Here is a 1,137,093-nt window from a genome sequence, read left to right as displayed (position 1 = left end):
AGTAGCTGGGATTACAGGCATGTGCCACCATTCTCGGCTTATTTTTGTAATTTTTAGTAGAGATGAAGTTTCGTCAAGTTGGCCAGGCTGGTCGTGAACTCCTGGCCTCAAGTGATCCATCTGCCTTGGCCTCCCAAAGTGCTGGGATTACAGATATGCACTACCACACCCAGCCTAAAGGCATTTTTGACTTACAATATTTTTTAACTTAGATGGTTTTATTGAGATGCAACTCCATCATAAATTGAGGAACATCTGTATCACATTGTTAGAGTAATATTTTCTTGGCCACAGATGCCAGCACCATGCTTCCTGTACAACCTATAGAACTGTGAGCCAACTAAATTTCTTTTCTTTATAAATTACCCAGCCTCAGATATTTCTTTTGAGCAATGTAAGAATGCAAGAATGAACTAACACAGAAAACTGGTACCAAGGAGTGGGGCATTGCTATAATGATACCTGAGAAAGTGGAAGTGGCTTTGGAACTGGTTAATGAGCAGAGATTGGAAGAGTTTGGAAGGCCCAGAATAAGTCAGGAAGATGAGGGAAAGTTTGGGATTTCTTAGAAACTGGCTACATGGTTGTGACCAAAATGCTGATAATGATATGGGGAGTGAAGTTCAGGCTGAGGAGGTCTTAGATGAAAATGAGAAAGTTATTGGGAACTGGAGTAAAAGTCATCCCTGTAATGCCTTAGCAAAGAGCTTGGCTGCATTGTGTTCATGTCTAGGGATCTGTGGAAGTTGGAACTTAAGAGTGATGACTTAGGGTATCTGGTGGAAGAAATCTCTAAGCCCCAAAACATTCAAGATGTGGCCTGGCTACTTCTAATAGCATATGATCAGATATAGGAGCAAAGGAATGGCTTACAGTTGTAACTTGTATTTGAAAGGGAAGCAGAGTATAAAAGTTTGGAAAATTTGCAGCCTGGCCCTGTGGTAGAGAAGGAATCCAAGCAGCCTTTGGAGTAACCACTTGCTAGAGAGATGTGTACAACTAAGAGGGAGCCAAGTGCTAACATCCAAGACAATGGGAAAAAGGCCTCAAAGGCATTTCAGAGATCTTAGAGACAGCCTCCAATCCCAGGCCCTGAGGCCTAGGAGGAAAGAATGGTTTCAAGGGCCAGGCCCAGGCCCCCATTGCCATGAGCAGTCTTGGGACACTGCTCCCCACATCCCAGCCACCCTGTCTCCAGCCTCAGTTCAAAGGGGTCCAGGTACAGCTCAGACTGCTGCTCCAGAGGGCACAAACCACAAACTTTGGCAGCTTTCATGTGGTGTTAAGCCTGCAGGTGTGCAGAAAGCAAGAATGAAGGAGGCTTGGCAGCTTCCCCCTAGATTTCAGAGTACTTATGGGAAAGCCTGGGTGCCCAGGCAGAAGCCTACCACAGGGGCAGAGCCCCCACAAAGATACTCTACTAGGGCAATGCCAAGGGAAAATGTGAGGTTGGAGCCCGAACAAAGTCCCCACCAGGGCACTGCCTAGTGGAGCTGTGGGAAGGGGGCTGCTGCTCTCCAGAGCTGAGAATGTTAGAGCCACCAGCAGCTTGCACCCTAAGCCTGGAAAAGCTGCAGGCACTCAACTCAAACCCATGAGAGCAGTTACAGTCACTTGGACTGTGCCCAGGGAAGCTATAGGGGCAGGGCTTCCCAAGGCCTTAGGAGCCCACCGCTTGCACCAGTGTGCCCAGGATATGGGATATGGAGTCAAGGGTTATTTTGGGACTTTAAGGTTTTACGTCTGCCCTGCTGAGTTTTGGAATTACATGGGGCCTCTTGCCCCTTCCTTTAGGCCAGTTTCTCTCTTTTGGTATGGGAATGTTTACTCAGTGCCTGTACCACTATTGTATCTTGAAAGTAAATAATTTGTTTTGATTTTACAGGCTCATAGGTGGAAGGAGCTGAGTCTCAGATAAGACTTTTGACTTTGGATTTTGATAAGTTAAGACTTTTAAGGACAATTAGGAAGGGACGATTGTATTTTGCAATACGAGAAGGACATGAAATTTGGGAGGCCAGAGGTGGAATGATATAGTTTGGATATTTGTCCCCTCCACATCTCATGTTGAAATATAATCCCCAGTGTTAGAAGTGGGGCATGGTGGGAGGTGTTGGATTAAGGAGCCATTCATGGATTAAGCCCTCATGAATGGCTTAGTACCATGCCTTTGGTAATGAGTGAGTTCTCACTCTGAGTTCATGCGACATCTGGTTGTTTAAAAGAGCATTGCACCTCCCTGGTCCTTGCTGTCTCTCTCACCATGTGACATGCCTACTTCCACTTCAGCTTCCACCATGAGTAAAAGCTTCCTGAGGCTCCACCAGAAGCTGAGCAGATGCTGGTGCTATGCTTCCTGTAAAACCTGCAGAACCGTGAGCCAATTAAAACGCCTTTCTTTGTAACTTATTTAGTCTCAGGTATTTCTTTATGGCAATGCAAGAATGGAGTAACACAGTCACCTAATCTTAAGACTGGAAGGGCCTTCCTTTAGAAATCACCGTGTCACACTGGGGCTCTGAGATAGATTTTAGCCTGCCCAGAGCCACTTAGTAAGGCAGCAACCCCAGCAAACCCACACAGATCCCCTGTTAGTCCGTGATTCTGGTGTTCCTCACATCTCTCTAAGTAGAAAGTGACAGGGCTTCAGGAGAACATATTATGTCAAATGTGGCCAGAAGGTCTGGAGAAGTATGTTTGTTGGCCACCCATCCCATTTACAAACAAGGAAGCAGGAGAATGCAGTGACTTTCCAAGGGCACACAGCATGCGAGGGAGTCATTCCATTAATGCTGTGACTGGAGGACACTCTTCCCACAAACAGCACATGGGGCATGGAGGCATGGGGCTAGACAGAATGATGGGAACCTGCAAACACAGGCATGGTGTCCTCCCAGGGTTCTCTGAATTGTCCTTGCATCTACTCTCCAGCTCCCCAGGTCTGGGTTCCTCTGGTGCCCTGCCTGAGCCCACGTACCTAATCATCTGGCTGTTCATGACAGTGATGGTCTGACCTTCAAGCGCTACCCTCACTGGCTGCTCTGAGGCTCACAGTCAAATTCTTGGGCCATGGTGTTGAGTGAGAGAGCAGACAGACATTCTTATGCTGCAGGAGGGGCACAGAGTTGTGGGAGCCTAAGGGGGTTTTGTATCATGACAGAAGGAAGTCACCTGCATCAGGTGGCAGAAGTCCCATGGCATCTCCGCTCTGGAGGGCTAGCAAAGGTGAGAACAGATGACTGTTTATCTCAGGGGCAGAGGGCTGAGGACTAGTGACCCCAAGCTTCTCCCCAGACTGAAAGATGCTTCAGAAGACTCCCAGAGCCTCAAAGCTAGGGGGGAAGATGGGAAGGGAAATGCTGAACTATCAAGGTTCCAGTCCTGGCTCCCTAGCTGGGTCTCCCCAGAGCTGCTCTGATGGAGTTCCTCAGGCTGGCTGAACTCCCACTGTCCTGGCCACAGTCCGTCCCATGTACCAGTCTTTCTGCCAGCCCCAAACCGTCTTGTACTCCCAGAGAATAAAGCTTGTTTCTTTTGAGGTCCCAGAGCTGTAGGGGTGGCAGGATAGGGGCATGCTTTTGAATGTGGGTGGTAGCATCACATAGAAGTGGGTTCAAATCCTGGCCCCACTATTTACTGCTGTTTGGCTTGGGCAGTCAGTATAGTCCTTACCCTCAGTTCCTCTGTGTGCAAATGGTGATAATGATAGTCTACACCACATTGAGCTGTCATGAGGGCTAAATGGCATGAGTGCAAAGCCCCTGGCACTGTGCCTGCTTCAGAGTACAGAGCTTGGCGGCTGCAGTGGTGACCACGACCAGCTTCAGAGACCTATGGAGCTTTAGAATCTTACAGACCTGAGGTTGCCCCCCAACTCTGCTATGTGTTAGTCACCTGCCCTTGGGTAAGTCCTCTTCTCTCCCAGCCTCAACTTTCCATTTAATGGTTGCCCCATAAATACCTTTCCCACTACAGGCATTCTGCTACTTAGGGGAAATTTTGAGATGAGAGAATGCACATAGAATCTTGCAACTGGGACAGTTTAAAACAACCACTTTTTCTTTAATTTTGTGAAACTTGATGCTCATGTTGATATTAGATAAGATTTGGCCGGCTAAAATCGAAATAATAAATTAACCACATTGGTCACATGTATTGGGAGATACTCATTCAAGTCCATCAATGAAGCTTTTAAAATTCAAATTCAATATGAGTATGTTCAGATTATTTATTTATTTGTTTACTTATTTTTGGTTTTTGAGATATGAAATAAGAGTTCAAGATTTGACCATCACTGAAAGAAAAAGTATATATAAAAGACCTGGCATAGAGTTTGAATTTTATACTAAGACTACATAGGCCAGTGTTGAAGTGTTTATGCAGGGGAGTAACATGAGCTGATTCATGTTTCCAGTATGTTTATGCATTACTGTGGTTGCTGGGTGGAGAAGAGATCATACAGGGGAAGGAGAGGAGCCAGGAGAGGAGTTGAAGGTATTGAGGTATTGAAATAGCTCCAGTGAGAGGGGTTGATGACTTGGACCAGGGAGGTCACCATGAAGATGCCAGCTATGGGGTCTGTTGTGATGCTCAAGCATGGTATATTAAGGATAGCGGATCAATGTGTGCACCTCCCAAATTAGGGGTTGGAGAAGCTAGCTGGGTAGATAATGAGGCCAAGAGACAGGCTGAGTCTCTTGGGATATGGGGGATAGTCCCCTTTCCCAATACACCCCATAGTTTCCCAAGGCTTGGTAGAGCATCCCAGTTTTTTAAGGTGTGCCTGGTGGGACCAAGGAGTTACTAGAGACATAGACACACTACAGGCCAAGAGCAGGGAAGGGGCCAGCCAGAAATTCTATTTTCCTCCTGCTAGGTTTCAGATGCCAGCTGGAGATGCAAGTGGAGAGATCAGAAAGGCAGTTGGGTATGGAGCTTTGCAGGCTGGAAGTGGGGATCGGCTTGTGAGTAAATATGAGAACCAATAGCATTTGGAGGAAAGCATAGGTGAGACTTGGAGAAGAAAGACCAGAAATATGCTTTGGTGCTAATGTTCGTAGGTTGGGTGTAACAGAGGAAGACAGCCAATGAGGCTGAGAGGAGAGCTGTGGGGGGAGAGGAGGAAAACAAGCAGAGAGTGGTGTTTACAGGAGCCAGGACAGGCTGTGGCCAAGAAAGAGCTGTGGCCACTGTGCCGTTCAGGAGGCAATAAAAAGATTTGACTCTAGCCAGGTTTATGGTGACACTGACAAAAGGAATTTCAATAAAGCAACAGAGATGCATGCCCACCTGGAGTGAGTTGAAGAGAGCAGAGCAGGTGAGACAGTGTAGATGGCCTTTGAGAGAGGTTTTGCTGATATGGAGTGGAGAAATGGGACAGTAGCAGAGAGAAGGAGGAAAGCCAAGGGGATTCTGGTTGGTTTTCAGATGAGCCCCTAGAGCATGTGTGCTGTTGAGTGATCCAGCAGAGGGGAGAGGCTGATGCAGTAGGAGAGAAAAGGGTGGCAGAAGAAATTAAAACCTTCAGAAGATGAGTGGGGATGAGACTGAGGATGCAAGAGGTGGAACCAACTGTTCACATGAGGCAGGGCACTGTGAGGGGGACTCATGAGACACTCACCAGCATCCTTTTCTTCTGTGCCATGTCCATGATACGGGGTTGCCCTGAGCTGCAGTGGCACTTGTCACATTGAACCAGAGAACACAGAGGCCAGACTCTGGGTCCAAGTGCTACTTTATGAGTGCACACTGGGAAATCCTTGAAAGGAGATGTAATCCAGTCTCTGGCTCTCCCCATTCCCTCCACATGGGTCTGCAAAGACCCTCCAAACTGAGGTGCCCCCGTCAGTCAGGGCATGTTGGGGACACTCCACTGTCTGCATTCTCCTGATAAAGTTCAGGATGGTGAATAGAGAGGACTTGTATCACACTTTCTGCCATGTAGCCCAGCAGCAAGCTAGTGACATCTACTGTGCTGTCCTGGGACCACAGAGAGGAGGGGTGGGGAGGCATACCTAGTTATGACAGAGTTAGGGATAGTCCCCTTTCCCAATACACCCCATAGTTTCCCAAGGCTTGGTAGAGCATCCCAATTTTGTAAGGTGTGCCTAGTGGAACCAAGGAGTTAGTAGAGACATAGACACACTACAGTGGGTCTAACCAGCGTCTAGTGGCTGAGATTAGGGAATACACATACAGTATTACAGCTGGGACAATTTCTACAAGGAACTGGCTGGAGATATGGCTGAATCAGTAGTCTGAGATTCCCAGGGGGCTACCAGGGCCTGCAGATCAGAGAAGCCATCACTGAGGGAGCACCCATCCTACACTGTCTATGCCATGGACAAAGTGGGATGAGTCCTATTTAAAGCATGAGGTCACCAGAGACCTGATAGAGATGGAAACTAAGAAGAGGGCATCTTCCTCCTTTTCTCTCCTCTGTTGCCTTATAAACTTCAGAGTTATCATCAGCCCCTGGAGCAATGAAAAGCCATGAAAAGGGAAGAAGTCCCGAAAAGGGAAAAATCCTGATATAAATGAGTTTTAAATCTTAAGTGACGAGAAATCATACAAAGACTGAATTTATAGGAAAATGAATCAATTAAGTGTGTATAAAAGATAGGATGGGGTAGGGAATCAAAAATTACATTGAGTTGTAGAAAAGAAAGTTTCCTTTTTGCACACCTGTGCTGGGTAACTTTCCTTTGCCCCCACCCCTAGTTGTCTTGCTCACCCTTCTCCACTACTCCCTGCCCAGGGAGGCTGAAGTGTGGGGATTGTATCAGTGGTTTTCATCTGGACTTGGCCAATGGAGAGCCCTGGGAGGGAAGACAGTGAGGTCGGGATGTCAGCTCTCAGATGCCTCCTAGCAGTTGTCCTGAACTTGTTGCCTTTCACAAGGCAGCCGTCCTTCTTATAAGCACTCCTTTCTCTCCTCCCTTCAAGCCTAGGTTGGTAACAGTTCTAAAATACTGGGTGACATATTCTGTATTAGCCTATTGGGTCATTTTTTTTTTTACCTGTGTTGTTCAATCTTCTCTTTTCTTACTGAGTTTTATGATCTGCTTGTTTTGCCAGTTACTGAGGGAGATGTTTCAAACTTCAGCGTGCAGAAAGGAGCGCAGGAAAATAAAAACAAAACAAAACAAAAAAACAAAAAAGAGAGAGAGAGAAAAGAACAAAGAAGTAAAACAACAGCAACTCCAAGTAAGTACTGTAGAAACAAACTGAAAGTAGGGCTAGAAAAACAACACAGGAAGTTCAAGACCAGCCTGGGCAACATGGCAGAACCCGGAACCCCATCTTCACATACACACACACACACACACACACACACACACACACGATACATAAAACATTAGAAAATAAAAATGTAAACCGTTGTGGTGGCACGTGCCTATAGTCCCAGCTTCTGGAGTGGGGGTGGGGGACCGGAGGTAGGAGGATGGCTTGAGCCCAAAACATTGAGTGACCCTGTCTCAAAATAAATAAACTAACCAACCAACAGTAAACATAATAACAAATAATAAACGACAATAACAATAAACAAGTGGGAGAGAACAAAGGTAAGACCTCGGTATTTCCTCTCTCTCTCTGTCTCTGTCTCGCTGCATCTCCTGTAGTCTCAGCTACCCGGTTGGGGGGCTGAGATGGGAGGGATCACCTGAGCCCAGGGAGGTTGAGAGGCTGCAGTGGGCCGTGATCACACACCTGCACTCCAGCCAGGGTGGATTTGCCTATTTCCATTTTAGTTTTGTCAATTATTCTTGTACATATATTGAGGCTATGTGGTTAAATGTAAAATTTTAGTATTATTTCATCCTTCTGGTGAAAGTTTTCTTATTATCAAATGTCCCTCTTTATTTCTAATAATGCTTCTTGCCTCAAAGTCTGATATTAATATGACTTCAACTTTTATTTTAACTTCATATTTGCCTGACACATCATTTTCCATTAAGAAACTTTATTTATTTATTTATTTTTAGAGCAATTTCAGGTTCACAGCAAAATTGAGAAGAAGATACAGAGATTTCACAAACACCCTTTCCTCAACTCATGCATTCTCAACATTGCCACCATGGTGCATTTATTATAATTATCAACAACAAATTGTGCATTTGTTATAATTGTCAAAAACAAATTACACATTTGTTACAATTGATGGACTACAATGATACATCATTATTACCCAGAGTCCATAGTTTATATTAGGGTGCATTCTTGGTGTTTACCTTCTGTGGGTTTTGATAAATATAGAATGACATATAGGCACCATCATAGTATCATAAAGGATAGTTTCACTGCCCTAAAAATTCTTGAAATTCTCTGTGCTCTGCCTATTCATTCCTCCCTCTCCCCAGCCCTTGGCAACCACTGATCTTTTTACTGTTTCCATAGTTTTCCTTTTCCAGAATGTCATATAGCTGGAATAATACAGTATGCAGGCAGCTTTTTCAGACTGGCTTCTTTCACTTAATATGCATTTAGAGATCCTCTATGTCTTTTTCAACATTTTATTTTAAACTGTTCTGAATCATCCAAAGTGTGTCTTTTGTAAGTAGTTATCTCCCTCTAGTCTAATGATCTATGTATTTTATTGAAATATATATTATGTTTAAACTTACTGCATATGCAGAGATATTTACATTTATAATTACCCCTTTGTCACCCTTTTCTGTTTCTGCCTGATCCATGTTCTATTTTCTCTTCTTTCTTGCTTCCTTTGGATTATAATTATTTTTAATTCTTCCATTCTTTCTCCTTTATTAGCAAGTTTCTTATGTATTATTTTACTAATTTTAATGGTTATCTTGGAGATTGCAACAGGCATCACTGACTTATTAACATCTAATGTAGACTGATATTTTTACCACTTTCCATACAATGTAAGGGTGTTATTCTTCAATTCCATTTACCCATCTGCCTTATGTGCTTTTGCTGTCATGCATTTCAATTCTACACCTATTTAAATCCCACAAGGCATCATTATTATTCCTTTACACAGTCAAGAGTTATTTATGTTTACTCACATATTTCCTCTTTCTGTTGTTCATTATTCTTTTTTGTTTGTCTCTCTGCTCCTCTCTGGAATCATTTTCCTCTGACAAAAAAAAAAAAAAAAAAAACCTTCTAGTATTTCCCTTGGTTGTCAGCCTGCTGGTGACAAATTCTCTTTGTTTGCCTGAAAATACCTTTATTTTGCTGTTATTTTTGCTGGATCTGGAATTCTAGGTCTGTAGTTGATTTTCCTTCAGAACTTTGAAGATGTGGTTCCATTACCCCCTGGCTTCCATTATTTTTATGGAGAAGTCTATGTTTGGTTTTACTGTTGGACCCTTAAGGTAATCTAACATTTTCCCCTCTCTAACTTCTTTAATATTTTCTATTTGTCTTTGATATACCACAGATTTACTTTGATGTGTGTAGCTGTGGTTTTCTCAGCATTTATTCTGTTCCGCTTAACCTTCTTTTGAGTCATCCTTCTTTCCTACGTTAGAGATTGGAAAATTGAGCTAGAGCCGGTGTGAAGGATGGCCTATGGCACCTGAGGCTTTGGATCTTTTGGATCAGTGCTGACCAGTCCCAGCAGGCCCTCTGATGAGCTTACATCTCACCTCCCTCCACTCGCTTCCCCCTTGCTTCTGGGGTTCCAGTACAAAGTGTAAACAGGTATATCAGATCTGGAATGGTTTGGCGCTATGATCTGAATGTGTGTCTCCCCCAAGATGCATATGTTGAAATCTTAACCCCCAAGGTAATGGTATTGGGAGGTGGGACCTTTGGAAAGTGACTAGGTCATGAAGGTGGAGCCTCATGAATGAGATTAGTGCCCTTATAGAAGAAGCCTCAGGGGGCCCTCTTCCCCCTTTTATTAATACGATGTGAGGACACAGCTAGAAGTCACCATATATGAATCAGAGAGTGAAACCTCATCACACACTGAACCTGCTGGTGCCTTGATCTGGGACTTCCATCCTCCAGAACTGTGAGGAATCAATGTCTGCTTGTAAGCCACCCAGCCTATGGTGCGGTGTCACAGTAACCTGAATGGACTAGGTCACTGGGGTTAAGAAAAGTTTCTCCAGATCATCACCATGCTCAGACTGGTGGGGAAGGTATCAGACTCAGCGCTACCCACCACTATTGATTCTCCCTTGTTAGAGATATTCTAGAAGAGTGGCTAAGATCCAGCTACCAAATCAGATCACCTGGGTTTGCATCCCAGCTCTGCTGTCCTCTCCCCTACCAGTTGTGTTACCTAAGGAGGGTCATGCAGCAATCCCTCAATTTCTCATCTGGAAAATGGGTAGTAATAACAGTGCCAGCTTGTGGTTAGCACTACTTCCTAAGTGAGTTTTTTCTTTTTTTCCTTTGAGGAGCAAATGAGTTAATATTTAAGTCATTAGAACAGTGTCTGGAATAGAAGCTCTCTATACCTGTTATCTGTTGTGTTGACTAAGTGAGGAGACTTGTCCCTGCCTTCAGAGCACATGCTGTGAGTGGGGCTGGTGAACGTGGATAATGACAGATCATGTAGCGTGCAGGGGGCCTAAAGGGAAAATGGTTCCAACTGGAGCAGCCAGGGTCTCTGTGGGTCTGGGTGCCAGCAGAGTGACCCCCAGCTCTGGCTGCTGTGTGCAGCACACAAGGAGAGGCCCAGCCACTGAGCCAGCTTTTCAGGCAGGTTGGTGAAACACTTCAAAAGAAAGAGGATTCTGTTTAGTCCAAACAAGATCATGGGAGCAGAGGTGTGTGCTCCTCACTGTCTCAGCACTAATAGTCTTAGCAGCCATTTGGCTTCATTTCCACATTCACCAGACACTACAACTCTCATTCTCCCCTCTAGCAATTAATAGAGGAGACATCCAGAGCTATTTCAGGGAACACGAAGAGCCACTCCAAGTGGCCAAATTGTTACCAGTATGCTTGGAAATACAACATGGAAATAATGCTCCATTCCAGGGCAACTGCCCTTCTTGAAACACCCAGGAGACAGATGTTATTGATAGGTTAATCCCTTCACTGACTTTTTAAATTATGTTTTTACTTTGGAGCATCATGGCATTGTGAAAAGCTCAGATTTTGGAGGCAGACGGGCCCAGATTTGGATTCTAGTTCCTGCTGTGTTAACCTGGACCAATTCTGCAGCCCTCCCAACCCCATCCCTCATATCTTCAGCTGGTGCCTCCTGGCACTACTGGAAGGACTTCAGCTGGGCCGTGTGGGGAAGAGGAGCTCATTGCCCCACCAACTTTGGGCAGATGGCTCACCCCATCCCCCTGCCATGAAAACCTTGCATGATTCCAGATTCCGATTTCCCAGGAACTTGCATTTTCTTGACCACTTCTGCCTTGAGGTCTTAAATTCTTTTGACAGGGTGAGGGGTGTGGGGGGGTCTCTGTGCATTGCACTGATGCAGGTGTGAAACTTAATCCCTGCTCTGAAGCCACAAAACACATGCAAATGTGGTTGAGAGGGGTTAGGGAGATTAGATAGAACACCACAGTGTAAAGAACTTAAATTGCTTATTTGATTCCTCTTTTTCAAAAGTTCCCTCCATGTGCCTTCCACAAAGCTTATTGTTGGCCTGTCTCCACTGATGTCCCCATTGTCTTATCACTTCTCCGTTTCTTCTCCTCCCTCCTCCCATCTGCACCAGATAACACAGGGACTTCAAATTTTTCTCCCCAGAATTCACATCCAAATCATTTGGGGGCTCAGCAGACAAAATGGGCTTTTATTAGACAGCATTCTCCTTTCTTTCTTTCTTTCTTTCTTTCTTCCTTCCTTCCTTCCTTCCTTCTTCCCTCCCTCTCTCCCTCCTTTTTTCTTTCTTTCTCTTTCTTTCTTTCTTTCTTTGTTTCTTTCTTTCTTTCTTTCTTTCTTTCTTTCTTTCTTTCTTTCTTTCTTTCTTCCTTCCTTCCTTCCTTCCTTCCTTCCTTCCTTCCTTCCTTCCTTCCTCCCTCCCTCCCTCCCTCCCTCCCTCCCTTTCTTTCAATGGAGTCTCACTCTGTCACCCAGGCTGGAGTGCAGTGGCATGATCTCGGCTCACTGCAACCTCCACCTCCTGGGTTCAAGCGATTCTCGAGCATTCACCTTTCTGAGAAGACCGCTAAGAATATAGATTGCAGAGTTCTTCCTGTTTTTGTTGGAGTTGCTTTTATTTGCGCTTCCCCCCCAAGCAGAGCCTTGGAGATGATGCCAGGAGGCAGGAGTGAGGGAGTAGGGAGAGGGAGGCAGGAAAAAGCCTGTGAGATATGTATTAGCAAGACAGCTTCTGTAGATGGTAGAGACTCAGCTCTGCAGGAACCTCTGAGAAGAGTCACCCAGAATTGTCTGTTTAAAACCCACAAGTTTGGAGTGTGTGTCTACTGGCTCTAGGAAGCCACAGCTTCCCATATTTCCAGGCAGCACATGAGCTGAGTGAGATGCTGTGCTTTCAGAGAAAGCTCAGAAGCAGAGAAGCAAAGAGACCGAAGGCTTGTACCTTGGGATATGTTAGCATGTGTGCTAGAAACTGTCCACTTGCTGTGGCTCAAACTGGAGGTGCCATGCTGATCTGGAGTGAGACACTTACAGCAGGTACCACGCAGCAGAGCATGTGAAGGTGCCCAGCTCAGTGCCTGTCACTCAGTGGAAAGTCAACATCCTTTCCTCCACTCCCTCCTTTCCTCCACTCCCTCCATTCCATCCTGGGACCCTTCCTTCTGTCTGGCTCTCCATGAGATGTTGACAAGGCCAGGATTCCAGCTGGGGCTGTTTGATTTAATTTCAGTGCCTTCTTTCCATGACCTCGGCAAGTATTTGATCAATTGAAGAGGTGAAACAAAGATTGGTTTCCGTTCTCAAATTGTTGGTTTGCGTCTCTGGGAATTAGATATTTGCTAACTCTGGTGAAAAGAGACTAGAGAGCAAAGATCTGGTAAGCGAGTCTCTGTCTGTAACAGCATATCAAATTGAACTTGTGTTTTTCTTTAAGTGTGTACTGTTTCAAGAGAGAAAATGAACAGAGGTGGGGTGAGAACCATGCATGGGAAGGAGAGAAGGATGAGAGAGCAGTACCTTGCCACACGGCGCATCCTGAGAGACAGACAGGATGGGCGGGTGACAAACCTGAGAACTATTTCACATTGGTTCTTTCAGATACATCACAGACTAGTTTTCAAGCGTGGCCTCTACAGAAATGAAATTCAGGGGAATAAGCTGGTCATAAGGAAATCATAGGATCACTGTAACTTTAAACTCCTGAGCTTGAATGATCCTCCCACCTCAACCTCTGGAGTATCTGGGTTTACAGGTCTGTGCCACCATGCCCAGCCAATTATTAAGATTTTTTAGAGACAGGGTCTCTTTATGTTGCCTAGGCTGGTTCCAAACTCCTGGTCTCAAGCAGTATTCCCACCTTGGTCTCCCATAGCGCTGGGGTTATAGGTGTGAGCCACCATGCCTGGTCTGATACTCCTTTAACCTCATTGGCTTTCACCCATGACTGCTCACCTACTTTTCTAGACTTGGCTCTAAGTGAACTTTTACTCTTTTCTCAAATCAAATTCACTTTTGAAAGGAAAAAATTGGCCTCCTCGGAAGAGAAGCAGAAGTCACCCTGACATGGGGCTGACAAGGCATGGGGCTAAGAGAAGAGCAACCAGAGCCAGGCCGCCATTGATGGTGTGATACGGGCAGGTCCTTTCCTAACCCCAGGCCTCACCTGCTCCAGGCCAGTGGACCTGGTCACACTCTAGTTCTTCTCTGACCTACTAGCATGTGCATTCTCCCTTGAGGGGTTTTCATGAAAATCATTTTCTTGGGGAGTCAGCAGGCCCATGGGCGATGGAACACAGAGAAGGCACTCATGGTTTTGAGACACCACAGAAACCAGTTGCAAGGGGAAATGCTTTTGAAGGTGAAGGATGGAACATGTTTGAACTATCAAAAGATTTTTTCCCCAACCCAACTCAACGTTAGAGGCCAGGATAGATGTTACCTCCATCCTGAAAGCAGTGGAATTCCCATATTGTCTCTTGTCCTAGATCCACACCCAGAATCCCTTGTTACTCTGAGTAGCACTCAGGGAAATCAATCCCACAGAAGGCTGGTTCCTAACTGCTGATACAGACAGACTCTTCACTTTTGGATCCACTCTTTGTATGCAGTGGTTCTTCAAAACATCAGAGCTAAAGGGATTTTTAGACAGCCCGGATAAATCAATATGGTGGGTACTATGGTGACTCCTTTTATGAACAGGCTTTGAAATGCTAAAGATCTTTCTAGTGCGGTCCCAAGTAACCCTGAACCACTCTGAGGAACACAGCTTATACACTCTTTAGTCTAAATTCTATCATGGGCTTTTGGCCAAAAGCAATAAGATCTGACCCTAGCTGCAAGCCCTTTGTACACGGAGCTATATAATAGATTTCTTTTTTCTTTTGTGTAATTTTGTATATGCTGAAAAAAAATGATCAGATAAAATTATTCAATGCAGTGGCTTCTATTAAGTCCATCTTGGAACTGTTATCAATTTTCTTCCTAATGGGAAAATAGATTTTCAGAAAAGGTGAATCAGGTTGTTCCCAACATCTGCTTATTTGCTCATCTGTACGTTTTTAGTGGCTACCATTATAAATGATGTTTCTGGCCAGGCATGGTGGCTCACCCCTGTAATCCCAGCACTTTGGGAGGCCAAGGCGGGTAGATCACCTGAGGCCAGGAGTTCGAGACCGGCCTGGCCAACATGGTGAAACACCCTCTCTACTAAAAATACAAAAATTAGCCAGGAGTGGTGGCAGGCACCTATAGCTTCAGCTACTTGGGAGGCTGAGGCAGGAGAATCGCTTGAACTTGGGAGGCAGAGGTTACAGTGAGCTGAGATTGCGCCATTGCATTCCAGCCTGGGTGACAAGAGTGAAACGCCATATAAAATAAAATAAAATAAAATAAAATAAAATAAAATAAAATAAAATAAAATAAAATAAATAATGCTTCTGGAGAGCAGCAAAGACAATGTGAGTGTGGGGTCCCAAGGAGAAGGGCTTCCTTGCCCAGGCTGAAGAATGAAGAATTCCCTGTTTGTTCCTGTGAAAGCCTTGGGAAGGAGGCAGAGGCCTGAGGGCCAAGTTTTCCTGGAATGTCCACTCGTGGACTTCCACTCCGGCAGCTCTAGCAGGAAGAGCCCTGGCTTCATCATGGCTCTTTTTGGGGGTCCATAATCCTGGATTCCACACCTTACCTGGCTTTGCAGCTGCATGGGCCAGGACATAGTGGAGTGGCGGAATGTGTCCTGCCCACTGTGTGCCTGCTGTGCTGTCACTGGGGGCAAGGATGGGAGAGATGGAGGGAACAAAGGAAGAGCCAGTGAGGGGGCTCTGCTCCCATGCAGCCTGAGAGCCAGCTGTAAGCCCCATGTGCTGCTTGACTACAGGGCCCAGGAGTGGGGTTGGGGGAAAGCAAGGCCAGGTGAGGATGCAGAGTAGCTGAGACCAGCATTCTGCTGTCTGTGTCTGGAGAGAAGGCTGTTAGTGCCCAGGCTGTAGCCAACCCTGGTGCAGGGGGTCCATGAAACCCCTTTTTCACTTGATGAGGGGTGTAGGGGTATAGGAGATGAGAGCTAGGCCGGACAGCTCCAAGAAGGCCACCACAGATCTAGAACCATTCCACTTGAGAAGCCGAGAGCAGGGACAGCTGGATTTGGGGCCAGGAGGACTCAGAAGGACGGAACTACAGATGAGGTCTGCTTCCGATGCACCCAGGAAGTCAGGGAGGACTGAGGCTGGGAGAGTTAGGGTGAGGTGTTCCTGTGTGTGCCAAACACTGTACTAGATCCAATAGCAAACACTCCGCCTGTGGCACACATGGGCCGTGCCACCTTGCAGGTGCCCGCTCATTCAGTGCCAGGCACATCTTACTGTTCTCATTAATCTGATCCTACAGATGAAGAAACTGAGGCCCAAGGAAGTTATGTGACAGGCCCAAGGTGACACTGTGTATAAATGGGAACACAGAGTCTGGGACCCAGGCAGGCTGGCTTCTGGGTGGAGGTCCTAACCATGCACTAAGAGCCCTACTAAAGTCCTAACCATGCACCAAGAGGCCACCACGAGCCCTGCTCCTAGGCACAGCTGGTAAGGGATACAGCCAGGACCCAAAGCCATTATTCTCTGCTCCAAAGCCCAGGACCCCTCTAGAATCTCAGCCCCAGTAGCTTAGGACAGAGCTAAGCATCCTCTGTTTTTTCCACAGCTGCTCCTCCACTAAGCAAACACTGCTCGCTCTCTCCTGCCTGTCTATTTTTGATCCTGGGCTCTGCTTCCTCCCTTAGCATCCCTCCCACCCCCAACTTTAATTAGAGCTCATGATCCACTCAAGAGCTCGTTCTGTGCATCAGCTCCCCCGGCACGAGCTGCTCATGTCTCTAGGCTTCTTGCAGCGAAGATGACCGAGAATAGGCCCCACAGCTTAGAGCACAGGTGATCTGCCAGACAAATCTCTGGGGAGAGCAAAGGATAAAGCCACGCCTGTACCACAAAGGCCATGCTAGAGGATAATGTTTGACCCTTGAGAAAGCCCTTCCCAACTGCTCAGAAGCAGGCAAAGCTCAGAGCAGGATGTGACAGGACTAAATTCCAGTGGAAATGACAGAGGATGTAGATACGTGGAAGATAATTGTCCCGATTGGGACCTAAGGCAGAAGTTTGGCACAAATGGAGCTTGCATAAAATAAAATGAAATAAAATCTCGAAAGCAAGGGACAAATACACGGAGCTTAGTGCAGCTCCATGACTTACATACAGCTGCTGCACATTTCCACCGAGGTTGGATTTAGGTTTCCGTGGGCAGAAGTCACTGCAGGGCTGAACGCAGGGATGGTTCTCCTGGAAAAGCCCCACCTGGGGCCATCTGACCCGTCAGATGGCACGTCCTGCCAGGGGCAGGCATTGAGTAGTGACTGAGCTGGACCAGGGCTGAGGGCTCTTTTAGAAGTGGGATCACTGCTGTGACGTTAATAAAAGTTTGAAAAATACAGAAAATTGAGAGGAGGAGACATTGATCCTCTCCTAGGCATACAGCCCAGATACAGCTATTATTGTCATTTTATTATATTTCATTGCAGCCTTTTTCTTCGCCATGTATTTTTGTGAGCTTGCTGTGTAAACAAATTTTGTACACTGTCTTCCCCCCAAATGGGCTTCTCCATGTTATTACTTTGTAAAAATTACCTTATTAGTTGCTCTATATCCTGTCAAGTGAGTTGGAATGCTCCTCTTTGAACATCTGAGTCATTTCTGACTTTTCACTATTGTAAGGACGTTTGTACATAGGGTTATTTTCCATATTTGAGGTTACGTTTTTATAAAATACCTACAGAAATATAGTTCACATATCAAAGAGCACAGTTATTTTTAAAACTCTTGTTAAAAATTACCAACTGGCCCTCTCAGTGTGACAGTCTGTGGGCCTCCCTAAGATTCCACCTTGCAGCGTAGGCTTTGGCTTCTCTGCTATTTTCTGATTCATTCAATCATTCATTTATTTAACAGTTATTGAGTCTCTGCTGTATACCAGGCACTGCTGTGTGTGCAGCAGAAACAAAAATGAATCGGACACATCCCTGCTCCTTGGAGAACTCTCGGTCCAGAGGAGAAGATGGATGACAACACAACATGACGTGTGGGGTGGGGGGAGTTGTGTGCCATGTATGGTGTCTTTCTGGACAGCCCTTGTGGAGACGCCTGTGGCTAGGCTCCCCCTGGGGCCAGGATCCCATTCCCTAATTCCAGTGTTCCCAGGAGCACCTCCCACGCTTCTCCTTTTTCCAGAATCCCTCTCCTCTTGCCCGCTGCCCAGCACGGATCCTCATATTCAGGCCACAAGATGCTCAGATCTCCTGAGCTGATAACTGTGTCTTCAGCTTCCTATCCATGCCAGCCCTCTTCAGACAGACCATGTAGTCAGATTGTCTGACCTATTTCATCTCCTGCTGCTTCTGTCTTTTTTCTCTGTAGCCCAGGATCTCCTGTACAGGTTGCCTGAGCCTCTGAGCTCTTTTCTCCATACATCCCAATCAGTCCTGAGTTTCTCAGCCTCCTGCCTGGGATGCAGAGAAGATGCCTAAGTAGAGGCAGCAGCACGGTGCTGGAGACATAGAGCATTTCCGCCATCCCTGTGCCACTTGGGTGGTCTTTGGGAAAAGATCTGGGCAATGGCCCTTCAGAGAATTAAATAAATGCAAACAATTCAGGGAACAGAAGATTGGTTTTTTTTGCAGCTTCGTTAGGTGCAAGCTGTTGGTCTGAAGTTCTAATGTTATTTTCATTTTTTTCTCTGTCATAACCTGTTTTGAGGTAAGAACAGTTCATACAGTTTTTTTTTTTTTTTTTTTTTTTTTTTTTTGCCAACTTTTGCACAGAGGCAAAGTTGATACGAAGGAAGTCGTTTCTCCCAGAGGACAGTAACAGTAACATTTTAGCTTGCCTCTAATTACAGCCACCATGACAGTTCATATGTTGTAGCAATAAAAATAACCATAAACCTTACATAATCATTAAAGTTAAGCAAACAGCCCCTCACTGCATCATAATGTACAGGTAGTTGCTAATAATCCAGGAACAGCATTGGGGCATTCAAGGAACATCTTTCCTATCTCCACAGTTTCTTAAACAACTTTAGAGACATATTTTTATTAAGTATATGCAAGGCAGATGATCTTAAACCTCAAGAAGAGCGTGCATAATAATTGTGTACTCTTCTAATGCTCTCCGAAGACCTATTCAGAGTCCATTCTGAAAGACAATAATATATCAAGAAGTTCTGTAAACTTCCTCCTAATGAAGACATGCCAATTTGAGACCAAGAATGTGGCCTCAAAGGACAAAATAACCACTGCTCTCAGTCTCTCGGTGTTTTGCTACTTTATTTCAGAGTGATTCAAAATCTAATTAAATTTCTAAACTCTAATGAAATTACAGAAGAAAAATCATTTAGGATTATATTATGTACAATTACTCACAGCTGAAAATTATAGTTACCCTCTTTCACCAAGACAGAATCTCTTGGGAAATCCCTCATTATTTATCCACCATGTAAATCTGACACTTCTCCCACTATTTACCGGTTGGAAGTAAAGCCAAATTAATTAAACGTATATATCCTGAGCTGCAACTAACAGGTGGGGAGGGAGCTCAAGGAGAGGGAGGAAGGATGTGGGCTGAGATCCCCTTAAGTAAGCATGTCTAGGATGTGTGGGGACAGACTGACACTGGGCAGATGCTCAGGGTCTGGAATCTCTTGGGAGCAGAAGCATTGCACATGGGGGGAGTGGGGCAAAGACTTGGATGATGAATTTAGGTGTGGATGTGCATCCCAAGCTTTGCTTGGCTTTGAGAATCTTAGCTTAGATAGAAATATGGGTTAGAGAAGTTCTTGCCAACAGAAGATTGCTTAGGGATCGTGGCCTGGATTTCTGTACTGAAAGAGTTCAATGACTTTATCAATCCACACTAATATAGATAATTAGGAGATTTTGAGTAGTCAGCAGCTGGTTAGTAATTCCATGAAATCCATCTGTTTGAGGTTTTTCATCTCCTTGAATAGAGAGCTTTGAAGGTGTCACCATAGTTACAAATATCATAGTACACTGAAACAAGTTTGGCTTTGGGGGACTTGGACTTCCAAAAATATAGACAAGATAATTTAGACCTTAATTATTCCCATTAGGAATGCCTAGAAAAAATAGATAAAATATATATTTTAAAACATCTGTTTGAAGGTAGCAGAGAGATAACAAGGCAGTGAAGAGTTATGAGAATAAGGTCAGGAGGTAAAACTGAAAAATGAACTTGGACTTTTAAAAGTTTTTCTTCTAGAGGCATCTTTCAATTCCACAAGAGGTGACTGAGAAGCTGAGAAGTGAGTAAAGCTGCAAACAGCTTTGAGGGCTAGAACTCAGAACCCGCCAAGGAAGAGGAACCCTGGTAACCCTCCCAGCTTTGGGTCAGGATGCGGAAGGACTAATCCCTAGGAGAATGGTCAACCAGAAACAAACTCGTCCTTGAATGGTCTGAAATCCAGCTTTAATTCATAATCATCTCGGAAACTGGATTTAGGGGTTGCAGTTTTGCTAGGGAAATGTAGAAGACTGTCAAAAGCAACATGAATCCATTTGAAGGAAGACAACATTGTCCCAAGGTTAAAGTAATTTGATAATTTTTCATTTACAATGTCAGAGTCATTAAAAAATAATGACCAGGCATAAGAGAAGACACAGAATTTTCTGTGGTGTGTTTCAGAACATACATACACACAAACACACAAACATATGCAAAAAAAAAAAGAGGGAACAGCAGGCAATAAAAACAGACCCATAGTTGATTCAGAAACCAGAATATATACTTTCAAAGAACTATGCTTACTTTGCTCAAAGAAATAAAAGATAAAACTGTGAACATTGGCAGAGAACTGGAAAGTATAAAAAAGAATTAAGAAAATCATTCTTGTGATAAATTTCGATTAAGTGAAAATTGTAGAGTACCAGAAGGAGAGGATAGAGAGTATTAAACAGAAACGATATTTTAAGAGATAATGGCTGAGGATTTTCTTTAACTAACAAAACAAATCAAGTTGCTTGTTTAAGAAGTCCTGAAAACTCCAAGCAGGATAAATCAAAAGAAAATTATACTTGAGCACATCAGAGTAAAATTGGTGAAAATGAAAGACAAGTAAAAAGATTAAAGGTAGACAGAAAAAGAAAAAAAAAATCTACAAAGGGGCAAAAATAAGATAGGCTGCCAGAGATATATTTTGGTGACAGTAATGAGGCTTAAACTTCAGTGTTCTTCACTTACATGGGATCTTCTTGGGCATTTCCTAACGTGGTCAAAAGCTCTCATAAAATTTGCTAGTAAGAAATTTTAACTCTAACTGTTAAGACCACTCCTTTTCCATTCCAAGTTCCCTGCATGTACTAATCACTGTGATGGTTGGTGTTAGAGAAGTTCTAGGAATTTTGGGAATCAGGCAGAGGTGAAGGTGAGTTGGGGATTTACTTAGTTTTTGTTTAATGGGATATAGTTGTGTGGTTCTTGGTTACTTTCACATATATCATTATGGTTTAGAAACAGTTCTCAGTACCACACAGAGATATAAAGTCAAAGGTTGCATCAAAGTCTGCATGTGCCTCGTGGTGGTTGGCAGTGGAAGAATGTGGATAGTAGAGAAAAACAAGCAAAGGAATGAGCAAACACAAGGTTTGGAACATACAGGAGCAGAATCTAGTCAATGGAAAATTCTTCCACATCTTATGTCTAATATGCGAGAGAAACTTGATAAGGGTTTCCCCAATTTTGGCAACGATCATAAACATTTTTTTTCTACATTACCAGTAAGAGTGGCACTGAAGAAACTTCTATAAACAATCAGTAACAAAAAATAAATTCCAATCATGTTAGAAGAACTTTCCTACTCTTTATAAAAGATGGTTATATGAAGACACACAAAAGAATATGTAGCAAAAAAATGGAGGAAAATGTATTCTAGTCTTTTTAGGCAGTTAATTAATAAAATATTATTTTGTCTTTTTAAGATTTTTGATATTTGTATTATTTTTAGCTTTTTATAAATTTGTGTTTTTTTGTGATTTATTCTCTCATTCTAAATAAATATTCACTTTTGAACCAAATTTTATGTTCTTTTTCTTAAATTAGCTTTCCCACATTTTGTAATCTTTAGACTACACAATACCTGGATCTTCTACTGCAGACAGCTGTTTTTAAAAAATATGTCTTTGTTTAACAACACATAGACAACAGATTGAGGCATTTTATAAATTTTCATATAAGTTGTTTTATAAATTTTTAATAGTTTTATAATTATGAGGTGTCCCCATAAACAAAAAAGACAATAAAACAATATTTTTAAAGTGATAAAGAAAAATTATTGCCTCTATTTAATTCTGCTGCTATCTAGCAAAAAATATCCCATGCAAATGAAAGTGATAAAGGCTTTTTCAGAAAAAAAGCAGAATTTGTCTGCTTCAGACTCACATTGGAAAATATACAAAGGTATTCTTCAGGAAGAAGGAAAATGCTCGCAGATGGAAGTTTTGAGATGTGGGAAGGAATGAAGAGCAATGAAAAGAATACATTACTATACAAAAGAATCATCATCATCATCATTATCATCATCATCATCATCATCATCATCATCATCATCATCATCATCTCATTATTCTCATCATCACCTAGTAGGGGTTAGCATCCAGCAGGGCAAGGTACCTTCCACCAACAACCCTCATTCCTACCTCACACTCAGTCTCTTTTTTTAAAAAAACTTCTTAGCTATTCTTCAACTTGTGTTTATCTGTATAAGGTTTAAAATCAGCATATGAAGCTCCTAAAAATTCACCTGGAATTCTTATTGTCATTATATCTAAACTATGCATTTCAGACAGCTATCATCTTTAGAATGTTAAATTGTTCCTAATATAAATGTGATGTTCTTTTCATTTATTCAAGTATTCTTTAATGTCATTCATTGGAGATTTATGTCTCCATAAATGACTTGTGCATTCTTCATTAAATTTCCAGATAGTATAAAATTTATGCTATTATTGAGCATGATGTCTTAATATTTGAAAATATTTTTGGATTTATTTTTGATGCCTTAAAAGAAAGCTATTGCTTTATATGGTTGCTTTGTGTTCAAATATCTGGCTTAGCTTCTTTATTAGTTTTTATAATTGTATATTAATGCTGTCGAGATTTCTATTCAGATAATTGTTTCATCTGGAAGTAATAGCAATTTCATTTCTTCTTTTGCAATATCAAGAACTCTTTTTGTTTTTAAAAACGATAAACAGGTTTTGAACTTTATTAAATGTACTTTCTGCATCTGTTCAGATAATCATATAACTTTTTGCCTTTGATCTACAGATATAGTGAATTACACTGATTGACTTTCTTACTTCAAACCATTCTTGAATTTCTGAAACAAACCTTTTTTTGGTATAGTTTATTAGTTTTCTTAAATAAGCAGTAGAATTGTATTGGTTAATATTTTATATAAAAATGTGTATGTTCATATGTGAATATCTTTGTTTGTTCTTCTCTTATCTGGTTTTGACACCCAGCTGATATGAGCTTTTATTAAAATAAGTTGAATAGGTTTTACTTTTTTTACTGTAAAAATTTGTGTAAGAATGATTTGTTCCTGTAAAATTTGGTAGAGACTAATTATAAGGCCCATCTAAACATGGACTTTTTAAAGGAAGAAAGTGATTACCTTTTCAATTTTTAATGGCTTTTGTATCTTTAAATTATCTATTGTTTCTCATTTTAATTTTGACATTTTGTATTTTTACCAATTTTTGTCCATTTCTTTAAGGTTCTTAATTTTATTGTTGTAAATCTTTATAAAATTATTTTTTAAATTCTTGGTATCTTATTTATTTATTTATACATTTTTTCTTCTTTCCCCATTGTAAGTCTTGCTAGATGTCCATTGTATTAGTGTTTGTAAATAACCAGTGTTTTGTTAATCATTTCTGTTGTGCGTCTCCTTTCTCCTCTTTTAACCTTAGTAATAAATCTCTCAGCTTTACATAGGACACGTGAGTGAAAGATAACATTTCCCAACTTCTTTGCAGTTAGGCACAGTTATATTACAAAGTTCTTGCCAATGAGATTTAAGAGGAAATGATGTGTCATATAACTTGTATTCTCTCTTTGTTGAGTATAAATGCATTAGTATGACTTTATTTATAGTGTTATTTAAATTGTCTAACTCCTGCTTATTTTGTCTGCTTGATCTCTCAGTTTCAGAAATAGATGTATGACATTGTCCAGCTAAACCTGTTTATTTCTCCCTGTGGTTCTTTCAGTTATTGCCTTATGTGTTTGAGATTACTTTTTAGGTGACTAAATGTGCCTGATCATTATATTTTCTTTACTTATGTATGTATAATATTCATATATATAATATTCAGTATGTATAATATTCATCTTTCCCATGTCATATGCACCTTAAATTGTGTTTTATCCCATATTAAAATTGCCACCTTGTTTTTATATGTGTCTGTTACATTTTTTGTTCCTTATCGTCATCTTTTATGAATGTCTTTAAAAAAATACGTCTTTGTTTAACAACACATAGACAATAGATTGGGGCATTTTATAAATTTTCATATAAGTTGTTTTATAAATTTTTAATAGTTTTATAATTATGAGGTGTCTCCATTTACATACTTCAATTTTTATTGAAGTTCAGTACACATGCAGGGAATGTATATTCAATATACATGCAGGGAATGTATACATACGGGTACATATCAGAAGAATTTTCACAAAAGAGTACACTGTGTAAAGCTCCCAGTTCATTACCAGCAACCCAGATCCCCTGTGCTCCCTCTCAATCACTCCCACCCCAGCAGAAATCCTATCCTGGCTTTTCAGTGCAGAAATTAATTTGACCTCCTTTTGTACTTTATGTAACATATCTGACTTCTTTTGCTTATACAGTATTATATTAGTGAGACCCACCTATGTTGTTGTATAAAGATGTTGGTTGTGCCTGTTTATTACTGTATAGAATTCGATTGTGTAAATATATAATTGTTTACCTACTTAATTATTAGGCATTGTGATGGTTTCCAGATTTTTGCTATTTCTGTTTGGGCTATGAACATTCTAATACCTTTCTTCTGGTGAACATACACATGCACGTATTTCTCTTGGGTATATGCATAGAAGTGGAATTGCTGGGTCAGAGTGTGTGTGTGTGTGTGTGTGTGTGTGTGTGGGTGTGTGTGTGCGTATTTAACCTTCATTGATATTGCCAAATATTTTAGTGAGTGTACCAATTTACCCTCCTACCAGCAGTATATGAGGGATCTGTTTGCTTGATATTTTCACCAACCATTGGAATTTTCTGTTTTTATCCTTTTAGCTCTTCTGGTAGGTATACAGCAGCATCATATTGTAATTTTAATTTGCATTTCCCTGCTAAAAAATGTAATTGAGCACCTTTTCATATATTTTTTGGTCATTTGGATGTCTTTGTGTGTGTGTGTGTGTGTGTGTGTGTGTGTGTGTGTGTGAAGTGCCTCCTCAAGTGCTCTGCCCATTTTTCTATTGAGTTGCTTGTCTTGTTTTATTGATTCCAGGGAATATTTGCTATAGTCTCCCTATACATGTATATTCTGGAGATGAGGCCTGGGTCAAATACATGCATTATAAATGCCTTCTCCCACTCTAGGTTGTATTTTTACTCTTAATGATGTTTCTTGATGCACAAAATTTCTTAATTTTAATGAGGTGCAATTTATCAGTTTTCTCTGTTATGTATTTTAGATCTTACTTAGGAATTCTTTGTCTACTCCAAAGACACAAAAATATTCTTTCCATTCATATTTATTTTACTTATTTTGTAATTATTTCATAATTTATTTTTGTAGTATTCTTTTATTTTTCCCTTTAGTATGCTTTTTGTCATTTGTTCTTTTTCTCTTTTCTTAGGTTTCCTTGGACAGGCTGAGTTTTCTTTTGTTCGTTTGAAACTTAAGCAGCCCATTTTTATGATTCTGATGCTTATCCCTAGCCTATTATAATCCATCCAGATGTTTTTCTCCCCATTAATTTCTTGAGTTTTGCAATATCTGTATCTTTATTGGAATAAGATAATTTTGTTAGCATAAGTTAACTTCCATCTGACATCCTATCTTCACCTCCATTTAATATCATATAGAATTTTAATTCTTAAAATATGTGTATGTGTATGTCCATAATTATTTAAAAAGTGAAAACAGTGGGGAATATGAAAATGGGGAAAAGAGGGATTTTATTAAAAAAACACATGAACTTTGCGCATTTGTTAATTCCACATTTGGGCAATAGACTTGAAATTTTTGTTTTTGTTCTTGTTTTAACACTAATTTCTAGTGCCTTTCTTTGGTTTCTTAAATTTCTCTTTTCTGGTAAAAGTATTTCTTCTGAGTCCTTTCAAAGAGATTCTGACATTTTGCATGACTGAGACTATATTTTGTCTTTGCCTTTAAATAAGAGTTTGGCTGGATATAAAAGTTTCGGTTTTAAGTTCTTTTACTTTAACTCTCCATTTTATGGACACATCCATTGTTTCATTTGAGATACGGGGTCTAGTCTGATTCATTTTCCCTTGTCAGTGATGTTCATTTTCTCTCTTAAAAGTCTTACAATGTTCTTTTTTTTTCTGTGATGGTATTAAATTTTAGTAAAACACACATAGATGTTTTCCTTCCTTATATATCCTTTTCAACATTCTTTGAGCCATTTCTATGAGAAATTCAATTTATTATTTATTCAAATATCCTTCACACTCTTAATTTTTTTCTCTTTTTCCAATTCTCCATGTATTTCAATGTTGACACTTTTTCTCCAAGCTTCTTCTTCTTTTTTTTTTTTTTTGAGACAGAGTCTCAGCCTGTTCCTCAGGCTGGAGTGCAGTGGCTCAATCTTCACTCACTGCAACCTCCGCCTCCCAGGTTCAAGCGATTCTCCTGCCTCAGCCTCCCGAGTAGCTGGGATTACAGGCATGTGCCACCACGACCGGCTAATTTTTTGTATCTTTAGTAGAGACAGGGTTTCACCCTGTTGGCCGGGCTGGTCTCAAACTCCTGACCTCGTGATCCACCCTATTCTTGATATTTATTTTATTGTTTCCATTCTCTTATTCTTCTTTCTGGTGTTTTCTGAGAGATTTCAGGAAAACCTGAAATTTGAGAACTCAGTAATGAATTTTCTGCTATGTTCTTTCTTTTATCTCCTCCATTGTGTTCCTTATTTACATACTTTCATACTCAGTGACTCTATTTTAATTATTTTTTATGACTGCTCATTCCTGCTCAATGTTTCCAACAGTCTCTCTTATCCCTGCATATTTTTGTGTGCTTACATTAAATTAATTGTTTTACTCCCCGTTCCATTAACTGTAATTCATCATCATCTGTTTAGTTTTTCACTTTTCACTTCAGATGCCCCGTTACCTTCCGTGTGAACTCATATTATTTTAGGACCATCAGCTATGCTGGTTGGTGACCAGCACTGGAGGACCAGCACTGTCCCGGCTCCACGGGTGCCTTGTTAAGGGAGTTGAGAGCATGTTGAGTGTCATTCCTCTGGTTTTAGGATCTGGGTTCAGACACTTCTTATTTGGACACCTAAGCCCACCCCCTAAGCCTTAAAGTTTATCTCTTTTCATGGGGCTGCTCAGAAACTCCACGTGGCCCTGCTCTCAGTTATTATTTCTTCACAGCAACACTGTGGACATGCGTGCCCTGAGAGTGTGGCAAGATGGAGGCAGTGTCAGAAAAGGCTCAGGGGCTGGCCGGTTGGCTTTCACTTGTTGGTATTGGTCTCCTCTACTCTGGTGTCTACCTGCTGTGAACACGTCACCTCCACCTAGCATTGGGCTGCCCTGCTATTCTTTTGCTTCATCCAGGCAAGTGGGGTGAGAGTAGGTCTAGTAGAGGGCTTCCCACAAGCCTGAACCTGGTGCAGGGTGCCCGGCCTCTTCTGCTCCTGGCTGCCAATTCCTACCACGCACACTGATGCCCCGCTGCCTCTGTCTCCTCAAGAGTTTCTCACGGTTTTCAGTTTAGATCCTAGGGCTTCATCCATTTTCTCACTTTTCAGAGAGAAGCCCTGTGCTGATCTACCAGGGACCCTATGCCTGTCCATTCAGGAACCTGTGATAAGTCTCCATTTATTTAAGTCATCCATTATATCTCCCAGTATAGATTTGTAGCATTCATCTTATAGGTCACTCAAAATTGAGCTCATTTTTGTAAATCAACATTGCAAAAAACAACAACAATAGCATTGACAACACACACTTAAATTTACTATGTGTTAGTCAATGTTCAGAACAATTAATTCACTTTATCCTCATAACAACCCTATGAACACATTTTCATCTCTCTTTTACAAATGAAGAAACAAAGACAAAGGTCAGGTCTAGGGTCAAAGTCATCTGGCCCCTGAGTCTATGCTCTTAATCACTACCTTACAGCTGACTCTGAATTTCTTTTTCAAAAGCCTCACTTAACCCCAAGACTGTTTCTCTCTCCAACATTTGTTTCTTCTTTTCCATCCCAAGTCTTACTACTTAGTAAACAATATATCCTGGTGTGACTATTAACCAAGTAGATAGGTCTTTGAGATTGTGTAAGTAAGAAGAGATTTTTCATGTAGGTGCATTTTCAGAATTTTTACCTATAAGATGACACTTTTTATTTTTATTATACTTAAAGTCCTACGGTACATGTGCACAACGTGCAGGTTTATTACATATGTATACATGTGCCATGTTGGTGTGCTGCACCCATCAACTCGTCATTTATATTAGGTATATCTCCTAATGCTATCCCTCCCCGACAACAGGCCCTGCCCGGTGTGAGATGTTCCCCCTCCTGTGTCCAAGTGTTCTCATTGTTCAATTCCCACCCATGAGTGAGAACATGCAGTGCTCGGTTCTCTGTCCCTGTGATAGTTTGCTGAAAATGATGGTTTCCGGCTTCATCCATGTCCCTACAAAGGACATAAACTCATCCTTTTTATGGCTGCATAGTATTCCATGGTGTATATGTGCCACATTTACTTAATCCAGGCTATCATTGATGGACATTTGGGTTGGTTCCAAGTCTTTGCTATTGTGAATAGTGCCACAATAACTTTTTAATACAAAGTAAATTGTTGTCTATATTTAATTCTTGTGATTCCAGAGCTGAATCACATCCAAATTGAGAATTTGTCATTGACTTGAGGCTCATTTCCTAGGCAGAGAAGCCAAGAAACATGTTTATTACTCCTGAGAAAATGAGGTGGGGTTGTGAGACCCCCAATATTTGGTAGTGTTCTCAAGATGCTTCCTGCATGATATAAGATGACCAGATATCAGGACCTCCTTTACTCACGGTTGAGATAAAGAAACAAGGCCTCTGGGTGGCTTGGTATTTTTGCTGTTCTTCAAACTCAATGGGGCTGAGAATGAAGGTCCTCTTTTCAACAGTGAGGAAAATACTGTATGGGCCGTAGTTTCCTAATTTCACACAGCCTTCAGGTGGCCAAATGTGGATGAAATCAGATGTCCAGATTGAAAGAGCTGTTCTGTCCTCCAGCCTCCCTTTGAGCTGGGCTCACAGAAAACCATGCCTTGGTTTCCTTGGCTGGGAGCCCCTGGGCCAGGTCTCCTGGGCTTTAACCCTATGTATTTCAAACATGGCTTTTGTCCATGGCTTTCCCAAAGTCCATTCAGTTGCTCACCAGCTCCTTGGCTCCTATGAGGCATTGGAAAAAAATTGAGGATGAAAGTTGCCCTTAGGTTTTGGTGATTTCATTATTTCAAGACTGATTATGTTAATAATGAAATTTACATTAGTACTTAATGGACTTTATACTTTTTACCATGACCTGGACATATTTGGGAAAATTTAGAACCACAGTATTATTCTTGGGTTAGCAACAGAAGTGTGCATAGCCATACAGAGATAGGGAAAGAAATGAAGCCAGGTGTATGTAAAAGCTAAGAGAGAATTTTTATAATCAGGAAAGAGTATTAAAACAGCAACATATACATATGTATTTATGGTAAAATTGGGTTATATTTATGTGTAAGATTCCCTCTAGACTCCCCCTAAATGCACACATATTCTTATTTTAACTCATATCTTCTGCTAACTATGGGCCGAGGTGATATGGTTTGGCTGTGTCCCCACCCAAATCTCATCTTGTATTGTAGTTCACATAATCCCCATGTGCCATGGAAGGGACTTGGTGGGAGGTAATTGAATCATGGGGGTGGTTACCTCCATGCTGTTCTTGTGATACTGAGTTCTCACAAGATCTGATGCTTTCATAAGTAGCTTTTCCCTGCCTTTGCTCTGCACTTCTTGCTGTTGCCATGTGAAGAAGGACGTGTTTGCTTCCCCTTCTGCCATAATGATAAGTTTCCTGCGGCCTCCCCAGCCATCCTGAACTGTGAGTCAATTAAACCTCTTTCCTCTATAAATTACCCAGTCTCGGGTATGTCTTTATCAGCAGCATGAGAATGAGCTAATACACAAGGTAACCCTGTTCTTTAATTGCAAAAGTTCTTGCACAGATGGGCTGCAGCCACTGACCATGTCTGCTTCCAATCTTCAGCTTTCTTCTTTCCCTAGAAGCAGGTATCCACACCCATTTGCTTACTGAAAGTCAGGCGAGGTGGTAATGAGAAAGGAACTCTCATTTCCTGGTGAACACCCTTCTGCTTGGTTACCATTGTGTCAGATGTGTGCCAATTTTGGTCGTTTCCTGTCTTTCACTTGTTGTTTTGACCTTCGATTTCAAATAATTCGGTAGCGAGCATCCTTAAATATCCATCCATATACTTTTGTTCAATCATTTCCTTGAACTATGTTCCTTAAAGTAGAATTAATGGATCAAAATTGGGGTAAATTTTTAAAGCTAGAATTGCTAATTGCTAGAATGCATGAAACCGTTACAATGTCTATCAACACAACCTTGCTGGCTTTAATATTTGTTTTAGTTACTTCTTAATTATGCAATCTTCAATAAACATCAAATTCTCCATAGTATATGTAGGTTTTGAATAAGGACCTTTGCCAAACCTTTGAGAGTGAAATGTGATGCTATTATAATTGTACTAAGATAGTGGGCATAAACCAGGACTTAAGGAAAAACTCAGAGTCTGACCTTCCTACTAACAAAACAAATACCCATGCACCTACCTCACGATTAAAGAGCCAGACCATTACCTCTGCATCTTACTGTCTGTTCCTTCCTCTCCCCTCCCTCTGCCTTGCTCTGAGAGATTAATCTCTCCAGAATGTTGTGTTTATCATTTTCTAGATTTTTAAAAATACTGTTTAATGAAGAATATATAGGTATCTTTAGGTTCTTTATTGTATAGTTTTGCTTGGTACTGTGCTTCATAAAATTAATATCATTCTGGTTATACTCTTTCACAATTTGATTTTTCATACAATATTGTTTCTAAGACTTACCCAAATTGTCCTAGGTTGCTGTCATTTATTCATTTTATAGCTATATGCTATTCCATTATAAAAATGTATCATAAATTATTTATCCATTTTCCTGTTGATAGATTTCATGGTTCCTCCAAGGTCTTTTTTGCTGTGACCAATTATGCTCTATGAACATTCTTTTCTGTGTTTCTGAATGTACATGTGTGAGAGAGTCCCTGGGTATATGTTCAGGAGGAGTACTGTTGAATCACAGGATACACTAATCTTCAACTTTACCAAAGAATAGAAAATTGCGATATTACACCATATTTTTTCACATTCTCACTTACGTTTAATATTACCCAAGATTTTGATTATTGCCAATCTGGAAGTGTAAAATGGTGTCTCACTGTGGCCTTCATTTTCATTCCTCTGACTACTAATGAAGTTGAGTGGAAGATGGTATTGACACCACAGATTTATTCGAGACAAATCCCCAACTTAAGGATTTTTGAGTTTTTCTATCCATGGTGACACACTTTTTGTTTACTTAGATCCTCTTTAATGCTATGCACTAGTGCTTTCTCCATGTGTCTTGAGCAACTTTTGTTAGATTCATTATTCATATATCTAAAACAAATGTATTATATATTTATTATATTCCTTAAATATGTATATATATATATTATTTTTGGTCATGTGGTCTAATTATTACTATTAGTTTTTATGTATTTATTTAATTAACAAAATTGTATGTATTTATCAGGTACTTGTTATTTTAAAATACATATATATTATGGAATAGTGGTTGTGTAATTTTATATTTTTTAATAACATGTTTTCTTTTTGTTACTAGTATATACAAATTAAATTGATTTTTAAAAATACTGACCTTGCATTCAGCCATATTATTATTTTTAACAATTAGTCCTGGAGTCTTAAAGGCTTTCTGTGTAGACAAACATATCAACTAAGAATATAAATTTTTCTTCCTTCCCAATCCTCATTATTTGTATTCCTTTTTTTTTTTTTTTTTAAATTGTACTAATGAAACCTTAGACAATTTTGAATAGAAATAGTGATAAAGGGCATCTTGTTCCTAATTTTAAAGAGATTGCCTCTTTGTGGTTCACCATAATGATGACGCTTGCTGTTATATTTTAGCAGATATCTTTTCATTAGATCAAGAAAGTTTTTATCTATTTCTAGTTTATTAGGAGTTTTTATCATGAATGCATGATGGATTTTATCAAATGCTTTTCTGTACATATTAGCTAATTTAACTTATTTTCTGTTTTAATCCATTAAAGTGGTGAATGACTTGGTCATAGTAGTTTATTCTCTCTCTCTCTCTCTCTCTCTCTCTCTCTCTCTCTCTCTATATATATATATATATATATATATATATATATATATATATATATATATGTCATTACATTTGATTTGGTAATTTTTAAAAGGATTTTGGCCTCTATGTTATTTAGTGAGATTGGGATATACTTTTATTTTCTTGCTTTCTTCTTGCCTGGTTTGGGTAAAAAGATTATCCTAGACCCACAGAACAGTCAGAAAATACTCATTTTATTTCTATTATCTGAACTAGTTTGTTAATATTGTAATTTCCTAGTCCTTAAAGTTTCTAAAATTTTTGTAAAATTCTGTAAAATAGTTTGGAATGATATTTTCTTTGTGGCAAGATTTTTAACTATTTGATTCAATCTTTTGAAAGGCATCAGGACCTTTCTGTCTTGCTGTTTTTGTCTAGCACATTTCAGTAAGTTACACTTTCCTGAGATTGTGTCCATTTCATCAAAGTTTTCAAATTCATTGGCATAAGATTGCAAATAATGCCATTATTGCTACCTTTTTGGACTTATTTATTCTTAATATTATTTATTTTTGTCTTCTCTCTTTTTAAATCCATTCTGTGAGGAATTTTTCATATTATTAGTTTTTTCAGAAAAAACTTTTAAGATGTGTTTATCCTCCCCATTGTATCTTTGCTTGCTTCTGGTTCATTCATTTTTGCTCTCATATTTATTGCTTCCTTTCTTCTGCCTTTTTTCTGGGCTTATAATTTTTTCAAACTTCTCTGACTGGTTGCTTATCTCATTCCTTTTTCAGTTCTTCTTTTCTAAGTATTTACATCTATGCATTTCCTTTTAATTATTACCCGGCTTGCATTCTGCAAAATCACATGTGCAACATTTTCATTATCATTCAGTTCCAGCTATTTGTAATTTTCACTGTAATTTTTTCTTTGATCTATGAGTTACTTAGAAATGTTTTAAAATTTCCAAACCAATGGAAATTTCTATCATGTATTTTTGTTACTGTCGTTTAATTCAATTACCTTGTGGTAAGAAAATATGGTCTATATGTCACCTTTTCTTTGAAATTTTTGAGACTTGTATTATGGCCCAGTGTGAGACCGTTTTGGGGTATAAATGTTGCATGCATGCTGAATTGAATGGCTATTTTCTAATTGTTGGGTGCACAGTTCTATGTAAGGCCAATAAACAAATCTGCGTGCTGAATCCTCCCTATCTTTAAATTTGTAAAAATCTGATGCGTAATGATGGTGTTTGGCAGTTTTTTGTGACTTGCACTAAAGGCGTTCACATGAGACATGAATTCTACGAGCTCCCTGGCTGGTCCTGAGGGTGCAGTGCTAAGGACAGAAGAGTCCCAGGCTTGGTGGCCTTGGAAGAGGCCCCACATCCGAGTGAGGGGCAGGATGTCAGAGCTGCCGGAGTGGGGCTCATTCTTTTCTGCTTGTCAGTGCAGTGACCTTCCTCACCTAGATGACCTGGAAAATATTCCTGCCAGGTGGGCTGGAGGCTAGGCCGGCTGAGCATGAGATAAGAAAGTGAAACGACTTCTTTTTTTTTTTTTTTTTTGAGACAGAGTTTCACTCTTGTCGCCCAGGCTGGAGTGCAGTGGCGCAATCTCGGCTCACTGCAACCTCTGCCTCCCGGGTTCAGGCGATTCTCCTGCCTCAGCCTCCCAAATAGATGGGGTGAATTGAATTCTTCATTCAACAAACACCGCTAGGAGCCTGCACTGTGTCAGGTGCTAGGCCAGGTGCCCTGGGCCCTGCCCTCACAAGCTCCTGGGCCAGTGTGAGCCAGTGCCAGGAGCAGCCTCACGGTCAGAACTGGGCGTTCATTACAGGGGTACAGGGTGGGGCATCCGCTCTTCTGGGTGCATTGTGCCACGCCAACAAGACACACACCATCTTGCCAAGGTGCCGTGGCTGGGTGCCAGGGCATCTCGTGAGATTCTAGTTTACGGGGCGTTTTGAGCCTCTGCCTGTCTAAGCAGGGAGCAGACTGCATTTTCCAGACTCGGAGGCTACGGCAGAGTGAAAGCAGAAGTAGCTGCAGATGCTTCCCCTCCTGGGAGTATGTAGGACAGGTCGAGCTCCCAAGGATGTTTGGAGAGGTGTTTGGGAGCAGAAGTTCATGCTGGTGTTTAGGTTGACTCATCCCATGCGAAAGTATTTTGAAATCAGTTGCCGACATTTGAAACTTATTGATTTCATATAAAAACAGAACTGCCTGGTGTGGCTGGAAGCCCTGGGCCTGGCCTGAATGTAGCTCCACCGTCCCCAGCCACTGTCTACAGATTGTCAGGTCTGCACTGGCATTTTCTTTCAATACACTTAGAGGAAAGTGAAATATTTTTCTTACACATGTTCCCATGAACTGGGGCAAAATTAAGAAAACTCCACATATTCCAGGAGAAATAAGAGAGTATGTTTCTTGGTGCAGGTAGAAACTGATCTTAATTTCATCAAATGAATAAAGTGTGGACAGATGGAACTTGAAGGCACCCAGATGAAGCCAATTGCTTCTCTCATGACCAGCCTTCTCCTCTCATGTCCATTATTTATGTGAAACTCAGAAGGAGCCACAGCAGCCATGCAGAAGAACCCAGGGGGCATCTGTGGCACCAGGGCAATCGGACTGCCTCTGGCTGGACCTTGGCAGGGGATGGTACCTGTACACAGAGGGCACATGCAGCCTGAGGGGCATAGGCTGCCAGCCAAAGGCCTGGGTTTCGAGTCCAGCTCTCACATTTACTGCTGCGTGGACTTGGACAGGTTGCATGCTAAGATGGCATTGGGCTCAGTAGCAAGTGCTCACGGTGTTGGCTGCTACCGTTAGGGATTTGACTGAGGGAGCCCAAGAATGAAAAGAGCTCGATTTCTGCCAGCTCAGTTGGGTGGGGGACTCAAGACTTGTCATTAAGTTGATTTATATTTTAAAAAGTGACATTTCCTGCACATTTGGGTTTTTGGCTGAACATCTAAGCATTGTGACAACGTGCAGGTATAAAGGAGTACAGGAGCATAAGGCCTTCAGCCTGCTGGCTGAGCCTGTGTGACTACCAAAGTTCCTCCAGGCTAAGGACCTGGACATGGGGCCTGTAAACTTGGATGGGAAAAAAATTACATCTCTGTTCTCTAACCTCTAAGGAACACTTAGCATCTTCTTCTAATAGTAGTGTGGCAAACGAACCACAGAAACATTACCACCCAGTAACTTTATTTCTGGTAGGAATCACAGGTCTTTCCATCCACATTCCAGCTGTTACAGGTATCTCTCAATATCGATTCCATTTATCACCATGTCGAGATGGTGGTAGCTGTTTCATCTGCTGCCAGATCTTGCTATTTACTGTGTGGATAAATAAGCATGTATATTTCTACTTCACAAGTTTAACAAAATATTTTGATAACTGTGTGTTAATACTACTGATTTCTACTATGATCCTTATCTATTTTAGTTTGGGGATTTAAAAATCTTATTCTGAGAAGAGAGTGATAGGCATTCCTAGACTCAGAGGCTCCCATGGCACAAAAACAGTGACCGAGCTGGACTATTGGCTGGAGGGGCATTTCCTATTTCTGCTCCAAGGCAGAGGCTACTGCAAGGGCTGGACTGCAGGGCAGACCGGCTTTGCCCACATTCCTCTCTGAGACTTACTAGCATGGGTCATTAGGCAAGAAACCGCACCTTACCGAGCTTTGTTCCCACACTCTGTGGGGAAGATTATAGGAGAGAACACTGGGTATAATACCCCAGCATGTACAATGGGTCTAATCACAGCCAGCTTCTGGTGGAGTCCAGAATGACAGGGGCTTCCTTCAGCCCTGTCTTCAGAGAGGCTGAGAGGAACTGAACAGCCTCCTGGCTGTGACAGTGGTTTCCTTCCCCATCAGTCACGTGGGTCTTGTCCTGTCCCCAGAGCCTTGGGTCACATGGCTCATTGTGCCTGCGCTGCCAGCAGCCAGGAGCCAGGAGCCAAGAGCAGAGCGCCAGCATGAACTTGGGGGTCAGCATGCTGAGGATCCTCTTCCTCCTGGGTAAGTGGGGACTGCGGGGGTCTCTGGCCCGGGGGAGCCTCAGTGGGCAGGAAACTGGGGGAGCCTTAGCCCACTGGGGCTTGATCCCTAAAACATAACTCTGTCCCTTTACACAGATGATGTTTCTCACTTTGATCTGGTAGTGAGCAATGATCTTGTTTGTCTCATTCCAGCTGCAACTTACAAATGCTTCTGGGCTAAAGGAGAATAGGAAGGGTCATGGCAGAAGGAGCTTCGGGCTTGGGATCTAGAAACATCTGGGTGTAAACTGTGGCTCCATTGCTGATAAACTAGAATAAGCTTCTGAAACTCCCTAACTTTCTGAACCAATGAGATGGGAGATAATCATGTTTACTTTTTGGGATTTCAAGAGAGTTAAGTTAAATTTAATTAAGTCAAATCAAAATACTGACATAGAATGAGAACATGTAGGCATGTAGATACTGGTATACATTTAATGTTGAATCAGAATTCTCATGCAGTGAAGCAGACTCTTTGCTACTCAGAGGTATCTTTGTTTTTAAAAATTATCTTTAATGCATTCCTTGAAAGAAGGAAGAAAGGAGAGAGGCAAAGACTAAAACAAAGTAGGGCCAAATGGAGGAGAGAAATATAAAGTCAGAGAAGTAGACAGAGAGGAAGAAACTCAAAGAGAGAGAGAGAGAGACAGACAGAGACATAGAGAGATGGTTAGAAATATGCATAGATGGAGACAGAGATGGAGAGAGACACATGCCTTTACGAAGTCCCCTCTGATATCAACTGTTGTTTCCTAAAAAGGCAGCATACGTCCCTCATATATACAAAGACGTTCCTTCCCAGAACTTGCACTGGGCCGAGACTCAATGGGAAGCAGTCTGTCTCCAGATTAAATCTTGTGTCTCCAGACCAATAGGTTGTATCCTGAATGCGGGCAAAGTTAGTGCTGTGGGCAGGTTTCCATCTAAAGTCTGCACTAAGCAGGGGAGAGCAAAGACTTTGGCCTTGGGAGTCAGCATGTCAGACAGACAGCCAGCCACATCATCCATCAGTTTACACATGGAAACGGGCCGTTGGCAGTGACTGTGAAGGGATGTCAGGCACCAGCAAGCAGCGATTAAGGGTGTGCACGGTGGTTAGATGCAGTGTGCCTGCCCAGAGACGTGGTGGAAGGTAAGAGAAGTTGTAACCCTTATTTCTGCTTTTGACTTACCTAGATAAACAAACTAGTCTGTCCTGGTACAAAAAAAGGAAGTTAAATTTAAGAAATCCAATGAAAAATGTGCAAATTATATAAACAGGCAATTCATTGAAGAATCACAGACAATAAAACTTTAAAATGTCCAGTCTCACAAATAATAAAAGATCTAACACCTCCTCGCATTTTTTAGTGTGTCGATGTGCTGGGTGCTCTGCTGAAGATGTTACATGAGCTCATTTGGTTCCCACAGCAACTCTGTGCAATAGGTGCCACAATTACCTGCATGTTATAGATAAGGTTTTAATCACTGGGCCAAGGCATCACAGCTCGTTTCTGCTTTCATATACTATTGATAGAGGTACACAGTGGTTAGGAGTGGGTATCCAGTACGAGACTCCTTAAATGTTCATCCCTGTTCTGTTGTTTACCAGCCTGGAAAACTTGGACAAAGAATTAATCCTCTCTGTGCCCAGTTTTCTCATCTGTAAGTTGGGGACACCTCACAGGACTATTGGGAAAATGAAATCTGTTACCACATTTAAAGCACTTAGCATGGGATGTGATAAGTGGTGAGCACTCACTATTGGATATGAGGGGACTCATTTATTCACTCTCTCCAGAGGGCAATTTGGCAAAATCTGGGTGTCAATGTAAGCGAAATGTAAGATGTTCATAACCCTTCACCCAGAAATTCCACCTCCAGGAATATAACCTGATGAAATAATATGGTAAAACCCTCCCAAAATATTTCACAGGGTATTATTCAACACTGCCGAAACCACGGTGGGAACCAGAAACAAGAGACTATCAGTAGGAATTTGACTAAGTTAATTATGCTTTAGTATTTCCAACAATATCCAATATATTTAGTTGAAAGACATGCCTTTCTATGAGCTGACACGGATGAAACAGAAGTGATGAAGTGATAGTTACAGGTTAGAGTTCCGTAGTAATATTTTGCATGTGTTTAGTCTCCTTCTTCTTCCTCTTTTTCTTCTTCTTCCTCTTCTTCTTCTTCTTCTTCTTCTTCTTCTTCTTCTTCTTCCTCTTCTTCTTCTTCCTCTTCTTCTTCTTCTTTTTCTTCTTCTTCTTCTTCCTCCTCCTCCTCCTCTTCCTCCTCCTCCTTCTTCTTCTTGAGATGGAATTTTGCTCTTGTTGCCCAGGCTGGAGTGCAATGGCGCGATCTCGGCTCACCGCAACCTCCACCTCCTGGGTTCAAGCAATTCACCTGCCTCAGCCTCCCGAGTAGCTGGGATTACAGGCACATGCCCCCGCACCTGGCTAATTTTGTATTTTTAGTAGAGATGCGGCTTCTCCATGTTGGCCAAGCTGGTCTTGAACTCCTGACCTCAGGTGTTCCGCCCACCTCGGCCTCCAAAAGTGCTGGGATTACAGGCGTGAGCCACCGTGCCCGGCTATCCTTTATCTTCTTAGGAAAAAGAATTATACAGCATCTTAATTTCTCTGTATTGGCATTTTTCATAATGATTGTATATGTTGTTAATTCCAGTAAGTAAATGTTTGTGAACAAAAAGCGAATATGACAGCCTGTTGAAAGCAAATGAAGGAAACGTTGGGCTTCCCCTTTATTGACTGGAGAAAGGGGCCTAGAGCACTGTTTAGTGCAATCTACTGGCAGATGGGGGTCTGTGAGGGTGGGTGACCAGGCCAGTCACCCAGGGTGTATGAGAACTGTACCTCAGGGGACTTGGGGGCTATGGGGGCACTCTCTGTCCAGTCCCTCTGTGGCATCCAGGATCCCAAGTATGACCGGGGGACCCTGGGATGAGAAGCCAGGCCAGTCTTTCCCACACACAGAGTAGGTAGAAAGTTTTTAAAGAAACAGTATTTGAATATTCTTTAAATATTTTCAAACACTGAGATTAATGGAACAGACATTTATGGAGCCAACACTCTGAATTACCAAATGTTAAATTTTTTTCTAGATATATATTTAAAGGTAGGTAGCTAAATCAATGTATCCATCAGAGAAACAGAACATAAGAGGTGGAGTTTGGCTCTCTTCCTCCTCTTGTTTTCCTCCCTCCCCAGAGGGAGAGGCACCCCAGGGTTGGCTGTGCTTCCTTCCTGGGTTACTTTGCAGCTGTTAAAAACTGCAGGAATCCGCCATAGCATACTGAACACGTTGCATTATCTACCCGTTCTGATAATATGGGTCAAATGCATTCATCCCAACTACTCTACAAGTTTCCACAGAAACACTGCCATTTATCTGATTATTTATCCATTCCCATACTGTCAGAATTTAGGTTGTCTCTAACTTGCAGCCTGATGGCTGAGGCTTCGATGAGCCCTCTCGCCCCACCTCCTGGAACCCACCTGCAGCTGGTTTTCTAGCAGACACCCCTGGCAGGGGAAATGTCGTGTCAATTCTCCTTTTGTTGGATATTGCCAAATTGCTCTCCACCAGGGGGTTGTGGCCATATCTGTTCCTTACATACTCAGTAATACTTGATACTGCCCAACTTCTCAATTCTTGACAATTAGAGAGGTATAAAATTTTATCTCAAAGTTTTTATTTTAGTTTGTGTGTTCCTAATCACTACTAGGAATAACTACTTTCTCTGCATTATCAGACAGCCCATTCTCCTTTTCTGTAGATTTCTGATTTTATATACCTTTCTCCCAAGTTGTATTTGATTATTGGTCTTTTATGTAGTATTCTGGATATTAATTATTTGTATGTTTCATGTGTTCCAAATATCTTCTCTCAGTATGTTGCTTATCTTTTATCTTTGTGGCTTCCTTTGTTGTGAGAAGTCTTTCAGCGTGATGTAATCACATTTATTGGTCTTTTCCTTTTTGTGTGCTTGGTTTTTCTGTGTTAAGAAGCATTTTAAAAAGTTATTTTTACTTTAAAGTGGTTGCATTTTTTATGATTAGGTCTTTAATTTATTTGGAATTTATTTTTATTTACGGCCTAAAGAAAGGATCTAATTTTAATGTTTTCTGTATGGGACATCAGTTGTTGCAATATCACCTGTGTAATGATCTTTCCTTTCTTTGCTTTGCAATGATTCTATATTGCAAACATATTCTATGTCTATTCTGTACCCATTTAATATGTCTGAACCATTAATGGGCTTCATCTTCTGTGCCACTTTTTGCATCTGTCTCTCTTTGAATCATGCCACAATGTTTTTTTTTTTTGCTATAGCTGACTAATCTTGATAGATGAAATATCTACTGCTTGTCACTGTTGTTGCTAGAATCATTTTGGCCCTTAATTCACTTCCTCTTACATGTAACACTCTTTCCTGGAAAGTGTGATAAAATTTCACTTCCTGAGAGCCGACCGTGGGCCAAGGCTGCTCTCAGCACTCCCACGTGGACCCTGTTCATTTCTCAGCCCCAAGGCAGATACTCTTATTGTAGTCATGCCCATTTTTCCAGACAAGGAAACTGAGGCACAGAGAGATTAAAGTAGCAGGTGAGTGGCCCAGTTGGGATTCAAACTGAGGCATTTTGATGCCCCAAAGCTGAATTTTTAGCTCTAATGCCAAACTGCTTCTTAGTCAGGAATAGAAAGGACATTGAAAAAACTGAAGTGACTTTTTAACTTTTTAAAAAATTTTTTTATTTCAAAATAATTCAAACTTTCAAGAAAAGTATAAGAATAAAAATAGTACAAAGAACACTCATATGACTGCCTATTTTAAATAATTTATCTTATTTGCTTGATAATATATTGCCTCTTTCTCTTTCTCTCTCTATACACACACACACACACACACACACAATTTGTTTCCTGAAACAATTGAGGTAAATTTTGTATACCATGGAGTTTCTTTTAACCCTTAAATACATCAGTGTTTATTTCTTAAGAATATATATACCACAGTACAATCATCAACTTTAGGAAATTTAATGTTGACAAAATACTTTTATATAATCTATTTATCATATTCTAATATTTTCAAAGGATCCAATAAAGTCCTCTATAGCCTTGGTTTTGTGTCCAGGCCAGGAACCAATCTAGGACAGGTATGGCGGGGGTGACCAACTGTGTCACATTAGCCTTCCTTAATCTGGTACAGCCCCTGAGCCTTTGTTTGTCTTTCATGATAAAGATATTTTTGAAGCGCACAGCTTTCAAACCCCACCTTTTTTCCCCACAGAACATTCCTCATCTTGGGGTTTGCCTGATAGCCCCTGGTGATTTGATTCGGGATATCCATTCCCTTCCAGAAGACTGCATGGCCAACACTGTCCTTCTCAGCTGTCTACACTTAGAGGCACGGGATGCCTGAGGAAGGCTGATGTATTTTTGCCATCCTGATTAAAAAAACCTTAAAACTAGGTTTTGGATTATGGTTGTCACAATTCTAAATAAATTTCTACTTAAATATCAACCAATCAGTATTTTTAAATTTTGCTAAAATATTGATCTAAGACTAGCTATTGAAAATATCTGGTGAAATTTCTAGGCATTTTATTAGAGGTCTGCATCTTCCTTTTAAAAAAGCTGTCATATAAAATATTCCTGTGGACTCTAATTCCATCCAAAATGTCGGCCATCTATCTCAGTTTTAATTCTGTTGGCAAGCATCTGCTGAAATCTATGTATTATTATAATCATGATAATAAGAGAGATACAATATCACTTTAATTACATTCCAGGGCCTAAAACATTCTTCACTGAAGGAGCCAGAGTTATTGAAGAGAGCAGAGTCTTTTTTTTTCTCCCTTAATTTATAATGAAAAGATGGCAGAGGCCCGGGTAAAGAGAATTAAATTCGTTTTTATCTTACAAGTCAAAGTCATCACTTTATTCCTTGGGTCTGAGTCCCTGAGATCTTTGTAAAAATTTTTCCTGACAGCTGTTCCCCTGTTCCAAGTTCCTGCCAAGACAATAGTTCAGAATTATGTGGTGTGTGAATGTTAGTAAGGAAGAATCCTTGGTACATTTGTTTTATTTTGCTGCATAACAAATCTCTACAAACGTAACAAAAAACGAATACACCAGGGTCTCTTGCAAGTCAGCAGAAGGTCAAGGAAGAGGCTGAAACCTCAGGTAGGCAAGAGATACTTCCTGATAGGGCAAGAGTTCCCCTAATGACTTCTGCCCATTTTTCTAAATGAATTGCTTGCTTTTTTCTTTTACTGTTGAATTTTAAGAGTTCTTTATATACTCTAGATATTAGTCCTTTGTCAAATATGTGGAGTGCAAATATTTTCTTAGTCTATAGTTTGTCTTTTCATTCTCTTAACAGGGTCTTTTACGAACAAAAATGTTTAATTTTAATTGCCTAACTTATTAATCTTTTTTTTCGTGGACTGTGCTTTTGATAGCATGTCTCAGAAGTTTGCACCAAACTCTAAGATCTCAAGATTTCCCCCTAAAATTTACATAGTTTTATGTTTTATATTGAAATCTATGATCAATTTTGAGCTCTTTTTGTTTAAAGTATGAATTTAATCAAGGTAATTTTTTAACCTTGGATATCTAATTGGTCCAGCACTGTTGGTTGAAAAAATGATCCTTCCTCTATTGAATATATTTTGCCCCTTTGTCAAAAATCAGTTGGTCATACTTGGGTGGGGCTAATTTGGGGTTCTCTTTTCTTTTCCACTGATGTGTCTGTCCTTCTGCCAATCCCACACAGTCTTGATTTCTGTAAATATATTAAGTCTCAAGGGAGTAGAGTGATTTCTTCTACTTTATTCTTCCTTTTCAAAAAAGATTTTTCGCATTTCTCTTTCCTTTATCTTTCCATGTAAATTTTAAAATAATCTTTTGTACATCTACAAAAACAGTCTTGCTGGGCTTTTGATGGGAATTGCATTAAACCTATAGATCAATCTGGGGAGATTTGACATCTTTATCATGTTGTGTTTTTCCATGAACTTGGTATGTGTCTCCATTTATTAAGATCCTTCTGGATTTTTTTCTTCAAGGTTGTGCTATTAGACTTACACCTGCATAATTTATGAGTGATCGTAAGTTGTGTTGTATTTAAAGTATTTCTTTCTGTGTATAATTGTGAGCATATGGAGACATCATTGATTTGCATATGTTAATCTTATTGTATTCCACCACCACATACTCTAAAGAGAGTTATTTTTCAGATCTCTCGAGATTTTCTATGTTGACTGTCATGTTCTCTGCAAATAGGGTTAGTCTTATTTTTTCCTTCCTGAATAGTATGCCTTTATTTCCTCTCATCTTACTAGGCTGACAAGAACGTTAGTACTAGGTTGAACAGGTGTGGTGACGGTAGATATTCTTGCTTTGTTCCTGATCTTAGTAGAAAAGTATTTTGTTTCTCACCATGAAGTTTGGTTATAGCTGTAGGTGCTTTTGCAGATATTCTTTGTGAAGTTGAGGAAGTTTTCACAATTGTTCATGGAAGCAGTTTTATGGCTACTTTGACACCTCTGTCAGATGACTCTAACTCTGTATCATCGAGGTGATGGCATCTGTTGATTTTTTTTTTCATTCAAATAGAGATTGTCCTGGTTCTTGCTATGACAAATAATTTTCCACTGAAACCTGAACATTTTGGATTTGATGTTATGAAACTCTGAATCTTATTGACGTCTTCAATTTTAACAGGCCTCCTCAGATATCATTCTGTCGAGAGAAAAGGGGCATTTCCTCATAATTGCTAGGGGGGTGGAGCCTGACATCCTCTCTGGCCACCACTGACACCTGATGGGAGAAGGGCTCTGTGTTACTGTGGGGTGGGGTGCAGGCTAGGTTCTAGGACATAGCTCTAGAACCTGCTCAGTAATTAGCACTTGTTTGAGTCAATTATTGCCAGAAGTGGAACGTCAGCCTCGGGCTTGGGTGGGCTTCCCCTTTAGCACTTGCAGACAGCACCCTGCTGGGAGTACCCAGGCTCATCACTGCTCTTCATGTGTCCCTTGCTGACACTGTGGGGTGGGGGTAGCCTCGTGGTGGCTGGGCAGTGTAGGACGTCCTGACTCTTTCCTAGCAGGAAGGGTGAGAGGCACCTTGTCACTGCCAGGAGCAGGTGAAAGAGCAGGATCCCACAGGGTCTCCACTGATACCCCTGGGGGCGGGGACTTTTTCATTCATTGGGCATGAAGCCCTCTCTTCCCCATGTGACCCTCTGACACCACCCTCGTTGGGGAGTGGGGGCTCCTTATAACTGAGCAGTGAGCGTGGAAGCCCAGGTCTCCACTCGGCCTCTGTTGATGAGGGTGGGGCTTGGGGTGAGGGCACAGTTTTTTCTGTGCTGTTTGACCGTTGTGGAGTGGTTATCACCTAAAAGTCTTGTCTTCCTAGGCTGCACCTTTCCCAGTCTTTGGCTCGTGGGAGCTGGCTTTTCTTGGGGCTTCTGTGTTTGTGCCCATTGGCATTACAGGGTTGCCAGCTTCTCCAATTCCCATCTGGGACATCTGAGGCAAAAAGAAAACCCAGAAATTCACTGCCCTGTTATTCCTGAGTTCTGAAGGTGCCTAGCCAGTCTGCCTTCTTCTCTCCATTTTTGGGGGTCTTTTTATATTTGTTTTTTTAATATAATATTTAGGGATTTTAGCTATGCTTAGTGAGAGGAATAGGGAAAAGTAAACCTATTTCATCTTTCCAGAAAAGTAAGTTTGAAAAGAGTTCTGGAGGATGGGTGATTTGGAGTAATGCTCTTTGGGGAGGGACCCTGGGCTGGCAAACCTCCCTCAGACACACAGTCCTGATTCTAGAGGCCCCTGAAGGGAGTCTTCCCCATGGGGTGAAAGAAGGAGTGGGGATGAAGGCAGAATGCCTGCTGGGGAGTCTCTGATCCTCAATCCCTGATGAGGGCCACAGCTGGGCGGCTATAAAGCCGAGCCCCACAGGCCAACACATACTCAGCAGACCTTTTCACTAGCTCCCAAATTAAACTATCTCCACTTCCTCTTTAAAGTCACTATAAGCATTGTTGTCACATCTAGACCCTCATTTATCTACCACAATTGCTTGAACTGCTCCCTTTATTAAATTTGATTCCATGAAATAACTGGATAATGGTTCTTAGTGAGATGGACTGGGCTCACTCTCCCCTGCTTGTCTGAGTGAAGCAGATGGTCAGTTGGGGAACTCCTGCCTGGACCCCAGCTGCAGCCAAGCCCTGTTCACACCTTTGCAAACTCTTTGGCCATGTTATCGAGAAGTCACTATTCAGGGCAAGAGGTGAAGGACCTGGAGCTGGACCCACAGGCTGTCTTGGAGGACTGGGACACACAGACACCCAGAGCTTTCTCTTTGATTAAGCAAATATTGATTTTCACCAAGGTCTACTGGCACATGAAAATAAGTAAGTCAGGCTCCAACCTGAGGAGCTGACAGTCTACAGGGGACAGTTGCAATGCAGTGTGTTAAATACTGAGACGAAGGACTCACAGAAGAAAAAGGAGAAGCTCTTGAACCAAACTAGAGTATCCAGGAAGGCTTCCTGGAGGAGGAGTCTTATTGAATGCTAATTGCGTACATCTCTGCCTAGGTGAAATCCTTCAGCAGCTTCCTATTGCTGCCAGCAAGTACTAAAGTGTTTACTATGTCACTGGCCTCCTAGACCTGTCACGAGCCATCCCCTGTTGTTCCTGCTCCCTGGTCTCAGGGAACATCCATCAGGTTACTGTCCAGCCTCCTCACATGTCATCTGTTTTGCATGGGATGATGCTGTTCCCCTCCAGGGTCATAGAGATACTCCCACTCCCCTCTGTACTGTCACCACCGTCAGGGGAGAGATCTGGTCTTGCTGGGCCATTGCTCTAGAACCTGCTCAGTAATTAGCACTTGTTTGAGTCAATTATTGCCCGAAGTGGAACATCAGCCTCTGGAGCCAGTCTGCAAGAATGGGACAGGTGGCGTGCCATCCTAAGAAGAGAGGACAGCCTCTGCTGAGGCCCCGGGCAAGGGCAGCATGGACTACAGGGGTTGTGCAAGAGGGGAGAATGAGAGGTGACATGGGCCAGCAAAAGAGGAGGGCTTGATGAGCCCTGGGAGGACATTGGGCCTTATTCTGTAGGATTTTAAACAGCCTTACAGGAAGAGTGCCTGGCTGCAGTGCCCCAGATGGGTTGGAGGCAGGGAGACTTACTAGGAGAAGGCAAATGGATAGTCCAGGAGAGGGGAGGCTGGCTGGATTTGTCCCAGGCCACACCAGCAGGGTCATGTTGGCTTCTGAGGCCCCAGGGCACCCATCTCTCACAGCTACTTCCCTGAGGCAAGCAGTGTGTGGCCTGAGCTCAAGGTGTGTGGCTGAGTAAACTGGTGTCCATCCCAGCTCCTGGCCAGCCCATGCTTAGCCCCACTGGCAGACAGTGTTGGACAGGCAAGGCCAGGGCTGTGTGGCAAGGAGGGCTGAGCAGACCCAGCCAGAGCTCCCTGAGCTAACCCTAGAGTCCTAAAGAAAAGAGACCCTCCCAAACCGCAGATGAGCCCTGATTGTTGAGTCACATGTGACACATTAAGATACTTTGGTCAGTTTGTAATGACTGTTCACCCTCCATGCTGCTGTGAGACTCTTCCTCGGAGCCAGTGACTCAGGCTCAGGCATGGAGCCTGAAGAGGTCACGTCACTTCCTGGGGCTTTCCCATGAAAAGAGGCCACTGTCCCCAAGAGAGGCCCTTGTCCTGACACTGGCTCCAGGACCCCACGTACACACACAAATGCAAATGCGAAGAATTTTTTTCTTTTTTATCTTGTTTTGAGAGTTCAGGAACCGGGTCAGCACTCAGGCAAACAGAGAGGGAGGTTTGTGTGCAATGGCTTAGTGCAGCTGAAAGTGAGGACCCGAATCAGGGAAACCACAGCCTGTGGCTGCCCTGGGAACTAGAGAGGGAGGGAGGAAATGCTTTTATTTCAATTTCCAAAAGACCAGATTCCCAGATAACTGCACCTGATCCCTCCACCTGGTGGTTTCCTCTGGGGACTGAGCATTGCCCAGAACTCTAGGAGAAAAGCCAGGGCTTGGGTAAGGGAACTCGCTGGTGAGTCTGATGGCTCAGGAGCCATCCTTGGTCCTGGAGGGTCTGTGGTTCAAGGTGGCCCAGGCCAGGCCTGGCTTCCTTCTGCTCTACCCATCTGACCCTGCCTCCCCTGGCGGCAGGCAGCAGGGCTGCACCTCCCCCTCTGGAAGGGGCCCCTGAAGAATGGACTGCAGGGCCATGGGGTCAGGGGGACTTCGGCTGGACCATGCGTGGGGCTTGATCTATAACTTAAATATTTAGACATGTGGCATGCTGTAGGCTCTGCAAATGTCAGGAATTGTCTTAAAAAGCTAACTAGAGTGGAGATGCCTAGCACGGATGCTGGTGCCTCGCAGGGTTTACGAATGATCTGTCCCGGTAAGTGGAGGCTGATGGGTTTAGTAAGGGGCTCCGGTGCAGGCTGTGTGCTGCCGTTTCCTCTGCAGCATCATGACCCCTTTCCCATGGTCCAGGACAGCTGTCATCCCACAGCCCCGCTCCCTGGATGCGCACTCCCCTCGGTCAGGTCCCTCAGGACTCCAGAGCAATGCTTCCCAGAGGCTGAAGAGCACAGTATGAATATTGCATGAATAATAATAACCCCACCACTTAGCGGTTATGCAACGCTTTCCTCTTCCACAATACTTTACCATCATTAATTAGTTATTCCGCACGGCTTCCAGCCTCCCCTGCTCTCTCTGCAAGGCATGCCCTGAGAGTTGCTCCTGCAAACAGGCCTGTCCTGGTCTGAAGCACCAACATCAAGTGGCCAGGCCCCTCTTCACTGGGATTGTACAGGCTATGGGAGGCCTTGGTTTGGCCATTTCTCGAAACAGCAGAGGCTTGTGCCCTTGCTGGGGAGCGCCACCTCTTTTCTGACCTGAGCACCTTCCCAGAGTGCCTCCCGGTGTGCTTGGCTCCCCATTTCACTCATGGCCCCTAGGATAGTGGCAGACACCCATCTCAGGTGGTGGCGTGTTTGCTTGTGGAAGGGCAGCTGCTGCCTGCACCTCACTCTGTGCACACACTCCTTCCGGGGACTTGTCCAGCCATGCTCTGTGTGCAATGGGGCCACTGAGCTGGGAGCCATGTTGTGTCTGGTCCAAGGCCACAGGCTGACAATGGGTGGCAGAATGGGGACTCAGATCTCTTGGTTTCAAATACCCTTCCCTCCCACCCACCATGGGAGTCATGGTGAGGTTTCAGATCCCCACAGAGAGGCTCAAAGGTGGGGCAAGTCCTTTCTCCAGTGAGTAGGGTCGGCTGGGTGTCCGGCTGTGGGGCCTCTGATCTGGCCCTCCCTGGATACCACTGTCCACCCAACCACGACAGCCTCAGGCTCCTCCTTGTTCCAGAACCCCCGTCTTCCTCAAGGCTTCAGCAGCCCCTTCCCAGGTGTGGCTCAGTGCTCACATGTGTCACCACTCCTGGTCAGAATGGACCTGGGACACCAGGTGGGGGGGGCCCTGCCCCCTTGGAGGAGCTCCTAGCCCTGGTTCAGGCCCAGGCCAGCTCTCCGCCTCCACCCCTCCATTAGCCTGAAAAGGTATTGATCAGTTTGGCTTCTGTGAGCTGAGTGTTTTAATCCCACTGTGTGAATCTTTAAGAATTAATTAGCAAAGAGTGCTCAAGAAAAACAAAGTGGGCACCAGTTTTGATACCTCCTGGTCACCCGCTGTTATTGTTTCCCTCTTAATTATGATGCTATTTCTGGAAGCTAGAGGCAAGCTCCCTGGTGCATCTCAGCCTGGGGTGGCCTCTGCATGGCCCTCCGTGGCCTCCTGCTTCTCGTTCCTGCCCAGGGTGGCGTGCGGCGAGGAGAAAAGGCACAGAGGCATTGTAGCAGGCAAGATATGAGTGGCCAAGCACTCCCACCTCTGGGAGCAGGGTGGCCACAGGACTCTCCCCTCTGCTTTTCTGAAAACCTTATCTGTCCACAGTGCCGGCCACATCTTATGCCAGTATCCCCAGCTGCTCTGACCCTGCTCAGCTTCCTTCTTTAGCCCTCAAGCCCTCTGTACCTCCTTGAATCGCCTGGCTTTTGCTTGTACCTTGTCCTCTGCCTGGTCACATTCCCTGTCTGGGCACATTCCATTCCAGTCCCTGCTGCCACCTCACCGAGACTTTATTAGCTCCAACTGGTCCTTTTGTTTTTAATTTAAATAATGATCTCTCCGGGGGAGCTTCTGTGACACTCCCAGGCTGGGTTAGGTGCCCGCCTTGGCCCACCTGGCTGGCTAATCACTGTACTTTCACGCATTAGCAGGGACTGCCGTATGTGGAATTCCTTAATCACTGCCTGTCTTCCAGAAGCCTTAGCGTCAGGGTCGCAGGGGTCCTGAGCTGGAGTTGCCAAGCAAGTGGTCTGCTCTGACACCACGCATATTGTCTTTCCGTGGATGGGGGGCGGTCCATGGAAATCAAGGAGTTGTCTAAAAGCTCCCAGAGTCCCCCTCATACCACCCCCCACCACTGCTTTGCACACCTTTTTCCCGTGTGTTCCTTTTGTACAGCTTTGCCAGGTAGGTTTGGGTTCTGCCCCAGCCTAGTTCCTTGCACAGAAAGCAAGGACCACAAGCGGCATGGGAGGGGTCTGCAGACGTCCTGTTTAGAGTCATGCTCTGATAAGACTGGAGGGTGATTGAGGAAGAGAAATCTCAGGTGGTTCCGGGGTTTGAGATGGGGACTCTGAGATTTCTGCAAGTCATGGTCTAGAAGTGTCTAGACTCCGGCAAGAGCCGAGCGATGCTGGAAGTAGGAGGACTGTGTAGCCAAGGCCCATGACCTATGCCCCTGCATTCTGCTAGAGAGAGGGCTGAACAGGTGCTATTGCACTTGGGGTAGGTGCACTTCATTTCCACTTTCAAACAGCCCCGTGGAGTGCCTGAGAAGCAGACCCATTTGTGAGCCCTGAGGCAGGGGCAGGGGCAGGGCCCGCCAGCACCCATATCACCCAAGCCAGCTAAATTTAAGAAGTATAACTTGTGTTTCACTCTGACCCCAGGGTCCACTAACATTGCAGGGTAGCACAGGATAAATGGGCAGAAAGGCAGGGTTGTCTCTGGTGAGTCTTTTATATGTCAGCGTCCTGCATCCCCATTTTCAGATGAAAAAAGGGAAGCCCAGGATCAATCTGCTGTGTGAAGCATAGCTGGGCTGTCTCCCTTGACTCTACACATCTGATTTCTTTTCTGAGCCTCTTGGCTCAGAAAAGTGTGTGCCAGCTGGGCCTCCAAGGCTCACAGTGGGCTGGAAGATGGAGCCACTACAGTGTACATGGTCTCAGAGCCACAGGGGAAACGCTATCGCCCCCCCTTGTCTCTCTGTGGCTGAACTGTACTTGGATCCTGAGCTCCGTACCACTCAGTACTTACACTAGATCTTATCTCTTCAAGCCATTTCTGGTTTAACACTCAGTTCAGACTTCTCCCATCCACCTTTCTCGGCATCCCCCAGGAGAAGAGTCCAGCTTCCGAGGGCTCTCATGCATCATCTCGCTCTTGGGAGAAACAGCTTCCTCTGGGTTGTTTGTGGCCTTCATGCCATAGAGCAAGCTGCAGACTGGGGCCAACAGTGCGGGGGAGAGGTGTGACACATGGAAGGAGTGATCCTGGACTGACGAGAGCAAGGGGGACTTTCAGAGGAGTGGCTTTGAAGGATAAATAAGCACTTTCCACAGGGACGAGGGAAAAGCATTGCGGCAAAGAGAGCAGCAGCCTGTGCAGAGGCCAGGAGCCGTGTGTGTTGCATGGCTTGCACATCCCAGTCCAGCTTGTGTGGGGCTGTGTGGTATAGCTCCTCCTTCACAGCCAGCCTTCTCTGCTCCTATCTCCCAGTCTCCAGTGACGCCCTCTCAGGACCCACTACCGAAGTCATTAGGACTCCTTTGTTTGCAGATGACAGTTACCGAGCTCAGATAAGAGTAAGAAAAAGAAGCTATTTCCTTACTGAGGTGACTCAAAAGTCCAGGGAGAAGTGCTTCGGGCACAGCTGGATTCAGAAGCTTCAAAGCATCTTTAGGACTTGGTCTGGGCTCAACCTTCTTCAGCAGGGACTTCAGTCTGCAGGCTCCCTGCAGTGGGCAAACGCAGGCCTCCCTTGGCCCCATAGCTCTCAGCTCTGGAAGACATTCTTGCTTCTCAGTTTCCCCTGAGGCTCTGAGTTAGGTGTCACTGGTCTGAATTGGATCTTCTGCCCCACCTGTTGACCAATCACAGTTGACAGGAAGAATAAATGTGCTAATTGGTCAGGCAGGGTTCACACATTCCCCAGGAGCCAGCCCTGTGGGAGTCACGTGGAGTGCCTCCTGGTGTGCTTGGCTCCCCCACTTTGCCCATCACCCCTAGAAATTGGCAGATGCCCGTCTCAGGTGGTGGTGTGCTTGCTTGTAGAAGGGCAGCTGCCACTTGCACCTCACTCTGTGCACACACTCAATTTGGGAACTTGCCCAGCCATGCTCTGTGTGCAATGAGGCCATTGAGCTGGGAGCCGTGCTGTGTCTGGTCCAAGGCCACTGGCTGAGCAATGGGTGGCAGAATGGGGACTCAGATCTCCTGGTTCCAAATATCCTTCCCTCCTACCCATCATGAGGTCATAGTGAAGTCTCAGATCCCCACAGAGAGGCTCGAAGGTGGAACAAACCCTTTCCCCAGTGAGTAGGGTTGGCTGGGGGTCTGGCTGTGGGGCCTCTTGTTGCTCAGAGGAAAACTGAGGTGCTAGTCAGGAGAGGAAGGCAGGCCATGCACCAGTGCCCACTCTGCACCCTGTTCCCACTTCCTCCAGCTTGTGAGACTGAGGCTTGGGGAAGGCGCTGAGCTTTGCCTGTGACACTCTGATCTTTTATTCAGTGTAAATCTTGTCTCCCTGGTCACTCTGTGAGCTCCTTCATGGGGCACTTGGGTCTCTGGTTGCTCTTTGATTTCTCCTAGGCACTGGGGCCCCCTGGAACACCCTATAGGCTCTTTATTTACATGTGTGAGCCCTGTTAGGAGAATAAGGAAGCCTGTCCTAGACATTCAAAGCCACTTCCTCTAGCTGAGAATGTTGGAATTCATGAGCTCTAAAGTTAGGAGCCATTCTGCAACATTTAAGTCCCAAGAAGACTATGGCCGGGCATCATTGACAAACACTTAGGGCAGCCTCTCCCTATTTTTAGTTCAAATACTTATAGAACGACATCTGAGTGCACGCACGCCTACTGGCCCACAACTGGGAATCCCACAGCCTGATTCTGCCCAAATAAGGGTGGCAAAGAGTGCCAGTCCCCCATCAAGGGTGGACCCAACAGGTGGACAGCTCAAAGAGGCCTGGATGCCGGGGATGGGCTCTCAGCAGGTCAGATTCCAAGTGAGATGGGGCAAAGCTAGGCCGTGCCTTCAGCTCTCTCCAAAATAACTCATCTCAGCTTGTGTAGAGCAGCCCTGCCATCTTCCTCCCCAGGAGCTGGGGTGGCTGCCCTCCCATGTTTCTGGGGGACCATAAGACAGAGGGACATCCACTCTTGCAGAGGGCTTCTTGCTGTTGGGAGAGCCACTTACAGAGCAATCTGTGTGCTGCAGGCCTGAGGTGGGAATGGCAGCTGTGAGGGGGCTGGAGCCCACTATTTTGTCAGGGAGGCACAGAGTACCAGGTCCAAATGGGGCATCAGGGAGAAAGCAGAAACTCTAGAATCTAGAGCCCATCGAGTGCCCTTGTGCAAATTAGGAAAAGCTTCTATGGTCAGAGGCTGATCTGACCACACATGGAAGCTACACAGGTGGAGGCTGTGGAAAGCCCCCGCATCTCAGCAAGTCCTCTGGAGGTAGCCCTCTGCCCTCTGCTCTCTGCTCTAGGCAGCAGCAAGGGCCTGTATTCTGGCTCTCTGACCCTGCCCAGTGTGAACAGTTCAAGGGAGGTGGTCAGCCAGACTTATGCAGTCGGTGGTAGCAGTCAGATGGGGTGAAGCCAGATTTGGCCAGAACTGTGCCTATTATGGCCTCAGCAAATCTACAGGTTAGAAGGGTGCCTGTTTCACACAGCCTTACCTCAGTCCCCTAGGACTCTCCTGTGGGTGCCAAGCTCCCTCCTCCTTCTTGCATGAGATCTCGGAGAATTCCCACAGAGAAAATGCAGTGCAGTTCCTGCTGGTCCTCGTGGGCTTCCTCCTGGGGTCTCCCACAGATCTAAATGCAGCCGAGGCACTCCAGAGACCTCTGGCTGTGATGTCCAAGCAGGCCTGCTAGGGCCAGCCATCCTCCAGCTACTTTGCAGAGCCAGGGGACATCAGCCAGTGCTGGAGGCTTGCAGGGGGTCTATGGCCCAGGGGGTCCTCCCCAGCTCATGACCCTAGCAGGATGCAGGGGTGGGGCCGGCCAGGCTGCTGTGCTGAGCATGGACCCTCACCCAAGGGCTCATGAGTGTGTAGAGTCACAGCTCCAAGCACAGGAGGGCTGCATGGAGGGATTTCCCTCCCTGAGGAGGGGAAAGGCTGCCACTGAGTGGCTGTGGGGCTGGCTCGCAGGAAGGGCTGGGCCCTTGGCTGTTTGAGTGCACAGCTGGGTTATCTGCCCACGTTGGTCTCCCTGCAAGTGACTCAAGGTGGTGGTGGAGTTGGGGTGGCAGTGGGAATTCACTCAGTCCCTAAGTCAGACCACCAAAAATAGAGCCTCTTTGGGGCCAGGGATTAGGGGAAGCCTCACAGCTTGGAGGGGACACAGGATGGGACATAGAGGATGGTGCCTAAGGGACTGGCCTCTTTTTGGGGGTGAGCTGAACCTCAGCCAGGGGTCCCAGCCACAGAGAGGGGCAGAAGGAGCTGAGGGTTCAGGGCAACACATTTGGGGGGTGAAGTCAATGAGGAAGGATGCAGGACAGCCTGGCGAGAATGGAGACCGTGATGCTGTTGGAGAAACCAAGGCCAGGGCTGGGGCCTTTTGATGTTAGGGCTTTCTCCTCTTCCTTTCTCTTCCCTCCCAATGATGGTCTGAGTGACTCAAGCACAGCCTGAGTGTGTCTCTTGAGTGTCTCTGTGTGTACCTATGTCTTTCTCACCCTTTCTAACCTGAGTCCTTCCTTCCTCTCTGCTCGGATTTCATCTCAGGCTAGCATGAAGTTTCCATGCCAACACTGCAAGTGAGAGCAATGCCCACCAAGGGAGGATGGGAGGGGGGACCAAGCAACATGCTAGTGTGGCAGGGGGAGGGCGTGGGGTGAGCCTGGGGCTCAGGGGTCTGGCCCCACCCACTGAGGCCCTGCCCTCCCCTGTCCTCCTGCCTTCTGCCCAGTAAAGGCAGAGAGAGATCAGAGGTGTCAGCAAAGGGTCCCGTCCCAGGAAAGGGTGAAGACGTAGCACACACAGCTCTGAGTTGGGAGTGTCAGTCTGGAAATGTGCTCCCACCCACAGCCTTCCATTGAATATAAGCCTTTGCCCCATGTCCGGAACGATGTTCAACCTAGCTGGAGCAGCAAGATTGACTTAAAAAAAACAATAAGACAATGGAATGAAGCTGATTGGGGCTTCAGAGAACAGACAAAATCAGAGTCATATTGTGTGCGGTGGTGTCTGTGTGTGTGAGCAAATGTGCTCACATGGGGCTTGTGATCTGTGGGAAAGAGAGAAGATAAGTCATTGAATTTTCAAAAATATCTGTGATTAGAACAAAGCTGAGAACTTTTGCTTTAGAAAAAGCTTGGGGAATCTTTACCAGTCTAAAAAATTAGACTGCCGGAAAAAATTCTGAACTCTAGCAGGACAATTCCTCTCTCCACCAAACACACACAGAGCAAAGCTGTCCCCTGCAGAGCTCCAACCTACCACGCCACTCTGGGCATCACTGAGTGTGGTCAGCAGACAGGGTTGGGTGGAGGATGTCTTTGCTATGATGCTTCCTTCATCATACCATCTGGTCTTTCCCAGTGAAGTCACTTGTTTCCCTTTGTGAGAAACAGGAGTGGTAGCACACTCTCCTGCCTTTGCCTGGAAGTTTGAATGTGAGACTCAGACTTGGATCTTACCATTTGCCCATCCCCAGCCCAAGTCCATGCAGCCCTAGGGCTTGATGGTTTTGGTGGTGTTGTATCTGTTAGTTCACTGGATTCACATTCACGTCTGTAGGCCTTCCTGGACTCTCAGTGCAAACCTGCCACTTCCCACTTATCTTGGCTCTTGGGCAAATTAGCAAGACCACAATGCCTCCCGTTCCTCATTTTGCGAATGGCAATAATAACAGTACTTATCTCACAGAGTTGTTGCTGTGAGTATTACATATATTAATGCCAGCACTGCACCCAGTGTCCGTCTCAGAGTAAGTGGCCAATAAATGTGCACATTTCTCTCCAAGGACCTCACCTCTGGATCACTATTTTAGGGCGCTGTTTGTGAGCAGTATCTCCTGTCTTAAGGTTTCAAGGCCTGGCTAGAAGAGGGAGGGACCCTTACAGCATGCTCTCTTTCCTTCTTTCTTTCCTTCCTTCCCACCCTCCCTCCCTCCCTCCCTCCCTCCCTCCCTTCCTTCCTTCCTTCCTTTCTTCCTTCCTTCCTTCCATTCACCAATGTCTATTAATGCCTCCTGTGGGCCAAGCACTGCATCAAATGCTGGACACTATACCACGCAGCCCAGAGCGAGACCAGCCAGAAGACGTATTGATGTGTTAATATGTGAGAAGCTTTTAGGATGGAGCCTGGAGCAAACTAGTGCTATGTAAATGTTGTTACATATTGACATGGTCAGTTATGGCCGGCAAGCACCACGGCTACGGAGCACACTGGGATCAGCTCACCCAGGTCTGGGGAGTCAGGGAGGAAGTGGCATGGAGCCAAGACCAGGTAAAGGAGGAAGGGAAGAAGATGGGGTCAGGCAGAGGGTGTGGCCCTGAGGCAGGGCAGGAGATTCCCTGGCTGTGTGGGGAACTAGAAGCACCAAAGCCATGCTGGATTAAGGAGGGCCTTGGGAGCCACAGGGGAGCTTGTGGAGCAGGCTTGGGTCAGAGTTCAGGTCTTGGAAACTGTGCTGAACGGCTGACTGAAGTGCATTGGGTGGAGACGCGTTCCTGGTCTGAGTTTTGAGGGAAGCTCTGATGTCTCAGCAAGGCTCCAAGACACTCCATGGCAATTGGGAGCCCACCTCTGTGCTCCTGGTGGGTACATGGGGTAGGCTTTCCCAGGCCTCTGAGACTGGGTAGCTGGGACCACAGCCAGCTCTGTTCTAACCAGGCTCTGGGGTTTCTTTCTTTGCAGATGTAGGAGGAGCTCAAGTGCTGGCAACAGGCAAGACCCCTGGGGCTGAAATTGGTACGTGGCTGCCCATGTTATTCTGTGCACAGGGTCAGGGGCAGGAAGGAAGCTCCCAAGACAAGCAAGCAGAGGGCCGCAGTGCTGGAATTGGTTCCCTGCTGTCAGCATAGGAAAAGGGGCACCCTCACCTCCAGGTCCCCCAGAGCAGCTGACAGCTTTATTTCGGGGGAAAGGCCTTGCATTAAAGCTCGTCCACACAGGGGACGTGATACCTCAGGGCCACAGATGCGTGGCTCCAGCACCCACTGAGCCCTGTCCCACAGCCATGGGCCCTGACAGCATGCTTTGCCAGGCTCACAGCCCTCATCGGTGCCTCCCTCCACCTGCGAGCTTCCAGCCTGTCTGCCCCTTAAGGGCCTCATCTGCTGGCCAGGCTCAGTCTGCATGCCTCACCCTCTGAGAAGGCTCTGGACGCCCATGACTCTAGGCCAACCCAGCCTCTCCCGTCATGAGCTCCTTCCCTGTCCTCCCCAGCTGACTGCAGGCTCCTCAAAGGCCAGACAGGCCTTATCCATTCTCCTGCAGTGTTCACCACAGAGCAGGCAATTAACACACACCCAATAGATGAGTGGATGAATTAACGAAGGGATCAGTGAGGAAGGGCTAGGAGGCTCAGGTGGCCAGAGAAATGAGCCACTCACCTTTTGGGCAGGGGTAGCCAGGTGAGCTTCAGGGAGCCTTGAAAGGTGGCAACAGTTTCTACAGCTGAAGGAGGGGATGGGGTGCAGGCAGAGGCTAGGAGCAAAGGGACTCATGGGAGAGTAGAAGGTGAGGCTGGCCTCAGCCAGTGGGAGGTGGTGTGTTAAGGGCCACATGCATGCTTTGGACCTCATCTGGAATGCAGAGGGAGCTGCAGGTGACTGAAACCGGGTGTTCAATTCCTCCCTGCGTTTCAGATTTCAAGTACGCCCTCATCGGGACTGCTGTGGGTGTCGCCATATCTGCTGGCTTCCTGGCCCTGAAGATCTGCATGATCAGGAGGCACTTATTTGACGACGACTCTTCCGACCTGAAAAGCACGCCTGGGGGCCTCAGTGGTGAGGGATGTGGTGCTCGGGCCTGGCTCTGCCCCACCCAGCGAGGCACCGAGGGCCACTCTGTGATGCTGGCTACAGCAAGAATGAACCCACAAGCGCAGAGCCCAACAGGCTGTAAAGGAAGGCAGTGACCTCTGCATGTTTCTGTCTCTCTCACTAACCCTTTGCCTCTGTTTCTCTTTCTTCTGTCTCTATCTCTCTCTGTCTCTCTATTTGTGTTCCTTTTTCTGTCTCCCTTTCCATGTCTCTGTCTTTCTGTGTCTCTTTCCCTCTGTACTTTTCCTTTCAGTTGCTCTTGGCAGTCCTGAGAATCACATTTCCTGGAGAAAGGTGGGAGAGGAACTAAAATTGGCTTCACACAGAAATTTCTGTTCTCTCATCCAAATGATGAGATCAAATAAACCCAGTCCCAGTAGGCAGCGAGGTTGGTCCTAAGTGTGGGCGGATGGTGGGAGGTTCTGTTGACACTGCCTTTGTGGGTCAAGATGAATTTTTTTTCATAAATTGGGAAAGTCCTTCTCAAAGCAGTACTGAGTAGGCCCTCAGAGAGAAACTGAGCTGGCTGACATGCACCATGGCACAGCCCTCTGCCTCCTTGGCACCCAAAGTGCAGTATTGATTTGCATCCCTTCTCTCAGGGTATCATCCCCAGACTCATCCTCTGTTGTATTAGATGGCTCACTGCAATGACGGTGCAGTTTTCCATGGGGTGCTTCTGGGGAGAATAGAGCCTCACTGCCTTCCTGGAAGACGTGATTATGATCCGTGAAGATAAGCAGAAGGGGCTGGTCTGGGCCGGGAGAGGAGGAGGCTTCCGAGATGCTGGCGTGTGCATCGCCCGAGGGGCTTAATAGGCCATGGGAGTTTGCTTATCCTTGAGTTTGCTTATCCTTGTGTATCCCCACAAATAAGGGGAGGAAACAGCCTCTTCATCACATAGCAGCCAGGCCCCGGGTCTCTCGAGGGCAACCGTGAGTGAGAGGACCAAGGAGAGGGAGGTGAAAGCTCTAGGGAATGCTCTGCACCTCTTGTCACACGACCCCCTTCCTAATGCCCGGCTTTCTCTGTTTAGACACCATCCCGCTAAAGAAGAGAGCCCCAAGGTAAGGTCACTGCCCACACAGTCAGGGAGAGGTATCGTGTTCTCTCCTGTCTTGACCGTGCCACTCCCTTGCCTGTCATCCCCAGCCTTCTCTGCACTCTGGCATGCTTTCTAGGTGACTAGAATGCACCTCGTGGTCCCCTCCTTACACTCTCTCCTCCTCTGGACCAGTGGGCAGGTGTCACAAGAGTGAGGGCCACAGGCTACAGCCGTCAAAGGGAGTAGGGCTCGCCTCTGCATAGCCTGGATTAGATCCTGTTCCACCCCCACTCAGACCCCTTCAGTGCATACCCCTGACTTTCAGAATGAGGCCTCCAGCCCCTGTCACTTGGGAGGTCACACGTGGTTTGTCCCAGGTTTCTGGGCTTCCCTGCTGGCATCAAGGTACCCTGCTCTTCTGCACAGAGCCCACGTCCTCAGGGACGGTCCTGCCTTGGGACCTTTGCACTTGCTGTTTTCTGTAATTGGAATGCTCTTTGCCAGAAAGCTGCAAGCCTCGACCCTCTTTTCCTTCAAATCCCTGCTTCAGTGTCACCACTGCATCATGGAGGGCCTATTTAAGGTACAATCCCCTCTCGACTCCAGCCACCATTCTCTTCTCTTTGCTTGGCTTTAGTTTTCTTTATAATTCTTTGCACTAGTTGATGCTATACGATATATTGATTTGTCTATTTTGCATGGGTTTTTTTCTAAAATGTAAGCTCCGGGCGGGTAGGGTCTTCCTTTTCACTTCTGTAGCACAGCACTTAGCACAGTGCCAGGGACAAAGTGGATACTTGCATATGTGTTGAATGAATGAATAAATAACTGAACATGAGGCCATGGGCTAGGTGCTGGGGGTCAAGGAGAGAGAAGTAGGACAATCTCCCCCAGTCTACAGGGGAGACAGGCAGGTCCCAGGTGGTGGCTGCACAGTGGGGGTGGGGGTCCCGGGAGGTCTATGGCAGGCTAAGCATGTGTTGCCTTGTGTCTTGGGGGTGCAGAGGGCTGCATAGCCACTAGGAGGTGCAGGGGAGCCTCAGGCTACGTGCGGAAGGACTAAGAGAAGCTCATGAATGCAGAGGGAACCCTAGTATATGTAGGCATCATGGGTAAAACCTGCCGCTGACAAACATGCAGTGTGGCAGAAGCAAGTGTTTCATGTGACGATATGGAAGGAAGCGCTGGAGAGATAGGTAGTTTCTATGCATGTACAGTCAGAGGGGCTTGTGTTAAGCAAAGGAGTCTGAAATCTGTCCTGAAACTTCTGGTCACCTACAGATGGGTTCTAAGCAGGGGAGAGAGAGAATATTTTTTGTTATATGGTGGCATGGAGGAGGGCCCAGCTGCAGCCAGGAAGATGTGCTGGAAGCCCGGACAGAGACTCAGGCCTGGTGCAAAGCCCTGCTGGAGTAAGTCCAGGTGGAGGCAATGGAAAAAATGAAAGATGGGAACAAAGTTAAGGAGGAGCTGGCCCAGGGACCTGGGATGAGGGACTGAGACAGCCACTGGAGGAGAGAAAAGAATCTAGAACAGCTCAGAGTTTTCTCTGAGCAGGTGCCCTTTGGGAAGTTGGTGGGGGAGCAGCTTTGGGCAGTGAGCTGGGTGAGATGATATTTTTTTGAACATGGTGAGCCGAAAGTTTCTGGACACTTCCATGTAGAGGAGATGTCTAGTAAGTGGCTGGCATTTAGGACAGAGGTCTGGGTTGACACAGGGTTAGTGGCTTTTAGAAAGTACCCAGAGCCCAGTCTCACCCTCCAGTTCTTCCATGGGACCAGGGACTGGGTAACTTCCAAGTAGTGTCTATTGAAGGAGCGGATGGATTAATGGCTGCATGAGGGATGAACGCATGGTGCATTGTGGCTGCGGGTCATGACTCATCAGCCCTCATGGAGTCATGCGCTTGGGATGAGCTGGACATGGATTTTCTTGAGAAGTTCACTTTTTTTGAGGATTTCTCCTCCTACAGATATTCTAGTTTTCAGCAGTGGTTTCTGATTGTGAAGCATTAAAGCACATTTCATCAACTCTGTCTCCCAGCACCCCATCTCTCCTTCTGTTTCTGACTCTCACTCTCCTTCTCTCTGTCCCCTCCCATGTCATCCCCCCACCCCAAGTTTGTGTCAGTCCACTGGGTCCTGGGCTGGAGAAGACAGGATATATAACTTATCATCCAAGACAGCACTTTGTGAGAGTGAGAAGAGGCTCTGTAAAAGTTGCACCAGGATGATAGGTGTGAGCCTGGACTGTCCTAGGGAAATAGGGATGTGTGGTCAACTTAGATTGAGTGGGCCTGTGAAGTGTCCAGGCCCCGGTGGCCACACAGCACTCCTCTTGCTGGCCATGTCACGTTCTCTGCATCTAGGGCATGTAACCAGCTTCAGGGGGTTTTGGAAATGTGTGGTCGAATTGGGGATATTTCAGGTTGAGGGACCAGAGATGCCATATGTCCCATCTCTCTCTCTCTCTCTCTCTCTCACACACACACACACACATGCACATATTCACACACCCAGACCCACATTGGCTGAAGTTGTCACATTCCTTTTTATAGAAGAAACATGCCGAACTGCTCCCAGTGCCCCCAAATCCACTGATGCGGGAGAGTAGAGTTCCATGCTGGCCAGCTCTTCACACCCCTCCCTTCCCCCCGCCCTAAGAGGCCTTTGCCCCGGGCAGCTCTGTGTTCTTCTAGCCCTAGGGGGGTTGGCACAATCACAGGTTCTCCTAAGTGTGCAGCTGCGGCACCTGGCCAGGAGGGTGTCCCAGTCCCCGCTGACCCAAGGGCAGCACTCAGATGGCTGTGGGTTGGGCGCTGAGTCAGCATCTCCCACCATGGAATCAGGGTGGACTGGCCATTATAAGGGTTTTCACACAGGGCTCTTGGAGGACATGAGGAGGCCATGGATGGAGTCTGGAAGGGTGAGAAGGATTGACTTCCTAGAACCTTTGTTGCCTTTGTGGGTCCAGGTAGCGGTAGCATCTGTGGTGAGGAGTGCAGGAGGAGTCTGTTTTGAATGGATGGGCTGTGTTGGCCATGGCGAAGACCCTGGCACCATGTGGCCTCAGGGGCCCTCTGCTGGGTGCTTAGGTACCCAGGCAGAGGACACAGACTGCTGTGGCCAGCTCAGCCCCTGTGGTCAGGAATATTGAAACATGTGGAGATTCTAGCACAGTGACCTTCTCACCACGGGGAAGGCTCTAAAGTACTAGAGCTCCCCCCAGCACAGGGACGCTACCTTGACCATCTGAATTCCTGGCACACATTGAGGGGGACTTTGAGTTAAGGCACTTTGCTTTGCAAATCGCCAGACCTTGAAGCAGACCATGCTTCAGGGACATCTTAGCCACGGACTTCACATAGAATGAAATTTCACAAAGCTCGATCCTTAATCCTGTTGTGTGTGTGCGCACGCATATGTGTGTGTGTGCATGTATTGCCTGTCTATATGTGTGTGTGCATTTATTGCCTGTGTATATGTGTGTGTATGTGCATGTGGCCATTCATGATGGACTCTGACACACATACATCTGTGTGGGATGATGCTGCTGTGAGCAATACAACACAGACCCATTTGAAAACACTGCTGAATGAGCAGTCACTGTGCTTTTTATGTTCTTATGCATGATCATCTAAGAGGAGCGTCTCTGTTATATGTGTTTTTTGGAAGTTCTGGGTTATTTTGAGCTATCAGGGCTATAGAAGGCATTTTCCATAATCCAGGAAAGATGGCTCCAATAGTTATTCAACAATGAACTTTCTGAAAGCGAAGTTCATGAGAAAACATGAAGGGATGCTAGAGGAAGCAAGTGGGTGAGGGAGGCAAGAAATAAAGGCCAGGAGAGAGGGAGGCTGGGAGGCAATGGCTGGATGGGAGTTTATACCCCTGATAATTAATACATCGCCCTCACCACGTGCAGGGAGCTGTTCTTGGCAGGTATCGTAACAGAGCTCCTCTGCAAATAGAGGGACTTTCAGAGAGGAGAAGCAGGATTCGAGTTTCCAAAACTAACACTAGATGGAGTCAGGCTGAGTCATGAGGAAGTCAGACCCAAAAGAGCAAGCTAATGACAAGCAAGCCACTCTCTTGCAGCAAGTTTTGCATTGTCTTTCTGGCTTCTAAGGCTTAGGCAATGAACACCCTTTTATCTTGTTTTGCAGGCGAAACCACAATTTCTCCAAAAGGTGAGTTGTAAGAGTGATCACTTGTCTTAAAAGGAGGACAGGCAGTCTCTGCCCCATGGGGCTGCATGGGTTTTCGGCATGACCTCTCCCTCCCCTGGCCACGTGGGACGGGCAACCATGGCATGGCCAGGAGCCCTCATGCCAGGACAGCTGTGAGACCAGGAATCAGCATCACCTTGGGACATGATGGTACTTGGCAAGATTTAACATGAAGCTGTGGGGCATTTGCCCAGTTAGAGCTGAGAAAATGGTTTTAACAGGATAGGTAAACTTTTTTTCATTCTCCAAGACCTATCCTATGATAGTGTCCAATCTAATAATTAGCCAATTTAGTCCATTTGATGAAAAAAATTCCCAAACATCTCTTCATGTCATCATGCTATCAGTTTGGCTGGGTATTTGCATCTCAGTGCTGCTTTGGGGTCTCGGAGAGGACGAAGCCTGTATGTGGAGGGCCGGTCTACAGAAGGGGACAGGATCTCGGACCCCTGATTGAATGAGCCTATGGATGAAGACTCCTAGGAATGAAGGCATCTTCACCAGGGTTTTGAGAATCATCATTTCACAATCCACATTCCCCAGCTTGGCTTTTCCTCACCTCATGCCCCTTGCATGTGCCAAACCCACTGAGAATTTGCTCCCTGTCTGACCAGCCCAGGATGGTCACACAGGCCTGGGGCAATCTCTTGACCTCACTCTCCTGCTTTATGAAAAATTTTCAAATCCAAAGAAAAGTTGAAAGAACGGGACAATCAAAATATATACACCCTTCACCTAGGGTCACTCACTGACACGGTGCCCCCTTTGCTTTATCTCTGTGTACATAAGCCTTTTTTGACTGATCTACTTGCAAATTAGTGTAGATATCATGATATTTCACCCCTGAATACAGCACCATTGTGTTTCCTATTGTGTATAATCACAATACAGTGACCACTCCTAAGAAAATTAATGCTAATTTAATATCATCTATTATACAGTCCATATTTAAATTTCTCTGGTTATTTCAGAAGTATCTTTTATTGCTCTATTTTTTATTGTGCTATTTTCCAATCCAGAAAAAATATTTGTATTTATTTTGTCTTTTTTTTAAGTCTCTTTCAGTATTGAACAGCCCCTCTGCTTTTTATCCTTATGGCATTGTTAATTGAGAAGTCCCTAAGCCCCGTTGTCTTATACAATGTCCCATTTTCTGGATTTGTCTGATCGTTTTCTCCTGAGTAGATTCAGATTGAAGTTTTTGGTCAGAAATACCATGAAGTGATGTTGTGTATCTTTTGTTGTATTGCATCACTGTTGGTGATGCTTCGTTTGCTTGGTTAAGGGAGTGACCACTAGATTTCTACATTTGTAGAAATTAGAATTTTCCCCTCTGAAATGAATAATACGAGGGGTGGCACTTTGACACTATGTGAATATCCCGACCCCCAACAATTCCTCACCTAATGATTTTATACCTATTCATGATCCTGCTTCAAGCAGTTTTTGCCATTGGTGATTACAAAATATTGACTTTCTAATTCCAGCATTTCTTCTATATTTAATAGCTGACATTCATCCACAAGGAAGCCTTTTTATTCTATCTCCCCTTTCTCCTTCTTTTGTTGAGGATTATTACTGTGGACTTCAAGGCATTTTAATCCATTGCCATCATGATTCTTTCTGAAGCCCAAATTGTTGCAAATTTGGCTAGTGCAAGTCACTTCTTGGTGGCCTCTGTGCCCTTTAGACAGAACCCATTAGTCTTTGAGCACATGCTAGACTTCTGACAACACAATATCTCAGGCTCACCTTGACCTGCTCCCAAGGGTAGCACAAGGGTCTAATTTTCCCAAGGGTCCCTGTTTCTCTCTCTGTCTCTCTCTCACTCTCTCTGTCTCTCTCTCACTCTCTCTCTCTTTTATTTTAATTTTTACTGTGGAATCATTTTTAGAAACTAAGATCTGGGCACAATGTGTGCTCAGGGCTACTGAGGTGTCATTGCTTCTAGGCCCTTTCAATGGGCAGAGTCACGAAACGTGCATTTAAATTACACACTCAATATCATAAGACTTTTCCTAAGCTTTCCCTAATCCATGTGTCTAGATTGCCTTCTCCAAAGTAAAAACCCTGCTTTTCCACCACATAATATTTTTACTCATTTTCTCTATTCTATAATACACACAAAATGCCTCCAGAAATTAGAGCACTATGCAGCTATAGACCCACTCAGTAAACTTGCATATTTCTTTGCAGTGGCTTTTACCCTTAGAATTTAGCCCTCTAGGTGTGCACAGCCAGAGTATTGTGTTCAAATGAAATTAATTATATTCTCTGTGTGGTTATGCTATCAATTGGATAGAGAGTCAGAAACACTTGTTTTAGTGTGTATTATATTTTACTATTTCCTGTTTTAATCTTTTAAAATTTTAATTTACATAGTTTTCTTTACACAGTTTATCTCTGAATCGTGTGTCATGTACACGATTCAGAGATAAACTATGTAAACAGATAAACTCAGAGAAGTGTTTCTCTTGTAACTGTCCACTCTACCGTGTTCCTACCTACTGCTTTGAAGTTGCTATTTTCAATAGTTCCTGGTTTATTCTTTCTGTGATACTTTTACAAAAATATATTTAATTAAAAACACTTTTATATAGACACACTTTTTAAAATAAAATTAGAAGATGTTTACATATAGATGTATATATCTGTGCATATATACTTTTCCCAGCACTTGGATGGTTTTATTGTTTACTTAGATGTCTGATCCATTTGTCATTTATTCTGGTGTGTGGTATGAGTTAAGATCCAATTTTTTCTTTTTCCCAAATGGCAATTGAATTATTCCGATACTATTTTTTAAAACCACCCTATTTCCCCAGTGTTTCATTTGCCTCTTTTATAATGTTCTAAATTTCTGTGCGTACTAGGGTATTTCTAGGCTTTATTCTCCATTGGTATTTGCGGTTATTCATGTGCTGAGAGCTTCCTGGAGAGGCTGAGCCTAGAGAGGCTTCCTGGTGTGCTCTACCTTCTGGTGGGGCTGGTTCCCTCCACCCGCACACACGTTGTGCTTCCTTTGCAGGGGACATTCTTGCTATTTTATTCCAGCTATTCTTTCATATTTATTTTTCCGTATGAACTTTAGAATCAACTTCAGAATCTTTCCACAGAAACAAAAATCTTTCATGGTGCGGGAGCTGGGGGAGGTCCCAGTGGAGAATTTTATGATGATTGCTTTGTGTTTTTGGTTATTGGGCTTTTGTATAGACCAAAGCAAAGAAAATAAAAACAACACACAGAAAAAAAAAAAGAAGCAAACATCCTGGTATTTAAATTGGGGTTGCATTATATTTACATATTAAGTTAAAGATGATTTACTTCTTTACGATGTTAAGTGGCTCTCCATGGAAAAGAGATAATTTTTTCATAAAAAATTATCTGATTTTGTGTGTTTCTGTTTTTGTGTGTTTCAGGAGAGTTTTCAGATTTTACTCTTATAAGATTGTCATATTTTTTGTTATATTTATTCCTAAGTATTCTGCCTTTGCTGCTTTCAAAATGGAGTTTTTGCCATTATGTCTCCTACCTGGTCATTGATTGTATTTTGATTTTGGGGGATTATGTTAGCATTATAGGGGTTGCCTTGTTGAATGCTTTTATTCTTTGTCTCTGTTTTCTTCTCCGTCCCTTGAGTTTTTATGATATTATGTCACCTGCCAAAATACAGATCTTCTTTCCCAATTCATATGCCTTTAATTGTCTTCTCCTCTCTGATTGCATTGGCTAAAAACACCAATGTTAAATAATAGTGGAAAAAGTGTGCATACAACATGCGTCTGCCAGACTTTGATGGGAAATCCACTAGTGGTGTCCATCAAGTAACATGCTGGCTCTAGGGCTGAAGCACACATATCTTATCATGTTAAGGAGCATTCATCAGTTCCTATTTTACTGAGTTTTAAAAATCAGAAATGTGTGTTGGATTTTGCCAAAGATTTTTTTCAGTATTAGCAGGCATAAATGTATCCTAACCAGATGAACCCTGGGGCTAACCAGAATGTATAGGAATCCTCATTATTAGTTTTACTTTTGTTTCTTTTTGTTCTTCTTCTTTCCTTGTTGGTCTATGTGATTCTTGGAGGATGTGGTCAAAGATTTGGGTTAAGTAGCCACTAAATCACATGGTATGCAACATGCTCTTGCTCTTTCTCATGATGCCAGCCCGGAGTACCATGCAGCCTAATTCACCTACTAGTCCAGCCAGCAGATGCTGCCCTAGACTCTGCCAGCCTTATCTCATTTTCTCCAGATCGTGCCTGGCTCTCTGGTGGCTGGTGACACACCCATCTGCAGAGGTATCGCTACCTGTCAGAGAACAACTTCATCCATAAGGTAGCTCAGCAGTGCCCCTTCTTCTGCTCAGGGCAGCCAGGGGTGGGAGGAGGCTGCTCTCTTGGGCTGCCCATCTACTCTGGGCATTGATATCTCAAGTGCAAACCTGGCTAACTCCAGCTTCTTTAGATCCCTTCCTTATCAACACCTGAAGGGGCCTTTTAATTCAGGGCTTGTTAAAGGCACTAGGAAGGATGAACCCTCTGCTCAGCCTCTGGGCCTCTAAACCCCATTTTCTTCTGAACCTTCCATCTTTTGAAGGAGAAAAAAACCCCTGACGGCATTTGAGGCCCTTGCTTGGAATCCCTCCCTTTACTTTTCTCACCACTTCCTCTCACCATATCTTGCTGGTTTCCAATGTCTTTCTTGTCTTTAACGTTGGTTCTACTGCCATCAAGCTCTATATCCCTGACCATTACGTGTGTCCTTGGTCCTCAAATATGGGGTAGTCAAATATGTGCTGTCTGTTTTATGGCCTTTGACGTGGCTTGTCCCAAAGATGCTTCACTCTGTCCCGCCTTCCTGCTGTTGCTGCCCCATCTCTCATGAGGAGATCTTAGCTGTCAGGAGACTGTGACTGAATATACACAATGGAAAGTCATACACAATTTTGCATCATTCAATGTAAGCATATATACCATTCTATTATATTCTAGATGTCTATGTGAAACTACAGTGAGGGTGTGAATTTGGTCTCAAGGCATGGAGGTATAAGTGAGGCCCTTCGCAGGGTCTGCATCCTACTTTCAGTCCACATTCTATTGTTTCTGAGTCTGGTTTGTTGACTCATCTTCTCTTCCATGTTTCCCCTTTTTTAGACACCTATGCTGCCCTTCCCTTTCATCAAAGCTGGTACACCAAGCACAGAGAAGTCTCACCCTCTGTAACAGCTCGTAGTTCAGATGTGAAGGCATTATTTTCCAGTTCTATTCTCATAGGTCTATCTATCTTGTTCCTCGTAGCATCTGGCCAGATCTGTGCAAATTCACCAACTACAGAAAGTGAAAAGTTTCCCAAAATATGCCTATTAACCTCGAGGAATGACTTCTCTTTTTGTCATCAAAGTGGATGAAGTTTTGTTTGCCTTGGGTTTGGCAGGCAGAAAACAACTTCCAGGTTGAGCTCTCCCCTTTACCCAGAAGCCACTGGCCTTCAGTTCCTTTCTATGTTGCACAAGGAAGTGGCCCACCTTGCAGGCTTTGCTGATGAGCTTTTATACCTGTTTAATTGTGTGAATTGCATAAACACATGCAATCATTAGAGTATAGTTGCTCTCTCAATAAGTCTTCCAGATGGTTCTCTTCCTTTCCAGAGATGCACAGGTGATTGAGCTGTAGGTGAGCAGTGACGTGAAGAGGGGTTCTAGCCCCGTGGAAAACAGCCCATGGTTAACATCTCAGGATGTTCTGCATTCAAACACCCAAGGCTGGTAATGAACTTTCACATGGACTGAATATTGGAGGCAAATAATAGAAGGAATAGAATATACAGTGCCTCTGTCCTGAAGGAAAATATCATGCCTCTTCTGGAAGAAACGGACTGCACAGAGGAAGGATTGAGCAATTTAGCCTGCAGTGGAAGAAGGTGGACACCAAAAGCTTCACCCTGTGTTGGAGCTGTTCATGCTTCCATGAGGCCATGGTGTCCATGTCCGTGGAACCTACCACAGAAAATGGCTCATGAAAAGGGGAATCCGACCCAACACACAGCTTCCTACACACTGCCATCTTATCAACAGTTAGGCACTACTTTGTAGAACGATTAGCTTCACCCTCTTAGCTGCCAGGAGATCCCTTCTTAAAGATGGACTATGTGAAGATTCGGGAGTCCTGAAACATGGGGACTCCGGGATGGTCTCTAGCCCTATCGATGATGAACACTGGCCTTCTGGAGGGGAAATGGCAGTCTGGGCTGGCGTGGTAGGAAGGGCTTTGGTGTTCATGGAATGGGCCTGCTGCTCTCAGACCTTCAAAGGATGGAACCAACGAAGGACCAAATGAGAAAGCAGATGCTGTGCCTTGCAGAGGGCCATGAATGTCAGTTATTATTTTTCTCCTTATACAATTATTTTGTGGTTATTATTACAATGTACATGGCTGTTGCATAGAAGACATGACTGGTGGAGGCTGAGGAAAGCCATGACATTCTACAATTGCCATCAGGCTAAGGCCCCGTGAGCATTTCTCTCCCTTGTAATATTAACCCTGTATTTCTGGGATCACATCACGGAATATTCTTTGCCTTTCCACTTTCCAGGAAATCTCTCGGACTGGGCTACCCTCCTTGTGTGTGATGAAAGATGAGCTATATTTCAGAACAAAGTGCTGTGTTGTCATGATTTGCCTGGACTCCCAGGGCGTCTCTTACCCAACTTGATAACGATGCTGTTCATTAGCAGCCTTTGTTAACTGATAACCAAGAGCGGTAATGTGATACTCATAAGCAATTTTCTGTGTGTAGGATAAAATAAACCATCTTGTATGGGATCTGCTAATTGATTTGCTTCCTTCAGCAGCATTTTAATTAAGACATCTAGTTTGTGAACGGCAGAAACACTTGTGAACTGAAGGTGAATGCTCCTGGAATTTCAGCCATCGTTTTATCTTCTGTACACACAGCAAAACCTCAGTGTTCTCTCCCCGACCCCACCTCATGACATATTTTCCCAACACCACCACTGGACTCTGGTTTTGTTTTAGCCCCACACAAGGTTTCCCAAGTGAAAAACAGAGAGAATTATGCTGAAGGCCAGTGTCCTCTCCTTGGGTCATAAACGCTGACATCATCTGGGAGGCAGATGGGCAGGAGGCCCTGACATTGAGGTCTCTCTGGCTTACACTCCAAACCCAAGCTCAATATCTTCCTTCTGGATGTCCTTCTAGTCCTATTGGAAGCTCTTTGAAGCCCCCCTCAACAGCTCTTCTCCATAAGAGTAGCTCCTGGGGATGCAGGGTCCAATGGGCAGTAGCTCTTGGAAGTGACTGAAAGGAGTCCTAACAAGCCATTGGGTCTGCAGTGTAGCCTCATGAGTCAGGGCCATTCCAGCATGGTTGCCTCACCCTGTGGTTTGACAGTATGCTAGCAGAGGCCAGAGTCTGGACTAAGCCCCATCCTCCCAGCCTTGTAAGTTCTGGGACCCTAGGACACATACAGCTTCCCCCAACACAGCCCACCGCAGCATGGAGAACATCATGCCCTAAGGGAAGGGGACAAATTGTTCTCAAATGTCAGGAGGAAGAGTCAACCTGCACAGGGAAGCAGGTCGCAGATGGCTGCAGCCAGCCAGGTTCTAATGAAGTGGATATGGTTTAGGGCCTCCAGGATTCAGTACGGGAAGGAGGGGAAGGTGAGATGGGACAGGGTTATCTGGCAAGGTCAACAAATTAAAAATCATCTATATATATATCAATCTATATAGTTAAAAGTGTGTTTAAATTGAATCTATACAAATTAATACATAAATATGTGTATGTATGGGTGTCCTTCTCTGTGTGTTGAAAGTACACGTATCATGCAATTTTAGGAAATAAATGCAGGTTTGGAGGAGTTAATAATACTCCTTTCTAAGCAGGCAGGGTTGCTTAGACAGAGGGATACTGAGCTGAACAGAGCCTGAAGATGCAACCTTTCCATCATCAAAGCTGGAAAACAGCTGAGAGGCAGACAAGCTAGGCAGTTGGAAATAAAAATATCAGCACTATTGTGACTTTCAAACGAGTCACGGCATGCTAGCATCCCTCTGCAGCCTCTAGAGTCCCTGCAGCATCCATGCTGCAGTCCAAGCAGGAAGTGAGCATGGCCCAGGTGGAGTGCTGGCAGCAAAGAGGCAGAGAATTGGGGGTGAGGGTGGGGTTGGGATGGACCTTAGGGGAAGAGATGCCAGCACTTGCTGGTGGATCGATCTGTCAGGGAGGCAGAGGGAGTTCAGAACAACCCCAGGTTCGGGAGTCATTGGATGTGGAGAGCCTGAGGAGCAATGGCCTTAGAGAGCTCTGCAACTGGGTCTTGGGTCTCCTAGGCTATTGGGGAGGCAAGGATGGGCTGCATTTGGAGAGAGTGAACCTCACCTTTCTACAGGTGTTCAAACCTGCAAATCAGGGTTAAAAGCACGTGTCAAAGATTATTCTAGAACATGCTCTGGGATTTATGAGAGAAGATGGGGAGAGCCAGCTTGGAGGCTCCTTTCCCCTGAGATGGAGTGTGCAGGTTGGCTGCTTAGACAGAAAGAGGCTGAACTGGGCAGACCTGAAGATGCAGGCAGAAGGGGTAGTGGCCTGCGACAGGAAGTCCATACCGGGCCAGGTGCAGGCTATGACTGATTCTTTCCCTTCTAAGTCATTTGTCTTAATCTCGGATTTGTCAAATTAATTAATCATCCTTCAAAGAATATGATTTTTCATGAGTAGATTATCATCAGATGACAAATGAGTGGCACATCTCCCAGGCTCTGTATACAGATGCAGAGAAGTCACTCAGGCCTTGAATGTCCCAGCCCCCCTTAGCAGCATATTCTATGTCCCAGTGTTCACTATCCTGGAATTTTAACGGACTCATGACTGTCTTTTCATTTGTGGCCCTGCTCTGTGCAGTACAGAGCAGTGGTAGAGTACATGAGCTCTATAACCAAATGCTGCTTTCTGAGCTGGACAAATTATTTAATGGTGCTATGCCTCAGTTTCTACATCTGTGCAGTAGGCTAATGGTTGTACCTACTCCATAGGATCTTTGTGAGAATTAAACAAGTAACGTGTGTAAAGTTCTTAGCACACTGACATGTTGTCAGCACTTGGTAAACATGAGCTATTACTTATCATTGGTTTGAGGCAACTTTTACACAATTCCAAAATTCAGAAGATGAGATTATGGAAGTTTCTGTTTCATTCTTAATTTACATATGTATATGTATAGTTTTTTTTTTTTTTTTTTTTTTTAGACAGGGTCTCACTCTGTCGCCTGGCTGGATTTCATTTTCACAATCACTATTCACTGCAGCCTTGACCTTGCCAGGCTCAGATGATCCTCACACTTCATCCGCTTGACTAGCTGAGACTACAGGCGTGTGCCACTAATTTTTGTATGTGTTGTAGAAACAGAGTTTTATCATGTGACCGAGGCTGGTCTCCAACTCCTGGGCTCAAGAAATCCTCTTGTCCTGACCTCCCAAAGTGCTGGGATTACAGGCATGAGCCACTGTGCCCAGCCTCTTTATATATTTTTAAATAAAGTTTTTATTTTAGAACAGTTTTAGACTCACCCAAAAGTTGAGAGCATAGTTGAGAGAGTTCTCGAATGCTCCACACCTAGCCTCCCCTGTTATTAACATCTTTCATTGGTATGGCACATTTGTCACAATTTAATGAGCCAATATTGATACATTATTATTGACTAAAATCTACACATTATTTGGATTTCCTGTTTTTATCTAGTATCCTTTTCCCGGTCCAAGACCCCATCCAGACCACCACATGACATTTAGTCACAGCATTGCCTTAGGCTCCTCTTGGTTGTGACAATCTCTGAAACTTTCCTTGATTTTGATGACCTTGACAGTTTTGAAGAACTCTGGTCAGGCATTTTGTAGATTGGTCCTCACTAAAGTCTGTCTATTTTTCTCATGAAGATAAATTTCTTTTAAGCTAAGTTTAACATAAAATTGATTATAATTATGCAAAAACCAAGTGTTCACCAATCTTTATTATTGCTCATAAAATTAGCCAGATAGCTGGCAAATCCCACTTAAGTTTGAACTGGGTAGGCTCAGTAAAAAGGAAAACTTTGCCTGTGTAAATAATGCAAAGCAGATGTTTCTAATGAGTGAGGGGCTGCTCTGGTTAGCATCATGCAATTGCCATGTGCTTTAGGTAGCAACACAGTCCGGGAGAGCACCTGGGGCTCCGTGTAAGGCAGGGTAGATTGGACACTGCTGTCTTTCCTCATCAAGAGAACACCAGCCACCTGTGCTCACCCTGTGGCTAGGAGCTCCTGGTAGTGTGCTCTGAGCTCTCCAGAGACATGGATCAGAGCTGCTCATTATTTATCTCAGCAAAAAATGAACCATAAGGAAGCTTTTACAATGTGGTTCTGATCTTTATCCTGTTTCCTGAGTTTAATTCAAGAGATGGCAACAAATTGTGAGTCAAGCACAACTGCTGACTGGCAGAAAAGAAATTGAAACCAGGTCCAAGAATCACCCCAAACATGTTCTGATGGGGTATTTGCAGCCAGCAGCAAGGGCTCTACTACTGACTGACTCCAAGGGGTGGTATTTTGTGGACTTCTTCCCACAGCATTCAGAGGATGGGGCTGTGGATGGTGCTCTTCTCACCTCCGTTGGCTTCTGAGGTCTGCTCTCATTGACGGCTCCTGCTCCTCCTGTCAGCCTTGACCTGGGTTCCTTCTGTCCGGATGGAAGTGGCACTGACAAACATAAGGAAATGGTCAGTCTCAAAAGGAAAATAAGACACAATGGAACAGGAGAAAACCTTCTCAGGGGATGGTGGCAAGCACCTGTTATACCCTGTGGATACTTTACTCATGTAAATTATATCTGCACTCGTAGCCTAGCTTTTGTAGACACAGCTGCATGCACTCTAACAACCCACCATTATGATCAGTGTGCCCCTTTGTGGATGGAATCGTTCCTTCTCACAGTTCAGAGTGTGGGCCTAATCCAGCTGGCTAAGGTCTAATTCCTCCTGGCCAATTGCTTACTATCTGTGCGCAACCCCTGACAAGTGACTCAACTTCATCTTAGTTTTCTCGTTTGTAATGACCATGATGGCCCTAGGGGGTTGCTATGACTTGCCAAAGAGTTATTGCATGTAAAACACTTGGAATAGTGTCCAAAATGTGTAGGTGCTCTATAAATGTTCCCTCTTCTAAAGTATGGTATGAGACACCATGGGAAAAAACAAGGAAGACATAGATGTGGCCTTAACAGAGGAAACCACAGGCAAACAGGGTAAGTGAGTGCTACTTTTGAGGTGTGAACAGGGTGCTGTTGGATCCCAGGAAAAAGAGAAAATCACAGTGGCCAGCAGAGCAACATCTCTGTCTGGACACAAAGGAGTTTGTTGGTCAGAAAAGCAGACAGGGCATCTGGCACCTGGCAGGGTGTCTGGCACCTGGCATGCCAATGCCTGGAAGCATGAAATCACATGGCAAGCTGGGATGGGTAAGTAAGGACATTGCTGTGCACAGAGCTGCGGCTGAGTAGAAGGAGGGTCAGGAAGTCTATGGAGACAAACAAGGTGCTAACGTGTTCAGCCATTTGGTTGTCTGGATTTTGTGAAATCAGTTTTCTGTTTCACAAAGCGAGTTGCAGAAAGACAATAGGTAATTCTGTGAAATGGAAGTTGAGAGATGCGGAGGGAAGATCCAGGAGTTCTAGTGCTCGTTTAATAGGTGTTCTAGGAGGAGGGAGCAGACAGAGCACAAAAAGGACAGATCAGACAAGAGAACACAGTTTACCAGAGCTGCCAAAAGACACTAGACCTTGGCTTCAAAGGAGGATCCAGTGAGTAATTGGCCCTTAAAAGAAAAGAAGTAGGTAGGTGAGCTCCACATTTATTTAGATCGACTTCTGAGGACCTGTTCCCATTTACACTGCATACAGGGCAAGAGAGTTTAAGCAGGATGTGACAATCTTACTGTGCTAGGAAGACAGAGGTTGGGGCTTGATGTTGTCATAGTGGCTAGAATTTAGGGGAACAATCCCAGAAAGGAAGCAACTTTTGATTTTGGAAGAGACCCCAACTCTGCTTCAAAATTCCCCTTAAATTGATGGGTGACTCCTAAACTTGGCATGCAGAGAATGAAATGCCAAGGGGCTCAGTGGAAAACAACAGCTGGAAGGCTAAAAAGAGCTGAGCAGAGATTTCAGCAGCTGTCCTGCCATTGAGAGACAAAGTTTGAAGTTTAAATCCTGCCAAAGTATTAATAGAAGGACTTAGTGTGATGCTTAATTGTATGTATCAACTTGGCTGGGCCACAATGCCCAGATAGTTGGTAGAACATTATTTTGGATGTGTCTGTGAGGGTGTTTGTGAATGAGATTTACATTTAAGTTCGTGGACTTTGAGTCAAGCAGATTGCCCTCCGTAACTTGGGTGGGCCTCATCTAATTATTCAAAGGCACAGACAAAGCAAAGCCCGAGCAGGAGGGACTTCTGCAGCATGTGGCCTTCAGGCTGGAACTGCAACCTCAGCTCTTCCTGGGTCTCTAGCCTGCTGGCCCAGACTGCACGTTGTACTTGCCAGCTTCATAATTGTGTGAGCAAGTTCCTTAAAATAAACCACTTTATATTATATATACATATATATATATATATATATATATATATATATACACACACACATACATATACACGTGCACACACACACGCACACACATCTTGTTGGTTCTGTTTCTCTGGAGAACGCTAATATACTTGGTAAGCACAGCTGGCTTCCCATGAAAACCAAGACTAGGGGTTGTGCTCTAGGACTAGAGACAGAACTGAAATAGACCCAGTCAACACAGCCTAAAACCAGGATTCTCTAGAATCAAGGTAACTTACCAGTGATGTAACTTGCCAGACTAATGATTTGTGCCCAGGACTTAATTTTAAAGGTGACTGAAAGACAACACAGAGAGCTCATGTCATGGAAGGAATAATTTATTACAGTACTTACACTTCCTAAGAGAAGGGGACATACCATGTCCCAAGAGGCCACAGGGAGGAAGCACCAGGTTTGGTCAAAAGGTAGAAAGAGCCAGAGAAAAGCATGGCCCAGAGCCTTTATTGAGCTTTCCATGGGAAAAGCAAGGCAGGAAAGGGGAAGCAACTTAGTACTGGCTAGTGTGGATAGGGTTGGTGGGCTCTGGTCTCCAGTTGTCTGAATGACTGGCCCTGAGTGATTTAGGGCAGGAGAAATACTGGCTTGGTGTGTGAGAGTTAGGTAAAGAAGGTGGTTGGGGCACACACTCAGGATAGATGAGAAAGTTTGGGATAAATTTTTTTTTTTTTTGGAGATGGAGTCTCACTCTGTCACCCAGGCTGCACCCAAGGTTCAAGCGATTCTCGTGCAGGTGCGTGCCACCACTCCCAGCTACTTTTTGTATTTTTAGTAGAGATGGGGTTTTGCCATGTTGGCCAGGCAGGCCTAAAGTGATCCGCCTGCCTTGGCCTCCCAAAGTGCTGGGATTAGAGTTGTGAGCCACTGTGCCCAGCCAGGGATAAGATTTTTCAGGCACCTAGGGAAACTGGACTGCAGGGCAGATATATACAACAGTAGCTGTTAGTTTGGCCCTGTAATTAATGGATGCTTAGTAGACAAATACAGAATCTAAGAAAACATAGAACAACTAAGCATCAACACTCTTCAAAGGAAGATAACAGAATCCAGAGTTTCTATAATGCATCAACCACAATGTTTAAAGGAACAATACCAGGCAATCAAAAAAGCAGGAAAACATGACTCTTAACAAGAGAAAACAGACAATAGAAGTAAACCCATTATAATCCAGATGTTGAAATTAGCAGTTAAGGACTTAAACAATTATTGTAAATATATATATATTTTTTCAGGTGAAATGAACAGAAAGGTGAACAGAGGGGAATCCTTGGCAGGCAAATGGAAAGTATAAAAGAGTCACATGGAATTACTAGGCTTTAAAAATGCCATATCTAGCCTAGGTCTTTGCACTTGCTGTTTCTGCTACCTGGAAAGCTTTTTCTCCAGGTTCTTGAATGGCAGATCACTCTCTCCACTCAATGTTCTTCCCCCACATTATTCTGCAGGGAGGCCTCCCCTGAGAACACTCCTTTAGTTATATATTCACTTACCATGCTATATTTATCATGAGGACACTTATTGCCACTGGCATTATGTTATGTATTTATGCTTGCATCCATCTATTTTTTTTTCATCCTCCACAGTAATGCCAGCTTCTTTAGGACAAGGATTTTGTCTTTTTCACTGCCAGGGCAGTGCTGGGCAGAGAGCAGGTGCTTAGTAAACATTTGTTGCTATTCCTTTAAAAATATCCAAATAGTATAAGCAACTATAAAGAATATTTTTATAGAAATAATTTGAACATCCAGATAAAATGGGTTATTTTCTTCCCAAATTTAAATGACTATGTTTGCTCAAAAAGAAGTTGAGCCTGGGTGTAGTGGCTCACGCCTCTAATCCCAGCACTTTGGGAGGCCGAAGAGGGCAGATGACCTAAGGTCAGGAGTTTGAGACCAGCCTGGTCAACATGGTGAAACCCTGCCTCTGCTAAAAAGACAAAATTAGCCAGGCATGGTGGTGCGCACCTGTAATCCCAGCTACTTGGGAGACTGAGGCAGGAGAATCACTTGAACCCCAGAGGCAGAGGTTGCAGAAAGCTGAGATTGCACCACTGCACTCCAGCCTGGGCAACGAGAGCAAAACTCCATCTCAAAAAAAAAAAAAAAAGTAAAAGAAAAAAAGAGGTTGGGAAACTAGCTAGGATAATTACCATAGGGAGAAATGGAAAATAAAAGTTGTACTAGTTACTGCCTAAATCTTCCTCACTGAATCCCTATCAATTCCCTGTCCCTCTAACAGTCTAAAGCAATATCTTTTCCCACATGCTCACCCATGTTTTTTGCCTTTTAAACATTTTGCTATTTTTTTTCCTAATTGAAATCATTTCCAATGGTTTAGTCAGTCTTTTATTGCGTGCCTTTTCTAGTTTTTTTGTTACTGTAAAACACATGTAACAAAAATTCTTGTGTATATTCTTTTGCCATAGACACAAGAATTTTTCTAGGGGCAGATAGAATTTTTACTCCTAAAACTGCAGTTTGCATGTGGCATTTCCACTGTGGAAGAAGTCTGAGCATTAGTGTTACTGGGGAGGCTGGTCTCCAGGGTTTCTGGAGCACTGACATTGGAACAGAAGCATGTTCCTCTCTGGCCTCTTTGAGTTTACACCTCAGGTTTGGCTCCGATTATGCCAGGCTGCTCTTGGAGGCAGAGAGGTCAGAGCTGCTTCTGCTGCTTCTGTGGGTGAACCTGGTTGAGAGAGCCCCCAGATAGGAGAGCAACATGGACAGAATGAACTGTGAGACCAGAAAGGCAAACAGGGTAGCAAGGTGGTGAAAACAAGCTAAGATTAGAGATCAAAGTCAGCCCAATGTCTGAGTGAGGTGAAGGTGGGGACGCTGTGACCACAGCAGTAGGCACAGGCATATGTTAGGCTCAGGGTTCCGTGGGTGTTGAGAAGGTCAGCAGGGGAGGGCCAGGGTGCATTCATTGCTCTTCTCTTTCTTGGGAGTAGCTCGCTTAGAGATGAATTTTATCCCCACTACCTGGGTGAACAGATATGGAACCAGCCTTCAATCAGGATACAAATCTCCAGGAGCAACAGCAGGCACTGAATCCAGAAACTCTTAGCTCATCATGGTGGCCGTGGATCTACAGCTCAGCCCTGAGGAATGAGCAAAGCTGTAGACAAACACATGCAGGGTTTTATGCCCCTGAACCCTAGTGCGCTCCTCCTAAGAAAAAGCCCAAGGCCACTGACACCACTTCCTAGAGAAGGAGTTGGGCAGAAGAGCTGGTTGGCAGAAAGGGGATCTGCCTTCAAAAAGAGTTTCCACAAGTTTCAAGGGAGTGAAGCTTTGTAGAAAGAAAATAATGTCCAAAGAGGGATTGTTTGGGGAAGTTTTGCCACTTAAAACCCTCAATGTCTCTTCAAGGAAAGATAGATTCCAGCCAGGAAGGGCATGAAATGGTCTTAGGCAAGCTAAATGCATCTTCTCTCAGTGACTTTCTAAATGGGCATGGTAATGACTCACCCAACATTAGGGAAGAGATGGTAAAAAGGGGAGAAAGAAAAGAACAAAATCAGAGGACGGTGACAGGAGGTGACTTTGACACCTGGAACCTGCAGGCGGGGGCAGGTCACATTCTCAGACATCACGTGGGGGCTGGAAGGGAGCCCCTCTTCCACTGCCGCATTCTGAGTGGGGAGCCTGTGCTGTCATCTGAAAGCCATGAGGGAGAACATTGCAAGGTCATATTTGGGCCCAGGCCAGTTGAGAAAACTTGTGGATGTACTGCAACTTCTAAGCTTCAGCGATTGTCCGCAGAACCAGTGAGGTATTCTGCTGCCCAAAAGGAAACATCTCCTCAATTAATGATAATTTATAATATGTGCTTAGCATTTGCCTGGCACAGTTTGAAATAACCACTGTAGAGCTGTGTTCACTTTTGCAGGATGGAGACATGGTAATACCAAGTCTGGGCTCACACTGGTTCTTTATGGGGCTCTGCCACTTAGAGGAATTGATGGATGGTGGTGGCTGGAAGAGCTGTTGGCTGGGGCAGGTGTCCTGAGCTGGGGAGGGCAGAGGGAGGCACTGGGAGGGCTCAGGTGGGAATGGATGAGGATCCGGCTTGCTGGGATGGAAAAAGCCTGCACTCTGTAGATAGACATGGGCGTTTGGCTCCGACGCCTGCTACACAACTCGGCAGCTCTGTGACCTTTAAGCAAATTCACCTGGAAAATGGGGAAGAGGGGCTCAAAAATCATCTGCTCTGGGACTACCATACTTGATGACATAATGAAATTACCACCCCATTTAGAAAGTCACTGAAAGGGAACGGTTTAGCCTGCCTGTGGCAAGTCATGTCCATCCTGGCTGGAATCCATGTATTCTTGAAGGCAAATGTGCTCTGCACCTGGTTGGTGGTGTAGGTAAATGCTGACTGTTTTCTGTTCTACAACCATGGGGCTAAGAAGACAGTTCTGGGTGGGCCATCCTTCCCAGCAGCTGGAGCAGCTAATTCAGGTCTCAAGTGTCTGAAGCCTCAGTCATACCCAACTTCCCCCAAAAAGGTTGGAATTCTTGGCCACACTCCCTGGCGCAGTCCCCACAGCTGGAGAGGCTGCCCTGGCCTCCCCCACAGACCCTCTCCACCCAAGCCTGCCCCTAGGGTATCTCTTCCTGCAGCCAGGCCTGGAGCTTGCTTGCCCAGCTGGCTTTGATCAGGCTCACTCTGAGCCACATGTTACTGTCTTCATCTGTTATTGTTTATGTTTCCTTGCAAACAAATGTCACATCTTTCCCAGGAGCCTCTTCCCATCCAGTTAGGTTTTAACCCCTTGTGGTCAGAGGCAGGTTTCCACTCCTCAACCTAGCCTCTTTTCTGCACCCAGTGAACCGAATGCTCTGGAACCCAAAGGCTGATGTCCATTCAAGGGATCCAGGCTGAGAGACCTGTCCAGGGGACTGGTATGGAGCATCTTAGGACAGAGTGGCCAGGAGTCATGGGGCTTTGTAAAATCTTGCTTGTGGGCCTATATGTTTTTTCCAGCCTCATTAGCCTTTAAATAAAGCTGGAAGTAATTTATTGCTTATTTTCTTACACAATTATCATAGAAGAAGATTAACAAAAGGATGGGAATCTCTTTTTCGTACAAAGAAATGTTGCTAAGGCTTGTCATGTAAAATTTCAGACTTTACATGTGTGTGTATATATGCATGCATGTTCTAGGTTTTATATAACTGGGATTATTTGGTATATGCTTATAATCATAATATTGTGAACAGATTTTCCCATGTGCTTTATTCACTACATTGAATTCCATTGTTTAGTTGTTCCATAATTTACTTAACCTAGGAGTTCTCAAACTCTGGCAGGCACCAGAATCAATCCAGGGAAGGCTGATTGAAACACAGATTGCCAGGCCTCACTGCAGAGTTTCCCAACCAGCAGGTCTGCCTGGTGTGGGGCCTGGGAATTTGCATCTCTAACAAGTTTCCAGGTGAGGATGATGCAACCAAACCAACTTAGCCCAACCTCCACCTCAGGCACTTAGGTTGCCTCTGAGTTCACTCCCATAAACAATGCTATATTGAACATGGGCTGATGAAAATGGGCTAATAAAGACACAGTTTTAATTTATTAAGGGGTCAATTTCTAGAGGTAAGATTGTCAAGACAGATGGTACCATAGGTTTAAAGTTTTTGCTACCTATTGCCAGAACATTAGTTTCAATTTATTTTTCCAACAGGGGACACCAGTTCTGGACCTCACGTTGATTTAATTCTTGTTTTTCTAGTGAGAAGTGCCCACCACATCTAGCTAATGTCACTGAAAAAGCTAGGTTCCCACCTTTAGAGCTCTGTGAACCCAGGAAGCCCCCTCATCTGTTTGAGGCTCAGCTTCTTCATTCATTAAAGGGGAAAGAACACTGCTCTGCCCACCTGTCTGGGCTGTAGTGAGAATCATGAAATGATGATGGAGCACCCTTCCTAAATTGCGACTTGTAATCTGAAAGATCAAAATAAACACCGCTGTATCAACTAAGACAGACACCAAGGTTAAGGAAACAAAGTTACCTACAGGTTGGTTCAGGGCCTGGCTGGCATGAGTAATCTCTATATTCCTATGGCTCCAAACTCCCTAACAATGGTGCTATCAGACCCCTTCCAAGTCTTATTTACAACCCAGTCACTACAACTCTGATTGGACAGAGGATGCCCTTACCAACATTCTTTCTTGATAAGCAATTGCAGACCTTAAGCCATTTTCAGCAGCTTACAGAGGCTGTGCACAAACTGTCTTTGTGTCATATGGTTCACCTTTTGTCATAAAAAGCCAAATTCTACTTCTTTTAATGCTAAAACCCTGCCTCAAAGTAAACATGGGATGTATGTGACATACATGTTTACCCACTGTGCATGCACTTGACTCTCCTCATAAATATGTACAGCTTTTCCCCCAAACCTGCTGCATACATAGGATACCAGCCTTGTGAGCCGTGAAACCCAAATTGCCCTTCCCCTCTTCAAAGACAGAGCATCTTGGTACTTGCCAGAGACTGTCTCTTTACAGTTCCCCAACTGCTATCACCAATAAGGATCTCCTTTTCACTATTTAGTGATCCTGGTGGTCTTTTGGACGACAGACTCCTGTGCAGGTGGGAGGGTTCTGAGCATTTCCCTGACCAATTAAAATGCAGCCCATATAATGGGAACTGTTCTAGAAAGTTAGCATTATTGGGGAACAGGTTGCTTGAGAGTTTATATTCACGGCCACACTGTTAGCTCAGGTCATCTCCTATGGGAACCCCCAGTAGTGTGATGGTAAATATTCAACCACTTGCTCCTGGCCGGGGAGGGGGAAGCCCCTGGTTTTAGCCTTTGCTTATTACCATGGTGTAAATACTCCCACCAAGCCCTCTAACAAGCTGCCACTGTGTCTTAAAATGTAGTAAAATAATTAGGATGTGGAGTGTTTGAGTATTTATTACTTTCATGTTTAATATAATTTATTTAATTATAAGTTTATACTATTTTTAATGTTGATGATGGCTGTGTTTAACAACTGGCTTCAAAGTTCTTGAAAGATTTAACAACTGGTTCTCATTAGCCAGTACCAGCTGGCCCCAGCACACTACTAGATGCCCCTCTTGGCCATAAACTCATTAAAAATGCAAGTCACTATGCCATTCTTGTGGAGGAAAGGTTATACTGGTTATATTGACTTTCATTTTTTACATGTGACTGAGGGCTACACATTGGTAATCTGACTTAGTTTGATTCCAAATGTTTGGCACTTATATTTTAAAATAGTCCCAGGCTTCCCGAGGATTGAACTTTGGGGTCCTGCTAAGACATCTGGTGCTCACACCACGCAGCCAAGCTCTCCAACACACATCTCCTGTGGAGACAGGCCTTGCAACGTGGGGGAAGTAGGCTTTGTTTCCAGAAGCTCATCAATGAGGTCTTGAGAGATCAGTTTCCAGTTGCTGCTATTTTGCCTTTTAATTTTCTTGGTTTGGCTTTATTGTGATAGATTTAATTTGCTGTGGGTTGGGTGGTGGAACCTACCGTGTTACTGCTCCTGGTCGCATCACTGCCATTTGTGGCCTGAAATTTCCGAAGAAGCCAACTTGAATATGTGAATTCATTGTGGTTCAGATAAGAGCCATTTACACCGCTTTCACTAAGGCAGAAAACAATAGAAAAAAATAACCTTTTGGCTTGTTTGGTGATATTTTACCGTAATGTATCATGACCTGTGAATTTGTGCTACATAAATAGCTTAATAAATGCTGTTTCCAATAAAGTAAGAATGTATTTGCTGAGTTATCTTCAAAACAGGAAATTGTTTCAAAGACATGAATCAAAATTTAAATATGCAGATGCTTATAGTCTTGTCTTGCAAAAAATAATTCATACTTTCTCCCTTCTCATCTTTGTCATATTTGTTGAATTCCTGAGAGCCAGGGTGGATTTGGGACGGCTTCTGAGGAGAGCTGCCTTTTCCTTAGAAGGGAGCCCCAGCTGACTGCCTGTTTCACACTATGGCTGGCGGGTCTCTTTCCTCCCCAGACATGGATGGTCATGGTGCTTGCTGGTCAGGTGGGAGCCACACTGCTCGGCCATCTCTAGCCACTCCCTGTTGTGCTGTGGATGTGCCAGATCTCAGTTCTGCCCCACTAAAGTTATTGCCTCTGTGAGATAGTCACGTGAACATGCTGGCACTTGGAGCAGTGGAGGATTGTTTGAACCAGTCCTCCATATTAGAGCAAAGCTCACAGAACTAGAGCAAATCTCACAGGCCTGGGGTGTGGTGTGTGTGTGTGTGTGTGTTTGTAATGTTGGGGGTGGGGAGGTGTGGTGGGGATGGCAGATGGGGTGTTGGAAACCAATGTCCCAGCCAATGTCCAGCCAGTCTCACTGCACTGCAGGGGGGCATGACTGAATGGACTGCTTCCCCTCTGGCTGCTAAGCCTTGGCCTGGGGCCTTTCTTGGGAATTTTCCTGTGGGAATTTGACATGGCCTGATCCAACCTTCCCAGAAGTTCTCCACCCTATGCATACTTTATTCCAGGAGGGCCAGGGATCCATTCAAGACTTTGGGTGCTGTGCGGGAGAAGGGACAGTTGCTGGCCTCCTCAGGACACTGGGATTATCCATTAAACAACTGCATCATCTCTCTGCAGGACAGGCTGGGAAGAAGCATCTTCAGCCATGCCTTTGAAATAGCTATTCCAATTGTGGGGATTAAAATAAGTCATCCCAGCTCTGCTCAGGAGTTTTCTGTGAACATATTTTCTGCTTTCCAGCCACAGACATCCATTAGTCTTGGATGTGGGCTAAAAGGAACATGGAATCAAGCACAGCACACTTTGACGTCAAGGTGACTCACTGTCAGCCTCTGGGTCCTGGGTTCTCACCCTCACACACTTAGACATCAAGGTGACTCACTGTCGGCCTCTGAGTCCCCGAGTCTCACCCTCCAAGTCAGAGCTGTGCCATGCTGCAGGAAAGCTGGCCCAGTAGAAGACAGGAATGGCTCCTGAGGGCTGTGTCCAGCGTGGCCTGTGGCCAGCCCATTTTGGACATAGAGAGAGAGAAGACCCCTTTCCCTAGAGCTCCCACCATGGCTCTCCAAGAACATACACAGGATGTGGCCAGTGCTGGGATCCTGTGGGATCCTGGGATCCTGGGTCACGTGCATGGCATCCAGCAAGGAGTCTTTCCTCTCAGCTGAAGCTGCCCTTCCAAGGAAGCGTGTGTTGGAAGAAGACACTTCTGCATCCCACAACCTTGTTGAACATTCACAGCCCTGCTGGGCCAGAGCTGAGCAAAATGCAGCAGGCTCCAGGCCAGGTGGGGCTCTGGGGCCTGGAGCACAGCCATGCCATGACTGAGGACCCAGCCCCAGGGACCAGCCCCCTCCTGGTTCCCTGATGAGAGGGAAGGCCTTGGCTATTTGTGTGGGCACTCTGAGGTGAAGGCCAAAACCCGAGACAGCGCCAAACAAACCCACCAAAGGAGCAGCCTGTTATTATGTCTAAAGAAAAACAAAAGCAAAACTCCCTTTCCTATTTGCTTGGGGGAGCTGAAGAAGAGTCCTCCGGATTACATTTCCCTGTGGCTGAGCTGAGCCTTCTGTGGTCCACTGACTCACTTCTTTTAAAATAGTTACAAGAAGCAACAGAAAATAAACCCAAAAGATAGTACTTCCCTACCCCACTTCTCAGTTTGTCTGATAGCTTTTGGCACTTTCTCTGCAGCCCAAGCACACAATGAGGTCATCCCTAAGCCCTGAGGACTGACCTTCACTGGGAAAAATTCCCACTCTGAACACCACCAACCCCACTCCATGCAAACCTGCTGCGCAGCATCCGGGCAGCTTCCCACTTCTCCCCTGCCCTCGGGTGTTAAATCTGATAATAGGATAACTTTGGGAGGGTGGCAAGGCACCTGCCCCCTTAGAGGGGCCCCACTTTCGGTGTGGAGAGAAGAGCAGGATCATTGCCCGTTTGCAACACCTTTACACAGTGGCTCTAGCCACAGAAATGCCATGATTAAGACCGAAGCACCACCCCTTGGCCAAATGGACAGATTATTTCTGGACTCCCATGGACCCCAGAATGAATGATGTGATTCTCCCCACAGCCCAGATTGGGGCGCAAGCCAAGCTCTGGAATTAGAAGTGAAGAGAGACATGGCCTCTCTGCTTCCTGCTGTGGCTGTGGCCACTTTATTTCCTGTTAGCCTCCTCAGCTGGGAAAAACAGAGGCTGGGAAGAGTAGGTTTTGGAAGAAAAGTTAAGAGTAGAAAATATTCCAGGCCTCTTGGATGAGGTTTAGGGCTCGCATGCAATGTGTGCAATGAGCTGGCCAGGCGTCAGAGCTCCAAGAAAGTGCTGCGTTGGTCCTTTTGGGGGTTTGCACACCAGCCCTGCTGGCTGCAGCAGTGAGGCGCAGAGGTTCCTGGCAGGGCTGGAAAACCCACTGGAGAGTGGCAGGGGGATGGGTGGGAGCCCTTTGTGGGTGGTCTCAGCTGAACATCTGCATGGAGCAAGCAGAGCGGCTGGGGCAGAGGCTCTTCCCATAGACGGAAACAGCCAGAGGCCATGTGAGTGAGGAGGACAATCGCTCACCATCTGAGGGGCTTCACTCCAAACTAGCCCCAGGGAAGTAGCCCATAGGAAACATCAGAGCAACCTGGCCATGCAGCCCTGCCCCCAGGCGTGAGATGGAAGCCACTTCTCTCCCAGCTTTCCCACCCAAGGTTCATCAAACCCCTCTGAAGTGCCAAGCTCCCTATCTCTAAGGAGGGTTCACAGTGTATAATTTTTGAGAGGATTAGGAAGAACGTATATAGATTCTGGGTAAAGAAAGACCCGACTCAAGGGACTTTGGAAAACATCGTTTGGATCCCAAATTGTAAAGCTTTTGCCTTTACAAAAGCAACCGTATATAAACATTGCAATCTAGTAAGTTGTTTCCTATGGGGTAAGAATGGGAACCATCCTCCCAAGTTGTCCTGGGAAAACCACAGGGCTCACCTGGCCCCCAGGTTTCCCTGACTGGGCCAGGAAGAAGCACAGAGCACAGATGCTGGTTAACGAACTAGCTCACTAGAACATATTTAAATATTACAAGGGAAAATCAAAGTCCATTGAATTACCATGCCCTGTAACAAATTGCCCCAGAAACTAGTGTGTAAAACACCTTTTCTTATGCTCACAGTTTTCTTATGCTCACGGTGGGTGGGGAATTCCAGGAGGGCTTGTCTCTGCCTTGTGATGTCTTGGACCCCAGCTGAAAGACTTGAAGTCTGGGAAGCAAAATTATCTGAAGGTTCCTTCACTCACACATATGGTGGTTGATTGAGACCTTTGCTGGGGCTGCTGCCTGGAACACATCTATGTGGCCTCTCCATGTGGCCTAGGCTTCCTCACAACATAGTGGCTGAGTCCAAAGGAGAAGGGAGACAGAACCAGGAGGAAGTCACATCTTTTATGATCTGGCACTGACAGTCACAAAACATCACTCCTGTGCATTCTGTTGATTGAGGCAGTTACAAAATCCACCCCAGTTCAGGAAGAAGGACGCTGTCGTGTTATCAGAAGAGCATGTGGGTTGTGATATAGATTGGTTTGGCCATCTTTGGAAAATTTGGTCTCACACAGCCCCACCTAATCTTTTTCCTCTTTCTTGAGGTCAACACTGTTTTCTCTTGGGTGTGATTATTTTCAGATCTCCTCTGTGCCTTTTGATACATAGACAATATAGAATTTGGTCAGTGCTTTTGAGGGAGTATGTTTGATTTTTACATAGGTGGGGTCATCTATCTATTCCTTGTATCTTGTGTTTTCATTTAACATGAATTCACTTATCAGTATGTATAGATCTCTTTCTTTTTATCGTGGTGTAGTATTCCACAGTTTGATTATGTTGTAGTTTCTTTATTTTGATGGATCTTAGGAAAGTCTCCTGTCTTTATTTCTATTATACACAATGCTGCAATAAATATTTCTCTAGGTGCTATTTTATGCACATATCATGTAATGTGGCTGTTCCCTAGGAAAGAGATGATAGTAAACTGCTTAGGAAGTGCCTGCCCACTTTTAATTCTAATGGGTACCACCAAACTTTTTGAGAAAGTTAAGGTACACTGTTCCAACAGAGAATAAAAGTGTTCATTTCCTTACGTCCTCACCAGCACTGGGTATTGTCCATCTTTTTAACTCTTACCTATCTCATGGGTGAAAAGTGCTATACTGTATACTACACATTTTTAAGTTGTAGCTCCCTTATTACAGTAGGACTCAACATCTTCTCATATATTTATCATCCCTCTGCATTTCTTCCCCTGGAAACTGCTTGCTCATTTGCTTTTTTTTCCAGTTCCACTGAAAAGCAGAGGAATGCAAATTGAAACAGTGAGTTTTTTAAAGCAGTGAAATTAGAAAAGATGACAAAGTTTCTCAATGCTTGCGAAGACTAATATTGTTTAAGTTGAGAAAAAGCACCTTGTAATTACAAATGTTAACATATTTTCTTTCTACACATTTTTCATTAAAGCGTAAGCTCTGAACCATTATGAAAATATTCTTAATTGTTTTACATGAAGTGAGACCAAAGTTGATTCAAAAAAATAGCGAATATAATTTTTCAGCATAATTTGTTGGCTGAGTCTCCTTTCCTCCCAGACTTGCTGTTTACTTTGCCGCTTAACAATTCTCCATGATGTCATCTCTCTCTGAACTGCCTTCCATCCCCCAATGACCTACTTATTTTCTGTGCTGGCTGCCCCCTCTTGTTTTTGTAAGGCAAGTCTTTGTATTTATTTGTTAAAAAAGGGTGCACTTACACTATTTCCTCTTTTAGCCAGGGGACGTAGTCTTCTGTTTAGGTCAGGCGTGACTTTCATGGCTCAGTAGAGCACCGTGGTGTCTTCCTCCACACAGTGGCCTCACATTCTAGAGAGGAGGGTATTCCTCGGTGCTGGGTGTGTGGGGGATGTTGATGTTGCTTGTGGAATATTGGGATTATTTTCAATCCATCACCTATCTGAACTGTTTAGTATTTGGGATTCAAAGGAATAGAGTTGATGAGACTGACCAAGGGTGGGAAGAGATTAGCCACAGAGGGAAGTGGTAAGAAGCTTGTTGGAGGAAATGAGTGAAGTGCCAGCGTGTTGCAGAGCAGAGAGATGGCAGGTGAACATTTTATCAGGCTGATTGAGGCTGAAGCGTGGTTTGTGCAAATGGAGAAGGAAGAGGCAACTCCCAGAGTCCTAGTGGGAGAGAACCAACCACCCTGGAACTGCAGAGATCCAGGGAGCACAGAGGAGGCAGCTCCCAGAGGGAGTAACGCCTTTTTCAGCCCAACGTGTTCATCAGCTATTTACTCATTATTTCCTGAGTGCTTGTTAATATGTAAAACATTGATCTAGACACTAGAGATATAATGAGGTGGATGGAACGAAGGAAGTCCCTACCTGCCTAAGCTTACATCTAAGGAGGAGAAGACAGATACAGGTAAACCCATGAGATACACACACAGACATTATATACAGCCTAGGGTGGTAAATGCTATCATGGAAAAATAAAGCAGGGTAAGGTGACAGAGAGTTGTAGGGCCAAAGAAAGCTCTTTTCCTGGGGGTGCCAGGCAGGCTCCTCTGACCAGGTGATGTTTCAGAGGAGACCGGAAGGAGAGAGAGCCACACAGGAACCTAGGGGAAAGCCTGGAACAGGCACAAGGAAGAGCAAGTGCGAGAGCCCAGAGCCCGTGAGGGGAGGATGCCGGGCATGTCCGGGAGCAGTGAAGTGTCTGGAGTCACAGGAACTGAGCAAGGGAGTGAGTAGAGGAGAGGGGAGGGGAGGGGTGGGGTGGGGTTGTGGAGGGTTGAGGAGCTAAACAGGGTCAGCGTGGGGACGTAAGATGGGGGAGAGAAGGAGAGATTTTCCACACTGGGAAGCAGGGTCATTTTATGTTGGCTGCTGACTGTATGTATGTGAGCCTATGTATGGTTAATTAATCTGGCATGAATTTGTGTGCATGTATGTGTGTGTGGTTAAGTAAATATGTGTGTGAATTTGTATGTGTGAGCATGTTATGTGTCTATGTGAACACACGTACATATGTTTATGTTACTGTGTGTGCCATATGTGTTCCAGCGTATATGTGTGTCTGAGTGATCATGTATGCGTTTCTTTGTGTGTGAGTGACATAGTATGGACATGTGTCCCCTTCAAATCTCATGTTGAAATTTGATATCCAATGTGAGAGGTGGGCGTAGAGGGAGGTGTTTGGGTGACGGGGACAAATCCCTCATGAAGGGCTCAGTGCCACCCTCGTGGTAAAGAGTTCTCACTCTTAGTTCTGTGAGAACTGAGTGTTGAAAAGAGCCTGTCACTTCCTCCACTCTTTCTTCCTTCCTCTCTTACCCATGTGATCTAAACACACCTGCTCCCCTTCCCCATTTGCTGAGAATGGAAGCTTCCTAAGGCCCTCACCAGAAGCAGATGCTGGCACTATGCTTTGTGTACAGGCTGCAGAAACATGAGCCCAATACACTTCTTTCTTTTATAAATTACCCAACCTCAGGTATCCCTTTGTAAGCCACACAGATGGACTAAGACAGCGGTTCCATGCATGCTTAAGTGTATACAAGTGTCTCTGTGTTTATGTGTTTGTGTTTTTATGTGTGTCTAAGGAGTTAAGAGTATGTGTGTTTTGTGTTTCTGTGTGTCCATGATAATACACAAGACAGAAAAGGAGTTCCCATGGGGAAATGAGAACATGTTGGGAAGCCTCTCCTGGTATCCAGCCTCAGCCTCTGCCCTCGCCATGGGTCACAGAACAGACCAGTGCCATCGATGAGGTCACACAGTAGAGCTAGGATCTTAGCGACCATGGGGAGCTCAGTGTCCACTCTGGCTGGGGCCAGCTGGAGGCCTTCAGTACAGCCCCAGCCAACTCTCACTGAACAGCTGGAGCACCGACACCCTGGGCACTCATTTCAAATCATGAAATGCTACTTCACAGATCACAGGGGAGAACAGTCACCCACCGATGGGACCACCCTCAGCTTGACCAGCCCTGAGTCCACTGAGGAGAGTGTGGAAGTGTTCTGGCCAGGTAGGTGAAAAGAAAGGCCTGGAAGGTCAGCCAGCTGTGCTCCCTGGGAAGGAAGCCCTGATGGGAAGGGACAGTGCCAGGTTGCCTCCTGATACTGTTACCAAATGGTTGTGTTGACCATAAACATAGATGTGGAGGGAAAGGAAATTGATATTTATGGGACACTTGGTGTGACTGAGGCTGTTATGAGTATATAAGGTGTTTTCAGGGGATATGAGAATGAAAATGTAAAATGTTTATAATTATGTATTTATTTTAATGTGTATTTGAGAAAACAACACGTCCATCCTGTGATTTCAGCAGTGAAATAAAAAATTCCTTTATAACAAAATGATGAAAGTTAATCTAGAACATCAATTTGAAGACCGCGGGGACGTGTCTGTGGGCAGCACCTAAGTGTCACACCAGCTCTGGGGGCCCAATGGCTCCACCACTCATTCAAACTCCATGCCTCTCTTTCCTACTCTGTTGAATGGGAATCCTAACAATATAATTTCTTAGGGTTGTTTTGAATATTAAACTTGGCAAGCACTTCCATGGCAAGAGGGACACAGTAAGTGTTGAAGGAGATAGTGAGATGCCCCCTCGGGAAGGTGAAGACAGGTCACAAATGTTGAAGAGGATGGTGGGTCTGGGTGGCTTGGCCAAGGCACTTTGCATGTGTTGTTTTTTAAATGGGCTTTACTGAGGTGTCTTTTATGCACACAGACTTCAGCAATTTTAAATGCACAATTTAAAGAAGTTTGACACATGTACATTTGTGGAACCACCAACACAGTCATGATAAAGAAGATTTTTCAAAACCCCTAAAAGTCCCCTTGTGCCTTATTATGACCAGTCTCCTCTCACCCCGTCCCCAGCTCTGGGCAACCACTGAGCTGTTCTCTGTTGCTAAAAATTTGCCTTTTCTAGAATGTCATCTGAATAAAATCATATACGACATGGACTCTTTTTTTTTTTTGTTCACATTCTCTTATGACTACATGGCCTTTTTAATTGGCTTCTTTTATTTAGCATAATGCATTCAGGATTCATCCGTATTGTTGCACGTCTCAGTGGTTCATGGATTTAACAGGTTGCATCATATGGATACACCTCAGTCAGCTTACCTATTCCCCAGTTGATGGTCTTTTGCTTGGTGATTACTCTAATACATTATTTGATCCTTATCATCATATCCCTAATGTGTATATAACTCTGTTATTCACCATTTAATGGTCTTTCTCAGTTGAGTCAAGGATTTGGTGATTGCATTCATACATTATTCAATCATTACCACACCCTATGAAGCAGGCATTATCACCATCTTCATTTTTTCAGGAAATGGGCAGAGGGGGCGGTGTTTGCTCAAGAGCTCCCAGAGCCTGTACCCTTTCAGAGTCTGCGGCTCCTGAAGGTAGATGTGGCATTGATCCCTTAAAGGGCACTGATGACAATGTCCTTCTGCTTCTCAGGGACTATACAGAGAGAAGGGTCGTCCCCACGGCCGGGGCCTGCCATTCCCCGGGAGGAGGGCCTCTACTTCGCTGCCAGGGACCGGGGGATGCGGGACTGGAGCAGCTCCCCATCCTCAGAGTCCTCCGAGTACCAGTCCTACTCCCAGTACCAGTCGTGCTGCTCCTGCATGTGCGATGAGGACAATGCTGCTCCGCAGAGTGTGTGTGCCTTCTACACGCACGTGCAGACTGTGCGGGGTGTGGCTGTGGCCTGGGAGACGGAGGCCGGCTTCGAGCCGGTCACCAGGAAGCCCCGCATCCATGAAGCCCAGTTCATCAAGAGGCAGAGGTGGAACGGCTCCTCCTTCGAAATGGCTTCCAACACCGATATGCGCTGGGACCTGGAAGCCTGCAAGAGCAACTGCAGCCCCGAGCCCGAGGACATAGACCTGCTGGAGTGCTGCCTGCAGGAGCTGCGGGAGCCGCCGGACTGGCTGGTCACCACCAACTACGGGGTGCGCTGCGTGGCCTGCTGCAGGGTCTTGCCCTCCCTGGACGCTCTGCTGGAGCACGCCCAGCATGGCATCCGGGAGGGCTTCAGCTGTCAGATCTTTTTTGAGGAGATGCTGGAGAGAAGGCGGGCTCAGGGCCAAGCACATGACCAACAGCTGGAGGAGGAGCAGAGTCCTTCAGACAACAGCGAATGTTCCCGGCCCCAGGGTGAGGTGCTCTCAGCACAGCAGCAGGAGAAGCAGTGAGCCAGAGGGGAGATACCCAACCCTGCCCTCACCTCCAGGGCCTGGGACTGCTCCTTCCCCAGCCAGCAGTATCAGAGCCACTAGGGCAGGGAGAGAGGACCAGGGTCAGGGGGAAGGAAAGGCATGGAGTGTAGAGCAAGGAGGGCCAGGAGACTGGAAGGAACCCCCTTCCTGCCCTAGGCACAGCATCTCCACCAGAGTCCATTTCAAAACCCAAACGAGAGGGCTTTGAGTGTTTCTGATGGCAGGCACAACATCTGAAACCCACAAACGCATGGCCAGAGGGATTTCTATTTTTGCCGGTGGATCAGGCAGGTCCACACTTGCTAAGTATATGTGGGTCACAGGACAGCCAACTGCAAATTACTCTCCAGCCCTATTTTTTTCACTATTACAAATCTGTCATATGCCCTAGTTCTATGTCTTATGTTATTGGGATTAAACTTGAATAACACAAAATTGAATGCAGTGACTAACTGAGTGAACCATGCTGTCATATTGGACACATGGGAAGTTGCCATTTCCATAGGTTACAAACTAGCAGAAACACCTGGAGACAGGCAGCTTCTCAAGGTAGAGCAGGAGGCTGGGGATGTCCTTCTGACCTATGAGTTCATCTATGTCAACTATACATTTTTAAATGGTGCCATGAAATTCATCTTCATCCTTCTCCCTGTCTCAGGGGGCTGTGTTCATTCAAGAAAAATTAATTGTGGACCACTGTGTGTTTGAGATGCTGATGGAAGACATAGTCCAGCCTCTGTTGCTTCCAGTGAGAGACAGTTAGAATGGGCAATTGCAAGGCAAGGGGATGAATGACATCAAGGAGGTTTGGGGAGCCTAGATGAGGGGCCCCAAGTTCAAGCTGTTTGATCAGGATAAAGAACTTTCCAAAAAAGATGATGCTCCCGGGGGCTTAAAGGAAAAGCTAGACCAGGGTTCCTCAACCAGCACTGTTGACCCTGCATGCTAATTATTTGCCGCGGGGGCTGTCCTGTCTGCTGCAAGATGTTTACTGGCATCCCTGGCCTCTACCCATCCGATTCCAGCAGCATCCCCTGCCCCACAGTTGTGAAAATCACAAATGTCTTCAGAAATTAACAGATGTTCCCTAGGGACAAAATCACCCCTGGTTGAGAATCACTGAGCTAGACAGGAACAAGGCTGTGAGGAGAAGAAACAGACATGATACATTTGGGGAATTGCTAGCTACTTCATCTGGCTGGAATGCTGGGGGTATTTGTCTCTCATATAATTTATAAAGATGTGCCAGACATTGAAGTGGACATGGGGAATAAGTGAACAAAGGGAAAAAGGCAAACATGGATGCTGCTCTGTGGAGCTTATAGCCTGAGGGCATGCATGTAAAATAATTATGAAAGTTCCCATTTCATGACCTAAAGGGTCCTGTGTGGCCGGGCCTTTGCTACTTTCTCCACACCATGTCTTAGCATTCTGTGCCTCACTCACCATGCTCCAACCACATGGGCCCCTTTCTTTCCTTAAAGGATTCAAGTGTTTCTGCTTCAGGGCCTTTGCCCTTGCTGTCTTCCCCAAGTAGAACGCACCCTTGTCTGTGTCTCTTCTGGCTGTCCCCTTGCTCATCTTTGAGGTTGCAGCTTAAATATCTCTTTTTCAGAGGGTCCTTTCCCAATCACGCTGCCTTAGCATATGCCTTATTCTAAGTGTGGATGGTTTTAAGAAGTGACATGATCAGATTTGTATTTTAAAAAGCTCACTCCACAGTGTGTGGGATATGGATTGGGATAGCAGCAAAAGAAGAAGATGAGAAGTGGAGAGATCAATTAGGAGGCTGTTGAGGAAGTCCAGGCCAGGAATGGTGGTGACTTGGACCAGGCTATCCCAAGCCAAGAAGGAGAAGAATGGATGCCTTCAAGACTTATTTGGGGAATAGAATCCAAAGGCCTTGGGGAAGGGTGCAGGTGGGGGTAGAAGAAAGGGGTTTGTCATGGTGGATTCCCAAGTTCCTAGGAGGAGCAAATGTGGGTGGCTGTGCATTAACTGATATGGGGAAATTTGGAGGGTGATTTCCATATGAGTGTGTGTGTGCCAGTGTTTGTGTGTGAGCATGCATGTCTGTGTTGGACATGCATATCAGCATGTGTCTGCACGTAGACATACAGGCATAAGTGCTGGGAGGCAGGTGACAGAGGTGAGTTGAGACATGGTCAGTTCTAAATGCCAATGGCACATTTGAGCAGAGATGTTGAGTGGGAAGTTCATGTTATTTAGAAGATAAGTCTAGATTGGAAATGTAAATGAGAAAGTTAACTGCAAATAAATGGTACCATATTGAAAAACCACAACAGTGGATGGATGACACTAACTAGGGTGCTGGGGTAGAGTTAGGGTGAGCCCTGTGAAGTAGGGAGGAATGGAGTGAGGAGCATTTCTTAGGAATTTTCTTCAAAGTCAACAAAAATAAGAAAAGATAATTTTCAGGAGTGGTGAGCAGTGTCGAATGCTAAGGAGAGTTGGAGTGAGCTGAGGACACAGCGCATTTCATTTGATGCACGAGGTTGCTGACAGTTCTGAGGAGAGCAGTCTCAGCAGCTGGGAAGGGCAGAGGTCAGACGGGCAATGTTCAGCAGCAGACATGAAGCAAACTGCTGGAGGTAAGCATTGGACATCTCTGCAGGCAAGTATGATTAGAAAGGAAAGCAACAATGGTTGTAGCTGGACAAAGATGGCAGAGAGACCAAGTTTATGCCAATGGAAATGATCCAATAGAAAGGAAGAGACAGATAAGGTGGAAAAATGGGGAAATCTAAGGAGAGGAGCCAAGCAGGAGAGAGGGGGCTGAGCTGACATGGAGAAACCGGCCTTGAAAAGGGCGGCTCCGAGCTCCTTGTTGCATGCAGATGGGCAGTTAGTCACATAGGGCTTTGGGGTCAAAATTAGGGAACTTGACCATCCATCCTGAAAACTACAAGGAGCTCTGGAGAAATCTGAAGTCAGATTTGCGTTTGTGAAGATCACTCTGGCGAAAAGGGTCAAGAGTGGATGACAGCCAGCATCGTTGGTGACAAGGGGTTCAGCTAAAGTGTGGGTGGCAGGGTGAATTCAGGGGAAATTTAGAAGATTGAACCATAAAGTGTGGCTAGTGTGTGATGAGGATGGTGAGAGGAAGGAATCCAGAATGACTGCTAGGGTTTTTTTCTGGGTGGCAAAATGTCGGAGCCATTTGCAGACAATAGAGAAGGAGAAGGTTTGCTTGGGATGCTGATAAACCCACCTTTGAACAAGCTGAGCTTGAGACAGAAACATTCAGAAGGGTGCTACTCGTAAGGGTGTGGAGCTCAGAAGAGAGATCATCTGCCTGTATGTGGTGAGCTGTGGCCATGGTGCTTTCCATGGGCTTCATGTGGGATGCATTCCTTCTGCTGGTGCAAGTGCAGCAGGAAGCCATGAGGTCATCTTAGAAAAGGCATCAGAGGTGGGGATGATAACTTAACAGCCTTCTAAAGGTGCAGCAGAGGCCACAAACCTTTTGAATTTGGTGTGAAAGGAGCTTGAGGATCAGCAGGAAGTAAAAACAGCCCCAGTTTTATGAAACTCTTCTCGGAAGAGCTATCTGGTGTTTGTGGGGGCTTCATAGGCAGGTAAAGTCCAAGGGACACTGTAAGGGAAGGAGAGTCTCCTGAGCCAGAAATAGTGAGTACTAATGAGGAGAATAGTTTTATTTTTATTTTTATTTATTTATTTTTTAATTTTATTATTATTATACTTTAAGTTTTAGGGTACATGTGCACAATGTGCAGGTTAGTTACATATGTATACATGTGCCATGCTGGTGTGCTGCACCCATTAACTCATCATTTAGCATTAGGTATATTTCCTAAAGCTATCCCTCCCCCCTCCCCCAACCCCACAACAAAGGGAATATCACCACAGATCCTACAGAAATACAAACTACCATCAGAGAATACTACAAACACCTCTACTCAAATAAACTAGAAAATCTAGAAGAAATGGATAAATTCCTCGACAAATACACCCTCCCAAGACTAAACCAGGAAGAAGTTGAATCTCTGAATAGACCAATAACAGGCTCTGAAATTGTGGCAATAATCAATAGCTTACCAACCAAAAAGAGTCCAGGACCAGATGGATTCACAGCCGAATTCTACCAGAGGTACAAGGAGGAACTGGTACCATTCCTTCTGAAACTATTCCAATCAATAGAAAAAGAGGGAATCCTCCCTAACTCATTTTATGAGGCCAGCATCATCCTGATACCAAAGCCGGGCAGAGACACAACCAAAAAAGAGAATTTTAGACCAATATCCTTGATGAACATTGATGCAAAAATCCTCAATAAAATACTGGCAAACCGAATCCAGCAGCACATCAAAAAGCTTATCCACCATGATCAAGTGGGCTTCATCCCTGGGATGCTAGGCTGGTTCAATATACGCAAATCAATAAATGTAATCAAGCATATAAACAGAACCAAAGACAAAAACCACGTGATTATCTCAATAGATGCAGAAAAGGCCTTTGACAAAATTCAACAACTCTTCATGCTAAAAACTCTAAATAAATTAGGTATTGATGGGACATATCTCAAAATAATAAGAGCTATCTATGACAAACCCACAGCCAATATCATACTGAATGGGCAAAAACTGGAAGCATTCCCATTGAAAACTGGCACAAGACAGGGATGCCTTCTCTCACCATGCCTATTCAACATAGTGTTGGAAGTTCTGGCCAGGGCAATTAGGCAGGAGAAGGAAATAAAGGGTATTCAATTAGGAAGAGAGGGAGTCAAATTGTCTTTGTTTGCAGATGACATGATTGTATATCTAGAAAACCCCATCGTCTCAGCCCAAAATCTCCTTAAGCTGATAAGCAACTTCAGCAAAGTCTCAGGATACAAAATCAATGTACAAAAATCACAAGCATTCTTATACACCAATAACAGACAAACAGAGAGCCAAATCATGAGTGAACTCCCATTCACAATTGCTTCAAAGAGAATAAAATACCTAGGAATCCAACTTACAAGGGACATGAAGGACCTCTTCAAGGAGAACTACAAACCACTGCTCAAGGAAATAAAAGAGGATACAAACAAATGGAAGAACATTCCATGCTCATGGGTAGGAAGAATCAATATTGTGAAAATGGCCATACTGCCCAAGGTAATTTATAGATTCAATGCCATCCCCATCAAGCTACCAATAACTTTCTTCACAGAATTGGAAAAAACTACTTTAAAGTTCATATGGAACCAAAAAAGAGCCTGCATTGCCAAGTCAATCCTAAGCCAAAAGAACAAAGCTGGAGGCATCACACTACCTGACTTCAAACTATACTACAAGGCTACAGTAACCAAAACAGCATGGTACTGGTACCAAAACAGAGATATAGATCAATGGAACAGAACAGAGCCCTCAGAAATAACGCCACATATCTACAACTATCTGATCTTTGACAAACCTGAGAAAGACAAGCAGTGGGGAAAGGATTCCCTATTTAATAAATGGTGCTGGGAAAACTGGCTAGCCATATGTAGAAAGCTGAAACTGGATCCCTTCCTTACACCTTATGCAAAAATTAATTCAAGATGGATTAAAGACTTACGTGTTAGACCTAAAACCATACAAACCCTAGAAGAAAACCTAGGCATTACCATTCAGGACATAGGCATGGGCAAGGACTTCATGTCTAAAACACCAAAGCAATGGCAACAAAAGCCAAAATTGACAAATGGGATCTAATTAAACTAAAGAGCTTCTGCACAGCAAAAGCAACTACCATCAGAATGAACAGGCAACCTACAAAATGGGAGAAAATTTTCACAACCTACTCATGTGACAAAGGGCTAATATCCAGAATCTACAATGAACTCAAACAAATTTACAAGAAAAAAACAAACAACCCCATCAAAAAGTGGGTGAAGGACATGAACAGACACTTCTCAAAAGAAGACATTTATGCAGCCAAAAAACACATGAAAAAATGCTCACCATCACGGGCTATCAGAGAAATGCAAATCAAAACCACAATGAGTTACCATTTCACACCAGTTAGAATGGCAATCATTAAAAAATCAGGAAACAACAGGTGCTGGAGAGGATGTGGAGAAATTGGAACGCTTTTACACTGTTGGTGGGACTGTAAACTAGTTGAACCATTGTGGAAGTCAGTGTGGCGATTCCTCAGGGATCTAGAACTAGAAATACCATTTGACCCAGCCATCCCATTACTGGGTATATACCCAAAGGACTATAAATCATGCTGCTATAAAGACACATGCACACGTATGTTTATTGCGGCACTATTCACAATAGCAAAGACTTGGAACCAACCCAAATGTCCAACAATGACAGACTGGATTAAGAAAATGTGGCACATATACACCATGGAATACTATGCAGCCATAAAAAATGATGAGTTCATGTCCTTTGTGGGGACATGGATGAAATTGGAAATCATCATTCTCAGTAAACTATCGCAAGAACAAAAAACCAAACACCGTATATTCTCACTCATAGGTGGGAATTGAACAATGAGAACACACGGACACAGAAAGTTTTATTTTTAAAAAATCAGTATGGGAGAGAATTGAAATGAGGCATAATATCTAAGCTCTGAAATTTCAGCCTGTAAGAGACAAGTGTTTTTAAGTGCTAAATTCTGTATTCTAAGGGCAAAGCATCATTTTAAACACTTTGTGAATAGTAAATCATTCAGTGCTCTCCACAGTCCAATGAGGTGGATCCTACTATTGTCCGTGTTCTGTTGGTGAGTAAGCAAAGACCCTACAAAGGTCATATGGCTGGTGTACACCAGCTTGGCTCCAAGCCTATGTTCTAATTGTCACACAGAGAGGCAAACTTCAGTGTAAAGACAGATGCAAGGTATTTAGGAAAGCAAATATGTCAACTGCACAGGCTGCATTTTCTTTAGATTAAGTAGCAGCAGCTGCAGATGAAGAGAAACATGATGAGTGTTCAGGAAAAATGAAAGATGACAGCAACCTCGGGTAAGCAAACTATTAATGTAAAGGATAACTTCAGCTGACACGGATGGAGAAGAAGAGAATAACATTATTCTTAAGGTTGTGACTTGTTCTTTAACTATAACTGAAACTCAACTGAGTTAAACATTCATTTGTGGTTTAGACATAATTTTGCAGATACCTGGGACCTCACAGACAGGAGCAAGGGAAATCCTTCCAGAGGTGTCAGGGGACCTCAAACATTTTAAATTGTGAACCACTTTAAACCCTTTATTTTCCCAAACTATAGAAGATGGAGCTTATGTTATAAAACCTACATAAACCTCATAACAAAGCCTGAAAAAGATGGCACTAAAAAAGTAGGCAATATGTCGATCTCACTTATTAACACAAAATAATAGCTAATCTAGTTTAACAGACTACAAAAACAATAATTCACCATGACTGGCCTGGCATGGTGGACTCACGCCTGTAATCCCAGCACTTTGGGAGGCCAAGGGCAGGTGGATCGCTTGAGCCTAGCAGTTTGAGACAAGCCTGGGCAAAATGGCAAAACCCCATCTCTACAAAAAACAAAAAATACAAAAATTAGCTAGGCATGGTGGTGCGCATCTGTAGTCCCAGCTACTTAGCAGACTGAGGTGGAAGATGACTTGAGCCTCGGAGACTGAGGCTGCAGTGAGCCATGATTGTGCCACTGCACTCCTATAGCCTAGGCAACAGAGTGAGACTGTCTCAAAAATAAAGAGTATTTCATCATAACTCAATTTGGGTCATCTCTTGACTAAAGATAGTTAAAAATTATTAATTCTAACAGTGCTTTGTATTGAAAGAAAATTCTTATGATTTTCTCAGTAGATATTAAAAACAATCAGAAATAAACCAATGCACTTATGGTCAGTTGATTTTTCAAGAGTGCCAAGATAATTTAATGGGGGAAAGAATAATCTTTTCAGCAAATTGTGCTGGGACAACTGGATATCTGTATGCAAAAAGGTGACATTGGATCCCTACCTCACAACATATAAAAAAAAAAAAACCCTAAAAATCAAAGACTTAACTGTAGTAGTCAAAACTATAAAACTCTTAGAGAAAACATAGATGTAAATTCTGAGAATTGAAAACATATGTCCACATAAAAACTTGTACATGAATATTCACAGCAACATTATTCATAATACACATAATTCACCTAATACAGAAAGTAAAAACAACCTACATGTTTATCAGATGATGAAAGAATAAACAAAATATAGCATATCCATACAATGGAATATAGTTCAGCCATAAAATGAAGAACTGATCCCATGTTATATACGGATGAACCTTGAAAACCTGTGAAGCGAAAGAAGCCAGACACAAAAGGCAACATAACGTATAATTTCATGTCAATGAAATATTCAAATAGGCAAATTTATAGAGACAGAAAGCAGATTAGTGGTTGCCAGGGATTCAGGGGAATGGGAGGAATGGGACAGACTGCTAACAGGTATGGGATTTCTTCTTAGGGTGATGAAAACGTTCTGGAATTAGTGGCAATGGTTACACAACTTTGTGAATATGCCATAAACCACTGAATTGTAGTATGTGAATTGTATCTCAATTTAAAAGACTTATAATAAGTACAACAACCATTCCTGTAATAAGTTCCTTAGAAACTAAGAATAAGATTTTTTTCAGATAACATAGAATATCTCAAACAAAATAGCAAAATATCTACATGTACTTCCATTAAAATCAGATAAAAAATGTCATTTATTACAATTTTTATTTGACATTGTTCTAGAAGTTACAACCAATGCATAAGATGTGAAACAGAAATGTTGTATACAATAGACAGAAAATAATTTTCAGAAAAAGATAATATACTTTGAAAGTGCAAATGAATTAATTAAAATTATGGAAAAAATAATCAAAGGATCAATATATAAGATGGATTTCAAGAACTTCCTTTTATATTAGACATGACTAATTAGGAAATAACATGGAAAATATTCCATCCACTAGATAAGTAGCTATTAACAGAAATATTGCAAGAGTGATGAAATGTCTAAGTGATTATTTTTAGTTAGTAATTGTTGATAAATTTTATTTCTTCTGTAGTTTTTATTATTTTATATTTTCTATATTGATCAAGTATAGCTTTTAGAATAAAAAGGCAATAAAACATTTAATCAAGCATTACTTTGTGTGCACCTATACTCTTAGCTACTGGGGAGGCTGAGGTGGGAGGATGGCTAGTACCAAAGAGGTAGAGGCTGCAGTGAGCTATGATTGCAACACTGCACTCCAGCCTGGGTGACAGAGCAAGACCCTCTCTCTAAAAAAAACAAACAAAATATTACCTTAGTAAGAAGTGACTTTGGGGACCTCCTCAGTTCACACTTGTAGTCTGCAAGCCATATTGTAAGAACCCCAGCTCTTAACTTCTTAATCCTTAGTTCTTCAGAATTAAATTAGCTTTAATTTTAAGAGCACTTTATAATAGATGATGGCCCAGCCAACTCAAGGCAATTAAATTACATCATTCTTTTTGAGATGTGTCCTCATTGTTTACCAAGGGTGAAAGCTATGAGAGGAAGATCTTGAGAGAGAACCAGGGTGGGAACTCAGTTGACAGAGGGTAAAGATGATGAGTCTGGGGACGGAAACAAGATGGCATCAACAGGACCATACAAGAAGAAGTGGAAGTTGAAGAGAATGAAGGAAAGATGAAGTTCAATAAGGCAGATAGAGGTGGGAAGAGAGAAGTGGCAGGTGTTAAGAATAACATGTAATGCTTTGACCTGAAATGTGACATCACAATGGGGTCCTGGAAGGGGGATTGTGGGGGAAAACGAGGGTCATGTCAAAATGGTGGAGTCCTGACAGACCTTTCATGAGAATTTCTGTGGTGCTCAGTAATGGGTTAAATTGTGTCCTCTCAAAATTCGTATGTTGAGGGCTGGGCATGGTGGCTCACGCCTGTAATCCCAGCACTCTGGGAGGCCGAGGTGGGCGGATCACTTGAGGTCAGGAGTTTGAGACTAGCCTGGCCAACATGGCGAAACCCCATCTCTACTAAAAATACAAAAATTAGCTGGGCATGGTGGTGGGTGCCTGTAGTCCCAGCTACTTGGGAGGCTGAGGTGGGAGAATCACTTGAACCTGGGAGGCGGAGGTTGCAGTGAGCTGAGATCATGCCACTGCACTCCTGCCTGGGTGACAGAGCGAAACTCTGTCTCAAAAAATCATATGTTGAATCCTAATCCCTAGCACCTCAAAATGTGACTGTATTTGGAGTTAAGGCTTTTAAAGAGGTAAATTCATATGGGAGTGCCTAATCCAATATGACCAGAGTCTTTATAAGAAGAGGAGATTAGGACCCAGGCACACACAGAGAGAAGACTGCATGAAGACACAAGGAGAAGATGGCATCTGTGAGTGGAAAAAAGAAGCTCAGAAGAAACCAACCCAGTGACACCTTGATCTCCAACTGTGTCACAGAACTGTGAGACAATACGTTTTTTATAGTTTAAGCCACCTGGCCTGTGGATTACGGCAACCTGAAAAAATGAATATAGATTCTGAAGAGCAGGAGACAGAGACAGGAAGACAGCAGCCACAAAGGCTCAGGGAGGTCCACATTTCAGGTAGGGAGGCTTCCCAGGTGGGGTCCTTAGGGGCACAAGCACGTGGTGAGCACTCTGTCCACATTTGTTGATGTAAATGCTGGTAATAGCATAAATACATTTGGGAGCAAGCAACTCACTTTTGGTGAACACAGGGTGGTCTCTGGCCTGAGCACAGAGGGTGATGTGGGCACATGTCAGAAGGTTTTGCAGAAAGAGTCAGGCGTGTGGGGATGTGGTGCTACTTTCAGCCTCAAATGCTTCCCTCCCTGTGACCAGAAGGTCCCACAGAAAAATGAGCTGGGCACAGGGACAAAGAGGATGTGCTGAGCTTTAGAAAAGACAGAGTAAAGAGATTCATGAAAATGTCAGGTCTACAGCCCACAGCCTGGGTACCAGAAGCCAGAGCTCATGTGTGCATGTGTGTGCATACATTTGTGTGTGTGTGTGTGTGTGTGTGTGTGTGTGTGTGTGTGTTACCTGCTGCTCTGCACTGGGCCATGCTAACACCTAGCTCGGGCCAAGCACAAGGACCCTGTGAAGAGGCTCACAAATGACTCCTGACTCCTGAGGATTTATGTACCATCTGCTGCTGGACTTACTGCAGTCCCTCCAAGCACACCCTCAAGGACTACTGAGCTGGGGTGCCATCAGTCTTGGGAAAAGAGAGTGAGAATTCCCTAAAGCAATGTTTGGCAAACTTGACTACTATTCTTTTCAAAGGCCAAGAAACATTCCTATGGACCCTGCCTTGACTTCAGTTATTGCTGTGGAAATAAAGCAGCACAAACACAAACAGCTAAGCTTATAGTTGCTTTACAAGTGCAAAACAAAAACCAAATGTGTAAATTAAACACAATTGCAAACAGCAATAAAACTCAAACTAACAACATTAGTTTAATGTGACTATGGGTGTTTGTGAAACCGATTTGCCTCTTCTGTGAATATGGAACTGAATGCCATTCAGATTCTCCTGATGGGTGATGGGCTCTCATGCCAAGGGCTGGGAAGTGAGTCAGAGCCTTACAGGAGTCGCATGCTGATAGAGCTTGATGCCTTTACCTCCACAGGAGTCAAACTGCCACGTGTGTCAGACCAGCTCATACTAGACTTTGGTTACAATCCATTGCTTCTCTAACACTTTTAGTCTAGACTTGCTCCAAGCTGGGAGTCTTTGTGTCTCTGTAGAGGACTTACAGAGGTCTTATTCCCTTATTTCTAAGTTATTAAGAATGCAGAATGGGAATTTTCCTGAAGCCTAAGTCTTCTGCTTGGATTCACAAAACATCAGAACTGCATTTACTGTAACATCTTTGACATGGGGAGGAAGCAATTTATAATTAATAGTACCTTACAATAGATGAAATAATGTAATATGTATGATACTGATCAATAATTACATGATGCCTATGAGCAGCATATATATAAAAACACTGAGATATCATAAAAGTAATAAACAAGTTTTAGTTTTAAGTTTTACTTCGAAAAAAATGAAAACTTACAGAAGTTGCAAGAATAGTACAATGAATTCCATATGCTCTTTATCTAGATCTACTGACTTTCCCATTTGCCTCTCTCTCCCTGTGTCTCTCTCTCTTTCCATATATATATTATACAATACATATTATAGATAAACTTGTTATTTTTGCTGAACCATTTAAGAGTAATTTACAGTCATTCTATTAACACCAGATACTTCAGTGTGGATCGCCTAAGAACAAGTGTAAAGGCATTCTCTTTCATAATCATGCTCAGGAAATGTATGTAGTATACAATATAGTCCATTTGCCAGTCATACCAATAATGTCCTTTTTAGCATTTTTTTCCTGATCCCACATCAAGGATCTAGGATCATACGTTTCACTTAGTTGATAAGTCTTTTTAACCTCTTTTACTCTGAACAGTTCTTCAGTCTGTCTTTTGCTCACTGAATGTTCAATAAAAGTAGAAGGCATAGACTGAGATTTTTAGTCTTATACATCAGTGGTCAGTTCTAAGATGTTTTCTTTGTGGTCAGTTTTATAGACATCTGTTTGGTTCCTAGTCCCTCCCTCATTTCAATCACCTCCATCTGGAGCCTTCTAGGAATCTGGGGCCATGTCTTTCCGTTTCCTGGGAGCTGGTCCAGGTTGCTGCATCCAGCCGGCCTGCAGAGCCCTTGGCATCAGCTCACAATCACGTCCCTCTATTGGGGTCACCAATGAGGTTGGTTAGAAGCTATTTCTATCTAGACATCCTGTCAGGCCTATAGCTTCACATTTCTGTACATTTCGGGAAAAACAGTGTAGTCCATACTCCTTCCCCAGTTGTGCAGGGAGAAGACGGTGCTGAAGGTTTCATGTAAACTCTGCCCCAGGGGCCTTAGGCATATCTTTCTGATTGGATGGCTGCATTGTCTGTAACCACGATCTCTCCTCTTTCTTATCCTTTCCCTGCTCTCTCAGTCACAGCTGATAACTGCTTTTCTCTAGAGTGAACTCTCTTTTAGTGGCAATTCAAGCATGTAGCTGACTGCTTTTAGCTGTAAAATGCCTGTGAACAATAGGGAGGAGCAAATATTCAAAATTACTTTTAGAAACCTAGACTGAAAAAGTAACACTTGGAAATCTGCTAAACACCTTAGAAGAGGGGTGTTTCGTTTTGCTTGATGGTCTTAGTTTAGGGATATATTTGCTGTGTGCAAGGTCCATTACAAAACCATGCTGTACTCTTCCATCTCTGACCCAGGTTCTAACAAACAATTGGATAATGAAAGAGGAAAAGCCCCGGCCTGCCAGGTGATAGCAGAATGCACTTGTTGGAGAAAATCTGGATTTCTAAGATTCTTTCAGTGGCAACTGGTAGAATACAGGATTAGTTGAGTAGGCTCTCCATATAGCTTAGTGTCCACAGGAATCTGGATCAACTTTAGAATGGTTTGAACACCCTCTTCTTATGAGGTAAACAAAAAATAGAATTGGATTGTATTATTCTTCCAATTCAGTACAAAGTAAGACCTGATAGAGCCAAGGTATGGACAAAGAAGCCTGTGAAGGATTTTCAAATGGTCCTAAGCTTGTGAATGAGTGAGCAGGCAGCAGAGCTAAGAAAACCATTTGGAAGGCCTTTGCCAATGTAGTCCAGAAGAGCTGAAAGGCCAAGTCTTATCCGGGTCACTGGCTCTGTCTCCCATGAGGGCTGAGTATATTCCCTTGTTCCTGTGTTCATGCAGCAAAGGTTTTACCAGGATGATCAGTTAGATTATATGGGAAGCTGAAAAGTACCAGCAGTGCACACAGCTGTAAAATCAGCACAATGTTACCTGTAGCAGAAAAGTACAAGAAAAGCACTTTCTAGCCTCAAATCTTTGGCACAACCCCAGTTTGGTAAAGACGAAGCAAGTCAAGGGTGGCAGGCTGAATTTCTGCTCTGTTTTGCAATGAGAGTTGGATATTTAGCAATATACAACGACCAAAGCAGGAGTTGCCTCCTCCAAGGGTGGCTGACACATCTAAGGGGTCCCTTCTGCTTTTCACCAACTGGGAGAGTAAATTGAGACCAGCAGGTTGAGGTGGGAGGTTACCAAGGATACCAAATGGCCCTGCCACATCTCTAGCTGCTCTTAGTACAGCCATGTCAAGACGCCATTTTACATGTGTCACCTTCACTTGACAAATGAAATTCAGAGAGGTTGTGCTGCTCCAGGACCCAAGGTTGTTGCCCAGCCAGAGCGGGTCACAGATCCACTTTCAGAACCAGTGCTCCTCTTCAGACATCCTCCCTCAGTCTGCCAAACACTGCCCCAGGCTCCAGGGCTGAGTCAACAGTCTGCAGTCAGAGTCCAAGTTCCCAGTTCAGACATTTGGTGCCCCACAGAACCTTGTACGGGTCCCTGGTCTTCTTTGAGCCTGAATTTACTAATTTGTAAAATGAGGCCTAGGACATTATGTGGATGGGACGTGAGGCTCGTTTGCTCATGTATAAAATTGGTTTCCAAACTCTGGTCTGGAAGCCTCACTTGGTTCTAGTTTGCATTCCTGGGCTGCAGGAGTCCATCTGACCCCAGTTCTAGTCCTCACTTCTTGTCCTTGGCATCATAGCCAAGTACCTTTGTTGCCAACTCACTATCGGGTCCTCAGGCCCTTCCACCAACCCAAATTATAGATGGGGCTGCTTTCTCCAGCCTGGCTGCCTTGATGGTCAGTCCAGTCCCTGCAGGGCCCTGGTCCACAGATGAGTCTCCTAGCTGGAGGATCCCATGGGGTCCAGAGACCTCTGGAAGTGCCTGGGGTTCAGAGATGTCACAGAGCCTTTGCACCCACTGGCCTGGGGTGCCTGAAGAGGATGGTCCCTCTGGGGAATGCCCTGGGGCTCACACTAGTGGGCTGCACCCTCTTTCCATGCCACCCACACCTCCTCACTCCCTTAGAGGGAAGGAGATGAGGGCCCTGTCTCCTCCTCCTCCTACAGGGACCCACTCCCAACCAGGGCCCACCTGCTAGCTGCTGCTACCCCTCACTGGAACTCCACAAAGACCTCTCCTGATAGACACACACAGAATAGACCTAACATGTGCTTTTCTTGCTTGGAGATGGGTTAGGCTCAGACCCTAAGTTTAGAACAGTGGCAAAGAGACCAGGCATTGGCTCAGAGTGACAGGGCTCTGTGGTTGTGTGACATGGGTCTCTTTCATGTGGCTGCTTCTGCTTCCTTATGTATAGTAATAATAGTAGTGTTCACTGACACCCGTGAATCGGGTGCTGGGGCAATGCGTTAATGGGAATGGTGTAACTTGGTCTTCCTAAACACCCCAGAAGGGGTGGGCCCATTTCCCCATTTTACAGGTGCAGGAAACTGAGGCACATGGAGATTACAGAACTGTCCCAGGCCTGACCGCGGCGGGGTTCAGTAGCATCTGGAAAATCACTTTAGCCCAGGCCTGGCTGAGGCACTGTAAATGGGCACTTTTGTTAATAGTTTCCACATATTCTGGGCTGGTCTGTGTGGACCCTCTCAGTTTTCCAAGGGTTAGCACCTCGGACCCCGCCCTCCATTTCAGGGCAGCAGAAGGGGCTTCTCCCCCCTCAGCTGCTTGTTGGCTCCCGAGGGTCCTGTGGAGTGAGCGCAGGAGGCCCACGACCAGCAGGTGAGTCTCAGGCCAGAGGTTCCCTGGACGCGCCCCCACCCCCTGGCTCCCAGATCCCGCCTTCCCTTAGGAATAAGTGCATCTGTGGGCAGAGGACCGCCGGTCGCACTGCAGCTGTGTGTTCTGTGAGTCACCAGCGATCACCTTGCAGAAACTCAGTTTTCTCATCTGGGAAATGGGGCTGTTGAAAGGAGACGCCACAGATCCTGGAGCGAACCGATCGCGCGGCGGCTCCCGCGCCCGGTGCGGGCCTCGGGACCCAGCAGCCCCGGCCCCGCGTGGCAGGCGGCCCAAGGGGCGGGCCGGGGGCGGGCGCGAGCGCGGGCCCGGGGCGGGCTGGCGGCGGCCGGGCCAGGCGGCGGCGCTCTCCCGCGTCACAGCGCCGGGCGGCGGCGGGGAGATGCGGCTGCTGGCACTGGCGGCGGCCGCGCTGCTGGCGCGGGCTCCGGCTCCGGGTAAGCGCGGCGGGGCCAGGCGGGAGCGGGAAGGGTGGGGGCCGGGCGGCCGCGCCGGGGAGGCCGGGGCTCCGGGCCTGGTGGGGAGGCCCTGCCACCTCCGGGCGCGGGCGGGGGGCGGCGCTGTCACTGTCGCCAGCGCGCTCCGGTGGGCTCGCCGAGGGTCTGGCGGGCGCAGCGGCGCCTCCCCAAGGTTCAGAGGACGCCTCCCGTGAGCGCGGTCCCCGTCCCGACCTCGCCTGGGGCTGGGTACTCTCGCAGCAGCCGAGATCTTCCCAGCGGCAGGCCCCGAGGGGAGATGCAGCAGGAGCGCAGCCCAAGTTGGTGGTTCGCTTTCCTTTTTTCCACGGCAGTCAGGACACACAGCTCTTGGCAGATTCCTCGGAGCAGCAACTTCCCTTTCACTCTCTTCGGAGAGTTACTCCGAAGACAAGTCAGGAGCGGCTGGATCTGCCTTGGCCAGGAGGTGGGGAACGGGGACTTGATCGTGGGCCTTTTGAGGTGACCAGGCCTGGTGAGAGGGGCATCCACGGCTGGATGCAGCGACGCCTCTCCACCAGCACCCTGCTTTGAGGACAACTTCTTGGTCCACACTAATGGCTTTCATTCGGGTTTTACTGCTCCCACTTGTAAGTGTCTTAAGAATTTTCCCTCTTTATTCCCCAGAACTCTGTCTGGCTGCCTCAGGGCAGCAGGGGCCGTACTGGCTGGAATAATAGTAATAATACAGGTATCGATGGTCACTTTCCCTGGGTGCCTATCTGGGCCTATCTCATTTAATTACAACACTTCCAAGTAATAATGACTACAACACGTTTATATATCCAAGTATTAAAAAAAAAAAACATGAACTTGGTTAATCTCACCAATAACCTCTGAAGGAGGTGCTATTATTATCCCTATTTTATAGATGAGGAAACTGAGGCTCAGGCCCATGAACGGACTTGCCTTAATTCAGTAGGCTTGTAAGTGGTGGAGCTGGGATTTGAACCCAGTTAGCCTGGCTCTGGGCTCTGTCAATAACCACTAAACTGTGTTGCCATTGTTTTGAAAATTAGGAAACTGATGCTCAGAAGTCATTTTCCAAGAGTGATCTGGCTACCAAGTGTAGAGCTGGCATTTGAGCCAGCATTAATCCATAGATCCCAGTCTGAGGAGGAGGCACTTGGATAACAGTGGGAAGAAATCCATCTACTGTCCCCCAGCTATGAGTGCAGCCAGGTTCCCAGTGAACCTGAAATCCTTGCTGCGGGAAATGTACCTTTTCCCAGTTGTCACTGTCTCGGCTGGAAAAATGATGAGAAGTTTGCCTTGGACTGGTGGGCAGGGCCAGTTCTCGTGGTCTCTGTGGAGTAGCCAGCAGCCAGTGGTCCTTCCTCTCCCAGGCTCCATGACCACCTTCTAATTGCAGGAGCTGTCAGAGTGGGTGTCCCAGAGATTGTCTTTTGCTGGGGATCAAGGGCATTCTCACATTTCCAGAGCCCTCGGGAGCCTTGAGAGCTGGAATTCAGGAGCCTTTAGAGTCTGCCCTGGCTGTGCCCATGGTCAGCCCTGGAGGATGATAAGAGCTCCTGCTTGTGGGACACTCACTGTGTGCCACCCACTTTTCTAAGTGCCTCATTCATGACTCCTCACCACGATCCTGCTGGGAGGGGCTGGCAGACCCATTTTATACATAAGTACAGCTTCTTAACTGCTGTACTTTTCTGCCTCTCCATTTTGGGACTGACCAGGACCCTAGTGGTCACCTGGTCCCATGTCTCATTTTACAGGAAAGAAAACTGACAGACAATATATTTACGATAGCAAATCTGTAGGCTTGAGAGGTGGCTGAGCTGTCTTTGAAGCAAGATGGCCTAGGTTCGAATTCCAGCTCTGCCACTTACTATGTGAGCTTGAACAAGGGCTTAGCCTCTCTGTACCTCAGTCCTCTTGTCTATAAAATGGGAATAAACAGAGTATCAGGATAAATTGAGAAAATACATCTAAAGGGCATAGAGTTTGTACCCGGCAGGTATTAGCCTCTATCATTGGGCAAGGTGATATTTTTATCCTGGATGGAGCTATTTTCAGGTGATAGGCTAATGTGAGTGAATCAGTCCATGGGCTAGGTCTGGCATCACCTCTGCTTAGTGCTCAGTAAATACTGGCTCCTGGTGCCAAAGACTGTTAAGTAATATAACTATTTCTTTCAGAGATTTAGCTGTATGAATTCAGACTATTCTTTTAATAAGAAAGCTCACTGCTGCTGATCAGTACTGACAGTTTGCATTCCTTATAAACTTAGAGGCTCTGGTCTCCCTGAAGTGAGCAGGTGCAGTTTCTTCAGGCAGAGAGGAAGTGGGAGGCACACAGCTACGAGCACATCCCTGGCCTGCTCAGAACCGAGGGACTGTGCCCACCTCTGCATCCCAGATGAGGCTGCTGCCTTGTTCTGTTAGTTGTCCTTACTCCCTCACCTGGAAGTGGCCATCTCCCACTTCACAATGAGTAGGTTGTTCTATTCAGCTACAACGGTGTCCTAGGCTGTTTTCAGAGTGGTGTTAGTCCTTTTCATGACATTATTCAAATATAAGCAAGGGGGTTAGACACCTTAACTTTTATCCACAGGAATTTGAGATTCGTCTACAAACATAACCAGCTACATCGCTTGTGGGATCCAGTGTCAAATGAAAATGTGGGCCTCCTTGTTAAAATGTATTAAAATTTCAAGATAGCAACAGCAGAGATTAAACCATGTTGGGGTGTGAGGACTTCCAACCATGGGGTCCTGTGTGCCTGCAGGTCGTGGGCCCACGAAGCCCACTGTACTCACAGGACAGTGTGCATGTCACTTTCTATTGCTCCCACCTCCCCAGTCTCAGGGCATGCAAACTCTATCTGTATTTTAAGGGTGCTTTTGCATTGGAGCCTATGCTTACTGTGAAAGGCATCCTTTTCCCATTTTTCGGATGAGGAAACTGAAACTCCAGGAGGCTCACACCTAACAGAATCAGGTTTCCGGCCTGGTTCTGTCAGATGCCAGCCCCTGGCTCTCTACCCAGCCCCACCAAGCCACTGCTTCTGTGTCTCATCGTTTCTCTGCAACTACCAGAGAAGGCCTGGGACCATAAACATCCAGTGCTTAGCCCATGTGGTGCCCAGGACTACCAAGTCCCAGAGCATGTGCTTGTTGGAGACTGGGATTTGCTGCAGCAGGAATCCTGTCCCTCTGTTTGTATCAGTCTCTTCCCTATCAGTTTTGTTATATTCCTCCTTCAAAAAGTGGCCTTGGGGAACCTGACTGGGGTAGGGAATGCCTTCTGAGGATCATGTGTTGGCAAGGGTGGCTGTTGGGCCACAGTGGGGTACAGTTCACCAGGATGAACTGACCTTTCCATTTCCAGCCTGTACAGGGTCCCTCTTGCCTCACAACATTTGCAGAGGTGGGGCTCCCTCCTTGGAAATCATTCCTTGTTGCTGCCTTGAACTTTATTTCATTAGCTGCAAGTGAGTCTTTAGCTCAAGCTCACATCCCCAGAGTCCCTTCCCCTGACCCCGAAGTCTAGATCAGGATCTTGCCATGATTTTCTTAAACCCTGCACTTTTCTCTGTGGCATGTGACACTGTAGTTATATTCTCCCATGTCTTTTCCCCAATGAGTGGCTGCCTTACCCACTGGACTGTCCACTGCACAAGGTCAGGAATGTTGTTTTCTTCTTCACAACATGCCTGCTGCATGAGGCTTAAGCTGGAGGAAGCAGGAACTGTGAGTGGAGAGGTACAACGGGGAGGGGGACGATGCGTCTCCCTCCCACCTCAATTCTCCGCAACACAGGGTCACAAAACAAGAAATTAATTTCTTCTTCGGGCCTGAGTGACTTTGGCAATCCTTCCTAGGCCAGGAGAGGGAGGATCTGCCCTGCCTGGCTGCTCCATCATCTACCTGGTGGAGGAGGGGGCGAGTGACACCATCAGGTCCTGCCCCTCTGACAAGCTGGGCATGCATGGACTGTCATTCAGACTGAGATCCAGAGGGAAGAGCCTGGGCTCCCGGGGGCCCTGTACACTGTCTCCTGCCTCTGGACACTGCTGCACCTGCTTCCCCTCGTCCTGTCCTCTGATTGCCATTGGTGTTCCCTCTGCTGAGCCCTATGGTCCTGATGACTGCGGGGGAAGATAACGGACTACCTCTCTCTTAGTATTGAAATAAACACCCAACTGGCTCACATTTGCCAGCCCCTGGGTGCCCTAACTGCATTCCCTCTCCTCCCTCCTGCTTTGCCCCATCTCACAGTTGCCTGGATACATGTGCCACCTTTGCTGGGTTTAAGGCAGGGCTGGGGAAGAGAAGAATGTTACTCAAGGCACCCAGCTTTGCTGAGAAGGCTTGTCACAGGCACAGGGACCCCACAACCTGAATAGCTTGTGTCCTCCAGCAAAGCTTTCAGACTTGGCGGGGGCCTGTGGCCATCAGAGTTCTAACCACACCACCCACCTCCTGGTGCTGAAGGTGCAGGTAGAGGGCTGGAATGAAGCTTGCTGTGAACAGGGCTGGATTAGTGTGCTTACGCTGTCATAACAGAGTACCATAGGCTGGGGTACTTACACAACAGAAACATCACATTTTGGAGTCTGGAAATCCAATCAAGGTGCTGGCAGGGTTGGTTTCTCCTGAGGCCTCTCTCCTTGGCTTGGAGATGCCACCTTCTCCCTGTGTCTTCACAGGGTCTTCCCTCTGTGGTGTTTGTGTTCTTATCTCCTCTTCTTATAAAGACCATTGATACTAGATTAGGGCCCAGCTTAATGACTTTATTTTAATTTAATTACTCCTTTAAAGACCCTATCTGCAAATACAGTCCCATTCTTAGGTCCTGGGGCTAACGCTTCAACATATGAATTTTGGGAGGACACAATTCAACCCATAACAAAGGTCTTTGCACTTTGGTAGAAGAAACAGAAGTTTGTGCCATTTGTAAGAGAATATGGGGCAAAATGAAGGCAGGGAGGTGCGCCTATAAAAAGAGGGTTCATCCTGGAAGGCTAGAGAATAGTCCTTTCCCTTTCCTGGGATCCCCTGACCCTGTCCTGAGCCACAGAAGTGGAAGGGTTACTAGCTTGCCTCCAGGAAGAAATCTGGCCTCCCATGGGGACTGGAGCACTTGGCACATCCTTCTGGTTTCAGTCACTATAAATAATCCCTCTTCCATGTAGCATTAATAGGAGGAGCCTGGGGCGTGGGGTCCCGGCTGCACTCTCATCCCACCCATCTTGTTTCAATTTCCTGCCTTCCTCAGCTCTCCTGGCCTCCACTGGGAAGCTCTTGAGGGCGGGGTGGGGCTGGACTTCAGTTCTGGAAGCCAGCTGCTGCATCGTTGCTGCTCTCTGTGGCTGCCCAACCCCAGCAGCTGTTGGAGCTGGGTCAGCCAGTGTCCCCCAGCTGCTGCATTCCTCACCAGGGAGCTCCTGCCGTGGGAGCTGTGTGGACTTCACACAGGGCTTCAGCAGTGAGGAAGAAATGTCTTCTGACTAATTTAACATGGCCCATGGGCCAGGTGCCTGCCAGGTGGGCGAGATGCAGGGGGAATTGTGGGGCCAATTCCTCTTCATTTGCCTTGCAGGAGGGGCTTCTGATGACAGCGGGATTGCTACCAGAGTGGGTCCCTCCTTTGGCTACACATTAGTCTGCAGCCCTAAGTATCTCCCGCATCACTGTAGGCATAGAAGACCTCATACCCATCCAGCGGAGAGTCCAGCTGAGCCTTAACCCTTTTTCTTCTGAGCTCACTTCCATATATATCAAAGACTTTGGTGTTTTAATCCCTGGGGACCTGTGAATGGAACGTTATATGACAAAAGGGACTTTATGGGTGTGATGAAGTCAAGGCTCATGGAATTACCCTTGAATATCCTGTGGGCTAGTGCTTGTCTTCTGAGAGATGAGAAAGAAAATTAAGGAAAAATGATCCTGAAATCATCTGTCTTGAGGTGTTCAGTTATTAAATCAATAGTGGAAACTGTATAGGAGGAAGACCTGTTGCCTGGATTTTTACAATGAAGAATAGTTTGTATCTACCATCCCTCCCCCAGCCCACCGCAGGGCCGCCTGCTTGCTGCTCCACAGCCTCCTTGTCAAATGTTCAGATCTTGCTTGATCTGTTTTTCCACTTTCCTCCTTGCTTCCCTGCAGCACTGCCCAGGGGTCAAAGGTTTTGGTGGCTGTGACATCTGGGGCCCAAGCCCTCTTCTGTTACCAGATGGTGGCATTTTGGGACTGAAAGCTGTGCTTTGGGATGACCATGGGGACACCTGCTTGTGTGGGGGGGTGGAGGCGAATGGCTTCCTGGAGTGATACATGGGGCAGTACAGGGGTGGGGACATGGAACCTGGTGAGAAGACAGCCCTGACTTGGCAGAAAGAGGTTCCAGGCATCCTGTGCAAAGCATCTTTTCTCGGGCCCTGCCTGCCAGAGGGCTGTGCTGTGAGCACCGGGCAGCCTGGTCGCACTGGGCAGTCCAGGGTACACCATGAATCGTGGCTCCTGGGAGAAGACTTCAGCAGTCGGCCTCTCTGAGGTCTACTGGTCTGGGTGGTGGAGTGGGCGCTGGGGTGGCTCCATCACAGGTCAGCTCAGGGGCAGAACAGTGGCTGGGAGTGGGCAGCCCTCGGGCTGGTTTTAACTAAGGAACCAAAGGACAGGAAGTTGTGGATGGGGCCTGGAATTCCAAAGTGTCTTTTGGGTTGTTGGGAGAGTCTCTCATCCCTCCTCTTCCTGGGGTTTAATCATTCTTTATTCTTGCTCTTCAACTCTGAGACGATGGATCCTACAAATAGGAAACCAAGCAACCCCTGTTGTCCCAGCTCACATCCGACCTTACTACTCATCTGCCCTGGGTACAGTTGAAATAGCGGAGTCAGGGAAAGGGGCCCAGCTTCCTGGTGGACAGGCCACCAGAGAGAGGGCCCTACCCTGCCCTGCTCCAGGGCGGCTCCCCACCCACAGCACAGCTGACATCAGGCCAGGGACAAAACTGATAAAAGTAGGCCTTGGGGAGGGGCAGGGGCCAGGTGGTGAGGTGTGGGGAGTGGTGGGGGGTTGGATGTGGGCTAGACATTTTTAAGAAATTCCAAAAATCTAAATCTTTTACATGAAATTTGAATTTTAAACGTCAGCAACTAATTACAAAATTTTGAAAAATACTTCTGGGTCAGGAGGTCATTGTTTAGCATCCCACATGGACAGGGTGGTCCCATAGATGAGACAGTGGGGGCCCACAGAGGCTCACCCCCAGAAGAACCCCTCCTCTGGAGAGGTGAGGGGCCGCCTGCTTCTCTGGCCAGGCAGAGCACTAGGATGCCCAGTGCGTGGAGGCATTTCCTGGCTCCTCGACTGTGGACTGCCCACAGGGGGACTTGGGGCCCTCCTCATCCTCTCTTCTCCCCTTTTTCTCTGCAGAGGTCTGTGCGGCCCTCAATGTCACTGTGTCCCCGGGGCCCGTGGTTGACTACCTGGAGGGGGAGAATGCCACTCTCCTCTGCCACGTCTCCCAGAAAAGGCGGAAGGACAGCTTGCTGGCCGTGCGCTGGTTCTTTGCACACTCCTTCGACTCCCAGGAGGCCTTGATGGTGAAGATGACCAAGCTCCGGGTGGTGCAGTACTATGGGAATTTCAGCCGCAGCGCCAAACGGCGGAGGCTGCGCCTGCTGGAGGAGCAGCGGGGGGCGCTCTACAGGCTCTCCGTCTTGACACTGCAGCCCTCCGATCAAGGGCATTACGTCTGCAGAGTCCAGGAAATCAGCAGGCACAGGAACAAGTGGACGGCCTGGTCCAATGGCTCCTCAGCCACGGAAATGAGAGGTGAGGGTCTTGGTCTCCCTGGGTAGAGGTGGTGGTGGGGCAGGCCAGTAGGCCCCCCTTTGCAGCCACCACCCAGGGGCTCCCGGGTTGGCTGTGTTGCACTAGAACATATCTTGTGGGCCTCTGTTGGTCACAGACATGAGTCATGCCATGGGGTGAGGGTAGATCTTTACCTGGACACTGGCTAATGTGCTGTGTAGACACAGAAGTGAGAACAGAAAGGACCAAGTGCCTGCCCCAACATGGCCCAGCCCAATCTCTGGGCAAAGCCTCTTATGTGTCTGAAGTTGGACTGCTGTGTGCTGTCAAAGGTAAACAAAGCTGGACCCTGGTCAAAGGGGTCAGGGCAGATTTTATTCAGCAGTAGCTATTGCAGTAGAGAAGAGAGCCTGGCATGAACTGGACTCAACTCTGATTTGTGCAGACATGACTGGTTGTTTTAAAAGGAGAATGAGTGAGTGGGGGTGAGTGGGGACTCAGTAGAGTCAAAGAAGTGTGAAAATTGCAAAAAGCAGTAGGGAGAGGTTTGGCTTATGTGGAGCCATCTGGGTTTGCTAAGATGCTTATCGAAGTTTGAAGTTTGGTTTCTACCTTCCCACAGAGATGGGGAGATGGGGGTTTTGTCTTCAGGTGTTGGCTGGAACAAGCAGTAAATGCTTTTGGCAGCCTTGAGTTTTCTCAGGCAGGCACTTTCAGGAGGTCATCGTAGGCATAGGCATGTGGCCTTGAGCCATTAGAAACTATGTTAGTGTTTGTTGGAGTCTTTAGGCCAAGACTGAGGCTTAGTCGAGAAGGGGCTCTGAGGAGCCCGGCTGGAGTTTGGCTAAGGAGAGCATGTTTGTCAGTGCTCAGCCTCCCACCCAGGTCTGTGCAGGCTTGATGGCTTTGGCTGGGGGGTGCCGGGCACCCATGGAGGAGGCACGCGTTGGGAGGTTTTGCTGTGAGTCGTCAGGCCTGGGAGCAGGGCAGGCTGGTTGCCCAGTGGAACTGATCCAAACTTAGGCAACAGCTCGCCAAGAAATTCATGAGGAAGTGGGCAGAGGACCAGGGGTAGCCCTCCCTTCCTGAAGACAGATAGGAGGGATGGACAGCATTTCTGCAACATCTCAGCTACCAAGTGCCATATTTTGGGGTTGTCATTTTTTTATCACCAATGTTTCTATTCGGGAAGACACCTCTCACAATTTTAGTAAGACTTCCTATTATGCACTAAATTTTGCCTTTGATTGCTTTGAAATTGAATTTAGTTTGGCACAAGATCAAGAGGATCACAAAGTACAGCTGATAGTCTCAAATACAAAAAAGGGTCTAATTTTATTGTACACATATAACAAAATACTCAAGTCCTTAGTGATGTTGTTTTGACAAGCCTTTTTAAAGGACAAAACTTAGTTGTGAAAAGTATTTTTAATGTCCTATATGAATAAGGGACATAGAGTAAAATAATTTATATACAGAGTCTTTACAGTAGTTCAATTTTACTTGTCTTTGGAGTTTGCTTGTTGTAATGTTTATAAGTACAGAATGAGGTATTAAATAGAATGTGCAATTTTTCTCCTTAAGCAAATTAATTCAAGAAAACCAATGACTATTGGCTTATTATTTTCACATAGAAAACAAGACATCAGATCATCAAGGGCTGGGCCAAGAACCCACTGCAAATACCACTTGGCTGTGAAACACAAGATCTTTTATATATACAAGATATATACATACATATATATATACACACAAGATATATATATATATATACACACACACATATGATACGTGTGTATGTGTGAATTGTGTTGTTTTTGGTGTTTGTGTCACAGTGTATTCTGGAGTCACAGACGAAATATCTTGGCAGTGATGACATTCTGCCAAATAAAGCATATAAAAGCTTTGCTACCTTCAAGTAAGCAGAGTCATTTAGCTTGTTGGTTAACGTGAATCTCATTTCAGTGAGTGAAGCTGGGTTCAGTCTAGAACATTTGTTTGGGAACTTGCTCCAAAAACATGAGGTAGTTTTTAACACCTCACTGGAAATAAGAATCTTTCCCCACTTCTTCTCTTGCTCCCCCACTTTCCTGCCCTGGTCCTCTGGTTTCTCTTCCTTCCCCTCCTCAGCTCCCCTTCCCTTCACTCCCCGCCTCTTTTCTTCTTCGTCTTTCCTCTCTCTCTGTCTGTCACTCTTTCTCTCTCTGCCTCTCCCTCTTTCTCTCTCTTTCTGTCTCTCTCTCTCTCTGTCTCTTGGTATATCTCTCTCTGTCTCTCCCCCCCCCGTCTCTCTCTCTTTCTCTGTCTCTTCCTCCCTCTGTGTCTCTTCGTCTCTCTCTGTCTCTCTGTTTCTGGCTTTCTATCTCTTTCCCTCTCTGTCTCTCTCTCTCTCTCTCTCTCTGTCTCTCTGTCTCTCCCTCTCTCTCTCTGTCTCTTTCTCCTTCTGTCTCTCTCTTTGTCTTTTGGTCTCTCTCTGTCTCTCTCTGTCTTTCCATCTCTCTCTGTCTCTCTCTCCCTCTGTGTCTGTCTCTCTCTGTGTCTCTGTCTCTCCCTCTCTCTCTGTCTCCCTCTGTCTCTCTGGTCTCTCTCCCTCTGTATCTCTCTGTCTCTCTCTCTGTCTCTCTGTGTCTCTGTCTCCCTCTGTGTCTCTCTGTCTCTCTCCCTCTGTGTCTTTCTCTCACTGTTTCTCTGTCTTTCCTTCTCTCTCTCTCTGTGTCTCTCTCTCTCTTTGTATCTCTGTCTCTTTCTCTCTCCGTGTGTGTCTCTGTCCCTCTCTCTCTCTCTGTGTCTCTCTCCCTCTGTATCTCTCTATCTCTCTGTGTGTCTCTCTCTCTGTATCTCTCTATCTCTCTGTGTCTCTCCACTTCTCTCGCCCACTCCCCTCTGACCTCTCACCCAGAAGTGGTTCTACCCTCTCAGCGGAGCTCAGCCTCCCTTGCCATGTCTGCTCCATCTCAGCTCCTGGGCAGGGCCATGATTTGCTGATGGAAAGATTCAAAACCTTAGGAAGCAATGACCATATCTTCTAGAACATTCTATTTAGGCTTCCAGGGGACTGTTCCAAGGCAGTTAAGGAAAAGCAACCCCAAGCAAATGGCCTGAAACCAGGCAGGCTGTTTGGGTTGGAGCTTGTCCGCCCCAGGCTGGGGCTGTGCAGAGCCTTGGCTGCCTGTTCTTCCTGGGCAGGGCCAGGAGAGGCGCATGGCTGCAGCCTCCCAGAGCACCTTTCCCGGTGTCCTGGGCCTTGCTCCTCTCCAACGGCCTTATTTTCCTAAATTTCCACCTCATGTTCATAGTTGTTGTTGTTGTTTTTGAGACAGAGTCTCCTTGCTCTGTCTCCCAGGCTGGAGTGCAGTGGTGTGATCTTGGCTCACTGCAGCCTTTGCCTCCTGGGTTCAAGCAATTCTCCTGTCTCAGTCTCCTGAGTAGCTGGGATTACAGCTATGCGCCACCACACCCAGCTCATTTTTGTATTTTTAGTAGAGGTAGGGTTTCTCCATGTTGGCCAGGCTGGTCTTGAACTTGTGACCTCAGGTGATCCACCCACCTCGGCCTCCCAAAGTGCTGAGATTACAGGTGTGAGCCACCTTAAATGGAAAACAAAAACACAGAACAACAAGGATGAGAAGTTCTGTGGTCCGTACCTTTGGGTTAGAATATCAAACAGGAGCTCTTGGGGGTTTGAGTGCCCCCCACCCCAGGCCCGTGGTCTCTCTTGTCTAACCTGCTCATGTCACCTCCCTCCTTTCAACAGGAGTCTCCAGCCATCCAGTGGAGAGGGGAGCTTTTCTTGGGATTTCCCTTGTAATACTACCTCACTCTTTGCCCTTCACCGCAGACTTAACCATGGCCTCCTTCCTGCAGAGTTCTTGATGTGAGATAAAATTGCTTGTCTTTCACTGGAAACTCCCAGAAAGAAAGGCTGGTGCCTGGTCTCTCCTCATTTCCCTGTCATGAACACCTCGCCCAGCACATGGAGGGTGACTTGCGATGATATATTTAAAAAATAACTCCCAGTTCTGAGAAGAGCCATAGGAGTGTTGGCTCTTATTATCTGTCCTGATTTCCATATGTTGGTTGTTTTCTATTGCAAAAGTAATATAGTGTAATATAGTTCAATTATAGAAAACATGGAAAAATACTGAAAGGGTTTAAAGAAGAAAATAAAAATGACTTACCATATCTCTACTCAACTTAACATTTCAGTGCAAATCCTTCCTGTCATTTTATGCAAATTAAAATTTAAAACCTAATTTCAATCTTACTGTAAAGAGTGTTCTGTGACTCGCTTTTCTGATATTACTAAATAGTGTGCACATTTTCCCTTGTTAAATATGCCTCAAAAACATAATGTTAATGATGGAATAATGTTCCATCATGCAGGTGGACCTCAATTTAGCTTCCTGCTTATTGTTACTGGACATTTGAAGCTGCTGTAAATCTTTGTCAATAAATCTCCATGAATATCCCTGACCTTAGCATAAAATCCTGGAAATAAGATTGCCGGGTCCAAAGATCTACCCAAATTAAAAATGGACACAATTTCAAGAAGTGAATTGACCTCTAAAATAGTTTACAAATTTATATTACCACCAGCATTGAAAATGCCTTTTCCCCACGGATTGGTCTACATAAGAGTGTTGGTTAATTTTATGTGTTGACTTGACTAGGCTAAACGATGCCCAGATAGCAGGTAAAACATTATTTCTGGGTGTGTTCGTTCTGTTTCTCTGGGATCCCAGACTAACACAATCATATACTTTTTGAGGATGATGATGATAACAATGAATGCCTGCAACAGTGCCTGGTACACAGTTGATCCTCAATAGATACTTGATGAATGAATAAAATGTTCTTTGTCAAGTGTCATTAGCAACTGTTGCTGTGGATGACTTTGAAGTAGGCGTGACTTGGTGGATGTAGTCACCCTCTCTGGGATGCCTTACCTCTCTTTCCCTTGACCTATTTCAATCATACATATTTTTTGGGGCTCCACATCCAGCTTTCATCTTCCATCAATGCCTTCTTTGGGCATGCCAGCCCATGGAGTGCTCTCCCACTGGCAACATCTTGTAGCTTCTGTTTTTAGCACTGTAGACACAACATTATGTGGTCATGCCGTTGTTTTTCAAGCTGCTGTGGCACAGTGATGATGTCAAAAATATTATACATAAAAGAGTTGGCCAGGCATGGTGGCTTACGCCTGTAATCCCAGCACTTTGGGAGGCCGAGGTGGGTGGATCACGAAGTCAAGAGTTCAAGACCAGCCTGGCCAACATGGTGAAACCCCATCTCTACAAAAATACAAAAATTAGCCAGGTGTGGTGGTGTGCACCTGTAATCCCAGCTACTCGGGAGGCTGAGATGAAGAATTGCTTAAACCCAGGAGGCAAAGGCTGCAGTGAGCCAAGATCCCGCCACTGCACTCCAGCACTCCGCTCTCAAAAAAAAAAACAAAAAACAAAAAAGAGTCAAACAATGCAAAAACTAAAATGCGCAAATATCTTTCTCCTACCCACTACCTAATATCCCCAGTTCCACTCCCATCCCCAGAGATAATCATTGTCAATAATTTGGTTTAGATCTTTCAAATCTCTTTCCTATTGACATTCATACACACACACAAACACACACACACACACGCAGACACACATGTATTTTAACAATAGTGCATGTATTGCTTTATAAGTTGTTGGTGATATTACATGTATTCTTTTGTAACTGGTATTATATAGTGAGATAATACCAAACTGTATCCAATCATTCCCGCAGTGATAGACACTTAGGAATCTTCCAGTGTTTCACCAACATAAACAGTGCTTCAGTGAAATCCTTGTACATCTTTCCAAGTGTATCTGTTAGTTAGATTCCTGGAAAGGGAATTGCTGGGCCTAAGGCTAAGCATATTTAAAATTTTTGTAGACAATGCCAAAATGCTATCACTGAAAAGACTTTACAAATTTATACTCTGACCATCATTGCATGATATTTCCCTGAAGCCTCTTTAACAATCAATATTATTAATCTTTTCCATTATTTATCACAATTGGAAAAATATTTCATTGTTTTAATTTCGATTATTATATTCAATACAATACAGTGCAATTTAATTTCTGTTTTTGTATTCAATTATTAGCAAGGTTGAACATTGTTATTCATGGTTCATTTATTTATTCTGTGAATTTCCTGGCCATAACCTTAATAAATGGGTTGCTGTCTTTTTTATATATGTGTACGTGTGTGTGTAGATCTGATCATTAATTTTTTAGCTATTACATATGGTACAAAATTTTATTCCTGTTTGTTACTTTTCTTTCCACGTTGTTTATATTTTCTTTTACCGTATAGATATTTCACATTTCTGGATATTTATGTAGTCAAATTTGATATTTTTTCCTTTGTGGCATTCTTTTCTAGTGGAATTTTTTATTGAAATGTAATTTACATTCAATACATTGTACATGGTACCTTGGTTTTGTATCGAATCTTGGAAAGGATTCCCTGCCCCAAGCTTATAAAAGTGTTTTCCATATTTTTCTTTAATATTTTTAGATGATTAAAAGAAAGCTTTACTCCTTTATCTCTTTGGAATCTGTTTTTTTATATAAGGTATATAGTAGCTAATTTATTTTTTCTTTACAAAAGGCTAAAATGTTATCCCTACACTGTCTGTTGAAGAGGTATTTTTCTAGCTTGACATGTCACATTTTTCATAAGCTAAATCCCTATATTTAAATGAAAACTTTGTACACTTCACCAATATAGCACTATTCTAATTATTATAGAATAGGGCAAATATCCTCATTATTTTTTAAATTCTTAGCTATTCTTATACATTTAGTTTTTCTTTAAGATGCTCTTGAGGATCCACTTACCCAGTTTTGTAAAAATTACATTGGGGTTTGATTGGGATTTCATTGGCTTCTTAGGTTACTTTGTTATGGGCATATTCATCTTAGACATCTTTATGATTTTAAATGTTCCTATCCAGGAACTTGTTGTATTCCTTCATGTAGTCAGGGTTTTTTTTTTAAATGTCTTTCAGTACAATTTTTTTTCACATGACTCTCGAACATTTTTATTATATTTACTTCTAGGTATTTTATAATTGTAATTAGGATATACCATCTCCTGCTATGCAGACACATGTATGTGAAGATTTTAAATCGGTATTGCTGGTATATAGAAAGTTTGACTTTTGTTGAGTTATATTTGGCAACATAATGAGTTAACTTATTATTTCAGATGTGGTGTTTCTCAGTTGCATTTCAATAGTATCTATGAATTAGTATCTCATTATTTTTCTAACCATATTGCATTGGCCAGTACTACCTGTACCCTTTCTGTATGACACTACTGTGAGTTTTAACCTACTATTTCAGTTTTTATCTTGACCACATCTTCCATCTAGCCCATACAGCTACCCTTAGAGACTGTCAGTTATCTTATTAAAAGCCAGCTTTGAGGCAACCGTGGCTTTTTCATGATCCTTACTGGTTAACCTATCAAAAAAACAACTGGGATTGCCCTGATAATATCTCTTAGGCATCTTTCCTTTTCTTTTTCCTTTTCCTTCCTTTTTCTTTTTCTTTTTCCTTTTTCACGGAGTCTGGCTCTGTCTCCCAGACTGGAGTGCAGTGGCATGATCTTGGCTCACTGCAACTGCCTCCTCCTGGGTTCAAGCGATTCTCCTGCCTCAGCCTCTCAAGTAGCTGCGATTACAGGCACCAGCCACCACCCAGCTAATTTTTGTATTTTTAGTAGAGACAGGGTTTTGCTCTGTCTCTAGCACATGAAGAATGAAAGGGACAGAATCTCTGGAGAACAGTGGAGCCATGCCTGGCTTATTCACAGAATCTCATGCCAGATGAACTTGTTGATGTCGTTTTTATTACCCAATGGTAAAAGGAAAGGCAAAGAAAAAGACGCAGTTTCTCCAATTGCCTGTGCCATGTGATGATTTCACTGGGTGAGAAATCCTGCTTAGAGAGAAAATGGATTGAAAAGTCCTAAGTGACACATGGCATCGGAAACCCCTGGAGAGGTTTCTAGTGGAAATCATGAGGGTCAATGTTAGGTTTGATTTCCTTTGATTGTTTTATCAATAACATTGAAAAAGAAGCCCACATCACCCTAATGAACTTTCTAGAAAATGCAAAATTGGGAAATGTTCTTAACATCAGTGAGAAATCACACATGATAAAAATGATTCCAGAGCGGTAAGAAATATAGGCAGGAAATAACAAAATGAAATTCAATTTGAAAAACAGCACAGCAATACATGTGGGGAAAACAAATCTTAAGCATTGCTGGATGCTGCTGGGAGGCTCTCTCTGCGAAAGGATTCGGAGTGATAATAGCAGCGAATCAGCCGTGCATTTGCAACGTGAGACTGCATCTCAACAGCTGGTGTTGTTTCCATCCACATACAAATCGACCTGGAGCCCCTGAGAAGGAGGTGATTGTGTCGTAGGTACTACACTGGTGAGACCCTAACTGGGACTACACAGTCAGCTTTGGGAACTTCATTTCCAGACAGACAGATTTAAGCTAGAGAAGAGAGGCAAATGTGATGAGGAAATGAGCAACCGCCTTCAGAGACAGGATCCATTCTATTGAGGAAGGTTTGCTCGGCTCAGTGAAGAAATAGCACCAGAAAATAGTATTGATGATGTCCATCAGCGCTAGGTAAATTCATTTATCCCTTCACTCAGTGTGCATGTTATCAAACACCTACTGCGTGCCAGGCTGTTGCAATAATGGAGACCCAGAAACACATGGGTGGATCTGCCTATGGGGTGGCAGACACACAAACACATGGGGTTTTGCAGTGTGAGTGCAGGGGACAGGATGCACACAGGGCACTGTGGGAACACACCGCAGGGTCCCTTAAGAGCTGAGGGAGAGGGCAATGTTGGAGATGTCCTTGGTGGTTTATGTGGGGGCGGCATGGATGTCCAGAGGGACAGGCACTGCAGCTCATGCCAGGGCTTTGGGGACTCTGCATTAGGCCTGGAAGCTTACAAAGCATTCTAAGCCTTTTGAATGTTGGCTCCCTGGAGCATGGATCTGGGGGGAATCAGATTAGAGGAGGAGGAAGTGGGGTCTTTTGTAGTTGCACGAGCTTGAAATGATGGAGGACTAACTTTGGCAGTAGGAATGGGGAGACATTAAGAGGTCAGATGTGAAGTCTTTACTGATGGACTGGATGTGAATGATGGAGAGAGCTTTGGGATGACACCCAGGGGTCTAACTCTGTAAATATGTGTAGCAGCTTTTCACTCATTCATCACGAGCAGGCCAGATGCAGGTGTAGCCTCACTGCAGGTGAGACGTGATGAAGTGGAGTGCACAATAATGCCCTGCCCAGCCCCAAGGCTGGTGAGGAAGGCTGAGGCCTGAGGGCTGTGTGCCCAGCACTGTGGGGGCATAGCAAGGCTGAAGGGGGTGGCACAAGGAAAACGGGATGAGAATTGAGGGAGCATAAGCAGGGGGGTTGGGATGATTTCAACAGGGAGGTGCACTGCTCAGCCATGTCTCCCTCTCTCCAAGGGGTGGCTTATTTACATTGAGAGTGTCCAGGGCATACTGAATTGGAACTTGTTTCATACCTGGCAGGCATCATAGCCTAGTGTTGGGATTCCCAAATACTCTTGGTTCTTGATGCCCTTAGGCCAGAGAAAAAAACAAAAACAAGAACACACGCAAACAAACAAAGAGCAGTTAATAGTTTTGCTGAAGTAGTTGAGTCACAATTTTAGGTAAGTATTGAGATGCAGACAACTTGTTCTTGTCCTCTTCAGGGTAAACTCCAAGGTCACCTTTGAAATGAGATGACAATTTCATATTTTAGGGGGCCAAAATGTCTCATGTAAGTGAAAAATAATATATAGCTAGTTATGGTAAATATCTTTTCAAATAATGATACTTCCTGAAGAAAAGCACTTTGCTTTGCCCTGTGTTGCACAGACTGTGTCCACCCATGTCTGTCCTGCATGCTCAGTGCTGCTGGGCCATGTGCTGAGCCTCAGACCTGCCCTTGATAACTTCAGTTGCTGTCTTCCTGTTTCTCTCATGTCTAGGGCCTGATTGCCCCTCTACGCACCCTTGACCCTTTGTCCCCAAGTCTAAGACATTGTGGTTTGTGTTCTGTCCTTTTTTTTTACCTTCCTTTGCTCCCTCAGCTTTGGGAATCTCTCCACCTTTGTGCCTCCTCCATTGTGCTTGACATCCCATCACCTCTAGACTTTTCTCCCTAGGGGACGGATCTGGCTTGGTGCCTCTGGAAGCACAGATTCTGTAGACTTGCTCAGCAGGAGGAGGCCCCCGGTGGGCATGGGGCAGGGCGAACCCTTAAGCTTGCTTGCTTCTTCAGGTGCTGCCTGGAGAGATTCCAAGATGAAGCATAAGTGTCCAAGGGGCTCCTGGTGAAAGATGGGCCCCAGCTGTAGCCCTGAGTGCCACGTGTCCTAAGGTTCCCGTGGAAAGCGTTGAGACAGGTTTGCAGGGCCATAGCCTGAGTGCACTTCCTGGGCCTTCACCCCAGGGAGCGTGTGCTGCTGGTGTTCACAGGAGTGATGTAGTCATTAGCCTCCCTAAGAGGCTCCTGCTCTTAGGGAGGCCACAGCTTTGATCCCCAAGACTTCAAAAAACATGATCTTTGTCTGGGCACGGTGGCTCATGCCTGTAATCCTAGAACTTTGGGAGGTTGAGGTGGGTGGATCACGAGGTCAGGAGTTCAAGACCAGCCTGGCTAACATGGTGAAACCCCGTGTCTACTAAAAATATAAAAATTAGCCGGGCATGGTGGCGGGAGACTGTAATCCCAGCTACTCGGCAGGCTGAGGCAGGAGAATCACTTGGACCTGGGAGGCAGAAGTTGCAGTGAGCCGAGATCGTGTCATTGTACTCCAGCCTGGGCAACAAGAGCAAAACTCCGTCTCAAAACACACACACACACACACACACACACACACACACACACACACACACGGTCTTCAATGGCTTTTCAACCCAATCCTACAACCCACAGATTCAGAAGCAGTCTAACCTTCTGAGCCAAAATAAATCTTCCTGCTTTTAGATGGAGTGGTCTTTATCAGCAGTGAAAATGCTAATAATAGAAGCAATTTGCAAGGGATGTCTCCTGCAGTTTAATCGTAATTCACTCTAAACCCACATAGTGTATTTTAACAAGCCAAATTGTTATTTGACTTAACATTATGTAAGTAAGGTTTAATGTGGAGACTGGACAAAGCAAATGGAAAAAACTGTTTGTCACCCTAAAAGTATGTGGGGGCAAAGATGAAATTATAATATGGTTTCTCATCTGACTGTTTAACCCCAAAGTGTGAGAGGAAATTTAATGATTAGATCTGAAGTTACTACCACAGGGAACTGATACTGCAAGTTTTAGTGGAAGAAATTAACGAAATAATTCCTTTTTCTCGGGAGACATGGAACAGATAATGAGGAATGAGATTTACTAAACATTTAGGGCTTCTGCTTAATTAAGCAAACACACATCATGGTGTTTAAAGTGTCAACAGGTCCAGACACTCAAAGGAATCAAATTGACAACCAGAGTGTAATTTAAACACCACTTTAAACAATTCTTCATCGTACCTACCCTCATTCCAACTGCCATGGTCTTGGAAGAGTTTAGATTAAAAACTTAATCTCACAAACATGCATGAAGCCCCAGTTTATGAGCCTGTCATCACTGTGCCTTTCCCAAAGAGAGGTACAGATGGAGATGTTTGATGCCTGCCCTCCTGGGGCCCCAGCCTCATAACATAGGGGAGAAGCCATGGTGTAGATGTGGTTATAGATTTAATAGACGTTATGGAGGTAGCAAACAGAAAGAGTGTGAAAGGGCCAGACGAGGGGGTGAGGCTGACATGGGAGTAAGGGAGATGAGGACACATTGCTGGACCATGGGAGAAGGTCACATGGAGGATGTGGGACTTCGCTTGGGGCACAGGAGAGCTTCAGCAGACAGCCCTGGGCTGTGCTGTTTCAGTAGAGACGACAGCCTGCTCAAAAGTGTTGCAAGAGGCCAGAGAGGCATGCAAAAGTAACTCAATGGACTTAGATGCATGTTTGCAATTGTTGGGGGACAGGGGTGGGCAGCAACAAGAGGAATGGTTGGAAAGATGGACCCAGCTGGGGACCTTGGTACCAAGGACCCTGCCGGGGCCTTCCGAAATGCACCCTCACATGTTATGTGGTGCATGTACACAGAAGGGGCCCAATGATGACTTTTTAGATGGAGGAGTGAATGAGTGATCCAAGCTCTTTTTCTCTGGAGACATGGCAGAGAAAATGGCAACTAGGAGTGGAAGGTAGTAGCAAGTGGATATATAGCCCTATCCTGGACTTGTGTGTGTAAAGGACCAGTGACCAAGCCCTAGGTTTCAGTATTTCCTAGCTTCTCATTGGGGACATAAAGATAGCCTTTGTGCTCTGTAGCTCCTTCACTTTCAGAATGTGGACTTCTTTTCCGACCGCCTTGCCATGGGAAGTCTATTTCATTTTTTTTGTTTGCCCTTTTGCTTGGTTTGCTGGAATTTGTCTTGGACTGAATGCGGTAGGAAAGGGCGGCATAAGCTAGACAAAGCTGGAGTTTCATTGTTTCTCATCGGCTGCTGCCTGCAGGTCACTCAGAGGTCCTACTGACATATATGGCTTTATTTGAGCCCCAGGGGAGACTGCCTTTGACCTAAGTCTTGGAGAGGCAAGGGAGAAAGGAAGCAATAGGCCAGTGCCTGAGAGCAGAAACAGAGAAGGTCTCTGTGTCTCCCTGGGGCTGCAGTGGCACGCCCCCCACCCCCTGCCACTGAGAATGTTGATCCAGTTATAAACAGCAAGGACACAGCTACATTTTAAGAGCTGTTTCCTTGGGAACCATCTCATCCATTGTTGAATAAGAAGGGAGAGTGAACTGAATACATTGAATTTGAATTTGGGACAAAGGTGTTGGCTCATCTTTGTTTTACTTAAGGATCTTTTCTTCTGCATACTTCACATCACCATCCTCTTCCAGCCCCTTTACATTTTCCTCTCCTATTAAAACCTGTGTAAGATGCTGCCTGAGGGACCTGGAGCAGGGTGGTACTTGCTCTCTCCTGGTGCAAATTAGCAAGGCCTACTTGCCAGGGATCAGGCTCCTTAACTTCTTCCGCTTCCTTTCAGCTTGAGGGAACTTAAGAATCATCTTCTGTTTAAGAAGAATCACCTTCTGGTTAGGAATCATCTTTGGACTTTCTGCTTCCATTCTGTAGGAAACTAAACTCCCAGAGGCCATAAAATAAATCATGACAGACACAAAGCCTGCAACTCCAAGGCCAGAATTTTGTGGAGAAGTTAGCCTCTGCAGCCAGGTGTGCTGGCGCAACCCCACTGCTTCTGAGGCTCCAGGGGAAGGACTGTTGCTGGGCAGGGTGGGACCCCCTGACCCTGGCCCCTCTCCTAGCTTTCCGGAAAGTAACAATGTCATAGTCCTGGTAAGGTGTACTTACCCCACTGTATCACGTTCATTTCATTCATTCATTAAGAGTAACTATGACGGCCGGGCACCGTGGCTAACGCCTGTAATCCCAGCACTTTGGGAGGCCGAGGTGGGTGGATCGCGAGGTCAGGAGATCAAGACTATCCTGGCTAACATGGTGAAACCCCATCTCTACTAAAAATACAAAAAATTAGCTGGGCGTTATGGCAGGCACCTGTGGTCCCAGCTACTTGGGAGGCTGAGGCAGGAGGACGGCGTGAACCCGGGAAGAGGAGCTTGCAGCGAACCTAGATCTTGCCACTGCACTCCAGCCTGGGCGACGAAGCAAGACTCCATCTCAAAAAAAAAAAAAAAAAAAAAAAGAGTAACTATGACTTGAACTATGGGCCAAGAAGGATTCTAGAAAGTGAAGAAAACAGACACAGATAATGAACAAGGTAGAATAAGGCATGGTCTGGTGCACAGTGATGGATTTTAAAGCCACACATTCCATAGAGAGAGGAAGGGTGTGAAACATTAGATCACCACTGGAGGAAGGCTTCAATTCAAATTGTCTCCAGTTTCCAAGACAGGCAGTTGACTCCTTGGGAAGACACGTCCATCCTTACACATGTTCTGCTCTTTTAAAAATCATTGTTTCTTGAAAGCTGTGTTCTGCACATCATTTTCTACATTGAGACATGCTATTAAAAGGTGCTCTTTCAGGGTCCTTTTGAAACGGGAAAAGTTCCCTTGTCCCCCTACCAGTGCATGCGATAGGGGTGTGGCTGGCTTCTTTGGTGCCCTGCTGCTCAAACCTTTAGGGAAGCATACAGATGGGCAGGAGCTGTGGGGCTCCGACCCCACGGCAGTGTCCAGGGGTGAATGTTTATAACTCCTGAAGCCCCAGTGGGCATGTGTTATGGGGTGCTCTCTTATTTTGCCGACTATAGGCTGCCTGTAGCTCAATTAAGACCCTCCACCTAGTCTCAAGGACAGAGGGCTTTCTGTATCCCGGGTTCGTGCCTTGGTGTACTGGAAGAATCAGATCACATGTGCGCTTGGAGAATATCTTATTCTCCAAGTTTTATTGAGTACAAGTAGCTCCCAGTCAATGGGGGAGGTAGAAGGGAGACGGTTTTCCCCTGGAGTTGGGCTGCTCTGTGGCCCCAGCTCTCTTCTGACTGCCTCGGCCAAACTCTGCCTGGTGCCTGGTCCCACTGGTCGATGTCCTGCCTACATACCAGTGCCTGTCTGTGTGCTCTTCTGCTGGCATAATCTGCTCCATGTTCTCTGGACTACCAAGCCGCTTGCGTCTTCTTCCGGTGACGTGCTCCTCTCGATGTCTGACTGCGTCTGTCTCTGCCTTGCTAGGTTCTCAACTTTTTATAGGCCCAGGATGGGGGCGTGGCAGGCCAGAGTGGTCTTGGGAAATGCAATATTTGGGCAGGAAATGCCTGTCCTCACCTAGGTCCGTGGAGGTGGAGCCCTAGCCAGGGACCACGCCCTCCTCTACCCAGCACGCCCCTTCCCCTTTCCATATTGTTCAAAGGGACCATACTCTTCTCTTCCCAGCACTCCCGTATCACTTTGTAGATAACACTTCTGTGGCAGGATCACTCCTTATCCTTATTACTCTTGTTTTCCCTAGATTAAATAGAAGAGGCATTGGTTTAGTTTTGAGTTCTAAACCCTCTCCTGGATTGGACAGGACACTGAGGCCCAGGGCCTGGTTTCTCACAGCAGGACTCTCCTCTCCCACATCTCCTTGTACTCAGTCTTTCTTCTAGGAGTGCACATGACAGAGACTCTCCAAGTAGGGTCCTCGGGCCTGGAGCCTCAGAATTTCCTGAGAGGTGAACTCCCTCTTCAGGCAGAGTCCCAAACCCTCTCAGAAACTCAGGGGCAATGCCTGGGAGTCTTCGTTTTAATAAGAGCCCAGTTGATTCTTCTGCACAGTAAAGTTTAAAAATATGGCTTTAGAGCACTAAGGAAGGCAGCACCTGCTAAGGACAAGATCTGTAGAGTCTGGGAGAAGGCTTCAGCTACCCTGGCCAGGGTAGGCACGGAAAGGGAAGGCATGTCTCCTGAGCCCAGCTGCCTGCCTTCCCTGCATCCTGGCTCCTGCTCCCTCCTGCCTCGTTCTTCCTCTTGGCCCGCCAGGGCCCCACCACTTTCCTCTCCATCGAATCCTGCGTTCTGGAAGGCTTTCCGTGTCAGAAATGTGCACCTGACTTTGGATATAGCCTAGAGTTGCAATTTAAGCTTTGTTAATTGTAAGATTCTTTGTTAAAGGAATTAGGGGCGCCAGTGGGAGAGAATTTCAGGAAAAATGGAGCCTTCCCAGGACCTCTCGGAATTTTTGGCCATCACTTCCGTGGGTGAGTAAGGTCAGTCTAGACAAAGCATGTCAGCGTCCTTGGTGAATGGGGGACCCCGAAAGAACCAGAGGCCCCTTGGCACCCAGAGGGCATTGTCACAGGGTCTTGGTGTGAACTCACCTGTGAAACATGCCCTCCCCAGGGAAGTTGGCAGGGTGTTCTTTCCAAGGCAGGAATTAGGGCTCTCGGTTTTCACACCTCTCTGAGTGATGGTTTCCCCCCAGGTCCCATCAAAGGGGACTTGACTGAGGCTCTTTCTTTCCAGCCTGCTTCCTCTAGACATGCAGTTGATAGAATCGGTTTGTCTCAGTACCTCTGGGCTGCATTCTTCCTGACTGTTTGATCCTGTGGCCACTTTCTTCAACAGAGGGGCAGTGACGTGATGGATTTCACAACTTGTCCCTTATTAGATTTCATCCTATTCTGTGCTCCTGGGGAGGCCCCAGAGTGGCCTGTAGCTCTGTCATCTGGGCCACTGCCTCCCCGGAAACTCTCATGGGCTCTGCCCATTGGGTGCTAGGGTCCCAAGGCAATGACAAAGCAGTCAGTAGGTCAGCTGACAATTTAGCTTCTGAGCACTCATCACCCCTCCCTCCACTGTGAGACCTGACCCATCAGATATAAAAACCCACTTTAGTTCCGATAACAGCTGTACTGAGATAGGTGGCTTGGCACTGAGATCAAATTGGGCTTCCTTCTACTTCCCTGAACAGTTGTCCTGCCTGTTCGCCTTTCCCCACCCCCCACCCCAGCATGGGGACTACATGCCTGTGCACTGTGGGAGCAGGAGGTCAGGGTCCTTGCACTGCCCTTGTCATGGTCTCCCTGGACACAGGACGGATGGTAGAGGAGTGTGTGCAGGAGTGGTCACAGGTGGGGCTCCGTGAGAGGCAGGGCTGGTGTCACTCCCAGCAGCTGGGGTGATGAGACTGTCCCAAGGGGCCCCACAGCATTTGCCCCCATGCCAGCTATTTGCTGGGAGACCAGTCTCAGAGCACAGGGCAGGACAGAGTCTACTTGGAAAAAGTTCTTTACCACATTCCTATCACCCAGAGGGGGGCTGTGGTCAGAAGCTCACCTGGATCAGGAGCTTTTCCTTGTCCACCAGGGGTGAGGGAGGTGGTGAATGCAGATGAGAGGGCAGAGAGGGGCAGCATCATTCCAGTCCTGCACCTTCCTGGGAAGGGATGGAAGTCTCATTTCTCCTCCCTATCATGAAAACCTGAGCACAGAGCAGCAGAGTCCACCATCAGGACCCTATAGGACCATTGTCTGGCTCACCAGCTGACTGTCATGCACTTGCTTTCCTCTTTGGGGGATTGGGCTGGGCACTCCTTTAATCATGAGCAGCTGTCAGGAGGGCAGGACCTCCATTCCTTTGAGCTGGTGCATAGGAAGAGTCAGCAAATTGGTACAAGAGGCTGTTGTCATCTTCTTTCCAATTGTCTGGAAGTCCAGCTGGATCCCAAGGTGAGCCCAGTACGGCAGAATGGGATAGATTGATTGACTCTTGCTTAAGGCTCCAGCCTTCTGATTGCTGAACTCATTGGAAACTGTTACAAAAATGCTCTTCCATCAGGAGATTTGCATTTTATTTCCACAAGTCTTTGAGCAACATTAGTAATCTGTGGTTGGAACATTTGCCACTTGTTCCTTAGTCTTGCCAAATTTTTTCTCAAAGCATTCCATCCTCTTCAAGCCCATCTACCCTGCTGGGGCCTCTTCCACTCCACACTTGAAGGTTGACCAAGGTGAATTTATATTAGCTGCTCACAGCTGTGCTGAGGAGGGCAGAGTATTTGTGGAGTCAGGAGACCTGCTGATTGTCCACTACACAGCCCTTGCTGTTGGCCTGGCTGCATCCCACAGCTCTGTTTCCTCATAGTCTGTGGACTCAGACCCCTGGCTTGACAATATATCAAATTCACTTTGAGATAGCACAGGATTAGCAGCTGCAACAAGATACTTATGGGAGAACCTTGGGAAAATTCCCGAAGATCTGGCAGGGTCCATGTAAAAATTTTTCTTTCTTGTAGGAACAAGTAAGATTAGGACTGGTGTTTCTAATAATCAGATGCCAAAGTTGCTGCACCGTCCTGTGAAATATCTGCACTGCGGGGGAGTGAGGAGCATCCAGTGATTCCTTGCATAGGGTTAGTTTAGAATCCCAGTTTGTTAGCTCTTTCAACACATGTGTCCATAAATAGATTAGGGAGAGCTTGTTGCTTTCTATCCTAAATAAGGGAAAGGGAACTGTAATTGGATTAAATCAAGGACCCACAATTTCTGACCCTGAAAGTTGCATAAAAAATGACCCGAAGGCACCTGTTGGTTAGAATGGCAGCAGCTCATTCAAGGTGTAGAGATTGAAGAGTCACCCCCTGAGGCAAAGGACTGACAACAAAGGGCCATTCTGAGGTTGGCGGGGGTGGAGGTTAGAGCAGTGAATAAAACAAGTGAAAGTCCCTGTACTTAGACAGCTAGTGTGGATATGGGCTCAGTAGGTCTCAGGCACTGTTCTGAGCACTTCACACACATGAACCCCTTTAACCCCTGCATCTACTCTGACATGGGCATTTCTCATCATCCCCATTTTACAAATGGGTAAAATAAGGCACAGGAAAATTAAGTGACTTATCCAAGGACATAAAACTAGCAAGTGGCAATTGAGTCTTTCAACCCTGTGAGCATGTGTTTGCCAAATTTTAAAAGGCATACATTTCACCCAGGGGATTTGGGCTTGAAAGCAGATTCTGATTCAGTAGATCCGGCATGGGGCCTGCCATTCTGCATTTCTGAGGAGCTCCCGGGTGACACTGACATTGCTGGCCCGTGGACCACATGTGGGGTGGTAAGGGTCCACACCATGATGGGTATCCTTGGCCTCCTGGAAACCAAGCTCCTTGAAGATATATGTGTATTGTTCATCTCCGTGTTGTCTTCATCAGGACCTTCTTATCCTTATCTAGGCTTGATTAGCTGAAGCCATGGAAATCCAGCCAAGCTTTTTCAGGAGAGAAGTGGGCACAGTCTAAGGGTGCAAAGCTCTTGGAATGCAAAGAGAGTAAATACAACATGCCAGGCCTTGTGGGGCCCAGAGTGCCATCAAGCTTTGGCCTCTCATCTTCCCTCTGCTATGCAGGTTCTAGGCTCCGCTCCATTCTGCTCACTTGTTTTCCAACATGGCCACCCACAAAATCCACTGGCTCTTTCAATCTCAGGGCTCACAATAACCACATGCACTCTGTTTCTTATTTTAAGTGTTTGAAGGGGGAATCTGGCAGTCAGTAGATTACAGGGGCTATGGGTATTGAGCAGGTCAAGGAGGTTGGGTGTGATGGACAAATTGTCTGATGTATCTTAGATCACATGCAAGGTCAGATATTCACTAAGAGCTCCTTCCTGGAGGTCCAGGTTGCTTCCTTTGGGAGGAAGTCAGAAAGAAATATATAATTCATATATTTTACCAAGCACCTATCAGCTGCCAGGCAATGTGCCCAGTGATAGGAATACAGAGGTAGAAGATATAGCCACTACTTTTTAAATAATTTAAGTTCTAATGGCAAAGGAGTTCTGTGATCAAGGCAACCTCTCAGCAGAGCAAAGCCCTCCTCCTGAGAACAATTAGGAAAACTGAAAATAAAGTCTATCAGCACTTCTGCTTTCTGATTCACATATCTACATTTCATAAATATATTTGTATTATATAATTACATATATATGTATATATACATATATTACATGTGTATATACACATATATATTACATATGTATATATACACATATATATTACATATGTATATATACATATATATTACATATGTATATATATACATATATAACATATATAATTATATATATGTGCATATATATCCAACTATCTTAATTGTTATCTGAAGGACTAGATAGGTAGTTAGATCACAGAGAAAAGCAGCAAAGTGAGCCCAATTGCTGGAGACGTTTAACTCTAAGAAACTCACTCATACTTAAGCAGTGCTAGTTGAGAGAAGCTATGGAGAAAGTGACAACCAGTATGTTTAGGAGGTGAGTTAGTTTTTGGCAGTTCTAACAGTGAGATAAAAATTGGGAGGTTGTGGTAAATACCCCAGGATTTTTGCTGGGGAACCCTGAAGGACCGAATGAACCCTGAGTAAGGGCAAACCAGAAATAGAGCGGATTCTATAAAAACTGAAAGCCTCTCAACAGTTCAAACCCTGATTGGATTAAAGTGACCATCCCCCTACTCTAACTTCCTATCAGGGAACCAAAATTTTATCTAGAGTCACCAAGATTTTCTATATACAATGTCTGGCATTCAATTAGAAAAAAGTTATCAGGCATTCCAACAGACAAGATCTAAAGCAAAAACAGATAACAGAAAGGAGTCTATGGGAAGTGCAAATATGAAAGTTTATCAGGCATAGACATTAAAATAATATGATTGATATGGTCGCAGAATTAGATGACAACCTAGAGAAATTCATTAGAGAACTGAGATATCTACAAAAGAATTAAACAAATAATATAGAACTGAATAAAAAGAATAAATGCAATTAAGAACTTAATAGAAGGGTTGTACAGAAGGTTAAACACAGATGAAGAGAAAATTAATGATTTGGAAGATATGTCAATAGGAAATATCCAGTGCAAGGCCCAGAGAGACAAAAGGAAGGAAAATTCAGAATTGAGATCATGACAATAATAATACAAAAGTTTGTGGGAGAGGCAGTAAATCGAATTTAAGTTCTAGGCCATCTTTGCCGTATTTCTTGTCTCTTTTGTTGATTCTATCTCCATTCAATTCTGGTCCTAGATTCTCTTGTCTAGAGCTCTTCGTTGTGGTAACCCCTGAGCACATGTAGCTGGGTAAATTAATTAAACTTAAATAAAAGTAAAAATTCAGTTATTTGGTAAGACTGGCTGCATTTAAAGTATTCAGTAGCCACATGTGTCCAGTGGCTGCTGTATTGGACAGTGCAGATATAGAACATTTCAATAACTTCAGAAGGTTCTATTGAACAATAATCTCATTCCGTGATATTTTACATTTTTCATCAGTCTGTTTTCTAGATCTTTACCTATGATGATGTTACCCCTGTACATGGAAACTTTCCGTGGGCCCAGACTCCTTTAATGTGATGTTCAAAGTTTCACACAGTGTAACTCAATTCTGTTTCCCTGCCTGTTGAAAGCAGGCAAAATGAATTCAGTGATCTACCATTACCTGAAAGAAGACAAAATGTTCTCACAATTAGATGCCTGTGGCTCTGTGGGTCTGTCTTGCATGGAGAATGGTGCTCAGAGCACTAACCTTGAGTCATCTGATGACTTCAGGTTCCTCTATCCAGGAATACTGGGACAAGTACACTACATTTTAGAAAGATTCCCACTAAAATGGTAAAATAAATCATGTATTAATTATTGGGTTTGCCACTGGGAACTTCTTATTTTTCAAGTCTATGGGGCAAGTGGGGCTTTTACTGAACTGCATCCTGAGCTTGCCATTTACTGGCTTTTAAACATGGATGACTTAACTTCAACCTCTCCTGTGCCCCTTGTTTCCCAACTGTTAGGTAAAGTCCTTGCACCCCTCCCTAACATGTGAGTTTTGACAACTAAATGTGGTTTTGCAAATGTAGAAATTGCTTTGTAAATGTAAGTGCCATGTGTACCATGTGGCATTATTTTTTCATACTGTGCTGTTTCTTTTTTGTCTTTCAGTCATTTCCCTCAAAGCTTCTGAAGAGTCATCCTTTGAGAAAACAAAAGAGACTTGGGCATTTTTTGAAGGTAAAGCTTGTATATTTCTTTTTTTTATTGCTCTATAGTTGCTTTTTCTTTTTCTTTTTTTTTAAATTATACTTTAAGTTCTAGGGTACATGTGCACAACGTGCAGGTTTGTTACATATATATGCATGTGCCACATTGGTGTGCTGCACCCATTAACTCGTCATTTACATTAGGTATATCTCCTAATGCCATCCCTCCCCCTTTCCCCCACCCCACGATAAGATGCAGCCTCACTTTTAGACAATAGGAAGGAAACAGAATATAAAGAAAGGACCCTAACTTCTTAGTTTTTAAGTTGTTTTCTTGGTCTAAACTTACTCAAAGTGAGATGGAAATCCCTGACAGTATCAGCCCACAGTTTTGAAAGAGTGGAAGTTAAAGCACCAGTCCACATAATTTTTGTTTGTTTTGTTTTGCTCCAGAATTCCTACTCCCAGGTGATATTAGGGACGAATCTTCAAGTGATATAAAAATGATAAGTACCTCTACTGTGACTACATTTTATTTCAGGTTGCTTAAGGAGTTTGGGGTTCTAGAAACAGTTTGCAATCCTTAACCAAGTAATTTTCAACCCATGCTAGAATCACTCATGGAATGTTAAGAACATGAATGCCTGGACCACATCTCTAGAGATTCTGATTTAATTGGAAGTTGTTAAAAGCTCCCCAGATGATTGCAGCATGCAGCCAGGCTGAGAACCATGGCCTTGGAACAGTGGTTCCCAAAGTGTGATTGCAGACCGGCAGCATATGCATCACCTGGGAGCTTGTTCCAAATGCACATGGCTGTGCCCTGCCCTAGCTTATAGAATCAGAAATTCTAGGGATGGTGCCCAAGAAATCCGGGGTTTAACAAGACATCCAGGCAATTCTGATGCACATTCAGGTTTGGGCCTTAGGGCAGGGGTTCTCAACAGTGGGTGACTTTTGCTACTCCAGGGTACAGTTGCCAATGTCTGCATGTATCTTTGGTTGTCACAGCTTTTGGGGGTACTCCTGGCATCTAGTGGCAGGGGCCAAGGATGATGCCAATCCTACAATACACAGGATAGTCCCCATGACAAAGAATTTTGGCTCCAAGTATCCAGAGTGCTGAGGTTGGAAAACCCTGTCTTGGAGTAAGGAAAGTTCGGAGAAATTATTATCATAAAGTGGGTGAGGATTATGATCATAAGCAATTAAAGAATGCACTTTGTGAGTTCTCTGGCAGAGCTTTGGATCAGTGAAAGGCTGATTAATGTTCAAAGGTGGTCAGGAACTTTGTAAAGATTATGTCTGGTGATGGTACAACATTTATTGATGAGGAATGATCTAGCCAAAAGTCTCTAAGGAGAGGCACATGTCTTGAGGCCTTACTGTCACCCTTTGTTAACCCATTGTATGATCTGGCAGAAGGAGGGCCATCCTTAGGGAGCAAGTACTTGCTTTCAAGCTCACCCCTTCCAATGCCTAGTTATAAAGCAGTAGACTGAAACACATTCTGTCTTAGGAAAATGTAACTTTTATTGTGAACATCGTTTGCAGACCATAAGGTGTCACCCACATAGGCCTCTAGGATTAATTGTTTTGTTTTGTAGTCATAAATATTTTGTTTATGAGATTGCACTCATGAGAATCCAACAGTGATTCTTTGTATTTCCTGATGTTTCTCTGCATTTTTGTAGTTGCCTTTTTCTTTATTTGATGACTGCCTCCTAGTAAAATAATCCCCATTTCTCCCACTCAGCCTCTCATTAAGAGAATGCCTACTCATTGGCATTGGCAAAGAAATGAAAATGACTTTACTTCTCATAGAGTGAAGCAGTAGTAAGGGCAAGGTTTACCTTTCTCATTACTATTTAGTAAAATTGAGGCAACCCCATTGATGTTTGCCCCATGTCTCTGGAGCTGCCCTGTGACCAGGCACTGTGATGGGTTGGGATATGGAGAGGGCCTGGCTGTGGCAAGGGTAGATCACTAGGGATGTGACAGCTGGAGCCTTATGTATCATCAGATGCATCAGAATCTTCCAGGGAGACTTCAGGCTCCAGCCCCTGAGGTTCTGGTTATAACATTAGGAAGGGATCAGAGAACTTTCAGGGCCACAGGTGATTCCTATGCAAGTGGTCTGAGGACCATACTTTGAAAATGCCATGGTGCAAAAACAAGACCATATATTTGGAAAGATTGTGGCATTTAGACCCAACATACCCCACAGCATAATCAGCATTTCTGAAACCCTTTGTGCAATTAACAGTATCTCATAATTCATGTGCAGCTATAGAATGTCAGGGTTACTCCCGACCTAACTCTCTACATGAAATCTGTAGCCCAGTATGTGCTCTCTTCTCAACAGAGAGAATCAGGCCTCATCCAAAAGCAGAACTGGCATTCTCGCTATGTGTAGTGCCTGCCTCAGAGCAGCTGTTTACAGACCAATCTTTTCCTATGATTTCGGCAGCAGCAGCGTCTCCGTGCTTTGCTTTTTTAACCCAGCCGTAGCTTTGGCGAGGTTAGAGGTACAGTTGAAACTCCCTGGCGCATGATCCCAGGCCTTTTGCCCTTTTGTTCCTGGACGAGAGAGCTACAGTAGGGGTTGTGGATGGATATCCATCCTCCTGGGGCTTAGTTCATCCTGGCTGTGAGCCCACTGCACAAAAGAGGCATTGATTGTCAGGCCTCTTTGTGAGATGCTGGAGTGAGTTAAAATCCTTTGGGGCTATCACTCAGGTATTTCACCCTGAGCAAGATGGTATTACAGGCTGGATTAAAAAATAGAAATACACAGCCTTATGTCTCAAACTGCTATCTCCTGACTTTTCCATTTGCCCTGGAAATGTACAAGACTGAAGCTTACTTTCTTGATTCAGAAAGCAGGGGAGAGCGGGGTTCCTGGACTCTGCTGAGGGGCACTGGGGTCACTCTTTTTCAAAGGAGCACTGAATATACCCCTGCTGGGATCAGGGTTGCTGGGCAACAGGTGCCATCTGCCTGGCCCTGGCTTGGTGGGGCTGTTTGGGAGGGCGGGAGCTGGCATGCTGACATTATGCACCCCAGTCTTGGCCTGTCTCTGCATGGGCAGCTGCTCCAGCCTGCCAGCCCTGCCATCTGCTTCAGGGAGGCCTGGGCATTTTCTACATGGCAGCTTGCAGTTGAGTCTAAAAATGGCAGTGATGCCTTTGGAAGTTCAATGGCAAAAGACAAAACTGTAAATGATTTAAGAGAAAGGGAATGTAACATGATTTTTAGAATTATTGTGGGTGTGCAGCTATATGTGTTTTTTTTTCTTTTCCTTTTGTTTTTGATGGAGTTTTGCTCTTGTTGTCCAGGATGGAGTGCAATGGCATGATTTTGGCTCATTGCAACCTCCGCCTCCTGGGTTCAAGCAGTTCTCCTGCCTCAGCCTCCCAAGTAGCTGGGATTACAGGCATGTGCCACCACACCTGGCTAATTTTTGTATTTTTAGTACAAAAATTTGTACTAATTTGTTTCACCATGTTGACAAGGCTGGTTTCGAACTCCCGACCTCAGGTGATTGGTCTGCCTCGGCCTCCCACAGTGTTAGGATTACAGGCATGAGCCACCATGCCTGACCATATGTGGTATTTTAAAAGTGAACTCCAGATTTGATTAATTGCAGATATTTTGTTAAACTCAAGCCTTTGTTGAAAGGTCTGGCTTCAACCTTTCAACCAGCATTATTTGGCCTAGTCTGAGTTTTAAAACTTTTGAGCCAACATTTTATAGAGAGATTTTTACATAAAAAGGTAAAGGATGAATTGGAAGATCTGGCACCACTGGGCGGGCATTCCAGCCTGAGAGCAGTGCCCTGGAACTGAGTGCGGCAGGGCTTTGCATTAGCTGACATGACAGGAAGGTGACTCTGCAGTCGTAGGAATTTGTGACCCTGGCTTCAATGGCTCAGAGTTTAACTGTTGTTTGCAGAGAACAGCCAGGGAGGGGGGTTTTCATGTTTTGAGTGGACACAGCAGGGTGGTTATCTTTATGCAACAAAAGGAATGCTTGTAACAGAAGGGAAAAAAATTCGGAACATAGGCATACTGGTTGCTGCTCAATCAAGGGGAACTCAGGTGGTCTTTCTGAGCTTTTCTTCTCCTGCAAGGCAGCACTTTTTACAGATCTGTAGCTTCAAGAACAAAACAGAGAGTGGCCATGACCGGTCTTGTGTGTGTGGGGAGCCACACGCAGGCAGGAGGTGCCCGCTGGCTGGTGTCCATAACTGGAGGCCTGTGTGTTTGGCGGCCAGCTGAGCCTTCCAGAGTCGCCAGATGTTTTCTGATTCTGTAGCCCTGGCTGCCTGTGGGGAGCCCCCTTTGAGCCATGTTGAGGAAGCTGTGAACTGAAACTGTAGCTTGGGCCTTTTGAAGCCCCTGACCTCCTGCCTGGGCAGAGTGTGCCCCAAATGTCTGCAGCATGCTGCTAGGGACACTTGGGGAGAGATGCCTACTGCGGTTCTTACCTGCAACCTTGTCCCTCCTGGGTTCCTGCTGTTCTGAAGCGAAGGAAAGAGCTCAGATGAAGAGGTGAGCTTGTGGATCAGCTGCTGTGCTCCATGGGCATGGAAGCTTTTGTAAGACAATTTTTCTCTCCACTCCATGAATAAGACTAAAGGCAAGTTTCTCTGCCTTTTGGTCTGGGGACCACATTTGCATAGTCCCTTCCAGGCAGGTGCTGTGTTCACCTGCCTGAGGTTCTGTCGGCCTGGCAGCCTGACTGTGTTGTTCACCATCTTCTCCTGCCAGCAAGGGCTCTGCCATCCTGTTCTGGAGTAGTTTGCTGACCAATGTGGAAAGGCAGGACTGGCCGTGGGTTTGCTGGGTTGTGGCCATCCTGTGCCCTGGGATCCTGCCACAAATCCTGGTCTGTGAACTTTGCTCTGTCCCTGAGTTCGTCATGAAGTGTCTTGTCCAGAATCCAAGAGTCCTGTTGCTGAGTTTCACACTGTTTAAATGGATGCTGCAGCCTCTCTCCTAATTCTGACCCCTCACAGAGTTCTCCACCCTGTTAATCTACAGAGCCCACACATCAGAGACACAGGCATTTACTAGAAAGGCAGTTTTGATTTTTAGCTATGTGAGAACTTTCTCAAGCTCCTCACATTCCATCAGCTTCTGGACCTCTCTAACCTGACTCTGCCCCCACCAGCCTACTGACAGGGCTTTCCTCCAAGACTTTCCCAGTAGCTTCCTAGGAGCAAAACAGAGTGGATGTTTTCCAGCAGTTGATGCTATTAAGGCATCCTTCTTACAGTGCTTTCTTCTGGGCTTCCAGAACTCTCGCCCCAGCCCTCCTCTGCATCCATGACTAGCTCTGATCCTTTGTAGGAGACTCCCTTCCACACACCTGCCCCTCTCTCCTTAAATGTTAGTGCAGATGCACCCTTCACCTGCTACCTTGCCCTAAGGCACTTTCTACTTATTTTATTTTCAGTCCAGACATCTAAATTGCCAAGAGCAGAAATCTATTCAAACTAGCTTAGGCAAAAATGCTGACTGCCTTAAGAACACAGGAAGATCTCATAGACTCCAGGGGCAGAGGTTCTGCTGGGCTTCCCTGGGGCCTAGGCCAGGGAGGGGAGAGTCAAAAGGAACCTGAATGTCTGATTCCATTTCATGCCCCCTTTCTTCTCATTAACCATAAGCCTGACCTGCTTCTCCAGGCTCTCCCTGGGAGCCAGCCACCTGCTACTCCCAGTAGGCTTGCTTTTTCAGCTTAAGCACTTAACTAACTGCTTCTCCACGCCACAAGGGCTTTACAAATGTTCTTTTCCTGTTGACTCAGCTATTCCACTTCTAGGAACTTAATCTTGAGAACATATTGTGAAAGTTGTACTAAGGTTTAAGTTCATGAATGCTCACCACAGAATTATTTATGATGGGGAACAGGTAGAAACACTTTGAGTAGCCAATAGTAAGAGATTGTTAAATCATTGCTGATATATTAATATGATAAACTTTTATCATATTTTTCAAAATGATTCTGAATCATTTTTGAAAAGAATTTATTGAGAAAATGAGAGAAATTGAAAAAAGATGTGAAAGTATATGATCTCAATTTAAAAATATATGCATATTCATCATAAAGTATACCAAATATTTATTAATAGTAGTTATCTCAGGGTGACAGGATGGCCGATGGCTTTTTTTTCTATACATTTTTGTATTTTTTGTTATTTTAAATACAACTCGGTGCAGAACTCTAGCCCTCTTGGAAGCTTCTCTCAGCCTCCCCAGGCTGGGCTGGGTGTCTCTGAGTGTTCCTGGTATTGGACACACGTTCTTATTGTTACACTTACTAAGTGGTCCTCTATTTCTTGAAGAGAAAGCCTTTGTGTGTGCATTTTTATCTTTCTTGGACTCAGGAAAGTACTGACCATGGCTGATAGTAAATGTCTGTTGGTTGTAGAAAGTTAAGTCAACAGAGAAACATTTTTGCTAAGTTCAAATAAATGCCTGTGGCATTTTTCTTCAAAGATGGTTAGAATAATGCTTTTGGCTTCCCTTTTCACTTTCTGAGCAGCTTGGCATTGTATTGATCAGACTAATGATAACGTTGATTATTAGAGTTTAAGAAATGTAAGTATATGTAGCTGGGCACTGAGTCTCATGCCTGTAATTTTAGCTACTCAGGAGGCTGAGGCGGAAAGGTCTCCTGAGCCCAGGAGTTCAAGGCTGCAGTGAGCTGTGATTTTATCACTGCACTCCAGCCTGGGTGACGGAGTGAGACCTTATCTCTAAAAGAGATGTATGTACATGAACATGGTTTAACTGTTCAACTTAGACAACTTTTTATTTTGAGATTATTGTAGATTAATATCCATTTCTGGCCAGGCACAGTGGCTCATGCCTGTAATCCCAGCACTTTGGGAGGTGGAGGTGGGGGGATCACCTGAAGTCAGGAGTTCAAGACCAACCTGGCCAACATGGTGAAACCCTGTCTCTACCAAAAATACAAAAATTAGCTGGGTGTGGCGGCGTGGACCTGTAGCCCCAGCTACTCAGGAGGCTGAGGTTGGAGAAATGCTTGAACCTGAGAGGAGAAGGTTGCAGTGAGCCAAGATTATGCCACTGCGCTCCAGCCTGGGCCACAGGGCAAGAAAGAAAAAATCAATTTCTAAAAAATCATACACAGAGATCCCTTGTACCAGTTTGTTTCCTTTACCTAATGTCTCCCAATGATAGCATTTTGCAAAACCATAAAACAATATCACAAACAGGATATTAACATCCATACAGTCAAGATACAGAATATTTCTGTCATTATAAGTGGCCCTTGTAGCCAAACCCATTTTCTTCTCACCACCACCCCCTTCTTAACTGCTGGCAACCACTCATCTGTTCTCTATTTCTATAATTTTGTCATATCAAGAATGTTACATTGATGAAGAATGTCATATCAAGAATGTAACCTTTTGGGATTTTTTTTTTTTTTTCACTCAGCGTACTTCTCTGGAGATTCATCCAGGTTGGTGTGTGTGTCGATAGTTTGTTCTTTTTATTTCTGAGGATGCTGTGGTGTGGATGTACCACACTTTGTTTAACTATTCACTTGCTGAAGGATATCCGGTCTGTTTCCAGTTTTTGGCTACCCAACATACATGTACAGTTTTCCATGTGAACTTAAGCTGTCATTTTTCTGGGACAAATGCAAGGAATGCAATTTCTGGGCTGAATGGTTGTTACAGGTGTCTCCTTTGAGAAACTGTAAAGCTCTATTCTAGAGTGGCTGAGCCTCTTTACATTCCCACCAGCCACGTCTGAGTGACCCAGTTTATCTGTATCCTTGCCAGCATTTGGGGATGTCACTATTTTTTATTTTAGCCACCCTGAAAGGCATGAGGGATATTTTACTGTAGTTGCATTTTGCATTTCTCTAACAGCGATAGAAGTCAAACATTTTCTCATGGGATTGTTTGCCACCTGTACATTCTCTTTAGTGAAATGTCTGTATTTTTTTTTTTTTCATTTCTCCAACAGGATTGTGTGGTTTTTGCTGTTGAGTTTTTAGAGTTCTTTAGAGTCTGGATAGTAGTCCTTTGTTGGATATGTGGTTTACAAATATTTTCTCCCAGTCTGTTTGACTTTTTATCCTCTTTATATGTTTGTTTACAGAACATCAGTTTTTAATTTTGGTAAAGTCAAGTATAGTATGTCAAGTTTTACTAATATAGACGGTGCCTCTTGTGTCAAGTCTAAGAACTCTGTCTATTCTTAGATCCCAAAGATTTTTCTTGTGGGTTTTTTCTGAAGTCTTCTAGCTTACATTTTACATTTAGGTTTGTGGTTCATTTTGAGTTAATTTTTGAATAAAAGGTGAGGTTTATTTTAGTTTTATTTTCTGCCAGTGGAAGTCCCATTGACCCAGCACCATTGATTGAAGAAACTGTCCTTCCGCCGTTGAATTACTTTTGCACTTTTGTCAAAAATCAACTGAGCATGCCTGTGTGGGTCTATTTCTGGGCTCTCTGTTCTGTTTCATTGATCTGTGTCTGTCCTTGCACCAATACCACACTGCCTTGTTGACTGTAGCACTGGGATTTCAAATATTCCAATTCTGATTGTTCTCTTGCCAGCGCACTTCTGCTGCGGCCCCCAGAAGGCTGACTCACGTGTCTGTCCTTGCCTTTCAGATCTCTATGTGTATGCTGTCCTCGTGTGCTGCGTGGGGATCCTCAGCATTCTGCTCTTCATGCTGGTCATCGTCTGGCAGTCTGTGTTTAACAAGCGGAAATCCAGAGGTAAGAAAACAGATAAGGTCATGTCTGGGATGGGAGCACACCCCGACCACAGACGGGCGGAAGATGCTAGACAAAGTACCACCTTGGTGGAAAAGTGCATTGTGAGTCAGGGATTATTTACCTGTGACTGTGGGCAAAGTGAGCAAGCTGTGTTTCCCTTGGACTCTGCTAAAATACACTGTGGCCATCATTGACATCACTGAATTTCCCCTTTCTCGGTTTCTGAGGCCCCTTCCTGCTGTCAATCTCCCTGAAGAGTCTGTGGCATCAGATGAGCCTAGGGTTGGATTTTGACTCTGCAGTTTGAGGCTGAGGTTTTGGGCAAGTTCCCGAGCCATTCTGAACATGGGTTTCCTCATTTATGAAAGGAGATTGACACCCTCTTCCCTCAGTGGAATGTTCTTATGAGCGTTCACTGGCAGGCAGGTGGCACTTGGGAAGTCTCCCCAGTTCTTTCCCTGACCAGTCTGAGAGTTCCCTTCCGTCTCCTTTCACTTTGGTGTCCCTGTTTCTCTGCACTCTGCCTTCAGCCCCTTCCTGCCTTCCTCTCAGGAAAGTGTAGTTCTCATGACTCTCATATCTCTATGAACACTGCCTGATTTCTCGAGAGTCTCTGCTTCTCCCCGAGCCCCGATTTCACTTGCCCAGCAGCTCCTGTTGGAGGTCTCCTTTGAGAGCCTCTCCCTGCATCCTGCTTCAGAATCTCCAAAACAGCTTGGGGACACTGTGGCTCCCAGAGATGACCAGGGTAAGAGCCGAGCTCTGGAAATGGACCGACTCCGGTTCCAGTGGCTCCCTTACTTACAGGCTGACAACCTCCTTCTGTGCCTGCTTTCCTCATCTGCGACATGGAGGAGGCAGGAGTGCACCAGTCTCAGGCTCATAGTGAGGACTAAGTTACCAAAAGAAAGATGCTAAAACCTGTAACACAGGCTCCAGCGAATGTCCTGCTTTTATGTTGACATATGGCTCTAATTATACACAATAATTGTCACTGTTAGCTCAAGGTCATAGAGCTTGGAAATATTAGATTCAGTGGTCACAGTTTGAGGGGCCACTCCAACAGTGACTCTGTGCAGCATTAATGCAGGGGTGTGGGCAAGCCTAAGGGACAATGAGGGAGGTGACACATCCAATGACAAGTACCCATGGGATGCTGTTTCCATCCTAGACCTTAAGGGACAAGGAGAGGGGAGGTTCCTGGAATGCACCATGCGTTAGCTGCAGCTTTGGGAGAGGTGTCACCATCAGGGGTCTGCAGAGAGGGACTCAGCTCCTGACAAACCAGGAGGCAGCTGGGAGGGAGCCAGGATGGTACACTCCTCAGGCCCTCTCCCCTCCCCACTTTGGATCTCCTGCTGCTATTGCCCTTGGTGCCACCCACCAGAAGCCAGGGGGTCAGGAACAGGAAGGTGCCTCCAGGGCTGAGCAGGCTGGACAAAGGTGGACGGGGATCCAGAGGGCAGTGGAGAACTCCAGCATGCTCCACAATCGGCAATGGGGCAGAGGCTGTAGCATGGGTGTCTTTCCTCTGGAGCCTGTGCTCTCCCACCAGCCTCTGCCTGTGTCTCTATGCTGTCCTTCAAAGCCAGCTCCAGGGCCTTCCCCTGCAATACCCACCTCCCTCATCAGTGGCAATGCAGCTTTTTCCTGTTCTCAACCCCTGAATACTCTTGTGAGCTTGTGGCACATTGCACTTGTGCCTTGGCATGGGCCTTCCTTCAAGAGGACAGTGTGAGAGGCAGGGACCACACATTCAATTCATTCTCCTTGGAATGTGGCTCAGGACAGATGCTCAGCACATGGTGGACAAATGGGTTTATTTCCCACCTGCCTTACACCCAACTGTTGGAGTGTGGAAGCCACATAGGCAGTTTCCAAGCTGGGTATGCTCTGAAGGCACTTTTGCCTGGGCTCAGGGGCATGATCGAGAGTCTGCACTGGCTGCAGGCCCTGCTAGGCCCTAGACAGGATCAGGGAAACAAAGAAGGGCCAAGAAGGGCAGACTGGGACATGTGCAAGCACCTGGCATCCTCCTCCAGGCCTCACAGAGAGGCTTCAGAGAATGGGGATCCCAGCTGCCTCATCCCCACTGGAGTGGGCCTCAGATGGTCCCATTTGCACCTGTGCACAGTGCCTGAAAACCCTCCCCAAACCACAGCTGTCCAGAGCGTTGTCTGAGCACCCGCTGTGGGCCAGGCACCTCATATGGCCCCTCCATGTGCTTATGTGACCCTGGATGAGAGCGACAATGCTCTTACCTGACAGCACAGCTGAGGAGCTTGAGAAGGCCCTGAAACCAGGGAGCGGTAGGGTGAAGTTGAGCCCCAGCCTCTCAACTGCTGGAGTGTGGAAGCAACATAGGCAGTTTCCAAGCTGGGTTCCCAAGCCTCTCATGTTTCTATTCAAGAAAACCTTGGCTATCGGGGGCTGACCTTGCCAAGGGAATTTTTCTTTAGCCCTCCATGGCAGTTGTTGCTGAGGCTCTTCCAAGACAGCTCTAGCCAGTACCTGCATCTCCTAGTAGTTTGGTTTTGGTTGAGTGCAACTCCCATTGGCAGGGCAGGTCTTGCCCCATGCACCTCCAGGAGCCAGGCATCTTTCAACTCACTGTGGGGCCAAGGATGGAGGACCGTGCATGATGGGCCTAGGTAGTCTCCTTCAGCTGGGCCCAGGAGTCTTAGAGCAGCCCTCCCCAAAACTTCAGGAGCAGACCGTTCACGTGGGAACCTGCTCAAATGCAGATTCTGATTCAGGATGTCTGGGGCAGGCCTGCAATCCTACATTTCCAGCCAGCTCTGCTGCTGGTGTGAGGCCATGCTTGGAGTAGCAAGGCCTTAGAGCTGTTCTTCTTACCTCTATCCCATCAAGCATCCTGCTTTTACAACAAGTATTTTGGAATGATCTCTACTATTTTAAAATGAAATTCATAGATGAGCTATACTATGTGTACCCCCTCAAATCAACTTAATGCTTTATAATTAAAGGAAAAATCAGAGGAAAGCAATTTATAGCACACTGAGACAAATTCTAGTATTACACCTCTTCTTTGAATCAGTGTGAATTTCAGAGAAGATAATAATCCTTTATATTTGACGCTTGAAATAAACGCTAGATAAGCACCTGTTTGTATATGCGAAGACTCAACATGCAGGGGACAAGGATCAGCATAGACAGACACAGATGGGCTGTAATATCCAGGAGAGGCACTGCCCATGGTGATGGGATTCCTAACATCCCAACTGTTGGTAGGGTTTTTAATGAAAGAAAACACTCTTCAGCCAATTTGCACACCCTTTAAACATTCATTGTGCATTAGCATGGAGAAAATACACACCTTGTGTTTCCACATAAATTGGACTTAGCTTCCAGGCTCTCATGAATGGGTTTCCTCTTTTCTGCATGAATGTCAAGAGGGTTACTCAAAGTCTATAGGAGAAATCTTCATTTGTGGACTTTCCTATATATCACAGATGTCAAGCTTCCCTGCCATGGCCTATCAATGGTCAAGGATTGTCCCCAATCAGTGCTATAATCAGAACATCCCCTGAGCGTTCCAAGTTGTCCTGTGGTTGGGGGAAGGGCAGGATTGTTCCCCCTGGAAACCATGGGCTTTGAGCTGATTATTCCCAGGTCCATTGAATTGGAGGAAACAAGGCCTCTGGGACCCCCTGAGACAGGCTCAACAAGGGAGTCATGGTGCAAATGGAACACTGTCTGTGAGTGATTCTGCTTCTGCCATGCTCTGTCTGGGGTGTAAGTGGTCACATCAAGCCCCTGTGTCCTAGCTGAGAAGGTGGGGATATGCAGAGCAGTGGCAAATTGCCCAGATATTGCTCAGGACCCATACCCCACTTCCTCTGAATCTAAGCCCTGTACCTTCCACTGCAGGGCCATAGCAGAAGCCGTCCTCCCAGAGCCTTGGCACCACTGCAAGGGGTTTTGAGGGTGTTCCCTCCCCTAGATGGTGCCCAAGAAGGTTGCTCAGGCTCAGGTGGTGTTCCAGAAGCAGATTGGCAGGTAGATTTGCTGGTAGATCTGCATGGATCTGTAGATCCATGAGGCCTGGACTGTTCCTAACTTTTTTTCTCTATGAAATTTAATAACAAAAATGATATGATAGGACAGAAAGGATATGATAAATATGGCCTTGTTTTAAGGTGGTCAAGACTTCCTTCCTGGCTTTGAAGGTATAACTAAGAATAGTTGCCTTTCCTGTCAACACACACGGGTAATCCCAAAATGTTCAAGGTATCTCTTGCTGAGTAACAAATCACCCAGGAAGTAGTGGCTTAACACAACATTTATTTGTTCAAGATTCTGCACTGGGCTGGGTGCAACTGGGTGGTTCTTCTGGCAGTGTCACCTGGAGTCATCTGTGTGTCTTCAGCCACCTGAAGTTGACCAGGACTGGAGATCCAAGGTAGTGCCACTCTCAGCCCTGGGGCCTGCCTCTGAGACAAATAGGACAGCAGGGCTGGTGATATTTCTCTCCCTGTGGTGTCACCAGCAAGGTAGCCATACCCCCCAACTTGCTCCAGGCTCCAAGGACATGCCTAGACTGGACGCTGGCACTGTGTCACTCTCCCACATTCTATCAATTACAGCAAGTTGTGAGGACGGGCCAGACTTAGGGAAGAGGAAGAGTGATGAGGAATGTGTGGTTATCTTTAAATCACCACTCAAAGGAGACTTTATTGCTGTCTCTTCTCACTGCCAGGCCCAGTGGGAAGCAAGGGAGGCCAAGCAAGCAAGGAACAAGTTTGAGGAGGATTAAGGGATACTGCCCAATCATTCCTGGTGGCTGGGGCATAACTGCGACCACCTGTGGGGCCTGAGGATTGGTGGTGCTGAGCTGTTACCCCAGCAACCAGCTGGTTCCTGAGGAGCATGCCCTATTTGCATCCAAGCAGGTTTAGAAGGGGTTTGGGCCATGGGGCTGACAGTGATTCTAAAGTCTTAGGCTCTGGCAGGTACCAGCTCTACAGCAGGCACAGGGCACATCCCCCCATGTCAGGCTGCACCGCAAGATGCTCCTCCTTTTATGGATTAGCTGAAGGTGGCCATGGCTCTCATTGGAAGCAATCAAGCATTTGTAGACCAAGCCATGTGTGTCCAAAGATCCCACTGATCCTCAGAAATGACATCACTAAAACCTGCAACACTCTTAACTTTCAAATATAACATATTCTGTCATTTAATGCACTGCACTATAACAAACTTTGCATCACCTTGATTAAAATTAGTAGTACATCTATACACTACTGAGAACAGTGCTTGGTTTGAGGAAGATACAGGCCCTTGTTCTGTTCATGGTTTCCAGTCTCTCTATGCAGTTGTATGTTTGTTGGGCTTCCCTCATCCTGACCACATTCAGGAGACCCAACCCCTCCTGCATGTGTGGGAGCTGAGGGCATCAAGGTATGCAGGCTGCTTACACACATGTGGACAGGAGAGCTGAGCCCGGCACCTGCTCTCCAGCACCTGCAGCAACATCTGCCTGGAAAGAGGACATCAGAGTAGCTGGTCCCACTCCGGATGCAACCCCCAGTGGGACCTTGAGATAAACACAGCCCATCCCAGGAGCCAGGAGGCCACAGGCCAGCCCCTCTTCACTCTCAGCCTTGCTGCTTCTCTGCCCTCACCCCAAGCCTGGCACTGCTTTGCCTCTAAGGGCGCTCAACATTCAGTGAGCTGGAGCTGATTGCACACATATGTTGCTTGCCAAGCACAAACATGTTTCCCCTTCCCTCCTGAGCCTCAAGTCTCTGTCCTTGCTCTTTGTTGTGCCCGCAGTGCCAGGCACCTCATCCCAGGGCCTTGACAGCACTGAGTCATCCTGGAAAACACCAGCCTGGAATTATTCTTCTGGTTCCTCAATCATACTTGTTTCCAAAGGCTTTTGCTTGTTCGCGAATTAGTCCTGACCTGCTGCCTTGGAGTGGCTCCAACAATCCAACCTTCTGTGTCTGAGCTTTTAAATGTGCAGTTTTTAAGGCACAAACTCGAACTAGATAGGAAAGAGGAGTGGCCTGGCTTCTTTCTCTGTACTCATCAGTGTGAGCTGTGATACTGTTTGGTTTGCACAGATTGTGCTAGAACTGGAAACAGAACCTCCCAAGGCTTGTTAAACACCCATGACTCCCCTGTCCCAGGCACTCTGCTTCTCCATGAGGATGAAGCTAAGGGCCTGTGGCTGTTCCTTCCAGAGAGATGCAAGAAAAGGGAGCTGGAGGTTACATCCCACCCACAGCCAGACTCGGGTGGGGAGGAGGCCTCCAAGCACAGAATGGGGTGGCTGTGGATGAGGAGCAGAGGATGGCCTGGGGCCTTTGAGAGGAGGAAGGACTCATTCATCTGGAGTCAAATACCTGGACAGCTGGAGCGAGATCTCTCTGGTTCTTCAGTGGGTGCCGGGAGGCTCAGCTGGCTCTCTGGTCAGGCCCCCTGAGCACCCATCTTTCCTTTGTGGGGGTTGGTTAGCCTCCCTGGAGCACGGGACTTGGAGCCTAGATTCAAGCTCCCTTATTTATAAAGTGGGTCTTCTGAACTCCTGACTCTTCTCTAACATTGGAATGAAGGTTCCTCTTACCTCTTGGGGCTGTGGGAGGTACTTTCACTGTGCTGAGTGACTGCCGTTCCTGGCATGGGCAGCTGCAGGGGCACCTTCTCATGTGCAGGGCTCATCCTTCCTGGGGTGCCCCTTCACCACTGGCAGCCCAGCTGCTCAGACAAGTGAAGGCCCTTTTCATGATGCCCCCTAGAAATATGTCAGCCATACAGGTGATCTGACCATTTTTTTTTTTAGTAGTCACATTCAAAAAGGTAAAAAGCAACAGGTAAAATTAATTTTAATATTTTTACTTAACCCACTGTATCTGGAATATCATTCCAACAGTATCAACAAATAAAGATGATGAATGAGATATGTCATATTTCTTTTTTTTTTTTTTTTTTTTTTTTTTTGAGACGGAGTCTCGCTCTGTCGCCCAGGCTGGAGTGCAGTGGCGGGATCTCGGCTCACTGCAAGCTCCGCCTCCCGGGTTCATGCCATTCTCCTGCCTCAGCCTCCCAAGTAGCTGGGACTACAGGCGCCCGCCACTACGCCCGGCTGATTTTTTTGTATTTTTAGTAGAGACGGGGTTTCACCGTTTTAGCCGGGATGGTCTCGATCTCCTGACCTCGTGATCCGCCCGCCTCGGCCTCCCAAAGTGCTGGGATTACAGGCGTGAGCCACCGCGCCCGGCCGATATTTCTTTTTTTATGCTAAGGTGTGGCTTTATCATCTGGTGTGATCTCACACTCCAGCACATCTCATTTTGGATTCATCACATTTTGGGACTTGATAGCCACCTGGAGCTCATGGCTGCCATGTGGGACTATGGGACCCTGGACAGACAGCTGTGCATGCTGGTCCTTTGCATGTGAGAAATGTGGCCTCTAAGTGGCTTTTTGTGCCAAAGGGGCAGGAGGTGGAGGACTTGCTTCTCCTCAGCTTCCCACTTGGTGATAGAGGTGGTCCTGTCCTTATAACTGTAGGCCTGGAAGGTTGTCCAGGCAGGACTCATTCCTGGAGGGGGCTGGGCTCTGGGGCCTGACATGGTGGAAACAGGGCTGTGTGTAGTAAGGGGTGCACCCTGGTCCTTTCTCTCCCACTGGGTAAATGCAGGCAGGGGCTGTGGGTTGAGCCCTGAATGAGGGAGGTGCTTTCTCAGGCTGCAGGGCTCCCAGCCTGTGCTGGGCTGCAGGAGATGGGGAGAGTACTGTGGTCCTTCACTCTGAAAATGCTCCTGGGTGCTTACTGTGCATGAAGTACTGTGACCCCTTGCAACGCCAGGGTTGCCACAGTCCTTGCCTCGAGTGCAGACACTTGATGGATACAGCAGAAACATCCATGGGTCCTATTGCGGGGCCTGTGCAAAGCCTGGAGGTCAGAAGACGTGGCCAGGGCATAGGGGTAAGGTGGGTAGATATCAACCATGCCTTGGAGGTCCCAACACTGTTACGGGGCCTGATAAGATGGGAGTAAGGCTGCCTCCACCTCAAATCACCCAGCTTGGGGTGGCAGTGGTGATAGGGACAGGTCTAGATGGGGAAGACAGAGCCTTCAGGCTGGACATGCCATCTGGGAGGTTTGCCATGGGGTGAGAGTGTGAGCAGCATGGTTTCAGCTGAAAAGAAGAAGAAAGGGTGGGGGTGGTAGGGAGTGGCCCAGGGCCTGCTTCTTCTTATCAGGAGAGGTTGCAAAAATAAGCCTTCCTTTCAGAGTCTTCAAAGTCCTAAGGATCCTAAAATAACCATTTGAGAACACGTCCTGAATGTTCACCTCTGTGCAGGACGGTTGCTTCTAGGTCAAGTGCCTGGTGCCAGGCCACAGCCCACGGGGTGTATTGGCTCCATTACGCACCCTTTATTGGCTGATTCTCTTCTTGGTCTCCGGCACTTTCCAGTGGGTTTCCTAGGATCACCTCCCACATAAACTCTTGACACTTGAATCTTTTTCTTAGGATTTCTGCTTCTTGGGGAGGCTAATCTGGGTTGGCACACTTCGGTAAATATTAATAGCACTAATTATGCTATGCATATTTAAGGGTGACTCTCAGTGAAGTCTATTTCTCAGGTGCCTGTAAACCTCATCTTTGATGTCCAGAATCACTTTTGATCCTGTGGGCAGTCCCTCTTAATGGGACCATCAACCCCACATACATGCTGCCGAGATCTCAGAACGGTGCCTCAGCAAGCGCTGGCAGGGGTGCATCTCCTGTACCCTGGCACTGTCTGGCCTCATCGGGCTCCTGGCCCTTCTTAGTCGGCTCCCTGCCTCCGGGGAACCCTGCAGCTGCTCTACTGTTCCCTGCATTCCTGATCTCCAGGCTGCTCACCTTGCTACCTCGAGCACTGGACTTATCAAAACACCGGTCAGCTCATGGGATTATCTTGGGTCCCAGTACCATCTCTGCTTGGCTTCAGCTGTGGCACAGTGGTCTGGCCATTTCTTCTGTGAGACTCTATTTCCCCACCTGCAGGACCCCTGACGCCAGCTGCCCAGTGTCTCTGAGAATGGTGCAGAGTACAGTTGGTCCTCCCTATCCACAGGTTCTGCACTGAGGATTCAACCAAACTCGGATAAAAAATATTTGATTAAAAAACAATTAAAAATAACAATACAATAATACAAATCATACTGATGAAAAAAACATAACAATGGTTTACATAGCATTTACCTTGTATTATGTATTACAAGTAATCTAGAGATGATTAAAAGTATACAGGAGGATGTGCGTAGGTTATATGGAAATACTACTCCATTTTATATAAGGGTCTTGAGCATCTTCGGATTTCGGTATCCTTGGGAGGTTCTGGAATCAATGCCCCAAAGATATGAGGGATGACTATAGTTACAAGAGGGCTCTGGAGCCAAGCTGCCCAACTTTGGCACTTCCCAGGTGTATTAGGTTGCGGAGGCCGCCACAGCAAAGTACCACATACTGCATGGCTTTAACAACAGAAATTTATTATCTCACACTTTTAAAGGCCAGAAGTCTTGAGATCAAGGTGTCAGCGGGATTCATTTCCCCTGAAGCCTCTCTCCTGGGCTTTAGAGACCGCTGCTCTCCCTGTGTCTTCACATGGTCTTCCCTCTGTGCCTGTCTTTGTTGCAATCTCCTTCACTTTTAAGGACACTAGTCAGATTAGATAAGGGCCCAGCCTAATGGCCTCATTTTAACTTAATTACCTCTTTAAAGACCCTATCTCCAAATACAGTCACATTCTGAAGTACTGAGGATTAGGCTTCAGTTAGGCTCAGTGGAGGAGACATAATTCAGCCCGTAACATCACCTGAGTGACTTTGGGCAAGTTTATTAACCTCTCTGTGCTTCAGTGTCCTCCGCTGTAAGATAAAAGTAATGACAAGGCTACTGTGAAGATTAAGTTAGAATGCAAAGTTGTGGTCTTCAAACTTTTTTGCTTGCATAGTTCCTAAAATAATTTCAAAAACTATGCACTCAATCATTTTTTTGTTGACATCTAAACTTTTTCATCATAAATGTAAATTGTTGCGAAAGATGTAATTTCCATCTTTGACATCTTAAAAATGAAATGATTAGATCCATCTTTCTTTCACATCTAAATGTCTTGAATTTAATGACTGTCTTCATTTATTTAAAGCCATCATGAGAAAAAAAGTACCTACCCAAACAAGTTTTAACTGTTAGAAATTTTGTATTGTTCCTTCTTCTCCTTGAATTTTTATCTTCAGTACACTTCCCCACAAAATTTCATCCTACTGTAATACATCTTTTGTTTTGAAGGTTCTTTATTGATTACCCTATTTTACTTATCTGTAAGATAATATGTGTGTACAAATTTAAATTAATAATTTTTTAATTTCCTCATTTCATAAGTGTCTGTTAAAATATTTTTTAGATTGACTTATTAGTATTGCACAATTAGTAAACTTTGGAAAATTAGCATAAGATTAATCAAGATGACATAAACATATCATAAATTTAGATACATAATAGCCATAAAAAGCAAAATTTATTGGGAATGCATTTTTATTGAAATTGATTTTTATTTTTACTTCATATACCCTGGTATGAATTTTTTAGGGATAAAATTTATCATCAATTTTGTTAATAGATATTAGCTCTGAAATACTTCAATATAAACAGAGTATGAATGAATGAATGAAATTTTCTTATACTCCTCAATTTTTAGAACTACTTCCAAGGTATATGTCAAAAGTCACATCATGATTTATCATCCAAAATGATTTTTAATACTCTACCAGATGACAATTGGATTAGGTCATTATTCAATCCTTGTTGAAAGCAAAGTATTAGAAACATCCCCCCCTTGTGAAAGATTTAGTTGCCTAGTTAATAATTTGCTTTATTGACACAGATATTAGTATTTTACATTAATTCTTGTTTGATGTCTCATTTACGTTTCAATCTGGGACAGGTCTCCAGGATGGTGTGCTTTGATTTTATGAATAGAAAAGGGTGATGTTAAAAGTGGGGAAGGGAAATGAATACGGCCAGACCTCAGGCATGTTCTAAGAGAATGCATTCTTAGGAAAGAATACCATGGGAGGTGAGGATGTTAAGGTGATTCCTTAAAACTGTTTTGCCAAAGAGTACCCAGGGGTATCCAGACCCTAGACTGAAGACCACTGATCCATCTAATAAGCTTAGAATAGTGCCAGGGACACATGAAATGTTCGATAAATACTAACTATGGTTGTTATTATTGTTGCATCTATAGATTATCTAGTATACAGTAGATGCTCGGTAAATGGAATACAGAAAGAGTTTAGGTATTAATAGGAGGCTGAACGAGATAAACCTGTACAGTTCCATTTGAAGCTGAGATTCTCTCATCTTACTTTGGAAGCTGCGTAACAGATCACCCCATATGTAACAGCTTAAAGCAACTATTATCTGCTCTCAATTCCACAGGTTGCCAGTTTGGGCTGGGCTTAGCTGACCATTTCTTCTGCTGGTCTCAGCTGGAGTCATTCATGCAGCTGCAGTCTCTTGATGCATTACCTGGGACCTGGTTGTTCGGGGCCTTGGCTGGGACAGCTGGTGTCTGCTCCGTGTAGTCTCATCTTCCAGTAGGCTAGCCAGGCTTCCTCATGTGGTGACAGAAAAATTCCCTGCAACAAGAGAGGGCAAACCCCATAGCACAGGTGTCTTTTACACCTCTGCTTGTGACACATTGGCTAATGTTCTCTTGACCAAAGCAAGTTCATATGGCCAAGCCCAGAGTCAGTTTGGGAGGGGGTACACATGGGTGTGGACACATACAAGGAGGTGTGATTCACTGAGTCCACTGATGTAACAATCTACCACACAATTCAAGGGTCCCCCTGGTTGTTTCAGCTTTACCTCTATTTGAAGTAAATTCAGCTGTGAACCTCAGAGTGGACACTTGCTGGATTATGTGCCTAGGTATTCTTACTTTTCCTCTGCAGCCAGAATCATTTGGTTTTCCTGTAGGAGGAGGTTTTGGTCCAAGACTCTTTTCCCGAGGGCCTCTTTTTAGTCCTGGAAGAGCATTAATCAGAGAATTCAAACTCATTTTTCAATGAGGAGCTTCTAAATGGACACGTTATTCCATCTGGCCTCAAGAGGGCTTTCTTATGACTCAGGCAGAGCTTAGAGGTTGAGTGACTCTATTACTCCAGGATCCCAACTTAACCTGCCTTGGCCCAAAATGAATACCCAGGAAGTCTGGGGTGTATGGCTTAATGCCTGGCTAGATCCCTGGCTGGGACATATCCAGTCACTGTTGTGTTCATGTGATGGCTCTGCTGTGCTCTTCCAAACAGAAGAATGCAAGTCTTGAGAGTTGGGTGGTATAGCACCAATACCTGAACAACACCTGGCTCCCGGCATTTCCTTGTAATTCCTGGAGCATATATATCTGAAGTAGCATTGGTTTACCATCTTCTATTATTTTTCCTTTCACAGTGAGACATTATTTGGTGAAATGCCCTCAGAACAGGTAAGAATATTTTCTTCCTTTTTTCAGATGAAACTCTTTGCCATTTAACTTTCTTTTGATATTACCAATAAATTGATTAAATTTGTAGTTTTACCTAAAAGTCTGCATATTTGTCCACAAATATGCCTGCAAATGTGTATCCTGCATGCATTTGCATGTTTCCAAGGTCTACAGTCTGGTTTTCACCCCCAGGGATCCAGAGAGCATGCAGCTTTTGCTGGCCCAGCAGGCTTGCTGGAGGAGGCTTGGTGTATGGTCCTGCAGAGCTGCTCCCCAGTTTAGGAAGGGGCTCACACTTGCTCTGAACCACTTTGATACATTTTGACCACAAACACCCCCAATTCTCTTCACCAATGCTGACTTACTGTATGCCCTGCTTTTAGCTGGTGAGGCACACTTTATAGGTAACATAATAGTTATAAGAGATAGTGCTAATTCAAAGCGTTTAAAAATTTGGGACTTCTGATCCAGACAAGATGGCATAGGTCAATTTCTTCCTTCTCTTTCCTGCTGAGTAAAGCTTTAAACCTTGGAAATAACATAAGAGACAACCAAATGAAGACTTTGAAAGGTGGTGAAAAGAAGGTAAACTGGTTTGGAATCCCAGGACTGGAGGAGTAACACAACTGCTAGACATCTTATGTTTTCCCATCCAACAGCAGAAGGTCACCCAGACTTGCTTTTTTCCTACTCCAATCTAGCAACAGAAAACATTCAGGTAAGCTCATTCCTCCCCTGGATCAAAGGGGAGTTCCCCTGAAAACCTCAAGTGAGCCCAGCATCAGCTGCAAAGAGGATGGATCAGGGGCTCCTCCCACAATGAGCACCAGAGGAAGAGCTCACTTTTTCTTCCAGGCTAAGACTCCCTTCCTCAACCAGGTGACACCAAGCCTTCAGGGAAGAGCCAGCAAGAGGCACCTAGACACAAAAGTGGCCCAGCAAGGAAGCTTCTTCATCTCCATGGGTGTGAGGCTTCTCTCCCCTACTGAAAAACATCCAGCTTCCAAATCTGAGGAAACTCTCTCTGTCCCCTCTGGCAGCACCAGCAGGGCCCAGTGGCACCATATAAACCAAACAGACCAAAATAATACTGTAAAGTCTCTGAAAATGAAAATGCCATTGGAACTATAGCCCATAGAAGCAGACCAAGATTACATGATAAACCTGGGTGACTGCCTACAAAAATAAGAGATTTATATAGGACCTGGGACCTTCTGACAAGCTACTATAAAAAAACCACCCATCATTTTAAAAACCACAAAAATCACAACTTGAATGAGAAGAGATAATAGATCAGATCAACACTGGGATGAATCAGGTGTTGAAATTATCTGACAAAAATTTTGAAGCAGTTTTTTTCTTTCTATGAGATGGAGTTTCACTCTTGTTGCCCAGGCTGGAGTGCAATAGCATGATCTTGGCTCACTGCAACCCTCCTAGATTCAAATGATTCTCCTGCCTCAGCCTCTCAAGTAGCTGGGATTACAGGCACCCACCACCATGCCCAGCTATATTTTTGCATGTTTAGTAGAGACGGGATTTCACCATGTTGTCTAGGTTGGTCTCAAACTCGTGACCTCAGGTGATCCACCCACCTCATCCTCCAAAAATGCTGGGATTGCAGGCATGAGGCACCACCTGCAGGCTTAAAGCAGTTTTTATTAAAAAAAAAAAAAAGATTCAATCATCAATTCAAATTATCTTAAAACAGTTGACAAAATAAAAAAATCTCAGCCAATAAAGAAAAAAACAAACATATGGAAATTATAGAACTAAAAAGTACAAAAACAGAAATGAAAAACTCACTGTTCGGGCTCAATAGGAGAGTGGAGATGTCAGTGGATAGTTTGTGAAGTGGATGACAGAGCAATAGAATTTATCTAATCTGAACAACAGAGAGAAAATAGACTAAAAACAAACAAAAAATGAACAGACATCAAGGACCTACAGGACAAAAGATCCAACATTCTATCATCAGAGTTCCAGAAGGAGAGGATAAACAGAGTGGATCTAAAACAGTATTAGAAGAAATAATGGCTGAAAACTCCCCAAATTTGGCAAAAGACAAAGCCCTATAGGTTTAAGAAACTGAGTGAATGCCAGGCATAATAATCTCAATAAAATCCACTTGAAAACACATGATAATTGAACAGAAAACAAAGTTGAATGACAGTGCATTTCTGCTCTGAATCCATGAAGGGCAGAAGGAAATGGCACATTTTTAAATACCAAAATAAAAGAACTGCCAACCCCAAATTTTATATCCAGCAAAACTGTCCTCCAGACATGAAAGGGAAATAAAGACATTCTCAGAAGAAGGAAAGCTAAAAGAGATTGTCACTGTCAGACCAACTTTAATGACTAAAATATAATCTTGAAACAGAAAAAAATGTTGGAGCCTTAGGAAGGAAGAAGGAATAATGGAAAGAGCAGAAATAGGAGTACATATGGTAGAGTGTTCTTTCCATGAATAGTCGTGAGTTTTAAAAATCACATTTGAGGATTTAAATAAAAATTATAGAATTGTCTGATGCTCAAGACAACACTGTTTAAAAGTGAGTGAGGCAAAATGACCTAAATAGAAGTCAAAAGTCCTGTCAAAGCAATGGAATGTTGGTGCCAATAGACCGTGTAAAGTCACATATGTGTATTGTAATGACCAAAGCAATCACTAAAATAACTTTGCAAAAACAATACACTCAGAATTCCTATAGGTAGATCTTAAAATTTATGCAAGTAACACAAAGAAACAGAGGAATGAGAATTACAGGAAATAACCAGAAAACAAACAATAATATGGTAGCCTTAATTGCTGAAATACTATTTATTTTAAATGTAAATGATCTAAATACATCAATCAAATTTCAGAGACTCACAGAGTGGATTAGAAAAATGACCCAACTGGTATGCTTTTTATAGGAAATTCACTTTATACACAGTGACGTAAGTAGATTGAAAGTAAAAGGATGGAAAAAGATATAACACACAAACAATAAAATAAATCAGGTGTGGATGTACTGTAGCTGATAAGATGTACTTCAGGGCAAAAAACCTTACTAGAGGCGAAGATGGACATTAGATGATAAAGGCTCAATCCATCAGAAAGACAAGTTTCCACATGAGTACAAGTCAAACAACAGAACCACAAAATTTAAACATCAAAAACTGAAAGAACAGAGAGAAGAAATAGCTAAATCTATAGTTTTGGTTAGATCCTTCAATTCCTCCCCCTCATCTACTGATTGACCTGCTGTAGATAGAAAATTAGCATGGTTATTGAAGATCTAAACAACACAATCAACCAATGGTGCCCAATTGAGACAGATCAAACACTCTAACCAACAGTAAAAAAACAATTATTTTTTCAAGGCTCCATGGGACATTCATCAAAATAGACCATATCCTGGGCTGAAAAACAAGCCTCAACAAATTTGAAATAATTGAAATAATAGAGAATGTGTTCTCTGAGCACAGTGAAATCAAACTAGAAATTAACAACAAAACGACTGCAGGAAAATCTCTAAATGTGGAAACAGTTTTTTGTTGAAAGTGACACACTGATTCTAGATTATATATGTACATTTTAAAAAATAACAAAGTCAGAGGACTTACAGTTCTTCTGTCCAAAACTTATTCTAATGCTAGAGTAATGGAGACACTGAAGTATTGATATAAAGTATATAGATCAATGTAGCATAATTGAGAGTCCAGAAATAAATCCTTATATTTATGGCCAACTGACTTTTGATAGAGATGGCAGGGCAGTTCTAAAGAGAAAGCTTTGTCCTTTTGACAGACAGTGCTGGGACACATGGGTATCCATATACAGAAACATAAACTGAGACCCTTGTCTCACATTGCCTCCAAAATTAACTAAAAATAGATCTTAGACCTAAACATAAAAGCTAAAATTACAACATTTCTAGAAGAGAACAGGAGAAAATCTTTGTGACCTTGGGTTGGGCAAAGTGATACTAAACACAGAATCCATAAATGAAAGAATTGATGTAATTAAAAACCTTTGCATTTCCAAAGACACCATTAAGAAAATGAAAAGATAAGTAAGCCCCATATTTGCAAATCAGATAACCGATAAAGAACTTGTTCCTAAAATATATAAAGACCTCTCACAACTCAATAATGAGGTGACAGATAACACAATTAAAAATGGGCACAAAAGATTTGAGCAGATATTTTCCTAAAGAAGATATCCAAATGGTGAGCAAGTACATGAAAGATGTTCAGTGTCATTACCTACTAGGGAAGTGCAAATTAAAACCACAGGTGATATCACTATACCCCCATTACAATGGCTATAACTCAAAAGACAGACAATAGCAATTTCTGGCAAAGATGTGGAGAAATTGGATCTTTGTACATTGCTGGTGGGAATATAAAATTGTGCCACCACTTGGGAAAACAACTTGATGGTTTCTTAAAACCTTTAAGTTACCCTATGACCCAGCAATTCCGCTCATAGGAATCTATCCAAGAGAACTGAAAGCATATATCTCATGAAAACATATATGCAGTTGTTCATAGCTGCTGTGTTCATGATAACCAGAAACCAGAGACAATCTAGATGTATCCATCAACTTGTGAATTGGAAAACAAAATGAATATATCCACCCAGTGAGGTACCACTTAGTAATAAAAAGGAACACACTGGGTATGGACCAAAGCATGGATGAGCCCCAACAATAGTAAGTGGAAAAAGCCAGATACAAAAAATTACATATCATATGATTCCATTTGGATAAAATGCCTAGAAAAGGTACATTTATGGAGACAGAAAGGGGATTAGTGGTTTCCTACAGCTGAGGGTGGGAGTGGGGATTAACTATAAAAATACAAGATGGAACCTTTGGGGGTGATAGAAATGTTTTAAAACTGTATTGTAGTGATGCATGAATCTAAAAGCTATTGAATTATACACCTGTGATCAGTACATTTTATGGTACGTCAACTATGCTTCAATAAAACCATTTGTTTCTTTTTTCAAGCATATGTCCCAATAAGGCCCCCAAGACTAGGGTGATTCTGGCATTTCAGACTTGGGTAATGGCTGGAGATTGTCAGAGCTGTGGATGATCAGCCCGCCAACATGCTCAGGATTTGCTTTCTGTGATGTTTTTGTCTGGCCTTTTGTGTCTAGCAAGCAGCCTCTGGCTACTGGGGCCCCTCTTTTTTCCCTTACAGTTTCCTCATTCTGAACTGGGGCTGACTGAGGCTGGAAGTACAGCAAGGATGTCATTCCAGCCTGGTGGACATTAGAGTTTGATCTCCCCTCAGCCCTGGGATAAATGAGGTCAAGATGACCGCAGAATCTTGTTGAAAGGCTGCCTCCTTCTCTGCCAGCCATGCTGGGCACTGTCAGGTTGGTTGGGTGTCTGAGTGGCAGTTCTCCCTATGAGCAGTCTCCTGTTGGGTCAACCCACAGATTTGCCTCTAGAAAGCCTGCATTTACTCTACCTCCATCCCAGGACCCTGCTAGGGCCAGGCCTTGACCCATAAACCTGGTAGTCAGCTCCTGGCCAACTTTGCATTCATTTTCCCGATTAGAACCTCAAGCCTGTTTGACTTAGTGCAGCCCAGACTGGCCGCCAGTGCTAGTGAATTGGTCAATTCTTGCCTTTATGCCTGGCTTTGGCCTGAATTGTGCTCTGCCTCTGTAGCCCAGGCAGTTCCTCCCGTCCCTGTTGTGCCAGTAGCTCCCAGGTCCCAGCACCCTCATCTGTCTGCCTGCTCTGTGCTGCTGCCATGGGCAAATGGGGCCCTGGGTCTTAAGCTGTGATCAAGAAGAATGCCCTTCTCTGGCTTCTGACCATTTCTTCCTAAGGGGGAACAGACAAAAAGCACAGGGTCAGGAGAAGATGCCTGGGTTGGAAACCCTCAGGCAGGGGAGGGGAAGGGCCTCCGGAAGAGACCATGTGCTGGCTCTGAGGCTGCGGTCACTGAATGAGGGGCCTTGCCAAGTAACTGGGCCAGAACCTGGAGACTCAAGGGAATTCCATGACTTGCTAAGAAAAGTTCAAACGGAAGGAAAATAAATCTCATCTTGAATGTTTATTGTCCCTGAGGTTGTAAATTGCTGTCTCTTGGAGGGGTGGCCCTGACCTTCAGGAGTGGGAGACTGTTCCTTTCCCAGGGCAGAATGCTCTGAGGATGCAGAGCAGAGAGCAGGGCCTGAGTAAGCGTCTCAGGGATCTGTGAGGTTCAATGTGCCCTTCCCAGGGAGGACAGCCCTGAGAGCAGCTCAGCTGGAGGATATAAAATTGCTCCAAAATTCCTGGAAACCCGGAGTGAAAACGAAATCCCCCCAGTTGCACAGAGCTGTGATGCAGTCCATTCTGCAATGACTCTCCAATGGATCCAGATGCCTTCTTTCCTGCAGGGCAAGGAAAGTTGTGAGGAGGACTGAAGGGGCACCACAAAGCTAATGCCCAGCCAGGATGTCTCCTGGCCTTTTGCTTCATCTCTACTTACGGGATTGAGATAATAAAGTACTTGCCAATGAGGGAAGTTATAATGCAGCAATGAATGGTACAGAAAGTCAAGGCAATGGAAGGAGAAGCGGCAGGGTATAGATATGGAAGCTGAGGATGGCTGCAGAGACATTGCAGCCCCCTGACTTCGAGAGGTCCAATGGCCTCTCATTAGAGGCATCTATTTGCAAAAGCAAACCTCACCAAAATGAACAGGCTTTACTGTGATCAGTTGTAGGGTCAGATTAATCAGTTCTTTCAGGGGCTTTTCTGGGACACATGTCAGAGTCAGGTCATTCTCCTCCTGAGTGAACCCTCAGTCTCAAAGAACACCAGAACTCTAAACAGACTTATGCTGTGCCCCAGCCATTTCTCACTGTTGTTTGCTTGGATTTTAACTCACATGCATGCTTGTGCCCTCCCTCTGCCCACATCCACCTGAGCAAGCAAGGTGGTGAGGATGGGGGCAGTAGACGCAGGGACGGGGTCTCCCTGGCCACCTCCCTCCCATGCTCCCACGGTCATTACTACCTTGTCATGTCCCCACCGCATCCAAGCACTCAGGCCCAGTGTCCTTCTTCCACAGCCCTCCAGGCAGGGGTGGGAGTGGGGAGGGCAGGCCTGTGAGATGGGGGTGGTTCCTGGCATAAAGAATATGCACCTGGATTCCGACAGCTTCAGTGTCAGGTAGAGTTGTGCCACTTGGCAGCTTTGTGAACTTGGGCCACTTACTCAGCCTTTCTGGGAATGTTTCATCCTCCACAGCAGGCACAGACTTGCCTGTTGTCCCTGTCGCTAAGGGTTTCCATAGGAATTCAATGAGAGAACAGTGGTCGTAGACTGGTGCAGCCCAGCTCTTTACTGGATTTATGTCTTATTCTCAGAAAAACTCTGCAAGGCACAGTTGGTTTCCTCAGACTAAGAGCATGGATGAAACTGCCAATGATTAGACCAATGACTAGCCCTCTGTCATTTACAAACCTTCTGAATCCAGGTTATGGCTTGGATGTTTGTTCCCTTCAAATCTGATGTGGAAATGTAGTTTCCAGTGTTGGAGGTAGTCTTGGTGGGACGTGTTTGGGTCATGGGGGCAGATCCCTCATGAATGGCTTGGTCTGTCCTTGTAATGAATGAGTTCTCTCACCTGATGAATTCACACGAGATCTAGTTGTTTAAAAGAGCCTGGCCCCTCCTCCGTCTTTCTCTTGCCCCCCTCTCGCCGGATGATATGCGGGCCCCTCCTTTACCTTCCGCCATGACTGGAAGCTTCTGAGGCCCTCACCAGAGGCCCAGAAGCAGATGCCAGCACCGTGCTTCCTGTACAGCTTGCAGAACCATGAGCCAATATAAACCTCTTTTCTTGATAAATTACCCAGTCTCAGATATTCCTTTATAGCAACACAAATGAACTAATATACCAGGTGACAGAAAAGACGGCTCAGAATGTCTTGTCCAGGGAGGAATCTTGCAGCTCACTTAACTAGGGATGCTACAGTGGGCAGGTCTCAGGGCAGCTCTAGCCAGAGGGACACAGGGTCATCAGGGTGGTGGCTTCCAGCCCCTGCCCTTCTCTGGGAAGTGCTGTGTCTAGGTGGTGATGAGAACCCAGGCCAGGCAGGCTCCCCTGGGCAGGGACAGGTGCCAGCAGGGGTCAGCCCACATGCATCCATCCATGGCCTTTGTGAATGAGTCATCTCTCTTCCTAACCAGCAGGCACAACCCGGCAGTTAGTGGAGCAGCCTCCAGCATGGACTGAAGCTGAACAGGGAGTGGGGTCTCCCACCCAAATACAGCCTTACCCCTGGCTGAGCAGATGCTGAGGAGTCACCTCTCCCTGCCATTATTACTAGGAGCCAAGCCTGCGACCCTGTGGAGCACCACTAAAGTATCTCCTGATCTCACCAGCTAGTGTAAAAAAATGTTAGCACAAACAAAAACGCCAGCCTGGCAAAGTCTCTGCTGTGGACTTCATGAAGCCAGCAGGGAAATACAAAGGAAGAGCTTCCCTCGCGGCTGCAGGAGCTTCTTGTGGCTCTAAGGATGAGCTTCTTGGGTGATGTAAACCATTTATTGTAAAGGTCATGGGGGCACTGTGGACAGGGAGATGGCTTGGCAAATACCTCACAAAGGAGTAGCATTTATTCTAATGCTGTGCAGAGGATGCATGCAGAAATGTCATGGAGCAGATGCAGCAGAGAGCACAGCTTTGCAACCCGCAAGGGTCTGGCATCCTTTCTGGGTGCATAGGCACTCACTTGGGTTGTAGAGAATACTGCCTTGTCCTGCTTCCGATTCAAGGACTCGGAGAGCATTTTCTGTGGTAATAATTATGGATAATACTGCCAGTAAGGTCATGATAGGTGACTCCCTGTAGGCACTTACTGTGCACTAGACACAATTCTATGTGGTTGGCTCATGTCACCCACTTAATGGAAAAGAATCATTTCAAAGGGTCCCTGTGAGTGGGTGGCACCATTCATCCATCTTGAAAGTGAAGTTCTGCAACTTTTAAGCAGCTCCTGGCATATGGAACCAATTGACTTTGTGTGTTTCAGTGGCAGGGAAAGCTGCTGGAGCAAGTTCAAAAAGCCTAAGGCAAGACATTAGGAAACTCCCCCTGTTTGCATGAGTTCTTGGCCTTTATCAATGGCAGCTGACCTTGGGGAGAAGGGGTATCTACAGTTGTTACTATTATTCATTTTACTTTAAAAGATGGCAACGAATTGCCACCATAGTTGTGGAGACCAATGCCCCTCCTTCAAGATTCTGCACATAATGTTCTGGGCATGGGGTTATGGGGTGGCGAGTGTGCTGTGTGAAATCTTGGAAGGAGGCCATAGAGCTGCTTGGAAAGAAACGGATGGATCCCTCCCTCCATCTGTGTCAGACATCTTTCTTGTCAGAACCAAGATAGGCAGGAAGACAGGAAATACATGGACGTTTCTGGAAGTAAAATAATCAGCTGAAGCGACACCTTTCAAAGATGTGTGGAGCAAGAAGAGCTCAGGGGGCCTGGAAGGATGTTGGGAGGACTGGAGCCAACACAGCTCCATTAGCTCCATGCACTAAGGGTTTCTGAATGGGGATCTTTGGCTTGACGAAAGCATTTGACATCCCTAGGTGTCCCAGTTCAGACCACAATACATCCCTTTGGAGTGTGACAGACAGCTTTGTGCCCAGGAGGAGGGGCATCTACTCATTCAAGAAGGAATAAGATTGAACAGACCTCAAAGAAGTGTTTTGATTTGTAATTCGTATGTCCGGGTGCAAAGATCGCCCTGGGCCAGAGGAAGCACCCAGCATCTTTGAGATGGCTGGATTTGTGAAAGTCCCTTGGCTCACACAGTTCGCTGCACCTCCTGCACATCCCAGAGAGAGACTATATTAGAAGGACCATTTGATGGCCCAGGGACATTAAAGGCAGGGGTGAGGACTCCTGATGCCACATGCACTGTGGTTCAGCACAAGTTGCTTTGACCTCACATTTAGTTTTGAAAGCAGAGTGTGGCTGGGTGCATGCTTCTTAGTTATAATTATGTTTTTTGGTGGAATCAGCTCAGTTTATGCTGTTCCTCCTGCATAAACTGCTCCCCGCCTTCTGCTCCCAAATACTCTTAGTGCTAGAGGCACAAAATTCCCAGCTGGCTAGCCCACCATGCCCACCTTCATTTTGGCAGCTGACATCACTTGTTCCAGACGATTTCCAGGCACATGCCCCCTTCCTCCTCTGCGCTTCCTTCTCAGGATGGCCCTGGGTCTTAGGCACCAGCCACACCCTCAGTCCCCAAGACCCCACTACCTGGGTTGGCCTCTCCTCCTCCCTTTGGGGCAGGAGTTTGAGCAGCTGCAACAGTGCTGTGGGTTCCCCACGCTGAATCTAAATCAGACTTGAAATGCAGTAGAATGTTAATGTCTCCTTCTGGTACTTCTCTTCAGGGAGATGGTTTAAACTGGGAGTAGCCACTGTGGCTCTGGCTCTATTGACCTTGTTCCTGTTCCAGTGTTCTTGTTATCTGTTATCTGGGCTGGGTCCTGGGTCCTTGCTTCAGGGCCAGAGGAAGCAGGCCAACATGGATCAAGTCCCATGTCCCCTTCTCAGCTGGTGACTTTTGAGAAGGACCTGATCTCTCTGAGGCCCCATTTTTGCAACAAGGAGGGCCAGAGGTCACGGATACCAAGCTCTTTCCACAGTGCCTTGCATAGGATGGACACAAACATAGCTGTTACTGTTGTTAACTTTAGTTTCTGAAAAATATGGTTGCTCAGAATTTGTTCAATACCTTGCAAAATCTAGGTTGGCTGCTTTGCCTGGTGTTCTGGAGTGGCTGCCCATCGCTCAGGAATGCAGCCTCTCTCATGACCTGCCTGGTCTGTCCTGCAGCGGTGCTTTCCAGCACTGCTCTATTAGTGGGAGGGCAGCTGTCAAGGGGATGTCATGCTGTAATATCCTGGGCAGGAAGACTTTCTGATCAATGTCTAAGTTGAAACTTGCAGCCCTACTCACTGGGCTGAAACAAGGGCACCATGAAATACCCAAGTGGCAACATCATCCTCCCTGGGTAGTACCATGAAACGTCTACACTGCACCTGTACCCTGGAGACTAGGGTCAGTTGCTATTTAGCTGTTTCACACCCCATCTAATTTAGGCTATGCTCTCTCATCTGACCCTCATAACTTTGCAAGAGAGATAGCCAACATACACCTCCCCTTTTACAGATTGGTGGGTGGAAGCCCGGGGAAGTAAGTGACTTGCCCAGGGTCACCTCTCTGGTCAAAGTAGAATCAGCTTTAGTGGCCTTTTGACCCCTGTTCAGCACCTGTTCACTCAATCCAGCCGCTGTGTGTCATGGAGCAAAACTGCCAAGCCTTTGTGGGACAGAAGCTCCTTCTGGCAGGTGGCCAGGCCGGAACCTGGTACATCTTACAGCAAGGCCTCTGCACGTGCGACATCCTGCCTGCCCTTGTTGGAGGCAGAAAAATAGCCTTGCTCCACAATGAGCTCCCACAAATAGCACTTCTCTCTAATCAAACAGCTCTCTAATTTAGAGGGAGTTTCCGGGCGGGCCTGTTTTCTGTCTTTCTTGGTTTGACTCACTCCAACAAGGCTTGCTCTGTTGTGTCAGAGACAAAATATAGCCCTGTTCCAACCTGAGATGTCGAATAACTTTTCTTGTAAGTTAATCATAAGGTGGACTTTCCTTGCCAAATATTCCGACCAGTCCTGCTGGCTCAAGGGGAGAAACAAGATTCTGAGAGAGTGTCTATCCTATGTCAATGTGGTGATTCATTGTCTAAATGAGATCAAATTGTCGAAATATGAATTAAAATTAAATTTAGTGCAGTTTTACTGTTTTGAAGGAAAATTATGATGACAAAGCAGGTGTTCTCCACCTTAAGGAAATCCCTGAACATAATGTTATAAGTGCACAAAAATGATGTTCCAGAAACTTCCATTTTATATTAAACAGTTAAAAAAAATCCAAAAAGAGAATAGGAAGTGGAAATATTATTTGATTCTACACCGTGCAAGGTGCAGTTGGGGAGACTACCCAAGTTTTGAGGCAAAAGAAGAAAGGAAAATGTCAAAAGATTTTAGCAAAAACAAATTAAAAAACTGCATGGAACAAAAAGCCAGAATTCAAAGGGAATTGGGAAAAATATTTTTCAATAAATATGTCCAAATGGTGTAAAAGTTGCTTGCAAACCTGTAAGAAAAGCTCAAGATCCTAAATCAAGAGCAGAAATCAAGAAAATCCTAAATCAAGATCCAAAAAAAAAAAAAATCCTAAATCAAGAGAAGGAGCTATCCTTCCATCATAAATGAGAAAACTCCTTAGACAAACATGGGAAGTGTCCATTATCACTAGAAATCAGAGAAATGCAAATCAAAAAGGAATCAGCTTTTTCTTCATTAAATGAGTCATTTTAAAAAAATTGACAAGTGGTGTTAAGGAGGGTGACGTAGGTATTCTCATTTGTTGAGTGGCATAGCTGTGGTGTAGTACTAACTTGTCAAAAATCATTTTGACAGTAAGTATTAAATAGCCTTGAAAATGGTCCTTTTCCATGACCTGGTAATTCCAGCTTTAGAAATTCAACCCCAAAATGAAAGTCTAAGAATAAAAAACCATTATGCACAAATACATTTTTAGCAGTGTCATTTCTATATTAAACTGAGAAAGAAATGAGATCTTTAGATGTTAGGGAAATGGCTAAGTAAACATCGGCTTATTTCCTCACTGGAATAGTATGAGAATATAAATATGAAAAATTTAGATTAAGTAAATTAAGAATACAAAATTATAATATAATATGATTTAAAAAACACTATATATGAACAAGGAAGGGTTGAAAATTTGTATCTACACACAAAAAAACTGCACATGGATGTTTATAGCAGCTTTTTTCATAATTGCTAAAAATTAGAAGCAGCTGAGATGCCTTTCAGCAGGTGAATGCATAAACTGTGGTACATCCAGATGACAGAATATTACTCAGTGCCCAAAAGAAATGAGCTATCAGGCTGGGAGCAGTGGCTCATGCCTGTAATCCCAGCACTTTGGGAGGCCAAGGCGGGTGGATCACCTGAGGTCAGGAGTTCAAGACTAGCCTGACCAACATGGTGAAACCCCCTCTCTACTAAAAATACAAAAATTAGCTGGGCATGGTGGCAGGCACCTGTAATCCCCGGTACTCGGGAGGCTGAGGCAGGAGAATCGCTTGAACCCGGGAGGCGGAGGTTGCAGTGAGCTGACATCGTGCCATTGCACTCCAGCCTGGGCAACAAAGAGAGACTGTCTCAAAAAAGAAAAAAAAAAAAAAAAAAGAAATGAGCTGTCAAGCCATGAGAAGTCACGGAGGAAGGGTAATTGCATATTGCTAAGTGAAAGAGGCCAATCTGAAAAGGCTATATATTGTATCATTCCAACTCTGTGACATCCTGGAAAAGACAAAACTGTGGAGACGTTAAAAGATCGCTGGTTGCCAAGGGTTAGGGTAGAGGGAGGGATGAATAGGCAGAGCACAGAGGATACTTGGGAGTGAAACTACTCTGTATGATGCTATGATGCTGGGTTCATGCCAGTATAAATTTGTCCAAACCCATAGAATATACTGTACATCAAGAGTGAACCCTAAGGTGACCTGTGGACTTTGAGGGATACTGATGTCTAATGTCGGTTCCTCAGTTGTAGCAAATGCCCTACTCTAGTGCAGGATGTTGATCATGGGGGAGGCTGTGCATGTGTGGAGGTGGGGGCTATAAGGGAAATCTATCTTCCACTCAATGTTTCTGTGAATGTAAAACTTCTCTAAAAAATAAAGTCTGTTTAAAAGCAAAAGCAAGGAAGAGGAAAAAGAGTGAAAATATTTATGAAGATTGTGTTTTGGTTATGACAGTGTTATTTTCTTTGGTTTCCATGCCTGTAATTACCCTTTTTAAACACGAGCATGCATTATTTTATATTGGAAATAAGAAATAGGCATTTCAAGAGTTTATAAAACTACAGAATGAAGCTGAACATGTGGTTGTATATGTAAACAATTCTGAGAATTTAGGATCCCTTGTTTGCTATTGTTGGTCAAAGTTTTGTAAATTCACATTCTTTTTGGCTATTTGTGAATTTACACAATTGACCCTGTACTCTAAAGCTATGACCAGTTAGAATCTCCGTTCCCAATAAAAATAAGGCATCTTTGGGGAATCTCAGTGGGAACTGTATTCTTGGAATTTATCCCACAACGTGTGATTCAGTTTTTACTTATTTTTATATATCTAGGACTATTATTAGAATAGCCTATCTCTTATTACCCATGTGTATATTTATTTGCATTTAATTATAAACATATCCAGTAATGATTCTCCCTGTCCTGTCTCACATCTGTTTAGTTCCTTAGCACCCCCATTCTAGGGAACCACTATTTTTAAATTCTTGTGAATATTTCTGGAGCTTCTTTATGTATGTGTAAGCAAATGCTAATATATATTCTTATTTCCCCTTATTTTTATGTAAAAGTGGCACATTTTATACATTGTCCAACACCTAGCTTTTCCACTTAGCAATGCATCTTTCCTTATCAGGACACACGTAGCTTCTTCGTCTTTATACAGATGACCCTATGCACGGATTCACCATAATCTACTCAACTAGTCCCTGCTGATGGAAGATGAGCTGTCTCTAATCCATAGCTATTATAAACAGTGCTGTAATAACTGATCTTATGCACACAACATTTCCTACATGTGCAAGGATATCCATAGAACGAATTCCTGGAAATGAAATTGCCAGGTCAAAGAGTCTAAGCGCCTGTAATTTTGATAGATGTTACGAAATCATTCTCCATCAGGAAAGATCACGCTGCTGCCAGCAATACTTTTGAGTGCCAGATTCCCTGCACCCCTACCAATAGTGCTTTGCCTCACATTTGACTGCAGCCATTTTGATTTGGAAAAAAAAAAAAAGAAGTCAGTATACTTTAACTGGAATTCCTCTGTCCTGAGGGAGCTTTAGCATGTTTTCATGTGTAAATGAGTCTTTCCTTATGTGTAAAAACTGCCTGTTTCCAACCTTCTTTTATTTTGATGATTGGGTCATATTTTTATGGATTTCTAGAAATTCTGTATGTATTAGCGAGATAGCCTCTCTTGAGACCTGGACTTACCTAGCTGGGACATGTGCCTGCGGACAAGAGATTATAAAAGGTACTTCCCTCTGGATTACTGGAGCGAATAGGAAGCATTTGCAAGAAGATGAATGGTCATTCAAGAAAGTTTGCGAACTCCAGCCCATGAGTAGCACCGAGAACAAGTTTCATATCGGAGCAGTGTATGTTTGCAGCTTTCCTATTTGCTGCTTACCAACAATGTCACTTAGAGCAATCATGTAGCCTATTTAAGCCTTGGCCTTCTTACCTGTAATGTAAAAGGCTTATCTTCCCGTCCCTTTGGCTTATGGCTAACACATATTAAGAAGCTGATACTGCAGTAATTACACAGGGTCAAGGTAGTTGGAAACACTCCCAGCGCTCCTCAAGGTGAGCTCCCTTCACCTGTCCTAAAGGTAAAGGTGCAGCAAGAGAAGAAAGCTCCGGCAGTCACAGGGGACCCCAGACACATCCAGGTGCAGCTCCCCAGAACCCTTTCCCAGGTGATGGGGAGATGTTTGCCTTTGGATTATGAACCACAGAGGTGTGTGCAAGGAACCTTGGTTTTAGGGAGCTGAAGCAGAAACTTCTAGTGGCATAAATAATACCCCACTGGTGATGTAGCCAAGCCAAAATGTGTAATCAGTTAAACCAGGTGTCAACCATCAACCCATGCATCCCTAGGCAATGTACACAAGCTAACGCTGGGTCCCTCCAAGGAATTTGGGACTGTAAACAGCACATTCATTATAAATCACCAACTGGCTCAACTCATCCTTCTTATCTTGGCCAAAGATCAGTACCAGACTTCCAGACCTCCCTGGAGATGAGCACAGAGTGTTTCCAGTCTACCCATATGATAACCTTCCCTTACACAGGTACACAGGGAGCACTCAGAAACTATTGGAAGCTATTGTGGGTTTTTTTTTTTCCTTTCTCTTTTGCAACAAATCTGCCTTTGGTTTCACTGGAAACTTTTTCTTCTACAGCTCAGGGGAGACTGTCACTAGCGTGACCAGCTTGGCCCCACTACAGCCCAAGAAGGGCAAGAGGCAGAAGGAGAAGCCTGACATTCCTCCCGCAGTCCCTGCCAAAGGTAAGGAGCTGGCCTGCAGTTTCTTACCTGGAAACTATCATTATTGATCCCTGTGGGTCTGGGGTTCCATGTTGGATTATGACAGGGAGCGTAGGCAGATGGGGAATATGACATGACATTTAATGATTATGTAGTCTGGACCCCCACCTAGATTCTGGGCATAACTGGTGCTCAACCACCTCAGCCGTTAGCCCAGTACTTGGGTTGGGGGTGGAGTTGGAGGAGGAAGCAAGGGCCTAGCATAGCTTTAGCAGGGGGAAGATCAACATCCACAGATGATTCCAGATTATGTTTCACTTTGTACTATTAAAACATGCCACACATGAGGTGGGGTGGTGGGTTGGGATGAGGAAGTCTTCTTGGTTCATTCAAGGGAAGAAAAGCTCTCTGAATTTTTAAAGATGTCAACCAGGTGTGAAATTTATTTCACAGTTGCTCTGGGTATAAAATGACGGCTATCCTGTGATTCCAGTTATGATTTAGAGCAATGTAAGTGAGGAAGATAGGTGTTTCTGGAGGAAAGAACTGCGAGAGTATTAGGAGAACCAAGACTGACTATAGATAGTTCCTAAAATAACTGGTCAATTTAGGAGATATTCATACCTTAGCAAATTTGAAATGTAGTTGGGGGAATACAAGGGTTGCCCAAATGAACAATTCTATTCCTCAACTGCGGGCTTTGCATGCTTCCCCTAGGGACACATCAAGCCCTGTGGGGAAGCCTGTTGGTGAGGCTGAGCACACATGGAGTGGAAAGAGGGCTGGAGGGTGTGGTTGTACTGCAGGGGGATGAAAAGCATGGACCTGGGAGGGAAGGGAGTAGAGAACGCCTGCCTGGGCCAGGCATCATACTGCTCGATGTCGTTCATTCCACAGTAGATATTACCCACCCTTACTAAAGTTGAAAGTGAGACTTAGGTACGTGGTAGAGCCTGACTTTCAATGCCAAGTTCAAATCCTAAATGGTTCAAGATTAGTGACATGACACCGTGGGAAGGGCCTCACTTTCTTTTTCTGTTAAGTGGGGACAATAAGACCCTCCCTGATGACCTCACAGGGCTGCTGTGAGGTTCAAGAGTCATTGTGATCAGCGCTAGTGTGTGGGTAGGACGGAGTCTCCCAGGGAAGGTCCCAGCTTCAGCCTTCACTGGGTGCATCTGGTTCACACCTGCACACCTGACATCCATGTAGCTGGCAGAGTTTTATGCAGAGTTGTTTTGTTGACCTTGCTGAGGGAGACGACAAAACGTTCAAAGACTAGGGGAGGATCACGCCCGCCGAGGGGCACTTGCTGACACCTAGATCAGAAAGTTCTTCCATGGGACCAGGAAGGGGTATGAGACCTCTCAGAATATGTCCCTGATGCTCATAATGTGTGGCCACTAAGTGTTCTGGGAGGAACTGCAAGCTAAACCCTTGACCTACTTCCACAGCTCCGATAGCCCCCACGTTCCATAAACCGAAGCTGCTGAAACCACAGAGAAAAGTCACGCTGGTAAGTAACCGTCTTCTGTATTCCTATCATACCTTAAGCCTCAGACACAACTCAGATTCCAAAACAGTGCCTTTATTAACTCAAAACATACAGAAAGTTTTAGAAACTTTTGTCCCCAAACAAAAACATTCTCTATTCTCAGATGCCAGCTTTTGAGTCAGCCTTTCTCCATACTTAGTTCCCAGAGTAACTCTTTAAAAATCCAAATAGTTTATATTATAGATGCTCTGTTTCAAACGGGAGAAAAGCCATACTCAGAAATTTATAAAATAGAAAGTGGACCTGCTTGCATACCTTTACCTGATAATTACTCCAAAGATACTGCTGCACATGTTTTCCAGAAAATATGTCATAGCTTTTGATTTTGAACAATTTTAGATTTACAGAAAAGTTGTAAAGCTGGCACAGAGTGGTCCCATGTACCTTCATCCACCTTCTCTTAGTGTTGGTTTCTTACATAGTCATGGTACATGTGTCAAACTAAGAAATTAACATCGGTTCATTGCTATTAACTACACTTCGGGCTTAACCAGATTTTGGTCTACCTGCTAATGTTCCTTTTCTGGTGCAGGATCCAAATCCAGGATCTCACATTGCATTTAGTTGTTACATCTCCTTGCTTTCCAACAATCCAAGACAGATTTGCAGGCTTTCTTTTTCTTTCTTGGCCTTGACACTTTTGAAGAGTAGTGGCCAGTGATTTTTTAGAATGTCCCTCAATTTGGTACTCTCTGAGGTTTTCTGAGCATTAGAAATGGGGTGTATTAGTCAGTTCTCACACTGCTATAAAGATACTACCCAAGACTGGGTAATTTGTAAACAGGTTTATAAAGAGCTTTAATTGACTCACAGTTCCTCATGGTTTGGGAGTCCTCAGGAAACTTACAGTCATGGTGGAAGGGGAAGCAGGCACATCTTACATGGAGGCAGGCGAGAGAGGGTGTGTGTGAGCACAGGAAAAACTACCATTTATAAAACCATCAGATTTCATGAGAACTCACTCGCTTGTCATGAGAACAGCGGGGAGGAAACCACCCCCTAACCCAATCACTTCCCTCCCTTGACACCTGGGGTTTACAATTTGAGATAACATTTGGGTGGAGACACAGAGCCAAACCATATCATGGGGTTACGGATTTGGGGGACAAAGAGCACAGAGGTGGAACTCCCTTCTCATTGCATGGTATCGGGGCACATGACGACAATATATCTTGTTAATGGTGATGCTCATCTCAATCACGTGGTTAAGGTGGTGTCTGCCAGGTTTCTTTACTTTGAAGTTACTATTTTCTCCTTTCCAGACTCTATTTGTTAGAGGCCAGTCCCTGAGTCCAATTCACATTCAAGGTGAGGAGAGTTGAGCTCCACCTCCAGAAGGGAGGCATGTCATGAATTTGTGGATATGTTAAACCCACCACAGTAATTAATAAAAATCTTAGGGGAGATATGTTAAGGCTTGCAAATATCTTGTTTTTCCTTGAACTTTTGCCCACTAATCTTGCATTCATCAGTAGATTTTGCTTGCAGCAGATTTTACTATGGTGCACTAAGGGTGATTTTCTATTTCCCTTAATCTTTCTAGATGTATTATTTGGAATTCTTCTATAAGGAAAATGGCCCCCTTTTTTCATTTGTTTATTGTTCACTAATTCCTTGATATCAGTATGGATCCGTGGATATTTATTTTTTAGTTTTTAACTACATAATTATTTATTTTGTTGTTAATATTATTCAGCAGTTAGTTGTGTGTGTGTGCATGAGAGAGAGAGAGAGAGAGAGAAAGAAAGACTGTCAAAGCTATTCTAAGGTGTGTATGCCAAGACAATCTTGAGGGCGGAGTGCAAGGTGGAGGATTTATATGCCAATTCTCGACATCTACATTAAAGCAAGTGTAAGTAATACAATGGGGTATTAATACAAGGGCAGACAAGTAGACAAAGGAACAGAATAAAGAGCCCCAAACATAACTGCATAGGATTGTCATTTGATTTATGACAACAGTGACATTGCAGTGCAGTGAAAAAGAGATTATCTTTTCAATGTTTGGTGACGGGTTTTTTGGATATCCATATGAAAAAAAGATCTATAGCCCCTTCTCTACACCACACACAAAAGTTAACAGGAGATGGATCATAGACATAAGTATGAATGGTACAAAGTAAAGCTTCCCGAAGGTAGCATTTCTTCCTAATTTCAGAGTAGACAAAGATGTTTTTAAACGAGACACATAAAGCACCAACATGAAGGAATGGATAAAGAAATCTGGGTTGTATTAACATTTAGAACTTCTATTCTGTTTAAAGATACAGTTAAAATAATGAAAAGGCAAGCTGCAGACTGGCAGGACATATCTCTATGCATATATCTGCCAAAGGTTTCCCTCCCTCTCTCCCTCCTTTTTCTTTTCTTTAATTTTTCCTTCCTTCCTTCCTTTCTTCCTTTCTTTCTTTCTTTTTCTTTCTTTCTTTTTCTCCTTCCTTCCTTCTTTTCTTTAATTTTTTCTCTTCTTTCTTTCTTTTTCTTTCTTTCTTTCTCTCCTTCCTTCCTTCTTTTCTTTTTCTTTCTTTCTCTCTTTCTTTTTCTTTCTCTCTCTCTCCTTCCTTCCTTCTTTTCTTGTCATTAATTTTCTTTTCTTTTCTTTCTTCTTTCTTTTCTGAGGCAGAGTCTTGTTCTGTCACCCAAGCTGGAATGCAGTGGTACTACCTCGGCTCACTGCAGCCTCCACCTCCCTGGTTCAAGTTATTCTTGTGCCTCAGCCTCTCAAGTAGCGGGTATTACAGGTGCATGCCACTATGCTAGGTTAGTTTTTGTATTTTTAGTAGAGTTGGGGTTTCACCATGCTGTCCAGGTTGGTTTCGAGCTCATGGCCTCAAGTGTTCCTTCCACCTCGGCGTCCAAAAGTGTTGGGATTACAGGCATGAGCCACTGCACCTGGCTGACCTGACAAAGGTTTCTTATCTAGAACATATGAACACCTGCCAATCAATAAGAAGTAAAAAGACAGCACTACCAAAAAATGGACAGAAGGTTTAAATGTGCACTTGACAAAAGAAGATATACAAATAGCCAGTAAACTCATAAAAAGTCCTTAACCTAATAGGCATCATGGCAGTGCAATTTAAAAGCATAAAGCCAGTTCACCTCCACCAGGATAGTTAAAATGAAGTACTTGTGCAGTTTCTTTTTTGCCTGTATTTCTCTGATCCATTTGGAGTTTAGAAATGGATCCAATTTTATCTGTTTGTCAGACTCTTTTTTATTTTACCTTATGCCTTCTATTTCAACAATCATTATTTGCTAATTTCATCACCATATTCTAAACAATTATTTGAACTTAATTTTTGTTTTGTTATTTATTCCTTTTTTTTGAGTCCAGTGTCTTTCCCTTCATTACCTTTACTTGCCTTTCCATTTGAGCAATTTGTCTGTGAATGGAATTCTAGATTCATAAACTTTTTCCACTAGGTGCAGAGAAATAGGATAAGCACTTCATAATGCATTTCTCTGAACTTCCTGTATTGCTGAACATAAATGCCAACCTCATGACTGTCACCTATAATTCCCCATATTATTTGAGCCACATAGGTAATTTAAACTTTCTAGTAGCCACATTTAAGGTTTGAAAAGTAACAGATGAAACCGATTTTAATGTATAGTTTATTTAACTTAACTATCAAAAATATTATCATTTAATCATGTAATCAATATAGCAATTATTAATTAAATATTTTCTATTATTTTTATTGTGGTAAGTCTTCAGAATCCAGTGTCTATTTGATGCTTACTGCACATCTTAATTCACAGCCACAGTTCCAGTGCTTAGTAAACACATTTGACTAGTGGCTACCACATTGGACAGTGCATCCCAGAATGATCTAGCCCCCATTGCTTCTTTGACATGATTTTTATGACCATCCCTCTCTCTCATTTCCCTTCAGCCACACTGGCCTCCTTGCTAATCCTTAAATATACCAAGCATGTTCCTGTGTCAGGGCCCATGTACCCACTCTCCCCTCTTCCTGGAATGTCCTCCCCAGAATCTGTCCATGGCTTATTACTCACCCCCTGTGGTCTCTGATCAAACATCATGTAATAAAGGAGCTGTCCTGATAGCCTATATAAAACACCACCCACCCTGACATATTTTGTGTTTATATCTATTAATCATCCATCTCTTCTACCAGGCTACAAGATCCATAAAGGCAGGGAGCTTGTCTGCTGTGATTCCTGCTGTATTCTTCATGTTTAGAAATGTGTTTAGCGCAATGGATATTTGTTTATGATTCTGCACACCCTCCCTGTTGAGTAGGTTCTGTAATTCTACATCCATAATTGGGTACATGAGCCTCTGAGAGTCAGTAAAGTGAGAGATGGGTGATGTACCCAAGGTCACACAGCTTGTGGGTTGCAGTCAGGGCTTAATCCAAAATCTAAGGTTTTCACCAGCACATTGGAAGCTTTGCCTCAGTGCGGAGTCTGGGCCTAGCTGCTCTCTATATGTGATCCTGAATGCCTGTGTGGCTCAGCCTTGCTCCTGTCCTTGCTGCTCTGTGCTTCACCTGTTTTTTAAAGAGTCTTCTTTTGCCTGCAGTGAACTGTGGGTTCTAGCAGGCTTTTCATATAGTGGGTTCCATTTGGTTCATGTTATCAAAAAATCCTCATCAATTCTACTCTGTTGACTATACCATATGGTTCTTAAAGGCAGCAGCAGGCCTTTTGGCTTATTTTAATAGGCCATTGGCAGTCAGTGGGCTTTTGGAAACTGTGGAGCATAAAGGCTAAAACAATCAATTTCCCTTGGCCTTGGAGCATCCCATTTCTCACCTGTTACATTCAGTCTCCTGCAGATAGACAGGCTGAGTTCACTGTCCTCTAGACTGTGTGCAGCACTGCACATCTGGGTGTGCGTGTTTATGTGGCTCTTTTAGATCTTTTCTTTCTAATTCTGATATTTAACAACTACCTTAAGAGTGACTACAGAGTGACTACACTTAATTTCCCCACCTTATGTTCTCTCTAAGTTACTCAGGACATATTGTTTCTAATCCAGTCTCTTACCCCTTCTAATAACAGAAACAACTATATATTGAAGTTTTATTGATATGTCCCAGGGATAGATCAAAAAAGTGCTTTTGGCATGTCATCGTATTTAATTCTCACAATAAGATTTTCTCATTGCCCCCTACAAGCTTTGCATGTGAGAACAAACAACACTATTTAAGAAACATGATCCATATCCCTCAGGTGTAATGTCATCAGTCTTCAGGAAACAACTTCCCCTAGTGCATAGCCTGGGTGGACCCACCTCTCATTTATCCATTAAACATGAAAATCTTTTGTGCACCTCTTGGGTGCAAAATGCTATCTTAAGCATTTTTTTGCAACTAAAAAAATATCAGATTCAATAGAGTTTTCAAATATAGCTGTGGTCCTGACTACAAGTTTTTTGTTGTTGACTTGTTTGTGTGTCTGAGCTGATGTGCTTCTCTGGGTGGGGACTCATCATAGGAAATTCTCAATTTTCACAGATAATTGATTGGGGCAGCTATATGCATTTCAGAAGGATTCTTTATTTTATGGAAGTATTCTCAATAATAGTTCTTTAAATAACAGGTTTTCCCTTGATCATTTAAAATACAAAGAAATTGGAAGCTTTTATACCAAATTTTCCAGAAGCAAGGTCAATTTGGAAGCTAGTTTACACCTATAACAATTCACAATAAAGACAAGAGCTGACCTCAGTAGGGCCTCTATCAGACCATTAGTTTAGAGACAAAAATATCAGGCCTAGCATCTGCAGTTTTTGGTGAATATCAAGATTTATTTTCCCGGGAGGCCAGCATTGACCTCAGTCTCAGTTTGGTCGATATTTATCTCTTAGATCAATAGGTCTTGATGGTAGCTCAAACAAAAGTCAATAGCCACCTGTTGACTCACACAAAGTTAGTGGATAATTTAGAAAATAATTTGGAGACATCTTATTTTGGGGGACCTGGTACCAATTTAGGTGTCTAATTTTGTAATGGTTCCATGTTGCCCCAATCTCTGTAACACAGTGCTTCCTGCTGTGATCCTAGGCCACAGAGCTCCCCAGCCCCTCTGTCTAGAAACCAATCTGACAACCTCCACTGACTTATTGACAAGAAGTGGGAAGGCTCACAGGGAAAGCCTCCATTTATTGGGCGCCTATTGTGTGCCAGCTGCCGCATTAGGTGATTTATAGGCTCTGGGTGAAAAGCACGTATCTTTATGTCTGCAATCCCCAAGCCGTTAACAAGTGGGAATCTTTTCTTAGGTTTCCAAGACAACATTGCATTTTGCAAGAAGTGTGTACACTAGACATTAACAGTAGTCAGAAGTTTTTAAAAAATAGTAGGACAAAAGAAGAAAAGGGTGAGGCCAGGCATGGTGGCTCATGCCTGTAATCCCAGCAATTTGGGAGGCCGAGGCAGGCTGATCACCTGAAGTCAGGAGTTTGAGACTCGCCCGGCCAATATCGTGAAACCTCGTCTCCTCAAAAATTACAAAAAAAATTAGCCGGGCATGGTGGCACATGCCTGTAATCCCAGCTACTTAGGAGGCTGAGGCAGGAGAATCGCTTGAACCCGGGAAATGGAGGTTGCAATGAGCCGAGATCACACCACTGCACTACAGCCTAGGTGACAGAGTGAGACTGTGTCTCAAAAAAAAAGAAGAAAGTGAGAAAAGCATTTTAGACATTTTAAAATCAAGGTATCAAAACTGCTTTTCCTTTTTTTAAAACAAAACAACCAAACACAACAACCTGCTTTCAAAGTTCTGCTAATCAGATAATGAGGCCACATGGATCACACAGGCGCTTTCTGTCTGACACTGTGACCAGTTTGTCTAATAAACATTTACAATTCCCATATATCAGTGCTCCCTCATCCCCTTGGGGTGAGGCATTGGCCCAAGCATCCCTTGAAGCCTCCTGGGGCCGTAGGAGCTAAATGCCCTGCAGCAAAGCTTCGGAAGCCTTGGAGCTGATTCACACACTTCCAGGAAAAGCTGTCATTACTTCCTTGTTTCAGAAGACACTGAGAAAGCCAGAAGTACATTTGATTTATTTTTATTGCTTTCTGTCAGTTATTGATTCAGAGGCCAAGTAGCGGAACTTTTCTATGATGCGGAAGGAAAACCTCAGAGTTAAAGGAAAAACAGCCGCAGGACACAGGACTGTTACCTGAATGGGGAAGGAGGGCAGTCAGCATCTCAACATTAACTGGAAGGTGGCAAGTGTCAACCTTGGAGTTGAATGAACTTGGATAGGCTCTTCCATGCCTCGTCATCAACCATGCCCTCCTCCACAATGGGTCACCCACACCTCATCTGCAAGTCCTCCTTCTCCATAATGAAGCCCTAGGGTAGCTGAGGGGGTCAGGCCACCCCTGTTCTCTAGGGAGAAAATGATCTCTGTGAGCCAGCCCCAGACGAAAGACATAGAAAACCAGGAGCACCACAGGCTTAATCACTGCACGTTTCCCAGGGAAGCGCTTGCATCCTGTCTTCTCACTCCAATCCATCCTCTGCGTGGCTACCGGGGGATTTTTCTAAAACACAGCTTCATCTGTGTCATTTCCCTGCGTAAATGGCTCCCTCTCGCCTCCAGGATGAGGCGGCTTCCTGTGAGTAGCGGCTGGCTCTTGTCATAATCTGCCTGCGCTCCCTCAGGCCCACCCCACCCAGGACCCTCATCCTGCTGAGACCCCAATTGGTCTAGGTCCTCTGTCCTCACCTACGCCTGCCTCATCCTCCCGCAGAGCTGCTGCTCAGCTCTAAGATGTGGCTCACTCACCACCTTCTTTTTGAGGCCTCCTCCCCTCTGCCCCCCACTTCTCTGGAATCTAGGTTGGCCTAGGCATCTGAGTAAGTTGTGCCTGTTCACGTCAGTGACCTGCTTGTAGACAGCTCTTGGGGCACTTTTCGGTTCCTCTGTCCTGGATGCCCCCTCATGGTCCGCCCACCTTTGTACTTGCAGGTGGTCCTGAGAGGCCTGGGCCCTCTGGTTGACTGCTTTTACCCCTGGCTGTTGCTCCTCCACAGGTGGTCAGGCTGCCTCCCCCTCCTCCACTGTCCTAGAATGTTGGCTTCTCTTGGGCTGTCTTCTCCTTGACATTCACAGGCACAGCAGCCATCTGTGCAGCCCATTGGTCCCCTAACGGGGGTCCTCAAGCCAATTTCAGAACAACCCTTCTGACTGTTGACCAGACACTCCCCTGGAGGGCCCACAGGCACCTCAAATCCGCCATGACATAAGCACACACGGAGCTCATGGCCTGCCCCACACCTCAGTGTGCATGGGATATCCCGCCTTAGCCCATGGCATTCCCATCCAGAAGCTAAATCGTGGTAAAATACACATAACAGCAAACGTACTATCTTCATCATTTTTAAGTGTACAATTCAGTCATGTGAAACACTCCCACTGTGGTGTGGTCAATCTCCAATGCTCTTTTCATCTTGCAAAACTGAAACTCTGTACTCAAGAAACACCCCCCACTCCCACCCAGCCAGCCCCTAGCTTCCACCATTCTACTTTCTGTCTCAATGAATTTGACTGCTTTAGCAACCTCATAGAAGTGGAATCATGCAGTATTTGTCCTTTTGTGACTGGCTTATTTTGCTTAGCATAATGTCCTTATTCATCCACGTTGCTGTGTGTGTGAGAATTTTCATTCTTCTTAAGGCCTAATAATATTCTATTGTAAGTATATACCACATTTTTTGTATCCATTTATCCCTTGCTGGACAACGGAGTTGCTTCCATCTTTTGGCTGTTGTGACTAATGCTGACGTGACCATGGTGTACAAATATCTGTTTGAGTTCTTGCTTTTAATTATTTTGGTTATATACCCAGAAGGGGGATTGCTGGATCAGATGGTAATGGCATTTTTAGTTTTTTGAGAAACTGCTACACTGTTTTCCAAATCAGCTGCACCATTTTACATTCCTACAAAGAGCACACAGGGTTTCAATTTCTTCATATCCTCACCAACACTTGTTGGTTTCCTTTTTTTTTTCTTTGATAGTAGCTATCCTAATGGGTGTGAGGTGGTATCTCATTGTGGTTTTGATTTGCATTTCCCTAATGAGTGATGTTGAGCATCTTTTTATGTTCTTGTCAGCCATTTGTCTATCTTTGGAGAAATGGCTATTCAAGTCCATTGACCATTTTTAAAAAAAGAGATTGTTTGATTTTTTGTTGTTGCTGAATTGTAGGAGTTCTTTATATATTGTGAATTTTAATTCCACATCAGTTACATAATTTGCCAAAATTTTCACCTGTCCTGTAGTGACTTTTTCATTCTGTTAATTGTGTCCCTTGATTCCCAGAAGCTTTAAATTTACATGGGAACTGGTTTTAAAGTCAGGGAGAACTGGTCTTACCCCTAATGATATCCTCAGCAGGGAACCTGGAGTCACTAGAGCGCCCCTTTGGCCAATGTATATGGAGTGAATGATGAATAATGTTTGCGTGGGAGGATCTGTGGTTGGAACTTAGTCTGAGTCCTCCCTGCTCCAATTGTGGGCCAGAAGGCCAGGCACTGCCTGGGAGCTTGTTGGAAAAGTAGAATCTCCGGCCCTGACTCAGACCTACTGAAGTGGAACCTGCAATTAACGAGGTCCCAGATGAATATGATAAACAGTAAAGTTTGAGAAGTGTGGCTCTGACTAACTTTTCAGACTAAGTAGGCACCTCTGGTGGGGTCGACGCTATCAGGATCCAGAGCCGCTGCCACCCACCTCCAGAGAGGACTCTGCTTTCACTTTAGTAAGACAGGTCAGCCCCCTGGGGAGAAAGGGAGTTGTTTTATCTGTCAACAAGGAGAAAACTAAATATGAGAATTCTAAAAGTCCTTGTGACTCTCCCTAATTCCTGCAAACCTTTCCAGAACAGCTCATCCGTATGTCAACCAGGTATATGTAGCCTTGCCCCATGATCTCCTAGTGTAGCACTTGGCCAGGTGACCAAGACTTACTTGCCTGTGATTCCCTCAAGCTTACAGTCCACAGTAAGCCTCCCTCTTCTCACAGAAACCCAAAGATTAGAATGCTCAAAATGGACAGAAAGGAAGTAGTTCATTCATCCTTGTTCAGAGGGACCCTGCCGTAGGAACCTGCCTCCTCCATAGCGCTGTTGAAAACCATAGTGTGGCCAGCCCAGGGCTGAGATGCCCTGCCTTGTTCCACATCTGCTGGGTGTTGGGAAGAAGTTTCTTCCCCCGGCCCTAGTTTTCACCATTGAGAATGTACTGCCAGGGCCAAAAAAGAATCTGTCTCTTATCAGTAGCAGAAAAGGACTTTGAAGCACATTAGAAAGCAGTGATAGAATTCTGAGAGGATTTTAATAATAACCCAAATCCCAGCAAAATTATTTCCAGAGGACATGCATTTCAGGTTTCTTGAAGGATGTTTATAATAAGCCAGAGAATTTCTCTTGTTGTCGTTAATGTGCTAGAACTGGTTTCAGTTAAATTTTACATGAAAAGGATATATTAACCTGCATAAAATATGTTCATAATCTCGATTTAAAATTAAAAAGAAGAAAAAAAGCCACAACCACATGTACAATATATTGCCCCAAGTAAAAGCCTTGGGAAAAAAATACAAACTTTGCTTGTACCACGCTAGTACCATTTTTGCAGAGATAAAATTTCTATGCTCCCCTAGGTACACATGCACAGCCCATTATTGTTGCGGGGAGTTATGTATGTCAGCTGGAGGGAAGAACGGATGCTGAGGCTTCAGAAGGGATGGGCGTGCGGAAAACAGAAGCCATTTGCTTTCATGGCTTCCTCCAGTCTAGAGAGAGCAGGTATCTCGGCGTTCGGTAAGCTGGATGTGATCAAGATCATATCTCTCCCACACTGGAAGTGAGAATATCCTGTATCAGGAAGTCTGTTAACCTTGACACAGGGCTGTCTTTTCCCTGCAGGCCACACAGTTAGTGCCAAGGCCCCTCTACTGCCTGCCCCTGCCAACACTTGCCTAGCAAGAACCAGGTCACGTGCTTCTCAGCTGTGTCAGAGACCAATAGAAATTCACTGGGGCTCCAATTTTGTTGAAGGTGGGCTAAGTGACACAGTTACTTTCAAGGAGTCTTTATTTATTTATTATTTTTTTTGATATAGAGTCTTGCTCTATTGCCCAGGCTGGAGTGCAATGGCAACCGTAGCTCACTATAGCCTCAAACTCCTGGGCTCAACTGATCCTCCTGCCTCAGCCTCCCAAGTAGCTGGTACCACAGGCATGTGCCACCACATCTAACTTTTTTTTTTTTTTTTTTTTTTGTGGAGCTGGGATCTCGCTATGTGCCCAGGCTGGTCTCAAACTCCTGGCCTCAAGCAATCCTCTCACTTTGGCCTCCCAAAGTGCTAGGATTACAGGTGTGAGCCACTGCACCTGGCCTCAAGAAATGTTTTAAAACTGGGGAGCTCCTTAAGCTCTCCTTAGGCCTCCCTTTTGGGAGACAAAGGGAATCCTACTGCAGATTGCTACCAACAGAGTTGTCCCCACTTTGTTCTAGAAGGGTAATGTGGCTTTGTGCTTTGAGAAGGAACTTGACTTTGGAATTGGCCCCCTCAGGACTATGTGCTTCTCCTGTTTAATGCATCACTGATTCATTCACATTGCTTTCCCAGTCTTCTATTTATTCATTCCCCAATAATTGTTGAGCGCTGATAGGCAGGGGGCAAGGTGCCAGAGAGGTGGGAGCATGAGCCTGGGAGTCACCTGACCAAGGTGAGCAGGTGCAGGGAGATGTGCTGGGCTGGAGGATGGCCTAGGCAGGAGGCAGGCCTGCACATCCAGCAGGCCAGCCCATGGGTGGCCTTTCCTGGTTGTGCAGTCCACCCTGGTCCCAGGTGTCATGGTGCGGCTCCACTCTGGGGCACGCTGTCCCCACGTGCCTGCAGAGACTGTCCCTCCCTGCAGAGCAGTAGCTTGTTTTCCATCTCAGCGTGGCTGATTTGCTGCCGTTATTGGGCACTTCATTTCTGAGATCATTGCACTGCTGGGAAATATTTTTAAAAACTTTTTCTCTGCATTTTATTTTTGAAATCTCATGAAACAATATCATTTCTGCTCACATTTTTAAAGCCTATTTCATTTAAAACTTCAGTTTTGAGCACAGAGTACCTCAGAGTTATTAAAAGACTTTTTCAGTCCTACATGGAGAATACTAGAAATAAAGTGCCATTTTGGAAAGAAAGAAAAACATCACCGTCTCAAAAAAAAATAATAAAGAAAAGAAAAGAAAAACATCATCAACATATCTGTAACATCAAGCTAGGCACCCAAAATATCAAGAAGAAAATTTCTATGTAAAATTCTGAGTTTGCAATAAACTTATGGTGCATTTAAGGAGATTTTTTTTCCTAGCCAGAATCAATTCTAATTTATTATTATAACTTCTTAAAATTAAATTTATGAATTTCCAACGAGCACATGTGATCACCAAAAGACAATAAGACATAGCCTCATAAATTTATCGTGAGAGTGTTCATAGAAAGATGAAGAATAAAAATTGTTAGTTCAGTCATATGTGCCCATTGCCGACATTGCATGCAACATGAATTTAACAAATAATCAGGCATACCTACTGCTATTTTAGATTTGGTTTTAATGCTTGGTTTGTGCCCTGTACATCATGTCTATGACCTAACACTACTGTGATGATGATGATAGTATTGATGATGGTACTGATGATGGTGATGATAGTGGTGATAATGATGATGGTGATAGTGATGGTGATGATGGTGATGATGGTGGTGATAATGGTAGTGATGATGATGACGGTGATGGTAATGGTGATGATGCTGATGATGATGGTGGTAGTGATGGTAATAATGGTGATGATAATGGTAATGATGGTGATGACAGTGATGGTAATAATAATGGTAATATTGATGATGATAGTGATGATGATGGTGTTGGTAATAATGGTGATGATGATGGTAATGGTGATGATGGTGATGATGATGGTGATTATGGTGGTGATAATGGTAATGGTGATAATGATGGTAGTGATGATGAAGAGGATGGTGATGATGATGGTGGTGATGGCGGTGGTAATAATGATGATAATGATAATGCTCACCCTTCCATGGCACTTCCCACATGCAGACACTGTTCCAGTGCTTACCAGGAGAAGCACTCCTTTAACTTTGAGACAACTCTTATTGTCTCCATTTCACAGATGAGTTAGAGGAGGCACAGGAAGGTAAATACTAATACAAAGTCTCCCACTAGGACATGGCAGAGCTGCTCCAACCAGGCACTTGGCCACAGATCCCTGTTCTTCCCCACTGCACTCTGAGCTCTGATGCCTTTTGTCAAAAGTACTTGGTAAAGTCTGAGTCTTTGGGTTTTCAGGGTGTTTAATGTCTTGACCTCATTGGACAGTGATAGAGAAGTAGGCCGGCAATCAGAATCTCCATTTGTTAAAATAGAAAGTGAAATTATTCCTCTAAGTGGTCTCTGTCAGGAGTTTGGCATATATTCTTCTAAATTGTTTTTGTATATACAAGTGTAGATCCATATTTATTATATATTCCCAATATGTATATACAGTCCACCCACATTTAGTGTGGGTCATGGCTACAGATTCTGACAAATCCATTTCTGTGTGCCAAGTTCCCTAAAAATGGGAATGATTCTTTACACAGTGTTCACAGGTTGAATTGTTTTCTCATTAACAATATCTCAGGCACATCTTTCTACATCAGTACGTATAGATCTACCTCATTCTTTAATGACTGCAAAGTGTTACAGTATCATCATTTCTTTAACCAGTATGCAACTCTTGGCCATTTAGGTTGTTCTAATTTTTCACTCTTAGAATGGATGCTTTGGTAAACATCCTTTCACATATAACTTTATGTGAGTATTTCTGTAGGAGAGATTTTTAGAAGTGGGATCGTTATGTGAAAGTATAGCCTCATTTTTAATTTTGATAGAGTCTGCCCAATTAACTTCCTAAAGTATTTTTCTATTTTATTCTCCCACCAAAAAAAAAAAAAAGAATCAGAGTGACCACTTTCTCATACCCTCACCAATGGAAGATATCCTCTCTCTCTCTCTCTCTCTGTCTTTCTCTCTCTCTCTATTGATCTATCTTCTACCTATATTTTAAACTAGTAAGTTAAAAGCCATGTGGAGATTTTAGATGACTCCAAGCAGCAGAACCCAGGTGTTCTTGCTAGAGTGTTGTCGTGGAACCTCTAGAGAAGCTAAAAGAAAGAAAGAGTTTCATTGGAAAGAGGAGAGTGTCCCTGTCTACATTCCTGAGGCCAGGCAGATGGGGGTGGGGGTGCTAAAAGACAGTATCAGACTGGTTTTCTTTCATTTTGTCTTTTTCATTCATTCATTCAAAAATGGCTGCCTGAGTCAGATGTCTTTCTAGGAGCTGAAGTTGCAGCCAGCAGCATCCTCGAGCCTCTCTCATCCACTAAAGGGGGCACATACATTGGCACCTTGAAATTAGCTGTGGTAAGGGTAGTCACACATGAAAATCAGAAATTACTGCTCACATCAGAGCTTTCTTTCCTGTCAAGCCTGTTGTCAACATTTATCCACACGGCCCTGGATGCAGCAGTAAATAAGCTACGGAGTCACTGCCTTTGGGGAGCCCAGTGATGTGGTCAGAGGCCGGCTCTACACCAGCCATGCTGCTCACTAGCTACTGTCTGCATGCTCGCCACTTCTCCACCTTCATCTCTGCACATGTCGAATGAGGACTATAATAAGGGTAACTTCCACATAGACTAGTTGTTGTACTAAGTAAATATTAGGTGCTGTTGTCACATTCTTTAGTGGAGGAAGACAGAAGGCTACCAAATTGATGATACCTTATAATACCAAGGAGTGATATGTGCTCTGAGAGCAGTAGAACAGGGCAAGGGGAGCTGGGGGTGGGGGGCTGTATTCAATGGGGAGGACGTCACAGTTGAGCAGAGACCTGAGAGTGAGGGAATGAGACACATGGCTCTGTGGGGAGAACATCTCAGGCTGGGCTGAGAGCACAGCCTGGGCAAAGGTCCTGAAGTAGACCCTGAATGAACAGTGCCATATGGGGTGTGTCCAGGAAACACATGGAGATCCATGTGGCTGGAGCCCTGGTCAGCAAGAGGGACGTGTGGAGCAAGCCGAGGTCAGAGGCAGGCACAGGATGAGGTAATGAAGGATCAAGACCCTTATCCATGCTGATATCCTGATAAGAACTCTGGATTCAGAATGTGATGAGAAACCACTGGAGAACTGTGTGCAGGGCAGTGAGTGGCATGGTTTGACTTATTATTTAGAAGGATTGTCTTTCCTACCAAAAAATAAAATAAAATAGCCAGATGTGTTTGGCCCTGGCCTGAGACACAGTGGTGTTCATTAGCGTTTAGCACATATACTTTCCAAAACGTCTCAAAGTGTTTTCTTCTTTCTACCTGTAAATATTTCAAAGCAACGGACTGTTTAAACAATACTTGTTTATCATCTATAATGTAAATAGTAGCAATAGTAATAATCAAACACTTGTATAGCATTTACTGTATGCCTACCAGGTATTTTTTCAAGCACATTACATGTTTTTATGCATTTAATCCTCAAAATAACTCTATTGGATAGTTACTATTATGAGTCCCACTTTGTAGATAAGGAAATGGAGGAATAAAGAGGTGAAGTACCTCGTCCGAGGTCACACAGCTAGTAAATGGCAGTCTTCCTGTCTCTGAGAGCACATGTTCCTAAGTAGGCCCTTGCACAATTAGATGGGTCTAGGAGAGTGTTAAAGATTGCAGTTGATCAGAATATTGAGAGTGTTCAAGTCTGCAAATTCTCAGCATGAACATCTATGTTGAAGTAGATAACCAAAGGCTCCCTTTTTTCTAAGCAAAAGCATCCTCTTGAATAGTACTGCCAGTAACAGTCCTTTGAAAGGCAGCTGGGAATTCAAACATCTATGGACCACAGGGGAGAGGAAATGAATGACCATGTTAGACCATGGAGCAGTTGCTGTGAGACTTTGAAAGTTCCAGGTATTAGGACTCTCCCCAAGAACACTGTCTATAATCACATTTTAGCTTCCAAAACATATGTTGGTGACATTGACAGGCATCTGTCTGTCTGATAACTTGTAGAAACTTGAACGAATAATATTTGGCCTTGGGTCTTTCTATGCCAGATTTAGCAGGCTCCCGAAGGGGTCACCTCTGCCTGTCCTTGAAGCAGTTAGGTGGTGACTTTCTGTCATGTCAAATCCATTCTGAGGACGCACTTTGCTGAACATCCTGTGTACTTTTTGGACTCAAGGACCTGAGGCGAATTTGCTCTGCTCATGATTTCTGAGTGAGTTCGTCCAACCCAAAGTGCACGTCTTCATATCCATCCAAGACTTCTCTCCTGAGCTCCAGACTTTTCCAGTCCTCCCACTGTCCTAGAGCATGCTGGGTGACTGGCTCTCAGTCCCTGGGTGACCATGCAGAGGTGGGGTGGAGGGGGAATCTGGCCAGATATGATCTCAAGGCTCATTTATACCTGAAGCTGCAGAGTAGGTGGGGCGTTTGGTGCCTCCGAGAGTGCCTAGGCCCCATGTGTCTCTGGACCCTGGGTCAAGGCACACCTAAGTCAGCAGTCACAGCAGAATGCTGGATTTGGGAGTGCAACTGGATTCCAGCCCTCACATCTGAGTGAAGACCTACTATGAGTTATGCTGCTAGAGCCAGAGGTCCCAGTGGACCAGTGGCCTCCGCTCCAAGGAGATGGTGAGAGTAGACCTGGTGGTGGCTCTAACGGTTACCTCTGAAAATGCCCCTGGACGTCTTCAGTAGCCATTGGATACTCAGCTGCATATTTTCACCTATCCAGCAGACAGCTCTGCTCAGGGGTCTGCTGCCACCCCACACACAGCCTGGCCCAAGCAGAGCCTTGCAGCCTTGTGGCTGCATCCCATGCCACCCAGAGGTACACTGGGAACCTGGGGGTGAGGCTGTAGAGAGGGGTGCGGGGCCCCCTGGAGGTGTTCCAGTGAGATTCTTTCTTTCCCCTCCATCACCCTCTCCCACCAGGGACAGCTCCATGTTTCTATCTTTGGGAAGTCTTGGGTTCTGTGGCCTCAAGTCTTCTGTTTCTCCACACCAAGCCAGGGCTCCTGCCTCTGATGAGGATGGGGCCAGTTCCCTTCTCCCCCAACTTCCCCTTTAGTTGGAGCTCATACTGCCTACTGAGTGGTGTGGGATTGTTCCAAAACCTCAAACAATTCATGCCAAGGGCTTTTCACTATTTTCCCTGTTGGCATCCCAGGCCTACTTCTTGGGAAGGGACTGCTGTCTGCCTGTCTGCTCACCTGGATACAAGGCATTCACATCAGAGCATAGACTCTGCCTCTGAGCATGCATTTGCGATGCCTGGGACTGCCCACGAGCATCTGGGAAGGACTGACTGGCTCTGAATCCAGACACCACCTGTAATCCAGACTCCATAATCACTGGCCCTGCCTCACAGTGCTGGCATGAGGATGGAGCGAGATGGTGAAAATTAGTGTTTTCTGAGTTCTGTTCTCAGAAGGACCAATTCTCAGCCACCACACTCTGCTACCTCCCAAAGCCACTTCTGGATTATGTCCTTTGTTTTGGAAAGACATTTCTTTTGTTTCTTTATTTTTATTTAACATATACACCATAGAACTCTATATTCTCTTTTCATAATAGATTTAAATAAATTTGCCAATCAGCACCCATGGTACTTGAGATTAAGTCAAGTTCATATCCAAGGCATGTCGATGATAGTAGGACTGATAAGCTTCACAGCATACTTTACTCTCCTGAGTTGGGTACTATGGAGACCCATTGAGGAGACCCTCTGTCAAATAGAGCTTTCTGAATGCACAGCCTCAAGCTCCTTGGTGGCTATAGTTGTATGTGCAGTGGCTGTTGTTAGGGGAGAGTTTGTTTTACAAGTTACTCCATTGAATAAAAAATGAGCACTTATCTTGCAGGTAGAAGAGGAAGTCTGCCCCTGATAATTTGTAATTCTCTCATGGGTAAATAGATTCCTGATAGTGCAGCTCTGTGGAGCTGCAGTCACATTTTTAAACTCTAAGATGACGTTAACATAAACATTCCATGTCCCAGTTATTGATCTGTTGCTGTGATAATGGTATTACCCAATTGAACTTTTGATGTTGAGAGAACTTGCAGAGGCTGCAATTGCATTTTTCTTTTATTACCGTGACTTAATTCAAGTTACACATCCAACTGTGATCTCTGTGAAAAAGTGTTGTTTTGCAGGAGTCTGCATAAGAGAATGCTAAACCTCTCTTAGTAAGAATGTTAAGTTCCAGCCTGAATCATGGAAAGACACCTACAAAATGATATACTCAGAAACTATCCATTAAGAGCTTAAAGTGTGTTATCTTCCAGAAAGGTGCACAACCTCAGAATTCCTTGAGGTTGACTTTTCTCTCAGTAGCCAAATCAAATAGTTCTTCCCCATGGACATACTTTCCATGATTATCACCCTCAAACTGGGGGAAAAGGGGCTTGCATTAGAGGTGGGAGATTCAGCCCAGAGGCTGCTACCTGCTGTTATAGTACCTCATTGTTGGCAGAACAGAAGGCTAGACAGGCCATTGCAAGCTCTGAAAACTGCAGACTCACTTTGTGATGCCCAGAGTCCAGGAAGGTTCATCACTGCATTTTAAACCTGGTCTGTGTGATCATCCTTTCCTAATGCTTCTGAGAGGAAACTGTGCTATGTAAGAATTTAATCTGGCTCAGCAGCTATCCAGGAGCACTTGAGTTCAAGTCTAGGATGGGAAAGTTCCTTAAGCATAAGGGAAAGGTAATTACTGTGCTACTGACACCTAGAACAATGGCTAAAAGAAAAAAAAGCGCTGACAAGGATGTGGAGCAATTGAAACGCTCATGCTTTGCAGGTGGGAGGGCAAAATGGTCCACCCTGGACAAATAGGCAGTTTCTTACAAAGTTAAACATAACTTGCCATGTGGCCTAGCAAACCCACTCCTGGGTATTTACTCTGGAGGCATGAAAACATCACACAAAAACCTATATTTGAACGTTTATAACAACTCTATAACCACTAAAAACTTGGAACAACCCACAAGTCATCCAGCAGGTGAGTGGATGGCTAGCTACAGCATGTGGAATACTCTTTACCAACAGAGAGGAGCAGACAATCGTTGCTTGCAACAACTGGGATAAATCTTCAGGGAATTATGCTCAGTAAAAAAAGCCAATCCCAGAAGGTTACACACTGTATGATTCTTTGTACATCACCTTTTCTAAGAGACAAAACATAGTGGCAGAAGACAGATCTGTGGTTGCCAGGGGTCGGGCTGGAGGGAAGGTGGGACTGCAGAGGGGTGGCATGCAGGGGTGATGGAACTGTCCTGAGACCTGACTGTGGCAGTGGTTACAGACATCTATACCTGTGTTACAATTCTTAGAACTGGGCACCTCAAAACTCAATTTTACCCCATGTCATTTAAAACAAATAAAATAAAATTTTGAGAAACCTCCATTATGTCATCGGAGACACAGCAGGAGGCATGAGTGGAACTGTAATCCTAGGGCTGAGTCTGTGGACACATGTTGGTGAACATGCCTGCAGCGTGGGGGGCCTGGCACACATTTGAGAACATAGCTCAGAAACATGCATGCTTAGAGCATTCTTAGATGTTACTTGTATAAATGAATGAGTTGGTCATTAGTTTGTTGTAAAATGCCTTCCTTCACTGGCCAGGGAGCAGTTCTGTGATGGTGATCATGGTCATTAGAGAGGGCGAGGCAGAATCCCAGTAGCTCGCTGTGCAGGGTCAGAGGAAATCACAGGTGCAGTGAGTGCAGGAGAGTGTGGCCGCCAATGGCATCAGTGTCAGGGCATTCAGAGGGCCTGGTGGGTTTTGAAGGAGTAGGGGTCCACCTTGTGTGTGACAGGCAAGAGTTTCATGCGGAGGGGATCAACTTAAACAGAAACCTGTACTCCCCTGTTAGAGAAGTTTCAGGGAGGAGCCTGGAAAGAGGACTGAGCAGATCACATGGCTCTTTTGCATCCGTAGTGTAAGGCTTGGTACTTTCAGCAGTCACAGGATGTGCAATGTAAAGAAACGCCTTCCCTCAGGGTTTTGCAACCTGTGGCCTTCATTGCTAGAGAACCCAGGTCAGAAACATCCCTGAGTCAGGTAGCAGCGGGTTCCTCTGCTGTGAGGGAATAAATCTTCTGGCCCAGCCCTGCCCCTGTCAACACCCACATCCTGAGCCCCACCATCCTCTCCCACCATGAGCTGGGCCCTCTTTTTCCACACGGAGGGCAGCAGGCAGCAGGCTGCCACCATGGCAGGGTGGCACCCAGAGATGAAACGCCACCACCTCCCAACATCTGGTCACTTCTGCTTAGCCCTGGGAGTGTGACTTCCCAAAGCCTTGGTTTATTTTATGTATTTCACTTTATCTTGAAACAGATTGGTTTTTATTTGTGTTTTAGGACAAGATATCTGGGCATAGTCCAGGGCCACTGCCCATCTATATGGCACCTTTAGGTAGATTACAAAAAGGCACCTATCTTAATAGACATATTATAGAAGAGCTTCCCATCATGGTGGGAACAACTCTTGCCCCACAGAATGTCTTGGGAGAGCTGAGCATGGGGTGAATTTCAACTCTCAGTCACTTAAACCTGGAGACCCTGGGTAGACCCAGGGCCAATCCAGTGGTTCATTGAGGCGGCAGACACTAGGCTCCTCGGTCTGTTTTCTCTACCATCTTGAGCAGGTTGGCCTTGGTTTTCATTCATGTTGCCTCTCTGTCTTAAGATCTAGTTTGTTTTTCCCTGGAAGAAGTGAGGCTGTGCCCAGGGAAGTCCGAGCACGCAGACCTAGTATGATAGCTTCCCTGGGCAAGGAGCCCTTTCCTCTAGGATTTTTCTGTCTTCTACCTTGAAACCTCAGCCCAGTCTCTTCCTCAGGTGGGGCTGCTTCTGCATGTCATTTTGTTTCTCCTTACATCCCCAGCATGAAATGTGGCAACAAAAGAAAAGTGGCTTCAGAGAGAGCTGCAGAATGGCAGATGGAACACAGGGTTTGGGGGCAGAAACAACCTGACCCTTGGCACTCACAGCCTCTGTGTGCTCAGCTGACTGCAGGATCTGTCTCGGCCCCGGGTGCAGTTCAGAGGGCAGGAATGTCCTGCAGCTAGCCCGTGTGCCGGTCACTTGGTAGCCAGGTGCATTGCTCAGATGGAGGCAGCCACACCTGGGTGGCTTTTCTCTGTTAGCTTCCCTCCCCTGCTGGAGCCAGGTGCCCTTCATACCAGTCAGCATGGCAGTCACCATTGCCCCCTTTCCAGAAAGCTGGAGGTTTGTGTGGGCTGCCAGCAACCCAGCTAGATCTGTTGCAGCCCAGGGTCAAGGCCGAGGCCTGGCCATGGCGGGCCAGGCAGCTGGGGATGGGAGGTGTGTGTGGGGGCAGGGTGCCATGTGAGGAAGTCCTAGAGCCTTTCTCCTCCAGCCCTGCTCCTCACTGAACCAGGGGTAAATGTATCAGACCTTTGTCCCCTGCCTTGTCTCGGGGAGGGTGCTCTGCTGCTGACATAAATGCCTTAATCTCGTATATTCTCCCACCCTATCAGGTAGTTCTTCTCATCTCCCCTTCAGGAAGGCTATTTTCTTTTCTTCCATTCTCTTCTGTCCTCACCTTGACTTATGTATTCATTTGCTAGGGCTGCCATAACAAAACACCACAGTCACATAGTCAGGGCAGCTTAAAACAACAGACTTTATTCTCTCACAGTTGTGGAGGCCGGAAGTCTGAGCTCAAGGTGCTGGCAGGGTTGGTTTCTCCCAAGGCCTCTCTCTCTCAACTTGGCTTGCAGATGCCGCCTTCTCCTTGTGTCTTCATGTGGTCTTGACTCTGTGTGTGTGTCCTCATCTTCTTAGAAGAACACCAGTCAAATTGGATCAGAGCCCACCCTAATGGCCTCATTTTAACTTAATTACCTCTTTAAAAAAACCCATCTGCAAATAGAGTCACATTCTGAGGTCTTAGGAGTTAGGGCTTCAACACAGGAAATTTGGGGAACAAGATTCAGTCCATAACAACTAATTTCCTAGAATCTGTTCCTTACCTGTCAAAAGATACCCAGGGCTACTTAGTTCACAAAGTTCTTGTTAACTTATGAAGCATTCAGAACGTGCACATATGCGTGCTATTTTAGCTGACCCTAGAGAGGAGGTGATGCCACTGAAACACTGATTTGTTCAGCACACACATGTTCAGCACCTTTTATGGGGCAGCTGCTGGGCCAAAACATTACATAGACCTCATTTCAATCCTCATAATCATCCAACAAAGTAGGTATTATCTCTGAGCTCCAGTGATGGAACTGGCCCAAGGTCACACAGCTGACCTTTAAACTAAGATCCAAATTCCTCCTGCACCCATGATCTGCTGTCAGCCCCAGGACGATAGCCTCAGCCACTCTCCTCACCTCTTCTCCATGAACACTTTCATTGATCTGAGAGTTAGAAGAATTTCCCTTTATTGCAGCCTTCCTTTGATGCATCAATACGTGCGTGTATCTGACCCTCCATCCCCCCTTGCTCATAGAATCCTCCTCCAGAATTACTTGTGGATTCTCACTGGCTGGTAGTTTTCTCCCTGTCTGGTAGTTTTCTAATATGAAAAGTGAGACTAAGGGTCCATGAAACAAGGGATTTGAGACACACAAAATACCAAGCAGCTGAATACAACAAATGCCAGGCCTTTATTTGAGGAATAGAAAGAGAATCTGACCAGGAGTAACAGCAGGTTAGGTGAAATGGAAAATAAAGTAAAACCAAACAGCCCTGGGAGAGAGGAAATGGCCGAGTTGCTTCTCACATATTTAGAAAGTTCTAGGGCTTTTTCTAAAGGATTCTGCCAGGACTTCCCAGCAGCAGTTGGTTCACTCTTGCTGTCTGTTTTCCAGTGATTACAACATCTGGATATAAATGTAAAACTCGGTCCGGGTCTGAGGCCTGGAACTCCTCCTTCAAGCAGTTTCCTTGAGGCTTTCAATGGAATTTACAGTCGTTAAGAGTGTTTGTGAATAGACAGTTCAACACTGTTGAAGCTTCTATCCTGAGTTCCACAATTTGTACTAACACTCCGCAACCTTCTGTACTTCCTGCATCCCCCAGAGTAGGGTGGGGGCTTGAAGAGAGTCATTTTGAAGCCAGCGTCTATCAGGAAATTAACAGAAGTGCTTCCTCATTCATTTTTAGAGATGCTGGGAGTGATTCCCTAGCTTAAATCCAGTTTGGGCTTGTCTACTGAAGATAGCAGTAAACTTGTATCATCTGAAGTAAAGGTGAGGCTTTGCAACAGGCTCCTCGTCAGGCTGTGCCCCATTGCAACCACCTGCTTTAACCACTGCTTTCAGCTCCTGGCTCTTGGTTTTACCACCAGTTTTTTAGTTTACCTAGTCTTAGTGATGTGCCAAAAATTTTCTCTAAGCTTCTCCTCAAATGCACCTTAAACCTTCCACTGAAACATTAGTGCAAAGAAACGTAGTTTGGTGAAAACCAGTGAGGAATATGCATTTGCCCCTTTCATTGGCCATTAGGAATTTATTTCCAGTTAAACAAGCTGGGAAATGTAATTAGGCACATGGCTGATTGTGATAGCCAAGTGTGCATGCCAGAAAAACAATAGGTTCTTTAAAGATGCCAAGGACTGATATTATGCATCTTATCTTGGAAACTATACACTTCACAGTTCTGAGCCTCCTGTGAGCTGCCTCGTATCTTCAATCAAATTATTATATTCCAGAAATATGCATAAGGGAAATGATTCTACACATTTTATGGTGGGTTGTTGCTTGTAGCAGTAATTGAAGTACCTTTTCCACTTATGAAAGTACTACTTTTATTTGTTTTTATTGCTTTTCTAGATGCAATTATTTATTTAGTGTGCTTTGGCTTTATTAAATTATGTTTACTATAGGAACATCATAAAAATGTATGAAAACAACACATCAGCCAAGCCAGCCTGGTGACCTGTATTGAAAGAGCTAGTGTTATTTTTCATATCCAAACGTAATGGAATAACTTAAGAATAAACAGATAATCTACACTAGAAAACAATGCAATTTCAAGGTAATGTAATAACACACCTGGACAATATGATTTCATAAATCTTGGTGCTAAAATTTACATGAGTTGGGTTTTGTGTGCTTATTTGAGGACACATGGCATTTCTAAATGGAATCATTATAATGGGAAATGTAATTAAACTGAAAAGCGAGAATGTAAACAGGGTTTTTGTTGCTTGTAAGATATGGATGACTAAGAAGAAATGTAAAGACTTTTGGTGTCAAAAGGCAAGCAGAAGGCTCCCATCCCTATAAATGATCTTAACTTTGAAATTGAAAAATTGCTAGACAATTCGTCTAGGTCACTTGGCAGTCACCCCCAGCAGAGGTGCTGGCTTGAAGAACTCTTTGTAACTCTCCTTGTCTATTACTTCCCGTGCCTTTTTGGGGTGCATCATCTCAAAAGAAAAGAAGTGTTTTGCTTTTGGCATTCTTTTTAAGAAACTTAAATTGAATGAAGGTGGTTTAGTTGTTTGGAATTTCCACCAGATAACCAGGAAATAGGCATACAAACTTTTTTTAAAAAGTCCATCAAACAACAACAAAACCAAAGCCAAAACCAAAAAACCCTAAGTCTGACATCCTTATAAAGAGCAGAGGTGCTTAAATGAAAATGTCTGTGTGACTATAAATTCATGACCAACTTTTATTTTTTTAATTATGGGTTAAAATTAATTAATGCATTGTTAAATAAAAAAAAATAAATGCATTAAAAAATGCCTACTACAAAATCCAAAAGGTAACAACAAATGTACACAGTGAAGGCTGAGTCTCCCTGCAGCTGTTCAGGTTACTTCCCTAGAAAGAGCCATGGTTAATGTGCTCTCCATTTTCTGAACGAGTGCCGAGAGTTCCCAGGATTTTCTAAGTATGTAAAATATGTACCCACATATTTACTTACATACACGCATACATGCATATTTACACAGGATATGATAGTGAAATATAAAGTACACATATAGCTCCTCCCTCATTCTTAAAGACTGCACCGTATATTGCGTTATACGAATGCCCCCATCTCCTACTGATACCTATTTAAGTGTTTACAGTTATTTGCTTGTACCAAGAAAGACTCCCACCCATAGTATAGGAGAGGACCTCTATGTTTTGTCAACCTTTTTTTTTTAATGTTTGGCAACTTGAAAGACAAATAAATGATGTCTAAGTGTGACTTTAAGTGTCGGTTTTCTGATTATGAGAGGGTGAGTATCATTTCATCTGTGTCCGAGATGCTTGCATTTTTCTTTCCCATGAACTGCTGGTCCTGTCTGTTGTCCTTTGCCAGATTTGCTAGTGGAAACTTGATTATTATCTTTGTTGAATTGCAAATCCCTTTAATATGAGATATAAATATCTTCCTCATTTTTTCAGTTTTTTTAAATTTTATTTAGAGACTGTTTTGCCATGTGTAGCATGAAAATGTACACACATCTTTTTTTCCTTTGCTCCTGGGTTTTGTGTCATATGTTAAAATTATTTCCATACTTGGAGGCTATTTTTAAAAAACTCCCCACCTATTTTGTAGTACTTTTATAGGTTTATTTTCCACATTAAAATTTTTAATTCATTTGGAATTAACCTGGGGTGAAGAATGATATAAGGATGTGATTTTTTTTTTCTCAAATGGCTGTCCAAGTATTCCAACAGCATTTATTGAAAAATAACTTTTAGGTTTAATTGTTAATATCACTAGATTTGAATAAGCAATTATTCTTTATTTTAATAATATTCCTTAATCATATTAAGAAAATATATGTCTACACCTACTTCATTCAAAAATTGTTTTAAACAAAAATGTGTTTTTAATTGTATTAAGTACCTTTCTAGCATCTATAATCATATGACTTTTCTCTTTTGATCTATTACTATTATGAATTATATTAATAGACTTTTTAATATCAAACCATCTTTGCATTTCTGGAATAGAATAAACTTGAATATGATTATCTATCTTTTAATGTACTTCATTCTCTCTGAGTAAATTTAACTTAAAATTTGTATTAATAAATGATATCCTCTCTTCCTCCCTCTCTCCCTCTCTCCCTCCCTGCCTCCCTCCCTCCCTCCCTCCCTTCCTTCCTTCCTTCCTTCCTTCTTCTTTCCTTCCTTCCTTCTTCCCTCCTTCTTTCCTTCCTTCTTTTTGATGGTACATTCAGATTTCCTGGAGTTAATGTTTATAATTTCTATTTTTCTGGAACATAATGCATTTTATCCTGTATTTAAAAGTTTTTTCAGTATATTCAGCAAACTGTCTTGTTTAAGCATTTTTAAACTTCCTTCATTTTGTTTATGTCTCTTATCTTATTTTTTATTTTATTCACTTACGCTTTTTCCCTTTTTATCTTGATTAATTTATTTTTCAGTTTATCTGTTTTACTGGTGATTTATGCAGTCTGGGTTTATTTCTATGAAGTTCTTCCTTCTGCTATTCTTTATTTTATTCCTCTTTTTCTAACTGCTTGAGTTGGAGGCCTGATTTACTTAATTCATGCTATTTAGCATAAGTATTTCAGGCCATGGTTTTCTCCCAGCACTGCTTCAAACATAGGCTTTAGGTTTTGGCAAGGAATATTTTCCTTAGCATTATTTTCAAGATATTTTGAAATTATAGTTTTATACTAAGTCATTTACAAAAATTTCTAAGTGGTGGCGTTCTAGTGTTGTTATTAATTTTTAGAATTTTTTTGTTTCCATCTCCACTTTTATATTTCCCTTTTGATCAGAGACCATTAGTTACATTATTTTTACTCTTCAGCATTAAAGTTTCATTTTAGCCTTGTGTTTAGTCATTTTTTTGTGAGTGTTTCATGTCAACTTGAAAGCAAATCACAGGATCTCACTGCAGGACGTAGTGCTCTATAGAAGACAATGAGATCTATCTTATTAATTATGTTATTGGATATTATGTAGCCTCTTAAATTTCTTGTCCACTTATCCCTCGCTGAATCCCAAAATGCTATGAACATGCATACTTGATGAATGAATGTGTGATGTAGAGCTCCTGTGGTCAGCTAGAATTGTGTTTTGTTTTGTTTTTTCTTTTATAGCCAAAGATTGCTGAGGAAAACTTAACCTATGCCGAACTGGAGCTGATCAAACCCCACCGGGCTGCCAAAGGCGCCCCCACCAGCACTGTCTACGCCCAGATCCTCTTCGAGGAGAACAAGCTGTAGTACAGCGTCCACCTCCAAGGTTCTATTTAATACCTGCCACCCAGTGATTTATGAAGCCTTGGAGACAAAGCCCTTATGTCTGTATTTTCACTCATGCCTTCTGAGTGGTGGGGAGCCCCTTTTCAGCAGCATTCTGGGTGCCTTTGAAGAGGTACAAGCCTGCTCTCCCCAAAAGAATCGGGGCCACAGCTCTTGACAGATCTCCCGGGACAAGATGCGCCTGGGTTTGAGCCCTGAGCGTAAGGATTCTGATCCTGAGAGCAGCCAAGGAGATTTTCTGCTGAGCCAAACCCCTTCACATTTTTCTCCTCTTTCCCCAGGTTTTCTTTAAAATCGTTTTTAAATCTTAATTTTACTCTCTACTCTTCCTGTATCCACGATACAAGCTCACAGTATATAGCTAGAGGAAATGCCATTATGGACCCAACTGTAAGATGGCACATATGTTGGTTTTCCAAGGATCAGATGGCATTGCCAGGGCCACAGCCAACTGCTGATTGCCAGCACCACCTGAGATGGCATCTCTTGTTTTAAATAGATGCACTAACCCTGAAGATTAAGGCCAGAGGGGCAGACTGACTAGAGAAGTATAAGGTCTGTCTCTGAATGCCATGGTGCCCACCTATGAGACCCTGAGGCCGCAGGACAAGAAGAACACCATTCTAGAGGGCTTCCAGCCCTTTCACAAGGTGGACCTGTACTGATAGAGAAACACACTCTCTAAGAAGTGCTTACTCACCCTTTTCCAAAGGAGCACAGGTGTTGGCCATCAGAAGACACACTGGAGCGCATGGGCCTCTTCACTGTGTGCCAAGCTCAGTCACCTCTGATTCAGCCCCTGAAGGTGTCTGCTGCCAGGTGCCCTCAGGGTAGGAGAGTGGGAAGTACACGCCAAGCTGGAAAGTGTGTTCTGAAGACCCTCCTCTTGCCAAGTGCCTTGCCCATTGCAACCTTGTGTGTGAATTCTAATGGGTTTGAATGGGGGTCAGGGTGCATGGGGAAGTTGCTCTGTGGACCTTTGGGACACAGGAATCTTGGACTTACTGGCAGGGGATCCATTCTGAAAGCACCATCCTGTCAACTGTGTTATTGAGGACATTTCTTGATGTGAGTATAGTCTGGGTGGCTATTTACTGCCCACTATAGAAATTGTTTGACTATGTAGTGGACCATGTATATATGATAAATTATCTATTTTAAACACAGCTGGGGTATGAGTTGTGCCCTCTATATAGCTGTGTGAACTTGGCTAAATTTCTTATCCCCTAATGACCTCAGACTCCATGTTTGTGTAAAGACGACTTAACTTCCCATAGAATTCTTGAGGGTAAAATGGGATAATGAATCTTGCCAGTTCTAGAAACTGTAAATTGCTACACAAATGCTCTGTGTTGACATTCATGCTAAAGCCAGTCTGCATTTTCAAAATGAAAATTTCTTCACTATTTAAGGCTTTCATTGCAATAACTTTAAAAACCAAATATTTGTCCACCAACTTAGCCCTACAGTAATGTTCCCAAAGACTCATGAGAGTTTATGGTTTATTGGAAAGGGTCCAAATTGGAAGCAGATATTGATTTTCTGGGAGCAAACTGGTCTGCCTTTACAAAGTGGAAGTTCACCCTCTCTGGATAACACCTGTGTCTCATTCCTCCCTCTCTGCCAGATCTCGAAGGCACTGAATAAACCATGCAGCTTTTGAGGAAGAAAGAACCATTTGGAAGAACTCACTAGAACTTCTTTGAGCATCTCTTTGGGAGGGGAGGATATATGGTTAGCACACCATTTATATAATAATTATCACAGGGATTTTTAATTTTATCATGGCAGTGTTCTGACAGATGTATAGTGTTTTGAGGGCAGAGGATGATCTCCTAATTTGCCCAAAGAGCCTTATGGGTTTGTGGGGCTCTGGGGGTGCCAAATGGGAAGGAGAGGGGGCACATGAAAAGGAAATGGCGGGAAGAGGGCAACAGGCCAGGGGGTAATATCTTCCCAGGCCCCTTAGGCCTCTACAGAACGGAAATGAACTTCATTCACCCCCAAACCCACCCACTTAAATCCAAAGAGAGCTTAGGGTTATTATGCATGGACAGGAACACATTCTACCAAGAACACATGCTCTTAAGAGCTAGTAGCTCCCAGTTAGAGTCAAACCAGTCATTGTTATATTATAGATTGAATCCAGCCTCTTTCTCCCAAACTGTGGTCATCACTGCATGAATCCACACTAAGGTGTGTGAATGGGAACCTGCAGATTATCTCCTCCTACTGAAAATGCTGCCCAGGGGAATCTTGGAAGCTATGGACAGCATCCAGGCAGAGCTGGTCCCACTGTTATCTCCAGAAGCAAATGCCCAAGCTGTGCTCAGAACTGGAAGCAATGGATGACTTGTATCAGGTGCTTGTTTGAGAGGATATATTGACATTATTGCCATAGTAAGCTTAAAAAAATGTGCCCACTCATTCATTCTTTGTCCATGGACCACTAATCATGCATTGTCATTTCCAAAGATAAGGGGAAACATATCACATATCATTGAAATAGAAATTAGGGAAAGTTTGTCAATTTGTTTTCACTATAAGGCATCAATGGCAGAAACTACATATGAGTAATTTTCAAAATAGACCATTGCTTAAATGTTTAAATGAAGCTAAAAGAAGTATGAACCCATTGGTTAGAGTGCAGTGGCTTCTTTCAGGCAGACAGCAGATGCTCTCAGATTTGGTGGTGAGTTTTGGCCTTGGCATGGTTGGCATGGAGTCAGCACAGGAAGCCGGGAGGTATGAAGGGGCATCCACCTGGGTGAAACTGTCTTGCCAAGCCAAAGCCCCGAGGCCTGCCCTGAAGCAGCTGTAGTGGAGGAGAGGCCTGGGATTCCTTAGAGTCACCTTTTTACGAATGTACCGCCACTCTGTTAGCTCACAGGGAAAATAAGGAAAAGCCAGGCCTCCCACCTCTTGACTCTTGTGAGAGTGAAGACAACATGGGGCATTTAGAAAATATATTTTTAGTGTATGATAATGTGGGCTGGCCCACACAGCAATGAGCCCAAAGACCCCCTCGCTTTGGGAATTATTCATGGCCCTGCTCATCACAGCCTCTGATATGCATGACTGTAACCTAGGCTGAGCCAAGAATGGAGCTCATGCCAGAAATGGTCCTAAGCATGCACATGGCCCCCTGGAATATCAAAATCCTGGGGAGAAAGAAATCATCTTTGCCTTGGGCAGTGAAGCTGGAATGGCACATATCTATCTGTTGCCACATCTCCTGCCTAGTGGAGAAGCCTTGGAAGGCAACAGACACTGAGCAAGCAGCAGGGAGGAGAATGTCCTGGAAGGGCAGGACTCTACCCAAGTCCCTAACATCCCCAGACTCTTCTCTTCCATAAACTCTCTAATTACTCTGCTGTTTAAATCCTGGTTTTGGTCAAGCCAGTCAGGTTGCATAAAGAATATGAATACAGTATGCATCAAAGTTGCTTCCCAGAACAGGAAGCAAAACAAACAAACAAACAAACAAACAAAATACTGATATCAGTACCCAGGGTGCCCAATTAGGTCACACCCAGTGGCTGCATTGCAGCCCCTGAGCTCCTGCTGCACCGTGTGTCCTGCTGCCCGAGTGGGCCCCACCCTGGGTTCTGAAGATGCCCTTCTTAATGGAGAGCTCCCGATGGAGGGCTCCAGGACTGATGCTCTCCCTAAGGAAGGGAGGCCTCAGATTTGGAGAGGGACACCAACAGGACCAGAGGAGGACTGAGGGGCACTGGCACCAATAAGTGGAAGGGAACAGCGTGGTAACAAAAAAGAGCCATGCCACTTGCATGCTGGAGGGAGTCTTTTTGTGTCAGCCTAAAGCTTAGGCTGGTGTCCATGTGGAACATGACATCTTTCCAGTATCCCTGATCCAGGAAACTGCAGTGAGACCCAGGTGACCCAGCTCTGTGTCATTTGGAGCCCATTAAAAAGTGAGGCAGCCACATGGCGGGGACATTGACCCCACTCCAGACCACACTCCCATCTCCATACATAGGATAGAAACTGTTCATCAGGAAGGAAAACCAAACAGAAATTCGTGGTCTAGGGGAGGGGTCTGCATTCAGCATGGCCATGCTGGGCTGGAGTGGCTGTGGGGTGTCCAGATAGATGGGCATGTAGACTAGTGCTTTCTCAACCTTTAATGCATGCACAAATCATCGAGATCTTGTTAAAATGTAGATCCTGGGTGGGCACGGTGGCTCACGCCTGTAATCCCAGCACTTTGGGAGGCTGAGGCGGGCGGATCATGAGGTCAGGAGATCGAGACCATCCTGGCTAACACGGTGAAACCCTGTCTCTACTAAAAATACAAAAAATTAGCCAGGCATGGTGGTGGGTGCCTGTAGTCCCAGCTACTCGGGAGGCTGAGGCAGGAGAATGGCATGAACCCGGGAGGCGGAGCTTGCAGTGAGCCGAGATCGTGCTGCTGCACTCCAGCCTGGGCAATAGAGTGAGATTCCGTCTCAAAAAAAAAAAAAAAAAAAATGTAGATCCTGGCTCAGGAGGTCTGGGATAGGACCTGGGATTCTGAGTTTCTAACAAGCTCCCAGGGATGTCCATGCTTCTGGTCCCTGAACCACACTTTGAGTGACAAGGATGTAAACTGTTGGAAACATGGATCTGGTGCTCATTGCGGGAAAGGGGGTGTCCTCAGGGCATAGGTCACAGCCAAAGCCCTGACAGCGGGCAAGAGTCCCAGGGAGAGGCTGCCTGCACATTGAGGAGGGGAAGGGCTGGGCCTGAGCAGTGGGGAGCATCCATGCTGGCAGGTATGCAGCAGGCAAGGAGATCCAGGTGGAGATCAGAGGACAGTGACAGTCACAGCAGCAGGGGAGAGCCAGGAGAAAGCTGCTCCTAGGGGTGTCTCAAAGGAAGAAGGGATCTGCAGTGTGAACTCTGCAGAGGGCAGGGAGAATAGAGGTTAAGCCTTTGCTCATTCTGAATTAATTGATTACTGCTTTTTAAAAGTGCTTTCTTTCTCTGGGAAAAAAAAAACATTCCCCAGTGCCTAAGGCTAACAGACGTGGGCGCTGAGCTGTGTCTGGTCTGCTGAGTGTATTTTCCCCAGAGCAATCCTCATCTTCTCAGGGGGTGGGGATTTGGACAAGACTCTTCCTGAACACGCAGCGTGGTGGGGAAGGGTGGCCATGGAGGTTTTCTGTTCCTTCTGTTGTCACTGGTGAAAGACGACTTGGTGCCCAATTTCTAATAAACACAATGCTATTAGCGTCACTCCAATTTAGTGTCTGATTGTTAAATGTTAATGTACTGCACTCTACAGTTTTAAATATAATTAGAGATGTTTACAGCTTTGGTTAAATGCACCTTGTTCTTCCACATTAAACTTTATTACAAGCGTCCTCCATCAACAACGAGGAGAAAGCTCATTAGTAGGTGGTCTGTATGGGGTTCTGGGCTGTGCTGAAGGAATCAGCCTTCTGTTTTCCTTTATGACAGCTTTCTACATGCTGGGGGCGGCCAGGGTGATTACTTCCTGTTTATGTGTACACTTAGTACCTCAGACTCCTGGGTCTGTGGATGGATCTCAGGGAAGCCAACAACACCCAGGAATTTTTATGCAGACGTTTGTGTTGTGTGTGTGAGGGTCTGATGTTCTCTTCAGTTTTCTAAAAGGGGTCTGTGGTCCACAAAAGATGGAGACTTTAGAGAGGGTCCTAAGCCAGTGTCCTGGCCACAATGGACCCAGAGAACATCATGAGGAAGCTGGGCAAACTAAGGAGATGGAAAGGTACCTGCCAGCCTGGCGACCTCCCAGGCATTCTAACCCTAAAACTGCCCCTTGCACTGAGCTCTGGCTCCAGGAAGCCTCTCTGCTCCCACCCTCACTCCTGCTGGCTGGAAGAACCCTGACCTCTTGCAGGGCTGATCTTTGGCTCAGCTAAGGATTGGGGCTCCCAATCCTCCCCTTTGTGGGGTCTCCTCCATCTCTTTTCTCCCTCAGCCCATGTGTGGGTTCCCAGGTTCTCACAGTACCCCAGTTCTGAGTGCCCTGTGACTGCACCCCAGCCCATTTCATAGTCAGTTTGGAATTCCTTAAAATGTTGTAACTGAAATCAGGTTCTCCTGCTCACTGCTTGGAAGCCAAACTTGAGAGACAAGATTTAGTGGAAGGAAAAGCAGGCTTATTCAAGAGCTGGCAGCCTGAGGAGATGGCAGACTAGTGTTGCAGAGACCATCTCAAGTCAGTACAAATTCTAGGCTCTTTTTATGTTAAAGACATGACCAACAACTGCTAACATCTGGGCACCAGCGAGGGTCCAGGAAGTTGGAAACTCCTTTGTCCTTGGTCAGATCACAAAGCTCCTATAAACCTTCAACGAAACATAGTTGTTTACATACTTCTCCTTTAATCCCAGAGTCAGTTTCAAAAACTACATGATTGCTGTTTTTGCATTTTATCTCAGTGCCCTAAAATTATCCTAGCCTACGTGCAGGAATGGATAAGGGCTCCCTTAATTGAAAATGGAGTTAGTTGTGTTAGTTCTTTTGCTCTTTCATTCTTACAATGTCTTGTTCCTGCTTCCTCATTCTTCCACCTCATCAGGATTCATTTCTAGTTTCCTTGGGGTTCTCCTTTACCATGTAACCCCTCATCTTTTTTGCACATTCAACTTCTCCTTCTATCTCCAAAATGACAAGTGTTTCTCAACCTGCACAGACCCCTCCCAAGCCACTATTCTCCTCTGGTTCCTTCTCTCTGCAGCCTGGAGTCTACACTGCCTGCTCCCTGCTGTCTGTCTCTCACCCTCTGCTGGCTGCCTTTGCTCCCCCTCCCCTGAACTCAGCTCTGCCCAAGCCCTCTGGGGTTCGCTGCTGAGCATGTGTTCTCTTGCAGAGAATGTCTTATTTTCAACCACTGTTCAGCTGTATCCCGAGGACCCCACCTCCACAGCCCCCGTGGAGCCCTCTCCTGAGCTCCATGTCCACCCACGAGCTCCCCCCTTGCAGCTCCCTCATGACTCCTGGAAGTATACACCCAATACTGAATGCATCAGAGCACCCTGCATCTCTTGATACCCAGCCATCCTGGTTAGGGCTCCACCGCTCACCCCATGGCTAAAGCTGCAAATCTAGCATTGGAGATATGGGCCACCGGCAGCAGCAGTGGAATCACTGCTGACTTATTGAAAATACCAGGTGCCTGGCACTGTGGTAAGTATGTTTTCTGTCTTATCTCATTAAGCCAGTGCTACTCTATGCCAATTTGCAGATGAAGAAGCAGAAGACCTCAGCTAGCTGGCCCAGGATGGCAGAGCTGGAGCCCTCCTCTCTCCTGTCCATCTCCCCTGCATGCCGGCACCTCCCCCATTGTCTTCATTCACATAGCTCCTGCTTCCCATCAGCTCTGATCACCTCTCTCATGGACCACCACTCTGACTCCTGACCTGTTCCCTGCCATTTAACCCACCCTCCGACATGCAGACTGGCCGAGTTACCCCTGCCCAACATCCTGCCCCGACTGCCCTCAGGATGCCCAGCACCTCGAGGAGTAGCAAGGCCCTTCATACCTGGCTCCCGCCTACCTTTCTGCAGTTTCCCCTCTGTGCTGTTGACCCAGGCCTCGGTGGCTGTGAGCTGCCACCTTGGAAGCCCAGCCCAGCGTGGTGTGGAGCTTCACGGTTGCAAGAGCAGGCCTGTGCTGGGCATGAGCGTGTCCCATGGCAGTGGCAGCATTGGCCATGATCAGAGCCCGTGGTGCGCTGCAAGCAGGCCTTGGGACTGGTGAGATCCCCACAGGCAGCCAGCCACCCAGCCCTGTCTTCAGCAGCATCTGGAACCGGAAGAGCAGGAAGCCCAGGTGGGGTCCCATGCTCTCCCAACCCCAATCACCACTGACATGGCTGCTGGCTGTGATGGCAGCCCCTGTGGCAGCACAGAGCTGGCAAGTTCAATGGGAAGTGCCTCAGCCCTCAGGAGGCAAGCAGCAGGTGAGCATAATAAGGACTGACCCCAGGGATACCTGGGAAGATGCCTTCTGGGTGTTCTTTGGCACGTTAATGGAAGGACAATCAAAGAAAGGCCCTGGCCGGGGAGTGGGACTCAGGAGGCCCTCGCTGTGCAGTGGCAGATTTTATCTCCACCCCCAGGTAGCAGTGCAGGCCTTCCCAGGTGCCAGAAGATGGTGACTTGGTTTCCAGGAACATGACCTCTCTATAGGATGTCCTCACTAAAAGAGATACTAGAGGTTGTCTACTTAAACTCCCCTTTCGTTCCCCACCATTTATACAAAAGACCACGATTTAAAGGAGAGTTTAGGTAACAGAGATGCAGGGTGGGCATCAGGATCTGGACTCAGGCTTTCTCTGCCCCTTCCATAGCTCCTCATGCCCTGGCTCTTGTCTGTGGCCTCCCTGCCCAACCCTGGAGGACAGCTGAGGCCCAGCCTTCTCCAGCAGGGCTGGATGGGAGGATTCATTGGAAGGTGGCAGCTGGGCACCTCCCGCTGAAAGAAGCACAGTCAGCCATTCTGGGAGTGGGAACTGTCTCCTAGATAAGCTTAGCTCGCTCAAGGGACATTTCAGAGGTCAACGTCAGTTCCGTAAATCTTTGCTGAGCTCCTACTATGTCAGACACTGAATTCACATGGTATTCATGTGTTCACATAGAAGCACACCAATAGGCAAAACATCCTATGATGGTTACTGTTGCCAGAGTATCTTCTGCTTGCCAGACATGGTGCCAGGGACTGCATGGCAGCCCTGAAAGGCAGGTGGCATCATTGCTACAGGATAGCTCTGAGAAATGAGGCTCAGGGTCATCCTAAGAGACTTGCCAAAGGCCACACTGTTAGTTGCAGAGCTGGATTCAAACTCAGAGTTTCCCAGTACCAATCCTGTGCTCTTCCTATTATGTCATAGGAAGTATGAGTTATATCAGAACCAAAAGACATTCTGGTATAAGAACCTAATGAGAAGTAATCCCGAGGTGTCCAGGAAACTAAAAGGAGGAAGGAGTTAGGATAGACTCTCTGGAGGAAGTGTCTGTCTGAGTTGAGCCCTGGAGGAGGGGCAAGAATCTGCCAGGAGGCAGAGGGCGGGGACCTTCCTGGCCCATAAAGACCAGCCAGTAGGGCCAGCCCTGGTCAGGGAGTGGGACTCTTCTGGGGAAGCAGGCCTCTTCTGGGGAAGTGCCAGGTCCCAGAGAGCAGGAGCATTTGGCCCCTTGGTGGCCAGCCCACCTCGGGGACTGTAATAAACAGTGGACCCAGAAGCTACCTGGGAACTGAGATGGGCTGAAGGGATTTCAAGTAGTGAACAAGCGAAGAGGGCTCTGGTGGCTTCACACTGTCTCTCCAAACCAGCTCACAAGGTAGTCTTGTTCCAGGATGAGGAAACTGAGGCCATTTAGAAGTTAGAATACATGCTACAGTGAAAAGGATACTCTGGTATGCCTACGGTGTAGCCAAAAGAACAAAAAGATTAATTGCAGAGAAAGGTTCTGTGCTTTAAGTCCTCTCTAAATCCAGGCATTCTTCACACTCTCATCCCCAGTGAAGGGGTCTGGAAGGCCCAGTTACTTCTAGCTTCTATTTGTTTTTCTTGGACAGATTGGGAATCTATATGAAAATTATTGTCCCCATGGTTGATTCCAGATATCTCAGTAAAGATGGAGACAGTTGCTAATGTACAATCACCTGTTTATTTCCACCTGACCATTGACAGAACGTGACTGGCTGGAAGAGATGTCAGTGAGGTTATTCACCCAGGGTTTGGAACTTCTTGAGTTAACAGACATGGGTATGCAGAGACACTGTTTTCTTGACCCCTCAACCCTGGAGGCTTCTCCTGTCTTATCTCAATCTGGACAGCAACCACGCTACTTGAGGCTGACACCACCATCTGGGGGCAATTCCTGAAAACCTGCAGAGAGCCTTGGCTTCACCTGTCCTTCACGTGCACCTGCCCTCCATCATAGCTCCGTCATAGCTCAGCTGGGTTTTTTGTTGTTGCTGCTGTTTTTTGTTTTGTTTTGTTTTGTTTTCATCTCCTCTGCATTCTTGCACATTCTCTTCCTAATCCAACCTTGCTCCAAATCTCTCTCTGTTTTTATTTCATTCTCTGCCCCTCCCTCTCTCCCTGTCTCGTTATTCTATTTGCAAGTAAAACAATAATATGTGTCACATGCAGGCTGTAAACTAACAGAGCATTCCAAGCTGTGCTGTCTAGCTTTGGCACCAGACTCAGGACTGGATTTCCCAGCAGGGGCTTGGTGTCTGGAGTTGTTTCCCCTCACACGCCACGCCATTTGCTTTCTCTTGCTTCAGCTATGGCTTTTCTTACTGTAGGGTGAGCATTGGGTTTAGGGTCAGAAGCTCTGGTCCAAAACTCGAGTCTCCTTTTCCATGGCTCTGTGTCTTTGAGAAGCCACTTGAGCTCTCTGACCTGCAGCGTCCTCATTTGAAAAGTGGCTAGGGCCAACAGGACTGTTTACAGTCACCTTCCCATCTGGAACAAATTCGTCTCCAGGGCAGAGGGCAGGGGCGGGTGAGGATGCTGCAGGGACATGGGGGGCTGCGCCCCAGGGCCAAGCTGTCCCACAGTCCTGGAGCTGGGAGTAGTCATGCTGGGAGTTAGAGAGCCCAGGGCTGTCTCCCTCATCAGCTTGCTCTCGGTGTGGCCTGGAGATAAAACCCTCGGCTCATTAATGTCATATGACCTGTGTGAACACATGGAGCACTGTGCCCGGCACAGAGGCCGTTCCACAAGCTTCAGCTCCCGTCATTGCCGGGGACCTTCCCTGACACTGGCGATCAGTCCCCAGCTTCTAGCAGGGCTTGTCTGGCAGGGTCTTCCTTCCTTAGACTGTTCTTCCTTGGGGAACAAGGTCATTAAAGGATGGCTTTCTTCTCTCCTGGGGACAGTGAGGGCAGGCCCTGTCAGCTGGGTCACCACACTATCCCTGCCACCTGTCACAGAGCTACTACCTCACACTGCTTCTCAATACTTAGAAATACAACCAACTGCGGAGAAGGACTGGGAAGGTGCTTTGAAAATTAAAAAACAAAAACAGAAAGAAAAACAAAAACAAAACAAAAACCACAACCCGCAAGGCAGGGATTTCCTTTTTTTTCCCTATAGATTTTGTTTCTAACTAAAGGCATCCAAATTCTCTACCCCAAACCACAACATTGTCCAGAGCTTCCACAACTCAGAAAAAAAAAAAAAAAAAAAGCACTGCTATGTTTATCCTGTTGGCAGCCCCCTCTGCCAGTTTCCATCAAAGACCAGCCTGAAATAACACGCTTGTCTGGGGGTGGGGACATGGCTGAGGTGGCTGGCAGCACCCTCTGCTGTGGTGGGGCCAGGGTGGCCTTGATGGGAATTCTGAGTGTTCACACCTTGGGGCCCTGCAGAGGCTCCTTCTCTGTAAAACAAGAAAGAGCTGGCACATTTGTACAGAGAAACACTGGACCAGTGTGGACCAGGGAGCCAGCTCAGGGCTAGTCCCACACACTCAGTTCAGCTCTCCCCAGCAGCATCTAAAGGCACCCCAGGCCAGGCGTGGTGCCTCATGCCTGTAATGTCAGCACTTTGGGAGGCCGAGGTGGGTGGATCACCTGAGGTCAGGAGTTCAAGACCAGCCTGACCAATATGGTGAAACCCCATCTCTACTAAAAATAAAAAAATTAGCCGGGCATGGTGGCATGCTCCTGTAGTCCCAGCTACTCGGGAGGTTGAGGCAGGAGAATTGCTTGAACCCAGGAGGTGGAGGTTGCAGTGGGCCAAGATCACGCCACTGCACTCCAGCCTGGGCAACAGAGTGACACCCTGTCTCAGGAAAAGAAAAAAAAAAGAATAAATAAATAGAGGCACCCCAGTCAGAAAACCACAGCTAAGATCTTGGGTCTGGAGGAAATGTCCTCAACTTCCTAAGAAGAAGCCTGGCCTCAGTATCTAGATAGTTTCAGGCTACTGTGTACAGGCTTGAACTGATTTTTAAAAAGCAAAAGACAAAATTTTATTTCATCCCAGCTCTGGAGCAAGGTTGTGAGAGCCACTTATGTTTGTAAGCTGCTTATAGTTTGCAAAGTGTGTTCCTGGTATATTGTATTTTTCCCCTGAATTCAACACATACATATTTTAAGTACTCTCTCCGAGGAAGGACCAGGAGTTGGTCTAATTTCAGCCCATTCTAGGACTTCCTAGCTATTTAACGAAGGCAGGGGCGTCTCCTGCTGCCTCCTTATACCCAGACAGGCTTACCCCCTCATGCTCTTCATCCATATCAAGTTGCCTTTCATCCTCCAGTGACACCACATCACTGTCTGCCCTGCAATCTGTGATGTTCAGACAGGCTCTGTGTTTTCTTCTGAGTAACTGTGTGACTCTGCAGCTCACACACTGACATCTCGAAACAGAGAGAAGTGGAGCTTTTAAACATGCACAAGGCCAAGTCAGACCCATGCAGAACAGATGACCTTGCATCCACCCTCTGAGCGCTCCAGTACACTGCATGTGCCCCTGCCGGGTTGCCCCCACTAGGATACATGTTTCCCTGTTTTTATTTTTTGTTTGTTTGATTGTGGTAAAACTTACATAACATTTACCATTTTAACTGTTTTCAAGTGTACAGTTCAGTGGCATTAAATGCATCACATTGCTGTTCAACCACCTCTGCCATCCATCCCAGAATTTCTCCATCATCCCAAACTGAAACTGTCCCCATTAATAACTCCTCATCCCCCTCTACTCACCAGCTTCTAGGAACCACCACTCTGCTTTCTGTTTCTTTTTTTTAAAAAAATATTTTATTTTAAGTTCTGGGATACATGTGCAGGATGTGCAGGTTCGTTATACAGGTAAACATGTGCCATGGTGCTTTGCTGCACCTGTCAACCCATCACCTAGGTATTAGGCCCCGCATGCATTAGCTATTTATCCTGATGCTCTCCCTCCCGTGCCCCACTGACAGGCCTCGTTGTGTGTTCTCTTCCCTGTGTCCATGTGTTCTCATTGTTCAACTCCCACTTATGAGTGAGAACATGTGGTGTTTGGTTTTCTGTTCCTGTGTTAGTTTGCTGAGGATAATGGCTTCCAGCTTCATCCATATCCCTGCAAAAGACATGGTCTCATTCCTTTTTATGGCTGCATAGTATTCCATGGCGTATATGTGCCACATTTTCTTTATCTAGTTTATCATTGATGGGCATTTGGGTTGATTCCATGTCTTTGCTATTGTGAATAGTGCTGCAATGAACATACACGTGTATGTATCTTTACAATAGAATGGTTTTATTTCTATACATTTGCCTATTCTAAGTGCCTCATTGTAGCGAAATCAATATGGGGTTTATCTTTTTGTGCCTGGCTTATTATTTCAGTTAGAATAATGTCCTCCAGGTTCATCCATGTTGTAGCATGCATCAGAATTTCCTTCCTGTATAAGGCTGAATAATATTCCATTGGATGTACAACCACATTTTGCGCATCCATTTATTTGTGGATGGACATTTGGGTTGTTTCTGCTTTTGGCTGTTGTGAATAGTGAGGTTATGAACATGGGTGTGTAAGGACCTGTTTGAGTCCCTGCTTTCAAAGGGTGCATGTTTCCTAAGAGTCATTTCATCATAAACAGCACATGGCCTCTCATAGACCCAGTGCCCTATAAATGCAAGGGGACTTCAAAAAGTTTATGAGAAAATTGAATTTTTATATATATATATATATATATATATATATATATATATATATATACACACTTTATTTTTCAACATAAACTCCATCAACATCAAGACACTTTTGTAAATGGTGATACCAGCCATTTAATCAGCCTAAAGAACTGAAGATCCCAAGAGCTTAACCATGTCAGTGCAGTCTTTTACCTTATTAAATGAAGAAAAATGGATGCTCTTTACATATGTTTTAAGATTAGGAAAGAAAAAGAAGTCAGAAGGAGCCCAATCGTGGCTGTAAGGTGGATGCCTAATGATTTCCATCAAAGCTGTCAGAAAATTGCTCTTGTTTGATGAGAGGAATGAGCAGGAGCCCTGCCATGGTGGCAAAGGACTCTCTGGGAAGCTTTCCCGGGTGTTTTTCTGCCAAAGTTTTGTCTAACTTTCTCAACACTCTCATAATCAGCAGATGTTATTGTTCTTTGGCCCTCTAGAAAGTCAACAAGCAAAATGCCTTGAGCAACCCGCAGAACAGTTGCCATGACCTTTCCTCTTGACCCGTCCACTGTTGCTGTGACTGGTCCACTTCCACCTCTTGGTAGGTGTTGTTTTGATCATGCTTTGTCTTCAGGATCATACTGGTAAGGTCATGTTTCATATCCTGTTACGATTCTTCAAAGAAATGCTTCAGGATCTTGATCGCACTTGTTTAAAATGTTCATTGAAAACTCTGTTCTTGTCTGCTGATCACAATGGTTTTGACACCATGGAGTGGAGTGTGCTCAATTTTAATTTTTCTCAGAGTTGTATTAGCTGAGCCAGTGGAGATGTCTATGATGTTGGCTCTTGTTTCTGCTGTTAATCATTGGTCCTCTTCAACGAGGGCCCAAACGAGATGAATTTTTTTCCTCACAAACTGACGTGGATGGTCTCCTGCTGCAGGCTTCATCCTCAACATCGTTTCATCCCTTCTCAACACGAGTTATTCATTTGTTAACTGCTGATTTCCTTGGGACACTGTCCTCATAAACTTTTGTTAAAGCATTGATAATATCACCATTCTTTTACCCAAACCTCACAATAAATTTGATGTTTGTTCTTACTTCAATTTTAGCAAAATTCATGTTGTTCTCAAAGGGATTTTTTTTTCTTTTTTTTTAAAGACTGAATTATCTTTCTATTTGAGGTTGTATAATAAAATTGTTGTCACACAAAGGAGCAATCAAAGAACATACAGAAAAACATCATTTTTTATGGCTGCATAGTATTCCATGGTGTATATGTGCCACATTTTCTTAATCCAGTCTATCATTGTTGGACATTTGGGTTGGTTCCAAGTCTTTGCTATTGTGAATAGTGCCGCAATAAACATACGTGTGCATGTGTCTTTATGGCAGCATGATTTATAGTCCTTTGGGTATATAGCCAGTAATGGGATGGCTGGGTCAAATGGTATTTCTAGTTCTAGATCCCTGAGGAATCGCCACACTGACTTCCACAATGGTTCAACTAGTTTACAGTCCCACCAACAGTGTAAAAGTGTTCCTATTCCTCCACATCCTCTCCAGCACCTGTTGTTTCCTGACTTTTTAATGATTGCCATTCTAACTGGTGTGAGATGATATCTCATTGTGGTTTTGATTTGCATTTCTCTGATGGCCAGTGATGGTGAGCATTTTTTCATGTGTTTTTTGGCTGCATAAATGTCTTCTTTTGAGAAGTGTCTGTTCATGTCATTTGCCCACTTTTTGATGGGGTTGTTTGTTTTTTTCTTGTAAATTTGTTTGAGTTCATTGTAGATTCTGGATATTAGCCCTTTGTCAGATGAGTCGGTTGCAAAAATTTTCTCCCATTTTGTAGGTTGCCTGTTCACTCTGATGGTAGTTTCTTTTGCTGTGCAGAAGCTCTTTAGTTTAATTAGATCCCATTTGTCAATTTTGGCTTTTGTTGCCATTGCTTTTGGTGTTTTAGCCATGAAGTCCTTGCCCATGCCTAAGTCCTGAATGGTAATGCCTAGATTTTCTTCTAGGGTTTTTATGGTTTTAGGTCTAACATTTAAGTCTTTAATCCATCTTGAATTAATTTTTGTATAAGGTATAAGGAAGGGATCCAGTTTCAGCTTTCTGCATATGGCTAACCAGTTTTCCCAGCACCATTTATTAAATAGGGAATCGTTTTCCCATTGCTTGTTTTTCTCAGGTTTGTCAAAGATCAGATAGTTGTAGATATGTGGCATTATTTCTGAGGGCTCTGTTCTGTTCCATTGATCTATATCTCTGTTTTGGTACCAGTACCATGCTGTTTTGGTTACTGTAGCCTTGTAGTATAGTTTGAAGTCAGGTAGCGTGATGCCTCCAGCTTTGTTCTTTTGGCTTAGGATTGACTTGGCAATGCAGGCTCTTTTTTGGTGCTATATGAACTTAAAAGTAGCTTTTTCCAATTCTGTGAAGAAAGTCATTGGTAGCTTGATGGGGATGTCATTGAATCTATAAATCACCTTGGGCAGTGTGGCCATTTTCATGATATTGATTCTTCCTACCCATGAGCATGGAATGTTCTTCCATTTGTTTGTATCCTCTTTTATTTCATTGAGCAGTGGTTTTCAAACTGATGTCTGATCCTTCTTAGTGTCTCAAACTAGATGCTGTTCAAAAATGTTATAATGAGTTATTATGACTTTATTATGATGCAAAAAATTTGAAATGCATCATAGTTTTTTCATCATAAGCATTTTCTACGAGCTTTGTGAAAACCCCTCATGTGCCCGGGCTGCTGTCATTGCCATTCCTCGCCTTTCAGGAGCACGAAGTCCCACACTGTGGCAATGAAGATGTCTTTGGAAGTCAATGTTCTCTTTGAGGGACATTTAGAAATTGTGATATATTCAATTAATGATAACCAAGGATAAAATTTAGTTACTAAATTAGTCACTAAATTAGGTATCTAATTTGTAATTAAGACCATTCTATTTATCTAACTCAATGATAAGGTGGGATTGAAGTGGCTTGAATGAGAAAAGCTGCAATATTTGGTTTTTATAGTAGAACATCCTAGTAGGTGTTTGAGGTTTGTACCTGATTTGGATCCTTGAAGCAATGCTATGTGAGCCCTGAGCGGGGAAGGGCTCAGGGGTCTGGTGAAAGTGACCAGCACATGTCAGGCCCCTGTCTGGGCCTGCTCCGTGCTCAGGGCATGGCTTTCAGTGCAGATCTCCCTTCCTGGGCCTGCTGGCTGCACCCTCTGCTGCTTCACTGCATGTGGCCAACCTGGGGCCTCAGTTTCCTCACCCACAATGCTCTGACAATGATGGCATCCTTGAAGACTTTTCTGAGGATGAGGCAGAACTGCACAGTAAGCCCCTGCGCAGGGACCAGTCCACAGCCGGTGTGGGCTGGGCAGTGGTGGCTCTCCCTAGGCAGCCGGGATTCTGGGTGTCGGAGGCTTTCCTCTGCTTCCCTGTGCTCCCTGGGTCTTAATGGCTGCCTGGGGCCTCTGGCGGGGGCTGCCGGGTGGGAGCCTCCCCAGCAGATCTCTGCTCAAGCGATGCTAATTGTGCCTGAGAGAACGGCTCACTAGAGTGGAAAATAGTCCTCATATATCTAGCTGAAGACGATAATGACCTTTTAAATAACAGAAGCAATTTTATTTCAATACCTCAATTACTCTGAACTCTCAAATGTCAAAGTGCTCGGCACTTTCAAAATAGCTTAATATAGACATTTATAGCACTTAGACACAGCTAGTTTCTTATCTAACCTAATTATGTGTTGTACAGGAAATGGCGAAGCTCACCAACTGTGTTATTTTTCACAGTGATCCCCACGCACGGCCCTGGGCTCTGCCTGGAGTCGGCCAGGAGAATTTCTCCCCGGCAGAGAGTGCTGCTGCTCTGGGAAGAGGCATGGTTGGGGCTCTGCCAGGGGCATGACCTCCAGCTACAAGGGGAGAGGAGGTTAAAAGAGGCCCTCCCAGTTCAGTGAATGTCAACAGCACTGTGCCCTGACTCGGGATGGCTCTCACTTGTGTGGGGTGCGAGGGCCCCTGGGACCAGAGGAATGGCCAGGGAGGGGGCCAGGGTAAGCTGAGGTGGGGTGGGTGGGGGCACTTTTGCCTTGTTGGGCAAAGCCAGGAGCCACCTTCTCAGGATGTGAGATAGAGCGAGGCCAGGATCACCTGGTGTGGCCGGCAGCATTTTCTGCTCCCGCTTCCCACTTGTGCCTGCCCTTCTCCATGTCTGCACCAGAGACCACCTGGGTGAGTGGCCTTCTGTTTCCCCCCATTTCCTCTCTGACCCAGTTCCTGCCACTCTCCATTACTGCCCCGAATTGCAAGCGCCTCCCTGCTGCTTCTCAGAATGGCCCCTGCCCCAGGAATGGCACTGCTCACTCCGGCGCCTGGAATCTTCTCCCAGGACTCCCACATGGCCACACCCTCATTTCTCCAGCTCCCAGATGCCACCTATTGGGGAGGCCGTCCCTGACCACCTTATCACATTTTCTCTCCCCAGTGCTGCCTCGCCCTTCCCTGCTAGTTTAGCATTTTGTTTTTCTTCCTTAGAGTGGCGCCTCACATACGCGGTTTGATGCTTCTGTATTTTTTGTCTGTCTCTCTAAGAAGAATGCAAGCAGATTGCAGGCTGGGGCTTTTGCTTATTATTCACTTCTGTATCTCCAGTGCCAAGGCATAGTAACCACTTAATGAATACATGTTGAGTATATGGTGTATGTGTTAAGGGAGGGAGGGAAGGAAAGAGGCCACCACTCCAGGTTGTGATATCTGTGAAGGGGGTGGGCAGCCCAGGGCTCCAGCCTGGCCATGGTGGGTGGCTGGGTGACAAGCATGCTCTGCAAGGCCATCTTCACCACTTACTGGCTGGGCCAGGCACCCAGCTAGGGGAATGCACGCATTGCACTCTACACATTTTCATCTTCCAACGGGATTGGGTATGCTCATTGACATTTTACAGACACAGAAACTGAGGCTTGGAGAGGTCACACAGGGTTCCACGAGTTCCTCAGCTAGAGATATGCAAAGCTGGGACATGAGCCGCAGTCTGTTCTGTTCCAAAAGCTGCATCTTAGCCACGCTGGGTGCTCCTGGCTGGTGTGGCTGCTATGAGTCTGCCCATCTTGGCAAGGCCTCCACTGGGCCTGCTGACTTCCAGGCCTCGTGTGCCCTGCCCAGGCCCTGTCTCAAAAGGGCCCCCCCTCCCCAAGGGGACCAGGCAGCAGCCCCCTGCTCCCAGCACACTACCCACTCTGTCTCTTGGCATCTCTGTCCTTCTCTGCTTGCTCACCCGTGCCCAGCTCTCATGCCTGCTGTCCCCTGGCATGTGGCACGGCACAGGGCTGGAGACGCCCCTGCTGAGATCAGCCACAGCAGCGCTGCCTGCAATGACCATTAGCCTGCCCTTGGCAAGGTGCTTTGTAGTGATGTGGAGGCCTCCTTTCAGTTTGTCATTCATTCATTCTTCATTCATTCATTCGATCTGCCTTATGGAGCACCCCCATGGGGCCAAGCCTCACTAGGCAGAACAGGCAGGGGAGACATAAACAGGACGTGATTTCTGATCTTGAGGCCCTCACAGATGCATTGGGGAGTCAGAGAGCGTACAGACATGGTCGGTTAGTGCTGTGGTGCAGAACCTCCTCTCCCTGAATCCTCTTCCCCTGCAACTCAGGTGGGATGAGCAGCCTTCCTTGGGCAGCTTATGGGAAGAGGCAGGGCAAGTTCTTATGCCCCCTGTGGAAAGGATGCCACCTCCCCACACCCAGGACCCTACTGAGGGAGCTGGGCCCCTCTACTGGTCCATGGCCCCTCTGCCACTGCAGTGGGCTGGGCCTGGCACTGGCACTGCAGCAGGAGTCAGGCAGGGTCCCCCATGTTGGTGATCGGACTGTCCACAGGGAAGCAAACACAAAGTACCACCCCACTCCTCACCCCCCACTAGGCCATGTCTTATTCAGGTGGCCTGTGTGAGGGCAGTGGGAGCACAGGTGAGAGAGGGACAGGGGAGGAAGAGGGAGGGTCATGTCTCAGAGCCAAGGAAAGGACCCTGGAGCTAAGAGTCCCACCTGGAGGCTCAGCACTGTTGGAATTCCTGACCAGGACTTGGAGCTCTTTGCGGCAATATGGTGTCAGTTGGGGAGATAGACTCCCTGAATCCAGGCCCTCTCAGCTTGGACTTGGCACTCAGCATCTCTGAGCATCAGTTTCACTGGCTGCAATGCATGAAGATGAGATGAGATAGCATGCATCTATGCCCTTCTGCCCTGCAGCTCCCAGTCCTCTGACAGGCACCCCTCACCGCCTTCCTGGTGTGTCCCACATGTCCCATTTCACGGGGCACCAGCTCCTGCACAGTGCTCCTCACTAGATGTGAGCTTTTCATTTTCTCCTGGTCTGCCTCCAGGACTAGATTGTAAAATCCTGTGGGCTGGGGCCTTATCTTCCTCATTCACCCTTGTACCTTGGCACCTAGGAAGACAAGGTGTTTAATAAATAATTATGAGTAAATGTAGAATGAATTGTGGAGTGGGTTGCTCCTGCAAATTATTTAGAAATGTGTGCAAATCATAGCTCTAAGGAGCCTAGGTCAGGGCAATGCTGTGAGTGTTCTCTTTTTACACCCAAGAAGTGAGGATCACAGCGAGATGAGGGCTTCTGCACAGTCCCCAAGCCCTGAATCTCCCTGAGGTGTTGCCCAGGTTTGTCAAATAAAACAGGATCTGGGGCAAGTCTAATATTGTCCACACCTGAAGTAGCCTGCAAAAACAAAGCAGTAGGAAATGACAGGCTCTGCTGCAAACTGGAAAGGCTATCCAAGTCTCTCCAAGGCTTTCAACCCCCAAGTAATGACTCTCACTGTGTAGCCCAAACAGAATACACTTGCAGGCTCTACCTGGTCCCCCAAACCACCAGTTTGTGACCCTGCTGTGGTCCAGCGGCCCCAAGAGACTGGGAGGCTGGGTGCCCCTGCCCCAGCTGCTGGGGGTCGTCACCACTGACCGCCGAGACTCAAAGGACCAGGTGAACAACTGGCCAATCCCTTGCTCACCACAAGCGTCTTAAGAACTGAGCCCCCCCAATACTGGTGAGAAGGATTCTGCTTACTCTCACCATGTGACACCAAAGTCCCCAGGCTCCACCAGGGAGCCTTGAGGGAGGGGTGGGAATGTCCCTCCTCTATGAGCTGTATTCCCTACTGTACAAGGGTGGGTTGTCCAGATAGGGCCCTTCAGTTCTAGGACATTGTCTGGGGGTGTCCCATGCCCTCAGGATCTGGTTTTCAGGATCCTGAAGGATGCTGCATCTTCCTTGTGAATGTCACATACCTCCACCCCCTTGAGGACCCCACTTTTGCACTGGACATGCTGCTTGAGCCCCCTCTGACTGCTCTGCATGTGCCCCTCAGTCTTGTTGAGCCCCAATCACACTGTGTTTCCCATGGGGAGAAGGTGCCTCTCCCCACCTGGAGCCGAGTTTGCTGCCTTGGTCCCTGAGTATCGAGCTTGTGCCCAGGGCTTTCCATGCTCTTCGCAGGGTTGCCCTGGGAACTTATTCAAGAACAGGGGCTGGAAACCACAGTCCCATTTCAATATAGCCCCAAAGCTAAGAATGGCTTTTGTATTTTTAAATCTTTGGAAACATATCAAAAGAAGAATAATATTTTGTGACATGTGGAAATGATGCAAAAGCTCGGTGTCCACAGTAAATAAAGTGGCATCAGGACACAGCCGCCCTCATTCACATATGCATTCATGTGTTGTCTCTGGCTGTTTTCATGCTCTGAGGGCAGTGTTGATCTTTCTGGAAACTGCCAAACTGTTTTGCAAAGTGTGGGTATCATTACACATTCTCATCTGCAGTTTAAAAGAATTTCAGTTTCCCCGCATCCTTGCCAACACTCAGTATGGTCAGTCTTTTTCATTTTAGCCCTTTTTATAGAGTTGTGGCATGTCATTTGGTTTTAATTTGCATTTGTCTAGTGATAATTATATTGAGCAGCTTTTCATGTGCCTGTTTGCCTGGATATCTTCTTTAGGAAGTGTCTGTTCAGACCTTTTAAATGTTTCTTTTACTGTGCTATTATTACTAGATTTGAGAAGTTTTCAATATAATCTGCATACAAGTCCTTGGTTAGATAAATTATTTACAAATATTTTCTCTCTGTGCTCAACTTTTTCTTTTGTTAACAGTGTCTGTGATGGTTAATATTGTCAACTTAATTGGATTGAAAAAAGTATTGATCCTGGGTGTGTCTGTGAGGGTGTTGGCAAAGGAGATTAACGTTTGAGTCAGTGGGCTGGGGAAGGCAGACCCACCCTTAATCTGGTGGGCACAATCTAATCAGCTGCCAGCAAATATAAAGCAGGCAGAAAAATGTGAAAGACGAGACTGGCCTAGCCTCCCAGCCTACATCTTTCTCCTGTGCTGGATGCTTCCTGCCCTGGAATCTCAGACTCCAGATTCTCCAGTTTTGGGACTTGGACTGGCTCTCTTTGCTCCTCACCTTGCAGATAGCCTATCGTGGGACCTTGTGATCATGTAAGTTAATACTTAATAAACTCATATATATATGTAAAATAGCTTATTTTACATATATATAATAGTTTATTATATATACATATCCTATTAGCTCTGTCCCTCTAAAGAACCCTGACTAATACAGACTTTGGTACCAGGAGTGGTTCTAGAGGAACAGAATATTAAGGATGGAGTTCTTTTGTTGGTTTTGGGATTTCTGGAGTTGGCTGCTTAATATGATTAGACCCAAAAATGCTAAGGACTCTACTTGTAATAGTATGGCGAACACTGATAGTCCTTGGCTTGAACTGTTAAGAGAGTTATGCAAAATAAATGCATTTGACACTCCTGATTCACCGCTCATGAGAGCCAAGGAGTTTAGTGACTCTGTACATAATACATTTGACTGTATGTGGAAAACCAGGGAACATAGTTAAGCTGGTTGGTTGCTCCTAAGTTCAGTGGACAAAGTGATCAAAGAAAATGAACTCAGGGATTCTGCCTCCTGGCTTTAGAAGCAGATACTGAGCCTCAAATCTGCTAAGATTGCCCTTATCTCTTATAGAGAAAGAGCTGAAATTATGGAAAAACAGGCACAAGCTCTTATTATGCAGGTGGGTGACCTGCAATAAAAGGTGCATGCAGGCATCTACTGTTAAAATGAAGGCATTGATTGGAAAATAATGGGACCCTGCAACTTGGAATGGGGACATGTGTGAGGACCCTGATGAAGCTGGGGACATTGAGTTTGTAAACTCTGATGAACATTTCTTGCCAGAAGAAACAGCTTCCCCATCCCCAGTAGTGGCAACATCCCCTCTGACCCATGCTGCCATCAGCCTTTCACCTTTGTCTAAGTAGATAAACCCTGCACTGCCTGAAGCAACAGTGAGGCCTCCCACGAGGCCGTTGCCAGGCAAAATAATGTTGATTCTCCTCAGGAACCACCTGCAACACCCCGTTTGCTTCTAGACCTATAACTAGACTAAAGTCCTGGTGGGCCCCTGGAGGTGAGATTGAGAGTGTGACCCATGAGGAGGTGCACCTCCCTGGAAAAGAATTGCTTGAATTTTCTAACTTATATAAACAGAAATCTGGACAACAGGCATGGAAATGGGTATTAAGTTTATGGGATAATGGTGGAAGGAACACAGAGTTGGATCAGACTGAATTTATTGATTTGGGCCTGCTAAGTAGGGACTCTGCTTTTATTTATTTATTTTTATTTTTTATTTTATTTTATTTTTTTGAGACAGAGTCTTGCTCTGTCACCCAGGCTAGAGTGCAGTGGCGTGATCTTGGCTCCTGCAAGCTCCGCCTCCCGGGTTCATGCCATTCTCCTGCCTCAGCCTCCCGAGTAGCTGGGACTACAGGCGCCCACCACCAAGCCCAGCTAATTTTTTTGTATTTTTAGTAGAGAAGGGGTTTCACCATGTTAGCCAGGATGGTCTCGATCTCCTGACCTCCTGATCCTCCCACCTCGGCCTCCCAAAGTGCTGGGATTACAGACGTGAGCCACCGTGCCCAGCCAGGACTCTGCTTTTAATGTTGCAGCTTAGGGAGTTAAAAAAAGATTCTAATAGTTTATTTGCTTGGTTAGCTGAAATATGGATTAAAAGATGGCCCACTGTGAATGAGCTGGAAATGCGTGATCTCCCTTGGTTTAATGTAGAGGAAGGGATCCAAAGGCTTAGGGAGATTGGGATGGTGGAGTGGATTAGTCACTTTAGACCTACTCATCCAAAGCTGTGAGGGTCCAGAAGATATATCCTTGACCCATGCCTTGCAAGATAGATTTGCAAGGGCAGCACCTGCATGTTTGAAGAGCCCCGTAATTGCTCTCCTATGCATGCCAGATCTAATGGTGGGAACCACAGTCACTCATCTACAAAATTTAAATACAATGGGAATAGGTGGATCCCGAGGGGGCGGAAGCCAAGTGGCGGCACTCAATCATCAAAGGCAAGGTGGGCATAGCTACCATAATGGACAGCAGAGGCAAAGCGACAATCAGAATAGCCTGACTCATGTAGAACTCTGGCACTGGCTAATTAATCACAGTGTACCTAGAAGTGAAATTGATGGGAAGTATACTGCATTCCTACTTAATTTATACAAGCAGAAAACTTCTATGGACAAAGGACTAATTTGAGTTATAAAAACAAAGAATCACAGCCTCTCAATCAATTTCCAGATGTAAGCCAGTTTACAGACCCATAACCCCTTGAATGAATGGAGGCCAAGTCCCCTTGAGGAAGGATCCCACTACATTACTGACAATTTATGCAATGAGTCTTTCTCCCATCCTTCCCCAAGGAGACCTCTGGCCTTTTACCAGGGTAACTGTGCACTGGGGAAAGGGAAATGATCAGATATTTGGGAGACTACTGGATATTGGCTCTGAGCTGACACTGATTTCAGGGGACCCAAAACTTCACTGTGGTCCTCTAGTTAAAGTAGGGGCTTATGGAGGTTGGTAATTAATGGAGTTTTAGCTCAGGTCTGACTTAAAGTGGATCCAGTGGGTCCCTAGACTCATCCTGTGGTCATTTCCCCAGAATGCATAATTGGCATAGACATACTTAGCAGCTGGCAGAACCCCCACATTGGCTCCCTGACTGGTAGGGTAGGGCTATTGTGGTAGGAAAGGCCAAATGGAAGCCATTAGAGCTGCCTCTATCTAGAAAAATAATGAGAAAAATAGTAAATCAAAAACAATATTGCATCCCTGGAGGGATTGCGGAGATTAGTGCCACCATCAAGGACTTGAAAGACACAGGGGTAGTGATTCCCACCACATCACTATTCAATTATCCCATTTGGCCTGTGCAGAAGACAGATGGATCTTGGAGAATGACAGTGGATTATTGTAAGGTTAACCAAGTGGTGACTCCAATTGCAGCTGCTGTACCAGATGTGGTTTCATTGCTTGAGCAAATTAATACATCTCCTGGTACCTAGTATGCAGCCATTGACTTGGCAAATGCCCTTTTCTCCATTCCTGTCCATAAGGCCCACCAGAAGCAATTTGCCTTCAGCTGGCAAGGCCAGCAATATACCTTTACTGTCCTACCTCAGAGGTACATCAACTTTCCAGCTTTGTGTCATAATCTTATTAGGAGAGAATTTGATGGCTTTTCACTTCTGTAAGATATCACATTGGTCCATTACACTGATGACATTATGTTGATTGGATCCAATAAGCAGGAAGTAGCAAACACACTGGACTTATTGGTGAGACATTTGCATGCCAGAGGATGGGAAATAAATCTGACTAAAATTCAGGGAGCTTCTACCTCAGTAAAATTTCTAGGGTTCCAGTGGTGTGGGGCCTGTTGAGATATTCCTTCTAAGGTGAAGAATAAGTTGCTGCATTTGGCCTCTTTTATAATCAAGAAAGAGGCACAATGCCTAGTGGGCCTATTTGGGTTTTGGAGGGAACACGTTCCTCATTTGGGTGTGTTACCCTGGCCCATTTATCTAGTGACCCGAAAGGCTGACAGTTTTGAGTGAGGTCCAGAACAGGAGAAGGCTCTGCAACAGGTCCAGGCTGCTGTGAAAGCTTCTCTGCCACTTAAGCCATATGACCCAGCAATCCAATGTTGCGTGGGTGTCAGTGGCAGATAGGGATGCTGTTTGGAGCCTTTGGCAGGCCCCTTTAGATGAATCATAGAAGAGGCCTCTAGGATTTTGGAACAAGATTCTGCCATCTTCTGGAGATAACTACTCTCCTTTTGAGAAACAGCTCTTGGTTTGTTACTGAGCTTTGGTCGAAACTGAACGTTTGACTATGGGTCATCAAGTCACCATGAGACCTGAACTACCTATCATGAACTAGGTGCTTTCTGATCCATCTAGCCATAAAGTGGGTCATGCACAGCAGCATTCCATCATCAAGTGGAAGTGGCATATACGTGAGCAGGCTCCAGTGGGTCTTGAAGGCACAAGTAAGTTACATGAGGAAGTGGCTCAAATGCCCATGGTCTCCACTCCTGCTACCTTGCCTTCTCTTCCCCAGCCTGCACCGATGGCCTCATGGGTAGTTCCCTATGATCAGATGACAGAAGGAGGAAGAGAACCATCACAGATGGTTCTGCACAATATGCAGGCACCACCCGAAAATGGACAGCTGCAGCATTATAGCCCCTTTCTAGGACATCCCTGAAGGACAGCGGTGAAAGGAAATCTTCCCAGTGGGCAGAACTTTGAGCAGTGCACCTGGTTGTGCACTTTGCATGGAAGGAGAAATGGCCAGATGTGCGATTATATACTGATTCATCGGCTGTAGCCAATGGCTTGGCTTGATGGTCAGGGACTTGAAAGAAGCATGATTGGAAAAATGGTGACAAAGAAATTTGGGAAAGAGGTATGTGGACAGACCTCTCGGAGTAGTCAAAAACCATGAAGATGCTTGTATCCCATGTGAGCACTCACCAACGGGTGAACTCAGCAGAGGAGGATTTTAATAATCAAGTGGATAGGATGACCCATTCTGTTTCTGTGGATGCCACTCAGCCTCTTTCCCCAGCCACCCCTGTCATCGCCCAATGGGCCCATGAACAAAGTGGCCATGGTGGCCAGGATGGAGGTTATGCATGGACTCAGCAACATGGACTTCCACTCACCAAGGCTGACCTGGCTATGGCCACTGCTGAGTGCCCAATTTGCCAGTAGCAGAGACCAACATTGAGCCCTCTATATGGCACCATTCTTCAGGATGATTAGTCAGCTACCTGGTGGCAGGTTGATTATATTGGACCTCTTCCATCATGGAAAGGGCAGAGATTTGTCCTCACTGAAATAGACACTTACTCTGGATATGGGTTTGCCTATCCTGTATGCAATGCTTCTGCCAAGACTACCATCCACGGACTCACAGAGTGCCTTATTCACCATCAAGGTATTCCACACAGCATTGCCTCTGACCAAAGCACTCACTTTGTGGCTAAAGAAGTGCAGCAGTGGGCTCATGCTCGTGGAATTCACTGGTCTTACCACGTTCTCCATCATCCTGAAGCAGCTGGATTGATAGAACGGTAAAAATGGACTTTTGAAGTCACAATTACAATGCCAGCTAGGTGACAATACTTTGCAGGGCTGGGACAAGGTTCTCTAGAAGGCCATGTATGCTCTGAATCAGTGTCCAATATATGGCACTATTTCTCTTATAGCCAGGATTCATAGGCCCAAGAATCAGGGGGTGGAAATGGAAGTGGCACCGCTCACCATCACCCCTAGTGATCCACTAACAAAATTTTTCCTTCCTGTTCCCATGACATTACATTCTGGTGGCCTAGCGGTCTTAGTTCCTGAGAGAGGAACACTGCCAACAGGAAACACAACAACAATTCCATTAAACTGAAAGTTAAGATTGTACCTGGACACTTTGGGCTCCTTCAACAGGCTAAGAAGGGAGTTACAATGTTGACTGGGGTGATTGACCCGGACTATCAAGATGAAATCAGTCTGCTACACCATAACAGAGGTAAGGAAGAGTATGCATAACAGAGGTAAGGAAGAATACAGGAGATCCACTTGGGTGTCTCCTAGTATTACCATGCGCTGTGATTAAGATCAATGGGAAACTACAACAGCCCAATTCAGGCAGGACTACAAATGACCCAGACCCCTCAGGAGTGAAGGTTTGGGTCACTCTACCAGGAAAAAAACCACGACCTGTTGAGGTGCTTGCTGAAGGCAGAGGGAATCCAGAATGGGTAGTTGAAGAAGGTAGTCATAGATACCAGCTACAACTACATGACCAGCTGCAGAAACGAGGACTGTACCTGTCATGAATGTTTCCTCCTTCTTTCGTTAAAAACAGGTTTGTGCATGTATACACTTGTACTAAGAAAATATCTTCATTTTATTTCCTTTTTCTTTAACATGTGACATAAGATTTATTGACTTCATGTCAGCATTTAAGTGTTGCTAACTTCAGGTAATAGTATTTGGGTTGGGGATTGGTGTGTTTCCGGTTGTACAAAGGATAGTTTTATTAAGTTAGGTGTAATTATGACCTTATTGTTTTCTTTATTTGAAGATTATGTATGATATCAGGAGATGTGTGTGGGTTCAAGTTGACAAGGGGTGGCCTTGTGATGGTTAATAATGAGTGTCAACTTAATTGGATTGAAAAAAGTATTGATTCTGGGTGTGTCTGTGAGGGTGTTGCCAAAGGAGATTAATATTTGAGTCAGTGGGGTGGGGAAGGCAGACCCACCCTTAATCTGGTGGGCACAATCTAATCAGCTGCCAGAAAATATAAAGCAGGCAGAAAAACGTGAAAGGTGAGACTGGCCTAGCCTTCAGCCTACATCTGTCTCCCATGCTGGATGCTTCCTGCCTTCAAACATTAGACCCCAAATTCTTCAGTTTTGGGACTCAGACTGGCTCACCTTGCACCTCAGCTTTTAGACAGCCTATTGTGGGACTTTGTGATCATGTAAGTTAATACTTAATAAACTCCCCTTTATATATATATACACACACACATATATGTATGTATGTGTGTGTATAGATGCATATATGTATGTATATGTATACATATAGGTAGGTGTGTATATATATACATGTATGTATATATGTATGCATATATATGTATGTGTGTGTGTGTGTGTGTGTGTGTGTGTGTGTGTGTGTGTGTATATATATATATATATATATATATATATATATATATATATATATATCCTATTAGTTCTGCCCCTTTAAAGAACCCTGAGTAATACAGTGGCTTTCAATGACCTGGAGATCTTAAGTCTGACAAAGTTCAATTCATCATTTTTTTTTCTTAATGGGTGATTTAAATAACTCCAGTTTACAAAGAAGTTTTCCTAGGTTTTCTTCTAGAAATTTTATAATTTTAAGTTTCACTTTTAGGTCTAAAATTTATTTAAAATTAATTTTTCTTGATGGCATGAGGTGTTGGTCACAGTTCTGTTTTTTTCATTGCACATGGATCCTCACTGTTCCAACGCTGTCTGATGAAAGGGCTCTTTCTTCCACTGTATTTCCTTGGCACATTTTTCAAAGCCAGTTGACCACACATGGGTCTGTTTCTGGACTCCATTCTGTTCCATTGATTTCTCTGTCCTCAATGTCAAAAGCACACTGTCTTTATTACTGAAGCTTTCTAATAAGTTGAAATCACATAATGTAAATCCTCCAACTTTGTTCTTCATTCAATGTTTTTAGGCTCTAACTTATTCTAGATCCTTTCATTTTCATATGAATTTCAGAATTAGTTTGTCAGTTTCTACAAAAAAGCCCATTGTAATTTTCACTGGGGTTAGATAGAATCTGTAGCTCAATTTGGGGAGAACTGACATCTCAATAGTATTGGGTCTCTTAATCTATGGCTACGGTGTAGCTCTCCATTTATTTAGGTCTTTGATTTCCCTCAACAATGTTTTTGTAGTTTTCAGATTATATGTATTTTAGTCATATTAGTCCTAAGTGGTTCATATTTCTGATGTGTTTCTAAGTGGTATTGAGATTTTAGTTTCAATTTCTGACAGTTTTTTGGGGCTGAGATGTCCTGAGAGCTTAGACGTGAGGCATGAGGGAGGGGCATACTCAGAGATGTCTCAGAGGTTTTCGGCCTGAGCAACTGGTAGAAAGATATTCCCTTCCTGATGTTGGCCACACAGATACTGGACATACATGATCTTATAATAATGGTTATGATAACTTTCATTGTCATTATTGCATAACTGAGCACGTCCCAAGTTCCAGGCGCTGGATTCCCACCTCACATGCAATTTCTCCTCAGATCCTCACAAAAGCCCTACGAAATGGTTCCCTGATTACTGTTTTGCAGAACACACTGACGAGCTGGTAGATCAGTCAATTTCCCCCAAAGTTACCTAGCTCTTGAAAGAAAGGCAGGCCTGGAACCCAGGGATCGGCCTGTAAACATGCACCACAGCCCCGTGCCTCTTTCTCCCAGGTGCAATGGAAGGCACGCCATGACAGGTGGGGATCAGTGGGTCCCTTTTCTGCTCCGGCTGAGCTCACCTAGCTCGGGTGGACATACCTAGGGCCTCTTCTAGGCCATCTGCTTTCCAACAAAACACATGCCTACCCCAGCATCTTGGGTTAGGGCAGATCTCCCAGAGTGTGGCTTAGGGACCCCCTAAAGCACCATGAGATGCTTGTAAGGCAGGCATAGACAAGCATTTTTTCTATCCATTTTATGTAGTTAGAAAAACATAGACTGTATATCCAACCTGTGATTTCACAGACATTATTGCTTAGGTGAGGTTTCAGTTTTGAAAAAATAGTGAAGTTAATGACAAACACTAAGAATATTGTTGTACAGGTGTTGTCAAAAAATCCTGAAGGTGGTATGGGAATGAGAAATATTTGGTGAACATTTGAATGAGGGGGCAATGCCTCTGAAAGGGAGAGAAGAAATGAAAAGGAAGTCACTATTCTCTTACCAGGCCCTGTGTCATAAACTACGTTTATACTGATAACCATCATCATCATTACCTCCTGAGCTCCTGCTCTGTACTAAGAACTTGACACAGAGTTATGTCATTTTAACTTTCCAAGCAACTTATGAAGTCAGTAATTATTACTTCTATTTTATAAAACAATAAGCATAGGAAAAGACAGCTGAGGCTGAGGGTGTGCAAAGCCCCAAGAGCCTGGAGGTGCCGCAGAGGGGACTGTGAGAGCAACTGGCCTCCTGGTGATCTCTGCAAGAGGAGGAGAAGGAGGAGGAGGAAGCCTCTGCCCTGAGGGGCTCTGAGGCTGAGGCTGCCTCATGGAGGGGCCTGCGTGACCTGTGCTCCCAGCAAGAATGAGCCTTGCTGTCACGGGGGGCTGCTTCCTGTAGTAGTGAGCTCCTTGTTGCAGGAGGAATTCAAGCTGGCCTCTATGACACAAAGATTCCGATGCATTTTGTTCTATTTTTCAAAAGCATATGAACTTTTCCTTCTTCCTTTGTGCTTCATTTTGAGGTGGGGAGAGCCAGCTGTTCTTGACATCCAAAGCTCCAGGGAGAGGCAGGCTATTTGGATTTCATTATGCCAGTGGCCCATCCTAAGGAACACAAGGCCTTAGGCACTTGGTACTACAGTTTGGGGGTGGGGAGTAAACCTGGAGCCTTGACCAGGTTCTGCCACTGACCTGCTATGTGACCTTAGACAAGTCCCTTTCTTTCTCTGGACCCTGGCTTCCACATGTCCAAAGTGATAGTGTTAGAGGGTCTGTGTGTCTCCTGATGGCCAGAGACTCTTGAAGGTTACATTTCAGTCATCTGTGTCCAGACAGCCTCTCTCCATCAGGCTCCAAGCCTGGCTGGGAACAGGTATGCAGTGAATCCTTGTTAAATACTAGTGGATAAATGAATGAATGAATGAACAAGTGCTTGGATGGATAGTTAAGATAACATCATCACACTGATTTTAGTGAAGATCCATCGGTGCTTAAAGCCTGGGCAAAGGCCACAGGGATGCAAAGTGTGTGCTGCATGATTTGGTGGCACATTCCACTTCCAAGTCATCATAGAGTTGTGTATTTATGGTGCTGCATTTCTGGCAAAAGGCAGTAAAATGTCTTGGACAAGTGGGGCAGTTTTCAAGCAGTTTTGGGGCAGACAGAGATCTTAGCTCAGGATACAACAGTGTTCTTTGAGCCTTCAGGGTCTCAGGGGAAGGACGCAATTTGGAGGGTCTTCCTGTTTACTAAGAAGGTCATGAAGGTGCTTCAGGCAACATCCAATAAGAGAACAATTGGAAACAACACAATCACACGTGAGCTTGCACACACACACACACCCTGATCCAGGTATGGGATGTGGATGTGTACCCAAGAACTTACTAAAGCAAAACTGATTTTAGTTTAGAGAGATTTGATTTTATGCTAAACAAATTTCATCAGGATTTTCATATGAAGAGCCTATTCCTCCCCGTATGTGTCCTGATTGGCTGCATTTTAATGTGGTTAAATCCAATCTTTGAGTTCTCTGCAGGCCCCAGAGGGGGAGGAAGTTGCTGTCACAGGGGCTTCCAGGGGACAGAACTTCTCTCCCAGGATCCCTGAGCTCAAAGGAATGGAAGAAGAAGGCCAGCCTGGGGTAGGGGGATGTGGTTCTCATGAGGTCGCCATGGAGGGACACAGAAAGCCCTGGAAACTTGGTCAGTGGCACAGAGAGTCCCACATGGTCCCTCCAAGAACTTCTGCTGTTGCATTTCAGTTCACTGAATACAAGCAATTCATGGGTCACACACTGAGTACTTATGGGTTCTGCCAGGCCTGCTGACAAGGCACCATCCTTCCTGCGCCTAAGAGGTCAAGGGAGCAGGACGGCCAGACTTAGCAAACACAAATGCAAGACACCTGGAAAAAGTTGAATCTCCGATGAGCAACGACTACTTTGTTAGCATAAGTATGTCCCAGTCTGGCCAGGCCTGTCCAGGTGGAGAGATGGGCACAGCTTGAGCGTGCGGCCCCCCTTGTGGGTGAACTCGTCTCCCAGAGGGACTCCAGCACGCCTGGATGCTGGTCTCAGGCAAGCACAGTGGTGCCCGATCGGGATCCCTGCTTTCCTGGGTGCCTGCTGTGGGAGGGATGCCCATCAATTGCTCTGGGCTGCCCTTCCCTGGCCTCTTAGAGGATGTAGAAAATGCAGAGAGACCCAAGGTGGGTGTTCCGTGAGGGGACTTCTGCTGGGGGAGAGTGGGGCATGGCTGCTGTCTAGGAGCTGATCTCAGACGTGAAAAGTGAGTGGGATATGGGGGTTTCTGACCCCAGAGGCTGGGGAAGCCCTTCACAGGCCATCTGTCCCGAGACCACAGGGTGGGCAGCAACGCCTGCCTCCATCCTCACCCCAGCCTGCTGCTGTCAGTGCTGGAGTTCCTCCCAACAGAGTGGAGACTCCGGGACCTGTGCTCCCTGGGAGATGGTGACATATGCAGCCTGAGGCTTCTGTTCCCCATGAGCAGGCACAAAGTCTGTGGGCCCGGGGGAGCCTGAGAGCTGGACCTCCTTTCCCAGACATTTCTGAAGAAGCACAATTGAAGCGTGCCTGCCCTGCTCCAGCCTGGTTAACCCTGGGCGTGGGGCCTGCCAGATGTCTTGAGCCTGCTGTCCCATGTTCTCTGTGTCCCAGGTTCAGGGTTCCTCCATCCCCAGCGCCCTGGCTCAGGGACTGGCTGAGCAAGGAAAACACTGGTGAGTGAAGCAGCCAAGAGCTTGCGTCACAGCGGAATAGGCAGTCTGTTGTTTGCCTCATCCACTATTATTTTATTTTATTATAAAATAAGAAGATATGATGTTACTTTCCTGAGGAGCCCTGAGGTAGACACCAGGATCCCATTTCACAGATACAGAAGCTGTGGCCAAGGCTGGCGGGACTTGTGGAGCTGGGCCTGGTGCTCAGGTGGCCTGGCCTCCTTACCCACTCACCGCATATGCCTGTCCTCCTGTCTAGGCCTCTAGATACCATGTGGCACTGGGACGGGTCCCCCGGTCCCCACTGGACCTGGTGTGCTGGTGAGGCCAGTGTCTGCATGGTCCTGCTTCTGGGCCCCAGGCAGGCTGTGCCCCTGGCTTCGGCCCTGGCTACCTCTGCTGCCTCTGCTGTGGGCCTGGGTGCTGAGCCTGTTCTCTCCTCTCCCTGCACCCCAGGCCTCTGCCCTGGGCTCCCCCAACCACTGACAACTGTCAGGAGCCCCAACCCTGCTGGCCAGACATCGTAGTCCACTCGGGCCAGCAGGGGCCTCCTGTCACTGGAGTTGCCCAGAGCTTTTGGAGCCTGGGCCTCAGTTGTGCCTGGTGCTTTCCTCTGCAGCCCCATCCTGGCTTGACTGCTCCCCTGCCCTCGCCTCCAGCAGCGGACTCTGCTTCCGATGCCTCGGGAGTCTACAGCAGGGCCATGTCTGTGAGGGCCCAAGGGTGCATGTGTCTCCCAGGTTTCGGTGCAGAGCGGCTTCCCTCCTCCCAGCAATGCGAGCTAATCCTGGAGGACCCCACTGGAGCAGCTCAGCATGGAGCCTGTCTCCTGCAGTCTCCCCAGCTCCTCCATGGGGCATTCTCACCCACAGCCCGTCCCTGCTTCATGGATGCCTCTAAAGCTTCCAGCTTCTGACAACGGCGTTCACGGTTTCACCACAAGCTCCCAAGCTCCTGGCTTCTTCCCCTGACATGTCCCGGGCCCAGGGCATGACATTTACAGTTTCCTCTCATTATTCCCACCTCTTCACTCCATTTTGCTTCACCCTGCCCACGGAGGGGCTGCTGCTTGACCCTGCCATCCCAGGACCACCCTTTCTGACATGTCTGCCACCAAGACTCATTCATACGTCTACATGTCCGTTTACTCAGCTGACTCTTGTGGGGCACATTCTGGGAGCTGGCATGGAGAATGAAGCTCTGCGGGTGGGCAGCCCACCTCTGCCAGCCTCACTTGCACTCACTCCATCCAGTAACCAGAGTCTACTCCACAGCCAGGAGCAGCAGCCCCTCTACCTCTCAGCCTCATCCCGTGTGCCCTCCATTCTTCTTCCCACACCCAGCCGGACTCACCCTGTACCTTGGCCGATGCAGCCCAGTCTTCCTGCAACCCCGTCCCTCTGTCTCAGCAGGTTCCAGGCCTGGCTCCAGGGCCACCTCCTTCAGCCAGTGCCATAGGTGGCTGAATTCTGTCCCTGGAGTGGTTCTATGTTGACATCCTAACCCCCAGTACCTCCAAATGTGACTGTACTTGGAGACAGTTGAAATGGGGTCATATGGGTGGACCCTAATCCCATATGACTGGCGTCCTTATAAGTGGAGATGAGGACACAGATGTGCACAGAAGACAGATGAGGTGAGGATGCAGGGAGAAGGTGGTCATCTGCAAAGCAAGAGAAAGGCCTCAAAAGAAACCAACCCTGTGACACCTTGATCTTGGACTTCCAGCCTCCAGAACTTTGAAGAAATGAATTTCTGTTTAATATTGTTATGGCAGCCCCACCCAACTGATATAGCTGAGTGTCCCCTTTGCCTTCCCTAGGGCCTGAGATTTCCTTTTTAGCCCTTTCACCTCAAGTCACATTTGTTTGCAGACACCACATCACCAGGACCCCACCAATAAGACCCAACACTGCCTCCTCATTTTCCCCGTGATTTGAGGGGAAGAAAAGGCAAAAACACTTAAATGAAGGAATCGAAGACAGCCTTTTGGCCAGCAGACCTTGTCAGCCTTGGGTAATGCTGTGATGTGTTTTGAAAAATGCCAGCAGGCTCAGCCTTGATATTTATGACCCTGCTTCTTGGCCTTCCTGGGGAGTGGTGCTCTCTGCTCTTAAATTTATGGTCCTTCAGTGCAGTCCCAGACCAACCAGGGGATTGCAAATGGGCTGTCTGCTAATAGTGTGTGCAGATGGTGTGGGAGGTGGTGTGATCCTTGGCTCTGGGGTCAGACACAAGTGCTTCTCACCCGGGGAGGGGTGCTCCGGACCTGAGAAGGGTCTCCTCCATCTTCTCCTTTGCAAAGCCTCAGAGTTTACAGAGGAATCAAGGTATGCTAACCACCTCTCACTATTTTTGACATGGCTGCACACCAGTTCCACTTTCTTAATATTTATCTTTTAATCAACTTGTTGCCCCCTGGAGGCCAGACGACCCATGGGGCATAAGACATGAAGTGCATGTTCCTGCTATCCCTGGGCCTGGGCTAAATTAGGTGGGGACCCCCTTCAGGGCCTTTGCAGAGTTTGGAGACATGGGGAAGATCAGGATCCCCACCTGGCCCCTAGAAGGGAGATCTCTGAAAGACTAGTTGAAGCTAACAAGCTTAACCTCCCCAAGTCCCTATGTGTCCACCTGAGCTTGACTTTATTAAAAAGGCAGGTGGATTTCCTTTTGAGGAGCTCTGCAAATCTTGGGGTAAGGAGGAGACATTAGAGTGAGGGTGATACCTGTGATGCCCAACGACCAATCCCAGAATGACCCAGGCACAAGAAGGTACTGGAATTCTTCAGAGGGGCACGAGTAACTACCCCACCTGCCATACATTTTCAGGTGGAAAACAAAAGTCACACAGCAGTGCAGATTTCTCCAGGAAGAACTGCAGCTCGGAAGCCAAGTGTGGACCGGGGCCCTGGGAAGAGACTGCTGAGCCAGGAGTTGTCTGGAATCCTTGTCTGTTGCAGGTTGTGGAGATGGGGGTGGGAGTATCACCAAGGCGGGTGTATCACCCCAGGCCAAACTCCCTGAGTCTGCCATGGGCAGCACCCACCGCCATGTCCTGCGGCTCAGCCACAGAGGCTGGGCCTTCTTCACAGTAGCCCCTCACTCCTCAGGCCCCTACACTATGGGCAAGACGGGGAAGAGCCAGTGTCCAAGGTGGAAGATGGGGAGGGGCTGGGTGAGGCTGTGCAGGTGGATGTGCTTCCCTGAAGCCTTCCTGCCTTTCTCAGGACAGAAACACAAATACTTAGAAAGGCAGCATGGTAAGTGGAATAGAGTGGCAGTTTAAAACTGAAGAGCCCTTCTGCATTTAAAACATAGTTGCTTTAATAAAATAAAGACAATACAATAATTTCCAGTAAGCGACCCATCTTTTTTTTTTTCAGTGCAATAGCCCTTAATAAGGTGAGTCATGTGTAATTTCGTGTGCAGCTGGGCATCACCAAGTCACAGTTTCCAGCGTGCTGCTCAGCCCTCCGAGTGTGTGTGCTCATCCTTTTCATAGAAGTCCCATCGGCCATGGAGAGGGTTGGGCTGCAGAGCTGTGATTGCCAGAGGCCCTTCCTTGAGAACTGTGGGGAAGGAGGCCCTGGGGGTTTCTTCTGTAGGCAGAGCTCAGGCCCCAGTCACCTCTGCCACCCTCAGCCTGGCACTGTTGTGCCAGAGCCTCTGCTGCCTCTCTCTTCCTACCCATCTGCAGACCAGCAGAATATTCTCCCCCTCTCATCACCAACCAGGAGTTTGGTGTGGTTTCTTGGGAAGAGAAAGAAAAGACAAGAACGTTAGAGGGACAGTACCACTTGTCCCCGCCAGCACATGGGATATTGCAACTCTGGGGCTCTATCTGGGGCCCAGCGGAGCTTGCCCCTGGTCTTGTCTCCCTTGAGGCAGGGGAGGCAGTGGGAGGAATGGAGAAGGTTTCCACCTGGGGGAGGGGAAAGCATTGAGCTGTGAGGGTGGTGGCTCCCACAGCACTGTGGGGAAGCTCAGGCCCCAGGGAACAGGACGAGGCCGTGCCTCTCTCCAGTGCCTCCAGGTGAGTCTCCTGTCCCACCAGAGAAATAGCCAGGACCAGGGCAGAACAAATGGCAAGTTCTCTGCAAAAAGTGCGGCTCTGGCCCTACCATCATGCCCACCCCACTCCACTCCGCCCCACCCAGCATCTAAAACACTGTGTAGTGCCTCCACCAAGGACCCCGGAACAGCCCACGCCACGCCAGTGAGGGAGGAAGGAAGTCCGGCTCTGCAAGGTCAGCGGCCCCTAAGGCTGCACCTCGCAGTGTGTACAAGGATGTTAATGACAGTAACCACCTCCATGGGTTACTGCGAGTCAAATAACGGGTATGAAGTGTCGGGACTGATGCTTGGCTATGCTACAGCAGCTAAGAGCCCTCAGAAGGCACTTTCTGTTAATGAAGGATAATCATCACACCAAATGTTACAGTCTGCAGTGGAACTCAGGGGAAAAGGCTCTCTTTAGGATAAAATTACAAAACAATATACTTATACCTCTTGGATTTCTTAATGAATGTTTGGATATTCAAGAGCAAGAGAGCAAGGGCATGTGTGAGTTAAAAGCAAAACAAACAACAACAAAACCCTGAAAAACGTTTCCTGGGGCTCTATATGGCCACACGGGCTGCTTCCTGTGCTTGGTGGGGCCATGTCCTGGAGTGAAGTGGCCTCCTCGGCCAGGTGGCCTGGACTCAGAGCCACTGGGGCTTTCCTAAAGGTGGCTGCAGTGCCCTCTGCTGGAGACCCAGAGAAACAAGGCCGCGCTTACCTGGACACGGCCAGAGCAGTCACTGCGGGGCTGGTTTTGCTGGGCTTCCCTGTCAAAGCAATGCTAACGTCCAGCTCTCGACTCAAGGCCAGGTTCTTCTCCCACTTGTGGCCTGTGTGGAGCATGTGAGAGAAGAGTTAGAACGCCAGATCGGCTTCGCACATACAGTGTGCATCTGCACACGGGGCCGCAAACACATACGCACATATTTATATTTGTGGTCAGCAACTTGTTAAATTGAGGGGGAAATATATTTAATCTTGGCCTGTGCTGTTGCAAAAAGGGCCGTCCCAATTTAATTTGCAGGCGGTGATAGTTACATGTGCTGACGTGCCTCGGTATCCATTGTGTACCAAATTGGATTTGTGTATTATTGCTTTCTAAATTGCATGCCTAGTTCAGCAAAATTGTTCATCAGTGTTTACTGGCTTTATGCTTAATAAGATGCCCCACAATACCTTGCTGCCAGGGTGTAATGCAGCCAGTAATTGCCTAGTAAAAATAAATTACATAAAGTCGGCATTATCAACTTATCTTAATCCTCTCACGCCACAACCAGTAATTAAATGCTGAGAATGTTTTTTTCAAAAAATATAACTCAATGATTGTTACTTCACTCATTTTAATGACTGCATTTGGGGACAGACAGTAATTCCTTCAATGTGAAGGGTGAGATGGAGAGACGCCAGCTGGGTACGTCCCTGCGAGGCCACTTCCTTGGACTCAGGGCAGGAGAGATGATACAGCCCCTGCTGTCCTGAGGTGACCACCCATGTGTGCAGACAGGCCATGTGCCAGGAAATGCATGAGGGGTCCAGGTGGGAGAAACCACCTCAAAGCACACCAGGCATTTGTACATTGTGTACAAGTCTAAACAACAAGCTTCTCCCAAGCACTTTTTATGTACCAGATTGAGTCCAAATCTTTGAGGCGATTCCTGAAATAAATTGTACTCAGCTGGGTTGGGCCTTGCTGCAAATGGCAAATAAATGAATTCCAAGCAGAAATTGGATTACATCTGCCCACAAATGCAGTATGCTTAATATCTTCAAAGATCTCCTTTCTTGCCCCTTAAGACATTTGAGGGGTATAGTAATATACACGCCAAGAGGACACACATGCAAATATCCACGTGCCATGCCCAATACAGGTCCCTTTCCAACAAAGCAGTTTTGAGCAATGTAAGAACAACATGCCTTTTTATTAGAGACCTCCAGCAGTTTAGGCTTGTAAATCTGCACATATTTTAGATTTGTTAACTCTAAACTGCAGGCCAGTGTGATTATTTGAATATGTCCATGTCATCCTGTCATTTCATGTTAATCTTCCCTTGAACTGTAATCACAATCTTGGCAGTCAGTCCAATGGGGTGGCAGAGACTTAGGGTCAGGGCAGACAGAGAGGAAGGTTGTGGATCTGGGGCTCCCTGTCAGTCTAAGACCCCCTTAAGTAAGTTTCCTAATGCCATCAGCTGCTGTGTCCAGAGAGAAAAATCTCTCAAAGCCTGCAAAAATGACAATAATGACCTGCATTTGGGGTAGATTCTTGTCTGTGGCTACTATTATTCTGTCATCAGTACTCTACTAGTTAGGATGCACAGGAAGTGTCCCCATTTGACAGAAGACCAGAGAAGCTGCTGTGACAGAGTTGGGTCTAGAACCTTGTTTCCTGCTTTTTACTCTGCTTCTCATTCACTAGACCCCATGACCAGTGAGTGCAACCTCACCACAACCATTGATGCTGAATAGGAACCTGCAAATCCAATGGCACTGCCAGAATCAACTGAATGGCTCTGAGGTGACTTTCATTCATCCATTCATCCATCCATCCACCCATCCATCCATCCATCCACCCGTCCATCCATCCATCCATCCATCCATCCATCCATCCATCCATCCATCCATCCATCCTTCCATCCATCCATCCATTTACCCATCCATCCAGCATTCTTTCTCAGACATCCATTCATCAACCGTAGGCTTAGCTAATGCCGTTAGCTTACTGGGCCCCAATAGCTTCAAAAGTGGGCATTTGAGCCCAAAACTAAAATGGTGTGCAGTCTCATGCAGGTATAGCAGAAAACTGCTTTGTAAGCAGGCTGGGGAATAAGAGCCTTTCCAAGTGGAAGCAGATATGGGAGGGAGTTTGGCCTCTGCTTTCCAAAGATGTGCTGGGTTCCTTAGAATGCACACACTTCTGTCCTTTCACACTGAGATAGGCTGACTCCTTGTGGTGGTCTCCAAGTACCCTAGAGAAACAGAACCTGTGAACTGACGGAGTTCTTGATCTGCATCTTTGTGATATTATTGATCTTTGTGATGTTATTGCCTTGGCTCAGCCCAGATTGTTTACAAGGGTCCCCAGGTGTTATCTTGAAGGAAGGGACCACTAATATAGAGCCTAGGACACAGTAGAGGCTGAGCAAATGCCTGTGTGTACTTGCCTGAAGAAGAATCCACAAATGGGTGACTAAATGAATCAAAGAGGTGTGGACTGTGTTTTAGAAATGAACTAATTGCAAATGTCTACTCTTTTCAGAAGGCAGCCCTCAGAAATCTGGGAAATTCTCTCCTATGGATGATCACAGGTTCTGGGATGCAGAGCAAACAGGGAGCTAATGGAAGCACTCAGGATGATAGAATTCTAACTTCATGAAAACATGTTTGATTGTGGGTCCCAGTAAAGATGTCCCAGTTCTCGGCCAGAATCTTTTCTGAAGACTGAGCTGGAGGAGGTAATGATGGGGGCGGGGACTGGACAGCTGTGATGGATGTGATGCGGTAACAGCTTTGATGGGGAGGTTTGTACCTGTGTTCATTATGGAGGGGTTGGTGATGGTGGTTACATGCCAGTGTCTATGGTTAGGTTATTCTGAGGCCGTTGTGGCTGTGATGGCAGCAGGTGTGAGGATAGTCTGCTTGCTGGGTGACTTTGGGCAAGTCACTGAACCTCTCTGTGCCTTCCTAGGCCTCCCTAGGCTGGGCAGACCTGGGAGGAGCTGCAGCCCTTGGGCTGAGGTGGAGAGAGGGGAGGTGAGGAGGGCAGGGCAAGGCCAGGACGGCCACATCCCTAGCAGGTCAGGTACCTCTTGGGCTTGGAGGCTGAGCCGGGGGCTCCTCTCCTGCTGGCCGTCCAGGAACAGACATCTTCACATCCTCAGTCTTCCAAACCTGCCCCAAAAGAGCAAATGTCATCGGCGGGGAAGACGATCCTGTCTGCAAGCTTGGAGTGGCCTAGTCCATTTCCTCACGCCTAGGGGTCCCCCAGGGAAAGGATGAACACATGGCCCCCCTTTCACTTCTGATGTTAACTTATCATCAGGTAAAAGGTTATTTAGCCTTCAGCTTCCTCATGCAGAGGTTTGGCCAATCACAGTTGCACCTTGAATGAATTTACCCCACCCATGTCCCTAAGTGCATCTCATGACCCCCACAGCCCTTTTCTTGCAGGGATGTGACTCTGCAACCAGTTTATTGCCATTTTGCTCAACCAATGCCCTCTTGCCCATAATGCTACCACCTCTAGAGTACTCCCTCACCCCTGGGTGGCTGGGCACCCCCATCTTGTGTCTGGCCCTTGGCGCTAAGCCTACTGTGGGAGCCCTGAGGCCAACTCACTCAAAATGGCTTCTCATTCACTGGGTCTGGATTTTATATCACCAAAGGGCAAGGACCAGCCTCCTCTCAAATGCTTCTGTGAGCCCCACGCCAGGCTTAGCACAGCACTGGGCCAGTCCAGGAGCTCAGTGACCACATCGAATGAATGAGTGCTGAGTGCACAGAAGACCCTCACTTACGCTTTGGGGGGGCCCAGGAGAGTAATATACTCTGCAGCTCGGCCACCCCAGGCTCCTCTGGCTGGCCCACTGATGTGGGCCACACCCCACCAAGCCCAGGCCATCCCAGGATGCCCTGCTTTCTGCAGAGGCCACAGATAAAGTCCTATGAGGGGACTGCCTAGGTACCTCAGCCTGCATGGATGGATGGATGGATGGATACATGGAGGGATACATGGATGGATGGATGGATGGATGGATGGATGGATGGATGGATGAGTGGATGGGTGGATAGAGAGATGGATGGGTGGATGGATGGGTGGGTAGATGAGTAGAGAGATAAATGGGTAGGTGGGTAGATAAATTAGTGGATGGGTGGGCAAGTTTGGTTTGAATGGATGACGCAAATATCTCCTTTTAGCATTGGGATATAATCTTTTGCATTTAACCATTCAACTTTTATATGTTGTAACAGTATTTATTTTAGTGTGTGTCTGTGTGTGTGTGCATGTGTGTGTCTGTGTGTGTAATACTATATATATAATTTTATTTATTTACTTTTTCCCTGCAAAGAGCCTTGTCTTTTCCCTTCCTTTGCTGTAGGTACCCGTTCTGGAATGGTCTCAAATGCAACCTGCAGGTTTGGCCCCCTGGAGGAAGTGAGAAGAATGGAGATGAACACGTTTCTTGTGTCATGTCCTCATTCTGCCCAAGACACACCTACCCGGACCATGCCGTCTTGACTCCCGGTGATGATGATCTGGCTTGTGTCCCATGCTGGGCCCTCCATCAGGCAGCAGCAGGTTATGGCTCCTTCTGGGCCCCAGGCTGTGGTGATGCTGGCCAGGGGCTGTCCATTGACATTCCACAGGGACAAGTGTGCTCCCGCACAGGAGACAATGGTGCCCTGTGCAGTGAGAGCTGGCATCACTCTAAGCTGGAGTCACTGCCTGCCCATCAGCCACTTGCTCAGCTACCCAGTTGGTACACCCAAGTACTCTCAATCTGTCATGCTCTGAAGACCCCCAAGGTACCCCAAAACTTCTTTCCAGCTGACTTACAGGTCTGCTGTGTTTTCACACAGTTGTAAATTCTTGGTTCTTTTCATACTGCAGTCATGTGCTTAGATACTTCTTTCCTGGCAGAAGGCACCTGGCTCACCCTCAGGCTCCTCCCAGATCCCACTCCCCAACCACACCCTGACTGCCACAGAAGATCCAGCCTGAAGGGTAGCCCTGGCTTTGGACACACAGCTTACACCTGGTAGGTCAGCCCTGCCCCATAAAGAAGTTTTGGATGCCACCTGGTGGATGGCAGGGTACAGAAGTTCCAATGACTGCATGTGGCTCATAAGCTTGTGCAATGTCCCTGAAGAGGGAATTTCTAAGGAGAAATTTCCCCATTGTATCTCCTGATATGCTCACATTTGAGTCTTTCCTCCTCAAGTCCTGTTTATTCTATAGTGGCCACTGTCACCAAGGTCCTGGGGCCATCCCTTTGAGCCTTGCCCTAATCACAGAAGGGATGTAGGGTGCTCAGTGCCCCTCCACATCTCACTGGGCTGGGATCCATTAGAAGTTCCTGAATTGTTAGGGATGGTCTGTCTGAGGCCAGAGGCCATGTCTGATACCTCTCTGCCCCACAACCAGCAAGCACAGACTGAAATCAGTTGGCTGCAGGACAACTTGTCCTGGTGCCAGGCTTCTCTGGGGTCTAGGGACACAATTCCTGATGGGTTTTATATTCTCCCAGGTGAAGGCTTCAATGCCTTCTATACATCAACCCATCCATCCATTCACCCACCATCTACCAATCCATTATCCATTTCATCCATCTTTCCATCCACCTATTCATCCATTTATCTGCTCATTTATCCATCCATCCATCCATTCATTTATCTATCTACCCATCCACTCATCTATCCACCCGTCCATCCATCTATCCATTCATCCACCCATGCATCCACTCATCTACCCATCCATCCACCCATCCATTCACACTCCATCTACTCATCTAACATTGAATCCAGTTTTGAATTCAAGCCTACCTGGAGCACCACTTTCAGCAAAAATTGGAACCAGGAAGCTCCTATATCATCCCTCCTCTTTTGAGCCCTCTGCCCATTTTATTTATGCCCTGGGCCCCTTAGGTTTTCTGTGAGCAGATGCAGAAACCTCTGCATCCTCAGGGAACCCCATATCCCATGACAGGGCTTCAGTCTGGAAGAAATTTCACACCGGTAAGTCGATCTCCCTGGTCTTTGTTAGCCAGTATGGAAGGAGAGGCAGAGAAGCTTGCACTGCCATGAAGACCAAACCTGCCAAGTCAACACTGATTTGAAGGTAAAGACCTAAATGAGTCAGCCACATCCAACAAAACCCTCCCTAAAAGCCAATTTTTCAGCTGCAGCCCCCTGGTGCCCGCAGCAAAGCAGACACTTCCCACTGTCCCCAACACCAGAGGGAGGAAAGTAAAGAAGCGGACATTGAAGCTAGACCTGGGTGCTACAAGTGAGATCTACAGCGACTGTTCCACACAATTGGGGGCCCTCTCAGCATTCTGGGGTGGCTAGAGTCTCTGTGTCTCTGGGCTTTCTCCTGAGTGTTGTACCCCATGCTACTGCGAAGGTGAGGACACGGACACTGAGAAACAGGAGACTTACTGAGACGTCACTGATGGTGATGGCTGAGATGCCTTCCCGATGGGCGGGCAGGCGGGTCACGTGGGTGAGGTGGTCCAGATCCCACAGGATACAGGTGCAGTCCTGGGAGCCGCTCACCAGGAGGCTGAAGGTGACTGACGCTGCCAGGCACGTGACAGCCTGTGTGTGTCCATACAAGGCCTGGGGACAGAGACTCACAGGTTAGGAGAGGGACCCTCAATTCAGCTACTTTTGGGAATTCTTCACCCTCCCTATAAAGCTGGGTGCTGGATGAGGAAATGGAGATTCTGAGTGAGTCAGTGATTCCCAAGTCTGTTGTCTGTGCAGCTGGGGGTGTGTGCATGTGCGTGTCCATGACTAGCCTCTCCATTTCATTCATCTCCAGGGGTGGAGGCTCTGCTGGGGAGAAACCATTTTTTTACTTATAACCCAACCAGAGGCTAGCCACACCTGGATGTTTTGTGCTGCCCTACATCTATCTTGAACCCGGGAGCAGTTCATGTCATGAGTTGTTTTTTTTTTTTTTTTTTTTTTTTTTTGAGACGGAGTCTTGCTCTGTTGCCTAGGCTGGAGTGCAATGGCATGATCTCAGTTCACTGCAGCCTTTGCTTCCCAGGTACAGCAATTCTTTTGCATCAGCCTCCCAAGTAGCTGGGATTACAGGTGCCTGCCACCATGCCTGGCGAATGTTTTTTATTTTTAGTGGAGATGGGGTTTCACCAAGTTAGCCAGGCTGGTCTTGAACTCCTGACCTCAAGTGATCCACCTGCCTTGGCCTCCCAAAGTGCTGGGTTTACAGGTGTGAGCCATCACACCTGGCCAGTTCATGTTACGATTAACATACAAAGCACTGTTGGCAAACTGTGGTGCCCACACCAGCAGGCTCAGTAGCAGCAAGTAGCCTCTTAGAATGCAAATTCTTGGGTTCCACTCCAAATCTCCTGAATCAGAAACGCTGGGGATGGGGCCCTGAAGTCTGAATTTTCACAAGCCCTCAGGGGATTCTCACATGTGCCCAACTTTGAGAGCCATCTCGGTAAGGGAACCTCAGAGGCACGTGCACTCTTGAACTAAACTGGGAAGAAGAAAAGGGGAGGTCACATGGTCATCAAAAAGATGGGGCTTTTCGAGTCTGATAGGTCTGGATTCATAGCCACTGGGACACTTAGACGTCCTTGGTCTTGGTCCTCAGGTTTGGCTTGTGTGGGGCCTGGTCTGACTCATGGATGGCTGTGTGTCCAGATCTGGCTGGAGGCCTTCTTCTCTGTGGACACTTCCCCAAGGGGCCAAAGTGGCCCACCACACATGCTGGTACCCCCTGGCCAACTGCTGCAGGCAATGGTGTGGATTCCATCACCAGCACTCCAGAGGCTGCAGGTCCCAGAGGCTCTGATCTGAGGTCCTCTGCTCACATGTGCTTGCCATCACCTGGACTCAGCCGGAGGGGCACGGAGGTGGCATTCTGAAGCGTAATTGGCCTGGCTTACCAAGTGGTAAACCTCCACCCTCAGGGCAGAGACAATCACTCATTCATTTGGGTCAATGAGGCTAAGCGTCATTTTTCAAAGCTGTCACTTTGCCCGGTCATAGCAATGAAAGGTTCTGCCACAAGCTCCTGTTTGTCCTTAATGGATCCTAACATGACGCCAACCAGATGGTGCCGGCAAGTTAATGGGTATGACCCACAGAAGAAGATTTGGGTCATCCTAGGAAAATGAAAACTGCCTAAGTGAGCAGGAGAAAGCAGAGGAGTTGACAGGAACCTTCTGAATCTCTTCCCAGAATGAACTAAGTCTGATGACTCAGTTCTGACTGCAGGGGAAATAGCAATGCCAAAGAGAACAGAGAAGGGAACCCAGGTGTAAGGCTCAGGATGTAGAGAGGAGCTCTGAGCCCCAGTGCCGGCACGTGTTGTTTACCAGTGGAACCAAGTCTGCCTGCTCTTCCCAGGAAACAGCCTGTGTGCCTGGCACTGCCCACTTAGGTCAGGTTGGCTGCCTTCCGACCAGCCTGGAGACTCCAGCACCACAAGGCATCCAGCACCTACCATTTGCAAGAGCCGAAGAAATCAAGGAAGAGATAGCAGCTTCAAAGGGGGTTTTGTTTTCTCAGAATAATACTTCTCTAAAAGGCCAATTAAAATAACTCCATTATATCATTTTATACCTAACTATAGTAGCAAAAAACGATAGCAAAAAGAAAACCCCGGAAAATAATTCCCCATGCTGGTTACATTGCCATGAAACGGGTGCTCTTGATTGCTGGTGGTATGATTAAGTCACAGAACCATTTTGGAAAGCACCATGTCACTGTACATAATTCTCCTCCTCGAAGTTTATCGCAAGAAAACAATCAGAAGCAAACAGCAACCTAGATAAGATGTTTTCTGCAGCACTATGTAAAATAGTTAAAACTTGGAAACAACTTAATTGTCTAGTTTTAGAAGAAATGGTTTATTAAACTGTAGTGCACTGACATAACAAAACAATCGAAATGCAATTTTATGGAAATGGAATGATATGGAACGATTGAAATGTAAATTATAGAGAATGTAGAAAAATGGAAACAATTGGATAGGCTGAGTGAAAATAGAATAAAATATCTACACAATGATCAGAAAGATATAAATATGTATATCTGGGGATAAGAGTATGCAAAATTGAAAACTTTTATAGGGATGGTAGAGAATTGTTTGTCTTTGAAGTAATTTTAAAATGTCTCTTTAACGTTGCAGTATCTTTAAAAATAAAATACTTTTTGAACCGCCTGTGAGGCTCTTCAGTGATGACTTTCCTGTCCACAGGTCAGGAATGGACCCCTTCACTGAGCAGCCATGGGTCTGGGGAATCTGCAAGCCTACATTAGCCTTTACAGGTAAGTGATAAAGTGTTTTATTTTTAGAAAATAAGAGCATGTGGGATTCCCATATCTTTTCCTGTTGATTTGGAAGTAGGAGAGGATGATAAATTACATTTTTATGAGGTCGATACGAGGGTGTTTCTGTGCATTTTCACTGTTAAATGGGAACTCAGAGGATGATAGAAAAATCACTGCCCCAGTACCCCAAGGCCAGCCCCAGGGTCAGGTGGAACTATGTACAGTCCCCAGGGCAAGCTGTAAATGGGCAATGGGGATGCTGGGGAGAGAGCACTCCAGTCTTTCATTTCCAGTCCCTTTGCTGAGATCAGGAATCATACCCAGCCCACTGACAACAGCAGTTGGTGAAGGTCACCTGCCTGTTGCCTGTACAGCTGCCTCTCAGGGGTGCACTGCCCCTGCATATGTGTCAGCCCCTTCTCGCACTGCCCTATTCATTCCTTCACCTCACATTTGCTGAGTGCCCACGCAGCACCCTCCATGCCCTGCATGGCACCAGGAGACAAGGACACGGTCTAGGGTGACAGAAGTGGCTTGAAAATTATCCAGAGAACCCCAGAGAACATGTTTCAGTGAAACATGTTTCAGTGAAAATTATCCAGAGAACATGTTTCAGTGAAACATGTTCAGTTTAGTAAATTTGGTCAGTGGTGAATTTTTTTTTTTTTTGAGACAGAGTCTCGCTCTGTCACCCAGGCTGGAGTGTAGTGGCGCAATCTCTGCTCACTGCAAGCTCCGCCTCCCGGGTTCACGCCATTCTCCTGCCTCAGTCTCCTGAGTAGATGGGACTACAGGCACCCACCACCACGCCTGGCTAATCTGTTGTATTTTTAGTAGAGACAGAGTTTCACCGTATTAGCCAGGATGGTCTCGATCTCCTGACCTCGTGATCCGCCCACCTCAGCCTCTCAAAGTGCTGGTATTACAGGCGTGAGTGATTTTGTACAGCTTATTTTTGTTTCTATTACTTTAGGGCTCTGTGGCTAACTAAAAAATAGATGCAGAAATGAATTGGATTTTAGAGTTGAAAGTGTCCCCTAGTGATATTCTAGAGCAAGTTCCGGAGTATGCAGGGAGAGCGCATGGGGTTTTGTGTTAGACAAACCTAGATTCAAATGCAAGCTGTTCTGAGCCTCAGTTTCCTTGTCTGAAAGTGGAAATAATAGTTCCTTCTTCATAGAAAAAAATTAGTATACAGAAGGGCCTTGGTGCATTTGGAATGTTAAGCAAACGTTAAGTGCCGCTGCGATTAGCATTCTCTATGAGGGCTGGTGGTGCACATCCTCAGACTCCTGGCTCATGGCTCCTCCTCCTCCCACCTCAACCACTTCCTTTCAGAAAGTCTTTCATTTGACCTTGGATGTACCACTTAAACTTCTTTGCATCTCATTTTTCCTTCACCAATAAAGTAGGGGTGATCATGGCACCTATTTTACAGGGCTGTCAATAAGCTAAAATGAGGCAATCCGTGTAAAAATCCTTGGCATAAAGGCCAACTTGTGGCAAAATGCTCAAAAAATATTATCTGATGTAAGGAAACTGATTTCACCAGACCTGTCATGTGCATGAAGTGACTGTGTGTGGCCCGGCATCTCTCGCTAAGGTGTGGGCCTCTGTGGAGGCACCTGCCCTGTGTACCTGTCAAATGCACCATGGGAATAAAATGATACTCCTGAATGACACTGAGCTGTGGGCCACCCTCTGCACCTCACTTCGCTCATTCCTAGCTTCTGAGGGTGGCAGGGCCCTCAGTGAGCAGAGTTAGGGTGTGTTCCGGCACCACACCTGCCCAGGTGCCATGCCAGGCAGAGGTTTTGTCCCTACATGAAGTACTGTCCCCACCTGAGGACCGCACCTGCACGAGCTGGACCATACCTGCCGGAGGCGCAAGCCCCTCGGGCGGCCTTTGGTCATGCTGAGCTCCCACACACACACCACAGTGCTGGTCCCAGAGGTGACAATCGTTGTTGGGGATGGGCACACGGCGCACAGACAGCGGCCCCAGGCAGCCAGGTTCTCGAATGTCATCAGGACCTGTAGGAGATAAGGGGGATGAGCGCTGCTGTGGAGACAGCAGGGACAGGAGCCCAGGATAGAGTCACGGGGGTATGTGGGCCAGTCTGAGTGCCTTGGGAACTGGGGACATGCCATGTGTTCAGGAGCCAGTTCTTGGTGACAAAATCCAGACCATCCTGGGACCCCACGCAGGAGCTCCTCCTCCAGCAGGTGGGAAGAAACAAGTGAGGGATGCTGGGAAGACCCCATGAGCACCAGCACGGGGTGGCTTAGCTTGGGGGTCAGGAGGGAGGACATGTGGGGCTGAGTTCCATGCCTGCCTCAAGAAGTTGGTGGGGCAAGGCTAGGGAGGGGCTGGGGAGAGCTTGGGGGATAGGGAATTCATTGTAAGTGATGGGATTAGGGGAGGGGAGCTGGAGTAGGAATGGGGCCTGAGGAGGAGGGCAGGGGCCACATCAAGAAGGCAGAGGTGACTGCATGGCCTACACGGGGGCTGGGAGGACCAGTAGGGAAACAGCTTGCTCCTGCCAGCCCCCAAATGCTCAACATGTGTCCTTTGAGTTTAAATCATGATTGGAAACAGAGGAGCCCCCAGGACTTCCCTCCTACACTTAGTGCCAGTGTGGGTGGGCTCAATGTGGCCATGTGTCCAGTTAGCCTCTGCTCTGGAGGTGACAGTATACACTGCCAACTTGCAAGCCTTGGAAGGAGGGTTTGAGGCCCGGCCCAAGGAGGGCCTTTGCATGGTCACTGAGTCCTTTCCCGCCCAGGCTGGCAGCACACCTTGTAGGGAAAGTGAGCGAGGTTGCTTTGGACTCACTTATCTCTGGGCCATCTCTGCCTCCAGCTGGAGGAAGGCTGAGGTCCTGAGGCTGCCCCTGCTCCCTGCAGCCCCCTCACCTTGTCGGAGCCGTAGCTCCCCAAGCAGCAGCTGAAGTCATCAAAGCCCCAGCTGAAGGTCCTGTTCCAGAGAGGAGGCAGCAGCACTTTGTTCCTCTCTACAGCCAGAATGGTCTTCTCAGTAGAGACAATGTGGCCAATGGCCCCTTTGGGGGACTCTGAGCCTAGAGAAAAGAGGTACATATCTACACCCCAGTTAGTATGGCGAACTTATGCATGGAAGAACAGCACCCACTACAGCTGGGCCCCCAGGCAGGAGTCACAGGCAGACACACTGGACTTGAACTTAAGCATGGAAGGACAGCACCCACTGCAGCTGGGCCCTGGGCAGGAGTGACAGGCAGACACACTGGACTTGAACTTATGCACAGAAGGACAGCACCCACTGTAGCCGGGCCCCGGGGCAGGAGTCACAGGGAGGCACAATTCCCATCCTCCCTCAGCTCCACTCTGGGAGCCACCCCCAGCCCCAGCTGGAATATGGCTCACAGCACGGGATTTGGAGCTGCCCAGACCTCATTCCAAGTCTGGTTATGCTGGTGAAGTCATTCCATCTCTTCAGACCCTAGCCTCTTCCCATGGAGTAGAGAAAACCATGCCCCTTTCAATGTGTGTCCCCTGGCACAGAGCCTGGTGCAGCTTGTTGACTCAAAACACTGAGGCCAGCCTAGTTTCTAAGACTGTGCACACCATACCCACCACGTAGGGGCCTTTCCTTCCTCCTGGTGGGGGCCACTCCCTTCCTTGCCCTGTGCTGGGTGAAGTGGGAGAACCACCCTCTTCCTGACCCTACCACCCAGGAGGAAGAGAGGGAGCAGGATTCAGGAAAGGCTCCAGGATAAGACTGTGAGATGTCTCTCCCCATAGGGAAGGGACTGTGGCATCAATGGCCCTTACCTTCTGGGGCTGCTCAGATCAAAGGGAGAGAGTAAAGCCAGGCCCCTTAAAGCAAGGCCCAGTGTGTGTGCTCGGAGTGGCACCAGCATCTGCCAGGACTCCTGCCTCAGCGCTGGCTTGTTGCCTGCCTGTGTGACAGACACCACTTCATGGCACTGTCACAAGCCTGAGGGCAGGGCCATTGTCTTCCATACCTTACACATGAAGAAACTGAGCCTCAGGAAGGATCCCCAGGACCCGTGGCTGGTAAGATCTGCATCAGTCTCCTGGAGCCCACATGGGAGATTTGAGCTCCCTTGTTACTGTTGATGTGGTTTGCACCTCATGTCCCTTTCCATGAGGGCAGGGGCTGTGCCTGACTGCCCAGGGACTTCAATGCAGCAGCGGATCCCCAGTCCTGGGGCAAATGGAGGCATGGTCCCCAGAGCCAAGAGCAGTAGCACCTTATCTACCAGGGTGGGGTGTGCCAATGACACTGTTCTTGGACTTCAAGGATAAAAAAGGACACCACTAAAACCATTGAAAACTTAACTTCATACTCCTTGGGACCTGCATGTTGTTCAGTGTAGTGGGATTTCCCCAAGGCAGTGCATGTCCTCAGATGACACTGGCACCCGACTTCATACATACATGGCCCTAGGAACCCAGCCTCACCCTCTCTTCTGCTTCCATCTGGGAGATCCTCCCTCCTGGGCTGGTTGGGACCACCCCCACCCCAGTGGAACCACCCCCACCCCAGTGGACTCCTGCTTCTATAGAGCCTCTCTGAGCCTTGGTGGCAGCCAAGGAAGCCACTGAATTATGGTCAGAAGAGATGGACTAATAATCACCACTATGTGCTGGGCACCGAAGGTGGCCCATCTCATTGCGCTCTTGCTGACTGGCCTTGTTGAGGAGCCCCTGGTCCCTGGAAGAACTGTTTCTCAATAATAGGGCCAGAGTGACCCTCTTCCCTCCCTAAATCACATGGCTCCCTTCACTGGCTCAACCTATTTCTCATGTTTTTCATCTTTTCCTCACCAACTCTCTGCAGGCTCATTTATCTAAGCATCAATACAAATCTGTAGTAGCATCCATTCAATGCTATTCCAATCCCCGTGGGAACAAGGAGGTTCAATGGCTTGCCCAAGGTCACACAGTCAGGAAGCAGTAGGACTGGAATGCACTCCTGGGCCATCTGCCCCAGAGCACATGTTCTTAGCTACTGGCTGCCTGCTTAGAGTGCTTAGCTTAGTCCCCTGCCCTGCTTAGGAGGACCAGTGGCCAAAGCACAGAGGCTGTAATCCTTCCTTGTGAAACTTGGGACTCTCCACTGGTCTCTTGAGGAGAGAAGGTATGTGTGTGTACATGTGTGTGTGCATGTATAAAAGAGAGGAAGAGGAAGAGAGATGTGTGTGTGTGCCTGAAAGAGGTGTCTGTGTGTGTATGTGTGTGAGAGAGACAGACAGAAAGACAGAGAGACGTGGGTCTTCAGAAGTTAGGGTCTAACAGAGGAGCTCCTAGACACTTCCCAGAGATGACACCCCCCTAGAATCTGGCTGTGACTGGAGATGCAGCCATTCAAAGTCAGTCCCCAATACTTTGCCCAGGTATGTGGTGCTGGACCTCCAGAGGAACCCAGCCACTGAAGGGACAACCCTGGGACAGGACACCAAACAATGCATGGCCAGGGAATCACCTTTGACCGTGACCTGGGAGGGCCTCAGCGACTGCAGGCTGTAGAAAAAGGGCTGTGGGTGGCCAGGCAGGCTCACGGGGGTGGAGACATCCTTTCCAGGCAGAGGCTTCCCTGCTGCAGTCCTGGCTGGGTGAGGTTTGGTAAAGAGCTAGAGAGACAGGGAACAGACACACATGAGGGGAGAGATGCCCAGAGGAGGGGTCGTCCCTGTGCACACTGTAGCTGCACCCTGTCTCTGGGGGTTGCCACAGCTCGGCTTGTTCCTGACAGAGCTGAACATGAACAGAACCTCTGGTCCAGCCCTCAGACGCTGCAGATGAGGGGCCTGGGGCTCACAGAGGGACAGCTACTTTTTCAAGGTCATAAAGGCAGCCCTTCTGCCTGCCAAATCTCTCCTTTCCCAAGCTGCTTGGGAGAAGACTGGCCTCATTGAAGAGCCCCTGGTCCCCAGAAGAACTGTCTCTCAATCATGAGGCTGGAGTGACCCTCTTCGTTCCCTAGATAACGTGGCTCCCTTTATTGGCTCAACCTATTTCTCATAGTTTTCATCCTTCCCTCACCAACTCTCTGCAGGCTCATTAAGCATCAACACAAGTCTTTAACAGCATCCATTCAAATATTCCAAAGAACACAGGCAAATCCCATTAGTGGCCTATTTCTTATTTTTCTCCAATCTCTGCCATCAGATTGTGCCTAATGCCAAATTTTCTGCAAAACCAAGCCAAGCCCTGAGCATGAGCCATGCTGCCTGGTTGAGTCCTTGCTGCTGGACTCTATATCAGCTGTTTATAGATATAGATATAATCTTTATCTAACTGATATAGATATAATCTATATCTAACTGGTATAGATATAATCTATATCTAACTGATACAGATATAATCTATATCTAACTGATATAGATATAAGTTTCAACTCTATATCCAGCTCTCTACCTTGCAGTCTCTCCCAGACTGCAGCCCTACTGGCTGCTCTTTCCAGCCAGAAGCACATTCCTGCAAGTCATCCACCAGGCGTACGCTGGAGGGAGAAGAGGTGGAAGCTGGTCCAGGCTGTGGACATGGGCAGAGTTGGGGCTCCAGTTCGATGGGCAGCTGGGGTGGGCATGGGTGGTCTCAGAGAAACCTCAGCTCAGTTATAGTCCTGGATCAAATGGTAACTTATTTAAAAAAACTGGGTGGGCGATCAATGCAAACAGAAATCAAAATGATGAGTTTTCAATGAGTGTTTAATAATGAGCACTCTTCTTTGTTCAAGGTGACTGGGAGTAGCAGACACAGCCCCTGTCAGGAGCAGCATGGAGTCTGAGTGCTGCAATCTTGTCTTCAGACTGGGACACTTGGGGATTCTCATTCTGATGGCTACTTTAGAAATACTTGTGAAAGCACCTATGACACATTGTTGAGTAGTCAGAATCTGAAGTTATATGTACTCCATGACTACACTGACGGGAAAAGATCTGTGCTGTGGACAAGGGCTATGAGTACATGAGGCAGGACATGGCTGGATGGTAGTGGCTACTACTTTGAATTATTTTGTTGCTTTGTATTATTATATATTTTTTAAATTCAAGAAATGAAACCATTAGGCTAACAGGCTTATTTCCTGAAATTCTTTCCTTCCTACAAAGCCTCCCAGCAAACCCACACTGGATGTGCCATCCAATCTCCAAGTCACCCTCATACCTTCCTCATATTCCCTTTACCTGGGAGCTGAGCAAACCTCAGCATGTCATGTGAGACCAGAGAGAAAGATGTTAGTTTAGCACTAACTGCAGAAGGAGCCCCTCCCCACCCCGAGTCCTCATGGTTGCATGTGGGGAAGGCTGGAACAAAACACCTCCACACACAACCACAGTTCAAGGATCAACAGGGCCAGAATCAATTAAATAAGCACCTAACTTGTGCTTTCATCAGTATGTCAACAGGGGAATGCACAACCTCATATTGCTAAGTGACTATCTTGACAGGAGACAGAGCCAGCAGAGTAGAAGGCCCAGGTGAGACTTCACAATTTCACCAGAGGCCTGGCAGGTAGAAGGCAGATGCTCTCACACTGGTGACAACATGGTGCAAGCTTTAGACCTATTCAGATAGGACCAGAGCTCTACCTCTGTTGACTGCTGTTAGTGTAATTCTAGGCAAGGTATTTATTTAGCCTCTCTGAGCCTCAGTTTCCTGGTCCATAAAAGAATACTCTCTATATCCAGAGCTCACGAGAGATTTCAATGATATAATCACACTAATAGCTAACATTTGTTAAGTGCTGGTCATATTTCAGGCACTTTCAAACACTTGATATGTCTTAAGTCATTGGATACAACAAACCTGTAGGGTAGATACGAACACAAGTAATTAGTTACCACATATCTATTGTAGTGTCTAAAATCAGATCAGTCACAGACAAACACAACTTTCACTAGTTTCACTAATGATGTCATCATATGCATCAACATCAGGTGGTAACTGAGGGTTAAGCCTGATATTGAAAGCACAGGAAGATGATGGGGGACCATTTCACCTCTTCAGCCATCTCCTTCACTTTCACCCCAGGAGAGAATGTCCTCACACTGCACACACTCTTTTGAGAAAGCAAGGCAAATGACAAGGCATGCTGTACCTGTTTGGGCACCTGTCCAAAGTTGCTGACAAACCCCAGGATGGTGCTTTTGATGAGGGGGTCAGTGATGCTGCTGAGGTCCATTCTGTCACCGTAGAAGTAGGGGTGGAAGATATTAACAGCATCCACTGCGGCTGGCCCCTGCTGCTTGTACCCAAAAATAAGGTCTATCCAATGGTGGAGGTTGGCACTGACAAAGTCACTTTCCAGGGCCTGGAACAAAAACCCAAAGAGCATTAAAACCCAGGCCACTCATGGACTCATGCACTCGCTGCACAGATTGGAAGGGGCACATGCTTCAGAGTGCTGGCCCTGCACAGAGGAGATAATTGATGAGCCCCTGGGCTTGATGAGCACAAAGAGGCAGGATGAGCCAGCCACCCGAGGGCCACCCTAGTCCTGTCTGCAGCCAGCAGCAAATCAGATCTGACTGTTTTCACCACCCCAGCTCAACCATGTCATAAAACAACCATGGTGTCCACAGTATCTATGAGGTGCAGGCCTGGGAAAGACATCTAAATGGAAGAGACAAGGCTGAAAATAAAGTCTTGGGGTCTTGCTGAGATGTGACATATGAAACAAGGAGAGCTGGTTCTGACCAGAGAGTGTCAGGAGGCGGAGGCTAAGTGCAGTGATCAGGAGACCGTGCTCTCGAGCACAGTGGGTGTGGGTGCTGCCATGTACACATTCCTTAACATCACTGTTCCTTGGTTTCTTCATCTGTAAAATGAACAATTGTACCTTCTTAGCAGGTTCATGTAAGAATTAAGTTGTGTCCACGGCTGACACACAGGGAGCTCCAGGAGTTAGGTGATTTCACTAAGCACATACGATGCCAGGCACTGGCTGTTTCACAGGTGTTGTTTCCTCCCATGAACACCGCCTTTTGGTGGCAGGTATAATTAACCCACTTCTAGGGCAGGCTCATGTGTGGTTTTTGATCCTAACACTCCAGCCCCCAGTTTTCATTCCTCAGAACCTCACAGGGGGCATCCAGTCTCACTGAGCAGATCTCACTTCACTCAGTTACTGGGGAATTCTGGACATGGGTGTGGGCATCTTCTAAATCATCCCTGGCACAGAAATGATAGAACCTGCTTCTGAGGTACAGCTTAGCCCCCAGGAATGTGAACTTCCTTCACTGGGGCAGCTGTGTCTAGCTGGGGGCATGCAGCAGGCAAGGAGTTTCTCACCCACGCACTCACAGACCTGAGGAACATTCTGTCCATGCTCAGGCTCACTGACTCCAGATGGGAGGACAGGAGACATTCTCAACTCAAACATGGAGCCTGGATCCGAGTTTACAACCTTTAAGTGAGAAGTAAACCTCATCCCATTCAGGACCACAGCTCCCACCAGAAGTCAGCAACATCTGCCCCTCATAAAAGGTGTCATCCAAAGAATTTAGCATAAGAGCCAAGCATGCTGGATCTTTCATGCATAGAGCCCAGATGGGTGGCACTGGCTCAGAATGGGGGACCCAGGTTGGCAATAATTCTCATCAGGTGTCACACATGAGCAAGAGGAAGTATGGCCCAGTGTCTCGATATCACAGTCTATCTGAGAGGTGGCACCTGTTTCTACTGAATAGAACCTAGCTTCAGGGCTAGGTGCCCAGAGCCTCAAAATGTTCATTTGGGATTGTCTGGGCTCCCCTTGTTGGTCCTCTGGGAGGACAAGCTGCCCTACACACCTGGATCTGAAGAAGCCAGGTCACCTGTGCTAAGTTGGCTTTTCTGAGGTCTATGATTAAAGTGGCTTTGGAGCCAAGAAGGCCACATTTGAGTCATGTCATACGAGGGGTAATGAAAGGTATGGCTCTCCCAAGCCTACCACCTGGCTTGGGGTATACCTCATGAACTTCTGGAGATGTTTGCATGAAGCCATTTGTTGGTGGTTGCCACAGAACCACTAAAGGCATACCCAGGTGAGGGCAGATCATAGGCCAGGACAGCTGACCCTTCTGCTGGCCCTTCTTCTTACCTCTTGCTAACCAACACATATCCCATGTCCTCAAGCTCTTCCCAAACATTCCTCCACCTCTTTTCCTTAGATGAAGCCTGGCTTTCCCTAAGACCACCAGTTCTCCTTCAGCAAGTTCAAGTGGTGGCCACTTGCTGGACATAACCCATATGTCTGGGGCCAGGACGTTGGGCTGGTGTCTCCTCAGTCCTTATCGCCACCTCCAGAGTATTGGTCCTCTGTCCTCTTGTAAAAAAAAAATCACAAAAGATCTGCTTCTCTGTGCTGCATGAGATCTAGCTGTACTCACTCCTCATCTTCACTGCTGTCTTCCAACAACTTCTCTCTGTTCTCCTCATTCATCAAAGATGGTGATTCCTGGCCATATCTTCCCTTCTTCTCCAAGATCTGCCATCATCCTCAGTGACTGTGATCTCTGGCCTCTCGGTTCCTTAAGCTCCACATCTCCAAAAATTTTTGCCTTCATTCCACCTAAAGTCACCATTCCCATGGCCACACCTTAACCCATGTCAGTATCCATAACTGCCTCATCTTCTAAAGCACTCATTCAAACATCCACTTGGCAAAAGTCACATCCTCCTCACCTTTCTGGGTGTTCACATGCTTCCTAAGGCTCTTCTTCTACCTTGTCACAACCTCAGGTCCCCTTGTCCCTTTTCTTCTTTGCATTATATCAGCACCCACCTGTTTTTGGCTACATCTTTATCCAGCTTAGATGTAGTGGTCCATCATTCCAGCAACACTCTGGTCAATTGAATCATGTGTACCTCTGTCTTTTATCAGACTATGGCTGCTGCTGCCTGCAGTTACATTCATCTCTGGCCCAAGTACTCAAGACAGTGGGCTCTGAGAGGGATGACTCCTATCACTGAGTTTCCAGAGGCAAGAATAAAACAAGAAGAACTTTCTCTTTGCAGAAAAGGACAGGAAAAGGCATAGGTTTGTTGCCACTAGTCACACCTGCCTCAGGTTATTTTTACTTTTTAGGTGTAATTTACATACAATAAAACTTGCCCTTTTAAAATGCCCAGTTCAAAGTGTTTTTATAAATTCATTCAGTCATGTAACCATCACCACAGTCAAGACATAGAACGTTTCCCTCGGCTCAAAAAGTCCCCCCGTGTGTTCCTTTGTGGTCACTCTCCTACTTCAGATCTTAGGAACCACTAATTTGTTTTCTGTCCCTATAGTTTGCCTCTAAATGTCACATTTCATGCCTGTATATAAAAATCACATGATATGTAGCCCTGAGTTATGGCTTCTTTCATGTAGGATAATGCATTAAAACTCATTCATGTTGTTCTGTGTAAACTGATTCAGTAAATCTGCTCCTTTTTACTGCTGAGTAGCATTCCATTGTGTGTGTGTGGATATATCATTTGTTTATCTGTTCACCAGCTGATGGACATTTGAGTTTTGTTTTTGACTAGTTTGAATAAACCTGGTGAAGATTCATGCACAAGTTTTTGTGTGGACATGCTTTCAATTTTCTGGAGTAAATATCTACAAGGGAAAATGCTGGGTAATATGGCAAATGCACCTGCAAATTTTTAAAAAAATTACCAAGCTTTTGTACAAAGTGGTTGTACCGTTTTGCTTTTCCCACCATTGATGTCTCATGCATTCCAGTTGCTCCACATTTTCATCAACTATTGGTTTCACTGGTCTTTTAAATTTAAGCCACTCCGGTGGGTATGTCATAGCATCTCATCTCATGGTAGTTTTAATTTATTTCTCCCTGGTGACCAATGATGTTGAACGTCTTTCATGTGCTTAAACTAACCCAGAAATTTGATTCAGCATGTGTCCCTAATGACCTCTGGTCTCTACCCATGTCCAGTTTTTTGGGTAATAAGCCAATTTCTCCCCAGTTCTGGAAAATTTTTGGCCAGTGGGAGTCCCTGGGAGGCTCCAAACCCTCTCTGAACTATGCTGAGCAGTCAGGCCCAGGGAGTGGATGTTCTTGTAGGGCTGGCTGAGGACACTGACCTGCCCTCCAGGGCACTAAGCTCACTTCCTCCAGTGAAACCCTCACCAAGCTGGCACCCAGGCAGGGTCTACTGGAGCTCTTGAAACAGCCCAGAGCTCAAGCCTTTCCTTGCCAACCTAAGGTATAGACCCCATCCCTTCTCTGGGTTTTCCAGACATGAGCCTCACAGTGCTGGTCACTGGCCCTCCACTTGGACAGAAAGCCTCGGTGGAACTTGAGGGGATGTTCAGGTCCCCAGCAGGATACCAGGGGTCCTGGCCTGACTCACCTTTCTGTGCAGGCTGATGAATTTCCGAGGGTCCCCATCAGCCCAGGGAGGGAGCTGCACGTCTCCTAGCACAGTCCCGTCCTGCATGCAGCCTGCATGGGATGAGAAGCAGCAGAGATTTGGGTAACTCAAATCAGGCTAGGAACTGGGGGATGTAAAATACACATTGCCCAGGATTGCTGATTTTGTGTAGGTCTGAACGTGAGTTATGTTCTCTGCAGACCATGCTGCTTTCAATCTTCTCTGCCTGGAATGACCCCTCAGCATGGCTTCTAGGCCTTTGCCTCCTCCAGGAGGCCCTCCTTGCTTCCCAGGCAGTGCTAGTGCTTGCTTTGCAAGTCATCTGAAATGATTTCAGTGTCATCAGTGTGGTATATCTTCCTCTGCACTGTACTGTGCCTTTCTTCTGGGTGCTTTTTACACAGCATTAAACAATCAGGAGATACAGTGATAGTGGTGCAAGCTGGCAAATTCTAAGCACCTCACTCCACGCCAGGAGCTAGGCTAGGCCCTGGCCACACATCACCTCACTGAATCTTCATTCTAACTTGATAATTTATGCATTTTCTCTCCGTTTTTAAGGCGAGGACAGCAAGGTTTTTAGACAGAGATTCCCCTGACAGTAGAATGAGGAGGCTGGACTCAACCCAAGTCTCCCTCCTCCCCATTAGCTGCCCAACCTTGCACAAGCCACTTCACTTCTTTGAGATTCATTTTCCACCTGTAAAATTTAAGGTGATGACAGGAATTATCTCATAGGGCTGGCATAATGATTAAAGGAGAAAATACACATTACATGCTTAGAATGACGTCAGGCATATGATGGCTACTCCATAAATGTGAGCTACAGTCTTGCCTGACCTCCCCAGGGCCTGCAAGAAGCAGCTGGAATAAAAGCTCCCCTGCTCTCTCTTGGCTACTGAGCTGCCTGGCCTGGCCCTTCTCATCACTCATCTCAGCTCACCTGCCACCTCCTCAACAGGTCCTTCCTGAGGACCAGAGAAACTCAGGTCTTGCTGAGTCATCCTCAAACCATTTTCCTACCTATTTTCCTCATAGGACTTCTCAGCATCCAACAGTGTTTCACTTACAGTATAGAAATTGTCTATATTTTCTCTTCCATTTTTCCTATCCTCACACAGAATGTAAACATCTTCAGGACATGCCATCCCAGGAGACCCAACTAAATCCCCAGTGCCTAAAAAAAAAGGTCCCTATATACAGTAGGTGCTCAATAACCACTTGTTCTCCTGACTTTTCTGAGGACATTTGCTCTCTTGGCCTCCATTGCTGGTAGGAGCCATCATTTCTGCAGCTGAGCCCATCATGCCTCCTGCAGAAGAGTCTGGCTTCATTTCCAAGACAGAGTGGGTACTCTGGTCAGTGCTCTAACCCCGGGCTGGCCAGCCGCCTCCTCCTGGCTGCCACCCTCCCTGAGTGACTCCTGCTGTGGGACTCCTCACGCTTTGGGGGATCCATCCTTTGAATTTGTTCACTTCTCACCCCTGACGCATGTGAGGTGTCTAACGATTTGAACACCACCAAGGTCCCCAGGTTCCATAGGTCAGACTCACGGGGCCTGGCTCACTGTCTGGCCTTCTCCTCAGGGATGTGGGCTGCATGTCTAGGGCTGAAAACCCCTGCACAAGGTTTTGCAGGGACTAATCTCCTCTGCTGTACCCCCTACAGGGGCTGCATCTGGCCTGGCTCAGGTGCATGCCCTTATGTGCTGTCCGGAGGCAGAAGGAGAACACTGACGAGGGGGGGCTCTAGAGCCCGAGGTATGCATTGGTGATGGCTCATGCGTGTTCTCTGCAGAAGATGATTCCCAGCCAGGCCGGTGACCTGCCCAGGCTGTGACCACGCATCTGCTCTGCAAATTGCCCTGACTCAGCCTTGCAACTGTTTGCAGTGGAAGCTCCGAGACATACAAACAGTCCCCAGGGGAGCTACCCACCGTGGTCTCCTAGATTGTTTGTTCCACCTCTATAGCAGCAAGAAGCCCTGCTGCATCATAGGCTGGGGCCTGCAGTTCAGGAAGGAGCTGCCATAAGTGCCCGTCCAGCTGCCCTGGGATCCCACCCAGCAGTCTACCCCAGGACACCCAGCATCTCTGGGTCCTGCCCTTGGAGTCCACATGAACCCATTTGTGGGACATGGAGGAAATGGGACTGGTCGGGGCCAGGAGCTTGCCCAAGGTCTCGAGGCAGAAAGGCAGTGCCAGGCCTGGGCTACACAGAAGAGCCCCTGGTCTCAGCCACTGCCTCACTGCCAACTGAGACCTGGGACCCTCGGAGGAAAAGTCGCAGGTCGGGTGGTGGCTCAGCACTGTCCTGGCAGCCTGGGGCCAGCGCCCTTCCTCAGCAACCACCTTTCCTTCTGGGCACTGCTGCCCAGTGGAGACCTCACCCGAAGTTGAGGTCCTGGGGAGGGCCTAGCAAAGGTCCAGATGATGTTGGTCATCACCCAGGGGCTGTGGGAAAGAGCACCCTGCAACGCCACTCACCCGGCCTCACCAGGCCTCCACTTACCGAACTCTACCCCGTTGCAGTTGGTTAAGAACTCAGGCAGGTAGAAGAACTCTGGGGTCAGCTCCCTGACGTCACTCATGTTCTCTCTGGAGGCCGACTCCCACGTGCTCTTCACACTGTGGAACATTCTGTCTGCCACGTCGAAGCTTCCGCCCTGGGGGAAATGGAGCCAACATGACCAGCCGCTCTCACTGGCACCCTCCTGCTGGCCAGGCACCGTCCATTCTGCCTCAGAGGCACGGGTTCCACCATTAGCTCCTCTCATTTACTCTCCTCACACACGTGTACCCATCAGCCCAGATGTGTGTGCCGTGGTTCTCCAGCCACCGGTTCCTTCATTAGTCTCTGGAACCTTGCTCCAGAGCTTCAAGGCAGAATGCATGATCCGTGTTAATCAATCCATGTTTCCCTCCTATGGAAATCTGAGTTCATATCAGAAACAGGAAAACCACATCTGAGCACTTCCAAGACTGCAGAGGGCCAGCTCTGAATTAGGTGCTCAACAAGAGGCAGCAAGAGTGCTAGTGACTGGGACTCGGCTCCTGAGAGGCTCATGGCCAAGTTCCACAGGCAGGAAATAAAGAACCAACCATAGGACAAAGAAGTGGGTGAACCTTCTATGTGGGAGGTCAGCAAAAGTTTCCTGGAGAGGCGCCCCGGAAGTGAGTCTGGAAGCTTGCTGATGGGGAATATGGCAGTGTTCTGAGCAGAGGACAAGGCTTGGGTGAGCAGCAGAGGTGGCAGGAGAGCAAGAAGCAGAGGGAGGAGGGTGAAGGGAGGAGGGAGGAGAGCTCGCTAGGGGAGGGCCCTGGTGACATCCAACACACAGCTCATGGCATTTGGTGAGAGAGAGACGTGGGCAGGAAGGAGACTCTGGGACCAGGGGTCTTGGCTTCGATAAGAGAGAATGGGTCTGAGGGTGGAGAGATGGAGAAATTTCAGGTTCAAGGGGCAGGAGGCTGGTCCACAAAGGACATGATGTCCACAGCCTCTGCCAGGGCCAGCCCTGGTCCCAAGGCCCATGGCCACAGGTGGCCTGGTACAGCCCCAGGCCTGGCTGTCGAGGTTGGGCCATGTAAGAATTCAGGCACATTCTTTCCCCAGATTCTCTCATGTGAATTGTCAAACTCTTCAGCTGATGCTATCCTTATTCACCAGGTGGTCTTGGGGGTTTGGAGGAGGCAGAGAGGTGCCTCCCTCCAGGTCCTGGTTAGAGAAATGAAGGTGCTGGGGGTGGAGGGACTTCAGGAGACAGTTTCTGAAATTGAGCCTTGGGTCTAAGTAAGTTTTGGGATAGCCTTCTGCCTGGGATTCAATAGTTCACTTGTCCTCATCAAGGCTGGGCCTTTGTATAACAAAAACTTGTCCTCCTTCTGCCATCTTCTGCAGAGCACACATGTGGAACAAGGGGCAGGGCCACAGCAGTGCCCACTCTGTGCCCGCCACTCCCTTCCCTGCTCAGAGGGCTGAGGGTCTCCCTCTGCATTTACCCAAGGAAGCCTTGGGGGCAGCTGCAGGGGTGGGTGGAGGTAAAAAAGGGCAGGGGCCTTCTCTTGGCATGTCTGGTCCATGCTCAGATGATCTCTCCTAATCCTCACAGCAGCTGCATCAGGAAGGAATTGGTGTTTCCATTTGGCAGACCAGAAAAAGGAGGCTCCTCAAAGTACACTGATTTTTCCCAAGGCAGTGAATGGCAGAACTGGGGCAAACCCATGGATGCAACTCCACAGGGCGTGCTTTGCCCCATGCCAGATTCCTGGGGAATCCCTGGACCTGGGACAAACTGAAGCCACTATGTGTGGGCCAAGGGGGAACTCAGCTCTTTCTGAGAGGGGGGAACCTACCACACACCCAAGGTGGCCACACCTGGACATCTTGAGGGTCATGGTCTGGCTGGTCCATTTACTGAGTCAGATCAAGTGAGATCTGTGGGTCATTCCCCACACAGGGACAGGGACACTGACTCAAGCAAACACAGCACATGGGCAGCTTTAAACATGTGGCTTTTCCCCAAGGTCGCTTTGCTCTTGGTTGAAATTAGGGAATGACGTCCACCATCAAATTTAAATTGAAATGGAAATAAAATGGGGGTGGGGTGTCGAAATAAATATTCACCTAACGAGTCACTCATTGAAATGTATTAGGAGCATTGTATATTTAATCTGCAGCCCAAGCCTTGCATCTGCGGGAGATTGATGCCTACTCCTCGTCCTGTTTCCCTTTTGCAGCTTTTATGAATGCTGATGGTAGTCTCCTGAGAAACAATATGATTTGGTAATAAAAAGGTTACCTGTATTAAATAAAAATAATATATACATACGAAATATTGTTAGTGCTACAAATCTGGTTAAAGATATTACCACAAAGAAAACTGTTATTTTTTTCACAGCTGTCTAATGCATTTTAGCTAAAGTAATATCTTTAAAACTTAGGCCTGTATTATTTATAAAGGAAGCAATAACTGATTTTCCTATTTGCTATATTAATAAATGTATTTGCATACATTTGTTTCAAAATTAATGGGTCTTCTCACTTCTGCAATACAAAAGAAAACACCAAATTCCCTAGAAGAAAAAGTGGAGTTGCTTTGTTACTTGTATTGTAAGTCTGTGGGTTGATGTAAACTCTGGTGGCTGCCAGCGAGCAGTCCCAGCTAAGATTGAATTCTCCGAAAGGAAGGAAGGAGGAAAGAAAGAGAAGAGGGAAAAATGGGGCAAGAAGGTAAGAGGCAGAGAGACCCAGTCAAGGTTTACAGAGTGTCTATCTAAGGAAAGTCCAGACCCAAATGAAATAAACCAGCACAATTAAGTCTAGAACTTGGAAGGGAACAAAGTGATCAAAGAGAATTCCTGAACCAAGAGCTGCTCTGGAATCTGTTCTGCAACAAATCCTACCTGTATCCAAACAAACTGTAAAAAATAATAGCAAGGTTATTATTGCCAACAAAGGAACAATTTCTTATTGGCAGAAGGTTTTCCCATGTGACATTTAGGCCAGAAGACAATGGAGCCAGCCAAGCCTAGAGGATTCTGAGGCAAAAGGTTACAGTTGTTGGATTTTGTGCTCAGTTAAGACATCACTCACATGTAAAGATGTGGGAACATTTTGAATATTGAAGAGTTCAGAAACAATATAATCCTAGGTACCTCTTCTCAATTAAAATCCTTTAGGAGGTGCTAAATATTGCTAAGAGATGAAGCAAAATTGAGGGCAAAATAATAGGAAAAGAAGTGGCTAGCAAGGACTATTCCTGCACATTGATCCAAGTTAAAATCAGGGGACAGTCTATAATTATGGTATGATGGCTAAAGCTGGAAAACCTGAAAAGAAATGTTCTATATTAAAGGAAATACTCCTTTCATGAGAGGACACAAAGTCTATGTGCACCATTGCCTATGGATGAGCATTTCAATCACTATTAGACATTCATAAACCCCTCTCCAATGTGGCTTCAATTCTTGGCCCACATTCACAGGAAATTCAGTAACTGCACATGCTGAAGGAAACCAAGATGCACAGATATTTCTATAATATATGCTAGAAAGTCTATTCTTCCTTCCTGATAACACTGATCCAAATCAACCTGCTGCCACATCTGGATATGGAAGTGGTTTTATCAGCAGGCTGACAACCCATTCTCACTGCAGATATTCTTTCCAGTAATTTAAAAGTACCCATGCAAACAACTCACTTACAGGACCCTGTTGATATATCAGTTGATCTAACCTGCTGTCTTTAGCCAATCAAAGAGGCAGTATGCAACGGTGGAAAGCACACTGGCTTCAGAAGCAGACTGGCTTGGGCAGGAAGTTCAGTGCCCACTTAACTTGCAGGATGAACTCAAGTGAGTTTCTTAATCTCTTTAACCGCCCATGCCCTTGTCTATGAACCCTGGATGATAGCTGTTGGTGTGAAAGCAATTGTGTGTGTGTGTGTGTGTGTGTGTGTGAGAGAGAGAGAGAGAGAGAGAGAGAGAGAGACATATCTCATGCGATGAAGCAGGCACATAGAAAGAGGTGCCAAATGAACCCAGCCCCTGTGTCCTTTTCCCTTCACAGACTAGGATTAGAACTAGGGAGCAATCCTGGGCTTGGGCCCTGATCTCAGTGTGCATGGGGAAGGCAACCAGGAGCTCCAAAGGAGAAGGGGATAGAAGTTATGGAAGGTAGGAGGTGGGGTACAGGGGGAAGTGAGGAGAGGCGGGATCTTCCAGTGGCGAGGACAGAGGTAGGAGGGTGGGGAATCTGAAGGACTGTGGGATGACAACAGGAAGGAGAGCCTGAACTGTCAGGGCAGCTTTTGGTAGCAACAGCACCTCAGAAGTAACGGGGCAAATGTGTGAGGGGAAAGGAAAGCTGGACCCAGCATTCTCTGAGCCTCTGCAGGAAAAAGCCAGGCCCTGACACGCTACTGAATAAGCTAAAGGCATAGGACCCTCATGGCGTTGGGAAGCCCACGCACTGGTCCAGCTGCCTCCTTGGTCTTGCTCTCACAGAGGACGGGATGACCCCAGAGTGGCCATTAGCTTTCCTTCCTGTAGGTGGTGGCTCTTTTCTAAATGAGTGAACCCGTCAAGACTTGCTGAAACCACGCTGCCTGCATTAGGAGGAGGAGGGTGGGCACGTAGGGGACACTAAGGTCAGCCAAAATGGCTCATGTCGTATCTCCTTTAGTCCTCACCACCCTCCCAGCTAGGGGTTATTTTAAAGGATGAAGAAACTGAGGCTCCGTTGTTCAATAATGCCAATTAGAAAGTTCTAGAGCCAGGAGATTATCCCGGGACTGTCTGTCTCTATTGCACGTGCTTTTCCAATACTCCTCAAGTCTGTATGATAAAAACCAGACGGTGTTGGAGATCCTGAATGATTCTCCTCAAGTCACACTTTGGGCCCTTACAGATCCCATGCCCTTTCACTGTAATCAGAGGGAGGCTGGCAGTTTCTATGTCTAGCCCCACAGCCCTGGCTGCATTGGGTAGGCTGGCCCTATGTGAGCCTTAGGGTACCAGGAGGTGGGTTGCTTGCCTCAGAGGCAGGGGCTGAGCTGCAGGCAGCAAGTGAAGAGGCAGGCATGGTCCACCTGGGTGTGAGCACAGACACAGACGCTCCAGGTTCCTCGCCTTCCCTGGCACACGCTCCACCAAGAATCCTGGCACTGACCCCTCCAGGAGCTTCTAAGTCAACAGCCAGGATGGGCCAAGTGCTGCCCCACGGTTCTCCATTCTCTCTGCAGTTAGCATCTGTCTTGTACAAAAACCAGCCATCTCGCCTCAGGTGGTTCGGAAAACCCTTCCCCACTGCTGGTAACAGCTGACTTCACATGGGCTGTGACTTAATTAACACAGCACTTTATCTCTGTTTCTTATTAAATGCAGCAGCAGCCACCGCTGCTGTGTCTTTGGTGGGCGCCGGCTGCCTTGCTGGGCCCCACCTCGGGTGGGTCTGATCTCAGGCCTGAGAGCAACTGGTGCTTTTACTGGAGCAGAAACAGGTGCCTGGGCTGGGACCCCAGCAGGGGCCTGACCTCCTAGTGACTCAGCTTTCTGGAGACTCACAGACACTTGCTCTAGGCAGGCAAGACTCCTAAGAACTATAACATTTTCCAGCTTGGGCAACATAATAAGACCCCGTCTTTACAAAATGTGTGCTTTTTTTTGTTTCTTTGTTTTTGTTTGTTTGTTTTTGTTTGCTTGTTTGTTTAATTATCCAGGAGTGGTGGTGCACATCTATAGTCCTAGCTACTCAGGAGGCTGAAGCAGGAAAATTGCTCGAGCCCTGGAGTTCCAGGCTGCTATGAACTATGATCATGCCACTGTACTCTAGCCTGAGTGACAGAGCAAGACCATGTCTCAAAAAACAAATGAACAAAAGAACTACAGCATCTTGGGGCTGCTGCTGGGGGAGATAAGCCCTCTGCCCTGGCAGACAGACGAGTTCACACCTCCAAGAAAGTGGGGAAAACAGAGCTCAAAGCTGACCCATGCCTGGTCACACTGCCTGCATGTGCCACCTGCTCAGATCACACAGTACATATATATACCATATTTTCTGGATTGTAAAAATCTTATTGTAATAACAGGCTTGGGACAGAAAAACAAACAAACACAGCAAGGATATAAGTATGTGTCAATTATAAGACCAGCTCAAACCTAAGAACACTTAAACCTGAAGGGAATAAAACACTCCTTATACCCAGTGTTCCGAATGTACCGCACAGCAATAGGGGGTCTCTGTGCTGTCCACAGTCTCTGCACAGTGCAGGGTAAATGGGCCACAGTGCCCAGAGAACTCCATGCCTGCCTCTCTGCAACCCAGCAGACCGCACTGGGTGTGCCACACAGGCATACAGTACGTGACAGCAAAGGTGCTCCATGGCAGAGCTGTTGTGCTGCCTGTCACTCTGCACTGGGGGCACCAGGGGCCATGCTGCACACACATGCAGCCAGCACACTGCATGCCTGCTGCAGTACCGGGTGACTGCCTACATGTCACACTGCATGCCTGTGCACCTGTGTGTGATGCTGCACGAGGGACTCCCCACTATTCTACTGAAAATGTGGCCTTGAAAATGGCACATGTCCCTTTCCTCTGAGCACTGTGTCCCCTCTGGACAACCTCTGTAGATCCCACCTTGCTTTATTTACCATGAGTGTTTTAGGCTTGGTGTCCCCAGGGCTAGAACCCATCTCATCTCCCTTGTCATTTCCTGAGGGATGTGACCTCCCAGAGACTCAGTATCCTGAGATTAATCACAGCAGCCTCTCACAAGCTTGTGAGGGTCCAAGGAGGCACAGCAGTGTTCACAGCAGCACCCTTCATTGTCATCAGAGGGAGGAAGCACCCCAGCCATGGACGAATGATAAACAACATGTGGTCTACAAATACAGGGGCGCAGACTCAGCCGTAGGAAACTGACACATGCCGCAACAATGGATGAACCTTGAGGACGTTACGCTAAGTGCAAGAAGCCAGTCACAAAAGGACAAACATTGCATAATTCCACTTATAAGAGGCTTAGAGTAGTCATTCATAGAGACAGAAAGTAGAACAGTGGTTGCTGGGTGCTGTGGGGAGGGGCGATTGGAGAGTTATTGTTTCATGGTTTCAGAGTTTGGGTTTGGGAAGATGAAAAAGTTCTGGAGGCAGATGGTGGCGATGGCTGCACAACCATGTGTATGCACTTAATGACACTGAGCTGTGCCCTTAAAAATGGTTAAAAGGGTAAATTTCTTATTATGCATATTTTCCACAACAAATAAGTATAAAATAGTTTAAATAACAGCTGTAAGGTACTTAGCACCATCCAGGTGCATAGTAGGTGCTTAATGAGCAATCAGAGATTGGAGCTGTTACGGAAAGGCCTTCAGAGGTGATCCTCCTACCCACCTCCTTGATCTCACCAAGGAGACTGAACCCTAAGAAAGAAAGCGATCTGAGCAAAGTCAGACACGCAGCCCTGGGGATGCTGGGACATGAGCCCCAGGCTCACCACGTATGTCTCCACTCTGGCTTATCTGTGGTAATAGGCGGGTGGTAGCATTTGCTCAAAGCAGAATGGAGACGTGTGCTCTCCCATGCTGACTCTTACATGTCCACTGGCTCTGGCTTCCTTGCCTGGGTTCCACAGCCTCCCCACGTCTCTCACTCTTCCCCACTCCATCATCTACCCCAGGTTGGGAGTAGTGCCTTGGGCTGCTGAGACTATGGGAGGCTCCTTTCCAGCCACCACAGGAGTGAAGCAAAGGTCTCTGGAGAAGATACAGGCCTCCCCCTAGGAGGCAGGATGGGATGGAGGGAAGAGCCTGACTTCAAGAAGATGCCAGAATATTCTTAAGGAGGTCTGCCAAGGCCCCAGCACTCTCAAAGAGGAGCCTGGTGTGTCCTCCCACAGAGGTAGACTATGTAGCCTTTATACTCATCCTCTCGAGAGCTAAAATTCTTTTTTCCTAAGGAAAAAGCTGAAGGTGGCTCTTTCTTTTGCTGGTTCAAAGGCTCGGGCCAGGTGTGACCCACTAGAGGAGTCATTTAAAAGTAAGAAAGTGAGACCCAATTTAGAAGCATGTAGAGACAGCCCAGATGACTCCAACTTGGATGGGTCAATCTACCCAAGACAGATCTGAGCCCCAAAACTCAGTTACATCAGTGACTTCAACATGGGAGTCAAAAGGGCTCAAGGTAAGATGACTGCATTTGTGTCACCTAAAAGCATGGACAATTGGTTGTGACCCTCTCACATGGGTTTAGACCATCTCAAACTAATTTTACCTGGTCACCAATGGACCAGACTGGCTAAAATAAGCTTAAACCAGTGATTAGCTTCAAAGTGGCCATAGCCCAGATATCCCGTTGGTTCACAACACACCTGTTAGGTCTAGCTCATGCTAAGTTGGAATACTTTGATGCAGTCCAGACTGCCTTAAATTAGCTTAAACCAGAGGAGACCAGCCTGGACAAGTTCAGACCTGCTCAGATTAGATCTAGCTGATTGCAGAGGGAAGAAGGGAACTAACAGTGATTGATCACCTATGTAGCATCAAGCCTTGAGCTGGGGGTTCTCTGCACATTTTCTCATTTAATCTTCTCAACAGCCTATAGTCCAGAGAGATGTGCATAATTAACCCTCATTTCCAGAGGTAAAATAACTTGCAGAAGATTTTGCATCTATTAAGTGGCAGAGCTGTGATGTAAATCTCACAGCTGAGACTGTTTCTATTTCACTCTGTCTCCTCCCGATGTGAAAAGATCCTTAGCAACAGGTAGAGCTGGGGTTTTGGGTTATAATGCAGCCTCCTGAAGGGGCAACAGGAAACTCCAAAGCATTCTGAACACTTAAACACTTAAATTCCCAGGATAGAAACCAGTGGCGGAATCCATCACTATCATCGTCAACGGTGATCATCATTTCTTGTGGATTAATGAGCAACATCTGGATGGGATTCCTGGCATGGGGTGCAGCTCTGGGACCATTTGTTCTCCAAACCAAACTTACTTAAAATGCTTTTTGCCTGAGAAAGGCTCAGGGGAAGCACATTTATTATTTTTGAGTGAATTTCCAGGGAGAGGGGGTTATACAATGTCTAGACGTGTTATGCCGTCAAGGAGGGAGAAGGCTGCGCCAAGTAATGGAAGACAGGAGGACGTTTGCTCCTTATTTGGAGAAAGTGCCTTGACCTTGCCTACCCATTCCTGCCCCAGGGCTCAGAGTTGGCTTTAGTGTTGATGCAGGGTGGCCTTTGGTCTCTCAGGGTCAAGGTCCTCTGAGTGACCATAAAGAGTGACCTCACAGGTGAGGTCAGTCCCAAACTCACAGTTCTTGGGATACCCAGGCTTTTCTGAGATGAGGCTTAGGTGTCAGAACAAGTCTGTGTGTTCAGTGGCCTGTTGCCCATCCCAGCTCATGCCTTTCTCTCCGTCAGACCATTGCAGGGTCTGGATCAGGGCAGCCCATACTCCCTGTGCTATATTCTCTTTAGAGTCAGCCGAGCCAGCTGCCCTATCTGAGGGCTATCTCCCCGTTCAAAAGCTGTGCCCTGGGATAAAGGGGCTCCTTGGAAGCAGGATCCCAGTGATAGGGTTGTGAGGGGAAGAGGGGAAAGGAACTTCTCAGCACCCTCACAGCACTGCCCATGAAAGACTCTGTCCCAGAAATCCCCCATGCCTTGGACACCAACCTGGCAACACTTGGACACCAGAGTGGCCATATACAATACAGGAGGCCCAGCTAAACTTAAATTTTGTATAAACAACCAATAATTTATAGTTTATCTGGAATTCAAGTTTAACTAGGTATCATGTATTTTTATTTTAAACCTGGCGACCGTAAGCTGGTATAATGGTCTGTTAGCGTATGGGTGGGTAAGTTGGTTTTGTCCTTCGAAGCCTTTCAGTTTGTTCTTGGTACAGATTTATGCATTCCGATGTCTTGAGTCATATTCTTTTCATTGTTCCTTCTCGTATTTATTTTTCTAATCCTTGACCGCCTGCCTTTCTAGTCTCCAAGTTTCCTGCTTTTTCTTTTTCCACTAAATCTTATTTATGTTAAATCATTTTTTTCATGTCTCATTTCTTATTTTTTAGAATCATTTTGCAAGACTTTGTTGGGCAGATGTGCAGGTGTAACTGAGGAAGAACAGCCTGCCTTGGCTGGTGAGCCAGAATCCTGGAGCCAATGTCAACTGGGAATCACTGGCTAATGACTGAGTTTTTAGCAGAGGCATCCTGTCTTTGTTCAAGCACAGGTCTTAGTCTTGTGATACAGGCGTATGTGTGTGTGTGTGTGTGTGTGTGTGTGTACAGAGAGTGGCAGCAGCTCACCTGCAGAGCGCAGAAGGCCTGGGTGAAGGGTGGCATCCGGACCAGGTAGGAGGCCACGATGATGGCCGAGGAGTAGTGGGTGTAGTAGTGGCACTGGACAGTCATGTCTCCTGCAACAAAAACACATGCTTGAGGGCTGCTTCCTTACCTGCACTCACACGTGGCAGATATGTGTGCTACACTGTGTTCATGAACGGCATTAAAAACATATATTCATTGACGTTTAGGAAGTGAACAGACCTAAAGTAAAACATTCAGGCAATAAGATCACAGACGGCACGTGAATGTGGCAAAACGTCTAAAGATGGCGTGTAGATGGACAAAGTTTGGGAGCTAGAGTCACACAAATGCAGGCTCTGCCATTTAGAGGCTGTGATCTTGAGCAAGTTGCTTAAACTCTCTGAGTTTCACTTTCCTTCTCTTTGAAATGGACCACTGTAATATACAAACACAGGCTGGCCTGCCCCTGGCAGAGAGAAAGTGCTGAATAAATGTTAGTTTATTCTGCTATTGCCTGCCCCTAGGCATGGAGTCATTACCTCTTAGCATTATATTTCTCCAGCCAGGCTGCATGTTAGAATCCCCTGGGCTGTGCCACACCACGGACTTATTTAAATCCAAATTTCTAGAGGTGAGGCCTGGACATCAGTATTTTCTAGAAGCTCCCCAGGCACTTCCTACCACCAGGTTAGAGTCCTCTATTCAAATGCAATTACTTGTAGGCTAGGTGACCACCTTAATTGTTATCAACTATCATTTTAGGGCATCCCGATGAATAACACTGCACCAAAAATCAAGCTGGATCTACTCACCTTCAGTTTTCTCAACTTCTTTAAACCTCTGGATAAATTTCAGCTTCCTTTCCTTGGTCTGAGCCCCCATGGGCTTTGAAAGATCCCGGAAAATCTTCGGATTTGCCAAGTTCAATGTCTAGAAGGCAGATGTGCAGCTGGAGTTAACTCCCCAGACCCGCTTGTGCCCTAGGAGCCACGCTCTTGAGTTTTATGGTTCTCTTTATTGATTTACAGTCATTTGGTCTGACCTGCCTCTGGTGGTTAGCTGGCAGGCTGGGGTTTTATGGCCCCAGAGCCAGTGATCCACAAAGACTTAAAAAGGGAGAAATGAAAAATAAGAGGAGGGGAAGACTGAGTTCACACTCAACCTGTTCCAAGTTGACCCAAATCAGAACATGGCCTCCAGCTACTGAAAAGACACTTTTAAAAGAACTCGTGTTGTCTATGAGGCACTTGGCTCCTAAACTGCATTATGTACTCCAATAGTTCAGGGTCCTTGCTTAGAATCAAACTGATTTTACAGGAAGTTAGAAGTCATCTGTTCAGGGAGGAAATGAGAGGAACTTGCTCATTTTTCCTGGAGGTTCACTCCTTTCTGGGCAGTGAAAGCATGCTGTGAGCGCCCCTTCCCTCTCTTGGAATATACTGCAGAGAAAACAGGACCAGTTTCAGGGCCAGGTGCTCTGGGAAACTTTTTCTTTTCAGGTTCTGTATGTTAGCAGAGGAGCCAAGAATTGCTGGGGTTTGCATTTCTTTATAGGAGGAGGTACCTGTGTATCTCTCCTTCTTTTCTTTTTTCTGAGACAGAATCTCGCTCTGTTGCCCAGGCTGGTATGGAGTGGAGTGGTCCTGGCTCACTGCAGCCTCGACCTCCTGAGCTCAAGTGATCCTCCCACCTCAGCCTCCCAAGTAGCTGGGACTACAGGTGCGTGCCACCATGCCTCGCTAATTTTTGCATTTTTGATAGAGACAGGGTCTCACTATGTTGGCCAGGCTGGTCTTGAACTCCTGGGCTCAAGCAATCCTCCTGCTTCGGCCTCCCAAAGTGCCAGGATTACAGACATAAGCCACTGCGCCTGGCTCATAACCCTTTCTTTCCACTAGCAGTGAATCCTCAAAGCTCCACTGGGGGCCAAGTGTGTCACTATCTCAAATGCCTGCAAAAGCCAGGGAGAAGCAGGGGCAAGAGTGAAATGGCCCCTCTTAAGATCCCAGTGAGTGCTGGAGGGGACACACGGAGACCCACACTCAGCTTTCACAATCTTGCCAGCTCAGAAAAATTCCTAGTTGCCAGATCTCACCGTTTTCCAAAAGATATTGGAAATCCAGATTTTTTTAAAGGAGAAATCTCCTAATTTTTAAGTTGATAAATAATCAAGGTTTTAAATACCTAGTATGACCTAAACAAAAAAGGCTTGCAAACCACCACTTTGCAACATGTGAGTAGGTTTTGTGTTTGAAATGCCTCAGCCTCCGATGGACCATTAGTGCAATAAGCAGCAGCCAGTGCTAGTGAGAAACGTTTTGCTGCATTAAATGTCTTAAGAAGGGATGAGAGGTCACAAAGGACTGAGTCTCCTTCTCCCAAATCCTGAAGGTCTGCCATCCAAGCAGCCCTACGCAGGACTGGCCAGGCTCATCTGAACAAGTGGCTCAGCCACCTTGTGTGCTTTACATATGGCCCAGCACCTCTCCAGATGGCCAGAGCCCGGGTGGCCAGGACACTGCTCCATAGTTTGGTTGTCCCCATAGAAGCACAGAAATCACCCTGGTCCAGCTGTGGAGTTTTACTCCCCATCCTTTCCCTGCCTGCTGGGGCGCAGGGGTGCAGGCTAAAAGAGATGAGGGATCTGTTCTTGTCATCTCACCATCAACCTCCCCTGTCACTACACATCTCAGTCCAGATCCCAGATGAGGCCCAGACACCATCATCTCTGTCACTGAACTCAAGTTACAGCAAGAGTAGCTTGTCCTTTCTGTGTGTCTGTATCCCTGTGTCTCTCTCTCCTTTCTTTCCCAGGCCCCTCTCCTGCACACATTGATTTTAGGAACAAATTCCATGGCCCACTTCACCTGTGACTGCCTCACCCCACAAGGGCTGACCCATGGCACCATCTTGGTAGATGGCATCAGGTGCCTTCACTGTGGAGAGTAAGCCAGGAAGCCCCCTGGGGCTCATGTTAGCAACTATGTTAGTTGTGTTGATCATTCCACAGGGGGATCCAGGACAGGAACCCAGGCAGCCAAATACCAAAGGCCACAGTGGGGTTAAGAGATCTGAGGCCGGGCACAGTGGCTCATGCCTGTAATCCCAGCACTTTGGGAGGCCGAGGCGGGAGAATCATTTGAGGTCAGGAGTTCGAGACCAGCCTGGCCAACATGGTGAAACCCCCTCTCTACTAAAATACAAAAAAAATTAGCCAGGCATGGTGGTGCACTCCTGTAATCCCAGCTACTCAGGAGACTGAGGCAGGAGAATCGCTTGAACCCAGGAGGCGGAAGTTGCGGTGAGCAGAGATTGCGCCTTTGCACTCCAGCCTGGGCGATGAAGTAAGACTCCATCTCAAAAAAAAAAAAGAGATCTGAGCTTCAGCAGCCTTTAGGCCCAGGTACCCAGGTTCATGTGACGGAACCTCCTAGCAGAGGCTCTGCATGCTGACTTAGGGTCTCTGTTATCAACGTCCGAACACCTGAGGGCAGCTGTGGTTTCCACGTGAGGAACTTACCTCTGAGGTGTAGTCTGCGAGGACCCAGGGGAACACTGGGTACTGCATGTAGTCATTGCAGGTTCTCCCAGCCGCGGTGTTGAGGTACATGAGATACTCAAAATTGCTGATGTCCCTTTTCTACCAGAAGAGACAGAAAGGGGATAAACCAAATACGTTTGATGCTCCTGCAAAGCCATGGGTCCCACCCTCAGGCCTCGGCAGCAGGCCCTGGCTCTGTGGGTGAGGACAGGCAGCCAGCCCCTCGGTTACTTTGTGCACATCTCATGCATGACCCACACACAAATTTCAGTATGAACGGAGGCAAGTATATTCGGGAAGCAAAGTCAGCAAGGAAAAAAAAAAAACCCAATGCAGTTCAGCATCCAACACCAAGGATAAAACATGCTTTTGTGTTAACTGTTGGATGCAGTTCTCAGAAGTTGACTAAAATCATAGCACAAATGCTGTGGGTGAACTGACTGCTGACCTATTGATGGTTAGAAAATAAGCAGATGGGCCATGGCAGTCCCAGAGACAGAGGCCCTCACTCCCAGGCTTGATGGTCTGGCTTCCTCTGGGGCTTTGGGAACTGCCTATTCCCTGTCCCTGCCTGTTGGGGTGATGCTCACTCTTAAGGGCCCTCTGCCTCCAGATGAACAGTCACAAATGGAGACAGGGCCCGTATTGGGAATAAAATCCACCAAGGCCGCTGAATGAGTGAGCAATCCAACACAGCCGTCATCTCTGACATGTGGCCTGTATGTTCAGGGGCTCTCCTTTCCTCAACCTGCCCCTTGGGAGAGGATTTTGGACCTGAGTGACTAAGACCTACTTTCTCATTGTCCCCGAATCTCTACAACTGCCTCTTTTAGGGTCTCTTCCTTTCTTTGAGAACCCTGGGCTGAATGTCAACTTGTCCAGGCTGGGAGCCACGTGTATCTTCCAGGAACAAGAATTGACACCCATGCTCTGCCCCCTATGTGGCTGTATACATGTGTATCTTCACAGATGGGGTGTGTGTACCCACTCGGAGGCATCCATAGTGTACAGGTACATGCACATGCGCGTGCGCGCACACACACACACACGCACACACGCACATTCCCCAGCTCTGACTCCAATGTGCAAGATTTGTACTCCATCACCGACATCTGGTCAGGGAAATGTCTGAGACATTTTGGTAAATTAGAAAAATAAGATCCCAGCTGGGCACAGTGGCTCATGCCTGTAATCTCAGCCCTTTGGGTGGCTGAGGTGGGTGGATCGCCTGAGGTCAGGAGTTCAAGACCAGCCTGGCCAGCATGGTGAAACCCTGTCTCTACTAAAAATACAAAAATTCGCTTGGCCTAGTGGTAGGTGCCTGTAATCCCAGCTACTTGGGAGGCTGAGGCAGGAGAATCGCTTGAACCCAAGAGACAGAGGTTGCCGTGAGCTGAGATCATGCCACTGCACTCCAGCTTGGGCAACAAGAGTGAAACTCCATCTCAAAGAAATAATAATAATAATAAATAATAAGATCCCTTCTTGGTTGATCCACACACTTCCTCTCCATCGCTGGGGCCTGAGCCATTCTCTGGTTTGCATTCCCAGAGGGCTTCCCTCTGGAGGAGCTACTGTACCTGCCACTTCTGCAGCATGATCCTGTCAGAGCCGGGGTATCTCCTGTGGGACAGAAAACCAAGGTGGTGACTAAATATACCAAGGCAAGAATACAAACAGGGGAGAGGTGGGGCTTGCCTGGGCTTCACGGGACCAGGGTGTTCAGGAAAGCTGCAGACTTCCCAAATCCCAGAGCAACTCTCAGCGGACAGCACAGGGAGACTGTCATCCAGCTCTTCTTGCCCCACCCTGGCCTGCTGAAGGTTAGGTTCTTGCAGTCAGTGTCCCTCCGCTGTGATGCCAGAACAAGCTGCTGCCTCAAGAATTCCAGGGGACATGCAGCCTCAGGCTTGGGGGCCTCCTTCACAACCCACACAGAATTCCCCTGCCACATCTCGGCCTTCTTTATCCCTGCCCCGACCCCTTGTTTTGCTCGTGGATAAAATGCAAACAACGTGGAAGGCCATGAGATATGGCCTAAGGGTCTCCCAAGAAGGGTCCACAGTCACCAGTTTCCAGTGTATGTTCCAGAAAATGTTTTACCCATATGCCTGCCTATATGCCTACATAGTTTTTTTTGTTGTTTGTTTCTAAAAAACTTCAATCATACATGGGATCACATCGTACACCCGGTTCTCCACCCAGCCTCCCTTGTGCTGCAGCAGCCCTGGAGACCGGCTCACACTGCCCTTTCGCATTCATCTCTGCAACCACGGGGCAGGGTTGCACAGCTGGATCCTAACTGATTCACCGCCCCCATGACAGGCTTTGTTCTCACAACTGACGTTTCCAGGAGCACCTTTTGGCACATGTCTCTGGGTACTTCTGTGAGTAGCTGTGGTGCTACTGGGTTAAAAAGTATGAGTATTTACCATTTTGCTACCTATGGCCAAATGGTTCCTTTAAAAGGCCATACTAATGTACATGGCTAAAATTAAGACTTAAATATCAAACCAAAGAAGTCCCATTGTGGACTGCCCTGGTAGGAAAAAAGGGTAACAAAATGCAATACTGGGGAGAGTGTGGGGAGGAGCCCCTCTCCCTTCACCTGAAACCTCTCTTCTCTTCAGCAGAGATTACAGAGCCCAGCTCCTCAGCCTCCAAGGTGCCCCTTTGCTCCTTTTCCAGCCGTTTCTTCCCCAACTCCATAAGACTCTCCTCTACCCCCAAGACCAGGTCTTCTCAAGATGCTCCACCACACCAAGCCAAATCATATCCGTTCTCTCCATCCATCCCCTCTGCCACAGTTCTATTCAGGTACCTACAGACCCAGTCCCCACATACTCTCTGCTCCACCTGCATGGTCTGTGTCAGGACCCTGCCGGGCTCAGTCTGGACAAGGCCTGGCTGCCCGTGTGTCCCAGGGGGACAGTGCTGCTTCACATTCCCATCATAGCCCCACCGTCACATCTTCTGTCCTGGGCTCTCCATCCCTCTGCATTCAATTCTTTACTTGGCAGATTTTCCATAAGCAGAAAGCAACCCTCAGGCTGGGATTTACCTCTTCATCCCTAATAGAGAAGTCATCTATTTGGGCCATGTATCCAAGCAAGCAACACCCAACAATAAGCAGAAGCAAAACATGCTCCGATATACTGCTTTAGCTTGTAAAGGGTCAAGTGAAGATATGGTTCTCCTGCTGTGTCTGCGACTCTGCCACCCACCCAGTTCTGGAGGGTAGGCTGCTCTTAAGGCTATAGGCAAGGGCAGAGCCCAGGCTGGAGACAGTGAGGGTCATCACCTTGAAAAGGACCTGTGCTGAGCCCTCCAGAGCCATGAGCATGTGGAGTTGGCCTGCCACAGCCTGCTGCTCTTGCTACTCTGTTTTAGAAGTTGACAGGGGAGTGAGGACAGAGGAATGAAAGAAGTGGAGCTAAATGTGCCTGTTAGGATCCAGGAAATGAGATTCAGTCTCTGCTCTCCTCCCTTTCAGACAAGGTTCTAGAATTTTGCCTGTGGTCACTTGTGATGTTACTATCAGGTGGAATGGTGTACAGAAGAAAAAGGCATTTCACCATCCCCCTCCTCATTTCATTGGCTATCAGCTTCAAGGAAGTTCCATTATTTCTGGTACCATCAGAGAAAGACGCCATTACCAGCAGTTCCAGGACACCTAACCAAAGGTGAGATCTATTTTTTAAAAATATTGTTTTAAAATCATATTAATCTGAAGGTGATTACAGAACTCTTAAAATGATCTATGTGAATTTTGTTGGTAACTGGTGATTAGTTGAAAGTATTTCTTTAAAAGTTAATAAACCGCATCATCCATCATCCATCATTATCATGTAAGTTTTAGATTAAATAAGATGTTGCAAATGGCTCTTGGCTTTCTAATGTGCTCCTGAGATCCGTGGGAGGCAGCCTGAGAAAGAGCTCTGGCTGTGAAGTCAGGGACACCTGGATCTAAATTCTATCTCCACCACTTAAATGGGGGGCCCCGAGCAAGACAGCAAGCCGCTCTGATTTGCCATATCATCCTTGCAACACACTGGCCACACCTGTCACACAGGGGTGTGGGAGAGCCAGTGAGACCATGGGTCTGGAAAAGGCTAGCATTGGTGTGGGCACGGAGCTACTCAACAGGCGTGGTCCTGGCGATGTTGACATTGTTCAGGAGCAGGGGAGATTCTTTTCTACTCTTGGAGGAAGGAGAGTGCAGTGGCAGAGTGGGGCCTGCTTCTGGTCAAGACCTTCTTGGCTCTGCCAGTCCCCCTCTGAGTGACCTTAGAATTGTGCAACCTGGGAACCTGGGCACCTGCTCAGTCAGCCCAGTGGACACAATTCTGAGAAGCTCCTCAGGGTTTGCTGGGTGCCTGCATTGAGCTACAAGACAAGACTGGGGCCTGTGGGCAACTTGGGGTGGAGCAGAGAAGAACAGAAGAACTCGAATGAAGCCAGTGAGGATTGTGGCGGTTACCCGGCCTGGCCTTATTGGGCCTAGCACAGGCGGACATACAGGGGACATCACATCAACCCTTTCACTCCCTTCCCACCCAGGACAGGTGTCCACCTCTACTGGATGACTTCAAAGATGGAAAGATTATCTCTGAATCAGGACGTCGTGGGTAGTTCAAGTTCTTCCTTATTTTCAGGGGTCATTTACACCCATCCTGCTTCATTTTTAACCAAATCTCTGTCCTTTACCCCCCCAGACGAGCTTCAGAAGCTTGAGCGCTACTGCCATGTGGCCTTAGGGCCTTCCCTACCCCACACTGCACAGCATCAGTGCCCTTGAGTTGCCCCATAGTCCTGCTTTGACTCTTCTCCCTTGGGCCAGCTCCACCCAAACAGCACCTCCACCCTACCCTGAAACCAGGCCCCCAGAGCAGGTGGCAGAGAGGAAGGAGCCAGAGGCATGTTCCAAGAGCTCTTCCTCCATCGGGGGCTGGCAGAGCAGCCTGTGGCTGGGCCTCCAGATATGGTGGGTTAGACCCCAGACCAAAGGCTCTCAGCCGAGGGACTCATCTGGCTAAAGGCTGCACCCTCTCAGCCCTGGAAGGAGTCTGGGGTCTCTGCCTATCCTCTTCTTCACCTGGCACTAGGAGGCTAGGTGTAGCCCTAATATGGCAGACAACTACAGAGGGCCTGCAGGTTAACCTGGGACCCCGAGCTAATGCAGACACATCTCAAAATCCTGCTGCCTCTCCAAATTCTCCCATGTTGTGTTGCCTATTTGCAAAAACAGTTTTGAGGACATGGTAAAATGGGTTAGTGAGTGACTGAGGGATTTGTTTCTTGAGTTAAGAAGCACTAGGCATACGCAAGCCACAATGAGAAGAAAATTTGCTTATGTGGGCAAGCTGGAAACACAGGCCTGCTGATGCGTGTGGGCTATTTCTCAGGACAGGAGAAAAATAGTCCAGCTTGGCCATTGCCAGGCGAGGCTTCCTGGGTAGGGAATGTGTGAGCTGGGGAGATGCTGGGGGCAGAGTGTGGCAGGGGTAGAGTGTGGCAGGGACAGAGTTGTTCAGTGAGAAGCCAAACACACTCCCTCTCTCCCCATTTATTTCTCCTAAGAAGCACATCTTGGTCAACCTGGACTCTACTTTTTAAACCCAGGCAGGGCATTAGAAATCCATGTAGAGACAGACGTACCCTTTCAAACCAGAGACACCCTGCTGGATGAACAGCTCATTAAACCTCTCTGTTATAACTACCTATCGCTTTTCATTTCCCTAACGTGGAAAATCTGCATACAGTTCTAGACCTAATAATAACACTTAATTGTTTAACCTGTTAGAAAGTGTGAAGACTTTTTGCCTATTGTCTAATTTCCACAAAGGCCCAATGAGGTTACCATAATTTCCATTAACAGATGAAGATATGGAGGTGTGGGGCAAGGAGGTGGTGTACAGGCCAGGGAGGTGAAATTCATTGTTGGTGTCTACCCTAGGCCTGGCACAGAGCAGCCAGCATAAACACCGACACGCTGACTGTTCAGAGCACCTGCCAGGACCAGATCTTGCTCCAGGACCCTAACACTGAAGAAAACAAATGCAAACAAACAAAAATCTTCATCCAAATGTATGAAATGCCAGCTACCTGACAAACTAATCAGTGGCATATATTTGGCAGCATGATGGTAAAAAATGAGCATTAGTAAATTGACCAGATTGTTATGGTACAACTATGCCATAATATGAGGCTGTACATACGTTAAAAATCTGAAAGTTGGCTGGCACAGTGGCTCACACGTGTAATCCCAACACTCTGGGAGGCCGAGGTGGGCGGATCACCTGAGGTCAGGAGTTCGAGACCAGCCTAGCCAACATGGAAAAACCTCGTCTCTACTAAAAATACAAAAATTAGCCAGGCGTGGTGGTGGGTGCCTGTAATCCCAGCTACTCGAACCCGGGAGGTGAAGTTTGCAGTGAGCCGAGGTCGTGCCACTGCACTCCAGCCTGGGTGACAAGAGTGAGACTATGTCTCAAAAAAACAAAACCTGAAGTTTATACAATACAAAGTTACTGCCAGTTGCCAAAATTATGAGCACTTTTAATTTTCTTTTTTTTTCTTTTTTTTTTTTTTGAGACGGAGTCTCACTCTGTTGCCCAGGCTGGAGTGCAGTGGCGCGATCTCGGCTCACTGCAACCTCTGTCTCCTGGGTTCAAGCGATTCTCCTGCCTCAGCCTCCCAAGTAGCTGGCACTACAGGTGCTTGCCACAATGCCCAACTAATGTTTTTGTATTTTTAGTAGAGACGGGGTTTCACTGTGTTAGCCGGGATGGTCTCGATCTCCAGACCTTGTGATCCACCCTCTTCGGCCTCCGAAAGTGCTGGAATTACAGGCATGAGCCACCACACCTGGCCTGAGTGCTTTTAATTTTCATACGGTTTTACATACCTATATTTTAAAATGTATTTATCTTGTATATTTTCCTCTTTCAAATATTGATTTTATTTTTATGTGCTTTATGATTTTTATATTATTTAATTTCAATTTTAAATTATGTATTCACATATATTCTAATTAGAAGTATACTGGGTAGTAGAATTTGAGGTAATTTTTAATTTTCTAGTCATCTTCATTCAGAAATTTATTTAATCCATTTGCTGTCTACATTAAATTATGTATTTTATTTTTTGGACTTAAAACATGATATGGTAATGTTTATGTATTAAAAAATGTTATAGTTAGCTCTCATTTAATGATTTGTTTTGTTTTTATTTCTAAATTGAAGTCATTTTATTTTGCTTTTTTTGTACTTTCCAAAATTTTTACTACTTAAATTTAATTTTGGATTTGAAATTACTTATTTCACTTATTTGCTAGTTAATTTATTTTCTAATTTATGACTAGGTGGAAAAATTTAGAGCATTTCAATTTCTTATTTCTGCATATACATTTTCAAATTTTTTTCCAATGCTTTATCATCTGCATAATAATTTTCATACTTAATTTGTTTTCCTCATTTTCTCAATTTCTGGAAATTTAATGTAAGAAAAAAACTGAAAAAAAAAAGACCATAGATGCACAAATAGATAATTTCAGCCTTATTCATGATAATGCCAGGCTGGAAACAGCAGGAAAAGCAAAGCACAAGGCTTACTGCTGTGTGTTCATTCAGGATGCAGATTTCAGAAACTACACATCAGCATTTAATGACATACAATCAAGTAAGAGAATATGATTACAGGGCTGTATGATTTTATGAGTATTGTAGCTACTCTGATTTAACAGTGGAAAAAGGGTGCAAAGAGAAACAAAAGAGTAACAAATAATTAAATTCAAATAAATAGATGAAAGACAGCCCTCTCAAAAACCAAAGAGCAGAAAAAAAATACTTGCACAAATTCGAAGAAAGGGGAGTGATGTTTCATGAATGCTATTAAAGTGAAATGTGGGTCTCTTTTAAGAGAAATGTGTGGCTTCTTCCCTGTGTAGCCACATCCGCTTGGCCGTTGCCATAGACAGGGGCTCTGATTCGATCCTCTCCCACTGACTGCTGGGTGAACAGCAGGAAAAGCCCAACTGCAGGAATCACAGGGGGTGAGCCCTGGGGTTCCCTCCTCGTGGCAGGCAAGCCAGGCTGTCGGGAAATTAGAGTGTCTTAGAGACCCTTTCAGCCTTCCGTCCTCTCACTTTGCAGGCTGGTGTCAAGACTGTGCTAATGACCTCCAGGTCCTAAGTCTCTTGTTGCCTGGTGACAAAGTTTCACAGTTGAGGAGGAGAAGCTGGGACTAGCAGGGTAAGTTTTGCTCGGGCGGCGGCCCTGCGCTTATCGATTTACTTTAACTGTGCCAAACAACTGCTTGGATCTCTACTTTTTCTCTTTCTCCCCTCCTTTGAGTAAGCAGCTTTGGAAATGCCTGTTTTCCCAGTATGCTTTATTTACAAAGCCCAGGCAACAGCTAATGCATTATTTAGGAGAGGAGGAAGCTTGCCTGAGCCCCAGTCAGGAAGGGCAGCTAGCTAGGGCACAGTGGGCATCCTCGGGGGCCAGGGCACAGGCGAGCCTGGGAAGGCAGGTGTGCAAGTCATTGGTGCTTTGGGGATCACACGGGATCCTCTCTCCAAAGTCTGGGTCTCTGTGAGTGTTTTTGCTGCTCTACAGGCTAGGCGGAGATGTGTTTGAACTGCTTGCTTTCACCCGACCAGTCACCCCTCTAAGGAAACTAAGCTGTGACTGCTTCTTCGTTCAGGAGGGTCCAGCCCAGCAGAACAAACCTGATTACCGCTTACTGTAATGGGGTTGGGAGAGCAATCCATGTTTTAAGAAGTCTGGTGGTAAACTTTTTCTACAAGTTATCCTGAACACTAGAACCCACTAATAAGTGGTTAAGCCCTAGGCTAAGTTGGGCTTTGCAAAGGGGGATTCTTCATGGGACACACAGGAACACACTCCTCAAGACCCAACTTTTATGACAGGTATAATGGGAAAAGGCAGGCCCTCTACTTAGAGTCTTTGTGACTCCACACAAGTTTCTCAGCCTCCCTGAGCCTCAATTGCTGTATCCCCCCGGTGGAGATGAAAATCGACATGTCAGGCAGTTGTGACTCAATTGTAATGTCTGTAAAATACTTGGCCTATAGTGGGTGGTCCACAGAATCCATACAGAGGGAGGAACCTCATTTTAATGTGCTAAAAAGTAGGTAGTGTCTTTGCTTTGCAAAGGGTCGGGCACATAATAAATTCTCCATACATTTATCAACAACACGGATGCTATGTGAACCAAGTATGGAACAACACTCCCGGCCAATGAAATGGGGACTCAGAAAGGTTAAGAAACTTATGCAAAGTCACACGTCTAGGAGGACAGGGCTGTGACAGGCCTGTAAGCTGCTCTGATCACATGCCTTCTGGGTTTGAGCCTCAGCCTCCAGGGAGAGATGGGAGGCACTGAGACAGCTGCTGTCCACCCTGCAGGGCCCCTGAGCCCTGTGGTTGTCTGCAGACCGGTTTGTTAGTGCCTGGTGCTTGGTGCCTCCAGCTTCTGCTTGGGCCTCCAATGGTCTCTCACTGTTACCCAGTATCAAGGGTGATGTCAGGCCCTTTCTCCCTTCCTATCAGCGGAGAGATGAGAGAGTGAAAGCTAGATGATGTTTCCAGGCCCCTGAAACCCTAGAACACAAGGTGTGCAATTGAACCACGCCCATGTCTACTCTGTTGCCAGCCCCATCGCCAACTCTCAGCCCATTGCCAATGCAATTCACTGCCAATTTTTCAGTTTCTGAGCTCCCTACTAGTATCATATAATGGAACTCATCTCAGCCCCTAGAACTGGGTCTAATAACACATGCATGCTTCTTTTTCAGGGAGGGATGAGCTATAAGGATGGGGCTTGACCTGGACTAGGAAGAAAGTTTCCCACAGGATCTAGCTCAGCTCCTGCCAGCATCTGCAGAACATGATGAGTCAGGAGCTTCCTGGGTGGCCAAGAGAGCCACTGGCGGCCAAGAGAGCCATCTGACATTGTAAAGCCAAGCTTGTATGGAAAAGCCAGATGGCAGCTAAGTCCTTGGGAAAGGGCACCAGAGAGATGCTGGCTCCAGTCGAGGCATGCGCCTTTGACTAGGCCCTGGGTGTTTCATCTGTGAAGTGGAGTGACTAGATTAAATGAGATGATGCACATGAGGCACTTAGACTTTGTGCTGGGCAAAAGGAAGGAAAAGATATGGGAAGTGCTAGGCCCCTCTAGCAGTTCCAGCCTGCCCTTGGGTTTTCTCGTTGCCTGGTCCACATATACAATCTAGAAGAATGTTCCATCTGCTCTGCTTCCACCACAGAGCCTGGATCCACATGGTCCCTCCTCTGCCATGCCCTTCAGCACAGACTCCCCTCTTCTCCTGCCTGCAGCTGGCCTGTCTCCATCACTCTCCTTCCCTGCCTCTGCTGCCTCCCCACGGCCAGCGTTATCCTTATAGAAGGCCTTATGTTGTCCCCTACCCATGAGCACATGGCCCACCTTGCACTGCCCTTGCTCAGCTCTTCGCCCTCCCCTCCTTGACCTCCAGCTTACACCCTCTTCCTGTCAGTTCTTTCCAAAATCCTTCCATGTGGCTTCTTCTTAGCATTCTAGTTACAGCTCAGATGTCGCTTTCTCAGAAAGGACCTCCCCACCCACCTCAGTCTGAGTTAGCAACGTCCCCACCGATATGCCCTTTCTGACTTTGGCATTCTCTGTCACATCATCAGCTATTATTATTTGCAGAGCATTTACACCAACTGAAATGCTCCTTGGTTTTTTTTTTCTCTCTCTCTCCCTCTTTTTTTTTTTTATTTGCTCTCTCTTGACATGGTAGCTTCACGAGAAACACAAAGGTATAGCCTTGCTCACTGCATATCCACTGACCTGACCCATAGTACAACTCCAGTAGGAACTGTTGGACAGATGACTGAATGAGGAGACTGAACTGTAGCCAGCTCTAGAGATTAAAAGTGAGTATAGGGATAATTATATCTGTAAGTAGCTATTATTACATCTCTTTTTCTGCAATCACTAGTAATGTTAGTATTAATAATTTGTCAGTGCTTGAAAGGTTGCAAAGACTTTGTATTTGGGAATCAGCAAAGATTGTTCTCCAACTCCTCCATCTGAGATTCCTGACCAGTGGGGAGTGGCCCAGAGCAGCTGGTTTGAGGGAGGTGATGGAGACGGTGCAGTCTGGTGACTCCACCAGCATTCCCCACCAGCACCCGCCACTGGTGGTAGAAGCCAGATGACTGGCTTTGTTGAGTGCCCACTGAACACTGGTCACCTAACATTTTTATCACCTCATTCACTCTTCAAACAACCAGCAATTGACCAATCCATTTTGCAGAGCAATAAACTGGGCTCAGGCGTGTTATGAGACTAAACCTGGGTTGGCAATGAAGGGGAGTGGGGCTCACTTCTATTTGCCTCACAGCTCCCATGCTCCCTGCAGCCTACCCACCGGCCTTTTCAGGCACAGCAGGAAAGGGACAGCCGGCATGACTAACATGTGGGTGGCCATCCTATCTAGAAGCTGCCAGGGTGCTGCCCTGTCCTGACCACATCATTCTCAATTCTCCTGGCAATAGTTATGTCTGTTTGCACAAAGTCCTAAGGAAAGCTATCTCTCTTATTGGAGGCAGTGTCTAGTGCTTCAGTCATGATTTCAGATAAACCTCATGAAGATTCCAGGAGGAAAAGGAAATCTGAATTTAGGAAAAGTTTCTACAGAAGAAATTTAGGATTAGACATTGCAGCATTTTCTGAAAGACAAGGGCCTTCCATGCAAGCAATGAGCCCAAACTACCCTTTTTCTCCACTAACCTGAAGCATTCCTTCAAAAAGTAGGCCACAGTTTCCCCACAGTTCTTCACCTCTGGATGGAGGTTGCAGGGAGAAAGTTCAGCTTTTGCTTGACATATCCTCCCCATATTGCACCATAATACGGGCCACCCTCTCACAACAGGCCACGTGTTGTTTATAGCACGGCCCTCTGTGGCTGGCTGAGGGTGGGCTGGCTCTGATAGAGTACCTCTGGAGGGAAACAGGAACGGCTGCCTTGGGCTGCCTGCTCCTCCCCCACTCTCAGTGGCCACCTCTTGCATTCCACTCTGGGACAGCATAAAGAGCTCACAGATGACCTAGGACAGCACTGGCTGCCTCAGGCAACCAGACTCTCCACCTGCTGCCCAATTCCTGTGTCTGCAGTGGTGGGGACACCTCTCAGGTATCCTCTATCTGCAACTGCCAAAGGCAAATCTAGCTCCAGTGAATAACTCCCACCACCACCCTGTCCTCTAAGAGGAAAAGAAGCGGAATCGTGTGTGTGTGTGTGTGTGTGTGTGTGTGTGTGTTTGAGTGTGAGTGTGCATGCATGTGTGTTTGTACCTTTTTTTTCTGGTTAGAAATAGATTTTATATCTGTTGCAGGGAATTTAAAAACTATGTAGACATATAAGAAGGAAAGTAAAAAGAGTCCAGTACCGTCCCTTCAGAGAGCAGTGTTGCTGATATTCTTGGCGTTCTTTCTCTCCTCTTTTCTGGGTATGGGGGTGCATGTGTGCCAGAGAACACAGGGCTCACACGGACAAATGTTTCTTTCACTAACATGACATCTTCAGCATTTTGCCTTTTGACATTTTTGGGAAATAATTTTTTTTTGTTTTAGTTTCTGTTTATTATTTATTTCATTCTATGATTACACATTAATTATTTAATCACTCATCTATTGTTAGATATTTGGGTTGTTTCTAATTTTTTTTTACTATTTTAAATGGCACCACCATAAGCATGTTTCTATCAAAAGTCTTGTTCTTATTTCCTGAAGGGAGATTCTTAGAAGTGGCCTCCATGTGTTCTCCATAGCCTAGTCCCACCTCTTCCCAGAGTACCAGCCGTTTCCTTGCTTCATCTCGTCTCTTTGCCTTGGCTCCCATCCTTCTCCCCTTGGCCTAACCCAGTTAAGGTGGCCTCAAGTGCGATGCTACTGATCACTCTCCAGCCCCATAGTGCACTTGTTCTCATGGTCAAACAATCCGTCGTGCCATCATCTGTGTCTATTTGGAAAGCATTCCTGTCTCCAAGAGGGTACACACTCAGTGACCAACAAATATTTAGTATGCAAGTGACAACCTGAGTTTTCCTGAGGGACCTCTCCCTTAAAACATATTCATATTCTGGAAATCCTTCAACAGTACATGTAAAAACAGTGAGTCAAGTTGATTATGTAGCAGCTGACTCTCAGCTATGAAATCTGGGACAAAGCTGAGAGCTGAGACCCTTTCTGAGGGCATGGGAATCAGGATTGACCTTGTAAGCGCTTAGACTGTATCTATTAAACTAGTATTGACCAAGGGCCTACTCTGTGCTAGGAACTGAAATGGACAAGTGAACCAGACAGGCCATGTGTCTTGGGGTAGGTGGGGGAGGAGAATGGGGGATAGATAATAAATGCAAGCATAACAAGTAATGCATCATAAACTACATTTAGATGCCAGATGCTATTGGAGGAGAAGTGCAGAGAAATAAGGGGCATCAGTGTGTGGGGGAAGGTCAGTCTGCTTTATTAATTGGGGGTGGATGGAAGAAGAGTTGTCAAGTCTGATGCCACAGTTTGGGCCCTGAGTATCCACAGGAGGCCAAGGCTGTCAGCCCAGCCGGAAGAGGCTGTGGTGGAGCAGCTGGCTGGGAGCTGGGCTTGGGACAGACAGGGTTTGAGATGCTTATCATCATCCAAGAAGAAATGCTAAGTAGGCAGTAGGCTAAGTGAGTCCAGAATTGGGGAGCAAGGTCCGGGCAAGAACCAAACACCGGGCAATCGTTAGTGTATAGACTGTATTCAAAGCAATGAGACTAGGTGGGCTTACCAGGAGAGTGAGTGTAGACCAGCACAATAAGTATAGGCAGAGAAGAGGAGCAAGGGGCTTGGCCATGGACCTCAGGGGGCACGTGGCAGAGGCAGCCTCTAACCCACCCAATCAACTTCCTCCCATGCTGGGCTATTTCCACTGCCCCCTGATGCCCACACTCACTGGCCTGGAGTATGGAGTCCAGGACACAATAGCTTCCTGCTGGAGCCTAGAGGCTATTGAGACCAGCCCAGTGCAACCCCATGCCTGGTACCAGCCTCAGGGCTGGGTTTCTCCTCTTTATTATCTTTTATTGTGCCTCCTCCCACCCTCCCTTCCTTTCCTCCTTCCTTCTTTCTTCCTCTGTCCTCCTTCTCTCCTTCCTCTTGTTGTCCATCCCCTCCTCTCTGCAAAGAGACTTTTCCACTTGATGTTTCCTCCATCTGAAATTCTCTCCCTGAATCCTCACTTCCTCTGATCTCTGCTCAGGTATCATCTTCTCAAAGATGGCCCTCCTGGCCTCCCCCTTTCTAAAAAAGCGCATCTTCCAACTCTTCTCTTCTAATCTCTATGTCTCTATCCTGACTCTTTCTCTTCCTAACATCCATCACACCTGTCATTACACCTTATTTTTGCTTGATTTTTCTAGAATGTGAGCGGGACCTTCATTTTCTTTGCTGCCTGGAACAGTGCCTCATTCATAGTAGGTTTTCAACAAATACTGTTGATGAGTGAATGACTTCAAAGGGCTGTGGGAAGTTCAGCTGTGTCCTTAGAGCTGACCCTCAGCATTCCCCTTTGCAGTCATTTCACACCTTCCCAGGTGATAGGCGGTCAGCAAAGCTGCCACAGGGCTGCGAGCTGTCCTGCGGCAGATGGGGTGCTCCAGTGGACTCTGGGCTGTCGCCAGTGGGCCCTCACCAGAACTAGAGGGTGTGAAGTGCAGAAAGAATTCCATGTGAGGAGATGCCCCAGCATGATACGAGGGGGCCTGTGCAGCTCAAAGGAGCAATGTGTCCTCTTGGCCCCCAGGATAAATTAACTGAAAGCCTGCACTCAGGGAGGCAGGGGTCACGGTCCATAAGGACGCTAGGCTGCAGGGTCTGAATAGGGTTTCTACTGGGCTGGCACCTGGAGTCCAGGTTCCCCATTTGGTCAGTTGTGTGGTCCCATCCATGCTGCTGCCTCCTGTGCCAACCCCCACCAACACACACACACACACACACACACACACACACACACACACACACGTCAAAACCAAAGCCTCCAAGGGCCACGCATTGCCCTCCCCTGACCTTGGGAAGCAGCCACTTTTACATCCTCTTTACAGGAGTTCAGGCTGAAGCTTGTGGGGTTCAGGAGACCATCCAGGGTCATGGGGAAGGTAAACAGGGGGCTGGGCACACCCACTACAGCCAAAGCCCTGGCACATTTCCCTGCCAAGCCGCTTCTCTGAGACCCAGTTTCCTAATCTGCGGGAGGAGAGGAGCTGTGAGGAGAAGACAAAATAACACCTGTCTGGCAATAGCAGCGCTTAAAACACATTGGGTGGAATGGAATCACTGCTCACCTCATGAGCTTCAAAGGGGCCAGGTCTGCCTTTGGTTCTTTGACTTTTGCTTCTCTTGAGGTTGGTTTGTGTGTTTTGAACATAGGGTGGATGAACAAGGCATTTCTAGTCTGTTAAACTAATCATCTTAATATTTTATTTTAATTGTAAGGTGCTTATTCCCTTTTGTTCCTTTAACAAATCCAATTAAAACAGAGTACATCCAGAATTACAAAATAGATGCTATTAAACCAATAAGAAAGCATAATCTTTTGTTATTGGGCCGTGTGACCTCTTGGGAACTTTTGCTCCAAATAAAAGTTGAATTCTTATTATCCGCTAGGGGAAAGAGGGCAGTTTGACAGCTAACGGCTTTCCAGGCAGCACATGTGCAGAGCCACGCTGGTGCGAAGGATAGAGAAGTAAATAATACTAGGGGCAGACAAAGCTATAAATGCATAATATCCCAGTAAGACACTTAGAGCTTGGTTGATCAAATTAACCAGATAATTGCCAAATGAAGTGAACCTGAGAATTTTTATACAGACACTCCATTTGCTACTTTACAGGCATGTGGGTGGAAGTTTTGACGTAATGGGAAGAACGCATCCCACAGAAGTGCTGGAATAAGGCAGCTGTGTGAGCCTGGACAAACTTCTCACACATATTCCCCTCCCCCCACCACCCACAATAGGAGGGATATTCCTACCACAAAGGAGAGTGTTGCGGATGACTGAAATGGCAAAGGAGAGGTCACTTTATGAAGACACGGGCATGATGTACCTCTTAGCATGGGTCTGAGGATGTGTGTGGAAGCAGGGGGGAGGGTTCGGGGGAGGCATCATTTGACCAGCACATAGAGACGGCTGCTGTTTGGCAACAGCAGAAGTACTTAACGAGAGGTTAGACTTTCAAGTGAGCTCACACGGTAAAAATCAAACTTCAGGCAGTCTGCATACAGCCGCCCCTGATACAGGGGCACTACAGCAGCCTGCAGCTCTCCAGGGCAAAGAGGTCACTGCCTCTCTGGTGAGAACCAGAGAATGCAGTTGGCCAATGTCCCTGGGCAATGCTACATGAAAATCCTGTGTCTTCACACTCTTGACTCACACTCCATGTGGCAAGGCGTTCACACTGCGTTGGGCCTGCAGGGACTGGAGAAGCTGAGAAACAACGAGTTCCTGCCTCCATTGCCACCTACTTGGGGACACATGCCTATGAAGTGAACTGGCTCGTGGCATTATGTGTGCCCCATAAACTGTTTCTCTTTCTCTCTTTCATTGTCAATTACCAAGCTCTTACAGTTAAATGACTCCATTAATGCTATTAAAATATCATTAACATTCATACTATTTGTATATATTTAGAAATATACCCACATATATATGGTACATCTATGAAAATGAACATCCTACATATTGGCCCCTGGACAGTGGAGTGAGCAGACAATGGGTCACACTGAAATGATTTCTTCAGGGACCTTATTTGCCTGTGGTCAGTTCCTCCAAAAGGTCAGTGGAACATCTGCATTACTGAACCTCTGCAGGGACTTTGGCTAAGGCTGCCTCTCTGTCTCCTCAATCTGTTGCGTTGGCTGGCTGCTTCAGCCAGAGTGCACACCATCCTTCATTTAGCAGACTCTCTAGGGGGTGACATTGCAGTTCCCAGGCCAATCCATGCCAAATTAAAATGGGCTGGAGCAAGTGTCTCATCACCCAGAGTTCTGGGGACTCTGACAATCCTTGGTTCCAATGTCAGAGATTCCAGCAAAACAGGAACACCCTTCCTGGGGCCTGGGGCCATGGAGGGGCTAGTGGCCTTCCTTAAACTCCTGTGCAGAAGTGGGTGTGTCTTTCAGCCTGAGAGTCATAGGATTCCAGGATGGCTTCCTCTCCCGGGAGGCAGTGGGGGCCAGCAATGTATCCCCAGGATGAGGCATTTGCCACTGGGGGAGCACAGGCAACAGAGGGAGGAGAGAGAGAGGTGGCACAGTGTATAGAAAGATTGTACACCAGCTTGCGTATCAGACACATTGAGGTTTGACTTTGGCTGTATTCTTTGCTGCCTGTGTGACTTTGGGGAAGTCACTTAACTTCTCTGAGTCTCAATTCTCTTATAGTAAAAATATTTTACTATAAGATATTTTGCTTAGTTTCTCTGGAGATTAGACATACATGAAGGGCCCAGCAGCATGTTTGAGGCAATTACTTTGGTACCATGAGTGAATGATAGAGAGGAGCTCTTGACATTGGCAGTATTTCCAAAATTGATGTCAGAAATCCCCCCAAACTGTGGAGTCCCTGTAAGATTCCAACCCCTGCTTCTGCATCTCTCCTGCCATCATCCCTCCATCAGCTCTGCTCAGAGTGTGGTGGAGCTACTGCTGTGAGCTGCACCATCATCTCTGCACCTCTAATCTGTCCCTTTCTAGCAATCTGTCCTTCTGCCCACAGGGAAGCAGTGCTCACATTGGGGCAGTTAGTGGAGAAAATGAAAACACTTTATGTTTATACCCCCAAGGAATCTATATTCCTAAATCTAGGTAACACTGCAGAGCAAGTAGCACAGCACACAATTTCGGGCCCAGAATGATCTTTGGACAAGGGGTAATTCTCCAAGCTATGCCTGAGTCAAAAGTTAGTGCTGATTTCAGCGGCCTGCCCAGAGGTTCCCAACACACCCATTACATACACAGGACCCACTATGACAGTGCAGGTCTCCACCTCCCATGGACTTCATCTGTGAAGATACAGCCCCGCCTCTCTTTAGAGGGAGCATGACCATTCTGGGAAGGGGCAGAGGACACAGAGTGATCTGAAGCCACTCGGGAGGTCACAGTTAGGTGAGCTGGCCTGTTACACACCCAGTAAATATGAGGGTCGGGAGAGAGAACAAATGCAGTTACCTTTGAATGAGTGAGTTGTTGAGGGAAGTTTGCATCATTTCCTTTTAAGAGATGACCGACAAGTAAAAGATATTTCTCATCCACATGACATGAAACTGCCTACAAAGCTAGTCCCAAATACTGGCTGTGAAATGGCAGTGTCTATGGGGGTTTCAGTTCCATGTGTCTATCCTGTATCTCAATGGATCAGTTGAAAGAATGAAATTATTATTGTAAGATTGTGTTAGCAAGCTATTTAGGGATGTCAGAAATATAGAAACAAAGTCAGTCTGCTTAAAATTGTAGTCAAAGATACATGAGTGTGAAGCACCAGACAAATTCTAGTATCATATTGACAAGGGTCTTACAACTGGAAATGCTTGCAAATATTTGGATGACATTAATATATTGGTTGCCATTACTTTTTTAATTTAGATATCCATGGGGTATCCCACCATGCTGTTTGATTCACAATGACTAAAGAGAAAAAATTAATTAGAAATTAAAGTCAAACCAACTGGGCCACTTTTTCCAAAGTATAAAAAAAAATTGTACAAGAACAAAAAGACACAGTACCTTTAGAAACCTCTTATATTTGAGCTGCTAAGCTGTTCATGTGAAATGAAATCTATTATCCATCCAACCATACATAAATACATCCATTCGTCTGTCTATTCGCCCATCTATCTGCTTATCTACTTACATCTTTCTCCCTATAACTATCAGCTTCCCTTGTGTGGGTTGATCCCACTCTTACATTTCAAGAATTCTATGAACTGATAATAGGCCATCTAGCCAGTTTCAAACAGATGATCAAAAGATCATGGCTTCTGGCACTGGGTCTGCTTCTAGTGGTACTGGGCAGCTTAGGGGGTCAGGATGGACCCTGAGCCACACAACACACTCTGCCTTCTATAACTGAGAGGAAGGGTCCCTGCCAAGGTCGGGTGACCCCAGGGAGAAGCGCAGAAAGGGTGGAAGTTCACTGTGCCCCATCTGGCCCCGGGGCTGCCTAGGGACCCAGACTCCCTGGGGAGGTGAAGTACATTATCCTAGCCAGCCCTCACTTTACCTTGAGGTGATTAATGGGCAGGCTTGGAGCCAAAGGGCCCTTTGGAGAGAGGCTCCTTAACGGAGGAGTTCTCTGTAGCCAGCTCCGTGCTGCTTCCTCATCACCATTCATCAGAGCTGGGAGGGCTTCTTCTCACAGTGTGGGTGGGCTGTGGGCAACCGGCACAGCTGGGCCCAACTGGCTGGATGTCCCATTTGCTGGAAGCACCCCTTCCTGTCCAGGATTCTCTCTAAGCCATGCTCAGTGTGTTTGGCCTCCCTGAGCTGAATTTTATCTTAGATAGTAGAAGAAAACCAAAAGGCAGCCCAGGTTTTTGGTGTTCAGGGGAATCTGGTGGCCAGAATCAGTGAGAATCTAGATTTGAACTATTTCAACTTGAGGACTGGGCCTGATTACTGTTTATCTGTGTTGCTCAGAGGGTTGATAAATGGTAGGCACTCAATATGCTCATACAGTGAATGAACAAATGAACGAATGCATGAGTAAGCACTAATAATGACCATAGATAAATGAAAATTTACTGATTGTTTAGGCCCATGGGATAGGGTTGCCAAATAAAATACAGGACTATGCGGTATTTGGGACATATATATATATATATACTAAAAACTATTTGTTGTTTACCTGAAGCTCAAATTTTACTGGGGATTTTGCAATTTTATTTGCTAAATCTGGCAAATCTACCATGGGGAGAAGCCATTGATAAACATCAGATGAGTGCATAGACTTCCTTGATCTCAATTCATCTCTTTTTAATGAAGATTTCAACTCAAGCACAGTAGACAGTTTTTCTGACATGCCAGCTTGCGAACATCTGTTCCCTGTGGTACACAACATCCCCCCAGTGCATACACCAGGGAGACATACACATTGGACCACAGTGGTGCCCAGATGCTACCTATTTGGATGCCCTTTCAGGGGCAGAACTGGTTGTGTGGGGGCTTAACAAAATCACAGACTTCCAACGTGGGACAAGCCAGCAGACACAGTGAGAGGAACAGAAGTAGAATATGGAGTCCCAACTATTTTGTAAAGTTTTTTTAAAAACGATTTTTTAAAAATGTTTCTGCAGTAAAATTGCCTTTTTGGGCACAGTTCTCTAAGCTTCAACAGATGTACAGATTCATGTAACCACCATCACTGTCAGGGTGCAGGCAGTGACACCAACCCAGAAAACTCACTTGTGACTCTCCCTTCTAGTCAAGCCTTTCCCCAACCCCTAATCCCTGCAACCATAGATTTGTTCTGCACCTAAAGTTATGGCTTTTTCAGAAGGTGACATAAATGGAATCATTCCATTCATGTAGACGTTTGAGACATTTTTTTATTAGGCAAAATGCTTTAGGGTTCATCCAAGTTGTCGCATGTATCCGTAGACTTTGTGTTTAGTAGTATTCCATTACCACAGTCCTCGCTTACCCACAGGTGATATGTTCTAAGACCCCCATTGAATACCTGAAACCACTATAGTACACTATGTTTTTCCTATAGGAAAACATGCCTATGATAAAGTTTAATTTACGAGTTAGGCACCGTAAGAGATGAACAACAATTCATCATAAAATAGAACAATTTCAACAATTTACTGTTCTCAACTTCACAGATAGAAGATTCATTCTTGCTGTAGATGTTAGCAACCTCAGCATATGATTTGTTTTTTTCCCCAAGTCAAGAACTTTCACCTTTTCACTTAAAGGAAGCACTTTAAGGCATCTCTCTCTTTGGCATATCTGAACTACCAGCATCACTACTCACTACTAGGACAGCTACTAAGTGACGAACAGGCAGCTAGCATTTACAGAGTGAATCCACTGGAAAAAGGGATGATTCAAGGTCTGGGTGGGATGTAGCAGGATGGCCTGAGATTTCCTCATACTACTCAGAACAGTGAGCAATTCAAAATGTATGAATTTCTTATTTCTGGGGTTTTCCATTTAATATTTCCAATCTGGGGAACTAAAAATGTGGAAATGGAAATAGCAGATAAGGGGGACTACTGTACAGTATTAGGAATCCACCCATTGAAGGACATTTATTATTTTTCTGTTTGGGGCAATTATGAATAGAGCAGCTATAAATACCTGTGAACAGGTTTCAGTATGAACATGGAATTTTACTTTTCTAGGGTAAATACTTAGTTGGGAAAATGCCAGATGATATAATAACTATATGGTTAATTTTATAAGAAATTTCCGAAGTGTCTTCCAAGAGACTATACCATTTTGCATTCCCATCAGCAAGGAATGAGAACTCTAGTTGCAGCATCTCCTTGCCAAAACTTTGCACTATCGATTTTTGTGTCTGTACATTTCTATCTTGAAATGTATCTTTAAATATTCTGGACATTAAAAAAAATTGTATTGTTTGCTTTCTTACTGTTGAGTTGAAAAGATCTTTATAGATTTTGGATACCAGATATCTATGATATATATGATTTGCACTATTTTCTTCCAGTCTGTAGCTTGTCTTTTCATGCTCAACGTTTTTTTTTTCCACAGAGCTTTTAATTGTGTTCAACTTATTAATACTATCTTTTGTAAATTGTGCTTTTGCCTGATTCAAAGTCATGAAGATTTTCTCCTTCATTTTCTTTTCAAAGTTTTATAGTCTTACATTTTACATTCAAATCTATGATCCATTTTGAGTCAATGTGTGTTAATTAGGCCAAGGTTTAATTTTTGCATATAAATAACCAATTTCAACATCGTTTGTTAAAGAGTTCATTTTCTCTCCATTGAACATCCTTTGACCTTTTTTCAAAAATCAATTGACCATTTGGCCATGTTTGTGTAGATCTATTTCTGGACTCTATTTTCTGTTCCATTGACCTATCTACCTGTCCCATCACCAATAATACCACATGCTGTAACTATATGGTAAATTTTAAAATTGGGACACATAATCCTCCAACTCTATTATTCTTTTTCAAAATTATTTTCCATTCCTAGTTTCTTTTCCTTTCATATAAGTTTTAAAATCTATTCATCCATATATGTAAATAATCCTCCTGTAATTTTGATTAGACCAATTTGGGGAGAGTTGACATTAAGTCATCCAATTCACGAACATGGTATGTTTCTCCATTTATTTAGATCTTCTTTGCTTTCTTACATCAGCATTTTATAATTTTCATTATAAAAATCCTGCATATTTTGGTTATTTATGTGAAATATAGAAGTATTTTATTATTTGGAGCATTATTATTTTTCATAATTCAGTTTCCAATTGTTAATAGCTAGTAATATGGAAATGCAATGGGTGTTTTGTGTGCTAACCTTGTATCCTATGGCCTTGCTAAACTCACTTATTAGTTCCAAGAATCTTTTTAAAATTCTGTGGGATTCTCTATGTGGACAGTCATGACATCTGTGCATAAGAACAGTTTTATTTCATTCTTTTCTGTCTGTATGCCTTTATTTTTTGCATTATTGCACTGGTTAGAATTTCCAAAGTAATACTGAACAGACATAGTGAAAGTGTGCTCTCTTGTCTTAGTCCCAAACTTCAGAGAAGAACCTTCTGTCCTTCACGAAGTATGATACTAGCTCTAGCTTTTTTTTTCTTTTTTTTCAATTGTTTTAAATTATACTTTAAGTTTTAGGGTATATGTGCACAACGTGCAGGTTAGTTACATATGTATACATGTGCCATGTTGGTGTGCTGCACCCATTAATTCGTCATTTAACATTAGGTATATCTCCTAATGCTATCCCTCCCCCTTCCCCCCACCCCACAACAGGCCCCGGTGTGTGATGCTCCCCTTCCTGTGTCCATGTGTTCTCATTGTTCAATTCCCACCTATGAGTGAGAACATGTGGTATTTGGTTTTTTGTCCGCTCTAGCTTTTTTGTGGACGTCCTTTAGCCAGATAAGGAAGGGCCTTTCTATTACCAGTTTGCTGAGAGTTTTTAATCACTAGCAGATGTTACATTGTCAAATGTCTTTTCTGCATCAATTATAAGATCTTTTTTTTTTCTTTTTAGTCTGTTAATATGGTATGTTACATTAACTGATTCCCAAGTATTGAGTAAGTTTGGGCTGTCATTTATATTCTTTTTACTTGTTACTGGATTCAATTTGCTAATACTATGTTGAGGATTTTTGTAACTATGTTCATGAAGAATATTGGTCTGAAGATCTCTTTCTTATATGTCTTTGTGTGATTTTAGCATCAGGGTAATGCTGACATCAGAAAATACGTTGAGAATCACTCTCTATTCTATTTTTTTTTGAAAGAGATCATATCAAATTGCTAGTATGTCTTTGCAATTGATTGAATGTTTGTGTCCCCCAAAAATCTGTATTGAAACTCTGATCTCCAGTGTGAGTGTATCAGAAAGTGAGGCATTTAGATCATGAGGAAATTAGATCTTGAGGGTGGAGACTTCATAAATGGAATTTATGCCATTACCAAAAGGGGCTCCAGACAATTGTTTTGCTCTCTTTCTACCATGTGAGGACACGGCAAGAAAACATCTATGAACCAGGTAGCATGCTCTTACCAGATGGCAAATCTGCCAGTGACTTGATTTGGACTTCCCAGCCTCTGGAACAGTGAGAGATAAATTTATGTTGCTTACAAGCCAACTAGTCTATGGTACTTTGTTATAGTAGCCTGAGTGGACCAAGACAGTCTTCTTTAAATGTTTGATAGAATTTAACAATAAGACTACTGGGCTTTGGGTTTTCTTTTTTGAAAGGGTTTCAACCGTGAATTCCATTTCTTCAATAAATACAGGTCTATTTGGGTTTTCATTCCTTCGCAAATATTTAGTAGTTTTTAGTTGATCTTATCTAAGTTCCTCTTTTTTTTAGAGTTGTTTGTACTGTTCTCTTATTATCCCTTTAATGCCTGTGGGATTTAGTAAATCCTCCCTTTAACTCCTGATATGTGTAATTTGGCTTCTCTTTCTTTTTTTTTTAAATTGTCAGTCTGGCTATCTGTTTCATTAATCTTTTCAAAGAACCAGCTTGTACTTTTTTGTACAATTTCAACTCCTTTAAATTCGTTAAGGCTTGTTTCATGACCCAAAATATAGTCTGTGTTAGTGGATATTCCATATGTACTTGAAAAGAGTTTGTATTCTGCAGTTGCTAGGTAGAGTGCTTTATACATGTCAGATTCAGTTGGTCAGTGGTAATAGTGAGTTATTCTATACTAGCAGTTCTCATCTCCAGGCAATTTTGCTCCTCAGTGGACATTTGGCAATGTCAAGAGACATTATTGATTGTTACAACTAGTGGGCAGCTATTGGCAACCAGTGGGTAGAATCTTCTGGCCTTACTCTGCTAAACATTCTACAATGTACAAGGCAGGTCTTCCCCCAAGCCCTGTCACCATCCTACCCCCTGCTGACAACAAATAATTACCTGGTCTAAAATGTCAACAGAGCCAAGGTTGAGAAACCCTTTTCCTTGCTGATTTTCTCTCTACCTGTTCTATTGACTGCTGAGAGACAAGTATTGATGTCTCCAATTCTAATGGTAAATTTATCCATTTTTCCTTTCAATTTTATGTTTTTGCTTCATTTAAATTGAAGCTCTGCTGTTAGGTACATACACATTTAGGATTTTTTTGTCCTATTGGTTAAATGATCATTTTATTAATAAGTAATGGTCTTACTTCCTGTAAATTTTCTTGTTCTGAAATATGCTTTATCTGACATTAATAAAGTCACTACATCCTTCCTTTAGTGTTTGCATGGTATGTCTTTTTACATTCTTTTAGTTCAACTCACTGTTGCTTATTTAAAGTATACTTTCTTTATAGACAACATACAATTGGGTCTTTTTCTTTTGTAATCTATCCTGATAATTGTGTCTTTTAATTGGAGCATGTAGGTCACTTTCACTTAATGTAAGTATTGCTATGTTTGAGTTTCAGTCTATCATTTTAATAGTTGTTGTCTGTTTGCTCCTTCTGTTCCCTTTTCCTGCCTTCTTTGTATTATTTGAATTTTTAAACTGTTTTATTCTCATTTATATATTTAGTTTTTTACTATTTACTATATCTTTTTATATATTGCCTTAGTGATTGCTCTGAGGATTAAAATACACATACTTTACTGTCTGCTTAAAATTAACCTTTCACCACTTCAAAAGCAGTGTAAAACCCTTACCACCATATAGGTCTTGCTCACTTCCCCGTTATGTAGTAGTTGTCTTATGTATGACATCTACATACTTTGACAACTCCATCACACAGTGTTAGTTTTCTTTCGATCACATACATATTTTAAGGGTATTTAGAAGAGAAAAATACTCCACATTTACTCAGATATTTAGCATTTCCATTGCACTTCCTTTATCCCCAAAGTTTGGAGTTCCTCTCTAGTATAGTTTCCCTTTCACCTGAAGAACTTCCTTGGACATTTCTTTTACAGCAGCTTAGTTAGTGGCAAAAACTTATTTTTCACTCATCTGATAATGTCTTTATTTTGCCTTCATTTATAAAGGATACTGTCACAGTCTGGGTTGATAGTTCTTTTCTTTCAGCACTTTAAAAATGATGTTTCCAGCACCTCTGGCCCCTGTGGTTTCTGATGAGAAACCTGCAGTCATTCCTATTGCTGTTCCCCTGTGGGTGATACGTCATTGTTCTCCGGCAGCTTTCATGTTTTTTCTTTAATTTGGAGCAGTTTGATTATGTGTCTGAGTGTGAATTTCTTTATTTATCTTGTTTGGAGTTCGCTGAGCTTCCTTCCTGTGTTTGTAATTTTTATCTTTTTCATCACTGTTGGAAGTTTTCAGCCATTTTTCCTTCAAATGTTTTTCTGCACCACAACTGTTTTTCCACACTTTCTGAGATACAGGTGTAAGTATAGGTATCAGCAGAGATAGAGATAGAGGCACATGTCACTTCATGATGTGAATACTTTCTGAGAAATACATCCTTAGGCAATTTCATCATTATGTGAACATCAAAGAGTGCACTTACACAAACCTAGATGGTATAGCCTACTATAGACCTAGGTAGACTACATGATCTAGTCTATTGCTTCCAGGCTACAGACCTGTACAGCATGTTACTGTACTAAACACTATAGGCAATTGTAACACAAGGGTAAGTATTTGTGTATCTAAACCTGGAAGAGGTAAAGTAAAATTATAGTATCACAATCTTATGGGACAACTGTCATATATGCAATCTGTCATTGACCAAAACATCATTATGCAGCACATGGTTGTACACACACACACACACACACACACACACACACACACACATATTTTTAAAGCAGGACTTTTTACTTTTAAAAAGCACCTAGGGGTCTGTAGTAGGTTATTCCATTTAGGTTTGTGTAAGTATACTCTTTGATCACACAATGAAGAAATCACCTCTGCCTTTAAACAGAGGCAGCTCAGGAGAGTTCAGAGTTGCTATACAACTTTCAGAATCACTTTTCCTGAATTTCTTCCCTGTTGCAATCTCTCTGAACTCTGTGGCTCCCAGGAGCATCTCTTCTCCCCCGACTTTTTGGTCTTCTGGCTGGATTTTGTTTTCTAAATCTGTTGCACACTTCTTGCAACTGTTTCTGCCTCTAGAGCCAAGTGGCAGTAGGGTAGAGAAAACAAAGCAACCCCCCAGCTCTGAGGACCACAGTTTGGTCAAAGACAATGGTTCTCTTCTTCCAGCTTCTAGATGCCTGCCTGGATGACTCCAGGGATACAGGGTGGCCTGGGATGAGACAGGAGAGAAGCAAGCAAGCAAACAAACAAACAAACAAAAAACAGAACACCAAACAGATTTCCCTTACTGTCTCTGACCCTTAAAAATCCATTTCCTGTTCCTTGGACCAGAAAGAGAGGCTCTTGTTGGAAATCAGAAATCTTTCTGTCCTCATCTGGTGCAAAGTTTTGTGTTCTGGGCTGCCCTTGAGTCCAAGCCAAGAGAAACGGTTGAGGGGAGAAAAAGGAGTTCAGGAAACTTGTGGCCAGATTGGTCTTTACTTTGAGTTATGGATTTCTTCTCCAATCTGCCTGATATCACTTATCTCAGAGTCCCCAGAGTGCTTCTCTGTGCATTCTGCCCAAGGCTTTACTTGCTTTCAGGAGTTTGGTGGGACCAAGTGAGCATACAAAATCTTAACTGGACTTGGACTCCACTTTGTTTTTTAAGCTGTTTTATCCTATCTGGTTTCTCAGAGCTGAATGATATAGACAGTTCAGTATTGGTGAACATGGTGCTGGCTCTGGAAACCAGCCAATTATGCCCGAAAATGGGGAGTCCACTATTTTTAAAGACTAGGGTCAGCTTACAAGGCCTGTGTAAATGAACATCAATGCTGCCAAGAGCTAAGAACTGTCATTGGTTTACTGTGGAGACCACCATCTATCCCAGGCGGCTGTGATCCATCAGGCCTTTCGCAGGGTAGGACCCTCTGACCCTTCAGCTATGAGTGGTGACAGTGGGATTTTCAGTAGGTGTGAGACAGGCTTGTACACATTTCCCTTTGACACTGGGTGAGGAAAACATACAACTATATTCCCACACAGCCTGATTGCTCAATATTCATGTGCTATATCAACTTGGGTTCTAATAAAAGGTACAGGTGATGAAGTACAGAAACTGTAGAGCACCTCTCCCTGCCCATCCCTGCAGGGAACAGAGGCAATGCAAGTTTGTGTCTCCCAAGGGCATACTTCTGCCTGGTTTGGAAATCTTGGTCCAAAAAAAAAAATCAGCAAGCAGGAGGCACAGGAGGCCTTTAAAAAGAAAAGGGGGTCCCAGAACCAAACAGAACAGAGTTGCGTCCTCTTCCTGGCTGCAGACCTTCCTCACTTCTGAGCCTCAGTCTCGCTATGATAGGGTAATGCTGTGGACCTTGTTATTGAGGATTAGAAACAATATGTGTAGCAATTTTTAATAACTAACATTAATCAAGCTATTACTATGTACCAGGCACTGTTATAAGTGCTTTATAGTATTAGATAATTTACGCCCCCTCATAGCTCTGTAAGGGTGTCTGTTTTCACAAATAAGAAAACACAAGCACTGGGAATTTAAGAAGATTGTGAGTAGAGTAGAGCTGGACTTCTAAGCCAAGCATGCAGAAGCCAGAATCCCCATCACATCACATTGACATTCTGCTTCCCTGCACTGAGGCAGTCACGGCCATTTATCAAGTTTCTGTGCAGAGGAGTTGAAGTCCAGTGTGAAGGATGAGAGAATGGGCAGGAGATGGAAAAGGCAGCATTCTCCATGAGCTTTGCCCGCACCCCCCATCCCCCTGTGTGCTCATGATGGGGAGTTATGGTGCTGCTGGGCCCAGCAATGGCACACCCTGATATCCCTGGGCTGAGCAACAGGCTTTTCTGCATGGCTACTGTTGGACTGTAGCCAAGGCCTCACTAGTTCCTCTGGGTCCATGAGGGGAAGAGGGATGTGAGAAGTTGGTCTTAGTACCCACCTTATTCTCTAAGATCCAGGCTTATGTTGGCTGGAAAACTCAGCAGTCCCTCCCCAGGAACTTGTATGAAAACTTCAGGAAATCCTAGCTTAATGCAGGGGTCTAGGAAGGGGCAGATATCCAAGAACACACACACATGGCTCTGGGTTGGGGGTACGTGACAGTCTGGGACAGTGGAGAGTATTTATAAGTCGGGGCATGGCACAGCTAGAGGGACATTTAGTGTCCTTCAGGCTGACCCTGCACCTCCTATTTTAACATCCAAGAAAATCAAAGTCTGAAGAAGTCACACAGTTTGCTGACAATCTATGGCTGGGCTGGGTCCACTTTGCCCTGACTTCTCTCCGCAATCCTCTTTCTTGCTTTTTAAACCACTGAAGAGCAAAGCGTCATGACGTGGGGGAGCCCAGTGCCCTCTGGCATCTCCTAACCAGATGTTTTCTTATCTTTCAGCAGTTTTTCATGATTTTTCCTCACACTGATCACTATCCAATCAGAACAATAAACTTCTAACACTCCCTTACTAAAAGAACATGGTTAAGGGTGAGAAAGGCCCCAAGGGCAAGAAGATCACCCTCAAGGTGGCCAGGAATTGCATCAAAATCACTTTTGATGGGAAAAAGCGCCTTGACTTGAGCAAGATGGGAATTACCACCTTCCCCAAGTGTATTCTGCGCCTTAGTGACATGGACGAGCTGGACCTTAGCCGGAATCTTATCAGGAAGATCCCTGACTCCATCTCCAAGTTCCAGAACCTCCGGTGGCTGGACCTGCACAGCAACTACATAGACAAGCTGCCTGAGTCCATTGGCCAGATGACCAGCCTGCTCTACCTCAACGTCAGCAACAACCGGCTGACCAGCAACGGGCTGCCCGTGGAGCTGAAGCAACTCAAGAACATCCGCGCTGTGAACCTAGGCTTGAACCACCTGGACAGCGTGCCCACCACACTGGGGGCCCTGAAGGAGCTCCACGAGGTAGGGCTCCATGACAACCTACTGAACAACATCCCCGTGAGCATCTCCAAGCTCCCCAAGCTGAAAAAGCTCAACATAAAGCGGAACCCCTTTCCAAAGCCAGGTGAGTCGGAAATATTCATAGACTCCATCAGGAGGCTGGAGAACTTGTATGTTGTGGAGGAGAAGGATCTGTGTGCGGCTTGCCTGAGAAAATGCCAAAACGCCCGGGACAACCTGAATAGAATCAAGAACATGGCCACGACGACACCGAGAAAGACCATCTTTCCCAATCTGATCTCACCCAATTCCATGGCCAAGGACTCCTGGGAAGACTGGAGGTGACTTGGAACCTGACCCTGAGGCAGAAGGGAAAGAGAGAGGGAGGGAAGAGGGCAGTGGGCTACCTCCACAGGAAACCAAGGGCTCCCCTGTGGCTGCAGCAGCTCTTTCAGCCAAGCCCATAAAACTCCTTTCCTTACTTTCTCGGCGTGTGATTGTGTTGATTGAAGGGCTTTTGATTCCTTGCCATTCCACACATTTCTCTGTCCTCTGCACACACACTCACAAGTACAGGCACAGTGAGTCAGGAAGGGCCTGTCCATGTCCATCCTACTCTTGCCCCCAGATCTCTCTTGTCTACCACTGTGGCCTAAGCAGCTAATGCCGCCACACACTCACTATCACTGGCATTTCAGAGCCCACTGCCAGATCCCAAATGTGAAGTTATTTAATGGAAATGTTTTGGGTCTGGGCTTCAAAGGCAAGGAATCTCAGAGCATGAGTTTGTAAGAAAGTAGATGAGCACTTGGTGTTGGGTAGGGGACAGAGCTGGACCACAGAAATGGGCAGGTTTTATTATTAAGGCATCAATAGGCAGATAGCTTCTTAGGCCCAAAGCAATGTTTTCTCTCTGAACTGAGCTTGCATAACTTGCTCTATGAGCTTTCTTGGCTAAACCTGCAGACCTCTGACTGGCTGTGAATGAATGAAGTTGCACTCCCATCCTATTACATTCAGTGTTTTTCCAGATCCTCATAGGAGAAACGAAATAATGGTGGCAAGTATGGATTGGTGCATTCAATAAATCAACACCTTACTCAGCACCATGCTAGGTGCAGGGGCCGTGTCCCTTTGGGGAAAGCTTGGCTTGCCTGGTGCAAGCTGGAGGAGAGAGCAACTGAAATGAGATGGGGCAGAGCACCACTGTCTGAGGCATTCAGGAGATCCCAGTCGTGGATGTGCAGGGCTGGCCTGGCAAAGAGAAAAGCCAAAGATTCTGAGGTTGGACAGGTCTAGGTCCATGGCAGCTCTGCTTCTGACTTGGCATCCCCTTGGGCACCTAACATAGCTTAGGTTCCCTCACTCGTGAAGTGGGAATAATGCCACACTGAACTCCAAGTGTTCTGTGCCTCTAAAACAGGCAGCACATGGAGAACGTACTCAGCAGAAGCCAGTTTTCTTCCAGAACCATAACTTAGTTCATTGCAAAGCTGAAATACTACTTTGAACAGTGGTGCCAGTTACGCTAGATCTTTTGGTAGAAAATGACAGCAACCAAGTCAATCCTCACAATAGCTGAGAACCTTCTCTGGCCTCCCTGTGTACCACACTCTCACACCTTCATGTGGGTAAAAGAAAAGATCAAGAATGATACCTTGAGGGAGGCTTTTTTCCCCCAGGACTTTCCTATGTTGTTGGCAAGTTTGCTGAGTGGATGATGAGAAGCACCAAGAGGCATCCATCAGTGAAGTGGTATTAACTTATTTTCTCCTCACATTGTCAACCACAGCACACAGCACATTTCATTTCTTCACCCCTTGCTGCTTACTTCCTCTTGTAATGCTTAGCTATGACAACCCTATCATATTTCTAAAACCTTGGGAGATCTAGATTCAAAATTTTCATTTTAGTTTTTCCCTTTATTAAGTGTTTTTCATTGTAGAAGTAACAGAACCACAACATACTACTAAATATAGTAGCTTAAAGCATTCATCATTCTACAGTATGTCAGCTGCAATGCTGGCAGAGTTCCTTACTAGTTATTTTTCTGTATATATTTTTATACATAGTTAAAATTATAGCATTCCTGTCATTTCTGTCCTGCTTTGAAACCCATGCTGTTACCTGGTATTAATAAACACACTTTAAAACATCTGCAAGATAGTTATTCTTGTGGATATACATAACTATAAGTTACTGTTGTACCTTTAAGTTATTTTCAGTTTTCACTAATGGGAATAGTCTTGTGATGAGAGCCTATATAACTAAAACATTTTAAAATATTTTTAATTATTTCCTTGGCATAGCCTCATTATTGGAAATATTGTGTTAAAGGGTGTCTTTTAACAATAATGTTGATACATGCCATCAAGTAGCTCATAAAAGGTTTACACACATACGCCTACCAGTAACGTAGTAGAGAACCCATTTCCCGGCATCCTTGCCAGCACTAAGCACTGTCCTTCACATTTTTCTCTTCACCTACTGTCTGAAATGACTCATGAGAACCCCTTCTGAAGCTGAGGGGAGTGACCGTGTCTGAGACATGTGTGATGAGACACCATGCTGTAGGTATAGGAGCCACCGCTAGCCTGCCAGGTCTTGGACATATCCATAAGGGAGCCAATCTGCTATTTCAGTCACTTCTTCTCTGACCCAAAAGGTATAGAGTCCACGCAGAGACATATGATTGAGACAGACAGTGCCGGATAGCTACATGATGACTTTCCATTTCAATTTCTCCCCCTTCAGACACTTTTTCTTTAGAATTAATTTTCCCTCCTTAGGTATTCAAAAGGTTCAGCAAAGGAGAGAAGTTAAGAGAAACATCGAGGTTACAGAGCCCACCTGGTGCCCAGGGTTTGCTGGTCCACGTCCTCCCTTCCCCGCTGCAGCACACTTCTTGCCATGCTTGGTCCTCAACACCCTTACTTGCTGCCAACTGCTTGGCTGGCCTGACACTCACTCCAGCCTTGCTCTGGGGCTTTATCATGCTTTGCCTCTTATCACACATCTCAGGAAGGAGTTTCAAGTGCATTTAACTTTACCAGGATTGAGACATACACAGGCAGTGGGCTGGATTTGCCTCAATGCATTCAAGTCAGACACCTCTTTAGCCAGGAAATGCTGGCAGCAGGACGAAGCAGACTGGAGATAGAGACCAGTTAGGAGGCATCTTCCGCATTCTATTTCTTTTTCTGCCAAGGAAAAGGTTTGATGTTGGTGTTCCTTCATGCTCTAAAATACCTCAGTCACCTTTACTCCTTGGAAATTGTATTAAGCATAAAAATACTTCATAGGAAAGCCTTGGGTGTTCTCTTTCCTCAAATACAACAAAACCCCCATTCACACTAACCTGACCATCCTGAAGGTCAGGCATGACCTTGGTGAGCTGGTGTGACCTCTGCCCTTGCTGTGTTTGCCTCTGTGGCCTGGAGCAATTGCCTCACCTTCTTGTGTCTCCATCCCCAGAATACGCTTGACATCTTCCTAGAGTAGCTGTGGCAAAATCTTGAAGACTACTCAGCTAACAGAATAAACGACTCTGAAGAGGAGAAGCCCCCAGTTAGGAGAAGACAGAGTGGCAAGTGAGATGTTCTGGAAACCAGGCTCGCCGGAGCTGGCCAAGCCACCGACTTGCTTCTCAAATTCACTTCACCTCCCTTAGCTTTAGCCCACCTGTGTGTGAAAATGACTTTGGGAAATATTTGATGTGGTTTTTAAAATGTATATAGAAAAAAATTTAAGAAAATTACAGATTATATATTATAGACAACTAAATATTTAAGACTTTAAGACTTAAAAGGCTTACTGCCTCTACATTTCACTCAGACTAGTACATCTCAATGCCAGTAGTCTGTGATAAATTTATGTAGGTATAATGAGATACTGATATGGTTTGGGCATTTGTCTCCTCCAAACCTCATGTTGAGATTTGATCCCCAGTGTTGGAGGTGGGGCCTAATGGAAGGTCATGGGGGTGGGTCCCTCATGAATGGCCTGGTGCCATCCTTTTGGTAATGAGTGAGTTCTCACTGTATTAGATCCTGTTGAAAATTGATTGTTAAAAAGACCTTGGCACCTCCCTCTCCTCTCTCTCTCTTCCTCTCACTATGTGATGCCTGCTCCCCTTCACCTTCCACCATGAGTGGAAGCACCTATACCCCAAAGCCCTCACCAGAAGGAGGTGCCGGCACCTGTACAGCTTGTAAGAACCATGACTCAAATAAACTTCTTTTCTTTATAAATTACCTAGCCTTAAGTATTCCTTTACAGCAATGCAAATGGACTAAGATACCTCAAGCAACTCCAATTTATACAAAAAGTTATATAGAAAAATATGCTAAAAAATACTATAGATAAGGTAGGATTTTAACAAATCTTTCAATGGTGCATAGGTAGGCAGGAAAAAGAAACCAGAGAAATAAACAACAGGAAAAAAACAAAAAATAAAAATAAAATGGCAGACTTGTATTCTAACATTTTGATAATTGTAATAAATGTAAACAATCTGCTTTATTTGTAATGACCACAAAATGGAAACAACCAAATTTTGCTCAATGCACAAATTGTTAAACAAACTGGTATATTTCTATCATGGAATACTACTCAGCGAAAAGAGGAACAGACCACTGATACATGCAACAACTTGAATGTATCTCAATGGCACTATTCTCAGTTAAAAAAAAAATGCCCATCTCCAAAAGTCACATACTCTATGATTCCATGTATAGAACAGTCTGTAAATGAAAAAATAATAGATATGAAAAACAGATTCATGATTCCCAGGATTTAAGGATGGTGGGGGAAGACAGGGAGGTAGGCATAACTATAAAGTGGTAGCACAGAGATATCTTTGTGGTGATAAAATAACTGTGTATGTCGATTGTGGTGGTGGTTACTCAAATCTACATGTGATAAAATGACAAAGAGCTACGCATACACATGTACCAGTGTCAGTGTCCTGGTTCTGAAATTGTGCTATAGCTATATAAAATGTAACCATGGTAGAGGGGGATATTAAGTGAAAGGTGTACAGTGTCTCTCTGTACTATTTTTGCAACTGTGAATCAATATTTTGAAATAAAAATTAAAAAAAAAAATCTTACAGCCTAGATGCAACAATCAATAGATCCTTATACATCTGCCCAGTGCTGATTTATGAGGCACTATGGCAAGCTTAACATGAGAATCTAAAACACCGAGTCAGCCTAGATATACAATTGAGGCACAGAGTAAGGCAATTCAGGCACCTTAACCTCGGCTCAGCCGGCTAATCTAAAATTTCCCGTTGTTGATCTTATTCTTGCAGATTCCTGAAAAAGTTGCAAAATAAATAGAAACTGCATGAAATCTCTATGTCCCAGGTTTTCTGGAGGTAGCTGGGCACAGGGGGCAACTAGGATGGCAGAAACCTTGAACCAGTGGGTTGCTCATCAGCATTCCTGGGCATTTGCACACCTGTTCCCCACCCCTGGTGGTGTGGGAGCATAAAGGTTGTGGAAGCAATGTGGCTGGGTAGAGTTGGAAGGAAAAAGGGCAGGCTTGCTACAGTGACTGGGGCTTGCATCAGGCTTTTGCCCTGGAAGGGATCTGAGGTTACGGCTAAGGATACAGCAGAGATGAGGCATGAACCTAGTACAGCCAGACAAAGATGAACATGGAATGGGGCCACGGCCAAGGTCTGAGCATGACCTAGGCAGAATGGCCAGGGATCAGATGCTCATGGCCCACAAAGCCAAATGTGTGAACAAGCTCCTAGATGCTGCAGCACTGGCTGTCACTCTCATTTTGAGTCTGCAGCCAGGTGCCGTTCGCCTCTGGTCCCAGTGACTCTGGTATAGACAGAGGATATGAGTAGTTTGGTCTCCACAGTTGTGCTCCCAGGGCTTCAGTACAGCAAGAAATCCAAGGACCATGCTTCTCTACTCAGTGGTGGAGCCAGCACTACCTTTACTAGTTAAGCATTTGTGTACCTTACAGATCTGTAGCCAATGGCATGAATCTCTAGGGGGCAGGATTGAAGGAGGAGAAATGCTAGGAAGGGGAGCTTGAACTTTAGCCTCCCCCCAGCTAACTGTGGTGCCTCTGGGGTGTGGTTAATTAACATGGAAGGTCATATTCTCATGGGAATCGCATAGGTTCTTATGGTAGGTTTTTTAAGTTATTTGTCTTTCATTATTTTTCAAAGATAATCTCTAAAGGAGACAATAAACTGAAAATGTTCAACTGTAAATCTTTGCACCCCCAAAATAAATTTCATTCTAAACATTATATATGAAGAATTTATACAGTTAAGAATGATTTTAGGAACTGCAAACACCCAGGTACAATCAGGCCCTGAATACAAGCACCATCTCACACCCAGTGGCTTTCTCCAGCCCGGGGATGCTTTTGCCTCAATGACATGGTGGATGTTTCCAGTTTATCCAAAAATATGTGCTGAGCCCAAGAGAGATTTGAGAGAAAGAGAATCAGATAGGCATCCTAGCCTTGTATTTCTCTGAGTTTTCTGAAATCTGGGCTCAGTATGAACTGAGGTCATTAGAAAGCAATGTAACTGAGCCAGGTATTGTTAGCTTCCCAAAGAAATGCCTGTACAAAAATAAGTGCGAATGTTAGGCTCCCATTCATGCAGAGAACTGATACAGAGAATTAGGTTCCCCAGTACTCTTTTTGTATGTTTTATTAAAAAGGAATTGCCACCTTTGGTACCCACAATCCTTTAGAGAAGAACCAAATTTGATATTCAGCACCAAGAGAAAGTATGTTCCAGAAATAAAAAAAAAAAATCGCAAAAGCCTGTTTCTTATTATCTATCCCTGGAAAATAATATAAGCCAATATGATTGTTTGTTTTAGTTTTCTTAGTCTCAGGACAATTAGAGTAACTCACTCCACATGACCACACCTATTTTTTCCCCTTTAAAGGGGTTGGGTAATTGTTAAAGGATGGTTGTACCCTGTGTTTAATTTTGAAGCTGTCTGTAGCCCTTTCTGGAAGGGCATGAGTACATTTAAGTGTGAGGATGTGTGTTTATCCACAAGTGCATTCCAGCTAGCTGCCCCCTTTCCCTGCAGTTCCTGCCATCATTTCTCCTTTTCTGATTGGTCTTTTTACATCTCAAAAATCCTGCCGGTATTCAACACCACAGAGCAGGACTCATCCAACAGCTCTAGCTGGCATATGTTAGAAGGCCCTGTCGGCTTGCAGAACCTTGCACCCCACAGAAGTCTGAACAGGCTACCATGCTGTCTTCAAAAGGTTCAGTCCTGTACCATTGGGACAGGATTCACGCAGGCTTTGCAAGTATTTTCTACTTGGAATTCAGGCCCAGAGAGCCTTCTTAGCATATATATAGTTATGGAGGCAACCATTGTCACTGAAAGCCTCAGCAAACTCTGGTACCAAAAGCTCTGATTTTCCTGTATGTGTGGGATGGTGTCCAAAGGAGCCACATGAGTCATCAAAAGCTGAAGGTTTAGGGCATGAAAATCTGTAGCCTAGGCCAAGTGTCATGGGCCAGTTGAAAACCCTCAGAACGGCACACACACCTCGTTTATAGGTAAGAAGTCCACATTCATTAGAGTGACTAACAAGCAGCTAGGCATTTTTCAAGACTCATTCTATGATTATTGCCTCCAGTGATCCAAAAGAAAAATCATCAGCTTCATTCCAGGCATATGTCAGTGGCCAGCCAAGCCCTCCTAAGGCTGAGGGCCACCACTGCCTTCCCACCCTGGAGCTCCTGAAGCCACAATTGGGCTGGCAAGAGAAGGGCTGGAAAGGGGGCCACTCCGAGGAGCTGAGAGCAAGGAGAGCCACCTGCTTTTAATCAATTCTTCTGTTAACATGCCCAAACACACATCAGGTGATTCTAAAATTAGGCAGAAGGATTACAATTTACTGGGCACCTACTATGAGCCCAAATCAGCTTGATCCTGAAGCCCGGGGCTGTTTATTTAGCACAGTCTTGCCACATGCCCTCACTGCATGGGTGGCCTCAGAGCCGAGGGTCAGCACTCTGCGGGGTGTCCGCATTTTGCTGAGGCTCTCCTTCCATGAACTGAGATGAGCATTCCTCTGAAGCACTAAGCACTGTTCCTAGATGACCCCAGAAGCTTCTCCAAGGGTCTCCAACCTGGAGCTGTGCTGAGACTGTGCCAGGAATGACCCAGCATAGCCCTGGAAGACCCTGCTCCAGTGGGATCAGGTAGCCATGATGGCAAAAATAATCACATTGGAAATAAAATCAGAATGGGGCTCAACTGTACCACAGAAGCAAGGTGGTACACAGGTTGGCATTGCAGGTCATCATCAACCTGGGGATGAGTAAGGAGTAATCTCCAGACATTTGACTCATCTACAAAACATCATCTTCCTCCAACCTGGCAATCATTTCTGAGGGGCCTCTAACTTAGTGGGCACAGCTGGGGGTAAGCTCCTCTTCTGCATTCCTCCCTCTGCCCCTCCTCTACCTGCCCCTCTATATTTGGAGTAGAAGGTATGTGGAGGAAGGTAAGTGTTTCCAGGCAAGGCAACACTAAGATTCTGAGGACAAAAGACAAATAATGGACAGAGAGCTACCCACAGTCATAGGGACAGCTATGCTGTCACTGAGTGACATTACAGAATAGGTTCATCAAAGGGTGAGCTGCAGAGACAATGGAGCCCAGTGAAGTGATGTGTGTCATGATTGATGCAGCATTGCTCCAGGGAGAGAGAAAACCATCTGCAGCCCATGAGTGCTGCGGCTTGGAACTTCCCTCTGCGTGGAACCATGTGTGGCCACCTGCTTTTGCTGACACCCTTAGTGCTCACCCCCTTGTGGATAACAGAACCTTGATTTTCTCAGGGAACCATACTCCCCTCAATTTGGTCTATGTAGTTGGGTGGGACTGACCCTATCCCCAGAAGCTGGGCGGGTACATCCCTCCGATCCAGCCAATGAAAACACTTGATTGGTTCTGGGATGGGCATGTAATTAACCTAACTGGGGAAAATGACAGTTTGGGAAGTTTTGCTAAAGTTACCGGGATAGAGCATGTACGGTGTGTGGTGGGATTCCTGCATGATTGACTGTCAGTCTGGAGCTGTTGGGGGCATCGGTGCCCCTGTGATGAGAACGCCTATGAGAAATGGAGCCAGGCCAAGTAAAATCCTCCCTGAGAGAGGGAGAGCCACCACTTCCTGCAGACTTACTTGTGCCTAGCGGTCCAGCCATGCCTGGAGCCAGACCATTTTTGACCTTCAGGTAGATGCTATCATGAATCCTCTTTTTTGCTTCAATTAGTTTGAAATAGCTTTTTACCTTGTACTGAAACAGTGCTGAGAAATCCAAGTATGAACATAAAGGCTTATATGAAACATAAACAATATGAGATCAGCAGGGCTGAGATTCAGCAGATATGCACAATTAGGACTATCCTGTTGTTGAACTATTAAACTATGCCCATTACAGTTGGTAAACAGCCACCCCAACTCCAGCGACCCACTGCTGCCCGGGTCCCCTGGACCATACCCTGGCATGCCTTGCACTTCACCACAATCTATAAAGGGTAAGTGCCTGGCACAATAGGAGCCTCTGCTGGTAGCCACTGCAATTAGTCTATTGAAGGTCATCAATGACTCTCATGTTACAAAGCTCAATGGTCATTTCTCAGTTCTTATCCCACTTGGCCTACCAACAACACTTGACCACTCCCACCTTGAGTCACTCTACCTGGCTTCCAGGATGTCTTCCACACCTACAGTTTCTGCTACCTTTCTGGCTACTCCTTCCCCATCTCTTCAGCTGGCTCTGCCCATGTCCTTACCAGAGGGTAAGTTTGGTGTGCCCAGGGCACAGTCCTCTGATCTCTTTTCCATGTGCATCCATTCTTGATAATCTTGCCCATTCTCATCACTTTAAACACTATTCTAAATTTATGTCTCACTTGAACCTCTCTCTTGAACTCCAGATTCATATGCCCAATAGCTCCATGATGTCTTTGAGATGTATGATAGGCATCTCAAAATTCACATGTCTAAATCTGAGCTTCAGATAGCCACAGTGGCCCTACAGCCACTCTTTCTCTGATCATCCTCATTTAATTTTCCAATTGCTGAAGCCTAAATCCTCTGTCTTATCCTTAAGTCCTCTGTCACATACATGCATTTCTCACACTTGATTTGTCATCAGATCCCATCAAATGTACCTTTAAACATGTCCATAATCTGATCACATCATATTATCTTTGCTTTCATGTTCCTGATCCAAGCCACCATCATCTCTCACCTGGATTACTGCAACAGCCTCCAGCAATAGCTTCCTAACTAGTCTCCAGCTTCTGCCTTTGACCCACTCCAGTCTATTCTTGGCACAGCAGCCAGAGTGATTCTTATTAATATGTCAGTTCACATCAACCCTCTGCTTAAAATCCTCCAACGCTTCCCATCTATTTGGAATAAAAACCGACATGAGAATCTTGCACCAACTATCCCCTGTGACCTCCCTCACCTCCACCCCAACTAACTCCCTGCACTCCAATTTGATAAGCCTCAGCCATGCCTTGCTCTTCCCTGGGTCTGACACACTCTTTACTCAATTAACTGCATAACATGTTTCTCCACCTTTTTTTTTAGACAGAGTCTTGCTCTGTCGCCCAGGCTGGAGTGCAGTGGCGCGATCTCAGCTCACTGCAACCTCCACCTCCTGGGTTCAAGCGATTCTCCCACCTCAGCCTCCCAAGTAGCTGGGATTACAGGCACCTGCCATCATGCTTGGCTAAGTTTTTGTATTTTTATAGAAACAGGGTTTCACCATGTTGGCCAGGCTGGTCTTGAACTCCTGACCTCAGGTGGTCTGCCCACCTTGGTCTCCCCAAGTGCTGAGATTACAGGAGTGAGCCACCACGCCCGGCCAAGTATTAATTCAAAGATTGTTTTCTTGATAAGGGCTTCGCTTGCCACCTCATCTAAGATTTCAATGCCCACCTCTATCTGCTTGGTTTTTTACACTTACACTTATAATTATCTAATATGCTTTATAGTTCACTCATTTATATTGGTTTATGTCTGTCCTCCTGGTGAGAATGTGAACTCAATAAGGACAGGGGATTTTTTTTTTCTATTTGCTTGTTGCTCCATCAACAAGCAAATACCATGTATCACAAGCTATTAATAAATAATTTTGAAGGAATTAGTGAGACCCATTTTATACTGATTATAAATATCTTGAATGTCATTCCTGGGGACACCCTCTTGATTGGTCCCCACACATTCCTGTAGAAAACCAGCTACCACCTTCTTCTATTCTCACCCCGACTGAAATAAAAACACCTACTGATCCCTAAGTGGCCTTCCAGAGAACTGGGTAGCTGGAAAGGGGACCTGGCGGCGGCGGGGGGGACTGCAAGCAATTCATTCACTGGGAGAGACGCCCCATAGCACAGATTCCTAAATTAATGTCTGATTCGCACACCAACTTGTATGAATTTAGCTTCTAAGCGTTCAGAAACCCTCATCACAGGAGGGACAGCATGGGATTGCTCACACACCCCCATGGGAGGGCCTGACCTCCAAGGCTGGGCCTGACTCCACACCTCTGTGCCACCTGCCCAGTCACCAAAGGCAGAGGATGGCTTCCTGCCACTTGGGTCTGAAAAAGCCACAGGGCATGTGAGACTTCAAGTCTGTTCACAGAGGTTTAACTGGCAGAAGGAATTTCAGGAGTAGGATGAAGGATGTATAGGAATAGGAGAGAGAAAAATGAGGGAAACTGTTGGGCATGCTCTCTGCAAGACTTCTTTAGAGTGGGATGAGGCAGAGGAGGAACATCAAAGCCAGGGCAGTGCCATGCCCAGACAGCATGGCTACCCGCCATTACCTTAGACTGAGGGTGTCCTCCGAGGTGGCTTTCCCCTTCAGGCTGGGTTGGAAAGAGCAGAAGCTACATGAAAAGGGAAGGGATAATTCCATCAGCAGAGTCAAGACCCTTTCTCCTGCTGCAGAGGCATTTCCGGAGTCAGGCAGGAAGCTAGGCTCATTATTGCTCCCCCTCGCTCCATCCTGCCCCCAGGTCGTGAACACCAGGCCTGGGTGTACCTCTGAGGCAACCCTCAGCACTCTCTGGCATTACACACTATTGCCTTAATACCAACAATGACAACAATAAAACAATAATTACTTAGGCAGTGTGTGTGAGGTACCGCCTCTGGGCCAGGCAGTTGACAACATTGCCAATGTCAACAATCCTGCTGTACATTCCAGTGCGTTGCTGTGAGGACAAATGCCATCTTAATGCCAGGCTCCTTGAGCCGAGTGGGTAGTGGTTGTGGAGTCTGCATTAGGCCACCTTCACATCCTGAGCTATGGAGGTGTAAGATTTCTAGATCAACTGTGAAAAACTTTGTTTAATGAACAGAAACCATAGGGGGAAATGAATCAAGTTTAATGGGTTGTATGTCTGCTTGTTTGGTTTGGTCTAAACTAGGCCTTGAATATAATTTTAGGGGGCAATCTAGCAGCAGCATGGAAGAACCGCATGAGCAGGCTCACCTGAGTCCAAGGAAGTGCGCCTAGAACTAGCACAAAAGCCTCTCTACAGTTGTTTTTCTCCACCCTGGCCCTGCCTCTTGGATGCAGTAGTGGGCCCTGGGTGCCAGTTCCACAGGGCCACTAGAAGGCAGGGCTTGAATTTCTGAGCACAAAATGGGCTCCTTGGCCAGGGGATATCAAATCTCACCTCAGAACTTCCAGCCCATGTGGAGCAGCACATAACCACTCCCTCTGTTAATCAGCCTCTCTGTGGTCTATAATGATGAGGAACTGACCTTCCTTTCTGTTCTTTCTAGATTCACTACAAACCAATCTACTGATCTATAACTTTAATGGTAATAAAAACAAATAACCATGGTATTAAGAACTTACACACTGGCTTAGATTTCTTAAACTGATCCATCTGGAGAAAAACATGTTCAGTGCACATGTGGGAAATCAGTTGTTTGGAATTCCTTCCAATGAAATATGAAATTGGAGCAACTAAAATTGGCAACTGGGATCAGAAAGAAAGATTAAGCCAAAAAAATTACTTGGAAAATTAGAAAATAAAGCCAGAACATTCTGGAAGGCCCATTAAACAGCCAGTTCCTTAACTCTGTGGTAGCTGCGTAATTTTTTTCTCACTTCCTGTTCTATGCCACTTCAGTTCAGGAAAATGGAGCCTGCTTCCTAGGACTGAAGGAAGGGCCTTCTCTGCCTGTTCCTGTACATCATTTCATGACTTGGCAGTTCTGCAGGCCAGCAGTGCCTCCCTGGGCCCAGCCTGAGTGGCGTTCACTGTGGGTTGAGAACACTTTTCCTGAGCACAGAGCTGAGTGTTCTCTGCCCCTCTGCTCTCAGTTCAGGATCAGTTTCCTCAGAAGGAGGATTTTCAAGCTCTTACCTTTTAAAGGCCTTACTCCGATCATTGTTGTAGAAGACAAGAAACTTGGAATATCCATTGTGGAAGAAGATCTCCAGGGCGATGTCCTGTGAAGAGAAGCCCCTTTTAATGCTCCTGATATTTTGTGGACTAGAGACGCCCCAGGGTGACACAGCTGCTGGAAATGGGTCATTGCGGGTCTCCGTGTCAGAAGACCCTTCCTGGGTCGTCCTTTTGAGTTCCCATGGTAGGAAGACCTTGGTGACAGGGATGGGGTGCTTCTGCAGAATGTGTGGGAGGGCAGGGGGCCTGACCACAGCTTGGAGTTCTGTTGAAGCAGGAAGCGAAAGGTCCACTCCCAGGGCAAGCGTGAAGCAGACACGAGAGAAAGCACCCATGCCATCCTCAGACTTTTTCACTTCTGAGTTATGGCATGGGTGAGCCAGGGGGTCAACTTACCAGAAACTGAACTAGGGAATCTAGTTCAGTGCGTGCAGCTGGGCAGCATCATGGGTTGATCTACAGACTTAAGCAGCACAGGGTCCCCTGCCGAGGCCATTTTGATGTGGCCCCACTGGCATAGTAAAGTTTTTGTCAGGGGTATTTCCTTAATGCCTAAATTAAATTCACATAACTATCTTTTCTTTTTTTTTCTCCCACCCTTGTTTCCTCTCTAACTCCCTTCTATTCCAAGCTATGTAAATAATAAACTTGGAATAAGAGATAGAGTGAGTTACCTATAAGATAAGCCTCAGGGATGAGATGAGGCCAAGGAGAGAGAATTCCCAGGGCTGAAGGGAGAGTTAGGGAGAGAAGAGACCTGTACATGGAGGGAAGGATGGGGTGGGGTAAGATTCAGACTCAGAGGTGGGTACTGCACCCAATAGCAGAGTCCTGTCCTGCATCTACCTGGCTGGAAGTGAGTTCTCAAAGTCCAGTTCATTAACTCTCCTGAGCAGAGAGAAGGTATCTGCAAGGATGTTGCATACCTTCTCTCCTCTGCTAGTGAACAGGAGACTCTTGGATTTTTTTCTACAAATAGAAATATAAATAATGTGCAAAACAGGAAGTGAATGCAGAATTTGTGGAGGGTACAGCTTGCCCTGGATACCTTGAGTGCCAAGCTCTGCCTTTCTCCTGGGAGAATCCAGGGATGGACAAATGGTGGCCTTGCTCAAAAAGCTCTCCCTTTGGCTTCCACCACTTCAGGTGAACCAACCCTCTGGAAACAATCACCATGTACTTGGGGAAAAAACCCCACTGACTGATACCTATCTGCTACTCTATATAACATGTGAGGTAGACATATAATCATAAAAAATAATTTTGAGTACCTATTTTGTGCCTAAAATTGTACTCAGTGCTGTATGTATAATAGTGGAAAGGCAGGACACGGCCTCCCGCTCACTGAAGGGCAAGGAAACCAGAGAGGTGCCCACAGGAGCTAATGTGGCAGAGCTGAGGTGGAGATTGGCCCAGAACCAGCAGCACTGCCCAGAACCATCAGGGCAGGGCTGCTACTTCCACTCTGCTCTTCCTGCTCCTTCACCCTGCAAAGGCCCTCAGGAAGCTCAGGCAAAATGAGAACTAACTGTGTTGCAGGCAAAAGCAGCAGAGGGAGGAAGAGTGCTCATTAGAGGGCTAGAGTGGAGCTGCTGGCAAACCCTTGACAGGAGGGCAGCTGGGGCCTTTCAGGAATTCCCCCACCTTAAAGGCCACCCTGAGCTTCAGTTTCAGAGAATGATAGTGAGCCCTCTTGCAGGAGGGGTCACTGGATGAATCAATGACCTACGTACAGAAAATAGATTTACAAATGAAAAATGTCTAGTTCATCTAGGCCAAGCACTGCTCTCTTGCTGGCCTTTGGAACTAAGTGATCCTGTAGAGAGGGTGGGAAGAGATCCTGACCCTCCTGTTACGTGGTCCCTAGGATCCCCTTTTCTGCCAGCTGCCCTGGAGGCCCAGGGACTGGGGATGCAGCTTTGCTATTGCTGAGCTTGGGGTAATGAAGGCAACATGTGTTTGATGTCACTGGGGGCCCCTGAAGTTTACCCTACTCCCTTTGCTGCTCAGGTGATGTTTCTAGAAAGTGTGATCTATCTGTGAAGTGGGATGAGAAGTGGGAGGTTATGACCAGCTTATGGCTGAGCTTTTCCTCTGAAAGGAGCCACCATCACTGTTGCATGCCTGGCTAAGCCCTTGAAGGCATGGGTGAGGCACTGAAAGATCCTGGTTGGAGGGGGCAGCTGGGAGATCCCTAAACCACTTGGCCCCAGAAACAGGGCCAAGCAGGAGCTTGGCAATAGGCGAGCACCTTGGGGAGAAAGGGGGAGAGTATGTCAGCAAGGGAGGTCTTACCCCTGTGGGCAGGACAGGGCAGAAGGCACTCTACTCCCAGTTATCAGCTCTACTGGGAGGTAATGTATCTGTCCTGCCCTGTATTCCTAAATCTCCAAGGCAGCTCTGGGCTGTGTCAAGAGCAAAACAGCGAAGCAGCTAAATCCTAAAAGACACAGCAAAAGGCCCAACAGCCAACGGCAAGGACTGCAGAGTGGAGCAGAAGTCAGAACTCCCACCTGGGACCAGGGCCACCACAAGCCCAGGGAACTTGCGGGTGTCTCCTTAAGGGCACTGGGCTGTGCATAGGCACAAAGAAGAGTCACAGAGGTGTGTCTCTGGATGGCTCCTGGACCACCTGTCCCATGGCCCTGCCTCTCGCAGGCCCCAGGCGTGCCAGCACCCAGTGTGCTTACCTGCAGGAGGAAGCGAGCCTGCCGTAGCTCCCGCATGTCAGCGTAGCTGTGGCACTGGCACGAGTAATGGTCAGTGGACCTGTCTTTGCTGCACAGGTTGAAAATGAACGGATCGCTGATGCTGAAAAGGAAACAGGCATGCAGGGCACATGTTCAGACATCAGAGTGAGGACACGTGCAGGCTTCTTCTTCTTCCTGCCCTCCACCAGCTCCACCCACATTTCCAATGACACATCAGAGAAGTGCGGTGGTCACTGCCAACCAGTGTGCTAGCCCTACTCATCTGAGAAATCCTTGCTGAGTGCTTGCCCATGTCAGCTCTAGCACTGGCCGCTGACACGTGAAAGCTGCCCTGCCCTGGAGGAACAGGGTGGGGTGCCAGCCTCACCAGGCCAGGGGACAGCAATATGACGGCGCAGTTTCCAGGATGATGCTGACAAAGGGTATGAGGGTCGGGGTGAGAAGGCCCCTGGGTGAGAGTGGGGGCCAGCAGGGAGGGCTTCATGGGTCCTGTGCGTGACTGTAAACCATGCCCAGGAGCCCTCGTGGGTTCCTGTGGCCTCTCTTCCCTGGCTCCCCCATGCCCAGCCTGGCGCTGTGCCAGCTACCTCTGCCCAGGCGTGACAGTCTCAGCCCCAGGATACCTGCCGTGCCACACACCTTAGTCCCTCTGCCCAGGTGTTCTCGTTTTGTATTGAATGACCTCTTTCCCTGGCAGGGCTGAGGGGCTGGACAAGGTAACTGAGTCAGGTGTGGCCTGTGGCTGCCACAGGGACTGACAGGACTCAGACCCTTCATGGCAGGATTGGGGAGTACAGAGCACTTGGCAGGGAGGTTTGAGGGAAGTCAGGTGACTGTGAGACTGAATGCAAACCAGAGTTAGGAGGGGTCAGGCACCACAGGGAAGAGGAGGGAGTGGAGCAGAGGAAGGCAAAGAGGCCGCTGGCAAGGCATGAGGACAGCACCTAGAGCTCATCTGCACAGCGCCTGCATCCTGAGAGGCTGCCCAGCCTGGCCTGGGCCCTGGCAACCTTCAGGATGAGGTCTCTTCAGAGGTGAGTGAGGCTCTCACTGAGACTGTAGAGTGATGTCTCGTGTCAAACCAGGGAGCTCTTCAGGACCCTTGGCCTGTCTCCCTGACATCTTCGGCAGCCCTGAGAGCTATCTGGCTCTCAGCTGAGCTGCCCCTAAACATCTCTGACTCCCAGTGGGGCCATAGTGGTAATTCTCCTTCCTACCCTTGGCTTAGGTCAAACCACATCCCAGGTCAAGGTACTGGTGGGGATGACATAGCCACTCATCTGTGCTCCCAGCATCCATGCTAACAGGAACCACAGCAAATATCCTTTGCCCCTTGGCGGCATGTCTGACTGGTCTGTCTCCCCTGCAGACCATACAAAGGCACAGGCCTGAGCTGCTGGGTATACCCAGCCCAGGACAAAGAGGTGTACTGAATTCTGAAGCGATTGCTCAGTCACACAGCAGAAATAACTTCCTGAAAGCCAGAGCTCATTCAGTTTGCAAGACCCAGGCTGGACAGAGAAAATGTAGGGAGTGCATCTTAAAATTCCCAGGCCAGGCCTGGAGCAGTGAGAAGCAATCTTGGAGAGGTGATAAGGAACTCACTGAAAAGGCAGAGAAGGGACCCACGTGTGATGAGGGACCCACCTCCTGGGCACCTGGAGGAACAGAGGCATGCCTCCAGCAGGCATCAGGCAGTCCCGAGATGAGGCCCCTTGGAGAGTTATGAGGGGTGTGCAGGAAGCTTTTCCAGAAAGATCTCAGAGTGACCCCTCCTCCCAGAGAAGCAGAAGAGAGGAGGGGAAAGGGAGGATAATAAATTTGTCCAAATATTTATTCCCAAAGAGAACAATTTGTACACTGGAAATAACTGAAATGCCTTGAGCTAATCATATGAAGCTTTTCATCATCTGGACACATGGGAGCTTCAGAAATAAAGTTGATTTCTGTTATAGACAGTTACATTTCTGAACATCTGGGGCATGTAGTCATCTTAAATTGTGTATACAACCACAGCCATTCTGATAAGATGCCAGGACTAAGAAACGAAGGCCTCCCAAGCACGCCAGCCCTCAAGAAGCCTGTGTGCCAACCACAGGCCCAGAGAGCCAAGGGCTACAAAGGCCCCTGCCCCAAGGTGGTCCTGCCAGCCCCAGCCTAAGGTGACAGGGAGTGGGTGAGGAAATTGTTTCAGCTTCTCCCATTCCAGCTCCCAGTGTGGTCCCCAAGGCCCAGCCTACAATGTAGCCCATGGAGCCTCCATGCCCCACTTCTTGGGGAAGTTGAGAGAGGCCAAGCAGTCACAGACCCAGAGGGAATTCTCTAGTCTATGGTCAGTGGCAGTCCAGCATGTGCAGTACTAAGAGCTTCGACTTGTGCTGGGCAGCAGGGAAGCCTGCCCAAGTGAGACACAGCCTGAGCCCCTTGCTTAGGCCCCTGAACAGCTGGGCTTTGAGGTTGCAGACTCAGGCTCTCTGCAGACCCTTCTCAGAACAACCCTCCCAGGCCCTCTCCTCTAAGCCGCATTGTGGTAGGATGGATCAAACACAAAACACCGCTTTGGTTCTGAATGCTTCTGCCAGGATGCTTTAATACAAACCGGCTGCTGGCTGAGGTCCTTTGTCCATTATTAATGTCTCTATCTGGATCTCAGCTGAGCTGCTCCTACACATCTCTGACTCCCAGTAAGGCCACAGAGACAATTCTCCTTCCTACCTTTGGCTTAGGTCTAGCAGCATCCCAGGTCAAGGTACTGGTGGGGATGACATGGCCACTCCTCTGTGCTCCCATCATCCCATGCTTGTGGGAACCACAGAAAATATTCTCCATACCTTAGCTGCAGGTCTGGCTGTTCTCTCTCCCCTGCAGACCCTACAAGGCGCAGGTCTTTGCCCATGGCTCTCCGTCCTCTGTATCTTCCCCTGAGCTCAGGACATGTTTGCTAAGTGACTGTCATGCTCTCTGGCCTGCCAAGCATTTCCCTATTCATTATTTAATTGGATCCTCATAAGGAAACCTTATACTGACCATGACTTATTTTTATTCCCATATCATAAATGAGGAAACTGCATTCCAGAGAGGTGAGACTTTTCCAAGGTCATGTGGTCCTCAAGAGGTGAAACTTGGTTTCAAACCCAGGTCCTCCAACTCTAACACCCATGCTCTTTCAATAGTGCCTTTTCTCCCTGGAGGCAGAAATGCTCCCTAGCTTTTACAGAGCTCTACCACTGGCTCACTGCTTTCAGTTTGCTCTGTGCTGACTGTTTCTGCAACTCAGGACTCTGAAACACAGATGACATATGGAAGAATGCTCTGGAAAATGGTAACGAGCTTTTAGGAGAAAAGATAGTCATTTTCCTCCTGCTTGTAGAAACTGAATAGCCATATAGAGGATGGATCCTCAGAAAGACCCAAAGTCTCAGAAAAGCTAAATTATGTACATTATTGATTCCCCTGATTGACTTCCAAATTGAGGTCTATCATATGTAACATTCACACAGCTGTGATTGGGAGTCTTCGACAATACTACACCCTACATGTTCTACAAAATGAATCGAATTTCAGGCAGTCAAGGGTACTGGGTAGAAGGGGCAGCTGATCCATATTCTTTGGGTAGAGCCATTACCATAGTTCAGAGGCTGCCATTCACAGTTCGTCAGCATAACAGCCAGCAGGATCTGCAAAAACTGTCCATGTGCTTAGGATAACTGTCAATATTCTGACTAGATAAATCACAGTGAGATAAATGATAGTTATGATATTGGTTGACCTGTTCTTTGATAGTAGAAGTGGATTTCAGGATAAAACATACTTCGATTTGGCCCACATTTGAAGTTACCTGACTGTTGCCAGAATTATACCTGGAATTTATACCCAGAAACATTCACTAGATTGTAAACTCTCTACCCGATTTAGTCCACATCTAATTCACTCTTTCCATCTATGGAGTCCACCATAGTGCTGAGCATAAGACAGATTTTCAATAAATATTTGTTGAACTGAATAAAACAGAAATGATGCATTAAAACTGCTCACTGATGGGGAAGAATTATCTGATTTAAAATACTCTATCACAAAGAGCCTGTTGGATGACTTAGGTTCCCACTAAGTTAATCAAATTCTCTGCCTTGTGAGCTTGAATGCCCTTGTCATGGGTAGAACCGTGTCCCCCAAAAGAGATATGTTGAAATCCTAACCCTCAGTACCTCACACTGTGATTGTATTTGAAAACAGGATATTTACAGAGGTAATCAAGTTAAAATGAAGCCATTGGGATGGGTCCAAATCCAACCTGACTGGTGTCCTTATAAAAAGGGAAAATTTGGACACGGAGATAGACACACAGAGGGAAGATGATGTGAAGATACAGGGACAAGATGACCAGGTGCCTGAATCAATGCATCTCAAAGCCAAGGGATGCAAAGGATTGTCTGCAAACACAAGAAGCTTAAAGAAGCAAGGAAGGAGGCTTCCCTAGAGCAGTCAGAGGAAGCATGGCCTTGCCTTGGTTTCATGCTGCCAGCCTCTAGGACTATGAAACAACACATTTCTGTTTTTTTGTGTGTGTGCATTTGTTTGTTTTTTGCCACCCAGTTTTTGACTGCCCTAGCAAATGAATACAGCCACCCTAATCAGCTAAGAAAGGGACTTACTACAAGCAAAAGCTAACCTTCTCAGAAGGCTGTTAGTTTCTGAGGAAATTTCCAAAGTGCAAAGTGCAAATTCCAGTCACTGTCAAGGAGTCTGTAATGTTCTTGAGTCTGATTTTGGATGTTTTTATGGTACATCGGACAGGCTCTTTCAAGGTCTAATGTGCAACTGACTCAATTCCATAGCAGTCTTTTACAGAAACATTTCAGGTTTGACTTAGCTTTATTTTTAACAAGTTTATTTATGTATCTTCTTTAATCTCCATGGTCAAAATAAGACTTAATCCCCATTGATCTGGAATGATCTAATAGTCTGTCTCAGAACTGCATCTCCAGGAATGCTAGTAGTTTCTTAGGGCACCAGATGAGACCCTGGAGAGAAAGCACTGATTAACAAATGCTTCTTTGAGGTATGGTGACTAAAACTATCTGGGCACTTCCCCAGTGCAATTCCAGGGTAGTAATTTGTTCTCACTCTACTCCTGCTTGCATTCTAGAGAAGTACATTTTCAGACATGAGAAGTCTCCCTTGTCTGTCATTGCAAATCAAGTGAGTACATAAAATCTGACCACTGGGCTTCTATTAAAAGTGCAGATATAGTGAATTTGATCATGATTAGGTACACCTCATAAACACAATTTACCTAATCAATAAGATCTTATCTAACACTATCTAAACCAGAGGTGAAGAGCACAGCAGTGGATTATGTGAGTCATCACAGGGGCACACCGTGCATATGGATAGAGTAGAAAGCTTTCATCCGCTCTCAGAGAGGCACGGCTGCAGGCCCATTGTCCATATTGATCAGTATCAATAAAACATGAGCAATAAGATGGGATGAGGAGCCAAGTATTAATTATGCTTCTCCTGCCTTGGAGAAGCACAGAAGACTCACAGCAATCGGTGAACATTTGGTATGAATAAAATATGGAAATTAGCAGAGAGAAAAATGCCAAGCATTTTAAAGCATTTTGATCTAAATCAACCAAGGTGGGCTGACATCTACTCTTCCGCACTCCTTCAACTCTTTCTTCCTTACATAGGTTGGAAGTGATAGGACAACTGGAAGTTAAAGTTCTTGGTTATTGGCAGATAAGACTTGGACTCCTCAGTCAGCAGCCTAAAACAGTAGCTCTCAAAGTGTGGTCCCAGACCAGCAATAGAATCAGCATCAGCTGGGAACTTACTAAACCTCAGGCCCTGCCCCAGACCTACTGAATTAGAAACTAGGGTGGGGCAGGACCCAGGCATCTGTGTGCTAACAAGCCCTCCAGGCTATGCTGGTGTCAGCTAGTTTGAGAGCGACTGGGCTAAGAAGTCATCTTGTCATTATCTGAACCTGGGTCAACTGGAAAAGGCAAGGCCTATCTCTGCACGAAGAACTCTTCATCCAAATATCTTCAAAGACAATGATCAAGTGAAAACATACACTTGACAACTGGACTTTTGGCAAAAGCTCAGTCAATTTGATTTTGAATGGCCTTACTTCATAAACACAGGAGAATTGCACAATAAGGGCTGACTGTACCCAAATAGACCAACTGCACTTGATCCTAAAGAACTTGGCATTTCCTGCCAAAGGTCTCTTGTATTTGCTTGTGTAAAAATGACTTCAAGTTTCTTCCCAAGTCTCACCCATTCTGCAAAACCCAGATCTTGATCCCTTCCTCAGGTAGCTCTTCCCCACCACTCCAGTCCCAGGCCATCCCTCCAAGCCTGAACCCTGAAGATTTTGTCCCACGACCATAGTGTGTGGCCAACAGTTTCTGAAAGAACCTGTGCATGCTGCCGATTGCATTAAGTCCCTCGGAAGAGAGGGGCGGTGCCTGTTTTCTCACGCAGAATGAGCAACTAACATGTCGTTGAGTGAGTAAGTTGACGGCGACTGAATTCAGCCATGCGAATAATTGAAGGACTGATCCCTGAGTCCTGACATTCCACATTAGGGGAGATGTGAGGAGCTGCCACATTAGTACCCAGTCCTGATCACTGCTTAGGGGAACCATGGCCATGGATGGCCTATGCCTGCAGGTCCTTCTGTTTTATCTCATGGCTCAGTTTCAGGCCCAAATCTAAGCCCACTGTAAGAACAAGGTGAGAAGGGGAATAGTGGGGGCGGCTGGTAAGGATGAATGGGGCTCAGGGAAGAATCTGCTGGGAGAAGTGGATAACTCACTTGGATAAGCAGTGACGGGTACAGTAGACATCACCCGTGGGAGACAGTGTGAAGTTCTCGCAGATGTAGAAGTGTTGGTGGCCAAAAAGCAGGACCCCTTCTGACACCAGGTGGCCCTGCACAATCACCAGGGAGAACTTCTGCGTCACCTGGAAGGAGAGAGTGGCAGAGTCAGGTGGTGCACAGGAAGCATGCCCATGATTCTTGGGGGAAACAGGAGGGTAGTGACCAGCCATCCATGGGGCAATTGGAGGTGAGAGCAGTGCCTTGTATGAATGGCAGTCCCGCTGTCCCAGGACTGTACTGCTCTTCACAGCCTATGTGGCACTACCACACCCCACCTGGGCTGGTGTCTGATCTACTCAAGCCTACCTCTGCTCCCACCAAGATGTGTGGGTGAGTGTTTACTGCTATATTCAGCACATCAAAGTCCTTTCTCTCACTTTAAGGCCCTCTACAACCATGCAAAGCATCCCACAGTTAACTGTGAGGAAAGTTCACCAGGTACAAGACATCGCTCAGTTACAGAGGAGAGGGAGCTTGTCCAGGGACCAGCCAGTACATGGTTGAGCCAGGACTAGAATTCAAATGTGCCTAGAACCACAAGTGCAAGACAGGTACTGCCATCTCTGCAAGGCCAAGGAAACATGTGCAGAAGATGCACGGTGCTCTGCCCAGATCCTTCCTCTTGGACCGAGGTGAGCATTTCCCCTGTTGCTGGAAATGCTGGCAGTTCTCCAGAATTGCCTTAGCTGAATACAGCCCCTGGTCCAAGGTCACATCCTCTTCCCAGGGGCAGTCTGTACCCAACAACTGGACAATGTGGAGTAGGAAGGCTTAGCCCCTCTGGCTCAATTCAAGAAAACTCTAAACAACCATCCCAAACCTAGAGCTGCTCTGGAATCAGCTGAAGTCTTTGCTGAGACTACATTGTGGTTGCACTTCTCCGCTGGCCCAGCCCTGCAATCCTCATTCCCAATCAACTTTCTCCGTGCAGAACCTGACCCATGACAATATCTTGGTATGACCCAGAGTTCTGCATGTGGTAAGGATCAAGTGGGTCCTTACATAGTAAACCCTAAAGGAACAAGTGAGTGAATCAATAAATTCTAGAACATGAGAGCCTAAAGGGACCAAGAATAAGGCCGAGGCCAGCATTTTCTCATGGTAATTTTGTGCTAATTCCAGTTATACAAAAGCAGAATAGATATGTTTGGGAGAAAAAAAATAAAAGAGGTTCCAGGAGATAAGACTCTCACTAAAGATCAGCCACCTACTAAGTGACACAGCCTGGGACTGAAGCAAAGCTCCCTGCTCACCTTTGGGAGCAATGACAAGGCCACAGTGGTGCCCTGAAGACCAGTTTTCCAACTCCTGCACCAAATGGGATCCGTGAAAGCCAGAGCCAAGGGCAGAAAGCAAAGGTTCACTGAGCATTTTGTTCCAAGATAAGTATTAACCACTATGATCCAGGGCAAGTCAGGGCTGAGCTGTTTTTCGTAAGCTAGGACCAGCCGAGAGCCTCTGTTTCTGTAAACAAGGTTGGTGAAGGTAGCTGGCTTTCTTGGTCTATTCTGAATCTACCTTGTCAGAGGAGCTGGCCCTCCAGCCACCTTCCAGGCCAGAGTCCAAAGTGGACTCATTTCCAATTTTATTCATTCATCCAGGTGGTCATCTATTCAGCAGTTACGGATTCAGCCTCTGCTCCATGGCAGGCACTGAGCCAGGCTTTGGGGATAAGGTGGACAAGATATACAAGAATCCTAGCCTCACAGGGCTTAAAATCCAGTAGCGGGATTTTAACCAACCAACTATTACAACCTGTGATACATGCTAAGAGAGAAAAACCAGAGTGATCATGACAAAGGCAGGGAGAAACTTGGCGAGAACACCATTCTGTTCTTGGACATTATTCTTGGTGAGGACATAGACCCTGAAACTTGAAGGTTGGAAACTTGTAAGTTCTGGAAAAGCTTGGAGAAGAACATTTCAAGGAACGGGGACATCCAGTTAAGGGCCTAGAGGCAGGAAGGGCTGATTTGGGGAACAGAAAGTGGTCAGTACGGCTAAGATGAAGTTGGAAATTAGGAGTACCAACATCATAGGTGGTCTTAGGTACCTTAGCATGGCCCTTGGGTTTTATTGTGGTTGCAACAGAAAGCCATGGGAGAGTTTGTTTCCAAAAGATGACACTGACTGCTGGGTGGAGATGGCATTAGAAAGGGTCAAGACTGAAAGGAGGGTGCCCCGTTGTGTTGCTATTTCAGTGGTCTGGGATGGATGGCAGAATGCAGAGGGAAGGAAGTGGGTGTATCTAAACAAGAAGATGGAGAATTGACAGGAGCTGCTACTGGACTAACTGGAAAGCAAAAAGAAGAAAAAGAAAAGAAAAGGAAAGGGAAAGAAGGAAGAAAGGAAGGAAGGAAGGAAAGAGGGAGGGAGGGGGAGGGGAGAGGAAAGGAGGGGAGGGGAGGGGAGGAGACGGAGGATGAATTGAGGATAAATGATAAATGTCTACTTTGGGACTTGAGTAACTGTGTGGCATTCCCAGGTTCTCTAGTAGTCTTCCCCAGGGGCAACCACCATTACCACTTTATTGGATATTCTTCCAAAGAGATTGTATGAATACATTAGCATGTTTATACATATTCTTTTTTACACAAAGAACATTTATATGCTTACTGCTCTGCATCTAGACTTTTCTCTTAACAATTCATCTTAGATAATTTTCCAAATCATTTATCATAGAGCTGTCTAATTCTTATTAATAGTTGCAGACTATTCCCTTGAATGGATATGCTACAGTTTATTTGACCAGTCAGTCCTTTTTTGATTCAGGTGGCTTTCAAATGTTTTGACATAACAGGCAATGCTACAATGACCATCCTTGCAGATAAGTCATTTTGAATACACAAGTAAATCTGAAGCATAAATTTTTTTTTTTTTTTTGAGATGGAGTCTCGCTCTGTTGCCCAGGCTGGAGTGCAGTGGCGAGATCTCCACTCACTGCAAGCTCCGCCTCCTGGGTTCATGCCATTCTCCTGCCTCAGTCTCCTGAGCAGCTGGGACTACAGGCACCCACCACCACGCCCGGCTAATTTTTTGTATTTTTTAGTAAAGATGGGGTTTCACCGTGTTAGCCAGGATGGTCTTGATCTCCTGACCTCGTGATCCGCCCGTCTTGGCCTCCCAAAGTGCTGGGATTACGGGCGTGAGCCACCGCGCCTGGCCTGAAGCATAAATTTCTATAAGCAGAATTGCAGGTCAAGGGTATGGGCATTTTTAATTCAAGTAGCCATTGCCAGATTACCCTCCCACAAGGTGACACTAATTTACACTCCCACCAGGACTATCAGGAAGATTATGTCAGGCTGCTTAAACTTTTTCTCTTATTGTACCTTTTCCCAGATGAGACTCAGAGACCCCAACCTCAGGTTCACATGATGAGATGATGTGGCTCTGCAATGCCAGCCCTGGCCTATGTGCCTCCAAACCCTCTCTCCTCCCTGTGACACCAGGCCCCCACCACAGCCTCCATGGTGCCTGCACCAGGGTCTCAGAGCACATGCCTATGATCTGGTGCTTCCCTTTGGGAAGACTTAAGTATCAACCAGAATAAGCCAAACCACAAGAAAAATGTCTGGTGAGAGCTGGGTTAATAGCTTAAACATTGATTCTGCTAGAAAAGAAATGGCATTTTAAAAACTAGAAAATGAACCCAAGTGAACTATTACCTGCTCTTCCATTTAAATTAGCCCTAGGAGGGCTCCATCCCTAAGTTTACTCATGATTAAGAAATCCCTTATGCCATGATTCTATTGATCACTTTAAAGAGTAGAACTTTTGCCTCATAAGTAGAGCTTTTTTAAGATCAACTGAATGATATATTAGCACTCTTGATGGGTAAAATAACTAAGAAAGTAGCCACAGCTAGCTCTGTGTATGATGACAAACAGGTTGTCCAGAAATCAACAAAATGCTGGAGCGAAAGTTAGAAGGTGTCTTAGTCCATTATCTGCTGCTATAACAGAATACCCCAGACTGGGTAATTTATAGAGATAAATGTTTATTTGGCTATTGGTTCTGGTGGACAGGAAGTCCCAGAGCATGGCACTGGCATCTAGTGAGGGTCACCCCATGATGGAAGGGCGGAAGCTGGAAGTGAGCATGCAAGACAGAGACAGAAATGGGGCTGAACTTATCCTTTTTATCAGGATCCCACTCCCATAATAATGAACCCATTCCTGCAATAATGGCATTAATCTATTCATGAGGGTCATGCTCTCATGGCCTAATCACTTCTTAAAGACCCCATCTCTTAATACTGTTACAATGGCAATTAAGTTTCCAACACAAGAATTTTGGGGGACATTCAAACCATAGCAGGGAGACAACAATCTACTGGGACATTCAGTGGTAGCACACAGCAGCACATTCTTCTAAAGTCAGGCCTCAGTGGTACATCTATAATGGGCAAGGTCAACCGGATACTCTCTAAAGTTTTCTCTAGCATTAGCAGTCTGCAACTTGGTGAAATACCCTGATTTTATAGGTAGGAAAACTGAGGTCCAGAGAGGTGACTGAAGGTACCCAGCAACAGAGCTGCCAATATATGCATTCCCTTACGTTTGTGTGTACGGTGAGTGAGTCTGCTGCAAAGAAAGCTTTAGCCCTGCTCCCATTTATCATCTGCCCTCTTCCTACATCTCTGCTTGCCTCAACCTTGTTCTGAATACATTCTAATAGTATTGGCATATGGAATAAGTATTCTTATTTTTTAGAAAAGCACAGATTGCTGAGAAAAAGTCAAGTATCAAAGAGGCAAAAGGCTATATTTGGTCATCTATGAGCTCTAGTATCTACTTTTTTCTATCTTAAATGTATTTAGACAGAGAATTCGTCATACTAATAATCAAAGGAATGTATGTTAAAACAATAAGGAGATGCTATCTATCTATTTATCTATCTATCTACCTATCTATCTATATATATAGAGAGAGAGAGAGAGAGAGAACATCTCCTTATTGTTTTATATTTTACATATATACACATATATATTAATTTGGGAAATATAGAAAGGAATGTAATGATGCATCGATCTTTTCACGTAAGTACATCTCAGGTTGAGACAAGGAGCAGGGATGCCCCCTGCCTGCCTGCATGTGTCACTTCCACAGACAGCCTGCAGACAGCCACACCTCCAATCTTTCTCTGCAGACATGGAGAAGACCAGGTGGAAATGGCAATACCTTTGCTCTTGTTTGGTTGCACCAGTGAAATGTGAAACATGTTACAAGACCCAAGGACTGTTCAAAGCACAATGCTCACCATAACCTGTGTTCACTAAGGACTGATCATTGGCAACTGCTTAAAATTGGAGCGCATTTTTAGCCAGGGTAGCTCTGAATATTGTAAAACTTGGACTCATGGATTTGGGGCATTTATTTGAAAAGTTAGTATGTATGAGAATCACCTGCACAGCTTGATAAAATTCATATTCCCAGGCTACATCCCCAGAAGTTTCAATTCAACAGGTGCAAAGTAGGGCCCTAGAATGTGAATTTTATTAAGCAACCCAGAAGATTCTGATGCAGGTGATCTGAAGCCCATACACTAAGAAACCGACCGTTGGGCACCAGCTAGGCTAAGAAAAAAAAAAGGTTTCATCTGGTGTCAGCATATTGCCCATAATTCACTCATCTATTTGTTCATTCATTTATTTAACAGGTACATATTAAATGTTTAGCATATGCCCCACTCCCTGGGAGGCACAAAGGAAAATAAGACATGCCTTTAAGATGTTTACAACCTAACAGGAAAGAAAGAGAGCAGGATATCAGCTCTCCCAGCAGTGTGGAAGGAAAAGCACAGGTGCTCTGGGAGCACACAGGAGTGTGTCTCACTCAGACTGAGATGGAAGAGGCGGCAGCGGTGACACCAGAGAAACGGTTCCTGAGGAGGTGACTCCAAGTCTGGAGTTAGGAGTTACAAAGATAAAAAAACAGGGGAGGAGCATTCCAAGGCACAAAGTATTGAACCAGCCGGAAATTTTGGAAATTATAGGTAGTTCTGTATAATTAAAAAGTCAGAGGGGTGTGTATGTGTGTGTGTGCACGTGCACACATGTGTATGTGTATGCATATGTGTACACGCATCAGGTGTGCATGTGTGTGTGCATGTGTGTATGCACACATGTATGTGTGTGCATGTGGTTGCACATGTGTGTCTGTGCATGCATGTGTGTGTGTTTATGCGCATGTGTAAGGATAAGGGAAGTTAGTCCAGGGAAACTACAAGGCCAGCTCTGGAATGGCCTTGCATATGAAGAATGCTAACCAGCGTCTCAGAAATATTAAGTAGGAATGACATGTGTTGTTTTCATTTCAGAAAGTCATGGAGATTCAGAAAGACAGGAAGTTACTGCATATAAAGGTTAACACCCACCCTCACCTTCTACAAACAGCCTCAGCTAAAGATACCTGGGAGGAGCTTGTAGAAGATGCCACTCTCTGCAATCCAGAGGAAAATGTCTTTCCCTTTGAGCGGATCATTTCTACCAAGGTCAAACTCATATTTTACATTGAGTTTGTATGAAAAAAAAATCAGATGTTTAATTTTTCATGTAATCAAAGAACAATAACAAAAGCAAACCTTCACTTGAGGACTGACTCTGGACTGGTTCTGGAAGCTGTACAAGGGACATCCCCAGCCACGTGGTAACTGGCATGAGCCCACAATTAATATGCATTAAATCAGTCACTCCTCAAGTCAAACAGAGCTGTTTGCAGAGAAATGCGTTTGTAGTCCTGGGAATCATTAATCAATGATGCAGAGGTGGCACAGAATAGTTGAATAATTACCATCCCAGGTATCACTAGAGGCAACCAGAACTCCAACGTTCACACAAAGAAATGAGTTAAGCTGCTGCCACCCTAGCCCCGGCACCACCAGCATCCCCCAGGGCCAGGATGATGCCTGCAGCTCCAGAGGCTTCTGCCAGAGGCATGCCACCCAGATGCCTGAAAAGCAGTCATGCCCTGGAAAGTCTCCTGTGCCATGTGTCCAGCAAAGGCCATATGATCAAGCATTTCTGAGACGGTAGGGGAGGAGGAGTGGGGACTCTGTTGTAGGAGCATGCACACAGTCCTGCCATGCCCCTATCGTGGGCATGTTTCGCTTAGAAATTTAGAAAAAGTACAAGGCCCACAAAGTCTCACAATGACATCTGAATTACGGGAAGTCCCAGCTTACAACCAACACTTGCTAAAAAATGCCTCAACATAGGCTAATTGTACCAGCCTGGGGAATGTAGAGAGTAACACACACACACACACACACCCCTTGCACAAACTTTCTATTTGCCTGAACATGTTCACGGGTCAACAATCAATGCACCCATCCTCCTTTCCTTGGCCTCAAGTTCCTGTCCTTGACACAAAACCATAGTGGTCCAGGGATAAGGCCACAGTGGACCAGGGGCCCTCCAGGCACATGCAGGAGGGCAGGTAGGCACCTGCTTGGCATGTTGCATCCCAGGCAGAGATGCCATGTTGGTGAGAGACCTGAAGGCCTCCTTGCACCAGCTTTAACTGGAACAGTTATAGAGAAAGAACATGGGGCCAGGAGCCACAACTCCAAGCCCAATAACAGCCGGCTGCTGAGGGACAGGGTGCTGGAAAGGTTATGTAACTTGTCCAACACAGTGAGCTGGGAGGCAGTAGAGAGGGAACGAAAACACATGAACTGAGAATAAGAGAGATCTGAGGTCAAATCCTAGCAATTCCAGTGAGTAGCCACCCTGGGCTCTGTTTTTGCCATCTTTGCAATGGAAATAACAAAGCCTCCTGATACAGTCTGGATGTTTTGTTCCAAATCTCATGTGGCCTTAAGTGTTGGAAGTGTGGGCTAGAGGGAGCTGTTTGAATGATGGGGGCAGATCCCTTGTAAATGTCTTGGTGCTGTCCTTGCTGTAATGAATGAGTTCTCCGAGAGTTCAGCTGAGATCTGGTTATTTGAAAGAGCCTGGCCCCTCCTCCCTCTCTCTCTTGCTGCCTCTCTCACTATGTGATGCGCTGGCTCCCATTCACCTTCCACCATGACTGGAAGCTTCCTGAGGCCTCACCAAAAGCAGATGTCAGCACCACGTTTTGTGTACACCCTGCGGACTGTGAGCCAACTAAACCTCTTTTCATTATAAATTACCCCATCTCAGGAATTCCTTTATAGCAACTCAAATGGACTAACACACCTGCCTCACAGGACCATGGTGAGGCTGAATGAGACAGTGCATGAAGATCACACAAGGCAAGGGCTTCTGACATCTAGCTGTTGACATTTTGCTAATAATAATATTAATAGCAACAAACAAATAGCAGAATGAGGTTCTCAAACCAGCCTATGCACTTTGCCCTGTGCCAAGCTGCCCTCCTGGGCACAAATGACTGGCTGCTCCCTCCATGGTGGTGGTGTTGTGGCAGCCTGCTCCAGTCCAGTCAAGACCCTCCCCACCCCAGAGCAGGCTCCCCCAAGACCCAGGTTCCCCCAGGGCATGCCCTCCCTCAAGCTGGGTCCTAAGGCATGTGAGCAGACCCAGGCCTGGCTGCAGGTTGGCTCCCCTGGAGGACCTCCTGATTCCTGCTGCCCTGTCAGGCTGAGCTCACCTGGTCTGCAGATTGTTCCCAAGCACTCACCCTATGTATCAGGGAAGGAAGGGACGAGGAGGAAGCTAAGTCTCTCCTTGCCTTCAGAGAAACCATAGGAAGGCTCAGAAATCATCAGTCAGGCAATAAGAGGGGGCTGGGGTAGGCCCAGGGGATGGATCCACCAGCTATGCTCTGGGGTGGGAGTATGCTGGGGATGGGCGCACCAGGACAGGTTCACCCAGGAGGCCGCCAGGCTGGGAGACAAGAGTGAATGGGCATGGGACTGTGTGGACCTGGCTGGTGGAGGTGTGAGGGGGAGGAGAAGTGCCAGGCCACAGAGAGGCCCCATATGTCCCACCAGCCAGCCAGGACCCCACTCCACAGAGCTCTCCAGTCTAGAGCAGAAGGGTGCTCCTCTGGTTCGAGGATTTTTCTGATTCATGTGAATTCCTGGGGCCTGCTTTCTTATGTTCTTCCCTGCCTGGTGCTTTCAGTTTAGGGACCTCCTTGATTTCACCACACATCAGTCCAGGCCTCAACCCAGCAACTTCCCTCTTTTTCCCAAAACCTTGTGTTTGGTTTGAGTGTTGGCACTCTGCAGGAACCCCATTCCAGCTGGTCAGGCCTCTCATGGGCTCCACTGTGACCCTCTGTCTCATCCTCCACCATCTCGGCAGGACAACCAGACCCATGGAGACCCCCAGAGTTTCCCATCTATCCAAGCACTCCCCACAGCATTTCCCCAAGACACACAGTTCCTTGCCTCACAGGAGCCTCAGTCTTAACAGGATCCTTCATCCTTCCCTTGACACGGCCCTTGGGCCATGCCATAGGTACCAGGGTTCTTCCAACGCCCCTTCTTACTTCTGGGAGAGTGAGAACAAATCCTATGGGGCTATGAAAGGAACAGCAACAGCCAGAGCAGTAACAGCAGATGCCAGAGACTGAGAGCTGCCTCCTCACAGGGCACAGTCTCAGACAGAGACACAGCCCCATGTCAATCTTTGCCACAAACCAGTGAGACCAGGAGTAGAACCCCATTCTAAAGATAACAGAAAGGAGGCTGGGGAATGGTTCTCTTACTTACCTGGTCACTAGGCCTGTAAGTGGAGGCAAGAGAATTAGAATTGGGCAGGGTTTTTACCCCACCCCTGCCTGTAGCCTCCACCCTCCCCTCACCAGGGACCCTGCCCTGCCCCCACCTCCCCGGGCCTGCATCTCCAGAAGCAGGCGTGCCTGGTGGTTTGGCTTCACTGACCCTGGGGAAACTGAGCTTGGGAGCCAGCCTTTCCCACAATTCCCCATGAAGCCAGAGGCAGCAAGCATAGCCCCATAAAATGCATAGAGACATCTCAGGCAAGGACGGATGCCTAGATAATGGCAAGGGTCACTCTGCCCAGTCCTCTGGGCCAGGAGCCGAACCTCACACAGGGTCCCTCCCTTCTGAATGTACTGGCCACCGGGTGCCAAGTGGAAGCAGGACAGCTCCTGCTCTTTCCCCTCCCGACCGCCCACCGGGTTCCACATGCTCCTGTCTGCACATCCTGCGGATCCCCACTGGCACAGCAAACAGTGTGTGGCATTTCTGACAGCTTCCCGCTGAGCCACGGGAAGGCCAAGGAAGACTGAAACTTAAACAAAAGGCAGGGAGGGGCAGATGGGAGAGGATCCCCTTCCTGGTTCTGTCCTGCTTCAGAGGCTGGAAAGTCAGTCACCTGGGGGCTTCAGACTCTTGCCGCTCCCCCAGCAAGATCCCTGAGGAAAATGTCACCTGGTGGACAGTCAACAAAAACAAGACTCTCAGAGACAGGACAAGTGTCAAAGGCACCTGCAGGCTGCAAGAGGCGGGGCTGGGACTCACTCGGGTCCCTGACCATAAACTTCAGCCTAGCCAGGGTGAAAACTCCCAGGCCAGCCTTGGATGCCTGAGGGAGTCAGGCCACCTACAAAGGCTCTCCTAGGAGGCCAAGGACCTGCCCTGGGGGGCAGCAGCCTGAGTGGTGCTCATATTCCAGAGAAGCCCCCAGGAGGCTGTCCCATCCAACACCCACACTGCTCTGAAGGGACTTTGCAGATAAAATCAAGGTTACGAATCAGCTGACCTTAAAACAGGGATGTGACCCTGGATTATGTGTGAGTTAGTGCCATCCCCTGCGCCCTAGGCAGCAGCAGAGTTGGTCAGAGAGGTGGTGTTGGGGGAGCGGGAGGCAGAGGGGGCAAGAAGGATATGAAGGGTGAGAAGGGTACCACCCACTGCAGGAAATGAAAGGAGGAAGGGCCACAGGGTAAGGGAGGTGGGCACCCCAAGAAACAGATGAACCCTGGCAGCCAGCAGGCAGGGAACAGGAGCTCAGACCTACAGAAGCAGGAACGTGGATTCTGCCAGCACTGGAACGAGCTTGGAAAGGATGCCTTCTCAGAGGCTCTGGAAAGACATGAGGCCCCACAAATGCCTTGGCTGCAGCCATCTGAGGCTCTAGCAGAGAATCTGCTGAGCCCCACTGTGCCAAGACTTTCGAGATAATAAATGTGCATTGCGTTAAAATCACTATGTTTGTGGTAATTTCTTCTGGCAGAGATAGAAAGCGAATATAAAGCACTGCCATTGTTCTCCTATTAAAGCAATGAAAAGAACCAATATGGAGACACCACATAATCAGGAAAGCAGGCAGGTGTAGCTGGAGCATGATATCTGTTTACTATGGATCCTTTCTGACACAGTTCTCAGACTTGCCACCATAGACAACGTAGGGTGCCCAGCAGTAGCCCTGGCCTCTGCCCACTAGACACCAGGAGCATCCTCTCGCCCTGGCCATGGCAATTAAAAATGTCTCCAGACATTGGCAAGGGTTCCTTGTGGGGTAGAGTTGCCCCCAGTTGAGAACGGCTGCTCCTTTAAGGGCATAAAGCAAAGAAAAGTTTTTAAGGAAAGAAAGCATTGACGTCTTAGCTGTTTTTTCAATGGACAAGGTATTTACTAAATATCCACTTACCTATATGAGCATATTAATATATTGATATATCCCAACTGTTATGATCTGCCGTTAGTCCTCAGCAACTGGATATTATGAATATACACTTATGCATACATGTGTTATATATTTTAATATCCATTTATCAAAATTTCACATAGTAGATATATGATACTTCCATTATCAAAATAAAATGCACATGAATTTAGCACGTCATTCATCAGTGTTGACTGACTGGCTGCTTCAGGCATGCCTGTGGTTAGACAACAGGGTTTCCTCCTGTATGGAGGATCCATAGTGACAGAGGTGGACAGGTGAAGCGCTGAGGTCACTCTGCGTGCCAGCAGCAAGGCAGGAGGTGATGCAGGGGGCGACACAGACAGTAACAAGCTAGTTCTCCAGCCAGTTCTCCAGGTCTCAGAGCAGGGAGCAGTCAAGATCAGCTTCAGAGAGTCAGTTGCAGGGGTCAAGTGGGCAGGGCACTGCAGGTAGGCAAACCTGCATGAGGAGGCATGATGGCTAGGTGTGTTGGAGCACATGATGGAAATGTGCTCTGTGTCTGGAAGCTTTGGTTATGCAGGTATAAGGACAGCATTGTTACAGGACTACATTGCTTGAACTGTGACCCAAATCTGAAAACAGCAAAGCAATTTGCTGAAAGTTCTGCAGCAAGTTCATAAGCAATTCATTTGCTTATGCCCCTCCCAGGTTCTCTGAGCCTAGGACCTATTCCTGGAGGTCCAGGCTCTCCCTCAGTCCCTGGGTCTTGGTTCAGATCCACTCCCATTCACCCTGGGGCCAGACTAGCCTCCAGCTCTCGTGCATTTATCTCTGTGTGTCCCCTGTGGCGCACCAGTCCCAGCCTGCCTGCTCCTCTGTGGGTATCTCCTTCACTTATATCCCTATGGAAAAGCCCGATTCACCCAGAGACCCTGAGATCCACCAAGCCTTCAACCACCCAACCCTCAGAAAGGGAAAACAACTCACCTTTGATGAGCACCTCTCTTATGCCCAGCTCTGAAGTAGTCCCTGTACTTCCATTGGCCCATTTAAGCCTGAGCAGAATGTTATCAGATGGTGGCCAGAACTCCACATTAAAGATGAGAAAACTGAGGCTGACAACGGTTAGGTGACATGCGGTTTAATATGTGGCCAAGTTGGGACTAGAACTGAGGTCGGTTCTACTCTAAGACATGTGCTTCATCTTCCATTGCATTCTTAGACTTGGGGAAGAGGGGTCCTTCTCTGGGACCTCCCCAGCCAGGCCAAGAGGACACACACACGAAGAGTGGGGCTCCGCCAACCCAGCTCCAGGCACCCAGGACCCCGGGTTTCCCTGCCACCTGGTCCCCAGCCTGCCTCCTGGGCCTGTACACTTCATCCCCAGAGCCACCCTTTTGAAGGCTAATGGTGCCACAAGTGTGCTTACCCCTAGGCTTGAGTGGTGGCCAAGGTGAGGCCGAGGCATAGGGACAGTGCGGATATATGGGTTGGGGTGTCCAAACACATGCACCCAAGACCCCTCAAGGTGTGGGACCTCTCAGGGTGGTCAGGCCACAAACAGGGGGCCAAGATGCTGAACTGCCAGAAGATCAAGAATTCTCAACTTGAAACTTGCCTTTCAGGTTGTTATGAAGGTCAAAGTAGGAAGTTAGAGTATTTTTCACTTAACAGTTTGTGGTACACCTATTAAATATTTTGATGCAGGATGTATAGACTTCCCTTTGCACTCTTTCTCTGGGCCAACAAATTTAGGAATCTATCCCTTTTTTCACTGATTATTGTGTTGAAAGTTTTCATAGCAAATGGAGATCTCATTCCCCATGTAAGTGGCGAAAGCTTGGTTTTCTCCTGTCTGACAATCTTAACAACTAACTTAAAAATCTTAAAGGCTATTGCAATGGGGTATATTACCTTTTCTTTATCAAGAAGCTCTTGTAAAATAACTTGTCTTTCCCGACACAGTTCCAAGAAGTCTTCTGAGTGCAGACTTTCGTGTAAGGCTGGGAAGAAGGTCAGCTGGGTGCAGTCCACCCCCACCTCGTCCGGCTCGCCCTCAGCCTCCCTCAGTGTCAGTTCATCTGCAGCAGCATAAAGGGACACGTGGTGTTGACAGGAGCCACCTGACATGGTAAGGGCCGGTGCACAGCATGTGCCTACATCACCAAGGAGCAGCAAGGCTCCAGGGCCGAAGTGAAGAGCGTGGATCTCTCACTGTGCCCCTCCACTGCTTCTGGAAATGGACACCACACATCTGGGGCACCCTGGGGTGTGGTCAAAATACCTTCCAGTTGACTTATCCTGGAGGGCCCAGATATGCCCAGGCCTAGCTGTTCAGCCACTTCCAGTGACCACAGGGCAACATTTCCAAATTCACCCTCGTTAGTCAGTAAAGCAACTCCTCAGAGGCCCAGCTAGGATTTGCTTTCTCTGAATTTCACTTCATTCACTCTTTGAATATTGCTGTTTTTTCTCATGATAGAAACAATATCCTTTTATTGTAAAAAAAACTTGGAAAAGATATGAAGTTGTGAGAAATAAAACAAATCTCACCCATGCACCCAGAGATAGTGCTAATAATAACAGGTCCCATTTAGTAAGCCCTTTCTCTGTGCCAGATACTTCTGATGACATTTTAAAATGTTGTCCCATCTTGGTTGGAGATACTATTTCATCCTCACTTGACAAATGGAAAAGCTGAAACAGGCTAATTACTTTGTACAAGATCATATGGCTTCTAAGAACTAGAGGTAGAATCTGAATAAAGTCTCTCTGGGATAAGGGTCTGGTTTTTTCATCTCTAGTCTGTTTGGCTCCACTGTTTACAATTTGGTCCATTTACTTTCATTATCTTTTCTGTACTGGATGATTGAAAGTGTCTGCTGCTCACGCAAACCCTCATAGCTTTCCCCCATGCAGGGAGAGGTGTGTAGGAGAGGCATGGTGGAGAACCACAGGACCTTTTTTCTCCTTTGGCTGAGCTCCCTACTCAGGGTGCATACTGGAAATACCATGAAGGCCCAGGGTCACAGACACCCAGGGGCTCTGCATGTCAAGAATGAGAGGACACAGCAGCCCATGGCCATCATCCACAAAAAGATCAGTTCATGCTTTCCACCACTGCACTCTCTGCAACTCCCACCTCTGGAGCTGGAGCAGGCAGGCAATCATTCCATGTGAGAGTTGTAGGGCTTGGGGTGGAGAGACGAGAGGCAAACAGGTATCACAATATCATCCTATCCTCTGTGCCACAATAAGACCCCAAATCACCTGGGGATCAGAGCCCAAGATCCTCACTTCTGGGCTTGTATTACTGCAGACAGGCAAGGTAGCAAGCTCAATACAAATCCATTAGTCAGGAAATGAGAAAAGTTTGATCAGCAGTAACAAGTAGTCATTGGCCAGGTGTGCTGGCTCATGGCTATAATCCTAGCACTCTGGGAGGCCAAGGCAGGTGGATCACTTGAGCTTAGGAGTTGGAGACCAGCCTGGGCAATGTGGCAAAACCCCATCTCTACAAAAATTACAAACATTATCTGGGCATTGTGATGTGTACCTGTAGTCCCAGCTACTCTGGAGGCTGAGGCAGGAGGATTGTGTGAGCCCAGGAGGTGGAGGCTGCAGTGAGTTGTGATTATGCCACTGCACCCCAGCCTAGGTGACAGCACAAGACCCTGTCTCAAAAATTGTTTGGGAATACTTTTAAGATCTCCCTGATATAGCAAATTGACAAGACTGTTTCTCCCCAAAAATTGTTATTGTTGCAACCTTAATAGAAAATGTTTTCCCTAACAAGTGTCTAGGGCTGAAATCGACTTGTCTTCTCTCTGGAAGTGCAGTAACAATAAGTCCCAGGGCTGGCTACAATAGCATTTTCCTCTTCTAAAATATTAATTTAATATCTTTAATAAAATATTAAATAAAACCAATAATTAGCTTAACTATTAAAGGAAAAAATAGATAAACTGAATACCTTGGTTTTCAGCATTTGTTTGAGAAATATGATCATTTTTGTCTTGGCTTTCCTGAAATAAGGACATTGAAAAGAAAAATTAAATCCTGGATGCTACATCTATGCTTCACTCACCTCCAATTCCACAGATTCACAAACACGCACATGCATGTGACCCCTTCAAATTATGCAAGACTCAGATGCAAAGGGAGAGAAACACTAAATCCTAAAGGACCACAATAAAATGCAAGTATGAATGTTCCTGAGTCAAAGGGGAAAAAACCCACAATCTTCCATTAAGTAGGACTTACGGTAATTACCAAAGAAGAGGCCCAGATGGGATTAGATAGCATCCTCAATGTCTCTGTGTAGGACACCCTGGAGAGGGGACCAGGGGAGGTTCCAGGGCTGGACAGCCCCAGAGACCAGAGACCAGGTTTCATAGCCAGCCCTTGGCTTTGTCACCAGCACAGTGAGCAGGCTACTTATTTTTTTTATTTTTTATTTTTTTTTGCTTCCTATTCCTAAAAAATGTAGTGAGGGAAAATACTACACACCACCAAATGTTTATTGACAATACTTAGAAAATTTAAGTATCTACTGAATAAATGAAATCTAATTTTTTCATTAGATTTTACAAAGGATTTTTAGCATGAGTAAAAGATGCTGAGGTTACAGACGAGAGAATAAACTCAACATTGTTACTTGTGATGAATGCAGAAGAAAAAAATCCAGCATTCTGGTGTTTGGAAGGCCGCCTTTGAGGATATTTTAAATTATGATCATTCAATAAAGACATGAAAAACTATTAACAGATTTCCTATATCTACTACCAAATGAATCCAACTGGCTTCTTTTCTTTTAAAAGGCAAAATAAGAGTTTGCGACACAGTTCAAGCTTCATTAGAGCAAACTCCCAGGGACTACCCAGATTCTGTTGCTTGGGAAGTCAATGTTGTTTGGAATGAGTGGATCACTGGCTCAAAATTGCAGAAACAGTCAAGTTCATGAGATTTTCATCGTAAAATTTGTTATGGGATTTGCAGTAATGCTTATAGCAGTATGGGTTACAACTGCCCAATAACAAGTAACTTGTGCGAGCAGACAATAGCCTTCCCCTGGCCCTTTCCAAGCACTTGCATCCAGATGATTCCACAGGACTTGTGTGGACTGCAGCACAGGGCTGTGCCTGCAGCATAGGTAAGAACCACTCACCACTCAACACTCAATATTTATTCATTCATGCAGGCTGTAGTTACAGTGTCCCTGCTATGTACCTAGGAGGGTTAGTGATGCTTTTCTCCTCTTAAATGGCATTGAGAATAAATTTTGGGACTCTCCTACATTTAACTGCATGTGTTATCTTAGCCTGATATAAACAACATGTGATGGGGAAGCTCAGGAGCTGCTTTCCTATCAGGCCCTACCTGGAACCAGCACTGTCCCACTGCGCCTGACTCCTACCTTGTGCCTTCCTGAGCTCAGGGCCTCCAAAGGAGACAAGCGTTTGATGCGTTTCCTCATTCGAGCTGGTCCTTCTCTCCAGTCGAGTTCCCATGGGGAACAGGGCTTGGTTTCTTCCCCCTGGCTCCACAAGCCCAGCTCCCCAAAAAGCTGCTCCTGGATCCTGGCCCAGGCGTTGGCTGCCTTGATGTTGCCACATTTTCGCCTCTGGGGAGCAGAAACAGAGTCACCCTGGATACATTTGCCTTATGGGCCTTATGGGCCTGGCCCCAAACCTCCTGGGGTGAATAAGCCAAGTCTCCCATGAATGTTTGAGAAAGATACCTTCTCTCTACACCCTCAGAATGTGTAGGGTACCCACTGCAGCCAGGACTATAAGGAAACAGTTGCTCAGCTTTAAGATATCTTAATCCAAGTTAGGGGAGGAGAAAGTTGTCTGCCCTTTGGCCTTCAGAGCCATGAGGCTACTGGTGATGGACAGAAAGCAACAGGTCTGGAAGGTCCTGTAGCAGCTCATCAGCATGGACTGGACAGCTATTTTACCAAATGGACATGAATCTCACCACAATCCCACCCTTCAAAAGTGAAGCTGAATGTACTTTTTTCCAGTTGCCTGAACTAGAGTGGAGTGGGAATTTGAATGTACTTTTTTCCAGTTGCCTGAACTGGAGTGGAGTGGGAATTAGAAGCCCTCAAGACAACTGATTGATTTGAGCAAGTGACTCCCATCTCTGGATCTCAGAATCTCCAACGAAATGACAGACCTGGCCTGAATGATGTCTAAGGGCCTTTCAATCCTAATGTCATAGATTCCAGAATGTTCAGAGATTCTAGAATATTCACAGGAGCTAAAACCTTTCATAGTAATGCAAAGAATCTCATTTAATAGCTATAAGATCCTCACAGTTTGCATCTGTGGTCTCTGACTGCCACATCTGCTACTACAGTATGACTCAAACTTTTCTAATAATACATAGATACCCCCAACCTGCATTTATAGACCACATTAAAGTTACATGCATCACCTGTCAAAGAAGCAGTTCAGTTCAGTTTGCACAGTAGAGTCAACTTTGCAGGATACACTTTTGCAATTATTCAAATATTTTATGGAATTTGTCCCACATTTAATGTTTTCAGAAAATGAAAAGGTGAAGTGCTAATGACAAGAAGCATAACAACATGAACAGAAAAGACACTCATTATCATGTGTTAGGCTGAGCCCTGCACCTGCTTTATCTCATTTCCTCTACCCAGTGGTACCACAAGTATTTTCGATCATCCCCATGATGATGCTAAGTCTGCAAAGGAGAAGTGCCTTCTCCAAAGCCAACAGGTGGCCAAACAGAGATTTAAACCTGGTCTGTTGGATTCCAAAGACTTCCTTGAGCATGGGAGCTAGATTACTTTGCTGAGGGGCTATTATTTTATGAGTGCATGATATCTGCTAGCATTTCAAAAAACTGGAAGACTTATAGATGTAGGCCTTGCAAATCTTGGCCATTTTAAATGAGTAAATTGTTCTCATAACTTGCCAGAGGCATTCCCATGAAAGCATGGCTTTGGGGTGGGGGATAGTGCCCAGCAGGTGGTTTCTGGCATTTGATGGACCTGATCATCCATCATGTTTCTGTGAATCACCAGCAGTTCAATCTGGAGGATCTTCAACTTCCTCATCAGTCAAATGTGGTTAATAATAGTACCATAATAATAATCACGGGCTTCTAGAATGATTAAATGGGACAATATTTTCAAGAGCTTAATATGGTACCTTACTCAGCTTAAGTAATCAGTGTTATCACTGTGAATGAAGCTAATCCTATTTCAAAACAAGATCATTTTGTTTCTCTACAGTTCTTAAATTCATATCCCAAACAGTGCTAGCATTTTATGTAGTACTCCAATTGGTTAATAAGAAACTCCAAGATGTACATTGTATTGCATGCCTCTAATCCCAGAGCTTTCAGAGGCCAAGGTGGGAGAATTTCTTGAGGCCAGAAGTTAAAGACCAGCCTGGGCAACATAGCAAGACCCAGTCTCTACAAAAAAATTAAAGAAATAACTGGGCATGTTAGTGCATGACTGTACTCTCAGCTATTTGGGAGGCTGAGGCAGGAGGATCTCTTGAGCCCAGGAGTTCAAGGCTTCTGTGGGCTATGATTTACATGACTGTACTTCAGCCTGGGCAACAAAATAAGACCCTCCTTGTCTCAGAAAAAAAAAAAAAGGGGGGGGCCACCAGAAAAATAATGACTATCCAACTGACTATCCAAAGCTTTTTACAGAGACTTGGTCACATAGAATGAACACTCGTTTGGCAGAAATATTTCAGTTCCCTGGAGATTGTAGTGACATTTGTACTTTTGCATTTGTAGTAACATACGGAGCTTCATGGAGGATGAATAATCTCAAGCTATTGGGTTGTCCAGCCTTAGCTTCAAATTAGTTTTTTAAGAACACATATCCGGCCAGGCACAGTGGCTCATGCCTGTAATCCCAGCACTTTGGGAGGCTGAGGCAGGCGGATCACGAGGTCAGGAGATCGAGACCATCCTGGCTAACACGGTGAAACCCCGTCTCTTCTAAAAAATACAAAAAAATTAGCTAGGCGTGGTGGCAGGTGCCTGTAGTCCCAGCTACTCTGGAGGCTGAGGCAGGAGAATGGTGTGAACCGGGAAGGCGGAACTTGCAGTGAGCCGAGATAGCGCCACTGCACTCCAGCCTGGGGGAAGGAGCGAGCCTCCATCAAAAAAAAAAAAGAACGCATATCCACCCCAAGTCTCCACCTATGCAACCTGGGGATGCACAGCTCCCTGGGTCTTCATCACAGAGCACACATGTTGCCTTGAATATCTGTAGTCAGACAATGGTGTGATCCCTGAGAGAGATGTGATTATTTAGTCCATGATAGCAAGTTACAGGTGGCCCAGGGCAGAGGAAGTCAGATGACTAAATAGCAAAAGTCCTGAGTTTCCACACCTGCAAAGGTGCTCTGAAATGCCCATGTTTCTGCACAGTGTAAGGCCCTCTTTCTATTCAAACTGCAAGTGGGCCAAATGCCACACTTAAGGCCCACAGACTCACAGGCAGGGATTCTGTTATGTTGGGGGACAACTACAATTTCTTTCTTTTTTTTTTTTTTTTCAGAGACAAGGTCTTTTTCTCTGTCATACAGGCTAGAAGGCTAGAAAGCAGTGGCATGATCATAGCTCACTGTAACCTGTAACCTCCAACTCCTGGGATGAAGCAATCTTCCCACCCCAGCATCCTGAGTACCTAGAACTAAAGGTGCCACTATACATGGCTAATGTCTTTTTAACTACTTTTTTTTGAGTTGGGGTCTCGCAATGATGCCCAGTCTGGCCTTGAGCTCCTGTCATCAAACAATCCTACTGCCCAACCTCCCAAAGCACTGGGATTAGAGGCATGAGCCACCACACTTGACCAGTTATGATTTTCGAATCACAGCAACCCTTGGGTAGCAACACTTAGATTAACCTTTGGAAACCCAGCCCTTCCCTACTTTCAGTCCCTGCTACTTCAGTGGGGTTGACCAGCCTTCAAAGATGAACACTTCACCCAAGTCTCTATAATCTGAGTTGTTATGAATGGTTATAGGATGGGCCAACAGGCACCACCCCCTAGGGCTGGGAATGGCACCCTCAGGAGCCCACACAGAGGAAGCAGAGCACGGAACTTGATCCAGCGCTGCTTGAATTCTGCGTTTCCCTGCATTCTTCAGTAAAACAAGACATTTTTTTTGTTGCCTAAGGCAGTCTGAGTTGAGTTTCCAATATTTTTAACTGACAGAGCTGTGATAAATACTCGATGAGTAGATAGAGACTGAACAAGAGAAGAAAACTAGAGGCCCTAGAAGAGAGTGGGACAGAAGACAGTGGCCATTTCTGAGTTGTCAGGCATCTCACAAAGAACTCCAACCAGTAAAGACTGTGTAGGCAGGATAAGTCATTTCTGCAAATTATAATGAAGATTCAACATAAGAACTGGATGGCCTAAGTATGTAACAGACAGAGCAAGAGAGGCTGGGCCACAGAGAAGAGAATGAAGATAATGTGGACAAGGCAAAGGGGAATCTGAACAGGGCCAGACTGTAGAGGCAACTTTTTGTCAGAACTTCTGGATCAAAAAAAAAAAAAATTGGCTGATTGACTATTTGAATTGCAATGTTTGCTGTTGATATAATAATGGGATATAATGATGCTTGGGTTAACTTCCAGGGCACTAGGCAATGATGCCTTCTTATGCTGGGGGCTGCTGCCATCTCCAGTCACCTCTCAGTTGTGGGTAAAGTGCCTGGTTAGAAAAGTCCTGCGTGGTGTGTTACTGGCCACCCTGTGGGCAAGGGCCCCTGAATCTCCCCTTCTTAGGAGGGCCTCATTTGGTGCACCTGGGAGAAGCTGTCTCAAAGGACGTGGCAGATTTCTTAAGCCTAATCTCTGTCCAGAGTTTGGACCTGACTTTTCTGGAAGTGGAATGGGCCTTTCTTGGGAAAGCATACTACTCCTTAAAAAAGCAGGGCAAAGGTCCACATCCCATTATCTATGGCAGATGTTATTATATCTTCATTCTTTCAAATATCAAAACAACCTGACTTAAATATTTAAATACTTGGAAAGTATCCTTGTGGATTAGCTTCCAAATGCTGATTTTCTCAAAAATACCTCAATCAACAGGAAAATTGCACAACTTTCTCAAGTCCTTTCTGAACTCCAGTCAGCCCTGCTGCTGAAGATGAGACAGGCTAACCTTTCAGGTGGCTGGATCCCTTCCTTCTGGGCTTGAGGGAGTTGCATCCTTCCCACAAGAACCTATAATCTCACAGATCTCAACAGAATTTCACAAAGTACCCCAGGGCATCTCTCCTGGCCATAACTGTATCTCCCAGGCTCTTCTAACCATTGGAGCAGAAATGGTTGCACTCTAGACGAGATGCAGATTAGGAAGTTTAGATAAACCACATCCTCCATCTCAAAATGGTGTAGTGGTGATGAGGATGTCCACCAATAAAGGATGCAATCCTACAAGATTCATCTTATTTCCCCCTCAGTGGCAATTAAATTTATCAGCCATATTGCTATCCCTGAGTGAAATCTGTCAATCCATGTTGTGAGTCATTAACGTGCAATGGTCTGTCCAATAGGCACAGATGACACACATATAGGCCAGCAAGACACCCTACCCAGCTGTGCAGCACAGTCAGCAATGTTGGAGTGGGGTAGATGCCCACAGAGAAAACCCTTGTCCAACCAAAGGGTCTGTGAAAGACCAGCTTGTGCACTCAGAAAAACTAGACATGCCTGCTGATCCCTCTGACTATCACAGCCATGATCACATCCTGTACACACCAAACCTCGTTTCTCACAAGTGTCCTGTCTGGTAAGCTGCTGCTCCCATCACTCAGGAGAGCCTGGGAGGCTATGTTGCTAAGCTGTGTGTTTCTGGGGTTCAGGCTGCACATCCATGAATGGGTCTTCCCAGGGGCATGTTGTGGGCTTTTAAGGGGGAAACTAGACAAGGCAACTCAGTTTCAGATGATTAGTGCCTCTTCTGTTTCCTGGCACCGGGCACCATGTGTAAGCCTTCCTGCTCTGTGGCCCACCCAGGACACACTAATGGCTCCTTATACCCCATCGCTCCTTTCCCCATAGTAGAACATCCTATCATTGAGCTCATCACCATGTATTGTGGGCAATTCTTTACTCTGGGTTTCATCTACAAGTTTCAAACACCTTCAAGACACAGGAGTATCATAATCTCTGCATTTTTTTATACTTCACACTGTCTTTGGGACAAAGAAATTGCTGGGTAAATAATATATTCAACAGGGTTTTAAGACTGTATGTTGTGTTCTATTTTTAGCAATATGTTAAATTTTTATTAATAACAGTAACACCAAATAAAAATAAACTTCTTAGCTATTCTATAACCACACATGGGTTATCCATTCTCTATCAGCCACAGTCTGGGTGCTTCACACTTGCTTTTAAATCTTCACAGGTAGGAAGACTTATTCCAGCTTAGAGATGAGCACACAGAGGCTCAGACCACTGGCATAGAAAGGGGCAGACTTAGAATTCAAATAAAGCTCTGACTGGCATGAGAGCCAGTGTTCTTTGCCTAGATTGTACAGCAGTCAGGCCTAGATAGGTACTTTAAATATCTAAGCCTGCCCTTGTCAGTGGCAACCCATTGCATTTAGGATAAAATGCAAAACCCCAACATGGTGCAAGCCTGGTGAGCAATCCAGAACGTAAACCAAAGGCCCTTCCAATTATTTTTCAGGTTCAAGGTGGATTCCAGCTTGCTGTATAGAGAAAGCCTATGTTTTGTTTCTTACTTGCACATGGTCTTTGTATAAAGATGCATATAGCTCTTGTCCTCTTCTTCTGTAGTTCTCTATACATGACACAAAATCCTGGAGAAAGGAGAAAACAAGTCACAGCTTAATGATAGTTGTGATTTTATTTTATTTTATTTTATTTTATTTTATTTTATTTTATTTTATTTTTTGAGACACAGTCTCATTCTGTCACCCAGGATGGAGTGCAGTGGCACAATCTTGGCTCACTGCAACCTCTGCCTCACAGGTTCAAGCAATTCTCCTGCCTCAGCCTCCCAAGTAGCTGGGATTTCAGGCGCCCACCACCATGCCTGGCTAATTTTTGTATTTTTAGTAGAGACAGGTTTCACCACATTGGCCAGGCTGGTCTTGAACTTCTGACCTCAGGTGATCCATCTGCCTCAGCCTCCCAAAGTGCTGGGATTACAAGCGTGAGTGATAGTTGTGATTTTAGATAAGAACGTCTCTATACTGACCAATTGACAGAGGAAATAGTGGTTACAGAATTTGTTGGTCAAATGAGATTCATATAAATACAGGCGTCACCTATGCTGACACACTCACATATGAATACATTCACATACGTGTTTATGGGTTGCTTCCATCTCCAACTATGATGAACTAGCTTGCAGTAGCTCAACCTTCCTCCTAAGAATGACTGAAAAGACCTAGATTTGAACAATCTGCTCTAAGACAGCAGAGAGCTACCAAGAGAGCTGAATTTGAGGAGCCAAGATTCTGAAGAGGAATTCACTGAGGTGTGCCCGACATTTATGCTTTTTTCTATTTTTTGGACCTTGAGATACATGCAAATTTTCAAATAGCTCAAAAGGATGAGAAGCTGAGGCCACAAAACAAACTTCAGTAAATTTAAAAGGATAGACATAATACAAAGCATGTCTTTTAATCACAACGGAACAAAATTTGAAATCAATTAGCAGAAAGAAATTTGGCAAACTCAAAAATAAGTGTAGATTTAAAAGCACATTCCTAAATAACTAATGGGTCAAAGAAGAAATCAAAAGGGAACTTTTTGAGATGAATAAAAATAAAGACACAACATACCAAAACACGTAGGCTATAACTAAAGAAGAGCATAAAGGAAAACTCATAGTTATAAATGCCAATATTAAGAAAAAAAAGAAACACGTTAAATCAATATCTGAAACTTCCATCTGAAGACACTGGGGAAAAAAGAGCAAACTAAATCTAAAGCAAGTAGAAGGAAGGGGAAAATAAATATTAATGCAGAAAGTAATGAATTACAGAATATAAAAAACAATAAATAAAATTAATGAAACTAAAATCTGGTACTTTGGAAAGATCGATAAAATTGGCAGTCTTTAGCTAGGTTGACCAAGAAAAAAGAGGAAAGGCTTAAATTATTATACTAGGATCAGAAATGAAGGAGACAATACTACTGACCTTACTGAATTTTTTCAAAAGATTATAAAAAAATACTATAAACAATTGTATGCCAATAAATTAAATAGCTTAGATTAGATGAACAAATTCCTAGAAAGACACAAATTGCCAAAACTGACTCAAGAAGAAATGGACAATTGGAATAGATCAATAACAAGAAAATAAATTGAATTAGTAAAACAACAACAACAACAAAACCTACCCACAAAGAAAAGCCCAGCCCAGGCCCAGATGGCTTCACTGCTGAATCCTAACCACCACTTAGTGAAGAATTCACGGCAGTTTTTCAAAAACTCTTCCAAGAATTAGAAGAGCAAGGGACACTTCCCAACACATTCTATGGGACCAGTTATTACCCTGACACAGAAAACAGACAAAGGCTTTACTAGAGAACTACAGACCAATATCTCATATAAATATTAATGTAGAAATCCCCAACAAAATATCAACAAACTGAATCCACCAACATATAAAAAATTATATACCATGACCAAGTGAGATTTAGCCTAGTAATGCAGAGTTGGCTTAACAACTGAAAATAATTAATGTACTACACCACATAATAGAATAAATAACAGAAACCATGTAATAATTTCAATAGACATTTAAAAAAATTGACAAAAATTTAAAACCCTTTCATGACAAAACAAAAAGTCAACCAACTGGGTGGGGAAAAAGAATTTTCTCAATCTCATAAAGGGTAACTACAAAAAGTCCACAGCCAACATTATACAACATTATACTTGGTGGTGAAGGACTGAATGTTCCTTAACATCAGGAACAAGACAAGGATGTCCACTTTCAACACTTCTAGACAGCAATGTACTGAAGGTTCTAGACAGGACAACCAGACAAGAAAAAGAAATAAAAGGCATCCAAATTGAAAGAGAAGAAAAACACCTCTGTTCACAGATGGCAGGATTCTATATATAGAAAATCCCAAATATTCCACAAAATAACTGCTAGGACCAATAAATGAATTAAGCAAAGTTTCAGTGTACAAGATCAAAACACGTAAATCAGCTGTGTTCCTATCCACCACTAATAAACAATCCAAAAAATAAATTAAGAAAGCGATTCCTCTTATAACATTATCAAAATAATGAAATGCCTAGGAATATATTTAACCAAGATGAAAAACTTGTACACTGAAACCTATAAAATATCACTGGAAGACCTAAATTAATAGAAGATATCCCATATGTATGGTAACAAGTTCTTATATTGTTAAAATGTCAATACTACCTAACATAATCTACAGAATTAACAATCCCTATCAAATTCCAATGATCACTCTTTTTTGCAAAAATTGAAAAGTCAATCTTCAAGATCATATGAAATTACAAGGGACCTCCAAAACCAAAACAATCTTTAACAAAATAAAGAATGTAGAAAGACTTACAGCTCCTGATTTCAAAACTTACTGTAAAGCAATGGCAAACAAGGCAGTGCAGCACTGGCATAAGAATAGATATATACATCAATGGAATAAAATTGAGAGTCCAAAAATAAAACAATTTGTCTATATTCAATTAATTCTTTACAAAGGTGCCAAAACTATACAATGGGGAACGAATAGTCTTTTTAACAAATGGCGATGGAAAACTAAATAGCCATATGCAAAATAATGAAGTTAAACCTTTACTGCATAACATACAAAAATTAACTTAAAATGAAACAAAAACCTGAATAGAAGAGCTAAAACTATAAAACTCTTAGAAGAAAACTTAAAAGTACATCTGCATGATCTCAGATTTGGCATTTGTCCGATTTAGATTTTGGCACCAAAAATAAAAGCAACAGTGAAAAGTGATATGGTTAGGCTTTGTGTGCCCACTCAAATCTCATCTTGAATTGCAATCCCCCAAATCCCCATCATTTCCACGTGTCAAGGGGGAGACCAGGTGGAGGCAACTAAATCATGGTGTGGTTTCCCCCATGCTGTTCTTGTGATAGTGAGTGAGTTCTAACGAGATCTGATGGTTTATAAGGAGCTCTTCCCCACTTCGCTCAACACTTCTCCTTCCCACCACCTTGTGAAGAAGGTGCCTTGGTTCCTCTCCACCTTCTGCCATGATTGTAAGTTTCCTGAGGCCTCCCCAGCCATGCCAAACTGTGAGTCAATTAAACCTCTTTTCTTTATAAATTACCCAGTCTTGGGCAGTTCTTTATAGCAATATGAAAACGGACTAATACAAAAAGGGTAAGTTGGACTTCACCAAAAGTAAAAATTTGTGCTTCGAAAGACACTATTAGAAAGTAAAAAAAGACCCACAGAATGAAAAAAAAATTATAAATTACATGTCTGATAAGGGACTCATATCTAGAATATACAAAAATACTTAGAGATCAATAATAAAAAGAAAAATAATCCAATTTAAAAATGGACACTGGATCCAAAAAGACTGCTCTTCAAGGAAGATATTCAAATGGCTAATAAGCAGGTGAAAAGGTGCTTAGTGTCATTTGTCATCAGAGAAATGCAAACTAAAACTCACAATGAGATCAATGATACAGCCAACCAAGTAGGATGGTTAGAATCAAAACTTTAGATAATAACAAGTTTTATTGAGAGTATGGATAAATAGAAACTCTCATACACTGTTGGTGGGAATGTAAAATGGTGTAGAATTTTGGAAAACATTCTGAAAGTTATTCAAATGATTAAATAAAGTGTTGTCATTGACTCAGCAATTCCATTCTCAGGTATACACCCAAGATAAAAATTGTGTCCAACTGAAACTTATACATGAATGTTTATAGCAATATTATTCATAATAGTCAAAAGTTGGAAACAACCTAAATGTCCACCAACTGATGAACAAATAAACAAAATATGGTCTGTCTATATGATGGCATATTATTTAGTCATAAAAAAGAATGATGTATTGACACATGTTATAACATGCATGAGCCTTAAAAGCAACATCCTAAGTGAAAGAAGCTAATTTCAAAAGCCCAAATATTATATGATTCCATTTATATGAAATGTTTATAGAGAAAGTATATTAGTGATTGCTTAGGACTAGAGGGATGGGGGATAGAAGAGTGATAGCTAGAATATGCAGTATCTTTCTGAGGTTATAAAATGTTATAAAATTGATTACAGTGATGGTGGCACATATCTGGGAATATACTATAAACCAGCAGTTCTCAACTTTTTTGGCAGCAGGGACTGGTTTTGTGGAAGACAATTTTTCCATGAACCAGAGGTGAGGGGTTGGAGGAAGATGGTTTCAGGATGATTCAAGTACATTACATTTATTATGCACTTTATTTCTATTATTATTACATTGTAATATATAATGAAATAATTATACAACTCACAATAATATAGAACAACCTTGAGCTGTTTCTTTGCAACTATATGGTCCCATCTGAGGGTGATGGGAGACAGTAACAGATCATCAGGCATTAGATTCTCATAAGGAGAACACAACCTAGATCCCTGGCATGTGCAGTTCACAATAGGCTTTGTGCTCCTATGAGAGTCTAATGCCACAACTGATCTGACAGGAGGCAGGGCTCAGATACCGGGTCCATGGCCTGGGGGTTGGGGATCCCTGCTATAAACCATTTAATTGTTTACTTTAAATAGGTGAATTGTATGTTATATGAATTACATATAAATAAATCTGTTTAATAAAAAATATTTAGGGAAAAATAAAATCCAGAGTCTCATAACATAGACTCACATCAAGAATCAGGAAAATCTCAAACTGAGTTAAGGAAGACAATCAACAGATGCATACAGTGAGATAACAGAAGTGTTAGAACTATTTGACAAAGATTTTAAAGCAGCCATCATAAAAATGCTTCAACAACTACAAATTTAAAACATTCTGAAACAAATTTTAAAAAATTAGGGAGCCTCTGTTAATAAATAGAACACCTTATCAGATAAATAGAAGATATAAAGAAGAACCCAGTGTAAAACAGCAGAATGCAAGGGACAAAGGGAAGAGTCAGTGAACTGGACAATAGAACAATAGCAAGTAGCTATTCTGAACAACAGTGAGAAAGTAGAATGGAAAAAATGAACAAAGTCTTAGCTACCTATAGGACTATAACAAAAGATTTAATCTTTGTGTCATCAGAATCCCAAAAAGAATGGATAAAGTGGCTGGTGCCTAAAACTTACTAAAAAAAAATGGCTGAAAAAATCCCCCAAATAGCAAAAGATATAAACCTACAGGCTTCAGAAGCTAAGCAAATTCCAAACAAGACAGACCCATAGAAATCCATGTCAAGACACATTATAGTCAGACTTCTGAAAACTAACACAAAGAAAAAAATCCTAAACACAGGAAGAGAGAAACAACACCTTACCTAGAGGGGAAAGTATTTAATTAACAGTGATTTTTTTCATCAGAAGCCATGGAGTCCAAAAGGAAGTGGCACAGTATTTCTCAAGTGCTGAAAATAAAGAACTGTCAACACAGTATCCTATATCCAGCAAAAATATCCCTTTGGATTAAAGGGTAAATTAACACATTCTAAGATAAAGTAAAATTAAGAGAATTTGTCACCACCAAAGCTACCCTATAAGAATAGTTAAAGGAAGCTCTTTAAACAGAAGGTAAATGATAAAAGAAGGAATCTTGAAATACCAGGAAGAAAAAAGGAATATAGTAAGCAACATAAATATGGGTAGATACAGTATACATCCTTTTCCTCTTGAGACTTCTAAATTATTAGTGATGGTTAAAACAAAAATTATAACACTGTCTGATTTTATAACACTGTGTGATTTTAAACGAGTGTAGAGAAAATATTTAAAACTATTACATTATAAATGGAGAGTAATACCTAGAGCAACAACTAAAAAACCTACACAGAGAGATACACTCAAAACACAATAAATAAATGAAAATTTAATTCCAAAAAAATGTTCAAGTAACCCACATTGGTAGCCAACTTCACCCAACAAGACAACACACATTCTTTTCAATTGCTCTCAAAACATACACAAAACATCTTGGGCTATAAAAAAAAATCCAAAAAATTAAAATAAACAAAAACATGCAGAATGTGTCCTCGATACATAATTGAATCAAACTAGAAATTAGTAACAAAAGGATAACAAGAAATCCTCAAACTCTTAGGAACTAACAATAGACTTTAATCTGTGTCAAAAAAGAAGTCTCAAAATAAATTTTTTAAAAAATACATTAAATTTAATGAAATTGAAAATAGAAAATATCAAAATTTGTTTTATGTAGCTAAATCACTATTGAGAGGACAATACGTGGCAAAAATGCATAATTACAAAAGAGTAAAATTATATTATAAACTGAATGTTTGTGTTCCCCCAAATTCATATGTTAAAATCCTAACTCCCAACATAATGGTATTAAGAGGTGGGACATTTGGGAAGTGATTAGGTTTGATGCTGCCATGGGGTAGACCCCCATTATGGTATTAGTGTCCTCATAAGAAAAGGAAAAGACACCAGAGCTTTCTCTCTCCACCATGTGAGGATACAGCAAGAAGGCAGCCTTCAGTAAGCCAGGAGGGGAGCCTTCACCAGGGAGACAATTAGCCGGCACCTAGCTCTCGGACTTCCCAGCCTGTAGAACTGTCAGAAATAAGCCAGCCTGTGGGTAGTAACTTGTAATAGCAGCCTGAGCTGATAAGACAAATTCTCAAATAAATAATCTAAATTCCTACTCAAGGAACTAGAAAAAAGTGAAAAATAAGCAGAAGGAAGGTCATAATAAAGAGCAGAAATCAATGAAATTAAAAACAGAAAAGCAGAAAAATGATTGAAACAAAAACCTGTACTTTGAAGAGATAGAATTTACAAACCTTTAGAAACACTAACATAGATGAAAAAGGAAATGACACAAACTGCAATTCTCAAAAATGAAACAGGGGCTATTTCTACTGACCTGGCAGGCATAAAAAGTAAGGTAATACCAGGAACTGTACACACATCAATGTGACAATTTAGATGAAATGGATAAATTCTTTGCCAAACACAAACTACCACGACTCATCCAATACGATAGATCATTGGCATAGCCTTATAGCTGCTGTAAAAACTGAATTCCTAATTTTTAAAGTCTCCAAAAATAAATTGCCATATCCACATATTTTTACTTGAAGGTTTTATTAAAAATTTAAAAAGAATTAAAATCAAATTTACAAAATATAATCTAGAAAATAGAGTAGGAGATGATATTTTCCAATTAGTTTTATGAGGCTAACAATAGCCTGATAACAAAACTAGACAAACAGTACGAAAAAAGAGAAAACTATTTGTTCACGAATAGCTGCAAAATTTCTTATATTAACAAACAGAATTCAAGAACACCCCAAAACACTAATATACAATGGCCAAGTGGGATTTATTCCAGGAATGCAAATCTGACAAATATCCAAAAAGTAATCAATCAATCTAACTCACCATTTTAGCAGGTTAAAGAAGAAAATCGCATGGTCATATCAAGTGATACAGGATAACATTCAATAAAATTTAACACCTATTTATGATAAAACTCTCAGCAAACTAGGAATAGGTATAAATGTTTTTAACTTGATAAAGGGCATCTACGAAAACTCTACAGCTAACATCTTATTTAGTGATAAATAATGAATACTTTCGCTTTAAAATTGGAATAAAGTAAAGAGGTCTACTTTCACTGCTTTTATTAAATATAGTGCTAGAAGTTCTATTCAGTGCAATAAGGCAAGAAAAAAAGTAAAAGCCATACAGATTGAAAAGAAATAAATAAAATTGTCCCTATTTGTAGATACCCTGATTCTGTTGAATTCCTAAGGTATTTACAACAAAGCAAAACAAAACAAAATTCAATAAGGTAAATACTCAAGGTATTTACAAAAAAAATGCGGTCACAGGATATAAGATCAACACACACATAATAACTGTATTTCAAAATATTAGCAATGAACACATGGATGCTGAAATAAAAACAATATCATTGTCAATTTCTTGAAAATAATGAAAAACTTAAGTGTAAATCTAATAAAACACATATAGGATGCATATGTTGAAAACTATGAAATGCAGATGAAAGAAATAAAAGATGATCTGAATAAAAGGAAAAACATATCATGTTCATGAATTGGAAGACTCAACCTACAAATATGTCATTTCTTCTCAAATTGCTAAGCATGTTTAATAAAATTCTTATTAAAATACCAGCAAGGCTTTTTCTAGATACAGACGAGTTTCCAAAACTGGTGTCAATTGGAAAAGGGACTAGGAGAGTTAAAACAACTTTGAAAACTAAGAGTAAAATGAGAGGAATCATTCCACCGGATTTCAAGACTTAGTATACTCATAGTTACAGTAATTGAGAATGTGCGGTACTGAGAGAGGAATAGACATATAGATCAGTGGAACAGAAGAGAGAATCCAGAAATAATCCACACATGAATGCCCAACTAATTTTTGACAAAGTTGCAAAAGCTATTCAACAGATAGCTTTTCAGCAAATGGTGTTGGAGCAATTGGATGTCCATTGCCCAAAAAATGAACCTAAGTCTCGTACCTTATACAAAATTTAATTCAAAATGGACCACAGACTTTAATGTAAAACATAAAACTATACATATTTTAGGAAAAAATCTTTCATATCTAGGGATAAGCAAAGAGTTCTTAGATTTTATATTAAGACTGCCATTTGTAAAAAGAAAAATTAATGAACTGGACATCAACATTAAAATTTTGCTCTGCAAAACCATGAGAACAACGCTATGACAATCTACACTCTGAGAGAAAATATTTGTAAGACACATATCCATCAAAGGATTAACATCTAAAATATATGAAGAACTCTTAAAATTCAACAAGTAGGCTGGGCGTGGTGGCTCACATCTGTAATCTCAGCACTTTGGGAGGCTGAGGCAGGTGGATCACCTGAGGTCAAGAGTTCAAGACGAACCTGGCCAATGTGGTGAAACCTTGTCTCTACTGAAAATACAAAACAATTAGCCAGGCATGGTGGCAGGTGCCAGTAATCCCAGCTACTCGGGAGGCTGAGGCAGGAGAATCGCTTGTACCTGGCAGTGGAGGTTGCAGTGAGCCGAGACTGCACCGTTGCACTCCAGCCTGGGCAACAAGAGCAAAACTCCATCAAAAAAAGAAAAAAAAATCAACAAGTAAAAAACAAAAAATATCATCAGAAAATGTACAAAAGATGTGAATAAACATTTTACTAAAGAAGATATAAAGACCTTAGTACACTTTGTTCCACCCAGGTCACCCATCTAGATGGATATAGAGACTTTAATATTAATGCCTTTTAATAATAGACTGGCTAAATAACTTATATTTATATATTGAACATACTAATGATTCTCAAAATGTGGTCAATAAATTTCTAGGGATTCCTGAGACCTTTCCAGAGGCCATGTGAAATTAAAACTACCTTCAAAATACTATGACATTTTTGCCTTTTTTTTCCCGTGTTGAAATTGCATTGAAGGCCCCAAAAAGCAATAGTAAACAAAACTAATGCCTTGGCACAAATCAAGACATTGGCACCAACTGTATAAAAATCATCATGTGTATTCCCCACCACCAAGAGCTTATAGGAGGAAAAAAAAAGCTATTTTCACTTAAGAATATCTTTGATGAAGCAGTACAAATTATTAATTTTATTAAATCTCAACCCTGAATACACTTTTTTTAATAGTTTGTGTGATAAAATGGGAAGTCTGCATAAAGCATTTCTGAATACCAAAAAAAAAATGTGATGGTTGTCTCAAGGAAAAGCATGTGCATAACTGTTAGTTCTGTGAGCCAAACTAGCTGCTTCTCTCAGAGAACATCATTTTTATCTGAACAAATGACTGGCAGACAAAATTACAGTTATTGGCATGAGTATTTGGCAGCTATTTTCTTGAAAGTGAGCAAAGTAAACCTGTCATCTCAAATGAAACAACTGACAGTATTTGCTGCCAAAGATAAAATTTGAGCAAATTTTAGAAAAATCAAGCAAATACTAGAATTTTGGAAAATTTGTATCTGTGTGCCTCTGTGAGCTTGACAGTGTCCCAGTAGCTAAGAGTTTTTCTGGTAAGAGTGGTGTTAACTTCAGCATAATTTTTCTATATTGCATAATAAAATGTGTCAACAATTGGGAGAACTCCATAACTCAGGGAACCAATATTTCCCATATATGCTATCTGTATGTTCTAATGCATGTTACAAAATAATGTATGGCTTAAAATAGTCACTCAAAGTGCAAGATAGATCAACACATTTTAACGTAACAGAGTACAAAAATGTTACTGATAGAGTTCAAGTGTCCTTTAAGAAGTTACTACTTGTTGAGTTTTGGTATAGTATCAAAGAAGAATATAATTTCCTTAAACCACCATGGCACGTGTATACCTATGTAACAAACCTGCACTTACTGCACATGTACACCAGAACTCCAGAACTTAAAGTATAATTAAAAGAAGAAGAAAAAAAGAATCAGAAGAAAACTGAGCCTCACATAGACATGTAGTTGAAAAAGAGAGGAGTATTTTAATAGTCTCTTCAGATAACTGGATATTTTTCTTGAATACTCTTATCAATCTGACAGGTAGTATCTGGTTAGGTAAGTTGAGATGTGGAATCTGAAACAATATCAATCAACTTTTCATATTCTGTTGTATTAAAATATAGTGGCTATCTCGCAAAAAAGACTTTTAAAATACTACTTCCTTTTCTAACTGCATATCTGTGGGAAGTCAGATATTCTTCATCTATTTCAAAACATACTACAACAGATTGAACAAAGAAACAGATATAAGAACTCAGCAATTTTCCACTAAGTCCTACCGATATTAAAAATATTTTCAAAAACATAAAACAATACCACTTTTCTTACATTTTTTGTTTTAAAAATATAGTTACAATAGTCTCTCCTTACCTTCAGGGGACACGTTCCAAGATATTCCAAGAATGCCTGAAACCACAGATAGTACTGAACCCTATATATACTGTTTTTCTATACATACATACCTATGATAAAGTTTAATCTATAAATTAGGCACAGAAAGAGATTAACAACAATAATTAATAATGAATGGAGTAATTATAGTAATATACTGTAACAAAAGTTATAAAACTTATAAGTTATTTCTGAGATTTTTCTACTTAATATTTTTGGACCATGGTTAACCATGGATAACTCAAACTGCAGAAAGCAAAACTGTGAGTAAGAGGGGACTACTGTACTCATTCAAAATGTTATGTTTATACATAATGGGTCTATTATTTCTATTATTATTTTAAAATAAATTAGCACATGCATCATTTTAAAAATTGTTTTAATTTATAATATAGTAACTATGAATAGATAAAATATACATAAGCCAAAGCTCTTTGGAGTCCTTAATGATTTTTAAGAAAGTGAACAGGTCTTGAGACCAAAAAGTTTGAGAACTGTTGCCCTACCACTGTGAAAACAAATGAACCACTACTACAGATAAATCTTACAAACATAATTTGCAGTGAAATAAGCCAGACCAAAGAGTATATACTATGTTATTTCATTTATATAAAATTTAATATATGGAAAACTAATTTATGATATTAGATACTAAAAGAGGGACTACTTTGGGGGAAGAAGGTGATAGAGACTGGAAGGAGGCATGGAGTCAGGGATGCTACTGGGGTATCATTAATGGTGATTACATGTTCACTTTATTAAAATTCTTAAATCTGTATATTTATGATCCACTTTTTCCCTATGTATATTATCCTCCAATAAAATTAAAAAGTGTTTATTGGCAAACACTAAAAAATATAAAAACAATATCATTTTAAAAACCCAGTTACTGTTTTGGAATAAAGGGAATAGGGTGATTTCATTCTTTTTCTTTTCTTTCATTTTTTTTGTTTGCAATTTTTTTCAATATTGCTGTTACATTGTTTATACATATTTAAAAGTAAAACAATCATTATGAGCATTACAAGTGACATAAAATGCTGAAAAATTTGACTAATTCTACATCTAAGGCAAAAGCCCAGACTTTTTTCTATTATGGTACTTTGGAGATATGCAGCACAAATACAGAACTCTTAGGGGACCTTGGATGCAAAGCAGCTGCCTTCAGATAAATGGGGTATCTTGCAGCAGAGGGATAGGCCTTGTCATGATGACACCCATGGGTTAAGTGGGCCCAAAGTAGGGAGGTTCAGTCAGCCCAACTTCAGTGTGATAATAGGAAAAGACCTTCATGTTCTGAGCACTACAGAATAACAGTGTGGGAAGCAGAAAGCGCAGAAATCCAGACACCTTAGTTTTTGGTTCTTAGTAGTCACATTACAGGAGAGATCACTCAATCTTTCTGAAACTTTACTTATCATCTATAAAATGAGGTTACTAGGACCTCTCTTGTCTATTGTGCTGAGATGTTATGAAGCTAGGATGAGACAGTAGAATGAAAATATTTTGTAAACTGCAAGGGATCGCCTAGTGAGACTGTTGGGGTGTAAAATATTGAAGTCATTAATAAGATCAGTTGAAAAAAAAAGACTTAGGGCTGGGTGCAGTGGCTCATGCCTGTAATCCCAGCACTTTGGGAGGCCGAGGTGGGCGGATCGCTGGAGCTCACGAGTTTGAGACCAGCCTGGGCAACAAGGCAAAACCCCATCTCTACAAAAAATACAAAAATTAGCTGGGCATGGTGGTGTACACCTGTAGTCCCAGCTACTCAGGAGACTTAGGTAGGAGGGTGGCTTGAACCCCGGAGGTAGAGTTGCAGTGAGCTGAGATCGCACCACTGTACTCCAGCCTGGGCAATAGAGCCAGACCTTGTCAAAAAAAAAAAAAAATGACTTAGACTGTCTCCTAAAAATTAAAATTAGCACTTAAAGAAAATGCTCTATGAGTTTGGTTATAAACATCTTCATACTTCAAAGAAATACCTTTTCTACAATAGCTGCAGTCCAGAATTGGTTATACTCTGGCTCAGAATCTCCATTCCAGGGTTCAAAGTTACTCCCTGTTGTTAAGTTCTGCAAACATTCATTGATCACTTACTATTTTCCAGGCACTAGATTACGAAGATAAACCCCACACCTGGCTTTGTAGAGCCTAACGAACAGACAGATAGCTATGAGCTAACACAGTCAATGCTGGGGCAGAGATGACACAGTGACACAGGTACAGTGAGAGAGGCTTACAGAAGAGGGGACTGGTATGACCCAGTGTTCAGAAGGTTGAGATGTTGCTTTAGCTGAATCTTTAATGAGAGCTTTCCAACAGAAGCCTGATGTGGTTCCATTTTCTAATTTTAGCATTTTTTGATTTAATATTTTTGATACCTTATACCAACTGTAATTTGGAGAATTGATTTAATGAATGCAAGCCTGGAAGCAAGGCACTCTCTTAGGACAGTGTTATGACAGCCCAGGTGAGAGTTCACATGGTGGACTCAGTATTGTGGAAGAATCCCACTCAAGAACCATCTGGAGAGTAAGTTGGTAGGAATTGTTGATTGCATTAGAGGGCAAGAATTACTGCCAAATTTCTGGTTTGCTTAATTGAATGGATTAAATTAGACAAACTAAGAAAAGTTAAGAGATCACAAAAATAAGAGCAAGTTTGTGTGACATGAAGACATTTTGAATTTGAAGTGTCAGTGGCACAGCGGGATATCTCTAGAAGAAAGCTCAGGAGAGGGGTCCACAGCCATGTGGACTTGTGAGTCATTAGCAACCAGGCGACAGAGACTCCTGAGAGATAATAAGATCCCTCAAGGAGAGTAAGGACAGACAAGGTCAGAAAACTGGAGAATACCAGCAAAATTTAGGCCAGGAGGAGAAGGGTTAGAGCAGCTTGGGGAAAATCATGAAAACCAAGGGTGGTTTAAACATGGTAAATGCATCAGAGAAGCCCGGTGAGATGAGGTCTGAAAATATTCACTGGGTTTGGCTGTAGAAATTGGTCTTCGGTAATTTCTGCAAGAATCATTTCAGACGAGTGATTAAACAACAATGGGTCAATTAGAGATTTGGAGATAAGGACATGAAGACAGAGCATACAGTATATTAGAGGCTGAGGGGAGCTTGGCAGTGGACAAGAGAAGGTCAAAAAGCAAACGAAACAGAAAGGAACTGAGGGTTCAGGTTCTACAGGGGAAGAAAATAAGGATGGGACACACAGCCCATGAAGCGGCTGAGTTGAGTGATGAGGACGGGAGAGGCTGTTCAGGCCAGGAGCTTGTAGGGAGGGCTTGAAGATGGCTGCAGATGGGGATGAGGCTGTAGCTGGTGCACGGAGAGTGAGATGGTTCACACCTCATGGCTTCCGTTTCTAGAGTGGAGTAGGAGGCAAAATGACTGCTTCTCCTGAGAGCTGAGCAGCATCTTGAACAGAGTGGTGAATGCTTGGGAGAATGGAACAGGGAACAGACCCAGAGCACATCAGTGGATTATCTAAGAGTATTGATAACCCAAATATGTATCATCCCTTGGTCTGTTCTCTCAACATTACTTTCAATTAACTAACAGGCACAGGGCACTTTATGACTGACAAAGAAGTTATGCATGTGCACATTTAAAATTTATCCTCCTGACAAATTTATATGATTACTATCATTTTACAGGAGAAGATATCGAGGCCAAGTGAGGATAAGTGACTGTCAATACAGGAAGTGGCAGAGTAGGAAGATCAGTCTTTGGACTCTGTCACTATGGGCGTCTTTCTCTCATGTATTTCCACCCGGTGTATCTCCACCTTCCCACTGGCCTTTGAGCCCTTTGTGCCCTGGAAAGTTGTCATACTCAGGGATGTGGAGACAGGAGGAAGGAGATTTGGGTCAGGTCAAGGGCAGAGGCCCATCTGCCTAGACAGCAGTGAATGTAGCACATCAAGCAGGGACAGATTCAGAGCTGAGTGCTGCATTGCTTATTGGAACTAAATAGCATTTGCTTAGCAACTGCCAGCACATTAAAGAGTTTGAGAACCTTTGGAGTAGAACAAAGGGCCTCTAAGAGCTGTTTGGAGATTTGGGAGGCAAAGCGGGTCTAGGCCCTGCTCTCCCAGTGCCTCCTCAGGGCCTTGGCTGCAGGAGACAAGTCAGAACTTGGAATGGGAAATTGGGCACATCTCCATGGAGGGTCACTTCTAAGTGGGCTCACCAAAGCTTGGTGGTACCCACCTTTGCCTGGGGCACCCTAGGGCTGGCCAGCTGCTGGTGACACTACTGACCAAGCTGTCCCGCAGGAAACACCCGCTAACCACTGATGACAGTCATTACACTTGTTTGTTTAAAGCATCATTAGTCCTGTAATCACAGTTGTGTGGCCTCACAAAAATGAGAAAGGCTGATATCTGAAGGCAGCAGATCAGATCCTGCTCAGCAACTTGATGCCACGATGACAGTTACGGGTCCTGGCCACTTCAGCCACGCACTACATGTCAGGCCTGGGACTAAACTCAGAGGGGAGGGACGCCGAGTCCTCACCTGCACTGTATTGGCCATGAACGGACATGTGATTACCATTTCATCCTTAGACTCACCTTTCTTACTGCCATTAATTTATCCCAAGGAAATCATAAGATATTTGCACAAATAGTGGACATTTTTCACCATCCCTGTTGATAGCAGCACAAAATGAAACAATTTAAGCATCCACATATGGAGGAGGGTCCATCCTGTGATAGAATGCTATGCAGTCAGCACAAATCAAGCTCTCACCAACGGCTGCCCCCAGTCTTGCAGCACCTCGGCATCCTCTTTGGGTGGACACCATCCTGACCCTAGATGGATGACTTGAATAGTGGGGCAAAGTCTGGATTTCAGTCTCCTTTTTCTATTCTGGCCAGATGCCCTTCCATACAACCTACCTAATCATTCACAGCAGCCCTGGTATCAAAAAGGACCTATTGATGGGCACCAGGTTCTTGCTATATCAAGATTTTAAAAGGAGAATAGAAAACAGTATGCTTACAAGAACAAGAATTAAATCTGTGTATATTTGCCTAGGAAAGAAAAACTAACAGAATATACAATGTGCTGGCCATTAGTATTGTTTGTCAAATATTTCCAGGCCTTTATTCCTATAGGTAGTGGCATGATGAAGCTTCCTGCTACTTTTGATCTTGGTGAGGCCAGGGAGAGATGTGCAGAAGCTTGACAGCAGTCTGCTAATCTCTCTTTTTCAGCTCTGTGTGGCAACACTCAATGTTCTAGATAGTGGCTGCACCATGAGCCAGTGTCGCTGAGTGAGAATAAGGTATAGAGAGTCTCGGGCCAACACTCAGGGTACTCATAGCACAAGTGAGAAATAAGCATTTGCAATTTTAGGCCAGTTAGACTTGAGAGTTTTTGTTACTGTAACATAACCTAATACTTTCTGAGTAATACACACACCAAAAATGTTAGAAAGGGTTATAGTGGAATTGTATTAAAACAAAATTGTGAGCAGAAAAAAGGAGATCAAGAGAGTTACAGGGAAAGCGCATATGAGATCAGTTAAATACTATGAGAAAAAAGCTGGAACCATTTGAACAAAAAGATAAGTAACTTAATGGGCTTAATGGATGATAGCCCAAATTACAAAATAAATATGAATGAATCTCTACCGACATAAATAAGATTGAAGAAATAAATACAGAAGAAGAGACAAAACTTCCTTAGAGAAGAATTTTAAATTATATATGTAGATAATCCCCTTCCAGACATTGGAGCTTAATTGCTCACACCCCTTGAGGGTGGTATGGACTTAGTGACTTGATTCCAAAGTATCAAGTGTGGAAAGGCAGAAACAGTAACTTTACCATAGAGGAATCTGACAGACACCACCTTAACTCCATGATAAGGGTTAACATCAGCAGTGATGACATTATATGGACATCGTGTATCCCCTGATATCATGTGGAAAGAAGGGCATATCACTTCTGTGGTTGTCCTTCCAAAGACCCATAACCCAAGGATAATCATGAAAAAAGCATGAGGCAAACCAAATTGAGGGGTATTTTACAAAATATCTGACCATACTCAAAGCTGTCAAAGTCACAAAAAACAAGGAATATCTGAGAAATTGTCACAAACCAGAGAAGACTAAGGAGATAAGATAACTATATGTAATGTGGTACCCTGGATTGAATTCTGGGTTAGCAGATAAATATGATGAAATTAAAATAAAGTCTGATGTTTAGTCAATAGTAATGCAACAATGTCAATTTCTTAGCTTTGACAAATGTTTCATGGTAATAAGATGTTAACAATAGGGAAAACTGGGTGGGGAGGACATGGAAGTAGTGAATGTGAATGTGGAAAGTATCCCAAAATTAAAAATGATTTTCTAAATCACAATGGGAATTCACCCAACCCTCCATCCTAACCCCCACTGTGAACCTGGGATGGAGAATGGGAGTCTCTGCTCCCTGAGGGAGACGCCATTCCACAGGCTCTCTTGGCTGTCAACAGCTCGTTGTATTAAATGTAATTCTCCTGTTTAAAAACAATAATTTTGGGGGTAAGTCTTGTCTGCTGAAATTGCACAAGCCAGTCACTTCATCTGGTACTTAACAAAGAAAGACTGATTGATGTACAAAATGGTGGAAAAGCTGCCTGGTGGATGTGCAGGATGGTGCAGAATTCACCAAACTGGAGATGGTCATGTATTCTATGGATAGTTTGAGGGAATGTTGAGTATTGCTGACAACTTGATTTCCATTTTATAAATAGACTTTAGAACTTAACCCCATATATTATGTGACTCCATAGGCTGTCTTCTTTATTATTTTTTTAAGGTTTCTGTGTATTCATTAACCAAAAAATCCATAAAGGAAAGCAATGGTCATGCTGCTTGATTTTAATGTCAACTCCAGATTCCTTTAGCATCTGATTCTCCCTGACCAAAGACAGATTCCAGTTAAACTCAGGGGATCCCCCATGCATGGAGGGCAGAGTGAAACTGCTGCCAAGGTAGATACCACCCCCAGAGATCCCAAGTTCTCATTGGTCATTCTCACTGGACGCAATGGTAACCCACTTGCCACCTGTCCTGCACCAGAGCTGGCTAAGAGGATGAGGGATTTGGTGACCACAGTCGTAGCAGTGAGGAACAGAGGAGCCACACCTGTGCGAGCACTCTGTGGTTATCGTGTAAACTAATTGTTGTCATGAACATTCTCTTTCCCAGCTCGCCTCCTCGGGGTGCCACAGCAGTAGGTAAGCTCTGCAGGGGCAGCATTCTGTGTCGCCGTGAGGGGCTTCCCCACCAGCCCGCCAAAATCAGCTCCTCAAGGTCATGATTCAGGGCTTCCCAAGTGGAGGCAGTGATCAAACTTTGAGGGACTGAAAAGAACCTCACAGACCTTCCTCACTCACTGGGGCCCAAATCGCCACAGCTGGTCACCCCCTGCCCAGAGTAAAATACCCCAGGGGTCAGGATTAAAGAGACCCAGCATGACCTGCTGACGCCACCTACGAGGAGCAGGGTCAGGGTGGGCAGCTCCTGCTCTTACTCCCACCCCTTGTTTAAGTCCATCTGCAATGCAGTCTTTTACTAGTTGCAAAGGATCCAGTAAACGGGTGACCTAAACACTTCTATTATGTGTCCTCCTCAGAAGGCTGACATATCCACCTTGGAATACAAGTTCTTAGTGGAGGCCTGGTTTTAGTTGAGTGATAGAAGCAATTAATGAGAACACCAGGAGATGAAATGCTGTCCCTGTTTGTTGGTAAATCATGTGTATACTATCCTTATGTGAGCCCAGAAAATGCTGGCTGCCCTTGAGGAAGAAGGCACAGTGTGTACTGAGTGACGGGACAGCCTGGGCTCCACAGCAAGCTATGGTCGGGGCTCAGGGGTCTTTGGGGGACGTGTATTTGGATGACTCAGGCCAGAAAAGGCTCTTTTCTCTGAGTGCCCAGGTAATTGCACTTTTCTCTGCTATGGAGATGCAGCCCCTGGATCCTTAACAAATGTCAAGTAATACCAGAGTAATAATCATATTTCCAGCTATAATGACAAACAACTGGCGCTCCGAGCGGGTGAAGAGGGACCAGACCACCACAGTGCAATTCATCTCTTGTTAAATTCACTCACATATTAATTTCTGAGATGAACGGTGGTTTCTAATTTGTCTTTTTCGAACTGTGATGTTTTTATTAAATTCAATTGTCATGAGTACATGAAGAATGACTACTTAAAAAAAAATCCACACTGGTATAGCAAAAGACAAATCCTTTAAAATTGCAGGCACCATGCCTTCTCAAGGAAGCCATCTTCTCTCCTCTCTGCTTTCCTTTGTGGGTGTCAGGGCCTCTGTGAGCCTTAGACAGGTGGGAGGTGTCGCCACGCTGGCCTTCCCTGAACTCGCCTATTCTCACCCCATCTCTGTCGGCCTCATTCTCACAGGTAATGTTCTTAAAGACTCACACCCCCTCAGGCAGGGCAAGAAGGTTAGGGATTACTGGAGGGGGTTTGGATAAGAGATGAATGTGAAGATCTACCCTGGGGTCAGAGGAGTTTCAGCCCATGCAAACATCTTTCCCTGAATATGTATTGAGACGTGAGGCACTGATATGGACTAAACCATGTTCCCCCCAATTCATATGTTGAAGCCCTAACCCCTAGTACCTCAGAATGTGACAATATTTGGAGACAGGGCCTTTAAAGAGGTGATAAAGTTAAAGTGAAGCCATTAGGATGGGCCCTAATCCTACGTGACTGGTGTGCTTATAACAGGAGATGAGGACACGGTCATGTACAGAGGACAGACCACGTGAGGACATGGGGAAGGCAGCATCTCTGAGCCAGAAAAGAGGCCTCAGGGGAAACCAGCCCCTCCATCACTTTCTTCTCGGACCTCTAGCCTCCGGGACTGCGAGACAATAAATGTCTGTAGTTTATGCCACCCTGGCTGGGGTACTTTGCTATGGCTGTCCCAGGAAACTAATATAGGAACTTTCACTCCAAATAATTCTCCCCTAGCACTGAGGCACCTGGACCCCAAAACTGACAGATTTCAAAGACAGATCACAACCAGGGCTGGAGTCTATGGGGAGATCTCTTCTTCGGGCTTTATGAAGAGCAAAAAGGTCACCCTGGTCAGGACTGCCCCATTGCTGCGACTTCAGAGTAGAGCCGTTGGCAGCACTGGCTGCAAGCTGCACCCACTCCAGGAGCTTCCTGATGCCACCCAACCACATGCCAGCTCTAGGATGCTGCACAGCCACTCTTCCTGATGTTCTTGGAAGCCACGCTGTGACTAGCCAATATGTTAGTCCTACTGTGTGACTCACCACTGGGCTGCCTGAGGGTCATAGGTAAACTGGTCAATACCAACATTTCTCCCTCCTTTAGGCTGGGTCCCCATAGATGCAGCCATTGTGCATAAAAAATAGGTAAGCCTGAAATAGATGAACCTGGCTTCTTCCTAGCAGTCTCTTTTCAGCCAGTGATTCACAGCACCTGCTCTAGTTCAGGCCCTGTGCAAACCCGAAGGCCTTCAAGATGGGCACGGAACAAGGCTTGCCCACCAGGAACTTAAAGTTCTTGTGAGGGAGTAAATGAGAAAATGACTTGCCCACAGAGGAGGCCACACCGGCTCACAGCCAGGCTGGAGAGGGCTTGGTGGGCTTTCAGAAGGGACAGTATCCCTGCAGGCCTCCTCTAAGCAGAGAGGACCACATTTTCCCAAGGGTAGAGACGGGAGAAAATAGCCTGCACTACTACAAAATATGGAAGTGGGCCTGCCTGGAGCAAAGATGCCATGTGGGAATGTGACAGGAAATGAACTTGGATAAGCAGCTGGGGTCAGCTACACAAGGCTTCTTAACTCCATTGGTACAAGTCTGAGTCTGCACAGCTTGGAAACTAATGATGGTTTTTGATCAGAGGCATGACATTGTCAGCTCAGATCTTTAGAAACTCACAGTGGGGGTGACATGATGGCAGGATGGGGCAGAGTCAGCTGTGAGGCAGAGGCCATCTGCTTTGCTCACCCCGTGTCCCTATTCTCCAGCCCTGGACCTGGCTCTTGGCAGAAGCACAGTTGATGGATGAGGAATGGATGCATGTACCCTCTTGCCTACCACTCCACAGTGGCATTCAGGAAGCTGGAGCACAGTGCTGGTATGTGACGGTGAGTCTTTAGAGACTGTATATTCAAGCTCTGAATTTCCTAGGAATTGACTTTCTTCTATGATCATTTTCTTTCCTGATCTCATTTCCTTATTTTATTGCACACATCCTCATCTAGAGGTACCATAAAGCCTCTGGGGAGAGAGTCAGAATATAAATAAATACATAAAATTAAGATGAACTGGATAGGATACTCCAGTAATGCCAAGACAGCACCTGGCCCACAAGGCAGATGATCACGAGGGTCCATCCTTTGCATCTGGAGGGGGCTCTTCCTCACCATCAACCTGCCCTCACATCTTTCCTCCTCCACCTCCTCCTCCAAGTCTCAGATCAAGCTCCTCCAAACCAGACTTGCACTCTCTCTTCTGGGCACCTCTTTTTACAGCATAATTATTTCACCAGCCTAGAAGCAGGAGGACCTCCTGGGGCAGGGACTGTGCCCTTTTTCATCAGTATTCCCTGGCCTTAACCCAAGGGCCTGGAACATGGCAGGAAATCATGAGTGTGTGGGGGAGGTTGAAGGAAGCCCTCTCAGTGTGGGGACAGGGGTTTGGTAGAGGAGAAGGAGAGCTAGAGCCAGATGAAAATACAGATATAGAGGCCACAGATATAGAGTTATAGACAACTTTCCCAATTCCCTGAAGAACTTGGAATGATGCTTGGTGGCCGGCTCCTGCCACCTCCTCTGAGCCACTCCCACTCCCCCAAGGGGTGTCTGTGCCCAGCCACATGGGCCTCTCTCTGCTCTCAAATATACAAGCCCATTTGTACCCCGGAGCTTTGGCATTTGCTGGGTCCTTTCCCAAGCTCTCCTCCCCCAGATGTTGGAGGGCCGCTCCTTCATCTCTCATTATCACCTCCTTGGAGAAGCTTTCTTGGACCTTCCAACCTACAGCCATCACAAGGTAAGTCTCTGGCGCATCATCTAGGTCTTTCAGATTTCTTTATGTACCTAGAATTATCTCATGCATTCCCATGTGCTTGCCATCTGCTTCCCCTCAAACAGAGTGTGGGAGCCTTATCTGTTTTACTCACTGTCATCTGAGCTGCACAGCAGGCCTTAGGCTTGAGGAATCCCTTAAATCCAGAGTGGAAAAGACTCAGGCTTGTTCAATTGCTCTTTCATTTGATTCGAAGATCTTAACCATTGCCACTGTCACTCCCTGTGATAGTGGATACACAAGCACCTGGGAGCCCCAAGCCTCACTCTTGGGCCAGGGCTGGACTCGGTGCTTTTCTTTTTTGTTCGAGAAGGAGTTTTGCTGTTGTCACCTAGGCTGGAGGGCAATGGCTCAATCTCGGCTCACTGCAACCTCTGCCTCCAGGGTTCAAGCAATTCTCCTGCCTCAGCCTCCCGAGTAGCTGGGATTACAGGGGTGTGCCATCACACCCAGCTACTTTTTGTATTATTAGTAGAGACGGGGTTTCATCATATTGGCCAGGCCGGTCTCAAACTCCTGACCTCAGGTGATCCACTCGCCTTGGTCTCCCAAAGTGCTGGGATTACAAGTGTGAGCCACTGCACCCGGCCTGGACTCAGTGCTTTCTTCTGCTGTCTCCCCTCTCTCCTCCACATTCCATCTCTCCTTCCTTCTTTGCCAGGCCCAAGAGCCAAGTTTACATCAACCCCCATCAACAACAACGAAGAGAAGAAAATTTCAGAACTTCCTGTTCTGAGACTTTGAAAGACTTTTTTAATTAACCAAAATGGTTTCTCATAATAGATGGGTCCCAGGGCGAGAAGGCGGCTGTAACTCATGCAGCAGGCGGCAGGCGCCAGGCGGCCCGGCTGTGAGTGGGGGGCCTAGCGGGTTGTGAATGGCAGCAGTGCCTCAGGAGGGCCCAGACTGATTCTCCCCTCCACGGCCATCTGCCGTTTTATCTTTTAGTTTGGGACACTTCTGTCTTTTGAATGCTAGAGCATTTTTGCCTTGATGAATATGTTTTTGAAAACACTTAATTTAGATGAATACACAAAAATGTGTTTCCTCATAACTCATAATTTTTAAAAATTAAAAACATCTCCTGGGATGGTGATACCTTTCCCCCCAACCACTACTCTAATTTTCAGAATGCAGGTACATCTTACATTGGGAAGTCCAATATATCTAAATCTGAACCTCAAAATAGATGCTTGCATGTAAGTATCCTTTAAAGAACTACATTCGATTTTCAAAAGGATTCAACCCAGTATTCCTTTAAGTTGCTAGATTCCTAAATTAATTTCAAATCTGTTTTACTTTACAAGATCTTGATACATACAGTATACATTTTTTTTCTGAAATCCATCTACTGTTATTTATTTATTTATTTTTGGATGTCATCTAACTTGGGAGATAAACAAGCAGACTATAAGGACTCCTTAAATATAAGGACCATGTGTCATCTCTGTGTTCATAGAAAGGAGTGCTATGCCTACTCAATACTCCATGTATTGTTGAATTGCAAATGGTAAAGTATTTAAGTAAATTAAAATATTGCAAGTTGACCTGCAGATGTGGACTCTGTATTACTCAATTTTTTCCTCAATCACAGCCTTCATATATGGCATATAAACACAGCCTGGCTTTGTAATAAAGTAAGTCATTATAGAGGAGAAAGAAACAAGAATATCAGCAAATACCTAGCAGATGGAGGTGAGATCTGGTTAATCTTTCCAAACTAGATGTTTCCGTTCAGGTTGAAGTTGTTGGGGAAGGAACTGAGTATCTGTCCCTAAGGACTTTTCGGTATCATTTAGATACAATGCACCTTTAAACGGGCAGTGGTTGTTACCTGGATGAGAACATTCCATTGATTCGTGGAGCTTGCATAACCTCAGTGCCTTCCTTGTTGGAAGGGTTTTCAGACCATAGTCTTGTTGCCAAAAGCAAACCAACTTTAACCCCATTTTTTGGGAGGCTGCATGGCCAAAAGAACAGTCAAAGAGATGGCATTTGGGTCACTCTCAGATTGCAGAACCCATGGTAGAGAGACAGACTCCTCCTTCAGCGACAGTTGTAGACCAGGAAGAGTGTGACTGGCAGGAGATAGGCAAGCAAGCCATGGACAAAGCAAGTCACTGTAGCTACTGATAATTCATTAAGTGTGTGGACTTTGCACTTAAGTCACAACATGGCAGACTACATTTTAAGATAAGGTTTAAGAACAAGAACCAACATTTCTGGTACAGGAAATTTTTATCAACTAGCTGAGGTAGGAGCTTGCTGCACATTAGGAGAAGATCAGCATCATCCGGTTTAAGCATCAGGGTCCCTTTGTTAGTTCGGGGTCTCTGCTAGCCCAGCCATTGTCCTTCGAGTGAACTTGCAGGAGAAAGCCCCTCTGGACAGTCAAATGAGAACAAGGCGTCCTCCTCTGGGCAGCCGCGGACCGCACCACAGCTCAGGTCCTGCTGCAGAGCTCAGAAGTCAGGACACACCTGGCGACTGCTGTCTCTGGCACAGGCGACCATTCCCTGCAGTGAGGACACTGCTTGTCGCAGACCAGCTGGTTTCACATCTACCACCAGCTGCTGTGCAATGATGATGCCTGTCTTTCTCTGCTTGGGCCCTCAGGATAGCTTCCCGCACCCACATTGATGGGCTGTTAGTGGTTCTGCCAGTTCTATTCAGAGTCAGGCCCTGACACTGATCCTTTTAAGGGGACAAAGGACAGTCTCTCTTAAACCTCTGTATTTGCTTTGCATTTATCTCAAATCTTCTCCACACAAAACTGAGGGGCCTGGATCCAGTACCAATTATTCCTGGAAAAATCATCCAAGAAGAAGTTGAGGGAGTTTGATGTCATGAGTAGAGACTTTCTCTTCTCATCTGCATCAGGTGACATCAGCTTGATGCTCAAGTGGTCCGGCATCTTCATGTACAAAGATAACAGAGTGGACATCACATCCACTGAACTAGCTGCTTTATTAAAAGATAGGCATTCAGGATTCAATCAGAATTGTTTTAAAAATGAAAGCTATGGAGACTTGAACATGCTGGCTTCTATCTTGGGTAGCCTGTTCCCAGCAGGTGTGCAGTGACTCTGTGATGTTTCAGGAAGACCCCTAATCTAAGAAGGTTACTGCGTTTAGCACTACAGTGTGCCCATTCCAGTTATAATATTTTATCAGAAGCCATCATGATCTCAGATGGAGAATATTCCATTGATTCACAGGGCTTGCACAAGCTCCGTGTCTGCTCTCTGCCCTAAGAAAGCAGGAAAATGTGAGCTTACAACTAAGGATGGCTGGACTTCAAGTTTGATATGTGCAGTTTCTCTTTCCTGCATGGGTAAGGGAATGTGTGTAACCTATTTTCAGCAAGTCATGGATGATACTCCCTGAACCTAACCTGACAGAAAACATACATTAGAAGATTTGCCCTAAAATACCTTTAAAGGGAAAGCTCAGCTAGAGAATTTAAGGCAGGAATTACAGAAACTTTTCCGAAAAAAAAAAAATCAGTTGTGATATGTTTAAACATGAAGGACACAAATACAAACAAACATTAAATAAAATGATCAAATAAGAAAAAAGCACAAAATGATCAAATAAGAAAAAAGCACAAAGTGCAGTAACAAATATATCAATGGAACAGTCTGTGTCTTATAGTACTTATTACCTTGCTACCACTCAAGAGCTGAACAGCCCAATGGAAACTTTAATATATACCACTAGCAGCAAAATAACTGCTTTTATTGAAGAAGAAACAAACAAAAACTGTGTTGCTCTAAGCAATTTTGAAATGAATATCTGATTCAAAACTTCCCCTGTGCATATAATTGTATGCTAATTTACATTTTAATTACTTCCTAAGAAATCAAAAGCATTTGTTGACAGTAGAACATAATGTCAACTTCACGGTGCTCTGTTGGTGGATGCTTAATGAACTTAATTAGATAATTAGTGATGTTAATTATCCTTCTATTATGAAGATAAAGATGTCTCACAAATGATGCACTCAGTAAAGAAACATCATTAAAGGTATCAGTGTTTGCTTTGTTCATTTACATGTATTTTTCAGACTCCTATAACAGACACTTGTGATAGACCAGAGACACTTAAGACTCCTTAAAATGGAAAAAGAAAAACCACTGTCTTTCTTCATCCAGCTCTTATCCTTCCCCCTTATTCTGGATACTAATGCTGTACTGGTGATGTTGCCACTTTTTCAAAATCTGGGCTGTAGGGAACTCTCGTCCTTGTTCAGTTCTGCTGCTGAGTTTCTGGTGCAATTGATCAGACTCCTTCCCGCTTCCTTCTCACTGGTGTGATAGGTGAATTCTAATGTCAATTGCTTGCACAATGGGATGTGTCTATGTGTGTGTGGGTGGGGGTGTGCATATACACGTGTGTGTGTGTGAGAGAGAGAGAAAGAGAGTGGGGGTGTGTGTGTGTGTGCGTGAGAGAGGTGTGTGTGTGTGTGTGTGTGTATGTGTATGTGTGTGTGTGTGTCAAGGGAAGAGCAAAAATGAGAGAGAAGGCTCTGGTTGAGTGTCCAGAAAACCTAAAAGGATAATGGAGCCCCTCCCCACCGCCCCAGGCTGGTTGAATTTCCCTGATGCTGCAGTGTGTCCCCACCTCCATCACCAGACTCTGTCCCTCTGGGGAAGGTCATTCTGGGTGTGGCGTAGGAAGCACGGCTGCCTGCAAGACTGAGGGCAATGATACAGGCCACATAGACTTTACTTTCAGTTGAAGTGAAAACAGAAACTTTTGAGGTTTAAAAAATAACACTAGACTTCATTACATTTTTGTTCCTTCCTTGCCCCCAAATACCACCATAATCAGAGCATAATGGATATCCCGTCTGGAAATATTCCTAGCCCAGACAGTACGATGAAGAGCTCTCAGGCCAGACTGGGAGAGAGGCATTATTTTTAGGGTCAGTTATCTCAGGAAAAGCACCAAGAGCCAAGAGGTCCTTGGCAGCATTGCCCACCACAATTAAGAAAACCAATATTCCATTTAGCAGAAGGTCTTAGAACATGGCTCACGCCAGTAGAGCAGTTTATACTTTTCAAAGTGTTTTTTAAATTATACTTTCCTTTCTGAGTGGTTTTATTTATCTAACAGATAGTCCTCTTTAATTACGTACTCAAAAGACTTTTCCTCCCACTGAATACAACTGCGTTTTCCAACAATACAGCATTGTGATTTCTTAGAAACACTGTTTTCAGGTTTTCTGAGTCTCCCTTGTCTTTTCTGTGGTTTTTAATAATTTATCCCTCCAGCCTGCTTTCTCTTGATCTGTGGATACAAGCTGGCCTTTCTGCTTTCCTGCCATGCCAGTAAGAACCTATCACAAGATCTCACCTCTCTCTGGGTCCTCTGACTCTTGCATTTTAGAAATCCTCATGTGTCTTCATTTTCCTCCAGGTTTAGGCCACCTACCTCCAAATCCCTCTCTTAAAGTCATATTCATCTCCTGGGGAAGACCCTTCTCTCTTTCCCACGAACATTATGTTGAATCTACTACAACTTTAAGTAAAAATGTTTCACACGATGACCTTCTGAATATCAGATTTTAAAAATGTCATGCAACCTTTTAAAGATCTTTAACTCTTTTTCAGAAGAATTTCTCTGAGAATTCTGACTTCTGTTTTCACAACTGCATTTTGACATCCTCAGCTCAGCTCTGTTGTACCAGTTACTTCCCCTGCATTCCAAACCAGTTCTTTCTATTTTCAAAAATCCATTCTCACTCCCAGTACTCTCTGGGCTCGTGAGCTTTTTATCCCAGGGAAGTGAAATCTGAGGCCTGTGCCTGGAGTGCTGCTCAGCTCCTGAACATGGAGAGCCCAAGCGTTTAACTAGAAAGCAGCTGTGTCATCGCAGAGCTTATTGCCTTTCTTCCTGAAACTGCAGCATGGGATTCTCCAAGGCTCAACGTGCCCTCAGCCTCAGCAAGACCCTCCTCTCATCAGCAGGAGACAAACACAAACATGCCAGCAAGCAAGACCAGGTGCTACTTGATCACTCCCGCAATGATGGCTAAAGCCTTCCAGTTCTGCACATTTGCTTTCCTCTCTGCAATCTTTATTTGGGCCCCATGATTTCTTTAAAGAGAAAATAAGCATACAGAAACAGTAATGCATGAAATAATACGATGTCTGGGATGTTGCTTCAGAATTATTCAGTGCATAGGGGGGAAGTGGGAAGTCATAAGGAGAGAAAATTGGCCATGAGTTGAAAATTGTTGAAGTCAAGTGATGGATAGATACATGGGGATTCATCACATTATTTTACTACTTATGTGTATGTTTGAGAATTTCCACAATGATTTTTTTTTCAAAAAGATAATGGGTGAAGTGCTCAGAGGGGATAGTCAAAAACATCATTTCCCTCACCGAGGACCTCAGCCAGAGCTGCCCTTAACAGAGCTGTCACTGAGTTACTGGCCTCAGTCAGCATCTTGTCCTCTGCTGGGGCAGAGCTGCTTCATGCTAGGGTGGGTGACGGCAGGTCTGGCACCTGGTCAGGGAAGGAGCTGATGGCAGACCCCAGGCACCCTGCCCACATAAGTGCCCTGCCTCTGAAGTCTCCAAGGCGCCCAATGGTGGGCACTGCTGGTTTCATTGGAGGTCTCATAGGGCAGCCTTTAGGGGACCCCCAAGAAAGGTGTGAGGCAAACTTCTAATGTTTCCCTGTCCTTGCCAGGGCAGATGTAGAATTCCTACAGAAAGCTTTTGCTTTTTTTAGCAATTCCAGCGGATCATCCTCACGCTTCTGGTGCCCTCTCATCCCATTCTGTTAATTCTTACACAGCCCTGACTTCCCTGCATGGGCCATTTCAGTTTGCTAATACCTGGCTTTGAAAACAGCAACTGGAAGCTTGCTCAGCTATCTCCTAAAGCCATGGAATTGTGGGGAACACAGGGCTCTGCCCTCCTCCGTGTGAATCCTGTTCTTCTATAAGTCCCCCAATCTTTGCTGGCAGGCTGGTGAGTGGGTCCCCCTCCTCTGATGGGGCCTGCCTGGCCCACTGCCTGGGATAGCTGTCCATATGTATACAGTTGATCCCAGGAGGAAAGTGGGCTGAAATCCAGCTTATGCTCTATGTACACAGGTCGGGGGCTGCCCAGAGAGGCTCCCACCCCTTTAAGGGCTGGAAGTCACCTTGTACTCTCAACCCCATTCCTCTGGTTCTTATTTTTCTCCACTCTCTGTGGAATCCCACAGAGCCATCTGAATGCCAGACTTCCCACCCCCAGGTGCTGTCTCTTCTCAGAGCCAGGCCTGCCCTGGGTGGCCCTCTTTTCTCACCTGTCCCAGCCTCACTTGAACAGAATTTTCTGTGTGTTATCGCTGTTCACTACTCCAGCTACAGCTACTGCAGCCCCCACTATCTCCCACCTGAATCACACTACAGCCCCCTGTCACCCACAGTTTGGCTCCCCACCAGGGGCCCTCACCTGTAATCTCACCTATAGGAGCAGATGCCATGACTCTGTTTAACCTCTCACCTACAGGTAAACATGAGTGTCTAGGCTGGCCTGTGGTACCCCCTGACCTGGCTTTTACCCACTGCCTTGGCCCCTTTCTTACCACCTGTTATGTCTCTGGCCTTCTCCCTGCCCGAGAGCTCTCCTCTGCACAGGCTTTGACCTTCCTCCTCCCAGACTCAGCTCTAGGCGTCACCTCCTCCATGGCCCCTTCCTAACCAGCTTCCAGCCCCCTGACTCCTATGCACATTTTCTGATTGCTAATGCTTTTATATAAACAGATGATGACACACATTGCATTTTAGAATATTTTCAATTTTCATAAAAGTTACAAAGATAGTAGAGAGTTTTCATCTACCCTTCACCTGTTTTCCTATAAAGTTATTAACATCCCACATTGCCATGGTGTACCTGTCAAAACTAAGAAACCAACATTGCTTGTTGATGTCTTTTCAGCTGTTTTTAAACAAGGAAGTCTGGAATTGAGTACGTAAGCAGAGCTGAATCCACGGCTGTGAAGAGGGGAGCTGGCCACCCTGTGCAGTCTGGATTCTCCAGGCAGATGGTGGACATGAGAAAGTGGCCTGCACCCTGAGTTGCCCTTTGGTGGCCTCAAGGGAGTCCAAGTTCCCAACCTCTGTCCAACAAGCTGACACTCACAGCCTTCTAGAGATAGTGGGTGATGTCACAATTTGCTCCCACAGGGGACTGTGATGGGGTCAGGGGGAGAAGAAGAAGAAATAACATCTATCAAATCAGCCCTGCCTCAAAGTTCAGCTCACCCACCAGGAATAAAACATTTTCTACTGAAAATGAAGATAGGTAAGAGGAATTATGAATTCTATATCATATGTCTCACTCCAAGGAACAATTTATCAGTGCTATAGGGCTATCAGCTGCTGACATGATAAGGAATAACACCAAATGAATAATGTTTCCTCCAACACCAACTCCTTTAATTACAAGCCTCTTCTTTCCAGAAGAGAGACAGAAGATGCAGAAACCCCAATTTCATGCACTTGTGCCTGAATAATGTCTCCGTGCTGCTTTTTCCAGATGGCGACCTTCTCACTGGAGGGACTAATGATGTGGGCATATTTAGGGAAAAACCAATAACGGAGTCTTTAACCTTCAACAACAAAAAGCATGTTGTACAAAATGTTCCTTGGGATACATTAGAAAATATCAATTACATTGCTCACTGAGGTGTAATCAGCTGTAATAATCAAAATTAATTTTTAAAAATAATTAAACAGACCCCAGGGCAAATAGTTGATGCTCTTATCCTATGACATCACAGTGTACATATGTACCTGAGAAGTTGTGCCTTCTGTTAGCGACAAAGGCATCTCACAGAGTTGAGTGATGGATGCAGTGTCTGAAAGCTGGCAAGTTTCATCTCAGCAAAAGGAGGGGGAGCATCTATCCCCTTGCTCTAAGCACTTCCATCTGCATTCTTTAAGGGCCTACCGTGTAGCAGGCACTGTGCCCATCCAAGACTTAGTTACCAGTACAAGATGTTGCTAAGCAAAGATGCAGTTAATTTTAAAAATTAAAACATAGTCCTTGTTTCCAAAATAATGTGTCTTTTAAAATCTACAAGATAATTTAAAGTGTAGAAAGAAAAAATCAAATTGAAGGGAAAGTGGGGTCAGTGGAGAAGAATGAAGCCAGGGAGAGGGTATGTATGTATGCATTTGTATGCGTAGGTGGCTCAAAAATTTATCCCACTAGTTGTGTGCAATTACAAAAGCTTAACCATGCTTATCTCTCTCAGTTTCTGAGTGTCCAGATCAAAGACAGAAACATAATCTGTTGCAAAATTTCTGCTCTTCTTGAGTTGCTGAAAGTAGTTCTTCCTGGTGCTAAAAGGTGAGGGAGACATTCCCCGTGGCTGCCTGGAAGCTGGGGTGGCTGCGGGTGACTCCCTCCACTTCAGTTCAGCCACACTGGCCTTTGCTGCCCAGCACACATGCACCTCAGTGCCATTGCCCAACTGTCCTCTCTGCCTGATCCTCTTTCCCAGAGCATCTCAAAGCTCATGTTCTTCATAAATTATCTCCTCTGCTCCAAGGCATCCTTGCCAAAGATGACTTTGCTGACCTTCTCCATCTGAACAAGCCCAGCCCCTCTCTCGCCCCCCTCCCTGCCTTACCCTGCATTGTTTTTTCTCATTGCCATCAGTTCTCCCAATATTTACAACTGTATTTGCTTATTGTCTATCTTACTTCCCAGACTGCAGCTCCTTGAGAGAAGAGAATATGTCAGTTTTGTTCTCTGCTGTAACCTCAATGCTGAGAGCAGGGTACAGAGTAAGTGCTCAATAAATATTTGTTGAATGAACAAGTGAATAAGACCTCAATGGATATAGAAGACAAAATCTTCAGCAGCCTGCCCTCACCCAAGACAGAGCCGGCTTTGGATATTCTTTCTCCCAGATCTCTCAATGTGAGCCAAGAGCAAACTGTTAAAAGCCACTTGGGACACCTATGTGGCCCTAAACATGGTGGTCTACTCAGCCTTCTTTCATACGAACTGTTGCTCAATGCATGTCCCCAGGACTCGGAGGCAGCTGAGCTGTATCAATGAGAGTGACTAGAGGGGAAGGGAGAAGGGCATTGGCAAGAGGCAGCATCAACAGGTGTGAGGGTTCCCATGAGATGAATGCCCATGCCCAGCACCCTAACATTCCTTCCCTAGCTCCCAGCCAGGCTGTCCTGACCTCCTGGGGACAATGGCCAAGGAAGAGAAGCTCCATGATGAAGCCAAGGAAAGAGGGGCTGGGCCCCTTCTGTCTCAAGTGACACTGGTCAGGAGCAGGTATATGGGCACAAGTGGGAATGCTCCAAGTTTTAGGACTTGGTACACATATCACCTATAGGATGATCTTGACCTTGGCAGAGAGAGCTAGAAGGCCAAATGGAATTTGTAAACAGTCTCCTATTTCTAAAGCATTTACAGCTTCCAAGGGCTCCACATGCTCTATTATAAACAGAGCATATTCCCAGTGGTAAGTTCAGGAATGAAAGCTCTGAGAGGTTCCATAAATTCCCTAAGGTCCTCCTCAGCAGCACAAAGATGGGATCCTATCTTCACTCTGACATTTAATGACTGAAAAGCCCTTAACTTTCTTTTTTTTTTTCAGATTCAGCTTCCACATTTTTATAACAAGGCTATAATACCTGTCTGATGCAGCTATTACAAAATCTGAGTGAGTTACTCACACATTCACGTATTCAATCAGTGAGTCTATCAATGAACTTATTGAACAGTGCCTTTAACAAGTCAATTCCCTGAGAATACAGCCTGAATAAGACATGTGCTTTGCCCTTAGCTCTTAGCATCAGGTAGCTGGTCAGCCCAGCCATTCATTTCTGGACTTCCCTTCTATGTCTGGACTCTTTCTAGGCCCTGAAGCCTATGATTCCCAAAGCCTGGGAAAAGAAAGGCCTTTTCCTCGGCTGCCTGGGCACTTACAGGCAGTTACAGATTCTGAGCTGGTGGGATTTAGGCTCCACCTCATTTCCCGAAGTTCATGGGCCAAGAGCTGGGATTATGTTAATGTGTCTGTCAGCTGTCTACTTTACCTCCCTGGGGAACCTTTCTGGGTTCTCACAGTTATTTATCCCACTGGGGAGTTAAGTAAACTGCCCAAGGTCTCCTGACCCTACAGCCATGTCTAGCAAAAACCACAGTCCACCTCTGAAGAAGTCAGTGCCCCTGGGATTAGAATATATCACTGGCATTAGAATATATCACAGATCATGCATTTCCAAAAGAGCCTCAGCAACATTTCCAGTCCCACATGTTCCTGCAGAACCTCGTCACTCCCCCATGAGAAGGTGGAGTCTATTTCCCTTCCCTTGAACTTGGGCAGAATTTTTTCCCCATCTTGATGGAGGTGACACTGCATGGCTCCTGAAGCTAGGTCATAAAAGGTAATGCAGTTTCTGCCTGATGAGCTCTCTCTCTCCATTATCTTTTGAAACCCTGCTACCATGCTGTAAGGAAGCCCAGTTCACATGAGGAGGCCATGTGTAGGTGTTCCAGCCAATAGCCCCCCTTAAGGTCTCAGACTAAAGCCAGCACCAACCACCAGATATATGAGTAACTCAGCCTTCCAACGATCCCAACTGAGGCCCCAGACACTGTGGGGCAGAGATAACCTGTCCCCCCACCCACCGTACTCCATATACCTTACAACAACGTTCCTGATCTCTCTCTCTCTCTCTCTCTCTCTCACACACACACACACACACACACACACACACATTGTTGGTGCCAATGAGTTTTAGGAAGACTTGTTTTGCAGGTTTTGAGAAACTGATTAGAAAATCCCAACGGGTCTGCCCCACACAGTAAAGAGGGCCTACCCAACACAGTCAAAGTGGCCCAACCCTGTGTCTCCTGGCAATGAAGTGAATGTTTCTGTCCACCTTTGCTGGGCTCACACCCCTAGCTGCTGCTGAGTGGTGGGCTAGTGCCCTCTGAATACATCTGACTCCAGTTGAGAATGGGAACAAGGAGCCAGCCTAATACAGCCTAAACATAGCCTCCACTGGGGAGCTACATGCATACCCTCAAATGCTCACAAGGACGTGGAGTTAGATCATGTCTAGTAACAGGCAGCAAAGAAGAGATATGACTCATGGGGTTTGAAGCAAATGCCTGATACTTTTCTGAGGAAAAGGGGTCTGGGCTCACCTCTGTCTTGCACTCAGGGTCCTTGGCCTGCCGCCCGGGCATCAGCTTCATGGCTGAGGACAGGCTTCCACTCCACAAAGTGACTTTGCTGTGGTGTGCAACATTTGAACGACTTGCCAGTGACTTCTTCTCAGATGCTGAGGGAAGGGAAGCAAAGAATGTCAGAGGTGAAGTGAGAGCACACACTATTTTTATAGCTAGCTTGGCTTTCAAAGGGCCAGCCAGGGGCATGAGCCCCCTGTGGTTGCCTCCAAAAAGAGAAACAACCCAGGCTACAAGCTCACACTGCCGTCTTCTGACCTTCCTTTGGCTAAGAAACACTGTGGGCTTTGAGGTCACCAGACTTAGCCTAAACTCCTAGCTCCACGGCTTGTTGATCCACAATGAGATGTTGAGCAGATTAACTAAAGTTGCTGAGCCTCAGTTTTCTCATCCTGTGAAATGGGGATAACAATATCTAAACCAGTTGAGGGGTCATGAATATTACATAAGATGTGTTTAAAGACCCTGGAACATAGAAAGTATTCAATATAGGACTGTGGGCAAAAAGAGAGTCATTTGTAAGCTTTACAGTTTTACTACTTTATTCCACTCTATGTGCATGGATATGTATATCCTATTTTACTTTTCTCTGAAATAGAATCTGACATTTTGACTTTAAAAGTACATGAAAGTAGACAGGTATTGCTATCGTTTGAATGTGTGTTCCCTCCAAAATTCATGTTGAAACTTAATCCCAATTGTGGTGGTACTAAGAAGTGGGACCTTTTGGGAGGTGATTAAAATATGAGGGTTCTACGCTCATGAATGAATTAGTGTCTTATAAAAAAGCTGAAGGGGGCCATCCCAGGCCATTTTTGCCCTTCTGTCTCTTCCAACATGGGAGGACACAGCATTTCTCCCTTACAGAGGATATAGCAACAAGGTACCATCTTAGAAGCAGATGCCAGACACAGCCCTCAGCAGGCACCAGATCTACTGGCACCTTGATTTTGAACTTCCCAGCCTCCAGAACTGAGCAAATAAATTTCTATTATTTGTAAATCACTCAGTCTGTGGTATTTTGTTATAGCAGCATAAATGGACAAAACCAGATATGTATATATACACTTGCCAGGACTAATTTATAAAGCCAATTTAGAAGGAGATTCTGGGCCACTGGACAGTCTGGGACAATATACATGGAAATAACTAACTCTTGAATCACTGCACATTTTGTGATTCTGGAAGATGTACAAGTATAGGAGGTGTAAGTTGAGAGCAGTGATCACCTTGAAAACAAAATTAAAAATTCATTCTTGCAGTTGCATTGACTAATATGCAAAAATGTTGTTTATTAGTACCAAATACTAATATGATAAAAATGTTGAGGTCACTAACAGAATAGAATGCAAGGGACATTAATATTTTGGGGATGAAAACTTTCATTTCATGAAGTGACAGGACATGAGGAACCTAAGCTCAAGGACATTGCATGACAGTGAAAGGTTTCAAAGCTGGTCGGTGGATAACAGGGTAGGACCTAGAACCTCAAGTTCCTGAGCCCAGGCCACAGCCTCCACATGGGCCTCTTCCTCTAAGAAATTACTGGAATCTTCCTGCTTGGTTGGCTCCTGTGGCCTTGCTTTCACCCAAGGTGCCATGTGATATTCATTATTTGTGAGGAAAGATACATAAGATTTCAGTGATATAAATCCCATCCACTTAAGGGATGAGACAGAGGGTCCAGGTGGAAAAGGCTCTAGGCACTGAGTTGAACCTTGCGGGAGTCTGGCTCTGTGAGACCCAGGAGTTCCCATTCCCTGGAGCCGAGTGGATAGAGACCTAAGTAATGCTGCCAGGCCTTGAGCATCGTCTCCTCCCAGAGCGGTGTGACCTCTTCAATCTTCACTTCCCTCTCTCCAGGTTTCACAGAGAGATCGATCTTGAAGGCATCCTCCAGGGTCTGCTGCCTTTGTGCCACCAGCTGCTGCCAGAGAGTCTGCACTGTCTTCTGGATGTTGTGTTGGACTAGCAGAGAGAGCACATGGCACACTCAGGATGGCCTCAGTGACCCTCCCAGAGAGGGCTGGGAGATGGTGCATCATGAGTGGTTTTACCCACACCCTTCTCACTTAAGGTCTTGAACATCACCCCAGCTTTGCAAGCTTCAGCGAGAAGCAATCAGTACTGAGAGCCACAGGCCTGACAACAATGCCACCAACACCCATGCAAGCTGGCCTTTCTCCACCTCCACCTGCTTACCACCAATTCCTGCCTGCCTCACATGTCCAGGACTGGGAAACATATCATTTATGAGCTCAGAGACCCTCAACTCTCCACCCCATAATTCTGTTGGATACCAGAGGGACACCTTGTGTGATCTCAGGGTAGTCAAATAGCTCCACTCAAACAGCTCCTTCCAACCTTCCCTTACATGTTGACCTCTCAGGGGAATGGACACCAAGCTCAAGACTATCCTGTGGCTCACGGCTCAGGAACAGCCTGTCCTCTTTCCTGGACCTTGCTTCTCACTACCCACCCATTTCAGTCCCCTGGAATTCTTCAGGTATAAGCAGATCTAACAAACCAACTGTGTCTGCTGTGCCCCACATCTGTAATCCCCTGAACCATGCCTAAATTTTCTCTGATCTTGGACCAATGAGTCCCCTCTCTGGTAACAGCCCCTGGAGACTGTTTCTCTCACCCTAAGGGAATGGACAGTGCCCAGCCCAGCTCTACTGGCCAAGTCCCAAAGTATGTACCTCTGTGTTGTAATCAAAACCATGTCCAACAAACTTCAAAGTCACGAGATTTTTGAGCATGGCAGCTACCTGACCAGAACACAGAGGCCCTGTGTGTACAATCTTTTATTTTTGAGATGAAGTTTTACTCTTGTTGCCTAGGCTGGAGTGCAGTGGTGTGATCTTGGCTCACTGCAACCTCCTCCTCCCAGGTTCAAGTGATTTTCCTGCCTCAGCCTCCCGAGTAGCTGGGATTACAGGTGCCCGCCACTATGCCCAGCTAATTTTTTTGTATTTTTAGTAGTGACAGGCTTTCAGCATGTTGGGCAGGCTGGTCTTGAACTCCTGACCTTAGGTGATCCACCCGCCTTGGCCTCCCAAAGTGCTGGGGTTACAGGTGTAAGCCACTGCACCTGGTCGTGTGTACAATCTTGTATTACAACATATGACTAGGTAAGTGTAACAGTCTGCAAACCAGACTGGCAGAAGGAGTGGCAGAGCTTCTGCTTCCTAGACCAAGAGAGAGCATAATCTCTCAAACACATAGAACTGGCTGCTAGAAAAATAACTGCTAATCCCTTTAACTTGATTTGAGATTAGTAAATCCAAGAATAAACTCCATTAGGCAAAAAGTCTTATAGAGAGTAATGGGTTTGTTTAATCCCTTCTCATTTACTAGGGAATGAAGCTGAGCAGCAACTAGGTAATGGCTTGAACTAAATTAGGTGAGATGGGGAGTGACAGTTTTAATTTACCGTAGAGTACCCTGGGATTAAGCTTCTAGTCAAACCAAGTCCCATGGAGCTTTCTCTTCACCTATGCATCGATTCATTCCTTTCCATTTCATTTCTAGTATACAAAGACCAATCCAGTGTTACTTTCTACCAGCTTGCCTTGCTATATACTAATACATGATTACCCTAGGATTTCCTAAGTCTTCTGGCTTTTTGAAAATGTCCTTAATAGTATCTGCTTTCTTATTTCGGGAAGGACGAACTGAAGAATGCAACCCTAGCAGGTACCACTATCCTGCCACCACCCCCTCCCCGCCCCCCCCCCGCCCACACACACAATGACAAATAAAATGTACCATCACTCAAACTTGGTAAGTCTTCTCTTTTTTCTTTCACGTCTTCATTTGGGGAAAGGAAGACTTGATGATAAGTAGACATTCTAGGCTTGGGCTCCAATCCAAATCCTTCTGGGTAACTAGTGGATAAGAGATTTTTCACTAAAATCCAATAAATTCCAGTTTCCTTGAGACCATTCTATTGTTCTTTATTACAAATAATCATCCTCCAATAATTATCTATATCAATATGGAAAAAAACTTGCCTAATCAAATTAAAGCAAACACTTTATAAGAAATTCCACAGCAGATATTTTAGAGTGGCATTCTGAATAGTAGGAGAAACACTTTCTCCTTATGAGAAGTCTTGTGAAATCCCACCTGTGCTGCCAGCAGTCCCCCTGTGCCCACTCCTGATTCCCCGCCATCAAAACTAGTCATTTCTTTCAGTGCCTTCCCAAAGAATTGAACCCTGCCTTTGTTTGGCATTGATTTCATCCTGCTTGAATGGGGCCAGGGTTGGCTTCATGGGCGTGCAACCTGTGCAATTACACAGGGCCCTGCACTTAGAAGAACCCTTTTTTGGGGCTCTGCTGTCATCATCTTGAAATTTTGGGTATTTTTGGACACAAGCCTAGCATTTTAATTTTGCTGGAGGCCTCACATATGATGTAGCCAGTTGTAAGTGGGGACACAGTGGTTTATACATTAGGTTTCCCATGAACCATGTGCTCTGGGGGTCCCCATTGTGTTAACGTCCACGTGGCCATTATGACACAAACCAAACAGACACTCAGTAAATGTTCATGGATTGAACTGAAAATGACAAACATGGAAAGGAAAATAACCTGACATATGAGAATGCCCATGTTTGAAATTTCTAGAATGAAGTCAATCTTGCTAAACAGAGGGAACTGAGGAGGGTATCATCTCAAGCATATAATTCAGTTGTCATTCTGCTCCTCTTTACCTGTGCTTCCAGGATGGACAAGGCCTAACTCTTGAAACAGGAAGAAAAAAAAAAAACTTCCCCAAATTAAACCACATACTGAAAATGGATTATTTTCTTTCATACAAAGACAAGTGCCTCTCTGGGCTAGGAGGGTTTCCCAGGGCTTCCCAGAGAGTTTTATGAGAAGTCAATGCTAGTGTTTTGTACTGCTCAGTAGTCAACACTACAGGATGTGGGGGATTGTTTTTTTTTCAAGTGATCAAACATAATTTTTGTTAGGATGAATAAAATGAAGAAAAAGGACAACAGCAAAGTGTGATATCCCATTGTCCTCTCTCCCTCTACACTCTCACGGCTCTATTCATAAGACATCATACTCACAGCCAGCAGGATGCTGAGATGCTGGAGAATGTGGTTCATGCACACTGACACGGAGAGAGAGAGACAGAAAGTGAACATAATTCCTGTCTCTCTCTCTGTGTCAGTGTGCATGAACCACATTCAGATTTGGAAATCTGATGTATTTCCAAACTTGGGGCTTCAAGAAAAGGACTCAAATAAGCTTAATTTAATAGCTTTTTAACTAGCATTTTTATGGATGTGATTTTATGTCATACATTGTATGCATATGTAATTTTTTTCCTGAAAGCAAAATTATTCCTGCATTGCACAATACAATGTATTATATTTTTTCCTTTCTAAGATTGCAATTATCAAATGATAATGCTTCTAGAGTCTGGCTGCATCACAAAATCAATGTGTACATCTAATGTTGGCATTTTCTGCCTCAAAAATTAAATCAATGACTTATCTTACAATCCTAGAATTGTGGAAATAGGGTAAATTATTATCTCATGATGATTCTAACTGCTGTCACATGGACAAGTTTGGGGATTACTTACCATGTTATCAAACATTTCACAAAATATGGAAGACCAGATAAACAAAAGGATGATATCATTTATACAGAACTCAGTCCTCAATCAAGCTTTCCTCTAAATCTCTCCTTTCTGCATGGACCACCAGCAGACAAGGAAACAAGTGGGCAGCTCTTACCTTCTCTCATTGAGTAGCAAAAGGCAATGCATGAGACACAGGAGGAAGCTGATGTTGGAATTGTAGGTGGCAAAGACAACATCCCAGTGCTCCTGCAGAAAGCCCAGGATGCTGAGAAGGCCGAGGCATTCGGAGAGGGACTGCTGGGGCTTGGATAGGCAATAAAGAATGACTTTATTTAAACTGCTGTATAAAGTGCTGAGGACAGTGTCCCTTTGAGAAGAGGCAGTCTCAATGACCTGTGTCATTAAAAAAACATACACATACACAAACTTGTGAGTGCTTTACAATTTTAGATACAGATCCAGTTTACCACAAAAATAGTATAATCAAAAAGTGACATGGCTTACCGCCCAAAGTAATTTATAGATTCAATGCTATTCCCATTAAACTACCATTGATATTCTTCACAGAATTAGAAGAAACTATTTTAAAATTCATATGGAGCCAAAAAAGAGCTCATATAGCCAAGACAATCCAAAGCAAAAAAAACAAAGCTGGAGGCATCATGCTACCTGACTTCAAACTATACTATGAGACTACAGTTACCAAACAGTGTACTGTTTTTGTACAGAATTGGTACAAAAACAGACGCATAGACCAATAGAACAGAATAGAGAACTCAGATATAAGACCACACATCTACAACCATCTGATCTTCGACAAACCTGACAAAAACAAGCAATGGGGAAATAATTCCCTATTTAATAAATGGTGCTGGGAGAACTGGCTAGACGTACACAGAAAATCGAAACTGGACCCCTTCGTTATACCTTATATGAAAATTAACTCAAGATGGATTAAAGACTTAAATGTAAAACCCAAAACTATAAAACCTCTCGAAGAAAATCTAGGCAATACCATTCAGGACATAGGCATAGGCAAAGATTTCATGACGAAAATGTCAAAAGCAGTTGCAACAAAAGCAAAAATTGACAATGGGATCTAGTTAAACTAAAGAGCTTCTGCACAGCAAAATAAACTATCATCAGAGCAAACAGGTAACCTATAGAGTAGGAGAAAATTTTTGGAATCTATCCATCTAACAAAGGTCTAATATCCAGAATCTACAGGGAACTTAACAAATTTATAAGAAAAAACCAAACGACCCCATTAAAAATGAGCAAAGGACATGAACAGACATTTCTCCAAAGAAGACATTCAGGTGGCCAACAAATATATGAAAAAAAAAGTGCCATATCACTGATCATTCAAGAAATACAAATCAAAACCACAATGAGATACTATCTCATGCCAGTCAGAATGGCGATTATTAAAAAGTCAAGAAACAACAGATGGGGTGAGGTTGCAGAGCAATAGGAACACTTTTACACTGTTGGGAATGTAAATTTGTTCAACCATCATGGAAGACGATGTGGTGATTCCTTAAAGATCTAGAACTAGAAACACCATTTGACCCAGCAATCCCATTACTGGGTATATACCCAAAGGAACATAAATTATCCTGTTACAAAAATACATGCACGCGTATGTTCATTGCAGCACTATTCACAATAGCAAAGACATGGAATCAACCCAAATGTCTATCAATGATAGATTGGATAAAGAAAATATGGTGTATATATACCATGGAATACTATGAGCCATAAAAAGGAATGAGATCATGTCCTTTGCAGTGACATGGATGGAGATGGAAGCCATTATCCTCAGCAAACTAACACAAGAACAAAAAACTAAATACCACATGTTCTCACTTAAAGTGTGAGCTGAACAATGAGAACACATGGATACAGGGAGAGGAACAACACACACTGGGGCCTGTCAGTGGGTGGGGTGGGGAGAGGGAGAGCATTAGGAAAAATGGCTAATTCATGCTGGGCTTAATACCTAGGTGATGCATTGATAGGTGCAGCAAACCACTGTGACACACATTTACCTATGTAACAAACCTGCACATCCTGCACATGTACCCTGGAACTTGGAAATAAAAATAAAAGTGACATGGCTGGGTATGGTGGCTCACATCTGTACTGCTAGCACTTTAGGAGACCAAGATAAGAAGATCTCTTGAGGACAGGTGTTCAAGACCAGTCTGGGCAGCAACATAGTAAGACCCTATCTTTCCAAAAAGTTAAAAAAAAATTTATCCAGGCAAGGTGGTACATGTCTGTAGTCCTAGCTACTTGGAGGCTGAGATGGGAGGATTGCTTGAGCCCAGGATTTCGAGGCTGAGGTGAACTGCACTCCATCATGCCACTGCACTCCAACCTGGAAGACAGGGCAGGAACTTTGTCTTTTAAAAAAAAATTGACATGACCTGAAATTCTAATAGGACTCATTTCCTCTACTTTCAAGCCTCTATTTAAGGAAATGATCAATCAAGGCTATGCAGAATTTGGGTGAAAATTTGTGTTAAAAAAAGTTGAAAGTTTGTTACAGTCATATTACAGAAAATAGATTTGGTGACCCGAGATTTCTGAAATAATGGTAACATGATTGACATTCAATGTATGAGAACATGCTATTAGTAGTATCTAATTTAAAAAATAGCTATGTGTCATTATTAATGGTTATCATAGAATACTTATAGTATTCCAGGTATTATGCTAAGCATTTTGCACAGATTTGCATATATTGCCTGTTTGTCATAAAAACACCATAGACGCTAAGTTACCCCACTGTACGGATAAGAGGCTAAGGGTCAGAGAGGCTGGGTGGTTCAGCAAGGGTCAAACACACACTGGACACTTAAGCCACGCTCTTAACCACCATATCATCTACTGGAGACGGAGTCCAGAAGATTTTAATTCAAAAGAAACTTAGAGGGAGAAGTAGAAGACCCTGATTTGTAGCCTTAGCATGGACTGGTCCATACATCTCCAAACATCTGTTTGGCTTCCATGAAAAGAATCCATAATACAAAGAGTATGCACAAAGTTTTTCAGTCCGATAGAAAATGAATTTGTTATAGGCTACTCCCTTAGAATTTCACAGGTAACGCAATGTTTCTACTCATGAAGTGAAGGTCTGTTTAAACCTGTTGGGGTTTGGGATTCATTTCTTTATCATGTTCCTCTCCTGCTCCTCAGATGGGTCTCAAACAGAGGTTAAGAGGGGCAGGCATCACAGACAGCAAGCAAGAGAGGAGGCTGGTGGATATGTGGGGAGCCGAGCCCTCAGGCCTGGTCCCCCTGAAAGCACGGTGGCCCCCACTGGCACCTATGTTTGGGATATTAGCTGGGAGTCCATGCTTTAGCCATAGGGAGCTCAGCAGCTTCTTTCCATTTACAACACAACTTGCCAGGAATCTGATTTTAACCCTCACAGAGCTGACAAGGGCTATTTCTCCTCTCTTGGAGTTGTTCCTGAAGAAGCCTTTGAATTCAAGTCTTTCCAGGTTTGCTTGGACCTGCTCATCAGACAAGTGAAGATGGCTCTAGAAACTGTGAAGAGGCCCAGTCCTGAGGTCTGTGGGTGACTCTGCAGTCAGAAGGGTGCTGGGAGCCAATTTCACTCTCTATGAGATGTGAAGAGGAAGGAGAGTGGTCCTCCTAATTCTGCTGCAGAGGGCATAACCAGGACTGCTGGCAGGAGTTGCTGGAGGTAGATCCCAGCTTGATAACAGAAAGTTCTTTCCAAGAATCACAGACATCCCCCTGGGTGGGACAACTTGAATTTTAGGGGGTTCCCCATCACAGGGAGGGTTTGAGCAAAGGTTTCCTGGAGGCTTGTCAGGAAAAGTCTCTAGCTTGTAATGGGGCTGAGATCTAAAAAAAAAAAAGGTCTCTTTCAATGCTGGAATTTTGAGATTGTACGATTCTCTCTGTGTGTATATGCATGCACATACATACACCTACATTCAATGATGGCCCTACAGGTATGCATTTGTACAGGTAGGTATGTAACTATACCTGTTTATCTGGAAAGAAAGGGCACAGGCAAGAATAAAAAGACAAGGTTAAAATAGATGCCTGTCTCCACTGCAGGAAGGCACAAATACAACAGAGTGAGTATTAAAGAAGAAAATAAAATAGGTCTTGTGAAGACAAAGGCCTTTGTGGTCCTTTCTTAGCTGAGGAGGTATAATAACAATTAAGGTCAAACCAACAATCACAATAAAAACCCAAAGGGAAGGAAGCAGGTTCTAGGAGTTTACAGAGCTCAGGTGCAAGTGCAGGGAGCTGAGGCTTCCAATCCCTGGGACTGGGCTCAGGGGGCCTGAGGTGAGAGCCCTGCTGGACATGCAGTAGCCTCCAGGTATTACCTGGGACTAAAGGGCCTCCTGCTTCCTCCCACCTGGCTCAGATTCTACTCCAGGGAGGGAGGGCAGATCCAGTGGAACCAACTGGACAATAGCCAGGAGCACATCATTCAGATCCACACAGATACCCGGTCAGTGAGCAGCTCTTACCACCATGATGTGCTCCAGGATGAAGAGGAGGATATGCCTGGGGTCTGCCGAGAACATCCCACTGTACAGCTTCTCCACCAGCTTCTGGGTGAAGCAGGAGATGTTGGCAAGAGAAGGGGCAGCAGCAGCTTCTGCACTTGGCTGAGGCTCTTTGCCGTCTGTGGAGTGAGGGGACAGGTGGAGGTGAGAGTCTAAATGGACTTCTGTCCATGACAATCTCCAAGCCCCCTGTAGTGACCAACTGCATCTTATTCACCTCTGTGTACCCCATGGTTCCAAAGATGGAGTCTTGTACTGACGAGGTGCCCAACACACACACATTTAATCAAAATGAACAGATCTTGAGTAATCTGGTCAGCGACATAAACCAAGTGGTGAGAAAGCAAGCAAGGTGAAGCATTTCTTCCTGTGGCTTTTTGGAGGAGGATGGGGGAGAATGTGCTGCTTGAGACAAATGAGCAGGCATCATGATGACCAGGGGCCCTGCTGCTACACTAGGCAGAGGATAAAGCCATACTGTCATTATCCATCTATGCTCACCAACACAGCAGGTACTGTGCTCAGCCATGTGTGTGATGATCTCAACTAACCCCTAGCACAACCCTGTGAGTTCACCACGACTGTCGTCCTTACTCACAGGTCCAGGCACCTGACTAGGGTCGCATGACTGTCCAGTGGCAGAGCCAAGTCCAGAACTGGGATTGCCAAACCCACACTTCACCACCCTGCTACTCTCCTGCATTCCAGTCTCTCCATGAGAAGGATCATGAAGTCAGGGCTTCTGAGTAGGAGGCAAGGAGAAGTCCAGAGTAGGACTCATGTTCCTAGGGATTCCTGTGGCTTGGGAACCACAGAAAAGGCTTTTGTTTAGGCTTGTTGAAAAGGTACAGCTGCCCTGGAACCAAGTTTTTTGAATGAACCTTCAATTTTAAGCTCTGAAGGGGCATGGCAGCATCTTCATCCAGGTTCATTGTTTAAGAAACATCAGCTGTGCACCTATCCCGTACCCAGGCAGAATGCTGAGCACGGAAGGTTAAATTGTGGTATCTTGGTTTCCCTTATGGGAAGAGGTTGCATTTCTACTGAGGCTACAGGAGAGCCGATTTTTGCTTAGAGGCAAAAGGGCTTTCTGTCTGTAAGTGGCACAGCATGACAAGGGTGTCATGGAAAGTAGCAAGCACCCCTCCACTGGGCCCCAAGGCAGGAGCCAGGGAGTTCTTGTTGATGATGCCTGGAGGGACTGACGCCAGGTGGAGGCAGCATCCCACAGCTAGGGTCAGTTCCTGGCCAGCATGCTGGTTTCCTCTCCACTGTCAGCAGCCTCATGTCATGAATGGAGGGGACCGAGTTGCCCCACTCACCTCTGAACATCGCTGCATCACCTCCACTTGTCATGTGGAATAGTTCCATAGCAGAAAGCAGGACCTCGGACTGGAAGTCTCGCTTCTGTTGGCTGGTGGCGTGGTCTGGAGAAGCCTGGAAGCACAGCCCGGGACTGAGACAGCAACCACAGGGCCATCGTGTGCACCCAGTGCCCACCGCCTCCCTAGCCTGGCTGGGACACTTATGCCGCATCTGCCAGCAGTGTGGGCTGCTCACAATTTTCCCTTCTCTGGGGGCCCACCCTCTGTGACTGAGCTGCCTCATCCAGGAAGCAACGCCCACTTCCGAGGGTAAGGAGGCAAGTCAGGGGAGCCCACAGCCCACGGCCACCTGTCAGGTGCCACAGGTGGGGCCGGCCCTGGGAGGCAGAGAGCACCCCAGAACCCCCCTTGGGCCAGGCTCCAGCTGGGACCACCTCTGGGCTAGCTTCACCTCCTGCCCCTCTGCTTCCCTCCCTGCTTCTCCTGAGAACACCGCCTCCAACCCACTGGCCAATAACTCACTTCCACAAAACTCCCACCTCAGGCTCTGCTTCTAGGGACTCTGTGCTCACTCCTCTATCACCTGTTGCTTTTTTGGGGCCCATGGTTCACAGATTCCCCTTCACTCGCTGTGGCCCCCAGGCCCTCTGTCTCCCTGGGTGCATCCTGCCCTTGCAGTGCCGGTATGCCGGCAGCCTCCACAGCACATGGCCCAATGTCACCTTTTCCAACCCACCTCCAGGAGCACCTCCAGGGGCAGCCACTGCTTGGGGCTGGAGGCTCCAAGCAGGAGCTCCCTCAAGAGGAGCTGCGTGAACTCCCTCAGCTTCCTCCGGGCGGGATGTGCCTTGGTGGGAGCCTGGAGACCCTCCACTGTGCTGTCGCCTTCAGCTGCGGCCTCAGGACTGCTGGTGTTCCGGGTGGACTCAGCCCCAACCCCCTCAAAGACAAGAGAACCCCAACATGAGTGGCCTGCCCTGCCTCAAGCTCTTTCCCACCAACCTGTGCCATGTACATGGGCGGATTATTGTCATGCCCAGTGACATGTACGGAAATTGAGGCTCCGCACAGGAAAGCAACTTGCCCAGGATCCAGCTGCTCATAAAGTGGCCTGCTACTGTTTGAGAATATGAGATGCCAAGTGTTGTGCAAAGAAGCTAAACCACAGAGTCAGAGAGGCCTGCAGTGTTCATGATGAACTCCAGAATGTGCCAGGAGCAAGCTGCTTCACATCTCCAAGCCACAGCTCCCCATCGGTTAAATAGAGACAATAAAAACCATCTGACACCGGATCTGGGAGAATGACATGAGAGAATAACGAACGTGGCAATGCCCAGCCCCTGGTAGACAGTCAGAGAGAGTCGGTGCCCATCTTGTGATGGGGACCCCACCTCTACCTCCTGCCCAGTCTCTGCTGATGCCCACAGACAGGCTCCTCAGGCAAGAACGGTGGAGAAGTGGGACTCCAAAGAGTTCTTTCCTCTAATTTCTGAAGCACTTTGGCATCCACTATTTTGTTTTATATTTATAAAATGTTGGGAGATCAACGAGACAGGGGTCATTACCCCAGATACGTCCAGGAGGACACAGAGATGCTGGAGGCTGAATGACTCACCCAAGGACACGCGGCCAGGGACTCCTGACTCCCAGCCCGTGAACTTCTCCTGCGCATTCATCTGTTAGCACCTCCCTTTGCTCATTCATAAAATTAATGCGGCCGTTCTTAATTAAGCCATAAAATGAATTTAATGGCACCTAGGGAGGTAGTGACTGCATTAATTAGCTCCGTGCGGCCTTGATTGGAAAGATGCCATATAAATTCACAGCAAATCCAAGCCTTTGGCCACCAGCCTTCTGCATGAAGAGGGTCTGGCATGTTTTCTATACAACAAAGGCCTTGGCAGAGCTGACTTGGAGCGCTGAAAAAGGCAAGGATGGCTGGGAGGTACACCTTGGAATTAGAGCCAGGAGCCCCAAGACAAAAGCCCGACCTCGCCCGCGATCAGCTGGGGATGTGACTCTGGGCCAGACCCTCCCCTGGGCAGGAACTGCTGACCATGGGGAGCAGGAGCCCTGGGTCAGAGTGTGCACCTGGGCTGCTGGCGGGGGCACTCGGCTGGAGCCCCGACTCAGCAGATGGCGAGCCTGGCCCTTGGGCATGGGGGCTGAGCTGGGCATCTGGGTAGAGAATGTTAGGCCGCTGGACCCCTGCAGAAAACCTGCCCAGGGAAGTGTCGAGGGGGAGCCTGTAGGCTCGCCCTTGATCTCTCCCTGGCCAGGCTGCCTGCGCCTCTGGCTGTGGGTCCTATCCCACCTCTCTCCTGCAAACAACGCTGCATTCCTTCACTCTTGTTTGCTTTTTTATCTTACTTTTTTAGTAAGTTACTTGATATGAATTCATCAAACTATTTCAAAACTATGTTATCTTTTTGTGAAACTTCTGGTCTTTATATTTAGTCTTTTTATTAAAACTACTTTTAAAGTTTATTTGGCCATTTAATTTTATTTTAAACTGACTGTAATGAAAAGGACAAGGCTTTGGGGTAAGAGTGAGATTTAAACTTTGGCTCCGTCTCTTGTTAATCGCATGAAGTTCAGTACATTTCATTCTTGCAATCAATCTGGGAGATGGGTTTTGTGACCCTCAGTGAGCCTGGAGGAAACTGGTGAGTGCCACTTTGCCTCTCTGAATCTCAGCTTCCCCTCTCAGACACCACCTTCATCAGGTGGCAATTCAGGTTTTCTAAAGCACCAGTTTCAGGAGATGGAGGCTGCCGCCATGGGTATGCTTCTGGAAAAGATTAGCTAAGAGAGCATGTTGCTCATTCATTTGGGCACTTAGCAAATGTTTATGGAGCAACCACTCCAGGCCTGGCATCACACTTGGCATGGATTATAAACCCCCCTATGTAGCATTGCTCACCTTTCAAATATGCTCCTTTAGCTACAGTTGGCAACTTGCAGGAAGACACGGTTAGCTCACTTGCCCTCACTGGGTCTCCACTTCCTAATCCACCAGAGTGGGGGTGGTTGTGTGAATTTCTGCCCTTCCTTCTTCCATACCTGACCTTCTTCTTTAGTCCTCACCTCCTTCTCGCTTCCCAGCTCCCAGGAGGTCTTAGCCTACCTGAGTCCCACACGGCCCTGACCCAGCCAAGCTTTGACCTGCTGGGCCTAGCTGGAGGCCTCAAACTCACATGTCTTCCCATAGCCCCTTCTCTAACCCCCAGAGCATAAGACCCAAGACCTCATCCTTAAATCAGGCTCTGCCCTCCCCTTGGCTTGTCTGGCTCTAAGCTGGGCCTCTGCAAACCCACTGCCTAGAAGGGCACACAAGTCATGGCCCAGGGGCCTGCAAGTTGGATGAGGGTTCCCAAGAGCAAAAGTTTTTGCAGGATGCACTCCCAGGACTGCCCTCCCCCATGTGGTGCACAGCAGCAGACTTCCTGGAATGGGAGTCACTGTCTCCCCTTGTCAGTGCCTGTGTATGCCACAGACAATGGACTTTATCTGCCATTAGACTTCTCATTACTGAGATTCTTAACAGCTCAAAAAAATTATTGAATCTCAGAGCTGAAAATGACCTCAAGGTGTATCTCAGCCAAAAAAGGATGGTTATCCAAGCTGCTTATTCAATGTTCCGCTCAAGTTGCCTTAAAATGTATTTTAATTTTAGGGGGGAGGGGAGGGATTTTGCCCTTTGCCCTTGAAGGATGATGATGCTCACAACTGCTCTCTCTGGGTGGGACAGCAGCATGTCCTACCTTTTGGGCTCCCAGGGGGAAGGCGGCTATGGCCAAGGTCTGGAGGAACTCCGGGGCTCGCCACGCTGGGTCCTGGGGGTAGGTGCGGTGGACGAGGCTGAGGAACTGCAGCACGCTGGCCGGGAAGGTCTGTGCCCAGGCACCATCCTCAGAACCTGCCAGGGGCTGAGGCACACTTGGTGAGAGGTAGTGCAGGGCAGCATGATGGGCGCTGCCTCCCTAACCAGAGGAGCTGAGGTCTAGGGAGAAGATTCCTTCCTGAGACTTTCAACAAGATACATTATTTAAGACTGCAGATTAGCACCAGACACTAGTGTCCAATTGAGGAAGGGTTTAATATGTGCAGACGTTGTAAGGGCTTCATACATATGCCTCTTCTCACCCCACAACAACCCTCTGAAGTAGGTTCTATGTTTACCCCTAGCCTTTTTCTCTTATCTTTTAAGTTTCTGCCTTTTATTTTTGATACTTGTCTACTGTATTGGGTAGATGATGCTTTCCTGACACAGATCTTGATTGTACCAAACTCACTGAGTAACTTTGTTATTGTTGTATATACATACATGTTAGATCTTAGAAGTCTGAGTCTTGTTTTTCACCAAGTCTAAAATTCACATCTTTAATATAGAAATTTAACCTTTTTATGTTTGCTGTTATGACATACATGTTTGGTCTTATATTTTTACTTCTCTCAGCATATTACATATTTTCTTTGTTTTAAATGCTTGCATGTGATTCCTTTTGTTTGCTTTATTTTGAATAACATTAATTGATTAAACAGGTAACAGATTCCTTATGCTCCATACAGAAAATATACATCTTTTCAGGTACCCCTAAATTAATTGCTCATTAGGCCTACAATAAAACCATGAATAAATTTCTTGAAGATGAAAAATATACAGATCACATGATCTGAGCAGGGCCAAAACATAACTAGAAATAGAGAACAAAAGTTTAAAAACCAAAAATCTTCACCACATGGACATTAGAAAATGTGAATCAAAGAGAGCTTTAACACTACAGTCACAGAAATTCCAGAACATAACAAAAAATGAAGACGCCAAAATCAAAATCTTAGAAATTGACAGAAATAAAATCAGGAGACTGATAAATGTACCCAAGAGCTGGTTATTTATATAAATCCACAAGCCTTCAACTCCTAAGTCACAAGAGAGTCCAAGAAGGAGAAAGCAGGACACAAACTGAGAATACGAAGGGAGAAACAATCACACAGAAAATGACATGAGTTAAAGGAGACCATTTGTGCAAATTAAATGAATGGGAAATTATTTTAAAATATTAATTAACTAAACTAGGTCAAGAAGACATTTAAAAGCCTAAACAAGCCAATAATAATGGGACAAATTTAGGTCCAGGCAATTTCATAGGAACAATTAAAATAATATAAAAATCATGGATTTAACGTCTTGCTGAATACAAAGAAAGGAGAGAAGTCTTTTTTATATAATATTAGCATAATACTGATGTCAAAACCTGAAAAATATTTTTCAACAAAAACTAAATTGCAGACTAATATCATTTATAGGATGCATGAAATCATAAAGAAAATACAAACAGAATAAGGACAGAGTGACTAAATGAGGTCTTTGAAAGAATGCAAAGAAATCTATTGATGTAATTCATCATAGGAAACTGGCTAAAAGAAAAAAAAAAAGCATAGGATTATCTAACTGTGTGCTAAAAGGGTATCTAATAATAACGATAAAAACACTTCTGAGCCTGGCCAACATGATGAATCCCCGTCTCTACAAAAATACAAAAATTAGCTGGGCATTGGTGGTGCACACCTGTGGTGTCAGCTACTCGGGTGGCTGAGGTGGGAGAATCATCCGAGCCTGAGAAGCAGAGGCTAGAGTGAGCTGAAATCACACCACTGCACTCCAGCCTGGGCAACAGAGCAAGACCCTGTCTCAAAAAAGAAAAAAAAAATCTGTTTCAAAAAGGGCAAAAAGTGGGATCTCTACTTTCTCAGCATAATCCCACACACCCAGAAAAACTGGCAAAAGATATAATCAGGCAATTGACAGGAAAATAGAGAGAGAGGAAAATAAATAAAGATAGCTAATAAACATATGAAAAATGATTTCAACCTCAGAAATAATAAATGCAAAAGAACTCAACTATGAAGCCATCATCAGTTTGGCCATGATGTTGAGGCTGTGAGGATGGGGCTGAGTCCTTCTGAACAAGATAAGGAGTTAGATATTTGCTGGTGGGATGTGTATGCATAATGACTAATGCAATCTTTCTGAGAAGTACATCCAAAAGAAAACGCCTGAAGGCACACTTTGACCTGCTATACTACATCCCAGAATACACTAAAGAGGTCATCAAGACAGAAAGAAAGATATTTGTTTAAGAAAGTTCATTACAAACAACACTCTGTAAAACAACATCAATTTCCATTACAAATACAAATGATTACCATGTTTTTTCACTTTATTTGCATGAGAAGAGGTCCACAAATATTGAGGAAAAAAAGGCAAAAGGGGTACATGTGGTCTCATCCTCTGTGAGGATATGGTCGAATCTTGGAGAAGTATCTGGAAAGATTCCACCAAATTCACAGTGCTCATTTTTGGGTGGGTGTGTGTCAGGTGGGTGTTGTTTACTTTCTGTTTTTCCCTTTTGTTTAAATGTTAAAGGTAATCATGTATCATTTTACAAAAGCAGTAAGTTTCCCCATACAATCAGGCCTCCAATTGCCTTTGGTGCCTACAGGATGAAGTCAGAATTTTTCAGCCTTTTCTGGAAACCCTCCCTGACCTGGCTTACCATTAATTATTCCTGTTCACAAGTCACATGGCCTCTACCCAATGTCTAAAATAACTCTTCTGCTCACCACCCACCTCTACTGGACCTTGAAGGCTCAAATTAAAGGCTTCTCACTCCCGAAGACTCCATGCCCTGCCTGTAGCTGGCGGCCATCTGCCTTCTCTAAGTCAGGTCCCTTCCCCAGGTCACTCATGAGCGAGGAGATGGACTCGTTGAGAGGAGAGGCCCTTCCTCCTCCTAAGAAATGTTCCCTTTGACTGAAGGCAATAAATCTTCCAGTGAAGAAATCCCATGCTTAAACAAATGATAAACAGGTATCACCTGCAAGAGCACATAAAGCTCAGAGACCTATAGGCTGGGTTTCCAGTTGTGCCCCTGAGTCACTCTAGGAACTTACCTCACCTCTTCTACAGGATCTGGCTAATTACTTGCATTAGTGGGAAGATGCTAAGAGAAAAGTCAAGGTGACCCTTCCAAACTGGCCTTCCCATCAGAACCTCCTCGGGGCAGCATGTGGGGAATGGGTCTCACCTGGCTCATGGTGGCCTTCAGCATTTCCAGGAGGAGCAAGGCACCTTCTGTGCACAGCCCAGCCTGGAGGACTTCTTCCTGGTGGTGCCTCTGCAGGAGCCACTGAAGCATGGCATCAAGGCTGTCCTGGAAGAGGAGGCAGGAGCTGTAAGCAGACCTGCGGCTACTCACCAAGAGAACGAGCTTTGCAGCCAGTTCATCATGTTTCCAGGGGTTCCCAGTGGGAAAAGCAAAAGAGCACACTGGCAGCCTAGGTGGTTGATCCATAGGAACAATTTCACCCCAGTAGATGGTGCATAAGGGAAACAAGCACCTCCAAGAAGGTGCTGAAGATCCCCTAGAGACTGGCATGTAGTTCAGTTATTTTGGTCTGACATCATAAGTAAATATGCTAATCAACTTTAATTAACTTTTGTAAATTAGATTATATAAGACATATAAAGAATTCAAAGGTTTCAGGGGAAACTTCAGCATGTAGAGGTATAGAGAGATTCTAAACTTAGGGTTTAGAATCAGGATGGCCTGATTCTGCCTTTTTAATAGCTGAGCTCAGGCAAGCTATTGAGCTTCTTGGCAGTTCATTTCCCGTCTCTGTGAAATGAGAATTACATTATCTACCCCATGGGATTGTTTAAATATCAAGCAAAATAAAATATGTAAAACATCTATCACAAGTTCCAACACTTAGCAGACATCTGTTTCCTGAGATATGTTAGAGAAATAAAAACTCAGGGTATCAATGACCTTAGTACAGCATATTAAAAACTTTATTTTGAAGTGTAATATACAATGCTATTAGCATATGTCAATATTTAGATTTGTCAATTATAAAGATATACAAGAGGGGTAGATTTTTTAACCTTCTCTTGGCAAAGCCACGCCCCTCCCATATTTCAATTCAGTTAGGTTTAACTCAACTCGATTGAGACCAAGAAATAGTTTCTAAGTTGGCTATTTGTCAGGTTCCAGGAAGTTGAGTGAAAGGTGGGTCCGTTCTTCAGGGGCTCAGTTTCTAAGGAGGCAGGCACACATTTGTATTGGTGCCATCCATATAGGGTAAACTACACTGAGGCACAAAGGAGGAAATGGTCTCCTCTGTCTGGGGGTCTAAGTAGGAAGTAGCATCTAAGCTGAGTGCTGAGGGAGGACACTCCCACCAGGCAGACGATGGTGGGAAAGAGGAGTGAGTAAGGGCAGCAGGGTGGGTGAGCACAGAGCAGCCAGTCTTACTGAAGATGATTTAGGAGACTCACAGCTGAGGGCGGGTGAATTGCAGCTGGGTTGGAAAGATACATCAGGCAGCCAGAGATGAGGGGGCTTGGTGCCAGCTATGGAGTCTGACCTTGATGCTGCAGGTGTGAAAGTCACCTGAATTTAGTGCAAGGGAGAAGGTGCATACGGTGAGCACAGACTCCTCTTTGGAGAAATGTGGCCAAGGAAGGATAGGAAAGTGATCAATAGGCAGCATTTGGTCAGGAGTGTTATCAAGGGGCAGCCTCTGGTTTTAGGTGGGATGCAGCTGAACATAATTATGGCTTATGAGGAACGGGTTGGTAGAAAAGGAAAAACTGAAAATACAAAAGGAAGAAAGGGGGCCGGGTGCGGTGGGTCACGCCTGTAATCCCAGCACTTTGGGAGGCCAAGGAGGGTGGATCACCTGAGGTCAGGAGTTTGAGACCAGCCTGGCCAACTTGGAAAATCCCTGTCTGTACTAAAAACACAAAAATTCACCAGGCATGGTGGTGGATACCTGTAATCCCAGCTACTTGGGAGGCTGAGGTGGGAGAATCGCTTGAACCCAGAAAGCAGCGGTTGCAGTGAGCCGAGATCACGCCACTGCACTCTCCCAGGGTAACACAGTAAGACTCTGTCTCAAAAAAAAACAAAAAAAACAAAAAAAAAAGAAAAGAAAGAAAGAAAGGATAACTATGGGATGAGGTCACCCAAGGAAGGAGCTGAAGGAATCCATGACCAGCCTTGAAAAGTCTCCCTGTCCTAGCAACAGGGGCAAGAAGATGATGACCTAAGTGGGTGGTTGAGGATGAGGGGCTGGGGTGCTGGGGCAGGGCCACCCCAGCATCATGTCATTCCCCTAGCTGTGCCCAAAAGGAAGGTTTTAAAATAGAACTGATCCAAATCAGAGACTTGCTGGGAGGAAGGATGGGAGCAGAGGCCGAGGAAGTCAAGGGCCTGGAAGGGGAGCATTTGAAGGGCTGGCCAAGGGTGTGGGCTGCTAGGGAGGGAAGTGGGCCAGCACCCCATCTGAGCTGGAAGAAGCAGAGGGAGGTAAGTGCAGAGGGTCTTGGCGACCTGCCTTAGTCATGTGGAATCAGAAAACCAAGTGTGTCACCCTGTGGGTGCTCTGAAAACCTACTTTGGGCCCGTCCATCAGCTCTGTGAGTGGTGTCTGCAGGAAGAAGGTGGAGACGATGAGGTAGACCTCTGGAATGTGGACGTGGTGGGCCAGAAAGTCATTCAAGACACGGAACCCAGGAAGCAGGCATGGGCTTTGCTCAGGCAGTGGTGACTGGCTCTTCAGGTTGTCTATTGATCAGGCAAAGGGGGCACAAAAGTCAGCTGAGAACAGCTGCTGGTCAAGGTGGGGCCTGGACACACAAAGGAACACCCGGCCACCCACCCATCCCATAGAAATGCTGGATGATAAAATATATTCACACATAGATGGGAGCAAAAAGGCACTCAACAGTAGTTCCCTTTGCTGTTCCTGACATGCTCATTCATTCACTCAAAAACATACTTGCTGCCCACCATGTAGGAGGCAACAGGGCAGCTTTGAATTAGGCAACAAGGGTGTAGGGTTTCAACCAAATATACAGAATTCCAGGCACTCATGAAGCTTGCATTGTAGTGGGAGGGACAGACATTAAGCAATTAAATACTCAAATAATTATGAATTTTGTGAAGCACTAAAGAGAAAAATAATAAGGGCAGAGATAATATAACAGAGGTGTCCCAATTCAGGGAGACCCCTCATCTCCTGGAGGAAGTGGCATTTGAACTGAGATCTCAGGATGAATCCACATCAGGAGAAGAGGCATCCCCTCAGGAAGAGGAAGCAGAGTATACAGTGCCCAGGAGAACAGGGCTAAGCAGGTGGGAGGAATGGAAGGCAGCCTCCAGTGTCTGTGCAGTGAGGCTGCGGGGGATCCTGCAAAGGATGTCAGGGGGGCTGGGCTCATTTGGATGTAGGCCTTGGAGTCAGGGCTCGAGGTGATCCTGCTGCACAGAGCTGTGATGGTCTCAAATAAGAAGGGGCCTGGCTTGGTCCTCATTCACATCCCAGGACTAGGTGGTGCCCCACTCCCTGGAGACAGCCACGTGCTCACCCATTACAATATCCACGCCCTCAGTGCTGCGTTCCACCCAGGATCCTGCACACAGGCCATCTCTAAACCGTGTGCGGAGGGAGGGGCTTGCCAGAAAGTACAGCAGCAGCTTCAATGCCAGCACAGTGGTGCTGGCATGCAGGTGGCCCTGCAGGAGCAGCAGGAACCAGTCAGGCCCCAGTTTCAGAAACATCTCTTCCTTTGACCTGGGGATTAATAAATGCAACCAATGTTCTCTCAGTCCATGAGCGAGTGACATGTCCAGAAAATATGAAATGTCCAGCCTTACAAGTCACCAAGGAGAGGCAAGTTAAGGTTAACATCACTTATTATGTATTACATTTAAAAAGAATAGTAAAATAAAATGCTGGCAAGATTGTTGTGCAAATGATGCATTTGTCTATTAATGGTTGCAGTGTAAGTTGGCCACAGCATTTTGAAGCAATTGGAAACTGTGTATTCATATAGGTAAAAATGCGCATGCCCCTTAATAGCCCTATATAACTACTATTCATACTTACACAGTGGATGACTAGCCACCCATCTAATTTAATTACCATCAATGTAGTCACATAAAACACATAATGAATATTCCCCTCCCTTTTTAAAGACACTAGTCAAAATTTATCTAAATGGCATAGTTCAATATTTATGCATTTTTATCAGTTTTAGCACCAAAAAAAAAGAAACATGATTAACGTCACTTTCAAAAATGATGAGTCTGGAGAATACAGACTTGCTGATGGGACCTGGATGAAACAGGAGGGCAGGGAGATGAATGGCCAATGGGTTGGCCAAAGACACTGGGTTCAGCAAAGGACCCAGACTTTTGGGAACAAGTGAAGGCTCCACCTGTGTTCTCAGCTGACACACTAGGCATAGTGAGAATCTGGCTGGTATCCACTGAAATGAGCACTGGACTAGGAGTGAAGAGAAGAGGCTGTCCTCTTTTCTAGCCCTGCCTCTGATGTTTAGCAACTGGATGACTTTGGCAGAGCTCCTGATGTGCTCTGATCATTTTCCTCAGTGATTATGTTGATAATGATGGTGATGATGTTGATGGTGGTGGTGGTGATAGTGATTAACGTTGTGGTGATGTTGGTGGTGATGATGATGATGGTGGTGGTGGTGACAGTGATGATGTTGATGGTGGTGGTGATGTTGATGATGTTGATGATGGTGGTGGTGATTATGGTGATGGTGATGCTGGTGGTGATGGTGATGATGTTGATGGTGGTAGTGGTTATGATGGTGGTGATGGTGATGCTGGTGGTGAAGATGCTGATGGTGGTGGTGGTGATGGTGATTAATGTTGTGGTGATGATGGTGATGATGCTGTTGGTGGTGATGGTGATTAATGTGGTGATGATGGTGATTAATGTGGTGATGATGGTGATGGTGGTGAGGGTGATGGTGATGATGGTGATGGTGATGATGGTGGTGATGGCGATTAATGTTGTGGTGATGATGGTGATGATGGTGGTGGTGGTGATGGTGATTAATGTGGTGGTGGTGGTGATGATGGTGGTGGTGATGGTGATGGTGATGATGGTGATGGTGATGATGGTGGTGGTAATGGTGATGGTGGTGGTGATGGTGATGATGAAAGAGATGGCCATAATAGCAATTAGCTTACAGAGAATTTACAGTATTCCAGGCACCATTCTCAGGATTATCCATATATTAATTCATTTCATCTTTACTATACTCACCTATTGAAAGTATTAGGTTGGTGCAAAAATATTGGCAGTTTTTGGCATTAAAAGTAATGAAAAAAACACAATTACATTTTCACCAACATAATACAATTTTTATTCTCATGCAGATGAGTAGAGAGAGGCATACAGGGCTTAAGTAGCCTCCTCTGGGTCCCTGGGGACAGGGCTAGGATTCGAACCCGGAAGGTATAGATGCCAGAGCCCAGCTGTTAGGCACTGCACTACATTCCCTTTCAAAAAGATGGAAAAGAAAGTGGCTGGACTATCTCATTTCCAAGGCATCTTCCAGTTCTACCATGTTTTGATTCTAAGAAAGAAAGGATTTATAGGCTGGTAAATTATTAAACACTATTTATAAAGCTGCTTTACTGAGGGGTAACTCTTTACCCCCAAGCCCAGATGCATATACAGGTTGAGCAAGGATCCGGGCTGACTTGCTCAGCACTGCATCCTAGGAGCTGGGAACAGTGTCTGGCATGCAGTAGATGCTCAACAAATTAGGTGTCAAATGAACGACTCCAAGGTTGGAGGTAAAGCAGGCAGGCAGTGGGGAGAGTTAATGGAATCAGCTTTATGATTACACTTGATTTTAGAAGTTAATTGACGGTAGATACTTCTTTTTCCAACTTGGAAAAATAACAAACTCACTAACAGTAAATAGCAGAAGAATTTGGCAAGACTTTTCCTTGATAGATGTTATTTAGGCTCACGATTTCTTCATTCTATTGTCTGCCAAGTACAAGACATCAAAATCAGTAATTGTCACAACTGCCAAAACAATAACAATTACACTATAGCTATGGTGACAAAAGGAGTTTATTGTAATTATACCAAATCTGTTTCTAGTTACTCATGTCCACTTAACATTTGCATCAGAATATCTTAGGGCAAGGTCTGGTTCATTGGGTAGAGAGAATATAATTTTCTTTCTGACTAGTGCAGGAAATACATTGCAGAAAACAGACTCAGAGATGCTAAACTTTTCATTAAGAAAAGGTTTAATGCCACACCCTGTATGAGGTAACCTCCTGCCAAATTGCTCTTCCTGGAGCTACTTACTCAGAGGACAGATGAAGCTGGGGGGAAGATATTACACTGAGCAGCATCTCCAGCAACTGGTTTCTGAGCCAGATTGTCTTTCCAGATGTTTGGCTTCCAGCTACAAAAAAGAATTCAGATTTGAGAGAAAATGGATGTAAAGAGACATAATATTTGCTGCAGTAAGCAATCATATTCACCAAATGCTTATTTCACCCAGGAATTGTGGCATGGCTGGGACTCAAAATTTTGGCATTTTATTCCAGCCTCCACACAATGCTTAAAAAGAATTTCAGAAAATGTTACTGAAGTTTCCTTTAATTAGCAATGTCTGCAATGCTGCACATCTTCCAAAAAACAAAAATCCTAAAAATAATAAAGGAAAATATACCTTTCAGTAGAAGAATTTTTTAAATTATTATAGGCTGCAACATTTCATAATCACCTACTATGCACTGATATTATGCAAGTAATCAGGAACAGAGTGCTGAAGACCATGGTCTTTGTTCTCTTTGTTCCTGCTTTCAACTTGCTCCCAGGCTAGGCTTTTGGATGTCTATGCTACAATAAAAACAGAACTCAAATCATAGCAGAGGTATATGGAGCAAGGGGAAGAAGAAACTTTACTTCTGAAGAGTCATTAAAGCCCAAAAGGACATATTAACAATGCTTTAATATGTTGGTTAGGTAAAAGTTTCAGAATGCAGTTCATATGAGAAGGAAGGTTGACTAAATAAGTTCACTCTTGGCCCATTACCCATTTGTTCATTCCCTCAGTTGCCAGCAATTTCACACCAATACAGGGCATACACCACGCCATACTGTAGAAATAGGACTGATGAGGCAACCTGGGGAAATGGAGTCATATTTCCGTCTATTCAGATTTTGGTCCCATCTTCAATTAGCTCCTAATCTCATTGAACCTAAATTTCTTAGTCTGCAAAATGGGAATAGTAATTTCTTGCGGCTTGATCTAAGGATAAGAGATAATACTTTATCTAGATTAAAAAATGCTATCCAGGAGACTCTTTTGTGATGATAAAACTGTTTTATATCTACCTTGTCCAATAGAGTAGCCGCTAGCCTCAGGTAGCTAGTGAGCACTTAAAACGTGGCTACAGTGAGTGAGGAATTAAGTTTTTAATTGCATTTAATTTTAATTAGTTAAAATTTGAATTTAAATGGCTATATGTGGCTTAGGGGCTCTCGTCTTGGACAGTGCAGAGCCGCAGGGCCCAGGACAAAGCAGTTGTGATTGCTGCCATCACACTGCCCTAGCAGAGGGAACAAATTGAACAAGACACAGCTGCAGTTCTGCACCTGGCTAGGCGAAAAGGGAGACTCACATAAACAAACTACAAATCTATTCAGTAGGGTAACCCCAAGGGGCTTTGGAAACACAGAGAAAGTGACTTAATCTGGTTTGGTGGGACTGGGGACAGCTTGGCTAGTGGGGGAGGGGTGGCATTTCCCTTGAGTGAAGAGCACGTGCCAAGCACGGACAGAGGGCAGGCCATCACCTGCAGGGGCCTGCAAGTGCTTCACTGCTGGAGTTGGGGCTCATCAGGAAAGTAAGGGGTAGTGGGGGTTCAACCAGGAAGTGAGGCAGGATCCCGGATCCCACATGCTGGTCTACAGGGAACTGATTTTATTCTGGAGGCCTGGAACACCAGTCCCACATTTCAAAGCAGGAATCTATAATTTTATTTCATTTCTGACTCTCATCATAAAATGACAGCCTCACAGGCCACGGCTTGGAAACCACGGCTTGGCTGTGGGTGCCTTCCCCTTCCTTACTTAGCCCCTCCCTCTGCACAATGTGGGCCTCTCAGGGGTTCCGTGAGGGCCGTCCTACTGCCTTCGAACTGGCAAAGGTCTTCTCACCAGGCAGGGAAGGGTCCAGGGCTCCGTCCATGCAGATCTGCCTCTCATTCACCGACGAAGGCTTGAGGGTGTACACAACAAACAGCCCAATCCTTTATACACAGGGAGAGAAGGACAGGCTCGCAGGCGGGCTCAACTGAGTCCGCTGAGTACATGCCAGTGTTTTCACATAGACCCACCCACGTGCAGCTGCAAGTGAGAGTTTAAGGGAAATCATCATGGCATGCTGTGTATTTCCAGAGACTTCTAAAATCAGTCAGGATTCACCAGAGACGCTAACTCTGGCTCTACCTGATCAATTAGATAGTGACAGGAAAGAGAAGGGGAAACACACTGGTGGCTGGGACTGCTCTTCAGGAGTCTGCAGGAGCCAGGCATGTGGGTCATTGGCTGGCAAGGATGGCAGTGCTTATGGAAATTCCTGAATATTTGGCCACAGTGGGGGAGCCTGAGCAGTGGGAACAGTAAACACACAGCCCTGCTGGGGAAACCGGCCTGTCCCATCCTGACTTCAGCAAACCATCCTTTCCCCAACTCTCAGCCCTGGGCAAAAATTCCTAGAAGGTTCCAAGTGATTCAGGGTTGAGCACAATGGGGAGAGAGCTGGGGTCTGTCCTCCCTTTTTAAACAGCCCTGGGGCCCTGCTCTTCCCCCTGGGCAGCTTGGTGTGGTACCTGAGCAAGTCCTGGGTGCTGAAGTGGCCCCTCAGCTGACAGGCCAGGATGCCAATGATGGTGGAGATCTTGGAGGGGATGAGGCTCGGCTCATTGAATAGGAAGATGAGCTTGGGTATAAGCTGTGCCTGGTGGGCAGCTTCAGCATTCCTGGGTCCTTCCCTGGTGAGTACAGGAGAGAGACAGTAAAAGCTTTTACTGGAATGAACCAAATTTGCTGTGTTTCTGCTAAAAAGGTTTTTCAAGCCAGGCTTGTTCCATGGCCCCTTAACTCCAATGCTCTCTTGGCAATTTGTCAAGATGCCGTCAGACACCCATTGAATATGTGTCTGCTAAGTGCCAGAGTCGCTCGGGTGTGCACTGCCTGTCCCCTCCGCCCCCCGGAAACCACCTTCAAAGACAAACCCCAATTATTGACTTTTAAATTCTGAGCCCCAGGGAAAACTAGTGCTGGCCTCAGAAACTCAAACAAAGACAGCAGACACTCATGTGACTGGGGAGTACTTCCCACCAGCCAGGAGTGCAGGGCCCTTCACTAGCTTGTCTGGTTGTGTGATCTTCCTGCCCGCCCCAAACCACAAAGTGGAGAGACACGCCACTGAAAGTCAAAGGAGAAAAAGACAGAATCCACCTATCCATACCCCCTCCCTCAGATACTCACAAATCCAATTTCCAGTAAATTCTACTCCCCCAAAGAAAACAGCTCCCAGGATAAATATCTGTTTCTTAGAAAACAACTGGTACAGGTACAGGAACAAAGTGGAAAGTGGAAGAGAAAAAATGGTGGAGAAAAATGTGGAGGAGGGTGACTTTGGGCAGATTCCTCACTTTGAACTGTCTTTTTTTTTTTTTTTTTTTTGTATTAACACATTAAATTCTGCTGAGCTCCATCTCCCTGATACACAAAAGAGGCAGGACCAGAGCCCAATTCTGTGTATGATTTATAATTACAGGCTCAGCAGAGAAGACAGATGCTCCTCTACCCAGAAGTCCCGGCTGCCCTTGGTTCTGTTTCCTCTGACAGCACTGAACAACATGTTTTTCTGTATTCTCTTTTTATCAGACTGTGGCTTATTCTTCTCTGAATTTTACCTCTAAGTACAGGGTGCGAAATGTAGTAAGTTTATAATAGATGTTCATTAAGTGGATGAGTGGAAAGCCATTTACAAATACATTCAAAATGCTGAAGGCACCAATGAGCTCTAGACCAGCCTGAGCCAGGAGGAGGCAGGTGGGGTGATATGTGGGCTTCCTTGCCTTCCTTCTCTCTTATTCTGAACACAGCCCCTGGCTCCCTTTGGGAACTACCACTTTCTAACTCCAGAGGGGAAGCCACTTTCCAGCCCAGTCATGGGACACAGTTGGCTCAATGAGACTCAGTCCAATAGCTAAGACTGTTAAATTTTTAAAAAGCTGTCTCTCTGCCTATGGTGCTAAGCTGAGGATGTGCTCTGAGGAGCTGCCCAGGAGCCACCTTCTGCCACAGAAGAAAGCCCGGGCAACCTGAAGACTGAGTGGAAGAGGCAGAGGCAAGAGTGGTGACAGAGCTCAGAGAAAATGATGTGAGCCTCCCCCAGCTACAGGATGAGATCAGCTCTTTTCAATTGTAAGAGCCAACGAAGTCCCTCTTTACTGGTCTTTTCTTCCTGTATTCTTTTTTCCCTCCTCCCTTCCTTCTTTCCTTCTCTTTTACATCCCTTAAGCTGGTTTGAGTTGTATTTCTACCACTTGAAGGGTAAAAGAGCCCTGACTAATTCCAAAAGTGCCTTGGAGAAGTCAGTTAGAGGGAGAGTGGACCTTTGCTGGTCACAATTGCTGAGCCCCCAGTATGTGCTAGTCCCTGGGGCTAGAGAGGCCTCTAAGCCCCCAGCATCTGCCCTCCTGAGGCCCGAGACCATGAGAGGAGACTGCCCCACAAGCATGAGCCACTGGGAAGGATGTGCTCCCATTTGGGGACCCAGTGTTCTGGGAGCAGGGAAGAGCCACTGGCCACCCTGCCCTGTCTCTGTTCTGGACATTCAGCCTTCAGTTCTAACCCCCAGGCTGCCAAGACCCAGCCTACCTTGGTGATTGAAGGATTTCCAAAAGATGGGAAAAGAGGCTGAGCTCCAGATTGTCTGCAGTATTCATCCAGAGCTGGAAGACAAAACAAAACACATGCTAAAATGAAGGTGTGGGAGAAGAATGATTTGCAGGAAGCATGAGAAGGTCAGTGCTGGACAGGTGATCCTCTGACGTGGAATCATCAACATGATGTACCAGCTCTGGAATCAGATCAGCTGTCCTGACACTCCAAGCAGAGAGGTGCCTCCCCTGTAGGAAGGCCTTCTCTCGCCATCTCTGCTGCTACTTGGCACTTCATTGTGGGCCTGGTTCCAACCAAGGACGCCTGCACTAACCATCTCCCCCATCTGCTCAGCCTTGGGCCCACAGCCCAAGTGTCCATATTGCAAACTCATCTCAACCTCCCTGGATCCTGCAAGACAAATGATGATGTTCCCACTTTACAGATGAGAAAATAGAGGCTGAGACAGACCAGCTGAGTGACAGTCTCCACTCACCACCAGCAAGTGGCAGGACAGGAAATAGAAGCCAGGTACAGATTTTCAGGTTTTACACTGTACTGACTACATACCCAATTTGCGCAGGCAACACATTCTTCAGCCCAAACCACAGTGTCATCTCATGCATGACAAAATTGTAAGTGAAACAAAGATATGAAATTCACTGAGATTCTGAAAGTGAAGTTGATCACTCAGGTTGTTTTCATTCATAGTAAACAAATGTAGCTGCTAGTGATCCTTCTGGGGCAGAATTGATGGATGCCATCATGTCTTATTTCTACTTCCCTTTAGAGAACTCTAATATTTTTCTTCTCTAAATACTGACAGTTCCTAAGGCCCAGACTATACAAGGTTCAGGTGTGGGATTATAAGCGTGCACTCATATAGCAGCAAAAAGAGCTTGCACTTAATAACTGATACATTTCCTGGTGGCAAGAGGTGCCATAAAAAGACCCAAAATATTATTATCCGCATTTATGTATTTATTTTCTTATTTTTGAGAGACCCAAGCTGGAGCGCAGTGGCCCAAATATGACTCACTGCAGCCTTGACTTCCTGGGCTCAAGCAATTCTCCCACCACAGCTTTGCAAGTAGTTAGAACTACAGGTTTGCACCACCATGCCTAGCTAATTGTTAAAATTTTTTTGTAGAGTGGGGTATTGTTTTACTGCCCAGGCTAGTCTCTAATTCTTGGGCTCAAGTGTTCCTCCTGCCTCCACCTCCAAAATTGCTAGGATTACAGGTGTGAGCCACCGTACCCGGCCTATTATCTGCATCTAGTAGCTAGAAAGAATGGGACTCAGGGAGACTAAGTAACTTTTCTGGCACCAGACTTTTTTTTTAATTGGCAGAGACTGTTTTCAAAGTCAATCCACCTGACTACGAAGCCCATTCCCTTGCCCCACACTGGGTACCCATGGGTATCACCTACAGATAGTGACCCATAGGGTCAATACTCAACCTTGCTTGAAGCTAAGCAGTTACCCATGACTTTGCTTACTCTTGCTGAAGAGGAAATGCAAAAGAACCCCAGTGAACACAAGTTTATCGGGAGGCCTGTGAAGGTAGAGACTGTCCCTCTTTAATCCCTGGAACCTAGCATCATACATGCCACTATCTTTCGTAAAGATGCATTACATTTTTTAAAAGAATGAGTGGATACAAAATAAAATAAAATGAGTGGATTGTTCTTCCGCCAGGAAAAGAGTGACAGATTTCCTGCTTTTTTAAGCACAGCCACTGCCCAAAGGCACACACAGAGGTGGGCCAGCTGCCATTTGGGACAGCTGGTATTGATGAAGGCAGCTCTAGTGAAAACATGGGTATCCAGCATGGCACCCCAACATACATGTCTGTAGGGCTCCAAGAGCCCTGCACACTTAGGATATTGATTCATGAAGGCAGTCATTCAACAAATGATATGCCAGGCCTGGGGCTAAGGGCTGAGAGAACTAAGAAAGTCAGATGTGAACCCACCAGTACAATAAGGTGCACCTTTTACACTTCCCACAAAAGTTCCAGCCTCTCACATTTCCTTTCCAGAACACAGCAACAATAATAAGTTGCCACACCCATTTGAGGCTGCCTAGCTCATCAGGAAATTACATAATGCCAAATGTCAGAATTTTGGGAAACATGAATAACTGAATCTTTTGATTGTTATTCTGTGTCACATAAGCCTGTACTAAGGACTATATTAAGATGTCTGGATTAGATTTGTTTGAGTATGGACTGTATAATGTGTCAGGTGTTGCTCTCTCCCCACCCCTGAGATGACTGTACTCTTAGAAATGAACTAGTCAGTTCCTTCTTTAAGAAACCAGAGGCTGGGTATGGTGGCTCATGCCTATAATCCCAGAACTTTGGGAGGCCGAGGTGGGTGGACCATCTGAGGTCAGGAGTTCAAGACCAGCCTGACCAATATGGTGAAATCCCTTCTCTACTAAATATAAAAAAATGAGCCTTATGTGGTGGCACGTGCCTGTAATCCCAGCTACTTGGGAGGCTGAGGCAGGAGAATTACTTGAACCTGGGAGTCAGAGGTTGCAGTGAGCTGAGATCGCACCACTGCCCTCCAGCCTGGGCAACAGAGTGAGACCTCATCTCAAAACAAAAAAAAAAAAAAAGAAAGAATGAAAGAAAGAAAGAAAGAAAGAAAGAAAGAAAGAAAGAAAGAAAGAAAGAAACCAAAACCTAAGACTTAGAAGCCCACAACTTCCTGTTCCTCCCTGATTCTCAACTTTCTGTCCAACCCTGCCTTACAACTTCCTATCCAACTCTGTCTTACAACTTCCTGTCCAACCTTGCCTCAACAGCTTCCTGTCCCTCCTTCCCTCACAACCTCCTGTCCCTCCTTCCCTCACAAATTTTTGTCCCTCCCTGCTTCAACAATCTCCTGTACCCACCCTCCCTCACAGCTTCCTGTCCATTCCCTTCTCAATGACTTCCTGTCTCTCCCTTCCTCACAACTTCCTCTTCCTGTCTGCTTCACACCAGTCATCACGGATCCCACCGTTTCTCCTGTGATCCACTCTCTTGTCTCCAAACCCTCTGAGGATGTGTCTCATTAGCAGTTTCTTCTCCCACTACTATTTTAACTGTCTGGTTTTTACTGCGTCTTCTCCTTCAACCTACAAACAGACTTAAGTCTCTTCCATCTTAAAACACGAAACCGGCTGGGCGCGGTGGCTCACGCTTGTAATCCCAGGGCTTTGGAAGGCCAAGGTGGGCGGATCATGAGATCAAGAGATCAAGACCATCCTGACCAACATGGTGAAACCCCGTCTCTACTACAAATACAAAAATTAGCTGGGCGTGGTGGCACATGCCTATAGTCCCAGCTACTCGAGAGGCTGAGGCAGGAGAATCACTTGAACCCATGAGACAGAGGTTGCTGTGAGCCGAGATTGTGCCACTGCACTCCGGTCTGGCAACAGAGTGAGACTCTGTCTCAAAAAAAAACAAAAAACAAAAACCCAAAACCAAAAGTTCTGAAACTTCCTCTCTGCTATTTTCCAAAGTCCACTGACTGCCTCCACTTTCAGTCTCCCCACACTTCCCCTTAATTCTTTGTTTGTTTGTTTGAGACGAAGTCTCGCTCTTGTCGCCCAGGCTGGAATGCAATGGCATGATCTCGGCTCACTGCAACCTCCCCCTTATGGGTTCAAGTGATTCTCCTGCCTCAGCCTCCCGACTAGCTGGGATTACAGGCGCCCGCAACTATGCCCACCTAATTTTTGTATTTTTAGTAGAGACAGGGTTTCACCATGTTGGCCAGGCTGGTACCGAACCCCTGACCTCACGATCCACCCGCCTCGGCCTCTTCGTGCTGGGATTACAGCCATGAGCCACCAAGCCCGGCCGTTTCTCCTTACTTCTGAGTGGCTTCTGACCCCACAACTTACTTGTCACTAAGTCTGTCAGTGACCTCCAATGGGCACGTACAGTGCACACATCCCTTACCTCACTTTACTTGGTGTAGGCAGAACATGACATTTGGGAAACATTTTTCCCTTTTTGAAATTCTCTCCCCTCAATCTTTTAAATTTTATTTTGTTTCATTTCATTTTGTTTCACTTTGCTTTGCTTTTTAGCATCTGGTTCTTATTGGTGGTTTATTTTCTTAAATCCAGCTTTAAAAGCACCAGATCTCCTGAAGAGGGTAGTTTTATTCAGGGTGGGGTGGGGTAGGGTGGTGTCCATGGCCATTCTAGTAGCAGGCAATGGAGCATGATGGGTTCCTGCATTAGTAATTCCTGGGCCATGCTGGTGGCCAGGACACCTTGGAGCCAGACTGGCTGAGCATGGCCACAGCACTTCAGAAGGGGCAGCAGCGGTTGCAGTCAAGACACATTATCTTATTTAGTGGGGTTTTATGGCCATTTATGTACATCTTCTTTCCCCTTGTGCACAGGGAGCCCATTCTCCAGGCCATGCTGGCTTCCTCCACAATCCTCTTTTCCAGCTTCAGATCCAGGACCAGGACATTCATCTTGGCCTGGTTCAACTGGCTAATCTCATATTTAGGGCTCTTATGCCTATATTTACAAATAAGATTAGCCTGTACTTTTTCATTTTCTGTTCTGTCCTTTTGTGTTCTGCCATCAAGATTAGCTCGTTAAAGAAGCTAGAAAGAACCTATTTCCTGACTGGTGGAATTTCCCTATGAGTGCCCAGCCTGGCGTTCCCTTCTGGTTGTTGTTTATGTCAACAGATTTTAAACCAGTGACTCACTTTACTTGATGATTCTAGGATCATTGGGGTTTTTTATTCATTTTAGAGTGCGCTCTGAAAACTTACATTTTCGATGAGATTGTTCAAATGAACTAAGTTTTCTAATTTACTGGCACAAAATTACTAATCCAATTGTCTCTTTCCTTTCTAATTGCTCATTCTTCTGTGGTATTCTCCCCTTTTCCTTCCTAATATTATTTATTTGTGGCTTCTGTCTTCTTTTCTTGGCCAATCTTAACAGACGTTTGTCTGTTTTAGGAGAAACAGTAATTGGCCTTGTTGATCCTCTGTATGTTTTTTTTTCCTATTTTATTAATTTATGTTCTCATTTATATGTTTCCTTCCTTCTTTCTCTGCGTTTTGATTTTGTTTGGTCATTCTAACTTCTTGATCTTAAGTTAGAAGTTAGACGTTGAACCGAATCTTGATCTATATTATACAAAGAGTATTCTCTTTTTATAATATACATATTGATGACTGTCAGTCTCCCTCTGGTCCTGCCTTCAGTAGCAGCCCTGTGGTGTTTTGATATGTAGTATTTCCCTTGTCATGTGTCTCTAAGTCACTTCTGGTTCAAGTTCGACTTTTTCACCTGCTGTCCTCATTATCCCACTACCCTTGCCTCAGTTTAGGTTTCAAAATCCTCTACCCAGATTTCTTCAATCATCTCATGACCCATCTCCCTGCTTCAGAGCTCTTGTCACCGAAGTCACATACCTAAAATAAAATTCTCACATATCATTCTACAGTTAACATCCCTAGATATCAAAAGTTTGGTAAAACTTATCAACAATCTAAAAATTGTTCATAATGCCTTTATTCTCATTATTAATTTTGATAATTTATTCTAAGAAAATGTTTTTAAAAGTGAGAGAAATATCAGCACAAAAGTCCCATCTATAACACAATTTATAACAAAATATAGAAAGAATCTAAAAATTTGGCAATAGAGAAATGATGAAGAAACCAGGAACTCTCAGCATAACAGAATATTATTCTGATCTCAAAACAGTGCTTGTGTTTGTAATGAAAATGTTTAAATGTTTTTGGTATGTGAGCAAAGACTAGACTCAAAATAACCTACAGTATAATCATGACTATGATTTTAAAAATGTATTATACATTGAAAATACTGTAAGAGAATGCATCCAGGTTTGACAAGAATTAACTAGGTCTTGGTAATAGGAGAGTTTCCCCCTCACATTTTTCTCTAATTAAAAAATATTCTATAATAAACATATATCAATTTCTTAATAAACAAAGAAAGAGCTTTGAAACTTCTCCTGAGGACCTCCACATGCCCAGGCTAAAGTGTAGTCTGGGCAGTCTAACCCCTTGGGCCTGCCTTCTCTCTCTCCTGCTCTTGCAACCAACACAAACCTGTAGGCCCCCAACAAGCCACTTGCTCTCAAGTCCCCATGGCTGCTCTCACTCTGATGTACAGTATTTGCAAATAGCATATACACTCCACCTGGAAGGTTATTTTCCCCCTGAATTCTGACTGCCTGCTCACTCCCACTCCCCAGATGCCCTGTGCCTGTCTCACTGAAGCACCTAGCATTTGCAGTGTTACATTGGCTATGTCCCAGTCCCATCTGGCTGTGGGGAAGGGCTGGGTTCTAGTTTTCACTGTGTCTCCAGGACATGGCCAGTACCTGACCCAGAGGGTGCTCAGTAAATGATGCTTCATGAATGGGTTGATCCACCCACAGCAGTTGTGTGCGATGCTCCTCAGCCTCAGGCGTGTCCTTCTGCATCCCTTAACTCACCCCTTTCAAGAATCATTTGGAAACAGCAAAGCACCACCCAAAGGAACTGAGATCATTTTTCTTTACCCTCATATGTATATGCCAATTTATAGTTTAAAAATCCTTTCCCAGATACTATCTGGCTTAACCCTCATGACAGCCTGCAAGGAGATGAAGGTCTCCACTTCACCCAAGAAAAAGAGTGGGGCTCAGAGAGGTCAAGAGATTTGTCCGAAGCCACTCAGTCCATAGGTGGCACATGTCATTACAAACCAGGGCCTCTGGGCAGGCTCGTTTGGTTTTCCCTCTCCCTACCATCATGACTATGAGGGAAGCTGACATGCTAGGTTTAGGGGAAAGCCCAGACTTAGCATATTTACCATCACACACACTCCTGAAGGACTAAGGGCCAATCTCTGATTTACCTCGAAATTGCAGAGGATGTGCTGGAAGACACCAGTGTTGGTGATAGCAGATGACCTGAAGCCCAGCTCCACAGTGCCAGCCACTGAGAGGATCAGCTGAAAAATTCGATGGTTCAGGAGAGAGGCCTTCTTCCTCAGGAGAAACGCCATTATCTGAAAAGGTTAACACAAAGCAGTTTCCTCATGAATGCATCATTAGAGATTTCCCCTTCACCCACTTGTCCCAGTCCAGTCTGCAAACCTTCTGCTCTCTGCTGCTACCATCCTTCATTCCATGTTCTCAGAAGAAAAATACACATCAACTTCTGTGGCCACTTTTCTGTGCTATGACCTGACTTCTCACTGGGACTCTTACTTTTCCCTGCATCTTTTCCATGTTTCCAGAATGCCACTCTCTCCTGGTTTCCTCCCACACTCCTCAAGCCTCATTCTCATTTTCTGTTACTGGGTCCTTTACATGCGTAACCATCCCATAAATGCTGCATTTATGGGAAGCTACCACCTGCCCATGAGCCTGGCTGCACCCAGCCAGATGTGCCTGTCAGTTGCACCAGCCCCTGGGAAGCCAGCAACATGAAGCATCCATCCCAGCATGGAGGCACTTGGGTCCCAGCATACATTTGGTGACCCAGCTTGTCTCAGACTAAGAAGATGGGTCCCACCAAGCCTCACATCTCTGTTGACTGCAGCCCCACACGAGTCAGTCTGCCCAGCCATCCATTGGCATATGAGCCTTGAGCGACCTAATCTGGAGTCTCAGCTCCTTCCATCCATGGCTCCATTCCCCATCAATGGCTCCAACACAGCCCGCCCTTTCTCCCTGTCCTCCCAGACATGTTCTTGCAACGTGCCCTTCGGAAGCCTTGTTTGTGATCAGAAAAGACTCAATATCTTTCCAGACTATTCATGTGTGTGTATATATATATGTATATATATATATATATATATATATATATATACAGACACACACATATATGAAATCCCACAGCAAGACAAAATTAGGATGGCTAAAAGTTGCATGTGAAAACATTCAGGCTGACTGGCTTCACTTTACATCAAACAGTGTCAAATGTCAAACTGACACTCAGTCAGTTCTGGCAATCCAACTCTGTCCTTCTAATAAGCTATATTTTCTTATCCTAAAGATCATGGTTTCATTGCTTCTCCTCTCTCCTCTAACCTCTCTTCCTCTCCCCCACCTGACCTCATATTTTGCTGAAAAGATAGAACCCATCAGATATGAATATTCTTTTTTCCCACCACCAAATTAACAAACGTGTTGCATTCCTTCCTGTCACAAGCAGAGTCTCCGATCTACCTGGTCTCTGGATCCTACTGGTCACCATCTCAAGGACACTGCTCTTTGAGATAACTGTTCTCTCCAAGCTTCCACTGCCCCAACCCTGGATCTCTTCCTCCTATGTACAAATATATTCTAGTATTTCTCATTGTAAAAATAACCCTCCCTCCATCCCTAATCCCTGTAGCTTTATGCAGCTCCTCCTGCTCATAGGCAAACTTCTAGAAAGCATTATCAACACACCCTGGCTCCATGTCCTTACCTGACATTCTCTTTTCAACCTGCATCAGCCAGCCACTGCCTCCACCTGGCTACCTCCCTCAGAAAGGCCACCAGGGACTTCCAGGTGGCCAAATCCAAAGAGGACGCCTCCATCCTTTGTTTGTGCTATTCTTTATCAGCATTTAACATGGTTTGACCATACCCGCCTTCTCAAAACACGTTCTTTTTTCAGATTCCTTGACATAACTGTCTTTGATTTTTCTTCCCTCTTGCTTCTCAATCTCCTTTACTGGGTTTTAATTATATTCCCAGCTCCATGTGGTTAGCTCCTCTTTGTTTCCCCCTCAACCTTCTTCTCTCTGTACAGCTTCTTTTTGGTGATTTCATCAATTTCCTTAGATTAAATATCATCATGGTGGCGATGACCCTCATATTTACACCTCCAGCACAGCCTGTCCCTGAGCTCCAGAGCCTTCTCTCCCACATGATACTTCACCTTCAATGTCTCACAAACATTTCCCACTGAGCATGTCCCAGCATCTCCCTTCCTTCCTGTCGGCGGCCTGCTGGACCGCCCTGGCTCCTTTCCAGCGCCACCTGCCCAGGCTGCTCACAGATCCTGAGACTCCCCAGGTCAGGAACACAGGCTCCTATTAGGTCAGATTCTATCTCAGCCCCTGCTTGAACCTCATCCCCATGCCTCATCTTCTCCACTGACGTCAAGGGGTGTTCTAACACCTCTGTCAGTCCGTTTCCCTGTCCCGGCCTTCCTGCAATTGCCCATCACCTGTGAGGCAGAACCTACGTTCCCCACAGTGGTAAGGCTATGGCTCCCTACCCTCCATTCGGTATGCCATGCACAGCTCCACAACCATCCTCTCCTCCTAGCCGTGTGGAGGAACCCAGACCAGCTCCTGGAAGTGTTTTAATGTTAGTCTGGAACAGTATCCTCCTCTTTCCCCATATTAAGAACACCCATCCTATAAAACTCAGCTGGCTATTGCTTAGTCTGAGAAGAGGCTGATAAATCAGCTAGACAGAAATAACAGATAGGAAGGTTTATGCTCTCCCACCCAACCAGTAAACCAGCAGATGAGCCTAGAGTAAAACCTAAAAACTGATGAAATCCACTCCTGAGCAAGCCACTTAATTGAAGACCCCTGTTTTCATTCACGGATTCATTCCTCAATCCTAACTGAGCACCTACTATCTATGGCATGTTCTTAGGGTACAGCAATAAACAAGCCGGACACACGCTCTTATGAAGCATGTGCCTGGGGGTGAAACAGACACAAACGTGGCAATACGGAAGCAGACATCACGCAAATGCACATGCAGGTTACAAAGAAACACAAAGCGAGAAAACGTGCCTAGAAAAGGATGAGGGAGGATGGAGGTTGCATTTTATAAAGAGTGGACAAGAAAGTTTAAAAAAACAAAAGCAAAAACAAAATAATACTATTTCTTCACTCAAACCTGCCATTTACCACCTCTCTTGCCACGCAGCTTCTCCTTCTGATTTTCCCCAAAGACATAAATATTTGAAATGTTTCCTTTTTAAAGACAGAATAACAGTTTTAAATTTTCCTTATTCTGCCTTCATGTGTAAGTGTACAATAAACCTCTGAATCTGATGAGTTCTTTACTCAAAGGAGGTATCTGAGAGACTCTCCCTCATGCTAACAGTATTTTTCTGTCCACCTTCTTGGATGGTAAGTCCCATGAAAACAGGGACTAAACCCACCTTGTTCACCTCACATCCCTAGTGCCTAGCACAGTGCCTGGTCTTAGGAAGCATTTGATCAATTAAGTTGAGTAAAGAGATTACATCCTTGGGCCACTCCTTGTCTCTACCATCTCTTCCTGGAAAGCTCAGTCAGCTCAGTCTCCAGGAAACCTCTTGATGAGCTTCCTTTTTTAACAAAACCCTTTTTGACCCCTCTACCTACATGTGACAGCAGGCGCTATGTACCTCTGTGGTAGATAGTTCCTCCTCTCAAGGCAATGTTCTCATTTCTGAACCCTCACTGAGAGCTCACCGCGCCCACCCACCATCCCCAGGACTAGGCAATGAGACCACAGTGAGCCTGAGGTAGTCTGAGCTTTCTGAGAAGCTCAGAGTTTCTGGGAAGATAGCCAGGTAGCCAGTGAGTCACAAAGCATGTAGTAGTTCTTGATGTGAATCTTGGACACCGATTGCATTTTTATTTATATTAAAATTATTTTGGTTCTTATTTTATTTTCTCCTTCTAGATACACTCATGAGGGCAGGAAATGATTTGTGCCTTTTTAGAAATTGTCACAATAATTATTAAAATCCCTAACCACAGCAGATATCCTTGTGCTGTATTAGAATAGATCCTACTACTATTATCTTTAACAGCATATTCAGAGAAAACCTTTGTGTACCAATATCCCCAATTCTTGAGTTTTAGCATAAACTCAGACATACCCATTTACTCATTCCCAAAACATGTACTGAGTGTCTTCATGGTGTCAGTAATACACCAGCAAAGAGTAAAAAACCTTAGGATCTTTAGAAGATTCCAGTAGAGATGTGTAGACTGAGCATTCCAGTGTGGGTGCGAGAGCAATTAAAACGGGATGTGCCCACAGTGCCAAGAGGACCAGGAAACAGCCACATGCTCAGCTGGGGGAAGAGAATGCTGCCTTTGCTATTTGAGCTTGATCTTGGAAAACAGAAGGAGGGTGCTTGAGGGAGAAAAAAAGAGGTGCTCTGAGCGGAGGCCACAGGCACACAAAGTCATACACTGTTTAATGATTGGAGAAGGTGCAGGATTTGGGGAGGTGGGAACATAGGCTGAAATGTTGGCTGGGTTGGAGATGGGGCTGGAAGGAAAGGTCTGTGGCCAGTTTTGAATGGCTTTGAAAACCTGTCTAGGGAGTTTGGGATATGGTATCGGTAATCAGATGCCTTTGAAGGTTTTACACACAGGAGGGACACCACCAGATATGTGATGTGGGCTACAGCTGGCATCAGTGGGCTACGAGGGACAGGCTGGGGGAAGGGGTTACTGTCCAGCTGTGGCAGTAGTCCAGACAGACAGGGGGAGTGCCCAGAAGGCCATCACACAGCTCTCTTCTGCTCTAACCCTGACCCAGTAGCGAGAGACACAGGAGGCTTTGCCCCAATCACCCAGCAGCCCCCACACCAGAGGAAGCCTCCACTGCCTGAGACCTGTGACATGGCCCAGACTCCGACCCTGGCCCTGCCCTCCTAATTCCTCACCTGGCTGCCTCCCAGACATGTGAGAAGTTACTCAAGGGCAGTGGCCATGTCTCATCTGACTTTACCAATTCTAAATAGCAATGACAATCACAGTAAACACATGCGAAGCAGGTCCCGTGTGCAGGTGCTCCTCTAAGCTCTCAACACATATAAACACAGTCATCACAACCCTGCAAAACAGGTGCTCTCATAATCCCATTTTACACATGAGGGAACTGACGCACAAAGAGATTAAGAAGTAGAAATGACTAACATTTACTTAGCACTCATTCTGGGCCTGACATAATTCTAACCTCTTCACTTGTGTGAAATCATCTAATCCTCACTGCAACCCTATTACAGTCCATATCTTACAGGTGGGGAAACAGGCAGAGGATAAGTAACTCATCTAAGGTTAAATAGCAAATTAGAAGAGATAGGATTTAAACTCTGGCAGTCTGCTCTGCAGCCTGGGCTCTCAGCCACCATGCTAGAGACAAGGTGGGGAGACAACCACAAATGACATTAGAATTTGTCAGTGAAAAGGGCCAGAAGCCACAATCAGGTGAGCATCCTCATCCTGAGCAGAGCTCTTGGGCTGGCTGTCGCCTGCCCCTCCTCTGCTGCGAAGTTGCTGGTCTCAGAACCCAAGGGCTTTCGGCTGCCCTTCTCTAGAAGTCACCCTGGAGGGAATGCAACTGAGGCAAGCAACGCTTGTCCCTGTTTCCCAGGGATGACAGCCCTTTCAGGAGTCTCAGTTCCAGGTGGGAGGATGGGATTACCTGGTACCCACAGATGTGTTGCATCAGGAAGTCACACATGGCATTACTGGTCAGGACCGAGTGCAGAACTTTCACAGCCGCATACATGGTATGGTCATCTGTCGCTAAGGAGATGAGGCCCAGGAGGATGGCAGGCCCGCCAATGAAGTCCAGGCTGCTGGCAGCAGGGCTGGAGTGGAATACCCTCACCCCTGTGTGGCATAAAGTGGGCATTTCATCAACATGTCACAGCTTCATTGCAATGGGAAATTCCCCGACAGCACAGGAGGACCAATGAGCTACCAGTGCCACCATCCATCCACAGCCAGAGGGACCTGTGCACCTGGGACAGGCTGGGGGGAAGAGCAGGAGGTTCTGAAAGTCTTAGATGGCTGGGAGATACTGTGCTAAGTCATTTCTTTGCCATCAGAAGGCTGAACAGCCCAGAGTATTTCAGATTGCCGCCCTCTGCCTTCACTCCAGAGTGTTGGATGAGCCAGACCCCTGAGCCTCAGTATCCCTATTGCTCTAACAACCCATTGCTCTTGCCTGTCCTCTAGATCCTGCTGGGCAGGGCACTTGCACCAATTTGTTGCCTTGCTATTGCTCAATTGAATGGTGACCAGCAGTTTTCACTCAAACAACTACAACCAGTGCTTCTGCTTAAAAGCCCCACTGTACTCACTAGATAGACAGCTTCCTGTCGTCACAGACAGCAGCCTGGTTAGTAGCTGAGCTCACCACTGATTGCCACATGTGGCCAGGTGAACAGATCCTCATGCTTTCTGGGAGACTAACTCTCTGGCTGGATTCACTCCCAACTCTGGTCCTCCCGACCCTGGTTCCCTGGCACACTCCATCCTGTCCACCACTCCAGAACTCCAGGGTGCACAAGCCATGACAGCACAAACCCTGCTTCCCAAATAGCGGCAAAGCTTCCCAGTTGAACATACCTAATTGACCCACAGCAACAGCTCCAATGGTCCGCAGAGACCCTGACAGGTGGCCAGCACAATTCCTCAGCAAGAACACGGGCATGGCATTGTCACGGGATGAAATGTTCATCTAGAGAAATGAGCAGCAATTAGTCCTAAGAAAGTCCTGCAAAAGAAGAAGCATTGTCCACGAGCTCCTGGAGGGCAGGCCCTCTGGGGCCTGGCCCAGTGCTGACACTCCATCAGCAATGATCATGGAATGAATAGCAATTGAACCAATGTCAGGGGATTGAAGCCAAATTCAGGCTCATGCATTCTGTCTCCCAAGCTGTGGCTGAATTGTAAGTGAGCAGCTTCAGTTACGCAGTCTGAGCCACCAGTGTCCCACGTGCTCACAGTGAGGTGCTAAGAAGAGCAAGAGGGACCCAAGGACACTTTCAGGTGGAACAGCGCTACCAAGGTGAGGGCTGCCACCTTCTCAGACTAGGGTTGTTCAGGCTCTGGGAGCCCAATCTCTACAGATGTCAAAGGGGCAAGAAGATAGGAATCCTGGACTCCTACATCAGAAAGCGGTGTGTTGCTGCTAAGCCACAACTTTCATGATCAACAGGACCTAGTTCCTGACTCCCCATCCTCTGGGGGTACCCTCTGTCCATTAGGGTGAAGGAATATAAACGAATTGCAAATTTTCATCAGTGCTAAGCAAAAGAGCTCTTTATGCAAAAATTGGAAGTAAATTTAATGGCATCCCCATCTACAAACATATCTCCTTGTTGTTTTGAAAATTTACTGTTTTTATTTGTTTGTTTGTTGTTTTAATCACAGCAATATTGGGTGCTGCTGTGAATCACACCTGTAATCCCAACTACTCAGGAGGCTGAAGCAGGAGGATCACTTGAGCCCAGGAGTTCAAGACCAGCCTGGGCAACATAGAGAGATCCCATCTGTAAAAAAATAAAAAATTAAAATTAAAAAAATCACAACAACTCAAAGAATATCTCAGTGTTAGTGGGTCATTAATACCCAGGACTAGGGAAGCTCAATAGTGTTTTCAATGTTGCAAAGGTATTTAAAATATGTCATTTGTTCTTGTTCTTTTATTTATGATTTTTCTTCTCTGAATAATTATAAATGAAAGGCTTAGTCTGGGAGGACACCAGTGGGTGGGGAGGCATAGGATATTTTAACAAATGAAGTGGGAAACATGTATTTGTGTATCCATCTACACAAGTGCAAACATGAAATAGTGTTTACTTAAGCACTGAAAGCTAATGCAAACCATGAAACCAGATTCCAACAGAGATTAGCAGCGAAGTTAGAAGATGTACCTCTTTGGCGATCAGGCGGCTGTCCACCTCATTGTAAGCATTTCTGATGTCCGCTACACTGGTGATAGAGGAGCTGGCTATGTGAAGTCCAAAAGAAACTCTTTCTTCTGCAACAAAGGGCGTGGCTTCACTGTCCAGGTCCTCCCCTGTAACAACACATCTTTAAACATTTCTAGTCTAACTTTACAGAGCAGGAAATTAATCCTCATACAATTTAATATCTCTGTCACACAGCAAAGTAATCATTGAGAGGATGTTTGTATGTTGTCACATTGCATGTTTTTGCACATTGTATGTTTGCATGTCATTTGTTTTCCCCTCTTCTCTGATAGTTATAGAAAACCGTGGGCTGGGCATGGTGGCTCATGCCTGTAATCCCAGCACTTTGGGAGGCCAAGACAGGCAGATCACTTGAGGTCAGGATTTCGAGACCAGTCTAGCCAACATGGTGAAATCTCGTCTCTACTAAAAGTACAAAAAATCAGCTGGGCATGGTGGCGCATGCCTGTAGTCCCAGCTACTTGGCAGGCTGAGGCAGGAGAATGGCTTGAACCGGGGAGGCAGAGGTTGCAGTGGGCCCAGATCATGACATTGCACTCCAGTCTGGGTGACAGAGTGAGACTCTGTCGAAGAAGAAGAAGGAAAAGGAGAAGGAGAAGGAGAAGGAGAAGGAGAAGGAGAAGGAGAAGGAGAAGAAGAAGAAGAAGAAGAAGAAGAAGAAGAAGAAGAAGAAGAAGAAGAAGAAGAAGAAGAAGAAGAAGAAGAAGAAGAAGAAGAAGAAGGAGAAGAAGAAGAAAGAAAGAAGAAAGAAGAAGAAAGAAGAAGAAGAAGAAGAAGAAGAAGAAGAAGAAGAAGAAGAAGAAGAAGAGGAGGAGGAGGAGGAGGAGGAAGAGGAAGAAAAAAAGAAAACTGTGGCGAACTCTCCCAAGATTTGTCTTACCATGAAATAGATGCACTCCAGGTGCGAAACTACCAGAGCTTAAAACATCTGTAAAGTATATAACCTCATTCCCTAAAACCAAACTCTTAAGTGACAAGAAACCTGACTTGAAATAGGCTGATCTGAAATGTCTAATTTTCAATGAGCTGCACAGCCACGGCAAACACCCCAGTTTGAATTAACATACTGGTCTCTAAGTCAATGATACCCAATGTGCTAGTAGAGAAAGGTGCCATGAATATAGAATTGGTAAGACTTTGGCTCTAGACCTGACCTCGTCCCATTGCTCTGGCCAGTGCCATTTGCCACAGGAAATGAAATTCAAAGACATCATGGGCCTGGAGACAGAAATGCTCAAGAGCACTCAATCGCCCTTCAGCACATACAGGCTGCTGACATAGATTCATTTATCATTCTTTCCAGATGGGAGCTGACCCCTTTGACTTGACAGAGCACAGAGAACAATGCTCCCTGCTTGAATAACAACAATCAATAATGAAAATGTGGATGTTTTGTCTGCCTGTTTAATAATTGAAGTCAACAGTATACTTTAGTTAAAAAGCTTCTTCATTAAAAGCAATGTAACTTATTTATCTCATTCTCTTCTCTCTTTCTTTGCTGATGGTATTGCCCAACCCACCTCTTCCCCATTAGGGCTTTGGAGTTGAAATCTAAAGATATTGTCATTTCCTTTTCTGTGACATTTTCTCTTGGGTTGTAAATATATAATGATACAATTACAGAGGTCTTCCCTAATGACTGACTTTAACGCTGAGCTTATTCTCTGCAAATCTGCTACAAATAACTGGATGTCCATTTAAAAACTAATATCAGCAAGAACATTGTAAATCAAAACACTCCATACCTTGGACATGCACAGCTTGGAAGTTACCACAATATCTTGGGCCAAGTTTGTTAATAACTTCCAGAGTTTCCATTGAAATGGCTTCTTCAAAGAGGTATGTGGGGCCAAGACGCCAGATTAATGAAGACTTTTGTTTCCAGACTCGAGGAGTAGCAATATATCCATAAACATCCACAAATGCGGATGGATCCATAGAAAGGAAAGGCCCTGGTAGAGCCTGGATGTATAACATCTGTTAAAATAAAAAGGACAAGAGTGAGTAGTGTTTGATCTCAGAGTTAATCAAGTAAATACAAAGTGATATAACATGATGCATCTTATTCTCATCTCATAGTAAAAATGTATTTTATCTAAAAAACTAAAATATAATTCTCAAATCTCAGAAGTATGCGCAAAACAAGTTATTAAATGTGGAGTAAAAAACTGATACTGTCCTTTTGAAAATAAATTTGATAAAAAATATTAAGAAACAAAAAAGTGTACACCTTTCTTATCTCAGTCATTCTACTAAGAACCTGAATGTCTAGTATTGGCAAATTAATAGTTTTATGTATGAACAATAATTACATACATACAGAGTGGAAAGGAAGAAATAAAACTGTTTCTATCATGTCCATGTAGAAAGTTCCAAGGAATTTTTTTTAATATCCTAGAATAAGTGAATTCAGCAAGGTCACAGGATACATGATCAATACACAAAAATCAATTTTATTTGTGTAGGCTAACAATAAACAAACAGAAACTAAAATTAAACACAATACCACTTACAATTATGCACAAGAAAATGAAATACTTAGTAAGACAAGTAGAGGATCTGTATACTGAAAATTCCTAAGTGATGATGGAAAAAGTCCAAGACGACCTATATAAATGGAGAGACATACCAGGTTCATGGATAGAAAGGTTCACTATAGTAAAGATATTATTTCCCCTCGAGTTGATCAGTAAGTATAATGCAATTCCAGAAAGGTTTTTTGTAGACTATCAGAATTCCAGCAAGGTCTTTTGTAGACACAAACAAGCTAATTCTAAAATGTATATGGGAAGGCACAGGTCCTAGAATAGTTTAAACAACTCTGAAAAAGAAGAATTAATTTGGGGGAGGAACTACTCTAATAATGACTTATTATATAGCTATAAAATCAATATAGTGTGACATTGGTATAAAGATAACCACATAGATCGATGGAACAGAATAGAGAACCCAGAAATAAGCTTATATAAGAATGCTCACCTGATTTTTGACAAAGATGCAAAAGCAATTCAATTGAGAAATGATAGACTCTTCAACAAATGGTGCTGGAGCAATTGAACATCCACAGGCAAAGAAATGAACTTAAACCTTACACCTTATACAAAAATTAATTCATAATTGATTGCAAACTCTAGTGTAAAACGTAAAACTAGAAAATTTTTAGGGAAAAAAATAGGAGAATATCTTCAGGATCTAGGACTAGGCAAAATATTCTCAAACGACACCAAAAGCATGAGTCATATAAGGAAAAACTAATGAATTATATTTCAGCAAAACCAGAAATTTTACCCATGTGAAAGAGGATTAAAAGACATGCTACAGACTAGGAGGAATTATCGCAAATCACATATCTAACAAAGGACTAGTGTCTAGAATATATATGTATATATATAGACACACATACACATATATGTATACATTTTAAAACCCTAAAACCCTTAAAACTCAACAGTTTAAGGCCAGGCGCAATGGCTCACGTCTGTAATCCCAGCACTTTGGGAGGCCGAGGCAGGCGGATCACGAGGTCAGGAGATCGAGACCATCCTGGCTAACATGGTGAAACCCTGTCTCTACTAAAAAACACAACAAACATTAGCCAGGCATGGTGGTGGGTGCCTGTAGTCCCAGCTACTGGGGAGGCTGAGGCAGGAGAATGGCGCGAACCCAGGAGGCGGAGCTTATAGTGAGCCGAGATCGCACCACTGCACTCCAGCCTGGGGTGACAGAGCGAGACTACTCCGTCTCAAAAAAAAAAAAAAAAAAAAAGTAAACGATGCAACTGGGTGTGGTGGCTCATGCCTGTAATCCCAGCACTTTGGGAGGCTGAGGTGGGCAGATCACGAGGTCAGGAGATTGAGACCATCCTGGCCAACATAGTGAAAACCCATCTCTACTAAAAATACAAAAATTAGCTAGGCATGGTGGTGGGCACCTGTAGTCCCAGCAACTCTGGATTCTGAAGCAGAAGAATCACTTGAACCCAGGAGGCAGAGGTTTCAGTGAGCCGAGATTGCACCACTTCACTCCAGCCTGCCAACAGAGTGAGACTCCATCTCAAAAAAAAAAAAAAAAAAAAAAAAAAAAAAGCAAACAATGCAATTAGAAAATGGGCAAAAAATATGGATGGACATCACTGAGGAGAATATACAGATGGCAAATAAGCACATGAAAAGGTGATGTTCAACCTCATTAGCCACTAAGGAAATACAAATTAAAAACACAGTGAGATATTACTACACAACTATCAAAATGGCTAATATAAAAATAGTGACAATGCTAAGTGCAGAAAAACTGCCTCACTCATCCATTGTTAGCGGAAATGTCAAATGATACAATCATTTTCGAAATAGTTTGGCAGTTTCTTATAAAACTAAACATTCAATTACCATAGAAACCAGCAATTGAACTCTTGGAATTCATCCCAGATAGATGAAGACTTAAATTCACACAAAAACCTGTACACAAATGCTCACAAAGCTTTATTTGTAATAGCCAAAACCTGAAACATCCCAGATGTCTTTCAATGGATAAATGACTAAACAAACTATGGCACATCCATACCTTGAAATACTACTCAGAAATAAAAAAGAATGAACTGTGGCTACAGGCAAAAGTTTGGATGAATTTCCAAGTATACTTCCATATATTGCTGTGTGCCACATTACAATGTTCCAAGTCAGTGTCAGAGCACATATGCAATGGTGGTCCATCAGATAATAATATCATATTTTTACTGTACTTTTTCCATGTTTAGAGTGTTTAGATACACAAATATTCACCACTGTGTTACAGTTGCCTACAGTATTCAGTATAGCAACATGCTGTCTAGGTTTATAGCCTAGGAGCAATAAGCTATACCATATAGCCTAAGTGTTAGGTTAAATGAGAGGTTAAATGAACTAAGCAGTATACAAGATTTTCTATACTTCGAGGCCACACTATTTTTTAAAGGGATAAAACTGAAATTACAAAATATGATAAAGTAGTAGGAGGGTAGCTAATCTTTTCTCTATTTTTGAGCTATTTCAAAATGCATTTATATTATTCTTATAATTACTATAAAATCACTATATATAAGATATATACATTTGATATATACATCTTTGATTTTATACATAAGATATATACATAAGATATATACAATTGTACATATATAAATATGTACAATTGGCCCTGCATATCTGGGGGTTCCATATCCTTGGATTCAATCAACTTTGGCTCAAAAATATTCAGGAAAAAGAACAATAAAAAATAGTGCTATAACAATAAAAAATACAAATAAAAAAATACAGTATGACAACTATTTATGTAGCATTCACATTGTATTAGGTATTATAAATCATCTAGAGCTTAGTTAAGCATGCAGGAGGGTATGCATCTATTATTTGCAAATACTACACCATTTTATTTAAGGGACTTGAGTATCCATGCAGTTTGGTATCCAGGAAGGGTCCTGGAGCCAATCCCCTGAGGAAACTGAGGGATGACTGTATTTTTCTAAATGAGAGTTTACAGAATTTCAGAAATATTCTTTTTCACTCTACCAATTAAGTGAGATTTTCAAATAAAAACAAACCAATTGTTCAGCCATCAAGGCTTGCCAGGAGTATGATTTTCTGTGCTCTCTTATCTCTCTGTTCTCGCAGGCACAGAGTCCTCCTCTCTCTCCCACACTGAAGCACCACTCACCCCTCCAACCCACCTTGCTCCTGTCTTCCAAATTCCCAGTGTATGCACACTGCCCCATTCAGGTTGCCTAATAAATGTCTAATGTCTCATATCGTTCCCAAATCATTTTGCCCAATTCAAACTATTAAAATGCTCCATATCTTTACAAATTTATGTAAGTTTCCTTTGGCAATAAAAACAAAGGCTCAGCATTTTGAGAAGGGCTGTTAAACTAGTCAAATTAAGCTGAAGTTCTCACATCTTACTCTTGTCCAACAGATGTTTGCATCAAAACACAGGCCTTTATGTTTATCTTGGTTGAGTTTCACTTGCTGGTCCTGACCCAACTTGTTGAGATTATTTTGGAAAGCGCACTCTGTCAGTCTTGGCTTTGGCCACTCCATATAGCAACACACCACTCCTGACCTCCCTGTTGATGGCCCTAGGCTTAGCAGGTCCCGCAGGGAGGATGTTAATGCCTGTACCACTTCACCCAACCACACTAGCAGCCAGTCATGTTCCTCCTGTGGCTGCACATTCAATTCAGTTCATCAAGTGTTTATTCCATGCTTACTGTGTGTCAGCCCCTGCGCCAAGTTCAAGGAAGGTACAAACATCAATAAGACATGCCTCAAGGTATTTGAAGTATTTCACAAAATATCAACATATTCTGTGAAAGAAGACAAGAACAAGTGAACTCAGTAATTGAGCCTAAACAGATAAAAACAAAGATATTGCAACCACAAAAGACACCACACATCCCATCCCAACTAATGTGAGGGACTTCTGCTTCCTCTCTAATGATAAGTCCAGCCCTGTTCCGTGTCTCTACCTTCTGGATAAAAGTTATTAACATTCACAGTCACCAAATTGCACCTCTTTCCAGCAGCACCCAATTCAGAACAGACAGACCTCCACTTCTTTAAACCCTTTTAAAAATCACCTAAAATGAATCTAGTTTCTGTAACAAGCCACTCCTAACTCCTTACTACCCCATGGGATAGGAAATCTCTTGCTATAGTCAGTTTAAATCTAATTTTTATTTTATACTATATGTATGTTCCTGGAGGTCTTTGGCTTATAAGCATAAATAATTCTTAGAACCTAAAACAATTCTTAGCACCTTATACTATATGTATGTTCCTGGAGGTCTTTAGCTTATAGGCATAAACAATTCTTAGCACCTAAAATATTAGCTAACACATAACAGGTGCTCAATAAATATTTAATGAGGAAAAGAAGAAAGAGAGAAAGGGAAGGAGGGAGGACTGATATTGTTAATAATTGCAGAAAAGGTTAACTATGTTTTGAAGGACCTGTTCTTTCAATGCCCCTGTCAAAATCTTTCTGGTCAGCCAGGCGCAGTGGCTCACACCTGTTATCCCAGCACTTTGGGAGGGCAAGGCAGGTGGATCGCCTGAGGTCAGGAGTTTCAGACCAGCCTGGCCAGCCTGGTGAAACCCCGTCTCTACTAAAAATACAAAAATTAGTGGGCATGGTGGTGGGCGCTTGTAATCCCACCTAGTCAGGAGGTTGAGAAAGGAGAATCGCTTGAATCCTGGAGGCAGTGGTTGCGGAGAGCTGAGATCGCACCATTGCACTCCAGCCTGGGCGACAAGAGCGAAATCCTATCTCAAAAAAACATATATATATATACACACACACACACATATATATATATACACACACACACATATATATATACACACACACACACACATATATATATATTTGGTCATCACTGCCTTTTTTTGATAACAGAACTTTACCAGCAGATGGTATCAAATTCACCTATATGTGTCCCACAGAATTTGGGACTAAGAATTTGTTCTCATCTGATGACTCTTAACCTGGAACAACTTTGACCCCCAGGGTATATTTGGAAATGTCTGGAGATGTTACTGGTGGTCACAACTGGGCAAGGTCAGGGGAGGAACACTATGGCATTTAGGGGGAATCCAGAAACCCTGTGTATGTAAGGTTCTCCATTCTGGCTGCATATTAGAATCACCTAGAAAATTTTACAAACATTAGTAAGTTGTCAAATTACCTGACCCAGAGAGATTCTGATGTAATTATTCTGGGTGCAGCCTGTGCAAGAGAACTTTAAAAAGCCTTTGCAGGTGATTTTAAAATGCAGCCAGCTTGGGATGCTCTCCCTGGAACTTGTGTGAAAATCCAGCCCTACCTGCCTTCTATGGTCCTCCGGGCCCTCTCTTCTCTGACAATGGCTGCTGGCGCCTGCCAGCTCCACCTTTTCCCAGCTTTCTCTTATACCTGGGGTGTCTCTAAATGACAGCCATGAGATGCTTCCTCCAGCTATACATTTGCATTCTATTACCTTCCTCATGGTTCTTGCTCTAAATCTGACGACACGTGTTGGTGTCTGCCCACTCTAGTGTCCTGCTCCTCCGTGTGGTGCAAAGATGAGCTGCGTTGGCCTCACCTGGGAGCTTCTTGGAAAAGTCATACCTTAGGCCCTGCCCAGACCTCCCTGAGGAGTTTGCCCCTCAAAATGAGAAGCTTTGCTTTGTTCATTCTGGAGTTTTCTATTTTCATGAACATGACTATTCTTAGAGACCTGGATGCATGTCTTGCCTTCTGCCCTGGTAGCGTGACCTTCAATGCATTTTCTAAAGATGTCCTTTTCATGTCTGAACTCAGCCAAGTTTCCTGAACAGTAAGGCAGATTTCATTAGATGCCAACCCTACCAGTAATAAACAAACAAACAAACAACAACAAAAACATAGAATGAAACCGAGGCCACTTCAGGGTAGTAGCAGGAGGTATGGTTGTGGGGCAAGTGCAGCTTGGAGGAGCCATCTCACCTTGGCAGAGCCAATGACCTGTCCATCCAGACAGGTGGAAACTGTACAATGCCTTTTCATTTCCTTAGTGACAACCACAGCCAAGTGATGCCACTGACCACAAGCCAGGAGCTGGCCACACCTGACCTGAAGCTGGCATCCTGCAGAAGGCTCGGAGTCATCCTCAGGTTCCATGACATCTGGAAGACAGCATGAACACTGAGTCTCACGTGTGGTGCTACACTGCAGGAACCCAGGAGAATGGGGAGGGCATAGGCGGACGTCAACCACTGGGCCTTGTACCATGGAGCCCTAGATCCTCCTCTCATGAAAAATGACAACAGCAGCAGCAATAGCAGCAGTCATTCTTTGAGCTCTTCCTTTGTGCCAGTTTTAAGCATGTTACAAATATCAACTCATGTCATGTTCACAGCCCTGTGAGGTAGGCGCTCATACATGCCCAATTTACCATCCTGAGGCACAGAGAGGTTGGGTGACTTGCCCAAGGTCATACAGCCAGGATTCAAACCCAGAAGCCAGGCTTCAGGTCTATCCCAAGGTAGACTACCTCCACAGAGACTCCATTGTAGGCCGAGTCCCAGAGAGTTGGATAGGCAGTTGTGCTGTGTACAAGGGTGTCAGCCGCTTCCACTGTTTCATAGGGCCTCCCAATGTTTTTCCCTATGAAACAGTGACACTCTCAGGACACAGGAGAAGAACAAGTGGACAGAATCCACTGGACTTGACCATCTCAGGCAAATGAGCCTGGAGAACAACGCTGGGCTCCAAAGGGCAGAGCCAGGGCTGGCCTCTAGCACTGCCAAAGGAGGGGTGGCCCTGGGCGCCATGCCAAGCATGGGCCAGCCTTCTGGGTTTGGGGTTGAGCATATGTGGGAGCGCCTATATGTCTGTAGCTGCTTCGGCTCCAGCTAAATTGTGTGTGTTCTTCACAAACCTCACTCAGGAGAGGATGCAGCCTGTGTCCCAGCAAGGCAAAGCCCTGGGTCCCATTGTGACTGTTCTGCCAGGGCGAAGTTTCTGAAAAGCCACTGAGCATCATCTCTGAAGCTGTGCCAAGGGCTGGGGCCTCATCTGCCTGACACTTACAAGCCTAGAGCCCAGGCCACAGTGAACCACAACAAATATTGTAGACCTTTCACCAGGTATGGAACCCAAGGGAGCAATTTCAAAGGATGAGGAGAAACAGAAGGTCACCAGGTTTCTAACCACACCTGTGTTGAGAGCTTCTGACTTAGCCCCATTTCCCCCACATGTGGATGAAACTGGCTTTGGATCCCAGCACCTTACCCAGAGGCTGAAACTCCTTCTCTTCTGTAGAAACAACCAAGGAGAGGTCGTCTGGGCAGAGGCTGACGGAGAAGCAAACAAAGGGTTGCTCAGTCCTGGCCAGGTGGCGCACCAACGTCAGGAAGCGCAGCGGGTGGCCCTCAGTGGCAGCTCCATGCCGGCTGATCAGGAACCAGCAGGAGAAGGTCAGACCTCCAGGAGGAGGGAACGGTCTGGTGGCACCTGGGTGGGAACACAGGCATGCCCTCAGGCTTTGTTCTGCCCTGCTGAGCATGCATGTTCAGATTCACTATGGTGCTGATTTAGCCCAGGTGCAGCACCTACTGGGTGTCTTGCCTAATCACCAGTTGTCTCCTCCCCATTATGGCATGCTGCCTTGCCAAGGGAGCAGAGAAGATCTCGATCTCCCTGAGGTCCGTCACACGTGGGCTCCTGGTCAGCTGATCTATAGCCAGGCAGTGTGCTCTGTGGGGCAGAGGACCTTGGCCTAGCTCAGCTGAACCTTGGATAGGAAAGGGCACCAATCTAGGAATGCCATGTGCCCTCCCATCACATAACAGGGTTGGCGATATAGACAGGTCCATTGTCCTCACAGAACAGGCAGGATCAGCTGCTGTGTCCTCAGACTTGGTGCCAACTCACATGGAAAAACGTCATGAAGGCAATGGCTCCCCAGCACCCATGATCCCATAGAAACCCCAAACCCAATTCTCCTAACAGAGCGTGTGGCTCAGGCAGCATCAGGCACTTGCACTGTCCCACCCAGCGTGTTTTCAGCTAAGTGCAGTGCTGTGCATAGAAGCCACTTGCCAAAGATTGGTCTATTCTCAACGGCCATCAGCCCAACTCATATTTCTCTCTAGAGAGAGATCTAAGGCAGGTAATGTGTCCATCTCAGCCTACATCAGTCACCAGCGAAATGAGCCAATTTTTCAATGTCAATTGAGTCCCTAGCTATAGGCTGGACCCTTGGGATGCACAATGAACAGAACATCTTGCTCTAAAAGAGGAGCAAAGTTGAAGAACAACTCATCTGCAGATACTCAGGACCAAGGCAAGACTCATGTTTGCTTTTCTTTTTTTGAAACTGGGTCTTACACTGTAGCCCAGGTTGGAGTGCAGTGGTTCAATCATAGTTCACTGCAGCCTGGAACTCCTGGCCTCAAACAATCCTCCTGTCTTGGCCTCCCAAATTGCAGTATTACAGGTGTGAGCCACCATGCCCAGCACAGCTCACACTTTATTGAAACACCAAGTAAAAATCTGCAATCAAGGCTATCTGAAGACTCATACTTTGGAAGGGATGGAGAGCTAAACCATCTGGGAAAAACACCTACCTGTCCCAATTCCTCCAGAGACAGAGTACTCAGTGCTGGTTCCCATAACTGTGGACAGGGTTGGAATAAACAAACAGCTGGAAATAGAAAATTGTCTCAGATCATTGGACTGCAAGCCAATCTCTTGCACTGACACAGCTAGTCTGGGCCATGACATCTTCCCACTCTACCCTCCTGCCGGCACTGTAACCCTCCTTAGACCATAAGGTCCCAAGGATGGACTGCAGCTGGTGCTGGTAGGATGCCTAAGGGAAGGAATTGCACTGCAGGCAGGATGGGAGGGTGTTCCAGAATGCAGCCACACCAGGGAAAAGAGGGTCTTGGCCCTCCATAGCTGGGGACACAGCCCCTGGGAGGCCGCTGAGTAGGCGGGTGTCCATGACCCAGACATTTTCCTCTGCTGAGTGGTGAGATTCAATGGGAACTACAAGTTTGCAATCAATATTATAATTCATCAGAGGCACTGCAAAATTAATAAAGTGCATTTTAAATATGTGAAAGCCTGTCATACCCATAACCTTCCACGGACATGTCAAATTCCACAAACGATGGGGCCAGGGCTGCCCTCTGAGGCTGCAGGTTGCGTGGGGAGGTCATGGAGATGAGGCTCAGCGCCGTCTGAAGAGCAGTAGTTGAATCCTGGGATTCCCCCAAGGGCTGCGGGGCCTGTGTGACTCCAGGGTGCAGCCCAGCATCTGGGGCAGCTGGCCAGGGCCCCTCAGCCAAGCCCTGTGCAGTCTGTGACCCTAGGGCAGCAAGCAAGAGAAGAGATGTGTCTCTGCTCAAAGCATTTCTGTCTCGCTTCTGACAATAACCCCAAAGTATCTGCCGCAGCCCAGAAAGAGAGTTTCGCACAGTCACCAGGTACTTCCTAAGCACCAGCGAGGGTGGCTCCCTGGCCCCCAGCCCGGGCCCCCTGCTGAGTCTGATAACAAGGAATGGTGTTGCTAACCTGCTCCTTCTAGAAACTTTTCTTTCATTCCAGCACAGATCCCTTTTCCAGCATAGCACATTCTACTGCTGCCACCTCTGTCTCTGGCTTGCCCCATTGGAGTTACTCACTGGAGCTTTGTGTCTGCTCACAAAGCCCACACTTTCCTTCACAGCAGCCTCTCCTTGTAAGCTCTGGGCTCCCACCGCAGCTGTCAGCCCCAAGCCTGATCCCGCACCCTTGCTTCTCCACTGGGCCTGCCTGTTTCCTTGAGGTCTTATGTGATCTTACATTCAAGATGTCCACGAGTTTCTTTTCTCTAAGCTGGTTCCCTGGCCAACATTCCCCAGGTACTAGGCCTGACACAGGGGTACCACCTGCATCTTGGGCCTCCAAGGCTCTGACATGCCCTTGAGCTGTGAGCTGTACAGAAGCCTTCCCTGCACACCTCTGTCTAGTGCAGCGCCACGTACTGCTGTGTCATGAAGGAAACTCTGTCTCTGCTTCCATGATCTGGAACCCAAAGGGATCATCTGTCTTATATGTCTGGGTGGGGGTTCATCTTTCTCCATCTGGATATGGTCTTTCTCCAGAGACCAGGAATTTCTTTGCTTTTTCCTCAGTTGCTGCATTGAGCAGCAGACAAAACCATGTTTAAACCTGTTTGCTTTCCCACCTGTTGTAAAGGATCCCTCAGCAGGAATGCCTATCATCTTTTACTTCCCATTAACCTGCCCCGTTCTTGCCACTGTCCTCACCTGAGCACCCAGGGTTGCCTCTGTGTGTGTGAGATGAATCAAGGATTTTTGTTGTGGCCGACAGAGATGAGGGAATTCCAAGACCTAGAAACTGTCTGAACATAACATACAAGAGGAAAAAATGAAGACATTTTACTAGCAACAGTGTTCTCCAACTTTATCCTGACAACTGTCCTAGATGCCTGGAGCTCCCTGACCTCCCAGCCCCACTGGAACACCCTTTCTGAAAGCAATGTGGAGACAGGGTGTCTCTGCCCTGCCAGCCAGACCAGACCAGAGAGCTGGTAAGTTTAGGAGCCTCAAGATGGATGTCATAACAAAAAATAATGTCACAAAGTAAATTTGTAGTAATTGTTTATAAGTTTCTAATGGAATTTCCCATGCAGCACTATAACCAGCAGCCTCCTCTGGCAGCTGTCGTGCCCGCCCCTGGGTCCCATGTCTGCTGGCTGGAAAGGCTGTCTGTGCGCCCTCTACACTTGCTCCTGTGTATAAGCAGCAGGGCCCCCCGCTCTGTGCATGGCCCTCAGCACTCCAGGTGGCATAGGAGACTCCTGCCCTCCCCAGTAGCTTCCCTTCCCTCTGCTCTCTTGTCTTCCACGTCTGCTCCCTGCTTCCCACCCTGTGCACCTTTGCACTTTCTCTCCCTGCCATGGCTCTCCAGGAATGTGGCTTCATGTAGAGGCTGACAGCAGGAAAGCCCCCTGGAGGATCCAGGTGGGTTCTGCCCCATCCTCCTCCATGTCTGCAGTCCCTACATGCTTACTGCCCAACTCCCTACAGGACACAGTCAGCCCCTCCCAGCCCCACCCCTCCCGGCAGAGCCTTCCAGGCCCAGTTCCCTCCTCTCTTTGTCTAGTGAACTCTACAGGCCTCGGAATGCAGCTCCACTTCCTTGGAGCCCCCTCCAGCCCCCACGTGATCCATTAGAGGGGGCTATGTCTGCTTTGTGGGCACCTGCACACTGCCTGGCACAGACCCAAGGCTCAGCCATGGACTCCAGCCTTGAATGCCAGGACAGAGCCGTGCCCTCCATCTGTCCCTGCAGTCTCTCCACTGCCCATTGTGCAACCCCTGCCCTGCAAAGGACATGGCTGCCCAGCTTGGCGGCACTGAATATGCAGCATGTGGTACCTTAGCACATCCGGTTCAATGGCCTGGGAAGCGAGCTTCTCAAAGATCCTGATGAGGCGTGAGTGGAGGGGGCTGCCACTGGTGACCAGGGCCCTGTGGCAGGAGGCCATGAGGGTCCCAAGCAAGCCTGCTTCGCACATGACCTGGCGGTTCTTCTCCGACTTCACCAGGGACTGGATATGACTGGCCAGGGAGCACTGGATCTCCTCGGAAAGCTAAGAGTGACCAAAGCAAGCTGTGAGCCCTCCAGGGCAGAACACCTTGTGGACAGCTTTTATAGGCTCCAACTTGGCCTGGGGTGAGTTGTGGAACAAGGAGACTGCGCCCACCATACCCCATCCCCACTACACCCACGCCTGTCTCAGGGTTCTTCCAGTGCCCTCCTCACCTGGCGGGGGGCAAGTCTGTGGGAGGCAGCCTCTGGCAGGACACAAGCTGCCCAGGTCAGTGTGGGGAGAGGTCAATGGCTAAAGATGGAGGCCACATGCCAGCAGGCAGGAGGCTGCGTCTGCCTCTTAGACGTGCTGTGTTTGACCCACACAATATTTCAGCAGTTTCTGAATTAACTGCTAGCATTGAAAAGTCTGAAGATGTCACATAAAAATCCAGACTTGTGGCCTCTCTCAAAAGATGGGACGATCTGGCCATGCTGGCTTGCACCTCTGTGGGGGGAAGGTGGCTGGTGCTGGGTGGGAGCTGTGCCCTCCAGGGGTCCAACATCCCCCCCAGCTTGGCTTTACTCCCCTAACAGTTCCTGTGTTGGAGTTCGCACCCCCGGAGTAAAAGGTGGAATCTGCCTGGGAGTACAAGACTAAAAGAAGTACCACTTACCAAACATACACACTCTGCCTTGACAGATACAGGCCCCACCACAGACATCTCAAACCACACTCAAAGTCTGCAGGCCAACTAAAGTCTCTGGGGAGAAGCGTTTGCTGAAGCCACTCTCATCCCCTGGGTGCCATCTCCCTCCGCCCACCCTCCCATCATCCTGTGCCTGTCCCTCAGTCCTAAGCACATGCTGCCACATGAATAGCTGTGCTCTTATCTTAACCCTGAACTAGGTTTCCAGCTACTTCCCTCTGCTTATGTCCTTTGAAGCACATAGAAAAGAGTGCATAGACTGGGCTCAGTAAATATTTGAGCCTAATACCACACATTGCTTTTACAATCATTCTTTCATTGTAAAAGATAAATCTTTGGAATTATCCTTCCCAGGCTGGATAAAGGGTTTGGATTGGGTGGGATGTTCCTTTACAAAAACTCTTAGGACTGTCCACATTCTCTTTTGTTGCTGGATAAGATGTCGTATCAAGTGAGAGGGATACAGGTTAGATCTTAATGGAATTTTCCTTGTCCCAGTGGATGCTACTGTGCTCCATGCAGATCTCCTTCTCCAGATGAGAGGTATACCTGCCACGGCTTCCCCTTCTCTGCAGAACTGCCCTCCACAATGGTTGAACTAGTTTACAGTCCCACCAACAGTGTAAAAGTGTTCCTATTTCTCCACATCCTCTCCAGCACCTGTTGTTTCCTGACTTTTTAATGATTGCCATTCTAACTGGTGTGAGATGGTATCTCATTGTGGTTTTGATTTGCATTTCTCTGATGGCCAGTGATGATGAGCATTTTTTTCTCATGCTGCTATAAAGACACATGCACACGTATGTTTATTGCGGCATTATTCACAATAGCAAAGACTTGGAACCAACCCAAAAGTCCAACAATGATAGACTGGATTAAGAAAATGTGGCACATATACACCATGGAATACTATGCAGCCATAAAAAATGATGAGTTCATGTCCTTTGTAGGGACATGGATGAAATTGGAAATCACCATTCTCAGTAAACTATCGCAAGAACAAAAAACCAAACACCGCATATTCTCACTCATAGGTGGGAATTGAACAATGAGATCACATGGACACAGGAAGGGGAATAGCACACTCTGGGGACTGTGGTGGGGTGGGGGTAAGGGGGAGGGATAGCATTGGGAGATATACCTAATGCTAGATGACGAGTTAGTGGGTGCAGCGCACCAGCATGGCACATGTATACATATGTAACTAACCTGCACAATGTGCACATGTACCCTAAAACTTAAAGTATAATAAAAAAAAAAAAAAAGAAAATGCAAAAAAAAAAAAAAAAAAGAACTGCCCTCCACTAGGTAAGAGCTGCCCTGCCCAGGGGCCATGGAGCCCTACCCACCCAAATACACATACACACACACTTACATGCCCCCTACTTACATACACACGCACACGCGTCCATACACACAGGTACACGCACATGTGTCCACACACACATCCACACACACCATACATGCCTGTGTGCACACACACACATACTCCAGGCTGGAGCCAATGAGGCCAGTGCCCTCGGGACTGTGTTGTGCAATTCATGCCTCAGAATCCCAGGGGCTCCGGCTGAGACAAGACTTTGCTGTGAGCGCATCCTCCTTCAGCTCTTTCCCTGCCCGGCTTCCCTCACTCTCCTTCCCTCCCGAGTCCTTCCCTCAACAAATCCCACATACCTGGACCCCTGTCTCAGGCTCCACTCCCAGGGAACCCGACCTGAGGCACCAGCATTCTTTCCATGTTTTATACCTTTGCCGCAGTTTGTAGTTTCAAGAAAGGAGATCAATGGCCATGTAAATGAGTTCTAGACCACCAAAGTGAAGCCAGGAGAAGCTGTGAATGCACTACCTGAATAATCTCTTTCTAAGGAGGACTAGGGTCTGGTCTCTTCACATCACAGACCACCTGTTACACCACCCAGTAAGAGCTTTCTTGGAGTCCTCCCTGCTTCCTCTCTTCCTATTCTTTCTCAAACAAGAATGAAGTGGCTCTCAACATCAACTTCTGGGTAAAGCTCTAGGCGTTTAAAGATGAATAAGACACTGTCCCTGCTTTCAAGGGATTCACAGATTAAAGGTGATACACGTGGGCAGACACATTGTCCCAGCACAGTTTGAAACGTGCTCCAGCAGAGAATTTACAACATCGAGCACAGCAGATGGGGTGGTCCCTGCAGCCTCTCACACATTTCACAAGGCTCTTGAAGTTAGAAGGGACTCAAGGCCTGGCATCTACTGTGAGGGCCAAATTTTATCCTGGGATGAGAATATTTCCTGGGTATTTAGGCTGCAGCAGGCCCTTTTCTAAGCATTTTGACATGTATGGATTATGCAATCACTGTGAGAAGCCTGTGAGGGAGGCACAATTATCATACCCGTTTTACAGATGGGGAAGCTAAGCCCAGAGATGGAAATTGCCAAGAGCACATGACTCTTGCTCAGAGTCACCTCATTCCACCATCTCCTCTCCACGCGGGCAGTCATTTGAGGGGTTCCCTCCTAAAAATGGTCGAGTATGTTGCTAGCACTAAGTGACAGAAATAAGATAGTGTTCTTCCATATGTAGCTAACACAGTTTTGTAGCACATATGTTTCAAGGATTAAAATGTATGAAGAAAGATATTTACACTGTTCATCAACAATTTCTAGATTGTTTTAAAAATTGGATGGCTCACCCAGGCCCCTGTCACAGCCTCCCGCCTGCCTTCCAAACACATGGGCCCTGTAGCTCTTGCCTCACACTGATGGCATTCAGAGAAATCCCCATCTCTAAGACATCTTCAATAACTTTTCTGGTTTAAAAGGTGAGCACTGGGGGAAGGGGGATAAAACTACATTAGATTAACTTTCCAGGGGGACATCCTTCCCAGGCTGCATTTTGCCATTCTGAAATGTGACCATTTGCCAGCATTGCTGTTTTCCTGAGCACATGATGTCACTGATATGGAGGAGAGGTCTTGCCTGGAAGACAGGGTCCCCTTCCCCAGAATGTGGCATCTGCACAGCCAGCCTGAACTGGCAGATGGACATGTGTAGCCCAACAAGGATCAGAAACTGAAAGCAGAAGTGCCAAAGTTAATTTGCTCTGAACTATTCCATCACTTTCACTCTTCCCCATGGAAATCCACCCGAAGTCCTTGACTCCCTTCCCAAGGCCTTTTTTCTGAGGCTCCAACTCTCTCTTCCTTCATCCACCTAAGCCCAGCCCCTGCTTCTCTTCTCAAAACAAAAAAGTAACATCCACCCTCTTGCCTTGAATATCTCATCTCCCAAAACTTGGATTATTTTATGTGGTAACTGCATTATTTCAATTTAGGGTGAGAGTTGGGATGCAGTCTGTATGAACCAAAAGGCAAAAATAACATCACAATGTATTATTCAAAAGAATTAAAAAGAAATGTCTATGATTTCCAGTTTTTATTACCAGCACTTCACTTATTGCTTTGGGGACTTCTGGGTTTGTTCTGGTTTGTTTTGGTTTTGCTTCTTTCCCCCCAACATAGCAGGAATACTTAAAATCTAAATATGCAAAAAAGAAAAACTGAAAGTTTTCAAAAGGGAGAAATGCTGATCTTGTCTAATGATGCCACAAGTTTACTCCAAAATTGCTCAATACCCCGTAATGGAGGAGAGAAAATTGATCGTCCTCATTATCACTGCAGCTCTGTCAATACCAATATTGCCTTGTTTTGAATAAAATGCGCTGTTTTTTTCAACGTTAGTTCCAGTAAAATGGGGTTTTAGTGAAGATAGCAGTAGCAGGAAACCAGTGTGGTTTCTCCTCCTACAAATGGATTGATTTTCCTAACGCATATTACTTCCAACGCAGGAGACGGGATGGAGGTGCAATTAGGACTCAGTGGTAAGAGCACAGGGTCACCAGGTTGGCCAGCGGGCTGGGCCCGCAAGGCAAATTAGCACAGAGTGATTTGCGGGGCAGCCTTAAGGAATTTTCTGCATTCTTCACTTAACGACCTAGCCTTTAAGTCCACGCTGTCTGTCTGTGGATGTTCATTCTTATGTATCGCTCTCTCTCTGTTCCCCACTTTCTCTCTTGGTCCAGATTAATATGGTCCCCAAAGCCCAGCGAGCGCTGGGTCCTGGAGCAATAGGTCCCCTAAAGAGGCATGGGTGTTGGGTTCAGCATTCCAAGATATGTGCGTCTTCTGCATATGAACCAAGTCATTCTCACACAGAAATGAAAACCACCAGAGAGGCCCAGTGCCTGCTGCCCCAGACACTCTGAAAGCACTAGGGGCTTTACTGAGCTACTCAAACTTGGATTAATGATTTGTTCCAATTTGGTCAAAATGTCCTTTTCTTCATGATTTTGAAGAGAGATGATAGACTTTAAGTGACTTAAGCTCTTTATCAAAAGACTGTAAGTGAAATGCCAGCAATAAATGGGGCCTACGGATGAGCTTTACTTGACAAGTTATGGCTTTTACCACTGCCTACTTAGAATTATGTCTCTCTTTATATGAGCATGAACTTTCCATTTTGCCATGGTCCCTCAGCCTGATATGCTGCTTCACAGTGCCCTTATGGCCTGGTAGGCTTGGGAGTTTATGATCGTGGTTTAGGTGTAAGAGATTCCAACCCCCATGGAACCAGCAGAATCCACATGTAAAGGGCCTGGCTTCCTCAACGTAACTAGGCAGATCTGTAACCATGGGGATGGGTGGGTGCCTGCTCCAAACTTTCTGTTTCCTTTCCAAATTACATGCAGATGGTGGGCAATTCGTCCTGTAAACAGAAGTCCAGGATCTCACATCTACAGCATATTTCTCTCTTTCCCATTTTTCTTCCTATCCTCCACTTTTGTCCCCTCTGTACTGCAGCCGTAGTGACAGTCTCAGCTTCTGCTAAACACCATGCCCTTTTCCAGTAATGCCTGAAGCTGGGAATGTCCTTTCCAATCCCATCCCTTTGCTGAGCTCCTGCTTATTACTCAAGAGGCAAGTCACGTGTCCCTTCATCCAAGAAACTTTTTCTGACTTTCCCAACCAGCACTGTCCATACTTCAATCATGTTAAATTTCACACTATGGCTGGTTCTCTCTCTCTCTCTCTCTCTCTCTCTCTCTCTTCTCCTCTCCCACCCCCACAACACCGTGGGTGGCTGCTCGACCCGTGACTCTTCACCTTGGTTTCCCTAGTGCCCATCTCTGCCTTAGACATTAGACAGAATAGCCGCCTAGTAAGCACAGGCTACTCTAAAACACAATAGGCGCGCCTAACCCAGAGGGCTGACAGATAGTCAGAAAGAGTGATGTGCCAATGAAGCGTTGAAGGATAATGAAGAGAGAGCTAGGCAGGTGAGGAAAATGGGCTTTCGGGGAAAGGAAACAGCACATGTGAAGGCGGGGCAGGTGAGAGTAAGCAGAGCCTTTCAAAAGGTTGGGGGGTCATGAGGCAGAGTTGCAACATTCGGGCCCTCGGGTGCCCTGCAAAGGGGCTCGCTGTGCTGCTGGCCATACCCTGCCCCATGCCAGCGCATGGGCAAGGCAAACACTGTGCATAGAGCCCTGAACTCCTCAGATTGCCAGTCCTGGAGGGCTGGGAAGCCTGGAGACCGAGCACTGACCTTGCTCTTGAGAACTGCTTGGAGATTCACCCACTTCTGGTACAGCTGATCTGAGAAGCCCCCAAGTCTCTGAAGCAGCCTCCACCAGATGCTCCAGATGACAGGACTACCCTCCAATTTGTTGTCCCCATTCTAAGCTCTGGTCCCAGGCCCAGGCTAATCCAAATCAGTATCCTAACACCCATTCCAGGCCCTGGTACAACAGTCCCCAGTGTGGTCCCCAGCATGAAAGTAGGGCTTGTTGCTCTAGAAGGTCCCCATCTGTAGAGAGCCTGCCTGCCCGGGACCTCCCAGCTTGGTCCTGACTTTCTGGGGGTCCTGGAAGTGGACATGTCTGTGCCCCAGCTCAGAGCCTGCCCACCCAGCTGGACGCTAAGCTCACCCACCCCCAAAAGGTGAAATTCATTATATGATGTCCTCACTTCACTTGGGACTATTACTGACCTTGCCCTAAACCTGCTAGGACTTAACACTCTTCTGTCCTTCCCCACCTAGCATAGACATGCATTCAGACATGGCACAGGCCTCATTGTCTCTGCTGAATTTTGATCCCATGGATTCTGATCCCTCGCTCAAGCTGACAGGGACCCTTCTCCTCCCCATTTTAACATCTGATGACTAACTGCCCCTCCCTACCTTAAGCCAGCTACACTCAGCTTCTCTTAGATCACTGATAAAGTGCAGAACCAGCCAGAGAAAGTACTGAGTCTTCTGACTCATAAGCAGATATATTAACATACAGTTCAATATCAACTTCCTGTTATTAATTTATCAATAGTGTAATGTCAGTTGGAAATATACCTAAAATGTATTACCTTCTACTTAATAGTTTCAGAATTTTATATACCACGACCCAGAACACAGACTGTCAGAGCTAGAAGGGAAGGGAGCAGGCGTGGGGAGCCAGCCTCTGATGTACCCATACACAGGGCAGGAACTGTACTAAGGACTTTACAACTATGCTCTCTTCTACTTTTCTCAATGGGAAAATATCATCACACCCATTTTGCAGATGAGAACACTGAGACTTAAAAGGGTTCCATCAATCTCATCAGGCCACATAGCTAATGGGTGGCCGCTCTGCCATGCCAACACAAGCCTTACTCCAAGGCTCATGATTTTGATACTGCATCATGCACTGATTATAAAAAGCTGGAATTTAGTATCTCATATGGGTCATAAATTGATGGCCTAGAGAAGTGTTTCATTTGGTGGGCTTCATTTGGGTGGGCTTCTGCTTCTGTTTCATGTCTCCTTAATTAAATGTACACACCTTTAGAAGAGCAAGTGCTCTCCTTTGGCCACAAGCTCCACCACTGACTACTGTATTCACCTGGCTTCACTTATGCATGTTCATTACCTCTCTGGACCCGAGATGTTGAGTCTGTGATCTCTGTGATCCAGGCCAAATCTGAGTAGTTGAAATTGAGATACAGAGAAACAAGGTAGCCTACGTATGTCATGGAAAAGGAACATTACCAAGGTCAGCTGATAATTAGGCCAGGGCTGAATCCATCTGACTTTAACTTACACCACCATTCCACATCCATGGAAGCTTGCTTTTTATCCCTTCTTCTCCATGTGAGATTATGTCTGTTTGCTTTTTTAGTTTTTAGTTTTTAGGTTTTTTTTGAGACAAGGTCTCACTCTGTCACCCAGGCTGGAGTTCAATGGCACAATCATGGCTCACTCACTGCAGCATCAACCTCCTGGGCTCAAGCAATCCTCCTGTTTCACTCTTCCAAGTAGCTGGGACTACAGGTGCACACCACCATGCCTGGCTGATTTTTTAAAATTTTTTGTACAGATGGAGTTTGCTGTTGTCTAAGCTGGTTTCAAACTTCTGGCTTCTAACAATCCTCCTGCCTTGGACTCCCAAAGTGCTGAAATTACAGGCATGAGTCACCATAACTGGCCCTATTTGCTCTTTTTAAGAGACTACCATGAGAAGTCACCTGGATTTTGACCAGAACCTGAGATTTTCCACTGAGGAATAACAGAAATACTTTGTGTAAGGGGCTCAGTGGGAAAGAGCATAGGAAACAGATTTTGAATGTATTTGGGATGTCCAATGTGTTATAATTTAACAAAGCAAGAGTCCTACTTTACCAATTTCCTTGTTGGTGGAAATGGCTCTTTTCAAATAGCCTGCCCTTATGCAATGCTATCCAGGGCTATTAGTGCTGTCAATATTTTAGTTACTTGAAACTCATACAATTAGTTCAGTGTTTGAAATACAGACTAATTCCAGAAAATGGCACCCTTTCTAAATTTAGGCATAAATGAGTTGATAGATACATGCAGCCCTGAACCCAATCTTCTCTGTGTCTTGCCAGGCTGTTCTGGAGGCTTCCATGGCAGCAGTGTCTTCACTGCAGCCTTTAGATCTCTGGAATTCACCCAAAAATAACGTGAGATGCAGACTGAGGATGACAATAGTCTCTCTAATGTCCTGGCCTGACTGTGCCATTGCCTTTCTGTAACCTCTCACTTCCCTATGAGAAAGGTAACTTGGTGGGGGGCAGGAGGTCCAGTCCTCAGGTCAGGCACGTACACTCACTAGTGCAGCAATATTGATTCTGTCGCTTAATTCCTGTGAGTTTCAATTCTTTATCTGCAAAATGGGTCTACTGATATCCACCATGCACGGTTGTTATAATGATTAAATGATAAAATGCTTGTAAAGCTTTTAGCAACTGATGATAGTAGCTGCACCATTTAGCAAGTGTGTCCTGTGTCCCTGTGCATGTTCTGCTCACCATGCTAAGCTCCATGCATTGCTCCATGTAATCCTCACAATAACATTTCAAAGAAGATGACATTATCCCCACACTACACAAAGGAAGTTAAGAATCAAAGAGTTTAAATAATTTTCCCATGGCTCTGTGACTGCTTGGTGACCCAGCTGAGACTTGACCACAATCTGCTGTTTTCAGAGCCTGAAGTCTGCCCTCTATGGTAAATGTTCAGTAAACACAGTGATAATGACAATGATGACATTGACAGTGATGTCAATGAATGGCAACCCAATAAAGTTAAATTCTCTTAGCTCAACATTCGAGGTCCTCCACAATGTGGCTTCAAGAGACCTTTCTAGCCCCACTCATCCATATGTTCTATTCATGTGTTCTATTTTAGCCTTTTCATCCATGTGTTCTATTCTAGCCCAGCTTAACTATTCAGAGTCCCCAAATAGGCATCTTTATGCTTCTTTCTGTGTCTGAGCTTCTCTTTCCTTCCTCTTCTACCTGATCTGGCATAAACATCCCTTTCCTTTAAAGCCTAGCTCTGGTGTTCCACCTCTCTGAGTCTTTCCCTCTCCTGTGTCCCAAGGCCTTGTGGGCAAACCTCGGTTATAGCCATCAGGATGTTGTTTTACTATCTTCTACACTTCCCTGCCTCCCATCCTCAAACCCAGATTACAGGTCCTGTGACGTTTGTCTCTGAATCCCCAAAGGCACATAGTAGGTGGTCTGTAATTATTCACAAAAGCAAACATATCACATGGGCAGCTACACAGTCTGGCTCCAACCTCTGCTAAACTAGACCTGGCTTTCCACTCTCTGCATTGTGAGTGCCTGGTGCACAGCAAACACCCTCAGTTAAGACCTGATTAGAAGCCGTAGCCCTCAAGGAAGTGGAATGGCATTTGGGACTGGAAAGTCCTTCCAATACTGGTCAGAGCTCTAGCCCACGGCCACATCTCTTATGACAGACACTCATGGCTGCTAAGCCTGCTAGAAAGGGAAAGTATCTTTATTCCCAATTAGTTACTTTTTTCTGGGGCCAACTCAGCTCCAAAAGAACTGAGCTGGACTCCATTTTTGCACTGTGCATAGTAAAAATCCCACTACCCAATTTCTAATATTGATGATGATGCCAGAAGCAGAAAAACAGCTGGAATATCTGTTTCCAAAAGCAGCTCGTAGAGCTAGCATTTTGGAGGGGAAAAGAACCTCTGGAACGAAAGGACCACAGAACAAATGTAACGTGGCCATCACTGGAAATAAACTAGAAGAGAACACCCATAAGGTTAAGTTGTGGCCTCCAAGATGACATGTGCACTTTGGAAAGCCATCAGTTTCTCATCCATAGAGGAGAGAGAGCAAGTGAATAGTGTAAAGCGGGTATAGATGTAGGGAGTATTAGGAACCACCAAGCTGACCTAAAGGAAGATGACAGGAAACATACTTTCCATCTTGCTAGTAACACTGACATCTACTGAAACTCTCTGCTCCATTTCCTACACCAAAACCTGCGGAGGCCTGCCGTTTTGTTTCAGCATTTCCTTGTGTGGTCTCATTTCTCATTTGATTCACTATTCTATCTGTTGTTGTGAGGTTTCCCCACTCCCTTACAGAAATTAATTACTGTAATTATCCAACTTTAATAGCTGCTGATTTGGCATCTGCAGAAAATACTGGAGAAAATGCACTACATTTCATTTGCATATTTGAGAGACAGCGAGGGAGAATTAGACTTTTCCTAAATTACTTATTGTGACCTGAATATAGAAAAAGTAACTCGCTCCAAATGGAATTATCAGTTGCATACTTCATTTGTCCAATTACTGTCATAGGATAAGCAAAGAGCAGAGGTTCTTCCCCATATGGTGATGTGATGACTCAGGGAATTCATCTAAAACTGAGGCTCATCCATGGAGTTTCCAGGCCTGTAAGAGGCCGCAGTGGATTTTTGCAGAATACATCCATCAGCAACTGTTTGACTGCTAAGACCACCCAGACCACTGGCTGTGTCTTTCCAATTGCAAGTACAATGCGTTGTATGAAATACAGCTAAGGAAGCCAGATGCCCTCACAATAAGGCTGTTGTACCTGGAAAGGTGTGCCATGCCCAGAATGCATGACCCTGCAGTCTGTGAGAGCTGCAAAGATCCAACACATCTTAAGCTTGGGCCAGAGGTGTTTCAGATCTTCCCCTCACCATCACCACAATCTTAGAAAGCCAAACAACTTTCCTGAGCCCCAAATACCTGCAGAATGGGAAGCATCTCATGGACTTCAAAAGGTTGCTGTGAAGATTGGAGAAATAGCATTCCTGGCACAGAGGTGATGTCTAATGTGTAATAGTCTCCATGTTGTCCCAGGTAGGTCCTGGCTTAAATACCAAGCCAGAGAATGTAAGATCCCAGACTCCAAGTAATTCACGGGCTACAAGATGGGATTTAGGGGTCAAATGTTTTTACCCATTTGTTAGATGAGTAAGGTAATGACAGCTGCTGATCTTTGAAGATATTTCCCCATAGGCATCTCTCACCTACACACACCTGTCACCCCTCACAGAAGAGGAGGCTTTTGTCCCCTCCCACTAAGTCTAAGCCGAGCCCCTGACTAACTTTGACCAAAGCTGGCTTTTCCTGGGCCTAAGTCCTTGGCAGGCCTGGCAGCTTCTGCTTTTGTGCCTGTGGGGGCCCGGAGCCACTGTGTGCCCTGCTAAAGAGCCTGCCTGGAGGGACACAGGCAGAGGCCAGATGGAGAGGGCTATGTAGAGGAGACCCCAGGATCCCACTGACAGCTTCAACCAAGGCCCCAGGTATGCCACTCAGCTAAGCCAGCTTAGGAACCCTTTGCCAGGGAGCCAGCCTTGCTGAGGTGCCACAGCTAAAGAGGTCATCCTGGGAGGTTCAACCCCACCAGCACCATGTGGAGCAGACAGGCCATGCCTGTTGTGCCCTTCTGAATCCCTGACCCACAGAACCATGAGAAATGACACGGATGTTTTTAACTTCCTATCCCAGTTTATACCAGCCTACCCCTTTCCCAAATCTCACTGTTATGTGTATCTCTGCCATTGGCTTCACAGCACTTTCCCATCACTCTCCAGCAGGGGAACAGGAGCAGGAACAAGAAGTCCATTCCCCAAAGAAGGGACATGGAGACATGAAACTGGGTCAGGCCTTTTCTTAACTCCTGCGCCAAACACTACAGATTTCCTTTCCTGGAAACAGTTGCTGTCCCAGAGCTTCTGCTCCGCCACTCCACTTTTCTCACTGATCTCAGAGGACTTGCAATATTTTTATGAGGCCACTGTCATTTTTAGGCTGTGACTAATAATGCCAACTAGTAGCAATTTCTTCCCCAAACATGTTGCCTCCGTCTGAACTCCTGGACAAAGCAAAGCTGGACTCCTCATTGCTTCCTGGGAGTGCCAGGTCCCTCTATTCATCCTCTGGAAGCCACTTCTATGTATAGGGAAGACCAGGAGTCCTGCCCCAAGGTAAGGCCACATTCAATACCAGGTTCACAACTGGGCATCCTTGAGAGTCATGTGCATTGTCTGAACTCACATTTCTCCATTGGTTAAAATACTGGCATTGATGCCCTCGACAAAACTGCAAGAGGAATAAATAAGCCAAGAAAGGGCCAAGCATCAGCCTGGGACAGAGTAGCTGCTCAAGCCAATGAATCCTCTTTCCTTGGCTGCTGATAAACCTAAACTGGTGCATTTCCCAGGCCTTCCTCAACTCTGCCCAGCTCTTTCTTGGAACTTCTAAGGTATTTGTTCTTTATCTTGAGACTGCTGACTCCAACTTCGTCTTGTTCTGTTACTCCATGCCCTCACCCATACCAGTTTTCCTTCCCACAATGAGGCTGTTAGTTCTGCCGGGACAGACACTTGAGAGTCGCCTTGGCTCTTTGTCTCTCCATTACCTGTAGCCTCCTCTTCCTGAAAGCCTGTGATTCTGCCTCTGGACAGGTCTCTTAATTCCTTTCTTCACACCTTCTCACAGACACCACCCTAATCCAGCTATCACCACACATCACATGGACCGCAGGCAGAGACTCCTAACTCTTGCCCCTTGCCTCTTCCTCTCAACCCTCATTCCCTGTCCATTCTCCACCAAGCAGCCAATGTAATGTTTTTCACGCAAAATCTGATCATGTCACCCTCCACTCACGTGAGAGAGGCTTCTTGTTATCATTTACATTGGCAAGGCTCCCAGAAGCCTGCATGCCCCATTATCCCCATCATCGCCTGACCAGGGAGCCCTTGCTCCTGGCCCTTCCAATTTGCTCCTCCCCTAGCCACCAACAGCAGGCCCCTTCCCACCCAGTTCACACTAGCTACTCACCCTTCAGGTCTCTGCTTACATGTCACCATCTAGAGACGGCTTCCCTGACCTCCAACCCTTTATCTAAATTAGATTTAATGAGATCTGTTCCTGCCTCCATTCTCATTCTTCTACCTCAGCACCCTGATTTTTCCCTGTAATATCACTCGTCACAATTCATAATTTCATATTCACTTGTGAGCTCATTTATTTAGTCTGTCTGCACTGTCACTACCTCCTCATCCCCATCATAGAGGCGGGCTCTGTGGACAGTGTCTATGCTCATCTTGCTAGCTGTGCATGAGCTGCACAGAGCACAGGGCCAGGATCTCAGCCAGCATCCAGGAGAGAGATGAACATGCCAGGGAGCAAAGGACTTCCCACCAACGCCAGGTGCTGAGCTTAACACCTGGGACTTGCCTTACTATGGTTCAATTATTTTCAGTTGTTTTTTTGTTTGGCTGTTGTTCTTAGAAGGTAGCTTTGTTAACAGAAGTGATCTGTTTTGGATGGCCTTGCAAGGGTGGGCACAACTCAGTCAAGTGTCCAGGACACCCTGGTACTTTCCCACTATAGGTGTTTCCCATGGGGAGCTCTGCTAACGCAGGGCACTGAAGACACGGACAAAAGGAAAAAAGCTGTCTTGGGTCAGAAGGCATTTGAGAGATCAGTCATGTGAAGATGACAAAACACACATATTCAACACCAGGTACCTGTGGGTGATCTTCATGGTACAACCGAGGCAGCAGCCTCACCATGATGCACACGACCCCGGGATGCATGATTGCAGCATCTCCCTCATCCATCCTGCAGAGAGAGGGAGAGCCAGACATGAGACACGGACCTTCCAGTTTCTTTCTATTTTCACTGAGCTTCCTGGATCTTTCTTTCTAAGACAGATCATGGTACACATCCTGTCTTATTACCTAGATGACATTGAACTACTCCATCGAGCCTAATTTCCTCCAACTCTAAAAGGCATTGACAGTACCACACTTTCCCCCTACAGTCATAGAAGAATGCTTTTGTGCTCCAAGGCACAGTGCCTGACCCATAGTTGATGCTCAGTGAAGTTAGTTCCCTGGTTTTCTTCCCTTCCCTCCAGATACGTTGGAGATTGAGAAGCTCTGGTTTCATATTGAACACACACACACACTCACTCACACACACACACACACAGGCTTCTGGGTCCCTTCAAAATGGTGTAAGCACACTCAGCTCTGTCCCACCCCCTGAATACCGAATGCAACTAAAACACTTAGAACTCATGGAGCAGCTCTTGGAGGACTCTGGAAAGTAAATGGTAGCCGAGAAGGAAACCAAACTCAAGCACTATGAACTGGCAGTGAGCTTTCTGGGCTTCCCCTCTGCAGCATCCCCTGGTGTGAACTCACAGGTAGCCTAAAACTCGCAACTGTGCACAAGGTGTAGACATGATGGAAAGAGCTCCAAGAGAAGTCCTCTGTTTCTGGTCTGAGGAGCAGGAAAGGAGGTTTTACAGGTCACAGAGCATGGAGGAAATCCCCTGGGATTTTCTTTGTTTGGTTTCCCCATTCTTTCCCAACCCATCTTTCAGGCAATTCCCTCAGCATCAGCAACAGCAGCAGCAGCCAGGCAGACTCTAAAACTCTCAGTGAAGAGAAACTTTCTCTCTGACCAGAGGACCTGTAGTCCCAAGAGTGTAGGTAAAATTCCCATTGCTCTTTTCTCCTTTTCTCCCCTCACTGCATGGCCCCAGAGACAGATACCAGTGACACAGGGAAGAACAGAGAAACAAAAGCGCCAATTCTAGACAGAGCAGGAAGGGACCCCTTGGGAGCCAGCAAGTGTTAAGGAAAGGATGAAGAAGAGGAAGCTGAGGAAAATGTAACCACAAAGTTGTATATTAACCTCTGGGCTGAGTTCTGACTGTGTATGTGCATCTGACCCTAACTAGGAGGTAAACCACCACACACAACCAGTTACTGCATGAAGCAAGTGAGCGCACATCAAATCTCCCTGCAGTCTTTGAAAACTGAACTGATACTGGAACCAGAGAGTCCAGGGAAGATGGGCAGAAACTTGCAACCTGAACCTAAGTGGGCTAGTTCCCTACCTTAAGATATATATATATATATTCATTAACATTCTCTATAAGATGACAACAAAGACCAGAGTTCATAAGATAAGATTCAAAATGTCCAGAATACAACCTGAAATTGCTCAACATAGAATGAACCAGGGAAGTCTCAACATCTCATGTGGAAAAAGACAACCAACAAATGCCAATGCTGAGATGTCACAGATGTTGGAACTATCAGACGAAACCCTTAAAGCAGTTATTAACCCAATTCCAAGAAGTAAGAGTGAACATTTTTCAAATAAATGAAAAACAGAAAGTTTCAGTAAATAAATAGAAGCAATAAAAAAGAATCAAGTAAACACAACAACTGAAATTTGTTTAAACTCACTAAATGAGAACAATAGGAGAATGAGATGAGAGGAGAGTCCATGAACACGAAGATGGAGCAATACAAGTTGCCTAATCTGAACAACAAAAAGGAAAAAGATTACTAAAAATAAAGACAGACTCAAGGTCATGTGTAACAAAGGATCTAACATTTCTGTCATTAGAATCCTCCAAGGAGACGAGAAAGAGTATGGTATGAAAGAAAAAACGTTTGAGAAGTTTTTAGTACTTCTTTCTTCAAAGCTGGTGAAATACATAACCTTAAAGATTCAAGAAGCTTAGCAAAACCCAAATAAAATAAACAAAAAAAATTATGCCCAGACACAGCACAATCAAACTGCTGAACACTAAAGAAAATTTTAAAAATCTTGAAAGCAGCCAGAGAAAAACAACACATTACATTTAAGGGAACGACAATTTGAATAACCTTGGATTTTCTCATAAGAAAGCAGAAGTCATGGAAACAACATTTTTAAAGTGCTACAAAAATACACACAGAATTCCATATCCACATGCTTCCAGAATGAAGGCAAAATAAATGTGTTCCCAGATGAAGGAAGACAGATTCTTGCCATCAGACTTGTTCTAAGAATAATACTTTTAAAATTTCTTCAGATGGTAGGAAAATAATAACAAAATAATGAAAGGAAACTTCAGGGATGAAGAAAGAGCAACAGAAATGGTAAATATTTGGGTAAATATAATACACTATTATTGTTCTCTTCTTAAGTTCTTAAATTTAGGTATGATGGTTGAAAGTGACATTGTATTAGATGTAATACATAAGACAACCACAACAAAAATAGGGAAGGATAGAGGGAACGGCGTAGAGGTAAGCTTTCTATAATCCATTTGAAATAGTAAAATGTCAATTCTAAGTAGACTGTTAAAAGTTAATTAAGTATACTGCAGTCCCTATTGAAAGCACTAAAAAAAAAGGAGAGACAAAAAAGGAGAGTCAAAAAATTCAGTAGATAAACTCAAATTGAATACTAAAATATATTCAAATTGTCCACAAAAAGGCAGGCAAACAGAAGTAGAGGAACAAAAAAAGAGTAAAAAAAAAGAGAAAACAAACAATAAAATCCTGAACCTAAATTCAAACACATCAATAATTCAAACACATTAAAAACTGATAGACACTATTGTCAGAATGGAAAGAAATAAAAACAAAGCTATATGCCATCATTAAATATTGTGATATAGATAGGTTAAAAGTAACAGGATAGAAAAATTTATACCATCCTAACAGTAATCAAAAGAAAGCTGGTGTAATTCTACTCATATCAGGGAAAACAGACTTTAGAGCAAGGAAAATGACTCATAATAAACAGATTATATGATATGATGATTAAAAGAGACATAACAATTCAAAACGTGTTTGCACTTTACAACAGAGCATCACAATTCAGAAAGAAAAACTCATAGATCTGAAAGGACAAATGGCCAAATCCACAATTATAGTTAGAGAGTTCAACACTCCTCTCAGTAATTGTTCCTTCAAAGTCATAAACTACCTTCAAACGGTTTTCTTCGAAGCCACAAACTACCAAACTCAACAAGAAGAAATAAGTTGCCTAAATCATTTATAGCTATTACAAAAACCGAATATGTAGCTAAAAACCTGCCCACAAAGAAACCTTGAGGCTCAGTGTTTTCACCAGCAAATTCTACCATACATTTAAAAGAGAAATAACACCAGTTCTACACAGCTTCTTTCAAAAACACAAGAGAAGGGAACACTTCCCAATTCATTTTATAAAGCCAGAATTACCCTGATATTGAAAACAGAAAAACACAGTATAAAAAAACTACATTTCAGTATACCTAATGAACATAGGTGCAAAAATCCTCAACAATCAGCAAATAATACCTAGCTACATATAAAATAACGAGGGTACTATGGCCAATTGGACTACCCGTAAATGCAAGGCAAGTTTAATATTCAAAAATCAGTCAACATGATCCATATTAATAAAATCACATGATAATATCATTTAATGCATAAAAAGCATTTGAAAGATTAAAAATCTGCTCATGATAAAAAGAAATTCTCAGTAAATTCAAAGGAATTGTTTATAACCTAACAATGGGCATCTACAAATTCCCATAGCTGATGTTATATTCAATGGCAAAGACTGAAGACTTTCTCCCTAAGATTAAGAACAAGCAAGGATCTCTCCATTGCTATTGGATGTAATACTGGAACATATGGATTGGAAAGGAAGACCAAAAACTGGCACTAGTCACAGACGATGAGATTGTCTTCATAGAAAATCCCAAGGAATCCATAAAAAAAAAAACTTCTAGAACTAATAATTAAATTTAGCAGTCTCAGAATAATAGTCGACATACAAAAGTTAACCATATTCCTAAATACTAGAATTGAAAAATTAGAAACCAAAAAATTTTAAATACCCTTTGGAAGTGTGTTCAACAAAAGACTCTGGTATAAATCTAAGAAAACATGTGCAGGCCCTACACTGAATATGACAGACTTTGATGAAAGAATCAAAGACCTAAATAAACAGAAAAGCACACTATGTTTATGGGTTGGAAGATTTACTATAGTTAAATTGTCAATTCTCTCCAAATTGATCTATAGATCTAATGCAATTCCAATAAAAATCCCAGCAGGAATTTTTGTAGATATAGGCAAGCTGATCATTAACATTTATATGGTATCAGAAAGGAACACTTCCCAATTCATTTTACAAAGTCAGAATTACCCTGATATTGAAAACAGAAAAACACAGTATAAAAAAACTGCATGTCAGTATCCCTAATGAACATAGGTGCAAAAATCCTCAACAATCAGCAAACAATACCTACCTATATATAAAATAACGAGGTTCCATCAGGACAGCCAAAGGTAAAGGAACTGAAATCACCAAAGCAAATTTGAGAAGGAAGAATATCTTTGGAGAGCTTGCATTTGATATCTTACAAAGCCACAGTAATCAAGACAATATTGGTGAAAAGCTAGACACATAAGTCAATGAAATCAAATAGTGTCCAAAGACATATATAAATATGGCTAAGCAGTTTTTACAAAGTTATAAAGACAATTCAATGGAAAAAAAGATAATATTTTCAACTAATGGCATTGGAAGAATTGGACATTCATAAGCAAAAACAAACAAACAAAAAATGAATCTCAATCTAAACTTCACACATGGTACAAAAAGTAGCTCAAAACAGATTACAGACCTGTAAAACTTTTAGAAGAAAACATAGGAGAAAATCTTCATGGCCGTCAGGCAAAGAGATCTTAGATATGACATAAAAGTGCAATACATAAAAGTAAAAACAAATGATGATTTGGACTTCATCAAAATTTAAAACCTTCAATCTGTGGAAGACCCTATTTAAAGATGAATAGATAAGCTATAGGCTGGGAGGAAACATTTGCATCCCTACAATGGAAAACTACTCAGCAACAGAAATGTATGAACTACTGATACACACAAAATGAGTGAATCTGAAAGGCCTTATGCTGAGCGAAAGAAGCCAGGCTCAAAAGATTACACATGTATGCTTCCATGTATATGGTATTCTGGAAAGACAAAACTATAAGGAAAGATCCACGGTTGCGAGGATAGGGTGGAGAAAAGGTTTTACTATGTGGGGCAATATCTGGGAGCTATTTGAGGTGATGAGACTGTTCTGTTTCTTGATTGTGGTGGTAGTCGTGTGACTCTACACATGAATTAAAACCCATAGAACTGTAGGCCAAAAAAAGAGACTTTTACTTCATGTGAATTGAAATAATAATAATAAACTACAGGCTAATCCCAAATTACCAACACCCAGTTTTCCAACACCCTGCCCATGTTGCTGCTGTCATATGCAAAGTGAGATTGTTTTTAGTCCTCAGAGTAGCTAAGGTGCTCAGGAGTGTTTCTTGTGCTTGGGCGTAATTTATTCAAATCAACTGAGCAAATACTTATTGACCTTTTATTATTTTCCAGGCACTATTCAGGCACTCTGGATACATCTGTAAACTAAACAAACTAAAATCCATGACCTGGGTGTGAGGGGAAGGGTGTAGACATAAAGATAAACACAATAAATAAGTAAATTAAAATTAATAATTATTGTGTATAATATAACATATTAATATATAACATAATAATATCATAATGAATAAGAAATGATAAGTGCTATTGAGAAAAAAAGAGCCAAGAAAGGAGAATTGACAAAAATTTGATTTTTGATTGATAAGTGCTTGTATGCAGAAGGAGAGTAATTTACAACTTTAATTTGAATGGCAGGTTTGGCCTCTTTAAGAAGGGCAAAACTGAAAGACGGGATGCAGACATCCATGGGAAAAGCATTTCAAGCAAAGAGAAGAGCCATTGCAAAAGCCCTGAAGTAGGAGTATGTCTGGCATATTCCAGGAACAGCAAGGAAGCCTGTATTTTTACTCTGATACTGAAGCCACACAAAGACAATACAGAAAAAAAAAAAAAAACCTACCAATATCCAAGGGATCAATGTCCCTTATGAACATACATGCAAAATCCTAAACAAAATGCTAGCAAACTAAATTCAACAGCATATTAAAAGGATTATATGTCATGACCAAGTATGATTTATATTAGAAATGCAAGGGTGGTTCAACATAACAAAACCAATCAACAAAATACACCACATTAATAGACAAAGGCAAAAAACAGATGATCATCTGATTTGACTCATAAAGAGCATTTGACAAAATCTCACACTCTTTCATGATAAAAACACTCCAAAAACTAGAAATAGATAGTAAACTTCCTCAACATGATAAAGGGCATTTATGAAAAGCCCACAGCTAGCAGCATGCCAAATGGTGACAGCTGACCCTCAAATTCATGTGGAATTGTAGGAAACCCTAAGAAGCCAAAGCAATATTTTAAAAGATAAAGTTGGACAACTCACATTTCCAGAGTTCAAAACCTACTACAAAGCTACATAATCAAAACAGTGGAGCTGACATAAGGATAAATATAGAGATCAATGAAATAGGATTGAGAATCCACAAATAAACTCATGTATCTGTGGCCCCTTGATTTTCAACAAGGATACAAAGACAATTTAAGAAGGGACTCTTCAACTAATGGTACCAGAGCAGTTGAATAGCTATAAGCAAAAGAATGAAGTTGAACCCTGACCCCTTGCCATATGCAAAAATTAACTCAAAATGAATTAATTATCTACAATAAGAGCCAAAACAAAATTTTTAGGAGAAAACACAGTGGTAAATCTTTATGACCTTGGATTTGGCAATGGATTTTTACATATAATGCCAAAAGCACAAGTAACAGAAGAAAAAATGGATAAACTGGACTTCATCAAAACTGAAAATTTTTGTGCATCAAAGGACATTATTAAGAAAATGAAAGGAGAACCTACAGAATGAGAGAAAATATTTGCAAATCATATTTCTTTTGAGAGTCTAGTACCCACAATATATAAAGAATTCATACAACTTAGCAACAAAAAGAGAAACAACCCAATTAAAATATGGGCCAAGCCCTTGAATAGACGTTTCCCCCAAAAAGATATACAAATGGCCAAAAAGCACATAAAAAAATTCAACATTATTAGCCATTAGAGAAACAAAAATCAAAATCACAATGAGATAACACTCCATGCCCATTAGAATGGCTAAAAAATTTTTTAAAGGGAAATAAATATTGGCAAGCCTGTGGAGAAATTGAAAACCTTTTATATTGCTGTTGGGTGTGTAAAATTGGTTCAGCTGCTGTGAAAATAGGCAGTTTTACAGTTCCTACAATTCTATTGAATTGAGCTACAATTCTACTCCTAGGTATATATTCAAAAGAATTCAAAACAAGTACTCAAATAAATACATGAACATGAATGTTCATAGCAGCACTATTTACAAGAACCAAAGGAAATAACCCAAATGTTCATCAACAAATGAATGGATAAACAAACTGTGGTGTGTACCCATATGATGGAATATTATTTTATTGTAAAAAGGAAAGAAGTACTGATATACGTTACAATGTAAATGAATCTCAAAAATATTAAGCTACCTGAAAGAAGTCAAACGCCAAAGGAAACCTATTACATGATTCCATTTACACATGATTTATCCTGAACAGTTTAATCCCCAAAGCAGATTGGTGGTAGCCCAGGGACTGGGGAAAAGAATGAGAATGAGTATAGGTTTTCCTTTTGGGGTGATAAAAGTGTTTTGAATTAGATAGAGGTGGTCTTTGCACAACACTGTGAATGCATTAAATTCTATGGAATTGTTTGCTTTAAGATTATTAATTTTATGTTCTGCAAATCTCACCTCAGTGAAAAAAGCTAAGATTTTTTTAAAGTAAAAGATGTCCAGCACCTGGAGCAGTTCTCAAACTTTAATGTGCTTACACATAATAAGAGGACCTTTTTAAAAACAGAACCCTAAATTTCAACCCCAGGGATTTGTGATTCGGGAAATCTAGTTTACACAACTATATTTTTGTGCAACTTTACAATGGATTCTGATGCAGGTGGTCTACAGGCCACACTATGAGAAGCATTGCTGTAAGGTAGGGATTGACAGAGCAGGAATGGAGACAAGGTTCTGGATCCCAAGGATGGCAGACACTGATCCCCCACCTGACCTGGTGTTCCCAGACGGCTTGTATCTCGCAAGGGACCTGTGGGTACGACAGAAAGTTGTAATCAAAAGTACAAATCCCAAAGTGCCTGTATCTTTGGGAGCCAGTGGTGGTGTGAGGCGTGCTTGGCCAAATTTTGCATCTCATTTGAAGAAGCCTAGGGGCCTTTGCAGGACGTGAACCAGTGAAGCCTCATCATTTCACACAGCCCCTGAGCTTGGCTATAAAATCCTGCCACCCACAGCAGCTGCATGACAGAGAGGATGACTACTCCAATCCTGGTACTTGTCTTGCTTAGATATGGAAGTCAGACAGACTGCCCCCTATGTGGACTCTATCAAACTTCAGGAGGCAAGATTAATAACTATCTCCTGTTACTAAGGCCTGTGGATACTTGAGGGATGCATTAGAAAATTAAAAGCAAAGCGGCCTCATTTGTGCAGTCCATGCTGATTACTCCAGACAGCCACCATCCTCTTCCAAAACTCTAGGGCTTCTCTCTCAGGGACTAGCACCAACCAGTCTCTCTCACACTCTCATCAAATTGGTTACCAAGGCCAGGCAAAGTTACGTCCTAAATAGTTCTCAAAATGTTCTCCTGTTCAAGCTACTGCCATCCCTGGAAGGAGCAACTGACAGCTCCTTTGCTCCTCTCCTTTCCAGCCATCATCTCTGCCCATCCATCCCTATAGCTTAAAGCCCTACTACAGCTTAAAGTCCGAGCAATGCCTACAGAAGGCAGGAACAAACCTTACTCAAGATAGTTGATTTTGAGTCTCACCTTTATGCCTCCTCAACCCATCTCAGACCAGATAACTCTCATCTTTAAATGTTTAGCTCAGTGGTCTCCTCATCCAGGAACGCCTCGCTGACCTCCTCCCCAGACTTCATTAGGTGCACTTCTCTGCGTCCTCTCAATTTCTGGGCCTGCCCTTGCCAGGGTCCCCACCATACAAGGATAATGCTCCATTCATGTCTCTACTAGGTGGGAGCCCAGAAGAGGAGCAGGCAGGAGCAGCCATATCTGAAGCAGTTGCAGGACAACTGCACATCAGGTGTCTTCAGGACACCAGGCACGAGAGTCCAAGACTATCTGCCTTGCCAACCCTCCCTGCCTTTCCTCCTGTCCTGTCCATCTTCTCAATTCATTCATGCCCATATTCTACTCAGTGACCATTCACAGGGGTCCCTGATGTAGCTGCAGACCCAGTCCATGCTCACATGGGCCTCACCACTGAAGCAGAAGAAAGAGATTTGAACACCATCTTATTTCAACAGTGGTAAGAAACCAAAAATTGATAGATGTACAGTGCCTTTATTAGCAGATGGGGAAGAGACGACTTAAGTGGCTGATGTCCTTGGCATCCATTTTAATACATATCCTGGTTTCAGATATGCTCAAGTGTGCAAACACAAACCAAAGAAATAAGAAACCAAGGAAGATTACACAATTAATCATTGATTTGCACTGTGATCAGTGCTGAGGGTGCTGAGGAAATGTGAGGCAGTGGGATCTGATTTGGCCCATGGGATGGGGATGGGCAGGCCAGGGGAGGCTTCTTGGAAGAAGTGACATCTAAACCTAGACAAAAGCATAAGAAGCAACTGTCCAGGCAGAGTGAAGACAGGAAAGGCATCCCAGGTAGAGTAAAGGGCATATGTGAAATCTGAGTCTGAAACATGGCTGCATGGCTGCATGCCATGGGCAGGCAGGACCCCCAGAACTGTGTGCCCCACACTCCCAATGCCTGACTCCCTCCTGGGAATCATGGGAAAGCACTGGAGGCTTCCAAGTGGGAACGACAGGGTCACATCTGTGCCTTCCAAAGGCCAGTGTGGCCTTCATGTGAACTGTTCAGGAACTACACTGTCCCCCACCCTTCCTCAATGGTCTGGCACAACAATTACCTCTAACAAACTTAAGTGACAGATATAACTCATACCCACAGGGGACATTGTTTCAACAGGAAAGATTAGGATGAAGCTGCAGGATGCCCAGCAGCAGAGCCAGAGGAGTAAGTGTTTAGGGCTCTGGCCTGCAGAGTGCCCCATGAAACCTTAACTATTGCCTGGAGCACACCGCATTCCTGTTGAAATGATGTCCCCTTAGGGCTATAAGTTATAGCCACAACTTAAGTTCAAGGTAAAGGTGACTGGGGTTGCTCCTTTGGCTGACATAAGGAATAAACGTCAGCCCACGAGGCCTGGCAGGGGCTGGGAGAAGGCATATGCTAAGGCAGAAGCAAGAAGGAGCAGGGCTGCCTTGCTTTGGAGGGGGCTTTTCTCAGAGCTATACACAGACCCAGTTGTAGAGCAGTCCTCATAACCCATAACCCCATGATGCCACAGTCCTGCACAGAGACCACCCTAGCTCCACATTGCCTATAGGGTAAAAGTGAAATGGTCTCCCATAGGGTTTGTGCAAGGCCCACCACAGTCTGACCCTGCTTCTGCTCCACTTTCACCTCCAGACCTGCACTGTGGATGATGTGCTGCTGAGGGGTAAGCACTCCATTCTATGGTGTGTGTATGTAGTGTGGATATGTAGTATGTGTGTATGTGTGGTATTTGTGTGTGTCGTGTGGTGTCTGTATGTAGCATATGTAGGTGGTATGTGTGGTGTGTATTCATGTGTATGTGCTAGGTGCTGTGTGGTGTGTAAGTGCAGTGTGTGGGTGTGTGGTATGCCAGTATGTGTAAGGTGTATGTTTAGTGTGGTGTGTGTGTGTTTTGTGTACATGTGGTGTATGTATATGTGCATGTGATGTGTATATAGTGTGTTTGGTGTAGGGGTGTTTATTTGGTATGGTGCATGTTTCATAGAGATATATGATGTATTTTGGACACCATAGATATATTTTTGGAATTACATAACATGTCACCTCTGTGTTATGAAAAATATTCCTTAAATTATAGTTACCATAAAGACTAAATGAATTGAAGAATAGTCCATTGTAAAAAGCTGAGCATGGTGTCTGGCGCACACATGCTTAGGAAGCAGCTGTGATCACTCTAACTACCATCTTCCCTCAATGTAGATACTATTATTATGTCTGCCTTCAAATCAGGAGATGGAAGATTAGAGAAATAAAGTAGCAGGACCAAAGAACACAGCCACCAAGGCATAGAACAAGCAGGCCTGACTCCAAGGCCCACGGCCTCTTTCCCTCCTCCCTGGAGACTTGGGACCTACTTTGCAGAAGGCAGGGCTGAGGGAAGCCACTTGCCCAAGGACATACAAGTGTGGTACGGCAGAGACGAGCACCCTGTCTCCCATTCCCAGCCCACTGCCATGCCCTTTACTCTGCAGACTCCCTGGAGGGGGTAGAGTTTCACTTCCTATTCTCTAACCATCAAGGAAGGTCAAGGGCCATGTATCTCTTTTAGGGAGAAAAAAAAATGCTCTATTTATGAAACATGGGTCTTATAAATGTAAAAATTACTCATTACAAAACCAGGATGACATTTGACACAGGACTCACCTCTAAAACATCAGGACTGACGCAGTCCATTGGTTAGAACCCAATCTTCAAACTGCAGGCTGTCGTGTCAGACATTTGGAAAACTATCACTATTATTGTGGGAGTATCAGGAAAAAAACAGGAAGAACACACACACGTGTGTGCACATACACGCACGCACAGACAAATGCATGCAGGCTTTGGAGGTAGCCCTGGGTTCAAATTCTAGCTTTATTATTTACTAAATGTGTGACCTTTGGCCATGTTTTTTATCCTTTCTCAGCCTTTGTTTCCTTATTGATAAAATTCCAAAATTTTGGAGGGAAATAAAAATAAATAGATGTTTAGTGCTCAGCCTCCATAGACATTCAACTAATTACTATTGCTTTTCTTCACCTGATATCACTTACTAAATGTCTTTTCATACTGACAAATACTCCCCTGCCCCTGAGAGCTGGCAGAATAAGTCAAACAAGTTTCCACACCAAGATCCTAAGTTAACCTGTATGTTATCAGGGTGCCCAGGCAAAAGGCCTCCTCAGGGATTGCCCCTGAAATATAGAGAACAGGGAACCCAGAGAGGGAATTCTTCCCAAGACAAGCAAGAAAATCAGGACCTGGGAATCTGGCCAAGGCCTGGCTTGGAAAGGGCAGCTAAGACCCCATGGAGGCATTCCCATACCTACAGAAGGGCAGAATGGCCTGAATGAGGATGGTTTCTATGGAATCCAAGAAAAGGAAAATCTTGGAGCAAGATTCACAATAAAAAATCAGACATCATACAAGGGACCTTCCATGATTGTCACAGAAACAATATACTCTCAAAAAACACAAGAAGAAATAATTATGATTCTTGTGTTTGAAGAAATAAAAATGAAAGATATGAGAAAGGAAAAGGGCTATCAAATCAAGTTTATTTGAAAAAGAAACAGTATATCTAGACATATAAAATACTGTCATTGAAATTTTAAAAAGAAAACCTAAATGGCTAGATTATATATCAGATTAGACACAGCTAGTAGGAGATTCAGTGGGTTTAAGAAAGACCAAAAGAAACTGTGTGGAACAGAGTACAGAGAGACAAAGAGATGAAAAATGTAAAAGAAAGATTAAGGGAGGATAGAATGAAAAAGTAAAACATACATCTAATTGTGTTAGTTCCAAAAAGGCATAATAGGAAAAGGGATGGAGAAGAGGTCATAATTTAAAAATCCATATTTTATAAAAGACATCAGTTGGGATTCAGGAATCCCAATGAATATGAAGCAAAATAAATGTTTAAAATAATGTACATTGAGATATATGACAGTAAAGCAATAGAACAAGAATGGTGAAGATCTTAAAAGCGACCAGAGAAAAATGACAAATTACCTTCAAAGGAAGAGAAATAAAAACGATTTTAAAAGGCAACAATGGAAGGCAATAGCTGGGGAGACCTTCCATTTACTGTGAGAAAATAACTGTCAACCAATAAATGTTTACCCAGCAAAACTATATTTCTGCAATTAGGGAGAAAATAAAGACAGTTTTCAGACAAATAAAATCCAAGAGAGTTTACCACAAATAGACCCACACTACAGGAAAGTTTAACAGATGTACTAGAGTAGATAAAAAATAATCCCAGATGGAAGGATAGAGATGCAAAAAAGAATGGTGAGCACAGACATTGAAAGCATGTAGGTAAATCCAAAGAATATTTTATAAAACAACAACAATAACTGTCATATCTGATGGATTTACTAACAGGAGATAAGTTTAAAATATTAGCTAATAGTAATGTATGAGTTAGAAAAGGGCAAAAATATTTGAGTTTTAAGGTCTTGGTGTCTTAATTGGAAGGATAAAGATACTGTTTAACTAAAAACATGAGTATGCCTGTTAATTCACTCTAGGGCAACTACTATAAAATTAATCATAGAGAGTTTAAATTTCATACTAGTAGGTAGGAAACACAATTTTTTAAAATCAATTCAAAAATAAGACCAAAAATGTTTTTTTTTAAAGTGGAACAAATGTAAAAAGCTAAGTAGAAATCATTCCAAATATATTAATAATTATGAAAGCGTAAACAAATGACTTTCTCCAGTTAAATGAGAAATAATACCACACTAGATTGAAAAACAAAGTAAAACCAACAAAAGTGGTTCCTTATTGTTTACAAGAAAAACACCTAAAAATGTAAGGACAGTACACAGAAAGGTTAAAACCAAAGGATGAAGAAAAATCCCAGGCACGAACTAACCAAAAGAAACCTGATATAGTCCTATTATTATTAAGGCAAAATGTACAACTAGGGATAAAAAGTTCACCATATAATGATAAAAATTTAGACTCCATAAGAATATAAAAATTCTAAATATGTATGATTCTTACAACCTCAAATATATGTAAGGGAAAATTCATCAGAAATTGACACATCCACTTTATCATGAGAGATTTTGAATGCATCGTTCTCAATAACTGATACACCATTTCCCAGGCCGCTGCCGCAGGTAGCGGAGGGGCAGGTCCCAGTGCTGGAGACCGAGGCTACCTCCTGGGCCACCTGGCGGCCGTTGTGGTGAAGCAGGTACTGCTGGGCCGGAAGGTGGTGGTGCGCTGCGAGAGTGTCAACGTTTCTGACAATTTCTACAGAAATAAGCTGAAGTACCCGGCCTTCTTCCGCAGGCGGATGAGCACCAACCCTGATGAGGCCCCTGTTATTTCCTGGCCCCCAGCAGCGTCTTCCAGCCGACAGTGCAGGGCCCGCGGTCCGCAAGGCCCAGCGAGGCCAGGCTGCCTTGGACGCCGAGGTGTTCGATGGAATCCCACCGCCCTACAGCAGGAAAACTAGATGGGTGTTTCTGCTGCCCGCAAGGCTGTGCATCTGAAGCCCACAAGAGAGTTTGCCTACGTGGGGCGCCTGGCTCAAGAGGCTGGCTGGAAGTACCAGGCAGTGACAGCCACCCTGGAGGAGAAGAGGAAGGAGAAGGCCGAGACCCACTACCAGAAGAAGAAATAGCTCATAAGGCTGCAGAAACAGGCCAAAAAGAACGTGGAGAAGAAAACTGACAAATACACAGAGGCCCTCAAGACCCATGAGCCCAATAAGGCCTGTTTATTCCAAAAATAAAAAACAAAAAGCTGATATTTCAAGCCGACTTTAAAAATTAATGATAAAGGATATTTGAATGAAACAATTGACAAATTCGATCCAAGGGACATAAATAGAACATCGAACCTAACACTCTGAGAACATGCATTATTTCCAAGCACATGTGGAATATTTATGAGAAGGGACTACATTGAGGGCCATGAAGTCAACCTCAACCAATTTCAAAGGATAAGAACCCAGACGATCCACCTTCTCTCACCTTGATAGAGTGAGAAGTAAATAGCAAAGATGACTAGAAACACTGTAACAATGGAAATTCAAAATTCAAACACATAAGAGTCAACTATAATTTATAAGGGAAATTAGAAAAATATTTCATACTAAATGATACTGAAAATAAAACTTACAAATTACAGAGAAATTTACATGTAAAAAGAAGATGGAAACAGACATCCAAGTTAAGAAAAAGAACACCAGAATAAGCCCAAAGGTAGAAGGAAATGATAACCAAAAACAGTAGGAGAAACAGGAAAAGTCAAAGTTGGTTCATAGGGCACACTGAAAAGTAAACAATTGTGAATAGTGCTGAAGCAGAAAAAGCAAGGAAGACACAGGTAAACAGGTTAGAAATGAGTCACAGAACTCACAAGTTCTGCTCAGAAGAGCGTGAGGGAGCCATCGTGAGCAGTCGGATGCCCACAAATGGAAACTTCGATGAAATGGGAAAATCAGCTTGCAAAATAACAAACCAAGAATAATTCAAGAACAAACAGAAGTGCATTCTCATGAGAATAAATTTTCTCACAAGAAAACATCGGGTTCACAAGCATTTAGAGGCAAGTTCTGTCACATTAGCTAGGGAACGGAAATAAACAATCTACATAAACTCTTCAGTAGCATAGAAGAGAAGCACTGTCCAACTCATGCTATGATGCTAGCATAAATCTGACAAGAAAAATAGCCAGGAAAGGAGTATGAAAGGCCAACCTCCTGAATATCAGTGCAAAAATCCTTTTTAAACATTAGTACATCAAATTCAGCAATACACAGATTATGAATGAGTTGGTTTGCGCAGGAATGCAAGATTAGGAAACCAATTAATTTGCCAGATTAACCCCCAAAAATCATAATTATCTCAATGTGTGGAGATTTAACATGCATCCTTCTCTCTACCATCCCCAACACTGAAGTCTGGCAAACGGGGCACTCTGGATAAAAATGCAGTGTCTTTCAGAAGGATAACTTACTGCAGTATTAATGGGTGTTCTGTCATTTATGCTTTAGAGGAATGGAAAAAGACACCAACTGTTACTGTTGTGTTCTTTCATTTTCCCTCCCACCCCAAGTGGGTTGGGGTAGGGATGGTTCTTTGTGCTCTCTTGCTTTAGTGGAATTCTTTGTTACAGACATGAGAGGAAAAAGTTGTTTACTAAAGTCTGAACTCATTGAGGTGTTTGGCCTGCGGAAGTAAGGAGAGCAATTGTCTTTGTTAGGGGGTGTAGAAGCAGCAAGAAAGAACAGAAAGAGTTCCATAATTGGGGTGGACACTGTGGTTTGTGTCCTGCAGATCAAAGGATCTCACCCCACCCCTGGCAGCATCCTGGGGAGGAGATAAAACCTGAGAAGACCGAGGCTGCCTGGCACACCCAGGGATGCCAGGCCCAGGCACCAGGGCTCCCTAGGACAGTAAAGATCCCAAAGGAGAAGGTGAGTGTAGCAGCAGGGTCCTGCCCTCCCTGGTTCTTATGTGACTCGACAGCATCCTCCAACCCAGTACTGACTCAGATTGAATTTTCCATCAGCTCCCAAGGTAGAAGAGTGTGGAGTCAGAGCTAACTTGATTTGAGGAAGTTGAGGTCACATGACATTTCTGCACACCCATTCTGTAGCTGAGCCTTCCTACTGAGTACACATGCGCAAGACGTTAGAGTGAGAATGGGAGACAGAGATGCACTGATGACACACTGGCAGAAGAAGCTACCTCTCCTCCAGGTCTGGCCACTGCTTGAAGTTGCGTTGGGGGTCACTGCCAGTTTCTCCCTTCTGAACATCCACAACCGGCCCCTGCTTGGTCCTCAGGGACTCCTTCAGGTCCCCACGCAAGTGGAGGGTGCCGCTGGCCATGCTGTCCAGAAAGCCAAGGATCTGGAGGCAGCTCTGTATCCGGGGTGGGAGTGAGCCGCTGGAGGAAAAGGCAGTGCCCAGCAAATCTGCAAATGGCCTGGCCTTTGTGTCCACCCAAGAGCGCAGCAGGTTGCCCTCTTCCTCCAGGGCTCCAAAACAGCCCAGCAGGCAGAGGTCCTCGGCCAGCTTCTCAAAGAGCCCATTCCTCCTGAAGAAGTAGCCATTGACAGGGTCCCAGTGCAGCGCTGCGGACACAGCACAGAGAGTGTACAAAACCAGCTCCAGGGTCTGTCTGGGGGATACTGCTCCCCATGCCTGCAGCGGGGGCTCCTGGAGGGAGCCTTCCAGGTCAGAGAGCAGAGACAGCAGCCCGTTGAACCCGCTGGAGACTCTGAAGGCAGCACGACCCTTGGGGGTCACCAGGATCCGGAGCAGAGACTGAAACACCAAGCAAATCAAAATGAGTGCACTCCAGGAGGTAGATTAACCCTGAGCCCACACACATTCCTGCCAGAGCGTCCCACTAGCTCTTCCCTCAACGACTTCAGGCCAACAAGTTACAGGAAGGATCACTCTGAAACATTGGGATCTCCATATTGTTCCTCTTACGGTTTAGGTTTTCCATGTGTGCCTACTACACTAATCTATACGGTTGATTTAACTGTCCTGTTTTTTGACATGAATGCATATCCTTCCAGAAAGCTTCTGTCCTGTAGCTCATACTCATCCCAGGTCGAGTGCTCACACATCCCCCTCTCATTCCCTGATCAAAACTCTCGTCATACTCTACTGCAGCTACTTGAAAACCGTCTCAGCTCTCCACCAGACTGAAGCTCCACGAGATGGAAACCATATCTGGCTTCCTTACTACTGTGGAACACAGCACACACTTAATGACAATTTGCTAAATGAGTGGGATGAACCATCTCTTATACTGTACAGGAGACACACAGTGAAATCCTCATAGAAGCAGCTTGTTATTCCTTATCTCCCTCTCTGTGCAAGCACGGCTTCATCGGTTATATTAGATGAGGGGAAACAGTAAAATGAATCAACTTAAAATGTGGTGTGAAAAGAGTGTGTCAGAAAGAGAAGAGAAACCTGCAATGGAATGAAATGCATAGGTATAACACATAGCATAGGCCAAGTGTGCAGAAAGCAATTAGGCCACTGATAGGATACATCGTGGAATCCACCACCCTCCAGATCACTGAGAGCTGTACTGGCCAGCCAAGCTTTTATTTCCTTCTAAAATCAAACCTTTCTTGAGCACTTACTTACTTGGGCCCAGTGCATGGTATATACTCTAGGTAATCAGTACATGCTATTGGAAGGAAGGAGGGAGGAAGAGAGAGAGGGAGGGGGGGCTACATTTAAGCAGTTCTCATACTGTGCTTCATCGAAATGTGAAAAACACAGGGACGATTTTAAATAAGTATTAAAAGTCTGTAATTTTTAGTACTTATTTATTGATCAGATAAATTGCATTGGACTCCATCTAAAACTCAGGCATTTGATGTGTGTTTCCTAGAGAGTGGACAACCTTGTGGGTTCCTTAGTAGACTGCGGAGAGAGGTGTGAATTGTTTTATCTTTTCAGGTATTTAATGCTCTAGTGTGACAGGGAAGGGGATTGTCTGAGAAGGCACAGTGTGGAGTCAGTTTCAGGAGGCCTGAGACAAGGTTCACAGAGAAAAAATAAAATAGACACTCCCTATCTGGGGGAGGGGTGATGCTGTGACTTAAATGCATGGCCTAAGCAACAGTCTGTAGTATGATACGTGGAAGTTAGTGAAAAAGAGAAAACTGGTAGCTCAGAAAAACATGTGGGAAGGGTCTAGATATTTAAATTCTTTTTAGTTAATAGAAACTTAGTAAAGTTACAGGTCACTGTCAAACATGAAGTCATGCACTTTGGGAGCTCCATTTTTTTTTTTTTTTTTTTTTTTTTTTTGAGACGGAGTCTTGCTCTGTCACCCAGGCTGGAGTGTAGTGGCGAGATCTTGGCTCAATGTAACCTCTGCCTCCCCAGTTCAAGTGATTCTCCTGCCTCAGCTTCCTGAGTATCCAGCTCCATCTCTTAAATGCTGGCACCCTAACCTAACAGTGGTGTTTATTTGAAACAATAGAATGTGTGTTCCAACCACTGGGATTTTATTCTCTAATGTTATATTCCACTACAGGAAACCTGAGCTGCTGGGCGAGTAGTCAGTCTCACATTCCAGGTCAGAGAACACAGGAGGAGCCTGAACTCTCTTAGTGCACACAGGCGAGGATTCTTTCAAAGATGAAGAGAAACAGCAGCCAAGGATATGCATAAAGGGCTTCCAGGGCCCCATCTATGACATTTCCAGAAATTTAAAAAACAAAACAGATTGCAGTTACTAGGAGAATCTATGAAAGACCAAAGTCCATAATTATATTCAAAATAGACAAATAACATAAAGTGAGGTAGAAAGATTCATCCTTACCAATACAGGCCAATTGATCTTTTCCCAGTTATAGAAAAAGAAAACACACTACTCACAGTGGTTAGATCTGTGATACCTCACCACTTCTCAGAGGGACACTGCAGGGAATTGAATTGTCGTTTTGCTCTTTGAAAGAAACCCAGCATCAAGGCCACCCACTAAAGGGGGCAGTCAAGTGTGAATCGTGGGAAAGACTTCAGGGAAATTGACTTCCCAGGCCACCTGAAAGATGGGGGCAATGATACTGCTTTCTCCTCCCGAGTGAGGATGTGGCCTAATTCTTTCTGAATTTGGCCGAAAACCCAGGAAAGTTGGACATTTGTAGACACACCCTCAAAGCAAAGCATGTGGATTGTTGGAGTAGGTTCCTCCAGGATGGTGGTACTCAGTGTGCATAAGTGAAAGCTCATGGCTTAAGTTGGGCAAGGCCTTTCCCTGTGTAGACAGAGTCACAGCAGCTGCCTGTCCCTGCCCCATCCTGGAGGCCCCAGGGTCAGGAAAGGCTAAGGCAGCTATGCTGCATCTGTGCCTGCCTTATGTGAGCAACTCACTTCCAAAAAAATGTTATTTTTATGGTTGAGTTGGAAACTCACTCCAACCTTGACGTGTGTGTGGTGGTTTTGGTCCCTCCTTTCTAACTGATAAACCATACCAAAGGCTGTTCACTGCGATGTGGTACGGCACGCGTCTGAACCTGACCTATGCCTGGTCACGTGACACATGCCATGAAAAGTCAATCCGTCACAAAGGAAATCTTAAGCTCTACAATGTTAAACAGACTAAATTTATGTGAGTGCTTTCAATGGCTCTAAGACCTCTAGGAGCTTTGTTTAAGGCAAATGGAATGAATAAGCGCTTCTGTTAGTCACATAACACACGACAAAACAAACATCAGGAAGGGAGAATGATTAAAAAACAAAACTGATCAGATTACAGACAATCGCCTGAGTGCTGGGTGACCACTATAAACCCCTCTTCCCCCAAGGAACCCCCTCCCAATTCAGTTGTCCAATTTGATGCTGAATATTGCTTAAAAGAACTCCATCACTCAAAGAGTGTTGAAGCAGATATTTTAAAAAGCAAAGCAACCCAATAATCACCCTCATTATGATCTGTGTCTCTCAGTGGGTTTGTCACCTATAATTCCTAGATGGTTATTTTCTTTTCCTCCTCTTGGGAGGGAGAGGAGGAAGGAATGGCTGTCCTTAATTGTTGCTTTGTTTGATTTATTAAATTCAGAGTCATTATCTAAAATGGGGGTAATCTCATTAGAACTTAGACTCCTCTATTATTTCTTGGGATGGGGTTAATTTCATATTTGCAGAGTCATAAAGTAAAGAGTCCAAAATCCAATTACAAAGGCTTAATTTCATAGCAACTAAAGAGAAACATTTCTATCATAAAGGAAAATAAATACTTCTCTACTTCGGGAAATGATTTGTCAGGAACGGGGAGTCTAGGAGGAGGGTCTCCATTACTGTCATTCAACTTTGCATGATAATGCATCACATAGGGTTTTCAGTCTGCGGAGGGGAGTAAATTTAATCAGCTGAAGTCAAAGTAATCAGGCTGGGGTTGACACATTTCAAGAAAGGTCAGCGTTAAGCACATTTTCTCATCCTAACTCAGTTACCAAGTCATCGTCTCTGAGTTAGTATTCCTCCAGCTTGAATCTATAAAATGGATGTCTGCTGTAAAGCGCTAACTACGTTAGGACTAACAGGATTTATTTCACATTCTATTATTTGTTATTCCTCATAATTTTCCATGTGTCATGGTGGAATACCGGTGAGGTAATGCAATTAAGCTCAGAGTTGAACAGCTAAATGTATATTAGCAAATCAATCTGAATTTGTGCATAACCCAATCACAGTCCCACCGGCCAAGGAGAGGAAATTCATTTGCTTACATTATTCTTTAACTCAGTTATCATTTGCCAGAATTAGGTGGTGAAGTCACATGTTCTTCAGTGTTGGTATGGAAGTGCCACTGGTGTTTGAAATAACTGCCCTAAGTTGCTTCTCCAGAGTGGCTGGCAGACAGACCACAGGGAAGGGATGCAGAGTGATGGCATGCTGTGAATGCCCTTCGGAGATGGGAAACCTTTATAAGAAGGGGCACCCTCTCATCCCACTCAGACACACTTTGTAGAAACAGTCCCTATGGGCAGAGTTGGCTCTCACCTTCTAAAGAGAGAGATCCAGTGAGAAGCAATTCACTTAGCATCTTCGTTCCAAAGTTTCAGGGGGTTCCCATGATGACTTAGAAACAAATGTAGATCTCACATCTGATTCCAGCAAACCTTCACCACTTGCTCATGTGACTCAGTGGTGGGCGAGTCTGGAAGAGGTTCCATTCCTCCCAAGTGCCCCCTAGAGCAGCAGTGTGACAGCCCTAGCCCTTGGAAAACAATGCCAGCTCCTGGGCCCTCCAACTGCCCAGCAGTGACTTGGCACCCAGGGAGAAGATAGCACATTGAGTGCAGGCTATGACTTCATTAAATAAGCTCACCAGTGTTCTTCCCTTATGTGCTCTCTTGATAACTGTGATTCTGAAATGATATTGAATCTGTAAAACACCATAACGACTTTACATTACTAATTCTAGACATTTAGTCCTATTGCCCAAGGGCTGACACTCCAATACGATGCCTCTGGGCTACAGAGTAAACAAAAGGAACTTTCTATGAGCAAAGCAGATCACTCTTTTCTACATTGGACACAAAAATACTTTTACTCTTCAAGCAAAGTAAAAGCAAAACTTTCCTCTCTGTGGATCTGTTTGGCTTTTGATATGGTACTGTCAGGAACAATTATTCACCCAATAGAAAATCACAAGCCTGACTGGTTAGGACATGCCTTCCCTGTTCCTATCCTGCCAGAACATGCCAGTCACGCTGAACATGGACATATGAAGGAAAATGTACCAAACAGCGCAGTGAAGTGGAGTGAACTCTCAGTTTTCAGTTGCTCACCTTAGATTCAAACTCAACTTCACCATTTAGCAGTTATGCAATATTAATTTAGTCAATGAAGCTCTCTGGATGTCTCTCTGCCTTTAACATTAAGAGATTGGACCACATGAATCTAAGGTAATTCCTAGCTCTGGTATTTTCTTTATTTTTGATATATCTCTCCCTTACCCTACTCTCTGCTTCACCCATCCCTCTCACTTCCCTTACCTCAAGTAATCATGGGATTCAAGTGTCTTTCAAAAGGTATTTAACTTTCCTTTTTTTGTTTCGTACAAATCACTTCCACTGATTCTATGGCCCTGCAATTAAATCACTGGCTGGGTTCTTGTCATCTGTGAAACATGATGATTATGGTCATGACGCCACTTTTGGATGGACCACGCAATGCTTTGGCCACACCAATCACTGCTGGTTTAGGCCACATAATAACTGGAACAGCTCACATCAATGTCTGACATCGAATGTGCAGAGAAATAAAGTAAGTATGATGAAACAAACACCATTCTCTAAATGTTAAAAAGGTTTTGCATAGAGATAGGCTTAAGTAAGTTAGGTTGATGATTGACCTAATTTTGGAAATCAGAGCAACTTCACTTTTTTTTTTAATTCACCAACAATCAAATATATCATGTTAATGAAACATGAGCGTGTTGGCCAGGCACGGTGGCCCACACCTATGATCCTAGCACTTTGGGAGGCTGAGGTGGGAGAACTGCTTGAGGTCAGAAGTTGAAGACCAGACTAGATAACATAACAAGACCCCCTGTGTGCAAAGAATACAAAAATTAGCCAAGCGTGGTGGCACATGTCTATAGTTCTAGCTACTTAGGAGCCTGAGGTGGGAGGATCACTCAAGCAATCCTTTTTAAAAGTCATAAACTCACAAAGACAAAAGCTATGTAAAAAAGGAACAGCAACAAAACTGTGAAAGTTGTAAGGCAGAAGAGATGGCAAGAATGATATTTGTTATATGTATTTAACTATTTTAAGATAAATTGATGAATGTTAACAATATTACAAACACATACACTTATATCTCTGTTGCCCAAACATGATAACCCTGCCTCACTTGTCCCTTTGTGCCCCGTGTTTCCACACCTCTGACTGCCTTTTGCTTCTTTTTCACAGCTCACAGGTTCTCTCCCCAGTGGGCCTTCCTCAACCAGGTAAGGCAGCATTGGTCTCTCCTACTTCTGTGTTCCCATAGCAACCTGCCCTCAGTGTCTAACCAATGCACCCACCACACTGCAATGTAACTATTGCTTACTTATTAGAAACAGGCTATGAGCTCCCAGAGGGCAAGGGTTGTATCACAATTGACTATAAGCCCCAGGTACTCTTCATCAGCCCTGGTAATGGGTTAGATGCTCAATAAATGCTCATCAGATCAACAAGGCAGCTACTTGGCCATTGCTGATTTGAGCTGCACTTCCATAGTTTACAGTGTTGTGGGAAGTAGCTGCCTAGCCAGGGAAAACATTTCCTAGCATCCCTTGCATCCAGGTGAGTCCTGCCCAAAGTTCTTCCTAAAGAAAATTGGACAGAAAATAACCCGTGCCAGTTCTAGGCCTGAATGAAAATGCCTTATGCAGTTCCCCATGGTCTCTCTTCCCTTGTCTGCTGGCCAAGTTAGATGCCCAGGTGATGGTAGTTCCTTAATGACAGTCACCAATCATTGACTGGACTGTATGTTGCAAAGAAATTTCAAATGTACCAGGCTACTGAGGATATGGGATTTATTTGTTACAGCACCTGACGCTACCTAATACAGGGTACTGCCTGCCACATACAGTGGCTAACTGAATTACATGAATACAAATGCCTGAGCAAATGTGGATCGCTTGGTGCATATCCACAGGGAAGCCAATCTCAAAGGAGGACTTGAAATCACCTTCAGGAGATCCAGTTTCAGCTGCAGCTCCCCTTGAGTGGATGAGCATAGAGCACCCACAATGATGCTCATGTACTCCTCGGCGTTGATGGCTGAGAGCTGCTCCAAGATGCTGAGCGAGGCCTCCCGGTAGCACTCGTCATCCAGGAAGATCTTGATGAAGGGCACCATGCCGTGGTCCTTCAGGACAACTAAGGATCAGACAGACAGAATGGGGCTAGGGCAAGGGGGAAGCTTGCCACTTCAGTTTCAATCAAAAGAAAAGCTTTGTCTTATAATTTTCAAACTTCATTTTGCTATTTTTTGTTTCTCTTTTGCTCACTGGTAGATTTTTTGGTAACCCATACCCACTGTTAAAGTGAGAAGCAGAAAAAAGAAACTGTGGATCTGATGATTTTTTTAAAAAACTGCTTTCTTCTCCAATGAGAATCTTATTTTTGAAAAAAAAAATGACTAACATCTCCCCATAGGAGATACATTCAAGAAAGGAGAAATAAGTTTAAGAGATCTATTGTACAACATGGTGACTAAAGTTAATAATAGTGTCATGAATTCCTGGGGTAAAAAAAGAAAAAAAAATAGAAACCTAAGTAATAAAAGCTTTAACTAGATCTACCTCTCCCTTGATTTCCCCATAATTTCTTCCCCAGAGCCAATGACAATTTTCTGTCTTCTCTCTGACAAAATTCATATAGAAAGCAAACCACAATTTAAGCTAAGAATATATTTAATTTCTAGATAGTTCCTTGGGGAGAAAATTAAAGAAACCTGACAGGTGATATATTTTTGTTTAAAAGTAATTCCAAGCATTTTTTCCCCAGGATTGATATTGGAGTAATCCATGTGGAATAAAAACTAGGAGGCAACTGGATCCTTCAAATGGCTTGATGGAGATTTGAGCAGACAGGATTTTTCCAATTATGGGCTAGGTACCTCTGACATGGAAATCACCTTGAAAGCATGTTTAAAAGTAGATTCCTGGCCAGGCGTGGTGGCTCACGCCTGTAATCCTAGCACATTGGGAGACTGAGGCAGGCAGATCGCCTGAGCTCAGGAGTTTGAGACCAGCCTGGTCAACATGGTAAAGCCCCGTCTCTACTAAAATACCAAAAAAAAAAAAAAAAAAAATTAGCCGTGCATGGCGGCGTGCGCCTGTAGTCCCAGCTACTCGGGAGGTTGAGGCAGGTAAATTGCCTGAACCCTGAGGGTGGAGGGTACAGTGAGCCAAGATCATGCCACTGCACTCCAGCCTGGTGACAGAGTGAGACTCTGCCTCAAAAAAAAAAAAAAAGTAGATTCCTGAGCTCCACCTTGACTGACCATTAATTAAAGGTCTGGCTGTGAGCCTAGGAATATGCATTTAGCCAGCACCTCCGGGGAACCTTTTGCAGACTAAATGTTAAAGACTCTCTCTCTGCCATAATGAAATAATTTTTTACATTAGGTATAGTTACTCTGTGAAGGCCTCAGATAAAGATGCCTAAATCACCAAACCCACTGATATGATGTTGGTGTGTCTATGTCATTATATATATATATATATATATGCACATATTATTTTTAAAACCCAGAAGCCACATGATCTTAGGACGCTAAAAGAAAATTTGAATGGATTACATTGCTAAGTGCATCATGTCTGATGAGAGCACAACAAATTGCATTTCTTTAAAATGGCTAGATTTCTTTGCCCGTATGTTACTCTTTGGATCTAAAAAAAAATTAAAAAGCATCTACAGTCAGTGCAGCAGGACACTAATAAATTTTTCTCATAAATTTAGAAAATGCTAGATTGAGCATAGTCTTTTTGTCACCAACTTTATTTAGCAACCTTAGAAGTGAAAAGTGTCAACAGAGGTATAGTATCTACGAATTTACTGATGATCACTGAACATCGGCCAAGAGAGGATCATTAGCCACAGCTAACGCTGTGTATTGGTTACTCCTTGAGTATAACCTGTGAACACTGCCATAAATAACCAGGAAAGAGTTCATGTTTTACCAAGCAGTGATGAGGCAAACTTGGCACCATCCTTACCTGCATTCCTCACCGAGCCTTTCAGAAGTGTGACTACAATCCTCAGCATCACACAGGTGAGTTCTCTTTCTGGATCCTGAACACCAGGAGTGGACACTTTGTTTCCTGCCATATTGAAGAAGAAATAACAAAATAAATTAAGTACATGTGGTATGACCGCAAATCTCTGACTCCAGCTTTCTATCCTCTTAAGGAGATGTGAATATAATGCTTTCATCATAAGGGAGTGTGTATCCCAATTAGTAAGATAGAAGGCTGTTACCCCTACAGCAGGGGTTCTCCATTTTGAGCACATCAGCATTCCCTGCAGGGCTTATTTTGTTAAAACCCGGAGCCCCATGCTGGGTCCCATCCCCAGAATTTCTGAGGTAGTAGTTCTTGGATGGGGTTCTATAATTTGCATTTCTGAGAAGTTCCCAAGCAATGCTGATGGGGCTGGTCCAGGGACTGCTCTTTGAGAAGCATTGCCCCAGATGATACACAGAGCCCTGCCTTCTTAATTTTCCTTTGGCCACTTTTACAGTTTGCCATGCATCCTTGGGAGGGATGACTGCCTGCTCATTCCTGAGTCATGGGGAAGCTCAAGAGAACCTGGAGTAAATAGGTGATCCCAGTAGACCCATGAGGGCAAAATCAGATCTCTTTATTCACCTTGAATCCCCATGCCAGCAAAGTGCCTGACACAAATTGGAAGCTCAATACTTATTTGGGGAATGAATGAATGAATGAATGAATGAAAATAGAGTTTATAAACCAGGAGACAGAGTATCTAAGAAACAACAAGACACATTTAACAATAGAAAGTATGAAGTAAGACTAGATGCATGAGCTCACAAAAAAGTTTAATTTCTCCTAGGAGTGGTCATGGGTCTGGAATTGCATTTAAAAGCAAATTCAATGTTAGGCTGCTGAAAAGAAATACCAGCTAAGATAAGACAGAACCACCAAACAAAGAGACGGTGCAAAGACTTCTCATTTAAACACCAAGGAAAGCGGATGAAGCAATACATTAATTTCATTCAAGATGGGATTTAAGGACAGAAGTTACTAAGCAGTAGAAAGCAACTCATAAAATATTGTCCAGGGCTTGGCCCAGAGGCCCAGACACAAAAACCATCCCTTGGGCTCATCCTTCGCAGTCCTGATCCTATTTGCAAACACTCCCAGGGAGGAGCTGGGTCCATCCTGGCCTCCATAAGACGCCTGAGCTCCTCCCTGGGTGTCTGTCTCAGTCTATGGCAGTAGCACTGGAACTATAGGGACAAGGCGACTGATGTTTCTTGAGCCCCTGTTATGTACCAGGCACAGCAGTGGGTCCTCTTCAGAGATTCCCTCGTTAAAATCTCACAACATTCCAATGATGTCAACATCATTACCCTGTTTTACCGAGGAAGACACGGCTCGTACGGGTTAAGTCACTTTCTCAAGATCACTCAGTTTGTCAGTAGCATGGCCAGGATTCCAGCCCTTAGCTCCTTTCCCTCAGAGAGGCCCAGGAAACAGACAGACTGGTGACCTTGGCTTAAGTCTGAAGCAGAATTACAGAAGCAGCCAAAGGCTAGAGAGCTCCCTGACCCTTCCAGCCAGTGCAGTGGGAGAAGGAGAATGAAAGGAGGGAAGGTGGGCAGAGTAAGCATCCAGATTCTTGTGTCCTGGTGTCCCTCTTCCAGGCTGATTTCCCAGAGCAGCAGGTGTAGACAGACTGAGGGAAAGACCAGAGGAGCTGGGGAAGGAGTTTCCACACTTTGCTTCCTATCAGAAAGTCAACGGAGATGGTAGTTAAAGACCACCACATAGAGTGACTCCAGCAGGATATGTGCTGGGGAGCATGGTGAGGCAGTGCAAGAGCCCAACCCCTGAGCCACCAAGCACCCTCATGAGACCCTAAAGCCTCAGGGGACAGCAGAGGCTATTGGGATTGAGACTCCAGGGTGCAGGGGCCAAGTAGGGGCAAGGGAATGTTGCCAAGGAGCCACAGGTATGCAGCCCAGCAGGGCACCAAGACTTGGAGGGGCGTGCTGGGCCCGCAAGACCCCAAGGAGCTCTCTCCCAGTGGGAGACCACTGAGCCAACAGTGCAAAGTGAACAGAGTGAGCTAGGAAGCCATATCCCAGCAGACCCCAGGAGGGCCCCCAAACCTCAGGCCTCTCTGAGCTCCCATTCCTGAGGAGCTGTCAGACCCCTGCAGTCTCCCTGTCTATACACCCACACAATGTCTAGGACAAGAGATATCTAAAACCTGGGAATTCACAAGGCCTGAGTTAGCCCCAGGTTCACCCATCCCTTTCACTTCTTCATTGGGAAGACTGGGTGGCTGCCTGTCTTTTGTGAAACTGTGTGTCCCAAGCATACCTTCCCAGTGACATGGGCATGCTCACTTTCTGTTGCATTTGATGGGCAGCCAGATTGGCCCAAAGGTCAGGCCTGGCTGACACTGACCCCTGCCCATCCCTCCCAATGCACCCAGTGGCACCTGACTTCCTCATGATCTTGGCTTGCTTCCGAAGCTGTGCCAGTAGCAGGCCCAGGAGCCCTGAGTCCCGGAAGATGTCGGTGAAGAGGGGGTCCCCACCAGCGATGCTGAGGATGCTCTGCAGGGCCATGAGGGTGCAGGATGGCCCAGGGCTCTCCTTGATCAGATGCTGTACCTTTCGCAGGATCTCATGAGGCACGTAGTGCAGCTCGAACACCAGGGCCTCTAGAAGCTGGAAGAAGTGTTCCTGCACTGGGGCCGGCTTCAGGGGCATGATCTCTACAAACTGCGAGATGGGCTGCAGGGTCCACTCCAGCAGGAAGAAGTTTCGAGCATTCCAGGCCCACATGGTCCTGATGACTGACAAGACTTGTATGCAGAGGACAGAGTCACTGGCTTTGTGGAAAACATTCTGTAGGACCTGGAAGGCCTGAAGATTCTTAACAGTCACCCCTGAGGAGGAAAACAAGAATGATCTTACAAGTCATTTCTCCTGCCTGTGTCTACAAATAGATGTTTTCATTACTAAGAGGGCATGCCATTTGAAGTTTCTGTGTTCTAACTCCTATGGGCACATGTCCATCAGAAGTCCAGAAAAGCCAGCCACCTGGGGTATGAAGAAGGCTAGTGCAGCATGGTCCAAGATGCACTCAAACTGTGGCCACTCTGAACTGACATGTGCCATGAACATCAAATACACATTAGATTTCAAAAAGATAATACAAAGGAAATGATGCAAAATATCTTGTTGACAATTATTTGTATTGGCCATACATTGAGATGGTAATATTTGGGATATATTGAGTTAAATAAAATATATTATCAAAAATAATTTAACTTGTTTCTTCTTATTTAAAGTTAAAATTTACATTTAAAATGATATAACGTGCATTGCATTGTATTTCCATTGGAGAGCATTGGGCTAGGAGGATTGGTTTCAGCGGATTAAAATCAAATGATGTTGGAGATTACTAGCAAAATCAGTTTTGTTTCTAGACAAGCTGATAAATAATTACACTTTCCTGACCCACCCCTACCTTTTCCTCCAGCTTGAAGGTTAAGCCTCATTCTCTCTCCCCCAGGAGACACTTTGTCAGAAAGCTCCCTGCCTCCAGCCTTCTCTGCCTCAGATAACAGAGATGTTTGTGAAACTCCTGTCTGATTCAGGCACTCCCCTAAACCATGTCTGTGCCCCATGTGTTACTGCATCCCATCCAATGGCCCTTCTTAACCTGAACTCTGCAGCACTGCAGCCTCCCTGCCTCTATTCTGCAGAAGCTCTCACTTCCCAGACTCACCCAGCCTTCCAGGCCACCATTTATTCCCCAGACTGTCATTTCTGCCTTTAAACTTTCTCCCTTCATCTCAACCTAGACAACCCACACTTAGCCTTAAAAACTCCCTCCGGCAGGCCCTCTGTTCGAGGTTTCCTGACTGAGCTGGGTCATGGCTGTGCCTGATGCATTTCTTAGCCGATTCTCCAGCAGACTAGGGTTCAAGGACATGTGACAGTCTCTACAGAGGAATTTTAGGGAGCAGACAACTGGCCTGTTCACACTGGCACCCAGCATGGGGCAGAGTGCCTGCCACACAGAAAGTATCCATGCCTGCTGATTGAGTTCATCAATCAATCAATGTCTCAAAGTACTGAGAAGTCACTGACTCTGAACCTGGATGGCTGTTTTAGGGCCATCAGTCCCCATTATATAAGCAAATGTTGCAGAGTAAATCACCCCAGGGGTGAGGGAGAGAAGTAGAGGCTGCCTCCGTTATTTGAGAGAGTCTTTGCCTTTATTAAGCAATGTTTCCACTAAGTCCCATGGGAGATATTCATAACCTCCCCAAAGGTTGTGACAGAATCAGAGCCTACTGCACCATTGAAAGGTACACAAAGAATCAGGAGAAGACCCTCTGTAGCCTTCTCAGGGCTCAGCACTGACTCTTCCGGTCACCCAGACACAGGAAAGACTCACCAGATGCCTCATGATGGAACTTGAAGCCTTCAAGCTGAGGGTAAGTGATGCTGTCAAACACCTTCAGCTCTGACCTCCCACAGGTTGTCAGCCACACCACCAGCCCAAGGAGCTCCTCCAGATGCGGGTCCACTTCGCTCTGGGTCAGCCCATCATACCTGGGGGAACAGATGAGGCCAGCTCCCTGTACTTCCTAGATGGAGCAGCCACATGCGTGCATGGTGCTCTCAAGGAGACAGAGCCAATGGGGATCTGCAAGCTGGGGAAGACCCCACAGGTCTGCACCTGAGGCAATTCAGAGGCAAGGGAGCGCCCTGGATAAACACCACTCTGCAGATGTCAGTCTTAGATCCAAAGAAGTGCATTTGTAACCTGTGAAAAGCTATGCCATCTGCTCACAGGAAGTCACTTTCCATGACTGAACCTCCAAAAGACATGTGGTTAGGGCATCAGCAGATCAGGGCACCTCCCAAAGGAGAGATGTAATATAATAGTTCAACATTGCAACAAAATGGTGTGGGAAATAGTCGGACTTCCTTGTGCTTATTTAAAGGTTGAGTGTGGCTTTTGTATTTTAATTATGGGCAGGTAGGCTGTCCTGCTCCTCTTGTGGAGAAGGGCATCTCAAGTCTTATTCCAGCCCTGCCATTTCCAGAGGAAAAGTTCTTGCAGCGTGACTTCAGTTAAGGCAAAAAGGAAAGCCAATGAGCCCACGTGGGACCTTCTTGGCACTCCCTGGAATAGGTTTCTGTCCCCTCTCCTGCCTTCCACAAGAATTCTGGGGAAAACTCAACACCCAATGAACCAAAAATTTGTTCAGGAAATGCTATGACACAGACCTCCGTGGGGATCATAGTCAGCTGGTCACAGCCCAGACCAATGCAAAATGTGATGTGCCCAGAGGGGCATTTACACTTAGCGTCCCTTTGGAGGAAGGCACTAGGGTATTGCCATTTAATCACATCCTTCTGGACACTTGGTGGACCAAAGGACTTTGGCCCCCTTGTCCAAGTCACCGCATGTAGGCTCAAAGCCTGGCTCTGTAGTGAAGTGTGTGAAGTGCGGTAGTAGATATACCCCTCAGAGGAGGAGGGTGTCTCATTCTCGCCCAGCAAAGCCCAAGGGAAAGTATGTGGCCTTGCCCTATAGCAGCTTCCCCAAGATCAGCAGAGGAGCTTGGGCCATCAAGGCATTTCTTTGATTTCCATCCCTTGCTGTCTGTAATCCCTGGGCCCCACTCGAAGATGATACAGGAAGGCAGAGTGGAAGGCAAGGAGCCAGCCCAGGCCCTGCTGAACGGTGTCTGAGCTTGGGTTTCCCATGTTTCAAGGATTTGAGAAAGAGGTAGTTCACTTGGGAGTTGATCCCAGAAAACACCAGTAGGGGAGAGGCCACGTGAGACAGGGAAGGGAAGGAAACCAGTCCAAGAGCATTAGCAAGCAAGCGCCTCATGGGGCCACTGGAGCTAATCCTTCTGGGGAGCTCTGGAGGCCATGCAGAGCAAGCCCACCCAAGGGCAGCTGTGCTGGATGTGCACCCATTGGCACCTTCAGTCATTGGTGGGCAGCTGCTCCTGAAGGTGGTTCATTTCCAGACCTTTCCAGCCCTCCAAGCACACAGGCAGGGCAGCTTACAGCAGTGCCAGAAGCCCTCCAACAGACAGGGCTTCTGTTTGGGTTCTGACCGGGGAAAATCAGGCCAGCAGGCATGCAGGTGACAGGTGCCTACAAGTACACTTTGTAAAACTACTGATTCTCTAAGGAAGTGGTCCCCATGCCTGTCTGCACAATGAATCACTTTTGCAAATAAGAGGTCTCTCTGGCCATGTTCTATGGAGCTATATCTATTTTTCTGCAAAGCACCCCAATGATTCTGAGGACTAAGGCTTTGGTGGTCCTGTGCTCTCCCCGTACCAAACACAGCCACTTACCGAAGTAACACTTTGAGCAGCAGAGGATAGCCCTCTGAATTCTCAAACTCCAGGAACAGAGCCGAGGAGACGGGGTAGGAGTCCTTCACGAATCCCAAGATCAGGCTTACAGCCTCGCTCACTTCAGGGGCAGGGAGAGTGTCCGTGAGCCTGGAGAGGTTCTGGAGGGAGAGCCTGACACAGTCTGTGGCTGCAGGAGGGAAGCACAGGAGAGACCTGCTGAGCTTGGAAGCAAGAGCTTTCCTGCCATGGTCCACCTACCTCCCCTACTCCAAACAACATGTCAAGACATGAATGGGAATTAATCCAAAACATGTTCTGCTGGCTCTTGGATCAGGAAGACCACCCCAGAGAAAGTGCCATCCTGACAGCTGCACTCTGCAAGCCCAGCAGGTGACACAGGAGAGGAAGGCAGCCCCTCAGCCCTCTGTCCCTAATTCTCAGCAAGAAGGGGGAGTCCAGGTCCATTAGGTAGTGAGATGTAAAATGCAAGACCTGAGCTCATCTCAGACCTTAAGGAGGCAATGCTGGAGCTGAGCAGAAATTACCTTGATGAAAAATGCAGGGGAGGATGTATGAACATGTGAGGAGGCAGAGGGTAAAAAGATGGGGTGCTTTGGATACTGAAGAAGCCAGGGGATTGGAACACTGAAGTGTGGCCCACAGAGAGGAAGGAGGGTGTGGCCCATTCCTAGGGGACAGGCCATGGGGCTTACTGGCTACCCCACCAGAGTGGTGCGGAGCCAGGGGAAGATTTGAGTCTGAAGAGAGAGGTCCTCAGATTTGCATTTGGATGGGTCACTGTTTTTAGAAATCTCTCATCAAGAGAAGCCTCTTCTGAGTGCTGGGGAAGCCAATCCAGTGGATCAGAGAAAGTACCTATGAGAGCTTGAGATAATGCAAGCTCAGCCTCTCAGCTGCAAGGACTCAGAAGAGCCGCAAAGAATCACAACAATCCAATAAGATCAGCAGCATTATTATCCCCACTTTACGGATGAGAGAACTGAGGCACCCCAATGGTTAAGTGCCTGAGATCACTCAGCTACGAGGACAGAGCTGGAGTCCAGTCCTGGCTGTCTGGCTCCAGAGTCTTTGGCCTTAACCCCTACACATAGTTCCCAGTGTATAAATGAGGGTGCCGGAATCAGGCATCTTTAAGTTTGAAAGTGCATTCTCTTCCTAACTAGGTGAATAGCCTTGAAAAATTCTTCTACTAGTCTTAATGTTTATTTTCCCCATTCTAAAATGGCATTAATAGCTATCTCAAAGAAACAAGCAAGATAATGTACAAAGGGGCCCAGCACAGTGTCTGATTGGTAGTGTGTGCATAGTGAGATCCTCTTTCCCTGCTTTCTCCAATGGAGCAGCAAAATGAACAAGAAAAGCACTTACATGAAGGGAGCCAAGCCATGTAGAATTATCTACCGGACATGGCTGCTCATTCATCTCTTCTTTGGTCCCAAAATTCTATAAGAGGCTGCAAGAGCATCCCAAGTCTCATTGTAGAAAGTGGGCCCTCAGCCTTTGCTCTGAGTTCAAGGGAAGCCCTTGCATGGCCCACAGCCCACATCTAATTTCCCGGGCCATACCCTGCAGGTACTGGATGATGCTGAGGTTCTGGGCCTTGGAGATTGCCCTTAGCACGCAGAAGGTGGGTTCCTTCCAGAAGCAGCAGCTGTGCTCCCGAAGGCAGGTCGTGGCAATCAGCAGAGACTGCAGCTCACTTCCTGAGAGGAGTCCCTCCAGGCCCTGAGAGTCACTGCAAATATTGAGCAACATCTGAAAAATAAGAAGATAAACAGTCAAGGAGACCTGGTTAGGAAGTCTCCTTCCTCAGATGGATTTGTTCCCTACTTCTCTGGAGCACTGATGAGCATGTCTCTGTGAGAAGGACAGGATTGAATGGGGTCACCCTCTGTCCCAGACCAGCAGGGTCAACAGAGCCCCCTAGGAAAGGGTGGCAGGGCCTGGGGCTCAATTCTGACCGCATTAACCCTATACAAGTAATTGTTATCCCTTCCAAATCAGAATAATAAAGAAGTAATTGAATTTGTGTCTTTTTAATGGGAATACCAGAAAATGTCACCCACAATTAAGGTATAGAATTAACAGAACCTTGTGCTATTTAAAAAGGGAAGTGTTTCAGAATTCCTTGTTGACACTCAGACTCTACTTCTCCATGAGACCACAAGAGTCAGCATAAAGCCTCCTAACTGGGTTCCTTGTTCCCGCCAATCCCCTTTCCTGATGGCTAACAGAGGGACTTGCAAAACCTCCCTCTCCACTTGGGATAAAATCCCACCACCGTAGCATGGCCCATAGCATCCTGCATGGACTAGCACTGCCTTCTCACTCACTTTATCCACTGCAGCTCCCCCCTGGGCTCTTGGGGGTCCAACAGGACCTGCTGCCAGTGTGACAAATATCACAAGCTACTTCCATGGGAAGACATTTTCCCCTTCTAGTCTGATACAGAGAGAAGCTGGGCTTCATGGACCACAGCTGTAGGTCCCATTTCCCTGCCTCCCTTGCAGGTAGCTGTGGCCATGTGACCAAGGTCTCACCTGTCCCTGGGCTTGCATTGCCATTTCTCTGCTCCTCTCCACTTCCTCCACCCCACCCGGCCACACTACCTCCTCAGACCCTGACAACCCTCAGCTCTCTGGTTAAATGCCATGCCCTCAGAATAGACTCCACTGATTTCTCTCATACAAATAAAAGCCTGTCACCATCATTGCCCAGTATACCTTTGGCTTTACCTACATAGCACTTAAAAAATTGCTAACTACTGCACTCCAGCCTGGGCAACAGAGAAAAGCCCCATCTCTATTTTTTTAATTGCTAACAACACACTTATTCCTGGATTGTTTTCCCCTTGTTTGACTTCTTCATCCTTCTGTCACCTCTCAAAGTGAAGCCCTATGCTTGCTGCAGCAACCATCTGTCTGCCATAGAGCTGCGCACAGTAGGGGCTCTGTATATTTTTGTGAAATGAAGTAACAGAAACCCTTGAGCAATGCAGGAATGGTCTATTCCCTGTGGCACACATTCTGTCCACATACCCAGAAGACCTCGAAGACAGACCCTGCACTACTTCCCTTCAGGGCACCTAAAAGCCACACAGTAAACATTTGTGAAAGTGCCTGGTGCAGCGTCCTGGCCTCCAATTAGAATATGATTTACATACAAGCAGATGACACCTACATTTCCACAAATGCAGCTCAGAGGGTAACCCACTGTTAATGGAACCTGCCAGAACTCATGCACTACCCTCTGGAAATGAGGAATGGGCTTGGGAATTCGTCTAATGTGGATGCCAATGTGGACATGTGTGTACCATGGACAGCTGCATTTGGGAATTCACTGAACAGTCACAGGCACCTGCTCTGTGTGAGACACTGCAGACACTGGACACACAGCGACGGGCCCCACAGTCCTCTGTATCCTCCCGGGCCACACGATCCTCCATACCGTCCCCTGCAAGCTCAGGGAGCAGGAAGGGTTATCTAGAGAGCTCAGAGTCTCAGAAGGTGAGAAAGCAGAAACTGCCCGGAAGTGGGCAGGGGAAGGAGGTGAGAAGTTAGTCAGTCAAAGAGAAGAGGAAAGATGGGGAATGACAGAAGGAAATTGCATTTGATGCTTAGAGGCCTGAGATGTCTTCTGAGAGGAAGGAAGAGGCACCGAGAACATGTAAACTCAAGTTTACTCAAGGGTGCCAATCCCAGCCCCACCCAAGACTTCTATGACCCCAGACCCCATGCTCACTCACCATGCCTCAGTTTGTATGGACCCAGGATGACAACACTATTTACATCCTGTGATGGCAGACAGCAATCCTGGAGGTGACCCATGTGAGGCCATGGCACAGGGGTGGGTACAAAGCTTATATTTAGAAAATTTTGGCTACTATTTTGCTAGTGGGGCAGACTGTGCAGTGGTGGGGAGGGGAGGGGGAGGTTAGACCCTCTGGGAGAACAGAGGAGTTCAGGAACCAGGGCTGAGAAAGACAAAAGCATCTACGGGAAGCATTGGAGAGTCTGTCCCCGAAGTGAGGTTTTGACCCAGGGAATTGGAGGCCCTCCTTGAACTCACCTGCACGAACATCTTTTGAACTTGAAGATCACTCTCAAGAAGCTCATCTTTGTCCAGAGGAAAGACAAAGAAGAGGTAAAGGCACTGTAGGAGCAGGGCTGGAAGCCCAGACTCAGCAACCCTGCCCAGCGTCTCCTGCAAGAGAAGAGCACACGTGACCCCAGGCAGCAAGGCAGCAGAAGCAGGTCAGCCCAGACCCAGGATCAGGCCCCTGCAGCCATTTCAGTGAGGCCATGGGACAGTCCCTCTGGGCTCCAGTCCTCAAGTGTGAAATGCTGACAACCAGAGGATGCACCTAGGGTGGCTGTGAAGATTAAGTTTATATAAAGTGCTTACTATGTGCTCTATAGCTCCTTTATAAGATTCATAGATGGAAGGAAGGAAGGGAGGGAGAGAGGGAGGGAGAGAGGGAGGGAGGGAGGGTGGAAAGGAGGGAAAAGGGGAGGGACTGTAGAAATTAGAACATAAGGGCTTCCTAACAAATCATACTGTGTGACTGTGGTCCAGGGCCTCATGATTAGGAAGGGAAAGCAGTCCAGAGGTGAGGCTGATAATATGTGTGTGAGCAACAATGGTGAGGACCTGATCAGGCCCCTCCCCAACCTCTCATCTAGATCCCAGACAGATCTCGTCAAGGTCCAAAGAGTGCAATAGGTGATGACTGACAATCAGACAGCCAGCAACTCAACTAAACAGCTCAGGGCTGCCAGACAGAGGCCAAGAGGACAGGAACTCTGCAGAGATGGAGACCAGCCTGCCAGGAGCTTCCTGGGGTCTTTCTTCCTGGGGCTTTGCCTGCAGCTCCACCAGGATTACTGCACCTGCACCCTCTGTGTGTGCGTGTGTGCGCACGCACGTGTGTGTGTGTGCATGATGCATGTGTGCATGTGTGTGTGCACGTGTGTGTGTGCATGCACACATGTGAACACCTTTGGGGTCAACCTATGGAATGCTGTCCATGCAACTTCCCATTCCACTGGTTAACCTGACAGACATGTTGGGGAAGTCAGAGAAAGAGAAGGACGAATGTACAGTCTGGGCCAGGATCAGGACTAGATGCAGGCTGCTGGTCCTAGCCTTGGCCAGAAAGGTTTACAGTGCAATGTACTGTCTTCTATGTATTTGACTCCTTGTTAACCTTGACCTCCTCAGGGCAGCTCTCCCTGTCCTTCCCCCACCTCACCCCCGATGCACCATGCACAGGCAGTGAAAAACAAGCCCTTAGGTTAAAGTGTCACCACTTAGACTGCAGAGAGTCCTTCCCCCAGGGGCACATGTGATGCGCCCTCGTGCTGTGCTTCAGGTCGCTGTGCCTGACAGTGATGCAGGCAGTTCACCTGAAGAAGTGTCAGGAGGTCCTCCCTTCAGTTAACTTCCCAGGTCATGTACCACCCCCTGGCCCCAGACAAGGGCTGCGTGATGTGCTCCTATCACCCTTCCAAGCACGGCTGCAAATGCCCATCTCATGTCTGGGTTCATCTAGTGAAGCAGCTTTGGAACTGGCTAGCAGGTAGAAGCTGGAAGAATTTGGAGAAGTTACACTGAGGGCAGCAGCCACCCAGGTTCCCTGCTGTGTTCCTGGCATGCGGTGGGTATGGGTGGGAAGGGAAGAAAGAGGAGAGCCCTCATCTCTGGGCGAGGGCGAGACAGGTACCTACAGGGAATGTCGTTCAGGCTGACTCTAACAGGAAGAAATAAAGAACAGTGGCTCAGAGCATGGGTTCTAGAATCAGATAGACTGCAGGTGCACAGCGTAGGTAAGCCTGCGTTCTCATCACTCACTGGCATCACCAAGATCTGACTCATAGGGTCCTTGGGAGGATTAACTGACGATGTCTGGGACACACCCAGCCTTGCCCCACAGGTAGGAAGTAGTCAATAAACATCAGCCGTTATCAATCCTACACTAACCCCAGAAGAGAGGCATTATTATCCCCAATCCTAAAATTAGAAATGCAACCAAGGGGCAGAAAGGTAAAGCAATCTGGCCACAGTTACACACAGCTTGTCAACTGGGAAGGTGGGAATTTCAGACTCTGAAGTCCATGTTCTACACCAGAAGGGGAGGAGGGAGGAGAAATAATAAACCTGTTTTATGAAACGAATGACCCTCTTGGGATATGCCACCACCCTGTGCTGGACCTCCCTCTGCACCTAGATGAGCAGTGCCCAGGGCAGAGGCTGATGGTCTGAAACTTACCGAGTCTGTCCCCGTGAGCACGTACACTGACTTCAGGAGCAAGTAGCCATCCTGATCCACGTCCCCCTTCCACCACAGCAACTGTCCAGCTGCCAACCGAGCTTGCTCTGGAAGAAAGTGTCACCAGCAGGGCATACAGCGACCTGCCCACTCAGCTTCCCCTCCATCCAGGGCCCCCTCTTCCCAGGAGATGTGCCTGAGCATCTGTAGAGGACTTTGGCATCTTGCCTACACATCCCCAAGGCCACCTGCATCTCTACCAAACGCTCCACACCCTGCCAGACTAATCTCCTTGGAAGACAGCGTTTTTTGTGCCACCGTCCCCGTTTAGCAACCATCAGTGGTTCCTGATTGCCAATGAGTAAGAACAAGCTAATCGGCTATCAGACTCCCCACAATCCAGAATCTCCCCCTACTTCCTGGATCACACAGTCTCTTATGCTGCAAGAATTCCTGAAATCTACACCATGCTGAGCAATTTCTTCCCCTCAGAATTTCCTCCTGACCCTCGGCCCTCAGCCACTGTGAAATTCTGCCCTGCCTCCAGGGACCAGCGCACATGAGGGGAAGAATGCAAGTCAGGAGGCCCCACAAGAGATGCACTTTGGCCTCTGTGTCTTTTCAGGACCAAGAGCTCCACTGAACACACAGGTGCATCTTCAATCCTAGCACTTCCTCCCAGAGACCGTGGTCCCGTGTGTTCTGTGTGTGTGTCTGTGTTGCAGTGTGTCTGTGTGTGTGTGCCTATGTGTATATCTGTGTGTAGTGTGTTCTGGGTGTGTCTGCATGTGTAGAGTGTGTGTCTGTGTGTAGTTTCTGTGAGTAGTCTCTGTATGTGTCTGTGTGTAGTGTGTATGTCTGTGTGTGTAGTGTATGTGTATGTGTCTCTGTATCTCTGTGTGTCTATGTGTATCTGTGTATAATGTCTGTGTGTAGTGTCTGTGTGTGTATAGCATCTGTGTGTAGTGTGTCTATGTGTGTCCGTGTATAATGTATTATGTGCAGTGTGTGTGTTTGTCTATGTCTGTGTCCCAGGAACAGCAGGGCTCCCCGACCCCTCTTCCCTCCTCCTGCATTTCCCTTGGTCCCTAAGGCACTCAGTGGCAGAGTGGGGCCTACTTCTCTTTGGCAGGCAACACTGTAGCTCCACGCGAAAGCAGAGGGGGGCCTGAGAGGCCTGGGAGGGCATGCAGGGCTGCACTGCTCTCTGTAGAGGGTCTGCCAGCACCTCCATGCTCTTACCCGCAGGCTTCCCCACAAGGGCCTTCTGGAGTTGCTGGGCAAGCTGGTCAGACACGTCTTCAGCCAGCCTTTGGAGACTGGGAAAGCAGATGATCCCCACGGAGTGTTCCCAGGCCTGAAGCAACAGATGGGACTTGGTCAGAGATAGCAATGCCACAAGCAGGGCATGAGCACTGCCTGCCATGCCACCCTTCACCAGCCCAAGCTGACAGCTCGACTTCCTTTCCCAGGTGCATGCAAAAGGCCACCACGTCACCCACCCTCACAGCCTCAACCATCATCCCTATACCAACGCCTCCAGATTCTCTAACTGCTCAGACATCCACCTGAACACGAGCCCCTAAGATGTCAAACACACAGAGCCCAGTCCACCGCCTTCCCCACAGCCTGCTGCATCTGGCGTCGGTGGATGGCCCTGCCAGGTGCCTGCTGCCCCCATAGGAGCACCAGGAGTGCCTCTCCAGGTTTCTCCCTTCCTCAGCCCTCACCCAGCCCCTCCTGTTTCTCCTCATTTACCATTTCAAATCCTGTACAGATATCCCAGTTTTAGTCATTTGATTATTTCCTTTAGATAAATTCCAAAAAGTGGGATTGCAAGTGAAAGAGTGTGCTTTTATTTTCTAGCACTTTAGTACATATTACTAACTCAGCTTCCAGACAAAGTTGAGCAGATTAGACTCTCCAGGCCTCCCGTGAGCAGACAGGTTTCTCTACACCCTCGGCAACACTGAGCATCGCTGTGCTCTCTCATCCTTAATGAAAAACTTCAGAAGCGAAAAAATATCTCATCTCAATGGCAGCCTTTTGATTCCTAGGGTGGATAACCTCTTTTCATGTTTCTTGATTGCCTGTTTCTATTCTTACCCTATTACTTTATTAGGGATTTTACTATTATTTATTTAAAAGAGCTCTTTGTATATAAAAAATGTTAGATAGGCCATAATATAACTGCAGTTATTTTGAGTTTGTCATTTTGTCTTTTAATTTGTTATTGTTTGGTTTTGCTATACAGAAATCTGAAATTCCTATGAAATCAAATTTCTCAATCTATTCTTACATTTTCTGGCTTTAGTTCCAGGCTTAAAAAATTCTTCTCCAGTCCGAGTTGTTGTTTTTAATCTCTTTTTCAGTTTCCTTAAAATTCTTTCTTATCTGCCCCTTCTGTATTTCTATCCCACCTGATCACCTTTTTCTGCAGACTTTTCCCCTTATTATTTAGGATACTATTTAGTAGAAGTCATGAGTTTTAAAATTCTGTTTGGAATGCCAGACTTATTTCAGAATTCCCTCCCTATTTCTGTAGCAGCCCTGTTCGTAAGTCCGCTTTTCATCCAAGTCTTTGAGCAGATGGCCTTTTCTCTTTGTTCTACTGTGTTGTAGAACTGGCTAAGTAGGACTGACTAAGTTTCCTAGTCGTGCGATGAGAAGGGCTCATTCCAGACCAATGGCCAGAGTGGAGGGACTGCCCTAGGTCCAGGACTTGAGTTCTTGAGAGATTCCCTGTGCCTAGTTCCCACCAGGAAGGTCAGCTGCTGTGCACATTCCGGGCATCCGTGGCCTCCACGGAAGGCAGTTTTGCTGCCCCGCTTCCACCTAGCACCACCCACCGTCCACTTTCGCTTAAGCTCCTGCTCAAAGACCTGAATGAGTTCTTTTTTAAGCTGAGCTCTTCCATCTAGGAAAGATAAGAAGGGCTTCAAAATCCAAGAGGAAAAACATTTTTAATGTGTGTCTTGCTGTAGCATTATGCTTGTTAAAACATAAAAGCCTTCAAAAATCTTCCCTTTATTAAAAGATTCTATAAACAAAGTGAAAAGGCAAGCCACAAATTGGGAGAAAATATTCACAATGCGTGCCACTGACAGAGGATTAGTATCCAGACTCCTAAAAATAGACGAGAAAAAAGCAAACAACTTGTTTTTAGAAAAAGAACAAAATAGACAACTGAAAAAAAGATCATTTATGTAAGACAAAATAAATAACAAATTATTAATGATCCATAAAGTGCACATTGAAACCTCAATATTTTATATGTTTTGGGTTGGCAAAAATGAAATACCTGACAATACCAAACGTAGGAGAATGGGGGGAATCACAGGAACCCCCATGTGCTACTGACAGAGTATCGGTTGGAAGAACACTTTGAAGAAGGGTTTAACCTGATCCAATAAAGTTACAGGGGCACACACTCTACCACCTGGCAATTTCATTGCTAGGTATATTCCCTAAAGAAATGCTGGCACATGTACTGGACAGGAAATATTTGTCTGGCACTATTTGTGGCTGTGAAAAACTGAGGGAAAAATTACTGAATATGCTTTGATAAGACAATGAATAATTTGTGGTATATTTATATAATAGGATACTATATAGTACTGAAAAACAAATGGAGCTAGATGCATCAACATGGATGAATCCCAGAAATAGAATGTTGACTGGAAAAAGCAAGTTGTAAAAGTATATTACAGTATGAGTCTATAAAAACCTGTAAGACTAGATTGCATGTTACTGATGGCCTTATATGTAGCTAATAGAAGTGAACATCCACCCAGGGAATGAGGCACCCCAAATTCAAGAGAGAGAACCCCATTGGAGGAAAAGGGAGGGGAATGAGCTATAGAATGTGTACACAGGGAGCTTGGTTTACCTGAAATGTTTTATTTATTATATACTGGTTTGTGAGTACTCATGTGTTTTGAACAAAATTTTGTATGGATCTGAATTTTTTCTACTATATAAATAGACTTGGTTGGCATTTGCTTATGTAAATTTTTTTAAAGTAGCGGGTTAGAACTTTGCTAAAACAACCAAAATGTTGGATTACTGTTAAACACTGTTGGACATAGCAGACCTCCAACACATACTTGATAAGTGAATGAAACGAATATGAAACCCACGATACACAGTAACAATGACTAAATGTTTTGGGCCTCAGTGCCATGCCAAACACTTACACTATGCATTACACTTCCATACATTAGCTCCACTAATCCTCACCACAAGCCTTTGAGGTTTGTACTATTACTATGCCTACTTTATAGAAATTGAGGCTTAGCCGGAGTTTAAGAGAAATCAGTTAAGTGGCAGAGTCAAGGTTTGAATTACTTCACACATGCGTGCACATACCCAAAGTAGCATTCGCACATCTACGAAACTTATAGCTGCCACCTGCAAGCCAACTGCCACTCAGACATGTTAATCCCTGGAGAGAAAAAGTCTGTCCTTTTGCCTTGGAATTTCTGTGGCGAGATGATTTCCCTCCCTAGAAATGAGAACGCTGCTACGATGTATTTCTAACAAATCCCTGCAACTCCTCCCTGCACTGACAAACCCCTCAAAGACCAATTTGCAGGCATTTGACTCAGAAGCATCTATATCGTCTCTGGAGCAGTGGGACTCCAGGAGGCACTCCACAATAAAGCAAATTGGGCCACTGTGAGCTGAACAGTAATTGTACTCTGAGCCAGATCTCCCAAGGCCCAGACTCCTTCCTGGGACCTCGATGGGCACTTCTGGAAGCTGCGTTAACTCTTTCAGGCCACCGGGGTGCTGTTTGATGCACAGAGCCAATCATTTACTAAATGGTACCATGGGGACCCCAAAGAGTTAAGGCAGCTTCCAAAAGGCCCTAATTTTTTCCCAAACTGGGACTTACATGCTGGGAGAATATTGCTCAATATTTTAAAAAACTTTTATTTGCTAACATTATCTAAGCTGCACCATCGTGCCTCATGGCTGTCCCTTCACATGGAAGAAAGAGAAAGAAAATGATGCTCTGGTCTCCAAAGGAAAATAAAGAATGGCTAAGCTCTAGGGGAGATGAGAGGAAAAACCCAGCTTTTGAATGACAAAGAGAACATGGTTGGTATTCCAGCACGAACAAAATGTCATTATTACTCCATTACTGCAGAGTTTGGCAGGTTTGTCTTTAAGTGAGCTCAAAACATTTCTGAGACTTTGCATGAAGTTTCCCTGCGAGTGTGATGCAGTAGACCCTCTCCTCTGTTGAAAAAAAAATGGCGCATCAAAACTTTGCTAAAAAGTGTTATTTCCCGAAGATGGGAATAAACCATGTTGCAGGTCCCACTCCAAGATGGGGTAGAGTCAGGAGTGGACAAAGAGGAGGGCTTACCCTTACTGTCCCCTCAGGACACCACATCTAAAAATAATTGTTGGTGGCCGGGCGCGGTGGCTCACACCTGTAAACCCAGCACTTTGGGAGGCCGAGGCAGGTGGATCACAAGGTCAGGAGACTGAGACCATCCTGGCTAACATGGTGAAACCCCGTCTCTACTAAAAATACAAAAAAAAAAAAAAGAAAAGAAAAGAAAAATTAGCCAGGAGTGGTGGCCGGCGCCTGTAGTCCCAGCTACTCAGGAGGCTGAGGCAGGAGAATGGCATGAATCTGGGAGGCGGAGCTTGCAGTGAGCCGAGATCGGGCCACTGCACTCCACCTGGGAGACAGAGTGAGACTCCCTCTCAAAAAATAAAAAAAATAAAAAAATAATTCTTGGTCATCTTTGCTATTGTATTTAATGGTGTTTATCTTTCTTCAACTATCAGTTAGATCCACACTTGGTTTTTACAAGAATGATCAATCATACTCAACATCACAAACTCTGCACCATTGGCTTAGTAGTCAGCCTAGGAATGTGCACATATGCACACACACAAACACCAAAATACACTCACCTCTAAATACAACTAAGTTAGTGTTCATTTCAATCCCTTCATACTAGGAAATGGATGTATTCCTTCTTATGTTACCCACTTTTCCAGTTACCTGTTGTGCATGACAAAACACCCCTAAATTCAGTGGCTTAAAATAATAGCAATCATTTATTTTGCTCATGGATCTGCAATGTGGGCAGGGCTCAGCAGGGACACCTTTTCTGTGCTCCATTCTGCTAGGGCAGCTAATGGGAGCTAAGAGATCCACTTCCAAGATTGTGGGTGTGCTCACAGGGCTGACAAGATGGTGCTGGCAGTCAGCAGCAAGTGCAGCCTCAAGGTCAGGGCCTTGGATCCTCTCCACACAGGTGTTCACTCAGAACTACTTGGGCTTCCTTACAACATGGCAGCTAGACTCTAGGAGTGAGTATGCCAAGTGAGAGGCAGAAGAAGCTGTGAGCCTCTTGAGGCCTATGCTTGGAAATGTCTCTTCTGCCTTGTCCCATTAGCCCAGTTGATACAAATCCATCTAGATTCAAGGGGAAGGGATAAAGATCCCACCTCTTGAAGGGAGGAGTGTGAGCCCATTCACAGCACCTCTAATCTACCACATCCACATATTTCCCTTTTCTCCAATGTGGTCCCACCTCCCAAGTTGTCTATCTCAGACACTGATAGATTTTGCATTAATTGCTGAGGATTCTCTATTTTACTTTCTGCTTTCTCTCAAAGTCCACATTCTATGAATAAACCTCATTGGCTACTTCTGTAGCTCTAGATTTCCCCATTTCTATTATTACAGGATATCTCTGTGCAAAATGAGGACCTCAAGTGATTTTCTTCCCCCAAAACCAGCACCTTCCCATGATTGCTAGAAGAACACCTTCTTCCCTTGGTGTGAGACCATACGATGGGAAAGGTTCTGAAAAGACCAAACCCCAAGGCTCTTGGCAGGAAAAGAACAACAGCCTATTGAGTCTTTCTTAAAAACACTACTCTGCACACCACAGAAGTCATTGGCTCTGTGTTGCTTCCATGTGATGAAATAAAACTTCCTCCTTATCTGCAACATCCTACAGTCAGCAATCTAAACATCCTATGTGTGGGGGAGACATTCTTTTTGAGCCCAAGGAAAAGGCAAGGTCTTAGCCAGGCAAAGCCATTGTCCAGTGAGTCATGAAATAAGGAAAGACAAACCAGACCTGCTTTATCCTAGAAACCCCAGCACTGAGCAAGGACATCCAGTGGTTAATAATGCAGACCTACAGCAGACTGCCCTGGTGACATTCTGCTACCAGCTGACAATTGGGTGACTTTGGCCAAGTTATGCAACATCCCTAAGCCTCTCTTTCCTCATTTATAAAGCTGGGATAAAAATACTACCTACATCACAGCGTTATTGTGAGGACATGTAAACACTGAACAGAATGTCTGGCTAGCTAGTTAGAACCTGTAGGATATTACCTAGCTATCATCAGTGAAAGCAACTGCTCACCTGGGCATCAGGGTGCCTGAGTTTAAGTCTTGGCTCTGCCCCTTGCTAGTATTGGAACCTAGGGCATCATTTCATCTCTTAGTCTCATTTCTAATATACAGGTTGCTTAGCACAGGTCAAAGAAAGAATAGGGTGATATTAAAAAGAAATAAAAGAAAAGGGGTAGAGGCTAGGTTGGAAGGATCTGACCCTAGATCAGGACTGAAACATCCTTCACCTTGCCCTGGCTAAGAACTCTTTGACCTAACAAGAGGAGTGAGGAACCCTAGGTGAGGAGGGAGCCTGCTGTTCTGGATGAGAATCCCATTTCTCACTCCTCCCCTCAGGGAAGCTCCCTTTTTGGGTTCCAGTTTGTTGAGATCCCATTAGGCTCTTCCTTATTACCTAGACAATAGCCAAAATGTTGACTGGGTTAGCACCCCTGCAGCCACTCTTCAACTCAAGAGGCAGTGGGGCTGGGATTCACTGTACCACAAACCAAGCCCACCTTTGTACTTGCCTAGCAGTTACTGCAGATTCAAGTATAAACAAAGACAGGGATAGAGGAAAGTTCAGTGCTCGTGTTTGAAGGAGTCAGATATGGAAGAAAACCAAACAGGCTAACGGGAAGTTCTTTTCTGGGAAGAAGATGCCAAAGAAGTAGCTCTGAGGGAGTCTGATGCACAAGACAATGCCCATTGTCAAATCTCAAGACTCACAAGTTTGAAGCTACCAGGTGACAGCAACTTAGGAGAGGCACACACAGCTGTCAACCTGATTCACCCAGCCCCAACTACAACATAGATCACCGCTTCCATGCAGAGTCTGACCGACAAAGAGGCTGGGGGTCAGTCAGACAAGACCCCACACCCTAGGGACATGGCCTTTCCGAGCAGAAGTGACAATTCAAAATCCCTTGTGTGCATTGCTTTGGAACAAAGAATATTCCAAATAATCTTAATTAATTTTCTTTGGGCCAAAATGAAGAGTCAGGTATAGAGTTGAGCTCCATCACACATGGGAGTTCAGGACTCTTTGTTTGTACTCAGGAGTCTCAGAGCCCAGGCAGAGTATGATTTCCATGACAACCAATACATGTATAAGGCTTTGATGTTAACAGCCACATTCCGGGAGAAGTGGCATAACATTTTAGGTTCTGTTATTTCCAAGGGGGAACTTCATGGAAAACCTTAAAGAACACTGCTTTGTGGTTATAAAATTCAGAACAGAGTGGTTACAAGCTTATCTTCTTACACAAGGGCCTATATTCCAGTAAATGTTCTCATGCTTCATCTCAGGTTAGATTTGATCTGCACTACACCTGAGAAAAATCTCCCATCTTCCCCACCTTTCTTTCCACCACCAACTATTAATTAAGAAGGCTGAGCACTCTGGCTCTGGCAGGGTTTTATTAGTCCGTCAGAATGTAATAGAAACCATGTTTCATAGGCATGTAGGACTTAATAAAATAATACAGATATTAAGAAAATTATGAGAAGCCTATAATATTCTGCCTCTGCAGGGTTTGCCAGAGGTGGGTTCCAGGGATCCAGAGTAGCAGATTGTGTCAGCAGTTTAGGGAATCCTGGCGACAGGAATCTCAAAGGCTTCAGTCCATGTGCAGTAAGTACACTGGAGGCTGGTGGAAAAGTAATGGGAATAATGTCTACTTTCCATGAGCTGTGGACTTTATAATCATTGTCTTGTCTTACCCTCATGGTTTCTCATTGAAATGCTATTAATTCTACTTTATGGATAACTGAGGTTCAGCAATAGTTGGTAACTTGCTCAACAGCACACAACTAATAAATAAGTGATGCAGCCAGGACTTGAGCCTTGATCTGTTTGACTAGAAAGCCCACATGTTCAACAACAGGGTCATTATGCCTCCAATTATAGGGACAGGGTGTGGAAAACAAAGACCAGTATCAAGGTTCACTTATAATAGTAACACTTAAATATGGAGTCACAAGCTCACATGCCTGTACGGTGACATAACATTCATTAGTAATATGGGTTGGGTGAAAGATGTTGGAGTGAGCTCCGAGGTTAGCTGGGGAACCCCATAACCCCTCCCATACAACCGTCAGTATTAGATCTACCAAAATTTTCAAGATAAATTAGAAATCTGATTTTCATATGAAAACTTTCCATTTTGAAAAAAAATGGCCACTAGTTCATTCTGAACCCCTGCAGGCCAAATGAAATACACAGTGTGCTATTCGATGCCGTCTGCTCTGGGCCACACTCACCATGAGGGTGGTGTGTCACCTCTGTCTTCTTTACTCCTATATTTCAGGCCTTAGAGCAGAGTATAGGAGCTTAATAAATATTGGTGCAACAAACAAATGAACTCTCAAATAAACATCAGGGAGGTGAAGAAGAATCAAGTCCTGGCTCTTGGGTGCAGTCCTTTCATCAGAGCCCGGGCTGCCCATGCAGGTGGGAAAAGTGTCACCGAGAACTAGCAGCTCAGTAATGGCTGAACTCATCCCCATTGCCAGTGACTTGCACTGGGGGCTGGGGACTGCTCACATTGTCCCTTCCATAAGGCAAAGTTGATCTGGGAACTGGGGTAAGACTGTCGCACCTCCCAGAATCTGGGGCTGTCAGGGCAGGCAGGGCTAGGGCTGAGAATCTTTAGCTATCTTTACTAATCTAGCCCTAGTTATGCAGTCTGTGAAATGAGATGAATGGGACTACAAGTCCAAAACATGGAGGAAAATGATGAATTAATGGACAGTGAGTTACTTGGCAACTGTTTAATGCTAAGTATGGAATGCATCCTATAAACGTGTTCCCAACAAGATTCTAAGTAATCTTTGGAAACCCTTAAATATTTCTGATGAATAAGTTAGAGGAAATATATTCACAAAGGCATTTAGCAGTGAAAACATGCCAAAGCCTCCATCTGCCATAGTCTACTTTCAAACGTGAAAAGTAGCTCTTGTTCTCTCTGCTTTGAATATTTTGTAGGTATACGCTTTTCAAAAATAACCCCAAATCCATAGTCAAGTAAACACTAAGTCCTTATAAAAAGTGCTTTCAATGCTACAACTAGACTTCAACTATAAGGCAGACCTCACTGGCAGGAGTATTGCTCCCAGATAACAAAGGAAATCCCTTGCAGCCAAGCTGTCACCAGCTGCCACTAGCTAGAGTGCAGACCCAGTAGATGCGCTGGTTTCCTTCGTGGAGCTGTGACCGGGATGTGAGTGAAGCTCTGGTGCTTTCCACTGATTTTACCTCACTTTGCATTATTGTCACAATTTGATGCAAGATATTCTGGCTTTTCCAGGCCTTGGTGTTGGCATCCCTGGGGTGTGAGGTTGCCAGCCACCTGTGTGACTCTTGTGTCAGGACATACCATCTTCTCCTCCCTCCCAAAGAAGCTGGTCTTATTTCTAGCTCCCAAACTGGGTTTGTGATGGAACAATGTAATATTTTTTAACTAAAGAGACAGTATTACTCAGAAGCTAACTGTCTGTCCTTTCTAAGTCCCTCCCTACCCTAGAAATGAGCCTTGCTTGTCATCTTTGGCATGACACTCTCGCTAGGGTCTCCCCAAAATTCATATAGTGACATTTTAATCTCTAAGGTAATGGTGTCAGGAGGTAGGGCCTTTGGAAAACAATTTGGCTCTACCATTATGAATGGGATTAGTGCCCTTATAAAAGAAGCCTGAGAGAGGCCCCTCACCCCTTCCACTACATAAGGCCATGGCAAGAAGGCACCTTCTATGAGCCAGAAAGTAAGCTCTTACCAGACACTTAATGTGCCTTAATGTTGGACTTCCCAGGCTCCAAACTATGAGAAATAAGTCTGTTGCATCTAAGCTACCCAGTTTATGGCATTTTGTTATAGTGGCCCTAGCAGACTAAGACAACACTCCCCTGAGCAACCAATCAGAGTCCACTTGGGATGACATTAAAACCATCAACTTCACTATGCAATCATCCCAGAAGTGTCCCAGAGCGCCTATCACCTTACAGTTTCAAAAATAAGAACACTAACCTTTAGGAATAGGGGGAGAAGACTCAACAGGCTCTTCTGACGCTCAATGGGGCTCTTGTGAGTCAACTGCTGGTATTCCAGAAACTTCCTTTCCAGCATGTCCCAGAGAGCTGTGGGGCTGGAGGACTGCCCTCCATGTGGGACATCAGGCTGCACAGCAGCAAGCTGCCCTTCATTTTTGGAACCTGGGTCTTCATTTCTGTCTTCAGCCTTTGAAAGATCTTCTGCCTCCATGCCGTGGCAAAGCAGATCTGAATTCAGAACAAATAGAAGTGAACATTCCTGTCACATCACTTCCTGATGATTCTGGCTGTGGATAAGGTACTGTACTCACTCAGCCCAGTTTCTATTGAAAATGGTTCCCCTAAGAATCTGAAACAGACTAAAATAAGGAAGCCTTTTTAAAAAGGGGATTCAGATTTAGATGTGATTAATACAAGTTCACAATCTAGTGTGTGCCCAGCACTGTGGGGTCTTATACACAAGACTCAGACAGACTCTCCTACAGCCACACAGACAGATGTGTGCTCTTTTTTTTTTTTTTTTTTTTTTTGAGACGGAGTCTCGCTCTGTCGCCCAGGTCGGACTGCGGACTGCAGTGGCGCAATCTCGGCTCACTGCAAGCTCCGCTTCCCGGGTTCACGCCATTCTCCTGCCTCAGCCTCCCGAGTAGCTGGGACTACAGGCGCCCGCCACCGCGCCCGGCTAATTTTTTGTATTTTTAGTAGAGACGGGGTTTCACCTTGTTAGCCAGGATGGTCTCGATCTCCTGACCTCATGATCCACCCGCCTCGGCCTCCCAAAGTGCTGGGATTACAGGCGTGAGCCACCGCGCCCGGCCAGATGTGTGCTCTTATTCTCTCTAGGTAAGTAAGGAAACTGGGCCAAAGGCATACAGGCAGCTAGACGTCAAGTTGAAATGCAAACTTTCACACTAAAGCCTGTTTGGGGGGGGGGGGTGTTGTTTGTTTGTTTTTTTTTCACTTGTTGCTGCTTCTCTTTTAAAAGGCTGCATACATAAAAGAGATGTAAATAGTTCACTGGTATTTGTAGAGGCACATAATTCTATATCTAGAACTTCCTTCTATGATGGGTCTGTAAGGATAGATTCCTCATTCTAAGCATTATTTGGTTTATACTTGATATTTTTAGAGTATTTTATTCTCAAAATGACCCTTTAAGTCCCCAAGCTTACAAGAGCTCATCTCTAAGTGCACACAGGAGCAGTGTTTGCAAGTTGGGAACCTCAAGCCAGTAGGCACAAGAACAAAAACTTATGCGATGAAAACAGCCAAGGGCCAATTCACCAATAAGTGACCTCCCAAAGGTACACACCTTCAAAAGTTGTCAGTCAATTATGACTTACACCATAACATAGGATAGTTTATTGTTTGTTTGTCTGCAGTTCAGTAAACTCTCAGAAGGGACCAAAATGTTCAGGATCCCTGAATAAAAGCCCTCACCAAACTCAACATTACCACGTAGGAAGCCATCCGGGTGCCCAGCAGGCATTCAACAATCACAAAGTAGTGACCAGAGGGACATAGAGAAGTGGGCTCCCAGTGTTTTCCTCTTGGCTACAGCAGTGGTTGGGTTACATCATGCTTTATTTTTAGCCCAAACACACATTCCTTGAAGGCTAGAATGGGGTTTAGCCACGTGACACCGGCAAGGATAACCAGCCCTCTCTGAAACATTCTCACTCTTTATGTGCAGAACCCAGCCTTCCCCCAGCTCCTCTTCGAGCACACAGACTGCTTACTCTCTGACTTTATTTTCAGGAATAATTTTCTTATTACAAAAGCCATGTCAGTTCATTGTCAAAAACTGGGAGGAAACAAAAAATCAGGAAGAACATAATGCTTGCCCATACCCAGAAAACATGACTGCTGACATTCCAGCTTCTATCTATGAATATATAGTTTAGTAAGAACACGATCATAATATTGTTGAAGCAAACTTTATTTATACTTTTGCTTCTGTTGGGCACTGGGATGGGGTTTTGTGGGGGATTAAGTTGTTTCTTTTGGGGGGCTAACTCTAAGGGGCAGGCAGTGTGTGGAGTTGCTCACATCCCTTAGCCTTTTCCCTGATCTGGGTGGGCTCCTGTCTGGCTGTGTTCATTTATTTCTTTATCACCAGGACCTCCATTCTCCATTCGCATTCCCTGTGTCCCCACCCCACCCACACTCTCACTTGGTGAGTATGATTCCACCAGCATGGAACTTACAGAGTATGACACACAGCACCTGATTTCCATCCACATACACTTAAGTTAGCAAATGCTCTTCTGCATCTTTTCTGCTCTTACTCTTTCACCCAGCATTATGTCTTCAGACTCCACCACGTGTCTCTGTGTTTGTCAAGTTCATTTCCTCTAACTGCTACCTTGTGTTCCAAAGTGGGCATCACATGCCTATTTTACTTGTTGGCTTTCTCTGATAGATGGCTGGATTAGCCACAACATTCAGTCCAGCACACAGGGCTGGGGTGGACATTGCTGCGTGGGTCCCTTCACTGGGCTTTCATGACTGACTCTGGGTATGAAGGCAGGGGCAGCAGAACTGAATCAAGGGAGTATGACTGCTCAGTTCAACTAAGTTCCACAAACTAAGATGCCTCCAGAAAGCGGGCATCAGGCCATCTCCCCCACAGCATCTGAAGGCTCTTCAGTGACCTCATTACCACCCTGCTTGGCATCACCCAGCTTTCCAGTGTTTGCAATCTGATTGAAGGAAAGAGACCTTGCATTGTCATTTTAATTTGCATTTCTCTAAGTTACTAATGAGTATGAGCATCCCTTTACATGCCTGTTAGCCTTTTGGCATTTCTCCTCTGTGAATTCACTACTCATAACCTTTGCTTATTTTTTCCTTGCTTGTCTTTCTCTTGCTGCTTCATGAGAGTATACTCTAGAAGCTGGTCCTTTGTTAGTTTTGAAAATTACAGATATCTTCTCTCAATCCATTTTTTAATAAATTAGTCCATAACTTTCTTTGTAGTCAAAACAGCACATCATGAATATTTTCCACATCACTTAAGATCCTCAATGCCTTTATTCTTAATGGCTGCATGGTGGCCATAGAGTAATGTTGCTTGTTTATTTAATAAGCCCTTACACTTAGGCACTTAAGTGATATCCAATTATTCAGTACTATAAAAAAATACTGTAATGACAATCCTCATGTCTAAGTCTTTTTTATATATTCATGATAAAATAACAAATCCTAATCCATTCCTGAATTTCTAAAAGGAAATAGTTGGATCTAAAGATAGATAAATTTTCCAGCCTCTTGATCCATATTTCCAAACGGCTGCTCCTGAAACACCAATCCTATCAAGGGACAGACATTCCTTCTACATAAGTGTACAAGAGCTCGAGCTTCCCTATGTGTAATCTTTTTTTATTACCCTTTTTTTTAACCCTGATAATTTGACAGGTAGAATAAAATCAAAAGCAAGTGCATCTCTGTTGTTTCTCACTGCGCATTTGCTGCAGAGTGAGGAGCTAAGTATGTTTCCATCTGAGGCTCGGTCTCCTGCAGAGCTCCCTGCAGCTGGTGTTCTGGAGTCAGACTCCAGTGAGTTCTCATTTCATGGGTTCTTTGTAAGGAGGTCTCAGCTATTCTCATGGCTCTAATTACCACTGAGAGCCACATATCCACTAAACATTAGCTCTGTGAAGGCAAGGATGTTATGTCCATAGCAGGGGCTGGCACAGAGTAGATTCTCAATAAAATGTTATTGCATAAACGAATGAAAGTATAAATGAATCCGTGAACGAATTAACCTACGTGCTGATGGCACCCAAATCTCAATCTCTCTCTCTCTCGCCTAGACCCCTCTTTGGAACAAGTTCATTTTTCCCACTCCAAGATTTCTACTAGGATTTCCCCAGGACTCTGAAAGCCACTGTGTCCAACCAAACTGCCATCCCTAGCACCAATAGAGCCAGCCCCAAGCCATGGTAACAGCAAGCTTAGTGTTGTCTCTACCATATAAAGTTCATTCTGTGGCCACACCTGCAGGCTTTACTAACTGGCTCTATCAGTAAACCATGTCTGAGGACATGCTAACATGCCCCATCTTCAGGACCAGCAAGTGGCAAGTCAAGTGAGCATCAGGCAGAATATGGAACTGCGATGGGTGGGGACTTAGCTGGAGATCCAGAGAAAGGATCAGAAACCGCCCAGCTCTCCTCTGAAGTGCAGAAGCCACGTTTGCTGAAGTGAAACACTTGACTCACCTTCACTTGAATCGGCAAAGATTTTTGATAAACAAGGATTTCTAACTAATGCGGACCCCTGAAATTGCGTGGCAGCAGCATCTGACTCAAATGCCAAGCTGCAGCTGCCCCACCTCCTGCTCATCTGCTGATCGTGCCACACCTGCTCCAGTTTTATTTGAAAAGAGAAGGAAACAGGGAGTAGGCTTGCAGGCCATGTGAAGAACAGCAAGAAAAAAACACTCTCATCCGTCTCATTCTCAAGAAGTGCCCCACCTACAAGCCAGCAGCCTCTTCTTATCCAGGGTGAAAAGGGACCCATCGGGGCTTAGGGTCACTGTGGGAGTCCCAGGCGAGGCCAGGGTGAGGGTAGGGCAATGAAGGAGGCACTCACCTCCTCACAAGATTTAAGGAGGTGCCAAAAATGATAATTTTATGCAACAGTTTTAGAGATCAAAGTTAATGTCAAGAAATCCATGATGAACAAAATTTTAAATAAAAACAGGATCCAAACCTGTGCTTCCCAACCATCCCCCAACTTCACTCTCCACTGTGGGAACTTGAGCTCAGGGCATTTTTCATAAAAATCAACCTGTTAAACAGACACCACGTCTGGACCTTGGCTCCTGGGGATTCTACTCTCAGACATGTTTGGCTCCCAGCACAGACTCTGGGGCCAGACTGCTGGGGTTTGAACACAGTGGGTTTAGACCAAGTGGCAAGACCCATCCCTGCCTCATGGTCCTCATTTGTAAAGTGGGGATGACAACAGGTTCTCTCACCAGGGCCCCTCTAGCATTAGTCAGCTTGGCACAGGTCACTATTAGGATTAAGGGAATGCATATTTACTGGCACCTACTTAGTGCAGGCATTTACATGCATCTCTTCATGTAATCCTTCTGATATCCAGTGACAGCAAAGCTAGCAGCCTTCGTCCACAGCTGGTACTGAGGTGGGAGCAGAGAGGTGACTTGGCCAGGGTCCCTTCGCCAGTCGGTGACCAGAGCAGAAGCCCCCAGGTCTGTGGACAGCCCAGGCTTTGCTGCCCAGCACACCCCCAGCAGTGCACACAGGCAGCTGGGCTCACACTGTGGCTGCTTGGGGCTGAGGATGGGGAGAGGGGCTTGGCAAACTACTATACCCGGTCACACAGGCTGGGGAAGACTTGCTACCCTGGAAAGGTTCTTGGACAGGTGGGCTTTTAGGGGAAGGGTTCAGGGAAATATGGCCTTGGCAGAGCAAGAGGCCAGGAGGCTGCAGGGAGTCCCAGAGCCTCCAGGAAAAGACAAGACCACTCCTCCCTGCCGGCCGTGCTGTGTCCCAGCTTGGATGGGTTCAGGGCACATGGCATTCTGGCCCTCCACATCCCTGACCAGCCAGGTTGGAAGCTCTGCTCTCCTGAGGCAGAAACTTGCCTTCTCACACAGCCACGAGGCAGAGGGGGCAGTGGGGCCAGGATGGGAGTCACAGGCAGGGGTCCAGGTCAAACTTGGCCCCTGTGGTGTCTTAACTGAGTCACTTCCCCTCTCTGAGACTCGGCTTCTCCTCATCCACATGGTCCCGGTGATCCCAGTCCCTCTCTGCCCTTCCTGCATGAACAATGGGAAGAGGTCCAGCATAGTGAGAAGCTGAAGGGCTGCAGGGACCCCCACAGGAGCCCAGAGTCTGTGGGTTGTGTGTATGTGATGGGGTCTCCCCTTCCTCTGTGCCATGTGCAGGGAACCAGATGGCGAGCCTGCAGGGACCCAAGAGGGAGGGATTCCCTGTGACCTCAGCAGCACCAGTGCTGGGAGTGGCCATGCATGCCCCCAGGTCTCTTGGTGTCACTATCCACCCTCACCCTGCACCCCACCCACCCTGCAGGGATACATAGCATCATCAGAGCTCGCTCTGCATTGTAACAACCCACACCAGGCATTCTGCGCACAGCGGCCCCAATGAAGGGTAACATCTGGAGCATGAAGCAACTGCTGGGTTGCTGATATTTGGGCTGCTAAGTAAACATTTTGATGACTGTTTTCATCCCTGACTTTCTATTGAGTGATTTGCAGAGTTGGGAGTCTCAGAATGTGAGATGTGATCTAGCAGCGCCCTTGGAGCTAAGATGCCAAGAAGCTGTTCCCAGGAAAAGCTGCCCCAGAGCAAGAAGACATGTGGAATGACCCAAAGGGTTAGCTTGGGACTCAGTGCCTTCTGCAGAAAAGCTGGGGCCTGCAGACAAAGAGTTGCTTTGAAAAAATTAAAGATTAAAATTCTTTCCCCATTTCTTGTCAGCCTCTGCAACTATTCTCATTTCCAGATTATAAACTCCAGGTGCAGAAACTGCCTGTTTGCCATCTCCATAATGGGCCATGGCCCTCAGGCCTTGGAGCTGGGGAAGCCTCTAAACCAGATGATACAAAATAGAATAGTGGCTTCGCATGCATGGCCGTAAATGATCTGTTTTCCTCTCCATGCAAAAGCCAGTGCCTCACTGCTTGTCAGCCGATCCAAACACTCTCGCCCCTGTTTTCAGCAGAGTCTTGGCCTCAATCTAGAGCGCTCCAAAATAAATAAATAAATAAATAGCAAAGCCATTCTTGTTCCTAAAACATGTTCAGGGTGGGGCTAGTGCTTGCTTCCCTCTTCCCCATGGTTTCACATCAACAAGGAGACCTTACAATCTAAAACCAAATTAAAAAGAGGAGAGAGACAGAGGTGATGTACTATGAACAGCGTTCACATCTACCTGCACAGCTGACACTGTCAGAAATACTGAGTACGGACAACAGCATCATCATTAGGAAAATGATGATTAAAACAAGATGCCAGGACACACCAATTAGTATGTCTTCAACAAGCAATCAAAACTTGATGATGGCAAGGGTGCAGAGCAACCACCACTCTCACCCTTGCTGGTGGGAATGCAAACGTGGCACTGCCACTTTGGAAGGAAGTTTGGCAGTTTCGGGGAAAGTTAAACATACCCCCAGGAATTCCACCCCTAGCTATTCATCCTAGAGAAATGAAAACTTATGCTCCTACAAAAACCTATACATGAATGTTTCTAGAAGCTCTGTTCATCACTGCCAAAACCTGGAAAAAACATAAATGCCCCTCACAGAATGAATGAATAAATGAACTCAGGTCCATCATCCATCCATACAGCAGAATCCCTCTCTACAGTACAAAGGAACACACGGCTAACACCCACAGCACCCTGGCTGCATCTCAAAGGCCTTCTGTCAGCTGACAGAAGCCAACCCCAAGAGGCTACCCACTGTCATATTCCACTTAGAGGACATTTTGGAAAAGGCAAAATTGTTAAGGAGAGAAAATAAGATCAGTGGTTGCCAGGGACGGGGGATAAGGGGATGACTACGAAGGCAGGATGGAATTTTGCGGGGGATAGAAATGTCCTGTTTCTTGAAAGTGGTCAAGGAGGAGTGTGTGGGCTTTGGAGTCAGCTGCACAGAACTTGCTATTTAGTAGCAGTTCTGAGCTATGGAGCTGCTCTGAGGCTCTTTTCAGCAGCCATCAAATACTGCTAGTATTTGCTGCCTCATGGTGTGTTGCTGTGAAGATAAAGAGAGATGATACAGAGATGAAAATGCAGAGCCACTATGAAGTAAGCTTTCAGGAGGAGGAGTTACTTGGTGGTGGTCACATGACAGTCTACATTTGTCCAAAGTGTGCACTAAAAAAAGAAAATTATTTTTATGTAAATTGTATTTCAGTAAACCTGACTTTAAGAAAACATGTACAGAGGTGGAAAGAGAATTAATGGAAAAGCCAGAGGTGGGGATTTTAGTCCCTTGGCTTCAGCTTTTATCCTGTACAGTGGGGATGGAAATCTCTATTTAATCAAAGCAGTGACTTCCCTCCCTGAGAGCTCACTTTATAGTAGCTCTGCATTTTTATCTCTGTATCATCTATCTTTATCTCCACAGCAACACCCCACGAGGTGGTAAACAGTAGTATTTCACAGGTGCTGGAAAGAGCCTCAGAGTGGTTCCATAGCTTCCCACGGGGCCACCAGCCAAGTTCTGTGCATCGGACTCCAAAGTCCACACGCTCCACCTTAACCACACTTCCTCTTTCCTCAAGATGCCACCAGCTGGGGACAGGTCAAGGCTCCTGTCCACAGAAACCACCCTCAGATAAGAACTCACTCAGGGCCCTTCCTTGGCCTCAGCCTCCACGTTGGTCAAGTGGGGAGACTGTCCTTTAAGTTCTCATCCACTTTTGCATCCAATTAAAAATACTATGTTTATTATTGATTGTTACATCAAACTGGTTGAACTAATAGACAAGGTAGGTCAATTACAAAAAGTAAAAGTATACCCAAAAGAATTGAAAGTGGGGACACAAGCAGACACGTGTACACCCATGTTCCTAATAGCATTATTCTCAATGGCCAGAGGGTGGAGACAAGCCAGTGTCCAATGATAGATGAATGTGTAATCAATGAAATGGAATATTATTCAACCTTTAAAAGGAAGACAATTCTGGCACATGCTACGACATGGATGAACCCTGAGAGAATTATACAAAGTGAACTAACCAGTCACAAAAGGACGAATGCTGTGTGATCCACTGATATGAGGTCCCTGGAGCAGTCAAATTCATAGAGCCAGAAAGGTGAATGGTGGTTCCCAGAGACTGGGGAGAGGGGTGCATGGGGAGGTAGCGTTTAATGGGCACAGAGTTTCAGTTTTGCAAGATGAAAAGGTAATGGAGCTGGATAGTGCTGATGGTTGTACAACAACGTGAATATACTCAATGCCACTGAACTATACATTTAAAAATGGTTACGATGGTGAATCTTATGTTATGTTACTTATAGATTGTGGTATGTACTACAATTATAAATTCATAAATAAAATCAATAAATAGATAAAAGATAAAGGAAGAGAAAATAATTCATCCAGTTTAATGACCACGATAAAATCATAACGATAATAGCATCTATTGAGTGCTAGCTCCGCACTAGGCCCCCTGCCAAAGGCTGTGCCCACCTAACGTGATTTAATTCTCCCAAAAGCCCATGGCACAGGAACTGTCATGACCCCACACACTCCCACCCCCAGGTGGAGATGAGATGGAGGCATGGTGCGTTTGCGCAGCATCCCTGGGCGTGCTCACGCAGCTGGTGTTCTCAGGAGTGAGAATTCCCTTCTGGGCCAAGGCTTCAGTAAACATTTGCCACATGATGGCATTGTATTGGAGGGATTATGGGACGCCAATTACAGAAGCTCTGTGTTCCACACCTGGGTTAGTTCCGGGAAGGGAGGAACACTATTGTAAACAAAGGGGACACAGATGAGACCCAGTGACAAGATCAGAGAAATCAGGAGATAGAAGTAGCTTGGAGGACATAAGACCCTGAGAATTTGCAGAAACTGGGCAAGAGCATTGGAGCTCCTGCAGGATGTGGTAAAGGGCCCCCAAAGCACAGTCTACATAACGTACAAAGCAAAGGAGGGAAGTGTAGGTGAGGGGACTCATGTCAGTGGAATGACAGCCTCCAGGCTTTCCTGTGGGCCCTTGGGGAAAGAGCTGATTGAAGGACCAGTGCTCTGAGACTCCCTTTGAGATGATTCGCCTGCTGATGGCCAGCCTTGGGGTGGTGCTGGGAGGTGAACCTTCAGCCTAAAACCTGCCCTCCTGGAGAAACTGTTCTGAAAAGCAGTGGTTCTAAAACTTCAGCATGCATCAGCATCACCTGAACAGATTGTTAAAACCAGATTTCTGAACCCCAGCCCCAGAGTTTACAAGTCAGTAAGTCTGGGGTGGGTCTCAGGAATTTATACCTCTGAAGAGTTCTCAGGAGGTGAGGAGGCAGCTGGTTCAGGGACCACACCTGGAGGACCACCACCTGAGGAGAAGCCTTGGAGAGGGACTTTGGAAGCAGAAGAATCCTATCATCTAGATTTTACCTAGCATTACTGCAAGCCCTGATCACCCCTCACCCTCACCTCTCAGCCCAGAGAGTAGACCAAGAGGACAAAAACAAAAAGCACAGTGTGAGAGGCTAAAGTGTCTCAGGCAAAGCTGGAGTTTAGCCTTGTTGGGAGCTTAGTGTGTGGCAGGCCAGCTGCACTTTTGCATTTTCAGCCTGCATGATGACTCCAAGACGTGGACATTAGGGATACCATTTTCAGATGAGGAAACTGAGGCTGGGAGCAGGAGCCTGCAACTCACTGAGGTCCAGATCTGTCTGCCTCCAAAACCTCTCCACCACTCTCCCTCTGAGGTTGTCTAGCTCCTCCAAAACAGGAGCCCCTCCTCTCCCCACTCTCCACTGTGGGGAAAGTCCTTGCCCACATCGGTGATGTATTAACTGACAGCAGGAGCTCTGGTGTGTATGCGTGTGGGGTGTGAAGGGGACAGGAGGGACACTGGATGTTACAATAGGTCCCTGTGCCTCTGCCCCTGCTGGCTCCGAAGTCCCCATGCTGCAAGCCCCAACACTGAAAGCTCTGAACACTGAGTGTGTGATCTCCTTCTCTGCCTGCTGTCTCAGAGTGGCTATGGCCAGGCCCCACCCTCTTCTCCATGGTCACCCTGAGAGCCCTGTCCATAGACATTCTGCTCCCTCCACCTCCCACTTCCCTCTCCTCACCTCCCAGACCTCACCTCCCCCTGGGGCAAAAACCAGGTGAGCGTGGCTGTCTGTGGAGGAGGAAATGGAGACGTGGCAGGGGCTGTGAGCCCTGTAGCATGTGCTTTCTGGGGCTGCACGGGCCGGCTAGGTCTATAGTGCATTTCATGAGAGACCTCTGATCTCCTCCAGAGTTGCCAGCGGACTGATTTCGGACTCACGGCAACCCTTCCCTGAGTCTCCAGTCCACTCTGAAGATTTCAAACTTGCCAGCCGCCACAATTCTGTGAACCAGTACCTTAAAATAAATGTCTCTCTGCCTACACACATGCACACATCCTATTGTTCTGTTTCTCTGGAGAGCCTCGGCGGATACAGCATGGCTGTCCTGGATAAAGCCCTTCACCCGCCAGACCTGTCCACATTTCCCATCAGCGTTTATTGAACCAGTACAACTTGGCATGCACAGCGTTAAACTTTGCCTTCTTAGAAGCATGAGGCAAAGCAGGAGCCATATTTGGGGTTGTGGATAAACCCCACACCTTCAATCCGTCTCCCCCACTGAGAATAAATTGAGCAAAGACTGAGCATGATACGGTCGACAGAGGGCCCCCAAGAGAAAGAGGTCTTCAGTGTCATGCCAGAAGTGGGGTGAAGGCCTCTTGCCCCTCACTGTTCCTCCGGGAGGCCACTGCTGCTCAGAAAGAGCATTTCATGGAAATCTTGGTCTGATCTGCACAGGCAAGGCCCACCCACTAGAAAGCTGGAACAGGACTGTCACAGGGGCCTTGTCACTGCCACAGCCACAAGCTTCAAGCCCTGGCACGCTTGGGAACAGGAGAGTGACATCAGAGTGCTTCAAATGTGCAGGAGATTGGTGTAATCTCCCACGCTAGAAGACAGACATCGTGGGCAGGCAAAATTGGAACCTGGCATCAAGTCCTGCATTCCGGCTCCTGCTCCTCATGCCATGAGCTGTGGAATCTCAGAAGTGACTCTCCACAGTGCCAATCCTCGTCTGAAAAAATGTGCTGCTGGGAGACACCAAGAGATGGCCTGTCGAGAAGCAGGTCACAGGAGAGGCTCTGTAATGGACAACGCATCCCCTCCTCGGAGGCCATCTCAAGAGCTGGGGCACAGGACCGTAGGAGAACAAATGTGCATGGGGCCATGGAGGACAGGCGCACCCGTGGGGATGGAAGGGCTACTCAGAGAAGGCCAGGCAGGAAGCAAGCTGGAGGCAGACATGCAGCAAACAGGCCAAGGTGACATGGGGGCCGTGGGACAAGATGCCACCTAAAGTCATGTGGGACCAGAAAAGGGAGGCCAGCATGGTTAGACCTGGCATTCTGGGTAATGGGGAGACCCTGGAAGTACTAAGCAGGAAAATGGCCCAGGAAACACCATTCTAGAAAGGTTGTCCTGGCTGGCAGTAAACCAAGCCTGGAACAGGAAAGAGAAGAAGAAAGAACAGCCAGGAGGTATGGGGCCATGATCACTCTGGTTAGAGGGATTGCCTTAGAAACAGAAAGAAGGCGGGACCCTGGAGATAACCCAACGAGATGTGCATCTGACTCCAAAAAGTCACACGTGCATCTTTGTTAGATGCACACCTGCACATCAGATGCCTGGTGAGCTTGGAAACAGAGCAGCCATCGCCCACCCAGGCCACTCACCAGATCACCTTGGAGGCCGGGTTCCCCAACATTGTGACTTACTTCTGAGTGGCGCCATGTGTAAGTGTTGGCTACAAGGTCTAAGGTGATTGCAACACGTCCCCAGGTGAGGCCAGGGGCCAGGAAGACACGGGAGGCTAAGACCCCCAGAGCTCTGTGATGCCCAGAGATGTGGGTGGCTCATAGAACATCACAAAGCAGGTCGGGAAGGGAGCTGGGAGCCCCTGCTAGGTCTCTACTGCTTCATGGCAGGGCCTGTTGTCCAGAGCCCTGACATTAGCTCCTAAGTTACCTGTGAGCTGGGTGAGACCTGAGTGTTCCAGGCCCACCTCAAGTAGCTCCATGTATCTAGGAGTGGGCCTGTTAGCCTGGGCTGTGTGACAACCTCTGGCCTTGACTCGCTGGTAAGCACCACCACCACCCTGAACCTAGTCCCTCTGGCCAGCCTGACCCCTCCTGAGCTCCAAGGCCAGGCCAACCCAGAGCAGCATCACATAGATCAGATTCAAATCCCAGCTCCATCTCTTCCTAACCTGTAACCTTAGCGACTCAGGCTCCCTCAACCTCAATGTCTCCAGCTGTAAAATGGGAACAATATCGTCCTTGCAACATTGCAGAAAGAATTAAGCAAGCCAACATATGTGAGAGGGTGTCCAGTACATGCTAGATGCCCACAGAGTGCGCACTGCATGGCCTCTTCTGCATTCTGCACCTTGCTGCCTCGAAGCTCTTAAAATCTGCACTTCCCTTGGGAGCTTCAGCCCACATGGCCTTTGTAAGTGTGCTCTGGGGCCTCCATCCATCTTTGGGGTTCAGCCCCAAGGTCTGAGTCAGCTGCCCTAGTCCCAGCCTAGACCCTTCCTTTTGCCTTCATCACCTCCCCCTGGGCTGGCCGCTGAGTCTGTCCAATCTCGGGTCTCCTCACAAGGAGCTGGTTTGTTGGATGTCAGGACAGGGCCGTAGAGATGTGGGCCTGAGCATGGCCAGACAGTGCTGCATGTGAGGATTTGGCCCTGGCGAGGACACAATGTGGAGACACGAGCAGGAGGGCTGCCTCCAAGACCAAGCCTGTGTTGGGGGAATGCCACATCAGGGCCAGGTGGAGTCAGGGGCAGCCTTGCAGACAGCAGGTGGGAGAGCAAGGAGTGGGCCACTCAGGAGGTTCCCTGTGGGCCCTGCATGGCCAGCACCTCCTCAAGGGAGTGCCAGGAGCAGGCGCAGCTGCTGGACTCACGATAACTCCAGCAATCACCTCGGTGCGGCCCTAGACATCACCAGTCAGCGAGTGTCCCCACTTCTTACCTGGGCCAAGGGCTGAGTGTGCCTGCTGGCAGAGAATGGCAGGGCCCAGGGCCCTACACCTGCTTCAAAGGACTCACGAGGAGACTGAGGCAATGCAGGTGTTTTCCAGAAGTTCAGGGGATCCCCTGAAGACTAAGATGGAGACTCCCATTGGAAGGAACTAGGCAGGTCAGCAAACCTTCCATGGCTCTCAAAACTTCCTCTTTCTGATTCCAGTCCTCACTGGGCTCCTGGTCAGCACACACCTCTATGGTTTTTGCAACAGCAACGGAATACAGGAACTCACAGTGTCCTGTGGAAGGGGCTGGTTCTGTATCTCGGTATGTGTACCTACTTCCACATTGCCAAAAATGGCCAGGGAGCAGTTCCCCTGGCTGGACCCCTACAGTTTGGCTATGGTTGAGCTATCATGATGGGGACAAAGACCTGAGTTGGAGACAGCACAGGTTACAAGAAGCCCCAGTCCCTGTGGAAAGGTGGTGAGCCTCTCCAAACTGGGAGCCGATCAGGGCTCGGTCTCCACTGAAATGTAAGAAAGTGTTCCCTTAGGTAAGAAAGGCCATGGAAAAGTGACCATCTACTAACAGAGACATCAATGTTCTCTACTCTTAGAAAACCTGTAAGGTAGGCATTACTATTCCCACTGTACAGATGGGTAAAGCGAGACTCAGAAAACAAGTAATGTATCTGAAATCAAACAGCTGACAAGCATCAGAATCAAGGTCAAACCCAGGTTCCCTCTTCCAGCACTCAAGGTTGGCTTCAGGCAGTGGTCAGTGGTGGTGGAATATGCCATGGTACTAGCTGAAGCCTGCAGTGTTGCAGGGAGTCCCTGGCTGGACTTGCATAGTTGTTGCTGACCCTCAGCCATAGGAGATCCAAGCCAGACCTGCTGTCTGCCCGCAGCTCACACAACAAGCTGGGAGGCCCAAAACAAGACTCTGTGGTTGCACTGTTGCCCCAGAGAAAAGCAGATCCCTGGGAGCCTCAAGGATAAGGGTTCATTAGCCTTGGACAACGTGGACACTCCTTGGCCAGCATTCCCTCCACAGATACCAGCACACTCAGTGTCAGTCATTTGTCCTCCAGGCAAAGCCACTGGGGCTACTGCTCTACTTGGCATGTTCCGTGTAGTGGGTCTCTGGATTATTAAACATGCAAGGAGCAGGATCACCCTCTGTCCACACCCTGGACTTCAAAGCTCAGGGGGAGCAGGGGGCCAGCAAGGAAGCAGATGCAGTGGGACAGTCATTGGGCAGGGTGGTGGTGGCTGTGGGGCAAGAGGAGGCTTATGGCCCAGACTGGGGAGGGTGGAGAAGTCTGGGAGGTCTTCTTAGGACATATGGTGCCAGTGGTGGACACTGAAGAGTAAGGATGGACCCTGGCAGTAAGTGGACAGGCACCCCGGGCAGCGTGAGTGAGTGTCTGGCAAATGGCACAGGTGTCCAAGAAAAAGCAGGGACAGGGGCTCAGGGGTTGAGTGAGTGCATGGTGAGAGGGCCCTGCAGAGAGTCCGGAGTGGCAAGCCGATGGACATGGACATGGTGCTTGTCTCACGGAGCGGTCCTGGGAATCACTGTGGGGCTCTCAGCAGAGAGTGACAGGAGCAGCTGGCAGCTGCCTGTCACTGGTAATTCTGCCACCAGGAGCTCACAGCCTCCTGGGAGAGGAGACGGGTAAAGGGATGCTCTAATACATGGGGGTGGAGGAGGCTAGGGGGTGGTGGAAGAGGTGTCACAGAAGCAGGGGCTTTGGAGAGGGAGTAGGAGGGAAGTAGAAATAAGCTACCCAGTGGGCAGGTTAGAGAAAAGAGGAGAAAGAAATAAAGCCACAGGAGAGGCTGGGCTTAACTAGACCTGGCTTTGTCCAACTAGGAGGGATATGAGCAGGAACAGGGCAGAAAGCTTAGCCAGGGACTCTATTAGGAATGTCTCCAGACTCTGAGCAGCCCCCATCTGATTCCTCACCCTCCAAACTCCCAGAGAAGGAAAATGACAGGGGAACTTTGCAGGATCCTTTATATCTCACGTGCTAAGGTAAGAAAGATTTTGACACATTTCCAGATGGCTTGGTTTGGTCACACAATCATCCCATTTAGCTGATTAAATTTCAAGAATAATTTGATCAGAATAAAGACACAAAAATCACAAGTGAAACTTTGAAACATATCTGGAAGTATGCATGCCTGGCTCCTCAGGAATTAAAGATCTCTTAGTTCTCCGGATTCATCAAAGCACAAAAAAGTGAGGGCACAAACCACCTACGTCACAGATAGAGTGACTCATTTTCTTGAGTTCCCTGTCCTCTCCTGTGCCAGGCCAACCTGGACCCAGAAAACTCTGCTTTTAGGTTAAAGAGAAAAAGAGACACTTTCAGATACAGCTTGGCTCCTGATGCTTTTCACCTAAGAGAAGAGCAAGGAAATATACTGCTAGCCACTAGAAGTGGGGGCTTCAGCCTCCAAGCTGAGTCTCTTTGCTTTTCTGTGACTCAGTTTCCCACCTGTAACATGAAGCGTTTAGAATAGATGCTCCTTAAAGAGGTGTCTGCCAGTGAAGTTCGGCTGTTCAAATTTGCCCAGGTTCACAAGCTTCAGATTTCTCCTCTGAGAGCTGAATATTTGTTTAACCAGAATGAGTCTCCCACAAGCTGGCAGACCTCTTAATGTACCAGGAATAATTTTCTTAATTATTCAACGTGCCGAAGGAGGTGGGAGGATGGCATCTGAATAGAACAGAAAGGGGTCAAGGGGCCTGAGAATGCCACTTGCTTGGGTGACACAGGTCCTCTGGGCCTGCCCTGTATGAGGCTGGTAGGCCAGAGTGGGCCCGGCACCAACACCTCTGCTTGCTCATCTGTCCCCTGGCTGCACCATAGCAAGTCTCTGCCTCCAGGCTCCCCTCCACCTCCCATCCACCCCACACTGTCAGACTTTACAGCACAACTCCAGCATGTCCCTCCCCTGAGCAAACGTCCTCCGCAGCTCCCATGTTCTCTGGGAAACTTCCCAAGCTTGTGGCCCTGATGATAGGACTCAACCCCCTCCTTGCCTAATTCCTCCCTGCACCCTCAGTGGGGTTAAGCTGAATCCACTGATCACTCACACCATAACCCCTCTGCCTTCAGTCAGGCCACCTCCTCTGCCTGGAAATCTCCCCCTTCAGCACCACGGTCCAAACATGCCACCTTCCAGACACAGCTCATGGCTGCCCCCCTCAACACAAGAAGCAACCCTGCTCCTCTCCACTTTCAAACTGCTCCCACTATTGGGCCATCCTGCCATTAGAAGGCAGCCATCACCAGCAGGCGACAGCCCCTTCCAGTTTTCAAGGCTGCATCAAGATACGATCTCAGTAATTACAATGGAACAGTGAGGCAGACAGCGGGCAGCAGGGCTTTGATTGTCCCATGTACAGGAGAAAAGAGAAGTTAGGCAGTGAAAGCCCTTGGCTGGCACAGTCAGGCAGGCCACACAAGGGTTGGCCTGCATTAATTCCCAAATCAATCATTTTCCTCAGTGCCTACTGCCTATAACAACTGCGGCTCCCATCCCGTTCCTCCTTAATGTCATTGTTATTCATGAATACGCTCTCTTTCTCACTCTTGTATTTCCTCAATTCAAAGTCTCTATCGATTATAAAATGCTACAGTCATTTAATTAAAGCACTTTGGGAGGGAAAATCATCACATTAAATACACACTTCAAAAATGAGATGATTCAGACACTTGCAATTGTGTGAGGAAGGAAGTGTTTTGTGGAACAAAGGCAGTCTTCCAGGGTGGTGATTGTGAGGATCCCGCCCACTGGCAGAGGTGTAGACTCACCTAGGGGCACTGTCCCGCCCTTCTGTTCCTGTCACTCGGATAGGGTAAAGGTGTCCTGGCCCACAGGCCCACAGGTGTGTGAGGCTAAAAGGAAATACAAGAATCTGTGATCTGACAGCAGGGCAGTGCCCTGGGCTTTTCCCCTTTTGAATATCTGGGCATTTGCCACCCTGATCTGCCTGGCCATTCAATCACCCTACACACCACTCGAAGGCTGAGACCACGTGGAGCTGCTATGCATACATTGGACATGCAGGCTTGGTTCCTGGTTGGCTTAGGAGCCTGTGCCCTGAGGCTCACACCCCCCATCCTGGGCTTCATCACCCTTTTAATTGCTACCCTCCTCCTTCTCCTAAAGAACAGGCATTCTCAGGGCAGAGACTCTGGGAACAAACAGCTGCAGGGGTGCTCGACCCTGCCTCTGTTATAGCATCTGCCACCCTGCAGCCTTCTGCACACAGGGCCACTCTCCCTGGATTCTGTCCACAGTTGATCAGTGGGTTCCTGACAGCGTGTTTTAACGTTACTAATTGCTCACATGTTTTGGCCATCCTCCACACAATTTCTTTATGTGTACATACCTTTATCTTTGACTACATTTCCCTTTCTAGTTTGTGCTTATCCTTTTAAAAGTCGATATTAGAGCGCTACTGAGAAATTTTCTTATTATTACATGGAAAACACAAAAATCAACAAATATTTCTCTTTATGCCTACTAATTTTCACATCCAAGTGATGGCAGCAGCAGGAAGTCTGGTACGGCCACTGCCATCATGCCAGCCACTGCAGGGAGGGCAAGGGGAGGAGGCAGACAGCCCCCCAACTCCAGCAGCCCGCTACGCTGGGGGCTGCCATGATGGAGCCAGGCCGGGTTGCCAGCCGGCCAGCAGGGGAGCAGCGTGACAGGAGAGCAGCATGGTCAGGCAGAGAGGGGTGCCAGTGTGGAGCTAGGGTCAGGCTTAGGGGCCCGGGTGGAAAGTGGGAGTGGTGCCCACTTCGGGGACCCAGCCAGCCCACACCAAGGGTGCTGGGCTCCTGCGCCTTGGGAGGAGGCTCTGCACAGGACACCCAGGGCAATGTCTCAGTCTGCCACCCTAAGTCAGGGTGACCACCGAGCCTGCCACTTCCCACATCCAGCCCGGACCCTTGATTAGCTCTGCCCCAGTGGGTCCTGACAGCCTTGGCAACAGGGGGAGCTCCTGTTGATGTTGCCCCTGTCCCAAATTCTGGCCTGGACCCAGTGAGGATCAGGAGCCCCTGCCTCAGGCTGTGATGAGGGGAAGGGGTTGAAGGCCACTTGCACTGGCCTTCAGGTATCCCTTGGCATGAACAGCCAGGGCACCATGGAAGGCAGCAGGGGGCAGATAGGCTCCTGGGTGGAGTGGGGGAGGGCCCCGGTAAGGTCCCACCTTCAAGCCAAGGAGGGCCTGAAGGCTGGGGGCTGGGCTACCAGACCCACAAACCAGAGTGGGGACTTGTGTTGTCTTTTTCAGGCTGCTCATGGCCACCTATGGCCCAGTTGGCTCTCATTTCCTCCCCTCTGAGGTCCATAAAAACCCTGGGTTCAGCCAGAACAGAGCAGAGGATGGAGAGACGACTGGATGACCAGCTGCAGGGAGGAGTTACTCTCTGCTGAGAGCTGGGAAGATTATAGGAGGACCAGCTGCAGAGAAGAGCTACCTTCTCCAGGGCCTCCTCTCTGCTGAGAGCTGCAGACGTAGGGACAACCAGCTGCAGAGAGGACATATCCCCTCTGCTGAGAGCTGAGTGCTCATCAGGACAACCTGCCTATAGAGAGAAGCTACCCACTAGGTCTCCTTTTAGCTGTTCTAACACTTAATAAAGCTCCTCTTCATCTTGCTCACCCTCCACATGACTGCATCCCTCATTCTTACTGGATGCAGGACAAGAACTCAGGCAAAGGTGCCACTGGCCACAGAGGTTTCTGGCCAGAAAAAGCAACACCCCAAACATCCCATATCACAAGTATATTTTGCTTGTAATTAATGTGAAAATGATTTGATTGCATTAATCATCCATCATATCATAAACATGTTCTACATTGCCCTTTTCCTTAAAGTATCAGACCTAGTGACCATGGAGCATCCTCCTGATGGATCACCCATAATTGACTCTCACTCTGTAATAACTGGATGCTCAGATTGTCTCCACTGCTGTCATGGGCAATGCTGAGGGGAAGGATCCCTGCTGCAATGATTTTGTTTCCTATGAATTCTCAAAAGAAGAATTAATCATTCAGCCAAAAGGGAAGAACCACTGTCATACTCCTGCCAAATATTCACTATTCCTTTCTAGAAGTGTAGCTTCTTCAGCCCTTTAGTGGTAGTGTGGTCTAATGCAAGTGCACAGGCTTTAAAATCAGGTGGAACTAGGATCAAATCCCAGCTCAGTCACTCACTCTTCAAGGGCAAAGAACCTTACATCTCTGAGTCTCCATTTTCTCATCTGTAAAATGGGAATAATGAAACTTATCTCATCTTGAGGATTAAGTGAGCTTGCAAGTACAAGTCCCTGGTTTATTTAGGTACTAAACCCATTATTATTAGCTTGTATATTTTCTTTCTCCTTGGAATTATTTGGTTCAAGTGGCTTTTCACTTCTCCTACCTCTCATCCATCTCAAACTCTATTCCCATGAAAGCCTCTGGCCATAAAACAAGAAGTATCATTCCTCTAAAGGCTGCTGTCCAATAGAAATATTAGAAATAGAAAGCCAGGCACAACTTCCAGCCACATGTGTAATTTCAAATTTTCTGGTAGACACATTTTAAAAATAAAAATAAATAGGTTAAATTAATGTTTAAAGTATATTTCACTTAACCCAATATATCCAAAATATTTTCACTATGTAATCAATATTTTCAGGTACTGAGGTATTTTATAATTTTTTGTTGTTAGTTTGTAACATCTTTAAAATCTGGTGTGTATTTCACACTTACAGTGCATCTCAATTCACATCGGCTACATTTCAAGTATGGCTAGTGGCTTCTGTATTGGATAACAAAGGTCTAGACTTTGATATTTAAGTTTTTAAGGAGTGCAGATACCTCAAAGGGGACTGGCAGCCAAGGGTTTAGGAGATATCATCTATCTGCATTTTGATGGTTTATAGCACTTGGAGGGAGATTACAAATGCAAGCCCCTAATTGTAAATAAAACGGGTAGCAGCTCTAAGGTGTGGCTTTAGGAACTCTGAGAAGTTCATTTTCCTTACCCTCCTACACAAGATATATTCCTTCTTTCTGCCAGTTGGCCAAGCTGCCTTGCTTGTCTACCATGAAGTTCACTGGGGTGGGGGTGGAGGGGGCCAAGCCTTCATTTCTTCACATATTGTCTAACAAGCATCTCCATCTTTGTATGACCAAACTCATATTTCTGCTTCTACTTCCACCTTCCAAATCTGCTTCTACTGCCCTCAAGCCAGCTCAGTAGGTGATAATCTCATTCTTCCTGTTACTCTGGAGTCATCTTTAGCTTCTCTCTTTCTCCCATGCTCTATACCTAAAATGTCATCAAATCCTACCCTCAAAAAAGTATCTAGAATCTGACCACTCTGACCACCTGTCATTATCTCAACTATTATCACTTTGGGGCAAGCCACCACCACCTCTAGCCTGGGTTATTGCAAAAGCCTCTGAACTGATAGTCTTGCTTCTTCCTTTGGTCTCCTACAATCTTCACATGACACCTAAAATGATTCTTGTTTAAAATGCTTGCATTTTGAACAAGAATCAGTCCAAATAGCAACAGTCCAAAAATGTATTTTAATGACAATTGACACAATATAAAAATATAAACCACTTAGGGATATGTCTAGTCAAAATATGCACTACTGCTATAAAGAAAATAGTAACATTGTATTTAAATACTTTAGAGAAGACCTAAATAAGTGGAGAGACAGACCACGTTTATGAATTGGAAAAGTCATTTTCATAAAGATATCACTTCTTTCCAAATTATATTTCCAGTCAAATCTGAACATAGTTTTTTTTTCTGTTGAAAGCCAATTCTGAAATTTATATGAATGAGTAAAATACCAAGAATTCTCAAGACAGGATGGAAGAAGAAAAGAATGGGGAGGCTCTTTCCAGATACCGAAATTTATTATAAACCTGTGGTTAACAATGTTGTCTAGCATTGTCAAAGGGTTAGACAAATTGACAGAATAGAGAACCAGGAAAGACCCCCATGCACATGACAACTCAACTCACAACAGAGCTATCATGGATCAGTGACTAAAGAATGGCCTATTAGGCCGGGTGTGGTGGCTCATGCCTGTAATCCCAGCACTTTGGGAGGCCGAGGTGGGTGGATCACCTGAGGTCAGGAGTTCAAGACCAGCCTGACCAACACAGTGAAACCCCATCCCTACTAAAAAACCCAAAAATTAGACAGATGTGGTGGCGCACGCCAGTAGTCCCAGCTACTGGAGAGGCTGAGGCAGAGGAATCGCTTGAACCTGGGAGGTGGAGGTTGCAGTGAGCTGAGATCGCACCACCGCACTCCAGCCTGGGTGACAGAACAAGAATCTGTCTCAAAAAAAAAAAAAAAAAATTAGCCAGGTGTGGTGGCATGTACCTGTAATCTCAGCTACTAGGGAGGCTGAGGCAGGATAATTGCTTGAACCTGGGAGGTGGAGGTTGCAGTGAGCCAAGATCATGCCATTGCACTCCAGCCTGGGTGACAGAGCAAGACTCCATCTCAAAAAAAAAAAAAAAAAAAAAGAATGGCCTATTAAATAAATGGTGCCAAGACTCTTGGTTATCCATATGGGAAAAGCAGAATAAAATAAAGTTTCTTCCCACCTCACGCCATACACAAAAGCCATTTCCAGGCAGACTAGAGACTTCAGTGTAAAAAGTAATATTATAACATTTTTTGAAAATAATATGAGAATAATTTTACAACCTTATAGTGGAGAATTTCTTAGATAACACATAACAAGTATAAATCATAAAGCGACAGGTGGATAAACTTATTTGAAACTAAGAAATTCAGTCATTAATAAAAACCACAGGAATATAAGGAGACAAGGCACCAACAAATGAAAAATATTTGTTATATATATAAATGACAAAAAGTAGTACCCAGAATATGTATTGAATTATGGCAAATCAATAGGATAAAAGACAGGTAACCCGATGAGAAATGGCCAAAAAATGTGAACAGGAAAAGGGACCCCAAATGGCCAATAAACATATGAAAAAGATGTCCAACCTTAGTAATTTGGTCAATGCAAATTAAAAACATGCTAAGATAGCTTTTCATTTCTACCAGATTGGCAGAAATACAGTACCAGACAATATCAAATGCTGATGAAGAAGTGGAGCAACAGAAACTTTGGTGCATTGCTGAGGGGTGGGTAAAATGAGGCAAAAACTTTGGAAAACAACGTGGTGACATCCAGTAAGGCTGACGATATGTACAACCTATGACCCACCAATTCTATTTCTAGAGTATATACCCAAGATAAATTCTTGCACACATGCCCCAAGATGCATGTACAAAAATAGTTCTAGCGGCACTGCTTATAATAGAAAAAAAAATAAACTCTTGAAATACCTAAAATGCCATCAACAGCATCTCAGATAAATATATTGAGGTACACTCATCTAATAGAATACTGTACTGCAGAAAACTTTAATTATCTACAGGTACATGCAACAATATGAAGAAATTTCAGAAACAAACTTTTGAACCAATTAGGCAAATTTTAAAAGAATATTTAATTCCATGTTTACAGAGTTCAACAACTTGCAATCATACATATATAGCGATTTAAATATGGGATGTAAAATTAGAAAAAGAAGCAAGGGAACAATAAACCCAAAATTCTGGACTGTTGCTGCTTCTGAAGAGGGAAGGTGAAAGATGGGCATGAAGAGGACCTCAGAGATGATGCTGATCTTTAAAAAAATCTAAGGTGTCAGCACACAGGGTTTATGCTGTTTTTATTACTTCTATCTTATTATGGTCTTTCTAAATTTTCTTTTCTTTCCTTCTTTTTTTTTTTTTTTTTTGGAGATGGAGTTTCATCGTGTTGTCCAGACTGGTCTTGAACTCCTGACCTCAGGTGATCTGCCCCTCTCAGCCTCCCAAAGTGCTGAGATTACAGGCGTGAACCACTGCGCCTGGCCGAAATTTTCTTTTCTTTCAACACAGAAAATCTTTCCAAGTTCATGAAAGAATAGCCCATGTGCTCAGGATGGACAGACAGGAAGGGCCTCCCTGACCTGACCCTGTTCCCTACCTCTCTGGCCAGAACCCCAGGCATGCCCCTTACCCGGCTCTGCCACACCAACCTCCACGAGGTCTCCTCCTCCAGACCCTTATCAAGAACACTTCTCAGAAACCCACAGGACTCGGCCTCCCTCACAGGTCCCCTCTCAGAAGACTAGAGCCATCCCCACCCTCCCAAGACCCCCACCCTACCTGCTATTCTCCCACCTGCTGAGCACCGTAGACCCCTGTCCGCTTTGACCAGAGCCTGGCAGGGCGTGGTTTCTCAATACCTATTTGTTAAATAACTAAATGAATGACTATACATAAACTCATATTAAAATTAGTGTGCTCCATGGAAAGGGTAATGCATAGAGCCCTTAGTTATCAAACCAGCCCCCCCACACTTTAGATGAGTTGGGACAAAGGATCGGTTTAGTGTTCTAGAAGTTTCATTTCAGGGGAAAAGAAGAATCAGTCCTTACTGAGCAGGTGGCCCTGCTTAGGCAGAAAATGCAGGCGTTTCAATGGTTTGCTGTAATAATTCAGATGAGGGAAGTGAGCCCAGGGAGGCACCTACTTACCAGAACCCAGTGGAGTAATGACAGGGCCGGGATAGACCAGCTCCCTCTGAGGCCCGTTGGAAATGGCCCTCCAACTCTGCACTCCTCAGAGGCCTATGAGGGAGCTTGGAGGGCGAGCCTCACTGTCCTGTCGGCCTGCTCTCTCCGCCCCCTCGACAACCAGGAAAGCCCGTGTCAGCCCTTCCCAGGGTTCCCTTCATAGCAGGACCCCGAGAAAGGACTTGACCTACCGTCAGAGGTCGAGGAGTGCTGCTGGAGCCCAGCCTGACTCCCAAACTTCAGCAGTGACACACACTCAGGCAGACCCAGGCCCTGGAGTGGCCCTGACCACATGGGCCCCCCACGCCACACACACTTCCTGCTCCCCAGCTCACCTCCTCTCCCACATTCACAAACCCAAACCAGGCACTGGGTCACATGTGCCCCATAGTCAGCCTCCCAGGAGGCAGCCAGTAGGCCCCACGCTGACAGGCGGCGCCCATATGCCCACCTCTAGGCTGGCCTGGCTGGGCCAAGAGCAAGGTGGCCTACCTGGAGGGGTGGCCGTCAGCGCCTGTAGACATCAGAAGGCATGGGCCCCCTATCCCCAGCTGCAGCCCCTCAGGCTCGGGGGAAGAGGACCCGGCCCCACATCGTCAGTCCTCAGCGCCGTTTCACTCTGAATCACTGGAGCTGGGTCTCTGCTCATTTCCTGGAGAAAGCAGAAGTGGAGAGCCGGCAGATGCCTGACTCTGCCCACTCTCCAGCCGACCACGGAGCTGCTGGAGTTCTGGCGGGTGACTTGGGTTCTGCAGCAAGGCCCCTTGGGGCTGGCTGTGCAGCCTCCGTGGTCAAGCGGTGCTGGTTGGGGCCAAGGACAAAATGGAAAGTACAGCCCAGCCCTAGAAGAGTAGGTCTGGATTCTGTGTCCCCTCTTCACTAGCCGTGTGACCACTGGTGCACACCTCTCCTCTCTGGGCCTCTGGCAAAATGAGAACAATGATGGTGTTAGGTGAATCTAATCAGAGGTGTGTTTAAGTGCACCCCTGGACATGGCATGGGTTGGGCAGCCCTCACCCCACCAAGCTCAGAGTTGCCCACTTGGATTTCTTCCTCCCCCATCCTCAGATAGAACTTGAACCACCAATGAGGGGAGTCCTCCTGCGGCCAACACTGAGGCAAGGATGAGAGGACATCTAAAACCATAGAATGGAAGTCTCTGAAACTCAGACTCCAAATTCTCATTCCTCTGAGTATATAAACTAGGCTGAATTATCCATGTCACCTATCCATAACGTCATCTCCACAGTACAAACAAGCATGTCCATTCACACACAATCCTGCTTGTGCTCTGTAAAAGGAGAATTTTGCCAAAGAGCAAGGGCACTTGTTAGCGCTAATGCCTGATCCTTGATCCTCAGTGCAGCTCATCGCTTGTCTCTAGCTCACAAAACCAGTGGACCATGCATGACTGACTGAGAGGCAGCAACAACATCACTTGTTATGACATGGAGTAAAGCTCCAAGATTGGTTTAAAGAGGAAAATAACATTTGTCACAAAACCTCAACCTCCACCAGTGCAAACTTGTCAGTAGACAGCAGCCAAAATAGGAGATCTATCCAGCTGCACTCCAGTCTGGACAGCAAGAGCGAAGCTCCGTCTCAAAAAAAAAAAAAAGAAAAAAAAGAAAAGAAAAGAGAAATTGAAAGGATACATGCAGTGCCAGCCAAGGGAAAGAGAAAACCTTAGAGAATTTGCAGTGAAGTGTTTGTTGTATATGATGAAAACCCCTCGTCATTGTCACCAATGAAATCATAAATAAAATCTACAAGAAGATATTGCCTGAAATCAGAGGCCTATGGTAAGAGCGGATTAGACAGAGGAACTTCCACAGAGGCAGGAAGGGTGGCCAGCATGGGACAGGCCAGGACCCCATGCCTGTGAATGCCCAGAGGAAGCGCGGAGAGTCTGTCATAGTGGGATCTCGCAAAGTCTGCTGGAGGGCCCACCTGCACCCAGGTCTCCTACCTTCTACCCACCCCAGCACCTTGCCGGGTAGCCAGCAGCAGGCAGGTAAAGAGCACTAAATTCAGAGCTAGAAACTCAAGGTTGAAATTCTCACTATCTTAACTGAGATAATTGACATCTTATTTGCAGAATGAATGAATGCCTTGTTAGAAGGAACAAATCAAATAATATTTGCAAGAGAGGTTTTTTTTTTTTGAGACGGAGTCTCGCTGTCGCCCAGGCTGGAGTGCAGTGACGCGATCTCGGCTCACTGCAGGCTCCGCCCCCCGGGGTTCACGCCATTCTCCTGCCTCAGCCTCCTGAGTAGCTGGGACTACAGGCGCCCACCACCTCGCCTGGCTAATTTTTTGTATTTTTAGTAGAGACGGGGTTTCACCGTGTTAGACAGGATGGTCTCGATCTCCCGACCTCGTGATCCGCCCATCTCGGCCTCCCAGAGTGCTGGGATTACAGGCGTAAGCCAGCGCACCCGGCCAAGAGAGTTTTTAAATACTGAAAAGGGCTGTGCAAATGCAAGCTATTATTAGTGAGAGAGTTGCCAAAGCTAAGACACTGAAGCAGCCAGGGCAACTATGAACTGCTAATGTAAATGTGTATTTTTGTTAAAGGGCAATGTAAGATTCTCTGATTTTTAAACAATTGCCCCAAAATGGCAGTTTTACTTCTGCACCCAGTTATGGTGGTGTAACTGGTATAGGACATACCCTCCCATTGAAAGCAACTATAGAATAGTTCAAATACACAAGATAATTGTTTTCAGGCATTGAATAGCAAGACTGTGATCCTTGAGATAAGGAAAACACACAAGGTGAGCCCCACAATTGCCCTGGAGTTTTTTCTAGTGATGCTTTTTCTGCTATGATGCAGGCAGGTGGGGCCCCAGAGACAGTAGTCTCCCTGAACTGAAAAGGTTTAAGTCAGAGTTCAAAGCTGCTGAAGGCTCTGGTATGTTCAGGGCAGGTTCCTGAGGAGAGTGTGCCTTGTGGGAACTCATTGTGTGTGCCCTTGGCCAAGGATTCCTATGTGTGCACAGGGTGAGACTCCAAGAGACCCAGCAGAGGTCAACTGACCCAAGGCCGAGCACTGAAGGAGGTAACAGAGAATGTGCAGTGCTTGGAATGTTGCAGTCGCATCCCATGGAGTGTGGAGAGACCTTGCTGAGCATTGTGGGACTTCACTTTACACCTCAGAGCCCTCACCCCACCAAGCTCAGAGCTGCCCTCTTGTATTCCTTCCTCCCCAATCCGCAGACCAAACTTGAAACACCAATCAGAGGAGTCCTCCTGCAGGCTAAACATGAAGGTAATGATGAGAGGAAATTTAAAACCATAAAACTCTGAAGCTCAGACTCCACACTGAAGAAGTAAGAACCACAGCCTAGAATAAAAGCCATAAAGTTGGAACAAGTTCAAAATTGAAATAAAATAGCTCCATGTGATAAGTTACTTTTATGAGTTAACTTGACTGGGCCATGAGGTGCCCAAACATTTGGCGAGACATTATTCTGGGCATGTCTGTGAGGGTATTTTTGGATGAGATGAACATTCGAATCAGTAGGCTGAGTCAAGCAGACTGTTCTCCCTAATATGCATGGGTGGTTTCCAATCGGTTGAAGACCTGAATAGAACAGAAGGCTGAGTAAGAGGACACTTTGGCTGCTTGACTCCTTGAGATGGAACATCAGTCATCTCCTGCCCTTGGACTGGAACACTTACAACACTGGCTCTTCTGATTCTCAGGCCTTTGAACTCAGACTGGACCTTACACCATTGGCTCTTCTGGGTCTCCAGTTTGTTGACTGAAGATCTTAAGACTTCTCATCCTCTATAATCATATGAGCCAATTCCTTGTAATACATAAAGAAATAAACAAACAAGAGCAGGCATGTATATATATAGATATATACACACATATACATATATATATATATATATATATATGTATATCCAATTGGTTCTGTCTCTCTGGAGGACCCTAATACAACCAAACAAAGAATAAAAGAAGCAAGACTGACAGAATTAAAAGGATATTCCAGTAATTTTTTTTGAGACGGTCTGGCTCTGTCCTCCAGGCTGGAGGGCAGTGGGGTGATCTCGGCTCACTGCAACCTCCACCTCCTGGCTTCAAGCAATTCTCATGCCTCAGCCTCCCAAGTAGCTGGGATTATAAACACGTGCCACCATGCCCAGCTGATTTTTTGTGCTTTTAATAGAGACACTGTTTCACCGTGTTGGCCAGGCTGGTCTCAAACTAATGAGCTCAAGCGATCCCATCACCTCAGCCTCCCAAAGTGCTGAGATTACAGGTGTGAGCCACTGCAGCCAAGGAATTTAACTGCCAACCAGAACAAAACTCAAGATGCTTTAAAGGAAGAAAACTTAATGCAGCCTCCTTTCAATTTAACATCCATGCTATCTAGCATAGAGTTAAAATTAGTAGAAATCTGAAAAAGCAAAAGAATGTAACCCATAACAAGAAATAAAAAACTGTCAATAGAAATAGACCCCAAGATGAACCAGATGTTGGAATTATTTCACAGGAACTTTAAAGCAGCTATCAGAAATATATTCAGGAACTTAAAAAAAAAGCAGGCAAATTTCAGCAAAAAAAAAAAAAATCGAAAATACAAGAAGATTCAAATGTAAATTCTAGAACTGAAAAGTATATCTGAAGTAAAAATTTTACTGATAGACCAACAGCAAATTGGTGGCCACAGGAAAAAAAGGGTTAATGAACTTAAAGACTTATTAATAAAAATTATACAATTTGAAGGACAGAGGGGGAAAATATTGATGAAAAAAAACAAACTCAGCTGCTCTTGGGACAATATGAAATGGTATAATATATGTGTAAATGGGGTCTCAGAGAGAGAGGAGGGCAGAAAAGCACATTTGCAGAAATGATGTTTGAAATTTCCCAGGTTTATTGAAAAACGGCAAATTGCAGACATGATAAATTTAGTAAAACTCAAGCATCACCAAGTGCAAAGAAAAAACACACTTAGCACATCATAGTCAAACATCAGAAACAAATGTATTATCTTAAAACAGTCAGAGAGCAAGAAAGCAGTCAGAAAGAAAAAAATATTACCCAAAGAGAAACAAAAATACTATTTAAGGCTGATGTTTTATCAGAAGCAGTGAATGCCATAAGAGAATAGAAAGACATCTTTAATATGCTAAAGGAAAACAACAAAAATTGTTAACCAATAATTCAATAGCCAATGAATGTCTCTGTAAAAATGAGAATAAAATACATTCATTTCAGGTGAATAAAAGCTGAGATCATTCATCTCCAGCATCCTTGCAATATAAGAAATTCTAAAGGCAGTTTTTGAAGCTGAAGGGAAAAGATGCCAGATGGAAACTTGGATCTATAGGAAAAAAAGAAAAGCACTATTAATAGCAAATGTGTGAGTAAATAAAAACAAACCATGTACTTTTCATTATTTTAACTTCTTTAAAAGACTATGACTGCTTAAAGTGAAAATTGCAGTGCTGTACTTTGGAGTTGATAGCATACGTGGATAGAATGTATTTCACAACTACAGCACCAAAGACTGAGAAATCAATGGAAGCATATTGTTGCAATCTCACATTTTACACAAAAATAGTATTTTATTTACTCTAAGTAAATTGTCATAAGGATATGTAATTTCTTCATGGCTTTGTGACAAAGATGTCAGAAAAGTAAAAGTTTAGTTCCAATCAACAAACACACACAGAGCATCTCCTCTGTGCCAGGTCCCAGGTAGGCCCTGAAGAAACAATGATGAACAGAGCAGAGCTGCTATGGAGTTTACTTCCTTGCTGCAGAGCAGTCTACACCAGTTGTTCAAGTTGGCAGGTGGTTCTCCCCCATATAGCAATTTAGGAATATTGCTCCATTGTCCCATATAGCCTTGTCGTCTGCATCCAGCCTGTAAAAAAGGAAAGGGAGTGGACAAGACAAGACATACCTCTGCCCATAAAGGCCCAGCCTCTGAGTGGTCTACATCGCTTTGGCTCACATGCTATTGTAACCACATGGCCATATCGAGCTGCAAGGAAGACTGGGAAGTGTAGACCAGCCATGGGCCAGCCTCGATCCTGTTATTAGAGAGAATGCATTTTGGTAGGCTGTCGGTCTCCACTATGATCTCTTCAGAGCACTTACCATCACTTATCAGGGCCATATACTAAAAAGTTAATACTTTTAAAAATAAATATTTTTCTGACTTTTAAAATGAAGCATGTTAATTCTAAATAGTATGTAAAAATAAAAAGAAGAAGGAATAAAATAAAACTCACTAATACCCTATGCTGAGCAATAGCATTTCAGTCTTTTTTTCCATGTTTACCAAAGTATATTTCTTTGGTCTTATTTTTTGTTCTTAACAAATGGGAATCATGCCATATATTCCCCTTCATAATTGGTTGGGTTTTTCTTTCACTTAATTCATTGCAAGCACTTCCCTACTTCATTATTACAATGTATTTTCTATACCATCTTGGGAGAAAAAAAGAAAACTATTTACACAGCAACAGGACATGTTTAACAAACCTGGAGAGAAAGCAGCTTCCTGTGTGCTGGTTGCATTTCCATATTCCCCAAGGGGATAGTAATTAACTCCAGAAAAAGAGAGAGGATCCCACCATCAGATTGTACTTTCAGGGAGATGTGAGTACTGGTGCAAATGGAAGATAAACCCACAGGACACCTGGAGCCTGCAGAAGAAATGATCAATACCACTGTTGACATCCCATGAGACTTGGAGGAAGGAGGGAGGATTGGAAAACTACAAATGAGCGAATTCTGTCATAATTTTCAAAGCTGGCCTGAAGATCCAACTCCATATTGGTAGAGTTAACATAAAACTCAAAAGGAGCCCACTGAGAAGATGAAGAACCATGAGCCATCACCAGGTGAACACAGGCCATTCAACCCATTTCAGTTGGCACTAGGATTTTCCAGGACCAAGTCCTAAGGTGTGTTTTGGAGGCACAAATAATAAATAAGAATGCTTTCCCCAAGGAGCTTTCAAGCTAAGAACAAGTCCTTGAGGCTAAGCACATTTATCTTTGGTGTGTGAGATCAAGAGTGCTGGCATCACTTTGGGTATGAGCTCCAATAAGGTGCTGGATAAGGCCTCTCATGATTTATGTATCCATGTATTCCTCTACCATCTCCACACTACCATATGCCTGGTGCTATACAAGATGCCTAGTGTGGCGAGTTCCAGTCTGTCTTTGGGGAAGTTCATAGACACCACACACACCATACAGGTCTCAGCCACCATGCACAGACTCACACCTGTCATGCCAAAATGGTTTAATTTTGGGGAAGTAAGAATAAAGAGTTGAAACTTCAGTTTAACTCTGAGTGCTTTATTTCTTCACATCAGTGATGCAGCTTTGCCAGAAATGAGGTTCTATCTACAGAGTCTCCACTTTGAGGAAGGTCCTGTGGGACCAGAGGGAGGATGTCAGTGAGCAGCAGGCTTGGAAAGGGAAGGGGAATGGCAGTATGGAAGGTGAGGGAATGTTTTGAAAAGAGATTCATGGGAAACAAAAGCCTTTCCAACAAGTGTGGCTGAAACGACATGGTTATCCATAATGAAAACAAATCAAGTCACTTTTGTTCAGAATCAATTGACCATAAATGCATGGTTTTATTTCTGCATTATCTGTACTGTTCCATTGGTCGATGTGTTTTTTTGGCAGTACCATGCTGTTCTGATTACTATAGCTTTGTAATATATTTTGAAACCAGATGGTGATGCCTCCAGCCTTGTTCTGTTCTTTTAGCTCAAGATTTGGTGTATTTTCTGGCTCCATATGAATTTTAGAAATTTTTTCCATTTCTATCAAGAATGACTTTAGAATTTTGGTAGGGATTACATTATTTCTTAGACACAAATGTTAAAAACTAAAGTTACCATGCTCCTAGGAGAAAACATAGGACAATATCTGTGCAATTTGAGAGGAGACAAAGTTTTTCTTGGACAGGTTACAGAAAGCAATAACCATAAAAGAAAAGACTGATAAATTAGACTTCATCTAAATTTAAAACTTCTTCTAATAAAAGACACTGTTAGTAAATGAAAGGCAAGTCATGGACAGGGAGAAAATATTACTGACCAAGGAAGTATCCAGAGTACATAAACAACTCTAACAAATCAATAATCAAAAGATGAACAGCCCAATAAAAGCTGAAAAAAAGACCTGAAGAGACACTTTATCTCATATATATATATCCATATGCATATCATATATATGTCTATATATCATATATACATATATATCATATATAGATATGTCTATATATCATATATATACTCATATGTCATATATACGATATATATACTTATATGTCATATATACGATATATATACTTATATGTCATATATACGATATATATATTTATATGTCATATATACGATATATATACTTATATGTCATATCGAGCTGCAAGGAAGACTGGGAAGTGTAGACCAGCCATGGGCCAGCCTCGATCCTGTTATTGATATATATGATACATATATCATATATACGTATCTCATATATATGATATATATGATATATATGTATATATGATATATATGTATATATGATATATATGTATATATATCATATGTATATGGATAAGCTTATGTATCATATATACTTATATATCATATATATCATATATACTTATATATCATATATATCATATATACTTATATATCATATATATCATATATACTTATATATCATCTATATCATATGTATCATATATATTATATATACTTATATAGATGATATATATACTTATATAGATGATATATACACTTATATATCGTATAAATGATATATACACTTATATATCGTATAGGTGATATATACACACTTATATATCGTCTAGATGATATATACACACTTATATATCGTCTAGATGATATATACACTTACATATCATCTAGATGATTATATATACACTTATATATCATCTATGATATATATACTTATATATCATCGATGATATATTTACTTATATATCATCGATGATATATATATACTTATATATCATCGATGATATATATATACTTATATATCATCGATGATATATATATACTTATATATCATCGATGATATATATATACTTATATATCATCGATGATATATATATACTTATATATCATCGATGATATATATATACTTATATATCATCGATGATATATATATACTTATATATCATCGATGATATATATATACTTATACTTATATATCATCGATGATATATATATACTTATATATCATCAATGATATATATATACTTATATATCATCGATGATATATATATACTTATATATCATCGATGATATATATATACTTATATATCATCTAGATGATATATATATACTTATATATATTCTTATATATATATCATCTAGATGATACATACACTTATATATCATATACATGATACATACACTTATATATCATATACATGATACATACACTTATATATCATATACATGATACATACACTTATATATCATATACATGATACATACACTTATATATCATATACATGATACATACACTTATATATCATATACATGATACATACACTTATATATCATATACATGATACATACACTTATATATCATATACATGATGCATACACTTATATATCATATATATGATGCATACACTTATATATCATATATATGATGCATACACTTATATATCATATATATGAGATATATACACCTATATATCATATATGAGATATATACACTTATATATCATATATATGAGATATATACACTTATATATCATATATATGAGATATGTACACCTATATATCATATATATGAGATATGTACACCTATATATCATATATATGAGATATATACGCCTATATATCATATATATGAGATATGTACACCTATATATCATATATATGAGATATGTACACCTATATATCGTATATGAGATATAGACACCTATATATCATATATATGAGATATAGACACTTATATATCATACATATGAGATATAGACACCTATATATCATATATGAGATATAGACACCTATATATCATATATATGAATATAGACACCTGTATATCATATATATGAGATATATACACCTATATATCATATATATGAGATATATACACTTATATATCATATGTATGGTATATATACACTTATATATCATATGTATGGTATATATACACTTATATATCATATGTATGGCATATATACACTTATATATCATATGTATGGCATATACACACTTATATATCATATGTATGGTATATACACACTTATATATCATATGTATGGTATATATACACTTATATATCATATGTATGGTATATTTCTCCAAATGGCTAAAAAGCACATGAAAATGTGCTCAACATTATTAATTAATAAGGAAGTGCAAACTAAAACCACACTGAGATACCTCAGCACATTCGTTTAGATGGCTAAAATTTTAAAGACTGTCAACATTAAATGTTGCAACTGGAGCAACTAGAATGCTCCTACATTGCTTACAGGAATGTATAATGATGCAACCATTTTCATAAACAATTTAACAGTTTCTTATAAAGTAAAATATATACTTATCATGTGACCCACAAATTTCACCACCAGACACAGCCAAGAAAAATGAAAACACATGTCCACACAAAGATTATGCATAAATATTCACAATGACTTTATTCATACTAACTAAAAACCAGAAACAACCCACAGATTCATTAATGGGTAATGAATAAATGAACCATGGTATATTCATACAGTGAAATTCTACTCTATAGTAAAAAAAAAAATCCAACTATTGATACACTGTTCAACATGGATTCCTCTCACAGGCATTAAGCTTGACTATAGGTGGTTGTACACAAAAAAGTCCATACTGTGATTCCATTCATATGAAATTCTCCAGCGGGCAAAATTAACCTATGGTGAAAAAAAAAATCAGAACAGCAGTTGCCCTGGGAAGGGACTATTGATTGGATAAAAGCATAAACTTTGTGAGGTGATGAAAATATTTAATATTTTCATAGGAATGTGTGTTACAATTGTGGAACAAATTTGTCAGAACCATACAGATAAGGTTTGTGCATGTCAACATGCATAAAATTGTACATTGAAAAACTATGAAAATAATTAAGTGGGGGAAGGAGTGGGCATAAATGAAACAAAAATGGCAAAATGTTAATCAAGGTTGAGGCTGGATGTTCATTATATTACTATACTCAGTTTATAGATGTTCAATTTTTTTCCATAATAAAAGTTACTTTGAAAAAAGAGAGAGAGGCTGGGCACGGTGGCTCATGCCTGTAATCCCAACACTTTGGGAGGCTGAGGCGAGTGGGTTACTTGAGATTAGGAGTTCGAAGCCAGCGTGGCCAAATTGGTGAAACCCCGTCTCTACTAAATATACAAAAAATTAGCTGGGCATGGTGGCATGCACCTGTAATTCCAGTTACTCAGGAGGCTGAGGCAGGAGAATCACTTGAATCCAGCAGTCGAAAGTTGCAGTGAGCCGAAATCGCCAGCCTGGGCAGCAGGGTGAGGCTCCATCTCAAAAATAAAAAAAAAAAAGAAAGAAAAGAGAGAGAGAATGCGAGCAAGGAGGGAAGGCTGGGTTTCTCAGAAATTAAAACATGCTCTACTTTTTTTTTTTTTTTTTTTTGAGACAGAGTTTCACTCTTGTTGCCCAGGCTGGAGTACAGTGGCACGATCTGGGCTCACTTGAAACCGCCTTCTGGTTTCAAGTGTTTCTCCTGCCTCAGCCTCCCAAGTAGCTGGGATTACAGGCACCCATCACCACGCTCGGCTAATTTTTGTGTTCTTAGTAGAGACAGGTTTTCACCATGTTGGCCAGGCTGGTCTCGAACTCCTGACCTCATGATCCGCCCGCCTCAGCCTCCCAAAGTGCTGGGATTACAGGTGTGAGCCACCATGCCTGGCCCTAAGTCTTTTATCATGGAAACAGTGTGTCACAGGAATAAACAGAGAACAACAAAACAGAATAGAAAATCCAGAAATAGCCTCAACTGTGAAAATGTATCATACAGAAAGGTGGCATCTCAAATCAGTGGGGAAAGATGGACTGTTAATAAATGATGTTGGGATAACCAGGTAGACATATACCAAAAAATAAAATTAGATCCATTTACATGACTTGATAAAAGTCAAATGAATCCACTGTTTACAAGTAACAAACAAAATCATACAAACCCCCAAAGATAAATAAATAAAGAGAATTTACAAGGCATCTAGCAGGTAATAGTGAGTAGGTGGCTCTGGGGGAGTGGCCACCCAGCAGGTCAGTCCCAAGGAGATGCTAGGCTCAAGGCTGATGAGCATGGGGAGCCTGGGTCTGGGTGGTTCCAGCAGGAAAGGACACAGCTGGCCAGCAGGGAAGGTGGCCCCAGAGGCTGCTTGGAGGCCTGGAAAACCAGGGGAGACCAAAGTAAAACACGAGTTCATTTCAGAGGTGTATCTGTGAAATGAAACTAATGACGTCGCTGCTGACAGCTTGTTGAGGGATTCAATGTGGTGGGGTGAGTAAGGAGCATAACCAAGCCTCCAGCTCTGAGATAGCTTCTGTTCATATCATTCTCTCCTTGGAGTTCGGTTTTATCATCTGTAAAGTGGGTACATCGATCCATACCTGGCAGAATCATGAAAAGCAAGTGCACAGAGCAGCTGGCCCAAAGCCTGGCACGCAAGTGGGCACACGGCAAATGTAGCTGCTGGATCACAGTCATGTCTATTCTTTGTCATTATTATCCTTTGTGCCTCTCCTCTCTGGGCTGTCTGTGGAATGGGGAGGAATCTGTTGAACTAGACGGCCCATCAGGTATCTTCCTGCTAGCACTCTGCGAGGAATCCATCTTCATTTCTGAAGGTGGCCTGGAGATTCTTCTATTTCCCTCTGGGCTGTGCAGTCAGTTAAGAGAGGATTAACCTGGGAAAAACCCGCCCACCGATATTTGAATATCTCACCTCAGCGGCCAGCGGGCGGAAGCCCCAGAGCAGCCTCCAGCACTCCCTGGCCTCTTGCTGATCGAGGTTTCTCACCAACAACCCCAGGGGCCAGTGTTGGCATCCACCCCAGCCCTGCGGAGAGAGATGCTTTCTGCTCATGCACCTCAGTTTGGCCCAGTGAACACCTGCACCACCCAAGTGCCGTGGGGTGGGATCTGGCCGGTGATGGTGATCAGGTGACTGGGTCAGTGGGGGTCAGCCCCCTAGTCAGAGCAATCGCCCAAGGCCAGGACTCCAGCTCCCAGTGAACAAACCTGGCTGTTCCCGCCACAACCAGGGAGGCACCTGGGAGAGGCCCTGCGCGGGGCAGCCTAGACGGGTCTCAGCCAGGGACAGGAGCCAGACGCTCCTGCCCCTAAGAGGGCCCCTTACAGCGGGTCATTGAGAGACTGCCCAGGGACACACAGGAGGGGGCACGCTGAGTGAGAAGACGCCAAGGGGACTATGGGCCACGCTCTCTGGGCCTGGGAGGCTGGGGCTGGTGGGGACAGAGTGCTGCGTGAGGTCGAGGTTGGCAGCCCCCTGGGAGCAGCGCGGGAAGAGGGGGTGGGGGCTTCGCTCGTGGACCTGCGAGCTTGGGCAAGGTTTGACACTTTTCCGTGGAGGAGCTTCCCTCCCGGCTCCTGCAGAGATAAATACAGGAAAGGCCTGCCTCCCTTCCTCTGGTGCAGATCCCTCGCCTGGTCTTCTCTGCTGCTTTACAGCCCCTCCCGACAGCAGCTTTTGTCAGAGGGGAAGCCCGGGCCCTGCAGGTGGGGCCGGCTCCGCGCTCCAGTGGCTGCCTCGCCCGAGCCCCTGCGGCCTCCGCTGACGCCCAACCTCGAACACGCCCCGCCAGAGCCTGTGCCCTGTGCCGTGGGCTTGGCCTCAGCCTCCACGGTGGAGAGGAGCCTTGGGGACCCTGCCCCAGGGCACCGTTCCCAGGCGGAAGGGACAGGTCCTGGTCCCGCCACCCGTTGCTGGAGCGGGGGCAAGAGGGAAAATCTTTGGAGTCATACCAGTGATCTCGGGGGCACGGAGGCTCTGTTCCCTCATCAGAAAATGAAGATCACAGCTGTTTCACAGATTTTGTTTTCATGAGAATTCAATAGAATAAGGGTGTGAAGCTGGTAGACCTGGAACAGCCCCCTTCCCGCCAGGGCCCTGCCTGAGGGCACGTCAGTGACTGCACAGTGCATTTACAGGGCCTCTAGGGCCAGAAGAGAGGGGAAGCCTTCCCTGCCCCTGCCCTGCCCTCAGTCACTGGGGAACAAAATACCCTCTCAGACAGCAATTCCTCCTTTTTGAAAGGGATTATGAGACAAGATGGGAACATTAGACATTGACTTCTTTTTGTCGGGGGAACACCACATTTTCTGGGGGAGGATACACTGGGGATATTGGATTCTCTGTCTTGATTCTCTGCTGCAGGAGAGAAGGAACCTGCCAGTGTAAGCCACTAAACTGCAGGACTCTGAGCAGGGCACTGAACTTCCTGAAGCCTTTTTTGTTTGTTTGTTTGTTTATACATGTGAGGTAATGAGAATTGAAAAATAAGAATGTACCATATGGCAAAGTGCAATGTTTAGCACTTTGTGAATTACTGTGATGTAGACAGGCACAAAATGTGGCAGCTCTCCAGTGTAACAGGAGAATTCTGCTCCCCCCCCAACCCCCCCACCCCACCCCCACCCCCCGCTGGTGGAGGGGAAGGTGAAGGGCCATGAGAACTGGACACAGGAATTAAGTGTGACTTCAGGCCTTCTGGGATGTTTCTACATATAGTGGAAATCAAAATATACTGTAAAAGGGATTACTGCAAAGTAAATAAGGTCCAGGCTGGAGGAAGCAGAAGTTGCATTTTTAATAGTAGATATTGGTTTCTTTTTACTTATAAAATAATACTTGCACCTGGAAAACAAAAGTCAGTTTATAAGAACATAAAAAGAAGTTTCCCTTTTGCCCCTGACCATTTTCCATTTGCCCAAATAATCACCAAGAGTAGTTGTTTTTAGATATTCTGATCTTCATTATAACTTCAACTAATAAACTTCTTTAGGATTTATGAATTTTTGACAATATCTTTGGGCCTTCAGACATAAAAAATAAGAAAATTAGAGTGCTTACACTATCTCCTTCTTACTCTCTTCTACTCCTGATTTGTAATTATATTTTTATTTTATCCTTCTAAATGTTGCCTTTTCAACTCTGTTCATTATATTTTACATACCTTTCAATAATTTCCTTCATGACCTTAAATAGTATATTCACTTTTTTATGTATCAAATTAAGATGGCATTCACAACTATGAAAGACAAGAATAGAGGTTGAGTATCCCTAATCCAAAATGAAAATCTGAAATGCTCCAAAATCTGAAACTTTTTGAGCCCTGAGATAATATTCACATGAAAAGCTCATTGGGCTGTGTCAGATTTCAGATTCTCAGATTAGGGATGCTCAACCAGTAAGCATGGTGCAAATATCCCCAAATCTAAAACAATCAAAAATCCAAAACATTTCTCGTTCCAAGCATTTTGTTTTGTTTAATTTTCTTTGTTTTTAATTTTTGGGTGTACATAGTAGGTATATATACTTATGGGGTACACGAGATGTTTTGATACAGGAATGCAATGTGAAATAATCACATCATGGAGAATGGGGTACCCATCCCCTCAAGCATTTATCCTTTGTGTTACAAACCCAAGCGTTTTGGATAAAGGACATTCAATCTGTACTGATGTAGTTATTCTTCCTCCCTTGCTCCTCCCCATCTTTTGTTTTCTATATTATTATTTTTATATCATCATGGTTTAAAATATTTGTATTAGCTAACTAAAAGTGTCTTACTTGCTTTGTTTATAGGTCAACTCTAAAAACTAGAAAGCAAATATATAGCATTGACAATATTGTGATTTCAAAGATAATATTCACAGTAGAATTGAAATTCTATGTGGTTGATCCAGAAAGAAGAAAGATACTTCTGTGCCATTAAAACTAAAATTAAATTATATAAACATATAATTTAATAACTTATGTTATTATACAAAGGTAATTAATACTCAAAATGCACCACTCTATTACATTTTGCTGTTACCTAAATAGGCGAGGCACGCCTGTAGTTCTGAGTGGTGGAAACCCTCTATCCTGGTGGCTACTGCATGTTCCTTCCCAACTCTGCATGTAGGGATGTCATGTTGGTAGCTTCCAATTGTCCACAGAGGGAGAATTTACACCATGGAAATTGGAAAACCCTACAAACAAGGGCTTGGTTTATTGTTTTGTTCGTTAGACTTCAGAAAAGGGAGGTTAATAATGTAGATTAAACTTAAATTGTGCTATGTCTATAGCCCTTGCATTGTGAATAGTGCAAAGATTGAGATAATATTTTTCCCATATTTGAAAACTATTATCCAAGTAAACAAAGTCACTCACACCCGTTGACAAATGAGTGAAGTTCCAATATAAGCTAGTGCTGAATCTGAAAGTGGCTGCAGGATAATCAATATAGTTTGTATGGGAAGGAGACATCACTTAGCAGCAGATTACACATCAGATTTCATGACTATAAATGTATTAGATAAAGTGCTGTGGATTGGAATGCAACTCCATTTGTCAAATAATGGTTAAATTGAGACCATAGATTGGCTAGGGATACCAATGTTTGGCAAAAATCAGTGAAAGCATTCTGTTAGAATCAATCAACTATAAGGAATTTACAACATAGAGTATTGCCTGTTTTATTATTATTATTTGTAAAGTGTTCATTACACATCCTTTATAGCAGTAAAATTTATAACAATCATAAATATGTATATATATATATATATTTATATTCTTTTTTTTAGGGGTGGGTTAAGCATTTACCAGCACACCACTATATCAGAGGTTTGTCTGATCTTACCACTACCTCACATAAGAGAGTAGGAGGAAATGAAGAGGAATGCTTCTTCCTCCCTGGCTCTGGGGCCAATAGGGTCCCAGGGGTTTTCAGACTCATTGGTAACATAAGAAGGACTCATCACCAGAGAAGCAGGGTGAGAAGCAGCTGGTAGGGCAGGTTATTTCCAGAGCCTCTGCATCTATAAATAGGGGTTGTAGGACCCTCCCTGCCTGCCCTCATGAGCAGTTGCGACATTTGGGATGACATCAGGCCCAGGGAAGGCAAAACAGTGGCAATATTTGCTTCTTAAGGAGGAGTCCCCATCCCCACCACCAAATACCAAGAAGACGTGTGGCTCAAATGACCCATGCCACCCACCCGCAGCAGGGCCTACCAAAAGCTAGCCCAATTCTGAGGTATGGGGAAGGGCAGGGAGGTGAAGCCACTTCTGCTTTTTGCCCTCGTCTGCTGAAGGACCAGCCCAGGGGGCACATTTGAATTCTCAAACCTTAGCCGCAGATTCACTTCAAGTTTTGAGAAGAAATTCACGGGCAGTTTCATTATAACTGGCTGGGTCCTCTGCAGAAGTGCCTCTCTGTGCTTCCGGAGAAACTGTGAAATGTGGGGATAATTGCTGTAAATATTGATGGGCGTAACTTTGTCACCCACCAAGATCAATTGCCTTTTGCTTCCAGAAATTTCTTGTGAAAAACCCCAAAATTAAAATATTTGTTATTTACCCTTCTGTGAATTTATCCTAAGAAAATGATCCAACATTGAGAAGGCTTCTTATACATTTGCTTCAAACCTTTTTTTTTTTTTTTTTTTGAGGCGGAGTCTTGCTCTGTCGCCCAGGCTGGAGTGCAGGGCGCGATCTCGGCTTACTGCAAGCTCTGCCTCCAGGGTTCATGCCATTCTCCTGCCTCAGCCTCCCAAGTAGCTGGGACTACAGGTACCCACCTCCCCGCCTGGTTAATTTTTTGTATTTTTAGTAGAGACGGGGTTTCACGGTGTTAGCCAGGACGGTCTTGATCTCCTGACCTGGCCATCTGCCCGCCTCGGTCTCCCAAAGTGCTGGGATTACATGAGTGAGCCACCACACCCGGCCTTCAAACCATTTTTTAAATGATAGAAGAATATGGGCCCATAAATAAACACAAAAGTAACTCCTCATGTGGAAAAGTGCTCTCTGCATATTGGAAATAATCTGAAGTGTTCAATCTTAGACTTTAAAGTAACATGGTATACAGTGAGTAATATGCTGTTTCAGACATCATTTTTAATACCGTAAGGATATGCTTAATTTATAATGTTAAGTTAGAAAGCAGGTGAGCAGTCTGGCTGCAGGCACCGGCTCTGGGGTTGAAGTGCCTGGGTGGGAGTCCTGCCTCTGTGCCTTACTGGCTGCCTGACCTTCAGTTCTGTAAGCCTCGGCTTCCTCATCTATCCAATGGGTACTACAGCAGTAGCCTTCTTTCTGAGTGGTTTCAAGGGAAGCAGTGGAATGGCTCCCAGCACCCAGCACATAGTGAGTCTTCAACATTATTTATAACCAGCTTTGTCACTGCATCCATGGCAAATCAATCCACTGACAAAACGCTGGAGAGAAATGCTACAAACTGCCCAGTCTTAGTATCTGAAGCAGTTAAAATAATACAGGGAAGAGATCTTACTGTGTGGAAATCTCATGAAATGAACAGCATACTCACTGCTAAAGGAGACTTGTGGCTGTCAGCTAACCATTTACTTAAATATCAGGCTCTATTACTTGAAGGGCCAGTGCTGCAACTGCGCACTTGTGCAACTCTTAATCCAGCCACATATGTCCCAGACAATGAAGAAAAGATAGAACATAACTGTCAACAAGTAATCGCTCAAACCTATGCCACTTGAGGGGACCTTTTAGAGGTTCCCTTGACTGATCCCAACCTCAACTTGTATACTGGTGGAAGTCCCTTTGTAGAAAAAGGACTTTGAAAAGCAGGGGTTGCAGTGGTCAGTAATAAAGGAATACTTGAAAGTAATCCCCTCACTCCAGGAACTAGTGCTCAGCTGGCAGAACTAATAACCCTCACTCGGGCACTAGAATTAGGAGAAGGGAAAAGGGTAAATATATATACAGACTCTAAGTCTGCTTACCTAGTCCTCCATGCCCATGCAGCAATATGGAGAGAAAGGGAATTCCTAATTTCCGAGGGAACACCTATAGAACATCAGGAAGCCATTAGGAGATTACTATTGGCTATACAGAAACCTAAAGAGGTGGCAGTCTTACACTGTTGGGGTCACCAGAAAGGAAAGGAAAGGGAAATAGAAAGGAACCGCCAAGCGGATCTTAAAGTCAAAAGAGCCGCAAGGCAGGACCCTCCATTAGAAATGCTTATGGAAGGGCCCCTAGTACAGGGTAATCCCCTCCGGGAAACCAAGCCCCAGTATTCAGCAGGAAAAATAGAATAAGGAACCTCACAAGGACATACTTTCCTCCCCTCCAGATGGCTAGCCACTGAAGAAGGAAAAATACTTTTGCCTGGAGCTAACCAATAAAATTACTTAAAAGCCTTCACCAAACCTTCCACTTAGGCATCGATAGCACCCATCAGATGGCCAAATTATTATTTACTGAACCAGGCCTTTTCAAAACTATCAAGCAGATAGTCAGGGCCTGTGAAGTGTGCCAAAGAAGTAATCCCCTGCACTGCAGGCCATACATTTCAATCCCTGTATCTTTAACCGCCTTGTTAAGTTTGTGTCTTCCAGAATTAAAACTGTAAAACTACAAATCGTTCTTCAAATGGAACCCCAGATGCAGTCCATGTCTAAGATCTCCCGCGGACCCCTAGACTGGCCTGCTAGCCCATGCTCTGGTGTTAATGACATCGAAGTCACTCCTCCTGAGGAAATCTCAACTGCACAACCCCTACTATGCCCCAGTTCAGCAGGAAGCAGTTAGAGTGGTCATCAGCCAACCTCACCAACAGCACTTGGGTTTTCCTGTTGAGAGAGGGGACTGAGAGACAGGACTAGCTGGATTTCCTAGGCCGATTAAGAATCCCTAAACCTAGCTGGGAAGGTGACCGCATCCACCTTTAAACACGGGGCTTGCAACTTAGCTCACACCCAACCAATCAGAGAGCTCACTAAAATGCTAATTAGGCAAAAACAGGAGGTAAAGAAATAGCCAATCATCTATTGCCTGAGAGCACAGTGGGAGGGACAAGGATTGCAATATAAACCCAGGCATTCGAGCCAGCAACGGCAACCGCCTTTGGGTCCCTTCCCTTTGTATGGGAGCTCTGTTTTCACTCTATTTCACTCTATTAAATCTTGCAACTGAAAAAAAAAAAAAAACTGCCCCCAGTAGTTGTTGCTGGGTGGTGGCACTGGGGGAGATTTCAGTCCTTGATCCTGCCTTTGTGGGATAGGATTCTCCCTCCCTCCTAGTCCTCTACAGTCCCCTACACTTTTCCTATTGCTCATCCATTCTGCAAATTGCTCTGTTATAATTTCCTCCTTGCCATTTTGATTAGTGAGCTCTTGAGTCAGGGAATTTTTCTTGTTTATCTCCATAGCCATAGCCCCTAGTACAGACCTAAGAAATAGTAGGTGCTCAATCAAACATTTAACAGTCAAGTTTTCCCAAGCTTTATTGAGGAGTGTTTCAGATATCTGCTGCTACATAACAAAATATGGTGGTTTGAAATAACAACTACTTATTATTTCTCACAATTCTGTGGGACAGGAAGCAGGCAGGGCTTGGCTGGGGGGTTCTTCTGCTCCACACAGCATGGACTGAGAGCCACCTGGCTGCATTCACTAGGGGGCTGGGAGCTCGAATATCCAAGGGAAGCTTTATTCACAAGACTGGTGCCTCAGTGCTCTTCCTTTGCAGACTCTCTTTCCCTCCATGCCCTCTCATCATTCGTTAGACAGTGCAAATCTTATAAAATATGACAGCTTGGCTTCCAGAGAGAAAGACAGTGAAGCTTCCAGGCTTCTTAGGGTCTACATGCAGAACTACTGTAGCATCATTTCCACCTCTTGGCAGGAGGAAGGGCATGAGCACACTGACAGGGAAGGGATTTGGAGGGCCATCTCTAAAGAAACTAATGCTTGATAAATTTTTTAAAAAACAAGAAGAAAGCATTTTCCAAAAGTAACACTAGGATAAGCTGGTCTGGAAGCAGCATTGGTTGAAGTCTTTGCCCTTGCATTTCAGAGTGGCACGGAGTCCAAGGCATAACTGCAGTAGCAGATCCCTGGCCCAGGAGCAGCAAACCCAGAAGTCTCCCTGCAGCGAGGTTGTGCTCTACTTCACAGGGAGAGACCACAGAGCTGGGCTCCCAGTGGACCCACAGAGAATCCTGTGCAGCTCATTTCCCCAAAAGCTTCTGAGCCCCAGCATCTGTGTGCTATTCCTGAGTGGAAAGACCAAGGTGAGCAAGGCAGCCTCCATATGCTCTGACAGCTCAGCCTGCTGGAGGGTAAGGTGTAAACCTGGTGACACATGGCCATGGAGTCAGCAGTGACTTCATACCCACATAAGAACTAAGATGCTACCTGTCCAGGAAACCAAGGAGGGCCCTATCTTGGACTCTACACTTTGAGGGCCCATGAGAACCCAAACAGCACACATCTATTCATGGATGTATGGAATGGGCACCTCTGTTCCTCGAGAGGTGTGCCCAGTGCTGCCCTGCATGACCCATGGCCCTGACCCTGCACACCTGCTCACTGGACTGGCATTGTCCAGCACCTCATCTCTTGCCCTATGTATGTCCTCAAAAGAAAATGTGATTGGATCCAAATGTTATGGATTTGGCTTGCAGGATCAGCTTAGGTTTATGGGTTGTGCCATTGCCAGCAGGAACATTGCTTCCATGTCTAGGAGGAATTGAACGTGGAAGCAATAGGAAAAAAATCTAAACTTCCAGAGGCTTCCTCTCAGATCACCTAAATGTAGTAGGTTCTCCATAAGAAATCTCATCTCTGAATAGTGCCAGACATGTATTTTTTTTTCTGCTCTTTGAGTTCAAATTCATAGTTTCATAGGTACTTATATATCATTGCAAAATTCACAATGGTTCTTCATTGCAGCCTGGAAATATTTCATGCTATTAAACAGCTCACTCCCTCTTAGATGCATATGTGTTGTTCTGGATGTATAATGTCACTTGCGTGAAGTATGACATAGATTCTTCATAGCACCCACTAGATGCAAAACAAACACCAGAAATGCTAACAGTTTAATTTTTAGATTTATTTTTTATTTTTAAAATCACAATAAGAATTTAATTTTATCAAATAATGTTTTTTAATTTTTTGTATTCTTTAATTATCATATACATTTTGCTTTTTGATTTTTTAGAGAAATCTTTAAAACTGTAGTAATAATAACATGCATTGGCACAGTTTCAACATCCTAACAAGACCTATCTATGTGTACACATGTTAGACTGGTAATGTATATTGTTGCCACTAGTGAGTACCTACTCTTTTGCAGATTCACAGGAAGTTGCAAAAATAATCAAAGAGGTCCCAGATCCCCTTGACTCAGTGTCTCTCAGTGATTCTATCTTACATAACTTAGTACAATATCAAAACCAGGGAACTGGCATTGATGCAATGTCTATCACTCCAGTTGTATTACATGCAGATTTATGTAACCACCAGGGTGCAGAACTATCCTGTGGCTGTAAGCTATCCCTCATGCTGTCCCTTGTAGTCACACCTGCCTTCTGCCCCATTTGTCCCTAACCCCTGGCCACCTCTCATCTGCTCTCCAACTCATTTAGAGAATGTTATATACATGAAATAATGCAGCCTATGTCCTTTTGGGACTGGCTTTTTTCGCTAAACGTAATGTCCTTGAGATCCACCCAAGTGGCTGCAAGCATTCATAGTCCTTTCCTTTTCATTGCTAGATAGAATCCATGGCATGGCTGTGCACAGGGTGTTTAACCATTCACCTGTTTAACCATCTTGACTGTTTCCAGTTTGAGGCTATTACAAATAAAGCTGCTTTAGAAGCCTCCCCTCACTCATCCTCACACCATGTGTGTTGGTTGGAACTGATTCCACCCTCAGCAGTGGGATGGATGCATGACCAAGGCCCACCATATGAGACTGTTCCCTGCCCCAGCTGCAACGATGGGTTCAGGTCTGTGCACATGATCCATGATGGTCCATTCAGAGGTCATCTCAAGGGTTTTGCTAAAACCATTAGGTTTTTTTTTTTTTTAACCAAAAATGTCTTGAAAAATTACAGTCAGCCCCTCTGGGCCTTGCAGTCCTCAGCTATGAAATAAGGATAAAAATCCCTGTGCTAACAGGTTAGTATGTATTTGTTCATTCAACAAACTAAGAAGTGTTTACTGGACCGGGCGCGGTGGCTCACACCTGTAATCCCAGCATTTTGGGAGGCCAAGGCGGGCGGATCTCGAGGTCAGGAGATCGAGACCATCCTGGATAACACAGTGAAACTCCGTCTCTACTAAAAATACAAAAAATTAGCCGGGCGTGGTGGTGGGCGCCTGTAGTCCCAGCTACTTGGGAGGCTGAGGCAGGAGAATGGCGTGAACCCAGGAGGCAGAGCTTGCAGTGAGCGGAAATCACGCCCCTGCACTCCAGCCTGGGGAACAGAGTGAGACTCCGTCTAGAAAAAGAAAAAAAAAAAAAAGAAGAAGTGTTTACTGAAGAAGTGTGGGGGAGCATTTCAAGAAGTGGGGAGCATTTCAAGAAGTGGGAAGCAGGTACAAAAGCCCTGGGGCAAGAAAGGAGTTGAGTGGCCAGTATGCTGAAAGCATAAATGCCAACAAGGTGGCAGTGGCAGGGTAGGGGGATTGAGCATGAACAGGACCAAGATAAACTAGAGAAACAGGCAAGGACCTCTCAGGGAGGGCCTTCTAAGATCCAGCAGGAAGTTTGGACTTGAGGCTCAACATGATGAGAAGCCATTGAGGTGTTTATGCAGGGAAATGGCATGCCCCAATTTACATTTTACTGCTGCATGGAGAATGGCCTGGGGACAATAGAGCATGCATAGAAGCCAGTGCAGAGGCTCTTGAATGAGGCCAAGCAAGAATGGCAGTGGCACATCTAGGGTGGTAATAGTGGAAAGAGAGAAAAAAGGATGGACTTGGGTTGTATCTTGGAAATAGAAGTGACTACAAGGCTTACAGAATAAGTCATCAGATAAACTCAAGAATGACCCCTACATCTTTTGCTTAAAGTTAACGTGGGTGGCAACATTTATTGGCATGGAGAGGAGAAACAAGCTTGGGACAGATTGGAGCATATGTTTCGAACGTGTTACGTGTGAGATGCCATAGGGTGAGGGTAACGGAGCAGTCAGAAAAGGATGCCTGTAGCTTAGAGGTGAGCTCTAGTCTCGAGACTGAGACTCATCAGCACAGATGGTGTTTTAAAACTGTAGGAATGGATAAGATTACCTGGGAGAGAAAAGGCTCAAGTCTAAGACCTGGGAACCCTCAACAGTTAGAAATTGTGTAGAACATTGAGAACCCATTTCCCCTTCAAAGCTAAATTTAGGAGAGAAAATAAAAGCTGAACTGTCATCACATGCTATCTTTTTCTTAATTCTTTAGTTAAATTTTCAGTTAATTAATTTACAACCTTTCTTATTTTCTAATGTACACATTTAATGCCATAAATTTCCTTCAAAGTACCATGTTAGCTGTGTACAACAAGTCTTAAATTGTGGTTCTATGTTGCATTTGATTCTAAATATTTTGTAATTTCTATTCCAATATCTCCTTTTAGACACAAATTACAATGTATTTTTCGGTGTTTAGATGTATGATTTTTAGATGTATGTTTTTTAGTCTTCTTATTGTTGTATAATTTTATTATATCAAGGTTAGACAACATTGAGTAATATTGATTCTTTAGTGTTTATTTATTGAACCCTCTTGTGAAGTGGTACATGGTCAATTTCTATAAATATTCCATGGGTACAGGCTTCTACATGTATCTATTATATTAGGTTTTCTTAATGCATTGTTCAAAATCTCTTTCTCTACTAATTTGTTGCTAGTGTTCTACTTGGTCTATCAGTTTCTGAGAGTGTTATCATAAAATTTCCACTAAGATTGTGAATTTTCAAATTCTTCACATTATGTCACAGACTTTTATTTGTTTTCTTTCCTTCCAGGCTATGTTGCTAGGTGTATATAGGCTCAAGATTGTTGTATCTCTATGAATTGTTTCTTTTATAATCTTGCAATGACAATCTTTATCCCTAATAAAGATTTTCCTTAGTCTGTCTTGTCCATATTAATATGAGTTCACTACACTAGTTTTATTTTAATTCCTATTTGTCTCACATATCTTTTTCCATTCATTTATTTTCAACATTTCTGTGTTCTTATATTTTAGATGTCTCTTCACAAGCAGCTACAACTGGATTTTTAAAAATTCCAACCTAAGTACTTCTGTCTTTTAATGTGTGAGATTAATCTGTTTACATTTACTACTGTTACTGATAAATTTATGGCATTTATACCTATTTTTATCTTCTTCTTTTGTGTTTCTATTTATCATAATTTTTGTTTTATTGTTTTCTCACTTCCCCTTCTGTTGAATTGATCGGGATTTTTTTTGTATGCAGCCCCCTCTACTGGTTTAGAAGTTATATATTCTACTTCTATTCTTTGCTTGTTATTCTTAACATTTTTAACATGAATACTTTACTTTTAAATGCCTACCACTGCACTATCCAATACAGTAGGGCCACTAATCACATTTGAAATTAGATCAACCGAGCACTTAAATGTTCAATTTTATTTAATCTTAATTTAGAAATTGATACACAATCCAATTACTAAAAACGCATGTTTAGAACAACTTGAAAATCTTTTTTTAACTCTAAATTTTGTAAACTCTAAATACAGATAAAATATTTGCAGCAGAAATTTAGTATCCAAATTGGAATATGCTATAAATGTAAAATATGCACCGGATTTGAAAGAGTTGGTATAAAAAAAGGAATACAAAATGTTTCAATAAATAATATTTATAAATGATTATATGTGGAAATGATAGTATTTTGCATATATTGCCCTAAATAAAATATGTTATTAAACCAATTTCACCTGTTTCTTTTTTAATATGGCTACCAGAAAGCGTTTAATTATAGACGTGGTTCAAACTATATCCCTGTTGGACAGCGCTGACCCGGAGTAAAAACCGCAAGTGCCCAGGAGCCTTAATGTCCCGATTCTCCCCAGTCTTCTCTTCCAGGTGACTGTGTTCAGTGTTAGTTACTGTATGGTATGAATATTCGTTCCACCTCATCCTTAACACTTCCACCTTGGTTACTCCTCACTCACGCAGCATGGTGCTCTGGTTTACCAAAATGTTTGCCAGTTTCTCGGTCATCTCTGCACCCAGCTTCCCGTGCCTCCTTCATAGGTCAGCTCTCTTATTCCAGTTTCCGAGGCCACGCTGCAGGCTGCATTCTCTCCCAGTGTCACCGAGTACCCAGGCCCTGGACAGAGACCCCCTGCCATGGTGCCACGGACTCCACGCCTGCTCCACTGTGGCTCCTCCAGCTGAGGGGGGCTGCCATGTGCAGGAGCCACAGGAGGCTGGCCCAGCCCGAGTGCAGACAGGAAAGGGCACTCCAGGGACGCACTCGGCTCAGCTCCACACCCTCCATGTCCCTGTGGCTCCAATTCATAGTGGGAATAGGGATGGGGCAGCACCTCGTCCATCCCCTTAATCCCCTCCCAGAAAGTACATCCGTTTATTCCGGCCACAGCCTCTGGATCAGAATAGGGGCTTTAGCGTCCCCGTGGTGTAGGCCCCACCTGACCAGGGCTGAGGTCAAAGCATCACCCTCTCTCCTGGGGTGTCAGGGAGCCGCTCCCCAACTCTGGTCCTCACAGACATGTCCCAGTCCGGTGGCCCAGGGCCGGGACCAGGGTGAGGGGAGAGGGGCGCTCATTGCCCCTTAAAATTTGCACCCAAGATAACTCACTTGCCTCACCCTGTTCCCAGCTGTGTACCCACAGAAGCATGTATTTCCTGTGAGTGTTACACAGGTGACTCCCCTGGACGTCCTGAAGCGGACAGAGCCCCTCTTCAGGACATCCTCTGTCCCCGTGCTGGTCATTGCCGCTGGAAAACCCAACAGCTCAAGTAGTGTGCTGAGGGCGCCACCTCGTGGCTTCAACTCTCAACTGCAGACAGGATTACTCTACTTTTGTGAATCAGCTCCAGGTTTCTTCTTCCAGTAATGTGACCCTTTTCAAAAAGAAGGTGGAAACGATCCCTAGGTTCCGGCATTGACTGGCTTAAATATTTAAGCACGTGAAACAACAGATAGCCCTGCAATGCTTATAACAACTAGAAAAAAACAAACAACGTCGCTACGTAAAAACAAAAGTACCCTAAGAACTCTAATTAAACATGATCTGCAGTGTGGTTCTGGCAGAATTTGACCACTGGCGTAGGATGATGGCTCAGTGAGCGGAGATTTCCAGAAGACCCTCTTGGCCAACCTCATTTCCAGGAGCTTCCAAAACACTAGATCCCTAGACACGACCCTAGTTTCATGGAAGCCAGGTAGCTCACTGATGAGGACGGATTCCCAACTGCTGACTAGGGTTGTAGGTCCCCCTCAGCCACCTGGGAGGACAGAGGAAGGGCCCAAAGGGAAGCCACTCCTGGGAGCCTCACCCCACCAGGGTCTAACTAAATATTAAAGGCAGTCGTGTTCGCTGTTCCTTGTCGCCAACTTGATTTTAAACACTCAGGTAAACTCAGGCACTAGGTCACCTGGGAGTATTTGATTATAAGGTGTTCATCCCAATGGCTTATATTTTAATTTATCATGTAAATTTAAATGCAGAATATCTTTCAATGTGTGAGAAACCTGGTTTGAGAAGCAAACACTGCCCTACCTTCTGCTGCTGCTAATGATGGACGAAGCAGAAGACACAAGCACTTCCAGGGCCCCTGCTAAAGGTTGCAGCTGGAACACACCATCCTGGCCATGGGCATGAGCATGGTGTACTTAATGCGAGCTGGGCACTTAGTTAAGTGCTCTGCCTGACTTTCCTCGCTTCATTCTCTAACAGACCCAGGGATTCAGCAGTATTACTATCCTCACTTTATACATGAGGAAGGGGGCTCAGGCTCTCTGAGCCCCCTAGAGACCCGGCTAAGAAGTGTCCGAGGCAGGAGTCAAACTCCATTCTCTGGCTCCTGAGTTCTGTTCTTTCCACCGAAGTTCGTGCCTCCTCCCCCAGCAAGCCTGGAGAGTGAGTGAGCCCTCACCAGGGCACAGACAGAGAAGGTCTGGCACACTCTTTTCAATGGAGCCCCCTATAGCTGTGGAGACTGACGGGGTCCAAGAACAGGACGCTATGACCTTGCTTCTCAGGCGCCCTGAGCTCTGGTGCTGTGGCAGACGTGTGCCTCCTTACCTCTGCCAGCTCCCACTCTCCACCACGGTCACCCTGCCCCACACCCGGGGTCTCCAGGGGCAGGCAGGTTACCACAATGCTTCGGGTGAGTGATGGCCCTGAGGCTGGACTGACCCAGCTCTACCCAAAGGCTGAATCAGGCTCTCCAAGGCTATCAGCCCATGGCTAACCACCCTGCCTTGGTCAAGGACAAGAGTGCAGGTGATTCCAGGTGAACCTTGACGCTGAACCCAGGTGAGCACGAGGCCACTCCACTCTCGGGGAAGGATCTCTCTGCCCAACACAGACTCTGGAAGCCAGTTCAACAAGAGCCACCTGCCTGCTTCCTCTGCTTTGACTTTCAAATGCCAGCCATGCTGCGTGTGGCTCTGGGACCTTGGGGAATGCGCTGACCCTTTGTGACCGTAGTTTCCCAGTCTACGGGCGGTGTAGGCGCCTTGGGAAGTAGCTCCGATCCCCCTCGGCAACCTCAGGGCTCCTCCCCTGCTAGTGATTTCTCCAGCCCCCACTCTCTCCCCATACTTAAGACACAGAACTGGGCCAGCTATGCAGAATTCACCTGCTCCGAGGAAGACTCAGTATAGAAAACCCTCTAAATCCCACACGCCCTGCCAACAGCACAGGGCGCACAGGACGGTGAGCTACAGATGAGGCTCGGGCGAGATGAGGTTGGGTAACCGGAAGCCAGGCGGGAAGGCGCAGCGAGCGGTCCGGGCACGCAGGAGGCCGCCTCCCCGAGGCCCGCCAGGGGGCGCCGTGCACCAGGGCCCAGGAAGTCGCCTCCGCCCGTGGCGCCACCCGCGCTGCCCGGCAGGGGTCAGCCTCGCCCGGCCATCCCCGACCCGGCTGCTGCACCCTTCTGACTCGCTGGGACCGCCCGCTGCGCCGCATCCCCCCCCCCCGCCCCCCCCCCCCCAGAGGCGCCGAGCAGCCGGGAGCTCCGTCCTGCCTGAGGATGCGGGGCCCAGGCTGCATCCCCCCGGCCCTGCTCGCCTGCTCATCACACGGAGGCCGGGGACAGGGTCACGGCCAGGGAGCCTGCGGGGCTAAAGGAGCGGGCCGGGAGCTCAAGAGCTGCCGCCGGGCGGCGAGGAAGGAGCCCCAGGCAGGCCCCGGGCGGCCGAGGCAGGGGAGGAGACGGCTGGCCCTGGTTCCAGGTGAGCAGCCCCGCCCGCTCTGCTGGAGGCCCCGCTTACCACCGGCGGGAGATGCGGGTGCAAGCCCTGGGGCGCACGTGGCCAGGCCACTGCCACGCCCGAGGGACGGGTTTTCGTCGCCACCTCGGCCCTGGTGAACCCTGTGACTGGAGTGCCTCCCAATCCCACCGTGATGCCCACCTCGGGGCGCTGCCAGGTGCCAGGCTAATGCGTGTGATCCACAGTGTGCTGAGAAGTGCTGACTGTCATTGTGAATGTCCGTGGTGGGGTGACGCCCGGGCAGGGTGCACTGGCCTGGTTCCAGAAGACCTGGCCTCTCCAGCTCCCACGGCGCGCCCGTTTGCTGCGTGGCCCATGCTGCTGGCGGCTGCTCCTGGCTGAGTCATTCCAAGACGAGCGTCCAGTCCGCGCTCTCTGCCGCCCTTCCCAGCGCTGCCCGGCAGGCCCCGGGAACTGTGCCCAGCTGTGCCCGCTTAGCTGGTGTATGACCTGCCTTTGAACTTGCTGCAAAGAAAGGTGGGTGAGGGAAAGGCGAGGGCTGGGGTGAGGGACTGGAGAGCAGTCTCCTGTCCCTTCTCCCCCTGAGGTCACTGTCCTCCAGCTGGTGGGCAGAACTCTGTCCCAAAGCCTTCCAAAGGAGAGGCCCACGCTGTAGGACCTTGTCCCCACTATAGGCTGAGGTTGGTAAAGGTCACAGAGGTGGTTCCTGATAAAAATTCCCTAACCAGAGGTCTCCTGATGCAGCGTCCCCCGCCCCCCCCCCCCCCCACACACACACACACATCCACTCTCCATGGTGTGGGTGGAGGTCAGTGAGGAGAAGGGACCTTCCCCGGGCACACACGGGCCAGTTCGTGGGAGGGGCCTGAGACAGGAAGGAGATTGAGTCACCGAGCTGGCCAAGAGGAAAGAGAAGAGAAGAGAAGAGAAGAGAAGAGAAGAGAAGAGAAGAGAAGGAGGGAAGGAAGGAGAAAGAAAGAAAGAAAGAAAGAATGAAAGAAAGAAAGAAAGAAAGAGAAAGAAAGAGAGAGAGGAAGGGAGGAAGGATGGAAGGAAGGAAGGAAGGAGAAAGAGAGAAAGAAAGAGAGAGAGAAACAGAGAGAAAGGGAGAAAGGGAGGAAGGGAGGAGAGAAAAGAAAGAGAAAGAAAGAAAGAAGGAAAGAAAGAGAAAGAAAAGAGAGAGGAAGGAAGGAAGGAAGAAAGAAAGAAAGAAAGAAAGAAAGAAAGAAAGAAAGAAAGAAAGAAAGAAAGTAATCAGCATGTCCAAGGAGAGGAACTAACATTCCCCCTCTCCCTCTGTCTCTCTCTCCCTCTCTCTCCTCTCATACAGCACACACTTAAACACACACACCACACCAGCGGGGCAGTCTCATGTATCTTATCCTTAGGGCAACCTCACTGTGGGCACTGTATTTTGAACCCCTTCTCCCCAACCTTGGTTGCAGTGCCTGGCATCCACTCTAGCAACCACCTCTTTTCCATACCAGCTGAGGTGGCTTTTACGAAGCCAAGCCACCCTATTCCTGGGATGAGACCAGGTTGGCTTTAGCCAATCAGCACATTGCATTGGTTTGGGTGGTTCAGGGATGGGTGAGTGGACCAACCAAGGCCATGAGGCAAGAAGAGATGTTTGGGAGAGTAGGGAGGGGCAGCTTCCCAGCACTTCTGAGAGAGACACTGGAAGATAGGCTCTTTCTTTGTGTTGGTCATGAAAGAAAGAGTATTAGTTCCTGAAGCGAGCTGGTGTCCAGCATTTTTTAATAATGAGGGGACTTTGTTGAGAATGAAGCAGGCATTCCAGAAGCAAACAGGAGAACTGGAAAAAAAAACCCAGACTTGGTTAACATTGTCAAGCTGCTGGATCCAGCCATGCCTGAAGTCCATATTATGAGGGCTTTCCTGCTCAAGGAGCCAATAAATCCCCTCTTTTTAACTGACTTTCTTATTGTCTGCAATTGAAAGTTTCTTACCTGGTGGTATTTTCTTTTTTGATCAAAGAGAAAATGGATATTCAGAAGGTATACGTTTGCCAGATAAAATACAGGATACCCAGTTAAATCTGAATAGTGTTTCAGGTCAACTATACATACCTTTTTAGCAGGTATTATGTCCCACGCAATATTTAGAACACAGTTACACTGCAAAACTAACTGGGCATCCTACACCTTTATTTGCCAAATCTAGCCCATGTCTAAATTCCAAGCACTCGAAAATGGAAAACCTGGACTTTGTCCTAGAGTTTTAGTTCCAAAGCCCCCTGTACACCAGGTCGTGGGATGGGCTGCTTCCTCTCACTCCTCTCTGCCTCTGTACCTGTGGGCTCTTATCAGCCTTGCACTCTGGCCTTTGCAACCCAAATTACTGCTTGCTTTGTTGCAAGGACATGCTGGCACCTTGGGTTTTGGCCCTTGCTGCTCTCTTCAAGCAGTTGAGTGCTCGCCTGCTGCCTCCTTCTGCTTCCAGCTATCCCTGGTCACTCCCCAGAGGCTCAGTTTGGCCCCGTTCTCTGTGCTGTTCCAGCGCTCCCTTCTGAGAACATTAGCAGCAGGAACTGTCCACAGATCCCCAAGGCATGGGCCAAGATGACATTCCCCCAACACACCCCACTAAGCGCTGTCCCGCAGCCCAGGGTGCACCTTCCTGCAGTGGTGACAGCCCCAATTCCTGCACCCACAAGCCCAGGTGTAGGAAGGATCTAGCCTGCACTGAGCCACTGAGCACTGGCTATGCTTGTTTTATCTTTATAGCAGTGATTGGTTTTTAACTGCTTTTATGCTCTCTGCAATTGAAAGGTGTTTCAGGTCACTATCAATAAATGTGATGCAAGCTCAATAGAACAGAGGAGACAAGGAGGGTGCTAGGAAGAAAATCCTGATGCATGCCCTCCCAGGAGTCACTGCTCCATCTGAATCAATGCTGCCCTCATTTAGATAACATTGTATCCACCGCCTTGGAGCCTGCCTTTGCCTTGGACTGCCAGGACCACTATGTCAATGATGCTGATGGCTGCATAAATATCGCTTGGCTGTTTCATAATTGGGATTTTTCTTTTTGATTCTCCACAACTGTAAATTATGCTGTAATGATGCTAAATTTCCAGAAATGGAATGGAGAAGCCATGCCATGAGCAGCCTGTGTGCCTGGTGAGGGTCTCACATGGGGTGCTCCTGGGCCTTGACTGTCCCTCTGTGGGACTTGCTCTCCCCACTAACAGGACTGCTGTGCCCACCAGACAAAGGCCATAAATGCATCCTGGAAGTCACTGCAAATTTGCAGTGTTGTTTGTACTTATTTCTAAGGCTTTCTGGAAACCCAGCTCCCCTTGAATCCAGGTCAGCTCATGGAAAAAAAATCAAATATAGCATCCGATGTGTGCTGAGGGCTTTGCTCACAAAGCCCCTTCTTTCCACTTCTCAATTCTTTGTTCTGTGAAGTGGTTGTCACTATTGTTCCCATTTTACAGATTTGAGGAACTGATACCCCAAGACCCCGTGACTTTCTCAAGGCCATTCCAAGATCCCTAGATGCACTTACGCTTAATGAACTAATTCTTCACAGCGAGGCTTCTTGCTTAAAATCCAAGAAAATACCAGATAAAGGGCATTCTAAATATATTTCTTTTCTATAGATGTGGATCTCCTGTTACTGGAAAACAGGAATTAGCTTGTCTGCTTGAGGATGTGGTTGGTTCTTTATAAAAAGGATACAGAAGAAATTTGCACAGACTGCCAGCTTCATTATGCTGCCGACAGCTTCCAGCAAAAGGAGGACGTTTGCAGCCAGATATTTCAGTAAGAATTTTTTTATGTTCTATGTGGGAAATGATTACCTTTGCATTTGACTTCTTGCTTGAGGGATGGGGTCCCCGGAGGCTGTCTTGGTCTTGTGGCTGAGAGCACCAGGCGGCATCTGTGGTCAGGGTTCTGACCTCCTTCAGCTCCTGGAAATGGCTGATGGCACAAACCCCACCCCTGAACTATGGCAGCTGCTCTGTGTCTGCCTGAAAAACAGAGACTTCAGGGTCCTGGGCTCTAATGACTCAGGGCTCTGATTGCATTCAGAGTCTGTAAGGACTCCTATGTCCAAGGACCGCTGGGGCAGTAGGCAAGTCCTTCACAGGGGAACGCTGTGTGCAGCTGAAGGCTACTCTGCATCTCTGCTTGGAAAGGATCCAGCCAAGGGGCTAGTAGAGAAATAGTGAGGACATCTCAGTAACCCTCACTAAAGTGTCTGGGAGGTAACTATTAGACCAAATGGGATGGCTGTGACTGTCTGTTTGGGTCCCTCAGTAAAGTGCCTGGGAGATAATTGTTAGACCAAGTGGGATGACTGTTTGTTTGGGTCACAGGCAGGTGCTCGCTGGGTGGGCTGTGCAGGTGAGGATTGGGTGGATTGTGCAGGTGATGGTTGGGTGGGCTGTGTAAGTGATGATTTGGATGGGTTGTACAGGTGCTGATTGGGTGGGTTGTGCAGGTGCTGGCTGGGTAGACTATGCAGGTGATGATTGGGTGGATTGTGCAGGTGCTGACTGGGTGAGCTGTGCAGGTGAGGATTCGGCTTGTTGTGCAGGTGCTGACTGGGTGGATTGTGCAGGTGCTGGCTGGGTGGACTATGCAGGTGATGATTGGATGGGTTGTGCAGGTGCTGGGCTGCATGGGCTGTGTAGGTGATGGTTGGCAGTTGCTAGTCAGGTCATATGCATGACCTGATGGGCTCAGTTATGAGATGATGTTGCCTGAGCCCCTCCAGGACTGGTAAAGATTGGAAATTCTAGAAGCTAGTGGGTGAAATGCAGTCATGGACCTCAACCTCCACATTAAAATCACCCAAGGTGCTTTTAAAAATTCCCAGGCTCCCCCTCCAGAGATGCAGGTTTAATTGGTCTTGGATGAATCCAAGATATCAGCATATTTTTAAAGTCCCAGGTGATGTGATGTAATGTAATATGCTACCAGGTTCAGGATATAGTGGACCAAGCCCAGGGTGGGCTCAGACTCCACAGAGCCCCTTTTCTGTGGTCTGAGTAGATATTCATGGGGTGAGGAGTAAAGCTCTGTGTTCATGAAGAACGGAGTGGGCTAGAAGCCAGGACCCCTGGGCCGGCCTCGTGCTGCAGACACTTCTCACACTGTCAACTTCCCTGGATCTCACTTTCCACAGGAGAAAATAGGGGGTGGGGGAGCAGCTGAGATTAACCTTTAACTGTTCAAGCCTAATACCTAATATCTCCAGGTATTATTTTCCCTGTGCTAGGTTTATTGCATTATCTGGCTTGGAAGGAACAGTCACTTGCTTTTGTAGGAGGTTCCAGCCACCAGATTTCTATGATGAAATAAATTCTTCCCCAGATTCATAGCATAGGTGCAAATCCTTTGAGAAAGGGACAGAGGACATACTGCATGACATACCTGAACTTAATGAATTTGATTGAATTAATGTCTTTATCAAGATGAAATGTATATAACATGAATTTAACCATTTTGAAGTGTAAAAGTCAGTGGCAATTCATACATTCATGATGTTGTGCAACCACCAGCTCCATTTAATTCCAAAATTTTTCCATCACCTTGTACCTATTAAGAGGTTGCTCCCTCTTCTCCACCCCATGCAAACATCAATCTGTGTTCTGCCTCCATGGATTTTCCAACTCTGGATTTGTCATGTAAATGGACTCATGCAATATGTATCCTTTTATGAAGCCTCGTGTCTGGCTTCTTTCACTTAGCATAATTTTTCCAAGTTTCATCCACATTCATTCCTTTTGAGACTGGATTAATTTGTAAATGATTACCTAATCTCAAACACTTTGACAACTCTAAAAATGGACTGGCAATGCCATTTCGTGAAAGGCTGCAGAAAAAAAAAAAAAAAAAAAAAAGAGTCTCCAGCACAGGGGGAGGGGGCTTCCCCTCCCCATCCTTGGTCTCTCGGTTAGCACCTCTGTGTGTTTATCTTTCTTCTCTCCACCTGCCACCTCCTGGTCTCTCTCTCTCTCTCCCTCTCTCTCTCTCTTTCTCTCTCTCTCCCTCCCTCCCTCCCTCCGTCTTTCTCAGCTAATGGAGATTATTGAGAAACTTAAGTTTGCTTTTAACTGTCATTTTCAAGGATTGAGGGCAAATGAAAGGTCCTTATGCGTTCAATTGTACTGCTATGCTTCATTTCTTCACTTTGTCCACAATCTTGCCACATCGAGAACCTACCAGCACTTTCCCTCCAGCAGGAGCTGGTGGTGAGCCTCTTGGCCTCTCACTTGGTGAGTTCTGTGCTAAAAGTCTCACCCAGCAGTGGGCAGCACCCTCAGCTCCATCACTGTGGGCCTCAGCTCCTCCTAGGGAACTCTCCTGCCAGCAGGACTAGCTGCAGCCTCTTTTCTCACCAGCTCCCAAACTTCAGACCACTGGTCTGCCTGGTTGTCTCCCAAGACTGCTGGCTTCTCCCTGTCTGACCCTCCTGGCACTCCCCATGCCAAGAAGCCACTGTGCCTCGGGATCACAGTGGAGAGAAAGACGGTGGCCTCTGCCCATACCCAGCCAGAGTGTCCAAAGAGAAGGAGAAGGCATCTCTGAATCCAACCACTCCTTCAAGTCCCCAAATCCCTGACCTGCACGCTGGGACCAAGGCTGGGAGCAGCCTGGGGTAGGGAGGCTCCTTCGAAACCCTCTCCCACGCCTCCCTGACTCTGTGGTTGTCCTCACCTTGGCCTTTCCCAGAGCAGACTCTCTCCCCCACTGCTGGCAGAGATGTAAGGGGATTGTGAGAACCCAGGTAGGGGGGCATGACTGTGTCCTGAGAGAATAGGGGACTTAGAGAGAGGGGCGCTGAAGCAGTTGGAATGGGGTAATAAGGGAGGAATGGTAGGTGGATGCCATATTCAGAAACTTGGACTTGTTCTCGTGAGGCATAGGGAGCTATTGATGGTTATAAGCACAGGACTGATCTGATGAGAATGTTCATAGGAATAATTGCATGGCAGCGGGGCGAGAGGTCGGCTCTCACCTGGATCTTTGCAAAGGATCCTCCCCATTGCTCTTCTTCTTCCCACCCTTGGCCCTTCCATCTCTCCATACTGCACAGAGCAAGACTCTTTCAACCTAAATCCAATCAGCACTGTCACATCCATGGGCATCCATGTTGCTCAACACATCCATATGGATGCCCAGGCCACTTACCTCTGTCGGCTGCCTGCCCTCCTCTGGCACCCGCCTTGCCCATCGTAGGATCTGCTGCCAAGCACCCCACGCTCCCCCACCCCGCTGCGCCTGCTCTGCACCAGCAGTGCCGGCCTCCCTGCTGCTCTGATGTTTGCATGATCTGCCCACTCTCCGGACCATTTTCCCCCCAGGACAGCTGCCTGGCCTACAGACTCACCTCTTTCAGACTTTTACCCAAAGCTTTTATTAAGGCTTTCTCTGACCACCTGTGTGAGTCTGAATGGGATGAGTTACACAACCACCGGGTCACCTGGGTGAGTTGAGGGGTGGATCCTGCCCTGTTAATCATAGTGACTTAAAGACCCAGGCTGATGCTGCCAGACCAGAGGCCCGAGAAACAGTGAGCTTGTGAATGGTCTCACGTCAGCAGTTAAATCCTCAGCCGGGAAGGGACACACATCACACTCTGCTCACAACTCTGTCCCACACTAATCACTGCCCCAATCAACTGCAAGGGGCCCAGGAAGTGCAGTCCCACCACATCCTGGGGGCCTGGAGATTTTAATGACTGCAGTAATTGAAACCCTGCCCTGCCTTCCCATACTCCTTTCCCATCTTTTTTTCTTCATGGCATTGGTTATTATCATATTCTATGTATTTCAACAGCCTTATTGATATGTAAGTTACATGCAATAAAATTCACCCATTCGAGGTTCACAGCTAAATTATTTTAACTACATTCATGGAGTTGTAAAACCATCATCACAATCCAGTTTTAGGGCATTTCCGGCACCTCAAAAAATTCCCTCAAGCCCATCTGCAACTAACCCTTCCTCCCAACCCCAACCTAAGGAAACCATTGATCTGCTTTTTGTCTTCATAAATGTGCCTTTTCTGGACATTTTCTATAAACGGAAGCATAAACTGTGTAGTGTTTTGCATTGGGCTTCTTTCATGTAGCATAACGTTTTGAGGGTCATTCATGTTCTCGTGTGAATCAGTGATCAGTGTGCTCCTTTGTAGCTGAGTAATACTCCCTTGTAGGGATGCACATTGTGTTTCTCCGCTCACCCGTTGATGGACTTTTGGGTTGTTTTTGGATTGGGATTATTACGAATGATGCTGTTATGAGCATTCACATGCATATGCTTCTGTGAACACACGGCTTTCATTTCTCTTGCTGGGTCGTATGGTAGGTTTATTTTTTAATTTTTAAGAAACTGTCAAAATGTTTTCTGAAATCTCTGTACCATTTTACATTCCCACCGTCATACAATCCCACCTCATACATAAGGGTCCCAATGTTTCCACATCCTCACCAACACTTGCTATTGTTTTATTATAGCTATCCTAGCGGGTGTAAAGTGGTATTTTATTGGGGATTTGATTTGCATTTGCTTAACCATTAATGATGTTGAATGTACTTTCCTGTGCTTATTAACTATTCATATGCCTTTTTATTTCCATTTTTATATTTTTTGATACTGAGTTTTGCTCTTGTCGCCCAGACTGGAGTGCAATGGCGTGATCTCGGCTCATTGCAACCTCTGCCTCCCGGTTCAAGCGATTCTCCTGCCTCAGCCTCCTGAGTAGCTGGGATTACAGGCACCCACCACCACGCACAGCTAGTTATTGTCTTTTTAGTAGAGACAGGGTTTCACCATGTTGGCCAGGCTGGTCTCAAACTCCTGACTTTAGGTGATCCACCCCTCTCAGCCTGCGAAAGTGTTGGGATTACAAGTGTAAACCACCAAGCCCAGCCTGTTTGTATGTCTTCTTTGGTAACATGCCTATTTAAATTTTTTGCCCATTTTTAAATCAGGTTGTCTGTCTTATTAGAGTGGTAAGAATGTTTACATGTTCTAGATACAAATCTATTATCAGATATATAATTTGCCTAAATTTTCTCCTAGTCTGTGGCTTGACTTTTAATTTTCTTAATGGTGTACTTAAATTTTAAAGTGCAAAAAATCTTAATTTTGTCGAAGTTCAGTTTTTCTATCTTTTCTTTTATGAATCATGCTTTTGATATGGTATCTAAGAGTCCACCTAACCCAACATCACAAACACTTTCTCCTGTGTTTGTTTCTAGAAGTTGTATGGTTTTAGCATCTACATTTAGAGCTAAGACCAATTTTGAGTTAATTTTTGTATATAGTATGAGGTACAGTCAAAGGGTTGTTTTGTTGCTTGTTTGTTTGAAGGGTTTTTGTTGTTGTTGTTGTTGTTGCTGCTGCTGTTTCGCTTATGGATAGCCAATTGTCCCAACACCATTTGTTAAAAAATTTTCCTTTCCCCACTGAATTGCCCAAGCTCCTTTGTGAACTATCAGCTAGCCACAAATATTGGGGTTTACTTCTGGATTCTCAATTATATTCTATTGACCTGTAGACCTATCCTTGTGCCTATACCATACTATCTTGATTACTATAACTTTGGAGAAAATGTAAAAATAGGTAGTGTGTAACTTTATTCTTTTACAAAATTATTTTGCCTATTCTAGGCCCTTTGTGTTTTTATATAAAATTTCAAATTAGCATGCCAATTTCTCCACCCCATAAAATGTTTCTGAGATTTTGATAGGAATCACATTGAATTTGTAGATTCATTGGAAGATAATTGCCATCCTGACAATATTGATTCTTTAACTTCATGAGAAAGAAATGTACTTCTAATTATTTATATCTTCTTAATCTTCTCTCAGAAGTGTTTTCTGCATGTCTTCACATCATTGTTAAATTTATTTCTAAATAGTTTATTCTTTTTGATATTATTGTGAATGGTGTTGTTTTCTTAATTTCATTTATGGAGTTTTTGTTGCTGATGTGTAGGTATACAATTGATTTTTGCTATGTCCATCTTGTATTCTGCAACTTTGAAAAACTTATTAGTTCTAGCAGATTTTTAAATTAGTTCTTGTGATAATTTTCCAAACACAGTATCATATCATCTGCAAATAAAGACAGATTTTCTTCTTCCTTTCCAATCTGGCTTTAAATTTTTCTCTGCCTCTCTTCCCCTCCTTCCCTCTCCCGACCCTCTTTTTTCCCTTTGTCTCTCACTGTCTATTGTACTGGATAGAATAATACAGTATATTGTTGACTAGAAGTGGAGAAAGTGGCTACCTCTGCCTTTGTCCTTATTTTAAGGGGAAAGCATTCAGTATTTTCATGGTTACATATGATATTGGTCTCTGGGTTTGTCATAGATACCCTTTAACACATTAATTTCCCTTCTACTCCTAGTTTGTTGAGAGTTGTTGTTTTTTAAAATCATGAATGGCTATTGGATTTTGTCAGATGCTTTTCTGCATCCATTAGATGATTATATGGGTTTTGTCCTTTATTCTATTTCTATTAATAAAATATATAGATGTGTAATAGATGTACAACATTAATTGATTTTTTCAGGTGTCAAACTAATGTTACATTCCTGGGATAAATCCCATTGATTCATGGTGTATAATCCTTTTTATATCTTGCTGAATTTACTTTGCTAATATTTTGTTGAGCATTTTTATGTATGTTAATGAGGGATATTAGCCTGGTAGTTTTCTTTTTGTAGAAGGTCTTCATCTAGCTTTAATATCAAGGTAATACTGGCCTCATAGAATGAGTTGGGAAGTGTTCTCTCATTTTCTGAAAAATGTTGTGAAGTATTGGTGTTATACCTATTTATACGTCTGTGGCGGGAGGTGGGGGCACGTGCATGTATATGTATGATTATTTCTGTCTTTGTTGGCGTAAGGTTGTTCATAGTATTCTTTGATAAGTCTTTTTAATTTCAGTTGAGTTGATATTATGTCCCCTTTTTCATTACTGATTTTTTATTCTTTGTCAGTCCAGATAAAGGCTTTTCCATTTTATTAATCTTTTCAACAAGCTAGCTTTTTGTTTCATGGATTTTCTCTAATGTTTTACTGTTTTCTAGTTCATTGATTTTTTTATTTCTTTATTTTATTTCTCTTTATTCTTTCTTTTTCTGCTTGATTTAGATTTAGTTTCTAATTTTTCTAGTTTCTTAACATGAAAGCTTAGCTTATTGATTTGAGCCCTTATATTCTGATATACGCATTTAAAGCTATAGATTTCCCTATAGTGATTTTGCTGTATACCATAAATATTGGCATATTATTTTTCATTTTCATTCCATTCAAAATATGTTCCAACTTCCCTTCTGATTTCCTGTGTGATGTGTGGCTGATTTAGTAGTGTGTTGTTCAACTTCCAAATATTTGAGGGTTTCCAAAATCGCTTTCTGTTGTTATTTCTAATTTAATTCCAAGATAGATAATGTACTTTATATGATTTAGATTTTTTAATTGATCAGGACTTGTTTTATGGCCTACCATAGGTCTCTCCTAGAGAATATTCTAAATGTACTTGAAAATAATGTATATTCTGCAGTCATTGTTAGGAGTGCCCTATGTATGTTGATTGGGTCAAATTAGTTGATACTGTTGTTCAAGACTTCTATATAGTTGCTGATATTCTGTCTAGTTGTTCTATCAATTATGGAGATTGGGATATGGAAATCTCCAACTCTAATTAATTAGTCCTCTGTTTCTTCTTCAATACCGTCTGTTTTTGCTTCATGCATTTTGGGGCTCTCATGTTATCTCCATACATTTATAATTGTTACAGCTTCCTAATACCATTACTGTTTTTCATTGTTAAATATTCCTCTTTTTCAGAATGTTTCTTTTTCTTTCTTTCTTTCTTTTTTTGAGATAGAGTTTTGCTATTGTTGCCCAGGCTGGAGTGCAATGGCACGATCTCGGCTCACCGCAACCTCTGCCTCCCAGGTTCAAGCGATTCTCCTGCCTCAGCCTCCCACGTAGCTGGGATTACAGGCATGTGCCACCACGCCCAGCTAATTTTGTATTTTTAGTAGAGATGGAGTTTCTCCATGTCGTTTAGGCTGGTCTCAAACTCCCCACCTCAGGTGATTTGCCTGCCTTGGCCTCCCCAAGTGCTGGGATTACAGGCGTGAGCCACCACGCCTGGCCCAGAATGTTTCTTTTCTTAATGTCTATTTTATCATATATTAACATGACCAGTTCCAGCTGTCTTATGTTTACTGTTGTGTGGCATATATATATATATATATTTTTTTTTTTTTAATTATACTTTAAGTTCTAGGTACATGTGCATAACATGCAGGTTTGTTACATATGTATACATGTGCCATGTTGGTGTGCTGCACCCATTAACTCGTCATTTACATTAGGTATATCTCCTAATGCTCTCCCTCCCCCCTCCCACCAACCCATGACAGGCCCTGGTGTGTGATGTTCCCCTTCGTGTGTCCAAATGTTCTCATTGTTCAATTCCGACCTATGAGTGAGAACATGCGATGTTTGGTTTTTTGTGCTTGCAATAGTTTGCTGAGAATGATGGTTTCCAGTTTCATCCATGTCCCTACAAAGGACATGAACTCATCCTTTTTTATGGCTGCATAGTATTCCATGGTTTATACATGCCACATTTTCTTAATCCAGTCTATCATTGATGAGCATTTGGGTTGGTTCCAAGTCTTTGCTATTGTGAATAGTGCCGCAATAAACATGCGTGTTTATTGCGGCGTGTGCATGTGTCTTTATAACAGCATGATTTATAATCCTTTGGGTATATACCCAGTAATGGGATGGCTGGGTCAAATGATATTTCTAGTTGTAGATCCTTGAGGAATTGCCACACTGTCTTCCACAATGGTCGAACTAGTTTACAGTCCCACCAACAGTGTAAAAGTGTTCCTATTTCTCCACATCCTCTCCAGCACCTGTTGTTTCTTGACTTTTTAATGATTGCCATTCTAACTGGTGTGAGATGGTATCTCATTGTGGTTTTGATTTGCATTTCTCTGATGGCCAGTGATGATAAGCATTTTTTCATGTGTCTGTTGGCTGCATAAATGTCTTCTTTTGAGAAAAGTCTGTTCATATCCTTTGCCCACTTTTTGATGGAGTTGTTTGTTTTTTTCTTGTAAGTTTGTTTGAGTTCTTTGTAGATTCTGGATATTAGCCCTTTGTCAGATGAGTAGATTGTAAAAATTTTCTCCCATTCTGTAGGTTGCCTGTTCATTCTGACGGTAGTTTCTTTTGCTGTGCAGGAGCTCTTTAGTTTAATTAGATCCCATTTGTCAATTTTGGCTTTTGTTGCCATTGCTTTTGGTGTTTTAGACATGAAGTCCTTGCCCATGCCTATGTCCTGAATGGTATTGCCTAGGTTTTCTTCTAGGGTTTTTATGGTTTTAGGTCTAACATTTAAGTCTTTAACCCATCTTGAATTAATTTTTATATAAGGTGTAAGGAAGGGATCCAGTTTCAGCTTTCTACATATGGCTAGCCAGTTTTCCCAGCACCATTTATTAAATAGGGAATCCTTTCCCCATTGCTTGTTTTTCTCAGGTTTGTCAAAGATCAGATGGTTGTAGATGTGTGGTGTTATTTCTGAGGGCTCTGTTCTGTTCCATTGGTCTATATCTCTGTTTCGGTACCAGTACCATGCTGTTTTGGTTACTGTAGCCTTGTAGTATAGTTTGAAGTCAGGTAGCGTGATGCCTCCAGCTTTGTTCTTTTTGCTTAGGATTGTCTTGGCAATGCGGGCTCTTTTTTGTTTCCATATGAACTTTAAAGTAGTTTTTTCCAGTTCTGTGAAGAAAGTCATTGGTAGCTTGATGGGGATGGCATTGAATCTATAAATTACCTTGGGCAGTATGGCCATTTTCATGATATTGATTCTTCCTATCCATGAGTATGGAATGTTCTTCCATTTGTTTGTGTTCTCTTTTATTTCGTTGAGCAGTGATTTGTAGTACTCCTTGAAGAGGACCTTCACATCCCTTGTAAGCTGGATTCCTAGGTATTTTATTCTCTTTGAAGGAATTGTGAATGGGAGTTCACTCAAGATTTGGCTCTCTGTTTGTCTATTATTGGTGTATAGGAATGCTTGTGATTTTTGCACATTGATTTTGTATCCTGAGACTTTGCTGAGGTTGCTTAAGGAGATTTTGGGCTGAGAGAATGGGGTTTTCTAAATATACAATCATGTCATCTGCAAACAGGGACAATTTGACTTCCTCATTTCCTAATTGAATACCTTTTATTTCTTTCTCCTGCCTGATTGCCCTGACCAGAACTTCCAACACTATGTTGAATAGGAGTGGTGAGAGAGGGCATCCCTGTCTTGTGCCAGTTTTCAAAGGGAATGCTTCCAGTTTTTGCCCATTCAGTATGATATTGGCTGTGGGTTTGTCATAAATAGCTCTTATTATTTTGAGATACGTCCCATCAATACTTAATTTATTGAGAGTTTTTAGTATGAAGGGCTGTTGAATTTTGTCAAAGGCCTTTTCTGCGTCTATTGAGATATCATGTGGTTTTTGTCTTTGGTTCTGTTTATATGCTGGATTACATTTATTGATTTGCGTATGTTGAACCAGCCTTGCATCCCAGGGATGAAGCGTGTGGCATATATTTTTCCATTCTTTTTCTTTTAACCAGTTTGTGTCTTTGAATCTGTAATGTGTCTCTTTTAGACAGCATACTAATGGATCTTGCTATTTTATGGAGAGTCTTTGTATTTTGATTGAGGTATTTAGACCATTCACATTTAATATAATTATTGATATGTTTGAATTTACATTTGCCATTTTATAATTTGTTTTATGTATGTCTTCTCTTTTTTGTTCCTGTTTTTCTTTTACCCTCTTTTGTGTTAGATAGATATTTTCTAGTATACCATTTTAATTTTTCTATTTTTTACTGTATTTTTTGTGTTGTCTTAGTGTTTGCTCTAGAGATTACAATATGCATTTTACCTTAATCTACTTCAGATTAATAATTCCAGTAAAATGCACAAACTTTTGCTCCAAGACAGCTTCATTTTATCCATTTTCCTTTGTGCTACTATTGTTTTGGGCTTATCATATATAACATTTATAATCCTTATTTATACATGATAAGCCCAAAAATACACTGTTATAACTATAGCTTTATACATACTATGTCTTTAAAAGATGTTAAGAGGAAAAATAAATTTATGGGACCTTCATATTAACCCACATGTTTACCATTTCCTGTGTTTTTCATTTATTCCTACAGATTCAAGTTACTGCATAGTGAAATTCCTTTCAGCTTAAAAAATTTCCTTTAATGTCTTATAACATAGATCAGCTAGCAAGGAATTCTATCAGTCTTTGTTTTTCTGGAAATATCTTTATTTTGCCTTCATTTTGAAGGATATATTTTTTGATATAGAATTCTTAATTAACAGTTTGTATTTTTCTTTCAACACTTTGAATACGTCCTCCCACTTCTAGCCCTCACTGTTTCAGATGACAAGGCAACTGTTAATTGCATCAGTACTCCCTTTCATGTGACAAGACATTTTTCTTTTGCTACTTCAAGATTTTCTCTTTGACTTTCAAGAGTTTGTCTCTAATGTGCTGAGGTATAGATCTCTTTGTATTTATCCTACTTGGGATTCTTTGAGATAATTATACATGAAAAATAATGTTTTTCATCAAATTTAGGAAGTTGTCAGTAATTATCTTTTTCAAATAGTTTTCCTGTCTTTTTCTTTTTTGTCTCCTCCTGTCTGGGACTTGCATTACACATATGTTGGCATGCTTTATGTTGCTTTACAGGTCTCTGAAAGTCTTTTCTTTGTGCTTCAATTTTTAAAATTGTTTTGTGTTCTTCAGGTTCGCTAATTTCGATAACTCTGTCTTTACATTCACCTGTTCTTTATTCTCCTTCCTCAAATCTTCTGCTGAGCTCCTCCAGCAAATTTTTATTTTAGTTATTGAATGTTCAACTCAAGCATTTCCATTTGGTTTTAAATATTTTCTATCTCATTGAAATTCTCTATTTATTGATTTATTATTGTCCTATGTCCCTGTAATTCTTCAATCATGTTTCTTTAAGTTTTTGTAAACATATTTACAATAGCTATTTTGAAAGTCTCTGTTAAATCCAAAATCTGGCAATACTCAAAGAGACAGTTTCAATTGACTTTTTTTTTTACATATGAGTCACACTTTTCCTTTGTACTTCCCTTTTGTTTTTTGGTTGTTAGAAAGTGGGCATTTTAGATAACATATTTTAAGAACGCTGAATTCTGATTTTCTCACATGATTAATGTTGTTGTTAAATTGTTCATTTGTTTAATAACTTGCCTAGCCTAAATCTGTGAAATCTGTCTCCCTCACAGAACATAGCCACTAATATCTGTTATATTTGCCTTTACTCTTGCTCGTACCTTTAAACCTGCCTTCCTAGGGGTCACTCTTGTTTCTGTGTAATTTAGTAATCAGCCAGTGATGAGACAGATGTCATATACAAACCATGAGCCCGTAAGCCCTCTATTCTCTGCCCATAGATCTGTGCATGGGTAGGGAAATACTCTCAAAGTTCAGGTTGTTTTCAAGACTGCCTTGGCTTTTACTTTCTGTTGGACCTTTCATATAACCTCTGCACATGCCCTCAGTCTTAGAGTTGGCAAGAATGTGTGGATACTTTGAGCTATCTTTGGTCTCCACTGCACATGCATACAGTCCAAGCCAGGAATATATTTGCCCCAACCTTGACTGCAACCTCAGACTAATTGAGCATTGGTCCTCCCCATTCACTAGCTGCCAGTATTGTCAGTAGTACTGACAATCATAATTGAATAAGCAACTTTGGACTGCATGCGCAAAATTGCTGCTCCCCATGACAATGCCCCACCCTGACAGAACCTGTGTGAGGACTGAGCTTAGAGAAGTGGGATGGGAATTGCCCTAACAAACAGTACAACAGTGCAAAGCAGACTCATTCTGTTCTTACTCAAAGTTTAGAAGTTTTTCAAGCATAACTACTTTTCTGATTGTTGCATGTCTTTGGTCAATTTCCAGAGTACAGAAATGGTTGTTTATGTCAGTTTTTTCAAGATTTATGATTGTGTTTTTGGGAGAGAATTTGCTGACTTCATCATTTAGCCATAGCTGGAAGTCCTGCCTTTTACTTCTTTTTTTCAAGTTTCCCATATCCGCTTTCTTATTAGGATATAGGCACGATCTTGCAGGCATTATTGCCATTATCCCTTTGTTCATTAAGCACCACTAGAATTAGGAGGGGAAGGGGAAGTTTAAAGATAGAGCTCTTTGCACGGTGCCTAGAATTATGCCTGGCACATAATATATGTTTAATACTTGTTTGTTGAATGAATGAATAAATAGCATGGAGATGGGACTAATGGTGGTCAGGTGACCTTCCTGAGGGCTTGAGTAAGTAAGAATGTAGAGGGAAAATGAGGTTCAAGAGATACTGGGAAGAAAAATGGACAACACTTGACAGTACTGGGCAGGGGAGGCACTCAGGTGTCTGGGGTTTCTAGCTGGGTAATGAGATGATTAGTTTTAGTGGTACAAGGTAATCCTGCAGAAGCCAGGGCCCTTCATCATTAAGCTAAACATACACACACACACACAACACACACACTCCTGGCCCGCGAGTTGAAGAAGCTGCCCAAGGCTTCATGGGAAGGTGGAACAATGGCAGGCCCAGCTGCTGCTTCACACTGATGAGGTGATTCCACTGATCAGCAGCAATGTATGTCTCCCAAATCCCCCCAAGAATCTCCCCGTGGCACAGACTTATAGGAAAGATACACAAAAGGGAATCCTGGGAAGTGTAACTCAGCCTAGCCAAGTTGCATTACGAAGCAGCTACCAGACCTCATTCTGTAGTTTCTGTTAGGGGAAAACGGTGGAAGATTGGAAGCCATTCTAAGATTCTAAGGGAATGGCTCTAGGAGGGGTAGTGGATGGGCAGAGGGAGAAGAGACCAGAGCAGGGAGAGCTACTAGGCAGGAGACTACTTAAGCAGTCCAAGGGAGAGCTTATGAGAATATAGGCCAAAAAGTGGTGGTAGAAACATAAGAGTCTAAGAAGATGGAATGCACAAGTGGCTGGCAGCATGTGGAAAAGGGGGAGAAAGAAGGTAAGTTGATGCCAGCCTACTGGCTTTAGCAGCGAGGAGGATGGAGACATCCTTGTTGGGAGGGGAATGTAGGTGAAGGGGTAGGTGAAGTGAGGATACTTTGTGCCTTTTCTTACTGACCCTTCCAGCAGGTTCTGCCTTCTTTTCATCCCGTCTCACTGATCCCAGCACCATCCATTCACCCATTCATCCACAATTCATCCATCCACCCATCCACTCATCCACCATCCATCTATCCATCTATCCATCCATCTATTCACCCATTTGCCATCCATCCATTCACCCACCCATCCACCATTTATCCATCCATCTACCCATCCATCCATCCATTTACCCATCCATCCATCCATTTATACATCCACCAGTCATTCATCCACTCATTTCTTTACCATCCATCCATCTACCCACCCATCTACCATCTATCCATCTACCTACAAATCCACCCATTCACCCACCCGTCCATCCACCCACCCATCCACCCACTCATTCACCATTCATCCATTGGCTACTCATCTGCCACTCATTCATTCACCATCCATCCATCCATCTGTATACCTGTGTCCCCTGTCGGCCATCTCTGGACAACAGCTCTGTGAGTGATGAATGACACCTATTGTGTGGCCTCACACAAGCAATAATTCATGGCTCCTTTCTACCCCTTGCCCCCCACCTCGACACAATAGTTGGAGCCTGTCTCCATCTGCAGCTTCAGAAATATGGATGCCCAGGGCAGTAAACTCTCAGTGGCATTCATCTAGAGGCCTGGTTGGCTTCTGGGGAGATCAGCTTCTCAGAGACTGGCCTGGCAGGGATGGCAGCAATGTGTATGCAGGCAGCTTTTCTGATTGTCCTAACCACCCATTCTGGCCCTTCACGCTGGAGCTCTCAGAATGAAGCTAAAGTCCTGGCCATCATGAGAAAGCCTCTCAGACTCCGGCCCTCCCTGATATGTCTTCTGCCCACCCCAATGTACTATTCCAACTTGTTACCTTTTACTTTCATATCCTGATTCTATGAGTGGCTCTGCTTCCTGAACCCTTTGTCCTGTCCCTTCTGACTTCCCTCCCAGCACTCTGGGTTTTGCATGCCACTCAAGGTCTGGGCTTTGCCTGCCCACTTCGTGGCCTCTTTGTGGTGACCTCAGGTGAGAACTCCTCACTGGTCTCCCACTGTCCTACTAGCGATGACTATAGCCATGGGTCTTGAGCTGGTACTGTTTGCCAGCAGTCATGGCTCTAAAGCTTGGACACACATAACACGTGTAAAGATATATCCCCTCCTCTCTAGGAGATCGTGGTCTGCAAAAGGGCAGGGCTGTGGTGCAGGTGGTACAAGGAGCAGCAAGAAACAGGAGGACCCCGATGCAACCCATGGATTCAGGGCAGGGTCTCAGAGCAGGGAGAATCCCTGTTGGCTCTTGGAGCCTGGGCAGGAGCAGCCCAGTGGGCAGACTCAAGCAGACATTCCTGGAAGAGGACCAGGGCCATACCACAAGCTCTAAGGCCTCCATCCTGCTCACCCCAGTCTCCCTGCACAAGCACCAAGCATGGGACACAGGCACACAGACAGCATGGATGCAGGGCTGGGCTGGAAAGACCCAGACACCCTGAATGTCTCCTTCATGCAGTGTCCCCACAGCTAACATGCCTTTATCGACAGCCACCAGAGAAATGCTGAAGCTGTGCAGGGCAGAGGAAGAAGGAGCAGCCATGTCATTAACCCCTTAACCCCCAAGCCTCTCCAGGATGTTCACCTGCACCTGGCAGCACAGGACCCCTGGGAAATGAGTCTGAAGATGGAGATTTTCCTTCTTCTTTCTTTAATGAAAAGAGAGAGAGAGTAAGGACCTGATGCTACCACCAAACTAAAAATAATAATAAATAACAACATTGAGATCACCTTGCACGGTTTACAACTCTCTTCAATATCCACAGGGGTGATGTCATTTAATTCCTGTAGCCAGCTTGCAAGATATTAATGTTCCCATTTTACAGAGGAGAAAACTGAAGCTCAAAAGTGCAGTCCTTCCATCCTGCTTCCCCAGCCAGGAAGTAGTCTAAGTTTATGTTGTCCAATAGCAGAGCCTAAGACAAGGGCTTGGGTGCAGGTGGTTTATTTGGGAGGTGATGCCAGGAAGCAGGACTGATGGGGCAAAGAGTGACACCAGGAAGGAGGGAAGGCCAGTGTGAGGGGCATAATGAAGGTTGCTGCTGTCCCAAGACTCACTTCCACAGGGACTCTGGGAAGAGTGCAGACTCACCTGCCATAAGCCTGGAAGGGGAGAGGGTGGGGGTTACCCGGCCCCCTTTCTCCCTTGGCTGAGGGCAACCCCAGGGGTGTGGACACCCAGCCCTTCTGGACTGCATTTGTTTGCCCAGGGCTTAGGGTCCCTGTGGCTTCAGAGAAAGCCGAGGGCTGAGAGCCTGGAGCGGGAAGCCATCAGTGGGCTCACCTAAGAGGGGACGTTTCACCACAGCTGTGGCTGAACTTGGAGCTGGCCAAGGGGCTGGGACAAGTTACGGAGCACCCAAAGCTGTGCTTCAAGCTATAACCTAAACCCCAGGCATTTTTCTCTTACCAACCTTGGAGGAGTATGAAACTAGTCATGCCTGAGGAGACAGGGAGTCGGGGTCCAGGGAAACACCAGGCCCAGTGCAGAAGTGGGGGTGGGGGCAACAAGAGACAGAGGCCCAGAAACAAGGTGAAGTGCTTCATTCACGGTGGACCCAGAAGGAGCCTAGCCTCCAAGAGCCTCCCATGGGTGCTGGAATTCCCTTGTTCACACTGAGGAAGAGGGAGGGCAGGTACATGAGTCTGCTCGGGCTGCCATGACAAAGCACCTCGGGCCCCAGGGCTTTCACAACATACATGTATTTTTTCCCATTCTGGAGGCTGGAAGTCTAAGATCAATGTGTTAGCAAGCTTCTTTCTCCTCTCTCCTTGGCTTGTAAATATCACCTTCTTCCTGTGTCTTCACACAGTTGGTATCTGTGTCCTTATCTCCTCTGCTTATAAGAACTCTAGTCATATTGGACTAGGGCCCACCCTAATGACCTCATTTTAACTTAATCACTCATTTTAACTTTGATATTTAAAGGCCCTATCTCCAAATACAGCCACTTTCTGTATGGGGCGGTGGGGGTTAGGCTTCATCATGAACTGGAGTCGGGGGACACAATTCAGCCCTCTTGCTTTCCTGGGCTCAGAGCTGTCAGCCCTGAGAAGCAGAGGAGAGTCTATTCCAAAGAACAGGCTGGGCAGAGCCTCAGAGAGTGTCTAGACAGATGCCCTGCCAGCCACACTACCCTCTAGGGAGCCAAGCGGAAGCCCAGGCTCACCCACCCCCAGCCACAGAACCAAATAAGGGCTGAGTCAGCGGCTCTTCTTAGAGACCCAGTTTCCTACAATGGTTTCTGTTTCTGCACATCTGGGAGAAATGATTTGACTCTGGGAATGGTTGTGAAATGGGCAAACCACAGTGCAGGCTCACCGCCCTCTGCACCCAGCAGCTTATCCTCTCCTATGGCCCAGCTCTGTGGGGGCAGAGCACTTTTCCCTGTTGGCTAGATGAGGAAGCAGAAGATCTGAAGTTTACTGACTTGCCAAAAGCTCACAGCTAGTTAGTGGCAGACAGGACTCAACCCAGATCTGAGCTGACCCATCTTTAGTGCTCACTCACAGCAGTACCTCTGCTTTTAGGGACATTGATGGCACCTTTTGGCTGCTCCCATCAAATCCGCCACCCAAATCTGAAAGTACCCATTCAGCTACCCATGATACTACTGAGCTACTAGTGCAAACTGGCTTCTCTCAACAGGTGAGCTGGCTAGCAGATAACACTTCCTGCCAGTTATCATAGAAACAAGCGTGGGAGGAAGCAGCATCCTGGTGGCCAGGAAGAAGGTGAGGGAGAACATAGGGCATAGATGCCCATGGTGTCAACTCTCAGACACCTGCCCCAGAGATTTCCAGGAGTCAGGGCATCCCGCAGCCAGCTTGGCCCAGCATTCAGTTAGGAAAGGCTCTCCCTCCTCCCATGCCCAGCCCTCTGCTCCCTCCTCCTCTTAGCCCCGTGGAATGATCCTGTCTCTATTAACCTGCCCATCTCCTTCTGCAGATGGATGTCAACAGGGATTTTCTTGTGGAAAGTCCACAGGGAAAGCCAGCCCTCCCTCCCTGCTGCTGGCATCATTTTCCCACAAAATGTAAAAACAGTCTAGAGAAAGCCAGGCCTGGGTGTGGATCCAGGTTCTACCACCTGCTTACTCTATGCCCTTACTCAAGTGATATAATCTCTCTGCTTCATTTCCTCATTGTAAAAGTGAGACCACAATAGGCCATATCTCACAAGACTGTAATAAGGATTACATGTCTAATTAAAAGAAAAGAGTTCAAGGAAAGGCACAGGGTAAACCCTGAATAAGTGGGAACTCCCTTCCAGACAAACAATCAGATGCCACTGTTAATCTCTGGCTGAGAATTGTTTCCTTTGGGAATTTTTTGAAAACCAAGTGATATGATGGAGACTCTGGACACAGGAACCCTACATTTGGAGCTTTCTCCCAGTTTTACTTCTCCAGCATGCAGTCACTGCAAACCTCAGACCTGGGAGTCTCAGAGGAAGGTAGATTGTCTGCAGAAATGAGAGCTGACTGGGGCCATTAAAGGTGGACAGGCCTGGGAAATGATCTCAAAAGTTTCCTAAGGGTTGATAATTTATTCAGTCACCCAGCAAACATGAGTTGTGCCAGGCACTGCTCTAGGCACTGGAATACAGCAGGCAACATAATTGGCAAAAACTCTTACCTTCTGGAGCTCATGCTCTTCTCATATCATCCAATGGAAAGGCCTGAGGGAACTGTCCACTGATGTCCTCCGTGTGGCAGGTGATGTCCTCTGGCAGGTGACTCAGGATCTTCCAGGGGTAGATGAAGGAAAAGAATAGTCAGCGTTGTGCAGTAGTGATGAAAATGGAAAGACTCTGGCTTCTGGTTTCATCTTTGACATGTGAAAAGCTTAGACATTTTCACTCTCATCCTTACAACAAGGTAAAATCTGTGCAAACTTAAAATCAATGATTTCGCTCTGGCATCTGCAGACACAGCAAATATTAAAGACGGCACAGCTCCTAGCCTGGGTGGTTTTGGGAACACCCCCCAATTTGCAGTTGGTGTTGGAAGTGAGGCTGGTCTTGTGAAGACCTGTGTGCACTCTAAACTTGGAGTTGGCCAACTCCAGGCAGTGACAGAAAACAAACCACAGACCTAAGCAGGATAAAAACAAAAAATATACACATCTTAGGTGTCTCACATTCAAAATGCAGAAAACAAAAGACAGAGAAAATCTTGAAAGAAGCCAGGGGTATGGGGATCACCTTTCCTTTAGAAGAACAAGGATAGGAATTATATCAGACTTCACAACAGAAGTCATGCAAGCAAGTGGAGAGTGAAGGGAAATATTTCAACTGTTGAAAAAAAAATATGTTGAATAGTTTGTACATTAAAACTGCTGCAATAAAACTCCCTACCAACATAGGATTGCATAACTACTGGAATTTTTCTTCAAAAGTGAAGGCTAATAGAAAGGAATGAAATAATGTCTTTTGCAGCAACTTGGATGGAGCTGGAGGCCATTATTCTAAGTGAAGTAACTCAGGAATGGAAAAGCAAATATCATATGTTCTCACTTGTAAGTGGGAGCTAAGTTATGAGGATGCAAAGGCGTAAGAATTATATAATGGACTTTGAGGACTCGTGGGGAAGGTTGGGAGGAGGTTGAGGGACCAAAGACTACATATTGGGTACAGTGTACACTGCTCGAGTGACAGGTGCACTGAAATCTCAGAATTCCCCACTATAGAATTCATCCATGTAACCAAAACCACCTGTACCCCAAAAGTATTGAAATAGAAAAATAATTTTCATTGTAAAAAAAAGTGAGACTAAATAAAGACTTTCCCAGACAAACAAAAACCAAGAGTATTCATTGCTTGTCCTACAAGAAATGTTAAAAGAGAGAAAGAAAATGATGGGTGAGAAACTCAGATCTACATAAAGAAAGAGCATCAGAGAAGGAATAAATGAAAGTAAAACAAAGTCTTCATTTTTCTCATGCTTAATGGATCTAACAGGTAACTGTTTGTCCAAGTAACAATAGCAACAATATGTAGGGTGATTATAACACGTAGATAACCAAAGTGAATGTCAGTAATATTATAAGGAACAGGATGGAGGAACTGGGAATACTGATATAAGGAACCTGTACTATTTTTTAAGTAGTAGTGTTATTTGAGAGTGGACTCAGATTAGCTGTAAATATATATTGCAAAATCTACTGCAACAAGAAAATATTTTTAAGAAGTATAATTGATATCCCAAGGAGAAATATATCATTTTAATTGGCTTATAACTATTAAAGAAGTTAAATAAATGACAATTTTCCAACAAAGTAAGCACTAGTTCTCAAATGGTTTCACTGGTGTATTCTACCAAACACTTAAGGAAGAAATTAGATAAATTCTCTACAGTATCTTCCAGAATATAAAAATGGAGGTAACAGTTTCTAACTCATTCTGTGAGGCTAACAGCACCCTAATACCCAAACCAGATAAAGACAAGAAAGAAAAGCTACACATCAGTATCTTTTATGAATATAGATGTAAACAAGTCCTTAATGAAATATTAGCAAATTGAATCCAATAATGTATAAAAAGAATTATATACCACAACCAAGTGGAGTTTATTCCAGATATGGAAGGCTGATTGAACACTCAAAAAACTATTATGTGGTAGTTAATATGTGATAAACAATGTGGTAACCCACCACATCAACAGGCTAAAGAAGAAAAATCATATGATCATATGAATTAATGCAGAAAAAACATTTGACAAAATCCAACACTCATTCATGATAAAAACTTTTAGCAAACTAGAATTAGAGGTAACTTCCTCAACTTGATAAAGGACATCCACAAAAACCCTACAGCAAAATGTATACTTAATTGTGAGAAACTAGATGTTCTCCCACTATGTTGGGAACAAGGCAATTCACCACACTTATTCAACATTGTACTGGAAGTCCTAGCAAATGCAGTAAGACAAGAGAAGGAAGCCATATATATACAGAATGGAGGAAGAAATAAAATTGCCTTTTTTCACAGAAGACAGGATTGTCTATGCAGAAAATTCCATAAAATTGATGGAAAAAACTCTTGCAACTTATAAGTGATTATAGCAAGTCACAGGATATAAGGTTAATATCCAAAAGTCAATGCCTTTTTTATATCAACAATGAACAGCTGGAATTTGAAAATAAAAGCACGATACCATTTACATTAGCATAAAAATGAAATACCTATAAATCTAACAGAATATGTACATAATCTTTATGCAGAAAAGTATAAAACTCTTGATTAATGAAATCTAAGAAAATCGAAATAAATGGAGAGATGTTCCGCTGTCATGGATTAGAAGACTCAATATTGTTAAGATGTCATTTCTGGGCTGGGCGTGGTGGCTCATTCCTGTAATCCCAGCGCTTTGGGAGGCTGAGGTGGGTGGATCACCAAGTCAAGAGATCGAGAACATCCCGGCCAACATGGTGAAACCCCATCTCTATTAAAAATACAAAAATTAGCCGAGCGAGGTGGCGGGGGCCTGTAGTCCCAGCTAGTCAGGAGGCTGAGGCAGGAGAATCACTTGAACCAGGGAGGTGGAGGTTGCAGTGAGCTGAGATAGCGCCACTGCACTCCAGCCTGGTGACAGAGCAAGACTCCGTCTGAAAAAAGAAAAAAAAGTCACTTCTTTCTAACTTGGTATATAGACTCAGTACAATCCCAATCAAACTCCTAGCAAGCTATTTTTTGCTTTTCCATACACCAGCAATGAACAATTGAAAGTTGAAATTAATTTTTTTCAAATCTGTCATTTAAAATAGCACCAAAAGAATGAAATATTTAGTTATAAAATTAACAAAACAGGCATAGGATCTATTGCAGAAAACCACAAAACATTGATGGAAAAAAATCAGAGATTGAAATAAATGGAGAGCTGTTCTGTGTTTGCGGATTGGAAGACTCCATATTATTTAAATGTCAATTGTTCCCAAATTGATCTATATAGATTCAGTGAATTCTCAATCAAAATCCTAGCAAGCTATTTTATAGGTATTGGCACACTGATTCTAAAATTTATATGGAAAGGCAAAACATCTAGAATAACCAACACAGAAATGAAGGAAGCATGCAACCTAAATTCAAGACTTACTCTAAAATAAACATGTAAACAAAACATGGTGATATGAGCAAAATGATAGACACGTGGATGAATGGAATCAAATAGAGAAATAGAAATAGACCCACACAAATGTAGCTAACTGACCTTTGATGAGAGCCAAGGTAATTCAATGGAGAAAGGATAGGCCTTACACTTTTTACAAAAATCAACTCAAAATGGATGGTAGACCTAAATACAAAAATACAAAATATGAAGTTTCTAGAAGAAAACAGGAAAAAATCTAGAAAACCTTGGGATTGACACCCATGGAGAGGGCAGGAAGCAGGACTGAGCAAAAGGCAAAATCAGACTGCAATGCAGGCACAACAGCAGCCTCAGTAGACTCCATACTTAGCTCTGAGGGTTAGCTGGGCTTTCCAGGCTGTCCTAAGTTGGGGCAAGAAGACCAGGCCTCTATGCCCCCATAATGACCAGCCATTGGTGGTGGCTGCCCCTAGGAAGGTAGTGTGTCTCTGAGAAATTCCCAGTGGAGGCAAAGGCTGAAAGGGCTGGGTGTTAGCAGCTGGGAGCTAGTCCTGGGCCATCTGGGAAGCACAACAGAGCCCATTCCAGGTGTCTCTAGATTTTTACTGTTACACATAATGCTGTGAATGCACCTTTCCCTGCAAGATAAACTCCAAGGAGCAGACACATTGGTCAGGGTTGTGCACTGTGTTCTTCCCTTAGTCACAGCAGTGGCCACCACTGCACCTTGAGGGTGGTGGCCTCTCTCAGCTCAGACTCCCCAGGTTGATGGATGGGAAGGCAAGCTTTGCTCCTCTTACTGCAAGATATGTCACTGTGGCCCCATGTCCTATGTGCACCAAAGATGATGACTCCAAGGGGCCACCTGGGGAATGGGAAGGTGTTTAGGTCCATTTTGTGATGAAATCCTATTGGTTTAATATACTTTGACTATATTGTCAAGGCCATGACTCGATAACTTGCAAAAAGTTCATATGCTTTAAATTTGCTAACAGGAGTCACCAGGCGGAATCAAATGCCTTGAAAGCAGATTTCTGGACCTATGGAGTGGTTTGGAGCCTCAAGGTGGTAGGGTAGAGCCAACAGAACAGGCAGTCAACTCCATCATACAAGCAGCATATGGTGGACATCTGTGCCCACATCCTTGCTATGGAAACAGACAGGAGCCACCTGGTGTTACTCAACCCAGCAGACTTAGCCATCTGCTAGCCAGTGACCTTGCACACACTGGCTCTGAGCCTCACTTTTCTCTTAAAATAAGAATTATCAAGACATCTTTGGGTGGCCATATGTGTGAATCAAGATACTGGGGCCTGGTGTGTGGTAGGTGCCTGGTAGATGCTCAGCAAATGTTAACTGCTAAAACAAGGACTGTAACATCTGCACTAATGGTAGACCTGCCACCAGGCACAGCATGCTCCTGGCCACATCAGGGCTGGTTCTGAGACTGCGTGAGTGCAGAACTGGAAGGCAGGGCCATCCTGAACAGAGGGTGGCCAGTCAGACACCCTGAGGACTCCCAAGATAGACTCACTCACCCACTGCAAGGAAGAGAAGGAGGCCAGATGTCTGTCCCTGTGATGCCAGCTGTGGCCATTGCCCTCCTTTCTTTGAGTCTCAGAGCACTGTGTTAATACGTTTTACTTGGGACTGATACTTCAAGCAACTCTTGTGCAGGGTAAGGAACCAAAGTATAGATAGTACCTTTCTACAAATCACAAAGATGCCCCTTCCTCTGGGCTAAGCCAGCCTCACACCAGACCCCATAGCTTGTCCAATAGAGCACCTGGTGGCCTGAATGAAGTGCCCACACACCTCAGCCAGCCACACCAGAGGCCGGGCCCAAAGTGACCCTCATCCAGGGGCCCTGAGAATGCATGCCTCACATTATCAGTTGGGATCTTTCATAAAGCCCTTGGAATATCAGAGGAGACTGAAATTCGAAACTAAAACTTGACCAGAAGAGCAAGATGCTGTGGGCATGAGCCAAGCTTCCCAGTGGCCTGCCCTGTGCAGCCCTGTGTCCCCACTCAGTGTGGAGCGCCGGCTCTCTCCCAAACCCTGTCCTGGCTGCTAGCCCAGATGGGAATGGGACAGGCCCTGCCCACCATGCCTTGAACCTAGAGTGAGTACAGACATCCTTGGACACCTGTCTTGCCCTCTCTGATTCTCCAATACCAGCTGGGTGTCCAACAGTTCAATTCAATTCAATTCATTTCAATTCTGACATTAGCTCTCCAGAGCTAGTGCAGACCACACTGGTTAGGGCTCCGTCCCACAAGACCTCCCCGACTTCAGATGAAAATGGGTGCCCAGGCCATCCACACTCCGTCCTACTTGGCTATGCATTAATAGATTCCTGCAACCCCTCCTCAGGTTTGATAATTCACTAGAATGACTCACAAAACTCAGGAAAACACTACTGACATTTGCAGGTTAATGACAAAGAACACAACTCAGGACAGCCTGCTGCAGGAAATGCGTAGGGCCAGGGAAGAGGGAGGGGCATGGAGCTTCCATGCACTCTTCATGCACAACCCGCTCCCAGAACCTCCATGTGTTCACCAACCCGGAAGCTCCCTGAACCCCATCATTTAGGGGTTTTTATGGAGGCTTCGTTACGTGGGCATGATTAATCAAATCATTGGTCATTGGTGATTGGACTCAATCTCCAGTTCCTCTCTCCTTCCTGGAGGTCAAGGATAGGGCTGAAACTTGTAACCCTCTAATCACATGGCTGGTTCACCCCCATGCCCAGCCAGTTCCCACTCTCCCACAGTCACCTCCTTAACCTTGCCTCAGGTGCCTTTGAAAGGGGCTTTCTCTGAATAACCAAAAATGCTCCCCTCACTTCTGTTACTCAGGAAATTCCCAGGGTTTTAGGAGCTCATGCCTGGTACAAATATCAAATATCTAGTTCCCATCGTACCACACCCTCCACATGAGTGTCCTGGGGACAGGCGGCTCTGTCTCCTGCGAGGGCACATTCCACAGGGCTGGATATTGGGCTTCATGCAGAGTTTGTTATTAGCAAATGCACATGGAGGGAAAGGGTTGAATATCTGCCAGGATATTCAGGAAGTTCCGAATGTGCCATGGGTCTGGAACAGTGGCCAGAGCTTCAATTCTGAAGGCAAATGCTTAACAAATATCAATGTAGCACCTCCTAGCAGCCACCATTAACAGCTTACTGGATTTCAGCACCATCTAGAAGCTCCATCTGTTTTTCACAAGTTTTCACAAAGACACTGAGGGGTAGATGTCCTTGGTCCTGATGAGGTCCCCAAGATTAAGACCCTGGGGACATCAGAATTCACAATTCACACTCAGCATGTTTCTTGACAACACCTCTCCAGTTTCCATGCCGGGCTCCTGGTCTGGAATCAGGACAAGAAAAAGACAAAATCAAGAAAGCCCCCTGGGTGAGTCTCTCTTATAATTGGCTCTGATTTAGGGGTGGGATAGGGTTAGTGTAAGAAACCAGCATAATATCAAGGCTTCAAATAGTATGCTAGTATCCACGCTGCTGGGCCAAAAATGGGGTTGATGGGACCACATGTCTCTCATGGAGACTTTTACAGTCAGTCTACCAAAGAAGGGACATGGCTGCTTTTGAGAACTGGATGTTGATTTGCCCAGGTCTCTCTTGGGACTAGATATGCTGGTGGTGAGCTGAGCATTTGGGGAAGCACTTTCTGTTCTAGGTGACAATGGTGTCATAGGGCTAAGTCCTGTGCACATATAAACACACTCCTTTGCTAGGGTCCTGGGATGGCTGGGTTTGGATATGTGTGGAGCAGAGATCATCCCTGGAAGCATGGAAGCTGAGGCACATTCAGATCTTCCCTCCTCTGAGTTTGACCTGACCCAGAAGGAAAGCCCAGCAAAGCAGGTGTGTGTGTGTGTGTGTGTGTGTGTGTGTGTGTGTGTGTGTGTGTACACGTTGCAGGGAGGCCCTTCCTTTGCAAAAAGGGGCAATGTGAGCACGGTCTGGTCTAGCTCCTGCTAGAATCAGACATCCTTAAACAGAAGAAAAGTGTTTCAGGGTGAAAATGCAAAATAACGGCACTGGAAGGCATGGCTCTTCACTTGAGTGTATTGCAAATATCAAGCACATGTTTTTAAAGCTGGTCATGAACTGCAACGCAGCATAATGGGGCAGCCTTATGCATGATTAGGGTGGAAGTCCTAGAGCACCTTACAGACCTGAATTCAAATCATCACCCCTCCCAAACTCTCTGTGGGACTCCAGCCCCTCAGCTAGACAAGGGGGTCACGATCACATCTAACTCTGAGAGCTGTTTGAGCTAAGATACTTATAAGAGTTCCCTGGCACACAGTCTCTGTTCCATAAATGTGATTTGATAAACAACATAAATATTCATCCCTGCTGTTAAGGGATGAGTCAAGGGAAGGGAGCTCATGATCTGGGACTTCCTCTATGACCTCACTATGAGGTAGGTATTGTTGTCCCTATTTTCCATATGAGGAAGCAGAGGCTCAGAGAAGACAAGAGACTGGCCCAAGTTCATGGAGCCAGTGAACTGGCAGTGAAGGATTTACACTCAGGTCTCTTGGGCCCCAAAATCTAAGTACTGCACACGACTCTGCAGACCTCCATGGAGTGACTCTTTCTAAAAAGCTTTATGCCAACAGACACCAGAGGAGGAAGGTGGTCACCAGGCATCACTGTCCACCTTACATAGGTCTGCCGTCTGCTCTTCCCTCGTCTCTGTAGCTTGGGTTTCCCTATCTAGAGGATCACCATGATTTTCAGAGAAGCTATAACTGTTGTTAGGACTGGAACTTGCCCTTAGGGTTGGAATGTGGTGGAATCACTTCACTCTTACTGAGCTGATCTCCAACCTGTGCTGCTTTCCTCGTGGCATGAGAACTTATCTTTCTTGGAGTTGGCTCAAAATAATAGCTGTCTTCTGGTTAACCCAATCATGTTCTCTTACACCTGAAATATGACATGGAAGTTATCTAATCCAATGCCTGCAATTTCCAAAAGAGAAAACAGATGTATTGAAGGAAAGGGACTTGGGCTGGATGGGGTGCAAAACATTGGGATGGAGCTTAAATGGGGCCCAAAACATTGGGATGGGAGACCAGGAGTGTAAAGCCTACATATTCCCAGAAAATGACCTGAACAGGTTCTCTCTCTTTCTCTCTCTTTCTCTCTTCTTTTGGAGACAGAGTCTCGCTCTGTTGCCCAGGCTAAAGTGCAGTGATGCAATCTTGGCTCATGGCACCTCTGCCTCCCAAGTTCAAGCAATTCTCCTGCCTTAGCCTCCTGAGTAGCTGGGATTACAAGCACACCCACCGCGTCCAGCTAGTTTTTTTGTATTTTTAGCAGAGACAGGGTTTCACCATGTTGGTCAGAGTAGTCTCAAACTCCTGACCTCAGGTGATCTGCACTGCCTCAGCCTCCCAATGTGCTGGGATTACAGGCATGAGCCACTGCGCCCGGCCTAGGCCCTCTCTTTTGATGATCTCAACAATCCTTGCCAGATGGTGTTCGTATCCCCATTTTAAAGAAGAGAAAAAAAGAGACATGGACAGATTAACTGATTCATCAAGGGTCAAGCCAAGCTCATCAGTGGCCAAGCAGGCATGGGAAGCCAAGTGTGACTGCAGAGGCTGATTCAAGAAGAGTAACTAAAAAATACACTCACCCAGCCCGATTTTAAGGAATTTAGTTTCACACGGCGAACAAAGTAATTTCAAGCACTGGTAATTTCAGGAAGTCATATTTTGTCACCAATTTGAATTTCTCTTGAGAGGAAATGTGAGAACTAATGAGTCACAGTGACCCCCTGTGCCAATTGCTATTTCAGGATGTGCTCCCCAAAACATTCTCACTGCAGCAGCTTCCATGCCAACCCCAGACCTGCCCTGGAGATCGGACATGGGCTCCTCTTAACCAGGAGCTTGGTGAGGGGTCCAGGGTTCTTTAGCATCCAGGTCACCCTTTTACTTCAAAGGGCTTTGAGGGATAGAGGTGTTGCCTGACCTGGACAATCTGGGTGCCTGATGTACTGCCTGTCCTGCAGCCCACATTGTTGCATTTGGAGAGAAGTGATCACTCAGTTTTCATGGCCACTTCCAATCCAACCTTCAACTGAGGCACCATTGCAAGTATGCCCTAGATGACAATCATTCACTCAACAGATAACTAAGTGGATGTGGATTAAAGCCCCTGGAGACACAGAGCCATAAGAAGGATGAAATCTTTTCTCGACAAAGACAGTAAGAAAGCTAAAATACACAGAGCTAGAATCAAAACTGTGACCACGCAGCCCTCCCTCACATTGCCAGTCAGACCCAGGCTGCCCTGACCAGTGCTGGCTGACCAGCTGGGCAGCAGAGAACAGTGGGCACTTCCTAGGTCACTTGAACCAGGGACTGTCAGCCTTCAACCATGGCAGGCTGGTTAAAGGCAGGAGGATAATGCCAAGCTCCTCACTGGAGAACAAGATAGGACTGTCTCCAGAGCTGATGGCTATGTCCGCAGGCTGGCAGTCCCTGGCATGGGTCACAGAGGCACATTTTGAAAGTAGCCACCCTAGGACCAGAGGCTTTTGATCTTTTAAAGAACTGAAAAATTAACTAGGTTGTATTATTGACCAGAGTAAAATATTCTGAGAATAAGCATTGAGTATGGGGAGGCAGGGAGCTGTGTCTGCCCAGTGGGTGATGAGGAGCCTGCCTGCATGTTTCCCTCTCCCACTACTTTAGTGGCTCTTAAGAGCAGGAGACCTGCTTCTCCAGTTATCTGTTTAATAACCAGTGTAAAGGCAGCCATATGCCTATATTTGGTAGAGGGCCAAATGGGTAACAAGTATCATGCTACACACTTTAAATTCTTGATCTCATTTAATCTCCAAAACACCCCTTGCAGGTGACTATTACTACCCTCATTTTATAGCTGTGGTAACAGAGGCACAAAGAGATAAAGTGGCTAGTCTGATCCACTCAGCCAGTATATGATGGTCAGATTTTGATCCCAGGGCTGTCTAATTCCAAAACCCAAGTTCCAAACACAAAGAAATGGTAAGTGTTTGAGGTGATGAATATGCTAATTACCCTGATTTGATCATGAAACATTGTATACATGTATTGAAATATCACACTGTACCCCATAAACATATACAGTTACTGTACCCCATAAACATATATAGTTATGTGTTAATTAAAAATAATAATAAAAGCAAAAAGAGGGTGCTCAACCTCATTAGTAATCAAGAAAATGCAAATTTAAAAACTCAAACCCAACCAAACAAAAGAAGATGTAATCCCCAAGGCAACCACTAAGAAAATAACCCAAAAATATACAGTAAAAGAAAAAAAGGTCTTAAAAGGGTATGACAGAAAATGTCTTTTTATCACAACAGAAGGCAGTAGTTGAGGAACAAAAAAAGATACATCACACATAGAAAACAAGTAGCAAAATAACAAAAGTAAGTCCTTCCTTAACAGCAGTTACATTAAATGCAAATGGACTAAACTCTCCAATTTAAAGGCAGAGACAAGCAAGATGGATTTTTAAAAAGCCACATGATCCAACAATATGCTGTCTAGGAAGACTTTAGATTCAAAGACACAAATAGGTTGAATGTGATAGAAAAAAATACTCCATGAAAAGAATAACCAAAGGAGAGGAGGAGGGGCTACACTAAAATCAAACAAAAGAGACTTTAGGACAGAAATTATTACAAAAGAGAAAGAAGGATAATATATATTAGTAAAAGCATTAATCTTTCAAGAAGATATAACAATATAAACATATATTCACCTAGCTAGAGCACCAAAGTCCATGAAGCAAAACCAGAAAGACTTAGAGAGAAATAAATGGTGCAACAATAATAACTGGAAATTTCAGTATCTCAATTCCAATAACAGAATAACTAGACGAAAGACCAGCAATGAAATAAGACTTCAACAACATTATAAATCAACTAAACCTTTTTTCTACAGGCACCACTCCATGCCCCAACATGCCCTGAGTTTGAAGGCTGAGGCCACCCAGGGTCAAATGTAATATCTAGGGATGAATAGATTTTAGATGGAGGATACTAGGATAAACAATAGTGTGATTTATACTTTTAACAAATCTGGCATATCTAAATCCTCCACCATTTGGAGTACACAATAGTTACCATTTACTTAAATTATTTTCTGAATAAGAATCCAACTTAAAGTATTCAGTGTGTAATTGAATAAATATTATAATATGAATTGCATAGGAAGCTGAGTAAATAAGATTATAAATGATCTGAAAAGTATTATTATCAAAATGACAGAGATGACAACATGTTTACATGAGGCAAGTTTAAACCAACCAAAATAAATGAGGCAAAAATGTAAAAATAAGGACAACTTCTTGCAAAAAATAAAGAAATATAAAGCTGTAATGGAGATGTACATGCCTTTAAAAAGATAACTTACTAAAAATGCAAGTATAATGTACTTTCATATACAATGAAAGAGTCTAAGACAAAGGTATGTAGGAATAGCCTGGATGGCCATGCAAAGGCAATCATGTATTGGGCTTTCTGGAAAGAGCAGTCATCAGTTGCGAGTAACACACCAAGCTTGCTAGAGTGCTCTGCACATCCTGCTCTTCACCTCTTGATGTGGGCCTCCCACTTTTGTGAAGTGACAGTGAAGGCCATGGTGTTTGTAACTGGCAGCCTGAACTCCTCCCTCTGAGGAAGGTGAAGCAGCAAGGCCTTGGAGCCTGGGCTTCAAGTCCCAGTGCACTGGTGAATTTGGCCAGAGTGGGGAGACGTCTTGTCATGGATGTTGAAATTAATGTGAAACTCCAACCTAAATGTCTTTGTCTATGGGCAGAGGGGTGGCTCCCTACTCTGCACCCTATGTACTTTGTTCACTACCTCTGTGAGAGAACTAACATTTCCTCTCTCCACCCACAGCCTATGGGCCAGTTCATCTCCCCATGCTGGATTTCAGCTTATACCCCAGCATGGCTCCTGAGCAGTACAAGGTGGTATAGTCAGAGCTTTGGGAGGCTGGGAACTGAGCAGAAGAGCTGGATAGTTTAGGCAAGGAATGATCAAGGCCCCAACTGAAGCAAAGTGGAAATGATTTCCATGGCCAGTTGAAAACAACCCTGTGGCATTGCACAGTGGGAATCCATGAAGATAAAGAGCCAGAAGATATGAGTGTGACTCCTGGCTCCGTCACTCTTGATCTGAGTGACTCGAGAAAGTCCCTTAACATCTCTGAGCCTGCTTCTCCATCCAACCAATGGATAAGATAATGTATGCCCTACCTATCTGAGATGGGAAGACAGTGTATGAAAAACACTTAAGAAACTGTCCAACTTTAAAAAAAAAAACATGTACAAGTGTGTGTACAAACATACAGCTCCGTGGCTCAGGATGAGCAAGAATCAACTGTGCTCCAACCCAATAAACTCTGTGAGGAACTGTATTGATTCATTCTTTCCCAAGACTTTGGCCCAGAAAGCTGTATTTTCATAGCTTGAAGTAAATCTATTTTCTTACTGATCAAAGGTAATACACTAAAGTGTATCACACATTAGAATAGTTTGCTCGTTAGCTTTCCAGGTTGTTTGCAAATCAAATTATTTGGTGTTCTTTTGTTTTTGAGGTATTTGAGTTCCTTGTATATAATGGATATTAATCCCTTGTCAGATACATAGTTTGCAAATATTTTTTCCACTCTGCAGCTTGTCTATTCATTCTTTGGGTTGTTTCCTTCGCTTTGCAGAAGTTTTTTAGTCTGATGTAATCTTATTTGTCTATTTTTTCTTCTGCTGCCTTTGTGTTTGAGGTCTTCTTCATAAAATCTTTGCTCAGACCAATGTCCTGAAGCATTTTCCCGATGTTTTCTTTTGGTAGTTTTATAATTTTAGGTCTTACATTTAAGTCTTTAATCCATTTTGTGTTGATTTTAGTATACAGTATGAGAGAAGTCTAGTTTCATTTATCTGCACATAGATCACATAGATATCCAGTGTCCCCCAACATCATTTATTGAAGACAGTGTCCTTCCCCCAATGTATGCTCTTGTGCCTTTGTCAAAAATCAGTTGGCTGTAAATCTGTGGATTTATTTCTGTGCTCTCTATTCTCTGCCATTGGTCTATGTGTTTGTTTTTATGCCAGTATCATGCTCTTTGGTTTCCAACACTTTGAGTTTATTTTTAAGTTCAGTAGTGTGATGCCTCCAGCTTTATTCTTCATGCTCAGTATTCCTTTGACTACTTGGGGTCTTTTGTAATTCCATACAATTTTGGGCTCATTTTTTCCATTTCTATGAAGAATGTCATTGGTATTTTACAGAGATTTCACTGAATCTGCAGAGAGTTTTTGGTAAGATTGTCATTTTCACAATATTAATTATTTCAGTTCATGACTATGTGATGCCTTTCTATTTTTGTGTGTTCTTTTCAATTTATTTCATTAGTGTTTCATAGTTTTCCTTGTAGAGATCTTTCACCACCTTGGTTAAACTTATTCCTGGGTATTTTTTTGTAGTTGTTGTAAACAGGATTGCTTTCTTCATATCTTTTTCCACTAGTTCGTTTTTGGTGTATACAAATGCTATAGGCTTTTGTATGCTGATTTTGTATCTTACAAATTTACTGAATTTGTTTATTAGTTCTAAGAGTTTTTGGTGGGGCTTTTAGGGTCTTCTAGATATAAGATCATGTCATTTGCAAAGAGGAACAATTTGACTTTCTCCTTTGCAACCTGGATGTTCTTTACATCTTTCTCAATTTATTCCTAATTGCTCAGGCTAGGTCTTCCAGTACTATGTTAAATAACAGTGGCGAGAGTGGGCATCCTTGTCTTGTTCCAGATCCTAGAGGAAAAGCTTTCAACTTTTCCCTATTCAATATGATGTAGGCTGTGGTTTGTCATATATGGCCTTCATTGTGTTGAGGTACATTCCTTTTGTACCTAACTTGTTGAGAATTTTTTATCATGAAGGGATGTTGAATTTTATCTAATGTTTTTTATACATCTATTGAGATGATCACATGGATTTTGTGCCTCATTATGTTGATCTAATGTATCAAATTTATTGATTTGCATATGTTGAACCACACTTGCATCCCTGAGATAAATCCCACTTGATCATGGTGAATGATCTTTTTAACATGCTGCTGGATTCGGTTTGCTAGTATTTTGTTGAGAATTTTTGTATCTATTTTCATCAGAGATAGTGACCTGTAGTTTTGTTGTTGTTATTGTGTCCTTATCTGGTTTGGGCATCAGGGTATAGCTAGGCTCATGGAATGAATTTGGGAGAATTCCCTCCTCTTGTATTTTCTGGAATAGTTTAAGAAAAAAATTGTACTATTTCTTCTTTAAATGTTTGGTAGAATTCTGCATTAGGTCCTGGGCTTTTCTTTGATGGGAGACATTTAATTACAGATTCAATTTCATTACTCATAATTGGTCTGTTCACATTTTCCATTTCTTCTCAGTTAAATCTTGGTAGGTTGTATATGTCCAGAAATTTACTTATTTCCATTAGGTTTGAAAATAATTTATTTATTTTCATTTGTTGGTATATAGTTGTACACATTAATCTCTAATGATCATTTGTATTTAGGTGGTTTCAGTTGTAATGTCTCCTCTTTTGTTTCTGATTGTATTTATTTGAGTCTTATTTCTTTTTCTCATACTTGGTCTAGCTAATGGTTTGTCCATTTTGTTTATTTTTTCAAAAAACCAACTTTTCATTTTGTTGATATTTTGTATTTTTGCCTCAGTTGCACTTATTTCTGCTCTGATATTTATTATTTATTTTCTTCTACTAATTTGGGGTTTGGTTTGTTCTTGCTTTTCTAGATTCTTGAGAGGCATTACTAGGTTTATTTGAAATCTTTCTACTTTTTTGATGTAGCATTTTTTGCTATAAACTTTTCTCTCAATATTGTTTTTGCTGTGTCACAAAGATTTTTATATGTTGTACTTCTGTTTTCATTTGTTACAAGAAAGTTTTTTAAATGTCTTTATCAATCCATTGGTTGGTCAAGAGCATGGTGTTTAATTTTCATGTGTTTGTATGATTTTGAAAGCTCCTCTTATAATTGATTTCTAGCTTTATTCTGATGTGATCAGAAAAGATACTTGAAATAATTTCAATTATTTCACATTGTTGAGACTTGTTTTATGTCCTAAAATGTGGTGTATCCTGGACAATATTCCACGTGCTGATGAAAAGAATGTATATTCTGGAGCTTTAGGATGAAGTGTACCGTAAATGTTTGTTAGGTCCATTTGTTCTAAAGTGCAGTTTAAGTTCAATGTCTCTTTGTTAATTTTCTGTCTAAATAATCTGTCTAACACTGAGACTGAAGTATTGAAGTTCACAATTATCATTGTATTTGGGGTCTATCTCTCTCTTTAGCTTTAATAATATTTGCTTTGTATATCTGAGTGGTCCAGTGTTGAGTGCATAGGGGATCATATTTTAATTTAGGACACTCTAGTTTGGACTAATACCAACTTAATATCAATAGTATTACAAAACTTTTTTTCTATATATCTCTGTTCCCCCCTGCCAAATTTATGTTATTACTACCAGTTACATCTGTATACATTGTGGGCCTATTAATGCAGATTTATAATTGTTGTCTTACATAGTTGTCTTTTAAATAACATGAGAAAAGTGAAGTTGCAAAAAAATTAATAATTACGTATTTGCCTATATGGTCATCTTAAGTACTATTTTTAATTTCTTCATGTGAATTTCAGTTACTGTCTAGTGTCTTTTCATTTAGCCTGAAGGACTCACTTTAATAGATCTTGTAGGTTAGGTCTGCTAGCAATTAACTGTCTCAATTTTTGTTTATCTAGAAATGACTTGATTGCTGTTTTACATTTAAAGGATAGTTTTGCCAGATGTTGAATTCAGTTGACAGGTTTTTGTTTCAGCATTTTGAATACATCACTCCACTGCCTCTGGCCTCCCTAGTTTCTGATAAGAAATTAGCTGCTAATCTTACTGAGGATCTTTTGTGTATGACAAGTCATTTATCTGCTTTTGGGATTCTCTCCCTGACGCTGGCTTTTGACAATTTGATTATAATGTGACTTAGTACAGATCTCTGAATTTATTCTATGTGGGATTCATTGAGGTTGTGATATATACAGTCATGTCTTTCATCAAATTTGGAAAGTGGCCATTATTCCTTGAAATATTCTTCTTCTCCTTTTCCTCTTTTCTTTCTTGGACTTCCTCTATGCATATGTAGGCATATCTAGGAGACATTGCAGGTTCAATTCCAGACCATCACAATAAAGTGAATGTCACAAAAAGAAAGCCACATATATGTTTGGTTTCCCGGTGCAAATGGAAGTTATCTTTTCACTATATTGTAGTCCGTTAAGCATAAAATGTATATAATTTAATTTAAAAAGACTTTATTGCCAAAAAATGTTGACACCAAGACGCTAAATGAGCACATACTACTGGAAAATAGGCACTGATAGACTCACTTGACACAGCATTGCCACAGATTTTTAACTTATAAAAAATGCAATATCTGCCAAGTGGAATAAAGTGAAGCACAATAAAGCAGAGCTCAATACAACAGGGTGTTCTTGTACTTGACAATATCCCACAGGCATCTTAGGCTTTGCTCATCTTCTTCATTCTTTTTTTTTTTTTTCTGTTCCTCAGACTGAATAATTTCATTTGACCTTCTTCACATTTACTAATTTTTTCTTCTGCTAGCTCAGATCTGCTCTTGAGTCTCTCTAGTGAATTTTTTATTTCAGTTATTGTACTTTCCCAACTCTTAAATTTCTATTTGGTCTTTTTATATAATTTCTCTGTATCGAAGTTCAGTACTTGATGATACATCATTCTCCCAATTACCTTTAGATCTTTGTACATGGTTTCCTTAAACCTTTAAATATATTTTAAATAGCTGATTTAAAGTCTTTGTCTAGTAAGTCCAATATCTGAGCTCCATTATGGACAGTTCTACTGATTGATTTTTCCCATCAAAAAAATAAGCCATACTTTGTGTAGCTTTGTTTCTGGACAATATTTTTTGTTTCTTTGCATGCTTCATAATTTTTTGTTGAAAACTGGACACTTTGAATTGTATAATATGGCAATTCTGGAAATAAGATTTTCTCTTCTTTCCAGGATCTGTTGTTGCTGCTTGTCATAGTTTCCATCATTTATTTGTTTAATAACTTTTCTGAAATAATTTTTGTGAGTTATGTATTCTTTATCATCTGTGGTCATTGAAGTCTTTGTTCCATTAGCTTAATGGTCAGTTAGCGATTTGACAGAGATTTCTTTAAATACCTGGGGGCAAGGGGTGCTCCCATATTTTTGCTGTGTGGGTGTGTTGAAGCATGCCTTCAAGACTCAGCCCAGAAATTTACAACCGTGTTTTAGCTTTCACTTTCTGCTTGAGCAGAGTCTAGAGGTTGGCCTTAGGTTAGAGTTTCAGGTCTTTTTGGGTCTTTCCTGATCATTCACACAACCTTGGCATGTGTATTTGTATGTTACAGCTTTTCAAAGTCCTTACTCTTCAAAGCATCTTGTTTACCAGCCTTTTCTCCAGAGCTTTAGGTTAGTCTATTTTTTGCTCCAACTATTATCCACCACCTGAGGCAGCAGTGAGTAAAACATTTTCCTCTAAATGTTTTTGACAAAATTCCACAGATATCTGCTTTAGCATTGGAAGAGTTCTGTGTTAGGTGAGATGAAGGCAAGCCTTTGAACCAGCTTTTGGGTAACTACCAAATAGGTCAAAACAAATAATTTTAGCTATTTGCAGATGAAGTCCATTGTGCTTCCTACAGTAATGATACTGTCACCAGGGCTGTCATTTGCAAGACTCTTGCTTATTGGAGAGCTGGAATGGGACTAGGGTAAGTTAAATTGCAACAAACCTTGCTGTTCTTACTGAGACTCAGCTGGGTTTTCCTGATTAAGCATTCCCCTGGCTGATGCAAGCTGTTGGTTAGTTTCTAGATTCCAAAACACTGATTTGTCACTTTTTTGTTGTTGTTGCTGCTGCTGCTACAGGAGACAGAATTTTGAAATGTCTTACTCTGCCATTTTAACTGACACCATTTTCCTCAGCTATTTATTTTAAAAATGAGTGTTCTGTATTATATTTAGCATGCTGAGTATGGGGCTTTTTTCATAAGGGGATTTGGGTAGCATGTAATCCATAATGTTCCTGGAACTGGAATTCACCAGTCATTTTCAATCCACTTCAGTTTGGCACCCTACTCCACTCCTACAATGAATCTATTCTTGTTAAGGTTATAAACAACTCTCCTTTGCCAAATCTGGTAAATACTGTCCTCTTCTCAACTGTCTAACTCTCTCATCAGCATTTGACAGAGTGAGACACTACCTTGTGAAAACACTAAACCTGTTTTGGCTTTTATGATACCATATTCCCCAGGGTTTTCTCCCATCTCTCTGCCCATATTTGATTAGCTCCCTATTTTAGTCCATTTTATGCTGCTATAACAGAATACCACAGACTGAGTAATTTATAGTGAACATAAATGTATTTGGCTTATAGTTCTGGAGGATGGGAAGCCCAAGAGCATGGCACCAGCATCTGGTGAGGGCCTTCATGCTATGTCAGCCCCAGGCGAAGACAGAAGGGCAAGTTAGGGCAAGAGAGAGCATTCAAGAGAACATCAACCCTGCTTTTATAACAATCCAATCTCACAATAATGACATTAATTCGTTCATGAGGGCAATGTCCTTAGGGCCTGATCACCTCTTTAAAGACTCACATCTTAATACCATCAAAATGGCAATTAAATTTCAGCATGAGTTTTGGAGGAGACACTCAAACCATAGCACTTCCTTAAGTAAACTTTCGTCCTCCTTCTAACAATCCTTAGATGTTGGAGGTTCTCATAGTTTGGTCCTGGCCTCTCTATTTTTCTATTCTTTTTTTTTTTTACATTCTTCTCAGTGGTCTATAAAAGTTATATTCCTAGCCAAAACTCTCCTCTAAACAATATAGTCTTACATCCAATTCTCTTCTAAACTTCTCCACTTAGATGTACTTCTGTCATATACCACAAGGGCATGGCACCATGAAGTCTGGCCTAGGTCTAAGAACTACTGGAAACTTGGGTTTGGCTTAAGTTTCCTTCTATCTGGTTCCAATAATGGTCCAGAAATTAAGAAGATCAACTGATACAGTGAATGCTTGGTTTAAGAAATTCAAACCAAGGGTTCTTCAAACGTACCATCTTCCTACTAAACTATAAAGCCCTTGTCTTTTTTTAACTGGGATAGATGAGTACTGAGGGTATTTGGAAACTAGATGCTCATCAGTGACCTCCAAGAAAACAGTTTCTGTCACATGACAGTGGTAGTGGTTACTGAGGCCATATCATGATGATGAGTATAAACTGCTCCATTAAGAAGCATGTGACACACAAGAGAGCCTTAAAAGAAGAGTCACTGAGGCCTCACTAAAGCAAGGCAGCACATGTGCACGAGACTCTCACAAAGGCCAAAGGTGTACACTGAGATGGGAGCTGGATTTTGAAACAGATGAGGACAAAAAAAAGGTTGGGAGAAAAGAAGTGTTGGTCAGAGGTAGGAGGGCATCATCCAGCAGCACCTTCTGGTGAGCTGAGATTACTATCGGTCCTAACCAAAAGTCCAGGGTTTTGAAGGACGACCTGTGGTTTCCAGCCTGAGACATACAGTGATGAGGCTGACAGTATAACTGGGGAGATAGGGAAGGAAATGCCATCAGTGAGAGAATGGAAAAGTGGGGGACTGCACCATCTGTGCCAATTTAAAAGGATTAGGAAGTGAGAGAGGAGAACAGGAATGGGGAACATGGCAGAGAGGCATAATGTGGGCATCAGTTAGAATTCTGTGGGTTGTGAGTCACAGAAAGGAAATCCAAATCAGCTAAAGCCAGAAAAGAGAATTTATTGGAAAAATCCTTTGTAAGCTGGAGGACCAGGTTAGAAAATGGACAGAATGATAGTGGCTACAGAGAGCCTAAAAGCAGGAAGCACAAGTATAGTCTTCTTGCAGGAAGAGCCTGGGGAGGACACCCCTGCAGAGTGCCACCTGTGGAAAAGCCTCATCATCACAGCAGGTGTCATCACTGCCACCAGTGCTGAGAAGTCGACTCTGTCCATCTCTGGGTCACACTCAAGATGAGATTCAAAACCCAGGCAGGGTCATCTGCTCAGCTGAGCCTCAGCCACATGACCACATCCAACTGCCTGCCAGATATAGAGCAGATCCATTCTTGTAGCTTCCGAAGAGGGAGATGGGGAATACCTCCAAAACAGGGAGGGGCTAGACATGGTACAGCCAAAAAACAAATTCCATTCCACTATAACAGATGAGGTGAAGAGGAGGCATAATCTTGAGAGCAGGAAAGACTTGAGGGAGTTTGTCAACTTGGAAAAAAGCACCAATGAGGGAGGGATTAAAGATGCAAAAGGAGGGGAAATGGATAGAAAAGCAGGAGGAAGTTGGCTGGGTGTGGTGGCTCACGCCTGTAATCCTAGCACTTTGGGAGGCCAAGGCAGGCGGATCATGAGGTCAGGAGTTCAAGACCAGCCTGGCCAACATAGTGAAACCCCGTCTCTACTAAAAATACAAAAAGTAGCCGGGTGTGGTGGCACGCACCTGTAGTCCCAGCTACTCAGGAGGCTGAGGCAGAACAATTGCATGGACCCAGGAGGCAGAAGGAAAGTGAAGGGGACGGGAGGGGAGGGGAGGGGAGGGGAGGGGAGGGGAAGGGAAGGGAAGGGAAGGGAAGGGAAGGGAAGGGAAGGGAAGGGAAGAGAAGGGAAGGGAAGGGAAAGGAGCAGGAGGAAGTTACAGGAGGGATCGAGGGTGTGGCATCTGCTCAGAACAGTGGGGCAGGGAAGAATTTGACTGTGGTGAGAGGTGTGAGCAATGAGAGAAGGCACCTGGGAAATTTCCACTCTTTCTATCTGTTCAACAAGCAGCTATTTTCTCAAGGTAGAAGGCTTGATTTTCAATAGTGCAAAGCTGATCAAAATGGTGATTTATCATTTTCTAAAATCTGACTCTTTACCTAAAATCTGACTCTTTACCTAAGTTTCAGGGAAGGGAATCATTTCAGACCTGCTTCCTTGTTGGTACGGTTGGGGAAGGGCAGGGGTTGCCTTTGGAGCCTGGGCAGCTGATGCAGCGACCTCCCCCCTTCTTTTCTAGGAAGGGGGGCAGCTTTTGGGAATCTCAGTGCATCATGTTCCCAGGACCCAGAAACAGGACTGCCATATAGCAAGGACATGTTTCACTCTTTCGTCTCAGCCTCTAACTCCTGTAAGCAGGGACCCTGCCTAGCCCAGGGTGTCACACCTGGTAAGCTAGGGTCCCTCCGAAGCTGCTTTCCAAGGTACCCTGTGAGAACCCAGCACTCACAGGCAGAGCCTGTGCTACTATCAGTCCCACACTCACTCTAATACAAGCTTCCCCTTGTGAGAAACCCACAGACTTTACAGCTGAATAAATTCTTTACCTGAAAGCTGCTCAATTCAATGAGCAGCCCAGATAGTTGTCCAAGTGGATCAAAGAGTCCTAGGTGAGTAGTATTTCCATGAATCCAACATTTACAGAGGCTTAAAATTGAGTCTGCAAGCTCTAAAGCCCAAGTGTGGTAGGCATGGAACTAAGCCGCTCTGAGCCTGCTTCTGAAAAGGACTCACTGCCCAACTGCAGGAGTGAAGTCAGCTGACAGCTGCTAGCTGTTAGCTCTTTTAGGGTGACTCTTAGCTTTACAGCCAACTTCACTCCCTTCTTGGGTGGCTCCAAGCCAATGACTGCACAAGTCCTGGCCACCTCTGCCCAAACCCAGACCCCTCCAGCGGGTCATCTGCTCGGAGCGCCAGTTGGGCTGGCAGCAATACTGTCAGGTATGCAGTGTGCTCTGATACCTTCCTCCCCATCCCTGCTTCCCTCCTTTCCTGAGCAAAATGTTAATCCCTAAAAAAACTCTTACCTCAGCATCTGCCACTGGAACCCAGCTGAGGCACCACTCATTCATCTATTCAGCCCACACTAGGCATCCTCTGACTTAACTGTTGCAAAGTTAAAGGTGATGTGTGACAAGTGCTACAACAGTGGTTGGAACAAAAGGTTATGGTTATGGTGCCTGAGCCAATGCAGTGCCCCTAAGTCACCTTTCCCACAGACCAGGGCTGAATGACTCTAGAAATCATGCCCAAGGATACAGGTTGCAATCCAGGGGCTTTCCAAGCAAAGCCTCTGTGCTCCGGTCTGAACTCTCTTGCTCGGTATGTCTGGGTGGTTTCCTAGTGCCTAATTCTGCGTCTTTGTCCTTCTGTTCAGGATCCCAAGACAACAAAGACCCCAGATAGGTAGAAGTCCAGGCTTTAGACCCCTTCTGGGGTCCTGAGCTGTCAAAGGGAGGGTATGCCATGGACTGCAGGGTGTGGGCAAAACTGAAATGAAAAGCCAAGGCAAGGGGACAGAGATGGTGGAGCCAAAGGGCGGAGACAGACTTTAGGCCCAAGGCAGCAGAGCTGAAGCCAGGAACAGTGGGTGGAGAGAAAGGCCATTCCCTCTATGACAGAGCAGCCTGCAGTGCCCAAGTGCCCAATGGCAGGAAGACCAAGGACAGGCTTACAGTACAAGCAGGGCAAGGCCACCAAAGTGGAGCAAAAGTTCACCTTTGATGAATCCCACAGTTTCCCAATTTAAAAATCTAGGAAGAATTTTTTTAATTCAGCATATGATAGGTTTCGTATATAGATGATATTTAAATTATGGGTGAGGGGGCAGGAAAAACTCGTACTCCTCTAAAGATCTCGCAACAGGCCTTGTAGAAGGTCCCCGTGGCCTTGGGCATGGAAGAAATGGGAAATGTTAAAGGTGCCGAACTCCATACAGCACTGAGTGAGGAGGTGGTGCTGGAACAAGGTCCAGAGGGATGCATCAAAGTTCAAGAGGCAAAAAAGGGCAGGCAGAGTGGAGTGTGTACCCAGTGAGAATGTCGGCTATAGTAATGAAGAGGACCAACTATGAAATGACTCAATACAGTATAAGTTAATTTCTCTTTCTCTCAAGATACTTCCAGGTTGACAGTGAGGGCTTGGCTCCATGCAGTCATTCAGAGCCCCAGACTGCAGGGATTCTACCATATTCTACATGGGAATTCCAAAGTGGTCCCATCCCAATCAACCAGAAAAGGGAAATGAGCTTAGAAGGGTAGCAAGAGAAGGAATCCTGGAAGCCAGGCCTAGAAGTAACCACATCACTTCTGCTCATGTATAATGGCCAGGATGCAGTCACACCTAACTGCAAGGATGCTGGAAATGTAGAACATCTGTGTGTTCCCAGGAAGAAGGGGAGAACAGATTCAGGTGGAGAGCTGGCATCCTCTGCCTAGAACAGGGAGTCTACAGTGACTGGGGCAGACAGAGTGAATGTGGTGGAAATGGGCCAGAGGTGTGCTGACAAATGCTTAACAACCAGCTCTGTAGAAGAAAAACAAAACAAAACAAGACATCTAAGCTCTGATTTACTGCATTTGCTAGTTTTCTTGGTGTAAATACTCCCACAACATTCAATTTCAAACTACCAGCATGATGTCATTGAACATTAGAGTTGAGAAGAGATGCATGGCAGCAACCCAGTATATATTATCCACCATGTAGAAACAATAGATGTCAATTACCTGAAGAATAATAAAATGTAGTAAAATGATTTGGAAATTATGAGTTTTTAGTGCTTGTTACCTTTGTCTTAAATAGTTTATTTAATTATAAGTTTATATACATTAATTTCTAATGATGTTCTTGCTAAACAACTGGCTTACAAAACTCCTGAAAATTTAACAATCAGTTATGTCATTGGTACTCTCCAGCTGGTCCGGCCCACTACTGGGATAGACAGAAGGAGAAACCAAAGTATGAGGGTGGGAGCTGCCCATGAAGACCTTGAGTGACATGCAAGGGAGCTGCGGCATCGACCTCCTGGCAGCAGGAACAGAGAGTGCACTAAGCAGGCAGGCTGGGGACCCAGGTGCTGGTGACCCCTGGGCAGGCATCACAAAGCCAGAGTAGCATTGTTTCTCTCCTCTGCCTCCAGAAGGGCTTACTCTGGTCCTCCATGCAGCTTCTGGAACAGGGGAAGCAGGGCTTTGCTATCTATATGTCGCCTTTGTGCAAATTAGAGGAAAGCTCCCTCCTCTAGCTGCACACCTCCCCACCTCCCTGTGCTGGAACACAGGGCTTTGCCAATGGAGCCCAAATTCAGCCTCCTTACCTCCCTCTACTGGACACCTTTGAGCAGTGCACAGACCATCCAACAGCACCTGTGGCTCTGGGTGGAGTTGTCTCAAGTTGGGGCTTGGGACAGATGCCCTTTCCACTTTCTGACCAGGAGATTTATTCGCAGATGTGCCTCTCCCTGAGAAGAATCTCCCTTAGGATGGCAGCCAGCAAACACCCCATGTGCAGTTGTCTTCTAAAGCTGTGGTTCTCAACCCTGGCTGAATCCCTAGAGGAGCTTTTACAACTCCCAATGACAATAAACACTGCAGACTAGTTAAATCAGAGCCACTGGGGGTGGGACACAGGAATTCACTGTCAGAGCTCCCTAATGTGCAGCCAAGGTTAGGAACTACTGTTTTGAAGGTATCCTGGCTCTGGGCCAGTTGATGCTGATTGGCAGCCATCCCACCAACAGGTGTGCATTTCAATAGATGCCTTCTGCCTTCCGGAGACTTCTGTCCATTCAGTGCTCAGCTTCTGTCCCTGAACAGCCCTTAGAAAATACTGAATGATTCAAGGCAGGAAGCCAGGTGAAGGCAGACCTAGGACCACTGCTGGAAAGGGGCAGCACCGTGCAGGCAGGCACAGGGCAGTGGAGAAGGAGGCATCTGTCTCCGCTGCTAAGCTAGACCTGTATCTCCCACTCCTTGGTCTGGGTGTCCCACTTATAAGTGAGAAGAGTAGGGCTGGTTCTTCAAATAAAAGCTTATAGGAGGTCACATGTTCAACAGATCCCCTTGCCCTGCCCTTGTCCCCACTCCATCCTCCCACAGGCCACCCCAGAGGAAGTGGGAGGCTCCCAGGGCCCTGCAGATCAGGGCTGGTAAACTTCAGGATGAAGGGGCTCCAATTCCTGCCTCTGTGGACCCTTCATCTCAGGAAGTACTGAGAGCACAGTCTGAGGTTGGAGAGGAGAAAAGAGCTACTTTGCCCACCTGCCCCATTCCCCCAGCCTTCTCAGACGCAGAACGTAGATCAACTCCTGCCCTTTTCCCAGCCTGACTTCTGGGGTGTGAGCCCAGCTCTGATCCCCAGAAAAGCAGGCGAGTGAACACAGTGACTTAATATCATCAGGGAAAACAGCTGCACAGGAAAAGCGCCTGGGGGTGGTTTCTTAACCAAAACAAGCGTGAGTGGACCCAGACTAAGTCTCAGGGCATTTCCTTGCCTCTGACTTGGATGAAGTGGTCCAGGCTGCATTACTCACAAATGGCTTCCTGATTGCTCAAGACATTGTCACAAGCCACAGGACTTGCCCTGTGACCCTGGTGTCGACATGAGATTTTCTAGCTTGATATTCTCCCCACTCCTCATGGGTGGCCCCTGTCCCAACCAGGGCTTGTACCTGGCCTTAAAGGAAAAGGAGGTCAGTTCTGTCATTCAGTGGTGTTTCTTGGATCTGCCCATGAAGCCAGAGTTTCCTGTGAGGCTTCTGGCCTGAGTCAGCCTGGGGCTCAGGGAGGGCGTACAAGAGGGGCAGTACAGGGACATAGATAAGGGCCCAGGGGAAGTGCTTAGTGGCTCATTCTGCTGGTGGAATCAGGAGAATTTCATTGGGGAATTGCCCAAAGAGGACAAGGCAATGTGAGGAAGGGCATTCCAGAGAGAGGGAACTGCACGTGCAAAGACACAGCTACATGTGCAAAAACACAGAGGCACAGGAGAGCAGGGGCTGCACATGCAAGAACAGGAACACACAGGAGCAAGGCATGTGCAAAGTCACTGGGGCACACAGGAGCAGGCGCTGTATGTGCATATGGTTGTATAGAGCATCGGCAAGAGATAGGTCAGAGAGGAGTCCATGGATGCTACCATGAAAGAACCTGGAATGTTATGCCAAGGTACTCATTCATCCCTCTGAGGAGTAGCTGAAGACCAGAACAAGTGACTTGATGCTGAGTAAGACAGCTTTGTGTCCATGGACTCTACCTTCTCCCACCAGCTTGGCCATGTGGCTCACCACATCCTGGTGAGTCTTTCTTCTTACTCTGCAGTCCTCCCCTCTCCATAGGGCACACTGTTCCCTAGGGAGGACTGCCACAGTGATCTCCTGGTGGGCTCTCTCCCTCTACAGCTGCTAAAGTTGATTACATACCAATAGGACACTTGGGGATCTGTGGACATGGGGCACTCGAGGGAGTGTGGAGGGTCAGATGGAGGCTATGGCCATCTGAGCAGGGGAGGGCATTGTTCAAATCCCTCTTTACCAGCTACTGAAAGGGTCACACAGTTCTCAGGCCCAAATAGCCAGACCCAAGCTCAGATGCCTAAGAGGATACACGGAGTGATTATCAGGGGCACAGAGGCAGGTCACCGTTCAGCAAGTTCATCGGGGGCTCAAGCCAGGAGCTGTTACCATGCAGTGATGGGAATAGGGTGGAGAGGCTGGCATCACAGAGCAGCAGGAGCTGTAGACACAGCCCTGGGTTCTGGTGCCCGCCCTGCTGCTCGGTACTGTATGACTTTGGGCAGGTGATTCAACCTTGCTGTGCCTTATTTTCCAGATTTGAAACGCTATATATATAGCACCTGCTTCAGGAGTTTGAGAGTTAAATGAGATATTGAATGTAAAGCACCAGCCTCAGTGCCTGACACATAGTAGGTGCCTAATAAATGATAGCTATTGTTATGATTGCATTCCTTGGGTAATTTTTAGCATCTTGAGGCTGGATTCCGCTCCTCACAAAGCCCCAGTATACACCCTTTAAAATTATGCCAGCATCAAACAGAAACATGGCAATTAGCAGAGATTCACTATTCAATTCAGATCTTCCTATGAAGAGCCCTGAGTTAAGTGCTTCCTGCCCTCTTATTCCTGTCACCTTACTAAAGAGGCATAAATAGTATCCCTAACAGGCATCTTCCTGTTGGGAGTCTCCTGAGGAGTTTACATTGCCGGGCTGCTTGCTCCTTCCCAGACACACCTGACTTTCAACACGTAAAACAGTGAGCTCATAAGCGGGTCCCCGTGGATTGGGCTCTGGGGTGGGGGGGGGGTCTCGGCTACCTTCTCACCAAAGCGCTATCCCACCCGGGCTTGGCAGGGAGTGCGGCTCCCAGGCGGCGGCTGAAAGGCGCATTTCTTCCAGCCTCAGCAAAGGATGGCCGGAACCCCAGTACCCTCTCCCGGGCCAGGACCGCGCCCCGCGTCTCTGGCTGGCCCCGCCCCTCTCGGCCCCGCCCCGCCCCCGCGCTCAGCTTGGACAGCCACGCGTGCGCCCAGGCCAGGCGGAGGGACTGCCCCGCCCTGGTCCAGTGATTGATCAGCAGTGATTACTGAGGCTTTAATGGTCCGCTTGGATGGGAATTAATTCTGGGATGGATAAATAATGCATCGAGGTTTATGTAGTCCAAGGCGAGCCGTCCGTCCGGAGCCAGGAGAGGTAGCCGAGGGAGCCTGACGGGTGACGCCAGCGGCCACGGGGCCCCGAACGAGCAGGACATGAGGGGCGACTAGGCGCGAGGACGAGCAAAAGCAAGTGGATGACAGCATGAACGGCCCTGCGGGGCTGGCCGGACGGCTGCAAGAACATGCTGAGCCCAAAGATCAGGCAGGCCAGGAGGGGTAAGTCCAACTTTCTGGGGTTTCTCTGGGCACCGCATGTGCCTCTTGGCAAACGTGCGCGGACACTTGGCCAGCCGTCACGCCATGTGTCACATGGGGCGGGCGTTCTGGGACCATTGCCGCTGAATAGTGAGCATCCTCCTGAGGAAGTGCCCTTCCTCGTGAAACTCCTGGGCTGGGTGGGGACACGACCTGAAGTTGCAAAAGGGCGGTGGCCGGCTTAGTGCCCCAGTGGGTGTGCACACTTCGCCCCACATTCCACATTTTACAGAGGCCCTCGGTCGCTCCAGGTGACCTGGTGGCAACTTTAAGGAAACTTTGCTTCTTTACTAAAAAGGAAATGCCCAAGATTTGCCCTGTGGCCAACACAGAAGCACCCCTTACCAGGGAAGGCCATGCCCTGGCTTCTAGAGACAGCTGGGTGCAAGCGAGGGTCTTCGTTCCCGCTGCTTTGCAGACAGTATTTCCTCAAGCAGGCCAGGGGCAGGCAGGCTTTCCTGCCAGAACACTCAGAAAGCTGCAGGGTCTGGGGGCAGGACGGGTGGATGCGGGAGCAGACTCAGACCAGCAAGAGATGGGGGTCAGGAGAGTCCAGGACTGGGCTAGCCAGCCTGTGTCCAGCCAGCGACCCAGCACAGTGACCTGAAGACTTGGCCACTGTATGGGGCTAGAGACAGCATCTCCATGGACAACAACTTCTTAGCCACGGAAAGTGTCATTTTGAATGAGAACATCTGTCTTTTACAAAAATAGAATGTGTCTTTTCAGGTGGCCAGTATCTGGGAGGGCTGAGCTCCTTTTGTAAACAATGAAGTGGAGGATGGGTCTTTGGAGGTGGATGGAGCATTTGCCTGGGAGCTTGGAAACAGTTTGTGTCTCACCAGGTGTTTGCAGCGGGGGGCCTCCAGCCTCCTGTGGATTCACAGGGAACACACCCATCTTATTAGCACACTGCAAGCACTTGGATGATTTTCCTGGATGGGACCAGCCTTCCAGTGTGTTCCACAGACGTCAGGACCCCTCTGTGGGGTGCTTTCGCATGGGCTGAACCCTGTGTACCCCAATGGGCAAAGGAGGAACTTGCATGGCTCTGCTGAGGAGGGGGCAAGTCTAGTGATGACCCAAGGGATAGGACAAGCCAGATACCTCTGCGAGAGCTTAGTTCCACCCTCCCACTCCTGTGTAATGAGCTGGCCACTGGCCACATGTGGCTACTAAGCACTTGGCATGTCACTAGTCCAAATTGAGAAAAAGACACACCAAATTTTGATGATTTAGTACAAAAAAAGAATGTACAATATCTCATTAATAATTATTTTACTGAAATGACAGTATTTTGGATATATTGGGTTAAATAAAATCTATTATTAAAACTAATTTTACCTGTTTTACATTCTTTTACTATAGCTACTAGAACATTTACAAGTACATATGTGACTCATATTATATTTTTTATATTTCTATTGGACAGTGCTAGTAAGAGACCAGTGCTTCAGCAAAGGGGCTTACAGGCAGCCTGTCTTTGAAATCCAGGATTTCTCATAAATGTTTGTTTTAAGTCAATGGTTCTCAACCAGGAGCAATTTGCCCCACTAGAGAACATTTGGCATTGTTTGGAGTATTTTTGGTTATTCCAACTGAGGGGTGCTACTGGCATCTAGTGCGTATAGGCCAGCCATACAGCCCTCTTCCAGTCCTCAGTGTTCCATGAGGCTTCCACCATAGGGCTTTTGCACATCGTTCTTTCCCCTGAAATGCCTCCCACATTCACATGTGCGCACATGCATGCCTGTATGTGTGTGCACATGCGTTCATGCATACAAACATACACACACACCTTAATTCCTATTCACCCTCCAGTTATAGTATAGTTCAAGTGTTGCCAGCCAGGGAAGTCTTCCCACACACCCCAGTCCAGGCTGGATCCTCTGCTCCATCTCTCCTTTTCTTTATGGTATTTACCATAGGTTGCAGTTGTATACTCCTGAGTGTGACTGATTGGTGAATATCTGTCACTTGCATTGCTCCATGAGCTTCGTGAAAGCAGGAACCATTTCTGTTCGGGGACATCATTATACCCCCAATGCCAGGTACCTGGTGGACACTCAACCTGTGTTTTTTGAGTGAGTGGATGAATAGCTGGATAGAGGAGAAAGCATTTGCCTGGGTGGCTGGAGCACTGTCTCTACCCAAGCTGGCCCGGTACTTAGGAAATTTGGCCTCATCTTTCACTGACTCATATGTTGCAAATATTTTCCCAATTTGTTGCTTGCCCTTTATTTTTATATTAGAGTGGGTTTTTTTTCTAGATGTACCTGTTTTTAACTCGTATATATTTTCCTTTTAGAATTTCTGTCTTTGTTTGCAATATTTCAAAATAAAATTGTTGATGCTATTAAGGAGGCTCCTTCTTTTAAAGGAAATCATCAGACTGATGGGCCAAGTTATAGGAGCTTTAACCATCTCCTGTAGCAGGAGTGTCAATGTCTCAGGAGCCTTGATGAATGTTCAGAGCCTGGTCAATACTTTGGGGGTGGGGAGAGAAAGCTCTATTAATATGATGAAGTACCTTCAATGGCCTTATTCTTGTGATTGTCCCACAAGAAAGTAAACCAACATTTATTGTGCACCCATGCTCCAGGCACTTTTGTTGTACCTCATTTAATTCTCATGACTACACTATAATGTGATATCATTGTTACCATTTTGACAGATGTAGAAGAATCATGGTCGCCCAGCCAATAAATGTGGGATCTAAATTTGTCTGTCCAATGCTAAGGCCTCTGCCTTCTCTCTAACCCAACACTATCTGAAGACCTCTGCACCTGGCCCTGTACATCTCCATGAGAGCTGTAGATTATTTCAGTGATAAAATGCAATGATATTTTTAAGAAGGTGCATCTAAACACATGGAGATTAGATCTAGACAACTCATAGAATGTTTGAGGTTGGATTATTGATACCTAGCAGAAAACTAAGCAAATAAAAAACAAGGCAATTATGAACTCCACAGAAAACAAAAGTGATTCATGAAAGAAAAATTATTATCATATATAACATACCTCAAGTGGGACTAGCAATTAAACGGTGCTAATAATGGAAATTCTGTTGTTAATCTAACCAAAATTTTAATATAACTAATTGGGAGGGTGGAGTGGGTGCTTATGGATGGTGGGGGGAAAGGGTGTAAAAGAAACAAAATCTTCATCTTCTATAGTAAGAAGTTAATAAATAACACTTAAAAGGAAAAAATCAAGAAGTGGTAATAAATAAATACTATCTGGAAACATAGAAGTAATACCAAAAGAACCAATGACAAATGTTGAAAGTGGCTGCCTCTGTGGGGTGGGGAATGGAAGTAAAGGGATAGGACACTCCTGGGTTTTGCCCCAAGGCTGCAGGACTACTTGAAAAGTGGTTAGGGAATCACAGCCCAGAGGTCAACTGACCTCATACCTGCTCAGACTGGGGGATCCTTCAGAGCCCTGGAAGATTCTGCCCTTCAGGGACACTCATAGGGTTAGCAGGCCTCCTGGGATTGCTTAGTTATGAATGTTGTGGCTCCCAGGATGTGCCCTTGGCGATGCTGTGATGCCCCTGCCCAGGTTTGTCAGGTACCATGATGGCTCCCTATGACTCTCACCACCTTCATGGCTCTGAGAGTGAAGCAGCTAAGGAACAGTCACCTAATTAGGTGACACAGCATCTGGCTTTGCCTGATTCAGAGAGAGGACAGAGGTCTAGCAGAATGGTCAGTAAGATATGCTGAAGAAGGGGCGTATTAGAACTGCTCATGGAAGGGTGCATCCAGGCTGTGGGCTGGAGCTTAGCCAGGGACTAGAGGCCTCAGAAGAGCCTGCTCTGGAGAAGGAGGACCAAAGGGAATCACCCAGCAGTCTCTACTTCCAGGCCAGGCCCTGGCACCACTGTTTGTAGCTGATAACCTTCCGTGACAGCAGAGGTGCCCAAGCCTGGACATCCTCTGCCACTAGCCAGGTACTCCACCCCATGGAGAGAACCAAGCTGTCTCTTGTCAGTCCATTCTAAAAATTTGCTCAGAAGTGAAATGAAGTTGCAGAGGCCCTCAGATCAGCAAAGGGTCCAGGACAAACCCTGGGGAACCTGATTCGAGGAAATAAAAGTTTGCAATTTGGGGATCTTTGAACAAGAGTGGCCTCAAATCACACTGCAGCCTGATTTTTTTTTTTTTTGAATACTCCTCTGGGATTTTCATTGTTTATTTCTAAAATTTTTAACATTTTCTTATTGAGGCATAATTTACAGAGTAAAATGCACAAATCTTAAGTGTTCTCTCAGTGACCAGCCTGAAGATCAAGATATAAAGCATTTTCCTTAAGCCCAGAAAGTTTTCTCCTGTGTCTTCCCAGTCACCCTGGCTCGTCTCCCAACCAGAGTGACACTTTTCTGATTTCTAGCACCCTAGAGTGATCTCACCTATTCTTCAATTTTATATAAATGCAATCAAGGATATGACTTTCCACTGTTAATACATTAAAGGCCACAAACAGTCCTTCCACTTTCCTCTTTAAGGAAGGAAGGAAAGTGAGAGAATCTCTGTTGAGTGTTTAGAATGTGCCAGATGCAAGCTGGACCTTCCATTACATGCAAATGTCCTATTTTAATCTTTACACCAACTCTGTGAGACAAGGGAGAAAACAGAGGCAGAATAATATAAGTAAAATGCTCAAAATTGCACCACTAATAAGAGCAGAAGCAGCTTAAACACAAGACTCTGAGATCTGAGAAGCCTCCCTCCCAAATCTAGTGCTGCACAGAGGCAGATGGAGGCTGACGTGTCACTGAACAGCTCATGCCCCCAGGGATGCCAGCAATACAAAGCTGTCAGATCCTGTCCAACCCTCACAAGCACCTGTCTCCATGGCAGGTACGCACAATGCCATCACTAGGTGCAGGGGCCAAAATGAAAGGTGGAGACAGGCCACCCACTCTGTGCTGGCCTGTCCCAGATTTGTTCCCCTGAAAGTCAGCCTGGCCAAGCAGCAGGCTAGTGGGAAAGGGGAGGGGGAACTGATGGGCCACAGAGCAGTGGGCACCCTGTGGAGTTAGCCCTCACCAGTGGTGCCAGGTGTTGGCCATGGATACAAAGGTGTGTGGTGGGCTCAGATGGGCCTGGCCCCTGCCACCTGGTGATGTTGAGGAATCCCAGATTTGGCTGCTATTTTACTTCAACTCCCATATTTCTGGGAAAAAAGATTGGCTATTCCAAACACTGCAGGCTCGGGTAGCTTCCCCTCCCTGCTCACATGAGGAGTCAGAACTGATTTAACTCTTCATGCACTTACCAAGTGCTTAATAATCGCAACAACCACACTAATGACTGTTGAGCTCATGGGACATGCTGTCAAGCAAGCACAGCACATGAAATGACTTTACTTGTGTCCTCCAGTGTCCCCACGTGGCAGTCCCTGGGTTAACTCTGGGCATGCCTGGATAGAGGTGCCCCAGGGTCACTTTTGTTTGCAACATATAAGACCAGGTCAACATTTCTCGGTCCATGGTAGCAGGCTTTGACCTACCTCTTTGAAAGCATGCTTCCTGGTTTGTCCCTCACTTTAGAATGTCACATCCCGTGTGGCTTGGAGCCCTGTTGGAACTTCCTGCTTGAAGTCCTATTGCACCTAGCATGTGCAGTCACATGCATTATCTCCCTTCATCCTCAAAAGATTCCCATTGAGAAAAAGACCACTATTGCCCCATTTTTCGGATAAGGAAATTGAGTCCCAGAAAGGATAAAGAACTTGCCAGCCAGGAAGGGTACCCAACCAGGAAGGGGCACTGCTGGGATCAAGAACCCAAAGGCTTCTGAACATATAGTGCGTGCCTTCACATTTACATGCCAGGCTTGGATCCAGGCAGCAAGAGAGGAAAGCTGCCCCAGGTTGTGAAAGCCTCTGTGCTAAGGCCCAGAGGTGGCAACCTGGGGCAAGCGGTGTGCCCCTGTGGTGGCTGCAATGCAGGAAGGCAGTGGGAGGACAAGGTGATGTGAGGGAATGAGCCTGTCCCACATCCAGGCAGGGTTTTAGACAATGGAGTGGCGTGCCTGTCTGGAGCCTTAGTCAATGATGCAGGCTGCAGTGGGGGCAGCAGGTGCGCAGGGAGTGGCCCTGAGGGCAGGGAGAGAGGGTAAATGCTAGTGGGAGCAATGGTGTTTCCCGTCTGCCACCTGCAGAGAAGGAGAGGGAGACACAGGGGCCTTTGTTGAAACAGATCTATGGAGAGCTGGGTTCCTCTGCTTCCAGACACTCTTCCCCCAGTGCCAGCTGTGTGCTGGGCAGCAGCTGGCACCTCCCCGCCCTGCAGAGTTTGTAAGTACCAGAGTGTTTCAGCACCACAAGCTGAGAACAAACACTCCCAGCCACCACCCTCCACCCAGCCCTTAGGCCACCAGTCCATCTGTTGCTGCCTGAGGTTCATGCCAGGAGATGAAGGTGGCTGTTTGTACCCAGAAGAGGGGCGCTGCAAACTCAAGCCTCTTCCCCCACCAACCCTCATGTTCTCCTTCTTCCCAGATAACTCCAACCAACTGATGGGAAAACAGAGTTTCTCTTCCCACGGAAGATGTTAGACATCCATAAGTGCCCCCACCTGACCAGTGCTCTTAGACACTCAGAACACACAGTGCTGCTAGGTGCTGGGCTGGAGCAGCTCCAAGCTGGTCTTGTAGCCCCAGACAGCTGGAGAACTGGCCATGACCTTATTGTTTGAAGGAGGGGATAAATGATTTATTTGCAAGACAGGCCTGAACTGAGTTAGGCGTGGGCCAGGAGGCCACCTTGGACTCCACTATCCAAGGCAGCAAGGTAGTCAGGATCCTGCCCTGACTCTGCTGAAATCCTCACCAGCCCCAGTGATTACTTAACCAAGGGTAGAGAATATATTGATCTAAGCTAATGGCTCATAGGCAGGCAGAAAATGAAATTTATAATCGACATGGAATTATATTGATTTTACCGATCCCAGGCTCTTGGTGAATGGCCTGCTTATCTGAACAGAGCAGAAACAGCAAGCACCTGGGGTCCTGGGCCATCAGCCCCTGAACAAAGTCCAGAAGAGAGGAGAGAGGCTTCCAAGGGGCACAGCCTGCGGGAGCAAGAAACAGGGCCTACACTGTTCACTCAGCACTTAACTGCTCTCAAAGAAAATTGCCCATTGATTTCATCCTCACCACAGTCTAGGAAGCAGCAGGATCCGTATCTGGCCCCCATTTATAGACAGAAACCTGAGGCTCTAAGAGGCTAAAGGGCCTCGGGACTCAGAATCCTGTGCATCTTCCATGACCTCCCACTGCCTCTCCTCACCCACTGCTAAGCTACAGTTTCACTTTTCCACTCTCCTGCTTGCTGCTTCTCTGATTATGGGCAGAGAATCAGTAATCTCATGCCCTTTAGCTTTTCATGTGTGGAAACAGGCCGTGGGTAGGAGAATCCTGTTGGCAGATTTCTTCCAACCCAAGCAGATCATCTACAGAGGCACAAAGTCTCTTGGATTTGATGAGTTCCCATCCTCTTCAAACTTGAGGATTCCTGCCTCACATTCGCAGACATGAGACACATGTTTATGAAGGAGAGGTGCATGTCCAGCCAGAGGTGTCAGCAAGGTCCCAGGGGCAGCATAAGGGATGGAAGTCAATCATTCTGCGTTGAGAGCCTACCAGAGGGGTCTTCATACCTTAGGAAGTAATTGCACTGACACTGATGCTTCAAAAGTGAGTCAGGATTCACCAGCAGAGTCATGAGTCCAGGGAAAGGGAAAGGCAGACATACAGGGGTGGAGGTGTGGCACAATGGCCCATGCGGGACCTGTCAGCTTGGAGAGACCCAGGTGTGTGGTGTGAGAGGGAGGAAGCTGGGCACCAGCTCACAGAGGCCCTCCACATCACAGCCACATCAGACCCATGTCTCTGATGGCTAAGGCTGTAGCGAAAACTGTCTACACCCTGTAAAGGGGGCACGGTCTCTTCCAAGGAGCCACGAGAGAGACACCAGAATGGGTTGAAGGCAGAAGTTGGAAGAGGTCCAACAGGCTGCTTTTTCTCAGAGGGTGGGTTTTCATTAGTCTGGCAAGGGCTTAGGGTATGGTCTCTCCTAAGACAGGAATGTGGGTCCTATGAGAGTCAGGGTGAAAAGCCTGGAAGTGGAGCCATACTTCCTGGTCTGGACTCACCCTCTCACTTTCTGCATCTTCCTGTTCCCGTGCTGGGCACACTCCACCTCTCAGTGAGGCTCACCTCATTCATTCATCCCTCCTCACCTCACCCCGGCTCCCTGCCCCCTCCAGCCAGCCCCACCCCAAGCCCGACTGTCTCACTGCTGCTGCCTTCACACTCCCCTCTCCCTTTATAGATGACAGCAAGATCTGGTGTTGGGGCATCTGTCCCCCGTTAGCTCTGCCAGGGCAGGTGTGTGTCTTGCGTCTCCATATGCAGTGGCTCTCACAGGTGGGCATACGGGAGGCCCCATAATCTCAAGAATGGATAAATGAACACCAGATCCGCTTGAATCTAGGGCTGCATCCTGCATGGAAGTAAAGAGCAAACACTTCGGGTGTCTCCCGGCTTCCCACTGCCCTTGCTGAATACCAGCCTCAGCTGAGCCAGGAGGCAGACCCAGGAAGCATTGATTAAAATAACTTTCAAGAATGCAATCTTTTATATTGATTGTTAAATCATTAAAGTATTCACTATGAAAAAAAAATCCAAACTCTCTAATCTACCTAATCACTACTTAAAAATTAATATTTTCACTCCTGGGGGCAGGAATGGATAGGCTGTGCACCTTATTGGCTCTAGTTCTTCATGCCGAGGCGAGGCTCATTAGGAGGGCCTGGCTCATTCTCTAGATCCCCTTAGATGGAAACCTAGGAACAAACAGGTGGCCAATTAGGGCCAGGAAGAATGCAAGTCACAAATTAAGCTGGGTGTAGTAGCTCATGCCTGTAATTCCAGAAGCCGAGGCAGGAGGATTACTTGAGGCCAGGAGGTTGAGACCAGCCTGGGCAACATAGCAAGACCCCATCTTTACAAAAAAAAAATTAGCCAGGCATAGTCATACACACCTGTAATCTCAGCTACTCAGAAGGCTGAGGTGGGAGAATCATCTGAACCTAAGAGTTTGAGCCTGCAGTGAGCTATGATCATGCCACTGCACTCCAGCCTAGGTGATACAGCAAGACTCTATCTCAAAAAAAAATAAACAAATAAAACTATACACATATATATAAACAAGTTTTTAAAAGTAGGGGCACTCAAGAACCATTAGGTAATAAATCATCTGATGCTTGTGCACAATTCCCAGGACGGTGTGGGACCCGGAAGGAGGTCCCCTTTGCCCTTGGCAGCAAATTGCATTAACTTGATGAAACCATCTCTTCCCGGCCCCTCCAGAGTGCCCTTCCAATACCCCATCTCTCTCTCCTCAATCAATCTTTTGGCTCAATACTTACCCTTTAAATCAATTCAGCTCTGAGATCCATTTTGCTCTTTTCCCAGCCCGGCTTTAAAATCTCATTGACTTCTATAAATCAATTGTGTTTTAGCTCTCTTGTCCTACAGCCACTTCTCCATGCTCTAGGGGCTGCACTCACAGAGCTGCAGATAGGAAACATCCCTGGCCCACGGCAGGGTGCCTCACCCCAGGGAGTATCTCCAGAGCTGAGAGCCCAGCAGCTGCTCAAAGGCACAAGTCTATTCAAAGGCTGCCACAGTCTATTCAAAAGGTCCTGAAAACAATGAATATGTTCAGTGGGGATCTCCAAACCAAAGCAGACCCTGAGATAAGGATTCACATGCAGTAATCTATTAACGAGACCCTCAGGGGACACAGTTGGGGGGGAGGGGGAGGGGGATCCGAAAGCAGGACATGAGCAAAGTCCTGTTACCCTTTCAGATGTAACAGGAAAGGGAGGTCTCAGCCTGAGCCCCCAACTGAAGAGTGAAGTACACCCCTGTACCTAGCTAGAAATAAGGTTGGTTAGAGGTTTTTAAGCTCCTAAGTTGGGCGAGGGGTGGATGATATAAACTCCTAGGCACTCCCAGTCTTCCCAGTACATGGGCAAAACAGGCTCCAGTAGCCCAAGGCCGGTCTTCCAAAACCTGTCAGCAATCCTGAGAAACCACCACCCACCCCTGGGAAGACTGTTGGAAGGACAGCACATTTGGGGGTGGGGAGGGAAATAGACACAGGAAAAGGGATTCAAGAGAATTTGGGCAGAGCTCCATCATGATCCATATGATCTCAGAGAGCAATGTCTGAGCTTTGGCAGCTGCCAGGTGCTCTTGTCAGTGCAGGGCTCGGCCCATGAGTGATCCACACACCCTCACTGAGCCCCTGGTTGGCAAGAGAGAGACGGGGTGGAGGAGGCAGGCTGGAGTCCCAGGCTCACCCAAGCAGCTCACCTGCAGAGAGGGACCAGTGTGCTCACTCACAGTTCCCTGATGGTGGTCCCATGGGAGGACCACAGATAGGCTTGGTCCAGGCTTCCACCAGCATCCTGGCCTGTTCGTTGTGGGCTGATCGGTGTTAGTCTCTCCCACTAGCTTGGGAGCTCCATGCAGGCAGAGGCTCTGACCTTCTTGCTTGCTGTGGTCCAGAGCCTAGTGTGATGCTTGTCTCAGATAAATACTCATAAGCATGTATCAAATAATGATCCTTTAATTGCTATTTTAGAACTCCTGTAAGGGGATCCAGCTCCACTCCAAAAGAGCTCTTTCATTTAAAACTTTTAATTGTAATTTATATAATAAAAAAATTCATTCCCTTCATGAAATGTACAATATAACAGCTCCGGGCTTCCCTTTAGGAACATTATCACCATTCTAGGTGGGATATGTTCCTTCCAGACCTAACTGTGTACAAACACGAGCACCCGCTGAGAATACATTGCAATGTCTTTTGTTTAGGATTTTTGTTTTTCTTTCCTTTTTATATAAAGTGGTTCCCCATATCCACAGTATCGTGTTTGCAGTTTCAGTTACCCATGGACACCCACAGTCCAGAAATAAACGATTCATAAGTTTTAAATTGTATGCTGTTCTGAGTAGCGTGGTGTCCCACTCTATCTTGCCCAGCACATGAATCCTCTCTTTGTCCAGCATCTTCACACTGTCTAAGCTACCTGCCTGTGGTCACTTAGTAGCCATCTCAGCTGTCAGATGCACTGTCGCTGTATCACAGTGTTTGTCTTCCAGTAACCCTTACTTTACTTAATAATGGCTCCAGAGCACAAAAGTGTGGTGCCAATTTAGTAATTAAACTTTGTCATAGATATGTATGTATAGGAAAAACTGTATACAGGGTTCAGTACTACCTGCAGTTTCAGGCATCCTCAGGGGTCTGGGAACATCCACTGGGGGTCTAAGAATATATCCCTGGCTTGAATAAGGGGAGACTACTGTAGTTTTATATTTTGTAAATTGTTCTGCAACTTACTTTCTTCCACTTCTATAATATAATTGAAGTAAATGTTGAGGTAAAGCAGGAAGGAGAAATGGAGCAGTGGGGGAAGCAGTTTCTAAAGAGTGATAAGAGAGGTGTCGTTGAAAAAGTAATGTTTCAGTAAAGAGTGAAGGGGCTGAGAGAGGAACCCTAGGGCATCCGGGAGGGCCCAGAGAGCAGAGGGCATATGGCAGGTGTAGAGCCAGATGCTGGGCACATGTCTGTAGGAACAGCAGGAGACAGTGCGGCCAGGACAAGAGAGGATAAAGGAGGCCGAGAGGCCGTGTGGCCGGTCCCCAGGACCCTCATAGGCCATAGTGTCAGATCTGACTGTTGCTCTGAGCGAGCTCAGGAACCTGCAGGGTTTTCACAGGGCGCAATGTGATCTAAGTCCCACATTTAAGAACTCTTGCTGGCTGCCCTCTTTTGAAGAGGCTGCAGCAGTAACTCGGGTGAGAAACAAAGCAGCTGGGAGCAGGGAATATCTGAGGATGGGGTATCCACTGGCTGAGATGGGGGAACCCTGGGAGGAGTGGGTTCTGGGGCAGGGAAAGACCAGGAGTTCTGCTTTGGACATGCAGCATTGGCAGGGTCAAGGCCAGGGTTGAGCCACATGAGGGCCTTCTGTGCATGGATGGTGTCCAAACCCATGAGGCAGAGATATAGACAGACATGGGGGCCAAGGACTAGCCCTGCACACTCAGCACTGAGAGGTCAGGAAGACGGGGAGATGGGAGTGACAGCCGGTGAGGGAGGGGAGAAGCGGGGGAGTATAATCTTGGAACCCAGGAGTACAAAGTGGTCCTGGGACTGGGATGGATCAGCCTCACAATCAAGTGTAGCCAAAGGGCCAAAGAATGGGAGGACTGACTGGACGCTTGGGTTGAACAATGTGAGAGTCATTGCCAACGTGGTAAGAGCAGTTCTGGTGGGACGGATGTTGGGGAAGCCTGACTGAAGCTTAACAGAGAACAGAAGCCAGGTGCGGTGACAGATACCCGTAGCCCCACCACTTGGGAAGCTGAGGATTGCTTGAGCCCAGGAGTTCGAGTCTAGCCTAGGCAATGTAGTGGTGAGACTCTGTCTAAAAGAGAGAGTGAGAGAAAACAAGGCAGGAATTGGAGACAAGGATTGAAGACAGTGAGGTGCTGGATAAAAGAGAAGCTAACCATGTTAGCTTGTATATTTTGATCTCATTCTTTTCAAGTCTTTTCTAATGTGAATATAGCACAGTTTGTCCATTTTCTTACTAACGGGCACTCAGGTTTTTACATTTTTAGATATCAATGGGCATGCTTGATTGTGACTACCCATGCATTTGTAGTTCTCTCTGCAGGACAGAGGTGAGCAGCACAATTGTTAGATTGCAGAGCATGCATGTTTTGTTGTTGTTGTTGTTGTTTTGGGGTTTTTTTTAGACAGGGTCTTGCTCTATTGTCCAAGCTGGAGTGCAGTGATGCAATCTCGACTCACTGCAACCTCTGCCTCCCAGGCTCAAGGAATCCTCCCACCTCAGCCTCCTGAATAGCTGGGACCACAGGGGCACACCACCATGCCCAGCAAATTTTTGTATTTTTTGTAGATATGAGGTTTCGCCATGTTGCCCAGGATGCACGTTTTTAATTTTAATGAATACAGCCCAATTACTCTCTATATGTGACTTAGGATTACTCACAGCCTCGCCAACATGTGATATCGCCAAACTTTAAAAAAAAAGTACCTATCTAAATGGTACACAGTGCGGTATCTTATGGCTGTAGTCTGCATTTCCCCTCTCACTGCTGAAGTTCAGCATACCCATACATGCTGGTAGTTATTAGTATTTCCTCTCTCTCCCATTGCATATTCACTTCTTTAATTTATTCAATTCTGAGAAATGAAGGATCCCTCCTGGATGAGAAAATGGCGTGAAATGGTTCCTCCTCTGCTGGCCCTGTGCCTCGGGGTGACTTCGCGTTGCACAGTCCTTCTGCTCTCCTCTAACGATGAATGAACCTTTGGGTACTTGAATTCCATTTGCCTACACCCAGGGTTTTGACCTCTTGTGTTTGTGTTAACGTGTTTTCATCTCAGGCTTCATTTCTTTTTGAGTCTGCGGGCTCGCAGTCACCCTCCCTCTTAGCCTGGCGCTCCTCCTCTCTGGAGGCTCTGAGCTGAAGCACTTAAGGGCTACTCAGGCTCCATTTGCAGTCTCAGAACTGTAGTGTCCATAGTGAGCAAGACCAGCCAGGGCTTGAATCCCGGCTCTGCCACATAAGAGCAATGTTGTGTGACCTTGAGGAAGCTCTTCTCTCCTCTGAGCCTCAATTCGAACATCTGAGAAATCAGGGTTGCGCTGAGAAATAAGTGAAATTATTCACTGCCGGGCCCTAGCTCTGGCAGTCACAGGCTCTTGTGAACGTCCATCCCTTCCACTGCCCACCCACCCCAGCCCTACCCTGCCCATGCGCTGAATTTCTTCTTTCTCTCATCTCACCCCAAGAGGAAGCAATACCCCCATGACCACCTCCAGAGTCCCCAGGACGGCCAGGCCAGAGTCATAGAGCAAGCGCCAAGTTTACCATCCTCAGTGACTGGGAAGGCGTGCAGCCCACGTCCTCCCTCACAGGCCAGATGGCCCGGCACAGCGCGACCTGTAGTCCTGACCAGGCCACTCAAGGGTTTATGGGCACCCTGGCACAAATGCAGCTCAGGGCTGCAGCAATATAGAGGCATGGGATGGGGACGTTGTCAGAATGAGCACAAGGAGGGCTATGGGGAACAGGTAGACTCTCCAATCCCAGCAGGTAGGGCCTCAGCTGGTGGGGCACTTCCGAGCAGAGGAAGGCCTCATTCTTGCTACAGGGCACCTCCTTGCCCCCACCACAACCGAGGACAGTGTCTTGCCATCTCATGCTAACCTCTGACCCCCTGAGCTCAGGCTCCACATCCTGTCACCTCCCAGGAAGCTCCCTCTTGACTCATCACCCTACCTGACCCTCACCCACAGCCTCCACATCTGCCAGTCCAAATGCACTTAAACCGGCTCGGGTCCCTCCCGTTCTAGCAAGGGGCACCCTGCCCCTCCATACCACTCTCCCCTCTTCTCTCCTGCTTGCAGGGAACATTCCTGAAAGAGTTCTCTAGGCTTCTTTGCTGTACTCCCCCTCCTGTCACCCCTACCCTCTCTCTGTAAAGTGGCCCTTGTGTACCCTCACCCCTCCACCCATGACACTGCGACCTTAACTCTCTTCCCTTGGCGTGGTTTACCTGCTTTTGAAAATTTTGTTTATAATTGACACATAATAATTGTACATGCCCGTGGGGTGCAGTGTGGAGGGAGCTACACACAGGAAAATCCTGTGCTGTGGAAGGGTAGCGATTGCCAGGCTGGGGCTGGATTTTCCTCTGTGTGTAGTAAATACCATAACTACTTCTGTGAAAAGAGTAAGATTTTTTAGAACTGTGTGTAGGAAGATCTGTGTGTAGCTCCCTTAGTAGCTGCATATCTATTTTGGAGAATCTTGTGGAAGGCAGGAGCTAAGAGTCAGGAAGTAGCCCAGGCAAGGGATGGCTATATACAAATCAGTTCAGTAAAGGGGAGATGAAAAGAAGGCAGAATGCACTGAGAGAATCTTCAGATTTGGAAACTAAGGGACTGTAGGACTTGACGGGGAGGGATTTGTCTGAACAAGTCCAAGCTGTTAAGTCTGCTTGGTCATGGAGCCCTGGATGAGAATGGGGAGGAGAAGTGGGTTGGGGAGAGACATGTTGAATTTGGACATAGGCCCAGATAACCATGAGACATTTCTCTGGAGTGTCCTGCAGATGGTTTGACACATGAGTCTGAAGCTCCTGAGTAAGATCCGGGCAGAAATAACGCCCTGGGATTCATAATGAAATAGAGACAGCTGGGACAACCCTGGGCAACAGCAGGATTTGGGAGGATGGAGGAAGTTGAAGCCAGAAGCAGGCTGGGGAAGCGGAAAGAAACTTGAGCAAAAACGCTGGTATTTGGGCTCTGCAGAGGGGAAGGAAGGAAGAGCTTCCAGAAGCAGAGGGTGATTAATAGTGTCTGAGCCACCACAGGGCATCGGAGGATGAGACCCTGAGATCCAATTCAGGTTGGATTTGGTCAGAGCAATATCAGGAGAGGCCAAAATCTCTAAATGCAAGGAGTTGGTGGGGACTGGGGGGTGAGGAAGGAGAGGCAGGTATGTGGGCCACCCTCTCAAGATGTGCCTGTCAGCAAGAGTAGGTGACAGCGGCCCCTCGGCACACGCAGTCATGTGAGCCAAAAGATTGCAAGTGCCAGGCTAGCTTCTTCCTCCCAAGCCTGAGCCCCACCTCCCCTGAGGTCATCCCACACTCTAGTATCCTTCGAGGCCTGGCCTGGGGCCTCCCTCCACGGGGTGGAGGGACCTCAGCAGAGGTCTATAGCAGAAAGGTCGGCACCTCAGGGTCAGCATCCACAGCCTTTGCCTGCCCCACAAGGCCTGTGCTCTTTCATCCCTCCGTGGTGGTTGTGATTTACTTCCCCTGCCAGACTGCGGGACCCCACAGGGAACACCATCAAGTCAATTGGGCTCTGTACCTGGAGGAGCTCCATAGATTTGGAATAAATGGATGAGTGAATGGATGGTCCTGCGTGTGCATGGAAGAGCCACCTTTGGGAAGGGTGGAGGGTGAAGGGCACCTTCCTCCTCTCTGGGCCCTGAGCTTGCCTGGGCCTGCTCCTGGGGACCCTCCAGAAACTCTGATCTGTTCTGGAGACTTAGAATGCCAGAGCTGTTTGACTTGAGGCCTGGTTTAAATATTAACAGGACCAAATAAATTGATTAAAGGAAGTGCTGAAGACCGGAACAGCAGTTATTAATAAATCATAGCAATGATTATTTTCCTTTCAAGAAGCTCCATCAGCCTAATATGTGTGTGATTGATCAGCTGGGGAAAATCCTAGGCTGGTTTTGCAGCTTCAGTAGCATCTGCAGGAAGTGCTTCCTTGTCAGAGGGACTGGAGCCAGCCTTTCCTATCCTGCAGGGTGGGGCAGGTGGAACCCTCGGGGATGCCTACATCTACTGAAGTAGAGACCACCCAGAGCTTCCTGCCTACCCTTGCCCCAGTGAACATGGCCCCCCATACCTGCTCCCTCCTTACGTGAAGCTCTCAGGAGGCCTGATGCCTGGGCCTTGGGCATCAGGGCACAGAATGTGCCCACCTTCTTTGTCTTGCCACATTGACTACAGGCCAGTCCCACAGTCAGCCATGTATTGATTGTGCAAGATCCTGCTCTCAGCCAGGCTCAGCATCCATGGTCCTATGCACAGGGAGCTCACCCTTCTTGGGGCAGGCATGCCTGGACAGAGAGCACCTCACAGACATTGTCCACCGCTGGGACAGAGGGTGCAGCAGTGCTCAGAGGAGCTGGACTGTGCTGATGAGTTACCGAGTTTTTGTTGAGCTCCTAATGTGCACCAGCCCTGCACAGGATGCTATGGGGGATGTGGAAAGAAGAGCAAGTGCATTTAATGAACCAGCTTCAGGCCTTGTTGTAATAGAAGACAAGAGACAGAATCAGGGATGTAGCTCTAGAACATTCCATGACTTCAGTCCCCACTAAAGACCCCAAAGAGTACTCTGCAAACATCTGTGGAAGGACAAAATGTTCTCCATAGCCCTTGAAGATTCTCTGATAAGAGATAAAGGAGAATTCAAGAATAGACAGTGGAGACCTAAGCCAACCCATCAGCTCCAGAGACTCCTCACTGCCAGGGGAAACAACATCTGCCAAGTCTCATGGTAGGAATCTCACTTGATTAAACAAAAAAAAGCCCAGGCACTGGTGACCTAATTTGACTAGCAATTCTCAACCCATTGAAGGAATTTTAGAGATGAGCAAGTTGAGACCCAGATAAGAAAACTCAGTAATCAAAGGGGCACACCTCTCCCTGTCCTCCTTAGTCCCCTGCCAGACTCCTCTCGAGCCCAGGGGTCCTGATAACACTTGTCAGCTCCACCTCCCAGGGCCTGATGCAGCCCCAACCCTGGAAAGGGACTGGTGAGTGCTGCTGAATCCAGCCCTGCTCAACCCCTTGCTGGCTTGAGATGGAGAAGGGGAGGCAGCAGCCCTGGAGCAGAAAGGCCCCTTCTGATGCTTTGGGTCTCTTCTGGCACAACCCCACCTGTCTTATCAGAGGCTCGGCTCACCCTTATCTGGGCAGGGTGGTTTCTTCCAAGTCTGTGTCCTCCACACGGGGCTGCTGAGGTTGCAGAGCAGCCAGGGCTGTGCAGCACAGATGCGGGATAGGGTGCTACAGGTGTCTGGAAATACAGGTGTCTGGAAATTCCAGGCTGTAGGAAGACTTGCAGGGAAGGTCTGGGGCTCCTATGGAGAGGGAAAGGGGGCCCAGTAGCTCTGGGTCTCCAGGACTCCAGGATTGTATGCCACTGAGTTTGACTCAGTGCTCCTCCTGCTGTGGGCAATCAGCTAAATGGGCAAATGGAGCGAGCAGACGTCTCATACAATTGGTAGAAGCCCGTGCAAAGATGTTCCAGTTGATTAATCACCCAAAATCAGAACAGCTAAGACAATAACTACGTGCCATTTTATACCTACTAAATTATGGAGTAGGAACGCTCAAATTATACTATTTTATGTTGGTAGTGATGGGGAAAGTGGCACATTGGCATAATTGTTTGGTGTAATACAGCCAAATGCCATCTCTAGAAGGCAGTGTATAGTGACATTTAAAGGGCCAGGGGCCAGAGAGTGGTCCATTCTCTGCCCTGTGACCTCACTGCTGGGAGCCCAGCTTTAGGAAACAAATTCTGCATGGAGACATCCACTGCGCCATCTCCATTATCCTAATCCTTATCACCATAGTAACCCATTACTAGGCACCTGTACGTCTAAGCACTCTGCAGTTATGCTGTCTCCCCTCTGCCAGCTTGCCCTGCTGGGTGAGGTGTTGTTATCTCATATGGGCCCAGTTTTCTGACTGGCAAACTGAGGCACAGAGAGTTCACAGAGCTGGCAGTGATGCAAACTCAAACCTTAGTCCAAAGCCTGTATTTCTTCAGTTGGGTCCCAACGTCTTTTTAATTAAATAACTCACATTAAGGAGAGTGCCAATACCCATCAATGTGAGAATCTAAAAGCAATGTACGGTGTGTCCATTTGCAGGGATAATAACCAGCCATAGATATAAAGGAGGGAAGCACACTCTAAATCCACATGAACAAGTGCAGGGACCAACCCCACAGAGAGGAGGGAAAAAAAGTGCCGATCATTCTGAAACACAGATAAGGTGAAGCTCAAGCCCAGTTTCAGGGCGCTGTTGGGCTTCAGAGGGGGCTGTTTTCCTTGAAAGTCCTGGGCCATGTGATCCACACTCAGCTCCCTGATTTGCCTTCCCGTTAGTCTCTGGAAAAAACCCACTGTCCTGAGGAATCACCAATCCAGCTTCAGTGTTCAGGGGCAAGCATGCAAACAACCCACTTCCTCTCTGGGCCAAAACACAGCCAAGGCAAGGCTAGAGCATTCAACCCCAACCTCTCCAGCAGCAGAGGGACAGCAACAGAGAATCAAGGTGGAGCGGGTGAGGACCTAGACAGTCTGACACCAGGGTGGCTAGTGGTACCCATAGATCTATCACAGCTGCTTGGGTGCCAGAGAGAAGAGATGAGGCCTCCTGTGAATGCTGCTGTTGTCCATGAGCAGCAGCCTGTCTGGAGGGGACAACCCCTTCCAGAGCAGGGGCCTGTGTAAAAGTGATAGATTCAGTATTATACCCCAGGCCATATGACAGTTGAGGTGAAGGTGTGAACATCAGTGTTGGAGTGATTGGACCCAATACCAGGCTGTGGGAGCGATGAAGTCCAGCAGAGTCAAAGGAATGAGAAAAGACAAGTTAAGAGAGAAAGTGGGATCAGGGGGCCAATGTTAGTATGGAGGCCGTGAAGGCCCGGAGCTCTGGGAGCCCACACCATTTATTGGTGATCAAACAAAAAAACAGGTGGTGAGGATGTGGAGGTTGAAAGGAAGCAGTGTATCAAGCAAATGTGCTACAGCTGTGATGGTTTAGCATTTTCTTTGAAACATATGGCTACTTGAGATAATGGGAGTGCTAGAAGCAAGGAGCCAGCAAGTCTAGACACATTGCAAAGTCCACGAGGGGTTTTAGTCCCTGGACCCTGGACATGTTCCAAGCCCTGCCTCAGCTTCTCTCTCAACACTCAGCTTTTCTCCCAACACACCAAGCTATAATGTGTCCTCAGACAGTGCCTGAGTGCTATGTAATTTTTTTTTTTTTTTTGAGACTGAGTCTTGCTCTGTTGCCCAGGCTGGAGTGCAGTGGCGCAATCTCAGCTCACTGCAAGCTCCGCCTCCCGGATTCAGGCCATTCTCCTGCCTCAGCCTCCCGAGTAGCTGGGACTACAGGCTCCTGCAACCATGCCCAGCTAATTTTTTGTATTTTTAGTAGAGACAGGGTTTCGCCGTGTTAGCCAAGACGGTCTCAATCTCCTGACCTCGTGATCCGCCCGCCTTGGCCTCCCAAAGTGCTGGGATTACAGGCGTGAGCCACCGCGCCCAGCCAGTACTATGTAATATTTACTGTCATGTTAAGATACAAAAAATACCTAACAATAAGGGTGACCCTAAGTATCCAGTGATATTTGACCACCATGACTTACGTCTGTTCCTTGCCCCCCACAGTAACGAGGACACGCATGTAGAAGTGGGTAAGACATCATCTCCTCCAGTCCCCACCCTTCAGTCCAGAGTGGCAGAAAGACAACCACACAGATAATCACCAGCCATGGGCCACCTGTCCTGGTAGGGGAGGGAGTGACTATTTGGAGGAGATTCAGAAGGAAGCCTCCATGGAGGAAGTGTCCTTTGAGTTGGCTCTTGAAGGATATATAGGAGCTCACCATGCAGCTAATGCCAGGGTATGGATGGAAGAGGGATGGAAGAAAAGTCCAGGCTAGTGGGACCACATGGGCAGAAGTAGGCCAGGCTTAGAGAACTGCAGTCACTAGTGTAGTGGGAAGAGCTTACACCCACACACACAGAATCACAGATACAGTGCAAGAATTGTAGGTCACAGGCACTGTGCTTTCCAATCACAAGTTAGGATCCATGGCCTAAGAATTACAGGTGTGATTACATTTGAACTCAGAATTATTTCTCCAGAGTTCAAGATGGCCCCTCCTAGTGATCACTGTGGCAATGGCCTTGACACTGGCCAGAGAGAGGAGAGGAGCTTCCCTGGGGACAGAGGAGAATGAAGGAGGGGGACAGAAGGGGAAGGAGTAGGGGCAGAGGGGACAAGAATTCAGTCATCCCTGTGAAGGGCAGCACCAACCTCGGTGGGGTGTGGCTCAGCACCATCAACCAGAATAAGGACCTGCAGGGCTCACGGGCACTCAGAGGCTCTGGGGTAGGAGTGCTGGCCCCTCTGCCCTGCCAGGAAGCCACCAACAAGGCACAGCAAACAGCTGAAGAAGAAGCCCCGCTGTGGGATGTTCCCAGGGAACAAATACAAAGGCTTTGGGGGCTCGGATGCCTCCAGAGTAGAGGGGCTAAGCAGAAACCAGATCTGGGTGGGGCCAGTTCCTTCTGGACCTGAGCAACAGGAACCCTGCTAGACTGTGAGCTCCAGGAGGATCCAGATGTTTATCTGTTTTTTATTTCACTACTTTGTCCCCTGGAAAACTAGAACGGTTCTATGCACATAGTAAGAAATCAATAAGCAATGGCTGAATGAATAAATGAATCGTTGAACAAATGAACAGGTGGATGGATGAATCCGTGGATGAACAGGTGGATGCATGGATGGATGCATGGTTGGATACATGGATGCATGGATGAACAAATGTGGAGGAATGAAGAACCTAGGATCCCAGAGACAGAGCAGAAACTAACCAGGTGGGCAGGCTGTACCCCTACCCCAGGGGGATCACTGCAGGCTGCTGCACAGATGCTCCAACCCATGCCCCTTCAATGCCAAGGGGAAGTAGGCCCAGCTGCTCACATCCTGCTGGCCTGGGCTCCCATGCCTCAGTCACGAGGCAGCTGGGACACCAGGATGGGGGCAGGACTGATAGCAGGCACGCTGCCTTCATGCTCACTCTGTGTGTCCTTGGCTTTCAGCCCGCTCCAAAAGCCTAGTGATGGGGGAGCAGAGCCGGAGCCCTGGGCGGATGCCGTGCCCTCACAGGCTGGGCCCCGTGCTGAAGGCGGGCTGGCTGAAGAAGCAGAGGAGCATCATGAAGAACTGGCAGCAGCGCTGGTTTGTGCTGCGTGGGGATCAGCTTTTCTACTACAAGGACAAAGATGAGATCAAGCCCCAGGTGAGAAGTGCATGTCCGGTGTGCCGTGGGCATCGTGGCAGGGCTCCACAAGAGGGAAGACCATGCCCAGGAGAAGGGAGGAAGGCACAGAGCCACTGACTCCATCACAGTGATGTTTTGCCAGGATTTCCAAAGTAATTTTCATTCTTATCCCCCATGTTCCTGGTATCACAGCCTGTTTTACTGGAACATGTCCACAACTTCTGCAATGAAAATGTTTCCTTAAAATGTTGATAGAGAATGTCCTTGTCCAACTTAAGAAAACAACGTCTTCCATGTTCTTTTTGGCCCCTTCATGCTTCCAAGAAGGACATACATGCACACATTTCATTACTTGTATCTTGCAGGAAAATGGGTCACCAGACACATCTAGCCTCAAACTGAAACCTGGCTCACTCTGAAGCCCTTGCACCCATCCTGCATAGGGTTTCTGTGTCCAGCACTGTGTGACCCACATTTTAAGAAGGTGCTTTAAATATCTGCCTTTCATCCAAATTGCACTAAGTTTACTCCCTCAGAGCAGCTAGTAGCCTCGCCCATCACAGTATAGCCTCGTCACAGCGGCCCATGCAAACGTCATAATGAGGTACTCTGTGTGCTGCCATCCAAGACACCTGGGCCAGAAGCACTTGGGCAATCCAGTCCCTGTGATGGGTTTCAGAGAGAGAAAGGGTATCTCTTGGGGATAAAACAGGAAGGGACCTTAAAGGACTTGTCCGAAAAGCTGCTTCTAGTCATGGGTCCAAGTCAGAGAGGGCAGATCCCCTGTTCGGTGTCACAGGTCACGGAATCTTGCTGGGAAGGGACCTGGTTCACATCCCAGCCATCCCCACAGCTTGGGGGCAGAGAGGGGACTCTGGGATGGGCAAGGGGTGAAGGGGGAGCTGGGCATGAGAAAATGTCCCTTTCCTCTTTCAGTTCTTCTAAGCATGTCAAGGATGAAGTGTCAACCCTGTGAGCCTACCTTTGACACTTCTCAAACACTTGGATCCTCCTTTTAAACAAAATATGGGGGCACAGGGGTGAAAAGGGAACAGGCCTCATCTTACTTAGAGCTTTCAGTGCAACAGGAACTGGCTGCTCATGAATAACTTTCTGTCTTCGTTCTGTCCATTCCAATAGCTACCTCTATGGAAAGTTCCCGCTTGTGATAGAGATACCAAGTTTTCCTTTCTAAAATACCGTATATTGACGTTAAAACCAAAAGTGTTTCACAGCAACGTGAATGCACTTAATGGCACTTACCTATATATTTAAAAGTGGTTCAAATAGTAGACTTTGTGTTACACATACATTACCACAATAAAAATAAATTAATTAGAAGTAAGACTGCTTCAGGAAAACTTTTACACAAATAATAGCACAGATGAAATGTGAGTATGACAAAAATCATGAAGGTGGATTCAGAAAACCCTGATGTTGTCCAGCCTCCTTGATTGTATGAGAAAGGAGAACTCTAAGTAGTTAAGTGAGCCAGATAGGAACTCTGGAGTCAGCTAGATCTGAATGAGACCTAGCATGCTAGCTGTGCAGTGTGAACAAAAGTTTTCTGAAACGGAATATGGAGGAAAGAGACTTTATTCCAGTGAACAGTTTGCAAACTGGGGAGACACAGCTTCCATGCAAAAGGTGAAGGTGTGTTCCAGAGAACATAAAGGAGGGTTTTATAGCAAACGTGCCAGCCCAGGTTCCCAGTCAGGTCTGTTTATGCAAATGAAGGATTTGGACTTATTTAGTTCTGAGGGATGATACAGCTGAGCTCTGGAAAGTGAGTTCTGATGGGTTGGTTCAGGAGAACTCTGATTGGTTGGTTCAGGTGAGATCTGAAAGTTCCAGAATTAAACAGGAGTCTGGTCTTTGGGGGAAGGCAGAGTACATGTGTGATCCCTACTCAGCCAATGTCCACTTGGCCCGATTTTAAATTTAGGTCCAGTTAGCCCCTGGGGACTCATCTTGAAGGACTGGCTGTTTCAGGTTCACATTTGTTTACAATGGGGAGTCCATTTTTTTTTTTTTTTTACTTTAGATTGTATCATTTGTAAAATGGAGACAATATTACCTCCATCACAGGGATGAGCTAGGGGTTAAATTGTATAACATACACATAACTGGATACAAATCCTAGCACACTGGATACTCAAATCTGAGCCAACAAGCCCACCCAGCCCTGCCCTCACCTGGCCACCAACTGCCCCTCAGGCTCACTCCTAGGCTAGGCACCACACCTCTGGTTCCCCACAGTCATTTCCTTCTGGCCTCCCAGTTTTGTAGACCAGCCTTGGCCCTTCAACAGTGTCTTGGCTTTCCTGGCTGACCTGTTGGTGATCTGTCACTCTGATTACTGTGAACGGAGTTGCCAGAGTTGCTCCCAGCCTTTCAGAGCCCTGCCTGGACCCTTACTGTCACCCTCCTCCTGTACCAGCCCACAGCACTGCCTCCTCGGAACAGGACTTTGTGATGCTGGGAGAGCCCGGGTGCTCATGACCCTGAGGCCACCCAGGCCACACATGGACAGAGCCTCCTCTGCCACAGGCTTCCCCACGTATTCCTTATAGTGAACCTTGAAGTGGCCCTGGGAGCCCTCACCCATCAGCTAGCTCCATAAGGAACCTCTATCTCCTGAAATTTCTGAGCCAGACACTCCTCTCCCTCCCCTGCCACGTTTTCCAGACCTCCACATCCTCTGGTGGAAGCAACTAATAAAATGGAGGCATGGACATCCACAGTCACAAGCCTGGACACAAGAGCAGCCCTCAAGCCCAATCTAAACTGAACCAGGGCATTTATTGCCAGGGAGCACGTTGAATCATGAGAGGGGCCAGTATCTCCCAGCAGATGCCAGCATCTGCCCAGAGCTCTTGTGGCCTTTCTGGGTCTGGCTGGCACTCACTCCCAATTCCTCTTGGGACAATAAAACTTCTTCCCATTTCCCCCAACAAAGCCTGGCTTCTATGGCACCCCACTGCCCAGGTTCCCAATCTCAAGGCAACTGTCGGTCAATTTTGATTCATTCAGCTTATACAGTATGATCTCAAACTTGCACAGCTGCTGGCAACATAGCCTCACAAATTTCTATTTAATTGCATGAACGGCATGTAATAGACTAATTCTCAATATCTGGTTCCTGGAAAAATATGCCCTGCTCACTGTTCTCAGTGACAGGGGGCCCAGGCGGTCAGCACTCTCCTGTAGGACGGGCTGCACCAGCAGATGTAACTGTCCGGAAGAAGGATATCCAGCCATGTTTGATGCTTCGCAGAGCTCACAACACAGGAGGAGAATCACTCCCAGCCCACATTCCTTGTTCTCTCTCCAAAGCCCTATCTCTTCCCCTCTCCCCATCTTGCTGGCAGGAGGGTCAGCAGAGGACAGAAAGCATAGATACAAGACAGTTCAAGACGGAGAAAAAGGAAGCAGCTTGCACAAGCTCAAATGGAAAGACCAGGCAAAGGCATGTCACAGCAGAGCCTGGAAGTGCACCCTTGATCCTCCAGCTTTTCCCAGCACCTGTCCCTGAGGGTTTCCAGCAGACAGATCCCACAGTTTCACAAGTAGAGGCTTCCAGGTTTTTTAAACCTTAGTGATTTTAGCTTGTGTTTGGAATGTTGAGTCATGAAAACTCCTGCCACATTCTTTGTTGATCAGCCTGGTCTATTTCCACTGTTGGGAACTCACTTTAAGTCTAGTTATCTCGGTCCTTTATTTGTTGTGGGTTTCTTGGCTTTGAATTGAAATGGAACAAAATAGACATGGAAAGTATAACTTCCGAAACCTAAGACCAAAGGAAAAGTAAAAAATTAAATGTGATCAGTTGAGCAAATGGGACAAAATGGGGGAAAGGAAAAAAAAATAAAAAACAAGAAAGAAAGACAAGTAAAAAACTAATAAATAAGATGGCAAAAGAAGGTACAAACATTTTGTTTCTCATAATAAACATGAATAGGTTAGATTCATCTATCCCTTAAAATAGAAAGTGTGAGATTGGGTCTAAAAAAGAGAGAGGAATAAACAAAAAGATTAAAAAGCAAAAGAACGGAAAAAAAAAGGTAAGCAAGTAAATGTGAGCAAAAAGAAAGCAAATTTAGTAACATCAAATAAAGTAGGATTCAAGATGCTAAGAAAAAAGGGGAACAGAGAGATATAATTCCTAATATAGATAACCTACTGAGAAAAGACAGCAGCTGTGAACTTTTATGCTCCTAATGCCATAGCTTTGAGGAAGACATAAACAAAGAACACTCATTGTTTCTCTTTAAAAAAAAAAACTTTTTCAAAAAAATGAAATCAGAGACCCAATCACTGTCAATAATGCTAAAGCAAAAAAGACAAGTTAATAACAAAATGACATTGAGGAGAGTGTGCAGGCATGAGAGAGCGAAGATCAAACACACACACACAGACACACACACACACACACACACACACACATACACTGCATAATACTTCTGTAGTTAATGAGAAAACCAAAACTCAAATTCAAACTTCCAGTTAAGGGTGACATTTAAAAGTCACATTTGGCTCCTCCACATCACAAAACTTCATGATACAGCACTAGAGGATGTTTTTAAAGGCACAAGCACAACTAGATGGAAAGAACATGAGGGGAGAAAGCATTCTGGATGCAGGAAAACAGATGAGGGAGAGGCTGCTGATTTATTTAGCTGATCCAAGACAGCTAAATCCCAAACCAGCACAAAGGAGAGCATGGAAGCTGTCTGGTTTGCAAAACAAAACCCCTCAAAGACTTGGGGCTTGGCAGGACTAGATATCTCTGGAAATGAGGGCAAAAAAGGAGCTCAGGACAGGAGCACTGGGTGAAGGTTAACTTAAAAAAAAGCAGTTAGGGCCAGGCGCAGTGGCTCACGCCTCTAGTCCCAGCACTTTGGGAGGCCAAGGCAGGCAGATCATTTGAGGTCAGGAGTTCGAGACCAGCCTAGCCAACATGGTGAAACCCCGTTTCTACTAAAAATACAAAAATTAGCCGGGTGTGCTGGCACATGCCTGTAATCCCAGCTACTCGGGAGGCTGAGACAGGAGACTTGCTTGAACCTGGGAGGTAGAGGTTGAGACAAGATAAGCGCTACTGCACTTCAGCCTGGGCAGCAGAGCGAGACTCTGTCTCCAAAAAAAAAAAAAAAAAAAAAAAAAAAACCAAAAAAGAGCAGTTAGATCTCAGATTTTCTGAGCAATCCAGTGCCAAGAGGTGACTGCCCGCCCCGACTCAGCTGTAAGACTGGAGTTGTATGTATTCTCTGAGAATAAAAGGGAGCCCTTTATAATGGGGACTCTGGCCCTTTCTTGGTGGAATATCTTAGAGAACAGGAAGGTTGGGTGAACATCAGTGTGCAGACCAGTTCCTTAGGCCCCAGTCTCTATCCACATTTGGTTTCCAAGCCCCAGCAGTCAGGAGTAGCCCCCAGGAAGGAAACTGATGAATTTTCTCCAGTAAATTTCTCCAGAGGTTCTCCAGTAAAATGGCGGAGGTGGACCCTCCTGTGTATGCCCTCCCCATCCTCCGACGCCACCCAGTCAGCTCCATAGAGAACCATTCTCAAGTGGGAGTGATAGGCCTGGTTCAGCAGACATTTGAGGAAACACTCTCATTTGAGGAACCAAGACAAAAAGAGGAAGAAAACAAAAAGCAAGTTGCAGGCAGCAGATACTGTGCAGGGGGAAGAAAACTGTTATACAAAACTACTGTAATATCCTCAGAGAGAATCTCTAAATACGGAAGAGTCAGAGGAGGAACCGATCCCCAGAAGTCAGAAATAAGATATCATGAATAAAAAACTCCAAAGAAGGGTTGGATGAAAACTTGACACTTCTAGGAAGAAGAGGACAATAAGAGAGACAACCCAATGTCCGAATAGAAGGAGTTTTAGAAAAAGAGAAGAGAGAAATGAAGGAAAAAGAGTCTTTAGAGAAATGCTTGAAATAAACTCCCCAGGATGGGAGTATAAACACTAAATACTAACTGAGATAACCAAAATTACCATGGAGATTTGGGAAGGTGTGTGGTTGGGTGGCGGTGGGTGGCGGTGTGGGGAGGGATGGGTGAGTGGAGAAGGGGCAGAAAGCAAAATCTCACTGCCCATGCTAGGAATTCCACAGACAATGACTAAAATGTAAAATCAAAAAGGAGTAACATAAGCATACTAATTAGAAATAAATATCTTAAAAAAAGGAGAAAGATAGAAAAGAAACCTCATCTGAGACCATAGAACGTGGTGACAGATTCAGGCAATGGCAGGGGAAGAATTTGCTGCCTCATGATAAGCCGTGTAGAACTCTTGATTCTTCAAACTATGTGCAAGTGTAAACTTTCATTGTAAAAAAAAAGTGAAATAAGATGGAAATAATTTATTTTTGAGATTTTGAGCATACAAATAAGACAAGTCAGAGCCATGGGGCAGGGATGTGAGGCAGGGGAGTGAGTTGGTAACAGGGTCAGCTTGCATTTTTTCTGTGTTATTGTAATTTCTCACGTTGAGACTATCTTCATGTAAGTCCATATTTTAAAGTATTTTAAAAATTTAAACAAGAAAAGAAAAACTATAACCAAAAAACGGAATGCAGCAGGGCCACAGTGCTAGAGGTTCTTTGGATGACCAGGAGGAGAATGGGGAGGCCAGGCCAGGGGCTCCCTCTTCTAGAAAGGGCCACTGAGCCCCACGCTGGCCTCTGAAGAGGCCCTGGCATATTGGAGGTTCTTGGAAGATGTGTTTAGAATGAACCTAGGAATGTGTGGGAGGTCCATGGATGCTATGTGTCTGGCAGTCCACACCCAGTGGGGAGCCCATAGTCTCTGACGTAGGGCATAGGATGCTCATCCTACAGGCAGGAACACAAAATGCAGATGTGGGACTAGAGGACTCCTGTAAAGGGGCTTCACTGCCACACCCAGGATCTAGGTCCTCACTTCGTGGGCTGCGATAGGGGTCAGTGAAGGTTGTGGGTTGCTTATACTTGGCCATCAGAGCCCCAAGAGGAGAGTCATCCTGCAGCAGCACAGATAGGGGCTGACCAGGACCAGGCTGGAAGCAGAAAGGCCACTTAGATGGGGCTGGTGTTCTAATATCAGCTGAGGCCAAGAAAATCCTCACCATGCTGGAACAAGGGCTGGGGGCCTTGGAAGAAGCAGGGGAGGGAACATGGCAGGTGGAGTTTGGAATCCACACTTCCCCCTCCCACCTACCTGCCATGGCTGATGCAACATTATGTTCTAGAAGAGGCAATTTAAAAATCACTTTGAGAGCAGGCTAGGTTTCTGTTGTATGTTTTATTTTTTTTCCAGGAGAATAAGTGAGGGAAGCTCAGCAATAAGGAGCCATAGAAGATTGATTTAAAGTTTGATGTGATTGAGTAAAAGCTTGAGACTGGTGGGGAGAAAGTCAAGATGGATGGGAAAGCACATGCACTTCTAGGAGTGGAACATTAATATTGGACAGTCGGAAACCAGAAATCTTTAAGAAAGAGGAAACCTCAGGGGAAGAAAGAGAGGCCATCCTATCCCATAACTTGAAAGTCACAGGAATATTTCAGCCTGCAGGGAATCTTCATTTCCCACCCCATTGTTTACCAAACTTGCACGTCAAAAACAAAAACAAAAAATAAAATGTTGCTTTCATGAACTCTGTTACTCCATTCTCCCATTGCTATAAAGAAATACCTGAGACTGGATAATTTTTTTTTAAAGAGGTTTAATTGGCTCATTGTTCTGCATGCTGTACAGGAAGCATGATGCTGACCTCTGCTCAGCTTCTGGAGATGCCTCAGGAAACTTAGAATCATGGCGGAAGGCAAAGAGGGAGCAGTCATGTCACATGGCCAGAGCAGGAGCAAAAGAGAGAGCAGGGAGGTGCCACACACACTTTTAAACCACCAGATTTCGTGAGAATTCACTCTATTTTGAGGACAGCACCAAGAAGATGGTGCTAACCACTCAAGAGAAACCGCCCCCATGATCCAAATACCTTCCGCCAGGCCCCACCTCCAACACTGGGGATTACAATTAAACATGAGATTTGGATGGAGACACAGAGCCAAACCATATCACGCTCCTTCCCTGAGTCCTTGACCTGGAGTAGATGCCTGGGTTGTCTCCATTTCTCAAATGAGGAAACTGAAGGACTGACATCAGGCCAAGACTAACAGGTACTCACTCTCAGATAGCGCCTGAAAGCTGACACAAGTTCAGTGAGACTGCTAGGACAACCCCCTGCCGTGCCATTAATGTCTGCCCACAAAAACCTCACACCTTTGGCTGGCTCTATCTTCCATGGCCCTCATCTCAGCACCACCTGGGGGTACGATGAAGATGCCATCAGGTGTCGGAGCTCATCTTGTGCTCACAGCTCACAGGACCGCCCCTGTGTCAGATGCCCTTCACTTCTGGACCTCATAACCTCCACCCAGCTCAAGTTGACTTAGCAAGCCCTAACTGTGCATCCTTCATAAGCTGTAAATTGTTACTCAAACCAGCCAAGAGGATGTCACTGCTATTATTATTGCATTACTGTTTTGATATTGCTGTTGTTATTTATAACACTTCCTCAATTTAATTTCTGTTCTCCATTCTATATCATAAACCTCATTCAGGTGGGGCTTCAATCTGTCTTATTATTTCTCTTTTCCTATCACCTAGCGGTACTTGACACATAATTGGTATCCAGTAATATTGGGTGCTTACTTGAATAATTGAATGAATGAATGAATAAATGAGAAAAATAAATGGAATGAATGAGTGCATAGTGTGACCCATATTTGTATTAGATCCTCAATGGAAAAATAATTTATTGCTTTTGTAAAGTGCCTGAGAATTGGCAAAGAGCTTATTGACTGCCTTCCCTATCAGACTGTAAGCCCAACAAGGTGAGGTTTTTGTCTATCTTGTTTATCTCTGTGTCTCAGTATCCAGAACAATGTCTGACACATAGTAGAAGCTCAATAAACACTTGTTCAATAAACATTCACACAGCATCTCCACAAGGCCAGGCACAATCAATTTCCACTGTACTGGTAGAGAATGTGGGGCTCAAAAAGGTAGAATGAAAGCTTGCATACTATAATGGAAAAAACCATAATATTTGGAACCAGAATACCTGGCTTCAAGTCCCATTTATACCACCTACTAGCTATAGATTTGGGAAGATCATTGAAGCCCTCTTGTTCCTACTTTTGGTGTGGTCCTTTGAGGCTGTGGCTTCACTAAGCATTGGACAAATGGAAGTTGCTGTGGTTGATAGTGTTGTCAATGCTGCCTAAACACTCAGAGATAAGACTATTACAATTCTTAGAATGGGTTCTGAAATGAAAGACCTTCAAGAAGCATGCGAAGGCATCTAATATGAATTATAAAAAGGAAGTTGCAGATCTAGAAAACAATGATTGCCTGAACATGCAGAGCTCCCTGAGACCAGCCCTTCAGATGGTCTTCACTCCCTTTCTTGATTAGGAGTCCAGACTCGTGGGTGGTAAGTCTGCCACGAATACCTGGTGTCTAAATTTTAGCATGTCATATTACAGGATCTTGCGTGATAGAGAAAAATGGCAGATTTCTCTTGAGTAACCAGGATGGTTCTAGCTGGTAACTAGAGAAGATATTTCACTCTCTGAGCCTCAGTTTCCTCCTTGTAAGTTGAGAATAACCACACCTATCTTATAGGACTATGGTGAGAGTAAACTCATGCGGTAAACCATGTAGGAAATACCCTAGTTGTGGCCTTCTCCCCTGGGTGGAACTTTACCCTATGAAGGTTTAGCAAATCATTCAACACAATCAAACAGTGGAGTCTAGGGGCAGGCGACATGGCTCCAACCTCGCCTCTGCCTTACTTCGTGAGTTTGATCAACAGTTTGAATCTAAATAAAAGCTAACTTTTATATATCTGATGAACCAGGCTCTGTTCTAAGTGTTTTGCATGTATTAACTTGCTTTAATTCCCACAGCAACTCTGCAAGATACATGGTAGATAATCCCAAAGATGGCTGCCACTTATTCCTGCCCCTTCTCCCAACAAGCAGAGCCTATTTCCCTTCCCCTTGAATCTGAGCTGTCTTTGTGACTATTTGACAAACAGAATAAGACAGAAGTGATGCCATGCCATTTCCAGGTTTGGTCTCTGTTAACTTAAAAATCACACAATTTATAAATTTAGAAAGGAGATCTTATTTTTCGTAAAGCATTGCAACCTGCAGGCTGGCCATCTGCAGGTTGGGAAGCATAGCCTCTGGTAGACCCGGAAAGGCAGGCACTTTGAGGGAATGGATGGTAAGGCAGGAATTTGTCCTGAACAGATTAGCTAAGTAGGGTTACAGGAGGAGCTATGAATATTCACAAAGAGGGTCCTGACTCATGCCTACTGAACATCCATATTAAATGTGACTCATATTCACTCTGGAGCAGAGGCTTAACATTTAAATGCATTGCAGGCAGGCCCTATACAGCAATAGGTGAAGCAGGGACATGAAGGCCCTCTGTGTGCAGCCTCTTGTTAACTGGTCAGAGCCAGCCTATTGTTGGTGGTCTTTTATCAGGAGAAAGTTACTGACATCCATCTCTTGTCCAATCAAAGCTGTAGTTGTGACTTGTGGACCAGGGGTTGGGGGTCAGTTAGTCAAGGTCTAACGGTGAACTACAATTGTTTTAGCACTTGTTTCTTAGGGCTAGTGCCTGTTTAACTGCTAGAGAAAAAGAAAAACCTGTGGCAGTTAGAACATTGTTTATTCTTTAAGTGTACAGGTGTATGACTTAAGTGTTGGTTGGTTGGAATGGCCTTGGGTCTTATTTATAATTTGGTATCTTATTGCCATAAAGTCAGTTGTGTGATCACTACTGTAACATTATTGCTGGTCGGATGTGGTGTCTAAACTGAAGAAGGATGTAGCAAGGCATGTTTGACCTCCTATCACAGCCAGGAACTCAGTTTTTAAGGTTTCCCTAGGTTCCCCTTGGCCAAGAGTGTATTTATTTGGTCAGGTGGGGGCCTTAGAGTTTAATTTTAGATCTCATCCCTAAGAAACCAAGCATGTTTCTGCTTTGCTCTGAAAAGCCGCCACCATTCTGTAAGAATGTCTGAATGGACCACAGAATGATGAGGAAGCGTGAATGAGAGAAAAACCACACAGCCTAGATGAATGAGTGAGGCCTTCCTTCCTGGACCTTATAGCCCAGCTCAGCTGCCAAATGCAACTGTGTCAGTGACTCTGGACCAAGCTATATAGAGCAGAAGAAACATCCACTGATCCCTGCCACGGTATCATGGCAAATAACAGATCACTATTTTGTAGGCAATAAGTTTTGGAGTTTTCTTACACAGCAGTAGATGATTGAAACAATTTAGGAATGAGTACTATCACCACTGTCCCAATAAGGAAACTGAGGCACAAAGAGATTAGGTGACTTTCTTAAGATGCATAGAAATTAGAACAAGGGAGGGGAAGCCCCACCAAGCTTTTCCATGGTCAGACCAGGTCACTTCTGGAGAGTGACGGTCCCCTCAAGGCACTATATTTTCAAGAACAGGGCAGCAAGGATGGAGAGGAGTCCAAACTCATGTCCATAGGAGGAATAACTGAATAAGTCATCTGGAGAAAAGAAATCTTGCTAAGGGGCAGTATATGAAGCTCTGAATCCTTATATGAACAAGACCAGAAGACAAATGGACAGACTCCCCGATTTGTCTTCTACACTCCATTCCACACTTCATTCTGATGGAGTGGTCTACTGGGTGGTAGCGGGCTCCAGTCCCTGGTGCTGGACAAGTAGAGGCCAGACTATTAGTAGATTAAGTGGCTTGGAGAAGAGCTGACCACTGGGTAGCAAGTTGGCCAGAAATGATCTCCAAGAGCCCTCTCAACTCCAAAAGTCAAAAGTTCATCCGAGACCTTATAAGGCAAAGAGGAATGGAAGAAAAAGAACTACATTCAGCCAAATCCTAGCAGTTTTCAGAAGTTCCACCCTAGATGAGTCAAAAACGAGGCCAAAGAAGCAGGCATGCTCTGGAGGTCTGGCCAGAGCAGGGCAGTTTCCCAGAAGTCCCACTGTGGGCACCCCTGGCAGTCCTCAATGGCCGTTTCGTGCAGAGCGTTTGGAACCCTGGCTCCACTATTGGGCCAGGTGAAGGTCTCTGGGGAGACACAGTTGGTGGCAAGAGAGCTGATGGATACAGACCTTGATGCCATGGGGCCCTTGAAGATAGGGTCACTCATGGATCTCATTGCTCTTGGTGAATTTGCCCCTGACCTCCTGAGAAGCCCTGAAGAGTCTGACTTCAATCCCTCCTTCCTACTTCCCACCTGCAAGTCTCTGTCCACAAAAGAACAAGCAACTGATTACCTCCCAAGCTGCTCCCATAGATCTTGCCACAGCAAATTTCAGTCAGTCTGTCTACACTCAGAAAAAAACAAACCTGAGCATAAAAGACAGGCTCTGATGCATCCCTCAGACCCTCTCTGCCCCAGGATAAGCCAGCGATGATTGAAAAGTGTCTTCTGCAGCACGTTAGAGAGCACCTTGAGTTAATTAGGAACTGAGCTTCACACTCCCATTAGTGCTGCAGAAGAAAAATTCAACAACAGATATTTCCTTTTTTAAAATGTCCTGGGGGACAACTTGAAATGCTTCTTCTGTGAAGAATTACTCATTGGAGTCATAAAAAGAGAGAGGGGTATCATTTATTTAGATTCAACTGTGAGACTTTGTGGCTTTTTTAAAGGGATGCTGTATTTTTGCAGCTATTTTAGAACCATAATTCCCCACATTAAACATATCAAAATGAAAACTCTATTCAAGCAAGTTATTTTAAGTCAAATATAAATTTATTTACTAACTTGAAATTGGCAGTAGCAGCTGTGTTTTTAAACAAATTTCAAACAATATTTAGTTAAAACCATTTTTTCTGCATGTCAAAGAAAAACACAAGATTTAAGTAATCATACAAAATACATTTTAAGGTTTGTTTTATACCATCCTGCAGGGTTCTGAGAGCAGGCCCCTGAAATGACAGCATCAGCAATGTCTGGGGACTAATGTATGGACAGCAAAATTCTGCTACTGTCCTAGGAAAAGGAAATCAAGTTAGAAGAGGCCTGATGACACCTCAAGACCAAATAAATCACAAGTGACAATGTCTTGGTTGCCCCCGAATTGTTTTGCACCCAGAGCTATACTGCCTACAAGACGGATCTCCACCTTCTAAAAATGACTTTTGTGTTTCTTCCAGTGTTACCGGTAGTAATGAGCTTCTCTCAGGATCTGCTAATTTAAGTCAGCATGGATATTAGTTTACAGCACTTAAAGGTCTCACACTTATAATAGAGCAATCCTTTGGCTTTCATTGCAACCCAGTTAATTTACAGTAATACGTAGAAAACTGATAGTTAAATTATGAGTTTTATCAATCACAAGGCAGAAAAATGAATCAAGTAACATTGAAGCAGCATGGGAAACATATTTTATTCATTGTTCAGAAGAGCATAACTTATGTTTCATTGTGTTTGGAGCATTCTAGCTCCTTAATGCATTGGTGGAATACTGAGTTACAGTTGATCAGCATAATGGAGGTGGTTTGGAAGGGCTGCCGAGGACGATGGGTACATTTCCCAAATGGACTGTGGCCTTTGCTAAAGACAGGGATGAGGTGTGCCTTCCTCAGCAAAATGCAGCCAGTGCCCCTTGGCAGCAGTTGGCTCAGCAGATCAGCCTGGCACAGCCAGGGCAGGTCAATGCAAAAGTGTCTATACCATGTTACTCAGGCTAACCTGTGCTCAACTAAGCAGCATGGCAGCCTCTCTCACAGAGACACCATATACCCCAGAGCATAGCACTAGTTTCAGGGCCTCCCAGAAATAAGACAGAATCAAACCATTTTCAGCCAAAGGAGGGCCCCACCCACTCCAAGGAGGGGCCCTGGACCCAGCATCAACATGTCCCAAAGGTGTATTTTGAGCAGAAAAAAATCTTCCAAGAGTGTGCTCTTAGGCTCAGGACAAGACAGGACAGCACCAGCGCTCCCAGTCTGAGTAGCTGGGTCTGTTCTTCGTGGGCAGAGAAGACTGGAAACACTGTGCAACCCTGGAAAACATGGCAGGGACCATGGCATGGAAGAGCAGGCCGGTGGTTCAGTGCTGCCAACCCAGGCAGTGGAGAGGCCCTGTGTCCCCAAGGGCTCTTCCTGGTGGGGGTGGGGGCCAGGCAGCACCTACCAAGAGCTCCCAGTTCTGGAGGAACAGGAGAGGCTGTTTCACACCCAGCCGGCAGGCTCTGAAGAGCAGCGGAGACGGTGAGCATCACAATGGTGCAGCAGTCAATGCCCATATCCACCTGAGTCCCAGATCAGAGAAAATACTAAAAAGTGGGCGGTCACTCCCTCTGGAGAGGCTCAGCGCATGTGCCCTCTGAGGGCTGGTTCCCTGTGAACATACCTGTCTCAACTGCAGTGTCTTATGCAGCCACCAAATGCCGTGGGCAGCCAGAGGGATTCAGCTCATCTGAGTTTCCCCCTTAGCCCCTCTACATGGAACACCAGGTACTTCAGGGGGCAAAGAGGCCTACCATATGGTCCAGTAAGCCAAGGAGGAAGCAGGGTCGTTTGCAAACTCCCAGGATCTCATGCTGCCCAGGACATGTCATTCAGCCAGGAATGGGCATGGGGTCCACAACCCCTCTTGGACAGTGATCTAGATCAGTCTTTTCTGGGCTCCCTCCAATGCTCCAGTCCAAAAAGTGAGGCAGGAAGTGCGTACTACACGGCCATCACAGCTTGAGCCAGAACCTAGACATGCCATGCTCAGTGCTTCTAACCATCAGAGTAAGACAGCTCCCAGCAGCCCAAGGTCCCCAGAGTCAAAGTAGATGAGACTGACCTCTCCTTTCTTTTTCCTTCCCAACATCCAATCCATGGAGCAAGGAAATCATCATTATTAGTTAAATGGATTTACCAGCATGGAAATACGATGTTTAATTAGTGCTATGATTTTATAACTTCTTTGTTCATGTGGCCAGGTGATCAGCTAAGGACAAAATTCTCTAACACTTATTTTCTCAAAATAACATCTAATTAGTAAAATGAACAATGTTAAATGTCCTTGAGATCCCAGCAGCTAAACATAATAGAAGTTTACCTCTCACTGTAGTAATGTCTGTGGTGGGCCAGATGTTGGCCTCATCTGTCTCTGTGGTCACCAAGGTTGACTCAGGGGGAGAGATAGGAGAGAAGACTGGAGGTCACTGGCAGTTTTTAAAGGACCAGGCCTGGAAGTGGATGCTGTCACTCCTGCCCAATCCCACTGGCCAGAACCCCATACCATGGCCCCAACCTAAGCACAAAGGACACTCAGAGAGCAGCCCATGGAGATTTGATGACACTAATGGTCTGCCCCAAATGTGTTGTAAAATCACGTGCACCTTGGCCTCTCCTCCCTTCTCCCAGGGCAAGCTAAACACTAGGGGATTCAAGAGCTCCCCTGGGTAAGCATTCTGTTCACTAGTCACTTCCACATTAATCCTGCTGCTTCCCTGTGGCACTGCTCAGCACCCAGCCCTGGGCTGCCACCAAGGCCGGGGCACTAGTACTAGTGACTCTTCCCAACGTGGCATGGCATCTCATTCCCATGAGCATGGTCGCAGGCATTAGAATGTTCACATGAATGACAAGACTGAGAGGAAGAGAGGCTGAGCCTAAGGCCACTGGGTGAGGACCAGTAGTGCAGCCTCAACCACAGGGTCTTCTGCAGGGCTCAGGAATACAGTGAGATGAGGCTGCCTGAAGGGGTAGACCCCAGGAGTGACTCAGGGCAAGTCACAGGCACCCTGTTTGGCACGGAGTCTAGTGCAAGGTCCTGGCTTACCACAGAGCAACCAGAACTTTGCAAAGAGGACCCACTCACCCTGAAAAGGGCACTCCCTGGGGTTTGGAAGAGGCCATGAGCTCTGAGACCTGAAGATCCTTGAGGGCTCCACCAGGGTTTCCAGCTTAGGCTGCAAGTCTACCCCAGGTCTCAGGCCCCAGGCCCTGGGCTCATTCATGACTCCCAGCTGGACTTCCACAGGCTCAGGGCCTGAGCTGTGCAACACTGAAAGTAAGAGCTTTAGGGGCTGTGGCCAGTTGGGAGGGATAGGGAGGGTGCAGGGAGCCGGTGTTCTGAGTTCAAAGCCCCTGCTCTCTGCAGAACATGGTGCTGACCTCAACACACTGTCCCTGTGGCACACCACATGTGCTAAAGATTTTCTAAGAGGACCATGGATAGCCTCATGACACAGTGAAGAAGCAGGGCGTTCCCAGGTCCGATCTGCTGACTGCAGACCTGTGGATCATAACAAGAGCATTTGGAGTTCACAGGTTCACAGGTGGCAGCGTTACTGCGGAATCTGTTGGAAGAAGCTTCAAGAGAAAGTCATCAGCAAGGAAAGAAGCTGGACAAATGATGTATCTCAACTCCTTAGGGAGGGAACGTTCCTTTACCAAGAACTCAATTATCTCCAATTTTCACAATGCCTTTTTAAATCTGTATTCTGGACAGTCATGGGGCATGGTTACAGGCTTGTGTGATAAGGAAGCAAGGAGGATGCTTCCCTCCTTGGCACTGAACTTCATTCTGATCTGTATTATTTATGTACAACTCAGAGACATTCAGTTCCTGGTTGGGTGTCAGGTGGATAACGGTTTTTAAGATTGATCTGAGGCCCCAATCAGAGTTAACAGAGATAGGGAACCCTGAGCGATTGCTTTCTAAAACATGCCTGCCATTTTCCAAGATGCTGCCTGTGGAGGATTTTATCAGGAGACTTGGTAAAAAGAATTGCAGAAGTTGTTTCTTCAGGCAGTCTCCTAGACAAGGTGAAAAATGAAGACTTCCCAGAGAGCCAGTCTTTGATCATGTTGAAAAGAGCTGAATTCAGACTGCAAAGACCTCAAACTGTCACAAACTCCAAAGGCTGGCCAATAGGAGGATTACAGACATCCCGGGCCCTGCAGGAGGTCCCCATGGACTGTCATCACACACTAGGAAGCAGGGCCCTGCCTTCACCATGCTAGGACTACTGAAGTCTGTTTCACACCTCATTTCATGGCACAAGCAATGGTATTATTAGGGGAGGGGAGATTGTTTCTACAAACAGACCAAACAAATGATACAGTGACCAAAATGAGTTTTGAAGTCATAATTATGATAATTCATATTTATATAGGCCCCTAGTGTATATACAGCTCTATCTCAGATGGCCCAGTGACAAATCTGGGACAAATATCTTCATTTTTACACATAAAGAAACCAGGCCTCAGCCTGGTGGAACAGGCTGGAACACACCTGTCTGTGTTCTACCTAAGCGGCAATGTCACAGTAATTACAAACCCTATAATAATTCTAAGTGTTTCTATCTATTCCCACTCCTATAAAATGTTCATGCACAGAGTCTACTCCTTGGCCCTATAATAATGCATGATCACAGCAATAGCACTTACTCTTACTGGGCACTAAACCTGGGGAAATCCTCAAAACACCTCCACATTGCAGAGGAGGAAACGGAGGTTCAGCCGGGTTGGTGGAGGACCTGTCTGACCCTGACCCCCAGTCATGAGCTCACACAAAACTTCTGCAGCACTGCCCTTTCTTAGGATGCTGCCATCCTGGGTACCTGCTACAGCCCAGCTCCATTCCACACCTTCTGCTCACTTGATCCCGTTTAATTCTCAGAGATCTGTGAGGGAGATGCCACTACCCCATTTAACAGAGAGAGAAACTGAGGCTAAACTTGTCCCAAAGTTTACTATCACTAAGCAGTAGTCAGGATTAAAACCAGATCTGTCTGGGGCTAAAACCTGTGAGGTTTCCATGACAGTCTTACAGGATCTCGGATTTATTATGTAATGGGTGCTTATCTTTTTACGATTTGGGTGAGTTCTGGGTGTGAGACATCTGACTAGAGACATGTCAGTAGAAATCATTGTCGCTGTTGCTGTTGTTAATCTCCTTTATTCCCCTGGACTTAGCTGAGGCTTCCAGACCATCCGGTGTTCTGGGAGCTGTTCCCAAGACGGATCATTCTTTGCAAAATGAGCTATGGCAGTCTCCTGATGTGGGCAGGGGCTTCCTGCAGGCAGGGATGTGTGCAGACCCTGATCAGAGGACCTGGAAAGTACTTGCCACTTTATTTCAGTCTGAGGAAGCTTGAGGGGACTGTCACCCTAAATGCTTGCAGAAGAGAGAGGGAAATCACTCTTTGTTTCCTGAAAATGATGGATGGGCATTCTGGGCTGCAGAAACACTGTGCAGGCTGGCCTGGCCCCAGCACATGAGGTCGGAGAGTATGATGGTAGTCAGATGGCAGCAGCCCGTGAGTAGGGCATGGGCAGTGCTGCATGAATTAGCTGACTGCTTTCCATTTCAACTTTAACGTTGTTTAAATTTTACGTTGATGCAAACATTATAGGGCAAAACATGAAAGCTCCTTCACCATTCCCACCACTCCCTCCCAGAGTGTAAGTTTTCTGTGCTATTTCTATACATTAACATGTAACTTGTGGGCTCTGGGGAGAGGACAGTAACAGACACTGGGATGGAATTGTATTAAAATTATTTTTCTGGTGTTCTTATTTCTTAGCAATTCATCTTAGAAACCTTTTGTATGTACCTCATTCTGGTATGGCCTTACCAGAAATGATTTAACCGTTCCTCTGTTGACAGATGAACAAGTCATTTCTCATTTTGTGTAGTAAAAAATGTTACATTGAGGATTGTTATGCATCCATTTTTGTGCATTTGTTTTTCCTTAGAACAAATTCTTAAAATTCAATACAAGGTTACAGGACATTTTATTTTAAAGTTGTTTTAGACATTGCAAAATTGCTTTCAGAAAGTCTTTATCAAATTATGTATCAAAAGTGTATGAGAATGCCCATTTCTGTATGCTCTTCCTGTTGCATGGTCATTAAGTACTGACCGTCCTTTTAAATTGAGAATCTTATGACAAATTTATTGACCATTTGTATTTCTTCTATTAATTCCTTGTTAACACCCTTTACCCATTTTTCTATTGGGTTGTCTTTTATTTTAACAACATATTTTATTTATTTATATTGGATTACCCAATATGTCCAAAAATCAGCCTTTCAACAAGTAATCAATATAAAATTATTAATGAAATAGTTTACATCTTTTATAGCAAATCTTTGGAATCCACTTATAGCATATCAGATTTACATTGCAAGTTTTTATCAAATATATGTGATCTGTATTTAGATCTTATCAAATCTACATTTGAAGTAGATTCACATACCCAACTTGTTTCAGATATACTGTAGTCTACTGTAGTATAAGGTAGAATAATGGCTCCCCGAAAGATATGCCTGTCCTAATCCCTGGAACATGTGAATATGTTATGTTACGATGGCAAGCATTTAATTAAGGTGGCAGATAGAATTAAGGTTGCTAACCATCTGACCTTAAAGAAATTATGCTGGATTGGCCAGGTGCGGTGGCTCACGCCTGTAATCCCAGCACTTTGGGAGGCCGAGACGGGCGGATCACGAGGTCAGATCGAGACCATCCTGGCTAACACGGTGAAACCCCATCTCCACTAAAAATACAAAAAATTAGCCAGGCGTGGTGGTGGGCGCCTGTAGTCCCAGCTACTGGGGAGGCTGAGGCAGGCGAATGGCATGAACCCAGGAGGCGGAGCTTGTAGTGAGCCAAGATTGCGCCACTGCACTCCAGCCTGGGGCACAGAGCAAGAATACGTCTCAAAAAAAAAAAAAAAAAAAAAAAATTATCCTGGATTATCCAAGTGGATCTAATATAATCATAAGAGTTCTTTATAGTGGAAAGGGAGGCAGACAAAGAGGTCAGAGTCGGAGTGATTTGAAGATGTGAGGCTGCTGGCTTCGAAGATGGTGGAAGGGTGCAGGAAGACTTTAAAAGCTGGAAAAGTGAGAAACAGATCCTGCCCTAGAGCTCCAGAAGGAACAGTCGTGCCAGCTATTGACTATAGCCCAGTAAGGCCCATTGCAGAATTCTGACCTCCAGAACTGTAAGAAAATAAATTTTTGTTGTTTTGAGCCGCTACATTTTTAGTAATCTGTTAGGAAACAAATACATATTTCTAAAAGTTTTTTGATAACTGAATCAAATTCAGTTTTTCTTAACAGCTTTATTGAGGTATAATTGACATACAATGAACTGCACATATTTCATGGGCACAGTTTGGTAAGTCTTAATATAGATGTGCATCTGTGACACTATCACCACAATCAAGGCAGCAAACATATCCATCACTGCCAAAAGCTTCCTTGTATCCTGTTGTAATCCCTCCTCCCACTCCCTTTGCCCCTCCTGACCCCTGACCCCAGGCTGATCCGCTTAGTTCTCATTTTCTACACTTTTATAGAAATGGAATCACACAGTATGTACTCTGGCTTGTTGTCTGTCTTCTTTCCCATGGCATAATTATTTAGAGAAGCATCCATGTTGCAGCGTGCATTAAGAGTTCATTCATTCATATTGCTGGGTAGTATTGCACTGTATGCAGGTACCTCAATTTGCTTATCCATTTACCTGGTGAAGGCCATTTGCATTATAGCAAATTTTTGGATATTAGAAATAAAACTGCAATGATTTGCATACAAATCTCTGTAGGGAAATATGCTTCCATTTCTCTTGGGTATATGTAGGAGCGGAATGGCTGGGTCGTATCCCAGGTGTGTATTTAACTCTTTTTTCTTTTTTTTTTTTGAGATGGAGTCTTGCTCTGTTGCCCAGGCTGGAGTGCAGTGGCTCGATCTCAGCTCACTGCAACCTCTGCCTCCCGGGTTCCAGAGATTCTTCTGCCTCAGCCTCCTGAGTAGCTGGGACTACAGGCACGTGCCAACACACCCCGCAAATTTTTGTATTTTTTAATAGAGACAGGGTTTCACCATATTGGTCAAGCTGGTCTCGAACTTCTGACCTCGTGATCTGCCCACCTCGGCCCCCCAAAGTGCTGGGATTACAGGCGTGAGCCACTGCTCCGGGCAGTATGTTTAACTCTTTTAAGAGTCTGCTTAACTGTTTTCCAAAGTGATTGTCGTTTAACATTACCACCAACAGTGTATAAGAATTCTCGGTCCTCTGCACCCACACCAACACTTAGTCTGGTCAGTCTTTTTACTTTATCTAATAGATATGTAGTGGTATCCAATTATGGGTTTAATTTGCATTTTCCTAACTACTAATGATGTTGAAGATCATCTCATGAGCTTATCTTCCAATCCTATATCTTCTATAGTAATTATCTGTTTAAATCTTTTGCCTCTTTATTTAAATTGGATTGTTACCTTATTATAGAATTTTGATGGTATTTTATATATTTTGGGTACAAGTCCTTTATCAGATACATGATATTCAAATATTTCTCCTAGTATGTAATTTGTCTTTTCACTCTCTTAATGTGTTTGAAAAGCAGTTTTTTTAATTTAAATGAGTCATATTTATCAATTAGTTCTTTTTTGAGTCAAGCTTCTGATGTTGTATCCAAGAACTCTTTGTCTAATCCAAAGTCATAAAGGTTTTCTACTAGAAGTTTTATAGTCTCAGATTTTGTGTTTAGGTATATCATTCATTTTGAGTATATTTTTATATATGGTGTGAGGTATGAATTGAGATTCATTTTTTTGCACACAAATATGCAGTTGCTCAACCATCATTTGTTGAAACAATATCTTCTCCAATGAATTGCCTTTACACCTTTGTCAAAATCAATTATCCATATATGGAGACAGATAGATAGATATGGAGGTATATGTGGGTCTATTCTGATCTTTCTATTCTGTTTCATTAATCTGTCTATTTTAATGCTAATATCTCATTGTTTTGGTTACTGTAGCTTTACAATGTCTTGAAATCAAGTAGTATTAGAACTCCAACTTGATTATTCTATTTCAGAATGAGCATACTTTCCAATGTATTTTATGAGGTTAGCATTACCCCTATATAAATCTAGCCAAAGACATTACAAGACAAAGACACTATAGATCAATATTCTTTGTGAACTTAGTTGAAAAAATTTTCAACCAAATTTTAGCATATTGAATCTAACAATACATAAAAAAGAAAATACATAATGACAAAGTGGGGTTTATCCCAAAAGTCCAAGGTTGATTTAATGTTTGAAAATTATTAATGTAATTCATCATATTAATAAATGAAGAAAGAGAAAAAATAATCATCTCATGGATTCAGAAAAAGCATCTGACAGCATTCAATATTGCTTCCTGATAAAAATTCTCAACAAACCAGGCATACAAAGGAGCTTCTTTAAACCTGTGAAAAGCCATCTATGGAAAACTGAAAGCTAATATCATACTTTATGGTGAAAGACTAAAAGCTGTTTCCCTATGATCAGGATAAAGATAATGATATTTATTCTCACCACTTCCATAAAACACTTTCATGGAGTCCTGCCTGGTGTAATAAGGCAAGAAAAAGAAATGAAAGTTGTTCACATTGGAAAGGAAGAAGTAAAACTGTATCCATACCCAACATAATTGTTTATGTCAAAAATCTGATGAAGCCTGCAAAAATCTACTGAAGTAAAAAATGAGTTATTATTGTTGGGGAAAATGAAAGCTCTAAATAAATGAGGAGTTATACTGTGTTCATTGGTCAGAAGACTTATTATTGTTAGGATGTCAATTCTCCCCAAATTGATCTATGCAATCCCGATCACAATCCCAGTAGGCATTTTTCTGTTAATAGAAATTGACTAGCTGATTCTAAAATTCATATAGAAATTTAAAGGGCCTAGAATAGCCAGACAATTTTGAAATAGAATAATTAAGTTGGAGTTCTAATACTACTAGATTTAAGATCAGATGGTTAGCAAACTTAATTCTATCTGCAACCTTAATTAAATGTTTGTCATGTAGCATAACATATTCACATGTTCCAGGGATTAGGACAGGCATATCTTTTGGGGAGCCATTATTCTACCTACTACAGTATATCTGAAACAATTTGGGTACATGAATCTACTTCAAATTTGATAAGATCGAAATACAGATCACATATATTTGATAAAAACTTGCAATGTAAATCTGATATGCTATAAGTAGATTCCAAAGATTTACTATAAAAGATGTAAACTATTTCACTAATAATTTTATATTGATTACTTGTTGAAATGCTGATTTTTTGACATATTGGGTTATCCAATATAAATAAATATGTTAAATAAAATATATTGTTAAAATAAAAGACAACCCAATAGAAAAGTGGATAAGGGATGTTAACAAGGAATTAATAGAAGAAATACAAATGGTCAATAAATATGTCATAAGATTCTCCATTTAAAAGGACAATCAGCACTTAATGACCATGCAATGGGAACAGCATACAGAAATGGGCATTCTCATACACTTTTGATGAAACATAATTTGATAAAGACTTTTTGAAAGCAATTTTGCAATGTCTAAAACTTGCAAATACTGAGCCCTCCTAGATGCAGACAAAATGGCACATCCTTTGTCCATTAGCTACTTACACCAATGGACTGCATTTGTATGGCGCTAGAGATGCATTAAGTCAGCTGCAGCCTCTCAGGAGGAACTTAGATACATAGGCTGAGCAATTCCCTAACAGAGCAAATTAACATGAGCTCGGACACATGGGGAAGGGGGAAAGGGCCCAACATTTGTGGAAATCTATCATGTGCCTGGAGTTTGCACACTCTTTCTGTACCTAGGTGCCCGTCTGCAAACTGCCGTTCTAGGTGCAAACTGTGTGCCTGGTTCCTTCTGAGATACAAACACTTAAGCCCTGACCTGGCACTATAGTAGGAAGGCCAGCTGGCAAAGTGCTGACACTCACTTTGCGCTCCTCAAAGAATTCCCAGGACCCTCATAGTTGAGGGCACTGTCTGAGGTGCCAGAAACAGGTACTGGTTCTTGTGACCTGCATGCGTCTAAAGCACAGAATCTTGGCAAAACACAGGCTCTCAAAGGCCATGGGGCCAGATATCAAATCATTTAATCCTCACGACAGCCTCATGAAGCAGATACTATTATTGTCCTCATTTTCTAGGTAAGGAAACCAAGGTGCTGAGTGAGCTCATGTAAAAGGTGTCATCCTCTGGCCACCTTCCTTTAGTGTCCCTAGACTAGTGGTTCTCAAAGTGTATTCCCCAGGGCTCTCAGCATCAGAAAAATGGTTAGAAATGCAAATGGTCCTACTTTCCCCAGACCTATAGGGTTAGAAACTCAAGGGTGGGGTCCAGCACTATTCTGATTGAACACTTACATTATTAGAAATTGAATCAGGCTGGGTGGTGTGACTCACACCTGTAACCCCAACACTTTGGGAGGCCGAGGCAAGAAGATTGCTTGAGCCCAGGAAATCGAGACCAGCATGGGGAAGATAGGGAAACCCCGTTTCTACTGAAAATTAAAAAATAGCAAAAATTAGCTAGGCATGGTGGCATACACCTATGGTCCCAAATAGAGGTCGAGGTGGGAGGCTCACTGGAGCCCGGTAGGTAGAGGCTGCAGTAAGCCATGATCGCAACACTGCTCTCCAGCCTGGGCCACAGAGCAAGACCCAAAAAAGCAAAACAAAACAAAACAAAACAAAAAAACAAAAAAAAAACATTAAATCGCAAAAATCTACTGATAAATAAGTTATAGTAAAAACAAAGGTTAAAAAGTATTCAAAATATATCATTTCCTAACTTAATGTACTATGACTTCACGTACTATGTCTTAAGCTCTGGAGGTTACTGACATCCATTGCATCCATGTGGTGCAAACACTATGGTGCATCTCTTCTCAGCTCCACATGCAATGATGTCATAAAATGGGCCATGGAGGGGGAGGGCATTTATATCACTGAAGTTAGCAAACACTCCAAATCCAGGTACTTTATAGTTTTCAGAGACCCCATTGTTAAACACCACCAAAACACCAGACTCTCTGTGTTTTAACAAGCCCTGGGGTGACTCCAAGGCACGTTCAAAGTTGAGACCTACCCTGAGTGTCTCAGCTGAATGCTATGTTCTGACTCCATTCACATCTTTTCATCACAGTCTTAGCAAATGTCATACCAGGGACCAGAGAGCAGACTCCCTCTGCTCCCCAGGCCCCCAACCCCCACCCAGTCCCAGAGCCACATTCTTGACCTGTGGGAGGCAGAGGAATCTGGGCAGCCGAGGGCCAGTGCTAGGGCCCCTGCAGTGGTGGGGGGCACACTGGGATTCCCCTGAGAAGTGAGCAGCAGATCCCACAGTCACAGCCTGGCTCTCCACGGTGGCTTCTTGCAAACAAAGTCAGTTGGTGGCTGCCATGATAAAGATAGGGAAGCAAAGAGTAAAGCCTGGGGCTCCAGCATTGGGCACACCTGAGCTGACGTCCCCAGCACACCCTTGTGGGCGGTGGGCACAGGGCTGGTTGCATCACCTTCCTGACCTCTGTCTGCTTGTCTGGGAAGACAGGAATGGTAGTGTCTACCCCTCTGGGGTCTCTACATTAAATCCAGTAATTTAGGCAAAGAGCCAGGAATATAGTACAGTCTTTATAAACAGAAGCTATTACTGCTTTTCCATTTAGCTATAGTAGAAAGCAATGTCAATGTCAATATTGTTACTCTCCTTGTACGGATGACAGATTTTGGGACACAGGAAAAAAAACAGCAAAGTACCTAGAATGACACAGGGACTCTGTTACTGAAACAGCAAACGCCCAAGATGCATCCCGTTAGCCAGTGATGGATCTCACCCACACCCTCTAATGAGCACATTTCTCCATCCTGGGGCTGCTATCCTAATGTATTTCCAGTAGCTCCAAGTTCTCTAGCAAGAAAGTAACCATCAATTCAGTTACAAAGATTACCAGCTGGTTCTCTGGTTTATTGCTGTAATTCCTCTAAAGCAAGCATCTGCGGGTAAGGACGATGTTCTGCCTTTCCACATTAACGTTGCTTAAATGAGAAGAGTCACTTCCATGTGTCCTTGGAGCGCAGGATTCCAGCAGCACATGGGAGGCTCCCATCACCCTGTGAAAGCCAGGATTTGCCTGGAAAATATTGGGGGTGTGTACTCTGTGAGTACACATGGGGGTAGAGGCAGGAGGCGACCTGGATACAGCAGGTGACTTTGCCCCTCACCTGGGTAAATGCAGACACAGGGATGCGGTGCCCCACTAGGTGTGGAGCCCTTATATACAATAATAGCAGGCATTTATTTAGCAAACACTTACACAGTTCTCACTGTGTACCAGTACTAAGTACTAAGAACTTCCAAGTACTAATTCATTTGATGCTCCAAATATCCCTACAAAGTACTTTATTATTCCTGTTTCACAGACAAGGAAACTGGGGCACAGACAGGTTGAACAATGTTCCTGTAGCTGAGCCAGGATTTGAACCCAGGTAGTTGGTTGCAGGGATGGAGTTCAAAATGCGTTTCCCATTGAGAGGACCAAAAATATGTAGTGAAGCCATACCAAGTCTGAGTTGAGCAAAACCAAGCATGAATGAAATAAAGGCCTCAGCACAGCTCATAGTCACTGACATACAGAAGGAGGATAAAGGAGGCCCTGCCTAGCCTGGGGGTTGGGGAAGGGTCAATCACAGCGGTTATAACACCTCATTCTCTTGAGTAGGACTTACCACATGGGAATCTGGCATCTCGACCCTCCTGAGACATGTCCCATTGTGCAGATGTGGAAACTGAGGTTCAGAGACATTGAGCGGGTTACCTGAGGTCACACAGCCTGGAAGTGCAAGGCTGGGACTCAAAGCCAGCCTCCCCGTCCCTATACCTCATGCTTTTTTTCTGCACCTTTCAGCCCAGCTGCCAGACCTCAGCACTAGAGAGCAGGTGGAGCCGCCCTCTGTCATGCATACACATGCACCCCAGGCACCTGGCACTCTCTGTAGTGGGGTACCATGTACATGGTAACTGACTCCTATCTCATTGGTAAAGAAATGAAATCTCACCCAGCCAAGACGTGGCAGGACTGGACGCACACAGATCTGTTGATCCTTTCCCCCATGTTGCCTCAGGAGCCAGAGTGCCAGGCTTCTCCCTGACCCTGTCCAGCCTGAAACCCTGCTGGCCCAGAAAGGCTTAGGTGGCACACTGGATCAGGCGCTCCCAGTGGTGGGAGCCTCCCTCCCTGCTCCAGAGTTCCCCCTGCCTGTGGGCAGAGCTCCTCCAATCATGTATGCAGACTACAGTGTCCACCTTAATCCACCTGGGACTCTGAGTAGGCCTCATCTCTCCCTAGGAGAGGAGGTGTGTGCCCCTCTCTGAGGCCCAGCCTTCCCAGCCATGGCCTGGAGGGCCCCAGGTCCTAACCTCTCCTCTCCAGGGACCCTGACGACAGCAGTCCCCTCCCCATCATCTCATGCTCCCTGTGTTTGTGTTTGCCTCCTTTTTAGGGATTTATTTCTCTACAAGGGACACAGGTGACTGAACTTCCTCCTGGCCCCGAGGACCCAGGGAAGCACCTCTTTGAGATCAGCCCAGGTAGGCCTGAGCACCTTCCAGCTCTGCAGCCCTGGTGGGGGTGTTGCCATGCCCCTGGCCTGGGAAGGGCAGACCTTCGTGACACTCCTCCCGCAGGAGCCACAGCACAGTCTCCAGGCATGACTCGGAAATGTGGGCCAAATCGACAGCATACTCACATGGGGAAGAAATTAGAAAGTCCCATCAATTATCTGGACAATGAGCTTTTGGGTAATGCGAAACGAGGATTTTTAAATTCACGATAAATGCAAGGAAAGAAATTAGTCAATGGGAACATCTCAGGGTGAAAATCTAAACACAATACCTGGAAATAAAGCCAGGGAAAAACACTAGCACAGATCAAGAATATTTAGGTAAGGATGATTATAAATTCCAAGGCAGAGAATTGGGATGTGGCAGGAGGAAGGGGAATAATTTTCCTAAAGAACTGCTCTACTGTCACGTTAGCAGTTACAAAACAATATTTTAAACTTCCAAGTTTGACAATGTCGTTGTTAATGCACTAAGTAAAAGTGCCTTGCAGAGAAGCCAGTGTACATGGCAGGGCCGGCTCTGCTGTCAGCCAGTGTTTTCTTTAGCTTGGCCTCCCCTAGAAGCAGAGCCTGAGACAAGGATCTGGCATGAGGAAGGGAGTCAGAGAAGGGAAGAAAGCCAGCCCAGACATGCTAGTGAGTGGGTTGCTGCTGCAGGCATCCTAGCTCAGTTCCCACAGGGGCTTCTGGACACAGTGCAGAACAGGCTTCAGAGGGGTCTCATCCAAGAAGTGAGGCTGGGGCTCTACCCACCCACTCCCACCCCCCAAGTCCTTGAGAACTGCTTTCTGGGGAGTAACCGACATTTCTAGCCTACCCTCACATGGACAAAACTCTGCAGACAGAGACAGCCTTCAGGGACAGTTGCAGATGCTTGAGGAAGGAGACCACTGGCAGCGTGATGGGAACAGTGAGTGCTGAGGAGTCTGGGAAGGGTACCAAGAGTGTCAGCTGAATTTAGACATCCTGGGAAGTGGTGGCTGTGAACTGAGTGTGCTAGGGCCTCACTGTGGCCCAGTGAACCAGTAAATCTATGATTGGTCGCAAAGCAGTAAAGCCACCCCAGCCACCCTGAGAAATGATCTATTGGCTGTCCACTGAGGGAGCACCCCAGGCTCAGGCCATGAGTAGAGGCTCTTTGGGAACAGGTATGAGAAGATCCTGCCTGGGATAGGGGCATGTCTACCTTTGTCCTGTCCATACCAGAGTTCGCAGGGGCACAGGCAAAAGTTGAAGTGCAGAAACACCCTTTCCAACTATACGCGCCTGTGCAAAATTCAAGTACCTATGGTTTCACTTGGGTATTCCTTTTCATCTAATGCAAGAATCTTTGTGGTAAAACTGCACATCAGAAGGTGGTAACAAAGGGATCCTGGGGTATGGAGTAGAAAACAGAGGTTGACTGTGGAACCAGGAGAAAAGGCCTCAGCTATTCAGATAGAGAAGAAATGCAAGTAGTGACGTAGGCAGGGCCCTGCCATCTAGGCGAGGGGTGTGGCCCCTGGCTCTGGGGACAGGGGTAGTGACTCAAGGCCAGAACTAGAAGGTAGAGGTCAACACACTCCAGCCATCAATTCAGAAAGGCACTGAGTGTGTGCTCCATAGGCCAGATAAGGGACATCACCTGTGTGCATGTTCATTATCTGGGTCAGAGCTATTTACAAGAATTTATTTGACTCTTGCCAGTGGTGTTGGGGGTGTTGGGGGCGGTAGGAGAAGACCCTTTGCCATATAAGGTAACATAGTCACAAGGTTCCAGAAATTAGAAGATGGACATCTTTGAGGACCATTATTCTGCCTCCCACAATACTCCCAACATCCCTCTAAGATAGGGAATGTCGTCAGACCTATTGTACAAAAACAGACCGTGGAGATTAGAAAGAATCCCCAGAGAGACACACAGCTAGTGGCGGAGTTGGGGCTTCAGCCCAGACATTCTGGGCTACACACTTACCTTGCCCTCCAACACAGGCATCTGGCCATCTGAGGACCCCTACAGATTCTAGCATTTTCCCCACCTGGGCCTAAGGACTTTGTTATGGGAAGGAAAGTTCCTGAACTCCTTTGTCTCAAGCACAGCAGCAGTAGCCTGCCTGCGCATCAGGTTCCTGCAGATCCTGCGAGCTGCTCCCCAGAGCTGCCCATCTCTGCCCTCCAGCCTTTGTGCAGCTGCTGAGCAGTTCAGGGAGAGCGGGACGGGTGGTGGGCGGTGAGCGGTCCAGTCAGCCTTTGCAGAGTGCGGCGCAGCTATCTGCAGAGCAGAGCACAATGCCAGTGCTGCCCGGGGCCCAAGAGTGGTCCCCTCTGCTCCCCTCCCACTGGGGGCTCCGGATTTAGGATGCTTCCTATCAGCCTGCTCAGATGGGACCTGGGAGGCTGCACTCGAAGCTCATGCTTGGTTCTGGCTGCAGCTGGCAAAGCTCCCCATCCTTCACAGCCCATGAAGATGTCAGGCCAGAGGGGTAAGGTGAATCTCCTGAGGCCAAACAGCTGGCAGGTACAGGAGCCTGGACCCTCCCAGGTCAGCCTGACCCCAGAAGGGTGGGCTTCCTGTTACAGCAGTTGCTGACTGAGGCTTCAGCTATAGGCCATGTTGGGGCTAAAAACGAATAAGAAGATTGGATGAACCCACCTTAAACCACAGCAACGTGCAGTCACAGGAAGGCCAAGAAACCCATTCACATCCAACTCAGCAAACCTCTCGTGTGACCTCAGCTTTGAGCCAGCCTTGCAGGGCCCTGAGATGAGCAGGGGTCAGTCTCTGCCATTAGGGAGTCTGGGGACATTTTCTTCCTGAGCTCAAGGCACAATAAGGACTTATCCTCACTAGGCTGAGCACAGTTACCTGGGGGCAGGAGCAGGAAGTATCACCAAGTGGGCCATGCCAGTGTGCACCAAGCACAGCCCCCGGGGTAAATGTGCAAAGACCAAGAGGAAATCCAGGCTGGGTGGGTGAAGGGTGGCAAGTGCATCTGGGGGGACAAGGGGCTTCTCCTACAGTTCCGAGGGTGCCAGGTGGCAGGCTCTGTGAGCAGTGAACTAACAGGCGCAGGAAGGAGCCTAACAGCCCCGCCTGGGGTCTGGGCCTAGGCCAGGAAATCAGGGCAGGATATGAGGAAGGAGGACAAACCCCGGATCACTTCCAGGCTATGCCTGTGCTGGCCTGTGGTACTGGTCACACCACAATGGGTCCCTCACTCTCCAACCAGCACCCCCAAGAGGGGGAAAAACTTGACAACTCTTGGAAATGTGACAGAATTCCAAGGAAGGTCATGCCTAGAATTAACTACGTAAATTTTAAGCCATAGTTCTATTTGTGCAATTCAACGGTATAAAAAATGACAATGTTTTCAAAGTAGAATTAAAAATGAGGAAACATTATACTGTGAGTGCCATCTAGTGGAGAGATCTGCCAGTTCTGGGCCAGAAAGTGCAGGCCCTGTTGCCCACCCCCAGCCTTTCAGCCAGCACAGCTAGATAGGAGTGGAGCTTGAGGCCAAGCCATCTGGCTTCCAAAGCCACACACTAAAATTGCCCTCCAACACAGACATCTGGCCATATGGGGCCTCCTACAGATTCTAGCATTGTTCCCATCTGGGCTGGGAGGTCTTGGAACTTGATACAGCATACACCTCTGGTTCCAAAAGCACCTGAGAACCTGCACATCCAGCCACTGAGCAAGACACAGAGAAAACACTCTTATAAGGGGGCTTTAGTGCCAGTGGGACTTCTGTCCTCTTGTGGCTGTGGCCTGCCACTGCTTTCCCGACATGGTCAGTATATAAAGCGTACTGAGAGGTGGGAGCAATTGCTTTGGGCAGAGGTGACGGTCTCCTCCCTGAAGCTGCGGGGACACGCAGGAAAACCACTTATAAAGTTTAAGGGAGGCTGAGAGAAAGGGTGACTGGCATTTGTGTCTTGCTTGGACAGTTGCTTACACACAAGATTTGCTTTTCATGGTTACCCAGGCAAGGAAAATCTGACTGAGGACTGATGGCAAATGGGGTTCTGCCAGGCACACCTCCTGCCGTAAGCATCCAGTTCTCAAGAGGAGCAGAATGTGAAGCCTCTGTGGGACCACAGGCCTGGGCACTGATGGAGAAAAGAGGATGACATGGGCCCTCAGACTTTCTAGAATTCTCATAGTGCAGGGCAGACAGGCAAGATGCCACCTGCAGGAAGTCAGCTGAGATTTGAGGTCAGAACGCACAACAGATCCCCAGTGCCCAGAGGAGCTGGTTGGGAGGGTGCCCCTGCCCCAGTTCACAACACCGTCCACCAGGGAGGGAACTGCAACCTTGCCTGGCAAGCAAAGAAAGGTCTACATTTCCCCTCTGCCTCCTTCCCACCCCAGTGCCCAGGGTGCAGTTCAGGGAAGAGTCTAGGAGAAGCAACCCCTATCTATGCCAGCACACCCCAGTCCGTGAGGGCCACAGTGCTGGGGGAGCAGCACAAAAAGAGCTTTGAACCAGATGTGAGGGAACAGAATTAAGGATTGGAGAGATCCTTAATGAGACTGTTAGAATAACTAAGAGTGGCACACACTCTGGACCCTGGGAAAATCACCAAGTGAGCAACGACTCAAAGGGAAGGTAGGAAGTGATAGGCATAGTTATTGGGAAAGTAAAACCATTTCATGTTTATTCTCCAGTGAGCTTAGCTTTTTTGTATTAGGGTAAGTGAACTGCTGGAATAACCCCCAAATCTCAGGATCTTGACACAAGAATGTATTTGTCTTTCATATAAAGTCAAAAATGAACACTTGTGATTGGCAGGCAGTTGATCTCCCAGCATCTTCCTATTTCATGGTTTCGCCATCTGAAACCTGTGGCTTGCAAAAGTATCCTAGTTGTTTCCATGCTAGGAGGCCATCATGCCTGGGAGATGTGTTGGTCCAGGCCTGGAAGTGGCCCCATCATCCCGTCACAGCCCATTGGCCAGAATGCAGTTGCATGGCTACACCTCGGAGCAAGAGAGTCTGGGAAATGGAGTCCACCTCTTTCCAGGAGGAAGGCAAGGCTGGTTTGGTGAACAGTCAGTAGTCCTGCCATTCTGTATAATGATCTGTTACCTTGGAGTAAGAAAGACACCTTCCTACCCTCACAGAATTAACAAGTTCAGGAAGCAGGCAGGAAGGCAGACATTGACTCACAGGATGAGAAAGGCTAGGAGGAGAGTAAAAAGGCAATTGTGTGAGCCTGGAGGAGGGGACCCTAATGCACGCAGGGAGTGCATGGGACTTCCAGGATAAAGTGACAACGACCCTGCTCTTTGAAGGTTAAGTGAGAGTCAGCCAGGTGAAGAATCAGGGAGAGCAGCTGGGCAGAAGCAGCAATGGGCAAGCACAGTGGGCACGGGGTCTGTGTGTCTCCTTCACACCTTAGTTCCAAGGCGCTCAGCACATAGGTAACTGAATTTAATGTAAGGATTGGAAGCAACAGGAGGTTAAGCTTTCTGCCAGAATGAAAAGTTGTCCTCTGTGGCAGGAGAATGGTGTCGGGCAGTGGTTCTCAAGCTTTAGTGAGCCTCCGCCTCATCTGGAGGGCTTGCAAAAAACACTGCTGAGTGGGCTCAGGGTCCAAGGTGGAGAGGCTGCCCCTGGTGTAGAGATAGTGGGGGACTTAGAATCCTGGAAGGGTGAATGAGATGGGCCTCACAAGCGGACTGAGTGAGAGGAGGTTTGAGTTAATTGGGGGCAGGCAAAGCTATAACCAATGTTTTAATTCTAATAATTATTATTCCAAGAGGAGGAGGACCGTATAATGTATAAGATGCTGGTTTGTGCTTTGATCTCCTGGCCCTTTTTAATCCCTAGGCCACTTGCCTCAGGGGAAGGTGAGGTCTCTGCAGCAGAAAGCAGAAATCTCCTGCTCTCCCACCCCAGATAATTGATGTGGACAGGGTCGGGAAAGAGGCGTTCCCCTAGACTGGTCACCCTGCCCCCAGCAATGCCCCAGGAAGGTGATAGGCATGGTGCCACCAGGAAAGCAGGCTCCAGACACCAGGGTCCCGCCTCAGACAGACACACCATGGTCAAGAAAGGCAGGAGAGCTACCTAGCTTCCAGCCCCAAGTGACTGCAGGTAAAGACATCAGGTGACCAGGAGGGACCAAGAACAGCCCATCCCATTGCCAGGCCCCATGTAAGCCTGACCACAGCAAAGAGGACCCCTTCCCTCCATCTCAATAGTAGCTGGGACTCAGCTCCCTTCCAGCCTGGGAACATAGGGCTTGGAGATAGAATTAACATGATTCTTTCTAACAAATATCATATTTGTTGAGTGCCTGAGGTTGTAGACCAAGGTGTGTATGAGTGCTAGTGGGCTAAACATTCACTGAGTTCCTTCTAAGGAATGAAGCTGAGCACACCACGTTTATCCTCACCACACTCCTGGGACTAACCTCTACTAACCCATCTAACAGGCAAGGCCCCTGGGACTCTGACAAGCTAAGTAACTTGCTGGGATCCGAGGGCCGGTGAGCGGTGGAACTGCAGCTTGAGCCAGCTCTAACCCCAGAGCCCTGCTCTTCCTCAGCCTGCTGAGGCTAGCTCCCCCGGGGCAGGCATGAAGGAGCCAGGCCCCACAAAGGGACTGAGACTCAAGGACCCCCAGGTCCTGCCCACCTGGTACTTCTGTCTTGCCAGGGCAGCTGCCTGGCAAACCCTGCCCCTCCCAGCCCTTTGAAAGCTGTCTGCTCCTTGCAGACTTGATCCTGGGGGCCTCTCAGACCTGGGCTTTTTGCTGATGTGGGCATCCAGCCCCAGGCCAAGTTTAGGCCTCCCTTTAAATCCACAAGGAGCGGGTGGGGAGTGGAGAGGCCTGCTTTGGCACTCTGGGCAAAAAGAGTTGCTAAGATCCCAGAGCAGGCCTGTCCCCAAAAAACGGCCATGTTTGGTGAGATGAATTAGGTCATCCGTTAAGCTTTGTAACTCATTGCTAAAATCCGTCTTCTGGAATTAGCACAATGCTATTGAAGGGAACCAAGTGGGTTGGTGCTATCAAAGGGAACCAAGTGGGTTGGCTGCAGGCTTGAGACCAGAACCATAAGTCTTTCTAGTGAGTAACCGTAAATGGGGTGGGGCCGGGGGAGTGGAGATTAAGAGTCCTGGTTGGAGCAGGTTGCAGAAGCCAGCTCTGGCTAACTCTAGCAAAGGGGAAATTCACCAGAAACCAGGGGGTAGGATGTGATGGGAGTGACACTTGTGGAAGGGGCAAGCGGCTGGGCTGTCACGGGGCCAGGAGCTGGGAGGGGCGAGCGGGTGGTACTCTGTGCTGGGAAGGTTGAATCTCGCCTGGCTCTGCAATCCCGGCATGGCTCACTTGCCGAAAGCCCAAAGTCTCAGTATCTGTGCTTAAGCTACATGCCTACCCCTGACTACACTGGGGTGGTGAGGAAGGGCCTATCCACTCTGGCATCTGGACCAGCCCTCCCAAGACTTCGCCTAGTGGGGGCAAGGAGACTCCAAAGGAACTTGGGTGCCTTCCAGAGGGGAGAGTAGAAGACAAACAGCCAGTCTCTGTCAAATGTTCACTGCTCCAGATGGTCCATGACTGTATTTCTGCAGGGCTGAGTGTCACATCATTGGCCTTGCCCTTTCCAAGTGCCAGACAAGGGGCCAGGACGGGATGCCTTTTCAACAACATTGCACCGAGCCGATGGCCCCCCACACTCAGGAGCAATTCCTACTTGTGGGGAAGGACCTGAGTGTGCAGTGCTGAGGATTAGCCCGAGGAAGACGTGAATGGCCACCCTGGATCTGAGGAAAAGGAGGAGGAGGAGAGTGCTCTGTTTTCTGGTGCAGAAGGAGGTGAAGGGTACCACAGCTGCTCTGAGGCCTGGGTCTAGTCCCCATCCTGGAGCACCTGTCTGCTTTGGGCTGGGAGCCCCATATTTCTCAAGATCAGGGTCAGGAGACTCGGGGGCCAGCTGTACCATTCAGAGGCCTGGCAAGCTCTCTGCTCTCCCACAGAGGTCCATGCTCCTTCCCTCCCACTGGGCTCCTTGGGGCCTCCCCCCCAACTCCCCAAACACCAGATGGGAATCCTGCAGGCAATAGGAGGCCTGGACAGGGATGGCTTTGAGGTCTTGGGTTTTCAGCTCCAACCAGTCTTCAGAGACCATGGTAGTAGCAAAGCTAGCATTGTGTCCCATGGGAATCAGGGCCATGGGGTTGATTGTCGCCAGACACACCACACGCGGATGCAGATGTTGCCTAGGCAAGCTGGTGTCTGCATGTAGAAAGGAAGCTTCCGAGGAAGAGCTGGGGAGGCAAGCCTGGGAGCCATCTTCCTGTTTGTGCCCATTTTCCACACACTCTCAACAGACATCAAGGGCCTCACAGCATCTAGTCAGTGCTGTTCCAGACCACCCATCTCTCCAGGCCAGAGTCAGGGAGAGCTGGATGTGAGCATAGCCATGCTACTCAGGGACTGTGTGGGTTTTGACAAGTCACAGAGGGCTCCGTGCCTCAATGTCCCATAAACTGGGGGTGAGAATATTGCCAAGCACCTTGGGTTGTGGTGAGGATTCACTGAGAACCCAGATCCTGGCTCATAGTAGGTACCTGGTCTAGATAAGCTCCCCTCCTCCCTGCATGCTCTCTAATCATTAATCGTTATGATTAATAACAGCAACCCAATCCCATCACAATGCTGTGTGATGAGTGCTCTGATAGAGGTGTCCCTGACTGAGACACTTTTATCTTTAGCTTCAGGATTTCCCTTGGCCAACGGCACAGTAAGTAACCTCAGAGTTCAAAGCATTCAGCAAACAATGGAAAGGCAGAGCCACCAGAAATGTACACATGATTTTCATGACAGGTATGGTAATGCCATGTTAGCTAGCGGAGCCTCTTTCTCTACTGCCCGTATGGACCTATGTTGCAACACCAATTGGAATTGGATGGAATCTGTGCCCTGTTGCCAGGGTCACCCCTAACGGAATGGAGAGATCAGTAATCATCCCAGCTGGTGTCATACTGAATTGTTTAAAACACAAATCATAATTGATGCCAAGTAAAAGCTCCATGTGCCCATTAAAATATGGCATTATGGAAAAAGTAAAGTACATTTGAATCCTTAAAAATAAAACAAAAACTATGTGTTAGAAAGATCACTCAGGGTAGACCAACTGAGGGGCTTACAAGAACTGTAATGTCTGATGCTCATCTCCACCAATGTCTATTCTGTGCCCCCACCCCTACCCTGGCAATGTCGACAGAAAAGACCACACTGCCACAGGAGTAGCGGGGACCCCTGTGGGAGGCAGCGCAGAAGCCAGGCTGCTTAAAGCAGAGCCCTGAGTCTTTCGTGCATTTACAAGTTTATGTGTCAAGTTCTCCAGGATCAAGCCAGGGAGTCCTGATCACTAACAACATCTCTGCCTTGGGGGCCTGTTTAAGTGGCTTCCAGACTCAGCTCAGACCCTAGCTCTCAAGGGCAACCAGATTAGATTTCTTCCCTTCTCTGAATCTCAGTTTCCCCCTGTGTAAGACGAGAGGGCTGGCCCAGTGACCTCCGACGTGTCTGCTTGAACGAGTAGAATGGCACCAGCTGGCATTCTATAGCCAAGTTTGTCCAGAGGGAGCCAGTTCCTGCCCGTCTTATGGCTACACAAGGTCATTGAAGTCGCCCTCAGGCATGGAGCTTGTAGCTGCCTGGCCTTATCCAGCCTGCCCTTGGAGCAGATAGGAGACTGCTGCCTGCTGTCTTAAAGGGAGGCCTGACCTTGAAGGAGAGCCAGTGTGCACAGATTACTCCGCAGAGGAGACAGATACTGTGTGTCTGACATGCCCAGAGCATCCCTGATCACATTAGCCGCCGCCTGAGTGGGGAGGATGCTGATACCGGCCTATCTCGGCACCTGGTACCAGCCAGCCTGAGTCTTGGCCTGACCTCGTGCAGCCCCTGCTGAGGTTGTCTGCAGAGCGCCAGATGATGGGTAATGACAGAAATGAAATTAGATGAGAAGTTTGCCAGTGATCCCCACCCCTGAGATGGGAGTGGCTCTTACACTTCCTGGCTTTGCAGTGGGGTTCTCCTGTCTTAGCCTCACTTCTCTCAGCTCAGCACAGGACCAGGTGTGGGAAACTCCTGCAGGCTCCCTGGAAAGAGTCCCCTTGAGCAGGATCATTCCTTTGGCCAAAATCGTGTCCTAGAGCAGCGCTCTTCTATAGAGATGTAATGCAAGCCATGTTTGTGGTTGTAAATTTTCTAGTGAGTACACATGTGAAAATATCTGCATAAATATATACACCTACTACACACTCACAAGGACTAAAAATTTAAAATTTTTTTAAAACTAAAAGGAAAGAAAGCTAGTGAAATTGTTCTTAATAATGTATTTTTATTTAAACTACTGGCTCCAAAATACTATCATTTCAATATGTAATCAAAATAAACATTAGTGAAATATTCCACATTCTTTTTTGCTTCCAAGTCTAAATTGGTATTTACACTTAAAGCACATTTCCATGCAGACACTAAATTTTCACTGGAAGTACTTGATATATATTTACTTATTCTAATTTTTTAATTTTTTAAATTGACACATAATAATTGTACATATTCATGGGGTACATAGTGATGTTTTGATACATATATTGTACAGTGATCAGATTAGGGTGATTAGCATATCCACCATCTCAAGCATTTACCATTTATTTGTGTTGCGAGCATTCACTGTCCTCCTATTTGAAATTATGTAATATATTAATTAACTATAGCCATCTTTGATCGGCATTTAGATTTCATAAAATGTATGATTGAAAAGTAGAGTCACATACCCAAGTTATTCCAAACATACTTAAATGTTTTTCAGCAATGGAACTGAATGTCAGTTTTTAAACTAATGTAAATTAAATTAAATTGACAATTCCATTGCTCAGGCACACCTGCTTCATTCACATGCTCAGGACCCACATGTGTGGTGGCACCGTATTGGACAGCACAGGCCTAGATGAGAACACCAGCATAGAACAGGTGCTCTACAGGCAAAAATGAAAGAAGCAAGGGGAGAAAGAGAAAGAAGGAAGGATGAACAAAGAAAGAACGGCAGGGATGGGGAGGGGGTGGGAGCCTCAGACTTGGAGTAAGACAGAGCTAGATTCACATTTGAGCTCTGCCATTTGCTCAATAAAAGAACCTGGACCAATAACTTAAATCCCATGGGCTTCATTTTCATCATCTGATCGTAGAAGGGAAACTGCCTACTTGGCAAGACAGCTGTAATCATCATGTGAAGTACGATATGCAGACGGCAGGACAGTTTCTCCCCTGACCCCACCCAGTCCTTTCTCTTTTTTTTTTTTGACGGAGTCTTGTTCTGTCACCCAGGCCGGAGTGCAGTGGCACGATCTTGGCTCACTGCAACCTCCACCTCCCTGGTTCAAGCAATTCCCTGCCTCAGCCTCCCAAGTAGCTGGGATTACAGGTGCACACCACCATGTCCGGCTAATTTCTTTGTATTTTTAGTAGAGACGGGGTTTCACCATGTTGGCCAGACTGGTCTCGAACTCCTGACCTCAGGCAATCGGCCCACCTTGGCCTCTCAAAGTGCTGGGATTACAGACATGAGCCACCACGCCCAGCCTCTCTCTTTTTTTTTCAGTTCTTCTTTTATCTGTCATAGACAAACAAGCTTCCAATGAGATTTTAATTTTTTAGTTGTGTTGCTTTAAAACAAACAAAAAATCTAATAATCATCGCTTTACAGCTGTGCTTCTCAAATTTCCTGGTGCATCAGAATCCCCCAGGCTGCTGGCCCTTCCCTGGCTCCAGAGGCCTGGAGTGAGTCAAGGAATCTGCATTTCTAATGAACTCTGGACAATACTGGTGCTGCTGGTCTGAGAACTACTCACTGACAGGTCAAGAGACAGCAGAAAAAAGAAAAAAAACTTTATACTTAATCCCTTTAATGGCACTTTTTTTCCTTTTTTTAAATACAGGACATGTTTATTTTTGCCTTGAGTCCCCAAAAATTCTCTAGCTGGTCCTGAGCAGAGTGGGTGAGCCACCCCAGAAGCAGGGGCCCTGAGGCTGTGCTCAGGGTGGTGTGAATCTGGGATGCAGAGAGATGTCCCTGGACTGTGTTTGATTCTGGGCACTGTGCTCAGGAGGGCTGTCCCCAAGGCAGTGAGGAGCCTGGAGGCCACCCCGCTTCCCTGCAGCTCTGAGCTTCTCCACTGTGATGGAAGGAGGACTCTGCGGGGCTCAATGGCCACACAAATGGATGTGAAGGGCTGCACATCTCTGTGCGGGCCTAGGGCTAGCCCCTGCACCATGTTTTTTAGTTGATATTTAGCTGGTGTGTCCCCTTGGGCACATGGATACTCAAGGGGTGAGAACAGACCCTCACAGACACCCAGGGGCCCCCAAGTTGCTCCATACATGCCCACCAGCAGCCAGGTCCCTCTCCCACCAGTCACTAGGACCGTGCTGCTCTGCTGAGGGTGTACTGAAAATGGGCACCAATAGGGAGATGACTCCTGGGCTCAGCCTCCCCAGCTCTCCTATGGAGCCTTCCTTTCTACATACAGACACCAACCTGGGCAAGGAAGTCCAGCCAGGCAGCTCCTCTTCCGACAGCCTGCTACCCCACCTGCAGTGGACAGGCCACCCCCAAGGGTGTTCAGCCTCCACTCTGCCATGCACTAGGCACCTGGATTGGGGATGGGCAACAGACCCATCCCCACAAAGATACCCACCCTGTGGCACTGGCACTGCCGACCCTGAGCATACTCCACCCCAAAACACTCTGGGGTGCCTGACCCCAACCCCAGCCCTCCTCATGCCTGTGGTCAGGCCTCCACTGGGCATGAGGGGAAGACAGCAATAGCCACTGGGCAGGGCCAGGAGAGGCGGGGCAGAGGCCTGGGAATCAGGAGGCAGGAGGGAGCCAGGAAAACCCACTCACAGGAGGCGGAGGCAGAGGCAGCAGGAGGCAGGACTGCAGAAGGGCCCCAGCCCTCAGCATACGCTCCACTGGCCCACTCGACTTCACTTAAAAAACACAAATTTAAAGATAGAATGATTAAGAATTTCAAGACACTAACCACAGAGCATTCAATTCTAAATGCAGAGCCCTTCAAGAGGCAAGGGTGTCACTGAGCACATGCCCTAGTTAAAGGCCATGAAACTGGCCCTGACAATGAGTTTCTGAATTTAAATGCAGGAAGTGGCCCTCTGTTCTGACCTGCTGGGCTCCATCCTGTGGGTACAACCTTCGAACATTCCTTGCTGGTCTCTTCCTGCAAATGCACTGGCCCTCAGAGCTCAAGTCCTGAGTGAGTTTGGTGCACATCTTATCATGGTCCTCATCTCATTCATAAACTTGACATCCAGAGAGGGAAAGTGGCTTCTCCAAGGGCTGGGCATGCACAGCTCCCACCACATTCTCGTGCCATGCTCTTCCCTCCAGCACCCGGCCCCTGCCCTACAGCCTTCTCCTGTCCAACCTGCTGATAGCAAGGCTCCAGCATACACTTCACAGGTGGCTCTTCCTGATCCAATACGGCAAAGGGGCCTTTAACTGAACTCCCCCCATGGAGCTCAATAGGTAATGTCACCCTTGGAGGGTGGCCTGCACCTTCATCCTTGCAGATCGAGGCCAGGGTCCCAATTAGGTGATCAAACTTCAGCCACATCTCTTGAATGATGCCAACTGGAAGGTGCCTTTAGTGTCCCACCAATAGGACTGCCTGCCTGGACCAGCTTGGCTTCCTGGGTGCATAACATGGTCTATACTCCAGTGCACTGGCCCAGCCTCTCTCTTTAGTGTGACACTCTGCCTGCCTGCCTGACCCCACAGCCTGTTCTACACAGGGGGACACTTCCATTGCCTTTGGGGGCTCCAGGATGCCGCCTGTCCTGCAGCGGGCTAGCTGCATGGATCTAGACTCCAGGCTGACTCTCAGCAGGGTCATGCTCTTAGCAGGAGGCTCAAGAAGATCAGGCTGGTGCTGGGCACCACGGTTCTGTGACACAGAGACACAGAAGGATGTGCACAGAAGTCCCTCAGATGGTGATAGCGCACCGGGCAGGAAGGGGTGATGCGCAGGAGGAGGTATGCTTGTGCCAGCGCAGAACAAAGATGTAGATAAAATTCTTTATGAGTGATCTCAGCTAGACTAAATCCCTAGATAAATTAGGATGTGGGGAGGAATGTGGCAGGGGATTAGTAGGTGGGGGTTGAATGACCCAGGTCACCTCTGAGAAACCAAACCCAAGTACAGAGCCTCCTCCAACTGTCAGCTCAGGAACCCTCTGAGACATAGGCTGCTCCCCAGAGTAGGTTCTTCCTATGCACGTGTGGTCCATGGGCCAGCTGCATCAGCATCACCTGGGAGCTTGGTGGAAATACAGACCCTGGGGCCCCACCCATGCCACCTCAAACAGAATCTGTGTTCTTGCAGTTTGTCCTGGGTGCTCTGTGTGCATCTTAAAATTGGAGAAGCAGCACTTTCAAGCAAAACAACATCAAGCCTACCCAACCCTGGACTAGGAGATCCTGAGATGTGATCCCCTCCCTCAAGAACTCCTAGTCCGGGGTTGAGTAGCCTTGATGTTGTTTTGCTCCAAAGCGCTGCTTTTAAGGTGCCTGGTTCTTTAAAAGTGCGTGATAAATTAAACCAATGAAGGAGCAATCATCCAAAAGCAGAAAGAATGCTAAAAGTCATGGTTGGGAGAGGCAACAATAACAAGAAATGGAGTCTAGTTCTCAGGCTGCAAACTGAGCTGCAAGCCAGGGCTGACTACCCATGGGCTGATTCTGGCTCACAGACATATTTTGTTTGGCTCATGCAATATTTTCAATGCACAGGATTTTACCCACTAAAAATATATAGATTTCTATAGGGTAAATTTGGGCCTGCTTCCTCCATATAAAGAATTGACAGGAGCTGGCAGGGCATGGTGGCTCACACCTATAATCCCAGGACTTTGGGAGGCCAAGGCGGGAGGATCACTTGAGGTCAGGAGTTCGAGACCAGCCTGACCAACATGGAGAAACCCCGTCTCTACTAAAAATACAAAATTAGCCAGGCACAGTGGCGCATGCCTGTAATCCCAGCTACTCGGGAGGCTGAGGCAGGAGAATGAACCCTGGAGGTGGAGGTTGTGATGAGCCGAGATTGTGCCATTGCACTCCAGCCTGGGCAGCAAGAGCAAAAGCTGCTTTTTCAGTTTATCTTACCTGCCTGATCTCTATGGGGTTAGAGTCTGTGTGTACTAGTGCACATAATAAACTCAAAAGCAAAGATGGCTAGAAAATGATGGTTATTATGTATTGGCTGACTTATTTGACACTCTTAATTATTTGTCCTGTGGGGTCATGGTTAAGGGTGAGGTGCTCAGTCTTACTGTCTGAGTTTCAATCACGGCTCAGCCTCTCCCCAGATCTGAGGTCCAGAGCGAGTCACAGAACCCTGTAAACTTCAGGCTCCTTATTTGAAAAATGGCCGTGACAAAAGTAGTTCCATGTAGGATGTTAAACGTGTTGCTTGGCACATGGTTAGTTATTGGTAAAGGCTATAAATTAGTTTAAATTAAAAAATTTATTATAAGTCAATGTATTTAAATTAATTTACAGCTATTTAACAATAGCTAATTAGCACAGCATTATAATTGCAGTACCAGAGAAAAACAACATGAAGGAATACAAGTATTTATTCCCTACATTGCTAAAATACCAACACTGATTATCAATATTTTCTATGGAAAGGTATTCAGAATGCCTAACATTTTAAAATTCAGCTAAAATATTAGACATTTCAAATAAAAAGTAAATATTAGAAGCATTAAGTGAAAACAAAAATCTGTGAAATATAAATGTTAAAAATGTTGGCCGGGCGTGGTGGCTCACGCCTGTAATCCCAGCACTTTGGGAGGCCGAGGCGGGCGGATCACGAGGTCAGGAGATCGAGACCATCCCGGCTAAAACGGTGAAACCCCGTCTCTACTAAAAATACAAAAAATTAGCCGGGCGTAGTGGCGGGCGCCTGTAGTCCCAGCTACTTGGGAGGCTGAGGCAGGAGAATGGCGTGAACCCGGGAGGCGGAGCTTGCAGTGAGCCGAGATCGCGCCACTGCACTCCAGCCTGGGCGACAGAGCGAGACTCCGTCTCAAAAAAAAAAAAAAAAAATGTTACCCTTCTCATACTAATTGTTAGCAGATGACATGAATAAAATATTATTCAAAAGTAATGAACTAAACCCTACAAGATAAAGAAACTTCTAATAATATTTGGAATGAAAATCTACTATTTGATGTTATCTGGATCATGAGCATATTTTTGTGCCCATTTTTTCCGGCTGCTGAAACCTTTTGTTTACTCTAGGCTGGTCAAGGCAATGGTGAGACGTTCCAAGCTAAATTTCAAACTAATTTCCAATATTATCCTTTGAGTTTTTCATCTTCAAGTAATTCCATTTCTTCTTCCCCACTTTAGAAGATATCTTTTATTTTAACCTCCCTTCTTTTTTGTTGGCAGGAACTACATTTTTTTATTTGATCATGAGCTTTAGTTTTATTTCAGAGAAAGCATTCCTGGTTTGTGGTCATCTTCTCCAGTGTTAATATGGGTAGGTGGAGATGCCAGTGTGTCACCTGGAGCAAATTCCAGGCTGGAAAGTCTCTGAAGCAGAGTGAAGATTTCTATCATGATGGAGGCAGCGTAGTTCCCCTCCTTCTGGGTTGTGGAAGAATAGAAAACTGCTTTCTAAACAAGCTTTCCTTTACTGGATCCAAACGCCTACTGTAGTGCATTCCCAGGTGTAAATGGTTCTAATTTTTAAAAAACATGTCACAAAAATACTAATAGTTCAGCATTTCTCAAAAGCACATTATTCTGGAATACCAGAATCCCAAAAACTGGAATTACAATTACTGAAAAACACCAGGTCTGGAGAGTCTTCTGCTAGTCCGTTGCCTTCGTGGGTTCCAAGAACATAGCTCTCCCTGATGCTTTTCTGTTGACTTGAGATTGAGGGGACAGAGTTTGGGAGGCCAAGGTTAGGAAAGAAGGGAAGTTGTTGTCTTGAGTTGAATAGTGTCCCCCAGAATTCATGCAGATGCAATGAGCTAAGAGGAGGTAATCCTGAATTAGAGCGGCCCCAAATCCAATGGTTGGTGTCCTTAGAAGCAGAGGAGAGGACAGACAGGATGCACAGAGACACAGAGGGAGGAAGGTCATGTGAAGACAGAAGCAGAAGCTGGGGGATGGGTCTACAAGCCAAGGGTTTCTAGGGAACCTGGAAGTCACCAGCAGCTGGAAGAGGCAAGGAAGGATTCCTCCCTCAAGCCTTTAGAGCTCCACCGCGATCCTGGACTTCTGGCCTCCAGAACTCTAACCAAAGAAGTTTCTGTTGTTTTAAGCCACCCAGTTTGTGGGAGTTAGTTATGGCATCCCTATGGAAAACTCATACCATTGTGGCATTGGGAGTGACACTGCCAGGGCCACTGGCCCTCCGCAGCAGGGCCCATGCTCACTAGTCTTGGAATCCAGTCCACACTCTCAGGGGCCGGAAGACCAAGCTCCTGTTCCTGCTGTCCACTCCTGGCGGGTCTCCCATCTTCCTGCACCCCCTCTCTGCCTAGCACCTCCATCCATGCAGCATGCTGCTCCAGCCATGCTGTATCATTTACTTGGCCCGAGGCACTGCCCCTGGGACTTCCGGTGCCGCTCCCGGAGGCCTGCGGTCAGGTGGGAAGAACAGAGCTGCAGGCATCCAAGAGACCGAGGAGAGGACCTGCTGCTTCCCCCCTGTGTGCGCCACCTTGAAAAGTCACCTCATCTTCCTGAGTTTCACTGGATGGTGACAGTAATGACCTTTGCAGGCCCTTGGCAGACATTTTGGAATACAGCAGTGCCTGGCACACAGCAGATGCTCAATAAACATGAGAACCTCCCGTCAAGTCAGCATAGGAAAGACTGAGAATTCCAGCATCCTGGAGAACCAGGCCTCCCCTGATGGGCTTGGGGGCAGAGCTGGAGCATGTGGGGACAGGAGCAACACACCCATAGTGAGGCTGGAGAGGGATGTGAGCCACTTATCCTCATCACATGTACACAGCCCGAGGATGAGGAGAGGGCTCCAGGAAGGGGCTCTGGTCCACAGTCTTCCATGTCTGGCACAGAGCAGGGCTCCACAAATCCTGGTGGCAGGAATAACGCTGGAGAAGCAGAGGACCCTCTGGCTGATGCACCAGAGCAGAGCTGCAAGACCAGCCACCCCGCAAGGGCTGCCCTGAAGGAATGTGGAAACCAGAAGGATTTCTTTCTTTTCATTTTTTAAAAATTAAGAGAAGCTAACCTTCTTTGTCCTGTGAAGGGTCACTTAAGTGGCCCTCTTAGATATGCAAATGCAAGGCTAGAAAGCAGCCGGCCTCCTGGGATTCCTGTATAACAGGAATTTTTGCAGCCCTTGGTGATGGGGTTTTTTTTTTATTGAGTGGCCTGGCAAAGATTGTGCCCTTCTTTGGCCTGCAGAAGAGGGGTGATTGGTTGAGAGAGCTTGGGGAGGAAAAGAAATTTGTGGACTAATTTGCACAAAGAGCCCAGGTTTTCTGAAAGGAATGAGACAAATACACCAACACAGTGTTTTCACACTTTTTTGACAAGAAATAGACATTACATTGCCCCCTGGGAGCCCAGGGCAACAGAAGCTGAGGCTTCAGGAAACACCGCTGTTCCTACATGCAGTGCCTTCTGGCATGTTCTGTCCTATGTGAGTCTATCTCCTTCTTAAAAATTCCAGACAAAGCCCACAGAATTGATTTCATGACCCCTCTAATGAACTGGTGTCCATAGTCTGAAAAATGTTTTTTGAGGTTTGGTTTACAGGAGGTCTGTTGGGTGGATTGAGGCCTGGCTGTAGGAAGTGGGGAAACAGAGGCACTGGAGGTTGAGTGAGCCAACTTGGTACTGAGTAACTAGCAGGTGGGGGGACAGTGGTCTTCTGAGCTATGCAACAGTAGAGCTGGGTCTGACCTGGCCATCTGAGGCCAACTCAGCCCGGAAAATAGTGGCGAGGGCACAAGAGCTTGCAAACTTTGTCCTCTAGCATGAAGGTCCCCTGCCTGATCCTGCAGAGACTTGGCAGCCCTTTCCTTCCCCTGCTGGCAGCTCCACAGGCTCAACCCCCTATTTCTATACAGCTGTCCTCTCATTGGCAACACCAAGGCCAGCTTGGAAGATACCACCCTGTGCCCATCATCCTGGGGCAACCCAGTGCCCTCGTCTGGCAGAGACCTCCCCCTCAAGACTGAGCAGAGTGTGGAGGTATTCTCAGAAGGCAGAACACCCTCGAAGAATTGCAGTTTCTGCAGCAAAACCCCGAGGAACAAGGGACCTTCCCCACCCCAACATCTATCTATGCTTTGAACAGGACCCAGGCCAGCCTCTGCCGGGCCCCATCCTGCGCCTTTCTCCTTCCACAGCTAGGTGGCCACAGCAAGCGCCCATGCTCCCCTTTCCTCAGGGCAGAAACTCTCCCAATTCCCGCCCCTCCACCTGTGAGCACACCTGGCCACAGCTCCACTGAGAAAGGGAAGGGTGTCGGGCATTTGCCATGTGCCATTCTCTTTTTTTCATATCACAGCCAATGCTGACAACCCTCAGGGCCTTCTACCCCATTCGTTGTCCACATGAACTGAGAGTCTTTCAAGATGGTAGAAGTTGGAATTCAATTCAGATAGCTTTGGCGTCAGTTTCAGTCAAAGCAGTGTGGTGGCAACGCACCAGCTTGGGTGCCAAAAGTTCTGACTGTCCCTTACAGCACCTCACCCCTCTGGACCGGTGTGGCAGCCAAAGCCTCTGCTTCTCTTGCAGCTGCAAAGATTGACTCCGCCTCCCATCCTCCCTGCAGTAAGACAGGGTCACATGACTAAACCCTGGTCAAGGAAACACAGGTAGGAGTGACAGGTGACCTCTGAGGCTTCTGAGGCTGCTGTCAGCACCAGCTCCTAAAATCCCTTGAGAAACTCCCTGCCCCCTCTCCCTGCATCTCACAGCAGAGGATTCAGAGGAGGACACTGAGGTCCTAGAAGGAGCCTGGGTCCCTGAGTGACCACATGGAGCAGCCCCACTCCCTCTTCCCTTTTCATGCTGACCTGCAGGAGCCAGTGACCTGAGCAAGAAGAGTCTTTAGGGGATTAAGCCACTGAGATTTGGGAGCTGTTAGAGCAGCAAGCATGAATTACCTGATTGATGTGCCCGGTTTCCTTATCTGTAAAAGGAGGTTATCAACATCATTCTCAGGGTTGTTGTGTCAATGACTTATGATTCAGTGAAAACACAAACCCAGGATCTGACACATTCTAGGTAACTGAGGTCCCTCCTTACAGTGTCAGCAGCAGCCACAGCAGCAACAGTGCAAGGAGCACTAGTTAACTCCCAGTGTGCACAGTACTATGCCCCAGCTAAGTGGACCAGACACCAGATGGGCCTAGTTCATATACAGGGTCTCATGTTCTATAGCATGGGGGTGCTGGGAGCCTTAAAAGGTGTGCAGGACTGACTGCAAATGCTTTGTAAAATGAATTTTTCCTATAACTGCAGACCATTAAGGTGATATCTGTAAATAGAATGCTAAGCTGAGGGGTCACACATAGTAAAAGTGAGAAGTAAGAAAGTAAGGATCACCCTGGAGGCAGACACCTCAGTTCTAATTCTGACTTTTCCGCTTACTATTTGGAACCCACATAAATCACTTAACCACTTCAAGCCTTAGTTTCCCCATCTGTAAAATGGAGATTATGATAGGGTTCTTGCAGGGATTAATGAGTTAATTTATGCAGAATGCTCAGAACAGTGCTTGGCATACAGTAAGTGGCGTGTATGCCACTAAGTGATTCCTGCTCAGGTAACCGAGACCGCCTCCCACCCTGAGTGCATGGTAGGGTCTGATGTCATCACAGCTGCTGGGAAGTACCTGTCCCCTTTGGGAGCTTCTGCTGTGTTTGTCCATATGGCAAGGACAGAGAGCCCTCTTGGCCCCATGGCCTCCTGCTCTTTCCCATGCTGCATTTCTCCTGGGGGTGGGGGAGGAAAGAAAGTTGGAAAGAGCAGGTGGGGGCAGGGTGGGGGTGAGGCTTCAGGGAAAGGACAATGGGCTTTGTAAATCCCTCCCTGGGCAGGCTGGCCAAGTTCAATGGCTTCAGGCCACATGAACAGCAAGAAAAATGTGGCCCAGGAATTTCTCCCCAACGATTCCCCTTGTCTTTCTCTGTGGGAATTTGGAGCTGCAGACACATTCCTTCCATGAACAGCATCCGTGGCAGCTGAAGGCCCATTGGCCCGAGCTGGGGAACCTGGCTGGCCGGCACTTCTAGAGCTCTGCCCCTACTGCCTCCCCCTCCAAGGAGTGGGCACTGCCAGTGTGCCAGAGAATGCACTCTCACTGGCAGACCTCACAGCTTGCTCTGTCAGGGACTGACCCCTCCTGGGCACGGCCCTCTCCTCTCCTGAACCAAACTGCCCAGACAGCTTTCACAGCTGCTTTTCCACAATCTGTCACCTGGAAGTGGAGACTAGACATCTTGGAGAGAATTCCCATCCATTCCTTTTTTTTCTAAGCCAAGTACTTCCCGACTTAAGAGGAAATTACTTCCCAGATGCTCTAAAATTCTTTTAAAACACTGTAAAGTACAGTCCACAGGCCAGATCTGGCTTGCCACCTGCTATTGTACATAAAGTTTTATTGGAACACAACCACACTCATTCATTTACGTAGTGTCGATGGTTGATTTCACACCACAATGGTGGAGCTGAGTAGTTGCTAAAGAGACTGTATGGCCCTCAAAGCTTAAATATGTTTACTATCTGCCCCTTAGAGAAAGTTTACTGACTTCTGGTTTACTCCTTTGTTATTCCACACAGGATTTGAAATGGCCTCTATTGAGAAGACTTAGAATAAAATAGTGATACCACAATAGTTCAAAATAATTGAGAGCCTGAGAAAATGCAAATAAAAGTAGCAACTCAAAATCATGAACCACAACACAAATATGAAGACTGTTAGGACCTACATATTTGCCAAAGCCAGGCTTTAAATTTTTCTTGAGCTTCCTGGAAGCCAAAGGAAAAAGAGAAATGAGACAAGTCTCATCAACAGAAAGAAAAAAGAATACCAGTCCTTATGGGATCTAGAGCTTTTTCTCTAGAAAAAGATGTATGGGGCTTGCTTCAAACAGAAAAAGAGTAATACCCACCTTCCCCAGAATCATATACTTAGTTAAAAAAAAAAAAAAAAACAACAGAACAATGAGTCTGCAAAATGAATAGCAACAGCAATGCTGTTGATGAGGGTCAGTACGGGGACAGGGGTTCTTGTTAATATGTCTGGCCAGAGATTGAACTAGATATCAGAAGGCAAAGCAGTTGGCTTCCATGCACTGTGCTAAAAGTGCATAAAACATTTTGAGAGGGTGTAAGAAGCCTCATTTCTGCTTATCACTTCTGTATATCTATTTGTTTCAGAGCAAAAACTGGAGTTCAATAAGGACAGGCCCAACTTGTCACTAACTCACCTTACAGTGCCTGGCGCAAAGTAGGCCCTCAAGAGATTGCTCGTGAACATATACACCATGGAATACTATGCAGCCATAAAAAAGGATAAGTTCATGTCCTTTGTAGGGACATGGATGAAGCTGGAAACCATCATTCTCAGCAAACTATCACAAGGACAAAAAAACCAAACACTGCATGTTCTCACTCATAGGTGGGAATTGAACAAAGAGAACACTTGGACACAGGAAGGGGAACATCACACACTGGGGCCTGTCATGGGGTGGGGGGTTGGGGGAGGGATAGCATTAGGAGATATACCTAATGTAAATGAAGAGTTAATGGGTGCAGCACACCAACATGACACATGTATACATACGTAACAAACCTGCATGTTGTGCACATGTACCCTAGAACTTAAAGTATAATAAAAAAAGAAAAAAAATTGCTTGTGAAAAATGAGGAGGTTGTGTTAAAAGAGAACCTTCCAATTCCAATGTCTGTGGGTCTGTGTTATGTGGACATACAGTGTGTGTGCACACTGAATTTTAGCCAAACTCCTAATATAGATCAGAAATATGATGGGAGAAGGGGGTGGGGGCAGGGACGCAGGCCCAGATGAGACCCTCACCACCAAGAGGCAGAAGTCAGTGAGTGGTTGTTAAGAAGGTGACCAGCAGTGTTCAGACTGCCCAGATTGGAGGACAGGCTCTACCCTCTACCCACCAGCTGTGTGATCTTGAGAGCTCGCATAACCTGGGCGGGTGTCCATATCCTCACCTGTAGATTGGATCTGATGACATATCACCCTTACAGGCTATTGTGAAAATTAAACAAAATAATGCCCGTGAGTTACTAGTGCCAATCAAAGGTATGTTTTGTGATAAGCTGTCTACAAAGTGTCTACATCACGCCCTTCTTCAACAAGCTCCCTCTACCAGAGGCCAGGGCTGGCAGGAGACAGACATTATTCTGAAAAGCTAGGAGCAATAACCCGCGGTCTCAATCCAGCACTCCACAGGGCTTGTCTTTTTTAACTGGAAGTCTCAACTACAGTTATGTGTGCCTTTGTCCCACAGGCCATCTTATTCACCATCGAGTCCCATTCCTTTTCCCCAAAAAACATTTATCATAGAATTGTTAAGATCACAGGCTAGAAAGCAAGATGGGCTGGGTTCCAATCTGAGCTTAACCACTAATTAGCTGTTGTGACCTTGTGCAAATGACTTCACTTCTCTGTACTTCGGTGCCCTCACTTCTCTGTACTTCGGTGCCCTCCTCTTGCAAGTGGAAATAATGATGACATCGAATGCATAGGATTGCTCTGAATTCTAAGTGAACGTGCACATGTCAAGCTCTTAGCCTGGCACATTGTCAGGGCCAGGCAGTGCTAGCCATAAGGATTTTGCATCACTTCCTATGTTTCAGCTATCTGTAACTGCCTAACAGACTACTCCAAAGTTTAATGACTTAAAACAACACATATTTTCCTTTTTTAAAAAAATGTATTTCAATAGGTTTTGGGGGAACATGTGGTGTTTATTACATGAATAAGTCCTTTAGTGGTGATTTCTGAGATTTTGGTGCACCCATCACCTCAGCAGTGCAAATTGTACCCAATGTGTAGTCTTTTATCCCTCAGCCTCCTGCCACCCTTTCCCCCAATTCCCCAAAGTCCATTGTATCATTCTTATGCCTTTGCATCCCATAACTTAGCTCCCAATTATGAGTGAGAACATACGATGTTTGCTTTTCCATTCCTGAGTTACTTCACTTAGAATAATGGTCTCCAGTCCCATCTAAGTTGCTGCAAATGCCATTATTTCGTTCCTTTTTGTGGCTAAGAAGTATTCCATGGTATTTATATACTACATTTTCTTTATCCACTCTTTGATTTATGGGAATTTGGGCTGGTTCTATATTTTTGTAATAGCGAATTGCGCTGCTATAAACATGCGTGTGCAAGTATCTTTTTCATATAATGACTTACTTTCCTCTGGGTAGATAGCCAGTAGTGGGATTGTTGAATCAAATGGTAGTTTTACTTTTAGTTCTTTAAGGAATCCCCACACTGTTTTCCATAGTGGTTTTGTATTAGTTTCCATTCCCACCAGCAGTGTAGAGGTGTTTGCTTTTCACCACATCCACGCCAACATCTATTTTATTTTTATTTTTTTATTATGGCCATTCTTGTGAGAGTAAGGTGGTATCGCGTTGTGGTTTTGATTTGCATTTCCCTGATCATTAGTGATGTTGAGCATTTTTCTATATGCTTGTTGGCCATTTGTATATCTTCTTTTGAGAATTGTTTGTTCGTGTCCTTAGCCCATTTTTTGATGGGATTGTTTGTTTTCTTCTTGTTGATTTGTTTGAGTTCTTTTTAGATTCTGGATGTTAGTCCTTTGTCAGATGTAAAGATCACAAAGATTTTCTCCCACTCTGTGGGTTGTCTGTTTGCTCTGCTGATTGTTTCTTTTGCTATACAGAAGCATTTTAGTTTAATTAAGTCCCATCTATTTATCTTTGTTTTTGTTGCATTTGCTTTTGGGTTTTTGGTCATGAAGTCTTTGCCTAAGCCAATGTCTAAAAGGGTTTTTCCAATGTTATCTTCTAGAATTTTTACAGTTTCAGGTCTTAGGTTTAAGTCTTTGATCCATCTTGAGTTGATTTTTTTTTTTTTTTTTTTTTTTTTGCAATGGAGTCTCACTCTGCCTCCCAGGTTGGAGTGCAGTGGTGCAATCTTGGCTCACTGAAACCTCCGCCTCCTGGGTTCAAGCAATTCTCCTGCCTCAGCCTCCCAAGTAGCTGGGAATACAGATGACCACCACCATGCCTGGCTAATTTTTGTATATTTAGTAGAGATGCGGTTTCACCATGTTAGCAAAGCTGGTCTCGAACTCTTGACCTCAGATGATCTGCCCACGTTGGCCTCCCAAAGTGCTGGGATTACAGGCGTGAGCCACCGCGCCCAGCCAAGTTGATTTTTATATAAGTTGAGAGATGAGGATCCAGTTTCATTCTTCTATGTGTGGCTTACCAATTATCACAGCACCATTTGTTGAATAGGGTGTTCTTTCCCTACTTTTATGTTTTGTTTGTTTTGTTGAAGATCAATTGACTGTAAGTATTTGGCTTTATTTTTGGGTTCTCTATTCTGTTCCAATCGTCTATATGCCTATTTTTATACCAGTACCATGCTAAAAACAAAACACATTTTATTTGCTCACTGTTCTGCAGTGTGGCCATGGCTTGGTGGGGACAGCTTCTCTCTGCTCCACATGGTATCACTTGGAGAATCCACTTCCAGGACAGCCTCACTCACACAGCTGGAAGTCAGTGTGGTTGCTGGCTTGGACCTCAGTTCTCCATTTGGCCTCTCCACATTGCTAGGTTGGGGTTCTTGCAGCACAACAGTCTCAGGACAATTCCACTGTTTACAAGGGGGTGCTTTCCCTGACGACAGGGAAAAGCAGAAGCTGCCAAGTTTTCTTAGGACTTAGACCCAGAATTGGTCCAGAGTCACTTCTGCTACCTTCTGTCAATTAAAGCAGCTCATAGGGCAGCCTAGATTCGAGGGAGGGGATTACATAAGATGCAAGAACTGGAAGGTGTGGTTAGCTGGGGCCCCTGAGCTAACACATTGCCCTGCCTGGTCTCCAACTCCTCCAACCTGTGTTCGGCCCACATCTCTCACCTGGCTTATGCCTTTTGCATCTTTGCTTTTTCTCTGCTCCAGTCTCCCCCTTCCAGTCCCTATCTCGCTCTAGCCACCAGGCTAGCCAGTCAGAATCACAGGCTGCATCATGTCTTCTACCCTAAATGCCATGTTGTGACTCCCCTGACCCAAGTAAAGAGCAAGTTCTTAATGGGATACTACTGCACCCATTGGAGGACTGTGTTAGTCCATGCAAATTGCTATAAAGGAATACCTGAGACTGGGTCATTTATAAGGAAAAGAGGTTTATTTTGGCTCAAAGTTCTGCGGGCTGTACAAGCATAGCACTAACATCTGCTTGGCTTCTGGGGAGGCCTCAGGAAGTTTACAATCATGGCAGAAGGCAAATGGGAGCATATGTGTCCCATGGCAAGAAAGTAACAGACAGAGAGAGAGAGAGAGAAAAAGGAGGAGATCTCATACTCTTTTAAACAACCAGCCCTCATGTGAACTACCAGAGTGAGAACTCACTTATTGCCACAGGGATGGCACCAGGCCATTCATAAAGAATCAGCCCCATGACCCAAATACCTCCCACTAGGCCCACCTCCAACACTGGAGGTCATACTTCAACATGAGACTTGGAGGGGACACACGTCTACACCATATCAGGGACCATTCCTGTGCTGTCCCCTAAGGTGCTGGACCCCTCCTTGCAGCTCAGGTCCCACCTCAAAGCATTCTCCTCTGCAGAGTTTTCTTTACCACCCTCGGCAGACTGGCTTTCTGTCCCCTACAGCTCCCGGGGCAACCTCCTATCCCCCGCCCCACATTGGGCCTTGTGTCAGGCATTGAGCTGTGTTCAGTCATCATTTGTACATGAGTGAAGGAAAGAATGATCATTATAGGCTCCCTAAGCTATGCTTGTGGCTAAGATGGTACATTCCCATTTATTCCCTTCCTCTGAGCTACCCAGGGCTGAGCTCACACCTGAGATAGTGCTGTGAGGGTGCCTTGGATATTCTGGGGAGGAGCAATCCAGACTCCTGCATTGGAACTATGGAGGGCAGGTCCTGAGTCTCCTAAGAAAATCCTTGAATGACCTGGGGCATATCTGGGACCAGGGGCTCAGGCTGCACAGGCTTCAGGATCCCAGCAGCAGCAGCACCCCCTAGAAACAGCTTGACATTCTCACCACCCAACTGTGGGTCTCCCAGAGAAATGGAGTAAAGTGGCAGGAAGTAGAGCTCTGGATGAATGGGGCAGCCTCTATCCCATAGAAACTTTGTCCTCAAAGCTGGTGTCCAGCCTCCTCCCAGAGCCCATTGTGCCCACTGGATATCCACCCCCTGGTTCTATCTCTTCTGCCCTGTGCCTGGTGGTGGGCTGGAGGCTGGCCTTCCTGCTGGGAAACATGTCCTAGAGGCTCCCACCTCTGGCCCTTCTTCTGGAGCAAGGCGGCTTGAGCACAGCTAGAGCCTTGCAGCATATGTGATCCTGATGTTTTGGCTAAATTCTAGTTAGTTTGGGGTCATCATCAATTTGGGTGGCAGAGCTATGTTCAGAAAATTTGATTTTTCAGACAAATTCTATGCTAAGTGGGTGCTTTGCCAGTCGCAGCCCATGACTTTAGGCCTAACTAGGGAAAACTACCCATTCTTCTGTTTATTTAACCATTAAACCATCCATCATCCTTCCTTCTGTTCACCTATGGAACACATCCATTCAACCATCCCTCCACCCATCCATCATTCTGTTGACCTATCCACACCTCCATCCAACCAACCATCCATCCACCCATCCATCCATCTATTCACCTATCCACACCTCCATGCAACCATCCATCCACCCATCCATTCATCTATTCATCTATCCACACCTACATCCAATCAACGATCCATCCACCCATCCATTCATGTATTCACCCATCCACACCTCCATTCAACCAACCATCCACCCATCCATCCATCTATTCACCTACCTACACCTCCATCCAAACATCCATTACTCCATCCATCCATCCTTCCACCCATCCATCCATCCATTTACCCATCCATCTGCCCATCCATCCATCCATGCACCCATCCATTCATCCACCCATCCATCTTGGCTCTGCCACTTACTACCTCATTGGTCTTGGGCAAGTCTCTTCACCTTTCTGAACATTAGTTTCTTCCTTTGTAAATTGAATCTCATGGCATCTGCTTCATGCGGTTGTCCTGTGGTTAACTGAGATAACCTTTGTGAGTTGCCTGGCACATGGTGGGAAACACATAGTGAATGTTATTTTCCTTCCCCCTTGAGGAAGGACACACAACTAAAAAACTATAAAAAGACAATGTGTAATTAGGAATTAAAGTGTGTGAAACCAAAGGCAATAAAACAAGAAGCCCCTGCCTTCCTATTTGTCTGCTGAACTGCCTTGGGAGTTGATATTTAAAGCCGCTTTGAAAAGTCGAGTATCCCAAAATATATTTAAACGGTTCAATGGGGACGTTGACCCTTTATAATAGGCTCATTTGAAACGATCCTGCTTTGCTACTTCCTCTCAGAAAGATAAACAAGCGGCCCACAATGGCCGCTGTGATGTTTTCTTTTAAATCTTGCTTTCCAAATGTAGGACTTGGCCGTTGGACAATCACCCGAGGGGCTCACTCCCCGCAGATGCTCTCCCTGAATGCAGGGAGCTCTAGCTTGGAATTCCTGGGGCCTCATTAAGCCCGCTGTGACTAAGTGATCTTGCCTGGTGCTAAAACTGTTTAAAATGACTTGGCAGCAACCAGAAGTCAGGTCTCTCTGTTTTTTCTCAGTTACTCTCTCTTTGTAACCCCCACCTATGTGTCATGAAGTGAAAACATCTTTCTTTCCGGATCTAACGCAGGAAAACCCTTCTCTCTCCCCGAAGCCTCACCCTGGTCTTTCTGAGGAGTTAAAGGAGAGGGAGGGAGGCAGAAATCTGCCCTGCTCTTGTTAATCTCTCCTTTGAATGAAGACTTAACTCCTGGGAAAACCTCTTCCCTGCTCTAAGTCATTCTTTCCTGCCCCCACATTTATTTAACTCTTCTGCTCCGTGCCTTGGGCAGCCTCTGCTTTCCAGCCTGCCCTTGCTGAGATTCTCCTCTGAGACCACCTCTGTTCTCCCCAAATGGAATTGTGGTAGGGAGGGAGGGAGAAAATTCCAGTCAAGTCAAGGCCATCAGAGCTGGACCACAGCCCTGCTTCAGGGTTAGGAACAGATCCTAGGAACTGGGGGGTGACAAAGAACCTTACATGAAGAAGCCTACTCTGTGCCAAACACCTAAAAATATAATTATCTCAATCAAAGTAAATTGATTATTTACTTTAATTACACAATAATACCTGATTATGCTTTCCTTTTACAGAATGAGGCCATTATAAAAAAGCCAAAGTCTCTTGACACCCACTTTACTCCATTCTTCTTCCACCATCTCCCCAAAGGGAACCACTCTTGGTTTCCTGTTTTCCTCCCATATATTTTTCTAAGCCCAAGGGCCTAGAACAGAGCATGGTACAGAGTGAACACTATAGTAATATTTTGTGAGTATGGGTATGTGTCTTACATAAGTGCCATGAATCCGTAAATCTCAAACATTCAGCCATAGCACTCTCCTTTTATATCATATACCATCTTATGAAAATTCCAGTGTACTTGATAATTCTTTCATTTGTTTGTTTGTTTTGAGACAGAATCTCGCTCTGTCACCCAGGCTGGAGTGCAGTGGCCGAATCTCGGCTCACTGCAACCTCTGTCTCCCGAGTTCAAGTGATTATCATGCCTCAGCCTCCCAAGTAGCTGCAATTACAGGTGTGCGCTACCATGCATGGCTAATTTTTGTATTTTTAGTAGAGAAGGGGTTTTGCCATGTTGCCCAGGCAGGTCTCAAACTCCTGGGCTCAAGTGATCCACCTACTTTGGCCTCCTAAAGTACTGGGATTGCAAGCACGAGCCACCATGCCCGGCCGATGATTCTTTTACTGATGAACATTTTGGTGGTTCCAACTTTTTGCAATCACAAGCAAGGCTGCCATGAATAGCCTTCCATAGACTTTCCTGGGCATGTGGGGACACATTTCCATGGGGTGCATACTAAGAAATGAGCTTGCTCCCAAGGCAGCAGCATTTTTAGTTTTAATAAAGCAGCTTCCATGTTACCTTCCAAGGTGATTGCACCGAACACACTCTCATGAAAAAGTGCCCAAATCCTCTCCAAGACTTGATGATGATGATAGCTCACACTTGCAAAACACTTACCTACAGGCCACTTGGGTTCTAAGTCCTTGTATATATCAACTCATTTAATTGACACAACCATCCGGTGAAGCAGTTTCTGTTATCTTCTCTGTTTTATAGGTGGGGAAACTGGGCACAGAGAGAGTTTGAATAACTTAATTCTTAATTTGTGCTAAGTAGCATCTGAACCGGTATCATTTTCCTCACTTTTCAGGTGAGGAAACAGTCTCAGAGGGGAGATGACTTATCCAAAGTCACACAGCTCATAAGTAGCCCGCCAGGTTTGAGGGTAGCCTGGGCAAACACTCCCTCTTCCTACTACTGCACAGTACAGGTGAGCTGGGAAACTGAGAGCTCGGTGGTCCTGAACACCCCCGACAAAGTCACCCTTGAGATGACTGCCCAGAGGATGCTGGTGGGGTTGGGGGCGTCTCCCTTGCACAGCGAGGGCGCCCCTTCTTCCCATTCTGCGCGGGGAGGCCAGGCCGGTGTGGCCCCCCACCCCTGCTTGGCTCCCAGGGAGGCGGAGGCAGCCCCGGCTCCGTGGCGCCCCCTGGCGGCTCCTGGGAGAGCGCGCGGCCCGGCACCCCGGGAGAGTAACGGGCCGTGGGGAGGGCGCCGGCGAGGGCAGGGAGCAGCGCGGGGCCGCCCCGGCGCGCGGAGATAAAAGCGGGCAGTGGCGCGGCGGTCGCGATCTGCGCGTTCTCCTATTGATTAGCAGGGTCTGCCCGGAGGCCGGCATGCCCGCTGCGCGGGGCCGCGGTGGAGTGTGAGGGCCCGGGAGCCGCGGGCCGGCGGTCCCGCGCACCCTGCGCCCAGCTGGGCACTGCCCGTGGGCCGGACCTCGGCCGCGCCGCCCCGGGGCGCAGGCGGCAGGCGGGGAGAGGAGCCGAGCGGCGGGGCCGCGGGCGGCTGCCATGGGGCTGTGCTGCTGCAAGGACTGGAGGGGACACCTGCGAGCGCCCAAAGGTAACTCCGGCGCGCACGTGCGCCCCGCTCCCTGCGGCCGCCGCCAGAGGCTGCCAGCCCCGCCTCGGGGACTCGCCACGGGGTGTCCAGGGCCGCCCGCACCTGCCTCAGCTTTGGAAAGGGCTCAGGTGCGGCTGCTGCTCCTCTGAGTCTCCTAACTTTGGAAGGGGAGGCTCCCCTTCACTCGGGGCGCGGGGGCGCATCCTGGGGCTCCTCGGTCCCCATGTGGGAGTGGGGGTGGGGTCCGGCCCCTGGGCGGGAGTGGGTAGAGCGGAGGGGAGGGTCCGCCCTCCAGGGCCCGGGGCTGGCCGCGGCGCCGGCTGCAGGTCCGCCAAGTCCACGGCCGGGACGGAGGAACCCCCGGCGCCCAGACCCGCTCGCAGGTCTCTGCACCGCGAGCCCGGCGCGCGCCCTGCGCCGCCCCTGCGGCTTAACTGCCGGGAGAGGGACCATTCATTCTCGCCCGCCTCTGTCACAAACTTGGACGGTGGGGCCCTGACTCAGAGTTTTCCAAAACTCGCGGCGGAACCTGCGAGCAGAGCTGCTTGAGGAATGCAGCAGTCTTGGAGAGGGCCCAAAGCCCAGAAACACGCTTAGGACGTTGGCGGCCGCCGGAGGTCCGGCCTCCCGGGGGCTGGGGCCCGGCCGACTTAACCCTTGACTGACTGAAATGATCCCTGTTGATCGTTGGGAACATAGTGGTGCATCCCTTTACTGCAGCGCTCCCTAAACTCACCTGACCCTAACACTCACCTGCCGCGCTTATTAAGCATGCAGATTCCCAGGCCCCACCCTGGCCTGCTGGATAGGCTCTGGGGAAGGCCTTGGGAAACTGTGTGTTTAAGGAGTTCCCCAAGTGACTCCTATGGCCAGGTGAGTCTGGGAAGCCTTGCCTGTAAACCATATAGGGTAAGGCAGGCTCTGCCAGAATGAGCACTAGGTCTTCCTTCCTCCGAAAAGTGTATTCTGCATCCAGATACAGAAAAGGTCAGGCAGCCTTCGACCTTGTCCAGGTGAGAATGGTGCCATCAATGTACAGGCTGGTTTCACAAAGGGTTTGAAGTAGCTTATAACATATATAATACTTAACTATTTAAAAACCTAAACAGGACCCCACATTTACACAGGACGTAGAGAGGTCAAGGGAAAATGGAGCCCAGTTAATCTGGCTATGAGGTATGATCTGTGGTTGAGCCTCTTTGCAACCAAAACCAAGTGAAAAATGTGAGTGCTGTAGTTGCAAGGTTCTCATTGTCCCAGAGCAACAGTTTCCTCAGCTTCTGATTGTAGAAAGAATGAAAAAGAATTTTGCACATGAGGCTTCATTCTTGGAAGCAGGGGCCGAGAGCCCTGTGTGTGGTGTCTTCACTATGACAATAGCTAGGGCTGCAGTAGGGTTTAGAGGGCAAGGTCTTGCTGCATGCTCCCCGAGGGCAGGTCAGAGCCCAGGATTTCACCCCCGCCAGGGCCTGGACGAGCAGCTTTAGTCTCTCCTGACCCCTCTTCAGTAAACATGGTAAAGAGTGTCCCAAAAGCAAGGGTGGATTTACAAAGTCTTGGTTAGAGAGGACATAGACTCATTAAGCAGCCTCAGAAGAGAGCCAGGGGCACCTCCTCTTGCTTAGGTCTGTCCTCTGGGGCTGTGGACCCCCAAGGCCAGCTGCTGGCTTCACCAGTCCAGGTAAGGAAAAAGCCTGGTCTGGGAGTGTTCCCCAGCTGGGCCCTACCCTCCCACCTACCCGAGAGATGGCTGGCCACAGCAGCCTGGGAGTAGGCACTGAGTCTGAAGTGCCTACAAGGTTCTGCAGCCCATGGAAGTTAGCCAAGCTGGCCAAGTGGGTGGGGAGCGCTGTGGTGCCAGAGTGGATGACCAGCCACTGTCTGGCAGGGAGGAGAGAACCCATGCAATTGTTGGAGAGTCTGAGGTTCAAGGAAGACAGATGTTTGATGTCTTAGTGTACAAAGTCTCCAAGGGTTTAAATGCTGCAGGCTCATTTAACAAATTTGAACCCATGTGGCCAGTCTGGCTGGGTGGCGGACAGTCTGAACCATTGTTCACAATTAGTTCTGCAATAAACACGGGAAGGGTTATTTGGTCAAATAATCTTAGACATAAGGAATTATGAAAGTTTGGAAGATTTTTCACAGCAAACAGAGCCTTTGCCACACTGGCACAGTTGTGCCTGCTAAGTCAGGTGGATTGGAGGTATGGTCTCCACACCTTTCCCTAGGGAACCTTCTTTTCATAGAGCATTTCATGGCACACATATGTGTGGACACACTTTGAGAAATGCTGCTTTGGACATTAAACTGTTCGGTTGTAATAGCAGTAACACAGTATGTCTGTGTATGTATCCATGTGTGTGTTTAGCTCTTGCCACCCACCTAAGGAGCTATCTGACTCTCTAGCCTAGAGATGTGTATGTGCATTTTTTTAAGAAAAGCTTGAAAGAGAGTCCATTAATCATTGATATCATTTCAATTAAAGCAACAGCTAAGACAACAGTTGTTCTTATTGATTTCATTCTTGGATGAATCAAACTCTTACAACAGAACATTTTAGCATGTTTGTCCCTGTGTAAAAATCTACTTGATAAAGCAGAAAAGCTGAAATATTCTATAATCTCATGAAGAGAGCAGCAAAAATATATCAAGAGCCAGAGCCACATTAGTAGGTGTCATCATCACGCCTTTAAAACCCAAATCCTGGGCTTTATCCAGGAGCCCCTTGCTCTCCTGCTGGCTGCAAAGCTGTAGGTGGGCACAGTGGGTCCGGGAAGGGATTGTTGCGTGCCTTTTTCGGGGAGGGGAGGGTGTGATATGCTGTGACATTAATCCCACTTAATATCATATGCAAGACAGGTTTTCACAAATAGAGAAATCCTGGGTTCCAGGTGCTCCCAAAAAGCTGAAAGGTCAGTGAGCAGGATCTGATTTGTAGAGGATAAGCCTCCTCTAAAAGCAGAGGGCTCATGTACTTGTCTGAACTCCGAGGGTATTGTTTCTGGGGCATGTTTCCAGGTGCATCTGTATTTAGAGCTCTGTGATGGGTCTGTTTGGTGGCAAATTTCATTTTCTTCAGCTTTGCATTGTTACCCAAGGTGGAAATTTGGAGGAAGAAGGTGGTACTGGAGCACAGCATGGAGTCAGCTTTGTTCCAGGGCAGCGAGGGGCAGGAGCGGACTGGTAGGCCCTTAGATCCTGACACGTGCTCATTCTCTGCCACCGCTTCATCTCCAGCTGCCTTTGGAGCTCTTCGCCCCTCACCCTTCCTGCTGCTCTCAGCAGCAGCAGCTCTTCCTTGCCTTCTGGGGTTTTGCCCATGACCAGGTCCCATGCTCTTCCCGACATCCTCACCCTCCCTCCCGTCAACTCCTGTCAGCCCATAAACCTGCCTGAGTTGCTCAACCAAAAATTCAAAAACAAAACCAACAAGACCAATTTCTTGTCCCTGTCTATGCTCCATAAGCCCTGCCCATTGTTCCTCCCCTCCTTTCCCAGCACCAGGGAACAGTGTGCCCAGCCCTGAATCCCCTTTGTCCTCCTCCCCACTCATCCTGGCCCCCCTGTCAGGCTCTGCCTTGAAGGAGATCATCTGCACTGGACCAGATGACCAGTTCTGACGCTCTGAGCACCTGCGGGCCTGCTCCCCTTAGGCCCCTCCTGGGCTGCTGAGGGCTGCCTGAGGACTGTGGCTCCCTGAATGCTGCAGCAGAACAGCAGAACCAGGGCTGAAGGCAGCCCTGCCCTGCTGGCTTTTGGCTATAAGTTTGTTCACCTTCTGAGCTGTCTCCCTCAAGGCCCTGATGACTGTGATTGCCTCTAAACAAATGCCTCCGAGATTCCCTCTCCAAGCTCTGCAGTGCCTGTCTGCGGCCTGCAGATCCAGAGCCCCTCATTAGACTCCAGTGCAGTCCCGCACTCCCACTGCCTCTTCTGCTTTCCTGGCTCTCGACCCTGCCCTCTTCTTCATTTCTCACAACCAATGGCTGATGGCTCCTGTGCTCCTGCCCTGGAGGCCACCGCAACACCTGTGCATTCCCTCGACTTATCGCCTTGATGGCACTGCTTCCTGGCTGGCCATCCTGAGTTCACCCTTGCCCCTTCTAGTCCACTGCCCAAGCCAGCATCCACCCACAGCTCTGGAGACACTATGATCCTCCTCAAACCCCACCTTGGCCCCAGACTGCCTGCAGAAAAGGCTCAGCTTCCCAGCCTTGCTGGCACTGTGTTCCCCCCTCCCCCTCCCAGGCTCCCCAGACCACCTCTCTGGTTTCCGCACCACACCACTTCCTCTCAAGATGCCATCAAATGGGCCTGAGGGCAGTCGAGCCTGGGCAGGTGGCCTGTGCCCGAATCCATCTCTGAGCCCCAGCCCTCGGGCCCAGTTCATTTCATTCCCTTTGGTGCGGTGAGCCTGGGTCTGCCGCTGGGGATCACTTTGTCACCTATGTGGCCTGGCACCACACTAGCACAGAATCTGTACTTGTGAACAGTAGCAAGAGCAGAGTGTGGGCAGAGACAGGAAACCATTGAGCTCACCTGCTGGCTGGCCCCAGCCTATTGTTGGGTTACCCAACACCCAGCAGATCCCAGTGGCAGTCCACTGTGTTTATCACTGCATTGTAATAGATGAGCTCTGGGCATGGGTTCCTGCAGACCCTGTGCCCCTTTGCTGGTGGACAGAGTATAGGCTCTGCCAGGCTTGGGCTCACTGGGGTGCCCAGCAGCCAGAGTACAGAGGCCAGTGGACCTGGGCAGGAATGCTGTTGCTGGTCTGGTGCAAGATGAGGGGACAGAGTGCCCTGCTCTGTCTTGGAGGGAGAGGTCAGGAGGCATGGCTGTTACTGACTGGGTGATAGGACCGGTTCTGCTGTTCTGCTGCAGCATTCGGGGAGCCACAGTCCTCAGGCCAGCACAGTGGCTGCCTCCTGCTCTGCCATTCCGTCTCTGCTCCTGTCCCTAGGGGCCTGCACATTCTGATGCTTCTTGCTTGCTTGCTCGGCCCTCTGGCTGGCAAACTCATCAGAATCTTTAGTCACTTTCCTGGCTCAGGCCTCTGACCCCTGGACACCTCCATTGGATGTCTCCTGGGCTAGAAATTGGCCAAAGCTAATCGGGCTAAAACTGAATTCTCAATTTCATCCTTTTCCTCCAATTTGCCATCCCCACATCCTGCCAGTTCTATTTCCAAAGTGCACTTGAATCTTTCTGCTGTCTCTATGCTATGCCAGCACCTGCAGCCCCATCTGCTGCAGTGGCCTCTCCCAACAAGGCCTCCCACATGGACCCTCCTCAACTCCAGTCCCTTCTCCAGTAGCCAGTGTGGCCTGTGCAGGTCACCTGCGGGGTCTCACTGCTCCCTACTTGCTCACTGCATGCTCAGTGGTTCCAGTGGCAGTGACAGTTGATTCTCAGTGCCATACGCTGCTGGCCATGTGGTCTCCAGCTCCCCACATCCCCATCCTCCTCTCACACGTGGCCTGCTTTTGCTTCCCTCATTTCTCTCTGCCTGAAGTCACCTTGCTCCTTGTTTGTCTGGGCCTAAGTGTCACTATTTCCTGAGAGGCCTTTTCTGACCCCTGTTGTTTGCTCACTTGCCATTATGTATTTTTCCTTTAAAACACTTACCATAATGTGTAAATATACATGTGTCATTACTTTGCACAATCTGTTCCCTCACTAAGTGAGCCAGAAGCTCCCTGAAGGCCAGGGCAGACTCTGTCTTATGCTTGCTGCTGGGAAGGCTGGCAGAGGCCAGGCGAGGTGGCAGCCCTCATGTCTGACTTGACTTTGAAGGCAGTGGTGGGCTGACGTGGACAGATCTGAGGCCTGGAACCACATGCTGGGATGTGGTCGAGCCTTGCCGTCCTGCGGGCCTTGCTCAGGAGACTGAACCTTGAGGCTTCTGGCTCCACTCGATTTCTGAGAAGGGCCGCTCTTTGTGACTTCTTCTCCACTCGGTGTCCTGCACAGCAGCCCTGGGGGTTTTTCAAAAAGGGAACCAGCATCCAGCAGAGAAATTTGGTTTCATTTCCTAGCCAGGCCTCCCCCTCACACCTCTGAGCCTCTGCCCTCCCACCTGCAATGGGGATAGGCACGCAGGCCTCAAGACTGTCAGAAATGCCAGCAGTCGTCCCAGCTCCCTGCCACTCAGAACCTCAGTTTCTTTAGTTTCTTTATCTGGAAAGAGGGAAACAAGCGTAACTCGATGATCTCTAGGTCACTGGTGGCTTGAACTTTGATGATTCTCTGAGGAAACCCAGAACTGCTGGTGTGCCTAGCAACAGGACACGAGAAGTCCCGGCACCCCCTCCTACCTGCTTGGAGAGGAGTCCTGTGGCCTTTCAGCTGGAGGGTGGGGGCTCGACAGCACATAGCCGGGGTCAACGCTGCTGGCCTCCAGGGTTAGGGGGTTGGCTCTCATGGCTCCAGAGAGGAACCAATCCTGAGGAAGCCCTAAGTCCCTGACCTCGGCCCTTAGGGCAGCAAGTCTCCTAGAGAGCTTCAGAGGTCTGAACTCCCGAAGGGAAGAGGAAGAAGAGGCTTGGAGGTGTGTTTTCTCATCTTGTTACTCTGTGGTCCTTGTACCTGTAGGGGACCCTCCTTGGTCCCCAGGAATCCTGGAACCAAAATGGGGAACACCTCAATGAAATGAACCCCTAAAATATCTCTCCCTATCGCCCACCCCCAGCCAGCTATGTAGCTAATGCTTATCCTGCCTAAGTTGTCTTTTGCCGGCTCTTCTAAACATCCTATCACTGGACTCTTTTAAACAGCTGTATTGAGGTGTATTTCATGTATTATAGAAATTAATTGAATTGAATTGAATTTGAATTTATATAATTCAGCAGTTTTTAATGTAGTCACAGAGTTATGCAACTATCACCAAAATCTAATTTTAGAACATTGTCATCACCCCGGAAAGAAACCCCATGCCTGTTGGTAGTCATGTCTCATTCCAGAAACAACCCTCCCCGTGTCCCCTCGTCCCCAGCCCTGCAGCCTAGGCAACCATGAAACTGTTTTCATACAATAAATATATTGTATTTTTGTGATTGACTTCTTTCACTTAGCATAATGTTTTCAAGGTTCATCTATGTATGGCTACTTCATTCCTTTTTAAGGCTGAGTAATATTCCATAGTATGAATATGCCACATTTTGTTTATCCATTCATCAGTAGATTTGGATTCTATTTTGCTAGTTTTTCTTGAGGATTTTTTATCTGTATTTATAAGAGATATTGGTCTGTAGTTTTCTTGTGATGTCTTGGTTTTTGATATCGGAGGACTATTGGCTCCATAGGAAGAATTGAGAACTATTCCCTTTCTTCTGTTTCTTGGAAGAGTTTGTGAACATTTGGTATTAATTCTTAAAATGTTCAGTAATACAAATTTTAAATTTCTTTTTGAGTTGGTTTTGGTAGTTTGTGCCTTTCTAGGAATTTGTCTCCTTTATCTAAGTCATCTAATTTGTTGGCAAACAGTTATAGGTTTTGTTTATTTATTTATTTATTTATTTTTGAGACAGGGTCTTGCTCTGTCATCCAGGCTGGAGTCCAGTGGTACAATCATGGCTCACTGCAGCTTCAAACCTCTGGGCTCCAGCAATCCTCCTACCTCAGCCTCCCAAGTAGGTGGGAGTCAAGCACATACCACCACACCTGGCTAATTTTTAATGAAAAAAAGTTTAGAGATGGGGTCTCATTGTGTTGCCCAAGCTCGTCTCAAACTCTTAACCTCAAGCAGTCCTCCTGCCTTGGCCTCCCAAAGTGCTGGGATTACAGGCATGAGCCACTGTACCTGGCCACAAACTCTTTTTCATATTATCCCTTACAATCTTTTTTATTCTGTAAGTTTGGTAGTGATGTTCCCTATGTCATTCCTGATTTTAATAATTTTATTTTTTTCTTGGTCAGTCTAGCTAAAGTTTGTCAAACTTGGTAATTTTTTCAAAGAACCAACTTTTGTTTTTATAGATTTTTAAATTTTTCCTATTGTTTTTCTAGTTTTTTTGTTTTTTGTTTTGTTTTTTTTTGAGTTAAGGTCTTGCTGTGTCACTGAGGCTGGAATGCAGTGGCACAATCATAGCTCACTGCTGCGTCTAACTCCTGGGCTCAAGCGATCTTCCTGCCTCAGCCTTTTGAATGGTTGGGACTACACGTCCCAACTCACCCCTAAATACCCAAAGATGCTAGCACAGATGCCACTATGATCAGCTTCTTGAGTATTTAGAAGGGAGTTGTTCAGTTTCCACATATTTGTGAATTTCTCAAATGTCCTTTTTTATTGATTTCTAATTTCATTCCTTGGTAGTCAGTGAATATACTTTCAAACTTTGTTTTGGTTAATCCTTTAAAATTTTTAAGGCTTACTTTATGATTTAGTAAATGGTCTATCCTCAAATATGTTCTGTGTGCATTTGAGAAGAATGTGCATGCTGCTGTTATTAGGTGGAGCATTCTACAGTTGTATGTTAGGTCTGCTTGATTCCTTATGTTATTCAAGTCTTCTGTTTCCTTGTTGATGTTCTGCCTAGTTTTATTTTTGAAAGTAGGATATCAAAGTCTCCAACAATTATTAAAATCTCCTGCGTTCTGTTTATTTTTGTCATGTGAATTATGGGGTTCTGTTTATAGGGGCATATATGTTTATAATTGTTTTATCTTCCTCCTGCAACTACCCTTTTATCATTATAAAATGTTCATCCTCTTTGTATCCAGTAACATTTTTGTTTTAAAGTCAATTTTGTCTGATATTTGTATACCCACTCTAGATCTCTTTTGGGTATTGTCTTTATGGTATATCTTTTCTCGTCATTTTACTTTCAACCTACTTGTGTTTTTTAATGTAATGTGTCTCTCATAAGCAGTAATGGTTTGATTATTTAAAAAATTTATTGGCCAATCTTTGCCTTTTTGTTGGAGTATTTATTCCATTTATATTTAATGTAATTACTGATAATACAGATTTATGTTAGCCACTTTGGAATTTGTTTTCTATACATGTTATATCTTTTTTGTTCTATTTCTCCATTACTGCTTTCTTTTTGTATTAGATAGAAATTTTCCAGCATACCAATATAATTCTCTTATTGTTTCTTCATGGTATTCTTTTAGTTATTTTATTAGTGGTTATTCTGGGGATTACAATTAGCCTCTTAATTTAAAACAATATAGTTCAGATTAATACTTCAGTGGTTTACAGAAACTTTGCTCCAATATAACTTTGTTCTCCCTGCTGCCTGACTCGTTGGTGCCATTATTGCCATACTAACTATATCTTTATGAATTACTGGAGTTTTGTAAGTACTGCTTTGTGCAGTTATCTTTTAAATAGAAGAGCTATAAAAATACATTTATTTTGTCTTTTATTTTTAACTATATATGTGCTCTTCATTTCTTAATGTGGATTTCAATGAACATCTAATGTCCTTTTATTTTTCCTGAAGGAGTCCCTTTAGGATTTCTTGTAGGTCTGATCAGCTAGGACGAAGGACTGAATATTCTTGGTTTTTAGTTCTCTGAGAATGTCTTCTCCATTTATGAATGATGGTTTTGCTGGATATAGAATTCTTGGTTGACTGTCATTTTTTTCTCTTTCAGTATTTTGAAAATGTTGTTCTGTTGCCTTCTGGTTTCCATGGTTTCTGATGAGAAGTCAACTGTTAATTTTAATGAGAATCTCTTGTATTTTCTCTTGTTTCTTTCAAGATTCTTTGCCTTTGGACAGCTTGACTATGATGTGTCTAGGTGTAAATCTCTTTTTTTCAACAAATTTGGGAAGTTCTAACCATCATTCCTTTAAATATTCTTTCTACCTTTTTTCTCTCCCCTCTCCTTCTAGGACTCTCATTTTGTGTATTTTGGTGCACTTTATGGTGTCCCATCAATTTCTGAGGTTCTGTTCATTTTTCTTCATTATTTTTTAGTTTCTGGACCTCAGACTGGCTATTCTCAATTAACCTATCTTCAAGTTTACTGATTTTTTTTCTTCTATAAGCTCAAATCTGCTGTTAGAGCCCAAATAGTGATTTATGTATTTCAGTTATTGTACTTTTAAATTCCAGAATTTATATTTGTTTCTTTTTATAATTTTTATTTCTTTATTGACATTCTGTAATTGGTGGGACATCATTGTCACACTATGTTTTATTATATAGACATAGTTTCCTTTAGTTCTTTGAACATATTTACAGTAGCTGATTTGAAGACTTTATCTAGTAAGTATAACATCTAGGTCAAGGACAGTTTATATGGACTGCTATTTTGTGTGTGTATGGGCCATACTTACCTATTTTTCTTGGGTATCTTACAATCTTTTGTTGAAACCTAGACATTGTAAATAATATAATGTGGCAACTCTGCAAATCAGATTTACCTTCCCTCCTCAGGTTGCTGTTGTAGCTATTTTGTTTAGTGAATTTCCTGAATTAAATCTGTGTTCCCTGTTGTATGCAGTCACCCAAGTCTCTTGGTTAGTTTATTGGTCAGCCAATGATTTGTCAGAAATATACTTAAGTGTCTTGAAGCAATAAGTCTTCTACCCTTTGAGGAGAGTGTGTTTGCACATGTATGTTTGTGTGTTGGCGCACACTTCCATTGCTTAGGAAGTTTGTGACTCTGCCATAGTCTTCCCTTCCTGCTTGTGCAGGGACTCAAAATCAGCCAGAGATGAGAGACAGAGGCCCTCTCACGTCTTTCCTCCACAATGGCATAGCGCTGCTCAGGCATATGGCTTTCTGGATCTCTAGGAGTATATCATGGGTTTTCAAAGCCCCCAGTGGATATCTCCTTCCCCAGATCTGCAAGTTTTGGCCAGCTCTTGTTTGCCCCAATTGGTATCACAGCTTTAGGCAGCTGTAATGTTAAGGAATTGCTGCTGATTGTTTTTGACAAATGCCCTGGAATTAGATCTTTTCCTGCAGAGTGAGCTCTGAGTCAGATCAAATATGACAATGCTCTCTCAGTGTCTGTGGAAGCACGGGGGATTAAAAAAGAGTGGGTGGGGGAGAAAGAGAGAAAAAGCAATGTTCTGTAAAAGGGGCTTTTTTAAGAAGTTGCAAAACAGATCAAATTTTTACAGTGCTCTAGGAATGAGAATCTTTGAGAAATGAATTCATACCAAGGTATATGAGCAAGTTCTCAAGGCTTCTCTAGATGCGGCCTTGTCCCCCTTACCTAATCTTTATCTAAATGCTAAGTGGTGACATGGAGGTGGGTTAAGGTACCCGAGGGCTTGGTCTCAAGGAAGCAGTGTGAAATGTTGGAAGCTCTGGAAGCTTGGAGCTGGGCTGACCTGGTTCTGAATTCTGGCTCTGCCATCTACTGTTTGTGCAGCCTTTGGATGGGATGCTTCTCTGAGCCAAAGAGGGATACCTTTGTCTGTAAATTGGGATGTCTCACTAGGTTGTGTTAAGGGAAGAGTTAAATTGGCCTCTGTGTGTAAGATTGCTAGCACACAGAAAATGTCCCAAAATGGAAATGATTATTATTTGGCTTGAGGCTTAGGTTAAAATGCTAAAAAGTGATGAGACCAGTATTGTTTTGTTGAAATAAAAGCATTTTTAACACATAAACATTATGCGTCAAGCCCTGTTTTAAGCACTTTCTATGTAGAGTTCATTTAATCCTCATGCTAGCCCTCAAGTGGACTTTATTAATTGTCCTGTTTTAGAGATGAGGAAGTTGAGGTGCAATTTCCTGCCTAAGGCCACCCACGGCTGGGATTCCCATAGGCTATCTGGCACCAGAGCCTGCGCTCTTGTATCTGTTTCATGTTAATACTACACAACTGAGAAGCCGGTGTGCACTTTGAGAAATAGCAATGGAGAACACCAAAGGACAATAAGAAAAGCAGCATATGCCATTTGCCAATGAAACTGGCAACAAAAGGCCTGGGACATCCCCTAGTCAATCCAGTTTGGAAGAAGTTAAAGGTCAGATACAAACTTCCCCATTGTGGCTTCAGCCTATCCAGGTTCCTCTCTGAGAATCAGTCATGCAGAGAGCCTGCTCACCACTGGAGTTCCTCTTGAGGTAGGGCTCTGTCCCTGGAGCAGCCTCCTCCCTGCCCACTAAGTCTGCTCAGGCTGTTGTTGAGACTGGGGGCTAATTGGGGGAGGTGGCCAGGGACTGCTGTTCTTCAGCCTGTCACAGTCAGATCCACTTGCGAGCCCACAGAAGCGGCAGAGAGGATTTTTAACTCAGTGCTCATCTTGACAAGCTGGTTCAGTGCTGACCCTTACAGGCCAGGGCCATTCAGGACCAGGCAACCCCACCCTGGGATTTGTTCAGTCATTATGACTTGAACAGTCAATGATGTCATTATCAAGTATCTGGTGCATTCATGCCTGGCCCAGCATGGACGCTCCAGTCCTCTTCTGGGGACTTACGGGCCACTTTGTTATGATGAGTCCTGGGCCCTATGGAGCCATTGTTGAGGATTTCCAGCAGCACCCAGTCTGCATCAACAACTTCTGGAAGCAGAGAGTCCCTGAACCTTGGAGCAAGGAGAGGTATTTGAGATTAGGTTGTTTCTGCTTCCTCCGTTTACCAATAGGGAGAGTCGGATGGAGAGAGGCCTGCATCACCCTCTGGGGCACATGGCTTGTGTGGAGGGAGCAGCAGCTCCTTGGGAGTTGAGGGTGCAGAATCAGGGGCAGCGTGGATGGCCTTGGGGTCAGGCCACCCTGGGCTCAAATCCTGACTGTTGCTGTGCCACTGAGCATGTGCCTGAGCTCTCTGGGCCGCAGTCTCATGCTGGCTGGATGAGTGGCATCTCAGGGCTGCCGTGTGCCACGAAGGCACCGAGAGCAGGACTTGTGCAGGATGTGCGTCCACCAGTACCACACACCATCTTCCTGATGAGGGCCAGGGCAACCAAGGTCCTTTGTAGACACCAGCACCTTCTAACTTGGTGAGGTCCTGGCTGCCGTGCCGTGCATGGAGTCACCTGCCTGCAAACAGCCACTCTCTATCCTGCTCCAGTCCAGTTTGAAAAACAAGCAAGGTCTATTCCAGTGAAGAGCCACCAGGGAAGAGTCAAGGAGGGCATCTGCTGTTCAAACCCTGACCCCCTCTTGCTAATGATGGCATCACGCTTACTTTTAGATGTAACATACAGCCTCGGAGGGGTTGGAGGAGAGGTCCATGGAGATCACCTGGCTCAGCCTTCTCGTTTTCCAGATGATTTTTTTTAGTCCAAAGAGACTAAATGACTTGACTAAGGCCACACAGCATGTCAGCGGGCCAGCTAGGACTCCACCCACAGCCCCTGAGTCTGGGGATCCCTGTGCTCTTGGCTCTGAGCAAGGCTGCCTCACTTCATTTTAGTTTAGTCTGTGTGACTTGAGCACAAGTTCTGCACACAAAACTGTGCAAGGCCACTAATAGCACTCACAGAGCAGTGCTATCCCTTCCTTCCTTTGAAATGGTGGAGGTGGAGACAGTACATACAAGAGTTACTCAAGACAAGGATGAGGGTGCAGGGAGGAAGCCGAGCCCTTCCATGCCACCTCTGAGACAGCTGGAGGGCATAGCCGCTCCATGGCTGCAGCCCGGTTTAGAATGTGCCAGGGGTGGGGTCAGGCACCGCTTTCTTAAATGATCTTTCCTCTGTTGTCTCAAGACATTTTCCAAGTACCAGACAGGACAAAATGGCTTAGATGTAAGCCTCTCTACTTTGCCGCAGGCCCCAGTGCTCTCTGTTGTCCCACCTAGGCTCCTGCTGCCTGCCCTGATGTCTGCAGATTCACTTGGTCAAGAGGAGTTCCTTCTATGCCTGCTGTGTTTTTCAGCCATAGCACAGAACTGTTTTATGGGGGGAGCATGCTCATGCGCTAAATCAGTGGTCTCTCACTCAGGGAGGAAGAGAGGCCAACATTTGCTGAGGGCTTACTGTGCCCTGGGTTCTCAGCTGTCCCCACGAGGGGGTGCAATGCCCTTGGTTTTAAAGAGATGAAAATATCAAGGCTCCAAGAGGTAAAAAACTTGCCCCAGGCCACCTAGATGTGGCTGGTGAAGCTATGTTTGAACCCACCGCTGACTAACTCCAAAATTCATATTCTTTTCTCTTCTCTCGGCTGTCTTCCAAGTATCCAGAATGGACTGTCTGGAAAGCGTTCTGTTAGTACTTCTTGACTGTGGGACTACAGGTCTTTGAGTTTCTCCTAATAAAGTGATTTCTGATGAAAATCTGAGAACATCCTTCCTTCCTGTGCCCCCTCCTCCATGACTCGTCGGGCGTCTTCAGAGCCTGGAAGTCCCTGGAAATCCGGAGTAGCAGGCACTGAAAGGATGTCACGGCCCCCTCCCTTTATTCAGAGAGCCTCTCCTTTCCAATAACCTTCTGGGAAGGCACTGATAGTGGGGAGGATGGGGCTGTGCGGGGAGGGCCCAGCGAGTCTGGGGGAAATGAGGCTGTGGAGCCCCGGAAGAGGCCAGGGTCACCCAGCATCCTGCCCTGCCTCTGCTGTGAGGCCCCATTGTCCTGGCTGGAGCTCCCAGGCTGGCCCGCCTTCGACTTGAGCATTCATGAGCCTGGCTCTGAGGCCCATTCCAAGTTAGTGCTATTTGTAGAATCTTCTTAAAATACCACAACAGTGTCATTCATGGAGCGTCTGCACAGCCATCGATGGTAGACATCAGAACAAAGCTCCGCTGTGCCTGGCATCCTGTTCTGGCCTCTGCTGGAGGTGTCCCCTCTGCTCCACTGACTGGGGATGTTGGTGTCCTCCCTGTCCTGGGTGCTCCTGAGCGATGCCCCATGGGGTCCAGCAGAGACTCTGGTCCCCCACGCTGGCCAGGAGCACATCCTGCGCCAGGCTCGCCAGCTGAGTGCAGGATGGCATGCTGCACTCTGCAGGTGAGACCACTGCCCTTCTCATGGCTGTCCCCACACCCCCAGCTCTGACGTCAGACTTCAGCCCAGAGCCTGCTCAGCTACAGTTGGGTGGACTGACAATGAGCAAAGAATAACAGGGGGAACCCAGGAGAATAAAGCCTTTAGCATTCAGTTTCAGAGCCGCGGGCATTCTCTGCCTTCCCCTGTGGGCAGACCTCTGTTTCCCATTAGATAACAGTGGTATCCTCACCAACTGCATCTCTCTCCCCTGCCCCAGTGGTACCCACAAGGCATCCTTAGGAACGCTTGCTTCTGGCATGTTGATTGGTGTCACTGTTAGTTAGCAATGCATTTTGTGGTACCTGGGATAAGTGGAGCAGTTTCAGGGCTTTCCCAGCTTCTGGACCTGTCAGAGCCTTTGCTATGTGAATGTACCCTGCCCTGGGCAGTGCCTCCCATACAATTTACCCTCAGGCCCTTCCTCACACAGCTGCCTGGCTGGGCAGCCTGCTTTGGCCTTCCCTGGCCCTGCAGGATGCGGGTGTGGCTAGAGCTCCTGGCAGTGGGCCCATCTGTTCAAAGGGTTTGATGACTTCCCATTTTTTTGTCTTTTCCCATGGATCCCTACCCATGAGTTGCATAGGCAGCCAGACATGGCTCCAAAAGGAGGTGACTTTGCTGGTCCTGGCCCATGCCTGAAGACAAGGGCCTGCAGTGGGCCTCACAGTGGATCTGGGAGTGGCTGATGGGACCCCCTCCCGGGTGGGAAAGGCTTAGGCAGCCAGGACACAGCAGCCCTTGCTGGGCAGCCATGCCAGCCGCACTGAAGTGGAGTTTTGAGTTTTCTAAAAGTATAGCCACTTGTCGTCAGCAGGTCCCCAACATGTCCCCAGTAACAGCTGGTCATGAGGCACACATGGCCGCTACCTGAGCAGTGGTGAGGCTGTTATACCCAACTGCAGCAGGAAAAGTGACCTTTGATGGGGAAGTTCTGCCTGGGAGTCCAAATATGCCTGGGGTGAAAGCTGGGCCAGAGGCTGAAGTCCCACAGGTGGTTTTGGGATTCTCAAAGCATTACCATGTAATGAACAAAACCCGCCTCAGTAAGGAGAGTGGCCACCCCAGCCTTTGAGCCCTGACACTTGGAGTCTGACCATCCCAGTGGAAGGCAGGGATGGCCCGAGAAGCAGGTGCCTCCAAGACAAGCAGGTCCACATGACTCAGCAGCTACAGGGCTTCAGGCAAGGGACTTGGCATTTCTATGTTCAGATCCCCCCCCACCCCCACCCCCACCCCACCCCCACCCCCCAGTATTTCCGAGCCTCAGTTGCTCACGGTGTAATTACTGTGTCTGGCTGAGTGGGGGCTGTTACTGGTGGCTTCCTATCCTTAAGCGAATTACAAAGTAAATGGGAGGTTTTGTGATTTCTTTAGCCTGTGGCCGCCCCCACTTGAGGTTGTGAGCAAATTCGGGATTGACTGCTTGTTGTCCTGGTGTCCTCAGCACATGGATACATGGGTGGAGACTGTCCCATGAGGACACATGAAACTGCTCACAGGTGCCACTTTGTGGGAGAGGACCCAGCACACAGAGGTGTGGGGCAGGAGGGAGACTGACTTTTCACTTTTCACTCTGTGTGCCTGCACGGTTGACTTTTATGTTGATGTTGCTCACCCTTTCCCCAAAAGGCTAACCTTTCTGAGTCCTGGCATTTCCTGTTTCTTCTCTTGCTGTCAGCCATCACCTCCTGATGTCAGCATGGCTGCCTCTGTCAGCTCTCCCAATCCTTTTTTAACTGCCTGTTCTAATTTACGCATATCATAAAGCAGTGAACTGCACTTGCTAGAAATGTATGCAAAGTAAGAGTCAGCAAGCCCCAAGTAAGGCCCTCGAAGGTCAGTCGTTTGGCTCATAGGGGACCTTCACCTGTTTGGCCTTTCCCAATCATTGTTTTGCGTGTCCTTGGACTCTAGATGGATGAGGTTGACAGATGGGTGATTTCTAGATAAACCAGGTGTTACTGTGATGCTCTGTGTATGGAAGGGACAGGAGTCACCCTGGGTCTGGCAGCTTTTCTGGCTCTGCAAGTTCACATGTGGATGGCTAAGATGATGATGGTGCTTGGGAACAAGGTCATTTTTTAGCGTGTTTTCCAAAATTAGTGCTGAACCCTATCTTGCTGGGGTACTGGTGGGGGGCGTGGGAGGCCCTGAGAGGCTGGAGGAGTTCAGGTTTTGCTCCCCAGCCCTGTGAGCTTTGCCAAGGGGAATAGCGCTGAACTAAGAGTCTAGCAGACAAAGCATAAAATCCTAGCTCTGGCCTTCTTGCTTGAGCAGTTTCCTTCTGCAGAAAATGGAAAAATAAGACCTTCCTGAAGGTTGTCTACAGGCTTGAATGCGAGAACATCTAGGCCCTCGTGTCACATAACTCTAGGGGCACCATTCACATAAGCTACCATGTTGCCTCCAGAGGGCACCATTGATTTAGACTACAGTGAGAGTGGCTGCCTTGGTGGGGGCGCATGCACTTAGACTACCATGTGAATGGCTGCCTCCTGGTGTTGTGCTAGGGAATGGTGCTGGATGACAGTGAACCTGTGAAACTTCTATCCTAGCACTAGCAAGGGTACTTCTTACGTGTCTGGATGCTTATACCTGGCCTCCAGGAAGGAGGCAGCTTATGAAAATAGTACAGTCATGTGCCACATCATGACGTTTAAGTCAATAGATTGCATATGTGACAGTGATCCTATTATAGTATTGTATTTTCATGGTACCTTTTCTCTATGTTTAGATACATGAATACTTCCCACCGTGTTATTATTGCCTGCAGTATTCCACACAGTCTCATGCTGTGCAGGTTTGTACTGTAGGAGCAATGGGCTGTACCATAGAGCTTGGGTGTGCAGTACCTGTACTGTCTAGGTTTGTGTGAGCACACTCTGTGGGGTTTGCACAATGGCAAAATTGCTTAATGACATATTTCTCAGAACGTATCCCTGTCACTAAGCGGTGCCTGACTATATGTTGTTTTTATAAGAACCTAAAGAACTTGAGTGAAAAAGAGTGGGAAGGACATTTGCTGAGGCCCTGAGGTCCCACCCAGCTGCCGAGGAGGGCCCACTGCTGCCTGACCTTACAGGAACTCCTCGTGAAGAGGGAAGGAGCGTCGGTGAGAGATACGTGGTGGCCAAATCAAATTAGGGAAGTTTCTCACATGCCTATAGATTTTGTGGTTCAACAAATGTCTGCGTGACTAGCCAGAGAGGGGGCAGAACTGGGATACGGAGTATTGGGCCGGTAGAACACGGGTGTGGAGAGCCACAGGCCCTGGCAGCCTCTGCCATTTGTCAAGCCACTTTCCCTTGGGCTGCAGCTTCTCCAACCAGCCCTTACAGGCTCCTTACAGGCCTTGGCTACATCTCCAGCATGCCTCCACCAGGCAGCCCTCCTGGCCTACCCCTCTCTCCATCCCAGCCAGGAGAAGCCGTCTGAACACACCTCTAGGGAGGCAAAAATCCTCCCAGGGGATCCCCATCCACCCATCCTAGGTTTCCAGGAAGGAACTGGGAATGGCCAGCCAGGTCCTGCCCCAACCACAAGGAGGAGTTCTGGAGCCACCTCCAGCCTGGCTCTGGGAGGTTTTGTGATGCAGAATTGGGGATGGGGCTCGGTGGCAGGAGAGCAGACAGCCTGGCAGGACAGCCAGGAGAGCAGAGTCAGGCGCACGGGACTCCTGCATCTGTATTTTTGGAGCTGCTGGACGTGGTCTCATGGTGGGGATGGATTAGGGGAGTGGGATGGGAGTGGGGCGATGCCACCAGCATATTTTGTTTGATGCTTACAATTACAGACTGATTTTTATTTATTTATTATATTTAGTCTAAAGTGTACAGTTTCCCAAGGCGGGCAGATCACCTAAATCAGGAGTTCGAGACCAGCCTGGCCAATATGGTGAAACCTCATCTCTATTAAAAAATACAAAAATTAGCTGGGCGTGGTGACAGCCACCTGTAATCCCAGCTACTCAGGAAGCTGAGGCAGGAGAATCGCTTGAATCCAGAAGGCGGAGGTTGGAGTGAGCCGAGATTGTGCCACTGCATGCCAGCCTGGGCAATAGAGCGAGACTTTGTCTTAAAAAATAATAGTAATAATAAAATGTAGTTTCTGGAGACAGAGAAAGCAGGGTGTGGTGGGACTTGGGGCACCCCCTCTCCCCATTGCTTGCTTGGGCCCCTCTGCCTGCCTAGGCTCCACTCACACCCAGGTGCTTGAACCCCATGCTCTCAAATTTCCTCTCAATTCATCACTACCGGGACTCTTCCCACCCCCTCTCTCAGCTCACCCCCAACTTATGAGCAAGTTCTGCTGAGTCTCAGATCCAGATAGGCACTGAGCCTGGGTGCCTGTCACCACCTGCATCCCAGCCCATGTGGCCCCAGCCTCTGCTTCCCTCCCCTGGACACCTGCCAGAACTTCCTATCTAAGCTCCTGACCCACTCCTGCCCTCCTCAGCCCACGGAGCCCCACAGAAGAGCTCAGGAGTTTTCCCACCTCGGGGCCTTTGCAGTTCTCCTGTCCATCTGCCAACCGCCTCCCCTGCTCATCCTTTTGTGCCCAGACCAGATCTGTGCAAGAAAGCCAGCCCCTGCTGTTCCTGAGTTCTCAGCCAGAGGATCCCCTCCCCAGAGTGGCTTTTCCTGACCCACCCCATTTCTGTTATCCCATCCATCTGAGCTCTCCCTGCCACCTTGGTTGGCTCCCTGTCCTTTGGCTGGTTCTCCAGGAGAGCGGGGGCCTTGTCTCCCTTGTTCACCCACACACCCCATCCAGGCCACCCCATATGTCAAGCACAGCATCCTGCACACACCAGAGTCTTGGGAAGTACCTGTGGTCTCACTGGAAGAATCAGCCTCCCTGCCCTTCAGGTTTCCTGCATGGGTCCAGCCCTCTGGAGAGTGGGGAGCTAAGGTTCCAGGGATCACCCTTGGCCATTGGATGACTGGAGCCAGGGGATCCTTCCTCCCCTTTTCATCCCAGGACTGGCAGTCCTGACACACATTTCATGAGGCCAAATGGAGTCCCCAGGCCCCCAGGGCAGCAGGCAGCTTATCCAGCTTCCCTGTGGGGCTCTCCCTCCTTCCCATCCCTCCTTCCCCATCCCGCACTTCTCCCTGGGATAGCTTCCTGAACAATAACCTTTTCCTCAGGCTTTGATTTTAGGGAACCCAGGTTAAGACACACTGTTAGTTGGGGGAAAACGTTCTCAATAGCAACCCAAAGTAGAGAAAGGCACAGGCCAGCCGGGGTTCATATCTGCTTCCTATTAGGCCACATTGCTCGGAGTTACTCATTTAGCAAATGTTGATGTGTTCACTCATAGCAGAGCACTCCAGCAGGAGTTAGGGGAGGTGCAGGCACCACTCATACCCCAGGAGGCCCGGAAGGGGCACTCCAGGTAGGTGCCAGCAGGACTTGGGCTGAGGAGGGGACATCGATGCACATTGCAGTTCCATCACTTACCAGCCTCCTGGACTTGGGAGGTTCACCCAGTGGCCTGGGCTTCTCCCGGCACCATGGGATGGTAGGGAAGGACAGCGGGATAATAGCCTGTACTTCCCAGAGTTGCTGGGAGAGGAGCTTCACAAAGCATGTACGTGGTGTTAGCAGGGTGGTGGTGCCAGTGACGGTAGCAGCAGTAGCCGCAGCAGCAGGTGTGGGGCCTCATTAATCTCTGAGACTGACATCGTTTATACCAATGTAGAAATAAATAGCCCTCCCCTCCACAGAGTCACTGGACAGGTTGACACTGGAAGCTGGCACTGAGTAGGTGCCTCATAAATGTTAGTTCCTTTTTTGTTCCTTAGAATAATGAGTTGAGCCATCCGTTATTCCCTCCAGGTCACTCAGCATCAGTTACATCAGCCACCAGGCCACCATTCGTCCCCACAACCCCTCTCTTGAACATTTCGGAACATGGTCTTCAGCTGACAGTTAACATATTCCATTTAACATGCTGCTGTTTTAACTTATTTTCTTCTCCCTCCAAATATTTTTACATTGGTGATGGCACCACGTTCCTTGGTGTTTTCCAGTCTCAGCCATGCATTCTTACTGCGGAGGCCTGGCCAAGTCCTGGCTTCTCCAAGGTCAGGAGACGAGGGGGCCTCGTCCAATCAGCCTCAGAGCCAGGCGAGCCCAAGCCGTGGGTGGAGGTGGCTGAGAGGATGCTGTTCTGAATTTATGCCTTTATCCCTGACCCCAGTAGGCCCCCGGGATCCTTCCTAGCATTGACTGCTTTGAGTTTGTTGATGATGTTGGTTAATGCCTGTCTCCGCTACCGGGCCACTCTCTGAGAGGCAGAGACTCTTGCTTTTGTCACTGCTGTGTCCCCAGTATGTGGCACAGTGTCTGGCACATGGTAGACCATCAATAAATATTTATGGGAGGAAGAATGGGATATGGAAATTTGGGAGTGGATGAAGGGCAACGGTTGGGGAAGGTGAGGGAGAAGTAGGGATATTTGAGCTGGGTCTTGATGAATGAGTAGGAGTTTGCCAGGTGGCCAGGTGGGAAAGGCACCAGCATGTGCAAACACCTGGAGGCATGAAGAATGTGGTGCTTCCTGGCAATAAGCAAGAGGGCAGGGCACCTGGAGTGTCCGGTGAGATGGGGAGAGCTGGCTGGGGCTGGAAAGGTGCTCTCCGCTCATCAAGCAGGAGCCCAGTGGGAAGCAGCAAACTGGGACGTGTCCTGAAGACAACAGGGTAAGGCCATGATGTAAGATTCTCAATGGAGAAGGGAAAGTTCTGACTGCACTGCAGAGACCACCCCTTGGCAGTGCCTGGGCATTCCCCAGCTGTTCCCACACTCTTCACTTCTGCAATTGTCCCTGGGAGAAAAATCAGAGTCCTCCTTCCCCCACGAGGTACTGCCCAGGGCAAGATCACACACTGATCCCCTAAAAGCCCCAGCATCCCCAGAATCACAAAGGAAGATTCTTAGGGAGAGGCTGGTTTTAAGAAGTGAAACTCTGCTATGATTATAAGCTAGTGAAAGGGGAACAGAGCTGAAACCATTTGGAGGACATTTGGGGCATTTTCCTAAATTAAAAGTACTCAAAACACAGGGCTGGCTTAACTTCTCCAGCACCAAACACAAGTTCCTGACTCTCTCAGCAATGAAAATAAACACAATCTTCAATCAAGACAGTCATCTGTGCCTGTGAGAATCCAATGCCAGCACTTCAGAGCCTCTCCTGAGAGGAAGCTGCTCCTCCCCTGCTCCTGAGACCCTCCCTTCTCTTCTGGGAGCTAGCCTGGGGCCCAGTATCCAGCTCCTCCTTCCAGAAATAGGCATGCAGATCTATGCACCTCTGAGTATATATCATCCATTTACTTTTTCCACATAGTAACGGAGCATCCCGTATCACTTCACACAGTTTCACCACCTTCTTTTTTTTTTTTTGGATGTACATAATTTAATCAATACATTATTTAATTTGATGAAAGGTTAAGTTGTTCCCAGTTATGTTTACTAACTTTTTATGCACGTGTACAAATTTATCTGAAGAGTAAATTTCTAGGAATAGATTGCTGGGTCATTTAAAATGTTGATATATCTCAAATTATTCTTCCAAAGAGATTGTCAAAACCAAAATCTACTTCTAGCAACAGCTCGAAGGTCTGCCCACTTTCCTCACCATCCCCATCAGGTGTATGCCTTCAGCTGCAACCCCTCCCTTGAGATGCTGGTAAACCAGCCAAGAGCACCTCCCATGGGGAGGCCTCAGGGGCCCTGCACTGGCCTTACCCACACACCTGGAACACGTGGTGTGAGAAGGCTCATTTCACCTGTCACTTTATATTAAACCTCATTTTCATTTGTTTTTTAAAATAGGTAACAAATAGTACAACTATCAGAAGGCACAAGCCAGTCTCCCTGTTTCCCTGCCTTCCAGCCACTCACCTTCATCCCCAGAAAAAGCCACTGTTCTCTTTCTCTGTCCAGAGATACTTTGTACATATTCAAACAAATCTGGGCATAAAGTACACCCTCATTTTTTAATACCTGCAAAGCATCCCATTTTATGGATATGTAGCTGGGCCCTCTCCTTTTGCCATTTGTCTTTTCACTTTCTTTTCTTTGCCTTGCAACTATTTTTAACTTTCATGTAGTTACATTTTCTTTTGTGGTCTCTTGTTTTTGAGTCATACTTAGGCCTTCTCCAAAATTTTATACAAAATTTCTCCCATGGTTGAGCCTGGCACTTTTATAGTTTCATTTTTCAACTTTAAATCTTTTTTTTTTTTTTTTTGAGGCGGAGTCTCACTGTGTCACCCAGGATGGAGTGCAGTGGCGTCGTCTTGGCTCACTGCAACCTCCACCTCCTGAGTTCAAGGAATTCTCCTGCCTCAGCCTCCCGAGTAGCTAGGACTACAGGTGCCCGCCACCACGCCCAGCTAATTTTTGTATTTTTAGTAGAGACGGGGTTTTTTCACCATGTTAGCCAGGCTGGTCTCGAACTCCTGGCCTCAGGTGATCCGCCCACCTCAGCCTCGCAAAGTGCTGGGATTACAGGTGTGAACTACGGCGCCTGGCCTTAATCTTTGATCTATTGTGTATTTTTATTTGGTTGTAAGGTGTGACATAAGGATTCAGCTTGATTTTTCCTCATGTGGCTCTCCCATTGTCCCTATCCCATTTATTAGAGAATCCCACCTGTCCTCACCCCTTTGAAAGAGCTCCTTAAACATTCCAAACTCCCATATGTGTGTGAGTCTTTCTCTGGTCATGCCACCCAGTGCTGTTTTAATTACTGAGTAGCTCTACTCAGGTTTTTGTTGTTGTTTTTGTTTTGTTTTGTTTTGAGATAGAGTCTTGCTTTGTCACCCAGTTTGGAGTTCAGATCACAGCTTATTTCAGCTTCTTGCTCTGCTGAGGTCAAGTTACCCTCCTACCTCAGCCTCCTGCATAGCTGGGATTACAGGTGTGCGCCACCACACGTGGCTAATTTTTTAATTATTATTGTCTACAGAGGTGGGGTCTTGCTCTGTTGCCTAGACTGGTCTGGAACTCCTAGCCTCAAACAGTCTTCCAACTTTGGCCTCCCAAAGTATTAGGATTACAGGTGTGAGCCACCATGCCTAGCCTCTATACTCTCTTTTAATAATTGGTTGGGCTGGTCGGACTTCACTATGTTTTCTTTCAAAAGTGCACTTGCTATTTTTGCTTATGAACCTTAAGAATCAACTTATCTGGTTTAAAAAGAAATGCTATTCATATTGTGTTAAATTAATAGACCAAATTAGAGAGAATTGGCATCTCTATTATGCTGCTGGCATCTCTATTTTCCTACTTATATACATAGAATGCATTTCTGTTTCTCCTAATTTACAAATAGATTGTTCTTTTTATATATTAATTTCGCACCCAGTTGATTTACTGGATTCTTTTATTGATTATGATGGGTTTTCAGTTCATTGACTTAGAACTTCCACACATATAAACAAGTACCCTGAAAAATAATTTAACAGCAGGAGTAATAACAGCTCACCCTCCTCTCCAGCTTTCATAGTTTTCCATTCTTTCTCTTGTCTGGTTGGTGAACCCTTCCAGGGAAATGCTCTATACCAGGGGCTTCATTAGACGTGCCTGTATCGTTCCTGGCTTTGATGGGAATGGTGCCATTGTCTCTCCACTGAATGCAGTGTTGGCTTTGAGTATATCCAGGTGAAGAAGCCACCTGTTCTCATTTAACAAAGAATATTTATCAAAATGGATGTTCAGTTTTGTCAAGTGTCTTTTCAGATTTCCCCTTAGACTGGTGAGCTGCAGGCCGCCAGTGTGCACCAGCAAGCCAGCGAGGCCTGCCCATGCCTGGCAGCTTGGGGAGGAGGTGGTGCAGCTATGTGGGCGGCCTGTGGCTCTCACGCCATCTGTACCATCCTGCTTCCAGCTGCAGGAAACAGGAAAGCCCATGTAACCTTCCAAAATCAAAGGAGCTATGTTATTCTTACAGACCAAGAAACCCAGAGGGAGGCAGCCCCCCGGGCTGGTGATTCGGGGCCCCAGCACTGTCAATGAGGACATGGCCTCCCCCTGCCCCTTCACCCGCTTTGGACTATTGGCTCTGCTCGCTGGCCGGAGTGGCTGCAAGATGACCACCAAGCGACCAACAGGCAGGACACGCCCCTTCCATGGAGAGGGGTCTCTTGGTGGAGTCCTTCTTAGACAGGAGGGAGCCTTTCTCAGATGTCCCTCCAAGAAGCTCCCCTTGGGTCTCGGTGGCTGCATCTCTAGTCTTAGGGCAGCCTGTAAAATAGAACTGCTTTTCATTTCTTTCCAGATCTTCTTTAATGAGTGATAGGTATGCACCTCTTTCAATGGCTGCCTGTCATTCCATCACCTTTGTGTATCCTGGTGTCCCATTCCCCTGCTTTGGTCATGATGTTGCTTCTGGTATTGGATTGGCTTTTGTCATTGCCTGCTTGTTTGGGCATTTTGGGTTCTGAAATGTTGAGTATGGACTCTGTGGCTGCTGCCCTTCTTACGCCAGCTAGAATTGTACTTTTGGCTCTAGCGCATCAAGAGGTGCTATTGTGTGCAGAGCGGGTATGAGAACTCCACAAAGGATAGGGCAGGGGGCCGGGCAGAGGGAGGCTGCAGCGGGGCCACTGCTTGGGGATGCAGAGGGCTCTAAATCCTTGTGCTGGGACTGGTGGGGGTGTTGGGGTGGCTTCCTCTACATGTGGGCCACTTCACTTCACTGGCTCCTGGCTTGGGCAAGGGGCCAGAAGGGCCATCATGTGGAGCACCTGGAGGCTCTGAGGACCAACAGGTGCCTGGTATTTTTGTTCAGGGGCCTTCATTGTTCGCCAGCACACCCCAAGGAGGAGAGGGACTCACCAGGTTTCTAGGTGCCCTGGTACAGCTATGCAGTGTGGCTGCCGTGGTCCCTGCAGGGATGCGAGAGTAGGTAATGGGAGACTCATCTGGGCCGTGTCCTGCTCGGGCCAGCTTTCTCCTTTCACCACAGGATCACATCTTTCTTCTCAGAAAACAGAGCATGTGGGCTCGTGATGACAGGCCAAGGTAGATGTTACCCGCAGGGAGCCTTATGCAAGTTGGGGACCGGCCCGAGGCACTGCATCCTCTTTCTCTGGAGTACACACACAGCAACTCTAAGGGATAGACAGAGGCAGAGCCCTAGAGGAACCATGGACACCTGAAGTTTCTGCTGCTCTCAGTCTATCGCCTCCCCTCCTGATATTCTGCCCTTTATCTCTTCAGGCCTGCTGGGAGGACCCTGGAATGGCCCCCTTCTCCTACCCCATGACAGCGACAGAGTCAGGGCCCAGGGCCCACTGCAGTGCTGCCCTGGGGGATGGAGCAGAGTGAGAGGGGTCCGTTTATTGAGCCCCTGGGCCTTGCAGTTGCTGCGAGTGGCAGGAGCTGCACCTGGGACTGAGGTATTGTGGCCAAGGGGGACCTGGAAGACAGGGCAGGTGGATGGTGAGACCACAGGTTTCCTTGGCTTTGTTCCTGTGTCCCCGGTAGTGCCCTGCCTCTTCTTTCCAGAGCTGTTTTCCTGGAGGGGCTCCTTCCTCCCCAGACTGCTCAGCTTGTACTGCAGCACACTGCGAGGCCTCAAACAGCCGACCCCTTACACAGCGTCCGCTGACCACCGGCACTCCCTCTTCAACATCCTCTTCCCTCCTTCCCCTCTGCCTTCTGCATCTCCTTTTCTCTCTGCATTTATGGCAATAAAAACACTTTCTGGAAACATAGAAGTGAGTCATCAGCCTCCTCCTATCCCTGGCTGAGCGCTGCTGAGGAGGAGGCAGGAAGCAGAAAGCCCAGCTGCCCTGGAGAACCCCACCTACTCTTCACCCATGCCAAGGAGACAGAGCTGTGGCCCAAGGCCTACCCTGGGGAGACAAGGTCAGGATCCTGCTCTCCTTCAGGAGTGGGCTTTGCTTTTGCAGCTGAGTAAGCACATCTTGCCGTTTTGATAATTTTTCCATGGGAGACCCTAGCCCTGTATGTGCAGGCAGTGGATTGTCCAGGTCCCATGATCACCACCTAAGAGCAGGTGGGAGGTGTCAAACCCCTAGGAGGTCAGCAGCATGCAGTTTCTCCTGACCAGCCATGGGCAGTTGGGAGAGTCAGGGTCCAGGGCCCAGTGCAGTGCTGCCCTGGGGGATGGAGCAGTGGGCCCTGGGCCCCCTGCACAGAGCCCCAAGGAATCCGGTATACCCATTTCACTCTGAGCTAGGACCTGAGAAAGCCGAGTGTGAGTAGCTCACGGCCCAGTGGCAGTTAGGGCACCTTGGTTCCTACCCCCCAATCTCCAGAGGTGTACTACACAGCACCTCCACAGCCAGGTTTGTGAACTCCATAGGGCAAGATGCAGCCCCCCTCCATTACTGCACTGAACTAGGAGGGGGATTCCATAAAGTAGCAACCGGCACACGGCAGTACAGACTTCCTTACCTAGTGTTACCGGCTGTCTTCCTACAGATATTCTGGCAGGCACCAGGCGATTGTTCAGCAGGCACCCGGGGACAAGGATCTTAGGTAAGATCCTAGAGAAGGAGGTCAGGTCCCAGCAGCTAAGGTGAAGAGAGCGGCCAGAACAGGCAGCCCTGGAGGCAGCAGCTCTGGGCTGGGAATTCTTGCTCTTCCAGTTCTTACCTATGTGACTATGAGCAACAAAGTCCATCTCTCTGAGCCTCAGTTTCTTTATCTGTAAAATGAGAATCATGACACCTATCTCACAAGCTATGGAGAGGATAAAATGCCATAGTCTATGTGATTGCGTGTATGTGGCACATGACTGGCGCATAGTAGGCTGCTGTTGTTATTTAATGTTATTACCGTCCCCATCTTTATTGGTACAGGAAGAGATGTGAGGATTGTATATCCTCATACCACCAGAGCCCCACTGTCCAGGCCTCTGAAGACAACCGACCATAAGGGGGATGGTTGTGCTTCAGGCTATGTTTTGACAAAATGGGGATTGCATACATCACCTTTGCTACATCATAGATTACCCCCCAAGCCTAGTGGCTTAAAACACAAACATTTATTATCCCACAGCTCTGTGGGTCGGGAATCCGGGTGTGGCTTGGCTGCATCCTGTAGCTTGGGGGCTCTCACAGGCTCATCACAGAATTGGCTGCAACTGTGGGCTCATCTGAAGGCTTGACTGATGGGAGATCCACTTCAAGCTGAATCACACGGCTATTTGTAAGGGACAGTCCCTTGAGGGCTGCTGGACAGACCACCACAGTCCCTTGCTGGCTGTTTCTGGAGGCTTCTCTCAGTTTCTCACCACGTGGGCCTCCGCCTCGGGCAGCTCCCAGCAGGGCAGCCTGCCTCAACACAGCCAGCAAGCCAGAGAACAAGCGAGGGAATGTGAGAGGGAAGCCACTGTCTCTTTGTGACCTAATCTCAGAAGTGACATCCTGTCAATTTTTGCCACATTCTATTCATTAAAAGCAAGTTATTAGGTCCTGCCCACCTTCACGAGGAGTAATTACACAAGAGTCTGACTACCAGGAGGAAGGTTCACCGGGGGCCATTGCAGAGGCTGCCCACCAAGGGATGGAGCCTGGAGCACCCACTCTGCAGCCAGACTGCCTGGGGCATTCAGATCCTCAGCTATTAAGAGTGGGCTGTGAGTGGCCAGTGCTTTAGGCACCAGTTGGCAACTAATTTCCCTTGGGTGACCGGGGGCAGTTGGGAAGATACATCTTATTAGTCATGTGACCTTCGACTAATTATTCAACCTTCTGTAGCCTCTGTGTTCTCATCTGTAAATGGGGTATCATCATTGTAACACCATATCAGGTGGTTGTGAGGACATCGAGATAAAACACGAAAGCTTTTAGGATGATGCCCAGCATATGGTGAGCACTCAATCAAAGCTGGATATTTTAATTAAGAGAGATTGCCTGTTACCTCCCAGAGCCCTCCACATCCCCCTCTGTGACTGCTGCCATTCACTGAACCCTGAGCCTTTTCCAGGCACTAGACTAGTACCTGGGGACACCAGGAAGAACAGTCATACATTCCTTCATAAGTCGTACATTCCTTTCACAGAGACAGGCAGTAAACACGTATGCAGACAAACAAGCTGCTTTCCAATCAGGATAAGTTCTATAGAGAAAGTCGTGTAAGACTAATTGGGTGGGAGGGCGCAGCTCCTTGACGAAGGCTCTCACCCAGGGAAGGATTCTGTAATGTACATTTGAGCTGAGGCTTTAAATGAGAGGGAGTCAGCCATGCAAGGAGGTGGGAGGGCATTTGGAGCACCTGAGAGAATGCAAAGTTTCTGGTGGGAAGAGGGTGAGCTTGAGGGAGAGAGGGTGCTAGAGTGGCTGACAGCAGGACATGGGCCGGGGGAGGAGAGGTGGTCCGAGGGACCTGGAGGCCCACAGTCACATCAGAGTTGGGTTTTATTCCAAGAACAGTAGGCCCTCTGAAGGGTTTCCAGCAGTTGTGCTTTGCCCTTAAGGGGCTGCTTTTCTTTGCTGGAGAGGTGGACAGATGGGTGGATGGATAGATGGGTGGATGGATGGACGGACAGATGGATGGATAGATAGATGGGTAGACAAATGAGCAGATGGATAGATGGGCAGATGAACAAGTGGACAGATGGATGGAGAAATGGGGGAGATGGGCAGATGAACAGGTGGCATCGGCACAGGCGTAGCCCCTTGCTCTGTACTTACTGAGCAAAGTTTGGTGCTCATTGCCTCCCTCTGCCCTCCAGGGCTGCCTGAGGTGTGAGCTCCTGAAACCACATCCTGGGAGGGGCGACTGCTGCTGGAGGAGAGGAGACCAGGCTAGGTGAAGGAGCTGCTTCCTGCTCCCTTTGTCCCAGAGGCAAGGGAGACACCATAAAGGCAGCAGCTGACTGGCGCACAGAATCCACAACAGCTGAGTTCAAATCCTGGCTGTGCCATTTCCCAGCGTGGTGACCCTGGGCCACTGAAAGCTCACGGAGCGTCAGCTTCTCTGTCTGTGACACAGACCATGTGTCTACCTTAGAGGATACGGAGGTGCTTACCAAGTACCACGTGCAGGTGCCGTGCCCAGCCTCTGGCTTCTTGGTCTCATTCCATCTTCACCACAGTCCTGGGAGGTGGGTTTAGTTATTGGCCTTGTTTTGCTGATGAGAAAATGGAAACAGAAAGATTAAGTAACTATCTCAAGACCATGTGGCATAAGCACTTACATCAGGCTTCTCCCATGCATTCATTAATCTCCAATACCTGGTGGGTGGGTCCACCTGGAGAGAACCCTGAGGCATAAAGCTAGTGGCACTGAGCTGGGGTTCCCACATGCCAGATAAATAGGATGGACACTCCCCCCACCTCAGGGAGTCAAGAACACAGCAGGACAAGTGCACAGGGTGGCAGGCACAGATGCGGATGCAGAACAACCACGCCGACCTCCCACTGGCGGGGATCCCAGCAAGTCCTTCTTGCCCCGCCCCAGACAGTCCCAGCCTTCGGGCACTGATAAATGCAGAAGTTCCCCAGGAGAGACAAAAGGCCTCAGCCTGATGCCCACAGGCAGAGCACACAGGCAGCCGAGTGGCCGCAGCCCTGCAGTGGAGGAGTGCCTCGTGCACCTGGTGGTTTTCTGCACCCCAACAGGTGTGTCTGGCCACTGCTCCTCTCACTGCAGCCCCCGCTGCTCCACACCATGCCCTTCTGGCCCATCAGGTGTCTGAAGAGGAGCAGGCGTATGCCCAGGGGTAAGTGGATAGCTGGAGTCACTGGCAGGCTGTGAGGACCAGGCTGGGAGACTGGGGAGGGCGATTAACCCTTGAAAGGGAAGTGGTGTTTGGTGGCCGCAACCAGGTAAAGAGAAATGAAAGACATGAATGAAGACTGGGAGGACAGCAGGGAGGTTCAGCCTGGTACATCTGGCAGGGTGAGGCCGCCGCTAGGGATCCTGTGCAGGAACCTCCAGCTGGCTCATTGCCCAGGGCTAACACCACACACACAGGCAGGTCTCAGGATGCCTGAGAGTGTGGTTGGCAAAATAATGGCCCATCAAAGGCAACATACACCGCCAGCCCCAGTCCACACTGTTCCTCACTGTAGCCACCAGCCACATGTGGCTGCTAAGCACATGAAACGTGGCTAGTCCAAATTGAGATGTGTTGTTAGTGCTAAATATACACTAGATTTTTAAGACTTTGTACAAATATATGTATAATATCTGAATAATTTTAATTGACATGTTGAAATTAATGCTACTATTGTAGATATATTGGAATAAACAAAATATTAGGTTGGTGCAAAAGTAATTGCTGTTTTTGCCATTGAAAGTAATTTATTTTTGGCTGAGTGCAGTGGCCTGTAATCCCAGCACTTTGGGAGTTGAGGTGGGCGGATCACCTGAGGTGAGGAGTTTGAGACCAGCCTGGTCAACATGATGAAACCCCATCTCTACTAAAAATACACAATTTAGCTGGGTGTGGTGGTAGGTACCCATAATCCCAGCTACTCGGGAGGCTGAGGCAGGAGAATCACTTGAACCTGGGAAGCGGAGGTTGTAGTGAGCCAGGATTGTGCCACTACACTCCAGTTGGGGCAAAAAGAGTGAAACTCCATCTTGAAAAAAAAAGAAAGTAATTTATTTTGTATATACTTTAAACATAAATACAGCTGTTCCTTTTTACTTTTTGAGTGTAGCTGCTAAAACATTTGAAGTTTCACATGTAGCTCACATTATATCTCTGTTGGATCACACTGCTCTAGACGGCTGCATCTAGACACTTGGCCTTCACCCCTGACACCCAGCTGCTAGGGCCCTCCGAGGGCTTCTGTGCTCTAGGCAGCCAGGAGAGTGACAGTGGGCCCTGTGACAAATCATACATTGCTGCTGCCACTTTTAAAAAATATTTTTTTAAAAAAAAGTTTTAAAAAATATTTTTCAATAAACCTTGGTAAAGAAGGGTTAAGTCAGATATATAATTTGATCAATTGACAACTTTTTCACCTGAACATAATGGAATAAGTCCCAGCAGCTTACAAAATGCTTTCACACATATCAGTTACCCTTTTTTCTTTTTCTTATGAAAATGTTTATATGGAAAAGTTGAAAGCCAGTTCTTGTCCTGCGACCCCTGCATTTTCGAGCCTCCCCCTCTCCCCAGGTCTCAAAAGGAAATCCTTAAGTTCAGGAGCTCAGAGGGGAGAAAGCCTGGCTGGAATCAAAAAGGGCTGGTCACCTGGGGCTGGTGCCCTTGAACAAGCCACAGGCAGAAGCAGTGAGAAAAGTGGGGTTCGGATAGGAGCCAGACTTCCCGGGGTCATAGTTCCCTGGTACATACACACACAGCTCATAGTTAGAGCTGGGGCTGTTTCTAAACATTTCTGGGCTCAGTTACCTCTCTTTAAAATGGGAATAGTGATACTGCTTCCCTCAAGATCCCACAAGTGTTCACACTACTCACGCTCATCAGTCTGTGAGTGTCATGCCCGCCTTACGCGAGGGTTTCACGTGTGCCAGTCTCCTTTGTTCTGCCGCTGCCGCCCTCACTAACCTCCTATTCATCTCAGGCTCAGTGCGTGTCCTCTCCATGCCAGGCTCTGCTGGCTGTGCTGGAGTTGCCTATAAAATAGACAGAGTCGGGGTGGGCCAACCAGAAACATTATGAATAAGCATGTCATGTAAACACATAAAATACATACAGAGTGTATTGATTGCAATCAGTGCTATGAAAAAATTCAGGCCAAGAAGGAACATGGGGTGTGGTGGGTGATGCATGGTGAGCCTTAAATAGGGTGGTCAGGAAAGATTCCCCAAGAAGGTAATATCTGAAGAAAGACCTGAAGGGGGCCAGTGCTGCAAGGACAGCTTTCTGGGCCACAGCAGGAGCAAGGGAACAGCAGGTCCAAAAACCGTGAAGCAGGAGCATGCCGGGTGTGCTTGAGAACTGGCAAAAGCAAAGGGGAGGGGAGCCAGAGATGACGTCGCAGGAGTAGGGGTGAGGGGCCTTCAGGCTCACTGCGAGGCCTTTGCCAAGAGGGGCCTGCTGGGGGATGTTGAGCAGGGGTTGGGGAGCTGGTTCAGGCCTCTACCAGGTCTCTGTGGCTGCTCAACTGAGAATAGATTGTCGGGATAAAGGAAGGAGCCTGGAGACTGTACAGCACTCTAGATGAGGAGTGGTGGTGGCCCAGACCAGGTGAGCAGTGAGAAGTGACCAGATTGCAGCTATGTTCTGAAGGAGAAGCTACTAGAATTTGCTGAGAGGAATGGATAGGAGAGGTGAGAGAGAGTGGAGCAAGGATGTGTCCGGTTTCAACTTGAGTAACCAGAAGATGGAGTTGCCCTCACCTGAGAGCAGAGGGTGTAGGCAGATGGGAGGTGAACTTCCCGCAGGTCTGGAGGTCAGGGGAGCAGTGAATCTGGATGTCTCAGCACGAGGACAGCATTTAACGCCTGAGAACGGATGGGCCCACCAGGGAGACTGGGGTCAGTGTAAAGGTGAGGGAGAGGAAGAGTCCAGGGGGCTCCCAACATCCTGCCTTGGGCACCTAGCTGTGGCCACCGAAGTGGGAACACAGGAGGAGCTAGTTTGATAGAAGCGGCACTTAGAATTCTTGGACATGCCACATTGTGCCTACGGGAAGTCACAGGATGATAGAATTGTAAGTCATTTAGACTCATAGGCAATAGAGATCTGGCTGTTCCGTATCAATGTTTCTTAACTGGGGCATTTGGGCTCCAAGGGACATTTGACAATGTATGGAGACACTGTTGGCTGTCATAGCCTGGGAGGGAGGGAGTGGGCAGAGGTCAGGGATGCTGCTGCCCATCCTGCTATGCACAGGACAGGCCTCCACACCCCATGAAAAATGATCTCACCCAACATGTCAGTAGTGCTGAGGCTGAGAAATCCCCCTCTATCCTGTACTTAAATATGATAATAAAAGGGAACACTTAGACAGTGCTTGCCAGCTGCCAGGGACTAAGCTAAGGGGCTGTCCCATTTCATTCTCCTGATGAGGTGGGTCCCTTTGGTTTCATCCCCCTACAGGTGCATGAGTCTGACAGTTGGGGAAATTAAGTCACTGTGCTCCACATTGAGGGAGCTGAGGTTTGACCCATAGACGTTGGACCCTAAGCACTGTTTAAGAGAGCCTCTGGGCCGGGCGTGGTGGCTTACACCTGTAATCCCAGCACTTTGGGAGGCCTAGGCGGGTGGATCACGAGGTCAGGAGATCCAGACCATCCTGGCTAACACGGTGAAACCCCATCTCTACTAAAAATACAAAAAATTAGCCGAGCGTGATGGCAGGTGCCTGTAGTCCCAGCTACTCGGGAGGCTGAGGTAGGAGAATGGCGTGAACCTAGGAGGCGGAGCTTGCAGTGAGCCAAGATTGCACCACTGCACTCCAGCCTGGGCTACAGTGTGAGACTCCGTCTCAAAAAAAAAAAAAAAAAAAAAGAGGCAGCCTCAGAAGTCTGTCATGTGTAATGGGATGGGGTGGAAACACAGTGGCCACACAGACAATTAAAAAAGAGGAAAAACCAGAAACTGTGATAATAGACACTCATCTTTCATAATGAATTTATTCCTGAAATATTTGCCAGTGTAATTCTTATTCATTTAAGTAAAGCTAATACTAATGTTTCCTAAGTTACAGAGAAGAAGGTCAGCATAAACCATGGAACACTGTAGAAAGTCCCCAAGTTTGTTGTAATCTTGTAATCCTCCATTTCATCTTCCTTGCACTCCCCTTTATTGCCATAAGGAAGATTTTATATTGAGAAAACAGAATGAGTTTATGGGCAAACAAACCTGTGTTTGAATTCCAACACCTCCACTTGCCTGTTCATGAGCAAAGTTCTTAACTTCTCTGAGCCTCGGTTTTTCCACCTGTCAAATGGGGTCATCAATGCTCCTTCCTAGGGTGTCTATGAAGACTGCCTGGGACTGGGCCTATTAAGCACCTTGCAGGGTGTTTCATATAGAGTAGGCCCTTAGGCATGGTAATAGGGTTTTCACTTCTGGACAAGATAAAGTAACAGGGACCTATTTACCCTCCCACCTGAAACAGCCAAAAAAAAGAAAAGAAAGAAAAAAGAAAAGCACAAAATATTTGAAACAATGCTTTCAAAATACGTTAGGGAAGGACTATGACCCCCAAGAGATGGGAAACAAGGTGATTCCCTACATGTGCCCCAGCTGACTGCCTGGAGAAAGTTTGCAGGCTGTATGCAGGAAGGGGAGACCCAGGTGGAGCCCGTTGGACTCTGTGAGTTGAAGAGACAGAGCTAAAAGTCCAGACAGACCAAAACATCTAGAGTCTGCAGGGTAGCTGCTGAGGAGGAAAGAGCTGCACAGAGAGAAAAATGCCTTGAGAATTGAGCCATGCACTCGTCACCATGTGCACATGAGGAAAACTACCCCAGGTTGGGCAAAGAACTACCAGAAAGGATCAGAGGCAACAGCACCCACGCTAATGCCAGGCAAAGCATGGCACCTGTTCCTGCCTGCAAGACCGTAAAACCTAACAGCTTGTAGGGCGTAGGACAGAATATACAGAAGGGTTTTCCCTCAGTAGTGGGAAATAATTAGCTCTGTACTGAGTACTCTGGTTCCACCTAACAAATCTTAGAGGCAACATCTGTAAGGATCAAACTCTTTCCAAGAATCTACGTTCATACCAGAAAAAGGCTGAAGAATATTTATGGAAATACAGAAACATTCATCACCCAACCATTTAAAAATCACAGTGTCTGGCAACTAATTAGAAATAACAGGAATGCAAAGAAGCAGGAAAATGTAGCCCATAATGAGGAGAAAAATAAAAAGCAATCAATTGAGACAAACCCAGAAATGACACAGATTTTAGAATTAGCAAAGACATTAAAACAGTTTTTCTAACTGTATTCTATATGATCAAAAAGTAGACACATGAAAGTTATTTTTTTAAAAAGACCTAAATTAAACTTCTAGAGATCAAACCTATTACGTATGAGATGAAAACTAATGCTGGGTGGGGTTAATGGCAGATTAGACACACTAACATGAAAAGATTTGTGAAGACATAGCAATAGCAGCTAGCTGTATTAGTTTTCTATTGCTGTTGTGACACATTGTTTACTATTTATTTATTTATTGAGACAGGATCTTGCTCTGTGGCATAGACTGGAGTGCAGTGCATGATTACAGCTCATTGCAGATTGGAACTCCTGGGCTCAGACTCCTTAGTAGCTGGAACCACAGGCTTGGTCATGCCGTGCCTGGCTAATTTTTTAAAATTATTTTTCATAGAGTTGGGGTCTTGCCATGTTGCCCAGGCTGGTCTTGAACTGGGGCTCAAGCAATCCTCCCACCTCAGCCTCCCAAAGTGCTGGGATTACAGGCGTGAGCCACTGTGCCTGGTGCCTGGCCTGTGACATGTTACCACAAACTTAGTGGCTTAAACAATGCAAATTTACCTTATGGTTCTGTAGGTCAGAAGCCTGACACAGGTTTCACTGGGCTTAAATCAAGGTGTCAGTAGGCCTGAATTCCGTTATGGAGGGTCTGAGGGCGAGTCCATTTTTCTTGAGCTTTCCAGTTTCTAGAGGTTGCCTGCATTCATCAGCTCCTGGCTCCCTTCCTCCACCTTCAAGACTAAAAATGACAGATCAGGTTCTTCTCACATTTTATCCCTTCTGCTGTAGACACATCTCTCTCTTACACTCCTCTTCTGTCTTCCCCTCCACTTTTAAATACCCTTATGATTACCTTGAGCCCACTTGGATAATCTAGGATAATCTTCCTAGTTTAAAGCAGCCAGCTGATTAGCAACTTTAATTCCATCTGCAACCTTAATTCTTCACTGTGTAACCTAACCTAATCACAGGTTCCAGGGACAGGCATGTGGATGTCTTTGGGGGGCTGTTATTCTGCTACCACACTGTACAAAGATAAAACACACAGAGAAAAAAAATTTAACAAAAACAGAGCATCAGCGAGCTGCAGGATAACCTTAAGTTGTGTAATATACATGTAACTGGAATCTCAAGCAGGGACAGGGGATGGAAACACGTATTTGAAGTACCAATCGCCAAAATATTCCAAATGTTATGAAAACTATAAGCTCACAAATCTAAGAAGTTCAGTGAGTTCCAAGTATAGGAAACCTGAATAAAATTGCACTGAGGCACGTCATAATCAAATTACCCATAACTAGTGAAACAGTAAAAAAGACACAAAACATCAAAAAATGAGGATGATGGCAAAATTCTCATGAGAAACAATGCAAGTAGAGCAACATCTTAACAGTTGTGAAAGAAAAACATTTCCAACCTTGAAGACTTTATCCAGTGAGAATATCTTTCAAAAATGAAGATGAATTAATGATTCCCACACTCAATAGCTGAAAGAATTCATCACCAATAGCTGCATACTCCAAGAAATGTTAGAGGAAGACCTCCAGGCAGCAGTAAAATAATACCATATGGGAATCTGAATCTACACAACAGAATGAAAAGCACTGTGGTAACTACATGGGTAAATATATGCTTTTCTCTTATAATTTAAATATTTTCAAAAGATGTTAAGATTTAAAGTAAAAATAACATGGGAGGTCAAAACGGGTGGATCATCTGAGGTCAGGAGTTCGAGAACAGCCTGGCCAACGTGGTGAAACCCCGTCTCTACTAAAAATACAAAAATTAACCTGGCGTGGTGTGCGTGCCTGTAATCCCAGCTACTCAAGAGGCTGAGACGGGAGAATTGCTTGAACCCAGGAGGCAGAGGAGGTTGCGGTGAGCCGAGATTGCACCACTCCACTCCAGCCTGGGTGACAGAGCAAGACCCTGTCTCAAAATAATAATAATAATAATAAAATAATAAAATAAAAATAGCAACAATATATTATGAGATGTATAACAAAGTATACCAGTAAAAGGTAAGATAAACATTGCAAAAAAGGTCAGGAAAGAAGACATGGAAGTATAATCTTGTAAGATCTTTATATCATACATGAAGGGGTATAATATCACTTAATGTAGACTGTGATAAGTTAAAGATGTATACCATAAACCCTAAAGCAATTCCTACAGCATGAAGAGAGTGAGATTTTTACTAATAAGCCAACAAAGCAGATAGAATGAAGTCATTAAAAACAAAAAACAAAAACTCCATCCAAAACAAGACAAGAAAAGAGAAAAAGGACAGATAGAAAACAGAAGCCAGACTTAAATCTAAGCATCCCAATAATCACATTATAAATAAAGCTTATCAGATTGGATAAAAAGCAGGACCCAACTATATGCCTGATAAAAAATGCACTTAAAATGTAAAGACACAAATAAGTTAAAAGGATGGAAAAAGATAACATCATACTGACACTAATCAAAAGAAAACTGGATGGCTATATTTATATCAAGGATTTCAGACCAGAGTAAAAAATATGACTAGGGATAAATAAGGTCATTTCATAATGATAAAGAGGTCAGTTCTTCAAGAGGACATAACAGTCCTAAATATTTATGCTCCATAACAGCTTCAAACTACCTGAAGCAAAAACTGATAGAAATACAAGGAGAAAATAGACAAATCTAAAATTATAATTGGAGATTTGAATAGCCTTCTCTCAATAATTGATAGAAGAAGTAGACAGAAAAATCAGTATGGATATTGAAGATTTGAACAAAACTTTCAACTAGACCAAATTGACATTTATAGGACACTCCACCCAACCACAGCAGAATAATTTTTCTCAGTGCACTTAGCAAGTTCACTGAGCAAGATATACCATATTCTGGTACAATCCCCCCAAATTCGGAAACTAACGCACTTCTAAATAACCCATAAATTAAAGAAGAAATCCAAAGGGAAACTAGAAGGTATTTTGAACTGAATTAAAATGAAAACACAACGTATTGAAATCTGGGAGCTGCCTCTAAAGTAGTAGTTCAGGGACAATTATAGCACTGAACTCTGGAAGAAACTAGAAAAAGACCAAATTAAACCCAAGGTAAGCAGAAGAAAAAAAAATAAAGATCAGAGTGGAAATCAATGAACTATGACCCAAGTCGGCAACCTACAACCTGCAGGCTGGCTGTTTGTTTTTGTAAATGAAGTTTACACAGATACAGTCATGACCCTTCGTTAACATATTGTCTTTGGCTGCATTTGCACTATAGTGGCAGAGTAAAGTAGTTGTGACAGAGACTATATGGCCTAAAAACCTAAAATGTTTGCCATCTAGTCCTTTAAAAACAAGTTTGCTAACCACAAAAACAAAAAAGTCAATGAAGCAAAAGGCTGATTTGTTGAGATCAATAAAATTGGTAATCCTCCAGCAAGGCTGATTGAAGGAGAAAAGGAAAAAGACAGAAATTACCAATATCAGGGTGAGAGAGGTAATATCAGTACAGCTTCTTCAGATAGTAAAAGGATAATAAAGGAACATTATGGACAACTTTATGCCAATTCATTCAATAACTTAGATGAAACTGACAAATTCTTTGAAAGACACAAACTAGTAAAGTTTACTCAAGAAGAAATAGATGTATATATTAAAGAAATTGTATTTGTTATTACAAACATTTCCACAAAGTAAACTCCAGGCCTAGATGGCTGCATTGGTGAATTATATCAAATATTTAAGGAAGGAATAATAGCAATTATCTACAAACTTCTAGGTTTGAAAACAAGGGAATATTTAATAGCTTATTCTGTGAGGCCACCAAAACCAGACCAAGACACTGTAAGTAAAGGAAACTGCAGGCCAATATCCCTCATGAAGATACATAAAATATTTTTAACAAAATTTTAGCAAATCAAAACAACAATATATAAAAGGGATAGTACATCATTACCAAGCGGGATTTCTCCCAGGAATGCAAGATTGGTTTAGCATTTGAAAATGTATTAGCGTAATTCATCAATTAACACACTAAAAAGATATACTGTCATTACAATAGATGCAGAAAAGACATTTGACAAAATCTAACATCCATTCCCAATAAAAACGTGGCTCAGCAGCCAACCAATTTTCCACACAGGTGCCAAGAACATACACTGGGGAAAGGACACCCTCCTCAATAAGTGATGCTGGAAAACTGGATATCCATATGCAGAAGACTGAGACTAGACCCCATCTCTCACATTTCTCTGTACAGAAATCAACTACAAATGTATTAAAGACTTACACATAAAACATGAAAGTATGAAACTACTGGAAGAAAACATAGAGGGAAAGACTCCAGGATGTTGGTCTAGTCAAAGACTTTATGGCTAAGGCTTCTAAAGCACAGGCAACAAAAACAAAAATAGCTAAGTGGGACTATATTAAACTAAAAAATCTTCTGCACAGCAAAGGAAACAATCGGCAGAGTGAAGAGACAACCCGTTGAATAGGAGAAAAATATTTGCAAACTGTTCATCTGACAAGAAACGAATATCCAGAATATACAAGGAACTCAGCTGGCAAAACAACCCATTAAAAAGTGGGCAAAGGATCCTATAGACATTCCACAAAAGAAGACATACAAATGGTGAAGAGGTATATGAAAAAAATGCAGAGAAATGCAAGTCAAAACCACAATGAGATATCATCTTACCCTAGTTTGAATGCCTATTATAAAAAACACAAAAAAAATAGACACTGGAGAAGATACTGAAAAAAGAAAACTCTTATACATTGTTGGTGGGAATGTAAATTAACACAGTCATTATGGAAAACAGTATGGAGATTTCTCAAAAAACCTAAAAGTAAAACCACCATGTGATCCAGCAATTCCACTGCTGGTATTTATCCAAAGGAAAGGAAATCAGTATATCAAAGGAATTAACCCATTTATGCCGGAGGTTGCAAATTTTTGGGGGAAAAATCAGACCTTGGCAGTGACCTTGAGCAGTAGGATATGCATAACTCCCACAAGCTTAGCATTCCAATAATGGAACACTTGGCATAAATACGTTAATGTACCCCAATGTTTATTGCAGCACTATTCACAATAGCAAAGATATGGAATCAACCTACGTGTCCATCAGTGGATGAATGGATAAAGAAACTGTGGTATATATACAAAATGTTATACTATTCGGCCATAGAAAAGGAATGAAATCGTGTCATTTGCAGCAATGAATGGAACCAGCATATTAAGTGAAATAAGCTAGGCATAGAAAAACAAATATTGCATGTTCTCACTTATATGTAGGAGCTGAAAAGAAGTTTGTCTCATGGAGGTAGAGATTAGAATGATGGTTACCAGAGGCTGAGAAGAGTCAAGCAGAGAGGGGGATGAAGAGAGGTTGGTTAATGGGTACACACATAGAGTTAGAATAAATTCTAATGTTCCATAGCAGGGTAGAGTAACAATAGTTAACAACAATGTATTGCATATTTCAAAATAACTAGAAGAGAGGACTTGAAATGTTCCCAACACATAGGAATAATAAACACTTGAAGTGATGGACACCCCAAATTCCTAGAGTTGATTATTACACACTCTATGCATGTAACAAAACATCACATGTACTCCATAAATATGTACAAATATTATGTATCAATAAAAAAAACCTCTCAGCAAATTAGAAATAGAAAAGAACTTTCTCAACCTGATTAAGGACATCTTCAAACAGCCTATAGCAGATAGACTTAATGGTGAAAAGCCGAATGCTTTTGTCATAAGATACAGGAAAAAGCAAGAATGTCTGCTCTCACCACTTCTATTCAACATGGTATTTGAGGCTCTGGTCAGTGTCATTAGAAGAAGAAAGAAAGAAACGATTCCCAGCTGGAAAGGAAGAAGTAAACTGTCTCTATTTGCAGATAGCACGATTGCACATGGAGGTTCACTGGTGTCTGTAGAGAAATGATAGACTTTTCACCAAGTGGGGCTGGAATGTGCATATGCAAAAGAATGAACTTCAATTACACCTTCTCCCATATACAAAAAGTAACTCATAGACCTACATGTAAATCCTAAAACTGTGAAACTTTTGAAAGAAAACCTAGAAGAAAACTTTTATGGCCTTAGATGAAGTAAAGATTTCTTAGATACAATGCAGGAAGCACACTCAATAAACGAAAAAAATGATTAATTGGACTTTGCAAAATTAAAAACTTCTGCTCTTGGAAATACACTGTTAATAGAATGAAAAAAGAGAGAGACATGGACTGGGAGAAATATTTGCAAAGCAAATATCTGGTAAAGGCCTTATATCCAGAATATGTCAAGAACTCTCAACACCAATAATGGAAAATAAATAATCTATTTTAAAAATAGGCAAAAGATTTGAACAGATATTTCACCAAAAACGACACACAGATAGCAACTAAATACATAAAAGATGTCCAATATCATCAGTCATTTGGGAAATGCAAATTCAAACACCTGCACACCTATTCGGATGGCTAAAAGTAAAAAGTCTGAGCATAGCTAGTGTTGGTGTGTATGTGGGGGTCCCAGAACTGTCATACACAGCTGGCGGGAAAGTAAAATGGAGTAGTCACTTTGCAGAACAGTGTGTGGCCATTTCCTTAACAGTTATGCATATATAAAAATATATATAAATACTTAAAAAGTTAGACAGGCTGAGAGCACGTTGGGGCAGGACCCAGGACAGGGGCACAGCTCTGGGCAGGGCAGATCCAAGTTTTGTGGGGCCTGAAGCTTGTGTGACTTGGGTGGCCCTCTTCAGGGAAAATAATTTTCAAATGAGAAATTCAAGATTAGGTACAAAAGTGAATATTTAGGACAAACCAAGTAACCACAAATTCCTGGAGCTGTGGATCTCCAGGTTCCTTTTTTTTTTCCAAGTCATCTTGAGATATTTTTCTAGGAATGCTGACATAGAAAAGCTTCCTGGTGACATCTGGCTTCCTCTCCCTATCTCGCACACTCAGCCATTCCAGCCTTCGTAGCCCAAATGCTGTGCAGCACTGCTGTCCCCAAGGCAGAGCTGCTTCCAGGTGGCAACCTCGGTAGGTGGCAATGCCCACAGTCCTGTGAGTGACCACACCAGCCAACCGAGCAGCCTCTGGGGTTGGGCTCCACTGTCTCAGCCTCCAGCTTCCTTCCTACCGACCTCCACAGCTCTGCTGCCCAGCGGCTGCCTGAGCCCCGGCGAGCAGGGCTTATCTGCGTAGTGAAGGGCTCCAGAGGTTATCACAGAGCCCTGGCTGCTCCTCACCCTCCTGAGCGTTGGGCCCCACGGCCTCTCCCCCTGCCTCCCCACGGGCCCGCTGTGGTGCCCTCAGCCAGGACACAGCCCCACCCTCTGCCTCAGCCCTCAGAGCAGCCTGCTTGGTTTCCCCAGTTCTTGGCGGAGAGATGGCAGGAGGGAGAGTGGGATGGCTGAGAGCCCAGAGTCGGGACTTGAATCTCTGGCTGTGCCACTCATTCGCTGTGTGCATTCAACAGGTTACTTAATTCCTCTGTGCTTCAGTTTTCTCATCTGTAAAATGTGGTTGGAAATAGTACCTTCCTCATGGAGTCACTGTGGAGGATAAAGAACCCCAGGAGGGCATGTGTGTGGCAGCTGTGCTTACCAGAAGTGTCCCAGGCACGTACCAGGTGCTCAGTAAGCGCTGGTCCTGTCTGCTCTCCATCCCTGGGTCACAGGCTCCAGCAAAGCGTGGCTTGGGCCCACCCACCCCATGGGAACACAGGTCTGTGGATCTCACACCCTACTGGCAGATAGTCCAGGGATGTCGGGGGGTAGGATGTATAAAGACAAACTCATTCTTGAAAACCCTAAAATTACCTGTGAAGTTCAGTATAAATAGTTTTTTGTATTTCCCAAAGATCAATTTGCTTACACATGAAAACTTGAGAACCAAAGAGGGGAAAGTCAGTTCACAAGCAACTGTCTGAGTTTTCCGATCCTTCTGCCTTTAGGTGCCGATCCACTGTCTAGCCGTGAGATGGGTGTGGTGGAGAATTCTGGGGTGCTGTGCTGCATCCTGGTTTAACATCCAGCCTCTGTGACCTTAATATATACGGAGACTCTTGTCTTCAGGATGGGGAAGGGAGGCCCTAATCTCCGAGCCAAAGTTAAAAGCACATAGTGACGTTTAACTGTGTTCTTAAAATGGGCAAAATTGATTTGAAACAAAGCATAAAGTGAGGCCACCCTGGGGCACTGAAAGTCTCTGAGCTGGCCTAACATCTGCATGCTTTATTTTCTAATAGTGTCCTGGAGTGCATTAAATTATTTCTATTTTGGCATGGGAAAATAGCAAAGTGAGACGAAGGGAAAAAAGAGAAAATGGGAAAAGACTCCAAAGAAAGAGATATGAGTTGTGAAAGGGATGGACTGTGAGATAAAAGCAAAGCTCAGCTGTTGCTGGAAGGACTTTGGGAATATCCCACAGGGAGTAATGCTGACTAGTGCCGGCGGTGGAGAGTGTGCTGCGGGCAGGGACCCTGCGTAAGCCTGTGTCTCCCTGTCTTGCAGGTGGTGCCGGGGAGCGGGAGAAGGTGCCGGCCAACCCCGAGGCGCTCCTGCTCATGGCCAGCTCCCAGCGTGACATGGAGGACTGGGTGCAGGCCATCCGCCGAGTCATCTGGGCCCCGCTGGGCGGAGGTACTGCCCGTAGATCGCATGCCCACCCTCTAGAACCCTTGCCTCCAGGTAATCATGCCCCCTGCCTGTCCTGAGCCCCAAAGACCCTGCTCACTGAGGACTTGCTGGCTGCATCCTGTGCTTCTCACAGCAGGCTGGCCCTTCCACTGCCAGCCCTCGGGAGTCACCCAACGGCTGCCGTGTACTCACTTCCTCCTTTATTGAAAACTGTGTATTAGACATCTAAATGTACTGGATTCTATTCCAGGGGTGAGGAATTCATGAGGATAGGCCACACCTCCGCCTTCCCTCATCTCCATTCTCTGTGGGAGGGATGGTAGACAAGGACATGTGTCTCGTGGTGTCCAGGGGTGAGACATGTCACAAAGCCATTGAAGCTCAGTGAGAGGACGGCGGGGGTGTGGTTAGGTGGAGTGGCCAAGCAGGCTTAATGCAGCAACGGGGAGCCAGGGGCATGCTGGGGAAGAGCATTCCAGCAGAGACATGGACACGTGCGAAGGCCCCGAGGTAGGGACGAGCTTTGGGAACACGAGGCATGTCAGGAAGGCCGGGGCCCCGAGGGAGTGAAGACCAGGCGAGTGGGAGGGCCTGAGGTAAGAGTGGTCACCAAGGCCTTGGGGTCCTGGTGGGGATTTTTTATTTTGTTCTGTATACAGTGGGATACCAGGAGAGCTCAGAGCAGGAGACACACAGGACCTGAGTCAGATTTATGTAAAAGGTGCCCTGGCCACCACATGAGGAGTGGACCATAGAGGGACAGCAGTAGACACAGCAGGCCAGGAGAGTCCATGGGGTGGGCATGCAGCTGATGGTGCAAAGTGGCCAGCTGCAGGTGTATCCTTAAGGTGGAGCTGCCAGGTTTTGCCTATGGTCTGGACATGGGGTATGAGAGAAATGAAAGGTGACTCCCAGCCGTGCAGTCGCTATCTCTAGGTCGGTGTCCATATGAAGTGGTCATGAAAAGATCTTTCATAATGGGATCACCATGGCATTGGGGCCAGGGCCACCGACTCCCTGCTGAATGTGGAGACTGGGAGTCTGAAAGCTGGCTGGGCTCTGACCACACAAGCTATGGACGTCCTCTTTCTCCCTATGGTGTTTGATCAGCACACAGTCTGGGCAGGGACTCACCTTTTGGGGCTCTGGGCCAGTCTCCAGATTTCACAAGCCACATGGGCTGAGCCCCTTCCTTTGCTCCTCTGTTTGCCCACTCTCCTCTCCCACCCCTGGCTATGGTCTACCTGACCACCTTTCATTGAATGATAAATCCCTCACAAGGAAGAGTCAATATAATGTTGAGAGTGAAAGTTGTTCTCTCAGGCTTCATGAATGATATCACACTGTCAGCCTTGGTCTCCTTGATCCCTGAAGGTTGCAGCACATTTGACTTAGGGCCCTAGATTAATGGCCTGGAAAGGTCTGAGCCCACCCAGGGATTTCTGCAGCCTCACAGTGGCTTTGGTTCCAGGTTGCTGAAAGTGAACCAGTGGAACAGAATAGAGCCCAGAAGCAGAATCTTACATAGTTGGACTTTGATGTATGACAGGTGGCACTTTTGAGCACCAGGGAAGGAACATTATCATAATCTTGGGGTAGAGAAAGAATTTTTAAATGAGTTACAAAAAAACACTAATCTATTATGAAATTGTTGATAAATTATATTTTATAAAATGAAGAGCATCTGTTTGTAAAAGGTAGATTAAGAAAATGAAAAGATAAGCTATACATTGGGTGAAGGCGTTTGCAACACATGTGGTCATCAAATTACTCACTCCCCAAACTCCTACAAATGAATGAGGCAAAAACAGACAAGGCAGCAGAAGCGTGGGCAAGAGACTTGGACAGCCATTTCCTAAAATAAGAAATCCTCATGACCAGTGAACATAGGCTCCTGCGCACAACCTCATCAGTAATCAGGGAATTGCAAATTAAATCACAATGGGATACTTGTATGCACCCACCAGAATGACTAAATGACTGAATGAAAAAGACAGTTTCAAGTCGTGATGAGGATAGAAAGCTATAGAAACTTGCACATATTGCTAGGGAAATCAGCAGTGTCTGCTGAAGTTGATGCTGTGCACACCTGTGTCCCAGCAATTCCATATGAAGCATGTCCTACATAGAAATGTGTGTACAGGTATGCCAGGAGACTTGGATACATGGGATGTTCATGGCAGCCTTATTGATGATAGCCTGACACTAACCCAAGTGCCCAGCAACAATACAATGGATAAATAACTATGACTCAGTCTTACAGTGGGAAACTCCACAACAATGGGAATGAATCCACTACAGTGCCACCTACATGCATGAATCTTAAAAACAATGTGGAACTAAACCCAAACAAACAAAATAACATGTTGTATTATCTACCTATATAAAGTTGAAACACAGGGCAGAAGTAAACTTGTTATTTATAGATAGATAGGCAACAGAATATAAAGAAAAGCAAAGAAATGAATGCTATGAAAGTCAGGATAGTAGGGAGGAGGGAAGAGGTTAAGATGGGATGGGAGAGGGGCATACATATCTTAAATGTTCTCTAGCTTGGCTTGGGTAGTTACACAGGTGTTCCTTTTACAATGACATGTTTATCTGCATATTTATGCTTTAAGTGCTTTTCTAGATGTGTGCATATAAAAAATAAATGAAACAAAGGGAGAAACTTGGGTCAAAGAAGTGAGATGACTTGCCCAAGATGACACAGCCAGCAAGGGGGCAGAACTGAGAAGTGGAGGTGGATGTTCTGGCCTCAAAGACTGTGCTTGGTCCTGGCCCAAATAGCCCGTCCAAGAGCTGCACCAAGACCTGCACCCAGCAGGCCTGGCTCCCCGGCCACATGTCCATCTCCCTCTGTGCTTGCCCAGAATTGGGGATCTTTGGCAGAATCCCACATAGACCCTAGACTGACCCCTTCCCCAGGCCTGGCATTTATCTGCCTTCCCAGGCTGTGTGCTGAAGAACTCACAACCATTAAAACAGGAACTGCCATCAAAGGCGCTTATCTCCTTTCTCCCGGGAGTACAGAGGAAATGCAGAAATCTCAGGAGTTAGCGATGCCAGACGTGTCTGGGCATGCATGGTGCTGGCAGGTGGGCTCAGTCGGCCCCTGAAGGTTTTCTGGCAGAGCTGTTATTAGCTTGCATCCCCTGGGAAGGAGGCTTAGAGGATCAGTCCTTTTTTGACTGTTTTGTAACAGAGCCCCTGAGCCCTTCCTGGGGTGCTTATTCTGGCACCGGCAGGCCACCTCTGACAGACAGGAGTGGGTGGCGTGCCTGCTGCAGATGGGACAGCCCAGCCATCCCCTTGAGAAGTGGGAGCAGCCAGTGGTCAGGGGAGCCTCACTGCTGGTGGCCTGCCCAGCCCACCAAGCTGTGGCCACAGCTGGAGTGCCTCTCATTTGGGAATTCATCTGGTCATTCAGCCAACCTGCAATGGACTCGCAAATGTTCTAGGGGCTGAGGAGACAGCAGCGAGCTGGAGGGACAGGCACTGGCCTCATGGTTCTCACGTGCTAGTAGAGGAGGCGGGTGACCAGCTGAGCAGGCACATGGCAGGTTAGATGGTGGGCACAGTGGGGACAGAAGAGGCAGGGAGGGGAACACAAGAGATAGGGTTAGGGTTTGGTGACTTTTGAGTAGAAGGAAAGAAAGGGTGGATAACAGCACAGGCAGAGGTAGGGGGCCCATCCCGGAAGAACAGCAAGGAGGCCAGTGTGGCCAGAGCAGAGTGGGCAAAGGGGAGGAGAGAGACCAAAGAATGAATGGCCTTGTCATCATGGTAGAGCTGTTAGCACCTCATGGCATGGAATAGAGAAGTGGCAGAACCTGGCCCATCTTCTACCAGGATCCTTCTGGCTGTCATGTTGAGGAAAGACCAAAGCCAGTTAGGAGCTCCTTACACAACAGTGCAGGTGAGAGGTGAGGGTGGCCTGGCCCAGTGGTGGTGGCGATAAGAAGTCATTGAATTCTTGATTTATTCTGAAGGTAGAGCCAGTGGTATTCCCCTGCTAAGATGGATGAGAGGTGTATGAGAATGAATGAGAGAAGTTAAGGATAATTCTGGGATGTTTTGATCTAAGCAATGGGAAGCTAATGAGTTAGCTGAGATAGAAAGACTACGGGAACTGCAGCTATTTGGAAGGAAGATATGGGCCTAGTTTGAGATACCTATAAGATGCTCAAGTTTAGATGTCAAGTAGGCAGGTAGATATTTCAGCCTAGAAATCAGGAGAGAGGACTGGGCTAGAGAGAGTATTTAGGGGGCCATCAGCACATAGATGGGGTTTGAAGTCATAAGGCTGAATGAGACAGCACAGAGCGAGTGGAGGGACAGCAGAGGGGTGAGAAAGAGAGCAAGCCCCAAGAGGGAGGAGAGCCAGAAGCCACCCTGAGCCAAGTGAAGGAACAAGGGCAGTGATCAACTGCAGCCAAGTGCTGCTGATAGATCAACCAGAGGATGAAAGCTGAGCAGTCATTGGTGACTTGAGCAAAGGGGCTTTTGTGGAATGCCTGATAATAGTGGGAATGAGAAAGGATGATAGGAGGGGAATTGGAGTGTCAGCATAGCCAACTCTTTCAAAAAGTTTGCAGAAAAGGGAAAGAGAGAAATGGGGACAGCAGCTGGAGGAGGAGGTGAGGTAAAGAGGAAGTTGGTTTATTTTTTTAAGTTGGAAGACAAAGCATCATTGCAAAAGATTGATGGTGTAGGAGGGACAGAGAATTATTGCTGGAACACCAGTGTCTCTTATGGATATAGATACAAAAATCATCCACAAAATCCTAACATGCTGAATCCAAAGAATTATACGCCATGATGAAATGAGATTTATCGTCTCTAAGAATGGAAGGGTGATTTAATGTCTGAAAATCAATTAATGTACTATATTAACAGAATAAAGGACAAAAACACATGACCGTCTTAGTAGACTAGAAAAAGCATTTTATAAAATCCAGCACCCTTTAATGATTAAAACACTCCAGAAACTAGGAATAGAAGTGAACTTCTATTCTATCCCTAGGAATAGAAGGGAATTCCTATGATAAAGGGCATCTCCAAAAAGCCCACTGATAATAACATACTTAATCGAGGAAGACTGGCTAATTTTCCTCCAAGATCAGGAACAAGACAAGGATTCTTGCCTTCACCACTTCTATTCAGCATTGTACTAGAGGTTCTAGCCAGGTCAATTATGCAAGAAAATGAAATAAAATGAAGCTTGATTTAAAAGGAAGACATTAAAGTATCTCTGTTTGCAGATGGCGTGATCTTGTGTACAGAAAGTACAAAAAAACTATTAGAATTAATTAAAAATTCAGCAAGGTTGAAGGATACAAGATTAGTATATACAAACCAATTTTATTTGTGTACAGTAGCCATGAACAAACTGAAAACGAAATTAAGAAAATTTCATCTACAGGAGCATCCAAAAGAATAAAATACTTAGGGATAAATTTAGCAAAAAAAAGTATAAAACTTATATTCTGAAAATAACAAAGCATTGCTGAAAGAAATTGAAAAAGATCTAAATAAGAAGAAAGACATCCCATGTTCAGGAATGAGAAGAGTTGATATTGTTAAGAGGCCAATACTCCTCAAACTGATCTCTGAACTTCCACGCCCAGTTCAGGGAACGCAGCCCCAGAAGGATGCATGGCGCAGTACCTCCTTGCCAGCTCTCTCTGAGAGGAGAGAGAAGGGAGACAATAGTCACCGGGTCCCCAGGGCTGCCTCGGCATCTGGTGGGTGCTTGAACATGTGTATCCCTTGCCTGGTTGTCTGCAGAGAGTCTGCAAGCCCCCTTAAAGCCTGGAATTTATATGCATAGGAAGGGGTTTAGCCAAGCCCATTGCATTGAAGTGTGAGAGGAGGCAGAGTGAGGCTTTGGCAACAGGCTTGGGTCTAGGTGTGATTTGGCTCTGCCACTTGCTTGCTGCATGACCTGGCACACCTCTTATCTTCGCTGTACCTCTGTGTCCTTGTTTGCAAAATAGGAAGAATAATATCTTTTTTGCAGGATTGTCATAAGAATTAAGAGAGAAAATGGACATAAAGTGCTCAGCGCTCTCTGAGTACTAAATAGTCCTCAGCGTTCTCTGAGTACTAAATAGTCCTCATTCATTCATTAAACACTTATTGAGACCTGTCACATGCAGGCAGAGGACTCAGCAGGGAAGAAAGCAGTGTACAGTGTACAATTCAGTGGCATTAAGTGTATTCACACTGTTGTACAACCATCACCACCATCCCTCTCCAGAACTTTTTCATCTTCCCAAACTGAAACTCTGGCTTTCTCCCTCCAGCCCTGGGCAACCACCATTCTACTTTCTGTCTTTATAAATTTGACTGCTCTAAGCACCTCATGTAAGTAGAATCCTGTAGTATTTGTCTTTTTGTGACTGGCTTATTTCATTTTGCATAATGTTCTCAAGTTTCATCTATGTGGAATATTGGAATTTCTCTCTTTTTTAAGCTCAAATAATATTCCATTGTATGGATATACCACATTTGTTTATCCATTCATCCATTGATGGACACTTGAGTTGCTTCTGTGTTTCAACTATTGTGAATAATGCTGCTGTGAATATGAGGGTGCAAATATCTCTTTGAGTCCCTGATTTCAATTATTTGGGGTATATACCCAGAAGTGGGATTGCTAGATCATATGGTAATTCTATTTTTAATTTTTTGAGGAGCCTCCAGACCATTTTCCACAGTGGCTGCCCCATTTTATATTCCCACTGGCAGTACACAAGTTTTCTAGTTCATCTACATCCTCACCAGCACTTGTTTTCTGTTTTTTTTGGTTTTTTTTTTAATAGCCATCCTAACAGGTATGAAGTGTTATCTCATTGTTCATACGGTGTTGAAAGAGGTGAGAGAGTGAGCCAAGGGGACATCTAGTGGAAGTGTGCTAGACTGACGCCATAGCTTGGGCAAAAGCAGAACATCTGATGTGGTCTAGAAGCAGCACAGAGGCAGATGGGCTGGAGGGAGTGAGGAAGGGAGCCACATGGGAGTGGCCAGAAGGTAGAGGCTTCCTGGGCCCCTTTTAGTACTCTAGCTGTTATTTTATTTTATTTTGTTTTATTTTATTTTATTTTATTTTTGAGACAGAGTCTCGCTCTGTTGCCCAGGCTGGAGTGCAGTGGCACAATCTTGGCTCACTGCAACCTCTGCCTCTTAGGTTCAAGCAATTCTTCTGCCTCAGCCTCCTGAGTAGCTGGGATTACAGGCACGTACCACCATACCCGGCTAATTTTTGCATTTTGAGTACAGCAGGGGTTTCACCATGTTGGCCAGGCTGGTCTCGAACTCCTGACCTCAAATGATCCACCTGCCTCGGCCTCCCAAAGTGCTGGGATTACAGGCATGAGCCACCACACCCAGCCGCTGTTACTCTTTTTTTCTTTTTTTTCTTTTTTTGAGACTGAGTCTTGCTCTGTCACCCAGGCTAGAGTGCAGTGATGCTATCTGGGCTCAACGCAACCTCTTCCCCCCCGGGTTCAAGCGATTCTCCTGCCTCAGCCTCCCGAGTAGCTGGGATTACAGGCACCCGCCACCGCACCCAGTGAATTTTTGTATTTTTAGTAGATACAGGGTTTCACCATCTTGGCCAGGCTGGTCTCCAACTCCTGACCTCATGATCCACCCACCTCGGCCTCCCAAAGTGCTGGGATTACAGGTGTGAGCCACCGCACCTGGCCCAGCTGCTGTTACTCTGAAATGAGGAGGGGGCATTGGAGGGCTTTGAGCCGAGAAATGTCTTGATGTAATACATCATTTAAGAGGACCACTCTGCCTGCTGACCAGAGTTGTACAAGGGGGAGCTGGAGATGAATTTGCAATAATCCAGGCAAGAGAAGGGGGTGCTCTCCCTGTGGTCAGGGTAGTGAAAGTGATCAGATTCCAAATCTATTTTGCAAGTAGGATGATAAGCTCTCCTGGCTGTGGATGTGAGGAAGGGCGCAGTGGAGGCTAACTCCATGGTGTCTGGCTGGGCATCTGGAGGCTGGAGTTGTTATGAAGTAAGAAGGGAAGACTTAGCACAGAGCTGGTTTGGGAGGCTATGGCAAGGCCATAGCTCTGTTTGGACACGTTTAGGTTTGAGGTGTCTATGAGTCATTAAACCAGTGGAGATGCTGAGCGGGCAGTTGGATTCAGAAGTCTGGGGGCTGGGACTGGTGCTAACTAGCACTGTGGTAACAGTTCCACTATGGCCAGCAGGCACCGCCAAGCAAAGCCCTGAAGCTGTTTGTCCCAACCTTACCAGTGGCAGCGCAGAAGGCAGTCTTGGGGCTAGGAGCCCAGCTGGGAAAAGGTGTCCCTGCCCAGAGTGACTGCTTGGTGCTGGGGCGGGGCATGGGGGCCGGAGACAGGCAGTAGGCCTGTGGTCATCATCGGAACTGCACTGCCCTGGCCTGGCTGTGTGGGAATCTCACAGGCCTCTGGAGGCTTTTCTCAGACCCCCAGGAGTCAACTCTCCTGCCCTTGGGTTCCTCTGGAATCATGGGTGGAAAAAAGAAGGGAGAAATACAGCTCCCTGAAGCCCTAGGGCAGGACATGTGACATGGAAAAAAATCCAACCTTGGGACAACCTGGTGGGATGAAATGCAACCTTGTTAGCTGGTAGTGGTCATCATTTGATGGAATGACATCTCTAAAAGGAAGCCCTGGAGGCATAATCAGATTCAGAGTGAAAGGTGATTACCCCCAGGCCAGGCTGCCAGTGGTAGAGCCCAAGGTCCTAGTGGACCACTTCTCCCCAGCACTGCTTGCTCTATATCCCAGCCCTCCTGGGAGATTCAAGAAGACAGTCTTATTTCTAGTTCCTGTGAATGTCAACCTGCCTGGCCAGTGGGCCTGGGCTTTTCCAGGCAGCCCTTCCAAAAGGGGAGAGAAAGGACTCTTGCAGACCTGGGCTAGGCCTCAGGTCACTAAGCCAGCAGAAGGGGTACTTGAGACTAGTTCTGGTGCCTTCCATCCATTCTAGTGGGCCCTAAGGGTCCATGTACTCAAGTGGAGAAGATGTCCCTATGGACCTTGGATCCTGTCCAGGCTCATAGAGGGCAGGCCTGGCCTCTTCTGGGTATAGAGGGTGTTCAGAGCACACTTGGGCCTCCTTCCCCTGCAGCGCTCAAGGCTTCTCCCCTGCCAGAGCCCCAGGAGCCTGAGAACTTGGATCCCCAAGGCAGAGGAAATGGCCTCCAGCCACAGCCACCCTCCCCCACCCCTGCTGATGGGACAGCCACAGAGCTGTTTACCAGAACAAAGGCCCGAGCAGCTGCCTTATCTAGGGAGAGCCTGGTAAGCTAGTCGGGATGATTTACAGGGGGCTGTCACTACTGCTTCCTGCAAAGGTCAGGACGCTAACGTTCAACACTCTTTTAACCACCTTGCTGGTTCATTAAGCCCTTCCTTCTCAGCAGCTCTGATGAGAAATGCCCATCAGCTTGGCCAGTTTGGTTTCAGTCTGGCTTCAATAGACCTCAGATCACAGAACCAGAAAAGAGTTTGTCTCCATTATTGATAAGATGGGGATGAACCCCTGGGGACCCCAGCATTTCCTATCCTGGACTCTGTGTCCCTGCTGAGCCTGACAATAGCCCTGTGAAACCAGTCCCATTATATCCCACTTTTGGTGAGGAGACAGAATCAAGGAGGCTCCAGCATTTTGTCCAGACCACAAATAAGTGGGAAGCTGGCATTTCAACCTAGTCGGCTGGAGTGCAGAGCCTGGGTGCTGGCTGCCTGCTGTAGAGAGCAGGATGCCAGAAAGCCTCAGGGTGTCCTAGGGTTGGGATCTTTGTCTCTCAGCTTGTTCCAAGTGGCCCTGGAGGACTTCAGCCCACACACCCTGAGAGAAGAGGAAGGGAGCTCACACTGGCTATGGGCTGCCCTTGCCAGGAGTTTGGTACAATCTGGAGGCAGCAGAGACTCAGAGGTTCAGCAACTTACCTAACAACACACAGTGGGGCTGGGGGCAGCGCAGCCCACCTCCAGGGTAAGCTCATCGCTGGATGCTGTTGCCAGGTAGGCCTCAGCGCATTCTACCCACTAGATCTGAGTTGTCTTGGTTGGGGAGGGGGGCATAATTAAGACTGAAGGAAGAGGCAGTCCCTAAGGTCCTGGATCCCAGCCCTAGCCAGGGAGCTGTTGTACACACAGCTCAGAGACAAAGACCATCCAGAGTGAAGAGGCCAACTGTTAACTGGGTTGCTTGTGTGATTGGACAGACTCAGGTTGTCAGCTCCCCAGCCCTGCCCTGAGAAGGCAGTCTCATGACTGTCTCTGCACTCCCATCCCCAACAGGCCCCACAGCTAAAAACCACCCCTGAGGTGGGGTGGGCATTGGCAGGGCCAGGGCTTCACCTGGAGCTCAATGTGGCAGTGCCTGCCGGAGCCTTCTAATGGGTGGTGCCTGCAGGCCTCTAGCCATGTGGGGCTCCTGGGTAGGGGTGGAGGGCACTCTGCAGAGACTGGCCAGTCTGACTCTGAAGACACAGGCAGGGAAACCATGGCTCAGAGCAGAGAAAACATGTGGGCAGCAGACCCTGCCTGCCCACCTGAGAGAAGCCTGCCGGCCCCTGGTTGGTGAGAGCTTCTGCTGAGCCCTTGGCCCCTGCTCTTTAACATGGACAGGGCTGCTCAGAGCTGGCAGGTCCCTGGGCCGTGGGAATGCCAGGCTCTGTTGGTAGGTGGAGGGCAGACATTCCTTGGCTTGTGACACCCTGCACCAACCTGCCCTGGCACCCTCATGTTCACCTGAGCTCTGGGGAGGGAGAAAACAGCTCCGCGGCCCCACTCCCAGTTTTGAGGACCTTAGCCCCCATACTTAGTGTCAGGGCCAGGACTAGGGATCCTCACTGGCCTGGGGCACAAAATGTAAGGGGGCACCAAAAAAACTCAGTAATCAAGATATTTTATTGTAATCTTTTAAAAAATGAACATGAATACTAAAATATCCTTATATTAGGTCCACATTGCAGCTCTAACAAACTGCCAGAAATTTGGCAGCTTAAAACAACACAACGTGATTATCTTCTAGTTCTGGAGGTCAGAAGTCATAACCAGTCTTCTAAGGCTAAAATCCAGATGTCAGCAGGACTGGTTTCTTGTAGGACATGGGGAGAAGCAGTTCCTTGTATCTTTAACCTTCCAGGGGCTACAGCAAGGCCTTGGCTGCGGCTTCAGCACTGCAGTCTCTGCCTCTGTCCTGCCCCCACCGCCTCCACTGTGGTCAAACTTCCTTCTGCCTTCCTGGTAAAAGAACCCCTATGATTGCACCTGGCCCCTTAGATAACCCAGGTTAACCTCTCCAGCCCTCATCACACCTACAAAGTCTCTTGTACTGTGTAAGATAACACAGCCACAGGTTCCAGGGATCAGGACATCTTGTGGGGAAGGGCATTATTCAGCCAACCACATCCATGGTCAAATGCAAACATGTGAAATAAAGGCAGGAATGTGGTGGGATTGGGGTGGGAGGCACTCACCCTCAAGGCCTGTGCAAGTGCATAGCTGCTCCTTTCTGTATTGAAAACTTTGATCTTTTGTTCATCAAAGATTTTTTGCCTAATATTTATTCTTAAAAGTATTACAATAAAGTGTTTATCCTAGTTACTGAGTGAGGTTTTGGGTGCCCCTTAAATTGTGCCCCTGTGGTGAGTGCCTGGCTTGTTTCACCCTAGGCCAGGCTCTGCCTAGAATGAGCAAGAGGCGTGACCCAGCTCTGCACGTCCAGCTTGAAGAAGGGCCCCAGCCTCTTCCAGCCCCAGGGCCGCAAATCCCTCCCTTAAGAATTCTGCCCTCTAAGCAACTTTTCCCAGAGTAAGCACCTTGCAAATGACAAAGCTGGTCTTAAACTCAGGCTTAGCTCAACCCAGGCTGCTTAGCTCTAGCAGGTCCTTACTAGAAATTTCCAATATGCATGCATTTATTTTCACATACGATTTTTCCAGAGTTTTGGAAAATAATATTCAATAAAGAAAGAAGTCACCCTGATTATCACTTGACCCATAACTTGCTGAACCATGTTTTCTTTTTCAAGTATTATATTCCGGACTCACTAGTAACTCACAGTATTTTTCTTCTAACAAGTGTTACTCCAATTATGTCTGCACCTTTGGTCAGCTACTGTGTGAAATAAATATTCAGTACAAGCTAAAAAAAAAAAAAGAATTCTGCCCTCCTACCCTTGGGACTCCCATCCCTGCTACTGGCGTTGCATTGCCCCTAGCCGTGCCTCTCTGTCCACCTGCCTTCCTGGTGTACCCATTCCAGCCCTCACCCTTTGGAAGTATGGGGATTGTGGGCTGGTCTCAGAAACCTAACCCAAGAAGAATACAGGCTTTGCAGAAAGATCATGTAGGTGTTAATGAAGGTCCATCACCAGCTGTATGACCTTAGGCAAATCACACAACCTCTCTGATTCTCTGTAATATAGGGAAGCTAATACCCCTCAGACTGCTCAGGGGCATACTGTATGTCAAGTCCAAACCAATATCTCTGGCACTAGGATGCCCAGGCAGGAAGAGGCCAGAAGGGCCTGGAGCCTGGACCCCCACTGTGAAGCCAGCACCTCCTCCTTGCTGGGTGACCCAGACTCAGTTACCTAACCTCCCTGGACCTCCATTGCCTCACCTGGAACACCTGCTTCCCAGGCGAAGGGTTAAGCGGGCGCTCCAAAGCAGGTCCTGGGCAAAGAGGGAAGGGATTCCTGCGGTGCCCGGGAACGTGGGGCATTAGGGGAAAGGGTGTGAAGTTTGACACCGGAGATCCCCCACGGGGGCCGACTTCGGGCGTGGCATTCCAGGCAACTCACAGATCCTGGGCCTTCCCTCGCCTCAGGGTCCGGGCCTGGGGCGGCGCTGGCCGGGGCGGGCGGGCGGCGGGCAAGACGCTACCTGCGCGCGTGCCGGGCATTCCAGCCGCCGCCGCGCCGCCGCGATAGGCGCGCCATGGGCCTGATGCCGGCCGCGCGGGCCTACTCCGGGATGCAGCGCTTGCCCGCGGCCGCCTTGCCGCTTGCCCGCTTGTTGCGCGCCCGCCGCCCCAGGTAGGGGCGGGACGGGGTGCGGGCGCCCCCGGGCCCGCCAGAGAAGCTGCGTCTCCGGGCCATAGAGGCGCTCGAAGCTGGGACCGGCGCAGCGGGCGAGAGCGCCGCGCATGCGTCTCGCGGGGGTCGGCGGGGAGCCTGGGGGAGTTTGGGTGTCACCGCGGATCTGGTGCTGCGGGACGGTTCCCAGGGGGCGAGGGTCGTGCGTGTCCGAGGGAAGAAACAGGGACCGGAGGCGTCCTTCAATCTCCTGCTGGCTGTGGGCGTCCCGCATGTAGAGACGAGGACTTAGAGTCTGGGGGGGGGCGCAGGGACTTGCAAAGGATCCCTCCCCACCCCGAACTACGGAGGGGACACAGCGGGATCCGAGCCTCGGGCTCTGACCCCAAGCCTACCTGGGCCACAGGAAGGGGTGTGGGACCGGCGGCCCCAGGAGGAGGGAATCACTTCTGCCCTGGGGTGGACTGCCCAGGGCAGGACCCTTCCAGGTGAGCTTAGCCTCTACTGTGCTCCTCCAGGCCTGGACGGGTGGGGAGCAGGAGAGTTTTCAGCTGTGCCGGCTGGCTGGTGGATCTTACCGCTTACAGCCCTGGGGGCAATTCTGAAGCTCCCTAATACTTAGCGCAGAGCCTGGAAGTGACAGAGTTGGCCGGCCAGTGAGTCCCTGCACTGACGGACAAAGGGTGGGGTGGTTGCATGGAAGATGGTGAGTTTTGGGGTACAGGGGACCCGAGAGCAGAAAGGCCTGGAGCCAAGAGGGAAACTGTGGAATTACCCAATTACCCAAAGTTTGGGAGTCTCTAGAGAGAATTTTAGAATTACTTTCCTCATTGTGCCTCTTCCCAGACTATGTCATTGCCCGCTCCTGTAAGAGTGAAAAGCAGGCATATGACTGAAGCAGACCTGCTGCGCAGCTGCACTCTGCTCCGGGATCAGCTCCAAGAGGGAATCCCAGGTCTCCCTTCCCTGATGCGGCCTTCGGGGTGGGACTCAGGGGCAGGCAGAACCTGTCCAGGAATTGACCCTGCAAGGTCCGGAGAAAGCCGCATTTCAAAGCACTTGCTCCTGGGTGCCTGGTGTGGTCGATCTCCCGTGGACGCTCACACCCCGGAAGGTGGCCAAGCCCAGCTCAGAGAGGCTTAGGACAGTGCCCAGGGTCATAGAGGACGCGGATTGGAGCCAGCGGACTGCTCTGCCTGGGCTTCCTCTCCGGTGTGGGATTCCCGGGGAGGGGAGTGAGGGACGGCTTTGCCAGGGGAACGCTGGCGGGGGAGGCCTGGCAGCAAGTTCATCAAGAGGAGAGGCAGCCTCTGCCAGTTTCCCCTGCGGTGGCAGAGCCAGTGCTCTGTAAAGAGCATGGGCTGGGACCTCGAGGAACCCACACGATGGCTGGGTTTCCAGGGAGCTGACAAACCTACTGGAACTAGTTTTTGGCAAGGCTCCCCTCCGAGGGTGCCAGGAGAGCTGAGGGAGTTCAGCCAGGCGGGGGCAGGCCCTGCCAGGCTCCTGAGAGACCCTGATGAGGGGAGGGATTGGTGGGGCCCCTAATAAGGGAGGCCGGGCCCAGAAGCCCCAGCACAGGGTGCCTCCCACAGGAGGGCCGCGGGGAAGGAAGCCTCTTGGGAGGCTAAGCTGGAATGAGACCTCACAGCTCCTGGCAGCTCCCCTCCAAGGGTTCCAGTGGCCAGCTGGGAATGTGGGGCCAGTCTGCAGCCTGGTGGTACCTGGGGGCTGGGCCTCAGGGAAGTCTCGCCCTCATAGCACCCCCTAAAGACAGGTGTGATCCTCCCATTTTATAGATTTCATAGATGGAGAGACTGAGCCCCAGGAAAGGGAGGCAGCTCCTCTCCTCAGTGGGTTAGCCAGGACGTCCACCAGACCAGTGCTGGTGCAGACCCAGAATCTTTGTCTCTGTGACCTTTGGCCTTGAACATCGCCTACTTTCCCGTGTCCCCACCTCAGCCCCACCATGCCAGGGCAGGGTGCTGCCAACCATGCTCCTTCACCCCTGCCCTCTGACGCCCATGCTCCTCCATCATGTGCCCTGCACCCCCACCCGCCTACCTGGCTTCTTCCTGCTCATCTTTAGACGTTGGCTTCAGCATCACCTCCTCCCTGAACCTGTTCTCTCTAGAAGTGCCCAGGACCCTGTGGATGTCCCTTTCCTGGCTCTTCCATCCCTGTTTTGGGAAAGTGTTCAGGAAGGCGCCATGGGGGAGCAGAAGGGTAGTGGTTGTGCTGGGGCTGGGAGCTGCTTGGATGTGCAGGCACTGTACAAATGGTGGGCTGGCCCAGGCTCTGCACCCCTAGGGTCTGGTGGAGGGAGTAGGGCAGGGCCTTGCCTGCTTGCCAAGTTTGGGCTTTATCCTGAGGACGATGTGTGTGGGGGAACAGGGAGCAGGGGAGGCCCCAGGGAGATTTATATGTTTACAGCCTTCAGGGCAGCTCTCTAATTCCTAGAGTGGGGCCAGGCACAAAGTATAGGGGTTATGGAAAGGTGGATGGACAGACAGACAGCAGGAGTTTTGGGGGTAGGAGATGGGACAGCAGGCCGGGCTGGAGCCAAGAGATGGCTGGGTGGAATTACCCATGCTCCATGGGCTTCCAGAGAGAATTTTGGAATTTTTTCCCCATGTATCTCTTCCTTGACTGTGGCCTTCAGTCAGCTGTGAGCTGAGGGTGGGGCTGAACGCTGTGAGTTGAGATGGGTGGCGGCCCTGGAGAGCTCGGTCCCCTCCTTCACTGGCTCTCCTTGGCCTCTGCTGCAAGCCCAGCATGTGGCTCTGGGCAGTTCAGCAACCCAGCAGAGGGGAGTGTCCTCACACTGTCTGGAGTAGTGGCAGGCAGGGCTGTGACAGAGGGGAGGGAAAGCTGAAGGGAGGATCTGGGGCAGCTCACGTAGCAGGGACTTCTGAGCTTTCTTCCAAGGGCTAGTGGGAAATTTGCCCAGACCGAAGAGGAAAGCGCTACCCAGGGAGAAGGCCCTACCCACTCACAGGCCCATGAAGGCAGACGGATTCATGCCACTCAAGCAGTGGGCAGAGCTGGAGGAAAGGGGAGGGAGGCAGGAGGCAGGCGGCAGGCACCAGGGGCACTGCCAGGTCAGCCCCTCCCCTCATGGGACCCTCTGCCCATGGGCACTTCCTCCTGGATGCCCTCTGCCTGCTCATTTGAGGTCCTAGCAGAGGCCTCTGGTCCTGAGAGGTGTAGCTTCCCATTGCTACCTTTCCTACTTATCCTGGCCCCAGTGTCCTTGGGGGAAGTCTGTGCCCCAGAGGTCAAAGCAGAAGAGGTGAACGAATACCTGTCAAGACCACATGAGAGGAGCATGGGCCAGGTTGGAAGTGAGAGGGGATGGTGGAGACTGCGGAGAAGTAGCAAGTGTGAGTCCTATCAAAAGGGCACAGATGCTACTGAGCTCTGCAATTGTTGCTTTTTTTGGAACTCAGGCCTGGTGTCACCACGTCTGGATTTTTTAAGAGAAGCTGGGAATCCAGATTTGTATATGAAATCTCTTGATTATAAATAACTAATTTAAAAATGTTTCAAACATCATGTGAGCTAAACAGGCACATCTGTGGACCTGTGTGGCCCACTGTTAGGCATCAGATGTTGAGCTCTGACTGAGGTGAGAGACAGCAGGGGCTCAGTGTCACTGGACCAGCCCAGGCCACTCTTGGGATGGTGGAAAGGCCAGGACGCTGTCAGTGGTGGGCCCTGGAGCCTCCTCGGACTGGTTTCTCACAGCTGTCCCTGGCAGCTAGCAGGCCAAGCTTGCAGCAGGATCACCTCCTGTGCTCAAGGCTGATGAATGGCCCCTTGGGTCCCATTTCTGGGCAGGGGCGCCTGGTCTTGCCCACCAGGTCCCAGGTGGGAGCAGCTTTCCCTTCGTGTTAGTATTGCAACCTCTGCCTGTTGTCTGTTCACATGACCCATGTTTTCAGGAACTGCTGGTGCTGGATTGGGGGATGCCTCACATAGGTATCTCCACACCAACATGGGTGCCAAGCAGCCATGTGGCTGAGTACATTCCCTATACCTGGAGCCAGACTGCCTGGGTTGGACCGTTGTCCCTGTCATGCATGCTGAGTGAACTTGGGCACATTCTTAAGCCCCCATGCCTCTCCGTTCAAACATCCTACAAACTGAACAGGCAAAAGTCAAGATAATGATGTTGATGGTTACAGTGATAGTGACAGTCCCTAAGTTATCAGATGGGTAGGATTAAATGTGCTGATGAGTGTAAAATGCTCAGAACAGCACCTGGCACCACAACACCGTGTGTAGCTACTTCGGCACTCTCCTCACACTCAGGTGCCCCCCCCCCACCCCGAAGTGTGCATACCCATGCACACACAAGCCCACAAGCACACATATGCACATACGTTTATAAGCGCACATCCAGCACATGTGCACACACATGCACACACAAGCCCACACTACATGCACACATGTGCGTACACACTTCTCCCTAAAGCATTGCTGGTATCCAGCAGGTGTAGCCCACGCGGGCATGTGTTCTCAAAGGAAGAGTCTTCACCTTTCAGGTTTTATACACTTTGTTTTTGGGTCAAGCAGGGTGAGGAGGAGCATTTACTGTGTTCTGCTCTGTGCCAGGCACTGTATCAGGGACCGATGTATCTTATTCCAAAATAGCCCCTGGGTGGGAAGCTAAGTAAGACAAATGGAGCCCCACTTTTAGCTGGCTCAGTGCCCAGGTCTCTGAGAAGTCCCAAGCCTGGACATGGAGCTTTGGCATCTTGCCCCTGGAACACCCCACAAGCCACCCTGCAGGGAAGGTCTCTGCACAGTGGGTGTGAATAATGTCAGACACTCCAAAGAGTCAGGCACGCACCTTGTAGAGCTTAGGGGCTGGCACAAGTCTGTTTCTCCAGTTACTGTGCCGTGGTGTAGACAGCTTTATGGATCTCAACTCCTTCCCTTCTTTGCCTGGGCTGCCAGGAACCTCTTAGCCTAGTGATATATTTAGTTTTCATAGATTTTCTCAGAAGTTCCTCTGCCTCCTTCCTCTCTCCCTCTATTCCTCATTTGGTGTCTTGTCATGTATTGTTTTAGATCATTCTCTCTCTGATTTCTTTTCTTTCTTTTTGCTAATGTTATTTAAGAGTAACATGCAGAAAAGCATACAAGTCATAAGTGTACAGTTCAGTGAATTTTCTCAAGAGGAACATAACTGGGTAAGCAGTGCTGGGGGAGAGACACAGTGTTACCAGGACCCCAGAAGCCTTTGAGCCCCTTCCAGTCACTGACCCACCAAGGGAACCATGTCCCGGCCTAACAGCACAGATGCGTTTGACCTGTTTTTAACTTTACATACATGGAGTCATGCAGTGTGCACTCTGGGGTTTGGCTTCTTTTGTTTCTGATGATTTTTTTTGTCTTCTAATTTTTAAAACATTTCATAAAATACACTTAGCATAAAATTTCCTGTCTTCATTTTTAAAGCACACAGTTCAGCAGCATTACATTCATTTCAATTATCGTGCAACCATCAGCACTATCCATCTCCAGAACACTTTCCATCTTGCAAAGCTGAGACTCTGTGCCCATTCAATTCTAACTTGCCATCTCCCCTGTCCCCAGCTCCTTGCAGCCACCATTCTACTTTCTGTCTGTGAATTTGAATACTCCAGGTTCTTCATATAAGGGGAATAACACAGTATTTGTCCTTTTGTGAATGATTTACTTCACATAATGTTCTCAGGTTCACCCATATTTTATCACTTGTCTGAATTTCCCTCCTTTTTAAGGGAATTCAGGCTTAAGGCTGAATCAAGTTCTACTGTATGCAAATACCACGTCTTGGTACTCCATTCATTGATGGACACATGGCTTGCTTCCGCATTTCAGCTACTGTGAATAATGCTGCTGTGAACATGGGTGTGCAAGTATCTCTTTGAGACCTTGCTTTTAATTCTTTTAGGTATATACCCAGGGGAGGGATTATTGGTAATTCTGGTTTTAATTTTTTGAGGAACTGCCATACTGTTTTCCACAGCAACTACACCATCTTATCATCCTGCCAGCAGTGCACAAGGAAGGGTTCCAGTTTCTCCACATCCTTGCCAACACTTGTTACTATCTGATCTTTTGATAGTAGCCATCCTAGTGGGTGTGAGGTGGTATCAGATAGTGGTTTGGATTTGCATTTTCCTAATAATGATTGATGCTGAGTCACGACTATGGTTTTCACATTACTATGTCATCTGTCTTGTCCAGTGAGCTGTGCCTCATTTATTCTCATTGCTGCACTGTGTTCCATGGTAAGAATAGAACACAGGAGATCTGCTGTTGATGGGCACTGGATGGCTTCTCATTTGGAATGACTGCAAAACCAATCAATGACAGGCATAATGAACGCTCCCAAGGGCCATTTGCTCCTGGCTTGGGCAAGCTCCATGGCCAGGTCACACCACCATCTCACTGCTCCCTCCTGCTGTCTGTCCACAGGCAGCCCAGGGCCCAGCCTCCTGGTGTGCATCCTCCCAGCATGTGTCCGGGCGGCCAGGGCACAGCCTTCTGGTATGCATCCTCCCAGTGTGTAATTTGCTTCCTGAGGAGGAGCCACCTTTAGCCCTAACAGTGCGCCTGCCCTCCATTGTCCTGAGCACCCAACACTGAGCTGGGTGGTGGAGGGTGTGACTAGCTCCTCTCTGTGCTCAGGGATCTTTGGGCAGCGCCTAGAGGAAACAGTCCACCACGAGCGGAAGTATGGCCCCCGCCTGGCGCCCCTGCTGGTGGAGCAGTGTGTGGACTTCATCCGGGAGCGCGGGCTCACTGAGGAGGGGCTGTTCCGCATGCCAGGCCAGGCCAACCTGGTGAGGGACCTGCAGGATTCCTTCGACTGTGGGGAGAAGCCACTGTTTGACAGGTGAGCTTGTGATCGGGGGTAAGGTGGAGCCATTTGTCCATTCCTCCTGCAGGGGCTCCTGCCCAGGACACCAGCTCCAGTGGGCAGGGGTGGGCTAGCGACAGGATGGTGGGCCAGCCCTCCTAGTGGGCAGAGTGTAGGGCACACCCTCACTCCGCCAGCCCGGGGTCCCCTCTCAGGATGGATGCCTGCCATGCACGAGGCCAGCTCACATCCACACAGCCTGCCTCCCCTGCACATGCTAATAAACCTGACCCAGGCAGGAAGAAAAGGACCTCTGCTGGCTCCCATGTGAGGACTGACCAGGCGCAGCTGCATCCGGACCCCAGGCCTTCTGCGGGGTCTGTCTCTTGGCCGTGCTTCCTCCGGTGACCTACCCCCAGGCTCTATCAATGGCAAGATGGCACAGCAGCTCGGCTCCCCTCCTTTTGGGTTCTGGGGACAGGAGAGCGAGTCTCCTCCATCTGCTCTGGGGCCGGGGCCATGTCCATCCTACCCATCATGGGGGCTTACCCAGGCCCTGGATGCCCCTGGGTGGAGCCAACTATACCCCCAGCCTAGGGCCGTTTGGGGATTCTGTTTCCCCTGACAGTGCCCCCACCCATTATGGGGCAGTTTTTTCATAGAGTTCTCTCTACATCAGGAAAAACTACCCTCCATGGGGCTTATGCCCTGTCTTCTTGGATCTGCCCCAGGATGGGCCCACCAGGACCTGCAGGCAGCCCTGGCCTCCCAGGGCTTCTCCTCTGGGGGCAGAACACTCAGCCCCTCAGCTCTTTCCCAGGCCCGTCACTGCAGCCAGGGGAGGGTGTCAGCTCCTCTCCTTAGATGTGGAGTCCAGGACTGACCACTGTTCCCTAGCGGTGCTCCACCCAGGGAGGTACGGGGGACCCTTCCTCTGGAGCTTTGTGAAGCTCCATCCCAGTGTTGACGCTCAGTGAGCTTGTCGTCCATTCTGAACCTCAGCCAGCCAGGCCTCTTCCATCCTGTGTCTCAGCGTTAGGGTTGCAGATTGCTTCAAATAATGTCACCTGGGTAAGGCCTGGGAGCCGAGACTTTTGGAAGCTCCCCAGGATCAGATGCTCTGCCCTAGTGCCTGATGCTACCTGAGGGGCTTCTGCAGACACAGATCAGACCTTGCCACTCCCCTACTCAAACTCTGCTGGGGCTCCCTGGAGTGGCACAGGCCGTCTGCGCCTCACCCACACTGCCAAGCTTCTCCCATCCTGCTGGGGGGGTCTCCACCTGGGCACACCTGCTCTCCCAAGGTGTGGTTCCTGGCATGCTCAGCCTCCTTTCTCCACCTGGCCTGCCTGCTGAAGCCCCCTTGAGAGGCAGCTGGGCACCCTAGGGTGGGTTCCATGCAGACCTGACTCTCGGCCTCCCAGCAGCCTGGGGCAGCCTTCCCTATGTCTTGGAGGCCCTCCCCTGTCTGCCTTCTCCCTCTCTGGCTGCTTCTACCCTGCTTCTGGAATTGTGTCAGGAGGGCCATCTCCATGGTGGGCATGTTGGCCTTGTCCCTCCACCCCCATCTCAGCAGTGACCCCCATACTGCCACGGTGGCCCTGGGCTTTGGTTTCCTCTCCCTTTAGAAACTCCTCCTGGGGTATCTGAGGCCATCCTTCCCACTTTCTGCCATTTCCATGGCAGCTCCTCTGGCTCTGCAGCTGTACCCACAGAGGGGCCCTCCCCACCCACCCCTGAGGGAGGCCCCCCTTCCCACCCAACCCCAACAGAAGGTCCCCCCTCCCTACCCACCCCCAACAGAGGGTCTCCTCCTCACCCACTTCCAACAGAGGGTCCCGGGATGGAGCTCTCTCCCCAAGGCCATAGCCTGCCTGCCTGCTGGGGTGTTGGCTTCTGTCCTGGCCCCTTCCGCAGGAAGCCCCCTCCTCACTTTCCTGCTCATCTCTATAAGAAGGTCCCCTTTAGCCCCAGGTCCTGGGCTTCTCTTCTGCTAAAGCCTCACCAGGCCTGGAAGCCTCAGTGCCTGGAGCTGTCCCATACTTGCCCCTTCCCAGCACAGTGTCCCCTGGGCACTGGGCTGTCAGTCTCCCGGGTTGCCACCCTGCTGCTGAGCTCTGAGGACAGCCTCCTGTGGGCCGGAGCCTAGGGCTGCATGGACTCCTGGCCGCCAGGCTCTCCTTACTCCCTCAGCTGCTATCCTTTGAGGGAGGGAGCACTGGGAGGCCTAGGGGTGGAGGGGCACCCACATGCATTAGAAATTCTAAGGGGGGTGGGTCTTGACAGATAACAAGTAAACACCAGGGACACCAGTCCCGGGCCTAGTGGTAGGGAACCTCCCAGGGTGCTGCAGATGGCAGGGCTGGGCTGCTCAGGGAGGAGCCCTGCGGACACCCAGGTGGGGTGAAGCAGGCGGCCCGGCTGGGGGGCAGGTCGAGGAAGTGGGGATGGGTGATGAGAAACGGACTCTAGGGGAGTGAGGCGAGTCAGGACCAGGCTGGAGGCATGGCGTGTTCTGCATAGATGCCGGTGTTGGCGTGGGCGGGGGGTTCCCTGGGTACAGAGAGGTGACGAGGAACCTGCAGATGGAGGGTCACCTTGCTGCGGGCTGCACTGACCACCAGGGCCTCTTTGTCCCCAGGGCAGGCACCTCGTCCCCTGACCAGCTGCTGCCCTTTCTGCCCCACCCCTGCCCCCACCCTCCGCCTGCGCTAATGTCGCCGCATGCTGGGAGGCCCACAGGCTGGGGAGGCGCCCACAGGACCACGGGCTGTACAGAGTTCTCCTTGGGTGCTTGTTGGAGGGGGGAAGGGGACAGCAGTTTAGGGAAAAGTCTCAAGAAAAGGCCTGGTGACAGCTGTTGGAGGAAAGGCACTGCAGTGGGGAAGGAGGGAGGGAGGGAGGGAGGGACGAGGAAAGGAAGTAAGAGCTCAGGTACTGAGCGGATAGGGGGTCAGGCAGGGCCAAGCAGCAGGACCCTGCGGGGCAGGGATGCAGCCGGGCAGGTCTGCAGAGGAGGGGTGGCTCTGTGTCCACTCACCCAGGGCAGAAATGCTCCCATCCCCCCAGCTGCAGAAAAGGGGAAGACATACGGGCTGGCTGCCAACCACACTTCCCTGCCTCCTGCCCTTCCCCCAGTCTCTTGCGCTCCACTCAGGCTGCCACTGAAGCCACGGGCTCCCAGTGGGGAAGGGGCCGCTGGGCTCAAGCCTGGGTACCCAGGGCAGTTGGCCAGGAACATGGCCCGGGAGAAGGCCGAGGAGGGTGTGATAGCAGCATGCCTGGCTGGAGATGGAAGGAGGGTGGGATGGGGGCTGCCTGGATCCAGCCAGACCAAGAGTCACTGAGCCTCAGGCAAGGAGGGGCCCCAGGTATATGGATTTGGGGTGCATATGGATACATGGAACCCCAGAATCCCAAATGTCAGGGCCAGAAGGTATTTATCTCAGTGAGCCTAGCCTGGGATTCATCCGGGATCAGGTGATAGCATAATGGCACAGCCACAGTCTCCTGGCCCCGTCTCATCTTTCCTGAGGGAAATGCAGCCCAGGGTTTAAGTCCATGGTTCTAGACAAGCAGATGAACAACCTGGGGCCCATATACGGCTTGGAACGCAAGCTCGGAGGAGATGCCAAGGCTCTCGTTTAGGACCTGAACTGCAGACCCCACACAGGACCCAGGGAAGGACTATGCCAGGCCCATTGCCACCACCATCCACAACTGGTCTACTTCTGCCTTGGCAGCTCCGAGCCAGAGCGGGAGACTGAGGCCTGGAGTGGACTCCTGGGGCACTGGAGAGGGGGTGATGAGCTTAGAAGCCTAGGTGTCACCACTGTGGACAGGAAGAGAGGAAAGGGCCTGACCTCCGACCTGCTCCTGCTGTTGGTCCCCGGATACCTGCTCCCCAACAAGGAGCCAGCAGCCCTGCATTGTGGGCGCCTTTGATGCAGCTCCTCCCACTCCAGCCAAAGTCAAGTGCAGTGGAGAGGGCAAGCTCGGGCTGGGGGTTGGCAGCACCTATGGAGGGCCTGCAGGATAGCTGTTCCTACCGCAGAGCAGGCAGCTCCCACATCGTCTTGCAGGGGACCTTGGGATGGCCACCAGGCCTGTGGAAGGGGCTCCCTGGCCCATGTCCCAGGGCCCTCCCCTGTGCAACCTGACCTGCATCACACTTGATTCCTCTGGCCCAGGGCAGCTGCTAGGGTGGAGCAGCTGTGCCCTGCAGGGCCCTGTGGCTTCACAGTTCCTGGAGTCCTACGCAGTCTACGCAGGACAGGTTCTGGACGGACTGACACAGACATGAGACTCAGGGATTCTGAGCAGGTGCCTAGGCATGATGGGTGGTCCCTGAGCTGGAGCTCCTGGCCATGGATACTTAGTCGTCCCTGCCCCAGCTCTATCCACTGCTCCCAGAAGCAGCACTGGCCTTTCCTTGACCAGGGCAGCTGGCCGCAGATGCAGCCCCCAGTGCGCCCAAGAATGCACCTGAGACCAGAGGCTGCCCCTTGGCGTCAGGGCGTACCAGTCACCCCTGAAGTCCCCTGGCATCCCAGGCCTCACACACCTGTCCTCTTCCCCCCCACAGCACAACAGACGTGCACACGGTGGCCTCCCTGCTGAAGCTGTACCTGCGGGAGCTCCCCGAGCCCGTGGTCCCCTTCGCCAGGTACGAGGACTTCCTCAGCTGCGCCCAGCTGCTCACCAAGGACGAGGGGGAGGTCAGTGGCTCCTGGGGATAGCTCCTGGGAGATGGGCTGGCTGGGTGGCAGCCTGTAGACTCAGGACACAGACTCTGACTTTTCATGAATTTTCATGGCACATGGATCCTGTGGAGGCCTGCTGTGTTGGGGGTGTGGTGGGGGCCTGGAGCATCCTGCTTGGGTGGGGGAGGGGCCAGGGCATCCTGCTCAGGTCGGGGAGGGCTGGGGAATCCTGCTGTCTGGAGCCATACCTGTCTGCGGCCTTGGTCCCTGGGAGGGGTGGGTCCGGTGTGCCCAGCTCTGGCTGTCACACCAGTAGGTGCTCACACTCCCCACACCCGACTCAGGCCACTCAGGCCCGTCACAGGCTCAGAAACCAGGACATCTTTTATTTATATCTTGCTTCCTTCCCAAAAGAATTTGAGCTGGCTCCCAGGACAGATGAGCCAGCCCTCCCGTCCCCACCCGTGCAGGTGCTGGTCTGCAGCCCCAGGTGGCTCAGGGCCAGGGAAGGACTGTTTGCCTTCCCTGCGGCCATGTGGGAGATGAGGGCTCACTATCTGGCAAATATTTGTGTCTTGATAAGTGAGCTGAGTGCTGGCCCTGACATTCCTCCACGGGCCCTGTAGAGGCTCACCCCTCACACCAGCTCCTTGGAAGCAAGTTAGCTTCCCAGGAGGTCACAGCTGGGCCCTGGCCACTCCTTGAGGGGAGGTGGAGGTGGTGGAGCCCTCTGGTCTGTTGGGGCTGGGCTGCCGTAGCCCCCACCTCCCTTCTCTTTGCCCACCCCTCCTCGCAGTCAGAGAACAGTCAGGGCCCTCATTGCCGGTGTTTGAAATTCTGTTCTTCATTCCTAAGGGCACTCTGGAGTTGGCTAAACAAGTGAGCAACCTTCCTCAGGCAAATTACAACCTGCTCAGATACATCTGCAAGTAAGCGGCTTGGCAGGAGGGAACCACACTTTCCTGCACTGGCTCCACGCTCCCCCAACCCCACAGCGAGACACGCAACTCTTCCTTGTCAGAGGGGGGCCCGGGTCATTCCCCACCCTGCACAGCCTCAACCCAGCGTGGACGAAGCAGGGAGTGGAAAAGCACAGACCCTGAGTTCACGAAGCTTACAGTCCCATGGGAGCAGCTGGTTTTAAACAGACCTGGGTAGATAATTCCAGAAGGGACATACCCTCTGTCCCTCCTGGGTGCCTCTTGCCATCCTGTCCCCCCGGCATCTGCCCCTTGACCCCAACCCTTCATGTATCCCCATCCTAGACACTGAGAAGGGGAATGCAGGGGCGGCGCTGACTGGGGTCTGGGACTTCCCAGAATTTGTGCCCACTACAATTTGCAGAGTCTTGTCCTCCTTTCACACAAATAGCGGTGGGCCCTTGTCCCAGTGACTTTTACTTCTGATGGCCCTCTTGGGCCCCAGGGGAAGCCTTCCCTCATCGAGCCTGGCAGAGGCAGGCTACACCCAGTGGGCAAAAGCCCACAGGCAGCAGGGCTCAGCAGGGGTGTGGCGGTGCGTCCAGGCCGCACACAGGAGACTGGGCATCACAACTTGCTTCTTTGATGACTGCTGCTTCCTTACTTTGCAGGTTTCTGGATGAAGTTCAGGCATACTCAAATGTCAACAAGATGAGTGTCCAGAATCTGGCAACCGTTTTTGGACCTAACATTCTGCGGCCACAGGTAGAGGACCCAGTAACCATCATGGAAGGTAAGTGGGAGGTGTACCTGGTGGCCCTGGGTGCTGCCGGGGTCTGGGCTCATCTTGGTCCACGGCAAGTCCTTGGAACCATCCCAGCCCAGGGCCAGGCCAGCAGGAGGGGTGGCTCAGGTGGCACATCTCCATCTCTGGGGACTTGGCAGGAACTTCTGCAGACCTCACCCCCGACCCCCATGAGGTTCAGCTATAAGATAAAAAAGGAACTTTGCCCTGCGATGGGCAGCAGCAGGTCACTGGGTGCAATTAGAATAGCCAGGGGTTTCTGTGGATGGAAGAGGCTGGAGGGATGGGAGAGGTCAGCACTTTTGCCCTTGAACACAGACATGTTTGCTTTTCTTTTACAATTAAGCAATTGTCATAGGTTCCTGGATGTCAGCTTTGCAAACCCTGGAGAATTTCTCTATGATAAATAACAATAAGTGATTAAAAATAGCAGCAACAGCAGCCGCTTTCAGTAAGCTTCTACCAAGTGCTTTGTTTGTATCATCTCATTTCAGGCTTTACAACCAGCCTGTGCTGTGGTAATCGCCCCCACTTTACAGATGAGGAAACTGAGGCCAAGAGAGGCGAGGGGACTCACCAGAGGCCAGTCAGCCAGACTTAGCAAAGGGCACAGGTGTAGGCTGCCATAGAAAAGACAGCCCACCTCATAGGGCCCATGGAACACTGTCCCCAGTGGAGTATGCATGAGAGACGTGCTGCTCAGACAGGAAGCCCACAGCTGAGGCTGTTCTTGCCCTTATCCCATGTTGAGGGACGTGGCGGAGTGCTTTTGCTCAAGTCCGCACTTTGGTCAGCCCTGGCTGGGTCTCCCACCCCAGGGCCCCTTGAGGCCAGGAAAACACAAGCTCCTACCTGCCTGGTGGTACAGATGCTTGAGGGAGGAGGCCTGCCCTGCCTGCTTCATGGAGTTCCTGCTTCACCTAGGTTCTTGGCCTCAGAATTCCTTCCTTGACTTCTTCCAGGATTCCTAGTCAACTTCAGTGGGAGAGTCCACCCTGGCACTCAGCCCTCCCTCCTACCGGGGGACCTCCTAGCGTCGGGCCTTTGTGGTGAGGGTGGCAGGAGGGAATGAGGCAGCTGGATAGATGCCCTGGTCCTTCCTGCACTGCCCACCTCCGCTGCAGGCCCCCACCCCACCACCGTAGGAACTGAGTCCCCAGGACTGGGGGCTGCATCTCAGGGGCCTTGGCCTAGACACGGGGGATTGTGTGTGTGCGAGATTATATGTATGTGGGATTCTGGGGGGTGAGCAGGGTGCACTATGTGTGCAGTTGTGTATGGGGGAATTTGGGGAGGCTGCGGAGGGTGCATTGTGTGTGCAATTGTGTGTGGCGGATTTTGGGCAGTGGGTGGGGTTCATTGTGCGATTCTGTATGGGGGGATTTGGGGAGGCTGGGTAGGGGATTTGTGTGTTCACTTGTGTGTGTGTAGGGGCTTTGGGGAAACTGGGTAGAGTGCATTGTGTGTGTAATTTTATGTGTGTGGGATTTTCGGGAGTGGGCATTGTATGTGCGATTGTGTGTTGGGGGATTTGGGGAGGCTGGGTGGGTGCATTGTCCAGTTGTGTGTGTGTGTGGGACTTTGGGGGTGGATGGGGTGCATTGTACGTGTGATTGTGGGGGGTATTTTAGGGGGTGGGCGGGGTGCATTGTGTGTGCAATTGTATGTGTGTGCCCCCACACAGGAAAGATGGCTCTATTCCCTGTCCCAGAGCCCTATGCTCCCAGAGTGTGGACATTCAGGCATGGCAGTTGTCAGCAGCACAGAGGGGTGACGTGGGGCAGCCGAGAGAGTTCTGGCATCTCAGGTCCCAGGTTCCAGTTCCAACCTGCCACCTGCTCACCGTGCAGCCTTGGTGCCTGCTTCCTCACCCCACCCCAGCTGGAGGGCGTGAGCGCAGGCACAGTGCTTCCTCCCTGCTTGCGGCTCTGTGCCTGAGGAAGGCGGTTCTGCGGCCCCATCCTGCTGTCCTGCCTGGAGTTGGAGGGTGTGTGGTCCTTTCCTCTGGGCGGATGAAGGCTCCCTTGAGGGGCGGCCTGGCTCTGGGGACAGGGCCAGCTCCCACGAAGCTGCAGCTTCTCCATGACTGGCAGAGCGAGCCTGGGCCGAGTGGCTGGCAGCAAGGCCCTTCTCCGCCTCTCTTCCCGGCAGGCACTTCCCTCGTCCAGCACCTGATGACCGTCCTCATCCGCAAACACAGCCAGCTCTTCACGGCACCGGTCCCGGAAGGGCCCACCTCCCCGCGCGGGGGCCTGCAATGCGCAGTGGGGTGGGGCTCCGAGGAGGTCACCAGGGACAGCCAAGGAGAGCCCGGCGGCCCCGGCCTGCCCGCGCACAGGACCTCTTCCCTGGACGGGGCGGCCGTGGCGGTGCTCTCCAGAACAGCCCCCACGGGGCCGGGGAGCCGGTGCAGCCCTGGGAAGAAGGTGCAGACCCTGCCCAGTTGGAAGTCCTCCTTCCGGCAGCCGAGGTCCCTATCGGGAAGCCCGAAGGGGGGCGGCTCATCCCTGGAGGTGCCCATCATCTCCTCCGGCGGGAACTGGCTTATGAACGGGCTGTCCTCCCTGCGCGGACACCGCCGGGCCTCGTCGGGAGACCGGCTCAAGGACTCGGGCTCCGTGCAGAGACTCTCCACCTACGACAATGTGCCCGCGCCGGGCCTGGTCCCCGGCATACCCAGCGTGGCCAGTATGGCGTGGTCCGGGGCCTCGTCCAGCGAGTCGTCGGTGGGGGGCTCACTCAGCAGCTGCACGGCCTGCCGCGCCAGCGACTCGTCTGCCCGCAGTTCCCTGCACACCGACTGGGCCCTGGAGCCCTCCCCGCTCCCCAGCAGCAGCGAGGACCCCAAGTCCCTGGACCTGGACCACAGCATGGACGAGGCGGGCGCGGGTGCCAGCAACAGCGAGCCCAGCGAGCCGGACAGCCCCACCCGGGAACACGCGCGCCGCTCCGAGGCCTTACAGGGGCTGGTCACTGAGCTCAGGGCCGAGCTGTGCCGCCAGCGGACTGAGTACGAGAGGAGTGTGAAAAGGTAACTTGCTGCCCCGTGGAGCCTCCTGTGACGGGGCGGAGCCTGCAGGGAGAGCCGTGCTCTTGGCACATGGGCGTCGGCCCCTAACCTCTGGGCCGCTGGCCCTGGAAGCCAGCCTCAGAGAGGGGAATCCTAGCTCTGGGAAAGCCCTAGGACTGGCAGACTTGGCACACAGTCAGTCTGGCACGCAGTCAGTCTGGCACGCAGTCAGCGCTGCAGAGGCCTGCTGACTCCACGCAAGTGGGAATGCCTGCCCAGCCTGCCGGGGACCTTTGCTGCAGGGGTGGAAACAGAGTCAGTGTGCAGTCTGCAGCCAGGGAGGGGGCGGCCCCTGGAGGCAGGTCCCAGGCTTGTCCCAGTACAAGGGCTCATAGCCTGGATGCTGAGTGCCAGGAAGTGCCCAGGCCCCAGGTCAGCCAGGCTGGAAGTGAGGACCCCTTCCTTGATGGGATCAGAATCCAGTTTCCCTGCTGAACCAAGCCCTCGTGTCCGCCCTTGTCACAGGATGGTTGTGCTGCACCCTGAGGCTTACAATCTCACTAACAGAGGGCCAGAGTTCCAGCCTCCCATGAGGACCGGGGTTGCCCTCTGCAGTGAGGAACCTCAGCTCCTGGAGACCAGGTTCTCCAGCGCAGGGCGTTTCCCTCAGCATCTCAGACTCCTTGGTCCCTCTGGCTGCAGGTCCCCGTTAGCTGGCCGACCTGTTCACCTGGGTCCCACCCACTAGCAGGGAATTCCTTTATCCATTAGAGGCAGTGGATGGAGGTGGAAGGCATTCCTGCTGCCCACTCTGAGCCTGTGATTTCCACTGGGAGCTGGAATGGCAGCCCTTGCCCTTTTGCTCTGCTGACAGCTGTTCCCTGGGTGATGGAGAGTGCCAGGCATGTACAGGCACCATGTCTGCAAAAGGAAGAGAAGGAGAGGGACCTTGAGGGCAGAGGCCTCTGCCATGGGGGAAGTCACAGCAGGCAGTGCCTGAGCCAGGGCTGGAAGGACCCATAGGATGGAGCCGAGAAAGGAAATAGCATCAGTAGAACCCAAGGGCCTCCAGAAATATAGTAGAAGATGCTATCTGCTGCAGATGAGCTCACAGACCAAACTACAGGGTACATGGGAACTCTTACCATACAGAAGGCTGTCCATGCAGAAGGCTGGGCTGGACCAGCTGCGCCAGTTGTGTGCTGAGTGCCTGGAGCTCCTCTGGCCTGCTCTGAGGCCTGGTTTCTCAAGGGAGATGCAGGGCTCTTTGACTCCAGGTCAGACTACTTGGATTCTAGTCCCAGCTCCACCAGGGATTGGCTGAGTGTCCCTGGCAGGATCTTTGGGCCCCAGTGACCTCACCCATTTGTCCTGAGTATTAAGTGACTCACAGTGGATGAGAGCGCTCGGGAAACTTTGCTGCTCGCATTGACTCCTGCCTGGTGGCTGGAGGTAAGATGAGGTTCCCAGAGGAAAAGGGATAGCAGTGGTAGCCCTTGTGGAGGGACTGTACTCGCTAGCAGAGTGGTCTGGGTCGTTGTCTTGGTTAGAGGGAGGGTCTAGAGTGAGGAAGGTCTCTGAGCACAGGAAGGAAGGTGAGGGCATTAGCACCTGTCCTGTCCAGCAGGTGATTGGGGAATGTGTGTCCTGTTCTCTGGAAGTATGGGCCATCGGGTGGGGGGTGGGGTGAGGCTGGCCTTGTCCTGGCTCCCAGGACTCTGGTCAGAGCCCCTCCCCAGGGCCCTGCTGGGAAGTCAGCCTTCCTTCGTGCATTCCCAAAAGAGAACCTGTTTTCTGTGAAGTACCAGATGCTGTGCAGGTGGCCACAGTTGGGGTGAAAACTGATCAAAATCTCTGTCCCCATTCTTATTTGGGTTGCAGGGAGACAAAGACCATAAGCACGATACATTTTTAAAAATACACGGTGTGTTAAAAGGGAGATGAAGGAGGGGAACATAGAGCAGCATGGAGGGGAGCGGAGAGGAGCCTCAGGGTAGAAGGTTGGAGGGCCCTGGGAAGGAGACCCCAGAGCTGCAGCCAGCACTGACCCCAAGACCCCTGTAGTGGGGGAGAGTCAGGGGCTGGGGACTGGAGATGTGTGGGGAGGGGGCAATGGGTGGGGCCTTTTGGCCTGGGCAATGCTCTGGTTTTTCGTGGAGTGAGATGAGAATGAAGTGAGAAGCCGCTGGAGGGTCTTGGCACATTGGGCACTTTGACAGGTGCACCTGGGTGCCATGCCGAGCAGAGCTTGCCAGGGGACAAGGGCAGAACAGACCAGTTAGGAGGTGTGGGGGTCTAGGCCTGACCTATGGGGGGTGTGGCCCTATGGGGCAGCAGGTGGAGGTGGGGGAAGCGGCCAGGTGCTGAGCATATTTTGAAGGTAGAGCCAAAAGGTTTTGCTAACTGATCAGATATGGGACCGAGAAAAAGAATGGACTTAGGGGAGGACATCATTGTTCAGCTGAGCAGCTGAGGGAAGGTGTTCACCAAGAGTGCACCAGGGCTGCGGAAGAGTGGTCTGGAGATGAGGGTCAGGACCCTTTAAGTCAGAGATGCTGATGAAATGGTGCAGGGTCATCAGCGTGTAGTTGGGGCTTGGAGTCTTGAGCCTGACAGAGAAGGAAGAGGGGAGGTCCAGGCCCGAGCCAGGGGCAGCAGTGGGGAGGTGGGTGGCTTCTCTCTGACAGCTGTCTGTGATCCTGGTAGGGAGGGCTCAGGCCATGCTTCAAGCTCAGTGATGAGGATGGAGGCTTCGTTTTGGTGGGTTGAGGAATCCGTGTTTATTCATCATGCACCACGTACCAGGTGCTGTGCTGGCCCCTGGCATGTTCCAGTCCATGGTTACCAGTGCTCTGAGGAGCAGTTACCCTCTGCATTTCACTGTGGCTTGTGTCCTGTCCACAGCCATGTGGCTCAGAGGTCACCAGGCTGGGCATTAAAATCCAGCATATGTTCCCAGGGGCTGGGCTCAGGTGTGTCCCTTCGGAAAGACAGAAGCTGGTTGTCTGGTCAAAAAGATGGCCATGCCAACCTTGGCACACTGCAGCATGAGCCTGCATGGAAGCGTGTGGTATAGGCTCTGGTGGCACAGAGGAGCACCATTGTGACCTGCTGGGGAGGATCACAGGAAGTAGCATCATGGAGGGGGCGCTTGAGCTGAACATGACGGGAGAGCAGGAAGGGAAGTGACTACCCCACAGGATCTTCTGTGGGTCACCACGTGTGGCTGGATCATGGGGACAGTGTGGGGAGCTGCAGGGAGCTGTGGGAGGGGAGGCCACAGCACAGGAGCAAAGGCCAGGGGACAGTCCGAGTCCCAACCCTCCCCATGCAGGGGCCTGTACTGTTCCTACCAGCTGGCAGGGATCCCATACTGCACTGGAGGGGCAAATGCGGACCCAGGGAGGCACCGAAGGCATGGATCATTGTGTTGGCATTTCGGGATCACAGGCCCAGAGGAGCTAGGGGAGCTATGGCAGGGGGCAATTTGCTCATGGGTGAAGTACTGGGGTTCTTGTGAGGAGCAGATGAGCCAGGGTTTCCTCCTGCCGCCATGGCTTGGCCTGACCCCTCAACCCACAGTGAGCACAAGCATGGTATACCCATGGGACAGTGAACCTGGCCCGCAGAGTCTCAAACAGCATCTCTCCTTGACTTTTCAGAATCGAAGAAGGGAGTGCTGACCTGAGAAAACGAATGTCCCGGTTAGAAGAAGAACTGGACCAGGAAAAGAAAAAATACATCATGCTGGAAATAAAGCTGCGGAACTCTGAACGGGCGCGGGAGGATGCGGAGAGGAGGAACCAGCTGTTGCAGAGGGAAATGGAGGAGTTTTTTTCGACCCTAGGAAGCTTGACTGTTGGGGCAAAAGGTGCCAGGGCCCCAAAGTAAAAGGAATGGCAGAGCTCACTTCTGTACCACGTCTGCTGGTCTCCAGCCTTGTATGGAGTTAGAAGCGTCTGTATCTCTGGAGCAGCCAGGCGCTCTGGAGCCAGCTGGAGAGAGAGAGATCCTGATACCTCTGTGGGGACTGTGGGGACTTTTGGGACCCCACACACTCCAGGTGGGATCAGATGCTGCTCCAACCATGCAGTTCCTGGTGAGGGTCAGAAGGGGACGGTACCAAGAGTAGCGCTTAGCCCTTACCCAGGAAATATCCTTCATGGCCACAGAAATGGAGGGCGCCCAGGATCCAGGCAGCCACCGGGAACAGTCAGCTTTCTTTATTAAATGTGCTCACAAAGCATGGTGCCTTGTTACCTGGCTCATTTTTCATGCCTCGCAATACAGGACACAATACAGGACCACTCCTGTTTCTCCAAGGGCTAGGAGCCCCCTGAGGTATGCCCCTGGGTGGAATAGCACAGGCATTGTGAAGTGGGACGTGAAGCCCCCCAAGGGGCAACAGCCTTGTGCTTTCAGCTGTCTCGTCTGCATGTTCCAGGTGGGATGCCTTTCTTTACTCCCCCCCGCCCCGTAGCCATCTGGACCTCTGCAGCTAGTTTCTGTCTTGGGAGGTCCCCTGGGCTTTCCACCATGGCCCTAGCTCTGCTCCAGGGCCAGAGCCTGAGTGGGCACCCAGCACAGATGCTGTGCTTGGGCGAGGTGTGGGCAAGTGTGGCCACTCTACAGGAGGGCTGAGCCAAGGCCATGGGAAACGTCTGTTCACCGTACTCCAGGTGCCTATGCCTCACTCTGGGCGCCTGCCCAGCTCCCTTCCAGCCCCCGCTTCCCTGCTGTTCACCCCCCTACTCTGGCTTATCCACAGACTTGAAGGCTCCATTAGGGCAAATCCCTCCAGAAAGCCTTTCCCACCCACAGGGCACCCAGGCCAGGCCCAGCTGGAGCTCCTGGACTGTGCTTCAGGAGGCAGCACAGCAGCGCCTCTGGGACCAGCAGTGTCAGACCACTGTCTTCACCTGCTCCCCTCACGGTGTCCTGATGTGTGGCTGGCCCCTTGCTGCCCCTGAGCAGTAACCTGCAGGGGTTTGTTCAGGGAGCAGTGGTCACCAGAGCGCCCAGTTTCTGACCACAGCCTCTAGAAATGTCACTCAGGCCCAACGAGCTCCATCTAGAGTCAGGTATAAATGTTGCCCACATCTGATGCTTTAAATGCCAGGGGCTCAGTGCTCCCAGGAAATGCTGGCTTCCTGCCAGGAAGGCAGGCCCGCAGGGTGAGGCAGGCAGGGCAGCTCCCACAGTGTGGCCAGCTACCCATTGTCTCCAGGCAGCTACCAGGGGCTCGTCCACCAGGAGGCGGGCACCTGCTCAGGGCCCTCAGCAGCATCAAGGTCTGGATGCCGGAGCTCAGGAGGGGCTGGGGAGAGTGGCGTCTGTCTTTGCTCGGCCACTGACACGCGAGCCAGCCGTCTGGGTGATGGGATTTTTCCCTGGTGTTGAGATGCTACCCTCCCCTCTACTCAAGGAGAGAGAAGAGAATAGGAGGTGACTTTGAGTCCTCACAGCAATGCAGTGAAGTAGAAAATTGGCCCTATTATCCATATTCAGAGGAGAAACGGAGGCTTGGAGAAATTGGGTGGGAACAGCAGTGCGTCCTGATGACCCTGTTGAGTTTTCTCGCCACAGCTATGGAATTCTGCTGATTTTTGACCTGGAGAGAAAATGCCACCAGGCTATCAAAGGAGCAGAGGAGACTGAAATGGGTTTCCCATGATGAAAGGAAGCTTGTCTGTCTGTCTCAACCATTAATCCTGGCAAAGGCTTAGGCTCCTGCTGAGTCCCCAGTAGGGATAGGAGCTCATGAATGCCTGAGCCACATCTGCCACCTGTTGGCTAAGTAGGATCTGCAAATGGCATTCTTATCTCAAAATGAATTGGCATGATTATTCAGTTCTGTTCTCCAATCTCTGTGTAACCAGCACTGGGCATCTTATCTGTAAAACATCTGACTTGACTGTCAGGCACACTGAGTGACAGAGGCTGACCTGTCGCGGGGGCTCTAGTATCCCCACCACTACCCACTTCTCTCAATTGAGTTACATTTGCTGAACCTGGTCCCAAACTGACAGATTCCCATTGTACTTGTTATTGTAATTACATCATTTAATATGAAGTAGACTCATGAATTACATGAATTATGAACATGAAAAGGTAGGGAATTGATTCATCGAAACCCTAGAATGCTTTAGACAGACTCAGTAGAGGCACGTTGCTAAAAAATATTGTCAAATTAAGCATGGATGAGTGAAACATGCAATAGCGAGAAATGGGAAGAATCTGGGATTCTGCTCTCAGAATACTTCAACAGTGTCGTAAAACTTGTGTTTGACTTTAAAGAAATACTGGAAATTGTGAATGTCTCACTAAAAAAACAAAGAGTTGTCTTATGTTAAAAGAATAACAAATGAATGCACATGTTCTTTAAAGTTAAAATACAATTTTATGGGTATGTGTGTGTGAGAAACAGAAATAGAAAGAAAAGGAAGATTCCTTGTCTTAATTGGCTTTTGAGTGATGGACCAGGAATGAATCTTATTCCTGAAGGAATTTCGGAATGGAACCCATATATCCATGTTTCCCTGGTCTGTGGGTAAAAATGGAGTCAGTAACAACATTTCCCGGACTCTCTCCTTCTCCTTTTGATGCAGAACCCCAGGCCCCTGCAGAGCCCTCCCAGTATCCTAAGTAATTCTCTCACGGGTGTCTTGAGTTCCTAGCTAAGCAGCTGTGACATTGCCACACACTGCTGCTGTGTCTCCTTACTCCTGCCTCCACCAAGAACCCCCACTTGCACCAGGATTGCCATCCTTTTCTACCAGCCACATTGCTACTACTTCTGTCTCCCAAAGCAAGCCCCGCAACACTTGAGCACAGGGGTCTCACAATGTGTTGCAGTCTGTGAAGAAGTGGGGTAGGGTAGGATGGGGTCATGAAAAGCCTAGCAGGGGCCAGATACTCTGAGGGCCTATCGCCCATGGTGAGAGGTTATTTTTATTCTAAGGGAAATAGGAAAGCATTTGAGAGCTTTACATTAACTCACATGAATTGACTTCCATTTTGATAATGGAAGGGGAAAGAGAAAGCTTTTGAAAGATGGGAACTCTTGAGCATGTCTGTACACTGCTGCGAATGACCCAAATGACAGGGAGAGAGCTGCAGGCAGGTTCATAGGAATGCACAGCGGTCTTTGAGAAGTCCTGAAAAATGCCAAACATGATTACCTTACATAGCATCCCCCAGCTTTTGTGCAGGAGACGTTTTTATTCCCATAAAGCTTCTCAAGCAGAACACAGCAGTTTCCAAGCAAAGACTCCAGAGCCCGCCTGCCCAGATGCGCATCCTGCCCCTGCCGCATGTGACAAGCTGGCTTGATGACCCCACTCCAAGACAGCTAAATCTCTATGCTATCTGGGCATTGGGTCTTAACCCAATGGTTTCATAAATCCCAAGCCCCTGCACTCAGGCCACAGCTGGTTAAAAAGCTCACCAGTTTAGTAAACCAGCAGCAGCTGGCCCAAAATGCCTGGTAGAGACGTGTTTTTCTATAATTATTTCCTCTTTCCCTTCTTTCAGTGAGCTTTTGATAAATGTCTGTCCACTGTGGTAAAAGGAGACAAGGGGCAGGGTCTGTGGTAAAAGGAGACAAGGGACTGAGGAGTAGAGCACTTTTCTGGGCCCAGGCCTGGTGGTGGCTGTGGCAGTGGCCATGGGGATGGGGAGCCTCGGGGTCAGCACGTGGGTTCATTGGTTCAGCTGCACACTGGTGGTGGGTGGGGGTGGGCTTCAGGTTCTAGAATATCTTTTCCTTGTGACACATCAAATCGAGGGAAACAACAGCACTTGGTTCACATCAAACTCTTCTGGGTATGTTTGCCTAGAGACATAGCTGCCATGCCAGGAGACATGAGAGACAGATGCTTGACTTGACGAACCTGTACACCAGGGTGCTGAGCCGAGCCTGGTACCAGTCAGGATGATGGCGGCAGCCAGCACTCACCGAGCACTTGCCACCCCCTGCCCTGCATGCACACGCCAAATCCTCCCAGCAACACTGCCAGGTGACATTAGGCTTCCCACAGGACAGATGACAAAGCACAGCCCCAGAGTTGAGGCACTTGCAGGGAGTGAGGCAGCCAGTGAGGGCAGGATGCTATGTGGGTATTTGGCACCGGAGCCCATGCTCACATCACTATAATATCACAGCGCTGCATGCAGTGTACTCATGTCACACTTTGAGGGCCATGAATGTTGCATTTTCAGAGGACAGAAATGGTGTAAAGGATACGCTCTAGTCATTAGCTTACCCAGCCCACCATTTATGGAACACCTACTTGCCAGGCATTATCTCCAGTAGGACAGGCTCTTCCATCCAGGGGATCCCAGTGTGAGGCATCAAGAGAAGATGAGAACACAGGATGCTGTCAAGTAACAGTAAGAGGCATGGCTCAGCCAGATTGACACTTGTCCGAGGTGACCTAAATTCTCCATCTTGACAAAACTCACCTGGACCCGCAGGACCCAGTAGACCCCAACCTTTCCAGGACCCTGTCTCATAAAAACACATGTGCCTGGCCGGGCGCGGTGGCTCACGCCTGTAATCCCAGCACTTTGGGAGGCTGAGGTGGGTGGATCACGAGGTCAGGAGATTGAGACCATCCTGGCTAACATGGTGAAACCCTGTCTCTACTAAAAATACAAAAAAATTAGCCGGGTGTGGTGGCGGGCACCTGTAGTCCCAGCTACTTGGGAGGCTGAGGCAGGAGAATGGCATGAACCTGGGAGGCGGAGTTTGCAGTGAGCGGAGATCACGTCACTGCACTCCAGCCTGGGTGACAGAGCGAGACTCTGTCTCAAAAAAAAAAAAAAAAAATGCCTTTGGTTTCTCCCTTTGAACTCTTCTGATCCCTCAGTCTACCCCTCACTTCTCTCAAGACACTGTCATGATTTCTTCTTTACATTTCCATCCAAGTTTTCAGTCCTTTTCACTACCTGCTTCTCCACTCACTTGAACTAGGCCCCACTTGCACTTCTCTAGGTTAACTCTAAAGTGGTATATCCAACAGGAATCTTTCCACTATCTTCCTCTGTCCACAAAATGATACTAACAAAAATAGTGCAAGGGCCATACAAGCAAACAACACAGACCTCACAAGAAAAGAAACTACAATTAGAGAGGTCTACAGGCAGGTGAGGGAGCAAACCAATTGTTCCCTTCCTCCCACTCCTGGAGCGGTAAGTTGGAGTTGATACCATACCTGACATACATTCTGTCATGGACATTTCAAACTGAGATGTACAAATTGCAAAACACCCTGCATGTATTTTCCTTGCACCATCTCTTGTGTGCTGCCCAATCGCTAGGCTCAGCCTTCCCCCAGGTCCAAACGCTAAGCTTGGCGACTTCACCTATGTCATGGCAATACATCTAAATGAGTCCCTTTCTTCCCTTCTCTCAACTGGCTATCTTTGGCCATCAGTCACCAATGTCCACACCTCCAGCCTAACTGCACTTGCTTCTCTTGGCAGTGACCATCCTAAAACAAGGGTCAGGTCATAATACTTTTTTTCCGCCTCAGAAACTACCATGGGTTCCTATCACCTACAAAATAAAGGCAATTCTTGATATTTTCAGGTCTGATCCTCAGCTTGTTTCAATTCCAAACTCCAGCGTGTCAGTCTTCTCTCCCATTTCTCCCTGTACCTACACCCATGCCAGGCCGTTCCTCACTGCTTGCCCATGCACTCACTTAAATCTGCTTGCCTTTCCTTCAGCCTGGAATACTCTTCTCCAAACCTTCTTTATGCCAAGGGTCAAAACACAGTTTCTTTGTGAAACTCCTCTCATTTCCTCTAATCAATCCCTGTGGCCAGGTCCTTGTTCCTCCATATACACCATTTCAAGACTCTTGTCATCCGTTTTCTATTTCCTACTCCCAGCTTCTGGCACACTTCTATGTCACTTATATGCTTCCATTAATGGATGAAATTAAGTAAAGTACATGTTAGACAGAAACCTAAAATTTACAAAGCATATTTGAAGTATCTTTTGGTTTCAAATGAAGTCCAAAGAAATACTGGTATATAACCATTAACAGCTAAAAAAATTTTTCTTAAACCACAAAATCACTACAAATCAATCTTCACTTAGATCAAGTTAATAGACCTTTTCAGGAACAATACTGAAAAAGAAAAAAAAAAAGTACCTAAATTAACGAGGATGAATTATTCCACTTTACAACTGGTGAAAATGAAAAAAAGTAAAAACAAGTTTATTCCCAACATTCTGACACTTGCTTCTGCTACCGTTTCTCCTGGGAGGCCTCTCTATGACGGTGATGAAACAGCTCAGCTGCCACGCAGCTGATCCAGCAGCAGCGGGCAGCTAAAAGATCAGCCCCTTCCTCTCCGCTCCTCAGAGGAGGGCAGTGTGAGTTCAGGTGAGGGCAGACAGCACGGTACAAAGGTCATTTGGAGCAGGAACTGTGCAAGACGGAGTGGCGTCATTACAGTGGCTGGGAAGGTACTGCAGGGACCCTGTATTCCCACACAGCAGCAGACCCAACGTAGGCAAAGAGGAAATAAGCATGGCAAAAGTTGGAAACAGTCAAAGCTAAAACCTCTTGCTTGTTTTGAAACAGACCCCAATTTTAAGTACTTATTTTTGCCAAGTGGTCACGATGGCTGTTCTCTCATATGTCTACCAAGAACTAGGTTAAGGGCATTGAAGCAAAGTTCCTTTTTTAGATAAAGTTTATCCAGCAATTTCAAACACCAGAAATCCAAGACCAGATCAACCAGATAATCAGCGTGATCATTTAGGCTCTTTACAATCTGTACAAAATCCAAATCTAAGAAACCGGCCCTAGCAAGACCCCTTTTATCCCAATCCACGGACAATCCTAAAATTGCCAAGAAAAACTTTACCACAAACAGATTTTGTTTTCAATGAAAAAACTCTTAATTTCATAATTTTCATACCACTTTTTTCTTTTTTATTTAAAATATTATAACCAATTGACATACTAGATAACATTGTTTACATTCCAGTGGTGCATGTTTAATGACTAGGGCATGAATGATGAAAAACCACAATAATGATCTCAGCATTCCCTAAAAAGTGCCCCATTTTGTTTTGTCTAGAGGAAAGGAGAGGGAACGGAACACAGGGAAGGAGAGGAATGGAGGAGGAATGACATCGCAGAGGGAGAAAAGCAAATGTCAGCTATCATACTCAGGTTTCCAGGTGTGACACCCTGCTGACCAGGATAAACTGTAATGAGAAAATAGATGTCACAGTCCAGGGAGACACGTAATTCAGTCTAACTTCATTATTCAGCTAAAAGATTAACAGCTTCTCAAAAATATACCAAATATTGGGCCTACAAAAGTAATTTATTTCTTCGTAAAATTTTTACTAAGATTTACTCCTTTTGTAAAATGTAAATGGACCGATATCACGAGCAGGTTTCTACTTACAAAAACAGTAATAATGTCAACGAGCACAATTTTGCAAGACATACAGTCAAAGATTTTACACGTGTCTCTTACTGATGTAAGGTATATACTTTACATACTTACTGGTATTGTGTCAACATTGGCTAGAAAGTATTTAACACACATTTATAATTCACTCAGTAAAGATCTAACAGGGCAACAGCTTACTTGGGAAAGCATAGAAAATTAGTGTGAGGTAGTTCAATAAAAACCTAGTTTAATTTGTAAGTCATTATGAGAATAGAACATTGTGCAAAATTAATCCACAGGTAATATTTCTCAAAAGTTTCAGTAACGAAGAGAATCTAAACTAGAAATGGCCAGAAAGTGTTACTGTTACTAGACTCTCCTTAAGAGCACTTAACGAAGAGCAGTCAGTTTGAAATTAGGACTTCTGTTTTCCTTACGAGTTTTCTAATCGTACCCCAAACTATACATTTCTGCTTCAATGCCCTTTACCTCTTCATCTTTCTTGCTATTAAGGAAAAATTAGTTTCCTTTGATTCCGTAAAAACCTAAGAGAGATCAGTAGAAACACAATGCACACAAAAATGCAACAGGATACGGAGAGGCAACATTTAAGAGGGCTGCTAATGACAGAATGGTGTTTGGTTTACCTACTGGTAAGAGAAGTTTACTGGTGTCATGGGGCTTCATGCATCCACTCTATAGCTAATGTGTAACTAATGAACAACACTCACAAACTACAACAGTATTTCTGAAAATATTCTATGTTCTAACCTCAAAATGTTGTGCAGGCGAATGCCTAGGCAACACTGAATAGTTAAGTCTTCATATGTTTAGCAGATACTGGCCAATAGTGTAAACCAAGTCTTATCTGTAACCAAGGAAAGAGCTTCACTTTCCTGCTGATGATTTCACTATCAGACACTGATGTCCTCTTCCCTCCATCTTTTAGACAACACAGCAGGATTAGCATAGAACAGAACAATGACAAGGCTGGCAGGATGCTTCTTTGCACACCATCAAGCTTCTTTGGATTGTTAAGGGGGTTGTGTGTAGGCTTCTGATTTAAGAGGCTGGTGTTTCTCTTAGAAGTCTGGCATGAACACACTGTGCCTTTACCAACTCGGAAGAGTGCACGTCAGGAACAATTAGCAGCCAAAGGTGCATGACACTGAAAACTGTTCAGCAAACACTATGACAGAGTTGAGATGCTCTATCTGCGTATAGTATAACTAAGTGATCCCAACAACACAATGGTTTTACAAATGGCCAGTATATATTAGAGGGAAGAGAATAGTAACCAGGAAGACATTGGTACAGAATTAGCATCTCTTTCTGAATCTATGAAGATAATAAAAATCTTGGTCAAAATAACTTTCTGATAGTAAGACAGTGAGTATATTAAGTATATAAAATTGAAAAATCAAAATTATAGAATAAGAAAGGTGGTTTCATACAAGTACTACCTGATAGAAATGTTATTTGTAACTTCTCTTCAAAAAAAAAATGTTTAAGATGCTTAAAGGATTCCAAAATAAAAAGAACCAACATATATTTAGCTTAACAAATTTAAGACGAAAACTGTATTTGGATGTAGTAATTTAAAACCTAGGGCATGCAACATTTAACAAAGAGACCTTGTTTTTAGGATATAATTTGTTAAGTATTTTAGTTTACACTAAGTAATGAGAGTTTGTTTTCTTTGAATTGAACTGAACATGATGGTTGGCAAGTGGCAGCTGGCATTTACAATAAATGATACAGACACACACCTGGTTTTCCTTACTTAACCAAAATCTGTATCAATAGAGATGGCTTATCAGCAATCAAACATAAAATATGAGAACCTTCTGAAAGCATGTCTGCTGTGAAAGTGCAACAGTGACATAATCTATGCTACAGAAAATACAGCTAATTGTGAAATTAATATAAACACACTCATTCTCAAATTTCTGCTGAAATTGTGAATCCAATATTTTCTGTCTACAATTCAAGAAGTGTCTTAGAACTCTAATTTGCCTAATCAAATTAATGCACCTTGTTGTATTAGAAAAGGGACTGATAAAAAGGCTGGGAAGCTGGAAATCATGACTCTAAGCCATCGAAAACAAACTTGCTACTTCAAAGTATATAAAAAAGCTAATGTATTTTAATCTTAAATATTGCACATTAACAGTGATGTAAAATATCTCACTCAAAAATAATTTTGCACTAAATATATGAATAAAATGCCAAGCAAATTTTCAGACATTGCATGTTGAGCCGCACCTGTTCTTGCTCCTGTTGGTCACAAATTCCAAGGGGCTTTCTGCCTAGAACCTTGTTGCTTATGTGAGTATGCATTTCCTAGTTCATTACATGAAATCCCTCTTGTTCCAGAGATAATTTAAAAGGTGCCTGGGTCTATTACAGACAACGTATTTCAGAAATAACGAGACTTCAAAGACATTTTACTTAGGAAAAGTTCAGTAATAGAGAAATAATTCTACAGATAGAAAATGTAAACAGTTAACATACACTTGTCAGGAGCAGCACCATTCTTAACACTACTCGACATCCACATTGCGTGTTATGTTGAAAATCAGGTATAAAAAAATAAAAGACTTAGACTAAATAACCACCATTTATGCCTGCTCTGCTCAATGTGAAGAAACAGTCCTTAGAAAATGATATCCTATATATGGCTGTGTGCTACTATTTTCAGATGAACGGTATATTGCTCATTTGATACATCACCTACACAAATCTAGGTAGGGTTTGGAACCTCCCAATAGCTCGTATAAATGATTATGCTACAAGTAGAATCAAATGAAACACCAGAACAACTGGTGCTCAACTGACAGACACTCCAAGTAATAGGAAACAGGAAAGGTCCAAGGACCCGAAGCTGCAGGAAAGGGAAAGACCAGACTCTAGAACATTGCTGGGACCTACAGCCTGAGTAGATTAACTCAGTGTATACAAAAACAGGCTCATAGCTAGTAGAAGTGAACCATCTGTTTATTTGCATTGAAATGTATTATTCATGAAGTATCCTCTTGCCTTTATGTGATCATAAACTTTGAGCATGCCACAAATTTGTAGAATACACCATATTCTTTTTACTTATTTTTGTTGGGTAGGGTGGGGACATAAGGTGGTGGTAGACGCCCAGCATCTTCAAAGACATGCTCTGAGTTATTCTGCCATTTAGATGACGGGGCTTTTGCCAAAATTAAGTAGGATTGCCTACCAATTCTTGTAACTAAATTAGGATTGGCAAGTAGCAAATATTGGAGGTCTCCTAACACGTTCATCATTTACAGTAGTTATTCCTGAATATAACTGGCTACAAGTTATTTTCCCTCACTCCTCTGGGGTTATTTCATTGATAAGCACATAACCCTGAAGGATAGTATCATGAACAAAACATCTGAAATAAATTCTAATTAAAAAAAACTATAAAAATCTTAAATAATTCATGATATAGGCAAGTCACCACATAATAGTTGCTTTGATAAACAAAATCTTACAAATTCAGTTAAAAAAATCAGCAGCATAAGATAAAGCAAATATGCAAAAAATTTAAACCATGATAAAATAATTAGGTTTACATTATACAGTTAATTACAGCAAAAAAAATACAATACAGTTTTGTTGCTGTTTTGAAACACAACTTAGGTTTTAAATTACATCACTTGAAATTAAAAAAAATAAACTACTTTACTACAAAATGAATTCTACATTTTTTGAAAAATCACCCAAAAATAAGACCACTGAATTGTTTTCAAAGTAGTTCTATCAATGACTAACCGACTCCCCATCCCTCCCACCCCCCGATGGCCCAAGTAGTCATCTACAGCAGCCCAGAGGCCCAGCTGCTGCTTCTAGACTGCTGTCTGTATCAGAGGCCAAAGTCGGATCTGTTGACATTGAAGACACATCATTGACAGACGACGATGATGATGGATGCTGAGAGCCATTGATCACTGCTGCACCTGTGCTATGAGAAACAAAACAGCAAATCAGTTGCAGACAGCTGCAGATCAAGCTACTTGCACTGCACTGACTGCCTCCAGTGGTAATTTTTTTCTCTTGGGTTTCGAAGGCTCACTAAAAATAATCGCAAATGATATCCAACACACTAACTTAAAAACACTCTTCATTGACAGCTATGAGGTGAGAATTCTGAAAATGTCTAGAATCGTGGAGTCCTATCCTTTCAATGAATGTGTTTTTCAGTTTAAGACAAGAATTTTACATCTGAACCACATTTAGAAATGGTCCTGCAGCAAGATCCATGAATGGGCTTCAGGGTATGTGTGAATACTGCTGATAATACATGCAAAACTGTCTGTAATGCCTTTTTTTGGACAGAGGATCTTAAAGGACTGTGTAACTACAAAAGTTAAAAGCTACTTCCCTACAAAAAAGTCTTTACAGCTTCTCACTAAAAAGGAAAAATTCAAATGATTCAAATTTGAAACAAGATGTACTTCTGGCACATCTTGTTTTAAAGCAAATGCCAAGACAAGGAATAAAATTAAGTTTAACAGGAAGAAACCTCAATTCAACTGCCCCACTTTACACGAGGTTATGGGACATGCCACTGTCACTCAAGTGGCCTAGTTAAGTAAACTTGGGTCTTCTTATTTCTACTCTAATACTTGATAAGCAGAAATATGGATTTATTAAATATAGTAAGAGCAAACAGTTTCCTTTGCCGAAAGTATTACCTAACAAGCATTTCCTGGATTTTAAAAAGTTAACAGGAATACCTGAGCTCGAGACAGAAATCCTCTCAAGGGGATTGGTTTAGGAAGGGGACAGGAATGACTTATGCTGGGGGATGAAGGATAGTTAAAGGTAACTCATGCACTAGGCTAAGTACTTCTGAACCACATGAACACTAAATAAGGGTCATTCCAAATTGGAATAATGCAAGTTACTTAAAAGTTCTCAAGAATACATTTATGAAATAAAATCAATGGTCTTCAAATGGAACACTGAGCAGAATTTCTGAGGGTGAGGTTCAGGCACCCAAAGATGCTGAAACCAAATGGGCTGAAAACCACTGCTCCTGAACCCAGCATCTGTATTTGAGATCATCCCTCCATTCTGTCCAGATGAGCAATGAAACACTTCAATATGAAAAGTCTTCTGTGAGCTTTTCTTCAAATGCAAAAAGAAAATAGGCAGTGTAGTGGGAATAGGAAAATCTTTAGGGAGGGGACTGGGATACAGAAAGGAATGGAACCACAAGAGACAAAGCATGTGATGGGAGCTGAAACGGAAGAGAAAAGCAGGATGAGCATTTCAGGCCTGAGAGATGAGAGGTAAAAGAGGTGATAATCTCCTAGACCCAAGAAAGGTCCATTAGCTTCCCAGTCAGAGTGAAATTCAGATAGTATATTCTATTTAGTTCAATCAATACTTGGAATGAGCCTTTTCTGACTGAACAGTATGGTATATCTGTGTACCATACATAGTACACAATGACTAGTTTCTAAGACTTGTACTGAAACATTCAAACCATAAAAGGGCTCCAACATATACAATTTTTATATATGCCTCTAGTTCAGGGTCTATTATTTTACCCAAATGTCTTAATCTGATAAAAATTGACTTTTAAATGCATTGTTAACTTTTTAATCTAAAAATCAAGTACCTAAGGGGAAAAAACACACACTTGTTTTCTCTTTAAAGCAATACAGTAAATTCTCAAATATCTGAATGGTAATAATATGGAAAATCTTTAGTCTCACATGGGTCATTCCTCTCTTAAGTGAGCCTCTATACACTCAAGGCAGGTAAACTTACTTTACTATTAGCCAAACCAAAACAAAGATAGGAAGGCACTCGACAGGGAAAAAGAATAAAATTCCTTTTAAAAATCAAGTGGAAATGGTACTGTGGTTATCTGGTATTTTGATTTACCAAACACTACTCCTTCTGTTTTAGTACAAAATCAAGAGCAGAATATTTTTATAACAGCTTAATTTGCTAATACTCGTCTTTGCAAGCTATAACTGAGGATCCAGAAAAAGTCTAGAAACCTCAATTTCTATCTTTTTCACTGACTTATTTTGTGATCATAAGCAAGTGCTGGACTAAGATTCAAATTATTCACTTACAAATTAAGAACAAATACAAATGCTCTAACTCATGAAATTATTACATTTACTCAAACATCTGGCACTCCAGCTGTGCCACTCACTTGGATAGTATGCTAAAGTATAAAACTGTCCCACATAATGAACTTTTCAAATCCCACCTGAGCCTCCATCATGAACAATTGTTACTACTACTACTATATAGCAATACAAAGCTAATTAATTACACAAAGCATTTATAATAGAGCTTTAAATTTGTTATAAGTAAATTGTAGAGAAAAGGCCATTTCCAAAATAGGTAAAAGCGGTCAAAACCAATTCATATATTCAACAGGATCTACACTATAATCTGGAAGATTGCATTCTTGATCAAAGATTTAAAATATACAACTCTAAAATATATAACCAAAAATGTCAAAGCAAGCCACAAAAAATGGCTTAAACAATTATGTTTATAGTATACAATGTCGCTATAGTTTAAAAAACCTTACCCATATACAAGATGCTAGATACAACATCTATTTTTTTCCTCAAAAGTAGAAGTTTCTGAGGAATTAAAATGGCATAGTTTTACTTCAAAATCAAGATCTTTTGAAATACTACTCACTCTTTAAGGCTCAGCTCAAATTTCACCTCCTTCATACAACTGTCCTAACCTCTGTAGCCAGAGAAGTCTCTGTTGCCAGCCAGATAACAAAATGGGAGGCTGAAAAAACCACACACTCTGAAGTTACTGTATTAGTTCATCTACATAATAGATTTGGAATCTTATGTTACTTCAAATTTCTGAACTTTAGTTTCCTCATCCATAACATGTGTGCAATAATCCTATACCTTAGGATCTTAGGGGCTGAATGAAATAAAGTATATAAACCACTAGTGTCTGTTATGTGGTATGTACTTAGTGTACATGTTACCTGCCATTTAACTTTTCCCCTCTATTCTTTATACTTTTACTTGTACTAACATTAAATATAAGATCAGCTTATGATAAAAAAAAGTTTTAACTCCTACAAACCCAGTTTTCTTCTTAGAGAAAGAATACTTTCTAGTGATGGTTTTAATGTTATTGCCTTCATTCAACAAATCAATAATATCAAAAAGAGAAAGACAGCAATTTGGTATTACATGTACTAAATTTTGCAGTGAAGCTTTTATTTATCCAAAGTAAAGACTGTCAAGATCATAGAAAGGTATGTATATTGAATTTTGAGAAGTTTCCTCTTTAAAGACCCAGCAACAATGCCAACAAAAAGTTTTTAAATTTCTGTTCTTCAGAATGTCAGTATCATAGAAAAAGATGTGCATCTTATGAACAGTTACTGATATATTAGTATAATGTATTAGTAGAAAAAACAAAACTGTATTTCCTTATACTTATTAAGCCTGGAATAATAATGATTTTGTAAATATGGGAAGAACTGCAGGTTTCAGGCCACTGAAGATTACAACACAAGAAGTAAACTGTAATCTTAACCAAGCTTATATTGTAACCAACCTAAAGGAGAGGGCTGCCCCCGTATAACTCCATTCTTGGTTCTCTCCTCCAAGTCCATAACTTCCTTATATATCAATTCTGTAAAAGAAGTAAACAAAAATGAACTTTTCAAAGTCTAAGAGCCAATCTCACAACGCATGTATGGTTTAAGTGGAAATTTTTATACATGTGAAGTACTTCAAACAGTGTCCTTACAATGACAGTCAGTTAAATGTCGGCCTAAGATTCAAGGATGTTAATTAATAACAATTCCTTGACACTCAACAATGGATCATATTAAAAGGAAGTACTAATCTTTCCTGTAATTCACTGTTTCTGAAGTTGGTTTGATAGTGCTGGGGTAGAAGCTTTCTTTTTCACTCTACCAGCAACTTGTGCTACAGCACATCATACCACATACCATTCTGTACTACCATCTGTCTCAGGGAGGGCTTGAACCACGTGTCTTACTGACTTCCATTTCCTGGGCCCTGGAATAGAGCCTGGTGCACTGTGGGTACTCAACTAGATATATGCTACCAAGATTTAAATTAGAGTGTGCAAAAGCTTCACAACAAATCAGAATGAAAGATAAACACATTTTTATTGGAGGAAAACTAGCAGGTAAGCTACATTTCAACTCCTTATGAGTAAGCATGGTTATCACTTCGAAGAACATTTCTCCATGGGAATCTTTTTCTCTTATCAGGCTTCTGGACAGCAAGTAGACCACTGCAACAACTGTTCCAACTGAAGAGACACACTGGGAGCTGCTCTGCTGGTATTAATATATGCGCCTCCTGTCTTATATTCTTCACTTATATTATCATCAGAAGTGATTCTGATGTTAACTGCGATGTGCCTTGTGAGTCTGAATGTCTACTTAAGAAGAACCTTCGGCCATGTGTGGTGGCTCATGCCTGTAATCCCAGCACTTTGGGAGGCCGAGGTGGGTGGATCACCTGAGGTCAGGAATTTGAGACAAGCCTGACCAACAAGGTGAAACCCCATTTCTACTAAAAACACAAAAATTAGCCGGGCTTGGGGGCAGGCGCCTGCAGTCCCAGCTACTCGGGAGGCTGAGACAGGAGAATTGCTTGAACCTGGGAGGCAGAGGTTGCAGTGAGCTGAGATTGCGCCACTGCTCTCCAGCCTGGGCAACGGAGCAAGGCTCCATCTCAACAACAAAAAAACAAAAACAAACAAAAAACCTTCTTAAGGTTCTTAATGTCTACTTAAGGTTCTTAAGTAGACATTCAGACTCACAGGGCACACCACACTTAACCTTAATGGTGGATGCCACATCAACACTATTTATCATCTTCTTTGGGTCATGGAATCTTTTGAGAATTGTATAAAAGTAGTGAACCCTCTTCTGAGAAAAATGTACAAACAAAAAATATTGCATCGAATTTCAAGGAGTCTGTGTTAATTCCTGAAGAATAAAATTCTGATAAAGAATCCCTGATTACAGAGTATGACATTTATATTGGTAATAAGGTAAAACAAATGAATATGTTGGAATGAACAACAACTGGAGATAAGTTTGTTTGCTATAGTAACTTAAGGCTTGGAAGGAGAAAAATAGAAAGCACTGATAAAGGAGAGAATAAGAGATGGTTTTCTTCAAAGAAACAAAAAGGAATGATAAACATTTGCAGTAAGAGGATTTTTTAAGAGAGAAAATAGCACTCCTCTGGGAAAAAGCACAAAGGGATTAAGGCAGAAGAACCAAAACTAATTAGGAGCACTAACTAGGCAAAGCCATCTGTAATTAATGGCTTTGGCAATTAATCTTTCTTTCTGCTATGCGCTAAAACTCTTAAGTAGATCTTGAAAAAGGCAGTCTGTGGGTAATTACTGACATGCACCTGGGGCTAGGAGTAAAGGATACAGAATAAAGGTAAATGTTTTTAAAGCAATCAAAACCCCCAAATATATCCTTATACAAATGAAAACACTGTATCTCACTGATTTTAAGATGTACTTTTTTCACAGTTTAATCTCTGAAATTGACTATATCTTATAACCAATGGTGCTGTACAACCGAAGGTGTTTTTTTCTTTGTGGCACATAATGGTGTGCCTTACAACTGCTGGCCTATTAAGAGTCTATGACCTGGACAACACAGTGAGACCCCATCTCTACAAAATTTTTTTTTAAAAATTAGGCTGGGCGCAGTGGCTTAAGACTTATAATCCCAGCACTTTGGGAGGCTGAGGCAGGAGGATCACTTAAGCCCAGAAGTTTGAAACCAGCCTGGGCAACACAGTGAGACCCTGTCTCAAAAAAAAAAAACAAAATTAGCCAAGTGCAGTGGATCACACCTGTGATCCCAGCTACGGGGGAGGCTGAGGCAGCAGGATCACTTGAGCTCAGGAGTTTTGATGCTGCAGTGAGCCATGATCATACCACTGCACTCTAGCCTGGGGGACACAGTGAGACCCTGTCTCAAAAAAACAAACAAACAAAAAAAACAACCAAAAAAACCACAAGATTCTACAAAATACTTCATCGTCTACTGTAAATTAGTAGGATGTAAAAATATTAGGTTAATGTTTTCATACATACTCAGTACAGAGCTATATCTTTATACATATTCAAATGCACATTACATATTCAAATGCAGCAGACTCTATCCAATTTTATCATTTTGTCATTCTTCTAACTTTATCACGGGCTCTGCTAACCATGGGTTTCCCAAAGTTCAGAGAAAACCAATCTCTAAATCTCTTCAATTTCTAAGAAAGAATCAAATTCATGCTTAGCAAAATACATTTATAGATGGGTCACTTATTCATGTTTATACCTCCCCAGTCCCCTTTCCTTTCCCAGGATTTAGAGACAACTCTTAATAACAGGTCTTCTGCCTCTATTTTAAGATGAGGTAAAATGCAGGGGGCAGTGTAGGAGGGTGAGATGAAGGGGGAGTGATTTACTCAAAGTCACGCAGTTACAAAAGTGGTCAAAACACTGAAGGACAATAACACAAATGGAAGTAAACGGGACCTAAAAATTACCTGACCCACATGTCCCAGGGCACCTTTTGAAGAAATATTTGAAAACTTCCATGACTATCAAAGCATGATTAATTTCAGCCACATTCATAAAATAGAATAAAACTACATTAGATTTACAAATATTAAAAATTAACCCATTCTGTAGGCAAGGGTGAGGGCAAAGAGAGACTCCTATATAACATGGACGGAAGTGTACACTACTACCATTTCTTTGGAGAGTAATTTGGAAATAACTGAAAAATATCTTTGGCTCAGAACATCTCCTTCCAGGATTTTTCTTCCAGGCATGTTCTCATATGTGAACATGAATATTGCAGAGTTGTTTCTAACAGCAACAGACTGGACACAATTTAAATGGTCACCAAGAGGGAGATGGATATATAAAGTGTGACATATTCATACAGCAGAACACTAACCAGTTATTAAAGCAAGAGAGGCAGATACGTGAACTAAAAGAGAATAACCTTCCAGATATCTGATTATATCAACAAAGCACTCACGCCTATAATCCCAGCACTTTGGGAGGCCGAGGCGGGTGGATCACGAGGTCAGGAGATCGAGACCATCCTGGCTAACATGGTGAAACCCTGTCTCTACTAAAAATACAAAAAAATTAGCCGGGTGTGATGGCAGGCGCCTGTAGTCCCAGCTACTCAGGAGGCTGAGGCAGGAGAATGGCGTGAACCCGGGAGGCAGAGCTTGCAGTGAGCCGAGATCACACCACTGCACTCCAGCCTGGGTGACAGAGCGAGACTCCAACTCAAAAAAATATATAATAAATAAACAAAGCAAGTACATATAGCATACACCGTACACAACCATACGTGATTTTAAAAGGGTGGAAGAGGAGAGGTGGGAGACACTAAACACATTTGTGTATTCACAAACCATGGAAAAAAATATGAGACAGAGCACTAATGTGTCTGTGTCTGGGGTGGGAAACTTGGGAACTTAAGATTAAGTTAAGGAAGGAAGCAGACTTACTTTCTACTTATGTAAAAATATTAATATTACCACATTTCGGTTATGCATATTAAAGTCACAAATTTCTCTAACATGATAATAAATCACCATATAAAAACCAGAAGCTCCTTCACAGTTTTCCCTCTAAGAATCTGACGAATGTACCTTTCCACTCTTCTATTGTGTGTTCCCTTTCATCTAACTGCTTGTCAGGGATCTTTGGTGGTGGCTGAAAAACACAAGGCAATAATAACCAAGTCAGTATGCTGGGAGTATTTTAACTCTGTAGTTATTTGAAATATTAGCCACACAGATGACTTATAAAAATATATCATTAGATCAAGACTGATCAATCATCAACTTACTTATACAGACATAATAGTTTAGGAAGACTCCTTCATTGCAGGAAATAAAATGTTTAACTGTCTTTTTTCTTTTCTTCTAGCTCTTGAAATTGCCACATTTTATTTATATCACAGATCACAGAATTCTGTTTTCCTTTGGATACAGTAATTTGTTTTATACCTGAGTTAGGATGTTCCCCCAGAGCATTCAACATCCTAGTTCTCTGGTTAGGTATCCAGGCAAGATTGCAAAAAACAGTGGGAGGTAACTTTATTTTGTGTAGGAGGGGCTCGAATATGTTCATTAGTTTATTTGACGTAGTCTTCATGAAGAAACAGAAAAACATCATCATCATGTATCTACATTTTTATTTAAAATTAAAAGGTCTCCTCCAAACCTAACTGTCATTCTAACTCTAAGAATGCAATATGTTCTGTAAACATTAAGAAAATAACTTACAGCTTCTGCTTCAGAAGGATCATACCAGACATTGATGTACGGGTGTTGGAGAGCTTCATCTACAGAGATCCTTTTAGATGCATCTATTACCAGCATTTTGGATAACAAATCCCTTGCCTGACTGGCTGCAAACATAATGGTGTTAATGTACATATATTTGTAAAGATTCTCAAATTATTAATAACTTTCAGCAATTTGAGATTTTTTAAAAAGCATATGTTTTAAAAATATTACTGTAAAATTATCTTATACATATGATTAAAATATATAAGATTAAAGAAAAAAAAAACAAAAACCTCATTTTTTTCCCCACCATCCAGAGAAAACCTTGGGTTCATGTCCCATAAGAATATGAATACATATAAACACACAAACCCATACACACACACTACACACCCCAAATGGGATTAAATGTACATATTTGTAAAAAGTACCTTTAAGTTTGTTGTGTTCTGAGTCAGCTGGGAAAAGGACATCAGGGAAGAGTTTCTCAAAGCTATATCCAGCATATTTAGGTCTGTTTTCAACGTAAGTCCTTACTGTTGGTTGCAGTTTCTTCATGAATTCAGGACATGGTGTTCCAAGCTGTTCAATAACTTTATTCCACTGATCAATATCTAATATCAAGTAGCTAAGAAAAATACTCCATAACTAATGTTCAATACATTAGTCATATTCATATTACAAGAAAATAGAAATTTAAAAATTCCTAAGAAAGGATGTGGCAGTTATAAATTTTATATCTCACAGGCACCCTGCAAAAGGCAATGATTGTAGGTGGACAGAAATGATCAATAAATAAGCTTTATTAACCTTATTTATTGTGTGTTCAAACTAACTGATTTTACCTTAAAATGGAAGCTTAAACTCACAAATTCTAAATAAAATGATAAGCAACTAAGAATAATGACAATTACTATCCATAGTGGCTCTAACTGCAAACTGCACACAATGCTATAATAATATACAAAATTTTTCCTTTTCTGTCAATTTATCAGAAAACATGATTATATCTCCTAGACAATATTTCTAGAACACATCCTGTTTTACTGAGTTTTCTACACTAACAGAAAATAATCAGTTGTAATAAAAATAAAGGCTTCGATAAAAGTGGCATTTTCTTTTGCCATTCTTTGTTTAGCTTAGGTTTAAAAAAATTTTCTAAAGCTCTGACCCTTATAAAAAAGATTCAGTTTTTTGCTAAGTTGTAAGGTTAGGATTTCTTGGTCTCCTTTCCTCTAGTCTTTACACTCCAGGACCCTGAAGGCCAAGGCCTAAAACTCACTTATTGTAACCTTGTGAATATGCCTTTTCCCATTCTTCCTCCTGAAACAATTCTAAGTGTTACTAGCTGGTAAACACATAACAAATCACTGTTAATATAAATATTAAAAGTAGTGGGATGAACAAAAAGTATGAATCCAAAGCTATCGTTACCATACAAAACTACTACTGCTGAAATTCTCAGATGAAAGGGTCAGTATGTTATGTGAGTAATGAGACAACAATCAAAAGACACAAACCACACAGAACATTAACAAAAAGGAGGTAGGGGACAAAACAAAAGGATGGCCAGAAGCAACAGACAGCTCCAAAATTCATATTAAGTTGTACGTATTTCTAGACTTAAGTGTATAATTATTATAAATTTTTAATGCAAGCCATGATTTTTGATTTAGGTTAAATCAACTCAAAGCCAGCAAGTAATTGTGCATAATTACAATTGAGCAGGGTTCAGAATTAACATATGAAACAATAAATAACGGAAGGAAAAGTCTATGTCAAATAGTAGGTGGTATTTTAAGAGTAATTTAACAATATATTAGGGAGAGACAAAATACATTATACCTGACCAAACTGAAGTGCTATCATACATTTTGACCTTTAGAAACTACATTTTAGGCCAAAGATAAGGATACGATCTGTACCTGGGAACAAAACACCACCTTTGATCATTTCTCCCATGATGCACCCAACTGACCAAATGTCAACTGAAAACAAAATGCAATGACATTAACATAAAGATTTTGGTTAAAATAAAAAAAAAAAGAAAGAAATAAAATCACACACACCATGTATACTTTAAAATTATAAAAAGCAGTATAAAATAAAAATGAGTGACAGTGAATGTGCTCTGACTACCAGCAGAGACTGTATGTCCTACTGCCAGATGCAGCCTACAAATATTTCAGCTTCTTATCTCAACAATTTTTGAACTATAATAGCCACAAACTTTATGCCTGTTTAAAAACCCATCTGTGTAAATGTAGCATATTCATTTTCATTAGAGAACATAAAGAAGTTCATCGCCTAACTAATTAACTGCTGCAGCAGCACAAGGATACAGTCCCTTCCTGGAAAGAGGATTTTGTGGCAAACCATTTCTCCCATAATGCACCCCACAGACCATAAATCCACTATATGTTTGCAGCACAAAAGAAGGAAAAGCAAAGCAAAAGGTCATTAAAATCAAAGAAGCATAATATGACTGCATTATATAAAAACTGCAAAACGTCACGAAAAGAAAAAAAGTGATTGTAACTTTAGCTAACGGAATAATTTAAAACACAAATTATTTTTTGAAAGTCTGGTTCACAAAAGAAAATGTAAAGTGTGGCATTTTAACTACATATCTAATTTCAAAGTGAGAGCTATGCACAGAAATTGCATAAATAGAAAAACCCTGCATGTTTGTCCCTGAGAACTTGTTTATAAAATATGAAATAGAACCAAACACAAACTTTGTAAATAAAAATGTACATGAGGTAGTAAAATTATAAAAATAAAATTGTTATACTATACTATTTAGAAGTTCAACTGTGCATTATACTCTCTAAGAAAAAAGCATGAGAAAATAATTCAGCATATTAAAATATCTAACAGAAATAATCTCTATGAATAATTATGATAAAAAAGTTAATCTAAAGCTCTTTGGAATTTTTAAACTGGATTTCCCAAATACATTTAACTGAGAAGTGCTATGCTTGTTCTGAATTAAAAGTCCATTTGTTTTCTTGGCAACATCATGCTACATTTACCCTACTATCCCAAAAGGAACAAGTGCACAGAGAATGAACAACTAATCAAGGAAAACTTAGTAAGAGAAATGTATTTCATGTTTCCTACCTAAAGTTTTTTAAACCCATAAAACCAAACTGCTTTTGGCTTAAGAAGTTAGTTTTGGCTAGATACAGTAAGTCAGTTCCCACGAATTGAGTATGAAGAGTCTCCTGGAAGACTTACTGATGACCCTTGCCAACTGTAAATGGGAATCCCAATCAATGTTGACAAGAATCTGCTAGACACAGAAACAGACAATTTGGAATCTCCACTTACTAAGGGAAACTGACAACACATCGTGGCATTTTATGCCTTTGGGTTTGAACATCACACAAAAAGGAGAGAGTAAGTGCTTGCAGTGTAACAGGAAAAGAGGGAAGAATGAGCAATTTAGAAGGAAAAGCCTTAGAAACTTGCATTTAGTTGTGACATCTGAAGGTCCCAATTCTTTAAAATGACAAGTGGAAAACGGCACAAATAGATGTCAGAAAGACACGTGCCCTTTACTCATGTTAAAGGACTTAGAAAATTAAAGCCTGTACTTTCTAATACAGTACATTCTTATTAAAAGGCTGCCAGTTCACTGAAGAGTCTTAAGAGCTAAACTGGAAATTACTTTTGGAAATACTGTGGAACTAAAGTTTCCCTAAAATGTCATATTAAAATGAATGAATATTTTCATATTTATGTCATGGTTCAGCTTTCAAGGATAAGATTTTAGAAAAAAAATTTAATATTTATAAATTAGTGCCTCAGAGAAAAATTTTTTCTAAGGTTTCCGTTTTTGACAAAAATCTATTAGAATAAATCTTCTCTACAGATTTTATAGAGAATGTTAAACTTTAAATATCCAGCTTACAACTTATTTGGTAACTTTCAGAAAAGCTCATTTTTAAACAAAAGTATTTTGAAAGCTGCAAGCATGAGAGAAGATATTATCTGGGCCAGTGAAGACTAGGAACATAAGTCTGATTCATGCACAACTCTAGCTGTAAACTAACTGCTTAGTCTATTAAGCAGTTAAAAATATATTGATTACACTGCTTTCCAAAATGCTCTGAGTAGCCTGCAATAAAAGGTACATAAAGCAAAGTTGTTAAAATGGGTGGGAGGCCAGGCGTTGTGGCTCAAACTCCTGTAATCCCAGCACTTTGGGAGGCTGAGGCAGGTGGATCACCTAAGGTCAGGAGTTCAAGACCAGCCTGGCCAACATAATGAGACCCTGTCTCTACTAAAAATACAAAAATTAGCCAGGCATGGTGGCACATGCCTATAGTCCCAGCTACTCGTAGGCTGAAGCAGGAGAATGGCTTGAAGCCAGGAGGTGGAGGCTGCAGTGAGCCAAGATGGCATGACTGTACTCCAGCCTGGGCAACAGAGTGAGACTCCATCTCAAAAATAAATAAATAAATAAATAAATAAATAAATAAATAAATAAGATAAATAAAATGAGTGTGAGGTGTCATTAAAAGGAGGAAGTACTTATGTTTAACCTTGCTGGCTAATGTAGTTATAATCATTAAGCATTACATTTGACTCCGTTTCCTAGGGTGGGAGTGGGAAGGCAAGAAGGTGATCTACATAATTCTTAACTAAAGAGGAACCATATGTCAGTTCATTTTTTATTCTATTTTATTTTTTGAGACAGAGTCTTGCTTTGTCGCCCAGGCTGGAATGCAGTGGTGCAATCTCGGCTCACTGTAACCTCCACCTCCCGGGTTCAAGCGATTCTCATGCCTCACCTCCAGAATAGCTGGGATTACAGGTGTGCACCACCACACCTGACTAATTTCTGTACTTTCAGTAGAGACAGGGTTTTGCCATGTTGCTCAGGCTGGTCTAGAACTCCTAGCCTCGAGTGATCCACGAGCCTCGGCCTCCCAAAGTGCTGGGATTACAGGTGTAAGCGACCATACCCAGCCTCAATTCTATATATGACAGTTTTTCTTAGTGCTAATTTCTGGCAGGGAGCTATCCTAAGATCATATTTATAGGACACTGACACATAACACCATATCTATGACAATCAATTACAGCAAATGCAAAAGCAATCTTCATGCTGGTGGGTCACGTGAAGTTATCAATTCCCAAAAAATAAAAAACTTCAAATTTCAGGTAGAGTGTAAGTAAAAAGAACAGCATATTTACTTAAGAATAAAAAATTAATAGCAAATGTTTAAAGTATTTGTTTTTAATCAGCTCAGAAAATCAAGCTCAGCTTAATTGTATCTTTTATAAAAAAAGAATCTTAAAAGTTGACTTATTACAATTTCCTGATTCAAAATGAACTGCTATTCCAGATTCCTTGCCAGAAAAAATGTCTAGGTTTTATTCTTGGTAGTATTTTGGATGAAGTCACCACATTTTTTAAAACGATGGTTTATTTCCATAAAATCCCATGCTTCTTAGCAGATTTATTCATCTCCTAAATTTCTAAGACTCAACAAAATTTCTTCCTAAATTAAATATAAGTAGGTATATGCATACAAAATGTTTAAATTCATGATCTACATGCCAGATAATTTTGTTCAACACTGATTCTTAGGTTGATTGATACAACTGGATATACCCATACAAAATACTAAAAGTCATTTCCTTAAGGCTGGATACAACGTTTTAATGAAACTTTACTGCTTCCTTCAAGAGGTCACCTTAATTATCCATCAGCTTTGCAGAGGCCTTAATGTATCTCTTAAAATTTACAATGAGTGCTACTGCTATGAGCTTTAGTTTCATGGGGTTGGAAATATAGGCAAATATCACTGATGTACACTAATAATAAACTGTCAGTACACTATACATCCCTGAGACCATGTTAGAAATGTTCATTTTCAAGTTATAGGCAAGCAAAGAGCATAAATTCTGTCTCAGGGCCACGGCAACAAATTCTTCATCCAATGGTAGTACTGATGTTATGTATCCGTATTTAAACAAATAAGGGCCCCAAGTTTTTCCAAACATTGATGAAAAAATTTATAGTTACCTGCAAACTTTTGATACACATTTCAAACAATGATACACATTTAACTCAACGTACTTCTGCTTAAGTATTTACATTAAAAATCTACTGAATAAAGAAAAAAGCTAAATCAGAAAAATATTTCAAATAAATGTGTGTGCTGACCGTTTTCCTTGTAGCCCATGCCAAGGATGACCTCGGGTGCTCTGTAGTAGCGAGTCACTACATAAGGCGTCATCATAAAACTCGTTCCTGCAGTCCTGGCCAGACCGAAGTCAAGAATCTTCAAAGTGCAATCAGATTTTACTACTATATTACTGGGCTTTAAGTCCTTCAGAAAATAAAAATTAAAAAATGACTGCCATGATATATAGGAAAATCCTACAGTTCACAATAAAGTTATACTATCCCTTGCAAAACATTCATGTTAATTGTTCGTTTTTCTCACTGTAATATTACTGCACTGATTCATCGTTAAAAGGCAAACCTGAGAAGTCAGTTTTATGGGATTTAAAATTTATGAATACATACAGTTATTAGAGAAGTTAGTAATGTTTTAATTGCTAGAAATTATGATTAGCTAGACATTTTTGGTTAGAGTAAAAGGGATTTGAAAAGACATCGCAAAGCTCACATAAAAAAACTACTATAGTAAAAGAAAGTCATAAGTTAGCATTTATATTCATTTGCATAACATATTACCAATATTTTTAAAATCTCATTTTAAAGTCACAATAAGCTTTATACAGATGTTTTAAGTCAACAACGAGCCATCTTGTCAATCCTAACAAATGTTATTTGATCTTTTAGACTGGCAGATACCCAGTTCCAAAGGACTAGAAGAGTCATTATCCATTTTTCCATCCCTGATTTCCCACCTGAAGTCACACAAATTTGCTATAAAATTTCTGTCTGTTTGTAGAAGTAGGACACCATTGCCTTGGTGCCACTAATCTATAAAATTACTTGCTATAGATACTACTGAATAATTCAGAATTTTTCACCTGGCCCCTACTTTAACATATTCTGTGCTGTGCCCATCAAAAGTCAGGCAGCAGCATAAACACTCATGGCTTCATGTTTAACATACTTTGCCTGTTAGCTTTGATGAATACTATTATAAGCCAAAGGACCAAAAAACGAAGAAAGCATAAATCCACAACACAAATGCACTGTATTACCTGTACTGACATGCAGTATACATATTAAATATCACCGATTAATACAAAAAAGGAAAATAGCCTGCTTGAAAGACAACTATTACTTTTGTATTACTTTTGTAATGTTAACATACAGAAAAGCATGTATGTTGTCTTTAACATATTTCGACAGGCAATCATGGATGGGTTTAGAAGATATGTAATCTAGTGGTTTTATGAAATTAAATATACCAACAATTCAAAGGTCTTAATGAAACAGAAGAAAAAAATTTTCATTATTGGTATTCTGTAAATATAATGTTGCTAATACTTCTAAAATACAGTACCTCAGCAAAGAAACACTGCATGTTTAAGAATAAATATTACAAGCTTTGATACTACTTCAATGTTTAGTGTGATGGTTGAAGGTTACTGGCTCTTTATACTAGCAGATTCCAATTTAGAAATAACATTCCAATTTCAAGCACTTCATTGTGAAAAAATTAAGAGCAAAGTAACAATTTTTAAAGACAGATATTTTTGTTAAGCAAAAAAATTGTCAAAAAAAGCCTCAAAGACTATTAATTGAAATTCATCCATATATATCAATATGTACCTTACAGCTGTTAATTACACTGCTAACTATATATAAGAATAGCAACTTAGAATTTATGCAGGCAGTGGAACTAACCCAACATTCTGTCTTCTTCCCCCAATTTTTCTAGCTTCCTCAGTTAGGCAAGGGCACGTGGGTAGTTCTAGTTCATGGGATGTGAGTGGAAGTAAAGAAGAGAAGGGCCAGTGCACAACTTCCTGTCATCTCCTGCCCTGCTTTGGTGATTAGGAACTTTCCAGAGGATTCTCTGGCAGCCTGGGTTGCTGATCATCTATGTAAACGCACAGTCCACAAACCCACCATGATCTGCACCACACATTCAGCAAAGGAAATAAGCCTGAGTCGTGCTAAGCCACTGAGAATTAAGGGTTTATCTGTTATTCAGTACAGCTGAGTCTATTCTAACACTGAAACTGGTGTCAGAGGTGGGGTGTTAATTATTATAAAAACATAAGATCCTGGCTTAGCAGTTGAGCAGCAGGGAAACTCACATCGAAGGCTGGAAAGGTGATCTAGGTTACGTAGTAACAAAACATTTCATGAAGCTGTCACCTGCACAGCCACTTGTACAATGAACCTGAAGCTCTAGCACAGGGGCTGGCAAATTAAGGCCTGCCTGCTTTGTAAAGAAAGTGCTGATACTGAAACACAGTCATGCTCATTCAAGTACAGATCACCTATGGCTGCTTTTGTGTTACAATGGCAGAGTCTTGTAGCTGTGACGCAGACTATTATCCACAAAGCCTAAAATATTTACTACATGGCTTTGACAGAAAAAGTTTGTTGAACCCTGCTCTAGAAAAGACTGGAAAGCAAAACTTCAGTAGTTTGTGTTGGTAGCTACTGGTTGCATTTAAAAGAAGTAGCCACCTTTTAAAGCAGAAATAAAAGGGAACAGAGCCTAGAATTTCAGGGTCTTGCCATTTTGGAAAAGCTAAATGCTACTAGACCCCTGGAAGAAAGTATGGTAGATTGTTCTGCAAATATTCCTGCTCACCCCAGACTGTGTCCTCACCCTATCGATAGGTTCAGTCACTTGTCTTATTTTGTCCAATGGAATATGGGGGAATGTGTTTGACTCAGCATAGCTCTTGCTCTTCTACCTTTCACCATGAGAAAAGGATGTCTCTGGTGTATGCTTCAGTTTAGATGCTGAAACCTGAATATGGGACAAGCCTGAACTTGACCCACAGTTTGGAGCAGTGTCACACAGCCAACCCTGCAGACCCAAGTAAACAATAAATATTGCCTTAAGCCACTGATATCTTGGGTTGGTTTCTATGCATCATTTTCACATAATAATTATGAAACCCTTTCAGGGAAAAAGTCCTGTAAAATTTTCAATTGATAAATTTGCCTCAGTCTGCCAACAGAAGCTTGAAAGCTTACAGGAAGACTGAAGACAGCCTCAATTAAGTCCAAGAATACAGGACCCATGAGCTAAAAAAGATACTATGAAAGGAACTACAATCAGAAAGATAAGAAATCTCTTAAATTTCTGAAAGAGTTAGTTAACTGTCAGACCTAACGCCAAAGGTCTATGATCCTTCTACACTTCAAACAGGAGTTCTCAATTCACAGTAATTTTGCCCCAAAATAATATTTGGCAATGTCAGAAAACATTTTTGATTGTCACAACTGGGGAGTGCTACTGGCATCTAGTGGGTAGAGGCCAGGAATGCTACTAAACATTCCATCATCAAAAGAAAGAACTGTTTGCTCCAAAATGTCAATAGTGGCAAGGCTGAGAAGGATGGCCTTAAAATGACCCTTGGGCCCCAATCTTTTATAGGTAAGAAGCAGGCTGAGAAAGGTGAGCAGCCCTCAAGGAAAATACATTCTTCAATATCCACTTTAGATATATTCATGAGGATAGCAAAAAGATGACTCTCCCACAGGGTAGAGCCAGGTACTATAGAGAACCACAGAGATCAGTCAGGAGGACTGATTAGGAATATTCCCCACCCACGGCAAGGGACACTCACAATGTCTGTACAGAAGAATTTAATTACAACTAACCAATGACTGCATTTTTCAGTTTTCTAAATGGGATTGTTCACTGTGATAACACTGGCCCTGTCTGACCACTCCATCTATGGTATTTGGCAGGGGAGCAGTGGTTATAGGGTTGGCCATATAATTTGGTCATTCCAGTTCCTATGTTTCTGGACCAAGAGGAACAATGCCTGGATTTGATAAATGTCTTGATGGAATAGAACTTTGGGTTATTTCCCTTAAGAAGGTGTGGAATAAAGGGAGCAAAGGAATGTTTGCCAGCCAGAAGAACAGACTGTGGCAGAGGCTGGGGCTCACCACTATGCTGAAGTCTGCTCTCCCCACATTTCCGAGTTTCCTTACAAATTAAGCAAGTCTATGGCTAGCTTTGTCAATGCACTCTAAGCAGAAGTCATGTGTGTCACTTCCAAGCAAAGAAGAGCCATCCATGCACATCACTTGGCTTTCTCTTTCCGACAAAGTGACCCGCAACTATCTAGATGGTGGGACCTCGTCAGCTTTGGTCTCACAGTAGCAATCCTGACTTGCCCTGAACCCCCAAGGGATGAAAGGTCAGGTTATTTTACCAAGTAAGTAACCTCAGACTAGCAGAAGTACTAGCCAAGGGTGGAGGTGAATCTAGAATAAGTAGTAGAGCAGAGAGATGAGTACCAATCGTGGCCTCAAGACCACCTGCAAAAAACTTAAATGCGTATCCCCACTCTAGAGTTTCCCAAAGAGCCCAAGCCAAGATAAAGGGAGATTCTTCATAATAGATAACAGACCCCAGTAGATCTCATTAGCTCCACTTTATCACATTAAGAAATTTTCTACAGATGTACTTCATTTTTACCACTTTATGTACTGATACTAAGGGAGTAAGTTAGAATATCCCAATACAACTGTGCTTGTGCCATTCTTCTATTTTCTACAGTTTAAGCTTTTTGTATAGCAACCCTACTTCATGTATAATTGTGTATCCTAATTGGATAGTATCTTTCACCTTGAAAACGCGAGACTCTTTATTCTCAGAGAGGAACACTTCCTCTCTGACCCCACCATATTCAACTTTATCTCATTAAATAGAGTTACCCTTGTTTTAATGTTTGCATTTTCCTGGTATATGTCTGCCAACCTCTCTGCCTTCAGCCTTTTGAAGTTAGCTACGAATGTTTGTGTTATGGAAATACGCAGTTGTTGTTGAGCCTTGTGTGCTGCCAAAATCTGACCTTTTTAAATTAAGGAACTAATCCGATTAACATATTACCATAAATATTGCTCTTTTGTAATTTTGTGTTTGTTTTTTGTGGTTCTTGTTGTTTCCATTGTTTTCTATCTTCTACCATTTGGTCTGTTTTTCTGGTCCAGCCACCTGCTATCCTCATTAATCTGGAACCTTTCTATTTGGAGGGGTGTGCTTTACTAAAATCAAATGAACTTCCACAATGTTGGATTACTGCCCCGGTCTAAGGACTCAGGAAACAAACAACCCAAACCTAGAAGTTTCACTCGTCTGCTCTACTTCACATACTGTATGAGTAGGGGCTCAGGAAGATAAAATACTCTCCCATTTAAAGAGATTTTTATTATGTTATTTAAAGATTGCATTAGACAAATGATTAGAGCAGCTGTATATGTAATATACAAGGAATTCACTTACAATGATAATTAAGGATAAGCCTGTAGCAGGATTGTTCACTTAAAAAAAAAGCCCCAATAGCCCTAAGACATAATTGTCTTATACTGTGAAAACTCTCTCTGTATTTATTTTATTACATGAGTAAGGTTATTTGACGCAGATGACTCAGAAGGAAGATGTAATTCCACTGAATTAAATAATTTTTAAAAATTCCAGGCTGGGCATGATGGCTCATGCCTGTGATCCCAGCACTTTGGGAGGTCAAGGCAGCTGGATTGCTTGAAGCCAGGAATACAAGACCAGCCTGGGCAATATGGCAAGACCCCGTCTCTACAAAAAAATAAAAAATAAAAATTTGCCAGGCATGGTGGTACATGTCCATAGTCTTAGCTACTTGGGAGGCTGAAGTGGGATGATCACTGAGCCCAGGAGGTAAAGGCTGCAGTAAGCCATGTTCATGCTACTGCACTCATGCCTGGGTGACAGACAGAGACCCTGTCTCAAAAAAAAAAAAAAAAAAAAAAAAAATTCTTTTCAACCTATTGAACCCAGGAGTTCAAGGCTGCAAGTGAACTATGATTACGCCACTGCATCCTGGCCTGAGTGACAGAGGAAGATTCTGTCTCTCAGGAAAAAAAAAAAAAAAAATCCTCTCAATACTTTTCAAAGAATAAGCTAGATTTAACTAAAATACAAAACATACCAACACACAAAAAAATTTTACATAAATGTTCATGTCAGCATTACCTGTAATAGTCAGTGGTAACAACCCAAATTATAATCAAGTGATAAATGGATAAACAATATATCTATACAGTGAAATATTTGTCAATAAAATGACAAGAAGAACTGACACACAATAAATACATGAATGAACCTTGAAAAGATTATGCTAGGTAAAATAAGCCAAGCACAAAATATCACATATTATATAATTCTATGTACATGAAATGTCCAGAATAGACAAATATACAAAGACAGAAAGTAGATTAGTGTTTGCTTAGGGCTAGAGGTGAAAGGAACACAGAAGAATGGGAAATAAAGATGAGTGGATGTGGAGTTTCTTTTAGGGCAATAGAATTTTCTAAAGTTAAGATTGTGGTAACGAGCATACAATCTTCAAATATAATAAACACTGAGTGGTACACGTTAAATGAATAAATTGTATGGCATGTAAATTATATAGCAAAAAAGCAGGTAAAAATCCCAGAGAACAAAAATATAAAATATTTCTGAATATATATATATATATATATATATATATATATATATATATATATAACAATTCTGGCAAATACTCAATTTTGGTAACTTGGTAATATTCAATTCCCAATTTGGAATGACTGGTAATAACAGCAGTTTATTTTGTATACTGCTTCACTTCAGAGCAAAAACAAACTTTACATTGCTCCATATAAATCAGTGAAATACAGTGATACTAAGAATTTGATGAGAGGCAGTGATGTCAGCCAAAATAGCTCCACAGAAGCACCATAAAACATCAAAGTGTCAGAATAAACTTTTTCAGAATTCTGGAAATTATTCAAAGGTTTACGGCAATCAAGTGAACTCAGAACCAAGAAAATGGCAACTTAAAAACAGGAAACCACCTCACACCCTTTAGGATGGTTACTATGAAAAAAATAAAAGTGTTGGTAAGAATGAGGAATAACTGAAACCCTTCTGCACTACTGGTGGGAATGTAAAATGGTACAGCTGCTATGGAAAACAGTGTGGCAGTTTCTCAAAATGTTAAAAAGAATGACCATGTGATCCGGCAATTCCACTTCTGGCTGTAGCCCAAATGAACTGAAAAGTAGGGTCTCAAAGAGATATTTGGACAACCATGTTCATAGCAGCATTTTTCAAAAGAGCTAAATGTGGAACCAACCCAATTGCCACTGACTGATGAATGGATAAGCAAGTATGGTATATACATAAATGGAATATTATTCAGCCTTGAAAAGGAAGAAAATTCTGACATATGCTACAACATGGATAAACCTTGAGCACATTATGCTAAGTGAAATAAGCCAGTTGCAAGGAGGCAAATACTGCATGATTCCGCTTATATGAGGTATTTATAGTAGCCAAAATCATATAGACATAAAATAGAATGATGTCTGTCGGGGGTTGCGGGGAGAGGAGAATAGGGAATTACTGTCTGGTGGGTGGAGAGTTGCATCTTCACAAGATGAAAAGAATTCTGGAGATGGATGGTGGTGATGGTTGCACATTATGAATGTATTTAATGCCACAGAACTGTAGATTTAATGGTTAAAATGGCACATTTTATATGTATTTACTACAATAAAAAGGTGGGGAAAAAACATTGGGAAATATTTCCAGCATTTTAACTAGTCTTTGGCTCTACCTGCCTCCCTAACTAGCAAAGGATTTTGAAGAAAGCAGCCACATTTTCAGTGTGGGACCCTGGTCCAAGGTTAGACAGAGGCATTCCTTGAAAACATGGTTAAGGCAAGTAAATAGCCCAATGCTGCCTGGGACAAAACATTAAAGTGGAGGAGAAAACAAGACATGGCATACCATTAAGCATATCAACTTTGCATAATGGGAGTTCCAAAAGGAGAAGAAAGAGAAAAATGAGCAGAAAAAATATTTAAGAAAATAATGACTGAAAATTTGCTAAATTTGATAAAAGATATGAATCTATTTTTTCTTTTTAGCTTCCTTCCATCCTGATCAAAAAAGACATGAATCTACATATCCAAGCTGCTGAATGAATACTAAGATGGATAAACATAAAGAGATCTGCACTAAGACACATAATCAAACTGTTGAAAGCGAAAGACAAAAAGGCATCTTGAGAGCAGCAAGAGAGGTGCATTTGTCACTTATAAAAGATCCTCAATGAGCTTAACAGCTGATTTATCACTGGAAGCCATGGCAAAACAAATAGCAATGGATGATACATCTAAAGTGCTGAAAGAGGCCAGGTGGGGTGGTTCACGCCTGTAATCCCAGCACTCTGGGAGGCCAAGGCGGGCAGATCACTTGAGGTCAGGGGTTCGAGACCAGCCTGACCAACATGGTGAAACTCTGTCTCTACTAAAAATACAAAATATTAACCAGGCGTGGGGGCAGGCCCCTGTAATCCCAGCTACTTGGGAGGCTGCGGCAGGAGAATTGTTTGAACCCAGGAGGTAGAGGTTGCAGTGAGCTGAGAATGGAGAAGACAAGACAAGACAAATGGGAGGGGAGGGGAGGGGAGGGGAAGAGAGGAGAGGGTGGAGAAAGGAAGGAAGGGGAAGGGAGGGGGGAAGGGAGGGAAGGAGAGAAAAGAAAGAAAAGAAAAAAGAAGAGAAGGAAGGAAATGGTAAGACATCCTATGTTTGTGAATTGGAAGACTAAATATTGTTACGATGGCAAAACTACCTAAGCAATCTACAGATGCAATGAAATACTAATTAGAATTCTAATTGCCCTTTCTGCAGAAATAGAATGATACTCAAATTCATATGGCATCACAAAGGGCTCTGAAAAGCTAAAACAATATTGTAAAAGAATAAAGCTGGAGAATTGATACTTCTCCATTTCAAGTTACTACGAAGCTAAAAGTGATCAAAATAATGTGGTACTAGTATAATACATGGTCAGGCACATAGGAGCTATGTGAAACAGAACTGAGAGTCCAAAAATGAAACCATGTATCTATGACCAACTGTTTTTTGACAGGGGTGCCAAGACCATTCAATGGGTTAAGAGTAGTCTCTAACAAATGGTGCTGGCACAACTAAATTGCCACATACAAAAGAATGAAGTTGGAACCTTACCTCATACCAGACAAAAAATTAACTCAAAATAGATCAAAGACCTACATGTGAGACTTAAACTATAAAACTCTTAGAAGAGCCCATAAGACTAAATCTTCATGACCATGGGTTTGACAATGGATTCTTATACATGATACCAAAAGCACAAGTGATGAAATAAACAATTGTATTTCATTAAAATTATAGTTTTTGTGCATTAAAGGAAATCATCAGCAAAGTGAACAGACAACCTACAGAATGGGAGAAAATATTTACAAATTATATACCTGATAAAGGTTTCATGTATGAAATACATAAAGAAATGCTAAAACAACAACAAAAAGACAAACAACCCAATTTAAAAATGAGCAAAGGGCTTGAATACACATTTCTCCAAAGAAGATACACAAATGGCCACAAGCACATGAAAAATGCCCAACATTATTAGTCGTTAGGGAGATGCAAAGTAAAATCACAAGAAACACCACTTCGTACCCATTAGGATGGCTAGAATTTAAAAAGTCAGATAACAAGTACTGACAAGGATGTGAAGAAACTGGAACCCGCATACACTGCTAGTGGGAATGTAAAATAGTGCAGTCACTGTGCAGTTTGATGGTTCCTCAGAAAGTTAACTATAGAATCACCATATGACTCAGCACTTCCAGTCACAGGTATATCCTAAAGGACTGAAAATATATATTCAAACAAATATTTGTGCTTGAATTTTCATAGCACGATCCATAATAGCTGAAAGGTAGAAATAACCCAAATGTCCATCGATGGATGAATGGATGAACGAAATATGGTATATAGAATATTATTCAGTCATAAAAAGGAATGAACTATTGATACACGGTAAACATGGAGAAATCTTGAAAACATCACGCCGTATTTCATATAAATGGAAACATAAAGGCAAATCTATAGACACAGAAAGCAGACTGGTATCATGCCAGGGCAAAGATGCACAACTGCTTAAGAAACATGGAGACTTTTTTGGGGGTAATGAAAATATTTTAGAATTTAATATGGGTGGTAGTTGTACAGCACTGTGAATGTACTAAAAATGCCACTTTAGAATGGTTAATTTTGTTACATGAATTTCACCTCAATGAGAAAACAAAGAGTATGACGATAGTTTCTTCTACTAACCCGATGAATAATTCCAGCAGAATGAAGGTGCTTGATTCCACACAGCATCTGATAGAGAAGGTAGGACATTCTTTCATGATCTAGCTCCATCTGAATCACTTGGCAAAGATTTGCATCCATGAGCTCCATGACTATGTAACTTTATGAGTGAAAAAAGAGAACAGCTAAAGTGTCCAGCAGCAATCTAAGAAAAATGTACTAACTTAACAAAATTTTAATTATTACACTTACACATCTTGAAATTCTTCTAGGGATTTCTGTGGTGTGAAAACATTCAAAAGGCCAATTATCTATAATAAAAGTCGAGAGACAGAAAAATTAGAAATTACTTCATAATATTTTAATTTGGGAACTACAAATACATGAGTTAAAAAAAACTACCATCAGTTTAAAATCTTTCTTTACATTCTAAGCTCAAGTTAATTGCTTTCATTTTATATATTGCAACTTTATGGGCAGGAGTTGGAGGAGGGGATGGATAGGTGGAGGCACAGAGTATCTGTAACCCATTTATCTGTAATTCCATTTATGAACAGTCAATTATCAAGCACTTACATTATACAAACCTCTACATAATTTATCAGCAAATCTTAAATCCCTTCTACCAGTTCTTTTCCAATTCAGTATCTCTATATAATCTCAGCCCTTTCCTCCCTTGGTTTTTCATAATACTGCACTTGCCCAGTTTTCTTCATTCCCAGTCTATTTCACTGGTTCATCCATAAGCATATCCCTTCTCACACTATTGTGTTTAACCCATTTCTTTTCACTTTTTGCATGGACATCTCACAAAATAAGGTAACACTGAATTCATTTTCATTCCTACCCAAACCCCTTACTTTTCCAGTGTGCCCTCTCTTTTACAAAAGAAGGCTCAGGGTGATTTTTAACTCCTTTTTCAGTATATGCACCATAATAAATACTCATAGAATGCTGTCCATTCTACTGTCAATCTGACCTTCAATCTCTTTTTTCCATTCCCTGTGCTATAAACAGCTTGAAGACTAACATCTAGACTGTTCATGCTGTAATTCCTTCTAACACTAGTGTTACAGATTGATTGTCCCTCACACACACACCCCACACAATTCATATGTTTAACTCCTAGCACCCAATGTGATAGTATTTGGAAATGGGGCCTTTGGAAGGTAATAAGGGTTAGATTAGGTCATGAGAGTGGGGCGCTCATAATGGAATTAGTGGCCTAAAACAAGGGAAGACGAAAAGAGCAATTTTTCTCTCCCTCTCCTTGAGCACACACTGAAGAAAGGCAAATGAGGACAAGGTGAAAAGTTGGCCACCTCCAAGTCAGGAAGCAGGCCCTCATCAAGAATCAAATTGACCAGCAACTTGATCTTGAACTTCCCAGCCTACAGAATTGTGAGAAATAAATCTCTGTTGTTTAAGACACCCAGTGTACAGTATTTTGTTATGGTGGCCTGAGCTGATTAAGGGTCACTAACGATGGTTTTCTACAAATCCAGCTACCATTTACTGCCTATAATATGGTAAAAGAAAGACCTGATCATATTACTTACCTCCTCAAAAATTTAAAGCCAACAAATATATTCTGAAACTCCCTTGCAGTATATTCAAAAGCCTCCATGATATGCCATCAACTCACTTCATCTCCTGCTAAGTCCTATATTACACTTCATACTTTAGCTATGCTAGTTTTAAGAATGTCATTTTTAAAATGTTTTGATGCTTTTAAACATACTATTCCCTATGCTTGTCATTTATCTACTCAACTTAATTATCTTCCAGGTGAACCTCTTTTGTAGATTCTGACAACTCCTAGTTCTTGACAGAGTTGACTATTCTCTCTACTTTGTCCCCAGTTATCTTCTAATGTTGTTATGGTATTCAGCACACTGTAATCTAGTCTCATTTTCACATCAGCCTCATCCCTACCACAGAGAATCCTTATTAGAAACAACTGTGTCTTAATCACTTTTACTGCCTAGTATATGGCAAGTTACATGACACACATATAAAAATGTTTGCTGACGATGATACTTGGGGATGGGAATTTGTTTTTTAGGCATAAACTTTATAAGGGCAGAATTGATGTTTTTCTTTTAAGCATTCAGCTTTACATAAGGTATTTAAATATTTGTTCAGTGAATAAATTCGGAAAAATAATACACCAGAAAGGGCCAAACAAATTTAAGAGAGGGAAATGATAATAAGAAAGCATCTGGCTGCTCTAAATAAGTTCAAGTCTACCAACCGCATGCAATGCACAATAGGAGACTTGGACAAATACTAAATCTATTCTCATTAATATCTGGGAAGCCCTAGAGTAGAAGAGAGGTATTAAATATTAAAGGCATATAGAGACAGAAAGAAGATTGATTAGTGGTTGTTTAGAACTGAGAAGGATGGGAGGTAGGGGAATGACAGCTAAAGGATAAAAGATTTCTTTCTTTTATCCTGAGGTGATAAAATTATTCTAGAACTGACTGTAGTGATGGTCCCACATATCACTGAATATACTAAAAACCACTGAATGGTATACTTCAAATGGGTGAATTGCATGACACAGAAATTATATTTCAATAAAGCTGTTATAAAAGAGATTCAAACAGATAGTTGTCCCATTTTTCAAAAAGGGAAATAAAGGAAATTATATCAGTTATAGACTGGACAGCCAAGCAAAAGTCAATGATTAGTAGTGGTATATAACTACTTCAAAAGAAGTAACAATTACCAAGAGCAGGTAAAAGTTCATTGAGAAATACTATTTCCTTCCATGAATAAAAACAACAAAGAACAATAGCAATAAATCAGAAAAATGCAACCAGACACAGTATATGAAGATTTCAAAATGGCATTTTACAAAATGTTTCTAATAATAACATCCATGTGAATAAGATGATGAATTGGAAACAGCTGGATAACTGTGATAGTTAGACACGTAATTTCTGCAATATGCTCAAAAGTTGCTAATGAATTAATCCAGCTATTACAAAGATATCCTGAGCAAAACTGGGAAGTGAAGCCCACAAGTGAAAAGTCAGAACAAGGAAGAAAAAAGCAATCACAGCAATCACTAGTAGACCAGGAAGAGCAACCACATTTCACCTTTGAAATTTAATAGGGAGAAACATGAAGTACTATACTTAATTCTCCATAATCAAAAGAAAAAATATAAAGACTGGGTGAGATGGGAACTGTAAGGCAGGCCTGTAACAAAGAAAGACAACGGGAGTCAGATGGGGACGAAATTTCTAAACAGGGTTTTAATGTCTACAGTTAAGAGATGACATGCCTCAGCTCCTCTCAGAGGATTTGATCAGACGTGCAGTACTGTGTGCTAGGTGGCTTATGCAGTAGTGTGTGCTAGGTCACTTTCAAAGTGTGTTCAGAGATAAACGGCCAAGATTAAAAAAGAAACTCAAGACCATCTATGAAAAGAATGAGAAAAACCAGAGATGCTTAGACCAGTGAAGAGACAATCTGTACAGAGGATGAAATTGTTTAAAAGGCAAAACACTACAAAAACATCCATCCATGGGTGAGTGGAATAATTCAGTTACCATTTCCAGTTTTCCCATATTTAGCTTTATACTCACTCACTGAACAAATATATTCTGAGTACCTACTCTTGTCCACACTCTTCTAGGTGCTGAGAGTTCTGCCTGGATAAACCTCTGCCACCCCTGCTAGAGGCCTAATCATGTGAGACATGCTTAGTCATACTCCATGCAGTTGAAGGAACCACCTTTCTTTGCAGTCACCCAGGCTTGAGAGGTAGGATTAACTGAACTCCTCCCCAAGGAAAAACTAAGGCAACACCACCACTGCCATGGAACTGCGTTCACAGGCCACAAGGGGCACGAGCAGCTCTATCCATGGACAGGATGCCACCAGCAAAACTGTGATGAGCAACACATCAAGTTCCCGCTTGGAACAAGAATGGCTACCACAACTTCCTCCCTATTATTATCTAAGTTTAATCTTTGTCTCTGGACCTTTTTTACGTCATTCTTCCTCTCTGAAGGCTCCTTTCCTTCAACAATCCAATTTTTACCCCATCTTTAAGAGTCAGCCTAGGTCTACTCCTCCCCAAAGCCTTCCCAGTTAATTAAAGCTCACAGAAATCGTCCCTCTTTTTAGATTTCAATATATGGGCCACCATCATCATTTGACAAACGGCCACTGCTTTGTGATGTTTGATATTTAACTCTCTGTATGTCTGTTTTGTATTCAAAACACCATTGTAAGCTCCCCAAATAAAGGGCCTAATCCTGAACTTCCATGATTTTTTTTTCCCTTGATAATGAACCCAGTAACTCCAATACACAGAGGCCTGCACATATTTAGATCTCAAAATGTGGTAAATTGTATTATCTGTAGTCAGAAGGTACTGTGCTCATTATATTATATAAACTCTTTTGGACAAACACTACGAAATGTCTTTAGTCAGATGCCTTCGGTTTAGGACTGCCTAAAAGTGTCCCTTACACAATTCACTCCTAGTTTATTTCCTCAACTGAAGAAATCATTCCATTAGAACAATCACAAAAGTATGAATAAGCTTAATGTAAGTTTAAAAAAGTATAACTGTTTATTCTCAAAATGAGTGCAACTTATATATCTTTATAAAGACTTATCTTTGCAATCATTAGAAAATAGAATTAGAAACATGTTAATACCCTCTAGATAGTTTCAAACACTTTCTGCTAAACCCACTATCCTCATCATAAAGTGATCAGTGAATACTGCCATCACTTAAAGAGGTGGGAGTGGGGTAGGGAGAAGTGATATAAATTTTATATTCAATATGATTAAAGTCAGAGTGTCAAAGCATAATGGGAACAATTTCATCTCTGTGCTAATGCTACAGTTTTCTAAATGTCAGCCTGACGGAGAACAAAAAGCAGAAGATGAGATCAAGCTGAATAAAATTCTTCTCAAACGCTTATCTTTTTAAAACTCCTTTTGTAAATTAAATGACAGGAAATCATATAATCTAAATTTTAGAAGCCATTCTTCTGATACAATTTAATAAAGTTGAGGAAAATCACCCTGTAGATATATATATATATATATATATCCCTTTTAAACAATGTTTTAATACAGAACAATTTAAAGCCCCTAATATTTAGTCTTTGATATTCACATATTCATGAATAAATCTTGATTTCATCTATACTTAGGAAACCAAAAATGTTCACTTACATTTTTGTGATTAACACATTTCATAAGAACTAGCTCTCTGTAGGCCCGCTTGGCATGAGTCTGATTCTGAAATGGTCGGCTTAGCTTCTTGATTGCAACATTTCTTTCAAGAATGGCATCATAAGCTGCGCTGTAATAAGAAATTCAAAAACACACAAAAAAACTTCAAGCAAAAATCTGTAAACTGAATTCATGAAACAGTCATATACATTTCTCACTTTCTCCAAAGACAAGTAACTGGATCCCTTCCAAGTCTATGACGCTCAACATGTGTCTTCTATATCTATTACAACATATATTTTTTTGCAACTATTTCCTAAAATGCTAATGGATCCAAATAGACAGTGGACTATGCCAACAGAGACCCTGCATGTTCGTTGTGTTGCCTCAAAGATCCACCTAGTACATCGTGGGCACTCAATGTACAAATCCATAATTATTTAGCTCCACTAGATAGCCTAAAGCCTAAATAAATCCTTAACCTTGTACTTCCATCAAGAAAAGGTAGGATAAAGAATGCATACGAGGCTGGGTGCAGTGGCTCACGCCTGTAATCCCAGCACTTTGGGAGGTCAAGGTGGGTGGATCATGAGGTCAGGAGATCGAGACCATCCTGGCCAACACAGTGAAACTCCGCCTCTACTAAAATACAAAAAAATTAGCTGGGTGTGATGGTGCACACCTGTAGTCCCAGCTACTTGAGAGGCTAAGGCAAGGGAATCACTTGAACCTGGGAGGCGGAAGTTGCAGTGAGCCAAGATCGCACCACCGCACTCCAGCCTGGTAGACTCCCTCAAAAAAAAAAAAAGCATATAAATTCTACTCAAAAGATTTGCTGAATAATTCTATGTAAACACATTACTTCTATCCTTTTGGACACAATAAAATAAATACAGAAGGGCCAGGCGCAGTGGCTCACGCCTGTAATCCCAGCACTTTGGGAGGCCGAGGCGGGTAGATCACGAGATCAGGAGATCGAGACCATCCCGGCTAACATGGTGAAACCCTGTCTCTACTAAAAATACACACACACACACACACACACACACACACACACACACACAAATTAGCCGGGCGTGGTGGCAGGCACCTGTAGCCCCAGCTACTCCGGAGGCTGAGGCGGGAGAATGGCGTGAACCCGGGAGGCGGAGCTTGCAGTGAGCCAAGATCACGCCACTGCACTCTAGCCTGGGCGACAGAGTGAGACTCTGTCTCAAAAAAAAACAAAAAAACAAAAAAACAAAAAACAAAAAACAAAATCTGAACAGAGAGCTGGCTTTCAGAATCCTAATACTGACTATATAATATGATTTTCTTTAAATTTAATTTATGGTTGGTTAAATGTGGTTGGTTACAATGAGAACAGGCCAGTCAAAACGGCTTACAAAATGACTCCAACTTCTATAATTTTTGATATTGTAAATTACTTCAAGAATGCAGGAAAGATAATAAATGCCATTCTATTATGCAAATTTATTAAATCTTAATACGTTACCATAATTGCTCTGATTTTTTTTTTTTTTTTAGACGGAGTCTCACTCTATCACCCAGGCTGGAGTGCAGTGACACCATCTCAGCTCACCACAACCTCCACCTCCCGGGTTCAAGCTATTCTCCTGCCTCCGCCTCCCAAGTAGCTGGGATTACAGGCATGTGCCACCATGCCCAGCTAATTTTTGTATTTTGAGTACAGACAGGGTTTCACCATGTTGGCCAGGCTGGTCTTGAACTCCTGACCTCATGATCCACCCACCTCGGCCTCCCAAAGTGCGGGGATTATAGGCGTGAGCCACCGCGCCCGGCTTGCTCTGAATTTTTTAGAAAGAAATATAATATTATAGGTCAAACCTCCTTTCTTTTCTCTATTTTCTCAGAGATAAACAACATCCTAAGTTTGGTATTTATGCATGTTTTAATCTTTTGTACATATATATAATCCATAAATATATGGTACTGCTTTGCATATTTTAAGCTACATGTAAATGGTATAATGATGTATATATATATTCTACATCTTGCTTTGAAGCCCAGCACTACATTTCTGAGGTTATCCTTGTTGACACATATGGCTCCAGTTCGTTTAAAATGTTATATAGTATTTCACAGCATGACTGTATCACAATTTTTTATTCTTCTGTTGATAGATTTGATGCTATTTCCAATTTTTGCTGTTATAAATGGTGCTGCAAACACCAATCCTATGCATGACTCCCTGTGCACATGTAAAACAGTTTTTTTAGAACCTAGGAGAAATACTGGATTATAAATACTTAACAGTTTACATTTTGTTTAGAATAGATTCTGAAATTTGTTTCAAGAAGAGGTAATAAAAATATAATTATTCTTGAGTGAGGCTTATAATTCCCCAAAACACTAGTTTATTATTATGCTAATTTAGTGATCTGCAATCAGTATCAGAACTATCCCAAAGAGTGATCTGCATTTCAGTTTATAAAGAATTATGCTGATATAGCCTGAGGCTTTTGTAGAAATTAGCTAATAAATCAATTTTAAACATATGGATGAATTTTGAAACACACACAGTGAGATATTAGCTGACTTCATTCCCCAGTATAGAATAAGATTTCTGAAATTCCACGCTTCATTATAGTGTGAAAGTGATGACTAAGTGAAGCTTCTTATTAAACAATTATCTATGGGAATACATGTATACATGAAATTAACAAGCATGCCACTTATTCTTTGCTGATAGAGATATTTGTCTTCAATGGCTATGCCCAAGTATTTAATCATAGTTTATACTTAAAGATGGCAGTGCTAGTTTATAGAGTTGTATCTTATGAATAATACAGGTTATTATCCCAAATCTGAAAATATGAAATCTAAAATGCTCGAGAATCTAAATTTTGGGGGCACTGACATGATGCTCAAAGGAAATGTTCACTGAAGTATTTCTGATTTGAATTTGGAATGCTCAACCAATGCAAATATTCCAAAATCTGACACTTCTGGTCCTAAGCATTTCAGATAAGGGATACTCAACCTTTAATAATAATAATAAAGAAAAGACCATTGATCCTGAAGCAAACAATTTACTGTGGAATAGTTTTCGTTTAATTTTTAGTTTTAATTTAATTTTTCAAAGCAAGTTAAATATTTGCCAAGGTATCTAAATTACGAGAGGAGAAAAGGTAGCAGTTAATGATTCTTTGCCTAATTTTTGGAAGTAAACACTTACCATACTATTCCTTGAGCTCCTGAGCCTATAGGTTTTAAATTCTGATATCGTTTCAGGACTGTGAATGTAGAATCTCCAATCTCTACACTATAAAAATTGTTGTCACGCTTGCTTCTGCTCATGATGGCAAGCAATTAATTTAATGGCTTCATCCAAAAATTCACCAAGAAGCTGCAAGATGCAACAAAACATGATGTTAACAAAATGAACTTGTTTTAATCTTAAAATTTGAGTCCTTACTGTTTACGTACTGATAGTAACACAGACTGCTAGATCATGAAAAGAGCTGCTTCATTAAAAAACATAAGAAAAAAAATACCGCAGAGCCTTGATTAGCATATGCCATATGAATGACTGATAGTTTTTTTTAAAAAAGAAACATTAGGATAAATCATTCCTCCAATCTAGAAGTTACCAGTATTAATACATTAATAACTTACAAGACGAACAAAAGAAAGCAAATAATTAAAATTAAACATGTTTTTACGTCACTCCACAGTTTAAAATTTAAAACCAGTCTTTCTCATGTGCTTATTATAGAGAATAAAAACCTTAATTTTTGTAAGAAATTTATAAACTTTGATTCAAAAATGGTTAAGTCTCATTTAGTGCCAAGTGGAGGGAACAACAAATGGAAATAAGTTGACTAGCATGTGTCATCCTTGCCTAAAAAACAAAGGGTACCACAGTGCCTTCACTGTGACAGATCCTCTGACCTGCCAAGGCAACCTCCTGGTGTAACACACATACTGAGACTGTAATGGGTGAAAGGATGAGAAGCAAAACAGAAAGGAGAGAGAGAGAAGTAGTTAGGCATATTGGGATACAAAACAAAACAATACTATTCTATCCTGCCTGAGGCATTAAAAGTACGATTCAACTTCTGACTACCATTCCTTTACTACTTGTAGGATTAAAAATCAAGACACTTTTTTTCTACCCATGTGAATACTGGTTATTAACAAACTTATCCATCCTTACTAGACAAAAGAGACTATTCCAAAATGTATGCAAAGCAGCTTTAACCTATTCCTCGCCTCCTCAATAAGTCATGAAACCAATTAGGTCTAAAGTTATTGTTTTTTGTGGTTTTAAGATAATGCTAACCCCCAAGAAATCCTGATATGACTTACAATACAAAGAATTAATTCAGCAGATATTAATTGCCTACTAGGCAGTCTGCATGTCCTGGGGCCAGATCACAAACTAGGTAAGAAGGTGAGCCACTGGAGAGAGCATGAGAATGCCTTGACCTGATCCTTGGCTGCGACATGTAGATTGTACTGCAGGAGAAAGGGGGAGCAAGAGTGGAATATGAACTTTTGAGAGACTATTATAATGACTCAGATGAAAGAGAAACAATGAAGAGTCTTAGGCCTAAAGGAGTTAAAAATAAACAAAACTAAACAGGAAACTCCAAACTATGTAAGCTGTAAAACCGAGGACAAATAAACTAGAAACAAATGAGGAATTAGACTTGGATACATTTTAAAAGGTCCAGAGAAACATTTCTAAAATCACTAACTGGACTAGTCATGTAGTGCTCCAGGGAAGACTGTCTGAAATGACAAGACTCATAAATTCTTCTTAAGTGGACAGCCCATAATAAAGAAAGGAGCTTTGGTAATGATTTAAACACTGAGCTATGTTCACACAATGCTCACATACAGGGATTGTTCATCCTAATCATTTTCCTACCATAACCTGAATTCCCTCTTACCTACTACAGTAGTGAAATAAGGAAGAAGAGAAGTGGGAAGAGTGGAAGAGGAGTGTTGGCTGTCAAGCCCTTTATTAATTATTCTACACATTTATCCTGGAAACTGGGTCAGCGGGGGACATGGAGACAGTAATAATGATCTCTGATAATCTGCAAATATGAGCAGAGGCTGAGCACAAAGTTGATGGTGTTTTCACCTTTGGGAAGGTTAAACCTTCCACCCAAGCATTCAGACTACCTGCAGATTAGGATTCCTAACCTTACTTGGAGGAGTCATATGTCTCTCTCAAAAAGATTAAGATAATCAGGAGACAAAGGGGTACTCTGGTGCTTCACAGGAGGTGATATATTGTTACCAAAGCAGGTAACAAAACACTGTGTTTCAGAGTTTCTCCACTTGCTGGAAAAAAAGAAAAAGCTTGAGTAGATCCAGGAACATGCATGCAGTAGGGCAGGTTTCCTTTTCTGCTAAAAGAATAACAGCAAGGAAAAGCTCCTTTCTGTTCTCAGAACAGGGTGGCCCGGCCACAGGAGTGGGATTCACGGTGACAAGAAGTCTGAACAAAGGCTATGGCAGGCAGATGAGCATGGATAGTCACAACTCCCCAGGAGCAGGGCAGAGGCAGGCAGACAGGCTCCAAGGTTAAGCAGGCAGCCCCAGCTAGTAGTACCCTTGGCAGAAGCCACAGCTGCCACTTACAAGAACAGAAGACACACAACTCTCTACTCACTTATACTCAGTCATGCAATATTCAAACCTGATTTAAGCACCATGCTACGTACTGTTAACAAGATGGTAATCAGCATCTGGCTCCTCACAGTGTTGCAGCTAGGACAGAAAAAGAGACCTTAAGCTGATGGCTACCTGCCTGACTGAAACTACAGCTGTGGTAAGGACAATGAAGGAAAGCGGCAGGATGTCAAAGAAGCCTATGCCAGTCTGGGCTCAGGAACAGATACTCCTGACAACATGACGTTTAAGCAAGATCTGAACACTGAATATGAGTCAACCAGACAGGGAGAGGAGAGAGCTTTCTAGGCAGAAAAAAACAAATCGAATGCAAAGGACCTAAAAATTGTACCAACTGTACAATTTGATGAGTTTCGATTAATGTATACAATTACGTAACCATCATCAGGAAAATCATGATATAAAACATTCCCATTACTTCAATACATTCCCTATATGGTCAATCTCCACTCTCTACCCCTTGCCCCCCAACTCCTAGCAACCACTGAATTGGTTATTGTGCCTTTTCTAGATCTGCATATAAATGAAATCACACAGCATGTAATTTTTGTTTGGCGTCTTTCATTTGTTCTAATGATTTTGAGATTCATCCATGCTGGAGTCCTTTTACTAGGGAATAAATTTCATTGTGTGGACGTACCACTTGGACATTTCAACTGTTTACAGTTTTAGGGTTATTATAAATGATGCTGGTATGAATTTCACTTTTTCTTCATTCATCTTCGTTTAATTATCTAGGAGTGGAATTGCTGAGCCCTACATTTTTAAGAAATTGTCAAACTGTCTTGCAAAGAGGCCATATCATTTTTCATTTGCACCAGCAACATGTGAGAGGTCCAGTTGTTCCACATTCTTCGGATTGCCATTTAATTTTATCTATACTAGTGGGTGTACAGTGGTATTTCATGGTGGTTTACATTTACATTTCCTAATAACTAATGAAGGTGAGCACCTTTTCATGGGCTTATATGCCGTTTATGTAATTATTTTTGGTGAAATAGCTATTCAGTTCTTTTCCCTATTGTAAAAATACGGCTGTCTTCTTATGAGTTTTAAGACTATACATTCTAGATACACATCCTTTGTCAGATGTTTTGCAACTATTTTTTCCCAGTCTGTGGCTTGCCTTTCCATTTTCTTAACAATGTCTTTTTATTTTGAAATAATTTCAGACTCACATAGAAGTTACAAAAATATTACAGTTTCTGGGTACCTTTCACCCAGCAACAACATCTGACAAACCATAGTACAACTATCAAAATGAGGAAACTAACACTGGTATAAAACTATTAATCAAACTAGAAACTTTCCTCAGATTTTACCAGTTTTTACATGCCCTGTGTGTGTATAGTTCTATACAAATTTATCACATACTTTATATTAGTATAACCTCCACTACAATCAGAATACTGAACTATTCCGGCCTGGTACAGTGGCTCACTCCTGTAATCCTAGCACTTTGGGAGGCTGAGGAGGGCAGATCACTTGAGGTCAGGAGTTCAATACCAGCCTGGCTAACACGGTGAAACCCTGTCTGTACTAAAAACACAAAAATTAGCTGGGCGTGGTGGCATATGCCTGTAGTCCCAGCTACTTGGGAGGCTGAGGCAGGAGAATCGCTTGAACCCTGGAGACGAAGGTTGCAGTGAGCCAAGATCGTACCACTGCACTCCAGCCTGGGTGACAGAATGAGACTCTGTCTCAAAAAAAGAAAAAAAGAATACTGAACTATTCCATCACCTCAAAGAAACATCTTCATGCCATCCCTTTATAATCACATACTCCTCCCAAGTCTACCTGCGGCAACTACTAATCTGTTCTTTGTCACTATCATTTTTTTCATTTAAAAAGTTATAGGTTAGTAGTAGTGGCTCATATCTATAATCCTGGCACTTTGGAAGGCCAAGACAGAAGGACTCCTTGAGCCCAGGAGTTCGAGACCAGCCTAGGCAACATAGAGAGACCCCATCTCTATAAAAAATGAAAGAAAAAAAAAATCTGCCACAGTAGTAGTGCACATCTATAGTCCTAGCTATTTGGGAGGCTGAGGCAGAAGGATCACTTCAGCCCAGGAGTCAGAGGCTGCAGTGAGCTATGATAGCACTACTGCATGCTATCCTGGGCAACAGAGTGAGACTGTCTCAAAAAAAAAAAAAGGTTATACAAATTAAAATTACCATAAGTAATCTTTTAAATCTTTTGAAATCTGAGGAAAATTTCTAGTTTGGTTAATAGTTTTATACCAGTGTTAGTTTCCTCATTTTGATAGTTGTACTATGGTTTGTCAAATGCTGTTGCTGGGTGAAAGGTACCCAGAAACTGTAATATTTTGTAACTTCTATGTGAGCCTAAAATTATTTCAAAATAAAAAGACACTGTTAAGAAAATGGAAAGGCAAGCCACAGACTGGGAAAAAAATAGTTGTAAAACATCTGACAAAGGATGTGTATCTGGAATGTATATAGGCTTAAAACTCATAAGAAGACAGCCGTATTTTTATAATAGGGAAAAGAACTGAATAGCTATTTCACTCAGTATAATGCCCTTAAGATTCTCCAAGGTGTTGGTATATCAATAGCTTGCTCTTTTTCTTACTGAATATTATTCATTGTATGAATGTATGACAATTTGCTATCTATTCACCCCTTGCTGGCTATGACAAAGCTGTTCTAAGGCTTTGTGTACATGTTTTTGTGTGAATATAAGTTTTCAATTCTTTAGGGTAAATATCCAGGAGTAAGATATGGTAACTCCATGTTTAATTTTATAAGAAACTGGCAAACTGTTTTCCAGAGTGCTGTATCATTTTGCACTTCCACCAGCAATGTGTGAAAGATCTAGTTCCTCTACATTCTTACCAACTCTTCGTTTTGCCAGTACTTTTAATTTTAGCCATTCTAGTACGTGTGTCATATCTCATCATGGCTTTAAATTTGCATTTTCCTAGTAGCTAATCATGTTGAGCATCTTTTCATGTGCTTCTTTGTCATCTATATACTCTTTGGTGAAGTGTCTGTTCAGTGTTTTACTCATTTTCTAATTGCATTGTCTTATTTCCTACTGTTGAGTTTAGAGACTTTTAAAATATATTCGGGATACACATTTATCAGACATGCGATTTCCAAGTATTTTCTTCCAGTCTGTGGCTTGCCTTTTTATGCTCTTAACAGTGTCTTTCACAGAGTAAAAGTTTTTAATTTTGATGAAGCCCAAGTCATTATTTTTTTCTCCTTTATGGATTTGGTACAAGAAATGTTCACCTGGCCCTAGATCAAAAAGATCTTCTCTTTTGTTTCCTTATAAAAGTTTTATAGTTCACACTTTACATTTAGATCTATGATAACTGTTGTATAAGAGTTTTAAGTCAAAGTTTATTTCTTTGGTTATTATCTAATTATACTAATACCATTTGTTGCAAAAAGCATCATTTCTCCCCACTGAATTACTTTTGCATCTTTGTCAAACTTCAGTTGGCTCTACTTGTACGGGTCTACTTCTGGACTTTTAATTCTGTTTCACTGATCTATCTTTTGATCAATACCACAGTGTCCTGAGTATAATGCTGTATGTTACGTCTTAGTTAGAATCTAGTGGTGTGATTTTTTTCAGCTCTATTCTTCTTACTCAAAATTGTTTCCAGTTACTTCATAATTCTATATACATTTTAGAATAAATTTGTCCATGTCTACAAAAAATAATGCTAAGATTTTGATAGGAATTGTGTTAACAGTGACTTTTGAAGATCAAAAGTTTTTAATTTGGATGATGTACAGCTGGTTTATTTTTTCTTTCACAGTTTGGTTCTGTATGTCTAAGAAATCATTGCCCACTTAAAGGTTAAGATTCATTGTTTTGCATTCAGATGTCCAATTGTCCAAAAATCATTTGTTAAAAAGATTACCAGTTTCCTCCACTGAATTGCCTTAGCAGTTTTGCTGAAAATCAGATAAATATATGTGTCTGGGCCTATTTCTGAACTATTTTCTATACCATTAATAATATGTTTATCCTTCGGCCAATACCACACTGTCTTGAGTAATGTAGCTTTCTAGTAAGTGTGAAAATCAGGCAATTTAAGTCATTAAACTTTGTTCTTTTTTAAAATTGTCAGCTATTCTAGGTCCTTTGTATTTTTATATAAATATCAGAACTAAGCTTGTCAATTTTTACAAAAAAGGCCTGCAAAGATATTGACTAGAATTGCATTTATGGTATACATCAATTTGGGGAGAAATGGTATTATAGTAATTTTGAGTTTTTTGATTCACAGACATGACACTTGTTTCCATAGGCCTGTATAATAATTTCTAACATACAGGCTTTACATAATTTTGTTTAACTTCTCCATAAGCATTAAGATTTTGAATGCTAATATTTTTATTTTAATTTGTTTGTATTTAAATTTCCAATTACCCATTACTAGTATGTAGAAATGCAATGAATTTCTGTATAATGATTTTGTAATAGACTCACTTATTCATCTTAGTAGGCTTTTTTTGTGTATTGGGATTTTCTGTATACAAAAGCAATTTATTTTTTCATTTCCAATTTGAATGCCTTTGAATTCTTTTTCTTGCTCCACTGCCCTAACTATAATTTCCATACAATGCCGAATAGAAGTGGTGCCTGTTCATGATCTTAAGAGAGAAAGCATTCAGTCTTTCATCACTAAGCATGATATATATATTATAGGATTTTACTAGTTGTCCTTTGACAGACAGGTTGAGAAAGTTCCCTTTAAATCCTAGTTTGAGAGTTTTTATCATTAATGGTACTAATTCTGTTAAATGACTTTTCTGAATATACTGAAATAATCATATAGTTTTCTTTCTTAGTTGGTTCATATGGCTAATTACACTGATTGATTTTCAAATGTTAAACCACCCTTGCATTCATGGAATAAATCCCGCTTGGTCATAAAATATTATCCTTTTTATGTATTGATTCAGCTAGCTAAAATTTCATTGAAGATTTTTCCATCTATTTTATAAGGAATACTGGACTGTAGTTTTCTTTCATATTAGAGTAATGCTGACATAAAATGAGTTGCAACAGTGTTCCCTCTTATTTTCAGAAAGAGTGTATGGAAATGATATTCATCTTTAAATGTTTCATAGACTATCTCAGTGAAGTCTTCTATGATGAGTTGTTTTCTTTTTGAGGGAATGTTTTAATTATAAATCTACATTCTCTTATAAACATAGGGCTGTTTGGCAACTATTTCTTCTTAAACAGGCTTTGTTAGTTTGTGTTTTTCAAGGAAATTGCTCATTTAATAATCTAAGTTGTCCAATTTAATGTCTATAGAATCTATACTCATCTCTCCTCTTTCATTCCTATTAATCTCATTTGTGTCTTCTTTTTTCTAATCAGTCTGGCTAGAATTTTATCACTATTAGTGATCTTTTCAAAAAAACAAGATTTTAATTTCTCTTACTTTTCTCTAATGTTTTACACTTTTATATTTCAATGCTTCCTATTTTATCTTTATTTTCTTCTCATTGCTTGTTTTGGAGCTATTCTTTCTTTTAGTTTCTTAAAATGCAATCTTAAAAGTACTGATTTGAGAACTGCTTTTTATAATATAAGCATTTAAGCATCATTGCAAGCTTCATCTGACAACTTCATATCCATATTCAACAATAAAGCAGACACTTTAAAAAAATCTTACTTTACATGGGGTCCTGTTTCAAGGGCTTTGTAAATACTATTTTAATACTGAAAACAACCCTAGGAGGGTTTTCTATTTGTTTACAGCTAGAGGGTAAATCTAGTCCGTGGTATTACATCCCATATTCACATTTTGTCTGATGTTTCCTTATGTTAGGAAAGGTACTACATTTTTTCCATCTTACAGATTATGAAACTGAATCTTAGAATGATTAATTGACTATGGTTACAATGTAAGGGGTAGAGAATTTGAGTCCTTCAAATTTTGGACTACAATGAGTCCAAAAATATAATCTTGAAGATAAAGAGAATATGGAGGAAGAGAAGTTGTAAGTCTTAAACCTGTTGAGTCTGAGATAACTTTAAGACATTCAAATGGAAATATCAATTTGGTATCTAGATATAGAACTGGATCCCAGATGAGTAGTCTCGGTGAAAGATAAATGTAGGAGTTGTCACTGTAACTGGAGCAATGAGAGACAAGTTATTCAAGAGTAGTCGTTAAGTAAAAAGATACCTAAGATTCAGCTTTATAACAACCACATTTAATGAGCAACTGGAGAAAGATGAGCTGACAAGGAAGCCACAGAAGATGCAGCCAGAGACCTAGACAGAAAACAAGAACATACTGAAGAAGCCAAAGGAAGAGAGTGTTTTAAAGAACAAAATGGCTAATAGCATTGATTTTAACAGAGGTGTCAAATAAGCCATTTGAGTAGAGCGAACGCAGCAGAAGCTAGATTAAAATGAGCTGCCATGTAACTGGGAAATTTATAAGGAAACTGGATATAGCTACTTCTTTAGAGAAGTTTAACAAAGAAGACCAAAGATGAAATAGATAAAGAGGAGTAAATGGTCAAGGGAGGATAATTAGATTATATAGTATATATGATATAGCATAGTATAACACATATAACATAGAGACAACCTGAACATGTTTATATGCTAACAAAAAGGATCCAATAAAGAGAGGAAGAGTGAGAATGGGGGAATGAGAAAGAAAATAGGTTTCTCAGATAGCATATTATTTCCAAAAAGGAAGAAAAGAATGGGATCCAGAGCACATGTGTGGCCATACGGATGGAGATATTAGTGTGTCACTACCATAAAAAAGTATCATCAAAAGACTGAGAAAAAGTGCAATTTCCAAGTGTGATATTATATATCTATTACATATTAGATAATAACATATATATAATTCTATGTATTGTATATATAGGGAACATATATATAGGTTTTCATCCACAGCTCCCGGCTCTTAACTCCCATATACCTTGTTACAGACTTTGGTTATGATGTTGGGGTGCTCCAGGCCTCAGAAAACAGAATCTCTCTCTCTGATTTTCCCATCCTCCTTTCACCAGCTCAAGGCAAGAGTCTAATCTTCCCCTGCCTTTCTGACTGCAGGTCATAAGACTCTCATTTCAGAAGTGGTCCTGTCCCACACCCTTGAGAAAGGAATGCTGCACAGAAAGGCTAAGAAGAATTTGGACAGACAGGCTTGTGGGTTTCTCCACTCGGCCTGTTAGTATTAGATTATACCCTTTTTGTCCAATCCCATTTCCACATGGTTGTCAATCATGCCTATCCAATAAATCTCCATGAAAGGCTCAAGAGGACAGGGTTCAGGGAACTTTCGGATAGCTGAACACGTGGAGGATTCTGGAAGATGGCGTGCCCTGGGAAGGTCTGGAAGCTCTGTGTTCCTTCCCCCATACCTTACCCTATGCATCTCATTATCTGCATCCTTTGTAATATCCTTTATAATAAACTGGTAAAGGTGTTTCCCTCAGTTTTGTAAAGCTGCTCTAGCAAATTAATCTAACCCAAAGAGAGGGGCATGGGAACCTCAACTTGGAGCCAGTCAGAAGTTCCAGACCTGAGACTGGTATCTGGTGGCGGTGGGAGGGGACTGGGCCCTCGACTTGTGAGATCTCATGCTATCTCCAGGTAACTAGTGTCAGAATGGAATTGGAAGACACTTAGCAGGCATCTGCTGCAAAACTGATCGCTTGCTTGGTGTGTGGGGAACTCCCCCTATGCAACATTTGATCACATAAGTCTTCTGTGATTGTTGTGTTGAGAGAACAGAAAAAAAGCACTTTGAGTTTTTCCACATTCACCAAGATAAGGGCATTAAGGATACTGGTGAGATTTATAGAGGATGCATTTGATATACTGATCTCTCCATCATGAAGCTTGAACAGCAAGAGTATGTGTGAGAAGGAAATGCCATGGTTTCTGATGACTCATTTCCCTACTTAGAAGGCTTCTGAGATTAAAAACAAAGGAACTCTTGTTATAGAATTTAGATGTAACTGATTAAAACATATGAACAAATATTGGCATTATTATCCCAGTTAACAGATGGAATAATCTGAGGCTCAAAAGAATTAATGTGCAACCAAAAGTATGGAAATACTGAGGTTCGGCTTTAACTTTCAAATCTCACCTGTTACTACTCCTACAGCAAGAAGACTACAACCATGTCAACACAGCTAAACTACCATCCCCCAAACTCTGATGTATCTCATTTGTTCATTTCCCTTTCCCTTTCATGAAATATTTTTAACACTCTTTTGTATCTATCCAAATTTTGTCTAAGACTAGCTTAAATGTGATCTTCATAAGCCTTTTCCATTCAAACCAGCTCTAACCTAAATTCTCATCTAAACTACTTTGCTGTATATTTACTTATGCAGATTTTATTATCAGACTATGGTCTTTCTGAGGACAATAGCTGCATCTCCTACATTTTCAGATTTCCAAAACAGGCTCTTCACAGAGTTAGAACAAACAACTGCTAAAAAAGTTAACCAAAATGTAAATCTTTTTAAAGTAACAAATTACTTAATAAATTGTTTCATGTGTCTTTACCAGTGTTTCTCTTCATTAGTAAAGGGGGGCGGCTATATTAGGTTTTTATGACTCAAGGTTTATTTCTGTGATATCTTTATATATCAGGCTGACCGCCCCCGCTCCGCCCCGTCCATAAAATGGCTAGGCTGTCAAGCCTGAATGTAGAAACACACAGGTTAAACTAGTTACATAAAACATACTTAAGGAGAAAAGAATAAGTTCAATGCAACCATATAGCCAGACTTTAGAGACCCTGGAAAATAATTCAGGTAATACAACAAGGTTCAGAATTTAAGACAGCTGTAATCATCAGGCAATCCTGGCAATAAGTCACTGAGGTAACTTAGAGCCTATCTATTTTTACTTAACCTGGTTCTTTGGCTACCAATAGACCTATCTATGACAGTTAATTTTATGCATCAACTTGCCTAGGACACAGGGTGCCCATATATTTGGTTAAACATTATTCTGGGTGTTTCTGTGAAGGTGTTTTGGATAATTTTAACATTTATATAAATAAACAGACTGAGTAAAGCTGACTGCACTCTGTGATGTGGGTGGGCCTCATTCAATCAGTAGAAGCCCTGAATAAAACAAAAAGTATGAATAAGTGGGAACTCTTCCTGCCTGCCTTGAGCTTGGACATTGGTGTTTTCCTGCCTTTAGACTCAAACTGAAACATCAGCTCTTCCTAGATCTTGAGCCTACTGGCCTTTGGACTGAAACTACATTCGGTGTTCTGGTTCTCAGGCCTTTGGACTCAAACTGGTGCTACACCATCAGCTATCCAGGGTCTTCAGCTTGCAAGCTGCAGATCTTGGGACCTATGAACCTCCATACCCACATGAACTAATTCCGTATAATAAATCTCTTAATACAGCTCCTCAGAGATGCCTTACTTGACTAGCCTATCTAAATTCCCCTTTAAGCACACTCTCTCCCCTCAACCCACTTCATTTTTCTTCATATCACTTACCATTGCTAACATTCTAGTACATGGTTATTATCTGTCCCACTCAAACCCAAGTTCCATGAAAGCATGAATTTTGTTCTGTTCATGAATAAATCACCAGTGCCTTGAGTAGTACCTGGCTAACAGCAGACATTCAAAAAAGTGTTGAATGAACCAATGAACAAGTGAACAAACTGTTATTTTAAATTCCCATTATGAATTGCCTGTCTTTCTCCTCTCAAGGAGTAGTTTACAGGAGAGAAAGAGAAAGAGAAAGATGATTAATCTTGTTATTGCTGTTTATGCAGTTTTCATACCAGGCCACTTCATAAGCCATTAGCCTTGAGCCAGAGGCTTGCCCTGGTCTAATCAGTTATGGACAAAGTGGCAGAACCACATGTTACAGGATCCGCTGAGTAAGTGCTTCTTCAAGAGGCAGATAATAACCTTTAAGGTGAGTGCTCATAGTGAGCACTATGAGGTTAGCTCTAACGAATGAAGTCTCACTACTTTCAGAATATAGTAAGAATTTCTTGGCCTCAACCCTAACTCACATCATTTTCCTAAAAGAGTAATAAGCTTAAATTTAACCTCACTCCTTATTAGCCCTCAACTGGCCTTTAGATCAGATCTCAGCTGCCACCATACAAATGCATCTATTTCAGTTCTAGGTATTCTCAAAGTTCATTTTTCAACTATATTTTAAGTAATTAATACAGAAATACCACTATGTCCTGCACTAAGAAGGCCTATTCCAACAACAGACTTGTCTACAATTTAACCAAAAGTAGTAGAAACAATATGTGAAATATAGGGTGCATCCTAGGGTACTCTCCCCTTCCTCCTTTCCCCCCAAAAAACTATGGCTGACTAGCCATTTATGTCTCTCCGGACATACACTTTTCTTCTTTCCTTAGGAGACTGCCTACTAAGTGGTGTGAATGAAGTGCCCAATCTTGGACTTTACGGTTCCTCCTCTATACTAAGGTAGTAGAGCCATATGAAGAGTAAGCCAGCCTAGGTCTGAGCATTGTACTACAGGGCCCAGACTGAGACAGCCTATGTTTCAGTCACTGCTGACACTAGCACCAAATAAAGAAAACCAGAATTTTACTCCCATTCTCACCTGGGCATATTATTAAAGAGAAATTATTTTGTAATCTCACAATTGAGATTATATACTGAAGAAACAGATAAGAGTGTGGGTTATCTTCTTAAAACTGGGGGGAACATGCTAGAAAAGAAAAAGCTCTAGAAAGAGAATGTCTCATTGGTAAGTTTCCAGTTAACTGTCCCATTTTTATCCTCTTAAAGGGGTTTTTACATTGATTCCCACAGCAACCACCAGCCTAGAGGGGCATACTACTTCCCTCTCTTTCTACTTTAGTTGAATGAAGGACTTGATACCAAATCTCTTCCTTTGCCTCCTTTGAGATGAGTAACATCTTAAAAGTGATGTTACTAAAATACTAAAGCAAAAGAAAAGGGAAATAATGAAAACTACAATAAAACAAAGTTTTATCATAAACCTACTTAATGGCTAACCTTAGAATTTAGCCAACTGATTTCAGAAGCTATCTCACAGAAAGGTGAGGCTAACGAGCTCCTGAAATTCCCACAACAAATACACGATTAGTAAGAATTAAGATTCTAGAGTTTATTATTAAAACAAAATGAAGTAAAGCTGGCAGGCAAGAAGGAACATTTTAGAATTCCCTACCTATACCATGTTTAAAGCTGAATGAATATACAACACCTGTATACTTTCCTTTTGCCTTTCAGTCTAGCTTAGTCACTCTCCAATTTAAATGTGTGTAAGAATTAATGCTCAAGAGTGTATATGTACACAAAAGATTTCATATTGGCTTTTATGAGTTGAGGAACTTTCAAGGGTGATTCTGACTTTGGCTTTACACACTAACTTTAGACTCGAGCCCAGAGTGCACAAAATTCCACTCTTCCAAATAATCCACAAAACTGACATAGTCAAAATTACCCCGAAAATCTCCTTAAATCATAATGTAACATTTAGTACAATAACATTCAGGGCCATGATTTTATTTAAAGTATTTACACTACATATGACATGCTCATCTGACGGGAGACATGTACAAACTAAGAGAGAACAGCAGATTCTCATCTGCAAGGGCATAAGCTTCCTAGGATGGGCAGAATTGTCTGTACTACTGAAACTGTCATTTTATCTGTCAAGACAGGTACAGCTGGATATTCAAAAGTTAAATTCATGTATAATAAAATGTCACTACCATAAGCAGTTTAAAAATGAGGCTTCCAGGAAGAGGTTATAATCTTATAAAAATATATAATCTTATAAAATCTTACACAATTTTATAAAAATTAATCTGAGCTCTTTCCAGATGATTCCCCTCCATATTTAGGATTCTTCTTTCTCCTTCTCCCTTTTCTGTACTACTCGCTTATAAAGAAGAGGTTACAGTTCTACTCCCACAGACCCTCCGTAATAGAGGGCAAATCCTTTAAGCATCAGTATAATTAGCATGTTTCTTTAGTTGCCCATGAGTCCAGAAAAAAATTATTACAGCCAAGAGACAACTTTGTTTGCCCTGGCCACTTAACTGTTCTTTCTAGCAGGTATACTAATCATACCTAGTTTGCCCTCTCTTCTAGGAGAATCTGACCCCCACCCACAAAGGGGAGAAAGAGGCCTGGTTTGTAGTTCTGCAATTGGGTTTTTAAAGACCTATTCATAAAATAGATTTAATTCTTAATTGGGCTTATTTGAGTAGGTTTACTACATTCTAACCACAAAATGATGCTAAGACAGAAACTGTCTCAACAAGAAACTGTCCCTTAACAATTTCTACATTTTGAGGAGGGTGGATTTAGCTAAATAGCGCCAGACACATGAAATCAGTAAGCTAATTCAGAACTTGTTTCCAAGTCATTCAGACATTCAAGTTATTTATTAAAGATCTCAAGACTTTACAGCCATATCCTTGGCAGTAAAGTAAGTACATGTTTCTGGCTACTTTAAAATATATATATTTCAATGGAGATGAGGTCTTGCTATATGGCCCACTGGCCTTGAACTCCTTGGTCTCAAGCAATCCTCCTGCCTTGGCCTCCGAAAGTAATGGGATTACAGATGTGAGCCACCGTGCCTGGCCATTTTTGGCTACTGTTTAAACAATAACAAATATAAGTAACGGAAATGATATGGGTATGATATTACCATAACACTTCAGTGAGCTGGTATCCAAGATTCTAAAATTACTTTGTACTCAAAATGGTAAACATTTCAAAATATTCCAAAGTTGGCTTCTGGGCTTGCTCAACTGCATGTAGATTATTAGTGTCAGTAAAGCAACGTCAATTTTCACAAGGACATTCAACTGAATAAATAGGTCATCTACTTTGTAAGAATATACTATTTCCCAAGGTACTCAAAAGCTATTTTAATTTTAAATCTAAGAAAAATTGATACCCATAAATTTCCATAAAATTTTTATGAGGTTTTACACAAGAAAGAATGCTGAGTTTTAAAGGCACCTTTGTACAGTGTACTACTTGGGTTAAATCTTTGCCTATCCAAAAAAATTGGTTACATACTGAAAAATCTCATTCCTTGAGAAGACCCGAATGCCTGACATTTTCTTCTAACTTTTGCCAAATCTTTCACTAATAAGACTCCCAGGCTCATAAAAGAAAATGCTGATCACATTCAACCACCACGAGACAATTCCTAAAACTGCAAATTAAGAATAGCAAATGAGAAGTGTCCCAGATGCATTTTACAGATAATTTTTTTCATATTAGTTGATACCACATATACTTATTGCTAGTTTATCTTGCTAGCAACGTAATTATGATCAGATTTTTTTTTAACGCTAGGTAGTTTTTAGAAAAAAAGATTCCATGGCAAATGGCTTTCTGTAATTAAATGTGCCTGCCCCCAGCAGAAAAAAATAAAATTCACTGAATTTCAGAGTATGTTACAAATGATCTCAAAATCTAAAAGCTCAGCAAGATGGGGCAAAAACTACTATTTCCATTTGATTATGATAACCAAATATGACAAATCTAAGTTGAAGACTTGCAAGACAAGTAAAAAGTTTAATTGTCCAGCTAATGAACCTGTATCAATCTCTAGAAATAGCTTGAATTTTATGCTCTATCTCATCTTCAAGTTGTCCTTCACTGGATAAGGCCTAAAGCCTGGCTAATTAAAAAAAAAACTCATTTTTTACTACCAACAAAGTAACAACAAAGACCAGAAACTAAAAACAAAAATTTTTTTCTGTATAAATCTGTGCCAGACACTAAGTATTTCTCGTCTAATCATCTCTTCCTCTACAAAAGGGATTTACGATTTTCTGGAGTGGTTCAATAACATACATATGGGAAAAGTTCCTGAAACCATTTGAAGGCAATTTAAACATAACATGACTGCCTGACATGCTAGGTAGCAGAAGTGATAATAAAAATAGCTTGTTTTTTTGTGGTTTGGGTTTTTTGATTCATGAATGTCAGCAATGTTAACTAAACATGAGGGTTATGAAAAACAAAACAAAAAAAACTTTTGCTCTATGGAATTCGAGCCCCTTTAAATTATCAGGCCCAGAGAGGCATTTTAAATGTACAGTAGTCATGTCTCACTACCCCTTGAGCTAAATAATTACCTCTTGAAGCCACATGCTATGGAAGCTCTAGACTAACTGACCCCAAGTAGTCATAAAATGCCATATACACTATAGTTCAACAATGTATAGACAATAAATAACCAATGTTATTTCTGTAAACCAACAAGAATTCCTGATGAATACCTTTTTGCAATCAATCCCTTTCCTGATTCATCCTTTTTTTCTCTAAAAATATGAGCCTCTCTTCTGTTCTCTGGAGCACTCCCCAAGACCACTTGGAAGTGTGTCCTAGGCTGCAGTCCTCAACCTTGGCCCAAATACATTATCTGTATTAACTATGCCTCATTTTCTTCCCTTTAGGTTGACATTTCTGGCACTGTGAGCAGGATTCACAGTAAGCCACCCTTAGCCATTCCTGGACTTGGCACCTGGCCAACTATGAAACTCTCATGTTCTTCCAATTCCAAGATAAATTATTGGACAAAAGTCCTACTAATAATCTGGACCTATACCACTCTTTGGTTGAAGGTGTACATTTTATTTGGGCTGTTCTTTCAAACCCTTCTTTTTTAGAAGAGGTCTTTAACCTAGGGGTAACCCTTCAGGCTTGCTTCTTTATCAGAGCTATCCATGCTGAGTCCACACATATATTATGCTTTTTTTGCCCTTTTTCTTAATGGGCTTTCCCAGCTGAACTCAGTAATTTTTAAGCTAACAAAAGTGAACATAAAAAGACCACCCATTCAACAAAATCAGTGTCCAAAATACAGCTTTCTGTCATTTAGTTGGCTATTTATAAAAGAAATTTACATCTACAAAAGAAATCTTCATTTGTAAGGGTCTTTACCTCACTGTACCTGGAGAGGGAGTGCTGAGTCACTAGAAACTTACCATTGGCTTACATTTACATAAGTCTTTGGTGAAGGTGCTTTTCAGGCCATCTTGTCTTTTTATTTTTTGAGACTGTCTCGCTCTGTCGCCCAGGCTGGAGTGCACTAGCGTGATCTCGGCTCACTGCAACCTCTGACTCTCCGGCTCAAGCGATTCTTCTGCCTCACCCTCCCACGCAGCTGGGATTACAGGTGCCCGCTACCACACCTGGCTAATTTTTGTATTTTTAGTAGAGACGGGATCTCATCATGTTGGCCAGGCTAGTCTCACTGACCTCAAGTGATCCACCTGCCTTGGCCTCCCAAAGTGCTGGGATTGCAGGCATGAGCCACGGCACTGGGCCAGGCCATCTTGTCTTAACTGGCTTTTACCTACATCCTTCTTCCTTGGATTTCAGCTCTGGACTTTTGAGTTATATATTTTTTCTACATATTTCATGTTAAGTGTCATCCCTTTAGAAGAACCTAACAACTACTTAGGGCAATAAAATGGGTAACTGGAAAATTAATAGTCTAAAAGAGAGAAATGTATTTAAATTTGGAACAAAAGGAGCAAACAGTGCAACTAAAAAATGAGAATGAAACTACTGAGATTATAAAAATACAGATCTAACAACTTTTTTTTTTCAAAACCAGGACTAATGAATGGCACTGATGATATCCTTTAATGCCCAGCTGGAGTTCACAGTACCTTGGAGAGATAAATCTTATCATGTGTTTGAAATGTTAACATGCAGGGAATTAGCCAAGCAGCATTCCAGCTGAGATAAGATCTAAAACAGAGTTAAAATTCTTTAGAACAACAAAAAATTCCTTTCTTTGGTTAATATCTTTAGCTTAGGAGAGAAACATTTACAAGAATTTGAATATTTTCAATTATTACAATATTAATATGACTCTTGACCCTTTAGGGTACCCATTTGTTACTGATCCTTTTCCCTTCCATGAACAGCTTTTGATTTCCTGTCTTCTTCTGTCTGCCATCAGCTGAAACCCTAGAGAGTACAGTCAAGCAAAAATGTGGATTTGCACCTTATTTGTGGCTACCAAGACTTTCATTATTTAAACTGTCTTTGGGGTGGTTCTGGATCTTGTGAGGGCTTGCTTTGCACCTCTTTGGAGATGGCTTGTGCATCCTTGGTCAAGTCATAAAAATTTTTCTTAAGGCTTATTGGTTTTGGTGAGTCACTTGGAAAGGTACCCTTGGTTAAAAAGAAAAAAAAAGTCAAAAGCCAGGAATATTGGCTGTTTATTCCAGCTAAAATCTGTTAAGAAACTTGAAAATATTTTTTTTTCTTTGAAAGAGGTCTATAGCCAGAAATTAGCTTAATTAAAAGCTGACATTCAGGCTATCTATATATATATACATATATATATACACATAGCTATATATATATACATATATATATATACACATAGCTATATATATACACATAGCTAGCCTGAATGTGTATATATGTATATATACACACAGCTGTATATATATAGCTAGCCTGAGTCATATATATAATATATATTATATATAAGTATATATAAAGATATATAATATATAAAAAATATATAAAATATTTTTTTTTTGTAGAAGAAAGGCCTTTATGTTTTACTCTTTTGGATTCTGTTAACATGATTTTTGCCAAAGATAACGTAAAATTGAATTGGCCTTTTGGAAAGCTTAAATTCTCTGTGCTTGAAATATAAATTTGCTACTTGTTATTTAAAACTTGGTAAGGGCTTCAGGCATATACAATAAACTTGAACTTGTTCTATTTATGAACTTTGAATCCAATGTCCTTTTAAAATAGCGAGTTTTACTTGTCTCATGGCTAGAATTTTTATATCAAAGCTATGAAATCTTCACTTATGTTTGTATTTTTATGTATATATGTGTACAGATCTGTTTGTATATTGTTTACATGGTACCAAACTGACAAATTAATGCTCATAGCTTAATAATCCCAAATATTTTTCAAGTTAATGTGATTTTAGTAATCTTTGAGAAATAAAATTAGCTTTTTAATTGTTGGTAAAATAAAATTAGAATGTCTTCAGACTTGTCAGTTTTAAACACAATCAGACATTTTTGCCTGGGTCTGCTGGTCAGAAAGGTTTAGGCTTTCTCTACTAGATGTCTGAAGCTCATAAAACTATTGCTTCTGTGATATGTTTGATGCTTATTTGACTTGTCTGTGAGCTTATGTATTAGACTCATTAGATTCTGGGCTCTAACAAGTGAGGACTGCAGACATATGTGGTACTCCCTCTGGCCTGGCTGTTGTCTCCTGGCTATGGTGGGAAGAGTCAGACATTATCTTCACAGTTCTGTCCTCTGTCCTGGGCTCCATTATGGGTGTGTAAAATCAGGACTCAGATAGGCCCTGCCCCTTCATAATCATACTTGGGTGCCACGTGGGTAGTTGCGACTCAGTATGACTGAGGAAGACATTAGGAAGGGTATCTGTGTTGCAGTTTCAAAATTCTTTTCAGTAGTTTAAAGTTTTGAAGTCATGTTAGGTTTAATAAAGTAATAGATAATCATAAAATGTTTGAGTCATTTCTACATACATTAAGATACAAAAACATTAATTATTAGATATGTTTTAGTTTAGTTTACATAATTTGGTATTTTGTTTTTACATGGTATAAAAAAGCTAAATATATTTAGATCTGTTAATAATCTTTAGATCTGTTAATAAACAAAAAAGTAGGCATCAATTATATTTTATAGAAATATCTTTCTACGAAACCATGAAATGATTTGTCTACAAATACAGACATAAACCAGTTAACTACTACTTACTTTCTAGGTTTTTCACTTGAAATTAGAACTACTAAGAGTTAAAATCGTAGTTAATATATGTAATTAAAAGTACTAGATACATGGGAAACACTCTTGTATGCAAAGTATACAATGAAAGTAGGATGTGTTTTTGGTGAAGAAAGTTATAAAAAAGAGAGGAGGGTGTGAGTTTTGCTAAAGGAAAAGTAATTTTGCCTAGTTTAGAGGTTAAAGATTGTTTCAAAATTTACATGATATAGCTAAAACTAAAAAGTTGGAGAAAGAAAAAATAAAATTGTAAGAGTTTATAAAAGATTCATGAAAATCTTATCTGGTCAAAGCTGACTGGGATCAGATGGATCTGTTTATTGTAAGATTTTATTAAAATTAGGTTTAATATTAATAATATACTGATACAAAGGTAGGATTTCGTTTTCTCTTTTGAACAAGATTTTCAGGTAGTGTTAACAGGAGATAGTAAAAGGTTTTGTTTACTTTTGAGTAAACTACAAAAGAAAAGGAGGGAGAGAGAGATTTTCTTGAGCTCATGCTGCCTTTATTAGGTCTTATTTGGAAAAGTGAGTCTTTGATGGAGTCTTACTCTTTGATACAGTCTCCTCAAACTTACTCTTTGATGGAGTCTCCTGCTAATCAAAGAGCACAGGTTTTGACTTTTTAAAAATCACTGACTTATCACTTTGTTTAAATGACTGTTTTACAATGACCTGTGATCCTATTTTAACACTGAGCATTTCAAACCTTTCTTATCTTGATATCTGTTTAATTTACATTTATTTATTTATTTTTTTTAGATGGGAGCCCTGCTCTGTCGCCCATGCTGGAGCGCACTGGCGTGATCTTGGCTCACTGCAACCTCCTCCTCCTGGGTTCAAGTGATTCTCTTGCCTCAGCCTCCCAAGTAGCTCACATTCAGGTGCATGCCACCACGCCCGGCTAATTTTTTTGTACTTTTAGTAGATATGGGGTTTCACCATGTTAGCTAGGCTGGTCTCGAACCCCTGACCTCAGGTGATCTGCCTGCCTCAGCCTCCCAAAGTGCTGGGATTACAGGTGTCAGCCACCACGCCCGGCCATATCTAGTGTTTTAAACCTTTGATATCTGATACAGTTCCCCCAAATCAAATTTCAAACATGGAAAGCACTGTCAGACAAGAAATAGTGTTCAGCTTTCTTTGAGTTACAGTTGTATTGATATGTGTTCCAAAATTGTATGCAATTCCTAAACATCTGATATGCCTTGGTATATGCAGTAAACTGTTTTATTCTCATGTCTTTTTTTTGAGACGGAGTCTCGCTCTGTTGCCCAGGGTGGAGTACAATGGCATGATCTCAGCTCACTGCAACATCCGCCTCCCAGGTTCAAGTGATTCTCCTGCCTCAGCCTCCCGGGTAGCTGGGATTACAGGTGCGCACCACCATGCCCGGCTAATTTTTGTATTTTTATTAAAGACGGTGTTTCATCATGTTGGTCAGGCTGGTCTCGAACTACTGACCTCATGATCCGCTCACCTCAGCCTCCCAAAGTGCTGGGATTACAGGCGTGAGCCACTGCATCTAGTCTGTTTTTTTTTTTTTTTTTTTTTAAGAGCTTTGTTTCCCTCCAAATCCTAAAATGTGTGTCTTCAAAGAAATTCGTGGAAAGGACTTTGAATACGAGTTTGTACCATATTCAAGTATTCTTGAATACAGGTTTCAGATAACTATGGAGATGATACCATTGGACTAGGTAAAAATTTCCAAAATTCGAATAAAAAACTGATGTGTTAATGAAGATTGCTAAGCCAACATGAAACAGAACAGGAATTAATTACATGGGACTGAACTGATAGAGGACTGAAATGATTTTTTAATCACTTTTTGTTTGAAACATTGTTGATTCTTCTCATATTTGTTTTGCCAGAGTCCACATTTTTTTTGAGCCATTTATAGCTCATAGCAATTAGGTAAAGTATACTTTTGTGGGGAAAAGTGAAACATTTACCTTCCTCTTTACCTGATTTTCTCCAGAATTTGGGAACTATTTGTGAATATTCTTATTTTATGACATTTATGACAATATAGTTGTTTGTATAAGTGCAATATTTTCTTTGTTTTGTAAGAGGACGCATTGGAGACACTGGTTATTGTACCAAGGTTTAACTGGAACAGCATATGATCAAACTACTTTGAGGAATTAAGGTTGACTTTATAGAGCCAATAAAAAGCCCCTTGGAAAGACTTGACCTAATAAGTTGTCTATACTGTTCCCTTACAAGAATCCTGACTTGCGGTATGTAAAGAATGTCACTTTCTGAGAGTTTCAGGAATATCAAAATATTTTGGGACTTCAAGAAGAGAAGAATTCACCAAACTGTGAAAGTATTACAGGCACAGGCTGATGGTTAATCCCTGGCTTGACTTCTTAGACTTGAGAAGTTTCCAAAAGTCTAATCCAAAATTTCTAACGAAAAAGTTTCAGGCAAAGCCAACTAGTCTATATGACCAATCACTACTCTTGCTGCACTTTATGCAAATAAATCAGGCCAAGTATAATAACTCTAAAACTTTTTTTGCAAATAAATTGGTCTATTTCTCTTCGGTAGAAAAGAGGCACTGGATGGGTGTAGTGGCTTGTGCCTGTAAGCCCAGCTACTCACGGCTGAGGTGGAGGATCACTTGAGCCCAGGAATTCAAGGCTGCAATGAGCTATAATCATGCCACTGCACAACAGCCTGAGTGACAGAGTGAGATTGTTACTAAAGAAAAAATTTCTAAGTATAAATGTATACATTTTATATATATATAATTATGTATTTTAAAAAAATAAAAGGGAGACTAGAGACAGAAAAATCACGTTTCATAAGAAAACTATAACACACCTGTTATTAGATTCTAGCCTGACCATTGTTTTTGAGTTTTCTTATTTGTCTACCACTTGGACTAAATCCTGAATTATTTCCTGGCTACAACCAGTCTGTAAAGAAGAACCAGGTTTTAATTTTTTTCAAGATTTTGTTGTTGGCTCCCTAATGAATAGGTTCTTTTTTCATTCTGACATGTAAATTCACTTTTTGATTGTAGTCAATGTGTGCATTATATTTCTGCAATACAAATTCTTAACTGTTATGTATCTCTCATTGTTTTACTTTGGAGGAAACTAAAATCATGGGATTCCAAAGACTAGGGATGATTCAACAAGCAATGACTTACATAAATCAATGACTTAACTGAGGTCTCATTTCTGCCACTCTGTGATGCCATCCTAAGTCAGCTTTTGGGAACTCTTAAAATTCCTCACTGAGACATTTCCTCCTCCCTCATCAACATGGGACAGCACTACCTGGGAGTGAGACTTCCTGGTGACAAGGGACATCATGACACTTAGATTTTGATTAACAATGCTTTCGAGAAGAAAGATTTTTGACCACAAGGAGTAAAGGTTGCGGAGGGAGGGGGGAAGAAAAGCTTTTTATCTAAGGAATATGGGCCTAAGTTATCAGTCCCAAAAAGGTATTTAAAATCTAACAGCAGTCATGCCTCATTCTCCCTTGAGGTAAATAATTACCCCTTGAAGCCACTTGCTATTCAAGCTCTAGACTAACTGACCTCAAGAAGACATAAAATGCCACACACCTTACAATTTAACAATGTATAGAAAATCATTAACCAATGTTATTTCTGTAAACCAATTAGAATTCCTGATAAGCAACTTTTGTAGTCACTCCCTCCCTATTCATCTTTTATTTATTTTTCAAACAATTTAGTTTATTTATTTCTCATATAATAGTCCAGAGTTAAGTGGGAGAGCCACAGAGAAAAGGCAACTCTATTTCATGAAGTTATCCAAGGACCCAGGTTCCTTTTATCCTGTTGCTCTGTCACCTCCTAGGGAGTTACTGCCCATGTGGTGGGCAATAACGTATCTCTTCTCCAATCCAGGGGAGGGGTGGAAAGAAGACAAGGGTGAGCATCTTCTCTTCTGAGGATATGACTTGCAAGCTACACAATTCCTTCTGCGCAAATTAGCTTGGCTCACACACCACAGTCACATCTTACCGCAAAGTAGCCATGTACCCAACTAAAAGTTGAAGGGTTCAATTGACCAAGAGCAGTGAGGGAGTGGATATCTGGATATAGTGATCAGTCTTTCTACCACGGGTCCAAGAAATGTATTTTTTTTTTAAATTATACTTTAAGTTCTGGGGTACATGTGCAGAATGTGCAGGTCTGTTACATAGGTATACATGTGCCATGGTGGTTTGCTGCACCCATCAACACGTCATCTACATTAGGTATTTCTCCTAATGCTATCCCTCCCCCAAACCCCTGACAGGCCCTGGTGTGTGATGTTCCCCTCCCTGTGTCCATGTGTTCCCATTGTTCAACTCCCACTTAGAAGTGGCAACATGCGGTGTTTGGTTTTCTGTTCTTTTGTTAGTTTGCTGAGAATCATGGTTTCCAGCTTCACCCATGTCCCTGCAAAGGACATGAACTCATCCTTTTTATGGCTGTGGAGTATTCCATGATGTATATGTGCCACATTCTCTTTATCCAGTCTATCACTGTTGGGCATTTGGGTTGGTTCCCAGTCATTGCTATTGTGGACAGTGACACAATAAACATACATGTGCATGTGTCTTTATAGTAGAATGATTTATAATCCTTTGGGTATGTAACCAGTAATGGGATTGCTGGGTCAAATAGTATTTCTAGCTCTAGATCCTTGAGGAATTGCCACACTGTCTTCCACAATGGTTGAACTAATTTACACTCCCACCAACAGTGCAAAAGTGTTCCTATTTCTCCAGCATCTGTTTCCTGATTTTTTAATGATTGCCATTCTAACTGGAGTGAGATGGTATCTCATTGTGGTTTCTGATTTGCATTTCTCTAATGACCAGTGATGATGAGCATTTTTTCATATGTTTGTTGGCTGCATAAATGTCTTCTTTTGAGAAGTGTCTCTTCATATGCTTCGCCTGCTTTTTGATGGGGTTGCTTTTTTCTTGTAAATTTGTTTAAGTTCTTTGTAGATTCTGGATATTAGCGCTTTGTCAGATGGATAGATTGCAAAAATTTTCTCCCATTCTGTAGGCTGCTTGTTCACTCTGATGATAGTTTCTTTTGCTGTGCAGAAACTCTTTAATCAGATACCATTTATCAATTTTGGCTTTTGTTGCAATTGCTTTTGGTGATTTAGTCATGAAATCTTTGCCCATGCCTATGTCCTGAATGGTACTGCCTAGGTTTTCCTCTAGGATTTTTATGGTTTTAGGTCTTACATTTAAGTCTTTAATCCATCTTGAGTTAATTTTTGTATAAGGTGTAAGGAAGGAATCCAGTTTCAGCTTTCTGCATATGGCTAGCCAGTTTTCCCAACACCATCTATTAAACAGGGAATCCTTTCCCCACTGCTTGTTTTTGTAGGTTTGTCAAAGATCATATGGTTGTAGACGTGTGGTGTTATTTCTGAGGCTGCTGTTCTGTTCCATTGGTCTATATATCTGTTTTGGTATCAGTACCATACTGTTTTAGTTACTGTAGCCTTGTAGTATAGTTTGAAGTCAGGTAGCATGATGCCTCCAATTTTGTTCTTTTTGCTTAGGATTGTCTTGGCTATGTGGGCTCTATTTTGGTTCCATATGAAATTTAAAGTAGTTTCTTCTAATTCTGTGAAGAAAGTCAATGGTACTTTGATGGGGATATCAATGAATCTACAAATTATTTTGGGCAGTATGGCCATTTTCATGATACTGATTCTTCCTATCCATGGGCATGGAATGTTTTTCCATTTGTTTGTGTCCCCTCTTATTTCCTTGAGCAATGTTTTGTAGTTCTCCTTGAAGAGTTCCTTCACATCCCTTGTAAGGTGCATACCTAGGTATTTTATTTTACTCTCTTTGTAGCAACTGTGAATGGGAGTTCACTCATGATTTGGCTGTCTGTCTGTTATTGATGTATAGGAATGTTTGTGATTTTTGCACATTGATTTTGTATCCTGAGACTTTGTTGATGTTGCTTATCAGCTTAAGATTTGGGCTGAGACAATGGGGTTTTTTTAAATATACAATCATGTCATCTGCAAACAGAGACAATTTGAATTCCACTTTTCCTAACTGAATACCCTTTATTTCTTTCTCTTGCCTGATTGCCCTGGCCAGAACTTCCAATACTATGTTGAATAGGAGTGGTGAGAGAGTGCATCCTTGTCTTGTGCCGGTTTTCAAACAGAATGCTTCCCGTTTTTGCCCAATCAGTACAATATTGGCTGTGGGTTTGTCATAAATAGCTCTTATTATTTTGAGATATGTTCCATCAATACCTAGTTTATTGAGAGTATTTAGCATGAGGGGCTGCTGAATTTTGTCAAAGGCCTTTTCTGCATCTATTCAGATAATCATGTGGTTTTTGTCATTGGTTCTGTTTATAATGATGGATTATGTTTATTGATTTGCATATGTTGAACCAGCCTCGCATCCCAGGGATGAAGCAGACTTGATCATGGTGGATAAGCTTTTTGATGTGCTGCTGGATTTGGTTTGCCGGTATTTTATTGAGGATTTTCACATCAATGTTCATCAGGGATATTGGCCTGAAATTTTGTTTTTTTATTGTGTCTCTGCCAGGTTTTGGTATCAGGATGATTCTGGCCTCATAAAATGAGTTACAGAGGAGTCCCTCTTTTTCTATTGTTTGGAGTAGTTTCAGAAGGAATGGTACCAGCTCCTCTTTGTACCTCTGGTAGAATTCAACTGTGAATCCATCTGGTCCTGGGCTTTTTTTGGTTAGCAGGCTATTAAGTACTGCCTCAATTTCAGAACTTGTTATTGGTCTATTCAGGGATTCAACTTTTTCCTGGTTTAGTCTTGGGAGGGTGTATATGTTCAGGAATTTCTCCATTTCTTCTAGATTTTCTAGTTTATTTGCATAGAGGTGTTTATAGTATTCTCTGATGGTAGTTGGTATTTCTGTGGGATCAGTGGTGATATCCCCTTTATCATTTTCTATTGTATCTATTTGAGTCTTCTCTCTTTTCTTCTTTATTAGTCTGGCTAGCGGTCTATTTTGTTGATCTTTTCAAAAAACCAGCTCCTGAATTCATTGATTTTTTAGGGTTTTTCATGTCTCTATCTCCTTCAGTTCTGCTCTGATCTTAGTTATTTTTTGTCTTCTGCTAGCTTTTGAATTTGTTTGCTCTTGCTTCTCTAGTTCTTTTAATTGTGATGTTAGGGTGTCGATTTTGGATCTTTCCTGCTTTCTCTTATGGGCATTTAGTGCTATAAATTTTCCTCTAGGCATGCTTAAAATGTGTCCCAGAGATTCTCCTACATTGTGTCTTTGTTCTCACTGGTTTCAAAGAACATCTTTATTTCTGCTTTCATTTCGTTATTTTTCCAGTAGTCATTCAGGAGCAGGTTGCTCAGTTTCCATGTAGTTGTGCGTTTTTGAGTGAGTTTCTTAATCCTGAGCTCTAATTTGACTGCACTGTGGTCTGAGAGACTGTTATGATTTCTGTTCTCTTGCATTTACTGAGGAGTGTTTTACCTCCACTTATGTGGTCAATTTTAGTATAAGTGCGATGTGGTGCTGAGGAGAACGTATATTCTGTTGATTTGGGGTGGAGAGTTCTGTAGGCGTCTATTAGGTCTGCTTGGTCCAGAGCTGAGTTCAACTCCTGGATATCGTTGTTAATTTTCTGTCTCGTTGATCTATCTAATATTGACAGTGGGGTGTTAAAGTCTCTCACTATTATTGTGTGGGAGTCTGCCTCTAGGTCTTTAAGAACTTGCTTTATGAATCTGGGTGCTACTGTATTAGGTGCATATATATTTAGGATAGTTAGCTCTTCATGTTTCATTCATCTCTTTCCCATTATGTAATGCCCTTCTTTGTCTCTTTTGATCTAAAGTCTCTTTTATCAGAGACTAGGATTGCAACCCTGGCTTTTTTTTTTTTTTTTTTTTTTTTTTTGCTTTCAATTTACTTGGTAAATCTTCCTCCACCCCTTTATTTTGAGCTTATGTGTGTCTTTGCACGTGAAATGGGTCTCCTGAATATAGCACACTGATAGGTCTTGACTCTTTAACGAATTTGCCAGTCTGTGAGTCTGTGTCTTTTAATGGAGGCATTTAGTCTGTTTACCCTTAAGGTTAATATTGTTATGTGTGAAATTGATCCTGTCATTATGATGCTAGCTGGTTATTTTGCCCATTAGTTGATGCAGTTTCTTCATAGCATTGATGGTCTTTACAATTTGGTATGTTTTTGCAGTGGCTAGTACCAGTTGTTCCTTTCCATGTTTAGTGCTTCCTTCAGGAGCTCCTATAAGGCAGGCCTGGTGGTGACAAAATCTCTCAGCAGTTGCTTGTCTGTAAAGGATTTTATTTATCCTTAGTTTATTAAGCTTAGTTTGGCTGGATATGAAATTCTCGATTGAAAATTCTTTTCTTTAAGAATGTTGAATATTAGCCCCCACTCTATTCTGGCTTGTAGGGTTTCTGCCAAAGAGATTCACTGTTAGTCTGATGGGCTTCCCTTTGTGGGTAACCCGACCTTTCTCTCTGGCTGCCCTTAAGATTTTTTCCTTCATTTCAACCTTGATGAATTGGCAATTATGTGTCTTGGGGCTGCTCTTCTCGAGGAATATCTTTGTGGTGTTCTCCGTATTTTCCTGAATTTGAATGTTGCTGGCCTGCCTTGCTAGGTTGGGGAACTTCTCCTGGATAATATCCTGAAGAGTGTTTTCCAACTTGGTTCCATTCTCCCGGTCACTTTCAGGTACACCAATCAAACGTAGATTTGGTCTTTTCACATAGTTCCATATTTCTTGGAGGCTTTATTTGTTTCTTTTCACTCTTTTTTTTTTTCTCTCTAATCTGGTCTTCTTACTTTATTTCATTGAGTTAATCTTCAATCTCTGATATCCTTTCTTCCACTTGATCGATTCAGCTATTGATACTTGTGTATGCTTCACAAAGTTCTCGTGCTGTGTTTTTCAGTTCCATCAGGTCATTTAAATTCTTCTCTAAGCGGGTTATTCTAGTTAGCAATTTGTCTAACCTTTTTTCCAGGTTCTTAGCTTCCTTACATTGGGTTAGAATATGCTCCTTTAGCTTGGAGGAGTTTGTTAGTACCCACCTTCTGAAGCCTACTTCTGTCAATCCGTCAAACTCATTCTCCATCCAGTTTTGTTGCCTTGCTGGTGAGGAGTTGTGATCCTTTGGAGGAGAAGAGGTGTTCTGGTTTTTGGAATTTTCAGACTTTTTGCGCTGGTTTCTCCCCATCTTCATGGACTTATCTACCTTTGGTCTTTGATGTTGGTACTATTCCTTTCTGTTTGTAATCATAATTAGAGGGTTGAAACTTTCGGTCCTACTCCAACCTCTAGGAAGGGGAGAGGAGCTGAAGGTTGAGTCGATAAACCAATGGCCAATGATTTAATCAATCATTCCTAAGTAAACAAGTTTCCATAAAAATTCTAAAGGACTGTTTTGTGGGCTTCTGGATAACATTAACACATGCAGGTTCCCAGAGCGTGGCATAGCTGGAGAAGGCATGAAAACTCCATGCCCCTTCTCCACGCCTTGTGTTATGCATCTTGTCTGTTCATCTAGCTGTTCATCTGTATTCTCTGTAATATCCTTTATAATAAGTGGATAAATGTAAGTATTTCTGTGAGTTCTGTGAGCCACTCTAGAAAATTAATCGAACCCAAGGAGCGGATCATGGGAACCCCAATTTATAGCTATTCAGTCAGACACAAGGCTACAACTTATGCCTGTGACTGGCATCTGAAGTAGGGGGGCAGTGTTGTGGGACTGAGACCTCATCCTGTGGGATCTGATGCTGTTTTCCGGAAGACAATGTCAGAATAGAATTGAATCAGAAGACACCCAGTTGGTGTCTGTTGGAGAGAAATCTTCATACATTTTGGTGACCAGAGGCCACAGAAGTATTCTGTCTTGTATGATTATAGTAGGAGATACTACTCCCCACCAACCCCCATATCCTCAGATATATCTACAGAGGCTTCCAATAATTATAAACTATAACACAGTAAAGTGCTTCGAGGGGGAAAAAAATCCTTGAATAATACTGTCAAATGACTTAATGCAACAAATGACAAGGGAAAGAAGGCCTTGAAAAACACAACACACTGAAGGCATTCAGTACAAAAACAAATGGTCTTAACAGCACTTGAAAGGGCCCAACCATATTATAGCTCTGAGTAATAATCGATAACTATGATACTCCTGAGGCATTAACAAATTAAATGACCAGTATACTCTATTTCAGAAAGCCAGACTATAGCTAATAATTTTTTTAATAAAAAAGCAAATTAAAGTTATTTTAAAAATATCAGTATATTGGGGAGATTTTAAAAATCACATATAATAATACATCATTCATTGGCAATATACATACTCTCAGAAAGTCAGTTACTCTTCAAACCTTTCCAATCTCCTTTCATGCTCCACTAAACCCTCTGGAAAGCCACTCACAAATCCGGTGATCTGCTTGGTCAACCCTTTCAACCTCTTTTGAGTTTCTTCACAAATTCTCAAAGCTTGTAAGCATCTTTTCTCTATTTCTTACTCCTTAAATGTACATAGCGTCTAAGTAGACCTTACCACTTTATATTCTTTGTAAATTTATGGGTTCAATTATAATCTCCCAATTTTGTTTCCAGCCCTGGCTTCTCCCTTATATTTTCAACTGCCTCTTGGTCATCTCAGTATGAATGATCCATAGGTACTCAAAGGGGAAACAGTAAAAATCTAACTTTTCTTCCCTCTAAAACTAACTTGCTCTTCCTTCCATGTTTACTTCTTTTATCAGCAATACCATTCTTCCAGCAATGCAGGCAAATGCAGGAAAATCTCCTAAGACGCTATTGGTCCATTCCCCTTTAGTGTTACCCTCATTTTAGGACCTGCCTCTCAAGCTGAGTTACTGTCACTTATTCTTTGCACATAAGACCTCTAGGCCTTTAACAACTCACTTTTCTATTAGTCCTCACTTTTACTTCTTTCCTTCCACAGCTTATATTCCATGTTCCATTAGTCAGACCACCATCATGTCAATATCTTACTCTCAATGTACCAACCTGAAGTAGCACAACATAAGCATGTAATCAGACTGCTGAACAAAACCAATACAATGATGTATACTGGTGCTGCTTTCAATTTAAGACCTCTAATTAAGCTAGTGAAAAAAAAAATCCCAAGTTGCACTAGTCTAATTTCTACAGTATCTATTACAAACTGTCCTCCTGTTCCCTAAGTCTTCGACTTTACCTTATTTGTAAATAATCCCAACCTCTTCCTAGAGAAAATGAAAGTCAGGGAATACCTCTTCTTCCATTCACTAAACTAGTTTCCACATACTTTTGCTTCACTCTTCACCATTACAATGTAATAGTGCCCTGAAGAATCTCCTGATCTTGCTCAACTGATTATCACTCTTTCTCCTAGCACTGAAATATGATCAAGACCCTGATATTTTAAAAAATACATAAAAACCTTACTTCGCTGTCATAATCATCTCTACCCACTCTTTCTCCTTATAGCTCAAGCACTGTTTATATTTATTTTGATTTCTTCACTTGCCAGAGTCCTCAATCCTGTTTCCCATATTCACCAATCCCATTAAGCTCATTCACCAAGGTCATCAACAAACTTCTTGCTCCTAAACAGAACTTGACTTTTTCCTATGCTGCTCATCAGCACCTGACACTTTCACCACATTCTCCTGCCTGAAGCACTTTTCTTGGGTTTCTAAAAACACTGCATACTCTGGATTTTTCTCACACCTTTCTGTTCCTTCCCAGTCTGCCCTGTAGGCTCATTTTCCCCCCTCTGCTAGCCCTCAGATTCTCTTCATGGCTGTCTTGGCCCTCTTGTCTTGTTACACTCTCCCATGGCAATTTCATCTACCCTCATGGCTCTAGTTATCACTTAACACTAAAGAATTTCAAATATGTATCTACTATTGAGCTTTTCCCTCTGCTATAGATGCATATATTCAAGGGTCTACTAATCATTACCACTTAGATGTCTTGAGGCTATCTCAAACTCTGCACGTGCACAAAAATAAATTCTTCGTCTTCAATCCCCACTAAATTTGCTGCGATGCTACTTCAGCTCAGGGATTGCTATCATCATCCATTCAGGTATTCAAGCCAGAAACACAAACACTATCCTTGACTCTTTATACTCCAATATCCAATCTACATACACTTCTGGAGATTCAACCTTTAATCTACCACAGATCAGTTCTCTTCTTACTTACCCCTGATTCAGGGCAGTATTACCTACTGCCTGGATTACTGTATTCTCTTAAAGAGGTCCCCTTCCTTTAGTTCCCTTCCCCTGAATTCTTCATTCTGCAGCCAAAATGATCTTCTGAAGTTGGTTCTTTCTAAGAATTCTGCCTAGCCCACAACTCACCATACCCCTTAACTGTGAGAGGGGTTGGCTTTGAAGCACCATGTTTATGCTACATGACCCTGCCCTCTTAGCACAGCTGATTAAACCAAGGGTAGACAACTGACAAGGAACCAGTCAGACTCTCTCCAGAGGACTTGAAAGTGGGAGAGAAATTCAGAGGCTGTTAAGTTAGAGCTGTATAGTTAAGAGAAGACAGTATACACAGAGCAATGAAGCAGACATGAGAGACAAGACACTATGCGATACAACAGAAGAGGACGCATCTGATACTGAACCATGTCTGGTTCCAAATCTTTGTGAAGTCCAGCCGCACTTCCTACCTCTGCATATGCTGAATCCTCTGGGTCACTTTCTTTGTCTTTTGCTTAAGTTTCTGACTTATAACTAAGACATTCTTAGCTAAAATAATTCTTCTAACATGCAATTTTGACCCTGAATCTCCCTTGCTTAAAATCATACCACAGTTAATTTCTGTTCCTAAGATAAAATCCAAGGCTTCATTAGGGTTGTGGACCAAGAACTAGGGGATTCCAGGAACTTCAGGACTCTGGATGATTTGGCCCTGGCCCTCTCTTACCAGATCCTCCTCCCTCTCCAATCCCAGGATCCAGCCACAATTAACTGCTTTAAAAGTACCACAATCTTTTCACCTCCAAGCCAACATGCGGGGAGAGGACAGGGAGGAATCTGTAACACACTCTAACCCCAACTTTACCTGGTCAAGACCTACTCATCCCTGAGGCTTCAAGTTCAGTCAGTATACTCACTCCCAAGACAACACTGAGTCTTTCTCCATGGCAGCACATGTATTACCCTGAATTGAAATGTCTGTGCTTCCCATTGGACTAAAACACATGTAAGGGTAAAGAGCATGCATTTTGTTCACAGTTGGATTCCCAGAATTGCATAGCACACACTCAAATATTTTTGAATTAATCTAATCAGCTGCCAAATTGTGTTGATTTTACTGTCTTGATAAATTACTTTTTATTTCCTTAGACACTGTCCTACTTCAATCTCATTTCTTCTCTAAAATATTTCAATGATTTCTTAACTACTCTCTCTGCCTAATTTCACTCCCTTCAAATCCACCCATTATCTCCTGTAGCAAGTAGGTATTGTAATATAAGTTAATTTAATTCTCTCTTCTCTCAAAAACTGCCTTTAGAACAAAGCCCATCCAGTTGAATGTTTTATTCCTGGACCATATTAAGCTTTTCTGCCTTGATGCCTCTGTCCCCTTATGTGAAATGCCCTTTTCCACTATCTCCAAGTGTTCAAATATATGCCATTATATAAGGCCAAGAAATGGTATCTTTCGTTGAATTTTATTTATACTTCTCATGACACAATTTTTAAAACATTGAACTAAAAGTTACCTATATATCTAACTGTAAACTTATTCTGTCAACTACGAAACATCAAGTTTACAGATTATGCAAAGATAAAACATGTAAAGCAACTCAACATAAGTGAAGAAACTGAGTTATTAATATTCACAAATACTTTTCATAATAATGTTACTTATGATTAATAAAATTATCTTTGTCTGCAAGATAGACTTTTCAATCTATCTAAAAGAAAGACTTTTAGAATGCTTTCATTACCAAAGACTGATGCTTAGTTTTGGTTAATGACATCCTTTAAACAATTAACTTGAAATTTATATATATATGTAAACATATATATGTATTTATTTATTTATTTATTTATTTATTTTTAATTTTTAAACAAGATCTCACTCTGCCACCCAGGCTGGAATGCAACGGCACAAGCATGGCTCACTTGCAGCCCCAAACTCCTGGGCTTAAGCAATCCTCCCATCTCAGCCTCCTGAATAGCTAGGACTACAGGCGTGTACCACCAAGCTTGCTTAATTTTAAAATTGTATAGATGGGGTCTCATTCTGTTGCCCAGGCTGGTCTCAAACTCTTGGCCTCAAGTGATCCTCCTGCCTTGGCCTCCCAAAGTGCTGCGCTACTACACCCAGCTGAAACTTCTATTAACTAAAATTGGCTTAATTTTAAGGGTGCACAAATAACCATGATACCTCAATCAATATTAAATTTTCCTTTGTGGGCTTGGTACTTCAGATATTTCTTGGTCCAACACCTTCTAGTCATTCAGTTAAATTTTCAAGTTAGGAAAACAATATTGAAATAACATTTGGTGATTATGTAGCAGGGAGGATTCTAGAAAGCAATTTTTTTTTTTTAAAAGCCAGCTACTAAACTGCACTAATAAAGCTTTCCAAATATTTGAGCTCCTTCAGACTAGTCAGTTGTTAACAGGGTAAAAAAAGAAAAAAAATTTTTCAACCCTATATGGCAGTGTTTTCCAAACTAATGAGCTCCAACACACCGATGGGCCATGAAATGAATTTGGTGGATTTGAATTTTTTTTAGTGAAATAGAAGAGAATAAAGAATATTAGGATGTAACTCATGTGGTAAGGATAAATATTTGCAAAACTTATTTTTATACTGTTCAATCAGATTTGGCCCAAAGCTGCCTCCATACACTATTAACTGTACTCTAGCTTGATGTGTAAACAAGTTATAACCTAACTTAGGAGTATACCCTTATAACCACACATCTGAGTCTCAGCCAATCCCAGGTTAAAAGCTGCTAGATTATGCCCAAATAAGGCAAACACCAACCTGCACCAATCAGGTAATTTCTGTATGACATTTCCTATTTTTCCCTGTTATTAGAACAGCTCACCAGTTGTAAGTGGTAGTATTCTGAACCATCTTAGAGTGCTGTCTGCTTCTAGAACCTTTTTCCTGCTCAAATAAACTTTGTTAAGTTTAAAGGTTCTTAGGGGTTTTTTTTGTTTAGTTTAGTTTTTAACAATACACAGATAAAGGCATACTGCATCACCAAAGTTATTTTTTTTCCCATAGGAAAAAAATACTCATAAAAAAAATCTACCTCCTTTCCAACAAAAAGTTATAGCAGGTTAAGTATTTAAATATACCTAGGGTTCTTTTCTTATTACATAAGAGCATTTAAAGTGACTTCAAATTAAGAAAAAAAAAACTGAATTCTAAAAGAATTTTCTCATTTGTCTTTGATTTACTGTGGACTTTACTGATCAAGTACATTCCGCAAACTATGGCATGTAACATGCTACCCAGTAAATTACTATATATTCTGACTTCTCATTACTGAATCAGGAAATGACTAAATAATTTAATATGCAATTAAGGTTTAGATGAAGTTGATTCATCAAGAGATAATTGTAATCCAACTGTCATGCCATGACTGTAACACATGAGACATGCTCATTCTTTGACAACCTAAAGTTTGTCTTCCTTATACTCATATCTAAAATATCATTTAGGTACACAGCTAATAATAATAAAATGGCTAGGATTCAATATGCTTTAAAAAATACTTTTGTCAAAGATTCTTTATAGACAAATGAATAATTTTACATTTCTCTCAAAAGATGGGATAATAATCTCTTTAGTTTATCGTTATTTTGGTTACCAAGAGTTAGCAAAGGTTTAGAATTTCCACACAAGGCAACATTGTGTAAATGCGGTAATAGTACTGACGGCAATATCTGATAATACATAAAAAAAGAACAAAAATAGCAATAAATCTAGTCAATGCATACGAAAATTTCTAAGGTGATATGGAGGATACAAATTTACAGTCATGGGAGGATATTTATCTTAGATATCTTTGGGTTCAGTTCGCATTACTGGTTATTTTTGTTTTAATAGTTGTGAAAGTACAATTTCAACTTTGCAGTGAAAAAGGACAAAGACAACAGAGCCAGAAAAATGATACCACAGCCACACAGAAATTAAGTACATCCTTTAAACAAACCCCTTTTGTATTGTTTGCTTTACTTCACTCCTGCTTCCTTAAGAACACTGGCAAACAGCCATATTTCCTGTTTTACACGGCTTAGCTGCAAGGACTCTTAAACAATAAAGAGAAATCAAGGGGATTTTATAAAGACAAATTGTTGTTACAATATTTGTAATGTAATCTAGTTATAATATTGTAAATAATGTGTATTTACATCAATAACTTGCCATTCTCCTTTAAATCGTACACTATATTTTCAAACTGATGAAATAATTCAGTTATTATTCCTGAAAAATAAGATTATTAGGTGCAAACACTTTCTCTGGAAAAATCAATTTTATAGTGTTTGCTGTCATTCTAAAGGTATCTGTAAAAGAGATACCAGTATGACTGATTGCTCTAGCTTGGCAAGAATATTTGTTTATAATCTCAAAGATCAACTGTGAGAGGCAATCAATCCTTTGTTTGGAGTTTTCTGTCTTTAGGATATGAAAGTATCCAACTAGTTGATATTACAAATGTTTCTGCCATTTCAGAAAATAATTATTTTCTCTTGGGCAAAAAAATAAAAAACAACCCTTGATATCACAAAGAGTTTGCCTCTCTAACTTACTGTTTCTTTGATCCTAGGCAACTTCTGATTCCTTAGTTTCTTCATCTGTAAATAGAGATATTTGTACTTGTCTTCCAAATTATTGAGAGCATCAAATTAAGTAAGAAACTGGCACATGATAAGCATTCAACAAATCTTAATTCCTTTTCCTTTTTACTTAACTCAAAACAGAAAGCCATAAGCATAAAATATTTCTAAAGAATTCAGTTTTTTTTTTTAAATTTTTTCAGGCAATATCAACAGGGTCAATGTCAAAAACAAAATTCTCCTCAGGGTTGGTTACAAACATAAGCTCTAATGAGCCATTTCATTATACTCATTATTTGGCTTCAAAAACTCAAGATACCAATGTGTGCTTTCAGGGAAAATAAAAATAAAAAATAATAAAAAAGGAAACTTAAGGAAACGAATTAACGCAGTGAGCTCCCTGCTGATGAAAATATCCTCTTTAGTCATCCTGGTATTTCCCTCCACTGCCCCATACAATTCCAAGCACAAAAACACTAAATAAATATTACTACAGAACTGAAGCAAATAGCCCCGTGTGCCTCAAAAACTCCTGAGGTACCACCATGTGCTGGAAAATGACTCCAAATGACTATGAATCAGGAAGAAATGGATGAATTATTAACTGCATGCCTAGTTTGAAGAAATCTAAATAGATTATTGGCAATTGAATTAAAGTCTAAAATAACTTAAAAGCAAAAAACAAAATCTTCTAAGCACTGTAATGCACTTTTTACTACTGATATGAAGAACACTTCACCAGCTTTTCAGAAGTCTGTAAATAATCAGAAAATGCGAGGAAATCTGCCATCACATATATGTAAAGCTAGGTTCAGGTAAGGGCTCATCCAGTTTTTAAAAAGCAAACAGTACTCAAAGTAGAAACTACAAGCAAAGCAAGCAAGGATCAATCTGAGCTGCCAAAGTGGTGCACTTGAGCCATCTAGTGGATGGAGAAAAATGTAAGTTTAATTCTGTAAGAAAAACGTCCTACTGCTCAATTCCCTATGAAAACAGTAACAAATATGTTCTTTGGAACAGTACATTAAAATTGATAAAAGATAGTATTGAACTAACAAGTAGATATCGAGGAAAGATGAAAAATACAATGACGACAAATTTTTCAGGGTAGAGTTCAGATTTTATGGATAACTAAAGATGAAAACTAAGGACAAACACTCTTCCTTTATGGTATTTTTCTTACAACCATATAATCATTAGACCACACATAATTTATAAAACACATTACAGAAAATAAGAAAGATTTCTTGCCAGCTCCAGCTACCAAAGCCAAAGGTGGGGAGAAAAGAGAAATAGGAATAGATAAATGAATTTCTATGAGCGCATATAAAGAAAAGGAGGTTACCTTTCTGCCAGGGGACTCACATTCAATTATGGTTATGGCAACCCCAGCTCACCTAGGACTCCTGCTCCCATGTGGGACTGAAGGCAAAATGACCTTAAAATTTTCAGTACTCAGGAGGCTGAGGCGTGAGGATGGCTAGACGCCAAGAGTTCAAGGCTGCAGTGCATTATGTTCAGGCCAGTGAATAGCTACTGCACTCCAGTCTGGGCAACACAGCGAGGCCCCATTTCTAAAAAATAAATACCACGCTAGGTGTGGCGGTTCACGCCTGTAATCCCAACCCTTTGGGAGGCCGAAGTGGGCGGATCATGAAGTCAGGAGTTCGAGACCAGCCTGGCCAACATGGTGAAACCCTGTCCATACTAAAAATACAAAAATCAGCTGGGCGTGGTGGCAGGCGCCTGTAATCCCAGCTACTCAGGAGGCTGAGGCAGGAGAATTGTTTGAACCCGGGAGGTGGAGGTTGCAGTGAGCCAAGATCACGCCATTGCACTCCAGCCTGGGCAACAAGAGTGAAACTCCATCTCAAAAAAAAAAAAAAAAAAAACTAATAAAATTTTGGAAATCACAAATTACGTGAGCAGTGTGATACAGTGGAATCCACTTAAATTTTGGAGGCACATTTTTCTTGTTCATAAAACTATGGTCTTGGAATAAATTAGTGGTAAGATCGCTCTTAACTAAAATTTAATGATTTTAGAAACCCCTACCCACTTCCCACCCCCCACCCCCAAAATAGAGGCTAATAAAAAGAAAATGTGGTTTTTTTCTTTGTATTTGTTCCCCATTAATTCACATGAACAGTATATGATTTCCTCTTCTGAGTCTGGGACACAAAGATGACTCCCTGATCCCAAGAAATAGAGAAACTAGTTAGTAGAAATAAAACACTCAAAGTTCATCTTAAAGCAAGGCAGAAACAAGGGTCAGAAAAGATACAAATGAAATGCTACAGATATCTTTGAGGCTAAGAATCTGGCCTGAAAAAAGGTAATTTTCACTTCCGTATCTTTCTTTCTAAGACTCATTGTGTAAGGAGAAAAGAGGTAGAAGGGATGGGGGATATGGTGAAGGGAATGAATAGTGAGAGGAAAGAACAGAGGCAAAAACAGCAACTGTCAAAGAAAAATATTCCATTTTGCTGGGCATACAGGTTTCATAAAGGATCCACTGCAGGAAATAAAGCTGGAAAAAGGTACGATGAATTTACTTTTGCATCACAGACCACTGGCAAACCACATCTGAGGACATTAAGCAAGGCAAATAAAGCTGGTCATGTCAATGAAAATGAGGAAAATTTTCTGAAGTTTTGGAAAGAATCAATGAAATTTGCTAGTCAACTGGCTATACAGGCAATGAGGAAGAAGCTAGAACTCAAGAAATTTCAGTCTGCATGCCAGGAAGGGTAGTGATATTATTAACCCAAGTAGAAAACATACTTACTGTGTCATATAAATTCTCATTTTACATACAAATTAGTAAGAAGAAAGATGCAGACTAAGGACAGCACCTTAGGGAAGACCTATATGTAAGCTCCCCCCTACGCCCCAGGGGAAAGAAAGAAGAAAGGCAAGGATGGAAGAAGAAATGCACAACGGTCATCAGGGTAGAAAGGAAAACTTAGAGAAGTATAATAGTACAAGAGAGAGCAATGTTAGTAGTATGAAGTGGTAAAAACTTTATTTGCTTTAAAGTGTGAAAGTGATGATAGCTATAATACATTTCCTTTTTTAAAAGTATAAGTATTATTCTGAAAGCAACAGGGAAGCATTCAAGCCTAGGAAAGGTAAACTGAAATAATTCATGTTCAGTGGCTGTTTTCACCCTAGAAAAGGACATGAGGTCCTGTGGAGCAGTAAGAGATTGGGGGAGAAGGGAAGTGGAAAACAGCTGAGAACATAAGGAAAATGAAATCATTATAAGGTAATTACAGAGGCAGTCATAAGTCAACTAAGGGCAGTCAACCAAGAACAAACAGACTATCAAGTGACACACTGGAAAAGCAAAAAGATAAAAACACTGATTTTGGACATGTTAATTTGGAGACCCTATTAATGTGATCAGGGGTAATATGCAACAGACGTACGGAAATACAAAAGTGGAACTCTAAAAAGTGGGTCACGTTCCTCGATAGAATTCATGTATAAAAGTAGCTGGTCTGATGCTGTTTCCATAATATTAATCAATCAGGTCTTTTTCTTTTTATCGATTTTGGTTATTTTTATTTTCCTTTAAAAAAAATCAACCACTTCATCATGATTACAGATAACTGGCATAGAAATGTACAAAAAATGCATCTTACAAAAACTATTACATAACAAAGTGTATTCTGTATATACACACACTTAAAAAAAGAATGAACACCAGTGTATCCATCACCCATTACCAATCCCTTAAAATTCCCCCCATAATCATCTCCTCCTCTCACACCCAAGAGGTACCATTTATCCTAAAGTTTGTGGAAATCATTGCCTTGCTTTTCTTTGTAACTTCACAATCTAAGTATTTATCCCAGTCATATTTTTCGGTTTTGGCTCTTACCAAACTTCATATAAAAGAAATCATGGCATACATATCCTTTTGCGTTTGCTTCTTTCACCTGATTTTATAACTGTGATACATGCGTGTGAGAGTGTGTGTGGCTGTAGTTCACAAATTGGGCCTATGGAATGATATTCCACTACATGAATATACCACAGTTTATCTAATCTACTACTGAGGGATATTTAGGCTGTTTCCAATTTTAGGCTATGATAAAAAACGTTGCTATGAACATTCTTGTAGATGCCTCCCCCACACATTTGCTTATGCTTTTCTAGGGTTATTTACCCTAACTTCTAGGGTATCTACGAGTTAATCTGCTGGGCCATAGGATAAGCACCTGCTCAACTATTTTAGGTGATAAAAAAACCAATTTTCCAAAGGGGTAACACCAACATGGAATTGACAGACTTTTAAATGTAACTAATATCTCACTTGGTTTTAGTCTGCACTTCTCTTAAATACTAAGGAGACTGGGCATCTTTTCTGTATACTTTCCTTTCAGTTTTCCTATTTTTGAAGTCTCTTTCTAGTTCAACTGTTCGAGTTCTTTACACCTTCTTCTTTTTTTTTCTTTTAGACAGAGTCTCACTTTGTAGCCCAGGCTGGAGTGCAGTGACACGATCTCGGCTCACTGCAACCTACATCTCCCAGGTTCAAGTGATTCTGGTGCCTCAGCCTCCCAAGAAAGTGGGATTACAGGTGCATGCTGCCAAACCCGGTTAATTTGTAACAGTCCTTTCTCAATTATGTGTTGCAAATATCTTCTCTAGTTGGAGGCTTGCTGTCTCACTCCCCTTATAAAGATTTCTGGCAAAGATGAGTTCCAAAACAATGTAGCTGAACCGATCAATCCTTTTCATGCTTTCTGTGTCTTGATTAAGAATCTTTCCAGCCTTAAAATCATGGATAATATGCTCTTTATGTTATTAAAAGCTTTATACAGTTGTTGGCTTTTACATAGAGGTATTTATTCAACCTGGAACTGATTTTTATACGATGTGAGGAAGGTATCCAATTTATTTTTTTTCATGTGTCTATCCGATTAACCTAGCACAAGTCATTGAAGCCCTTTCCTTAGTGATCTGCAATGGTGTTCTGTCACATAGAAAGTATTCAAATAGGCAGGGAATGGGTGGTTCTGGGTACTCTATTCTTTCCACTGTCTATTTTCTACCTTTGTACCAATATCACAATGTTTAATTATTTTCATTTTATAATATATCGATATCTGATAGGGCTAGCCCCCCAAACTGTCAAGAAACTCTTGACACAGACAAGAGAAAAAGACCTGCAAAGAACTTAAACACTAAAATGATCACAGCTTACAAAACTATGTGTAACAAGCTTTTAAAAAATGGCAAAACTAAATGTATCCGAATTACAACAGCAAATTATAAACAGAAAACTACTAAAAATGAAAACTGAGATAAATTAATTTAAAAAATGAAAACCTGTGGATCCGCTGGTGCAGTATACTGAAGAAAATGTACACACTTAAAATGCGTATTTTTAAGAGATAAAAGTTAATAAGCTAATAAATAATAATTTGAATTAGGAAAAGAGCAGTAATATCAACCCAAAGAATATAGTAAAAGGAAGAAAATAATGAAGATGAGATGAGAGCACAAATTAATGAAGCAAAACAGAAGAAGAATCAGCAAAACCAAAAGTCGGGTTTTTTATAAGATAAAGCCGGAGGACTCATACTTTCTGACTTCAAAACGTACTACACAGTAACAGTAATAAAAACAGTATGGTACTGGCATAAGGACAGACATGCAGATCAATGGAATAGAACAGAAAGTCCCGAAGTAAACCCATATATCAATGGTCATCGATTTCTGACAAGGGTGTCAAGACAAGAGGGAAAGAACAGTATCTTCAACAAATGGTGCCAGACAACTAGATTGCCAACATGCACAAAGAATACATTAGCCTGTTACCTATACCATGTTCAAAAATTAACTCAAAATGGATCAAAGACCTAATATAAAACTAAAACTATAAAACACTTAGAAGAAAAGATAGGAGGGTAAATCTTTTAGACCCTGGATTTGGCAACGGTTTTGTAGATATGACATCAAAGGCACAAGCAACAAAAGAAAACCAGATGAATTAGACTTTGCCAATATTAAAAACTTTTGTACATCAGAGGACATTATTAAGAAAGTGGAAAGACAACCCACAGAAGAGGAGAAAATATTTGCAACTCATGTATCTGACAAAGGTCTTGTATCCAAAACAGGAAAGAACTCTTACAATTCAACAACAAAAAAGACAAACCCAAAACAGCCAATAAGTATGTTACAAGATGTTCAACATCATTACCCCATGAGGCAAATACAAATCAAAACCATAAGGCACCACTTCATATCCACTATGATGACTACTAATATAATCAAAAAGAAAGTAACAAGCTCTGACCACGATGTGGATAATTAGAATCCTTGTATATCACATGGGTAGAAATATAAAATGGTACAACTGCTATGAAAAACAGTTTGCTGGGTACCTCAAAAAGTAAAACATAGATTACCATATGACCCAGCAATTCCAGTCAGGGGTATATATCCAAAAGAACTGAAAACAGATACTCAAACAAAAACGTGGATACACATGTTCATAGCAGCACTATTCACAACAGCCAAAAGGTAGCAACATCCAAAGGTTCATCAACTAATGACTGGATAAACAAAATGTGGTAGATAGAAACAAAGTACTGATACCTGCTACAATATGGATGAACCTTGAGGACATTATGCTAAGTGAAGTAAACCAGGTACATATTCTATGATTCAATTAACATGAAATATCCAAAAAAGACAAACCCAGAGACAAAAAGCAGATTAGTGCTTACCAGGAAGGAAATGGGACAGGGGAATGAGGAGTGACTACGTAACGGATACAGGGTTTCCTCTTGGGGTGATGAAAATGTCCTGGAACTATACAGTGGTGACGGATGCACAACATTCTAAATGTACTAAACAAATAATAAATTTATGTTACGTGTATTTTATAATTAAAAGATTTTAAAAAATAAGATTGATGGCCAGGTGCAGTGTAACCTATAACCCCACCACTTTGGAAGGCCGAGGTGGATGCATTGCTTGAGCCCAGGGGTTCGAGACCAGCCTGGGCAACATGGTGAAACTCCATCTCTATTAAAAAATACAAAATTTAGCCAGGTGTGGTGGCATGTATCTATAGTCCCAGCTCCCACTTCAGAGGCTGAGGTGGGAGGATCACCTGAGCCCGAGAGGTCAAGGCTGCATGAGCCTGGATCATGCCACCGCACTCCAGCATAGGTAAAAGAGCGAGACCCTGTCTCAAAACACAAACAAAAATGATGAACTCTCTGGTATGTTCACTTATCACTGATTATTCTTAGCAAACCATAAAGATAGCGGCATTTACTATTTGGTGTTTGCAAGACTAAACAAAAACAAAGAAGGCACAGAAAACCAATTATGAGTGGTGAAAAACAGGATGTGACTACAGATGTTACAGATGTGAAACAGATTAAAGAATACTTGTAAAACAAGGTTTATGTCAGTGTATTCTCTGCTTGTTCTATCAGTTAATGAGACAAGCCTAAAAACCCTCCAACTGTGATTATGAATGTCTTTTTCCTCCTGGTATTTTGTTTGCATTATATACTTTGTAGTCACAGCATTAAATATGTGGAATTTACAATCGTATTTTCCCATCGAAGTGTTACCTTTTATCAGTGCAAAAAACAATCCGATTTTTGCCTTTAAAACCTATATTAGTATTTGCACGATATATCTTTTTTCCATCCTTTTACTTTCAACCATTTTAAACTTTTTTTTTTTTTTTTTTTGGTAAACTACGTAGTTGGATTTTTTTTTTTTTTTTTTTTTTTTTTTTTTTTTTTTTTTGAGACGGAGTCTCACTCTGTCACCCAGGCTGGAGTGTAGTGGTGCAAATTCAGCTCACTGCAACCTCCACCTCCCAGGTTGAAACGATTCTCCTGCCTCAGCTTCCCAAGCAGCTGGGATTACAGGCACATGCCATTAGAACCAGCTAATTTTTGTATTTTTAGTGAAGACGGGGTTTCACCATGTTGGCCAGGCTGGTCTTGAACTCTTGACCTCAAGTGATCCACCTGCCTCGGCCTCCTGAAGTTCTGGGACTATAGGTGTGAGCCATCATGCCAGGCCACATAGTTGGATTTTAAAAATTCAGTAGGCCACTCAAACTAATTGGGGCTTAATTCATCTTACATTTAATGTAGTTAATGATATATTTGGATTTATATCCATCACGTTGTTTTCTACTTAATCTGTGAACTATGTGTTTCTGGGTTTTTCTCCTTTTGGATTTCATATTTTCCCTTATTTCATCCTCTATGTTATTTCACAAGTTATTACCTCTATTTCTTCTATCTGCTATTATGACACACATACTGATTAACTTTAGACTCTGAAAAGTTATGTGTCTTTACTGTCCTCACAAGTACCTTACAGAAACTCCATTCATCCTTCTGACTTACGTGCTATCATTGACATATATATTAATATGCTTTAAAGCCTATGAAAATGATTACTGTTTTATAAAAATGTTTGTTTAGATTTACTAAGATATTTATTACTCTTATGCTTTTTGATCTTTCTTGTATCTCTGGCCTCCTGTCTGAGAGTCACTTTCTTCATGCCTAGAGTACACACTTCTAAATTTCAAGTGAAGACTTCCTAATTGCAAATGCTCAGTTTTTGTCTGCAAGAAACGTATGAATTTCCCTGGATTTATTCTCTTAGTATAAAATTCTAGATTTTTATTTTAATTTAAGAAAATGTTCCCCTGTCTTCTGGGTGTGACCTTATTCACGGTAAATCTGTCTTCCTCCCCAGATATATCAAAGATCTTTTCTTTGTCTTTGATGTTCTGCTGTTTTATTGTAACAAGGCTAAGTGAGGATTTATTTATTTAACCACCTTAGGTTCCTGTGCTTCTTCAATGTATAGTTTAGTGTTGTTCACAAGATGCAGAAAATTCTTAGCCATTATTCTTTTAACTGTTGTTTACCATTCTCTCTTACAGAAAACCATTCAGATAAATATTTATTTTTAAATATGTATAACTTCTCTTTCGTACTTTTCAACTGTTTCTCTTGAATGCTTGTTGAGTAATTATTCAGTTCATTATTTCCTTTTTTGAGTTTATATAATCTGCAGTTAAATTCATCTATTGAGGATTTTTTTTTTTTTTTTTGAGACGGAATCTGGCTCTGTCACCCAGGCTGGAGTGCAGTGGCGCAATCTCGGCTCACTGCAAGCTCCGCCTCCTGGGTTCACGCCATTCTCCTGCCTCAGCCTCCCGAGCTGCTGGGACTACAGGCACCCGCCACTACACCCGGCTAATTTTTTGTATTTTTAGTAGAGATGGGGTTTCGCCGTGTTAGCCAGGATGGTCTTGATCTCCTGACCTCGTGATCCGCCCACCTCGGCCTCCCAAAGTGCTGGGATTACAGGCGTGAGCCACCACGCCCAGCCCTATTGAGGACTTTTAATAAAGTTTCAACTACTATAATTTTCAATTGTATAAATTCTAGCTATTTTTAAAAAATCTCTTTGAATAGTCTTTATAGTTTCTGAATCTTGGAACATATTTTCAACTTTTGTTGAAACATATGAAACACTTACTTCATATTCTGTAGCTGCCTATTCCTATTTTCCAGCAGGTCTGCTGTTGAGTCCTGCTCACAGTGCTTAGTTTCTTTATGTTTTTCTTTTTGACTATCACAGTTGTTCTACTTACTTAGAATTTTATTTCTAGGAAAACTTTCAACTCTGGGATGGAGATGAGTTTCTCCAAAGAGAATTTCTGTTAGCTTCTACAAGAGTCTGGGGATACTCACTGCCAGTCTATGTATACTGCCATTATGGGGATAAATTATCTTAGGGAATTCTTTTTCTGTTTTTTTTTTAGATCACCTACACAGCGTTAAATTCGCACTGCAAATTATACAAGGGTCAGCTGGTTGCTTAAAATTCTCAGCAGTGATCTTGCCCCCATATTCACTCCGACAAGGTTTTAGCTATACAAATAATTTTTGCAGTGTGGTTCCCGACCAGCAAAATCACTATCATCTGGAAACTTATTAGAGGTACAAATTTTAAAAGTCTCACCCCAGACCTACTGAATCTTACACTCTGGGGATGTTGCCCAGCAATCTTTGTTTTAACAAGTCCTCCATGTGATTCTGATGCACATTAAAAACTAAGAAGCATGCAGAAAATCAACTTTCCCTGCAATCTTGAAGGATGGTGGGATTGGTGGTGGTTTCCAGTTTAGCTGAGTCTCAGCTTTAAGGTGAAGAGGAAGAACGTATCAGATTCATCATCCCAGAAAGAAAGACCTTATTATTTCCTCAGGTTCCTCAATGCTCTCTGATGCTGAGGAAAGGAAACCAGATTTGGCAAATGCCCCCTGGGCAAAAACCAGTTTAAATGTCACAGACAATTTCCCAGACATCCTGTACCTTCCCTTCCCTTGTTTTCTTTTTTTCTCTTAAGAACTTTCACTTGATGCTTTAGCTAGGATAATTTAAAAAAATTTTTTTTTAATTTTGAAATAATTTTAGATTCAAAGGAAGTTCCAAAGATAGCAAAAGAGGTCCCCTGTACCCTGCACCCAGTTTCTCCCATGGTTACATCTTACTATAATATAAAATCAAAACTAGGAAACTGACATTAGTACAGTGTGTGTGTATAGCTATGTATCGCTTTATCACAGGTGCAGATTTGTGTCACTACCACCAATCACAATCAAGATACAAAACTGTTCCATCGCCACAAAGACTACCTGCTTTATAGTCACATTCACTTCCCTCTCTGTTCCCATAACCCCATCCCTAATCCCTGGCAACAACTAATCTGTTATTTGTCCTCCATGTCTATAATTTTGTCATTTCAAGAATGTTCTATAAATGCAGTCATACATATGTGACTTTTCGAGCTGACTTTTCTTCACTCAGCATAATGTCTTTAAGAGTTCTGATTAGTTGCATATACATCACATTCCCTTCTTATTGCTGAGTAGGATTCCATGATACAAATGAATCACAAATGTCCCAGAGATTTTTTTTTCCATGTTTTAAGTTTTATGGTTGTAGGGTTTACATTTAGAATCTATGATCCACTTGCAGTTAATTTTTGCACAAGGTTTAGGTCAAGGTTTATTTTGTTGCCTATGGCTATCCAACTGTGCCAGTACCATTTGAACAGGCCACTTTCCTCCACTGAGTCTCTTTTGTACGTCTGTCAAAATCAATTGGCTTTACTTGTGTGGAGCTATTTCTGGGTTTCTAGTCTGTTCCACTGACCTATGTGTCTATCTGTCTGCCAATACTACACTGTCTTGATTATGCTATCTTTATAAGTCGAAATTGAGTATAGAGTGTTTCCTCCCACCTTATCTTTTTCAAAACTGTATGAAAAACTAGCTACTCTGGTTCTTCTGTCTTTTCATATAAATCGTAGAAAAATTTTGTCTATATTTACAAAAAGAACCTGCTGAAATTTTGTTAAACTTGTATTACATCTATTTTAGGAAAATAGTCATTTATAACATGCTGAGTCTTCCAATCTATGAGCACAGTATGTCTTTCCATTCATTTGGGTCTTTGATTTCTTTCATCAACATTTAATAGTTTTCATCCAACAAGTCCTATGCATGTCTTGTTAGACTGATATCTAGGTATTTCACTTTTTTTTTAGCAATTCCAAATAGTATTTCACTTTTAATTATGGTTTTCACACGTTCATTGCTAGTGTAGAGAAATTCAATTGCTTTTTAAATGTATCTTGTGATCCTGCTACATTATTAGTTCCACAGATTTTTTGTAGATTACTTAGGATTTTCTAAACAGATGATCACGTCACAGGCGAAAAGGAAGGTGTTTCATTTCTCCTTTTCCAATTGTCAGGGCTTTCCCCCCGCTTGTTTTACTGTGCTGGGTGGAACTCCCAATATTTTGTTGAATAAGAGTTGTGAGTGTGTGCATCCTTGTCACCTTGTTTCCAATCATAAGGGGAAAGCATTCAGTCTTTCATCAGGTATGATGCTGTTTATTTTCTATAAATATTCTTTATCCAGTTGAGGAAGTTTGCTTCTATTCCTAGTTTTCTAAGAGTTTTAATCATAAATGGTATTGAATTTTGTCAAATGCTTCTATAGCATTTGATATATTTTCTTCATGATCCTGTTAATATGGTTACATTGATAGATTACATTGACAGATTTTCAAATGTTGAATCAATCTTGCATTCCCAAAATAAAGTCCACTTGGTCATTGTGTTTAATTCTATTTATATACCGTTGGATTATACTGATTAACATTTTGTTAAGGATTATCTACATCTATACTTAAAAAGGAGTTGGTCTTTATTGGTAGGTTTTTTTTTTTGGTATTGTCTTTGCTTTTGGTAGCAAAATAATACTGATTTCATAAATGAATTAGGAAGTATTCCCTTATTTTCTGGCAGAGACTACACAGAAATAGTGTAAATTCTTCTTTAAGCCTTTGCTAGAATTCTCCAATGAAATCATTCGGGCCTATTTTCATTTTAAAATTATAAAGTTCTATTAAGTTGTAGCACTATTCAAATTATCTATGCCATACTGAGTGACTTGCAGTATGTTGTACTTTCTGAAAACTTAGTTTATTTCATCAAAGTTGTCAAATTTATTTCTGTAGATTTTTAAAAATAGTATCCTTTTCATGTCCACAGGCTCCAGAGTGGTGGAGCATCCCAAATCTGATAATCTGAAATCCGAAATGCTCCAAAATCTGAAACTTTAAGAGTACCAACAAGACACTCAAAGCAAATGCTCACTGGAGCATTTTTAGATTTTGGGTTTTTGAATTCGGGATGCTCAACCAATGCAAATATTCTAAAATCTGAAAAAATCTGAAATCCGAAACATTTTTGGACCCAAGCATCTCAGATGAAGGATACTCAACCTGTATCTCTTATTTTACTCCTGATGATTTGTGTCTTCTTTTTTTTGTGTCAGTTTTGCTACAGTTTTACCCATTAAGATTTTATTTTGGTTACTGTATTTTTCAGTTATAAAGTTTCCAATTGGTTTTTCTTTACCTATTTATTTGCTATGCTGAAAACTTCCTTTTTTTTTAATTTATTTCAAGCATGTTCATAACTGCTTGTTGAAGCACTGTCTTGATGACTCCTTTAAAATTTGTGTCAGGGCGAGGTGCCATGACTCATGGGTACAATCCCAACACTTTGGGAGGCTAAGGCAGGAGGATCGCTTAGCCCAGCAGTTTGAGACCAGCCTGGGCACCATAGCGAGACCTCAGGAGGCTGAGGCGGGACAATCATTCAAGCCCAGGAGTTTGAGATTGCTGTGAGCTATGATCACATGCCACTGCACTCCAGCCTGGGTGACAGAGTGAGACTCTGTCTCAAAAAAAAAAAAAAAAAATTCAAAGTTATTTTTTCTAATTCTGTGAAGAAAGTCAATGGTGGCTTGATGGGGATAGCATTGAATCTATAAATTACTTAGAGCAGTATGGTCATTTTCATGATATTGATTCTTCTATCCATAAGCATGGAATGTTTTTCCATTTGTCTGTGTCCCCTCTTACTTCCTTGAGCAGTGGCTGGCAGTTCTCCTTGAAGAGGTCCTTCACATCCCTTGTAAGATGTATTCCTAGGTATTTTATTCTCTTTGTACCAATTGTGAATGGGAGTTCACTCATGATTTGGTTCTCTGTTTGTCTATTACTGGTGTATGGGAATGCTTGTGATTTTTGCACATTGATTTTGTATGCTAAGACTTTGCTGATGTTGCTTATCAGCTTAAGGAGATTTTGGGCTGAGACGATGGGGTTTTCTAAATATACAACCATGTCATCTGCAAACAGAGACAATTTGACTTCCTATCTTCCTATTTGAATAACCCTTATTTATTTCTCTTGCCTGATTGCCCTGGCCAGAACTTCCAATACTATATTGAATAGGAGTAGTGAGAGAGGACATCCTTGCCTTGTGCTGGTTTTCAAAGGGAATGCTTCTAGCTTTTGCCCATTCAGTATGATATTGGCTGTGGGTTTGTCATAAACAGCTTTTACTATTTTGAGATAAGTTCCATCAATACTTAGTTTGTTGAGTTTTTAGCATGAGGGGCTATTGAATTTTGTCAAAGGCCTTTTCTGCATCTATTGAGATAATCATGTGGTTTTTGTCATTGGTTCTATTTATGTGATGGATTATGTTTATTGATTTGCATCTGTTGAAACAGCCTTGCATCCCAGGGATGAAGCAGACTTGATCATGGTGGATAAGCTTTTTGATGTGCTGCTGGATTTGGTTTGCCAGGATTTTACTGAGGATTTTCGCATCAATGTTCATCAGGGATATTGGCCTGAAATTTTCTTTTTTTGTTGTGTCTCTGCCAGGTTTTGGTATCAGGATAATGCTGGCCTCATAAAATGAGTTACGGAGAAGTCTCTCTTTTTCTATTGTTTGGAGTAGTTTCAGAAGGAATGGTACCAGCTCCTCTTTGTACCTCTGGTAGAATTCGGCTGTGAATCCGTCTGGTCCTGGGCTTTTTTTTGGTTAGCAGGCTATTAAGTACTGCCTCAATTTCAGAACTTGTTATTGGTCTATTCAGGGATTCAACTTTTTCCTGGTTTAGTCTTGGGAGGCTATATGTGTCCAGGAATTTCCCCATTTCTTCTAGATTTTCTAGTTTATTTGCATAGAGGTGTTTATAGTATTCTCTGACGGTAGTTTGTATTTCTGTGGGATCAGTGGTGATATCACCTTTATCATTTTTTATTTTGTCTATTTGATTCTTTTATCTTTTCTTCTTTATTAGTCTGACTAGCAGTCTATTTTGTTAATCTTTTCAAACAACCAGCTCCTGGATTCACTGATTTTTTGAGGGGTTTTCCGTGTCTGTATCTCCTTCAGTTCTGCTCTGATCTTAGTTATTTCTTGTCTTCTGCTAGCTTTTGAACTTGTTTCGTCTTGCTTCTCTAGTTCTTTTAATTGTGATGTTAGGGTGTCGATTTTAGATCTTTCCTGCTTTCTCCTGTGGGCATTTAGTGCTATAAATTTCCTTCTAAACACTGCTTTAGCTGTGTCCCAGAGATTCTGATACATTGTGTCTTTGTTCTCATTGGTTTCAAAGAACTTATTTACTTCTGCCTTAATTTCATTATTTACCCAGTAGTCATTCAGGAGCAAGTTGTTCGGTTTCCATGTAGTTGTGTGGTTTTGAGCGAGTTTCTTAATCCTGAGTTCTAATTTGTTTGCACTGTGGTCTGAGAGACTGTTATGATTTCTGCTCTTTTGCATTTGCTGAGGAGTGTTTTACTTCCAATTATGTGGTCAATTTTAGAATAAGTGTGATGTGGTGCTGAGAAGAGTGTATATTCTGTTGATTTGGGGTGGAGAGTTCTATCGATGTCTATTAGGTCCGCTTGGTCCAGAGCTGAGTTCAACTCCTGGATATCCTTGTTAATTTTCTGTCTCGATCTGTCTGATATTGACAGTTGGGTATTAAGTCGCCCACTATTATTGTACGGGGGTCTAAGTCTCTTTGTAGGTCTCTAAGAACTTGCTTTATGAATCTGGGTGCTTCTGTATTGGGTGCATATATATTTAGGAGAGTTAGCTCTTCTTGTTGCATTGATCCCTTTACCATTATATAATGCCCTTCTTTGTCTTTTTATCTTTGTTGGTTTAAAGTCTGTTTTATCAGAGACTAGAATCGCAACCCCTGCTTTTTTTTTTTTTTGCTTTCCATTTGCTTGGTAAATATTCCTCCATCCCTTTATTTTGAGCCTATGAGTGTCTTTGCACATGCCCAAAAAAGAGCCCGTATAGCCAAGACAATCCTAAGCAGAAAGAACAAAGCTCGAGGCATCACACTACCTGACTTCAAACTATACTACAAAGCTACAGTAACCAAAACAGCATGGTACTGGTACCAAAACAGATATATAGACCAATGGAACAGAACAGAGGCCTCAGAAATAACACCACACATCTACAACGATCTGATCTTTGACAAACCTGACAAAAGCAAGCAATGGGGAAAGGATTCCCTACTTAACAAATGGTGTTGGGAAAACTGGCTAGTCATATGCAGAAAACTGAAACTGGACCCCTTCCTTACACCTTATACAAAAATTAACTCAGGATGGATTAAAGACTTAAATGTAAGACATAACACATAAAAATCCTAGAAGAAAACCTAGGCAATACCATTGAGGACATAGGCATGGGCAAAGATTTCATGACTAAAACACCAAAAGCAATGGCAACAAAAACCAAAATTGACAAATGGGATCTAATTAAACTAAAGAGCTTCTGCAAAGCAAAAGAAACTATCATCAGAGTGAATAGACAACCTACAGAACGGGAGAAAATTTTTGCAATCTATCCATCTGACAAAGGGCTAATATCCAGAATCTACAAAGAACTTAAACAAATTTACAAGAAAAAACAACCCCATCAAAAAGTGGGTGAAACATATGAACAGACACTTCTCAAAAGAAGACATTTATGCAGCCAACAAACACATGAAGAAAAGCTCATCATCACTGGTCATTAGAGAAATGCAAATCAAAACCACAAGATACCATTTCACGCCAGTTAGAATGGCGAACATTAAAGTCAGGAAACAACAGATGCTGGAGAGGATGTGGAGAAATAGGAACACTTTTACACTGTTAGTGGGAGTGTAAATTAGTTCAACTATTGTGGAAGACAGTTGGCGATTCCTCAAGGATGTAGAACCAGAAACACCATTTGACCCAGCAATCCCATTACTGGGTATATACCCAAAGGCTTATAAATCATTCTACTATAAAGCCACATGCACATGTATGTTTACTGCAGCACTGTTCACAACAGCAAAGACTGGGAACCAACCCAAATGCCCATCAATGACAGACTGGATAAATAAAAAGTGGCACATATATACCATAGAATACTATGCAGCCATCAAAAAGGATGAGTTCATGTCCTTTGCAGGGACATGGATGAATCTGGAAACCATCATTCTCAGCAAACTAACATAGGAATAGAAAACCAACCACCACATGTTCTCACTCTTATGTGGGAGGTGAACAATGAGAACACATGGACACAGGGAGGGGAACATCACACACCGGGGCCTGTTGCGGGGTGGGGAGCTAGGGCAGAGATAGCATTAGGAGAAATACCTAATGTAGATGACGGGATGATGGGTGCAGCAAACCACCATGCCACGTGTATACCTATGTAACAAACCTGCACATTCTGCACATGTATCCCAAAACTTAAAGTACAATAAAAAAATTCTTGTCAAATAATTCTAGTATCTGTGTTATTTCAGTGTCAGCATGTATTAACTGTCTTTTCTAATTTGAGCTGACACTTTCCTGCTTCTTGGTATGAGAGGTTTTTTTCATTGAAACCTGGATATTTGGGTTATTACATTAGGTGACTGGATCTACTTTTAATATTCCATTATAGTAAGCTTCCTTTGACATTGCTCTGGTGGAAAAAATGCCTAGTGGGGGGTGGAAGTGCAGGTTTCTCACTAGGCTTTTGTAGGGACCAGCCCCACAGGGTCGGTGGGTCCCTCCCTGTGTGCGGCAACGAGAGAGTGTAGAAATAAAGACACAAGACAAAGAGACAAGAGAAAAAGCAGCTGGGCCCGGGGGACCACTACCACCAATGCGCGGAGACCGGTAGTGGCCCCGAATGTCTGGCTGCACTGTTATTTGTTGGATACAAGGCAGAAGGGGCAGGGTAAAGAATGTGAGTCACCTCCAATGATAGGTAAGGTCACGTGGGTCACATGTCCACTGGACAGGGGGCCCTTCCCTGCCTGGCAGCTGAGGCAGAGAGGGAGAGGAGACAGAGAGGGAGAGGAGACAGAGAAAGACAGCTTACGCCATTATTTCTGCATATCAGGGACTATCAGTATTTTCACTAATTTACTACTGCTATCTGGAAGGCAGAGCCAGGTGTACAGGATGGAACATGAAGGCAGACTAGGAGTGGGACCACTGAAGCACAGCATCACAGGGAGACGGTTAGGCCTCCGGATAACTGTGGGAGAGCCTGACTGATGTCAGGCCCTCCACAAGAGGTGGAGGAGCAAAGTCTTCTCTAAACTCCCCCGGGGAAAGGGAGACCCTCCCCCCTGCTTCCCAGTCTGCTAAGGAGCGGGTGTTGTTCCTTGACACCTTTTGCTACTGCTGGACCACGATCCGCCTGGTAACGGGCGTCTTCCCAGACGCTGGCGTCACTGCCAGACCAAGGAGCCCTCTGGTGGCCCTGTCCGGGCATAACAGAAGGCTTGCACTCTTGTCTTCTGGTCACACCTCACTATGTCCCCTCAGCTCCTATCTCTGTATGGCCTGGTTTTTCCTAGACTATGATTATAGAGTGAGGATTATCATAATATTGGAATAAAAAGTAATTGCTACAAACTAATGATTAATGATATTCATATATAATCATATCTAAGATCTATATCTGGTATAACTATTCTTGTTTTATATTTTATTATACTGGAACAGCTCGTGTCCCCTGTCTCTTGCCTCGGTGCCTGGGTGGCTTGCCGCCCACAGGCTTTTGTATACCAAAGAACTTGGGGGTGAAGGGAAGACGGGACTCATATTAAGCATACGTGGGAGTTCAGGCTCCCTGCCTATGGTTACTGCTTCCCATATTGGCTCTGCTGCCACTATGGAGTGAGGAGTTGTCTTGTTACAGCCTAAACACTGTGAAAGTCTAGGTCCTCACTTGGTCTTTGCTAATCAGGGTGACTCTTCTATGTTCTTTGGCTGAAGTGGTTATTTTCTGTCTTGCTAGGCTACCCTTTTCCTGGTCCCCAGCTAAAGAGCATCATTTTTTTCCTGGGGCTTTTGTCTGTGCCCAACATTTCTGGATTGCCAGCTTTTCTGCACCATTCTGAAATACATAAGGTAATAAGAAAACTCAGGACTTTTACTGTGATATTATCTGGGTCCTGAGCAGATCCACCCAGTTCTCTCCATTTTTCTGTTTTCTTATGTTTGTTTTTAAATGTAATGTCCAGGGATTTTAGCTCTACTTAGCAAGAATAATAGGTAAAACTATGGAAAAGTATATCTATCCCATTTTGGAAGCAGAAATGTGTACCATATCACTTAGAAGTTTACGTATCATTTTCTTCATGGTTAGGCTTGATAGGCAAAGGTGTGTGTGTGTGAACAGAATTAGATCTTGGACTCAAAAGAAATGTGCCTAATTCATTTCATTCATTTGCCTCTTTATGACTCTACAAGAACCCTGAAATTTATTTCGCAAAATACTTAGGATTCACTTTCTACCAGAAAATGTCAAAGAACCCGAGAACTGTATGCCAAGTGACTCATTAACCAAATTGAGAAGGTACCCAATAGTTGAGAGAGAGGGTTAACAATAAAGAAATAAAGTGGGTAATTCACAGAAGTATTGGGTCAAGCAATGAAACCGGAAGTTCCTGCCAAGTTTATCTAGATCTCTTAGTATCTCCTATGGTCTTGCTTATTCTCCGAATACTTTACTCTCAGAGACAATGGTTAAAATCTCCCACTATGATCTATTAAAAAATGATCCTTTCTGTTTAATGTTTTCTGCCTTGAATTCTGCCGCATCTTATATTATTACAATTCTTGGTTTCTTTTGAAATTGCACAATCTTTTTCAAGCATTCACGGATTTTTTTAAAAAACTTTTAACCCTTCTGTATCACTTTGTTTTAGATGATTTTCTTTTAGAAAGCATCTACTTAGATTTTGTTTACTGACTCTACCTGGATTTCGGTGGACAAAGAGGAAGACAGAATGCGAGATATGCACAATCACATCACAATCTTATCTAGAATTCCTGAATTCTTATACAGCATTTTACCTTTCCTTGTCTCTTTGTAATTCTAATTATATGGTTTGGGCATATTGACAAACACACTGTCTCCCCAAGAACTATATGCATTTGGAAGGTAGAAAATTTTTAATTAATTTTTTTAAATTTCTAAAAGTATTCAGCCTGTAGCCTTGCTTATAGAAGATATTTTAAAAATACATTTTGAATTTAAATTACTCAAGAAGATTAATCTTGCAGCATTAGGAAGCTAGGCAGTATATCAACAATGAGATCCTGGTAAGAAAACAGTCTGCCAGTTCAGAAATGTATGCTGAGAATGCCACCACCAAAATATTCTATCAGCTTCTATACAGTGGACTGATGTGAAACTCCCCAAAAGGACTGAAAAGAAGAAATGCTTTGGTTATGTACCTGATGAAAAATCGATGACTAGTGGGAAACAGCAGATGGCCAATCTGGCAACCATCTTAAACAGCAGTAGCTCTTTAGGAATAAAGGCAACAGGGAGTTATAAATAGCACTAAAAACAAAAGTAGCTGACAAAATCTGTGCAGGTTTAAAAATGCATATAGAAAAAGCAAATCTGTTACCCTAGACTTTCTAAGTCACATCTGGACTGTATTATAACAATTTTCAGAAGTGACCAACTATCGTTGCTTCTTGTGGTTACAGAGGGGACCCATAATTAAGAGTGAAAATATGTGATCTTTGTTTACTCTGATATTGTTCTATTTTACCAACTATTTCATTTGCATTCCTTAAGTAAATCCTGGCTAAATGGGACAGAGTGGAGGTACACCAAAAATGTTCACGGGGTAAGCAGTAGAGGATTCAAACTACTGCAAACCAACATATCAAACTCCTTAGATTCCTGTCTTGCAAAATACCAACCCCAGATGAACCCAGCAAGCTGCTTTCTCCATAGCTATATCCAAGTGCAAATGGACAAAGTAACACAAGAGGACAGACGATTCAGCTATCATTTCATGCATGGTATCAACAGTATACAATGAGTATACAATAATGCCCTCTTTGTTAAAATTACTTTCCATTCTCTCCAACACAAAATTTTCTCCATTCTTTTCAAAATTTCAATCTCCAATAATTCCATCTCACAGAGAAAAAGCAATCAAGAAATCTTGCAACGTCTAGCTACAAAACACCTTATTAACTCCTAACACCTCTCAATCTGGCTTCCACTCTCTGAGGCTACTGATTGGACTTTTTAAATTCACATTTAATCTTTCAGAAACACCTGACATTGCTGATCAATTGAATCCTTGAAGCATTTTCTTCCCTTGAGTGGCAGGTTCAAAAATGCTACCTTGAAGATACTGGGTCCTAACCTTTGGAAGCTGCGAATGTTATCTTTTATGGGAAATTTTGGCAGATGTCATTAAAGATTCTGAGATGAGATTGTCCTGGATTATCTTGTGGGCCCTAAATGTCATTACAGCTGTCTGAGAAGCAGAGGGAGATTAGACACACAGAAAAGGAGGAGGCAATCTGACCGTGTAGGCAGTAACTGGAGTGATGTGGAGATAAGCCAAGGAATGCCAGCAGCCAACAGAAGCTGGAAGAGGAAAGGAACAGATTCTCCCCTGGAGACTCTGGAGAGAGCATGGCCCTGGTGACAGACACCTTGAATCCAGCCTACTAATACTGAGTTCAGACTTCTGGCCTCTAGAACTGTGAGAATAAACTTCTGTTGTTTCAAGCCAGTAGAACTGGTAATTTGTTAAAGCAGCCATAGGAAAGCAACACACGGTAACTTCTTTAATAATTCACTGTCCTAGGTTTGCTGAAATCAGTTCTTTGCAGGCTTCTTTAATGATTCACTATTCTACCTGGATATTCAATAGGGGGAATTCCTCAAAATACAGGACTGCTCTTCTCTTTCTATATTCCTTTGCTCTGGCTAATCTCATTCACACCCACAGCAATTACTACCTCAATATAATAAAACCCAAGTGTGAGTTCCAATTCTGATCTCTCCTCTGATTTCAAACTCAAATGCCTACATGACATTTCCATCTGGACATTCAAAAGGCACCTCAAATTCAACATATCCAAAAACCAATCTGGTCCTCTTCCGGTGTTGTCTCAGCAAACGGTAGAAACATGTATTCCATTACCCACAACTACTCTGAGGAGTTACTCCTCCTATCAACAACAGGTTGATTATACTGTTTCCCTCTAAATCTCTCTTGAATCCATTCACACGACTACATTTCAAGCTACCATCATGTCTTCCTGGATAACTGCAATAGTTCCCTAATAGGTTTGCCATATTCTATCCATTCTTCACAATAACAAAATTATGTTTTCTTATTTAAAATCTGCTCACTGATTCCTCATTCAATGACTTCTACTGTTCTCCCAATAAGAACAAATCTGAATTTTATTGTAAAATTTTTTTTTATAAAAAATAAAATTATGGCCAGGTGTGGTGGCTCATGGCTGTAATTCCAACATTTTTGGAGGCTGAGGTGGGAGGACTGCTTGAGACCAGGAAGTTCAAGACCAGCCTGGGCAACATGGTGAGACCTTGTCTCTACAAAATATTTTAAAAATGGATGGGCGAGGTGGTGTGTGCCTGTAGTCCCAGATACTTGGGAGGCTGAGGTGGGAGAATCGCTTGAGCCTGGGAAGTTGAGGCTGTGATCAGCCGTGACAGCGCCACTGCACTGCAGCCTAAGCAACAGAGACCCCGTCTCAATAAATAAATGAATGAATGAATAAATTCTGAATAACTTGTACTCAGTCTTGTGTGATATAGGCCCTGCATACTTCTCCTGCCACATCTTCCACCACTCCCTCCAAAACATTGCTCTCTGCAGTCCAACTGCATTAGCCTTCCCTCAGTTCCTTGGCATATGCCAGGCTCTCTCCTGATCGCTTCTGCATGTGCTTTCCCTCAGCCTAGATTGCTGTGCAAATGTTCTACTCAACTTACTTCCTTCTCCTTACTATTGAGCTCCTGCTCATCCTTCAAGTATCAAATTTCAGCTCAGCTACCAGCTTCTCAGGGAAGCTTTCCCTGTCTGTCCATCCTAAATCAGGTATCTTTATATACTTTCATGGCACCATGTTCTTCTCTTTCATTGTACTCATCAGAGTTCTAATTGTTTATTTTTACAATTAATCCTCTTCTTCACTAGACTATAAACTCCAAGAAGATAGGTAATGCTTGTTGTATTTACTCATCTTGAAGTCTAAGCATACTGCCTGGCGCATAATAAGCACCAAACAGTATTTACCAATTGAAAAATGAAATCTACTATAGCTTGAGTATCTTTTATCCAAAATGCTTGTAACCAAAAAGTGTTTCATTTCTAATTTTTTCAGATTTTGGAATATCTGCATTATATATGTGCCAGTTGAGCATCCCAAATCCCAAATGCTTGAATAAGCATTTCCTTTGAGCGTCATGCTGGCATTCAAAAAGTTTCATATTTTGGAGCATTTCAGATTTCAGATGTTTGGATTTGGGATGTTCAACCTGTACTTCAAGTATGAGTGTCCTGGAAGCACCTAACGTTTCTTCTTTTACTTTTTACATTTCATTAGCAAGGCTGTTAATATGGTTTAACCCAGACCCACAGCTGTTTAGATTTTCCTAAGGAAAAAACATTTCACTGTCCAGTATTATCCATTATATATTAAATAGGGTTCAGTTTATTTTAGAACAGCAGTTCTTGAGGCAACTCTAAAAATAAAAATTAATATAACTTCTGCTTCTAACATGGTAGAGTAATTGGGATCAGATTTACCCTCTTACAGTAACAACTAGAAATTGGACAGAATATAAGAAACTGTTGTCAGACACTAGCAACAGACAGAAGGAAAACAAATTAGGTAAGTCCTATAACTGTCCTGCCATTCTGGCAGGAGGCTCTTTCCAGAACACTGTGCAGAAAGGGTCACACCAAACACAGTATGGAAACTTTGCCAAGTTGAGGAGACAGATCAAGGAGGTGAAGGTGACTAGAATTTGTAGGGCAGTATAGAGAGAAGAGAGAGATTCAGAGAATAGAGAGCACCAGAAATTGGCATAGGGATCCTCTTATGTTTTTGTTTGAATACTAATTTGCACATGCATAAAGCAAAACCTCACAAGTCTTAGGCAAAGGGCAAATGCCAGGAAACTATAAGATGAACAATTCCTAGAACTTATTCAGAAACACTAAGAATTACAACAGACTTCTCATCTGAAACTACACAAGTCAGAGATAAGAAAACTAAAACTTTGTTTTATAGTGAAAATTATATTTAATAGAGAATTATGAGTATATTTATTTTAAGTATAGATTCAGGGGGCACATACGCAGGTTTGTTACATGGGTACATTGCATAATTCTGGGGTCTGAGCTTCTGTTGAACTCATCACACAAATAGTGAACATAGTACCCAGGAGGGAGGTTTTCAACCCTACCCCCTCAGCCTCCTTTTGGAGTCACTAGTGTCTACTGTTTCCATCTTTGCGTCCATGTGTACCCACTGTTTAGCTCCCACTTATAAGTAAGAACATACGGTATTTTTCTGTTTCTGCATTAATTCACTTGATAATGGCCTCCAGCTGCATCCACGTTGCTGTAAAGGACATTATTTCATTCCTGATTATGGCTCTGTAGTATCCATGGTGCATATGTACCACATTTTCTTTTATCTAATCCACTGTTGATGAACACTTGATTCTGTGCCTCTGCTATTGTGAATAGTGCTGCATGCAACAAACATGCAAGCACAGCTGTCTTTATGATAAAACCATTTCTCTTCCTTTGGGTAGATACCCAGTAATGAGACTGCTGGTTTGAATGGTAGTTCTATTTTTAGTTCTTTGAGAAATCTCCAGAATGTTTTCCATAGGGGTTGTACTAATTTACATTCCCACCAACAGCGTGTAAGCGTTCCCTTTTCTCTGCATCCTCACCAACATGTCTTATTTTATTACTTTTTAATAACAGCCATCTAACTGCTATGAGATGGTATCTTGCTGTGGTTTCAATTTCATTTCTCTGATGATTAGTGATGTTGCACATTATTTCACCTTTTTTCGCCACTCGTATGTCTTCTTTTGAGAAGGTCTGTTCATGTCCTTTGCCACTTTTTAATCGAGTTATTTTTTCTTATTGATTCAAATTCCTTATTTATTATGGATATCAGTCCTTTACTGGATATATAGTTTGCAAATACTTTCTTCCATTCTGTACGCTGTTTACCCTGTTTGTTTCTTTTGCTGTGCAGAAGCTCTGTAATGAAACCCCACTTGTCTAGTTTTGTTTTTGTTGCATTTGCTTTTGGGATCTTAGTCATAAATTCTTTAAATGTTCAAAAGATATTTTCCTAGGTTTTCTTCTAGAATTTTTATAGCTGGAGGTCTTAAATAAGTCTTTAATCCATCTTGAGTTAATTTTTGTATATAGTGAGAGGTAGGAGTCTATTTTCATTCTTCTACATATGGCTAGCCAGTTTTCCCAGCACCATTTATTGAATAGGGTATCCTTTCTCTATTGCTTATTTTTGTTGACTCAGTTGAAGATCAGTTCATAGCAGGTGTGTGGCTTTATTTCTGGGTTCTCTATTTTGTTCCATTGATGTATGTGTCTATCTTTGTACCAATTCCGTGCTATTTTGGTTACAATAGCCTTGCAGTATAGTCTGAAGTTGGGTAATATGATGCCTCTGGCTTTGTTCCTTTTGCTTAGATCGCTCTACCTATTTAGGCTCTATTGTATTTCCACATGAATATTAGAATTGTCTTTTCTAATTCTGTGAAAAAAAATCACATTGGTAATTTGATAGGAATTATATTGAAGTTGTAGATTGCTTTGGGCAGTATGGTCATTTAACAATGTTGATTCTTTCAATCTACAAGCATGGGACGTTTCTTCCATTTGTTTGTGTCATCTATGAATTCTTTCATCAGTGTTTTACAGTTCTTTGTAGAGATCTTTCCCTTCCTTGGTTAAATGTAATTCTAGATATTGTGTGTGTGTGGTGTGTGTGTTTGTGTGTGTCTATTGTAAATTAGTTCTTAATTTGGCTCTCAGCTTGAATGTTATTGGTGTATAGAAATGCCAGTGATTTTTGTACATTTATTTTGTATCCTCAAACTTTACTGGAGTTGTTTCTCAGGTCCAGGAGTCTTTCGGGGAATCTTTCAGGGTTTTTTTAGGTACAGGATCATGTCATCAACAAGCATATAATTTGACTTCCTCTTTGCCTATTTGGACATCTTTTATTTCTTTTGTCTGATTGCTTTGGCTAGAACTTCTAGTACTATGTTGAAAAGGAATGGTGAGAGTGGACATCCTTGTCTTGTTCTGGTTCTTAGGGGAAATGCTTTCAACTTTTGCTCATTCAGGATGATGTTGGCTGTGGGTATGTCATAAATGACTCTTACTATTTTGAGGTATGTTCCTCTGATGCCTAGGTTGTTGAGGTTTTATCATGGAGAGATGCTGGATTTTACTGCATAAGAATATGGTTTTTGTTTTTTAATTCTGTTTATGTGGTGAATTACATTTATTGATTTGTATATTCTGAACCATCCTTGTATCTAGGAAAAAACCTACCTGATCATGGTGAATTATCTTTTTTATGTGCTGCTAGATTCAGTCTGCTAGTATTTTGTTGAGGATTTTTGCCTCTATCTTCATCAGGGATGCTGGCCTGCATTTCTGTTTTTCTTTTTGTTGTTGTGTCCTTGCTAGATTTTGATATTGGGATGATACTGGTTTCAAAGAATGAGTTAGGGAGGATATCTCTCCACCTTGATTTTTTTGGAATAGTTTCAGTAAGATTGGTATCAGCTCTTCTACCAACATCTAGTAAAATCTGGCTATGAATCCTTTTGGTTCAGGGCTTTTTGTGGTTGGTAGATTTTATTATGTATTCAACGTTATAACTCGTTATTGGTCTGTTCAGGATTTTGATTTCTTCCTGGTTCACTCTTGGAAGGCTGTGTGCTTCCAGATGTTTATCTATTTCCTCTAAATTTTCTAGTTTGTGCACATAAAAATGTCCACAGTAGTCTCTAAGGATCTTTGTATTTCTATGGTATCCACTGTAATGACATCTTTGCCATTTTTGTGCTTATTTGAATCTTCTCTCTTTTCTTGGTTCATCTAGCTGGCAGTCTATCAATTTTGTTTACCCTTTAGAAGGACAAACAGAACTTTCCGTTTTGTTGATTCTGTGTGTAATTTTTTGGTCTCAATTCTGTTTAGTTCTGCACAAATCTTTGTTATTTCTTTTGTTCTGCTAGCTTTCAGGTTGGTTTGTTCTTATTTTGCTAGTTCCTTTAGGGGCAATGTTAGGTTGTTAATTTGAGATCTTTCTTTTGATGTAGGAATTTAGCACTAAAATTTTCCTCTTAACTCTATTTTGCTATATCCTAGAGGTTTTCATATATTGTTTCTATTTTCATTTGTTCCAAAAAAAATTGTATTTCTGCCTTAATTTTGTTTAGCCAAACGTCATTCAGGAGCAAACTGTTTCATTTCCATGTACTTACGTGGCTTTCAGAGTTATTCTTGGTATTGATTTCTAATTTTATTCAACTGTGGTCCAAACAGATGCTTGGTATGATTTCTGCTTTTTTGAATTTATTGAGACTTGCTTTATGACTGAGCATGTGGTCATTTTTAGAGCATGCAAAGATGAGTAAAATGTGTATTCTGTGGTTGTTGGGTAGGGTATTCTGTACGTGTGTATTACGTCCATTTGGTCAAAACTTCAATTTAAGTCGAGAATTTGTTAGTTTTCTGCGGTGATCTGTCCAGTGCTGTCAGTGGGCTGTTGCAGTCCTCCACTATTATTGTGTGGTTGTCTCGTTTTCCTAAGTCTAGTAGTATTTGTTTTATAAATGTGGGTGCTACAACACTGGGTATGGCATATATACCTAGGAGATACAAATCTTGTTGAATTAAATCCTTTGTCATTATATAATGCCCTTGTCTTTTGTTACTGTTGTTGGTTTAATATCTGTGTTATCTGATACAACAATAGCAACACCTTCTCTTTAAAAAACCTATAAAGTGCTGAGAAATAAAAGTTCCATTCCAGAAATGCCTACCTTTTGCCTTTTTCACTGGCATTCTCTTACATGTGTACAGCAGTTTTCCAGGGGCTAAGCAACCCACAGGGTTATCACAATAGGTTATATTATTTTTTCTTTTGAAAAAGTTATTTTTCATAAAATTTTATGTTAACTTTAACTGGGTTATTACTTTGTCAATGAACTGATGAATAAATATTTTTTAGAGTTCTTAGTTTTAATTTCTAATAGAGTAAATTTCAATAGCTATAGCCTATATAAAGCACCTTGAGATATTCAATAATTTTTAACAACACAGACATTCCAAAACTCTTAAAAAGTTTGAGAATTGCTGCTTTTAGAAGTAGGAGCCACATCAAATTATTCCCTCATGATATCACAGGGCCTGTGAGGAACTTTTTTACTGCAAATTTAATTTCCTTAATAAATACGTAGCTGTTTTCTTGTGTAAATCTGGGCAATGAATATTTTTTAAAAGAGTGTTCCATTTCATCTACATTGTTTCTTAGCTTTTGAGTGTTTATAATATTCCTTTATTCTTTTAATATCTGCCATATATGTTGTGATGTCCATCTTTCACTCCACATACTGATAATCTGTGGTTCTTTTTTTTAATACTCATCAGTCAGGGTAGAAATTTAACAATCTTACTATTTCCAAAAATTCTTAATTACATAAATCTTGACCGTCAAATACCTGATACAGATGGAGTTTTCTGCTAGCCCTGTCAGTCCTCAAACCACACTATGACAATGGTGGTATAAAGAAACACATTTGAAAGATCTGCAGGCCTCACTAAATCAGTATTTTCCAAATGACTAATACATGATGTTTCAAACTTATAAATGGGCAAAACACTCATTTAAAACGCAAGATAGACAAATGGATTTTAATATAATAGAATATGAAAAATTTATTAATATAGTTTCAGATTCTCCCTGCAGTTACCTTGTTAAATTCTGGTGTAGCACATATAAAAGAGGAATATCCACATTATCTGTTATGATGAAATGGGAAGTATACATAAGCACTGTTGCTATATACTGAAGTACAGGGGCCATTGCAGGAAAAGCACTTGTGAGACATGTTTTTAAATAATACAATTTTTACTTGAAAGAATGACACACAAACTATGTTATTTGGGCTAGGGTATGTGGAAGACATTTTCTTGAAAATGAACAAAGTGTGCCTATCACTTCAAGAAAAATAAATGACAGTATTTATTGCCAATGAAAAAATTAAAACTATCAAGTGAAAATTAAAATTTTGCAAAATTTGTATCTATCCCTGTGCAGGATCCAATGATTTTGCTGGTGAGATGAGTAGTAAGTAATAAATAATTTTTTGATATTATATAATATGGCAGCTGTCAAACTTTTTGGTTATCACTATTCCTTTATACTTTTTAAACAAAGAACTTTGTTAACAGAAGCTTTTATTTATGTTGATATATCAATATTTAATATATTAAACAGAAGTGAGCACTTAAACTTTTTAAAATTTATTTAAACATAATAAACTTCCACTGCATGATTAACTAGAATTTTGATGGAAAACGACAATTTAAAAAAAAGGAAAACCTGGTGAAAAGAGTGCCATTGTGTGAGAAAACATTTTAAATGATCCATTTTCAAGGCATGCTAAATCTAAGTACTGGCAGTCAACCTGCAGATGTGACAAACCACACAGCTCATGCACCTAGAAAGTCACTATAAGTGATCAGAATGTAGAGGAGGGGTCAGCCCATGAAAGGGAAAAGTTTTGCTATCGGAAAATCGAAACTTAAGTGAGGAAGGGGACTGGGGTATAACCTTATAAGGGGGATAATGAAACTTAGGCAACGTCTGGGAAGATTGTAACCCCATAGTACTCGACCAGTGAGGAAATGGGGGAGAGACTTGCGTGCTAGGAGATAAATTACCTGCTGTAACTGCCGTGGGTGTGTGTGCCTACCAGACACCTAGATCTTGCAAGACTGCCACTAAAAGTCTTACTTCCGCTGTTCTTCATGTCTCCGAGTCCATTATTTGGGTTTGGACGGGTGAATGTTTCCCTTACAAACTTGGGGGCCCGTCTGGGATCTTTATGCCTGCGTAGAGTCAGACTCCGGCCGAAAAGGGAGATGAATCTCACCCGATTTAGGTGGCCCGCTCTGTCTGAGTGTCCCAGCTCCTTGCAAAGGCCATAGACAAACCTGAGACTGTTATTCAGGAGGCAGTGGAGGTGACATACGGAGAAAAGCAGGCACTGCAGCAACCAGGAAACCTCATGCACAAGCCAAGGTAGGAAAATTGGACTCTAAGTACTGCCTTGGTGGTTGGGCATTTTTGGAGGTCGAGTGTGTGTGACTGAGACGTATCCCAGATATAAGGCAAGTGCAGAGTCCCAATCTGCAGTTCCGTTCTGCGAGGGAAACGGCCAGAGACAGACAAAGCGATTCTCGGGGTGTGCAAGAAACCTCCAGTTGGGGAGTTGAGTACACAGGGAAAAGCTCAGACACAGAGACTGACTGAAAATGAGAAACAGAAATTCTAGGCTTAGGGGACAAAGGAAAGAGGGAGCCAAAGAGACTCCATCTGACATTCCTCTGGATAGTCCCTTGGGTTTACTCTCCACTCTCCTTCACTAATGAGGTGTCCTAAACACAGGGCTTCTGTGGAGCCGTCCTGCAGCTCTGACATCTATGAGTCAGCAGCCAGGAAAGGTGCAGGCCCCAGCAAAGAGGAGCAGAGGCGCCCGGAACATGCTGTCCACCAATGCCAGCCCCAAGTGGGGCCAGCTCAGCGGGTGGTGGGTGGAGCCATCCAGCAGCTCTGAGATCCAGGAGGTGGAGATGGCAGAAGCGCCAGGCTCCACTGCTTTGGAGCCTGCACAACCAGATTTGGGAGCTGTGACTTGCAGCAAATTGGCGACCAGAAGATGCCCAAAGGTAGGGAGGCCACAGATACTGTTTGGCCTTAGGATTTCCTCTGGCCGTTGCTGACCCAACGTTCCCCCGCAGAGGCATCCACAGCCTGGGGCTCCCCTTTCCTGCCCCTAGTTAGCTTTCCTAGGCCCAGGCCCCAAACAGGAGGACTGGCTCTGCCCCGTGTCCCCACCCCTTCTTCTTTCCCTGTTGCATCCGGCCGGTCAAGTTATTAGAAGAGGAACCTGATCACTTGCAGTGGTCCTCAGAAGAAATTCAGGCAGTGAAAGAGCTAAACCAGGCCCTCATTACAGCCCTGGCCCTCCCATCTTTAGAGAACCCATTCCACCTGTTTCTAACAGTAGACTAGGGCATGGCCCTTGGAGTGCTCACTCAAATATGGGGTGGGAAAAGGCAACCTGCTGCTTTTGTCTCCAAGCTTCTCAATCCTGTCTCTCAAGGGTAGCCCAAATGTGTGCAAACAATAGCTGCCACAGACCTGCTGGTAGAGGAGACTAGAAAGCTAACCTTTGGTGGGGCCCTAATAGTAAGCACCCCACACCTAGTCAGGAATATATTAAATCAAAGAGCTGGAAGATGGTTAACTGATTCTCGGATTCTAAAATATGAGGCTGTATTACTAGAAAAAGATGACTTGGTCGTAACAACAAATACTTGCCTGAATCCAGACAGTTTTCTAGGGAAAGGAGAGGAGAACAAAGAGACATCAGATCATAACTGCTTAGGTATCATAGAATACCAAACCAAAGTTAGACCAGACCTTAGGGAAGCTCTACTACATGATGAGATAAGGCTGTTTGTGGATGGGCTGTCTCCAGTGACAGATGGCAAGGGACATAACAGTGATGGTGTCATTGATGGAAATAAACACTCCTTATGTGAGAAAGGAAGATTACCTAATTGCTGGTTAGCCCAAACCTGTGAATTATTATGCTCTTAACCAGGCCCTAAAGCTCCTTGAAGGCCAAAAAGGCACTATATACACTGAATTTAAGTATGCCTACTTAAAATCCAAAGTGGTACACACTTTTGGAAAAATCTGGACAGAGTGGGGCCTAATAAATAGCAGGAGAAAATAATTGGTACATTTGGAACTGGCCAAACAGGTTTTAGAAAGCCTCTTGCTTCCAGCAGAGGTAGCCATAGTTCATGTAAATGGTTTTCAGAAAGGGAACACCACAGAAGCTGTAGCAAACAGGTTTGCAGCTGAAGCTGCTAAGCAAGCCTCCCTGGAGGAAGAAATTAGACTATTTAGCCTGATCCCAGACATCCCTAAGGTAGTATTAAGGCCCCAGTTTATCAGAGAGAAGAAAGAAGAATTAGACAGGATAGGGGTCACTCAAACTGAAGATGAGATGGATACTTCCCGATGGAAGAAAAATAAGTAAACCCCTGATGAGAGAGCTAACGTCTATATTACACAAAAGGAGTCATTGGGGATCCCCGACTCTGCATGATGCAACAGGGTATGGGTGTACAGGGATTTATACCCCTGCTAAACAAGTATGTGGAAGTTGCGTAACTTGTCAAAGGATAAACAAAAAGGTGATCAGAAAACAGGCCACAGGAGGAAGACCTCCCAGACTAAGACCATTTCAAAGCATTCAAGTAGATTTCACAGAAATGCCCAAAGGAGGAAGACTGATATATTTACTGGTGATCGTAGGTCACCTTTCCAGCTGGGTGGAAGCCTTTCCCCTTCCAACAGCCACTGCCAGTAATGTGGTCAAAATAATATTAGAACAGACTGTACCTAGATTTGACCTGGTAGAAAATATTGATTCAAACAATGGGAGCCACTTTATCTCAAGGGTGTTAAGGGGAATTATGGAAGGTTTACAAATTAGATGAGATTATCATACCCCTTGGCATCCCCCTTCCTCTGGAAAGGTAGAAAGAATGAATCAAACTCTCAAAAAGCATAATCACCAAACTAATCTAGAAACTAAAATACCCTGGACCAAATGTCTCCCAATAGTACTCCTTAGGATTATGACAGCCCCAAGAAAATACTTGGGATTATCCCCCTATGAGTTATTATAGGGGCACCCATATTTGGGCAGAGCTACAGATCCTCCCTACTATGGAAACCATGGATCAATGCTTAAGAAATTATATACTGGCCATATCCTCCACCCTGTCATCCCTTAGGTTAAGAGGACTTCTGACTCAAATGCCACCTCTTGAGTTCACGGTTCACCACTTCCAGCCTGGCAACTTGGTGCTGATTAAGATTTGGAAAGAAGACAAGCTCCACCCAAGCTGGGAAGGTCCCCACTAAGATAGCTGTGCAAACAGCTGAACAGGGGTGGACTCACTATCCTTGAGTCAAGGGATTGGTAAAAGAGACCCTGGAAGGGAGGGGAAAAGACCAGTGGAAAGTGCACTGAGGAACCCTTAAAGTTAACTCTGAGAAAAATCTAAAAAGAAAACATGGGTTGGCCCCATTTCTCGAAGTTAATATGGCTGGGATGGGCTACTATACAAAAAGCAGAAGGTCAAAATGGAAACTGGCAGGGGACTCCTCCCTATCCAATGAGGTTGGTAATTAGTGTAACCAAGACAGTAGCATCCCAGACTGTAAGATTTGATGCCTGCCAGGTCTTACCTTGTGGGAATTTGGAAAATCAGGGATAGCTCTCGCAGGCAGATAAGTACCTTTGCCCTGAACCAGATACAGGTTACAGTAGAGCATCATCCTGCCCCACCCAGCTGGGATGATGTATGGTAGACTACCCATTTTCAGGGTTGGACAGTAAACGGGGTGGGTAACTCTAAGCTGGAGACCCTTGAAGAATAAACTACATCTGTCCAAGGGCTCCCTGCCAAATAACTGCCACAATTTAGAATGCAATCCTATACTCATCACCAATGACAATCCATCCATTCTAGACCGAGAAACAAATCTAAGTACTGGCAGTCAGCCTGCGGATGTGACAAATTGCATGGCTCATGCACCTATAAAGTCATGATAAGTGATCAGAATGTAGAGGAGGGGTCAGCCCATAAAAGGGAAGAAAGTTTTGCTATTGGGAAATTGAAAGTTACGGGGGGAAGGGGACTGGAGTATAACCTTTTAAGGGGGATAATGAAACTTAGGCAACGTCCGGGAAGACTGTAACCCCATAGTACTCGACCAGTGAGGAACTGGGGAAGAGACCTGCGTGCTAGGAGATAAATTACCTGCTGTACCTGCCCCGGGTGTGCCTGCCTACCAGACACCTGATCTTGCAAGACTGCCATTGAAAGTCTCACTTCCGCTGTTCTTCATGTCTCTGAGTCCATTCATTGGGTTTGGACGGGTGAATGTGTTTCTCACACATTGTTCTACATTTCTGCAAATCCCTTTATGGTCTGGCTTAATTTCAGACAGCTGGGTTCTCTCATTTGCTTCTATACAGTCTGTTGCCACATCACAGGGCAAGTCACATGGCCTCAGAAAAACTCTTGAGAACAGACATGAAAAAGGCAAATAACACTTCTAGTATTATATGAAAACATTCTTGACTTCAGAGAACCCCTGAAACATCTTCCTATTAAGTTAAAGTTTAAAACTCCTTCCTGTTAAATAAAGAGATGGCAGTCTTAGCATACTTATACAAAAAAAGCAATGCTGCAAATCTCTTATTTTATAAAAATTATTTCTCTATTAAGAATACATTTCTTTTAAACAAAATCTATTTCCTAGACTTAAATAAAAGCAGTTATCAGTACTCTAGTCCTCAATTAACGTAAGCTAATATGATTTTTGTATCCTTACAAATTATACATGTGTGTACCCATGTATATAAATCTCTCTCACATGTGCACAAAATACATAAAAAGAAGTACACCAAAATATTACTAGCTATAGGTACTTTTAATCTTTACCTTTTTCCTAAATATTTTATATTTGCCGTTAGTTTAAAAAAAATTTTTTTAAATGCTTCCTGTTGCTCTCTTCCTCTCATCAGCAGTAGTTAATATTATTTTCAAAAAGAGTATGCCCTGACCTTGGGGAACCAGAAAGTTTTACTTAATTACAATTATGAAGAAGCAGAGCAAGGATAAAAATAAACCAGTAAATAGGATGCAATGGACCCTATGTTAACACATCAAAGAACTGGAATTTAGAATTGTGATCTAAGAATCTAGGATTTCCAGTAACATATGTTCTTCCCATAAAATAATGATTCTTCCTCTGTAGTTCCAGCAGTAACTATGTACACCAATAAAACAGTTACACACATTTAGCTCTCTGTGCCTTATGAAGTGTTTTCACTTATTCTTTGATCTTATATCATCACTGACTACACTACTTTAAAATTCATACTCTAAATGAATTTAATTTTTTTTTTAAAAAAAAAGGAGGCCTCATCTTTTTACACATTATCACTATTCAAGATAACGTTGTCTCATGGCCAGAGTTGCAGCAAAGGGCCAACTAACTCAAAGCAATACACCGCTCTGAATTCTTCCAATTAGGGATCTCAAAACGTTATTGCTTAATTAACTGGTGCTCGCAATGCCATACTAAGGCTTATGGTAATAAGAGTGACACCCATTATACTATAATTAATAAGAGAAGAGGAAAGCAAGATGCAGAATCACAAACAACTTTTTCGACTTAACTAGCAGAGGAAAGAGGGGCAGCACAAAGCAGTGGCTAGGAGTCTGGCGTCTGGAGCCAACTGTCTGGATTCAGACTCTGGCCCTGCCACTCGTGTATGACCCTGCGCAAGTTACTTAACTTCATCTTGCCTGAGTTTCCCCATCTATGAGGGAGAGAGGAGAATAACCATATCTACCAGCAAGGTTAAAATAATTAAATGAGTTACTATTTGTAAGTGTTGGCACATAATATTTGTTAAAAGTAAAAGAAAAACCCTGAAGCTAAAGTTGGAAACGCTTTACTAAGTAATGAAACAACTGTAGAGATGCAGAAAAATCAAATTAGATAATTCAGAATACCGCATCCTCAATTTCTGAACTTCTTAAAAAGGTGTGGTTTTCAACTATCTCTTAGCAAAAGTACAAACTGGCAAAGTATAAATTACTTTCAGAGATGCCATAGAAGAGTTTGGCTGGATACAGTTAAAGTGTCTTTTTGCTTATATAAATTGAACAGGAAAATGTTCTGTTTTTAAGACAAGTTTTAAGACATTAAATACTAGCATCAACAGGACACCTCAGTTGCTCTTGTTGACTACCAAAAAAAGGCAAAAGTGCTGATCTCAATGTGTCAAATCTGTTTAAAGTTTAGATGAAAGAAGTGAGCAATCACATAAAATTAAGACTGAAGCCAACTTCCTAAAGAAAAGGAGTGTCCCAGGTTAAGGCAAGATAAGTACAGGTTGAAATACATTTTATCCTGCCAGAAAGCAAGGAAGCATTCAACGATCAACCAGGTCAGATCAAAATGGACACAGCAGCCACCTCAAGAGACTCTCACTGGCCAAATGTGAGACAACTGATCATCAAAAAGAGTAACACCTAAAGTGAGCAGAAGAAAAAAAAGAATTACAGTCAAAATCAGTGAAATTAAAAACAGGAAAATACAAAGAAAAAAAAAAAAGCTGGCTCATTGAAAATATAAATAAAACTGTTAAACCTCTAGCCAGACTAATCAAGAAGTTCGAGACCACCCTGGCCAACATGGTGAAATCCCCATTTCTACTAAAAAATACAAAAATTAGCTGGGCATGGCGGCATGTACCTGTAATCCCAGCTACTTGGAAGGCTGAGGCAGGAAAATCGCTTGAACCCAGGAGGCTGAGGTTGCAGTGAGCCAAGATCGCACCACTGCATTCCAGCCTGGGTGACAGTGAGACTCTTTGTCTCAAAAAAAACAAAAGAAGAAAAAGAGAGAAGGCACAAATTACTAATGTAACAAATGGAAGAGGGGTCATCATTACTTATCCCAAGTACATTAAAAGTACAACAAAGGAATACTATGAACAACTCTGTACACCAAAAATTTAGTAAGATGAAATAAGCCAATATTCTGTGAAAGACACAATCTACCAAAGTTCTCACAAAGAAAAACAGATAACCTGAACAAACCTGTTAACTATTAAAGAAACTATATCAATAATCTGAATAGATCTGTATCTATTAGAAAATTGAATCAACAGTTATTAACCTTTTAAAACAGAAAACACCAGGCCTGAACAGTTTTACTGGTGAATTATTCCAAACATTTAAGGAAAAAAGTGATACCAATTCTCTACAATCTCTTGCAGAAAATAAAAACAGAAGGAACATTTCCTGACTTATTCTAAAAGAGCAGCCTTACTCTAATAATAATAAAACAAAGAGATGGTAAGAAAAGAAAGCTACAGACCAGTATCTTTCATGAACACAGGTAACAAAAATCCTCAACAAAATATTAGTAAATTGAATCCAATAATGTAGAAAAGGAATTATTCACCATAACCAGGAGAGATTTATCCCAGGTATGCAAGGCTGGTTCTAAAATCTACTAATGTAACCCTAATCCACCACATCAACAGGCTAATGAAGATAAATCAAATGGTCATATCAATGGATGCAGACAAAGCGTCTGACAAAATCTAACACCACTCATGATGAAAACGGTCAGAAAACCAAGAATGGAGAAGAATTTCCTCAATTTGATTTTTTAAAAAAATCTACTCTACTCCCCTCAAAAAACCCTCTACAGTGAACATAGTACTTAATGGTGAAAAACTACTTTCCCCCCAAGAACAAGAATAAGGCAAAAATGTCTCCTCCCATTACTCCTATTCAACATCATACCTAAAGTCCTAAATACTGCAATAAGACAATAAAAGGGAAGAAAAGGCATGCAGACGGAGGGGGGAAAAGAAATAAAACTGTTTCTGTTTGCAGATGACATGATTGTCCACTTAGAAATTTCTGAAGAATTGAACAACAAAAAACAAACAAACAAACAAAAAACACTCCTAGTTGATACAGCTGTTTCCATTGGGTGTGAGTTAACAATTCTGATACTGCTATAAGACCTATGTTGGAATTGAACAACTAAGTAAATAAATGGTGTGTGCTGGGAGGCAGGTTTCCCGCTATTGGAGGAAATTTACTGGTCAGTAACGGGAGGACCAGGAATGATCCGTATGGTAATAGATTAGAGTTGAAGACATTAAGAATTCATGTTTAGCTTATATAGATACAGATGGTTACAAATATTTATGCACATATAAATACTGATATATAATATTAAATACTTATATCTCTCTCTAGACACATAGATATACAGATATTTCTAATATATGAATATATTTATTTGCTCTATCTGCTGAGAGTACCTAAAACACAACATCCCAGTAGCAACAAGGGCACCTAGATCTTTGTTTCTAATACCATTTTCTAATTAAAGGAAACAGTGCTCCTTAGAGAAACGGCTGATCCCAGGACTAGGGTAGAAAACATACAAGATGAGCTGGGAGTATCCTGCAGTGCCAGAAAGTAAGTGCTCACAAAACACCCACACCGATGGAAGTATGTCACAGGCACAGGAGCTAACTAAAGGGGTTCCCAATGGCCAAATCTGAAACAATGTGTGTAGCAAAATTAAGTATTAATAGTATTGGACTATAACCCAAAGTATAAAATAAGCAACCATGAGTCCATACTGATATAAATGACTGAACAAATTACTAAATGGGAGAAAATAAAAATCTCCTGCACAGAAGGATTCCAAATATTAATAATTTATGTAGATACTCTGCCATCAAGAAGCAGGACATAACTCCCTAAAGTGTGGGCTGTGCATGGTCACCTTTCCCCAGTATTACAGTATGAAAAGGAGGAAAAAAGAGTAACTTTACAATGGAAAAATCAGACAAACATTACCTCAGCCAGGTGATCAAAGTCAAAATCAAGTCATAAATTATGTTAACAGTACATACCCTTGACAGGATGTGATGAAATGATGCTTTACCTCTGTGATTTTCCTTCTAGAAACCCATAAGGCCAGTCTAAAAATGAGAAAAACATCAAATTCCAATAAAACGGTATCCTACAAAATATTTGAGCAGTCAAGGTAATCACAAAAAGGAATATCTGAGAAACTCACAGCTAAGAAATCCTAAGGAGATATGACAACAAAATGTAATGTGGTATTCCAGATGGGATCTTGAAAAAACAAAACAAAAACACTAGCTAAAAACTAAGAAAAGCTGAATAAGCTATGGATTTTAGTTAATAATGTACCAATACTTTTCACTAATTGTAATAAATGTGCCATGCAAACATACGATGTTAATTATAGGAGAAATTGGGTCTGGGGTATATGGAAACTGTAGTATATACTCAATTTTTCTGTAAAACTAAAACTTCTACAAATGAAGACTATTTTAAAAAGAATGACTGAAATGATCATAAAACTTCTGAAAAAAACAAAAATCCCTGTGATACAGAGAGACTGAAAGTTATGTGCCACTTTTTGAAGATGACTACTCCAAATTGGTTAAATTTTCAAAATTGGTATGTTAAAAAGAGTTGGTATATTGAAGAGAAATAAACATTTATCTCATCTTGTTAGGAAGAACTGTAGTTCAATCCCAGTTGACAAGAGGGAAAGGTCTTCTTAACAGAGGAAAGCTGGTTAATATTAATTGATCAAGAAGGATGACAGGCGGGAGGCCAAGGTGGGCAGATCACTTGAGGTCAGGAGTTCGAGACCAGCCTGGCCAATATGGTGAAACCCCATCTCTACTAAAAATATGAAAATTAGCCAGGCATGGTGGCACGTGCCTGTAGTCCCAGCTACTCGGGAGGCAGAGGTGAGAGAATCGCTTGAACCCAGGAGGTGGAGGTTGCAGTGACCAGAGATTGTGCCACTGCACTCCAGCCTGGGTGACAGAGCAAGACTCCATCTCAAAAAAAAAAGGATGATAGGGTTAGAAAAACAAAAAAACACCATTTGCAAGCCCAAATGAAATAACTGATTCAAAGCTCACCAAGAGACTCAACACACAGGTAAAAGGCTGCTGGAAAACAGGATATTCAAAGGGAACCAAAACGTCATCTCACTGATCTGCTGATTGTCAAGGGGAAACCCATTGTTATAATGGATAGATCTGGTGAATACCACCTTAACACCAAATGATCACACTTTAGGCAAACCACCTGATGCCTGTGTTATGAGTCAATATAACGTACACAGGAGTAACTAAGCCAAAAAAAAACTAAATATAATCCAGTCTTTAGGCTCAATCTTCTACTTTAGGAAATACAGTGGGAATTGAGATAAAAGTTAATTGCTACAAGAAAATCAGACAAATCCAAAATATGGGAAACATTCTATATGACAAATGGCCTGGTCTCTTCAAGAAGCCAATATCATGAGTGTAAAAAAAAAAAAAAAAACTAGAAAACAGGACAACTGTTGTATAAGTGACTAAAGCAACAACGATCAAATGTGGTTCATAAACTGATTGAATATTGGTTTGAAAAAAGCAGTTACAAGTTGACCTTTTTGGAGGAGAGGGGCAGAATAAGATGGAAGAATAGGACTCTCCAGTGATTGTCCCCTAACAGAAACATCAATTTGAACACTATCCATGCACGAAAACACCTTCACAAGAGCTATGGAAACTAGGTGAGAAATCACAGTACCTGGTTGCAGCACAAACTGACCTTTTGGGGGAATAATTAGCAAAACTTGAATATGAACTAGATATTAAGGGCTTAAGTATGACATATGTAAGAGAATGTGTTTACTTTTAGGAGAGACATAAACGAATATGACAAAAAAGCTAACAACCACAATATCCAAATGAAGTATACAGGTGTTTACCGTAATATTCTTTCAATGTGTATGTCTGAACATTCTTCAGTTGGGAGTGATGTGGGAGAATGAAGTCACTTTAAAAAGTGGGTGAGGACGGTGACCAAAATGTTCAGTTGTAAGGAACCAAAAAACAGTAATAGCCGATTCTACTGACAGGTGTAACAAAGAAACACACTGAACTTAAACCAGGTTCCTATGACACATATACTGGAAGATGGAGCCAAAAAAGAGAGGGCATCATTTTACTAAACAATTCCTATCCTCAAAAAGTTTAAAATATCAACCAAAACTCTGCTGATAAAACCTTCTGAAATACACCCAGTATCTATCATTTTCTCAAGAGAAGAAGGGGCTATTAAAGATATACCATTTTTCCTCAATTATAATGATTAAGATGTATGGAAAACTTTGTAATTTTGAAATTTAAGAAGTATGGGAATAGCTTAGAGAATCAAAAACAAAAACTCTTTAAGACCTTACATTTATTTTCATACATAAATGAAGATGGCATGCTAAATCAAAATCAGTATCATTTTGTATCTCTCATATTAATAATGGGTTCTATGAAATTAAATTCTTTCTGCAATCCCTTACATACTACTGGCTGCGCAGATTTATACTGCTATAAGACACAACCATAAGTCCAGCCCCAAAGTTGACTCCTTCAATTAATGACTCAGTATCCTAGGGTTTCTCTGCGAAATTTAAAAATTTTATTCAACACGACTAAGTAGATACTTCTCAAAGCCACCCCCACAATACCTAGATTCTACAGCCTTTTAATTATGACAATATCATTACAACAAATATGTCAGCGCCTTTGATACATGAATGCCCTTTTACACTCCTAATAGACATGAAAATGTTACCCTATACCTTTATCTTTCCCAAACTTTGCAAAAATATCTAGTTTTCTCTGCCATTTTCCCTCCCATTTCTATTCCTAAGGCTATTTCCCCCTTTTCTAATAATTTCTATAATCTGTAGAAACTGGTACCCAAAATCTTACCCTCAGGAAAAACTGAAACCACATATACTACAATTTCAAACAGAGAATCTTATGACATAAACCTTGATCAACCTAACAAATCGCTTTCCTTAAAATGGTGAACTAGATAATTCAAACCAATTATCGTACTGAGAGCAACTAGAAAAACTGGACACCTGCCCAAGTCCCCAGAAAAAATGTTTTAAAAATCAAAACCAAAAAACCTGTTTGAGGGCATCAGAGTGCCAAGGTAGTGAAAAAGCATGAAGACCAAGATCTGGGAGAGTAAGGAAAAGCTCATAAGGGAGTCTGGCATCCGGGGCCATTTCTCCCCCTGAAGGGATCTGCCAATTCCAAAGACGTGGCTGAGAAGCTGAGCTTGAACTTGCAATAGATTTACATGACTAGAGAGGATTAAATATTGGAGTTAAGGGCCCAAGAAAGTGTGAGGGTGGGGGCATGTGGGGCTGATAACATCCCTGGCTTTATGCTAGAACTCCAAGGGGTCATACCTAGAAGTAAATAAAACATAAAATAGACCAGCCTTCGTAGACTCCGGAACCCAGTTTTGAAACATCATAGTCTCTGACTGGATTAAGATGATTCGGGATTGCTAGTGCCACTAGCTTGCCTCCTGCCAAAGTCAACAAAAATCCTCTCTAGAAGGAGATAGCATCATTCCCAAACCTTAAATTATCTATATAATTTTCCTTATATAATGTCTTAAGTTATCCGACACAGACATGCTTAATATATTCAAAAAAGTTTTTTTTTTTAAATCATGAAAGACTGGCACAGTACAAAACCCTGCTAACTTCAAAATTTCAAATACTTCACTCCATAATCGTTACATTCATCTCTGATGAATTCTTTAGGAATTCCCATAGCTGTTCTATGCCCTCCTTACTGCCCTTCAGTCCACATGCACTTGAAAACTTTACTAAAGTAAGAAAAATCAGTCATCCAATCTAAAAGGAATTCATACACTCACAGACAGACCCTCTAACCTGTCTTCTCTGTATATTACCTGAGAGGGAACATACTCCACTAAGTTGCCACAAGCGAGTGAACTAATGGGGAGACACCATAGGTTTTCCAACATTTTCCAACATAACCCATTACACACACACCTCTGTGTGTATCTATATATAAATATACTCACACATCTATGTGAAACACAACTTTCAAAAAATTCTGAACTACAGTAATCAACACACCGTGGGAACCTAAGAATAGACACATAGATCAATGGAATAGAATTCAGAGTCCAGAAATAAATCTGCCTTTTTTTCAAGAATGCCCAAGACAATTTGGTAAGAAAGAACAGTATTTTCAACAAATGGAGCTAGGACAACTGCATGTCTATATGCAAAAGAATTACCTCACATGCCTTCCTTATACCATACACCATAAAATTAACTCAAAATGGATCACAGACCTAAATGTAAGAGCTAAAACTATAAAACTCAGAAGAAAATGCAGAAGTTGTCTTCATGACCTTGAGTTAAGCATTGGCTTCTTATAAAAGATTCCAAAAGCACAAGGGAAAAACAAATACATTGGATTTCTTTATTGAAATTAAAACTTTTTGTGCTACAAATGATGCCATCAAGAAAGTAAAAAGACTACCTCTGAAACAGGAGAAAATATTTATAAACCATACATCTGTTATGCAACTTGTATCTATAATATATAAAGAACTCTTTGGCCAGGCAAGGAAGCTCATGTTTGTAATCCCAGCACTTTTGGAGGCCAAGGTGGGAGGATCACTTGAGCCCAGGAGTTACAGCACCTAGGCGGCACAGTGAGACCCCATCTCTACAAAAAATTTTAAAAATTAGCAGGGCACACCTGTGGTCCTAGCTACTTGTGAGGCTGGGGAGGGAGGATCATTTGTGTACAAGAGTTTGAGGCTGCAGTGAGCCCAGGTTGCATCACTGCACTCCAGGATGGGTGACAGAGCAAGAACCCCATCTCTTAAAAAAAAAAAAAAAAAAAAAAACTCTTACAACGTAATAAAAAGATAAATAACTCAATTTTTAAAATAGGCAAAGAATCTGAAATACTTCTCCAGAAGATATAAAAGTGGCCAAGAAGCACATGAAACTATGTTCAATATCATTAGCTATCAGGGAAGTGCAATTTAAAATCACAATGGGCTATCACTTCACTCTCATCAGGTGGCTATTTTCAAGACAGACAATAACAAGCTTGAATAGGATGTGGAGAATTTGGAATCTTCACACCTTGCTGGTGGAAATGTAAAATGGTGCAGCCACTTTGAAAAACAGTTTGGCAGTTCTTCAAAATAATAAGCATAGAGTTACCCATATGACCCAGCAATTCCACTCTTGGATACATACCCAAGAGAAATGAAAACATACAACACAAAAAAACTTGTGTACAAATGTTCATATTCATAACTTGTGTACTATATTACTTACTATAGCCAAAAAGTGTAAACAATCCAAATGCCCATCAAATGAAGTGTAGGTAAATAAAATGTGGCATATCGTACAACCAAATAATATTTCACCATAAAAAGAAATGAAGGTCAGGCACTGTGGTTCATGCCTCTAATCTCAGCAGCACTTTGGGAGCTCAAGGTGGGAGGATAACTTGAGGCCAGGAGTTCAAGACCAGCCTGGGAAACATAGGGAGAGCCTGCCTCTACAAAAAATTTAAAATTAGCCAGGTGTGGTGGCATGTGCCTGTGGTCCCAGCTACTCAAGAGGCTGAGGCAGGAGGATTGCTTCAGCCCAGGAGTTTCAGCCTGTAGTGAGCCACGATCATGGTACTGCACTCCAGCCTGGGTAACAGGGTGACAGAGCAAGACCTGATCTAATTTAAAAAAAAAAAAAAAAAAAAAAAAAAAAAAAAGGCCGAGCAGTGGCTCACACCTGAAATCCCAGCACTTGGGAGGCCAAGGTGGGGGATCACCTGAGGTCAGGAGTTCAACACCAGCCTGACCAACATGGAGAAACCCTATCTCTACCAAAAATACAAAATAAGCTGGCAGTGGTGGCATGCGCCTGTAATCCCAACTACTGGGGAGGCTGAGGTAGGAGAATCACTTGAACCAGGAAGGCAGAGGTTGCAGTGAGCCAAGATCACGCCATTGCACTCCAGCCTGGGCAACAAGGGTGAAACTCTGTCTCAAAAAAAAAGAAAAGAAAAAAAAACAGAAACGAAGTACTGATACATGATACATGAACCTTAAAAACATCATGCTAAGTGAAATAAGCCAGTCACAAAAGATCGCACAGTGTATGATTCCACTTACATGAGAGATCCAGAATGCGCTGGGTGCAGTGGCTCACACCTGTAATCCCAGCACTTTTGGAGGCTGAAGTGGGTAGATCACTTGGGGTAAGGAGTTCAAGATCAGCCTGGCCAACATGGTGAAACCCTGTTTCTACTAAAAATACAAAAAAATTAGCCAGGCCTAGTGGCAGGCACCTGTAATCGCAGCTACTCGGGAGGCTGAGGCAGGAGAATTGCTTGAACCCGGGAGGTGGAGGCTGTAGAGAGCCGGGATCACGCCACTGCACTCCAGCCTGGGCAACAGAGCAAGACGTCATCTCAAAAAAATAAAAAAGAGATAGCCAGAATGAACAAAACTATAGAGAAGAAAGTGGGTAAGTGGCTGTTTAGGGCCAGGGAGAGGAGGGGGTGTGTGTGAAGAAATGGGGAGTGACTGCTAGTGAGTATGAGGTTACTTTCTGGGGTGACAAACATGTTCTAAAGTTAGGCTGTGATGATGGCTCCATTATTCCAGGAATATACTAAAAAAGCTTTGAGCTGTATATTTCAAATAGATAACTATAATGGTATGTGAATTATATCTCAATAAAACCGTTAAAAAATTCTTAGTCCCTTATTACACATGACACACTATGGTATTTTCTATTTCATTTCTTTTAACAACGTAACAGAAATTGTGATCTCCCAAAATTCTATAACCTACTAATGGGTCATGAGTAACAGTCTGAAAGCACTGCCACAGAGTCCTACAACACTAAAAGTGATAACCACCATCTCCTGTATCAGGACTAATCCTCTCATACCTCACATCCCTGCTTATGGTCACCAGAAAAAATCCAGCTCTCCCTGGTTATCTATTATTCTCTGAATTCTCACTGCCACACTGCTGTGTACGTCCTCCATTTGACTCAATTCTTCATCCTCCTAATTCCTTTACTTGGCCTTCTGAAATTCCCAATTTGTGACAAGCAAACTTAGCCTGTTACACTACCTTTAACCTTTCTTGTTCGTCTAGCCTCCCTCCAATTCTTCCTTATTCATTGAGGACATTACAACTGGTTTACAGTACGTACCCTTACTCCCCTCACTAGTTGCTGATTTCACCATGCATGCAGACTGACCCTTTTTTAATACCTCAGACTCTTTAACTCATTGGCCTCCTCACGTTCAGGATTTGTCTCTGAATTCCACCTCGGAAGCCCACACCCAAAGTTAACCTGAGCATTATTAATGTCAATAATTGTCATACTTGTGAAATCTCTCTTTCAGGTATTCCACTCTGACCATGGCATTCAATCTTTCAAGTTAACTTACTCAAACCCTGTGGCCAGTTACACACTCAACCACCACCACACAATAAGCATTCTAGTTAAAAGGTCCTTATTTCCCTTGTCCCCCTTTCCTTCTTTTGAACTGATCTGGTGTGATGGTTAGTTTTAAGTGTCAATTTGGCTAGTCTGTAGTACCCAGTTATTCAAACACTAATGTAGTTGCTGTGAAGGTATTTTGTAGATGTGATTAATATCTACAAACAGTCAAGTTTAAGTACAGGAGCTTATCCTTGATACCGTGGGTAGGCCTCATCCAATCACTTGGTAAGGCTTTAATAGCAAAAACAAGTTTCCCTGAGAAAAACAAAATTCTGCCTCAAGGCTGCAGTATTAACTCCTGACCAAGAATTTCCTGCCTGCCCTACAGATTTCAGACTTGCCAGCCCTCACAAAAACAAATGCCTTAAAATCTCAGTCTACCTACCTATAACTCCGATTTGCTGTTTCTCTGGAGAACTCTAATACACCTGGCAAAATCTCACCCTGGGTAAATTCAACTACCTGCCTTAATCTGTGCCTGTAACTAATCAGCTAAATAATGCTGGGGGGGTGGGGGGTCACAAAACCAGGCTGACTGATATCACTTTAAATTCAAGATTTTAAACCTTAAATGAACAATCAATACTTCTTGGCAAACTGCTTCAAACTCCCCAAACTCCCATCCCTTTCTGCCCGTATGAATCTCATGCTTCATTGAGCAAACAGAAACCACAGAGAAGATGAAAGCCAGGAGAATAGGCCTTCACCTTCCAACTTCCAAACTTCCTCGCAAGGGCACACAACTTTTCTGCATTTCCTCCTGTTAGATGGAAAAGATCTCTCCTCTACTGAGGGCCAAACTCTCTACCCGTACTCTGCATCCCCTTTCCTACATACAGCAATGCCATTTTCACTCATTTTCTGAGCCTCACAATTTCCTTTATCCACCAACCCATTTCTTTGTTCACTTCAGAGCTAATCTTAAAAGAGTGGTCTGCACCCACTGTGTCAGCACTTGCTCATTTCTCACTCTTTTTCAAAGTGTTTCATTCAGGGGCTGGGTGTGGTGGCTCACGCCTATAATCCCAGCACTTTGGGAGGCGGAGGTGGTAAGATCACGAGGCCAGGAGTTTCAGACCAGCCTAGGCAACACAGTGAGACCCCATCTTTACAAAAAACTTAAAAATTCGCCAGCCGAGTCCCAGCTACTCGGGAGGCTGGAGGCTGAGACAGGAAGATTCACTTGAACCCAGGAGTTTAAGGCTGCAGTGATCTACGATCACACCACTGCACTCCAGCCTGGGCAACAGAGGGAGACCCTGTCTTTAAAAAGAAAAATCATTCATTGTTTTTTAACCATCTTCAACTTGGCTTCTTTCTTCCCACTTTAATAAAACCACCCAACAAGATCACCAACAACTTCCCATATAATCTCTCTATGCCTGTTTCCTCATGTATAAAATGGGAGTAACAGTGCCCACCTTGTAGGGTTGCTGTGGGATGTTTAAACAATTTAACATACATAAAGCACAAGAACAGTGCCTGGTATATGATAGGCACCAAATATGCATTAGCTCCTATACCATTAGGATAGTCTGGATACTTGTTTTCCCGAGGTTCTAACTTTTTGTTTCTAGCTTACTTAACGATGTATGCGTCCTTCAGTAGAAAACTGCCTTAGCTTTTTGGTGGGAGCAGGGGAAGGGAAGAAGAGACAGAAAATAAACTATTTAATCCCCATTAAGCAATGAGATCTCTACTGAAGTTCAGCTAAGTACCTAACTACCATATAATTTTATAAGGATGAGCAACCTGCCCCAATCCAGTTGCCAAATCAAACTCACTCTTTGCACCCTCTCACTCCTGTGCTTTCCTGACTTGATTTTTGCATTTTTCCAAGCTTAAGACCCTCCTGTCTACATTCATTCACTTCATACTTCTCATATCTTGACCTCTACTTTGACTGCATGCTCTCTGACACCAGACTAAATTATATTTCCGGGAGCTGCCTCTGGGTGCTAAGCACATAGAAAGCAGCCTATACACATAGTCACACCTTGCTTAAGGACGGGGATACCTTCTGAGAAATGCATCATTAGGCAATTTCGTCACTGTGCAAACATCATGGAATCTACTTACACCAACCTAGATAGTACAACATACCTAAGCTATAATATGGTGTAGCCTACTGACCCTAGGCTACGAACCTGTACAGCAGGTTACTGTACTGAATACTGCAGGCAACTGTAACACAATGGGAAGTATTTGTGTATCTAAACATAGAAAAAATAGAGTAAAAATATGGTATAATTTTATGGGACCACTGTCACATATGTGGTCTGTAATGGACCGAAACCTCACCATGTGGTGCATGACTGTATCATCAAATAAGACACAAGGCAGTTAACTGCTAATCCTACATTCACTATCAAGTGATCCCCAACTTGTCCATTTAACATTTTGAAAACCACAATTCATTTCAAGTTACATTAACTTTAGAGAGAAAACTTCACACTACTTTAAGTATTCCCATAATCCCTCCCTAATTTCATTATTATTCATAACATTTAAATACTCAACAGATAAACAGATATTTTGGCTCATTTTACATATAATGGAGGAAAACTATAATCTTCTAAAATCACCACTATAAATGCAATAAGAAAAAATATAAGAGTATAAAAAGTTGGGGGAGGGAGGAGGTAAAAATCAAAGGAAACAAAAAAGCTGGCATGACATAAGAAAAATAAAAAATTCAACTACAAAACTATTAGAAATAATAAATATTCTACAGGGGGCTTATTATTTAATATATGAAATATTAACTAATATACAAAATAAAAAGCTTTCTTATATATAACCAGATAGAAGATAAAAGTGGAAAAAAAGATGCCATTTCCAGCAAAAAAAAAAAAACTTAAATATATAAAACAGCAAAAAAAAATTTTAATGTTTAAAAATGCTATCAGGAACTCAAAATGAGACTTCAACAAATGAAAAGGTTGTTTTTCCTATTCTTGGATATAAAGGTACATCATAAAGCTGTCACTTATTCTATAAATACAAAGAAATCCTAACAGTACACTGAATCCATTTAATAGAAGCCAATCACTGGGGAGCAAGGTAACTTGAAAAGGATGTAAGAAAAGGTTCTGGGTGATGGAAGTGTTCTGTATTTTGATCTGGGATTGCACAAGTGTATACAAAGGCAAACTTATTGGACTGTAATGCTTGTGCATCTAGCTGTGCATAATTTTACCACAATAAAATAAAAAAAGTGATTCCAACAGAAAGACTGGCAGAGGAGGGGTACAGACTAGACTAGATGGGTTGTTTTTAGAAGTTCATATAAAATAAACAAGATAGAAGCCAGAAAAAAACTTCTGAAAAGGAAGAGAAATAAAAGGGAATTAGACCTAGCAGAAAACACAGCATAAACTACAATAATAAAAACAGGATGGCTCAGGTCCCAAACAGGCAGATGGGTCAATGGAAACAATGGTACCAAATACACGTGGAAATTTTGTAAATGGTAAAGGTGGCATTTTAAATCAGTTAAGACAAAGATGGATTATTTAATAAATGGTGTAGGGACAAATGGATGGATATCTGGTGAAGAAAATAAAGTTGGAACCATACATAATAGCCTACCATAGAATGGAAAACAGCAAATTGGGGAAAAACATTTCCAAAAAATAGCATGGAGCCAATTTGTAAAATTAATCCTACAAATCTAGGAAAATGAGCAACAAAGCAATAGAAAAACATGCAAAGACAAGGACAGTTCAAAAGAAAGAAAACACAAACAGCCCTTAAAAGATGAAAGACGTCTAAGGGTAATAAGAAGCAGGCATCCTTACACAGTGCTGGTGGAATGGAAGTTGGACAACCTCTACAGGCTACACTTCAGCAATACATAAAATTACAAATGCACATACGCTGGCCTAGGAACTCTACCTCTGGAAATTTATCCTATGCATTTAAGTGCAACACGACGTATGCACAAGGTAATCCACTGCACCATGGCTTTTGATAGCAAAAGTCTGAAAACTACCTAAATATGCATCAGAAAGGAGTTAAATGGTATACCAGTATAATGATGTTATGGACTGTCTGTGTCCCTCCAAATTCATATGTTGAAGGCCTACCCTCTAACTTGATAGTATCTGGAGGAGAGACCTTTAGGAGTTAACTAAGCCTCTCATGACTATATTAGGTCATGAGGGTGGAGCCCCCATGATAGGATGAGGAACAGACTAGAGCTCTTAGGGGCCATGTGAGGATACATCCAGAAGCCGGCCACCTATAAAGCCAGGAAAAGGACCCTCACCAGGGAACCAAATTGACTAAGTAGCCTAATCTTGAACTTCCCGACCTCCAGAACTGTGAGAAATAAATTTCTGTTGTTTAAACCACTCAAGTTATGGTATTTTGATATAGCAGCCCAAACAGAGTAAGACAAATGGAATACCACAAAGATGTTAAAAAAGCATGCCATTTACATACTGATATGACTGATATAAAATAATCTCTCAGCTATATTAAAACAAAAAGCAGGCCACGTGCGGTGGCTCACACCCGTAATCCCAGCACTTTGGAGGCCAAGGCAGGTGGATCACCTGTAATCCCAGCTACTCAGGAGGCTGAGGCAGGAGAATCACCTGAACCTCGGAGGCAGAGGTGGCAGTGAGCTGAGATTGTGCCACTGCACTCCAGCCTGGGCAACAAGAGTGAGACTCCGTCTCAAAAAACAAACCAACAAGCAAAAAACAAAAAAGCAAAAGGTGATACATATTGCATGCAACAACTTACATTAAATAAAAAGGGAGGGAGCAGAGCAGAGGCTATACAGTACTGTATATATGTATGACACCTATCCTTCATTGGCAAAGCCAAAATCCATAAAGCTGTGAAAAATACGTTTTTAAAATAAGTTTAGTACAAACGTATTTGGTGGTAAAACCTGACGAGACGTAGCATAAGATTTTATAATCTTTATTCACCCTACTTGTATTTGTTATGCTTTTATAAAAATATTAATGTCTTTGATTATTTCTGGGTGTTGTTGTTGTTGTTGTTTTTTGAGACAGAGTCTACACCTCTGCCGCCCAGGCTGGAGTGTAGTGGCACGATCTCAGCTCACTGCAACCTCCGCCTCCTAGATTCAAGAGATTCTCCTGCCTCAACCTCCCAAGTAGCTGGGATTACAGGCGTACGCTACCACGCCCAGCTAATTTTTGTATTTTTAGTATAGACGGGGTATCACTATGTTGGCCAAGCTGGTCTCAAACTCCTGACCTCAGGTGATCCGCCCGCCTCGGCCTCCCAAAGTGCTCAGATTACAGGCGTGAGCCACCGCGCCTGGCCTATGTCTGTATTTTTTACAGAAATGTTAATGTGTTTAATCATGAGGCTACAACCTCTTACTAGGGATTTTGGATAACACGGTAGATGTGCTACATTATCTTTCCACAACTGCAAAAAAAGCCTTCATTCTAAAATACATCTGGACCAAGGATTTTGAACAAAGGATTATATACTTAAACATATATAAACTATCTTTGGAAGTATTCACAGGAATTTTAACAGTTTCCAGGCAGAAGAACTAGGTGGCTACACAGAGTAGAAAAGGAGATTCTTTATCTTTTTAAATCTTTGGAATTTTGAGTCAAAGTGAATTCATTACTACTTAGTCAAAATATAAAATGTAAACAAATTAAAACATTAAGACTTTTAAATTCTCAATAGTAACAGCCAAAGCTAGATGCTTTGGTTTTTGTTTAACTGAAAAGTGACGCTTTCTCAAGTCACAGAAAAATCCACACAGCAGTAGCTTTTCTTTATCTTACCTTTGGTTGACCCAATGGCATCTGAAAATCAGAAAGCCATCCTTCCTGGAACAAGTCAGAAAATGGTGATTTTTCTACCCAATTAATGACTTTTAGGAAATAACATCTTATGGTTTTGATGTTTCCTGCCAAGCAAAGCAAGTGCTTGTGTGTGGCTATTTTTCGTTTCTAGTTTCCCCAGAAATATGGTGGGTGGCAGGCTTGAGTCTCTCAGCACCAAGAGGCAGTACTGGAGGACTATACTTCTCAATACTGGAGAGAGACTTTAAAAAGTGTTTCTAGTACAGATCCAGCCTTACATCATAAGAGCTTCAATACAGAGGAGATTGAGAACTCTGGTTAGTACCTGAGTAGCATCTTTTCTACTGTCAGCTTTTCATATTTCTCATATACTTATTTTGATACCCTGTTGTATTCCAAAATGAATTCATAAGGTTTGCCTTTTCTTATGATTTGGATTTTGACTAATGTGCACCACACTCTCAACTTAAACCAGGAATCAGAAAAGAAGATATCTTGCTTTCTCAGGTTTATCGAGTGAGTACAAAGGCATGGCAAGAGATGTAAGGTTTGGAAGGCCCCAAATGCCCCAATGACAAAAGAAATTCCTAATGAAATGACTAACAATATTTGCTTCCTTGTGTTAGGACATAAATGTGCTTACGTTAATCCTTATCTTCTATCAAATTATACTCAGCTCACTGAGGGTAGAAACTGACTTCTATTTCCTTTGGTTCCTACATCACCGAATACCTGGATTAGTATAGTGCAATGCTCAGTAAATACTGCCGAAGTAAAAACCAGTGTCATCTCATAGTAGATGCTCTTGAGAAGGAACAAGAAATTTAATCCACCATTATAATCATAGAAACGCTAAACAGAAGACTTAGAAAACCACAGAAAATACAGAAAAGATAATATTTCTAAGTGGTACTAATAAATAATCTCCCTCATTTTTTAAGAGGCCTCCAGGCCTCAATGAATTGTTGTGGTTACCAGGTCTCTGACAAATCTGCAATCTTCACAGAATCGAAGATCCCAATAACACTAAATTTAAAAGATGTGACAGCATTCCATTTTCTTCAAATGTGTCACATGATAAAGCTATTCGTAGCTCCTAAATTCTCATTCCTTTAGATGTCTATAACAAACCTAGGAAAGCTTAGGCAATTTTCTCCTGTGGGAAAAGGCAAAAAATCGTGAAAGTGGCAAATATGTTCCCTTCAATATTTGCTTCTGGAACATTTCCAAATTTTAAGATAGAGAGGATTACTGGTCCAAATGTTAATATAAATCATCTCAGTCAATTCAGATTACATGAGATGATCGAATTTTAAATAAACCCCCCAGAGATGCAGAGTGAAACAAATGGCATATTCTGGAGAATTAGAATGGACACTGTGCATTAAACTGGTTTGACGTTTACTTGGCATTTTATGTTTGTTCAAAGTTAAATATAAGTGATAACAATAGCAAAAACTACCTGAATACTTGTATCTAGCATTCCAGCCACCACAACAGTGCCAGGCACTTTACATGCAGTACCTAATTTAAACCTCACAGCCCTATGAGGTTACGTGCTATTATTATTCTCATTTGACAGATAATAAAACAGGCCCAAATATGTTATATAACCTGAACTAGCCTATACCACAGTTAGATTGGAGCACGATTAGAACTCAGGGCTGACCTTAAAACCCACGCTAGCAATCATTGTAAGGTTTGAGTTCCTTGACTTTCTAAAGAATGGCAGATTTTAACTAAATCTGAAATATAATAAAGGGTAACAGGAAACACAGGTATCTCTTGTATTTGTGATATAACCCACCTCCAAGAAAAAGAATGGAAGCTACTAAGTTTTCCAAAAAGGGGTCTCCTCTCTGTCTCTCTCCATGCACATACGTATACACACATACACACACACACACACACACACACAATTTTAAAAACTGGATTTCAGTGAAATTTGGCCTGCACAGAGATGTGAAGTGGGCTTTTGTTTGGCGGGAACCCTTTCATATACCTTTTAAAAGAGCATAAATTAACTGTTTAGCGATGCCTTCAGTCTAATCCTTGATTATAAGCTTCCTGAGGATAATGAACTCATTTTATGTCTTCCACAAAGTCTCTGGGAGCATACGGTCTCATTAGAAGGCATGATGCTGTGGAATAAATAAAAGCCTACCTTTCCAAGAATCTCTAGCTTATGGTGAAGCCTTCCATTTGTTTTCTAAGTCTGGATATTAAAGAAAAAATTCAACTCAACAATTTTTTTGGCTTCTGAAAATTACAAAATTACAAAATCCTAACTTTGACTACTGTTCTTAACTTAGGCTTCTGATTATCACCCAAGAAGGGCTCTTTTTGTCCTAGTATGTTTTCTCAAGAACCACCTATCTGAGGAACAAGCCTTCTATAAAAAAAAGTTCTGACAGCCTCAGTTTATACTTTTAAAGCCAAAAACATTAAGGCACTTGCCTAAAGCTCCAGAATTTGATGACAAAGTCCAGATGGCAGAACTGAGAAATGAACCTAGGTCTGATTCCTGGATTGCTCTAGCTCCACCTATTGACCTGAATGACAGGATAACTCATTTCAATACTCCTGTTACCTTTCAGTCAACTCACTTCTGAAATCAAAGTTCAACTTAACCTGCATTAAGAGTAAGAATGCAAGGCTTCTAAATGTTCAGGTAAAGAGCTCATGATTAAGACAATCAGCATCACAGTTCACTGACATAGGCAAATGATTCATATATAAAGCTATGTGGTTATAATGACTTCCTTGGACCACATGAATCAGAAAAGCTACTACCCATACCATTGACTTGACCAGAGACCTCTAGAGCACTGGAATCCTAATGTCAGACATTATTTTGTATTTCCACTCGTGCAACAAAGCATCTCAACCATGTAGATGACTGAAATATGTCAAAATTCAACCCGCTGGCAAAGCAGACCAACAAGAAGCAGGCTCCTATTCAACAACCTCTTAGCACTAGGATAGTTGGGGACTAGTCATTTAACAACAAATTCCTTCAAGTTGTTTCACTGAACATCTCATCCTCACAAGGTCACTTTGATAATATCAGGCATGGAGCAAATAGTTAAGATTATAACCACATTAATTTGTATACAATTTATTCTTGCACTGACTTCCTTTCCAAATGGCATTTCCCCCAGGATCTAAAGGAGTATGAAGGATATAGTTTCCTATTCTGCCAGGACAGGACATTTAAAAGGAGCCCTTTTCATACTTACTAAAGGAATATATTTACTAACAGAATCGATGCTATATCTCTTACTTTAAAGGATAATTTGAAGTGAAATTCAGAGTGACTGCTAATGGATATGGTGTTTCTTCTTGGGGTGATGACAATGTTCTGGAATTAGTGATGGTGATCAAGGCACAACACTGTGAAAATACTAAAAACCGAAATATATACACTCTAACTGGTGAATTTTATGTCAATTAAATTGCAATAAAGCTATTTTTAAAAACCAACAATTTGGAAAACAAAGTAACACAACTCTGGTTCTTTACACAGCCTGTGAGCTACTGCCAAAGGATTGTCAGTAACCCCTACTAGAATCTGACATACCCTAACTAGGTAAAGCAATAAAACTTTGGTATCTCAAAGATTTTCAACCATCATCTTAAAAAAGTATTATTTTCTTATTTCTTCATTTCCACTTTACAGCAAATAATAAGAAACTCATTAGTTAACTCATTTCATATTCTTTCAAATACAAAACAAACGCTAAACTGTATTTAGTAAGTGGAAAAGAGCTTTAACTTCGATAAATCAATTATTTTGAGTTTTAGGCTCATATTTTGTACCAATTGTGTTAATACAAGTTAGAACTTAAAACCAAACATTTCAAGTAAACATTTCTAAAATATTAGAAATATTTCTAATAAAACATTTATGTGGTTTTGTCCTCAATTTTCCACAATAAGAGTCACCAAAAAACTTTCAAATAATATTCACAAAATTATAAATGCAATCATTTTAGACCCCTACTGAAATACCAGTTTATGAGTGCCTGTGTGTGGATTACGTACATGCACACACACGGACACACATAAACTAGCACATACACAGAAACACACACTCCACAACCTACTTTATTTATCATATTAAAAAAATATTTAGACAAGATTTTATTTTAGGACAGTGAATGACCTACACGTGATTCAAAAGCCCATGTCATCATAACAGATAATGTACATGAACTGACCATTTAGCCATCTGATGCGACAGTTGCATGAAGCTTCCAAAACTTTATGGAGAACATTACGGTTTTTTTTAAGGCTTGATTTTAAATATTATCAATTACAAAGAGCTTTTCATCAATCCGACTTTTATTGAACACTTACTATATTCCAGGCTAGGTGGTGGAGAAACAGATGCAAGACAGGCCTGCCCTCAAGGAAGTCCCATTTTGATTGCTTGCTTTTGTCAGGCACAGCACTAAACATGTTCACTTAGAGCATCTGACCTCCTAGGTTTAACGTTAACCACAGCAGGGGAATCTGAGGTAACCATTACAAATGACTGTAAGGCTGCAAGACTGGAAAAAATAAAATTTAGAAATAAATAAAAGCTGTTGTATATTTAGACCAAATCTAATTCTACTTCCTATTACACTTGAACTTCCAGATATACTGCTTAAAAAATGACCCAGAATATAACCATACCTTCCTTAACAGACATCACTTATGTAACTGTCTCATTTAAAGGTCCATCTATTATACTTCAGTCAAAGCATCCTCTTCCATGAAAGGATACTTTACCTTCACACCAAACCTCTTCATCTGAGTACGGTACTAAACAGCTGCTGAATGAATGAATGAATGAAAAAACAGATGTTCTAATTGCCAAGGAGGTACTTGCTGGATGCTTATCTCAAAACACAATGGACTGACGGACCAGAATTCTACTGGAAAGATCGCTGGATTTCAGAGGTAAAAATAGTAATCACTGGACAATGCCATGTAGTCAACATGTTATTAAATTCGCAGTAAAGACCAAGCAGGGAACTTTCAGAAATAAAAACGGAAAGTGTTCATCAGGGTACTTTAAAATGGACTTGGTTCTACCATCTCTGAATCGGGAACACAAATGCGAGACAAAGAGATGGGAGGGTGGGGTGAAAAAGTCAAAAGGTCACCACCGATGACCCTCAAGAGAAATGCGCGCTGACCACCGAAGCTCGGGCCAAGCTGGATGGACACCTCCCACCCGAGCCACGGGCCTGGGCTCTCTGCCCTGCAGCCCAGAGCTGCAGGCCACTCTGGCCCTTTTCAGCGCTGCTGCCTGCGTTCGCCCAGAACGTTAGCACAAAGAAAGCATCGAGAAGCAAAATACGGTCCCTATGGGCGCGGGGCAGGCTTGGGGACCTGCCGGCAGAAGCGCTCTCCCCGGCTCCCCGCCGCCCCGGAGGCAGCCAGGGCGCGGCGGGCCGCAAAGACACCTCCGTCCGACCCTTGCCGAAGTGTTTCAGAACTTGCCACCCACCCCCCCGCTCCATTTTCTTCTCCCGCCGCGGAGGCAGGACCCACGCGAAGAGGACGCGAGAGGACAGGCGGGCGGGGCTCGCGGCGGCAGGCGGGCTGGCGGGCAGCGGAGCGCACCCAGGTCCCGCAGCCCCACGCCCCCTCGGCTGGCCCCCGCCTCCGCGCCGCTATTGTTCCCGCGCCGCCCCCGCCCACCGCGCGCTCCCGCCCCCACTCCCAGGAGGGGGTTACGGCTGAGGAGAAGGCGGCGGCGGCGGCAGCGGCACAATAACATAAACACGACGGGGCCGCCTGCCGTCCCGGCCCTGCGGCGTCCGCCGCACTCACCCGGCAGCGCAGCGAACGGCGACAGGGAAGCCCGCCAGCGGGGACAGGGGCCGTCCGGGGTGGTCGCCGCGGCCGTTACCCAGCGCTGCTCGCGGCTCCGCAATCCAAGCCGCGTCGTCCGGCCTCGGCCGCTCGGCTGAGTAACAGAGACGCGGGCCGTCACCGCGCACGCCCGCGCACGTCATCGCGCAGGGCCCCGCCCCCGCGCCTCCCGAGCGGCCGGCGGGGCGGGGCAGCCCCGGGGCCCGGATTGCGGGGGCGGGGCCGCCGCCCGGGGACGGCGCTACTCCAGGGGTTACGAGAGGACTTGCGGAGGTCGCTTGGAGGCGGAGCCGCGGAGAGAGCCTCCGAGGGCTGTGGGTGAGGGGCGTGGCCTGGAGCGGGAGGGGCGGGCCCTGTGGCGGCACGTGGCGGCGCGTGGCCCCAGGGGACCGCATCTGGTTGGCGGCGGTAGCCAGGTCAGAGCTTAAGCCTTCGGGCCTCGTCGGCACAGGGTTGAAGGGCAGGTGCGCTTAGGCCTAACCTGCGCAGCGAACAGGCACCCCCTTCCGGTACACACACCTGAGTGATGAAGAGCTGGTTACCTTGACCGACAATATGTTCCATTCTGAGGACACCTGTCCGGGTCCCAGAAACCTACAGAGAGATAAGTGTTCTCTTCAGCTGCCCGGGAAAAGCTGCCTCCAGTTTTTCCAAAATCCACCTCCTCCGAGATTCCTTGCAAATCCACCTCTTCCCAGATTCCTTGCATTACCTGGTTTACTTCTGAGGCCCCACAAAGCGTGTAAATGTTACAGAAGCGATAAATTGACAAGTCCTTTAAATATCCAACAACGGGTGGAAAGGCGTTTGAACTACCTACACCATTCGGTAGAATACATTTTAGCAATTTAAATGCCATGTGTTCAAGGAATTCTTAACAACATAGGAACATGTTCACAATGTATCATTAAGAGAAAGAAGCAAGAAACAAGTCATATATAGAATGGTCCCACTTAGATACTATATATACACATAGAAAAAACCTGGAAAGAAATACACCAAATTATGTTAACAATGGTTCATCATTGGACTATGGAATAAAGGGTGACTTGGTTCTCGTTTATACTTTGGGTATTTTCTCATGTTTTCCGAGAGGAATAGTTATGTTCACAATCAGAAACAAGTAAGTTACTTTAATAATGAATATATAAATATTTGTTGAATAAATGAATGATTTCAGGTAAACTACTTTCCTATTACATGTGGGGCTGGCCTGTTTCTGGTGATTCTGAAAGGGAACATACAGATGATTATTCATTCATTCTCTTCCCATTTCCTCTCTCCCTCCCTCTCAACCTTCTTAATTTCCTTCCTGCCATCCTTTGTTCCTGCAATAATTATTTATTGCATGCCCATTCAGTGCCAGGCAATACAGTAGAGTTTACAGATTTAATCACTGTACTATGAAAGTAATAATAGTAAACGCAAAATTATCACTGTTTTATAATACAAATTGTTAAGGATACATAATACTATGAAACCAATTAATACACTAGTTAATAAGGCCAGAAAAGATTTCCCTGAGGAACTGTCACTTGAGCTGGGAATAGGTTTGACTAGACAGAGAATATTTTAGAGGTAGCTTTGCACGCAAAGGTCCTCTGATGAGATTAAGCAGGATAAGATGGAGAAATTCAGGAAAGGCCAGCTCTGCTGGAGGAGCAAGGAAGAAGGAGCTATGAGATGAAGTCAGGAAGATTGGTAAAGGGACCAAACGTAGGACATCCATATTGGCCATGTTGAAAATCTTTTTATCCTAAGTGCAATGGGAAGCCCCTGACATATTCAGCAAAGGGTGTGGCATGGTCAGAATAGCTTCTTGAAAAGATTCCTTATTGGAAAGAGCCCAGGTGGATGTAGGAGTAGCCTAGACGGTAAGAGGTGGAAGCTTGATCTAGGGTGATGGTCATGGAAATAGTTGATGGACATGGAAAGATCTGTGAATTATTTAGGAGGTCCAACGGGCAGAACTTGCACATTCTCCAAGTGATGGGTTATGTGGGGCAATGAAGGAGAGGGAGTCATCAAGGAAAACTCAAAGGTTTCTGGCTTGTGGCCAAGGATGGATGTTAGTGCTGGTTTACCAAGATGGGAATCTTGGAAAAGGACCAGACTGGCATTAAAATATCATGAGAGCAGGCTGTTTGGCTGTTTGAAGGCTTTTGAGATGCCCAAAACTGATGTTAAGTTGGTGGTTGGATATACAGAGCTGAGGTTCAGCTAGTTAAGAGACGAATCATTGACAGTGAGTGATTCCTTGAAGCCTTGGGATAGATGGGTCAGCCTAGGCCTGAGGAGAGGGCCTGCAACCAGGCTTGGGGAACTTCAGTGTTAAAGGGCCACAAAGGGGAAGATGAGTCTGTGATGAGCTGCCAGGGAGATAGAAGGATAACCAGGAGAGAGGTGTTCAAGAAGAAAGGGCTGATCAATAATATTAAACATAAGAGGAGGCTTGGAATCCTGGAGTAATAGAACCAGAAGTGAATTAGAGTGGGCTGGGAAATGAATGGGAGGTGAGAAAATAAAGGTGGTGAATATGGATGAGTCGGGCAGTGAAGTAGGACACAAGCATATTTTACATCTGATGGGAAGACTGTTGAGAGGGAGAGGTTGAATACACACAAAAGAGAAGGAAGACGTGTGTTTCCAGAGAGAACGGGGTGTGATTGAGTGCACAGACAGAGGTACCACCTACTCTTCACCAGACAAATTAAAGGCCTGGAGGTAACAAAAAACAATACAACCCTTAGAGCTGTTGTGAAGTGAGGGGAGTTGCTGGGAGCAGAGCTCCAGAGTTTCACGCCCAGTTCTGTGATGCTATTGTTAATAACCGCCTCTGTCTCACTCCACAGAGTGAGCTTCTGACTTAGTATCAGTCTACCATGGTCAGCTTCTGATTATCTACAACTAGAAAGAACATTCCACATATTTACATATGTGCGTTTGTGTGTTTGTGTGTGTGTATGATTGATTTCAGAAAGCATTTTGCTATTTCTGATGGAATGTAATTATCTCTGATATTCTGCAAATTCAAAATGCTTTTCTGTAACCCAGATGCAGTGTTGGGCCTTCTTCTTCCTTTTCATGCAATTCTTTCTTGTCAACCTGTTAGGGTTCCTTGTTAACCTATTAAGGGGCTGACTCAGAAAAAGAGGAAAATATAGTGAATTCAGGTTTCTTGTCTCTTGTCCCAGGGGAGCTGTCTTGGGGACACCTGGTCTTTGGATACCTCTGAGGCTGGGATGGGGAAAGGAGAGAAGAGGAACTGTAGGCCTTTCAAACTCAGCCTCTGCTGGAGCCCTGAGGGATGTTCAAGAAGAGGTTGCACTCCACCAGAGTATCTCTTCCCTTGTCATCCCAGACCACACACAATGGATTGCACTGAAGATGTTTCTTTGGCTAAGGTAGTCAGGTGAATATCACCAAGCTGTTCAGGGTGCAGAAACTGAAAGCTGAGACTTCAACTTACTTCCTAATTCCCTGACCTCACCCCAGGGGTGGGGAGTTGGGTTGGTGGGAAGGTACTTACCAACTAAAGCCTGCAGAAGGGCATCTCCAAGGACACTCCCTCTCCCCTGACTCCACCTCCACCACCATCCTTCTCTGTTAGCCTTGCTTTCAAGCCTCCCAGTCTCGTCTCCCACCCATGTCTCCAGTCAAGTCTACTTTTCCCCCAACAGGAGGGAGAGGTTCAGCACCTTGGTCAGTCAGTCCCTGACTCAGGGATGTTCTTTGAGAATCTTTCAAGGTGGAGCCTGCTGGCTCCCGATAAAGCAAGACAGACCCTGGATGCATGAGTAGAGGAAAGATGAGTGTTCGTATTGTAAATCCATCCTCCAGCTGCAAGAACTGTGGCTCCTCAGGGGTAGGAAAGGGCCAAAAATGGCCCGAGCTCCTCAGTCGCAACTTGAACAAAATGAAGTGGAGACAGAATGGGCAGAACTCTGATTTGAAGTTACAAGTGGTACCCTGTTTTTGCTTACAGGTACATGCAAGAGAGAACCAACTAAGCTAGTCAAGTTTATAGATTGAGTACACATGCATATTTCCATGGGAAAAAAAAAAGGTCAGCATTTATTCCTCTAAGACGATGGTTTTCAAATTGTGGTTCCCCAGACCAGCATCAGCTGAGAACTTGTCGAAAATGCAAATTCTCATACTCACCTTAGACCGGCTGAGTGAGAAACCTTGAGGAAGAAGCCCAGCAATCTGTGTTTTAATGAGCCCCCCCAAGGCATTTCTGATGCCCATTTGAGTTTGAGAATCCCAGCAGCAGGACACTGACTCACAAGTCACCCTGCTCATTTTAATCACCTGGGTGGGGAGGGGCTTTAAAACTGCCCACACCCGGCTGAACGTGGTGGCTCACAGCTGTAATCCTAGCACTTCGGGAGGCCGAGGCAGGTGGATCACAAGGTCAGGAGTTCAAGACCAGCCTGACAAACATGGTGAAGCCCCATCGCTATTAAAAATACAAAAATTAGCTGGTCGTGGTGGCGCAAGCCTGTAATCTCAGCTACTCAAGAGGCTGAGGCAGGAGAATCACTTGAACCTGGGAGGTGGAGGTTGCAGTGAGCCAAGATCACACCACTGCACTCCAGCCTGGGTGACAGAGCAAGACTCCGTCTCAAGGAAAACAAAACAAAACAAAACACTACCCACACCCAGGCTCCATGTCTGGTGCTCCTTCTCCAGTGGTCTGGGGTGGAGCCCAGGCTTCTGTAGCTATTTTCACATCCCCTCAGGTAATTTTAATTTGTAGCCAAAAATGAAAGCCAGTGCCCTAAGAAATTTGGCGTATTTTCTGTTTTTTTAAAACCTCAGAGCAACTGGACAGAACATCTTGCTCTCCATTAGCTTTTGTGCTTTCATTCTTTATTCTTACTTTCATTATTGGTTCTTTTTTTCCAATGTTTTGCCCACCTCCCACATCTTACACATATGCTAAATTGTCCTCTCTCCATCCACACCCACTGCCTTAGCTTGGGCTGCCATCACAAAATATCATAAACTAGGTGGCTTAAGTGACAGAAATTTATTTTCTCAAAATTCTAAAGGCTGGAAGTCTGAGATAGGAGTTTGCCAGTATGGGCAGGTTCTGGTGAAGTCACCTTTCTCAGCTTGCAGACAGTCACCTTCTTGCTGTGTCCTCACATGGCACAGTGAGAGGGAGAGGGAGGGAGAGAGAGAGAGAGAGAGAGAGAGAGAGAGAGAGAGAGAGAGAGAGAGAGCGAGCTCTCTGGTGTCTCTTCTTATGAGGATGGTAATTCCACCATGTGGGCCCCACCCTCCTGACCTTGTCCAACCCTAATCACCTCCCAAAGGCCCCACCTCCTAATGCCATTACAATGGGAGCTGGGGCTTCAACATATGAAATTAGAGGAGACAGAGACACAATTCAGTCCATAGTACCCAGAAACTGAAGATATTCAGTGTTCATCCCCTGGTGAAAAAAATATAAAGGAAATTGAATAGGAGAGAAAGAATATATTATTGAAGTCATACAACCTGTAAATAAAATATTTGTTGTTTTAAATAAATAAATGTTTTAGAAGAGAGCTTTTTACCAGATCTCTTAGCATCAACACCCTACCCCATCTACAATTATTAGCTAAGAATTTCTTTGAGCCCAGTGAAATTTTGCCTTTCATAGCTCCTGCACTGTAGAACTTGTGCCAAGGTCCCATTGTGGAGAGAAAACAACACTTCATTACCGGCCCCCTCCACCCCATCTCCACCTTTACCTCCTGGCCTTCACCCTCACCCTTCAGATGTAAAACTGGAGCTCATGCTAGACTGGCAGGCATTCCACCAATGACCCTTTGGCAGAGAGACCCCTGTGAATTCCCAACCTTGGCCAACAGTCCTACTCATTCTTGGCTAGATTTGAAAAGACTCTTTGTGGCATCATTGGGGAATGAGAAAGAGATTCTGGCATCACTGGAGAGTTAAGAGTCTCTGCAGGTGGCAGGGTTTTGAGCCCCTCAGAGGGCAAGTGATGTTTCCCTGCCGCAGCCTTGCCAGCGACCTCTGCTGGGGCATTCTCATGTTCCTGACTCAGAGGTGATCCCTGAGGCCCTCTGATGCTCCTGAGAAGGTGCTGTTGCTTCTGGAAAGTGGAGATTAGAAGACAATTTGAAGGAATTTTCAATGGCTTCTTAAACCTGTTCCTGAAGCAGATTCCCAGTCAATGACAGCTTCACTTCTGAGGGTAGGTTGCATTGCTTCTCTTGCCAAAAACCTACAGGATTCACTCTCAGCTGAGGGTTGGCATAGCTGGTCAGCCTGGCCAGCTTGAGGCTTGTCGTGGTCTGGGAAGCTAGCAGAGGTGAGTAGGGTTTTTGGGCTTGGGAAAAGGCAGAGGGAGGTATCATAGCCCTTCAAGGTGTGGGTCTCTTAAAGGAGGGACAGCTACACAGGAAAGTAAGTGAAGCCGGGCATGGTGGCTTACACCTGTAATCCCAGAACTTTGGGAGGCCAAGGTGGGAAAATCATTTGAGCCCAGGAGTTTGAGACCAGCCTGGGCAACAAAGCACAAAGTGAGGCTCCAACTCTACAAAAAAAAAAAAAAAAATTAGCCAGGCCTGGTGGTGAACACTGTAGTCCCAGCTACTCATGAGGCTGAGGTGAGAGGATTGCTTGAGCCCAGGAGGTTGAAATTGCAGGGAGCCGTGATCATGCCACTGCACTCCAGCCTGGGTGGCAGAGCAAGACCTGTCTTAAATGAATAAATAAATAAGCATTCCTCCCCAAATGCTCCAGCCATGCTTGAGGAATAAGCAATCCAGGGTAGATAGGGCAGAAATCTATTTCTGGGAGTGCTAAGTCATGAAGACTGGATAAGGTCGCAAACCCACACCCCAGCTCACCACTTCCCTTGCCCCCTATAGTATTCTATTTCCTTGAAAAGCCAAAGTGTGGTTGGTACTGCCAATCTGTGCAGAGCAGGGAGCAGGACTTCTCTTTGGCATCAGCAGGAACAACAGTGATATCACAAATACCCTCTTCCCAAAGGCAGGGCCATGGTATGAGATTCTCTCTATCCTCAAGCCATCAAGCAAGGTCCACTACAAGGGTGTGCCATAGTAGTAATGGGGACCCTCCCATTTGAAACTCTTTGTGAGGGCACCTACCCACGCACTCAGAGAAGGAAGAACCACACAAACTACACTGGATTCAAATATTTGGCCCCATCTAGCCTCACAGCAGAGTGGGACATCAGAACCTAAGGGGCAGAATTTCCTTCACTGTTTCTGAGGTCTGCAACCCCAAAGGGAGACTGGAAAGGGCTGTAAGAGGCAAGCCAAAGAAAACCAAGTATCAAGAGCTGGCCTCTGAGGCACAGATTTTAACCAAAAGTGATGGGGGAAAAAACTACACGGAAGCAAAATTCCCCTGAGGAAACTAGCCAAGGCACCAGAAATCTCCCCACCACATCAGTCCTGCAGCTTATACATCTATCTAAGGCAAGACATTTACGAGTGCCAAGGTAAACGGTGAGCTCAAGGGTTCTCGGTGCTCCGCTGAGATGGAAAGCCGTGCATTCTCAGTGACACAGTTGTGGACTTTTCTCTAGAGTCCTTGTCAACAGAGGTAGAGAAATAGAGACAGCATTTGGAGGGGTGTATCTGGGAGCTGGGTTTTTTTCCTGGGCATGTCAAACGGAAAGATGGACATCAAAGCAGTTGAAGATGCCCCAGAGATTATCACAGTAAGGACTCTGGGGCCCAGGCTGGGAGGGCAGTGAGGCCAGGAGAGGACAAATATATTGGGGCAAAATTTACACAGGGAGCAAGGTTTTCAGTTCTTTAGAACTGAGGATGGTGGTAAATTCAGATGCGAGCATATAAGAAGGAGATGGACAGAGAAGAACTGGTTGAGACACCATATTTTAGGTTTCCCGTGTGGAGTACCCTATGCATATTCACACATGTGTACGGCTGGTCCATTGCAGAAGTGAAGATCACTCACAGTCAGGGAATATGAGCCTCTTGTGTTGGACTCCTAGTTGGATCAGATGCCCCCAGGTTGTCCAGGATGAGTCCAGTTTATACCTGTTGCCCCAGAGTGATTATTAATTGTGTGTCTGGCACTTTCAAAAGCATCCAGGTTTGAATGACTAACTTATATAATCCCTTTCCTATGCAGCAAATTCTTTGGGCAGCACTGGCTTCATGAGAATTTGGCCTGTGCAGTCGCATGGGACCCTGCTCTCACAAGGAGTCCATGGCTGGTTTAATGCTCTGCTGTTGCCATCTTGCAATTCTTATAATTTCATCTTTGGACTTGTGTTTTGTGAGTGCAGTCTGATGGTACACTGGAGCACAAGCATGGGCAGAGGAGATATGCCAGGCAGTAGGGCATGCAGCATGGGCCCAGGCCCACTGTCCAGCACACACGTGGGCGTAGGGCAGCCTGAGGCACTGTGAGACTTTGAAGGGACAATTGGAACCAGAGCATGGGCCCAGATTGGTGTTGGCTAAGGCAGCAGCAGCAGTAAGAGATACTGGCCATATCTCAGAGACAGGAGGGGCTAGACTGGAACCCCAGTGGGACATGTCTCCTCATCAGTACCCAGAGCCCATTTCAGGGCATCTGCACTTTGGCCTAAACTATGGGACAGAAACTTTCCATGCTGGGGCAGTAAACTTTGGTAGCTACAAACTGTACATTTATCACAAAACTGTACTCTTATTACCAAATAAAAATGCAACAAAGACATTGCAATAAAGCATATCAAGGAATTATTAGAGCTCTTCAAAGAGTTTAGAATATTTGCTTTTGAAAACTGCTACAAGATTGCAAAATGAATATCCACAGGCTTAGAAATAAAAATTAAGATAAACTATTGTCATATTCAATGAAAAAGAATACTATCTTCCTATGAAGCTTCAGATAAACCAATTATTAATGAGGAAGACATTTTAAAATTAACTTTCTTTTGTGATAGAAGATACAAGGATATAGCATTAATGTATAAATGGGTATTTTAAATTATAGACAAACCATAAAGACATTTTGTTTCCTGTACAACTTCCACAAATTACAGAAAATGTCAGAGGAAACATTAAAATACCATTGTTTACATTTACATTTGAAATTATACAACTTATGTGAAATTAAGTTGTATGACAAGTTAAATATTTTTAGAAAAATTGTTTCTTAAGAAGCATCAGTTCTAGATGTACTAAAATTTGTATTTTGAAATAACTTATCATAAATTTAATGTTGTCACAATCTAAAAAATAATCTTAATATTTCCAGGAATAATCACATCTGTAGAATGATCCTTCTCAAAATTTAAAATTACCAAAAATTATCTTTGTGCACTTGCCAAGAGCAACTGACATTGCTTTTAATTATATTAATTGAAAATTAATTGTTTTTAAAGTGGCTAAAGCTATACATTTTAATGACCTGACAAACATATTTTTGGAAAAGTGATCCAGAAAAATATTATGATCAATCAAAATACCACCTTAATAATACTTAATAAAGTATTATTGCTTATTGTATTATATAAAATTATGATACCATAAATAGGTTTGGGGAGCAATTTATAGGTTTATAATGTTAGTCATGAATTATTATTACATCATTTCATTTGATAAGTAATATGATACCTTAAAAAAGCAATCTTTATATTTTAGTACCTTTAATGACACTTTTTTCTTGCTTTTTGAACAAAGGCCCACCCCATCTGCATTTTGCACTTAGTCCTACAAGTTATACAGCTGGCCCTGTCTTGGGTACTGAATTCACCAAAGATAATTCTATGGTATGGTGTGATGTGGTATGGTATGGAAATGTGCCCAAATACCTTGTGAATGTCAGGGAATACGGAAACCCAGCAGGGAGGCTAGGCAAAGGAATAGCAGGTCCCTCGAAGCAGGAGGGCTTGGGCCCTGGGAAATGGGAGCCTGTACTTGAGCAGTCATCTGTGTCTTCAGGCAGAGCAGAAGGCAGTTAAGGTAAGGAGAGGAGAGAAGCGTCTTTGTGGAATCCCGGGTCACCACTTTTGATGGGTTGGGTTTCCTCTCAGCAAGGGTCAAGTGAAAATGCCCCCAGATAGGATTAATTATCTGTGCTCAGCCACAAAGGAATTACCTCAAGGATGGGTGGGAGGAATCAATCAGGAAGTTTAACTTTTAATTTTATTAGGGCTTGTCTCAGTCTGTTTGTGTTGTTATAAAGGAATACCCAAGGTTGGACTGTCTCTCTTTCTCTCTCTTCTGGCACTGGTGCAGAAAAACCATTAAGTTAAGCAAGGAAAAGTTCTTAGTGATCTTTAGAGTCCTCTATCCTTGGCCAGGGTTGAGGATAGGGGTACAGAGTTCAGCAGCTCATAAATGGGCCAATGTAGTATAGCAGGACACTCTGGTCTGGGATCCCTGGATTCTGGGGGTATTTGATAAGACACTGAGGCCTTGCCCAGGCCTCATTGTTCCCAATCTTTATTTTCTTGATGTAAACTCCCTGGGACATTTGGGGGGTTCCTGTGGAGATACTCTGTTTGGAAATACTGAGAACAGTCCTGTAAATATTCATCACTTAGAACTGGAGTGTTGTGAGGCAGGACCCAAGAATGACCACATTTGCTTGTTACTGACATCAGGACCCCTCTGAGGGGTCTTCAGTTGGTTTGGGGGAGTGATAAGAAAAAGAAGATAGTAAGAAGATTTGAGAGGGCATGGAGCATGAAGAAAGAAGATGAGACTCCTGGCATTTCATCTATGGTGGGATAGGATCAGGTCAGGGAGGGAGACTGGTGGCTGGGGATTGAATGCGGCTCCTGAGGAATCCAACCAAGAACAACAAGTCCCCAGGGTAATGACAAAGCCCCCTTTGGACCCCATGCATAGTGCACCCCTATGCTTTCTTTGCTACCTTCTGCGCTTCACCCACACCCTACTCTAGCACCTCTATGGTAGCAGGTCTCCCAGTCCAGGGCTGTTTATACCTGGCACCAGGCCCATGAGGTTCATTTTCAAACATGGAGATATTTACACAGAGCAAGAGGAAAAACACATATCGGGTTTCACCCTGAAATCCTGGTGCCTGACCCAGGTCTCTGTCCTCTGCCTCTACCCTAGACATAGACACACACACACACACACACACACACACACACACACACACGCACATTCATGTATACCACACCTGTATGCACATGCACATGCACCCACACAACACATACACACTGATATGGTTTGGCTGTGTCCCCACCCAAATCTCATCTTGAATTCCCAGGTAATTGAATCATGGGGGCAGGTCTTTCCTGTGCTGTTCTCATGATAGTGAATGAATCTCTCAAGATCTGATGGTTTTAAAAAGGGGGGTTTCCCAGCACAAGCTCTCTTCTCTTGTCGGCCTCCATGTGAGACGTGCCTTTCACCTTCCGCCATGATTGTGAGGCCTCGCTAGAGATGTGGCACTGTAAGTTAATTAAACCTCTTTTGTAAATCGCCCAGTCTTGGGTATGTCTTTATCAGCAGTGTGAAAACGAACTAATACACACACAGAACCAGGAACTCTTTCCCCTTATCCCATGAGAACTCAGGCCAGGAACCACTGTCCTGGGGGAAATGAAGCCGGGCAAACTAGAAATCACCCTTCCTTCTAACTAGCTTTATATCCAGAGAGTTTTGAAATAACCAACAATATGAGGGAAAATAGTAGCAGGTGATAATTTTTCTCTGCTTCCCAAAGTGTAGATTGCCTGTGTTTCTTCTAATAGCTAGTCATGCGCCACTTAACAATGGGAATACATTCTGAGAAATACATCGATAGGAAATTTGATTGTTGTGTGAAACTCATATAGTGTGCTTACACAAACCTAGATGATACAGCTGCTACACACCTACGCTATATGGTACAGCCTATTGCTCCTAGGCTGCAGTGCATGCCACCACACCTGGCTAATTTTTGTATTTTAGTAGAGACAGAGTTTCACCATGTTGGCCAGGCTGGTCTTGAACTCCTGACTCAAGTGATTTTTCTGCCTTGGCATCCCAAAGTGCTGGGATTACAGGCATGAGCCACCACGCCTGGCCAATTACTGTGATTTTTATCAGAGTTAAAAACAAACAGTTTTGCCCCAGGATTCAGAGAATATTTGGAATTTTATCCCTGGGTTATCTTATCATTATTTTTCTCCTTCCCTCTGTCCTGTGACAGCTCAGAAATCTCTAAATGCTTTTAATATTGTGGTTCCAGGTAGACAATGTCATGCTAAGTATTCAGCCTCGGGACTAGGTAACCTCTGTCTTCTCCCAGGCTTGTTAAGGGCCAAGAGATGGACAGAGAGTGAGAAAGATATCTTGGTAAAGCAGACTCAGGGACATTGGTCCAGCTATTTGCTTCCATTTTCCCTCTAGTGGGCTGAACTGGTCTTCAACAGCTAGTCACAGTCACTTCTTCCATACTTGTCCAGCGTGGGACCCCTGGCTGGGGTCCTTAAGATCATAGGGTCACAGATGAGAAACAGCATATTGGAATAAAGTCAGCAGACCTGCAGCAGTGTGCAATGCCTCCCACAGGGAATAAGGATTTTGCCCCTAGGTTGGGGATGTTGGTACCAATGTTTGGAACCCGAATTGCCCCAAAACCACTTACAGTATGCCCTTGGATCCTAACATTGTGACTGGAGGAGATGATCTGGCAAAAGGCCAGAGTGTTCTGTGGAGCTGGACTGAAGTCATGAACTTCATGCCAGACTCCATTTGGGTAACCATATTACACAACTCCATTAGGGTTACTGTTCACATGCCCAAATTCAGCAAATTTGCTCAATTATTGTATTCTTAAAATTTCTAGACATTTTATTTGTTTATCTGTCACATTTGGGAGGTAATTGTTGTAGTTTGCTGTTCCCTGTAGATATTTTCAAAGTTGTCTTTCATTTACTTAAATAAAATAAAAAGATCATTTTGGCTGGGCTTGGTGGCTCACACCTGTAATCCCAGAACTTTGGGAGGCCTAGGTGGGCAGATCGCTTGAACCCAGGAGTTTGAGACCAGCCTGGGCAACATGGTGAAACTCTGTCTCTACAAAAAAATACAAAAATTAGCTGGGTATGGTGGTGTGCGCCTGTGGTCCTAGCTACTTGGGAGGCTGAGGTGGGAGGATCATCTAAGCCTGGGAGTTTTAGGCTGCGGTGAGGTGAGATTGTGCCACTGCACTCCAGCCTGGGCAATAGAGTGAGATCCTGTCTCTGAAAAAATAAATAAAAAAGATTGTTTTATAATCAGTGTCTGATAAATTGCAGTGTCTGAAATCTCTCTCTCTCTTTCTCTCGCCTTCTTCCCTCCCTCTCCCTCTTGTGGATGTCTGATCTTATTTATTTGCTACTCTTAGAAAATCTTATTTTTGACTGGACTCAGAGGTAGAAGCTTTCAGAGAAAATAGCCTCGGTCTGTTGGCAATCTCTTTCTAGTGTTTTTCTTTGACCTCCTTCATTTCCTTGGCCAAAAGTTTAGCATATTCTACAGCTTCTTCCATGTATGTATATATATACATATATATATATTTTAGCATGCTCTTTCCTTGAAGCAATATGCTGATGTTTGAGTTGCCAGACATGTGGAGTAACACAATGGGGAACCTTGGGTGCTTTGGTCCTGGGTTTCTTACTTTCTTTATTGAGGAGTTTTCTCACAATGTGCAGGAGAACATCATGTTCCTTAGAGAGGTTGAAACATTTGTAAATTCTCTTAGCTCCTGTGGACCCCAGGTGATGAGGCACAGTTGTATTAGTCAGTCCAGAAATATACTTCCCTTCTTCTTTTCTTACTTTCTTTATTTCTTTTTTTTTTTTAAATCACTAACTTGAGAACATGCAGATTGGCATCCACAATGCAACCCCAAACAGATTTGTGCTTTCTTTATCTAGTTATTGGTCTATTACAGAAATGCTCTTTCTCAACAGCAGGCAGACGTGACCATGGATAGGGACACCTGTTTTACGGGAAACCTTGTTTGTTGTCTCCACCACTGATTCAGACCACATAACACTTCCACTATTCATTGAGAGTATCAGCATCCACATCTGTAGCCACATGCTTCTCAAAAAAGTTACCAAGAAATATTTAAATAAAAATGTTATCGCCTTAACATGCTTTAAATTCAAAAGGATAAAATTACTAAACTTGCTTGAAAGATATTAAAGAAGACCCTAAATACAGGGAGAGATGTACCATGTTCATGAATTGGAAGAGTTGGTATTGCAAAACTGTCAATTCTCCCAAAATGTATGTAAACATTTAAAGCAATCGTGATCAAATTCCCAAGGAGGACTAGATCTTCACACTCTACCTCAGTCTTACCTACTTTCCATTCTTCTTTTGCCTTCTCTCCAATGTGCTTTCCAAATGAGGGGTCTTAAATAATTTTAAAAGGCTGCATCTCTCACCAGCAGGATTCATCTCTTCATTATCTCTCACATCTGTTTCCTTGTTGCCTTCCCCATGGTCACTACGACTACTTCTTGTCCTTGGCCCAGATGAACTGATTTTTGGCACCTGGGAGGTTCTCTGAGTGATGGAGCCATTGCTTTTGGCTTAGAAATGTTTGTCTTTCCCAACCTGGGCAACAAAGTGAGGCCCTATCTCTACATGAAATAAAAATAAAAATTAGCTTGTCATGGTGGTGCATGCCTGTAGTCCCAGCTACTTGGGAGCTGAGGTGGGAGGATTGCTTGAGCCTGAGAGCTTGAGGCTGCAGTGAACCATGATTGTGCCACTGTGCTCCGGCCTGGGAGACAGAGTAAGAACCTTCTTTAAAAAAAAAGAAAGAAAGAAAGAAAGAAAGAAATGTTTGTCTTTAAGGTTAGAAGGAAAGAAAGGATCCAAGCAGCACACACTTGTGGGAAATGGGGCAGAAGTAAGACAAAGACAAGAGGTGAGGGGGGAAAGAAACATACAGATGCATTTGGTGTTGAAGTCCTTCTGCTCCTCCACCCTGGAGTAGTAACTTACATTCACTGATTTCCAGGAAGGATGAGGAGCCAACTGAGGTAGAATAAACAAAAAACCCCACCACTATGTGGGAGACTGCTTGCAAAGATGGCTGCAAAATGTCACTCTATCCCTGTGTGAGCTTCCTCTGAAATGTAACTTTGCTGTCAACCCATCAAGAGGTGGACTTTATTTCCTTTGAATCTGGGCTGTTCATGGGACTTGCCTTAGCCAGTTAGAAAGCAGAAGTAGCACCGTGTGACTTCTGACTCTAGGCCCCCCAGAGGCCTTACAGCTCCCACCTCTGTCCTCTAGGAAAGCTGCAGTCACCATATGGAAGATGAGAGACACAAGGAGATAAAAAGACTTGACTGACAGTTGACACCAACTCTCAGACATGTAAGGGAGGCCACCTGGACCCTCAGGCCCTCATCAAACCATCAGACGATTCCTGGAACCACATGAGTCACCCGAGAGAAACCACCCAGCTAAGCTGACCCACAGGGTCATGAACAAATAAAGTGGTTGTTGTGTTAAGCCAACTAACTTTATAGCCATTTGTTTCCTGGTAATAGATAGATAACTGATACAAAGTCTATCCTCAATTGGCATTCACTGGGGCCAGGAAAAAAAGGAACAGACAGAGCGAGTTAGCAGGGTTCTGGATCAGGTGCCTGATGGGATGCTGGCTCTGAAGATGTCATGCAGCTAGCACTTCAAACCCACTTCAAGGAAGGAAAGCAATTGTGTGGGGATGGAGAACCTCTATTGCTCTGTGACACAATGGGTCCCAGTGAGGCTTGGCAGTGCTCTCCTGACTGGGCACAGCAGAGTGAAGGAGGGACTCCTTTCCAGCCTGAGGTAGTGCTTATAATCCTGAGAGGGCCAGAGCATCAGTGTCCAGAACCTCTCAGCAAAGGGCACAGTGTACAGGGATGGGAGGAATTTGTGTGGCCACCTTTTGCCATAAAGCTGTCACCATGTCCCCATTCAGGTGGCCCTTTAGAGGCAGGCAGATGTGACATGTGCAGTGTGTATGGCCCTCCAGCTATGGGAGTCATGATTGGGACTGATTTGCGGCTATGTGTGGACTTTATTTGGTGGTTCCAGAAATGTGTGGGAAACATCAGCTTTCATGGACCCAAGCAAGACGGGGCTTGTGTGTGAATGGACTTTGCACTCCTGACACTGAATCCAGTGGCAGGGGGTGGGCAGGAGGAGACAGAGGATGCTCGGGTGGCAGGTACTAACTGGCCATGTATGAGACCACACATCCGGAACTTCATGCCGTCCTCATATCGACGTTATGAGATAGGCATTATTATGACTCCAGTTCAGATGAGGAAACTGGTTTAGACAGGCTGTGTAATGTGCCCAAGGCCACCCAGCTCATTCGTCTGGAGGTGAAACTCCAATCTGGCTCGAACCACTATTACATACTGTCTTCCGAGGAGTGGGTTGTTTTCCTTTTTCATTTCTAAGAATGTTTGCCTCAATTAGGCAGTGTTGTTCACTGTAGTAGTCTGTCCTCACACTGCTGTAAAGAAATACCTGAGACTGGGTAGTTTATAAAGAAAAGAGGTTTAATTGGCTCACACAGGCTGTACAGGAAGCATGGCTGGGGAGGCCTCAGGAAACTTACAATCATGGCAGAAGGTGAAGGGGAAGCAGGCATGTCTTACATAACAGGGACAGGAGGAAAAGGGCAAAGGGGGAGGTGCTGCACATTTTTAAACAACTAGATCTCGTGAGAGCTCACTCACTATCATGCAAACAGCAAGGGAGAAATCTGCCCGGTGATCCAGTCACCTCCCACCAGGCCCCCTCCTCCAGCATTGGGGATTACAACTGGACATGAGATTTGGGCGGGGACACAAATCCAAACCATATCACTCACCAAGTAGTCCTCAAGGTCACTCTGACAGAAGGACTGCGGCTGAATTTCACATTTTAGGAGGTTGGGTGGAGTTCCAGTGGTGACCACGAGGTGGTGTGGTCACCAGAAGATGCAGCGGCGTCATGTCTGCATTGTGGGATAGGGGACTGCCTTGTCCCTGTTCTCGGAAGGCCTTTCTTCTCTGCAACTTGACAAAGGCAAAGAAAAGCATCCCAGACAATGCATACCACCCCATCTCTCATTATGGCCTGCTCCCCATGTTTGGCAGAGTCCTTTAACCCAGGGGAAGAAATCATATTGACAGAGAGGTCATGACCCAAGAGAATACAAAGGATTTCTAGACTTCTGCAAAGAAATGCTTTATTGGATAAGAATTTTTTTCTTTACAGGAAGTGGCCCATTGAAGTACAGACAGAGGGGCGGTGTTCAGACCATTCCAGTGCGGAGCTGCTGAAACATGGGCCTCCTTGGCCGTTCTTCCTCCCATACTCTGTAGAGTGTACCTGACACACAGCTGATTTCAGTAAATGTTTGGATAAGTGATAACATAGACTATAATGAAAACATCAATAGTGATAACAATGAACTCATATTGAACATGTAAAATATGCCATGGATGGCCATGTATTTGTTCATTTAATTCTCACAATCATTCCATGTTAACAAACAGGTTAAGTCACTTGCCCAGGGTCCCGTGAGTAGTGGGAGAGATGAATGACTGATTGAACGATGGGGATAAATGGCATTGTTGTTGTGTGCTTTCAGGTCCAGCCTCAGTTTGTGTAACAGAAGAGTTAGGGAGAAGGGAGGCCACCGCAGGAGCCGAGAGACATGGGGAGGCAGAGTTTCTCTGACAGGTGGGCAGGCGGAGGGTGGGAAGGAGCAAGGAGGGTGGGCAGGGTGGCTATGCGTGTGGCACTGCAGCAGGGCGAGGGGGCAGGGCACCGTGTTCTCACCTCATGACCCAACAGGAGCCCAGGCAGCACCGAGTGCATGTGAGACAAACCCATTGTGGGCCATTTATGGATTAAAGCCATCTTGTTGGTTAGGGCAAATACTTGAGTGAGAAATCACGGGAAGATCGCCAGCCTCAGCTGCTTTGCAACTGGACACATCCAGAGGCTCTCCTGCCCCCTGTGATGTGGAAGGAGCCAGGACAAAGGATGTGCCCTCCTTAAGGCCCCTTCTTCAATGGTAGATAAATCACCCAAGAATGGGCCCCTTTCCCAAACTTTGCACTTCCTTTTTCAGCTGGGTGCCGGAGAGATCATTCGTTTCTTCCTAGAACTTTGTCAGCAACTGGAATGTGTTGCCACGAGAAGAAAGGCCGTAGGTGCTCAGTGTCTACAAGCTTTGCCTTGGGCGACCTTGCCCTGTGTCTGACTCCTCCTGCTCTTCTTCCTGCAGGCTCCATGTGTGCCTCTGTCTCCACGGCCTGTCTCAGTGGATCAGTGATTCTGGCCCCAACTCACTGCTGCTTTTTCTCTGAGCGCCAGATTTGTCTCTTCCTCCACCTGGGCCAGAGCTGTTCATAAGCTCATTGTACCTGCAAAGGCAGCCACCTGAGCCAACGTGGCAGGGGCAGGTGTCTGTACCCACAGCGTCTGAGCCGGAGGTGGGCAGTCCTCCTCCCACCAGGAGAACCTCCCTCAGCCTCCTCCTTGTGGCTTCCAGGCCTGGCCCACGGACCTGGCCGTGGGAATCTTAGTAAAGTGTGTGCTTTCCTTTTCAGTTGCAGTTCTTAGAAAAACAGTGCCCAGATGTTATCTAAGCAGGTAGTAGAAATACCAACCAAGGTCAAGTCATCTCAAACCACACACGTTTGTCAGCTGCCCTTGTACTTGACAGGCGAGCTCTGCAGAAGTTGAACTGTAGCCCTACAGCCCTGGGGCTGTTAAGTAAAGCCCAGGTCCCAGGTCCCGCCCCTGCTGTTTCTGGCTGGTCTGCCAGTCTCAGTTGGCTCTGTCTTCTTCCCCAGCTCCCTGGACTCCCTGTCCTTTCTGGTCACATACGATCCAGTTCAGCCCAGGCCTGTCCTGCCAAGCACTGTCTGGCTGGGGTCCAGCCCCTTCACTGGTGTTTAGCAGGATCCTCCTTCCTTTGTACACAAAGCCTCCTTTCTGCTCAGCCTTTTTCAATAACTACCCAGGCACCATCTGCCCCAGATTTGAAACCTGGGAGCGGGTCTGCTCAGACTTAACTCTTGAAAAATCCTTGCCCTCCCCCACCAACAGAACAGATACAAGGCACTGAGCCAGCCTCTGGCATTTGTACCTCCCTCATTCCAGGTCCCAGTCACCCCTGTCCCCACCTCCCTGGGTCTTCCTGATTCTCTGATCCTCTGCACAGCCCCAGCTGTGGGGCTCACTGGCTGCTTACCATCTCCACTGTTCCTCTCCGCCTGGTCACCATCTCCGTCCTCCCCGTGTTCATGCCAATCCATTTCCACTTCTGTCTGAGCTTCATCCTACTCATCAGCAGGTGACTCTGAGGGTGACTTACTGAAAAGACTGGGGCCATCTGACATGAGATTGTCCACATTCTCCCCTTGGACCTGAACATTTTCCACACTTTCTCCCTCCCTCTCACTTCAAAGAAAGAACTACCCTCTACCTCTCCAAGGCTTTCACTAGCATTGGTTCTTCTAGGGGAAGAAACAGACTGTTTGGGGTTCAAATCCTAACTTTACCATCTTTTACAGCTATGGGTCCTTGGGAAAATTATTTGACTTCCCTGTACCTCAATTTCTTAATCTGTAAAATCAGGATAATACTCCCTGCTTCCCAGTGTGTGTGTGTGTGTGTGTGTGTGTGTGTGTGTGTGTGTGTGTGTGTGTGTGTATGTGTGTTTGGATTCATGTACTGCATGCAAAAACCTTGACACTTAGTGGGCCTGAGTTACAGCACATTATTTCTGGTCCTGCTCCCTCTGACACCTCTCCTCTGTAAAGGCACAAATATTCTACCATCCAATCAGCATGCATTTATCAAGCATCTGCTCTGAGTCAGGCCCTGTTCTAGGTGCAGGGGGTACAGAATTGAGACAATCATTCCGGATTTGTCACCTAATAGCCACACACCCTTTTCCTCCTTGATCTCAGGGTCTCATTTTGTGAACCCATCAGGGAGTGCGTGCTCTAGGAAGCTGAGTTCGTCCTCCCGTCCAGGGAGAAATCATGACTGATCAGAGCCAACTGTGCTCATCCTCTTCTACTTGGGTTTAGGGGTGGGCCCTTGATCTTGTCTGGCCAGGGATATAAAAGGGGAAGCTGACTAGGGATTCTGGAAGATTCTAAACAGATGTGAAGATCAAAGTCCTTTCTCTTCCTTCTGACATGGTTGAGTTGGATGTGAAGGCTGGAGCTGCAGCAGCCATTCTTTGGTGTGAGAAGAACAAATGTCAACCCCAGGCTCTGATGTTGCTGAGCTGCTGAATGTGCATTTATGTGGGGACACAGATATCCTTGATTGTCTAAATCACTTTTCATTGCTTCATCTGTCACATGCAGCTGAAAACATCCTGCCACAAGCAGGAAGCAAGATGGATATGGTCCCAGCCATCGGTTAGCTAATATTTGTCAGTAGGGAGATAGAAAATAAATGAGAAATAAATACATAGTATTAAAGTAAAAACCAGTAATTGCTATAAAGGGGACTAATAGAGGCAAGGGGACCCAGCCTGATGAAGGAACACAGACTTTCTAAAGAGGCAGCGTTCGGACAGAGGCCTGAATGAAGTGACATCATAGCAGATGAAGATCTCCAGGCAGGGGAAACAGCACATGCAAAGCCCTGGAACAAACTGGGACCTTGGAAGAATACCAGTGTGACTGGAGCAGGGGACACCAAGGAGGGAGGGACTAGATCTAACCAGGGTTAGATCACAGGCGATCAGTGGGCACCCACAGATAGGTCCTGAACAAGGGGATTGCACGATCTGCCTTTGGTTTTCGAAGGACAGCTTGACTGCTGAGTGGGGAATAGGCTGGGTCATCAATCATTAGAGCAGGACTAGCCAGGAAACTCCCTCAGTGGTTCAGGCGGGGGAATGATAGTCCCAGGGGAGGGTGAAGAGGGATGGTGAGGAGCGTCAGATGTTTTAAGCAAAACCTGCCAATTGATGTGATGTAAGGACCCAGGGGAGTCAAGGGTGGCTGTTTTTTTTGTTTTGTTTTGTTTTTTGGCATGGGAAATTAGGTTTATGGTAAGAACATTTATTGAGATAATTAAATTGAGGAGGGAGCAAGGGTTTCTTTTTGGTGGGAGAGACGATTTGAAAATCAACAATTCTCTTTCAGATATGCTTAAATTTAAGTTTCCTATTAGACCTCAGGAAGTGAAGACATGTGGGCAGTTGGTCAAAAGAATCCAGAGTTTAAATTGGAGAGACAGGTGCTCTTTGTAAATCTGAATTTGGGATTATTGCCTATGATGGTAACTAAAACCATGGGACTTGCTGAATGTCGGGGAGGAGTGGGGATAGAAAGGGAAGAGAAGAGGCTGAGGAAGAAACTCCCAGGAATCCCATGTTTAGAGGGCAGTGCGGGAGGAAGCAGGTGAGAAGACAGAGTGGCCAGCGGGGTATAAAGACAGGAGCGTTCGTTCTAGAAGCCAAAGAAATAAAGCGTTGTGAGGAAACAGGGCTGATCCAATGCTGCTAGCAGGTCAGGGAAAATGAGAATTGAGACTGACTCTTGGATTTAGCATCCTAGACAGAGTCCTTTCAGTGCTTTTGGGGGCAGGAGGAGCCTAATTTGAGAAGAACCAGGAGAGAGGTGATAAGGGAACACAGATAAGGGAACAGATAAGGGAACAGATAAGGGAACACAGGGAGGTACGTGGGTTTAATGTGGGAGCACAAAGGAGTTCTCCTCTGACAGCTTCTCCTTCCTCAGTGAGGCATGAGGTTACCGCTCAGCATCGGGCAAGGAGAAGGCATGGCTGCAGCCTGGGAGAACTGAAGAGACATGCAGAGGGACAGCTAGGAGGTGCGAGGGCCACCAGTGGGCTGCAGCCATGAGTGGGGAGCAAGATGAGGCAGCACAGCAGGGGTTTGTGACATTCTTCAACATGGCTCAGCTGCTTGGACACAAACAGGAGGAGGGGAAACCTGAATTTAACTAGAATTTGGTCCCCCTGCCCCAGTTAAGTGTGAGAGAAGCAGTGGGGTTGAGAGCAGATGCAGTGGTGGCAGATATATAGCGTTCACTGTGGCAGGCAGGGTCTCATTGTTCTACAGTACTTGCTTACCAGACCTGTGGGTCTCAAACGGATCTAGGAGTAGGTTCCATTATCATCTCCATTTTACGGGTGAGGAAACAGAGGCACAGAGGAGAAATAACTTGCTCAGATAGCACAGCCAGTATGTTGTGGAGCCAGAATATGACCCAGGTGGTCTTGGTTGGACAATCCCTGCTCTTAACCCTGTGCCACGTTGGTGCTTGCCCTCCTGGCTACATGCAGGGGAGTGATTTCAGTGAGGCGATATAGGAATGCAGCTGATGTAACAAAATGCAATGGCTCAGATTAAATAGATTTCCTTTTCCTTAATACCCCAGGGAAAATGTTCTAGGTGGGTGCAAGTTAGGGTCCCAGGCTTCCAAGGTCACTGTGGTTATCATCACTGCCATTCTGAATCCCCCTCCTGTGCACACATCCTATCTACTCATGTCCCATTGGCTGGAACTCTGTCACATGACTCCACCTAGCTGCAAGGGAGGCTGGGAAGTGTGGTCTGGATGTGTGCCCAGGAGGAAGGGGAAAACAGATGCTTGTGCATGCTTAGGAGGAGTTCCTGACACATGGACCATGAACTCTAAGCTGGAGAGTGAGAGAAGTACAGAACAGTGGAAAAGTGGTAGGGTTCATGGATCATGGATGGGAGGTCTTGATGAGCACAAAAAATTGTCAGGGTTGGGTAACTTGAGGGAATAAGCTGGACAAATATGAGTCAGTGGCTGGTCTGAGCCTAGGATGTTTGAGATGTAAGTTTTGCAGATAGTACAGCAAAATTTCCTTGTAATGACAAAGATTGAGTTATGAACACAGGAGTAGATGGCTGAGGTAGAGTGAGGAAGGTGGAGTGAGGAGATCAAAGATGTGTTGACGTTATAAAGAAGCAGGGCAGGATAGACCACAGGGAATCCAGAGCTGACAGCTCCAGTAAAGGAACAGGCCCTCTCTAACATTTGCAGGACCCAGGGCAAAGAATGCAAGTGGAGGCCCACGTATGTTAGGTCTAAATATTTAAAAGTTATGAGTCAAGCCATCAGGCTTTAAATAAAAATCTCTTTAGATATGTCTGTCTTCTTACCTTGGTAAATGTACCTTCATAACCTCCTGGAAGATTAAATGTGAAATGATAATTCTAACTCTTTGGAATTTATGCACTTTTAGCCCCAGGCCATGGGTCACTACTCTTCCAAGTCTTCCCCACACTCTCAGGGGCTCTAGGTCCTCACGGCCAAGCTCCAGCCACATCCACATCTAGAGGACAGATGCAGGGAGGAGGCAACCCACACAGGTCCTGAAATCTGGCGTAGTGCTGGTTGGGCAGAGCTCTTGGAGCAGAGCCCAGAGGAGGGGCACAGGGGCTAGCACATCACTGGTTTTACCATGTTTCCCACCATTCAGAAGCAGCTGGTTTAGAACAGTGGGATGGCCTTTTGAAGACTCAGTTACAACACCATCTAGGTGGCAATGCCTTGTAGGGTTGGGGAAGCATTTTCTGGGAAGCTCTATATGCTCTGAATCAGCATTCATTAAAGGTGCTCCTTCTCCCATAGCCAGGTTTCATGGGCCCAGAGTCAGGGGGTAGAAATGAGAGTGGCACCATTCATTATTACCCCTAGTGACCCACAGCAAAACTTTTACTTCCTGTTTCTGTGACCTTATGCTGTGCATGCTGTCAAGTCTTAGTTTCAGATGAAAGAATGTTTCTACTGGGAGACACAACAGTTAAGACTACCCAGTCACTGTGGGTTCTTCATGCCTCTGAATCAACAGGCAAAGATGGGAGTTACTATGCTGGTTGGGGTGACTGATCCTCACTGCCAAAGGGAAATTCAACTGCTGTTACACAATGGAGTAAGGAAGAGTCTGTCTGAAATATTGGAGATCTCTTAGGGCATCTCTTAGTATTACCATGCCCTGTGATTAAGGTCAGTGGAAAACTACAACAACCCAGTTCAGACAGGAGCTACCAATGGCTCAGATACTTCAGGAATGAAGGTTTAGGTCACTCCACCAAGTAAAGAACCATGGTCATCTGTGATATATGCTGAAAGCAAAGGGAATACAGAATGAGTAGTGGAAGAAAATAGTTATAAACACCAGCAACGACCATGTAAACAGTTACAGAAATGAGGACTGTAATTATCATGAATATTTCCTCCTTATTTTGTTATGAATATATTTTTGTGTGTGTATATAATATTTGTTTTCTTTCCTTTCTTATTTCTTTATCTGTAACATAATATATATTGACTTTATATCATAGTATTTAAGTATTGATAATTTTACATCAAGTATTTAAGTTACAATATATCAAGAGGAGAAGTAAACATCATTCAAGGATTTACCTCTCTTATGGGGAAAGGGTTATTACTTTTTTTTGTTGTATGCAGGATAATTGTAACATGTTAGGTGAAATAATGCCCTTGTTATTTTCTTGTCTTTATTTGGAAATTAAGTGTGATACACACTTTACAGATATACTATTTGTCTTTAAATCACAGTCAAGTAGACACAGGGTAGAATTGTGATGACTAATTTTATGTGTCAATTTCATTGGGCCATGGGTTGCCCAGATACGTGGTTAAATGTTATTCTGGGTGTATGATATTTTTTGGCTGTGTTCTCACCCAAATCTCATCTCGAATTCCCACATGTTGTGGGAGGGACTCGGTGGGAGGTAACTGAATCATGGGTTCAAGTCTTTCTCATGCTGTTCTCCTGATAGTGAATAAGTCTCATGATAGCTGATGGTTTTAAAAAGAGGAGTTCCTCTGAACAAGCTCTCTATCTTTGCCTGCTGCCATCCATGTAAGATGTGACTTGCTCCTCCTTGCCTTCTGCCATGATTGCGAGGCTTCCCCAGCTACATGGAACTGTAAGTTCAATTAAACCTCTTTCTGTTGTAAATTGCCCAGTCTCGAGTATGTCTTTATCAGCAGCATGAAAATGGACTAATAGAGTAATTTGGTACCAGTAGAGTAGGGTGCTGCTGAAAAGATACCCAAAAATGTGGCATCAACTTTGGAACTGGGTAACAGGCAGAGGTTCGAATAGTTTGGAGGGCTCAGAAGAAGACAGCAAAATGTGGGAAAGTTTGGAACTTCTTAGAGACTTGTTGAATGGCTTTGACCAGAAGCCTGATATTGATATGGACAATAAGATCCAGACTGAGGTGGTCTCAGATGGAGATGAGAAACTTTTTGAGAACTGGAGCAAAGGTGACTCTTGTTATGTTTTAGCAAAGAGAATGGCGGCATTCTGCCCCTGCTCTGGTACCCCCCAAATTGGTACCCCATATGCCCCAAATTGGAGGAGATTTTTGGAACTTTGAACTTGAGAGCAATGATTTAGGGTATCTGGTGGAAGAAATTTCTAAGCAGCAAAGCATTCAAGAGGTGACTTGGGTGCTGTTAAAGGCATTCAGTTTTATAAGGGAAGCAGAGCATAAACATTCAAATAATTTGCAGTCTGACAATGTGATAGAAAAGAAAAACCCATTTTCTGAGGAGAAATTGAAGCCGGCTACAGAAATTTGCAAAAGTAACAAGGATGAAGCTGGAAACCATCATTCTCAGCAAACTAACACAGGAACAGAAAACCAAATACTGCATGTTCTCACTCATAAGTGGGAGTTGAACAATGAGAACACATAGACACAGGGAGGGGAATATCACACACCTGGGCATGTTGGAGGGTGGGGGGCAAGGGGAGTAATAGCATTAGGAGAAATACCTAATGCATGCAGGGCTTAAAACCTAGATGATGGGTTGATGAGTGCAGCAAACCACCATGACACATGTATACCTATGTAAAAAACCTGCATGTTCTGCACATGTATCCTAGAACTTAAAGTGTAAAAAATAAAAATAAAAAATTTTTTTCAAGTAACGAGGAGCTGAATGTTAATCACCAAGACAATGAGGAAAATATCTCCAGGGCATGTCAGAGACCTTTGTGACAGTCCCTCTCATCACAGGGCTGGAGGTCTAGGAGGAAAAGGTGTTTTTGTGGGCCAGGCCCAGGGTCCCCGTGCTGTGTGCAGCCTAGGGACTTGGTGCCCTGTGTCCCAGCCACTCCAGCTGTAGCTGAAAGGAGCCAGTGTCAAGCTCAGGCCATGGCTTCAGAGGGTGCAAGCCTCAAGTCTTGGCAGCTTCCACATGGTGTTGAGCCTGCGAGTGCACAAAAGTCAAGAATTGAGGTATGGGAACCTCTGCCTAGATTTCAGAAGATGCTTGGAAATGCCTGGATGCCCAGGCAGAAGTTTGCTGCAGGGGCAGGGCTCTCATGGAGAACCTCTGCTAAGGCAGTGTGGAAGGGGAATGTGGGATCGGAGTCCCCATACAGAGTTCCTACTGGGGCACTGCCTAGTTGAGCTGTGAGAAGAGGGCAACAATCCTCCAGACTCCAGGATGGTAGATCCAATGATAGCTTGCACTGTGTGCATGGAAAAGATGCAGACACTCAACACCAGCCCGTGAAGGCAGCTGGGAGGGAGGCTGTACCCTGCAAAGCCACACCTGCAAAGTCTTGGGGTGGAGCTGCCCAAGACTATGGGAACCTACCTCTTGCATCAGCGTGACCTGGATATGAGACATGGAGTCAAAGGAGATCATTTTGGAGCTTTAAGATTTGACTGCCCCACTGGATTTCAGACTTGTATGGGGCCTGTAGAACCTTTGTTTTGGCCGATTTCTCCCATTTGGAATGGCAGTATTTACACAATGCCTGTACCCCCACTGTATCTAGGAAGTAACTAACTTGTTTTTGATTTTACAGGCTCATAAGTGGAAGAGACTTGCCTTGTCTCAGATGAGACTTTGGGCTGTGGGCTTTTGGGTTAATGCTGAAATGAGTTAAGACTTTGAGGGACTGTTGGGAAGGCATGATTGGCTTTGAAATGTGAGGATGTGAGATTTTGGACGGGCCAGGTTGGGATGATATGGTTTGGCTGTGTCCCCACCCAGATCTCATCTTGAATTCCCACATATTGTCGAAGGGACCCGGTAGGAGGTAATTGAATCATGGGTGCAAGTCTTTCTCATGCTGTTCTCATGATAGTGACTAAGTCTCATGAGATCTGATGGTTTTAAAAAAAGGAATTCCCCTGCACAAGCTCTCTGTCTTTGCTTGCTGCTATTTATGTAAGATGTGACTTGCTCCTCTTTGCCTTCCACCATGATTGTGAGGCTTCCCCAGCCACATGGAACTGTAAGTCCAAGTAAACCTTTCTTTTGTAAATTGCCCAGTCTCAGGTATGTCTTTATCAGCAGCATGAAAATGGATGAATACAGTGTACCTGTAAGGTTGTTTCCCAGTGAGATTAGCCTGTGAGTTGGTGGACTAAGTAAAGGAGACTCCTCTCCCTAATGTAGGTGGGCATCACCCAGTCTGTTGAAGGCTTGAACAGAACACAAAAGCAGAGGAAGTGAGAATTTGCTCTCTCTCTCTCTGGCTGACTGCACTGGGCCATTGGTCTTCTGCTCTTTGACTGGGACTTACCATGTTTCTCAGGCCTTTAGACTCAGAGTGAAACTATCTCATCTGCTTTCCTGGGTCTCCAGCTTGCAGATGGCAGATTGTGAGGTTCTCAGCCACCATAATCACATGAGACAATTCCTTATAAATAAATATCCAATTGGTTCTGTTTCTCTGGAAAACAAAAGGGCACAACTGGCAATCGGATTTATTATTGAATTTCACTTGATTATATACCTCACTTTCCAGAACTCTCTATAAATAGGAGTAAACACAGTTTTTGAAAGTGAAGCAATTAAATTAAAAAATATATAAACTCAAAGATTTCGATCAGCCTAAAACCTCCTTCAGCTGATAAACAACTTCAGCAAAGTTTCAGGATACAAAATCAATGTACAAAAAAATCACTAGCATTCCTATATGCCAACAACAGCCACGCCGAGAGTCAAATCAGAAAGGCAATCCCATTCACAATTGCCATAAAAAGAATAAAATACCTAGGAATACAGCTAACCAGGGAGGTGAAGGATTGCTACAATGAGAATTACAAAACACTACTCAGAGAAATCAGACAAGACACTAACAAATGGAAAAACATCCCATGCTCATGGATAGGAAGAATCAAAGTCATTAAAATGGCCTTACTGCCCAAAGCTATTTACAGATTCAAAGCTATTTCCATCAAACTACCAACAATATTCTTCACAGAACTAGAAGAAAACTATCTTAAAATTCATATGGAACCAAAAAACAGCCTGAGTAGCCAAGGCAATCTGAAGCAAAAAGAACAGAGCTGGAGACATTGAGTTACCCAACTTCAAACTATACTACAGGGCTACAGTAACCTAAACAGCATGATGCTGGTACAAAAACAGGAACATAGACCAATGGAACAGAATGGAAAGCCCAGAAATAAGGCTGTACACTTACAACCATGTGAATCTTCAACAAAGCTGACAAAAACAAGCAATGAGGAAAAGACTCCCTGTTCAATAAATGGTGCTGAGATAACTGGCTAGCCACATGCAGAATATTAAAACTGGACCCCTTCCTTACACCATATACAAAATTAACTCAAGATGGATTAAGGACTTAATGTAAAACCAGAAACTATAAAAACACTGGCAGACAACCTAGGCAATCAATACCATTCAGGACATAGGAACTGGCAAAGATTTCATGACAAAGACACCAAAAGCAATCACAACAAAAGGAAAAATTGACAGTGCGATCTAATTAAACTTAAGAACTTCTGCACAGCAAAAGAAATTATCAACAGAGTAAACAGACAACCTACAGAATGGGAGAAAATATTTGCAAAATATGCATCTGACAAAAGTCTAATATCCAGCATCTATAAGGAACTTAAACAAATTTACGAGAGAAAAACAAACGACCCTATTAAAAAGTGGGCAAAGGACATGAACAGAAACTTCTTAAAAGAAGACATACATGCGGCCAACAAGTGTATGAAAAAAGCTCAACACCATTGATAATGAGAGAAATGCAAATCAAATCCACAATGAGATACCATCTCACACCAGTCAGAATGGCTATTAATAAAATATGTATAAAGAAACAGATGTTGGCAAGGTTGCAAATAACAGGGAACACTTATACACTGTTGGTGGGAATGTAAATTCATTCAACCATTGTGGAAGACAGTGTGGCAATTTCTCAAAGACCTAGAGACAGAAATACCATTTTACCCAGCAATCCCATTACTGGGTATATACCCAAAGGAATATAAATTGTTCTATTATAAAGACACATGGACATTTATGTTCATGGCAGCACTATTCACAATAGCAAAGACATGGCATCAATGTAAATGCCCATCAATGACAAATTGGATAAAGAAAATGTGGTATACATACTCCATGGAATACTATGCAGCCATAAAAAAGAATGAGATCATGTTTTTCATGGGAACATGGATGGAGCTGGAGGCTATTATTCTTAGCAAACTAATTCATGTACAGAAAATGAAATACAGTATGTTCTCACTTATAAGTGGGAGCTGGATCGTGAGAACTATGAGCACAAAGAAGGAAACAACAGACACTGGGGTCTACCTGAGGGTTGGGGGGGTGTGAGTAGACAGAGAACCAATAACTACTGGGTACTGGGCTTAATATCTGGGTGATGAAATAATCTGTACAACAAACCCCCATGACATGAGTTTACCTCTGTAACAAAACTTCACATGTACTCTCGAACCTAAAATAAAGTTTTTTTTTTAAATGATCATACGCAATAAAGAATTTTGACAGGAAAATAACCTTAAAAAATAAAAATATATAAAATATAACAAAATTATATAGGGAATGACACAGAGATAACTCAGAGAGAAACTATTAGCTTTGATAACTTGAAAAACAAAAACACATTGATAAAATTTTTATGCAAAAAAATGGACTTAATGAAATGTTAGCAGAGCAACAATAGAAGGGGGTTACTGCTAGTATTTTTAACAGAAAAAGTGAAAGTGGTGGTGACTTTAAGCAGACCAGCATTTACCTGTTGGCAGATGACTTAGGTGTTGCTTTTTGTTCTGTTGTGAACGAGCCACATGACTGGAGAAGTCAACTTTCTTCTTCTGGGAGAAAGGTTGCGTGGTCAGCCTGAAAAAATTACTAAATAAAAATTACCTGGACACTTGCTGAAAATACAGATGCTCTGGCTCGGGCCCAGAGATTCAGGTTCAGCAGATTCAGGGTGGTGCCTGGGAATCTGCATTTTATCGTCTTCAAGGCTGAATCTGATGAGAAGACAAGTTTGGAAAAAACAGTAAAAGATTGTTGCAGATATTGTGAAATGTTTTGCTAGCTAGCAGGGAATGTCAATATAGATAGCTTTAAGCAGAAAAAAATGTAAAACATTGTGTTTTTTAGTTTTTTTCAAGTAATATAACATAAGGTTATAGGGGGAAAATACCAAAATGAACAATAATTTTCCTGACTAAATAATGAGCCAAAACTCTTTCCCCTAGCAACCACTATTAAGTTGCTTGTGATTCCTTCCAGAACCACAAGAATATGTCTACATAATATTCTAATATACTACAGTGTATAAAGAATATGTATACATAAATATACGTAAATATACCTGGTCTTTATGTACCTATTTGTAATAAAAGGAAACATACTAGGCTATTCCATACCTTTTGTCACTTAAAGAATTTTCTAGGCAATTGTTATATGCCAGCACACACAGATCTACTTCCTTCCTTTACACAGCTGCATAGCTGGTTTTCTACTGTGTGTGAACTACAATAATCACTGTTGATGGGCACTTCAGTGGCTTTCAGTTTTCTGCTACTACCAAAATACACTGCAAAGAGCATCCTTTCTCAGATGCTTTGGTGAACTTTTGCAAGAATGTCCATGGGGTTACTTCTTAGCAGCTGGGTTTACAAAGGATATGTACATTTACAAATTTGATGAATATTACCAAATTCCCTGCAGAGAAGTTGCACTTATCTGTAATCTCACTATTGGCATATGAGAGTACTCATTCTCCATGCCCTCACCAGCACTGAGTTTCATCAGATTTTTTTTTCGAGACAGAGTCTCGCTCTGTCACCCAGGCTGGAGTGCAGTGGCCCGATCTTGGCTCACTGCAAGCTCCGCCTCCCAGGTTCACGCCATTCTTCTGCCTCAGCCTCCGGAGTAGCTGGGACTACAGGCACCCGCCTCCAGGCCCAGCTAATTTTTTGTATTTTTAGTAGAGACGGGGTTTTGCCATGTTAGCCAGGATGGTCTCGATCTCCTGACCTCGTGATCTGCCCGCCTTGGCCTCCCAAAGTGCTGGGATTACAGGCATGAGCCACTGTGCCCGGCCTCAAATTTTAGTATTTTATTCTGTAGTCAGGCAAAAACTCATGTTTTCTTTTTAAATAAATACGTCTCAGTTTTGACACTGCTATTGATTTAAAGGGCTTGAGAGATCTGTTCTTTTGCCCCTTCTACTACAGAGCTATGATCTACTTCTTGCTGTTCCCCATCTCTGCTGGTTCCTTTCTGAATCCAAGCACCAGAAAGAGTAAGAATTCCTTTCCCCCTTTCTCTAACCACATTTTTCTTGCTTTCTCACAGACAGATCCAGGTTATCATTTCCTCCTGCTGCTTTCACATGGTTCCCTGTCCTGTTGGTTGCAGGTCCAATGTCTGACACTATGAAAGGGCATGGAGGACTCTTGAGTTGATGACACTAAGCCTCTGCTCTGGGGCTGCCCCCAGTTCCTTGCAGAGCTCTTTCTTTTGATTGGGCCAGGAGATAAAGAGACATCAGCGTAAAAGCCCTGCTGAGCAGCAATCCCATTGCCTTCAGTGGCACCTAATCCACTTGAGCTCTTCCTGGCTCTCTCACGGGTCACTGGCTTTGAGGACGCAGGCTGCTGGGGTGGCAGTGCCTGCTAACAGGCCAGAGACTGCGCAGGACCCAGGGAATGAGAGTGGTGGCAGGAAAGGGAAGGGGCCTTGTTGACTCACTCGCTGGGCAGCAAGTGCTTAGTGACAAGCAGTAAACAAAGACAGCGGCAACAGTGCTGGTGGCAGGGAGCTCCGCGGACAGACTTGCAAGAGACCCCTGCTCCTTGTTGGAAAGTTGTCCCATGATGAAGGCCTAGACCTGGTCACGGAGACTTTTGGATGCAGCCTTTAACGAAGGACGCAGGTATTCCTTGGCATCATTCAGTTTTCTCCTATAAATCTGGTCAGGGAAAGGGCAAACTTCTTACTGGGTCTAGGTATCCGGAATAAGAAGAACACAGCTGGGCAAGGACCTGTGTCAGTGCCCTTTGTGGTATTATTTGGAGTATTATTTGTTCCAGGCCATTGGCTAAGCCTGATAGACATTGTATTTGTTTTTTAGCAATAAAGAATGGGCTCAGAAGAGAAAACATGGACTTTAGAATCAGACCACCCCTTGTTTGAATCACTGCTTTGCTATTCAGCATCTGTGCAAATTCAAATGACTCTTTTAACTTTCCTAAGACTCGTTTTTCTTACCTGTAAAATGGGGATAATAATGCCCCATGCGTTACGATGTTGCTGAGGATTCATGGGGTGACACGCGTAAGGCACTTAGAACATACTTGGAGCATTTGAGTAGCCCAGTAAATCATGGCTGTCACTATCTTTCAGAAGCAAGTGTTTTGGTTATTGCTTAAAGAGTATCAGTGGTTTAAAGTAAGAAGACTCAGGGTATGCCTAGCTGACTTCCAGAAAACAATGGAAAAGAAATGATTCACCTGGCTTTATTTGTATGCTTAAAGGAAAGAAAAAACTCAGTTGAGGTTTTCAACAGTGTAAACAACTTTTTTTTTTTTTTAAAGCAACAATTGAGTTCAGAGATGAGTCGTGTCTATTTCTCCTGGCTAAATCCTGTGATTTGCTATAGGCTGTAGCTGAAACCAATTAAGTAGTTCATTAATTCAACGAGAACTTACTTGGTATCTCCTGGGGCCACATGCCAAATGCTGGGGATGTCTCCCCCAGCCCAGAGGATCTTCCAGGTTGTAGGACAGTGGGGGTCGGGGGGCAGAATGCTGGACCTGCATGAAAACTGGCGGTGATAGCAAGTGCCGAAATGGAGGTGGCACGGGCTCCTGGGAGAGGTGTTGCTTGAGCATGGCTTTAATGCTAAGCGAACACTAGCAGGAGTTGGGAGCAGGGGGATTGGAAAAGGCATCCCAAGCAGAGAAAAGCACATGCAAAGGCCCAGTGGCATGAATAAGTAAAGCATGCTCTGGGAACAGCAGGCAGTTTGGCCTAACTTTAGTAAAGTGGGAACAGGGGAATCTGATAAGAAAGGAGGCTGCAGAGGTGAACAGGGGAGAGCAAGGAAGGCCTTCTATGGCCCAGAGTTCACTCAGAAGGTCCCAGATAGGCACTGGTAGTTTTAATGAAGGATGTGTCGTGTCTGCATTTAATATTAAGAAGATTAATCTAGTAGCAATATGGGTGTGGGATTGGAGAGGATGAAACCTGGAATGATGACAGATGGCCTAACCTAAGAAAACAACAGTGGAATGTAGAGAAGGGGAGGTCTCCAAGCTGGTGCTGCCAGCACTGTGAGCAAAAACAAATACATATGCATCTAATAAGTTCATTATAAATTTTACTGATATGAAGGATGTATATTGCACAATTTACAAGTAATAAAATATAAAATACTCTTTATTACAAATTCTATATAGCCATTTGATTCTCACAGCATGCATTTGTTGATTTTTGCTGAACTCTTATACCCTTGGTCAGCCTGTTTGCAATTGACCACTGAATGTAGTTCCAATATGAATGTTGGTTGATATTTTTGTTTACATTGACAAGTAAGAAGAAAGTGAAACAATGAAGATGATTGTCTTAACTTCACTCATCTGTCAATGACATGAGTGACTGCTGGATCAGATCATAGTTTTTGAATTTGGAAGAGTGTTTTCCCAATTTTTGTGTTATTCACAATGTAACAACTATGGACGCGACACACTTTTAGGTTTAATCTGCATGAACATTTTCTCCATCACTTTCTTAGTTTTCTTAGGGAATGAAAAAACAGCAAACCAAGCCCTAATTTGTAGCTTTTGCCAATTTTTGTGGTATAAATACTACCACCATGGCCAATCACAAGCTCCCAATGTGATATCGCTGAACACAAAGGTGGAAGGGCTGTGCACCAGCACACCATTACACAGTATTTCCATCATAGAAATGTATTTCATTTAAATAAGTTCCAAAGCACAGACAACAGTAAAATGCAGTAAAATAATTTGGAAATGGTGAGTTTCAACATATTGTTAATATAACTTATTTAATTGGAGATTTTTATAATACTTTTTGGTAATGGCTGTGTTTAATGACCAGCTTACAAAATTTCTGGAAATTTAACAATTGGCTCTCACAGGCCAGTAGGAGCCTTCTTCAGCATATCACAGAATCCAAGAAAGGTTTAAGGAGCAGAATACAGAGTGGTGAGAAAATGACTCATGGGTGCAAATGAAGGGGGCACGAAGGAAGAATTAGGAAGAATACTTCCTTCTCTCTGGGGATGAAGCTGTCACTCACCAAAATGTTGGACTTATTAAAAAGAACACCATGAATAGATGACTATGAATTCAACTGCTCAGGAATAGCAAGGGCTGCGGTGTGCAGCCCAGGACAATGCTACCTGCAGCTCCATTAGTGAAGTCATTTCTGGTCTGAAACCCCAGTTTTGCTGGCTTGTCTCTAGCCTATTCCCTGCCCTCTCCATATACTCAGGATTCATAATATGAATAGCTAGGATTTATTGAAAAACTGCCATATGCCAGACACAATAACTCATGGTATAAACGAGTAAAGAGAGGAAGTAACTTGCCCACGGTGAGGTGGGATCAATCCAGCTCTGACCTCGGAGCCTGCTCTTCCAGCCACTATGCTTTTCTATTCTCATTCCCCTCCTGAATTGTATTCACCCTGAGATATCAGTGTTTTTAGCTGCTTTCCTGGCAGAAGTCTGCTTTCGAGGCTGATTCCTATTCCTCAGGCTTCCTTTTACTGGTCGCTGGCAGCTCTACTGTTAACTGCCCTCCCTTTTTTTTTCTTGCCTTGGCTGTAAGCCTCCTTATTCCTGTATTTGCTTGAGCTATCATAGCCCAACATTGTTGGAAATAGAGTAGGTAGTGAAGGGAGGCAGGAAGGAGATGTGTAGGATGGTGCACAGGAACCAGTTCCAGGAGGGCTGGTGCCAGGCAGGAGGCAGATCAAGGCTGAGCTGTCAGAACTCACTCTTCAATAGATTCAAGATGGGTTAAACAGTGTCTGGCTGGAGAGTAAATGTATTAGACATTTTAAAAAAGTGCCATCTAGGAATTTCTTTTGTTTCTTCTATCAGTATCATTTTTGTATGATGCCAGTCCAGAGTGCAGGCAGCATCTGAAGTATTCACTTGTTAATTTACTGAGTCATTCAGCCAGTGGGGGAAGAAGGAGCTCCAGATGCGAGTGTCCCCACAGAGCCTGCAGAAGGACAGGAGGCAAGGGGGTTGTGGTGCGTCTAAGGCTGGAAAAAGGCCATGGGGGAAAGAGGAAGCTGCTAGAGATCAGTCCAAAGCGGTGGGCCTGAGGTCCTGCAAATCTTGCTCAGGATCTGAGCTGATCCTTTGGAGAATAGAAAGTGGCTGAAAGTTTTCACGAGGTGTGACATGGTCAGATTTGTGTTTTAGGAAGAGGACTCTGCAAGACAGAGAATGGATCAGGGCAGGGGCAAGGTATGGTTGTAGGAAACCATTTTGTAGAATTTACATTTCAGTGGTCATTCAGGGGAGGGTGCTGGTGGCTTAGACCAGGTCAGTGGTGGTGGGGTTGGAGAGAAACAGGCGGATTTTAGAGAGATTTTGGAGATGGTGATTAACGGGCTGGGAAGTTGAGGGATGGGAAGGAGACAAAAATGTCGTCTGAATGTTTGGCTTGAGGGGTTAGGTGGTGGGAATGCCATTTGCTGTATTCAAATAAGAGAGGTTGAAAGAGGAGGAGGTGGGGGGAAGGTGAATTCAGCTCTCTACATCTAAGGGGGTTGTCTAAAGGACATCCTGGGATCACCAAGCAGGAGCTCAAGAAACGGGTCTGAGCTTAAGACATGGCTGTGGAGGGGATGGACTGATGGTTGGTAACTTTGGAGCATGTAGAGTGATTTGAAGAGGGAGCCAGGGCAGAGAGAAACCCAAAGACCACTGACATTTGGCATTGCCTTTATTCATTGTTACAAATAATACCATGGCAAATATCTTTGAATATACATCTTTGTCAATTATGTTCTTGGCATCAATTCCCAGAAGAGGAAGACCCTGATGGCAGGAATGGACATCCCTTGGCTTTTGATACAGATTGCCAAACTGCTTTACAAATCAGCTGTCGCAAATTGGCCACACATAAGTAAGGTCTCTGAGAGGAACAGTGTCATTGCCACCTCATGGGCACTGAGCGCTCATCATCGAAGCCCACTTGAGGGATGAAAATGGGCCTCGAGACCACGTCCACTAGCAGCTCCTTGGATTATAGGCAGGAGTGGACAGTTTTTCCATATTGTTTAATAAGGAATCACCGTTTCTTTTATGACTTTTCTTAGTCTCACTTTCTCAATTACCTACTGCTGTTGGGCCCATAAGATTTTTCTCTCTGATTCTTTGCACAGAAATAGTCACTTTCGGTTTGACCTTCATCCCTTATCCCAGCTGGCTGTATAGCTCTTTGTAGATATCACTGTGGGAAGCAACTTCCTGACTCAGGGCCTGAGGAGGGGTATGTGGTAAATAAAGCCCAGGAGAAGAGCTTGAGACCAGAGTCCTCTCCCTGAAACCACTCGGAGTGGGATTCTGGACAAGCCTTCACCCTCACACCTTGGCTGTCTCCCATTTCCCATCTGTGCTACAGCAGGTCTCCTGGGTCTGTCAAGTGTGAGTTAAGGACCCCCTCTTCACTAACCAGTATTTTTAATGGTCTGCTCTGGATGGATTAATTTGACTGAATGAAGCTGCTTCACTTCTAGAGGAAAATTTTTAAACAAAGCATTCACCCAGTGGGGTTTGTGACAGGGCAAGCCACTTCTCAACCTGCATTAGGCTGGGAACCCACGGACGGCCTGGCCCTGCCTGAGTCCCATCAGCCAGAGGTTTATCCCTCAATCATCACTGCAGGAGGAGAGAAGGCTATGCTCTCCGTGAAGGGGGAACTCTCAGGCCTGTTCAGCTTCTGCATCCCTCTGAAGGCTGCATTTCAGTGACGCTGGCCACCCTTGTACTAGGTACCACCTGCCCCACCAGCAACATCCACATGCAACACGCCTCTGTGCATCCTATTTCCTATATGCTTAGAAATGTTCCCTAGGAGGCAGAGAATTGGCATTGCTGGGACTTGGCAAATACATGTTCTCAATTTTGATAGATGGCTCTGAAAAATCTATACCAATTTAATTCCCATGTTAATGGGTGTTATGAGAGGGCCTGGTCTGCAGCCCCCACCTTGCTAACATCAAATATTTAAATTTTTGACCCTCTTGATAAATTCTCATTGCTGTTTTGTTTTCCCTGATTTACTAGAAACACAGCAAATCTTTTCAAATATTTATTGAGTAGTTGTATTTTTTCACCTGTTTATTTCTTAACTTTTAAATTAAAGAGTTGTTTTTTTCTAATTGATGAGTAAATAGTAACCCTTTTGCCATTATATATATTTTCTCCTAATCTGTTGCATATTTTTGTTTACATTTAATTTTCATATATGGTCAGATAAAAAGTTGCAAAGAAGTTGCAAAGAGCACAGAGAAGTCCCTATACTCTTCCTCCAGTGTCCCCCAGTGATTATATCTTACCTAACTACAGCACAATGGCAAACCCAGACATTTGACATTGGTACAATATGTGTGTAAAGTACTATGCCATTGTAATACTTGTGTAGATTTATGTAACCACTACCACAATCAAGATACAAAACTATTCTATCGCCACAAAGATCTCCCCCAGCTCCCATTCTACTCCCTACCACCCTGCTTCTACTATCTCTGAGATCAGTCTCACAAGCTGTGACCTTTTGAGACTGGTTTTTCTCATTCAGCCTAATGCCCTTGAGATCTAATCAAGCTGTTGCACGTATCAATAGTTTGCTCTTTATTGCTGAGTAGTATTCCATGGTATGAATATACCACAATTTGTTTAACCATTCACCAAATGAAAGACATTTTGACTTAACAGTTTTTGGCTATCACAAATAAAGCTGCTATTACAAATAAAACACACACGTTCACATGCAGCTTTGTGTGTGGATATTCATTTTTTTTCCTCTGGGATAAGTGCACAGAAGCACAATTGCTCAGTTGTATAGTAAGAGTATGTTTAGTTTTTCTCTTTTTTAAAAAGAAACTGACAAACTCTTTTCTGAAGTGGCTGTACCACTTACATTCCCACCATCAACTTAGAAGAGATCCAGTTTCTCTGTATCCTCATAAGCATTTGGTATTGTCACTTTATTTTTTTTTCCTGTCATATAGGTGGGGAGGGATATCTCATTATAGACTTCATTTGCCTTCCCCTTATGGCCAGTGATGTTGAACATCTTGTCATGTGCTTATCTGCGATGTGTGTATCTTCAGTGAAATGTCTTTCCATGCCATTTGCTCATTTTTCTAATTGGATTGTTTGCTTTCTGCTGTTAAGTTTTGAAACTTCTTTGTAGACATCCTACATGTGAGTACTCCATATTAAGCATGGCACCTAAACCTACTTTCTGCCTCTATGGATTTGTTTATTCTGGATATTTCATATAAATGGAATTACACAATGTGTAGGCTTTTACATCTGGCTTCTTTCACTTTAGCATAACGTGTTCAAGGTTCATGCATGCTGTAGAATGTATCAGTACTTGATTTCTTTTTATGGTTGAGTAATGTTCCATTGTATGGATGGACCACATTGTGTTTATCCATTCATCCCTTGATCGACACTGAGTTGTTTCCACTTTTTGGTTATAAATAATGTTGCTATGAACATTCACATATATTATTTGTAGAAATATCTATTTGAGTCCTTTGCCCATTTTGAAATTGGATTGTTGGTGTTTTTGTTAAGGAATTGTAGGAGTTCTTCATGTATTCCAGTTACTAGACCCTTATCAGATTGATGATTTGCCAATATTTAATATTTTCTGCCATTCCGTGGATTGTCTTTTCAGTTTCTTGATAATGCCCTTTGATACAGAAATGTCTTTTGATGTCTGTTGTCCGATTGGGTCATTTCTCTTGTTCTCTTCTCAATCCGTGGATTCTCTACTCAGTCTTCTCCATTCTGCTGTTGAGCCCACCCATAGTGTTTCTAATGTTGGTTATTGTATTTTTCAGTTCTAAAATTTCCATTTGGTTCTTTATATTTCTTTGTTGAGCCTTTCTATGTCTTTGTTTTTATTGTGCTTGTCATTGCTCACGAAAATCCTGGTCAGATAATTCTGACATCTGAATCATCTTGGTACTGGCTTCTGTTGTCTTTTTTACTCAAGTTGAGATTTTCCTGGTTTTTGATATGATGAGCAATAGCGACTGAATCCAAGATGTTTGGGTACTATGATATGAGACTCTGGACCTTACTTAGAGCTTCATTTTTAGCAGATGTTCCCTGATACTGTATGGACAGAAGGGCTCTGCTTCATTACTTCCGGGTAAAAATGGAAGTCTAGACCCCCCACTCAGTCTCTCTTGATAACCTTGAGGGCATCTTGTTGTGACTGTTCTGGCTCCCCTCTAGTCCTCTGCTGACACCACCCTTGCTAGGAGGGTCGGGGACACCTTATTACTGCTCCTCATGCAACACGTCAGGGGATGCCTTGTTACCACTGCATGGTGGTAAAAGTACTGACCCTCTCTTACACCTTCCCTGGCACCACCCCCGTGGGGAGGCCAAGGGGCATCTTGTTATCACCAGAGGAAAGTGGAAGTCTAGGGTGTGACGCAAGTCACCACTAGGTGGGAATGAGAGTTTCAGCTCCCACTTGGCCTTCTCTGAACTGACTGTGTGGAAGAAATGACTGTGCCTCATTGTAGCTGGATGAGTGTAATGTCTGGGCTCTCCCTAGGCCCTTGCTGACTATTTGTTGAAAAGACTATCTCAAGACTAATTGCCTTTGCTCCTTTGTCAAAGATCAGTTAAATGTATATGTATTGGTCTATTTTTTGACTCTATTTTGTCCCTTTAATCTATTCGTGTATTCTTTCACCAACATCACATTGTCTTGATTAATATACCCTATAATAACTCTTTTTTCTCTTTTTTAAATTGAAGAATGCATATTAGAAGTTTTTATTTTTTATTTTACTTTTTAAACTTTTATTTTAGGTACAGGGGTACATGTGCAGGCTTGTTATATGGGAAATCTCGTGTCACCAGGGTTTGTTGTACAGATTATATTATAAACCTGGTACTAAGCCTAGGACACAATAGTTATTTTTTGTGCTCCTCTCCCTTCTCTCAGTCTTCATCCTCAAGTAGGACCCAGTGTCTGTTGTTTCCCACTTTGTGTCCATATGTTCTCATCATTTAGCTCCCATTTATAAGTGAGAACATGCAGTATTTGATTTTCTGTTCCTGTGTTAGTTTGCTAAGGATAATGGTCTCCTGCTCCAACCATGTTCCTGAAAGGGGCATTATCTCATTCTTTTTTGTGGCTGCATAATATTCCATGGTGTATATATACTACATTTTCTTTATCCAGTCTACCATTGATGGACATTTAGATTGATCCCATGTCTTTGCCACTGTGAATACTGCTGCAATGAATATACACATGCGTATTTCTTTATGATACGACGATTTATATTTCTTTGGGTATATACCCAGTAGTGGGATTGCTGGGTCAAATGGTAGTTTTGGTTTTGGCTCTTTGAGGAATTTCTACACTGATTTCCACAATGGTTGAACTAATTTACACTCCCACCAACAATGTATTAATATTCCCTTTTCTCTGCAACCTCACCAGCATCTGTTATTTTTTCTTTTTATTAATAGCCATTCTGACCAGTGTGAGATGGTATCTCATTGTGGTTTTGATTTGCATGTCTCTAATGATCAGTGATATTGAACTTTTCTTCATATGCTTATTGGTTGCATGTATGTCTTCTTTTGAAAAGTGTCTGTTCATATCCTTTGCCCACTTTTTAATGGGGTTGTTTGTTTTTTTCTTATGAATTTCCTTAAGTTTCTTATAAATGCTGGATATTAGACCTTTGCCAGATGCATATTTTACAAATATTTTCCCCTACTCTGTAGGTTGTCTGTTTACTGTACTAATAGTTTATTTTGCTGTGCAGAAGCTCTTTAGTTTAATTAGATTCCATTTTTCAAGTTTTGCTTTTGTTGCAATTGCTTTTGACATCATCGTAATAAAATCTTTGCCAGTGCCTGTGTCCAGAATGGTATTGCCTAGGTTTTGTCTTCCAGAGTTTTTATAGTTCTGGGTCTTACATTTAAGTTTTTAATCCATTTTGAGTTTATTTTTATATAATTGTTTAAGGAAGGAGTTTTGTTTTAATCTTCTGCATATGGCTAGCCATTATCCCAGCACCATTTACTGAATAAGAAGTCCTTTCCTCATTGCTTGTTTTTGTCAGCTTTGTTGAAGATCAGATAGTTGTAGGTGTGTGGCCTTATTTCTGGGCTGTCTATTCTGTTCCATTGGTTTATGTGTCTGTTTTTGTACCAGTACCAAGCTGTTTTGGTTACTGTAGCCCAGTAGTGTAGTTTAAAGTTGGGTAGCTTGATGCTTCCTGCTTTGTTCTTTTTGTATAGGATTGCCTTGGTATAGTAACTCTTGAAGTTGGATAGTTGGATCAGTCCTACAACTTTGTTTCTCTTCGTCAGTATTGTGTTGTCTGTTCTAGGTGACTTGTTTTCCCTTTTCATTTAAACTTTAGAATTAGTTGTTGATATTCACAAAATAAATTTCTGGGATTAAATCTACAGACCGAGTTGAGAATAAATGACATTTTAACAATATTGAGTCTTCTCTCAGTGAACATAGAATACTCTTCCTTTATTTAGATTTTAAAAATATTTAAAACAAATATTTTTATTTCTTTCATCAGAATATTGTAGTTTTCCTTATAGGGATCTTATACATATTTTGTTAGGTTTATTTCTACATACTTCAAAATTTTTTGGTGTTAATATAATAATTGATATTGTGTTTATAATTTCACATTTCAGTTGTCATTGCTGATGTTAATTAAAGTCAAAACAGTTGAGTTTTGTGTATTAGCCTTTTGTCCTGCAATGTTTCTATAATCACTTATTAGTTTTAGGAGGTTTTTTGTTCATTATTTGAGATTTCATACATGGACAATCATATCATCTCGGAACAGAGATAACTTTATTTCTTTTTTTCTAATTTATATACCTTTTATTTCCTTTTCTTGTCTGATTACATTAGCTAGGACTTCCAATGGTGAGAGGGGACATCTTTGTATTTTTCCTGATCTTAGCAGGAATACATCTAGTTTCACACCCTTAGGTCATGTGTTGGCCGTAGATTTTTTTTTTTACATATTTTAAAAAGATTAAGTCGAAGAAGTTTCTTTCTATTCCTGGTTAACAGAGAGTTTTTAATCATGATTTGCTGTTGGATTTTGTTAAATGCTTTTTCTGTATTAATAAATTTGATTATATAATTTTTCTCTTTAGTCCATGAAAGTGGTGGGTTACATTAATAAATTTTCACACCAGCCTTGCATACCTGAATTAAATTTCACTTGGTCATGGTGTATGATTATATTTATACATTGTTGGATTTGATTTGCTAATATTTTGAAGAGTTTTGCATCCTTGTTCATGAAAACTATTGATCTGTAGTTTTACTTTCTTGCAAGATTTTTATCTGGTTTTGGTATTGGGACAATTATGGCCTCATAGAATGAATTAAGAAATGTTCCCTCTGCTTCTATTTTCTGGAAGAGATTGCAGATAATTAGCGTCATCTTTTCCTTAAATGTTTGGTAGACTTTAACAGTGAAATCCTTTGGGCCTGGTGCTTTATGTTTTGGAAGGCCATTAATTATTAATTCAATTTATGTAATACGTATAGGCATACTTAGATGATCTATTTCTCTTTGTATGAGTTTTGATAGATTTTCACTTTCAAGGAATTGGTCCGTTTCATCTAAGTCATTACATTTGTGGGCATATTATCCTTTTTAATATCCATGGGATCAGTAGTGATGGCCCTTATTTCATTTGTGATTTTAGTTATTTACATCTTCTCTCTTTTTTTTTCTCTCTTGGTTACTTGGCTATGGGTTTATCAGTTTTGTTGTTGTTTTCAAATAATCTGCTTTTAGTTTTGTTGATTTTCTCTATTGTTTTTCTGTTTTCAATTTTATTGATTTCTGTTCTAATTTGTTATTATTTGCTTTCTTTTATTCAGGTTCATGCTGTTATTTTTTCTGTAGTTTACTAAAGGTGGAAGGTTAGATTATTAATTTTAGATCTTTCTTCTATTCTAATATATGCATTTAATGTTAGAAGTCTCTGTATAAGTACTTCCTTCATTGCATCTCACAAATTTTGGTAACTTGTATTTTCATTTTTGTTTAGTTAAAAATATTTTTTATTTTATCTTGAGATTTCCTTTTTGACCCATTTGCTGTTTAGAAGTGTGTTGTTTAATCTCCAAATAGTTGAGGATATTCTGGCTATCCTTCTGTTATTGATTTGCAGTTTGGTTCTACTGACAGAACCAAATCTCCATGAGAGAAATCATACTTTGTATGATTTCTGTACTTTTAAACTTGTAATCTCAGCTACTTGGGAGGCTGAGGCACGAGAATTGCTTGAACCCAGGAGGTGGAGGTTACTAGTGAGCCAAGATTGCACCACTGTACTCCAGGCTGGGCAACAGGGCAAGAACCTGTCTCAAAAAATAAATACATAAATAAACATAAATAAATAAATCAATAAAGTTTATGGCCCAAAATGTGATATATCTTGGTGAGTGTTCCATGTGAAACTGCAAAGAATATGCATTCTGTTGTTGTTGGATAAAATAGCCTACAGCCATCAACTAGATCCAGTTCTTTGGCAGTGTGTCTAGTTTAACTACGTCTTTACTGATTTTCTGTCTGCTGGATCTGTTAATCCCTGATAGAGGGGTGCTGAAGTCTCCAGGTATAATAGTAGATTGTTTATTCCTCCTTGCAGTTCTACCAGTTTTTATGTCATGTATTCTGATGCTCTGTTGTTAAGTGCATATGCATCAGAGATTGTTATGTCTTCTTGGAATATTGACCTCTATCATTATGTAATACCCCTTTGTATTCCTGATAATTTTCTCTATTCTGAAGTCTGCTTTGTCTGAAGTTAAGATGGTTACTCCAGCTTTCTTTTAATTTGTGTTAGCATAGTATATCTGTCTACATCCTTTTAGTTTTCTTAAAATTAATCTTTTTATTCTTCCCTTTACTTTTAACCTATTTGTGCCTTCATATTTAAAGGGGATTTCTTCTAGACAACATAACTGGGTTTTATTTTTTAATCTACTCTGTCAGTTTCTGTCTTTTAACTGGCATACTTAGACCTTTATATTTAAAGTGATTATTGATGTTGTTAGATTAATAGCCACCATATTTATAACTGTTTTCTATTTGTTGCAATTGGTTTTTGTTTCTTTTTAAGATCTTCCCGTGTTTTTCTGCCTTCTCTAGTTGTAATTGAGCATTTTATATTATTTTGGCATGTAAGTTATACTTCTTTTAAAAAATATTTCTAGTAGTTGCTCTAGAGTTTGCAGTATACATTTACAACAAATTTAAATCCACTTTCAAATAGCTCATGTGTAGTACAGGTACATATTACAGAGTAATACCCGTTTCTCCCTTCCAGCCTTTATAACTGACTGGCATTTATTTTACTTATTTATAAGGCATAATCACCCAAGATGTTGTTGCTATTATAATTTGAAAAACAGTTATCTGTTAGATCAATTAAGAATAAGGGAAATAAATGGCTTAAGATCTGAGTTTCTCTTCTGTATCATTTTCCTTCTCTCTGAAGAACTTTTAAAATTTCTTGCAAGGCAAGCCTACTGGTGACCAATATACTCAGAAGTTTTGTTTGTCTGAGAAAGTCTTATTTCTTTTCACTTTGAATGTTAACTTTGCAGTATACAGAGTTCTAGATTGGTAGTTTTTTTATTTTTACACTTTAAATATTACGTCCTACGATCTTTTTACTTGAACAGTTTGTGAAGAGAAGCCCATTGTAATTCTTATCCTTTTTCTGCTATATATGTAAGTTACATTTCTCTCTCTCTCACTTTTTTTTGCTGGGGAATATTAATTTACCATTATTTTTGCTTTTTTAACTTTTAAGTTTAGGGTTACATGTGTTTTTTTTATTTATCTTGCTTGATGCTTTCCAAGCTTCCTAGATCTGTGGTTTGGTGTCTGTTATCAATTTTGAAATATTCTCAGCCATTATTCAAATTTTTTCTATTCTTTTCCACCTTCTCCTTCTGGTATTCCCTTACACATATGTCACACCTTTTGAAATTGTTCCACAGTTCTTGGATATTCTGTTCCATTTTTCTTCATTCTTTGTTTTCTTCACATTTCCATTTGGGAAGTTTCTACTGACACATCTTTAAGCTCCTTGATTCTTTCCTTGAAGGTGTCTAATCTACTGGATGAGCCCACCAAAGGCATTCTTCATTTCTCTTGCAATGCTGTTGATTGCTAACTTTTAAGAAATTTTCTATTTTTAGAATTTCCATGTCTCTGCTTACATTTTACCCATCTATTCTTGCATCTTGCCCCACCTTTTCCATTTGAACACTTAGCATATTAATCATAGTTATTTTACATTTCTGGTATGATAATCCCAAGATTTCTGCTATATCAGAGTCTGGTTCTTTCACTTGTTTTATCTCTTTAAACTGAGTTTTTTGTTGTTTTTATACATGACTTGTAATTTTTTGTTGAAAGCTGGACATGATGTATGGGGTAATAGGAACTGAGATAAACAGACCTTTAGTGAGAGCATTTATGATTATCTGGCTAGTAGTAGTGCTGTGTTTACTGTTTGCTATAGCTGTAGGTATTATAATTAATTTTATGTGTCAATTTTAATGAAGCCATGGGCTGCCCAGATGAAATGTTATTTTGGAACGTGTCTGTGAGGGTATTTCTGGAAGAGATCAGAGTTTGAATTGTGCTATGGGCAGGCATCATATAATCTATTCAGGGCTGTAATAGAACAAAAGACACAGGAAGGAGACACTCATCCCTTTTTTCCTACCCAGCTTGAGCTGGGACATCTCATCTCATCTCCTGCCCTTGGACTGGGATTTACATCATTGGCTTCTGTGGTTGTTAGGCCTTCAGACTTGGACTGAATTATACCATTGCATTTCCTGGGTCTTCAGCTTGTAGATAGCAGATTGTAAAACTTCTCAGCCTCTATAATATATAAGATATCTATCTATATCTATCTATACATATATGTATATAGATCTATCTATCTACATATATATATAGATCTATCTATCTATCAATCTATCTATCTATTCTTAGCCATTATTACCTTAAATGTTTCACATATTTTTCTACTCTTTTCCATTTTCTCCTTCTGGTGTCCTTTTACACATATGTTATACCTTTTGTAATTGTTCCACAGTTCTTGGATATCCTGTCCAATATTATATATTGGTTACATCTATATCTATATCTATACATCTTATTGGTTCTGTCTTTCTGGAGAACCCTAATACAGTAGGTATCTGAGACTTCAATTTTTTCTGTTGTTCTTGTTTTTCTCTCCCTTCTTGTCTTTACCTTTTCCTAGAAACTCCTTCTTAAGTAGAATCTGGGCCTTGCTGTTCTTTAGCTGTCATCTGCTGTTCTTATGCAGGAGTCCTGGTGATGAGGTGATAAGGTGGGAGAAAAGGGTATGTACTTGCTCTATAAGTCTATGAATAGTGAGTCTATTACCCCAGGCTATGACCTTAGCTTCCTTCTTCTTAAGATTAAAAAAAAAATGTGTATGTGTGTATACTCACACACACACACACACACACACTTACACACACACATTCATGTACTACTGGTTCTGTTTCTCTGGAGATCACCAACAGATTAAGAATACATTACATATTAATCAAACATCATGTGAAATCGTTCTTCTTATATACAAGTCACTAGATTAATAGCGCATAATACTTTAAATTTAAAGGTTCGAGACAAAGTTGCTTTTTAAATTCAGAACTTTAATAAATTGAAGACCAATTTAAACCCATATAGCTTTAATTAGTCTTGTTAGCTCAAAACCCCAGCCTTCCACTTTTGCAGAAATTTAAATTTACTAGCTGTGTGGCTTTTGTGACCTTAAGTCAATTAAATTCTTAGTTTACTCATCTGGAAGTGGGGATCGTTTTTGCCTTTTTATTTTTAAGGATTTTTGTGTGAATCACAGAAGTTTATGAAAACTCTGTAAGCTGTAAAGGGCTACTCTCCTTAGAAGTAATTATCATCAAGTATAATTGGTGAGGATTCAACTAATACACACTGCGGTCACATTACATTGTAACTGGCCCTGAAGCCTTAGAGAAGGACAGGTGGGGCCATGGAACCCAGGTGGAACATGACTGCATTAATAACATTGAATGATGCTCTTGACATTTTACTTCAATTTTTCAGATTATGTCAAGAAGACAGTCTGCTCAGAAATAGACTTTACATGTTTCTAAAACTAATTGCTTCTTTCATAATGAAAAATCATGCCCAGGCTCAGAGCCTTTTGAAGGCAATTTTATTTGGCAATAATTCAATAATTTTTATAAAATAGTTATAATTACCTTCTATTTACATCTGATGATACTAACTTTCCATTTACTATAATGATATGTAGTATCCTTTTAAAATAAATGCATTTAAATGAAAAAACTTGTCTTAATTGTACAAGTGAGATGGGAATGTGGCAAACACTGGGAAAACGGGATGTAAAAGATTGAAGATGGGAGAAACACTACTCTAAAATGCTCTGAATGCCGAAAAATATTTCTCTGTACTAGTGTGCATCCTCTCATCTACGAATGCAAGATGCCACCTTGGAATCCTGAAGAGTGGTAGGGTGTTCTCTAGTTGCCTTTCTTGCATTAGCTTGTTCTGTTTTTCACACCCACCTTGTAAGGTAGGAGTCAGCATCTCCGTTTTGTAGATGGGTAAATGAGATGTGAAGAGTGTCCTTGTTCAAGGTCATACTGTGTCAGTGCTGTAGCCACTATTTAAATCAGGGGCTGTGGGGTAGAAAACAGGGCAGGGAAGGGTCTGTGTGGAGAAGGTGATAGTGATGCAATGTCAGCATCACTCACTCACTCAAGGTCAGGCTCTGGGAAGCTGACTGTGAGAGAATTCCAGAAGATAAGAGCCTTGACACCTTTAACTCTTTAACTAGGGCCTAGCAGAGGCAGGATAGTCTTTTCCTCCTTCAGGGGAAAAATGCAGTTTGCCTTCTGGCAAGTTTTGTTCAGATCTCTGGTTCTGACTGTGGGCAGATGGTTTTTAATAAATGTCCAGAGGGAGAAGGAATGAAGAGAGACCGAAGGAACAAAAGGAGAAGAGAGGAAAAGATCGCTCTGAGAGCTTCGATTCCTTGGGAGTCCCACATTCTTCCTGGTTCCTTCCTAGGGTGTCATGGAGATATTTGAGGCATTTTGCTAAGGTTGAAAATGGGATGTTTATAGCACCTCAACCCTGGCAGACAGATGGAAACAATTAACACCATATCTTAAAAATCCCATAGTTGGAAGCTGCTCAGCAGTCCTGATGTTTAAAATCCCTTTCTGGATGGTTGGAGCAGAGACAAAAAGAGACAGGAAATATGATGTGCTCATCACCTTTTATGTGCTGAGCACTTGGGCAGTTCCATGAGGTCGCTGCTGCTGTTAGCCCTATTTACCAGATGATAAGACTGAGGCTCAGAGGGGTAAGTATGTGCCCTGTGCCCAGGGTCAAGGAGCTAAGAATTCAACCTCCCAAAGCTCATGTCTTTTTCAGGCAAACAGGTAGAGAATGCTGAAAGACAAAGAGCCTGGGGTGGTCTGAATAAAGCCTCCCTCTAAAAAAAGGTAAAGGTTGGCAGGGTATGGTGACTCACACCTGCAATCCCAGCACTTTGTGAGGCTGAGGAGAGCGGATCACTTGAGGTGAGGAGTTAGAGACTAGCCTGGCCAACATGGCGAAACCCCATCTCTACTAAAAATATAAAAATTAGCCTGGAGTGATGGTGGGAGCCTGTAATCCCAGCTACTCAGGAGGTTGAGGCAGGATAATTGCTTGAACCTGGGAGGTGGAGGTTGCAGAGAGCCGAGATCACGCCACTACACTCCAGCCAGGGCGAGAGAATGAAACTCTGCCTCAAATAATAATAATAATAAGTAAATAAAATAAAAAAATAAAAAAATAAAAACCGTAAAGGTATCCACATCCTGATTTGTGGAACCTGTGAATGTTACAGGCAGAAAAAAAAAAAAAGACTGGGAGATTTAAAACAGAAGAGGAGAAGGCGATGTGACCACAGAGGCAGAGATTGGAGTGATGTGGCCATAGCTGAGGAATGCGGGCAGATGGCAGAAGCTGGAGGAGGCCTGGGAAGGATTCTCCGTCAGAGCCTGTGGAGGGACCATAGTCCTGCGGACACCCTGACTTCAACCCAGTCAAACTGATTTTGGATTTCTTGTTCCTGGAACTGTGAGATAATAAATTTATCTTGTGTTAGTCTGTGAGGTTTGTGGTAATTTGTTATAGAAGGCACAGGAAACCATACAGGGCCTCAAATAGAATCCTGAGGGACAACATTTCAGGGACCATGAGAGGGAGAAAGAATGCCGAGGAGGTGAGGACAAACCAGGAGTTTGGAGAAACAAGGAGTGTTCCAAGGACAGACAGTGGCCTGGTCCCCTGACCCACGAGGCCAGGAGTTGTGTGACTCATCCCCATCCTGCAAGGCCTCCTCTGCTTCCCTTGGTTCCATGCCTTCTCTTCCTGGGCAGTGGCACCTTCAGCTCCAGAGCTGAGAAGGTCCTTAGGGACCTCTGAGACCTTGGTCCAACCTCTGTCCCAATGCAGGAGTGTCTCCAGGGCATTCCAGAGGGTTGTCAATCTCGCTAACCAGCCACAGATGAAGGCCAGAGGTCATGGATGGTGTCTTGATGGAGAGTTGGGGAGGGGAGATGAATGAAGACAAAATACCGAAATGTGACCAAAATCTCACAGTTCAAAAGCCACTATATAGTCAGTCAATCAATATACAATTAGGGATAACAGAGATCCTTACTTCTTCAGAAGCCAGCACTTTACAAATGCTGCAAAATATCTTGGCAACTAATGCATACGGTGTGCCGCCCGGGTGAGGTGGCTGATCCCTGCAGCTGACACTCGGGGATTGACTGGGCAGCTGTCTAGGGGACAGGGACCCAAGGGTTCTTCCTGGGTGGGGGGGCAGGGAGCAGATGCGAGCTTTGCCCTTGATTAAAACCATCTCCACTTACAGGACTGGTGAAGATCAGATAAGCTAAGGTGTTTGCAGTCAGCCCTCTGGAACTCTCCCTTCCTTCTAGTTAATACTCAGCCACAGGCCAGTGTCAAAAGGCTTCTCCCTGGCTTTGCAGTGTGGGTTGCACGTGCTCTGCAAACTAGCAGGTAGGCCAAGATTCATACTGCTCCTACGCCAAAATGCAAACTCTTTTTCTTGGCCTAAGAGGTCTGCGGGCAGATGGGACCCGCCCACCTCTCCAACTCCACCTCCCACCTGCCTACCCCTGGCTTACCGCCCTCACCTCCCTCACCATGAGCGGGCTTCTCTCAGTTCTTGGAATCTGCCAAACTCTGTTGTGCTTGCTCTTCCCTCTACCTGGGAAGTTTTTCCCATGGCTGGTGCCTTCTCAACTTCCAAATCTCAGCTTCAGTGACACCTCCTGGAAGTGCCTTCCTTGACCACTTCAGCTAAGATGTCCCCCACACCAAAAGCTTGTTATCATGCATTGCCTATTCTTACTTCATTAGTCTATCACTCTACAGAATTATTTTATTTGCTTACCTTCTCGTTGGCTGTCTCCCTCTGCCCATCCCCATGACTCTCAGGGTAGGTTGTTAACATTGTTCCTCATTCTACTGGTAGTACAGAGCTTGAAATATACCAGATCCTTGACGAGTATTTATTAAATGTGGTAATGGCTGAGGGAAGGCTGTAGGGACAGCCTCACAGATGAAGCTCAGGGCTGCTGTTGCCATGGCACATGGGAGAGGGAGGCCCAAGTGGAAGCACTAAAGATCAAGGGCAGGGAAAAGATTCTAGCCCGAGGCATGCCAGGGAGAGGGGCTGCTACAGGCTAAGGCCAATAAAAGCAAGTCCTGGCAAACAGGATGCTCCTCAGCCTGGAAACTCATTGGAAAGGGCCCAAAGAAGCTTCTGGATGGGCTAGTGGGATCTCCAATGGCAAAGAAGACTTCTATGCTACTAGATGAGCCCCGAAGCCTTCAGATAGTGGAGTCAGTATAGAGGGTCAGTCTATGTAGGTGAGATCTGGGAAGGTGTATGAGAGATAAGGGTAGTGGAGGGGCCCCCCCAAAATGCCCATTGACTGGATGCTTTCCCAGAACATCCTCACTGTCAGATCTCTCTACGCAGTGGGATCCCTGCATCCTTTACATAGTTAATGATCCCCTTTTCAGTGCATGATACAGCCCACCAGACCATGAAAAACTTGGAGAGGAGCCCAGAGGCATCTTGGTGTGATGGCTAAAGGCTAATGACTATTTCATAGCCTGAGATTACAGGCCCCATAAAGTGCTTCACAGCATTTCCACAGCCAGCATAATATGGTGGGGAAGAGCTCTGCCTCTGAGACCAAGAGCGTAAACCCAAGTCCAAGCTGTGTGACACTGGCCAAGTCACTTAACCTCTTTGTTCCTCATCTTTAAAATGGGCATGATGATAGCCCTATTTCAGAAGGCTGTCATGAAGCTTAAATGAGTTAGCACATAAAGCACTCTGAACAGTGCCTGGCGTACAGTAAATGCTATGGAAGTGTATTGTCGTTCAAGGAAGTAGCAGTGGGCTTTGAAATAGTGTTCACAATATCACACAGAGATAACAATGTTAATTGTGAGTCCAGGCTGGTTGTTAAGGGCTGGTGGGCTAGTGTAGAGAATTATCTTACTTCATAATCTATCACAAGCCCAGTGTGATGGAACACGGTGAGGGTGGTAAGCAAGGGACAGGGAGGTGGGAAGTGGAGTTGGAGAGGTGGGCAGGGCTCATCTGCCTGCCAGACCTCTCAGGTCAAGAAAAGGAATTTGCATTTTTGCCTAGCAGCGATACAAATCTTGGCCTACCTGCTAGCTTGCAGATTATTCATAACCCACACTGTAGTCCTGAGGCCAGCCAGGGAAATTCAGAGCTCTGGATGGTTCCCAGGCTTCCTGCACTCTTCAGAAACCAACTTGCCACTGCGGACAGATCATAACATTCCACCGTAACACTGTGGTTGGTCAGGCAGGGAGTTGGTGCCGAAAACTGGAATGCACACATTTCCTTCTGTAGAGGGATCGTGCTTGTGCATTGGAACAAGCATGACAACTTTTTTTTTTTTTAATTGAAAGGGTGATGAGTAATTTCCTGTCACTGACTCCTGGATCATGGTTATATTTGATATGGAAGTTGTGATCCTGACACGTCCAATAACAAAAACAGCAACTTCAAGCCTCTAGTGACTCTTAGCTTTAACAAAAAGAAGGGTGCTTGATTGGCAAACCCGATCAGTTATGTGCTTTTCCAGATGTTGGATGCTCCTTTTAAAAAAATTCTGATAGGAGAAAAAAGGGTTCCAATCAAAATACATTTTTATTGTCTTTTACATTTACCTATGTTATTATCTTTATGGGTGCTCCCATTTCTTCATGTGGATTTGAGTTACTGTCTAGTGTCTTTTCATTTCAGTCTGAAGGACTCCATTAGGATTTCTCGGAGGGAAGGGTGTGCTAGCAACAAATTTGCACAATTTTTGTTTATGTGAATAGGTCTTAATTTCTCTTTCAGTTTTGAAGGATTGATTGCTTTGTTGTCTACCAAATTCTTGTTTGACAGTCTCCCCTCCAAGTATTTTGATATTGGGTGGGGTTTTTCTAACTGCTTTGTGCCTAGAAAAAAATGCATTAAGTGTTTGAGGCTGGTGTGGCTAGTTAAGACCATACGTCATCCAACTGCCTTTTGGTCTCCATGGTTTTTGATGAGAAATCAGCTGTTCATTTTATTGGGCAGTCCTTGTTTGTGATGAGTCCTAAATATTTTCTCCCATTTTCCTCCATGAAAGTTTATAGTTTTATGTTCTATATTAAATCTATGATTCATTTTGAAGTAATTTTTGCATAAGGTGCAAGGTTTAGGACCATGTTCAGCTTTTTTCCATGATGGATCCAGAACTATTTGTTGAAAAGTTTGTCCTCCCTCCATTGAATTATTGTACTGAAATAATGGTCTTCACTATCCACACCAGCCTAGAAGACTTTTAATGCATTTTTGTCTAGTCATAAAGCAATTTAAAAAACCCCACCCATTCAATATTTTATTTTGGGATTTAGAGATTTTTTGTATAAGAATCATGGTCTTCTTCTTCCCCCTTCTTATCTTTAATAAGCAACCTTTCACTGTGGCTATAGAGAGTTAGAAAAATGTGGTGGAATAGGAATGCCTAGTCCATAAGTCTCAAACAGTTTCTAAAGAGAGAGGAGAGATAAAAAAACGAAAGAAAAGGAAAGGAAAAGGAAGGAAAGGAAAGAAAAAAGAAAAGAAATAGAAAAGAAAAAGAGAGAGGGCCTGGAGTTCAGCTTCTAATTCATCACTTTTTACTTGATTACCTTGGACTTATTTCCTGTCTGTAAATGGAAACAATACTCCCTTCTTCACAGACTCCTTGTGATAAGTGACGGCTCACAGGTCAAGCTTTCTGAGGGGGTCCTGCTGCGGCTCCCTTTCTGCCCCAGGGAGAGGTAGCAGACCAAGCCTCTTTCTCCTGAAACCAGCCTCTCTTCCTGAGGCTGGAGGAGGCTGGTAGCAGAGGTGTCTGCAGGGAGCTGGGCAGCTGGGGAGTAGATCTTGGATTAGTGTGTCAATGGGGGATGGGGGTGCCTCTATGTGCTCCCCATCTAGCGCCCGACACTGCACACCCGCCCTGCTTGAGCTCTGGCTGTAGAGAAAGATCAGTGAGGATGTAAATGGATTAGGAAAAGCCCGCCTGGCTTCTTCCGGTGCCACTCAGCACCTGGGTCTCTGGAGATTAGTGGGTGGCAGCTTTGTCAGGGAGATAGACATTTAAACATCAGCTTTGGTCTAAAGGCCCTGCTTACCAGAAGAGAGGGAAGAGAAGACTAGCCCTCTTGAGCCTCCTCCAGTTTATCTGTGAGGCTGCCCCTTTCTGAAACATGGGGCTTATACTTCTGTCTAGTGAGTCGCTCTGGCACTTCAGGCAGGTGCTGGAGAAAGGGGTGGTACTGGCACCAAATCTGACTCTACATGTGGCAGCCAGAGATGAAAGATGTGAATCACGTACTGCAGGCAAAAATGTTAGCTAACTTCTCCAGAGAGAGAAGGAGAGGAGGCCACACACTACCCAGGTGTAGGTTACTCTCTGCAACAGCTCGCACCCAGCTGGGAGGTGCTGTTCTCATGTTTCATTTGGTTGTTCATTTATTTATTCATTTAACCTTTCATTTGGGAGTTTTATTGTTTGTTTACTCATTCACTGAGAACCGACCAGCCAACCTGGTCAGTCCTCCAATTAACATTTCTTTAACTCCTCTGTGTGCTTGGCTCTGTGCCTGACCCCAGGGACCCAGGTGCTGAAAACACAGTGCCGGTGTGCAGTAGTGGCCAGACCATGCCTGGCTGCACCAGAGTGGCGAGTACGGGCCCGGACATGTTCCTGGACATTGCAGAGGCCCTGTCACATGCATGTCTTTATTGTAGGCATGAGCCTGTCCTCTGTGACGCTGGCCAGCGCCCTACAGGTCAGGGGTGAAGCTCTGTCTGAGGAGGAAATCTGGTCCCTCCTGTTCCTGGCCGCTGAGCAGCTCCTGGAAGACCTCCGCAACGGTAAGAGAGTGTTTGGGGGCAGTCAAATCACAGGGAGTTGTATGTGAAGCTTCCCACACAAACACAGTTCTGGCTGCTGCTGCTTTTTTAAATCAACCTCTGAGAGCACAGAACAAGGTTGCTGCTGCTTGATCTGTGATTACTCTGAGGTATTAGAATGAGTAGAAGAATAGCACCTATCCTTGGAGCTGCACTGGGAGGGCAGGCCTGACTCTTGGACCCATGCCATGTGGCAGAGTCAAAAGAAAGGCTTTGCTTCTGCCTTGGTGTTGCAGCATTTCCAGGCATGCAAAGCTGGGAGGATTTAGGAAGAGAGTGGCTGCAGTGCTATGGGTGTCTAACAGCACATGGGCTGTCTCTGGGCATAACCAGAGATGAGAGGCAGGGTGTGGTCACCCAGGACACCCCTACACTCTGTCCACCAGATGTTGCACTAGTCTGTGCCCCATCAGAAGGCAGACCTGGCTGGGCACGGTGGCTCACACCTGTAATCCCAGCACTTTGGGAGGCCAAGGTGGGCAGATTACCTGAGGTCAGGGGTTTGGGACCAGCCTGGCCAACATGGTGAAACTCCATCTCTATTAAAAATACAAAAAAAAAAATTTGCCAGGTATGGTTGCGCTCGCCTGTAATCTCAGCTACTCGGGAGGCGGAGACAGGAGAATTTCCTGAACCCAGGAGGCAGAGGTTGTAGTGAGCCAAGATTGTGCCACTGCCCTCCAGCCTGGGCAACAGAGCAAGACTCATCTCAAAAAAAAAAAAAAAAAAAAGGCAGACCTACTCTGTGTTCTAAACAGGGGAGGTTAATAGAAAGAATTACTAAACAGTGTTTGAAGAGCAACTGTAAGGCATAAGAAAACGCTGGTGTGGTGGCTTACTCATGTAATCCCAGCACTTTGGGAGACCGAGGCGGGTGGATCACCTGAGGTCAAGAGTTCAATACCAGCCTGGCCAACATGGTGAAACCCTGTTTCTACTAAAAATACACACACAAAATATTAGCCGGGCGTGGTGGCGTGCACTTATAATCCCAGCTACTTGGGAGGCTGAGGCAGGAGAATCACTTGAACCCGGGAGGCAGAGATTGCACTGAGCTGAGATCGCGCTATTGCACTCCAGCCTGGGTGACAAGAGCGCGAAACTCTGTCTCAAAAAAAGAAAAAGAAAAAGAAAATGCTAGTGGGTCTCCTAAGGCTGAGGGCAGGTACCCAGTGAGGGATAAACTTTGAAGGGAAGCCCCCTTCCCTGTTTGGGGTTCAGATCTGTGGGAGGAGCTGTGCTTGCAGCCCATGATGATGGTAGAATTTGCTGGTGTGCCCTGCCAGAGGTGGTCTGCAGTCATGGCCCAGGCAATAGCCACCGGTGGCCAGGTAGGGAGCACGCACTGCAGGTGGGGGTTGGGGCGACCCTTTAGGGTGTAGGTGGGCTCGGGCGAGTCACCTCTCTGGAGGTTGGTGTGGGCAGGAGGGCCGCTAGAGTCCTGTGTAGATTTGAGAAGGTGGTCACATGTCAAGTTCCGGCCTTGAGGTGGCCAAGTGACCTCACATCCTGGGCATGTGTTCTGTACAGAGCCCAACCTCCAGGTGGCCTCACACTTGCACTAACTCCAGAAACTGTGGGAGAGATAAGGCCTCCTATAGTGTCTCTTCAGAGCCCTCTAATGAGAAAGCTGCACACTGTGCTCTCAGTAATAAGGCCTCCTATAGTGTCTCTTCAGAGCCCTCTAATGAGAAAGCTGCACACTGTGCTCTCAGTACAGGAGAGACCTAAGGTAGCGGTATCCAAGGATGACTATGGGGCTCCTAGGCATTAAGGTCCAGAACAAATGCTGAGTACCCACACTCAGGTGTCAACTCACAGGTCACACGTGCTTGGGGGCTTCAGTGCATACAGCAGAGGCTCCTGGAGTGAAACATTACACATGTTCTGTGAGGGCGATGGGTCCCAGCATGGGCCTATGGAGGAGGCTGTGCACCTGTGCCTTCAGCGTCATCTTCTCCCTCTTCCCCACCCTGGAGGTTCTGATGAACAGCTACGGAGCTCCCAGAAGACCAGCTGCCTTGGATCCTGGTCTGTCTCTAGAGAACTCAGGCTTGTGCTAAATTCCAGGTGTGCCTGACCCTCTCTTTACCTTTTACCTTGAGACTCTTGGGCCACAGATGAATTTAGGTGCAGGTGCTAACTTCCTGGCCATGGCCACAGTCACCTTTTATTATACATGTTCCCATGCATCAGGGTTGAATTTATTCTGTTCCATGTCTCCTCTGGGTCTTGCTCACATTCAGTCCCAGAGATGGGTACTGCCAGGCACCTGCTGGGCACAGTCCCATGCTGGCACCCCAGATGGAAGCTCTGTCTCTACAGCCCCATCACTGGCTTGGTTTCAGATTCCTCGGACTATGTGGTTTGCCCCTGGTCAGCCCTGCTTTCTGCAGCTGGAAGCCTTTCTTTCCAAGGCCGTGTTTCTCATATAGAGGCTGCTCCTTTCAAGGCCCCTGAACTGCTACAGGGACAGAGTGAGGATGAGCAGCCTGATGCATCTCAGGTAAGCTGTGCAGCTACTCTGCAACTTCTGAGTCCTGTGCCCTGGGAAAGGCCTGTCCCAGCGGCAGCCTCCCCAGCTCCCAGCTCAGCCTTGCAGAGCTTGGTTCTCAACACCAAGCCAGAGTGGGTTTCAAGAGTTTTATTCCCAGGATTTCTTGTCAACAACTTACTAGCTCATGGACAAGGGCAAGTCCACTTCTCTGAGCCCCAATTTCTACATTGGTAAAATGGGGTTAATGTGGCTTAATTGATCAGGTTATTATCAATATTCAAAAAGAAGTGTTGAAAAGCTGTGGTTAAGTGGTCTGGCACATTGTTACCATTGGCAGTATGTAGCAAGACACCTCAAAATGACCCAACACGTCCTCAACTAGGAATTTATTCTAAGGCACAAGTAAAGATAAATTTAGCTGCAGCAATGCTGATTGTTGTATTGCTGACGTTAGTGATAAATTGAAAACAAGCTAAATAGTGAGTGGGAGAGGACATGAGACAAAACACCATTAAAATGAGGCTGTAGAAGCTTATTTAATGTATTGAAAAGAAATTCAATATATGTGCACATAATATTATCCAAGTTTGGTTAGAGAGGATGAAAGAGAGAGAGAGAGGAAGTTCTAAAAATACATACACCAAAGTGTCTGCGGTGATTGTTTCTGGATGGCAACATCAGTGGAGGTTTTTGGTTTTTCAACAATGGACATGTTTTGCTTCTGAACAGCAGAAGTTTCCAGTAAACATCATTTTTAATTTCAAAGAGAATTTTAATTCTCTCAAAGGAGAGAATGGTGCAAGGCAGCCACACAACACTGGATGGGGCATGGTGGGTGTTTCCGCAGAGAGTTCTGTTTCTTCTTCCTCGCCCTTTCATGAGAAAAGTGCAGATGTGAAAATGCTGCTACCCTCGGGAGGCATTCTGGAATGGGAGCTGCTTTCCCTCCAGGCTCTGAAAGGCAGAGAATGGGGATGTGGTGGTTTCCAGATTTGGTTTGTCTGGGTCCACATGTCTGTAAGTCAGCCCACAAAAGTGAAAGCATAAGAGTTCCAGTTCCAGTGACCCCAGCTCCAGCACCCCCTCCCCCCTGAAATCCTGGAAGTCACTCTGGCATCCAGGCCCACATACCTTCTTACACTGCCAGGACCCCAGGGGTGAATCACTGATTCCTGGATTGGACACAGACTTGCGTGCCTCTCAGGTCTGTTTGGGACTCTTGGCTCCACCTACACTGAGTTGCCTCTTATGCCCTGGACTCAGCTAAGATGTCACATATTGACCCCTGGGACTGGGATTTCTGTGTGACTGCTAAAGGACCACGCCAATGCAACCTGAGAATGCAGGGGAGTTACCTTCTTATGGGGGACACTTAGCCAGTGGTAAATGAGAGTCTGGAGGGGACCTAAGAGGATACGTTTTCCCTCCTCTTTCTCTTGTGGATGGCTTTGTGCTGTGCAAGCCTTGCAAGCTTTCTAGAGAAGTCCTGAGTGCTAGGAAGCCCTGTCTGCTGCACTTCAGGCTGTGCTCTGTTGCTTGTTGCAAGGAGATGGCCAGCATTTTGACCCTGCATATCACATTGGTCCCTGTCTCCCTTCCCATTTTCTCTACACTGTCATTGCCCTGGGCTTGCAGCCCCTGAGTGAAGGGTCTGCACTTAACCCTTGCCTCAGGCTCCACTTTCTGATGTACCTGAGCTAACACAGATTTGAGTGCTCCTGACCATCCCAGTACTCACTGGTTAGGATCAGGCATCACCCTCCTGATTGCAGGTTGGCCTCCATTGAGTACCTTATGAAGGCCCAGTCACTTCTCTGCCCAGAGCGTCTTTGAGCTGGAAAATAATATGTTCCTTCCTCCTGCACACTTTCCTCCAGGCAGAGGCACGAGGACTCCAGTAGATTCAAGACTAATAGGTTGAGTTAAGAACTGGCTAAATGTATTGCTGAGTCCTGGCCAGGAAGATGAGAGTGAGTGTGAGCTGGAAGAGATCCAGTATGAGAGGGACTGAGCTCCGAACTAACCAAACATTGGTTTAGCGCTCTAGGCATATGAAGCATGGCAAGTGGAGTGGGCTTTAAGGGGCCAAAGCCACCAGCCTCAAGCCCTGTTTATTAGGCAAGGAGGCAGAGTGACCAGGTAACTTGATCTCTTTCAGCATCTCTAACACTCAGTTCTGTTCATCACTGTTCTTTTCCATTCATTACAGGCTCCTCTCTTCATCCAGTTTGGCATGGGTCCATGAGGGGTTGGTTGGGCAGCTAGGAGCTAGGAGAATGGTCCCTGGACAGGCTGTGCTCAGAATCCTCCCCCAGTCCTGGGCCTCGTTCTGGTGCTGGGAGGGTGTACCCAGACCCCTCTCCTTGGACCAACATCTGCCCTAAACAGTGCACTGACATATTTCCCCAACTACTTGGCATCTTAGCCTCAGGTGCAGGTCAGGTGGAAGGTGTGGGCAGGTCTCTAACTACAAGTCATCTGTGCTGCCAGTACCCCATCCTATGCTCATGGCAGACATCACCAATCAAACATGGTGTTCTTTCCCACTGAGCCAGGAGTTGCCTTCAAAATCCTTCTCACCAGCCTCTACTGGCAGTGTCTACCAGTGAGCTGAATTTAGAATTTTGGATGAAGCCTTTTGTCACTGTGGCCAAGGCCTTGCCCTAAGACACTTTTAGACAGAGCCCTTAGAATCCAGGTGAGCTCCCAGGTGTGGGTGGTGCCTCTGGCAGTGCTCAGGATGCTGGAGCTCTGTCTGCACTTCAGTCCCTGCAGCTCCATGAGTCTCTATGCTCCATCATGCTAACCGTGTGGGAAGACCAGCCTTGCGGGTGGCAGTCACTGCAATTGGTTCTGGGAGCTTGTTGGGTAATGAGAAAGAAGTGGCTGCCTACCAAGCCCCTGCTCTTTGGGTCCTTTCTCTGGAAATGGGGGTGCAGCTTGTGAACTTTCTTGCATGGTATCTATGCACGTTCATCTGAGGGGTGGGAGCTGGTTTCAGGATATAATTTCAAACAAAGATGAGAGCTAATGAGTTGTCACAGGTGACATTGAACACATCTTGACCTTGAGATGTGAACAACCAAAACCAAAAACTAAAACCACTTGTATTAAACCAAGTGGGGGGCTCAAATAACTGTGTGTTTTTACATGCAATGTTTCATTACCTCATTGTTTCCTTCTAAAATCCCAAAAATCATTTCCTGAGAAGAGAGATCTTAAGGGAAATGTGCCTTGTCAGTTATAATAGAAGCCCCACAATAAACACCAACTGACATTGATTGAGGACTGGTATAATCCAGAGGCCATGTAGACAAGTGGGGACAATTAAAGTACCTACGTCACAGGATTGCAGTGAGGACTAAATAAGTTTATATGGGTAAAAGACTTAGAACAAGGCCTGGTATATTGTAAGTGCTCTATGTCCAATAATAATAATGGTAACAATAATAATAGTTAATATTACCACCTTCGGGTACTTTTGACTTGATCTTTATTAGAATTCAGGCAGAATACTCATTTTTAAGATGAAGAAACTGAGGGTCAGAGATGTCAAACAATGCTCTTCCCATGACATCATTTTGCTTCTTGACAAGATATGGTGCTTTGTAATCAGGCTGAACTGTAATGTGTCATGGAAACAGAAGGCCTAAAATACAATGGCCAGGGCCAAAGATATGGTTGTTAGTTACTAAACAAGAGGTCTAGGGATTGGTCAGCAGCCGTTTCATGTCATCAAGGATCCAGGCTGTGTATTTCCATTCTACCTTCCCCAGTGGCTGGCTTTCTGTCCTATGCTTGCTGCCTCATTGTCACGGAATGGCTGCGAAGACTCCATGTATCAATCACATCAATTTTGAAGGCAGGAACAAAGGGGAAAGTGTGGGGCCAGTCACATGTGTCCTTTTGTCAGTAAAGCAAAAGCCTTATCAGAAGCCCCCTAACAGATTTCTCTCACGCCTTTCACCAAAACTGAGTGTCATGGTTTCTGCTAGAAAGCAAATTTCTGGCTTTCTAGCCTCCGGAGTAGGAGGTAACAAGGGTTAAGGGAGTTGCAGATGGTGCTAGACTCGCCAGACAACAGTGTCTGTTCATGTGGAAATTGGATTGTATTTTTCTTGCAGAGCCATGGAATAACAGAGATGATTGAAATCTAATCATGTACTCTTCTTTTGGGCAGATGCATGTCTATTCTTTAGGAATGACCCTCTACTGGTCAGCAGGGTTTCATGTTCCGCCACATCAGGTTTGTAAACAAGATACTCCAAGTCTTGCCGGGCTGTGTCTCTGGGTTTATTTAGTGGTTTTCTCCTGGGCAGGGACCACATTTACTGAGCACACATAATGCCACTCTCCCGTCCTCTAGGTCCTAGGCAGGCGTTGAGAACTTATCACACAACTCCTTCCTGCTAGTGCAGAAACAACCTCAGAATCCCACTCAACATAGCACTCCAGGCAGCCACAATTTGGGACTGGCAAGCAGGATAAGTTTGGCCATCTCCGCTCAGAGGAAGTATTAATAGCAAGCTAGAGAATTTTATAGACACTGAAGATACAGATTTACATATATTTTAAAAAGGCTTTAAAACAACCCTTCCCAAAGTGAGATGCTTCCCTGAAAAAGGCTTCTGGGCTCAATAGATTTGGGTAAATGCTCCCTACAATATCTCCCTCTCAAAGATTTTTTAGAGTCATTTTTTAAAAACTACAAGAAGGCTTAAAGCTTAGAAACTTAACTTTATCCTGGCTGGCCATGGTGGCTCACGCCTATAGTCCCAGCACTTTGGGAGGCTGAGGTGGGGAGACCACTTGAGCTCAGGAGTTCGAGACAAGCCTGGCCAACATGGCAAAACCCTGTCTCTACTACAAATAAAAAAATTAGCTGGGTGTGGTGGTGTATGCCTATAGTCCCAGCTACTTGGGAGGCTGAGGCATGAGAATCGCTTAAACCCCGGGGGCCGGGAGGGGAAGGTTGAAGTGAGTGGAGATCAAACCACTGCACTCCAGCCTGGGCAACAGAGCAAAACCCTGTCTCAAAAAAGAACTACATAAAAATATCCTAATATTTTACACAATTTTCAACTACAGAATAGAAGTGTTTGTGTACATTTCCATCTGATACTATAACAATTCCTTAGAGACTGGTGCCACAAGAACACCTGCTGGAGAGCCCTGCCTAGCTGACCTGGCTAGACTGGATCCCTCCCTCCTCCTCCCTTCCTTCCTGCCTTTCTTTCTACTCACCCCGACCCTCTCCAATTCAACATCCGGGCTCTTCCTGGGTGGTCTTTCTAAGAGACCAGCTCACGACCACTCTCACATGCAACCTTTTGTAACGCCTCACTGGCCGTGGGGTTGCCTTCTGACTTCTCAGTGAGACACACCTGGAGCCTAGGATAGGGTCCCTGCTCCCGTCTGGTTCCCCTTTGGCACTCTGCCATAATCAGGACCGGCTTCCTGGGTGTGTGTCCTGAGTGTGTGACCCTGTGTCATAGCACAGGGTCCTGCACTTAGTTTAATGCTCTGCTATCACTGTCCTGGAATTCTTAATAATTTTGAACAAGGGACCCCACATTGCTATTTTCCCCCAGGCCCCTGTCCTGCTCATAATCCCCTTCCCTTCAGATGCATGTCAGCTCATCTGCATCTTCGTGCCTTTGTACACACGGATCCCTTCACCAGCACCTCACTCCCCACTTTCCTCTTGGTTAACTCTAGCCTTGGCTAAGCCCCTTCCTCTACATTAGTGCCATGGCCTGTGCTTCCCAAGGTGAAAGTCCTTGTCATCCTCTATGGTCTTTGTCTCTTTTAGTGACCGTCTCTCTCATCACACCATTATTTTCCTGAAGGCAGGGACTGTATCTGGTGTGGCTGTGCAGCACCAGGCACAAAAGACGCCTGGATTTACTGTGACGGCAGGACTCAGCAGCTTGGCTGTACACAGAGATAGGTGCTCACAGCTGATGCTCCCCAGCAAGAAGCGGTAGTGCAGCCTTTATCTGGAAAGTGACCTGCAGTGTGTGTTGAGCTTGAGAAAAAGTCTGATTTTGAATCTGAATTTGAGGACTTTCTCCTATGAATTGTGGTCATTTAAATGCATGAGGGAAATGCTTATAAGATGCTTCTGTTTTCTTTTGCTCGATGTGTACACGTGACATAAAGTTCAACCAACAACGATTGAGCATTTGTGCTGACTGCTGGCTGTTCCGAAGTGAACAGGAATAGGCCACAGTCTGTATGTTCCAGGAGCTCACATTCCAGGGGAAAGGCCAAGTGAGACCCCCTGAGTGATTGGATACAATGACAAGCTACGCAGGTGAACTTGAGTGAAAGGCTGACCTCTGGTTTGATTTGGGGTGCTTGGCACAGGTGGAAATCCATCTTGTCAAAGCATCTAGTTTTCATGAGCATTCCAAGCATGTGCTTGGGCAGAAGGATGTTCTGGTTTAGAAAGCAGCAGACAACACAGAATTGCTGCAGAGATGATTGCTCCGCACTTTGCGGCCTCAGTGATGGATCTTGTGTCTGTCCTTAAACTCTCCAGAAGGGGCAGGCATCTGCTCTGGTGCTTGTGGGAACACCCGTTTCCATGTCTCCAAGGCCTGCCTGACAAGGTGCTGGCCTCGTAGTGGCAGCTCTGGCTGCTCTCTCCTCTCACCGGCCCTGTCTGCCTCCAGCCCCTGCAGCTCTGCGAGCCCCTGCACTCCATCCTGCTGACCATGTGTGAAGACCAGCCTCACAGGCGGTGCACGTTGCAGTCGGTTCTGGAAGCTTGTCGGGTTCATGAGAAAGAAGTGTCTGTCTACCCAGCCCCTGCTGGTCTCCACATCAGAAGGCTGGTTGGCTTGGTTCTGGGTACCATTTCTGAGGTCAGTAGAGAACCGTGCTTTTCAAGCAGTAGCTGCTGGTCATGTGTGGCTATTAAAATTTGAATTAGTTATATTATCATTAACTAAAATAAAATAAAAAATTAAATTAATCAGTCACATCTGTCACATTTCAAGTGCTCCGTTGCCACTCGTAGCAGGTGATGACCCTATTGAACAGGGTGGATCTAGAACATTCTTGTCATTGCAGTTCTATTGGGCAGTGCTAACAAAGACCTTTAGGCAAGCCCCAGTTTGTCACATGGCTAAGACCCTTGACATCTTTGCAAGTGCGTCCTTACATAAAGCAATAATGTTTAGAACCCATGATTCAGTTTTCTTATCAAAATTCAACTCTAGGTTCTGCACAGAAGCCTTCCCCGACTTCGTTTTTGTGGTCCCTGGGTACCCTCCCCTCTGCTATTTTATACCTGTGGGGTGTCCTTTGTTGTGCTTGTCACACTGTGCTGCTTGCTGCCCTGTGCACTCCACAGAGTGCAGCAAGGGGCCTGGCACATGGGAGGCATTTGGCTTAGGTTGGATTCCCTCCAAGCTAACCCAGAGACAGGGATTCTTGTGCAAGTTATTTACTGGGGAAATGTTCCTGGGAGAGGGGAGTGATGGTAGTACAGCTGACAAGTTGAAGGATATAGTCTCAGCTGGAGACAGGCCCAGCCTGGCCCCCTGGGGAGCTCTGTTGCAGGAATGGCACCATGGAGTTGGTCCCCCATGAGACCTGAGTGGAGCTGGGATAGGATGGGCAAGTGAGGTGCCTATGGCACAAAATGTAAGGAAGTTTGTATTTGGGAGGAACCAGAGACAGGTAAGCTAGAGGCCAGTTGAGTGGCTGCACTTGTCCAGGGACAAGTTGGAGAGCTGAGAGCAGGATTAATGAGGGCCAAAGTGGATGGAGATGTGGGGACAGCAGGGTGGACAGCGGCAACAGTCAATCAGAGAAGGCCTCTGCCATCAGAGAAGGCCTCCTTCTTGGACCCCTTCTCTCTTGGCATAGGAACATGTGGCTCCTATGAATTGAGCCAGAGGATTTGGTGGGGGAAATGGACTATATTTATTTGAAAGATACTGAGGTCTACCATCCACTGGTGTGCCATTGTCCTTGGATAGACAGTGTACTGACCTGCAACATTTCCGTCAGGGATCTGCAAGGTAGATGTCAGTCACGTATTCAACATTCATTGGGCACTGCATTAGGTGTGCTACGGTGGTGCATAAAGCACACAGAGATGTTGGGGGAGACAGACAAGCAGCACACTCATGGAACATGATGCAACAGAGCCAGGTGTGAGTGCAGTGATAAGGGAAGGTGATCAGACGGCAGAGGTAGAGAGGCTTAGAAGTAGAAAGCACACAGCTCTGGGTCTTGTGGGCACAGAGGAGCTTCTGGGGAGGCTGTAGCCATGGAGGGAATGCATGAGCAAAGGCACAGATGTGTGTGAGTGTGCAGGTCTGGAGTGGGGAGTGAAGTGCCTTCAGGGTGCATGCAGGGGGTGGGCACAGAGCACATTCTGGGTGCCAGAGAACACATCTTTAGGTCACCGTATAGGGCAGACAATTCCACATTGATTCAGTCTGACAGCCAGTTTGCATGTATCTATAAAAACGCCCCCTCCTTATCTTGGGATGTGGATGTGTGATGCACTTGACCCCCAGGTGGAGAAAAGAGTTGTGGAGGAAAGCTCCTCTGTGCAGCAGAACAGAAGCTACCTGCTCAGGAAGAGGCTGCGTGGGACAAGCAGCGAGAGCCCAGCGGCACAGGCCCCGGAGTGTCTGCATCCTTGCAGAGGTGGGTACGTGCCCTAAGCAGTCCCTGCGTGGGCTGATGGTACCCATTCTATTTTTTCCTGCCCTGTATGGGCTACACATCCACATTGTGATGGCAGAGAAAGCCTATGTAAGTGCCACTCTTTCAGGAAGCCCCTGAAGAGAAGGGGCTGAGCTTAGGACTCACCTGTGTTCCCAGGAAAGTCTTATTTGGGGACACAACACAGTTATTTATATCAAATGAAAACTTTAAAAATGAGTTCTAACTGTCCAAGTTGAGAAAATCCAAATTGAAACAAACAACAAGAAAAGAAAAACTTGATTTTTTTTTCAGTTATTGTTCTGGGTGTGTTAAAAGAGTGGTTTTTGGAATAATCTTCAAATCTACTGTTCTCTACTTTTCAACTAAATCTGAGCTTTTTTTAAAAAAATTAATGTTATTGTTTGTTGTCTCTAAAACAAAGTGCACTTTGCCATTAGGCTTTATCTTCCCTTGTAACCCTCCCTCCAACCCTCTGTAACTGTCATTTCTGTTTTCTACATGAGGAAACAGATTCAGAGAGGCTAAGGAATTTCACCAAGGTCACACAGCTAGTAAGTCATGATGCCATTCATGCTCTGAGATGCCTGATTTAAGAAAGCCGTGATCTTGGCTTCTGCCCATACCCTCTACCATGCTGCTTGATTAGTTTCAGAAAGAAGCACGGAGACCCAGAGCTCACCAGAGCCCCATTGGAGCACCTTGACACACAGTCACTGCAGCCTCCTTGTTAACCGGTAAGCAGCAAGGCCTAAAGGGTGCTGTGAACTTGATGTGAGACATAGGTGTGGGGGCTATGGTACCTTATTTCTTTACTGATTATTAGTAAGAAGCCTCTTGCTCCTCCAGAAAATGCCAATGCTATTCCATTAACAGATGAAGAAGCCACATTTAAGCAGATCCGAAGCCAAGATAATGAGGGGCCTGGTGGCAGCTGTGCTGTCAGGGCATCCTGTTTCCTCTGGGAACCATACTCAGGCCGAGTGGCGGAGCAACAACATGCCTCAATATTGTTGCCATTATCCATTGCCATACCATGCTGCATAACAAGCAACCACAAAACACAGTGGCTAAAAGCAACAATTATGAATTTAGCTCATGATTCTGTGAGTTGGTCATTTAGGCTGTGCTCAGCTGGGAGGTCTTCTAGACTCTGCTGAAAGCCTTCCTGCCTTTTTGACTGTCTTCGGCTCGGCTATCCAGCTTCTCCTGCGGGGTGAATGGCCATTGTCTGGGAAGCTCTGGCTCTCCTCCACCAGCAGGTCAGCCTAGGATTGTTCTCGTGACAATGGCAGAACTGACAGAGAGGAACTGAGAGAGAGAGAGAGAGACAGAGAGACAGAGAGAAAGAGGAGAGAGAGGAGAGAGGACGGCAAGGTGCATAAAGCCTTCAGAACTGGTCTTCCATCATTTCCACTTCATTCTGTTGGCCATATCAGGCCTAAAGGCCAGCCCCATTTCAAGGAGTAAGAAATAGACTCCATCTCTTGATGGCAGGAGGCTGCAAAGTCGGATTGCAAAGGGTGCAGATCAGGGAGAAGAACTGTGGACATTTTTGCAATTGTCTAACTTAGGATGCTTGAATCAGATCAAAACCTAGATGGGCTCATATCTTCCTGGACCTGGAACGGTGTTTATTTTGAAGTTTGGGTGATTTATTTATTCACATGGTGACCTGTTGAGGGCTGTAACAGTGTCTTGTCATAGTTGATGTCAAATCCACAGCTGACGCCCTGATTGGATATCGTAGAGTTTATCTTGCAATACTTTTTCCTGCCATTTAAAACTTTATTTTCCCAATGAAAACAATTTTTACCCCCTGATTCCTTAAACAATATATTTTATTGTCAAAATATTTTGAACAACATATCAAATTCTAAAGAAGCCAGAACTGCTGCAGTCCCATGACCTGCTGGGTGGTTGCTCTAGACCTGGGGTCCTGGCACCACAAACAGAGAGGTAAAGCCATGGGGTGGAGAAGTCGACTGTGCCTTGTACCTCCAACCCCACCCCACCCCAGTGGCTGTGCAGCCTGGCTTCTCCAGGCCTCAGCTTCCCCCACTTGAAAAATGGATATAACTCCCCCATAGGTGGGGGAGAAGGTGACATGCATCAGTGGGTGCACCCTGCCCAACTGAGCCCCTGTGCGGGTGGTCTTTCATGCCATGGAAGCCCTTGCCATTGCTAAGTGCTTCACCCCTTCTCAACCCCTGGCCAGCGCTCTTCCAGGAGCAGATCCCCAGGACCAGCAGGCGGGCCGGAGGCTCAGCTCTGGATCTGTGCACTCGGCAGCAGACAGCTCATGGCCAACAACTCCTTCTCAGAGGGGTTTTCTGCAAAGAAGGAGCAAGGTAAGCAAAATAAGGCTGAAGGACACTCCTCAAGGAGGCTTGAGCAGGGAGCTGTGGGTGGCTGGCACGGTGGCTGAAAATGGGCAGGGTCTTCTAGGGGACAACTTCCCTGGGCTGAGGTTTATAGGATTGGACTAACATAAACCTGAAATTTGCAACTTAGGGCATAGGCATTCACTGAGTAGCCTCACTGGGGAAGGCTCTATGGGGGACGCTGTATAAGATGTAGGGTTAAAGATGCTGGGTCCCACCCTAGAGGAAGCCACCGGTGCGCAGGGTGGTGGCAGAGCGTGCTACATGATTCGAGAACTGACAAGGCAGAATGTGTTTGGAAGGGGCCTTCTGCACAGGTGAAAGGTGGGAGCATAGATCCAGGGCCGCAGGGAGGGCTTCTATAGGGAGGAGAGAGTTATCCTTCCAGCTGGCTAACCCTAAGAGGGTAATAGGGTTAGGCGGAATGTGCCTGTCTGTCTGTCAAAGTTAGTTAAGGTCCCTTGACTGAGCTGAGCTCCAAATAGCCTCAGGATGTCCCTCTTCCTGTTTGGCCTATGGTTCCCATACGCTGGCCTGGCCCGCACTGTCCTCCTTGGCCCTTCTCTGGCCTCCATGAACTTGGTGGAGGGCGTGAAGAGGGCTTCTGAGAGGCTTTGTCCACCTCCTTTGGCTTTTCTTCCTGATCACTCACTAGAGATACTTCTATTGGGAACTCTTGCAGGACACAAGTCACTTCTGGGCTGGAATTTTGGCCTCTTGGGACAAGAGTCCTGCTAGGTACCCTTGGGGGCACTATAGAAGCCCTACCCAACCCTATCTCTTGCTGGTTATATGACTCAGGTGAGCTTCTTAAGCTTTTTTTTTTTTTTTTAAAGGTGAGGAGCCTCAACTTCCTCACCTGTAAAATGGGTTGAGAATATGCACCCCACAGGGGGATAGCTGGGTCTAGCTAGTGATGGGTATTGCAGTGTTTTCTGGGTCAAGTGTAATACAAACACACTGAGAACAAGAGGTGCCCACTAAGCTATTGATTCAACATCTAGAGCTAGAAAACATTTCAGCTCATCTAAATCTAAAAGTATTTTTGTTTTTTCAAGTATTTTTATTGCATTTATATTTATATTATACATTTTATACTTTTGATACATACAAAAGATGGAGTTCTGTGTAAATTATGAAACTTATAATTCACCCCGAACACCCCTGTACCCAACTTAAGAGCCAGAATGTTGCTGATACCCTATACCCACCTGTAAGACTTCTGCTCCAAGATGTACCATTCAGCTGGGGCCTCAGCCCAGGTCAGCCCCATCTTGGCCTGTTTTCTGCTGGCTCTGGGGAATGTATGCTGGTGGGGGCTGCAGAGGTGCATCATGGGGGAAGCCCAGACCCAAAGCCTGGAATCTGTTGTCTTCTCTACCATATGTGACTGTTTTCCTCCAGTTTTCCAGGCCAGAGTTCATCCTGTTGGCTGGAGAGGCCCCGATGACACTACATCTGCCGGGATCGGTTGTGGTAACTACTGGGCTAGACTGGGCAGGGATGGAGGGTGGCGAGGGAAGTGGGCAGTTGCGGGAGGCCAATTGTGTCTGAATGGGGTCTCACATGGGAACACCCCAGTGGCATTCAGTTTCCCCCAGACCTCTGCCAGAACCATCACTGCCTCCCACTGCTGCTGTTTTCCCTTCAGCCTGTTAAAGGGGCCCCACGTGACTTCCAGCTGAGTCCTGCTGGCCCTCCCAGCCTCAGCTAGGGAATGCTGTGAAACATCTACCAGGTGCCAGGCACTATTCTAGGCCCCCATCTATGCTGCGAATGAAACAAAGTCCTTTTCATGTGGAGATTACATTCTAGAAGGAGGCGGCAAAGACAGACAAAGACATAAATATAAAAGAATGCCAGGTAGTGATTTGTGCAAAAAAAAAAAACAAAAAACAAAAACAAAAAAACAACGAAGAAGGGAGGAGGATGGAGCATGGCAGGTGGTAGGAGGGAGAGTGTGCTCTTTTAGATAGGAAAGTGGCTCTGGGGAGGCATCTTGTGAACAAAGACTGGGTGAAGACAAGGAGTGAGCCTTGTGGGCTTTTCAGGAAGGGCAAATGCTGTGTGGGCTGTCCCTTCCCTGCCCCAGAGCCTGAGCACGTCCCCTGCAGAGCCCCATGTGTGGCTGGTCTCACCCTGAGCTCCCCAGAACATATCTGTCCATGTTCAGGCCCATATCTCTGTTGTCCAGGGCCCAGTTGGGGCCGAGAGCTTCTCAGTCAATGTTGAGTATTTGGATGTGAGCCTTTCCCATCTCCCCAACCCCCAGGGCTGGAAGCGCACACATTGTCAACTTGGCTTTCTGGGCCTCTGCTCAGGGCCTCTTGGAGGCAGGGCTTGAGTGGGGCATGGCTAGAGGCTCTCCCCTCCCAGGCTCCTGCATCGCCCTCCACTTGTCCTTCCTGCCCTGAAGAGCACCAATGAGCCCACCTCTGGCTCACTCCAGCAAAATCCCATTGAATCCCAGCTTCCATGCACCCCCCTGTCAAGGGGATGTCTGTTGCAGTGCACTGACATCATTTCCTCTACACCTGAGTCCTGAAAGTGTTGAAGCAAACTGGTCAGTGCACGTGGGATGCCTGCCTGACAGGGGCCTCCAATTCCTATGCAATGACCAGCTGCATCAATTTATGCAGCACACGCTGACGGGCACCCACTGTGTGCCTGGTCCACCTGCATGGGCACAAAAAATATGAAGTGGGATGATAACTTTTACACCCCAGGTATGCAAGATTGAGTTACCCAAAGCATGAAAATACTAAAGCTAAGGAGGCTGGTGTGTGAGGGGCTGGGGTGTCAGGGTGGCTCACTCTGGGGGTCTACAACCTTCTGAGGACACTTCCTGTATGGGGCTTGCAAGTCAGAGGGCCATGGCCTCCTCAGCCCAGTCCCACCTCTGCCCATCCCCTTCAAGCCACCTGCCCTCAGCTGAGGGGAAGAAGGGACAATTCACCCAGGGACCCCTTCCTGACATCCCTGTGGTCACATGGCTTAGGTGACTGGAGACTCCTCTACCCACCGGGTAGATGGGCCAGACCTGCTGTGATGGGGGCCAGCTTCCCCCGCTCTGCAGGGATGCTTGTGCAGTGCTTAGGTACCAAGACTCCAGGCGATGGGAACAGTGCTATTGTCCCAGTTCTGTCTGGGGCGAGCATCTTGACCTACACACCAGGTCTAGGACCCTAGTTATAATCCTCAGAGGGGACCTTGGACCCTTGCCTCTAGGAAGATGCAAGAAGGGTATGAGGGTGACTGAGGGCTCCCTCAGTAAAATACTTTTTAGACCTCTGTCCCTTACCTGGGAAACAGGAGGCCCCATTCCCAGGGTTTCCTGTGTCACTCTGTTTGTCTGGCTTGGGCTGGAGCATTTGCCCCTGTTGCTTTAGCCCCTCCTTTCCTGTCCCCAGGGTTCTCAGTCAGTGTAGCTCCCTATCTCTCCCTCCAAGTGGAGTTCTTGGTACACACACCCTTTCCTTCTGCTTCCCTGTGGGTGTTGGGAACAAAACAGATTCCCCTTACAGCATGGCTGTCCCGTGGGAAACACTGGCAACTAGGCTCACTGAAACATGAAGAGGCAGCACCCTGTGTTCAAAAGCAGCCACCACAGGAACTAAAATATAAAACATTTTCTTTTTTCTCTATATGTGCTTTCTCTGTCTCATCATGTCATGGTATTTTTATTTTTTATTTGCTGTTTAATGTCACATTCTCTTGGGCATAGGGATATTCACAAGGTGAACAGAGACCCTTGCAGGTACCTGGGACCCTGCTCTGTGACTTTGCCACACCAGTTGCTGGATCCATGCACCATGCCCCACGCAGGGTGAAAAAGCCCAAGCTCCCTTCCCATGACTCTGCTGTCCCAGCCCAGACAATCAGTGGTCCCCCAAGGGGTTACACCCTTTGCATGGAGATGCGTTTGGTACCTGGCTTGGGAGCTGGGTGGGTGAGATGCTTGTCCCTGCTGAATTGCCCAGGGAAAGAGCTTTGGTGCTCCTGGCCCAGGGTGGGGACAGCCACTGTCATGGTTGCTCTGACATGCCTTGGGTGCGTGTGCCTGCATGGGACCTTTCCTCCACCAGCCCCTGAGGAAGGCATCACTAGGGGGCAGTGAGAGCCATGGCTGCCCTCAGTGGAGGGCAGCAGAGGTCACTGTGTGGGGAGGATGAAGGGGCAGGGGAGGCTGGGCAAGGCATGGGGATTCAGAGAGCAGAGGAGTTGGCAGCCAGAACCCTCCAAGGAGGAGGGGAGGCAGGACTGCTGAAAGTCAAAGCTTTGTATACTCGCTCATTGTCCTGGGGACTTCACTCAGAAAACACACATTCCAAACACAACTATTAAGAGTGTCCAGAGGGCAGCTTCAGAGCACTGGACCCAAGCAGGGGCCCATTATGGGCATACGATTCATCACTGAGGGCCTGGGCAGCCCTCTCAGGAAGCAGCTGGGATTTCTGCAAGGGAAAGAAGCGGGTCAGACCTGCCTCCCAGCCTTCCTGGCTCTCGCAAAATCACCTTGGGAAGCTTTACTAGATATTGATTTCCTAGGCCTTGTGCCAGACTGACAGAACCATCTTGGGAGTGGTCTCCTCACCTCTCAGGTGACTCAGGTGTGCAGCAAGTGTAGGAACCAAGGTGGCATGGAGTATGCCTGTGTGATCAGCCCTGCCCAGCGGCATGTGTGAAACCCCCTCCCACAGGGTCCTCAGATCTGCTCTGGCCCCTGGAGTGCATAGGCTGCCCCTGGGTGCCAGGAGTGTCAGGGTATGACCACAGGCATGGTCTCGATGGCACTAAGGCCACATATGCTAGTGTCTGTCCATGACTGCCTTCTAGAGAGAACTTCCTGGGGGAGGTCCAGGCTGGGCTTTGGGACATGGGGATACTCAGGAAGAGCCACAGACAAGGGCTCCAGAGCCTGACCTGACAGATCCATAAGAGTTTGCCACATGGGGAGGGAGTGGAAGAGCCCTAGGGGCAGTGGGTATCATATGTGCAAAGACACAGACAGAATGGCCCAGGTGGCTGCCTGGTGATGAACTATCCAGGAGGCTGAACCAAGGCAACAGTGGTCTGGGTGGGGCTGTGGTGGGAGATGAAGAGGCAGAAGGCAGACTCTGGAGGCTCTTTGGCTCTGCCGACCCATTTCTAGAGTCTAGGTAATCCCCTTGCTCCAGCTCTGTCTCTTCATTGGATCTGCACCCACCCAAATTCTCTCTGAAGTTTAGAATTAATTAACCTGTGCTCTGCTGGGACCTGGGGAGACAATGTCAGATCGACAGATTGATCCAGGGCCATATGATTCATTGATGAGGGCCCTGGGTGACCCTCTTAGGAAGCAGAGCCCAAGGGAGAGCTGGAATTTCCGCATGGGAAAGACGTCAGTCAGACAGGCCTCCCAGCTTTCCTGGCCCCTGCTGAGCCTGGCAGAAGGCTCAGATTTGAGTCCAGTTCCTGCCTTACAAACTGTGCAAACCCTAGGCAAGACTCTTACCATTTCTGAGCCTTAGTTTCTCATCTGCTGCATAGGAATTGTAAATATACTTATCTTTTAGAGTTGTCAATTAAATGAGACAATGTGTGTAAAGTGCTTAGTACAGTAACCAGCACACACTAAAGGCTCAATGACTTATAATTGTAGTATAATTGATACTGTTGTTGTTTTCAGACCAAAAAAGGGAAATCCTATTTGGCTCTCAGGGACCTCTGTGTGGTCCTGCTGAACGGGCAGCACCTGGAGGTAAAATGTGATGTTGAATCAACAGTGGGAGCTGTCTTCAATGCCGTGACATCCTTTGCCAACCTCGAGGAACTCACCTACTTTGGCTTGGCGTATATGAAAAGTAAGCATCTCTTGGGCAGCTCACAGCTGGCCTGGTGCCTCTGGTAACCCAGGTATCTGGGTACCTGAGCTCTGTTTCTTCTGGGAAAACTGTTTGAGACTTGGGTGCCTCCCTTTGTATGCCTAGACATTAGTCAGCATGACGAGGGCTTCAAGTACTCATGGATAAAGCATCAAGCAAGTGCAGAAGGTTGTCAGGAAATAATGAGTGTAAGATGTGGGTTTCTGTGGCTTGCTGGATCTGGTTGATTGATCTCAGGGCACTGAAGTTAGACAAACAAGCAAATGTTAAAAGCATTTCCATCTAATGATGCAGGACTAATGGGGACTTAGTACCCTGACCCTAGGAGCTAATTAAGACTCCATTCTAAATATCCAAGAAAAAGGGTTTCTATACCCTCTTCCCTCTCTGACGTTCTATTAGAGACTCTTTATTTCTGCTGTCGACCTAAAATGACAGTGGAGAGAGACAGGCTCTCCAAAAAATGAGTGTATTTGGGAATTAGCAGGAGATTGCAATCTAGGATCCACATGCCATAGTGAACTATAGATGCATCTAAGGAGGTTGGGCAAGGGCAAGCCTTTATAGACAAAGAGAGAAGTACATGTGAGTTGTTTTGAAACAAAAAGGTGATTGGTTCCAAGGGCTTATTTCAGGAGTTGACACCAGTTCATTAGTGAAAACAGTGTCAGGCAAGTGTTCTTGTGTGAGTGGCGAGCTGCCCTTGTGTGGCGAGCTGTCCTTGTGCTGCTGGCTGTCCTTGTGTGACTCATGTAGCAAGCTGTGGTTTGGAAAAAAGTTTCTATGGTATTTTTCATTATAGGCATAGAGCATGAGTGACCCTCCCTTATGGCCTCCCAGCTCCATTTTAGTAGGGTTAAATATAAGTGACTTATTTTGGTATTGATAATGTTTACATTTCTCCCTTTTGATCAAGTTATTGCTCTGAAAGCATCACTGCTGGATCATCCTGTGGTTAGGTTTTGATTGTTCCTCGGTACTGGGATGGACCTTTCCTGGTTGTTCTACTCTCACGTTGAAGGGAAATGACCAGCAAGTAGGAGTTGATGTAAAAACATCTTTCAGCTTCATTTAAGCAACATGGAGGTTTGGAAAGAGTGGCTCTGAGGCTAAGTCTGTCTGGAGTTCATTGTTCTGTTTCATAGGTGTTGGTTGTCATTTCGAAGCACTAGACCAGCGTTGGGCATTTTGGTGAACTCTCTATGTAGCCTGCACATCAGGCAGGAGACTTGTTCCTAGAATTTTACATTGAGTTGTTGTTCAGCTTCAGTTTATAGGGCTTTAGGAACAGAGAAGTTCTTGTTCTTTGTTCTTCAGATACTGAAGGAAGCAAGAAGAATTCAGGGTCCAATTCAGTCTACAGGTAGATTAGAAACACACAAAAGCAATGAACAGGGCTACAGTCAGATAACAGGTGTAATACAATTTTCACCTTCCTTTAGAAGCATAATTTCTTTTCTACAGTTACCCCCATTTTTACTAAAGATAATCACAATAAGACAAATTTGTTTACTAAGTAAGTTTAGCCTCATCAAGTTTGGCCTTGATGCATAAGTGCATCAAGAATAGTGGTTGACCACGTAGGCTCCTTTGAAGCTTGTTCTGCTAGAACTTTTGATAAGAATCTCAGCCTGACTTTTAAAAGTCTCTCAAGGCTAGGAGGCCAAATCAAGACAAACCTCAGTTTGGCTGAAGTAACTTTATGTGCATTTTCAAATATGACATCCAAGTCAAAGCCTTAGTAATATAACCAATTTTAAGTATTGTATCCTGTTATAAAGAGAGCATATTTTATTGAACTTATATAAATAACTATATTATCATAAAAATAAGAATGCTTATGGATAGTTTTAGAATTCTGGTTGGATCAGGAAAGGAGAAAAAGCAAATATTTTAATTTTGTTCACAAGAGTATACTTTATTATATTGTTGTAAACTATAGATAACATACAAGGAAAAAGTTTCCTTAAATCTAGAAAACAAAACATTTAAAGAACCAGTGAAATTTCAAGTAAAAATTATAAAAACCCATTATTCTTTTTCATCCGTTCGTTCAGCCTCATGTAATTAATTCTTGTTCTGCTTGATCTTTGTTAGCAGTTTCACAAACTCTGTTTCTTCTTTAGTGTCCTGGACATTTTTCCTTAGTCCAATGGTTTGATCTTGAAGTTATCAGAAACCTGTAACTTGTCAGAATTCTTTCCATCCTTTCTGTGAACCTCCTTGAAGAAAAAGCAATTTTTGGACTGTAGCTGATTGCAAATGCGTTTAGAAAAGTACCAACACCATAACATTCCATGGATGATAAGGACTTAGAATGGCCATGGTTAAAAATCTGAAGAGAGTTTATTATAACCAGCAATTTACAGATAAATTTCATTGTTTCTATGGCATATATCATTTTAACATAATAACCAAATATTATACTAAGACATATCGGAATTCTAGCAATTTTGTACAATTTTAGGAACATTTATATCAAAACTATATTTATAAATATAACTTAAAGATTTGGCACCACTTATTATTGGATAATGTTTCCCATGCATTTTAACATATTGAATAAACCCAATTAGTTTAACACCTCTTTTACAAGGTGAGGGACATATCCTTTGTTGCTTCCAAGGGCCCAGCTGGAAAGACCCAAAGTAAATTCAAGGTCAAAAAGACTCAATTTAGAATTTGATTTTGGGAAGCTGTCAAAACTGTCAAAAGGTTTAAAACCCTTGATCAAAGTAGAATCACTGGTCACTGTAAAATAATTGTCATTCATTTAACCAGAGTGATAATTAAAATTCTTCAAAAGGCAAATACATAATGGTCAAAACTTAGCTCTTTGAATATTGAGAAGATCACTTTTTTAAGTAATAAAAGAGCTAATAAAATACAGCACAGAGCACAAGAAACTATTCTGATAAAACACAAAATTTTTGTTTTCTAGGCCAATTACTAAAAAGTTAAGGAAAAACATATTAATATTAACAGTAGAGGCTAATACTGCAATATAACTGTATTTTATTAACAGAGAAGACAAAATAATAGTTTTGCACAAGTATGCTATTGATATTAAGGCTCAATTTTAGAAAAACATAAATAAATACTTTTCTTCTAATTTTAATTATCTTGATCACACAAAAATTTCTTTCATAATATTCATCTTCCATAAACCTTTTGCAATTTTCTCAAACCATTTATAATGTTCTTATTCAGTTTTATTGATATCACTTTTTTCTTTATTTATTTGTTTTGAAGCAATCCTCAACTAGCCTCCAACTAGAGAAAATTACTTTTTTAAACGACAACAAATAAAAACACATTCTCATATCTTCCTTTTAACTTTTCTCACCCAAACATATCTTACATTTTTGTACACTTTGTGTACAGAATTACATTTAGTAATTGGAATTTTAAAACTCTTGGTAACTTTAATTTCTAGTGAAAACCAGAAAACTAGAAAGTAAGCAATCATAAACTGCCTTTTACAAATTTGTGAAAACATTATTTTATAACACCTAGAAATATATGCTTCCTCATAGCACATTTTTTCAGTGTAGAATAGAGCATTTTAATTAACAGACCCAAATATCTTTTGTTCCTCTACAATGAGGAGACAAAAGTATATAAGCTTAAACTTATGTTCAACAACTAATATTTCAGCATAATATCTTATTTGGAAGTGGTCTATTAAATGAATATTCATCATTTCATTTAACTTACTATAACTGTAATGTTTTAAGTAACCAAAAAGATTTTATAAACCATTTTAAGTAGATATATCTTATAAAACATAATCATTGTTGAAAAGCTTACTTATACTCTATTTCATTTATATTTACATTTATTAATTCACTTGGTTTTAACAATTATGTTTGAATTGTTTATAAAAACTCCATAAGACATGAAACAAATGTAGTCATTATCTTACGTTATTTTTATTGTTAGTAAATCAGGCAAGTATTAAAAAATACCACAGAAGCAAAGAACCTAAAAGTTAAAACATATGGCTTTTTTTAACTCTCTTTTTTCATTGTCACATTTGTCTCACATCAAGCAATTTATTTTTACTGTATGTTTTATTCTTAGGTTACATTTACAATTTTACCATCTTAAACATACATACGCTTTTGCTTGATAAATCCAGATAGAAGAAGTCGTATGTCTGTATTATGTTTAATGTTGACAAGTCTCCAAACATGACTATTTTAATTGAACCAAAAAACTTAAACTAGCTTCTATATTTACCAAAAATTATACCAGATCACCTGAACTCAAAAAACATTTAGGTTAGTTCTGTTTTTCTGAGAAAACAGTTAATTTATAAAAGTGTTTATTTTCTTCCTTCAAGCCAAATCTTCTCGCATGTACCAATAGGACAGTTGTTCATGATGAGGGCTCTCTAAAAATACTTTTAGATACAAAAGTCCAAATATCCAAAGGTATAACCACTTCAATTGTGACTCAAAGCCAATAAGCCTTTTATGTCTTAACCATGGATACGAGAGGCTTCCACAAAAAGAGCGTGAAAAATGCAGTACCCCCCTCGAGATCCAACATCTCTCCCAAAGACGAAAAACAAAGACCTTACTTGTTAACAAGGTAGTGGAGGTTGAAACAATTGAGACAAATTCCCCTGGGAGCTGGCACTCTGGGACAAGGAGATGCTTCATGTTTCAGACTCCTAGCCAGCTGGCTCGCCATCTGATGCAAACCTGACAGTCTCCACCACCCAGCTGGTGGAGACCAGAGAAGATATCCTCACTGGCTACAGAGCTCTTGAGACATAAAACAAGATGAAAGGAGAGTCTTATTGTAACTTTTATCCTTGTGGTAAATCACACAGAAGACAGAGATTAAAAAACAAAAAAAAAGAGCGATTTCTGTTAGAACCTAGAACCAAATTCACAAGAGTCACAATTCAGAGAACAACCTTACAAATGTTTTTCTCCTGCCAATTCAAATTTAGAAAAGAAGGGACAAGAAAAAATTTTTACCTTCTTCTCTTAGCTAGGCACTATCCATAGATATTTGGGAAAGCTGGCTTTGGAAAGAATCCCCCCACCTTTTGCAGGCTTTTGTCAGGCCTCTCAGCATCTCATCCATAGGCTGGAGTGAGTGGGGTGTCCAGCCTCTTAGGGTCCCATCCTCATTGCCAGAAACTGTAAGGAAGGAAAACTTCTACTTCCATCCTTTATCCTCACAGGCTCCAGCTGTGTCTGAGAAATAAACTAACATAAGAAAGATCAACAGGAGAAAAGCATAATAAATGTTTTATGTGGCATGGGAGCCCCCATAAGAAGATGAAGACTCCACCAAATTAGTTACTGGGTTGGACAAAAAACAGTTAATTGTGAAAATGGGACTAAATTATGAGGAGGCTTAAAAGATCAGAGTTATTCCAACAAGGTCTGTATGGTATTCTGTGTCTAAACTTCTTGTCCTTGAAGATAAGGATGTTGCCTTTCCTTCCAGGAGAGGGAGGATGACTATCACATGGGAATTTCATCTTCTTTAAGAAATAACACAAGGGTCAAAGTGGCCAATTTGCACCTGCTCTTAAAAGTGCGCTTAAAAGTGCCTTTAACTTAAATAGCTGATAGGCCCAAATGGCATATTTTAACTTCTTTATTCCACCCATCTAGAACTTCCCTAGAAGATTCACATATTAAAAAATGACTTGGTGGTCATGGAGAGAAGAATTAGATTAGTAGCTGAGCAGTTTGGAAAAAAGAGGAGTTCGGCTAGAGGAAGACAAAGAGGAGGAGGAATTGTAGATAGGGGAGGGAAGGTTCTGGAGACAAATGAGTCTCAGCTAGCTTTGAGATATTTGCATTAAGGCATTTTTGAGTCCTGAATGCGTTTTGAAGCCTCAAGATGCCAATTGAAATATGTGCCCCATTCAAACTGACCTTATAGCTGCAGTCTTCTAATTTTAATTCTAAGGAAAAAACAAGCTTGGGCAGTTCAAATGGTCTCCATCTGGCCATTGGAGCTCTAAATTATCTTTGGTATAATTTGTCCATAAGCTTAAAAATTCATGGGGTGAATTATGTTTGGAAAGTCTATGTGATGCCAATTTAAATTCTGTACACAAACAACCAACCCCAAAAGAGTACACATCAGAAAGGATGCCAAATCCCCTACAAAAGTGAAACCAAAAGAATACTCAGAAGAAGGACCATGTCCTTCAGACCTATAAAACCAGATCTCGAATCAAGTCAAAGCAAGCCAAAATGAGGGTGCTCAAATCCAAGACAGAACTTAGCACCAGCAGAAAGATGATTCCTGGAAGCAGAGAGCACAATGGGCTCCAGTGGGCACTGCACGTGTTCTGCGGTCGCTGGTATGGGAAAAGGCTTGTCATTTTTGGATCCCACATCTCTAACACCAGGTTTTGCCAACCTAAAATAACAACAAAGAGAGACAGGCTTTCCAAAGAAAGAGTTTATTCTGGAATTAGCAGGAGATTGCAATCCGGGATATGCATGTTCTAGAGGACTACAGGTGCATCCCAGGAGGCTGGGGGAAGGGGAAGCTTTTAAAGACAAAAGAGAGAAGTACATGTGAGTTGTTTTGAGACAAAAAGATGATTTTTTTCTAGGGGCTTATTGCAGGAGTTGACATCAGTTCATCAGTGGAGACAGAGTGTCAGGCAAGTGTTCTTGTGTGAGTGGCTAGCTGTCCTTGTGCGGCTGGCTGTCCTTGTGCTGCTGGCTATCCTTGTGTGACTCATGTAGCAAGCTGTAGAATGGAAAACATTTCCTGTGGTATTTTTCGGTATAGGCATATGCATGAGTGCCCCTCCCTCATGGCCTTTTGGCTGCACTTTATCAGGGTTAGACATAAATGACCTCATTTTGGTATTGATAACTTTCACACCATTACTATAAATACCATGCTGCCACAGCTGGATTTCTTTAACCACTGTGTGGAGGCTGAGCTGGGATCACACTGGCCTTCTGGCGAAATCCTCTCCCTCCCAGCCCATCTGGCTTAGGCGTCATATCTCAGTGTTCCTCTATTTTCCCATTTCCAGTAGGAAAAGCTCACGAACTTGTATGATTATTCTTTGTACCAAGCAGGGCTGGTGAGAGCATGTTCTTATCCCCATAGTTCTCATCAGACCTTCTAAAGATCTCTCTCACAAATAAGAACAACTGTTATATGCTTTGATGTGATCAATTGATATTTGCTCGACCTTTCATAACCTGTGAATACAGGTGTCTTTAGGAATTGTGTTGTTATTGATCCATAAAATGCAATCTAATCCAGTGTGCTTGCATTGTGAGTGCACCTGCACTCACAAATCCACTTATCTCCTACCTGCCTTCTCCCAATCAGGTGGCCATCCTGAGCCCCTCCCACATGGACAATTTTACACCTGCCTAGCTAGGGTCATCTTGGGGAAATCACTCAAAGGTGACTACCTCTAGGGTTTGGATATAGACCAACTTGGGAGGGATTACCAACCAACCTTTGGTGGGGAACTGCCTATCTCTTGGGGAGAATTCATCCTAAGGGAAGGGTGAGTCCCGTGTGGGGCATCAGATTCAGCAGTAAGGGCAGAGGCAGGTGGCAGAGGGGATGGAGGTCTGAGTGTGGTGTGGTGACAGCTGTTTAAATCCTGGACACCCCCTCCCCACCCCAGCATGCATAGGCATTGGAAGAAGAGGTTGGTCACCAGTTTAAAAGTTCTGCCTTCCAAAACTGGGCAGGACTCCTGTGCCCAGGCAAGCTGCTAGAGAATGCTTTGGGCTGAAAGGGTGGAGCACTGAGAAGGAGGAGCCACTTTGAGTGTGTGGTAGAACAGGGCAGGGGCAGACCTGCAGCAGTCCCCAGGAGTGGCCCAGGGCACTGGAGGGGTTGAGCTTTGCTGTGAAGAGAGCAGAGGGGTGGGGGAGGGGCCTTCAGTGGCTGGGGCTGATTCAGTCTCCCTCCCAGGGGTACTGGAGGACACACTTGCCAGGATTTGAAGTCCTGAGCTTGGGTTGGTGGAATTTTCAATCTGGAACCACTTGGGTCAAAGGGCAAATTGACTCCACTTACACCATGCCTTAGGCAGCTCAGGCTGCTCTAACAAAATACCACAGAGGGGATGGCTCAAAAATAGACCCTTCTTTCTCACAGCTCTGGAGGTTGGAAAGTCCAATAACAGGGTTCCAGCTGATTTCCATTCCTGGTGGGGTCCTCTTTCTGGCTTTCAGAGGTTTCCTTTTCGCAGTGTCCTCACATGGCTGAGAGAGGAAGCTCTGGTGTCTTCCTCCTGTTATAAGGATGCTGATCCCATCATGGGGGACCCATACTCATGATCTCATCTAAACATAGTTACCTCCTAAACACCCCACTTCCTAATGCCATCAGATTGGGTGTTAGGGTTTCAACATATGGATTTGGGAGGACACACATATTTGGACTGTAGGAGTCCATGGCTGGGGAGGAGGGGGTTGGTACAGCTGAGGTGGAGGGTTCTGGCACATTGCACAAACTTAGTCAAACTCCTTTCCTTGGTTTTCCATTTTATACCCATGAGATGATAGCTGAAGGCAGATATTAAGCGACATCTTGTAAGATAAGATAACTAACGGTATTTTCTCCTCTTGGTGTTGAGTTTTCCTTATTTGACCCTCTCCTCTTTGTCTGCTCCTTCTTGACACCCCATGACCCCAACAAAGGTTCCTTGCTACCAGGTACGCAAAGACTTACCTCCCACTCCTGCACTCACCCAGCTCGTGTGTGACACTCTGGGTAGGGCTTAGGGCTATGAGTCTGAGAGATGGTGCAATCCCTACTGCTTCTCCTTCCACACATGCTCTATTTCCATTTCAGGCAAAGAGTTCTTTTTCCTGGACAGTGAAACCAGATTGTGCAAAATAGCTCCTGAAGGCTGGAGAGAGCAGCCTCAGAAGACCTCCATGAATACCTTCACACTCTTCCTGAGGATAAAGTTCTTTGTCAGCCACTATGGGCTGCTCCAGTGAGTGCTGCAAACCTGTTCATTTGTTCCTTAAGGGATTTATGTATGTCCAGGCTGACGGAGAGGTAATGGATCGACAAGTGCTTTGCAAACTGTAAATTACATACAAATAACAATAGCTATTGTGGTTGGTTTTCTGTTGATTGGATTCTGATCAAGATAGAACAAAGGAGGAAAATCAGTTTTTTTATGCAGGCCCTGGTCAGAATGAGAATATGCCCTTTGTTTCAGACATACTCCACTCAAGGTCAAAATTCTCTGTCTGTGACCCCAAAATGCCCCCTCACCCCCAACACACAACTCAGCAGCCCAGTCATGAGGGTTGGAGGACAGAGACATGGGTTTGCAGTTTGATCCCTGCGTCTTTATTTCTTTGTTTATTAGAAACACCACCGAACTGGTTATTAGCTTCCTCACTCAAACCAGAGCAAGAAACACCTCTGTAAGTTTGTATGAAGTGACTGGCATAGAGTGGCCCTAAACGAGGGGCAGGAGGCATGGTATAAATGCAGGAGACCACACTTGTCTTGCTGGCATTGCCTCTGAATTCTATTGAGTTGCATCTCGTCTTCCCTACTTTTCCAACTTCCCACACTGAGAAAACCCACTGGTGCTAACATTCTCCCTTTCCCTTAGCAACCCAGCCCTTTTTATTGCTACTTCTTTTCCAGGCACAGCCTGACAAGGCACCAGTTTTACCTGCAGCTTCGGAAAGATATCCTGGAGGAGAGGCTGTACTGCAATGAAGAGATACTGCTGCAGCTGGGGGTCCTTGCCTTGCAGGCTGAGTTTGGCAATTACCCTAAGGAGGTAGGGGTGAACACCAGGGGCCTTTGTGTGGGGTCACTGGAAAAACAGTTACAGGATGAGGGCATGTGTTAGTAATGTGGAGACTCTGCTTTGAGTATTGTTAGCATCTACCAGCTAGATTGGAGTAAACTACATTTATCCATCCATCCATCCATCCATCCATCCATCCATCCATCCATCCATCCACCTATTCATTGATTCATCCATCCACTCATCTACCTATTCACCTGTCTATCATTCCATCCATCCATCCATCCACCCACCTACCTATTCATATATCCATCCATCTATCCATCCATCCATCCATCCATCCATCCATCCATCCATCCATCCAACCATCCATCCATCCACCCACCCACCCACCTATTCATCTATCCATTGATCTATCCTCCCATCCATCCATCCATCCACTCACCCACCCATCTACCCATCCATCCACCCATCCATCTACCTATCCATCCATCTACCCACCCAGCCACCCACACACCCATCCACCTATTCATCCAGAAAGCATTCACTGAGCTCTCTTTGCTAGGCTCTGGGAGGCACAAAGATGAATAAATCCAGTTTATACTCAGTAATATAGTTCTAGTCTAGTTCTAGTCCAATAGGTACCTCCTAAAGACAGTAATTTACTAATTTATTGAATTCCTATCATAATCACCATCATCAATAGTAATAGCCAACCTTTATTTTTAAAATTTATTTATATTAATTTATTCATTTTATTTCAATAGGCTTTTGGAGAACAGGTGGTGTTTGGTTACATGAATAAGTTTTTTAGTGTTGATTACTGAAATTTTGGTGCATTCATCACCTGAGCAGTGTACACTGCACCCAACATGTAGTCTTTTATCCCTCATCCTCCCAACCCTTTCCCCAAGTCCCCAAAGTCCATTGTATCATTCTTATGTTTTCGCATTCTCATAGCTTAGCTCGCACTTATGAGTGAGAACATATGATGTTTGGTTTCCCATTCCTGAGTTACTTCACTTAGAATAATGGTCTCTAATTCCACCTAGGCTGCTGTGAATGCCATTATGTCATTCCTTTTTATGGAATGAGTGGATAAAGAAATTGTGGTATATATATACATATACCACTCATTGATTGATGGGTATTTGGGCTGGTTCCATATTTTTGCAATTGGGAATTGTGCTGCTATAAACATGCGTGTGCAAGTATCTTTTATGTATAATAACTTCTTTTCCTCTGGGTAGATACTCAGTAGTGGGATTGCTAGTTCAAATGGTAGTTCTACTTTTAGTTCTTTAAGGACTCTCCACACTGCTTTCCATAGTGGTTGTACTAGCTTACATTCCCACCAGCAGTATAAAAGTGTTCCCTTTTTACCACATCCATGCCAACATCTATCATTTTTTGATTTTTTGGTTATGGCCGTTCTTGCAGGAGTGAGGTGGTACCACATTGTGGTTTTGATTTGCATTTCCTTGATCATTAGTGATGTGGAGCATTTTTTCATGTGTTTGTTGACCATTTGTATATCTTCTTTTGAGAATTGTCTATTCATGTCCTTAGTCTACTTTCTGATGAAATCGTTTGCTTTTTTCTTGCTGATTTGTTTGAGTTCTTTGTAGGTTCTGGATATTAGTCCTTTGTTGGATGTATAGATTGCAAAGATTTTCTCCTATTTTGTGGGTTGTGTTTTTACTCTGCTGATTGCTTCTTTTGCTGTGCAGAAGCTTTTTAGTTTAATTAAGACCCATCTATTTATCTTTGTTTTTGTTACATTTGCTTTTGGATTCTTGGTCATGAAGTCTTTGTCTAAGCCAATATCCAGAAGGGTTTTTCTGGTGTTATCTTCTCAAATTTTTATGTTTTCAGGTTTTAGATTTAAGTCTTTGATCCATCTTGAGTTGATTTTTGTATAAGGTGAGAGATGAGGATCCAGTTTCATTCTTCTGTGTGTGGCTAGCCAATTATCCCAGCACCATTTGTTGAATAGGGTGTCCTTTCCCCTCTTTATGTTTTTGTTTGCTTTGTCAAAAATCAATTGATTGTAAGTATTTGGCTTTATTTCTGGGATTTCTATTTTGTTCCATTGGTCTATATGCCTATTTTTATACCAGTACCATGCTGTTCTGGTGACTATGGCCTTATGGTGTAGTTTGAAGTCAGGTAATGTAATGTCTCCAGATTTGTTCTTTTTGGTTAGTCTTGCTTTGAATAGTAATAGCCAACCTTTATTAAAAGATCACTATGTACCTGGCATTTACCCAGACATTGTCGATTTATGTTAACTCACTTAGCTCTTGCAGCAACATTGTAAGTTGGTGTGATAATATCATAGAGTTGATATTATCACTCAATTTTCTAGAAGAGTGATCTGAAGTTCATGTGGCTAGTACATTGTAAAGTCTAAATTTGAGCCCAGACGTGTTACTCCAAGGCCAATACTGATTTTTCTGGGATACACTCTTCTCAAATGGCAATCCTAATCTTGGCCAAGCCCTTGCCCCTGCAGCAGAATCATATGCAAGTTTCTTTGATTTAACTGCCAATGATAGTCCTCTGTTATAATCCTCAGGGAGTTAATAGTGTTAGTAACTTGTTATTTAATGTTCAGATGCCTATTAATAGGGAAGGATTATGCTAATGTATTTACCTACCTAATTATGATTTAAAATGGGGACACAAGGCAGGAAGGAGAAACCAACCACTTGAGCTGTTATGACAGCAGTGTAATTTTGCTGTTGGGGTTTATGAAGCACTTCCCTCATCTCTTGCCCATGTTCTGGATGAAGGGAAAGGCTTGGGAACAGACCTCAACAGAGACCGAGCAGTGTGACCCAGCAGTGTGACATGACATCTGAATGTGGAGTCCATCTCTGGGTGTATCAGTAGGAGCAGAGAGGAAGGAGCAAGGGAGGGGAAGTCTCCACCAATCTCTTCCCTGGTGACCTCCCAGCCAGCATGCTGGGCTTTACCTTGGAGAGCACTCACCACTGTCATGTGACAAAAGCTGGGTGCCACTGGGGAATGCTTAGCTTGGAGAAGAGATGGTCTTCTTCAAGAGGACTGCATGAAGGAGGAATTCACTGCTAAAAAAAAAAAAAAGAAAGAAAGAAATGTTAACCACACACACTCCACCCTTCTGCCCCAGAAATCTTCAAAAGGACCTTTAAATCCTTGAGATCCTAAGAACTGGCATGTTACTGAGCCTTTGAATGCCCTTTCCCATAATGTCTGCACATCCGTCTCAACCTTATATACCTTTCAAGGTCAGTACCAACCCCCTAGAGTTCCTGGCCCCACAAGTGGACCCTCTGGATACTTTTTCGCATCCTCCCATACCTTTGGCCAGCACAGGTGATTGGACAGCATTCTGTTGATTAGAAGTGATAGAAAATCAAGCTCAGGCTGGCTTGAATAAAACATGTCATTTATTGTCTTGCAAAATTGAAGGGTTCTGGTTCTTTCTCAGCCTCCCAGCATCCCTGTGACAAGCTTCCAGCCCAATCACTCTTACTTTGGAGCCTGGGTGATAGGAACTCACATGATGTCAGTAGGACTTGGGCTTCTTGTGTCTCTGAGCTGTGCTCTCCTCTGTCACATTTGCCTTTCATGGCTTTCCAATTCCACTCTCCAGGTTCCAGCCCTGTGCAAGAGAGAGAGTCTCTCCCTTGGAAATGGCATGGAAATCCTGGGCTTCTTTCCCATTGGTGCTGATAGAGTCATGTGCCCACCTGAAGCCAATCATTGTGTAGGGAGATGTTATGCTTTGATTGGTTAGACTTGAGTCTAACCCCATGGTCACCCTAGGAGGCAGGGATAGAGCTCACACTGCCAAGTGCATAGACTGAGAGGGAGGAAGGATGGTTTCCCATTTCCTCCTTCAAAAAGAAAGTGAATAGTCACATGTGGCCAGAAATACATGTCCACCACCAGTGGGCACTTAGTGGTCAGAGATGCTACATCATTGGTGAATAAAGGAGCCATGTTTACCTAAAGTTCTAGTCTGCTACGTCATCGGGGTCTGGCCTTATGTTATAGGCTGAGTCTTGAGCCCCAAAATTCATATGTAGAACCCCTAATTAACAGTACTTGGAGTTAGGGCCTTTAAAAAGGTGATTAATTTGAGATGAGGCTGTTAGGGTGGGCCCTAATCCAATCTGACTGGTGCCCTTATAAGAAGAAGAAATTTGGACACACAAAGAAACACCATGGAGGCACAAGTACAGAGGAAAGGCCATGTGAGGACACAGGGAGAAGGGGGCTTTCTGCAAGCCAAGGAGAGAGTCCTTGGGAGAAACCAAACCTGCAGAAGCCTTGGTCTTGGACTTCCAGTCCCCAGAACTATGAGAAAATGAACTTCTATTGTTTAAGCCCCCTAGTTAGTATTTGTTATGGCAACCCTAGTAGATTAGTACACCCTGAGTCTGAGAAGGAGGAACAGTAGCCACCACTGGGTGTGGACACCTTCGCAGAGTTCTGTGTCTTATTCCTCACAGGGTATGTGGGATAGAGAGGGAGGGCTGTGAGTGACCTTGGTTATAACTTGCCTGCCTTGGTTCTGGAACTGGATTAAAGAGCAAGGACAAGCCCAACAGTTAAAACAGTGAGAACAGTGGGTTGTAAAATTTTTTTTGCCATGTCCCATGGATAAATGGACATTAAAACCCAACACCTACACATGTATATAGAACAGAACTGAAGCAAAAACCTCAGGAAATAAGGAGCATCCTTTCTATATGCAATGCACATTGATATCTCCTATTATATTCTCATTCGTTTTAAAAATGCTGATTATGGGCCCCTAAATTGATTCATAGCTCACCAATTGGTTACAGACTGCGGTTTGAAAACACTTCTCAGACTCTCCCAACATTGTCTTGCTTTCCTCCCGGTACAGCTTCAGAAGGCGCTGCTGTGTCCTGGGGTCTTCAAAGTCCCTGTGTATTCCCTCACCCTGCTGGGTTTTTGTTCACAGCATTTGTCATCATGTGGGATGATGAATTCATTTTATTGGTCATTAGCATAGAAAACACCTGAGGGTAAGGGTGTTTTTGTCTGTTTGGTGTAGCCATTTATCCAGCACCAAAGCAGTACTTGAAGCGCAGGGAGTTTGTTCAAGAGCTGTGAATGAATGGAGTTGAAACTCCCGGACTGGAAGACACTACAGATAACAGTAATCCATCAGAACATCAGCAGCTGGCTTGTCAGGGGACTGTATAGTTCAATTCCCCTCTGTCCCCTCTCCTGGGACTACCCTGGTCCATGGATACTGGAACTTCACTTTCTGCCCCTGACACTGCCCCAGGGAGGCAGTGTCTCAGAGCTGGCCTGGCCCTCTTAACCTCCTCCCTGCCCTTTTGACAATCCCTGTCACTGCTTACCCTTGAACTCCTTCCTGCCCTCAGTACCCAGGCCTGGGGCCCTTTTCATGCCTAGGCCAGCTTCGGGTGGTGCTACATTGGGAAGTCCTGGGAGGAGGGTGCTCTAAGCCAGGAGTGTCCCAGTGAATCAGTTGACATTCTTGCTGTGGCCTCTGGTTCAGTAGCTATATGGCCTTGGCATGTTTTCTCTCTGAGCCTTGGCTTTTTCATCTGCAAAATGGAAAATAATCATCAATCTCTTGCAAAACTGCTGTAAGGGTGAAAGATGGCAATTCATGTGTGGTATCTAGCATGTGACAACTGCTGCTTGCAAGCTTTCCTTCTACCTCCTCCAGCATTATAGTGCTCTGATATAAAATGACACAACTGCTAACCTTCAGTCTGTAGATTCAGATACAGGATGTCAAACCTGAGTTTAACTCTAGCACTTAGAGTTGTTGGGGACAGCAGGCCAGATCCACTGGAGGCAGGTGGGAGTTTGAGTAATAGTCTCTTACTCAGACCTGGAGTCAGTCCAGCAGAGTCTCTTGCCCCAGGGTTCCAGGGGCCCAGACCTGTCTCTATGAGCCTATAATAGTCTAGGTTCTCTAGAGAAACAGAACTGATAAGATATCCATCTATTTATCATCTATCTATCTATCTATCTATCTATCTATCTATCTATCCATCATCTATGTATCTATCATCTGCCTATGTATCTGTCTATTATCTATCTGTCATCTATATGTCTTTCTGTCTGTCTATCTAGAGATGTATTAGAAGGCATTGGCTCATGTGGTTATGTAGGCTGAGAAGCCTCAAGCTGTGTAGTTAGCAGGCTGTAAACCCGGGAGGGCCAATGGTGCAGTTCCAGTCCAAGCCTGAATCCAAAGGCAAGAGAAGAACTGGCATGAAGAGAGTCAGGCAGAGAGGAGCTGCTTCTCTACAGGAGGGTCAGTCTTTTTGTTTAATTCAGTCCTTCAACAGATTGAATGAGGTACATTCACTTTAGGGAGGGCCATCTGCTTTACTCAGTCTATGGATTTAACTGTCAGTCATGTCCAAAAACACCCTCACAGTCACACCCAGAATATTTGACCAAATATCTGGGCACCCCATGGCCCAGTCAAGTTGACACATAAAATGGACCAGCACCAACACTCCATTATGGTGCTTTCCTGTGCCCGTCCAGTTTCTGACTGATCTCACCCTGCTTCTGGCTTAGTGTCATCTCATTCTCCTTCTGCTTCCCCATCCCCAGATCCTGCCAAGCCTTAACCTGTCTAGTGCCCTGAGGACATTTCTGAGGTGCTCTCTGCTGCCCCCATGTGGCCCCCAAAGGCAGACCTTTTTCCTTTCTCACGTATGTAAAGGCCAACAGGTTTACACAAACCCATTCATTTATACAACCACTTAGTCTTAATTTATGGGAGGCCTGCTCTGGGCTTGGCACCATTGAATTCTTAAATCAACCCGGAAAAGCCGGTGCTATTTACATTTGCCATTGAGAAAGTTGTGACTCTGTGAGGTTAGGTAAGCTAGAAAGAGCGCAACCAGGGCTCACTTCACATTGCTTTGCTATATGCCAGGTGCTGCAATGGACACTTCAAAGGTCATTGAGTGAGGCCTCAGAGAGGAGAGCCCCTCTCTGTGTCACTGAATGGGCAAGAGGAGAAGTCTGGCCTGTCCGCTGCCTGAGCCTCGGTGGCTGTGAAGCTGGGTGGGGGCCACCTGTTATATCTGGGAAGACTTAGTGTGGCCTCCTAAGGGGCTTATGTTTTGTTTGATAAATGGTTCTGGTGCTGAAAAAAAATAATTTGGAAACCACTGTTGTGAAAGATTGGGAGCCCCTGAAGAATTTTAAACAGGGAAGCAACATGATTACATTTGCATTTTAAAAAGGGAGACAAAGACAATTTAGTATAAAAATAAATCTCCTTAATCACATCATCACAGCAGAATAACTTTCCTCTGGGTGCATTCTCTCCCTGCCTTGATCACATGCGGGGGTTTTTACACAGTTGTGAACTTCACCACATTCAATTTGCATTCTTTCTCACTCAATGGTACATGTCCTCCGGTGGCCTTCCTAGTGATCCTCTGGATTGGCAGCCTGCCATGCCTTCCCAGTCTTCCTTCACTTCTTCATTCTTGTATTGTGGGGTATTCACCCAGTAGCACCATGTAAGTGATAACTACTATTATTATCATTTAAATTGCGTCTGATTTTTCTGTTTTATAAATGCCATAAAAATAAGTGTACTTGACCGCAGAGCTTTTTCAGTCCCATATGGACTTTTCTCTTGGATATATTCCTACCAGAAGGATCCTGGATCAAAGATCCTAAACACTTAAAAAAAGTTTTAATAGACTTTAATGTTTGGAGAATTTTTAGATTCACAGTAAATTTGAATTGAAAATACAGGGATTTTTCATATATCCCTTGCCCCTCTACATGCACAGCCTTCTCCTACAGACACCATAAAAATCCTGCACCAGAATGTACATTTGTTACAATCAATGAACCTACATTGACACACCATTACCACTGAGAGCTCATAGTTTACACTGAGGTTTACTCTTGATGTTGTACATTCTATGGGTTTTGACAAATGTATAAAGACATGTATCTACCATTATGCTATTGTTGAAGTCAAATAGAATATGGAGATGAATCTCTAAATTTAAAACAATTTATTTGGGAAGCAAGAATTGCAGTTTGGGGTATACTCACAGACTGGGTGGTCTTTGGTGTGTCTCACGAACAGAGAGAACGTTGGGATTTTTATTAGGAATAAAAATGTTATAGTTTTGAAAGAAAACTCATCAGCACTTGAGAAGCTTTTGGGAACTGAAAACTGATTGGTAAGTGACAGTGGGAGGTAAAACAAGTCTTAGAGTCCCAGCAGATCTTTTCGGCAGCTACTAGGTAAAACTGGTCTTAGGGTTACAGCAAGTCCTTTCAGTAGTTGGGCTTATGGAAAAATTTAATTCTTGGAGCAGGTGCTATGTGCCCCGAGTTCATTTTCTTCCTGGCTCCCGGTCTCTGATTTAGTTGGATATGACAAGAATTACTCAATTTGTATAACCAACTTTCAAGTATCTTACAGAGTAATTTCATGGCCCTAAAAATCCTCTGTGCTCCACTTATTTATTTCTCCCTGCCTCCAAACTCCTGATCTTTTTATACTTCCATAGTTTTGCATTTTCCAGAATATCATATAGTTATGATCATACAGTAAGTAGCCTTTACAGACCTACTTCTTTCACCTAGTAATATGCATTTCAGACTCTTCCATGTCTTTTCAAGGCTTGACAGCTCATTTTTTTTTTAGCACTGGACAATATTTCATTGTCTGGATGTAACAGTTTATTTATCCATTCACCCACTGAGGGACATCATTTGCTTCCAAGTTTTGGCAATTATGAATAAGGCTGTTATAAACATCTGTGTGCAGGTTTTTGTGTGGACATAAGTTCTCAACTCCTTTTGGTAATTACCAAGGAGCAAATTGCTCAATCATATGGTAAGCATATGTTTAGTTTTATGAAAAACAACCAAACTGTATTCTAAAATGGCTGTACCATTTTGCAATCCCACCAGCAACGACTGAGAGTTCCTGTTGTTCCACATCCTCACCAGCATGGTGTTGCCAGTGTTCTGGAATTTGGCCATGCTAAGAGCATTCTAAATGCTTTTTTATGCACTAGCCTGCTGAACAATATCTCTCTGTTTGTGGTGGAGCTGAGCTCAAAACCAGCATGGGCCAGCACCAACCTGAGGATTCTTGGTCCATGGCCACATGGGGACATGCTACATCAGGAGTGTGGGAGGTAGTGGACACTGTGCTCTTCTCTTCAGATACCCCACTCAGGCCAACTCATTCACCCCCAGCCCCAGTGAGGCCAGATTCTCCCAGCTCCCACTTGCCTTCCTCATGAGTAACTGCCCTCAACTGGAGGGAAATGGCTTGCCCAGGGTTAGGCTGGGAAAGGCTTCCTGAGACCAGGACATGTTGATCTGGGAATACAAAGGCAGGGTCAGCTTCTCCCTCTGCCTGATCCTGCATTCCTCATTCTGTATAGTGGACCTCAAGATCACTCCTGCATGGACTTCTGCAGACTTTTACCTGCCCCAGAGTCTGTGTTCAGGGAACTCACCATCAAGCAGTGAGTGATTCCACCTGCCACCCTCTCCTGGGGGGATGCAGCCTCAGTCTCCCAAAGAACAGACTTGATGAAGGTGGGCTGGGGGTATCCAGTCTCCCCTTTTCCAGGGGGCTACTCCTTGAACACCTTCATGTGCAGCAATGATGCCAAAGCTAAGACCTCCTTGGTGAGAAGAGACAATGTTCTGGGAGTGCATGTAGACAGAAATGCTAAATGAATTAAAAAAAAAACAACATAGAGTTTTAGGGCCAGGGTTTTGCTATGCCTTTTGGTAAGGTGTGGCATCGTGGAAAGTGTGAGGGTTTGAGGTGAACACATCTTGTTTCTGTCACTTCCAAGTGGTGTGATCTTCGCCCTGTTGAGTGACCTCTCTCCTTGCTTGTCTTGTCAATGGCAATGACAATGCCATCTTCAGAGTATTCCTGTGAGAATCAGAAAAGCCTTATGTGTTCTGTGAACTACCTGGCATAAAAAGGGGCTCAAAAACAGCTCCTTTACTCTCTCTTTTCTGTTCATGTCCTAGGGTTTGGCCCCGTTTTTAATATAGTAGAAAATAATATCCCAGGTGGGCACCTCGAGGAAGTGTCTTTCTCTGGCGCCCTCCTGGAATTGTGACTACAGATAATGTTTTCATTCCTCTCAGAGTCCCCCGGCCAGTGTCTGGATTGTGCCCTTCCCTTCTACATCTTACTTCCAGCAGGTGGAGAGTAAGCCATACTTTCACGTTGAAGATTACATCCCAGCGAGTCTGATCGAGAGGATGACCGCTCTACGGGTCCAGGTTGAAGTCTCAGAGATGCACCGGCTCAGCTCTGCACTGTGGGGAGAGGATGCTGAGCTGAAGTTCTTGAGGGTAAGGCCTTCCTGACCTGGAGAGAGGTGTTGGTCTTCAAGGGAATGCAGCCAGCAATCCCCTCCAGAGCCTTCTCAAGGGGCCCAGGTGTGTGCAGACCCACAAGGAGGCATGAGCAAGGGTGGAACTCTAGGAGGCAGGGAGGGGCAAGGAGAGGCTTCTGGAAGCAGCTGGCATTGGAAATGACCCCAAAGAGGGTAGGATTTAGTGAGCTGGGGTGGGTGTGGTAGGGCTTTTCCTTATTTTTTATTTTATTTATTTATTTTTTTGAGATGGAGTCTCGCTCTGGGATTACAGGCGCCTGCCACCATACCCAGCTAATTTTTGTATTTTAGTAGAGACAGGGTTTTCCCATGTTGGCCAGGCTGGTCTCAAACTCCTGACCTTAGGTGATCCACCTGCCTTGGCCTCCCAAAGTGCTGGGACTACAGGTGGGAGCCACTGTGCCCGGACAAATCTTAGATCAGCATTCCAGACACTTTCCTCCAAGCAGGGAGACCACATTTCTTATAGTTGACACATAGGACAACAGAAGTACAAGATCAGCGCTTGAGCCAGAGAAAAGCCATCACAAGACCCTAAGTTTGCAGCCCTGCAGGCAGCAGTCCTCAACATAGCACAGCTGCTGTGGCCTGTGCACAGGAGTGCAGCTTGGGCCCACCGTCTCTTCACCAGCGGGGCAAAAACAGTGGCACTGCAGTCTCCCCGTGTGGGCACACACAATGATGAATAGTCTTTGCTACTCCACAATCTCCCCTTGCTGTGGGCCAGGCACTGGAAAATGGAGACAAAAAGCACATGCTCTTTGTCCCCAGGAAGCCCCATGTCTTGTGGGGAGGACTGCGGTCTACCCACAGGCACACAACTCAATAAACACTCAATGGAACAAGAACAATACCAGCTACTCTATGTCAAGATGTGGGGACCAGGGAGAGAGTGGCTACTCTGCCTGTGCAGATACAGCTGGGGGATAAGTGCGAGGACACTCGCAGCTTCCCCAGGATGGGATACAAGCTGGGCCATTTGATTGGGGGAGCAGTTTTAAAAGGAAGTTAGGAGATTTGTGTATTTCCCTGTACAGAAGTCAGGTAGAAATATTCCATCTGTGTTTTCTTGCCCTTAATTGAGATGGGTACTTGAAAACAGAACAGCCAACATGAGGTTGGGCCTTTGCTTTTCAGCTGGTCATTTTGCAGAACTATCCCTGTATCTAACATGGTGTAGCCTGCAAGCGTTTCATTTGAGAAGCACTGGCGAAGCATGATCAGGGCACTCCATAGTCCGGGCTGCACACGTGTTCCCTGTCAAGGGGACGAAGCATTCCCTTGATGAGGGACCAGTGGGGACTTCAAAGCCATCTGATAATGAGTGGTCACAGAGCCACAGAACTGCAGAACCCAATCTAGAGGCCAAGGACCCAACCCTGCGGCAGATGTCTGCAGGATGGACGCTACCTTCTGGCCTCTGCCCAGACCCTGACTTTGAGTGCTGATCTCACTGTCAGGGTCCCTCGCTTCCTGGTTGAACGATGAAAAATGATTGTAAAAGAAACTACCAGGCTGAGAAGCAAAAATACAGAAAACCATTTTTTTCCCCATTCACAGAAAGCACTGAATAGATTTGATTCCATTTACATGTAATCTTTATCGGTTTCAAGGAGCACTCTTGCTTTTGCAGTTTCCCTTGGTAAACTGGTTGGGGTTGTTAATGCTGGTGTTGCCTGCCTGTGGTACAGAGAGATAAACTAGACAGGGCTTTGTCATCATCCCCAGAGCACATTGGGAGCCTCTCATTAGGATGAGGGTTTGTTAAAGGTTTTCTCCCCCTCCCTGATTATAAAAGTAAACATTTCCTCATAATTCTGCCGCCTGGAGATAGCACAGTTACATTTAGGTATATTCATCCTTCTCTCTTTGTTCTGTGCATTCATATATATATGTATATGCATATATATTTAAAATTAGCTTTATATTATACATGCACTTTTATGTATGTATATAATCCCATAGATCTAAACATTTGAAAACTTCTTTTGAATTAACATATATTGTACTCTAATTTTTTCTCTCAATGCTCTATTGTTTAACATATAAATGGTTTCCAATATGGGACTATTTAAAACAATACTGAGGTTAGCATCTTTTCCATATAAATCTTAGCTGTATTTCTGCTTCATTCCTTAGGGATAGAATCTCATAAGTGGAATTACAGGGTGGAAGGTAATAAACATTTTGAACGTTGTTGATATATATTGCTAAGACACCTCGTGCAGCCGTCATTTCTGGACATTTTCCATCTCTTCTACTGGGCTATAAATGCCTGGAAGGCCGTGGATCCTCAGTGCCCATCACAGAGCCCAGTTACTATTCTACAAGCAATCACTGGATTATTTAATTATAGCTCCTCATGGCTCTTGTTTTTCATTAGAAAAAGGAGAAGACCATTATTGGGAGGCTAGCTCTTGGTCCCCAGTTCACTGATGACTAACTCTGAAAGTTCAGCACCTTGTACTAGCCACAGACTGGGCAAAAGTCCAGTTTGGGAAGCGCTGAATACCATAGTCTGTCTGTAGATTCACAACTATATTAGCTTATTAATCTCAGAATAACCTGTTTAAGGTGAATTCAGTGTTTTCCTAACTTCCTCAACCATGGAGCCATTTTCCCACATAGCTGTGGGTTGTTAATATATTATTAAAAGATTTTTTTCTTGCTATTGAAATCATAATGATTGTATCCTGTAGTTTCTTCCACTTAGCATTATAACAAATGCACTCTCCTGATAATTACAAATGCTTTACAAATATCCTTTGTAAAGGCTGCCTGATAATCAATTTTAAGACAGTACTGTTTTTAGGAAATCGTTTACTGCCAGGAGCTGGTTTCCCCAAATCACCCCACAAATCTGTACTGAACAGCATTATGAGAAGGGGTTGTCCTGATTATTCAGCATATTTTCTTAGGGTAGATACCCACAGGTGGAGTTATAAGGTCAGAGAAGATGAATTCTGAACCCCTTGATGAATATTCAGAAATAACAATCCATTTGTTTTGAAGAATGTTCAATGCAGCAAGGGATGTGTGGCTGGCAGCCAGGAGTGCTTGGTCCCATCTCAACTTTGCTACCTGTTGTAAGGAAGACAGGCCTTGTAGTAAGATGGCCCAAAGCACATGGAGAGGAAATGACCCTCTGAAAGGACACCCAGCAATAGCAATGCAAAGGGGGCCAGGAGAAGCATCCTAGGAGACTCCCTAGCAGACAGCAAATGGAGGTAGACATCATTATTTTATTGTTTTACAGATTGAAGATGTCATTGACAACATTAAGTGTATTCACCTATGTTTCCAGGCCTTTTGGATTCCCTGTATTTCAGTTGTTAAGAGTGAAGACTCAGGAGCAAACAGGCTCATCTTTCCATATTTCCATTCCTGGCTCCAAAGCAGGAACTTGGACAGATTACTTAGAAAAAGGATAGCTTCACTATCTCTGTGATTGTTCTGAAGATTAAATAATAATGAAATCATGCTGGGAGAGGCTTAGCATGGTGCTTTACTAGTAGGAATCTTGAGGCCCAGAGAACTGAAAAGCATCGTATCTCTCTTTGTATAGGTAAACAATAAATTAAAATATAAACTAATACTAAACAACTGAAGAAGTTTAAGTCTAGCAAAGGCATGACTTTTATTAATGACTTTTAATGACTACTTATTAATGCTTAATTTTTAAAAGAAATATCACACCAAATTCTTTAAAAGCGTCTGCCTATTATCTTGTGGTGGCCCTGCTTTTTAAACTTTAATCACATGCCCAGGCTGGCCACTGGATATTTCAGCACCAGCGCTCAATAAATATTGATTTGTATGATGATAAGGATATTGATGATGATGATGATGATAATGATGATGATGACGATGATGACAGGGTCTCTCCAAAGTTAAACGAAGGAGGCTTAGGGTTCAGAAATGTAATCTGAACCCTGTGTGAAGAGCTGTGGAGTCTGCAGGCAGCATAGCTGTCTGCATGGACTTCATCAACGGTGAATGGGAAAGGAGCCTGAGAGAGGAGCTCTCAAAAGCCATAATTTGTCCCTGTTTTTGTGACCTTGCCTGGGGGTGAGAGAGATTGGATAGGACATTATGCTCTCTGGTTGGGGGTAGGAATGGGATACCAGATTTCAGCAATACAACCCTTCTGAGAGGGCTTCAAATGCCTGGAGCAAGAGGTCCTTGCTGTGGGTCCCAGAGACACATCAACCTTCTGATGGGGACTGGCGTCTTCCTGGTGAAGATGAAGGTGGGAAAGTTACTGCCATTCAGATGTAGAAACATTTGTGTTCATTTTATACTTTGGTCTCTTAAGAAGTTGGTGGCCTAACGCAGTCCCCAGCTCCAACTGACCCATGGCCCCTGGCAAAATTTATTCCCCTAACCTGGTAAACAGAGGCAAGACCCTGGGCTACGGGGACCCCCACGAAGGCATTGCTACATGGTGAGGAGCACCAAAATGAATGGTCATTTTCTCTGCAGGGTGGTTCACAACTAACATTGGTGATCTGGAAGGTCACTTTCTGTGCCTTAGCCTCAGTTTTTCTATCTGTCACGTAAAGGGATTGGAACAGAGAATACTATAGACTCTGACACAACAAGGAAAAGAAATCTCTTACCTTGAGATGTCCCAGAAGAGTATGAATTCTAAAAAACTTGTTCAGAATATTATTATTGTACTGTGTTATTTTCATAATAACTGTATTCTAAGTACTGTTTTAGGTATTCCATGAGAAAAGTATTCCTTGGGTTACAAAAAAAAAAAAAAAGGAAAATTCTATCATATCAGAGGTGCAGAGAAATTTTGTACATAGCAAATAAATCTGTTTGACCCAGTGTTTCCTAAACTTACATGACAATTCTACTCTTTCTTTTCAGAACGCCTATCAGTGTGTTTTGCATGGAGTGAATGGCGTGAGGCCCATTATTTTAAACCATGTGCCTGTCTCTTCTAAATCAGCCTTTTTCTGCTCCAGGTCACTCAGCAGCTCCCAGAATACGGTGTGCTGGTTCACCAAGTATTCTCAGAGAAGAGGAGGCCAGAAGAGGAGATGGCCCTGGGGATCTGTGCCAAGGGTGTCATAGTCTATGAAGTGAAAAACAACAGCAGAATTGCAATGTTACGGTTTCAGTGGAGAGAAACCGGGAAGATTTCTACTTATGTGAGTGTAGCTCAGTTGATAAATAACCTGCACTTCATTTTCCTTTGATTTGTTGGCCGTTTAAAGGAGCAGTGGGTCATGGGTCATGTGGCTTTCTCCTGACCAAACATTCTCACAGCCTGTCTGTTTGTTAACCTGCATTCTGATGCATTGCAGGATATTTGGAAGAAGTCTGCCAAGGGATTTTGGGAGGTCCTCAGGAGGCCATTTCTTCCCTAACATTCCTTGCCTGGACCTCCACATATCCCCATGAACAGCCATTGGTCTAAAGGGCTACACTTTCCTTCTGGGTAAAGTTTTCTTAATTTGGAGACTCCATTAACGTTGAGAGCAAAGTTGGAGGTGGGAGATGGGGGTTGAGAGTGTAGTTTAGGTTGAGTGGAGCCTGAAAGGTTTTGAAACTTCTTCCCGTGTTTTAATTTTCCCTTTGCACGCAGTGTGCCAAGGCCTCTGGTCTGTCTCTGAGGACTACAGGTGTGCTACGGGACACTGAGGATTGCAAATTTTTGGTAGCTCTTAAAAGTTTCAAAGTCTATTTTTGAATAGAAAATCCCCATTAAGTATACAACATTTGGAATCTACTTGAACACTATTTGCATGCATATTTCTGCCTCCTGAAGTGAGTCACTCTGGCACTGTACCCTGGTGGCTGACAGCCTCTGCCTGTCCTGTGGTTGTTTTAGTCAGTACCTGTGTCACTTCAGTGACGATTTATTATAAAATATGAAGTTCTTTATCTTGCGGCCCCTGAAAAAATGTTTTTTTCCTATTTAATTTTCTCAATGGTTAAAAACATTTTCTAATTACATCACTATTTGTATCATTATCTGATGTTAGAGTTTCCTGAGTAGAACATAATTGCTTTCATTCATTTTCAGGATGTTTCTTTTATTTCTTCCATCTTGGCTTTGAAGTTAACACATTGTCAAGATAAAATTTCATAATAAATTATTGTTTGTTTTCAGGAAAAAAGCTTACATCTAAAAATAAATAATAATTGAGCACAATTTAATTGAGTTTATTCAAGTGGTCTGTATATTATCAGGAAATTGACTTTTTTTCAAATTATTTTGACCAAACTCAGATGAAACAATATTCATATTTGTGAATTTTTCAGAATTTTAATTACTCAAATTACATTAACTAAACTGAAAGTTTATATGAAGAACTTTGTTTAATGAATTTAATACTACTACATTACTTATTTTCTTATTGCATGTTTAATTGTTCAGATTTTTCAATGCACTATTTCAAAATATTCATAAAAATGCAGGTAACCTAAAAAGTAATTTTTTAAAATGGATTTTTTTGAAGCTGTAAAGCTCGACAGTCCCCTTAAGTAAGTACTTTATGTATACATTGGTTTAACTTTTACAGGTATTTATTTCCCCCCACCAGGGGATTTCTTGATTAAATTAGTTGATTAATTTCTTGATTAAAACTGGGAAGTCATCAGGCTCTGAAGACAAACTTAGTAGCTCAAAAAATACTTAATCAGGGTTTCCATTCTCTGATGATCATCCTCTTCCTTGGCATGAATAACTTATTTTTAAGGAACAGTCGTCAGATGAAGTAATGTCACCAGCAGTTTGCTGCAAACCAAGCATCTTACGCAGAAAATGACTTGAACTCTTTATGCTTCTGTAAGCACAAAATAGGGAATTCAGTGAACAATATGAAAATTAACTCAGGAAACTGGTTTCAATTTTGCTTTTTAATACCTGAGGCCAAAAGTCTTCAAACAATTACAGATCGTTCATCTTGCCAGCCTGCACCAAAGCAGCAAAGGAAATAGAGAAAGATGACATTTCCAAAGAATATGATTCGTAGATGTGTTGGCGTCCATGTGTGGTTTGATTGTTCAATCAAAAACCTGTTCCTTCTAGAACAATAAACCTATGCATGCTAGTAACTGTCCATAGTTATCAGCACTAGTTAAATCTCTGAAGAGAAATGCATGGAAACAGAAGCAGACACACGCTATTTAGGGCCCTCTTTATGAAAAAGAATACAAAGTTACAAAAGATGGCATGAAAGAAATATTTATTCAGAATGAGAAAAGAAATCACAAAAACTTTATGAATTTTTAAAAGCTGAACAAATCCTGCAGATATCAAAAAAGCCAGCAAGTAATATTTTTATTAACTTCCTGACAATGCCTATAATACTTTTTTCCTTTCAAATTTTTAATGGCGTACCCTGATTATTTTTCTGTATGATGGCGCTTTTGTAATATCATTTTCTCTAGAGAGGATAGAAATATAGTTTAGTTTTTCTTCTAGCATGGTGGATTGAAATCTGTTTTTATTATTGAAAGGATTAATAGGATGCATGAAACACGCAGCTTTGCACAGAAACATTTTTGCTCTTTCTAGTGCTGCAACAGAGTTATTTGCTGCAAATGCAGGAAACCTGACAAATTCTATTTCATGGGATTCCCATAAAAAAAAACGTGTCATGTGTTGATAATGCGGTATACACAATTATAGAGTATATCCCTGATAGGGAAGCATTTCAATTAGATGAGTATTTTTGAGAACTAAATTATAGTTTTTCATTTCTGATGAGTGCAAAAACTTCCTGTAGATCAGCTACTGGCTCTGTACAGCTCATGCTTCCTTCGGGGGCTGGGTATTATAGGGCATGGTCAATTTCATCTGGCTGCTGGCCCTGCACCTTTCTGCTGAGATTTTAGGTGAGTTAGACAAATGGAAGGAGTATTCTGGGATGGCTAGCAATAAAGTAACTATTCTAGAAAAGCCTTCAAATCACCTAAATAAATCCAACTAAATCTAAACCAAGTGTATCCCCATCTCAACTTCTTAAAGGGTTCTGCTCTGTATCACCCAACACCACCTGGTGCGAAGGGACGTGGCAAGGAGGGTGTGTCTGAGTAGAAAGAGTCAGTGGTCTTAACCAACTGGGGTGAAAACATCTTACTTTCCGTGTATTATAAGACCATGTGAATGCATTGCCAGGGCTCCTCCCAGGAAGTTAGGGCCCTGGAGCTTCAGTTTCATTAGTTTCATGACAAGTCTCCCCTGCCTAGAAAAATGTTATTTGTATTTCATACAAAGATGTATCAAATACAAATAATCAAGCAGGTGAACAAATAGCAACAGAAAAAAAAGAACTCCTAGGGATGAAAATATTCAAAATGGTAAACTGATGCTTTGAAACCAACATGTTACAGAAGCACCTGCCATGAATTAGGTGGGTGCAAGAGTAATGGCGCCCACCTAATTGCAGTAATTGCACCAACCTAATGTTTCTGCTGCAACCACAGAAATGTAAAGAAAGGATTTCATGCTGGTGCTGAAAACCCAGAGACTGGAGTTATACATCATCGTATACACAGAGTAGCAGCTTGCTTATGCGAAAGTTTGCAGATAAGAATTTTCCATTAAATGATGGAAAAGACTCTTGACAGTCAAGACTCTTTTCACCTTTATGTCAAGAAATAGGATCAGCATTCCACTCTGGTGTTTGATACCTTGGAGCACTGGCATCTGAAAAGGAGAGTTTTGCTGAGAGTTTATAAGCTAAAAGAAACTTCGATGTATGTGTTTGTTTGTATGTGGGTGTGTGAATGATTCTCCCTTTTCAGATTTGTTAAAAAATAGTTATTACATTTTAAAAAGTGATTTATTCTTGCAAGGCACAGTGGCTCACCCCTGTAATCCCAGCACTTTCAGAGGCTGAGGAGGATCACTTAACTCCAGGAGTTCGAGAGCAGCCTGGGCAACAGAGCGATACCCCTGTCTCTAAAAAATACAAAAATTAGCTGGGTATGGTGGTGCCTCACTGTGGTCCCAACTACTTGGGAGGCTGAGGTGCGAGGATTGCTTGAACCCAGCACTTCAAGGTATCAGTGAACTATGATTGTGTCACTGCACTCCAGCCTGGGTGACAGAGCGAAACCCTGTCTCAAAAAAAGAGTGACTTATTCATATAAAAAATGCTTAATATCTGAATAAACTTAATATAAAATTGTCAGGATTGCATGAAAGCCTATCAGTGTGTACTGACAAAGTGTATGGATTTCAAGCAAATATTCGACTTTGAAAAAGTGTGGATGAAATGATCAGTTGAGTACTAAAGAAGAATTATTACGACTGGCGGAGCAGCATCTATGAATGCTTGAGACAACACATTATTTAAAGAAATATTAGTTATAGTACAGTTCAATTGGATTCAGAATCCATTCCTATTAGCACAAGGAGGCTTAGCACTATACTTGTCAGTAAAAGTAAAGAGTATACAGAGAATGAGAAACTTATCTAAAATTAGGTTAATGGTAAAAAGGGGTTTCTCAAAGAAAAAGCAATGAATATTTATCTGCCTTTTGTTGATATCTGACATGCGTGAATGGAGTTTCTTAGAAATGGTGACTATCAGGAATTAAAAGAGATAAGCCTTAAAGAGGATCAGGGGTTTCCGGAAGCCCTTTCAAGCATAAGCCCTGTTTCTATAAAGTTACCTTTATAGGAGCAAGCTGAAGGTTCTTATTGAAATAGATAGAATATCTAGAATGAAGATTTTATTTGGAAGTTTTATATGAATTAATATTTAATATCACCTATATATTTTATTGTTCTTATCAGAATAATATATTGCAAAAATTTGTACTTTTTTTTCATAAGGCTCTATACAGGTAGCCTCATATAGGTCATCTTCACCAGTTTAGCCCAGTGAGCTGGACAAATATTATCACTTTGTATGTGGGCCTTGAAGGTATAATGTGGGGAAGCGTTTCTTTGTGGTGTGACCTCAATTCCTGTGGCATTTTGAGGACTCTTGCTCTTTTTTTTTTTATCTGTAGAATAAAAATACTGATAGAATCTCTCTTATTCTGTAGTTGTGAAGATAAAATAAATTCATACTCATAAAGCACTTAGAATAGAACCTGCTACATTATAGCCAGAAATATTATAACACACAGGTGTTTTTATCTTTTTCATAACCCAACTAGTTGAGATTTTGTCTACAACTTCTTGGAGTTTGTACAATAAAAACAATGGGAATACTTAGTGGCTTGTCATAATGCACACTGAGGGTTAGGTTCCGTCCTTGCTGAGGTCAATATACCTGACCCACTTCATATTCTTCTCACCCAGCACACTCCTTGAAAAATAGTTATTGTTTGATAAACAATTTGATTGATGAATGAAGGAAAAACTAAAAAGAGGGATTTTCTTTAAGCTAAGGAAAATATCAGGCCATAGTCAGACAGCATCTGCCATGCACCCGTGGATGCCTGCTACAGGGTGTGGAACCAAGGGACCGAGCATTTTCTTGCAGTTGTGCGTCAGTGGAGGGTTGTGGATGATCAGTGTATTAAAGTCTGTGTTTGCTTCCTTCAGCAAAAAAAGTTCACCATCACAAGCAGTGTCACTGGGAAGAAGCACACATTTGTCACAGATTCAGCCAAGACCAGTAAATACTTACTGGACCTCTGCTCAGCCCAGCATGGGTTTAATGCACAGATGGGCTCTGGGCAGCCTTCCCATGTTTTATTTGGTGAGTAGAAGCTGTATTCTCCATATACACTTTGACAAGTTTGTTATTTCATAAAATAATTTGTATAAATAGATACAATTGATCTGGGGACCTCTAATAGAGTTGTAAATCTCTCTAATAATGACAGAAATACAATAAAAATGAAATACAGTTTTATTTTCTCATGTTGGCAAGCACTAAAATAAATAACACTGGGAGGATAAATTGATATGATCTTTTCAGAGTGCAATTGGAAATATACATCAAAAGCCTTAAAAAGTGCACGTCCTCTTGGCCCCATAATTTTACTTGTAGATAGACATTTATCCTAAGATAATCAATAGAGACATACACAAAAGTTGCTGCCCATGGATGTCTACTAGGGTGTCATTTATGACAGTGACCATTTGAAAGCAATCTAAGTATCCAAACATAGAAGACCAGATAAATAAACCAAGAGCATCTATATAATTCAGACAGTAAAATCAGTTTTTGGACAATGATGATATGTGAAACTGTACATGATAGGGTGCTAAGTGAGGAAAAGGAAGTTCTAAGACTGTATCTAGCTAGCACCGTCCAATGACACTTTCTTCAATGATGGAAATACCTGCATTGTTCAGTGTGGGAGTCACTAGCAACACAGACCTATCATGAACAAAAGTTCTTGGAAAAGGAATTCGAAGGAAAAAGACTTTATTCCTGTCACAGTCTGCAAACCCAGAAGGCACAACCTTGGTATAAAACAAAGGTGTGTTCTGGAGAACAAAGAGAGGGTTTGGCTTTTATAGATAAAACTCCCACCTAGGTTCCCAATCAAGTTCATTTATTCAAATGAAAGATTCAAACTTGCTTAGTTCAGATTGGTTGATGCGGTGCAGTTCTGACTAGTTGATACAGCTGAGCCCTGATTCGAGGAGGCAGGTGAGCTCTGATTGGTTGGTTCAGGTGAGCTCTGCAAGTCCCAATGTTAAACAGAAGGGTGGTTCTTCAAGGAACTCAGAGTACCTGTGTGACCTCTAGTCAGCAAATGGTTGCTTGGCTCTGTTTTATTTATTTATTTATTTATTTATTTATTTATTTATTTATTTATTTATATTTTTTAGCTTTTAGTTTTTATTTACTTATGAAACATAAAGCAATTTTGGGCAAAAGGTAACAAATAAACCTTGAAATTTCAATGGCTTAATACAGCAAAGGTTTGTTTCTCAGGTGCTTCTTGGTCTGGCTATTTTGCAGCTCTCCTCCAGCGACATGGGGTCTCGGCTGCTTCAGTGGAGAGCTCCATTATCTAGAATAATTACTCCAGAAAGGAAAGAGAAAGCTGTAAAATTGCACAAGATGTTTTAAGAGCCAGACCCCAAAGTGACTCATATTCCTTCCATCTGCATTTCATTAACAGAACACAGTCACATGGCCCCCAAGACAACTGCAAGACGGGTTGGAAAGGGAGGACTTCCTGTGTGCCCAGGAAGAGGAAGTAGTGTAACGATACACCATGGTCCTTGCCATAACGGCTGCAGCCGTCTGCTGTATCACTCTTAATTGAGAGTTTGGTATTAAACTCATAGCAGGACCAGATTACGGAAGAGGCAGAGTTTATCATTTGTGTTTAGATTGGAATCCTTGCAAGGAAAAACATTAAAATGTTTCTGCAATACACATAATCTAGAGATCAGGTGGACAGCATGGTGACCTGAATGCAGCACAGTTGAAGATTAACTACCAACAAGAATAACAATGAATGTCCTATTAAATAGCCCTGGAAGCACCTGTACCAATCAGGAAGCTATTTGCTGCTGCTTAGCAATTACAGTGAGAAATGTAACTCATCACATTCTCCTACTTTTGGTTGCTTAGCAGATCTTTTGCTTACTGTGCTTCTAAATTCAAAAACTATAAATACCCTTGTTTTACCAGGACCATATCTTAAAAATTTAAGGTACCTTGTAGAGTAGGGTTTTTTTTTTTTTTTGCCTGAACTCATTTTTTCAGAAAAATTTCAACTTTTATTTTAGATGCAGGGGGTACATGTGCAGATTTGTTAAATGGGAATATTATGTGATGCTGAGAGGTTTGGAGTATGGATCCGGTCACACTGGTAGTGAGCATAGTACCTGATAGGTAGTTTTCTAACCCATCTCACCTTCCTCCACCCTCTAGTAGTCCACAGTGTCTATTGTTCCCATATTTATGTCTATGTCTGATCAATGTTTAGCTCCTGCTTATAAGGAAGAACATGCAGTATTTGATTTTCTGTTCCTGCGTTAATTTGCTTAGGATTATGGCTTCCAGCTCAATCCATGTTACTGTATACAAAATCAATGTACAAACATCAGTAGCATCTCTATACACCAACAGCATCTCAGGCTGAGAGTGAAATCAAGAACACAATCCCACTTAAACAATAGCCACAAAGAAAATGAAATACCCAGGAATACAGCTAATCAGGAAGGTGAACAATCTCTACAAAGAGAACTACAAAACACTACTGAAAGAAATCAGAGATGACACAAATAAATGGAAAAACATTCTATGCTTATGGATTGGAAGAATCAATGTTGTAAAAATAACCATATTGCCCAAAGCAATTTACAGATTCAATGCTATTCCTATCAAACTACCAATGTCATTCTTCACAGAATTAGAAAAAAAAACTATTCTAAAATTCATATGGGACCTAAAAAGAGCCTGAATAGCCAAAGCAATCTATTTTAAATTTGGGCCCAGTTAGCTGCTCAGAATCCATCTTGAGGGACTGGCTCTTTCAGGTTCACATTTGTTCACACTATTGGGCACTTCAAAGGTGGCAAAAAGAACTGGGGGATTAAATTTTCAATGTTATTTAATTTTCTTCCATTTATATTTAAATTTAAATGGCCACATGTGCCTACTGTATTGAATAGCATAGTTATAGATAGACACACAACACTAATTTGGTTAATATTGTGTTTTAAGATAAGGAAGAATACAGAAATGAACTGCACCAAAATGTTACTGTTATTACCTTTGGGAGTTAGGCATGCAGGCACGACTGTTTTCTCTGTGATACTTTTTTGATATTTATTAAACTTACAACAATGAATGTGTATTATTGTTATAACTAAGAGTAAGACTATTGGTTAAAATGGGGCACACATCACATAAGACAAGTTAATATTTATGGAGCATTTACGAAGTGCTATGGAGCTATTTACTATTGTTATTACTAATTTTTCCTGGTGTTATGCTAAGTACTTACACTAATTACCTCCCTTATGTTCATAATTTACTGTTTTCTCAAACTGCCCTGGTCAAGCAGCCCCAGGAGGCAGGTACCAGCATTATGGGGAGGAGCAAACTGAGGCTTGGAAAAGTTAAGTAATGTGCTGGCTGCTTGGTGGTGGGCCTAGCCAAGGTTTGAACCTGTGGCTGTTGGGGCCCAGTGCCTGTACTATGGCCTTTCATAACCAGCCAGAGCATGGAATTCAGTGCTAGAGAGACTTGGTTCTGCGCACTGGCTTTACCACAGCTGCTGTCAATGTCTAGGCATTAGTTCTTCTTTGGCCATAAAAGGGAGCAATATAATATAGTGGTTTACACCCTTCATGTTCAGAGCGTGGTTCCTGGAGCTGCAGCATGCATGTCATCTGGGAGCTTGCAAAGGATGCAGAATCTCAGTCCCCACTCCAGACCATCTGAATCTGAATCTGCCTTTTAAAAAGAACCCAAGTGATTTAAATGTACATATAAGCTTCAGAAACACTAACTTGGAATGTGGCCTGTGGAGTCCAGTAGACTCAGGGGAGTGCCACTTTCTAGCTGTGTGACTTTGGGCAGCTCACTTCCCCTTTCAGAGCTGGAGTGTCCTCATTGGAGCACACAGACCGTACTGTAGGTTTGTATTGTGCTCGAGTGGGAAGGTGTGTGCGTGTAACATTTCTAGCTCAGTGTCTGGTGTTCTGTGCTCAGTGTGAGAGTAGTAATGGTGGCTCCTGCTCACGGGGGTTTTGTTCAGTGCCAGCCAATTCATATGGGAGCTGTGTCATTGGGTCCTGGGGCTGGCCCAGGAGTTGGGGTCAACTGGGAAACAAAATTGCTGAACTTTCAGATGCAGAACCAAATGCAGAAAATAATGGTAGCTTATTTTATTATTTGCAGCAGAACCAGATGAACATATAAACATTTCATTGAAACCACAGGCTGGTGGTTCCAGGATATTTCCAGGGAGCTGGAGATGACAAATGTAAATTAATTATACCTGACTTACCTGCTATTGCTGAGAACAGTGTGTGAAACACCATTGATATTGCTTTTATTGCCTGATTTCAGTGACTGTAAAATATTTATAAATATTTCATGAGCTCACTTGTAAAATTAGTCCTTTCAGGCCTATTTGGCTTGTAATAGGCTGTTTTCTCAAACTGCACATTCTACTGTCTTAGGAGTTTTTAGGAATCTAACATTTATTTGCATTGAAAGGATGAGTTTAGACAAAGTTCCCTTGCTTTTTAAAATATTTCTTCATTTTAGAAACTCTCTCTGCAGATTCATGTAACCCTTTTCAGCGATTACATGCAGCCGAGAACTGACCGCCTCCAGCTGATGGTCCCACACACCCCTCAAGCTCAGGGCATCCGTAATTGATCTCTTCCTCTCACACACCTCTCTTTGCCATGATATGTCTTGTACAAAGGTGGTCACCCAGCCTCCCTGCAGGAAACTGGGAGTGTCTGGGCCTGCACCCTCTCTTCCCACCCCACTTGTCACCAAAAACAGACAGAGAGAGATGTCAAAGCTGGGGGAACCCAACACATCTCATATCCTTGAAATGGAGGCACGTCACATAATGGACTTGCTGCTGGTACTCTTGTCCTGGATAATTGTCCTTCTCAGCCTTCAGAGTGACCTTTCAAAAGGACCAATCCTGTCATTTTCTTCCATGCTGAAAACTTGTTAATGGCTCTCTGTTGTCTGCAAGGACAAGCTCAAACTTCTTCTAGAATGGCATGCCAGACACTTCCCACTCAGTCCCCAGTCCTGCCATATTCTTTGCCCTGACTCCTCCTCTCTGGTCTCTGGCTGTTTTTCATGCCAGCTTGCAGGCTGTTCAGCACACCAGGATGGCTCAGCTTCCAGGGCTTTTGTGCCCAGCATACCCTCTGCCTGCAGCACGTTCCTAACTCCTTCCTGGCTCAGACCACCAAGATAAGTCCGATCCTCTGTAAATAAGCTTAAGGGTAACCTCATCCTTGAAGGCTTTCCTGATTGACTGCCCCCAGGTGGCTCTTCCTAGGTGGATGGACCACTCCCTCTGCTGTGCAGACCTCTGTCTTCTCACCTGTATTATTCTGCCACTTTTATTTGTGGATATGCCTGCCTGCAGTCAGCAGTGGACTGGGAGTTCCACAAGAGCAGCTCCAGCACAGAACAGAGGTGTGGTGTGTCAAATGGGAAGTGGTTAATACATGTTTTTTGATGAACGAATGGATGATTTGTGTGGAATTACAATAATTTACTGAACCCTTCCCATTTTTGATATTTAGTTTACTTTTTGTTTTTAAGTATTACAAATAATATGATAAATATCACTGGAAGAAATATTTTTCTATATTTTATATCATTTCTTTTAGCTAGATCTCAGAAGTGTAATTGTTGGGTACCAGTGCTGGGCATTTTTCTAAGACTACTGCTGTTTTCCCAAGTGCCAATCTCAAGCCCAGTATTGTCTTGCCTGTTTTGTTGCATCCTTGTTGGAATAAATATCATCGTGTTTATCTTTGTTCATTTGAAGGTAAAAGTGATTTCTCGCTGTGGCTTTATTTTGCAGTCCTTTGATTCTTGAGCAGTTGAGCACTTTCCAAGTGCTTCTTAGTCATTCTTCTGTGAATTATCTCAATAAGCATATTACTTTATAGTTATATTTGGTTCTGTAGGGGGAAAAGATAGATCACTGAGCTTTTACAAATGCATAATTTCAGGACTAAATAGGCAGGATCTGTCAGCCCTGTGGAGTGGGGCCCATGGGCCTTTGCTCAGCTGTTTCTCATGGGTGGTCTGGGGGCTACAGGGTTGGTCTCAGCCCTTCCACAAGAAGGCTGCAAGACTGCAGATTTGCAGTGAGCTGCCCAGAATCTTGTCCTGGGTGTCTTTTCCTTGTGGCCCTTGGCTCAGAGTATATCCTGTGTCCTTATGACACTGTAAGTGACTTGGACTTTGCCCTTGACATCCAGATGGATTCAGCCTTATTTCCCTAGTGCCACAATTATGCTATGAGTCACCCACAGCAGGGAATAGAAACTGTCCACTGTCCTCAGCTTGCTAGTGGCTTTGGGACATTCGTGGCAATGCTTCCTTCCATTCTTGAAAGGCTGTCTACTTTTGGCTCTACCACCTTCCAACAAATCCCCCCTCCACTGTTTGTCCACCCAGTCAGCCCCATGAAGCTGAGGCGTGGCGATGACACTGGCACTCACCAGCAGCCCCACCAGCCCACAGCTGTAGGCTGAGTCCCTGATGCTGAGTGCTTGACACCCAGGGTCTCATTTCCTGACCTCACTAAGCAGCCCCTCTCCTGCTAACTGAGCTTCCTCCTCAGGCTCCAGGCACTCTCCAGCATCTCACAGGCCCTTGAGCTCTCTCTCCTCTGCTAACTTTTGTGAGTCCCCTGCCTCTAAGGGATGGCTCCTTCCTGTAATCACAGTCTCTGTACAGTCTTGCTTCAAACTCGCTAAACCTTTCTGAGCTGCGACCTTGCCTCCACTGTCTCTGCCTAGAATATCCGCCTGTGGGTATTAATATCCATCATGATTAAGTCTAAGGTCACTCTCCCTTTGGGCCCCGGTAAACAGAAGGCTGGGTGTGTCTCAGATAAATCTCCCCTGCTGCTGTCATTGTCTTTGTGTCCTCAGCATCCCCATTTTCCAGCGTGGACTGTGGAGTCTGCAGATTTGAGTGTGAGTCTGCCCTACCACTTACTGGCTTTGGGACCATGAGCAAATAATTAACACACTCTTAGCCCCAAGTTCCATGATCTTTAAATTGGGTATAATAATATCTACCCCATAGGGTTATTGTGAGGATTAAATGAGACAATGCAGATAATGTGCTTCCCACCACGCCTGGCACATAGTAAGCATTCAGCAAATATTAGTAGTTGATGTTGACATTACTGCTGTTGTTGCTGTTTCTGAGCAAGCCCAAGCTCTGTATGGAGTAAGATACTATGCAATTTGTGCAAAAGCTGCAGGTCACATTTAATTTACTTATATTCCTTCATTGCTTTTTGCCTACTGTATGTGAGTGATGGTACCATAGTGCCTCATGCATGCAGAAAATTCTCAAAAAGTTTTTTTTTAAAAGGCTGGCTTTTTCAGTAAGCACAGCCCTGGCAGGGAACCAGACACCATTGTAGAGAAGAGAGGGGGGTCTGTTTGAAGAAATATATGCCCATGGATATCCTTGAAATGGAGGCACTTCACCAGGCTCTAGAAGTGCATGTGCACACACACACACACATACACACACAGAGAAACCAGGAGCCACACCACTACCATGTGTCTGACCGTTCTTTCCTTCTTGGTTTTAGCAAGGCGCAGATGGTCAGAATGTAGTCATCATTTTCCTGTCTTAAAATACTAACTTGGCTTTATGTAAAGCCTCATTAACTTAAAAGCTCTATTTTTCAAATCCCATTTTTTTTATGATCAATGTGAATAGTGAAGTGGGGAGTTAATCACATCCATGGTCTTAAGTTCAAGACTTCATCAAAGTTATTTATTAAACATTTCTGCATGGAAGGAGAAAGGCAAGTGTCAAAGCTGGGGGGAACCCAACACATCTCATATTATATTTCAGGAAATAGGACCTTGTATTAAATATGATTACCAGGGCAAACTACGCTGTGTAGAGATTAAAGGTTATACTCCACAGAGCAGAGCCTAATCTTGGGATCCCAGGAGATTTGGAGGCACATTTGCTACAAGAATGTTTGGGAGGACAGATCTGTAAAAGCAGAAAGCAGAAGGGGATGGGGCAGCTGATTTCGCAGGAGGCTCGGCCGGAGCCCGACACACCCGCAAATACTCTAGGGTTAGCACCCATTTAAACAGGCTCTTTGGCTCTGCGTCCTGTCAGCTGCAAGGGGAGAGAGAGCATCTCGTCTCTTCCTTCTTCTGTTTCTGAGGTTTCTTTCATTAGCAAGTGCTAATTAGGAGACCTTGCATTCCCAGGGATAATCACAGGAGACAAAATAGCAGCAGAAAAAGAAAGGAGGAGGAGAGCGGGGGCCCAGTGATATGTTACAACCACCAGAGCAATGGATCCAGCATCATTCTTGTGTGTGTGTATGTCTATGTTTTTCTCCCCAAATTCAGACCATGATAAGTTTGTGCAAATGGCCAATTTGAGTCCTGCACACCAGGCCCGGTCTAAGCCTCTCATTTGGATTCAGAGATTGTCATGCTCAGAAAACGAGTTGTTTGTATCCAGGCTTCAGGGTGCTGCAGGAGGCCTGCTGAGTACATCAATGGATAACTTCAACGTGGACGGCAGCAAGGAGGCTGGAGCAGAAGGCATCGGGCGCAGGTGGGTGTGACACATTTGTTCTCTGGGCCCAAACCACCATGTGCTTGATGGTTTGCAGTGATCTGTACTGAAGATTTATTTTATTTTTTTTTTGAGACTGAGTTTTGCTCTTGTTGCCCAGGCTGGAGGAGTGCAGTGGCGTGATCTTGGCTCACCGCAACCTCAGCCTTCCAGGTTCAAGCGATTCTCCTGCCTCAGCCTCCTGAGTAGCTGGGATTACAGGCATGCACTGCCACACCCTGCTAATTTTTATATTTTTAGTAGAGACAGGGATTCTCCATGTTGGTCAGGCTGGTCTCAACCTGAGGTCCAGACCTCAGGTGATCCACCCTCCTCGGCCTCCCAAAGTGCTAGGATTACAGGCATGAGCCACCAAGCCTGGCCAAGAAATTGTTTAAACGATGTTAGATGTCTAGGAAAAGTGTATATTTATTGGGTAACTGTCAATCAATTCCACAGAGATTTACAGAAGGCCATCTATGGGCTAAGTCTATGTTAAACACTCTAGGGCCAACCTCTCATTCCTCCTTCTATGATGCTCCCGTCTTTTGGTGAAGAAAGAACTAGATGACAATATGAAATTGGAGAGGACAAATAAACAAGTTGCAATAAGCCTATTTGGCCTTATTATCAGCCAGGTGCTGTTCTGAGCACGTGTACATATCAACTAATTTAAGTCTTATGACTCTGTTAAGTGTTTCCGTTGTTCTCATCACATCACAGAGAGGAAACCCAGGGGTTAGGATTTGAACACAAGCAGCTGGCCTTAGAGTCCAGCTCCTAACCTCTACACCACGCTACCTTTCCTATTGATGAGTTTCTTATCATTTAAATTTATATGTAAAAATAGTGGGCTTATAAATGCAACTTCACATGACAAAACGATTCATAAATTTAAAAATAGCCTAGGACTTGGATTACATTTACACTGCAATTTATAGAAATAGCACAGATTCCCAGGCAGCATATGACCAATGAAGGTTGCTGCAGGAGCTGTTTTTTTGGGATGAGTTTTCCAGCTACTTCAGCAAGAGGGTATGGATGATTCATTTGAACTGAAAGTCTATGTGTGTATCTATATCTATACCTATATCTATATCCATAATTATTGCCCCCAATTCTGTTGATGCAAATGTACATTGCCGTGCACCACAAACTAAATCAACAGTGGTAAGGCAAAACGGTTTCGAGCATCTATTGCTGTGTAACAAACGACCCCAAAGCACAGTGGCTTAAAACAATGACCATTGTGTTATTCCATTTCACAATGAACTGGATTAGAAATTTCACAGTGAACTGGGTTAGAAATTCAGGCAGGACTGAGTTGAGGGATTCTTCTGGGTTTCATGTGGTATTGTCTGGGGTCCAGCAGATGCTGGACTAGTCTAGAGGACGCAAGACGACTTTGTTCACAGGCTGCTTCCTTGGATGGTTGGGAGGCAGTGCTCACGGAGCCCCTCTCTCTCCGTGAGTAGTCTTGACTCCTCTTCATGTGGGGTCTCCAGCAAGGTTCTGCAAGGCAGGAGGGCTCCAAGATCCCAAAAAGAAGCTGTCAGTTCTCTTCAAGTCTAAGCCTGAAGCTAGCCTGGTGTCAGTCCTGCCATACTGCTGGTTAAAATAGTCACAGGTCAGCACAGATTCAAAGGGAGCAGAAATAGTCTCCACTTCTTGATGTAGGAGCGTCCAAGACCTTGTGAACATCTTTCATTTGTCACCCAACTAATGGTACCTTATAGCACTTCATTGTTTAAAAGGCAGAAGAAGCCATGACTGACTCAAGGCCATCTTGAGGATGTGTTGCCCGCAAAGCATCCTTTCTGAGAATGGTGGCCCTTCCAGCGACTGGCCAGTGGTCACGCACAGTAGGGGCTTTTCAGTGTTGCATGGTTGCTGGCCTTCTTGATACAAAGCTGAATTGGCGCCCTCCGTAATATTCGGTATAACTCTAATCTTGGTTTACAAATGCCAAATTTTCATGACCCTTAATAACTCACATCAGAAGTTACCAGTAACCCGTGGGTGAAAAGGGAAACCTAATTACTAGGCTTTTGAGTTCTTGGAAGATTCCCCTCACCCCACCTCCAAGAAGCACAGCTTGAGACACTGGTTTGGGTGCGGGTATGTTTTTGTGGAGGTGATGCCAAGAAGGAGTGAGAGAGAGAGGGAGTTGGGGAAGCAGGCAAAGTGTGGTCACAGGGGTAGGGGTCACCAGGTAGCTGTTGAGGGCAACCAGGGCTCAGCTCCACAGAGGTGTGCAGAGGCCTCCTAGAACTGCAGGACAGGAGGCAAACACCATGTAATGGCTCCTACTTCCCTTTGGTCAAAGGATGGGAGGCCTGGACTCTCCCATGCTTTTGGGTAAGGTGGGAATAGTGGGGGTGGAGGAGACGGCTCCCAAGATGGACAAGAATCTCTAGAGCAGAAAGAGGGCCACACCTGAGCCAGGATGCTGTCAGCTCAGCTGAGCCTGAGCTCTCATGGAACTGCCCCCCACCACTGCAGTTGAAGTCTGAGGTGGGCCAAAGTCCATGACAGTGATGCAGTTGAGACATTTAGAGTTTCTGTCATGGTACAGAGGCCATTCTGCCGGGGGCCCCTTCTGACAGGGTTCTGGATCAAGCCCCGCATCATGGAAGTCCTTTGCCAATACTTGCTCCGTGGTCTAGTGCTGTGTGACCTCAATGAAGTTATTCAACACCCCAGGCCTCAGTTTCCTCATTCATCCAGTGGTAGTAATAGTCATCCCTCCCCACTGGGTGGCTGTGGGAATTAAATCATGTTATAAAAGCTGAATATGGGTTGGTCTGTGGTGACTGCCCTGATGCTGGTCTCGAACACAGTGTTAGGCTCCATGAACGGCGCAGCAATTTCCAAGCAAGGGCACCAGGGACGGCTGCTTGGGAGATGTGGCATCAGGTCTTGACTGATGAATAGGATCTGGGCACCGTGAGAGGAAGAGAAGGAATGCCATGAGCAAGGGCCTCCTTAGTCTTACTAGAAAAATGGATTGAGCACCTAATGTGTGCCAGCCCTGGGCCAGGTGTGGAGGATTCGGTGGTGAGCATGACAGATGTGGTCCCCACCTCATGAGCTCACAGGCCAGCGGAGAGGTGGCCCACATGGGGTCTGTGTGGAAAGATGTGGGTCATGCCGCTGGCCTAAGCCTGGGCATATGACCACAGGAGGGAAGGCTGACATGTGGAGGCAGGACCCCATCGCCAGTGGCATTCCTGAGCAGTTGTTTACACAGCACGTGGTGCCAGTGGCTGCCTGCCGTGAGGTACAGCTCCTGCCTGCCCTCCCACTCCTGAGAGGTGGCCTCTGACTTCACATCACTGCTTTTCTGAAGCCTTTCGCCACTGCCTCAGGTGAAGGTGTGGCTCCTCCACATCGCTGGCTCCAGTTAGGGCAGTACCCTCTGTCCCCTCCACCCTGACACCCACATGCTCCTGTCTGTGCTGTGAAACATGGAACTTCTCAAGAACAGCAATGTGCCTGGTATATCCTTGGCTCTGAGGCTGGCAGGGAAAGCTTTCAGTAAATGGATTTTTTTAAAGTTCACGTTTAAAATGTTTTTAAATGGTGGTAAAATACACATAATATAACACCTACCATCCTAACCACTTGTCAGTTCAGTAGCACGCAGTCCATTCATGATGTTGTGCTACCATCACGAAAGTCCATCCCCAGAGCTCTGTCCGTCTTCCCAAATTGAAACTGCACCCATTCGACACAACTCCCATTCCACCCACCTAGCCCCTGGCCGCTGCCGTGCTCCTCCTGGTCTATGAATGTGACTGCTCCAGGTTCCTCAGATGAGTGGAATCATTCACATTTCATCCTTTTGTGACTGGCAGTGATTGGCTTTTAAGCAGTAAAGGGTTGCATGTGTGGCCCAGATCACATGGGTCATAAAAACCCAGGCCCAGAAAAGCCCTTCCTTTTCCGTAAAGGCCACCTGAAGGCCACCTCAGCATCATCGCCTCTCTCGGCTCCTCCCAGACTGTGGGGATTTCTCCATCCATTGAGCACACGAGCGCCCTGTCGCAGCCTCTCCCTGGGCACCTTGGTTGGCTCTAGGAGGCATGAAAGTCATCCACCCTGCATCCCACAGCAGGCTGGGGACTCTCAGAGGACAGGGCCCATGCCTGACCCACCCTTTACCCTCAGTGCCTTGGAGCTCAGGCCTGACACCTGGGGTTCTCAGTCACTGTGGGTCGATCGTGCTGCAAGGCAAGCACAAACATGAGCCAAGTCAGAGTGAGGCCTCATCTGTCGCCAGTCTCCAAAGCTACTCTGTGCTGCACCTCACTGTGAGGCTGGACTTCTCCTCCCCCCACCGCCCCTGTTCTTCCCTTTCTGGCTGCAGCCTCTTTGCACAGTGCCAAGCTCCCTGCAGAGAGAGCCCTGGTGTCACAGCTCCAAGGGTACAGGGGGTGGATCCATGGGTAACTGTCCATGCCAGCGACCCCTGCTATAGTCCAGCTGCTTGAAGCTGTGAGATTGCTGTGGGGCTCTGAGGGGTGGGGGTCAGTCTGGGTAACCAGGGAAGCGGAATCTGCTCAGATGTTTGGCTGTCCAGGAGTCCCAGAGCTGGCTTTTTCCAGGGCTCTGAGACCCACAGCTTTACATCAATTGTTCCCTCTCAATCTAGACTTTGCTCACCTCTGAATGTAGCTTATCTCTGTGCAGAACTGACCCCGGGGCTGTGGCAACATCTCCCTTGACTCATTATTCTGCTAGGCTCTAGTACATTATTTACTAGCATGAGGCATATTCCGTCAGGGCCAGTTGAATGCCTGCATGAATGCTTCTTGTTCACAGCATGGTATGATCAGGCGGCACCCAACACAACATGTACAATGATCAAGCAGGTCAGTGACCCTGTGCAGCTCTCGAGCATGTGGTAGGTGGGGTGTGGAGGGTGCCTGGCCTGCCTGAAGGCCTCCAGCTGAAAACAGGAGCAAATGACAAAACATCAGTATCCACTAAGAGTGCTGGTGTTTGACACTTACTATCTCATTTCAGTTCCCTTAGAAGCCTGGGAAGTAGGAATGTTATTCTTATTTTATGGTTGAAAAAATGGAGGTTTACAGGATCACGTATCTTGCACATAGTAGGAGGCTCATATGAAGCCAGAGTTACCTCAGTGTCCCCTCTGAGACATAAAGATCCTACAGCCATTTTTCCCAGTGTCCTCCTAATAACTAGATCAGCCCTCGATGGGGTCCCTCTGAGGAGCTGCTGGATGACTGGACACAAGGCTGCCCTCCCCGGGCCATCATCCATACTCAGAAATGCCAAGAAGTTGCCTCCCTGAGCCACCTTATCTAACCTCACTGTCCTTCCCCGTGGGCCACCTTATCTAACCTCATTTTCTTTTCCCGGCAGCCCCTGCACTGGCCGGGAGCAGCTGAAGAGTGCCTGTGTGATCCAGAAGCCAATGACCTGGGACTCTCTCTCTGGACCACCTGTTCAGAGCATGCATGCAGGTATGGGCCAGGCCACGACCAGGTCTTGGGTGGAGGAACCCCTACGCAGGAAGCTTGCTTTGAGTCTTTTACCACCACTTATTTTTGCTTCCCACACAATGTTTGTAACCTTCTTGTTTTTTGAATTGTTTTCTTTTTAAACTACTTGTGATTGGGAAGAGGCGTTTAGCTTTGGCTGGGTATGAGGATCTGAAATGTGTCAGCTCTGGCGAAGACAATCCCAGCACTCTTGTCCAGAAGGAAGAATACCTGCTATGGAGGGTGTGTTCAGAAAAAGGCACCATTCACTGTAGATATGCTTCTTTATGCAGGCCAGAACATCACCTCCCAGTATTCACCAGAAAACATACACAGAGTAGATGGCAGTCCCTTCAGCCATGCATCCTCCTGGCCAGTTCCCTGTTGAATGTGAGGACAAAGAGATCCGACACTTGGAAAAATATCTCTACTCAGTGAGCATTAAGCCTGAGGGTTGGATCAGTGTATTAGTGCGTTTTCACGCTGCTGATAAAGACATACCCAAGACTGGGAAGAAAAAGAGGTTTAATTGGACTTACAGTTCCACATGGCTGGGGAGGCCTCAGAATCACGGTGGGAGGTGAAAGGCACTTCTTACATGATGGCAGCAAGAGAAAAATGAGGAAGAAACAAAAGCGGAAACCCCGGATAAACCCATCAGATCTCGTGAGACTTATTCACTATCACGAGAATAGCATGGGAAAGACCAGCCCCCGTGATTCAGTTACTTCCCCCTGGGTCCCTCCCACAGCATGCAGGAATTCTGGGAGATACAATTCAAGTTGAGATTTGGGTGGGGACACAGCCAAACCATATCAATCAGGAAAACTGCCAGGCAACTCTTTACAAGTAACTTGTCTGCCAATTTCTGCCAAGGTCCCTGGGGGAGGGAGAGACATGGAAGGACTGAAGTGGTGGGTCACCATTTGGGGATTTTCCCAAGTACACTGTGGCACACACTGAAGTGCCCCACTCCAGGACTCCAGCTCTCCAGGAACAGCTTCAGGGCTCTGCCTGGGGCTCCTCCATGATCCAAGCCAGGGGAAGACCACAGGTCACACAGGCTGGGCTGCTGGCACCTTGTCACCCCTGGTTATTTGAGGCCTGGGATGGGAAGGCTTTACTGTCTCACCTCTGTTTTAGCTTTTGTTTTTGTTTTGACTCTCAGCAATTATTAATACATCTCTGCTCATCCTCTGTCTTGTCCCAAAACCAATGCGGAAAAAAATAGCTACAGTAAGTCATACAGAAAACAAGCACCATAGCCCATCCTGTTCTTGCCTCTGCTCTTTAAGCTGGAACTTGAGCAACACTGAGTGACACTCCAGAGAGGCTCATGTGAGTGTGTGTTCAGGTGTCCATTCCCAGCACTGCTGGGAGATTAAATATGAGCTACTTTTGTTTTCAGGATTGTGTGCGTGTGAATGTGTGTGCGCGCATGTGTGTGAAATGCTGTTTACTCCTTTTGTATTAGCTCCCAAATAATTTGGGGGAAAAGCACAATGTGGTGCTCTGATTCTACCTCTAGGCTCAAAGAATAATAGGAGGAAGAGCTTTATAGCTGAACCGGGCCGAGAAATTGTACGTGTGACACTGAAACGTGACCCACATCGTGGTTTTGGTAAGAGGGCTCCCTGTAGGTGAGGCCCAGTCTCTACTGCTGGGCAAAGTGGGGAGGTGGGTACTGTTTTCCCTTTCAACTTGCCTACTCCCCTTTCCTATCCCTCCTCTCCCAGTCTGCCTTTTCTGGTAATCACTTCTGTTTTTTTTCTCCCTTTAATTGTTCCTAAAGAGCAATGGGACTTTTGTTTCCAAGTTTTTCTTTTTGGGGTGCATCTAAGTACAATGCAGAAAAAGATTTTTTCCCCTAATACCATGTAACAACATTCCTCTAGTCAGCTATGGGGAAGAAGAGTCAATTTATCTCACCTCTTACTAGTGACCACTTTCTAAGACCCGAAAAACTGTAGAAGAAACAAGGTACGGAGACAAGGTACTTGATTAAAAATCATTTCTTTCCTATGTCTCATTATCTACTGGAGCAAAATCCAGTGCATATTGGTGGTTTGTATTCCTAGCTTTAGCTGTGCTTACTAATGGGGAACAATCCACCTTTCTCCAAGTATCATGGTAAAGTAGAAAAGATCCTCTATTTGAGGATCAGAAGACCTGACTGTAACTATCAGCTAATGCCACTTGGTAGCTGTGTGATATGAGGGAAATAACCTAACCTCTCTGAACAGCAAAATCACTAAGTATCATCTTATCATGGACTATCATCTTGGATTACAGGGTTTGTCATTAATGAGGGAGAGTATTCAGGCCAAGCTGACCCTGGCATTTTTATATCTTCTATTATACCTGGAGGACCAGCAGAAAAAGCAAAAACGATCAAACCAGGTACATCTTTTTAAATTACTAGAGATGCTGTTTTAAGAAACCACTCTTTTTTATTTCCTTGAAGGATTATTGAGATGTTTTATTTTTCTAGGAGGGCAGATACTAGCCCTGAATCACATCAGTCTGGAGGGCTTCACATTCAACATGGCTGTTAGGATGATCCAGAATTCCCCTGACAACATAGAATTAATTATTTCTCAGTCAAAAGGTATGTTTTAACCCACTCTTGGGAGCTTAAGAGGCTCCCCTGTTTTCAGGAGTACATGATTACTGTGAGGTACTAGACCTTGAAGTCCACGTAGGTCTTCTATATTGCTTTCCTCATGGTGTTGGCTTGCAAAGAAGCAGTGTAGTGGCACAAATTAATAAGCTTTGCAATTTCAGGGGCAGAATGGGCGTTACCATGCTTGTCTTGCTGAAAGGGAGTAACCTACTCTAATTTTGTTAGACACGGCTGGATACAACCAGTCTTTTTTTTTCTGTCAACTCTCCTTGCATGGCAGGGAGGACCTTTTTATTGCCACCCAAAGTCCTTGTTGATAGGGTCGGCTCCAGGATTTCTATATTTTGTATAGAATCCTATACAAAATTTCTATATTTTGTATAGGTATAGCAATCAGCTGGGGAGGAGACAAGCACTGTTCTTTGTTAATCTTTTGTTTTGGGTTTAGGGCTACATGTGTAGGTTTGTTATTACAGGCAAACTCGTGTCACAGGGGTTGCTATACAGACCATTTCATCACCTAGGTGCTCAGCATAGTGCCCAATAGTTATTTTTCCTGATCCTCTCTCTCCTCCCATCCTCCTCCCTCAAGTAGGCTCTGGTGTGTGTTGTTCCCCTCTTTGTGATCATGGGTTCTCATTATTTAGCTCCCACTTGTAAATGAGAACATGCGGTATTTGATTTTCCTTTTTTTTTTTTGAGATGGAGTCTCACTCTTTCACCCAGGATGGAGTGCAATGGCACGATCTTGGCTTTCTGCAGGCTCCACCTCCTGGGTTCAAGCAATTCTCCTGCCTCAGCCTCCTGAGTAGCTGGGATTACAGGCACGCGCTGCCACACCCGGCTAATTTTTGTATTTTTTAGTAGAGACGGGGTTTCAATATGTTGGCCAGGCTGGTCTGGAACTCCTGAACTCAAGTGATCTGCCCGCCTCAGCCTCCCAAAGTGCTGGGATTACAGGCATGAGCCACTGCACCTGGCCTTTTCTTAAAGCTGAATTTTCGTGGCAAGCTCGCTCTTCTTACTTGATGTGCATGTTCCTGATCAACCTAAAGAGTAAAGTACTTTTTGATGATGCTTTTCTTCATCCTTTAGATAAGAATGAGAGAGCAACAACTGCCTATATTAAAGGAAAATACTATTGTTTTTATCGGGACCAAGCTTGAGGAGCCTGGAGGAAGTAATGGGAGTAGGCTAACATCCCTTCTCCCTAGTTTCCTGAGACCAATGCTGCTTTTTGGTTGGGTGATCCTGTAAACTAACAGCAGACCGCCTGCAAATTCAGGCTCATGATTGCTTCTTCACACTTGAGGGGTGTTGTACAGTTTTCCCTTGTATACAGGAGAACTTCCTGTCACACCAGCCAGCATTTTCTAGGTACTAAATGCAGGCACTGCATTTGCCTTGCCTTCTGAACACTTCTGCATGCATGCTCTCTCACTCTTGTACCTGTACACAGTGCCATGCAGCTCCCCTGTCCAGAAGCTATGGGTGGTGGAAGGTGGCCATGCTGGGGTCTCAGCCCCACACCCTTCATCCTGGGGTTGAAGCCTTCTCAGGGACTGGCCTCAGTACATCTCCAATGCCAGTCTCTGGCTTGCTGTCTGTTGGATTTCCCAGCACCACTGCTCTCCTTTCTGCAGTGGTTCAGCAATCCCTGTGTTTTCTTCCACATCCTCCACTGACAGGAGCAGTCAAACCATCCCATGTGTTGTCAGGAAACACAATGCAGGTGACCAAATCACAATTCAGCATAGTCCAAGGATGGCCTGCTGTGATGGAGGTTGTCAAAAAGCAGTACTCGAGGTCTGCTATTCTCAAACCACAACCTCACATTAGAATTCCAGACAATGAGTTTCCCACAATGGCTGGGAATAAAATGTCCTTTCACTGTGGCACCCCAGCCACCTTTTGGCAATGCTGCCTTCATCATGGTGGGGTTTCCTCATAGCTGGGCCACTGCCAGAGGAAGATGTTTCCTTGGTGATGCTGGCTGGGTCTCCGTGGCAGAGACTTGACTACCATGACTTTCTTCTATCTCTTTAGGCTGCTGTTAAGGCAGCTGGGCTAGATTGGAGATCAGGATCAGACAGATAAAATGTCCATCATGAGCATCTGTCATGGTCTACAATAAATTGAGTTTCCTTTACCAAAAAAGGTCTCCCAGCTCATATGTCTACTAGGCAGGACACCAGTTGCAGCATGGTTTGACTTTTCATTTCAATCGTAAGTCCCATCCTCACCTCTCATGGAGGATGTGGAAGAGAATGAGCCGATGCTTATGACACTGCCAGAAGGACAATGATGACAGAATCTGTGAATGAAAGGGCCAGAAATACAGCATTATGAAACAGTGGCCCTGCCACTCCCTGCTGGATACCTTTAGATTTGAATAACTTCAAATCAAATTCATTAAATCAGATTTATTTAAATTGAATTCATTCAGCATGTGAGTTTGGGCACTTCCCTGAGTGTTAATGAGTCTGTATCAAAAGTAGTAAATCTACTTGTATCCAGGTCTAAAGAAAATCTAACTGTTATTCATTCCTCCCACATATATTTGTGGAGCAGCTAATAATAACATGTTAACAGTAGATACATTTATTGAGGCTCTACCATGTACTAAGCTGTGCGTGTCTGTGTGTGTGTGTGTGTGTGTGTGTATGAGAGCCATATATATATATATATATATGAGGGAATATATATTCTTTCATATATACATATATATTTTTATCTTTCTTAACATATGTAAAATCTTTTCTGTACGTATAATCTCTAAGCCTCACCAACTCTACAATATTATTGATATTGATATTATCTCTACTTTAGATACAGGAAAATTTAGGTTCAGTTATGTTAAGCACCTTGCCCAAGGTTTTTCTACTGATTCACAACCTCACGTTCTTTTCTTTGTTCTATGCCAGGTCACGAGTCAGACACAGGGTGAGCAGGAATCAGTGGCCTAGCTTTCACTCACAGGGGCCTGCAGTTTGGTTATTACCAAGCCTCCCAAAAGGACCTGATACGTTGGTTTTTGGATCACATGGTGGCTGCAGATGTGCTCAGTGGGGTGTCCAGGAGAGGCTGGGTTTAAGACAGTTCCCACATGCTGGCTGTAGCATTTGGGGCAGGACACTTAATAGCTTTGACTCTGTTTTCTCATGTTTGAACTGGGATTACACCTTCCTGGTGGGTTTGCTGAGAAGATGGGAAGATGTCCATATCTTCCTATATGTATATCTAAGGTGCCCATCACATGGCTAGAGCTTAATAAGGGATAGCTGGCCTTATGAACTTCTTTTGAGCCTACGCATTCATAGTTGGGTCACGTAAGCTCTATCTAGGTTTCTAAATCCCATGTAGAATCTTCCCTTTCTCTAATCTAAATGTAACATCTTTCAGGAGGAGCTAAATTCATATTGTACCCGAGCAGCTATAAACGATCACTCTGTCACTGGAGGAAAACGCTGTGCCCACATAGAGATGCCACCAAGAAACCGGCCTTTTTAAGCTGTTGACTTTTTCTTGGCTTGTTTTTATAGGTGTTGGTGGAAATAACCCAGATGAAGAAAAGAATAGCACAGCCAATTCTGGGGTCTCCTCTACAGACATCCTGAGCTTCGGGTACCAGGGAAGTTTGTTGTCACACACACAAGACCAGGACAGAAATACTGAAGAACTAGACATGGCTGGGGTGCAGAGCTTAGTGCCCAGGCTGAGACATCAGCTTTCCTTTCTGCCGTTAAAGGTAATCATCCCTTGGTTTACTTTCTAGATCTGGATGAAAGAGAACAGACTGTGAAGCCCAACAGCCTGGCCCCTAGGCCCTTCCTGTTCTCTGTTTTCCATGTCAGGTGGATGGAAGTTACTTAGCCCCTTTGAGCCACAGCTTCCTCATTTGCATACAGAAGCAAATGCCTGCATGGCATGGTTGTTGAGAAAAACGCATAGAAGAAGGCAGAGTTCTAGGACAGTGTCTGGGCACAGGCTCAGTGTGGGTGCCTCTGGAGTCTTTAGTCACTAATTATAATTGTTGTGATAATAGCACCATGAGGAAATTGATTGCTGCCAATGGCAAGGCGTGGGCAACCAGGCACCTCCTATTCTTGTCCTTGAATTGGTCCTCAAGCTGGGAACTCAGTGGCTTTGCTCTTGACCATACCCCATGGAGGAAGAAGATGGGATCTGGAGTAGGTGTATGGAGGGCTGTGTGCTTCAGTCCCAGCTCTGCTGTCCTCTGCCGTCTCTTTGGATTCCCAGTGGTGTTGTCTTCTCAGGCCCCGCCAGACCCATGCCCCAGCCTCTCCATTCTGCTCTGGGCCCTGCACAGCTGGTGCTCATGGACTGAGTCACCTTGCTGTGTTCTGCTTGGTTCTGCCCAGTCGAAGCCTCAGCAGGAGCCCGCAGTTGTGGGATGAGTGAGGACAGGGTGGCAGTGCTGGAGTCTCAGTTGCACACCCTTCATTCCACTCTTTCCCTGTGCTGACACAGGTTGCCTGTGCCCCTCTACAAAGAGCACAGCTCCTATCAGGGTCCATCGACCACTCCCTTCTCTCGCCCTTCAGGCTCAGGGGTGGTCACAGCACCCAGTGTTTCCAGCCCCAGGTGCTGAACTGATATTACTGGTTTCTCCAAAGGCTGGCAAGACCTTTGAAAACAGGTCTCCCACGACCTATCCTCCCTTACTCAGGCTGAGTGTATGCCCTTCTCATTCTTGCTGGGACAACTTGCTGGTTGAAACAGGCAGGTTATTGCACCTCTTTCAACCTCGTTTCTCTTTTTATGATGGAGATAATGATGTCTGTCCACAGCCGTGGAAACTAAGGTACTATGCCCAGTGTCGGGGATAAAACCCGTATCTTTCTTCTACTCATCTTAGCTTCATCAGCTGGGACCCCTGTAACTAAAGACAGATTAATGAGAGAAAAGCATCCACGTGTATTTACTATAAGTTTTATGTGACATGTGAGCCTTCTTATGGAAATGACCTGAAGAAACAGTTCTCCCTGAGTATATTTGATGAAGAATGGAGAGTCATGGAGAAATGAGATAAGACAAAAAGCAGGAGTATGTAAGGTGGGAGGAACTCAGCAAGGCCTGCTTGTTCAGATTCCTCTCTCAGTCCCTGTGTCTTCCCACATAAGATGCTCCATTTTTCCAGATATAGGGAGGGCATTCTCACTTGAGGGTCTTGTGCCCTGCTTCGGGGGAAGATTAGAAAATCCTTCCTAGGTTTTAGGGCCTGCTTCAGAAGAGAAGGGCAGGGGAAGGTCAGAGAAACCTTCCCTCATGTGCTGTTTCTCCAATTCCTCCAATGTGCCAAGGTGCCCTATTTTGGGGTAGTGTGTCTTGACCTCTGTCACAAGGATCTGGCATGCAATAGGGCTCCATGAATGACAGTGCCTTCCTAATTGGCCATGGTGCTCACCTGGACAGAACATCCCATGAGGAACTGGATGCAGGAGGCCAGTGGAAGAACAACGATAGTAGCTGCCATTAATTGAGTGCTTACCTGTGTGCCAGGCAGTGTCCTGAGCACTTTATATGTATTAGCTCATGGAAGCTCCATGGTAACCCAATGAGATCATTCCTATTATCAACCCCTTTTATGGGTGGGGTATCTGAGACAGAAAGAGCAAAGGAGCACACCCAAGCTCTCTCAGGGAGCAGGGGACAGAGCTGGGATTCGGATTGGCCTCCAGAGCAGAAACCTTCACCCCAGGCCTTCCTCTGGTAGGTCCTCTCTGGCAGGAAGCAGAGCAGAGAGGCCTTCACGCTGGGGCTTCTTTGGTGGCAAACCTGAGAGTTGGTTTCCTGGGGCTGGGGGCCGTTGAGGGGAGCAAGGGAGCTCTAAGGCCACGTTGACCATGGTGCAGGCTGTAGGACCCAACCCAGATGCTGCAGGCTCTTCTGGGTCTCTTGGCCAACTTTGTGGCCAGATGATCCTCTGTGGTATGGTGGACTTTAGATTCTCACTTCAGGTCTCAACCTCAGCAGTTGAGGCTTCGTTGTTCAGCTTCCTCCAGCTTGTCTATTTTCCTGCGTGTCGTTAGAATTTTCTAACATTCATGGTGATTAGAAAGCACTAAGTAAAGGGGGCAGACAGGACAAAAGACCCCATCTTCTAGGCAGAGGGACAGCAGAACATGAACAGTGACCCAAGCATTCTCTGCCTAGAAGTGGCATCAGCCCAGCCCATCACTCCCTCATCTTCCTCCTGCTTTGTCTGAGGTCACATGCAGAAGGCCTGATAAAGCTGGAAATGAATCCCCTGCTGGCCCAATCCAAAGCTCATGATCTTTCTGAGGTGCAATGCTGCCTGCTCCTGAGAGCAGTATGAGCTAAGAGGTGACATCTTCCTTCATCCCATCTTTATTTTTGTTTGTTTGTTTATGGCAGGGTGCTGGTTCTTCTTGTCCTCCATCACCTCCAGAAATCAGTGCTGGTGAAATCTACTTTGTGGAACTGGTTAAAGAAGATGGGACACTTGGATTCAGTGTAACTGTAAGAGTTTTTAGGAGAGCTTGAAAAGCAGTTAACAAGATGTCCGTCTAGAACCTGGTGGCCATTCCACCCAGATGGCAACCTCTGACAGTGTGCTTAGTTTGCACAAATGTAAGGGGTAAATAAAAAAGCCAGTGGGGGCCTGCACTGGGGGATGAGTTCAGAGACAAACAGAGGTACTGGGGAACCTCAGGATGAGCAGGGCATGCACTAGGGGACTCCAAACTCATGAGGAGGCAGTGTGGGCAGAGTTGGCTGATGTGTCCTGACTCTGAGGTCAAGCTGGACTGCAGAGAGAGAGAAGCACATTGGGGCTTCAGGGACACAAGCTAAAGGTAAGAAGGGCAGTCCACTGTCATCTGGCCAAGGATGGGTGGGGCAGTCCACTGTCATCCAGCATAGAATCAGTGTGGAGCCTCTTGCTCAGACATCCCAGGGCCAGGCCTCCATCAGGACTGACACTTTCCATTTGGTTTCTGAGCTCTGCCTGGTAGACCCTTGTGAAAGGAGATTACCCATATAACTGTGTTTACCCAAGGGGTTGGGGAATGGCACACACAAAGCTGGTGAAAATCCAGAGGTCAGAGGTTGGAAGGTGCTGCTTTTATTACTGAGTATTGAAAGTGATCCATTACAGGCTGGGCTCGGTGGCTCATGACTGTAATCCCAGAACTTTGGGAGGCCGAGGCGGGTGGATCGCAAGGTCAGGAGATTGAGACTATCCTGGCTAACATGGTGAAACCCCATCTCTACTAAAAAATAAAAAAAAAAATTAGCTGGATGTGATAGCGGGCACCTGTAGTCCCAGCTACTCGGGAGGCTGAGGCAGGAGAATGGCGTGAACCTGGGAGGGGGAGTTTGCAGTGAGCCGAGATCACAACACTGCACTCCAGCCTGGGCGACAGAGTGAGACTCTGTCTCAAAAAAAAAAAAAAAAAAGTGATCCATTACCTTCAGACCCTGGAATGGGTCTGGATTTCAGGAATGTCATTGTTGGATTTAACTGTTGATGGGAAATAGAATGACATCTCCCACCAAAGTAAGGACACTCTATGGCTGATGAAAATTTTCAGAGGAAATTCAAGAGATATGTGAATGGAGGGCATTCTTTGCTTTCCCCTGTGATAATGCTATGTACCTAGAGCAAGAATATGTGTTTTCTTGGACCCTAAGCCTGCAATGAATTTGTCATCAGTAGATGATTTTAAGGGACCAAGTAAGAAACCAAGCAATAAGGCTCATGAATCCACATGGAGTGAACAGGCTGATACCAAATATGGTCCATTTATTCTTGGCTTGGGGTAACAGCCTTATCAGACACCAAACATAGCTATTTTTCATCTGAAAAACTGACTAAATTTTGGGTTATTCACAAATATATATTTGCTGAGAAGAGGTTGATGATTTCCTTTGGCTGGCAAAAACTTGGATTTTCTTTGCAGATATTTAATTTCAAAAATAATTCTTGAAATGTCTCACTCAAATCCAAATGGCCATTAAACACATGAAAAACACTCAAACCCGTGAAAAGCCACAGGAATACAAATTAAATTAAAATAAAATTTTAAACTTTATGTCTACCAGCTTGGCCAAATATAGCTGGTGGAATGTAGAAAAATGGTACTGTCATACAAAGCTGGTAGAAATGTGAATAAGTATATCCATATTCACATAGGGATGCAATCTGGCAACATGTATTATAATGAAAAATGCACATATCCTTTGGCCCATCAAAGCACACAAGACGTGCCAGGCACAAGCCTTCAGGCCCACAGCCATATCCACCTACGCTGGTCACTACCTATATAGAGATAGTGGTGCATCCCACGTGAGCAGTTGCTGAGCACCCGCCTTGTACCAGTGCTTGGGCTGGGGACATGCCCAGATCTCTCACATAGTTGCTATTGTTAAGCTTATGAACACCTAATCTTATTGCTCAGTGGAGAATACAATCTAAACGAACAGGTGAATACAGAAGACAGTGCCAGTCGGAGGTAAGGTCATGGGATAGAGTGGTGGGCAGGTGGGGATTCCCTTAGCTGGGGAGGTTGGGGAGGCTTCCTGGAGGAGGAAAGATGGGTGGTGAGTTTTTTGTTGTGTTTTTCAGGGTGGCATTAACACCAGTGTGCCATATGGTGGTATCTATGTGAAATCCATTGTTCCTGGAGGACCAGCTGCCAAGGAAGGGCAGATCCTACAGGGTGAGAGATGGGGATGGGTCCTCATTGGGAACTCTGTGCTCCATGGTGTAAAGAGCCCTGCACTGGGAGGGGCAGCCTCTAGGCCTTGCCCTGCTCCCATTCTGAAAACTCATGCAAATGATTGCCTCCCCAGGTCATACTTTTCTCACCTGGAAAGGAGGTGATAGAACCTGCCCTGCCCATTTGATAGGTTGGGGGGTCTGCAGTGGCACACTGGGAAGCATAGGTGATAGAAAAATAGTAGAAGACTTAAAAGACTTGTGTTGCTCTTTGGCCTCCATGGGAAAACATACTGCTTCCCTTGGAGGACAAGTGGGCCTCGGTAAACTCACTCGCACATCCGGGGAGGACACCTGAGCCTTCTGTTTGCCCTTGCTCAGCTCCCACTTCTCTGATGGAAGGGGGTGATTTTTACTGGTCTCCAAAACTGCCAGAATTGAGCCAAAAGGGGAACCTAGGATCTTACTTATCTCCATTTCCCCTAGAATTCTGGTGTCCCCAGCGTCAACCATGCCTCCCTGACCTTTTTTTGAAATAAAAAAAATACATGCTGGAGATATAAATATCTAAGTGACTTGAAAATACTTCCAAAAATGGTTTCACAGGAAAACAGGAGGAAGGATAAGGTTGAACAGAGCTGGCTCAACCATTCTGTGAGCCAATAATAGAAAGGCTTTTATATCCCTGATCTGTGATGTGCCTGAGAAGAAGGGAGTGAGACTGCTCAGAGAGGCAGGATTCCTGCTGACTCCAGGGGGACACCTGGCACCTCAGCTTCCTTTCCCACTTCTCCAGGCTGCATGGAGGGGTGCCGGGCAGGGGCCTCCTGGAAGGGAACCTCCTGCAGCCTCAAGCACCAGGTCATGACATGACATCTATCCCTTTCCCAGGTGACCGACTCCTGCAGGTGGATGGAGTGATTCTGTGCGGCCTCACCCACAAGCAGGCTGTGCAGTGCCTGACGGGTCCTGGGCAGGTGAGTGGACTGTTGCTGACCAGCTTCCCCTCCTTCCGGAACTTTCCTGAACAACATCAGAAGCTGAAATCGCCTCTGGGTGGGAGGGAGGCAGGCAAGAAACAAGACTTTTTCTTTGTTAGTTTTTTTTTTCTCTTCCATTTCTTCTTACCCTCACTTTTCTATGGGGATGTGAAACCCAGGAGATAGCAGATAGATGTTTCTGAGTAAAAAAAATCTCACCCCCCATAGATAGCCTTAGAAACTTACTGGTGGCTTGCCTGAATTCTGGAATCAGACAGCGGAATGGAGAAGATGGAGTGAAGAGACTGCTCTAGCCTGGCTCTGGCTGCCCCAGCCCCGCTGGCCCTGTGTCCATGGGCCTTCTTACCTCCCTACGTTTGCATAGGATGACCCCACTCCGTTCCCTGTTCATGCCATTCCCCCTCACCCTGTGTTGTACCCACCAGGGCGTGGGTCAGAGTGTCCTGGGATTCTTTTCCTCACAATGAGGTAGGAATTCAGGGTGCCAAGAGCAGAGCCATTCATCCTTTATGTCCCCTTTATTCCCTGCCCCGCAGTGACTCGATGTTATCCCACTGTGCCGAGTCCTCTGCCTGAGGTTAGGAGCCTCTAACTGCCTCTGTGTCCTGAGCCACAGAGCTGGCATCACCCTCTTTTGGCAACTAAAAAGTCAACAGAGACAGGAGGGATTCCTGAAGGCCCTTCCAGCAAGCTTGGGGCAATGTTCTGGCCACTTTTCGCTTTCTTTCCCAAAGCGGTTTTCTGGTGTCTGGTGAAATTTGCTTATATTAGTGACTTTGGTTGACCTATCTTGAGAACAGAGCCATAATTTATTGGCACCTTCTGATATTTAGACCTTTGCTAATGAGCATGGGTAGAGAGGGTACTTGGCTGGCCTCCTGGCAGCTTAAGCAGGTAGGAATTGTCCCTCTGGGATCCTGGGCCAGGTGCTGAGTGACAGGTGCAACAGGAAGATGAAGGCAGGGCCACATGCCCTGAATGGGAGCTTGGCATTTCTGAGAAGCTTCCAGGTGATGTCTATCTGCTGGTTCTTGAATCACACTTAGGGCGACAAGGGTATATGGTGTTGTGGGGAGAAATGTGGGAAATCACATTGGAAAGAAAGGGGAGGGCAGGTGGTACAGACCTGGGGTGCCATGGGTTTGGGTCTTAGGTGATGGGAAGCATTGGAGACTTTAAATCAAGAATGTTGCATGTTCAGTTTTTGTCTTAGACCAATTCACTGGCAGCCATGATGGGGTGGACCAAGAAGGGTGCAGACAGGGTCCAGTGAGCCAAGGTAACCAGAGCTTGCCACGGCCCAGCGGGTCACTGGCAGTGAGAGAGGAGGTGGAGGGGAGGGGGCACTGAGGAGCTGTTCTTGATGGGGAATGTTCACATCTTAGAAACCAGATGGGGGAGAGCTGGACCACTCCAAATGTGGCCCTTGGCAGGTTAATGGTGGGGTGAGCCAATGCGAGGGGAGGAGTGTTTTAGGAAGAACGAGGAGGGGAAGTGAGGGTGAGTGAGGGGAGGAAGATGAGTGTGGCACTGCATGTGTGAAGTGGAGGTACATGTGTTGCTTTCAGGTGCACTTGTCTAATAAGCACTGAGAAATCTGGGTCTAGATCCCAATATATAGGCTAGTTGAGAGATTCAAATGAGTCTGCTTATAGGAAGGATTCGAAAATTAAGAAGCATTTGCAGAGTCAAGGGAGTGCCTCCTGGTTGCCATATGAAGTGTAAACTGAGTTTGTTCACCTTTCCTTCTAGGTTGCAAGACTGGTCTTAGAGAGAAGAGTCCCCAGGAGTACACAGCAGTGTCCTTCTGCTAATGACAGCATGGGAGATGAACGCACGGCTGTTTCCTTGGTAACAGCCTTGCCTGGCAGGCCTTCGAGCTGTGTCTCAGTGACAGATGGTGAGAGGGGAGAGAATTGAGTGTTACTATTGTCATGTTATTGTGTGCCGCTTTTGAATTGTCAAGTCAAAAGGGAAAGGCAGGAAGGCTTCCTCTGGGTCCTGAAAAGAAAGCGAGCCATAGTGATCATGCTGAGATCTGCTTTTTCATGCCATGGAAGCCCATCTCATGGAATAGGTTTCTGGAAACAAATGCATTTTCCCCAAATTATTTCTAGGCATCTTTCTGCCCCCAGCCTTCCTCAGTCCTTTGATCAGCTGCCAGAATGTTAATGTTTGTGTGAATATTTAGGATGAAATTGACTGAAAGGGTCATACACTTTCAGATACATTTGGCTTCACAGTCCAGCCAAGTCATTTGTAACAAAGTTATTTGAGGAATGACTAGGCAGGTTGGGAGAGAAGGTTCAGGAATCTAGCCTTGTTATTAGCATCATTTTAAAAGGCAAACGAAAGATCGTTTAGAGGGACAAAACTGCACGTTTTCCGATGGGCTGCCCCTCTGCAATTCCCTTGTGATTTTGGTATTTGCCAGGAACACGCTGATTTCCTCAGTAAGAACGATTTGGACCTTAGCCATGTTTTAGTCCCTTCATAGAGATTTTCTGATTTTGCTGCAGAAGACTCAAGCCAGCCATAGGGTAGGGGTGGGGCAAAGGGGCATGCTTCTGTTTAAATCAAGTCTCCTCTGTCCTCACCCCTTTGCTCACTCCCTTGGGGCCTTTGAGAAATGGACTCCAAAGAGTGGAGGAGGCCTTAGGGCGATGGTAGAACTGGTCGTGTGACACACCTTCACATAATTGCTTCACATAATTGCTTCACATGCTTCCATTCTTGCCCTGGTGAAGTTTGCAAGCTGTGCTCTGTCCCTCTGTGCATTGATGCCAGCGGGGCAGCCCAGAGGCCTCTTTGGTGGACAGACCATGTAGGTTGCCAGCTCTGTTCATCCTTGGTGCCCAGAGGCAACTGTTTTGTCTTATGGTCAGCCTACATGGGTAAACAAAATGGCAGCTAAAGCATTGTCCATAGAATTGGCCATAATTTTCTCCATGGTCTAATTATGCAAAATTTAGTTTCAAGTATACTACAAATGACTAGAGTTCTAAAGGAGTAATAGGAATGTATGTGATACAAGTTTTATTAAATGCCAAGAGCATGTTGTGTATGCCTAGCAGCTATATCTTTATGTATAAACATAGTTGAGTTATCTATAATTGTGCTATTCAATATGGTAGCCACTTGCCACATGTGGTTATTGAGGACTTGAAATGTGACCAATCTAAATGGATAAAATATGTATTGGATTTTGAAAGCTTAGTTCGTAAGAAGAATAAAAAATATCTCGTTAATAATTTTTTCATATTGATGACATGTTGAAGTGGTAATATTTTAGATATATGGGATTAAATTAGATGTACGATTATAGCGTATTTAACCTGTTTCCTTTTACTTTTTAAATTGTTTTATTTATTTTTTGTTTGCTTTTTCCTTTTATTTTAATGTAGCTATTTGAAAACTTCAAAATGACATTTGTGGTTTGTATTTATAGCTCACATTATATTTTATTGGACAGCACTAATCTATAACATACATAATGTACTCTGTCATAAAATTAGCAAAGGAATTATTTGAACGTAAAAGAAATAATTCATCTACTTGACAATTTGCATTTTGAGACTGGTCAATTTCACTTGTAATCTACTGAAGAATTTATTTTTATCAACATCCCACACTACAGGTCCTAAGTTTGAAGTCAAACTAAAAAAGAATGCCAATGGTTTGGGATTCAGTTTCGTGCAGATGGAGAAAGAGAGCTGCAGCCATCTCAAAAGTGATCTTGTGAGGATTAAGAGGCTCTTTCCGGGGCAGCCAGCTGAGGAGAATGGGGCCATTGCAGCTGGTGACATTATCCTGGCCGTGAATGGAAGGTCCACGGAAGGCCTCATCTTCCAGGTGCCGGGGGTCATGGGCAATGCAGCTCTCTGTGCAGGCTGGCCCCAGCTTTGCCTCTTACTAGCCTGCTGCCGTGGGGAAAACTCTGGGCTCTCAAAAATCATACCAGCAGCCCGGATTTTAATCACACAAAGAGAGTAATTAGTGGTACATGCTCACATTTAATTTAAAATCTCTGTTTTTAAATATCTGACCTTGAGTCAGCCTTGCTTCTCACTGGGTTCATGAGAGAAGCTGAAGATAAAGCCCTGGCCTTTGTGCTGGCTGACGTCTCTTCACACACATCCTGGGAGGTGGGCATGGGGCTGAAGGGACTAGAGTGGGTCCCTTTCTGCTCTCCTTCCCATTTCTCAACACATTTACAGCTTTTCATACATTATTACACTGATTGTCCTGTCTATGATAAAAAATGCAATTTAAGAAGAGAGAGTAATGAAATACTGTATATATTAGACAGAGTCCTGGAAGAAAATGGAGTCATTTGAGGAACATTTAATAAAGGTGTGGGCAGGTTGTTAGGAAGCTCAAGGGAGCATGTTGTGGCCTAGGGCTAGGAAGAGTGGGATGCAGTTACCCCTATCCTGAGGCCAAAGGGGAAGGGAAAGAGCAGTTATTCCACCCCAGGAATGGAGAGCTGTTGGAGGGGACTCGCTGGCATGAGCTCTCACCTTGGCTGAGGTTGTAGTCGTCCCATGGCAACCTGAAGGGAGGAATTTGGAAGGAGCAATGACCTCCGCTCCTCCCTGTCTCTGGTCTCTTGCCGTGTTCCCCTAGCTGAGCCCAACAGGAAGCCTCATGCAGCCTTTATAAGTCAGCTCCAGAAACACAAAGCAAGATGGACAAAGGGGGACAGTGGCTCTGGGCAGGGCTGGGGGGAGGTCTCTAGAACACCATATGCTTGGGTGGGAGGGCATGCCTTCATCCATCCATCTCCTGATCCAAGAACCCTTCTCTGAGAACCACTGCTGGGCTGGCAACTCTATGAGAGACTGAAGACACAGAGGAAGACAGCTCATGCAGTTTCAGAGCTCATGGACAGAAAACAGCGGTGATGGCAGGAGATATGTATCCTGAGAGATGAAAGCCCATGCTGCAGTGCTCACACCAGTGAGCCAGGAAAGAAGTGCACCCCTTGGAAGTCCTGTGTGGCTGAAGCAGGGACTGGGGAGTGTCTTGATCAGCAGTTCTTAAGCAGAGATTATTTCCTTCTCATGGGATATTTGATTAAGTCCAGAGACATTTGTGATTGTCACAACTGATGAGTGCTTCTGGCATCTAGTGAGTAGAGATCAGAGATGCTGCTAAACAACCTACAATGCACAGGACAGGCATTCGCATAAGGAATTGTCCAGCCTGAGAGGTCAACAGTGCCAAGAGTTTGAGAAATCCTGGTCTAAATAGGAAATAGGAGCTATCGAGGCAACCTTGAACCCTGGACATTGAGAGGGTGGCTTGGAGCAACAGATTCAGCATGGCAGGGGCTTAGGACGTGGGTGCAGAGGGGAGTAGATGGGAGAGAGGGAACTGTGGTGAGAGGCAGAGGCAGGCAGAAACGGGGTCTATGTGCTATGCCTTGGAGCTTACATTGAGGGAAAAGTGAGTCAGCCAGGGTGTGCAGTGGGGGAAGGACTCAGTTATATCTGCACTGTGGAAAACTACCCTTGAGCATTGCAGAGGGAGGCAGGTGGGTGACACTGGAGAAGGCAGCAAGCAGTGAGGAGGTCACTGCAATACTACAGGTGAGAGGTTCCCAGAGCCCAAGCCGAGCCCTGATAGGAAGCTCAGAGCCAAGGGTCAGGCTTTAGAGATTCAGATGGTGGAGGCTGCAAAATTGCTGGCCCAAGATGAGGGCAGGTTGGGAGGAAAGGGCAATTGAGATGAACAGCTATTTGTTGGAGTCATTCTTTCTCTCTCTGAAGAAAAGGCATTGGTATTGGCAGATATTGCCATTCCCTTGAGCAATGTGGAAGGAGGCAGGTGGGTGACACTGGTGAAGGCAGGGAGCGGAGAGGAGGTTACTGCAATATTACAGATGAGAGGTTCCCAGAACCCAAGCTGCACAAAGGTGATGCACAGCCCAGCATCTTGCATCAACTTTGTGGAAGCTGCAGGCCACTGACCTTGGTTCCTTGCACTTTGAAAAGTCAGGCCCACAGCAGGGTTCTCCGGAGTTCTCTGGAGTGAGAAATAGATCAAGGTGCAGGGAGGAGGAGCTAGTGCCTGGGACGCAGTGGGGAGAACATCACTGCATCCCCAGCAATGCAAGCCCAAATCTAACAGTGAATCTTGGTTTTTCGCAGGAGGTGCTGCATTTACTGAGAGGGGCCCCACAGGAAGTCACGCTCCTCCTTTGCCGACCCCCTCCAGGTGCGCTGCCTGAGCTGGAGCAGGAATGGCAGGTAGGCTGCAGTGTCTTCTACTCTCTCTACCTGGCTCTGGTTGGGCCCCCCTTTTCCAGACTCTAGGGTCCTAAGAGGGTTGTAGATAGGTTCAGTGCCACCTCCTTTCACAGGGGTAGGAAAATAGCTGGCCCCCAAACCTCAGTAGGTCTCCTTCCTCTCCCTGATTCTGCCTCTTCTGACATTTGGGTCTTCTTGTAGATGTTTACATGTTTAGACTTTGGCTGTGAAACTTTTAGGGCCAGGCTCTCTGGAAGCTCAGGCATCAGAGAGGGAAGCCTGGGAAGAAGGAGAGTAGACACAGAAGCAGACCAAGGGAATTTCCAATAAGAATTTCCATTCTGAGAGATGATGTGGAAAATAGGATATATGATTACCCTCCTAAAGCATGAAATAGGCACGTGCAGTCTGGTTCAAAGAAGAGAGCCATTGGAATCAGGAAAATAGGGATTTTTACCTTGACACATATATTAGTCAGGTTCTCAGAGAAATAGAACAGATAGAATGAGTGTGTGTGTGTGTGTGTTTATGTGTGTGTTTATATATGAAGAGAGTGAGAGAAAGAGATTTATTATAGGAATTGGTTCATGTGATTTTGAGGGCTGGCCAGTCCAATTCTACAGGGGAGGCCAGCAGGCTGGAGACCCAGAGAATAATTGATGGAGATCAAGCCCAAAGGTGGTCTGGAGGCAGAACTCCCTCCTCCTCAGAGAGGTCAGTCTTTCCTCTTAAGGGCTTCAGCTGACAGCATGAGGCCCACTACATTATGGAAGACAATCTGTTTTACTCAAAGTTTGCTGATTTAAATGTCAAATCACATCTAAAAAAAAATACCTTCACAGTGACATCTAGATGGTATGTGACCGCCTATCTGTGTACCATGGCCTAGCCAAGTTGACAGATACAATTACCCATTGCCATGCCTTCTGTGGGGTTCCTAGGAAACAGATTTTGCAGCAGAGATGTGAGCGTGGGAGGTTTTATGGGGCCTGCGCTTGAGAACATCCCCTGTGAGGGTGACTGAGGTGGGGTGGGGCAGAAGGAGAGATCAATGTGCAGCTATAAACAGGGCCTCAGCTGATTCTGGAGGGAGCCCTGGAGCAGAGATGGCCCCTTGGAGCTGCCATGAATTGGGACAAGAGAACCTGTGCCTTTGCTTGTTGCCCTAACCAGCGCTGGGGTGTGGGCTGCCCCAGGGGAGGGGAGATGAGGCAGTAGGATGCGAATCTCAGTCCTGGAGGGGGATCTGGGCGGGTACCTGGATCACCTGTACCTGCTGTGCTGCATGGGCCTTGGGCAGTTGCCTGTCCTCTCTAGGCCCCATGATTCCTCATCTCTAGGATGTGGATAAAAGTGATCACTTATTGTGCCTGAGGGTGACACCATCACTAGGACAACATAAAGGACTTGATGTCCCAGATCCTGTTGATGCTTAGACTCCAAGAGGTCATTTGACATAGCCTCTAGGGAGGGAAGAGCTATGGGAAAGATATCCAAAAGTTGCTGGGTTGGAAAAGAAGGTAGACAGCAGCAATTGTGTTAAGAAACCGAACCAGGTGAGAGAGGGCCAAATTTCACACACACAAATTCAGGCCAAGGTGCTGGGACCCTGTGTTTTTGTTGAAATATCTAGGAAATCCCAGGGAAAAAAGTGGTACTTCCATCCTGGAGAATAGCTCCTCCCAGGAGAGCCCATAAAGATCTAGCAGGAAGGGTCCAGGTGAGGTGTGGGGGTGAGCTTTCCCTCCTCATACCCGAAGGCCAAGTGGGAGGATTGTGATTTGCTTGGGTGGCTCCAGTGGTCAGATTGCAGAACAAGGGTCAGCAGCTCTGGGGAGCAAGCATTTAGTCCATAAAGTAAAGCACCTCTGAGAAGGAGGCAGCCATGCCCACATTTGGGGTAAGGGCATTCCAGGCAGAAGGAACAGCATGAACAAAGGCCCTGAGATGGGAACCCACTTGGATGTTTGAGGGACAAAAATACAAGTGTGCTTGGGCCATCGTTAATGAAGCAGAAGTGGAGGAAGTTGTGGAGGTGGCAGGGACCCTGGAGGGCCTTGGGGATCAGAGGAGCATGATGCCACCATCCTGCATGCAGTGGGAAGCCACTGGGCTGGCACGGAGGGTTAAGCAGGAAATGCCCTCCTCCGTTCTTCAGAGGGGCCACTCGGGTTACTGGTGCACAGGGACTAAAGGAGGTCAAGCAGCAGTCATTCAGGTCAAACATGATGTGGCTTGGACTCAGGCTGTAGCTGAAGTGTTAAGAAGCAGCCAGATTTGGGATACATCTGGGAGGCGGAGTTCAGGAGACTACTTTGGGATTAGAAACAGGCATGAGGAAAGAGAGCAATCAAGCTTTGGCATGAGGAAGCCTTGGGGAAATGGTGGTACCACCAATGCAGGGTGAAGGAGGGGTAAGAAGGTAAAAAGCCTGATTTTCCTGATTCCAATACCTCTCTTCTTTGCACTAGATCACATATACCTATTTCATGCTTTAGGAGGGTAATCATAGATCCTATTTTCCACTTCATCTCTCTTGGTACCAGTTCCCAAGAGAGGGACTGCTTACAGGGGCTGGGGAAGGCCATCTGGGGTGCATGGAAGAGAAACAATAGTTCTTGGTATCATTTAAAACTGAGATGTTTATAGGCTATCCAGTGAAGAGTCTATTAGGCAGTTGTGGAGAATAGGCATGAGATCAGGGCTGGGAAAAGTGAATTTGGGAGTTGTCAGCATATATAGAGGTCGTGTAAAGCCATGAAATGGTTGAGATCACCTTGGGAAAGAGTGCAGATAAGTTCAAGGAGAGGACTGAGAAGTCAGCACAGAGCATAACAACATTGAGAGGCCTGGTACAGAGATGGGACAACATATGAGATTAAGATGGGGCCTGGGAATTGGTGGAAAAACCAAGCAAGGGTGGGGCTCATGGTCAACTCCATGTAAGTAGGGCTAATGAGCAAGGAAGCTCTCAGGAAGGAGGGAGGGACACACTTTGTTGAACGTTGCTGAGAGAGAGAGTGAAAGGACAAAATATTGTTCTTCAGCTTTAGAAAGATAGAGGTCGCTGGGGACCCTGATGTGGGCTCCTTCCCTTGGGTGGTAAGGACAGAAGGCTGGTGCTAGTGGGTGCAAGAAAGAAGGAGGGAGGCGTGGAAACGGTGAGAAGAGACACTCATCTAAGAGGCTGCCATGAAGTAGAGCACAGAAATGGGTGGCGAGAGGTGGAAGCTGAAGTTGGGGTAGGGGCACAGGCTGCTCAGTGGAATTTGCTGTGGGAAGATGAAGAGTTCTCATCTGAACGTGTCCATTCTCACTGTGAGGTCACAGGCAAGTTCAGGGTGGAGTTGTTAGAAACTTGAAGAGAGAGACAAGATGAGAAATAATTTAGAGAGCAGAGGTAGAAAACTGAATGGATTAAGGACACAGAGAAAGATTATGTGGAAGTCTTGACTGCCCATTTGACATCTGCAGTCACACACTTGAAGCTAATCTAGTCAGAGGCTCAGAAGCAGGGGTGAGGTTCACACAGTTTGAGTAGGAATTAAAATGGAAACTCAGAATCTGCAAGTGACACGTGATGGAGGAAGAGAGGGGCAAGGAGGTGGGAGCTCAGGGTCTTCCTTGTCTGTAAGTGAGCATCTAGGGGCAGAGCCATGGAATCTAAGCAGAATAAGAGGCACACCGAGGACATGTGTGACAGGGAAGGGGAGTGGGGGTAATGATGAAAAGCAGCAGCTCCACAGACTGGAGGTCTTGGAGTGGGGAAGGATTGCTGGAGAGCATGTCCAGGGATAATGAGCTAGAAGGAGAGGATAGGTTAGAAAACAGATTTTGGAGGTCTCTCCAAAGAGTATGAAAATGTGACAAAATATGGTCTTCTTAAAATTTTGATTTTTGGTGTATCCTTTATAATGTCCAGCCTATCAGAAGAGTAGTAAATGTTTATGATTTATAATTAAATAAATGTGCACATTTGGAGGTGTATCCCTCTCATTGTTAGGGATGTACAATCAGAAATGTGGGGAGACCACTCATTGGGGTGGTTCTTCTTTTGTAGGTGAGGGCAGGGGTGGGAACCCAGGCATGGGCTCTATTACATCAGGTATGGAGATCATGGGGTGGAAGTGCTGGAAGATAATTTTCAGGAAAAGGTAAAATCATGATTCCTACAGATATAAAAATGAACACATGTTAAAGATTTTATTTAACTCATTCAGTGAGGGAACCAGGCAGATGTTAAAACTGGCTCAAAAGAGATTTCAAAGGACCTGTTTATTTATAGAGTTGTAAAATAGCTCAAAGACAGTGGAGACAGCCAGAATCAGAGAACCCAGCAGGTTCTGCTGTAGATAAAAACAGTTTTCTACTGAAACACAGATTGTTTTTCTGTAGAAGGTCAAGCAGTGGCAGCAAGACATAGCACATCATCAAAACCAGAACCTAAAAGGCTGACAGGGAGGTGAGCAGTTGAGACGAAGCAAGTCATGTCTGGGAAAGTGAGGAGGAGACCCAGGAAAGAACATCACCTTGATGGGGGTGGAGACAGGGAGACAAGCCCTGAGATGACAGATGAAGATGAAAAACTTAAAAAGAAAACATTTCTTATCGGAGAGTGGAATAGAGTCATTGTTTTGCATATTTATCTTCCATTTTTATCTTTGTCTAAATTTTGCAAATATTTTTTATTTAAAAATAAGGCTCACATTTATGGAGAGCTTCCAAAGCCAAGGTGCCTGAGTGTGTTGCCCAGTGTCCAGCCGGGAGCATGTGGAGGAGCTGGGATGCTATGGTGATAGACAGACCTCAAAGCCCATCTTGTAACTACTCTGATCTATAATCACATGGGGGAAAAAAGCTTTGTATTTTTAAAAAAACAATGTGCATCCCGCAGCCAGTAATCAGTAGCATTTCTTTTAATAGACACCTGAACTCTCAGCTGACAAAGAATTCACCAGGGCAACATGTACTGACTCATGTACCAGCCCCATCCTGGATCAAGAGGACAGCTGGAGGGACAGTGCCTCCCCAGATGCAGGGGAAGGCCTGGGTCTCAGGCCAGAGTCTTCCCAAAAGGCCATCAGAGAGGCACAATGGGGCCAAAACAGAGAGAGACCTTGGGCCAGTTCCTTGACACATTCTCCTGAGTCCCACCCTCATTTATGCAAACTTCACCAAGAAAGGGATGAATCAACATTGGCGACCTCTTTGGAAAAGGATGTGAGGCAAAACTGCTATTCAGTTTGTGATATCATGAGACTTGGAAGGTAAGAATCACCACATTTGCAGACATTTTGTAAACTGTGTGCATCTCATTGCTAGGAAATTGTAATCAAGCCATCAATAACTATGCTTGGATGATTTTGTGCCCAGCACTGTTCCAGGCATTTAGAAGAGAGGTTGCAACAAGAGAAGCATAAAGTCTGGTGCTGCTGTGACCACCTGTGAGCTTTTGGGAAAGCAAACCCTACCCAGACCACAATTGTCCCCAATATGTCTTGGAAGCTATAGGTGGCAGGCCTCAGGTTTTCTCCTGGCACACAAACCTTTCTCTTGTATCTTCCATGGCCTGTTAAAGCTTTGTAGTAAGAAGGAAGTTCCTACATGCATCCTCGTTTCTATTGCTAGTATAATGCTTTATTATCAACATCAGCTTTTTTTTTTTTTTTTTTTTTTAAAGATGGGGTCTTACTATGTTGCCCAGGCTGAATTCAAAATCCTGGGCTCAAGTGATCCTCCCACCTCAGCCGGTCAATAGCTGGGTCTACAGGCACCAGCCATCATGCCTGGCTACACCAGCTTTTGTTTTCTGAACACATCTATATCTTCAAGACCACCCTGCAACATTCATTTTCACAGTCATTTTAAATTTAGTCTGCATTTTTGTGTCCATCCATCTGTAAGTATTTCCGATTCTCAGTCCTATGCTGAGGGAACACATAGTCTTTGATTCAGTTTGACAAGTACTTATTACACAAGGTGCTTGGAAACCTGTTGGGAGCAGACAGAGGGCTGCACATGTAGGGTAAGACCTGCTTCTAGCATTTGCCAGCCAGAGGCATGGGCACAAAGCAGGTAAATAACAAGGGGCAATTGTTTGTGTTTGACACTCTATAAACCCACTGAGATTAAATGGCTCTCATTTGGTAGCCATCCTAGACGACTGTCAAAGGTAGATCCATAGGAAATGATAGTCTCTGTGAAGTGTGAAGCAGTCGTGTAATACCGTTGGACCCGATGAGAGCTGTGACAAGCAGGAGCCAGGCATGCATTCCCTAAAAGTACCCTGCTACAATTTTTTGAAGAATGCTGTGTCAGCCAAACAAAAGCTAACTGGTTTGCAAAGTAGAACAGGGTGAACAAGCACATTCATCAATGATATTCACTTTCGTTGTCTGATAATGTATAACATAAGTGTATTTATAGTTCTTTACAATTGCAGTCTAGGCAGTAATTGACATACTTGATAAAATAATAAAGAAAGTAACCTACAGAGACTTGTCCAAGGACAACTACTACCATGATCTTAAAGGACATATTAAAGGAATGGTACTTTCCTGTAGGGAGGAGGCACTTGTTTGGATATTGAAAGGTTTTGCTGCCAGATAGCTTGGGATAATGAACAGGGACCCTGAGAGCTGAATTATAAAGTGACCCTGGGTATAGGTACAAGCTGGGAATTTGACTTGCCAAGTGCCTTTAATTTAATATAGCCAATAGTTATTTAAAATGGTATTTTAAACTATTAGTATAGGCAGTCACTGTTTCATTCATTAAACGACAGAAAATCAGCCTGTTCAATATAAAAATGATCTAGTCTAGCCTCAAACTCCATGCTGGAATCTGCTCCATAACATTCCTGAAGAAGGGGTCCCAGCTTTTGCTTGAATATCTGCAGGGATGCAGAACTTGCTACCTCTTGAATGACCCATTTTATCATCATCTAGTTACTGATCAGAAGGTTCTTCCTTATATTAAGGTGAAATCTTTATGCTGTTATGCTGTTCTTATGGGGCCAGCATTTAAAGTTACACATTTTGCATACAGCATGGCTCATAAATTCAAGCCTCCTAACTTCATCTGAAGCTCAACCAAAGAAAAAGTGATTTGCTCCCACATCTTCCACATCTTTATGCCTCTTTATGTCTTCTACTTCCAAGTCCGGATACCTATTTCTGCCTATCTGTTAGCATTTGCTGTTTTTTTTTTGCATCAAACATCACATTATTCTGTTTTTCTGAACCAAATTAAATTTGGCTTAGTGGCCCTATTTGCAAGGGTATACCAGATGTCCAAAATCTGTCATTCTTGGAGGGACTGCTCCTTTTAGAGCCACACGAGAGTCCCAAGGGCTTGTCCAGAGCATTCCAGGGGAGTCTCCTATCTTCAGTCTGTTGTGAACGCCCATCAACCATCATACTCACTGCCGGGCCCACATGGTCCATGTACCCATGGATGAACTGTGGGCAGGCAGCTTTACTGTTCTCAGTATCCTGGCTCTCTCAATGGCCAACCGCACCCCCTTTTTCTCTTGCCTCCCTGTGGTAGTTCTGTTGATGAATGCTTTCTGCCTCATCACATTTCCTGGCTTTATTTTTACTTCGTTTTCCCTCCCTCACTTAGGAACCTTTCCTCCCCTCTGAAAGAACTCAAACCAAGTCCACCTCTCCTCCAATAGGACGTCAGTTTGCATTTAATGCACACATAGTGGCTGCCCCCTACAGGAAGAAAAGAGGGGCGCATGCCCAGCGACCCCTGGACACAGTTCCCCCAGCTCCTGGATAGGGTCTGAATCAGGATTCCAAAGTGGGATTGTGACTCTGCAGAAGCCTTAGAAGTGTTTGCAGCTCAGTTCTGAGGTGACTGTCGCAGGCCACTGCCTCTTAAGTGTCTGGCATCTGTGAGTTAAACTCTTCAACAAAAAGAGCATGGATTTCTGTATCCTATTATGTGGTTTCAGCGTTGCCACTTACTAGTATGCCTGGAGCATTGCCTTCCCTAAGCTGGAGGCTTCCCAAATGTAAATGGGGACCATGACAGTTCCACAGGGTACTGTGCAGGTCAAAAGAAATAGCACGCTCAGGGTGCTGTCACAGTGCCTGGCATGCGGCAAGAACTCAATGCAAGTCTGTTTTCCTTCCCTTTCCTGAGCTATTTCCAGCTAAAGAACAGGTCCCTTCAATTGAAATTCCCAGCAAATTGCCGGAACTTACCATCTGCCAGGTGGCAACTTCCTACAGCCAGATGGCTGCCAGCACCACAGCAAATCCAAAGTGTTCATGGACAAGATTCGATTTCACTTTCTTTCCCTGTTCTCTTTTCTCACACTCTATATCTAGAGATTTTACCGTCTAGTAGTAGATCTTTATAAAAATATCTTGTAATAAAGCAGTACAGTACATTTTTATGAAGGAGAGTTGGATTACGTGCCTATCAGAGGGAAAGCTTGGCTGGAGTCATGTTTTTTATAAGGTTAGTTCCTAAAGGTAGGCAGAAGGCAACAATCACATCAAGTCTCATTACCCTTGAAACATCACTTTGGAAGGAGTGATGTTATTTGCCCCTTGGTGTGGGAGCAAATCACTTTTTGTTTGGTCGAGCCTCAGATGAAGTTAGGAGGCTTGCATTTATGGGCCATGCTGTATGCAAAATGTTTGTCTTTAAATGCTGGCCCAATAGAAACAGAGACAGATTGAGAGGATGAAAGATTTAGTTCTCCCACTCATGTGCACTTCAAGGCTTACACTTATCGGTTGGAAAGTTGGTCTTTGCAGAATGTTTAAGGTTATCTTTCTCTTTCTCTTTTTGCCTAGCACATATCATTAAACTCATGTAAGTAAAATGCACGTAAGTTCAACAAGCATCACTTTGTGAAAGTGATGGTATAAATCTTGATGGTCATTTATTTAAGAAAGCAAAATAAAGCAGGACTCCTGGAAATGAACCTAAAGTTATGATATACCTTCTGGGGAAGGGCACTGCCTGGAATAGCAAAAGATAATTAGGAGGCCAGAGATCTCACTCAACTGCAGGGGCCAGGCCAGGTGTGATGTCAGAGTAGTTAGGGAGGGATGCAGTTGCCAGGTGAGGGAGATGTCATGCCTGCTCTTGGGTTGGAGTGTGGCTGAGGGGAGTGAGGGAGGCAGCAGAGCCTGGGCTGGATCCTGGGTGCTGCCTCTAGCAGGATTCTCTTTACACCTTACAGGCTCCCAGGGCTATCCTTGGGTATCCCCAGATACCCAGGGGTATCTGTCCACACTACTGTGACAAATCCTAAGTATTGTACTTCAGCTCAGATTTATCATCTGAGCTTCAAATCTGGCAGTCCGTTGAACTTGTTTACTTTGATGTCTTAGAGATACTGTAAATCCAACCTGCCAAAACTAAATGCAGTTGTCAGGAGCAGAGACCTGGGGCTCCCAGCTGTGTCATCAGGGCTAATGGAGACCTCAATATGGGGCCTGATGTTGGAGAACTGGAGACATGAAGGGACACAAACCCCAAACTTTGTTGTGAGTTTAACCGTAAGTAAATAGGACAATTATAATACCTTCATATTTCAAGCCTGAAATGCCCAATCTGCTTCTATGAATTTCCTCCTGAAAGGCAGAGATGAATTTGGTGGCCCAAGTCTTTAAAGGACAGCTGTCCAGAAAAGTTGGGCACAGTGTCTTTTCTCAGTAAACATTCTGTAGCAAGCAGAGCCTTCAGAATGGTTTCACTGACTTCAGAGCTGAACTGGGATTCCTCTTAAAAATACCCACTGAAGAGTTTCAGGACTTGGTGGGGACCCTGGTTCTGGGGTCCTGCTGGTTTGTATGGGAGACATGGCTGGCCAGGAAGCCCACGTGAAATCTCCAGATTCTCCTCTAGTTATCATCTGTCTATAAAAGCCTCCTTCTGTTGGACAGCTTGGTGGGCAGAGAGTGAGGGCAGGAAGAAGCTGAGATCATTACACAGAATCAGGGGGTGAGCAGAGAGCCCCGTGTACTCCGACAGCATCAGGGTCTTGCTGAAAGTCCTGCTACATTAGCCATGAGCTGGCCGGCCTTGAACCCTGGGTGAAGAACTCCACCTCTTTACCCATCATGTCCACATGCAAAACATGAGGCTTGCTGTGAAAGAATGTCTCTATCTTAATGAAATTCTCCAAATTTCCAAGTCTTGCCCTTTCCGTGAAATAGGCATACAGGCTTCTGGTGCCTCTTTATTCCCTATTCACCCTTTCCCTATGTCCACAGTTGAGCCCCAGGTCAAATCTCCAAGGGCAGCCTGATGGCACGTGCAAAAGGATAGAAGGAAAGGCAGTCGTTCTCCCAACTTGTGGTGGGATGATGGCCAAGATTTCACCCTTGGGACCACCAAGTCCCCCTGGACAAGTGGGGAGCAAATCGCTTTTTCTTTGGTTGAACCTCAGATGAAGCCTTGCCTCTTGCCTCTCAGGCTGATGGCTTCCCTAGGTCTCTGTCCAGGCAGAGCCAGTAGCTGGAGCTCCGAATCAAAACCAGAGGGCAAGGAGCTTATTAGAAGAGGTGGAGGGAGTCTACGGGTGGGAGGTGAGGTGTGGACACTGAGGCAGCTGCAGTGGCCAATGGACACACACAGCTGCCATCTTCCACTCCTCAACAAGGCTTAGTGAGCTCAGAACGGAGGGAAGGGGGTGCTGCTTGAGGTGGTGGGGACAGTGGTGAGCCTAGGCCTGGGCAATAGGCTAGATTTCCCATTCTTTGATAAAACTTCTTGAATGTTTCTTTCCCATGTTTATAAGAAAACACAGTTTCTACATGATTTAGCCAAGCTTAAAGTCAATTTTCCCTGCAAATGCTCAAGAATTAAAAATGTCTTTTGACAGTGAGTGTTCCTCTTCAGTCTTTGTAGAATAATTTCTTTTTTATACACTTGAGTGTGCATATATTTACATGAAATTCACTATTTCACATACCTTGTAGCTCTCATGAGTGGAAATAATGTCTCTTTCACAGTGAAGCTCAGTTTGGGACAGATGCTTCCGGCTCTACTGGGGAGGAGGACGTGCTCTCTGGGTATCTAAGGGTTTGTAGCTATTGGGGTGCACCAGAGCCAATTTTAAGAGAAAGAGGCAATGCAGGAAAGGAGAAGGAGAGCAGCAGCACATAATAAAGCCAACCCATTGATTTGGGTGGGGGTAAGGAGGCTGAGAAATGAGGATCCATGTATTTGCTAAATCTTTGTGCTTTTCTCTTAGATATTCCTTCTCATCTCCTCTAACCAGACTTTCGACAGATATTTTCTGAGCACCTTCTCTGCATGTCTGCAGTGCTGTGTAAAATGCCCTACCTTTGCATGGACTATTCTTTCTAATCAAGAGGCGTGTGTGGCGAACTTGGGGCAGCCCCTGGAAGTCTTGTTCTTTGACCATTACGTCTGCGGCTGCATCACCAGATAATGAGCTTCACCACTCGTCTGCCTCCTGTGTCCTTCCGCGGGGAGTAAATGTCACTTCAGCTTGCCGCATCTCTAAATAGGCAAATTTTCAGTGCTCAGAAAAGGACCTGATCTTTGCACAAAGTGCTTTGATGGTTGCCTGCTTGAGTCACTCCCAATCCCTTCCTGAAGCCCTTTCTTTATAATTCTTCTGTTGAAATAGCCATCATATTCACAGTACTAATCACAGCATCTCACATTTACTAAAAACTTACCCCATACCAGGAACCCAGAGTTGGGGGGGCTGTGTCAGAATTATGTAATTTACGTGTCCCAATAATCCTAGACGCTTCTTGACCATCTAGTTTTGTCAAATGAGAAAACTGAGGTTCCAAAGAAGTCAATAAACTTGTCCAAAGTCTGACCGACTCTGCTTGCCATGTGACGAGTCTGTCTTAGAACTGGGTCATTGCCCTGCTTGCAATGCTGTGCCCTCTGGCAAGCCCCCCCATCCCCCCGGTCTCCTGAGCTCGGTAAGGTGCTCCAGCTGCTTCTATCATAGCACTTCCTACATGGACTGTAACATTTCTTTACTGCTCCAACTTCTCATTAAATTGGGGGCTCCTCAAAGCCAGGGTTGGTGCCTTATAAGTTTCTTGCTTCCTGGTGCCCAGAGCAGCCTCTGGCATGAGCTGTTTGAACACTGGCTGAGTCTCACGGGCCTGTGTCGTGCAGAGTATTCTAAAAGGCAAGGGGAAGGTGGGGTGAGGAATTTTTTTTATCAAGGCTGGAAGAAACATGGGCTTCTGTATTCTAGTCCTGAATTGGATGGGGAGGATGGGGAAGGTGACATGTACCATCCATGTGGAGCCCCTTCTCCCACCTCGGAGGATGAAGAGTATCTTACCATCAACTCTACATGCCAAGGCCAGCTACCCTGTGAAGAATGTTTGGAGGCAGATTCTGGGACCATTCCCTTGCCACAGTTCTGCTCTTGGGGCACTGTCCCAGAGTCTTTGCCTCCAGAAGAGTCCCCAGAGAGTGGGAGTGAATGGGAAGACCTGGAGGAGCCTGTGGCCCTGGAATACGGTGCCCTCAGGTGGGTATCACTCTGGCTGGGTGGACTGGGGCTGAGCTCTGACCAGAGCAGGGCTCAGTGCTATCAAGCCACTTCAACTGGGGGTGGGGGATGGTCTGTGGGCATTGCCCAGTTTCCCCTGCATCTTCTTTGGGGGTCATGCGTCATTGTAATGGCCATTTTCACAGAACACTTACCATGGCCCTTGCACCATGACAACGACCTACAACATGGGGACTGTCATCACCCCCATTTCACACATGACACATTTGGGGCTTTCCCAAGGTTATCCAATAAGTAAGTGACAGAACTAGAATTCAAACCTGATCGGTTCCCCACTCCACGGCCCACCTGTCGAGCACCCATCTGTTCTGCCTCCTATGTACAGGAGTGTGCATCTCTCTCCTCAGGTCTCTCTCTTTTGGGGGTCTGAATGTCTAGTGCTGATTCCTGTTTTGCCTGCTCCTACCTGCCCCTCTGCTGGATGTACTGCAGAGAAGAGTCTTGGTGTCCTGTCATAGGGCCCATCTTGTTGGACTGCTGTGGCTGAGTATAGACCAGCATCAGGAAAGTCTCACTGTTAATGCAAGGAGCCACCAGAAGCTGACCTGGTCACCAGGCAGGGTCAGAACATATTGATGAGGACACAGAAAAAGTAAGGGCAACAGAAACTGTCACACTGGGAGGAAGGGAGGTTAAATTCTGGGCAGGTCTGTAACCACCCAACATTCTGTTAAAGTACTTACAGTGTATATTTAAAAATGCTGAATGTTCCAAAAACTTTCACATAAACACAGTTTCAAGGTCCACTGAAACTTAACGAGACAACAGTTTGAGAAGTTTCAAGTATAATTGAAACCCACTCCTTAACTTTCCTCCTATTGTGTCCCAGCTCCATTTTCCTGGCTGTACATAAGGAAGCTCAGCCACCACAAATGATTGAGCTGGAGCCTCAGAGGACAGTGGTGGGCCAGCTGATAAGGAGAGTGGATATTTGAAATTAAAATATAACAAAAGGGCTGGTTCTTATCTGAAATAGGAAGCAACAAGTTAATAGAGTGGAAGATTCAGAGGCTTTGAAGACTGTGCATGTTCATTTATGGGGAAGTACAACACTTTACAGCATTGGGAGTGTACGTTATGGATTCACAGAAGTGTGGGCAAGCAGGAAGCAGCTTGTATGCAGGGGGCAGTCTTCTTGGAGCTGGCTCCGCAGGGCTGGGAAACAGGAAGAAGAAGGCTGAGCAATTGGTGGGGACCACAAGGGCCAGTCCACTGAGATCTGCAGTGCGTCTGAGCCAGCCGGGAAGAGAAAGGCAGAAGATGTGGCATTGTGGTTGGGGGAGCTCAGATTTGAAGCCTGGCCCTGCCACTCACTGGCTGGGAGACCTGCAGCACATGACTTTTAAACCATTCAATATGCAGCTGACTGCCAGATAACCAAACCCACTTCATGCGGTTATGACAACGCCAGGTGTGTAGTGGTAAGGGCTTAAAAAACATTAGCTATTTTTATCATCAATCACAAAGGAGAGAATTACTCCAGTGAGAAGATATAAGCTTTTTAATGCATTCAATCCTGTTGGGTTTTTTCCATGTAGTCAAAGAAACTAGACAGTTGGACTTGTGCCCTAACATGTGGTATGGGTCTGGGTGGGGAGAAGCACTCACCTATGGCAAGGGTGCCAGGCTCTACCATGCCCTCATCTATGTATGGACTGTAGCATGGGCTGTGCTCAGGGTGAGTCCTGTTAGAATCACTGATCCTGCACAAAAAGGAGAACAGGTCTCACCCTCCCCTGCAGACAGAGGATGGGTGTGCCAACATGAGTGCCCAAGGCATGAGTTCTTAGTTTGGCTCCATGCAGCAGCCCACAGGTGTTCTTCATGGCATCTATGGGCTATTGCACCTAGAATGTTGACTTGTGTGCTTCTTTTGGGAAATACAGGTCTTAACAGCCTTTAAATTCTCCAAAGTGTCTATAACCCCTATAAGCTGAACCCCCTCCACTGTATATATTATCTCATTTATAAAGAGGACTTTGCCTACAGAGCAGTGCAGCCTTTAAACCTAATCACCAGTTATTTTGTTTGGTCCTTTTAGACATTAAGACAGTCATAGTGCGTAAGGTAGTTTCTACATGTGATTTAACTTAATCCTTATGTCAGTTTTGAGTGATATTCTTATTTCTGTTTTTAAAGGGGGCTTAGGGCTGGGTGCGGTGGCTCACGCCTGTAATCCCAGCACTTTGGGAGGCTGAGGAGGGTGGATCACGAGGTCAGGAGATCGAGACCATCCTGGCTAACACGGTGAAACCCCATCTCTACTAAAAATACAAAAAATTAGCTGGGCGTGGTGGTGGGTGCCTGTAGTCCCAGCTACTTGGGAGGCTGAGGCAGGAGAATGGCGTGAACCAAGGAGGCAGAGCTTGCAGTGAGCCAAGATAGTGCCACTACACTCCGGCCTGGGTGAAAGAACGAGACTCTGTCTCAAAAAAAAAAAAAAAATTAAGGGGGCTTAGAAGATTTAATTTCCTGAGCTCATACAGGTAGGACAGGTGGATTCACACTACATCTGTCTGCTTCTACTTTTGGTGGCTTTTCACATTTCCCCTAGAATGTGTCTTTCATGTGAATTTGTGTAACACAGGTCTTTCCATAAAGTGGCATGAGTCCTACTTTTCCTTCACAAAATATTTCTCTTTTATGAGGCTAAGGAAAACTCCCTTGCTCAGTGGGATTAAGAAGAGGACGGAACTGTTCTGTTTAGGGAAGGCTACTGGCAAAATGACGAGGTCACCCATTAAAGCTGCTTATTGTTTTAGATAAACACAGAGAACAGCCGTCTTCCGAGGCAGAGACTGAGGGTTTCTGCATGGAGGTCCTTTGGATAGAAGAGCCCTCAGGTGACCTTGGTCCAAAGAGTGTACCCACCAGCTCTGCCACTGGGAAAGAAACCTGTAGGCTCCTGCAAAGGTGACCTGGGATGAAGGGCCTGGCCCAGTTGTTAAGAGCTCACTTCAAGAAGAGCATGCTTGTCGATTCCAAGACTCATTTTGAATCATGGCTGTTGCCTCTCTTCAGTTCTGGGGTTTACGTCCAGCAAAGCTTTGTGCGTGCGTGTGTGTGTGTGTGTGTGTGTGTGTGTGTGTGCGCGCGCGTGTGGGAAGGGGAGGTGGTGAGAAGGGGGTGGGGGCTTCCCTTTGTGAAAGGAATTGAGAACCAATCTCTTCCTCCAAGATACCCCAGGCAGGGTGAAGTCTTGCTGCAGCACTGGCACACACTCTCCGGGACAGATACAGTGTTGCAGGGTGCACTTCATAGTTCACCTTGGAACAAAGGAGTTTTATGGTTATCACAGTGGAAGGACTCTGTTAAGGGGCTTGGCTCCAAGGTTATGGGTGTAATATGTTTTGATATCTTTCTGTATCTTTTCTATACAACTCCACATAGCTATACATTCTTTTAAAAGGACTTTCCTTTTGGACTTTATACCTGATTCTACAAAGCATATGAAGGAAAAATAAGATGGGGATATCTAGTAAAGAAAGCAGAGTGATGTGTTAGATCCAGCATTACCCCATATTAGGACAAAGAACTAAAGACACATGGATTAGCAAATGCACAAAAGAAACACTGGGGGACCACAGGCAGGCCCAGGAGCATACCTGGTGCTGTGTAACAGAGAAAGCAGGGCAAAGTTGGGGTCTCAGCATAGGGGAAGGGGAGACAACTTCATTGATACAACTGGGAGAGCTGGAAAATTGATTCAGTTTCAAAGCCCACTTCATCTACTAGAATCACATAAAACACACACACACACACACACACACACACACACACACACACATATCAGAGAAAGACTGGTAGGAAACAGGCTCTCGTTTTATCAGATCTGCAGAGGAATGATCACTCTTCCAGCTTACTGCAGTAGACCAAAAGTATAACAACAGAAAACCTACAAAGCTGACAATATTGAAAAAGTTTAAACTTCCATACAATAATAATGACAAAACTCATGTAAAAAGAATAGCAATGGGTTGGGAAAGCATTTACATAATTGTGAACAAAGATTAATATTTTTAATATTTAGAAAGCCCATTTTAATTTATAATAGATCAATACAGGATTTCCATAGACAAAATATACGATAAAATACAAATGGCCAACAAACACACAAAATATTCTAACCAAAACAATGTCAATATACTGATTTGCATTCATTACATTCATAAAATTTAAAAAAACTGTCCAATGCTGGCAAAATTTTGCTGAAGCTGGCATATTCAGAAATATCAAAAGCTATAAAAATGGGTATACCCACTGACCCAACAATGAAATCCCTGAGAATTATCCCACAGAAATAATCCAGAATAAGAAAAAAATCAATTTATTTAAAAATGTTCACTGTAGTGCTCTTGATAAAAACAACAAATTGGAATTGGCTGAAATGCATTAGAATAATGATAACATTAGAGAAAATGATGGTACAATAGCATAATAGAATACTGCACTGCCAAGAAAGTAATATAACTACGAAGAACTCGCAACTTAGTAAAGTGTTTGATATAATAACTCAGAATTACATGCTGGTTACAACTATGGAATGCCTCGCAGGCACAAGGAGAAGCACCGTGAACAGAGGGGAGGCTCAGCAATGGAACAGAAATTGACCAAAGTTTGGGTGATGGGATTAGGAGAATACACTTTATTTTGTTAAAAATTACCTTTATATATCTATTACTTATATAATAAATTTTACATTGAAAATAAAGAGACTGAAACTGCAAAATAAGAGAAGGAAAGCAACAATAACCAACCAAACAAAAACAAAGACTAAGATTTAAAAAGCCTGTGCTCTAAAATCTAATTCATGAACTCTCCTCTATGTGCTTTTGTTTCTAATTTTTCTGTTCTCCTTATGACAGAAAAATCTTATGGGTCATTTGGCTTCTTCTGCTATTAATGAAAAAGATGTTTCCAGGGATCTGAACAGCCTTGTTCTAAATTCTCTCAGAGCTGAGGCCAGCTCCCCTGGTGCATCATTACAGTTTCACAGGCCTCAAGGTTAGGGAACTAATCAAGTATGCAATGAAGTGATTAAATAACAGTATTTACAATTTAGGAACTGCTCACATTCTGCTGAACATTGGTTGCTTATTTCCTCTTTGGAAAAGAAATTGGTGGATACAGGCTCAAAATACATCTGGTCCTCCTCCTTGTAGGAAAGGACCACCCTTGACTCCCAGGCTGCTATACTCATTTTGAGTCATATATCAGGAAGAACATGTTAATTTGTCTTAGGTGGACTCAATTGCAGCTACCACTTGCTTTGTTTCAGGGCAAATGTCAGAAAGAACAGCTAATTCCTAGGAGACTCAGCTCAGCGCCTGCACACTGCTTCCATTGTTGGCTGCTACATGCTACAAACCTGGCTGTGCTTGAGGATCAACTATAGCAGGTGTTCAAAATACAGATTCACTGGCCTCATCCCTGGAGATTCTGAATCAGTAGGGCTGAGATGAAGCCCAGAAATCTGTACTTTTACCAAGCTCAGCAGATGGTTGTTTCTGTGGCCAGATTTAAGGACAACTGATCCAAACTCTTCAAGACTTCACTTGGCCTTCCCATCCTTCCTCCCTGCCATAAATATTTATGAAGCTCCTATTATGTGTCAGCACACCGTTGTTATGAGGTTGCTAAAGCATATACATATTCAGCACTAAATTGTAGTGCAAAAGTGGGCTTCCAAACTCAACATAGTAAAGGCATCAGTTCTCCCCAAATTAATTTTATAGGTCCAATGCAATTCTTACCAAAATCCTAGCAAGGTATTTTGTAATCATAGATGAGTTTATTCTGAAATTAATTTTATAAATTTTATTGTATATTCATAATGTAATTTACATTATACAAATAAAAATATCTTCTGAAACTTATTTGAAAATGCACAAGCACTAGAATAGCTATAATCTTCAAAAAGTAGAGTGGAGTGGGAGGAATCACTGTAATTAATATTAAGGCTTACTATATAGCTACAGTAATAGTGAGACAGAAAGATGGACACATAGATCAATGGAACAGAATAGATAATCCAGAAATAGACCCACACAAATATTCCCAACTGATATTTGACAAAATGCAGGAGAAATTCAATGAGGAAAGAATTGCTTTTTCAATAAATGGTGCTGGAACAATAGGACATCCGTAGATGAAAAAAAAAAAAAAAAGATCATTGACATTAAACCTCACACCTTGTACAAAAATGAACTCCATATGGATCCTGGACTTACATGTCAATGCAAAACTATATGATTTTTAGGGAAAAAAAGGGGAAGAAAATCATTGGGATCTAAGGCTAGGCAAAGAGTTCTCAGACTTGACACCAAAAGCATGATCTGTAAAAAGAAAAGGAAAACTTGACAAATTGTTTTTTGTTTATTCTTTTTCTCTGTAAAAAGTCTCTGTTAAGAGGATAAAAGATCCAAGCAACAAATGAGGAGGAAGTATCCGGAACAAAGGACTAGTATTTAGAATACATAAAGAACTCACAAAACTCAACCTTGACAAAAGAAAAAAATCCCATTAGAAAATAAGAAAAATACATGAATGGATATTTCACTGAAGATAATATACAGATGGCAAATAAGCACATGAAAAGATGCTCAACTTCAATTAGCCACTGGGGAAATGCAAACTAAACTACAATAAGATATCTCCACATATGTATCAGGATGGTCAAATAAAAAATAAGGACAACACCTAATGCTGCTGAGGACATGGAGAAAGGGGATTGCTCATACATTGCTCATGGGAATGTAAAATAGTGTATACATTGTGGAAAATGGTTTGATTGGGTCTTACGAAACTAAACACACGATCACCATAAGACCCAGCAATTGCACCTTGGGTATTTATCCTAGAGAAATTAAGATTTGTGTTTATACAAAAACCTTTACGAAAATATACATAGCAACTTAACTTGTAATGACCCCAAATGAGAAAGAACCCAGATATCCTTCAAATAAGTGAATGGCTAAGTAACATGTGGTAATCCATATCAAAAGAAATAACTATTGATACTCACAACAACTTCTATGAAACTCCAGAGAGTTATGTGGAATGAGAAAATGCCAATCCCCAAAGGTAGTACAAGTATGATTCAATTTATAGAACATTCTTAAAATGACAAAATTATGGAAATGGAGAATGGATTAGTGGTTACAAGAAGTTAAGGAGAGGTGGGGGAGAAGGGAAGGCCCAACTGGCTTTAAGGCAACCCTTCTTGCTAGGGACAGAAGTCATAGTTAAATTTAAGCCAGTGAAACACACAAATATTTCATAGGGACTTTTAGAAAAGTGCCCACACATCTTTAGGGAAAATTTCCAGAAGCAATTATTTATCTACCCCACTGTATAGCTTCTGACAGCCTTTCCATGACCTTAAAAGGGATCTGTCTTCAAAGGAAGCCAAGCGAAATCAACACTCTGGATGCCAGAGCAGGAAGAATGGCGAGAACTGGGGTCCCAGTTGTTATAACTGAATCAACCAACTGAACCCTGTCATGCAGCGGGACTTGGAGCTCCTGTGGCAATCAGTCTATGCATGCTTAAGCCAGCTTAAGTTGCTCTGCCTGTTTCTTGCAAATGAAAACTTTCTTACACAAGAGATTATCAACCATCTTTCCTCAAATTTTGTCCTTGGAGCCCTCTCTGTCTATAACTCGAAGATAGAGACATTTATCAATCCTGATCTTTGGGATTTCTGTTTCCCAAGTGGTTTTCCTTCACTGGACTTTTCAGATTTCCTTTTACCATTTTGAAATAATTTTAAAGTGAAAAGCTCTGGCCAGGCACGGTGGCTCATGCCTGCAATCCCAGCACTTTGGGAGGCCAAGGTGGGTGGATCACCTGAGGTCAGGAGTTCGAGAGCAGCCTGGCCAACATGGTGAAACCCCATCTCTACTAAAAATACAAAAATTAAGCCAGACATGATGGTGGGCACCTGTAATTCCAGCTACTCGGGAGGCTGAGGCGGGAGAATCGCTTGAACCCGGGAGGCGGAGGTTGCAGTGAGCTGAGATCACACCATTGCACTCCAGCCTGAGCAACAAGAGCAAAACTCTGTCTCAAAAATAAATAAATAAGTCTCCATGCTTAGCAGTGTTACTGTAGACAGTATGCTTTTTCTAAAGTACTTGCCAGTGCGAATCTGGTAGTCTTGACCACAGCTGTGGGTGGAGGCTGCTCTTCCTAGAAGAGTTTTGTCAGAACCTGCCAGCCTTCAAGCCCTGCACCAGGCTCTTTGTGTTGTAGCCCATGTAACCCTCACCCTACACCTGTGGAGTAGGCATCTGTGGTAGTCACACAGGGCCCCTTTGTGGTGGAGCAGGGCCATGTGATTTCCAACCACGGAGCTGTGAGGAGAGGCATGGATTGCCAATTCCATGCCGGTGTATTTAATTGCAGGTGGACGACCCACCAGAGTGCTCCTTCCATCTGTCACCAAGATCCTAATGTGATCACAGACAGTGGGCGTGCCATCAGCCTGTGTGCTAAGTCAGGGAGCAGGGAGCAGAGTGGCCAGCTGACCCTCACTGCATATGCACTGAGAGCAAGAAGGAAACCTTTACTGATACAGGTGGCTAAGATTCAGGGTTTATCTATTACAGCAGCATAATCTAGTTTATTCTGACTCGTACACTGCAAGGGTCATTTTTATAGATGAGGAAATTGAGACCCAGAGAAGTTCAATAATTTGTCTGAGGCCACAAGTAGATAAAGGCACTGAAATAAAACCCAGGCCTATGCCCTTCTCACTCAATCATGCTGCCCACCTAAGGACCTGGCAAGCTGTTTTGTATTCTTTTATGATGTGGTCAGTCAGGTGTGGCCACAAGAAGAGACCCAGGACAGGCTCAGGAAAATAAAGTTTATGATACACACAGGTCCTAGAAACAGGAGGCATTCCATGCCACTCCACATGGGAAAGACATCAGGGTGGTCAGGAGGCAGAAGACAGGTGAGGGGGCCACCTAGGCCATAGCTTTTACCGGGTTTCCATGGGAAAGGCAAGGCAAGGCAGGGTGAACAGCTTAGGACTAGCTAGTTTGAATCATTCCAGCGGGCTTTGGCTCTAGGCACGGTTTCTAGTTGTCTTGTACCTGGCCCTGGGATGATTAAGGAGAGGAATATGGTCTCTGGAGCGTAGGGCCAGATAGAGATGTAGCTCTGTGCTGGTTAGTTTGTATATCAAATGCATGCTCCTGTCCTCAGTCTCCTGGCCACCCTGGTGTCTTCCCCATGTGGTCCTGTGTGGCCTGCTGTGCCTGCTGTCTCTAGGACCCAAGAGTATAATAGGTTTTGTGTTCCTGAGCACTAAGTCTCCCCTTGTGGCCTCACCTGATTGATGAACTCATAAAAGAATACAAAACCCAAACCAGGAAGAATGTCTGGCTCTCAAGACCGAATTAGAAACCACCTTGAGAAATGAGAAAAAAAGGTGAGAAATTTTTTTACTTTGAATGGAAGATTCTCTGAACATTGCTTATTAACCTACTTAGTGCACACCAAAGAGGTCTCCACTTTCATCATGCCTCTCCACCCAGCATGCTCAGAGGCAAATAAGACCAGGTACTCTCCTGCTGAATATCGTTCACCTGCAATCCTATGGGATAAAGTTCAAATTTCTTAGCATGGCATGTGAAACTCTCCAGTATCTGGCTATAACCTAGTTCTCCAATTCCAATCCCAGCTCTTGGACCATCTCCAAACTCTCTCTTGCAGTCATTTGGAGCTCCTGGTAGGTAGCTAGTCAGGCAGGAGCAGAGCAGGAGAGGGCTACCCCCACCAACAAGAAATGTCAGGCAACCAACAGGTGATGGTCAGGCAATTGTCACATTGCCTCTCTGAAAGAATAATTGGTCACAGCCAGCACCAGAGAGAGGCAGCTTCCCAATAGATAAAAACATCTGTAACTGGCAGCTTTCAGGAATTGGGCAAGTGGGCTCAAGCATGCACATTAACGGGCAAAATGGCAGAGTATGACCTTCCAGAGGCATTCCACCAGGAAAGGGAAGAAAGCCTCAGGTGAACATGCGTACAGCTCCACTAAACACACTGCCCATGCTCACCTCCCAGGTGCTAGTAGGCCACTGTGCATGTGGGTAGCTCACCCTGAGAGAAAAATCAAGGGAAATGGGGTGCAAAATGCTGGAAGTCGGTCAGCATATGAAATCCTAGGTTCAAGGCCAAATGGGGCACTTGTCCTTCAAGTTGCCCACCTGGGCCTCTTCCAAGTGTACTTTCTTTCCTTTTGTTCCTGCTCTAAAGCCTTTTAATGAACTTTCACTCCTGCTCTAACACTTGTCTTGGCCTCTCCTTCTGCCTCATGCACCTCAGATTCTTTCTTCTGAGGAGGCAAGAGTTGAGATTGCTGCAGACCCATACAGGTTTGCCACCGATAACCTAGATAACTTCCACCACTAACACACCCATGAGGGTTTATAAAAAATTGAGGCCAGGAGTAGAAAATTCCTCTGAAAAGAGTTGTTGGAATGCTATGACATTTCCCCTTCCATACCTCTTTCCCCTCCTTGTGGAGGGGAGAGGAATGAGGTACCTCTCCTTTCCCTCCAGCCACATGAGAAAGACTGCTCAAATCATATACAGGGTTTGACATGTGTCTTCTGAAAGGGCTTGGTGTCTGGAACATCCCTGAGCAATCTCATGGTGAGAGGTGATGACGGCAACAACATGTCTGGCGGGAGAGCAAAGAGAAAGAGGATGGCGCTAGGAGTGAACCGCCAATCCCTGTGTCAGGGCAAGGGCGCGGATGCCCTTTTTATGTAGGCAAGTAAGCTGCAGGCAGGTCATAGCCTGTAAAACAAGCAGGGGTGATGTTGACCCCAGCAGAGAGAGAGCCAGAGCCTCAGCTCACACAGAGCATGCATTAGGGGGAATCACAAAGAGGCATCCACCTGCAGCTTATGAATTACACAAAGGTGGCCCTTCCTTTCCTGTGCAGCCCATTATTGGGGCACAAAACCATGCCTACAACTCAGCCTCCACTTACTCAATTGTCTGGTACCTTTATTCATGGCACAAATTACATAAACAGATTGGTAGCCCTGGATGGGCCGAGGAATGGTCTTGTAAGTAGCTGGGCAGAGGCAACATCACTGGGCATGGGTTTGTACTCAGAGATCTTCTGCAGGGGAATTCCTGAGAAAACACAAGATTGTCTCACAGAAGAAATGGCCAGCTCAAAATATCTGCTGAGCCCAGGGGGCCCATTGCTGAAGGACTCCAGCTGTAGAGGTGTCAGACACCCACTGAGTCTGGAGGGCCTGGGTGTGAAGCTGGGTGAGAAAGGAGAAATTGATGGTGCCCATTTCTCAGGCTGAAGGTGAAGAGAGCCTAACAATTAGATAAGTCAGAGGGAATCTTAAACTGAAATGGGAATATTCTGGGTGTTCAAAGTTATAAACCAGCCCAAGATTTCATCTGCACGGGCCCAGGGGAAAAAAGCATCTGGGCATTGAGTTCAAATGGCATTGGAAAGAAATTTGCACTCTGTTAGGTCCAGCTAATGAGATGCAGTTCAATGAAGACATCTGTATTCTTGCTGTAAAGCACAGGGCTTGGCGCAGACCAAGGAATGACTCATAAGGATTAAAAGGCATGAAACCAGGTTCTTTCTTAGAATTTGGCAGTCTTTGCACTTCACTTTCTGCCACATCATTATTTTACAGTTAGTACGTAGAGCTGGAAGTGGAGGGCAGGACATTTATGTTCAAGGGTTTGTGGCAGGCTCTCCTGCCAGCTGAGCAGCTCTCTCCTGTCGAAGTCTATGGATTCTCTCTCCTTGTGGTGTGTGCACGCAGAGCCATGGGCTGGCTGAAGCTGCAAATGGATGAGCAGCCAACAAATTGATCAATCTATTAATATTTATTGGGCATCTGCCGTGTGTCAGGCTCAGGGACCAGGCAGCCGGGGATTCACAACAAGATAAATGTATGTCCTTGTGCTCTTTAAATAGTTTTCTACCTCCACTGGGATTTTTACTGGCATTGAAATCTCCACAGTTTATTTTTATAGAGTCTTTTATGTGAAGTGTCTCAAAGCAGGGCAGAGAGAAACACACAGAGAGGCCCCCACGGCTTCTTCCAAGCTCATGGTCCTCATCAACTCACACTTAACAGGGCTGGGTGTGAAGCATACCATTCCCAAATGAACCAGGCTGCAAAGCACAGGCCTGAAGCAGGCGGTCCTGTGAAGGGTAATGTCAATGAAGTGATTATTTTTTTCTGTCAGTATTGTTCTTAGTTATCTTCTGTTCCTGGGCTCCAAGCCTGAATTAGAAAACTCTGAACTCGAGCATAGGCCTTGGGATCTCTCCTGAGGTCCTGAGTTCCAGCTATCCACTGGGGTCCTCCTGACTGTATCTGGGGACCCATGGCTTGGAGGAGGGTATGTTTGGCAGTAAGTTCTTATACTTGTAAGGAGTAGATGAGCCCTACCTCAGCAGAGAGCAGACATTGGCACGGCCCTCAAGGTCCATCTCAGAGGGCGTCTGGGTATCCGGATCAAGGCCAAGGACTGCAAAGACAAAAATTCCAAACCCAGCATTACCTCCCTGTGCTGGCCAATTCTGCTCCTCCAGCTGAGCCTTCCCAGTGTGATGATTTGAATGTTTGTCCCCTCCCACACTCATGTATTAATATTCAAAGAAATTTGGTTGCTGCTGTGGCAGTGTTAGGAGGTGGGACCTTCGGGAGGTGAAAGGACCATGAGGACTCTGTCCTTCTGGGTGAGATTAATGCTATTAGAAGAGGGTGAGTTTGCCTTCCTTTTTCCTATTTGCTCTCTGCCTTCTGCCACATGAGGACACAATGTTCCTCTCCTCTGGAGGATGCAGCAAGAAGACTCACACCAGATGCTGGCACCTGATCTTGGACTTCCCATTCTCCAGAACTGTGAGAAAAAAATGTTTTGTTCTTTACAAATTATCCAGGCTCAGGAATTCTGTTATAGCAGCACAAAACAGACTAAGACACCCAGGGATTAGCATTGAGCCTCAGACCATGCAGGAAATAAGGAGGCGGTGTCTGGGGGATGTGGTGCAGCAGGCAGGGGACAACCAAGCGACTTCCCAGCCCTGTTGGAAAGTGGATCTGGAGGGATGGACTAAAAGAGGCAGAACTGAGGCCTGGGCTGGAGGACCTGAGAGTGAAACTGGGCCTGCACTGGGGAGTGAGGAGGACCTGAAGCTGCAATGGGAAGCCCTGTGTGGCTGAATCCTAGAACCATGAGGAGAGGCAACATTAGCAACTAGATCTCTGGCCTCTGCTTTTGGAATCACTTTTGGATTCACTTTTGGATGAGTGGTGCATGAACTCATCCAGACTGATGTGTGAAGGGCATCCAGGCTTACCCCTAAAGTATGGAGACTGCAGTGGGTCTGTTGCTCACAGAGGAACTCCCAGAAACTCTGGGAGAGTCACAGACCTAGAGAAGCGTATGGCTCAAACCTCTTGAGCAAGAAAAGCAGTGTTCACTGCCAGGCGTGGTGATGAATGCTTCTGTTTTTTGTCTCATTAAACACTTGCAACTGTGTCTCCTTTTTTAAAAAAAGGAAAACTGAGACACAAGTTGGGAAGTAACCTGCCAAAGGTCACCAACTATTCAGTAGCAAAGCAGGGACTTAAGGCCAGGCTTGCAAAGCTCCTAGTGCTACTGGTAATTGGTAAGACTCAAGGGTTTAAAGAGGCCTCCAAAGAAGGGTAGTAAACTGTGATGGGCCCTAAACTTTATAGTTCTTCGAATTTTTCACAGGTAAAAGGACAGAAAGCCAAGAAGAGCCTTCTGGGTCACTGGCTTCTGGGAATATTGTGTGGTCAAGCAGGAAGTCTGGGGGAGATGGAATGACACCTCAGGGTCCACTCTTACCAACTGTTCATTTAGCCTCCATGCAAGGATTTCCTGGTGATGTGAATGGGGGTTATTCCCTCTGTGTGTCTTGGAGCAGCCATGCTGCTCATGTTTGTGAAATGATGACCAGTGCAGAATCTTGATGTTAGGCACTATGAAGAAACATTAGACATGGGGTCCATCTTTAAAGGGGAATCTTACCCTGGTGATATAGTTTGGATATTTGTCCCATCTAAATCTAATGTTGGGCTGGGTGCGTTGGCTCATGCCTGTAATCCCAGCACTTTGGGAGGCTGAGGCGGGCGGATCACCTGAGGTCAGGTGTTCAAGACCAGCCTGGCCAACACAGTGAAACCTCGTCTCTACTAAAAATACAAAAATTAGCCAGGCATGGTGGCATGCTCCTGTAGTCCCAGCTACTGGGGAGGCTGAGGCAGGAGAATCACTTGAACTGGGGAGGTGGAGATTACAGTGAGCTGAGATCACGCCACTGCACTCCAGCCTGGGCGACAGAGCGAGACTCCATCTCAAAATAAATAAATAAATAAATAAAATCTAGTGTTGAAATTTGATCCCCAATGTTGGAGGTGGGGCCTGGTGGGAAGTGTCTGGGTCATGTGGGTAGATCCTTTATGAATGACTTGGTGCTAGTCTCATGGAACTGAGTGAGTTCTTAGTCTTTGTTTTCATGAGAACTGGTCATGGAAAAGAGCCTGGCACCTCCCACCTCTCTCTCTTCCTCTGTCTTGCACACATTGGCTCTCCTTTGTCTTCTGCCATGAGTGGAAGCTTCCTGAGGCCCTCATCAAAAGCGGGTGGTGGTGCCATGTTTCTTTTACAGCCTGTGAAACTGTGAAACTAACAAACCTCTTTTCTTTATAAATTACCCAGCCTCAGGTATTGCTTTATAGCAACACAAACAAACTAAGACATATGGCAATGGCGTGGGTTGCTTGCAGGGTACCTTGGCTGCTACAGAAAGAAAAAGTCTCTGTAGAGACTCACTGTCAGTGACTCACGGAGCAGAAAGCTGGCCTCAGAGCCTGGACAGAGGGTAGCTGTCACTGCTTAACTGCAGTTCAGCTCAAGCATATGGCTCTCTGTGGGACCAGCACTGAAGGCTGGGGGATAAGTGAGGCAGGTCTTGTCACACCTTCAGGGTATCTGGATTCACCAAAGTGGCTCAGGTCAGGACCAATGAATAGAGGTTTGTTCGTCAAGATAAAAAGATTCTGGCTTCCTGTTTTCAGGCAATGCCAACGATTGAATTCCCTCTACATTGACCACCCTTGCTGAAGTTGTCTTAATTGACCTAGCAGCCAACTGACCTCATATTCTGGCACAGGCTCTGACTCCTTTTGCCTATCTGCCCTGCTCTGATACTACAAAGAGACCCCCCCACCCCAGCCCTCTGGGGCCTCATTAGGGGCTTAGAGGGCAGGCGTGGGTCAGGCGAGCATTCCTGGAGAACACAGTCCTCAGTGGTTCAGGATATGAGCATAGCTCAGAGAGCTGTTAACATTATCAGCCTGGCCTGGGAGAGGGGGACGCGCACAGGGTGGTGCACAGGGCCCGCAGGGAATTTACAGCGGCGTCCGCGGCGATGGGCTCTCAGTGCCTTGGAAGACCGGTAGAGGCAGGTTCTGTCTCTCCCGGCCTCGCAAGCAGAGGGCCGCGGCGCAGGGCAAAGCTCCAGTGCGCAGGCTCGCGGGCGCAGGTGGGATTGGATAGCGACGAAGGCCGGCAGGCTAGGCGTGGACCCAACTGGCGAGGCTGCTGGGGTTGCAGCGGGACAGTTGGGGCGGCCCCGCAGGCCCAGGTGAGGAAAGGTGGCTGGGGGCCAGGTGGGCAGGGGGCGTGCGGGAGGCCGCTGCGCCGGGCTGTGGGAGGGCGGGCGTGAAGAAGGAAGATGCCGTTGACGTGCAGGGGTCACAAGGCGTGGGTTGTGGCCCTGGCCCGGGAGACTGCCCGGGTGGGCCTGAGCTGTGAAGTAGTGTCGCTGCAGCCAGAGGGCAGGACGTGATTCTGGCCGTGTGATGCCAGCTGCACTGTGACGCGTGTTGGGGCGCCTATGCGAGACGGGACCGGGACAGGAACCCTGTGGCTCTGTGGTAGGGGAATGCCACCAACTCCCTGAGGAGCAGCCGTGTGGTATGATTGGTAAGAAGCCATCATCAGGCGCTGAGACAGCCCAGAACTTCCCAATGACTCAAGGGCGGGTGGAGGTCGAGGGACCTAGAAAGAAAGAACATGAATTCATCAATCCATTCAGCAGCTATTTTGAACGCCTCCTGTGTGCCAGATGCTGTTCTAGAAGCTCAGAATATCTATGAACGCGATAGGCAATGCCCCCATATGCCAAGGCCCTCATATGCTAGCCTTGACTCAAGGAAAACTGTAGGATGGGGTAGGTTTCATTTTTGGAAGTTGTGGAATCAGTACTTATGTTTTGAATGTGTTAGGTTTGAGATGCCCAGTAGGTTTTTCCCAATAGAAGACATAAGCATAGCTGGGAAGAATTTTGCAGAGGACTCTGACCACCTACCACCTACAGGTGCCATGAATATTTAGCACATTTGATTTTTCACATTACCTATTCACCTTCTCTCCATTTATCAGTCACCTGGTAGTTTTTTTTAGTATGGTGAAATATACACACATAAATTATCTAGTAGATATTTGGGTTGAGATATCAAATGTGCTTTTTAGAAATTTAAATCTGAAGTTCTGGAGGATGTCGGGCTAGAGTTAACCTTTGGAATCGGCATCATATACTGTACATAGTATTTAAAATATATGGGACTGGTGAAGACATCTAGTTTAATAGTGTACACAAAGAAGAGGAGGCGAAGCCAAAAAAGGGAGGGAGGTAGTGGTCAACCATGTTGAATGTTACCGTATAAGATGCCTTTGGTAATTAGGAGGATTTTAATCATTTTGACAAGAACAACTTTAATGGGGAAGAGGGGCCTTAAGGTTGGGTAGAGTTTTTTTCAAGATAGAAGAAAGCAGAATGTTTATATGGCAATGTGATTAAACTCGTAGAAAGGAAAAACTGCTGCAGATGAAAGAGGGGAACATTGTAAAGGGTAGTTGTTGAATACCTGAGAAAGGAGAAGACCCTAAGCAGGTGAGTAGTTGGTTTTGAAATGAGCAGGGACACTTACTCTGTTGTAACTAGAGGGGAAGCTGAGATAACAGGTGCAGATACAGTGGGTGGTGGGAAAAGAGTCTATTGGTATAGGCATCCATCAGCTTAGAGGGAGGGCAGCGGGGGAGAGGAAAGGTGTGGGAACTTGGAGGAGAGATATGTGACAGAGTCCTAGAGAGGGTGAAAGTGAGCGTACTAGAGAAATAGAGTTGGATTCCCAGGCAGTGCTCAGGGCCCATTTGAGACGTGTAGTCTTACATTTAAAGTGATATAAACCAGTGTGGTTGTTTCATGTTCAACTTTGGAAGGGTGTTGTGAGGATTAAAGAAGGTAATGCATGAAAAACATTTAATAGAGTGTCAGGCGTTTAATGAATGTTAACGCTTTTTATTTGAGCCCTCGTTTTGTTTTTCTTTTCTGTTTATACATATGTGACTGAGGATGGCTGGCAATTACCACTTGACAGGCTGTTCTGGGGCATGTTCTCCCATCACAGAGAACTGCAGTTTGCAGCTACTCAGAAGTCTGGTTCCTGTTGTGTTTACATGTACACAGCTTGATAATTGAAGATGTTTGCTTTTTAGAGCCATTGTCCTGGACTGTTTGGGCTGGGGTTTGTCACAGTGACAGTCCTTAAGTTTTTGTGAAAATCTTTTATGACTGCATTTCATATTGGATCTGATGTACTGGTAATCTACAGAATCTACAAATCTAAGATTGGCAGGAAAATTTTCAGTTTAATAGATTTTCATTTCTCCCTGACCACTTGAGCTGTTTTAAAATACAAATAATAATAATGGCTGACAGAAAGCTCTTAAAAGTGCCAAGTACTTTTCTAAGCACATCACATGCCTAATCTTGTTTAATCATCACCTCAGCTCTACAAGGCAGGTACAATTATTATCCTGATTTTTCAGATGCAAAAATAGGCTCCAAGAGGTTAAGTAATTTGCCCAAGGTACCCATACCCTGACCTCCAGTTTCTACTGCAGACAATAACTTTTTCTTTTTTTTTAAACTGCTTGGCCATCACTCATCTGCATTGCAGTGGAGTACTTAAGATGTTGGACTCCAAAGCCAGATTGCCTGGTTTCAGAAAACTGCCACTTAGTAGCTATGGGACTTTGGGTAAATCATCTAACTTCTGTGTGCCTTTGTTTCTTTTTTGACAAAATGGAAATAATAATAGTACCTGCCTGATAGGGCTATTATCATCGCAGTTGAGAATCACATGAGTTAATATATTTAATATGCCTAATATAGTGCCTGGTTGTTTAAATGCTACTATTATCACCTGCCTGGTAGTACCACCATGGTGCTGTATATACTGATTGGTTTGATCTATCAAAATAAGATTCCAAGTGTCCTGTTATTGTCTAAGCAGAGTTTTAAAATTGCAGCCCACTATATTATTCCCACCTCAGGGATCACTCCTGTTTCCTCTGAGTTTATCTCTCTGAGGGAAACAAATAGATAACAGTTTGCTTCCAGGAGCAGACAACAACTCAGATTTCATTCAGACTCATTTGACCAATAGAGTTCATTTCATTAATCCTGGCATTACATACCACTTAGCAAAGGGGAATAAGGCTTGGGGAGTAATGTGATTCCATGTTGCTTTTCCCAGATCAGCAGCCCATTTAGAGGAATTTGGTTAGAAATACCAACGGACTACATAGCCAGTATTTGGCACAGCATAGGGTAGGTGATGTGGGTCAGTGGGCTGGACATAAAAGTGTTCTGAAAAGATCTGTAAAGTCATTGGAGTTACTGTGATGTGTTGTGTCAGTTACTGATTAAAAGTAACTGGCAGGCTTGGCATTTGAGACCACTGAAAGTTTTAAATGATCTTTCTGATATACAACACGTAGAGTAAATGTATGATACAAAGTAGTGGTTCTCAGTGAGTTTGCATCAGAATCACCAGTGGGGAGTTTTATGAAGATTTGCACAATGACAGGCTCCACTTCCACAGATTCTGAATCAGTAAGTCTCGGTAGGGTTCTGGAATCAATCAACTTTTTTAAGAGCTCCCCAAGTGACTGTGATGTGCAGTTAGCATGGCATATCGTTAGTACAAATCAGTGCTTTTAAGCCCTGACTGTGTTTTACAATTACCTTTCTATCAGCTTTTTTAAAAAATACTGATATTCTGGAGCCACCCCAGGGATTCTGATTTAATTTGGCCTGGTGAGTTCTGGACATACGTGTGTTTCTTTAAAAAAATTTCTGAGATGATTCTAATGTACAGCTAGGTTTGAGATTCACTGGCATAGTCAGCTAGATTTCCCGCCATAGTTTATTTACTCTTGAAAATTTAAACATAGCTTCAGGCAGCATCTTACCACCAGGAAAGTGGAAAAATGAGCATTTCTGAATTTCCTCAATGTAAATGTTCAATAAAATAATCAGCTAACAATGAAAAATGTGAATTGCTGGTAGAATTAGCATTTCTTACCCTAAGCTATGAAGATTTGATCAAGTTTCCCTTGGGGATGAGAATTTACATTTCCTGAGAGCCTTATATAGAATCTCAATATTTCAGCAACTCTGGGAGGTACATATATTTCCCATGTTGTAGATGAGAATTTTGAGGCTAAGGGAGGTTAAGTAGCTTGCACACTCAGTTGTGTACATTTCCAAGGTCTAGGTTCCATTTTTTCAGTGATTCTCAACTTTGAGTGCACACTGGGATCACCTGGGAACTTTAAAATTACCAGTGCTTGGCTGGGTGTGGTGGCTTACGCCTGTAATCCCAGCACTTTGGGAGGCTGAGGCGGGCGGATCACGAAGTCAAGAGATCAAGACCATCCTGGCCAGCATGGTGAAGCCCCATTTCTACTAAAAATACAAAAATTAGCTGGGCGTGGTGGCATGCACCTGTAGTTCCAGTTACTTGGGAGGCTGAGGCAGGAGAATCACTGGAATCTGGGAGGTGGGGGTTGTAGTGAGCCAAGATGGCACCACTGCACTCCAGCGTGGCAACAGAGCAAGACTCCGTCTAAAAAAAAAAAAAAAAAAAAAAAAATGACCAGTGCTGGTGTTCCATTCTCAGAGATTCAGATTTTGTTGGTCTGGTGTGGCCTGGAATTGGGATTTTGCAAAGCTCTCCAGCTAATTCTAATGTGCAGCTGAAATTGGGAATCATGCATTACAACATGCAGCTTCCTGGTGGTCTAAATTAATTTTCTCTTAACGCTCCTCTGTAGATGGCTGTGACTGGGTTCCTTGCCTTCATATATTCACTTATAGATGTCTTAGTGTCTTTTCTTTCCACCCCTTCCTCACTTTTAATAAATATGTAAAGATTGCCAGACACTGTTCTTGGTGCCAGAATGACACAGTGATGACAGGACAGACCAAGTTGCCAGCCTCATAGTACTTATATTGGGGAAGATAGACAATAAACATGTGAGAAGATATATATGGACTTACATGGGTAAGCAAACTTTAAGGTAATAAAAAGTGGTTTTGGGAAAAATAAAGCAAGATGATGAGTAGAGATCCCAGCAGCAATGCATGAGATTCCATTTGCTCCACATCCTCACCAGAATCACTTTGTATTGGACTGTGTGTGTGTGCTTGATTTTAGCATTTCTAGTAGGTATGTAGCAGTATTTCGTATGGTTTTCCTTTGCATTTTTATGTTGACCAGTTGTCTTAATCATGTTTTCATATATTTATTTGCCATCTATGTTTCTTCTTTGGTGAAGTATCTGTTCACATCTTTTGACTATTTAAAATTGGGTCGTCCTCTTTTTGAGTTATAAGGGTCTATATATTTAGGATATAGGTCCTTCCTCAGATGTGTGTTTTGCAAATATCTTCTCCCAGACTGGGACTTGACTTTGCATTTTCTTAATGCTGTCTTCTGAAGAGCAGAAGCTTTTGATTTTTTCAAAGTCAAGTTATCAATTATTTCTTTTGTGGTTTGTGCTTAGTGTCTTAAGAAATCTTTGTGTAATCCAGTGTCACAAAAGCTTTCCCCTAAGCTTTAAGCTAGAAGTTTTATAGGTTTAGAGTTTGCATTTAGGTCTGTCATCTATTTTGAGTGGATTTTTGTACATAATATGAGTATGGGGTGAAGTTCATAATTCTGTATGTGGATGTCTCATTTTCCCACACACTTGTTGAAAGCACTATCCTATCCCCATTATATTATCTTGGCACCTTTCCCCTCCTAAATCAATTGTTGCTATGTGTGAATTATTTCTAATCTCTCTGTTCTTTCCTGCTGAGGTATATGTCTATTCTTATACCAGCATCACATTGGATGTTCCATTCACAATTTCTGTTCGTTATAGGGAGGTCCTAGTCAGTGAAATAAAGGAAGGAAAAGATATAAATGTACACAGATAAAAAAAGAAGAAATAAAATTGTCTTTATTTGCAGACAACATGATTGTTTATGTAGGAGCCCGAGGAATCTACAAAAAAGCAACTAGAAATAACATGACTTTGGCAAAGACACAGGATGTGAGGCCAATATACAAAAATCAATTGTATTTAGCACTGGCAATGAACAATTGGAAATTAAAACTTAGAAATACAGTTTACAATGGTATCAAAAACATGAAAAACTGAGGGATAAATCTAATGATGTTCTGTAATATTTGAATACTAAAAACTCTAAAACATTGAAGAGAGAAAACCAAATAAATGGAGAAATAAATCTATTCTACTTGATAATATTTTGTTAAGGTTTTTTTTGCATATACATTCATGAGGGATATTGGTGTATAAAGATATTGGTCTGTAATATTCTTGATTTTGGTATCAAGGTTAATGGTGGTCTCATAAATTAGTTTGGAGTGTTCTCTTTTCTATTTTCTGGAACATTTTGTATAGGATTGTTATTCGTCCTTAAAGGTTTGGTAGAGTTCAACAGGGAGGTATCTGGGCCTAGAGTTTCCTTGTGTTAGTTTTATACCATGGACTCAAGTTTTTAAAACTATATATGGCTATTCAGATTGTATATGCTACTCAGTTCTTTTTGAGTGAACTTTAGTACTTTGTGTCTTTCAAGGAATTAGTTTTTTTCATCTATGTTATCAACTTTGGCATACAGTTGTTTGTAATACTTTCTTATTATCCTTTTAATGGCACTAACATTAGGATCTGTAGTGAAGTCCTCTTTTTCATTTCATTTCCGATTTTGGTTATTTGTGTATCTCATCTTCTCTGCCTCCCTCTTTCTCTCCCTCCTTTATCTCTTCCTCTTCCTCTTTCCTTCCCACCCCTTCCTTTCTTTCAGTAGTCAATTCTAGAGCTGCACTGTTCAATAGTTATCCCTAGTCACATGTGTCTATTTAAATGTAAATTAATTTCAATAAAATTACATTAAAAATTGAGTTCCTCAGTCACACTGGCCACATTTTAAGTGATCAGTAGTCCCAAGTGGCTTCCACATTGGAGGGTGCTGCTATATAGAATGTTTTCATCATTATACAAAGTTCTACTGGACATTGAGGGTCTAGAGGTTAGCAATTTTTTTTAAAATCTTTTCATGGACCTGTTTTGGGTTTCATTGATTTTTCTCTGTTATTTTTTTATTTTCCATTTCATTGATTTTTTTTCCTCTTTATTATTTCCCTCTTTTTGCTTGCCTTGGATTTAATTTCTTTTTTAATTTCTTAAGGTAAGAACTTAGATTACTCATTTGAGGCCTCTATTATTTCCCAATATAAATATTTAATGCTATAAATTTCTCTATCAGCACTGTTTTAGCTGCATCCACTAATTTTGATGTTGTATTTTTACCTTCATTCAATTCAGAATATTGTATAATTTCCTTTGTCACTTCTTTGAATTGGGAGTTATTTAGAAATATATTGTTTAATTTCCAAATATTTGAGAATTTTAAAGATTTATTTCTGTTGATTTCTATTTTAATTCCATTTTTAAAAACATATTTTGTATTTCAGTTTAATGTTTTATGGTTTGTTTTTAGGCCCAGAATATGGACTATCCTTGTGAATGTTCCGTGTCCACTTTAATACTTATTTTGTTGTTGGCTGGGATGCCCTATAAAAGTTAGGCCAAATTGCTTCATAATGTTGTTCAGGTTTTCTGTGTCCTTATTATCTGCCTACTTGTCTCCAACATTGTTGTAGATTTTTCTGTTTTTTTCATTTCAGTTTTCATTTTATCACTTTGGAAGCTATGTTGTTGGATACACACACATTTAGAATTCCTATGTATTATGTAATGCCCCTTTTCATTTCTGGAAATGTTTATCATTTTTTAAAGTCTATGTTGTCGATGTTAATATGGCCATTCTACCTTCTTTTGATTAGTGTTTACATGGGTTATCTTTTTTCCATTTTTTTAGTTTATCAATGTCTTTATATGTACGGTGGGTTCCTTGTAGACAGTATATAACTGGATCTCACTTTTTTAATCCAGTCAGACACTCCCTGACTTTTAATTTGGATGGCCAGACCATTTACATTTAATATAATTATTGATATGATTAGATCTTAATCTATCATCTTGCCAGGTTTGCACTTGCCTTACCTGTTCTTTAATCTAGTCCCTTCTTTTCCCATACCCTTTTGGCTTAAATGAGGCTTTCTTTAATGACTCAATTTTTTACTCCATTTTATCTCCACTCTGCCCTTATGTTGCTTCTGCTTTTTCTCCTCCATGCTTCTTCTCCTTCTTTTTATTCTTTTCTTAGTGGTTACTCTAGGCTGTATAAGTTTGTCACAGTCTACCTTCAAATAATATATCATTTCACATATAGTATAATATATATACCTTACAACAGTGTGCTTCCATTATTTCCCACCCATACTTTGTGTTATGATTGCCATACATTTTACATCTACATATCTTATAAAGTGCACCATATAATTGTCATTATTTGTGCTTCAGACAATTATCTTTTAAAATTCTTGTTCTGTTTGCTCTTAAAAATCTTATTTTACAGACTACTTTTAGAACAGTTTTAGATTTATTAAAAAATTGAGTAGATAGTACAGAAAGTTACCCTATACCCCCTCAGCCCCATGGTTTTCCCTGTTATTAATATGTTGTGTTTGTTTGGTACATTTGCTATAGTTAATAAGCCAATATCTATAGATTAGTATTAACTGAAGTCTGTAGTTTACATTAAGGTTCACTAGTTATATTGTACATTTCTATGGGTTTTGACAAATGTATAATGTCATGTATCCACAATTATAGTATCATATAAAATAGTTTCATTGCCCTAAAAGTCTTCTGTGCTTCTTCTGTTCATTATTCTAGCTCAACCCCTGAACCCCTGCTTACCACTGATCTTTTTGCTGTCTCAAAAGTTTTGCTTTTCCTAGTGTCATATAGTTGGAATTATATAGTATGCAGCCTTTCAAATTGGCTTCTTTTCTTTAGAAACATTGATTTAAGCTTTCTCCATATCTTATTATAGCTTGATAGCTTATTGTTTTATCTTTATATAGATAGATATTCCTTGAAAGGGCCATATATGCAAAATAACCTCCAAATACAGAAGGAGCCAAGAAATCAAAGAATGAGGCAGGCATATCTAGTTTATTGGCAGAGGGTGATTTTTAGGGGAAACTTATGGACAGAAATGTGTTCTTGGGCAGAAATGTGTTCGTGTAAGACAGGTAGATGTTCACACCATTACTCCCCAGACTCAGGGCTTATATACCATAGGGAAAGAGTATATATATATATGCTCCATAGACAATTAAAGACAACCCTCCAGAGCAGAGGGTGCTGGGGGCAGGGTTCAGGGGATGAAGCTCCCCAGAGTTTCTATGTTTTGTGTTAGGCTACCAGGGCAGGTAGGGAAATGCCGTCAGGTGGCAGCAGGGTTAGGCAGGTCTGGTTAGGCAGCAGGGTTAGGCAAGCTCCTTGGGCGGGGCTTGCTGAGGCCACTGTGGGGGCTGGGGGTTGGTTCTCCGGCCAATGGGGTTATGTTCCATAGGGGATCTTGGCCGCCTCTACTGTATTATATAGTTTGCCAGGGAAGTCAGGGATAGCCAGTAGCAAGAGGCCTGACTCAACTCCCATGCAGTTGGCAAGCCCGCATATCCTGCAATGCCCCGCCCAGACCTTGCCCCTGCTCTGTTGGTGGCAGTTCTTGTACTCCTGTACTTGCTTGTATCTGCAGCAGCTCCTGCTCCTTCCTCGGACTCCACTCCAGAAAATGTGTGCCCAGTCGAAACCACTACCAATTTCATCTGGGAGCTTTCTTCACCCCACAACACTTCCGCAGTTCTGCTGGTTGTCTTCCACAAGGGCCCCAGTGAGATATAGTCAGGGATGGCGTCCCTGTGCTCGAGCTGGAGACTGGGAGTGCATACAAGGCACTTCCTGCTGCTACTTCTACTTTCATATTTTGTGTGACTCTCTAAATCCCTTCCATCTCTAGGTAAGGTTAAATTCTTCTCCTGTGATCTGGATTTTCAGATTCCCAGCAGGGATGTGTGTTTGGAGGTCGGTTTTCTCCCTCTTACACTTTGGGAACTCACAGTTTTTCTCCTGTTTCACGGAATTTGCAGTGGCATGCCTATTTTGCCAATTTTTAAATGAGGTTGTTTGTTTTCTCATTGTTGAGCTTTAAGAGTTCTTTGTTTATTTTTTATTAGAAATTTTCTGTCAGATATGTGCTTTCTCAAACATTTTCTCCTGGTCTGTAGCTTGTCTTTGTAGTCTCTTAACAGTGTATTTTGCAGAAAAGGAGTTTTTAATTTTAATAAAGTCCAGCTTATCAACTTTGTTTCCTGGATTATCCTTTTGGTGTTGTATTTAAAATCTCATTGCCAAAACCAAGGTCACATAGATTTTCTCTTTTATTATTGTTGTGTGGTTGAATTTTATACCCCAAGAGAATATTTTGAAGTCCTAACCCCAGATACCTGTGAGTCCAACCTTACTTAGAAATAGGATCTTTGCAAATGTTAAACAAGTTAAGCTGAGGTCCTAATGCAATGACTGGTGTCCCTGTAAAACAAGGGAAATTTGGACACAGAGGGAGAAATTCATGTAACAGCAGAGGCTGAAATTGGAGTGGGATGTCTATAACCAGGGAACATCAAGGATTACTGAAACCACCAAAAGTTAGGAAGAGACAATTAAACATCCTTCCCTGGGGCCTAACAGAGGGCATGGCCTTGCTGCCACCCTCAGACTTCTGCCCCCAGAACTGTGAGAGAATACATTTCTGCATTTTTAAGCCATCCAATTTGTGGCACTTTGTTATGGCAGCCATAGGAAATGAATACATATTTTGATACCAGGAAATCTTTTTCTGTTGGAATAACTACCTAAAAAACATGTAAGTGGCTTTGGAATTGTGTATAGACTGGAATAATTTTTAGGTGCATAACATAAAAAGCCTAGACTGCTTTGAAAAGACTACTGGTAGAAATACAGATATTAAAGGTGATTCTGGTGAAGGCTCAGTAGAGAGGGGAATTTTAGAAAAAGCATCTATCATAGATTCTTTGCATCTTAGAGAATACATATGTTGTCATGAACAGAATGTTACTAGAAATGTGAACTTTAAAGGTGCTTCTTGTGAGGCCTTAGAAAGGAAGTGGTGAATATATTATCAGACACTGGAGGAAAAGTGATCCTTATTACAGAGTGGCAGAAATTTGGGTGAACTGTGTTTTACCTGTGGGTGGAAAGCAGAACTTGTAGGCAGTGAGCTGAGGAGATTTCTAAGTAAAGCGTGAAAGATGGGGCCATGGTTTCTCCTTGCTGCTTATAGTGAAATGCAAAAGGAAAGAGATAACTTGAGGAAGGAATTGTTAAGCAAAGGAACCAGCACTTGATGGGTTTGAAAGTTCTCAGCCAATCCAGGAAACATACTCCCGAAACAGGACCAAGGGTGTGGCTGAACAACCATTCACTGAAAAGATTACCTGTGTGACTCATGGATCCAGACAGCCCTCTCAGGCCCTGGAAACCTAATGAAAATTTCCCTGCCATGTTTTGGACTTGTTTGAGACCTGTGACCCACTTTTTCCTTCCAGTTTCTCCCTTTTGGAAGGTGACTGTCTGTCCTATGCCTGTTGTATTTTGGAAGCAGATAACTTGTTTTGTGGATTTCAGTGTCCATAGGAGAGAAACTTTGCCCCAGGCTGGACCATACCCAGGATCTCACACATACTTGATTTAGATGATTTAGGAGATGAGATTTGGGACATTACAGTTGATATTTAGAGGCAATTTTGACTTAGAGTTGATGCTGGAATGGGTTAAGGGTCCTGGAGATGTTGAAATGGGGTGAATGTATTTTGCATACAGTAAGGATATGACTTTTGGGGGATTGGAGAGAAGACTGTTGTGGTTTAAATTGTGTGAGACAGTTGAATCGTGCTGTCCAGGGATTTCTGGCAACCACCAAAAGACAGGAAGAGACAAGGAAGTATACTCCCCTAGAGCCTTCAGATAGAGTGCAGCCCTGCTGACACCTTGATTTAAGGCTTCTAATTTCCAGATTTGTTTTCCCTTCTTTTAAGCCACCTAGTTTGTGGTACCATGTTATAGCAGCTCTTGGGCACCAATACAGTTATCTTCTAGAAGTTTGAGAGTTTTTGTGTTTTACATTTAGGTCTGTGATTCATTTTGAGTTATTTTTTTGTGAAAGGTGTAAGGTCTGTTCCATTATCATTTTTTGAAAAAGAATATTCTTTCTTCACTGAATTTTCTTTGCTTCTTTACTAAAGATCAGTTGACTACATTTGTGTGGATATATTTATATGGATACTGTATTCTGTTCCATTGATCTATTTGTCTATTCTTTCAACAGTACCTTGTGGTCTTGATTATTGTAGCTTTATAGTAAGTCTTGAAATCTTGTATTATCTGTCTTCCAACTTTGTTCTTCTTTAGTATTTTGTTGATTATTTTGGGTTTTCTGCGTTTTCATATAGACTTCAGAATGAATTTGTTGATACCCATGAAACAATTTGCTGGTATTTTTGTTGGAATTACATTGGCTTTATAAACCATATTGGGAAGAATTGAGGTCTTAAAAATATTGAGTGTTTCTATACATGAACATGAAATATCTCTCCATTTGTTTAGATATTTGCTTTCCTTTGTCAAAGTTTGGTAGAGTTTCTCATATAGATCCTGTATATATTTTGTTATATTTATACCTGTATATTTCAGTTTTGGAGAGCAGCTAATGTAAATGATACTGTGTTTTATATTTCCAATTCCAATTGTTAATTGCTGGTTTATAGAAAAGGAATTGACTTCTGCATATTAACTTTGTATTCTGCAACCTTGCTGTAATTGCTTATTAAGTTCCAGGAGTTTTTATTTATTGATTTATTTCGAGATGGAGTCTCGCTCTGTTGCCCAGGCTGGAGTGCAGTGGCGCGATCTCAGGTCACTGCAACCACTGCCTCCCGGGTTCAAGAGAATCTCCTGCCTCAGCCTCTCGAGTAGCTGAGATTACAGGTGCACGGCACCATGCCTGGCTAATTTTTTGTATTTTTAGTAGAGATGGCACTTCACCATCTTGGTCAGGCTGGTCTCAAACTCCTGACCTCAAGTGATCCGCATGCCTCAGCCTCCCAAGGTGCTGGGATTACAGGTGTGAGCCACCACGCCCAGCTAAGTTCCAGGTCTTCGGTGTTTGAAGGAGAAAGTTTATGGACTTAAAAAATTTTGTACCTGCAAAAGATCCATATTGCCCATAGCCCTTTTCTAAATCTTTTATTTTATAGATTAAGTGGCTAATTGTTTTTGTTTATTCTTTGAGATATTTTATATAGACATTTATGTCATCTGAGAAGCAAGGCAGTTTTATTTTTTCCTTTTCAACTGTATGCCTTTTGTTACTGAATTAGTCAGAAGTTGTATAAGATGTTGAATAGGAGTGGTAAAAGAGAACATCCTTGCCTTGTTACCTATCTTAGGGGAAAGCCTCTAGATTCTCCCTGTAGATTTTTTTTGTAGATATTTTTTATCAAGTTGAGAAAGTTTGCCTCTAGTCCTAGTTTTCTAAGAATTTTTTTTTTTAAATCAAGGATGGAATTTGGATTTTGTCAAATGCTTTTTTGCATCTATTGATATGATTATATGAATTGTCAAGAATCAGTGAGTACTTTGCCAGATGTCCACTAAACTATGAGCTCCTTGGAGGCAGAAGTTATTGCATCATCCCTGGATCCACATCTCTGATACAGTGACTAGCACATTGTAGACACTCAAAGCCTGCTGAATTGATTTAGCGTTTTACTTTTCACAGTCAAGAGATCACACACCTGAAAGACATATTTGTGACATACTCGGTACATGGAAGGTGTGGTTGCCAGGCAACCACACCCCAGCCTGGGTTGTTTGGTGACTGGATAAGGTATGGGGCTGGTGGTCTCCAAACCATCCTAATCACTTTCTTAGAACTACCTGATTGAGGCTAAGGGCATGCCTCTTTCTGTTTATTTTTCTGTTTGTCCTTTTCTTCTGTTTGTTCTTGAATTAGTCACCGTGCAACTTTAGCCACTCGCTTCTAAGTAGCATAGAGTCCCCCAAAACATGAGTACCATTTGCTATTCTTTAGGAACAGCTTTCTTACCAGAAGTGGGTGGCTCAGGCATCACTGCCTTATCACAGGGAAGTATTTTCCACCTATTACCTCATATCTGACTGTGAGGACCACAAAGGAGTGAGAAGGTGGGGAAGGTGAGCTAGGAGAGGGTAGAATTTCAGATGAGGAGAACTTGCTGCTGCTGCTGCTGCTGCTTCCTCTTTTTTTTTTTTTTCCAGGCTGCAGAAACTCAGGGTTCAAACCATTAAATGATGAGAAAGCTAGAAGGTTGGTTTTCTCTTCTCATTATTAACTTATCACGGAGAAGATGTCTACAGAGGATAGAGGAGTAGGAACATGCCTTTTCTTTTTTCTCTGTTCATGGCAGGGCTTCTAAAAGGAGCCTGACTATAGCTCTCAGTTCAGACAAGAATATTATAACCATCACTAATGGTCTTCAGTGTTTTAAGTAGAAAGTTTATGGACTTAAAAAATTTTGTACCTGCAAAAGATCCATATTGCCCATAGCCCTTTTCTAAATCTTTTATTTTATAGATTGAGTGACTAAAGATTAAGGACAAGGTTGGCCTTTAGGCATATGTGGACCCATGGATATATAATCTGAGTAAGTCAGGAAGTTCTCTCTCTGACTTCTTTTCATTTTCTTAGTGTAGATGCCTTCCTTGTCCTTTAGGTGGCATATTGGTTTTTCTGGAATCCGTTGCGAAACTGTTCTTATCTACTTAAAGGGAACTCATTTGAAGTCTGAGTCTTGAGGGAATAGACAGAACAGGCATGTTGGAAGGAAAGTATGAGTCTCAGGTGAGTCTCAGGTGGGAGGGACAACTGTGTATTATAATTTTACTTGGAGTTTTCCCTGGTTTGATGATCTTTTATTGAGCCTGTAATTTTAGTCCTTATTTATATAAGCCCATTGACTGCACATTATGAGACATTTGTCTGGAATTCCTCTTTTCATGATAGCAGAACAAGTTAAATTTTGTTGGACATGTATATTTTTATATTAAGAAGATATTAGCTTGTTACTTTAAAAAAGCATTTAGTGCAAAAATGGTCAATTGTAGGTAAGCCTTGTATGCAAAATTATTTGCAGTTAAAAATATTGCAACATTACACAGTTCATTTTTCCTTCTTTTGCGGAGATGGCTGTTCTGTGATTACCCTGGGATGATGTTCAGGTAATGCTGTGTAGTTTTTTCTCTCCTAGGAAGTGGAAGGCAGGAACTTAGAAAGTGAGATATAACTAAGAAGGGTCTGTTAATGAGGAAGACAACGTATTTTCCCATGCTAGCCTTTGTCAGAGCTCTCCCAGGTTCAACGATTGGATAGAAGGATTCATGGGGTTCAGCAGGTAGTCACATTCATGGCTAAGATATGGTAGACTGAAAAGGTAGAAAGCAAAATCAACAAGGGAAATCAGATACAAACTCCCCAGAATATTCTCCTTGTGGAGTCACATAGGATGCACTTAATTTTCTGAATAACAAGGTATGGAAACTTGTGTGAAGTGTTGTCTATCAGGGAAGCTTGTCTGAGCTTAAGAGTTTAGGGTTTTTATCAGGGGTTAGTCATGAGCACAGACTGTCAGTGTGACTGATAGCAGTCACTGAAATTCCAGATACCTAGAAGGAAAACAGATGTTTTAGGAGAAGTGAGCTACTTTTCTCATTTAGAAAAAATTTATATTAGTGTAGGCAATGATTTTACCAGCCAAGTTCCCAGACACCAGCCAAGGGCCAGGCTTGTATGCAGGCATTCCTAAGGAGACTCGTCTTGGACCTGGTAGGTGAAGTCATGAACTTTTGTCTGCACACATGTGTAATGTGTATACATTCCTGACTTACATGATCTCAGTTATGGAAATGGTTCAGCTGCACCCAGTAGATAAGTAGTTCTTTGGAGTATGGAGGCCAAGGTCTACTAATGAAACTGTGCCCCAAAGAGTTAACCAGTGGCAAAGAGAAATTCTTGAATTTATAGGATTGGTTGATAAAAATAAAAAACAAAAACAACTTTCTGAAACACTGAAATTCTCTCTGCTTTTAAGATAACAAAACTGGCTGAAATCAGTTGGAACCAATACAGCAAACTAGAGTCTACACAGAATGAGCTTGCTGACGCCACAGCCCAAATTTCCACTGCATGTTTCATACTAACTCCCCCTGAATTTACATATGTGACCCATGAGATAGCATGAAGAGATACTGCAAATGCCCAAAGCCTTTTCAGACCCCCCTTTCCTTCTACCAATCTCCTACTATCCCCAAATTCACTCCCTACACATTTTCTAATAAAAATACTGCCTTAAAAACAGTACAGGAAGACAGATTTGAGCTAGACTCCTGTCTCCTTGTTGGTTGACCTAGAAAAAAGTCTTTCTTTTCTCAAAAACCCAGTGCCATAGTATTGGCTTCTAACACATTGAACAGTGAACTCTTTTGCTTGGTAACAGTGATTGGAGGTACAGGAATTGTGTCTTCTGAAATAAAGCACCCTCTTATAATTACTGATACACTTCCACAAGAGAGGGAGAGGAACGTAGGAAGGAGGGAAGAAAAGAAGTGTAAACAGACAAATGGACAAACAGATGGACCTGAGGTTCAGGAGGTTGGAGGGAATATGCCAAAGCAATTTATATCATGAATGAAACAAACAGTAGAAGGTTGTTTGCCTTGCACCCTAATAGCAGAGGCATCCAGATAACAGAGTCATTTCAGAAAGATGTCTTAAGTCATTCATTACTTTTACTTGAACCATTCTAATAATTGATAAAGTATTTACTCAGAATGTAGCTCATGGCAACTGTATCATCATCAGTCCCTGGGTTTCAAGGGTGAAGCATTGTTGATATAGGGTCTCAGTGCCTTTGGAACCTTGAGTCTTCCATTATTCCAATGAATGCTCACAGTAATCCTTAATGAGCTTGCTGCTCATGTCTATGATGGGTGGGTAGCAACTATTTTTTAATGTTTAAACTTGCATTAATAACTTGATATTATCTTTATCCTAGAGTTTCTGTATTTTATTTTAATTGAAGTACATTATCTTTTTGTGGCTTTTTAAAAGTCAACTTTATTGAGGTGTAATTATGTATAAAGCTTTTAACCTTGCAAGTAAAGATGGTTTTCCTTCTTCCTTCCCAATATGAATCCTTTTATTTTATTTTTCTTGTTTTGCCTGATTGCACTGGGCAGAACTGTCAGTGGCTCTGGAGGTAGCACTTTAGCACTTCACTTCTCCCTGCTTCCCTCTGAGCCCCCAGCCCTATACTCACACACTACAGGGAATGATTGATTAAGAAACCACGGAATGACATTTCTTAATGGTTATGTTTATAATCAGAAAAAGCAATACCACCATTCCTTATAGAAAACTAAGAGCCATTATTAAAAGGCATAAAACATGCCAAATAATTACTAGTAGTCTAAGAAGCTTGTACTGAGAATTTAGTCACAGGAAATACAGATTTCAGAGGAAGGAACTCATATCCCTGGGGTGCCTACAGGTAGGGCAAGAGTAAGTCACTATTGAACATTTGAGACTTCTTTCATTCCCTTCTCTTCAGGCTAGTATAGGTCTCAGGGAGTAGTGTATGATAGAACTTTCACAAGAATTAGAAGTAGCCCTGGTGCTAAGAATTGCCAGAGGCCCAAGGTGCTGAGCATGTCATTTTACATTGTCTATTTTGGCATCTTGCACCCAACCCAAAGTCCACTGTGAAGAAATAGTCTTTGTTAGCACCTGCTTCAGTTTTGAGAGAGTTTGAGATAGACTGAAAATAGTGTCCCAGCTGAGAATTTGAGAATATGTACAGTATTCAGTGACTCTCCAATTATGTCACCCTGCCACCTGAGGAAAGGTGTTTTGCTTTTGTTTCCTGAGCAAACCAAACACTTGTAGTTTTTCTTTTATTTATGATTAGATGGGATCACTTTGTTTCATATTGGAGCTTTTGTTCCTCTTTCCTCAGTGCTCTATCACAGAATAAGTAATACTTTTTTAAGGATTTCTCTTTTATCAGGGCTAATTCTCTATTTTCTATACTATTGCACCTTCCCCAGGAGTTGGAGGGAAACCTTTATCTTACGAACCTGACCACTGGTCCCTCAATATCTTTCACAATCTTTCCCTGAGGGACTGAGTGCCTATCACTCAAGTGGTACCTCTGTGACTTCTCAGAGTTCTTGATGTGGACATGCAGATTAGTTACCTGGTGATACATACACATTCTTTATGGAATTAACTAATTAGTCCCTCAAACATTTCTTGCCATGTCTCCATTGTGTTAGTCTAGTGGCTGGAGATTGAAAAGTGAAAATGTTACAGTTTCTGTCCTCAAGATGCTTATGGTCCAACCCGAGGAGATGAGTCCAGAAATCATTATAAAACATGGAGCTTATAGGGGAAGCACTTGCAGGGGCTTACTTAGCCAAGCTTGAGGGGAGGTGGGAAATATGGTAAAAGCTTGCACTATATTTTCTGAAAGGTTTTCTTCTGCAAATGAAGATTTTGTTTTTATCATATAGTTTACTTTTCTAGGCTACCTAAAATTTCAGTACACATGTGTTGATGTTGACTTGTATGATCTTATTACTGGTTTACTACAGTAGCTGCAACTCAAAATTGAATTAAATGTTAATGATTTTAATATTGCTTTGTTTTGTCTATTTTAAGATATACTAGAAAACATGCCAGGAAAGGGAAATTTATCCAGTTTAATTCTTGTGCTTCTGTAGGGTTATCTGTGACTCACTGCACTGTTGTTTATTAAAATACTAGGATTAGGCATGCATTTCTGATCAAAGCTGTTCTGATGGAAGGTTTGAACAACTGACTATTGGTATGGTTTGATATGAATTTTAGTCTATTCATCTGTGCACTGGAGAGGTCTTAATAATATGTGTGTGTATTTATATAAAGAGGATAAGTCATTGGGGTAAAGGACCATTCACATATTTATTTGTGGAATGCAAGGTATAGCATGTTTAAACCCTAGTATTTGAATTAGTAAGAGTGTCTCCAGTTATCAAGGAGTGTCTTGAAATTACTTGATAAAATTCGAAACGAAATTTATTTTGTCTTTAATTAAAATTGTACTATTTTGTATCTTTTCAATAACATAGTTGGTAGGCAGAAGCTTAGGTGTCATTCTTAGAGGTTCTTAGTTAATTCTGAGGTCCTTAAGATCTCATGTCTGCTTCCAGGGAAGGCTCCTTACTGAAATCTGTTACCTCACTGCCAGTCACAAGAACACTGCCATCCTTTTGTTTTTGTTTTTAATTGAGACAGAGTCTTGCTCTGTTGCATAGGCTGGAGTACAGTGGCACAATCATAGCTTATTGCAGCCTCCATCTTGCGGGCTCAAGTGATCCTCCTGCCTTAGCCGCCCAAGTAGCTGGGACTACAGGTGAGTGCCACCACACCTGGCTATCTTTTTCTTTTTTTTAATTTTTGGTAGAGATGAGGTCTCACTGGGTTGCTCAGGCTGGCCTCGAACTCTTGAGCTCAAGTGATCTTCCCACCTCGGCCTCCCAAAGTGCTGGGATTACGGGTGTGAGCCACTGTGCCTAGCCCTCCTCCTATTTAAAAAAGATATTCTTCCCCTTGTCAAAGCAGAGTTTTTTAAAAATTATAAATGTGACTCACAAATTTGAAATGAAACCAGGTTAAACATTTTACTCAATGTATTAATTAGTGAAGAAACCAGGAAGATGGCAAAGGTAGTTCAAAGAACAGTTTGAGGATCTAGGTTTTTCACTGGCGTTTTGAACCAATGTTAGAGTAAGAATGCTAGATTAGATTAAGAAAACCTGGTTAATGCCAGACAGAAATAAATTATAATCTTTAGTGTTACCTTATCAGACAGAAATTATTTGTATCACTGCTGGACAAAAATCTATAGGTTACGTTGTAATTGCATTAAGTCTAGGACTTTTAATCAGTAGTAAACAATGAACTGAATAAAGTACAATTTCCCCACATAAGTAATCTTTGGGATGGCCTGTCATTATTTTATGACATTGAAGTGACATTCCACTTATCTTTTGCCTTACTTTCACATTTTAATTTAATTTAATTTTATTTTTTCTGCCACAGGGTCTGGCTCTGTTGCCCAGGCTAGACTGCAGTGGCATGATCTTGGCTCACTGTATCCTCCTCCCAGGCTCAAGCCATTCTCCTACCTCAGCTTTTCAAGTAGCTGGGACCACAGGTGTGTGCCACCACACCCGTCTAATTTTTGTAGAGACAGGGTTTCACCCAATTGCCCCAGCTGGTCTCAAACTCCTGAGCTCAAGCGATCCTCCTGCCTTGGCCTCCCAAAGTGCTAGGATTGTAGGCATGAGCCACTACACCTAGTCTTAAATAATTTTTTAACACCTATATCTCAAAGTTTTTAAAATAAATCTGTTTCACACATTAACTTTAGATTCAGATTATAGTAATACCATTTTATTTGCAGGTAGTTAATGGAAAGGTCTCCAGATAAAAGTATTCTTGGTTTTAACCAATGGGAGCAATGTAACATGGCCTTACAGGCCCTTTATGGCAAGAATTAGAAAAGAAAAAAGATTTATTCTGTGTGAGAACTTTTTATAGATTGAATGAACAAGAACTCCTTGAAGACGGTCTCTGTAATTAATTCTTATTTATTCAGTACTGAATTCTCAGCACCTAATTTAGCTTAGGTGTGGCATTTAAATAACTGAGTTTCCATTGAGTGACATTGATTGAATTTGTGTGTGTGTGTGTGTGTGTGTGTGTGTGTGTGTTTATATAAAGAGATACATCATTGGAGTGGAGGGGCCATTCACATATTTATTTGTGGAATGCAAGGTATAGCATATTTAAGCTCTGGTATTTGAATAAATAAGCGTATCTCCAGTTCTCATGGAATATCCTGAAATTATTTGATAAAATTTCAAATGAAATTTATTTTGTCTTTAATTAAAATTGCAGTTTTAAATATTTTGAATTGATAAGTAATAATATGTCAAAGCTGTGATAGCTCCAGTTGTGTAATAGAAAAATCTTTGGCTTTGTGTGTTTTACCAGGTGAACAAAAATTGTTTGCTGGCCCCCAGGATACTAACTAGACCTTTGGCCTGACTCACAGGACACTAAGGCTCCTTTTCTGAAGAAGCCTTTTACCAGTCTCATTTAGGGGATGGGAACAACATGTCTTCACCTAGGGACTTTAGAGCAGAGTCTGGTAGGTGCATCATCTACTTTTGTGGGTATGGGATCAGGAGGAGCTACAGGAGTGCCTCTCAGACTGTAGATTTGCATAGGGACCACCTGTGGATTATTATCCTGCATATTCTGATCCTCTGGGTCTTGGTGGGGTGCGGTGGGGGGCAAGACTCTGCATTTCTAATAAGCCATCACGCTTAGAGTAACAACAATTAAACTCTAGTGTTTTACTTTACCCTTTTCAAATGGCATTTTTTTTTCCTGATTATAAATGTAATATAGGTTTATTGTGAAGAATTTGGGAAGTACAAAAAAGCACCAAAACACAAAGAAAACAACAAGACAATAAAAACAACCTGTAATCTGCCACAAAGCTGTTTGTTTCCATAATTTTGTTAGCTGTGAACTCAGGGCATATACATTTCTAAGGTTTTTGATACATCTACTAATGCAGTGTTTTAGTTAAATGTCAGCTGTCTCCCAGCCGACCCATATTGCCATTGTCTTGCTTAAAACATTAGTAGCTTGCCATCATTTTTCAGTATGTCTTTTATGCCTTTTCTCATTCCTTCCACCTTCAGCCCAGCTTCTATTCCCTCTTCTATCCGCCCTCCTTGTCATTATTATTGCTCTCTCCCTAGAAGTGTTTTTCCAATCCTTATCGGGTATAATTGACAAAAATTGTGTATACATAAGGTGTGCAACTTGATGTTTTGATTTGTCTATATACTGTGAAATGATTACCACAATTAAGCTAACATATCCACCACCTCACAGTTACCATTTTCTTTCTTTGTGTGTATGTGTGTATTACAAACATAAGATCTACCCTCTTAGCAAATATCATTATAATACAGTATTGTATGTATTTTGCTATACATCAGATCTTCAGAACGTATTCATCTTGTGTAACTGTTACTTGATACCATCTGACCAACAACTCCCCATTTCCTCCTTCCTCTATCCCCTGGAAACCACCATTCTGCTATCTGCTTTTGTGAGCCTGGATTCCACCTGTAAGTCAGATTATGTGTAAGATGAGGGATAGGAGTCTAAGTTTATTCTGCATAGGAATATCCAGTTTTTTCCAGGACCATTTATAGAAGAGACTTTCTTGTCCCCAATATATGTTCTTTGTGCCTTGTCATAAAAGAGTTGGCTATAAACATATGGAATTATTTCTGGGTTCTCTATTCTATTCCACTGGTATATGTGTCTGTTTTTATACCAGTATCATGATTTTGTGGTTACTATAGATTTGTAGTGTATTTTGAAGTCAGGTAGTGTAATACCCCAAGCTTTGTTCTTGTTTTTTTGTTGTTGTTGTTTGTTTGTTTTTATTTTGTTTTTGTTTTTCTTGGCTCAGAATTGCTTTGGCTATTTGGAGTATTTTTTGTACTTCCATATGAATTTTATGATTTTAAAATTTCTCTGAAGAATGTCATTGGTATTTTGATAGGAATTGCATTGAGCTCTCAGATTCTTTGGTTATATTGTCATTTTAAAAATATTTATTCTTTTATTCCATGAACATGAGATGTCTTTCCATTGGTTTGTGTCTTCCTCAATTTATTTCATCAATTTTTTATAGTTCTTATTCTAGAGATCTTTAATCTCTGGTTAAATTTATTCCTAGGTATTATTTTTTGTAGTTATTGTAAATGAGATTGCTTACTTGATTTCTTTTTCAGGTAGTTTGTTATTGTTTTATAGAAATGCTACTGATTTTTGCATGTTGATTTTGTATCCTGCAACTTTACTTAATTTGTTTATCAGTTCTAAGAGTTTTTTGGTGGATTCTTCAGGTTTTTGCATTTGTAAGAGCATGTCATCTCTAAACAGGGACAAATTTGACTTCCTCCTTTTCAATTTGGCTACCTTTTATTTGTTTCTGTTGCCTAATTGTTCCTTCTTTTCAATTTGGATGCCTTTTGTTTGTTTCTCTTGCCTAATTGCTCTGGCAAGGACTTCCTGTATGGTATAGTTTGGATGTTTATCTCTTCTAATCATGTTGAAAGGTAATCCCCAACCTGGTGGGAGATGTTGGATCATAGGGGCAGATCCTTCGTGAATGGCTTGGTGTTATCCCCCTGGTGATGAGTGAGTGCTCTCTCAGTTCATGTGAGATCTGATTGTTCAAAGGAGTCTGGAACCTCCCCTTCTCTCTTGCTTTGTCTCTCACCATGTGATTTGCTGGCTCCTCATTCACTTTTTGCCATGACTATAAGCCTCCTGAGGTTAGATACTAGAAGCAGATACCAGCACCATGCTTCCTGTACAGCCTGCAGAACCACGAGCCAGAACAAACCTCTTTTCTTTATAAATTACCCAGCCTTAGACATTCCTACGTAGTGATGCTAACAGACTAACACACAGTATTATGGGTTTTTTAAAAAAAAATTTAAAAATAACATCTGCCTGATTCCCTCACTGATTAATGAATATAATAAAGTAACATGTGCATTTATATGTCTGTATGAGAGCTGTGATTTTCTTTTTCTGGAAACTATCCTTTAACAGTTGCAAACTTTTATGAAAAAGCTAATTTTAATGATAAATCAGTTATGCTAGAATATGCAAAAACATGGAAAGCTACCCAAACTTTTTTGTAGACTAGTTCTTTCCAACTTTTATTTTAGGCTTGGGGGTACATAGGAAGGTTTGTTACATGGGCAAATTGCTTGTTGCTGTGGTTTGGTGAACAAATGATCTCATCACCCAGGTAGTGATTCACTTAAGATAATGGCCTCCAGCTACATCCATGTTGCAGCAAAGGACATGATTTCATTCTGTTTTTTGTTTTTTTTTTTTATTGTTGTTGTTGTTGTTTTTGTTTGAGACAGAGTCTCGCTCTGTCAGCCAGGTGGAGTGCAGTGGCACGATCTCGGCTCACTGCAACCTCCATCTCCCAGGCTCAAGCAATTCTTCTGCCTCAGCCTCCCGAGTAGCTGGGATTACAGGCGTGTGCCACCATGCCCGGCTAATTTTTGTATTTTTAGTAGAGACAGGGTTTCATCATGTTGGCCAGGCTGGTCTCAAACTCCTGACCTCAGGTAATTCATCCGCCTTGGCCTCCCAAACTGCTGGGATTACAGGCATGAGCCGCCGCACCCAGCCATGATTTCATTCTTTTTATGGTTGTGTAATAGTCCATGGTGTTTTTGCACCACATTTTCTTTATCCATTCCACTGTTGACAGGCATGTAGGTTGATTCCATGTCTTTGCTATTGTGAAAAGTTCTGTGATGAACATACATGTGCATATGTCTTTATGATGGAACAATTTATATCCCTTCATATAGCCAGTAATGTGATTGCTGAATCAAATGGTAGTTCTGTTTTATGTTCATTGAGAAATCTCCAAACCACATTCCACAGTGGTTGAACTTAAATTCCCATCAGCAGTGTATAAGTGTTCCCTTTTCTCTGTAACCTCACAAACATTTTTTTTTTAATTTTTACTTTTTAATAATAGCCTTTCTGGCTTGTGTAAGATGGTATCTCATTGTGGTTTTCATTTGCATTTCTCTGATGATTAGTGATATTGAGCATTTTTTCATATCCTTCTTGGCTATGTGTATGTCTCCTTTTGAAAAGTGTCTGTTCATGTCCTTTGCCCATTTTTTAACGGGGTTGTTTGATTCTTGCTTGTTCGTTTATAAGTTCATTATAAGTTCTGGATATTAGACCATGTGTTCTGCCAGGTTTTGGTATCAGAACGATGCTGGCCTTATGGAATGAGATAGGGAGGAGTCCCTCTTCCTAATTATTTGAAATAGTTTCAGTAGGATTGGTACCACCTCTTGTTTATACATCTGGTAGAATTTGACTGTGAATCCTTCTGGCCCGGGCTCTTTCTGATTGGTAGGTTTTTTTAAATTACTGATTTAGTTCCTGATTTAGTATCTATTCCATAGCCTAGAAATCAATGAGTAATTTTGAGTTTCCTGTCTCATTATTTAAGAAACATTTTGTAAGGCTGTAGCTGCCATAGATAGTGATTCTTCTGATGGCTGTGGGCAAAGTAAATTGAAAACCTTTTGGAAATAACTCCCCATTCTAGACGCCATTAAGAACATTTGTGGTTTATGGGAGGAGGTCAAAATGTCAACATTAATGGGAGTTTGGGAAAAACTGATTTTAACCCTCATGGATGACTTTGAGGGATTTAAGACTTCAGTGCAGGAAGTACTATCCTAAGTTTTCGGCATCCACTGGGGGTCTTGGAACTAGGCATTCCCTGTGGGTAAGCGGGAACTGCTTTACCATTTCACATATAGTTGTAGGAACATAAGATACTTCCATTTCCTCCCATTTGCCTTTCATGCTATTATTGATACCAATTTTATTGTGAGTGTTGTATACCCTACAATAGATTATTATTTTTCCTTATAATTGAGTTATCTTTTAAAGAAATTAGAACATGTGAAAGAGTATGTTTTATGTGCTCATGTATTTTCCAGTTTTGCCACTCTTCATTCCTTTGGATAGGTCTACATTTTCATATTTTATCCTTTTCCTTGTGCCTGAAAAACTTCCTTTAACTTTTGTTGTTGTTGTTTAGTGCAGGCTGGATATAATCTTAGTTTTTATTGGTCTACAGAAGTCTTATTTTTTGAAATATATATTTTCAGGGTATAGAATTCTATATTGACATTCTATAAGAATTCTATGTTCTTTCAATACTTTAAAATGTCTCACCATTATCTTCTAGCATGCATGATTTCTGATGAGAAATCCATCATTCTTATCTTTGTTTTTCTATATTTAATGTGTCTGTTTTCTCTGGCATTTTTTCTTTTCAGTAATTTGAATATGACATACATGAATGTGATTTTTCTATAAGCTCATATATTACACTTGTATTTTATTGACCTTCTTTGGTCTGTTGGTTTATAGTTTTCATCTAGTTAGGTAACATTTCAGCTATTATTTCTTCATATTTGTTTTGGCATTCCAGTTACAGGAATTTTAGTTCACTTGATGTTGTCCCAGTTTGCTGAGTCTGTTCAGTCTCTTTTTTTCGCTACTGTGCGCTTCATTTTGGATATACTCTTGCTGTATGTTGACAGACACTGATTTTTTTTCCTTCTGCCTTATCTGCTGTTAATTTATTTTAGTTCATACATTGTCTCTAGAAATTTCAGTAGGTCTTATTTTTACATGATTTATATCTCTTTTTATTGTATCATGTTTTTCTTTATTTCCTTGAGCACCTTTTAAAAACTTATAATAGTTAAAAGTTCTTTTTTCTGAATTTTATCATCTGTCATTTCTAAGTACATTTCTATTGATTGATTGATTTGGCTGTGGGTTATACTTTTCTATTCCTTGGCATACCTGTTAATTGTTTACTACACATTGTGAATTATATGATTTTGGTGCTGGATTTTTTCTTTTTCTTTTCTTTTTTTCTTCTTTTTTCTTTTTCTTTTCTTTTTTTTTTTTTTCTTAGAGTCTCACTCTGTCTCATAGGCTGGAGTGCAGTGGTGCAATCTTGGCTCACTGCAACCTTCTGCCTCCTGGGTTCAAGTGATTCTCCTGCCTCAGCCTCCTGAGTAGCTGGGATTGCAGGTGCGTGCCACCATGCCAAGCTAATTTTTGTATTTTTAGTAGAGATGGGGTTTCACCATGTTTGTCAGGCTGATCTCGAACTCCTGACCTCGTGATCCACCCTCTTCAGCCTCCCAAAGTGCTGGGATTACAGGCGTGAGCCACCACACCCGGCCTTGATTTTTCTTTAAAGAATGTTGGGTTTTTCTGCCTTGTAGTTATGTTACTTGAAGTTTAACCTGATCCTGTCTGAGGCTTGCTCTTCACCTTTTTTATAGGTGGCCCTAAGGAGCTTCTGTTCCAAGGATAGTTTTAGTACTAAGAGGTATCTCTTCTGTGCACTATCCTCAACGCCCCCTGTATTACAGGGTCTCCTCATTCTGGCTCATATGAACTGTTCCTAGGAATTGTGTGGCTTGCTACTTTCCGGTGGTCCTTCCTGAGTGTCAGAGATTGTCCTCCTTCATATAAGCATATCCATATTCTGCAAAGGACATGAGAGGGTTTCTTTGCAGCTACTTAGACTTCTCTTGTTCTGTATAGCTCCCTCCTCCCTGGTACTCTGCCCTACAAATTCTGGCTGCCTCAGCCTCTCCTAACTTTGATCTTTTTCTTCTCAACTCATTGAATCACTGGACTCGTTGATTCCTTTCCTGAGCTATAGCCTGCAAACTTCTGGAGGCCATAATCTGGAGCAACCAGAAGGCTCACCCCCTTCTCTCTGGGATCACAGTCTGTTGTTTAAGGTCTGAAAATTATTGTTTTATATATTTTGTCCTATTTTCTGGTTGGTTGTGGTTAAGTCCTATTACAGTAAATCTCTCATAAGCATAAATGAAAGTCAATTGTAGGTTGTTTTACTTTTCATTTTTTGTTTGTCAGGTGAGGCTGGACTTTTTCTGAATATATTATTGGCCTGTAAGTCGCCTTCTGTGAGTTGCTTGTTTACAATTCTCATAGACTTTTTTTTTCCTGTTAATTTTTTTTCTAGCACTTGAAGCTCCTTCCTAGGTTTGCGGAATTTCCTATTTTCAGAACCGTTTGCATGAGAGATTTTTTTCATTGAAAGTCTGATAAAATCCCATCTGGAAACCTGTTTGGGCCCAGATGCTTTTTCCTCTTGGGAGTGATATTTTTGATTATTGGTTTGACTTTTTAAATGGTTATTACACTATTTAGGCTTTCTACATCTTCTGGAGTAAATTTGCATAACTTATAATTCTCTTATAAAAGTTTCCATTTCATCAGATTTCCCTAAAGTTTCTCATAATATTTGCTTATTACCTTTAAAAATGAGAGTTGCATCTGTAGCTGTGCCCTTTCTCATTTTTACACTTGATCTTAGCCAAAAGGCCGAGAAGCGATCCTTTTTCATTTTTAATGTTATTTGTGCACTTACTCTCCATTGATTTGTAGTGAAAGAGGGTTGCGTATTTTTAAGTTTTTTTTTTCAAAGAACTAGTTTATTGGATTTTGCTGATTATTCTTTAGGCTTATTTTCTGTTATTATATTTTTCTTTATGATTTTCTCCTTTGTAGTTTCTCTGGGTTTCCTCAGTTTTTCTTTGGCTTCTATGATTGAATACAAAACTCATTTATATCAGCTTTTTTTTTTCTGCCTTTTTTGTAAACACATTTAAACCTATACATTTTCCCTCTATCTAAATACTCATTTAGCTACTTCACATTAGTTTTGATATGTTGTCCCTTCATTGATATTTCTTAATGTTTTAATTTATAAAATTAATTCATGTGTTATAAAGGTTCATAATTTCTATTAGATTTCCTTTTTAACACACATTCAGGAACACACTTTTTCATTTCCATAGTACTTGTTTACTATATTTTTATTGATTTTGTAATATGCCATGCCACAGAATTTCTAAATCATAATATTTAAGGCTCCCATGGTATGAGAAACAGTACTCTGAGTGCTCAGTACTGAGATCAGAGAAAATTTTCTCTCGGCTTCTTATCTGAAAGAGTCTGTGCAGTAAAATTAACACAGTAATTAGGAATAATCATATAAGAAACCCAGAGTTTCCTTGGGATGATTCATATTACATTATTCAACAAAGCCGAAAACAATTTTCTGTATAATTTAACATATTACTAACTTATGAATTATAAATAATACAAGAAGTTACAGTGCGACATTTGTAACACAGTATTCTTTATTCAAGAAATAGACTCTGAAACACAGAAGACTGTATTCTGTAGATCCCAATGCATAGGTTCTGCAGGTTGTAAATATCTAGGATTTACTTGAAGAGTACTTTCTTGAATAATATGGCAATGAGGAACAAGGGAACCGCTCAAAAGTCAACTCCCTGAGGATAATCCTAGAAGAAGGATCAGCTTTGCTATGTTGATTTTTTCAAAGCAGGGGAGAAAGAGATGATTACCATAGGAGATAAAGATGGGGTGTTTGGAAAACAGGAAAAGTAGATGAAAATTCCCCTCATGTAGCTTGTTTTTTCTCATTAAGGCTCCATTTTTCCTTCTGTATAGTGTTTTCTATTTGATCAGTTTTTCCCCCCGCCTTTGTTCAGTAAACGATTATGAGGGAAATGACTCTGAAGCAGAAGACCTGAATTTCAGGGAGGCTTTGCCTTCATCAAGTCAGGAAAACACACCTAGATCAAAGGTAAGACTAAAAGGAGAGGGATCTCTACTAATTTTGGCTAATACCTAAATTGCTGACTATGCTCTCTGGGAAATGGGTATCTATTTGGTTCTCACCAAAATGATTTCTTAATTTTTTGTCACTGTAGTGTTGACAGTGACCAAAATGGGGATTTGAAAGAGTGGAACTTTTTGCAAAGTTTCTAATGAATTGCATTTTCTAATGCTACTCTGGAAATTTTACAGGCACTAGTTTTGTGTTACTAATGAAGATACAAAATAAATGTCACATGAAGTAAGAAGCACCTTTAGATGTATTGATTGTGGACTTTTTCATTGTTTGAGACAGCATGATTGGGTGTCTCCGAACTATGGAAAAGTAGAGGGCTGTGAAAAGTCTGTGACAAAACCTCTTACTTCAACACATTACCCCATTTGTGGAGATAGTGCTAGGATTAGAGCACAAAAAAAGGGAAATGCATTTTAGTCTGGTGGGTGCTTTGCATTTTTTTTTCTCTTACCTAGTCAACTGGAGCTTTGGAACTGCGATGATGATGCTGGCCTTGTGTTCATTTCCTGTAAGTTACAGGAGTAATAGAGATAAAGTCAGTACATAGACCAAAAACTGCTCCTACCACTTCCCCTGTTCAATTGCCACCTCCACCCCAGGTGGGCAGGAGTGCAGCTTTTAAGAACAGTGTTGTAACTTGATTATTATCTCCTGTCCATTCTCTGCTATACTTAAGTTGGCCACATCAAGGCTACCATCACATCTTTGGCTGGGAATCTCTGGCTGTTAGTGCCGTGTTGGGCTCTCCGCTCACTCTTGATTCTTTTCTCTGATCAGAATGGTTTTCTCTTTGAAGCAGAGACGATTTGAAAGGGAGCACCTTCACAGAATGGCCCAAGTATATCCTTTATATAGTCTTATAGTCTTATTTGACTTCTTCTAGAACTGAGCACATTTTGTGATTTTGTTTATATTTTTACTTTGGGTTTTTTTTGCTTGTTTGTTTGTTTGTTTGTTTTTTTGCTAAGTTATAGCTTGGCCTATCTAGGGTGAATTCTGATATGCTTTAAAGTTTCCTTTCATAAAAAAGGATCTTAGAACATTCCTGGATGGTTTTTATAGTGTTGGGAAAATTACCTGATTTTATTAGAACTTGCTTTTCTTATGTTTCATGAAACAATTTGATACTGTAGCCATTTTTATGTCCTTTCAGATATGATGCTGTCCCCTAGAAATTGTCTAGACTCATAGACTTGAAGTTGGTTAGATTTGGAGCATAAAGAAATTTTTTTTTTGAGACAGGCTAATTTATTTTTTGGATTTTTGGTAGAGACAGGGTTTCACCACGTTGGCCAGGCTGGTCTTGAGCTCCTGGCCTCAGGTGATCCACCCGTCTTGGCCTCCCAAAGTGCTGGGATTATAGGCATAAGCCACTACACCTGGCCTGTTAAAGACATTTTTATGCCAGCACTCATTTTAGAGGTGAAAGCTGAAGCGATTTGTCTATGATCATATAACTCTTGAGTCACAGACTAGAAACCAGGCTCCTATCTGTGTTACTGTTTTCACTTTGTCCTCATAAATCCTTGCTGCATGGACTACAGAAAAGCTAACTTAGGCTCCTCAGAAAACATTTTCTAACATTTAAAAAATTTGATATTAATTTGATTCCGTGAGCAATCTCCAAAAGTCCTGCCATCTTGATAATTTATTATATTTCTCCTTGTTAGTTCTTGGTATTGTTAGCAAAATCACATTTCACTCAATCAGACATATGTTAGTCAGCCTTAAATTTGAATTGCAGCCATCTGGAACAGTCTGCTTCTTTAAAAAATAAATATAATCAATTTGATTTTGAACCATGAGCTGAAAGATGTCTCAGGTTTAAATTGTGTTAGGACTTCCAGATATCACTTTTTCTAAGTAAATGAATTGTACTCAAATGACTTTTAAGCATGTCTCATAAGAGGGAAGTGGGATCATGTTGTGTAATAGCATGTGTCCCACTTCTTTTCCTCCATCCCACTGGAGCCACACTTTCTACATTTCAATTTTAATTATCCTGAAATTAATTTTTAGGGATTTGCCAATCAGTGCTGATTTCAAAACTAGTTCAATTCTGTGAAGCTCATTTCATTTCGTGTATTGTAGCTACATAGTTTAATGAGAAGGAATCTTAGGTGGACATTTTCCTGTGATTTTAAAGTAAAAATTAAACATACACCAAGCAAACACTAACAAACTCATTAGTCAAAGAAGAAATCATAATGGAAGTTTAAAGTATTTAGAATGGAATGTACACAAAAATGCTAGATGTAAAAACATGTGGTTTGTGGATTGAGCAGTGTGTATCAAATAAAAGGTCTGCTCTATGACATTACATTTACAATTGTGCCACTTAAGGTGTTTAGGAGTAAATCTAAGAAAAGGTATACATTGTCTTTATTGAGAATATTTTATAATGTTTTTGCTGGATAGCTATATCATATTAGTGGATAATGATACTTAATATATAAATACATCACTTATTTCCAATTTAAATTAAAAAATTCATATTACTTAATTTCAATAATAGTCCCAAAGTTATTTCTGTGTGTGAATGAGATTTGATCAGCTGATTCAAAAGATGTTCTTGAGAAAATAGAAGGCCAAGTATGGCAAGACAGTATTAGACAAGGAAGGAAGGAAACGTGTATGTGGTGGCTGGGGCACTGGCACTGCGAGTTATCAAGACTGAAGTCCACTGCCCGGTGCAAAATTGGGCAGTGGAATGTGGAGAAATACTTAGAATTAGTAGATTAGATGGTGCAAGTACTAAAGTAAAGATAAATTTAGTGGCAGGAATTTTATATTCACAGTAAACAAAACATGGTAAACACTTATAAGAAAATCTCTTCTGGGCTGAAGTAATAAATCTATTTTTTCTCAAATGAAGCTTTTTAAAAATTTAGTTTTGAAAAATCACTTGAGCAATTCAATATAAATAACTTCTGTTTACATAGTACTCTACACTGTTTTGACAGATTGGAAGATATTTAATAGGGAGATATACAATTAAGTGATTTTCTAGGAGCAGACATTATACTATGTGATTGTGGTTATAATTCCATTATTGCAGATCTTTTTGCTCTTCTTAAGTAGCTATAGAAATCACGTTTTAAACCATATTTTTCTAAAACCAGTGCTATAATTTGTTTCCTTTCTTATGTCTGTAGGTTTTTGAAAATAAAGTTAATTCAGAGAAGGTAAAACTTTCTCTTCGGAATTTCCCACATAATGATTATGAGGATGTTTTTGAAGAGCCTTCAGAAAGGTATAACTAATATGCTTATTTAGTGGGTTTTCTGTTTATGCTACTTATATTCATAGCTAGCCCTCTGCATGGAGACAGTGAATAATGGCCCTGAAATGTTTAATTTTTCAAGATATAGCTTTTTATAAACTTGATTTAGCTTTCTTAGAAATATGTTTATGATCTCAAAAATATGGTAATTAACATAAGGGAAAAGTATTCTTGAAGGATTCGATTTCTCTATCCTCTCAATAGTTACATGGCGTCAAAGCTTTTGCAAATATGCTTGGAGCTTTTGAAGTGGTCAGTGTACTTGAGGTAGCATGAAGCTCACGGTACAGCACTAAATGTTATTAGAAATGTAATCTGTTTTCAGAAAGAAAATTATATGGTATAAACAACAGGTTTATTAGTATGGTGAATTTCTGGTAGTATATATTTAAAAAATTTAAAGTACCTGAAGAACAGTAAATTTCCATTAGGAAAACAAAGAAACAAGTTTTCATGCTTATAAAATGTTCAAATTTAGGTGTTATAAGCAAAAACATCAAATGAGGAAACATTTTGTTAAGCCATATTTTCTTAGAGATTTATCAGTAATATTAGCTACCCTCACTGGAATAGCACTGTATAAGAATGTGTATATTCTTTATATTATGTGTTTTTGTATGCGTATTGTATGAAATTTATATGTACAATTTTCAGAAGTGCATTAAACAAATAATAGTAATTCCAAAGACATTTTGAGATTCTGTGATACACTAAGCACTGTACACAAATACAAACTACTATATATTTTTTGCCCTTTAGTTCACAGTTTAATTAGGGAAACAGACATATAAAAGACAAATTGATGTACAACATAGTAAATATTATTTTAGAGTAAAAATCCAAAGATTGTGGGTACAGAAGATTGACTATGCATGAGGGAGGTTTCCCACAAGCTTCTTTGAAGAAAAGATATTTTGGTTGAATTTAGGATTTAATTAAATAGAAACCTAGCAGGTGAAAAAGAGAAGAACATTTCAGGCAAGAGGGAGAAGTTTGAGCGAGGGTAAGGAGTTGTGAAAATATCTTAGGGGTAATGGGGAGAAATATTAGGTGCCAAGAGTCGTAGGGTGTATGTGAGGTGGAATGCTAGGAAGCTGCAGAAGATGAGAGGTGGAGCCCAAAATACAGTGTGGGCTGGAGAGGGAAGTAATGCCATATATGTGAAGCTGAGTATACATTTTATTCAGTCTGTTAAAATCAAAAGGATGCATACGGAAGGTCTTTTTGTTTTATTCATGCAACTATCTATTTATCCATCCAGAAGGAGGAATGCTGGTGGCAAGGTGAGGATAGCTGGAAGTGGCAGTCAGTGGAGATTAATTAAATGTTTACAGTAATCCAAGAAAAAAATTAGAAGGAGAAAAGAGTAAGAAACCCGAATTTCCTTACAGAAGTAAAAGAAAAAGGCATTTATTTTGCTAAGGTTAAAGCATACAGTACATGTAGGAAATCAGTGGAGATGGTGATGGAAAAATAGACAGAGGCCACCTGGCCAATATCCTAAACTTATGTGTCTGATAAGGGGCCTTGATTTATCCTGATATTGGTGGGCAGGTGTAATTAAGTTTGTATTTTAGGAAGAATTTTCTCTAAACATTGAAGTTTAGATGCAGAAGTCAAATTAGGAGGATTTTGCTAGGTAGGGTTGCAAATGAAAGTGCAACAAGAGCCAAGTTAATAGCATTAGCGAGTCAGTTGAGTATGGAGACGTTGCAAAGGAAACAAAGTGGGTATGGGCTAGGATTTGAAAAATCTGTTAACAATTAGTAGCTAGACAGAGTTTAAAGCATTTCCTATTTTTAAGATACAGAAAATTGTGTATTCTTATGATATGAAAGAATTTGTAGATAGGGAGAAATTCACGATATGTTAAAAAAAAATAAGTTATAGAAAAATACCTTAGAGGAGGCAGAAGGAATCTGGTTAAGAACACGGAAGGAGGAATTTTGAACAGGCAGAAAGCAAGGAATAAGAAAGACATTGATGCATCTAAGTAAATGTTTTAAAAGATAATAAATTGAAAGAATTTCTATTTTCTGGCTTGCATTTTCTAGAAGAAGTTACATTTTTACTAAGTCAGAGAGAGTATTAAAATAAGGACTATAACAAGATGGTGGCTTGGAATTTGCTGCCATGGAAGAGTGGTACAGGAAACCAACCAGGGACATGCTGGTATTTTCCAAACGGCTCTCTGCCGATATTAGAAAGCCCAGTGACCCGAGTACTTCCCTCCCACAGTCTAGGTAAAGGAGGGGAGAAGGTAAATAAGTGGATGGATCTGAGGCGACTAGTTTGCAAGGTAAAAGTAGTAGGAGGAGATGGAGTTTGTGATCAGACATTGGGATTTGGGAATTATTTCACAAGTGGGCCAGTTTCAGGTGATGACAATGGGAGTGGGTGGCTGAATTGAAATGGAAATGAATGTCAATTAAATAATCAATGAAGATGATTAGAAAGTATTTCTCAAATGTATATATTCTTTGAAACCATGGGCAAATATATACATTTCTTTTCTAGTGGCAGTGATCCCAGCATGTGGACAGCCAGAGGCCCCTTCGGAAGAGACAGGTGGAGCAGTGAGGATGAGGAGGCTGCAGGGCCATCACAGGCTCTCTCCCCTCTACTTTCTGGTATGACATCATCCTATTTGTAGTAGCAAGTTGAGGCTCTATTTTAGAGATATGCACAAAGATATTTCTAATACAAATGAAAGAAAGAGCTAGGGAAAACTTCAAAAATGGGAAAATATGGTTTTCTAGGATTTTCTTTTAAAAATAAAAAAATGCAATTAAAAAAATGCTCCACACCCCATATTCACAATGGCTAATTCCTGTCCTTTCTTCAAGTATTTTAAAGTATTAAATATGTCAGTTTAGTAAAATCCATTTTTTTAAAGCTAGGTATTTTATAGATTTGAAAAATAACAACCTGCTTCCTTATTTCCTTTTTAAAAATTTGTTGCACAATATATGCTTTGTAAGTAAAATAATAACATTTTTGGATTACAAATTATCACATGTTTATAGTGGAAAAAAAGACAATAACAAATATATAATAAATTATAATACTGAAGAATATTTCAGAACTTTTTGTGTATACGTATTTACATGTATATATAATATAAATGTAATTAGAACTATGAATATATACTTAACATATATGTGTATGTGTGTATATATATATATATATATATATATATATATATATTTATAAAATTTGTGTTTGTAAACTTGGGGGATCACATGCACACCTCAAAAACCTTGGAGTTGGAGAGGATCTTAGAGGTCATCCATAACCAACATCCCATCAAATGTTGGAAACATCTTCTCTAATGACTTTATTTGAAAAATGTCAAACCCAGTTAAGAAAATATCACCTTATGCAATTATTAAAATGCAGATCTCCTACAAAAATAGTTTATAAGAATATGCTTTTATAAAACGAGACATAATTTTTAATTAATTAAAACATGCTTAATTAAACTGAGGCATACAGTAAAATTCACCCTTTTAGCATACAGTTCTATGAGGTTTGACCAAGGTTTACCATCACAATCAAGGTATAGTACATTTCTATCTCCCCCCACATTTCTCTTGTATTTTTTTATAGTTAACCCTTTACCCTACCACCGGTGCCTAGCAACCAGTAATCTATTTTCATTCTCTTTACTTTTGTCTTTTTCAAGGTATTGTATAAATGGAATCATAAATATGTAGCCTTTTGAGTCCAACTTCTTTCACTTAGCATAATTCTTTTGATATTCATCTGTGTCATTGCATTTATCAGTATTTAATTTCTTTTTTATTGAATAGTATTCCATTCACCAGTTGAAGGACACTGTGTTGTTTCCAGATTTTGGCAATTATGGATAAAAGTACTACAGATATTCACAAACTTTGTGTAAACATAAGTTTCCATTACTTTAAGGTAAATATCTAGGAATGGGATTGCTGGGTCATAAGTGTATAACAGACAAACTGTATTCCAAAGAAGCTGTACTAACATTATTTGTTGCTTTTTACTTTTTTTTTCTCCTACTCTTCTTACTCTTTGTATTTCAGTTAGGTAATTTCTGTCAACCTTTCTTCAAGTTTACTGATTCCTTTCTTGGTTGTGTCAAGTCTACTAATGAACCCATTGAAAGCACACAGTGTTTTTTATGTACAACATTTCCATTTGACACGTTCTTACAGATTCCGTCTCTGTTGTTAATGCGTTTTGTTTGCATTTTTCATAGAGCTTAACATGTTAATGATAGTTATTTAAAATTCCCTGGTGGATAACTCTGACAGATGGGTTGTTGCTGATATTTTTTTCTGTGATTGCTTTGCTTTTTGACACTGGCTTCTGTTGTTGCAGCTGCTGCAGCTTCATTATGTGTCTATATATCTGATTGAGTGTTGGTACTGGGTGTAGAAAAAAAGAGACTAAAGTAAATAGAATTTATGCCTAGAAATAGTCATGCCTATTCCTCTGGTAGGCCATTTAGGACATGAGCTGGGTTTTGGTTTTGTGTTGCTCTCATTACCTATGGTGAACCATTGGCTTAGAATTCCTTAGGATTTAGCTTGTGCGCAGGGTGTCAGCTGGGGTGCTAAGGAGTTTTTATTTTTGGTCTCTTCCTGTTTCGTCCTCAGCTTTAGGCCTCCGCTGTGTGCCTGTGCTTTAGAAGGGCTTTCTTTCCTTCTCCTGCCTGTCTTCCAGCAGTAGACTGGTGCTTGCGTGCCTGGGGAGGGAGGGCCAAGTCATTCTTTGTTGTCCTATTCCATTCTCAGCCTTGGGCAGGTCCTCTGTCCCTGGTCCTCAGTGACAGGCTTGGTTAGTGATACTACCCCTTCTCATGGCATCCAGACTCTGCCTGACACCTTTGGCAAGTCTACAGTGGAGAAGGTTTCCTCCCCTTCACTTAGTGTAGTGGTAGGAGTTTTGTAATAATAATGGCATTAAATCCTGGGCTTAGGACTGTTTTCTGCACCTTCTCCAGGAATAGATGGATTTTGTTTGCTCTGTTTCCAACTGCAGTGGGTATACACTTATACAAAGCAGGGATTGCTGCTCCTCCTCCTGCAGTGTAAGGCTTTTGTTCTGGGAGAAATAGGTCTAAGTGGGGCTTTACGCATTTTCGACCATGACAGTAGCTCCCCTCCTCCAAGCCTACCCTTCTGAGAGAATGGTTCTTCCCGTTTCCTGCTCTGCTCTCAGTCTTTCTTATGAGCACCTGTTGGAGGTCTGTGAACTTGAGTCTGTGAATGTGTGCAAATTCTTTTTGTGTCTGTGGCTTTACGCTGTTCTGTACTGTCACACTGGCCCACATCCAGCTGTCAGCAGTGCATTACATTTTATGTCTGAATACTTCTTTCCCATTTGTATAGTGCCTGGTATCTCTTTCTCCCTTGAACTGCCACAGGGAGCCAGTGTTCATGTCCTGTCACTCCTTAGGAGAGTCTGTCTTTCCTTAGATTTCAGACTACTTGGTTGCCCTACAACCTCAGCTCTCTAATGGGTTCAATAAAATTTTGATTTAGTGTTTTTTTTTCAACTTATGTATATTGTTAGGGTAGGAGTGATGCTCATACTAGCTTTCTATATTTAGGCAGAAGTGGAATTTTGAATATAAATATATTTTTAAAATAAAAATAAGAACACATTACTTTGCAAACAGGAAATACCATTTCTTAGCTGTTAGAGTAAGGCCAGTTCCTAGGGAAAAGTAGATAGACACTGCTTTTTTCTTTCTTAGTACCCTCCTTTTCAGTTTCAGTTTAGGACTATGGTTAGGCTCCTCCTAGGGTCTGTTACTGAGGTCTATGCTCACAAAGGATTAATGCCTAGAAAATATAAGAAACTGCATATTAGTAAGTAAAAGATAACCAAATAGAAAAATGGGCAAAACACATTAACAAACATTTCACAGAAGAGAAAATATGAAAAAGTGGTCCAACCTAATTTCGAATCAGGGAAGTGAAAATTAAATCATAGTGAAATAATAATTTACACTGACTAGATTGTTTCCATTTTTAAAAATGTGATAATAGTTGATATTGGTGAGTATGTGGCTTGATGGAAACCATTTTGGAAAATAATTTGGTATTTTTTTAGTGTGCACATGCCATATGTCCTAGCAATTTCCTTCCTGGTTATTTAGCTTAGAGAAACTCTTTCCTTTTTCTACCAGAAGACATATGCAAGAATGTCCATACTAGGCTTGTTTTTAATAGACTTCAACTGTAAAGAACTCAGATATCTGTCAACACCAGCATGTATGAATTAGATATTGTATTTTGTTTAATGTGAAGATGAATAAACCCAGATGCAGTCTTAGCAAAAAAGTCAAGATTTAAAACAAAATAATGTAATCTATATAAATTTGTGAAATATGCAAAACAGCATAAAGGGTAAACAAAACAAACAAAAGGAATGATAGTACAATTCAGAATAGTGATTATTCCCTGAGGGAGGAGGACAAGGAATGAGGTCTGGGAAGGGGACACAGGAGCATCAGGGGCTAATGTTCTGTTTTAAATTGGGTATGTATTGTTCTTAAAGATATTTTACTTAACTATTATTTTGTACCTATTTAACATTTAATAAAATATTTTAAAAGCCAAAATTTTAAAAAATTAAATTATAAAGTTAATGTATGCTAATATTTTAGTGAAAATCAATATAGAATGATATAGAGAAAAAGTTAATAATTTCCTCCCATCATCCTGAATCCTGATTCAGAGGCAACCAATATAATAGTTTATCTAAGAATACACAAAGATATAAAAACAGATTTTCTGTTTAAAGTTTAAATAAAAATTGATGTGGGCTCTGCAACTCTACAATTACCCTGCAACCATAGTTTTTAAAATTTAAACTATATTATTATATAGGTTAAGACATATTCTGACATAGGATTAATAGTTGTCTAATATTTCATTGTATGGAAATACCATAATATATTCACCCATTCTCCAGTTGACTTTTTCTGCAATATATATATTTACACGTATTTCCTAAGTACTGGTACTTTGATTTTGGTTAGATTCCCTAAAGTAAGATAGTTAAGTCAAAGTTTATGTTCGTTTTATATTTTAATGGGCAATACCACATTCCTTTCCAAAAGCTTAGCCACCATGCCCGGCTAATTTTTGTATTTTTAATAGAGTCCAGGTTTCCCCATGTTGGTCAGGCTGGTCTTGAACTCCTGACATTGTGATCCACCCGTCTTGGTCTCCCAAAGTGCTGGGATTACAGGCGTGAGCCACTGTGCCCAGCTAGGATCAAGTATCTTAATATATGTTTATTAACTTCTTCTTGGATTTGCATATTTATAAACTTTGTTCATTGTTTTTCTTATTAATTTGTAGGAACTCTTCACATGTTGGAAATCTTAACATGTTGTCTGTCTGACAAATGTGCTATAAATTGTAACCCTCAATTCTATACCTTAAGAAGGGAAACTTTCATGAACATTCTTAATTTCTAAAATGTTTAAAAAGGTCTTCTTTACAGGAAAAACATGCAAATATTCTCCTAAATTTTCTTCAGAATTTTTATTCATTTATTTTGCTTAGATCACGAATCTATCTGCAGTTTATTGCTAAATATTATAGGGGTATAGAAAACTATATTTTCTTTCATATGACTGGACAGTTATACCAGCACTATTCACTAAGTAAACCACATTTCCCAAATGAATTTATATATACTTTTATCACATATTAAGTTTCCAAAAATGTTTGATCCTTTTGTATTCTCTAAATTTTTTTTCACTAACTGACTTGTTTGTTCCTGTGGACATATTATATTATTCTGTTTTGATTCTACTTATTCTAAATATATCTGGAAAGGAAAATCCTCCCTCTAATTTTTTAAAAAATACATTTTTGTAGCTATTTGGGCAAGTTTTTGCTGCATCGGTGATTTTAAATTATTTTGTTCATTCCTGTGTAAACTTGTTTGAAATTTAGATAGAATGACATGCCAGTTATATTCATTCAGGTAGGATTGGCACTGTTGTGATTTTAAGTTCTTCCTTCCACATATAGAATGAGGGGAGTCAGGAGATCATCCATAGTGCATCTGAGCACAGAATAGCTGCTGCCCCATGTTCACCTTCCAGATCTGACATGAGAACCTCGCTTGTGCCCTGTTTTAGCTGGAAACATTCAGAGAACAGAATTCTGGGAAAAGTGGTCCAGCCTAGCCATGTCAACATATTATAAAGCTATCACAGTTCACCCTATATCAGCCTGGCACCTATATACACCCTTTTAAATGTTACTTAATATCCAAATAAGGACAACCTTATGCTTGCATCTACAGTGATAAAACTAATCTGTGTACAACTGAAAACATTCTCTCCCCTTCTCCAAAAGTGTCTCTTTTTTGTCTTGAGTGATATTCTTTCTTTTCCAACTGATTCACATTCCCTTTAATATTTTTAAAAGAAAACAAAAATATGATATATATATATGTATAAAATATGCATATCAAAAAAGAAAGAAAAATTCACAATATTTTATCCCTGTTTATGCAGCTGGTCACATGGTTGTATCTGGTTTTGATCACTGCCGTCTTACACCTGTCTGGTATTCTCTTTCAGCTCAGCAAACATCCCATTTGGTTGTGGTTCCTTGTCTGATAGGGTGACCCACACATTCATTCCTCAAGATCTAAGTCATTAGTAGTTCTGCCTAGATTGGGTGGTTCTAGTTTTCTGTTTACTTAATCACCTTGACACACCCTAGAGGATCACCTGCATTGCAGACGTATTCCTCGTTACTCCATTGGACAGCAGCAGCCCAGTTTCCCCTTAATACTTGGAATCCAGCACACTAGGCAGTGTAGTAATCCCCCTTTCCCTGATGATTCAGTAGCATATGAGGAACCCAAAATGTCCTGGTGGCGTTCTCAAATTCCACTTTAACGGATTTGTTGTTGTTTCTCCTGACGGAAGCATTCCTCACTCTGTTTAGGTCTGCATTGATTTCTTTCATCAGTGTTTGTTTGTTTTGCAGTCTTAACATATAGATTGTATATATGTTTTGTTAGATTTATATCTAATATTTCACATGTTTTGGTGCTATTGTAAATGAGACTTATGAAAAATATTTTAACTTCTATTGTTCATTGATAGTAGATAGAAATATGATTGATTTTTGTATATTACCAATGTGTCCTTCAACCTTCCTAAATGCTCATTAATTCTAGGGCCTTTTAAATATATTTTTTGGAATTTTTTTAAGTAGATACTCATGTTGGTGAATAAACACAGTTTTATTTTTCTACCTTTCCAATGTATATGCCTTTCATTTCTTTTCTTTCTTTCTTTCTTTCTTTTTTTTTTTGACTTACTAACTTATTGCATTCGCTAGGACTTTTGGTTCAATGTTGAATAAGAGGAAAGGGAGTGGACATCCTTTCCAGATTCTCCATTTTAGGGAGAAAGCATTCTGTTTTTCATCATAAAGTATAATGTTCGCTGTAGTATTTTTGTGAATGCCATTTATCAGATTAAGGGAGCCTTCCTATTATCCTAGTTTCCCGGAGTTATTATGAATGGACTCTTACTTTTGTTAAATGCTTTTTCTGCATCTATTCAGATCATCATATAGTTTTTCTTTTTTTTGCCTGTTGATATACCATGAGTTACTTTGGTTGATTTCCAAATATCTCACCTGCTTTGCATTCCTGGGATAAGCCCAACTTTGTGATGGTGTATTATTGTTTTTATGTTTTACGATTTGATTTGCTAGTATTTTCCTGAAGACTTTTTTTGTGTTTATGTTCATGACAGATATTCATCTGTAATTTTCTTTTTTTGTGATATCTTTTTCCGGTTTTAGTATCAGAGTGATGCTTCCCTTATAAAATTATTTGGGAAGTGTTTTCTCCTCTTCAATATTCTGGAAAAGTTTGTATAAAATTGGTAGTATTGCTTCCTTAAATGTTTGCTAAAATTCACCAGTGAGGCCAACTGGACCCAGAATTTGTGAGGTTTCTAAATACATATTTGTGTTAGTTTTTAGTTTTTAGTTTTTTTTTTTTTTTGGGGGGGTGCTTTTATAACAAAATATCCAAGAATGGATCTTACAGTTCTGTGGGCTAGCAGTCAAACATCAAGATGTCAGCAAAGTTGATTTCTTCTGAGGCCTCTCTCCTTGACTTGCAGATGGCCGTCTTTCCTCTGTGTCTTCACATGGTCTTCCCACTGTGTATATCTGTGTCTTAATCTCTTCTTATAAGGATATCAGTTATATTACGTTAAGGGCTATTCTAATGACTTCATTTTAACTTAATCACCTCTTTATAGACCCTATCTCCAAATACGGCCACATATGGGCCACAATTCAGCCCATAACAATATTCAATTTATTTAATTGATATAGGACTATTTAGGTGTCTCTCTTTTTTTTAATGAGCTTTGGCAGTTTGTATTTTTCAGTGAATTTGTCCCATTCATGTAAATTGTCTAACTTATGGGACTAGAGTTGTTTGTAATATTCCCTCATTAACTTTTTGATGTCTTATCTTAACTGATCACCTCTCTTTTTTTTCAATTTCATAAAATGTGTCTTTGTTCTGTGTTTCTTGATCAGTTTGGCTAGAGACTGTATCAATTCTATTGATATTTTCCAAGAACTAGCTTTTAGTTTCCCTTACTTTCTCATTGATTTCAATTTCATTGATTTCTGCTCTTTATTATTTCCTTTTTCCTTCTTGCTTTGGATTTTATCTTTTCTTAATTTATTAAGGTGGAAACTTAGATTATTGATATATTTCTTTTTCATAGATACAACTGGCCCTCCTTATCTGTAGATTCTGCATCTACAAATTCAACCAACTATGGATCAAAGATATTTTAGGAACAAAGATAACAATACAACAACAAAAAATTACAAATTTTAAAAATATAGTATAACAACTATTTACATGGCATTTATGTTGTATTAGGTATTATAAGTAATCTAGACATGATTTAAAGTATTTGAGAGAGAGGGTGTGCTTAGATTATATGCAAATACTATGCTATTTTGTGTAAAGGACTTGAGCATCTGAGGATTTTGGTATCTGTGGGAGGTCCTGGAACCAATTCCTTGCAAATACAGAGGGACAACAGTAGTACAAGTATTTAATACAACAAATCTTCCTGTAAGTACTGCTTTAGTTGCATCCCACACATTTTGAGGTGTTTTTATTTTCATTCAATTTATAATGTTTTCTCATTCTAAGTAGCAAAAGGTGGAACAATTTGAACAACAATCTAATGTAGCAGTGGATTATAGTATGAAGTATAAAATCATCATCCATGAGTTCATACTGATATAAATAAATGATTAAATATGTTAATAAATGGGGAAGAAGAGACAAATCTCCCATGCAGAAGAATTCCTGATAAATTATGTTAATATTCAATTTTAAAGGAAGTGGATCATAATTTCCCACCTCTTAAGTGTGGGTTGCACATATTGACTTTCTTTCAAAGAGTACAGTATGGCCAGAGGAGTACAAAGAATAACTGCATAGTAGAGAAACCTAATAAACACTACTGCAGCCATGTGATCAAGGTCACCATCAACTGTCATACATCATGTTGATATAATATACCCTTGATACTATGGATAAATATGGCACTCTACCTCTGTGATCTTATTCCTGAAAACCCATAACCCCAGTCTTAATCATGAGAAAAAATTAGACAAATTTCAATAGTAAGGCATTGAAGAATACACCTGGCCAGTACTCTTCAAACCTATCAAGGTCATCAAAAACAAGGAAAATCTGAGAAGCCATCATAGCCAAAAGTTGCCCAAGGAGACTTGACAACTAAATGTAATGTTTTATCCTAGATGGGCTCCTGAAACAGTAAAAAGATATTAAGGAAATCTAAGAAAACCAAAATACAGGATGGACTTTAGTTAACAAAAATGTATCAATATTGGTTCAATACTAATGAATGTACCATCCAAATGTAAAACATTAATAATAAGTGAAACTTTGGCAGGGGATATATGGGAATTCTAAGTGCTCATTTTTTTTTCATGTAAAACTTTTCTAAAAAATACAATCTACACATTTTTAACAAAATGTCTCCCTATTTCTCTTATGACTTCCCCTTTGATCTGTGGGTTACTTAGAGGTATTTTCTCCAAATTATTTTTATTGTTGTAAATCTTACATAACATAACATTTACTATCTTATCCATTTTAAGTGTATATTTCAGTATTATTAATTATATTTTTTAAAATTTGTTTGTACCTTTGGAATCATTGCCAGATCCAATGTCTTGAAGTTATTGCCATGCTTTCTTGTAAGAGTTTTATAGTTTTAGCTTTTACATTTAGGTAATGGATCCATTTCAAGTTAATTTTTGTATATGACGTTCGGTAAAGATCCAATTTTATTATTTTGCATGTGGATATCCAGCTTCCCAGCACCATTTGTTGTAAAGACTGTGTTTTTCCCATTAAATGGCCTTGACAACTTTTTTGAAAATAATTTGGGTTTTATTTCTGGACTCTTTCTTCTATTCCTTTGGCCTATATGTCTGTCTATGCCTGTACCAGACTGTTTTGATTACTGTAGTATTGTAGTAAGTTTTGAAATCAAGAAGTGTGAGTCTTTTTTCCCCATATTTTTCAGGATTGTTTTAGCTATTTGGGGTCCTTTGAAATTCCATATGAATTTTAGGATGAGTTTTTCTATTTCTGCAGAAGGAGTCATTGGGATTTTGATAAGGATTACATTGAATCTGTAGATCGTTTTGGGTAGTACTGATATCTTAATGATATTAAATCTTCCAAACCATGAACATGAGATATATTTGTTTAATTCTTTTTTCAGCAATGTTTTATAGGTCTCTTTGTACAAATCTTTCCCTTCCCCTTCTTGGCTAAGTTAATTTCAAAGTATTTTATTTCTTTTTATATATTATTGTAAATGAAATTGTTTTCTTAATTTCATTTTCAGATTGTTCATCTGAGTGTATATAAATGCAACTGATTTTTGTGTGTGACTTTGTATCCTGCTACTTTACTGAATTTATTTTTTTTAACTCTGTGTGTGTGTGAATATGTGTGTGTAAAATCCAGTAATCTTTAGGATTTTCTACATATAATATCATATCATTGGCAAACAGAGATGTTTACTTTTTGCTTTCCCCAGTTTGGATGGCTTTTGTTTCTTTTTTTTCCTAATTTCTCTGACTAGGACTTCCAATATTATGTCAAATAGAAGTGGCAAAAGTGGCATCCGTGCCTTGTTTCTGATCTTAGGGGAAAAGCTTTTACTCTTTCAACATTGAGTATATTTGCTGTGGGTTTTCCATACATAACTTTTATTATGTTTATGTATTTTTCTTATGTTCCTAGTTTGTTGAATTTTTTTTCTACAAACAAATAGGCCAGGCATGGTGGCTCATGCCAGTAATCTCAGCACTTTGGGAGGCCAAGGCAGGCAGGTCACCTGAGGTTGGGGAGTTCACGACCACCCTAGGCAACATGTCTCTACTAAAGAAAAAGTACAAAAATTAGCCGGACGTGGTAGCAGTTGCCTGTAATCCCAGCTACTTGGGAGGCTGAGGCTGAGGCAGAGCAGGAGAGTCACTTGAACCCAGGAGGCAGAGGTTGCAGTGATCTGGGATCACACCACTGTACTTCAGCCTGCGCAACAGTGAAACTCTGTCTCAAAAAGAATATATTCTTGAAAGGATGTTGAATTTTGTCAAATACTCTCTCTGCATCAACTGAGATAAGCATGCCTTTTTTTCTGTTAGCGTATTGTATTACCTTGATTTTTGTATGTTAAGTCATCTTTGCATTCCAGTAATAAATCCCACATAGTCATGGTGTATGATCTTTTTAATATGCCGCTAAATATTTGCTTTGCTACTATTTTGTTGAGGATTTTTACATCAATGTTTAAGATGGATATTGGCCTTTAGTTTTCTTTTCATGTAGGATAATTGTCTGGCTTTGATATTGGGATAATGCTGGCCTCATAGATTAAGTTAGGGAGTGTTCCCTACTCTTTAATTTTTTTAAACAGTTTGACAAGTATTGGTGTTAGTTCTCCTTTAAATGTTTGATAGAATTTAACAGTGAAGGCATTGGATCCAGGGCTTACTTTTTTGGGATAGTTTTGATAACTTATTCAATCACCTTACTAGTCATAGGTCTGTTCAGATTTTCTGTTTCTTTGTGGTTTGGTTTTGGTAGGTTTTGTGTTTCTATAAATTTGTCTATTTCATTGAGGTTATCCAGTTTTTCTGCATACAATTGCTCATAGTACTCCCTTATAATCTTTTTTATTTCTTTAGAATTGGTAGTAATGTCCTCATTTTTATTTCTGATTTTAGTAGTTTGAGTCTTTTCTCTTTTTATCTTAGTTTATCTAATTAAAGGTTCATCACATCATTTTGTTGATATTTTTGAAGAACTTGCTTTTGGTTTCATTGATTTTTCTCTTTTTTATATTTTATATTTTGATCTCTGCTCTAATCTTTACTATTTTCTTCCTTTTGTTAGCTTTAGGTTTAGTTTGTTCTTCTTTTTGTAATTCCTTACGTTGTAAAGCTAGTTTGTTTATTCGAGGCCTTGTTTCTTTCATGTAAGCATTTATAGCTATAAATTTCCCCCTTAACCCTGCTTTTGCTGTGTCCCATAGTTTTGATATGTTGTGTTATGTTTTCACTCATTTCTAAATGTTTCTAATTTCCCTTGTAATTCCTTCTTTGATCCATTGGTGTTTTAAAATTATGTCGTTCAATTTTCACAAATCTGTAAGTTTATCAGTTTTTCTTATATTTGATTTCTAACTTTATCTCTTGTATTTTGAGAAGAAACTCTTTGTGATACCAGTGTTTTAAAATTGACTGATACTTAGTTTATAGCCTAACACATGCAAAATATTCCATGTGTTCTTAAATATGTGGTCTGTTGTTGCACAGAGGATTCTGTATGTATCTGTTAGATATACTTTGTTTATTATATTGTTCAAGTCCTCCCTTTTCTTACTTCTAATTGTTCTATCCACTAATGAAAATGGGATATTGAAATCTTCAATTATTATTGTAAAACTGTTTCTCTCTTCATTTCTGCCAATTTTTGCTTTGTGTATTTTGATTGTTACTAGGCGTGTAAATGTTTATAACTGTTATATGTTCTTGCTGTATTGAACCTTTTATGATATATAATGTCCTTCTTTGTCATTTTTAACTTTTTAAAATTAAAATCGATTTTATCTGATATTAATATAGCTATTCATGCTCTGTTTTGGTTCCTGTTTGCATGGAATATTTCTTTTACTTTTAACCTATTCGTGTCTTTGGATCTAAAGTGAGTCCTTTGTAGACAGTGTATAGTTGGATCATGTTTTTATTTTTTAATCCATTCTGCCAATCTTTCTTTCAATTGGTGAGTTTAATTCATTTATATCTAAAGTAATTGCTGATAAGGAGAGACTTCTGTCATTTTGCTATTTTAAAAAAATATTTCTTGTAGCTTTTTTGTTCCTCATTTTTTTTTGCCTTACTGTCTCCTTTTGTATTTAGTTGCCTTTTGTAATGAAATATTTAAATTCTTAAAAAATTTCCTTTATGTATTGTTTTTAGCTATTTTCTTTGTGGTTACCATGGGCATTATATTTAACATCCTAAACTTATCACTCTAATTTGAATTTATGCCAGCCTAATTCAGTAAAATACAAAAAAAAAAAAAACTGTGGACCTTTGACAGTTTTGACCCCATCTCTTTCATTTGTTGTCACAAAATTACATTTTTATATATTATGTGTTCCAAAACATAAAATAATGTTTTTAATGCTTTAGTTTCTCATGTAGAAAACAAAATGTTGATTTACAATCTAAAGTTATGATAATTTTTTTATTTTTAGGCTAATAAATTTAGGAAAAAGTCATCTCTTAAATCATGTAGAAAAGAAAAAGTGAAGTTACACATTATTGTTACAAGAATACTAGCTTTTATAATTAGTCATGTATTTACTGAAATCTTAATTTCTTTATTTTGATTTTTTCTTTGATTACATTAAAGTTGTCACTCAATTGTCTTCTGGCTTATATTGTTTTTGATGAGCTTTTGGATCTGAGGCTTGGTGTCTTTCATTCATTTTGGAAAAAATTCTCAGTTATTATCTTTTCAAATATTTCTTCTGCCCAATTCTCCTTCTCTTCTATTTTGGGATTCCATTTACAGGTATAATATATTAGTCTGTTTGATATTGGTTTGTAGTTCTTGGATGGTCTCTTCTTCTCTGCCTCTGCCCCTCATCTACCTTTTTTCTCTGTGTTCTAATTCGGATAATTCCTCTTGATCTATTTTGTAATTCATGAATTCTTTTCTTGCCTCTGTGAAATCTACTGATGAGCTTATCAATAACATGCTTAATTTCTTACAATATTTTTTTTACTTTAAGCATTTCCACTTTATTATTTTTATGGCTTCCATCTCTCCATTGAAATTCTCCATCTGTTCATGTATATTGTCTACTTTTCCCACTGCCTTTTCACACATTGATTATCACTATTTTAAATTCATCACTTGACAGTTTTAACATATGTTATATCTCTGTCTGGTTCTGTTGATTGCTTTGTCTCTTGGCAACTTTTTTCTCTTTTTCTTACTTCTGTATGTACTCTATAATTTTTTGGTTGAAAACTGAATATTGTATAGTCTAGAGATAGAAGTAAAAATGTCTTATCCATGGTTTCACTCTTCATAGTTTCAGTTACCTGCAGTCAACCACAGACTAAAAATGTTAAGTGGACAATTCCAGATATAAACAATAAGTTTTAAATTGCACACTGTTCTGAGTAGTGTGATGAAACCTCACACTGTCCTGCTCTGTCCTGCCTGGGAGTGAATCATTCCTTTGTCCAGCATATTCATGCCCTATGTGCTACCTGTCTCTTAGTCAACTAGTAGTCATCTTGGTTATCAGATCTACTGTTTTGGCCTCACAGTGCTTGTGTTCAAGTAACCCTTATTTTACTTAGTAATGGCCCCAAAGAGTAGTGATGCTGGCAATTTGAATATGCCAAAGGGAAGCTGTAAAGTGCTTTCTTTACATGAAAAGGTGAAAGTTCTTGACTTAATAAGGAAAGAAAAAAATCATATGCTAAAGTTGCGTAGACCTATGGTAAGAATGAATCTTCTATCCAAGTTTTGCTGTTGCACATCAGAGTGCCAAAGTTATGGCCACAGTGCATGATACATGCTTACTTAAGATGGAAAAGGCATTAAATTTATGGGTGGAAGACATGAACAAAAATATGTTTCAGTTGATGACGATCAGGTTCAATACTATCCAGAGTTTCATGCATCCACTGGGGGTCTTGGAACATATCCCCTGCAGCTAAGGGGGAGCTATTGTAGTATTTCTTAGCTAAGTTCTAGACGCTGAGGTAAATAGGGATGGACATGACTCTTTTGTTGGTAGGCCTTCAGTGTGAGGAGTTGCATCAATTTACTCAGTAATGCAGCAGGGCTTGGGTTTGATGTTGCTATGGTTACCCTTAGTGCACCACCAGCTTCAAATTCCTCCAGTGTTACCTTACATGTAGAGGATTTGCCTCAGTGTTTACTCCACCCTCTGCTTTAGCTCTTCCCATTGTACATGCACCTCAGAGAAGGTCTTCTCCATGATCTTCTCTAATTCCCAGCAGTAGAGAGCTCTTACTTATGATTACCTTGCTTGCCAACCTGGTTGGGGTGACATTCTCTGCTGTCCTTGTTCAGTCTCAGTCTTAGGAAGGCCTCAGGCGGTACCTCCTTTGTTATTTTGTCCATTCTGCAGGTGTAGGGAATATCTTATGGCCTGGGTCCAGGATGCTCTTCTCTCTTCCCTACCCCCAATGTTAATGAGTCTTCATTTGTGCCTTGAGGATGACAGAGTTTCATGCGTTTTCTCAGGTTCTTATGCTTTTGGTCCATTAGGGAAATAGGGAAAAGCATTTTGGGCATGCTTTGTGCCATTCCTGTGGATGCTGTTTTTCCCCTTCCCAAGCTTGCCCCACAAAGGAGGATTTCTCAAGTTCCTCACCCTGTCTGCAGCTTTTCTCCTGAGCCTCTGATGAGGTCCTCACATGCATTATCTTTTCACTGTTTGTTTTTAAACCTTTCTTGTCTTCATTACTGTATGTATACATGCCTTTGTCCTATGGCAATAAGTTGATTTTCAACTGTCTGCTTTGTTTCTTGCAGAATTCGATTTAATTATAAATTATTGCTGTAATTATGTACTTTTGAGTTTTACCTTTATTTTCTTAGGTTTATAAACTAATTTTTTTAAACCTCATTCTATTGTTTTCTTATCTCCTTGTGAACTGTTATTTAAAATAATTTTTCTTTTTCTTTCGACAGATGTTGCATACACAGTTCATTTTCCTTTTTAAGCTTATCTTCCATTTTAGAATAGATTTTAAAAATTATTCTGCATGCTATATTATATTATTATTTTTTCTGTGTTTCACATTTTATTCCATTTTGTTATGAACACGTATAGCTTTTTCTGTCTCTTCGGTTTTGTTGATTGAGCAGGAATGAATTCTTCCTGATTTCCATTTTTATTTGGATCTCATCATCTTCCCTTGTAAACTGTATTTTGGAGGGCTGCATTGTTTATTTTGCCCGAGGACAATGATAAGTGTGCTGAAGGGATAGGGGCCAAGGAGCAGGATACTCAAAGGGCATGGTGTGGCTGAAATGTTAAGCAGATATCACAGATGCCCTTACTCAATATCAGTCACACCCTTCTCCTAGTGTACCTTCCTGTATGGCCCAGGCAGAAAAATGAAAAATTACATTTTCAAGACTTCCTGGTAGCTTATTTGGGCTTTGCCGATCATATGCACTTAGCCAAGATGTAAATGTGTAGAGAGGCATCCATTTTATTGCTATGCATCATAGCAGGCTTGGCGTTCCTGGTCCTCATTATAGGTAAGGTGATGTGTTACTAGAGCCAACAGTTGTGGTAGTGACTTTCTTATTTCTCCATTGTTGCTGAAGTGGTGTCATCTAGGAGCCAGTGGCTAGAAAAAATGGTCTCCAACTTCCTCAGTTTCCTAATTGTGGCAAAGACAGAACTTTTCTTGGCAGACCATTATGCAGTGTTGTTCTTGGATCATAATGAGAGAAGCATCTGTTCTTCAAGCCCACACAATGGTGATACAACACCAAATAGCTAGATCAAATCCCTTTCTGTAAACTGGCTGAAATGATTCCCAGGATCTACAGCTGAAACCTCACCTTTATACTTTGATTGGAATTCTTGGACCAGGCTACAAGAAAAAGAGACCAAATTCAGAATGATGTTAATGATAAAGATATATATATATTTTCTACCATAATGGAAGCCCAGAGATAGGAAGGATTCCAGGTTCAATATGATCAGTTGCTAATGTCATCAAGAACATAGTTTCTTTATGTTTTTCACATTTGCTATACTCTTTCCTTTTATGGCCATAAGAGGGCAGACTATGATAATTAGGTCCTTATACTTCTTTGTTTATGTCTGTACAGAGGGATGAGGGTAGAAGAGAGGTTTGCTTCTCTTTTTTACAAGACCAGCCTATTTCTATGGTTGGCGCAAATCTCCTACCTATTTCTGAATTATTCACTGGAAGGATCTTACTATGGAATGATGACAAATGGCTTTAACTAACCAGAGGGGTAGAATCAGTGTTGGGGAGTCAACACCAGTGTTTGTTACAGTCATTCTACATTTTCATTTTTTTCTCTCTTCATTCTCCCAGCTTTTGTACTAGCAAAGGTGGAACACAATGGGAAGATCTAAGGGTTTTTCTGTTGGGCATCAAAGATGATCAAAATGGCTTCTACGCTTGTGGGAATTTTATCTCCCCTTCCAGCCTGCTTAGACCTCCTCTCATACTAAGGTTAGGGATATTTGTGAGAAATTTTAGGATTTCTGTGCCTGTCTATCCCAACCAAGAGCCCTCACTTCCAACCCTACAAAGAGCCTCTGGATATAGTGGAGTACCAAGATAAGATGTGCTTCCCAGGAATGTGCAGATTCTTAGAAATTTCCACCTCTTTCTTTTGCTATATTGTTTTGTATATATCTTTTTGCTGGTATTAACTTGATTATTGTTCACATTATTTGGCTTTGCAAAGAGATTATGAGAACTTGTTTTACTTGAACATCTTACCTCAAAATTTTGAAGCTTTTAAAATACTCTTTTACTGTTGACTTCTAGATTTA

General features: G+C 44.2%; 8 protein-coding genes, 5 long non-coding RNA genes, 1 other non-coding gene and 3 pseudogenes across 130 annotated transcripts, besides 73 other annotated features; 13 read left to right on the top strand and 4 right to left on the bottom strand.

The window, feature by feature from the left end:
• Positions 33,594-33,813: an enhancer, noted in NCBI's record as "active region_3349". NCBI's record gives its function as "activates an Ori minimal core promoter by ATAC-STARR-seq in GM12878 lymphoblastoid cells {active_cell/tissue: GM12878}" and the evidence as "EXISTENCE:reporter gene assay evidence [ECO:0000049][PMID:35858748]".
• Positions 34,274-34,433: an enhancer, noted in NCBI's record as "active region_3348". NCBI's record gives its function as "activates an Ori minimal core promoter by ATAC-STARR-seq in GM12878 lymphoblastoid cells {active_cell/tissue: GM12878}" and the evidence as "EXISTENCE:reporter gene assay evidence [ECO:0000049][PMID:35858748]".
• TMEM273 (transmembrane protein 273) lies at positions 36,262-69,917 on the top strand. 22 transcript variants are annotated; one of them, XM_047424684.1, is made up of 7 exons: positions 36,262-36,359; positions 56,691-56,744; positions 57,644-57,784; positions 58,857-58,887; positions 61,747-61,790; positions 63,031-63,054; positions 69,688-69,917. In XM_047424684.1, the coding sequence occupies exons 1-7, from the start codon at positions 36,317-36,319 to the stop codon at positions 69,732-69,734; spliced, it is 384 nt and encodes a 127-aa protein (XP_047280640.1). In that variant the 5' UTR covers positions 36,262-36,316; the 3' UTR covers positions 69,735-69,917. The 22 variants fall into 22 exon arrangements, with proteins under 22 accessions (XP_047280640.1, XP_047280643.1, XP_047280641.1 ...); XM_047424687.1 differs by having other exon boundaries at positions 68,744-69,917; XM_047424685.1 differs by having other exon boundaries at positions 68,724-69,917.
• Positions 44,295-44,374: an enhancer, noted in NCBI's record as "active region_3347". NCBI's record gives its function as "activates an Ori minimal core promoter by ATAC-STARR-seq in GM12878 lymphoblastoid cells {active_cell/tissue: GM12878}" and the evidence as "EXISTENCE:reporter gene assay evidence [ECO:0000049][PMID:35858748]".
• Positions 46,951-47,290: an enhancer, noted in NCBI's record as "active region_3346". NCBI's record gives its function as "activates an Ori minimal core promoter by ATAC-STARR-seq in GM12878 lymphoblastoid cells {active_cell/tissue: GM12878}" and the evidence as "EXISTENCE:reporter gene assay evidence [ECO:0000049][PMID:35858748]".
• Positions 48,776-49,275: an enhancer, noted in NCBI's record as "H3K4me1 hESC enhancer chr10:50383423-50383922 (GRCh37/hg19 assembly coordinates)". NCBI's record gives its function as "activates a minimal SCP1, AML or CMV promoter by ChIP-STARR-seq in naive H9 embryonic stem cells {active_cell/tissue: H9 hESC(naive)}" and the evidence as "EXISTENCE:reporter gene assay evidence [ECO:0000049][PMID:30033119]".
• Positions 49,276-49,777: an enhancer, noted in NCBI's record as "H3K4me1 hESC enhancer chr10:50382921-50383422 (GRCh37/hg19 assembly coordinates)". NCBI's record gives its function as "activates a minimal SCP1, AML or CMV promoter by ChIP-STARR-seq in naive H9 embryonic stem cells {active_cell/tissue: H9 hESC(naive)}" and the evidence as "EXISTENCE:reporter gene assay evidence [ECO:0000049][PMID:30033119]".
• Positions 53,352-53,851: an enhancer, noted in NCBI's record as "H3K4me1 hESC enhancer chr10:50378847-50379346 (GRCh37/hg19 assembly coordinates)". NCBI's record gives its function as "activates a minimal SCP1, AML or CMV promoter by ChIP-STARR-seq in naive H9 embryonic stem cells {active_cell/tissue: H9 hESC(naive)}" and the evidence as "EXISTENCE:reporter gene assay evidence [ECO:0000049][PMID:30033119]".
• Positions 69,918-73,105: 3,188 nt separating the features above from the next.
• FAM170B-AS1 (FAM170B antisense RNA 1) lies at positions 73,106-102,814 on the bottom strand. The gene is made up of 6 exons (NR_038973.1): positions 102,377-102,814; positions 88,572-88,997; positions 83,286-83,400; positions 81,565-81,723; positions 78,753-78,871; positions 73,106-73,848 (listed from the first exon to the last, which is right to left on the bottom strand). It is a non-coding gene; the product is annotated as an FAM170B antisense RNA 1 (long non-coding RNA).
• FAM170B (family with sequence similarity 170 member B) lies at positions 90,632-93,499 on the top strand. Its single transcript, NM_001164484.2, has 2 exons — positions 90,632-90,846; positions 92,301-93,499. The coding sequence occupies exons 1-2, from the start codon at positions 90,735-90,737 to the stop codon at positions 93,038-93,040; spliced, it is 852 nt and encodes a 283-aa protein (NP_001157956.1). The 5' UTR covers positions 90,632-90,734; the 3' UTR covers positions 93,041-93,499.
• A 377-nt stretch (positions 102,815-103,191) lies between the features above and the next one.
• On the top strand, positions 103,192-104,537 carry LOC124902545 (uncharacterized). Its single transcript, XR_007062371.1, has 2 exons — positions 103,192-103,450; positions 103,545-104,537. It is a non-coding gene; the product is annotated as an uncharacterized LOC124902545 (long non-coding RNA).
• A 4,593-nt stretch (positions 104,538-109,130) lies between these two features.
• Positions 109,131-210,417, top strand: VSTM4 (V-set and transmembrane domain containing 4). Of its 5 annotated transcripts, none has more exons than XR_001747052.3 (9): positions 109,131-109,222; positions 116,658-117,059; positions 138,630-138,698; positions 147,327-147,434; positions 159,917-159,950; positions 176,069-176,175; positions 177,609-177,670; positions 204,878-206,110; positions 206,670-210,286. XR_001747052.3 is itself a non-coding variant. In XM_047424711.1 (9 exons), the coding sequence occupies exons 1-9, from the start codon at positions 109,168-109,170 to the stop codon at positions 204,889-204,891; spliced, it is 996 nt and encodes a 331-aa protein (XP_047280667.1). In that variant the 5' UTR covers positions 109,131-109,167; the 3' UTR covers positions 204,892-210,417. The 5 variants fall into 5 exon arrangements, 4 of the variants coding, with proteins under 4 accessions (XP_047280667.1, XP_016871316.1, NP_001026916.2 ...); XM_047424711.1 differs by adding an exon at positions 188,364-188,508 and having other exon boundaries at positions 204,878-210,417; XM_017015827.3 differs by adding an exon at positions 188,364-188,523 and having other exon boundaries at positions 204,878-210,417.
• Positions 115,147-116,125: an enhancer, noted in NCBI's record as "H3K4me1 hESC enhancer chr10:50316573-50317551 (GRCh37/hg19 assembly coordinates)". NCBI's record gives its function as "activates a minimal SCP1, AML or CMV promoter by ChIP-STARR-seq in primed H9 embryonic stem cells {active_cell/tissue: H9 hESC(primed)}" and the evidence as "EXISTENCE:reporter gene assay evidence [ECO:0000049][PMID:30033119]".
• Positions 167,550-167,736: a silencer, noted in NCBI's record as "fragment chr10:50264962-50265148 (GRCh37/hg19 assembly coordinates)". NCBI's record gives its function as "represses an EF-1alpha promoter that drives an FKBP-Casp9 reporter gene in an ReSE screen in K562 erythroleukemia cells {active_cell/tissue: K562}" and the evidence as "EXISTENCE:reporter gene assay evidence [ECO:0000049][PMID:32094911]".
• Positions 171,016-171,125: an enhancer, noted in NCBI's record as "active region_3345". NCBI's record gives its function as "activates an Ori minimal core promoter by ATAC-STARR-seq in GM12878 lymphoblastoid cells {active_cell/tissue: GM12878}" and the evidence as "EXISTENCE:reporter gene assay evidence [ECO:0000049][PMID:35858748]".
• Positions 171,136-171,235: an enhancer, noted in NCBI's record as "active region_3344". NCBI's record gives its function as "activates an Ori minimal core promoter by ATAC-STARR-seq in GM12878 lymphoblastoid cells {active_cell/tissue: GM12878}" and the evidence as "EXISTENCE:reporter gene assay evidence [ECO:0000049][PMID:35858748]".
• Positions 212,478-212,733: a silencer, noted in NCBI's record as "fragment chr10:50219965-50220220 (GRCh37/hg19 assembly coordinates)". NCBI's record gives its function as "represses an EF-1alpha promoter that drives an FKBP-Casp9 reporter gene in an ReSE screen in HepG2 liver carcinoma cells and K562 erythroleukemia cells {active_cell/tissue: HepG2 | K562}" and the evidence as "EXISTENCE:reporter gene assay evidence [ECO:0000049][PMID:32094911]".
• Positions 237,695-247,717, top strand: LOC105378298 (uncharacterized). Of its 2 annotated transcripts, XR_007062370.1 has the most exons (4): positions 237,695-241,354; positions 244,873-244,971; positions 245,713-245,908; positions 247,553-247,674. It is a non-coding gene; the product is annotated as an uncharacterized LOC105378298 (long non-coding RNA). The 2 variants fall into 2 exon arrangements; XR_945949.3 differs by lacking the exon at positions 237,695-241,354 and having other exon boundaries at positions 243,282-244,971; positions 247,553-247,717.
• MIR4294 (microRNA 4294) lies at positions 239,066-239,141 on the top strand. The gene has a single exon (NR_036182.1). It is a non-coding gene; the product is annotated as a microRNA 4294 (primary transcript).
• WDFY4 (WDFY family member 4) lies at positions 241,697-539,780 on the bottom strand. 14 transcript variants are annotated; one of them, XM_011539988.3, is made up of 63 exons: positions 539,652-539,780; positions 532,298-532,381; positions 514,687-514,937; positions 504,528-504,642; positions 503,286-503,392; positions 501,086-501,220; positions 498,583-498,772; positions 496,994-497,183; positions 495,064-495,221; positions 493,091-493,543; positions 490,618-490,722; positions 488,583-488,773; positions 481,105-481,685; positions 464,213-464,306; positions 449,981-450,195; positions 448,847-448,941; positions 447,669-447,903; positions 447,158-447,234; positions 445,821-446,042; positions 444,534-444,712; positions 437,783-438,014; positions 435,978-436,123; positions 434,668-434,779; positions 433,736-433,926; positions 428,203-428,355; positions 421,294-421,367; positions 419,232-419,393; positions 418,558-418,649; positions 416,695-416,794; positions 413,918-414,123; positions 412,945-413,114; positions 410,571-410,696; positions 407,244-407,408; positions 404,216-404,419; positions 403,477-403,591; positions 402,116-402,273; positions 397,744-397,982; positions 395,757-395,875; positions 393,768-393,953; positions 391,944-392,080; positions 357,311-357,388; positions 350,956-351,162; positions 349,513-349,564; positions 347,454-347,620; positions 333,926-334,074; positions 327,079-327,199; positions 324,347-324,432; positions 322,790-322,852; positions 282,805-282,847; positions 281,204-281,323; positions 278,496-278,613; positions 277,684-277,793; positions 267,371-267,524; positions 264,840-264,931; positions 260,599-260,811; positions 257,980-258,127; positions 255,405-255,589; positions 254,364-254,522; positions 249,612-249,791; positions 247,674-247,856; positions 246,260-246,344; positions 243,175-243,286; positions 241,697-242,144 (listed from the first exon to the last, which is right to left on the bottom strand). In XM_011539988.3, exons 3-63 carry the CDS (start codon positions 514,918-514,920, stop codon positions 242,078-242,080), a joined length of 9,555 nt encoding a protein of 3,184 aa, XP_011538290.1. In that variant the 5' UTR covers positions 514,921-514,937; positions 532,298-532,381; positions 539,652-539,780; the 3' UTR covers positions 241,697-242,077. The 14 variants fall into 14 exon arrangements, with proteins under 14 accessions (XP_011538290.1, XP_016871952.1, XP_047281521.1 ...); XM_017016463.2 differs by lacking the exon at positions 539,652-539,780 and adding an exon at positions 539,351-539,439; XM_047425565.1 differs by lacking the exon at positions 539,652-539,780 and adding an exon at positions 539,121-539,190.
• Positions 272,020-272,519: an enhancer, noted in NCBI's record as "H3K4me1 hESC enhancer chr10:50160179-50160678 (GRCh37/hg19 assembly coordinates)". NCBI's record gives its function as "activates a minimal SCP1, AML or CMV promoter by ChIP-STARR-seq in primed H9 embryonic stem cells {active_cell/tissue: H9 hESC(primed)}" and the evidence as "EXISTENCE:reporter gene assay evidence [ECO:0000049][PMID:30033119]".
• Positions 275,061-276,260: an enhancer, noted in NCBI's record as "MED14-independent group 3 enhancer chr10:50156438-50157637 (GRCh37/hg19 assembly coordinates)". NCBI's record gives its function as "activates an origin of replication core promoter dependent on BRD2, BRD4, P300/CBP and CDK7 cofactors, and independent of MED14, by STARR-seq in HCT116 cells {active_cell/tissue: HCT116}" and the evidence as "EXISTENCE:reporter gene assay evidence [ECO:0000049][PMID:35650434]".
• LRRC18 (leucine rich repeat containing 18) lies at positions 284,813-315,173 on the top strand. Of its 8 annotated transcripts, none has more exons than XM_011539822.2 (5): positions 284,813-284,907; positions 289,378-289,476; positions 292,032-292,167; positions 310,421-311,261; positions 314,395-315,173. In XM_011539822.2, the coding sequence occupies exons 4-5, from the start codon at positions 310,498-310,500 to the stop codon at positions 314,414-314,416; spliced, it is 786 nt and encodes a 261-aa protein (XP_011538124.1). In that variant the 5' UTR covers positions 284,813-284,907; positions 289,378-289,476; positions 292,032-292,167; positions 310,421-310,497; the 3' UTR covers positions 314,417-315,173. The 8 variants fall into 8 exon arrangements, with proteins under 8 accessions (XP_011538124.1, XP_016871765.1, NP_001365031.1 ...); XM_017016276.2 differs by having other exon boundaries at positions 310,418-311,261; NM_001378102.1 differs by lacking the exon at positions 292,032-292,167.
• Positions 326,575-327,335: an enhancer, noted in NCBI's record as "H3K4me1 hESC enhancer chr10:50105363-50106123 (GRCh37/hg19 assembly coordinates)". NCBI's record gives its function as "activates a minimal SCP1, AML or CMV promoter by ChIP-STARR-seq in naive H9 embryonic stem cells {active_cell/tissue: H9 hESC(naive)}" and the evidence as "EXISTENCE:reporter gene assay evidence [ECO:0000049][PMID:30033119]".
• Positions 387,952-392,990, top strand: LOC105378299 (uncharacterized). 2 transcript variants are annotated; one of them, XR_945952.3, is made up of 6 exons: positions 387,974-388,061; positions 389,017-389,111; positions 389,475-389,551; positions 389,940-390,059; positions 390,385-390,450; positions 392,853-392,990. It is a non-coding gene; the product is annotated as an uncharacterized LOC105378299 (long non-coding RNA). The 2 variants fall into 2 exon arrangements; XR_945951.3 differs by lacking the exon at positions 389,940-390,059 and having other exon boundaries at positions 387,952-388,061.
• Positions 421,709-421,768: an enhancer, noted in NCBI's record as "active region_3343". NCBI's record gives its function as "activates an Ori minimal core promoter by ATAC-STARR-seq in GM12878 lymphoblastoid cells {active_cell/tissue: GM12878}" and the evidence as "EXISTENCE:reporter gene assay evidence [ECO:0000049][PMID:35858748]".
• Positions 421,799-421,848: an enhancer, noted in NCBI's record as "active region_3342". NCBI's record gives its function as "activates an Ori minimal core promoter by ATAC-STARR-seq in GM12878 lymphoblastoid cells {active_cell/tissue: GM12878}" and the evidence as "EXISTENCE:reporter gene assay evidence [ECO:0000049][PMID:35858748]".
• Positions 459,129-459,178: an enhancer, noted in NCBI's record as "active region_3341". NCBI's record gives its function as "activates an Ori minimal core promoter by ATAC-STARR-seq in GM12878 lymphoblastoid cells {active_cell/tissue: GM12878}" and the evidence as "EXISTENCE:reporter gene assay evidence [ECO:0000049][PMID:35858748]".
• Positions 459,189-459,238: an enhancer, noted in NCBI's record as "active region_3340". NCBI's record gives its function as "activates an Ori minimal core promoter by ATAC-STARR-seq in GM12878 lymphoblastoid cells {active_cell/tissue: GM12878}" and the evidence as "EXISTENCE:reporter gene assay evidence [ECO:0000049][PMID:35858748]".
• Positions 478,501-479,133, top strand: RPL13AP19 (ribosomal protein L13a pseudogene 19; annotated as a pseudogene).
• Positions 478,835-479,379: an enhancer, noted in NCBI's record as "H3K4me1 hESC enhancer chr10:49953319-49953863 (GRCh37/hg19 assembly coordinates)". NCBI's record gives its function as "activates a minimal SCP1, AML or CMV promoter by ChIP-STARR-seq in naive H9 embryonic stem cells {active_cell/tissue: H9 hESC(naive)}" and the evidence as "EXISTENCE:reporter gene assay evidence [ECO:0000049][PMID:30033119]".
• Positions 479,847-480,006: an enhancer, noted in NCBI's record as "active region_3339". NCBI's record gives its function as "activates an Ori minimal core promoter by ATAC-STARR-seq in GM12878 lymphoblastoid cells {active_cell/tissue: GM12878}" and the evidence as "EXISTENCE:reporter gene assay evidence [ECO:0000049][PMID:35858748]".
• Positions 538,990-539,530: an enhancer, noted in NCBI's record as "H3K4me1 hESC enhancer chr10:49893168-49893708 (GRCh37/hg19 assembly coordinates)". NCBI's record gives its function as "activates a minimal SCP1, AML or CMV promoter by ChIP-STARR-seq in primed H9 embryonic stem cells {active_cell/tissue: H9 hESC(primed)}" and the evidence as "EXISTENCE:reporter gene assay evidence [ECO:0000049][PMID:30033119]".
• Positions 539,549-539,848: an enhancer, noted in NCBI's record as "active region_3338". NCBI's record gives its function as "activates an Ori minimal core promoter by ATAC-STARR-seq in GM12878 lymphoblastoid cells {active_cell/tissue: GM12878}" and the evidence as "EXISTENCE:reporter gene assay evidence [ECO:0000049][PMID:35858748]".
• Positions 540,509-540,558: a silencer, noted in NCBI's record as "silent region_2360". NCBI's record gives its function as "represses an Ori minimal core promoter by ATAC-STARR-seq in GM12878 lymphoblastoid cells {active_cell/tissue: GM12878}" and the evidence as "EXISTENCE:reporter gene assay evidence [ECO:0000049][PMID:35858748]".
• Positions 540,779-540,858: an enhancer, noted in NCBI's record as "active region_3337". NCBI's record gives its function as "activates an Ori minimal core promoter by ATAC-STARR-seq in GM12878 lymphoblastoid cells {active_cell/tissue: GM12878}" and the evidence as "EXISTENCE:reporter gene assay evidence [ECO:0000049][PMID:35858748]".
• Positions 544,709-544,973: a silencer, noted in NCBI's record as "fragment chr10:49887725-49887989 (GRCh37/hg19 assembly coordinates)". NCBI's record gives its function as "represses an EF-1alpha promoter that drives an FKBP-Casp9 reporter gene in an ReSE screen in phorbol 12-myristate 13-acetate-treated (for megakaryocytic differentiation) K562 erythroleukemia cells {active_cell/tissue: K562(+PMA)}" and the evidence as "EXISTENCE:reporter gene assay evidence [ECO:0000049][PMID:32094911]".
• Positions 551,861-551,930: an enhancer, noted in NCBI's record as "active region_3336". NCBI's record gives its function as "activates an Ori minimal core promoter by ATAC-STARR-seq in GM12878 lymphoblastoid cells {active_cell/tissue: GM12878}" and the evidence as "EXISTENCE:reporter gene assay evidence [ECO:0000049][PMID:35858748]".
• Positions 556,084-556,203: an enhancer, noted in NCBI's record as "active region_3335". NCBI's record gives its function as "activates an Ori minimal core promoter by ATAC-STARR-seq in GM12878 lymphoblastoid cells {active_cell/tissue: GM12878}" and the evidence as "EXISTENCE:reporter gene assay evidence [ECO:0000049][PMID:35858748]".
• Positions 556,404-556,453: a silencer, noted in NCBI's record as "silent region_2359". NCBI's record gives its function as "represses an Ori minimal core promoter by ATAC-STARR-seq in GM12878 lymphoblastoid cells {active_cell/tissue: GM12878}" and the evidence as "EXISTENCE:reporter gene assay evidence [ECO:0000049][PMID:35858748]".
• Positions 567,778-567,847: an enhancer, noted in NCBI's record as "active region_3334". NCBI's record gives its function as "activates an Ori minimal core promoter by ATAC-STARR-seq in GM12878 lymphoblastoid cells {active_cell/tissue: GM12878}" and the evidence as "EXISTENCE:reporter gene assay evidence [ECO:0000049][PMID:35858748]".
• Positions 568,098-568,687: a silencer, noted in NCBI's record as "silent region_2358". NCBI's record gives its function as "represses an Ori minimal core promoter by ATAC-STARR-seq in GM12878 lymphoblastoid cells {active_cell/tissue: GM12878}" and the evidence as "EXISTENCE:reporter gene assay evidence [ECO:0000049][PMID:35858748]".
• ARHGAP22 (Rho GTPase activating protein 22) lies at positions 568,388-794,822 on the top strand. 38 transcript variants are annotated; one of them, NR_045675.2, is made up of 11 exons: positions 568,388-569,144; positions 572,257-572,419; positions 641,501-641,700; positions 669,103-669,190; positions 744,889-745,017; positions 764,762-764,969; positions 769,519-769,599; positions 770,492-770,565; positions 771,228-771,349; positions 773,513-774,392; positions 778,034-778,617. NR_045675.2 is itself a non-coding variant. In NM_001347738.2 (11 exons), exons 2-11 carry the CDS (start codon positions 572,368-572,370, stop codon positions 778,260-778,262), a joined length of 2,115 nt encoding a protein of 704 aa, NP_001334667.1. In that variant the 5' UTR covers positions 568,388-568,628; positions 572,257-572,367; the 3' UTR covers positions 778,263-778,617. The 38 variants fall into 38 exon arrangements, 32 of the variants coding, with proteins under 32 accessions (NP_001334667.1, XP_011538305.1, XP_047281542.1 ...); NM_001347738.2 differs by having other exon boundaries at positions 568,388-568,628; positions 769,519-769,651; XM_011540003.2 differs by having other exon boundaries at positions 568,388-568,628; positions 744,889-745,065; positions 769,519-769,651.
• Positions 609,546-609,665: an enhancer, noted in NCBI's record as "active region_3333". NCBI's record gives its function as "activates an Ori minimal core promoter by ATAC-STARR-seq in GM12878 lymphoblastoid cells {active_cell/tissue: GM12878}" and the evidence as "EXISTENCE:reporter gene assay evidence [ECO:0000049][PMID:35858748]".
• Positions 616,403-616,462: an enhancer, noted in NCBI's record as "active region_3332". NCBI's record gives its function as "activates an Ori minimal core promoter by ATAC-STARR-seq in GM12878 lymphoblastoid cells {active_cell/tissue: GM12878}" and the evidence as "EXISTENCE:reporter gene assay evidence [ECO:0000049][PMID:35858748]".
• Positions 619,413-619,572: a silencer, noted in NCBI's record as "silent region_2357". NCBI's record gives its function as "represses an Ori minimal core promoter by ATAC-STARR-seq in GM12878 lymphoblastoid cells {active_cell/tissue: GM12878}" and the evidence as "EXISTENCE:reporter gene assay evidence [ECO:0000049][PMID:35858748]".
• Positions 619,413-620,159: a biological region, named in NCBI's record as "H3K4me1 hESC enhancer GRCh37_chr10:49812539-49813269".
• Positions 619,429-620,159: an enhancer, noted in NCBI's record as "H3K4me1 hESC enhancer chr10:49812539-49813269 (GRCh37/hg19 assembly coordinates)". NCBI's record gives its function as "activates a minimal SCP1, AML or CMV promoter by ChIP-STARR-seq in naive H9 embryonic stem cells {active_cell/tissue: H9 hESC(naive)}" and the evidence as "EXISTENCE:reporter gene assay evidence [ECO:0000049][PMID:30033119]".
• Positions 624,898-625,398: an enhancer, noted in NCBI's record as "H3K4me1 hESC enhancer chr10:49807300-49807800 (GRCh37/hg19 assembly coordinates)". NCBI's record gives its function as "activates a minimal SCP1, AML or CMV promoter by ChIP-STARR-seq in naive H9 embryonic stem cells {active_cell/tissue: H9 hESC(naive)}" and the evidence as "EXISTENCE:reporter gene assay evidence [ECO:0000049][PMID:30033119]".
• Positions 629,221-630,045: an enhancer, noted in NCBI's record as "OCT4-NANOG-H3K4me1 hESC enhancer chr10:49802653-49803477 (GRCh37/hg19 assembly coordinates)". NCBI's record gives its function as "activates a minimal SCP1, AML or CMV promoter by ChIP-STARR-seq in naive H9 embryonic stem cells {active_cell/tissue: H9 hESC(naive)}" and the evidence as "EXISTENCE:reporter gene assay evidence [ECO:0000049][PMID:30033119]".
• Positions 647,204-647,253: an enhancer, noted in NCBI's record as "active region_3331". NCBI's record gives its function as "activates an Ori minimal core promoter by ATAC-STARR-seq in GM12878 lymphoblastoid cells {active_cell/tissue: GM12878}" and the evidence as "EXISTENCE:reporter gene assay evidence [ECO:0000049][PMID:35858748]".
• Positions 649,624-650,125: an enhancer, noted in NCBI's record as "NANOG hESC enhancer chr10:49782573-49783074 (GRCh37/hg19 assembly coordinates)". NCBI's record gives its function as "activates a minimal SCP1, AML or CMV promoter by ChIP-STARR-seq in primed H9 embryonic stem cells {active_cell/tissue: H9 hESC(primed)}" and the evidence as "EXISTENCE:reporter gene assay evidence [ECO:0000049][PMID:30033119]".
• Positions 668,711-669,211: an enhancer, noted in NCBI's record as "H3K4me1 hESC enhancer chr10:49763487-49763987 (GRCh37/hg19 assembly coordinates)". NCBI's record gives its function as "activates a minimal SCP1, AML or CMV promoter by ChIP-STARR-seq in naive H9 embryonic stem cells {active_cell/tissue: H9 hESC(naive)}" and the evidence as "EXISTENCE:reporter gene assay evidence [ECO:0000049][PMID:30033119]".
• Positions 680,914-681,699: an enhancer, noted in NCBI's record as "H3K4me1 hESC enhancer chr10:49750999-49751784 (GRCh37/hg19 assembly coordinates)". NCBI's record gives its function as "activates a minimal SCP1, AML or CMV promoter by ChIP-STARR-seq in naive H9 embryonic stem cells {active_cell/tissue: H9 hESC(naive)}" and the evidence as "EXISTENCE:reporter gene assay evidence [ECO:0000049][PMID:30033119]".
• Positions 690,558-691,098: an enhancer, noted in NCBI's record as "NANOG-H3K4me1 hESC enhancer chr10:49741600-49742140 (GRCh37/hg19 assembly coordinates)". NCBI's record gives its function as "activates a minimal SCP1, AML or CMV promoter by ChIP-STARR-seq in naive H9 embryonic stem cells {active_cell/tissue: H9 hESC(naive)}" and the evidence as "EXISTENCE:reporter gene assay evidence [ECO:0000049][PMID:30033119]".
• Positions 700,178-700,257: a silencer, noted in NCBI's record as "silent region_2356". NCBI's record gives its function as "represses an Ori minimal core promoter by ATAC-STARR-seq in GM12878 lymphoblastoid cells {active_cell/tissue: GM12878}" and the evidence as "EXISTENCE:reporter gene assay evidence [ECO:0000049][PMID:35858748]".
• Positions 704,299-704,885: an enhancer, noted in NCBI's record as "H3K4me1 hESC enhancer chr10:49727811-49728398 (GRCh37/hg19 assembly coordinates)". NCBI's record gives its function as "activates a minimal SCP1, AML or CMV promoter by ChIP-STARR-seq in naive H9 embryonic stem cells {active_cell/tissue: H9 hESC(naive)}" and the evidence as "EXISTENCE:reporter gene assay evidence [ECO:0000049][PMID:30033119]".
• Positions 704,886-705,475: an enhancer, noted in NCBI's record as "H3K4me1 hESC enhancer chr10:49727221-49727810 (GRCh37/hg19 assembly coordinates)". NCBI's record gives its function as "activates a minimal SCP1, AML or CMV promoter by ChIP-STARR-seq in naive H9 embryonic stem cells {active_cell/tissue: H9 hESC(naive)}" and the evidence as "EXISTENCE:reporter gene assay evidence [ECO:0000049][PMID:30033119]".
• Positions 706,590-707,223: an enhancer, noted in NCBI's record as "H3K4me1 hESC enhancer chr10:49725473-49726106 (GRCh37/hg19 assembly coordinates)". NCBI's record gives its function as "activates a minimal SCP1, AML or CMV promoter by ChIP-STARR-seq in primed H9 embryonic stem cells {active_cell/tissue: H9 hESC(primed)}" and the evidence as "EXISTENCE:reporter gene assay evidence [ECO:0000049][PMID:30033119]".
• Positions 713,064-714,801, top strand: ARHGAP22-IT1 (ARHGAP22 intronic transcript 1). Its single transcript, NR_146782.1, has 2 exons — positions 713,064-713,118; positions 713,714-714,801. It is a non-coding gene; the product is annotated as an ARHGAP22 intronic transcript 1 (long non-coding RNA).
• Positions 715,698-716,683: an enhancer, noted in NCBI's record as "H3K4me1 hESC enhancer chr10:49716013-49716998 (GRCh37/hg19 assembly coordinates)". NCBI's record gives its function as "activates a minimal SCP1, AML or CMV promoter by ChIP-STARR-seq in naive H9 embryonic stem cells {active_cell/tissue: H9 hESC(naive)}" and the evidence as "EXISTENCE:reporter gene assay evidence [ECO:0000049][PMID:30033119]".
• Positions 727,113-727,407: a silencer, noted in NCBI's record as "tiled region #14185; HepG2 Repressive non-DNase unmatched - State 10:DNaseD, and K562 Repressive DNase unmatched - State 5:Enh". NCBI's record gives its function as "represses a minimal TATA promoter and a strong SV40 promoter by Sharpr-MPRA in HepG2 and K562 cells {active_cell/tissue: HepG2 | K562}" and the evidence as "EXISTENCE:reporter gene assay evidence [ECO:0000049][PMID:27701403]".
• Positions 744,431-745,087: an enhancer, noted in NCBI's record as "H3K4me1 hESC enhancer chr10:49687609-49688265 (GRCh37/hg19 assembly coordinates)". NCBI's record gives its function as "activates a minimal SCP1, AML or CMV promoter by ChIP-STARR-seq in primed H9 embryonic stem cells {active_cell/tissue: H9 hESC(primed)}" and the evidence as "EXISTENCE:reporter gene assay evidence [ECO:0000049][PMID:30033119]".
• Positions 745,088-745,745: an enhancer, noted in NCBI's record as "H3K4me1 hESC enhancer chr10:49686951-49687608 (GRCh37/hg19 assembly coordinates)". NCBI's record gives its function as "activates a minimal SCP1, AML or CMV promoter by ChIP-STARR-seq in primed H9 embryonic stem cells {active_cell/tissue: H9 hESC(primed)}" and the evidence as "EXISTENCE:reporter gene assay evidence [ECO:0000049][PMID:30033119]".
• Positions 747,833-748,127: an enhancer, noted in NCBI's record as "tiled region #4601; HepG2 Activating non-DNase unmatched - State 22:ReprW". NCBI's record gives its function as "activates a minimal TATA promoter and a strong SV40 promoter by Sharpr-MPRA in HepG2 cells {active_cell/tissue: HepG2}" and the evidence as "EXISTENCE:reporter gene assay evidence [ECO:0000049][PMID:27701403]".
• Positions 753,788-754,670: an enhancer, noted in NCBI's record as "NANOG-H3K27ac-H3K4me1 hESC enhancer chr10:49678026-49678908 (GRCh37/hg19 assembly coordinates)". NCBI's record gives its function as "activates a minimal SCP1, AML or CMV promoter by ChIP-STARR-seq in primed H9 embryonic stem cells {active_cell/tissue: H9 hESC(primed)}" and the evidence as "EXISTENCE:reporter gene assay evidence [ECO:0000049][PMID:30033119]".
• Positions 757,581-757,777: a silencer, noted in NCBI's record as "fragment chr10:49674919-49675115 (GRCh37/hg19 assembly coordinates)". NCBI's record gives its function as "represses an EF-1alpha promoter that drives an FKBP-Casp9 reporter gene in an ReSE screen in HepG2 liver carcinoma cells {active_cell/tissue: HepG2}" and the evidence as "EXISTENCE:reporter gene assay evidence [ECO:0000049][PMID:32094911]".
• Positions 759,458-760,389: an enhancer, noted in NCBI's record as "H3K4me1 hESC enhancer chr10:49672307-49673238 (GRCh37/hg19 assembly coordinates)". NCBI's record gives its function as "activates a minimal SCP1, AML or CMV promoter by ChIP-STARR-seq in naive H9 embryonic stem cells {active_cell/tissue: H9 hESC(naive)}" and the evidence as "EXISTENCE:reporter gene assay evidence [ECO:0000049][PMID:30033119]".
• Positions 760,390-761,323: an enhancer, noted in NCBI's record as "H3K4me1 hESC enhancer chr10:49671373-49672306 (GRCh37/hg19 assembly coordinates)". NCBI's record gives its function as "activates a minimal SCP1, AML or CMV promoter by ChIP-STARR-seq in naive H9 embryonic stem cells {active_cell/tissue: H9 hESC(naive)}" and the evidence as "EXISTENCE:reporter gene assay evidence [ECO:0000049][PMID:30033119]".
• Positions 764,137-764,639: an enhancer, noted in NCBI's record as "H3K4me1 hESC enhancer chr10:49668057-49668559 (GRCh37/hg19 assembly coordinates)". NCBI's record gives its function as "activates a minimal SCP1, AML or CMV promoter by ChIP-STARR-seq in naive H9 embryonic stem cells {active_cell/tissue: H9 hESC(naive)}" and the evidence as "EXISTENCE:reporter gene assay evidence [ECO:0000049][PMID:30033119]".
• Positions 769,632-770,609: an enhancer, noted in NCBI's record as "H3K27ac-H3K4me1 hESC enhancer chr10:49662087-49663064 (GRCh37/hg19 assembly coordinates)". NCBI's record gives its function as "activates a minimal SCP1, AML or CMV promoter by ChIP-STARR-seq in primed H9 embryonic stem cells {active_cell/tissue: H9 hESC(primed)}" and the evidence as "EXISTENCE:reporter gene assay evidence [ECO:0000049][PMID:30033119]".
• Positions 778,584-779,485: an enhancer, noted in NCBI's record as "H3K27ac-H3K4me1 hESC enhancer chr10:49653211-49654112 (GRCh37/hg19 assembly coordinates)". NCBI's record gives its function as "activates a minimal SCP1, AML or CMV promoter by ChIP-STARR-seq in naive H9 embryonic stem cells {active_cell/tissue: H9 hESC(naive)}" and the evidence as "EXISTENCE:reporter gene assay evidence [ECO:0000049][PMID:30033119]".
• Positions 780,033-780,327: a silencer, noted in NCBI's record as "tiled region #5880; HepG2 Repressive non-DNase unmatched - State 13:Ctcf, and K562 Repressive DNase matched - State 25:Art". NCBI's record gives its function as "represses a minimal TATA promoter and a strong SV40 promoter by Sharpr-MPRA in HepG2 and K562 cells {active_cell/tissue: HepG2 | K562}" and the evidence as "EXISTENCE:reporter gene assay evidence [ECO:0000049][PMID:27701403]".
• Positions 784,673-784,967: a silencer, noted in NCBI's record as "tiled region #2186; K562 Repressive non-DNase unmatched - State 14:Gen5'". NCBI's record gives its function as "represses a minimal TATA promoter and a strong SV40 promoter by Sharpr-MPRA in K562 cells {active_cell/tissue: K562}" and the evidence as "EXISTENCE:reporter gene assay evidence [ECO:0000049][PMID:27701403]".
• Positions 784,673-784,967: an enhancer, noted in NCBI's record as "tiled region #2186; HepG2 Activating DNase matched - State 4:PromP". NCBI's record gives its function as "activates a minimal TATA promoter and a strong SV40 promoter by Sharpr-MPRA in HepG2 cells {active_cell/tissue: HepG2}" and the evidence as "EXISTENCE:reporter gene assay evidence [ECO:0000049][PMID:27701403]".
• MAPK8 (mitogen-activated protein kinase 8) lies at positions 785,293-917,976 on the bottom strand. Of its 26 annotated transcripts, none has more exons than XM_047425482.1 (15): positions 917,832-917,976; positions 916,365-916,558; positions 898,688-898,756; positions 859,997-860,041; positions 822,871-823,041; positions 819,672-819,801; positions 814,716-814,774; positions 814,485-814,623; positions 804,333-804,498; positions 800,068-800,139; positions 798,583-798,765; positions 798,149-798,273; positions 797,510-797,573; positions 793,383-793,460; positions 785,293-789,774 (listed from the first exon to the last, which is right to left on the bottom strand). In XM_047425482.1, exons 5-15 carry the CDS (start codon positions 822,990-822,992, stop codon positions 789,758-789,760), a joined length of 1,155 nt encoding a protein of 384 aa, XP_047281438.1. In that variant the 5' UTR covers positions 822,993-823,041; positions 859,997-860,041; positions 898,688-898,756; positions 916,365-916,558; positions 917,832-917,976; the 3' UTR covers positions 785,293-789,757. The 26 variants fall into 26 exon arrangements, 23 of the variants coding, with proteins under 23 accessions (XP_047281438.1, XP_047281436.1, NP_001310231.1 ...); XM_047425480.1 differs by having other exon boundaries at positions 785,293-789,769; NM_001323302.2 differs by lacking the exons at positions 800,068-800,139; positions 859,997-860,041 and adding an exon at positions 800,494-800,565.
• Positions 824,580-825,322: an enhancer, noted in NCBI's record as "OCT4-NANOG hESC enhancer chr10:49607374-49608116 (GRCh37/hg19 assembly coordinates)". NCBI's record gives its function as "activates a minimal SCP1, AML or CMV promoter by ChIP-STARR-seq in primed H9 embryonic stem cells {active_cell/tissue: H9 hESC(primed)}" and the evidence as "EXISTENCE:reporter gene assay evidence [ECO:0000049][PMID:30033119]".
• Positions 839,793-840,087: a silencer, noted in NCBI's record as "tiled region #12210; HepG2 Repressive non-DNase unmatched - State 23:Low, and K562 Repressive DNase matched - State 5:Enh". NCBI's record gives its function as "represses a minimal TATA promoter and a strong SV40 promoter by Sharpr-MPRA in HepG2 and K562 cells {active_cell/tissue: HepG2 | K562}" and the evidence as "EXISTENCE:reporter gene assay evidence [ECO:0000049][PMID:27701403]".
• Positions 917,396-918,345: a silencer, noted in NCBI's record as "silent region_2355". NCBI's record gives its function as "represses an Ori minimal core promoter by ATAC-STARR-seq in GM12878 lymphoblastoid cells {active_cell/tissue: GM12878}" and the evidence as "EXISTENCE:reporter gene assay evidence [ECO:0000049][PMID:35858748]".
• On the bottom strand, positions 931,236-931,942 carry RPS6P14 (ribosomal protein S6 pseudogene 14; annotated as a pseudogene).
• Positions 936,358-936,858: an enhancer, noted in NCBI's record as "H3K4me1 hESC enhancer chr10:49495838-49496338 (GRCh37/hg19 assembly coordinates)". NCBI's record gives its function as "activates a minimal SCP1, AML or CMV promoter by ChIP-STARR-seq in primed H9 embryonic stem cells {active_cell/tissue: H9 hESC(primed)}" and the evidence as "EXISTENCE:reporter gene assay evidence [ECO:0000049][PMID:30033119]".
• Positions 944,980-945,149: an enhancer, noted in NCBI's record as "active region_3330". NCBI's record gives its function as "activates an Ori minimal core promoter by ATAC-STARR-seq in GM12878 lymphoblastoid cells {active_cell/tissue: GM12878}" and the evidence as "EXISTENCE:reporter gene assay evidence [ECO:0000049][PMID:35858748]".
• On the top strand, positions 949,758-1,068,094 carry FRMPD2 (FERM and PDZ domain containing 2). Of its 8 annotated transcripts, NM_001018071.4 has the most exons (29): positions 949,957-950,110; positions 972,962-973,087; positions 975,475-975,632; positions 979,804-979,869; positions 982,301-982,492; positions 984,161-984,293; positions 984,961-985,048; positions 986,530-986,662; positions 988,100-988,171; positions 992,364-992,538; positions 1,001,383-1,001,530; positions 1,002,202-1,002,340; positions 1,012,544-1,012,699; positions 1,017,720-1,017,905; positions 1,023,269-1,023,425; positions 1,031,759-1,031,969; positions 1,037,361-1,037,461; positions 1,039,008-1,039,100; positions 1,039,772-1,039,879; positions 1,039,971-1,040,087; positions 1,043,645-1,043,850; positions 1,046,502-1,046,606; positions 1,048,714-1,048,807; positions 1,049,698-1,049,783; positions 1,051,560-1,051,707; positions 1,053,445-1,053,659; positions 1,055,960-1,056,058; positions 1,060,982-1,061,325; positions 1,067,283-1,068,091. In NM_001018071.4, the coding sequence occupies exons 1-29, from the start codon at positions 950,086-950,088 to the stop codon at positions 1,067,329-1,067,331; spliced, it is 3,930 nt and encodes a 1,309-aa protein (NP_001018081.4). In that variant the 5' UTR covers positions 949,957-950,085; the 3' UTR covers positions 1,067,332-1,068,091.
• Positions 977,088-977,589: an enhancer, noted in NCBI's record as "H3K27ac hESC enhancer chr10:49455107-49455608 (GRCh37/hg19 assembly coordinates)". NCBI's record gives its function as "activates a minimal SCP1, AML or CMV promoter by ChIP-STARR-seq in primed H9 embryonic stem cells {active_cell/tissue: H9 hESC(primed)}" and the evidence as "EXISTENCE:reporter gene assay evidence [ECO:0000049][PMID:30033119]".
• Positions 981,925-982,148: a silencer, noted in NCBI's record as "fragment chr10:49450548-49450771 (GRCh37/hg19 assembly coordinates)". NCBI's record gives its function as "represses an EF-1alpha promoter that drives an FKBP-Casp9 reporter gene in an ReSE screen in K562 erythroleukemia cells {active_cell/tissue: K562}" and the evidence as "EXISTENCE:reporter gene assay evidence [ECO:0000049][PMID:32094911]".
• Positions 990,746-991,247: an enhancer, noted in NCBI's record as "H3K4me1 hESC enhancer chr10:49441449-49441950 (GRCh37/hg19 assembly coordinates)". NCBI's record gives its function as "activates a minimal SCP1, AML or CMV promoter by ChIP-STARR-seq in primed H9 embryonic stem cells {active_cell/tissue: H9 hESC(primed)}" and the evidence as "EXISTENCE:reporter gene assay evidence [ECO:0000049][PMID:30033119]".
• Positions 1,018,517-1,018,616: an enhancer, noted in NCBI's record as "active region_3329". NCBI's record gives its function as "activates an Ori minimal core promoter by ATAC-STARR-seq in GM12878 lymphoblastoid cells {active_cell/tissue: GM12878}" and the evidence as "EXISTENCE:reporter gene assay evidence [ECO:0000049][PMID:35858748]".
• Positions 1,034,690-1,035,645: an enhancer, noted in NCBI's record as "H3K4me1 hESC enhancer chr10:49397051-49398006 (GRCh37/hg19 assembly coordinates)". NCBI's record gives its function as "activates a minimal SCP1, AML or CMV promoter by ChIP-STARR-seq in naive H9 embryonic stem cells {active_cell/tissue: H9 hESC(naive)}" and the evidence as "EXISTENCE:reporter gene assay evidence [ECO:0000049][PMID:30033119]".
• Positions 1,036,725-1,037,924: an enhancer, noted in NCBI's record as "BRD4-independent group 4 enhancer chr10:49394772-49395971 (GRCh37/hg19 assembly coordinates)". NCBI's record gives its function as "activates an origin of replication core promoter dependent on BRD2, P300/CBP, MED14 and CDK7 cofactors, and independent of BRD4, by STARR-seq in HCT116 cells {active_cell/tissue: HCT116}" and the evidence as "EXISTENCE:reporter gene assay evidence [ECO:0000049][PMID:35650434]".
• On the top strand, positions 1,084,511-1,119,496 carry PTPN20CP (protein tyrosine phosphatase non-receptor type 20C, pseudogene; annotated as a pseudogene).

Source organism: Homo sapiens, chromosome 10 (assembly GCF_000001405.40).
Source record: "Homo sapiens chromosome 10, GRCh38.p14 Primary Assembly".
Taxonomy (NCBI): Eukaryota; Metazoa; Chordata; class Mammalia; order Primates; family Hominidae; genus Homo; species Homo sapiens.
This window is presented reverse-complemented; position numbering and strand designations above follow the sequence as displayed.

Excerpts from the sequence above, each read along its gene's own strand:
- TMEM273 (XM_017015792.2), top strand. The coding sequence starts at position 36,317 with ATGAACTTGGGGGTCAGCATGCTGAGGATCCTCTTCCTCCTGG. Across the intron at positions 36,360-56,690 it reads GAGGATCCTCTTCCTCCTGG|ATGTAGGAGGAGCTCAAGTG; the intron begins GTAAGTGGGGAC and ends CTTTCTTTGCAG. Across the intron at positions 58,888-59,291 it reads CTAAAGAAGAGAGCCCCAAG|AGCCCACGTCCTCAGGGACG; the intron begins GTAAGGTCACTG and ends TCTTCTGCACAG.
- FAM170B (NM_001164484.2), top strand. The coding sequence starts at position 90,735 with ATGAAATGCTACTTCACAGATCACAGGGGAGAACAGTCACCCACCGAT. Across the intron at positions 90,847-92,300 it reads TGTGGAAGTGTTCTGGCCAG|GGACTATACAGAGAGAAGGG; the intron begins GTAGGTGAAAAG and ends TCTGCTTCTCAG.
- VSTM4 (XM_017015827.3), top strand. The coding sequence starts at position 109,168 with ATGCGGCTGCTGGCACTGGCGGCGGCCGCGCTGCTGGCGCGGGCTCCG. Across the intron at positions 138,699-147,326 it reads GACTTGGGCATTTTTTGAAG|ATCTCTATGTGTATGCTGTC; the intron begins GTAAAGCTTGTA and ends CTTGCCTTTCAG. Across the intron at positions 159,951-176,068 it reads GTGAAATGCCCTCAGAACAG|CTCAGGGGAGACTGTCACTA; the intron begins GTAAGAATATTT and ends TTTCTTCTACAG.
- LRRC18 (NM_001378102.1), top strand. The coding sequence starts at position 310,498 with ATGGTTAAGGGTGAGAAAGGCCCCAAGGGCAAGAAGATCACCCTCAAG. Across the intron at positions 311,262-314,394 it reads GACTCCTGGGAAGACTGGAG|AATACGCTTGACATCTTCCT; the intron begins GTGACTTGGAAC and ends CTCCATCCCCAG.
- WDFY4 (XM_011539988.3), bottom strand. The coding sequence starts at position 514,920 with ATGGAGGCAGAAGATCTTTCAAAGGCTGAAGACAGAAATGAAGACCCA. Across the intron at positions 255,590-257,979 it reads CTCCCAGGTCACGGTCAAAG|ATATGTACCTCTTTTCTCTA; the intron begins GTGATTCCCTGG and ends ACTGGGGTGTAG. Across the intron at positions 243,287-246,259 it reads TCAGCCTCCAAGCCCAAGAG|GCCACAAGTGGGAGAAGAAC; the intron begins GTACCTGACCTG and ends TGCTCCACACAG.
- ARHGAP22 (XM_011540003.2), top strand. The coding sequence starts at position 572,368 with ATGCTGCCGACAGCTTCCAGCAAAAGGAGGACGTTTGCAGCCAGATAT. Across the intron at positions 669,191-744,888 it reads CCTCTTTGAGATCAGCCCAG|GTGGTGCCGGGGAGCGGGAG; the intron begins GTAGGCCTGAGC and ends CCTGTCTTGCAG. Across the intron at positions 745,066-764,761 it reads TCTAGAACCCTTGCCTCCAG|GGATCTTTGGGCAGCGCCTA; the intron begins GTAATCATGCCC and ends CTCTGTGCTCAG.
- MAPK8 (XM_047425480.1), bottom strand. The coding sequence starts at position 822,992 with ATGAGCAGAAGCAAGCGTGACAACAATTTTTATAGTGTAGAGATTGGA. Across the intron at positions 819,802-822,870 it reads GGAGCTCAAGGAATAGTATG|CGCAGCTTATGATGCCATTC; the intron begins GTAAGTGTTTAC and ends TTCTTATTACAG. Across the intron at positions 814,775-819,671 it reads AATGTGTTAATCACAAAAAT|ATAATTGGCCTTTTGAATGT; the intron begins GTAAGTGAACAT and ends CTTTTATTATAG.
- FRMPD2 (NM_001018071.4), top strand. The coding sequence starts at position 950,086 with ATGCAGCCTTTAACGAAGGACGCAG. Across the intron at positions 1,040,088-1,043,644 it reads AATTATTTCTCAGTCAAAAG|GTGTTGGTGGAAATAACCCA; the intron begins GTATGTTTTAAC and ends TTGTTTTTATAG. Across the intron at positions 1,053,660-1,055,959 it reads CGGAAGGCCTCATCTTCCAG|GAGGTGCTGCATTTACTGAG; the intron begins GTGCCGGGGGTC and ends GGTTTTTCGCAG.